General features: G+C 43.9%; 1 protein-coding gene and 1 pseudogene across 1 annotated transcript; one reads left to right on the top strand and one right to left on the bottom strand.

The window, feature by feature from the left end:
• Window positions 1–56972: 56972 nt before the first annotated feature.
• On the bottom strand, window positions 56973–57092 carry LOC134967161 (5S ribosomal RNA; annotated as a pseudogene).
• Window positions 57093–211879: 154787 nt separating this feature from the next.
• DRD2 (dopamine receptor D2) lies at window positions 211880–896028 on the top strand. The gene is made up of 8 exons (XM_063943186.1): window positions 211880–212686; window positions 610105–610402; window positions 756236–756345; window positions 815995–816131; window positions 826682–826863; window positions 835460–835546; window positions 886550–886889; window positions 890135–896028. The coding sequence occupies exons 2-8, from the start codon at window positions 610136–610138 to the stop codon at window positions 890326–890328; spliced, it is 1317 nt and encodes a 438-aa protein (XP_063799256.1). The 5' UTR covers window positions 211880–212686; window positions 610105–610135; the 3' UTR covers window positions 890329–896028.
• Window positions 896029–1153433: the final 257405 nt, after the last annotated feature.

Genomic DNA, 1153433 nt, shown 5'->3' with positions numbered 1-1153433 from the left:
GTAGTAGGACAGTGCATAATTTTGCTGACCACCAGTATATAATATATAGCAGTACGGTACAGTAGGCCACTGCTCTACCTACCTCTGTGTCGTCAAGTATACTATCCATCCATACCTGTGGTACATTTAAGTTGTGCGCAGTATATATATAGTAGTAGGACAGTGCATAATTTTGCTGACCACCAGTATATAATATATAGCAGTACGGTACAGTAGGCCACTGCTCTACCTACTTCTGTGTCGTCAAGTATACTATCCATCCATACCTGTGGCGCATTTCAGTTGTGCGCAGTATATATAGTAGTAGGCCATTGCTATTGATATATTACTGACATATAATTCCACACATTAAAAAATGGAGAACAAAAATGTGGAGGGTAAAAAATGGAAACATCAAGATCCACTTCCACCTCATGCTGAAGCTGCTGCCACTAGTCATGGCCGAGACGATGAAATGCCATCAACGTCGTATGTCAAGGCCAATGCCCAATGTCATAATAGAGAGCATGTAAAATCGAAAAAACTAAAGTTCAATAAATGACCCAAAAATCTAAATTAAAGGCATCTGAGGAGAAGCGTAAACTTGCCAATATGCCATTTACGACACGGAGTGGCAAGGAACGGCTGAGGCCCTGGCCTATGTTCATGGCTAGTGGTTCAGCTTCACATGAGGATGGAAGCACTCATCCTCCGACTAGAAAAATGAAAAGACTTAGGGGTATATGCAATTGCGGTCGAATTCCCGAAATTGTCGAATTTCGGGTCATTTTCGCCAAAAAAAAAAAATCGTCAATGCAATTCAGTGCTTTCCGTCAAAAAAACGGACTTTCAAAATTCGACTTTTTGAAATTCGACTTTTTGCAAATTCGACTTTTCTGCAATGATACAAGTGCTGCAATTCGACAAAAGCATATTCAATTCAAGTTTGGAAATTCGACAGCAGTGCTTTTAGACAGTAAATTCGTCATTTTCAATCCGCCACACTTTGGAGGGTGAAAACAATAAAAAAAAATTTAAACATGTTTTTTTTGGTGGGTTTTTTTTTGGGAATAGCATATCTATTTATATTAGAAGGGATTAGGTACTTTTTTTTTTTTTTGGAGGCACAAGTATTATTTATATATTTTGTAAAATATTATTATTATTTTTTTTTTTTTTTTAGTGCTGGAACGGTAAAATTAAAAAAAAAATGGCGTGGGGTCCCCCCTCCAAAGCATAACCAGCCTCGGGCTCTTCGAGCTGGTCCTGGTTCTAAAAATGCGGGGAGAAATTGGGCAGGGATCCCCCGTATTTTTAAAACCAGCACCGGGCTCTGCGCCTGGTGCTGGTGCAAAAAATACGGGGGACAAAACGAGCAGGGGTCCCCCGTATTTTTCACACCAGCATCGGGCTCCACTAGCTGGACAGATAATGCCACAGCCGGGGGTCACTTTTATACAGTGCCCTGCGGCCGTGGCATTAAATATCCAACTAGTCACCCCTGGCCGGGGTACCCTGGGGGAGTGGGGACCCCTTCAATCAAGGGGTCCCCCCCCCAGCCACCCAAGGGCCAGGGGTGAAGCCCGAGGCTGTCCCCCCCATCCAAGGGCTGCGGATGGGAGGCTGATAGCCTTGAGTAAAATTACAAGAATATTGTTTTTTCCAGTAGTACTACAAGTCCCAGCAAGCCTCACCCGCAAGCTGGTACTTGGAGAACCACAAGTACCAGCATGCGGGAGAAAAATGGGCCCGCTGGTACCTGTAGTACTACTGGGAAAAAAATACCCAAATAAAAACAGGACACAGACACCGTGACAGTAAAACTTTATTACACACTGCCGACACACACATACTTACCTATGTTCACACGCCGACATCGGTCCTCTTCTCCATGTAGAATCCACGGATACCTGAAAAGAAAAGTTCAATATACTCACCTCAGCCAGGGTCCAGAGATAAATCCACGTACTTGGCAAAAAAAGAAAACGGACACACGGACCACCGGACTGAAAGGGGTCCCATGCTGACACATGAGACCCCTTACCCCGAATGCCGGGACACCACGTGACTCCTGTCACTGAAGTCCCTTCAGCCAATCAGGAAGCGCTACTTCCGTGGCGCTCACCTGATTGGCTGTGCGCTGTCTGTGCTGTGACAGCGCATCGCACAGTTCGGTCCATTAGTTTCAATGGTGGGAACTTTGCCGTCAGCGGTGGGGTTACCTGCGGTCAAGCCATGTGTTGCCTTTGTCAAGCTGTAATAAGTAGGGTTAAGGACGTTAACCACCTAGGAACATCCTCCCTTATACGTCACCTGGAGCGCATTCATCAGAAGTCATTGACAAGTTCAAAAACTTTGGGTGACAGCGGAAGCAGTCCACTGCCAACTAAATCCCTTCCTCTTGTAACCAAGCTCCTGCAAACCACACCACCAACTCCCTCAGTGTCAATTTCCCCCATAGACAGTAAAGCCAATAGTCCTGCAGGCCATGTCACTGGCAAGTCTGACGAGTCCTCTCCTGCCTGGGATTCCTCCGATGCATCCTTGAGTGTAACGCCTACTGCTGCTGTTGTTGCTGCTGGGAGTTGATTGTCATCCTAGAGGGGAAGTCGGAAGACCACTTGTACTACTTCCAGTAAGCAATTGACTGTCCAACAGTCCTTTGCGAGGAAGATGAAATATCACAGCAGTCATCCTGCTGCAAAGCGGATAACTCAGGCCTTGGCAACCTTGGTGGTGTTAAACGTGTTTCCGGTATCCACCGTTAATTCACAGGAAACTAGAGATTTGCTTGAGGTACTGTGTCCCCGGTACCAAATACCATCTAGGTTCCATTTCTCTAGGCAGGCGATACCGAGAATGTACACAGACCTCAGAAAAAGAGTCACCAGTGTCCTAAAAAATGCGGTTGTACCCAATGTCCACTTAACCACGGACATGTGGACAAGTGGAGCAGGGCGAACTAAGGACTATATGACTGTGAAAGCCCACTGGGTAGATGTATTGCCTCCTGCAGCAAGAACAGCAGCGGCGGCACCAGTAGCAGCATCTCGCAAACGCCAACTCATTCCTAGGCAAGCTATGCTTTGCATCACCGCTTTCCATAAGAGGCACACAGCTGACAACCTCTTACGGAAACTGAGGAACATCATCGCAGAATGGCTTACCCCAATTGGACTCTCCTGGGGATTTGTGACATCGGACAACGCCACCAATATTGTGCAGGCATTACATGTGGGCAAATTCCAGCATGTCCCATGTTTTGCACATACATTGAATTTGGTGGTGCAGAATTATTTAAAAAACGACAGGGGCGTGCAAGAGATGCTGTCGGTGGCCCGAAGAATTGCGGGCCACTTTCGGCATTCAGCCACTGCGTTCAGCATTCAGCATATGCTTCAGAGGATGGAGGAGCAGCAAAAGGCCATTCAAGCATATACAGCTACCTATGGTATAGGCAAAGGAGGGGGAATGCACCTGACTCAAGCGCAGTGGAGAATGATTTCAACGTTGTGCAAGGTTCTGCAACCCTTTGAACTTGCTACACGTGAAGTCAGTTCAGACACTGCCAGCCTGAGTCAGGTCTTTTCCCTCATCAGGCTTTTGCAGAAGAAGCTGGAGACATTGAAGGAGGAGCTAAAACAGAGCAATTCTGCTAGGCATGTGGGACTTGAGGATGGAGCCCTTAATTCGCTTAACCAGAATTCACGGGTGGTCAATCTGTTGAAATCAGAGCACTACATTTTGGCCACTGTGCTCGATCCTAGATTTAAAACCTACGTTGGATCTCTATTTCCGGCAGACACAAGTCTGCAGAGGTTCAAAGACCTGCTGGTGATAAAATTGTCAAGTCAAGCGGAACGTGACCCGTCAACAGCTCCTCCTTCACATTCTCCCACAACTGGGGCTGCAAGGAAAAGGCTAAGAATTCCGAGCCCACCCGCTGGCGGTGATGCAGGGCAGTCTGGAGCGAATGCTGACATCTGGTCCGGACTGAAGGACCTGCCAACGATTACTGACACGTCGTCTACTGTCACTGTATATGATTCTGTCACCATTGAAAGAATGGTGGATTATATGAGTGACCGCATCCAAGTAGGCACGTCAGACAATCCGTACGTATTCTGGCAGGAAAAAGAGGAAATTTGGATGCCCTTGCACAAACTGGCTTTATTGTACCTAAGTTGCCCCCCCTCCAGTGTGCACTCCGAAAGAGTGTTTAGTGCAGCCGCTCACCTTGTCAGCAATCGGCGTACAAGGTTACTTCCAGAAAATGTGGAGAAGATGATGTTCATCAAAATGAATTATAATCAATTCCTCCGTGGAGACATTCACCAGCAATTGCCTCCAGAAAGTACACAGGGACCTGAGATGGTGGATTCCAGTGGGGACGAATTAATAATCTGTGAGGAGGGGGATGTACACAGTGAAAGGGGTGAGGAATCGGATGATGAGGAGGAGGTGGACATCTTGCCTCTGTAGAGCCAGTTTGCGCAAGGAGAGATTGATTGCTTCTTTTTTGTTGGGGGCCCAAACCAACCAGTCATTTCAGTCACAGTCGTGTGGCAGACCCTGTCGCTGAAATGATGGGTTTGTTAAAGTGTGCATGTCCTGTTTATACAACATAAGGGTGGGTGGGAGGGCCCAAGGACAATTCCATCTTGCACCTCTTTTTTCTTTCATTTTTCTTTGCATCATGTGCTGTTTGGGGACTATTTTTTTAAGTGCCATCCTGTCTGACACTGCAGTGCCACACCTAGATGGGCCAGGTGTTTGTGTCGGCCACTTGGGTCGCTTAGCTTAGTCACACAGCTACCTCATTGCACCTCTTTTTTTCTTTGCATCATGTGCTGTTTGGGGACTATTTTTTTGAAGGGCCATCCTGTCTGACACTGCAGTGCCACTCCTAGATGGGCCAGGTGTTTGTGTCGGCCACTTGGGTCGCTTATCTTAGTCCCACAGCGACCTCGGTGCAAATTTTAGGACTAAAAATAATATTATGAGGTGTGAGGTGTTCAGAATAGACTGGAAATGAGTGGAAATTATGGTTATTGAGGTTAATAATACTGTGGGATCAAAATGACCCCAAATTCTATGATTTAAGCTGTTTTTGAGGGTTTTTTGTAAAAAAACACCTGAATCCAAAACACACCCGAATCCGACAAAAAATTTTCAGGGAGGTTTTGCCAAAACGCGTCCGGATCCAAAATACGGCCGCGGAACCGAATCCAAAACCAAAACACAAAACCCGAAAAATGTCCGGTGCACATCACTAGTTTTTTTGTTAATTGATAAAAATAAAATATTAACACTTCTATTTATGAAAGAATTCTGATGATTGCAGCGTTTTTTTCACACCTGCCTAAAACTTTATTCACATTACTGTATATATAGATATACTGTACTGGTCATGGGGGCCCCATGGAATCAGGTACAAAAAATTGGGGTTGCAGCACCTATTACTACTTTACCTGCTGATCGCTGTGGATGGTGCCGCTGGTACTGTATCTCACAGTTGCTACAACTGCTGCTGATGTCTCCGAGCCGCCTCACTGCTCAAGGTTGGTCACAAGCCTGGATGGAAGGGATTCTGGCATGGGTGCACCCCCGGATACATCACTGCTGCTGGGGATTCTGCTGCTGGGTTATGTGACCTTGCTGTGCTCTGAGCTGCCCAATCCCTACTGTTAATATGTGATTTGAGGGGAGCCTGAGTGCCTGTATGCTGTCGGCTGATGCTGGGATGGAGAGCTGGGGGATGGTGGATGGTCATATGTCTCTGTGGTCTCAGCTACATCCTCTCATGTCTCCTCTGGCTGCTGGGGCTCAGTGTGCTGCTGCTGTAGCAGGGTCTGCTTCTCTGACCCGGTCTGCTACCCACTGTATCCTTCCAATTGCCCTGTCCAGGTGCAGGAGCTCACCTTGGCTTGTAGTGCTGCTTCTGATGGCCCAGGCTGCCTCTGCTGCTGTGTCTTCATTGTCAGTGCTGCCTGGTTCCTGCTCTGCACCCATGGTTGATCTATGAAAACACCAGGACCTCTCCTGCCTGCCTCCATCTATGTATGTTGTATTAAACTAAAGTAGTGCAATGTAAAGAGAAGGTATTCCATAGGCTTACTAGCAATATTACAGCAGAACTGTTCAGTCTGGAGTTCAAATGTAGAATGAATGGAGCAGTCTCTGAACCTCTATTTAAACCCAAAATTGATTACATCATATCCTGTTCATAATAATAATAATAATAATAATAATAATAATAATAATAATAATGTATAGTATAATAATGAAAAGGATATGATGTTTAAATAGAGGCTCCATTCATTCTACATTTGAACTCCAGACTGAACAGAGCTGCTGTAATATTGCTGGTTAGCCTATGGAATACCTTCACTTTACATTGCACTATTTTAGTTTAATACTAATTAGCAGTACTATAAGTCACCCATGACTTTATTCTGACACACTTACATTTATAACTTAGCTAGTTTATCACTATGAAATAACCACACGGACACCAACTGCTAGATTTAAAAGGTCAAACTGGCATTTATTGTATGATGACTTGTCATTTAAACTAAATATTGGAAGATGGCGAGAAAAGGTGCTACCAACTCACCAGCACTAGTCAACTATAATAAACCAAATAAACTAGGAGGGGACTCACAACTGCCTCATTAAACATAACCCGCACTGTGCAGGACTCACCCCCTTTACTCTAGCAGAGCCTTGGACGAAACCGCACGGGAACGTCCGTAGTCCACCCGCAAGGGGAGGACACACTCGCTGTTCTACCAAAAGGGGGTGCCCCACAATGACCACTTATGTAACTTTGACCGCTGGCTGGTAGCAACTTTCCGCCACAACAAGGATTTTCCACAAAAACCGCAGACCGCCATCCAACCAAAACCAAAGGAAAAAACAACCCGACAAAACTCGAAAGTTACTCTCTAAAAACACACCAATACCCGCAGGGGAAAGGTGAATCCCGTCCTCCCTATAAAACTGCGGATTGCGAAGAACCAGAAGCGGGTGCCTAACAACCAAACCACTTATTGCCTGCACGTACACTGATATCTCAGAATTAACCTTCTTCCTAGCTTTCTCGATTGCAGAAAAATGAACAGCACCCCACCAGTGAAAACATGGCACTATGTCAGACCATCCCACTGTCACATGAGGCCAGGATGCTCGCAACGCGACCAGGTCCACCTTGACACTCAGGATGAGGTCGATGCCTTTGACTCGACCCATATCATACCCCCAAGGTGAATGACAATCCAGCCAGGCCGACCCCACCTTCGTTCATGGCGAAACAGCAGTCGAAGCAAATCCATCCAACGCAAACCTCTAACCCCCAACCATCTGACTACCTTGTCACCAAAGAAATCACATGTTCGCCCCACCATAGGATGCCTCTCTGCCCAAAAAATGTAAGAATGGCCAATAAGCCAAATCTGATCCGAGACATCCAATGCAGCTGCAAAAGATAAATTCCTAACGTCAGCAAACTATTAAAATTACAGAAACACAACGAAAACATGCATAACAAGAACCCAAGTGAAGGAGAAAACTAAAAAAAAAAACTCCTGTGTACCGTGAGTGATGCCAATTGTAATTCAGCCCCCTCGGAGGAAAATTTAAAAATTCACTTCACAACCTCCATTCCTGAATGCTAGCCGTTCAAGAACCGATGGGTAAAACACGTTTTTGGGTTTGCGCAACAGGCGCAACAAATTAAACCGAACACACTGAAACTCTCCAGAAGCCAGGTCGCAAGACCAGCCAACTGAAGCTGGGCTTCCGCGACCCAAGCTGCAGTCCTACCCGCATGGGCACGACCCACTCACCGCAGCAGGGCTCGCTACTGCCGCCCACCGACCATACCATCCGCCAGTGAACAGAGGCAACCAGCCACTGTACCTCCTAGTCAACGAGCTTCCACAGGAAGGGTGGAACCAGTAAACCCCCGAAAGCTGCATCAGGAACCTGCTCCCGAAACTTACCGAACTCAAAACGAGAGAGCGCATCAGCGATTCTATTGTCAACACCCGGGACATGCGCAGCCGTGAAATGAATATTATGCCTCAGTCATTCAAGCACTAAATAACGCAACAAGCGCAAAGCCCTCGTAGAGGACGAACGTTTGTTATTAACAGCGTGTACCACACCCAGATTGTTGCAGCGGAACACAATACTCCGATCCGACAAGCTGAGTGACCACAATTCGACGGACACGATCAACGGGAATAGTTCCAAAAGAAGCAAGTTCTTTGTGAAACCACGTGAAACCCATGACAAAGGCCAAGGCACGGCGCAACACTCCATCCTGAAAAAAAACCCAAAGCCCGAACCGTCGGCAGCATCAGTAAAAAGTTGTAACGCGGCGTTGGAACAGCGCTCAGCCGGCTACAACACCTCCCGGTTGAATGAAACAAAAAAAGTGGACCATACTTGCAAATCCTCCCTAATCGCGCGCAAAATATACACCATATGGTGAGGTTTGCGAACCCCGCTATGGACCTCTCAAGTTTACGGCAGAACACACGCCCCATGGGTATGATCCTGCATGCAAAATTAAAAGATCCAAGCAACGATTGCACCCGTTGTAATCTGACCCTACGACTGAGGAGACATTGCTCTATAAGACCCAGCAATTTGTGCATCTTATCAGCGGGGAGCCTGCAGCAACCGGCCCCCAAATCGATTTCAATGCCCAAATAACTGAGGCAAACCGTGGGCCCCTCTGTCTTATCAGGGGCCACGGTCACCCCAAGACGACCGAACAAATGCTGAGCTAAACCCAGGACATCCCCGCAAACCGAACTGTGGGTAACCCCCGGGTGACTGGAGGCTGACACCACGCACCAATGCAAAAAAGAACTGAATTTCTCAAAGTAGGCACAAGATATGGAACAACCCATAGGCAAGCACCTGTCGACGTAGAAACCACCCCCTAACCGAAAACCTAGGAAACTAAGGGAATCGGGGTGAATAGGCAGCAGGCGGAAAGCAGACTCGATGTCCAGCTTGGCCATGAGGGTGCCGGTACCCGCCGTTTTAACTAGCCGAAGGGCCTCTCAAAGGATTCGTACCGCACCCTGCAAGACTCTGCCGGGATGGCGTCGTTGACCGAGCCGCCACGGGGATGTGACAAATTGACCCGGGGCCTTCTTGGGAACCACCCCTAAAGGAGAACTGCATAGCCGGGGCAATGGTGGGGACAGAAAAGGGCACGCTGATTTCAGCCTGCACCTTACGGGAGACCACAGAAGGGAAATCACGTGATAAGAAACCAACAAGTTGGCCAATTCCGGGACGTTAAAAAGGGAAAACGCCTTGCTTCCCACTTCCGTGCACCTTGGCAGCCTCAGAGAGCCGGGACCTGGGAGTGGAAGTGCAATCCTTGGCCGAGTGACCCCCGCCGCACACCTTGCAGGAGTGGCGAAAATGGCAACTAGACCCCCGGGAACACTTGCCATCGTTGAAAGCAAAGCACTTACCTTTTTTCCCCGGGGTCGGGCTCGGACGGACGCCCAAGCCCGCTTTACTGCCTTGGGAATCAGGGAGGGGCCTATCATATTGCATGACCTCAAGCCACACCTCAACGTCATTAAACCCCAAGGGTAGTGTCGGGTTACCGTCCTGGTTGCGACGGAACTTCTCGTCGTAATCCCGCCACGAGTAACCCTTGGAGGATAAGTACATTTCGTGCACCAGGAATATTATATATTTGACAGTGTTCTGATACTCCGAAGGCCTCATTTTTGCGTAGCACGCCGTAAATACTAAAAATCCACGGAGCCACTGATGAAAATTGATAAATGCATTTTCACCAATGCCCCTGACCTTCTTAGCCTTATCGAAAGCCTTCCGCATGTCATCTGTAAGGGTGAAAATGTCGACATATTTACCCTTCCTAATCTTTTCCCTCATCCATTTACGCAAACCCCTGGTGACCGCCGAGTTCGCGCAGTGCACCATTTCCATAAAACGCAGAGGGTCCGATACGACCGCCGAACCCTTGCCCTTCGCCTTCCTATCTTTCTTGTGTTTGCGATGCACAATGAGCCAGGCTAATTTACGCAGATGCCTAGGGGACCCAGAAGACCTAGTATCAGAAGGAGAGCTGGAAGAAGAACTATCAGAAGAAGAAGGAGTAACTATCTCACCGGTTCCAGAAGGATCTCCCGCCTCTTCGGACATGGTGGCGGGGCCGGACAGCACTTCTTCAGGTATCCGAGATCCCCCAGCTTCACCTGTTCCCACAAGCTCGCTCTGTGGCACCGACGATCTCCTCTGCATTGCACTGTAAGTCACTACCGCCATGGCTCCGGACGTTCCACCCGGGGGGAGAGACCCCTCTTGATACAATATGGAGTCTGCGGGAGGGCCCGAGAGAAAAACACCCAGTGTAAGAACCCGAAAATGGGACCAACCCTGGGCCCACAGAGACGGGCCACGATGTTACAGAGCCCTGCATGTGCGCAAACGCCGGCGGCAGATAAGGGGCAGAAAGGGGGGCCCGCACACCCTGGAAACTAGGCGACACCCCGGAAGTCTTGACTGGAAATTGCAGGGCCCCAGACCAGGCCACCAACACTGTAGCAGCCGGCAGGAAACCTGCGATCGCAGCTTGTGACGCGTCGCCTATTGCCGTAAATGAAGCGGCCAGGGCACTCTGACCGGACCCCATCCGCTGTACATCGAGCTGGCCAGCAGGCGGCGTTACCGTACTGGGCCACAGGCCACCGGCCGGTGGCAGCAGTATCTGGGACACCGGGAGCGCACCCAGATGAATCCCAGATGCCTGCCTGTCCACCCCAGTTGCCGGTGCCCTAACGATCACCGCAGCCACAGGAACCAGGGGAACAGCGGGGGGAAGTAGGGCACTACCCACCCCCTCAGAGGAAATGGGAAGCATAGGCCCTGCCCCCCAAGCCGCGGCCGAAACTCCCGAGATGGACACCACATCTTTGATCAGCCAGGCACCCGCAGGGGAGCTGGCTGGGGAGAGAACCGGCCAAAAGCGTCTCGCAGCGGCGCTGCGGTACCCGAGCGCCGGGTCACCTGACCCGCTCCCTGCAGCCACGAGTAGGGAGGACGGAGGAAGCAGGGAGGCCGGAGCCCCAGCGCGCTTGGCTCTACCGCCGCGCCGAGCCCCGCAGCCGCTGGAGAGACACTGCCGCCCGAGGAGAGCAGTAACAGCTCTCCGGCATGCGGCGCAGCAGGGGCGGAAAACCACCCGCACACGCGGTCGTCGGAAACCAGCTGCCATGAGTGGATGAGCGGCTTCAGCAAGGCAGAGGGAAGGGAGCACTGATCTACGCGGGCGGGGCATAGTGCAGGGGGAGACACAGGCGGGTCAGAGAGGGCACAAAGGTAAAACAACGCAGCAGGGGGGAAAGCAAACCAGCACACAATTACAAAGCACTGCTTACTGTATCCAGAAAACTGGCAAGAGGAAGATGGTTGCCTACACCCAGGACTATATACCCCTGCATATACTCCTCCTACCCAAACCTGATAGGCACCCTGGGTCACCTGACCCCAAACTGTCCATCACTAAGGCTAGCCCTGCCTACCCTTAAACCAAAAGTCACAAAAACTCCGGGTGCTTATGTGGCTTCGAGCCTATGCAGCTCTCTGCCTGCCATATAATGATTTCTAAATAGGTTTATAGAGGAGATTGGGATATACTACACAAAGACCTTCAAAAACTAATTTTCTAAGGATTAAGCCTGAATTTAATGTCCAAAGAAAGTATAAATCCTTAATTCAAATGTTTAGTTACCAAGTGCAGAAATATTATAATAGTTATTATATTTTGATATATAGGAATCCACAGTACCAATTCAGATTTTATTCCATCCTTTCTGGCGAATTCAAATAAAGACTACTATTTGATTTTCCAAAATACTCAATCAAGACTACTTTATTTATTTTAGTAAGTAACATTTGATAATATCTTATAATAAAATACCAAAACATAGGGCTACATCTAATTGTGAATGATGGTTTAAATTAAGATTTTTTTTGTTATCTGTACAGGCATAATTATTTACTATTTCATTTGGTATATAACTATTCATCTATGAATGAAAACCATTTGTGTCACCAAAACATGAAAACCTAATGATTCTGTAAAATTAGTAAATATGTTTATATAGACCCTTTATGGCAATTAAACAAATATAATTGATATTTATTCTTGGTGTCTTTCAGCTGACTGTCATTAATGAAAGGTTATGTTTTTCAAACCAGCATATGTAAAGAAGGATCAGTTGTTGTACGTATTACTTGATTAATCAAAACATGTGTGTAATACCCTCAATTAAGGGTAATTGTGAAGTATATATTTTCATACCTGACACTGTCGAAAGTGAGAAGTTAAATGTCTTGCTTTTGGTAAATTATTTAATAGTTCTGCACATTAAAACTAGAGATGTGCGGCGGGCACTTTTCGTGTTTTGTGCTTTGATTTTGGTTCTAATTCTATTTTTCGTGTTTTGGTTTTGGCTTGGTTTTGCCAAAACCACCCTTTCGTGTTTTGGGTTTCGTTTTGGTTTTGGATCTGGATGCATAAAAACAGCTAAAATCACAGAATTTGGGGGTAATTTTGCTCCTACAGTATTATTAACCTCAATCACAATCATTTTCACTCATTTCCAGTCTATTCAGAACACCTCACATCTAACAATATTGTTTTTAGGCCTAAAAGTTGCATCGAGGTGGCTGTAAGACTAAGCTAAGCGACACAAATGTGCGGCACAAACACCTGGCCCATCTAGGAGTGGCACAGCAGTTGCAGACAAGATAGCACTATTTAAAACTAGTCCTAAAACAGCACATGATGCAAAGAAGAAAAAGAGGTGCAATGAGGTAGCTGTATGACTAAGCTAAGCGACACAAGTGTGCGGCACAAACACCTGGCCCATCTAGGAGTGGCACTGCAGTGGCAGACAGGATGGCAGATTTAAAAAATAGGCCCCAAACAGCACATGATGCAAAGAAGAAAAAAAGGTGCAATGAGGTAGCTGGATGGCCAAGCTAAGCGACACAAGTGTGAGGCACAAACACCTGGCCCATCTAGGAGTGGCACTGCAGTTACAGACATGATGGCACTTGAAAAAAATAGTCCCCAAACAGCACATGATGCAAAGAAGAAAAAGAGGTGCAAGATGGAGTTGTCGTTGGGCTCTCCCACCCACCCTTATGTTGTATAAACAGGACATGCACACTTTAACAAACCAATCATTTAAGCGACAGGGTCTGCGTCATGACTGTGGCTGAAATGACTGGTTTGTTTTGGGCCCCCACCAAAAAAGAAGCAATCAATCCCTCCTTGCACAAACTGGCTCTACAGAGGCAAGATGTCATCCTCATCCTCAGATTCCCCCCTTGAGTGTTTACATCCTCATTCTCACAGAGAAATAATATTCAAACAAAGCACATCATTTAGGTGTCAGTGGACTGCTTACGCTATTACCCAAAGTTTTTGAAGCTGACAATTACTTCAGATGAATACGCTGCAGGTGACGTATAAGGGAGGCTGTTCCTAGGTGGTTAACATCCTTACCCCTACTTATTATGGATTGGCAAAGGCAACAAATAGCTTGACACCTGTTGTTCAGATTTGTGGAGAAATAATTCCACACCAAAAAGGTGGCTTTTTTGGTATTTTGCCCAGGCATGACAATGGGCTTTTCATCCCATGGACAAAAACTATCTCTACTGATATCTTATTCAAACAAACCACATCACCATCAGAATCCTCATCGTCAACTTCCTCCTCAGCACCAGCTACACCAATATCCTCCTCATCCTTGTGTACTTCTACTGTGACATCCTCAATCTCAATATCAGCAACTGGACTGGTGGTGCTCCTACCAGCACTTGTGGGGGGCGTGCAAATGGTGGTAGGACCCTCCTCTTCCCATACAGTCTTGGGAAGGTCAGGCCAAGACATCACAACTGCGGACACACTTGCACTCTCCTTGGGGATTTGTGATATCTCTGAACACACAGTTGTTTTTTCCTGTGCTTTAACATGCTTATTTTTTTTTTTTTTTTTCATTTTTTGAAAGGGAGGAAGGCTTCCATCTTCATGAGAATCTGAACCACCAGTCATGAACATAGGCCAAGGCCTTAGCCTTTTCTTGCCATTTTGTGTCGTGATTGGCATATTGTCACTCTAACGTTTCTTATCAGACAATTAATTTTTCTGTTACTAATTTTTGCTTTTGCTTTTTAATTTTATATGCCCTCTGTGACATTGGGCATTAGCGTTAGCAGATGACGTTGATGGAATTGCATCGTCAATGTCATGACTGGAGGCAGCAGCAGCTTCAGCACTAGTACTAGGAACTGGAAGTGGTTCCTGATTTTTCACTATTTTTCACTCCAAATTTTTGTTCTCCATTTCCTAGGATAGCACCACTTCATTATTAAGGCACACAGAACAGTGCCCCTTTATTTTAACAACAACCCCTGCATTTTTACAGCATACAGGACAGGGCCAGAGTACATTTATTTTCACTGCACCACCCCTTTAATTTTACATTATGCAAGACAGGGCCAGTGTACATTTATTTTCACTGCACCCCTGAATTTTTACAGCATACAAGACAGGGCCAATGTTCATTTATTTTCTATGCACCCCTTAATTTTTACAGTATACAAGACAGGGCCAGTGCACATTTATTTTAATTGCACCCCTGAATTTTTACTGCATACAAGACAGGGCCAGTGTACATTTATTTTCACAGCCCCCCTGAATTTTTACAGCATACTGGAAAAGCCTAGTATATATCCTATATTAAACACTCTAAAAGGTTAATGAACACAGTACGCAATTGGCGTATGGAATACCGTAAGAGTACGCACGTAGCGTACAAACGCATGGCCGTGGAAGAGACGCACGAGCGGCACGTTCGCTCACGGCTTAAAGCGTAAAGGCAAGCACGCTATAGGCTGCCGACTAACGTAATGATACGCTAGCAGCGTAGCGGACGCTCGAGACCACGAGGAGATCACGAGCGGCGCTGACGCTCACAGAGTTAAACCTTTGTGCAGTGATAAGGTGTAAATGCAACACAGTGTAACCTTGTTAGTTTAAAAGCTGTATGAGCGATTCTTACGCTCTGAGAACCCTTTAGCAATATAATAAACACTCAAATACCGGTCTAAGGTTCTAACACCTTTTAAGGAAATGAATGAACGTTCAATCGCAAAAGAATACAAAATACAAGATATACACTACCAAACTAACATAAAATACCTAACCGAGTTACTACACGTTAAAATTAGAGATGAGCGGGTTCGGTTCCTCGGAAACCGAACCCGCCCGAACTTCAGGTTTTTTTACACGGGTCCGAGCGACTCGGATCTTCCCGCCTTGCTCGGTTAACCCGAGCGCGCCCGAACGTCATCATCCCGCTGTCGGATTCTCGCGAGGCTCGGATTCTATCGCGAGACTCGGATTCTATATAAGGAGCCGCGCGTCGCCGCCATTTTCACACGTGCATTGAGATTGATAGGGAGAGGACGTGGCTGGCGTCCTCTCCGTTTATAGAGAGTGAGACTAGAGTAGAGAGAGACACAGTATTATTTACTTTAGTAATTTTGGGGAGCATTAGGAGGAGTACTACTACTTGCTGAAGTGATAGTGTGACTGTATATCTGACTTGTGGGGGAGACAGTGGGGAGCAGTTAGAGTCTGAGAGCAGGAGTACATATTTTAACGTACAGTGCACACTTTTGCTGGCACTCTGCTGCCAGAGTGCCACACTGCCATTGTGACCACACTGACCACCAGTATATATTGTGATTGTCTGCTTAGGAGTACTACTTGCAAGTTGCTGATAGTGTGACCAGTGACCTGACCATCAGTTTAATTAATCACCACCAGTTTAATATATATATATATAATTGTATATAATATATATATAATTGTATACCACCTACCCGTGTTTTTTTTTTTTTCTTTCTTCTTGATACATACTACTATAGTAGCTTACTGTAGCAGTCTGCGGTGCTGCTGAGCTGACAGTGTCCAGCAGGTCCGTCATCAGTCATTACATAATAAATATATATACCTGTCCGGCTGCAGTACTAGTGATATTATATATATATATATATATATTAATTTCATCTCATTATCATCCAGTCTATATTAGCAGCAGACACAGTACGGTAGTCCACGGCTGTAGCTACCTCTGTGTCGGCAGTCGCTGGTCCATCCATAATTGTATACCACCAACCCGTGTTTTTTTTTTTCTCTTTCTTCTTGATACATACTACTATAGTAGCTTACTGTAGCAGTCTGCGGTGCTGCTGAGCTGACAGTGTCCAGCAGGTCCGTCATCAGTCATTACATAATAAATATATATACCTGTCCGGCTGCAGTACTAGTGATATTATATATATATATATATTAATTTCATCTCATTATCATCCAGTCTATATTAGCAGCAGACACAGTACGGTAGTCCACGGCTGTAGCTACCTCTGTGTCGGCAGTCGCTCGTCCATCCATAAGTATACTAGTATCCATCCATCTCCATTGTTTACCTGAGGTGCCTTTTAGTTGTGCCTATTAAAATATGGAGAACAAAAATGTTGAGGTTCCAAAATTAGGGAAAGATCAAGATCCACTTCCACCTCGTGCTGAAGCTGCTGCCACTAGTCATGGCCGAGACGATGAAATGCCAGCAACGTCGTCTGCCAAGGCCGATGCCCAATGTCATAGTACAGAGCATGTAAAATCCAAAACACCAAATATCAGTAAATAAAGGACTCCAAAATCTAAAATCAAATTGTCGGAGGAGAAGCGTAAACTTGCCAATATGCCATTTACCACACGGAGTGGCAAGGAACGGCTGAGGCCCTGGCCTATGTTCATGGCTAGTGGTTCAGCTTCACATGAGGATGGAAGCACTCAGCCTCTCGCTAGAAAACTGAAAAGACTCAAGCTGGCAAAAGCACCGCAAACTGTGCGTTCTTCGAAATCCCAAATCCACAAGGAGAGTCCAATTGTGTCGGTTGCGATGCCTGACCTTCCCAACACTGGACGTGAAGAGCATGCGCCTTCCACCATTTGCACGCCCCCTGCAAGTGCTGGAAGGAGCACCCGCAGTCCAGTTCCTGATAGTCAGATTGAAGATGTCAGTGTTGAAGTACACCAGGATGAGGAGGATATGGGTGTTGCTGGCGCTGGGGAGGAAATTGACAAAGAGGATTCCGATGGTGAGGTGTTTTGTTTAAGTCAGGCACCCGGGGAGACACCTGTTGTCCGTGGGAGGAATAGGGCCGTTGACATGCCTGGTGAAAATACCAAAAAAATCAGCTCTTCGGTGTGGAAGTATTTCAACAGAAAAGCGGACAACATTTGTCAAGCCGTGTGTTGCCTTTGTCAGGCTGTAATAAGTAGGGGTAAGGACGTTAACCACCTCGGAACATCCTCCCTTATACGTCACCTGCAGCGCATTCATAATAAGTCAGTGACAAGTTCAAAAACTTTGGGCGACAGCGGAAGCAGTCCACTGACCAGTAAATCCCTTCCTCATGTAACCAAGCTCACGCAAACCACCCCACCAACTCCCTCAGTGTCAATTTCCTCCTTCCCCAGGAATGCCAATAGTCCTGCAGGCCATCTCACTGGCAATTCTGACGAGTCCTCTCCTGCCTGGGATTCCTCCGATGCATCCTTGCGTGTAACGCCTACTGCTGCTGGCGCTGCTGTTGTTGCTGCTTGGAGTCGATGGTCATCCCAGAGGGGAAGTCGTAAGCCCACTTTTACTACTTCCACCAAGCAATTGACTGTCCAACAGTCCTTTGCGAGGAAGATGAAATATCACAGCAGTCATCCTGTTGCAAAGCGGATAACTGAGGCCTTGACAACTATGTTGGTGTTAGACGTGCGTCCGGTATCCGCCGTTAGTTCACAGGGAACTAGACAATTTATTGAGGTAGTGTGCCCCCGTTACCAAATACCATCTAGTCTAGGTTCCACTTCTCTAGGCAGGCGATACCGAGAATGTACACGGACGTCAGAAAAAGACTCACCAGTGTCCTAAAAAATGCAGTTGTACCCAATGTCCACTTAACCACGGACATGTGGACAAGTGGAGCAGGGCAGGGTCAGGACTATATGACTGTGACAGCCCACTGGGTAGATGTATGGACTCCCGCCGCAAGAACAGCAGCGGCGGCACCATTAGCAGCATCTCGCAAACGCCAACTCTTTCCTAGGCAGGCTACGCTTTGTATCACCGGTTTCCAGAATACGCACACAGCTGAAAACCTCTTACGGCAACTGAGGAAGATCATCGCGAAATGGCTTACCCCAATTGGACTCTCCTGTGGATTTGTGGCATCGGACAACGCCAGCAATATTGTGTGTGCATTAAATATGGGCAAATTCCAGCACGTCCCATGTTTTGCACATACCTTGAATTTGGTGGTGCAGAATTTTTTAAAAAACGACAGGGGCGTGCAAGAGATGCTGTCGGTGGCCAGAAGAATTGCGGAACACTTTCGGCGTACAGGCACCATGTACAGAAGACTGGAGCACCACCAAAAACGCCTGAACCTGCCCTGCCATCATCTGAAGCAAGAAGTGGTAACGAGGTGGAATTCAACCCTCTATATGCTTCAGAGGTTGGAGGAGCAGCAAAAGGCCATTCAAGCCTATACAATTGAGCACGATATAGGAGGTGGAATGTACCTGTCTCAAGCGCAGTGGAGAATGATTTCAACGTTGTGCAAGGTTCTGCAACCTTTTGAACTTGCCACACGTGAAGTCAATTCAGACACTGCCAGCCTGAGTCAGGTCATTCCCCTCATCAGGCTTTTGCAGAAGAAGCTGGAGGCATTGAAGGAGGAGCTAAAAGGGAGCGATTCCGCTAGGCATGTGGGACTTGTGGATGGAGCCCTTAATTCGCTTAACAAGGATTCACTGGTGGTCAATCTGTTAAAATCAGAGCACTACATTTTGGCCACCGTGCTCGATCCTAGATTTAAAACCTACCTTAAATCTCTCTTTCCGGCAGACACAAGTCTGCTGGGGTTCAAAGACCTGCTGGTGACAAAATTGTCAAGTCAAGCGGAACGCGACCTGTCAACATCTCCTCCTTCACATTCTCCCGCAACTGGGGGTGCGAGGAAAAGGCTCAGAATTCCGAGCCCACCCGCTGGCGGTGATGCAGGGCAGTCTGGAGCGACTGCTGATGCTGACATCTGGTCCGGACTGAAGGACCTGACAACGATTACGGACATGTCGTCTACTGTCACTGCATATGATTCTCTCACCATTGAAAGAATGGTGGAGGATTATATGAGTGACCGCATCCAAGTAGGCACGTCAGACAGTCCGTACTTATACTGGCAGGAAAAAGAGGCAATTTGGAGGCCCTTGCACAAACTGGCTTTATTCTACCTAAGTTGCCCTCCCACAAGTGTGTACTCCGAAAGAGTGTTTAGTGCCGCCGCTCACCTTGTCAGATATCGGCGTACGAGGTTACTTCCAGAAAATGTGGAGAAGATGATGTTCATTAAAATTAATTATAATCAATTCCTCCGTGGAAACATTGACCAGCAGCAATTGCCTCCACAAAGTACACAGGGAGCTGAGATGGTGGATTCCAGTGGGGACGAATTGATAATCTGTGAGGAGCGGGATGTACACGGTGATATATCGGAGGATGATGATGAGGTGGACATCTTGCCTCTGTAGAGCCAGTTTGTGCAAGGAGAGATTAATTGCTTCTTTTTCGGTGGGGGTCCAAACCAACCCGTCATTTCAGTCACAGTCGTGTGGCAGACCCTGTCACTGAAATGATGGGTTGGTTAAAGTGTGCATGTCCTGTTTATACAACATAAGGGTGGGTGGGAGGGCCCAAGGACAATTCCATCTTGCACCTCTTTTTTCTTTCATTTTTATTTGCGTCATGTGCTGTTTGGGGAGTGTTTTTTGGAAGGGCCATCCTGCGTGACACTGCAGTGCCACTCCTAGATGGGCCAGGTGTTTGTGTCGGCCACTAGGGTCGCTTATCTTACTCACACAGCTACCTCATTGCGCCTCTTTTTTTCTTCTTTGCGTCATGTGCTGTTTGGGGAGTGTTTTTTGGAAGGGCCATCCTGCGTGACACTGCAGTGCCACTCCTAGATGGGCCAGGTGTTTGTGTCGGCCACTAGGGTCGCTTAGCTTACTCACACAGCTACCTCATTGCGCCTCTTTTTTTCTTCTTTGCGTCATGTGCTGTTTGGGGAGTGTTTTTTGGAAGGGCCATCCTGCGTGACACTGCAGTGCCTCTCCTAGACGGGCCCGGTGTTTGTGTCGGCCACTAGGGTCGCTTAGCTTACTCACACAGCTACCTCATTGCGCCTCTTTTTTTCTTCTTTGCGTCATGTGCTGTTTGGGGAGTGTTTTTTGGAAGGGTCATCCTGCGTGACACTGCAGTGCCACTCCTAGATGGGCCAGGTGTTTGTGTCGGCCACTAGGGTCGCTTAGCTTACTCACACAGCTACCTCATTGCGCCTCTTTTTTTCTTCTTTGCGTCATGTGCTGTTTGGGGAGTGTTTTTTGGAAGGGCCATCCTGCGTGACACTGCAGTGCCACTCCTAGATGGGCCAGGTGTTTGTGTCGGCCACTAGGGTCGCTTAGCTTACTCACACAGCTACCTCATTGCGCCTCTTTTTTTCTTCTTTGCGTCATGTGCTGTTTGGGGAGTGTTTTTTGGAAGGGCCATCCTGCGTGACACTGCAGTGCCACTCCTAGATGGGCCAGGTGTTTGTGTCGGCCTCTAGGGTCGCTTAGCTTACTCACACAGCTACCTCATTGCGCCTCTTTTTTTCTTCTTTGCGTCATGTGCTGTTTGGGGAGTGTTTTTTGGAAGGGCCATCCTGCGTGACACTGCAGTGCCACTCCTAGATGGGCCAGGTGTTTGTGTCGGCCACTAGGGTCGCTTAGCTAAGTCATCCAGCGACCTCGTTGCAAATTTAGGACTAAAAATAATATTGTGAGGTGTGAGGTGTTCAGAATAGACTGAAAATGAGTGGAAATTATGGTTTTTGAGGTTAATAATACTTTGGGATCAAAATGACCCCCAAATTCTATGATTTAAGCTGTTTTTTAGTGTTTTTTGAAAAAAACACCCGAATCCAAAACACACCCGAATCCGACAAAAAAAAATTCGGTGAGGTTTTGCCAAAACGCGGTCGAACCCAAAACACGGCCGCGGAACCGAACCCAAAACCAAAACACAAAACCCGAAAAATTTCAAGTGCACATCTCTAGTTAAAATACAACAAAGACACAATTACATTTAAAAGGGGGAAGGAGAGAGAGAATGGCTTACAACAAAATAGGAGATAAATATGGTTGCAGAGAACTTACGCACAAGGGGAACAATCACATGCGCCTTCCTGGATATCCAGCTCCCGATTATCAGTGATGAGAACCGTTGAGAAGAGAGTAGAGAGCTGGCCCAGGTCGGCTTGTCTTTATATACACTTACACACAGTACAGTACAATGGTCCCTACATTCTTATTGTTCATTGGACACAGGAATTTGTCTCTGCATTATAACAAAAGGTCATAGGTTGGTTCATACAGGTGGGCTGTGACTATTTCAAACTGCTCAGGTGGGAGGGAAACTGGGTTTCCCGCCGCATGGATAATAAAGTGCAAATATAGTAAATGTCCATAAACTTCTTATGTCCATAACTATACGCACGAGCGAGTAATCCGCTTCAAACCAACACCGGAATATTGCTACTTATATTCTTTTCCGATGGATACTAAACACCACAGTGTAACCCCTGTCTGACCCTTCGTATCAAACAAAGAGGAATCTCTCTGTCCCCAAACATGCTATATTAACTAAACTTTCAGATTCTATCAAAGGGACCATAATCTACAAAATACATTATATGACTAAAATATGTTACGATTGAGTCGCCCGCTAGACGAACACAAACTCTACCGTAAATGCGCATACCGCGCGTCCGCGAGTGCACGCGACCGCGAGTATACGCATGCACGGGAGGGCTCATGCACGTGCAGCGGGCATACGCATGAGGTGCATATATGGCAATGTGCAGCATGATATTTTTCTGACTTTGACAGTCCACCCTTTGGCAGTCACCAATAACTGCCACTTCCTAAAACAGTTCAAAAAGAGAAAAATATATGTCATGTATAATACATTTCTATGATTGGGTAGGGGAGGAGAGGAGAAGGTAGGAAAAGGGTATGACCTAGTGAGATAGCAGAAGCATGTGTGTATGAATCCATGTTTGGGGGGTCATGTATCATCGTGCCGTACGTGTTTTAAATCAAGCTTCGAGGTATTGCGAAGTATACATTTGAATTCCTTCTTATCCCGTGGTACGTGTCTGTGGATGGGCTGTCAAACTTTACCGAGCTCTTTTCGGCTTTTGGTTGCCACAAAATGGGGGAGCACATTTTAGTTGATGATACATGAATAGGGGGATATGTGAGTGCTGGTATCTGTGCCTATATTCTCTATCGACTATGTGTGTTATTACCTGAAGGTTGTAGAGATGAAGATAAGGAGCAATTATGGTAAATGCAGTCATAAACTATGTGAGTTTAATATACATTTGCCGATTGAGGTCTTGTCTTGTGTCTTGTCTTGTCTCGATGTACATGTTGACTGTAGTCTCCCGATGCTTTTGCTATAAACGGTGTGCAAAAAGCTTTTTCAATGTCCATAGACTTACAAAAAGTGTTGGGCTAGCGTAAAATTAAAGGTACTAGGGGTATGGGGGGTCTATGGCATAGTCCATCAGTTGTCTGTGTAAAAGGTTGTCAAATTCTTCTTCCAAGCGGATGTCTTTGTACCTTGGAGGAGAACAAAGGAGAAACGGGTGAAAGAAACGGACCGTGGAATCACATTTTCATCACAACATTGTCTCTATCGTTGGGTCATAAACCAAATCAGTCGTTGTTATTACAGTATCTTCACTTCTTAAACTCATCACTCGGGCGCTACGTTTGCACTTTGTTAAAACCCGAACGCATCTAAATATCAGACCGACCAATATGATGACACCCAGAATGCACAAAAGAAGTTTCCCTATATCCATGATAATACCTTGGGTCCATTCTCCTAAACCAGAGAACCAATTTCGTGGGTTCAACCATGACACCCAACCGGTCAGCTCATTACCCACAGCGGCAAGGGTGAGATTGTGTTTCCTGCGGAACTCCCATTTTAATTGCAAAATGTCATCCATCTTTTGGTCTATGACCTCGGCCGGGTCCTCGGTGCTGTTTGTAATATACGTGCAGCACTTTATTCCATACTGAGTCGCTAGGGTAACACAATACCCGCCTGTCACAGCTGTGAGATAATTGAGAATCATCCTATGCTGAACCAGTTCTGTTTTATAAGCTTGGAGCTCCCTTCCGGTATACCTGAATGAGTCATCATACATTTCAGTGATATTGTCTAATAAATTTGCAAGCGCAGATATATATTTATAATTTATCACTCCTCTGGCGGTACGAGTGATATCTAACGCGATTAGGAATTGAATCCCGGTGGATTCATGGATCAGGTCAGAGGCCGGATGCTCTGTTCTTTCTTTTAGGTGCCGTTTAACGATGTGCTCATAATGAGTGTGAGTATAAGGAGCTTGGGCACTGCGGTGAATATCCTTCATTGTAGTGTGGGATACGGTCATTACCTCAGGCAGTACTTTTCCAATATAACATAACCCTTCTGAGTTTGAAGCAAGCCACTTATACGCCTTCCTCCCGCATATGAAGTATGCATCATCGGGGAGAACATATGGGACGGAGTAGGACATTACCGTATTACACATTTTCCATATGAAATCTCCTAACCCTAATTCTCCCATCTGTTTAGTACACGTATCAGTTTGTACGATACGTGCACAGTATCCTGGTGATACTTCTCCAACTCTCATGATCCTACTTCCTAGGGTATACCTATATCGGAAATATTTCCCACTACCGGCTATGTGGCGTATAAGTTCTGTATCTGTAGGCATTCTATCGGCTCTGTATGAAAAGGTCATGGTTTGGTTATTCCATGACACTTCCCAATTTCCCGGCTTTCGGGGATTGGAAATGTTAAAACATACTAGGGATCTATCCACATGATATTGGTGGAGCTTCAAACTAGGAGGACTGGAGATATTAAACCTCCTGTCCACCGGCCTCCCACCACTTAGCTCAAGTACCTCCCCTATAGTTAGAGGGAATGGCACTAATCCTGATTTGCTATGGCCTTGAGGTACTTGAGAGCATACCCAACAATCTGTCTGATTTAACACTTTACCCACTAAGGAATGATAGTCACTCAATGGATGCCGGTCCATGTGGATATTAAAACTGGATTGGCATTTCTTGATACACCCATCCTCAACTACACTGTCACAGAGTCTACAGATACAGTTCTCTTCAGCTAACAATCCTTCATAATTTCTCCTATTGTCAATGCTACCAGATCGTTTTCTGATACTCGCCTTTACTCGGTGATTATGTTGTTCTTGGAAATCTACGCCTCCATCTCTGTCATCAGAACCCATTCCAGAACCTCTCTCGACCTCCATGGTACTCTCGCTGGAACAGACTGCTCTGGTCAACATCATGGTCAACAGGAAAATCCGGATCACAGTCTCTTGGGGCAAGTCCATCTTATAGGAGGAAATGGAGAAGAATGAGAAGGGGGAAAGAAACAATTGAGGGAGATGGGATGGGAAGTGGAGAAAAACAATAAAAGGGAACAGGGAATCGACAACTGCCTCCGATCTTATTTTCTCAAATGCTCAGGTGCCGTCTCAGTCCTCCTGAAACAGACACTCCAGTGATACAACTTCCTCTACCGTCTGTTCTTTATCACGGGACCTCTCTGGATCAGCAACCTTCTTACAATGGGACGAATGAACCCAAGTCTCTCTCTCGGCAACCTTCAATGCTGTCGTGCTAATCAATAAGACTTGGTATGGTCCTTCCCATCTGTCAATAAGGCAACCTGAGCGTAGAAAATTCCGTATCATTACATAATCCCCCGGTTCAATGTCATGACAATTACTATCTGGCAGATCAGGAATCACTAACTTCAAATTATCATTCTGATTCCTTAGCTGTTTACTCATCTTAACCAAATACTTTACAGTCACTTCATTGTTACACTTCAAATCATCCTGAGGATTAATCATGACATGCGGTTGTCGACCGAACAGAATTTCAAAAGGGGACAGATTAAGAGGGGACCTGGGAGTGGTTCTGATGCTGTATAATACAAGGGGCAAAGCTTCAGGCCATGTCAATCCTGTTTCCGCCATAACTTTGCTCAATTTATTTTTAATAGTGCTGTTCACTCTTTCTACTTTTGCACTCGCCTGGGGGCGGTACGGAGTGTGCAGCTTACTATCAATTCCCATCAACTTACACATTCCTTGAAAGACATCACCTGTAAAATGGGTACCCCTATCACTTTAAATTATTCTAGGGATACCATATCTACACACAAATTCCTGTACAATTTTCTTAGCAGTAAACATTGCGGTATTTGTGGCCGCAGGAAATGCTTCGACCCAATTTGAAAACACATCTATACAAACTAGTACATACTTCAAATTTCGACAAGGGGGTAATTGTATGAAATCAATCTGTATTACCTGAAAAGGGCTGCCTGTAGGTGGGATATGAGATGGTTCTGTTGGTATTGCCTTTCCGATATTCTTCCTCAAGCAGGTGAGGCAAGTCATTGCCCTCTTTCCCGCATGGGAAGAAAATCCTGGGGCGCACCAATATGCTCTTACCAACTTGCACATCCCTTCCTTGCCTAGATGAGTCAGCCCATGTGCTGCTTCCGCTAAACTTGGAAGGTATGCTCTGGGTGCCACTGGTTTACCCTGTCCATCTGTCCAGAGTCCTGAGGACTCCTGGCCATATCCTTTTGCCCTCCAAACTGCCTTTTCCTGTGTGGAACACAAATTTTGCATTTCACACAATTTCTGTGTGTTGACGGTATTAAATACCATCAGTTTTGTGGTGTCTGTCTGTCTGGGGGTACCAGCTGCTAACTTAGCAGCTTTGTCTGCTCGGTTGTTACCAAGTGATACCGGGTCTTGGCTATATGTATGTGCTTTACACTTGATAACAGCCACTCTGTCAGGTTCCTGTATCGCTGTTAGAAGCCTTTTGATGTGAGCTGCATGCGCTACCGGTGTACCAGCTGCCGTCATGAAATTTCTGAGGCGCCATAGGGCTCCGAAATCATGGACTACCCCGAAGGCGTATCTAGAGTCGGTATAGATATTGGCTGTTTTGCCCTTAGCCAATTCACATGCTCTGGTTAGGGCAACCAGTTCAGCAACCTGGGCTGAGTGAGGTGGGCCTAGCGGTTCTGCTTCTATGGTGCCTTGGTCATCTACGACTGCGTAACCAGTGCACAAGTCTCCCGAGTCCGTCTGTCTGTGACAACTACCGTCAGTGTAGAAAGTAAGATCTACATCTTCTAATGGGTTGTCACTGATGTCAGGCCTTGCCGTGAAATTTTGGGTCAAATATTCCATACAATCATGTGAGTCAGTGTCTGTACTAAATCCTCCTCCATCACTCTCATCCCCCACCCTTTGTGCCTGTCCAGGCACACCTGGGAGATACGTTGCTGGATTTAGTGCACTGCATCTCTTTATGGTGATGTTTACAGGGGCCATTAGTGCTAATTCCCACCTTGTAAACCGTGCGGATGAGACATGTCTGGTTTGGGCAGAATTTAGTAAGGCTGACACTGCTTGAGGTGTATGGATTGTGAGGTTGTGTCCTAGCACTACATCTTCACTTTTCGTTACTAGCAATGCTATTGCAGCGACACTTCGCAAGCATGTGGGGAGGGATCGCGCTACCGTATTTAGCTGAGCGCTGTAGTATGCTACCGGCCTGCTGGCATCACCGTGCTTTTGGGTTAGGACGCCTGCCGCGCAACCAGCACTTTCTGTTCCGTACAGCTCAAAGGGTTTCCCATAGTCTGGCATACCTAATGCTGGTGCCTGCGTTAGGCACTGTTTAAGTCTCTCAAATGCCATCTCGGATTCGTCTGTATGCGAAATCCGATCAGGTTTGTTTGATGAGACCATCTCCTGCAAAGGTAATGCTAGAATGGAAAAACCTGGGATCCAGTTACGGCAATACCCACACATTCCTAGAAACGTTCTGATCTGTTGCTGGGTTTGTGGCAGAGTCATGTCTCGAATTGCTTGAATTCTATCAGCGGTCAGGTGTCTCAGTCCTTGTGTCAGACAGTGTCCCAGATATTTTACTTTAGTCTGGCATAATTGCAACTTGTCTTTGGAAACCTTGTGTCCTGTGTCTGAAAGATGAAACAGGAGCTGTTTCGTATCTTTCAGGGACGCTTCCAGTGAATCTGAACATAGTAGTAAATCATCCACATATTGGATCAATACTGATCCACTCTCTGGTTGGAAAGACTGTAAACAATCATGCAAAGCCTGTGAAAATATACTTGGGCTGTCTATGAAACCTTGTGGTAATCGAGTCCATGTGTATTGGACTCCTCTGTATGTGAATGCAAACAAATATTGGCTGTCAGGGTGCAGAGGTACCGAGAAGAAGGCGGAGCAGAGGTCAATAACAGTGAAAAATTTCGCAGTGGGAGGGATTTGCATAAGGATAACAGCTGGATTTGGCACTACGGGGAACTGACTCTCAACTATTTTGTTAATCCCCCTTAGATCCTGCACTAGCCTGTAACCCCTCCCCCCACTCTTTTTCACAGGGAAGATGGGACTATTGGCAGTGCTGGATGTTCTTACCAGAATGCCCTGTTGTAGCAAGCGCTCTATTACGGGGTATACTCCTAACTCCACCTCTGGCTTCAGAGGGTATTGTGGGATTTTTGGAGCTATCCTACCATCTTTTACTTGTACAACTACTGGAGCTACGTTTGCCATTAATCCAGTGTCTTGTCCATCTTTAGTCCAAAGTGACTCTGGTATTTGGGATGTCATTTCTTCTACCTGGGATGAACTCCTATTTATCATAACGGTATGTGACATTAATTTTGATGGGGAGTCTAGCATGTCTCATACTTCCTGAGCGTGATTCTCAGGTATGTCTAAGAATACACCTTCAGGAGTACAATAAATGACACACCCCATTTTACACAATAAATTTTTTCCCAGGAGATTAGTCGGTGCCGATGCAGCCAGCAAAAAGGAATGCTTGGTATGCAAAGGCCCTATTGTAATCTCTGCTGGTTTGCTAACAGGGTAGTGCTGTACTACTCCCGTTACTCCCATGGCTGGAATTGTTTTACCAGTGGTTCTCATGCCCACTGTCGAATTTATCACTGATTTGGCCGCCCCCATATCTACAAGGAAATTTAATGATTTACCAGCTACATCAATTGTGATCTCGGGTTCACTTCCAAGACTTGCAATCAATTTCACTGGCTGCAGATTACAGGTGTGGCCACACCCCTATTGGGTATGGTGACCTCCCTGAATCGCGCTGGCAGCAATTACTTGTGGTGGGAGCAGATGGGAACTATCAGAGATTTGCCAGTCTCTTCTTGGGGGATACCTTTTTGTTTCCCCTGCATGTGGCTCATAGCTCCGCCCCTTCGGTCCTTGATCCCAATGTCTCGTATCAGGTCGTTGTCTATAGGGTTGATATGAATTTTGTATTTGTTTTGCTTTACAATCACGTGACATGTGTCCCTCTCTGTGACAACTATAACATTTTATACCTCTTGACTTACCCACAGGGGTCACAGTTCTGGGCTGAGGTGGCCGGGTAATGAGGGCCTGGATGCTTACAGCCATTAACTTATCACTCTGTGACTCCCTGTGTCTGATGATATTCCGATCATGCCCAGCAGCAGCCTCTCCCAATGCATCCACCGACATACCTCTCCAATCAGGCCTAGTGGTTTGTATTCTATTCCTTAAAACCTCTTTTAGACCGTCCCTTAATACTGAAACAGCTACTTCCCTGTGGTGTACATTAGTTTTAATGTCATCTATACCAGTGTACCTAGCCATATCCTGCAGAGCCCGGTGAAAATACTCTGGTGTGGATTCACCTTCTTTTTGTTTTATTGTAAAGATTTTATTCCACTTTACTACTGCAGGAAAATATACCCCTAACTGTAAGTTGATTCTCTTTACATTATCCTGATTATACTCGTCTGTTAGTGGTACTTCCTCATCTAACTTGCAATCAGCGATAAACTTTAACGGATCAACACTGGGGGGTAAACATGCCCTCAAAACTGTCCTCCAATCTTTGTTATTTGGCTCTGCAGAATTTCCTAGCTCCCTAATATACTTTTGACATGCAACCAAGTCTTTCCTAGGATCAGGGAATTCAGACATCATTGATCTTAATTCTGCTCGGGAAAAGGGACAGTGCATGGCGATGTTCCTGACAGGAGTTGCCCCTGAAGTGTCAGTTTTTCCATTTGGCACTGCTATTACCCTAACAGGATTAAGTCCAACAACGTCATTCTGAGTAGATTCTACAACATGTGGTGAAATGGTTTCAGCATAGTGTATGGTGCCGTACTTAACAGTCGATACGACCTCACCTGTCCCTCTGCTAGGGGCCTTTGATACTAATCTTACGGGTTGAGTCGTGCCTACTGCTGTTTCTGATATGGTGGCTGCTAGGGAGAGTGCTGATATTGTTGTGGGCTCATCCTCTTGGTCACAATCCTGGGGAAAGTTCAAAACAGGGTACAACTTGCACGGATTAGTGTTAGCATTAATTACTTTGGTTACATTATCCTTAACTTCTACACATTTAACATGACCCTGAGTGCCATTCTCTGCAACCAATTTCTCTCCAGGTATGTATGGTGGTGGGGGTGCAGTGGCTATCAGTTTCCTGATAGGGTTAGATCCAGTGGCTTGCGCCAACCCCCTTTGTATTTCACCTTCCTGTTGCCACAATGTTAAATAATCATAATGTTTAATACGCCTTTTTGAAGATTTAATCAGGCAAACTCTTCTCCTTAAATTCTGTAACACTTCTGGGTTAAAACTACCTACCCGGGGAAACTTTTCCCCGTCATGCACAGTCATCCTTTCCCATTCATAGCACAACATTTCTGTGTGATGACCATATTTCTCACACATGATATACCTTGTCGACCCGATTGGTCGGTTTACCAAATCAACCTGAACCTGGGTTGATCGCCCCTTACCTGAACAACTGGCCCCTATCTCTGCAGGTGCTGCTTTCACTACCTCTGACTTCAAATCAGGGTCTTCGGCAACCCTTACAAAAACCAAGATGCTCGGGGTAAGGCTGCAGTGGGGGTTTTGCTCTGAAGTCCGCCCACTTACCTCCCATCCACGCTGGCCAATACGGCGTCCAAAGTTCCCAGAGGTTCCGTACCCAACCTAGGGCACCTAAGTACGTCTACTTGCTCGGGCGTGTGGGAGTGTCTTACCCTCCCCAGCAAGTATCAGTCGCTGGAATGTCCCTGAGTGATCAGGCTACTTCCCTTAAAATAAAAAAATTACACAAATCACGTTAACAATGTGCAAGCAGCGTTCTTCTGAATTCAAGATACGCTGATGCACACAATCACATGCGGTACAATCGTATCTGCACACAAGCAACTAATCTTATGTGCGGAACGATCAGTGGAATCGAAAATTTCGGCTGCGAATTCCTTCAGCAATGAGCTTCTTTGGCCTATATGGGTCTAGCACCAACCCTCTTCGGTTGTGCTCTCTACTTCTAGTCTGCTGTACCTGAACCTCCTGGTCCTTGACCTCCTGGTCTGTGACCTCCTGGTCTGTGACCTCCTGGTCTGTTATGTAAAGCAGACTCTACTGCTCATAAATGTGTCGAGACTAACAAGGGACGCCTCCCAAGCCACCCCACGATATCACTCTCGCTGGTGTTCCTCTTTCTACTGGCCTATGGTTCCCACTTCCGTAATAAAAGAGAAATCTTATATATACACACTCTTACATTCAAACACTCTTATTTCTGTACAGAATTCCTTTCATTCAGTAATAGTCTAACCCAGAAGAATTACAACAGAGAAAGTCTTTTTCTTTTAACTTTAAACTTTTTGGATTTGAGATAGATTTGTGTTATTTTCGCGTTACTTCCTTATCGCTTATTAAAACAATACTATCGTGCGGTTTGTATTATGTGGGCGTATCCGTACGCTCCGTTGCGTGATATACGCTCCGTGCGTCGACCCTTGCGTTGCGTACGCCCTGCCCTTGTAAGGACACGTGTACGCAGACCAAGTACGTCCACAGTTACACACTACACGTTTATCAATGTGAATGATCTTTAACAGTAATCCTTCACTGACCACCACTCAAATCTCCCTTGTATTCTAGGCGAGATTGTGTGCGTGCCATTTACAATTATTCCCTTAAATATTACTTTTAACTATTAATAACAACAAATGTCTCAACACGTTATCACTAGTGTGTGGCAATCAGGAGAATGAGGTACAGACAAATAATGCTAGACACGAAATACAGGTGTGTGTGCTTATGCGTACATTCGCAAAACAGAAACTAAACAGGTTTAAAAAAAAAAAAAAACAATAACGTACTGTTCCTACCTTCCGGTTCCGGATTCCTTCAGCACTCCTTACTAAGCGAAGCAGACGCTTATCTGGTCAGCACTACGAGGAATATTACTTCCCGCCTTTTGCTGACCGATAATGTCTGCTGAAATTACCTAGTGCAGATATGTGAAGAGCGGGCGAGTCCCCAATTGTAAAAGCCTAGTATATATCCTATATTAAACACTCTAAAAGGTTAATGAACACAGTACACAATTGGCGTATGGAATACTGTAAGAGTACGCACGTAGCGTACAAACGCGTGGCCGTGGACGAGACGCACGAGCGGCACGTTCGCTCACGGCTTAAAGCGTAAAGGCAAGCACGCTATAGGCTGCCGACTAACGTAATGATACGCTAGCAGCGTAGCGGACGCTCGAGACCACGAGGAGATCACGAGCGGCGCTGACGCTCACAGAGTTAAACCTTTGTGCAGTGATAAGGTGTAAATGCAACACAGTGTAACCTTGTTAGTTTAAAAGCTGTATGAGCGATTCTTACGCTCTGAGAACCCTTTAGCAATATAATAAACACTCAAATACCGGTCTAAGGGTCTAACACCTTTTAAGGAAATGAATGAACGTTCAATCGCAAAAGAATACACAATACAAGCTATACACTACCAAACTAACATAAAATACCTAACCGAGTTACTACACGTTAAAATACAACAAAGACACAATTACATTTAAAAGGGGGAAGGAGAGAGAGAATGGCTTACAACAAAATAGGAGATAAATATGGTTGCAGAGAACTTACGCACAAGGGGAACAATCGCATGCGCCTTCCTGGATTTCCAGCTCCCGATTATCAGTGATGAGAACCGTTGAGAAGAGAGTAGAGAGCTGGCCCAGGTCGGCTTGTCTTTATATACACTTACACACAGTACAGTACAATGGTCCCTACATTCTTATTGTTCATTGGACACAGGAATTCGTCTCTGCATTATAACAAAAGGTCATAGGTTGGTTCATACAGGTGGGCTGTGACTATTTCAAACTGCTCAGGTGGGAGGGAAACTGGGTTTCCCGCCGCATGGATAATAAAGTGCAAATATAGTAAATGTCCATAAACTTCTTATGTCCATAACTATACGCACGAGCGAGTAATCCGCTTCAAACCAACACCTGAATATTGCTACTTATATTCTTTTCCGATGGATACTAAACACCACTGTGTAACCCCTGTCTGACCCTTCGTATCAAACAAAGAGGAATCTCTCTGTCCCCAAACATGCTATATTAACTAAACTTTCAGATTCTATCAAAGGGACCATAATCTACAAAATACATTATATGACTAAAATATGTTACGATTGAGTCGCCCGCTAGACGAACACAAACTCTACCGTAAATGCGCATACCGCGCGTCCGCGAGTGCACGCGACCGCGAGTATACGCACGCACGGGAGGGCTCATGCACGTGCAGCGGGCATACGCATGAGGTGCATATATGGCAATGTGCACCGTGATATTTTTCTGACTTTGACAATACAGGGCCAGCACCCCTGTATTTTCACAGCATAGAGGAGGACAGTGCCCCTTTACAGCACATTGACAGTCAAGACAGCAACACCCTATGTACAGCTGTAGCACCCGTAACAGCACACGAAACACCAATGACAGCCATGACAGCACCCCTTACAGCATAGGGATACACAGTGACAGGACAACACCCCTAGAGAACACACACTGACCCCATCTGACACCACCACCCACAGAGAGAGACAGAGGTCTGTCTCCCTCACTCTCCAAGTCCGGAGTGAAAATGGCCAAGACGCATGGCTCATTTTATGGAATCCAAAACCTGCAAGAATCCGACAGCGGATTCGTTTTGCCTTATTCTGGGATCCGAGTCTGACGGAAAGTCCCAAGCCGGACTCAGTTGCTGTCTCGGAATGTGAAGTTTGGGGGTGTTCGGTTCTCTGAGAACATTTATTTTCACAGCACCCCTGTATTTTTACAGCATACAGGACAGGACAAGTGTACATTTATTTTCACAGTACCCCTGAATTTTTACAGTATACAGGACAGTGACAGTGTACATTTATTTTCACAGCACCTCTGTATTTTTACAGCATACAGGACAGGGCCAGCACCCCTATAATTTTATAACACCCCTGAAATTTTGCAGCATACAAGACAGGGCCAGTGTACCTTTACAACACCCATGTATTTTTACAGCATACAGGACAGAACCAGCACCCCTGTAATTTCACAGCACGTTTGTATTTTCACAGCATACAGGACAGAACCAGCAGCCCTGTATTTTCACAGCATACAGGACAGTGCTCCCGTACAGCACAGTGACAGCCAGGACAGCAACACCCATGTTCAGCTGAAGCACCCCTAACAGCACATGACACCACAGTGACAGGACAGCACTCCTAGAGAGCACACACTAACCCCACCCGAAACCACCACCAACAGAGAGAGACAGTATACAGGACAGAACCAGCACCCCTGTATTTTCACAGAACCCCTGTATTTTTACAGCATACAGGAAAGTGCTCCTGTACAGCACAGTGACAGGACAGCAATGCAGATGTACAGCTGCAGCAGCCCTAACAGCACATGACACCATTGACAGGACCGCACCCGTAACAGTACAGAGACACCACAGTGACAGAACAGCACTCCTAGCGCGTATACATTGACCCCACCCGACGCCACTACCCACAGAAAGACAGAGGTCTGTCTCCCCCACTCTCCAAATTCAGAGTGACAATGGTGGCGACACATGGCTCTTATATGGAATCCAAAACCCATGAGAATCTGACAGCGGGATGATGACATTTTGCCTCAGTCTGGGCTCCGAGTCTGGTGGGAAATTCCGCTCATTTGTAATAAATATATATATATATATATCGACCAAATACTCTCCTTCTGCGCTGTTCTGAGGCTAATTGGATACAATAAGATACAGTATTCCTTGGGAGGGGCTGCCTATTTCACTAAGTCCCTTGTTAGGAGGGACTGGATGCAGAAAATATGAAAAGAAAAAAGGAAATTGGCACCCAAAGGTTATTTTAACCTATAAATACAGGGAACCCAGTGGGTTTCACAATTATCATTACTTTTAAAACATAAACATGAACTGTTCTTTCATAAAATTTTTATTAAAATGTACAGAAGCAAAGAAGCATGTCCATCAGGTTCCCTGTATTTATGGGTTAAAATAACCTTTGGGCGCCAATTTCCTTTTTTCTTTTCATATATATATATATATATAAAGAGTGAGAAAGGGAGGGAGAGAGAGAGAGATAAATGAAAGATGTGGGTCATAGGGGTCTATTCATGAAGCAGTGAAAAGTGTGGAGAAGTGAGCCAGTGGAGAAGTTACTTATGGCAACCAATCAGCATTATAATTTGCATACTGTACAATTGTACGGAGCAGCTGATTGGTTGTCATGGGCAACTTCTCCACCATGTCAATTCTCTATACTTTTCAGTGCTACATGAATAAACCTCTTAATGTAATAGACTGCGAGCTGCCGGAGGTGTGGGACTTTGTGGAAGTCTCCCTGTATTTTTATAGTGACAAACATTTACAGTACAAGGGAAAACCAGGTTGTTTTTGCCTTGCTAATGGTTGCCACTTAAAATAGGGCAGGCTATTACATTGAGCCCATGGTCTTCAACTGATAGTTTGTTGAACTTTGATGGGACATTTTACTGTTTACACCATGGGTCTTCAATCTGTGGCCCTCCAGTTGCTGTGAAACTACACATCCCAGCATGCCCTGCCACAGCGTTGCTATTAAGGTATTCTAAAACTGAGGCAAGGTATGCTGAGATGTGTAGTTCTACAGCAGCTGGAGGGCCGCAGGTTGAAGACCCATAGTTTACACCAGTGGTTCTCAAACTCAGTCCTCAGGACCCCACACAGTGCATGTTTTGCAGGTAACCCAGCAGGTGCACAGGTGTATTAATTAATCACTGACACATTTTAAAAGGTCCACAGGTGGAGTTAATTATGTCACTTGTGACTCTATGAGGAGACCTGCAAAACATGCACTGTGTGGGGTCCTGAGGACCGAGTTTGAGAACCTGTGGTTTACACCATGCACATTTGTTGGAACATCTACTAAATGGGGCTGTTTTCAAAGACAGTTGTGTGCAGATTGGTGGAAAGTACAGTCATTTGAATTATGCATAAAACCGCTTTGAGAGTTAACAGATTTTGTGATTCCTTCACAACCTTTACTGATGAAGCTTGGCACACTGAAACTAGATAAAGACTTGTCAGTCATTTTGAAAAATGAATGAAGAGTAAACAGCTAATTTTGTACCACTGTCTGCATCTACTGTAGGTGCAAAATTGTCAGTGGAAGAGCAGTAACCAAATTAACTTTGACCATTTACTTAATTTTCAACAATAAAAATACAGTAAGCATCTGAAATGTTGTCAGTGATCACTATAGACTTATGTGTAACGAAGATCTCTGAATTCTGTTATCATGTGGAATTTATATCTGGTTACGGTTATCATTCAGGGTGCTGGGGGATACAAATGCCTTTTTTTCTTGCTTAGAAATACCCCTCCCTTTCGAGCACCTGAATGATATCACTAAGCTAATTGAGCATCTACCAATATATATGATCACTATAGATTTATCTGATTTTGAATCTTAACACAGAATCTTCCTAATTTGTGATTTAATCATCTAAACCATTTACTGTACATGTGTTTTCTGGATTACATACACTTGTTCAGTTATCATAATGTTGACAGGCAGGATATTTACAGTTATATGTCCAACACAGGTAAAATGCTTTACGCTGCATTTTAACTTTGAGCCTAATTCAGACCTTATCGCAGCAGCAAATTTGTTAGCAGTTGGGAAATACTATGGGGGTCATTCCGACCCGTTTGCTCGCTGCATTTTCACACAGCAGAGCAAACGGGTCCCTGCTGCGCATGCGCCGGCGCCTTTGTGCGCCAGTGGGATGGCTGACGGCCGTAGCAGTAAAGCGATCGCCTCTGCCTGATTGACAGGCAGAGGCGATTGATGGGTGGGAGGGGGCGCAAACGGCGGTGTTTGGCTGCCGTTTTGTAGGCATGGTCCGGCCAACGTAGGCGTGTCCGGACCGAATGTGGGCGGGCCACAGCCGCTGAGGGCCAGGGAGCGAGGAGTAGCTCCCGGCCAGCTTGCTAAAGCTGCGCTGGCCGGGAGTTACACCTGAAGTGCAAAGGCATCGCCGCTGTGCGATGCCTTTGCACTTCTGCGGGGGGGGGGGGGGGGGGGGGACTGAAATGCGGGGCGGACTAGCCCCGTGCTGGGCGTCCCTCTGCATGTCAGGAAAGTTGATCGTAGCTGTGCAAAATTTTGCACAGCTACCATCAACTCGGAATGACCCCCTAAGGCCCTCATTCCGACTCCGAGTTGATCGCTCGCTAGCTGCTTTTAGCAGCAGTGCAAACGCTAGGCCGCTGGCCTCTAGGAGTGTATCTTAGGTTAGCAGAAGTGCGAACGAAAGGTTCGCAGCATTGCTACAAAAAAGATTGTGCAGTTTCAGAGTAGCTCGAGACTTACTCCTAGCTAGCGATCACTTCAGTCTGTTTAGTTCCTGTTTTGACGTCACAAATACGCCCTGCATTCTGCCAACCACTCCCCAGTTTCCCCAGGCACGCCTGCGTTTTTCAGCACACTCACTGAAAACAGTCAGTTACCTCCCAGAAATGCCCCATTCCTGTCAATCAGTCACCGATCAGCAGTGCGACTGAAAAGCGTCGCTAGACCTTGTGTGAAACTGCATCGGCTTTTGTGAAAGTACGTCGCGCGTGCGCACTGTGCGCCATACGCATACACAGAAGTGTCGATTTTTTGCCAGATCGCTGCGCTGCGAACAACGGCAGCTAGCGATCAACTCGGAATGACCCCCTATGTGCACTGCATTCAGATATAACATGTGCAGAGAGAGTTAGAATTGGGTGCAGTGTGTTCAAACTGAAAGCTAAATTGCAGTGTAAAAATAAAGCAGCAAGTATTTACCCTGCACAGATACAAAATAACCCACCCAAATCTAACTCTCTCTGCAAATGTTATATATGCCCCCCTGCAGTGCACATGGGCCCTCATTCCGAGTTGTTCGCTATTTGATTTGCACACAAGCAGCATACGCACAGCAGCGAAAACATCGCACAAATGCCCACCACGCACTACTGCAAACGAGCATGCAACAATGCACAAAGTAGGTGTGTATTATTTAGCATCGCATGGCAGCGTTCCGATCGCATGACTGCCAAACGCATCGCTAGCAGCACATACCCTGTCGTACATGTGCAATACCTTCGCAGGCTTACACGTGTTTTCGTTAGCTTGCAAATATTCGCACAGTGCTTTGGGGTTTTTTTGCTAAACATTTCATCCCATTCCTTTCTCAAGAAACCAATTAGGCTAAGGATTTGTAATGTGATTGTGCAATTAAGTGTTCAAAGTCTTCATAAAAAATAGTTCGAACACCTAATTGCACAATAACAATCATATCATTCCAAAATATATTTTGGAAATATTTGTAGCCCTATTTGCTCAATACCACAGATTGGAATTTTTAAAATTCCTTGACTTAGATAATGTACCTAACAGTTTCCCATATATGCTTGATGTTTTAATCTGTGTTACAATGGGGAGTGCTAAAGTACCAAACAATCAGCTCCTAACTGTCATGTCACAGACTTTTTTTTTAAGTGTTTGTTAGTAGTTGATTAACTACTCATTTCTCATTCTTCATTTTAACCCTTTAAAAGTGATGTACCATCTCTACATATGTAACTTCCTTTTTAAACAACACAACACACCAATTTTGGGGACAAAACATTTATTTTGTTAACAAGATTTTTTTGTTGTATTTTGGTTTTTTAAACAAAAATCAATTATTTATATTTTGCTTTTAAAGCACGAATTGCTTGCAGGAGGCCATGGCAGTGGTGCTCCATTAGCTCCAATTTATCTTGGATTTCCACATTGGGATCTCCAACTGCAGCATTTGTAATGAATGCAAACAATACCAAATTACTTAAACACATTAGGCACTATACAAGCAAGGCACAAAGCAAACTTTAACCGGTCACTAGCTACGTCAGGGATGTTGAATGTTTTTCCTTCCAGCTGTTGATGAACTATACAAACCAGCATGGCCTGCAATGTAATAAAAAAATTGCAAGGCTAAAACTTGTGCAGGCCATGCTGGGATGTGTACTTTAGCCACATCTGTAGTGGCCAGGGCTCACCATTTTGGGTGTAGGCCTAGCCTCAGCAGACTGCATCTGTACATCTGCTGGTGAACTACATATCCAAGCTTGTCCTCAGTGCAAGCATGCCTTAATACATAAGCTGAGAAAGGGAATGTTGGTATGTATTTCAGAACAGCATTTGCAGGGTCACAGTTTGAAAACACATGTACCTGTATCTACATTTCAACCAGCTTACAAATACATTTCTGTGTTAGAAATAACTTACTCACCCCTGATGGATGAACAGCACCCAGGGGCAAACGCAGGATTTACTGGGGGGGGGGGGGGTTCTATAAATATATATATATATATATATATATACACACATATATATGTGTATATACGTGTGTGTGTATATATATATATATATATATATATATATACTGGGTGATTCATCGCACCCTATGGGCGCACTACACAACGCCGTAATGGGCTACGCCACCTTAACCCTTTCACACCCTTGTGGCGTGCAATATTTTTATTATATGGAGTATTACATCCAATCATAATTGTTTTTAGTGGTTAAATATTGCACAAACAAAGGGCGTGCAATGCTTAAGGGGTCGAAGCCCCTTGCAACGGCGTGAACAGTGCACACAGAGCCTGATGAATCACCTAGTAGGTGCTTTGGTTGGGGGAGTGGCAGGTGCAGGGAAGATGCAGATGGGACCCTGGGGTGCCGCGGGAGGGGCGGTTGCGGTGGTGCCACAGGTGGGGGAGGGGCTGGTGCATGGTGCCACAGGGAGGGAAGGGTGCGTGGGTGCCGCAGGCGGTGGTCCGGAGCCACTGCGGGTGGGGGAGGAGCAGTTGCAGGGGTGTCCCAGGTAGGGGAGGGGCGGATGCGGTGGTGCGGTGGGAGAGGCGGGTGCTGGGTTGCTGCAGGTGGGGGAGGGGGCTCGGAGCTAATGCGGGTGCTGGAGGGGGTGTGTGGGGGTGCCACGGATGGGGCCCGGAGGTACTATGAGTGGGGGAGGGGTGAGTAATGCTTATCCTGCTTCTCCTCCTGTCAGCTAAGCTGCTGTCCTCCCTTTGGCAGTGGTTCTCCCGGAGACTTGCACAGCAGCCAGTCACTATTGTTAGCGCTGGTGTCCCAACACGCCGCATTACAGGGCAGAAGATGCACTCAATAAACTACATCTCCCAGCAGCCCTAAGGTCCAAAATGCGTCGGTGCTATGGGCTGCTGGGAGCTGTAGTTTATTTAGTGCGTCTACTTCCCTGTAATATGGTGCATTGGGACACTGGTGCTAACAATAGAGACTGGCTGACAGAACTGAGTGACTGGCTGAATTAATGTAAAAGGTGAGAGTGCTGTGCAGTGTCAGTGACACTGCACACAGGTCCGGCGCTAGCCGCTCAGCACAGGTATGCAGTGCAGGGAGGCACCAGGAAGGAAAGACGTTCTCCCTGCTCTGCATCCCTGTGCTGAGCTTCTGCTGCTGTCCCTGCTGCTGCCGGCTGCTGTCACACATGCAGCGGCGCCGGCAGCACAAAACTTTTTCTCCCCCTCGGTGCCGGCAGCACAAAGCCTCCTCTCCCCTTCGGCGCCGTCAACACAAAACCTCCTCTCCCCCCTCCCCTCCCCTGTGTGACATTCAGTGGGGGGGAGGGAGGCAAAGTGGGCGGAGCTATATGGGAGTAAGGGGCAGAGCTACACAGGACCATGCTGCAGCAGGAGGATGAGCTGGTACAGCTTCGGCCAGCCAGACTTCATTAGATAAGTGTCTGGAAAGAGAGTGAGTGTGTGTGTATATATACAGTGTCTGTGTATACTGTATATATGTGTGACTGTGTATGTGTGTAATGTATGTACAGTATGTACATGTGTGTGTATATATATGTGTCTGTTGTGTGTATGTGTGACTGCTGCATAATGTGTGTTAGCGTCACTGGTACAGGGGGCGTTACGTGTGTAAGCAGTACTGGTAGAGGGGGCATTACGTGTGTAAGCATCACTGGTAAAGGGGGTGTTATGTGTGTAAGCGTCACAGGTACAGGGGGCATTACATGTCTAAGTGGCACTGGTACAGAGGGCGTTATGTGTGTAAGTGTCACTGCTACAGGGGGCATTACGTGTGTAAGCGTCACTGCTACAGGGGGTGTTACTTGTGTAAGCGTCACTGGTACAGCGGGGGCGTGACGTGTGTAAGCGTCACTGGTTCAGGGGGCATTACATGTGTAAGCGTCTCTGGTACAGGGGGCATTACATGTGTAAGTGTCTCTACTACAGGTGTCATTATGTGCGCTGTGGGTTTGTGAAGTATGCAAGGGTGCAAATTTATAGTTTGCAGGGGGGCACCGAACTCTCTAGCATCGGCCCTGACTGCACTCCCACTGCACTGCACAGCACTGTCACCTTTTACATTGATTCAGCGTCCGACATTAGCCTCCACGATATCACCCACTCTATCTGTTACATTAGCCATCTCAGGGCTTCCAGGCCGGCAGGCCAGGTGCTGTGTTGCGGAGTCAGGGCCTCTGGGGATCTGGGCACGGCTGTGGCAGGAAGGCACTTCTGTGACATCACACGCAGAGCAGGCTCCGGTGCTCAGAGAGTATGCGGCGCAGGGAGGCCTATGAAAGCCTTCCGCTGCGCCGCTTTCATACACATCTATGCCGGTGGCCACAGCAGCTTTTGTTCCACCTGCGGTGCGGCTAGGGAGTGGGGATTGTTGATGCCGGAGGGGGCAGGTGGACTGGCAGCAAGACATTGGTGGTCATTCTGAGTTCATCGCTCGCTAGCAGTTTTTAGCAGCCACACAAACGCTATGCCGCCGCCCACTGGGAGTGTATTTTAGCTTAGCAGAAGTGCGAAGGAAGGGATCGGAGAGCGGGTACAAAAATATTTTGTGTAGTTTCAGAGTAGCTTCAGACCTACTCGGCGCTTGCGATCACTTTAGACCATTCAGTTCCTGATTTGACGTCATGAACACGCCCTGCGTTCGGCCAGCCACGCCCTGCGTTCGGCCAGCCACGCCCTGCGTTTTTCCGAACACTCCCTGAAAATGGGCAGTTGACACCCAGAAACGCCCTCTTCCTGTCAATCACTCTGAGGCTGCCTGTGTGACTGCAAAGCATCGCTATACCCTGTGTAAAATGACATAGTTCGTTGTAATAGTACGCTGCACATGCGCATTGCGCTGCATACGCATGCACAGAAGTGCCGAGTTCGCTCCCGGCTCTGGTAGCTGAATTTCCTTTCCGGGAGCGAACTGACCTGTTCAATTGTCCACAGACGACAAACGGGGTAAAGTGAATTTATTCATCTGAATAGTTACATGGCCATGTAGATAACCTAGCACTAATGGTGCAAATAACTGTTTCCCATAATGGAATAAAAGGACTTTAAGATCATAACAAAACACACTGTGGAAAGGAAAATCATTTTATCACTGTGAACTACAACGTATTCCAGTCGAGTCCATCAATTAAGTCCAATTGAAAACGGACTGAAGATATTGTTCTAGTGATTATTCAACAGAAACTACTTGAATGTGGACATTGCCATGCTATTTTAGAGTACTAAGAATTGCCTTTTAAATGTATAAATAAATAAGATATATTTTGTTGCAAATTATAGGGGAGTAACTATTTTTTCTGCTCTGCAGAGACTGCTTTGATATAAATAGAAAGCTATTAAAATAACATAAAATTGGAGCAGTCACTGGAGATCAGAAGAAGGGGTGAGATACCTATATGTGATATATACGGAGAGGGTGACTGTGAATTTTATTGATATAGAGCTTTTTAATTGAGATATATATATATATATATATATATTTTTTTTTTTTGCTTTTTACTATATACTATTAAAAGAATACAAATAAATAAAAGTAATTCTTTATACATATTATACAGTGTGTCAGCGCTTTCAAAATTTCTCTCTTTTTTTACTTTGGCTATATATAGGGGATGAGTACCTCTTATTTGTTGAAAGCAGCGATAGAACTGTAGATTTAATTGCTAGGTACCTGGTTGGCGCTGGGAATATTTTTTGTTTTCCTTTTCTCAAACCAACACCGGAATGTTACCCTTAAAATACCCTTCAGCTGGATACCAAACACCACCTTATAACCTTGTTCTGTCCCCTCCTATTCTGTAAAGGTGAATCCCTTTGTTCTGAAACCATTTAAACTGCTGTTACTTTCTGATGTGGTGCAGGGAGGCTATGTGTACGTTGTGCACTATTTGGATTAAATATGTAATGTGTTTTGATAGCCTTCCATGCGTTCACAAACTCTACCGTAAATACTCATACCACGCGCTAATGCACAGGACCGCTGGAGCGACCATACGTAAATTGCGAATATGTGCACGCACAGCAGAGCAAGTACGCGCATGGAGGCCATCTGTGTGTAGTTTGTACGTGATGTGTGTACTGCAATATTTTTCGACTTTGACAGTCCACCCTTTGGCAGTCACCAATAACTGCCACTATCTAATCACTAAACAGAAAAATATCTACACAATATCTAAAGAAGTATGGATGGTCGGGGGAGAGTGGTAGGTAGGAAATATATGACCTAGTGGGATAGTAAAAAGCATGTATGTATGAATCCATGTCTGAGGGGCATGTATCATTGTGCCGTATATGTTCTAAATAAGCTTTGAGGTATTGCGAAGTATACATTAAATCCGATTCATCCCGTATCAAGGGTCTGTAAATGGGCCAACAAACACTACCAAGCTCTTTTTGGCTTCTTGTTAAAACAAATGGGTTGCACATTTAGTTGATGATACATGGAGGGGGAAACATATGTGAGTGCTAGTATATGTGGATATCACCTGTTGACTATGTGTGCTATTAACTGGAGGTTGCAGAGGTGAATATAAGACACATATCTAAAATACATTCATATAAACATTTTGGGTAGGGCAGATGTCTTTTCCGGATGGATGTATTTGGGCAGAGGGGGAAACAAAAGAAAAACGGGTGAAAGAAACAGGCCATGAAATTCATTTGCAATCCTTATCATAACACTGTCTCTATGGATGGGTCATAAATTAAGTCTGCTGCTATAACAGTGCTCTCGCTCCTTAAACTCATCAACTTTGTGCCGTGCTTGCGCCGCGTCAGAATTCGAACACACCTAAATATCAAACCAATTATTATGACGACTCCCAGGATACAAAGGAGAAACTTCCCTACACTCATAATAACATTTTGAGCCCACTCTCCTAAACCTGAGAACCAATTTCGTGGGTACAACCATGAGACCCAGCCGGTCAGTTCATTACTCACAGTCGCCAAGGTAAGGTTGTGTTTCCTCCTGAACTCACACTTCAACTGCAAGATATCATCCATCTTTTGATTGATAATCTCCGTTGGATCATCAGTACTGTTCGTAATATACGTACAGCACTTCACCCCATATTGAGTTGCCAGAGTAACACAGTACCCACCTGTCACGGCTGTGATATAATTTAGGACCATCCTGTGCTGAATCAGTTCCTTCTTGTAAGCTTGTAACTCCCTTCCCGTATACCTGAAGGTGTCGTCATATTCTCAGTGATATTATCTATCAAGTTCGCTAGCGCATGGATATACCTATAATTTATAATTCCTCTGGCAGTACGGGTGATGTCTAATGCGAGAAGGAATTGAATCCCGGTGGATTCGTGGATCAAATCAGAGGCTGCATGCTCTGTCCTATCTATGAGGTGTCTCTTGATAATGTGTTCATAGTGAGTATGAGTATAAGGAGCCTGAGCACTGCGGTGAACGTCTTTCATCTTATCATGGGTTATGGTCATGACCTCTGGTAGTACTCTCCCAATATAACACAATCCCTCTGAGCTCGGGGCAAACCACTTGTACGCCTTCCTCCCACATATGAAATAGGCATCATCTGGGAGAACATAGGGGACAAAATATGACATCACCATATTACAAACTTTCCAAGTAAAGAAACCTATCCATAGTTCTCCCATCTGCTCAGTACAAGTATCGGGCTTGATGATATGAGCACAATACCCTGGCGATACTTTTCCAACCCACATGGTCTAGCTTCCACGAGTATACCTATACCGAAAATACCTCCCACTGTTGGATATTTGGCGTACAAGTTCATAGTCTATGGGTATCCTATCAGCTCTGTGTGAAAAGGTCATTGTCTGGTTATTCCACATCACTTCCCAATTTCCCGGTTTTCGGTAATTGGAAATATTAAAACATAATAACGTTGTGTCTACATGATACTGGTGGAGCTTCAAACTAGTGGGCCTAGAAATATTGAATTTCTTGTCCACCGGTCTCCCACCCCGTAATTCGAGTACCTCATCTATTGCTAAAGGGTACGGTACTAATCCTGACTTGCTCTGACCTTGAGGTACCTGTGAGCACACCCAGCATTCTGTCTGGTTTAAGACCTTACCCACTAGTGAGTGGTAATCACTCAACGGATGACGGTCCATGTTGATATTAAGGGTGGACTGACATGTCTGGATGCACCCATCCTCAACTATATTCTCACAATTCCTACAAATACAATATTCATCAGACAATAACCCCTCACAGTGCATCCGAGCTCCCTGACTACCAGAACGCTTACTGATGCCAGCCTTTACCAAAATGATGAGCTGATCCTGAGATCCTACAAATTCATACTTGCATCAGAACCCATTCCAGATCCCTGCTCGACCTCTCTGGGACCCTCACAAAAACAAACTGTCCTTATCAAAACCAAAATTACTAATAGAACCCGAAACACAGTCTCTTGTGATCAATCCATTTCGAAAGAAGGAAAATAAGAAGGAGAAAAGAAAGGAGAAATGCAGGGGGAGGTGAAAAAAGAAAGTGGTACGACAACCGTTTTATCTCTTGTTACTCTCTGTGCTCAGATGCCCTTCAACAGTCCTGCCTCTCAACTTTCCCGGAACAGACACTCCAGTGATACGAGATTCTCTACACTCTGCTCTTTGTCACGAGTTCTCTCCGGGTCAGCGACCTTCTTGCAGTGGGACGAGTGGATCTCTTTCGGCGACCTTCAATGCTGTTGTGCTGGTTAACAAGACTTGATACGGTCCTTCCCACCTATCTATGAGGCAACCTGAGCGTAAGAAATTTTGAATCATCACATAATCCCCAGGTTCAATGTCATGACAATTACTGTTTGGCAGGTCAGGAATCACCAGCTTTAAATTTCTTTGTTGATTTCTCAGCTACTGGCTCATCTCAACCAAATATTTCACAGTCACTTCATTATTACATTTCAAATCATCCTGGGGGTCTATCATTACATGAGGTTGTCGACCAAAAAGAATTTCAAAGGGTGATAGGTTAAGGGGAGAACTGGGAGTGGTTCTGATGCTGTACAACACTAGTGGCAAAGCTTCTGGCCACGACAATCCAGTTTCAGCCATTAATTTGCTCAGCTTGTTCTTAATAGTGCTATTCACTCTCTCCACCTTTGCACTCACCTGTGGACGGTACGGAGTATGCAGCTTACTATTAATTCCCATCAGTTTGCACATGACCTGAAAGACTTCACCTGTAAAATGGGTACCCCTATCACTTTCAATTATTCTAGGGATACCATATCTACACACAAATTCCTGCACAATTTTCTTTGCAGTGAACGTAGCAGTATTTGTGGCAGCAGGGAACGCTTCTACCCAATTAGAAAATACGTCAATACAAACTAACACATATTTTAAATTCCTACAGGGTGGTAACTGTATGAAATCGATTTGTATTACCTGAAAAGGTCCGTCTGTCGGAGGGATATGGGATGGCTCTGTTGGTATTGACTTTTTATGTGGGACGCATGCGCTACGGGTGTGCCAGCTGCCGTCATGAAATTTCTGAGGTGCCATAGGGCCCCGAAATCATGCACCACTCCAAAGGCATACCTAGAATCTGTGTATATATTAGCTGACTTACCCTTGGCCAATTCACACGCTCTGGTTAGGGCGAAAAACTCAGCAAATTGTGCTGAGTGCGGTGGGCCCAGGGGTTTAGCTTCTATGATACCTCTGTCGTCTACAACTGCATATCCAGTACACAGGTCTCTCGAGTCTGTTTGTCTGTGGCAACTACCCTCAGTGTAGAAGGTAAAGTCTACCCCTTCCAGTGGGCTGTCACTGTCAGGTCTCGCAGTGAAAGTCTGATTCAGGTATTCCATACAATCATGCTTATCAGTGTCTGCACTAAATCCTCCTTCACCATCATTCTCATCCTCCACCCTTTGTGCCTGTCCAGGCACACTTGGTAAGTAAGTTGCAAGATTTAGTGAGCTGCATCTCTTAATGGTGATGTTTACAGGGGCCATCAGTGATAATTCCCACTTTGTAAACCGAGCAGATGAGACATGTCTGGTTTGGGCGGAGTTCAGTAAGGCTGATACTGCATGAGGTGTGTGGATGGTCAGGTTGTGTCCTAACACTACGTCCTCACTTTTACTTACTAGCAAAGCTATAGCTGCAACACTTCTCAAGCATGTGGGGAGAGACCGCGCTACGGTGTCCAACTGTGCACTGTAGTAAGCTACTGGCTAAAACTCCTGCTGCGCACCCTGCACTTTCTGTACCGTATAATTCAAAGGGCTTCCCATAATCTGACATACCTAATCCAGGTGCCTGTGATAGGCACTGTTTGAGTCTCTCAAAGGCCAGTTCAGACTCATCTGTGTGTGAGACCCGTTCTGGTTTGTTTGAAGAGACCATTTCTTGCAAAGGTAAAGCCAGTATAGAGAACCCTGGAATCCAGTTTCGGCAGTACCCACACATTCCAAGGAAAGTGCGGATCTGTTGCTGCGTTTGTGGCAGAGTCATGTCGCGAATCGCCTGTATTCTATGAGTGGTGAGGTGTCTAAGTCCTTGAGTCAAGCAATGTCCCAAATATTTTACCCTGGTCTGGCACAACTGCAACTTATCCTTTGAAACCTTGTGTCCCGTTTGGGAAAGATGAAACAGAAGCTGTTTTGTGTCTTTCAAGGATGATTCGAGTGAGTCAGAACACAGCAATAAGTCATCAACATACTGTATTAGCACTGATCCACTCTCAGGTTGAAAGGACTGTAAACAGTCATGCAAGGCCTGGGAGAAAATACTCGGGCTGTCAATGAAACCTTGAGGGAGATAAGTCCAGGTGTACTGTACTCCACTGTATGTAAAAGCAAAAAGATATTGGCTGTCACGGTGTAGAGGGACAGAAAAGAAGGCAGAACATAGGTCAATGACAGTGAAGAATTTTGCAGTAGGGGGAATTTGCATGAGGATGACAACTGGATTGGGCACTACGGGGAATTGGCTCTCAACTATCTTGTTTATGCCGCTTAGATCCTGCACTAGCCTGTAACCCCTCCCCCCACTCTTTTTCACAGGGAAGTTGGGACTATTGGCAGTGCTGGACGTCCTGACTAGGATGCCCTGTTGTAGCAACCGCTCTATGACGGGGTACACTCCTAATTCTACCTCTGGCTTCAGAGGATACTGAGGGATTTTTGGAGCTATCCTACCATCTTTTACTTGCACTACTACTGGAGCTACATTTGCCATCAATCCAGTGTCTTGTCCATCTTTGGTCCAAAGAGAATCCGGTATTTGTGAGATCATTTCCTCTACCTTTGATGGACAATTGTCTATAACAGTAGAATGCGACATTAGCCTTTGAGGGGTGTCTAATATATCCTGTACTTCTTGAGCATGGTTCCCAGGTATATCCAAGAAGACACCCTCAGGAGTACAGTATATGACACACCGCATTTTACACAATAAATCTCTCCCGAGTAGATTAGTCGGAGCCGCTGCAGCCAACAGGAAAGAATGTTTTGGTTTGGAAGGGCCCTATCGTAATCTCTGCCGGTCTACTCAAAGGGTATTGTTGCACAGTTCCTGTTACTCCCATTGCCAAAATTGTTTTACCCGTGGTTTTTATACCTACTGTTGAATTTAACACTAACCTGGCCGCCCCTGTATCTACGAGAAAAGGAAATGGTACACCAGCTACATCAACCATGACCTCAGGTTCATTACCAAGGCTAGCAATTAACTTCACTGGCTGCAGACTACAGGTGTGGCCCAATCCTTATTGTGTGTTGAGACCCTCCCGCATCGCATTGGCAGCTACAATATGTGAGGGGTGTAGCTGTAAGTTTTCGGAGGCCTGCCAGTCTCTCCTTGGTGGGTACCTCCTTGTTTCCCCTGCATGTGGCTCATAACCTCTCCTATATAGTCCCTGATCCCAATCATGTGAATTGTAGTGAGGTCCGTATTCTGGTCTAGGGGGTCGGTTTACGTTATGTGTACTTCTATTCCTACAATCCTGGGCAAAATGTCCTTCCTTTTTACAAGCGTAGCATACTCTAGGTCTTTTCTAATCAGCAGGGGTCTGGGTTTTTGGCTGATGGGGTTTTGCCGTAAGGGCCTGTATGCTTACCATCATCAGCTTTTCCCCCTGTGACTCCCTGTGCTTACTGATGTTCCTATCATGCTCGACAGCGGACTCTCTCAATTCAGCCACCGAGATACCTCTCCAGTTTGGTAGAGAGGTCTGTACCCTTGTTTTCAGTGCCTCCTTCAACCCGTCCATTAATTCTGAAACAGCTACCTCCCTGTGATGTACATTGTCTCTAATGTCCTCAATCCCACTGTATCTAGCCATTTCCTGCAGTGCTCGATGGAAATATTCGGATGCCGTTTCACCTTCCTTTTGCCTTATGGAAAAGATTTTATTCCATTTGACAACAGTAGGGAAATATACTCCTAATTGCAGATTGATTTGCCGTACATTCTCCTGATTGTATTCATCAGTGAGAGGTACTTCTGCGTCTAACTTACAATCAGTTATGAATTTCACGGGGTCAATATTTGAGGGTAAACATACCCGTAGCACTGTTCGCCAATCTTTGTTCGTGGGTTCGTTGGCGTTACCTAACTCTTTAATTAACCTCTGGCATGCGCCTAGATCTTTTCTGGGATCGGGGAATTCTGACATAATTGACCTTAACTCTGCCCGTGACCAAGGACAATGCATGGCAATGTTCCTGATGGGAGTGACTCCCTGAGCGTCAGTCTTCCCATTGGGGACTGCAATCACCCTGACAGGATTTAATTCAATTACATCATTCTGGTTTGATTCTACAATGTGAGGTGCTATTGTCTCTGCATAATGTATGGTACCGTACTTACCTGTGGACACGACCTCACTTATCCCTCCGCTAGGGGGCCTGACTACTGCTCTTGTAGGTTGGGCCATGCCCACCTGAGTGTCTTGTATGTTGGCTGCTAGAGAGAGTGCCGTCCTGGGGAAAATTTAAAATGGGATACAACTGGCAAGGGTTAGCATTAGTACATTTATCAATCACATTCCTATCCTGTACCAATGCACCATTGCTTGTAGCCACTTTCTCCCCCACAATATATGGTGGTGGTGGTGCAGTCGCCATTGCTTTCCCGCTAGGTTTGGAACCTGCTGCGCGAGCTAATACCCTTTGCATATCCCCCTCCTATTGCCATAAATTTAAACAGTCTGTATGTTTAATCCTATGTTTCTTGGATTTTATCAGACATATCCTTAACCTTAAGTTCTGTAATACCTCTGGTTCAAAGCTGCCCACCCTAGGGAATGGTACCCTATCATTGTTAGTCATACATACCCACTCATTGCATAAAAATTCTGTGTGTGAACCATATTTTTCACACATGATAAACCTTGCTGAGCCTTTTGGCCACAATTCTGCCTGAACCCTGTCTAAACGTCTCTTACTTGAGCAACTGGCTCCCATATTTGTGGGTCTTTTCTAATAACTTAAAAAAAAATCCCACAAACACCAAAATACTCAATATAAGTAGACGGTGGAAGTATACCCGAGAGCCTTCCACTCGCTCTCGCCCACGCTGGCCAGTACAACGATACACTGTTGGTAGCGGATCGCAATGTACCCAACTTAGGACTCCTATCAGACCTTACACCGTAATTTCTATCGGTGGAAGTTCTGTTTGGAATATTTTCCTGAGAGAGGCAGCGAAAAATTCCTTTTCGGTATCTTTCAACTGGAATTGTTTGTAGGGTGAAAAACAGAGAAATCAGATAACTATCCTTCACCCTTTCCAGTGAAACCCACCAGGGAGATTTCCGAACGTTGTCAAAGAAAAACCCCTTTTGTCTATTCAATCACGTCTGCGTATGCTCTTCCACAGCGCATGTGACACAATGGCATGTGACACAATGGTATCATGTTGTGCTGTGCAGAACACACGGACATTCGATGCAATAGCACAGCCTATAGATACTAGTTTTCTATATGCCCTACAATTGCTGTAGACCACTTTAACCTAGACCACTCCAAACCACTTTAGACCACTTCAGTTGTATGGGATACCACTTCAGACCACTTCAGACTACTTCAGTTCTTAATAACGCAGGGTAGCGAACCCTACGCCACCGGGCCTCTACTAACCCAGTGTTACCACTTCAGACCACTTCAGTTCTTGGGTTCAGTATCCACTCACTCCTGCATTCGCTCACTCAAATACACTTTATTTATTTTTTTCTGTACAGAAAATTTGGATTCATTCAAGTTGGCAGCTTTACCCCCAGAGGCAATGAAATTTTTTTTTATTTATACTAAATTTTGCTTTTTTACTAAATTTTTTTAGAAACCGGGTAGTTTTGTGCTATTGTAGTGTGGCTACTGTCCGACCTTTAAACTAAACGAACTATTGTGTAATTTGTACTTAGCAACCATACTTCTTACGCAATTTGCGTAAACACACTACCGTGCGTGTTGCTTACGCCGTGTGTGCAGTTCCGTACTGTGTCCGAGACACGTGTACAAAACCATACGTCCGCAATAGCACAAATCATACAATTCTATAAATGTGAGCAATAAAACTACTATTGCCCACTAAACACAATCCACACTTGTTCCGTTTTAACCCTCTTACTACTGGGCCAGAAATGCGTTTTGTGATTTTACTCTTACTTCCTTAAATACTTATTTTATTTTTAACTATATAGCTACAAATATCTCCGGTTTCACACAGGTCTAAATGAATCTAGCAATCTGAATGTTATGGCAACAATGTGAGAGAGCATGCAAAGTATGGGTGCCGTGTACGCTTTTGGCGCCCCCCAAAAAAATTCACAGATTTTAAATAGCTTTTTTCCTGTATACCTTACGAGTTCTGCCAGCATCTCTACAAACCATACAGAGCAGACTCCATCTAATCAGCAATCAAGTAGGGTTTTCAGTGCATCCATCTACCAAGAAAAGTATACGTAGGATAAGTTTCTGTCCACCCTTTGCTGATAGATTAAGTCTGCTGTGACCTGTTAGGTAGTAAGTATGTGGAAAACCGGAGGAGCCCCCAATTGATAATGCTGATTTATCCTTAGGAATGAAAGCTATACCTTAAACACACCTTAATAAATTTTACCATGGAGCCGCTGCAGCCACTGTACTTAATACACACTCTACGTACTTTGTACGCTATTAGCGCACAAAGTCCCGTGCTGTGTACGGACTTAGCGTACAAACGCCGCGTTGATGGTACAAAGTACTCACAGCGCGTACACACCCAGAGATACACTTTAAACCTTTTACAGCAATGCAATGAAATGATAATACACTTTAAACCTTAGCAGGGCAATGAAGACACGACACCAGATTGTAATTAAACCGCTGGGTTCCGACACCACAGCGTATTGTTGCTGAAAGGGGGTTACAATACAAATAATACAATACAATATAACAGAGTAAATGGCTACATTCAATGGTACATACATGAGTGGATTCGCTTGCACTACCCGGTCCGGTCCTCCGTCATCTGATAGATAACGTTTTGAGTCTTGTGTCTGACCAGGCCTGCAGCAGGCTCTCTTTATACAATTCTTCCAAAAAGCAATACAATATATACTGTAATCTCTTTGTCCATTGGACACAGGGATGCACATTTACAGTACAGGAGAGGTCATAGGTCGGTTTGAATAGGTAGGCGATGTCTTTCCCAACTGCTCTTGTGGGTGGTCTCCTCTGGATTCCCGCCGCATACATAATGTACAGTAAATACAGTTTATATCTATATTCTGCTCCTGCACATAACTATCCGCAGGAACATGCGATCTTTCTCAAACCAACACCGGAATGTTACCCTTAAAATACCCTTCAGCTGGATACCAAACACCACCTTATAACCTTGTTCTGTCCCCTCCTATTCTGTAAAGGTGAATCCCTTTGTTCTGAAACCATTTAAATTGCTGTTACTTTCTGATGTGGTGCAGGGAGGCTATGTGTACATTGTGCACTATTTGGATTAAATATGTAATGTGTTTTGATAGCCTTCCATGCATTCACAAACTCTACCGTAAGTACCCATACCACGCGCTAATGCGCAGGACCGCGGGAGCGACCATACACAAATTGCGAATATGTGCACGCACAGCAGAGCAAGTACGAGCACGGAGGCCATCTGTGTGTAGTTTGTACTTGATGTGTGTACTGCAATATTTTTTGACTTTGACAGTATGTTTGTGTATATATATATATATATATATATATAAAGAGAGAGAGAGAGAGAGAGAGAGAGGTCAGGCGGCACTTGGAGTTTTGTAAATTGATATATAAAATATATATATATATACATTGTGTGAGTGTGTGAGAAAAATTACATGCACACAGACTACACACATACATTGCACACACAAACATACTGCACATTTAAACAAACAAAAACACACATACCTAAGGCTGGAGAGGAGGGACACTGCCAGCCACGGCACAGCACATGTCCACAACCAAAATGTACTTACAGTGAAATTGTGCTTTACTTTAATTAACTGTTCACACACTAGTAGGCAGATGAGCATAGTATAACAGATGCTAACTAAATATACAGCCAAACATACATATATATATATATACATGCATAGATGCACAGCACAAAGGACATGCTGAATGGAGTTGCTGCTGCTCTGTCTGCGCAGCAGCTCCCACTCACCACCAGACTCTCGGTGTAGGCAGAAAGCGGAAGGGAAAGATCTCCCTGCACCGGTATCTGCGATTGCGACTGCGGCTTTCTTTCAGATGGATACACGGTTGTCTCCGTCTCTAAAACAAGGAATACAGTCCATCAGGGGGGGTTTCTGGGTACCCAGAAACCCCCCCTGTGTGCGCTACTGGCACCCTCCACCTCCTGAGGGGCCTCAGCTGTCCACTCTCCGGGGTCGCTTGTGATGCGGGAAGGAGGTTTAATGGGGGAAGGGGCTTGAAAGGGGGATGGAGGTTGGATGAGTGAGAGGGTTTGAGAGGGATGGTCATATTGAGAGGGTGAGGGGGGTTGAGAGGGGCAGGAGGAGGAAGACAAGGAGGATGCGGCTTGATGGCGGCGGGTTGTTGAGAGGGGAGAGGGGTTGAGAGGGGGTGCTGTGCCTAAAAGGATAGAAAGACACAAATATTTATTTTTGACAATTTTTTTTAACGTTTGTATTGTAAATGTTTGTGTCATATGGTCCCATTGTGTTATTTTTCATGCATCTTTTTTTTTTTTTAAGAGCTTTGTATGTTGGATTATTATTTTATTTTTATTTTTTTTATTTTGGCTTAACATTTTTTGCCTATTCTAAATTGCACACACACATAGGAATGTACTGTGCCACTGGAGTACATGGGAGTTCTGCAGCAGTCCACTGTGCATTGGCCTACCACATGCCCCTCTAGGGTTCCGACTCCAGCTTGTGCACTTTAATTATACCTAACACATATGTTAACTTACACTATGCAGGACTATGGCAATTTTAATGGGACGCATTGTGATTATCCTGCTTGCTGTAATTCCTGTGTATATGAAGGACCACACTTCATTTACTGTAAACTTGCCTGTCAAACAAAAGTGGTGTCTGTCTACAGCCTCTTTGCAGACTGCACACACCCCTACACATGGGCCCCTCCCACTCTGTTCCCAAGTGTGTCTTGCAAGGCCTTCCACCACACAGTCTCTAAGCATAAAGTATAGATCTTATGTGTAATGAATGTTTGCTAATATTTTTAATCATTTAAATGCTAAAATACACACTCATGCAAAGGTGTTATTGCGGACTACTCAAATTCGTGGATTTGCACTTGCGACAGCAACTCAGGCTGACGGCTGCTCTAATTGAACGATGGTCTGCTTGGTGAAGACTCTCGCCCGCAATACTCTGCGGACCTTCACGTAGGCCACCTGCTTCCTTGAATTCAGGATGTAGGGTCCCGCGCAGCCTATGTGGTGGTCCATAATTGCTGTTAGGAGGCGCAGCAACCTCATGGAAAAAGCTGCAGCTCGCACGGTGCCAATGGCGTTTTATCAAGAGGGGCTAATATTTATACTGTGTGCTAACTGTTGATTGGCCAAAATGTGATGGTGTCATCGGTATTGATAAACTTTATTAATATAACTATACATTAACAGTGATGTGGTCTCCCTTGGGTACGCATAAGTGATTAATAGTGGCTCTCACACTGCTAAAAATCTCACAGCTATACATATATCTAAAACTCACCATATTTGGATGCATCATTCAGCTAATCAATCCAGGATTGTAGTATTGGTGTGGGCAGATGGGTATGTTGTTATGAAAAATAAAAGCACACATTAAAGAACAGGGTTGCATGTGAAATGTGAACAGCAAAAAAGCAATGTAAGCATTTCTATGTTAACCTTGGGCGCATCTGGATAGTGGTGTTTAAAATGTTTATAACGTAAAATACAGTTTTTTAATCAAAAGTGTTCTGTTATGACTGATGTATGAATAGTCATGTGAAACAAATATATTGGTGAGTGTCCGGTTGTTTTAATAATTGTTGCTGGGTTAAATAATGAATACAACATATATTACAATATAACATAGAGCATGAGCGCGCTCTCAATACAAACACAGTATGCTTAATGCACTGTGCTTATTAATTGAGGGGGATCAGTCCTCAATTCAGCATAAAAAGTTAAATCCGATTTTGTGCTGTAAAATGAAATAAAATAAGATAAATAAAAAAAGAATAGAATAAATCTAACAGAAACAGAGAAAAAAGTCCTTTAAAAGTCCGTTTCTAAGGCTCCCAACTCTGGGGCTTTCAAAGTTCAGTGGCTTAAAGCATCGATGCAGGGCGTTTGCGGTATTTAAAAATCGGGTTGGTTTATATGGAAACAGCGCTTACGTGTCTTCACCCCGTACGGGGCTGGTGGGCTGTTTCTCTGGCGTCCAGTGGGTTGTTGGTGTTTTCTTCCTCGGAGCTCTGATAAGTTACAGGCACCTGTAACCCCAGTCCTCTTGGTGTTCTTTTGCCGGCGTCTTCCAGGAGGTCAGGATCTCCGGGTTTCTGGTGCATGGGGGGCGTGGACCAACGCGTTTCACTTGGCCAATAGTGCCGTGCTTCGTCAGGGACAGTGTAGTGACTTGTGTCCTGGGCTTTGTTTTAAAGTGTCCAGTCCGATTTGATTGGTCCGTATCAACTCTGTTTTATTGAATGGAATAAACTGGTTTTCTTCGTTTCGTTAAACATAGTTTCTGTTTCTTATTTTGTTCATGTAATGAGTTGTTAATGACATTGTTAATACATTCCTTTACAAACTACAAGATTGTTGAGCAATTAATATACAGACAGTGTAATTAATATACAGATAGTATGATTGTAGCAAGAGAAAATACATTGATTTGGGCTTCCTGCTGATACATAATATCTAGTATGTATCTATAATATTTTTGGATACTATTTGAAGTAGTAATCCTTTTCACAAAGATGATACATGAGTATTTATTTGATTACTTGTGATGGTGATAGCAGTTGGTTGACTGATTGCATTTGTTATATAGATGTTAATATTTTCAAAGAGAGTGGTTTGTAATAATTAATTGTTCTGACTGACGCATAGTGTCCAGTATGTGGTTTTTCTTAGATTGTCTTCTAAAACGGGTGTTGTGATAGTGCATGAGATAGTGTGATGATTATTTTGAATTTTCTATTTCTTTGTTGTTAGTTTTCTAGGTGGATTATATATAACTTTGTTATTTTCTTATTTCTCTTCGTTCTATTCCAGTTGCTTCTTCCTTCATTTTTTTCTTCCTTCTGTTTGTTCTCAGCTTTTTTCGGAGAGTTGTTCCGCACAACATTCGTACTAAAACAGGTTGTTCCAGGTATCCACCAGGGTGTCGCTGCATTTTCTATTACTGCACCTAGGGTTCACAAATGGTCCCCCATTTTATTACTTGCTAGGCCCACCCCTTTTAACTTCCAAGTTCGGAATGGGATTGGGTGGTTTTATGGATGGTATGGCAGTATTGATTTACATGCTGACAAACCTGGTGGTGTGGACAAAAACCTCTTTGGTCCTTGTGGTGCTGGTCATTCTCCCAGGAAACTGCTTAGTTCGAAGTCGATGTTGAGCCCCTTTGGTGTCAGGGTTTGCATATTGTATATCCACTTTGTTTCTTCTCTAGAAATGGTCCTAATATAGTCTCCACCTCTCCAGGGAACTTTAACTTTCTTAATTGCTATAAAATTCAGGTGGCTTCCGTCGTGTTTATGATGCTTTTTGAAATGATCTGAAACGCTATGTGTTTCTATTTCCTTGTCAATATTTTTGAGATGTTCAATTATTCATGTCTTGAGGCTTCTTGCCGTCCGTCCGATGTACTGTAAATTGCACGGGCAGGTTAATAAATAGATTACTCCTTTTGTATGGCAGGTCATCTTTTCTTTTATTTTGAAGGTGTTCTTGTTTGCATTTGATGTAAAATTGCTGATTGGTTTGGTGCTTTTAAATAAAAAAGAAAAAGCATTTCTACAACAAACATACCCAAGAACCCCAGTCTTCTACTTTTTACCCAAAATTCATAAAGATATCACAAACCCACCAGGAAGACCCATAATGTCAGGAATCGGATTACTAACCACCCATTTATCAGAGTATATAGACAACATACTACAAACAATAACAACCTCGCAAAAAAGTTATCTCAGAGACACTACACAAATACTGAAACTACTGGATGAAATACAATGGAATGACAACTACATATTAGTAACCTATGATGTAAAGACACTGTACACATGTATAGACCATCAAAATGGATGCAAGGCCATAAAGCAGGTCTTAAAAAGACAACCAGACCTACCAGAAGAACAAATAAGTTTTGTCGTAGAGGGCATTAAGTTTATCCTCGGCCACAATACTTTTTGGTACAATAATACCCACTATAGACAGGTTCGCGGGACCGCTATGGGCACGAAATTTGTGCCAAGTTACGTGAACCTGTTTATGGCACAGTGGGAGGAAGATTTCATCTGGAAAGACAACCGCTCATTAGAACACAAAGCACTATGGAAACGATAGATCGACGATATCATAGTTATCTGGACAGGACCCCTCAACGAACTCGTGAAATTCACAGACCATATTAATACCAATAATTTAAACCTGGAATTCACAGAAACTCACAGCTACAAAACAATCAACTTCTTGGATATAACAATCTATATCGACAATGGAAAACTACAGACAAAAACTTATATTAAATCTGTCGACTGTAATAATTACATACCAGCAACCAGTAACCATCACAATAATTGGCTGAAAGGCATACCAGGAGGCCAATTCAAGAGATTCAAAAGGAACTGTTCAAACAACACCATTTTTGAAGAACAAGCAAAGACGTTAAAAGAAAAATTTCTTGAAAGAAATTATAAAGAAGACATCATTCATAAAGCCATAGAAACAGCCAAACTAACAAAAAGAGAAGACCTTCTGAAATATAAGAAAAAAGACCAAGAAGAACTAAAGGAAGTCACCCTTATCACGAATTATAACAGCCAACACAGGAACTTTGAGAGAATAATCAGCAAAAACTGGCATATACTTAAACGTAATGAAGAAATCAGAGAATACATACAAGACCGACCAAGGATTATTTACAGGAAAGCACCAAACATACAACAAGAACTAGTCTCCAGTTTCATACCCGAAAATAAAAAAGAAGAAAGAAAGACTTGGTTAAACGACACCTCACCTGGATTCTATCACTGCACGAGATGCAAAGCATGCAGAACAAGCAAAAATAGAAGCACCAAACCAATCAGCAATTTTACATCAAATGCAAACAAGAACACCTTCAAAATAAAAGAAAAGATGACCTGCGATACAAAAAGAGTAATCTATTTATTAACCTGCCCATGCAATTTACAGTACATCGGACGGACGGCAAGAAGCCTCAAGACACAAATAATTGAACATCTCAAAAAATATCGACAAGGAAAAAGAAACACATAGCGTTTCAGATCATTTCAAAAAGCATCATAAACACGACGGAAGCCTCCTGAATTTTATAGCAATCAAGAAAGTTGAAGTTCCCTGGAGAGGTGGAGACTATATTAGGACCATGTCTACAGAAGAAACAAAGTGGATATACAATATGCAAACCCTGACACCAAAGGGGCTCAACATCGACTTCAAACTGAGCAGTTTCCTGGGAGAATGACCAGCACCACAAGGACCGAACAGGTTTTTGTCCACAACACCAGGTTTGTCAGCATGTAAATCAATACTGCCATACCATCCATAAAACCACCCAATCCCATTCCGAACTTGGAAGTTAAAAGGGGTGGGCCTAGCAAGTAATAAAATGGGGGACCATTTATGAACCCTAGGTGCAGTAATAGAAAACGCAGCGACACCCTGGTGGATATCTGGAACAACCTGTTTTAAGACGAATGGTGTGCGGAACAACTCTCCGAAAAAAGCTGAGAACAAACAGAAGGAAGAAAAAAATGAAGGAAGAAGCAACTGGAATAGAACGAAGAGAAATAAGAAAATAACAAAGTTATATTTAATCCACCTAGAAAACTAACAACAAAGAAATAGAAAATTCAAAATAATCATCACACTATCTCATGCACTATCACAACACCCGTTTTAGAAGACAATCTAAGAAAAACCACATACTGGACAATATGCGTCAGCCAGAACAATTAATTATTACAAACCACTCTCTTTGAAAATATTAACATCTATATTACAAATGCAATCAGTCAACCAACTACTATCACCATCACTAGTAATCAAATAAATACTCATGTATCATCTTTGTGAAAAGGATTACTACTTCAAATAGTATCCAAAAATATTATAGATACATACTAGATATTATGTATCAGCAGGAAGCCCAAATCAATTTATTTTCTCTTGCTGCAATCCTACTATCTGTATATTAATCACACTGTCTGTATATTAATTGCTCAACAATCTTGTAGTGTGTAAAGGAATGTATTAACAATGTCATTAACAACTCATTACATGAACAAAATAAGAAACAGAAACTATGTTTAAAGGAACGAAGAAAACCAGTTTATTCCATTCAATAAAACAGAGTTGATACGGACCAATCAAATCGGACTGGACACTTTAAAACAAAGCCCAGGACACACATCACTACACTGTCCCTGACGAAGCACGGCACTACTGGCCGAGTGAAACGCGTTGGCCCACGTGCCCCATGCACCAGAAACCCGGAGATCCTGACCTCCTGGAAGACGCCGGCAAAAGAACACCAAGAGGACCGGGATTACAGGCGCCTGTAACTTATCAGAGCTCTGAGGAAGAAAACACCAACAACCCACCAGACGCCAGAGAAACAGCCCACCAGCCCCGTACGGGGTGAAGACACGTAAGCGCTGTTTACATATAAACCAACCCGATGTTTAAATACTGCAAACGCCCTGCATCGATGCTTTAAGCCACTGAACTTTGAAAGCCTCACAGAGTTGGGAGCCTTAGAAACGGACTTTTAAATGACTTTTTTTTCTCTGTTTCTGTTAGATTTATTCTATTCTTTTTTTATTTTACCTTATTTTATTTCATTTTACAGCACAAAATCGGATTTAACTTTTTATGCTGAATTGAGGACTGATCCCCCTCAATTAATAAGCACAGTGCATTAAGCATACTGTGTTTGTATTGAGAGCGCGCTCATGCTCTATGTTATATTGGAATATATGTAGTATTCATTATTTAACCCAGCAACAATTATTAAAACAACCGGACACTCACCAATATATTTGTTTCACATGACTATTCATACATCACTCATAACAGAACACTTTTGATTAAAAAACTGTATTTTACGTTATAAATATTTTAAACACCACTATCAAGTAGCGCCCAAGGTTTATCTCTCCTTCCCAGATACTAAGGAAATATCTGAAAAGAGTTTCCTCTAGCAACCTAGGCTGCACGGATATTTAGACACACAAGTAACATTTATAAAGGGAGTGCAGAGCACACCCCCAGCTGGAACAAGATTTCTATGTTAACATCAGAAAAGATTTCTTGTTGAAAAAACTTAAAAAAACAGGACTTATAATATATATATATATATATATATATATCTGATAAACACACAACAATACTGTTGTTCAATGTACATTTACAGACCTACAGTATCAAGTTCACAGTAAGTTATGTTACTACTCATAACACATACACATCACATACACATCACCCATTAATATCAACCATGTATTAAAAATGTCTGGCCGAAAAATGTCTTTATCATAGTCCTCAAAGTTACATATTTTAAACCTCACACCATTTAAACTATCAATACTACCATAAACAATTGTATAATGTGTTCAGGACATAAGCATACCTGAAATACTGCTGCACTATTCTTGCCCTAACGGCATGGCCACACTGGGCCTCTGTGCCCCTCATCAATGTCTGCCCAACCCCTGGCTCCTCATCCTCTCTGGGCAATTCCTCAGATTCCGGAAGCTCCACTCGACTCCTCACAGCAATATTGTTCAGGATTGCACACAGGACCACAATTTTACTTACCATTTCTGGCGAATACATGAGGGCACCACCAGTGTGCTGGAGCACATGGAAGCATCCTTTTAGGACACCAATTGTGCGCTCCACCTGCTGCCTAGTGGCTGTAAGAGCGGAATTAAATTCTGTTTGTGGCCCTGGCCTGGGTGTGCTGTAAGGAGTCATGGGGTGAAAGGATAGCGACAATTTCATGTTAAAATACAAGACAAGCATAAGTTAAAAAATTAAACCAACATCACATAAATTAAGACATGATGCCAATACAACTCACCCAATAGCCACGTGTCTTGGCCTTCCATAATTCTTAATCTTTGCCATATCCCTGATTGCCTAATGATGTGGGCATCATGGGCACAGCCAAAATACTTGGTGTTCAGGGAAAAGATCTGGAGGGATGGGCCACAAACAACCATCAAATTAATAGTGGAAAAATTTCCTGTTCCTATGTATTTCTTCATTATGTTTTGGCGCCACAAATGGAACATGTGTCCCATCCACAACCCCAATAACGTGTGGGAAGTGACTACCCCCTTCCTGGAATTGCCGCCTCAACACAGCTTCACTCTTTTGAAAAAAGCATCAATGACGCACCTTAGCTCTTTTGAAAATGCCCCCTGCAAAATTCCTACCAGCACCGCAACGACATGCTGGTACGAACCCGTGGCACAGAAATGTAACACAGCAAGGAATTGTGTCATTGCTGGTATTGATGTAGGATACCAAATTGATGTATCTAGATCACTCTCTATTATCGACAGAGTTTGTAGGATGACATAAGGGGGCAGCCTGTAGCACCGCACAACCTCATCATCTGGCATACGAAAAGGGTGACATGGGTATGGGAAATACTAGGCCTTGTACGCCTCCATTGCCTTCGAGGATGAGGGGCAGGTTGGGGTTGGACGGGTTCGGAGGCTAGATATGTGGCCACCAGCATCTTGAATAGTTAAAAAATTAAATCAAAACAACATCCAATGTGTTTCAACAAATACAACATGCAAATAAGTACTTAATCTAAAAAACACTTACTTCCGTCTCATAATCCATATAAAAAATGTAGGACATCAGGAGGCAAGAAATTTAAATAATTAGGCCACAAAAAACATAACAAATTGCGTGCTAAAACAAGAAACACAAATAACACTACAAACACACAATTAGCATGCGTATACTTACCTTAAACATAAAACTAACACACAAATTTACTTACATGGATACATACAAATAATAGAAAAGTCCAAACACCCCACCACCGAAAACACACCGAAACAACATGCACATACTTACCAGCAGATAGAAGAGAAAAAAAAAAGTAAAAAAAAAAAAAGGCCTCACTTGGCCAGAAAGCCAAACTCAAAATATGCACCCTACAAAAGAACACTTATAAGAATACTAAACCTCCTAATGATAATGTGTGGACCCTTATTCAAAAAGTAAAGCATTCAATACCTTTAATACCAAGAAATAATGACACGGAGACTTGAATTTGGCAGAAAATTGTTAGCTATTTATTGTACCCTAACCATTAGAAAAAACCTGTAAAGTAAAATTTAAGTTAACATGCCGATTCAGCCGGCATATGGTGGCAGAAAAAAGAACGACTATATTCCACTGACGATAACCTCAAAAAACATTAAAACCCAAACGATCCTAATTTACCACAAACCATACATAGGTAATAGGTGCCCGACTCAGACCTCCACACTGACTGCCCACCCTGATGGGTGATGACGCTGCCCCCTGATGGGTGATCTAGCGGCCTTAAAAGTCAATGGAGGTGAGTGCACCTAAACCACACCAATACTGTAAACAACTGTAACTAACAAGTCAAACTACAACCTGCCGTTCTTTTCCGCCAACAGCGAAAGACTCTTCCCCAGAGTCTTCGCACCGCCACCATACCCCCAACCTAACTCCTGCAACACCAGAAACAGATCCTCCAGGAAAAACAACATCCCTTCCTTGGACAGATGCACACCATCAGGCCGAAAAAGGTGACTGGCACGAAACCGAATCCTAGGGTGGCGAACTACTTTCCCTCCGTGAGCCAACACCCACTTCGCCACCACTGCATTCACCTTTTGCCTGGCCTCATCAATCGGGCGACCGTCCGCAACTCCTCGCCAACGCAACCTTGGCACCATCATAGAGAACACCAAAACACAATTGGGCCACGCTGCGGCCACACTGGCCAGATCCTCCATCATGGCCCATCGCAGCTCCAAAGATGTCCTCTTCCCCAGATCGTTGCCACCCAAATGGACAACCAGCACCCTAGGGACTCCATGCTCGCTGACCTGACTGACCAATCTACTCTTCAGATCATGCCACATCATCCCCCGCCAACCAAGCCAACGAACGCCATGAGCCCAAGGAAAAAACTGCGCCCCCTCCGAGGCCAAAACCTGGCTGCCCAGTAAACATAAGAGTGGCCAACTACCCAGATTGCCAAATCGTCTTCTACCCAACCCGAAGAGAAGGAAAGGAGCAAAAATCGGTTAATAAGTATCCTAACAGGAGTTTATTGAATGCATTAACCTGAAGGATCTGCCAAAAGAAAAAAGGGGTTTTCGTGTCTTGCATAAGTCACGGCCTAGCCGATCTAAACAAGCTTCCAGCCATTCGAAGCATAACATAAAAACACAACGGGAAAGATCAAAGTAAAATAAGGAAAAAAAAGGGGGGGGGTTAAAATGGGAAAAACATGTAAGAACTCAGCTGGAGGTGAAAGCGTAAAAAGCTGCTGAGGGACTTCGTGTTGTAACTAATCAGCCGAATTATAGATTGAAATTCAGTCCGTCAAGTCAGGCAAAAAATCGCAAAAGAACTCCAGACCCCTGCTTCCAGCAGCGGCGAGTAGCTAATCCCTGAGTAGGATGAACAGGGGAGACAAACAGACACAAACTGCACAAGGACGTACTTAACCTTACAACATGAACTTATACAACGGCTAATAAAACTGAACAGTTAATCAAACTAAAAACTCATGAAACTGGGCGAATATATCGTTTGTAACTTGACGACTTCCATCGCCCCACTGCCTGAATCTCCGCAATGGAAAAACCCGCCGACGCAGCCAACGTCGCCGCCCCGATTCGGAAAGAATGCGTACCGAAAGCAGCGGGTGAAAGGCCCAAGCTCGCCAGACAGCGACTCAGCATACAACGAAACTGATATTTCGTCAAAGGTAAAACGTCATAATGCAGCAGCCACGACCCCTGCACACCGGGCCAAACTGCTGCATATTTCGATGCCAATCTCACCGGGCAAATGCTCCCCTCCAGAGACAGTACCAAAGTGACCCATCGCCCTCTACCTACTTGGTCCGTCTTAGAGCGACGCAATCTGCACAGCAAGGACCTCTCACCCACCAGCACGTCATCCAGAAGCATGCGCGAGTCTGCCCGCTTAAATGGCGCTACCAGCTCCGAAACCCGAAAGGCTCCGTGGTAAGCCATGGAGAACGCCAACTGGAACAAAAGCGATTCAAAAATAGACGACGCGATACTGCCTACCGCATCGATGACAGCCGGTAGCAAGGCCGCATCGATGGGGCGTCGCCTATCAGGCGACGTTGGCGCCACGCGCGCCCACCCTTTCATCGCCTTTACCAGAAGCCTGCTCTTTGTCACGTCAGGGACACCCTTGATTTTATTAAAAAACGAAATCCCTGCTAAGTACCGGGACACCACCGCTCTGGACCTACCCGTGACAAAAAGCTGCCAAATAAAAGAAAGCATCATCCGATGCCCGCTCTTACCTTCCTGACTACGTCCTCGGACAAACTCTTCCCACTCGCTCCAAGCTTGACCGTAAGCCTTGAGCGTGTTCGGAGCCACTGAACGCATCGCTAGACCCTCCAGTCCGGTCCGATCACCTGCCAGACATAACCGGGACATTGAGCCAACAAACGAAATCTCTCCCACTGACCGCGGGACAACGCGTTGGAAATTCCGTTCTCAAGTCCTGGCACATGCTGCGCGCGGAACCATACATTCTTATGCAAGCATGTTAGCAGCAATCACCCAAGCACCCTCAGAACCACCAGCGACTTCGCCCTCTGGTTATTGATCGCATGCACCACTCCCAGATTGTCACATCTAAACAAAATGCTGTGATGAGCCAGACGATCGCCCCAAACCTCCAGCGCTACCATAATGGGGAAAAGCTTCAGCAGCAAAAGGACCTTAGTGAAACCTTTGCGATGCCATTCCTCAGGCCATGAGGCCACGCACCAAGATCCCTCTAGGTAGCAACCGAACCCAGAGGAACCCGCCGCGTCGGTAAACAGCTGTAACCTAGCATTGTCGATCGTTGGGGCCAGCCAGATACGCACCCCATTGAAGTCCTCCAGGAACGAGGCCCAAATGGCCAAATCCCTCTTAATCTCGGAGGACAAGCGAAAGAAATGATGCGGCCTGGCACACCCCGCCGTCGCCCTCTCCAGCTTTCGGCAGAAAACCCTGCCCATCGGGATCACCCGGCAAGCAAAGTTCAAGAGGCCCAGCAAGGACTGCGCCTGCCTCAGCGTGACTTTGCGCGACATCACGAACTGGCAAATAACCTCACGGAGCTTCACGACCTTGGCCTGAGGAAGGCGACACGATCCCGCCACCGTGTCGATTTCAATCCCCAAGAACGACAAACAGGAAACCGGCCCCTCCATTTTATCCTCGGCCACAGGACGCCAAAGTGATAAAACAACGCTCGGATGCTGAACAGCAAGTCGCTGCAGCGCGGCGAATTCGCCTGTCCCACACACAGGAAATCATCGTGGTAATGCGCAACTCCATGACCCCCTGAAGAAGACTCCATGCACCAATGCAAGAATGTGCTAAACCTTTCAAAAAACGAGCATGAAACGGAACATCCCATCGGCAAACATTTGTCAATGAAATATTCCGCTCCGATTCGAAAACCCATAAAACGGAATGAGTCCGGATGCAACGGGAACAACCGAAACGCGGATTCAACATCGATCTTAGCCATCAGAGCTCCCGGGCCATAACTACGAACCAACTCCAGCGCCTCGTCAAACGACTGGTACACCACCGAGCAGTGTGACGGTGGTATCGCGTCGTTGACCGACGACCCTGATGGGTGAGAAAGATGTTGAATGAACCGAAAGGCACCCGGAGTCTTCTTGGGGGCTACCCCCACTGGGGAAATGACCAAGTCATCCACTGGGGGCGAGCTAAACGGGCCCTCCATCCTACCCATTCGCACCTCTTTATCAACTTTCTCGTGCAAAACAGACGGCAAGTCGCGAGCGGACTGAAGATTCCGGAGAGCCTTGACCGATACTTCGCCCGCAACTGGCAAGCGGAAACCAAACTTAAAACCCTGAAACAAAAATTGAGCGTCCGTACTATTCGGATACCAATCCAACCATTTGGACATGGCGTCCAAATTAATTGGCGTTGGGGCCCTGTGGAGCGATCCCGCTCGCGCCGGGTCTTGCATATCTTTGCTTTCCCCTCGCGCCTTGCCGATTTCCTTTAAAACAGTTGGAGGCCGGGTGGAAGCCACCACATTGCAAGCACGAATGTCGAAACCGACACTGCTTGCCGAAGGAACAGGTCACATTATTACATGCGAAGCACTTCCCTTTCACGGCGGCCTGCCCTCCCCCGCGGATAGCCAACCTACCTCTCCTACCCAGTCCCCCTTCCGCGCTACTCCCCTGGGCGGACGACCCTGCGCATTGCCTGTCCGCCCCCGGATTCCGGGGCTCCTTTGCGGGTTGAGAAGCCCGGGTGACCTGGAGCCAGACCTCCACGTCCTTGCAACAAAAGTCAATAATCTGTAAGCAGTCCTGCTTCTCTCGGGACTTCTCATCATACATCCGCCATTCGATTCCTGACGATGTGCGCTGCATAACGTGTATCAAGTGCAGGTATCGTATGACGTTCATATGTTCCTCAGGCCTATCTTCCAGATAACACGCCGCAAAGACGCAAAAACCGGCCAGCCAGTTGTCGAAAGTACGGAAAGCTCAGCTCCAATGCCTTTCTTAGCTGTCGCTGCCTTATACTCCTTCTTCGCGTCCTTAGCACGAACATATCCACGTAATCGCCTCTGCAGATCTTCCTACGGCATCTATCCCACAACCCCCTCAACACTGCCGTATAATCACAGTGGACTACTCCCGGCAAATCACGGCGCTTCTTGGCCCTGCGAGCGTCCTCGCTAAGCCGCTTGCGTCTCTTCCGCCTCTCCTGCTGCCCTGCCGCCCTCTTAGCATACTTCGTTGCACGCTTTTTTGCCCTAGTCGTGCTACTGACGTTGGACGCTTGCGACGACAGGGATGAAGAAGAGGAGGAACTGAGAGAACTGGAGCGCGCGCTGGAGCCCGACGCCGACTGATCAACCTCACCTGATGCTGTCGACTGTTCGGACTGGGAGTCCTCCGGTGTGGAAACTTTGAAACCCTCCTCATCGCTCACGTCCACCTCAACCTCTCCGCGATCACCTGAAAAAGAAGACAAAGCACGGGACCCGGAAGCCACTCCCGGGGCATGACTAGCACTCCGGGGCAAAGACGTCCCCACCTCGCATCCGTGCTCCGTCCGTACTGGACGGTGTCCCAACTGTGCCGCGGCCACCCCAGGTCACAGCAAGCGCGTGCTATTCGCTGAGCCGCTGACCCCGGCTGCGTACTGGACGCCCTCGCTTCTGCGCATGTGCCGGAATGCCTTGCTGCCCCCGGGAATGCGGCTGCGACCAATGGGCCCAATGCCGCTACCACCGTCGACAGTGCCGATGCCAACTCTCCGGAAGCCTCCTGACTTCCCCAAAAGTCGCGGCCGGCACCGGCGGGAGCCCCCGCAGATGCCGGTGCACCTCTCCTGGCCCGTCGACCGGCAGGCGCCGATAAGGGACACAATGGCCAAAGCCCCGCCTGGCCTGCTGGTGATCCGCTGGCCCCCCTGACCACAATTGGCGTGGCCCCCCACCAATCATCTAACCTATCATGCGCCTGCTGGCCCTCACTATTGCTGCTGTGTCTGACACCAGCCCCCCCGCACGTGCACTCCCCCCGCAGGCCGGAGCTCTCTCCGTCTGCAGGGAAGGCACCTCTGCTTGGCTCAATGCTGCCGCGCCCTATCCTGGGACGCCCCCCCCGCCGCCGCTCCCCGCCGGACTCCGGCTGTGAGGGAGGCAGCAGGGGATACGTTGAAACTGGCGGCAACGCCACTGACCTCCCAGCGTCTGGCCCACCAGAAGGGACCGCCGGACGAGACCCCGCAACAGGCCTCGTCCGACCCGCCGCCGCTCTCCTCCCACCCTGACCCCCTCGCCCGGCATCACTCCGCGGCCGTGACAAGGGGGATGGGTGTGGAGATGGGATGGGAGTCCCCATAGGCCGCCCGCTCTTGCGCGCACGCGTGCGCCTGTGGGTGCCTGCTCCCGGCAACGGCGCCTCACCCTCCAGAGGTGGAGGTGAAGGCCGATGCCCGGCCACCTCCGGTTAGCTCCCCCGTGCCCCCAGCCCCCCCTGACGCTCGCGGCCGGAGGTTAACACCGGACACGAAACCAGGGGCAGGGAAGACCGGGTCCGTCCAGCCACCGCCGCGCGGGCACCCGCGTCGGCGCCGGTGGATGGGGAACGGGCAGATGAGCCAGCAGGCCCATCCGCGGATCCAGCTGCACCGCCTGCAGAGCGGTAACGAGCTGGGGTCCCGGCAGAACGGAGGGGGCGAGAGGCGGCCATTATCCCAAAGAAGTATGTGGGGAGATGAGAGAGGATGGTGAAGCTATAACAGTACAGTGCAAACCTGAATACTCTAATTATCCTACTTATACTCCTTCTGCTAAAAAAACACTAGTGAATATGCAATTCAGCAAAACTCACCAGAAGGCAAACCAGCAGCAAGAGAGACCTAGCTAGCCTATACATCCCTATATATACTGATCCCTCCCCTCTCTACCATTGGCTGTACTTTTCATAACAGTTAGGTCCACCCCTCACAGGAGGTTTAACTCTCTCCAATCCTATGCCTGTCATTTCGCTCTCCAACATGAGAAGCATACTCACAGAATAGTAGAGATGAGCGGGTTCGGTTCTCCGACAACTGAACCCCCCCCCCCGAACTCAACGTGGTCTACACGGGTCCGAGGTAGCCTCGGATCTTTCCGCCTTACTCAGAAAACCCGAACGAGGTAAAACGTCATAATTCCGCTGTCGGATTCTCGCAAGATTCGGATTCAATATAAAGAGCTGCGCGTCACCGCCATTTTCACTCGTGCATTGTAGTTTGAGCGGAGAAGACGTGGCTACGTTATCTAAGTGGAAAGCTCAATATCTGCTCAATATCAGCTCAATATCTGTGCTCAGTATCAGTGCTGCATTGTGGTGACCAGTATACTACAGTGCAATAGTCCATTGCTGCATCTTGCTGCTCTGTGTCAGTTCTAGTATCCTCATCAGTGCTCAATATCTATGCTCAGTATCAGTGCTGCATTGTGGTGACCAGTATATAATACTAGTACTATAGTCCATTGCTAAATCTTGCTGCTCCTTGTCAGTTCTATTATCCTCATTAGTGCTCAATATCTGTGCTCAGTATCAGTGCTGAATTGTGGTGACCAGTATATAATACTAGTACAATAGTCCATTGCTGCATCTTGCTGCTGCGTGTCAGTTCTAGTATCCTCATCAGTGCTCAATATCTGTGCTCAGTATCAGTGCTGCATTGTGGTGACCTGTATATAATACTATAGTACAATAGTCCATTGATGCATCTTCTTTCTCCGTGTCAGTTCTAGTATCATCATCAGTGCTCAATATCTGTGCTCAGTATCAGTGCTGCATTGTGGTGACCAGTATATATTACTACAGTACAATAGTCCATTGCTGCATCTTCAAGCTCCATGTCAGTTCTATATCCTCATCAGTGCTCAATATCTGTGCTCAGTATCAGTTCTGCATTGTGGTGACCAGTATATAATACTAGTACAATAGTCCATTGCTGTATCTTGCTGCTCCGTATCAGTTCTTGTATCCTCATCAGTGCTCAATATCTGTGCTCAGTATCAGTGCTGCACTGTGGTGACCAGTATATAATACTAGTACAATAGTCCATTGCTGCATCTATCTGCTCCATGTCAGTTCTAATATCCTCATCAGTGCTCAATATCTGTGCTCAGTATCAGTGCTGCATTGTGGTGACCAGTATATAATACTACAGTACAATAGTCCATTGCTTTATCTTGCTGCTCCGTGTCAGTTCTAGTATCCTCATCAGTGCTCAATATCTGTGGTCAGTATCAGTGCTGCATTGTGGTGACCAGTATATAATACTAGTACAATAGTACATTGCTGCATCTTGCTGCACTGTGTCAGTTCTAGTATCCTCATCAGTGCTCAATATCTGTGCTCAGTATCAGTGCTGCATGTGGTAACCAGTATATAATACTAGTACAATAGTCCATTGCTGCATCTATCTGCTCCATGTCAGTTCTAATATCCTCATCAGTGCTCAATATCTGTGCCCAGTATCAGTGCTGCATTGTGGTGACCAGTATATAATACTACAGTACAATAGTCCATTGCTTTATCTTGCTGCTCCGTGTCAGTTCTAGTATCCTCATCAGTGCTCAAAATCTGTGCTGCATTGTGGTGACTAGTATATAATACTACTACAGTACAATAGTCCATTGCTTTATCTTGCTGCTCCGTGTCAGTTCTAGTATCCTCATCAGTGCTCAAAATCTGTGCTGCATTGTGGTGACCAGTATATAATACTACTACAGTACAATAGTCCATTGCTGCATCTTGCTGCACCGTGTCAGTTCTAGTATCCTCATCAGTGCTCAATATCTGTGCTCAGTATCAGTGCTGCATGTGGTGACCAGTATATAATACTAGTACAATAGTCCATTGCTGCATCTATCTGCTCCATGTCTGTTCTAATATCCTCATCAGTGCTCAATATCTGTGCCCAGTATCAGTGCTGCATTGTGGTGACCAGTATATAATACTACAGTACAATAGTCCATTGCTTTATCTTGCTGCTCCGTGTCAGTTCTAGTATCCTCATCAGTGCTCAAAATCTGTGCTGCATTGTGGTGACCAGTATATAATACTACTACAGTACAATAGTCCATTGCTGCATCTTGCTGCTCTGTGTCAGTTCTAGTATCCTCATCAGTGCCCAATATCTGTGCTCAGTATCAGTGCTGCATTGTGGTGACCAATTTATAATACTACTACTACTACTACTACTACAGTACAATAGTCCAATGCTGCATCTTGGTGCTCCATATCAGTTCTAGCATCCTCATCAGTGCTCAATATCTGTGCTCAGTATCAGTGCTGCATTGTGTTGACCAGTATATAATACTACAGTACAATAGTCCATTGCTGAATCTTGCTGCTCCGTGTCAGTTCTAGTATCCTCAACAGTGCTCAATATCTATGCTCAGTATCAGTGCTGCATTGTGGTGACCAGTATATAATACTAGTACAATAGTACATTGCTGCATCTTGCTGCTCTGTGTCAGTTCTAGTATCCTCATCAGTGCTCAATATCTGTGCTCAGTATCAGTGCTGCATTGTCTTGACCAGTATATATATAGCAGTACAGTACAGTAGTCCATTGCTGCATCTTGCTGCTCCGTGTCAGTTCTAGTATCCTCATCAGTGCTCAATATCTGTGCTCAGTATCAGTGCTGCATTGTGGTGACCAGTATATAATACTAGTTCAATAGTCCATTGCTGCATCTTGCTGCTCCGTGTAAGCTCTAGTATCCTCATCAGTGCTCAATATCTGTGCTCAGTATCAGTGCTGCATTGTGGTGACCGGTATATAATACTACAGTACAATAGTCCATTGCTGCATCTTGCTGCCCCGTGTCAGTTCTTGTGTCCTCATCAGTTCTCAATATCTGTGCTCAGTATCAGTGCTGCATTGTGGTGACCAGTATATAATACTAATACAGTACAATAGTCTATTGCTGCATCTTGCGGCTCTGTGTCAGTTCTAGTATCCTCATCAGTGCTCAATATCTGCATTGTGGTGACCAGGTGGCAGTGGAAAGGTGATCGGAGCTGCAAGTGCCGAGACCCGAATGTCAGAAAAGGAAGGTGAGAGGATCCCGGTTGATTAGCGGATGTCATCGGAGGGTACCCTGGCCAGTATGAGTATTGGCAAAACGGCAGAGGAAAGTGGAAAGGGGGTTGCTGGAGACAGTTAACTGGAGGTGAGTGATTTCAGTAAAGAAAGGAAGGAGGTAACTGGGGGAGCACCAGATGTTTTTTTGGGTGGAGGGGGCCCAATTGGGCTTTTCAGGGGGGAAGGGGGCCAAGATGGAAATAAAGAAAACTCAAAAGAAAATGTAAAAATTAAAGAAAACGATGAGAAGCCTGGCAAAGTTCAAGGTCAGCCAAGGCTGGACAAAAGACTGCTTTCGGAGCAAGAAATGGAAGTAGTAGAAACTGTATATGGGAATCTTCAAGTACCTGAGAGGATGCGGGCCGCTGCAAAGCTAATAAGTGCAGTAACTCTTAAACATAAGGACAAGAGTAAGAACTTAGTGCCTGTAAAAAATAAAATGAATGTGATGCCTATTCTTGTTCCTCCCCCAGGCCCTACCCCTGTCTTTGGTTTCGCTGCAGATACTGATGGTGCATCGAAGGGGGTCGAAACATCTTATGCCAAGGTACTGAGCAATCCAACTGTTTCAGGGCAGGGTGAAAATGTGGGGGGAGGTAGTGCAGAGGCGGGAGGGTTTGGTAGAAGAAAAATAATACATTTTAAATGGGTGGGTGAAGGGGGCGCTCCTTCAAAAGTTGATTTTTTGAGAAAGTTTTTTGATTTAGGATTTGTGGCTAGGCAGTTGTACTCCTGTATTCACCCTGTGAACTCAAATGAGTTTGACGTGGCCTTTATGGCAAACAGGGTGATGCAGGAGTGCTTCTCAAAATTGTCTGATCTGGAAGAAGGGAGTTTCTTCAGTAACTTTACTTTCTTCATGAATGTGAAAGTAGATAGCACAAAGGTGTCCATTCTAGTGCGAAACGAGACAATTCCTGAGAATGACATAAAGTTTTGGTTGAGCAGGCATTGTGAAAAAATACTAAGCATTGAAAAGTCGGACTATACGTTGGGGGTGTGGGGTGGAGCATGTTCTGCAAATGTGTGTTTGATGAAAAGTTGTGAGGGGGTGAAACATCTGCCGTCCGCCGCGTATATTGGCCGCGATCGCATTCAGGTGTTCTACCAGGGCCAGCCAAAGACTTGTTTCAAGTGTGGTGGCCCTGGGCATTTGAGCCATGAATGCGACGCGGTCAAATGCAATTTATGCGGCGGACTGGGCCACACCTCAATACACCTCACCACACCTCAGTAATAACATCTGTTGTAACTTATGTGGAGGTGAAGGGCACCCTTACAGTAGGTGTCCTGAAGCTGAAAACACAAAGGAATGGAGGAGTAGGAGGGAAAGTTTTGAGGATTTAGGGACAAGAAACAAGGCAAGAGTGGTGGAAGAAAGGGGAAAAGAAGTGCGAAGAGGGTCAGTGAAACTGAGGGAAGGAAAGACGGAGTGGAGTTTGGCGGGAGGAAGGGTGAAGGGAAAAGAAGATGAGGAAGAAGGTTTTCAGCTAGTGATAAAAGGTGGAAAAAGCAAGAAAACAGTAATTAAGGAGGACTTATTATTATTTAATAGGTTTGAGGGAGTTCCCACTGATGAAGAGGAGTGGGAGGTGGTGAAGGAGAAGGAGAAGGGTGGGTTGGTGCTGAGGAAAAAGAAGGTAAGGAAAAGGAGGCAGAGAGAGAGGGGAAGTGGGGAAGGAGGAAAGAAGAAGAAGGAGAGGAAGGACAGTTGTAGGGAAAGTTCAGGCAGGGAATCAGAAAGTGAACTAGAATGGGACCCAGCAGGTTCATCCCAAGTGGGAAAAGAAAATGTAGAATCAGAGATAGAGGAACTGAAGATGGAAGAAACAGAGGAGTCGCAAGAGGGGAATGGACAGCAGGTCTTGATAGAAAAGGAACCTCCTGTAAAGGATTCTATCCGGAAACCCCCGGATCCTGGTTCGGGTGTGGAGGGAGCCGGGATGAAAGAAGGAGAGGCTGTTGTAAGAATGGAATGTGGTGTTGGTGGTGGTGATGGTGGTGGAGGGGAGAAGTGAATAAGGATAATGGGTAGTGAAACTCAATCACCAAAGAAACATGGATCTCCACCCTATACGATGTGCCATGATTAATGTGGCTTCCGTTCTTTCCGATAAGGCTCGGTCTATGGCTTTTGATTTTTTTAACAACCAGGATTTTGATATTTTGTTTATGCAGGAGACTCGGGTTAACAGGTTGGCGGCTCTCCACAAAGCCAAAAGCGAGTGGAGAGGTGGGCCCTCCTATTGGTCTCTTGCGGCTGAGCCTTATGGTGGGGTGGCGGTACTTTTTGCCGGCATAGTAACTGTGCACAAGGTTATTGAGTTACAAATTGGAAGGTGTATGATCTTAGATGTCACCTTGAGAGGGCATGACATGAGGCTGATCAATATTTATGGGCCCCAGAAAGCCTGGGATAGGAAATGCCTTTTCAAGAGGATCAAGCCATTTCTTTTTACGTCCCAGCAGGTTGTTTTTGGTGGCGATTTTAACGCCGTAGTTAGGCCAAAAGACAGGGGAGGAGCCAAAAAAGCCATAGGCTATGATTCAAATTATTTAGTATCAATGGTTAGACAGGCTGGTTTGGTTGATGTCCATATTCGGCACCATCCAGACCTCACGGGTTACACTTATTTTAGTGGTCAGAGTAGGACTAGAATAGATAGATTTTTTGTTAAAGAAACTTCCAAGACTTTGCCTTCACAGGTAAGGTTGGTAGAATTTTCGGATCACGGGTTCTTGACTTTTTCTTTGAATGCTTCACAGTCGATCTCGAAAGGAAGGGGCCTATGGAGGCTGAACTCAGAGCTCTTAAAGGAAGAGAAGGTAAGACAATCTTTTAGGGAATTCTTCCAAGCACAGGAAACACTGTTGGAGGCAGGATGGAGTAGATCGGAGTGGTGGGAGGAGGTCAAAGAGAGGACCCGAAGGTTTTTCAAGTGGCTGGTAGTAAGGAAAAACTTGGTTAAAAAAATGCCTACTATGCTCTGAGGAGGAAATTAGATTTCCTGATCTCTTAAAGAGGAGATTATGGGGAAATCTCCCGGGTGAAATCTCAGATGTAGCAGTTGCAGTATAGTCGACTTTCGTCTTTGATTCAGGAGAGGGATTATGGCAAGTACCACTCCCCGGATCCCTACCAGAATTGTAGGCGAAAGATCGAGTTAAAGGAAATCAGAGGTCTGATTGATGGAAAGGGTGTCGTGCAGGAGGGAAGAGAGGGCATCCTGGAAGTCATTAGAACCTATTACACTGATCTGCTGTCCGAGAAGGCACTTAGCAGAGAGAGGATGGTGGAATTTCTGGGGAGGATACCAGGGCTTGTGGAACCGGATGCCTCAATTGATTGCTTAGAGAGTGAGATATCTGTGGAGGAGGTCAGGGAAGCAATTGGCGGTTTAACATCAAAAAAGACACCTGGGCCAGATGGTTTGACAGCTGAATTTTATAAAGAATTCTCAGACGTCCTGGCACCTCGTCTCATGGAGGTTTTTAACAGTGGCCTGGCAGAGGGAGAACTCCCTCCCTCCATGAGGCTTTCTGCGCTTATTTTACTCTCTAAGGGAAAGGACCCGGCTCGCATTGAGAATTGGCGCCCCATAGCACTTCTCAATACGGATAGGAAGGTGTTGGCAAAAATCATATTTAATAGGCTGATGGAATTTTCCGGGCAGTTGCTCTCGACTTCTCAGCATTGTACTGTGAAAGGTCGAAGCACATTTAGTGCTGTCCTTGGTGTCCGGGAGGCCATAGAGCAGTGCAGGGTTGAGAAGTGGGGGAAATACTTACTGGCATTGGATCAGTCCAAAGCTTTTGACCGAGTCAACCATGAGTACCTCTGGACTTTGCTGGAAAGGTATGGCATTCCAGTTAAACTAGTCAATTGGCTACGTATATTGTACAGCAATGCTGAGAGCTTCCCGTTGTTAATGGTTGGGTAGGGCCTGCCTTTGTGGTGAACTCTGGTGTCCGTCAGGGTTGCCCCCTGAGCCCTCTTCTTTACGTGTTTGCGATCGATCCTTTTATTCGGAGGATTGAAGACTGCATGGTGGGAGGGGTGCAGCTGGGCCAGGGAGAACCACTAAGGGTAATTGCCTATGCTGATGATGTCACAGTGGTTCTGTCTTCAAATACAGAGGCCTGTGATGTGGACCAACTGATAGGCGAATACTCTGGAGCCTCGGGCTCCATGATAAATCAGGACAAGTGTGAAGCTTTCTGGATGGGGGAGGAAGGTAGAGAATTCGACCTTCCGGACAGCCTCCCCGGGGCCAGCCATCCAATTAAGATTCTAGGAATAATATTCGACCAGGGCGATTATGCCACAGCAAATTGGGAAAGGATACTGGAAGAGACGACCCGGAAAGTAAGAAGTTGGAGAGGATGGAAATTCTCCCTGAGGGAAAGGGTTGATTTGTGTAAAACCTATCTGATTCCATTGTTTTTATTTGTCAGTTATGTATGTTTTTTGCCAGAACCACTGTGGTCTAAAATTGGCTCTTTGTTTTTCTTGCTGTTGTGGGGAAACAAAATGAATATGGTCAAGAGAGGCATTGCATGCAAACCGAGGACCAAGGGGGGACTGGATATGGTCAACCCGGTGGTGTTTTTTATAACAGCTTTTTTTAAAATGAATTTTGGGGGTCTGTTTTCAGAGAACCCCCCTCGGTGGGCAGACGGTTTTAGAGAATGGATATCTCCCTTCCTCACAGTATGGATAGAAGGAGGTCACTTGAGAAACTCTCTGCGTAGAAGAGGCCGCCTCCCGATCTATGTGATCCAGTGCTTGAAAGTGATTGGGCGATGGGGCTTGGGAGTGGGGGAGTTAAGAGATCTCAGTAGGAAGGAGTTGGGGAAGAGGGTCTTGCAAACTCACTTCCATGTCCCATTGGCCCTGAAGGATTGCCCAGAAACTGTATGTTCAGAAGGGATTTCTCTGATAAATTCTCAGAGGATCCCGTTGAAATTTAGGGACATCGCCTGGTTCTCATTCCAAGGGAAGCTCTATGTTAAGGGGAACCTGAAGTATAGAAGATCCAATGATCGTGATTGTCCACGGGAGGAGTGTCAGGGTCAGGAGGAGAGTATGGACCATTTCTTGCTTCAGTGTCCTTTTAATATAAACATTTACAAAAGAGTGTCAAGAGCTCTAGGAATACCTTGTCTTTCTGGTTTGGATTACCAGGGATGGGCATATGGGGCATTCAAAGGGTATGAGGATTTTGATTTATGCACAATTTTTATGATAAGTCTAGCTGTCAGGTATCACTTATGGAATGCACGGTGTCAGGTTTCATTGAGAAATAAAATCCTTCCCTGTGAAGTGGTGGAGGGCTTAATACTACATGAGGTGAAGCGGATGATGGAAATGGAGGAAGAGAGATTGGATGTCATCAGTTGGTCCCATTTGTGGCGCCAGCTGAAGCCCCCTTAGTGGGTGACGGAAAATTTCTAGCCTCCAGGTACTGGGAAAAACTTTTCTATAACTATCTCAATTTTAAGTTGAAATAGAATTTTGAGACTGGTTTTCTTTTATAAATGGTTGCATACACTGGAAGTGCTGCTTAGATTATTATTTACTTCTCGTTTAAATGTTGGTTTTTTCGGGATGAAAGTAGAGTAAATGGTATAAAAGGTGAGAGGATGGGTGGAATGAGAGTGGAGTGAATGGTGGTGGTGGGGAATGAAAGGAGGAGCGAGAGAGTAATGTATGGGCTCAAGAACAGGTGAAGGGGAAGCATGGAGGAAGAAGAGGAGGCTAATTGTGGTAAAAGTAAGTTTCTAAAGGAAATTGTTAAGGGAAAGTGTGAAGGGAATATGTAAAATGAGGGAAAATGTTAATAATAAATGGAAATTTTCTGTTATTGTTCAATTTTTTTACTTTATTTATATGTTGTAAATTTGTAAATATGTAAATAAGATGTATGAAGGTTGCAATATTCAAATAAAAAACATTACCAGTATATAATACTACAGTACAATAGTCCATTGCTTTATCTTGCTGCTCCGTGTCAGTTCTAGTATCCTCATCAGTGCTCAAAATCTGTGCTGCATTGTGGTGACCAGTATATAATACTACTACAGTACAATAGTCCATTGCTGCATCTTGCTGCTCTGTGTCAGTTCTAGTATCCTCATCAGTGCTCAAAATCTGTGCTGCATTGTGGTGACCAGTATATAATACTACTACAGTACAATAGTCCATTGCTGCATCTTGCTGCTCTGTGTCAGTTCTAGTATCCTCATCAGTGTCCAATATCTGTGCTCAGTATCAGTGCTGCATTGTGGTGACCAATTTATAATACTACTACTACTACTACTACTACTACTACTACTACAGTACAATAGTCCAATGCTGCATCTTGGTGCTCCATATCAGTTCTAGCATCCTCATCAGTGCTCAATATCTGTGCTCAGTATCAGTGCTGCATTGTGGTGACCAGTATATAATACTACAGTACAATAGTCCATTGCTGAATCTTGCTGCACCGTGTCAGTTCTAGTATCCTCAACAGTGCTCAATATCTATACTCAGTATCAGTGCTGCATTGTGGTGACCAGTATATAATACTAGTACAATAGTACATTGCTGCATCTTGCAGCTCTGTGTCAGTTCTAGTATCCTCATCAGTGCTCAATATCTGTGCTCAGTATCAGTGCTGCATTGTGGTGACCAGTATATATATAGTAGTACAGTACAGTAGTCCATTGCTGCATCTTGCTGCTCCGTGTCAGTTCTAGTATCCTCATCAGTGCTCAATATCTGTGCTCAGTATCAGTGCTGCATTGTGTTGACCAGTATATAATACTAGTACAATAGTCCATTGCTGCATCTATCTGCTCCATGTCAGTTCTAATATCCTCATCAGTGCTCAATATCTGTGCCCAGTATCAGTGCTGCATTGTGGTGACCAGTAAATAATACTACAGTACAATAGTCCATTGCTTTATCTTGCTGCTCCGTGTCAGTTCTAGTATCCTCATCAGTGCTCAAAATCTGTGCTGCATTGTGGTGACCAGTATATAATACTACTACAGTACAATAGTCCATTGCTGCATCTTGCTGCTCTGTGTCAGTTCTAGTATCCTCATCAGTGCTCAAAATCTGTGCTGCATTGTGGTGACCAGTATATAATACTACTACAGTACAATAGTCCATTGCTGCATCTTGCTGCTCTGTGTCAGTTCTAGTATCCTCATCAGTGTCCAATATCTGTGCTCAGTATCAGTGCTGCATTGTGGTGACCAATTTATAATACTACTACTACTACTACTACTACTACTACTACTACTACTACAGTACAATAGTCCAATGCTGCATCTTGGTGCTCCATATCAGTTCTAGCATCCTCATCAGTGCTCAATATCTGTGCTCAGTATCAGTGCTGCATTGTGGTGACCAGTATATAATACTACAGTACAATAGTCCATTGCTTTATCTTGCTGCTCCGTGTCAGTTCTAGTATCCTCATCAGTGCTCAAAATCTGTGCTGCATTATGGTGACCAGTATATAATACTACTACAGTACAATAGTCCATTGCTTTATCTTGCTGCTCCGTGTCAGTTCTAGTATCCTCATCAGTGCTCAAAATCTGTGCTGCATTGTGGTGACCAGTATATAATACTACTTCAGTACAATAGTCCATTGCTGCATCTTGCTGCTCTGTGTCAGTTCTAGTATCCTCATCAGTGCCCAATATCTGTGCTCAGTATCAGTGCTGCATTGTGGTGACCAATTTATAATACTACTACTACTACTACTACTACTACAGTACAATAGTCCAATGCTGCATCTTGGTGCTCCATATCAGTTCTAGCATCCTCATCAGTGCTCAATATCTGTGCTCAGTATCAGTGCTGCATTGTGGTGACCAGTATATAATACTACAGTACAATAGTCCATTGCTGAATCTTGCTGCACCGTGTCAGTTCTAGTATCCTCAACAGTGCTCAATATCTATGCTCAGTATCAGTGCTGCATTGTGGTGACCAGTATATAATACTAGTACAATAGTACATTGCTGCATCTTGCAGCTCTGTGTCAGTTCTAGTATCCTCATCAGTGCTCAATATCTGTGCTCAGTATCAGTGCTGCATTGTGGTGACCAGTATATATATAGTAGTACAGTACAGTAGTCCATTGCTGCATCTTGCTGCTCCGTGTCAGTTCTTGTATCCTCATCAGTGCTCAATATCTGTGCTCAGTATCAGTGCTGCATTGTGTTGACCAGTATATAATACTAGTTCAATAGTCCATTGCTGCGTCTTGCTGCTCCATGTCAGCTCTAGTATCCTCATCAGTGCTCAATATCTGTGCACAGTATCAGTGCTGCATTGTGGTGACCGGTATATAATACTACAGTACAATAGTCCATTGCTTTATCTTGCTGCTCCGTGTCAGTTCTAGTATCCTCATCAGTGCTCAAAATCTGTGCTGCATTGTGGTGACCAGTATATAATACTACTACAGTACAATAGTCCATTGCTGCATCTTGCTGCTCTGTGTCAGTTCTAGTATCCTCATCAGTGCTCAAAATCTGTGCTGCATTGTGGTGACCAGTATATAATACTACTACAGTACAATAGTCCATTGCTGCATCTTGCTGCTCCGTGTCAGCTCTAGTATCCTCATCAGTGCTCAATATCTGTGCTCAGTATCAGTGCTGCATTGTGGTGACCGGTATATAATACTAATACAGTACAATAGTCTATTGCTGCATCTTGCTGCTCTGTGTCAGTTCTAGTATCCTCATCAGTGCTCAATATCTGCATTGTGGTGACCAGGTGGCAGTGGAAAGGTGATCGGAGCTGCAAGTGCCGAGACCCGAATGTCAGAAAAGGAAGGTGAGAGGATCCCGGTTGATAAGCGGATGTCATCAGAGGGTACCCTGGCCAGTATGAGTATTGGCAAAACGGCAGAGGAAAGTGGAAAGGGGGTTGCTGGAGACAGTTAACTGGAGGTGAGTGATTTCAGTAAAGAAAGGAAGGAGGTAACTGGGGGAGCACCAGAAATTTTTTTGGGTGGAGGGGGCCCAATTGGGCTTTTCAGGGGGGAAGGGGGCCAAAATGGAAATAAAGAAAACTCAAAAGAAAATGTAAAAATTAAAGAAAACGATGAGAAGCCTGGCAAAGTTCAAGGTCAGCCAAGGCTGGACAAAAGACTGCTTTCGGAGCAAGAAATGGAAGTAGTAGAAACTGTATATGGGAATCTGCAAGTACCTGAGAGGATGCGGGCCACTGCAAAGCTAATAAGTGCAGTAACTCTTAAACATAAGGACAAGAGTAAGAACTTAGTGCCTGTAAAAAATAAAATGAATGTGATGCCTATTATTGTTCCTACCCCAGGCCCTACCCCTGTCTTTGGTTTTGCTGCAGATACTGATGGTGCATCGAAGGGGGTGGAAACATCTTATGCCAAGGTACTGAGCAATCCAACTGTTTCAGGGCAGGGTGAAAATGTGTGGGGAGGTAGTGCAGAGGCGGGAGGGTTTGGTAGAAGAAAAATAATACATTTTAACTGGGTGGGTGAAGGGGGCGCTCCTTCAAAAGTTGATTTTTTGAGAAAGTTTTTTGATTTAGGATTTGTGGCTAGGCAGTTGTACTCCTGTATTCACCCTGTGAACTCAAATGAGTTTGACGTGGCCTTTATGGCAAACAGGGTGATGCAGGAGTGCTTCTCAAAATTGTCTGATCTGGAAGAAGGGAGTTTCTTCAGTAACTTTACTTTCTTCATGACTGGGAAAGTAGATAGCACAAAGGTGTCCATTCTAGTGCGAAACGAGACAATTCCTGAGAATGACATAAAGTTTTGGTTGAGCAGGCATTGTGAGAAAATACTAAGCATTGAAAAGTCAGACTATACATTAGGGGTATGGGGCGGAGCATGGTCTGCAAATGTGTGTTTGATGAAAAGTTGTGAGGGGGTGAAACATCTGCCGTCCGCCGCGTATATTGGCCGCGATCGCATTCAGGTGTTCTACCAGGGCCAGCCAAAGACTTGTTTCAAGTGTGGTGGCCCTGGGCATTTGAGCCATGAATGCGACGCGGTCAAATGCAATTTATGCGGCGGACTGGGCCACACCTCAAGGTCATGTAATAACATCTGTTGTAACTTATGTGGAGGTGAAGGGCACCCTTACAGTAGGTGTCCTGAAGCTGAAAAAACAAAGGAATGGAGGAGTAGGAGGGAAAGTTTTGAGGATTTAAGGACAAGAAACAAGGCAAGAGTGGTGGAAGAAAGGGTAAAGGAAGTGCGAAGAGGGTCAGTGAAACTAAGGGAAGGAAAGACGGAGTGGAGTTTGGCGGGAGGAAGGGTGACGGGGAAAGAGGATGAGGAAGAAGGTTTTCAGCTAGTAATAAAGGGTGGGAAAAGCAAGAAAACAGTAATTAAGGAGGACTTATTATTATTTAATAGGTTTGAAGGAGTTCCCACTGATGAGGAGGAGGGGGAGGTAGTGAAGGAGAAGGGTGGGTTGGTGCTGAGGCAGAAGAAGGTAAGAAAAAGGAGGCAGAGAGAGAGGGGAAGTGGGGAAGGTGGAAAGAAAAAGAAAGAAAGGAAGGATAGTCATAGGGAAAGTTCAGGCAAGGAATCAGAAAGTGAACTAGAATGGGACCCGGCAGGATCATCCCTAGTGGGGAAAGAAAGGGCAGAATCAGAGATAGAATAATTAAAGATGGCGGAAACAGTGGAGTCACAAGAGGGGAATGGACAGAAGGCCTTGATAGAGAAGGAACCTCCTGCAAAGGATTCTATCCGAAAACCCCCGGATCCTGGTTCAGGTATGGAGGGAGCCGGGATGAAAGAAGGAGAGGCTGTCGTAAGAATGGAATGTGGTGTTGGTGGTCAGTGGCGCACCCAGGGGGGGTTTCCGAGTACCCAGAAACCCCCTCAACTAAAAAAACAAAAACAAAAAAACATTTTTTTTTTTTTTTTTTTTTAGCTGCATGAGTATTGTTAACGACTGTCTAGCATCCTCTGCAGCCTGCTGTCTTCCTGGTGGCGCTTGCAAGTGCAATAAAAGTTTACTTTATTTTAATTATAGTACATATATATCCATGTGCCTACATATATACACATGTATATATATATATATATACATACATACATACATACATATAAACAAACACACACACACACACACACATGATATATATATATATATATACATGTGTATATATATGTGTACTGTATGTGTGTGTATATATATATATATATATATATATATATGTATGCATGTTTAATATGCTATGTATATGTGTATATGGGTTCACTACGATCTCCCGGCGGCTGGCCTCCCGGCGACCAGCATACCGGTGCCGGGAGGCCGGCCGCCGGCTTACCAACAGTGTGGCGAGCGCAAATGAGCCCCTTGCGGGCTCGCTGCGCTCACCACGCTACGCGCGCCACACTATTCTATTCTCCCTCCAGGGGGGTCGTGGACCCCCACGAGGGGGAATAAGTGTCGGTATGCCGGCGGTCAGGCTCCCGGCGCCGGTATGCTGGTCGCCGGGAGCCCGTCCGCCGGCATACTGAAGACCACCCGTGTATATGTATGTGTGTGTGTATGTATATATATATATATATATATATATATATATATATATTTATTTGTGTGTGTGTAGATATATGTATATATATATATATATATATATGTTATGCACACCAGTGCCTGCAGGAAAGTACTAGTGTTTGAACTGTTATGCAAAACAAATGGACTCACAGACAAACTGGGGAATATGACATAACGTACACAGAAGGTGATAGGGTAACAAAATACACACACAGTGAACAGAGAAGCCCAGAGGCTAAGGAACTGGGTATCTCCCTTGTATTAGAACTGCTCAGATGTAAAAAGCAAGATGTTGTGTTTTAATACGTAGAGAACCCGAAATGCTGTTGCTAAGGGCAACAGCAAAACCCTAAAGGGTTACCAACGGGTGTGGCAGTAAACTCCTTGGTCAGAGATGGAATGATAGACACAAGGAGAGCCTCCACAATCCTGATTCTCACTTGCAGTGCACAGGTTTAAGCTTACTGCCACTAAACTGACCCCTGACACCTAGCACAGTGAGACAGGATTAGACAGGCAAGTGTTAGAATACAGCCGCAAACTTGCTAAGTTCACAGAGTAATAACAGAACCCCAGCAAGCTAAACGACTGACTCCAGTCTTACTGCTAGGTCTGGATTGGCAGAGTGTAATACCAAATCCCCAGGCCTATTTGCAGTAAGCAACAAACAAATACAAAGCTACACAGTACTGGCTAACTTTCATGAACTGACTAACCAACAGAGATTCAGCAGCATCTGCTTACCCTGAAAAGAGGCCTTATAAAGCAGGTGCTGTCCACGCCCCACTCAGACCTCACAGACTGTGAGCACAAAAACCAGCACCGGATCCCCTGCCATGCACAGAGCCTATAACCACTGCACAGCAAAAGACCCGAACCGGAGTATCAGCTGCGCTCAGGTTACTCCACTAGCACTTGTCTCCCGGTTGCCATGACGACGTGGCAGCACAGGGCAGGAGACCCTAACAGTACCCCCCCTCTGACGAGGGGTCAAAGAACCCCTACCACCGGGTTTATCGGGGAACTGCGAGAAGAAAGAGCGTATCAGTCTGGGGGCATGAAGATCACAACTGCGCACCCACGACCGCTCCTCCGGGCCATACCCCTTCCAGTGCACCAAAAATGACAGCCGACCCCGAACCACCTTGGAGTCAAGAATCCTTTCAACAACAAACTCCCTCTGGCCACGTATCAGAAGAGGGGAAGGTCTTCCACTGGAAGAAGGATTACTAATCGCCCGTTTTAAAAGGGAACAATGAAATGTTTTATTGATACCCAAAGAACGGGGCAGATCTAACTGAAATGCCACCGGATTGATAACCCTGGTGATCTTATAAGGGCCGATGAACCGGGGCCCTAACTTATGAGATGGCTGTCTCAACTTCAAATTCTTGGTAGACAACCAGACGAAGTCTCCTAATTTGAAGCTGCAGGGTCTTTTCCGCTTATCAAAAACCCTTTTGGTCACTAATGACACAGACACAAGGGCTTTCTTCACTTTCCGCCAAATACCTCTAAGGACCGAAACCACAGAGGAACCACCAGGCGTGGAGTCCAGGGGGTCAAAAGAATTGGCCTTAGGATGATGCCCATACACACAAAGGAAGGGAGAGATCCCTGTAGCAGAGTGAGCCGCGTTGTTATAGGCAAACTCCGCCATGGACAGATGAGCAACCCAGTCAGTCTGACACTTGGAGACATAACACCTGAGGAACTGCTCCAAGGACTGGTTCACCCTTTCAGTCTGCCCATTAGACTGCGGATGGTAGCCTGACGACAAGCTGACAGAAATCTGGAGATCGGAACAAAATGCCCTCCAGAATTTGGCCACAAACTGGGATCCGCGGTCAGAGACCACATCAAGTGGCAACCCGTGGAGACGCACAACATGCAGCATAAATAATTCAGACAGGCGTCTGGCTGATGGCAGCCCAACCAGTGGAACGAAGTGCGCCATCTTCGAAAACCTGTCAACGACAACCCAGATGGCTGTCATCCCCGAGGATTTGGGCAAGTCCACCACAAAATCCATTGAAATGTGGGTCCATGGCTTAGATGGGATAGAGAGTGGATGTAATGGGCCAACAGGAACCCCTCTAGGGGTCTTATTTCGGGCACAGATGTCACATGCCCGAACCCACTGATCCACATCCTTAGCCACCGAGGGCCACCACACCGCCCTAGATAGCAACTCCCGAGTTCTGGCAATACCCGGGTGACCTGCCGACTTCTTGGCATGGAATTCCAGGAACACTCGCTGTCTTAACCTAGGAGGCACAAACAAAAGACCTACCGGAAGGTCTGGAGGAGCCTGCTCCTGTGCTCTAAGGACTAATGATAAGAGGTCCTGGGTAATGCCCACTTTAATACATGATGGGGAAACAATGGGCAACGGCTCCTCGGTGGTCTCCTGGATTGGAGCAAAACTCCGCGAGAGCGCATCAGCCTTGATGTTTTTTGACCCAGGGCGATATGTTATCAAAAAATTAAAGCGAGCAAAAAACAAAGCCCATCGTGCCTGCCTGGCATTGAGACGCTTCGCTGACTCTAAATATGCCAGATTCTTATGGTCAGTGAGAATTGAGACCACAAACTTAGCCCCCTCAAGCCAGTGTCTCCACTCCTCGAGTGCATCCTTAATAGCCAACAATTCCCGGTTACCCACGTCATAATTCATCTCGGCAGGCGAAAATTTACGGGAAAAGTAAGCACAGGGATGAAGGCGATTATCAGACACTCCCATCTGAGAAAGCACTGCCCCAATACCCATCTCAGAGGCATCCACCTCCACCACAAAAGGACGCTCTGGATCTGGGTGTCGCAGCACCTTGGCCGAAACAAATGCCCTTTTGAGACGGGCAAAAGCCGCTTTAGCCTCACAAGACCAGTGAGCAACATCCGCCCCTTTCTTAGTGAGTGCCACCAAGGGCGCCACTATAGACGAAAATCCAGCGATAAATCGTCTATAAAAATTCGCAAAGCCCAGGAAACGCTGAAGCGCCTTCAAACTAGTGGGCTGCACCCAATCAAGGACTGCCTGTACCTTGGAACCCTCCATTTGGAAACCTTCTGGGGAGATAATATATCCTAGAAATGCGATTTGCTGAACTTCAAATTCGCACTTCTCCAGCTTCGCCCCAAGCCGGTGGTCTCTGAGTTTCTGGAGGACTAAGCGTACATGCTTCCGATGTTCCTCCAGGGATTGGGAGAAGATTAGGATGTCATCTAAGTATACAACTAAGAATCTATCCAAATATTCCCTGAGCACATCATTCATGAAATCCTGGAAGACTGCCGGGGCATTACAGAGCCCAAAAGGCATCACCAAATATTCATAATGCCCTGAGTGGGTATTAAAGGCAGTCTTCCATTCATCCCCCTCTCTTATTCGCATTAGATTGTACGCACCGCGTAGGTCAATCTTAGAAAAAATGGTGGCAGTACGAAGCTGGTCAAACAAGACCGAAATGAGAGGCAGTGGGTATGAGTTTTTAATCGTGATACGGTTCAATTCCCTGAAGTCGATGCAGGGTCGCAACGAACCGTCCTTTTTACCCACGAAGAAGAACCCCGACCCAACTGGAGACTGTGAAGGTCTGATAAATCCCTTAGCCAAGTTCTCCTGAATGTACTCTGCCATAGCCTGAGTCTCAGGACGTGACAGGGAGTACAACCTGCTCTTGGGAAGCTTAGCATTTGGCAACAAATCAATGGCACAGTCATAGGGGCGATGGGGAGGTAGTACCTCTGCAACTTTTTTGGAGAACACGTCCGCAAAATCTGCATAACACCCTGGCAATCCTGGCAAACTTAGCTGCGAGAGCCTGACTGGAAGGCTCAAGCAACTCCTGAAACAATCAGTACCCCAACTAAGAATCTCCCCAGAGACCCAGTCAAATTGAGGATTGTGGGCCCTTAACCAGGGTAACCCCAACACCAATGGGGCAAAAGTACAGACAGTCACATAAAAGGACAATTTTTCAGAGTGTGTGGCTCCAATAAACAAAGAAATCTGGCTAGTGCAAGAGGTAATTTTACCTTGGGATAATGGTTCCCCGTTTAACCCACAAATCTCAATTTCCGATGCCAAGGGTACTAAGGGAACAGAGTGTTTTAGGGCGAATTGGCGGTCCATAAAAACCCCGTCGGCCCCACTGTCCACAAAGGCCTCAGTCTTGACAGTTTGACCGAGGATCTTCAAGGTCACCGGAATGATAAAAGTCTTCTTGGGAAATTCTGACTTCTGGCCTGACAGGATATTTCCCATCACCCTCAGGCCCTGAAGTTTTCCGGCTTTTCTGGGCATGATACTACCACATGACCTTTATTCCCACAGTACAAACACAACCCCTGCTGTCTCCTCCGCGTCTTCTCACGCGAGGAGAGGCGGGTAGCCCCAATCTGCATAGGCTCCTCAGAAAATTCCTCAGAGTCTGAGGTTCCCTTGGGAAGGAAGGAAATCTCAGTCTCCCTTTCAAGCCTACGCTCTCTCAGCCGTCTATCCACCCGGATGGATAACTGCATGAGCTGATCCAAGCTATCAGGCAAGGGATATTGTACCAGTTGGTCCTTTATCTGGTTAGAAAGACCTCTTCGGTACTGGTGTCTCAGGGCTGGGTCATTCCACTGGGTATCATGGGCCAACCTCCGAAACTCCGTACAGTAAACCTCAACTGGCCTTCGCCCTTGCTTAAGGATCGAAATCTGAGCCTCGGCTGAGGCCGTCTTGTCAGGGTCATCATACAACATGCCCAGTGCCGTAAAAAAAACATCAACACTTTTAAGCGATGGACAGTCAGGCTGCAACCCATATGCCCAGACCTGTGGGTCTCCTTGTAGCAAGGAAATCACTATGCCCACCCGCTGAATCTCCGACCCAGAAGACTGAGGCCTAAGCCGGAAGTATAGCTTGCAGCTCTCCTTGAAACAAAAGAACTGCGAGCGATCTCCAGAAAAACGATCCGGGAGATTTACTTTCGGCTCCTTAACCCCTGCAGGTGCTGCTGCTGCGGGAGCTCCGCCAGCAGCCTGGGAGGTGTGCATTTTAATGGACAAATCATTAAATTGTCGAGTCAGGACCTGCACCTGATCGACCACCTGTTGCAACGTATTTTGAGGGGTATGCTCCATATTCCCACAAAATTTCAACAGGAGTATTAGGCTGCTGAATATGTTATGCACACCAGTGCCTGCAGGAAAGTACTAGTGTTTGAACTGTTATGCAAAACAAATGGACTCACAGACAAACTGGGGAATATGACATAACGTACACAGAAGGTGATAGGGTAACAAAATACACACACAGTGAACAGAGAAGCCCAGAGGCTAAGGAACTGGGTATCTCCCTTGTATTAGAACTGCTCAGATGTAAAAAGCAAGATGTTGTGTTTTAATACGTAGAGAACCCGAAATGCTGTTGCTAAGGGCAACAGCAAAACCCTAAAGGGTTACCAACGGGTGTGGCAGTAAACTCCTTGGTCAGAGATGGAATGATAGACACAAGGAGAGCCTCCACAATCCTGATTCTCACTTGCAGTGCACAGGTTTAAGCTTACTGCCACTAAACTGACCCCTGACACCTAGCACAGTGAGACAGGATTAGACAGGCAAGTGTTAGAATACAGCCGCAAACTTGCTAAGTTCACAGAGTAATAACAGAACCCCAGCAAGCTAAACGACTGACTCCAGTCTTACTGCTAGGTCTGGATTGGCAGAGTGTAATACCAAATCCCCAGGCCTATTTGCAGTAAGCAACAAACAAATACAAAGCTACACAGTACTGGCTAACTTTCATGAACTGACTAACCAACAGAGATTCAGCAGCATCTGCTTACCCTGAAAAGAGGCCTTATAAAGCAGGTGCTGTCCACGCCCCACTCAGACCTCACAGACTGTGAGCACAAAAACCAGCACCGGATCCCCTGCCATGCACAGAGCCTATAACCACTGCACAGCAAAAGACCCGAACCGGAGTATCAGCTGCGCTCAGGTTACTCCACTAGCACTTGTCTCCCGGTTGCCATGACGACGTGGCAGCACAGGGCAGGAGACCCTAACAATATATATATATGTGTAGAAATATATATATATATATATATATACACACACACACACACACACACACACACAAACACACTAGTTTTACGGACCCAGCATATACTGGGTCACCTCAGTCCCCACCCCCGTGATTGGCTCCGCCCAGTTCTGGAAACCCCCCCATCCAAATCCTGCGTTTGCCACTGGTGGTGGTGATGGTGATGGGGGTGATGGGGAGAAGTGAATAAGGAAAATGGGTAGTGAAACTCAATCACCAAAGAAACATGGATCTCCACCCTATACGATGTGCCACGATTAATGTGGCTTCCGTTCTTTCCGATAAGGCTCGGTTTATGGCTTTTGAATTTTTTAATAACCAGGATTTTGATATTTTGTTTTTTGCAGGAGACCCGGGTTAACAGGTTGGCAGCTCTTCATAAAGCCAAAAGCGAGTGGAGAGGAGGCCCTTCCTATTGGTCTCTTGCAGCTGAGCCTTATGGTGGGGTGGCGGTACTTTTTGCCGGCATAGTAACTGCGCCCAAGGTTATTGAGTTACAAGTTGGAAGGTGTATGATCTTAGATGTCACCTTGAGAGGGCATGACCTAAGGCTGATCAACATCTATGGGCCCCAGACAGCCTGGGATAGGAAATGCCTTTTCAAGAGGATCAAGCCATTTCTTTTTACGGCCCAGCAGGTTGTTTTTGGTGGCGATTTCAACGCCGTAGTTAGGCCAAAAGACAGGGGAGGAGCCAAAAAACCATAAGCTATGATTCAAATTATTTAGTATCAATGGTTAGGCAGGCGGGTTTGGTTGATGTTCATGTTCGGCACCATCCAGACCTCACGGGTTACTCCTACTTTAGTGGTCAGAGTAGGACTAGAATAGATACATTTTTTGTTAAAGAAACTTCTAAGACTTTGTCCTCACAGGTAAGGTTGGTAGAATTTTCGGATCACGGGTTCTTGACTTTTTCTTTGAATGCTTCACAGTCCATTTTGAAAGGAAGGGGCCTATGGAGGCTGAACTCAGAGCCTTTAAAGGAAGAGAAGGTAAGACAATCTTTTAGGGAATTCTTCCAAGCACAGGAAACACTGTTGGAGGCAGGATGGAGTAGATCGGAGTGGTGGGAGGAGGTCAAAGAGAGGACCCGAGGGTTTTTCAAGTGGCTTGTAGCAAAGAAAAACTTGGCAAAGAAGAATGCCTACTATGCTCTGAGGAGGAAATTAGACTTCCTGATCTCTGAAAGAGGAGATGATGAGGAAATCTCCCGGGTGAAATCTCGGATGCAGCAGTTGCAGTATAGTAGACTTTCATCTTTGATTCGGGAGAGGGATTATGGCAAGTACCACTCCCCAGATCCTTACCAGAATTGTAGGCGAAAGATCGAGTTAAAGGAAATCAGAGGTCTGATTGATGGAAAGGGTATCGTGCAGGAGGGGAGAGAGGCCATCCTGGAAGTCATTAGAACCTATTACACTGATCTGCTGTCTGAGAAGGCACTTAGCAGAGAAAAGATGGAGGAATTTCTGGGGAGGATACGAGGGCTTGTGGAACCGGATGCCTCAATTGACTGCTTAGAGAGTGAGATATCTGTGGAGGAGGTCAGAGAAGCGATTGGCGGTTTAACATCAAAAAAGACACCTGGGCCAGATGGTTTGACAGCTGAATTCTATAAAGAATTCTCAGACGTCCTGGCACCTCGTCTCGTGGAGGTTTTTAACAGTGGCCTGGCAGAGGGAGAACCCCCTACCTCCATGAGGCTTTCAGCACTTATCTTACTCTCTAAAGGAAAGGACCCGGTCCGTATTGAGAACTGGCGCCCCATAGCACTCCTCAATACGGATAGGAAGGTGTTGGCAAAAATCATATTTAATAGGCTGATGGAATTTTCCGGGCAGTTGCTCTCAACTTCTCAGCATTGTACTATGAAAGGTCGAAGCACATTTAGTGCTGTCCTTGGTGTCCGGGAGGCCATAGAACGGTGCAAGGTTGAGAAGTGGGGGAAATATTTACTGGCATTGGATCAGTCCAAAGCTTTTGACCGAGTCAACCATGAGTACCTCTGGACTTTGCTGGAAAGGTATGGCATTCCAGTTAAACTAGTCAATTGGCTACGCATATTGTACAGCAATGCCGATAGCTTCCCGCTTGTTAATGGTTGGGTAGGGCCTGCCTTTGTGGTGAACTCTGGTGTCCGTCAGGGTTGCCCCCTGAGCCCTCTTCTTTACGTGTTTGCGATCGATCCTTTTATGCGGAGGATTGAGAACAGCATGGTGGGAGGGATGCAGCTGGGCCAGGGAGAACCACTAAGGGTAATTGCCTATGCTGATGATGTCACAGTGGTTCTGTCATCGAACACAGAGGCCTGTGATGTTGACCAACTGATAGGCGAGTACTCAAGAGCCTCGGGATCCATGATAAATCAGGACAAGTGTGACGTTTTCTGGATGGGGGAGGAAGGTAGAGAATTTGACCTTCCAGACAGCCTCCCCGGGGCCAGGCTTTCAATTAAGATTCTAGGAATAAGATTCGACCAGGGTGATTATGCCACAGCAAATTGGGAAAGGATACTGAAAGAGGAAACCCGGAAAGTAAGAAGTTGGAGAGGATGGAAATTCTCCCTGAGGGAAAGGGTTGATTTGTGTAAAACCTATCTGATTCCATTGTTTTTATATGTCAGTTATGTATGTTTTTTGCCACAACCACTGTAGTATAAAATTGGCTCTTTGTTTTTCCTGCTGTTGTGGGGAAACAAAATGAATATAGTTAAGAGAGGCATTGCGTGCAAACCGAGGACCAAGGGGGAACTGGATATGGTCAACCCGGTGGTGTTTTTTATAACAGCCTTTTTAAAAATGAATTTCGGGGGTCTGTTTTAAGAGACCCCTCTTCGGTGGGCAGACGGTTTTAGGGAATGGATATCCCCTTTCCTCACAGTATGGATAGAAGGAGGTCACTTGAGAAGCTCTCGGCGTAGAAGAAGCGACCTCCCGATCTACGTGATCCAGTGCTTGAAAGTAATTGGGCAATGGGGCTTGGGAGTGGGGGAGTTAAGAGATCTCAGTAGGAAGGAGTTGGGGAAGAGGGTCTTGCAAACTCACTTCCATGTCCCATTGGCCCTGAAGGATTGCCCAGAAACGGTATGTTCAGAAGGGATTTCTCTGATAAATTCTCAGAGGATCCCATTGAAATGTAAGGACATCGCCTGGTTCTCATTCCAAGGGAAGCTCTATGTTAGGGGGAACCTGAAGTTTAGAAGATCCAATGATCGTGATTGTCCACGGGAGGAGTGTCAAGGTCAGGAGGAGAGTATGGACCATTTCTTTCTTCAGTGTCCTTTTAATATAAACATTTGCAAAAGAGTGTCAAGCGCTCTAGGAATACCTTGTCTTTCTGGTTTGGATTACCAGGGATGGGCATATGGAGCATTCAAAGGGTATGAAGAATTTGATTTATGCACAATTTTTATGATAAGTTTAGCTGTCAGGTATCACTTATGGAATGCACGATGTCAGGTTTCATTGAGAAATAAAATCCTTCCCTGCGAAGTGGTGGAGGGCCTAATACTACACGAGCTGAAGCGGATGATGGAAATGGAGGAGTAGAGATTGGATGTCATCAGTTGGTCCCACTTGTGGCGCCAGCTGAAGCCCCCTTAGTGGGTGATGGAAAGTTTCTAGCCTCCAGGTACTGGTAAAACTTTTCTATAACTATCTCACTTTTTAGTTGAAATAGAATTTTGAGATTTGTCTTTCTTTTTTAAATGGTTGCGTACACTGGAAGAGCTGCTAGATTTGTTATTGACTTCTCATTTAAATGTTGGATTGTCCAGGATGAAAGGAGTGTAAATGGTATAAAAGGTGAGAGGATGGGTGGATTGAGAGGGGAGTGAATGGAGGTGGTGGGGAATGAAAGGAGGGGTTACAGAGGCATGTATGGGCTCAAGAACAGGTGAAGGGGGAGTACGGAGGACGAAGAGGAGGCTAGTTTTGGAGAAAGAAAGTTTTGTACGGAAATTGTTAGAATTAAGGGAAAAAGTTTGAAGGGAATGTAAAATGGAGGAAAATGTTAAGAATAAAGGGAAAATTTTTGTTTGTTAATCAATTTTTACTTTATTTATTTGTTGTAAATTTGTAAATATGTAAATAAAATGTAAGAAGGTTGCAATATTCAAATAAAAACATTACCAGTATATAATACTAGTACAATAGTCCACTGCTGCATCTTGCTGCTCCATGTCAGTTCTAGTATCCTCATCAGTGCTCAATATCTTTGCTCAGTATCAGTGCTGCATTGTGGTGACCAGTATATAATACTACTACAGTACAATAGTCCATTGCTTCATCTTTCTGCTCTGTGTCAGTTCTAGTATCCTCATCAGTGATCAATATCTGTGCTCAGTATCAGTGCTGCATTGTGGAGACCAGTATATAATACTAGTACTATAGTCCATTGCTGCATCTTTCTGCTCCATGTCAGTTCTAGTATCCTCATCAGTGCTCAATATCTGTGCTCAGTATCAGTGCTGCATTGTGGTGACCAGTATAAAATACTACTACAGTACAATAGTCCATTGCTGCATCTTTCTGCTCTGTGTCAGTTCTAGTATCCTCATCAGTGCTCAATATCTGTGCTCAGTATCAGTGTTGCATTGTGGTGACCAGTATATAATACTAGTACAATAGTCCATTGCTGCATCTTGCTGCTCCATGTCAGTTCTAGTATCCTCATCAGTGCTCAATATCTGTGCTCAGTATCAGTGCTGCATTGTGGTGACCAGTATATAATACTAGTACAATAGTCCATTGCTGCATCTTGCTGCTCCGTGTCAGTTCTTGTATCCTCATCAGTGCTAAATATCTGTGCTCACTATCAGTGCTGCATTGTGGTGACCAGTATATAATACTAGTACAATAGTACATTGCTGCATCTTGCTGCTCCGTGTCAGTTCTAGTATCCTCATCAGTGCTCAATATCTGTGCTCAGTATCAGTGCTGCATTGTGGTGACCAGTAAATAATACTAGTACAATAGTCCATTGCTGCATCTATCTGCTCCATGTCAGTTCTAATATCCTCATCAGTGCTCAATATATGTGCTCAGTATCAGTGCTGCATTGTGGTGACCAGTATATAATACTACAGTACAATAGTCCATTGCTTTATCTTGCTGCTCCGTGTCAGTTCTAGTATCCTCATCAGTGCTCAAAATCTGTGCTGCATTGTGGTGACCAGTATATAATACTACTGCAGTACAATAGTCCATTGCTGCATCTTGCTGCTCTGTGTCAGTTCTAGTATCCTCATCAGTGCCCAATATCTGTGCTCAGTATCAGTGCTGCATTGTGGTGACCAATATATAATACTACTACTACTACTACAGTACAATAGTCCATTGCTGCAACTTGCTGCTCCGTGTCAGTTCTAGTATCCTCATCAGTGCTCAATATCTATGCTCAGTATCAGTGCTGCATTGTGGTGACCAGTATATAATACTAGTACAATAGTCCATTGCTGCATCTTGCTGCTCTGTGTCAGTTCTAGTATCCTCATCAGTGCTCAATATCTGTGCTCAGTATCAGTGCTGCATTGTGGTGACCAGTATATATATAGTAGTACAGTACAGTAGTCCATTGCTGCATCTTGCTGCTCCGTGTCAGTTCTAGTATCCTTATCAGTGCTCAATATCTGTGCTCAGTATCAGTGCTGCATTGTGGTGACCAGTATATAATACTACAGTACAATAGTCCATTGCTGCATCTTGCTGCTCCGTGTCAGTTCTAGTATCCTCATCAGTGCTCAACATTTATGCTCAGTATCAGTGCTGCATTGTGGTGACCAGTATATAATACTAGTACAATAGTCCATTGCTGCATCTTGCTGCTCTGTGTCAGTTCTAGTATCCTCATCAGTGCTCAATATCTGTGCTCAGTATCAGTGCTGCATTGTGGTGACCAGTATATATATAGTAGTACAGTACAGTAGTCCATTGCTGCATCTTGCTTCTCCGTGTCAGTTCTAGTATCCTCATCAGTGCTCAATATCTGTGCTAAGTATCAGTGCCACATTGTGGTGACCAGTTTATAATACTAGTTCAATAGTCCATTGCTGCATCTTGCTGCTCCATGTCAGCTCTAGTATCCTCATCAGTGCTCAATATCTGTGCTCAGTATCAGTGCTGCATTGTGGTGACCAGTCTATAATACTACAGTACAATAGTCCATTGCTGCATCTTGCTGCCCCGTGTCAGTTCTTGTATCCTCATCAGTTCTCAATATCTGTGCTCAGTATCAGTGCTGCATTGTGGTGACCAGTATATAGTACTAATACAGTACAATAGTCTATTGCTGCATCTTGCTGCTCTGTGTCAGTTCTAGTATCCTCATCAGTGCTCAATATCTGCATTGTGGTGACCAGGTGGCAGTGGAAAAGTGATCAGAGCTGCAAGTGCCGAGACCCGAATGTCAGAAAAGGAAGGTGAGAGGATCCCGGTTGATAAGCGGATGTCATCGGAGGGTACCCTGGCCAGTATGAGTATTGGCAAAACGGCAGAGGAAAGTGGAAAGGGGCTTGCTGGAGACAGTTAACTGGAGGTGAGTGATTTCAGTAAAGAAAGGAAGGAGGTAACTGGGGGAGCACCAGAAGTTTTTTTGGGTGGAGGGGGCCCAATTGGGCTTTTCAGGGGGGAAGGAGGCCAAGATGGAAATAAAGAAAACTCAAAAGAAAATGTAAAAATTAAAGAAAACGATGAGAAGCCTGGCAAAGTTCAAGGTCAACCAAGGCTGGACAAAAGACTGCTTTCGGAGCAAGAAATGGAAGTAGTAGAAACTGTACATGGGAATCTGCAAGTACCTGAGAGGATGCGGGCCGCTGCAACGCTAATAAGTGCAGTAACTCTTAAACATAAGGACAAGAGTAAGAACTTAGTGCCTGTAAAAAGTAAAATGAATGTGATGCCTATTATTGTTCCTCCCCAGGCCCTACCCCTGTATTTGGTTTTGCTGCAGATACTGATGGTGCATCGAAGGGGGTGGAAACATCTTATGCCAAGGTACTGAGCAACCCAACTGTTTCAGGGCAGGGTGAAAATGTGGGGGGAGGTAGTGCAGAGGCGGGAGGGTTTGGTAGAAGAAAAATAATACATTTTAAGTGGGTGGGTGAAGGGGGCGCTGCTTCAAAAGTTGATTTTTTGAGAAAGTTTTTTGATTTAGGATTTGTGGCTAGGCAGTTGTACTCCTGTATTCACCCTGTGAACTCAAATGAGTTTGACGTGGCCTTTATGGCAAACAGGGTGATGCAGGAGTACTTCTCAAAATTGTCTGATCTGGAAGAAGGGAGTTTCTTCAGTAACTTTACTTTCTTCATGACTGGGAAAGTAGATACCACAAAGGTGTCCATTCTAGTGCGAAACGAGACAATTCCTGAGAATGACATAAAGTTTTGGTTGAGCAGGCATTGTGAGAAAATACTAAGCATTGAAAAGTCGGACTATACGTTAGGGGTATGGGGAGGAGCATGGTCTGCAAATGTGTGTTTGATGAAAAGTTGTGAGGGGGTGAAACATCTGCCGTCCGCCGCGTATATTGGCCGCGATCGCATTCAGGTGTTCTACCAGGGCCAGCCAAAAACTTGTTTCAAGTGTGGTGGCCCTAAGCATTTGAGCCATGAATGCGACGCGGTCAAATGCAATTTATGCGGCGGACTGGGCCACACCTCAAGGTCATGTAATAACATCTGTTGTAACTTATGTGGAGTTGAAGGGCACCCTTACAGTAGGTGTCCTGAAGCTGAAAAAACAAAGGAATGGAGGAGTAGGAGGGAAAGTTTTGAGGATTTAGGGACAAGAAACAAGGCAAGAGTGGTTGAAGAAAGGGTAAAGGAAGTGCGAAGAGGGTCAGTGAAACTAAGGGAAGGAAAGACGGAGTGGAGTTTGGCGGGAGGAAGGGTGAAGGGGAAAGAGGATGAGGAAGAAGATTTTCAGCTAGTAATAAAGGGTGGGAAAAGCAAGAAAACAGTAATTAAGGAGGACTTATTATTATTTAATAGGTTTGAAGGAGTTCCCACTGATGAGGAGGAGGGGGAGGTAGTGAAGGAGAAGGGTGGGTTGGTGCTGAGGCAGAAGAAGGTAAGAAAAAGGAGGCAGAGAGAGAGGGGAAGTGGGGAAGGTGGAAAGAAAAAGAAAGAAAGGAAGGATAGTCATAGGGAAAGTTCAGGCAAGGAATCAGAAAGTGAACTAGAATGAGACCCGGCAGGATCATCCCTAGTGGGGAAAGAAAGGGCAGAATCAGAGATAGAAGAATTAAAGATGGCGGAAACAGTGGAGTCACAAGAGGGGAATGGACAGAAGGCCTTGATAGAGAAGGAACCTCCTGCAAAGGATTCTATCCGAAAACCCCCGGATCCTGGTTCAGGTATGGAGGGAGCCGGGATGAAAGAAGGAGAGGCTGTCGTAAGAATGGAATGTGGTGTTGGTGGTGGTGATGGTGATGGGGATGATGGGGAGAAGTGAATAAGGAAAATGGGTAGTGAAACTCAATCACCAAAGAAACATGGATCTCCACTAGAGATGAGCGGGTTCGGTTTCTTTGAATCCGAACCCGCACGAACTTCACTTTTTTTTTCACGGGTCCGAGCGACTCGGATCTTCCCGCCTTGCTCGGTTAACCCGAGCGCGCCCGAACGTCATCATGACGCTGTCGGATTCTCGCGAGACTCGGATTCTATATAAGGAGCCGTGCGTCGCCGCCATTTTCACACGTGCATTGAGATTGATAGGGAGAGGACGTGGCTGGCGTCCTCTCCATTTAGATTAGATTTAGAAGAGAGAGAGAGAGAGAGATTGCTGTGATACTGTAGATTAGAAGAGAGTGCAGAGTGCAGACAGAGTTTAGTGACTGACGACCACAGTGACCAGTGACCACCAGAGACAGTGCAGTTGTTTGTTTTATTTAATATATCCGTTCTCTGCCTGAAAAAAACGATACACAGTCACACAGTGACTCAGTCTGTGTGCACTGCTCAGCCCAGTGTGCTGCACATCAATGTATTGTATATAAAGCTTATAATTGTGGGGGAGACTGGGGAGCACTGCAGGTTGTTATAGCAGGAGCCAGGAGTACATGATAAATAATATTATATTAAAATTAAACAGTGCACACTTTTGCTGCAGGAGTGCCACTGCCAGTGTGACTAGTGGTGACCAGTGCCTGACCACCAGTATATTAGTAGTATTGTATACTATCTCTTTATCAACCAGTCTATATTAGCAGCAGACACAGTACAGTGCGGTAGTTCACGGCTGTGGCTACCTCTGTGTCGGCACTCGGCAGGCAGTCCGTCCATCCATAATTGTATTATATACCACCTAACCGTGGTTTTTTTTTTCTTTCTTTATACCGTCGTCATAGTCATACTAGTTGTTACGAGTATACTACTATCTCTTTATCAACCAGTGTACAGTGCGGTAGTTCACGGCTGTGGCTACCTCTGTGTCGGAACTCGGCAGGCAGTCCGTCCATCCATAATTGTATTATAATATATACCACCTAACCGTGGTTTTTTTTTCGTTCTTTATACCGTCGTCATACTAGTTGTTACGAGTATACTACTATCTCTTTATCAACCAGTGTACAGTGCGGTAGTTCACGGCTGTGGCTACCTCTGTGTCGGAACTCGGCAGGCAGTCCGTCCATCCATAATTGTATTATAATATATACCACCTAACCGTGGTTTTTTTTTCGTTCTTTATACCGTCGTCATACTAGTTGTTACGAGTATACTACTATCTCTTTATCAACCAGTGTACAGTGCGGTAGTTCACGGCTGTGGCTACCTCTGTGTCGGCACTCGGCAGGCAGTCCGTCCAACCATAATTGTATTATATACCACCTAACCGTGGTTTTTTTTTCATTCTTTATACCGTCGTCATACTAGTTGTTACGAGTATACTACTATCTCTTTATCAACCAGTGTACAGTGCGGTAGTTCACGGCTGTGGCTACCTCTGTGTCGGCACTCGGCAGGCAGTCCGTCCAACCATAATTGTATTATATACCACCTAACCGTGGTTTTTTTTTCATTCTTTATACCGTCGTCATACTAGTTGTTACGAGTATACTACTATCTCTTTATCAACCAGTGTACAGTGCGGTAGTTCACGGCTGTGGCTACCTCTGTGTCGGCACTCGGCAGGCAGTCCGTCCAACCATAATTGTATTATATACCACCTAACCGTGGTTTTTTTTTCATTCTTTATACCGTCGTCATACTAGTTGTTACGAGTATACTACTATCTCTTTATCAACCAGTGTACAGTGCGGTAGTTCACGGCTGTGGCTACCTCTGTGTCGGCACTCGGCAGCCCGTCCATAATTGTATATACCAGTGACCTAACCGTGGTTTTTTTTTCTTTCTTTATACATACATACTAGTTACGAGTATACTATCTCTTTATCAACCAGTCTATATATTAGCAGCAGACACAGTACAGTGCGGTAGTTCACGGCTGTGGCTACCTCTGTGTCGGCACTCGGCAGCCCGTCCATAATTGTATATACCAGTGACCTAACCGTGGTTTTTTTTTCTTTCTTTATACATACATACTAGTTACGAGTATACTATCTCTTTATCAACCAGTCTATATATTAGCAGCAGACACAGTACAGTGCGGTAGTTCACGGCTGTGGCTACCTCTGTGTCGGCACTCCGCAGCCCGTCCATAATTGTATATACCAGTGACCTAACCGTGGTTTTTTTTTCTTTCTTTATACATACATACTATTTACGAGTATACTATCTCTTTATCAACCAGTCTATATATTAGCAGCAGACACAGTACAGTGCGGTAGTTCACGGCTGTGGCTACCTCTGTGTCGGCACTCGGCAGCCCGTCCATAATTGTATATACCAGTGACCTAACCGTGGTTTTTTTTTCTTTCTTTATACATACATACTAGTTACGAGTATACTATCTCTTTATCAACCAGTCTATATATTAGCAGCAGACACAGTACAGTGCGGTAGTTCACGGCTGTGGCTACCTCTGTGTCGGCACTCGGCAGCCCGTCCATAATTGTATATACCAGTGACCTAACCGTGGTTTTTTTTTTCTTTCTTTATACATACATACTAGTTACGAGTATACTATCTCTTTATCAACCAGTCTATATATTAGCAGCAGACACAGTACAGTGCGGTAGTTCACGGCTGTGGCTACCTCTGTGTCGGCACTCGGCAGCCCGTCCATAATTGTATACTAGTATCCAATCCATCCATCTGCATTGTTTACCTGAGGTGCCTTTTAGTTGTGCCTATTAAAATATGGAGAACAAAAATGTTGAGGTTCCAAAATTAGGGAAAGATCAAGATCCACTTCCACCTCGTGCTGAAGCTGCTGCCACTAGTCATGGCCGAGACGATGAAATGCCAGCAACGTCGTCTGCCAAGGCCGATGCCCAATGGCATAGTACAGAGCATGTCAAAACCAAAACACCAAATATCAGTAAAAAAAGGACTCCAAAACCTAAAATAAAATTGTCGGAGGAGAAGCGTAAACTTGCCAATATGCCATTTACCACACGGAGTGGCAAGGAACGGCTGAGGCCCTGGCCTATGTTCATGGCTAGTGGTTCAGCTTCACATGAGGATGGAAGCACTCAGCCTCTCGCTAGAAAACTGAAAAGACTCAAGCTGGCAAAAGCACCGCAAAGAACTGTGCGTTCTTTGAAATCCCAAATCCACAAGGAGAGTCCAATTGTGTCGGTTGCGATGCCTGACCTTCCCAACACTGGACGTGAAGAGCATGCGCCTTCCACCATTTGCACGCCCCCTGCAAGTCCTGGAAGGAGCACCCGCAGTCCAGTTCCTGATAGTCAGATTGAAGATGTCAGTGTTGAAGTACACCAGGATGAGGAGGATATGGGTGTTGCTGGCGCTGGGGAGGAAATTGACCAGGAGGATTCTGATGGTGAGGTGGTTTGTTTAAGTCAGGCACCCGGGGAGACACCTGTTGTCCGTGGGAGGAATATGGCCGTTGACATGCCTGGTGAAAATACCAAAAAAATCAGCTCTTCGGTGTGGAGGTATTTCACCAGAAATGCGGACAACAGGTGTCAAGCCGTGTGTTCCCTTTGTCAAGCTGTAATAAGTAGGGGTAAGGACGTTAACCACCTAGGAACATCCTCCCTTATACGTCACCTGCAGCGCATTCATAATAAGTCAGTGACAAGTTCAAAAACTTTGGGTGACAGCGGAAGCAGTCCACTGACCAGTAAATCCCTTCCTCTTGTAACCAAGCTCACGCAAACCACCCCACCAACTCCCTCAGTGTCAATTTCCTCCTTCCCCTGGAATGCCAATAGTCCTGCAGGCCATGTCACTGGCAAGTCTGACGAGTCCTCTCCTGCCTGGGATTCCTCCGATGCATCCTTGCGTGTAACGCCTACTGCTGCTGGCGCTGCTGTTGTTGCCGCTGGGAGTCGATGGTCATCCCAGAGGGGAAGTCGTAAGCCCACTTGTACTACTTCCAGTAAGCAATTGACTGTTCAACAGTCCTTTGCGAGGAAGATGAAATATCACAGCAGTCATCCTACTGCAAAGCGGATAACTGAGTCCTTGACAACTATGTTGGTGTTAGACGTGCGTCCGGTATCCGCCGTTAGTTCACAGGGAACTAGACAATTTATTGAGGCAGTGTGCCCCCGTTACCAAATACCATTTAGGTTCCACTTCTCTAGGCAGGCGATACCGAGAATGTACACGGACGTCAGAAAAAGACTCACCAGTCTCCTAAAAAATGCAGTTGTACCCAATGTCCACTTAACCACGGACATGTGGACAAGTGGAGCAGGGCAGGGTCAGGACTATATGACTGTGACAGCCCACTGGGTAGATGTATGGACTCCCGCCGCAAGAACAGCAGCGGCGGCACCAGTAGCAGCATCTCGCAAACGCCAACTCTTTCCTAGGCAGGCTACGCTTTGTATCACCGCTTTCCAGAATACGCACACAGCTGAAAACCTCTTACGGCAACTGAGGAAGATCATCGCGGAATGGCTTACCCCAATTGGACTCTCCTGTGGATTTGTGGCATCGGACAACGCCAGCAATATTGTGTGTGCATTAAATATGGGCAAATTCCAGCACGTCCCATGTTTTGCACATACCTTGAATTTGGTGGTGCAGAATTTTTTAAAAAACGACAGGGGCGTGCAAGAGATGCTGTCGGTGGCCAGAAAAATTGCGGGACACTTTCGGCGTACAGGCACCACGTATAGAAGACTGGAGCACCACCAAAAACTACTGAACCTGCCCTGCCATCATCTGAAGCAAGAAGTGGTAACGAGGTGGAATTCAACCCTCTATATGCTTCAGAGGTTGGAGGAGCAGCAAAAGGCCATTCAAGCCTATACAATTGAGCACGATATAGGAGATGGAATGCACCTGTCTCAAGTGCAGTGGAGAATGATTTCAACGTTGTGCAAGGTTCTGATGCCCTTTGAACTTGCCACACGTGAAGTCAGTTCAGACACTGCCAGCCTGAGTCAGGTCATTCCCCTCATCAGGCTTTTGCAGAAGAAGCTGGAGGCATTGAAGAAGGAGCTAAAAGGGAGCGATTCCGCTAGGCATGTGGGACTTGTGGATGCAGCCCTTAATTCGCTTAACAAGGATTCACGGGTGGTCAATCTGTTGAAATCAGAGCACTACATTTTGGCCACCGTGCTCGATCCTAGATTTAAAGCCTACCTTGGATCTCTCTTTCCGGCAGACACAGGTCTGCTGGGGTTGAAAGACCTGCTGGTGACAAAATTGTCAAGTCAAGCGGAACGCGACCTGTCAACATCTCCTCCTTCACATTCTCCCGCAACTGGGGGTGCGAGGAAAAGGCTCAGAATTCCGAGCCCACCCGCTGGCGGTGATGCAGGGCAGTCTGGAGCGACTGCTGATGCTGACATCTGGTCCGGACTGAAGGACCTGACAACGATTACGGACATGTCGTCTACTGTCACTGCATATGATTCTCTCAACATTGATAGAATGGTGGAGGATTATATGAGTGACCGCATCCAAGTAGGCACGTCACACAGTCCGTACTTATACTGGCAGGAAAAAGAGGCAATTTGGAGGCCCTTGCACAAACTGGCTTTATTCTACCTAAGTTGCCCTCCCACAAGTGTGTACTCCGAAAGAGTGTTTAGTGCCGCCGCTCACCTTGTCAGCAATCGGCGTACGAGGTTACATCCAGAAAATGTGGAGAAGATGATGTTCATTAAAATGAATTATAATCAATTCCTCCGCGGAGACATTGACCAGCAGCAATTGCCTCCACAAAGTACACAGGGAGCTGAGATGGTGGATTCCAGTGGGGACGAATTGATAATCTGTGAGGAGGGGGATGTACACGGTGATATATCGGAGGGTGAAGATGAGGTGGACATCTTGCCTCTGTAGAGCCAGTTTGTGCAAGGAGAGATTAATTGCTTCTTTTTTGGGGGGGGTCCAAACCAACCCGTCATATCAGTCACAGTCGTGTGGCAGACCCTGTCACTGAAATGATGGGTTGGTTAAAGTGTGCATGTCCTGTTTTGTTTATACAACATAAGGGTGGGTGGGAGGGCCCAAGGATAATTCCATCTTGCACCTCTTTTTTCTTTTCTTTTTCTTTGCATCATGTGCTGATTGGGGAGGGTTTTTTGGAAGGGACATCCTGCGTGACACTGCAGTGCCACTCCTAAATGGGCCCGGTGTTTGTGTCGGCCACTAGGGTCGCTAATCTTACTCACACAGTCAGCTACCTCATTGCGCCTCTTTTTTTCTTTGCGTCATGTGCTGTTTGGGGAGGGTTTTTTGGAAGGGACATCCTGCGTGACACTGCAGTGCCACTCCTAGATGGGCCCGGTGTTTGTGTCGGCCACTAGGGTCGCTAATCTTACTCACACAGCTACCTCATTGCGCCTCTTTTTTTCTTTGCGTCATGTGCTGTTTGGGGAGGGTTTTTTGGAAGGGACATCCTGCGTGACACTGCAGTGCCACTCCTAGATGGGCCCGGTGTTTGTGTCGGCCACTAGGGTCGCTAATCTTACTCACACAGTCAGCTACCTCATTGCGCCTCTTTTTTTCTTTGCGTCATGTGCTGTTTGGGGAGGGTTTTTTGGAAGGGCCATCCTGCGTGACACTGCAGTGCCACTCCTAGATGGGCCCGGTGTTTGTGTCGGCCACTAGGGTCGCTAATCTTACTCACACAGTCAGCTACCTCATTGCGCCTCTTTTTTTCTTTGCGTCATGTGCTGTTTGGGGAGGGTTTTTTGGAAGGGCCATCCTGCGTGACACTGCAGTGCCACTCCTAGATTGGCCCGGTGTTTGTGTCGGCCACTAGGGTCGCTAATCTTACTCACACAGCTACCTCATTGCGCCTCTTTTTTTCTTTGCGTCATGTGCTGTTTGGGGAGGGTTTTTTGGAAGGGACATCCTGCGTGACACTGCAGTGCCACTCCTAGATGGGCCCGGTGTTTGTGTCGGCCACTAGGGTCGCTTATCTTACTCACACAGCGACCTCGGTGCAAATTTTAGGACTAAAAATAATATTGTGAGGTGTGAGGTATTCAGAATAGACTGAAAATGAGTGTAAATTATGGTTTTTGAGGTTAATAATACTTTGGGATCAAAATGACCCCCAAATTCTATGATTTAAGCTGTTTTTTAGTGTTTTTGGAAAAAAACACCCGAATCCAAAACACACCCGAATCCGACAAAAATAATTCGGTGAGGTTTTGCCAAAACGCGTTCGAACCCAAAACACGGCCGCGGAACCGAACCCAAAACCAAAACACAAAACCCGAAAAATTTCAGGCGCTCATCTCTAATCTCCACCCTATACGATGTGCCACGATTAATGTGGCTTCCGTTCTTTCCGATAAGGCTCGGTTTATGGCTTTTGAATTTTTTAATAACCAGGATTTTGATATTTTGTTTTTTGCATGAGACCCGGGTTAACAGGTTGGCAGCTCTTCACAAGGCCAAAAGCGAGTGGAGAGGAGGGCCTTCCTATTGGTCTCTTGCAGCTGAGCCTTATGGTGGGGTGGCGGTACTTTTTGCCGGCATAGTAACTGCGCACAAGGTTATTGAGTTACAAGTTGGAAGGTGTATGATCTTAGATGTCACCTTGAGAGGGCATTACCTAAGGCTGATCAACATCTATGGGCCCCAGACAGCCTGGGATAGGAAATGCCTTTTCAAGAGGATCAAGCCATTTCTTTTTACGGCCCAGCAGGTTGTTTTTGGTGGCGATTTCAACGCCGTAGTTAGGCCAAAAGACAGGGGAGGAGCCAAAAAAACCATGGGCTATGATTCAAATTATTTAGTATCAATGGTTAGGCAGGCGGGTTTGGTTGATGTGCATGTTCGGCACCATCCAGACATCACGGGTTACACCTACTTTAGTGGTCAGAGTAGGACTAGAATAGATAGATTTTTTGTTAAAGAAACTTCTAAGACTTTGCCCTCACAGGTAAGGTTGGTAGAATTTTCGGATCACGGGTTCTTGACTTTTTCTTTGAATGCTTCACAGTCCATTTTGAAAGGAAGGGGCCTATGGAGGCTGAACTCAGAGCCTTTAAAGGAAGAGAAGGTAAGACATTCTTTTAGGGAATTCTTCCAAGCACAGGAAACACTGTTGGAGGCAGGATGGAGTAGATCGGAGTGGTGGGAGGAGGTCAAAGAGAGGACCCGAGGGTTTTTCAAGAGGCTTGTAGCAAACAAAAACTTGGTAAAGAAGAATGCCTACTATGCTCTGAGGAGGAAATTAGACTTCCTGATCTCTGAAAGAGGAGATGATGGGGAAATCTCCCGGGTGAAATCTCGGATGCAGAAGTTGCAGTATAGTAGACTTTCATCTTTGATTCGGGAGAGGGATTATGGCAAGTACCACTCCCCAGATCCTTACCAGAATTGTAGGCAAAAGATCGAGTTAAAGGAAATCAGAGGTCTGATTGATGGAAAGGGTGTCATGCAGGAGGGGAGAGAGGGCATCCTGGAAGTCATTGGAACCTATTACACTGATCTGCTGTCTGAGAAGGCACTTAGCAGAGAAAAGATGGAGGAATTTCTGGGAGGATACCAGGGCTTGTGGAACCGGATGCCTCAATTGACTGCTTAGAGAGTGAGCTATCTGTGGAGGAGGTCAGAGAAGCGATTGGCGGTTTAACATCAAAAAAGACACCTGGGCCAGATGGTTTGACAGCTGAATTCTATAAAGAATTCTCAGACGTCCTGGCACCTCGTCTCGTGGAGGTTTTTAACAGTGGCCTGGCAGAGGGAGAACCCCCTACCTCCATGAGGCTTTCAGCACTTATCTTACTCTCTAAAGGAAAGGACCCGGTCCGTATTGAGAACTGGCGCCCCATAGCACTCCTCAATACGGATAGGAAGGTGTTGGCAAAAATCATATTTAATAGGCTGATGGAATTTTCCGGGCAGTTGCTCTCAACTTCTCAGCATTGTACTGTGAAAGGTCGAAGCACATTTAGTGCTGTCCTTGGTGTCCGGGAGGCCATAGAATGGTGCAAGGTTGAGAAGTGGGGGAAATATTTACTGGCATTGGATCAGTCCAAAGCTTTTGACCTAGTCAACCATGAGTACCTCTGGACTTTGCTGGAAAGGTATGGCATTCCAGTTAAACTAGTCAATTGGCTACGCATATTGTACAGCAAGGCCGAGAGCTTCCCGCTTGTTAATGGTTGGGTAGGGCCTGCCTTTGTGGTGAACTCTGGTGTCCGTCAGGGTTGCCCCCTGAGCCCTCTTCTTTACGTGTTTGCGATCGATCCTTTTATTCGGAGGATTGAGAACAGCATGGTGGGAGGGGTGCAGCTGGGCCAGGGAGAACCACTAAGGGTAATTGCCTATGCTGATGATGTCACAGTGGTTCTGTCATCGAACACAGAGGCCTGTGATGATGACCAACTGATAGGCGAGTACTCAGGAGCCTCGGGCTCCATGATAAATCAGGACAAGTGTGACGTTTTCTGGATGGGGGAGGAAGGTAGAGAATTTGACCTTCCGGACAGCCTCCCCGGGGCCAGCCTTTCAATTAAGATTCTAGGAATAAGATTCGACCAGGGTGATTATGCCACAGCAAATTGGGAAAGGATACTGAAAGAGGCAACCCGGAAAGTAAGAAGTTGGAGAGGATGGAAATTCTCCCTGAGGGAAAGGGTTGATTTGTGTAAAACCTATCTGATTCCATTGTTTTTATATGTCAGTTATGTATGTTTTTTGCCACAACCACTGTGGTCTAAAATTTGCTCTTTGTTTTTTCTGCTGTTGTGGGGAAACAAAATGAATATAGTTAAGAGAGGCATTGCGTGCAAACCGAGGACCAAGGGGGGACTGGATATGGACAACCCGGTGGTGTTTTTTATAACAGCCTTTTTTAAAATGAATTTCGGGGGTCTGTTTTAAGAGACCCCTCCTCGGTGGGCAGACGGTTTTAGGGAATGGATATCCCCTTTCCTCACAGTATGGATAGAAGGAGGTCACTTGAGAAGTTCTCGGCGTGGAAGAGGCTACCTCCCGATCTACGTGATCCAGTGCTTGAAAGTAATTGGGCGATGGGGCTTGGGAGTGGGGGAGTTAAGAGATCTCAGTAGGAAGGATTTGGGGAAGAGGGTCTTGCAAACTCACTTCCATGTCCCATTGGCCCTGAAGGATTGCCCAGAAATGGTATGTTCAGAAGGGATTTCTCTGATAAATTCTCAGAGGATCCCATTGAAATTTAGGGACATCGCCTGGTTCTCATCCCAAGGGAAGCTCTATGTTAGGGGGAACCTGAAGTTTAGAAGATCCAATGATCGTGATTGTCCACGGGAGGAGTGTCAAGGTCAGGAGGAGAGTATGGACCATTTCTTTCTTCAGTGTCCTTTTAATATAAACATTTGCAAAAGAGTGTCAAGCGCTCTAGGAATACCTTGTCTTTCTGGTTTGGATTACCAGGGATGGGCATATGGAGCATTCAAAGGGTATGAAGAATTTGATTTAAGCACAATTTTTACAATAAGTTTAGCAGTCAGGTATCACTTATGGAATGCACGTTGTCAGGTTTCATTGAGAAATAAAATCCTTCCCTGCGAAGTGGTGGAGGGCCTAATACTACACGAGGTGAAGCGGATGATGGACATGGAGGAGTAGAGATTGGATGTCATCAGTTGGTCCCACTTGTGGCGCCAGCTGAAGCCCCCTTAGTGGGTGATGGAAAGTATCTAGCCTCCAGGTACTGGTAAAACTTTTCTATAACTATCTCACTTTTTAGTTGAAATAGAATTTTGAGATTTGTCTTTCTTTTTTAAATGGTTGCGTACACTGGAAGAGCTGCTAGATTTGTTATTGACTTCTCATTTAAATGTTGGATTGTCCAGGATGAAAGGAGTGTAAATGGTATAAAAGGTGAGAGGATGGGTGGATTGAGAGGGGAGTGAATGGAGGTGGTGGGGAATGAAAGGAGGGGTGAGAGAGGTATGTATGGGCTCAAGAACAGGTGAAGGGGGAGTACGGAGGAGGAAGAGGAGGCTAGTTTTGGAGAAAGAAAGTTTTGTACGGAAATTGTTAGAATTAAGGGAAAAAGTTTGAAGGGAATGTAAAATGGAGGAAAATGTTAAGAATAAAGGGAAATTTTTTGTTTGTTAATCAATTTTTACTTTATTTATTTGTTGTTATTTTGCAAATATGTAAATAAAATGTAAGAAGGTTGCAATATTCAAATAAAAACATTACCAGTATATAATACTAGTACAATAGTCCATTGCTGCATCTTGCTGCTCCGTGTCAGTTCTAGTATCCTCATCAGTGCTCAATATCTATGCTCAGTATCAGTGCTGCATTGTGGTGACCAGTATATAATACTAGTACAATAGTCCATTGCTGCATCTTGCTGCTCTGTGTCAGTTCTAGTATCCTCATCAGTGCTCAATATCTGTGCTCAGTATCAGTGCTGCATTGTTGTGACCAGTATATAATACTACTACAGTACAATAGTCCATTGCTGCATCTTTCTGCTCTGTGTCAGTTCTAGTATCCTCATCAGTGCTCAATATCTGTGCTCAGTATCAGTGTTGCATTGTGGTGACCAGTATATAATACTAGTACAATAGTCCATTGCTGCATCTTGCTGCTCCATGTCAGTTCTAGTATCCTCATCAGTGCTCAATATCTGTGCTCAGTATCAGTGCTGCATTGTGGTGACCAGTATATAATACTAGTACAATAGTCCATTGCTGCATCTTGCTGCTCCATGTCAGTTCTTGTATCCTCATCAGTGCTCAATATCTGTGCTCAGTATCAGTGCTGCATTGTGGGGACCAGTATATAATACTAGTACAATAGTCCATTGCTGCATCTATCTGCTCCATGTCAGTTCTAATATCCTCATCAGTGCTCAATATCTGTGCTCAGTATCAGTGCTGCATTGTGGTGACCAGTATAAAATACTATAGTACAATAGTCCATTGCTTTATCTTGTTGCTCCGTGTCAGTTCTAGTATCCTCATCAGTGCTCAAAATCTGTGCTGCATTGTGGTGACCAGTATATAATACTACTACAGTACAATAGTCCATTGCTGCATCTTGCTGCTCTTTGTCAGTTCTAGTATCCTCATCAGTGCCCAATATCTGTGCTCAGTATCAGTGCTGCATTGTGGTGACCAATAAATAATACTACTACTACTACTACTACAGTACAATAGTCCATTGCTGCATCTTGCTGCTCCGTGTCAGTTCTAGTATCCTCATCAGTGCTCAATATCTATGCTCAGTATCAGTGCTGCATTGTGGTGACCAGTATATAATACTAGTACAATAGTCCATTGCTGCATCTTGCTGCTCCGTGTCAGTTCTTGTATCCTCATCAGTGCTCAATATCTTTGCTCAGTATCAGTGCTGCATTGTGGGGACCAGTATATACTACTAGTACAATAGTCCATTGCTGCATCTATCTGCTCCATGTCAGTTCTAATATCCTCATCAGTGCTCAATATCCGTGCTCAGTATCAGTGCTGCATTGTGGTGACCAGTATAAAATACTATAGTACAATAGTCCATTGCTTTATCTTGTTGCTCCGTGTCAGTTCTAGTATCCTCATCAGTGCTCAAAATCTGTGCTGCATTGTGGTGACCAGTATATAATACTACTACAGTACAATAGTCCATTGCTGCATCTTGCTGCTCTTTGTCAGTTCTAGTATCCTCATCAGTGCCCAATATCTGTGCTCAGTATCAGTGCTGCATTGTGGTGACCAATAAATAATACTACTACTACTACTACAGTACAATAGTCCATTGCTGCATCTTGCTGCTCTGTGTCAGTTCTAGTATCCTCATCAGTGCTCAATATCTATGCTCAGTATCAGTGCTGCATTGTGGTGACCAGTATATAATACTAGTACAATAGTCCATTGATGCATCTTGGTGCTCTGTGTCAGTTCTAGTATCCTCATCAGTGCTCAATATCTGTGCACAGTATCAGTGCTGCATTGTGGTGACCAGTATATATATAGTAGTACAGTAGAGTAGTCCATTGCTGCATCTTGCTGCTCCGTGTCAGTTCTAGTATCCTCATCAGTGCTCAATATCTGTGCTCATTATCAGTGCTGCATTGGGGTGACCAGTATATAATACTAGTTCAATAGTCCATTGCTGCATCTTGCTGCTCCGTGTCAGCTCTAGTATCCTCATCAGTGCTCAATATCTGTGCACAGTATCAGTGCTGCATTGTGGTGACCGGTATATAATACTACAGCACAATAGTCCATTGCTGCATCTTGCTGCTCCATGTCAGTTCTAGTATCCTCATCAGTGCTCAATATCTTTGCTCAGTATCAGTGCTGCATTGTGGTGACCAGTATATAATACTAATACAGTACAATAGTCTATTGCTGCATCTTGCTGCTCTGTGTCAGTTCTAGTATCCTCATCAGTGCTCAATATCTGCATTGTGGTGACCAGGTGGCAGTGGAAAGCTGATCGGAGCTGCAAGTGGCGAGACCCGAATGTCAGAAAAGGAAGGTGAGAGGATCCCGGTTGATAAGCGGATGTCATCGGAGGGTACCCTGGCCAGTATGAGTATTGGCAAAACGGCAGAGGAAAGTGGAAAGGGGCTTGCTGGAGACAGTTAACTGGAGGTGAGTGATTTCAGTAAAGAAAGGAAGGAGGTAACTGGGGGAGCACCAGAAGTTTTTTTGGGTGGAGGGGGCCCAATTGGGCTTTTCAGGGGGGAAGGGGGCCAAGATGGAAATAAAGAAAACTCAAAAGAAAATGTAAAAATTAAAGAAAACGATGAGAAGCCTGGCAAAGTTCAAGGTCAGCCAGGGCTGGACAAAAGACTGCTTTCGGAGCAAGAAATGGAAGTAGTAGAAACTGTATATGGGAATCTGCAAGTACCTGAAAGGATGCGGGCCGCTGCAAAGCTAATAAGTGCAGTAACTCTTAAACATAAGGACAAGAGTAAGAGTAGTGCCTGTAAAAAATAAAATGAATGTGATGCCTATTATTGTTCCTTCCCCAGGCCCTACCCCTGTCTTTGGTTTTGCTGCAGATACTGATGGTGCATCGAATGGGGTGGAAACATCTTATGCCAAAGTACTGAGCAATCCAACTGTTTCAGGGCAGGGTGAAAATGTGGGGGGAGGTAGTGCAGAGGCGGGAGGGTTTGGTAGAAGAAAAATAATACATTTTAAGTGGGTGGGTGAAGGGGGCGCTCCTTCAAAAGTTGATTTTTTGAGAAAGTTTTTTTATTTAGGATTTGTGGCTAGGCAGTTGTACTCCTGTATTCACCCTGTGAACTCAAATGAGTTTGACGTGGCCTTTATGGCAAACAGGGTGATGCAGGAGTGCTTCTCAAAATTGTCTGATCTGGAAGAAGGGAGTTTCTTCAGTAACTTTACTTTCTTCATGACTGGGAAAGTAGATACACAAAGGTGTCCATTCTAGTGCGAAACGAGACAATTCCTGAGAATGACATAAAGTTTTGGTTGAGCAGGCATTGTGAGAAAATACTAAGCATTGAAAAGTCGGACTATACGTTAGGGGTATGGGGCGGAGCATGGTCTGCAAATGTGTGTTTGATGAAAAGTTGTGAGGGGGTGAAACATCTGCCGTCCGCCACGTATATTGGCCGCGATCGCATTCAGGTGTTCTACCAGGGCCAGCCAAAGACTTGTTTCAAGTGTGGTGGCCCTAAGCATTTGAGCCATGAATGCGACGCGGTCAAATGCAATTTATGTGGCGGACTGGGCCACACCTCAAGGTCATGTAATAACATCTGTTGTAACTTATGTGGAGGTGAAGGGCACCCTTACAGTAGGTGTCCTGAAGCTGAAAAAACAAAGGAATGGAGGAGTAGGAGGGAAAGTTTTGAGGATTTAAGGACAAGAAAAAAGGCAAGAGTGGTGGAAGAAAGGGTAAAGGAAGTGCGAAGAGGGTCAGTGAAACTAAGGGAAGGAAAGACGGAGTGGAGTTTGGCGGGAGGAAGGGTGAAGGGGAAAGAGGATGAGGAAGAAGGTTTTCAGATAGTAATAAAGGGTGGGAAAAGCAAGAAAACAGTAATTAAGGAGGACTTATTATTATTTAATAGGTTTGAAGGAGTTCCCACTAATGAGGAGGAGAGGGAGGTAGTGAAGGAGAAGGGTGGGTTGGTGCTGAGGCAGAAGAAGGTAAGAAAAGGAGGCAGAGAGAGAGGGGAAGTGGGGAAGGTGGGAAGAAAAAGAAAGAAAGGAAGGATAGTCATAGGGAAAGTTCAGGCAAGGAATCAGAAAGTGAACTAGAATGGGACCCGGCAGGATCATCCCTAGTGGGGAAAGAAAGGGCAGAATCAGAGATAGAAGAATTAAAGATGGCGGAAACAGTGGAGTCACAAGAGGGGAATGGACAGAAGGCCTTGATAGAGAAGGAACCTCCTGCAAAGGATTCTATCCGAAAACCCCCGGATCCTGGTTCAGGTATGGAGGGAGCCGGGTTGAAAGAAGGAGAGGCTGTCGTAAGAATGGAATGTGGTGTTGGTGGTGGTGATGGTGATGGGGGTGATGGGGAGAAGTGAATAAGGAAAATGGGTAGTGAAACTCAATCACCAAAGAAACATGGATCTCCACCCTATACGATGTGCCACGATTAATGTGGCTTACGTTCCTTCCGATAAGGCTCGGTTTATGGCTTTTGAATTTTTTAATAACCAGGATTTTGATATTTTGTTTTTTGCAGGAAACCCGGGTTAACAGGTTGGCAGCTCTTCACAAAGCCAAAAGCGAGTGGAAAGGAGGGCCTTCCTATTGGTCTCTTGCAGCTGAGCCTTATGGTGGGGTGGCGGTACTTTTTGTCGGCATAGTAACTGTGCACAAGGTTATTGAGTTACAAGTTGGAAGGTGTATGATCTTAGATGTCACCTTGAGAGGGCATGACCTAAGGCTGATCAACATCTATGGGCCCCAGACAGCCTGGGATAGGAAATGCCTTTTCAAGATGATCAAGCCATTTCTTTTTACGGCCCAGCAGGTTGTTTTTGGTGGCGATTTCAACGCCGTAGTTAGGCCAAAAGACAGGGGAGGAGCCAAAAAAATCATGGGCTATGATTCAAATTATTTAGTATCAATGGTTAGGCAGGCGGGTTTGGTTGATGTTCATGTTCGGCACCATCCAGACCTCACGGGTTACAACTACTTTAGTGGTCAGAGTAGGACTAGAATAGATAGATTTTTTGTGAAAGAAACTTCTAAGACTTTGCCCTCACAAGTAAGGTTGGTAGAATTTTCGGATCACGGGTTCTTGACTTTTTCTTTGAATGCTTCACAGTCCATTTTGAAAGGAAGGGGCCTATGGAGGCTGAACTCAGAGCCTTTAAAGGAAGAGAAGGTAAGACAATCTTTTAGGGAATTCTTCCAAGCACAGGAAACACTGTTGGAGGCAGGATGGAGTAGATCGGAGTGGTGGGAGGAGGTCAAAGAAAGGACCCGAGGGTTTTTCAAGTGGCTTGTAGCAAAGAAAAACTTGGTAAAGAAGAATGCCTACTATGCTCTGAGGAGGAAATTAGACTTCCTGATCTCTGAAAGAGGAGATGATGGGGAAATCTCCTGGGTGAAATATCGGATGCAGCAGTTGCAGTATAGTAGACTTTCATATTTGATTCGGGAGAGGGATTATGGCAAGTACCACTCCCCAGATCCTTACCAGAATTGTAGGCGAAAGATCGAGTTAAAGGAAATCAGAGGTCTGATTGATGGAAAGGGTGTCGTGCAGGAGGGGAGAGAGGGCATCCTGGAAGTCATTAGAACCTATGACACTGATCTGCTGTCTGAGAAGGCACTTAGCAGAGAAAAGATGGAGGAATTTCTGGGGAGGATACCAGGGCTTGTGGAACCGGATGCCTCAATTGACTGCTTAGAGAGTGAGATATCTGTGGAGGAGGTCAGAGAAGCGATTGTCGGTTTAACATCAAAAAAGACACCTGGGCCAGATGGTTTGACAGCTGAATTCTATAAAGAATTCTCAGACGTCCTGGCACCTCGTCTCGTGGAGGTTTTTAACAGTGGCCTGGCAGAGGGAGAACTCCCTACCTCCATGAGGCTTTCAGCACTTATCTTACTCTCTAAAGGAAAGGACCCGGTCCGTATTGAGAACTGGCGCCCCATAGCACTCCTCAATACGGATAGGAAGTTGTTGGCAAAAATCATATTTAATAGGCTGATGGAATTTTCCGGGCAGTTGCTCTCAACTTCTCAGCATTGTACTGTGAAAGGTCGAAGCACATTTAGTGCTGTCCTTGGTGTCCGGGAGGCCATAGAACGGTGCAAGGTTGAGAAGTGGGGGAAATATTTACTGGCATTGGATCAGTCCAAAGCTTTTGACCGAGTAAACCATGAGTACCTCTGGACTTTGCTGGAAAGGTATAGCATTCCAGTTAAACTAGTCAATTGGCTATGCATATTGTACAGCAATGCCGAGAGCTTTCCGCTTGTTAATGGTTGGGTAGGGTCTGCCTTTGTGGTGAACTCTGGTGTCCGTCAGGGTTGCCCCCTGAGCCCTCTTCTTTACGTGTTTGCGATCGATCCTTTTATTCGGAGGATTGAGAACAGCATGGTGGGAGGGGTGCAGCTTGGCCAGGGAGAACCACTAAGGGTAATTGCCTATGCTGATGATGTCACAGTGGTTCTGTCGTCGAACACAGAGGCCTGTGATGTTGACCAACTGATAGGCGAGTACTCAGGAGCCTCTGGCTCCATGATAAATCAGGACAAGTGTGACGTTTTCTGGATGGGGGAGGAAGGTAGAGAATTTGACCTTCCGGACAGCCTCCCCGGGGCCAGCCTTTCAATTAAGATTCTAGGAATAAGATTCGACCAGGGTGATTATGCCACAGCAAATTGGGAAAGGATACTGGAAGAGGCAACCCGGAAAGTAAGAAGTTGGAGAGGATGGAAATTCTCCCTGACGGAAAGGGTTGATTTGTGTAAAACCTATCTGATTCCATTGTTTTTGTATGTCAGTTATTTATGTTTTTTGCCACAACCACTGTGGTCTAAAATTGGCTCTTTGTTTTTCCTGCTGTTGTGGGGAAACAAAATTAATATAGTTAAGAGAGGCATTGCGTGCAAACCGAGGACCAAGGGGGGACTGGATATGGTCAACCAGGTGGTGTTTTTTATAACAGCCTTTTTAAAAATGAATTTCGGGGGTCTGTTTTCAGAGACCCCTCCTCGGTGGGCAGACGGTTTTAGGGAATGGATATCTTCTTTCCTCACAGTATGGATAGAAGGAGGTCACTTGAGAAGCTCTCGGCGTAGAAGAGGCTACCTCCCGATCTACGTGATCCAGTGCTTGAAAGTAATTGGGCGATGGGGCTTGGGAGTGGGGGAGTTAAGAGATCTCAGTAGGAAGGAGTTGGGGAAGAGGGTCTTGCAAACTCACTTCCATGTCCTATTGGCCCTGAAGGATTGCCCAGAAACGGTATGTTTAAAAGGGATTTCTCTGATAAATTCTCAGAGGATCCCATTGAAATTTAGGGACATCGCCTAGTTCTCATTCCAAGGGAAGCTCTATGTTAGGGGGAACCTGAAGTTTAGAAGATCCAATGATCGTGATTGTCCATGGGAGAAGTGTCAAGATCAGGAGGAGAGTATGGACCATTTCTTTCTTCAGTGTCCTTTTAATATAAACATTTGCAAAAGAGTGTCAAGCGCTCTAGGAATACCTTGTCTTTCTGATTTGAATGACCAGGGATGGGCATATGGAGCATTCAAAGGGTATGAAGAATTTGATTTATGCACAATTTTTATGATAAGTTTAGCTGTCAGGTATCACTTATGGAATGCACGGTGTCAGGTTTCATTGAGAAATAAAATCCTTCCCTGCGAAGTGGTGGAGGGCCTAATACTACACGAGGTGAAGCGGATGATGGAAATGGAGGAGGAAAGATTGGATGTCATCAGTTGGTCCCACTTGTGGCGCCAGCTGAAGCCCCTTTAGTGGGTGATGGAAAGTTTCTAGCCTCCAGGTACTGGTAAAACTTTTCTATAACTATCTCACTTTTTAGTTGAAATAGAATTTTGAGATTTGTCTTTCTTTTTTAAATGGTTGCGTACACTGGAAGAGCTGCTAGATTTGTTATTGACTTCTCATTTAAATGTTGGATTGTCCAGGATGAAAGGAGTGTAAATGGTATAAAAGGTGAGAGGATGGGTGGATTGAGAGGGGAGTGAATGGAGGTGGTGGAGAATGAAAGGAGGGGTGAGAGAGTTATGTATGGGCTCAAAAACAGGTGAAGGGGGAGTACGGAGGAGGAAGAGGAGGCTAGTTTTGGAGAAAGAAAGTTTCGTACGGAAATTGTTAGAATTAAGGGTAAAAGTTTGAAGGGAATGTAAAATGGAGGAAAATGTTAAGAATAAAGGGAAAATTTTTGTTTGTTAATCAATTTTTACTTTATTTATTTGTTGTAAATTTGTAAATATGTAAATAAAATGTAAGAAGGTTGCAATATTCAAATAAAAACATTACCAGTATATAATACTAGTACAATAGTCCATTGCTGCATCTTTCTGCTCCATGTCAGTTCTAGTATCCTCATCAGTGATCAATATCTGTGCTCAGTATCAGTGCTGCATTGTGGTGACCAGTATATAATACTACTACAATACAATAGTCCATTGCTGCATCTTTCTGTTCTGTGTCAGTTTTAGTATCCTCATCAGTGCTCAATATCTGTGCTCAGTATCAGTGTTGCATTGTGGTGACCAGTATATAATACTAGTACAATAGTCCATTGCTGCATCTTGCTGCTCCATGTCAGTTCTAGTATCCTCATCAGTGCTCAATATCTGTGCTCAGTATCAGTGCTGCACTGTGGTGACCAGTATATAATACTAGTACTATAGTCCATTGCTGCATCTTTCTGCTCCATGTCAGTTCTAGTATCCTCATCAGTGCTCAATATCTATGCTCAGTCTCAGTGCTGCATTGTGGTGATCAGTATATAATACTAATTCAGTACAATAGTCCATTGCTGCATTTTGCTGCTCTGTGTCAATTCTAGTATCCTCATCAGTGCTCAATATCTGTGCTCAGTATCAGTGCTGCATTGTGGTGACCAGTATATGATACTAGTACAATAGTCCATTGCTGCATCTTTCTGCTCCATGTCAGTTCTAGTATCCTCATCAGTGATCAATATCTGTGCTCAGTATCAGTGCTGCATTGTGGTGACTAGTATATAATACTACTACAGTACAATAGTCCATTGCTGCATCTTTCTGCTCTGTGTCAGTTTTAGTATCCTCATCGGTGCTCAATATCTGTGCTCAGTATCAGTGTTGCATTGTGGTGACCAGTATATAATACTAGTACAATAGTCTATTGCTGCATCTTGCTGCTCCATGTCAGTTCTAGTATCCTCATCAGTGCTCAATATCTATGCTCAGTATCAGTGCTGCATTGTGGTGATCAGTATATAATACTAATACAGTACAATAGTCCATTGCTGCATTTTGCTGCTCTGTGTCAATTCTAGTATCCTCATCAGTGCTCAATATCTGTGCTCAGTATCAGTGCTGCATTGTGGTGACCAGTATATAATACTAGTACAATAGTCCATTGCTGCATCTTGCTGCTCCGTGTCAGTTCTAGTATCCTCATCAGTGCTCAATATCTGTGCTCAGTATCAGTGCTGCATTGTGGTGACCAGTATATAATACTACAGCAGTACAATAGTCCATTGCTGCATTTTGCTGCCCCATGTCAGTTCTAGTATCCTCAATAGTACACAATATCTGTGCTCAGTATCAGTGCTGCATTGTGGTGACCAGTATATAATAGTAGTAGTACAATAGTCCATTGCTGTATCTTGCTGCTCTGTGTCAGTTCTAGTATCCTCATCAGTGCTCAATATCTGTGCTCAGTATCATTGCTGCATTGTGGTGAACAGTATTTAATACTACTACAGTACAATAGTCCATTGCTGCATCTTGCTACTCCGTGTCAGTTCTAGTATCCTCATCAGTGCCCGGTATCTGTGCTCAGTATCAGTGCTGCATTGTGGTGACCCGTATATAATACTAATACAATAGTCTATTGCTGCATCTTGCTGCTCCGTGTCAGTTCTAGTATCCTCATCAGTGCTCAATATCTGTGCTCAGTATCATTGCTGCATTGTGGTGACCAGTGTATAATACTACTACAGTACAATAGTCCATTGCTGCATCTTGCTACTCCGTGTCAGTTCTAGTATCCTCATCAGTGCCCGATATCTGTGCTTAGTATCAGTGCTGCATTGTGGTGACCCGTATATAATACTAATACAATAGTCCATTGCTGCATCTTGCTGCTCCGTGTCAGTTCTAGTATCCTCATCAGTGCTCATTATCTGTGCTCAGTATCAGTGCTGCATTGTTGTGACCAGTATATAATACTAGTACAATAGTCCATTACTGCATCTTGCTGCTCCATGTCAGTTCTAGTATCCTCATCAGTGCTCAATATCTGTGCTCAATATTAGTGCTGCATTGTGGTGACCAGTATATAATACTACTACAGTACAATAGTTCATTGCTGCATTTTGCTGCTTTGTGTCAGTTCTAGTATCCTCATCAGTGCTTAATATCTGTGCTCAGTATCAGTGCTGCATTGTGGTGACCAGTATATAATACTAGTACAATAGTACATTGCTGCATCTTGCTGCTCCGTGTCAGTTCTAGTATCCTCATCAGTGCTCAGTTTCAGTGCTGCATTGTGGTGACCAGTATACTACTGTACATTACTAAAAGTCCAGTGTCTTGTGCTGCATCTTGCTGCTGTAGGGTGCTGTGGTAGTGTCCTGTCACTGTGCATAGGTCATCATCATTCTAGTCACAGTGGTATCTGGTATCTATCTAGTAGTATCTTTTTCCAGACATTACTGCCGTCTAATTTCAGATTTATTACTGGCATATAATTCCACACATTAAAAAGTAAAGAACAAAAATTTGGAGGGTAAAATAGGGAAAGATCAAGATACACTTCCACCTAGTGCTGAAGCTGCTGCCACTAGTCATGGCAGAGACAATTCAATGCTATCAAAGTCATCTGCCAAGGCCGATGCCCAATGTCATAGTAGAGAGCATGTAAAATCCAAAAAACAAAAAATCTGTAAAATTACCTAAAAATCTAAATTAAAAGTGTCTTAGGAGAAGCGTAAACTTGACAATATGCCATTTTCTACATGGAGTGGCAAGGAACGGCTGAGTCCCTGACCTACGTTCATGGCTTGTGGTTCAGCTTCACATGAGGATGGAAGCACTCATCCTCCCGCTAGAAAAATGAAAAGAGTCAAGCTGACAAAAGCACAGCAAAGAACTGTGCATTCTTCTAAATCACAAATCCCCAAGGAGAGTCCAATTGTGTCGATTGCGAAGCCTGACCTTCCCAACACCTGACGGGAAGAGGTGGCTCCTTCTATCATTTGCACGCCCCTGCAAGAGCTGGAAGGAGCACTCACAGTCCAGTTCCTGATATTCAAATTGAAGATGTCACAGTTAAAGTACACCAGGTTGAGGATATGGGTGTTGCTGGTGCTGAGGAGGAGATTGACAAGGAGAATTCTGATGGTGAGGTGGTTTGTTTAAGTCAGGCACCCGGGGAGACACCTGTTGTCAGTGGGAATAATAAGGCCATTGACATGCCGGGTCAAAATACAAAAAAAAAAGTAAACTCTTCGGTGTGGAATTATTTTAACAGAAATGCGGACAACAGGTGTCAAGCCATGTGTTGTCTTTGTCAAGCTGTAATAAGTAGGGTTAAGGATGTTAACCACCTAGGAACATCCTCCCTTATATGTCACCTGCAGCGCATTCATCAGAAGTCATTGACAAGTTCAAAAACTTTGGGTGACAGCGGAAGCAGTCCAGTGACAACTAAATCCCTTCTTCCTCTTGTACCCACCTCCTGCAAACCACCCCACCAACTCCCTCAATGTCAATTTCCTCCTTGGACAGGAACGCCAATATTCCTGCAAGCCATGTCACTGGCAAGTCTGACGAGTTCTCTCCGAACTGGGATTCCTCCGATGGATCTTTAAGTGGAACGCCTACTGCTGCTGTTGTTACTGCTGGCGCTGCCGTGTTGCTGCTAGGAGTCAATCGTCATCCCAGAGGGGAAGTCGGAAGACCACTTGTACTAATTCCAGTAAGCAATTGACTGTCCAACAGTCCTTTGCGAGGAAAATTAAATATCACAGCAGTCATCCTGTTGCAAAGCAGATAACTCAGACCTTGACAACCATGGGGTATATTTACAAAGCTCCCGATTTTGACCGAGATGGTGTTTTTTCTTCAAAGTGTCATCTCGGGAATTTACTAAACTCAAATCACGGCAGTAATGAGGGCATTCGTATTTTTTTGGAAGTCCAATAAAAAAAATACGAGTGAATACACCACCGGTCAAACGCGGCTGTTTAGGTATGGAACACGGTCATTTACTAAACATTCGTATTTGAAAACTCTACCGTGAAAATGCATGTGCGGCCGTGAAAAAATACTAATCGTACAAAAAGTCTAAAAAAAAATAGACCTGCTTTTGAGAAGCGTGTTTACATGTGTTGCCAATTCTACATTAGTCACACCTGATTTTTTTTGACCTTTAAAAGGGGCCCCAACACATTTTTCACCACTTTCAATCTGAAATGGCTGCTACTGTTGGTAGTACTGCTGTCTTGTTTGCTGGGGGATACCTGACACTGCTCCATGAGGCTACAATAAACCCAGGCCAGGAAAAACTACAGGGTAAGCAGGTTGTACATGTTCCGCGTAGGCTGGCCATGGCTTGTTTTTGTAGTGTGCATTTAAACGATAACACATTTGCTGATGACCATGTTATACAGATGCTCCGACTAAATGTAAATAACATTTTCTGTCTGTATGACCTTGTCAAACTGAACCTAGACCCTGAGACAGCACGCTCTCGCTCTGTCTCAGGCCTGCTCAAACTCCTGGCTGTGTTGCACTTTATGGCTAATGGCAGCTTCCAGCCTGTGACTGGCAATGTAATTAGCATCTCACAGGCCACCTTTTATAAATATTTAATTCAGGTGAGTTAAAACATACATACACGTATATGTCTAAGTCGTGCTTCTGTAATGTAATAGAACACAGTATTATATTGATTACAGGTCATGACACTCAACTTTAATTTTGGATTGCCCACTCAGGTTTTGGATGTCTTGGATGGCTACATACATGCCTCTCTCTGCTTCCCTACCCAGGAGTCGCAATGGCATGCAGTCAGGGTAGCTTTATCTGATCTTGCGGCCATGGCCAATGTTCTGGGTGCCAGAGATTAGCCACACATTGAGCTGAGGACACCTAGGCGCAGGCAATATATTTCTAACAATACACATCTGGTCCTAGACACTAATGTACAGGTTGTTTCTGTAGCTAATTAAACAAGACACATATTCCGTGTGAGCAATTTATTTCCTACAACAAAGGCATTTTTGCCACAACAACTCAACATAATATTATAATAGTCAAAAAATTAGCTGCAGGTCACATTATTTTTTTCTTTGTTGTGTGCTGGGTGCCGAGGATTGTGCTGGCTCGTTGCCCCTGGTTCTACTGGAGCGTCTAACTGGGAATTGAACTGGGGTCTGGTTTGGTGTAGTTGTCCCCGAGCTAGAGCTGACTTGGTGTGATGCCAAAACATTAAGGCTGAGTATATTGAGGCTGGCAGTGAGTTGCGTATTAGCTGCAGTGTGGCTTGCTATTATTCGGGACATGTTTTCATTGATAATTTGGTTGTGTTGGATGACCTGAATTAGGGATTGTTGTTGGCGCTGTTGCTCATCCATGATGCGTATGAGATTTGCTTGCATTTGGCAGTTGTCTGCCCTCATCTGTTCCATTGTATTGGCTATTCTTCCCACTTGAACGATAAGTCTGCCAGAGTTTCGAGCCAGTCTAGGCAGATGATGGGGCAGACTTGCCAGGTATTGGCTTTGTTGGGTAAGGCACGCATAGTTCAGTTCCTGTTGTTTGGCCCATCCGCTCCAAAACTCAGTGTCCATTTGTGTCTGGGCTGTTGTTGTGCTCAATTGTGGCCTGTGGGATGTTTGGGATATGTCCTGCGGCGTGGTTGTCTGGGTATCATCTATGGGTTGCAGGTGAAGAGTGTATGTATCCTGCTGGTCACTTTCCTGCTGGGCATCCTCGGCCATGATGGCTGGTTCTGTATGGGGTTGAAGACAGCCAGTATTTAGTAACTTTTTAGCATTGGTCTTACTCTAGCTTTACGTCAACATGCATTTCTTCTTAATATTCATGTTTTAATTGATCAATAGAATGTGGCATAAACTTGACTATGTTGTTCATCTGTTTGTATAAATATGTTGCTTCTATCCTTCACTACTCAGTTGATGTTTTTTTTAAAAATTGTTGGACTCTGAGCCACAATTAATGTGCAACCACGAAGAACTCGAACAAATACAAATTAATACATTTACATATTGGGAATGTACCTTCCTTTGGAACAACACACACAATACAATAAATGTGTTTACCAATACACTCATACATTGTTCAAGGCAGTCAGTGGTCTGGCAAAAACTTAAACAAATATAGTGTCCTAAAATGTACACATTAACAATGGTAGAAAAAGTATTACGGTGCACTATGTTTAGAAGTGGTGTTGTTGGCCATGCAAAACAATTGAATGAGACTTAACATTTATGTTGTTTTTTTACACCAAAAATTCTGTGTCAAAAATGTGTTGATATGGCCAACATCACATCAGACAATTATCCATCTAAAAATACCTTCACACCATCTGATTGTTGTTGTTGATTATTGCAAGGATGACTGGTCATTAGTTTAATTATATTTTCTATGTACTAACAGTGGGGCAGATGTGTAAACATGGAGAAGGCATAAGGAAGTGAAAAACCAGTGATATGTGCAAGGTGATAAAGGCACAAGGCAAACAGATCCAATATGTACATTAACAGTTGTGTTTATTTTGTACTGCTGCCTTTATCACCTTACACATATCAGTTTTTATTCAAATCCTTATGCCTTCTCCAGGTTAATAAATCGACAACACTGTTTGTTTACTTATTTACACGTAATTGTTATGTTTACTCACCAGACAACTGAGGGGATTGTGGATCCTCACTTTGGGGGCTGGCCAATAGAACTAGTGGTGGCACGGACGACACTGCGGAGATGCGGCGTTGGGGTGATGATGCTGGTGCTGGAGCCTCAAGACGGCGTCTCTTGGGTGGCCTCGTTGCCACACTAACTGAGCCCTGTGATGGGCGCCTTAGTGTAGGTGGATTTGCCGAAGAAGAACCTGTGTAATAAGATAATCATTAACATTTTGTGTTTCTATGTGTTTGCAGAATATGTGTATACAGTTAAATCTTACCGGCATTGCCACCATCTGCATCTCTTGGCAGTGTTGGCTGTGGCCTGGCTGTGCTGCTTCTCTTGCGTACTGTAGAAATATGAAGAATGTCCTTATGAACATACTATTTTGGTGATATTTTTTCCAAATTCCTTATTGTAATGTTAACATATGTGGTACCTGATGAGAATTAAACTAAACAATGCTTATGCTTTTCTGCCTGACGTCATTGGGTTGGTATTCTTTAAATTTGCATAAATTATGACAAAAATACAATACACAAAGGCGTATAATGCAAACAATTATACTACTTAAAAACAAAACATCGTAGCTTGACACAACCACAATATTGCACGCTAAGGTCTCAATTTTGCTAAATAATAATAAAACACTAGTCAAAAATATCTTGGAAAAATTGGAAACATCACAACCAAATATGCATTCAAAAACTCATTAAGCACACAAAGGGCAACCCATAACAACACACAATAATCATAAATGATATGAAATGTATTTACAAAAAACCTTTGTTTCAAAACTTAAACTTTAAAAGCATGAAAACACACCTACAAACATTTACTTTTGACTTACAACACCAGAAAAACTCCAAGGCAACCAGTAAGATTTTTTAATAAAAAAAAAAAGTACTTCAGGCCTGGCCAACCTGTGGCTCTCCAGATGTAGTGAAACTACACATCCCAGCATGCCCTGCCACAGTTTTAGCATTCCCTAATAGCAAAACTGTGGCAAGGCATGATGGGACTTGTAGTTTCACAACAGCTGGAGAGCCACAGGTTGGCCAGGCCTGCACTACATCACCAACACATTAGAAGAATGAACAAACTGACAACCACAATTAGCTAGAAGACATTTCAGACAACTAAGGACAAAGCACAGATGTTTACATTTAAAAAAAAAAATAAAAATAAAAAATCTCACCATCCTGCCTTGGCCGATCCGAATCCCGGACATAAGTGGCACCAACCACTTCTGGTGGAATGAGTGCACGCACAGGCTCCTCCCAATCACGGTAAGATGCACGGAAGGGATGTCCACCCCCGGTTTGGCGGGCCGATTTAGCCTCCTTGGCCATCTTCGCCTTGACACGTCGCTTTATGTCGTAAAAACGCTTACGGCACGTGTCCTCGGTCCGCCTCACCACACCCTCACTATTCACAGCCGCAATGACCTTCCCCCACAGAACACTCTTCCTGCGTGACGACACCTTTGCAGCATCATGGCCAAACAACTGCCGATGATGCCTCATCAGCTCCCGCACCAAAGCCATATTTTCAGCATAGCTAAATTTGACATTGCGGCCAGTCTTTGTAGTGGTGCGTGGCTGCGGAGCCACAACACCATCCCTATCACTGGAGGCTGCAGCAGCAGCCACCTCCGCCTCCTCACTAACCTCCTCCCTCTCACTCACCTCCTCCCTCTCACACACCTCCTCCACCTCACTCACCTCCTCCCTCTCACTCACCTCCTCCACCTCACTCACCTCTGACTGGGACATAATCAGGACAAACAACAAATAACACTGATAAAAAAAAACAGTTAACACACTCCTCCACTACCACTACACACCACACACACACACACTCACTCACTCACTCACTCACTCACTCACAAACAATGACAATAGACGTTAAATAAAAACAAAGACAAAAAAGTAAACAAACTTTTAAATAACTACACAACAAGTATGACAAGACTACTTACACACACAGTACAGCACTCAACAATCGAAAATAACCTCCACAAATCCTCCACAAACTCCAAACAACTCTCCAACTCCTAACACACCTTCCTCTCACCTCTCCACTAGCTAAACCCACGAGGTGCTGATGGTTTGGGGCGTTTTTATAGTAATGTGCACAGACACTCCTCCATCACAAATCAAACCAATCACGGACGAGTGACAAAAACGAAACTTAGTAAAAAAAATGCGGCCGTGAACGGACAAACACTGCCGTAACCAAAATGTGACGCAGTCGTAAAAAACCTCATAACACGGCCGCATAACCACTAAATCAGCCGCATTCTACCTTACAAAACTACGAATGACATCGACATCTGAAAACACGATAAAAAATACGACAGCTTAGTAAATTAGTCGTAATAAATTCAAAAAGTTGCACAATTACACATTCGATGTCATTCGTGATGAATCTCCCTCCAAATCGGTACAAGTACGAATTTTAGTAAATATACCCCCATGTTGCTGTTAGACGTGCATCCGGTATCCGTCGTTAGTTCACAGGGACTTAGAGAATTGCTTGAGGTAGTGTGTCCACTTCTCTAGGCAGGCGATACTGAGAATGTACAAAGACGTCAGAAAAATAGTCACCAGTGTCCTAAAAAATGCAGTTGTACCCAGTGTCCACTTAACCACGGACATGTGGATAAGTGGAGCAGGGCAGACTAAGGACTATATGGCTGTGACAGCCCACTGGGTAGATGTATTGCCTCTCGCAGCAACAACAGCAGCAGCAGCAACAGTAGCAGCATCTCGCAAAAGCCAACTCATTCCTAGACAGGCTACGCTTTGTATCACCGCTTTCCATAAGAGGCACACAGCTGACAACCTCTTAAGGAAACTGAGGAACATCATCGCAGATTGGCTTACCCCAATTGGACTCTCGTGGGGATTTGTGACAACGCCATCAATATTGCAAATTCCAGCATGTCCCATGTTTTGCACATACAATTAATTTGGTGGTGCAGAATTTTTTTTAAAATGACAGGGGCGTGCAGGAGATGCTGTCGGCGGCCCGAAGAATTGTGGGCCACTTTCGGCATTCAGCCACCGCGTGCCGAAGACTGGAGCACCAGCAAACACTACTGAACATGCCCTGCCATCACCTGAAGCAAGAGGTGGTAACGAGGTGGAATTCAACCCTCTATATGCTTCAGAGGATGGAGGAGCAGCAAAAAGCATTTCAAGCCTATACATCTGCCTACGATATAGGCAAAGGAGGAGGAATGCACCGGACTCAAGCACAGTGGATAATGATTTCAACATAGTGCAAGGTTCTCCAACCCTTTGAACTTGCCACACGGGAAGTCAGTTCAGACACTGCCAGCCTAAGTCAGGTCATTCCCCTCATCAGGCTTTTGCAGAAGCAGCTGGAGAGATTGAAGGAGGAGCTAAAACGGAGTGATTCCGCTAGGCATGTGGGACTTGTGGATGGAGCCCTTCATCCGCTTAACCAGGATTCATGGGTGGCCAATCTGTGGAAATCAGAGCACTACATTTCGGCCACCGTGCTCGATCCTAGGTTTAAAGCCTACATTGTATCTCTCTTTCCGGCAGACACAAGTCTGCAGATGTTCAAAGTCCTTCTGGTGAGACAATTGTCAAGTCAAGCAGAACGTGACCCACCAACAGCTCCTCCTTCATTTTCTCCCGCCACTGGAGCTGCCAGGAAAGGATAAAACCACGCGCTGGTGGTGATGCAGGGCAGTCAGGAGCAAAAATGTGGAGAAGATGATGTTCATCAAAATGAATTATAATCAATTCCTCCGTGGAGACATTTACCAGCAATTGCCTCCAGAAAGTACACAGGGACCTGTGATGGTGGATTCCAGTGGGGACGAATTAATACTCTGTGAGGAGGCTGATGTACATAGTGAAAGGGGTGAGGAATCGGACGATGAGGAGGAGGTGAACATCTTGCCTTTGTAGAGCCAGTTTGTGCAAGGAGAGATTGATTGCTTCTTTTTTGGTGGGGACCCAAACCAACCAATCATTTCAGCCACACTCGTGTGGCAGACCCTGTGGCTGAAATGATGGGTTTGTTAAAGTGTGCATGTCCTGTTTATACAACATAAGGGTGGGCAGGAGGGCCCAAGGACAATTCCATCTTGGACCTCTTTTTATTATTTATCTTTGCATCATGTGCTGTTTGGGAACTATTTTTTTAAGTGCAATCCTGTCTGACACTGCAGTGCGACTCCTAGATGGGCCAGGTGTTTGTGCCACCCACTTGGGTCGCTTAGCTTAGTTATCCAGCGACCTCGGTGCAAATTTTAGGACTAAAAATAATATTATGAGGTGTGAGGTGTTCAGAATAGAATGGAAATGAGTGGAAATTATGGTTATTGAGGTTAATAATACTATAGGATCAAAATTACCCCCAAATTCTATGATTTAAGCCCGTTTTTAAAGGGTTTTTTAGAAAAAAAAAACATCCAAATCCAAAACACACCCGAATCTGACAAAAATTCTTAAGGGAGGTTTTGCCAAAATGCATCCGAATCCAAAACACGATGGCGGAACCGAATCCAAAACCATAACACAAAACACGAAAAATGCCCGCTGCACATCTCTACAGAATAGGACACACCACCACCCAAAACACATCAAACAACATGTATATACTTACCAGCTGATAGAAGAGAAAAACAAGTTTAAAAAAGCCTCACTTGTCCAAAAAGCCAAACTCAAAATATGCACCCTACAAAAGAACAATAATAATAATACAAAATAAGAAGCATCCTCACAGAAAAGGACACCCCACCACCCAAAACATACCACACAACATGCACATACTTACCAGCAGATTTTATATATATATATATATATATATATACTGTATATAATATATTTATTAGAGATGTGCACCGTAACATTTTTCGGGTTTTGTGTTTTGGTTTTGGTTGTGGTTCTGTGGCCGTGTTTTGGATTCGGACGCGTTTTGGCAAAACCTCCCTTACATTTTTTTATCGGATTCGGGTGTGTTTTTTCAAAAAACCCTCAAAAACAGCTTAAATCATAGAATTTGGGGGTCATTTTGATCCTATAGTATTATTAACGTCAATAACCATAATTTCCACTCATTTCCAGACTATTTTGAATACCTCACACCTCACAATATTATTTTTAGTCCAAAATTTGCACCAAGGTCACTGGATGACTAAGCTAAGCGACCCAAGTGGCCGGCACAAACACCCGGCCCATCTAGGAGTGTCACTGCAGTGTCAGACAGGATGGCACTTATAAAAATTGGCCCCAAACATCACATGACGCAAAGATAAATAAAAAAAAAGAGGTGCAAGCTGGAATTGTCCTTGGGCCCTCCCACCCATCCTTATGTTGTATAAACAGGACATGCACACTTTAACAAACCCATCATTTCAGCCACAGTGTCTGCAACATGACTGTGGCTGAAATGACTGGTTGGTTTGGGCCGCCACCAAAAAAAGAAGCAATCAATCTCTCCTTGCTCAAACTGGCTCTACAGAGGCAAGATGTCGACCTCATCATCATCCTCTGATTCCTCACCCCTTTCACTGTGTACATACCCCTCCTCACAGATGATTAATTCGTCCCCACTGGAATCCACCATCACAGGTCCCTGTGTACTTTCTGGAGGCAATTGCTGGTGAATGTCTCCACGGAGGAATTGATTATAATTAATTTTGATGAATATCATCTTCTCCAGGTTAATACATCTGCCCCTCAGTGTCTGACAATAAAACATTTCACACACCGTACATCAAGGGAACCAGCTGGTGGGAGAAACGAACATCTACTAAAGAGAGGAAGAGTTAGGGACAGCACAGTTAGCGGTCTAGTTACTAAGTATTGGAGAGAGATAAAGTGGATGGAGATAAAGTACCAACTAACCAGCCCCTAACTGTCATTTTAAAAACACAGCCTGTGACATGGCAGTTAGTAGCTGATTGGCTGGTACTTTATCTCTGTCCACTTTATCCCCAGCCAAGGCTGGAATAGACCCCTTAGTCTGTTCCGCAACCACTACTGCAGGGCGGCTTCAACCACTGGCATAAAACAATGAACCTCCTGCAGCACCAGCACACCTCACAGGCTTTGCTTTTAAATATACTCTTAAAAGAGCTTGAAAACATTATATTTTAGCCTTTTTCTTTCCACAGGTATTATGTACACTGACTTAAACAAACGCTCTTATTGTATTATTATATATGTTCACACAGCTTCACCACAGCCTGAATCATTTACCTAATGTTAGGCATGAAGGATTTAGGTAGTTTTAGTTAAATTCTAACCCTACCATCTGCATGCCACAGCAGAAATTAGATTTCATCAGACCAGGTATCATATTTCCAATCTTCATCTGTACAGTTTTGATAAGCCTATGCCCACTGTAGCCTCAATTTCCTGTTCTAATCTGACAGGAGTAAAATATTGTGTATTCCTCCATTCCTGCAGCCCATCTACTTCAAGTATTGGACACATGCAGTATGTTTTTGAGCACCTTTCCCTCTAAACTCTAAAGACTGTTTTGTATAAAAATTCCAGGGTATCAGCAGTTTCTGAGATTCTCAAACCTCCCTGTCTGGCACCAACAAATATTTCACAGTTGAAGTCACTTAGATCTAATTTCTTCACCATTCTGATGTTTGGTATCAATGACAACTGAACCTTTTAAACATGTCTGCCTGCTTGTAAGCATACATTGCTGACACATGACTGGCTGATTATTTGCATTAACAAGCAGGTATAAAGAGGCTGCTGCCTTTATATTGTTATTTCAAAATAAAGTGTCATCATACACACTGATAGAGTGATTTTTTTTAAATTATCACAAGCTCTATTTTGTATTGTTATAAAATATATCTATATAACACTATGATGAAATATACTAATGTAATACCCCCACAATACATTTTTTTAGTTTAAACATATATACAGGGGTCCCCCTGAGTACAATTGTCCCAACACATATGAGGAAAAATCAATAGAGCCCATAGAATAACATTAGCTGCACTTGTTCTGACCCTGTCAGCTCAGGCAGGGAGAGCTTGGCGCCACTACCTTCTAGAATTAACCCCTTTGCTCAGCAACAATGGAGCCCGGGAAACTGGGCCCCCCTCTGATTGGCCCCCCAGGTTGCAGGGCAGAAGAACCCTGGGACGGGCTGTTGCCAGGGCCCCTGGAACCAGTGCCTGTAGAGGACCGGGGTGGTGCTGAGAAACCGGGACCATTATCAGGTTCCCCACAGCGTGGGAAGGGGAGTTGAGCCCTGGAGGAGAAGCCCGAGAGAGCGCTGTGTAGAGGATTGAGGCGACTCACCGGAGAGTGACGGAAGACCTGGGCGCCGGGAGCAGTAGAGAAAAACAGCCCGCACAGGCCCACTGGATAGACTCCGTATCGGAGGAGAAGAAGAGTCTGCATCCCGGAGGAAGGACCCTGGCCTGGAGTAGAGCTGCCCGTGTCCCTGCCTGCAACAACACCTGTCTGCAGAGAGAAGACCCGGGAGTACTGGACCGGAGGAAGGACCGGAGGATCAGGACCTCTTGGCTGACTGTCATTCCATGAAGGAAGGAGCAGAGCACTGCCCGGAACGGAAGACCAGGACTGCGCAGGCATGGTTGTAGACGACCCTGGAAGAAGACTTCATGGAGGACCCCGGGCTGGGAGACGGAAGGACGGCGTGGATCGGAGGCAGCAGGACAGCGCAGACTGGAGCCTGCAGAGGGAGACAAGACCACGGAGCACCACCGACCACAAGACAAGGGCAAATCCCTGGTGCAATGCCTTGAAACCCGGGTGGCGCCGAAGATCCAGGAGGTGATCAGAGGTGGCAGAAGCACCGCAGTTGGTGGTGAGGAAACCTGGTTGCCCATCCGTTGCTACACTCTGCCCTGCTTGCCCTTCAGCTGCAGTACTCTGCTTAATAGGGGAACATTCATTATTTTTTAGGGGGTAGGCTCCCCTCACCACAGTGCCCCACTAGTTAATTAAGGGGATGGGCTCCCCTTTGGCCAGTGCCCTCAGTGCTGATTGACCAAGGGGGTAGGCTCCCCTCAAGTTATTAGTGCCACAGGTTGTGCAAAAGGGGTAGGGTACTTATTGCTGAGGTGTTTCAAGGGTGATTGATTTTCTGGCAAAGCGCTCCCAGAGGCTATGTGTCTTATGCTAAGGATTGCCATTCATTGAAACTGTGGTTCTATAAAAGAGAATAGCTTGTGCTAAGCAATGAAGGGTTAAGGGGTTTGTGTTTTTCTGACTTATTGACTGTTTTATGCAAGCTCCGCCCAGCAGTGTCTGTTAAAGCTATTATACCTGTGTGCTCGTACGTCAAAGGCGGACTTATTATTGACTGTTTTATGCAAGCTCCGCCCAACAGTGTCAGTTAAAGATCATATACCTGTGTGCTCTTACTTCAAAGGCGGGCTTATTATTGACTGTTTTATGCAAGCTCCGCCCAGCAGTGTCTGTTAAAGTTATTATACCTGTGTGCTCTTACTTCAAAGGCGGGCTTATTATTGATTGTTTCATGCAATCTCTGCCCAGCAGTGTCTGTTAAAGTTATTATATCTGTGTGCTCTTACTTCAAAGGTGGGCTTATTATTGACTGTTTTATGCAAGCTCCGCCCAGCGGTGTCAGTTAAAGCTCATATACTGTACGAGACTGTGCTATTTTAAGACAATGCCAGCTTGCTTACCTGTTCCCGCAACTCACCTGACTAGTAGTTATTGCTGGTCATACGAGACTGTGCTATTAAAGCACAACGCCAGATTGCTTACCTGTTCCCGCAATTCACCTGCCTACTTGTTATTGCTGGTTATACGAGACTGTGCTAGTTAAGTACAACACCAGCTTGCTTACCTGTTCCTACAACTCACCAGCCTAATTGTTATTGCTGGTTATACAAGACTGTGCTATTTCAAGACAACGCCAGCTTGCTTACCTGTTCCCGTAGCTAACCTGCCTAATTGTTATTGCTGGTTATATGAGATTGTGCTATGTAAAGACAACGCCAGCTTGCTTACCTGTGACAATGCTAAATTCCTTTGTCGTATAAACAACCCTTATGAAGCTAAGAACACTGTACGCTGTTTACTTAAGAAATACCGTAATGATACGCTATTTGCGTAACGATCGCTCAGCCGTAGGCGAGACGCTCAAGCGTCACGTTCGCTCACGGCCCAGTGATCACAGGACACGTTATTGGTTATGTCTAGGGGAAAGATTCGCTGTAACGTAGCGTACGCTAGAGACCACGAGGAGGTCACCAGCGATGCAGACGCTCACAACACTATACCTTTATGTTAAACCTTATACCGATGAAATACACTGAATACCTTAATGTGAGTACAGGGTGTAAGTGCAACCTTGTGGAACCTGACTATCTACAAAGCTGCATGAGCGTCACCGACGCTCAAATGAACACTTATCACTATAGGAAATACACAGATACTGGTTTAGGTTTCCAAGGCCTATTAACTGTATTATGTCTAATATACTTGTAAAAGGGGATAACAGTACATATGATACACTACAATATAACAGAGACTTCCTAACCACAGAACTAAACAATAAATACAAAAAGACAATACTACACTGACCTAAATGCAATACGATACAATACTATAATACTATAAGGTATTTAAGAGAAAAAGAGGAGAGAGAGAGATAGAGAGAGAGAGAGAGAGAGATTGGCTCGCAGAAAGACAATGATTATGGAGAGAACTTACGCACAAAGGGTATGATCGCCAGCGCCTCGATATCCAGCTCCCGATTATCAGCAGATAACCGTTGATGAGAGAGTGAGAGCTGGATGTGGTCGGCCTGCCTATTTATGCTCCACACACAATGCAATCTCCTGGTCCTACAATCCCATTGTCCATTGGCCGAAGGAATTCGGCCCTGCATCATAACAAAAGGTCATAGGGTGATTCATACAGGTGGGCTGTGACGATTTCCAACAGCTCAGGTGGGTGGGAAACTGGGTTTCCCGCCGCATACCTGAGTATGTGCAAATCATAGAAATGGACATAAACTTCTTATGTCCATAACTATTCGCACGAGCGATTAATACGCTCCAAACCAACACCGGAATATTGCTAATTAAATACTCTTCCGATGGGTACCAAACACTGCAGTATGATTCCTGTTAAACCCTTCGTACGATGCAAAGAGGGATTCCTCAGCTCTGGGACATTATACTTTAACCAAACTTACAGAAACTATCAAAGGGATCATGATCTATAAACTACATTAATTGTGAACATTTGTAACTAATGAGTCGCACGCTACGATCACATAAACTCTACCGTAAATGCGCATACTGCGCGTGCGAGTGCACGCTATTGCGGGTATGCGCTTCCACGGGAGAGCGTACGCATGCGCAGCACGGACCAGTGTGCGGTGCAAATATGGCAGTGTGCACTAAGACATTTTTCTGACTTTGACAGTCCACCCTTTGGCAGTCAATAATAACTGCCACAAAACATTTAAGGAGAAAAATGTAAGTCAGGGGTTAATTGATTTCCATGGTTGGGTAGGGGAGGAGAGAGGAGAAGGTGTGAAGAGGGTATGACCTAGTGAGAAAGCAGGAGCATGTGTGTATGAGTCCATGTTTGGAGGGTCATGTATCATCGTGCCGTACGTGTGGTAGATCAAGCTTCGAGGTATTGCGAAGTATACATTTGAATTCCTTCTTATCCTGTGGTACAGGTCTGTGGATGGGCTGTCAAACTTTACCGAGCTCATTTCGGCTGTAGTTGTAACAAAATGGGGATGCACATTTTAGTTGATGATACATGAATGGGGGAGGTATGTGGTTGCTGATATCTGTGCCTGAATTCCCTATCGTCTATGTGTGTCATTACCTGAGGGTTGTAGAGATGAAGATAGAGAACACTTATGAAAAATGCAATGGTATTCTATGTCAGGGAAATGTACATTCGTCGATTGAGGTCTTGATTGGTGTCGGTTGATTGGAGTCTTCTTCTTTGTGCTTTTGCTCATAAATCGTGAGTAAAGCAAACAACGTCCATGGATTTACAAAAAAATGTTGGGCTAGCGTGATTTTAAAGTTCCTAGGGAAACTGGGGTACCCATGGCATTGTCCATCAAAATCTTGTTTATCAGGTCGTCTGCTCTTCTTCTTTCCATCTTTCCGTTGTCGGCCCCTTGGCTCATCAGATCCTTCGTCTACGTGGGTCTTTGTACCTCGGAGGAAAACATAGAAATGGGTGAAAGACGGACCGTATACTCATTACATCATTACGTCATGGTTTCTAGCATTGGGTCATAAATCAAATCCAGGTTAATTACAGTTTCCTCACTCCTCAAGCTCATCACTTTCGTACTTTGTTTACACCTCATCAAAGCCTGCCCGCATCTAAATATCAATCCAAACGATATAACGACACCCAAAATACACAGTAGAAACTTTCCAACATCCATTATGACTCCTTGAGCCCACTCTCCCAAACCGGAGAACCAATTTCGCGGGTTCAACCATGACACCCAACCAGTCAGCTCATTACCTACAGCAGCAAGGGTGAGATTGTGTTTCCGACGAAATTCCCACTTTAATTGCAGAATATCATCCATCTTTTGGTCTATGACCTCTACCGGATCCTCGGTGCTATTTGTGATATACGTGCAACACTTTATGCCGTACTGTGTTGCCAATGTAACACAATATCCGCCTGTTACTGCTGTAAGATAATTAAGAATCATCCTATGCTGAACTAGTTCTGTTTTGTAAGCTTGAAGTTCTCTTCCAGTGTATCTAAACGTGTCATCATACATTTCAGTGATATTATCTAACAAATTGGCGAGTGCGGAAATGTATCTATAATTCATCACACCTCGAGCGGTGCGAGTGAAATCTAACGCTACCAGAACCTGAATCCCGGTGGATTCATGGATAAGATCAGAGGCCGGATGCTCTAACCTTTCTGACAGTTGTCTTTTAACAAGGTGCTCGTAGTGAGTGTGAGTATAAGGAGTTTGGGCACCACGGTGTATGTCCTTCATTTTGTCATGTGTAACAGTCATTACTTCAGGCAATACTTTTCCAATATAACACAATCCTTCAGAGTTTGGGGCAAGCCACTTGTACGCCTTTCTCCCGCATATGAAATATGCATCATCGGGGAGAACATAAGGGACGGAGAAGGACATGACCATGTTACAAACCTTCCAGGTGAAATCTCCTGACCCTAATTCTTCCATCTGTCTAATGCACGTATCAGTTTGTACGATATGTGCACAGTATCCTGGTGATACCTCTCCAACTTTAGTAATCCTATTTCCTAAGGTATATCGATACCGGAATGATTTTCCTCTACTGGCTATGTGGCGTACGAGTTCTGTATCTGTAGGCATTCTATCTGCTCTGTGTGAAAAGGTCATGGTAAGGTTGCTCCATGACACTTCCCAATTTCCCGGTTTTCTGGGATTGGAGATGTTAAAACATATGAGGGACCTATCCACATGGTATTGGTGGAGCTTCAAACTAGGAGGGCTGGAGATGTTAAACCTCCGGTCCACCGGTCTCCCACCACTTAGCTCAAGTACCTCCCCTAACGTTAAAGGAAATGGTACTAGCCCTGATTTACTGTGACCCTGAGGTACTTGAGAGCATACCCAACAATCTGTTTGGTTTAACACGTTACCCACTAAGGAGTGATAGTCACTCAATGGATGCCGGTCTATATGGATATTAAAACTAGATTGGCATTTCTTTATGCATCCATCTTCAACCAGATTATCACAGAGCCTACAGATACAATTTTCCTCAGCTAACAATCCATCACAATTTCTTCTATCGGATCGTTTTCTGATACTCGCCTTTGCTTGTTGGCTTGGTTGATCTTGGAAAACTACGCCTCCATCATCATAATCGGAACCCATTCCAGAACCTCTTTCGACCTCTATGGTACTCTCGCCGGAACAGACTGCTCTGGTCAACATCATGGTTAACATCAAAATCCGGACCACAGTCTCTTGGGGCAAGTCCATCTTTGAGGAGGAAATAGAGAAGAATGAGAAGGGGGAAAAAGAAATTTTAAAGGAGAGGGGATGGGAAGTGGAGAAAACAATAAAAGGGAGAGGGGAGTCGACAGCTGCTTTCGGTCTTCAAGGCTCAGGTGCCGCCTCAGTCCTCCTGGAACAGACACTCTAGTGATACAACCTCTACCGTCTGTTCCTTATCACGGGACTTCTCTGGATCAGCAACCTTCTTGCAGTGGGATGAATGGACCCAAGTCTCTCTCTCAGCAACCTTCAATGCTGTGGTGCTAGTCAATAAGACCTGGTATGGTCCTTCCCATCTATCAATAAGACAACCTGAGCGTAGAAAATTTCGTATCATTACATAATCCCCAGGTTCAATGTCATGACAATTACTATCTGGTAAATCAGGAATCACCAACTTCAGATTATCATTTTGATTCCTCAACTGTTTACTCATGTTAATCAAGTACTTTACAGTTACTTCATTGTTACATTTCAAATCATCCTGAGGGTTAATCATGACATGCGGTTGTCGACCAAACAGGATTTCAAAAGGGGACAGATTAAGAGGGGACCTGGGAGTGGTTCTGATGCTATACAAAACAATGGGTAAAGCTTCTGGCCACGTCAATCCTGTCTCTGCCATTACTTTACTCAATTTATTTTTAATAGTGCTGTTCACTCTTTCGACCTTCGCACTCGCCTGTGGACGGTACGGAGTGTGCAGCTTACTATCAATTCCCATCAACTTACACATTCCTTGAAAGACATCACCTGTAAAATGGGTACCCCTATCACTTTCAATGATTCTAGGGATACCATATCTACATACAAATTCCTGCACAATTTTCTTAGCTGTAAACATAGCGGTATTTGTAGCTGCTGGAAAAGCTTCGACCCAATTTGAGAAAACATCTATACAAACAAGTACATATTTCAAATTTCTACATGGGGGTAATTGAATGAAGTCAATTTGTATTACCTGGAAAGGGCCGCCGGCAGGTGGGATATGGGATGGTTCTGTAGGTATTGCTTTTCCAATATTCTTTCTCAGACAGGTAAGGCATGACATTGCTCTTTTACTAGCATGAGAGGAGAATCCTGGGGCGCACCAGTATGCTCTTACCAATTTGCACATCCCCTCCTTGCCTAGATGAGTCAGCCCGTGAGCTGCTTCAGCCAGACATGGAAGGTATGCCCTGGGGGCCACTGGTTTACCATGTCCATCCGTCCAGAGCCCTGAGGACTCCTGGCCATATCCCTTTGCCTTCCAGACTGCTCTTTCCTGTGTGGAACACAGATTCTGCATCTCACACAACTTCTGTGTGTTGATGGTATTAAATACCATCAACTGTGTGGTGTCTGTCCGTGTGGGGGTAGCAGCTGCAAGCTTTGCAGCTTCGTCTGCTCGGCTGTTACCAAGGGATACTGGGTCTTGGCTATATGTATGTGCTTTACATTTGATAACAGCCACTCTGTCGGGTTCCTGTATCGCTGTTAGAAGCCTTTTTATGTGAGCTGCATGCGCTATCGGTGTACCAGCTGCCGTCATGAAATTTCTGAGACGCCATAGCGCTCCGAAATCATGGACTACCCCGAACGCGTATCTAGAATCGGTGTAGATATTGGCAGACTTACCCTTAGCCAATTCACATGCTCTGGTTAGGGCGACCAGTTCAGCAACCTGGGCTGAGTGAGGTGGGCCTAGCGGTTCCGCTTCTATGGTGTCTTGGTCATCTACGACTGCGTATCCAGTACACAAGTCTCCCGAGTCTGACTGTCTGTGACAACTACCGTCCGTGTAGAACGTGAGTTCTGCATCTTCTAGTGGATTGTCACTGATGTCAGGCCTTGCGGTAAAATTTTGGGTCAAATATTCCATACAATCATGTGTATCTTCCTTTGCATTAAATCCTCCTTCCCCATCACTCTCACCTCCCACCCTTTGTGCCTGTCCAGGCACACCTGGGAGAAATGTTGCAGGGTTTAATGCGCTGCATCTCCTTATGGTGATGTTTACTGGGGCCATTAGTGCCAATTCCCATCTCGTAAACCTTGCTGATGAGACATGTCTGGTTTGGGCAGAATTCAATAAGGCCGATACCGCATGTGGTGTATGGATTGTGAGGTTGTGGCCTAGCACGACATCTTCGCTTTTCGTCACTAGCAATGCTATCGCCGCAACGCTACGCAAGCATGTGGGGAGGGATCGCGCTACCGTGTCTAGCTGAGCGCTGTAGTATGCAATTGGCCTGCTGGCATCACCGTGTTTTTGTGTTAGTACACCTGCTGCGCACCCAGCACTTTCTGTTCCGTATAGTTCAAAGGGTTTCCCATAGTCTGGCATACCTAGTGCTGGTGCCTGCGTTAGGCACTGTTTGAGTCTCTCAAATGCTGTTTCAGATTCGTCTGTATGCGAAATCCGATCAGGTTTGTTTGAAGAGACCATTTCCTGCAAAGGTAGCGCCAATATGGAAAACCCTGGGATCCAATTACGGCAATACCCACACATTCCTAAAAACGTCCTGATCTGTTGCTGGGTTTGTGGCAGTGTCATGTCTCTAATGGCTTGGATTCTATCAGCGGTCAGGTGTCTCAGTCCTTGTGTTAGACAGTGTCCCAAGTATTTTACCTTAGCTTGGCATAATTGCAACTTGTCTTTGGAGACCTTGTGACCTGTGTCTGAAAGATGAAACAGGAGCTGTTTCGTATCCTTCAGGGATGCCTCCAATGAATCAGAACACAGCAGTAGATCATCCACGTACTGGATCAACACTGATCCACTTTCCGGTTGGAAAGACTGTAAACAATCATGCAAAGCCTGAGAAAATATACTTGGACTATCTATGAAACCTTGGGGTAACCGAGTCCACGTGTATTGGACTCCTCTGTATGTGAATGCAAACAAATATTGGCTGTCAGGGTGCAGAGGTACCGAAAAGAAAGCGGAGCAGAGGTCAATAACAGTGAAAAATTTGGCAGTGGGAGGAATTTGCATTAGGATGACAGCTGGATTAGGCACTACGGGGAACTGACTCTCAACTATTTTGTTAATCCCCCTTAGATCCTGCACTAGCCTGTAACCCCTCCCCCCACTCTTTTTAACAGGGAAGATGGGACTATTTGCTGTGCTGGACGTTCTTACTAGAATGCCCTGTTGTAGCAAGCGCTCTATTACCGGGAAAACTCCTAACTCCACCTCTGGTTTCAGAGGATACTGTGGGATTTTTGGAGCTATCCTACCATCTTTTACTTGTACTACTACTGGAGCTACGTTTGCCATTAATCCAGTGTCCTGTCCATCTTTTGTCCAAAGTGACTCTGGTATCTGAGATGTCATCTCTTCTACTTGGGATGGATTCCTATTTGTCATAATGGAATGTGACATTAATTTTGATGGGGAGTCTAACATGTCTCGTACTTCCTGAGCGTGATTCTCAGGGATGTCCAAGAATACACCTTCAGGAGTACAATAAATGACGCAACCCATTTTACATAGTAAGTCTCTTCCCAGGAGATTGGTCGGTGCCGATGCAGCCAGCAAAAAGGAATGCTTGGTATGCAAAGGCCCTATTGTAATCTCGGCTGGTTTGCTAACAGGGTAGTGCTGGACTACTCCTGTTACTCCTATGGCTGGAACTGTCCTACCAGTGGTTCTCATGCCCACTGTCGAATTGATCACTGACTTGGCCGCCCCTGTGTCTACAAGAAAGTTTAAAGTTTTACCGGCTACATTGATTGCAATCTCTGGTTCGCTTCCAAGACTGGCAATCAATTTAACTGGTTGCAGATTACAGGTATGGCCACACCCCTATTGGGTATGCTGACCTCCCTGAATCCCGCTGGCAGCAACTACTTGTGAGGGAGTTAGCTGGGAACTACCAGAGGCATGCCAATCTCTGTTTGGGGGATATCTTTTTGTTTCCCCTGTATGTGGCTCAAAACTCCGCCTCTGTGGACCCTGCTCCCAATGTCGTGTGTGGTGTTGTTGTCTAGGGGGTTGAAAAGATCTTTGTACATTTCTTACTCTACAGTCTCGTGCAAAATGTCCTGGTTTGTTACAAGAAAAACATGTTATTACACTTGCCTTACCCACAGGATTCGGTGGTACATACGCAGGCTGCCTTGTGGTCAGCGCCTGTATACTTACGGACATCAACTTATCACTTTGCGACTCCCTGTGCCTAGTGATATTTCTGTCGTGATCAATAGCAGCCTCTCTCAAGGTGGACACTGACAGACCTCGCCAACATGGCTGCGTGGTCTGTACCCTAGCTTTTAATGTTTCTTTCAAACCATCCATCAGTACAGATACTGCTACTTCTCGATGGTTTGGGTTGGTCTTAATGTCCTCTATACCAGTGTACTTTGCCATTTCTAATAGTGCCCGGTGAAAATATTCTGTTGCCGTTTCGGACTCCTTTTGCTTAATGGAAAATATTTTATTCCATTTAACAACGGCAGGGAAATACTCCTTTAGCTGTAAATTTATCCTTTTTACATTATCCTTGTTGTACACGTCTGTAAGCGGTACATCTTTATCCAATGCACAATCAGCTAAAAACTGAGTTGCATCAACATTGGAAGGTAAACAAGCTCTTAGCAGTATCTGCCAATCCTTGTTGTTGGGTTCTACCGTGTTACCTAAATCCCTGATGTATTTTTGGCTAGCAACTAAATCCTTCCTGGGGTCAGGAAATTCGGACACTATTGTTCTTAATTCCATTCTGGAAAATGGAGTGTACATGGCAATGTTCCTTATGGGAGTGGCTCCAGACACATCTGTTTTTCCATTGGGAACTGCTATTACCCTTACAGGAGCAATTCTAACAGCCTCTTCCTGTGTAGATTCTACAGCTTGTTGTGGTACAATTGTTTCAGTGTAGTGCATGGTGCCGTACTTACCCGTTGACACGACCTCACCTATCCCTCCGCTAGGGGCTTTCACTAATCTCGTGGGTGTCGCTGTGCCTACTGTGGTCTCTGCTATGGTAGCTGCAAGAGAGAGAGCTGAGATTGTTGCTGAATCGTCTTCTTGATCACACTCCTGAGGAAGGTTCAAAACAGGGTACATCTTGCACGGGTTAATACTTGCATGAGTTATTTGGTTAACATCATTAACATTTACAGTGTTACTAAGAGTTTGTGTTTTACAACCCTGTGCGTTTCTCTCCGCAATCAACTTCTCTCCTACAATGTATGGTGGGGGAGGAGCTGTGGCAATCAACTTCCTGACTGCCCCAGATCCCGCCGCCAGAGCCAAACCTCTCTGTATCTCACCTTCCTGGTGCCATAACTGTAAATAATCATGATGCTGAATTCGTCTCTTTGCTGATTTTACGAGACATATCCTCCTCCTTAAATTTTGTAACACCTCTGGACTGAAGCTACCTATTCTTGGGAACTTGTCCCTGTCTTGTACAGTCATTCTTTGCCATTCATCACATAAAACCTCTGTGTGACTACCGTATTTTTCACACATAATGTATCTTGCCGACCCAATTGGTCGGTCCTCCGAATCAACCTGAACCTGGGTTGATCGCCCCCTACCGGAACAAATGGCCCCCATAATCTGTAGGCGTTGCTTATTCCTCCTTGGATCTTTTATCTCAAGGTTTTCAGCGAACCCTTACAAACAAACCAAGATGTCCTTGGGCAGGCCGGCGGTGGTGGTTTATCAAGTACCCCACTTACTTCTCGCCCACGTTGGCCTGTGCCGCAATCACTGTAAACCAGAGCTGTGGTACCCAACCCAGGGCCCCTGTGAACCTTTAGTTTACTGGAACATATGAGGGTTACCCGCAGGACACTTACTCTTTCCAGTAAAGTTGGGGTTGTTAGATAGTTCCTGAGTGACCAGCGAACTTCCCTTCCAAAAATAAAAAATTACACAAATCACGTCAGAGTGTACAAATAGCGTTTGTGACCACTTTACTCTAATGGTATTTAGGTCAGATTACTAACTACTGCACACAATTACGTGTGGTCCAATCGTTCAGTACACGAGCACTACTTGTCATGTACTGAAAGACCAATGGAATCGATGTTTCCGGCCGCGATTCCTTCAACCAGAGCTTGTATGGCCTATATGGGTTCTGCACCAACACCCCAGGCGTTGTGCCACTGGACTTTTATAGCGGACCTTTTTACCTTATGACCTCCTGGTCTTGTTCCTTATGACCTCCTGGTCTTGTTACCTTATGGTCCGCTATACTCTAATGCTCAAATATTATTTAACCAGAGATGCCTCCCTGGCCACCGTATATGTCACTTACACGTATGTTCCTTAACGAGTACCCGACTTTCCTTTTGGTTCCACCTTAAAGTTATATAAACTTTTGTATACAAAACACACTCACTCAACACATGTACACTTTGTTTCTATATCTATTTCTGCGCAGAAATTGTCTTCAGGCCAAAAGTGTTACCAATTAGGAGCAGGATCTGTTAAACTAAATTTCAGATTTTCCAAAAAATAGATTTGCGTTATTTACCGCGTCGCGTTATCTACCGCTGTGCGTTACTTATCGCTTTTGCGCTAATTATCGCTTTGCGCTAATTATCGCTTTTCGTGACTTGGGCTACGTGGGCGTAACCAGACGCTACGTTGCGTAATGAACGCTGCGTGCGTCTGCCTTTTGGATTGCGTACGCTAGTCTTTGTTAGCGACACGTGTACGCAATGCAAAGGATCCACCGTAACACAATATATTTATTTATCAATGTAGATGATCCCTGATCATCTACCGCAATCCACACTGACTGCCTTGTATCTCAGACAAACCGTGTGTTTGTTCTATACTTTAACTATTACCTCTACTTATTAAATAACAGCAAATCTCCTTTTAGCACTTTCTATCAACTATAAAATTTGGCAAACAGGAATAGTGATATACGAAAATGAAACAGAAATGCAGATATGTATATGCGTACGCAAGACAAAAGAAAAATAAACAGTTTTAAAAGACACATGCGTTTTGTTCTTACTTCCGGTTACCGGGTTCCTTCAGCACTCTTTATCTAAGCGAAGCAGACGCTTATCCCGTCAGCACTGTGAGACAACCTCCCACCCTTTTGCTGGGGGATAATGTCTGCTGATCTACCTAGTGCAGATATGAGAAGTATAGGACGAGCCCGCAATTGACAATGCTAAATTCCTTTGTCGTATAAACAACCCTTATGAAGCTAAGAACACTGTACGCTGTTTACTTAAGAAATACCATAATGATACGCTATTTGCGTAACGATCGCTCAGCCGTAGGCGAGACGCTCAAGCGTCACGTTCGCTCACGGCCCAGTGATCACAGGACACGTTATTGGTTATGTCTAGGGGAAAGATTCGCTGTAACGTAGCGTACGCTAGAGACCACGAGGAGGTCACCAGCGATGCAGACGCTCACAACACTATACCTTTATGTTAAACCTTATACCGATGAAATACACTGAATACCTTAATGTGAGTACAGGGTGTAAGTGCAACCTTGTGGAACCTGACTATCTACAAAGCTGCATGAGCGTCACCGACGCTCAAATGAACACTTATCACTATAGGAAATACACAGATACTGGTTTAGGTTTCCAAGGCCTATTAACTGTATTATGTCTAATATACTTGTAAAAGGGGATAACAGTACATATGATACACTACAATATAACAGAGACTTCCTAACCACAGAACTAAACAATAAATACAAAAAGACAATACTACACTGACCTAAATGCAATACGATACAATACTATAATACTATAAGGTATTTAAGAGAAAAAGAGGAGAGAGAGAGATAGAGAGAGAGAGAGAGAGAGATTGGCTCGCAGAAAGACAATGATTATGGAGAGAACTTACGCACAAAGGGTATGATCGCCAGCGCCTCGATATCCAGCTCCCGATTATCAGCAGATAACCGTTGATGAGAGAGTGAGAGCTGGATGTGGTCGGCCTGCCTATTTATGCTCCACACACAATGCAATCTCCTGGTCCTACAATCCCATTGTCCATTGGCCGAAGGAATTCGGCCCTGCATCATAACAAAAGGTCATAGGGTGATTCATACAGGTGGGCTGTGACGATTTCCAACAGCTCAGGTGGGTGGGAAACTGGGTTTCCCGCCGCATACCTGAGTATGTGCAAATCATAGAAATGGACATAAACTTCTTATGTCCATAACTATTCGCACGAGCGATTAATACGCTCCAAACCAACACCGGAATATTGCTAATTAAATACTCTTCCGATGGGTACCAAACACTGCAGTATGATTCCTGTTAAACCCTTCGTACGATGCAAAGAGGGATTCCTCAGCTCTGGGACATTATACTTTAACCAAACTTACAGAAACTATCAAAGGGATCATGATCTATAAACTACATTAATTGTGAACATTTGTAACTAATGAGTCGCACGCTACGATCACATAAACTCTACCGTAAATGCGCATACTGCGCGTGCGAGTGCACGCTATTGCGGGTATGCGCTTCCACGGGAGAGCGTACGCATGCGCAGCACGGACCAGTGTGCGGTGCAAATATGGCAGTGTGCACTAAGACATTTTTCTGACTTTGACACCTGTTCCAGCAACTCACCTGCTTAATTGTTATTGCTGGTTATACGAGACTGTGCTATATAGAGACAACGCCAGCTTGCTTACCTGTTCCCTCAACTCAACTGCCTAGTAGATATTGCTGGTTAAACGAGACTGTGCTAGTTAAGGACAACACCAGCTTGCTTACCTATTCCTGCAACTCACCAGCCTAATTGTTATTGCTGGTTATACAAGACTGTGCTATTTCAAGACAACGCCAGCTTGCTTATCTGTTCCTGCAGCTCACCTGCCTAATTGTTATTGCTGGTTATATGAGATTGTGCTATTTAAAGACAATGCCAGCATGTTTACCTGTTCCCGTAGCTCACTTGGCTAATTGTTATTGCTGGTTATGTGAGACTGTGCTACTTAAAGACAACGCCAGCTTGCTTACCTGTTCCCGCAATTCACCGGCCTACTTGTTATTGTTGGTTATATGAGACTGTGCTATATAGAGACTATGCCAGCTAGCTTACCTGTTCCTGCAACTCACCTGCCTAGTAGATATTGCTGGTTATACAAGACTGTGCTAGTTAAGGACAACACCAGCTTGCTTACCTGTTCCTGCAGATTACCGGCCTAATTGTTATTGCTGCTTATACGAGACTGTGCTATTTAAAGACAACGCGAGCTTGCTTACCTGTTTTTGCAGCTCACCTGGCTAATTGTTATTACTGGTTATATGAGACTGTGCTATTTAAAGACAACGCCAGCCTGCTTTCCTGTTCCCGCAATTCACCTGCCTAATTGTTATTTCTGGTTATATGAGATTGTGTTATTTAAACACAATGCCAGCTTGCTTACCTGTTCCCGCAACTCAACTGCCTAATTGTTATTGATGGTTATACGAAACTGTGCTATTTAAAGACAACGCCAGCTTGCTTACCTGTTCCTACAGCTCAACTGCCTAATTGTTATTGCTGGTTTTATGAGATTGTGCTATTTAAAGACAATGCCAGCTTGCTTACCTGTTCCCGCAACTCACACACTTTATTGTTATTGCTAGTTATACGAGACTGAGATATTAAAAGACAATGCCAGCTTGCTTACCTATTCCCACAATTCACCTACCTAATTGTTTTTGCTGGTTATACGAGACTGTGCTATTTAAAGACAACGCCAGCTTGCTTACCTGTTCCCGCAACTCACCTGCCTAGTAGATATTACTGGTTATACGAGGCTGTGCTATATAGAGACAATGCCAGCTTGCTTACCTGTTCCCACAACTCACCTGCCTAGTAGATATTGCAGGTTATACGAGACTGTGCTATTTAAGGACAACACCATCTTGCTTACCTATTCCCAAAGCTTACCTGCCTAATTGTTATTGCTGGTTAAGCAAGTCTGTGCTATATAGAGACAACGCCAGCTTGCTTACCTGTTCCTGAAGCTTACCTGCCTAATTGTCATTGCTGGTTATACAAGATTGTGCTATTTAAAGACAATGCCAGCTTGCTTACCTGTTCCGGAAGCTTACATGCTAATTGTTATTGCTGGTTATACGAGATTGTGCTATTTAAGGACAACACCATCTTGCCTACCTTTTCCCGAAGCTTACCTGCATAATTGTTATTGCTGGTTATGCGAGTCTGTGCTATATAGAGACAACGCCAGCTTGCTTACCTGTTTCCACAATTCACCTGCCTAGTAGATATTGCTGGTTATATGAGATTGTGCTATTTAAGGACAATGCCAGCTTGCTTACCTGTTCCCGCAGCTCACCTGCCTAATTGTTATTGCTGGTTACACGAGACTGTGCAATTTAGAGATAACGCCAGCTTGCTTACCTGTTCCTGCAACTCAACTGCCTAATTGTTATTGCTGGTTATACGAGACTGTGCTATGTAGAGACAATGCCAGCTTGCTTTCCTGTTCCCGCAACTCACCCGCCTAGTAGATATTGCTGGTTATTCAAGGCTGTGCTAGTTAAGGACAACACCGGCTTACTTACCTGTTCTTGCAACTCACCAATCTAATTGTTATTGCTGATTATACGAGACAGGTATTTAAAGACAATGCCAGATTGCTTACCTGTTCCTGCAACTCACCTGCCTAATTTTATTGCTGGTTATAAGAGACTGTGCTATATAGAGACAACGACAGCTTTCTTACCTGTTCCCGCAACTAACCTGCCTAGTAGATATTGCTGGTTATACAAGATTGTGCTATATAAAGACAATGCCAGCTTGCTTATCTGATCCCGCAACTCACCTGCCTAGTAGATATTGCTGGTTATACGAGACTGTGCTATTTAAAGATAACAACAGCTTGATTACCTGTTCCCGCAACTCCCCTGCTTAAATGTTAATGCTGTTTATATTAGACTGTGCTATTTAAAGACAACACCAGCTTGCTTACCTGTTCCCGCTATTCAACTGCTTACTTGTTATTTTTTGGTTATACGAGACTGTGCTATATAGAGACAATGCCAGCTTGCTTACCTGTTCCTGAAACTCACCTGCCTAATTGTTATTGCTGGTTATACGAGACTGTGCTATTTAAAGATAACACCAGCTTGCTTACCTGTTGTAGCAGCTTACCTGCCTAATTGTTATTGCTGGTTATACGAGACTGTGATATTTAAAGACAATGCCAGCTTGGTCCCTCTCGTCAGCAGCCCGTGATTCGCCGGGCTTGACGGCCGAGACGAGAGGGGATGAATGCTCGGCAATCCCGCTGCGTAGCTCTCCATGGTGGCAGCCATCTTATCAATGCAAGGTAAAGCACCACAGACACTCACAACACCTGGGGACAGTGTCTAAATAAAACAAAAGAGGTGCCTTTCTATATTGCAAACTCTTCCCTCATTATAAGTGGCTGCAGGCTGCAGCTTCTCAGTGACACTGCACATAGCATAAGATCTGCATTCCCTATACTGTTTTGGCTGGGGAAGCTGCACTGCCAAACTGCTGTCTGCTTCACCCAGGAGATATTATTGGTCGTTTATTGAGATCACCAACGTTGCTAGCCATATACCTTTGAATAATTTAATCATTTCACCTCCCATCTCACCCTAGGAGTGTGAGGATTCTTTTATCTCTCAAAGTGCAGGTGATAATCTGGGACCGAGACAACGGTGCTGGTCAGGTTGTTTTGGGTGACGGACAGATTCACCTATGGATAGTGAGGAGTGATATTGCTTACTCTCCTACATTTATCCGTCTCTTTATAGTTCTTACTCCTTAGTGGTGTTTCTACTGTGTTATCCCCTTTCTGGCTTTCTGGCTTCATGGAAAATATGAAGTGAAATTTTTAACCGGTAACCGTGACTGATTCATACATCAATCTCTACATTGGAAATATACTATCCTGCTTACACTTGTGTATTGCTCTTCTTCAATGTGTTATGGACAAATTCCTCACTCTGTCGGCGCCTAAGCCTCAACGTATCAAAGGCGGCTGTAAAAAAATTGCACTGTCGGCTGAGATACCTATCAACTCCGATCCCCTCACCGATCCTGAGTTGTGCCCCTAAGCGATACTCGCGATGCCACCAAAAGCTCCTCCTATGCCTCCTTCCTATGCGGAAATTGTCAAAGCAATAAAGGAGATGGTTGAACCATTACTACAAGCGCAAACAGACAAACTCATGTCAGCTGTTACAGATATCAAGGCAGAATTAGGGTCTATGTCCCAAAAAATTTCAACTAATGAAAATCAGATTTGGTAAAATTTTCAAGAGATCGCGGACCTAAAACAACAAGTTGCACAACTATCGACTTCCCGTCAGCAAATGGCGTCTAAGCTAGATGATCTTGAGAATCGGTCGAGAAGAAACAATTCAAGGATAGTAGGTCTCAAAGAATCAATAAAAGGCCCGGATCTGTTCAAATTTTTGCTGTCGGACTTGCCTGACTTACTCAGGATCTCTGAAGAGTTGTCCTTAGAAATTGAAAGAGCTCACAGGTTGGGACCACCAAGAGAATCTAATCAATCTCGCCCTCGTCCGGTAATTTTCAAATGTTTAAATTTCAAACATAAGGAACTGATCTGGTCCACAGCTAGATCTAAAGGTACCCTTAAATGAGATGGTCAGATACTTTTTGTTTTCCAAGACTATTCTGCAGAGGTATCCAGAGCCCGCAAAAAGATGTCAGCTGTTTGCTCACAGTTAATACAGTCTGGCACTAAATTTGCTCTGCTATATCCGGCTCGCCTACGTATTTTTCTTGCTCAGGGCCCAAAGGATTTTAAAAATGTGGACGATGCGAAAGCTTTCCTGCAACAGGATGTCAATTCTCCAGGTTTGTCCTCTTTGGAGCAGAGTGAGTGACCCAGTGAAATGCCCGATGCATGATGTTTCACGTTTAAGTTTCAGACTGTCACGATCTCTTACTTGACCTGGATAAATTTTTCTATTATGTTTCATGTTTTTTATTATTTTTCTTAGTACAGTTATACAGTATTTCTTATTTTCCCATCAGCTACGTAAAATTACTATTTTGTGAATTAACTGTACGATGCTGATTGTTAGTCTAAGTATAGTCCTCCATACATGTTTCAGATGTTTTAGGTTAATTCTTAGGAGGGCTTGATCTTTAATTCTGTTTTCAATGTTGATATTCAATATAATTATTCTCTTTCTCTTTATATTAAGAGTGTTTCACGGTTACCGTTAACGGTTACAATGAGGTTACTGTATCCGTTATATTGCTATTTCTTTTTATCGCTATACGCTTTCTTATTCCATGTCTTCTTCCCCTCTCTTCTACTCTTCTTTCTGGATTTTCTGCCTTCTTCTTTCCTGATGAGCTGGAGACACATTCGTACTACTGTCTTATTATGGTTTTGTTGGATAAAATTTCTGGGGTTACTCTGTCCTGTTATGTCTAGTGATCTGATGATTCGTATCCGGAAGTCAGGTACCTCAAACCCTAATTGAATGATGGCTTCCCAGATTACCATATATTCTTGGAACGTCAGAGGCATTAACTCCCCTATCAAACGCAGACGATTTCTTACGTACATGAATAAAGTAAAGGCAGATATTTCTATGTTGCAGGAAACCCATTTAACGCCTGCTGAACACCTAAAGCTAGGCATGCTACGCTATAAACTTGTTGCTTCTTCCTCCTTTACTTCAAAAGCGAGAGGAGTAGCGATTCTTATTCGTAAAGGTCTCACTTATGAGTAGAGATGAGCGGATTCAGTTTTACTCAGATTTTCTCGGTTTTCAAAACGGCATCTGATTGGCTATCCAAAACACGTGACATCCGTGAGCCAATAAGATGCCGTTTTGAGAACCGAGTAAATCCGATAAAAAAAACGAATCCGCTCATCTCTACTTATGAGATACATCATCAGATCATAGATGTGGCTGGTAGATATGTCATACTAGATATAACTTTGCAAGGTTCCAGATATATTTTATGCAATGTATACGCTCCCACTGTCTATGATAAATCATTTTACTTGAAAATCACTGATCTTCTTAGACCGTTTTCTAATACCCCTATTATCCTGGGTGGTGATTTAAATTTAGTCTCATCTGTGACCCTAGATAGAAAATCTGTCTCGCCCCAGACATATCGGCTTCCAAGCTGCCTAAGGTGAAAAAGGGGGACTCTTCTGCCACAATGTGTAAAAAGAGGACTTTGCTGCCATAATGTGTGAAAATGGAGGTCTTCCTGCCTAATGTGTAAAAAGGGGGACTCTGCTGCTGTAATGTGTAAAAAGAGGGACTTTGCTGCTGTAATGTGTAAAAGGGGACTCTACCTGCCTAATGCATAAAAAGGGGAAGTCTACCTGCCTAATGTGTAAAAAGGGGGACTCTGTCTGCCATAATGTGTAATAAATGAAATCTGCCTGCATGATGTGTAAAAAGGGGGACTCTGCTGAGCTAATGTGTAAAAAGGCAAATATTCCTGCCACAATGTGTAAAAGTGGGACTCTGCCTGCCATAATGTGTAATAAGGGAAATCTGTGTGCCTAGTGTGTAAAAAGGGGGACTCTGCCTGCCTAATGTGTAAAAAGGGACTCTACTGCCATAATGTGAAAAAAGGATCTCTGCTTGCCATAATGTGTAAAAAGGGAGAGTATGCCTGCCTTAATGTGTCAAAAGGGGACTATGCCTGCATAATGTGTAAAAAGTGGGACCCTGCTGCCATAATCTTTAAAAAGGGGACTATGCCTAATGTGTAAAAAGGGGGACTCTGCTGCCGTAATGTGTAAAAGGGGGGACTTTGCTTCAGTAATGTGTAAAAGGAGACTGCCTTCCTAATGTGTAAAAAGGGGGACTCTGATGTATTGTTTAAAAAGGCAATCTGTCTGCCTAATGTGTAAAAAGGGGAAATTTGCAGCTGTAATGGGTAAAAGAGGGACTCTGACCTACCGTAATTTGTAAAAAGGGTACTCTGTATGCCTAATGTGTAAAAAGGGGGACTTTGCTGCCATAATGTGTAAAAAGGGAGACCTTGCTGCCATAATGTGTAAAAGGGGACTCTACATGCCTAATGGATAAAAAGGAGACTCTACCTGCTTAATTCATAAAAATGGGGACTCTGCCTGCCATAATGTGTAATAAGGAAAATCTGCCTGCCTTATGTGTAAAAAGGGGGACTCTGCTGCCCTAATGTGTAAAATGTTCCTGCTGTAATGTGTAAAATGGGAACTCTGCCTACCTAATGTGTAAAAAGGGGACTCTGTTGCTATGATGTGTAAAAAGGGATCTCTACTTGCTGTAATGTGTAAAAAGCGGAAATATGCCTGCCGTAATGTGAAAAAAGGGGGACTCTGCTGCCGTAATGAGTACAAAGGGGGACTCTGCCTGACATAATGTGTAAAAGGGGACTCTACCTGCCATACTGTGTTAAAGGAGACTCTACCTGCAATAACATGTAAAAAGAGGAACTCTGCTGCCGTAATGTTTAAAAAGGGGGACTCTGCTGCCGTAATCTATTAAAAGGGGGACTCTGCTGCCATAATGTTTAAAAAGGGGGACACTGCTGCAGTAATTTGTAAAAAGGGGACTCTGTCTGCCATAAAAAAGAAGGACTGTGCTGCCGTAATGTTTAAAAGGGGACTCTGCTGCCGTAAAGTGTAAAAGTGGACACCACCTGCCATACTGTGTAAAAGGGTTCTCTGCCTGTCATTATGTGTAAAAAGAGGATTCTGCCTGCCATCATATGTGTAAAAAGGTGGACTCTGCTGTTGTAATGTGTAAAAAGGTGACTCTGCCTGCCTAATGTGTAAAAAGTGGAATCTGAATGTCGAAATCTATTAAAAGGGGGACTCTGCTGCCATAATGTTTAAAAAGGGGGACACTGCTGCAGTAATGTGTAAAAAGATGACTCTGCCGTAAAAAAAGAAGGACTGTGCTGCCGTAATGTTTAAAAGGGGACTCTGCTGCCGTAAAGTGTAAAAGTGGACTCTACCTGCCTAATGTGTAAAATGGGGGGAATCTGCTGCCATAATGTGTACAAGGGGGGACTCTGCCTGCTGTAATGTGTAAAAGGGGACTCTACCTGGCATACTGTGTAACAAGGGACTCTACCTGCCGTAATATGTAAAAAGGAACTCTGCTGCCTAATGTGTAAAAAGGGGTACTCTGCTGCTATAATGTTTAAAAAGGGGGACTATGCTGCCATAATCTGTTAAAAGGGGGACTCTGCTGCAGTAATGTGTAAAAAGAGCACTCTTCTTGCTGTAACAAGTAAAAAGAGGGACTCTGTTGTTGTAAAGTTTAAAAGGGGACTCCATCTGCCATAATGTGTAAAAGGGTGACTCTGCCAGCCTAATGTGTAGAAAGGGGATTCTGCCTGCCATAATTTGTAAAACTGAGATTCTGCCTGCCATAATGTATAAAAACGGGACTCTGCTAACAAATTGTTTATAAAGGGGGACTCCACTGCCCCAATGTGTAGAAAGGCAACCTTAGAAGTGTGGGATATATCGCACTGATCATTAGATATTAAGTGTATATAGAGAGACCAAAATAAAACAATTATAAGGAAAATTACTCCTCAATAGTGTTTTATTGGTGGTGCACCCTGAGTCAGTGTTATACTGAACAAAACAATGGAGAAAAAGAAGACTCTTTTTGGGGTGCACTCTTAGAATTAGTCAGAAAAAGACTACAGGTGAAATTTGAATATCGTGCAAAAGTTCATTTATTTTAGTAATTCAACTTAAAAGGTGAAACTAATATATTATATAGACTCATTACATGCAAAGTGAGATATTTCAAGCCTTTATTTGTTGTAATTTTTAAGATTGTGGCTTACACCTTAAGATAACCCCAAATCCAAAATCTCAGAAAATTAGAATATTACATAAAATCCATAAAAAAAGATTTTAAATACAGAAATGTTGGCCCTCTGAAAAGTGGGTGTGGTATGTAAGTAGATTAGACTTAGGTCGACAGTATCTAGGTCGACCACTATTGATCGACAGTAAGTAGGTCAACATGGTTTCTAGGTCGACAGGGACTCTAGGTTGACATGTACTAGGTCGATGTGAGAAAAGGTCAACATGAGTTTTGTTTACTTTTTTGGTGTCATTTTCTCTGTACAGTGACATGGAACCCCAATTAGTGCACCATGTCCCTTCGCATGGCTCGGTTTTTGGTACTTTTGGCAGTGTGGGCAGGTGCCAAGTCCTGCTGGAAAATGAAGTCAGCATCTCTATAAAGCTTGTCTGCTGAAGGAAGCATGAAGTGCTCTAAAATGTCCTGGTAGATGGCTTTGTTGACTGTGGACTTAATAAGGCACAATGGACCAACACCAGCAAATGATATGGCTCCCCAAATCAACACAGACTGTGGAAACTTTACACTGGACTTCAAGCATCGTGGATTGTGTGCCTCTCCATTCTTCCTCCATACTTTGGGACCTTTGCTTCCAAATGAGATGCCAAGTTTGCTCTCATCAGAAAAGAGGACTTTGGACCATTGAGCAACAGACCAGTTCTTTTTTTCTTTAGCCCAGGTAAGACACTTCTGACGTTGTTTTTTGTTCAGTAGCGGCATGATGAATTCAACATTTGAAGCCCATTTCCGGGATCCGTCTGTGGTAGCTCTTGATGCACTAACTCCAGCCTCAGTCCACTCCATCTGAAGCTCCCACACACTTTTGAATGGCCTTTTCTCGACAATCCTCTACAGGCTCTCTACTGTATGGGGCATTGCCAAGAGAAAGATGAGAGACATGAGACCGAACAATGCTGAAGAGCTGAAGGCCACTCTTGAAGCTTCCTGGTCTTCCAAAAAACCTCAGCAGTGCCACAGGCTGATAGAATCCATGCCACGCCACATTGAGGCAGTAATTCATGCAAAAGGGGCCCAAACCAAGTACCGAGTACATATGCATGATTATACTTTTCAGAGGGCCGACATTTCTGTATTTAAAATCCTTTTTTTATTGATTTTGTGTAATATTCTAATTTTATGAGATTTTGTATTTGGGGTTATCTTAAGCTGTAAACCAAAATTCTCAAAACTATAATAAATATAGGCTTGAAATATTTCACTTTGCATGTCATGAGTCTATATAATATATTAGGTTCACCTTTTAAGATGAATTACTGACATACAGTAAATGAACTTTTGCATGATATTCTAATTTTCTGAGTTTCACCTATATGCTACCGTAATGTTTAAAAGATGACTCTACCTTCCGTAGTGTGTAAAACAAAACTCTACCTGCCATAATGTTTTAAAAGAGGGAATCTCCCTGCCGTAATGTGTAAAAAAGGGACACTGCTGCCGTAATGTGTAAAAAGGGGGATTCTGCCTGCAATACTGTGTAAAAGGGGTCTTTAACTGCCATAGTGTCTTAAAAGGGGACTGTGCTGCCTAATGTGTAAAAAGGGATACTCTGCTGCTGTAATGTGTAATAAGGGGACTCTGCTGCCTAATGTGTAAAAAGGGATACTCTGCTGCCATGATGTGTAAAAGCTGGGACTCTGCTGTCGTAATATGAAAAAGCAGACTCCACCTGCCGTACTTTGTAAAAGGGGACTCTGTCTGCTGTAATGTATAAAAAGGGGACTCTACCTGCCGTAATGTGTAAAAGGGGCCCCTGCCTGCCGTAATGTGTTAAAAGGCGACTCTGCCTGCCTAATTTGTAAAAAGGGGGACGCTGCTGCCGTATGTGCAAAAAGGCAACTCTGCCTGCCTATTGTGTAAAAAGGGGGACTCTGTTGCATTATGTGTGAAAAGGGGGACTCTGCTGTCATAAAGTGTAAAAAGGGGACTTTGTCTCCCTTATGTGTAAAAAGGGGGACTCTTGTGCCATGTGTGTAAAAAGGCAATTCTGCCTGCCTAATGTGCTAAAAGGGAGACTCTGCTGCCCTAATGTGCAAAAAGGGTTCTCTGTCTGCCATATGTCTAAAAAGAGCACTCTGCCTACATACTGTGTAAAAAAGGGGACTCTGCTGCCTTAATGTGTAAAAAGGGGAATCTGCTGCTGTAATGTTAAAAAAGAGGACTCTGCTGCCTTAATGTGTAAAAAGGGTTCTTTGCCTGCCGTATGTGTAAAAAGAGGACTCTTCCTGCCTACTGTGTAAAAAAGGGGACTCTGCTGCCTTAATGTGTAAAAAGGGGAAGTCTGGGGGTGATTCAGACCTGATCACTGGGCTGCTAAAATTGTTGTCCTGCGATCAGATAGTTGCCACCCAAGGGGAGTATATATTTGCTGTGTAAGTGTGCGATTTCATGTGTACGGTATGCGAAGCTGCTAAAAAATCCCTTAGTCAGGGGACAGCTGCAAATCCGTTTTCACCTCACTCACCATTGAGTGGTTTTCACCAATGTGTGTAGTCTGTGCGCAGTCCAGGACTTACTCCTATAGTGTGATGGGAACAGATTGATCGGGTCCCGAGCTGACGTCACATACCCTCCATGAAAATGCTTGGGGACACCTGCATTTTCTCTGACATGAACAGAAAATGGCCAGTTACCACCCACAAATGGCCTCTTTCTGTCAATCAGCATGCAAATGGCTATGCGATTAGAATTTTCACACCAGCCTGTTGCCCCGGCGATGCCTGTTGTTGTTTGCTGACACATGTGCGCATTGCGATGCATATGCATGCGCAGACTATTGCTGATCACCCACTGTGCGAAAATGCACAGCAGCGATCAGGTCTGAATCACCCCCTCTGCTGCCGTAATGTGTAAAAGGGGACTCTGCCTAATGTGTAAAAAGCAGGACTCTGTTGCCGTAATCTGCAAAAAGGAGGACTTTGCTGCTCTAATGTGTAAAAGTAGACTCTACCTGCAGTACTGTGTAAAAGGCAACTCGATCTGCCATAATGTGGAAAAAGGGGACTCTACATGCCGTAATGTGTAAAAGGGGGACTCTGCCTGCCTAATGTGTTAAAAGAGGGATGCTGCTGCCGTATGTTTAAAAAGTAGACTCTGCCTTCATAATGTGTAAAAAGGAGGACTCTTGCGTTATTTGTGGAAAGGGGGAATCTGCTGCCATAACATGTAAAAATGGGACTTTGCCTACTGTGTAAACTGGGGACTCTGCTGCCTTAATGTGTAAAAAGGGGACTCTAATGCTATAAGGTGTAAAAAGAGGACTCTGCTGCCTTAATGTGTAAAAAGGGTTCTCTGCCTGCCATATGTGTAAAAAGAGGACTCTGCCTGATTTAAAGCATAATAAGGGGACTCTGCCTGCATAATTTGTAAAAAGGGGGACTCTTGCGTTATTTGTGGAAAGGGGCAATCTGCTGCCATAACATGTAAAAATGGGACTTTGCCTACTGTGTAAACAGGGGACTCTGCTGCCTTAATGTGTAAAAAGGGGACTCTAATGCTATAAGGTGTAAAAAGAGGACTCTTCTGCCTTAATATGTAAAAAGGGTTCTCTGCCTGCCATATGTGTAAAAAGAGAACTCTGCCTGATTTAAAGCATAAAAAGGGGACTCTGCCTGCATAATTTGTAAAAAGGTGGACCCTGCTGCCATAATTTGTAAAAAAAGAGGGATTCTGCTGCCGTAATGTGTAAAAGGGGACTCTACCTGCCATAGTGTGTAAAACAAAACTCTACCTGCCATAATGTTTTAAATACGAGTTTTATTGTAAGAACTTCCCCTTTTTAAAACTCTTTCTGCAGGTACACTGGGCTCCACAAGTCTGGACAATGGGGTGTAGAGTAGGATCTTGATCCGAGGCACCAACAGGCTCAAAGCTTTGACTGTTCCCAGAATGCACAGCGCCACCTCCTATATCACCCCGCCTCCCAGTACAGGAGCTCAGTTTAGTTAACTAGCCCAATGCAGTAGCAGGAAAAGAGACAACAATGGTTAGTAGCCACATACACCACACTCTCACAACAAGAGAAGTGTCAGCGGCTAATGCCATATCAACCCAAAGAAGCTAAGTGTGTCAGGGTGGGTGCCTTGTGGAGCCCAGTGTACCTCGCAGAAAGAGTTTTAACAAGGGTAAGTTCTTACCATAAAACTCGTTTTCTGCTGCGGGGTACATTGGGCTCCACAAGTCTGGACAATGGGGATGTCCTAAAGCAGTTCCTTATGGGAGGGGATGCACTGTAGTGGGCACAAGAACCCGGCGTCCAAAGGAAGCATCCTGGGAAGCGGCAGTATCGAAGGCATAGAACCTTATGAACGTGTTCCCGGAGGACCACGTAGCCGCCTTGCACAATTGATCAAGGGTCGCACCACGTTGGGCCGCCCAAGAAGGTCCAACAGACCAAGTAGAATGGGCCGTAATGTGAACAGGAGCTGACAGACCAGCATTCACATAAGCATGCGCAATCACCATTCTAATCCACCTGGCAAGGCCAGCCATGTTTGTGAAATCCAAACAAAACAAAGAGATAATCGAATAGAAGCAGTTCTCTTAACATAGATACGGAGAGCCCGTACCACATCCAAAGACCGCTCTTTGGGAGACAAATCAGGAGAGACAAAGCTGGAACCAAAATCTCCTGATTTAGGTGGAACGAAGAAACCACCTTAGGTAAATATCCGGGACAAGTCCTAAGAACCGCCCAGTCACGGTGAAAAATCAGATATGGGGAACTACAAGATAAGGCACCCAAATCCGACACTCTTCTAGCAGAGGCAATAGCCAGCAAGAGCACCACCTTAAGAGAAAGCCACTTAAGGTCAGCTGAACCAAGAGGTTCAAATGGAGGCTCCAGCAATGCCTCCAAAACCACAGACAAGTCCCAAAGAGCCACAAGCGGGACATAGGGAGGTTGGATACGCAACACACCCTGAGTGAAAGTATGAACATCAGGTAAAGTCGCAATTTTTCTCTGAAACCACACCGACAAGGCAGAAATATGAACCTTGAGGGAGGCCAGACGCAGGCCTAAATCTAGGCCCTGATGTAGAAAAGCCAAAAGTTTGGCTGTACTAAACTTGGAAGCGTCATAATGGTTAGATGCGCACCAAACAAAGTAGGAATGCCAGACCCAATGGTAAATCCGAGCAGAGGCTGGTTTCCGGGCCCGCAACATAGTTTTAATGACCTCTTCAGAAAAACCCTTAGCTCTTAAGATGGAAGCTTCAAGAGCCACGCCGTCAAAGACGTCCTGGTAGACACAGGGGCCCTGAACGATGAGGTCTGGGCGTTGTGGAAGTAGAAGTGGACGCTCTGACGATAGGCCTTGCAGGTCTGAGAACCAGTGCCATCTGGGCCATGCCGGAGCTATGAGAAGCAGATTTCGTTTTTCTTGCTTGAACTTCCGAATTACCCTGGGCAGGAGTGACACTGGAGGGAACACGTACGGCAGCCGAAACCTCCACGGCACTGCCAGCGCATCCAAGAATGCTGCTTGAGAATCCCTTGTCCTTGCTCCGAAGACCGGAACCTTGTGATTGTGTCGAGACGCCATCAGATCCACATCTGGAAGACCCCACCTTTCCACGAGGAGTTGAAACACTTCTAGATGGAGGCCCCACTCGCCGGCATGCACGTCCTGATGACTGAGAAAGTCTGCTTCCCAATTCAGGACTCCCGGAATGAATATTGCCGATATTGCCGGTAGATGGCGTTCTGCCCAACGTAGAATCCATGAGGCTTCCTTCATTGCCAAACGGCTTCGAGTGCCACCTTGATGATTTATGTAAGCCACTGTGGTGGCATTGTCCAACTGTACTTGAACAGGATGGTTCTGAATCAAATGCTGGGCTAGGTTCAACGCATTGAAGACCGCCCGCAATTCCAGAATGTTGATCGAGAGGAGAGATTCCTCCTTGGTCCACCGACCCTGCAAGGAGTGCTGCTCCAGCACCGCACCCCAACCTCTTAGACTGGCATCTTTCATCAACAGGACCCAGTTGGATATCCAGAAGGGACGGCCTCTGCACAATTGTCGGTCCTGGAGCCACCAGAGCAGTGACAGACAGACCTCCGGAGTCAAAGAGATCATTTGAGACCTGATCCGGTGAGGCAGGCCGTCCCACTTGGCTAGAATCAGCTTCTGGAGGGGGCGAGAATGGAATTGAGCATACTCCACCATGTCGAATGCTGATACCATGAGGCCCAGCACCTGCATTGCCGAATGTATCGACACTTGCGGACAAGAAAGGAAGCAACGAATCCTGTCCTGATGTTTCAGGACTTTCTCCTGAGACAAGAACAACCTCTTGTTGTGAGTGTCCAACAGCGCTCCCAGATGCACCATGCTCTGAGCAGGGACCAGGGAGGATTTCTTCCAGTTGATGAGCCACCCGTGTACTTGTAGAAACCGGACCATCATATCCAAATGACGCAGGAGAATATCTGGGGAATTTGCCAGGATTAACAAGTCGTCCAGATATGGCAGTATTCTGACCCCTTGACGGCGGAGTACCGCCATCATCACACCGTCATAACTTTGGTGAAGACTCGCGGAGCCGTTGTTAAACCAAAAATGTAACACCCGAAACTGGATATGGAGGTTGCCAATAGTGAACCTCAGGTAATGTTGATGTGACACTGCTATATGAATATGCAGGTAAGCATCCTGTATGTCCAGGGAGACCATGTAGTCCCCAGGTTCCAAGGCCAGAACTATAGAACGAAGGGTTTCCATACGGAACTTGGAAACCTTCACAAACCTGTTCAATGCCTTGAGGTTGAGAATGGGCCAGGAGGACCCATTCGGTTTCGGGACTAGAAACAGCGGAGAATAGTACCCCCGGCCCCTCAGAGCAAGAGCCACCTGTACTACGACTGTATACAGGAGGGTCTGTACCACCGAATGCAGAGTGTTTGCCTTTGTCTGGTCCGACGGGACGTCTGTCTGGCAAAATCGATGATGGGGTCGGTTTTTGAAGGCTATGGCGTAACCTCGAGTGACGACTTCCCGTACCCAGGCATCTGAAGTGGTCTATAACCATTCCTGGGTATACCCTAGAAGCCGGCCCCCCACCCTGGGATCCCCCAGGGGGAGGCCCGCCCCGTCATACGGCAGGCTTATCGGTCTTGGCAGCTGGCTGTTGGGCAGCCCAGGCTCTTTTGGGCTTCGGCTTACCAGGTTTGGAAGTGCGGGCCTGCTTATGGTACGCCTGACCTTTTGCTTTACCTGAAGGACGAAAAAGGCGAAAGAACGTGCCTTTGGCCTTCGACACAGAAGGAGCTGTATTAGGCAGACAGGCAGTTTTGGCAGTAGCCAAGTCAGCCACTATCTTATTTAAGTCCTCCCCAAACAGAATATCCCCCTTGAAAGGGAGTACCTCCAGGGTTTTTCTAGAGTCCAGATCCACAGACCAGGATCTCAGCCACAATATCCTGCGAGCCAGGACTGACGTAGTAGAGGCCTTGGCTGCTAGGATACTGGGATCAAAAGCCGCCTCTTTAATATAGCGAGAAGCTGTGACAATATATGACAAGCATTGTCTAGCATGGTCAGAGGAGATTTCAGCTTCTAACTCCAAGGCCCATACTTCAATAGCCTCTGCCGCCCATGTAGCTGCAATAGTGGGACTTTGTGCAGCACCCGTGAGGGTGTAAATCGCTTTTAGACAACCCTCGACACGTTTATCCGTAGGCTCTTTTAGAGACGTGACGGTAGTGACAGGTAGAGCTGAGGAAACCACCATCCTAGCCACATGTGAGTCTACTGGAGGAGGCGTTTCCCAATTCTTAGACAGCTCTGGTGCGAGGGGATAGCGAGCCAGCATCTTCTTTTGAGGCACAAACTTCGTAACCGGGCTTTGCCTGGGTTCCTGACGTATATCCACTAGGTGGTCAGAGTGAGGTAAAACTTGTTTAATCACCTTCTGACGCTTGAACCTATCTGGTTTCTTAGGAGGAACGGATGGCTCAGGATCATCTGTAATCTGCAGAATTAACTTAATAGCCTCCAAAAGATCAGGAACATCCACATGTGAACTACCCTCCCCATCAGCCGTATCTGAGTCAGAACCTGTGGGGTCAGTGTATGTTCTGTCTTCATCAGACGAGGTGTCAGTGACAGCAGTGGATTGTGAGGAGACAAGCACTCACTTAGAGGACCTCTTGGACTTAGGCGAGCAATGGTCAGACTTTTTAGTAGTCAGGGACTGGTTCAACTTCTTTAATTGAGCAGATAAATCGGCCGCCCACGGCGGGTTAGCTGCAGGGACCACATACGGTTGAACTGGCATTGGGGGTCCCATAGGGGGTGTTTGTTTATGAACTAGCATATGCAGAAGCGTGGAAAAAGCGGCCCATGGAGGTTCAGTATGTGCCTCCGTTGCCACAATCCCACTGGGGGACAAGGAGCCCCCAGAACCAGAGCCCACAGCTGCTATTTTCTCCCCATATGTGCCTGTGGCTTCAGCAACACCAGCAGTGTGTTCCGCCCCAGAACCGTTACCCTCAGAAGCAGACATGATATAACTTGCAGTATGAGGTAACACAGTACAATTATTAGCAGCACTATATCCCTAAACCCAAACCCCTGCGCAGTGTAGTCAGCACCAGCAGAGATAAAGGAGAGATATGGTGACTAAATCACAGAGAAAAATACATAATACAGTATATCTTTGTTAAAATCCTATATTAAATAACACCTGACGCACCGAGCCCCCTCAGGTTATAGAATATAGGGATAGCAAGTTGAGTGAAAGACACGAGATGGACACCACTCAGCTATAAATGCACACACAAGTAGTCACAGTTTGTACAATGCAGAGGTTATTACTGACAATAATACTGCACTGGACTAGCTTACACAGCTCTATAGTCAATAGATATAATACTACACAGTAAGAAACTGGATGTATATCACAGGGTAATTGTACTATAAACCCCTGACTAAATGCACTCTTTCTTACTAACACTGACTAAAAAGGCAGGTAGAATACTTAAGTGTCATGTAAAGTCATAGCGCTGACAACCAGGTGGCTTTACATAGGAGGATTTGCCCAAGCAGTCCCAGGAACAGTGAGCTGAGGAGTAATGGCGCCGCAGACACTGACAGGGAGTGAGGAAAAGACAGAGATGCAGCTCCAGGGCGGGAACACTTGCTGGAAATGGTGCCCTGGGGCTGGGGGAGGGGCTTCAGGTCTAAGCCTTATCCCCCTTGCTGGCAAAACCACCGGGTACTGTGGGCGATATTAAAATCGGTTTTAAGAGAAAACCTGACCTGCGCCCATGCCCTGGTGATCTAGTGGGATCGCCTGTATCCACAGTGTCCACTGCCAGAGCGCGCGGCCCGCCTCCCACTGACCGCGCCGGATCGCGATAAAGACCGGGTCCTGCGAGCAGGACCCACTTACCACCTCCTGAAGCACAGCCACATGATCCTGGGGAGCCCAGCCGTGTGTGTCTAACATGAAGAGAGCCTCCGCTGTAGGTACCCGGCAACCAGGGCTCGGGAGTGTACATCGCCGCTGGGGAGAGCTGGAGCTGCAGCAGTGAATGTCACAAGACATTTACCACCGCTGCTGCCCTTGAAGTCTTCACTTTTTACCTCATAAAAATCTTTTCTCAGGGGAGCAGCCCCTTGTTAAGTGCCTGCTTACTGCAGCACCAACTGACAAACTGAGCTCCTGTGCTGGGAGGCGGGGTGATATAGGAGGCAGCGCTGTGCATTCTGGGAACAGTTAAAGTTTTGAGCCTGTTGGTGCCTCAGATCAAGATGCTACTCTACACCCTATTGTCCAGACTTGTGGAGCCCAGTGTACCCCGCAGCAGAAAGAAGGAATCTGCCTGCTGTAATGTGTAAAAAGGGGACTCTGCTGCCATAATGTGTAAAAAGGGGGATTCTGCTGCCGTAATGTCAAAAAGTTGACTCTGCCTGCCTAATTTGTATAAAGGAGGACTCTGCTGCTGTATGTTTAAAAATGGGGACTCTTCTGTCATAATGTGTAAAAAGGTAACTCTGCCTGCCGTAATGTGTAAAAAGCGATGTCTGCTGCCTTAATGTGTAAAAAAGGGGAATATGCCTGCCTATTGTGTAAAAAGGGGAATCTGCTGCTGTAATGTGTAAAAAGGGGCCTCGGCCTGCCGTAATGTATAAAATGGGAGACTCTACCTGCTGTAATGTGTAAAAAGGGGGACTCTACCTGCCATACTGTGTAAAAGGGGTCTTTAACTGCAGTAATGTGGAAAAATGGGAATGTGCTGCTGTGATGTGTAAAAAGGGGATCACTGCCTGCCATAATGTTTAAAAAGGTGGAATATGCCTGCCATAATGTGTAAAAAGGGGACCCTATCTGCCGTACTGTGTAAAAGGGGAATCTAACTGCCATAATTTGTAAAAAGGGGACTCTGCTGCCTAAGGTGTAAAAAGGGATACTCTGGTTCCATAATGTGTAAAAACAGGGACTCTGCTGTGGTAATGTGCAAAAATAGGGACTCTATCTGCCATACTGTGTAAAAGGGGACTCTAACTGCCATAATGTGTAAAAAGGGGATTGTGTTGCCTAGTGTGTAAAAAGACATACTCTGCTGCCGCAATGTATAAGAAGGGGTACTCTACTGCTGTAATGTGTAAAATGTGGGACTCTGCCTACCATAATGTGAAAAAAGGGGACTCTCCCTGTCATAATGTGTAAATAGGGGAACTCTGCTGCCGTAATGTGTGAAAATGGGATTATGCGTGCCGAATGTGTAAAAATGGATACTCTGCTTCCATAATGTGTAAAAATGTGGCCTCTCCTGCCGTAATGTGTAAAAATAAGGACTCTACTTGCCTAATGTGTAAAAAGGGGACTCTACTGTCTAATGTGTAAAAAGGGATACTCTGCTGCCATAATGTGTAAAAATGGGATTCTGCCTGCCTGATGTGTAAAAAGGGAAACTGTGGGGTGATTCAGACCTGATTGCTGGGCTGCTAAATTTGTTGTCCTGTGATCAGATAGTCGCCACCCAAGGGGAGTGTATATTCACTATGAAAGTGTGTGATTGCATGTGTACGCCAAGCTGCTAAAAAATCCCTTAGTCAGGGGACAGCTGCTAGTCTGTTTGCAACTCACTCACCATTGAGTGGTTTTCACCAATGTGTGCAGTCTGTGTGCAGCCCAGGACTTACTCCTATAGTGTGATGGGAACAGGTTGATCGGGTCCAGAGCTGACATCACATATCCTCCATGAAAATGCTTGGGGACACCTGTGTTTTCCCTGACACGCACAGAAAATGGCCAGTTACCACCCACAAATGGCCTCTTCCTGTCAATCAGCATGCAAATGGCTATGCAATTAGAATTTTTACACCAGCCTGTTGCTGACCGGTGATGCTTTTTGTTGTTTGCTGACACATGTGCGCATTGCGATGCGTACGCTTGCGCAGTCTATTGCTGATCGTGAAAATGCACTGCAGCGATCAGGTCTGAATCACCCCCTCTGCTGCCATAATGTGTTAAAAGGGGACTCTGCCTAATGTGTAAAAAGCGTGACTCTGCTTCCATAATCTGTAAAAAGGAGGACTTTGCTGCTCTAATGTGTAAAAGTAGACTCTACCTGCAGTACTGTGTAAAAGGCAACTCGATCTGCCATAATGTGGAAAAAGGGGACTCTACATGCCGTAATGTGTAAAAGGGGGACTCTGCCTGCCTAATGTGTTAAAAGAGGGATGCTGCTGCCGTATGTTTAAAAAGTAGACTCTGCCTTCATAATGTGTAAAAAGGAGGACTCTTGCGTTATTTGTGGAAAGGGGGAATCTGCTGCCATAACATGTAAAAATGGGACTTTGCCTACTGTGTAAACTGGGGACTCTGCTGCCTTAATGTGTAAAAAGGGGACTCTAATGCTATAAGGTGTAAAAAGAGGACTCTGCTGCCTTAATGTGTAAAAAGGGTTCTCTGCCTGCCATATGTGTAAAAAGAGGACTCTGCCTGATTTAAAGCATAATAAGGGGACTCTGCCTGCATAATTTGTAAAAAGGGGGACTCTTGCGTTATTTGTGGAAAGGGGCAATCTGCTGCCATAACATGTAAAAATGGGACTTTGCCTACTGTGTAAACAGGGGACTCTGCTGCCTTAATGTGTAAAAAGGGGACTCTAATGCTATAAGGTGTAAAAAGAGGACTCTTCTGCCTTAATATGTAAAAAGGGTTCTCTGCCTGCCATATGTGTAAAAAGAGAACTCTGCCTGATTTAAAGCATAAAAAGGGGACTCTGCCTGCATAATTTGTAAAAAGGTGGACCCTGCTGCCATAATTTGTAAAAAAAGAGGGATTCTGCTGCCGTAATGTGTAAAAGGGGACTCTACCTGCCATAGTGTGTAAAACAAAACTCTACCTGCCATAATGTTTTAAATACGAGTTTTATTGTAAGAACTTCCCCTTTTTAAAACTCTTTCTGCAGGTACACTGGGCTCCACAAGTCTGGACAATGGGGTGTAGAGTAGGATCTTGATCCGAGGCACCAACAGGCTCAAAGCTTTGACTGTTCCCAGAATGCACAGCGCCACCTCCTATATCACCCCGCCTCCCAGTACAGGAGCTCAGTTTAGTTAACTAGCCCAATGCAGTAGCAGGAAAAGAGACAACAATGGTTAGTAGCCACATACACCACACTCTCACAACAAGAGAAGTGTCAGCGGCTAATGCCATATCAACCCAAAGAAGCTAAGTGTGTCAGGGTGGGTGCCTTGTGGAGCCCAGTGTACCTCGCAGAAAGAGTTTTAACAAGGGTAAGTTCTTACCATAAAACTCGTTTTCTGCTGCGGGGTACATTGGGCTCCACAAGTCTGGACAATGGGGATGTCCTAAAGCAGTTCCTTATGGGAGGGGATGCACTGTAGTGGGCACAAGAACCCGGCGTCCAAAGGAAGCATCCTGGGAAGCGGCAGTATCGAAGGCATAGAACCTTATGAACGTGTTCCCGGAGGACCACGTAGCCGCCTTGCACAATTGATCAAGGGTCGCACCACGTTGGGCCGCCCAAGAAGGTCCAACAGACCAAGTAGAATGGGCCGTAATGTGAACAGGAGCTGACAGACCAGCATTCACATAAGCATGCGCAATCACCATTCTAATCCACCTGGCAAGGCCAGCCAGGTTTGTGAAATCCAAACAAAACAAAGAGATAATCGAATAGAAGCAGTTCTCTTAACATAGATACGGAGAGCCCGTACCACATCCAAAGACCGCTCTTTGGGAGACAAATCAGGAGAGACAAAGCTGGAACCAAAATCTCCTGATTTAGGTGGAACGAAGAAACCACCTTAGGTAAATATCCGGGACAAGTCCTAAGAACCGCCCAGTCACGGTGAAAAATCAGATATGGGGAACTACAAGATAAGGCACCCAAATCCGACACTCTTCTAGCAGAGGCAATAGCCAGCAAGAGCACCACCTTAAGAGAAAGCCACTTAAGGTCAGCTGAACCAAGAGGTTCAAATGGAGGCTCCAGCAATGCCTCCAAAACCACAGACAAGTCCCAAAGAGCCACAAGCGGGACATAGGGAGGTTGGATACGCAACACACCCTGAGTGAAAGTATGAACATCAGGTAAAGTCGCAATTTTTCTCTGAAACCACACCGACAAGGCAGAAATATGAACCTTGAGGGAGGCCAGACGCAGGCCTAAATCTAGGCCCTGATGTAGAAAAGCCAAAAGTTTGGCTGTACTAAACTTGGAAGCGTCATAATGGTTAGATGCGCACCAAACAAAGTAGGAATGCCAGACCCAATGGTAAATCCGAGCAGAGGCTGGTTTCCGGGCCTGCAACATAGTTTTAATGACCTCTTCAGAAAAACCCTTAGCTCTTAAGATGGAAGCTTCAAGAGCCACGCCGTCAAAGACGTCCTGGTAGACACAGGGGCCCTGAACGATGAGGTCTGGGCGTTGTGGAAGTAGAAGTGGACGCTCTGACGATAGGCCTTGCAGGTCTGAGAACCAGTGCCATCTGGGCCATGCCGGAGCTATGAGAAGCAGATTTCGTTTTTCTTGCTTGAACTTCCGAATTACCCTGGGCAGGAGTGACACTGGAGGGAACACGTACGGCAGCCGAAACCTCCACGGCACTGCCAGCGCATCCAAGAATGCTGCTTGAGAATCCCTTGTCCTTGCTCCGAAGACCGGAACCTTGTGATTGTGTCGAGACGCCATCAGATCCACATCTGGAAGACCCCACCTTTCCACGAGGAGTTGAAACACTTCTAGATGGAGGCCCCACTCGCCGGCATGCACGTCCTGATGACTGAGAAAGTCTGCTTCCCAATTCAGGACTCCCGGAATGAATATTGCCGATATTGCCGGTAGATGGCGTTCTGCCCAACGTAGAATCCATGAGGCTTCCTTCATTGCCAAACGGCTTCGAGTGCCACCTTGATGATTTATGTAAGCCACTGTGGTGGCATTGTCCAACTGTACTTGAACAGGATGGTTCTGAATCAAATGCTGGGCTAGGTTCAACGCATTGAAGACCGCTCGCAATTCCAGAATGTTGATCGAGAGGAGAGATTCCTCCTTGGTCCACCGACCCTGCAAGGAGTGCTGCTCCAGCACCGCACCCCAACCTCTTAGACTGGCATCTTTCATCAACAGGACCCAGTTGGATATCCAGAAGGGACGGCCTCTGCACAATTGTCGGTCCTGGAGCCACCAGAGCAGTGACAGACAGACCTCCGGAGTCAAAGAGATCATTTGAGACCTGATCCGGTGAGGCAGGCCGTCCCACTTGGCTAGAATCAGCTTCTGGAGGGGGCGAGAATGGAATTGAGCATACTCCACCATGTCGAATGCTGATACCATGAGGCCCAGCACCTGCATTGCCGAATGTATCGACACTTGCGGACAAGAAAGGAAGCAACGAATCCTGTCCTGATGTTTCAGGACTTTCTCCTGAGACAAGAACAACCTCTTGTTGTGAGTGTCCAACAGCGCTCCCAGATGCACCATGCTCTGAGCAGGGACCAGGGAGGATTTCTTCCAGTTGATGAGCCACCCGTGTACTTGTAGAAACCGGACCATCATATCCAAATGACGCAGGAGAATATCTGGGGAATTTGCCAGGATTAACAAGTCGTCCAGATATGGCAGTATTCTGACCCCTTGACGGCGGAGTACCGCCATCATCACACCGTCATAACTTTGGTGAAGACTCGCGGAGCCGTTGTTAAACCAAAAATGTAACACCCGAAACTGGATATGGAGGTTGCCAATAGTGAACCTCAGGTAATGTTGATGTGACACTGCTATATGAATATGCAGGTAAGCATCCTGTATGTCCAGGGAGACCATGTAGTCCCCAGGTTCCAAGGCCAGAACTATAGAACGAAGGGTTTCCATACGGAACTTGGAAACCTTCACAAACCTGTTCAATGCCTTGAGGTTGAGAATGGGCCAGGAGGACCCATTCGGTTTCGGGACTAGAAACAGCGGAGAATAGTACCCCCGGCCCCTCTGAGCAAGAGCCACCTGTACTACGACTGTATACAGGAGGGTCTGTACCACCGAATGCAGAGTGTTTGCCTTTGTCTGGTCCGACGGGACGTCTGTCTGGCAAAATCGATGATGGGGTCGGTTTTTGAAGGCTATGGCGTAACCTCGAGTGACGACTTCCCGTACCCAGGCATCTGAAGTGGTCTATAACCATTCCTGGGTATACCCTAGAAGCCGGCCCCCCACCCTGGGATCCCCCAGGGGGAGGCCCGCCCCGTCATACGGCAGGCTTATCGGTCTTGGCAGCTGGCTGTTGGGCAGCCCAGGCTCTTTTGGGCTTCGGCTTACCAGGTTTGGAAGTGCGGGCCTGCTTATGGTACGCCTGACCTTTTGCTTTACCTGAAGGACGAAAAAGGCGAAAGAACGTGCCTTTGGCCTTCGACACAGAAGGAGCTGTATTAGGCAGACAGGCAGTTTTGGCAGTAGCCAAGTCAGCCACTATCTTATTTAAGTCCTCCCCAAACAGAATATCCCCCTTGAAAGGGAGTACCTCCAGGGTTTTTCTAGAGTCCAGATCCACAGACCAGGATCTCAGCCACAATATCCTGCGAGCCAGGACTGACGTAGTAGAGGCCTTGGCTGCTAGGATACTGGGATCAAAAGCCGCCTCTTTAATATAGCGAGAAGCTGTGACAATATATGACAAGCATTGTCTAGCATGGTCAGAGGAGATTTCAGCTTCTAACTCCAAGGCCCATACTTCAATAGCCTCTGCCGCCCATGTAGCTGCAATAGTGGGACTTTGTGCAGCACCCGTGAGGGTGTAAATCGCTTTTAGACAACCCTCGACACGTTTATCCGTAGGCTCTTTTAGAGACGTGACGGTAGTGACAGGTAGAGCTGAGGAAACCACCATCCTAGCCACATGTGAGTCTACTGGAGGAGGCGTTTCCCAATTCTTAGACAGCTCTGGTGCGAGGGGATAGCGAGCCAGCATCTTCTTTTGAGGCACAAACTTCGTAACCGGGCTTTGCCTGGGTTCCTGACGTATATCCACTAGGTGGTCAGAGTGAGGTAAAACTTGTTTAATCACCTTCTGACGCTTGAACCTATCTGGTTTCTTAGGAGGAACGGATGGCTCAGGATCATCTGTAATCTGCAGAATTAACTTAATAGCCTCCAAAAGATCAGGAACATCCACATGTGAACTACCCTCCCCATCAGCCGTATCTGAGTCAGAACCTGTGGGGTCAGTGTATGTTCTGTCTTCATCAGACGAGGTGTCAGTGACAGCAGTGGATTGTGAGGAGACAAGCACTCACTTAGAGGACCTCTTGGACTTAGGCGAGCAATGGTCAGACTTTTTAGTAGTCAGGGACTGGTTCAACTTCTTTAATTGAGCAGATAAATCGGCCGCCCACGGCGGGTTAGCTGCAGGGACCACATACGGTTGAACTGGCATTGGGGGTCCCATAGGGGGTGTTTGTTTATGAACTAGCATATGCAGAAGCGTGGAAAAAGCGGCCCATGGAGGTTCAGTATGTGCCTCCGTTGCCACAATCCCACTGGGGGACAAGGAGCCCCCAGAACCAGAGCCCACAGCTGCTATTTTCTCCCCATATGTGCCTGTGGCTTCAGCAACACCAGCAGTGTGTTCCGCCCCAGAACCGTTACCCTCAGAAGCAGACATGATATAACTTGCAGTATGAGGTAACACAGTACAATTATTAGCAGCACTATATCCCTAAACCCAAACCCCTGCGCAGTGTAGTCAGCACCAGCAGAGATAAAGGAGAGATATGGTGACTAAATCACAGAGAAAAATACATAATACAGTATATCTTTGTTAAAATCCTATATTAAATAACACCTGACGCACCGAGCCCCCTCAGGTTATAGAATATAGGGATAGCAAGTTGAGTGAAAGACACGAGATGGACACCACTCAGCTATAAATGCACACACAAGTAGTCACAGTTTGTACAATGCAGAGGTTATTACTGACAATAATACTGCACTGGACTAGCTTACACAGCTCTATAGTCAATAGATATAATACTACACAGTAAGAAACTGGATGTATATCACAGGGTAATTGTACTATAAACCCCTGACTAAATGCACTCTTTCTTACTAACACTGACTAAAAAGGCAGGTAGAATACTTAAGTGTCATGTAAAGTCATAGCGCTGACAACCAGGTGGCTTTACATAGGAGGATTTGCCCAAGCAGTCCCAGGAACAGTGAGCTGAGGAGTAATGGCGCCGCAGACACTGACAGGGAGTGAGGAAAAGACAGAGATGCAGCTCCAGGGCGGGAACACTTGCTGGAAATGGTGCCCTGGGGCTGGGGGAGGGGCTTCAGGTCTAAGCCTTATCCCCCTTGCTGGCAAAACCACCGGGTACTGTGGGCGATATTAAAATCGGTTTTAAGAGAAAACCTGACCTGCGCCCATGCCCTGGTGATCTAGTGGGATCGCCTGTATCCACAGTGTCCACTGCCAGAGCGCGCGGCCCGCCTCCCACTGACCGCGCCGGATCGCGATAAAGACCGGGTCCTGCGAGCAGGACCCACTTACCACCTCCTGAAGCACAGCCACATGATCCTGGGGAGCCCAGCCGTGTGTGTCTAACATGAAGAGAGCCTCCGCTGTAGGTACCCGGCAACCAGGGCTCGGGAGTGTACATCGCCGCTGGGGAGAGCTGGAGCTGCAGCAGTGAATGTCACAAGACATTTACCACCGCTGCTGCCCTTGAAGTCTTCACTTTTTACCTCATAAAAATCTTTTCTCAGGGGAGCAGCCCCTTGTTAAGTGCCTGCTTACTGCAGCACCAACTGACAAACTGAGCTCCTGTGCTGGGAGGCGGGGTGATATAGGAGGCAGCGCTGTGCATTCTGGGAACAGTTAAAGTTTTGAGCCTGTTGGTGCCTCAGATCAAGATGCTACTCTACACCCTATTGTCCAGACTTGTGGAGCCCAGTGTACCCCGCAGCAGAAAGAAGGAATCTGCCTGCTGTAATGTGTAAAAAGGGGACTCTGCTGCCATAATGTGTAAAAAGGGGGATTCTGCTGCCGTAATGTCAAAAAGTTGACTCTGCCTGCCTAATTTGTATAAAGGAGGACTCTGCTGCTGTATGTTTAAAAATGGGGACTCTTCTGTCATAATGTGTAAAAAGGTAACTCTGCCTGCCGTAATGTGTAAAAAGCGATGTCTGCTGCCTTAATGTGTAAAAAAGGGGAATATGCCTGCCTATTGTGTAAAAAGGGGAATCTGCTGCTGTAATGTGTAAAAAGGGGCCTCGGCCTGCCGTAATGTATAAAATGGGAGACTCTACCTGCTGTAATGTGTAAAAAGGGGGACTCTACCTGCCATACTGTGTAAAAGGGGTCTTTAACTGCAGTAATGTGGAAAAATGGGAATGTGCTGCTGTGATGTGTAAAAAGGGGATCACTGCCTGCCATAATGTTTAAAAAGGTGGAATATGCCTGCCATAATGTGTAAAAAGGGGACCCTATCTGCCGTACTGTGTAAAAGGGGAATCTAACTGCCATAATTTGTAAAAAGGGGACTCTGCTGCCTAAGGTGTAAAAAGGGATACTCTGGTTCCATAATGTGTAAAAACAGGGACTCTGCTGTGGTAATGTGCAAAAATAGGGACTCTATCTGCCATACTGTGTAAAAGGGGACTCTAACTGCCATAATGTGTAAAAAGGGGATTGTGTTGCCTAGTGTGTAAAAAGACATACTCTGCTGCCGCAATGTATAAGAAGGGGTACTCTACTGCTGTAATGTGTAAAATGTGGGACTCTGCCTACCATAATGTGAAAAAAGGGGACTCTCCCTGTCATAATGTGTAAATAGGGGAACTCTGCTGCCGTAATGTGTGAAAATGGGATTATGCGTGCCGAATGTGTAAAAATGGATACTCTGCTTCCATAATGTGTAAAAATGTGGCCTCTCCTGCCGTAATGTGTAAAAATAAGGACTCTACTTGCCTAATGTGTAAAAAGGGGACTCTACTGTCTAATGTGTAAAAAGGGATACTCTGCTGCCATAATGTGTAAAAATGGGATTCTGCCTGCCTGATGTGTAAAAAGGGAAACTGTGGGGTGATTCAGACCTGATTGCTGGGCTGCTAAATTTGTTGTCCTGTGATCAGATAGTCGCCACCCAAGGGGAGTGTATATTCACTATGAAAGTGTGTGATTGCATGTGTACGCCAAGCTGCTAAAAAATCCCTTAGTCAGGGGACAGCTGCTAGTCTGTTTGCAACTCACTCACCATTGAGTGGTTTTCACCAATGTGTGCAGTCTGTGTGCAGCCCAGGACTTACTCCTATAGTGTGATGGGAACAGGTTGATCGGGTCCAGAGCTGACATCACATATCCTCCATGAAAATGCTTGGGGACACCTGTGTTTTCCCTGACACGCACAGAAAATGGCCAGTTACCACCCACAAATGGCCTCTTCCTGTCAATCAGCATGCAAATGGCTATGCAATTAGAATTTTTACACCAGCCTGTTGCTGACCGGTGATGCTTTTTGTTGTTTGCTGACACATGTGCGCATTGCGATGCGTACGCTTGCGCAGTCTATTGCTGATCGTGAAAATGCACTGCAGCGATCAGGTCTGAATCACCCCCTCTGCTGCCATAATGTGTTAAAAGGGGACTCTGCCTAATGTGTAAAAAGCGTGACTCTGCTTCCATAATCTGTAAAAAGGAGGACTTTGCTGCTCTAATGTGTAAAAGTAGACTCTACCTGCAGTACTGTGTAAAAGGCAACTCGATCTGCCATAATGTGGAAAAAGGGGACTCTACATGCCGTAATGTGTAAAAGGGGGACTCTGCCTGCCTAATGTGTTAAAAGAGGGATGCTGCTGCCGTATGTTTAAAAAGTAGACTCTGCCTTCATAATGTGTAAAAAGGAGGACTCTTGCGTTATTTGTGGAAAGGGGGAATCTGCTGCCATAACATGTAAAAATGGGACTTTGCCTACTGTGTAAACTGGGGACTCTGCTGCCTTAATGTGTAAAAAGGGGACTCTAATGCTATAAGGTGTAAAAAGAGGACTCTGCTGCCTTAATGTGTAAAAAGGGTTCTCTGCCTGCCATATGTGTAAAAAGAGGACTCTGCCTGATTTAAAGCATAATAAGGGGACTCTGCCTGCATAATTTGTAAAAAGGGGGACTCTTGCGTTATTTGTGGAAAGGGGCAATCTGCTGCCATAACATGTAAAAATGGGACTTTGCCTACTGTGTAAACAGGGGACTCTGCTGCCTTAATGTGTAAAAAGGGGACTCTAATGCTATAAGGTGTAAAAAGAGGACTCTTCTGCCTTAATATGTAAAAAGGGTTCTCTGCCTGCCATATGTGTAAAAAGAGAACTCTGCCTGATTTAAAGCATAAAAAGGGGACTCTGCCTGCATAATTTGTAAAAAGGTGGACCCTGCTGCCATAATTTGTAAAAAAAGAGGGATTCTGCTGCCGTAATGTGTAAAAGGGGACTCTACCTGCCATAGTGTGTAAAACAAAACTCTACCTGCCATAATGTTTTAAATACGAGTTTTATTGTAAGAACTTCCCCTTTTTAAAACTCTTTCTGCAGGTACACTGGGCTCCACAAGTCTGGACAATGGGGTGTAGAGTAGGATCTTGATCCGAGGCACCAACAGGCTCAAAGCTTTGACTGTTCCCAGAATGCACAGCGCCACCTCCTATATCACCCCGCCTCCCAGTACAGGAGCTCAGTTTAGTTAACTAGCCCAATGCAGTAGCAGGAAAAGAGACAACAATGGTTAGTAGCCACATACACCACACTCTCACAACAAGAGAAGTGTCAGCGGCTAATGCCATATCAACCCAAAGAAGCTAAGTGTGTCAGGGTGGGTGCCTTGTGGAGCCCAGTGTACCTCGCAGAAAGAGTTTTAACAAGGGTAAGTTCTTACCATAAAACTCGTTTTCTGCTGCGGGGTACATTGGGCTCCACAAGTCTGGACAATGGGGATGTCCTAAAGCAGTTCCTTATGGGAGGGGATGCACTGTAGTGGGCACAAGAACCCGGCGTCCAAAGGAAGCATCCTGGGAAGCGGCAGTATCGAAGGCATAGAACCTTATGAACGTGTTCCCGGAGGACCACGTAGCCGCCTTGCACAATTGATCAAGGGTCGCACCACGTTGGGCCGCCCAAGAAGGTCCAACAGACCAAGTAGAATGGGCCGTAATGTGAACAGGAGCTGACAGACCAGCATTCACATAAGCATGCGCAATCACCATTCTAATCCACCTGGCAAGGCCAGCCATGTTTGTGAAATCCAAACAAAACAAAGAGATAATCGAATAGAAGCAGTTCTCTTAACATAGATACGGAGAGCCCGTACCACATCCAAAGACCGCTCTTTGGGAGACAAATCAGGAGAGACAAAGCTGGAACCAAAATCTCCTGATTTAGGTGGAACGAAGAAACCACCTTAGGTAAATATCCGGGACAAGTCCTAAGAACCGCCCAGTCACGGTGAAAAATCAGATATGGGGAACTACAAGATAAGGCACCCAAATCCGACACTCTTCTAGCAGAGGCAATAGCCAGCAAGAGCACCACCTTAAGAGAAAGCCACTTAAGGTCAGCTGAACCAAGAGGTTCAAATGGAGGCTCCAGCAATGCCTCCAAAACCACAGACAAGTCCCAAAGAGCCACAAGCGGGACATAGGGAGGTTGGATACGCAACACACCCTGAGTGAAAGTATGAACATCAGGTAAAGTCGCAATTTTTCTCTGAAACCACACCGACAAGGCAGAAATATGAACCTTGAGGGAGGCCAGACGCAGGCCTAAATCTAGGCCCTGATGTAGAAAAGCCAAAAGTTTGGCTGTACTAAACTTGGAAGCGTCATAATGGTTAGATGCGCACCAAACAAAGTAGGAATGCCAGACCCAATGGTAAATCCGAGCAGAGGCTGGTTTCCGGGCCCGCAACATAGTTTTAATGACCTCTTCAGAAAAACCCTTAGCTCTTAAGATGGAAGCTTCAAGAGCCACGCCGTCAAAGACGTCCTGGTAGACACAGGGGCCCTGAACGATGAGGTCTGGGCGTTGTGGAAGTAGAAGTGGACGCTCTGACGATAGGCCTTGCAGGTCTGAGAACCAGTGCCATCTGGGCCATGCCGGAGCTATGAGAAGCAGATTTCGTTTTTCTTGCTTGAACTTCCGAATTACCCTGGGCAGGAGTGACACTGGAGGGAACACGTACGGCAGCCGAAACCTCCACGGCACTGCCAGCGCATCCAAGAATGCTGCTTGAGAATCCCTTGTCCTTGCTCCGAAGACCGGAACCTTGTGATTGTGTCGAGACGCCATCAGATCCACATCTGGAAGACCCCACCTTTCCACGAGGAGTTGAAACACTTCTAGATGGAGGCCCCACTCGCCGGCATGCACGTCCTGATGACTGAGAAAGTCTGCTTCCCAATTCAGGACTCCCGGAATGAATATTGCCGATATTGCCGGTAGATGGCGTTCTGCCCAACGTAGAATCCATGAGGCTTCCTTCATTGCCAAACGGCTTCGAGTGCCACCTTGATGATTTATGTAAGCCACTGTGGTGGCATTGTCCAACTGTACTTGAACAGGATGGTTCTGAATCAAATGCTGGGCTAGGTTCAACGCATTGAAGACCGCCCGCAATTCCAGAATGTTGATCGAGAGGAGAGATTCCTCCTTGGTCCACCGACCCTGCAAGGAGTGCTGCTCCAGCACCGCACCCCAACCTCTTAGACTGGCATCTTTCATCAACAGGACCCAGTTGGATATCCAGAAGGGACGGCCTCTGCACAATTGTCGGTCCTGGAGCCACCAGAGCAGTGACAGACAGACCTCCGGAGTCAAAGAGATCATTTGAGACCTGATCCGGTGAGGCAGGCCGTCCCACTTGGCTAGAATCAGCTTCTGGAGGGGGCGAGAATGGAATTGAGCATACTCCACCATGTCGAATGCTGATACCATGAGGCCCAGCACCTGCATTGCCGAATGTATCGACACTTGCGGACAAGAAAGGAAGCAACGAATCCTGTCCTGATGTTTCAGGACTTTCTCCTGAGACAAGAACAACCTCTTGTTGTGAGTGTCCAACAGCGCTCCCAGATGCACCATGCTCTGAGCAGGGACCAGGGAGGATTTCTTCCAGTTGATGAGCCACCCGTGTACTTGTAGAAACCGGACCATCATATCCAAATGACGCAGGAGAATATCTGGGGAATTTGCCAGGATTAACAAGTCGTCCAGATATGGCAGTATTCTGACCCCTTGACGGCGGAGTACCGCCATCATCACACCGTCATAACTTTGGTGAAGACTCGCGGAGCCGTTGTTAAACCAAAAATGTAACACCCGAAACTGGATATGGAGGTTGCCAATAGTGAACCTCAGGTAATGTTGATGTGACACTGCTATATGAATATGCAGGTAAGCATCCTGTATGTCCAGGGAGACCATGTAGTCCCCAGGTTCCAAGGCCAGAACTATAGAACGAAGGGTTTCCATACGGAACTTGGAAACCTTCACAAACCTGTTCAATGCCTTGAGGTTGAGAATGGGCCAGGAGGACCCATTCGGTTTCGGGACTAGAAACAGCGGAGAATAGTACCCCCGGCCCCTCTGAGCAAGAGCCACCTGTACTACGACTGTATACAGGAGGGTCTGTACCACCGAATGCAGAGTGTTTGCCTTTGTCTGGTCCGACGGGACGTCTGTCTGGCAAAATCGATGATGGGGTCGGTTTTTGAAGGCTATGGCGTAACCTCGAGTGACGACTTCCCGTACCCAGGCATCTGAAGTGGTCTATAACCATTCCTGGGTATACCCTAGAAGCCGGCCCCCCACCCTGGGATCCCCCAGGGGGAGGCCCGCCCCGTCATACGGCAGGCTTATCGGTCTTGGCAGCTGGCTGTTGGGCAGCCCAGGCTCTTTTGGGCTTCGGCTTACCAGGTTTGGAAGTGCGGGCCTGCTTATGGTACGCCTGACCTTTTGCTTTACCTGAAGGACGAAAAAGGCGAAAGAACGTGCCTTTGGCCTTCGACACAGAAGGAGCTGTATTAGGCAGACAGGCAGTTTTGGCAGTAGCCAAGTCAGCCACTATCTTATTTAAGTCCTCCCCAAACAGAATATCCCCCTTGAAAGGGAGTACCTCCAGGGTTTTTCTAGAGTCCAGATCCACAGACCAGGATCTCAGCCACAATATCCTGCGAGCCAGGACTGACGTAGTAGAGGCCTTGGCTGCTAGGATACTGGGATCAAAAGCCGCCTCTTTAATATAGCGAGAAGCTGTGACAATATATGACAAGCATTGTCTAGCATGGTCAGAGGAGATTTCAGCTTCTAACTCCAAGGCCCATACTTCAATAGCCTCTGCCGCCCATGTAGCTGCAATAGTGGGACTTTGTGCAGCACCCGTGAGGGTGTAAATCGCTTTTAGACAACCCTCGACACGTTTATCCGTAGGCTCTTTTAGAGACGTGACGGTAGTGACAGGTAGAGCTGAGGAAACCACCATCCTAGCCACATGTGAGTCTACTGGAGGAGGCGTTTCCCAATTCTTAGACAGCTCTGGTGCGAGGGGATAGCGAGCCAGCATCTTCTTTTGAGGCACAAACTTCGTAACCGGGCTTTGCCTGGGTTCCTGACGTATATCCACTAGGTGGTCAGAGTGAGGTAAAACTTGTTTAATCACCTTCTGACGCTTGAACCTATCTGGTTTCTTAGGAGGAACGGATGGCTCAGGATCATCTGTAATCTGCAGAATTAACTTAATAGCCTCCAAAAGATCAGGAACATCCACATGTGAACTACCCTCCCCATCAGCCGTATCTGAGTCAGAACCTGTGGGGTCAGTGTATGTTCTGTCTTCATCAGACGAGGTGTCAGTGACAGCAGTGGATTGTGAGGAGACAAGCACTCACTTAGAGGACCTCTTGGACTTAGGCGAGCAATGGTCAGACTTTTTAGTAGTCAGGGACTGGTTCAACTTCTTTAATTGAGCAGATAAATCGGCCGCCCACGGCGGGTTAGCTGCAGGGACCACATACGGTTGAACTGGCATTGGGGGTCCCATAGGGGGTGTTTGTTTATGAACTAGCATATGCAGAAGCGTGGAAAAAGCGGCCCATGGAGGTTCAGTATGTGCCTCCGTTGCCACAATCCCACTGGGGGACAAGGAGCCCCCAGAACCAGAGCCCACAGCTGCTATTTTCTCCCCATATGTGCCTGTGGCTTCAGCAACACCAGCAGTGTGTTCCGCCCCAGAACCGTTACCCTCAGAAGCAGACATGATATAACTTGCAGTATGAGGTAACACAGTACAATTATTAGCAGCACTATATCCCTAAACCCAAACCCCTGCGCAGTGTAGTCAGCACCAGCAGAGATAAAGGAGAGATATGGTGACTAAATCACAGAGAAAAATACATAATACAGTATATCTTTGTTAAAATCCTATATTAAATAACACCTGACGCACCGAGCCCCCTCAGGTTATAGAATATAGGGATAGCAAGTTGAGTGAAAGACACGAGATGGACACCACTCAGCTATAAATGCACACACAAGTAGTCACAGTTTGTACAATGCAGAGGTTATTACTGACAATAATACTGCACTGGACTAGCTTACACAGCTCTATAGTCAATAGATATAATACTACACAGTAAGAAACTGGATGTATATCACAGGGTAATTGTACTATAAACCCCTGACTAAATGCACTCTTTCTTACTAACACTGACTAAAAAGGCAGGTAGAATACTTAAGTGTCATGTAAAGTCATAGCGCTGACAACCAGGTGGCTTTACATAGGAGGATTTGCCCAAGCAGTCCCAGGAACAGTGAGCTGAGGAGTAATGGCGCCGCAGACACTGACAGGGAGTGAGGAAAAGACAGAGATGCAGCTCCAGGGCGGGAACACTTGCTGGAAATGGTGCCCTGGGGCTGGGGGAGGGGCTTCAGGTCTAAGCCTTATCCCCCTTGCTGGCAAAACCACCGGGTACTGTGGGCGATATTAAAATCGGTTTTAAGAGAAAACCTGACCTGCGCCCATGCCCTGGTGATCTAGTGGGATCGCCTGTATCCACAGTGTCCACTGCCAGAGCGCGCGGCCCGCCTCCCACTGACCGCGCCGGATCGCGATAAAGACCGGGTCCTGCGAGCAGGACCCACTTACCACCTCCTGAAGCACAGCCACATGATCCTGGGGAGCCCAGCCGTGTGTGTCTAACATGAAGAGAGCCTCCGCTGTAGGTACCCGGCAACCAGGGCTCGGGAGTGTACATCGCCGCTGGGGAGAGCTGGAGCTGCAGCAGTGAATGTCACAAGACATTTACCACCGCTGCTGCCCTTGAAGTCTTCACTTTTTACCTCATAAAAATCTTTTCTCAGGGGAGCAGCCCCTTGTTAAGTGCCTGCTTACTGCAGCACCAACTGACAAACTGAGCTCCTGTGCTGGGAGGCGGGGTGATATAGGAGGCAGCGCTGTGCATTCTGGGAACAGTTAAAGTTTTGAGCCTGTTGGTGCCTCAGATCAAGATGCTACTCTACACCCTATTGTCCAGACTTGTGGAGCCCAGTGTACCCCGCAGCAGAAAGAAGGAATCTGCCTGCTGTAATGTGTAAAAAGGGGACTCTGCTGCCATAATGTGTAAAAAGGGGGATTCTGCTGCCGTAATGTCAAAAAGTTGACTCTGCCTGCCTAATTTGTATAAAGGAGGACTCTGCTGCTGTATGTTTAAAAATGGGGACTCTTCTGTCATAATGTGTAAAAAGGTAACTCTGCCTGCCGTAATGTGTAAAAAGCGATGTCTGCTGCCTTAATGTGTAAAAAAGGGGAATATGCCTGCCTATTGTGTAAAAAGGGGAATCTGCTGCTGTAATGTGTAAAAAGGGGCCTCGGCCTGCCGTAATGTATAAAATGGGAGACTCTACCTGCTGTAATGTGTAAAAAGGGGGACTCTACCTGCCATACTGTGTAAAAGGGGTCTTTAACTGCAGTAATGTGGAAAAATGGGAATGTGCTGCTGTGATGTGTAAAAAGGGGATCACTGCCTGCCATAATGTTTAAAAAGGTGGAATATGCCTGCCATAATGTGTAAAAAGGGGACCCTATCTGCCGTACTGTGTAAAAGGGGAATCTAACTGCCATAATTTGTAAAAAGGGGACTCTGCTGCCTAAGGTGTAAAAAGGGATACTCTGGTTCCATAATGTGTAAAAACAGGGACTCTGCTGTGGTAATGTGCAAAAATAGGGACTCTATCTGCCATACTGTGTAAAAGGGGACTCTAACTGCCATAATGTGTAAAAAGGGGATTGTGTTGCCTAGTGTGTAAAAAGACATACTCTGCTGCCGCAATGTATAAGAAGGGGTACTCTACTGCTGTAATGTGTAAAATGTGGGACTCTGCCTACCATAATGTGAAAAAAGGGGACTCTCCCTGTCATAATGTGTAAATAGGGGAACTCTGCTGCCGTAATGTGTGAAAATGGGATTATGCGTGCCGAATGTGTAAAAATGGATACTCTGCTTCCATAATGTGTAAAAATGTGGCCTCTCCTGCCGTAATGTGTAAAAATAAGGACTCTACTTGCCTAATGTGTAAAAAGGGGACTCTACTGTCTAATGTGTAAAAAGGGATACTCTGCTGCCATAATGTGTAAAAATGGGATTCTGCCTGCCTGATGTGTAAAAAGGGAAACTGTGGGGTGATTCAGACCTGATTGCTGGGCTGCTAAATTTGTTGTCCTGTGATCAGATAGTCGCCACCCAAGGGGAGTGTATATTCACTATGAAAGTGTGTGATTGCATGTGTACGCCAAGCTGCTAAAAAATCCCTTAGTCAGGGGACAGCTGCTAGTCTGTTTGCAACTCACTCACCATTGAGTGGTTTTCACCAATGTGTGCAGTCTGTGTGCAGCCCAGGACTTACTCCTATAGTGTGATGGGAACAGGTTGATCGGGTCCAGAGCTGACATCACATATCCTCCATGAAAATGCTTGGGGACACCTGTGTTTTCCCTGACACGCACAGAAAATGGCCAGTTACCACCCACAAATGGCCTCTTCCTGTCAATCAGCATGCAAATGGCTATGCAATTAGAATTTTTACACCAGCCTGTTGCTGACCGGTGATGCTTTTTGTTGTTTGCTGACACATGTGCGCATTGCGATGCGTACGCTTGCGCAGTCTATTGCTGATCGTGAAAATGCACTGCAGCGATCAGGTCTGAATCACCCCCTCTGCTGCCATAATGTGTTAAAAGGGGACTCTGCCTAATGTGTAAAAAGCGTGACTCTGCTTCCATAATCTGTAAAAAGGAGGACTTTGCTGCTCTAATGTGTAAAAGTAGACTCTACCTGCAGTACTGTGTAAAAGGCAACTCGATCTGCCATAATGTGGAAAAAGGGGACTCTACATGCCGTAATGTGTAAAAGGGGGACTCTGCCTGCCTAATGTGTTAAAAGAGGGATGCTGCTGCCGTATGTTTAAAAAGTAGACTCTGCCTTCATAATGTGTAAAAAGGAGGACTCTTGCGTTATTTGTGGAAAGGGGGAATCTGCTGCCATAACATGTAAAAATGGGACTTTGCCTACTGTGTAAACTGGGGACTCTGCTGCCTTAATGTGTAAAAAGGGGACTCTAATGCTATAAGGTGTAAAAAGAGGACTCTGCTGCCTTAATGTGTAAAAAGGGTTCTCTGCCTGCCATATGTGTAAAAAGAGGACTCTGCCTGATTTAAAGCATAATAAGGGGACTCTGCCTGCATAATTTGTAAAAAGGGGGACTCTTGCGTTATTTGTGGAAAGGGGCAATCTGCTGCCATAACATGTAAAAATGGGACTTTGCCTACTGTGTAAACAGGGGACTCTGCTGCCTTAATGTGTAAAAAGGGGACTCTAATGCTATAAGGTGTAAAAAGAGGACTCTTCTGCCTTAATATGTAAAAAGGGTTCTCTGCCTGCCATATGTGTAAAAAGAGAACTCTGCCTGATTTAAAGCATAAAAAGGGGACTCTGCCTGCATAATTTGTAAAAAGGTGGACCCTGCTGCCATAATTTGTAAAAAAAGAGGGATTCTGCTGCCGTAATGTGTAAAAGGGGACTCTACCTGTCATAGTGTGTAAAACAAAACTCTACCTGCCATAATGTTTTAAATACGAGTTTTATTGTAAGAACTTCCCCTTTTTAAAACTCTTTCTGCAGGTACACTGGGCTCCACAAGTCTGGACAATGGGGTGTAGAGTAGGATCTTGATCCGAGGCACCAACAGGCTCAAAGCTTTGACTGTTCCCAGAATGCACAGCGCCACCTCCTATATCACCCCGCCTCCCAGTACAGGAGCTCAGTTTAGTTAACTAGCCCAATGCAGTAGCAGGAAAAGAGACAACAATGGTTAGTAGCCACATACACCACACTCTCACAACAAGAGAAGTGTCAGCGGCTAATGCCATATCAACCCAAAGAAGCTAAGTGTGTCAGGGTGGGTGCCTTGTGGAGCCCAGTGTACCTCGCAGAAAGAGTTTTAACAAGGGTAAGTTCTTACCATAAAACTCGTTTTCTGCTGCGGGGTACATTGGGCTCCACAAATCTGGACAATGGGGATGTCCTAAAGCAGTTCCTTATGGGAGGGGATGCACTGTAGTGGGCACAAGAACCCGGCGTCCAAAGGAAGCATCCTGGGAAGAGGCAGTATCGAAGGCATAGAACCTTATGAACGTGTTCCCGGAGGACCACGTAGCCGCCTTGCACAATTGATCAAGGGTCGCACCACGTTGGGCCGCCCAAGAAGGTCCAACAGACCAAGTAGAATGGGCCGTAATGTGAACAGGAGCTGACAGACCAGCATTCACATAAGCATGCGCAATCACCATTCTAATCCACCTGGCAAGGCCAGCCATGTTTGTGAAATCCAAACAAAACAAAGAGATAATCGAATAGAAGCAGTTCTCTTAACATAGATACGGAGAGCCCGTACCACATCCAAAGACCGCTCTTTGGGAGACAAATCAGGAGAGACAAAGCTGGAACCAAAATCTCCTGATTTAGGTGGAACGAAGAAACCACCTTAGGTAAATATCCGGGACAAGTCCTAAGAACCGCCCAGTCACGGTGAAAAATCAGATATGGGGAACTACAAGATAAGGCACCCAAATCCGACACTCTTCTAGCAGAGGCAATAGCCAGCAAGAGCACCACCTTAAGAGAAAGCCACTTAAGGTCAGCTGAACCAAGAGGTTCAAATGGAGGCTCCAGCAATGCCTCCAAAACCACAGACAAGTCCCAAAGAGCCACAAGCGGGACATAGGGAGGTTGGATACGCAACACACCCTGAGTGAAAGTATGAACATCAGGTAAAGTCGCAATTTTTCTCTGAAACCACACCGACAAGGCAGAAATATGAACCTTGAGGGAGGCCAGACGCAGGCCTAAATCTAGGCCCTGATGTAGAAAAGCCAAAAGTTTGGCTGTACTAAACTTGGAAGCGTCATAATGGTTAGATGCGCACCAAACAAAGTAGGAATGCCAGACCCAATGGTAAATCCGAGCAGAGGCTGGTTTCCGGGCCCGCAACATAGTTTTAATGACCTCTTCAGAAAAACCCTTAGCTCTTAAGATGGAAGCTTCAAGAGCCACGCCGTCAAAGACGTCCTGGTAGACACAGGGGCCCTGAACGATGAGGTCTGGGCGTTGTGGAAGTAGAAGTGGACGCTCTGACGATAGGCCTTGCAGGTCTGAGAACCAGTGCCATCTGGGCCATGCCGGAGCTATGAGAAGCAGATTTCGTTTTTCTTGCTTGAACTTCCGAATTACCCTGGGCAGGAGTGACACTGGAGGGAACACGTACGGCAGCCGAAACCTCCACGGCACTGCCAGCGCATCCAAGAATGCTGCTTGAGAATCCCTTGTCCTTGCTCCGAAGACCGGAACCTTGTGATTGTGTCGAGACGCCATCAGATCCACATCTGGAAGACCCCACCTTTCCACGAGGAGTTGAAACACTTCTAGATGGAGGCCCCACTCGCCGGCATGCACGTCCTGATGACTGAGAAAGTCTGCTTCCCAATTCAGGACTCCCGGAATGAATATTGCCGATATTGCCGGTAGATGGCGTTCTGCCCAACGTAGAATCCATGAGGCTTCCTTCATTGCCAAACGGCTTCGAGTGCCACCTTGATGATTTATGTAAGCCACTGTGGTGGCATTGTCCAACTGTACTTGAACAGGATGGTTCTGAATCAAATGCTGGGCTAGGTTCAACGCATTGAAGACCGCCCGCAATTCCAGAATGTTGATCGAGAGGAGAGATTCCTCCTTGGTCCACCGACCCTGCAAGGAGTGCTGCTCCAGCACCGCACCCCAACCTCTTAGACTGGCATCTTTCATCAACAGGACCCAGTTGGATATCCAGAAGGGACGGCCTCTGCACAATTGTCGGTCCTGGAGCCACCAGAGCAGTGACAGACAGACCTCCGGAGTCAAAGAGATCATTTGAGACCTGATCCGGTGAGGCAGGCCGTCCCACTTGGCTAGAATCAGCTTCTGGAGGGGGCGAGAATGGAATTGAGCATACTCCACCATGTCGAATGCTGATACCATGAGGCCCAGCACCTGCATTGCCGAATGTATCGACACTTGCGGACAAGAAAGGAAGCAACGAATCCTGTCCTGATGTTTCAGGACTTTCTCCTGAGACAAGAACAACCTCTTGTTGTGAGTGTCCAACAGCGCTCCCAGATGCACCATGCTCTGAGCAGGGACCAGGGAGGATTTCTTCCAGTTGATGAGCCACCCGTGTACTTGTAGAAACCGGACCATCATATCCAAATGACGCAGGAGAATATCTGGGGAATTTGCCAGGATTAACAAGTCGTCCAGATATGGCAGTATTCTGACCCCTTGACGGCGGAGTACCGCCATCATCACACCGTCATAACTTTGGTGAAGACTCGCGGAGCCGTTGTTAAACCAAAAATGTAACACCCGAAACTGGATATGGAGGTTGCCAATAGTGAACCTCAGGTAATGTTGATGTGACACTGCTATATGAATATGCAGGTAAGCATCCTGTATGTCCAGGGAGACCATGTAGTCCCCAGGTTCCAAGGCCAGAACTATAGAACGAAGGGTTTCCATACGGAACTTGGAAACCTTCACAAACCTGTTCAATGCCTTGAGGTTGAGAATGGGCCAGGAGGACCCATTCGGTTTCGGGACTAGAAACAGCGGAGAATAGTACCCCCGGCCCCTCTGAGCAAGAGCCACCTGTACTACGACTGTATACAGGAGGGTCTGTACCACCGAATGCAGAGTGTTTGCCTTTGTCTGGTCCGACGGGACGTCTGTCTGGCAAAATCGATGATGGGGTCGGTTTTTGAAGGCTATGGCGTAACCTCGAGTGACGACTTCCCGTACCCAGGCATCTGAAGTGGTCTATAACCATTCCTGGGTATACCCTAGAAGCCGGCCCCCCACCCTGGGATCCCCCAGGGGGAGGCCCGCCCCGTCATACGGCAGGCTTATCGGTCTTGGCAGCTGGCTGTTGGGCAGCCCAGGCTCTTTTGGGCTTCGGCTTACCAGGTTTGGAAGTGCGGGCCTGCTTATGGTACGCCTGACCTTTTGCTTTACCTGAAGGACGAAAAAGGCGAAAGAACGTGCCTTTGGCCTTCGACACAGAAGGAGCTGTATTAGGCAGACAGGCAGTTTTGGCAGTAGCCAAGTCAGCCACTATCTTATTTAAGTCCTCCCCAAACAGAATATCCCCCTTGAAAGGGAGTACCTCCAGGGTTTTTCTAGAGTCCAGATCCACAGACCAGGATCTCAGCCACAATATCCTGCGAGCCAGGACTGACGTAGTAGAGGCCTTGGCTGCTAGGATACTGGGATCAAAAGCCGCCTCTTTAATATAGCGAGAAGCTGTGACAATATATGACAAGCATTGTCTAGCATGGTCAGAGGAGATTTCAGCTTCTAACTCCAAGGCCCATACTTCAATAGCCTCTGCCGCCCATGTAGCTGCAATAGTGGGACTTTGTGCAGCACCCGTGAGGGTGTAAATCGCTTTTAGACAACCCTCGACACGTTTATCCGTAGGCTCTTTTAGAGACGTGACGGTAGTGACAGGTAGAGCTGAGGAAACCACCATCCTAGCCACATGTGAGTCTACTGGAGGAGGCGTTTCCCAATTCTTAGACAGCTCTGGTGCGAGGGGATAGCGAGCCAGCATCTTCTTTTGAGGCACAAACTTCGTAACCGGGCTTTGCCTGGGTTCCTGACGTATATCCACTAGGTGGTCAGAGTGAGGTAAAACTTGTTTAATCACCTTCTGACGCTTGAACCTATCTGGTTTCTTAGGAGGAACGGATGGCTCAGGATCATCTGTAATCTGCAGAATTAACTTAATAGCCTCCAAAAGATCAGGAACATCCACATGTGAACTACCCTCCCCATCAGCCGTATCTGAGTCAGAACCTGTGGGGTCAGTGTATGTTCTGTCTTCATCAGACGAGGTGTCAGTGACAGCAGTGGATTGTGAGGAGACAAGCACTCACTTAGAGGACCTCTTGGACTTAGGCGAGCAATGGTCAGACTTTTTAGTAGTCAGGGACTGGTTCAACTTCTTTAATTGAGCAGATAAATCGGCCGCCCACGGCGTGTTAGCTGCAGGGACCACATACGGTTGAACTGGCATTGGGGGTCCCATAGGGGGTGTTTGTTTATGAACTAGCATATGCAGAAGCGTGGAAAAAGCGGCCCATGGAGGTTCAGTATGTGCCTCCGTCGCCACAATCCCACTGGGGGACAAGGAGCCCCCAGAACCAGAGCCCACAGCTGCTATTTTCTCCCCATATGTGCCTGTGGCTTCAGCAACACCAGCAGTGTGTTCCGCCCCAGAACCGTTACCCTCAGAAGCAGACATGATATAACTTGCAGTATGAGGTAACACAGTACAATTATTAGCAGCACTATATCCCTAAACCCAAACCCCTGCGCAGTGTAGTCAGCACCAGCAGAGATAAAGGAGAGATATGGTGACTAAATCACAGAGAAAAATACATAATACAGTATATCTTTGTTAAAATCCTATATTAAATAACACCTGACGCACCGAGCCCCCTCAGGTTATAGAATATAGGGATAGCAAGTTGAGTGAAAGACACGAGATGGACACCACTCAGCTATAAATGCACACACAAGTAGTCACAGTTTGTACAATGCAGAGGTTATTACTGACAATAATACTGCACTGGACTAGCTTACACAGCTCTATAGTCAATAGATATAATACTACACAGTAAGAAACTGGATGTATATCACAGGGTAATTGTACTATAAACCCCTGACTAAATGCACTCTTTCTTACTAACACTGACTAAAAAGGCAGGTAGAATACTTAAGTGTCATGTAAAGTCATAGCGCTGACAACCAGGTGGCTTTACATAGGAGGATTTGCCCAAGCAGTCCCAGGAACAGTGAGCTGAGGAGTAATGGCGCCGCAGACACTGACAGGGAGTGAGGAAAAGACAGAGATGCAGCTCCAGGGCGGGAACACTTGCTGGAAATGGTGCCCTGGGGCTGGGGGAGGGGCTTCAGGTCTAAGCCTTATCCCCCTTGCTGGCAAAACCACCGGGTACTGTGGGCGATATTAAAATCGGTTTTAAGAGAAAACCTGACCTGCGCCCATGCCCTGGTGATCTAGTGGGATCGCCTGTATCCACAGTGTCCACTGCCAGAGCGCGCGGCCCGCCTCCCACTGACCGCGCCGGATCGCGATAAAGACCGGGTCCTGCGAGCAGGACCCACTTACCACCTCCTGAAGCACAGCCACATGATCCTGGGGAGCCCAGCCGTGTGTGTCTAACATGAAGAGAGCCTCCGCTGTAGGTACCCGGCAACCAGGGCTCGGGAGTGTACATCGCCGCTGGGGAGAGCTGGAGCTGCAGCAGTGAATGTCACAAGACATTTACCACCGCTGCTGCCCTTGAAGTCTTCACTTTTTACCTCATAAAAATCTTTTCTCAGGGGAGCAGCCCCTTGTTAAGTGCCTGCTTACTGCAGCACCAACTGACAAACTGAGCTCCTGTGCTGGGAGGCGGGGTGATATAGGAGGCAGCGCTGTGCATTCTGGGAACAGTTAAAGTTTTGAGCCTGTTGGTGCCTCAGATCAAGATGCTACTCTACACCCTATTGTCCAGACTTGTGGAGCCCAGTGTACCCCGCAGCAGAAAGAAGGAATCTGCCTGCTGTAATGTGTAAAAAGGGGACTCTGCTGCCATAATGTGTAAAAAGGGGGATTCTGCTGCCGTAATGTCAAAAAGTTGACTCTGCCTGCCTAATTTGTATAAAGGAGGACTCTGCTGCTGTATGTTTAAAAATGGGGACTCTTCTGTCATAATGTGTAAAAAGGTAACTCTGCCTGCCGTAATGTGTAAAAAGCGATGTCTGCTGCCTTAATGTGTAAAAAGGGGAATATGCCTGCCTATTGTGTAAAAAGGGGAATCTGCTGCTGTAATGTGTAAAAAGGGGCCTCGGCCTGCCGTAATGTATAAAATGGGAGACTCTACCTGCTGTAATGTGTAAAAAGGGGGACTCTACCTGCCATACTGTGTAAAAGGGGTCTTTAACTGCAGTAATGTGGAAAAATGGGAATGTGCTGCTGTGATGTGTAAAAAGGGGATCACTGCCTGCCATAATGTTTAAAAAGGTGGAATATGCCTGCCATAATGTGTAAAAAGGGGACCCTATCTGCCGTACTGTGTAAAAGGGGAATCTAACTGCCATAATTTGTAAAAAGGGGACTCTGCTGCCTAAGGTGTAAAAAGGGATACTCTGGTTCCATAATGTGTAAAAACAGGGACTCTGCTGTGGTAATGTGCAAAAATAGGGACTCTATCTGCCATACTGTGTAAAAGGGGACTCTAACTGCCATAATGTGTAAAAAGGGGATTGTGTTGCCTAGTGTGTAAAAAGACATACTCTGCTGCCGCAATGTATAAGAAGGGGTACTCTACTGCTGTAATGTGTAAAATGTGGGACTCTGCCTACCATAATGTGAAAAAAGGGGACTCTCCCTGTCATAATGTGTAAATAGGGGAACTCTGCTGCCGTAATGTGTGAAAATGGGATTATGCGTGCCGAATGTGTAAAAATGGATACTCTGCTTCCATAATGTGTAAAAATGTGGCCTCTCCTGCCGTAATGTGTAAAAATAAGGACTCTACTTGCCTAATGTGTAAAAAGGGGACTCTACTGTCTAATGTGTAAAAAGGGATACTCTGCTGCCATAATGTGTAAAAATGGGATTCTGCCTGCCTGATGTGTAAAAAGGGAAACTGTGGGGTGATTCAGACCTGATTGCTGGGCTGCTAAATTTGTTGTCCTGTGATCAGATAGTCGCCACCCAAGGGGAGTGTATATTCACTATGAAAGTGTGTGATTGCATGTGTACGCCAAGCTGCTAAAAAATCCCTTAGTCAGGGGACAGCTGCTAGTCTGTTTGCAACTCACTCACCATTGAGTGGTTTTCACCAATGTGTGCAGTCTGTGTGCAGCCCAGGACTTACTCCTATAGTGTGATGGGAACAGGTTGATCGGGTCCAGAGCTGACATCACATATCCTCCATGAAAATGCTTGGGGACACCTGTGTTTTCCCTGACACGCACAGAAAATGGCCAGTTACCACCCACAAATGGCCTCTTCCTGTCAATCAGCATGCAAATGGCTATGCAATTAGAATTTTTACACCAGCCTGTTGCTGACCGGTGATGCTTTTTGTTGTTTGCTGACACATGTGCGCATTGCGATGCGTACGCTTGCGCAGTCTATTGCTGATCGTGAAAATGCACTGCAGCGATCAGGTCTGAATCACCCCCTCTGCTGCCATAATGTGTTAAAAGGGGACTCTGCCTAATGTGTAAAAAGCGTGACTCTGCTTCCATAATCTGTAAAAAGGAGGACTTTGCTGCTCTAATGTGTAAAAGTAGACTCTACCTGCAGTACTGTGTAAAAGGCAACTCGATCTGCCATAATGTGGAAAAAGGGGACTCTACATGCCGTAATGTGTAAAAGGGGGACTCTGCCTGCCTAATGTGTTAAAAGAGGGATGCTGCTGCCGTATGTTTAAAAAGTAGACTCTGCCTTCATAATGTGTAAAAAGGAGGACTCTTGCGTTATTTGTGGAAAGGGGGAATCTGCTGCCATAACATGTAAAAATGGGACTTTGCCTACTGTGTAAACTGGGGACTCTGCTGCCTTAATGTGTAAAAAGGGGACTCTAATGCTATAAGGTGTAAAAAGAGGACTCTGCTGCCTTAATGTGTAAAAAGGGTTCTCTGCCTGCCATATGTGTAAAAAGAGGACTCTGCCTGATTTAAAGCATAATAAGGGGACTCTGCCTGCATAATTTGTAAAAAGGGGGACTCTTGCGTTATTTGTGGAAAGGGGCAATCTGCTGCCATAACATGTAAAAATGGGACTTTGCCTACTGTGTAAACAGGGGACTCTGCTGCCTTAATGTGTAAAAAGGGGACTCTAATGCTATAAGGTGTAAAAAGAGGACTCTTCTGCCTTAATATGTAAAAAGGGTTCTCTGCCTGCCATATGTGTAAAAAGAGAACTCTGCCTGATTTAAAGCATAAAAAGGGGACTCTGCCTGCATAATTTGTAAAAAGGTGGACCCTGCTGCCATAATTTGTAAAAAAAGAGGGATTCTGCTGCCGTAATGTGTAAAAGGGGACTCTACCTGCCATAGTGTGTAAAACAAAACTCTACCTGCCATAATGTTTTAAATACGAGTTTTATTGTAAGAACTTCCCCTTTTTAAAACTCTTTCTGCAGGTACACTGGGCTCCACAAGTCTGGACAATGGGGTGTAGAGTAGGATCTTGATCCGAGGCACCAACAGGCTCAAAGCTTTGACTGTTCCCAGAATGCACAGCGCCACCTCCTATATCACCCCGCCTCCCAGTACAGGAGCTCAGTTTAGTTAACTAGCCCAATGCAGTAGCAGGAAAAGAGACAACAATGGTTAGTAGCCACATACACCACACTCTCACAACAAGAGAAGTGTCAGCGGCTAATGCCATATCAACCCAAAGAAGCTAAGTGTGTCAGGGTGGGTGCCTTGTGGAGCCCAGTGTACCTCGCAGAAAGAGTTTTAACAAGGGTAAGTTCTTACCATAAAACTCGTTTTCTGCTGCGGGGTACATTGGGCTCCACAAGTCTGGACAATGGGGATGTCCTAAAGCAGTTCCTTATGGGAGGGGATGCACTGTAGTGGGCACAAGAACCCGGCGTCCAAAGGAAGCATCCTGGGAAGCGGCAGTATCGAAGGCATAGAACCTTATGAACGTGTTCCCGGAGGACCACGTAGCCGCCTTGCACAATTGATCAAGGGTCGCACCACGTTGGGCCGCCCAAGAAGGTCCAACAGACCAAGTAGAATGGGCCGTAATGTGAACAGGAGCTGACAGACCAGCATTCACATAAGCATGCGCAATCACCATTCTAATCCACCTGGCAAGGCCAGCCATGTTTGTGAAATCCAAACAAAACAAAGAGATAATCGAATAGAAGCAGTTCTCTTAACATAGATACGGAGAGCCCGTACCACATCCAAAGACCGCTCTTTGGGAGACAAATCAGGAGAGACAAAGCTGGAACCAAAATCTCCTGATTTAGGTGGAACGAAGAAACCACCTTAGGTAAATATCCGGGACAAGTCCTAAGAACCGCCCAGTCACGGTGAAAAATCAGATATGGGGAACTACAAGATAAGGCACCCAAATCCGACACTCTTCTAGCAGAGGCAATAGCCAGCAAGAGCACCACCTTAAGAGAAAGCCACTTAAGGTCAGCTGAACCAAGAGGTTCAAATGGAGGCTCCAGCAATGCCTCCAAAACCACAGACAAGTCCCAAAGAGCCACAAGCGGGACATAGGGAGGTTGGATACGCAACACACCCTGAGTGAAAGTATGAACATCAGGTAAAGTCGCAATTTTTCTCTGAAACCACACCGACAAGGCAGAAATATGAACCTTGAGGGAGGCCAGACGCAGGCCTAAATCTAGGCCCTGATGTAGAAAAGCCAAAAGTTTGGCTGTACTAAACTTGGAAGCGTCATAATGGTTAGATGCGCACCAAACAAAGTAGGAATGCCAGACCCAATGGTAAATCCGAGCAGAGGCTGGTTTCCGGGCCCGCAACATAGTTTTAATGACCTCTTCAGAAAAACCCTTAGCTCTTAAGATGGAAGCTTCAAGAGCCACGCCGTCAAAGACGTCCTGGTAGACACAGGGGCCCTGAACGATGAGGTCTGGGCGTTGTGGAAGTAGAAGTGGACGCTCTGACGATAGGCCTTGCAGGTCTGAGAACCAGTGCCATCTGGGCCATGCCGGAGCTATGAGAAGCAGATTTCGTTTTTCTTGCTTGAACTTCCGAATTACCCTGGGCAGGAGTGACACTGGAGGGAACACGTACGGCAGCCGAAACCTCCACGGCACTGCCAGCGCATCCAAGAATGCTGCTTGAGAATCCCTTGTCCTTGCTCCGAAGACCGGAACCTTGTGATTGTGTCGAGACGCCATCAGATCCACATCTGGAAGACCCCACCTTTCCACGAGGAGTTGAAACACTTCTAGATGGAGGCCCCACTCGCCGGCATGCACGTCCTGATGACTGAGAAAGTCTGCTTCCCAATTCAGGACTCCCGGAATGAATATTGCCGATATTGCCGGTAGATGGCGTTCTGCCCAACGTAGAATCCATGAGGCTTCCTTCATTGCCAAACGGCTTCGAGTGCCACCTTGATGATTTATGTAAGCCACTGTGGTGGCATTGTCCAACTGTACTTGAACAGGATGGTTCTGAATCAAATGCTGGGCTAGGTTCAACGCATTGAAGACCGCCCGCAATTCCAGAATGTTGATCGAGAGGAGAGATTCCTCCTTGGTCCACCGACCCTGCAAGGAGTGCTGCTCCAGCACCGCACCCCAACCTCTTAGACTGGCATCTTTCATCAACAGGACCCAGTTGGATATCCAGAAGGGACGGCCTCTGCACAATTGTCGGTCCTGGAGCCACCAGAGCAGTGACAGACAGACCTCCGGAGTCAAAGAGATCATTTGAGACCTGATCCGGTGAGGCAGGCCGTCCCACTTGGCTAGAATCAGCTTCTGGAGGGGGCGAGAATGGAATTGAGCATACTCCACCATGTCGAATGCTGATACCATGAGGCCCAGCACCTGCATTGCCGAATGTATCGACACTTGCGGACAAGAAAGGAAGCAACGAATCCTGTCCTGATGTTTCAGGACTTTCTCCTGAGACAAGAACAACCTCTTGTTGTGAGTGTCCAACAGCGCTCCCAGATGCACCATGCTCTGAGCAGGGACCAGGGAGGATTTCTTCCAGTTGATGAGCCACCCGTGTACTTGTAGAAACCGGACCATCATATCCAAATGACGCAGGAGAATATCTGGGGAATTTGCCAGGATTAACAAGTCGTCCAGATATGGCAGTATTCTGACCCCTTGACGGCGGAGTACCGCCATCATCACACCGTCATAACTTTGGTGAAGACTCGCGGAGCCGTTGTTAAACCAAAAATGTAACACCCGAAACTGGATATGGAGGTTGCCAATAGTGAACCTCAGGTAATGTTGATGTGACACTGCTATATGAATATGCAGGTAAGCATCCTGTATGTCCAGGGAGACCATGTAGTCCCCAGGTTCCAAGGCCAGAACTATAGAACGAAGGGTTTCCATACGGAACTTGGAAACCTTCACAAACCTGTTCAATGCCTTGAGGTTGAGAATGGGCCAGGAGGACCCATTCGGTTTCGGGACTAGAAACAGCGGAGAATAGTACCCCCGGCCCCTCTGAGCAAGAGCCACCTGTACTACGACTGTATACAGGAGGGTCTGTACCACCGAATGCAGAGTGTTTGCCTTTGTCTGGTCCGACGGGACGTCTGTCTGGCAAAATCGATGATGGGGTCGGTTTTTGAAGGCTATGGCGTAACCTCGAGTGACGACTTCCCGTACCCAGGCATCTGAAGTGGTCTATAACCATTCCTGGGTATACCCTAGAAGCCGGCCCCCCACCCTGGGATCCCCCAGGGGGAGGCCCGCCCCGTCATACGGCAGGCTTATCGGTCTTGGCAGCTGGCTGTTGGGCAGCCCAGGCTCTTTTGGGCTTCGGCTTACCAGGTTTGGAAGTGCGGGCCTGCTTATGGTACGCCTGACCTTTTGCTTTACCTGAAGGACGAAAAAGGCGAAAGAACGTGCCTTTGGCCTTCGACACAGAAGGAGCTGTATTAGGCAGACAGGCAGTTTTGGCAGTAGCCAAGTCAGCCACTATCTTATTTAAGTCCTCCCCAAACAGAATATCCCCCTTGAAAGGGAGTACCTCCAGGGTTTTTCTAGAGTCCAGATCCACAGACCAGGATCTCAGCCACAATATCCTGCGAGCCAGGACTGACGTAGTAGAGGCCTTGGCTGCTAGGATACTGGGATCAAAAGCCGCCTCTTTAATATAGCGAGAAGCTGTGACAATATATGACAAGCATTGTCTAGCATGGTCAGAGGAGATTTCAGCTTCTAACTCCAAGGCCCATACTTCAATAGCCTCTGCCGCCCATGTAGCTGCAATAGTGGGACTTTGTGCAGCACCCGTGAGGGTGTAAATCGCTTTTAGACAACCCTCGACACGTTTATCCGTAGGCTCTTTTAGAGACGTGACGGTAGTGACAGGTAGAGCTGAGGAAACCACCATCCTAGCCACATGTGAGTCTACTGGAGGAGGCGTTTCCCAATTCTTAGACAGCTCTGGTGCGAGGGGATAGCGAGCCAGCATCTTCTTTTGAGGCACAAACTTCGTAACCGGGCTTTGCCTGGGTTCCTGACGTATATCCACTAGGTGGTCAGAGTGAGGTAAAACTTGTTTAATCACCTTCTGACGCTTGAACCTATCTGGTTTCTTAGGAGGAACGGATGGCTCAGGATCATCTGTAATCTGCAGAATTAACTTAATAGCCTCCAAAAGATCAGGAACATCCACATGTGAACTACCCTCCCCATCAGCCGTATCTGAGTCAGAACCTGTGGGGTCAGTGTATGTTCTGTCTTCATCAGACGAGGTGTCAGTGACAGCAGTGGATTGTGAGGAGACAAGCACTCACTTAGAGGACCTCTTGGACTTAGGCGAGCAATGGTCAGACTTTTTAGTAGTCAGGGACTGGTTCAACTTCTTTAATTGAGCAGATAAATCGGCCGCCCACGGCGGGTTAGCTGCAGGGACCACATACGGTTGAACTGGCATTGGGGGTCCCATAGGGGGTGTTTGTTTATGAACTAGCATATGCAGAAGCGTGGAAAAAGCGGCCCATGGAGGTTCAGTATGTGCCTCCGTTGCCACAATCCCACTGGGGGACAAGGAGCCCCCAGAACCAGAGCCCACAGCTGCTATTTTCTCCCCATATGTGCCTGTGGCTTCAGCAACACCAGCAGTGTGTTCCGCCCCAGAACCGTTACCCTCAGAAGCAGACATGATATAACTTGCAGTATGAGGTAACACAGTACAATTATTAGCAGCACTATATCCCTAAACCCAAACCCCTGCGCAGTGTAGTCAGCACCAGCAGAGATAAAGGAGAGATATGGTGACTAAATCACAGAGAAAAATACATAATACAGTATATCTTTGTTAAAATCCTATATTAAATAACACCTGACGCACCGAGCCCCCTCAGGTTATAGAATATAGGGATAGCAAGTTGAGTGAAAGACACGAGATGGACACCACTCAGCTATAAATGCACACACAAGTAGTCACAGTTTGTACAATGCAGAGGTTATTACTGACAATAATACTGCACTGGACTAGCTTACACAGCTCTATAGTCAATAGATATAATACTACACAGTAAGAAACTGGATGTATATCACAGGGTAATTGTACTATAAACCCCTGACTAAATGCACTCTTTCTTACTAACACTGACTAAAAAGGCAGGTAGAATACTTAAGTGTCATGTAAAGTCATAGCGCTGACAACCAGGTGGCTTTACATAGGAGGATTTGCCCAAGCAGTCCCAGGAACAGTGAGCTGAGGAGTAATGGCGCCGCAGACACTGACAGGGAGTGAGGAAAAGACAGAGATGCAGCTCCAGGGCGGGAACACTTGCTGGAAATGGTGCCCTGGGGCTGGGGGAGGGGCTTCAGGTCTAAGCCTTATCCCCCTTGCTGGCAAAACCACCGGGTACTGTGGGCGATATTAAAATCGGTTTTAAGAGAAAACCTGACCTGCGCCCATGCCCTGGTGATCTAGTGGGATCGCCTGTATCCACAGTGTCCACTGCCAGAGCGCGCGGCCCGCCTCCCACTGACCGCGCCGGATCGCGATAAAGACCGGGTCCTGCGAGCAGGACCCACTTACCACCTCCTGAAGCACAGCCACATGATCCTGGGGAGCCCAGCCGTGTGTGTCTAACATGAAGAGAGCCTCCGCTGTAGGTACCCGGCAACCAGGGCTCGGGAGTGTACATCGCCGCTGGGGAGAGCTGGAGCTGCAGCAGTGAATGTCACAAGACATTTACCACCGCTGCTGCCCTTGAAGTCTTCACTTTTTACCTCATAAAAATCTTTTCTCAGGGGAGCAGCCCCTTGTTAAGTGCCTGCTTACTGCAGCACCAACTGACAAACTGAGCTCCTGTGCTGGGAGGCGGGGTGATATAGGAGGCAGCGCTGTGCATTCTGGGAACAGTTAAAGTTTTGAGCCTGTTGGTGCCTCAGATCAAGATGCTACTCTACACCCTATTGTCCAGACTTGTGGAGCCCAGTGTACCCCGCAGCAGAAAGAAGGAATCTGCCTGCTGTAATGTGTAAAAAGGGGACTCTGCTGCCATAATGTGTAAAAAGGGGGATTCTGCTGCCGTAATGTCAAAAAGTTGACTCTGCCTGCCTAATTTGTATAAAGGAGGACTCTGCTGCTGTATGTTTAAAAATGGGGACTCTTCTGTCATAATGTGTAAAAAGGTAACTCTGCCTGCCGTAATGTGTAAAAAGCGATGTCTGCTGCCTTAATGTGTAAAAAAGGGGAATATGCCTGCCTATTGTGTAAAAAGGGGAATCTGCTGCTGTAATGTGTAAAAAGGGGCCTCGGCCTGCCGTAATGTATAAAATGGGAGACTCTACCTGCTGTAATGTGTAAAAAGGGGGACTCTACCTGCCATACTGTGTAAAAGGGGTCTTTAACTGCAGTAATGTGGAAAAATGGGAATGTGCTGCTGTGATGTGTAAAAAGGGGATCACTGCCTGCCATAATGTTTAAAAAGGTGGAATATGCCTGCCATAATGTGTAAAAAGGGGACCCTATCTGCCGTACTGTGTAAAAGGGGAATCTAACTGCCATAATTTGTAAAAAGGGGACTCTGCTGCCTAAGGTGTAAAAAGGGATACTCTGGTTCCATAATGTGTAAAAACAGGGACTCTGCTGTGGTAATGTGCAAAAATAGGGACTCTATCTGCCATACTGTGTAAAAGGGGACTCTAACTGCCATAATGTGTAAAAAGGGGATTGTGTTGCCTAGTGTGTAAAAAGACATACTCTGCTGCCGCAATGTATAAGAAGGGGTACTCTACTGCTGTAATGTGTAAAATGTGGGACTCTGCCTACCATAATGTGAAAAAAGGGGACTCTCCCTGTCATAATGTGTAAATAGGGGAACTCTGCTGCCGTAATGTGTGAAAATGGGATTATGCGTGCCGAATGTGTAAAAATGGATACTCTGCTTCCATAATGTGTAAAAATGTGGCCTCTCCTGCCGTAATGTGTAAAAATAAGGACTCTACTTGCCTAATGTGTAAAAAGGGGACTCTACTGTCTAATGTGTAAAAAGGGATACTCTGCTGCCATAATGTGTAAAAATGGGATTCTGCCTGCCTGATGTGTAAAAAGGGAAACTGTGGGGTGATTCAGACCTGATTGCTGGGCTGCTAAATTTGTTGTCCTGTGATCAGATAGTCGCCACCCAAGGGGAGTGTATATTCACTATGAAAGTGTGTGATTGCATGTGTACGCCAAGCTGCTAAAAAATCCCTTAGTCAGGGGACAGCTGCTAGTCTGTTTGCAACTCACTCACCATTGAGTGGTTTTCACCAATGTGTGCAGTCTGTGTGCAGCCCAGGACTTACTCCTATAGTGTGATGGGAACAGAGCTGACATCACATATCCTCCATGAAAATGCTTGGGGAGACCTGTGTTTTCCCTGACACGCACAGAAAATGGCCAGTTACCACCCACAAATGGCCTCTTCCTGTCAATCAGCATGCAAATGGCTATGCAATTAGAATTTTTACACCAGCCTGTTGCTGACCGGTGATGCTTTTTGTTGTTTGCTGACACATGTGCGCATTGCGATGCGTACGCTTGCGCAGTCTATTGCTGATCGTGAAAATGCACTGCAGCGATCAGGTCTGAATCACCCCCTCTGCTGCCATAATGTGTTAAAAGGGGACTCTGCCTAATGTGTAAAAAGCGTGACTCTGCTTCCATAATCTGTAAAAAGGAGGACTTTGCTGCTCTAATGTGTAAAAGTAGACTCTACCTGCAGTACTGTGTAAAAGGCAACTCGATCTGCCATAATGTGGAAAAAGGGGACTCTACATGCCGTAATGTGTAAAAGGGGGACTCTGCCTGCCTAATGTGTTAAAAGAGGGATGCTGCTGCCGTATGTTTAAAAAGTAGACTCTGCCTTCATAATGTGTAAAAAGGAGGACTCTTGCGTTATTTGTGGAAAGGGGGAATCTGCTGCCATAACATGTAAAAATGGGACTTTGCCTACTGTGTAAACTGGGGACTCTGCTGCCTTAATGTGTAAAAAGGGGACTCTAATGCTATAAGGTGTAAAAAGAGGACTCTGCTGCCTTAATGTGTAAAAAGGGTTCTCTGCCTGCCATATGTGTAAAAAGAGGACTCTGCCTGATTTAAAGCATAATAAGGGGACTCTGCCTGCATAATTTGTAAAAAGGGGGACTCTTGCGTTATTTGTGGAAAGGGGCAATCTGCTGCCATAACATGTAAAAATGGGACTTTGCCTACTGTGTAAACAGGGGACTCTGCTGCCTTAATGTGTAAAAAGGGGACTCTAATGCTATAAGGTGTAAAAAGAGGACTCTTCTGCCTTAATATGTAAAAAGGGTTCTCTGCTTGCCATATGTGTAAAAAGAGAACTCTGCCTGATTTAAAGCATAAAAAGGGGACTCTGCCTGCATAATTTGTAAAAAGGTGGACCCTGCTGCCATAATTTGTAAAAAAAGAGGGATTCTGCTGCCGTAATGTGTAAAAGGGGACTCTACCTGTCATAGTGTGTAAAACAAAACTCTACCTGCCATAATGTTTTAAATACGAGTTTTATTGTAAGAACTTCCCCTTTTTAAAACTCTTTCTGCAGGTACACTGGGCTCCACAAGTCTGGACAATGGGGTGTAGAGTAGGATCTTGATCCGAGGCACCAACAGGCTCAAAGCTTTGACTGTTCCCAGAATGCACAGCGCCACCTCCTATATCACCCCGCCTCCCAGTACAGGAGCTCAGTTTAGTTAACTAGCCCAATGCAGTAGCAGGAAAAGAGACAACAATGGTTAGTAGCCACATACACCACACTCTCACAACAAGAGAAGTGTCAGCGGCTAATGCCATATCAACCCAAAGAAGCTAAGTGTGTCAGGGTGGGTGCCTTGTGGAGCCCAGTGTACCTCGCAGAAAGAGTTTTAACAAGGGTAAGTTCTTACCATAAAACTCGTTTTCTGCTGCGGGGTACATTGGGCTCCACAAATCTGGACAATGGGGATGTCCTAAAGCAGTTCCTTATGGGAGGGGATGCACTGTAGTGGGCACAAGAACCCGGCGTCCAAAGGAAGCATCCTGGGAAGCGGCAGTATCGAAGGCATAGAACCTTATGAACGTGTTCCCGGAGGACCACGTAGCCGCCTTGCACAATTGATCAAGGGTCGCACCACGTTGGGCCGCCCAAGAAGGTCCAACAGACCAAGTAGAATGGGCCGTAATGTGAACAGGAGCTGACAGACCAGCATTCACATAAGCATGCGCAATCACCATTCTAATCCACCTGGCAAGGCCAGCCATGTTTGTGAAATCCAAACAAAACAAAGAGATAATCGAATAGAAGCAGTTCTCTTAACATAGATACGGAGAGCCCGTACCACATCCAAAGACCGCTCTTTGGGAGACAAATCAGGAGAGACAAAGCTGGAACCAAAATCTCCTGATTTAGGTGGAACGAAGAAACCACCTTAGGTAAATATCCGGGACAAGTCCTAAGAACCGCCCAGTCACGGTGAAAAATCAGATATGGGGAACTACAAGATAAGGCACCCAAATCCGACACTCTTCTAGCAGAGGCAATAGCCAGCAAGAGCACCACCTTAAGAGAAAGCCACTTAAGGTCAGCTGAACCAAGAGGTTCAAATGGAGGCTCCAGCAATGCCTCCAAAACCACAGACAAGTCCCAAAGAGCCACAAGCGGGACATAGGGAGGTTGGATACGCAACACACCCTGAGTGAAAGTATGAACATCAGGTAAAGTCGCAATTTTTCTCTGAAACCACACCGACAAGGCAGAAATATGAACCTTGAGGGAGGCCAGACGCAGGCCTAAATCTAGGCCCTGATGTAGAAAAGCCAAAAGTTTGGCTGTACTAAACTTGGAAGCGTCATAATGGTTAGATGCGCACCAAACAAAGTAGGAATGCCAGACCCAATGGTAAATCCGAGCAGAGGCTGGTTTCCGGGCCCGCAACATAGTTTTAATGACCTCTTCAGAAAAACCCTTAGCTCTTAAGATGGAAGCTTCAAGAGCCACGCCGTCAAAGACGTCCTGGTAGACACAGGGGCCCTGAACGATGAGGTCTGGGCGTTGTGGAAGTAGAAGTGGACGCTCTGACGATAGGCCTTGCAGGTCTGAGAACCAGTGCCATCTGGGCCATGCCGGAGCTATGAGAAGCAGATTTCGTTTTTCTTGCTTGAACTTCCGAATTACCCTGGGCAGGAGTGACACTGGAGGGAACACGTACGGCAGCCGAAACCTCCACGGCACTGCCAGCGCATCCAAGAATGCTGCTTGAGAATCCCTTGTCCTTGCTCCGAAGACCGGAACCTTGTGATTGTGTCGAGACGCCATCAGATCCACATCTGGAAGACCCCACCTTTCCACGAGGAGTTGAAACACTTCTAGATGGAGGCCCCACTCGCCGGCATGCACGTCCTGATGACTGAGAAAGTCTGCTTCCCAATTCAGGACTCCCGGAATGAATATTGCCGATATTGCCGGTAGATGGCGTTCTGCCCAACGTAGAATCCATGAGGCTTCCTTCATTGCCAAACGGCTTCGAGTGCCACCTTGATGATTTATGTAAGCCACTGTGGTGGCATTGTCCAACTGTACTTGAACAGGATGGTTCTGAATCAAATGCTGGGCTAGGTTCAACGCATTGAAGACCGCCCGCAATTCCAGAATGTTGATCGAGAGGAGAGATTCCTCCTTGGTCCACCGACCCTGCAAGGAGTGCTGCTCCAGCACCGCACCCCAACCTCTTAGACTGGCATCTTTCATCAACAGGACCCAGTTGGATATCCAGAAGGGACGGCCTCTGCACAATTGTCGGTCCTGGAGCCACCAGAGCAGTGACAGACAGACCTCCGGAGTCAAAGAGATCATTTGAGACCTGATCCGGTGAGGCAGGCCGTCCCACTTGGCTAGAATCAGCTTCTGGAGGGGGCGAGAATGGAATTGAGCATACTCCACCATGTCGAATGCTGATACCATGAGGCCCAGCACCTGCATTGCCGAATGTATCGACACTTGCGGACAAGAAAGGAAGCAACGAATCCTGTCCTGATGTTTCAGGACTTTCTCCTGAGACAAGAACAACCTCTTGTTGTGAGTGTCCAACAGCGCTCCCAGATGCACCATGCTCTGAGCAGGGACCAGGGAGGATTTCTTCCAGTTGATGAGCCACCCGTGTACTTGTAGAAACCGGACCATCATATCCAAATGACGCAGGAGAATATCTGGGGAATTTGCCAGGATTAACAAGTCGTCCAGATATGGCAGTATTCTGACCCCTTGACGGCGGAGTACCGCCATCATCACACCGTCATAACTTTGGTGAAGACTCGCGGAGCCGTTGTTAAACCAAAAATGTAACACCCGAAACTGGATATGGAGGTTGCCAATAGTGAACCTCAGGTAATGTTGATGTGACACTGCTATATGAATATGCAGGTAAGCATCCTGTATGTCCAGGGAGACCATGTAGTCCCCAGGTTCCAAGGCCAGAACTATAGAACGAAGGGTTTCCATACGGAACTTGGAAACCTTCACAAACCTGTTCAATGCCTTGAGGTTGAGAATGGGCCAGGAGGACCCATTCGGTTTCGGGACTAGAAACAGCGGAGAATAGTACCCCCGGCCCCTCTGAGCAAGAGCCACCTGTACTACGACTGTATACAGGAGGGTCTGTACCACCGAATGCAGAGTGTTTGCCTTTGTCTGGTCCGACGGGACGTCTGTCTGGCAAAATCGATGATGGGGTCGGTTTTTGAAGGCTATGGCGTAACCTCGAGTGACGACTTCCCGTACCCAGGCATCTGAAGTGGTCTATAACCATTCCTGGGTATACCCTAGAAGCCGGCCCCCCACCCTGGGATCCCCCAGGGGGAGGCCCGCCCCGTCATACGGCAGGCTTATCGGTCTTGGCAGCTGGCTGTTGGGCAGCCCAGGCTCTTTTGGGCTTCGGCTTACCAGGTTTGGAAGTGCGGGCCTGCTTATGGTACGCCTGACCTTTTGCTTTACCTGAAGGACGAAAAAGGCGAAAGAACGTGCCTTTGGCCTTCGACACAGAAGGAGCTGTATTAGGCAGACAGGCAGTTTTGGCAGTAGCCAAGTCAGCCACTATCTTATTTAAGTCCTCCCCAAACAGAATATCCCCCTTGAAAGGGAGTACCTCCAGGGTTTTTCTAGAGTCCAGATCCACAGACCAGGATCTCAGCCACAATATCCTGCGAGCCAGGACTGACGTAGTAGAGGCCTTGGCTGCTAGGATACTGGGATCAAAAGCCGCCTCTTTAATATAGCGAGAAGCTGTGACAATATATGACAAGCATTGTCTAGCATGGTCAGAGGAGATTTCAGCTTCTAACTCCAAGGCCCATACTTCAATAGCCTCTGCCGCCCATGTAGCTGCAATAGTGGGACTTTGTGCAGCACCCGTGAGGGTGTAAATCGCTTTTAGACAACCCTCGACACGTTTATCCGTAGGCTCTTTTAGAGACGTGACGGTAGTGACAGGTAGAGCTGAGGAAACCACCATCCTAGCCACATGTGAGTCTACTGGAGGAGGCGTTTCCCAATTCTTAGACAGCTCTGGTGCGAGGGGATAGCGAGCCAGCATCTTCTTTTGAGGCACAAACTTCGTAACCGGGCTTTGCCTGGGTTCCTGACGTATATCCACTAGGTGGTCAGAGTGAGGTAAAACTTGTTTAATCACCTTCTGACGCTTGAACCTATCTGGTTTCTTAGGAGGAACGGATGGCTCAGGATCATCTGTAATCTGCAGAATTAACTTAATAGCCTCCAAAAGATCAGGAACATCCACATGTGAACTACCCTCCCCATCAGCCGTATCTGAGTCAGAACCTGTGGGGTCAGTGTATGTTCTGTCTTCATCAGACGAGGTGTCAGTGACAGCAGTGGATTGTGAGGAGACAAGCACTCACTTAGAGGACCTCTTGGACTTAGGCGAGCAATGGTCAGACTTTTTAGTAGTCAGGGACTGGTTCAACTTCTTTAATTGAGCAGATAAATCGGCCGCCCACGGCGGGTTAGCTGCAGGGACCACATACGGTTGAACTGGCATTGGGGGTCCCATAGGGGGTGTTTGTTTATGAACTAGCATATGCAGAAGCGTGGAAAAAGCGGCCCATGGAGGTTCAGTATGTGCCTCCGTTGCCACAATCCCACTGGGGGACAAGGAGCCCCCAGAACCAGAGCCCACAGCTGCTATTTTCTCCCCATATGTGCCTGTGGCTTCAGCAACACCAGCAGTGTGTTCCGCCCCAGAACCGTTACCCTCAGAAGCAGACATGATATAACTTGCAGTATGAGGTAACACAGTACAATTATTAGCAGCACTATATCCCTAAACCCAAACCCCTGCGCAGTGTAGTCAGCACCAGCAGAGATAAAGGAGAGATATGGTGACTAAATCACAGAGAAAAATACATAATACAGTATATCTTTGTTAAAATCCTATATTAAATAACACCTGACGCACCGAGCCCCCTCAGGTTATAGAATATAGGGATAGCAAGTTGAGTGAAAGACACGAGATGGACACCACTCAGCTATAAATGCACACACAAGTAGTCACAGTTTGTACAATGCAGAGGTTATTACTGACAATAATACTGCACTGGACTAGCTTACACAGCTCTATAGTCAATAGATATAATACTACACAGTAAGAAACTGGATGTATATCACAGGGTAATTGTACTATAAACCCCTGACTAAATGCACTCTTTTTTACTAACACTGACTAAAAAGGCAGGTAGAATACTTAAGTGTCATGTAAAGTCATAGCGCTGACAACCAGGTGGCTTTACATAGGAGGATTTGCCCAAGCAGTCCCAGGAACAGTGAGCTGAGGAGTAATGGCGCCGCAGACACTGACAGGGAGTGAGGAAAAGACAGAGATGCAGCTCCAGGGCGGGAACACTTGCTGGAAATGGTGCCCTGGGGCTGGGGGAGGGGCTTCAGGTCTAAGCCTTATCCCCCTTGCTGGCAAAACCACCGGGTACTGTGGGCGATATTAAAATCGGTTTTAAGAGAAAACCTGACCTGCGCCCATGCCCTGGTGATCTAGTGGGATCGCCTGTATCCACAGTGTCCACTGCCAGAGCGCGCGGCCCGCCTCCCACTGACCGCGCCGGATCGCGATAAAGACCGGGTCCTGCGAGCAGGACCCACTTACCACCTCCTGAAGCACAGCCACATGATCCTGGGGAGCCCAGCCGTGTGTGTCTAACATGAAGAGAGCCTCCGCTGTAGGTACCCGGCAACCAGGGCTCGGGAGTGTACATCGCCGCTGGGGAGAGCTGGAGCTGCAGCAGTGAATGTCACAAGACATTTACCACCGCTGCTGCCCTTGAAGTCTTCACTTTTTACCTCATAAAAATCTTTTCTCAGGGGAGCAGCCCCTTGTTAAGTGCCTGCTTACTGCAGCACCAACTGACAAACTGAGCTCCTGTGCTGGGAGGCGGGGTGATATAGGAGGCAGCGCTGTGCATTCTGGGAACAGTTAAAGTTTTGAGCCTGTTGGTGCCTCAGATCAAGATGCTACTCTACACCCTATTGTCCAGACTTGTGGAGCCCAGTGTACCCCGCAGCAGAAAGAAGGAATCTGCCTGCTGTAATGTGTAAAAAGGGGACTCTGCTGCCATAATGTGTAAAAAGGGGGATTCTGCTGCCGTAATGTCAAAAAGTTGACTCTGCCTGCCTAATTTGTATAAAGGAGGACTCTGCTGCTGTATGTTTAAAAATGGGGACTCTTCTGTCATAATGTGTAAAAAGGTAACTCTGCCTGCCGTAATGTGTAAAAAGCGATGTCTGCTGCCTTAATGTGTAAAAAAGGGGAATATGCCTGCCTATTGTGTAAAAAGGGGAATCTGCTGCTGTAATGTGTAAAAAGGGGCCTCTGCCTGCCGTAATGTATAAAATGGGAGACTCTACCTGCTGTAATGTGTAAAAAGGGGGACTCTACCTGCCATACTGTGTAAAAGGGGTCTTTAACTGCAGTAATGTGGAAAAATGGGAATGTGCTGCTGTGATGTGTAAAAAGGGGATCACTGCCTGCCATAATGTTTAAAAAGGTGGAATATGCCTGCCATAATGTATAAAAAGGGGACCCTATCTGCCGTACTGTGTAAAAGGGGAATCTAACTGCCATAATTTGTAAAAAGGGGACTCTGCTGCCTAAGGTGTAAAAAGGGATACTCTGGTTCCATAATGTGTAAAAACAGGGACTCTGCTGTGGTAATGTGCAAAAATAGGGACTCTATCTGCCATACTGTGTAAAAGGGGACTCTAACTGCCATAATGTGTAAAAAGGGGATTGTGTTGCCTAGTGTGTAAAAAGACATACTCTGCTGCCGCAATGTATAAGAAGGGGTACTCTACTGCTGTAATGTGTAAAATGTGGGACTCTGCCTACCATAATGTGAAAAAAGGGGACTCTCCCTGTCATAATGTGTAAATAGGGGAACTCTGCTGCCGTAATGTGTGAAAATGGGATTATGCGTGCCGAATGTGTAAAAATGGATACTCTGCTTCCATAATGTGTAAAAATGTGGCCTCTCCTGCCGTAATGTGTAAAAATAAGGACTCTACTTGCCTAATGTGTAAAAAGGGGACTCTACTGTCTAATGTGTAAAAAGGGATACTCTGCTGCCATAATGTGTAAAAATGGGATTCTGCCTGCCTGATGTGTAAAAAGGGAAACTGTGGGGTGATTCAGACCTGATTGCTGGGCTGCTAAATTTGTTGTCCTGTGATCAGATAGTCGCCACCCAAGGGGAGTGTATATTCACTATGAAAGTGTGTGATTGCATGTGTACGCCAAGCTGCTAAAAAATCCCTTAGTCAGGGGACAGCTGCTAGTCTGTTTGCAACTCACTCACCATTGAGTGGTTTTCACCAATGTGTGCAGTCTGTGTGCAGCCCAGGACTTACTCCTATAGTGTGATGGGAACAGGTTGATCGGGTCCAGAGCTGACATCACATATCCTCCATGAAAATGCTTGGGGACACCTGTGTTTTCCCTGACACGCACAGAAAATGGCCAGTTACCACCCACAAATGGCCTCTTCCTGTCAATCAGCATGCAAATGGCTATGCAATTAGAATTTTTACACCAGCCTGTTGCTGACCGGTGATGCTTTTTGTTGTTTGCTGACACATGTGCGCATTGCGATGCGTACGCTTGCGCAGTCTATTGCTGATCGTGAAAATGCACTGCAGCGATCAGGTCTGAATCACCCCCTCTGCTGCCATAATGTGTTAAAAGGGGACTCTGCCTAATGTGTAAAAAGCGTGACTCTGCTTCCATAATCTGTAAAAAGGGGGACTTTGCTGCTGTACTGTGTAAAAGTGGACTCCACATGCCATACTGTGTAAAAGGGTACTCTATCTGCCGTAATGTGTCAAACATGAAATCTACCTGCTGTAATGTGTAAATAGGGGGACTCTGCTGTCGTAATGTGTACAAAAGGGGACTCTGCTGCCATAATGTGCAAAGGGGGACTCTGCCTGCTTATGGGTGACTCTGCCTGCTGACTGTATAAAAAAGGAACTCTGCTGCCTTAATATGTAAAAAAGGGACTCTGCTGCAGTAATGTATAAAAGAGGACTCTGCTTGACGTAATGTGTAAATAGGGGTACTCTGCCTGGCTAATTTGTAAAAAGGGGGACTCTGCTGCCATAATTTGAAAAAAGAGGGATTCCTCTGCTGTAATGTGTAAAAGGGGACTCTACCTGCCGTAGTGTGTAAAACGAAACTCTACCTTCCATAATGTTTTAAAAGAGGGAAGCTGCCTGCCATAATGTGTAAAAAGGGGGTTTCTGCTACCGTAATGTGTAAAAAGGGGACTCTGCTTGCCTAATGTGTATAAAGGAGGACTGTACTGCTGTATGTTTATAAAAGGGGAATCTGCCTGTCGTATTGTGTAAAAAGGGGAACTCTACCTGTCTAATGTGTAAAAAGGGGGACCATGCTGCCATAATGTGTGAAAGTGGGTCTCTGCTGCTGTAATGTGTAAATAAGGGTGGACTCTACCTTGCTAATGTGTAAAAAGGGGGACTCTACTGCCATAATGTGTGAAAGTGGGACTCTGCTGCTGTAATGTGTAAAAGGTGAACTCTGCCTGCCGTAATATGTAAAAAGGAGACTTTGCTGCTATATGTGTAAAAAAGAGTCTCTGCCTGCCTAATGTGTAAAATGGGCACTCTGCTGCCGTATTGTGTAAAATCAGACTCTACCTGCCGTACTGTGTAAAAGGGGACTCTATCTGCTGTAGTGTGTAAAAGGGGACTCTATCTGCTGTAGTGTGTAAAAAGGGGACTCTGTCTGCCTTAATGTGTAGAAAGGGAGACTCTGATGCCTTAATGTGTAAAAAGTGGATTCTGCCTGCCTAATGTGTAAACAGGGGATTCTGCCTGACTAATGTGTAAAAAGGGGGGCTCTGCTGCTGTTTTTGTAAAAAGGGGGACATTGCCTGCAGTAATGTACAAAAAGTGGAATCTACCTGACGTAATGTGTAAAAGGGGACTGTACCTGCCGTGATGTGTGAAAGGGGACTCTACCTGGCATAATGTGTGACAGGGGCTCTGCCTGCTGTAATGTGTGTAAGTGGTGCTACTGTTCAGTGTAATTTGAATAATGGAGACTACTGTACAGTGTAATATGAATTGGTATTATTTATTAGCCACGCCACTTCCCCATAAAGCCACACCTTTATATTTTTTTGTGCACTGGCCCTATTTTAAATATGGGGGGTGTCGATGCTGTTTCTTGCATACAGCGATAAAAAGTCTAGTTACAGCACTGGACCCCACTGCGTGGTGGTGGCAAAGTGTCCAGGCTGGTATTGCCAGTCGTCCTGCGCCCACAGTGCATATGTGCTGTGTGCCAGGCCCCACTGGTGCACCACTAGTTATGGTACTGTATGTAATGTAACACATCTAAATACAGCAAGCAGCAAAAGACTTGGGGTTAGCATACAGCTGAGCGATCTATCACAGCCTTAAATGTAACCAGTTATCTATGGTATGTTTGCCCTGAAGAGAAAACAAGTCTGTTATTGTGTTTACAGTTCAACACCTTACTGCCTTATCTTGTAATGAACTATATGGATATGTTGAGTTGATACCCTCTGATCCACTGTTAATGACCAAGCAGCAGAAACACACTGTATAGCTAAACTATGAGTATTACATTGATAGTCTTTTTCTATATATTACTATAATAGAAGCTTAATTTTCCTAAAAGCATGTCCCCTAAGTTAATGCAGCATATAACATTATCTGTAAAAATAGTATTATGAGCAAAATATGGAGTCATTGAAAATAGGAGCACAGTGAAAATGTAATGCTTAAAAAACATAAAAGAAAGACTGTAAAAGGAAGGGGGGAATGTGTCGGGGAAGGAGTGTTTTACACAAGACAAACAATTGCTTGGATTCATTATATAAAGTCATGACTTGATTCCTCTGATCTATCTCAACGGCAGTAAAACTATTTTTCATGGGAAAGATTCCAGTGATAAATAAAAGGTAAGTGACAAATGCTTTGCCTGTGACTGACTATAAATATCTTACAGAAGGGGAGGGGATTACAGGGGTAAAAAGGACGGACATTTAGGAGGCAGGAATGATCTAACAGGAGGGGCATTTCTGAAAAGGCAATATATGAAAAACTGTTTAGTAAGTGAATGCTAAACAGAACTGAGCCAGAGATATCCAGGGAGCTGTCCAGTCTCCGGTGCTGAATTTCCATTTCTTTGCTTGTAGCAGCAGCAATCTCTCCTCTTCCCGTCATTTATTAACTGCTCATTCATAGCTGATCCAGGGGCTGCTGGCTGAAACAGCTGCTTCATAATTAACTGGAAAATACCAGCCTATTAATGCAACACGAAGAGGAAAAAAATACAGCAGAAATCCCTGAGAGGTAATTTCTTACATAGCAGTATCTAAAGAGGCATAGCTGATAACGCAGGATTGCTGGCAAAGTTTAATGATCTCAGCTGAGCAGCCACATGCATCTGACATTCTGGAATAAATCATTGGAAGAGCTGTAAAATTCCCCTTTGAAAGTAGCAACAGTCGAAATTGTGATGCTAAAACCACAAACACTTGTCCCCTTTTGTTACAAGAAGCGACAGTGAATAAAACTCATGACTCTATCTTTCACTATTTCCAGTATCTCGGACGTCCAACATCAAGCTGAGAAGTCAAGCAGTGGGCACTTCTGAAACCACAGTCTAAGTTTGCTTGTTTAGAGATAATTCAGTTATTGATGACTTGGGAACAGATAACCAACAGCTATCCAAATTAATTTGAAAGTTCAGCAAGGACAAATCTTTCTCATGTGAATCTTTTCTGTGTGGGCTCGATTGATTATGATGGAAACTCCTTAGAACTAAGGACCCAGAAAGTATTGTGGATCTACAATAGCTGCCAACACATTGTGATGCATCATTTCTGCTGAGTCTTATGGCTTGAAGGTAAGGTAATATATTTACTAAAAATGGAAACCCTGGCACACAATTATACTTAAATCTTATATGCATTAAATTGTTAATATTACAATTTGTTGACATGGTTTGCTACAGATCAGTTTATTTTCTTAATGCCTATAACAGTTGTGGGTGACATATGAACTTTGAAAATAGTATCTTCAAAATATCATGGCAGAAAGTTAGAGGATTTGGCAGCAAGTATTGATTGGATCATTATTAGGTATGTTTGGTTGATGACCACATTTTGTCCAAGCCAATCTCTAAGGGAGGTCAGCTTCCAACCACACTAATATGCTTCAATGGTGTCACAAATGATCCAGTTGAAGTCAAATGGCTGGGTCTTGATCCATTTGGCCACCTACCTGTGTGGTCATATTGTTCATTAAAGCTGTCACCCTGCATTCATTATGTGTTGTAGCTGTAAGTGGCAAGACTGATCAATGTGTGGGTAGCTTCCTACTGTATAAACACATTGATGTATGCTCTTAGATTTTTTTTTAATTAATCTAAATCTACACAACATAATGTAAGTCCTTCAGTGCAGCTTTGTTGAAATTAGGTGGATAATTCTGTTTATTAAGAACTACAAATAGCTTTCTATTGGTCCACACTTAACAGTTGTTTGATACAAGAATCACCCTTTCTAATAAGATTATTACAGCCATAGTTGCAGAAAGGTCTCTGGAGAAACGTCATATTCTTTTTATGATAAAGTATGCTGAATAATTTATGCATTGCTCCTGTATAAGTTATTCAGTTTAGAAATGAGAGGGTTAAAGAGCAAACCATGAACAGTGTTTTCTATAAGACTGTGCAGAGCAGTTTAGGACACTAACAGCCAGATATTAACCCTTTAACATGTAGAACACAATGTTAGGATGTTTCTTTCAGAAACAAGACTATGAGTGTACATGTGCATAGCTTTGAGGTCATTAATTCACAGCAAAAATAATGTCCTGTTTCCTATTTAATTAGTTGATTAAGGCTAAGGGATGCTCCATTACATACTTATATAGATGTTTTGTTTTGGTGTACATTATGTGTAAAAGGTTGACTTTTTCCAGATCACTTACTTTGAACTTGAACCACAGGAAAGGGTTAAGGTTAAACTAATGATATTGATTTCATGACAGGAACAATCAGACAGTGTGTTTGAAACATGCAGCTCATTTCATTTAATAGGAAAATAAACATTTCCCAATTAACTCTTGTCAGCTGGGTTTAAGACCTCCTGTTAGGATGCATTCTACACTTTATTTTCCATTTCTCTAAAGATAGACAGATAGATAGATAGATAGATAGATAGATAGATAGATAGATAGATAGAATGTCTATGGACTGTTGCTCTATAGTATCATTATACAGTATATTGGGGTCTATTTACTAAGCTTTGGATGGAGATAAAGTGGACAGAGATAAAGTACCAGCTAATCAACTCCTAACTGTCATGTTAGAGGCTGTGTTTGTAAAATGACAGTTAGGAGCTGATTGGTTGGTACTTTATCTCTACCCACTTTACCTCCATCAAAGGCTTAGTAAATAGACCCCTCAATCACCACACATTAATGTTTGGGCTCTCTCACACAAACACCAAGTTCCCTCCAAAATGAGACCTATGTACTGTATATGAATAAATGAAAAGCTGAATCAAAAATAGGATTTTGCCAAAAACTATAAATGAACCCTAGTGTATATGTGTATGTACACATGGTAGGGACTATAGATTGTAAACTTCACTGGGGCAGGGACTGATGTAAATGACTAAATATTCTCTGTAAAGAACTGCTGAAAATGCTATAATATATACAGTATGTTAATAATAAGTGACAACGCAAGCTGTAAAGATGCATTTTAAATCTGTTTTTCAGTGAAACCCTGCACAATGGCTTTTAACTTTTAAACTAAAGTGTGTATTACCATTAGAGGAACAAGCTCTGTTTTTCTCTCAATCTTATCTCTGCATCTATTTCTTTCAGTATCTATATCTCATTCATCTCAATCCCCTCTGTCTCTCTGTCTCTCTCTGTCTATCTATCTATCTATCTATCTATCTATCTATCTATCTATCTATCTATCTATCTATCTATCTATCTATCTATCCATCACCTCATTCCAGTTTTATATGAGATAAAAATAACCATTACTTATCATTGTCTTTGGGTGAAATAGCCCAAACAATGTACTCAGATATTGTTTCAAGCAAAGGACTTGACTATTATCTATGGTTGTGCAATAGACAAATGTATCACAGATTGTGTATTTGTTTATTTAAACATATCTTATATTCGCATTCTTCTCTATAATATGTGTTAATTGTAGTGCACTGTGATCCATAGCTATGATCTCTTTCACACTTAAAAATGACAAGCTTGGTTAATTTACATTAAGTGTCTACTTTATATCATTTGAAGCATTGAAGCACATATTATTGTCACCATACTTCAGTTGTTCGTGTAAAATAGTTACTAGCCCCATCAGGTAAACATTGAAGCATGTCATATATGATTTAAATATGGGTGAAAAATATATATGTATATTTGTTTTGCTGTTGTTGTTCCCTCACTCCATTTTACAGTAATTTGTGAAAGATTGATATGTATTATTTTTTTGAGGTCAGTGTGTGAATTTCCTTTGCTCAGTGTTTGAATGGTTTGCTCAAAGGTGGCATGATAATGTTTTACATGCCTGAGACATACCTTTATAAAGTTACACAGTAGCACCATAGAGGACCACAATTTGGTTAACGCTAGGTAACCTCCACAAGTCACTTGTAAAGTAAATGTATAAGAAATAGTAAGTAGTTACGTCTTACTGTAGGGCACATAAGGGGAAATTTACTAAGCAGTGATAAGAGCGGAGTAGTGAGACAGTGGAGAAGTTGCCCCATCAACCAATCAGCAGCTCCATATAATTTTATAGTATGCAAATTATAGATGTTACTTCAGTGCTGATTGGTTGTCATGGGCAACTTCTCCACTGGCTCACTTCTCCACTCTTATCTCTGCTTAGTAAATGTCTCCAAAAGTATCCTTATTGGATGCACAATGGTATTCAAGCAACTGTTATTCAATAGCTACTATCTGCCAGCCTGCAACCATATTACTGAGGACTGAAGAAAACATTAGATTTCAGAAATTCCTACCATACTGTACATGTATTGCAGCATCATTTATAACAGTGTAAAGTGACTATGGGGCAGATGTATCAAATCTTGGAGAGAGAAATGTGGAGAGATACAGTACCAACCAATCAGCTCCTAACTGACATTTTTTAAACACAACCTTTAAAAAAACAGTTAGAAGATGATTGCGTACTACTTTATCTCTCTCTACTACAGCATTGATAAATCTCCCCCTACAGTATATCTTTGAAGCTGGTGTTGCACTTGTTTGTTTTAATATGATCATACTGTGCTACTGTTTACTTTTTTATTATTTTACATTAAACTGCAGTACTAGTCTCAACTTTGTCTTCTAGGTACAGTATATTGTTTTGCTTATTGCTTGTCTGCCTTTTAATAGCATGTATTAATCTCTGACTGCATGCTGTTTAGAACATACAGTATGTACAGTATAATGAACTAATAAGATAATTTTACACATAAAATCAGTTTACTTAAAATTGTCCCGCTACAATATCTCCAGCAGCTGCTACATGTATAGGAGTACTGTATTTAGAAATATATTCACCTGAATCACTGATATCATGGTAAGTAGGATAGTGTCTGTCAACAGTCATAAAAGAGAACATGAAAATGTAGATGTGCTAATGAAAGTACATTATGTCCTTCTACAATGTGTTGTGTGAATGGGTAGACATTTATTGTCTTTGAACTGTACATACCTAGCTACATTTACTTCTCTAAAAGCTTTTACATAGGCTCAGGTCTTTAGTGTACAGATGCACTAGGACCTTCTGTGGTATGGCTCTGCATTCTGTTATGAAAAGAACATACAGTATGTACGGGATGCAGTCATTTTACCTACAATCAGAATCCCGACGGCCAAAATACAGACAACCGTTGATCGATGGTCAAAATACCGACAAGGTTAAAATACTAACATAGTCAAAACACCAACATTAAAAATATTAAAAATACTGACAAGGTCAAAATAAAGACATTTAAAATGTTGACAGGTCAAAAAATCGACATGAGTTTTTCATGATTTTTTCACTGAAACCGACTTGTCCATTCTTTACCATCCCAGTGGATGTGGAGTGGGAATATAACTGTGCCCATGCACGCCATGCAAGGGGATGCGGTACACTTATACGGTATCCATGTCGACCTATGTCGACATACATACCAATTTTTGTTTAAAAAAACGTCGACTTTTTGACCTGACAACATTTTAAATGGTTTATTTTTTTTACCGTGTCGACATTTTAAATGTCGGTATTTTGACCATGTCGGTATTTTGACCATCGCTCAATTTTAGTCAGTATTTTGACTGTCGGGATTTTGATTGTGGGAAAATCATACTGTTTCTGTATGTACCAACAATACTAAGTATCCATTTGTTCTCAAACTTTTATCCTCTCTACAGGTCAACACGCTTACTAACTTTAATCATCTGGATTGTGCAAAAAGGGCATAAGCAGTGTCTTTAACAGACCCGTGTCATCAATGAGCAGCAGAACAACATACATGTTTGTTGAATTTTCGATCAGGATCATAATAAGAAACTTGTGAGCACCATAGTAAAACATTATTGGTACCTCAAATGCTTGTAGTAAGAAGCACACTAGCTCCCCTTCACTTTTCTCTCTTTTCCTGGCTGGATCCACTCGGCACTTCCCATGTAAAGATACGGAGGCATCATGAAGTTTTTCCTCTTCTACCTTGGCATTTATGCCTATGTTTTCAAGTCATTAACATATGTTATCAAAATAAAGTCTAAAGTATGTGATTATGAAAGCACAGTACCTACTGTAGATCCATGAAACATAAATACAAGCAAAAACAGAAATTCAGTACACTGAACAATGTGTGCTATACATGCATATAGTGTACTTTCTCATAGTTGGTTACCTTTTTCAGTGCACCACCTCATATTCCTCATGAAGGCACCCTCTGATTCAGAGTTGTGATTGTGACCATTATTTATTTTTGTGTTTCTCCAACATCAGCATAACAGTAATAAACAGAAATGTCATAGTAGAAGTTACTATAAATATGGTGAGCTTAGTTATGGATCCATCCTTAGGTTCATTTGACAACATCAATCGTTCTAGACAGCAATGCAGCAATGTCCTGATACAGAGGGTTATTCAGAGTTGTAATAAAAACAAAACCGTGTTGCACTGCACGTGAAGTAGGTGTAACATGTGCAGAGAGATTTAGATTTGGGTGGGTTATATTGTTTCTGTGCATGGTAAATACAGGCTTTTTTTACACTGCGAGTTAGATTTCAGTTTGAACACACCCCACCCAAATCTAACTCTCTCTGCACATGTTACATCTGCCCCACCTGCAGCAGGGCCGGATTAAGCCCTCGGGGGGCCCGAGCCACCAAAGACAGCAGGGCCCCCTAGTGGACCACCAGCCCCCACAGTTACCCCCCCCCCCCGCTGCTCTCCTCCCGCGGTCACAGGCAACGGGAGCCGCGCTGCAGCAGGGGGAGAAGAGAAGACACCAGGCTGCCGGGGTATGAGGGATCCACGCTGCCGGGGGAGGAGTGCGGCTGTGCATGCGGCTTCCTACCCCCTCCTCTCGGGCAGCACGGTCGGGGACTGAGTCAAGCAATCTCCAGCCTCTGCCGCCAGCAGCATCTCTCCTGGCAGCAGCGAAGGCTGGAGATTGCTTAACTCAGTCCCCGACCGTGCTGCCCGAGAGGAGGGGGGAGGAAGCCGCATGCACAGCGTGGATCCCTCCTGCCCCGGCAACCTGTAGATCGGTGCAGAGCTTTGGCTGGGGGGCCCCTTAAAACAGGGGGGCCCGGGGTACTGACCCCCGGGGCACCCCCCTTAATCCGGCTCTGACAGTGCAACATGGTTTTGCCCAACTGCTTACTTTTTTGGTTTGCTAACAACTCTGAATAACCCCCACAGTCCATGAAATAGTTGTTACTTACATGAAAATACTTATTGGGGTTATAAAAAATTGTACTTTTATGACACACATTCTCAATTGCAAATTGCCTGCTCTCACAAAAAGAGCCTTCCAGTAGTGTTTTCATGTGGTATGACTTTAGGGGGTAATTCCAAGTTGATCGCAGCAGGAAATTTTTTAGCAGTTGGGCAAAACCATGTGCACTGCAGGGGAGGCAGATATAACATGTGCAGAGAGAGTTAGATTTGGGTGGGTTATTTTGTTTCTGTGCAGGGTAAATACTGGCTGCTTTATTTTTACACTGCAATTTAGATTGCAGATTGAACACACCACACCCAAATCTAACTCTCTCTGCACATGTTATATCTGTCCCCCCTGCAGTGCACATGGTTTTGCCCAACTGCTAAAAAACTTGCTGCTGTGATCAACTCAGAATTACCCCCTTAGTGCAGACTTTGGGCAGTGTAACTGTGTAGAGGAATGGTAGGGTGAGTGATTTTCATGGGGGTTTGCAGGGTTGATACTGTAAGGTTGATACTTTTTTTGAATTCAACTTTTTGATTTTTTTAATATATTTTTTCTAATTTACATCTCTGGATGTTTAATGGCATAACACTGTAATTTAATTGACCCCTAAGGAAAACATTTGTAATTTACACTTCTTATTTATGTGTGTTAGTTTAATAGTCACACTCTCTAGTATTTAGCAGTGCCTTAATCAGCAGCGTTTCTAGAGAGGAGGGGACCCATGTGTAGACTCGGTGTGTGGGCCCCCTCCTCTCCTGTAGCCGTCACCGCCACTGCTAGTGCTCTCAGCACCGAGACTCTGGCACAGTGCCAGAGTCTACAGCGCATGTGCAGAAAATGCCGCTGTGCCATTTTTCCAGAGTCCTGCGCATGCGCTGTAGACTCAGGCACTGTGCCAGAGTCTCAGCGCTGAGAGTGCTAGCAGTGGTGGTGAAGGCTATGGGAGAGGAGGGGGTCCACACACAGTCGCCGATGGACGCCGGAAAGGTAAGTATAGAAGAAATGGGTTCAGTGTGTGCGGTGTGGGCCCCCTCTGGACCCAGGGTCCCTTGTGCACCGCACACACTGCACCCATTATAGATACGCCAGTGGCCTTAATGGTGAAGAGTTACTCTCTGTTCTGCCAGTGAAGTGTTTGATATGCAGTTTGCATGATTGCCACCCTGGCTTGTGATCTGATTATCTCAGTGCCGGGCTGGATTAAGACTGGTGGGGGCCCATGGCAACTGAGGTTGTGGCCGCCCCCACTTGTAAAGTTGCAGGCAAAGCCCAGTCCCTGCAAAAAACAAACACACACACACACACACACACACACACACACACACACACACACACTTGCTTGGTACTGGAGACATGCACAGCATCTGTTGTCCAGCGACACCACACTACAGTGGATGAGCTCTAAATAAAAGTACAGCTCCCAGCAGCCCTTGCTTCCAGCAGCAGGGGCTGCTGTGAGCGGTAGATTTATTTAGAGATCCTCCACTGCAATGCGGTGCCACCGGACACCATATGCTGTGCTTCTTTCTGCTGCCAGGCAAGTATGGCACTACCCTAACACCCCCCCCTTCCCCCCTGCTCACACAGCAGCAGGGGATGGTGCAGCCAGAGCACACAGTCGCTGTCTCATGGGATTTCCCTTCAGAGATTGACTGTGCACGGAAAAGCTCCTCAGTGGGCGCTGTTAATGAACAGCTGAGCTGCCGGAGGGAGACTCCTCCACAGCAGTGTGAGGGGCCCACTAATGTGTGGGGGGCCTGGGGGGGGCACCCCTGTTGCCCCTTCCTTATTCCGGCTCTTTCTCAGTGAGCTATTCTTATTGTGCAAATAAAAAACCCTGGCATTGGGCAGATGACACTAAGGTCAGGCTGGCATATACATGGAGCTCGTATGACATACTCACTGCAATACAGAAGTATGAGCAGTCTAGCATCAAGTTACAGTATATTGTGAATACAATCAGTTTAGGTGTATATCTGTGTTTTCATATTTCTCATCTATGTCTACATTTGTAAGAAGCAAAAGAGTATATTATAGCATTGTATGGGGATGCTCCCATGGGTGGTCTGCAGCTACACTGTCTTGACCTTCCATGAGATTATTCATATATACAGATGGATCCGTGTTCATTTGAGGCAAACAAGCACTCCCGGCATGACTAGGTGATCCATCCACCTAGTCACGCCGGGAGTGCACAGAGACGCTCCCATTCAGAGCGTCTCTGTCCGGGCGCACGAACGGAGACGCTCTCCATTCAAGTAAATAGGGTGCATCTCCATCACAGGCACGTGCACCCAGTTGGAGACGGAGACGCAGAGACCTAGGAGCGCATAGGCGGGTGCACATAGGAACAGACGGAGCCTCAACTAACATGGCTCCATCTGTAATGCTGGAAGACCTCCTGTTCATACTATTATTATTATTATTATTATTACTATCCTTACTCTCGATATAACATTTTCTGTACACCATGTTCTCATGGTATGCTGTTAGCATACCGCTCATCTGGATCCTGGCTGTTACAATACCGACTCCGGGATCCCGGCGACATAGTTAATTCCCCCTTTATGGGTGTCCACAACACCCATAGAAGGAGAATAGAACCTGTGGCGAGCGTAGCTCATCACCGAGCCCACAAAGGGCTTCGCTGCACTCGCCCCCTTACCGGAATTCTACCACTCAGGATGCCAATGTCAGTATACTGATAATCGGTATCCCATGTGGCAGGATATCATACCGAACCCATTCTCATTGAGTACAGTTAGTGTATGGTGTCTGGCTTACACATACAGTAATTGTAGAATTATGCAAATTAGACTACTGTTTTTATTGCTAATTTAGAGGTTCATATTAAAATGTAAATTAGTATGTGAGAGAATCCTGTTGTATATGCTCCCTCACTATCTAAGGGGGTAATTCAGACTGGATCACTGCAGCGGCAGTGATCGCAGTCTGAATTACTTTGTGTAGTGTGCATGCACAGTGGGAGCACTGTGCGCGTGCAACCGGGAACCCAGTGAGATGCGGTCGCGGGGCGGGAGGGGGCGTGCCAACGGTGTCAGAATGCCGTTGCCGGTAGCAGTCCATACAATGGAGGTGTGTCCGTACCGCTGGGGGGGCAGGCAATGGTGGCTACATGACGTCATGGGGGGCTAGGGCCAGACATGCGGGGCGGACTAGCACTTTGCTGGGCGTCCCCCACATGTCAGAGTAAATTATCGTAGATGTGTTAAATTTAGCACATCATGGGGGTAATTCCAAGTTGATCGCAGCAGGAATTTTTTTAGCAGTTGGGCAAAACCATGTGCACTGCAGGGAAAGGCAGATATAACATGTGCAGAGAAAGTTAGATTTGGGTGTGGTGTGTTCAATCTGCAATCTAAATTGCAGTGTAAAATAAAGCAGCCAGTATTTACCCTGCACAGAAACAAAATAACCCACCCAAATCTAACTCTTTCTGCACATGTTATATCTGCCTCCCCTGCAGTGCACATGGTTTTGCCCAATTGCTAACAGAATTCCTGCTGCGATCAACTTGGAATTACCCCCATGGTTTTGCCCAATTGCTAAAAAAAATCCTGCTGCGATCAACTTGGAATTACCCCCATGGTTTTGCCCAACTGCTTACAAAATTCCTGCTGCGATCAACTCAGAATTACCCCCCATATCTGAATTACCCCCTAAGTACTATATTTATACTACAAATCTTGTACAGGTGTTTTTGCATTGCTCTAAAGCTGGAGTGCAAATGTGGTTTGACCATTACACTTACTCACTGATCCAGCCTGAGTCACCACTCATGCGGAGCAAATATTTGACTGTTCGCAACAGTGTGAAAGCAATCACATAATATCAAGACAGTGAAATAAAACTAATTATGTTGAGCTGTATGATAAATCATCTCCAGAGTCTCTACTTATAGAGCAATTCAGATCATCATTGTAGAGCATATTAACTTCACATTAACGTGACAGCTTTCTGAAACATCATTATTTATGAAATTAGAGACAATGGTTTAAGATTCTGGAATGTGACTATGATAAGAAAGACAATATAGCTTCCAGTGATTTGGGAATGCACTTAGGGGGTCATTCCGAGTTGATCGCTAGCTGCCGTTGTTCACAACACAGCGATCAGGCAAACAAAATCGGCATTTCTGCGCATGCATAGGCACCACATTGCACATGCGCGACATACGGGTGCAAAGCCCTTTGTGGTTTTGCACAGGTTTTAGCGACATTTTCATTCGCACTGGCAGCCGCAAGAAGATTGACAGGAAAGGGGAATTTCTGGGTGTCAACTGACCATTTCAGGGAGTGCTTAGAAAAACACAGGCGTGCCAGGGAAAACGCAGGCGTGGCTAGGCGAACGCTGGGCGGGTGTGTGACGTCAAAAGCCAACCATCCAATGTTAAAATCAACGCACACGAAGAGTAAGTACAAGACTGGTCTTGTTTTGCACAAAATGTTTTTGCAGGCGCTCTGCTGCACAGGCGTTCGTACTTCTGCAAAGCGAAAATACACACCCCGATGTGCGGCCACAATGTGTTTGCACGGCTGCTAAAAACTGCTAGCGAGCGATCAACCCGGAATTACTCCCTTAATCTGAGAGATATAGGGGGTCATTACGAGTTGTTCGCTCGCTAGCAGATTTTAGCAGCATTGCACACGCTAGGCCGCCGCCCTCTGTGAGTGTATCTTAGCTTAGCAGAATTGCGAACGAAAGATTAGCAGAATTGCGAATAGAAAATTCTTACCAGTTTCTGAGTAGCTCCAGACTTACTCCTACACTGCGATCAGCTCAGCCCGTTTCGTTCCTGGTTTGACGTCACAAACACGCCCTGCGTTCGGCCAGCCACTCCCCCGTTTCTCCAGACACTCCCGCGTTTTATCCTGGCACGCCTGCGTTTTTCCGCACACTCCCAGAAAATGGTCAGTTTCCGCCCAGAAACACCCACTTCCTGTCAATCACACTCCGATCACTTTAACAATGGAAATTCTTAGTTTGGACGTGAGTAAATCTACTAAGTTTTGTGCTAAAATACTTAGCGCATGTGCACTGCGTACCATGCGCATGCGCATTTTTGCCTTAATCGCTCCGTTGCGAAAATCATCAACGAGCGAACAACTCGGAATGACCCCGTCAGCTACCAGTGGTTTGGGAGTGCACTTAGTCTGAGAGCTGTTCCTGCATGCATAATAGGGTGTATTGGATAAATATGTGTGTTGTAAAAAATGCATCTGTTGTTATTGACAATCAGATGTTAGCATTGTTTTATTTTTCTCTTAAAAGTGAGAATGAATTAGAGAGCTTGAGGTCATGATAGGTACAGAATACAAGCATTATAGCATCAACGTAGGACAAAAATCATTAAAATCCAGTAGGTGGCATCTGAGCCCTGCACAGAGAAGACAGTAAACACAATATTCGATAATTATAAGGCTATGAATGTCAGGTACCCGTAGCTGTCCAGTTTATTTATTTTCTTTATTTTTATTTCATTCATGTATTTTATATGAAAATATATGACTATACCATCCAGTAGAAATGTTTGCGTTCTTGTATATTCTTCATATCATAGTTGTGAACCTGATTGATAATTCAACCATTGCTAATAGAGGCAGTAATGTAAACCTTGAGACTGCTACCTACTGTCGGAACAGAGTGCGCACAAAAGTAAGCACACCCTAGGGGACAGTAATGAAAACTAGAGGACAATTAACATGTAAGAAATGAGTCTCTGCCTATAGCAACAAATCAGATTATTATTGTTTCTAACACAGCTTAGAAAATGTCTAATGTAAAACTTGAAATTCCACATTTCACCAGTAAAATAGTTTTCACAATGACCTATTAAAAAATAAACCAATTTAGCATTTATAGTGCAAATAACATACATGCTTAGGTATATAAATATTATGGGGGGAATTCAATTGTGGGTGAAAGGGGCAAATTGCCTGTGCCGTGGCATTTAAACACTGGCAACAGTGGCCTGATTTGTCACCTACTGAACTTTTTTCTGTAATGTTACCCAACGCTGCCCTGAAGTGCTTGCTGTCTGTCAATTAGTCTGTCAATTATGGTCTAGAAATCAAGGAGCTTTAAGACAGGAGGGGGTCCATGTGAAGGCTCTGATTGGGCATCCTCCTCTCTGGTGGTGCATTAGAGCTAGTGCAGGTCTAGGCACCCAGGACTTGTTCCCAGGGACATCTCTATTGCACATGCATGAATCACCAGAAAATGGGCATGGCTGCAGACACAAGCAGCAGCAGCAGGCCAGCAGCAGTGGTGGCAGAAGTCTGGCAGCATTGAGCAGTACTGGGAGCATTATGCGTAACTGGCACTACTGGGGGAATTATGTGTAAATGGCACTATACTGGGGGCATTATGTGCATCTGGCACTTCTGGGTGCATTATGTATAACTGCAATTATACTGGGGGCATTATGTGTATCTGGTCCTATACTTGTGACATTACATGTAACTGGCATTACTCTGAGGGCATTACATGTATCTGGCACTATACTTGTGGCATTACATGTAACTGATACTATATTGGGGGCGTTACGTGTATCTGGCACTATACTGGGGCATTAAATGTAAGGAGCACTACTGTCGGCATTATGTGTAAGGTTGCAATTGTGTCTCTAAAGGGTGGTTGATAATATGGTATATACAGGTTGAGTATCCCATATCCAAATATTCCGAAATACGGAATATTCCGAAATACGGACTTTTTTGAGTGAAAGTGAGAAAGTAAAACCTTTGTTTTTTGATGTCTCAATGTACACAAACTTTGTTTAATACACAAAGTTATTAAAAATATTGTATTAAATGACCCCCAGGCTGTGTGTATAAGGTGTATATGAAACATAAATGAATTGTGTGAATATACACACACTTTGTTTAATGCCCAAAGTTATAAAAAATATTGTCTAAAATGACCTTCAGGCTGTGTGTATAAGGTGTATATTAAACATAAATGCATTCTGTGCTTAGATTTAGGTCCCATCATCATGACATCTCATTATGGTATGCAATTATTCCAAAATACGGAAAAATCCGATATCCAAAATACCTCTGGTCCCAAGCATTTTGGATAAGGGATACTCAACCTGTATATATTTAGAAGGCCACTCGCACTTTCCCCGGGAGGGAAGGTGCTCAAAAAGTCTCGCTCAAGGTGCTAGTAAGCCTGGAGCTGGCTCTGACTGTATCAATTATGTATGAGGACCAGTGGCGGATCCAGGGGGGGGGGGGGGGGGGGGGGGCACCCAGGCACGTGCCCCCCCTGTCATTTAGAAGGAAGATTTCTTTTTAACTTTCATTTTAGCTGCACCTCCCATGTGCAGCTATGATTGCCCAGAGCCGTACCCATACGCGCACGCGGGGGGGGGGGGGTTCCGAGTACCTAGAAACCCCCCCTGGCCTCCGATCCATCGTCGCTGCCGTCCGATTTGTTTTTTTTAACGAGGAGAAACTTTTTAAGCAGCTCCCTGCTCCTTACACTGTCCGAGTGACAGTGAGAACCTGGCTGCTGCTGCTGCCGCTGGTGGCTGCCTGTAGGGGGAGCTGCAGCGGAAGCACGCAGCTCCTCTCAGGCAGTTCAAGGGGCCATGAGACAGAGCTACGTGAGGCAGTGGCTGCTGTCTTCGGCTCCCATTGTAGTTTGTGAGTAGTATAAGGTGAGGAGGGGGTTCTGTTTACTGTTAATGAGTGTGTGTATTGCTATGTAAATGTATAGTGTGTGTGTGTAACTATGTATATATGCTGTATGCATGTGTACTGTGTGTGCATGTATACTGTATGTGTGTATGTATGTACAGTATGCTGTGTGCATGTATAGTGTGTGTGTGTGTGTGTGTGTGTGTGTGTGTGTGTGTGTGTATGCTGTGTGCATATATACTGTGTATATGTATATACAGTGTGTGTATGTATAGTATGCTGTGTGCATGTATACTGTGTGTGTATGATGTGTGCATGTAAACTGTGTACGCATGTATGCTATGTACAGTATGTGTGTGTATGTCTATGTACAGATGTTCTGTGTGTGTGTGTGTGTGTGTGTGTGTATATATATAAATACATATTCACACACACACACAGCTTGTGCAGTGTGCTGGCTGCTCAATTACAAACACACACACGTACGGAAACCCCCCCCCCTTGAAATTCCTGCGTTTGCCACTGATACCATACAGTAACAGGGTGCGTAGTCAGCTGTGTTAGCGTGCATTGCCTCCGTGTCCCTTACAGCAGCGCCAGTCCCGGCTCCCGGCAACGTCGCACATCTGCTGTAATTAGGATGCAACACTGCCACAGCCTGACAGGGGAGCCGGGAGAAGAAAGCAGGCTTTGCTGCTGTGAGGTGGGTGGACGTCAGGGGACAGGTAGATGCTGAAAACAGGACGGGGTACAGAGGGCATAGGCGTTGGAACGGGGGGGGCAGCTTGCCCCCCCCCCAAACAGGATGCGTCGCCCAGAAGAGGGGACACCGCACCCTGCTTTGGATGCCGCCCACGGGGATGCAGAGGTAAGCGCCCCCCCGCACTGAAGGAGAGCGACCAGCACCACAGCGGAAGCGGAGAGGAGGGAGGGGGGGGTGTTTGAAGGAGAGGAGATTGGCACCACAGCAGGGGCGCCAGAATGAAATTCAAACTTGCCCCCCCCAGCGTGAAATCATTCTGCCGCCCCTGACAGAGGGCACTATATTAAAAACACACTGGCAGGAGCTGAGGGGTATATAACAAAAAACAGAAAAGGAGGAGCACTATAAGAAAAAACAAAAGCAGGTGGACCACTCCAAAAAAAATGGGGACTATAACAAAAATAATTACAGAAAGGGACGCTGTAACTAAAAACACACTTGCCCTTTCCCCTACCAGACCTGTCCCTGCACACTTGCCCTGTCCCCGCACACTCACCCTGTCCCGTACCAGGTCTGTCCCTGCACACTTGCCCTGTCCCCTACCAGGCCTGTCCCCGCACACTCACCCTGTCCCCGCACATTGCCTTGTCCCCTACCAGGCCTGTCCCCGCACACTCACCCTGTCCCCTACCAGGCCTGTCCCCGCACATCGCCTTGTCCCCTACCAGGCCTGTCCCTGCTCACTCACCGTCCCCGCACTCTCATCCTGTCACCCACTGCCCTAGTACTCCATGCCCCCAGCTTGATGAAAACGAGGGCGTGACGCATGGGTATGGCATTCTCTGTGAGGCCAAACCCCTTGTTACAATGCCACACCCTTTTCACAGGACCTATTGTGGTGCCCCCCCTGTCATTTTGTTCTGGATCCGCCCCTGATGAGGACACATCTGTAAGTTCTTCCTTTGATCAGGAAGTAGATCTAAAGAGGAAGTGTCACCATTTATACAGTTGATCTCAGGTTGCAATAAACCATGTGCTGAATCATTGTTGAAATAATCCTGATATTTCAACATACTGTAATGTATTTCTGGTGAGTTCCAGATGCTCAGTAAAGGCTACATTGCATGAATGTACTACTTGAGTAGACTTGATTTTGTTTTGAAAGTACAAATTTGTAGTTGATATTTTTTATTTGCATTTCTATGTTGCTGAATCTATGGGGTCAATCCAATTAGCTGCGATGATGTTGCGCTAGTAAATCATTGCAGCAGCGGTCGTACTTTATGGTGGCCCACACTCGCTGCCCCATAGGGCAGCAAGCAATTGTGTGCGAATTCAGGAAGAACCCAACTGCCCCATACGGCAGCAAGCAAATTTGTGCAAATTAAGGCAGAATCCAGGCAGTGTAGGGTGCAAGATCGGGTGTTGTTGCCGGCATTTAAATGCTGCAGCAAGTGTACCTCGCACCCTTTGTGGCTAATGGAATTGACCCCTATGTTTGAATGTTTATGTCAACTTTATTCACAAGTATTCCAAGTATTGAGCCATGTGATGCATTTTCAAATTGTGTAAACTTGTTCTTAAATATAAAACATACACACGTGGAGATATAATAAGCCTTGCAAAGTGATAAAGTAGAAGTGATAAAGTAACAGCCAATCATCTCCTTAGTGTCATATTACAGGCTGTGTTTGAAAAATGTCAGTTAGGAGCTGGTTGGCTGGTAGTTTATCACTCTCTACTGTATCTCTTAGTACATCTCCCACACAGTAGTAGGAAATATAAGTAGTAGTAATTGCTTTAGTAGGTAGCAGGGGTGGATTGAGACACTGGGACGCCGGACCAGATCCTGGTTGGCTGGTCCGGTTGTCCCCTCAGCGGCAGCTCATCACTCCTGCGTGAGGCCGCTGCCATAATCGGAGCTCAGCTCTGAACCGGCAGTGTTACGTGAGAACTTCTGCACATGCGCAGAAGCTCCATATAAACCAATGAAACATGGCTACCAGTGGAGTACTGCGCATGCGCAGCTGCAGCAGCTCCCCGGGTAGTCTTTGCTTGCAGAGCCTGTCCGACCCATGACTAACAGAACACAAGTGCGCACCCACCACATGCACGGCCGACCAGGGCACTAGCAGACCAGCGGACCCGGGTGGCAACAGACTACATCGGTGGGTAGTACATAGCGAAAGTGACAGGCTCGCCAGCGGCAGTTAAAATGCAGCACCAGTTGCCAATCGTAAGCGGCCAGACCAGATTTCTGATTGGCTGGCGGCCGGCACCACATTTGAATTGCAGCTGGCAAGCCTGTCACTTCCGACTATGCTGCCCCACATTACGGCGCCCTGCCCTGCCTGAAAACTCTGGTAAAGAAGCAGCGCCTGGCCTCACTGTCCGGCTCACTTACAGGTGAGGGAGGCAACCAATGAACGGAATAGGGAGAAGGGAAGATGCTGAGAGGCACAGAAGGAGGGAGGGGCAAATAGGCTTAAAGAGCGACTGGGGGAGGCTGAGAGATGAGGGTGGGGCAAGCTAAGAGGCATAGAGTGAGGCGGGAGCAGGCTGAGAGGCACAGAGTGAAGGGTGAGAGGCTGAGAGGCACAGAGTGAAGGGGGAGCAAGCTGAGAGGCACTGAGTAAAGAGGGGTAGGCTGAGAGGCAAAGAGTGAAGGGGAGCAGGCTGAGAGGCATAGAGTGAGGCACAAGCAGGCTGAGAGGCACAGAGTGAAGGCGTAGCAGGCTGAGAGGCATAGAGTGTGGCGGGAGCAGGCTGGGAGGCACAGAGTGAAGTTTGAGAGGAACAGAGTGAAGGGGGAGCAGGCTGAGAGGTATAGAGTGAGGCAGGAGCAGGCTGGGAGGAACAAAGTGAAGGTTGAGAGGCACAGAGTAAAGGGGTAGCAGACACACCCCGCCAACAGTGCACACCCTAATAAAATGTGCTGAGTACGTCTATGACTAACAGCTCCACCATCAGCTTACCCAGCCAGGAACAAGTAGATGCATCAAGAGAAGCAGGCACCCAGCCAATTCTGCCTGGTTGCAACACAATAATTTTATATATATATATATATATATATATATATATATATATATATTTGAAATTATGGAGGTTATAGGTGGACTGGATGCAGGGGGGGTCTCAGCCAGAGGAGCACCGCAGGCCACAGCAGCTGCCAACGACCACAGACTCCTCCTCCGCACTGCTGACCACAGCCTCCTCTGCACCGCCACTGCCGACCACAGCCTCCTCCTCCTCAGCACCACTGCTGCCAATCACAGCTTCCTCCACAGCCTTCTCTGCACCGCTGCTGCTGATCACAGCCTCCTTCTCTACCGACCACAACCTTCTCTGCACTGCTGCTGCCAACCACAGCCTCCTCCGCACTGCTGCCGCTGACCACAGCCTCCTCCTCCGAACCACTGCTCATTAGGTAATCTTACCCTGCTGCCTTTCTCCCTCTCTACTGTATGTCCTTGCTATCCCTCTCTCTGTCACTCTCTCTGTCCCCGCTGTCACTCTCCCTGTCCCTAGGTCCTCTCTGTCACTGTCTCTGTCCCTGAAATTCGGCTCATAATGTGTGGCACAATGTAAATTTCAGCTCATACTGTGTGACATAATGTGAATTTTGGCTCATACTGTTTGGCATAACATGAATTTTCATTTCGATCTATGGTGTCCAATCATGTTAGCGAGTATTATTATTATTACTATTATCCCCTTTGGCTATTGTGCCTATATATAGTTGCCTATATATAGGTATATATAGATAGATATAATATTCGTGACATATATTTGGGTGGGGCCGCATTACCGGCGGCCAAGATCGCATAGCTACATACCACATATTTTCCGTACAGTATGCTGCAGCATGTGCGGTGAGATGGTCACCATATTGTCACGCAAGCTGCTGACTACTAACAAATCATTGCCAGCAAGAATATTTAATTTCTGGGTTTTTTTTTTTTGGGTAATTGCTATTTTCTATTTATTGCACCTCTGAATGTTTTTATAATGAGAGAGATCAGCAGATAGAAGGGGAATGACATTATGTAAATATGCATGACCCATTTGTAGTTATTTTCTACAGCAAGCATCACTATGGAATAGTATTCAGCATTACAGGCCTGATCTGAGTACGACCAGTGGTGATGTGGGACGCAGTAGGTGGTGTTATATAGCAAGCACCACTATGGCATAGTATACAGCATTACAAGCCTGATCAGAGTCTGACCAGTGGTGATGTTGGACACATTGGAGTGATGATTTTCATCTGAGTTGCACCGCACATACATCCTGATGGTGTTTGTATAGAGTTGCAGTACAGATACAGACATACACACAAGGTGTATTAGAAATGTGTTGGGCGTTACCAGGCGGTTACAGCGGGTTGGCTAATCTGATACAGATGTAACATAGTATGGGAGTGTTGCTTATAGAGATGCTGATTTGCTCAAATTGGAGGCCATACTTAAAGGGATGATCTGCACCTAGCATAGAGTTGGTGAAAGTTACAATGGTGTGACCAAAGGTGGCACCTAAAGATGCACAACGCACAATTGCAGCATCTATAGACACTGAAAGTGGGTATCTCTGTCCTTTCATATTTGGATACATGGATGTACATGGATGCAGGGAAGGGCGTTGTAGTGTCACTAGCATAAAGTCACAGGCGCAACCTCAGCAAAAGATGCAAGGAAGGCAGCAACTGCATCCAACTCAGAATCAGACCATATGAGTAGGGATCCCGCCCCCATTGACAAATCCCACATCTTCAACAGACCCCGCCCCCTTTAGGGCTGCTACCAGATATGTCCTGGGCTGGTTTTCCATCCCAATCCACCCCTGGTAGGTAGCAATCATGGCCCTCATTCCGAGTTGATCGCTCGCTAGCTGCTTTTAGCAGCAGTGCACACACTAGTCCGCCGCCCTCTGGGAGTGTATCTTAGCTTAGCAGAAGTGCGAACGAAAGGTTAGCAGAACTGCTCGTAAAAATTTTCATGCAGTTTCTGAGCAGCTCCAAACCTACTCTTACCTTGCGATCACTTCAGTCAGTTTAGTTCCTGCTTTGATGTCACAAACACGCCCTGCGTTCGGACAGCAATTCCCCCGTTTCCCCAGGCACGCCTGCGTTTTTACCTGACACGCCTGCGTTTTTTAGCACACTCCCGGAAAACGGTCGGTTACCACCCAGAAACATCCACTTCCTGTCAATCACTCACCGATCAACAGAGCGACAGAAAAGCGTTGACCTTGTGTAAAACTGCATAGTTTTGTGTGAAAGTACTTCGCGCGTGTGTACTGCGGCCCATACGCATGCGCAGAAATGCCGCTTTTTCACCTAATCGCCGCGCTGCGACTGAAAGCAGCTAGCAATCAACCTTGAATGAGAGCCCATATTGTAATCAGTACACTTTATCGTGCTCATTACCCACTTGGTAATTATATTACTTTATTAAAAAATGCACCCAGTTTACACAAATTGTCTTACTTTTACCAAATGTATTTACATGTATCCACAGGCCATGACAAACACCCTGGGTAGGTGTGGCCTGGCTGCTTTGGGGCATAACATTGTAATACTCTAGCACTATTTTTAGCACCTAATTGTTTTTTTCTACCTATGTAACACCTTTTAACATTCAAATTATTACTTCTCACCTATGTAACACTACTAACATATAGCTTACGCTTCTTATTTATGTAACACTAATACTTTATCCTCTCTCTAGGGTAATGATGCCTTGGGGTGGTTGGCCTGTGCTGACTTGGGGGTGGGGGTCCTGTGCCCTGGACTTGAACCTTAGTATGAGGGACCCTCTAGATGAAGTGACCTGGTTGCAGTTGGTGGACCCATATTTTTTTGCCAAAACTGAAGCTATGCACCCCAGTTGTGCTCTATGTTAGACTGCAGAGGTTATTATAATTATTCTGATTAGCAGTGCTGAGTACTGTAGAGTGTGCATCTGCATTTTCTTTTTTTCTGTGTGGTAAAACAAGTCTCAGCACCTCTTATTATATTTGGAATTAGGGTGTACCATCCAAGACACCTCCCCCCCCCCCCCCACCATGTATCCACAGGATGTTCTAGCTTGCTAAAATTGTGAAAATCTAGAGTTCAGTCTGGAAGCTGGATGAATGTATCAATTTTATTCCTGTTATGGTGAAATCCCCCAAATATAGACATAGAAGCTGGAAAAAGACATCCCAAATGAAGACCCAGAGTGCCACCAGATCTTTTTGGATCTATCATATGTACATGTGCTTTGTATATGCATGAATGTAAAACATTAACTATACCACCATATTAGTTCTTATACAGAATTTTTACACCCTTACTACACTCATCAGAAAACTTAAATATGTTCCCAGATGATATTAATACACAGCCCCTTTCCAAAGAAAGCATCAATCCTAGCCAATCCCCAGATGGCAATAATACACCATATGTACTGTAGATGGCATTACCTGCAGAAACCTATGGGCTCCTTTCCACAAGAAACCCACGAGAGGGATCTGAAGGTTTAATCTCTGTCACCTTGGTTTGAACATTAGGACTCCTGAATTATAAACCCAAAAGTAAATTTAATTGCTGGGTATCACCCATTGCTGGCAGGTTACTCATGCATATCAGCATTAAAATATGCCTGTATAGATGCAAATAGGGGTGGGATGTTCTGAATCTAGTAGAATGCTGTGGGGAAATTGAACATTAATTTTTTTTTATCACTCGCTACAAAAACCATTTGTTGAAAGCCTTTCCCATAATCCTTAGCCAGTGGGAATAGGGCTAATAAAGTGTTAAACCTCAAAAAGTTTTATATGTGATATTATTGGTCCAAACAGGCTGTGGCAGACAGTGCTTCTAACTGCTAGGGTTTGTAGGTAGGTCAACACACACTTAAACCTACTGGCTAGTGATGTTGTGATGGACACTAGGGGGTTCATTCCGAGTTGATCGTAGCTGTGCTAAATTTAGCACAGCTACGATCAGGCACTCAGACATGCGGGGGGATGCCCAGCACAGGGCTAGTCTGCCCCGCATGTCAGTGCCGCGTCCCCCCCGCAGAAATGCAAAAGCATCGCACAGCAGCAATGCTTTTGTATCTCAGGAGTTACTCCCGGCCAGCGCAGCTCCTGCGACTGGCCGGGAGAACCTCTTCGCTGCCCCGGGTCGCAGCGGCCGGCCACGCCTGAGTTGGATGGACCGCGCCCCCTAAACGGCAGCTTAACGCCGCCGTTCAGCCCCCTCCTGCCCAGCAACCGTCTCTGCCTTCGGCCGTCTGGCATGCGCCGGTGCATGCGCAGTTCTTACCCAATCGCTGAGCTGCAATAACCTGCAGCGAGCGATCGGGTAGGAATGACCCCCTAGAGCTTTCAGAATAGTTTTTTTCTAGCGAATCTATCACTGTGTTAAAGGATCTGGGGCTGTGACACTGAGGGTTCCTATGTTAAATTGTGACCAACAATCCCTGCACAAGCATTGATGGCCTGTTGCCGGTTTGAGAAAAGAGGGGATTGAGATTTGTTGGTGAATAGTATCTGTAATATTGTCTCAATAATGCTGCCACATCACTATACATTTAAATCATATCTTAGTGTGTTGAAACATATTTTTATGTGGATACATTTACAGTACTTACAGTATCTTTATGTGAATACATAGTACATAACTCAGAAATATAAATCACATAATAGCAGATTTTTTCACCACACATTTTACATCAGATTTTTGTATAGAAATGTGACCAACTCTAAATACTGTACTCTCCACAGTAATTTGCACCTGTAATATGGTCTGTCTGTCATGAAACTATATATTTGAAACTATATTGTATGCCTATGAAACAAACACATTTCTCAGCCCTAACATGTAAACTCTCATCTGGTGCCAAGACTAATATGTAAATTAAAGTAGTTAACAATAGTTGTGGGGCATGGCAGGGTTAGCCATTCCAGTATTACCTCTGTGGACATTGGTGCTGATTCATAGCTGGATGCTATTTGCACAGCAATTGCGTCTTTGTATGCAGTGGATGTGCAGAATTAAGCAAAAGACGCAGGAAGCATCTTAAGTAAAAAGAAGCCCACTGCTGGCTTCCATGGTCTGCTGCTGCGTTTGAAGACATAGCATCAAATCAGCTGTATGAACATCAGGTTGCTCAGGATTTCCAGTGAAATCACAGAGCTGGAGCCAGTGAAGCTGCATCTGACTTTGGTACACCTAGAAAACTGCGCAGCATGCCTCCGTTTTCTGGATCGCTGTCTGTAGCAACCCCAAAATGCCAGCAGCATGTCAATCATGCTGCTGCTTTGGGACACTGTGAGCTACGTGGCAGACCTAGATCTGCACATGCACAGCTTCTGCACATGTGCAGATCTTAAAACATTGGAGATGTACAGTATGCTATGGATGTGCCCGCATTCAGCTTTGCAGCAGTCGTGCCAAACACACCATCTTGGCATGCCAAGTCCAATGAGGTACTGCTAGCATTGGGCATTTTTGTTGCACCTTTTTTTTTCGCTAAACTGTGTTTTAGTCAAAACGCAATACAACTAGATTGCACCAGAAGACTGTGCTATTTAATTTGATATGCAATTGATATATATATGTGAGACTGAGTCTCTGAATATGCATATGAAGTGCTACAATGCAGTATCTGTGGCTTTTTTCCATGCTGAATTGTGTTGTGCTTTGTATACAGACTAATTCACAATATACAGTACAAGTGTTGAATATCAAATTCATCAGCACAGCCTCCTGGTGTATATTAGTGACAGCACTTTCAGACTGAGATGCCTACTCTGCAAAAAAAAAGATGACCAGACGCTAGCAGAATTGCACAGGACCTGTCAACTCACCCTCGCCAGGCATCTCCTCCTGCATGGGGTATTAAGGCTAGATGCATGAGGACACATCGGTCACCATGAATTAACATACTGTACATCTCTGAATCTGGCACATTGTCCTTTTCTGAATTCCAGACTACACACTGTCATTATATTTTTTGATGACCTTGTATGAAAAAACTGGAAATGGAAACATTATTCCAAGTATACTGGTTGTCAAAGCGGGATGCAGTCAATTTACCTACAATCAAAATCCCGACGGTCAAAATCCCGACAACCATGGACCGACTGTCAAAATCCCGACAAGGTCAAAATCCCGACATGGTCAAAATACCAATATTTTAAATGCCGACAGGGTCAAAATATCGACATTTAAATGTCGACAAGTCAAAAAGTCAGCATACATTTTTCATGATTTTTTTCATTGAAACCAACTTGTTCATACTTTACCATCCCAGTGGACCTGGAGGGAGAATAAAATAGTGTGCTGAGCACGGCGAGGCACCGTGCCCGAAGCATGGCATGCGCAGCGAGCCATGTGAGGTGACGCAGTGCACTTATACGGTGTCTATGTCAACCTATGTCAACATACACACCAAAAAACAATGAAAACTTGTGTCGACTTTTTGACCTGTCGACATTTTAAATGCTGGTATTTTGACCTTGTTGGTATTTTAAATGTCTGTATTTTGACCTTGTCGGGATTTTGACTGTCGGTCACTTGTTGGTCACTTGTTTTGATGCTGTACACTTATACGATGTCTATGTCAACCTATGTCAACATACACACCAAAAAACTATTTTGACTGTCGGTCACTTGTTGTTGGGATTTTGACAGTCGGGATTTTGATTGTAGTTATTTCATACTGATCACCTCAAAGCATGTCAGAGTTTGCAAGAAACATGCTATGAAGAAGAACTAATGCAGTTCATGAAATACACTATGGATCTTCTATTTTTCAAATACATGATCTTTAAAAATATATTCCATTGAGGTTTTCTTCCACGGGTAAACTTTAGCATTCAATAATTTATGATGAATAGTTCTGAATGTTGAAGTTGGCCTTAACATTCACTAACATTTAAATGCATACTCAGTGTAATAGAAAACTGTGCCTTGAGCGCTTCATTTTGTTAGCAACAGGAAAACCAGCATGTTCTGCAATTTCATTTTCTCATGGTCATGTAAAAAATACAAACATCTGAACTATAATACAGTATAAGGTGTAATCAGCGCCCACTGTTAATCTGTTCATTCATGATACTGAAGCAAAGTTTTATTCCACATCACAGAGGGATGCAGCTAATTTTAAAGTTAGAACTTCTATTTGATGTTATGATTAATGATGCGAAGAGAAGATAATTAAATAGTTGCAGTTTTTGTTGATCTATTTCCTAAAGTCATTAGGATAGATTTACTAAAGTGCAGGTTTTTAGAAGTGGAGATATTGCCCATAATAACCAATCAGATTCTAATGAACATTTATCTAGCACCTTCTAGAAGAAAATAGCTAGAAACTGATTGGTTATCAAGATGAGCAACATCTTCACTTGCACTTTTATAAATACACCCCATTATGTTTTTTCTTTTTCTGTATATTCTTATTTCCTGCAATTCCTGCAATTAATTTAGAGAATAATCTTGCATACTTGTCATGATGTAATTAGTATTAGGAGTGATTATCCCTTGTTATGTTTAATATAAATTGTATGTGAAGGAAACATAATGTGTAAAAATATTGTTATACTAAATTACATTTTCTAGTTTGTCGTTAGCATATATGTCTACAAAGCTCATCATGAAGCACATTTGCTATAGCTTGTTTTTTCTTACCTATAACCTCATTTGTACCCCAAACTGTACTGTTAACCTTATTGTAGTGTATTTATCATCTCATAGTAACTCATATTGACAATTTGTATGTGCAGTATAACTGCACTTGGTTACTGCTTTCTTGTGATACGTTCGCTGTGCAGTGATGAGGCATAAAAAAGGCACTTCTGTGCATGCGTATGCGGCGCAATGCGAACACGCGACATACTAATACAACGAACGATGGGGTCTAGCGAAGCTTTTTAGTCGCACTGCTGGCCGCAGAGTGATTGACATTAAGTGGGCGTTTCTGGGTGTCAACTGACTGTTTTCAGGGAGTGTTCTAAAAAATGCAGGCGTGCCAGAAAAAACGCAGGCGTGGCTGGGCGAACGCAGGGCGTGTTTGTGACGTCAAAACAGGAACTGAACAGTCTGCAGTCATCACAAGTGCTGAGTAAGTATTGAGCTACTCTAAAACTGCACAAAAAAACGTTGCCACCGCTCTGCAATCCTCTTGTTTGCACTTCTGCTAAGCTAAAATATGGTCCCAGTGGGAGGTGGCATAGCGTTTGCACGGCTGCTAAAAACTGCTAGCGAACGAACAACTCGGAATGACCATGCAGAGTGTAGGGAAGGCAAAGATGTTGCAAATATACTGTCCTGAGTTTGGTTATAGCTTGGAGTTGGTGATAAAATAAATCAATGTTAGTAAATATATTTCTTTGTTCTAAAAACAATTAACAAAATAAAAATGTACTAATTTCATTTACCTTGTATTTACTACAGTGGACCAATCAAGTAAGTATTCTGCTACATTTTATGGCTGATTTATGGTGATTCTAAAGGGTGTGCAGTATACGGGATCTGTATGAAATGCTGGCAGACAGGTTTCCAGGTGTCATAATCCCGACAGCGGGATCCCATCCACTTGTGGCTCTCTGCACTCACAACAGGTTTTATTCTCCCTCTCTGAGTGTCATGGACACACACAGAGGGAGAATAGGCTGTGTCGCCAGTATTCTGGAGGCGGCATTTCACCGTGAATCATGATCGTGAATCGTGATACTGGCATCGGTATTGAGACCTCCTGGATCCTGATTAGTGGTATTTTCACCGCTTCCCAAGTAGACACCGTGAAAGTGCAATAGACAGGGAAATGACCCTAGGGTAATTAACTCCTCGCGCTAGATAGGGAGATTCAACACAGCAGCTAAACAAAAAGAAGTTAGTCAGACCTCAAATAGAAATACAAGAACAATAGGGCATAAAGTGCTTATTGGTCAGAGATGAAATGAGTAGGTCAATACAATCCACATATTAAATTAATAAATACATTTAATGTAACAATAAATTAAAAAGACAAAAAAAACTACACAATAAAAATCTAATTAAAATTGCTGCATAAGGTGCTGCTCCCAACTAAAATGGCAATATGAATCAAGAAGAGTTCAAATCACCTGATCCTTTGTAGTAGTCCCTTTTATTCCCATATGGGCCTGTGTATTGGACAACCGTGAATGATAGTTACCACTGATGTGTTCAAGGCGTTTAAGTGGTTCTGCGTCCTGCAGAGTAGCAGTCCCTTGATGAAAAGTGTGGAAAAATTGCCACGGTTTATGGAGATCCCTCCAGCAAGGTCCAAAAGATGATGAAGTATGGGGACTTGGTCCAGATCTTTGCTTCTTCTATTATTGTAGATCCATGGGAGCAGAAATAAACAACAGCCTTCACCAACGCATTTCGTTGCATTCACGCAACTTTTTCAAGGTGCTCACAGTGCTGCAGATAAGGGTTTATATACTCTAACGATATGGCTGCTCATTTGCATATGTGATTGAATCTGACCATCTCATCTCATAGCGTGACCAAATAACGACAGACACTAATGTTAACAATAAACCTTATTTAATAACACAATCCTATGTCTAAAATAGATACTAATAATCCTCATATTTATCGAGGAAATTATTTATATAATGTGGTCACATGACCACTGATTCTCATATAAGAGTGTGTCACAATAAATACAAGCAGTACTGCTAGATGTATTTTAAGCATACCAGTAGTGTGGACACAGATGGAAGAATGATCCACATATTCCAAATATCCCTCCGTTTGGGGTCCCCACCTTCTTATTATTGTAAACCAGGTCCATCTGGACCAATATGTTAAATTGAATCGAATCCCGTTGCATCATTCCGTCGTGCCGAGGCGCACCCCGAGTGACGTGGCATCCAGCATGTAAACACTGCATCACTGTCGCGTGCGGACGCACACACAGTGAAGCGGTGGGAAGCACACTCTTTTGCCGGGGCAACGCACAGCACTGCGTGCCATCCCGGCGTAGCTGACGTAACTAACACTGACTGTAATCAGCCAAAATGCCCAGAAAGGCTACTCCTGGCGGCGCATACCTGGACCTGCCAACCATTGTGCCAACCGGGAATGGTTAAATCAACACAAAAGAATAAATATAATTTCCTCATGTTCTATATGATTTAAACATCAGTTTTTAAAATAACAATGGGTATTATATATCTCATAATATGTATATATATATATATATATATATATATATATACATACTAGATCATTATCTATGTAAGTCCTCCTTTTCAGAACTTAATTTATATTATCAGAGTCTTACTATACAACATGTTATTTCAATATTACAATACAAAAGCTCATATAACGTTAAAACCTTCAGAATCTGAAGCTATAAACCAACATACTGTATATGGGATTCTGGAGTAGATAACATATTATAATTTATTTTCATATGTTTTATATTTTTATTTTTAATAATGTATATTCTGCATAACAACCACTGGATACAAAAGATAAAAAAATAAATAAATAAAATAAGAGTAAATATAAAGAATAACACATTATACATACAAGAAGGAGGGAAAAGATGTCAAAATTATGAAAGAAAGTCACAACACTGAGTTAAGTTCAACTGCTTCATTTAGCCCTAATGGGTAAATAGTGTTCAACTTAAACATCCAATATAACTCCTGTTTACATAATGTTTTATAGCGATCTCCACCTCTCTTTGTCACCACAACATGTTCAATTGCTACCAGACGGGGAGAGCCTGGATCACCGCCATGGTAGTTCCTAAAGTGCCTTGAAACACTATGTGTATGTACTTTATTGATAATGTTTTGGCGGTGCTCCATAAACCGCACTTTTATACTTCTTGTTGTGCGTCCTACATACCTCTGATTGCAACTGCATGACAGAAGGTATATAAAGTATGTTGTGTCGCAATTCATAAAGCTAGTGAGCTCATACTCTTCTCCATCTCTAACAGAAAGATGCGTTGTTTTCCTAGACATATGTTTACAAGTAATGCATCTGGTGGCCCTGCAATGAAAAAAAACTTCGGTCTAGATGGTAACCAATTTCCTTTGGGGGTCTCTTCATTCTCTAGTGTAGTTACTTTCTTAATAAAACTAGGGCCAAGTATATTATTAAGAGATCCACTTTTCTTGAAAATAAATTTGGGTCTATCTGATAAATGACCTCTGAGTAGAGCATCTTGATTGAGAATCCTGAAATTTTTACAAACAACTCTCTTAATCTGCATGCTTTCACTGTTATCTGTAGATATAAAAGCTAGATCTTCTTGTTTAGCATTACTATCATCAATCCTATCATTCTTGTCTACTTTATCCGGTCTAAGTAGAGCGTCTCTACTTAGGTCAGAAACCTCTTTAATAGCTTCTTTCAGAGGTGAGAGTGGGTAACCTCTAATGCTAAATGCAAGGAAGCATTTAGCATTAGAGGTTACCCACTCTCACCTCTGAAAAAAGCTATTAAAGAGGTTTCTGACCTAAGTAGAGACGCTCTACTTAGACCGGATAAAGTAGACAAGAAAGATAGGATTGATGATAGTAATGCTAAACAAGAAGATCTAGCTTTTATATCTACATTTAACAGTGAAAGCATGCAGATTAAGAGAATTGTCTGTAAAAATTTCAGGATTCTCCATCAAGATGCTCTACTCAGAGGTCATTTATCAGATAGACCCAAATGTATTTTCAAGAAAAGTGTATCTCTTAAAAATATACTTGCCCCTAGTTTTATTAAGAAAGTAACTACACGAGAGAATGAAGAGACCCCAAAAGAAAATTGGTTACCATCTAGACCAATTTTTTTTTTCATTGCGGGGCCACCAGATGCATTACTTGTAAACATATGTCTAGAAAAACAATGCATCTTTCTGTTAGAGGTGGAGAAGAGTATGAGCTCACTAGCTTTATGAATTGCGACACAACATACATTATATACGTTCTGTCGTGCGGTTGCAATCAGAGGTATGTAGGGCGCACAACAAGAAGTATAAAAGTGCGGTTTATGGAGCACCGCCGAAACATTATCAATAAAGTACATACACATAGTGTTTCAAGGCACTTTAGGAACTACCATGGCGGTGATCCAAGCTCTCTCCATCTGGTAGCAATGGAGCATGTTGTGGTGACAAAGAGAGGTGGGGATCGCTATAAAACTTTAAGGAAACAGGAGTTATATTGGATGTTTAAATTGAACACTATATACCCATTAGAGCTAAATGAAGCAGTTGAACTTAACTCAGTGTTGTGACTTTCTTTCATAATTTTGTCATCTTTTCCCTCCTTCTTGTATGTATCATGTGTTATTCTTTATAATTACTGTTATTTTATTTATTTTTTATTTATTTTTTGTATTCAGCGGTTGTTATGCAGAATACACAATATTAAAAATAAAAATATAAAACATATGATAATAAATTATAGTATATTATATACTCCTGAATCCCATATATGTTGGTTTATAGCTTCAGATTCTGAAGGTTTTAACGTTACAGTATATGAGCTTTTGTATTGTAATATTGAAATAAAATGTTGTATAGTAAGACTCTGATAATAATATAAATTCAGTTCTGAAAAAGAGGACTTACATAGATAATGATGTAGTATGTATTTATATATATATATATATATCCTTTGTATAACGGGTGGCACTCATAAGGGGCTTTAACTAGCATAAAAAAATGACAGAGACAGCGCTCCGGAGCGCTGTTTCTGTCATTTTTTGATGCTAGTTAAAGCCCCTTATGAGTGCCACCCGTTATACAAAGGATATTGTGGCCTGCAAGCCAGGGAAGGCACCGGGGTAGGTGGATTTGAATACTGAGTGCCGGTCGTTTGGAGGTTATATATATATATATATATATATATATGCATATTATGAGCTATATAATACACATTGTTATTTTAAAAACTGATGTTTAAATCGTATAGAACATGAGGAAATTATATATATATTCTTTAGTGTTGATTTAACCATTCCCGGTTGGCACCATGGTTGGCAGGTCTATGTATGCGCCGCCAGGAGTGGCCTTTCCGGGCATTTTGGCTGATTACAGTCAGTGTTAGTTACGTCAGCTATGCCGGAACGGCACGCAGTGCTGTGCATTGCCCCGGCAACTGAGTGTGCTTCCCGCCACGTCACTGTGGATGCGTCCGTGTGCAACAGTGACGCAGTGTTTACATGCTGGACACCGCATCACTCGGTGCGCGCCTCGGCGCGACGGAATGATGTAATGGGATTCGATCTCATTTGACATATTGGTCCAGATGGACCTGGTTTACAATAATAAGGAGGTGGGAACCCCAAACGGAGGGATATTTGGAATATGTGGATCATTCTTCCATCTGTGTCCACACTACTGGTATGCTTAAAATAAATCTAGCAGTACTGCATGTATTTATTGTGACACACTCTTATATGAGAATCAGTGGTCATGTGACCACATTATATAAATAATTTCCTCGATAAATATGAAGATTATTAGTATCTATTTTATACATAGGATTGTGTTATTGAATAAGGTTTATAGTTAACATTAGTGTCTGTCATTGTTTAGTCACGCTATTAGATGAGATGGTCAGATTCAATCACATATGCAAATGAGCAGCCATATTGTTAGGGTATATAAACCCTTATCTGCAGCACTGTGAGCCCCTTGAAAAAGTTGCGTGAACACAACGAAACGCGTTGGTGAAGGCTGTTGTTTATTTCTGCTCCCATGGATCTACAATAATAGAAGAAGCAAAGACCTGGACCAAGTCCCCATACTTCATCATCTTTTGGACCTTGCTGGAGGGATCTCCATAAACCATGGCAATTTTTCAGCACTTTTCATTAAGGCACTGCTACTATGCGAGACGCTTAAACGCCTTGAACACATCAATGGTAACTATCATTCACGGTTGTCCAATACACAGGCCCAAATGGGAATAAAAGGGACTACTACAAAGGAACAGGTCATTTGAACTCTACTTGATTCATATTGCCATTTTAGTTGGGAGCAGCATCTTATGCAGCAATTTTAATGGCATTTTAATTGTGTAGTTTTTTGTCTTTTTCATTTATTGTTACATTAAATTTATTATTCGTTTAATATGTGGATTGTAGTGACCTACTCATTTCATCTGTGACCAATAAGCGCTTTATGCCCTATTGTTCTTGTATCCCCAGTAGACACCACCTGGTTAATTGAATAATCATGTATAAATTAGTTACTATAACATCAAGTTTAACTATACATTACATTTGTATGAAGTGCTTTCCACAATGAGTCTATTGCTTGTCTTTATTTCTATTGTTTACATGAGTCCTGTTGTTTTAATTATTCAATATATTTTTGCGAAAGAATAATTGAAGTAATCATTTGTTCCATACACTTGAAGTACGCATTTGTCAAATCGAAATAATGAATGAATATGTAAATTTATGAAGAACATATATTGCCCTTTGCTTTATATGTTTTCAAATCTTTAGACAAGACAGTAGTAATTATTAGAGATGAGCGGGTCTGGTACACTGGGTACTGGACCCACTCGAACTTCATCATCCGAGCCAGGATCTGAGTTCGGATCGGGATTGCCCACCTTACTTGGATCCCAGAATGGGGCAAAACATCATCATCCTGCTGTTGGATTCTCGTGGGTTTTGGATTCTATAAAGGTCCCCGGTGATCAGCGCCATTTCACTCTGGCTGTGGAGCTTGTATTTAATGGACATACCTGTGCTTTGTCCGTCCAGGTGTGCTGTGTTGTCAAACAAGGGATTCTGCTTTGTCCTCCAGGGGTTCTTGGTCCATCCATAAAAGGGTGCTCTCCTTGCGAACGGCTGTGCGAATGGAATCGTCGCTAGAAACATTGCATAGCAACAATGCTGTTTGTACCCGTACAACGCGCGTGCGCATTGCGGTACATACGCATGTGCAGTAGTAACCTGATCGCTGGGCTGTGAAAATCGGCAGCGTGCGATCAACTCGGACTGAGGGCCCTTGTGTCCAGTTCTGGAGACCATATCTCAAGAAGGATATAAATACAGTACATTAGAGAGCATACAGGGAAGGGCCTTAAAAGGTGTATGGCCTACATTACAAAACTTACCTGGAAAGACTAAAAGATCTTAACATGTTTAGTTTGGAGCAGAGAAGGGAAAGGGGGGACATTATAGAAATTTTCAAATATACCAAGGGTTTAAGGAGTAAAACATTCTTCAAAGGAAGAGACAAGAACTCAAGGAAATACACTGAAACTGAAGGGAGGTAGGTTCAGGGGAAATTTAAGAAAAAATTAATTCACAGAAAGAGTAGTGGATAAGTGGAATAGCCTTTCATCAGGGGTGGTAGACGCTAAGACAGTAGAGCAATTCAAATATGCTCGGGATAGGCATATGAATAACTTTACTAAGAACTAAGGATCAAAAAGGATTTAGCTTACCTAAAAAATAAAAAAGGGGCAAACTAGATGGGTCAAGTGGTTCTTATCTGCTGTCAGATTCTATAATTCTATGTTTCTGTGGCCTACACCAAATCAATGCATCTCACATGCTGAAACTGCTTAGAAAGATATGGAATGAATATGTCAGCAGCATACTCCTGAAAATACTTTTTTTTATCTTTTCCTGTCCAGTGGAAGTATCATAGTTTAAATATCAGATGGATTTTGAATATCTTAAAATTGCTGTTTCTGACAGTTTTAATAACATTCCATTTGACTTCTACAACCTAAAAAAGATATTATTTGATACCAGTGTTGACCATATAGGTAATTGAGAATATTTTCAGAGTACAGTATATATGAACACCATTTTGACAGTACTACTGTCACTTTTTAAATCTCAACCGTCTACCTAGAAACAAGTAATGTTTTGAGGATTTCACATTCACAAAACTTGACCTGGTGGTTGCACCTAAGTACTGCAGTTGAGAACCTGCTTTAAGTTAAAATAACCCCATTTTTCTTTGTTATATTACAGTTGCCAGCATTTATCCCTCTCTCTAAATATAACTTTACATGTTTTATTTAAAAATTATGGTTAGGGCTAAATTATGGTTATCTTTAGGTTTAATGCTGCAGTTAGGGTTAGATGAAAAGTGCATGAAAAATTGCATTGTTGATATGCCGACTGTTGACATTCACAATGTCGACATTCTGTCAGCATGTTGACATTATGTCAGCATCAAAATTGTGACTGTTGACATTTGACATGTCAACATTCTGTATATGTGACATTTAGACCACGTCGACAATCTAGTTTTGACTCTCTCAATGTTGACTAAATGCACCCCCCCCACCCCCCAAAACAATAAGATATTGTCTTGGTGAAATATTAAGGCCAAAAAACTGAGACTTAATAATATTACAGGTACAAACCAGCACCCTTGGCTCCAGCATTGTGCCGGATTAACCATTTTGCTGGATTATCGGAGATACGTACAGCAGCATCCTGGTGATTTACCCTCCCGCCCCCCACTGACATCATAAAACTCACACAAACTGACTCCCTACCACAGCCTAACTGAGCCCTCCTGCAGCGGAACTGCCCCGCGCTGCACCTAGCCCCCCCCCCTGCTGCAGCTAGACTTATTATTATAGTATTGCGGGAGGCAGCCTTACTCTCCCCCCACTGCTACCCCGCAGCCTAATTGAGCTCTCTCACAGCCTAGCTGAGACCTCCCACAACCTGACTGAGCCCTCCTGCAGCCTAACTCCCCCTGCAGCCTAATTTCTCCCGACACCTGATGTGTCCAGATTAGAAGAGGTGCCGGACCATCAGGTGCCGGATAATTGATGTTTTACCTGTACTTGTGTGACATCACTGACCTTGTACCTTTTTTAAATCTCTTAACCCATTCATTATTTTTTTTTGCAAATAAGGTCCACCAAGCTGTCAATCACTCTGTGTTTGCTGTGCTAGAGTACCAATTATCTCTTAAAAAGCAAGCCTGCTGCAGAGCAGCAAACAAGTACACAGTGGCTTATGTATTGAAGTGTAAACACTGTAGGGCCTACCTCAGAGATGTATGCAAACACCATTTTTAGACAGTTGAGTTATAAACAGCAGTCTGTGTATACATCCAAATTGCATTGTGTATGTGCCGCAATGGTCTTGAGGCAGTAGATGAAACATTACCATATTTTCACACAAACGCTGCATACAGATTCACAGCAGTGAATGCATTTGCATACATCTCTGAATCAGGCCCACATACTTTTATATATGGTATGCTCTTCCACAGCAAGTGACCTGCTCAATTTCCTTCCTGAACCCTCTGGCACCTTCTTTTCATTTGATCCCACAGAAGTATCTACACCCTTCTCATCTGCCTACTCTACTACATCTCCTCTGAAACCTATACCCTACAAATAAGAAAAGCTCTGTCTCCTGTACTCATCCCAATCTTAACTAAAGTCTGTAATCTCTCTCTGTCTACTGGTATCTTTCCATCTCTGTTCAAACATGCAGTGATTACTCGCATTCTGAAAAAACTAAATTCTGACCCTAACTCTCTCTCTATTACAGTCCCATTTCTCAGCTCCCATGCCCATTCAAGCTACTTGAGAAACTTGCCTACACTGGCCTCACGCACTTTCTTAACTCACACAACTTATTGGACCCACTTCAGTCAGGCTACACTCCACAGAAACAGCACTGACTAAGGTAGTGAATGATCTGGTCACTGCTAAATCGAAAGGCCATTACTCACATCTTATTCTCCTTGATCTCTCTGTTGCCTGTTGACCACTATCTTCTCATGCAAACACTACAATCTCTAGGTCTCCATGGCACAACCCTTTCTTGGTTCTCAACCTACCTATCTAATTGCTCTTTCAGTGTTCGTTTAACTGATTCCACCTCCTCTTCGCTACCTCTATCTGTTAGATTACTGCAAGGCTCAGTTTTAGGTCCTCTGCTTTTCTCAATCTATACAACATCTTTTTGCTAACTAATTAGCTCCTTTGGGTTTCAGTATCATCTATATGAGGATGATACTCAAATCTACCTATCCTTCCCAGATTTGTCGCCATCTGTATTGGGCCGTGTCACTGAATGCCTTTCTGCCACTTAATATTTACAAAACAGAATTAATTATATTTCCACCAGCCAATAAAAGTTACCGACCAGACATCTCTATCACTGTTGATAACAAGCTTGCTGCCTGGCTGTAATTTTTTACTCTGAACTGTCCTTTGTTCCCCACATTCAATCTGTCTCAAAATCATGTTACTTACATCTAAGAAACATATCCAAAATATGATTATATCTTACACATGTCGCTTTTTAAAAATCACAATTACGCATGCGTGTGGTCTCCATTAAAATACAGTACACTATAGTGCAAAAACTAATTTACTGTACACTGTATGGGCAATATTGTAAGTGCGTATCATTAAGCTATTTAAAATACACTGCGACAATGAGGTACCATAGACAAACCAATAAATAAAAATAGTGTATACATATGCAAATGAACGTGTTAAAGCAATGGTCCATTTACGTTAGGTTTATGTGAGCTATAAAAGTAAATTAAATTAAATAAAAATGGGTTTAAAGCTTCATTTCTCTGGTTCTGGGAGATCAATTGACTCAGAAGTGGATTGCTATAGAAGGGGAGATGATTAGCTACCAGAGGATACTGGCCCCAAGTTTCTATGACCCCCACAAGGCTAACAGCAAGCGTCGGAACCCATGGTGGGTCTGACTTAACGGGTCCATTATAGTCTATGGGAAAATAGGTCCACTTTGTGCCTGGATATCTCCAGTTCTGGGTGTCCCAGAAACTCAACACTAATACCATGTGACATCACAATGGGAAACGGCAAGCATGTGTATGTTGGGTCCCCTCCAATTGTCCACCCAGCTTGCACGTGGTGCGGGATTCTGGCTAGATAGAAAATACTGTACAGAGATGCTAAGCATATTGTTTTGGCATCCAGGAACTTAGGGAGGAGCTTTTATCTCTCCCAATTATACTTATAAAGATAACACTTGATGCTGTAGCCTTTAGAGCAGAGTACGTTACAAGCTGTTCGCGCTACTTAGTACTCAAATAGAAAATACTGTACAGAGATGCTAAGCACTATGCTTTGGCACCCAGAACCTTGGGGAGGAGCTTTTATCTCTCCCCATTATACTTATAAAGATAACACTTGCCTTTGTAGCCTTTAGAGCAGAATACATTATAAGCTGTTTGTGCTACTTAGTACTCAAATAGGAAATACTGTACAGAGACACTAAACACAGTGTTTTGGCATCCAGGAACTTAGGGAGGAGCTGTTATCTCTCCCCATGATACTTATAAAAATAACACTTATTGTTGTAGTCTTTAGAGCAGAATATGTTACAAGCTGTTCGTGCTACTTAGTACTCAAATAGAAAGTACTGTACAGAGAAACTAAGCACAGTGTTTTGGCATATAGGAACTTAAGGAGGAGCTTTTATCTCTCCTCTTTATACTTATAAAGATAACACTTTCCGCTGTAGCCTTTAGAGCAGAGTATGTTACAAGCTGCTCATGCTACTTAGTACTCAAATAGAAAATAATGTACAGAGACGCTAAGCAGTGTTTTGGCATCCAGTAACGTAGGGAGGAGCTTTTATATTTCCCCATAATACTTATAAAGATAACACTTTCCCCATTATACTTATAAAGGCCAACACAGTATGTAAATGAAGGGCTGATACTACAGTCACTTTGTTTGGAGGAAAAGAAAAGAGAGGGTCAGAGTAAATGTACATTAAACAGTACAGTACTGTGCTATGGATTTGCATGTCAGGTGACCCGACAGTTTGTTATGGAAACAGGTATTTTCCTGTGTGCATAATTCTTTTGAATGTAAGGTTCTTAAAGTTATGAAAGTTATAAAAAAATAATAACTAAAGTGTCAAGAAGAATAAAACAAATAAAAAGGCATTCGCACTTTCTGAATCGAACCCGGCACTCTGAGCATGGAGTGCGGGACACTTCACCACATCACCTGGTTATAGAAACACAAGCTCATGTGTAAATGAAACAAGTGATCCATTCCCATGGGTTTTGCTGTATTGGCTACAAGACTTGGATGCTCACATAAAGTACTGTATGCCTAACGTCAATGAACCATTGCTTTAACACATTCATTTGCATCTGTATACACTATTTTTATTTATTGATTAGTTTACGGGACTTGGATGCTCACATAACCCATCAATGAACCATTGCTGCAACACATTTGCTTGCATCTGTACACACTAATTTTATTGATTTATTGGTTTATTTTTTTTAAATTGACTCTCTTATCTGACCATTGGTCTGTGTGTACAGCTTACAGTAACATTACAGTCGTCACTGACCATTTGCCAGAGCTTGTAGATCAATCCACCACTATTTGCTCTACAGTACTGGATTAGTGGAGCTTTAGCCACCCAGTGGTAAAGATATGTATTGCATTTTGCATAAGTTGTCATGCTTTAACGCGCCTGTCCGTGAAACAACTGAACAACCTGATTTGTCGCTTAGTCGTGATTAATTCTACGTTTAGGTGGAGAAACAGCAAGGTCGAGGGAGGCTCCATCTGTATTCAGATAAGCTTTTCAAATTCCGGGCCCACCCATGTAACCTTCAATGTCTTACTATATAATTCCAATCTCTGTGTACAGCCCACACATAACCACACATATTTGTTATTTCTTCACTTTCACATGCTCCTGACCCTTGGCCAACATTGCTGGGTGATCTCATCATACAGCCCATTAAGAACCTTTGCAATCTGGCAGGACCATTATGCAGTAGGTAGCACCTATCCTTGTGTATCAATGCCTATTTCCTCATAGAGTGTAAGCTTGTGAGCAGGGCCCTCCTACCTCTCGGTCTGTCTGTTATTACCCAGTTTTGTTCTATTACTGTTGCCCCAATTGTAAAGCACAACTGAATATGCTGTGCTATATACGAAACTGTTAATTTATCAATAATAATAAATTATAAAAATGTTATTCTGACATGATGGCTTTACTTTCTCTTTAACACACAATACTTGACGAGCCCATACTAATAGAGCAAGTTGGAATAGCAGTACATTTCATGGCCAGGGTGTCTTGAGTTTTAATGTTTTTTAAATATGAGAGCCTTTTGTTCTATACACAGTTTGGGGAGGAAACTTTATAAGTATATCTTTGTAATCCTCACAAAATGGGTTCATGTTGTTAGTGCATTTCTTATTCTAGGGTCATTTCATTCTGCCTAAAATTGTGGTCATTTTTCATTATTTTGTTATGTGATTCGCACATTTACATTATGGCACATCACACCTTATTTAACTTGTTCAACTATGTTTTTTTAATTGATAAATTACCATGTGTCATCTGTAAATCTTCTATGATAGATTTTAATCTTGCATACTTCATAGCATTGCAGGAACCAATTGTTAATTGTAAAATGTGTTTTCAATTACGTCTGTCATATCCAGAGTCACAGGTGTTTCATGCTACTTAAACTTTCATTAGGATTACATTATTCAGTCAGTGAAAGATTCCATCTGGTGCCAATCTGAATGGACAATTACTGTATAAACTAATGAATACAATATGTTCCTTTATTATTAACATTTATTTAACACCAGGGGATATATTTACTAAAGGTCGATTTTCAATTTCAGTCCATTTTGAGGTGATTTGGTGGTGCATTTGACAACCAGGTATTTACTTAAGGCAAAAAAATCAATACAAAATAACCAGAAATTCGACATCACACCCAAATAGTAGTTCAAACAGACCATCAGTTATTCTTCATAGACATCAATAGGAAAAGCTCACTTACTAATAGTTAATTTGAAAATAGAACTCCAATAGAACTAAAAATCGACCAAAAATAACCATTTTCAATAGAGCCATCAGAAACAGTTCTATTTGATTTTATATCATATGTCTGGAACCTAAATATTATGGAAATAACATGGTAGAGAAGTATGTGGTGCACTCGGTGCACAAATCATGACAGCAATGATTTTAAAAAATTGTGGATATTCAAATTAACACAGGAATGAAGTTGCTTGTGGGTAAAACAGTGCATGTTTATTTATTATTTATTACCAGTTATTTATATAGCGCACACATATTCCGCAGCACTTTACAGAGAATAATTGACCATTCACATCAGTCCATGTGACCAGTTTTGGCCAATAGGATTGCATCTGTATAATTTTGTCTATTTTGGGTCGACTTTAGGTGAATAGAACACTTTTTGAACTTCAAACAAAACTCACATCAGCATACATGTAAGGATTCACTACTTCATTCCCTGAACACCATTTTGGGTGCCTTTAAAAGAAGGTGGATTGGATATCTATCGGGAATATACCAACACCACTACTTTCGTTTGCACAGTTGGGAAAGAGCTCATCATTTTTACAGTATTACACTATGTTGTGTTTTTTTGCTCTTTATTACATGTTTATTTGAATATCTTCTCACCTGTCCACGAGGACGTGTTTGGATTTCTGGTACATTGGAGCGCAACGTGAGATTGTACCTTTTTTTCTTTTTCCAATTTATCATAGGTTGATGACCAATATAGTACTTTCTGTTGCAGCTCCATATTGCAGAGCCATAGGAGAATTTTTTTCTGTCAAAAACTTACATCACCTAGAAATTTTAAAATGTTACTCAAAATCAACTTTTAGTAAAAGAGCTATTGGGGATAGAAACATAATAGTCAGTTTTGTGGGGATGCTGGTTATACTATGGTCAATTTTAAATAGACCCAAAACTGACTTTTAGTAAATAGGTGGTGAGAGAACAGGCAAGAAACATTTGTAGAAAGACATTCGGTAACATGGACCAACTCAGATGGTGAGAGATTCAGATATTGATAGAGTTGGGTAGATTTCTCGTAGAGGTTATACTGAAATACAAAGGAGATTATTAATTTTCCAGTAGTATCAATAGAACAGAGCAGAGTGTCTAGAATGAAAATGTATAGATAACTGCCTGTTCATTATTGCTGAACATCAAAATGAATGATATACTGTACAGTACATATGAAAAGCTACACCCAACATTTCATCACCTGGAAGTTGTGCATTGCGCATCATTATGATATTTTATATCACTTCTCCCTGGAGTGACTACTACTTGTGAATGTTTCTAATAAAATAAAGAGTTCTAACCAGTGCTTTTGTATGGCTATATTACTATACAGTACTAGCTGATGTGCATGGTTTCACCCAGGTAGACCTTCAATATTTACTGTTTTCATTTCCTTCATCCTATCTTAACTTAATTTATCTGCTATGTTCATTTTATGCCACAGAGGTAAAGGAGCGTGGTAGTATCAAGATTAAATAAATTAACATATTTAAACATTTCTTTTTATACAAATGAATTGAAGGTGGGTTATGAGATGTATGTAAACCTTTTTTTCACTACTTAAGGACCTCCTTGTAAACCACATTGGTGGTTTTCCCCTCAGGTGCTAGGATCAGCAGGCAACTGGGTGAGCTCACTCTGGAGCAGGACTTGTAGAACCACCAATGTGGGAAGTAATCCTCCCTCAAATCAATCCATGCCACCTTCAGTGACTGCCCATGGGACTTGTTGATGGTCATTGTAAAGTGGAACTTTATGGACAACTGCAGCCATTTCAACCGGAAGGGGTACTCTGATGGTATGAGTGGTATGCGGGGTGTGAACACTGACTCCTGCTGAGATCATCACTGTGGCCTCGATGACAGGAGACGAGGCTGAGGGTGTTGAGGAACTGCACAGGGAAGTGGACCACGTCATCCATTTGCACTTCTGAGATCACATTTTTGAACCTTTGAATGACTGAAGTAGAATGTGCTTAATGACAGTAGTCTTGTTATTCTTGGGGATCATCCAAAATACAGATTTATCCATTTTGGGGTTAATTAGGACAAAATCCTGAATTAAGTTTTTATGTACAGTATTTGTGTCAGAAACCATTGTAAGCCAAAACCAAGTCATAATCTCATCAAGAGATATTGAAGAATCTGTGAAAACACATTTTACCCCTTTTAAAGAAGAATTAGAGATAAATACCATAGTGACCATTAAATTCACCAGTGACCAAATCATTGACTACCTTAATCTATGTTGAAAGCAAAAGATCTCCAAAAGCCTAAGAGCTTAGAAAGGCAAAGGAATTGAGTGATAGGACCATAAATTTGAGGGAAAGTTGACTTGTAGGTTAATTGATAACATGTGATCATGTAAGTATAAATCACAATAATATGATAAGATACAAAATGTGTATGCTACTCAACTTGTACCTTGTATTTTGTGGTAACAATGATAGACTGATTCTGAGTGGCATGCAAAGTGGCTGTAGTTGCATCTCCAGAAGGATACCCATTGATTTTATGCCAGCCACCGCAAAGTATCAGCCCCATGATAGGTGAAATTCTGTATGTCCATCAGAAACAGGCTTCCTTTCCCATAGGCATCTCAGAATTTCACTGAACTTTTGAGACACAATCACAAAACTCCCATGACATCTCCATGACACTCCCACAAGACTGGGTGGTTTCCTGCATTCACATTGCTGCCACCCAATTTCCACCATAAATGCCAAATTTAGTTCTGTATGATTTAATAGGACAGGCATATGCAAAAATGGCTAAATTCACATTTGAGCATACATTCTATGAAAAAAAAAACTTGCTGTTTGCGTTTGTACACAGAGATAATTCTACTAGAATCTGCACCAATGCTGTTTGCAAAGTAAAGCATAATGCTAATATGTTGACAGTGGGAAATTACATACATGTGTCATTGTTCTTATGCTTGGAAAAGTATCAGAGCTGCACTAAAGTTGTACATACAGTAACTGTGTGTTTGTCAATCTGTTAATTTGTTCGGTGGTAGATACATACAGTGTAGTGAGTATAATAAATGGCTTACTAACCAAATGTAGGTTAAACAAGTTTACTGTAATATGACAGATAATGGTAAGAAGCTGCAAGGCAAGTATAGGCAAATGAATCTGTGCTGATGCAGTCTATTGAGAATCACTGTCTTAATTTTAGTACTGTATACATTATTATTGTAGTTCTTGCTACTTGTCAGCCAGTATCAGCTATCTGGACCTAGAGGCACTGATGGACACATGCCTTATGTACAGTATACAGCTCAGACTGGCCAGCTGGAAATGCCAGAAGGGCTGATAGCATAATGAGCTGGTCTGTCTGCCTAGAGGCCTTGCTGTACCTCTGTTCAGTGGCTGGCTTTCTCTAATTCACTGACATAATATGATGTCATGCAGCCACATACTGGATGAGCTACTCAAAATGGGGCATAACATGAGACCACACTACAGTGACTTGCGTCATGTCCTTGTGATCAATGGCTATACCTACATTTTCCAGGGCACACACACAGAATGACCATTTGGTTACCATCATTTTGCCACATGCACTGTGCCAGCTATTTACAGCTATTTATAAGCAGCACCAAGTCTGGGATCACATATTGCCCACGCTCACTAGCATCTTATGTGGAAAACCACAAGGAGTGCATTAGCGGCTGTGAGCAGATCACTGTACCAACATTTACCATCCTGCTGTCAATGAGGAGATTTTGAGTCAGCCGGGCCGCCACATATCTGTAGTATATGGGCCCGATCTCTCCCCTACTCATTTTCCGCTGTCTCCATTATAAACTGTGAGTAAAGGGGGCTATGGGACTGAGCAAGCCGGGGGATCCAACAGTGCCTTGCAACCTACCAGGTCTCTTCGCTTAACCCCCGATGTGTACTGATCCTTTGGGACTATTTACTATGCAAGCATAATACCATCATTGTGTGGACATTATATATCTAATATTTCTTACAAAGATATATGAGGAGAATGGTGGCAACATTGTGTGTTTTGTATTGTCACATATTTTATCTGTTACATTTTTTTATAAAGTAACATTTAAATGGTTACAAGAGAAGCATTACATTTTTTTATACTGTCTATAATATGTCTAAGTATCTCTGGAGATAAAATTGTTTCTATTGTGTTATTTTAATAAATTGTTTGGTATTATACATTCGTGTTGTCGGGCTCTAAATTTGCCTTTGCGCCATTGGGGTTTTTTCTTTTGTATCGCACACACAGAATGAATGCTGGTGGCAAATGTTAGCCCCAGTCCATCCATACCTTGGGCTAAATTTAATAAGATGGGAATTCTATTTAAGATGGGCTATTGACCCAAAGGAACCAATCAGATTCCAGGTATTATATTCTAGAAGGTGCTAGATAAATGAGAAGTAGAATCTGATTGGTTGCTATAGGCAACATCTCATCTTAAATAGAACTCCCATTTTAGTAAATTTACCCCCTGGTGTTCAGTCTACACTTTTGAAAATATATACATTTTTTGATAAGTCATAGTTCTAAAGACATCCCACGTAGATGTAGATCGTAGATATTGGGGCTAAAAGTACAGTTATATAGTGTAATTTGTTCATTTCAATGGTTTTTGGCAATTTTGGGGGGAAAGTTACAGACCTCTGGTTGTGGCCAAAAAACTGTGATTATCAAACATGACTCACTGCAACACACAATTCCGATTTTATCACAAATGTCATATGCAATACTTTGCTATTGGGGCAAATACATATTACAAATATAATTCTAATTACATTGACAATAAAATATTAAATAATATGAAGGAAACAATATTGTTTATACATTGAATAACATGGCAATAATATAATTGTGCTAATTAGGGCCATCTCAATTAATAATGAAGACATATATAGACTGGCACAAGTGTTCAGTATTGTTGGTGCCTCTACCAATAGTTAATTAATGGCTCTATGTAGCATAAACTCACTGTATAATTGCCCTTTAATTTATAAATAAATCCCCCCCCCTTAATGTATATATAATATTGTCCACAAAGGTAAAATATTATGTTTCAATCTTTACGATTAATTTATTCGTATAATAAATTGTGCCCCATAAATATATTAATTGTTTGGGTTTTTTAATTATGTAGTGTCCGGAAAGATATTTCAATCTGCATGCAGTTATGATAGTAATGTGATAGCAAAGCAATTCAGTCAAGATGGGAATTGAGTGTTCTTGCATGATGTTTCCTTATTTTCCCTGTAGAAATGAATTAAATACTGTATAGGGTTCCATCTGTACTGTGTAAGTACATCATTGAATGAACTTTAACAGGATCTAAACTATCATGTGGGAATTCAATTTCTCAGCATCAATGCAATGGGCTGTTCCAAAGTGGCACACCACGCCCCCTGGCATTGTAAGTTTATCCTCAATCCCCCCCCACCCCAACTGTTGATGGCACTACAGTAACTGGCCAATAGTTGCACAGTCAAGCAGCCTGGCAGCACATTGCAGAGAATTGAATTCCCCACTATAACTTGCAAGGGAGTTCTGGTGCTTGTTGTTTTCATTTCACTTACATCAATCTTAAAATGTGCTATTAAATGTTTGCTACTACACATTAATATTAAATATACTATAGTGGGGATTCTGCCTTTTGTAATTTCTTGTACCATTTTGGTTTGGCTTCCATTAACCAGGAAGCAGTCACATCATTAAACAATTATCTAAAACACCCATTTAATTTAAAGCTGTAGTTACCTGTTGTGAGCTAAATAATATAAAAGAAGGCTATTTTATATCATATTCATTCATTACTTAAGGCCAACGTTAATAGTCCATTAACTATGAGGCTCATGAGCAGAATCCTTAGTATTTGGTTGAAGGAATCCAGCGAATGCTTCTTTATCTCTAGCAGTACGGAAATGGTGAATGGTCCACACTAGATTAGTGCAAGTCCCAGATAAGAGTTATCTAGCAGGTCAAGTTGGTAACAAATTTAGATGTAATGTACTGTGCAGTCTTTCAAGTTTGAATAGTGAAAGATCATATAAAGATCAGCAACCAGGATTCAACAGTGTATATAGCTTTGATGCAATCAACATACAAGTATAACTTTAATTGAACAAGGATGTACAAAAAGAGGGAAGCTAACAATAGGAACAAATATCCTGAATGATAAAAGAAGTCTTTTTGTCTGGAACTAAAATGACCTATTAAAGATGCCACAACACCGAACTATAGAACAGCCATAATGCTGTAGCACCTTACAAATAGAACAGCAAATTTTAGAAACAGGGTGAGAACTTAAAAACCGCATTATCTTCAAGGACCAATGCCAAGTTTCATCTGAAGAGTGCTATTAGCAACATTTTTCTTGGACTTCATTATGAATGTGTTCATTTCAAGACTAGGTTTATATATGATTTTCTTTTCTGTCTGATTTTTGGTTTTGTTATATCACAAAATACATTATAGCCTATTGACTCTATTTCACTTTATTCTTTTGATTTACAGTAGCAGCTCTTTCTAATCTTCCCTTCCCTTTATTATCTATGCGTCCTCTCCTTGAATGTAATCTCCTTCTTCCAAGATATAGGACTGCTTCTTTTTCCCCTTTATTTATGTCCCCTCACACCTTCTCTTTAGGTCTGTAAGCAGTAAGCACAAATGAGAAGGAACAGCTATACATTAGTAACATTGTTAGTCAGGTATAGGTTATCCTTTTTGACTTCTTATTTTGTAACTGTGTTTATCATGGAAAGAACAAAACTAGATCCACAGAGGAAGCAGCGATGCAGGGATGGCTCGAGGCACATTCCTTAGGCATGGCCGCGCTTGGCGTCGGACTCCTAAGGGCGGCCACCAGCCCTCTGCTATTTCGAATCAGGCACCAGTTTGTCAGCCAGGACTGAGGGGCAGGAGAGGCATGCACTATACTTTCTTTCCCTTGGACATAGCAGCAGCAGAACCCAGCAGCGAAAGCAGCAGAGCACTGACCTAGCACTGTGGGGCATATATGTATCTGGCACTGTGGGGTCATGTGTGTATCTGGCACCGTGGGGGCATATGTGTATCTGGCACTTAGGGGGCATATGTGTATCTGGCACTGCACTACTTGGGGCATATGTGTATCTGGCACTGTGGGGGCATATGTGTATCTGGCAATGCACTACTGGTGGCATACAGTATGTGCATCTGGAACTCCACTGCTGGGGGGCATATGTGTATCTGCAATTGCACTACTGGGGGCATATGTGTATCTGTCACTGCATTACTGGGGGCATATGTGTATCTGGCACTGTGGGGGCATATGTGTATCTGGCACTATTGAGAACATGTTTATCTGGCACTGCACTACTTGGCTGGGGGCATATGTGTATCTGGCACTATTGGGTGCATATGTGTAACTGGCACTGCACTATTGAGGGCATATGTGTATCTTGCACTTCACTACTGGGGGATATGTATCTGGCACTGCACTACTGGGGCATATGAGTATCTGGCACTATTGGAGGCATACTGTATGTGTATTTGGCACTACTGGGGGCATATGTTTATTTGGCATTGCTGGAGGCATATGTGTATCTGGCACTGCTCATGTTATAGGTGTATCTGCCAATGCTGGGAGCATATGTGTATCTGGCACTTATGGGGCCATATGTGTATCTGGCACTATTGGGGCATACAGTATGTGTATCTGGCACTGCATTGCTGTAGAATATGTGTATCTGGCACTATTGGGGGCATACATAAATCTGGCACTGCTGGGGCCATATGTGTATTTGCCACTATTGGGGCATACAGTATGTGTATCTGGCACTGCATTGCTGTGGCATATGTATATCTGGTACTATTGGGGGCATAGAATATCTGGCACTGCTGGGGACATATGTGTATCTGGCACTGCACTACTGGGGGCATATCTGTATATGTCACTATTGGGGGCATATGTGTATCTAGCACTGCACTACTGGGGGCATATGTGTATCTGGCACTATAGGGGCATATATGTATCTGGCGCTGCTGGAGGGCATATGTGTATCTGGCACTATTGGAGGCATACATGTAACTGGCACTGCACTATTGAGGGCATATGTGTATCTGGCACTTTACTACTGGGGATATGTGTATCTGGCACTGCACTACTGGGGCCTATGAGTATCTGGCACTATTGGAGGCATACTGTATGTGTATTTGGCACTGCTGGGGGCATATGTTTATTTGGCATTGCTGGAGGCACATGTGTATCTGCCAATGCTCATGGCATAGGTGTATCTGCTAATGCTTGGAGCATATGTGTATCTGGCACTGCTGGTGCCATATGTGTATCTGGCACTATTGGGGGCATACAGTATGTGTATCTGCCACTGCATTGCTGTAGAGTATGTGTATCTGGCACTATTGGGGGCAAATGTATATCTGGCACTGCTGGGGACATATGTGTATCTGACACTACTGGGGACACATGTGTATCTGGCACTGCACTACTGAGAGCATATGTGAATCTGGCACTATTGGGGGCATATGTGTATCAAGCACTGCCCTACTGGGGGCATTTGTTTATCTGGCACTGCTGGGGCCATATGTGTATCTGGCACTATTAGGGGCATACAGTATGTGTATCTGGCACTGCATTGCTGTGGCATATGTACATCTGGTACTATTGGGGGCATATGTATATCTGGCACTGCTGGGTACATATGTGTATCTGGCACTGCTTGGACATATGTGCATCTGGCACTGCACTACTGTGGGCATATTTGTATATGTCATTATAGGGGGCATATGTGTATCTAGCACTGCACTACTGGGGGCATTTGTGTATCTGGCACTATTGGGGCATATATGTATCTGGCACTGCTGGAGGGCATATGTGTATCTGGCAATATTGGGGGCATATGCATATCTGACACTGTACTACTGGGGACATACTGTGTGTGTATCTGGCACTATTGGGGGCATATGTGTATCTGGTACTGTGGGGGAATATGTTTATCTGGAACTATTGTGGGCATATGCGTATTTGGCACTTCCCTATTGGGGGGCATATGTGTATCTGGCACTACTGGAGGGTGTATGTGTATCTGACACTGCACTACTGGGGTCATTATGTGTGTCTGGCTCTCTACTTGGGTCATTATGTGTATCTGGCACTATACTGGGATCATTATGTGTATCTGACACTATACTGGGGTCATTATGTGTATCTGGCACTATACTGGAATGTTATGTGTATCTGACACTATACTGAGGACATTATGTGTAAGAAGCACTACTGTGGTCGTTATGTGTAAGGCTGCTAATTGTGTGTGAAGAGGGGGGTGTAAAAATATATATATTTATAGTTTGATATCATAATATAAAGTTACAAGGCCACGCCCACATTCTTAGGAGTGTGCGTACCTTCGGCGGGCGCATTGACGGGGGGTCATTTCAAAATATCTCGCTCAGGGTGCTAGTAGGCCTGGAGCCAGCCCTGTAGCCACCTTACTACACCATTAAGAATAATCTTCCTAATTTTATAAATATTGCTTTTTATATGTATAACTTACTTGTTAATTTTACCATTACTTATAATAAAGGCATTCAATACATGGCAACTGAGATCATCTTAAACTGTGGAAGTGAACTAAATAGCCTGGCTGTTGTAATGTACAGGAATATAAAAATCTCTTTCTGCAGTGGTGATTAAATCACATTTTCTCCAGTAGTTGATTGCCATAGGCAGCACCCCTGAGGTCTTAAGAGAATAATATCAAGACTACAAATTCAGGGTACTTATAGAATTTGAACTTATGCAGAAGATCCCTTCCTTTTGAGTTTCTCCAGTAGTAATGGTTTTTCATTGTCCTGTAATATATAGTGTTGATCTCTACTGTACAATGCTTATACAGTAATACATCACAAAAACTCTTGTTGGGTGTTCCTGTACAATGTTTACACGGAAACACAAAAACTTTCCCCAGCGCACAATACAGTATAGGTAGGAAAAACTGACAACAATATTTTGACTTCACCTCAATCTTTTATTGGATATATAAAAAACCAAGGGTTAAAATTCACAGTGAAGGATCCACTTCCTTCAATCTTTTATTTCATTTAAATAAAGGAATTGAATTTTATACTAAAAAGGATTAAAATAAAGTGACTGCCTATTACCGGTAAACAAAACCACCACAAATACAAACAAAAAACACACAAAAAGAAAACAGAAAATAGATTGGTGATTCACTGTGCCCCACAGCACTTTAGGTGTCTCCAGTACATGCGTTTGAAAATGGATAGTCCTAAATAGACTGGAAGCGCTAATCTGCGGCTTACTCCCTCTATAATCCTAAAGTCAATGACTGCAATTGTTATTCCATAAATAATCCTTAATAGGGAACACACTCTAAATGGTGCAGACCGTGTTACAGACAGCTGTACTTCGCCCAATTGATAAGGCACGTCCCTATAACCACTGTGTACACGCTGGATAAAGGGATCCTTTCTTGATAAGGAGTTACCTTATATAAATTGTCCCAGGACAGTTCTCCAAAGGGAAAGTTCTCCCTGGTCGTCCGGTCCTCAGCGCTGATGAGCTGGATAAGGAGTCCGCCGGCGGAAGTCCCGTACACGCTGCTTGTAGCGCTACTCAGCATAATCGGGATCGATGATCTCTGGAATCGACGCGTTTCGCCTACGGGAGGCTTCATCAGGAATGCAGAGTGATCGCTCCGTCTCCCCTCATCAGTTATATAGGACGCCAGGCTGCAATTTCCTTTTCCTGTATGCGTTCCAAATGCGTTCCAAGTCGGATCTTCCTCTTCCTCTAAATGCGTTCCACTGCATAATACACTTCCTGCTCCACACGGGTGTACCCTTAATATCTTTTAAATGGTTCATCTCAGACAAAACAATAAAGCCACCACCACAAAAAAACAACATACAACAGTGCTCATAATAAGAGGCTATCAACCTGAACTACATTACAATATTTATGATATAATTTATAATTTAAAAAGAGGGGACATTGTTTCTTTTAAAAGATACATATCTTATTCTTTCTAAAAAATAATGTTATTTTCAATATTAAGTAAAAAAGCGGTGTTATTCATCTACACAATGGGGGTACTGACTATAAATAAACAGTTTTATATGGATCATTATAAAAGATGGCACCTAAAAGAACTATATGTTCTCAATATACCTAGGTATAAAAGAACATATTAGAACTAATAGGGACTTCTAATGTAAATAAATAAATTACTCCAATATTTTATACCTCTAAAACACTCTGACTCATAAAAAAGGCATTAGGTCAAAGTCGATATTCAGTCCCCTGGGCATGAGGGTACCTAATTGATAAATTAACTTTGTTTCTTCTCTAATCAGATAATCCTCTATACAACCCCCTCTCCACGGTACTGAAACTTTCTTTAAACCTATAAACTTTAGCACATATGGATTGCCTTGATGTTTTTCCGAGAAATGGGCAGATACACTATGATCCTTCTTCCTATTTTTTATGTTGCATAGATGTTCCTGCACCCTTACATGCAACTTACGTTTCGTCTGGCCTATATATTGTAGCGCACATGGGCAGGATAACAAATAAACAACACCAGTGCTATTACAGTTCAGACGTTCTCTGATTTTGAATTCTGTACCATTTGAGGTTGATACTGCCGTTTCCACAATCTTAACCGAATTTAATCTAGTTTTTTGACAGGCCGTACAGACACCACATCTAGAGAAACCCACTCCCTCCTTGGGTCTTGCTCCAACTTTTGAATCACTTCTTACTAAAGTAGACTTAAGAGTGGGCGCCCTCCTATAAATTATATGTGGTTTCTCAGGAAGTAATCCTTTTAAAACCTCATCGGATAATAAAATATGCCAATGTTTGCGAATACTCTCTTCTATCTTATTATTTTGTGCTGAAAAAGTAGTGATAAATAGAACATCCTCCTTCTGATCCAAAACCTTTTTTTGTTTATATCTAAGGAGTTCTGACCGATCTATATCCTTTATCTGGTTTTTCGCTTCTATTAGTTGGCCTTTATCAAAATTCTTTTCTTCAAAATTTTTCATAAGTTCTTCCACCTGTACATCAAAAACTACTTGTTTTGAGCAATTGCGTTTCAAACGTTTCATTTGACCCCCCGGAATATTCTTAATCCACTTTTTGTGGTGATTACTCCTTGCATTCAAAAAGCTGTTTGTATCCGTAGGCTTTACATATGTCTTAGTTTCTAACTTGTCATTTTCTACATAAACCGTAAGATCGAGAAAGTTGATTGTTTCTTCACTTATTGTACTGGTGAACTCCAAATTAACTTCATTATTGTTAATCTCTTGTATAAAATTCTCAAGTTCATTTCGTTCTCCTCTCCATACAATAATAATATCATCGATATATCTACCCCAAAGATATTTTCATGTACAATGTTTGCCTGATCTGCTAAATAGAACATACTGGACGACAAAAATAATCTAAATTCAATATTTCTTGATAAGTAAGTAATGTTTTCGATGGCTGTTTGCAACAAGTGTTATTTTCAGGGGATGCAGGGAAACAACGGCGGAATACCGACAGCTTTTGAAATGCCGTCATTCGGAATCCTGACCAAAGCCCTGAGTTCCCACTCGGGTGGACGTCCACGCCACTACCTGAGGGGGAATATAATAGTGTTGCGAGGTAGCTCACCACCGGGCCTGAAGTGTGGAGAGCGCAAGGTGACTCGCTGTGCTCGCCGCCAGGATTCTGGCTGTCGGGATTCTGGCATTGGTCTCTTTACCGCAGGGTTCCTGACCGCTGGTATTACATACCGAACCCATTTTCAGATGTGCTAATTTCAAATCAATACCTGCCTTTTGAGGAAGACGCCCTGCTGGCGTTGAAACGCGTTAAGGAATACAGGAAATTTCATGAGGACCGGTACCGCTGTGTACTTCCATCTCCATCTGAGCCGTGCACGGGAAACCAGACCGACGGCTGCAGTATAAGCGCCCCAGCCCGCAGCTTCAACCCCGCGCGGCCCTCAGCCACAGCCGCTACCACACTGACGGGTGATACGAGCGTCAGACGGGCTGTTGATCGGTGCTTCTGGCCGGGTCCCTGCCACTCCGGCTCCATCGGCAAACGACCAATGTGAAAGGGGACACGGAGCTCCCGCATGCAGCAGCGTCTCGGTGAGGACGCCCGAATCAAGTCTCCCACATATTACAACACTGCTTCATCCCGCTGAGGCTCTGGTGTACATCATCTCCCTAGCTAACGGGACAACACCAGGGAGCAGGAATCGAAAGCTCCTGCCCAGCGGTAACAGGTTCACTTACCATATTTATATTTCTATATATTTTTTTCAACTATCTGTTTACATTGCTAATATCTGTTGAACAAATCTACTCCAACCCGGGTCACGGGTACCACCCTGTGAGCATGCCACTGTGAGTCACACAGTTGGAAATTATTCTGCAGCTGCACCTTCAAGTGTGTACATATTGTTTTTTGTGTAATCCCGAGACTCTTGTGTCAACAGTGGCTATTTTTCATGTTTGCAACCTGTATTCTAACCAAATATCAGGTGTTTTGATCTATCACACTGCTGCACAACATTATTGTGATGTTTTAATAATTGTCTTACACCCCCGGGAGGTTGTTGCATTGTATTTAATGTGTTTTTTTATTAAATATTTTATACTATATGATTGTTAAGCGCCACTTGGTTTTTTTTGGTACTTTTGTGCTAATTTCAAATCAATACATTAGGATACAGGTCTATTTACTAGACCAAATTACCTGGGAGCCACGTTACACTGTAGTTACTGGGAGGGGGGGGGGGGAAATGTTGATGGCAAGAGGCAAAGAATAATATGGTAAAAGACGTAAAAATAGAGGAGCCAACTGAGAGCACAATAGAATTTTAACTAAATAGCACCTTTTTTATGTGTGTATATTTTATTTTCTTGCTAGTCAAAAACAATTTGCGTTTTAATTAAGTGAAAGTCCAACTCACCCAGTCAGTGTGACCAAAAGTCATCTGTTGGGTAAAACAATTACTACATGATTAGGCACAAAAATTATTTCCAACTACATTCATACAATGGATTGTGTTCTAAAACTAAGGTACAGTAGGTTCTGATCCAGTAAATCTATGTGAATGAAAAAGCCTTCAATTCTAGAATTGTGTAGATCCATAAAGTAATAGGCATATTTAAAGACTAATCAGAGGAATAATAGTCAATTGTATCACTAAGTAACCTATCAGAATACTGGTTAAAGCTTTTTGTTTTGGTTCTAAATCATTGCAGTGTTTTGGTTTTTGCAAAAACCACCTTCAAGTGTTTTGGTTGTGGATCTAGATTTCTTTAAAAATGTATAAAAATAGCTAAAATCATGTAGCGTTGACCAGTTTTTGTTCTTATAGATTCATTAGCATAAATTATACTAATTTCCAGTCAACTGTAGCCACTTTTGGCACGTGAAATCATGAATGATGGACTTACATGCTAAACAAAACATGCAAGATACATTTTTGAGATCCAAAACAGAACTTGAACAGAGACAAAGTTTATGTGTGTTCCGTTTTTATCAAAATGGAACCACACAGCATACTGTAAGTAAAATCAATGTGTATAAAAGTCCATTCTATTTACTGTATGTATTCATTTATACACAGGTATACTACTTATAATATCAACTTACGTTATTTTCCAGAACTAAAACAGCGGCACATACTTTCCTACTGCTTATTTATATACTGTGGTATGATACATGCCTAATATTCCGGGAAGAGTTCCTGTTGATAATTAATGTGAATCATACTTGACTCACTTTTAATGACCTTCTATTCATGCAGAATATTTCCAAACACACTAATGCTAATAATGTATTAATCAGAAACATTAAAGGGAGGCCAGCATCAAGTAACCTTGGAACACTGCCATGGTAACCATACTTCCATGCTTTGTTATCTGCAGGAACAGAAACAATATTTAGATTAATTTAGTACATACAGTATAAACAAGCATAGTAATTATTAAGAAACATGAATTCCTCTAGCCATAAACAACACGTTGGCTGGGGAATCTTTTGAACATATTGGATTTTATCTGATTGTAACTGGTGAGCAGCCAGTCAGCGTATCTTATAATTGAAGCGTACTTGTTATATTTTGCCAAAACATCTGTTTTATTAGTATTTTGTAACACTGATCATATATGCCCCCTTAAAATCTGTATTGTGTTAAAAATGTAATTACTGATAATATTTATGAGACAAACAAAAAAAGTACTGAAGAGGTTTTTTCATTGTTAGTTTTTATGTTCTCCTGTTTAACTTAATTATAATGCTGTATAAGACTACTTTCTTCATGGGCAGATTTTATTTTAACTGTACAATCACTCCACAGATAGGACACAACAAGGGTATCCAGTCATGTGACCGGCGATCAGGATTCCCGGTGGTCACCATGCCGACACCGGGATCCCGAACGATCAAAAGCCCTACAGTCGGAATGGCGACTAACATGGACTATTCTTATGCTAAAAAGAATTTGGATCTCCTATCCACTGCGCTCTCCCACTCTATTACTTCGTAAAGAAAGGAATAAGCCTCTACTTATCTGAGGGGGTTGGTATTTTTTCCATGCATCCCACCTTCTTCTCGTTAGATTGTATTACGAGTATTAGTAGATGGTATTATTCCAATGGTCCCAAAAAAATCATGCTAGAGAAAATAAAACACAAACTAGTGTAATACCGTCACATAAATCCCTTCATTGGATAAAAATACAGTATGGATTCATATAATCAAATATATAAAAATATGATCCACGCATATATGTATAAAATGCAATTTTTTAATGCTAAAAAGATTCCAATTATGCAGTGTGCTTCAGTCACATTGGCATATGACACATGTTCACTTTTACATCCAATAATATGTGAGGGTGGCTTCCTACCAGATTTGGGAATTTTGAAGTGCTTATAAAAAAGCTGTGCAGATGTTACAGCAGTCCCAGGGAAAATCAGCCTCAGTGGTCAGCACCTCGTCCTTTCCTCGTCTGGTATGTCTGTCACACGTCCTCACCATCACCCAACGCGTTTCGATCAGTTCCGCTGATCTTTGTCAAGGCATATCCTGGTGGCCTCCTTTCCCAGATCTTTATACCCTCATAACTAGGTGTTCCTAATTACTGGGAGGAGCCACTCTCACTCACAATTAACAGAGTTTTTACATCCATTTGATTGTCAAATCCTAGTCTAACATCCAAACACTACTCTATGGGATAATGCAATATCCCTTTATTTCAATACAACTAGTAAAAATCCACATAAAAACGAATTATAAACATAAAATGTAAATTATCGATGACCGGAAGTGCCCTGTGTAAACAGGAACAACTTCCGTTTGTACTCTTGCAAAGGTTCCACACAACAGGAAGACGGGATCGGGTCCGTCCGCCTTCACGTCATATCCTATCACATGACCGCTTCATCACGTGATCGCGGCCGTCCGTGTTAGTATAGTCGGAATCCCGTCTGAAAACACATCCGATCACGTGATACTCCATAGCCGGAAGTCCCACGGCTGCCATTTTTGAAAGTCCCGGAAAGGATTTAACAGACTATCACCTCATCACTATAATTCTACCAGTATAGAAGGGCAGAAATATCTATATCGCCATATTGCTTCCTGGAAAAAACGGGAATTTACCTTTAGTTTCAGAATAATAATCACACAAAATAATGAGATATTCCAATGCCCACAGTTCACATTTCCCCAGTTAATATAGGAACAATGGGTTATAAGAAATCGATAGATGTTCTAATACAGTACCAATTACTTGGGGCTAAACTTAATTAAGGAACCATTTGACCTCAAAATCTTTATTCAGGCCACCCGGGATTAGAGTTTTCAATGAGTAGATATATTGCATTTCAGTTTTTGCTAGAATTGCAGCTACATTGTTACATCTCCAGTTCCCCTTTATTTGTTTTAGTGCTCCAAATACCTTTAACTGTTTAATATCCTGGCCATGAATGTTTTTAAAATGGGATGAAAGTGCATGTGTTTCAACACCATTTTTTATATTGCGCAAATGCTCTGTGAATCTTGTTTTTAAATTTCTGCTAGTCCTGCCGATGTAAAATAAGTCACAGCTACATCCCAGATAATAGATCACATTTTTTGAGGTGCAAGTTATGAATTCATTAATTTTATTAATTTGCCCATTTATTTCAATTTCCGTACACTTTGCTGTACTTCTAACTTCTTTGCACATGCAGCAAACCCCACACCTGAAAAAACCTTTTGATAGGGTGCGAGTATTTGCTTTTTCGGAGGTGACATTGCACTCCTAACCAATTTATCTTTAATATTTTTGGCTTGCACGGATAATGAGATCTATAGGGAACAAGCCGATGTAATGATTAAGAAATTCAAGAACAGTGGCTATAGCGATAAGAGTATTGAAAAAGCAGTCACTAAATGTGAAAGTATTGATAGAAAGGATCTATTACTTCCATCAAGGAAAACACTGGCATCGAATGGAAATAAGAACCATTACTTGGCATTTATTACGAGTTATAATACCCAACATAAACAAATAGAGAAGATATTTGGGGATCATTGGACGATCTTGAAGGGTGATCCTTTATTAGAAAAACTGCTGCCTGATAGACCTAAATTTATTTATCGGAAAGCCAAAAATATTAAAGATAAATTGGTTAGGAGTGCAATGTCACCTCCGAAAGCATTTGCGCAATATAAAAAATGGTGTTGAAACACATGCACTTTCATCCCATTTTAAAAACATTCATGGCCAGGATATTAAACAGTTAAAGGTATTTGGAGCACTAAAACAAATAAAGGGGAACTGGAGATGTAACAATGTAGCTGCAATTCTAGCAAAAACTGAAATGCAATATATCTACTCATTGAAAACTCTAATCCCGGGTGGCCTGAATAAAGATTTTGAGGTCAAATGGTTCCTTAATTAAGTTTAGCCCCAAGTAAATGGTACTGTATTAGAACATCTATCGATTTCTTATAGCCCATTGTTCCTATATTAACTGGGGAAATGTGAACTGTGGGCATTGGAATGTCTCATTATTTTGTGTGATTATTATTCTGAAACTAAAGGTAAATTCCCGTTTTTTCCAGGAAGCAATATGGCGATATAGATATTTCTGCCCTTCTATACTGGTAGAATTATAGTGATGAGATGATAGTCTGTTAAATCCTTTCCGGGACTTTCAAAAATGGCAGCCGTGGGACTTCCGGCTATGGAGTATCACGTGATCGGATGTGTTTTCAGACGGGATTCCGGCTATACTAACACGGACGGCCGCGATCACGTGACGAAGCGGTCACGTGATAGGATATGACGTGAAGGCGGACGGACCCGATCCCGTCTTCCTGTTGTGTGGAACCTTTGCAAGAGTACAAACGGAAGTTGTTCCTGTTTACACAGGGCACTTCCGGTCATCGATAATTTACATTTTATGTTTATAATTCATTTTTATGTGGATTTTTACTAGTTGTATTGAAATAAAGGGATATTGCATTATCCCATAGAGTAGTGTTTGGATGTTAGACTAGGATTTGACAATCAAATGGATGTAAAAACTCTGTTAATTGTGAGTGAGAGTGGCTCCTCCCAGTAATTAGGAACACCTAGTTATGAGGGTATAAAGATCTGGGAAAGGAGGCCACCAGGATATGCCTTGACAAAGATCAGCGGAACTGATCGAAACGCGTTGGGTGATGGTGAGGACGTGTGACAGACATACCAGACGAGGAAAGGACGAGGTGCTGACCACTGAGGCTGATTTTCCCTGGGACTGCTGTAACATCTGCACAGCTTTTTTATAAGCACTTCAAAATTCCCAAATCTGGTAGGAAGCCACCCTCACATATTATTGGATGTAAAAGTGAACATGTGTCATATGCCAATGTGACTGAAGCACACTGCATAATTGGAATCTTTTTAGCATTAAAAAATTGCATTTTATACATATATGCGTGGATCATATTTTTATATATTTGATTATATGAATCCATACTGTATTTTTATCCAATGAAGGGATTTATGTGACGGTATTACACTAGTTTGTGTTTTATTTTCTCTAGCATGATTTTTTTGGGACCATTGGAATAATACCATCTACTAATACTCGTAATACAATCTAACGAGAAGAAGGTGGGATGCATGGAAAAAATACCAACCCCCTCAGATAAGTAGAGGCTTATTCCTTTCTTTACGAAGTTATATAGTGGGAGAGCGCAGTGGATAGGAGATCCAAATTCTTTTTAGCATTTGGATAACGTGTTTGGGGTGAGGGTAGCACCCCTTGTTTGGATCACCATTCCCCTGCTGCTGGAAAAGCGCTTTTTCATACAGGTGTATTTTTGACCATTTTGTTGTAGGGACTATTCTTACTCGTGGGTGTCCACGACACCAATAAGGTTGCAATAGAACCTGTGGCAAGCGCAACGAGCCACCAAGCCCACTGAGTGGCGAGCCCGCAAGGGGCTTTGTTGTGCTTGCCCCCCCAGCTGGCATTCTGTGGCCGGGATTCCAGGGTCGGTATGCTGACCGTCGGGATCCCCTCCACCGGTCAACCAGCTCGAACCCACACAACAAGATACCTCAAGCCTACGTATCAGATAAGCACAAACAATTATAATCAACTGCAGTAACTCCTAAAATTACCAGGGAAATATGTCACTGTCAATTAACCTGTTATCCTACATCTTGCAAAAATATCACACCAGAGGAGTCAGTATTTTATCTAAGGACTTTTCACTAATTTCTAAACAGTGAAATGTAAATAGTATGTTTATTCCAGAGTTTTAGAAATAATCCTTTAATTTTATAAACAAAGATTCTGAAATCTAGATGTTTGTTTGCTAATGGTACAGTAATAAATGCCACATCATATTTAAATCCATGTGGTATAGCGGGGAAAATCCTTATTTTAAAAAGTGTACAAGACATCTAGTAAGAGAGTACGTATTGAAGTGATAAATCCATAATCTTAGCATTAGTTGGCAGCAAGCTGCTATAATGATCCTTCTCAAAACAGGTGGTAATTCCACCCTGGTTACATGTGCACATTAATGCAATTATCTATACAGCGTTCCACATTTCAAACTATTGAAATAATAAAAAAATAAACTTGACATAGGTTTATTTATCACCGCATTCTGTTACAATTTTTAAAGTGCACTAAAGCCTGATTTACTGGGTATGGTATACAGCAGAGGTTCCCAGACTCTGCCATTGCAGTCTACGTTTTAAGGATGAAGTGATGGACTGGGGCATGAAGGGCCCACCAGGGGAATGCAGTGATAGGGGCCCATGCTTAAGGGGTGTAGCCAGTTACCAGAGGGGATGTGGCCATCCCCCACAGAGGCTTGGCCAGCCATTAGAGACCATGTCATTGACCCAATAATAGAGTAAAAATGTATATATGAGTGCAAAGTCTGGAACCTGACATTAAAGAAAGTAGTGGGGCCCTCAGGCAAGGTGGCCCACTGGGGAATTCTCCTGAACCACTATGGGCCCATCCAACCATGTAAGAATATCCATGCTTAAGTCCAGATTTTGGCATATACAGTAGCATACAGTTTTCCTTTCTTGGGTCCTGGTTCAGAGGTGCATGTAAACCACATGCAATGCTAATGTTTGTGCAGTTGAGTGATTATTTGCTACAAAGTATGTGCAAAATATCTTGGAAACCCCTATGGTGAATTTGTTACCCTGAGTGTATCCAAAAATGCTCTATTGCACACCAGAGAGCTGGTATCAGGACTGGAGTGGAAAAGTGATGGGCATTCCCGCGCAGTGTCTTGGAGGTGGCCTGAAGTGAATGTAAAACAAATTCTTGTGGGCTTGTTATGCGAGTGTCATGGGCATGTCACTGCAAGCAGCCCTCATTCTCAGATGCAGAGCCGCTTCCACAGAGGCCATGTGCAGACCGAGACACTACACCTAACATAGGAAGCTGCAAGTATCAATGCTGATTGCAATGATGTGCCAATGTTGGACTGACTGGCAGCATCGGCAGCACTACTGCATACAGTGGTGCAGAAAGTGGGCATCTCAGTGCATACACATTCCAGTACGTGCTAGTGCACAAGGGGCAAACAGAAAGTAACTAGAGATGTGCGGCGGGCAATTTTCGTGTTTTGTGTTATGGTTTCGGTTCTGGATCCTCGCTCGTGTTTTGGATCTGGATTGGTTTTGCAAAAACCACCCTTTCGGGTTTTGGTTTTGGATCTGGATGATTTTTCTTAAAAAATGGGACCCACCACTGCTTCCAATCAAGTTACAATGCACCCCTATGTGCAGCTTACCTGCAGTAAACATTCATTTGCAGATGACAGCCTGGATAGTTAAGATGCTAACTGTAAAAATAGAAAAATATATGTCTCATAATATTATAGTTATATGAGTGTTTGCAAGATAATACTAACCATTCATCTCATCCCCACAAGCTAAATGTATAACTCTTACTTCTTTACTTGTCATTTATGCAATTTAAATGCATCTTGTCAAAAAGATGCAATACGTTTATTTAAAAAACAAACAAAATTAATAAATGACACTCATTTTTGAACTTCTTATTGATTTGTTTAATTCAAAACTTGTGAAAAATGACAGAAGGTGTGAATGAAACAAGATAATAAACTTAGTTATCTTTAATTCATATGGATGTAATAAACTTTAATTTGATTAAAACATTTTTTAACATCCAACTTGTTTAACACTGGCACAAAGGGCCTGATTCAGCTGTGGTTGGATTTAGCTTTGTTGCTGCTTAATTGGAAGCAGCAGCGGTACTAGCATATGTAAATGCAGCAGCAGGCATCATCGACTGGTTGAGTGGCCCAAGAGATCAAGAAAGTCAACTGCCAGAGCCCCTTCCAAGAGGCCAGGATATCTCTGACAGACAGGGCCATGACTAGGTGTGTGCAGAGTTTGCCACTGCACATAGCACTGCAGGGTAGGGGGCGCTGTTGGCAACATTTTCCAATTATCTATTTTAATTACTTTCTCTTGCAGCTTCCCCCCTTTTTGAAGCCAAGCATTTCTTGACTGCCCCTTCTGTTGCTAATACCTGTACAAAATTCATGAACTTAACTTTACAGCACTTTGTAATTCAGTCACACTGTCCTTTATTACATTTCATTTCGCTGACATACCCAGGATTCAAACCTATTGCCTGTGGCATTGCAGTCAGACACTCTATTCATTGAGCTATCTGCTCTTGCGTAGAAAGGTAGATAATTCTAAGCTATAGAATTCTGTTTGATGCTTACCTTGTACTTTGTAAAAAAATAATCAGCATTGCAGCTGAGCTGATATATGTATTGTGTGGCTGCAAGGGATGGATGCGTGGCTGCACACTACATAGATCTGCTCAATTGCAATGCTGATTATTTTTTTATAGTACAATTAGCTTCATATAGTTAGAAATCTCATAGTTGTAAAGCAGAATACAGTAGCTTAATGAGTAGGGTGTTTGACTGGTACGCAACAGGTTATAGGTGAGAATCCTGGGTAAGGTAGTCTATTAAAATGTGTTATTTAATAAAGGGTATTGTAACTGAATAACAGCGAGCTCTCAAGTTAAGGGCAGAAATGTGGTATAAGGAGGATTTGTGACCAAATCCATTTTCTTGTAGTGTTCTATAAAAGTTTGTATGAAATAAAGATTTATATAATGTGGGAAGGGGCATCATAGCATGGGCTTTCTAGGATAAATGTTTCATGCCCTTCCCCACAAGGCAAAATGGGGGAGGGGGACAATGACAATTATCTTTCTGGCACAGGGCACCAAAAAGATTAGTTACGTCTCCACCAACAGACTCGCCTCCGTTTTGTGAAGTGGCTGCCATGGCTGCCCCAATTAGTTGACATCTGCAGTTATTCTGCATCTGACAATGCAGGACCTTTAGGCAAGCGCAAAACGGGTCTGGCTAATGTGCAGAGTAGCGCTCATTGGTGCTTTCATCCTATGTGCGAATTGGGTTGGGATCTGATTCAGGCCCAGAGGGCTTACTTATGAATCAGCGGCTTTTGTAATGTCCTCTAATTTGGACTTTGCGACATGCTTAATACTGACAGTGAGGGCCGTTTTAAAGTTCCACATCCAACCTGTCAGGAAGCCCAAATTGGAGGACATTTGAAGTATTAGAATAATAAGTATACAATCAACGTACTTATTGAAATGCCATTTTTAATGGTTCAGTATTCATCCCTGTTACATGTACCTAAAAACATTGTTACTATTCAAAAATGATTTAATATATACATCTTTGGCTTTTGTCTCCTTATTTTGCATTCGTGTGCAATTTATTTAATACACCAAAATAATACATAAGGTAGACTTGGGATCCATATGGTATTTTAGTTATGGTTTTAGTTATAGATTTGCCTCTTGAGATACAATGAATAGTATATATATTATTACTTATAAAACCACTGGACTTAAAGGTCAGCACTATACAAGGAACATCATTACATGATTTATAACTACAAACTCATTCTAGCATTTGGAATGACATTTAAATATTACGATAGTAAGGCATGTAAGAGATTACAAAATCATTTCATGAGCACCCTAACTTAATGAAAAAGGACTATGGGAGTATATAGGAAAATATAACACACTTTTTACTCTGATGGTCTGAATTTTATTGTGATAGGAAATAACAAGTGAACCAAAACATAACATACATTTGTGTCCTCACACATCCTGTGTAAAATGACCACAATGGCGTGGTATTCCCATGATGCAAACACATTGCGGGTCTGCGCACCACCATAAATCCTTTGTTATGCTAATAGTCACACATGCCCCGCGATCGCAGCGTGAACCAAGCTTATAACTTCAGGTAGCGGTAGCATATCCTTACGCTATCCATCCTCACTGTGAGCAGCCGTGTCCCTCTCTCTATATACATGGCAGCGGGTGCCTCTTACTCCCACTGCCTGCTGACACTGGATAGTATTTTTGAGCATTTGCAGGCTCCTGCAAATGCCAGATATCAGGAAACCTTGCCTGCGATTCATTCGCTGCAGCGGGACACAGTTGTAACAACATAGAATTTGATGGCAGATAAGAAACTCTTGGCCCATCTAGTCTGCCCCTTTTTCTTTTATCCTTTTGGTAACTTCAACACTAATTGAACATAACATTTGATGGCAGATACTTTGATAAATATTATTTCACTGCTAGAATATTGCATATTAAAAGGGAACTGAGACCAAGGCTGTAACAGGTGGATAAATCACCCTGTGTTGGCACCACCTGCTGAATATGTGATATCTTGAAATCACAATGATCAGATGAGGCGAGCAGGACCCGGAGAAAGGGCTGCTCTGTAGTAGCTTTCCGCTGGAATTACAGTAGGCACAGTATGAAGAAGCTGAGCATCCCAAGGATTCTACAGGCAGCTCTGTAGGAGCTTTCTACTAGGACTAGGCAAAAGCTGAGTGCCTAGAGCACACCTGAGTGCCACGAACGCTGCATGTATACTACATGTGCCATAGGGCAGCAATGGTGTCATACCCTGGGTACACCTCTAGTTCCAACCCTGAGTGGGAATTATGCAGGGACAAACACAAATTGTCCAAACTAAATTCGTTTATTCACCGCCTCCACCCCCGCCCCTGCTGCTGCTGCGCCCCCCCACTGCTATGGCAACCGACCCGGTATATTGCCGGGTTGGAAAGCCAGCAAAGGAGAGCAAATGCCGGATCCCACCAGGTAAGGACCCGTTTCTCTTACCAGGTGGGATCCGGCATTTGCGATCTGAAAGCGGTATATGTATCTTTGTAATCAGACAGTCCATATCCATATGCTTGGCTTCATATTGGTCATCATTATCAGGGCAATCTTCAACCAGCTATATTCTTGATATAAAAGATGCATCTGTAGCCAGGTATATAAATACAAAACTCTGCATAACTCGCAATGCCTTTGACACACCCTCAGGTAGCTTAGCCTACTTATAAACACCTTTTTATCACCCCGTTATGCCGCTTCGGCTGCAAGCGGCGCTGCCACTGAGTTGTGTTCTATTTAGCATCACCTATGTGTACGCTCGGCTTCAGAAAATTGATTTGCATTCTACTCTGCATTGGCCCCATTGTACAACAAATATACAATGTTTTTAGTTCTTGTCTCAGAGGGAGACCTCTGGGAGGCAGTGAAGTCAGCTGCCACTGGGCTCCTTTCCTGAAGGGGGCACCACTCCTGAGGGATGCAATATCCATCAGTGGGGAACTGGAGTCCTGGAAGGCAGCCATGGAGAAATAGAGCCACCAGCGTACCTGAGCAGTGCAGGCTTTCTCACTCTTCTGTGTAACTCCACCACCTCACCCCTGCAGGTACAGCAGTCTTCTGGCCCTGGCTAGTGGCCGCTGCTGTGCACGATGGATGGAGGTCTCTGATGGTGCTTCTGGGTCCTATGGCAGGGAGATAGTGGGTGACATAGGAGGCAGTGGTTAACTGGGAAGGCAGGGTGACAGGTAGAAGGTACAGTGAGTTAGTGTGTAACAGGGACAGAGTGAGAGAGATAGTGGGTGTGGTGAAGACAGTGGGATACAGGGAAATAATGGGTGACAGGGAGAGGGTGACAAGGAAACAATAGGTGACAGGGAGACAGTGGGTGTCTGGGGAGGCAGTGGTGGCACGGAGACAGTGGGTGACTAGGGAGGCAGTAGTGACAGGGAGTGGGTGATAGGGAGACTATGGGTGACAGGGAAATAGTGGGTGACAGTGAGATGGTGACAGGGAGTTAGTGTGTAACAGGGAGAGGGTGACAGGGAGATAATGAGTGACAGACAGTGGGTGACATGGATATAATGGGTGAAAGGGAGATAGTGGTTGACCGGGAAGGCAGTGGATGACAGAATGATAGTGGGTGAGAGGAAGACAGTGGTTGACAGGAAGAGGGTGACAGGGAGATAGGGGGTGACTGGGGAGACAGTGGATGAAAGCTATGTGGTGGCTGCAGGCAGTGACATTAATAAGTTTACTTACTTTTGGGTCTGGGTCCAGGGTCTGGACTTACTTTATATCAGTGTGAAATGGACTGGCTTGCTCTGCAGGCAGGTATGTTCCTCCTATGCCCCCACAGTGCCAGATACACATATGCAGTGGCGCACGCAGAGGGGGTTTATGAGTACCCAGAAACCCCCCCTGATGGATCAGATTCTTTATTCCAGAGTCAGAGACAGCTGTGTCTCCACCTCAAAATAAACTGTGACCGCGTTCGCGATCGCGGCAGAGAGCTTTGACTGGCAAACAGAATGTCATGGACGGGAGAGCTGGGGAGTTGCTGCACATGCTGATGCCACAGCTGCTCCTTCGTCCTCACAATCTGAAATGCAGGGGCCGCCAGGTAATTATGTTTGTGTATGTGGTATGCTATGTATGAGTTTGCAATGTGTATTATGTGTGTGGTGTATTATGTATGTGTGTGCAATGTGTGTGTGGTGTGCTATGTATGTGTGTGTATGTACAGTATGTGTGTGTGTGGTATGCTATGTATGTATGTATGTATGTATGTATGTATGTGCAATGTGTGCTATGTATATGCGTGTGTGTGGTGTCCTATGGATACAATGTGTGTGTATAATATGTGTGTGGTGTGTTATGTATACTCATGTGTATGTGTGTGTGCCATGTGTGTGTGGTGTGCCATATAATGTATATGTGTGTGTGCTATTTATGTGTATGTATGCAATGTGTGTGGTGAGCTAGAGTATGTATGTATGGTGTGCTATGTACACAGTATGTGTGTCTGCAATGTGTGTGTGCGATGTGCTACAGTATGCATGTGTATGCAATGCAAATGTGTGTGTGTGTGTGTGTGTGTGTGTGTGTGTGTGTGTGTGTGTGTGTGTGTGTGCTATGTATATGTGTGCAATACGGAAACCCCCCTCAATAAATCCTGCATTTGCCCTTGACATGCCCTCACAGTGCCGATACAAATATGCCCAAACAGTGCCAGATATACATATGCCCCCACAGTGCCAGGTACACATATGCCCCCACAATGCTGCTCACAGCTGCTGCTGCTCTGGCTCCGGATGCTGCTGCTGCTGAGTGTGTGTGTGTGTGTGTGAGGGGAGGAGAGTTCAGCGTGCGCCTCTCCTGCCTCTCAGTGCTCAGTCCGGTCTGCGGCAGTGGTGGCGTGTATCTCAAATCAGGTGCCAATTCGTGGGCCAATTAAAGCTTGCGGTCTGGCAGCCAATCAGGAGCCGCTGCTGCTGGTCCAAGAGCTTCGATTGGCTAATAAACCGGCGCCTTTATTTGAGATACACGCAGCCGGAGACCAGACTGAGCACTGAGGGACAGGAGAGGCGCGCGCTGCGCTGTCCTCCCCTATCACACAGCAGCGGCTGCAAGCAAGGTGGTCGGACTGGTGGTACTGCGTAGCAGCTGTCAATTTCTCACCAGTATGCAGTACCGCCCCATTCTGCCATACTTGCAGCACTGGTTGTAACCAGCCTAATCCATAGTACTGGTGTTCATTATTCATTTGTGTATGGGTACATACTGTATATACGATACTGTATATAGTATTTATTTATTTTACTATTTATTTTGTATATTTTTATATTCACTGAAGATGTGGCATTACTATTAAGCTGTTGATGAAGATGACTGATGTATATTTAAGATTACCACATCTATACACCAAAGTATGCTTGTTTCCTCTTTGTCTGTACAGTATTTGCCTAATTCAGATCTGATCGCTGGGCTGCATTTTTTGCTGTCCTGAGATCAGAGAGTTGCCGCCTATAGGGGGAGTGTATTTTTGCCGTGCAAGTGTGCGATTGCATGTGTAGCAGAGCTGCTAAAAATCAGTTTGTGCAGTCTCTGCGCAGCCCAGGACTTACTCTTCCAGTGCGATTGAATCCTGCTGATCGGGGCCGGAGCAGACACCCTCCCTGAAAATGCTTGAACCCGCCAGAATTTTTCCGGACACTCGCTGAAAACGGTCATTTGCCACCCATGAGCGGCCTCTTCCTGTCAATCACTTTGCAAATGCTCGTGTGATCGGATCCTTCGCACCATCCCGTCGCTGACCGCCGATGCCCGTTGTAGCCATCCACCGCGCCTGTGCATTGCGGTGCATACGCATGCACAGTACAGATATGATCGCCCACTGTGCAAAAACGCACAGCAGCGATCAGATCCCTATATTTTAATTTGCACCTCTTTTAAAATAATGATATTCCATGCATTTCATTAGGTGCTTACAAAATAGAAACTAAAATGAATACCATAATACAAAAGGTTTATTGAGTGTTATGTGGTGCTAAAAAAAAAACCCACAAAGCACCACATAACACTCAATAAACATACAGTATAACCCTGTTGCGTTTATATATACAGTACTGTGCAAAAGTTTCAGGCAGGTGTGGAAAAAACGCTGCAAAGTAAGAATGCTTTCAAAAATAAAAAATAAACTATTAACACTTTTATTTTTGTATCAATTAACACAATGCAAAGTGAATGAGCAGAAGAGAAGTCAAAATCAAATCAATATTTCAATATCTAAGTTGGCAGGGAGGCATGTTCCTGTCGTTTCATGTAATCCCAGACAGACTCGATGATGTTGAGATCAGAGGCTCTGTGGGGGCCATATCATCACTTCCAGGACTCCTTGTTCTTCATTTTGCTGAAGATAGTTCTTAATGACATTGGCTGTATGTTTGGGGTCATTCTCCTGCTGCAGAATAAATTTTGAGCCAATTAGACACCTCCCTGATGACATTGCAAATGGTATATATATGATGGATAGGTCTCTCTCTCTCTCTCTCTCTCTCTCTCTCTCTCTATATATATATAGTTGCATATTACAGATAAACATATATTTTTTTTATTTGTTCATCCAAGATGTTAGTAAAATAATTTATTTTATTTCTCTTACTGTTGCAAGTTCTTTTTTTTCTTTTTTTTCTTGTTTTCTTTTTTTTGGGGGGGGAGGGGGGCTTTCATCCATATTAGCCTAGTTGTCTTCCTTAAAATGAATATCAATATACAGTACGTCTACCGTGCCAGAACACCTCTAGAAGTATGCAGCACTATTCTCTATTTAAGTGTTGTAGATTTCTATATTTGCTACTACCTGGCTCACTATTGTAAAACACTGATTTTTTTTCTTCCCAATATTACTCATATACCTTGAAGCAAACATTCTATTTATATCATTTAATAACTTAGCACAATGTGTCCTTCTCTGGCGTGTGACAGATAAGCTAACATATCACCAGTTTAGTGTTTGCGTTACTTTAAATAATCAAAGATGGTGAATATTTAGTTTGGAGAAAATTCTGACAGTGTTGCTGAAACGGAGAGAAAAAAGATTCTCTTGTCTATGTTGCCATGCAGAATGAGAGAGAGAGAGAGAGAGAGAGAGAGAGAGAGAGAGAGAGAGAAAGCTTGAATTACTAAAACGGCAAACAAACTTCATGGCTAGTCCCTTTCTTAAAAAACTGTATCCTCTCTCTCTCTCTCCGTCTACACATATACAGTATGAAACATAAAGTAATATTGGGGGTCATTCCGAGTTGATCGCTAGCTGCCGTTGTTCTCTGCATAGTGATCAGTGAAAAAAACGGCTAATCTGCGCATGCATATGCACCGCAATGCGCACGTGCGTGGTACGGGTATGAAGTCCTTCGTGGTTTTGCACTGGTTATAGCGACGATTCCAATCGCACAGCTGAACGCAAGGAGAATGACAGGAAGTGGGGGTTTCTGGGTGTCAACTGACCGTTTTCTGGGAGTGTTTGGAAAAACGCAGGCGTGGCCGGGCGTTTGCTGGGCAGGTATCTGACGTCATTACCGTGTCACTCGTCGCAGCAATCATCGCACAGTAAAAGTAACTACAAGGCTGGTCTTGTTCTGTACAAAATGTGTTTGCAGGCGCTCTGCTGCACAGGCGTTCGCACTCCTGCTATGCTGAAATACACTCCCCCGTGGGAGACGACTAGGCGCTTCACGGCTGCTAAAAACTGCTAGCGAGCGATTAACTCGGAATGACCCCCATTGTGTAGTAATTGACAATGTGATACCACCATCTTTTATATCATATGTAAACATTACTGAGGATCAACTGTTAATGAAAATACACTTCTACTTTATAATGTATTGGTCCTAATTCTGAGAAGTACACAAACGGCACTGAATCTGCAAATTTGTGCACAGTGGCTGTGGGAGAATATGCATATGTTGCAGCAACCAGAATTTGTATTGAGAAGCCCACCGGTAGTGTCTCTGAGCCGCCACTTGCATACAAATATACAACCATCGGATGGAATTTGATCAAGTATCAGCCTACTGAGTTACCCTGTGATTGATGATGGAGCCTTTGTACTATTTGGAATTGCAGTTGCAAGTTGTAACATGCCCGACAAATGGTCACAAGACACCTGTGTTTGAGTTACCACTCCTCTATTACCTCCCACAAAAAGTCCCTCACCGTACCTCATTTTACACATAAATCCTCACTGCAATCGCCATAACAAGATCAGTGCGTCACATGCGCAGTCATCTTGGATACATGCGTGGTGGTGGGAAAAAATCTCTACACTTTGTGCAACATTGACATTGGGGTAAATTTACTAAGATTCGTAATTTCCGAAAAAAGGTCAAAGTTCAATCACGAATGACATCGACAGTGTAAAACTGCAACTTTTTGAATTGATTACGATGGATTTACTAAGCTGTCGTATTCGGGTTTTTCTTTTCTTCCGATGTCGATGTCATTCGTGGTTTTTTACCTATTTTTACGGCAGTGATTAGCAAAACACTGCCGACTTTTTTTACAATCAATCTCGGCCGGATCTGTGTGATCCGTGCTGGGGTTTATTTATTTTTTTTTTTTTAATTAAACACTGTAAAATAATGAAAAAAAAAATGCGTGGGGTCCCCCCTCCTAAGCATAACCAGCCTCGGGCTCTTTGAGCCGATCCTGGTTGCAAAAATATGGGGGAAAAAATGACAGGGGTTCCCCCATATTTAAGCAACCAGCATCGGGCTCTGCGCCTGGTCCTGGTCCCAAAAATACGGGGGACAAAAAGAGTAGGGGTCCCCCGTATTTTTAAAACCAGCACCGGGCTCCACTAGCTGGACAGATAATGCCACAGCCGGGGGTCACTTTTATATAGTGCCCTGCGGCCGTGGCATCAAAAATCCAACTAGTCACCCCTGGCCGGGGTACCCTGGGGGAGTGGGGACCCCTTCAATCAAGGGGTCCCCCCCCCCAGCCACCCAAGGGCCAGGGGTGAAGCCCGAGGCTGTCCCCCCCCATCCAATGGGCTGCGGATGGGGAGGCTGATAGCCTTTGTTGTAAAAGAAAAGATATTGTTTTTAGTAGCAGTACTACAAGGCCCAGCAAGCCTCCCCCGCATGCTGGTACTTGGAGAACCACAAGTACCAGCATGCGACGGAAAAACGGGCCCGCTGGTACCTGTAGTACTACTACTAAAAAAATACCCAAAAAAAGACAAGACACACACACCGTGAAAGTAAAGATTTATTACATACATCCACACAAACATACATACATACTTACCTTATGTTCACACGCAGGTCGGTCCTCTTCTCCAGTAGAATCCAAGGGGTACCTGTTGAAGAAATTATACTCACGAGATCCAGGGGTCCAGGCTCCTCGGGAAATCCAGGGGTAATCCACGTACTTGCATAAAATAAGAAAACGGAAAGCCGAGCCACGAACTGAAAGGGGCCCCATGTTTTCACATGGGACTCCTTTCCACGAATGCCAGAAACCCACTCTGACTGATGTCTAAGTGGGTTTCTTCAGCCAATCAGGGAGTGCCACGTTGTAGCACTCTCCTGATCGGCTGTGTGCTCCTGTCCTAACTGACAGGCAGCACACGGCAGTGTTACAATGTAGCGCCTATGCGCTACATTGTAACCAATGATGGGAACTTTCTGCCCTGCGGTTGACCTAAAGTGACGTCACCGCTGAGCTGAAAGTTCCCATCATTGGTTACAATGTAGCGCATAGGCGCTACATTGTAACACTGCCGTGTGCTGCCTGTCAGTGAGGACAAGAGCACACAGCTGATCAGGAGAGTGCTACAACGTGGCGCTCCCTGATTGGCTGAAGAAACCCACTTAGACAGAAGTCAAAGTGGGTTTCTGGCATTCGTGGAAAGGTGACCCATGTGCAAACATGGGTCCCCTTTCAGTTCGTGGTCGGGACACCGTTTTATTTTTTTTTTCAAGTACGTGGATTAACCCTGGATTTGCCGAGGAGCCTGGACCCCTGGATCTCGTGAGTATAATTTCTTCAACAGGTACCCCTTGGATTCTACTGGAGAAGAGGACCGACCTGTGTGGGAACTTAAGGTAAGTATGTATGTATGTGTGTATGTATGTAATAAAATTATACTTTCACGGTGTGTGTGTCTTGTCTTTTTTTGGGTATTTTTTTAGTAGTAGTACTACAGGTACCAGCGGGCCCGTTTTTCCGTCGCATGCTGGTACTTGTGGTTCTCCAAGTACCAGCATGCGGGGGAGGCTTGCTGGGCCTTGTAGTACTGCTACTAAAAACAATATATTTTCTTTTACAACAAAGGCTATCAGCCTCCCCATCCGCAGCCCATTGGATGGGGGGGGACAGCCTCGGGCTTCACCCCTGGCCCTTGGGTGGCTGGGGGGGGGGGACCCCTTGATTGAAGGGGTCCCCACTCCCCCAGGGTACCCCGGCCAGGGGTGACTAGTTGGATTTTTGATGCCATGGCCGCAGGGCACTATATAAAAGTGACCCCCGGCTGTGGCATTATCTGTCCAGCTAGTGGAGCCCGGTGCTGGTTTTAAAAATACGGGGGACCCATACTCTTTTTGTCCCCCGTATTTTTGGGACCAGGACCAGGCGCAGAGCCCGATGCTGGTTGCTTAAATATGGGGGAACCCCTGTCATTTTTTTCCCCATATTTCTGCAACCAGGATCGGCTCAAAGAGCCCGAGGCTGGTTATGCTTAGGAGGGGGGACCCCACGCAATTTTTTTTAAAGAAATAAGCACTTTCCCACCCCTTCCCACTGATATACATGCACGGATCTCATGGATCCGTGCATGCCTATCCAATCACGAATAAAAAAAGCAGGTCTGTTTTTTTTTTGTACTTTTTTACGAGTTGTAATTTTTCACGGCAGTGTTTGTTCTTTTTTTGCTTTGCACTTCTTAGTAAATGACCGAGATTCATACTTAAACAGCCGCGTTTTGACCGATGGTGTATTCATTCGTAATTTTTTACCTGAACTTGCAAAAAATTACGAATGCCCTCATCACTGCCGTGATTATTGCTTAGTAAATTACCGAGATGACACTTTGATGAAAAAACGGCATCTCGGTCAAAATCGGGAGCTTAGTAAATTTACCCCATTGTGTCCATTTAGAATTCAGGCCCCTTGTGTTCAATGTTAATTGAATATAATTACCCCAATGATTTAAAGGTTTATTTCCTTAATTTTACCTTACAAGTAAGTTACTAATGGTATACAGTATAAGTAGCTATTAATTATTCTTTATCAAATGATAAAAAATACAATATTTGTGTCAAGGTTATGAAAGTAATATTAGGAGTAAAATGACCAGGCTTGCCTGAATTATGGCACTTAATAATAAATTCAGTATCATTTGCAAATTGGGTTGGAGGGCATTGGCCCTAGGTGATACAACTGCTTTTATCAATTATGATACACGACTCTGTGTACAAGTATGGCACAAAAAATGCACTGAAACAAATGTTCTACCTAAGATAACTGTATTTATTGAACATATGTAACTTCTACTAAATGCATTACTCTTTTACTGTTATTCAACCAGTCTGTCATACTATATGTTTCACAAAGAGTTTTTATACAAATCGCATCACACCTACCTGATAGTTATTAAAGATTTTGGTGACAAAAAAAGAAAAAGCGACAAAAAACAAAAAGATAAAGCAATGAATTTGAGTAAAAGTTATTTAGGAGTTCTTGTATAAAAATAAGATTTTAATTACCTACTGGTAAATCCTTTTCTCGTAGTCCGTAGAGGATACTGGGGTCCACATTAGTACCATGGGTATAGACGGGTCCACTAGAAGCTGGCTCCTCCCGCTATGCCCCTCCTACCAGATTCAGTCTAGAAACTGTACCCGAGGAGACGGACATATCCTGAGGAAGGATGTAACAGAACAGTGGTGAGATTCGAACCAGCTCACACAAACAAGAGGAAAGCCATTCTAACCAAGCTTGAACAGGAACAGCAACAGCTGAACCAACAACTTAACAAAGTAACAGTGCAGGAAAAGGAAGCACTGGGTGTGCGCCCAGTATCCTCTATGGACTACGAGAAGAGGATTTACTGGTAGGTAATTAAAATCCTATTTTCTCTTATGTCCTAGAGGATACTGGGGTCCACATTAGTACCATGGGGATGTACCAAAGCTCCCAAACCGGGTGGGAGAGTGCTGAGGTTCCTGCAGAACTGATTGAACAAACTGAAGGTCCTCAGAGGCCAAAGTATCAAACTTGTAGAACTTAGCAAACATGTTGGACCCTGACCAAGTAGCTGCTCAGCAGAGCTGTAAAGCCAAGACACCCCAGGCAGCCGCCCAGGAAGAACCCATCGACCTAGTAGAGTGGGCCTGTACTTTAGGAATCAGCAATCCTGCCGCAGAATAAGCATGCTGGATAGTAATCCTGATCCAGCGAACAATAGACTGCTTTGAACAGGACACCCAATTTTCTTGGGATCATAGAGAACAAACAGTTAGTCAGATTTCCTGTGACAAGCTGTCTGTTTCATATAGATATTCAAAGCCCTCACAACATCCAAGGACTTTGAGGTAGCAGAGGTGTCAATAAGCACCAGAACCACAATAGGTTGGTTGATATGAAACGCAGACACCACCTTAGGAAGAAATTGCTGATGAGTTCTGAGTTCAGCTCTATCTTCATGAAAAATCAAATAGGGGCTTTTGTGAGACAACGCCCCCAGTTCCGACACACGCCTTGCAGAAGCTAAGGCCAACAGTGTAAAGGTCTTCCGTGTAAGAAACTTTATGTCAACCTCCTGTAAAGGCTCAAAACCTTTCCTATTGTAGGAACTGCAATACAACGTTTAGATCCCAAGGGCGGGAGGCACAAAGGGCGGTTGTGCAGAACCCCCTTCAAGAATGTCTGAACCTCAGGGAGGGAAGCCAATTGTTTCTGGAAGAAAATGGATAAGGCTGAAATCTGGACCTTCAAGGAGCCCAAACGTAGGCCCACATCCACACCCAACTGTAGAAAAAGGAGAAAACATCCCAGCTGAAATTCCACTGCAGGAAATTTCCTGTTTTTACACCACGAGACATATTTTTTCCAAATACGGTGGTAATGTTTAGATGTTACCCCTTTCCTGGCTTAGATCAGGGTTAGGAATAACCTTGTCCAGAATGCCTTTCCGGGATAAAATTTGATGCTCAACTTCCATACCATCAAATGTAGCCATGGTAAGTCTTGACAGACGAACGTCCCCTGTTGCAGAAGATCCTTTCGAAGAGGTAGAGGCCAGTAGATCCGCGTACCAGGCCCTTATTGGCCAATCCGGAGCAATGAGAATTGCTTGAAACTTTTCCCTTTTTATTCTTTGGAGAATTCTTGGGATCAGTGGAAGAGGTGGAAAACGTAAACCATCTGATAGACCCATGGAGTCACCAGAGCGTCCACCGCCACTGCTTGCGGGTCCCTCAACCTGGAACAATACCGCTTTAGCTTCTTGTTGAGACAAGAGGCCATCATGTCAATTTGTGGAATTTCCCACCGACGTGTTAAGGACTCGAACACCTGCGGGTGAAGGACCCACTCTCCCTGGTGGAGGTCGTGTCTGCTGAGGAAGTCCGCTTCCGAGTTCTCTACTCCCAGAATGAAGATTGCTGACAGCGCCACCGCCACCTCTCGGTTTATGTACGTTACTGCCGTCACATTGTCCGACTGAACCTGAGTGGCTTGATCTTGAAGAAGATGCGATGCCTGTAGAAGAGCATTGTATATGGCCCTTAGTTCCAGAATGTTGATTGGAGGAATGGCTTCCTGACTTGACCATTTTCCTTAGAACTGTTTTCCCTGGGTGACCACTCCCTAAACTCTGAGGCTTGCGTCTGTGGTTAGCAGAATCCAATTTTGAATCCCAAACCTTTGACCCTCGGTCAGGTGAGAAGTCTGAAGCCACCACAGAAGAGAAATCCTGGCTTTTGGCGACAGATGGATCCTCTGGTGCATGTGAAGATGCAATCCAGATCATTTGTCCAGCAGATCCAGCTGGAAGGGCCTCCCATGAAACCTTCCATACTGCAGAGCCTCGTAAGAGGTGACCATCTTCCCCAGAAGGCAAATGCATAAATGCACCGATATCCGGGCTGGTTTTAGAACATCCTGCACCATTGACTGGATTACCAATGCTTTTTCCAATGGAAGGAATACCTTCTGTTACTCCATATCCAGTATCATCCCTAGGAATGGAAGCCTCCGTGTTGGTTCCAGGTAGGATTTTGGTAGGTTCAGAATCCATCCGTGATCCTGAAGTAGTTGGGTTGAGAGGGCAATGCTGTCCAACAACCTCTCCGTGGTAGGTTCTTTTATCAGCAGGTCGTCCAGGTACGGATTTATGTTCACTCCCTGCCATTACCTTGGTGAATACCCTTGGTGCCATGGAGAGGCCAAATGGCAGGGCCTGAAACTTGTAGTGACAGTCCTGTAGTGCAAACCGTAGATAAGCCTGATGAGGTGGCCAAATCAGAATATCAAGGTATGCATCCTTGATGTTCAGAGACACCATGAATTCCCCCTCCTCCAGACCTGAGATCACCGCTCTCAGAGACTCCATCTTGAACTTGAACACCCTTAAATACGGGTTCAGTGATTTGAAGTTTAAAATGGATCTTACCGAACCATCCGTCCATAATATCCCTTCTTGTGTACTTGAATTTGAACTGGGACAATGACCTGAGTCTGTACCAGTTTTTTAATTGCTTCCTGTAAAGTTGTAATTGCTTATGGAGAAGCTGGTAAGCCTGATTTGAAGAATCTGTGAGGTGGGAGTTCCTGAAACTCCAGTCTGTATAAGTGGGTGATAAGGTCTGTGACCCAGGGATCCTAGCAAGATGTTGACCAAACATGACTGAAATTACGTAACCGAGCTCACACCTTCCTGTCTTCCAGGCAGTGCAGATCACCGTCATGCTGAAGGCTTTTGAGGAAGCAGACCCGGAGGTCTGTTCCTGAGAACCTGCAACGGCCGGTTTTCTGGGTTTACCTTTATTACCTTTGAAGGCTGTAGAAGAACCTTTGGATTTGCCTTTGAATTTCGCTGTCCGAAATGACTGCAGAATTGGAGCAGAGTAGGTTTTCCTAACTGGGAGTGCTGTGGAAGGAAGGTACGTAGACTTACCCGCCGTAGCCTTGGATATCCACTTATCCAGATCATCTTCAAAAAGGGCCTCACCTGTGAAAGGTAGGTTTTCAACACCTTTCCTGGATTCCGCATCAGCAGTCCACTGGCGTAGCCACAGGCCCCTGTGTGCTGACACTGCCATGGCAGTGGTGTGTGCATTGAGCAAACCAATTTCCTTTACGGCCTCCACCATAAAGTTAGCAGAGTCTTGAATATGTTGCAGGAGTAAAACTAGCTCCCGGGGCGTGGCCTGGCTTGCTGGCAGTGAGGACGGAACTTCTATGAGCTCCTGCCAGCCCTGTTACAGTTATTATATATAAACGTGCCCCGGGAAGCCCTATACCCCCTCCATCGTCTGTGGAGTGTGTCCTGCAGCACCTGGCACTAAGGGAGTCTGGTCACGGAGCCGGGGGACTCTTCTAAGGGTCCCTGCGGGTTGTGGCCTTCCCTCCCTGTTCAGCCGGGGACTAAAGTTTGGGATCCCCTCGGGCGGGAGACTCGGCCGAGACCCGCGTCAGGAAAGCTCCCCCTGGTGCCTTACCCCGCCGCTGAGGACCCTCCGTGTGTGGCTGGATAGACGCTGAGGCTACTCCGTGCGGCGGGCTCCGTGCGGCGGGTCCGTGCCGCGGTCTGTGTCTGCTCCCAGAGCTGGGGACTGTGGTAGCGGCGGCGGCCGCCACACACCTCCGGTGGCCCGCGATCCGACCTGATTCTCCCGCGGCTGGCCTGGAAGCGCTCCCTCCTGCTCCCCACACCTAGCGCCACCTGTCTCCCACCCTCAGCCGCCCGGAGAGCCGAGATATCGGTGACGGTGGGGCACTGGACTCCAGACCCTCCAGTCTCTCCTGTGAAGTCGGTGGCCATCTTGGATCTGGAGATTGAGGTGAGTGTAATAATGGAGTACCCAGGAGCTCCCTGAGTGGGGGCGGCTCGCCGCGGTCCTCGCTGCCCGCTGCCGGCTGCATAGGTGACCGCTCTCCTTGGGGCTCCATAACCGCACGGGCCGGAAGGCTCACTCTGGCTGCACCGGGCAGTGGCCTAGCTCCTTCCCCCCCCCTCCTGGGCTCGGCTGACTGGGATTAGCTCCCTGCCATCACTGGGATACCGAGGTGCAGGAAAGAAGATTAAGCACATATATTTCTACTCAGCCCTGTTGCACTGCCGCCAGTCGCTGGCTGGTCCGTGGCCGCGCTGGCGTGCTCTCCCCCATCGCCTGGCTACCGTAACTGGCACTTGTGGAAGCTACACCTTGCTCTGCAATGCTGATTTGCTCCACACCTGATTGCTACTTATCTCGTCCTCTACGATGTGAGGATCACATGATGCCTGTTTTATGCTAAATCATTCTGCGGCCAGGCAGCGCTAAGGGGCTCATCTTTATACCACTTATAAGGTCTAGGGGAGCCGGCATCAACCCATTTCGCATTTGTACCACCTGTTCCGCTGAACTGATAGCATCAGCTGCTACCCATCTACCTTTCTCATTCCACTATGTCACAGAGGAACCGCAAAACCCCTGCTCAGGCTAAGCCTAGTATCCTCCGCGCATGGGAAAAAGCAGGATTTACACCTCGCGGCTCCCCCACCGTGGATCCCATGTCGGATACCGATGATGCTCCTTCTCCGAAGACAGGTCTCACGACCCAAGATGTAATTGCTATCGTCACTAAGACCATTCAGACGGAAATGAGGTCGGTCCTAGCTGAATTCAGAACTGAACTCGCTGGTCTTGGCACCCGCACAGACTCCCTGGAACGTAAAGTGGATGAGGTCTGCCAATATCAGGTAGTGGTCGAACAGGAGTTATCGGAGATTCGCGCGGATATGGCCCAACAGGAGGACCACTTGGAGGATATGGACAACCGGAATCGCCGGAACAATGTCCGGATCCGCAACATACCGGAGAGCATCTCTATGGAGGGCCTCCCAAGTTTTCTGGAGGGCTTGCTGCAGACTATGATTCCTGAGGTCTCTAAAGATTTCCTCCTTCTCGATAGAGCGCATAGAGCCCTGCGCCCACGTCCTCCACCCACCCAACCCCCGCGGGATGTCATCCTGCAAGTTCCATTATTACTAAACAAAAGAGAAATTTATGATGGCGGCCCGGGAACATCAATCAGTTCTTTACTCTGGGGCCCAGCTGCAGATTTTCCAGGACTTGGCCCCCTCCACACTTCGAAAACGCAAGGACCTTACCACTATCACCAAAGTCCTTCGAGATAACTCCATCAAGTACAAGTGGGGCTTCCCGTTCCAACTACATGTTACAAAAGATGGCTCTCACCATTTGATTAAAATGCCCGCCCAGGGCTATGACCTTCTCAGGTCCATGGGCATTTTTGAGTCTCTTCCTGATGAGATCCGGAATCAGCTCACTATCACCTCCCCTAGAAGACCCGTGGCTCCTACCCCCGAATGGTCTACTAAATGAGCGGTTGGAATCCCCTCTCCGGATCAGTTATTATAATGGACATTGCACATTAGTCCCCCCCTTTATTATCATATTAGTCTTACGATATATTGTTTCGCATATTTGACCTTTATGATTTAGTGGAATAGGTGTTCTTCCTGACTCCTGAATAATGCCACATGGTGACCCCATCTCTATGATGGCTGCGTGCCCTGGTGTGGGCCGGCTGCTGTGCCGCTCTGCACCAGGGGACGACATAGTCTTATACAAACAGTTTATCCGTTCCAAATGTTAGGTTCTTTACAGATTGCCAATAGTTTCTTTAGTTCTCAATGTATATCTGCCTACTTTCACCTTTTCTTTAGAGGAGTTAGCTATTTCGCATTTAAATGTCCTCTAGCTATGTTTATTATATCATGCTAGTTTCTCCCTCTTCCTATTACATTGTTTTCCACATTTGAGTCTGGTGGCTAGTTGGTCTACATGGTGTTTGGGCCTCCTACACATCAGTTTTGGATGGTCCCTTTTCTTTGTGTTGGTCTCGTGCCTTGAAATGGTAAGGCTAATCTACCGCTCAATCCTGAGGGACCACCCTGGCCTAGAATTTGGAAGTGATTGTTTTGGTTGCTGTTGTTGTCGCATACCACCACTGATTCAACAAGGCATTGTTATAGGTCTAATTGATGTTATATTTAGGATGCCTTGGTTGAATTCACATCTTAAGGTACTGTTAATATTAAAATAGATATTGATAGCAATGTCTTCTCTTCTCTTCCTACTCCTCTTTACTCCCTGACCTGATTTTCCCACACCCCTTACCCTGGCTCGCAGAATGTACCTCCCCCTTTTTTTTCTGTATGTTCCTCTTCTTCCTTGTTATTTGTTATTATTGGCGCTACCCCCCACACCGAAGGGGCTGCCCGCCTGGCAACCGCCCCTTCAATCCTGGACCCAACCCATTTCTAGGAAAGGGTCTATCCCTTAAGTTCGTACTTACGATCTCTCTCACCTGTTACTCTTGTCTTTTCCTTCCCTCTTTAATGTCCCCTGGTCGGCCATGTCGGAGGTTATCCTTTCTACTGAGCTTTGCTGTTTTTCATCCTCCATGACTTTAAAAGTCTTGTCCATTAACGTCAATGGCCTCAATTCCCCGACCAAGCGCTCCATGGCATTTCAGTTTTTTTGCCAGACAAAAAGCGGATATCATATTCTTACAGGAGACCCATTTTAGGGCCCCTCACCCCTCTTTAAGCTCCAAGCGTTATCCTCATGCCTTTTATTCCACAATGTCAGCTAAGCGCAGAGGCACTGCCATCCTGGTCCATCGTGACCTTTCCCTGGTTGTCCAGGACACAGATATCGATGACCATGGCAGATTTGTGATCCTCTCCGGATCCCTTAATCAAACCCCCATCACCTTGGTGTCGGTTTACGCTCCAAACATGCAGCAGGGTTTCTTCTTTAAGACGTTCTCTGACCATCTTTCTAAATTTTCGAATCCCTGGGTTATTGTGGCCGGTGATTGTAATGCTACATTAGACCCCCAGGTTGACTGATCCCGTCCATGCGTGGGGCCCTCTCCCCATACAAAACTGTCTAAACTCCTCCAGTCATGCATCACGGCACACAATTTATATGATAGTTGGAAAACACTTTACCCGTCCGCTAAGGGCTACATGCACTATTCCCCACAACACGATATATATACTCGTATCGATTACGTTTTTGTAGATAGGGACTCCACTCAAACCCTTTTGGGCGCCCAAGTAGTTCCGATCACCTGGTCTGACCATTATGCGATATTACTTGATTTCGCTTTTTCTCATAAACCCTCGACTTCTTGCAAGTGGCGCCTTAATGAGTCCCTGCTTCTTAAATCCTCTAACGTGTCTCAAATAGAGGCCGCGATCCATCACTACCTTGCTGATAACGTCTCCCCTGACATCTCACCAGCAATACTATGGGAAGCACATAAGGTAACACTGCGGGGTCTCCTCATTAGCCTTACGTCTATCCAGAGGAAGGTTGAGTCTAAACGGATCGCGGACTTAGAGGCTGATTTGGCTTTATTGACTCTTCGCCATCAGCGTTTCCCCAAACGCAAACTATACCTAAAGATACTTGCCCTGAAAGGGTAATTGTCACAAATCCTCACCAAGAAAACGATCAAGTCACTCTTGTGGATCCGCCAGAAATTTTACGAAAAGTCAAACAAGGCAGATACCTTGTTAGCCCGTCGACTGCGCGAGAAACGCACGCTCAATCGGATACTGGTTTTGAGGTGCCCTGATGGATCCACAACGTGTGACCCTAAACTGATGGCTTCCCTTTTTCAAGATTATTATGCTTCCCTCTATAACCTCCCCTCCGAGGTTTCTACCGCTCCACACCAACGGGGTCATTCCGAGTTGTTCGCTCGTTATTTTTTTCTCGCAACGGAGCGATTAGTCGCTAATGCGCATGCTCAATGTCCGCAGTGCGACTGCACCAAGTAAATTTGCTATGTAGTTAGGTATTTTACTCACGGCATTACGAGGTTTTTTCTTCGTTCTGGTGATCGTAATGTGATTGACAGGAAGTGGGTGTTTCTGGGCGGAAACAGGCCGTTTTATGGGTGTGTGCGAAAAAACGCTACCGTTTCTCGGAAAAACGCGGGAGTGGCTGGAGAAACGGAGGAGTGTCTGGGCGAACGCTGGGTGTGTTTGTGACGTCAAACCAGGAACGACAAGCACTGAACTGATCGCAGATGCCGAGTAAGTCTGGAGCTACTCAGAAACTGCTAAGAAGTGTCTATTCGCTATTTTGCTAATCTTTCGTTCACAATTTTGATAAGCTAAGATTCACTCCCAGTAGGCGGCGGCTTAGCGTGTGCAAAGCTGCTAAAAGCAGCTTGCGAGCGAACAACTCGGAATGACCCCCCATGTGTCAGCTATCCAACAGTATCTTTCCTCTTGTCATTTACCGACACTCTCTACAGTAGATCTTAAGACACTCAACGTTCCTATTACTCACGAGGAAATCCTTACTACAATTGGGCAACTTCGCAGCTCTTCCGCCCCAGGCCCTAATGGATATACTGCCATATATTATAAAAAAAATTCCCAAGCCCTTCTACCTATGTTACATTCACTCTTCAATTCATTGATGGAGGGGAGCTCCCTCGATGCAGCCACCACCAGAGCCAATATTATAGTTATTGCCAAACCTGATCGTGATCCCCTGGAAATGAAAAACTATAGGCCCATCTCATTGTTAAACACAGATCTAAAGCTATTCGCTAAAATCCTGGCAAACCAACTCGCCCCTTATCTCCCCACATTAATTCACCCGGACCAAGTGGGCTTCATCCCCAATCGTCAAGCTGCAGACAATACACGCGCCTTATTGATCTCATACACCTCTCCCATCGGGACTCCATTCCGACTCTGGTGGTGGCTCTTGATGCGGAAAAGGCCTTTGATAGGGTAGCCTGGCCCTTCATGCAGCAAGCCCTGCAGGCTGTAGGAATTCATGGTCCAATCTATAATGCCATCACATCGCTTTATTTTAACCCCTCAGCGTCTATCCTGGTTAACCGTCTTTCCTCCCCGCCACTATCTATTGGAAATGGCACCCGACAGGGATGTCCACTTTCCCCCCTACTTTTTGCCCTGATAATGGAACCGTTAGCGGCGAAAATCCGACAGAACTCTAACATCTCAGGTATCTTGGTAGGCAACCATGAATATAAAATTGCACTATATGCAGATGATGTCATTTTGACTCTGACTGACCCACACACTTCCCTACAACACCTCTTTGAGGAGATCCAAACATATAGCTCCATCTCAAACTATAAACTTAATGCCGACAAAAAAGAGGTTATAGATCTACATATCACTCCACGGGATCTTAGACTTTTACGCTCCTCCCATTCCTTTAAATGGCAAAGTACTAAACTCAAATATTTAGGCATTTACCTAACCAAATCCTATTCATCGTTATATGCTGCCAATTTCCCACGTTTAATATCTTCACTAAAATCCGATCTCACCGCATGGAATAAATTATTTATTTCTTGGTTTGGTCGCATTGCGGCAGTCAAAATGAACCTATTGCCGCGGTTATTGTACTTATGGCAAACCCTGCCTATTCACATTCCCGTTAAGATACTGAAGAATCTTCAGCGAGATATATCTAACTTCATCTGGGCTGGGAAAAAACCCAGAGTCAAGATACGGCTGCTCCAACAGCACCGCTCAGAGGTCGGCCTTGGTGTTCCAGACCTTATTCGTTACTACCGTGCCACGCATTTGGCCTCTTGTGTTCTCTGGCACTCACCTCCGGCACAGAGAACGTGGACTTTTCTCGAGGAGCATTCTCTCCATATGTTCTCATCCTCAACCCTGTTATGGTGCCCATCCCGCTCCCGACCCACCTCTAATCTTTTCTTGCCAACAGTGCGCTTTTCCTTGTCAATATGGGATTTTTGTACTCGCTTCTATCAACTCCGTTCTCACAAACACTACTTAACTCCTCTATGGAACAATGCGCATTTCCCTCCAGGCAATAATCACTCTGCATTCCACCATTGGACCGCGCACAATATTCTTTTTCTACAGGACGTAGCTCCTCTTTCCTCATTCCCATCTTTTGCGAATCTACAATCCTGCTTTACGCTCCCCCACTCAGTATTCTATCAGTTTTTGCAAATTAGACATTTCTATGGAACTCTCACTAAACCCACCCATCCTGTTATTGCTACCCCCCTGGAGATATGGTGTCGCGGAACTCACTCAACGAAGGGACTGCTCTCTCGCATTTACCGGGTGTTACTGACACACAATGTCCCCCCTAAAGAGAGTCACGAACTGGCCTTGGAAAAAGAGGTGGGAGAGACCCTGACCGTTGAGGACTGGGAGGACATTAGACAAGAAATTACCAAAAGCTCTATCTCAGTTTGAATCGCTGAAAATTCATATAAACTGTACTACTGCTGGTATCTGGTTCCTACAAGACTACATACTATCTATCCCACATGCTCGGATGAGTGCTGGAGACTATGTGGGTGCCGGGGGACCCTGCTGCATGTTTGGTGGTCTTGTCCATCGATCCGCCTATATTGTAGACAAATCCATAAATTGGTATTAGAGGTTACACATATAACCGTCCCTGACTCACCTCTTTATTCGCTACTTTCCCGTCCCATTCCTGACACCTCACGTCACCAACGAACCCTAATCAAACACATTTTGAATACGGCTAAATGTCAAATAGCGTCTAATTGGAAATCCGTGACCCCTCCCACTTTGACCGCTACTATTAACGCAGTTTGGTTCACATATAAGCTAGAGCGAATTACTGCTGCCCTCCGTGACTCCCCAGTATCCTTCACTGAGACATGGACACCTTGGACCCTACACTTTAATGCTGAACCGCCATTGACAACTATTTAATATTTAATATTTAATATTTAATATTTAATCTATACTATATTTATGCCACAAACTTACTATTATACATGGCTCTGACTGGCCGACCTCTCTCTCTCTCTTCCCTTTCCCTGTTCTTTATAATCCCCTCCTTCCACTGTTCTCTCTTCTCTACCCTGTATCCTTCTCCATTATGTACCTTGTTTCTTTTTCTTCCCTTTTTTACTTTAATTGATATTTGTAACAGTTTAGGTATCCTGTCTACACGGAGACATGTTTGATATCTGCTAATTGATACGCTATTGAGCGCCCTCCCTCCTTATCATAATATCCCATTCTTTTCTTTCATATGCCTTTTACTGTTTACAACGATTTATTTGTATGTTTATATGCTTATATAATCAATAAAACGTTATTTAAAAAAACAAAAACAAAAAAAACTAGCTCCCCCCTGGGCAAGGTATCTAATCCGTCAATTAGGTTACCTGAGCACTTTGTAAAAGCTTTAGTGATTAATGCACAAGCAATAGTGGGTCTCTGGGCCACCCTGCAGAAGTGTATAATGATTTGAGAGTGTTCTCAATCTTGCGGTCAGCTGTGTCCTTAAAGGATGCTACCCCAGGAACAGGTAAGACTATCTTGTATGACAACCTAGATACCAATGCGTCCACAATCGGCGGGTTTTCCCATTTCTTTCTATCTTCCAGAGGAAAGGGAAAGGAAGTAATTAATCGTTTAGGGATCTGGAATTTTTTGTCAGGGTTAACCCATGTTTCTTCAAACAGGGCATTCAATTCCTTTGATGCAGGAAAAGTAGCTTAGGATTTATTTTTTACATGAAAATAAGAATCCTCCTCTACCTCCGCCATCTTGTCAGTAATGTGCAGGACATTTCTGATAGCCATTATCAGGGCCTGTATTCCTTGTAACAGGACCGCATCCCCCTCACTCACATCCACTTTACCCTGCTCTGGATCTGATGTTTCTCTTACGTCCTAGAGGATGCTGGGGTCCACATTAGTACCATGGGGTATAGACGAGTCCACCAGGAGATATTGGCACTTTAAGAGTTTGAGAGTGTGGGCTGGCTCCTCCCTCTATGCCCCTCCTACCAGACTCAGTTTAGAAAATGTGCCCAGAGGAGCCGGTCACAGCTAGGGGAGCTCTCCAGAGTTTCTCTAATAAAGTAATAAATAAATATAACTAACTAATAAAATATTTTTAGAGTTTATTATTTTACAGGGAGGCTGCTGGCAACAGCCTTCCTGCTTCGTGGGACTAAGGGGGGGGAGTAGTATCCGCCCTGCGGGGTCTGAGCCACGATTTCCGCTGACTGAACACTGAGCTCCAGAGGGGATAGATCGTTCCCTGCCACAGGGGATCGCTCACCCCAGCAGCATGCTGCCACCCCCTTACAGAGCTTAAGATCAGTGGCGAGTGAGTAACCGACCCCCGTAGCAAGCGGGGGGCCGGTGTGAAGATGATGGCATTAGGGTAGGAGAGCAGTATTAACTGCGCTCCGGAGGCTCAGCGGTATATAGTGCGGTGCTGTGAGGGGCGCCCTGAGCCAGCGCCTACACCCTACACTGGTCACACAGCCTGTTGGGGTTCCGGGAATTCAGCCAGCACAAATCCTCATGCCAGTATAATCCTATGAAGAGGGGGAAGACAGCACCATTTTGGGGGCGGAGCTTCTCCTCAGAGCGGACCCAGCAGCGTTCAGCGCCATTTTCCTGCCTGCAAAATGCTGTCAGTGAAGAACAAGTCCCTCCACAGCAACTCCAGCTATCTCTCACGGTAACAGGGGGTTATAGAAGGGGGTGGTGGCTGCATAACGACTGTGTAACCTATTGAGGTGCTTAGTCAGCGCTGATAGGGGCTCTCCCTTTATATTAAAAGCGCTGTGTGTGGGTTGGCTCCAATGTCTGTGTCTCTCTTGCCATTCTTGGGGGGGGGAACTCTGTCTGTACTCCCCTGTGTGTGTGTGGATTGGTCTCCATTAAGCAATGTCCAGGGACTCTGTGTCATATGCTGCAGAGGATATGTCCTCTCAGGATGATCCCATTCCATGTAATCAGGATTGCACTGGTTTAGCACAGATACCAGCAAGGGAGCCTGAGTGGTTATCCTCTATCAAATCTATGATTTCTCAGATTTCTAACAGGGTTGCACAAAATGAATCTGCAATTCAGGCTTTACAGAACTCTATGGTAGTCTGGCCCAGTTCTGGTACATCAGGTTTCCCCGCTGTATATTCACATAAACGTGCTCTTGCACAGATCATGCAGGATGATACCGATACCGATTCTGATACTGCATATAGTGACGGGGACGTGTTGCGGGGGGCAGCATCTCTTGCAAAAGGGGTGCAGTTGATGATAGAGGCTATTAGTGATGTGTTGAATATTGCTGATACAACACCCGAGCAGTTTGAGGAGGCTTACTTCACTGAAAATAAGAAAGCCTCGCTAACCTTCCCTGCGTCAAAGGAATTAAATGCTATATTTGAAAAGGCTTGGGAAAACCCGGATAAAAAATTCCAGATACCCAAGAGGGTTCTGGTAGCATTTCCTTTCCCGGTAAAGGATAGGAAAAAATGGGAAAACGCATCAGTATCCAGACTCTCAAAAATGGTGGTTTTACCTGTTCCAGGATCTACCGCCTTGAAAGAGCCGGCTGATCGTAAAATTGATAATATGCTCAAATCCATGTACACGGCTTCTGGCGCAATACTACATCCCACTATTGCCAGTGCTTGGATTGCCAAAGCTATAGTAAAGTGGTCAGGCACGTTACTTGAGGACTTGGATACTATGGAGAAATGGGATGTTTAATTGTTTTTATGTAACATTCAGGATTTGGCAGGATTTCTGGTAAAATCCATGAAAGACCTGGGTTCCATGGCTGAGGGAATTTCCTCCATGTCAGTATCAGCTCGTCGAGAACTATGGTTGCGCCAGTGGTCTGCCTACGTGGAATCCAGAAGAAGTGTGGAGACCTTACCCTACACAGATCAGACTCTCTTTGGGGAAGCATTAGATGCGTGGATCTCAACGACTATGTCTGGTAAGTCACCCTTTCTTCCCTCAGCTACACCTGCACCGAAGAAACCCTTTTCTTCAGTTACATCACAGCCCTTTCGGTCTACCAAGCCCAGAAAGGCCAAGCCGTCCAACACCTTCTTTCGGGGAGATCGGCCCAAGTTCAAGAAACCTACGGCTGCTGGTTCCCAGGAACAGAAACCTGCTTCAGGTACACCAAAGTCCTCCACATGATGGTGGACTGCAAGCCCCGGAGGTGGGGCCGTTGTGAGTGAGACTCAGACATTTCAGTCATGTCCGGGTGTCCTCCGGCCTGGACCCCTGGGTGCAAGATATTGTGTCCCAGGGGTACAGGCTGTTATTTCAAAATCTCCCCCCTCACCGATTTTTCAGATCAGGCTTGCCAGCTCTGCTGGCAGACAGGACTGTCCTGCAAGAGGCCATCCAGAAGTTGGTGGAGGCACAGGTCATTGTGCCAGTACCACCTCATATGCAAAGCAAAGGTTACTATTCGAACCTTTTCGTGGTTCCGAAGCCGGATGGTTCGGTCAGGCCCATTCTGAACTTAAAATCACTAAACCCCTTTCTGAGGGAGTTCAAATTCAAAATGGAGTCTCTAAGGGCAGTGATATCAGGTCTGGAGGAGGGGGAATTCCTAGTATCCCTGGATATCAAGGATGCATACCTCCCTCCATATTCCGATTTGGCTGCCGCATCAAGCGTATATTCGATTCACACTGCTGGACTGTCACTTTCATTTCCAGGCCCTCCCATTCGGCCTCTCCACAGTGCCGAGGGTATTCACCAAGGTGATGGCGGAAATGATGATTCTCCTCCGCAGACAGGGGGTGAACATAATTCCGTATCTGGACGATCTGCTCATAAAGGCATCGTCCAAGGAAAAGCTGTTACGGTCCATAGCACTCACGACCCAGCTTCTCAGGGAACATGGTTGGATCCTGAATCTTCCAAAATCACATTTGGAACCAATTAGGAGGTTGTCCTTTCTGGGAATGATCCTCAACACGGAGGTGCAGAGGGTGTTTTTCCTAGAGGAAAAGGCGTTGGTGATTCAAACGATGGTGCGGGATGTCCTGAAGCCAGCCCGGGTGTCAGTTCATCAGTGCATTCGCCTTCTGGGGAAGATGGTGGCCTCTTATGAGGCTCTACAATATGGGAGGTTTCATGCTCAGTCCTTCCAGGTGGATCTCCTGGACAAGTGGTCGGGATCCCATCTACACATGCACCAGGGAATACATATGTCGCCAAAGGCCAGGATTTCGCTCCTCTGGTGGCTGCAATTACCTCACCTTCTGGAGGGCCACAGGTTCGGGATTCAGGACTGGATCCTTCTAACCACGGATGCAAGTCTCCGGGGCTGGGGCGCAGTCACTTTGGGGGTAACCTTCTAAGGAAGGTGGTCAAGTCTGGAAGCCGGCCTGCCGATAAACATTCTGGAACTAAGAGCCGTCTACAACAGTCTTCTCCAAGCGGCCCATCTTCTGAGAAATCAGGCAATTCAAGTGCAGTCGGACAATGTGACAACAGTGGCTTACATAAACTGACAGGGCAGAACGAAGAGCAGAGCTGCAATGGCAGAGGTAACAAGAATCATCCTCTGGGCAGAAAAGCACGTGATGGCGATGTCAGCAATCTTTATTCCGGGAGTAGACAACTGGGAAGCGGATTTCCTCAGCAGACACGATGTCCATCCAGGGGAGTGGGGTCTCCATCCGGAGGTGTTAAAGGAGGTAACAGATCTTTGGGGTGTACCCCAGATCGACATGATGGCCTCTCGTCTCAACAAGAAGCTTCGCTGGTATTGTTCCAGGTACCAGTCGGTGTATGTGTTTCCTCCACTTCCACTCATCCCAAGAGTTCTAAAGCTCATAAGGAGAACAAGAGTTCAAGCGATCCTCATTGCTCCAGACTGGCCAAGAAGGGCTTGGTACGCGGATCTTCTGGATCTCCTGCAAGAAGAGCTGAGGCCTCTTCGGGAGGACCTGCTGCAGCAGAGGCCGTTCACCTATCAAAACTTACCGCGGCTACGTTTGATGGCATGGAGGTTGAACACATGAGACTAGCTCGGAAGGGCATTCCAAATAAAGTTATTCCTACCCTGATACAGACTAGGACAGGAGTAACATCTAAACATTACCATCGAATTTGGAAAAAATATGTATCTTGGTGTGAGTCCAAGAAATTTCCTGCGGTGGAGTTTCAACTGGGATGGTTTCTCCTTTTCCTACAAGCTGGTGTGGATATGGGCCTGAAGTTGGGATCTGTGAAGGTCCAGATTTCGGTCTTGTCCATTTTCTTTTAGAAACAATTGGCTGCCTTCCCTGAGGTTCAGACATTTTTGAAGGGAGTTCTGCACATCCATCCTCCTTTTGTACCGCCTACGGTGCCATGGGATCCTAACGTGGTGTTGCGGTTTCTCCAATCTGACTGGTTTGAGCCTCTACAGGAGGTCGAGGTCAAATTTCTTACATGGAAGGTTGTCACTTTGTTGGCTTTAGCTTCTGCTAAACATGTGTTGGAGTTGGAGGCTTTGTCCTGTAAAAGCCCATACTTGATCTTCCATGAAGATAGAGCAGAGCTCCGGGCACGTCAGCAGTTTCTTCCGAAGGTTGTGTCGGCATTTCATATCAACCAACCTATTGTGGTGCCAGTGGCTACTGACGCCTCAATTTCATCAAAGTCCTTGGATGTTGTAAGGACTCTGAAAATCTATGTGAAGAGGACTGCGCGTCACATTAAAAAAGAACTCTCTGTTTGTCCTGTATGATCCCAAGAAAATTGGGTGTCCTGCTGCTAAGCAGACAATCTCTCGCTGGATTAGGTTCACTATCCAGCATGCATATTCTATGGCAGGATTGCCATGTCCTACGTCTGTCAAGGCCCACTCTACTCATAAGGTGGGGTCTTCCTGGGCTGCTGCCAAGGGTGTCTCAGCTTTACAACTTTGCCGAGCTGTAACTTGGTCTGGGTCGAACACGTTTGCAAAGTTCTACTAGTTCGATTCTTTGGCCTCTGATGATCTGAAGTTCAGTCAATCAGTTCTGCAGGAGCCTCCGCCCTCTCCCTCCCGTTCTGGAAGCTTTGGTACATCCCCATGGTAATAATGTGGACCCTAGAATCCTCTAGGTCGTAAGAGAAAATAGGATTTTGGTTACCTACTGATAAATCCTTTTCTCGTAGTCCATAGAGGATGCTGGACGCCCGCCCAGCGCTTAGTTTTCCTGCTATTGTTATTTGGTTCAGTACAACTTCGTTTTAGTTGAGTACTGCATTGTTACTTGGTAAGTAATGTTTCAGCGGTTGCTGAGTTTTCAAGCTACGTTAGCTTGATGTGCCATGTATGTGTGAGCTTGTATGAATCTCGCCACTATCTGTGTTAAATCCTTCTCTCGAAGATGTCCGTCTCCTCGGACACAGTTTCTAGACTGAGTCTGGTAGGAGGGGCATAGAGGGAGGAGCCAGCCCACACTCTCAAACTCTTAAAGTGCCATTGGCTCCTGGTGGACCCTTCTATACCCCATGGTACTAATGTGGACCCTTAGCATCCTCTAAGGACTACAAGAAAAGGATTTACCGGTAGGTAACCAAAATCCTATTATCGTCATCAGTATCATCCTGTAATAGCTGGGCCAGAGTACGTTTTTGTGGGCAAATGGCGGGGATTTGAGACACTGGTATGGGAACTGAATCTCTATTCATCAGGCCATCAATAGACTGTCTTAATATCTATGTCTCTTTCTCATTATGGGATAATTTAGTAGAAATATTAGATATCATCCCTTTAATGGAAGCTAACCATGGGGGTTCTGCCCCACTAGCTTGAGAATGTGCACTATCCTGAGTACAGGGTATTGAGTCTCCGGGTGAGGAAAGACATTCAGCTGTGCAGGAAATACAGTCCCTGGACATGGTAACATGAAGGGACGCACACACCCACAGACAGAAGGTGAAAACACAGTTTAATCCACACAGAGCCCTCAGGGAGACACATAAATTGGAGCCAGCCACACAGCACCCCTGTAACCAAGTAAACTTAGCTGGGTCGCCACACTAAGTCCCCTAATAGGGCTTAGTATAATACAACACTCCCCCCTTCTAAGACCCCCTGGTACCGCTGAGGAGACGTGGAGTTTTGTGTAGGAGCTGCGCTTCCCTGTGATTCCTATCAGTGTAAGCTGCAGAGGGAAAAAGGCGCTGTTGAGCTGCTGAATCCGCTCATAGTGAAGCCCTGCTCCCTTAATGGCACTCAGCTTCCCACTTTTTATGCTTCCGAATGACTCCCTCAGGAGCTCAGTGTCATATCAGTGGAGAAACGGGACCATTAACTCTTTAGGATGTTGGGCCATTCTCCCCCGTAAGTCCCACGGAGCAGGCAGTCTGGAGCCAACCAGATCTGCCTGAAAATAACAAACAGAAAATAAATGCAGAAAACTCTTCGACCCCAGTATCCTCTAGAACAGAGCTGGCCAAACCAGTCCTCGAGATCTACCAACAGTTCACATTTTTCAGACCTCCTAGCTGGTGCACAGGTGTAGTAATTACTAATTAAGATGTGCTGCATTCATTCCTAACTGACAATTCTACAGATCTCCAGGATGCCTGGAAAACGTGAACTGTTGGTAGATCTCGAGGACCGGTTTGGCCAGCCCTGCTCTAGAACATAAGAGAAATATTAAATAGATTCAGAGCTGTAACTAGACTTTTTGGTGCCCTGTGCCAGAGAGAGATTTGGTGCTCACCCCCTCTCCCTCCATTTTTCCAATAGGGACATAAGGCACATGCCTTATGGGATGCTGCTACCCCATGAAGCTACTGGTACTTTGTAAAAAAAATAATCAGCATTGCAATTGAGCAGATCTATATAGTGTGCAACCATACATCCAATCTCTTGCAGTCACACACTACATAGATCTGCTCAGCCGCGATGCTGATCATTTTTCACAAAGTACAAGGTAAGCTTCAAATAGAATTCTCTAGTTTAGAATTATCTACCTTTCTATGCAAGGGCAGATAGCTCAATGAATAGATTGTCTGACTGCAATGCCACGAGCAATGGGATCGAATACCAGTTAAGTCAGCATCTTGAAATGTAATAAAGGACAGGGTGACTGAATAACAAAGAAATCCCAAGATGAGTTTATGAATGTTGTATAGGTATTAGTGACAGGGGGGGTGGGGGTAGTGAAAGTAATTAAAACAGATAATCGACTAGTGCTGCAAACAGCACCCCCTACCCTACAGCGCTATGTTTGGTGCCCCCTCCGCACACATCTAGTTACGGCCCTGAATAGATTTTTTTATTGAAAAATCTGTTAAAGCTCAGCATAAAAGAAAATTGAATGTAAATATTGCTATGTAATGTGTTGGAAGTAAACCACAAATATGTTACTCCCGATCTGAAAGCATGAAGGAAAAAAATACATATATCTGCCTGTATGTAGATGTGAACACATCTTGCATTGCACCTTTCACCTATGCAGGCAGCATGGTTGGTGTAGTGGTTAGCAATTTTCTTCACACCACTGAGTTATTGAATTCAATTCCTACTAAGGCCCTTTATGTGTGCAGAGTTTTTATGTTCTCCCGTTGTATGTGTGGGTTTCCTACTGGTACTTCTGTCTCACCACAATCCAAAAAACAAACAAACTGGTATCTTGCCTGTATTTTATAGAAGTCCCTAAATGCCTCCAGTTCTGATATCATCTACTTGAATACCAGCAATGTGGCTTCAGACAGACAATGGTACGTTATACAAATCTCAACCACAGATCTTCAGTTTCATGTATAAAAGGTACAATCTTGCTGTTATGTGAGGTTGTATCTTTTATAAAAAAAAAATATATATATATTGGATTTCTGGGAGTGACATGAGAATCTTTGGCATGTATCATAAGCTCTGGGTGATTCGGAGTCATCTGTGTGGGGAATGGAAGTCTGTTTCTGCCAGATTTCTTGCAGCTATCTTGGGACTGGATACCGCAACCAGGGTAAAATCACTGGGTATAGCAAAACCTAACAATAAATAGTCACATTAGCATAAGGTAGTACTGTAAATCATGCTTCCATGGTTGCTCATAACTACAGCCACTTTGTGTATTACTCAGCCCTTTTATCTGCAATATCTCCTGTGTTACACACTTGGTAAAGAGCACATGTAATTAAAATTCTTGTAATTGTGTGGAAACACCAATTTCTGCATGATGTAAGGCTTGACAAATAGACTAAGGGGGTCATTCCGAGTTGATCATAGCTGTGATAAATTTAGCACAGCCACGATCATCTTCCCAGACATGCGGGGGGACACCCAGCACAGGGCTAGTCAGCCCCGTATGTCAGTCCGCCCCCCCCCCCCCCCACACACACACACACACAAACACACACAAGTACAAAAGCATCGCACAGCAGCGATGCTTTTGTACTTGAAGAGTAACTCCCAGCCAGCGCAGCTCCTGAGGCTGGCCGGGAGTTACTCGTCGCTGCCCAGGGTTGCAGCGGCTGTGTGTGACATCACGCAGCCGCTGCGGCCCACCCCCCGCAAGGTCCGGCCATGCCTGTGTTGGCCGGACCGCGCCCAAAAACGTCAGCCAAACACCGCCGTGCCGTCCCCTCCCGCCCAGCGACCGCCTCTGCCTGTCAATCAGCAGAGGTGATCGCTAGGTAACGACGGCCTTCAGCTATCTGGCATGTGACAGCACACTGCGGCGCCGGCGCATGCACAGTTCCAACCCGAACGCTGCGCTGAAAACAACCGTAGCATTTGATCGGGTCGGAATGACCCCCTAGTTTGCAACTTATTGATGTGGCTGATTTAGGCATAAACTAAAATCATCATCTTTTGATTCCATTAACTAGGAAACGTTATAGTTATCTATCAGATGACTATTGCAGATAGACTTTAGTCATATTGAAAAAAGTACTAGACAAGTGAATGGGAAATAATCAACAAGATACAGTCTGCTAAAACTACAAAGATTTTACCTTTGTTTCTTTAAATGTCTCACAAATGAGTAGACCAATGCGGAATCACTTACAGTATATCTACTCATAGATAGACTGTAGTGGTTGGCGCTATGTCTAGTAGTGATAAGGCGGAGAATAGCTATCGGTAGAAAACCACTTTTTATTGATACAAAGTGTAAAAATAAAACCTCTAAGAGCTTTTCTATATACAGTAGAATAGACAACATCTGCATACACTTTTATAATTCTGCAGTAAATGTATAAATGGAGCACCTGGCAGCTAAAATGAGCAATGTGCAAACATAATCTTATTTACACAATCACCTGGATGACACAAAACACTGATTACCTGGTGATTAATGTATTCTGCATTCTGTGTTATTTTAAGAAATTCCTTACAATCGTACTTTAAGCTCTGTGTAGAAGTCTTCTCAATACACCCTTGACTTCTCCAGCTACTTTAAAAAAAATATTCCCGCTACTCTAAAAGCCAGCAAATTTCAACCTCAATCTGTGAATTACGGTAGGTGAAAATTTGATTTGGATTTTATCTAGAAATGTTATTAGAAACACATTGTCACAAGTGACAAAGCAGCAGTTTAGGCATTAGCTGTGCACTGTCAGTTATCACCTCCAATATGTTATCAATGCAGTCTACAGTGTGTGTGTGTGTGTGTGTGTGTGTGCGCGTGTTGTGTGTGTGTGTGTGTGTGTGTGTGTGAATAGCATCAGTAGAAGGTAGAATTACCCCTCAAGCTATAGATTAGGGACGCATGCTTAGTTAATTTTCTATATGATGACATGACTGACATTAAATTTCATGTGAAGTGAGCAACTTTCTTATTGGATCTAATAGGATCCTTAATATATGTAATACAGTAAGCGCAAAGGTTTACTTGGCAGTAAGAATATACAGTACATTATCCATTAGAAATATACATTTACAAGATTATCTACTGTATACTGTATCTCACTAGATAATTATTTTCAATATATTAAATGTGAATATGATGTGGTACAGATATGAAACAGGTTATTGCTCAGCTAACCGAGAACCTCAAATAACACGAGATGTTAGCTTGCTTAAGAGTTATACTTTTAATATACAATTAATACATAAGCAATCATTTATATTGGGCTATTTATGAAGTGTTATAGATACAATTACAAAATGCATTATGCTTACAGTATATCAGATGATCAATAATTTACTGTAGGACACTTTCTATGCGGGTTTGTGATTAAGGGGGACATTTACTAAGCAGTGTTAAGAGCGAAGAAGTGAGCCAGTGGAGAAATTGCCCAATCAACCAATCAGCAGCTCTGTGTCATTTTATAGTATGCAAATTATAGATGTTATCTCAGTGCTGATTGGTTGCCATGGGCAACTTCTCCACTGGCTCACTTCTCCGCTCTTATCACTGCTTAGAAAATGTCCCCCTGAAGCTCCTAATACTGCCGTTGAAATACAGACATCAGATGAATATAATGTGTGCAGCCTAATAAAATATAATGTTGCAATATAATTTGATACAGTGCTACATATGAATGTATCATAATTGTAGCCTTAGGTTAGCTCAAATGGCTGGGTAATTTGGCTATAAAAATAAGAAACAAAGGTCCTGATTCACAGAACCTGAAGGCACATGCATTACCCTGAGTGTACGCACAAATCTGCTGCAAAAAAGTGATGATTTCATGGGTATGTTATGGGAGTTTCGAAGAGCCACATCCACAAAGACCATATTCAGATGGAGAACTGTACCTACTGTACCATAGGCCAGGTGCAAGTGATGAAAGTGCACTGATGGTGCACTGATGGTAGATTGTATAGAACCACCATCAGTGTTGCTGCGTGCAGGGGCCTGGAATCTGCAAGATGCAGCAGCATCCAAATCTGAATCAGGCCTAGAGTGTCTATTGCAACGTTATGTCTTATGTGCCTAGAATATATTGTCATATACATTATGTGTCAATAAAACACCATCAGAAATGGAATAATCAACAAAACTATATGTGCCAATTTTACTATTTATGATGCATATTTATATATTTACTGGTATATGTTTTATTATATCGATGACATCACAGGAAGTGACATTTTGCTAATTACTGTACCTGTTATTATTAATCAATGACCCTATAAATATCTGATAGATGCCATTGCCTATTATCCCCTTGATAAAGTCTGGAGCACAGACCACATGTGTTGGGAAAAGTTCTGTACCTGATGACATTTTGTATGTTTGCAGCTGTTTGCTGATTTTTTATTATTTTTTTCTATAATTAAATGTATTTTAGTATGAAACCTAAAGTATCTTTGCAGTGGATATATCATATTGACACCTTTTGACCTTATTATTGTGTTATATTGTTATTTGATGCAAGATACATGGTTTTTAGTAATACACACAATGGGGTATATTTACTAAGGTCCCGATTTTGACCGAGATGCCGTTTTTTCTTCAAAGTGTCATTTCGGTAATTTGCTAAGCAAAAATCTCGGCAGTGATGAGAGCATTCGTAATATTTTGGAAGTCCTAGGAAAAAATCACGAATCAATACACCATCGGTCAAATACGCCTGCAATTTGGTAGAAATCGGGAATTTACTAAAAAGTGCAAATCACAAACACTGCCGACAATAGCCAAACACTGCCGTGCTGAAATACAATTCGTGAAAAAGTGCTAAAAAAAAACAGACCTGCTTTTTTTCCCTGTGTTTGGATAGGCATGCAGGGATCCATGAGATCCGTGCATGTTTATCAGTGGGAAGGGGATGGGAAAGTGTGTATTTTTAGAAAAAAAATTGTGTGGGGTCCCCCCTCCTAAGCAAAACCAGCCTCGGGCTCTTTGAGCCGGTCCTGGTTGCAAAAATATGGTGAAAAAAAATGATAGAGGTTCCCCCATATTTCAACAACCAGCACCGGGCTCTGCGCCTGGTCCTGGTTCCAAACATACTGGGGACAAAAAGCATAGGGGTCCCCCGTATTTCTGAAACCAGCACCGGGCTCCACTAGCCAGATACATAATGCCACAGCCGGGGGACACTTTTTTATAGGTCCCGGCGGCCCTGGCATTACATAACCAACTAGTCACCCCTGGCCGGGGTACCATGGAGGAGTGTGGACCCCTTTAATCAAGGGGTCCCCCCCCTCCAGCCACCCAAGGAACAGGGGTGAAGCCAGAGGCTGTCCCCCCCATCCATGGGCTGCGGATGGGAGGCTGATAGCCGTTGTGTAAAAAAATGAATATTGTTTTTAGTAGCAGTACTACAAGTCCCAGCAAGCCTCCCCCGCAAGCTGGTACTTGGAGAACCACAAGTACCAGCATGCGGAGGAAAACCGGGCCCGCTGGTACCTGTAGTACTACTACTAAAAAAATACCCCAATAAAAACATAAGACACACACCTTGAAAGTATAACTTTAATACGTACATACACACCTCCATATACACATACTTACCTTATGTTCACACGAGGGTCGGTTCTCTTCTCCTTGTAGAATCCATGGTGTACCTGTGGAAATAAATTATACTCACAAAATCCAGTGTAGAAGCCTCTTCTTCTTTTAATCCATTTGTAATCCAGGTACTTGTCAAAATAAAAAAACGGACACCCGACCTCGCACTGAAAGGGGACCCATGTTTTCACATGGGACCCCTTTCCCCGAATGCCAGAAACCCCCTCTGACTTATGTCTAAGAGGGTTTCTTCAGCCAATCAGGGAGCGCCACGTTGTGGCACCCTCCTGATCGGCTGTGTGCTCCTGTACTGTATGACAGGCGGCACACGGCAGTGTTACAATGTAGCGCCTATGCGCTCCATTGTAACCAATGGTGGGAACTTTGTGGTCAGCGGTGAGGTTACTTTCGGTCACCCGCTGACCACAAAGTTCCCACCATTGGTTATAATGGAGCTCATAGGCGCTACATTGTAACACTGCCGTGTGCCGCCTGTCATACAGTACAGGAGCATACAGCCGATCAGGAGGGTACCACAACGTGGCGCTCCCTGATTGGCTGAAGAAACCCTCTTAGACATAAGTCAGAGGGGGTTTCTGGCATTCGGGGAAAGGGGTCCTATGTGAAAACATGGGTCCCCTTTCAGTGCGAGGTCGGGTGTCCGTTTTTTTATTTTGACAAGTACCTGGATTACAACTGGATTAAAAGAAGAAGAGGCTTCTACACTGGATTTTGTGAGTATAATTTTCTCCACAGGTACACCATGGATTCTACATGGAGAAGAGGACCGACCCTCGTGTGAACATAAGGTAAGTATGTGTATATGGAGGTGTGTATGTATGTATTAAAGTTATACTTTCAAGGTGTGTGTCTTATGTTTTTATTGGGGTATTTTTTTAGTAGTAGTACTACAGGTACCAGCGGGCCCGGTTTTCCTCCGCATGCTGGTACTTGTGGTTCTCCAAGTACCAGCTTGCGGGGGAGGCTTGCTGGGACTTGTAGTACTGCTACTAAAAACAATATTCTTTTTTTACACAACGGCTATCAGCCTCCCATCTGCAGCCCTTGGATGGGGGGGACAGCCTCGGGCTTCACCCCTGGTCCTTGGGTGGCTGGAGGGGGGGACCCCTTGATTGAAGGGGTCCCCACTCCTCCAGGGTACCCCGGCCAGGGGTGACTAGTTGGTTATGTAATGCCAGGGCCGCCGGGAGCTATATAAAAGTGTCCCCCGGCTGTGGCATTATGTATCTGACTAGTGGAGCCCGGTGCTGGTTTCAGAAATACGGGGGACCCCTACGCTTTTTGTCCCCCATATTTTTGGAACCAGGACCAGGCGCAGAGCCCGTTGCTGGTTGTTTAAATATGGGGGAACCTCTATCATTTTTTTCCCCATATTTTTGCAACCAGGACCGGCTCAAAGAGCCCGAGGCTGGTTTTGCTTAGGAGGGGGGACCCCACGCAATTTTTTTTTGGATTTTAACACTGATTTTTTTTTATTACAAGGTGCACAATGAAGCTCACCACGGATCTCTCAGATCCGGCCGAGATTCATTGTATTAAAGTCGGCAGTGTTTTACAAGTCACTCACGTAAAACACTGCCAAAAAAAACGAATGACATCGACATCGGTAAAACGGAAAATGCAGAATACAACAGCTTAGTAAATTAGCCGTAATAAATTCAAAAAGTTGCAAATTTACACTTGCGATGTCATTCGTGATTGAACTTTGACCTCAAACGGGAAAATACGATTCTTAGTAAATATACCCCAATGTTGTGAATTTTTTGTTCTACCTTTTTTATATTGCCTACTTCAAAACTTTATGGACCCATGAGTGGGCTGAAGATGAAGAAGCCATGTTATCATTTAATTTTTCTTTGCACTAATGCACATTTATAGGTTGTAAATCACTAGTAGCACAGACAAGACAGCACTCCTTGATATAATAAATACAGGTGCAGTGTCAGGTTCATGTGAAAAAATAAATACACTCACTTCATGAAAAAAATGCAAAGAACCAGCACTCCCTTTTATGCAGCTTTCATTTTGAAAAACTCTTTTGGAGTCCATGAAAAGTCCAAGAATCAGCGGCAACAGCACGCCTGATGATTGTTTTAACCAACTTGCTGTTGGTTTTGCTCATGGGCTATAACCACAGCTCCTGCTTGCTGGTATTTAAAGCCTAAAAAAATGCCAAGTCATTCCATACAGAGCCCATGCTGTCAGATCTTGACTGAGGCCACTCAAACCTCATTGGATGCAAAGTATCAACTGTGTGGGTGGGACTAAGTTAGTAAACAAAAGGCCACTGTAGTTTTATTGGCAAGCAGTCTGTGGCCAAGTTGTTGCCTTGCCAGGCAACCCAGCACTAACAAGTGGTGACACATGAGTGTCTGTTGTACACAAATAGCATGCAGTAGTGGCTGCCTTAGGGTGTAGACTCCCATAAACTGTGGTGTGTGCAACAATCTCTAGCAATGTGCGTCTTAGCGATTATATAAAGTGTGAAATGAGACCAACAACCACATAAAAAACATTAAAAACACAAAAAACAAGTGAAAAGCATAAACCATTGTGATGCACAGTATACCCACCATATGGTATGGTGTACTGGGTAAGAAGTGTGTCTTGAGAGCCCATTTGAAGTTACGCATAGAGGTGGAGAGTCTGATGGGGAGAGGCAGAGAATTCCAGAAAAAGGGAGCAGCATGTGCAAAATCTTGGTGGTAGGAGTGGGAGAAGGTAATCAGAAGGCAGGAGAGGCGGCGTGCATTATCAGTGCGAAGAGGACTGGCGGGAGTGTAAAGAAAGATAAGGTCAGAGATGTAACTGGGAGAGGAGTGAGTGAGGACTTTGTAAGTGAGTGTGAGAAGCTTGAAATGGATTCTTAAGGGAAAGGGGAGCCGGTGAAGGGCAAGTAAGAGAGAGGAGGTGGATGAAGTGATGTTTGGTGAGGAAGACGAGCTGGGCAGCAGCATTGAGGATAGATTGGAGTGGTGAGATGTATGTGTTAGTGATGCCAGTCAGGAGCAGATTACAGTAGTCCAGTCTGGAAATGACCAGTGAGTGGATAAGGGTCTTAGTGGTATCCTTGGTAAGAAAGGGTCTGATCCTGGAAATATTTTTGAGATGAAAATAACTGTAGACACTTCACTGCAGACATTGGAGAGATAGGATCATCAAGGATATACACACTTTTATGTGCCCTCTGTGACATGTTTGACCAGTGACTACTTAATAAGATCTAATATCCTTCTTTTAATTGGGATCATACATCTCATATAAAAATCTGTTTGGCCAGTAAAATTGCTTAATCCAAATCTGGCGACATTTATTCTGCCTAAACTGCAGTTCCTCTGGTTGGTGGAAATTATAGGCATTTGCCTTCACCAAATCTGTAGAATATACCCCTGAGGAAGTCCTGATAAAGTACAAAATGTGTAGAGTTAAAAGGTGACTAGGATACTCTGTTTACATTCGGAGATCTTCCCACCACTGAGCTTACATCTTGAGGTGGTTGGTGGCACATGTGATACATCTGTCCCGGTATAATAATTAGAGATGAGCGCCTGAAATTTTTCGGGTTTTGTGTTTTGGTTTTGGGTTCGGTTCCGCGGCCGTGTTTTGGGTTCGAACGCGTTTTGGCAAAACCTCACCGAATTATTTTTGTCGGATTTGGGTGTGTTTTGGATTCGGGTGTTTTTTTCCAAAAACACTAAAAAACAGCTTAAATCATAGAATTTGGGGGTCATTTTGATCCCAAAGTATTATTAACCTCAAAAACCATAATTTACACTCATTTTCAGTCTATTCTGAATACCTCACACCTCACAATATTATTTTTAGTCCTAAAATTTGCACCGAGGTCGCTGTGTGAGTAAGATAAGCGACCCTAGTGGCCGACACAAACACCGGGCCCATCTAGGAGTGGCACTGCAGTGTCACGCAGGATGTCCCTTCCAAAAAACCCTCCCCAAACAGCACATGACGCAAAGAAAAAAAGAGGCGCAATGAGGTAGCTGTGTGAGTAAGATTAGCGACCCTAGTGGCCGACACAAACACCGGGCCCATCTAGGAGTGGCACTGCAGTGTCACGCAGGATGGCCCTTCCAAAAAACCCTCCCCAAACAGCACATGACGCAAAGAAAAAAAGAGGCGCAATGAGGTAGCTGACTGTGTGAGTAAGATTAGCGACCCTAGTGGCCGACACAAACACCGGGCACATCTAGGAGTGGCACTGCAGTGTCACGCAGGATGTCCCTTCCAAAAAACCCTCCCCAAACAGCACATGACGCAAAGAAAAAAAGAGGCGCAATGAGGTAGCTGTGTGAGTAAGATTAGCGACCCTAGTGGCCGACACAAACACCGGGCACATCTAGGAGTGGCACTGCAGTGTCACGCAGGATGGCCCTTCCAAAAAACCCTCCCCAAACAGCACATGACGCAAAGAAAAAAAGAGGCGCAATGAGGTAGCTGTGTGAGTAAGATTAGCGACCCTAGTGGCCGACACAAACACCGGGCCCATCTAGGAGTGGCACTGCAGTGTCACGCAGGATGTCCCTTCCAAAAAACCCTCCCCAATCAGCACATGATGCAAAGAAAAAGAAAAGAAAAAAGAGGTGCAAGATGGAATTATCCTTGGGCCCTCCCACCCACCCTTATGTTGTATAAACAAAACAGGACATGCACACTTTAACCAACCCATCATTTCAGTGACAGGGTCTGCCACACGACTGTGACTGATATGACGGGTTGGTTTGGACCCCCCCCAAAAAAGAAGCAATTAATCTCTCCTTGCACAAACTGGCTCTACAGAGGCAAGATGTCCACCTCATCTTCACCCTCCGATATATCACCGTGTACATCCCCCTCCTCACAGATTATCAATTCGTCCCCACTGGAATCCACCATCTCAGCTCCCTGTGTACTTTGTGGAGGCAATTGCTGCTGGTCAATGTCTCCGCGGAGGAATTGATTATAATTCATTTTAATGAACATCATCTTCTCCACATTTTCTGGATGTAACCTCGTACGCCGATTGCTGACAAGGTGAGCGGCGGCACTAAACACTCTTTCGGAGTACACACTTGTGGGAGGGCAACTTAGGTAGAATAAAGCCAGTTTGTGCAAGGGCCTCCAAATTGCCTCTTTTTCCTGCCAGTATAAGTACGGACTGTGTGACGTGCCTACTTGGATGCGGTCACTCATATAATCCTCCACCATTCTATCAATGTTGAGAGAATCATATGCAGTGACAGTAGACGACATGTCCGTAATCGTTGTCAGGTCCTTCAGTCCGGACCAGATGTCAGCATCAGCAGTCGCTCCAGACTGCCCTGCATCACCGCCAGCGGGTGGGCTCGGAATTCTGAGCCTTTTCCTCGCACCCCCAGTTGCGGGAGAATGTGAAGGAGGAGATGTTGACAGGTCGCGTTCCGTTTGACTTGACAATTTTGTCACCAGCAGGTCTTTCAACCCCAGCAGACCTGTGTCTGCCGGAAAGAGAGATCCAAGGTAGGCTTTAAATCTAGGATCGAGCACGGTGGCCAAAATGTAGTGCTCTGATTTCAACAGATTGACCACCCGTGAATCCTTGTTAAGCGAATTAAGGGCTGCATCCACAAGTCCCACATGCCTAGCGGAATCGCTCCCTTTTAGCTCCTTCTTCAATGCCTCCAGCTTCTTCTGCAAAAGCCTGATGAGGGGAATGACCTGACTCAGGCTGGCAGTGTCTGAACTGACTTCACGTGTGGCAAGTTCAAAGGGCATCAGAACCTTGCACAACGTTGAAATCATTCTCCACTGCACTTGAGACAGGTGCATTCCATCTCCTATATCGTGCTCAATTGTATAGGCTTGAATGGCCTTTTGCTGCTCCTCCAACCTCTGAAGCATATAGAGGGTTGAATTCCACCTCGTTACCACTTCTTGCTTCAGATGATGGCAGGGCAGGTTCAGTAGTTTTTGGTGGTGCTCCAGTCTTCTGTACGTGGTGCCTGTACGCCGAAAGTGTCCCGCAATTTTTCTGGCCACCGACAGCATCTCTTGCACGCCCCTGTCGTTTTTTAAAAAATTCTGCACCACCAAATTCAAGGTATGTGCAAAACATGGGACGTGCTGGAATTTGCCCATATTTAATGCACACACAATATTGCTGGCGTTGTCCGATGCCACAAATCCACAGGAGAGTCCAATTGGGGTAAGCCATTCCGCGATGATCTTCCTCAGTTGCCGTAAGAGGTTTTCAGCTGTGTGCGTATTCTGGAAAGCGGTGATACAAAGCGTAGCCTGCCTAGGAAAGAGTTGGCGTTTGCGAGATGCTGCTACTGGTGCCGCCGCTGCTGTTCTTGCGGCGGGAGTCCATACATCTACCCAGTGGGCTGTCACAGTCATATAGTCCTGACCCTGCCCTGCTCCACTTGTCCACATGTCCGTGGTTAAGTGGACATTGGGTACAACTGCATTTTTTAGGACACTGGTGAGTCTTTTTCTGACGTCCGTGTACATTCTCGGTATCGCCTGCCTAGAGAAGTGGAACCTAGATGGTATTTGGTAACGGGGGCACACTGCCTCAATAAATTGTCTAGTTCCCTGTGAACTAACGGCGGATACCGGACGCACGTCTAACACCAACATAGTTGTCAAGGACTCAGTTATCCGCTTTGCAGTAGGATGACTGCTGTGATATTTCATCTTCCTCGCAAAGGACTGTTGAACAGTCAATTGCTTACTGGAAGTAGTACAAGTGGGCTTACGACTTCCCCTCTGGGATGACCATCGACTCCCAGCGGCAACAACAGCAGCGCCAGCAGCAGTAGGCGTTACACGCAAGGATGCATCGGAGGAATCCCAGGCAGGAGAGGACTCGTCAGACTTGCCAGTGACATGGCCTGCAGGACTATTGGCATTCCTGGGGAAGGAGGAAATTGACACTGAGGGAGTTGGTGGGGTGGTTTGCGTGAGCTTGGTTACAAGAGGAAGGGATTTACTGGTCAGTGGACTGCTTCCGCTGTCACCCAAAGTTTTTGAACTTGTCACTGACTTATTATGAATGCGCTGCAGGTGACGTATAAGGGAGGATGTTCCGAGGTGGTTAACGTCCTTACCCCTACTTATTACAGCTTGACAAAGGGAACACACGGCTTGACACCTGTTGTCCGCATTTCTGGTGAAATACCTCCACACCGAAGAGCTGATTTTTTTGGTATTTTCACCTGGCATGTCAACGGCCATATTCCTCCCACGGACAACAGGTGTCTCCCCGGGTGCCTGACTTAAACAAACCACCTCACCATCAGAATCCTCCTGGTCAATTTCCTCCCCAGCGCCAGCAACACCCATATCCTCCTCATCCTGGTGTACTTCAACACTGACATCTTCAATCTGACTATCAGGAACTGGACTGTGGGTGCTCCTTCCAGCACTTGCAGGGGGCGTGCAAATGGTGGAAGGCGCATGCTCTTCACGTCCAGTGTTGGGAAGGTCAGGCATCGCAACCGACACAATTGGACTCTCCTTGTGGATTTGGGATTTCAAAGAACGCACAGTTCTTTGCGGTGCTTTTGCCAGCTTGAGTCTTTTCAGTTTTCTAGCGAGAGGCTGAGTGCTTCCATCCTCATGTGAAGCTGAACCACTAGCCATGAACATAGGCCAGGGCCTCAGCCGTTCCTTGCCACTCCGTGTGGTAAATGGCATATTGGCAAGTTTACGCTTCTCCTCCGACAATTTTATTTTAGGTTTTGGAGTCCTTTTTTTTCTGATATTTGGTGTTTTGGATTTGACATGCTCTGTACTATGACATTGGGCATCGGCCTTGGCAGACGACGTTGCTGGCATTTCATCGTCTCGGCCATGACTAGTGGCAGCAGCTTCAGCACGAGGTGGAAGTGGATCTTGATCTTTCCCTAATTTTGGAACCTCAACTTTTTTGTTCTCCATATTTTATAGGCAGAACTAAAAGGCACCTCAGGTAAACAATGGAGATGGATGGATTGGATACTAGTATACAATTATGGACGGACTGCCACGGTTAGGTGGTATAAAAAAACCACGGTTAGGTGGTATATAATACAATTATGGATGGACGGACTGCCTGCCGAGTGCCGACACAGAGGTAGCCACAGCCGTGAACTACCGCACTGTACACTGGTTGATAAAGAGATAGTAGTATACTCGTAACAACTAGTATGACGACGGTATAAAGAATGAAAAAAAAACCACGGTTAGGTGGTATATATTATAATACAATTATGGTTGGACGGACTGCCTGCCGAGTGCCGACACAGAGGTAGCCACAGCCGTGAACTACCGCACTGTACACTGGTTGATAAAGAGATAGTAGTATACTCGTAACAACTAGTATGACGACGGTATAAAGAATGAAAAAAAAACCACGGTTAGGTGGTATATAATACAATTATGGTTGGACGGACTGCCTACCGAGTGCCGACACAGAGGTAGCCACAGCCGTGAACTACCGCACTGTACACTGGTTGATAAAGAGATAGTAGTATACTCGTAACAACTAGTATGACGACGGTATAAAGAATGAAAAAAAAACCACGGTTAGGTGGTATATATTATAATACAATTATGGTTGGACGGACTGCCTGCCGAGTGCCGACACAGAGGTAGCCACAGCCGTGAACTACCGCACTGTACACTGGTTGATAAAGAGATAGTAGTATACTCGTAACAACTAGTATGACGACGGTATAAAGAATGAAAAAAAAACCACGGTTAGGTGGTATATATTATAATACAATTATGGATGGACGGACTGCCTGCCGAGTGCCGACACAGAGGTAGCCACAGCCGTGAACTACCGCACTGTACACTGGTTGATAAAGAGATAGTAGTATACTCGTAACAACTAGTATGACGACGGTATAAAGAATGAAAAAAAAACCACGGTTAGGTGGTATATATTATAATACAATTATGGTTGGACGGACTGCCTGCCGAGTGCCGACACAGAGGTAGCCACAGCCGTGAACTACCGCACTGTACACTGGTTGATAAAGAGATAGTAGTATACTCGTAACAACTAGTATGACGACGGTATAAAGAATGAAAAAAAAAATACGGTTAGGTGGTATATATTATAATACAATTATGGATGGACGGACTGCCTGCCGAGTGCCGACACAGAGGTAGCCACAGCCGTGAACTACCGCACTGTACACTGGTTGATAAAGAGATAGTAGTATACTCGTAACAACTAGTATGACGACGGTATAAAGAATGAAAAAAAAACCACGGTTAGGTGGTATATAATACAATTATGGTTGGACGGACTGCCTGCCGAGTGCTGACACAGAGGTAGCCACAGCCGTGAACTACCGCACTGTACACTGGTTGATAAAGAGATAGTAGTATACTCGTAACAACTAGTATGACGACGGTATAAAGAATGAAAAAAAAAACACGGTTAGGTGGTATATATTATAATACAATTATGGATGGACGGACTGCCTGCCGAGTGCCGACACAGAGGTAGCCACAGCCGTGAACTACCGCACTGTACTGTGTCTGCTGCTAATATAGACTGGTTGATAAAGAGATAGTATACAATACTACTAATATACTGGTGGTCAGGCACTGGTCACCACTAGTCACACTGGCAGTGGCACTCCTGCAGCAAAAGTGTGCACTGTTTAATTTTAATATAATATTATTTATCATGTACTCCTGGCTCCTGCTATAACAACCTGCAGTGCTCCCCAGTCTCCCCCACAATTATAAGCTTTATATACAATACATTGATGTGCAGCACACTGGGCTGAGCAGTGCACACAGACTGAGTCACTGTGTGACTGTGTATCGTTTTTTTCAGGCAGAGAACGGATATATTAAATAAAACAAACAACTGCACTGTCTCTGGTGGTCACTGGTCACTGTGGTCGTCAGTCACTAAACTCTGTCTGCACTCTCTTCTAATCTACAGTATCACAGCAATCTCTCTCTCTCTCTTCTAAATCTAATCTAAATGGAGAGGACGCCAGCCACGTCCTCTCCCTATCAATCTCAATGCACGTGTGAAAATGGCGGCGACGCGCGGCTCCTTATATAGAATCCGAGCCTCGTGAGAATCCGACAGCGTCATGATGACGTTCGGGCGCGCTCGGGTTAACCGAGCAAGGCGGGAAGATCCGAGTCGCTCGGACCCGTGAAAAAAAAAGTGAAGTTCGTGCGGGTTCGGATTCAAAGAAACCGAACCCGCTCATCTCTAATAATAATGGGTTCCTATAGAACACCTCATTTATGATATAATAATTGTTTTACTGCACAATTTTAGTGGATGTTACAATAAACATCAGACGTTTTATTAATTGTGGGCTTTGTGCCATTTTCTGGGTGTCTACGTTCTTGGTGTGAGGGTATTTTTCAGGAGAAACAAAATATCCAACAGAGTGCTACCAAGTGGTGACCTAAAACTTCCATGTATACCCGTGGTTGGGAATTTAATCAAGTCCTATAAAGAACATCTGTGAACTACTATCAGGTTACCCAACATCTTGGAATTGGTTATGGACTTTATTATGGACAATCATATTTGAATATAGCACCCTCCGGTCTCCATTTGTGTCTCTCTTTCTCTCTCTCTCTCTCTCTTTCTCTCTCTCTCTATATATATATATATATATATACACACAGTGGTTGAAGTGGAAATTTTGGAGTGGGCGTATGGAAAAGTGAAGGTTGTAACTATGGTGCGCATGCTCCGGAAAAGGAGGTGTGGCCACTCAAAAGGGGGCATGTGCTTCAGTGTAGTTTACCACACCATATACCCCTTATACACATTATGCACCACAATAGTAGGACCCCTTATACTATCTAGTACTGGTGCCCCTTTCACATTATACAGTACCAGACAGTATGAGCTGAAATTCACCTTATAGCACATGGTATGAGCTGAAATTCACATTACAGCACACGGTATGAGCCAAAATTCACATTATAGCACATGGTATGAGCCGAAATTCACATTATAGCACACAGAATGAGACGAAATTCACATTGTAGCACACAGACAGAATGAGCCGAAATTCACATTATAGCACATGGTATGAGCTGAAATTCACATTATAGCACACAGAATGAGACGAAATTCACATTGTAGCACACAGACAGAATGAGCCAAAATTCACATTATGCCACATGGAATGAGTCAAAATTCAGAGAGAGTGACAACAGGGACAGGTAGAATGACATAGGGACAGGGAAAGTGACAGCAGGGACATAGGGGCAAGGAGAGTGACAGAGGGACAAGGAAAGTGACAGCAAGGACATAGGGACAAGGAGAGTGACAGAGGGACAGGGAAAGTGACAACAGGGACATAGGGACAGGGAAAGTGACAGAGAAAGGAGATTCTGTGGTCTATGGTGCAGTGGATGAGGAGGCTGTGGTCAGCGCGGGGTGGAGGAGGCTGTGGGCCTCGAAGATGATGTGAAGGAGGAGGAGGCTGTGGGAACTGGCAGAGGTGCAGAGAAGGACTAAGGGCACAGATCTATCCAGTTTAACTCCTCACTGTACGGTGCAGTGGAAGAGGAGGCAGAGGGTGGTGGCGGTGTAACGGAGGAGGAGGTGTTTGTGGTTGGCTCCTATGACTGCAGCGCTACTATTTTAAATCTGCTGAGGAGTGGCCTGATTGGCTGCCGGTCCACGGTAGATTTGAAATAGTTGCTCCGCGGTCAGCTCGATGTGATGGTGGCCCGGCGGGGGTCAGTGCTTGAAGAAGTGCCAGTGTGCCATACCATTGTATACCAGCCCACTACAAGCACTGTATGTGTGTGTATATATATATATATATATATATATATATAAACTATTTTATTCAAGAGGGTGTTCTGTTAGACACAAAGGAATGTCCATTTAAATCAATAAGCCCTGTGGTGATATCTTTTAAAGTCTTGATATGAGGATATCATTAATACAGAATGTGGTATTTAGTCAAAAACTAAGGTGACCTAGTGATGTGGTCATTTGTGTGGTAGTTCTTGTAGTAAAACATGTACCCGATACAAAATCATAAAATGATAACTTACAGATATTTATAAAAAAAAATAATCATAAAATATTTTCAATAAAAAAAAATCACCATCATTGTTTGTATACACCATTGACAAGGAATCTGTTACCACTAAGCTACAGATGGAAATTACCTCTCTTTGTGTCACCCTAACACTAGAATGCGAGCTCGCGACAGAGGCGGCTTGCAGTGTAGTGGACACAGATTATAACACCCAACACATTTCATGACTGTCGACTTCATCAGTGGTGAAGCACTGATGTCAAAATCTATTACAACTTGATAAAGCTTCCAGCTCTTTGTAAGGCAGTGTCATCAGTGATGGGTCCCGGCATCAGTAAGTACATACACACTTACCATTGCCGACAGTAGCTATCGGCGACAGAGAAAGGGGGGGGGGGTTTGGTGATATCACCTGTCGGACCTGCATTCAGGTCTGACAGAGGATGTCACTGACGATGCACAGGAGTGCGCATGGTCAGCGACAATGCATACATACTGTACGATATCGTGAATGACGTTTCTGAATCTTGCACATTGTACATGATATCGTCTTGGGTTTGTGCATCTAACAGAATATTAGTGCATACACCTTGATCTATAATGGATTTTTAAACCAGTATAGGTAATCCCAAGAGTAACCAGCTATAATGTGTTCAGTTCAGCAACCAGCCTGTATTACTGTATGTATATAATTGCATATAGCAGAAGTAAACATTATATATATTTGTAGGTATGATAATGTGTTATGCATAGGGCATATCTTGCGAATGTATATGTGTATTTAATACTGACATTCATCTAGAATATGAGATACATAACTACACTACAATTTATACCTATAATAGGTCTAGTAACAGGACAGCAGTGCACAGCCTTATTTTAATATTTTTATTTCTTTACAATTTTCTTTTATTTTTCTGTATTATAGCTATGCATCATATGTAGATGTGTTTTACATTATATGCTAAAAGTTAAGATTGATCTTTATTTTTGATATGATAATTTTGTGTACTCCAACATATAGGCTGGTATCCAATTAGCCCCGAGCAGTTTGCAGCTCTTCCAAAATAAATTTTCATGTTAACTTTAGGGTTTTGTGCCGGGAGTAATCCAAGTCTTCTATTTGCCCAGTGTTGTGTAGTTCTTATACTCTGAAATAAGTTTGTGGAACTACAAGTCCCATGTATATAATTTCACTGCATTTGCTCACTGCAGATAGGGGCCGATTCAGTATGAAATCGTAGAAGTGAAGAAATCGTTAGCAATTTCCGCACTTCTCTGCATGCACATTACCCAACATTAACCTTGTACGGTACCTCATGAACCCTCTTCTATCTCCACAATACCCCTAATGATTCCCCTTATGTTTGAAAATGTAAGCTTTAGTGAGCAGGACCCTCTCTCCTCTTGTTTCATTTTTCCACTTACAGTAGGCTTACTAACTGAGTCAATATGTTGTTTTTGTTACTATGCCACCCTAGACATATAGAGGTCTATGTATTAAGCCTTGGAGAGAGGTAAAGTGGATGGAGATAAAGTACCAACCAACCAGCTCTTGTCATTTTTCAAACACAGCCTGTGACATGGCAGTTAGGAGCTGATTGGCTGGTACTTTATCTCAGTCCACTTTATCTTTCTCCAAGGCTTATTACATAGACCCCAAAATAATGTATACAGTACATGTTATTGTGTTGCTTAGTTTTTTTATTTGGGGGGGGGGGGGGTGGATGTTTATTGTGTATAGTGCAGACATTTGTGGCACCTTATTTAGAAATAATAATAATAATAATAATAATAATAATAATAACTGCCTGGAAAAAGCACTCTCAGATGCGATTTCGGCTTTATGATATGATAAGTATAAAGCATATTCATTAGGGTGTCTAGGTTGCATAAAGATTGCAATTTCAGTCCTGAAATCAATATGTTGTATTGTGTTACCTCAATCTGTAAATACATTATTTAAGGATGTACTAACAATGGTAAATTCTTCAGAGTACTGTATATCTTGAAGATGTACAGTAAGAACTTTATTCAAAGATATAAATCTCGTTTTGTTTCAAAGCATTTTTTGTTATATATAAATGTAATGTTTTTCGGTCCTTTCATAATCAAAAAGACCAAGATGATGAAGTCTCTAAAGACTTTGCTATTGATCTTCGTTTGTGCATTACTCAATTTGTCAGAATGTGGCCCGGGTGGAACACTCTTATATGAATAATGGTGACAGACTCACCCTGGCTTAGTAATTTTTTGTTTCTGCTGTAGGACACATGCAGACTTTGAAATGACACATCTTTATAATTACCCTGTTTTGTCTAGTCTCGCTAAGCACTGCACAGCATCGTCTAATATTGATCTTCAAATATCTTACAACAACACATTAAAAGTTTATAAGGAAACACAGTTGAAAGAAAAACAAATAACGATTACTGTATTTATTGTTTGTTTCAGGGTATTAAAATAAGCGCAATGGTTCTTTGGACTTATGTTGAAAATAAATGTAACAGTATTTGGAAAAAGGTTATAATGTTAAAGAAAATTAACAGCTTAGGAAAAGGTTATGATTTGTAATTACTGACCATTCTGTTTTTTATTACTTTCCCTTTCACAGTACGTAGCAGTATTGTAAAGCTCAGTACACAATAATAGATTTATCACCCATTCCATTTAATAGCTAAATAGCTGTAAGGCATGGGTGGGTATACACATCAGATTTGTCTGTGAACTACGTCATTCACGGACATCTCATTTCAGCTAGGGGCGTTTTAAGAGAGGAGGGGACCCATGTGCTGTCTCATAGGCTCCAGCATTGCACAAGCACAGGTTTCCAGAAACATGGCACCCACCATGGTCTGGAGACAAATTTGGTACTGTGCATGCACGGCGGCTATTTTTGGGTGTGATTTTTGCAGTGGCTGTTGTGGCTGCAGCGCTCATCGCGGGACTCTGGAAAGGTAAGTATTAAAACAACATGGGTGCAGTGTGTGTGTAGTGTGGATAACCCCCCCGGACCCGTGTGCACCGCACCGCACACATTGCACCCATGATAGAAACCCCAATGTTTTCAGCCCTGCAGCACAGCCGATGCAAATATATAGTTATTTACAGTATGGATGTGTGCACAGCACTCAGGCTGCAGGGACGAACATCACAGCTGGGCGTGCAAATGTGACACCAGGAAGGACACATCAACCAGGCGATTGGTAAGTGGTCATGCTTCCGAAATCAGCCGTTTTGTCGGCAGATCCATCAACATCGTGTGCACCCAGCATAAGACTGCATGCACACTGACAATTCCCAGGGGACAATTTGTGCTACATTCAGTTCACCTGATACATATGAATAGCCCAAGCTACTACTGGGGTGCAATTTGGAACTCCTGAAAATATTCCTCTTGCTTGTATAAGGTTATCTTAATAATGTTTCAGATATAATTGTATGCTCTTTAACTTAGAGCAAAAATATGTTATGGGTCTTCTATAACTTTCATCAAGTAGTTATTTGTGCAAAAGTAATCATAATTTTGTATGCAATTTGTTGTTGTGCCACAAAATAAATGCTGCTGTTACAAATAATAAAAAATAATAATAATAATAATAATCTAATTTACAGCAGATACTACTGTATACCCAAAGGGGCTAATTCATGATGGATCGCAATGCGCGATACAACCACAAAAACTACGAAGAGGATGCGGGTGCTTGCGCAGGACCCGTCGTGCACATGCCCCAGCACATTCTGCAATGAAAATTTGATCGCCTCCGCCTGTCAATCAAGCAGAGGCATTCGCAGGGTGCATGGGGGGAAGCTGGCAACACAACATTTAAAAGTCAAAGCTCCATTTCCAAGGCAACACTCCGTTACCAAGGCAGAGATGGAGCATTGCAGGGAAAGCGACCGAGAAACGGGGGCAGTGCCAGTCAATCAGTAGGTGTGACGGGGGCATGATTGGGGTGGCTGCATGATGCTAAGCCGATGTGATCAGAAAATTGGCGGCGAACTCATGCGGGTGTAGCCAGGCTGCACTGGCAGGAGGCTACCTCATTATTTGCGGTCACGCTGAAATTGCGGCGCGACCGCAATTTCAGCGTGGTCGGGGGGGGGGGCTGATAGCATGCTGGGTGGCCTTTGCCTGCGATGGGCTGCCCCCAGCATGCGATCCAAAGGATTGCAAGTTCTGCAGAGTTTGCAATCCTTACTGAATCAGGTCCAAAGTCCAGACTTTCCTGAAATGGTTTTTATCATGTGTTGGTTTTGATTCACAAAATTGATTCTGTGTGCTAATGAGTGCTCTTTAAACATAAATCTACTCTCACTTAAAAATTATTTATATGCCGCATATGAATTATGTTACAATAAATGTAATGTTTTGTTTTTTTACAACAAAATCAATAACTTTATTCCTGTAATAATTGTTTTGATACAAAATAAAGCTTGTGCTGTACAATTTTTTTTTTTTTGTAATTACTATTTTGATGTACAGTAGTGTAGCATATAAATTTAAAAAAGTTTTAAGGTAGGATAATTACTGACCCAGCTAAACAAATTCACTCACACCGGCCTAGCTTGAGGACTGGAGATGAGAGCCCCTGAACTAGACTGCAACTTTGCACATCTATACATGCTGGGGTGTGGTATGTTAAATAGACAAGAGTTAGGTTGACAGTGTTTAGGTCGACCACTATTGGTCGACAGTAAGTAGGTCGACATAGTGTCTAGGTCGATAGGGATGCTAGGTCGACATTAGTTTTTTACTTTTTTTGGTGTCATTTTCTCTGGGTGTGGTATGAAAGGTAGATAGTAACTAGGTTGACAGTGTCTAGGTCGACCACTATTGGTCGACAGTAACTAGGTCGACAGGGTCTTTAGGTTGACAGGGACTTTCGGTCGACATGGTCTAGGTTGACAGGTAAAAAGGTCAACTTGAGTTTTTTATGTTTTTTTGGTGTCGTTTTCTTCGTAGAGTGACCAGGAACCCCAATTAGTGCACCATGTCCCCTCGCATGGCTTGCTTTGCTCATTCCCAATTGTAGGCCAAGTGGGTCGTTAATAGTGAAAAACCCATGTCGACCTTTTGACCTGTCAACCTAGAACATGTCGACCTAGAGACCCTGTCAACCTAGAGACCCTGTCGACCTAGAAACCCTGTTGACCTAGTTACTGTCAACCAATAGTGGTCGACCGAGCTAGAGACCGGATCCCATTTTCTTTGTACAGTGACGGGGAACCAGAATTAGTCCACCGTGTCCCCTCGCATGGCTCGTTTCAGTCGCCATGCTTCAGGCAAGGTTTCCATTTCCAACTGTAGTCCACGTGGATCGTAAAGCATGAAAAAGTTCAAACATTGAAAAAAAAGTGAAAAACTCATATCAACCTTTTGTCATGTCGACTTAGAACATGTCGACCTAGAGTCCCTGTTGACCTAGACACCATGTCAACCTACTTACTGTCGACCAATAGTGGTCAACCTAGACATTGTCAGCCCAGGGCCGGTTCAAGCCCGCTCTGCGTCCCGGGCAGGAAATGGGGCGTGGCTTAATACAGGGGGCGTGGTCAGTTACGCCCCCTGTACATTAGTAGCGCCGCTTGAATTCTGAGCGGTGCGCGATGACGTCATCGCGCACCGCACAGCAAAAGGTCCTCTCCACGAAGGGAAACTAGACGCTACGCATCTAGTTCCCTTCACAGGAGGCACAGACGGGGGACACAGCGGGCAGCGGAGGGCACAGCAGTGGCGGATCTTGCCATGGTGCGGCGCCCTCCGGACGGTGCCAGCACCATCCGGAAGGCGGCGCCCCGGGCAAAAGTCCTGCTTGCCCTTGGCAAGATCCGCTACTGTTTCAACCTAAGTCTTGTCGACCTAGAGACTGGATCCCAAATGCTTTATAAGTAAACACATTCCTTTAAATCGGGACGCTCGTGGATTACATAGGTTCTGTGGCTGATTAAAACCAGGTTTGAAGTCAGCCAGCCACAGAACCTGTGTAATTCATTAGTGTCCTAGTTTAAAAGGTATAGTATGGTAATCCTATATAAACATTAATTTGTATGGACCTCCCTGACATTCTCACTCTTAGGTAGAGTTGTGGTATTAAAAAGTAATATTTTTCCTAAATTTTCACATGTAATGCAAATGCTACCTATTGCTTTAACCAAATAATTGTATTGTAATAATTTATTGTCCTAAATAGAATATATTTACAATTTTGTTGGAACAATGTGAAACCTAGAATAAACCACCTCAATTGGAAAACTGAAGAACTCAGTGTTGCAGACTTAACAGCTTTATCTTTCTTTTGTTTTATATTTTTCATTATATTTCGGATTGGCTATTTATTTACCATACTATTTATAGTCCTACTGCAGTGGACAAATCATATTCACCCAGTACCTTACTGCACACCCCTAAATCCTTACTACAATATTTTGGCCTGACAAATTTGTTGTTCAGGTATACATATTTTGCATGGATTGCTGTTAATCATAGATTGAAATGCTCGTATACCCATCTGTGGCAACCCTTCATTCTCACTTGCCTTAGACAATAGCTTGTTCACTCTGTGGGACATGAAAGGTTTCCAAATGGTCAAAGATGTTTTTGCCCCGGATGGACACATTAAATCATTTAATGACCTCAGTAGCACTTATGACATCCCTAATAAATGTATTTATATATACCTTTAACTGCGACACTCTGTTCAGTCATTGCCTACTGGTATGTTTCTCCCTTGTAATGACCCCTTGATTTCTGTTTTATACTCCCTTCGATGTTACACACACTAAGGGATCCCTTATCACACTAAGGGATCTATTCATGAAGCAGTGAAAAGAGTGGAGAAGTGAGCCCGTGGAGAAGTTGCCCATGGCAACCAATCAGCTGCTCTGTATAATTTTATAGTATGCTAATTATAAATTCTGCCATGGGCAACTTCTCCACTGGCTCACTTCTCCACTCTTTTCACTGCTTGGTACATCTTCTCCTAGGTTTTCATTCATATATTTATATAATGCTACATGAATAGACCCCTAAGGACCCCATTTATCAAGCCTTGGAGAGTGATAAATAGCACAGTGATAAAGTACCAGCAACAGGCTTCTAACTACCAAGTCACAGGCTATTGCCCTTGTTTATCAATGAGTGATACATTTCACTGTGAGTGATATATTGCACCAGCCCTGAAACATAACTCTGGGAGGCAACGGAGTCGGCTGCCGCCGAGCTCCTGCTCTTTGGGGGGCATCTCTCCTCCCTATTCCATGTGTTCAATGACACCATTCAATTAAGTAAATTGATGGCCACCGCTATCTTTCCACTTACATCTTTGCTTTTTTACAAATTTGGCACAACATGCAAAACACGGCTAAGCTGTTTTTCACGAGTAGCGAGTGGATGAATTTAAAAAATTTTTTTTTGCCATAATAGAATATGTATAAAGTAACATAATAAAGAAGCAAATTAAGAAAAATCACAAGGCATGACTAAATCTCTGAGTCTAAGGCATGCAAAACTGTGCCATACATGGCGGGATATAGCAAAGATGTATGTGGACACATCTGTATATATATATATATATATATATATATATATATATAAAGTCAAATCCCCAAAGGGAGGGGAAAGAAAAAAGAAATCAGTTTTTTTGTGCGGTGCACACAACCCAATATCCAATATATTAAAATATTTTTCTTTATTGATAAATTTGTTAAAAAATCCCTATGTTATTCGTATTTATAGGCAAAATTGCCACACTTAATATTTATTAATTTTATGAATAATTAAGGATATTAATCAGACTGGTATTGTCCTTAAATTTGTAATCAAGCGAAGTAATAAAAGATAGTAAGGAAAGTGAAAAAGAATGAAAATTAAGTGAATAAAGATTAAAAGACAAAGCTGATGTGTCGAGTGCTTTTTGTATTTATGTAATAAGATGGTCCTAATGTGCGTAAACCGTACTGGTTCCCACTGAGTTATATTGACATAAAAGGTTCTTACTGGGAAATACGTGAATATTTAACTGCAATAATACTCATTACTGGGATATGTTCCCCAGATGCAATATGGTATTTATAATTGTGATAGTAAATGTGTGTCGGTTAACAGATGATTTCAGACAAAGACACAGATCCTGTATTGTAATAATTATTGCAAGTTCCACACAGTCCCATCCCTGGGGTGTTGCATATTATACCTGCAGAGTTCGTTTACTTAAGGTGATTTATTATGTCTTTTGTTGTAGTGCAAAAGATATATGTGGGGTCAGAGATAAGTCACTCAATAGAGCACCCAAAGTTGCCACATTACCCACATCAAGTGCTATATAGGCACAGTTGCCTGAATAATATTGGCAAACTGGACTATGAATTTGCTATGACATATTATGTCGCTACAATGTCCTGCTAAATCACCACCTTTGATTTCCCATGTGATCTGTGACTCAGAAAAGACCCAAAGATAGTCAGTTGACACAATAATTTGGGCCAGCAATAACTCCTATGTGGTCATCCAGCGCCCCATCTGATATGATGTGCGCGATTTAAATATATCACCGTGCAATCTGTAGTTGCAGTTAGTGCCTCTATAGTTGGATTCTTGCTTTCTGCTGCTAATATTGCGCAGTTCTCATTCTCATTAATAGAGATCTCGATCCAACTCAATCCATATGCTTATACACTTGATAATAAACGTACTCCTGCTAGATGTTTAGCGGTGCAGTGATTGCTTTCAAGTGTCTTACTGTCATATATATTATTGCAATTAGACAGGCAATTACACCGCTCATCTGATATGCTGTATGCAGGTTGATGTTAACACATTCACCTATATTTTTAATTTCTATAAACTCTACCTATAAGTTTGGCAGTGCAGTGATTGTTAAGGTGCAGCACGTCAGTGGAGTGTCACAATGGAGATTATTAATTCCTGAGAATACTGCTATAAGTTTGGTAGTACTGTAATTCGTTTCTAATTTCTAACAGTCACATATATTTTACAGTAGTACGGGCGGTTGTGCCGCTCGTCAGGTACACTGTATACAGGCTAATGATAGCACGTTCTCCTGTGTAGATACTGCTACCAGTTTGGCTGTGCCGTTGTTAGTTTCCAATTTCTGACAATCACATATGTTTCACAATGAGACGAGCGGTTACACCGCTCGTTAGACACACTGTATACAAGCGAATAATAACACCTTCTCCTGTGATCTTAAATATCAATACTTTCTACTATATATTCATCAGTGCAGTAATTGATTTCAGATTTCTACCCGTCACATATAGTATTATGACTGGGCGGGCAGTTGCACCGCTCGTCGTAACGTTATCTGCAGGTTAACAGAGGCACATTCCCCTATGTACGTACACACATTTGATCGGACACTTTTTCTAACATTTTTTCTAACATTTATATTTAGCACATTAGACACATCAGCCTAACGCCAATGCACATTTCGCTCATAGGCTTCCTCAGGGCACTATAGTAACCAGCGCCCGCCGGACGTGACATATTTATGGGAGCCGATACTGTGAACGGACCAATTGCTCCCTAGATCTATGTTATTTGAAAAGGAAAAACGTTACTCCTCATTAACCACATAGACTCCTCTCTGCGATGATCCTTAAACGGCAGCACCTGCTATCTATTAAGCAGGGTAATAGGATTACCTGGAAATTCCTATACTTTTACCATGGGCTGATCATTCTCACTTACAGAGTAAGAAGACCTGGAACCGGATTCATTAGGATACACTGATCTTCAGAGTAAATATGTCATTATATATACATTATCATGCACACATATATGAACATGTACCTGTCAGTATACATAGTGATAATTTTAAATATGGGTTCTGTAACTCTATGCTTACAATTTTAAATGCTCCGATTAAATCTCTATGTTTTTACACATAATGTGTAAATAAAATAGATTTTTTAATATTTATTCATAAGTCTTTTGATCGCTTAATAATTAAACTGATGATCCTGTATGTGTTGATCACATTTATTTATACGTACAGTGATCTTTTAGTCTATTGATATCTAGACCAATGATCATATGTATAGGGATCATTATAGGGTAAATACGATAATATCAATTGACTTTTTTTAAAATTTGCAATGCAAATTCCATATGTGGTCCCCACATTCCAGGATCAGAGGATCCATTTTTCAGATATACAATCAAATCTCAGAAATAAAACATATGAAAAATGTATAAATGCGGACCTATATATATATATATATATAGGTAGGGGGGCACCAATATTTATCTTGCCTCCTGGCAACTGGGCGGAAATTACACCACTGCACCAGCCAATCAGCTCCTAACTTCCATGTCACAGGCTAGGTTTTAAAAATGACAGTTAGGAGCAGGTTGGCTGGTGCAATGTATCACTCACAGTGAAATTTATCACTCATTGATAAATAAGGGCATATGTTTGAAAAATGGCAGTTAGGAGCTGGTTGGCTGGTACTTTATCTCTGTGCAATTTATCACTCTCCAAGTTTTGATAAATCTGAGCTGAAGTATCTTTACAAAGATTTTATTTCCATGAATATTTCCAAAGTGTATACTGCTACACATGCCATCTGGTCAGAAGACTTTCCATCACTTCCTCCCATTATCGTACGTCTTGTACATTCTGATTCTACAATGAAACATTTATGGACGGCAATTTTACAAGAAGTACATTTCAGAGTTTTAAATAGAGCCAATATGTCACAAAATCAGTGGAGATGTGGTCGATGGGGTAACAGGATGCTGCCCAAAATGTCACTATAGAATTGCCACTATTTTCCATAACTTTTTTGAACATACTAAAATCTGATATTATTAGAATAAATTGATTGTTTTCATAAATACAATATTTTATCTGCAGCTGTGACCTGACCCTCGGGCATTATTATGTGCTTATTTTTCTGTTTGGGATCTAAGTCCCCCCCAAAAAAATTATATTACCTCTCTTAACAGTGATAGTCACAGCTGCAAAGATAGCTACTGTATACTACTTCAATGGACTAAGAAAGCCCCACCATTTCTTTACACAATTAGCCATGAACTTCTCAAATTGTTATATTTTAACATGCAACACTCCCCAATGTTGAAAAGGAAGTCCTCTGCTTCTACAACAAATGGGGCCAGAGCCGGCCATAGGCATAGGCAAACTAGGCAGTTGCCTAGGGCATTTGATATGCCTAGGGGCATCAGCAGCTTCTGCTGATTAAAATGACATGCGGCATGCCTATATTCTGTGTGTAACATTTCATATGCAGATACACCCACAGTCTCGCACAGTGTATAGGCATGCTGCATATCATTTTAATCAGCAGAAGCTGCTTGTGCATCCTAGCCACATAGAAATGCAAATAGGATGCATTTTTCTAAAAAAAAAGGTGCCCAACATTAGCATTGAGGCAAGATTTATGAGAACACATCTGTATCCAAGCAGAGGCAGAGGTCACAGTGTTAGTGGCAGTGTGAGTGCTGTGTGCATGTGAGTGGGTTGGTTGTGCAGTAGTGTGCAGAATATGTGTAAGGAGCATTATGTGTGTCATATAAAAATGCATTAATAATGTGCAACATATGTGTAAGGGGCACTATGCGTGTCATTATGTGTATAAGGGCATTAATAATGTGCGGCATATGTGTAACAGGGTACTACTGTATGTGTGTCATTATGTGTATAGGGGCACTAATAATGTGCGGCATATGTGTAAGGGACATTATGTGTAAAAGGACATTAATAAAGGTTGTCATAATGCGTAAAGTGCATTATGTTTATAAGGACATTAATAATGTGTCTCATATGTGTAAATGACATTACTCTGTGGCATTATGTGTATAAGGTGCTCTTCTATGTGTCGTTGCATATAGAAAGGGCACTACTGTGTCGTCTAATGTGAATAAAGAGCAATAGGGTGTGGTGTAATGTGAATAAGGAGCAATTCAGTGTGATGTAATGTGAATAAGGGGCTCTACTGTGAGGAGTAACGTTTACAAGGTAAAGTGATACTACTGTGGGATGTAATATGAATTATGGACACTATCGCATGATCAACTGTGAATATAGTTGCAGTACTGTGTGGCGTAATTGGAATTGGGTTTACTATTGTGTGGCCATGCCCCTTGCCATAAAAAACACAACCTTTTTTGGGCTGTGTGCCAAATGTGCGAACTGTTCCTATTTAAAATATAGGTGGTACAAACACCAAAATAAGGACTGCTATGGGTGAGGTGTGATGGTACTGGGAAAGAGGTGCAAAGTCAGAGGCGGAACTAGCGGTGGTGCTAGGGGGCACCAGCCAAAATCTTGCCTAGGGCATCATATTGGTTAGGGCCGGCTCTGAATGGGGCCTTTACATAGAGAGTTTTGATACCCAAATGCAGGCTCCTATCCTCCGACTACTATTTGGTTTTTACTATGATGGCTCTTATTGCCTATTTGACCACATGGTTCTGGCCATACAAGTGTCATACATTTTACGTCTGCTTTTCTTGTTTATTATAAGTTTGGTTTTATTTACAGCTTGTAATATTGAGTGAAGTACTTGCTGTTGACAATTCCGCTGCCCCCCTACCCACCTCATGTGTCTTCCCTTTGTCTGCCCCTTGTTTATCACTGCCAATGTCAGACACAGTGGAGCTATTTTCTGCTACAGCGCATGTGTCTAAGTTGCAGCACACATTTCTCGATTGTATACATAAAGTGTCACAGTTTCAATTTCAGAAACACGCAAGGAGATCTGTTTAGAATATATAAAGTGAGCATTCCTGAGTGGTGACTGAGAGGCGGCTTAGTGTACACATGTAGATGTCCTGTCTTATGGGAGTATAAGGTGAACGTCACAAGCGTGTCAGTGAAAGTTGTTGCATACACAGACGCTCAACACCTCACACAGGAGTCCATACTCGGGTGGAGAAACTGTACTTGCCATAGGGCTGCTGCAAGCGTCAATAGTGTGACTGATGCAAGACACACTGAATTGGTATTACAGCATGTACAGACTCTGAAAGTGGAAGACACAGTCCCTGCAAATTAATACTCATATATATACTCCAGGGAAGGACTTTGTAGTGGTGTTTGCCTAAAGTTACAGACAGGTAACTGCCAGTAGAAGCAGCTGCGACCACTTCTGTGTGTGACTCGGAATCAGGCCCACAATATGCAGCTGCTCCGCATTTATGTTATACAGTATGCTAGCTTCATGCCTGCATTATATACCAATGGCTAAAGATGCTTGAACTGGCTGTAAACTGCTGCTTAAATAGATTTGTCAAATTGGTGTAAAACCTGTACAATTTTCTGTAGAAAAATGTAGCTAAATTTGAGTAATATTGAATATGTTAAATTGATTAATTTGAACTACGTATTGTAACCTCTTCACTGCTAAGAATGTGTGAGACTCAAGGGTAAACTTATTTGTAAGAGGAGAATTCCCTCTTTGAAATGATGTGGCCCCTTACTGTTTATTATCTTGTCGCCACCAGACAATATCAAACTTCACTGTAGCTATACTAACAGTAAAAGCTCATGAAGAAGGTCATCTACGATGTACATTCTCCCCCTTCCTGGCACCTACAAACTCAGGGACACTCTTATTTTCAAACTGGGAAGTTCCCTCTTTAAAACAATGTGCCCTCTAAATAGTTATTGACCAATGATCTCCAGACAATAAAACACTAACTACAGAAGGCATTAGGATGACTAGATCTCCCATATCCTATAACAAAGAACACTGGGTCCCCTCATACAGTATGATGTAGTAGGCTGTCTATTTTTCTAAAGAGATTTAGCTCACTTATTGTACTTTCAATAAAAACTATTTTGGATAGATTCTCTAGTAAGTGGTATTATTCAAACTAACGGTGTATGGCAAAGGGACCATCGATCCCTATTGTTAAAGATTTGACATGATTGCGTGTGTATTTGTTTTTTGCTAATGACGCTTTGAATCTATGCTTTGTTATTCATTAATAAAACTAGCAGTTTCTATAACATCACCATGACACTCTCCTGTACAATTACATAATTAAATGGATGCAGCAATACTGTTATGGAGGGAAAGAAGCTATTATGTTCTCATCTTTGTACAATGGCCCTCATTCCGAGTTGTTCGCTCGCAAGCTGCTTTTAGTTAGCAGCTTTGCACACGCTAAGCCGCCGCCTACTGGGAGTGTATCTTAGCTTATCAAAATTGCGAACGAAAGATTAGCAAAATTGCGAATAAACACTTCTTAGCAGTTTCTGAGTAGCTCCACACTTACTCGGCAACTGCGATCAGTTCAGTCAGTTTCGTTCCTGGTTTGACGTCACAAACACACCCAGCGTTCGGCCAGACACTCCTCCGTTTCTCCAGCCACTCCCGCGTTTTTCCTAGAAACGGTAGCGTTTTTTCGCACACACCCATAAAACGGCCTGTTTCCGCCCAGAAACACCCACTTCCTGTCAATCACATTACGATCACCAGAACGAAGAAAAAACCACGTAATGCAGTGAGTAAAATACCTAACTGCATAGCAAATTTACTTGGCGCAGTCGCAATGCGGACATTGGCCCTCATTCCGAGTTGATCGCTCGCAAGGCGATTTTAGCAGAGTTACACACGCTAAGCCGCCGCCTACTGGGAGTGAATCTTAGCTTCTTAAAATTGCGACCGATGTATTCGCAATATTGCGATTACAAACTACTTAGCAGTTTCAGAGTAGCTTCAGACTTACTCGGCATCTGCGATTAGTTCAGTGCTTGTCGTTCCTGGTTTGACGTCATAAACACACCCAGCGTTCGCCCAGACACTCCTCCGTTTCTCCGGCCACTCCTGCGTTTTTTCCGGAAACGGTAGCGTTTTTAACCACACGCCCCTGAAACGCCGTGTTTCCGCCCAGTAACACCCATTTCCTGTCAATCACATTACGATCGCCGGAGCGAAGAAAAAGCCGTGAGTAAAAATACTATCTTCATTGTTAAATTACTTGGCGCAGTCGCAGTGCGAATATTGCGCATGCGTACTAAGCGGAATTTTACTGCGATGCGATGAAATATACCGAGCGAACGACTCGGAATGAGGGCCATTGCGCATGCGCATTAGCGAGTAATCACTCCGTTGCGACAAAAAAATAACGAGCGAACAACTCGGAATGACCCCCAATATTGTACTCCACAGCACCTCACAGCATCGTACATCTCTCCCACAGTCCCTATACACCAGCAGATGCAATAATCAGGCCTTGCTGCACTGTAACATAGGAATTTGTTTTTTTAACTTAATCAAGTTCTGTCTCACTATACAGTAAGTAAATTATACACACAGAAAAAGAAAAGAACAAAAATGCTGCTTATTGTATATTTACCAAAATGATCCATTCCATTAAGAAGAAGCAGGAACGTAACTAGGGTTGTGCGAGCAGTACCACCGCACAGACGGCCTAATTAAGACCTGTTCGCTCGCTAGGGTTTTTTTTGGAACTGCTGCGAACAGATAGTTGCCGCCCACAGGGGAGTGTATTTTCGCTTTGCAAGTGTGTGAACGCATGTGTAGCAGGGCTGTATGAACAGATCTTGTGCAGTCTCTGAGTAGCCCAGGACTTACTCAGCCGCTGCGTACACTTCAGCCTGTCCAGGACCGGAATTGACATCAGGAACCCTCCCTGCAAACGCATGAACACGCCTGCGTTTTTCCAGACACTCCCAGAAAATGGCCAGTTACCACCCACAAACGGCTTCTGGTTCACTATAAAATGCATAGACACGCCTGCATTTTTCCAACCATTCCCAGAAAACGGCCAGTTACCACCCATAAATACCTTCTTCCTGTCAATCTCCTTGCGATCGCCCATGCAAATGGATTCTTCGCACAAACCCATCACTGAGCGGCGATCCTCTTTGTACCTGTGCGATGCGCCTGCGCATTTCAGTGCATACGCATGCGCAGTTTAGACCTGATCGCCCGCTGGGCAAAAACGCAGCCTAGCGATCAGGTCTGAATTAGGCCCAGAGTGTAGAGCTCTGTGGGCCGCACTGCAGGTTTGCCATGGCCCTTGCTTCTGGCTAGCAGATTGACTGGAATGTTCCTTTGGATGCTCCATACAGGCAGCCTGCACACCAATTGTGCTGACACCAACCCATGGGGTGCCACATATGTAGATACAAAATACTGCATTGTGCATTTAGCATTTAACAGAAAAAAACTGTCACTCAGGAGAGGAATTGTAAGATAAATTGCCTATTGTGTTACGTATTTAACTTGATTTCTCAGTTGAGCTTTAGACCTTGCCATATTTAATCCTGGTCTGGCTGCCTTATTACAATAGCTCACATCTTGTCTGCAAAAAGACACTCCATAAAAGCATAACATACAGCAGTCAGGGACTCAGTGCAAGTGGACAGACTACTAGCATCCAATGCACTGTATATAAACAAATCAGACCTTATTGTCTGACTGTCTCCCCCATAACTCCTGCAGATGACAGATTCAGAGCCTAGCCCAATGTGCTTCTCCTGACGAAAGACAAATGATGCTGTGAGTGATCAAAGATAGTTTCTCATGTCTGTAGGTTGTCTCTAAGGGCAAGGTTAAAATGTTTTTTTCTGCTGGCAGCCACTAGATGCCGCCCAAACGGAGCTATTAAATTGTAGCTCCGTTCGGTCGCCATGGCTACTGCCACCTGCATTTCAGCTGGCACCCCCGAGGGTGGCAAGCTAAAATGCGCAAAAAGTGACCCATTTAGGCCCCCAAAGGGCACTTTTTGCAATCACGCCCTGCACTTTGGTCAGGTATAGCTGCTTTACGTGGCTAATCCCAACCTCTATGGGCACAATCAGTGCAAAAAAGAGACATACTGTAATTGAATATTTTCCCCTGTGATCTCCTGGGAGATCTGGCGCGATAATCAATTGAAAATTGCCCTAAATGTTCATTTTAAGAAAACATAAGTGAGTTCTGTAGCTTCCACCGCCACTGTATATTAGAAGACAGCTGAGTTTTTACTGCCGTAGACCACATACAAATTTACACCAAAATGTACCAGAGAAAAGCTTGCGGGGAATGAAAATGCTGTTTGTTCACTCAGGAAATGTGATTTCAGTAATTGTGATTGATCTTTGTGTCTTACAATACAGAGCAAGCTTTTCTGGAGCATTTGCTATTTCAGATTACATTAACCATGTCAGTATAAGAACTCAATCTTTACATTGTTTTATTTAATCTTCTTCTCTGATGTGCGCTTTATTGTCTGTGTAACAAAGTTGCAGTTGTGGATGAATTGCTTGGACTCTATATAAGTTTCCTATCATTAGTATTACTGGAATGTGATCATGAAAATCAAACAGATTCACGGCTCACTGATACCAGTGCAGATACAATATAATTCTCTGTGCTTTAACCTTTGAATTGCTACTGTGCTTTGTGATAGTCATTTGTTTTCCTAATGCCCATTTTTAGCATGGCAGCATTTAATATAGTTATTGTATTACTAAAACCAAATGGTTGATATTACTGCTTTATTTAACAACATACAAATGTAAGTAGTAGAGTTGGACATATATCTGGATTTTTGCCTTACCTGCAGTATACATTTTTTGTACTCCGCACGCATAGGTAATAAAGAGCAAACATATACCTACAGTATACTCATATAGTTGTGCATATCATACTTATGACTCCTTATGGTGGAGCAAGGCAAGGGCTGGCAAGCAGTTGCAGGACAACAGTAAGGGCATGTTCCCATATTTGTAGGTCAAGTACAGCCGACCCATAATTGGGCACAAATACACTCCTCAAGGGGGCATACCTCTCGCTGCTGACTCTGGGCAGCTATACGCAACGATGTTTGGAACAATGAGGGTCATTCCGAGTTGTTCGCTCATTGCCGATTTTCGCAACGGAGCGATTAAGGTGAAAATGTGCATGCGCATGGTACGCAGTGCGCATGCGCTAAGTGTTTGATCACAAAACTTAGTAGATTTACTCACGTCCGAACAAAGAATTTTCATCGTTGAAGTGATCGGAGTGTGATTAACAGGAAGTGGGTGTTTCTGGGTGGAAACTGACCGTTTTCTGGGAGTGTGCGGAAAAACGCAGGCGTGCCAGGATAAAACGCGGGAGTGTCTGGAGAAACGGGGGAGTGGCTGACCGAACGCAGGGCGTGTTTGTGACGTCAAACCAGGAACAAAACGGGCTGAGCTGATCGCAATGTAGGAGTAAGTCTCGAGCTACTCAGAAACTGCTAAGAAATTTCTATTCGCAATTCTGCTAATCTTTCATTGGCAATTCTGCTATGCTAAGATACACTCCCAGAGGGTGGCGGCCTAGCGTGTGCAATGCTGCTAAAATCTGCTAGCGAGCGAACAACTCGGAATGACCCCCAATGAGCAGTACTAGCTACACCCCTTCTGAGTTATACAGTATATCAATATACTGTATTCTAATGACATTACCCACTAGTCCATAGGAACAAACAACATCAGTAGTATTGATATTTTTTATCAATTGATGTAGGATGTTACATGTAATTCTCTTAAGGAGGTATGTGCAAAACAGGCTGGTAATAATTTACATAGTAGGATATCCCATCATACAGTATAAATATAAACTTTTATATCCCTTCATTTAAAATACACATCTTCTTCTTTTCCTCATACTGTTATGTCCTGACAAGAACAATTAAAAACTCAAATTGGGAGGAACAAATGAAGATTAAAAGGACTGTAAGAATTTATAAGACAAAGGTCTAGGTGCATCATCGCTTGGACAGTGATAAAATAGACAGTGATAAAGTACCAGCCAATCAGCTCCTAACTGCCATTTTTCAAACACAGCCTGTGACATGGAAGTTAGGAGCTGATTGGCTGGCACTTTTCCACTCTCCATTTTATCACTTTCCTAGCGATGATGCATCTGGGCCAGAGTAGGATATTTATCAAATCTTGGAGAGACGATGCAGTTAAAATGCCGGCTGTCAGGATCCCGGCGTTCAAGATACCGATGCCAGAATCCCAACAGCCGACATTATACCGGCAGACAGAATCTCGGCACCTGCCCAGAATTCCCACTCACCACCGGGGCACAAAGCATGACGAGCGCAGTGAGCATGTGAAGGGACTCATGGTCTCGCTGCCAGGATTCCAGCAGACAGGAGGCTGCTGTCGCTATACTGACAACTAGCATCTCATCTGCAGGTACAATATGTCATACCTGATCCTTGGAGAGAGATAATGTGCTGCTTTAGCGAAATGTTAATTAGAAGCTGATTGGTTAGTACTTTATCTCTCTCCAAGATTTGGTACTTGCTACTCTGGACGTGTATTGCTGGGAATGCTGAATATTACTCAGCCACATCACTATTTTTTTTTCTTGTAAATTTCTGCAATTAAATATTTATTGCTGCAATGAGCCCCTTAAAGCTTGTATTTTTTTCAGTTGTTATATATATTTATAACCTGCTTGTGTCTTTTATAATAATGGCAATAAATCATTGCAATATTACACCTTTAGAATAATTGATGGATAGTAAGATAATCAATAGCAGAGTCACAGAATAGTGCATAGGTGTTTTTGGTCAGGGACAGAACACTACAGTACAACCTCGTTGATGGACCTGCTTACACAGTGATATATTACTAATGAAAATATACAGGTGAAGGGTATGGAGTGAGGCTACTCTTTCAAAAGATTTTTTTTTCTGCATTTTTATACACTACCATTCACATAATAATAAATCTGCCTTTGAGGGTTTTTTTTTATGTTTGTAATCACCCCATTTTTCTTGCTCCTATGTGGTATTAGAATGGTTGTACTAAGTGGGTTCTAATTGATAAGCCAACAGTGTCTAGGTAGATAGTCAATAGGTCAACCCGTATGGTCGATAAGCATTAGGTCGACAAGGTCAGAAGGTCCACAGGGTCAAAAAGTCGACAGATAAAATGTTGACAATGATTTAGGTCGACAGGAACAAATGGTCAGTGGGTTCAATAGGTGAACATTACAATGGTCAATACATATATGGCTGACACAAGTTTGGGGGGATTTACATGTTTCCCAACTTTTGGTTAATTTACAGTACCATCCATGTTGACTACCATTGGGAATAGGAACCTTACCTGAAGTGTGGCGAGTGAAGCAAGCCCGCGAGGGTACATGTTTATACTGGTTAAAGATGATGATGAAACATACAAAATGAAACAAAAAAAACTTGCATCAACAATTGTTGTGTCGAACATTGTTATGTCGACCTTTTGACCCTGATGACCTTTTGTACAGTCAACCTTACCCACTGTCTAGCTTTTATCTGCTAACCTTTTGACCCTGTCAACCTAATGCATGTGGACCATACGAGGGCGACCTAATGACTGTCTACCTATTAACTGCAGATCTTCTATACCACACCCATACTACATATTTTTCGTACCAAAACCTTGTTTTTTATTTTCCATAATTACTGTTTTATGTAATTGTTTTTCCCCTTTAGTACTTCCTATTTATTGTATGTATGCATTATATACCTGGGGGGTCACCATGGTGGTGGTGTTGGGTTCCTTTTTATCCACCGGCTACTCCTACCAAGTCATACCAACTCATAGTCACTTACAACTCATGTAATGGATCCCCAAAAATTGAGTCCCCATTCCCTGAGGACAGCTTTCCCTGGGCACTCCTAGGGCTCTGGCTGTGGCGGTAATAGTAATTACTATACATAATGAATAAAGAGCTTTACTTGTAGACTAGAGGTTCCAGCAAGCCTGAAAGGACATGATGGCACTTGGTGAAGTACAAGTGCTAACATGCCCTGACATGAAGTGCCCACTGGCAGCTGTACTTCTTGTAAACAAGGAATTCTATGAATTTCCACTGGCAAGATTCCAAGCTGAAGTTTGTAGCACCCAGTAGTGCCCTTCATGCAGTGCCGGATTACCAAAAATAGGAAGATTAGGCACTGGCCTATGGACCCAGCATCTTTTAGTGGCCCAGCAACAACATACCAAATAATATTGATTTGAACTTGAAATAAAATTACTATCAACCTTTCTTAAATTGTTTCTAAAAGATACAAAATATAAATCAATTCAAAGAAACAAAAGCTTTACATTAAAGACTCTATAGAGAAAATACTGTAGTAATGTAATGTACAATTAACAACTTAAGGTATATAAACCATAGACATCAAATTCAAATTACAGTTTCCACATCGTAGACTGTTGGTAGGTAACAATAAAAACATATTAGGAGATAATTTGCGAGAAGGTCCCCCAGATTTAGACTGCCTAGAAGCCTCCACAGGGTTAAATCCAGCACTGCCTCATATGTAAGGCTGCATCAACAGGGCAAATCCCTGTCAGGAAGCCAGGCTGTAAATCAAACCAGATCGGGGGAGTGCTTAGTTTGTGATTTTCCTTGATTGAATTGGGCGGCAACTGACATTGACAAGTGGACATCCATCCTGTTTGTTGCACTGTGATTGTCCAGTAAGCATACACCCTAAAAGGTCACAATCACTGATGACTGCAATTAGCACACCCTGGGGATTATTTACTAATATTCGTGTTTTGACCGTTTTGAAGGGTGTTTGAACTCGAATGGTATCGGGTGCATTTTACTGCAACTTTTTGAATCCTGATACGGTCATTCACTAAGCTGCCGAATTTTGCACAATCGTTTTTTCCGATGTTGATGTGATTCGTAATATCAGGCAGTGTTTTACGGGAGTGATGAGTAAAACACTGCCTGAAAAAACACATGGAACCCCGGCCGGATCTGTGAGATCCGTGCAGGGCTTCATTGTGTACCTTAAAAATTCATTAAAGTCTTTAAAATTCTGAAAAACATTGCGTGGGGTCCCCCCTCCTAAGCATAACCAGCCTCGGGCTCTTTGAGCCGGTTCTGGTTGAAAAAATATGTGGTAAAAAATGACAGGGGTTCCCCCATATTTAATCAATCAGCACCGGGCTCTGCACCTGGTCCTGGTTCCAAAAATACGGGGGACAAAAAGCGTAGGGGTCCCCCGTATTTCTGAACCAGCCCCGGGCTCCACTAGCTGGGGAGATAATGCCACAGCCGGGGGACACTTTGATATTGGTCCCTGCGGCCGTGCCATTAAAACCCCAACTAGTCACCCCTGGCCGGGGTACCCTGGAGGAGTGGGGACCCCTTCAATCAAGGGGTCCCCCCTCCAGCCACCCAAGGGCCAGGGGTGAAGCCTGAGGCTGTCCCCCCATCCAAGGGCGGCGGATGGGGGGCTGATAGCCAAGTGTGAAAGTGTGAATATTGTTTTTAGTAGCAGTACTTCAAGTCCCAGCAAGCCTACCCTGCAAGCTGGTACTTGGAGAACCACAAGTACCAGCATGCGGTGGAAATCCGGGCCCGCTGGTACCTGTAGTACTACTACTAAAAAAATACCACAATAAAAACAGGACACACACACTGTGACAGTACAACTTTATTACATACATGCACACCAACATACACACATACTTACCTATGTTCCCACGAGGCTCGGTCCTCTTCTCCATGTAGAATCCTCGGGGTACCTGTGAAAAAAATTATACTCACATAATCCAGTGAAGAATCCGGCCTTTGAATAATCCACGTACTTGGCAAAAAAATAAAACGCAAACCCGACTACGCACTGAAAGGGGTCCCATGTTTACACATGGGACCCCTTTCCCCGACTTCCAGGACCCCCCCCTGACTCCTGTCAAAGAGGGTCCCTTCAGCCAATCAGGGAGCGCCACATCGTGGCACCCTCCTGATTGGCTGTGTGCTCCTGTAGTGTCTGTCAGGCAGCACACGGCAGTGATACAATGTAGCGCCTATGCGCTCCATTGTAGCCAATGGTGGGAACTTTGCGGTTGACCGAAAGTAACCTCACCGCTGCCAGCAAAGTTCCCACCATTGGCCACCAGAGCCCGGTGCTGGTTGATTAAATATGGGGGAACCCCTGTCATTTTTTACCACATATTTTTTCAACCAGGACCGGCTCAAAGAGCCCGAGGCTGGTTATGCTTAGGAGGGGGGACCCCACGCAATTTTTTTTTCTAATTTTACACTAAACAGACCCTTTCCCATAGATAACCATGCACAGATCTCACTGATCTATGCATGGTTATCCAAACTCGACTGGAAAAAGCAGGTCTATTTTTTTGCTGCTTTTTTTAACGATTCGAAAAAAACAGACCCGCACTTGAACACTCAGAAACTAACACCCAAATACGAATGAATAGTGAATGGCCGTATTCTATGAAATAACAGCCGCGTTTGACCGATGGTCTATTTATTCGTATTTCGGAAGGCTGTCATTCAAACCATTATGAATAGACCAGACACTGCCGAGATTGGTGCTTAGTAAATTCCCGGATTGGGACTTAGAAAAAAAAACACAAATCGGCTAAACTCGGATTTTTAGTAAATACTGGCCTCTGTATGTGCACCATTATTCACATTTCACATCTGCATGTGTATTCTATTAGTGAGGTAGCACTAACTCTTGTATGTCAGCAGCCTATTTCCAGTGCCTTATCACAACATTACCACAGTACATTATTTAGAGCTTAAGCCAAAAATATATGTACACAAAATAAAAATTGGTGAAAGCGTATCTGGTCACGTAGGAGTCTATTTATCACCATCCGAATCTGATGGTGTGGATGACAGGTGATAAACTAGACCAAACTCGCACTGCGATAATTGAGAACATTGCATGGATGTATCAATTATCGCATGCAGGGACAGTGTTTACGAGCAAGCTCTGTCCCTGCGATTCCTCTCCGCAGCATCATTGGGGTATTTTTCATCAAAAAAATACCACAATGTCCTGCTGCGCATGCGCCACTGCCCATCGCTACCACCACCGCCAGGTTCCCCCCATCACTACTACCCCCACTCCGCAAAAAGCACCCCCCTGGATTTTATACTTACCAGTCGCAGGAGCCGGTGTTCGTTGCTCCAGGAGGCAGCCGGGCGCCGAGTCCTTCTTCTGCGCTGTGAACCCCGGTGCTGTAAAGTGATCTGCCACTTTCCAGCATCACTTTACTGCACCAGGGTCACAGCACAGCACATGGAGGACCTGGCGTCCAGCAGCCTGCACAGGAGCAACAATCACCGGCTCCTAGGGCTGGTAAGTATGTTTTTTGTTTTTTACTTTTTTTTTTTTTTTACACTGTGAACAGCATAGCCGATCTCTGGAGCCCGGAGGCAGAGAAAGCTTGGCAAAAGTCTATACATCGCAGTGCTGCCCTGTGATTTCGCCAGTCTGTGCTGGTTAAATTATCACTGTGCACACTGCAGTGTTTTTTTACCCATTATAAGTATGGGAAATGCAATGTGAGTTATTAAAAAAAAGTAAATGAAATAGTTTGGAGCAGTTTTTCATGAAAACTGCTCCAAATGCCCTTTAATACATTGGAGTGATACTAAAATAATGTAAAAAGGATGTGAAAGCACCCTTTTTAACATTATTTTAGTAAAAATAATGTTAATAAATAGGCCCCATAGACTTTTCCTTCAGGATATCAAATAGCGCAGTCCAGGATGATCCAGAGTAAAATCACATCTTGTACCTTAAGGACCAGGAAACTTTCCAGTATGTTTTTTATGAGATTATTTTTCCAACACATTTTATCTATTCTTTAAACTTTATGAGGGGACTAATCAAACAATACAAAGTTGGATGTAAGCATATTTACACTTGCATATCCTTTACACCAAGTATAAGCTGCAACAAGTGTGCACTGATAATTATATGTTGTAAATCACGTGTACTGATATAAGGGGGCACTCCACAAGATGCATACATGCCAATATGCACATTTATTCCCATGCATGCAATGCAGGAGCACATACTGTACTCTCAGTGTCTGTGAAACTCGGAATAAGGTCCACAAACACTTTGTTTATGCATCAAGCTACACATCTTTGTAGCAAAAACGAACAGGTGTAAAATGTAAAAACGCAGCTCTTTTGTTCTGTAAAAAAGCTATGCTGCTCATCACAAATGAAGCAGAAACTTCCAATTTCTCCCAGGCAACTGAATATTCTATTCATCTAAATAAAAGGCTTGCAGCATCAACTACTTGTTTTGTAGGAGAAATAGAAAATGCACCTGTCTTGCTACCTCAATGGAGCATTGCCCATCCAAATTCAATGCACTCAGATCTTTGTAAACACAGACAATAGTTTTACGCTCATGAACTAAGAATATATGCAAAAACTCTTGTACTGTTCTCCACTTTTGCTTATTGTAAATTGTCCTACTTTGTGTTATTACAATGATCAAGGATTTAAAAATAACTACAAGTTGGATGCAAAAAATCACCTCATCGTCTCTGCATACTCTTCTACTGAAGCTACTGATTATGTATGAATTTGCTAACATTCATTACAAATGAAATGTGTTAAAATGGCAATATGCTAAGTTTCTTTAAAATACATTTTATTTCTATATCCATGTAATTGCTATTTCACTTTATCTTTGAAAAACATATGCTAGAGGGGTAATCACGAAGTCCTTACAACTGGGTCCTAAATTATACATTTCATGTTAATGTAACCTTTTATAGCATAATTGCTCTCACATTTTGAGTTGTAACTCTCAAGAGTGCTTCAACTATTTAATCAAAAACTGAACAGTTCTGCAGAATATACATTGTAAAACAAATGTGTGTAATTTAAGTTTTTTTTAGGTTTTCATCTCATTAAATTATTGAAGTACAAACAGCACATACTGTATAAAATGTTCTTTGTGTGAGTCGTTTTCTAAGGCAGTCACTTGTCGTAACTGTTTGCATGGTAAACTTGCCTGTTATAGGCGACATGAATAATATGCCTTTCCACAATTTTCCGATTTGGTTCAGATATTGTGATCCATAAATAATGTTATCCTGACACTGAGGATTCTAAAGTAATAAGTAAAGTACAAGAGTATCGGCATGGTGCCAATTTTTATTTTTAGGCAGGGTAATATACTTTTTGACAGACTAATTTGGGTTCTCTATTTTGGTAACAGTCAGTGCATCATTGTTGAAAGTTTTTCTATCTGAAAGTCAAAGGAATTCTCCAAAAAGAATGTAAAGTGAATAATTGTTTTCCCTCCTAAGATATTGTAAATTATGAAACTTAAAATGTTCCCTTATATAGAAAATTACCAGGTAGGTGCTGTTACTCAAAGCAGCTTTTCAAAAGAGGGTGTCAACCTCTGAAAAAAACCATTATTACATAAACATAAACCTTAACTGAAAAAGATGAGTAAAACTAATAATGGTGGGTTAGCAATAAGTACCAATTAGATGTTAAAAATAACATACGTATTATGATGCTAATAGAAACAAATGTAAATATGGCTTGGTTAAATATAGTAATACAGTGGTTTCCAAACTTTTTGAATCACGGCGCCCTAGAATATCAGAATTTTTTTCACGGCACCCCTAGGCCAAAAATTTCTTACTGAGAAATTTAGAAAGAAATATTACATTAAGTAGATCGCGTTTATATGTCATCCTTAGGGATGGTTGTGTGGTGAGGGACAAGATTTGCTTCTGTTTGACCACATATTTTATGACTGGCAGCCACCAGCACTGGTTTTGCCTATTATATTGACCATGAATAATTTGAATTGGTCCTGGACCACCAACCCAGGGCACCCCTGCAAGTGTCCCGAGGCACCCCAGGGAGCCACGGCACACAGTTTGGGAACCTCTGTAGTAATATATGTAATGCTACACAAACAGTAATGCTACACAAACATTAATAAAATACTACAAAAAATATAGAGAAAAGTATATGTAAACTAAGGATTGATGTCATCCATCAATTTAGTGGGTACTGATCATTACTTGTATTTTAACAATTATATTTTTCCACCAGCACCTAGTGTCTTCTATTGGACAAATTCCCCTTATAACATCCCACACCAGCTGGTTCACTGATCATTGTTTACCTCACATGATCTGGACCAACCTGTCTTATTATGGATATTAATCTCCATGCATGAGGTACTGGTCACCATTTGCTCCACCAAATCATGTGCCTATGGTTTAATACTTTTGATGTGGACCCAACACCTCCATACATTCAACACATGAGGTACTGTCCATCGAATGGTCCGAGTCATGCGTCCATTGTTTACTACATGTCTTGCTGACCCTATGGATTAGAGGTGGAAACCTCAGCATGTTTCCAATATAGGTGGACATTCCAAGTTGATCGCTTGCTAGCAGTTTTTAGCAGCCGTGCAAACGCTATGCCGCCGCCCACTGGGAGTGTATTTTAGCTTAGCAGAAGTGCGAACGAAAGGATCGCAGAGCGGCTACAAAGTTTTTTGTGCAGTTTCAGAGTAGCTCAAAACCTACTCAGCGCTTGCGATCACTTCAGACTGTTCAGTTCCTGTTTTGATGTCACAAACACGCCCTGCATTCGCCCAGCCACGCCTGCGTTTTTCCAAACACTCCCTGAAAACAGTCTGTTGACACCCAGAAACGCCCACTTCATGTCAATCACTCTGCTGCCAGCAGTGCGACTGAAAAGCTTCGCTAGACTCTGTGTGAAACTACATCGTTCGTTGTAATAGTACGTCGCTGGTGCGCATTGCGCCGCATACACATGCGCAGAAGTGCCGTTTTTTTGCCTCATCACTGCACAGCGAACGATTGCAGCTAGCGAACAACTCGAAATGACCACCATTGACCAATAATAGGTTCACCATATCACATGTGTTAGAATGACATCATATGACATGGACCCAACAGACATTCCAATAATGGGGGTCATTCCGAGTTGTTCGCTCGTTTATTTTTTTCTCGCAACGGAGCGATTAGTCGCTAATGCGCATGCGCAATGTCCGCAGTGCGACTGCGCCAAGTAAATTTGCTATGCAGTTAGGTATTTTACTCACGGCATTACAAGGTTTTTTCTTCGTTCTGGTGATCGTAATGTGATTGACAGGAAGTGGGTGTTTCTGGGCGGAAACTGGCCGTTTTATGGGTGTGTGCGAAAAAACACTACCGTTTCTGGGAAAAACGCGGGAGTGGCTGGAGAAACGGAGGAGTGTGTGGGCGAACGCTGGGTGTGTTTGTGACGTCAAACCAGGAACGAAACTGACTGAACTGATCGCAGATGCCGAGTAAGTCTGGAGCTACTCAGAAACTGCTAAGAAGTGTCTATTCGCAATTCTGCTAATCTTTCGTTCGCAATTTTGATAAGCTAAGATTCACTCCCAGTAGGCGGCGGCTTAGCGTGTGCAAAGCTGCTAAAAGCAGCTTGCGAGCGAACAACTCGGAATGACCCCCCATATTCCCAGCAGGTAATGTTAATGTACAGTACATCTTGCAATTTTGAGTTCTAATTTAGATGTTTTGATTTATCTTTTTATTATGATTGCTTGAAAACACTTATTTTTTCATTGGTTTATATATGGCTTGGTTAATTAAAATTCCCATTACCCACAGCTGCTTCCTGTGCATTCAGGTACTGTAGATAAGGCCACCATTTTGTTATATTACATGTTTGTAAGGAAGTTGTGGAAAAAAACCCGTTAGGCAGACATCTTATATATCTGGTCCAGCTCTTTGCGCTCACACCGTTCCAGCTTCACTCTACATCATCTGTTCATCAGATTGCAACTTTCAGGTCAGCGGTGAGGTCACTTTCGGTCAACCGCTGACCTGAAAGTTCCCACCATTGGTTACAATGGAGCGCATAGGCGCTACATTGTAACACTGCCATGTGCCGCCTGTCAGACAGTACAGGAGCACACAGCCGATCAGGAGGGTGACACAACGTGGCGCTCCCTGATTGGCTGAAGAAACCCACTTAGACATCAGTCAGAGTGGGTTTCTGGCATTCGGGGAAAGGGGGCCCATGTGAAAACATGGGTCCCCTTTCAGTTCGTGGTCGGGTATCCGTTTTTTTATTTTTTCAAGTACGTGGATTACAAAAGGATTTACCGAGGAGCCTTCAACCATGGATTATGTGAGTATAATTTTTTCTACAGGTACACCATGGATTCTACTGGAGAAGAGGACCGACCTGCCTGGGAACATAAGGTAAGTATGTGTATATGGAGGTGTGGATGGATGTATTAAAGTTATACTTTCAAGGTGTGTATGTAATGTCTTTATTGGGGTATTTTTTTAGTAGTAGTACTAAAGGTACCAGCGGGCCCATTTTTCCGCCGCATGCTGGTACTTGTGGTTCTCCAAGTACCAGCTTGCGGGGGAGGCTTGCTGGGCCTTGTAGTACTGCTACTAAAAACAATATCAATCACTTTTCTCAAAGGCTATTAGCCCCCTATCCGCAGCCCATTGGATGGGGGGGCAGCCTCGGGCTTCACCCCTGGCCCTTGGGTGGCTGGGGGGACGACCCCTTGATTGAAGGGGTCCCCACTCCCCCAGGGTACCCCGGCCAGGGGTGACTAGTTGGATATTTGATGCCACGGCCGCAAGGCACTGTATAAAAGTGACCCCCGGCTGTGGCATTATCTGTCCAGCTAGTGGAGCCCGGTGCTGGTTTCAAAAATACGGGGGACCCCTACTCTTTTTGTCCCCCGTATTTTTGGAACCAGGACCAGGCGCAGAGCCCGATGCTGGTTGCTTAAATATGGGGGAACCCCTGTCCATTTTTTTCCCATATTTTTGCAACCAGGATCGGCTCAAAGAGCCCGAGGCTGGTTTGCCTTAGGAGGGGGGACCCCACGCAATTTTTTTTTAACATTTAAACTTTATTTTTTTTTTAAACAAAGTGCACAATGAAGCCCAGCACGGATCTCTCAGATCCGGCCGAGATTCATTGTATTAAAGTCGGCAGTGTTTTACAAGTCACTCACGTAAAACACTGCCAAAAAAAACGAATGACATCGACATCGGAAAACCCGAAAATGCAGAATACGGCAGCTTAGTAAATTAGTCGTAATCAATTCAAAAAGTTGCATATTTACACTTTCGATTTCATTCGTGATTGAACTTTGACCTCAAACGGGAAAATACGATTCTTAGTAAATTTACCCCTCTGTCTCTCTCTACATCCACTGGTTCGTGAGCCAATCAAATGTAGGGGGCGGGGAATCGCTATCACCAACTTGCACCCTATTGTGCGAGTTTCTGTATAATCTCACAACAAACTCACAGCAAGTAGGTGCGAGTTTTCAATCGCACAGAAATTCAAACCTTATTACATTTTTCCCCATGATGTTTAAAGTCAGAAAAATGACAATATTAAAGAGCAATATCTTTATTATAGCATAAGCGCCTACTATATTTTATATCAAGCTATTTGTGATGATGTGCTAAATTGAACAAATGATGTTCCACATCTTGCGCTTTAAAAAAGTAAAAATAAATAGATTACATTTAAAGAAAAAAAAAGTAAGTTCCTTTTTAAAATCACTTAGGAGAATAAAAATCAAGGGCAAGTAAGATTAACTTTACTGAAAACTCACCAGTTTATAGTTCTGGAAATGGAATTGCCAGCAGTTCCCCATTTAAAACAGAGTGGGAGAGAGATTAATTTTGTCATTGCTCTGTGATTGTTACGGAGTTTGCTGGACTTATTTCATGATATATTATATTCCTGTCGTTCTCTGTCACGGAAAATACATATTCAAGTTTAATAGACAGTTTGCTCCATAATTTTCTATTACACATGGTCACAGCTTGACCTTTTTAATATTCCATCCTTTGCTGCTTTTAACTATGCCCAAGAGTCTACAAATTAGTATCCATTAATGTTCTGCACGTGGATGGAATTGGTGGAGGTATGTAGGACACAATGTTTTGAGTCGTATAATAAATATTAAGGAAGTAATGCAAAAACAGAATGTTCTGCACAGTTCTTTACATATTTTATGTGTTATCCTAATTATTTTATACAGTATGTATCTCATAGTAGCTTACTGGTTACCTATAATTGCAAATACCAAGCTCAATTTTATGTGACTGCATATAAAATAATAAATACAAAAATAAATAAATAACATAATGATATAAAAATAATAGTATTATTATTATTATTATTAGGGTCAGATACAGTGCAGATCGGATACAGTGTGGGTTACAGTGCGAGTTGGATGCAATGCACATTACAGTACAGGTCATAAACATTGTAGATTGGATACAGTATGGACTGGATACAGTGCAGGATACAGTTCAGGTTGGATACAATGCAGGTCAGACACAGTACAGGTTAGATATAGTACAGTTTGGATAGTGTGTGGGTTGGATACAGTGCGGGTATGGGTGGGCTTGTGAGACTACAGTCTTTCCCTCTTTGCAGATAACTTGCTTGCAGTGATCACAAACCAAGTTACATCTTTTCCAAAACTTCTACAGGAATTCCACCTTATTAGTCATCTATCCAATTTTAAAATTAATTATGCTAAGTCCACTGCCATTAATGTCACTACTTCAATGGAGACTGTCTCTACTCTTAGTACTTCCTTCCCATATGAATGGCATCAATCTCATACAACTATTCAAGTATACTCCTACCAAGGTGTCTTAATAAGTTATTTTCTTTAAAACCTGTTCCTGTACATAGTAAGCTTTGCAAGAAGCTGACTTAGTGGCTCTTACAACAGTTTTCTTAGTTAAGTCATATGTATATTATATTATAAAAATGAGCATCCTCCAACTATTATAATCATTTTAAATTACCCCAGTGGAACTTCCAACCCACTGCCCATCTTAAGTGCACAATCTTATTTAGAACTATGCCTGAGGTAGTCAGATTTAAGGTTTAGGCATCACATGCTTGCCAGGGAGGCAAACAGTTGCCCACGATCCCAGCATTATACCTGGCCACTCTTGAGTAAGGTCTTGGAATGGACCAGAGGCCAAGGAGTGAAGCAATTGGTAGAGCTGAATATTTATCTACAACCGGTGGCAGCTCCAGAGTTGGGGATGCAGCGCAGTCCAGAATTCAAATAGGGGAAACACACCAACTGCCACCCCAAATATTGCTGAACATCACCGGTCAAGACTAACTGCCAGTTGGTGTTGCTCTTTTATTTGAATTTGGACTGCGCTGCATCCCCACATCTGGAGCCGCCACGGTCTACAACTAACTTATACAATATACCCCTGTGGTGCTTCAAGAAAGCGCGTTTTACCCAACCCACTGTTGGCTCTCCTAAGATTTAGAAGAAACTGTATACTAAACAGGGGGTTTTCTTTGTGATATCTCTACTTGCTCCCATAATGCACAATTCACTTTTTCCTACCTGGAGCCTCCAGGCAGATGGTATCCTCCTGGTCGACAAAGGGAATTATCAGAATGTGTCACTTAGTTTTTAATGCTGATTTCAATTTCTTCATGATGTTATACACTGAGGTTTGCATTACTGCTAAGGACTATTGGTTCTTTCTATAGTTCTAATTTCTTCCTCCGTTTGGGGCTCTTTATTTTTGCTAGGGATATGATAACTTTTAAATCAAGGCATCTATAAATTTCTGTTCACTAGCAATTCTCTCTTTATGGAAGCATATAGATTAACTGGTACAAAGTTTATCCCACCTGCGGATGTACAGTATTAGACACCAAGTACAAGGTGTTTTCATGGTGATATTATTGCTGCCCAGTCACAATGCATAAAATATGTCCCATTATGTCCTTTCTGCTGGAGATGCCATAAAGATACTGGTACATATTTAGTGGCATATTTAGTGGGACTGCAGTATGTTTAATCCATTCTGTCATAAGATTATAGCCTTGGTGTCAGGAATTTTAGGTTACCCTGTTTCATCTGGACCTGATTTCGGGATTCAGTCACACCAAGACCCATCAAAAATCACTGCTTAAACACATCAATAATGCAGCTAGAGCAGTCACTCCTGCCTGCTGGTGCTCTTCCACCTTCCCCCCTGACAGTGTTGGACTAGTGCCCATGGGTTATATCTTTCATTCCTCACCTGAGATGCACTCTGATTTTGTAGCAGTATTGTTCAGCTGCATCAATTTCAAGACTTCTCCCATTTATAAGGTCCTTCTGCTCCTAGACTAAGGGTCTTATTCAGACTTGTAAGGTCTGTGCACTGGCAGCGGCTACAGTGTGTGTGCATGACCCTTATCTATGCATGGTGATTGCATAGTGATTGACAGGCGACGGGCTCCAGGGTCGCTGGCGAGGCATTGGGGGAAGGAGAGCTGGAAACGCAGGTGTGTCATGGACATTTTCCAGGTGGCCAGGTGACCATACCTGCATTTCTTGCAATAGAAAACATTGCACCAGACCGCCTACATATGCAGCCATGCTGCTACAGCAGGGGTCAACCTCTATTTGAGGTTTTGATATGCGATCTCAATTGAATTGCTATCGCATCGTGGGGTGACTCCACACATGCTGGGCAGCCTGTCCTGTGCTGGGTGGCCACCAGCATGTGATTTTACTGGTCACAGATTTTGCTATGATTGCAAAATCTGCGACCAATTCAGGATAATCTGCAAGCAACTCTGAATAACCCCCTTCTATAGGTCAATGCTGTTTTTGTTACTGTATTGTAGAAAGTCTATATGGTCTTCATCTCTTGACTATGGGGGGTATTTAGACCCTGCCGCAATAGCAGCTTGCCGCACAGTGGCGGCAAACTGCACGTACGCAGTGGCCTCAAAGTGGCTGTGCAGCGATACACATTGCGATCTCATCCCCGATAGATGTGACCGCAATGTGATTGACAGGTGAGGCCTTTGCAGGGGTGGAGTTTTGCCACTGCGGGGGCAGCACCAGGAAAACGGGGGCAGGCAAGGACCATTTTTGGGTAGGCTGTGTGATGCCACACACAGTTGCTCCAAAAAACAAAATGGCCACTTACCGCCTGACTGTGCTGCCGGGGGTCAACCTTAGATCCGATGCATTTTCAATTAGATTGCGGACACATTGAGAGGCGGCCCCACACATGCTGGGCGGCCTTGCCCTGTGCTGGGTGGCCCTCAGGCGGCGTATGCTGTGATCTGTGTTCATCTCTGAATAACCCCCTCTGTGCATAAACCTCATCCTACCACCTCTCCTTTTTCCCTTCTATTCTTCCTACCCTCTTCTTCTTCATTCTTTTGTGTTTTGTTTTTATATTATTTCTTACTTTTCCCTCTTTTTGTCTTAAGTCCATTTATGTATTTAGGACCTTATTCAGGTTTGTTAGGAAACCAAAAAAGTAAGCAATTGCGCAAAACCATGTTGCACTGCAGGTGGGGCAGATGAAATGAAGCAGCCAGTACTTACCATGCACAGAAACAATATAACCCACCTAAATCTAACTCTCTGTGCACGTTACATCTGCCCCCCTGCAGTGCAACATGGTTTTGCCCAATTGCTAACTAACCTGTATGTTACCCAAACAATTTATTTATTTATTTATTAACACTCAAAAAAGGTGCTTAGAATAACAAAAATACAAAACATGACATGGCTGCTGTAAGTCAATATTGAGCTAAGCAGGAATAGAAGAGTTAATAGATTTATATAATGACTATCAAGCACTGCGTGCAATTTTTAACTCTGTAATTTCCAGACTGCTCAGTTTAGACTAAATAATACTATAACTTGTTGAAAGTGGAAGGTGCTACTGTGCAGACTCCATGTTGCTACTCCTCCAGGAAATCTTCATTCCCTGTACCAAAATGACCACAGAGGCTGTGTAAGAGTACAAGAATGGAAGGCAGTAGTCTTCCACTAAGCTCCAGTGAAACCTGCAATTACCTGCTGTTTTAGACACTTCCAGCATCCTGCTCTGCTACCTAGTACCTACATATACTTAACATCAGGGGGTACATTTACTAAGATGGGAGTTCTATTTAAGAAGGGATGTTGCCCATAGCAACCAATCAAATTATCTAGAAGATAATACCTGGAATCTGATTGGTTGCTAAGGGCAACATCCCATCTTAAATAGAACTCCCATCTTAGTAAATTTGCCCACAGGTGAGCTGTTTGACACCCCACTGCGCTCCATTTACCACTTTGTATAACTGCCTGCTTTATATTAAATAAAACCACTGCACTGGTTAAGTAACTGGGCTGTTTGCAGGCATCCAGTAGTGTGTACAGAAACTCTGCTACATCATCAAGCCTGTATACACATATTTTCAACATAACTAACCAACAATCTTCTGATTATATATCATTCATTGCAATATATATAGCAGTGATCTGCTGTGAGGTAAATGGCTGAGGAAGCACTGCCTAGTATCAGAGCCAAATTTAATTAAACAAATATGAGCCGGAGGGTACATGTGGGCATTATACACAAGTGCAGCAGTATATACAGCTGGAAATGTGATGTGTTCTGATAAGAGATGTGCGGACAAGGTAGGCAGGACAGGCACAGCCTAATCTGTCGTAGGCCAGTATACTCCAGAGATTTGATTATAAAAATGATTTAAATAACACAAAGAAGATATTTATTATATTTGAATGGTATTTTTCTTATCATTTTTACAGTCAAAACTCTGGAGTATACTGGAGTATGAAAGAAGAGGCCCTGCCTGACCAACATCATGTCACTGATATATAGAACTGTACAAGAATAGATTAGAAAGCATGAAGTTTACTGCAACATAGAAATGTCTCAGATGAAAGGAGAGTACAAGTATGGTGTGATTACTTAAATGTTGAAGACATACAGTAAGACATTTGTGATATATGAGATGAAGATAAAAATTAGTAATTTAAAAAAAGCATTTGTAATTAAACATTTGTGAGCCCCCACAGCAAATTTATATTGCACCTTCTAAGTATACTGTAGCCCAAGGAATGAAAAACATATATACGCTGAGCTTTAACAGCAGAGATGATTCGCCCTGGCTGTGGGCTTCGTATCAACTGCACCACCTGCTGCTGTGTTAGTTCCGCCACTGATTACGCTGCATAGCGACATTATTCCCTTGAAGGGTTTAGTGCCACTTGGTTATTTTTACTCCGTTTGTTCTTTCTGCTTGAGTTACATAATGAAGAGTGAAATTATACGATTTAAGCTGCCTAAGTACATTTAAAATAGTGCTATTTTTGAACTGTAGCATTGGGTGCAATTAGCATTAATCAGTCATATGATAACTATTTTTCTCCCTTATTGTTACAATAGAAAATAAGAATTTACTTACCGATAATTCTATTTCTCATAGTCCGTAGTGGATGCTGGGAACTCCGTAAGGACCATGGGGAATAGCGGCTCCGCAGGAGACTGGGCACAAAAGTAAAAGCTTTTAGGTCACCTGGTGTGCACTGGCTCCTCCCCCTATGACCCTCCTCCAAGCCTCAGTTAGGATACTGTGCCCGGACGAGCGTACATAATAAGGAAGGATCTTGAATCCCGGGTAAGACTCATACCAGCTACACCAATCACACCGTACAACTTGTGATCTGAACCCAGTTAACAGTATGATAAACGTAGGAGCCTCTGAAAAGATGGCTCACAACAATAAACAACCCGATTTTTGTAACAATAACTATATACAAGTATTGCAGACAATCCGCACTTGGGATGGGCGCCCAGCATCCACTACGGACTATGAGAAATAGAATTATCGGTAAGTAAATTCTTATTTTCTCTGACGTCCTAGTGGATGCTGGGAACTCCGTAAGGACCATGGGGATTATACCAAAGCTCCCAAACGGGCGGGAGAGTGCGGATGACTCTGCAGCACCGAATGAGAGAACTCCAGGTCCTCCTCAGCCAGGGTATCGAATTTGTAAAATTTAGCAAACGTGTTTGCCCCTGACCAAGTAGCTGCTCGGCAAAGTTGTAAAGCCGAGACCCCTCGGGCAGCCGCCCAAGATGAGCCCACTTTCCTTGTGGAATGGGCTTTTACAGATTTTGGCTGTGGCAGGCCTGCCACAGAATGAGCAAGCTGAATTGTACTACAAATCCAACGAGCAATCGTCTGCTTAGAAGCAGGAGCACCCAGCTTGTTGGGTGCATACAGGATAAACAGCGAGTCAGATTTTCTGACTCCAGCCGTCCTGGAAACATATATTTTCAGGGCCCTGACTACGTCCAGCAACTTGGAGTCCTCCAAGTCCCTAGTAGCCGCAGGTACCACAATAGGCTGGTTCATGTGAAACGCTGAAACCACCTTAGGGAGAAATTGAGGGCGAGTCCTCAGTTCGGCCCTGTCTGAATGAAAAATTAGGTAAGGGCTTTTATATGATAAAGCCGCCAATTCAGAGACACGCCTGGCTGAAGCCAGGGCTAACAGCATGACCACTTTCCATGTGAGATATTTCAATTCCACAGTGGTGAGTGGTTCAAACCAATGTGATTTTAGGAGACTCAACACTACATTGAGATCCCAAGGTGCCACTGGAGGCACAAAAGGAGGCTGTATATGCAGTACCCCTTTGACAAACGTCTGAACTTCAGGCACTGAAGCCAGTTCTTTTTGGAAGAAGATTGACAGGGCCGAAATTTGAACCTTAATGGACCCTAATTTTAGGCCCATAGATAGTCCTGTTTGCAGGAAATGCAGGAAACGACCCAGTTGAAATTCCTCTGTAGGGGCCTTCTTGGCCTCACACCACGCAACATATTTCCGCCAAATGCGGTGATAATGTTTTGCGGTTAAATCCTTTCTGGCCTTGACCAGGGTAGGGATGACTTCATCTGGAATGCCTTTTTCCTTCAGGATCCGGCGTTCAACCTCCATGCCGTCAAACGCAGCCGCGGTAAGTCTTGGAACAGACAAGGTCCCTGCTGGAGCAGGTCCTTTCTGAGAGGTAGAGGCCACGGGTCCTCCGTGAGCATCTCTTGAAGTTCCGGGTACCAAGTCCTTCTTGGCCAATCCGGAGCCACGAGTATAGTTCTTACTCCTCTCCTTCTTATGATTCTCAGTACTTTGGGTATGAGAGGCAGAGGAGGGAACACATACACTGACTGGTACACCCACGGTGTTACCAGAGCGTCCACCGCTATTGCCTGAGGGTCCCTTGACCTGGCGCAATATCTGTCTAGTTTCTTGTTGAGACGAGACGCCATCATGTCCACCTTTGGTTTTTCCCACCGGTTTACAATCACGTGGAAGACTTCTGGGTGAAGTCCCCACCCCCCCGGGTGGAGGTCGTGTCTGCTGAGGAAGTCTGCTTCCCAGTTGTCCACTCCCGGAATGAACACCGCTGACAGTGCTGTCACATGATTTTCCGCCCAGCGAAGAATTCTTGCAGCTTCTGCCATTGCCCTCCTGCTTCTTGTGCCGCCCTGTCTGTTTACGTGGGCGACTGCCGTGATGTTGTCCGATTGGATCAAAACCGACTGACCCTGAAGCAGAGGCCTTGCTTGACTTAGGGCATTGTAAATTGCCCTTAGTTCCAGGATATTTATGTGAAGAGACGTTTCCATGCTTGACCACAAGCCATGGAAGTTTCTTCCCTGTGTGACTGCTCCCCAGCCTCTCAGGCTGTCATCCGTGGTCACCAGAATCCAGTCCTGAATGCCGAATCTGCGGCCCTCTAGAAGATGAGCACTCTGCAACCACCACAGGAGAGACACCCTTGTCCTTGGAGATAGGGTTATCCGCTGATGCATCTGAAGATGCGATCCGGACCATTTGTCCAGCAGATCCCACTGAAACGTTCTTGCATGGAATCTTCCGAATGGAATCGCTTCGTAAGAAGCCACCATCTTTCCCAGGACCCTTGTGCATTGATGCACTGACACTTGTCCTGGTTTCAGGAGGTTCCTGACTAGCTCGGATAACTCCCTGGCCTTCTCCTCCGGGAGAAACACCTTTTTCTGGACTGTGTCCAGAATCATCCCTAGGAACAGTAGACGTGTTGTTGGAATCAGCTGCGATTTTGGAATATTTAGAATCCACCCGTGCTGACGTAGCACCACCTGAGATAGTGCTACTCCGACCTCTAACTGTTCCCTGGACCTTGCCCTTATCAGGAGATCGTCCAAGTAAGGGATAATTAAGACGCCTTTTCTTCGAAGAAGAATCATCATTTCGGCCATTACCTTGGTAAAGACCCGTGGTGCCGTGGACAACCCAAACAGCAGCGTCTGAAACTGATAATGACAGTTCTGTACCACAAACCTGAGGTACCCTTGGTGAGAAGGGTAGATTGGGACATGGAGATAAGCATCTTTGATGTCCAGAGACACCATATAGTCCCCTTCTTCCAGGTTCGCTATCACTGCTCTGAGTGATTCCATCTTGAATTTGAACCTTTTTATGTAAGTGTTCAATGATTTCAGATTTAAAATCGGTCTCACCGAGCCGTCCGGCTTCGGTACCACAAACAGCGTGGAATAATACCCCTTTCCCTGTTGTAGGAGGGGTACCTTGATTATCACCTGCTGGGAATACAGCTTGTGAATAGCTTCCAATACTGCCTCCCTGTCGGAGGGAGACGTTGGTAGAGCAGACTTCAGGAACCGGCGAGGGGGAGACGTCTCGAATTCCAGTTTGTACCCCTGTGATACTACCTGCAGGATCCAGGGGTCCACTTGCGAGTGAGCCCACTGCGCGTTGAAATTTTTGAGACGGGCCCCCACCGTGCCTGAGTCCGCCTGTAAAGCCCCAGCGTCATGCTGAAGACTTGGCAGAAGCGGGGGAGGGCTTCTGATCCTGGGAAGAGGCTGCTTGCTGCAGTCTTTTTCCCCTTCCTCTGCCCCGGGGCAGAAATGAGTGGCCTTTTGCCCGCTTGCCCTTATGGGGACGAAAGGACTGAGTTTGAAAAGACGGTGTCTTTTTCTGCTGAGAGGTGACCTGGGGTAAAAAGGTGGATTTCCCAGCCGTCGCCGTGGCCACCAGGTCTGATAGACCGACCCCGAATAACTCCTCCCCTTTATACGGCAAAACTTCCATATGCCGTTTTGAATCCGCATCACCTGACCACTGTCGTGTCCATAAACTTCTTCTGGCAGAAATGGACAACGCACTTACTCTTGATGCCAGGGTGCAAATATCCCTCTGTGCATCTCGCATATATAGTAATGCATCCTTTAAATGCTCTATAGTCAATAATATACTGTCCCTATCCAGGGTATCAATATTTTCAGTCAGGGAATCCGACCAAGCCACTCCAGCACTGCACATCCAGGCTGAGGCGATTGCTGGTCGTAGTATAACACCAGTATGTGTGTATATACCTTTTAGGATATTTTCCAGCTTTCTATCAGCTGGTTCCTTGAGGGCGGCCGTATCAGGAGACGGTAACGCCACTTGTTTTGATAAGCGTGTGAGCGCCTTATCTACCCTAGGGGGTGTTTCCCAACGCGCCCTAACCTCTGGCGGGAAAGGGTATAATGCCAATAATTTATTAGAAATCAGCAGTTTTTTATCGGGGGAAACCCATGCTTTGTCACACACCTCATTTAATTCATCTGATTCAGGAAAAACTATGGGTAGTTTTTTCACACCCCACATAATACCCTTTTTTGTGGTACTTGTAGTATCAGAAATGTTCAAAGCCTCCTTCATTGCCGTGATCATGTAACATGTGGCCCTACTGGACATTACGTTTGTCTCGTCACCGTCGACACTGGAGTCAGTATCCGTGTCTGGGTCTGTGTCGACCATCTGAGGTAACGGGCGCTTTAGAGCCCCTGACGGTGTTTGAGACGCCTGGACAGGCACTAACTGATTTGCCGGCTGTCTCATGTCGTCAACAGTTTTTTTGCAAAGTGCTGATACTGTCACGTAATTCCTTCCATACGACCATCCAGTCAGGTGTCGACTCCCTAGGGGGTGACATCACTATTACAGGCAATTGCTCCGCCTCCACATCATTTTCCTCCTCATACATGTCGACACAATCATACCGACACACAGCACACACACAGGGAATGCTCTGATAGAGGACAGGACCCCACGAGCCCTTTGGGGAGACAGAGGGAGAGTTTGCCAGCACACACCAGAGCGCTATATATATGCAGGGATAACCTTATATAAGTGTTTCTCCCTTCTATAGCTGCTGTATATGTATTTTCTGCCAATTAGTGCCCCCCCTCTCTTGTTTTACCCTGATTCTGTAGCAGGACTGCAGGGGAGAGTCAGGGAGCCTTCCTTCCAGCGGAACTGTGAGGGAAAATGGCGCTTGTGTGCTGAGGAGATAGGCTCCGCCCCCTTCACTGCGGCCTTTTCTCCCGCTTTTTTTAGGAAAACTGGCAGGGGTGAAATGCATCCATATAGCCCAGGAGCTATATGTGATGTATTTCTTTAGCCATATAAGGTTTAAACATGTTTTATTGCATCTCAGGGCGCTCCCCCCCAGCGCCCTGCACCCTCAGTGACCGGAGTGTGAAGTGTGCTGAGAGCAATGGCGCACAGCTGCAGTGCTGTGCGCTACCTTATTGAAGACAGGAACGTCTTCTGCCGCCGATTTTTCCGGACCTCTTCGCTCTTCTGGCTCTGTAAGGGGGGCGGCGGCGCGGCTCCGGGACCCATCCAGGCTGAACCTGTGATCGTCCCTCTGGAGCTAATGTCCAGTAGCCAAGAAGCCCAATCCACTCTGCAGTCAGGTGAGTTCGCTTCTTCTCCCCTTAGTCCCATGATGCAGTGAGCCTGTTGCCAGCAGGTCTCACTGAAAATAAAAAAAACCTATTTAGAACTTTTACTCTAAGCAGCTCTGGAGAGCTACCTAGCATGCACCCTTCTCGGCCGGGCACAAAAATCTAACTGAGGCTTGGAGGAGGGTCATAGGGGGAGGAGCCAGTGCACACCAGGTGACCTAAAAGCTTTTACTTTTGTGCCCAGTCTCCTGCGGAGCCGCTATTCCCCATGGTCCTTACGGAGTTCCCAGCATCCACTAGGACGTCAGAGAAATAAAGTTGATTTAATGAACATTAATAAAAACAAATACTATAACTATAATACTAATTTTATTTCTGCAGTCTTTTCTTGTGTATGAAAACTAGAAATGAGCGGGCTTGGTTCTCAGAGAACCAAGCCAACCTGAGCTTCAGGGATCTGAGGTAATCCAAGCTTTGGCTGCCTGCCTTGGATCCCAAATCGAGGCAAAACCTATAGATCCCACTGTTGGATCTTGCGGTTTTGCCTTGGGTGCCAGTCCTATTTAATTCAATGGGCTGACTGCTGATAGGCTGGAAGAGTCGTCTATCACTCCTCTCAGCCACCTAGCACTTGCCCACAGAGCTCAATGGGCACTGCGTTAAAGAAATTGGCCACCACCACCGCCTTCCAAGAGAACACTGCCGGCACACCCTGGGGCAAACACTGCCGGCACCCCTCTGCTGCTGGCACCTCCCCACAGATGCTGGCACACCCACACAGAGGACACAGCCAGCACCCCCACACTGCCAACACAGACATCACCCCTGCACAGAGGACACTGCCGGCACCCCTGGCATCATCCTCCTCACAGACACCAGCTTGGACATTTACCCCCCCTCCCACCTGCTGTCACATTAAATGCAGTATTGGTGTATCCAACACACACACTGTATCTGACCTACACTGTATTGAACTTGCACTGTATCTGACCCACAGTACATTCGACTTACACTGTAACCTGCACTGTATCCTACCTGCACTATCTCAAACCCACATTTTTTCCAACCTGCACTGTATCCAACTCACACTATATCCAACCCACACTGTATCCGACCGGCACTGTCTATTACCTCTGCACTGTATCCTTCCTGCACTGTATCCAACCCACACTGTATCCAACCCACACTGTATCCAACTCACACTATATCCAATCCACACTATATCCGGCCAGCACTGACATTTACCTGCACTGTATCTGACCTGCACTGTATCAATCCTGCATTGTATCCAAACCACACTGTATTCAAGCCACACTGTATCTAACCCACACTGTATCTGACCTGCACTGTATCCAACCCGCTCTCTAGCCGACCTGGACTGCATCTGACCCGCAGGTACGGAATGCTATTTTTATGGTTGGGGAGATATTTGGGGAACTGCTTAACAAAAAGGCTGATTGATTGGGGCTTTACATGGGCACAGAGTGTCTGTCCTCAGTGGCCCATTGTCCCCAGGATCTGATAATAGTCATGTGATGGGGGCATGTGCACTTTTGTAGGGGCGCATCTACATCTCTTGGTTTAGGAGAATTTTTCTTTGCTGTTTGTTAACTATTACTACTACTACTACTACTACTTTAGAGCAATGATATGCCACACACGATTCTTAGTAAATTTCTGTTGAAAGTACTTGCATGTTCGTTTTTAAATAGAAATAACTGCCAAATGTTTGTGCCACTACTCTGTTGCTTAGTTTAGCTAGCCAGCCTTTGGCCTCTGTTGGTAAACAATATTGTGAGCTATTGGGTGGTTAAAATTGACTGTAAAAGACTGGAAATTAATGTTATTGATATTAATAATATGGTAGGAACACAAAGAGCACAAAATATGGATTTTAGTAGTTTTTATCAATTTTTATGGGGAAAAATACAGATCCACAAACAAAACACGTGAGTGTGGTTTGGGCAAAAACAAAACTGAATCCAAGACACAAAGGTAATTCAGATCCAAAACCAAAACTAAAACCAAAACATGGGGGTCGGCAAACAATGAAAACAGTGCAGTTTATTTTTTAGTATCTAGGTGACCTAAGGTGTGTTTAATTAGTGAGTGAAACTTATGGCTGACATCTCCTGTCAAGTGTCTAATATAGTAGAATCATATTTTTTGTTCTTATAACAGGTGTAACAGGAGTAAAGGTGCATACACACGGAGAGATTTTGACTATGAGAGATTTTGACTAACTTTTCCCTTGAACTGGCAGTAGGAGATTTTGACTAACTTTACCAGAGATTTTGTCTAACTATGCAAGAGATTTTGGCTATGGGAGATTTTGGCTATGGGAGATTTTGACTATCTCATTTAAATAAGGGGATGAGTGTCATATATAGGATGATTTTACAGGGTGGCTGGTATTTAAATAGCTAAATGTAAAAAAATTTTTTTTGCGTGGGGTCCCCCCTCCTATGTAAAACCAGCCTCTGGCTCTTTGAGCCAGTCCTGGTTGTTAAAATACAGAGGAAAAAATTAGTAGGGTTCCCCTATATTTAGACAACCAGCACCAGGCTCTGCGTCCGGTCCTGGTTTAAAAAATACGGGGGACAAAAGACATAGGGGTCCCCCGTATTTTTCAAACCAGCACCGGGCTCCACTAGTCAGGGAGATAATGCCACAGCCGGGGGACACTTTTATATTGGTCCCTGCGGCCGTGCCATTACCCCCCCAACTAGTCACCCCTGGCCGGGGTACACTGGAGGAGTGAGGACCCCCTCCAGCCACCCAAGGGCCAGGAGTGAAGCCCGAGGCTGTCCCTCCCATCCGTGGGCGGTGGATGGGAGGCTGATAGCCTTTCAATAGTAATATTGTTCTTTACAGGTGGCCTACAGGTCCCAGCAAGCCTGCCCCAGCATGCTGGCACTTGGAGAACCACAAGTGCCAGCATGCCCGGACATAAAGGGCCCGCTGGCACCTGTAGTCCACCTGTAAAGAAAATATTGGAAAAAAAACACGACACATTCTTTAAAAAATCCTTTATTAAACTGGGTCTTCACCTGGGGGCGGCGGCCTTTAAGCTCTTTTGCATGGCCGCCGCCTTTCCAGGGCTTCCGGCGTCTTCACCTGGGGGGGCGCCACCTCCCCAGGGCTTCTGGGGTCTTGCTCCGGCGTCTTCACCTGGTGGGCGGCGGCTGCTAAGCTCTTTTGCATAGCCGCCACCCATCCAGGACTTCCACGGCGTCTTCAGTCTTCAGGAGCTCTTCTCCGCTCCTCCTCCGCCGTCGGACTGAAAGCCGCTGCCTCGCGCTGTCTTATATAAGTCAGCGGGAGGGGGCGGGGCGATGACGCGGCGAGCCGTGATTGGCTCGCGGCGGCCATCTTGAATTTCAAAAATGATGCTGAGGCGCCATTTTTGAAACTGGTACCGCTCCGCTGCCAAACTCTGCAAGATAAAGGTAAATTTCCCCCGCCCGCACCACTGCCGCAACCCGCCGCCGCCCACAACGCCACCGCCGCCCGCACCGCCGCCACAACCCGCCGCCGCCCGCACCACCGCCGCCTGCAACATCGCTATCGCTGGGAAAAATCGCTGGCCTCTTAAAGTATTAGCGATTTTGACTAACTTTTGCAGCGACATAGCCAAAATTGACTTGCCTGCACTGACTATTTTTCCCAGCGATAGCGACCTAGCGGGGACGCGCATCGCTATCGCTGCCTGTATACACACGGAGCGATCTGCACTAACTTTCTGAGCGATTTTGACTATATAGTCAAAATCGCTCAGTTATATCGCTCCGTGTGTATGCACCTTTACTTAGGTGAGGAATTAACTGACATGGAACCCTAGATACGGTCGAGGTCGTTAATTGGTATAAGATCCCAATTGGGTGATAAAGATTAGGTATAGTCTTGTACAAGACTCAATGGGGGGAATTCAAATGTTTGAAAAGTCAGTTGGATGTCTGTTTTTTCCTGTCTATGAGGTAGGAAAAAACAGACACCTAAATGACTTTTCAAACAATTGAATCTCCCCCAATATACAATCTATATAATAAAATCAACCTGTGATAACATTGTCATCAAGTTGTCAGTTAATGAAAGTTGGTCTGAACTCTGTCCCCTCTAATCCAACCAGTGTCAGTGACGTAACTTCAAGAGAGTTCTAGCATAAAACACATCTTTGGAAATATGTATGTACAGGCTTGAGAATGTAGCAGAGTTTCTGTACACACCAGCGGATGCCTTACAACTACAAACAGCTCAGTTACATAAGCAATGGGGTGATTTTATTGAAGATAAAGCAGGTTGACCATATACACTGGTAGAGGGAGCGAAGATTGAGTAAAGAGTGGTTTCATACAGATCACTAGTTGATGAGTGTATGTACAGTAGGTACTTGTACAGGATACTGGAACAGTGCCTATAATATAGTGTATTCACTACAGTACATTGATGTTATTAATGTGGTACATCATCATGTATTCACTAGCAGTATTTACTATATATTTTTATAAAAGGGCCCAGACCATACATTAATGGTTTGCCAAGTCTCTAAACATGGGCCACTACCACTGCATTTCCCCGGTGGGCCCTTCATGCCCCAGTCCGACACTGGGTGCAGGTGTGGTGGGTGAAGGCTAATGAGTCTGCAGGGACAGGTCTAGTGTTTGTCAGCCTGAGAGAGTCTGCAGGGACAGGTCTGATGTTAGGCAGGCTGCGAGAGTCTTCAGGGACAGGTCTGGTGTTTGACAGGCTGAGAGAGTCTGCAGGGACAGGTCTGATGTTAGGCAGGCAGCGAGAGTCTTCAGGGACAGGTCTGGTGTTTGACAGGCTGAGAGAGTCTGCAGGGACAGGTCTGATGTTAGGCAGGCAGCGAGAGTCTTCAGGGACAGGTCTGGTGTTTGACAGGCTGAGAGAGTCTGCAGGGACAGGTCTGATGTTAGGCAGGCTGCGAGAGTCTTCAGGGACAGGTCTGGTGTTTGGCAGGCTGAGAGAGTCTGTGGGGACAGGTCTGATAGGTGACTTGGTGAGAGAGTCTGCAGGGACAGATGTGGTGGGTGACAAGTTGAGAAAATCCTTGGGGACAGGTGTGGTGGGTAATAATTGTCTGTGGGGACCCCCAATATCTACACAATTTGTCATTTCCAGGGCAAATTGGAATGAAAAATCATGCATATTTTGCAGTGTGTATGCACAATTGTACTCTCCTGTTGGCCGCACAAAATATTTTCTGAATGACGGAATGATATATTGTTCCATCATAAATTACATCGCACTGTGTGTATGGTAAATGCAAGATGACCCGGAACCAAGGGAATTCATCCTGACCAATGGAACGACTGCCGGTCTATTAAGTGTGTACCTGACCTAACTGTGCACATTGGTAAAACCATGCTGCATTGCAGGTGATACAGATTTAAAAATTTGCAAACAGATTTAGATCTGTGTCCAGTCTGAAACCTAAATTTTAGTTTAAAATAAAGCTGTGTACCATTTGTGTGCATTGAAAAATAGTTTGTCCAAGTGCACATTTACTTGATTTCTTACTTTATTCCCAACTCAGAATCAGGCCCATAATGTAACAATAGATCATGTTCTAAGACCGAGAAGTGCTTAAGGATGGACAGCTGCCCAATTGTTCGATTGTGTTATAGCAAAGAGTCTCTGGCATATCTATAATGGGTGCAGTGTGTGCAGTGCACGAGGGCCCATTGGTTCAGGGGGTCTCATACCGCACACCCTGCACCCATTTTTCAAAACATTCCTTTCAGAGTCCAATGTTGGTAGCAACAGCGCTGCAGAAACCACCAGGAAAATGGCGCAGAGGACATTTTCCTGGTGTTTCGTGCATGTGCAGTAAGAAATTCACTTGGAAAATGGCCACCCTGCAATTTCCCGAAGACCTGTGCAAGCGCACTAGACTCTGGGACAGTGCTAAGGTTTCCTAGTGACCCTAGTGCCCAGAGTGTATTGCTCTGCCGGCTACAAATGAAGGGGACCGGACATAGACTGCACACAGGTCTCCTCCTTTCTAGATGCGCTGACCTTATATGTGCCAGACTGATAGAGGAGTCCTGCCACCTATCAGCGCTCATGATCATAGCCACATACTGCCTCTAATTAATAGATAGCTGTACATGATTTCTGTTTCACTGCTGTATGTGAATTAAAGGCAGCTCACAACTGGTGTAACTGGCACTGTCAGAGTCTGCCTGAACGAGTGCTAAACTGAGCAAAGCACAAAGGGTAGAGGTCACTGTCACAGACAGAGCAGAGGCACGCTGTGTTCCTACCCTCACCAAGGTATATGCTCCCAGTCCTCCACACCAGACAGGATGCTGTACTTGTACTCCATCACCCACTGCCTCTCACTGTCATCCATTGTCTCTGCCTGTCACCCACTGCCTCCCCATCACCCTCTGCCTCGCCCTGCATTCTGCTGTCACCCTATGCCTCCCCTTTCCTTCCGTTGTCACCCTTTGTCCCCCCCTACCTTTTGCTGTCACTCACTGCCTCTCCCTGTCACCCAATGCCTTGTGGCATATTGTAACTTTGGGTTGAGGTGGTGGTGATGGGGGTGCAAATTATATTTCCTATTTAATTTCACATAGGCTTATACTGCAGCATTTGCCTCTCATGCCTCTAGGTTCATAGGCAAACGCAGGGGGGGGGGGGGTTCCGGTTGCCTTGAAACCCCCCTCCTCTCGGCAAGTGGCTCAAATTCTGACAGTGCAGTAGCAATGGTATATAATATGATTGCTAGAGCTGCCACCACATCATGCAGTTAAAGGGACAGAGTAGAGCTGCTGCACATGCCCAGTGGTACTGTAGCAGCTTGTTCTACCAAGTTTGCTATGTGTGTGAGTCATCAATCAGTGCACTGGACCAGAGAGTAGCTATCAGGAAGAAGAGACAGGAGCCTTGCCATGAGGTGGGAGAATGTGTACTTAGAAAGTGTAGGGTCTATTATGTTTGTGTATTTATTTATTTATTTCATTATATTATGTTTAACCTTTTCCTGACTACTTATTTATATTATTAAAATATATTTGATACAGCCTATACTATAGACCATCTGAAGTGTTAAATATTAATACTGTATTCCATGTTCCGCAGAGTGTGAGATTATGGATTGCATTTGGAAACCTCCATCTAGAAATCCTGCGTTTGCCACAGAAGTTTGTCAAAGTTCATAGAGAAACACACTAGAATTAAATATGGTATAATTCAAAAAAATATTCCCAACAAGGCTTAAAGATACAACAATTAGACATACAAGTTATTTAGTTGTGCAGTATCATTGTAAATAATAGGAAAGGCAATAAGAAAGCCACAATGTTATTTACACTGATGGTGACATTCCGTTGGCAATAGACGGTCACAAGAAGTTACATGGAGCAGGTCAGCACAGAAACATAGAATTTGACAGCAGATAAGAACCACTTGGCCCATCTAGTCTGACCCTTTTTTTTTACCATATTTTTTTTATCTCAAACCTTATTTGATATTCATTTCTTTGTAAGGCTAGCATTGTGTCTATCCCATGCATGTTTAAATTGCTCTACTGTCTTAGCCTCTATCACCTCTGATGGGAGGCTATTCCTCTTGTCCACTACCCTTTCTATGAAGTAATTTTTCCTCAGATTTCCCCAGAACCTCCCCCCCTCCAGTCTCAGTGCATGTCCTTGTGTCCTATTGCTTCTCCTTATTTGAAGAATGTTCCCCTCCTGGACTTTGTTAAAACCTTTGATATATTTGAAAGTTTCTATCATGTCCCCCCTTTCCATTCTCTGCTCCAAACTATACATATTGAGATTTCTTAGTCTTTCTGGGTTTGTTTTGTGTTGTAGGTCATGCACAATTTTAGCTACCCTTCTATGGGGGACATTCCGACCTGATCGCACACTAGGATTTTTCGCTGCACTGTGATCAGGTTAGAACTGTGCATACGGGTACAAAGCGGATCGTTGCTGAGCGATGGAGTTTACGAATCTGTTCGCAAGGAGACTGACAGGAAGAGGGCATTTGTGGGTATCAACTGACCGTTTTCTGGGAGTGGTTGGAAAAACACAGGTGTGTGCAAGCATTTGCAGGGCGGGTGTCTGATGTCAATTCCGGGCAAGAACAGGCTGAAGTGATCGCAGTGGTTGAGTAAGTTCTGAGCTAGTCAGGAACTGCACAAAACTTTTTTCTACCACTCGGATGCACATGCGATCGCATACTTGCAAAGCAAACATACACTCCCCTATAGGCGGCAACTATCTGTTTGCAGCGCTGCAAAAAATAGCTAGCGAGCGATCAACTCAGAATGACCCCCTTTGTACAGTCTCTAATGTATTACTATCCTTTTGAAGATATGGCCTCCAGAATTGAACACAGTATTCTTGATGAGGCCATACCAATGACCTATACAGTGGCATTATTACTTCTTTCTTTCTGCTGCTGATTCCTGTCCCAATGCAGCCAAGAATCTGACTAGCCTTCCCCATCGCTTTGTTACATTGCTTTCCTGCCTTTAAGTCACCTGAAATAGTGACTCCTAGATTCCTTTCGTCCTCATTAGTTTCCAGTATAGTGCCGTTAATACTATATTTACCCTTTGGATTTTTGAGACCCAAGTGCATGATTTTACATTTTTGGGCATTAAACTGTAATTGCCACACTCTTGACCATTCCTCTAGTCTACCTAGATCCTCAATCATTTGTTTTACCCCACCTGGTGTGTCTACCCTGTTGCATACCTTTGTGTCATCTGCAAATAGGCATACTTTCCCTTTAACGCCATTTGCAATGTCACCAATAAAGATATTAAAAGCATGACAATGCCCTTCCATGAAATTCCCCCAGAGTATTGCTCTTTACTGAATTGATCCCTAAGAAGGGGCAACTAATAGCCCCTGCTTCCTCTGGCTGGCTTCTGTGAAAAGATGCAAATGGACATTACAGATACTTTCATCCTAAAATCAGATTTCAAGGCAAGGGGGTTGGGGATTGTAACACCTACAGTATTTCAGGAATTCCTTGTAACAGTATCACATAAGTAGTCCCATAGGAAGCGGACTGCCTTATCAATATGTCTCGGGGTTACGTGATAGATTGCTCAGCAACTGGGCTATTGCAGTCACACAGAGGAGAGGAGATGACTCATACAATAGATCTGGTTTTTGGGATCTGAAAACACGGACCTCTGCTTTCAGGGTGTCAACTGACCATTTTCTGGGAGTGTTTGGAAAAACTCAGGCGTATCCAAGCATTTGCAGGGCGGGTGTCTGACGTCAATTCCGGGACTAAAAAGTCTGAAGTGATCGCAGTGGCTGAGTAAGTCCTGAGCTACTCAGAAACTGCAACAATTTTTTTTGTGCCTTCGGCTGCAAAAGCGTTCGCACACTTGCAAAGCCAAAATACGCTCCCCCATAGGCAGCGACTATCTGATCGCAGCACTGCAAAAAGTTGCTAGTGAGCGATCAACTCGGAATGACCCCCATAGTTTTGAACATGATAATATTTCATGGTTACTTTGAGGCATGGTCATGACAGTAACCAAGAGCTAAATTAAATTTGGAAACTGATAATCTTGAACATAGTGAGTTGCTGAGTTGCAGTAACAACCATATCAGTAGTTTTACAGTTTGTAGCCGACATCTGATAAAATATATGGAAGCTGACCTACTTCTGTTGTTGCTTTTTACTGTAATTATCTCCCAAATGGTGTCCTTAATTGCAAAGCTGGGAACTTAGGGGGTCATTCCGACCCGTTCGCACGCTGCAATTTTTTGCAGTCATGCAAACAGGTCAGAATTGTGCATGCGTGCAGGCGGCAATGCGCAGGCATGTCGGTCGCCGGTGACGGCCATCGCCACGGAGCAACGGACCTTACGAAAAAGCTGTTCGCAGTGGCGAACGCAAGAAGATTGACAGGCAGAAGGCGGACCTTGGTGGCAACTTACCATTTTCGAGGAGTGTCCAGAAAAACGCAGGCGTGCCGAGCCATTGAAGAGGAGGGTTCCTGACGTCAGCTCCAAGCCGGAACATCACAGCGGGTGAGTAAGTCCTGAGCTGTGCAGAAACTGCACAAACTTTTTGTTTGTGCAGCTCTCGGCACAAGCGATTGCAGCCCTGCACAGCCCTAACCCCCTCCTTTGCAGGCGGCGATTACCTGGTCGCAGCAGTGCAAAAAATAGCCTGCGTGCGGCCAGGTCGGAATGACCCACTTAGACAATACTTCACCAAGAAATAAGCTTCTATAAAGGGTAAACGCAAATCTTGTGTGTCAATTTGAGTGAAATAGAATCCTCATGAGGCTGTATTTATTGGCAGAATGTATGTTGATAGGTGCCAGTGGTGTGTGACGAAGGTCAGGCCACATGATGGATAGCTTAACCAATATTTACTTTAGTTAGCAGTTAGTACACAGGACATGAGGCAATAATGGATGAACAGATCCAGCCAGGAGCTGGTTAATGCAGGTGGCATATGGTATCTGTATCATGCAGCTGCAGATATATGTAGTGGTTGCAGTGGAATATATAGTGTGGCTATCAGTGGTGACATAGTGGTGTACAGTGTACCGCAGTGCATATATGTAGCATTGTTAAGTCTCTGGCATAGTCTCCTTCAGGGGCCACTCATGGTCTTGCAGTCTAGATGACCAAAAGACAGATACATGGTAATGGTGTGCATGCACAGTAGCACATTGGTTCAGAGATTGTACAAGTGATGTCAGCATGCCGGAGTTACTTACTATGGGGACCTGGCAGATATAAGCAGGCAGAGCAGAGCACTCTCTTCAACGTTATTAATGTGAGGTCTAATGTGAATACTTTAAACACCTAACCGTTAAGTTTGTGTTATTTGTAGAGATGTGCGGCGGACATTTTCTGTGTTTTGTGTCTTGGTTTTGGATCTAGACCTTCGCTCGTGTTTTGGATCTGGATTGGTTTTGCCAAAACCACCCTTTCGGGTTATGGTTTTGGATCTGGATGATTTTTGAAAAACCCCCACAAAAACAGCTAAAATCACAGAAATTTGGGATAATTTTGATCCTACGGTATTATTAAACTCAATAACATTCATTTCCACTCATTTCCAGTCTATTATGAACACCTCATACCTCACAATGGTGGTCATTCCGAGTTGATCGCTAGCTGCTGTTATTCGCAGCACAGCAATCAGGCTAAAAATCAGCATTTCTGCTCATGCGTATAGGCCGAAGTACGCACGCACGAAGTACTTTCACACAAAACTATGTAGTTAGTTTTACACAAGGTCGAGCAACGCTTTTCTGTCGCTCTCTTGATCGGTGAGTGATTGACAGGAAGTGGGTGTTTCTGGGTGGTAACTGTCCGTTTTCAGGCAGTGTGCTAAAAAACGCAGGCGTGTCAGGAAAAAATGCAGGCGTGCCTGGGGAAATGGGGGAGTGGCTGGCCGAACGCAGGGCGTGTTTGTGACGTCAAAGCAGGAACTAAACTGAGTGAAGTGATCGCAAGGTAGGAGTAGGTTTGGAGCTGCTCAGAAACTGCATGAAAATTTTTACGAGCAGTTCTGCTAACCTTTCGTCGACACTTCTGCTAAGCTAAGATATACTCCCATAGTGTGTGCACTGCTGCTAAAAGCAGCTAGCGAGTGATCAACTCGGAATGAGGGTCAATAATGTTTTTAGGCCAAAAGGTTGCACCGAGGTCGCTGGATGACTAAGCTAAGCAACCAAAGTGGGTAGCACAAACACCTGGCCCATCTAGGAGTGGCATTGCAGTGGCAGACAGGATGGCAGATTTAAAAAATAGGAAACAAAAAGCACATCATGCAAAGATGAAAAAAAGGTGCAATGAGGTAGCTGGATGGCAAAGCTAAGCGACACAAGTGTGCGGCACAAACACCTGGCCCATCTAGGAGTGGCACTGCTGTGTCACACAGGATGGCTCTTAAAAAAACTAGTCCCCAAGCAGCACATTATGCAAAGAAGAAAAAGAGGTGCACCAAGGTCGCTGAATGGCTAAGCTAAGCAACACAAGTATGAGGCACAAACACCTGGCCAATCTAGGAGTGGCACGCAGTGGCTGAATGTCGAAAGTGGCCCACAATTTTTCGGGCCACCGACAGCATCTCTTGCATGTCCGTGTCATTTCTCAAAAAATTCTGCACCTCCAAATAAATTGTATGTGCAAAACATGGGGCGTGCTGGAATTTGCCCAGATGTAATGCATGCACAATATTGGTGGCGGTGTCCAATATCACAAATCCCCAGGAGAGTCTAAGTGGGGTGTGCTATTGTGTGATGATGTCCCTCAGTTTCTGTAAGAGGTTGTCAGTGGTGTGCCTCTTACGGAAACCGGTGATACACAGCGTAGCCTGCCTGGGAACAAGCTGGCATTTGTGAGGTGCTGCTACTGGTTCCGCTGCTGTTGTTGCTGCGGAGGCAATACATCTACCCAGTGGGCTGTCACAGTCATGTAGTCCTTAGTTTGCCCTGCTCCACTTGTCCACATGTCCATGGTTAAGTGGACACTGGGTACAACCACATTTTTCAGGACACTGAGGACACTTTTCTTAATGTCCCTGTACAGTCTGGGAATCACTTTCCTAATAAAGTGGTATCTAGATGGGATCACTATACTTATATGGCAGTACCACTGGTCTTATATGGCAGTATCACTAGACTTATATGGCAGTAACACTGGACTTATATGGCAGTAACACTGGACTGGATTTATACGGCAGTACCACTGGATTTATACAGCAGTACCACTGGACTTATATGGCAATATCACAGGACTTATATTGCAGTAACACTGGAATTATATGGCAGTACCACTGGACTTATACGGACTTATATGAATTAGGCCCTTTATCCGGGCAGCACATACTCCGTGGAATGCCCTTACACGCACAATAAGACTCATCTCTAGTCTCCCAACTTTCAAGCATTCCCTGAAATCTCACCTCTTCAAACAACCTTATCAAATTCTGGACCCACCCACATAACCTTCAATACTCACTATCTAGTTACAGCACATCCCCTCTGTACAGTCCCCATATAACCTCACATATTTTGTCTTTCTTCAGTTTCACACCCTCCGGACCCTTGGCAAGCATTGCTGGCTGAATCTTGGTAGTCTGGTGGACCATTATGCAATATGTAACATCTATCCTTGGGTATCAATGGCTATTTCCCTATAGATTGTAAGCTTGCAAGCAGGGCCTTCCTACCTCCATGTCTGTCTACCCAGTTTTTTACTATTACTGCTGTTCCAATAAAGCACAATGGAAAATATAATGGCTATATAAGAATTTGTTAATAAATAAATACATTTGTATACTGCTCTTTCCTTGCTTGCAAGTTCAGAGCAATATTCATAAAATACTTTGATTGCTGACTGAGGATCACAAACAATGTAGATTGGATGGTGTGCTGCAGCTCAGACCTGCTGAGCCCTTTTCCGCTTCTCGTATTTATTCTCATATTTGACCTACTGTATCATAGACCTGAATGGTATCACAGGGGGTCTAGTGACATGGAAAGATACCTTCAGGGATCTAACTCTCCTTCAGATGGTAAAAGCCACCAAACCTTTAAATAAAAAACTAATATCCACTTTTTACTCTGAAATGAACTTCAAAATTCTACACCGGGCTTATTATATTCCCAAATTAACATTTTTAATTGGGCAATCTGATAATGCTAATTGCTTTAAATGTGGTTCCCTTGAGGCAGATATATACCACTGCCTTTGGTCATGCCCTATGGTGGTGGACTTCTGGGCTCAGGTCCACCATTACATCACCAATATCCTTCATATACCTATACTCTTTTTACCCAGTTGGGTGTTCTATGAATACTTCTCTTGACTGCCTCCTCCTGCCATATCTAAATGTAACAAATTGGTCATATCTAAGATTGCAGGAGCAGACAAAAAAACAATCCTCTCACAGTGGATTGAACCCTCCACCCCATCATTATCCCTACTAGCACCCAGATTGTCATACCTATTCTAAATGAACTGGACAGCCACATCTATCAATAAAGAGGGCCTGGCTGAAAACTTTTCAAAATTGGCAGCCATATTGGCAGCCGGTTTTATAGATCATGCCCTGAGGAAGGATAGTAAATGCAAAACACGTTGGTACCTATTGGGCCCCTGGCCGTAAGTTTTTTACCATTTTTTAACCCTAATTAAGGACCTACTATCTATAAGAACTGGCTTCCTGAGGTTATATGGTAGAATAAACCCACAACCATTTGGGGTTGTTTTTAATGATGTTTTTTTAATGGATGTCATCTTTTTATATTTTTTTGGAATAAATGTCCTATTTTGGATAATCTTTTATCACGACCTACATTGTTTATTCTAATAACTGCAGTGGTGGATGATATCTGGAATCCTGATGAAATCTGGTTGGTGACACTGAAAAGAAACCTTACAAGGCACATAGGGAACCTAATTGAGGTGAGTGTCCCTCATGAGGGATAGGACGATGTCCAGCAGATGTGGTGTGGAGTTATATGAAGGGATATAAAGAAACCTTTTGATGCACATCTTTTTGTGAGAGGAGGTCAGTCTAGAGGTGCGAGCCCAGTATATAAAAGATAATTCTTATTTCCTGTCTTCACTTGAAAATGTCTCTGAAAGGAGAGGAACCTCAGAGATAGGGATGTGTATTGTCTAGTAGCACTTATGGACTACTTTAATTTTTGCTGTGAAAGTAGGGCCAGATTAACAATGGGGCGGATGGAACTACAGCTCCTGGACTCCACATAAAAACAATCCTATTAGGACAGTATGACAATGAGCAGCTGCATAGCTAGCTCCATGGTTGGTCATAAATCCTAAGTATTATACTTTTACAAATTTAGAGAGGTGTTGGCGATGATGGTGTAGGGTGTGTATATGCCCAGCGTTTTTATCCCTTTTTACAGAACTTGCAAGTTATTGAATAATGGATTGGGCCATGTAAGAACAAAAATAAAAATAGTTTGTAAAGTTATTTTCTACACATAACCTACACTTTAATTAACTTTGCGTAATTATTGAATTTTTATTATTTCCTGTTATTTCTTCTCAAGAGATAACTGCAAATATAACAAATTCAGGAGATAAAATCAGACTTGATTTCATATTTTATTGCAGCAATCTTTGGTAAAATCTAAACAGCTTGGGTATATTTTTCAGTGTCTGTCTGCATTACGAATGAAACGAGAGTAAAAAAATGTTTCTTTGTTTAGCATTAAGTCCACCTCCCCCTCATACAAGCTCAGCTTTGAGTCATTCGCTCCTAACATTTAATTAAATTGTGACAACTTGACAGCTAGCAAGCAAAAATACATAGAATAATCAACTAAACTTCACAGGCCTGTCAGGATTCTTTTCAATTAGCTGCTATTATGGCTCATAAGTAATGAATTTCAATGTCCTCTTATAATGCAAATATTCATTGATGAGGAGAGGAGACCATAAAACACAGTATGTAATATCTGAATTTTAAGTAGACATTTGTGCCTCATATTTTGTATGTCTTCAAGTTTAGTCATAAACACAAAAGATCTTTGTAGACCCAATGTATTATTTGCAGAGCACCTGTCATCACTGGTCCAAAGGCTATTTACAGATGGAGTGAGTTTGGCATAGATTAAGAATGTAATCTTGTTACAATAAAATAAATGTGCCCCTTCATTCTATTTCCATGGCAGTGAGGTGGTGTTAAGCAAGATACAGTGTCAAAAGTATGTCTACTAGGATAAGTAATAATACCCCTTTCACACCAAAATTCCAAGTGATGAACACAATTTCAAGCTGTGTTGATACCCCTTTCACTCAGAGGAAAGTACCCGGGAAAATCCCAGATCATATGTCGGTGTGAAGTGAGTCGACCTGGAATATGTGTCTAAGCCCCCTGAATCTGAACACGTCCACTGCTTTTTTATGGATCCATGTTCGGGGCGAATGGAGTATAACTGGCAGCAATCTACTAAATAAAAGGGCATATAATTGCTTATTTTATTTGAATATTTTTTTTTATTTCTGTTCATTAGACCTGATCGAGATTAGTAAATAATCTTTTGTAAACAATATATGATTTTAAAAAATAATGAAGTCCTTTAAAAAAAACTTAGTGGGAGAGCTACTAAACAGTGATAATCATAGGCGTGCGCAGCACATTTTATTGGGGGGTGCACCGTTAGAGGAGTGTGTCTAGCCCCGCCTTTTGGGCGTGTCTGGCACCATCTATTGATGGTCGAAGCAGTACAAAATATTCACCCTTGTACCAATCCTAATAAAGCAGATACATTGTCAGATGTTGTGGTGTGCACCAAACAAGCACCCCTGATGGCACTCACTGCAATTACACTGCTCCTCCTCAACCTGGTCTGCCCCCCCCCCCCCCCCTCTTTCCCCTGCAAGCTGCAGTAACTCACTGACACTGACAGTCGCAAACTAGTACTGCTGCTGCTGGAAAAACGAGTGACGTGTCAATGCTGCAGCGGACCGCCTGCCAGTATTGAATTTGTCTTCCTAAGAGGAACGCTGGCTGCATGCTGATCCTCATCAGTGGCTGGCGTTGGCATAGCATAGAAGGAGAGAGGTGGGCATGTGGCGGGTGGGTGTGCGAGCATCATGACGTAATCACATCACATCACGCTGTTTTTATACATGGAGGTGGAGCCGGGAGTTTGAAAGCCGGTGGCAGTGGCACCCTTGATTAACCCAGGCGTCCGGTCAGTAATGCAGTCCTGACAGGGTGCAGCACAGAGGGGACAGTAATCAGCCTGCTCGGCGATCTCTGCATCAGGCATGTGAGATCAGGGTGCCAGACATTAGGGGGTGCCTGTGCGCACCAGGCACCCCCCCTGCGCACACCTATGGTGATAATAGTGTAGAAGTGAGCCAGTGGAGAAGTTGCCCATGGCAACCAATCAGCAGTGATGTAACATTTATAATTTGCATACTATAAAAGTTGATAAAGCTAAATATTTATCTTATTTAAAACCATTTAAGAGGCCTAAGAACACTGTACACTATTGACGTATGGAGTACCGTAAGGGTACGCACGTTGCGTAACAATCGCTTAGCCGTGGTCGAGACGCTCAAGCGTCACGTTCGCTCACGGCCAAGAGATCACAGGCAGGCACGCTATTGGCTGCCGGCTAACGTAATGGTTCGCTATAGCGTAGCGGTCGCTCGGGACCATGAGGAGATCACCAGCGGCGCAGACGCTCACAATGTTAAACCTTTATATCTAAACCATAAACAATGTAATATGCAGTAAAACCTTAGTGAAGAGAGAGGGTGTAGATGCAACACAGTGTAACCTTATTAACTTAAAAGCTGTTTGAGCGTCACCGACGCTCTGTGAATACTTAACACTATAATAAATACACAACTACCGGGCTTAGGGTCTAACGCCTTATATGAATGTTATACTTGCAAAAAGAATAATACAATACAAGTCACACACTACAATATAACATAGACTAACTAACCAGATAACTATACAGTAAATACAATACAATTACGTTTAAGGGAAAATGAGAGAAAGAGGAGAAGAGAGAGAGAGAGATATGGCCCATAATAACAAGAAAGACAATAGGATTGCGGAGAAAACTTACGCACAAAGGGGAACGATCGCATGCGCCTCTGGACATCCAGCTCCCGATTATCAGCAATGAGAACCGTTGAAGAGTGAGCTGGATGTGATCGGCTTGTCTATTTATGCCCCACACACAATACAATTCAATGGTCCCTACAATCTCATTGTTCATTGGACACAGGAATTCCTCCTCGCATCATAACAAAAGGTCATAGGTTGATTCATACAGGTGGGCTGTGACGATTTCCAACTGCTCAGGTGGGTGGGAAACTAGGTTTCCCGCCGCATGGATAAGTAAGTGCAAATAATAGTAAATGGACATAAACTTCTTATGTCCATAACTATTCGCACGAGCGATTAATCCGCTTCAAACCAACACCAGAATATTGCTAATTAAATACTCTTCCGATGGATACTAAACACCACTGTATTACTCCTGTCTGACCCTTCGTATCAAACACAGAGGGATTTCTCTGTCCATGAACATGCTACATTAACCAAACTTTCAGATTCTATCAAAGGGACCATAATCTACAAAATACATTATATGGTGAAAATATGTAACGAAAGAGTCGCCCGCTAGACGCATACAATCTCTACCGTAAATGCGCATACCGTGCGCCCGCGGGTGCCCGCAACAGCGAGTATGCGCACGCACGGGAGAGCGCACGCATGCGCAGCAGGGACACATATGAGGTGCAAATATGGCAGTGTGCATCGTGATATTTTTCTGACTTTGACAGTCCACCCTTTGGCAGTCAACAATAACTGCCACTTCCTAAAACATTTCAAAACGAGAAAAATATATGTCAGGGGTTAATACATTTCCATGGTTGGGTAGGGGAGGAGAAGGTAGGAAAAGGGTATGACCTAATGAGATAGCAGAAGCATGTGTGTATGAATCCGTGTTTGGGGGTCATGTATCATCGTGCCGTACGTGTTTTAAATCAAGCTTCGAGGTATTGCGAAGTATACATTTGAATTCCTTCTTATCCCGTGGTACGGGTCTGTGGATGGGCTGTCAAACTTTACCGAGCTCTTTTCGGCTGTGGTTGTAACAAAATGGGGAGCACATTTTAGTTGATGATACATGAATGGGGGAATATGTGATTGCTGATATCTGTGCCAGTATTCCCTATCGACTATGTGTGTAATTACCTGAAGGTTGTAGAGATGAAGAAAAGACATAATTACGGTAAATGCAGTGGTATTCTATGTCAGGTAAATGAGCATTTGTCGGTTGAAGTCTTGTTCGGTGTCTGTTGAATGCAGTCTTCTTTGTGCTTTTGCCAAAAGGCGTGTGGGCAAAAAGCTTTGTCAATGTCCATAGACTTACAAAAGTGTTGGGCTAGCGTAATTTTAAAATTTCTAGGGAAACTGGGGGTCTATGGCAAAGTTCATCAAATATCTGTGTATAAGGTTGTCAAAACTTCTTCTTTAATCCATCCGTTGTCTGTATACAGGATCATCAAATTCCTCGTCAAACGTAGGTCTTGTTACCTTGGAGAAACCGGAAAAACAGGTGAAAGAAACGGACCGTAGATATCGCTTTTTCATCACATCATTGTTTCTACAGTTGGGTCATAAATCAAATCCATTGGAATTACAATTCCCTCACTCCTTAAGCTCATCACCCTAGTACCTCGTTTGCACTTCATTAAAGCCTGACCGCATCTAAATATCAAGCCAATCGTTATGATAACACCTAAGATACATAGGAGAAACTTCCCTACATCCATTATGACTCCTTGAGCCCATTCTCCTAAACTGGAGAACCAATTTCGCGGGTTCAACCATGACACCCAACTAGTCAGCTCATTACCTACAGCAGCAAGGGTGAGATTGTGTCTCCTGCGAAATTCCCACTTCAATTGGAGAATATCGTCCATCTTTTGGTCTATGACCTCGACCGGGTCCACGGTACTATTCGTTATATATGTGCAGCATTTCACGCCGTACTGCGTTGCCAGTGTGACACAATATCCACCTGTCACTGCCGTGAGATAATTGAGAACCATTCTATGCTGAACCAGTTCTGTTTTATAAGCTTGAAGCTCTCTTCCAGTATACCTAAAAGTGTCATCATACATTTCTGTGATATTGTCTAACAAATTTGCGAGCGCAGATATGTATTTATAATTCAACACTCCTCTGGCGGTGCGAGTGATGTCTAACGCGATTAGAACCTGAATCCCGGTGGATTCATGGATCATGTCAGAGGCCGGATGCTCTGTTCTTTCTATCAGGTGCCGTTTAACTACGTGCTCGTAATGGGTGTGAGTATAAGGAGCTTGGGCAACACGGTGTATATCTTTCATTTTGGCATGTGATACAGTCATTACTTCAGGCAGTACTTTTCCAATATAACACAATCCTTCAGAGTTTGGGGCAAGCCACTTATACGCCTTCCTCCCGCATATGAAATATGCATCATCGGGGAGAACATATGGGACGGAGTAGGACATAACCATATTACACATCTTCCATGTGAAATCTCCTAACCCTAATTCTCCCATCTGTCTAGTACACGCACCAGTTTGTACGATATGTGCACAGTATCCTGGTGATACCTCTCCAACTCTCGTAATCCTACTTCCTAGGGTATACCTATATCGGAAAGATTTTCCTCTACTGGCTATGTGGCGTATAAGCTCTGTATCTGTAGGCATTCTATCTGCTCTATATGAAAAGGTCATGGTTTGGTTACTCCATGACACTTCCCAATTTCCCGGCTGTCGGGGATTGGAAATGTTAAAACATATTAGGGATCTATCCACATGATATTGGTGGAGCTTCAAACTAGGAGGACTGGAGATATTAAACCTCCTGTCCACTGGCCTCCCACCACTTAGCTCAAGTACCTCACCTATCGTTAAAGGAAATGGTACTAGTCCTGATTTGCTATGACCTTGAGGTACTTGAGAGCATACCCAACAATCTGTTTGATTTAACACACTACCCACTAAGGAGTGATAGTCACTCAAGGGATGCCGGTCCTTGTGGATATTAAAACTGGATTGGCATTTCTTGATGCACCCATCCTCAACCACATTGTCACAGAGCCTACAGATACAGTTTTCCTCAGCTAACAATCCTTCACAATTCCTTCTATGGTCAATGCTATCGGATCGTTTTCTGATACTCGCCTTTGCTTGTTGATTATGTTGTTCTTGGGAAACTACGCCTCCATCTCTGTCATCAGAACCCATTCCAGAACCTCTCTCGAACTCCATGGTACTCTCGCCGGAACAGACTGCTCTGGTCAACATCATGGTCAACAGGAAAATCCGGATCACAGTCTCTTGGGGCAAGTCCATCTTAGGAGGAAACGAAGAAGAATGAGAAGGGGGAAAAAATAATTTTGAGGGAGAGGGGATGGGAAGTGGAGAAAAACAATAAAAGGGAAACGGGGGATCGACAACTGCTTTTGATCTTGTGATTCTCGATGCTCAGGTGCCGCCTCAGTCCTCCTGGAACAGACACTCCAGTGATACAACTTCCTCTACCGTCTGTTCCTTATCACGGGACCTCTCTGGATCAGCAACCTTCTTACAGTGGGACGAATGAACCCAAGTCTCTCTCTCGGCAACTTTCAATGTTGTAGTGCTAGTCAATAAGACTTGGTATGGTCCTTCCCATCTGTCAATAAGGCAACCTGAGCGTAGAAAATTCCGTATCATTACATAATCCCCAGGTTCAATGTCATGACAATTACTATCTGGTAAATCAGGAATCACTAACTTCAAATTATCATTTTGATTCCTTAACTGTTTACTCATGTTAATCAAGTATTTTACAGTCACTTCATTGTTACACTTCAAATCATCCTGAGGGTTAATCATAACATGCGGTTGTCGACCAAACAAGATTTCAAAGGGAGACAGATTAGGAGGGGACCTGGGAGTGGTTCTGATGCTGTACAGTACAATGGGTAAAGCTTCTGGCCATGTCAATCCTATCTCTGCCATAACTTTGCTCAGTTTATTTTTAATAGTGCTGTTTACTCTTTCCACCTTCGCACTCGCCTGTGGACGGTGTGGAGTGTGCAGCTTGCTATCAATTCCCATTAACTTACACATTCCTTGAAAGACATCACCTGTAAAATGGGTACCCCTATCACTTTCAATTATTCTAGGGATACCATATCTACATACAAATTCCTGCACAATTTTCTTAGCAGTAAACATAGCGGTATTTGTGGCCGCAGGAAATGCTTCGACCCAATTTGAGAACACATCTATACAAACAAGTACATATTTCAAATTTCGACAAGGGGGTAATTGAATAAAGTCAATCTGTATTACCTGAAAAGGACCGCCTGTAGGTGGGATATGAGATGGTTCTGTTGGTATTGCCTTTCCGATATTCTTTCTCAAGCATGTAAGGCATGACATTGCTCTCTTACTTGCATGAGATGAAAATCCTGGGGCGCACCAATATGCTCTTACCAACTTGCACATTCCTTCCTTGCCCAGATGAGTCAGCCCGTGAGCTGCCTCAGCTAAAAATGGAAGATATGCTTTGGGGGCCACCGGTTTACCTTGTCCATCCGTCCAGAGTCCTGAGGACTCCTGGCCATATCCCTTTGCCTTCCAGACTGCCTTTTCCTGTGTGGAACACAAATTTTGCATCTCACACAACTTCTGTGTGTTGATGGTATTAAATACCATCAGTTGTGTGGTGTCAGTCTGTCTGGGGGTCCCAGCTGCTAACTTAGCTGCTTCGTCTGCTCGGCTGTTACCAAGTGATACTGGGTCTTGGCTATATGTGTGTGCTTTACACTTGATAACAGCCACTCTGTCGGGTTCCTGTATCGCTGTTAGAAGCCTTTTGATGTGAGCTGCATGCGCTACCGGTGTACCAGCTGCCGTCATGAAATTTCTGAGGCGCCATAGGGCTCCGAAATCATGGACTACCCCGAATGCGTATCTAGAGTCGGTGTAGATATTGGCTGATTTGCCCTTAGCCAATTCACATGCTCTGGTTAGGGCGACCAGTTCAGCAACCTGGGCTGAGTGAGGTGGGCCTAGCGGTTCCGCTTCTATGGTGCCTTGGTCATCTACGACTGCGTATCCAGTACACAAGTCTCCCGAGTCTGAATGTCTGTGACAACTACCGTCCGTGTAGAAAGTTAGATCTACATCTTCCAGTGGGTTGTCACTGATGTCAGGCCTTGCGGTAAAATTTTGGGTCAAATATTCCATACAATCATGTGTCCTCCTTTGTATTAAATTCTCCTTCCCCACCACTCTCATCCTCCACCCTTTGTGCCTGTCCAGGCACACCTGGGAGATATGTTGCAGGATTTAATGCACTGCATCTCCTTATGGTGATGTTTACGGGGGCCATTAGTGCCAATTCCCATCTTGTAAACTGCGCTGATGAGACGTGCCTGGTTTGGGCAGAATTTAGCAAGGCTGACACTGCATGTGGTGTATGAATTGTGAGGTTGTGACCTAGCACTACATCTTCGCTTTTCGTTACTAGCAATGCTATCGCAGCAACGCTTTGCAAGCATGTGGGGAGGGATCGCGCTACCGTGTCTAGCTGAGCGCTGTAGTATGCTACTGGCCTGCTGGCATCACCGTGCTTTTGGGTTAAGATGCCTGCCGCGCAACCAGCACTTTCTGTTCCGTACAGCTCAAAGGGTTTCCCATAGTCTGGCATACCTAATGCTAGTGCCTGCGTTAGGCACTGTTTAAGTCTCTCAAATGCCATCTCGGACTCGTCTGTGTGCGAAATCCGATCAGGTTTGTTTGAGGAGACCATCTCCTGCAAAGGTAACGCTAGAATGGAAAACCCTGGGATCCAGTTACGGCAATACCCACACATTCCTAAAAATGTTCTGATCTGTTGCTGGGTTTGTGGCAGAGTCATGTCTCTAATTGCTTGAATTCTATCAGCGGTCAGGTGTCTCAGTCCTTGTGTTAGACAGTGTCCCAAATATTTTACCTTAGTTTGGCATAATTGCAACTTGTCTTTGGAAACCTTGTGTCCTGTGTCTGAAAGATGAAACAGGAGCTGTTTCGTATCCTTCAGGGATGCTTCCAATGAATCAGAACACAGTAGTAGATCATCCACGTACTGTATTAATACTGATCCACTCTCTGGTTGGAAAGACTGTAAACATACATGCAAAGCCTGGGAAAATATACTTGGACTGTCTATGAAACCTTGTGGTAATCGAGTCCATGTGTATTGGACTCCTCTGTATGTGAATGCAAACAAGTATTGGCTGTCAGGGTGCAGAGGTACCGAAAAGAAAGCGGAGCAGAGGTCAATAACAGTGAAAAATTTCGCAGTGGGAGGGATTTGCATAAGGATGACAGCTGGATTTGGCACTACGGGGAACTGACTCTCAACTATTTTGTTAATCCCCCTTAGATCTTGCACCAGCCTATAACCCCTGCCCCCACTCTTTTTAACAGGGAAGATGGGACTATTGGCAGTGCTGGACGTTCTTACCAGAATGCCCTGTTGTAGCAAGCGCTCTATTACTGGGTAAACTCCTAACTCCACCTCTGGCTTCAGAGGGTATTGTGGGATTTTTGGAGCTATCCTACCATCTTTTACTTGTACAACTACTGGAGCTACGTTTGCCATCAATCCAGTGTCTTGTCCGTCTTTAGTCCAAAGTGACTCTGGTATCTGGGATGTCATTTCTTCTACTTGGGATGGAGTCCTATTTGTCATAATGGTATGTGACATTAATTTTGATGGGGAGTCTAACATGTCTTGCACTTCCTGAGCGTGATTCTCAGGTATGTCCAAGAATACACCTTCAGGAGTACAATAAATGACGCACCCCATTTTACACAATAGGTCTCTTCCCAGGAGATTAGTCGGTGCCGATGCAGCCAGCAAAAAGGAATGCTTGGTATGTAAAGGCCCTATTGTAATCTCGGCTGGTTTGCTAACAGGGTAGTGCTGTACTACTCCCATTACTCCCATGGCTGGAATTGTCTTACCAGTGGTTCTCATGCCCACTGTCGAATTGATCACTGATTTGGCCGCCCCTGTATCTACAAGGAAGTTTAATGTTTTACCAGCTACATTCATTGCAATTTCAGGTTCACTCCCAAGACTTGCAATCAATTTTACTGGCTGCAGATTACAGGTATGGCCACACCCCTATTGGGTATGGTGACCTCCCTGAATCCCGCTGGCAGCAACTACTTGTGAAGGGGTTAAATGGGAACTGCCAGAGGCTTGCCAGTCTCTGTTCGGGGGGTATCTTTTTGTTTCCCCTGCATGTGGCTCATAACTCCGTTTCTGCGGACCCTGTTCCCAATGTCGTGTGTCGTGTCGTTGTCTAGGGGGTTGATATGAGTTTTGTGAATTTTTCACTCTACAGTCTCGTGCCATGTGTCCCTGTCTATGACATGAAAAACAAGTTACCACATTTGACTTACCCACAGGGTTTGGTGATTTATACAAAGGCTGCCTTGTGGTCAGGGCCTGTATACTTACGGCCATTAACTTATCACCTTGTGACTCCCTGTGTCTGGTGATATTCCGGTCGTGATCAATAGCAGCCTCTCTCAAAGTAGCCACCGACAGACCTCGCCAACATGGTTGCGTGGTCTGTACCCTTGTCTTTAATGTCTCTTTTAAACCATCCATTAGTACAGATACTGCTACTTCTCGATGGTTTATGTTTGTTTTAATGTCCTCTATACCTGTGTATTTTGCCATTTCTAGTAATGCCGTGTGAAAATATTCTGCAGCAGTTTCTGACTCTTTCTGTTTAATGGAGAAAATCTTGTTCCACTTAACTACCGCTGGAAAATACTCCTTTAACTGTAAACTTATTCTTTTTACGTTATCTTTGTTGTACACATCTGTAAGAGGTACATCCTGATCTAATCCACAGTCAGCTAAAAATTGAGCTGCGTCGACATTGGAGGGTAAACATGCCCTCAGCAATACCTGCCAGTCTTTGTTATTGGGCTCTAAAGTGTTCCCTAGGTCTCTGATGTATTTCTGGCTAGCAACTAAGTCTTTTCTAGGATCAGGGAATTCAGACACTATGGTTCTTAATTCCATTCGGGAAAATGGGCTGTACATGGCAATGTTCCTAACAGGTGTGATTCCTGTCGTGTCAGTTTTCCCATTTGGCACTGCTATTACCCTAACAGGATTAAGTCTACTAACATCATTCTGTGTAGATTCTACAGCCTGTGGTGAAATGGTTTCAGCATAGTGTATGGTGCCGTACTTACCTGTAGATACGACCTCACCTATCCCTCCGCTAGGGGCTTTTGTTACTAATCTCGTGGGTGGAGCCGTGCCTACTGTTGTCTCTGCTATGGTGGCTGCTAGAGAGAGCGCCGATATTGTTGCCGATTCGTCCTCTTGATCACACTCCTGGGGAAAGTTCAAAACAGGGTACAACTTGCACGGGTTAATACTTGCATTGGTTAACTTATTAACATTTACACAGTTGCTAAGTGTTTGTTTGTTACACCCTAATGCGTCATTCTCCGCAACCAATTTCTCTCCTGATATGTATGGTGGCGGCGGGGCCGTGGCTACCAATTTCTTGATAGGATTAGATCCCGCCGCCAGAGCCAATCCTCTCTGTATTTCACCCTCCTGTTGCCATAACTGCAAATAATCATAATGTTGGATTCGTCTCTTTGTTGATTTAATGAGACATATCCTCCTCCTTAAATTTTGCAACACTTCTGGGCTAAAGCTACCTACTCTTGGGAATTTCTCCCCGTCATGCACTGTCATTCTCTCCCATTCATCACATAAAACCTCTGTATGTGAACCATATTTTTCACACATTACGTACCTTGCCGACCCGACTGGTCGGTTTACTGAATCAACCCGAACCGAGGTTGATCGCCCCCTTCCTGAACAATTGGCCCCCATAACTTGCAGGCGTTGCTTTCACCACCTCTGACCTTCAATCAGGGTCTTCAGCGAACCCTTACAAAAACCAAAATGTTCACGATAGGCTGACGGTGGCGGTTTACCGAGTACCCCACTCACTCGCCCACGCCGACCAATACGACCTACACACTGCCTTAGCGCTGGCGTACTCGACCCAGGGCCCCTATGAACCTCTATTTACTGGAACATGCGAGGGATATCCGCAGAACACTTACTCTTTCCAGTAACTATTGGTTGTTGGACAATTCCTGAGTGACCAGCGAACTTCCCTTCAGAAAATAAAAAATTACACAAATCACATCAGAGTGTACAAATAGTTTTATGACCGGGTTCGTACACAAATGGTACTGGTCAGACTAACTAATGCACACAATTACGTGCGGTACAATCGTTCAGCACATAAGCAACTAATCTTATGTGCTGAGCGACCAGTGGAATCGAAAATTTCGGCTGCGAATTCCTTCAGCCAGAGCTTTATTGGCCTATATGGGTTTTGCACCAACCCCCTGGGTTGTGCCCTTTTCTCTTATTTATGGCAGACTTCTTAGTCTGCTGTACCTGGACCTCCTGTTCTGTAGTATGACCTCCTGGTCTGTAGTATGACCTCCTGGTCTACTATACTCTACTGCTCAAATTTTATATTTAACAAAGGATGCCTCCCTCGCCACCATGTACGACACTTACATGCATGTACCTCTGCGAGAACTCGACTTCTTGTGGTTCAACCTGGAAAATTGTATAAACTTATATATACAAAACACTCACTCACCACATGTACACTTTTGTTTCTATTTCTGCGCAGAAATTTTCTTTAGACCAGATGTGTTGTGAATTTGGAGAAGGATCTGTTAATCTAAATTTCGGACACTAAAATAGACTTGCGCTACTTACCATGTTGCCACCTTTCCGCCTTTTGCAATAACAGTATCGTGTGATTTGAGTTACGTGGGCGTACCCGGACGCTCCGTTGCGTAATTTACGCTGCGTGCGTCGGCCTTTGAGTTGCGTACGCGAGTCTCACCCTTTGTTAGAGACACGTGTACGCAAAGCAAATATCCACCGTAACACAACTAACACGTTTATCAATGTAGATGATCCTCGATCGTCTACCGCGCAACACACCAATCTCTCCTTATACCTTAGGTAGAGTTGCGTGTGGGCTTTACACTTTATCCCTTTATATATTACATTTACACTTTAACTATGAAATAGCGACAAATCTCTCTTAGCACGTTTTATCAATTATAAAATGGCAAACAGGAGAGTGATATGAAAATACACGAATGAAAAAGAAATGCAGATATGTGCGTGCGTGCGTACGCAAGACAGAAATAAACAGTTTTAAAAGACACTAGCGTTTTGTTCTTACCTCCGGTTCCGGATTCCTTCAGCACCCTTTACTAAGCTAAGCAGACGCTTATCCAAACAGCACTACGAGGAATATGACCTCCCGCCCTTTGCTGCTGGATAATGTCTGCTGAAATTACCTAGCAGAGATATGTGAAGGACAGGACGAGCCGCCAATTGATAAAGCTAAATATTTATCTTATTTAAAACCCTTTAAGAGGCCTAAGAACACTGTACGCTATTGACGTATGGAGTACCGTAAGGGTACGCACGTTGCGTAACAATCGCTTAGCCGTGGTCGAGACGCTCAAGCGTCACGTTCGCTCACGGCCAAGAGATCACAGGCAGGCACGCTATTGTCTGCCGACTAACGTAATGGTTCGCTATAGCGTAGCGGTCGCTCGGGACCACGAGGAGATCACCAGCGGCGCAGACGCTCACAATGTTAAACCTTTATATCTAAACCATAAACAATGTAATATGCAGTAAAACCTTAGTGAAGAGATAGGGTGTAGATGCAACACAGTGTAACCTTATTAACTTAAAAGATGTTTGAGCGTCACCGACGCTCTGTGAATACTTAACACTATAATAAATACACAACTACCGGGCTTAGGGTCTAACGCCTTATATGAATGTTATACTTGCAAAAAGAATAATACAATACAAGTCACACACTACAATATAACATAGACTAACTAACCAGATAACTATACAGTAAATACAATACAATTACGTTTAAGGGAAAATTAGAGAAAGAGGAGAAGAGAGAGAGATATGGCCCATAATAACAAGAAAGACAATAGGATTGCGGAGAAAACTTACGCACAAAGGGGAACGATCGCATGCGCCTCTGGACATCCAGCTCCCGATTATCAGCAATGAGAACCGTTGAAGAGTGAGCTGGATGTGATCAGCTTGTCTATTTATGCCCCACACACAATACAATTCAATGGTCCCTACAATCTCATTGTTCATTGGACACAGGAATTCCTCCTCGCATCATAACAAAAGGTCATAGGTTGATTCATACAGGTGGGCTGTGACGATTTCCAACTGCTCAGGTGGGTGGGAAACTAGGTTTCCCGCCGCATGGATAAGTGCAAATAGTAAACTTCTTATGTCCATAACTATTCGCACGAGCGATTAATCCGCTTCAAACCAACACCGGAATATTGCTAATTAAATACTCTTCCGATGGATACTAAACACCACTGTATTACTCCTGTCTGACCCTTCGTATCAAACACAGAGGGATTTCTCTGTCCATGAACATGCTACATTAACCAAACTTTCAGATTCTATCAAAGGGACCATAATCTACAAAATACATTATATGGTGAAAATATGTAACGAAAGAGTCGCCCGCTAGACGCATACAATCTCTACCGTAAATGCGCATACCGTGCGCCCGCGGGTGCCCGCAACAGCGAGTATGCGCACGCACGGGAGAGCGCACGCATGCGCAGCAGGGACACATATGAGGTGCAAATATGGCAGTGTGCATCGTGATATTTTTCTGACTTTGACAAAGTATACAGAGCAGCTGATTAGTTGCCATGGGCAACTTCTCCACTGGCTCACTTCTCCACTTTTATCACTACTTAGTACATGTCCCCCATAATCACATTACAATTATAGTATTTCTCTGACGTCCTAGTGGATGCTGGGAACTCCGTAAGGACCATGGGGAATAGCGGCTCCGCAGGAGACTTGGCACAACTAAAGAAAGCTTTAGGTCACCTGGCGTGCACTGGCTCCTCCCACTATGACCCTCCTCCAAGCCTCAGTTAGATTTTGTGCCCGGCCGAGGTTGGATGCACACTAGCCCTGAGCCCTTAGAAAGAAAGTATAGATTTAGGTTTTTTATTTTCAGTGAGACCTGCTGGCAACAGGCTCACTACAGCGAGGGACTAAGGGGAGAAGAAGCGAACTCGCCTGCTTGCAGCCGGATTGGGCTTCTTAGGCTACTGGACACCATTAGCTCCAGAGGGATCGACCGCAGGCCCAGTCCTTGGTGTTTGGTCCCGGAGCCGCGCCGCCGTCCCCCTTACAGAGCCAGAAGCAAGAAGAGGTCCGGAAAATCGGCGGCAGAAGACATCAGTCTTCACCAAGGTAGCGCACAGCACTGCAGCTGTGCGCCATTGCTCCTCATGTACACCTCACACTCCGGTCACTGAGGGTGCAGGGCGCTGGGGGGGGGGGCGCCCTGAGCAGCAATATTAACACCTTGGCTGGCAAAAATACCACAATATATAGCCCCAGAGGCTATATATGTGGTAAATACTAGAGATGTGCACTTGAAATTTTTCGGGTTTTGTGTTTTGGTTTTGGGTTCGGTTCCGCGGCCGTGTTTTGGGTTCGACCGCGTTTTGGCAAAACCTCACCGAATTTTTTTTGTCGGATTCGGGTGTGTTTTGGATTCGGGTGTTTTTTTCAAAAAACACTAAAAAACAGCTTAAATCATAGAATTTGGGGGTCATTTTGATCCCAAAGTATTATTAACCTCAAAATCCATAATTTCCACTCATTTTCAGTCTATTCTGAATACCTCACACCTCACAATATTATTTTTAGTCCTAAAATTTGCACCGAGGTCGCTGGATGACTAAGCTAAGCGACCCTAGTGGCCGACACAAACACCGGGCCCATCTAGGAGTGGCACTGCAGTGTCACGCAGGATGGCCCTTCCAAAAAACACTCCCCAAACAGCACATGACGCAAAGAAAAAAGAGGCGCAATGAGGTAGCTGTGTGAGTAAGCTAAGTGACCCTAGTGGCCGACACAAACACCTGGCCCATCTAGGAGTGGCACTGCAGTGTCACGCAGGATGGCCCTTCCAAAAAACACTCCCCAAACAGCACATGACGCAAATAAAAATGAAAGAAAAAAGAGGTGCAAGATGGAATTGTCCTTGGGCCCTCCCACCCACCCTTATGTTGTATAAACAGGACATGCACACTTTAACCAACCCATCATTTCAGTGACAGGGTCTGCCACACGACTGTGACTGAAATGACGGGTTGGTTTGGACCCCCACCGAAAAAGAAGCAATTAATCTCTCCTTGCACAAACTGGCTCTACAGAGGCAAGATGTCCACCTCATTATCATCCTCCGATATATCACCGTGTACATCCCGCTCCTCACAGATTATCAATTCGTCCCCACTGGAATCCACCATCTCAGCTCCCTGTGTACTTTGTGGAGGCAATTGCTGCTGGTCAATGTCTCCACGGAGGAATTGATTATAATTCATTTTAATGAACATCATCTTCTCCACATTTTCTGGAAGTAACCTCGTACGCCGATTGCTGACAAGGTGACTAAACACTCTTTCGGAGTACACACTTGTGGGAGGGCAACTTAGGTAGAATAAAGCCAGTTTGTGCAAGGGCCTCCAAATTGCCTCTTTTTCCTGCCAGTATAAGTACGGACTGTCTGACGTGCCTACTTGGATGCGGTCACTCATATAATCCTCCACCATTCTTTCAATGGTGACAGAATCATATGCAGTGACAGTAGACGACATGTCCGTAATCGTTGTCAGGTCCTTCAGTCCGGACCAGATGTCAGCATCAGCAGTCGCTCCAGACTGCCCTGCATCACCGCCAGCGGGTGGGCTCGGAATTCTGAGCCTTTTCCTCGCACCCCCAGTTGCGGGAGAATGTGAAGGAGGAGATGTTGACAGGTCGCGTTCCGCTTGACTTGACAATTTTGTCACCAGCAGGTCTTTGAACCCCAGCAGACTTGTGTCTGCCGGAAAGAGAGATCCAAGGTAGGTTTTAAATCTAGGATCGAGCACGGTGGCCAAAATGTAGTGCTCTGATTTCAACAGATTGACCACCCTTGAATCCTTGTTAAGCGAATTAAGGGCTGCATCCACAAGTCCCACATGCCTAGCGGAATCGCTCCCTTTTAGCTCCTCCTTCAATGCCTCCAGCTTCTTCTGCAAAAGCCTGATGAAGGGAATGACCTGACTCAGGCTGGCAGTGTCTGAACTGACTTCACGTGTGGCAAGTTCAAAAGGTTGCAGAACCTTGCACAACGTTGAAATCATTCTCCACTGCGCTTGAGACAGGTACATTCCACCTCCTATATCGTGCTCAATTGTATAGGCTTGAATGGCCTTTTGCTGCTCCTCCAACCTCTGAAGCATATAGAGGGTTGAATTCCACCTCGTTACCACTTCTTGCTTCAGATGATGGCAGGGCAGGTTCAGGCGTTTTTGGTGGTGCTCCAGTTTTCTGTACGTGGTGCCTGTACGCCGAAAGTGTCCCGCAATTCTTCTGGCCACTGACAGCATCTCTTGCACGCCCCTCTCGTTTTTAAAAAAATTCTGCACCACCAAATTCAATGTATGTGCAAAACATGGGACGTGCTGGAATTTGCCCATATTTAATGCACACACAATATTGCTGGCGTTGTCCGATGCCACAAATCCACAGGAGAGTCCAATTGGGGTAAGCCATTCCGCGATGATCTTCCTCAGTTGCCGTAAGAGGTTTTCAGCTGTGTGCGTATTCTGGAAACCGGTGATACAAAGCGTAGCCTGCCTAGGAAAGAGTTGGCGTTTGCGAGATGCTGCTACTGGTGCCGCCGCTGCTGTTCTTGCGGCGGGAGTCCATACATCTACCCAGTGAGCTGTCACAGTCATATAGTCCTGACCCTGCCCTGCTCCACTTGTCCACATGTCCGTGGTTAAGTGGACATTGGGTACAGCTGCATTTTTTAGGACACTGGTGACTCTTTTTCTGAGGTCTGTGTACATTTTCGGTATCGCCTGCCTAGAGAAATGGAACCTAGATGGTATTTGGTACCGGGGACACAGTACCTCCAACAAGTCTCTAGTTGGCTCTGCAGTAATGATGGATACCGGAACCACGTTTCTCACCACCCAGGATGCCAAGGCCTCAGTTATCCGCTTTGCAGCAGGATGACTGCTGTGATATTTCATCTTCCTCGCAAAGGACTGTTGGACAGTCAATTGCTTGGTGGAAGTAGTAAAAGTGGTCTTACGAGTACGACTTCCCCTCTGGGATGACCATCGACTCCCAGCAGCAACAACAGCAGCGCCAGCAGCAGTAGGCGTTACACGCAAGGATGCATCGGAGGAATCCCAGGCAGGAGAGGACTCGTCAGACTTGCCAGTGACATGGCCTGCAGGACTATTGGCATTCCTGGGGAAGGAGGAAATTGACACTGAGGGAGTTGGTGGGGTGGTTTGCGTGAGCTTGGTTACAAGAGGAAGGGATTAACTGGTCAGTGGACTGCTTCCGCTGTCGCCCAAAGTTTTTGAACTTGTCACTGACTTATTATGAATGCGCTGCAGGTGACGTATAAGGGAGGATGTTCCGAGGTGGTTAACGTCCTTACCCCTACTTATTACAGCTTGACAAAGGCAACACACGGCTTGACAAATGTTGTCCGCATTTCTGGTGAAATACTTCCACACCGAAGAGCTGATTTTTTTGGTATTTTCACCAGGCATGTCAACGGCCCTATTCCTCCCACGGACAACAGGTGTCTCCCCGGGTGCCTGACTTAAACAAACCACCTCACCATCAGAATCCTCCTTGTCAATTTCCTCCCCAGCGCCAGCAACACCCATATCCTCCTCATCCTGGTGTACTTCAACACTGACATCTTCAATCTGACTATCAGGAACTGGACTGCGGGTGCTCCTTCCAGCACTTGCAGGGGGCGTGCAAATGGTGGAAGGCGCATGCTCTTCACGTCCAGTGTTGGGAAGGTCAGGCATCGCAACCGACACAATTGGACTCTCCTTGTGGATTTGGGATTTGGAAGAACGCACAGTTCTTTGCGGTGCTTTTGCCAGCTTGAGTCTTTTCAGTTTTCTAGCGAGAGGCTGAGTGCTTCCATCCTCATGTGAAGCTGAACCACTAGCCATGAACATAGGCCAGGGCCTCAGCCGTTCCTTGCCACTCCGTGTGGTAAATGGCATATTGGCAAGTTTACGCTTCTCCTCCGACAATTTTATTTTATATTTTGGAGTCCTTTTTTTACTGATATTTGGTGTTTTGGATTTTACATGCTCTGTACTATGACATTGGGCATCGGCCTTGGCAGACGACGTTGCTGGCATTTCATCGTCTCGGCCATGACTAGTGGCAGCAGCTTCAGCACGAGGTGGAAGTGGATCTTGATCTTTCCCTAATTTTGGAACCTCAACATTTTTGTTCTCCATATTTTATTAGGCACAACTAAAAGACACAGAGGTAGCTACAGCCGTGGACTACCGTACTGTGTCTGCTGCTAATATAGACTGGATGACAATGAGATGAAATCAATATATATATATATATATATAATATCACTAGTACTGCAGCCGGACAGGTATATAATATATATTTATTATGTACTAATGACTGATGACGGACCTGCTGGACACTGTCAGCTCAGCAGCACCGCAGACTGCTACAGTAAGCTACTATAGTAGTATGTGTCAAGAAGAAAGAAAAAAAAAAACCACGGGTAGGTGGTATACAATTATGGATGGACCAGCGACTGCCGACACAGAGGTAGCTACAGCCGTGGACTACCGTACTGTGTCTGCTGCTAATATAGACTGGATGATAATGAGATGAAATCAATATATATATATATATAATATCACACTAGTACTGCAGCCGGACAGGTATATAATATATATTTATTATGTACTAATGACTGATGACGGACCTGCTGGACACTGTCAGCTCAGCAGCACCGCAGACTGCTACAGTAAGCTACTATAGTAGTATGTATCAAGAAGAAAGAAAAAAAAACCACGGGTAGGTGGTATACAATTATGGATGGACCAACGACTGCCGACACAGAGGTAGCTACAGCCGTGGACTACCGTACTGTGTCTGCTGCTAATATAGACTGGATGATAATGAGATGAAATCAATATATATATATATAATATCACACTAGTACTGCAGCCGGACAGGTATATAATATATATTTATTATGTACTAATGACTGATGACGGACCTACTGGACACTGTCAGCTCAGCAGCACCGCAGACTGCTACAGTAAGCTACTATAGTAGTATGTATCAAGAAGAAAGAAAAAAAAAAACCACGGGTAGGTGGTATACAATTATGGATGGACCAGCGACTGCCGACACAGAGGTAGCTACAGCCGTGGACTACCGTACTGTGTCTGCTGCTAATATAGACTGGATGATAATGAGATGAAATCAATATATATATATATATAATATCACACTAGTACTGCAGCCGGACAGGTATATAATATATATTTATTATGTACTAATGACTGATGACGGACCTGCTGGACACTGTCAGCTCAGCAGCACCGCAGACTGCTACAGTAAGCTACTATAGTAGTATGTATCAAGAAGAAAGAAAAAAAAAAACCACGGGTAGGTGGTATACAATTATGGATGGACCAGCGACTGCCGACACAGAGGTAGCTACAGCCGTGGACTACCGTACTGTGTCTGCTGCTAATATAGACTGGATGATAATGAGATGAAATCAATATATATATATATATATATAATATCACACTAGTACTGCAGCCGGACAGGTATATAATATATATTTATTATGTACTAATGACTGATGACGGACCTGCTGGACACTGTCAGCTCAGCAGCACCGCAGACTGCTACAGTAAGCTACTATAGTAGTATGTATCAAGAAGAAAGAAAAAAAAAACCACGGGTAGGTGGTATACAATTATGGATGGACCAGCGACTGCCGACACAGAGGTAGCTACAGCCGTGGACTACCGTACTGTGTCTGCTGCTAATATAGACTGGATGATAATGAGATGAAATCAAAATAAATATATATATATATATATATATATATAATATCACTAGTACTGCAGCCGGACAGGTATATAATATATATTTATTATGTAATGACTGATGACGGACCTGCTGGACACTGTCAGCTCAGCAGCACCGCAGACTGCTACAGTAAGCTACTATAGTAGTATGTATCAAGAAGAAAGAAAAAAAAAAAACCATGGGTAGGTGGTATACAATATTATATATATATTATATACAATTATATATATATATTATATATATTAAACTGGTGGTGATTATTTTAAACTGGTGGTCAGGTCACTGGTCACACTATCAGCAACTTGCAAGTAGTACTCCTAAGCAGACAATCACAATATATATTATACTGGTGGTCAGTGTGGTCACAATGGCAGTGTGGCACTCTGGCAGCAAAAGTGTGCACTGTACGTTATATGTACTCCTGAGTCCTGCTCTCAGACTCTAACTGCTCCCCACTGTCAGTGTCTCCCCCACAAGTCAGATATACATTATACAGTCACACTATCTATCTATCACTTCAGCAAGTAGTAGTACTCCTCCTAAAGTACTCCTCCTAATGCTCCCCAAAATTACTACTGTGTCTCTCTCTACTCTAGTCTCACTCTCTATAAACGGAGAGGACGCCAGCCACGTCCTCTCCCTATCAATCTCAATGCACGTGTGAAATGGGCGGCGATGCGCGGCTCCTTATATAGAGTCCGAGTCTCGCGATAGAATCCGAGCCTCGCGAGAATCCGACAGCGGGATGATGACGTTCGGGCGCGCTCGGGTTAACCGAGCAAGGCGGGAAGATCTGAGTCGCTCGGACCCGTGTAAAAAAACATGAAGTTCGGGCGGGTTCGGATTCCGAGGAACCGAACCCGCTCATCTCTAGTAAATACCCCTGCCAGAATCCAGAAAAAAGCGGGGAAAAAGTCAGCGAAAAAGGGGCGGAGCTATCTCCCTCAGACACACTGGCGCCATTTTCTCTTCACAGTGCAGCTGGAAGAAAGCTCCCCAGGCTCTCCCCTGTAGTTTTCAGGCTCAAAGGGTTAAAAAGAGAGGGGGGGCACTAAATTTAGGCGCAATATTATATATACAAGCAGCTATTGGGGAAATTTCACTCAGTTATAGTGTTAATCCCCGCTCTGGTGTGTGCTGGCATACTCTCTCTCTGTCTCCCCAAAGGGCTTTGTGGGGTCCTGTCCTCAGTCAGAGCATTCCCTGTGTGTGTGCGGTGTGTCGGTACAGCTGTGTCGACATGTTTAATGAGGAGGCTTATATGGTGACGGAGCAGATGCCGATAAATGTGATGTCGCCCCCTGTGGGGCCGACACCAGAGTGGATGGTTAGGTGAAAGGTATTAACCGACAGTGTCAACTCCTTACATAAAAGGGTGGATGACGTAACAGCTGTGGGACAGCCGGCTTCTCAGTCCGCGCCTGCCCAGGCGTCTCAAAGGCCATCAGGGGCTCAAAAAAAACGCCCGCTCACTCAGATGGCAGACACAGATGTCGACACGGAGTCTGACTCCAGTGTCGACAAGGTTGAGACATATACACAATCCACTAGGAACATCCGTGACTTAATCCCGGCAATAAAAAATGTGTTACACATTTCTGACATTAACCCAAGTACCACTAAAAAAAAAAAAGGGTTTTATGTTTGGGGAGAAAAAGCAGGCAGTGTTTTGTAGAGATGAGCGGGTTCGGTTTCTCTGAATCCGAACCCGCACGAACTTCATGTTTTTTTTCACGGGTCCGAGTGACTCGGATCTTCCCGCCTTGCTCGGTTAACCCGAGCGCGCCCGAACGTCATCATGACGCTGTCGGATTCTCGCGAGACTCGGATTCTATATAAGGAGCCGCGCGTCGCCGCCATTTTCACACGTGCATTGAGATTGATAGGGAGAGGACGTGGCTGGCGTCCTCTCCATTTAGATTAGGAGAGAGAGAGAGAGATTGACCTGAGGCTGATACTGTAGAAGAGAGTGCAGAGTTTAGTGACTGACCACAGTGACCACCAGCAGTGCAGTTGTTTTATTTAATATATCCGTTCTCTGCCTGAAAAAAACGGTACACACAGTGACTCAGTCACATACCATATCTGTGTGCACTGCTCAGCCCAGTGTGCTGCATGCCTGCATCATCTATGTATATATATCTGACTGTGCTCAGCTCACACAGCTTATAATTGTGGGGGAGACTGGGGAGCACTGCAGTGCCAGTTATAGGTTATAGCAGGAGCCAGGAGTACAAGACAGTCACATACCATATCTGTGTGCACTGCTCAGCCCAGTGTGCTGCATCATCTATGTATATATTATATATCTGACTGTGCTCAGCTCACACAGCTTATAATTGTGGGGGAGACTGGGGAGCACTGCAGTGCCAGTTATAGGTTATAGCAGGAGCCAGGAGTACATATTATATTAAAATTAAACAGTGCACACTTTTGCTGCAGGAGTGCCACTGCCAGTGTGACTGACCAGTGACCTGACCACACTGACCACCAGTATAGTTAGTAGTATACTATATTGTGATTGCCTGAAAAAGGTAAACACTCGTCGTGTGACTTCACTTGTGTGGTGTTTTTTTTTTTATTCTATAAAAAACTCATTCTGCTGACAGACAGTGTCCAGCAGGTCCGTCATTATATAATATATATACCTGTCCGGCTGCAGTAGTGATATATATATATTTTTTATATCATTATTTATCATCCAGTCGCAGCAGACACAGTACGGTAGTTCACGGCTGTAGCTACCTCTGTGTCGGCACTCGGCAGTCCATCCATAATTGTATACCACCTACCCGTGTTTTTTTTTTCTTTCTTCTTTATACATACATACTACTACATCTCTTTATCAACCAGTCTATATTAGCAGCAGACACAGTACAGTACGGTAGTTCACGGCTGTGGCTACCTCTGTGTCGGCACTCGGCAGTCCGTCCATAATTGTATACCACCTAACCGTGGTTTTTTTTCTTTCTTCTTTATACATACATACTACGACATCTCTTTATCAACCAGTCTATATTAGCAGCAGACACAGTACAGTACGGTAGTTCACGGCTGTGGCTACCTCAGTGTCGGCACTCGGCAGTCCGTCCATAATTGTATACCACCTAACCGTGGTTTTTTTTTCTTTCTTCTTCATACATACATACTACGACATCTCTTTATCAACCAGTCTATATTAGCAGCAGACACAGTACAGTACGGTAGTTCACGGCTGTGGCTACCGCTGTGTCGGCACTCGGCAGTCCGTCCATAATTGTATACCACCTAACCGTGGTTTTTTTTTCTTTCTTCTTCATACATACATACTACGACATCTCTTTATCAACCAGTCTATATTAGCAGCAGGCACAGTACAGTACGGTAGTTCACGGCTGTGGCTACCTCTGTGTCGGCACTCGGCAGTCCGTCCATAATTGTATACCACCTAACCGTGGTTTTTTTTTTCTTTCTTCTTCATACATACATACTACGACATCTCTTTATCAACCAGTCTATATTAGCAGCAGACACAGTACAGTACGGTAGTTCACGGCTGTGGCTACCTCTGTGTCGGCACTCGGCAGTCCGTCCATAATTGTATACCACCTAACCGTGGTTTTTTTTTCTTTCTTCTTCATACATACATACTACGACATCTCTTTATCAACCAGTCTATATTAGCAGCAGACACAGTACAGTACGGTAGTTCACGGCTGTGGCTACCTCTGTGTCGGCACTCGGCAGTCCGTCCATAATTGTATACCACCTAACCGTGGTTTTTTTTTCTTTCTTCTTTATACATACATACTACGACATCTCTTTATCAACCAGTCTATATTAGCAGCAGACACAGTACAGTACGGTAGTTCACGGCTGTGGCTACCTCTGTGTCGGCACTCGGCAGTCCGTCCATAATTGTATACCACCTAACCGTGGTTTTTTTTTCTTTCTTCTTCATACATACATACTACGACATCTCTTTATCAACCAGTCTATATTAGCAGCAGACACAGTACAGTACGGTAGTTCACGGCTGTGGCTACCTCTGTGTCGGCACTCGGCAGTCCGTCCATAATTGTATACCACCTAACCGTGGTTTTTTTTTCTTTCTTCTTCATACATACATACTACGACATCTCTTTATCAACCAGTCTATATTAGCAGCAGACACAGTACGGTAGTTCACGGCTGTAGCTACCTCTGTGTCGGCACTCGGCAGTCCGTCCATAATTGTATACTAGTATCCATCCATCTCCATTGTTTACCTGAGGTGCCTTTTAGTTGTGCCTATTAAAATATGGAGAACAAAAATGTTGAGGTTCCAAAATTAGGGAAAGATCAAGATCCACTTCCACCTCGTGCTGAAGCTGCTGCCACTAGTCATGGCCGAGACGATGAAATGCCAGCAACGTCGTCTGCCAAGGCCGATGCCCAATGTCATAGTACAGAGCATGTCAAATCCAAAACACCAAATATCAGTAAAAAAAGGACTCCAAAACCTAAAATAAAATTGTCGGAGGAGAAGCGTAAACTTGCCAATATGCCATTTACCACACGGAGTGGCAAGGAACGGCTGAGGCCCTGGCCTATGTTCATGGCTAGTGGTTCAGCTTCACATGAGGATGGAGGCACTCAGCCTCTCGCTAGAAAAATGAAAAGACTCAAGCTGGCAAAAGCAGTAGCACCGCAAAGAACTGTGCGTTCTTCGAAATCCCAAATCCACAAGGAGAGTCCAATTGTGTCGGTTGCGATGCCTGACCTTCCCAACACTGGACGTGAAGAGCATGCGCCTTCCACCATTTGCACGCCCCCTGCAAGTGCTGGAAGGAGCACCCGCAGTCCAGTTCCTGATAGTCAGATTGAAGATGTCAGTGTTGAAGTACACCAGGATGAGGAGGATATGGGTGTTGCTGGCGCTGGGGAGGAAATTGACCAGGAGGATTCTGATGGTGAGGTGGTTTGTTTAAGTCAGGCACCCGGGGAGACACCTGTTGTCCGTGGGAGGAATATGGCCGTTGACATGCCTGGTGAAAATACCAAAAAAATCAGCTCTTCGGTGTGGAACTATTTCAACAGAAATGCGGACAACAGGTGTCAAGCCGTGTGTTCCCTTTGTCAAGCTGTAATAAGTAGGGGTAAGGACGTTAACCACCTCGGAACATCCTCCCTTATACGTCACCTGCAGCGCATTCATAATAAGTCAGTGACAAGTTCAAAAACTTTGGGTGACAGCGGAAGCAGTCCACTGACCAGTAAATCCCTTCCTCTTGTAACCAAGCTCACGCAAACCACCCCACCAACTCCCTCAGTGTCAATTTCCTCCTTCCCCAGGAATGCCAATAGTCCTGCAGGCCATGTCACTGGCAATTCTGACGAGTCCTCTCCTGCCTGGGATTCCTCCGATGCATCCTTGCGTGTAACGCCTACTGCTGCTGGCGCTGCTGTTGTTGCTGCTAGGAGTCGATGGTCATCCCAGAGGGGAAGTCGTAAGCCCACTTGTACTACTTCCAGTAAGCAATTGACTGTTCAACAGTCCTTTGCGAGGAAGATGAAATATCACAGCAGTCATCCTGCTGCAAAGCGGATAACTGAGGCCTTGACAACTATGTTGGTGTTAGACGTGCGTCCGGTATCCGCCGTTAGTTCACAGGGAACTAGACAATTTATTGAGGCAGTGTGCCCCCGTTACCAAATACCATCTAGGTTCCACTTCTCTAGGCAGGCGATACCGAAAATGTACACAGACCTCAGAAAAAGACTCACCAGTGTCCTAAAAAATGCAGTTGTACCCAATGTCCACTTAACCACGGACATGTGGACAAGTGGAGCAGGGCAGGGTCAGGACTATATGACTGTGACAGCCCACTGGGTAGATGTATGGACTCCCGCCGCAAGAACAGCAGCGGCGGCACCAGTAGCAGCATCTCGCAAACGCCAACTCTTTCCTAGGCAGGCTACGCTTTGTATCACCGGTTTCCAGAATACGCACACAGCTGAAAACCTCTTACGGCAACTGAGGAAGATCATCGCGGAATGGCTTACCCCAATTGGACTCTCCTGTGGATTTGTGGCATCAGACAACGCCAGCAATATTGTGTGTGCATTAAATATGGGCAAATTCCAGCACGTCCCATGTTTTGCACATACCTTGAATTTGGTGGTGCAGAATTATTTAAAAAACGACAGGGGCGTGCAAGAGATGCTGTCGGTGGCCAGAAAAATTGCGGGACACTTTCGGCGTACAGGCACCACGTACAGAAGACTGGAGCACCACCAAAAACTACTGAACCTGCCCAGCCATCATCTGAAGCAAGAAGTGGTAACGAGGTGGAATTCAACCCTCTATATGCTTCAGAGGTTGGAGGAGCAGCAAAAGGCCATTCAAGCCTATACAATTGAGCACGATATAGGAGGTGGAATGCACCTGTCTCAAGCGCAGTGGAGAATGATTTCAACGTTGTGCAAGGTTCTGATGCCCTTTGAACTTGCCACACGTGAAGTCAGTTCAGACACTGCCAGCCTGAGTCAGGTCATTCCCCTCATCAGGCTTTTGCAGAAGAAGCTGGAGACATTGAAGGAGGAGCTAACACGGAGCGATTCCGCTAGGCATGTTGGACTTGTGGATGGAGCCCTTAATTCGCTTAACAAGGATTCACGGGTGGTCAATCTGTTGAAATCAGAGCACTACATTTTGGCCACCGTGCTCGATCCTAGATTTAAAGCCTACCTTGGATCTCTCTTTCCGGCAGACACAAGTCTGCTGGGGTTGAAAGACCTGCTGGTGAGAAAATTGTCAAGTCAAGCGGAACGCGACCTGTCAACATCTCCTCCTTCACATTCTCCCGCAACTGGGGGTGCGAGGAAAAGGCTCAGAATTCCGAGCCCACCCGCTGGCGGTGATGCAGGGCAGTCTGGAGCGACTGCTGATGCTGACATCTGGTCCGGACTGAATGACCTGACAACGATTACGGACATGTCGTCTACTGTCACTGCATATGATTCTCTCACCATTGAAAGAATGGTGGAGGATTATATGAGTGACCGCATCCAAGTAGGCACGTCACACAGTCCATACTTATACTGGCAGGAAAAAGAGGCAATTTGGAGGCCATTGCACAAACTGGCTTTATTCTACCTAAGTTGCCCTCCCACAAGTGTGTACTCCGAAAGAGTGTTTAGTGCCGCCGCTCACCTTGTCAGCAATCGGCGTACGAGGTTACATCCAGAAAATGTGGAGAAGATGATGTTCATTAAAATGAATTATAATCAATTCCTCCGCGGAGACATTGACCAGCAGCAATTGCCTCCACAAAGTACACAGGGAGCTGAGATGGTGGATTCCAGTGGGGACGAATTGATAATCTGTGAGGAGGGGGATGTACACGGTGATATATCGGAGGGTGATGATGAGGTGGACATCTTGCCTCTGTAGAGCCAGTTTGTGCAAGGAGAGATTAATTGCTTCTTTTTTGGGGGGGGTCCAAACCAACCCGTCATATCAGTCACAGTCGTGTGGCAGACCCTGTCACTGAAATGATGGGTTGGTTAAAGTGTGCATGTCCTGTTTTGTTTATACAACATAAGGGTGGGTGGGAGGGCCCAAGGACAATTCCATCTTGCACCTCTTTTTTCTTTTATTTTTCTTTGCGTCATGTGCTGTTTGGGGAGGGTTTTTTGGAAGGGACATCCTGCGTGACACTGCAGTGCCACTCCTAAATGGGCCCGGTGTTTGTGTCGGCCACTAGGGTCGCTAATCTTACTCACACAGTCAGCTACCTCATTGCGCCTCTTTTTTTCTTTGCGTCATGTGCTGATTGGGGAGGGTTTTTTGGAAGGGACATCCTGCGTGACACTGCAGTGCCACTCCTAAATGGGCCCGGTGTTTGTGTCGGCCACTAGGGTCGCTAATCTTACTCACACAGTCAGCTACCTCATTGCGCCTCTTTTTTTCTTTGCGTCATGTGCTGATTGGGGAGGGTTTTTTGGAAGGGACATCCTGCGTGACACTGCAGTGCCACTCCTAAATGGGCCCGGTGTTTGTGTCGGCCACTAGGGTCGCTAATCTTACTCACACAGTCAGCTACCTCATTGCGCCTCTTTTTTTCTTTGCGTCATGTGCTGATTGGGGAGGGTTTTTTGGAAGGGACATCCTGCGTGACACTGCAGTGCCACTCCTAAATGGGCCCGGTGTTTGTGTCGGCCACTAGGGTCGCTAATCTTACTCACACAGTCAGCTACCTCATTGCACCTCTTTTTTTCTTTGCGTCATGTGCTGATTGGGGAGGGTTTTTTGGAAGGGACATCCTGCGTGACACTGCAGTGCCACTCCTAAATGGGCCCGGTGTTTGTGTCGGCCACTAGGGTCGCTAATCTTACTCACACAGTCAGCTACCTCATTGCGCCTCTTTTTTTCTTTGCGTCATGTGCTGATTGGGGAGGGTTTTTTGGAAGGGACATCCTGCGTGACACTGCAGTGCCACTCCTAAATGGGCCCGGTGTTTGTGTCGGCCACTAGGGTCGCTAATCTTACTCACACAGTCAGCTACCTCATTGCGCCTCTTTTTTTCTTTGCGTCATGTGCTGATTGGGGAGGGTTTTTTGGAAGGGACATCCTGCGTGACACTGCAGTGCCACTCCTAAATGGGCCCGGTGTTTGTGTCGGCCACTAGGGTCGCTAATCTTACTCACACAGTCAGCTACCTCATTGCGCCTCTTTTTTTCTTTGCGTCATGTGCTGATTGGGGAGGGTTTTTTGGAAGGGACATCCTGCGTGACACTGCAGTGCCACTCCTAAATGGGCCCGGTGTTTGTGTCGGCCACTAGGGTCGCTAATCTTACTCACACAGTCAGCTACCTCATTGCGCCTCTTTTTTTCTTTGCGTCATGTACTGATTGGGGAGGGTTTTTTGGAAGGGACATCCTGCGTGACACTGCAGTGCCACTCCTAGATGGGCCAGGTGTTTGTGTCGGCCACTAGTGTCGCTTAGCTTAGTCATCCAGCGACCTTGGTGCAAATTTTAGGACTAAAAATAATATTGTGAGGTGTGAGGTATTCAGAATAGACTGAAAATGAGTGGAAATTATGGTTTTTGAGGTTAATAATAATATGGGATCAAAAAACACCCGAATCCAAAACACACCCGAATCCGACAAAAAAAATTCGGTGAGGTTTTGCCAAAACGCGGTCGAACCCAAAACACGGCCGCGGAACCGAACCCAAAACCAAAACCCGAAAAATTTCAGGCGCTCATCTCTAGTGTTTTGTTCCCCCATCAGATGAATGAATGAAGTGTGTGAAAAGCGTGGTTTCCCCCTGATAAGAAACTGGTAATTTCTAAAAAAGTTACTGATGGTGTACCCTTTCCCGCCAGAGGATAAGTTACGCTGGGAGATATCCCCTAGGGTGGATAAGGCGCTCACACGGTTGTCAAAAAAAGGTGGCACTGCTGTTTTAGGAACGGCCACTTTGAAGGTACCTGTTGATAAAAAGCAGGAGGCTATCCTGAAGTCTGTATTTACACACTCAGGTACTAGACTGAGACCTGCAGATCGTGCTGCTGCAGCGTGGTCGGTGACCCTGTCACACATGAGAACATATTAAAGACGTTGTCTTATATATGAGGGATGCACAGAGGGATATTTTGCCGGCTGGCATCCAAAATGAATGTAATGACCATTCTGTCAGGAGGGTATTAGAGACCTGTCACTGGACAGGTGATGCTGACTTTAAAAGGCGCATATAGACTCTGCCTTATAAGGGTGAGGAATTATTTGGGGATGGTCTCTGGGACCTCGTATCCATTACCTCAGGTTTCCTCACAGACTAAGAAAGCACTGTATTGTCAGGTACAGTCCTTTCGGCTTCAGAAAAGCAAGCGGGTCAAAGGCGCTTCCTTTCTGTACAGAGACATGGGGAGAGGGAAAAAGCTGCACCAGTCAGCCTGTTCCCAGAATCAAAATTCTTCTCTCGCTTCCTCTGAGTCCACAGCATGACGCGGGGGCTCCACAGGTGTAGCCAGGCACGGTGGGGGGCCGTCTCAAAAAATTTCAGCGATCAGTGGGCTCGCTCACAGGTGGATCCCTGTTTCATTCAAGTAGTATTTCAGGGGTACAAGCTGGAATTTGAGATGTCTCCCCCCCCGCCGTTTCCTCAAATATGCCTTGCCGACAACTCCCTCAGGCAGGGAGGCTGCGCTAGAGGCAATTAATAAGCTGTATTCCCAGCAGGTAATACTCAAGGTGCCGCTACTTCAACAAGGACGGGGTTACTATTCCACACGGTTTGGAGTACCGAAACCGCATGGTTCGGTGTGACCCATTTTATATTTAAAATCCTTGAACACATACATAAAAAAAATTCAAGCTCAAGATGGAATCGCTCAGGGCGGTTATTGCAAGCCTGGACGAGGGGGTTTACATGGGATCCCGGGACATCAAGGATGCTTACCTGCATGTCCCCATTTACCATCCTCACCAGGAGTACCTCAGATTTGTGGTACAGGATTACCATTACCAAGTCCAGACACTGCCGTTTGGACTGTACATGGCACCGAGGGTGTTTACCAAGGTAATGGCCAAAATGATGATACTCCTTCGAAAAAAGGGAGTTTTAATTATCCCGTACTTGGACAATATCCTTATAAGGGCAAGGTCCAAGGAGCAGTTGCTAGTCGGGGTAGCACTATTTTGGAAAGTGCTAAAACAGCACGGTTGGATTCTAAACAGTCCAAAGTCACAGCTGGTTCCTACGACACGTCTACTGTTCCTGGGGATGGTTCTGGACACAGAACAGAAATAAGTGTTTCTCCCGGAGGAGAAAGCCAAGGAACTGTCATCTCTAGTCAGAGACCTCCTGAAGCAAAAACAGGTATCGGTGCATCATTGCACGCGAGTCCTGGGAAAAAATGGTAGCTTCCTACGAAGCAATCCCATTCGGCAGGTTCCATGCAAGAGGGCCGCAGGTTCGGCATACAGGACTAGGTCCTAGTGACCATGGATGCCAGCCTTTGAGGCTGGGGGGCAGTCACACAGGGAAAAAACTTCCAGGGACTTTGGTCAAGTCAAGTGACTTCCCTACACATAAATATTCTGGAACTGAGGGCCATTTACAATGCCCTGAGTCAGGCAAGGCCTCTGCTTCAAAACCAGCCGGTACTGATCCAATCAGACAACATCACGGCAGTCGCCCATGTAAACCAACGGGGCGGCACAAGAAGCAGGATGGCGATGGCAGAAGCCACAAGGATTCTCCGATGGGCGGAAAATCGTGTTAACACTGTCAGCAGTGTTCATTCCCGGAGTGGACGACTGGGAAGCAGATCTTCTCAGCGGTCACGACCTCCACCCGGGAGAGTGGGGATTTCATCCAGAAGTCTTCCAAAGGATTGTACACCATTGGGAAAGGCCACAGGTGGACATGATGGCGTCCCGCCTCAACAAAAAGCTATAAAAGATATTGCGCCAGGTCAAAGGACCCTCAGGCGATAGCTGTGGACGCTCTGGTAACACCGTGGGTGTACCAGTCGGTTTATGTGTTCCTCCCTCTGCCTCTCATACAAAAGGTACTGAGAATAATAGGAAGGCGAGGAGTAAGAACGATACTCGTGGCTCCGGATTGGCCAAGAAGAGCTTGGTACCCAGAACTTCAAGAAATTATATCGGAGGACCCATGGCCTCTGCCGCTCAGACAGGACCTGCGGCAGAAGGGGCCCTGTCTGTTCCAAGACTTACCGCGGCTACGTTTTGACGGCATGGCGGTTGAACGCCGGATCCTAAAGGAAAAGGGCATTCCGGAGGAAGTCATTCCTACGCTGATTCAAGCCAGGAAAGATGTAACTGCAAAACATTATCACCGCATATGGCGAAAATATGTTGCTTGGTGTGAGGCCAAAAAGGCCCCAACAGAGGAATTTCAACTAGGTCGATTTCTGCATTTCCTACAAGCAGGAGTGTCTATGGGCCTAAAATTAGGCTCCATTAAGGTACAGATCTCGGCTCTGTCGATTTTCTTCCAAAAAGAACTAGCTTCAGTACCTGAAGTTCAGACATTGTAAAAGGAGTGCTGCATATTCAGCCCCCGGTTGTGCCTCCAGTGGCACCTTGGGTTCTCAACGTGGTGTTGAGTTTTTCTTAAAATCACATTGGTGTGAGCCACTAAAGACCGTGGATCTAAAATAACTCACGCGGAAAGTGGTCATGTTATTGGCCTTGGCTTCGGCCAGGCGTGTATCAGAATTGGCGGCTTTGTCATATAAAAGTCCTTATCTGATTTTCCATATGGATAGGGCAGAATTGAGGACTCGTCCCCAGTTTCTCCCTAAGGTGATATCAGCTTTTCACTTGAACCAACTATTGTAGTTCCTGCGGCTACTAGGGACTTGGAGGATTCCAAGTTACTGGACGTAGTCAGGGCCTTGAAAAATTATGTTTCCAGGACGGCTAGAGTCAGGAGAACTGACTCGCTGTTTATCCTGTATGCACCCAGCAAACTGGGTGCTCCTGCTTCTAAGCAGACTATTGCTCGCTGGATTTGTAGCACAATTCAGCTGGCGCATTCTGCGGCTGGACTACCGCAGCCAAAATCTGTAAAAGCCCATTCCACAAGGAAGGTGGGCTCATCTTGGGCAGCTGCCCGAGGGGTCTCGGCTTTCTAACTTTGCCGAGCTGCAACTTGGTCAGGGGCAAACACGTTTGCTAAATTCGACGAAATTGATACCCTGGCTGAGGAGGACCTGGAGTTCTCTCATTCGGTGCTGCAGAGTCATCCGCACTCTCCTGCCCGTTTGGGAGCTTTGGTATAATCCCCATGGTCCTTACGGAGTTCCCAGCATCCACTAGGACGTCAGAGAAAATAAGATTTTACTCACCGGTAAATCTATTTCTCGTAGTCCGTAGTGGATTCTGGGCGCCCGTCCCAAGTGCGGATTGTCTGCAATACTTGTATATAGTTATTGCCTATCTAAAGGGTTATTGTTGAGCCATCTGTTGAGAGGCTCAGTTATATTCATACTGTTAACTGGGTATAGTATCACGAGTTATACGGTGTGATTGGTGTGGCTGGTATGAGTCTTACCCGGGATTCAAAATCCTTCCTTATTATGTCAGCTCGTCCGGGCATAGTGTCCTAACTGAGGCTTGGAGGAGGGTCATAGTGGGAGGAGCCAGTGCACACCAGGTGACCTAAAGCTTTCTTTAGTTGTGCCCAGTATCCTGCGGAGCCGCTATTCCCCATGGTCCTTACGGAGTTCCCAGCATCCACTACGGACTACGAGAAATAGATTTACCGGTGAGTAAAATCTTATTTTGTATTGAATTGGTATACAGCACGTGCACCTTCAAAAGGCCAAATATCAGCTTGAATGCTGCCTGGGACTGGAAGTCTATTCAGTTGAATTATTTATCAAGGTTGCATAATACTTTTACAGGTCAATGCTACACATTGAGTGAGGACAAATTAAGAAGTCAAGGTGCATTACACAATTAATATGCAGGTTCATCAATGCCCTACCATCCCATTTAGTCTGCTCCTCCATTCAATTTAATATTTTTCATCCAATTTATTTAGACCTTCGTATATTTTTTATAGAACGCTCAGCAGTAAGTTCACATCAGGTTCAAAGTTACAAAATACAGCAGATTTGTTTTCTATTATACTTTCGTTTACATCTTCATACAGATGTAGTCGTTCCATTGGGAATTAATGGAGCAATTGATGGTTGCGAATAGTCGCAACCCCACACACCATGCAACATGCTGCATCGCAGCAAAGTTGTGTATGGCTACATCACTATGTATATTATGTCTTTGTATTTTTCCATATACTGTATCAGCACATTTGCAGATTGTTCCACAGAAACAGGAACCTGGTACACAACTAAAAAACTAAAATCATCTAATTCAGAAATGACTTTATTGGTCACAATAGTTATTGCACACCATTCCCCATTTGATTTCAATATACTGTAACTTACATAGTTACATAGTTACATAGTCAGTGAGGTTGAAAAGAGGCAAAATGCCCATCGGGTTCAACCTGTATTCTGCATTAATCTGTTTATTTTATAATGTGCATGCTGAAGTAATGGTTTAGTACCGATTTACAGCAATGATTCCTACCACTCCCAGATAATTTTAATGTCAATATGCTAAATGCTAAAGCCCTTGATACGTTTTCCTGTTAGAAATTTGTCCAATCCGTTTTTAAATGCATTTATAGAGTCTACCATTACTACTTCCTCCGGCAGTGAGTTCCAAATCTTTATTCCCCTTACAGAGAAGAACCCTTTCCTACGTTGCGTACGGAATTTTCTCACTTCTAGCCTATATTTTCAAATTGCACATAATGATCACTTTCAGAACTAATTGTAGCATACAGTAAATCTAAACAAAACAGGCACAGAGATGATAAAAAGGACTTCTCAAACTTCGTTATGCTATATATAACTGTTATATTAAACAATGTTACACACTGTAAATAAACTAATAACCATAGAAACTGTAAACTAAACTGTGGATAATACAATGGAAAACAGCACAATAGCAAATGAGAAATCAGCCCACATACGATTGTATTGTTCTTCCCACCGCTGACACTCTTTATTACACTGTTGTCAGTCAACAAGTGCAGAAAAGGAGAAAAGACTTAACCAGTGGGCTGTGAATTAAGTTAAGATTTGGAGCCCAAATAAACTGTACTGCAGTAGGTGTAGAATGTGAAATAGATGTGGCACTATTAATATTACTAATTATTAGTGATGAGCGGGTTCGGTTTCCGAGAAACCGAACCCACCCGAGCTTTACATTTTTTTACACGGGTCCGAGCAGGCTCGGATCCTCCCGCCTTGCTCGGCAAACCCGAGCGGGCCCGAACGTCATCATCCCGCTGTCGGATTCTCGCGAGATTCGGATTCTATATAAGCAGCCGCGCGTCGCCGCCATTTTCACACGTGCATTGAGATTGATAGGGAGAGGACGTGGCTGGCGTCCTCTCCATTTATATAGTTAATTATTAATAGTATACTACACAGTTGATCTGATTGCTTAGCTTATTGTGGGGAGGATTGGGGACTGGGGAGCAGCTGTTAGGAGGAGTACAGTGCAGAGTTTTGCTAGTTTTTTATCCGTACTCTGCCTGAAAAAAACGCTCCATACCATATCTGTGCTCAGTGTGCTGCATGATATATATCTGTGCTGAGTGCTCACACTGCCTAATTGTGGGGACTGGGGAGCAGTTATAGCAGGAGTACAGTGCACAGTTTTGCTGACAGTGACCACCAGTATACGTTTGTCTGCCTGAAAAACACTCCTGTGGTGGCTTTTTTTTATACTAGTTTAGCAGTCTGCTGACAGTGTCCACCAGGTCCATTATACTGTATATAGCAGTACGGTAGGCCACTGCTGTACCTACCTCTGTGTCGTCACTCGTCGTCCATAAGTATACTATAGTATCCATCCATCTACATTGTATACCTGTGGTGTCTTTTTTTATACTATAAACGCAGTCTGCTGACAGTGTCCACCAGGTCCATTATACTGTATATAGCAGTACGGTAGGCCACTGCTGTACCTACCTCTGTGTCGTCACTCGTCGTCCATAAGTATACTATAGTATCCATCCATCTACATTGTATACCTGTGGTGTCTTTTTTTTTATACTATAAACGCAGTCTGCTGACAGTGTCCACCAGGTCCATTATACTGTATATAGCAGTACGGTAGGCCACTGCTGTACCTACCTCTGTGTCGTCACTCGTCGTCCATAAGTATACTATAGTATCCATCCATCTACATTGTATACCTGTGGTGCCTTTTAGTTGTGCGCATTAAAATATGGAGAACAAAAATGTGGAGGTTAAAAAAATAGGGAAAGATCAAGATCCACTTCCACCTCGTGCTGAAGCTGCTGCCACTAGTCATGGCCGAGACGATGAAATGCCATCAACGTCGTCTGCCAAGGCCGATGCCCAATGTCATAGTACAGAGCATGTAAAATCCAAAACACAAAAGATCAGTAAAATGACCCAAAAATCAAAATTAAAAGCGTCTGAGGAGAAGCGTAAACTTGCCAATATGCCATTTACGACACGGAGTGGCAAGGAACGGCTGAGGCCCTGGCCTATGTTCATGGCTAGTGGTTCAGCTTCACATGAGGATGGAAGCACTCATCCTCTCGCTAGAAAAAAAGAAAAGACTTAAGCTGGCAAAAGCACAGCAAAGAACTGTGCGTTCTTCGAAATCACATATCCATAAGGAGAGTCCAATTGTGTCGGTTGCGATGCCTGACCTTCCCAACACTGGACGGGAAGAGCTTGCACCTTCCACCATTTGCACGCCCCCTGCAAGTGCTGGAAGGAGCACCCGCAGTCCAGTTCCTGATAGTCAAATTGAAGATGTCAGTGTTGAAGTACACCAGGATGAGGACATGGGTGTTGCTGGCGCTGGGGAGGAAATTGACAAGGAGGATTCTGATGGTGAGGTGGTTTGTTTAAGTCAGGCACCCGGGGAGACACCTGTTGTCTGTGGGAGGAATATGGCCATTGACATGCCTGGTCAAAATACAAAAAAAATCAGCTCTTCGGTGTGGAATTATTTCAACACAAATGTGGACAACAGGTGTCAAGCCGTGTGTAGCCTTTGTCAAGCTGTAATAAGTAGGGGTAAGGACGTTAACCACCTCGGAACATCCTCCCTTATACGTCACCTGCAGCGCATTCATCATAAGTCAGTGACAAGTTCAAAAACTTTGGGCGACAGCGGAAGCAGTCCACTGACCAGTAAATCCCTTCCTCTTGTAACCAAGCTCCCGCAAACCACACCACCAACTCCCTCAGTGTCAATTTCCTCCTTACCCAAGAATGCCAATAGTCCTGCAGGCCATGTCACTGGCAAGTCTGACGAGTCCTCTCCTGCCTGGGATTCCTCCGATGCATCCTTGAGTGTAACGCCTACTGCTGCTGGCGCTGCTGTTGTTGCTGCTGGGAGTCGATCGTCATCCCAGAGGGGAAGTCGGAAGACCACTTGTACTACTTCCAGTAAGCAATTGACTGTCCAACAGTCCTTTGCGAGGAAGATGAAATATCACAGCAGTCATCCTGCTGCAAAGCGGATAACTGAGGCCTTGGCAGCCTGGGCGGTGAGAAACGTGGTTCCGGTATCCATCGTTACTTCAGAGCCAACTAGAAACTTGATTGAGGTACTGTGTCCCCGGTACCAAATACCATCTAGGTTCCATTTCTCTAGGCAGGCGATACCGAAAATGTACACAGACCTCAGAAAAAGAGTCACCAGTGTCCTAAATAATGCAGTTGTACCCAATGTCCACTTAACCACGGACATGTGGACAAGTGGAGCAGGGCAGACTCAGGACTACATGACTGTGACAGCCCACTGGGTAGATGTATTGCCTCCCGCTGCAAGAACAGCAGCGGCGGCACCAGTAGCAGCATCTCGCAAACGCCAACTCGTTCCTAGGCAGGCTACGCTTTGTATCACCGCTTTCCAGAATACGCACACAGCTGAAAACCTCTTACGGAAACTGAGGAAGATCATCGCAGAATGGCTTACCCCAATTCGACTCTCCTGGGGATTTGTGGCATCGGACAATGCCAGCAATATTGTGCGTGCATTACATCTGGGCAAATTCCAGCACGTCCCATGTTTTGCACATACCTTGAATTTGGTGGTGCAGAATTATTTAAAAAAACGACAGGGGCGTGCAAGAGATGCTGTCGGTGGCCAGAAGAATTGCGGGACACTTTCGGCGTACAGGCACCGCGTACAGAAGACTGGAGCACCACCAAAAACACCTGAACCTGCCCTGCCATCATCTGAAGCAAGAGGTGGTAACGAGGTGGAATTCAACCCTCTATATGCTTCTGAGGATGGAGGAGCAGCAAAAGGCCATTCAAGCCTATACATCTGGCCACGATATAGGCAAAGGAGGTGGAATGCACCTGACTCAAGCGCAGTGGAGAATGATTTCAACGTTGTGCAAGGTTCTGCAACCTTTTGAACTTGCCACACGTGAAGTCAGTTGAGACACTGCCAGCCTGAGTCAGGTCATTCCCCTCATCAGGCTTTTGCAGAAGAAGCTGGAGACATTGAAGGAGGAGCTAAAACAGAACGATTCCGCTAGGCATGTGGGACTTGTGGATGGAGCCCTTCATTCGCTTAACCAGGATTCACGGGTGGTCAATCTGTTGAAATCAGAGCACTACATTTTGGCCACCGTGCTCGATCCTAGATTTAAAACCTACGTTGTATCTCTCTTTCCGGCAGACACAAGTCTGCAGAGGTTCAAAGACCTGCTGGTGAGAAAATTGTCAAGTCAAGCAGAACGTGACCCGTCAACATCTCCTCCTTCACATTCTCCCGCAACTGGGGGTGCGAGGAAAAGGCTAAGAATTCCGAGCCCACCCGCTGGCGGTGATGCAGGGCAGTCTGGAGCGAGTGCTGACATCTGGTCCGGACTGAAGGACCTGCCAACGATTACTGACATGTCGTCTACTGTCACTGCATATGATTCTCTCACAATTGAAAGAATGGTGGAGGATTATATGAGTGACCGCATCCAAGTAGGCACGTCAGACAGTCCGTACATATACTGGCAGGAAAAAGAGGCAATTTGGAGGCCCTTGCAGAAACTGGCTTTATTCTACCCAAGTTGCCCTCCCTCCAGTGTATACTCCGAAAGAGTGTTTAGTGCCGCCGCTCACCTTGTCAGCAATCGGCGTACGAGGTTACTTCCAGAAAATGTGGAGAAGATGATGTTCATTAAAATGAATTATAATCAATTCCTCCGTGGAGACATTCCCCAGAAGCAATTGCCTCCAGAAAGTACACGGGGACCTGAGATGGTGGATTCCAGTGGGGATGAATTAATAATCTGTGAGGAGGGGGATGTACACAGTGAAAGGGGTGATGAATCGGACGATGATGATGAGGTGGACATCTTGCCTCTGTAGAGCCAGTTTGTGCAAGGAGAGATTGATTGCTTCTTTTTTGGTGGGGGCCCAAACCAACCCGTCATTTCAGTCACAGTCGTGTGGCAGACCCTGTCGCTGAAATTATGGGTTCGTTAAAGTGTGCATGTCCTGTTCATACAACATAAGGGTGGGTGGGAGGGCCCAAGGACAATTCCATCTTGCACCTCTTTTTTCTTTCATTTTTCTTTGCGTCATGTGCTGTTTGGGGAGTATTTTTTTGAAGGGCCATCCTGCGTGACACTGCAGTGCCACTCCTAGATGGGCCAGGTGTTTGTGTCGGCCACTTGGGTCGCTTATCTTAGTCACACAGCTACCTCATTGCGCCTCTTTTTTTCTTTGCGTCATGTGCTGTTTGGGGAGTATTTTTTTGAAGGGCCATCCTGCGTGACACTGCAGTGCCACTCCTAGATGGGCCAGGTGTTTGTGTCGGCCACTTGGGTCGCTTATCTTAGTCACACAGCTACCTCATTGCACCTCTTTTTTTCTTTGCGTCATGTGCTGTTTGGGGAGTATTTTTTTCAAGTGCCATCCTGTCTGACACTGCAGTGCCACTCCTAGATGGGCCAGGTGTTTGTGTCGGCCACTTGGGTCGCTTAGCTTTGTCACACAGCTACCTCATTGCGCCTCTTTTTTTCTTTGCGTCATGTGCTGTTTGGGGAGTGTTTTTTTGACGGGCCATCCTGCGTGACACTGCAGTGACACTCCAAGATGGGCCAGGTGTTTGTGTCGGCCACTTGGGTCGCTTATCTTAGTCACACAGCTACCTCATTGCGCCTCTTTTTTTCTTTGCGTCATGTGCTGTTTGGGGAGTATTTTTTTCAAGTGCCATCCTGTCTGACACTGCAGTGCCACTCCTAGATGGGCCTGGTTTTTGTGTCGGCCACTAGGGTCGCTTAGCTTAGTCACACAGCTACCTCGGTGCAAATTTTAGGACTAAAAATAATATTGTGAGGTGTTCAGAATAGACTGAAAATGAGTGGAAATTATGGTTATTGAGGTTAATAATACTTTGGGATCAAAATGACCCCCAAATTCTATGATTTAAGCTGTTTTTTAGGGTTTTTTGAAAAAAACACCCGAATCCAAAACACACCCGAATCCGACAAAAAAATTTCGGTGAGGTTTTGCCAAAACGCGTCCGAATCCAAAACACGGCCGCGGAACCGAACCCAAAACCAAAACACAAAACCCGAAAAATGTCCGGTGCACATCACTACTAATTATGAATAAAATATTTATGTTTAACCATCTCTTGGTGCATACTGTATTTGCTTACAAATGACCAATAACTGAGTAAGGTATACACTTTGTTCATAAAACTTCTCTTATATACTTTTTGACTATTCTGTGAGCCATGTATAAATAACTTCAATTGTAATTCAGACTGTACTTTGCTATGCTTGATCATTCAAGCAAGGAGCATTAAGAAAACAGGCACTTGGAGTTTAAAGAGGTGTCAGGGGCTGCTAAGCTACAGTAAGCTATATCCTATTCTCTGTGGACAAACTGAGCTGCAACATGTAGAGGTGCAGATGGTAATACTTTGCTTACACACAATTACTGAATTACTTCATGTATACATTTTGTTTGTGACTGATTTCTAAAAGATGTTTGCTTCCTGAAACAATCCACTGCAGATTTGATAATTATTCTCCTCTTGTTCGAGACACGGAATAGTTATTTTCCTGTATAAGGGGGTAGTCAATTAGTGCAGTTTTTTTGTCCAGTCGAAAAAATGACACTTTTCAACTGTTTTTAGGTCACATTCACATTCGACCTATTCAATGCCCGTGCCATTTTTTCAACTGGTCAAAAAATATGCATGGGCGAAAACCACGTGGATCAGCGAATTCGCTGGTGATCCACATGTTTTGTTGAATTTGCAGGCGTTTTCAACAGTTTTTTGGGTCCGTTTTCGCCCATGCCAATTCAACAAAAATAAAACAAAAAATGAAAAGGCACGGCGAATATGGATCAAAAAACTATCGAAAATGCTCGCTATTGAATACCCACAGGTCAAATTCGTGCCGATTTTCTGACTGTCGGAAAACTCTGCACTAATTGAATATACCCCATAGTCAAACAGTAGGCTATTTGTATTATTTTTTTTCCAATACAGACAAATATGATGGGTTTTTTTTATTAGCTTTTGCATCATTATTTTTTATTTTTATATTCTGTAGAGTATCAGCATGAAAATTCATGTATTATTATATCTGTGTTATTGCAGCATACTATGAAAAGGTGCTTTCATTTTAAGCATGGAAGTAAACTTTACAATCTGTGGTCAACTTTTTACAAATTGGGAATTTATTTATTTTAATAACTTTGCTGCCGGAGACAAGTGAATATTTTTTTATTTTATTTTTACTAGGGCATAATTGTTAGCAAAAATGTTATTTTATAAAAGCAATATAAAATGTGTCTTCCAAATCAGAACATCAGGGTCCATACATAGCAGAGCAGCCCTTTTATTCATGATTCTGAATCACAGACGCTGTGCAAAACATTTCATACCAGCATGTAAGACATCCAGGCAATGTCGCTGACAATGCGTGTTAGCACGTATTGTCAGCGACATAGTGCCTACACACTAGAATCGGGCACATCGTCAACTATATCGTCTAATGTGTACCCAGTTTTAGGATGGTTTTCACTGAAGAGAAGTAACCTACCAATATATTTTTGGAATGTGTGGAAAAACCGAGTACCAAGAAGAAACTCACATGAACACAAGGAGAACATTCAATCTGTACACAGATAGTGCTGTGTTCCAATGCTCAACAACAGTACATAAGCGCAACGGAATTTGCTGAGCTATAAAAGAAACTGTTAATAAATAAATAAATTCTGGTAATGTTGATTGTAACTGTGGTAATGTTCATTGTAACTTAAAGGGTGGCATACTGTTAGTTGGAAAAAGCTGTATATACACTATACAAGTTGTTGTAAAGAACAGCTGAACAACCTTGATCGTTAGGGGTATATTTACTTTGGGTCAATTTTTATTGATTTATATAAATCTGAAACCAATTAAAATAATTAAAATCGATGTTGTGTTTCTGGCTAAAACAGACATGTACTGTACGAACTTTTAAAAATAAAAAAAATAATTTGCTTGTACATGTGTGTTATACTGTAGCTCCTGAAACTCAATATCGATTTTCATCACAATAAAAATAGATAAAAACTGACCCTTAGTAAATATACCCCTTAGTGTCAGGACTGAACTCACACAGATCCCAATTCCTGATACATGGTTGGCTGGCTTAATATATTTGTAATTAATATTTTGTCACCCCCCATTTACATAATACACCCTGCTCAGGAATTATCTTTTGTATCACCCAAAAGATTGCCTTCACTATACTATCAGGGCCACAAGTTCCCAATTTACCGTTGTTACAATGGCCCAACTCCACTGGGGCAGGGACTGATGTGAATGGCCAACTATTCCCTGTAAAGCACTGTGGAATATATGTCACCGATATAAAATAACTGGTAATAATAAAAAAAATAAAAAAAAATAATGTCATCTTTATATTTCCTGAGACTGGCTGGCTAGTTTCTGTCCCTGTTTTATGATGGCTGGGATGTGCCAGAAACATTTAATAATTTACCTTGAATATGAGGCCTTTGTAAAATTGTATTTCACATACAGTAACTTAATTTATAGAATGATACTGAACATTATTGCATAGAGTGGACAATTGTCTAGATCAGAGGTTCTCAAACTCGGTCCTCGGGAGCCCACACAGTGCATGTTTTGCAGGTAACCCAGCAGGTGCACAGGTGTATTAATTACTCACTGACACATTTTAAAAGGTCCACAGGTGGAGCTAATTATTTCACTTGCGATTCTGTGAGGAGACCTGCAAAACATGCACTATGTGGGCCCCCGAGGACCGAGTTTGAGAACATCTGGTCTAGATTGACAATTCCTGCCTTCCCTCAGTTCTATTATAATATAACGCAAATTTCTGTGCTGCGCTCAATCCTGTTATTGATTGTAGTGAACTGCTTAATTGTATGTGTGTCTATTAATTCCTTAGCGTGATTAATGCTGTGTGTGCATTGTACTGGACTAAATCTAAATACTGTTTACAGCTAAAGTCGTGGACTGCAATCCTTGGATTCGTAAATATACCAGATAAATGATTGTTAATCAATAAACAAAATCTCTGCAACAGTAGATACTTTTGAGCACTGGTGTGTGTTCTTTTATTAGTACTCTAAAATAGTGTCCATGAAATTTGTCTCAACAGTCTATTTTTCACAGTGCGGCGTCCCGCATGTCTGTAGTATCATAAGTCTCTAAGTGCACTGTATTGCTTTACAAGTGTTCTCCTCGATCCTGTGTGTTTTCACGGTGTATGTGAGACTCAGGTTCTACCACCCAGATTGGATACACAGAACAGTTGTCCGGACTGGTCTCCCTTCTCTAACCCCAGCTCCCCGTGGGGCGTCTTGCTACAGAGGCCCCCCGGGGTGGCGGTCGGTCTGAGGGGAAATCCTGTCTGAGGTTCAGGAGAGCCAAGGGAGCGCTCTGCCGAGCTGCTCACTGTGTGCTCCACCCCTCTAATGGACACTCACCTGTCGTCCTCCCCGCTGGTCACCGAGCTCCGTCACCGGCTTCTTCCTCCGTCCTGCGTCTAGCGGTTGCTAGGATACGAGCGTGCTCTCCGGATTTCCTGGTCACATGACCAGGTCTCTCTCTGCTGTTCCAGTGGTAAACGTGTTGTAAGGCAATGTTCAGTGTAGCTTGGAAATTGAGATCAGTGGTGTCTCCAATGCGTTTCAGCCTCTGGGAAAGGAAGGCCCAACAGAGGCTGAAATGCATTGGAGACACCACTGATCTCAATTTCCAAGCTACACTGAACATTGCTTTACAACACGTTCACCACTGGAACAGCAGAGAGAGACCCAGTCACGTGACCAGGAAATCCGGAGAGCACGCTCGTATCCTAGCAACCGCTAGACGGAGGACGGAGGAAGAAGCCGGTGACGTGTGTTCAGCGACATTAATCAATTAAGTTAATTGACAGCAGCCAGTAACTCTTCCGTAGCCGATGTCCCCACTAGTCACTACACCTTACAAATCACACCCTCTTTATTATAGATACACTGGAAGCAGACACCTTACTGATGAAGCTGTTTGCTCCTATAAAGGAAACATGAGAATTCTAACTATATGAAGTTATTTCTCTGACAATTACAAGTAACTTCATATAGTTCGAATTCTCATACTTCCTGTGCAAGAGCAAATATCTCCATCAGTAAGGTGCATGTAATAGGTTGTGGGTTCTAATCCTGGATATGACACTTGCAAATTCATTGTCAGAGAAATAATCAGCATTGTGAATGACTGAGCAGATCTATGTAGTGTGTAGTTGGACCACTACATAGATCTGCCTAGTTGCAACGGGTTTTGTAGTAGCTTCATATAGTTAGAATTAGAGATGAGCGGGTTCGGTTTTACTCGGATCTCAAAACGGCATCTTATTGGCTTACGGATGATATATAGGGGGGGGTGGGGGGGGGCAACAATATTTTTCCTGCCTCCGGGCAACTGGGACAAACTTACGCCACTGTGTACTGGTATTAACAATGCTACCCTACTTCCTTATCACAGTTCCTTATCATAGTCTACAGTACATCTTTATTTATTCCCCTACACATGGGATACATGAATAATTTACATGCCAGTGGAATTAATTTAAAGCTCTCCTACTTCCTGGCTTTCACTGTGGTACCTTTTAATGTAATTGACATGTCTCATTTGGGTAGAGTTATTAACCGATTAACAATACATAACTTGCCACATTTATCTTACAATGGGGGTCATTCTGAGTTGATCGCTCGCTAACAGTTTTTAGCAGCTGTGCAAACGCTATGCCGCCGCCCACTGGGAGTGTAGTTTAGCTTAGCAGAAGTGCGAACGAAAGGATCGCAGAGCAGCTACAAAGTTTTTTTGTGCAGTTTCTGAGTAGCTCAAAACCTACTCAGCACTTGCAATCACTTCAGACTGTTCAGTTCCTGTTTTGACATCACAAACACGCCCTGCGCTCACCCAGCCATGCCTGCGTTTTTCCTGGCACGCCTGCATTTTTCAGAACACTCCCTGAAAACGGTCAGCTGCCACCCAGAAACGCCAACTTCATGTCAATCAGTCTGCGGTCAGCAGTGCGACTGAAAAGCTTCGCTAGACCCTGTGGGAAACGATATCGGCCGTTGTAATAGTACGTCGCGCGTGCACAGAAGTGCCTTTTTTTGCCTCTTCGCTGCACAGTGAACGAATGCAGCTAGCGATCAACTCAGAATGACCCCCTATGTCCTTAGCTCTACAGTGAGCAAATTGAGTCCATATTGTACTGATCTGGTTGTAATGATCTGCCTGACAAACAGATGGCCATTCAGATGTGGTTTACTGAATAATGATGGTTATCATTTAACATTAATTTACATCATACTTAGATAATTTTTATCTGATATATTAATCCCACAGATGTTTTAAATGATAATTTTACCAATTTAACCTGCAAAATCTGACTATGGGGGTCATTCCGAGTTGTTCGCTCGCAAGCTGCTTTTAGCAGCTTTGCAAACGCTAAGCCGCTGCCTACTGGGAGTGAATCTTAGCTTATCAAAATTGCGAACGAAAGATTAGCAGAATTGCGAATAGACACTTCTTAGCAGTTTCTGAGTAGCTCCAGACTTACTCGGCATCTGCGATCAGTTCAGTCAGTTTCGTTCCTGGTTTGACGTCACAAACACACCCAGCGTTCGCCCAGACACTCCCCCGTTTCTCCAGCCACTCCCGCGTTTTTCCGCAAACACCCATAAAACGGCCAGTTTCCGCCCAGAAACACCCACTTCCTGTCAATCACATTACGATCACAAGAACGAAGAAAAAACCTTGTAATGCCGTGAGTAAAATACCTAACTGCTTAGCAAATTTACTTGGCGCAGTCGCACTGCGGACATTGCACATGCGCATTAGCGACTAATCGCTCCGTTGCGAGAAAAAAATAATGAGCGAACAACTCGGAATGACCCCCTATATTCATGCACACTGCAGATCTCATTGCAACATGTCATTTTAGATTAAAGCAGGATACACATTATAAGATTATCGTTCCAATCTTTCTAGTTGGAATGGAAATCTGGTAATATATGGGAGCAAATGACAATTGATCGTTTACTCCAATAAACTGGAAAACAGACATCAAATTAATGGCCCTCATTCCGAGTTGTTCGCTCTGTAATTTTCTTCGCATCGCAGCGATTTTCCGCTAATTGCGCATGCGCAATGTTCGCACTGCGACTGCGCCAAGTAAATTTGCTAAGAAGTTTGGTTTTTTACTCACGGCATTACTACATTTTTTCTTCGTTCTGGTGATCGTAGTGTGATTGACAGGAAGTGGGTGTTTCTGGGCGGAAACTGGCCGTTTTATGGGTGTGTGTGAAAAAACGCTGCCGTTTCTGGGAAAAACGCGGGAGTGGCTGAAGAAACGGGGGAGTGTCTGGGCGAACGCTGGGTGTGTTTGTGACGTCAAACCAGGAACGACAAGCACTGAACTGATCGCAGTGGCAGAGTAAGTCTCGAGCTACTCTGAAACTGCTTAGAAATTTCTATTCGCAATTTAGAGAATCTTTCGTTCACAATTTTGCTAAGCTAAGATTCACTCCCAGTAGGCGGCGGCTTAGCCTGTGCAATGCTGCTAAAAGCAGCTTGCGAGCGAACAACTCGGAATGAGGGCCAATGTTCTGAAAAATTGGTTAAATACATTGATTTAACCAATTTATTCCAATGACCATTTTTTTACCATTTTCCATCTATTGGGAGCAAAAGGTTGACTGTCATTTGCTCCCATACTTTACCAGATTTTCGTTCCAACCAGAAAAATTGGACAGATAATCTTATAGTGTGTGTCCAGCAGAGGCCCATAGAGTAATCGGTCAAATCCCAGATTACCTGATGGCCAATTGGTGATCTCTTTTGATCGGCAATTCTCAGTTGATCTGCAAAAGACAACACATTTAAAATCACAAGCTTGATGATTTAGATAATTTTTGGGTCAGAATTAGCAAATTGAGGACCCTTAAATTGTTGGATTTTGCTAATTTTTTTTCAACAGAATCATCGTCACAATGCAGAATTGCGCCAATTGAGAGTTAATGTATGGGCTACATTAATAGTCAGCAAATTGCAGCACGTGGAAGCCCAAAATAACAACCAATATATCAACGTTTATTTCTGTCCAAGCTCTATTTCTGCAGTATTTTTTTAATCAATCTACCATTTGCCTGCTGTTTTGCTTGCATTGCAATTGCATTGTTATACTTTACTTATATAGAGTCCTCAAACATCAAAACTGAGTATTATTAAAAGAATGTGAACATGTTTCCAGAAAATATTTATATAATTGCAGTTTTGAATATGACTCTAAGATAACTTGTATTATTTGTAGACAGTTATTGTGATGGCATTTCATCATCTTGGCATATGATATCACTTAGAAAACAAAATATACCACATTGTGCACTGACATGTAAGTGCAGTCAAGGAGAAATAAAGGGGCGAAACTGTTATCTCCAGAACAGCCACACAACATATTGTATCTGATCTGAGAAATGAAAGTGGAGACATAGAAATTTGGAATCTGTTTAAATTTCCTGCCTGTTTTATTGATTAAAATTCATGAACATCAAGAGCAGAGACTCAGCATGCAGTTACAGTTTAAGAGGCAATGTCTGCATGTTCTCTAGCTGGGAATAGAAGACAACCACATAGGCAGCCTGAAATGATGGCTCATGTAAACCATTTAATCTTAATCTTCCCCACTGAGTGCAGAGGCGTTGAAATAATTCTTGCTGACTCCCTAATCCCATGGCAATTTGAAACAGATACGCTTATGGCACCTTAATCCAGCATAAATATAGTTAATCACAAATGGATGTTATATTGGTATACTCTGGTGTGTGTATATAATAATAATAATAATAATAATAATAATAATATAGCACTTTTCTCCTAATAGGAATCAAAGTGCTTTACAATTGTCTTTACAGCTCAAAATCCCATGTACCATTGATTTATCTGCGCAGAAAAAATTACCTCTATAGCACAAAATACAAAACAAGCTTAACAGTAGATATTAGTAAATGCTTGAGTGAATAGGTAACTTTTTAGTCTATTTTTGAAGGATTCTAGAGTGGCGGTTTATGGAACTGTGGGGGTGATTCAGATCTGATTATAGATGTGCTAAATTTAGCACATCTATGATAATTTACTGTGACATGTGGGGGGACGCCCAGAACAGGGCTAGTCCGCCCCACATGTCAGGCCCTACCCCCCGCACAGGTGCAAAAGCATCGCACGGCAACGATGCTTTTGCACCTGGCATGTAGCTCCCTGTCAGGGCAGCTCCTGAGCACTGGAACCACAAAGTTGAAATCTCGACCCCCAGATGAATTCCGGTAGATTCTAGGTAAAGTTAGTAGTCCTTCATCTACAGATCATAGGTCATAGTAATTGAGTGGGATAGTAAGGAATCAGAAACTACTTCAAGTACCTTGGGCCCTGGTCATGTAGGGCTTTGAAAGTGAGTAAGCCAATCTTTTACAGGTAGCCAGTGAAGGGAGTAGAGAATATGTATTATGTGGCTAAAACAGGGCTAGTTGGTTATTAGTCTGGCAGCTGTATTTTGTGATGCAATTCTTCTACTGGGAGACCAAGGTAGAGGGCACTGCAGTAGTCTAGGCGTGATGATACAAATGCATGTATGACTTTAGGCAGGTCTTCTGAGGGAATTAAGTGCTTGATTCTGGCTTTGTTCCTCAGATGAAAGAAAGAGGATTTGATTGTGGCTGACACCTGATGTTTAAGTGTCAAGCCACTATCCAGGACAAAACCAAGATTCCGCACATGTTCAGTGTTTTGTAGTTCTGAACCCCCAAGTGTAAGTCCTGTATGTTTACTTAATTATTGCAGGGTTATTTAGTGGGTGCAAGGAAGGCACTTTAGGGCTCATGCTGATTTGATGCATGCCCATTTAGTTAGTAGAAAATTAGGAATCTGCACTGTGCATGCCCACAAAAAAATTGTGTATACAGTATATCCATGTCACATTTGGTACTTGTTACCCAGCTTGTAGAGGTGTAATGAATTATGCTTTCTCCTTGCAAGGAGTGTTCTACTTTTCACACCCAAATCTTTAGTATGAAACTTCACGCATATTCATACAGTACATCAGCAAAATAATATATTTGGGCTTTTAACTGTTAGTGAAGACTTTTAAACCACAGTACTAATACTGTCCATCTCATGATGCTATGAGTTCCAATTTGAAACCATTTTTGTATTTTGTAAAATAGTAATAATAATAATAATAATAATAATAATTTTATTTATATAGCGCTCTTTCTCCAATAGGACTCAAGGCGCTTAACAGATACATAGCATAATATAGTACAGAAAATAATGAAGTACATTTTCATAAAATACAGAAGCATGAAGATACTAAAAGGGACATTATGGAAATGCTTGAGTAAACAGAAAAGTCTTGAGTCTACTTTTGAAGGATTCTATAGTTGGGGCCTCTCGCACTGTGCGGGGAAGTGAGTTCCATAGAGTCGGAGCCGCATGACTAAAAGCTCGACCCCCAGATGAATTACGGTAGATTCTAGGTACTGCTAAAAGTCCTTCATCTACAGATCGCAGTAATCGAGTGGGGCAGTATGGGGTCAGAAGCTGTTTCAGGTACCTTGGGCCTTGGTCATGTAATGCTTTGAAACTCAGTAAGCCAATCTTGAAGATGATTCGCCATCGTACAGGCAGCCAGTGAAGGGAGTAGAGGATGGGTGTTATGTGGCTAGAACGGGGCTGGTTGGTTAATAGCCTGGCAGCTGTGTTTTGCACCAGCTGTAAGCGCTGCAATTCTTTTGCTGGTAGACCAAGGTAGAGGGCATTACAGTAGTCTAAACGAGATGATACAAATGCATGTATGACTTTTGGCATATCATCTGAGGGAATTAAGTGCTTGACTCTGGCTATGTTCCTCAGGTGAAAGAATGAGGATTTGATTGTGGCTGATATCTGATGTTTAAGTGTCAAGCCACCATCCAGGACAACGCCAAGATTTTGCACACGATCACTGGTCTGTAATTCTGAATCCCCGAGTGTAAGTCCAGTTGGTTGGCTATGCTGCAGTCTTGTCCTTTGATGTTGCGGTCGTATCATAAGGACCTCTGTTTTATCCGGGTTCAGTCGCAGCCAACTGGCGCTCATCCACTCCTGTAGTTCAGCTAGACAGTCATTTATGGTTGCTATAGGGTTATCAGTGCCCGGAGCAAAGGACAAGTACAGTTGTGTATCATCTGCATAGCAGTGGTAGACCAGGCCATGGCGCCTGATTATTTCGCCCAATGGGACCATGTATACTGAAAAAAGCATGGGGGATAGTATAGAACCTTGTGGGATACCACATGGCAATGGCACTGGTGGTGATGAGTATAATCCAGATGATACTCTCTGTGACTTGCCTGTGAGAAATGATTTGAACCAGTTTAGGACTGTGCCATCCAGACCACAGAAATGTATCAGTCGCTCAATCAGAAGCCCATGGTCCACGGTATCAACTGCTGCCGAGAGATCCAGATGGATTAATATTGAACAGTCACCTCTGTCTTTTTCCATCAGAAGATCATTTAACACACACACCAGGGCTGTTTCAGTGCTATGTCTTCTCCTGAATCCTGATTGAAATGGATCATAAATATCATGGGTTGTCAGGCGGGTTTCCAGTTGATTTGCAACAACTTTCTCAATAACCTTTCCTAGGAAAGGTGTTAGGTGCTGCGGTCCGCGGCGCCGCTCGGTCTGCTTCCGAGCGATGCTCACGGCCGCTGCACCTCCCTCCCTGCCCGCCCGGCGCCTAGCAATGCCAGGACGCCGTGAGCGCTGTAGCCGCCGGGTCCTTGGCAACGCTAGGACGCCGGGCGTCCACAGCCGCTGGGTCCATAGCAACGGGGAAGCCATTGGCGGACCACGTTTCCCGTTGCCAGATAAGAATGATTAGTTGCTCGTGCAGCAGGGCAGCTGCACGGCAACTAGTAATTAGGGTCTGGGGGCTGGTCTTGCTGGCCCTCCTGTCATTGGCCAGCAGGGCCTTTTTATGGGAGCCAGCACACTGCAGCCTCGCCAGTGATAGCTTCCTGTATGCTGTTCCTGCCTTGCAACGTCTGTTCCTGGTCAGCTGTATCTGGTCGATCCTGCTCCCTGTGCTCCTGAGTTCTGGAGTTCTGAAGCCGGTCCTGGGAATCCTTCCTGTCCAAGTGAACCTGTTGCAGTCATCTGGGGGTTCTCGCTTGTTGGGGTTCTCTCCCGGTTTCGTGAGTAGCGGCTTCTGCCGCGTGTTGCGGCCTAGGCCGCTTAGTCCTTGTGTTAATTTGTATTGGTGGTTTTTGCGGAGGTTTCCGCTTTTCACTGTCCTCCCCAGAACTCGGCGGTGCCGTGTGGGGGAGTGGACAGTGGTACCTTTTGTTGTTCTTTTCCTTTGGCGGCGTGCCGCACATATATTTTGTTTTAGGGTAGTTAGTAGCCCCTAGCTTTCTGTTTGCTTTAGTTAGAGGTCCCCTTGTTATTATCCTGTCTCGGTTCACGCCTTGTCTCACTCTAAGACCTGGGGGCATCGGAGTTGGGCAGACCTAATCCGCCCTTCAAACGCGGCTGCCGTGGGCCCAAGAAACCATAGTCACTCAGGCGTGAACTGACCACACGGGTAAAACAATGGAGGTAGGGTGCTAGGGGCTATTCCCGTACCACACCTTATTTCAGCGTCACGTCCTGGTGCTCTGGACTCACTGTGCAACATCTCTCTAGTTCTGAGCATCAGGAACGTAACATTATCACCGGCCTCAAAAACAAAAAAGAAAAATATAGAGAGTTATTTGTTTTTGGTGGGCCTTGAAATTCGGCCTCATGAATCCGGCAGTATTAGGACTGAATCCCAGCCAGCTTTTGGCCAACCAGATTCAGGAACTCAGATAGTTCAGGATCTTACTCTTCGGGTGAGATCGCAGGAAGATCTTTTGCGAACCTCCCCGAGTATGATTCCAGAACCAAAGATGCACCTTCCTGACCATTTTTCAGGTAACCGAAAGGATTTTTTTAATTTCAAGGAAGCTTGTAAGCTTTATTTTAGTTTAAGGCCCCGATCCTCTGGTACTGAGTCTCAACGGGTCGGGATTGTGATGTCATTACTACAAGGCGATCCGCAAACCTGGGCTTTTGGGCTAAAAGCCGATGATGTTGCCTTGCTAATCTGTAAATGCCTTTTTAAAGTGCCTAGGCCTTTTGTACGATGACCCTGATAGAGAAGCGTCGGCTGAGAGCCACCTGCGTGCACTTAAGCAAGGGAAAAATCCAGCAGAGGCGTATTGTACCGAGTTTCGCCGTTGGACGAACGACTGTGGCTGGAATGACCCGGCCCTGCGCAGTCAGTTTTGCCTCGGTTTGTCTGAAGTTATTAAAGACAGTCTCCTTCAGTACCCCGCTCCAGAGACTTTAGACAAACTCATGGAGCTTGCTATTAAAATTGATCTTCGTCTCCGGGAGCGGAGGGCTGAAAGAGGAGCTAGTTTCAGGCCAAGTCCATGTGTGTATACTTTCCCTGAGGACGTAGAGGAGCCCATGCAAATGGGTCTCTCCCGGCTGTCCCCAGAGGAAAGAACCAGAGGGCTAAATTCTGGTCTTTGCTTGTATTGTGCAAGGGACATATCGCGCGTAATTGCCCGAATAAGCAGGGAAATGCTCTGACCAAGTGAATTGTGAGGGGGTTCACTTGGGTCTGCAATTAATCTCCTCTAATGATTCCTTATTAGTTCCAGTAAAAATTTCCTTTGGTAGTCTCAGTTCGTTTGTGTCGGCCTTCGTCGACAGTGGAGCTGCGGGAAATTTCATGTATCTTGGTTGGGCTCAGGCTTTGGGCGTTCCACAGATACCTTTGGATAAACGTATCACCATGCACGGCTTGGATGGTGGTCCGCTTTCTAATGGGGTAATCACTCACCGCACACCTCCAGTACAACTGACAGTAGGGGCCCTACATTCGGAGAAAATCGAATTTTACCTTACCCATTGTCTGGCTGTCCCCGTAGTTTTGGGTCACCCCTGGCTTGCCTTTCATAATCCCACCATAGATTGGCGGTCTGGGTAGATTTCCCGATGGGGTCCCTTTTGTGTTAAGGAATGTATTTCCCGTCCAGTCCGGGTTGCGGCAGCCACCCCAGAACTTATTCCTTTGGAATATCAGGACTTTGCCGATGTTTTCTCCAAGGGTAATGCGGATATTCTGCCCCCTCATCGGTCCTATGACTGCGCTATTGACTTAGTTCCCAGTGTCTCTTTGCCTAAAGGGAGACTATATGCCCTGTCTGGGCCGGAAACTACGGCAATAAATGGTTATGTACAGGAGAGCCTGAAAAAAGGCTTCATTAGGCCCTCGAAATCTCCATTGAGTGCAGGGTTCTTTTTTGTTGAGAAAAAAGATGGGTCGCTCAGACCATGTATTGATTATCGGGCTCTGAATAAAATTTCTGTTAAAAACACCTACCCCTTGCCCTGATTTCAGTACTATTTGATCAGCTTCGGACTGCCGTTATCTTTTCCAAGATCGATCTTAGAGGGGCTTACAATCTCATCCGAATAAAATCTGGGGATGAGTGGAAGACGGCTTTCAGCACACAGTCGGGACATTATGAATACCTGGTGATGCCGTTTGGGCTGTCTAATGCTCCTGCTGTATTTCAAGATCTCATTAACGACGTCCTCCGTGACTTTCTAGGAAAGTTCGTAGTCATTTATTTAGATGACATTTTGATTTACTCTGAGTCTTTTGAACAACATATTACCCATGTGCGACTGGTCCTTCAGAAGTTACGGGAAAATCATTTGTACGCCAAACTGGAGAAATGTGATTTCCACATCACAGAAGTGTCCTTCCTGGGGTATATTATTTATCCTAAGGGCTTTTTCATGGAACCAAAAAAACTCCAGGCCATCCTAAATTGGGCACAACCCACGAACTTAAAAGCAATTCAGCGCTTTTTAGGGTTTGCAAATTACTATAGGCGTTTTATTCATACCTTCTCAGATTTGGTTGCTCCTATTGTGGCATTGACTAAAAAAGGAGCGGACCCTTCCAATTGGTCGCCTGAAGCCAAGTCTGCCTTCCTGGCCTTAAAGCAGGCCTTTGTCTCAGCTCCAGTACTCAGACACACAAACCCGGATCTCCCCTTTATTGTCGAGGTACATGCCTCAGAGGTTGGAGTGGGGGCAATCCTTTCTCAGGAAGACCCGGAGTCTCAGGAATTACACCCATGTGCCTTCATGTCCAGAAAATTCTCCTCCGCAGAATCCAACTATGATGTTGGTAATCGAGAATTGTTGGCAGTTAAATGGGCTTTCAAGGAGTGGAGGCACTGGCTGGAAGGAACAAGGCATACCATTACGGTGTTTACTGACCACAAGAACCTGCAGTATATTGAGTCAGCTAAACGGCTTAATGCTCGACAGGCACGTTGGGCGCTGTTTTTTACTCGTTTCAGGTTTATAATCACCTTCAGGCCCGGTTCCAAGAATACAAAAGCCGATGCTCTGTCACGTTGTTTTCTTCCGGTTCACAATAATCACCCGGCTACTACCCCCATAGTTCCATCGTCTGTCATCCGGGCTGGCCTCACACAGGATTTATTTACACAGCTAGTCCAGCTTCAGCAGCAGGCTCCCAAAGTCACTCCTGCAGGTCGTCTCTTCGTCCCTGAATTTCTGAGAGGCACTGTTCTAACTGAGTTTCATGATAATAAGGCTTCTGGTCATCCGGGTATCACTAAGACCTTGGAGTTAATCTCTCGCTCAGTGTGGTGGCCTAATCTTTCTAAAGATGTAAGGGAATTTGTCCGTTCCTGTCAGGTTTGTGCTCAGTACAAGGTATCTCGATCGTTGCCGGTCAGGCAACTCATGCCTCTAGCCGTTCCTCTCAGGCCATGGTCACATATATCCATGGATTTCGTGGTGGACCTTCCTCTTTCAGCTGGGTTTCGAGTCATTTGGGTGGTAGTAGATCGTTTTAGTAAGATGGCCCACTTCATTGCTCTTCCCCGATTACCCTCTGCTCAAGGGTTGGCAGTTTTGTTTCTCCACCATGTGTTCAGGCTCCATGGTTTACCCAGGGATATTGTCTCGGATCGGGGACCGCAATTCATCGCCCGTTTCTGGAAACGTTTTTGTGCCTCATTAAATATGAAACTCTCTTTAACATCTGGGTACCATCCACATTCCAACGGACAAACTGAACGTGTTAATGAGTCCTTAAAACAGTATTTATGGCTATATTCGGCCAAACTTCAGAATGATTGGTCTGAATTTCTTCCTTTGGCCGAGTTTGCCTATAATAACTCTTGTCATTCTTCCACCAAGGAGTCCCCATTCTTTTCGGTCTTGGGCTTTCATCCTAGAGCCAATTCTTTTTACCCTCATTTTCCAGTCTCTTCGTTGACCTTAACTTCCCGTCTCAGAATGATTTGGAAAAAGGTGCACCTTGCCCTTAAGAAGGCTGCCTTCCGAGAAAAAAAAATTTCTGATAGGTTCCGACGCCCATGCACTTTTAAGGTGGGGGATAAGGTGTGGTTGTCAACCCGCAACATCAAGCTCCGACAACCCTCGGCTAGATTGGGACCCAAATTTATTGGACCGTTCTGTATCGTTAAGAAGGTCAATCCAGTTGCTTTTCGGTTACGTTTGCCTAAATCACTCAAAATTGGCAATACTTTTCACTGTTCCCTTCTGAAGCAGTATATTTTTTCCAGGAGATTTCCTCGGAAGACTTCCCAGGGTAGACCTCTGGTGGATGTTCAGGGGCAACAAGAGTTCTTGGTGGAGAAGGTTTTAGATTCCAAAGTTTCTCGGGGCCGGTTTTACTTTTTGGTTCACTGGAAAGGCTATGGCCCAGAAGAAAGGTCTTGGGTCCTGGATAACAATTTACATGCCCCTAAACTTAAGAGATTATTCTTTCAGGAATTTCCTCAGAAACCCGGCTTTAGGGGTTCTTTAACCCCTCCTCAAGGGAGGGGTACTGTTAGGTGCCGCGGTCCGCGGCGCCGCTCGGTCTGCTTCCGAGCGACGCTCACGGCCGCTGCACCTCCCTCCCTGCCCGCCCGGCGCCTAGCAACGCCAGGACGCCGTGCGTGCTGTAGCCACCGGGTCCCTGGCAATGCTAGGACAACGGGCGCCCACAGCCGCTGGGTCCATAGCAACGGGGACGCCATTGGCGGACGGCGTTCCCCGTTGCCAGATAAGAATGATTAGTTGCTCGTGCAGCAGGGCAGCTGCACGGCAACTAGTAATTAGGGTCTGGGGGCTGGTCTTGCTGGCCCTCCTGTCATTGGCCAGCAGGGCCTTTTTATAGGAGCCAGCACACTGCAGCCTCGCCGATGATAGCTTCCTCAGCTGTATCTGGTCGATTCTGCTCCCTGTGCTCCTGAGTTCTGGAGTTCTGAAGCCGGTCCTGGGAATCCTTCCTGTCCAAGTGAACCTTTTGCAGTCATCTGGGGGTTCTCGCTTGTTGGGGTTCTCTCCCGGTTTCGTGAGTAGCGGGCTTCTGCCGCGCGTTGCGGCCTAGGCCGCTTAGTCCTTGTGTTAATTTTGTATTGGTGGTTTTTGCGGAGGTTTCCACTTTTCACTGTCCTCCCCGGAACTCGGCGGTGCCGTGTGGGGGAGTGGACAGTGGTATCTTTTGTTGTTCTTTTCCTTTGGCGGCGTGCCGCACATATATTTTGTTTTAGGGTAGTTAGTAGCCCCTAGCTTTCTGTTTGCTTTAGTTAGAGGTCCCCTTGTTATTATCCTGTCTCGGTTCACGCCTTGTCTCACTCTAAGACCTGGGGGCATCGGAGTTGGGCAGACCTAATCCGCCCTTCAAACGCGGCTGCCGTGGGCCCAAGAAACCATAGTCACTCAGGCGTGAACTGACCACACGGGTAAAACAATGGAGGTAGGGTGCTAGGGGCTATTCCTGTACCACACCTTATTTCAGCGTCACGTCCTGGTGCTCTGGACTCACTGTGCAACATCTCTCTAGTTCTGAGCATCAGGAACGTAACAAAAGGAAGGTTTGATACCGGTCTGTAGTTGGTCATGCAGTCGGGATCTAAATTAGTTTTTTTAAGAAGCGGTCTAACAATTGCTTCCTTTAGGGGTCCAGGAAAAATGCCTGTCTGCAAAGAGCATTGAACAATTTTGTAAAGACAGGACCAATTATATCCATACAACCTATTAGAAGCTTGGTTGAGGCTGGGTCCAGATCACAGGTGGTGGGACGCAAAATCCGAGCAATTTCAGCAGTGTCCTTTACATCCACTGGGTCAAAGCTGGTCCATGAAGGCAGGTAGCTTATATTGGCAGGCTTTGTAGTTTGGCACTTCTTTGATGGCACTGTGGAGATTCCAGCCCGGATGGTGGATATTTTATCTGCAAAGAAGTTTGCAAACTCGTTGCATCTTGCCTGGGAGAGGGTCTCATCAGTCTGAAGGCATGCTGGCTTGCAAAGCATCTCCAATGTGCGGAAAAGTTGAGCTGGCCTATTGTTTGCTGCTGTGATCTCATTTGACAGGAACTGTGCTTTCTTAAGAGTGATTGTCGATTGATATTCTTTGTTATGCTTTATTAGTTTTATTTTGTCATCCACTAGGTTAGTCTTCCTCCATCGTCTTTCTTCTCTATGCCCCCTTTTCTTGAGCTCACTAACACTGTTGTCGAACCATGGAGCTTGACGTTGTGGTTTACGAGGTCTTAAACGCACAGGGGTGATAATATCAATTGCAGCCATAACATCCCTATTATAATAATGGACTTGGGAACTAGGGACTAGTAGTCTTGCATCATGAACTATTCTCACATACATGTATTTTACAATTTCACTTAAAGGGCCCACAGTAAAAGCACGGAAGTAGGAGAACTTTTGAAAAGTATTCTATTACAATGCAAATTACTTCTGGAACCTTGCATGTTATTAAATAGAACTAGCTGATGTGCCCAATTTCAACTGGGTAAATGTTTGCTGGGCTGAGCATTTTACCCCTGCTTAATGGGTGGTGGCAAATAACTGTCACAGTTTCCAGATCACACAGCAGATCTGTCACAGCTTCCAGCAGGTTACCTGTTTCGGGTTACCCAGCAGGTGCACAGGAAGAGTTCACCAACTGTCACATTTTTCAGTGCACAATGGTGATGTATTGTAATTTGCAGGTGGATGTTTTGGCACATAACTCCGAAATGATGCAACCAATTAAAACAGCAATAGAATGAAAAAAAAAATCTATGAACCAAGAGCTTTCATTTGGTATATGCTCAGACAATGACATCATTTAAATATGTCATCAATAAAAGTCATTCTTCTGCTATTAATATAAAGATAATTAAATGTGCAGACTAATTTATACCAGGTACAGGGAAGTTTAACTTAAGAACAAAAGAGAGTAGATATTGAATCTGTTTTTGGATAAAAAATACTATTTATAATGTAGTTAAAAACCTTTAAAATCACAAAAAAATGGAGCAAGCTTATGCACTGACATAAGGCAAATTAGAAGTTCATAGCACCAAATTGGGATGGGGTATAAAGAAATTGTTTGGAATACAGTACTTCTACAGATTCATTTATGAGAAAAAAAGATTTATTATAGCATTTTTCAACTGACCCTTGCACTAGGGATGTGATATAAATAGCTGGATATACTGTAAGATAGTGTCACCTCAGCCATCATATATCAAGGTAAGAAACCAGCCAGTCAATCACAAGAGAATGTGATAGGACATCAATAAAGAGACGTGGTGTTGGTTTTAAAAGGTACTGCAACTGTGTTTTGTGTCAGTTTTGAGGATAAATCGAGATTGAGAGACTGGGCTCTTTATTTCTCTGGAGTTCTGGCAAAACCTAGCACTTTTCTGTTGTTTCTGTGAGCCTTCCCCATAGAGGAGTCATGGGCTGGTTTTAGGGTCCACATGTGTGTTATCTGCCTACCCTGATGTTTTTCATTGCAAGAATAGTCTGTTTAGAATGTTTGTTCTGCAATTGTGAGGATGCAGCTTCCCCCAATATTAAATAGCATGTTAAACAATTTGATCAAATACCCCTCCCCGTACCCTACTGACCCAGCATCACTTAGAAAAGTGAATGATTTGGAAGCCTGCACAAAGGCTTGCCTGCCATCTCAAGCATGATGTTATAATTGGAGCTTGGACTGGATTTGGACTCATAATATATGGTGTTGTTATTATTATACTTATGATTATTATTTTCTTTTTTTTTCTCTGTCTCAGTCTCTGAGCTGGTGAAAGCCAGGGCCAGACTGTCCATTTTGCAATTCTGGCATATGCCAGAAGGGCTGATGGGCAGGTGGGTCAGTCCAGTCCCACAGAGAGCACAGTGCAGCCTCTGGTTCACTGATCCATGGATTTCCATGGAAATGGGGGCATGCCACAAGTCCATGCCCCCTGACTCTCAGCATGCCCCATGCATCATGTCCACGCGCCCCTGGGGTGTACCTTTCCATGGAAATGGAGGCATGTGATGCGTCCACGCCCCCTGACTCACGTCACCCACCCATGCATCATGTCCGCTCCCCCCTGTGACGTGCATGCATCCAAAGGCAAATATGTGCATACGCCACATATGCCAGTGCCAAATTGAAGCCCCAGTCCGTCCCTGGTGAAAGCTATGTATTACTTTGCTGTTCACTGTTTCTGCACAATGTTTTTTTACTTTGTGTTTCTATCCCCACTATATGCTATACCAGTATGCTGTCCCTCCATTGGGTGCACACCCTACCAGCAGCAATCTGTGCAGTGCTCCCCAGATGGCTGTCTCGGATGGTTCCTCTGTGGGCGTTATGTTCTACATGTGGATCTATTCATACAGTGTATATCATACTATTACACACATGTCTGCTTTCCCATGTATGCCTTGGGTCCATGTATGGCTTATCTCTAACAACATAACCTTTGTCATGCACCCAATGCGGCTGCCTCACTGAGTATGTTTGTAGATGGGACAAAAAATTAAATGGATTTGATGGTTATTTTGGGACACTAACCCTAATGCTAGGATGTTCAAACAAGCCATTTTGTGTCATCTCATCTAGGCATGACCTATACCACTCTGGGTAATCCTATGAAGTGTGACCAAGACGGTTGCCTCACCTGGTGCCTTTCATGGGTGGGATATATAATCTGTAAAAATGATTACCCCCAAATGTCTGCACCAACCCTGCATTATGCTTACTGTGCTCTCTAGATTTAATTGTTCTTCATTATTTGTTTTTCAATTTGGTGTAATTTCAATTACAATGTACCATATTTTCGATTATGTAAAATGACTTTTAGTCCCGCAGAAGAAAAGTGTTATACAAATTCTTCTTCTTCTTCTTCTTCTTCTTCTTCTTCTTCTTCTTCTCGACTTTCTAACATTGCAGATTTGTTGAGGGTTTGTGAAAGGTTTCATAATTATGTTTTTTTATTCAAGTAGTGCACTACATTTGTAATTGCTACCCCTACAAAAAGATGTGTAAAATAAATTAAAATAAAAAATGTGGGTTAGTAGATAGACAAGAAGTGTGGCACAAGAAAGATAGGAGATCAGACTTTTATGTGACATCCTGTATAGACTTTTGCATAATGCACTACTCAAAAATGTTTCATTAATCCTGTACATCAAGGCAGAGAACATCCCAGAGAGAGAAAACTTCTTGCTAATGTAATGTCGTAATGTTTTGCTGGACAATCTTGGGTTTGGTACATACCAGGCAAGTTCTCCATCTTCCCAGTCTGGTATTACTTCAACCCAAAGTAAATCAGTCATACTATTCAGCTGTGTTCAGAATATTATGTCAAAATTCACCATATTGACATTGCTAGTGATGACAGTCATAGGGCCGGATGTAATGAAGTCTGAGTTGGCTGGAGAGTAAGGTTCCCGGCAGTACTCAGATTTTTTTTTAAAGTGGCAAGCATGTACAAGGCATAGTTTTGCCTTAGACATCATTGCCACTTTAAAAAAAAGTCTGAGTTCAGTCAGGAACCTGCACCTCCCGCCAACTCGGACTTCATTACATCCGGCCAATAATGTCAACAGTAAACATGTTGATATTTTCATCATGTCAGCATTCACCATGTTGGCAATGATGAAATGTTGACATGGTTAGAATGTTTATTTAATTAAGCTATGTCTAAGCCTAACCTTAACCTCTAAACTTACTGTAAATATAGCCATAACCCTAAAAGTAATGTTGACATATTCACAATGTTAACATACTGGATCATATGTCATTTTGTCAATGTCTAAATTTTCCACGTGTCAATATTTATGATATCCACATTTTAACCATGTCAACATCATGACTGTCAACATTCTGGTGTTAACACTATAAGAGTTGACATTGGGAATGTTGACTTAGTGATAATAGCACTGAGGTGCATTGAGCAGAAGTACATACTATACAGTATATTGTGAAATGAATATGCAATACTATACATAACATAAGGTAATACAGTACATGACTAATCATTATAAAAGGGTCATTAACAGGGACAAGAATTTAACAATAGATACCAATCATAAAGACTAAACATGGTTTTGCCCATAACTTTTGCAAAAGTATCAAAAACATATTGTCTAATGCAAACAGAAATTTGTTGCAAAAGTTATATTTTTAGAAGCAAGGAAAGGAACATTGCATGACACTGGTGATATTTAAAGAGGGTTTAAGAAAACAGGTGTTACAGCTGTTTTATGTTATTAGCTAAAAGATTCCATGGCGGTAGCCCTGGCAACAAGATAAATTTACTGTAATTTGACATTTTTTATTGGTTAATGCTTTCCATGGTGGCATACTCATTTGGAATTTAATGTCACACCACATTGATCACAGTGATTTAAAGGTCGTTATTTGGTTGTTAGGTTAGCTAGAAAGTATGCTGGTCATTTTTTATTTTCATTTGAACAGTTATGATGGGTTTTGACAGTAATCAAGATAGGCAGTATTACGAAAGTGGACTATGGGGTGAGAAATGAAAGTGTGCCAGCAGATTATACACTTCCATTTCCTAACTGTCCTCAAGCAACCTCTGAAATCTGGAATGTAATCATGGGTTCTTATATCCTTCTATCAGCAAGCTTCTGCTACATACAGAAATTGCTGTTTTCAGCTTTGGGCATACAACACAATATTGTCAGCCTAAGCTAAATATCAGCAAACTACAGACATTTCACTATTACCTTTTTATCAACCTTTCCTCTAAACATGTCATACAGAACATCTTAAAATATTTGACATCACTCTGTGTTATAGTCTCAGATCATATAACTGAATCCAACTGTATTAGCAAATAATCCACTTTTTTTTTTTTTGCTTTTTGGTGTTAGCATATGCAACCCCCAAAAATCCTCAAGTAATACTATATTGAATATATCACTAGCTGCAAAAAAAACATGGTTAAAACAACTAAGGAGTGCTTTAAATCCAGCATTATAAGAGAAGTTGTTCTTCACTAGACATATGTATTAACATGGTTACATATATAAGTGCAAAATATTTCTAATAATTCTGAAAAGTATAGCATTAATTTGCTTTAGCAATATATTATTAAATGAATCAATAAACCTAAAAGGTAATAAAAGAAAAACAATGGCTCGTAGAGGTCTATTTTAATTTAAAATAAATGCAAAAAAATCTATTTTATTAAATATAAACCTAGAATAAAGGAACATATTATAACAACACTTTTAAGCCAGTAAATACTGTAGCAACACATCACAAACATAATAAAACAATGTTTAATAATAATAATACAAGTTAAAAATGACATAAAAAATACTAATGTATTAGTGTTACTAATAAAATTACTATGAAAGTGATGTCACTAATAAAAATACTAATGCAGTGGTGTGCCTATGATATATACAGTATATATATATATATATATATATATATATATATATATTGCTACAGCATTAGTAAGAAAGTCCACTGCTTAGGGGTGTATTCAAAAACTGTTGGAAGCTGCCGTCTTGTCGGAAAGACGGCAGCTTCCGATAGAAATAGTAGTGATGAGCGGGTTCGGTTTCTCGGAAACCGAACCCCCCCGAACTTCACGCTTTTTACACGGGTCCGAGGCAGACTCGGATCTTCCCGCCTTGTTCGGCTAACACGAGCGCGCCCGAACGTCATCATCCCGCTGTCGGATTCTCGCGAGGCTCGTATTCTATCGCGAAACTCGGATTCTATATAAGGAGCCGCGCGTCGCCGCCATTTTCACACGTGCATTGAGATTGATAGGGAGAGGACGTGGCTGGCGTCCTCTCCGTTTAGAATAGAAATAGATAGTGAGAGTGAGACACTTGATTTACTGGATCTTAGGAGTACTCAGAGAGTGCAGAGTTTACTAGTGACTGACCAGTGACCACCAGTGCAGTTTTATTATTATTTAATATAATCCGTTCTCTGCCTGAAAAAAAACGATACACAGTGACACAGTATACCATATCTGTGCTCAGCCTCAGTGTGCTGCATCATCTATGTATATCTGACTGTGCTGAGTGCTCACTGCTCACACAGCTTAATTGTGGGGGAGACTGGGGAGCAGTTATAGCAGGAGTACATATATTTAACAGTGCACACTTTTGCTGCCAGAGTGCCACTGCCAGTGTGACTGACCAGTGACCAGTGACCACCAGTATATTGTGATTGTCTGCCTGAAAAAGTTAAACACTCGTCGTGTGGTGTTTTTATTCTATAAACGCATTCTGCTGACAGTGTCCAGCAGGTCCGTCATTATATAATATATACCTGTCCTGCAGTAGTGATATATATATATTTTTTATATCATTATCATCCAGTCTATACTAGCAGCAGATGCAGTACGGTAGTCCACGGCTGTAGCTACCTCTGTGTCGGCAGTCGCTCGTCCATAATTGTATACCTACCTGTGGTGGTTTTTTTTTCTTTCTATCTTCTTCATACTAGTAGTTAACTTTAGGAGTCTGCAGTGCTGACAGTGTCCAGCAGGTCCGTCATTATATAATATATACCTGTCCGGCTGCAGTAGTGATATATATATATTTTTTATATCATTATCATCCAGTCTATATTAGCAGCAGACGCAGTACGGTAGTCCACGGCTGTAGCTACCTCTGTGTCGGCAGTCGCTCGTCCATCCATAATTGTATACCACCTACCTGTTGTGTTTTTTTTTTCTATCTTCTTGATACTAGTAGCTTACTTTAGGAGTCTGCAGTGCTGACAGTGTCCAGCAGGTCCGTCATTATATAATATATACCTGTCCGGCTGCAGTAGTGATATATATATATTTTTTATATCATTATCATCCAGTCTATAGTAGCAGCAGACGCAGTACGGTAGTCCACGGCTGTAGCTACCTTTGTGTCGGCAGTCGCTCGTCCATCCATAATTGTATACCACCTACCTGTGGTGTTTTTTTTTTTCTATCTTCTTGATACTAGTAGCTTACTTTAGGAGTCTGCAGTGCTGACAGTGTCCAGCAGGTCCGTCATTATATAATATATACCTGTCCGGCTGCAGTAGTGATATATATATATTTTTTATATCATTATCATCCAGTCTATATTAGCAGCAGACGCAGTACGGTAGTCCACGGCTGTAGCTACCTCTGTGTCGGCAGTCGCTCATCCATCCATAATTGTATACCACCTACCTGTGGTGGTTTTTTTTTTCTATCTTCTTGATACTAGTAGCTTACTTTAGGAGTCTGCAGTGCTGACAGTGTCCAGCAGGTCCGTCATTATATAATATATACATGTCCGGCTGCAGTAGTGATATATATATTTTTTTTATATCATTATCATCTAGTCTATATTAGCAGCAGACGCAGTACGGTAGTCCACGGCTGTAGCTACCTCTGTGTCGGCAGTCGCTCGTCCATCCATAAGTATACTAGTATCCATCCATCTCCATTGTTTACCTGAGGTGCCTTTTAGTTGTGCCTATTAAAATATGGAGAAAAAAATGTTGAGGTTCCAAAAATAGGGAAAGATCAAGATCGACTTCCACCTCGTGCTGAAGCTGCTGCCACTAGTCATGGACGAGACGATGAAATGCCATCAAAGTCGTCTGCCAAGGCCGATGCCCAATGTCATAGTACAGAGCATGTAAAATCCAAAACACCAAATATCAGTAAAAAAAGGACTCCAAAATCTAAAATAAAATTGTCGGAGGAGAAGCGTAAACTTGCCAATATGCCATTTACCACACGGAGTGGCAAGGAACGGCTGAGGCCCTGGCCTATGTTCATGGCTAGTGGTTCAGCTTCACATGAGGATGGAAGCACTCAGCCTCTCGCTAGAAAAATGAAAAGACTCAAGCTGGCAAAAGCACAGCAAAGAACTGTGCGTTTTTCGAAATCACAAATCCACAAGGAGAGTCCAATTGTGTCGTTTGCGATGCCTGACCTTCCCAACACTGGACGTGAAGAGCATGCGCCTTCCACCATTTGCACGCCCCCTGCAAGTGCTGGAAGGAGCACCCGCAGTCCAGTTCCTGATAGTCAGATTGAAGATGTCAGTGTTGAAGTACACCAGGATGAGGAGGATATGGGTGTTGCTGGCGCTGGCGAGGAAATTGACCAGGAGGATTCTGATGGTGAGGTGGTTTGTTTAAGTCAGGCACCCGGGGAGACACCTGTTGTCCGTGGGAGGAATAGGGCCATTGACATGCCTGGTGAAAATACAAAAAAAATCAGCTCTTCGGTGTGGAAGTATTTCAACAGAAATGCGGACAACATTTGTCAAGCCGTGTGTTGCCTTTGTCAAGCTGTAATAAGTAGGGGTAAGGACGTTAACCACCTTGGAACATCCTCCCTTATACATCACCTGCAGCGCATTCATCATAAGTCAGTGACAAGTTCAAAAACTTTGGGCGACAGCGGAAGCAGTCCACTGACCAGAAAATCCCTTCCTCTTGTAACCAAGCTCACGCAAACCACCCCACCAACTCCCTCAGTGTCAATTTCCTCCTTCCCCAGGAATGCCAATAGTCCTGCAGGCCATGTCACTGGCAATTCTGACGAGTCCTCTCCTGCCTGGGATTCCTCTGATGCATCCTTGCGTGTAACGCCTACTGCTGCTGGCGCTGCTGTTGTTGCTGCTGGGAGTCAATGGTCATCCCAGAGGGGAAGTCGTACTCGTAAGACCACTTTTACTACTTCCACCAAGCAATTGACTGTCCAACAGTCCTTTGCGAGGAAGATGAAATATCACAGCAGTCATCCTGCTGCAAAGCGGATAACTGAGGCCTTGGCATCCTGGGCGGTGAGAAACGTGGTTCCGGTATCCATCATTACTGCAGAGCCAACTAGAGACTTGTTGGAGGTACTGTGTCCCCTGTACCAAATACCATCTAGGTTCCATTTCTCTAGGCAGGCGATACCGAAAATGTACACAGACCTCAGAAAAAGACTCACCAGTGTCCTAAAAAATGCAGTTGTACCCAATGTCCACTTAACCACGGACATGTGGACAAGTGGAGCAGGGCAGGCTCAGGACTATATGACTGTGACAGCCCACTGGGTAGATGTATGGACTCCCGCCGCAAGAACAGCAGCGGCGGCACCAGTAGCAGCATCTCGCAAACGCCAACTCTTTCCTAGGCAGGCTACGCTTTGTATCACCGCTTTCCAGAATACGCACACAGCTAAAAACCTCTTACGGCAACTGAGGAAGATCATCGCAGAATGGCTTACCCGAATTGGACTCTCCTGTGGATTTGTGGCATCGGACAACGCCAGCAATATTGTGTGTGCATTAAATCTGGGCAAATTCCAGCACGTCCCATGTTTTGCACATACCTTGAATTTGGTGGTGCAGAATTATTTAAAAAACGAGAGGGGCATGCAAGAGATGCTGTTGGTGGCCAGAAGAATTGCGGGACACTTTCGGCGTACAGGCACCACGTACAGAAGACTGGAGCACCACCAAAAACGCCTGAACCTGCCCTGCCATCATCTGAAGCAAGAAGTGGTAACGAGGTGGAATTCAACCCTCTATATGCTTCAGAGGTTGGAGGAGCAGCAAAAGGCCATTCAAGCCTATACAACAGAGCACGATATAGGAGGTGGAATGCACCTGTCTCAAGCGCAGTGGAGAATGATTTCAACGTTGTGCAAGGTTCTGCAACCTTTTGAACTTGCCACACGTGAAGTCAGTTCAGACACTGCCAGCCTGAGTCAGGTCATTCCCCTCATCAGGCTTTTGCAGAAGAAGCTGGAGACATTGAAGGAGGAGCTAACACAGAGCGATTCCGCTAGGCATGTGGGACTTGTGGATGGAGCCCTTAATTCGCTTAACAAGGATTCACGGTTGGTCAATCTGTTGAAATCAGAGCACTACATTTTGTCCACCGTGCTCGATCCTAGATTTAAAACCTGAAAAATAGCTGCACCTGGGGAACAGGTATAAGAATAGACCACTCCTATTCCCAGGTATACCTGCCTTTCGAAAAAGACGCCCTGCTGGCGTTGAAACGCGTTAAGGACACAGGCTTTCTCTTTGCAAGGATCCACATTGTAATCAGCTGCTGTTCAACTTTTAAACCGTGCATAGGAGCCCGTTAATTCATCATCACCATCGGGAGCACCTGCATGACAGCTCCAGTTCCCGTGGCCACAGCCGACTACGTAACCTGGGGAAGCGCAAGCAGCGGGTGCCGCTCCTTCTCAGCCCGGCGCAGACCGGTAAACTCCGGATCACCAGCTACACAGCCTCCTGTCTGCAAAGTGCGGAGGTACCGGAGGTAGCGTGGACCACTTGGAACGGCTTGTTGGGGCTCCCTGCATGGCGTAGCATCAATCATACCCGCTGAGGCTCTGGTGTGTGTCCCTGACGGATCGGTGAGACGACACCAGGGAGTAAGGATAGAACAGGCTCCTGCCCAGCGGAGGTAACTCTTTCATTCACTGTTTAACCAGTCATCCACCGCAATGGATCTGTGATGCACGCAATTCCTTCTGGCACATAAAGCCGTGAGTGACTCATGTTCAGATTTAATATTCATTAGTTACATACATTTTTTCATTAAAATTTTGTGTGTACTTAATGAACTTAACACAGCTGAAAACTTCCCAGGCGCAGTTACCAAATAAGCATGTGCAAATAAGTTCACCTATTACTAATGGTTTTCTGAGTAATTGATAATGAAGCTATAAAATAGTGCACATTTTTATTGCTGTGAAATTTATATTATTATTTTATTCTCCCGGGAGTTTGTTGTAATTTTTACATATTGTATACAAATAAATGTTTTTTAATTTCATCTGATTGTCAAGCGCCACTTGTTATTTGTTGGTTAGATTTAAAACCTACCTTGGATCTCTCTTCCTGGCAGTCACAAGTCTGCTGGGGTTCAAAGAACTGCTGGTGACAAAATTGTCAAGTCAAGCGGAACGCGACCTGTCAACATCTCCTCCTTCACATTCTCCCGCAACTGGGGGTGCGAGGAAAAGGCTCAGAATTCCGAGCCCACCCGCTGGCGGTGATGCAGGGCAGTCTGGAGCGACTGCTGATGCTGACATCTGGTCCGGACTGAAGGACCTGACAACGATTACGGACATGTCGTCTACTGTCACTGCATATGATTCTCTCCCCATTGAAAGAATGGTGGAGGATTATATGAGTGACCGCATCCAAGTAGGCACGTCAGACAGTCCGTACTTATACTGGCAGGAAAAAGAGGCAATTTGGATGCCCTTGCACAAACTGGCTTTATTCTACCTAAGTTGCCCTCCAACAAGTGTGTACTCTGAAAGAGTGTTTAGTGCCGCCGCTCACCTTGTCAGCAATCGGCGTACGAGGTTACATACAGAAAATGTGGAGAAGATGATGTTCATTAAAATGAATTATAATCAATTCCTCCGTGGAGACATTGACCAGCAGCAATTGCCTCCACAAAGTACACAGGGAGCTGAGATGGTGGATTCCAGTGGGGACGAATTGATAATCTGTGAGGAGGGGGATGTACACGGTGATATATCGGAGGATGATGATGAGGTGGACATCTTGCCTCTGTAGAGCCAGTTTGTGCAAGGAGAGATTAATTGCTTCTTTTTTTGGTGGGGGTCCAAACCAACCCGTCATTTCAGTCACAGTCGTGTGGCAGACCCTGTCACTGAAATGATGGGTTGGTTAAAGTGTGCATGTCCTGTTTATACAACATAAGGGTGGGTGGGAGGGCCCAAGGACAATTCCATCTTGCACCTCTTTTTTCTTTCATTTTTCTTTGCGTCATGTGCTGTTTGGGGAGTAGTTTTTGGAAAGGCCATCCTGCGTGACACTGCAGTGCCACTCCTAGATGGGCCAGGTGTTTGTGTCGGCCACTTGGGTCGCTTATCTTAGTCACACAGCTACCTCATTGCGCCTCTTTTTTTCTTTGCGTCATGTGCTGTTTGGGGGGTGTTTTTTGGAAGGGCCATCCTGCGTGACACTGCAGTGCCACTCCTAGATGGGCCAGGTGTTTGTGTCGGCCACTTGGGTCGCTTATCTTAGTCACACAGCTACCTCATTGCGCCTCTTTTTTTCTTTGCGTCATGTGCTGTTTGTGGGGTGTTTTTTGGAAGGGCCATCCTGCGTGACACTGCAGTGCCACTCCTAGATGGGCCAGGTGTTTGTGTCGGCCACTTGGGTCGCTTATCTTAGTCACACAGCTACCTCATTGCGCCTCTTTTTTTCTTTGCGTCATGTGCTGTTTGGGGGGTGTTTTTTTGAAGGGCCATCCTGCGTGACACTGCAGTGCCACTCCTAGATGGGCCAGGTGTTTGTGTCGGCCACTAGGGTCGCTTATCTTAGTCACACAGCTACCTCATTGCGCCTCTTTTTTTTCTTCTTTGCGTCATGTGCTGTTTGGGGAGTAGTTTTTTGAAGGGCCATCCTGCGTGACACTGCAGTGCCACTCCTAGATGGGCCAGGTGTTTGTGTCGGCCACTTGGGTCGCTGAGCTTAGTCATCCAGCGACCTCGGTGCAAATTTTAGGACTAAAAATAATATTGTGAGATGTGAGGTGTTCAGAATAGACTGAAAATGAGTGAAAATTATGGTTATTGAGGTTAATAATACTTTGGGATCAAAATGACCCCCAAATTCTATGATTTAAGTTGTTTTTTAGGGTTTTTTGAAAAAAACACCCGAATCCAAAACACACCCGAATCCGACAAAAAAAATTCAGTGAGGTTTTGCCAAAACGCGTTCGAACCCAAAACACGGCCGCGGAACCGAACCCAAACCCAAAACACAAAACCCGAAAAATTTCCGGTGCTCATCACTAAGAAATAGGTCGGAAGGGGTTCTGACCTATTCAATAGAGGCTGATTTTTTCCGACAAGTCGGGAATTGCATGGATCGGCGGAATAGCAGCAGATCCATGTGCTTCTGTTGGAAATGGGGCCAAATCCGACAGGTTTTGGCCCCCTTTCTGATAAACTCAATCCGACTTGAAAACAAGTCGGATTGAGGTGAGGAGACAAGCGGTGCTGTGGGCGGCTGGGGGAGCTGAGATTGGCGGCCGGCGGGGAGAGCTGGCTGCGGGGGGAGATGTCTGCAGTGGCCGGGGATGTGCTGCATTTAAAGACCTCTCTCCATGCAGTGCCTCCCTCCACTGCCGCAAACATGTCCTCCCGCAGCCAGCTCCCACCACCGGCTGCTGATCTCACCTCCACACACCGCCCCAGACATGTCGCCCCGCTGCCTAACATACCCCCGCCACAATCCCACTCATGGCCGCCGCCATCTGCACTCCTGGACGCTGCTGTCAGCGCATCCGCAGCCGCTGACAGCAGCGGCAGGACAGGATCCTGTGTACAGCCAAATCCGACAGTCGGATTTGGCCATCCATTGAATAGGGGTTGTCGGATCCATTCCGACAACTGCATGTCAGAATGGATCCGACTCTTGTTGAATATACCCCTTACTGTACCTTTATTTCCATCCATTTTCATTCCATGTGGGTTTATTAGTGTTTTTATTGTCTAATTATTGTATGATTAGTTTATTTTATTATTTTTGCACTGTGCTGCTATGGACTGGCTTAAAAGTGCTGTTATCTTTAAATGCTGCCATCCTTCCCTTTTTTTCTGTACTCAATTTTGAAGTGTACATCCTATTCTGGCAGATGCATTTAGAGCAACATGTATTCCAGGTCATTATCCGAAGCTCTGCTCACCCTGCCTGGATATAAACATTTAGTTGTTGCAGTAAAAATACCTCGAATGGCCTTTAAGAGTGCCACATACAGTACAATAGTGTATATAAGTGGTTACTGGTTAGACAGATTTTTAAAACATTTCCAAACAATGAAGTAGACATTTATTTGATCAAGTCAGAATGACATATTTCCTAGTTTATTTGCTGATGCTATAATTCAGTTATCAAAGGAAAATTCTAATTTGCTACACAAATGAAGGTGTGCATCGGATTTCTTGCAAGTGAGAATGTAAAAGTTGTTGGATATGCTGGACAAATACTGTAGGCAGGAAACTGAAAACCAGCTTGAAAGAACGTACATGGCATCTTCGAAGCCTTAATCCTAACATAATTAACTCTAATTGTAAATTAGACTCTTTTCTCATTAAGGCTTAGTTGCATAGCACAATTACAAGTATTGTAATCAGTTTACCATCCTCCAAAGGAAGGTTATTCAAGTAAATTGCTTCTTTAGTTTACACTGCTTTTCCAAATTAGTAAACATTTTTTCAAAGAGGCTATAAAAAAATAATTTTAATGTTGTGAGGTTTTTTTATCTATGAGACCGAGCTCATTTGAGGTGGCTCCGTCGCACCCGAACGCTCCCTGCGTGACTAGGCGATCCGTCCACGTAGTCACGCCGGGAGCGCACTGACACGCTCCCATTCTTGTGCGCTAGGTGCGCCCCCAGACACAGACGGAGCCATGATTAGCGTGGCTCCATTTGTATGTACGGTGATATGATTTAAGAAAACTCCCCCGTGCCATGAGTGTACAGTATGACATGCAGGTGTACAGTAGACCTAGCCTCAATACACCATATGTGGCTAGAAGCCTGACACATGTGAGCCAGCAGGTCCCGTGCGATTTCACATGAAGTTGCATATTATTCCCAATGAGATGTGACAAAATTGCTTCATGGAACTGTACTGATTCATTTGATATGTGACACTTTGCGGAAGTTTGGTGCAAGCTGAGTCTCATGAGACCTGGTGTACCAGGAAGGGTTGTTTGCAATGACTGTGGCAAAATTGAATGAGGACACATCTGTTGGTGATGTTTAAATAACGTTACCATCGTAGGCTAGAATGGAGCTATGCTAAGCTCCATTCTAGCCATTGCGCTCCGCCTGATTGAAAGGGCAGGAGCGCTTAGCCAATCAGGAGAGCGCTATAAAGTGGCGCTCTCTGATTGGCTGCTGGGATCTCCAGTAACAGGAGTCAAGGGGGGTCCCCGAATTCGGGAAAGAGGTTTCATGTGTAAACCGTGGGCCATGGATTACTTCAGGACATTATCTCTCTGGCCATTGGAGCCCGGTGCTGGTTTTAAAAATACAGTGGACACCTACATCTTTTGTCCCCCATATTTTTGGGACCAGGACCAGAAGCAGAGTCTGGTGCTGGTTGTCTAAATATGGGGAACCCCTGTCCAATTTTCCCCCGGTATTTAAACAACCAGGACCGGCTCAAAGAGCCCGATGCTGGTTATACATAGGAGGGGGGACCCCACGCAATTTTTTTTTAAAACTTTTAACACTTTACATACTATACACAATGAAGCCCTGCACGGATCTCACTGATCCGGCCGGACTTCATTGTGTTATGTCCGGCAGTGTTTAACTAATCACTCCCATAAAATACTGCATCGACATCGGAAAATACGAATTAGAGAAACACAGTAGCTTAGTAAATTACCGATTACAAATTCAAAAAGTTGCAATTTTGCACGGCCGATGTCATTCGAGTTAATTTTCGACAGAAATCGGCAGAAACACGAATCTTACTAAATATACCCCCAGGAGTTGATTGAGCTGCGTCAGTCTTAATTTTAATTTAAATGTGATTGCATTGCTAGCTAGCATTGCTACAGATGTGTCCTGTTGTAGTGTTGTTGCGATGCGCACACTGTTCGTGACATAGCGAGGTGTACACTATGCATACATTCCCCATATGCATTTTTTCTTTGGGAGCCTGTAAGCGCATGCCATTGAATTCTATGAGAGCTGGCTAGCAATGCGTATGAGGCGGGATACCGTGCTGTATATGCATTGTGGTTCTGCCACAGAACGCTGCTATATGCAGCAACAATGCAGCGGGACACATCTGTAGCTATTGGTCTTAAATAGAATGTATTAAAAGGCTGTTGCTGGGACAGCTCCTCCAGTAACTTCCTGTCCTGGCATAGTCTTTACTTCCGGAATTCAGACCGCACAGAGAAAATACACATCATCTGCCTTCAGAGCACTCTCGGTAATATGTTATGCTATTGTATCCAATTGACTATACAGTAATAGCTAATGCTATCAAAAGGAGTTTGGAATATTTTGTCGACATTCATAATGTTGACTTGGTTGTATCATGCAGCATATTGACATGTTTGTTTGTGTTGACATTGATGAAATGTCGACATGATTAGAATGTCGACAAAACAGTGTATTCCAGCACAGCAGTTACTTAACTGGTACCGGATCTCTAGCAGCTCCAGAAGCTCTGGCAGTGTGTTCTGAGCAGGACAGGCCTGACGCATACACCGTGTACACGACTGCATAGAGCGAAACACTGAAGAGGCTGCTGCTGCAGACAGTGAGTCACCACTACTCAGTCTCCCCTGCTGTATGCCGCCGCAGCCACCCGCCCTGGACATAGACTCCGCTACTCTCTGACAAGCACACGGGCTGTGTGACCTCCCAGCCTTACCCCGGTGCCAGGGAACATGGAGAGGGAGACAGTGCAGTATCTGGTGATGAGGGGGAGCTGGGCCTGTGTCTATTGACAGAGGTGGGAACGTATGTACCTCTGCATGGCTGCCAGCTCAATGTGTGTGTGTGTCAGTGTTGCCCTGTACAATACGTGTGTGTGTGTGTGTCAGTGTTCCCCTATACAACCTATGTACATTATGTGTGCACTGGCACATCCGAGGGGCATGTGTCCCCCCCCCCCCCCCCCCCCTCATGTTTCTGGCATTTTTTTTATTTTTAAAAAGAGAGCAGCAGTGATAGAGCTAGCAGTATCCTGCGGCTGGCCTCGGGCTGCAACAAAGCTCCTCTCTGATACTGCTTGTTTTGCTGAACCTCTGACAAAGGGCCAGCTCGAGAGCTGTTCAAGTGCAGCAACTGGGCGCAGTTGCTACCACCAGTGCTGGCATTATGGACAATGTCCTGCAGAGTCTTGCACTGTGTCCGGAAACAGGCTCAGAGAAGCAAACACAGCACTTCCTGCAGGTCAGAGAAGGTCTCTCTCACCCCTCTCTCTCTTCCAACTTTCTCCCCTCTCTCCCTCTCTCTCTCTCTCCTCTCCCTCCCTCTCTTCCTTCTCCATCTCTCCTGTCTTCCCCCTTCTCTCCCACTCTCTCTCCCATCTTTGTCTCTCCTTGCGCTCCCCTCTCTCTACCTACCATCTCCTCTCTTCCCTTCTCCCTCTCTCCCCCTCCCCCTCTCTCCCCTCTCCCCTTTCTCTCACCCTCTTTCTCCTCTCCCTCTCTACCCTCCCTTTCTCTTTTTCACCTCCTTTCTCTCTCCCCTGTCAGCTCTCATGTTAAAAGCCATTTTTTTCTACCTGTCTCCCCTGTAATACATTCCCTTCACATTCCAATGAAACCTTTCAACCCAATTTACCACCTTTACTCCCTCGTAGAGTCCTCAGATACCCTTTCCTCATCACCCTCTGCCTCTCACCCACTGCCTCTCCCTGTCGCTCTCTTCCTGTCACACACCGCTTGTCACCCTCTCCCCGTCACCTTCTGTTTCTCCCTGCAATCCACTACTTCACCTTGTTATCCAATGCTTATCACCCTCTCCCTATCACCCTCTCACCATCACCCTCTACCTTTTACCTACTCTCTTTCACCCTCTGCCTCTCCCTGTTACCATCTCCCTATCACCCTTTCCCTGTTATCCTCCAATTGACACCCACTGCTTCTCCATCAAACCATATTTATCACTCTATCTCTCTCCCTGTGACCTCTTTACTAGGTTCATATGGGCCCACACACCACACATCTTGTGAGGCCACACCTCTTGTCGTAGGACCATGCCCCTTTTCTGTACCTCACATTGCTACCCACGACCCTTCCTCTATCATGGTAGCCACCATTATTTTCTCTGGATCCGCCCCTTTAAGTGTGTGTTTTTGTCAGTGTTCTTTTCAATAGTTATGACATTTATAAATAGTTTATCTAGAGTATTTTCGGAATATTATTTATAAACCAGCTGTTAAGAATTCTTATTACATTCAAGTCAGTGGTGGCCCTAGGGATGGGTTATGTGTAATGTGTATAAGGGGCTATATACCATGGCTTTATGTGTAAAATGAGCTCTACTCAAGCATAACATGTATAATCAGCTCTACTGTGGTGTAACATGTATGAGAGGCTCTATCATGGCATAATGTGGAAAAGGGGCTCTAATGTGGTGTAACATGTATAAGAGGCTCTACTGTGTTGTGTAATGTGATTGACGGACACTACTCTGATGAATAATGTGAATTGGTACTATTCTGTGGTCACACCTCTTCCCCATGAAACCACGCCCTTATATATTCCACTAAGGGACACCAAACTATATATTTGCTTACCAAAAAAAAAGAAATGAGGCTCTGGCTGGCCCTTGGTTCTGGGTCCTGTGGTTAGGTGATGGTGATGGGGAGAAAACACCTCCTCCTGGGACAGCCTATCCCACGGTGATTAGCAGACAGTACTTCCAATGGGAAGGACCTGATTAACCCACGGCTGGGCCCCTAGGCTTTCTGGTATTTTGTGCCCTCTCCAGCACTTCAGTCTTTTGGGATCAGTATGAATTACCTACAATCAAAATCCTGACGGTCAAAATCCTGACAACAATTGACCGATGGTCAAAATACTGACAAGGTCATAATACAGACAAGGTCAAAATACCAACATTTAAAATGTCGACATGGTCAAAAAAACGACATTTAAAATGTCAAGAGGACAAAGAGTTGACATGAGTTTTCCATTGTTTTTGTGTGTGTATGTCGACATAGGTCAACATGGACACCGTATAAGAGTGCCATGTCCCCTTGCTTTTGCTTTGGGCACTTTTATATTCCCCCTCCTGGTCCACTGGGATGATAAATTATGAACAAGTCGGTTTCTATGAAAAAATCATGAAAAACTCTTTTTTGCATGTCGACATTTTAATTGTCTGTATTTTGAACTTGTTGGTATTTTAAATGTTGGTATTTTGATCATGTTGGTATTGTAACCTTGGCAGTATTTTGACTGTCGTCATTTTGATTGTACATAAATTGACTGCATCCCAGCCTTTCACCCCACTGCAGCTGACATTTGCAGAGCCTATACCATAACTTACACTTTCAGTATTCGCATGGACACCAATACCCAGTTGAAAAAAGTCTGCTGATCTTTTTTCTCACAGTGCAATCATTCTTCCTTTTATTTTCTCTCATGAAATAGTGCTAGTGTGTTGTTGGTCTGCTGCTCCCCCCCCCCCCCCTCATTGTCTCAAAACAAACCACAGCTAACAATGTGTGCTTTGCTATGGCTCAGAGTACAAAGTGCCTTTAACCATTGGAGCCCTAGGGTGCAGGCAAGTGCTTCAGCTAAAAAAATTGACAGGCTCCTAGTCCCTGCAGGGCCCCTAGGCTTGAGCCTAGTCAGCCTTAAGTATATTTTTCAACCCTTAGTGCCAGTGCAATCGCTGGGGTGACAAATTTTACTAGGGGGAGGGGGGAACTGCAGTACCTAGGTAAAATCTATCACTGATGGGGACTTGTTTTCCTATAGTAAACTATCCATAAAATCAAAATAAATGAAGGAGCAGGAAAATGAAGCTAATGATTTTTTATCAAAGAACCCTATTCTAAAAACATGCAGGAAAATACTGAGAGTTTGATTAAATCTTACTCGACTCAGTTTCTCATAATTTACAAAAAAAAGTAAAAAAGTAGAGCTGAAAGTATAAAATTTTTTTTTCGATAATAACCTCGGTAACGTACTGCTGAATTTTAGAATTGATGGTCACTAGTCCTTTAATAAGACTACTTCCATTGAAACAGAAGATTATCGTGCAGCATGTGTTTGTAATATTTTATATATTTTTAATTGTGCAGTTTTGTTTGTATTAAATAGTCATTCAAGCCTTTACGATCTTATTGTTTATTAATCGCTCTGTAGCCCTTCTTTATTATTTCTTTTTTACTCTAGTTTAGAATGCAGGTTTGACTACATGACATCTACATGACGTGAAATCCAAGCGAGTTGGTGCACACTGAGATATATGTTAGATCTGTGAAAGAAAGGTCAAGCACAGGTATCCTGGCACTAGGGATTGCCGGTGCAGTGAATAAATCTCAGTATGTGGAGAGATGCAAGCTAGGATTAGAAGAACCTTGGTTTGTTACCTTACAAGCTAATGAGCAGGAGGAAAAAAGTGAGCTAATGAGTTTCTTATACTGTGCAAGTGAACCTTGTGTCTCCTGGCAAACCAAAGGGTGGGATTATGCAGAATTAAACATGCAGCCATAGCTGAAAGTGCACAAGGGTTTTATATTTTAATACCTTTCATAATATGGAGAATTTGTGCATAGATTATCTAAAATATTTATATTGTATTGACCATAGAAGATGACCTGGTGACCATCTGTATTTGTGTTTTCATTTGTCATTTGCTACATGCCATTAACAGGGACCTGGTTAATTACACGTCACTTACTTTAGCTGTAGTTGTTAATTCCTGAAGAAAGGACTATGCTTTAAAAATGAATTGTCTCTTACTATCCTGTATTAAACACAAAGAGGGAAAGTAAGTAACTGTCTCTGTGTGCAGCTTCTGATTTCCTTATACTTAATAGTCACATGTGGTTCCATGGTTTTACACTATTTTCTAGAATATAAGTAGATTTCATAGAAAAGACAATACTGTAATAAGAAGTTTAATGCCCTGTTATCTGATGTCAGATTGCTCCTGTGTGCAAGTTAAGAATGGGATCTGGTTAGGATCCTGGTGTTCGGTAATTTAGCAGTCGGAATAAAAACTGAATTCTGAAACTTTTCAGAATGTCATCGCTGGCATCCTGACATGGATTAAATGTGGGGGGTGGCACACACAGGCAAAGACTGAAGAGGGAGAGGAGTACACACAGAGGCATAGACTATTGGGGTACACAGGTACAGAATGAAAGGGGAGGGGGGTACACACAGAGGCATAGAATAAGGGAAGGCACACAGTCACAGAATGAAGGGGGAGGGGGTTACACACAGAGAGGCATAGAATAAGGGGGGGGGGGCAATAGGCAAAGAATGAAGGGGGAGGGGCGATACACACAGAGGCATAGAATAAGGGGGGGCACTCACAGTCACAGAATGAAGGGGGTTACACACAGAGAGGCATAGAATAAGGGGGGTGGGTGACAGAGAGGCAAAGAATGAAGGGGGAGGGGGGATACACACAGAGGCATAGAATAAGGGTGAGGACACAGTGAAGCAAATAATGAAGGGGGAAGGGACACAGGGAGACATAGGTGGGTATTCAATTATCCCTGATGCGGTTTTGCACGATAAAAACGGACGGTCATCACGATTAATGACCAATGGCCATTATCGCGGTATCCAATTACAGGCCATTTTTATTGGCCAAAATTGGACCCGTGATCATGCAATAATACATGGGGACAGGGATAAGTCCCCAATCCCATGCATTAGTGCAGCTCTGGCAGGACACATCGCGGATTATGCTTCCAGTGCCTGAAGCACCGGAAGCATAATCCCTGATAAATGCCGGCATCAGAGCTATTTGGATAGCCCCTGGTGATACAATTACCCCAGCGGTCATTGACAGTGGGTTATTGGATACCCCCCATAGAATGAAGGGGGAGACGATGCGTGCTGATGGTGTGCTGAGAGATGACATGGGGAGGTGATGGTGTGCTGAGAGATGACAGACAGGGAAGTGATGGTGTGTTGAAAGCCCTCACACAGCCCCCGTAAGTGGCATAACACAGCCCTGGCAATGATCATGACACCCGTCCCAGAGCATGCAACCCCTGGCCACCAGCATGGATCCCAGGGCATGAAACCCCTGGCAAATAGCAGGACACCCAGCACGTGAAACCCTTGGCAACGAGCAGGTAATTTAAAAGTGATTAGAAGCTTTACTGTAGGGCATAATGTATCAAGGTCATTGCGGTGTGTGGCATAATATGGTGCAAGGGGCATTACTGTGTGGGGCTTAATATGGTGGAATTTTTTTTCCTGTGGTGGCTGTGATCTGTTTGTGCAGGGACAAAAACTGGGGTGTAAGGTAGTCTTTTCAGGTGAGACACCAGCCCATTTTAGCAAGGCCACGCCCCCTTGGCGGGTGCAAATTAATATTCTTTCTATCCTTGGGGGCACATTTTTTTATGTCAATGCAGGGGGGGGGGGGGCGCATTTTTAAATCTCGCACTGGGAGCCAAATTGGCTAGAAACAGCCCTGGAGTTGGTTAGGGTTAGGATGCAGGGGAGGGGAGGGAGGGTTAGGGGTAAATGTACTAAGATGGGAGTTCTATTTAAGATGGTATCTTGCCCATAGCAACCAATCAGATTCCAGGTATTATCTTGTAGAAGGTGCTAGATAAATGAGAAGTTGAATCTAATTGGTTGCTATGGGCAACATCCCCTCTTAAATAGAACTCCCATCTTAGTAAATTTACCCCTTAGAGTCAGGCTGCAGGTTAGAGGGGTTGAGGATTAGGGATAGTCTACTTACCACCTTGGTTTTGGGATCTTGAGCGAGGTAATGCCGCTGTCAAATATTGCCTGCCGGCAACCCAAGCACTGAGATCCCGATATCATCCCTTAAGAACATACCATAACCTTAAACTTATAAAATAATACCACAGATGCATATTTCTAGGTAAAAAACAGGGTTTATTTAGAATTAATCAAATGGCAAGAGGGAAAAGAGGACAGATACAGTAGGGTGGTGAAGAAAGAACAGCCCCAGTAAGCAATATTTACTTCTGCACTCCAGCTCCACCTACAGTAGATGGGGGCCAACTGACAGCCCATCACCACAACTCAAGGTATCAAATTCCCATTCCAATGACATATAGGGCCCACCAGGACCAGTAATGTCACTGACCCCAGTAGGGTAGAAAAAGCCTAACCAACATATTGGCAAGGAGAGCATGCCATGGTCTAAAAGCATATAGCAACTGTTACCGTTCTTTCACATTTCGAGTAACGATGACACCAAAATTAACCAAAATCAGAGGTAGGTGTGCAGAAAAATACTCAGCAGAAAGAGATTCTTCATATAAGGTACCCACACTATAAATACAAAATTTCACCTTAAACCCACCCCTTTCACAATTATAGACAAAAAAATCATCAGGCCATACTAAAGCACACCTCTGCCATAACCCTTGCATTAATGGAGCAATCCAACCCAGACTAGGGGGTAAATTAACTAAGAATAGTGTTTTTTCTAATCAGCATTGCTGGGATACATGAAAGATCAAATACCCAAATTTATTCAGAATCATGTGATCCGATGGTGTATGCAATCATGTTTGCTCATGTTAAAGAGTGTGAGTGTTCATATGTGTTTGTGCCCGAATTCTAAAGTACTACCCATGAGCAATGTGCTTTGAGAAGCCTGCACAGAAGTTCATTGACTGGCTGTAAGTGGCTTGTCTGTTAGCCAATTAGCAGCCTGGCTATTGATTGGCAGACAGACCACACAAAGCCGTTCAGTGGCATGTTACCATTGTGGGTTCCACCACTTGTGGGGGCCGCACTGTATGTACAGCATGTACATATAGTGCAGCTATTTCCGGCATGGATCAGGACATTCATTTTTTTTAACCCTTGGGATATCAACGTGGAGAAGAGGACTGATCTGTGCTCAGGGTTAGGTGAGTATGTATATATTTTTTATCCATGCAGCAGGATTCTACAGGGACAATGGGACTGACTGAGGTGAGTAGAGCATGAGCGTATGTATTAAACTTTTACTTTCAACTGTGTGCGATTACTATGTTTATTTTAAATATTTATTTTATAGGAGGACTATAGGCCCTTAATGCCCAGCATGCTGGTATTTATGGTTCTCCAAGTACTGGCAAGTGAGGAAAGCTTGCTGGGACTGTTGTCTTTCTGTAAAAGACAGTTCATTTTTACAGGTCCCTACTATCAAGCTCGCAACCACCAGCAAGGGGTGCAGAGGATAGCCAAGTGCTTCAGGTCGGGGAACGAGCCCCCACTTCTGCAGGTATCCCTACTTGGGCTGACTAGTTGGGGGGGTATTGTTTTGACCAGGATGACCTGTCAACGGTGTCCTTTGACTGTGACATTACCCCCTTCAAGTGGAGCCCAGTCCTGGTTTTAAAAATACAGGGGACCCCTACTCATTTTTTACCCTGTATTTTTAGATCCGGGGCCAGCTCCAAGAGCCCAGTTCTGTTCATTAAATATGGTGGACCCCTACAATTTTTGTTTTCTGTATTTTTTTAAACAGAGCTGGCACAAAGAGTCCATGGCTGGTTATGTTTTTTCGGGTGGAGACCACACATGTTTTTAGCTGATTTTTAATTATTTATTTACCTTTACACACATGAGCACTGCACAGATCACACTGATGCAGGTTTCTGTAAACATGCTGCTCACAGGGACGTTTACTTGAAAAGTGCATTTTGTCCCGACTTTACTCCGTGATTTTAAACTTTTCCTAGTACAGTAAATTTCCGTGTTGCATTCTTTTCTATTGAAAGAACTTTCTAGTTGGTTGGATGGTGTATTCATTTCTATTTGCAGATTCGGACATGTTTTGCCTTTTAAATTGTGATTTTACTCCTGTGTTTAGCTTTAGTAAATCTCTAATGAGTTTGAAAAAATGGCTAAACTCTCCCAAGAATGCAAACTCAGGCAAACACGATTCTTAGTAAATTTACCTTTTGTGGTTTAATTTCCGGCACGTAAATAAAATGCATTCTGCCTACTAAAATTAGAGATGAGGTACTTTCCATCTAGTTTGGATCTAAAAATGTGAGAAAATGTAATCCAGTCATATATCTCAGCTTGTGTGTGTATTGGATTGCATTTATTATTTGGAAAGACAATGTTTTTTTTAATTTTCACATCCAAACTAGTGAAGAACAGAGTTAAAACACCCGACTCTAGGAATGTTATACCAACCAAATTACCATTAGCAACCACTTTGTTGTGGTCATCTGTTGCCACACAGGTTTTGTGTCTGTGAGTATATTTTGATGAAAAAAAAGAGGGATGCTAAAATTATGGCAACTTTTACCTTTTTTAAACGATTATTCCCTTCAAAACTGTTAATAACATTGATTTTTTTAAATTTATTTTATTTAATAAAGTTTAAAAAGTATTTTTTAAAATATTTAAACAATATATTATGCACTTCTGAAGAATGGATCGCCTCATCAAAAACGGGGGGACAGGGTGGGACGGCGTAGTCGCATGAGATCTGACCATGCCAGTTAAGTGGTTTTAAAGGAAGTTGAGGCAATTGACTCTGGCACTGTATTGTGGTCTATGTGTGAGTCCTCCTCTGATTTTCAGAGCCTCCATAATCTTAGACCCAACCCATGTGTTTTTTTACACTGACTCCTCTGACATGGCCTTCTGATAGATTCGTAAGGAGCCTTATGTCATAGTAAACAAATATAGTAAATTGTTAAAATCTAAAGATTTGGTTGCTTAAGGAGGGTACACACAGATACGATCCTTATGCCGATCTGTCGATTTTCATCCAATATTGAAAGATCGCAAAATTATTGTATCCATGTGTACGCAGTGCTGATGCAGGATCTTAAGCCAATAAATAGCTGATAATGCTCTTGCATTGACTGAGATTGAATATTTAAAACTTTGAATACATTTGTTTTTAAAGCTTCCATCATCCGATCCCATAGAAGCCCCATAGGAGCACCATGCACACAGTGCTATAGTCTGCACTGTGTGATAGGTGCTCGCAGGGGCTGAAAGTAGGTCATGCTGGGGTGGATGATTTGAAGAGTTTACTCCAATTACCCTCCTTGTGTACCTACCTTTTCTCTGCAAGGCCAGCCCTTGGTAATTACAATGAAAGGGTGGGTTTTGGTAATTTCATTGATGTAACTAAATGTAGTACTGTTGTCAGCTTTTTTTTGTGATGAAGCTTAGATGCTACCAAAGGAACTTGAATGAATAGCAATTGGCCAACAGCTTTTTCAATTTTATATTGAACTTTAGTGAAAGTCCAGTGGGATCATTATGCACTTTCCCATCTACTAAAGAGGCTATGAGGTCTATTCAATGAATGTCGGATCCTCTCCGACGGAGAGCATCCGACAATGCAGTATTCAATTTACGGGCAAATCCAACAGCTTTTGCCTGTTTTCGACAATGACAATCCGACTTTTGTTAAAGTCGGATTGACATTGTCGAAAACGGGACTAAAAGCTGTCAGATTTGGCCGCAATTCCAACAAAACACGTGGATCCGCATCTTATACACCAATCCAGGTGTTTTCCAACAAGTCGTAAAAACGGCAGGACCATTGAATAGGTCGAATCATGATTCGACCTAAAAAAGTCGGAAACTGCCATCTTTCCAACTAGACGGCAGTTACGACTTCAATTGAATAGACCCCCTAAGACTCGGCCAATATCTGAAACACTTGGAATTCCTCTCTGTTTATGTAATAGCCACTCATCACTATTAAATGTGGTAAGGAGGGTGGTAAGGAATGCCACATTTTTGCACCTCAGAGTAATCCTTATGAGCCAAATGTGTGTCATTTTATTTTGTTAAATATGTCTTTCTCACTAAAGCCATTTGTATTTTGCTCTATTCATTTCATTTAGATCAGGTGGATGTTTTTGTTACCTCCTCACCCCCCCCAGTAAGGCATGCAGTTGACCATAGCAACCATTTAGATTCTATCTAGCTATTTTCATTGACTGTACTAGATAAACAATAACTTAAATCTGATTGGCTGCTTTGGGCAACTCCACCACTTGTTCTCTTTAGATGGTTTGATAAATCTATGATCAGAGAATTGTTCCTATTCTTGAGAGGACTCAGTACTGTACTTCCACAGAATCTGGTTTATTTCATTTTATTCGACTTATATTTTAAGGCCATTACATGAGCAAAGTTCTAAAAATGATGAACCATGCCGAGAGGCTTTCCTCATGTCTGGCTGTGTGTAATGAAGGAAATGATCATGATATTGAAGTTTCAAGAGTATAAATCATTTTATCCACTATAGCAGCTATTGCAATATTACTACACACTGATTTAACTCAGCAGCGGAGTTTTCATTGATCCCTATGTATATTAGGTAGGTCATAAAACACTGCTACTCATGCTGTTGGGGACGTGTGGTGAGTGCCAAATAGTACAACAGCATGCTTTAATACATAAGTCACCCATGACTTTATTCTGACACACTTAACATTTATAATTTAGCTAGCTTATCACTATGAAATAACCACACAGACACCAACTGCTAGATTTAAAGGTCAAACTGGTATTTATTATTTGATGACCCGTCATTTAAACTAAATATTGGAGGATGGCGAGAAAAGGCGCTACCAACTCACTAGCACCAGTCAACTATAATAAACCAATAAAACTAGGAGGGGACTCACAACCGCCTCCTTAACATAACCCGCACTATGCAGGACTCATCCCCCTTACTCTAGCAGAGCCATGGACGAACCCGCACGGGAACATCCGTAGTCCACCCGCAAGGGGAGGACACACTTGCTGTTCTATCAAAAAGGGGTGCCCCACAGTGACCACTTATGTAACTTTGACCGCTGGCTGGTAGCGACTTTCCGCCCATCTGGCTATCAAAGCCTGCTAGCAATGGAAAAAGAGGTCCGAAAAGCGAACCGAAAGCAAAAAATTAAAGGGCGGGTGGGAGGGCATCCGAAGAAACTGGCAAGAGGAAGATGGCTGCCTACACCAGTACTATATACCCCTGTATCTACTCCTCCTACCCACACCTGATAGGCACCCTAGGTCACCTGACCACAACTGTCCATCACTAAGGCTAGCCCTGCCTATCCTTACCAAATGTAACAAAAATTCCGGGTGCTTATGTGGCTTCGAGCCTATGCAGATCTCTGCCTGCCTAAGCATGGATATAATCAAATGCACTTTGCTGAAGCAGTACAAGGCTTGTTTCAGTGTAAATTACTATTAATACAGTATGTACATCAGTGAGCAAGTTGTGTTTTATAGAGAATAAAAGGTTTATTTACAAAGTGTTGGGTTCTGAAACCTGGCTCTTCTGAATGTGTTAATGCAACAAATTGAAAAGGACAATTATTTTACTAGCAAAACACGGCTAAGTGTTAGATGTTGGTGTAATTGTTGTATGTATTGTAAGAGAAAAAAATCTATACAGTACTAGTGGACCAAGAAAACCTCTACAGTTAAAAACTGCTTGGTTATTCTGTCACCTCTGGAAGTGCCAACATATCTATGATTTCAAGATTAGACTAGCATTTGTAAAACTACAAGAACTAACATGCCATAGCATCCGGGCTCCACTGTAATGCCAGATATATATTTAAAAAAAAAGACACTGCAAGTACTCTGTCAACAATTTATCACATACCTTTTTTAAATCTATGGGGACCATCTTTCTCCATGCTCTTTGGGTCAAAAGCTCAAGTTCTAAATGGGGGTTCCAAATACTTGTTTTTGAACTTTAATATGCCAGCCAATGAAGATAGCATAATTAGCACTTAAAAAGTTATAGTCTGCCTTATAAAACTGACAGTGAAATAATACAAGAGACATACTGTATACAGGGCCAGTGATCACAGTCAGTTGTTAGATGCGGTAGTAAGGCTACTTGCCTGAGCTGCATGTTTTTCTTTTCCGGATGTATGCACCATTCTATTATATAAGTGCCCTACTCTGAAGTGTGGCAGTGAAACCTTGCAATGGCTGTTGGTCTATATGCAATGGAATCTTTATGAAGAATAAATAATCATTTTTTCATCTCCAAAAGTGATGCTGGTTTTTCTTTTTTCAGTACCTAGGAACAGTGAGTGTCAATATTAACCCATTTTTGACCTTGCACCACCATTTATTTAGTTTTTTTTATCTCTTTTACTGAGTGCTGGCATTGCCTTTCTTTTATATATATATATATATATATATATATATATATATATATAATGTAGAAGTAGGTCGGCACTCCCAGAAGGTAAGTTTCTGCCCTCGTACCATCCGTGGTGTGATGATCATATACAGAAGAAAATACGGCGGCACTCAGAGTCTGATTTCAAATGCTTGTATTAGAAACCCATCCAATAACTACCAAACATTTTTGGGTAGACTTTTTGCTCCACCACACTGTTTTTAACCTTGTTGACTTTGATTGTGTAGTATATTGTGTATTTTTGTAAGATAATAATGTTTTCAGATGCTCCATAATTTCACATGCTGCTTCATGTTGTCATTTAATATTCTAATACATTGACAGTATGACATTTGTGATTTTGGACTATAGGTGGCGTTATATGTGTCACATATACTTCTTTTGGTTAAGTATAGTGAAGCAGGATCCTACACGTAACTTTTGTGTTCCTAAATGGGTGGCGTACCGCATGATGTATATTTACTATGAATAAACTATTTAAGAGATTTCTCTATATGTATGTAAGATGGGTGTGTGCTGAAGTACTGAATATATGAATTTATACTAAACAATACTGTAATGGATGGAATAACTCTGTGGGTTAATGTGGAACAAATTTCCTGCTAAGCATTCCACAGTGGGTGGTGAACCGCATAGCACAGATGGGAACCAGAAATTATGTGTTTTTCCAGTTGCGGTCTAGGGTGCCGGTGGAACGCACGCTGGGGACCACACTATCCACACAGTGACAAGGCATTTTAGGGACAGCATGTGAGCAGGTATGTGATTTCCGCTGTGAGTAGCTCTGCTGGTTTTGTGTTTGCTGATGGCTTAATAAGATGGAAAGCATGTCAAAGGTCCAGATGGACCGAAACGTTGCTGTTACTTCAATGCAAATACTGAGAAGTCTTGCATGAATATCGTTTGTGAGTATGAGATTAAATCATCCTGAAGCATATCTAAACTTGGAGAGTGCCTATTTTGTGAACATTGTTCAGTATATATACCGGAGTCGCCCAGTGTATGGGGACATCTGTATAGTGCACACCGCAGATGAATATAAAGATGAGAGTGCTGGATTTTCCATACTGGATATTATGTGCTTTTAGGCATGTTCTTCCTGCACTCATTGGAATTAAAAAAATGTTTTAAATTATCTGGAAAGTGTGGTTGTCGCTAGTGGACATCTGTTTTTATTCCATTTTTTATTTTTTTGTGTGGTGGAGCTAGATACATTATACCTAAAGGTGCTTTATCTGCCACTAATCGATCTTGGTCTGTCACTATCTTGATCAAATTATGTTAGTTGTATTGTATGTAGAGATGAGCGTGTTCGGTTCCTTGAGGACTGAAATCCCCCGAACTTCACTACCCGAGCCCGGCTTGGGTTTTCCCGCCTGACTCAGAAAACGGAACGAGGCAAAACGTCATCATCCCACTGTCGGATTCTCGCTTGGTTTGGATTCCATATAAGGAGTCGCGTGTCGCCACCATCTTTACTTCGGCATTGGAGAGTGTAGTGAGAGGACGTGTCTGCATCCACAGTGTCTGTGCGGGCGGGAAAGTGGGGTGGCGATTCCAGTGCTGTCTTGTGCTGCTCAGTACAGTGTAGTGTCTAATGCTGCATCAGTCCAGTCACGATGGTGGTGTCCCCTGCTGCCATATGTCCAGTGTAGCTGTATAAGTCCAGTGCAGTGGTGCTGTGTTGTCCTGCATCAGTACAGTGGTAGTGCCTTGTGCTGCATCAGTCCAGTCACAGTTGTGGTGTCACCTGCTGCCACATGTCCAGTGCTGCTGTATAAGTGCAGTCCAGTGGTGCTGTGTTGTGCTGCATCAGTCCAGTGGTGGTGTCTTGTGCTGCATCAGTCCAGTCACAGTGGTGGTGTCCTCTGCTGCCATATATCCAGTGCTGCTGTATAAGTCCAATCCATTGCAGTGGTGCTGTGTTATCCTGCATTAGTCCAGTGGTGGTGTCCCTGTGCTGCTGTATAAGTACAGTGGTACTGCCGTATATGTCCAGTGATACTGCCATATATGTCCAGTGATACTGTCGTATAAGTCCAGTGGTACTGCCATACAAGTCCAGTGATACTGCCGTATATGTCCAGAGGTACTGCTGTATAAATCCAGTGATACTGCTGTATATGTCCAGTGATAGTACCATATAATTCCAGTGATACTGCTGTATATGTCCAGTGGTACTGCTGTATAAATCCAGTGATACTGCTGTATATGTCCAGTGGTACTGCCATATAATTCCAGTGATACAGCCGTATATGTCCACTAGTACTGCCGTATAATTCCAGTGGTACTAGTATATAAGTACAGTGGTACTGCCATATAAATCCACTCCAGTGGTAATGCCATATAATTCCAGTGATACTGCCGTATAATTCTAGTGATACTGCCATATAAGTCCAGTGATACTGGCGTACAAATCCAGTGGTACTGCCGTATAAATACAGTCCAGTGGTACTCCCGTATAATTTCAGTAAGGCTGCCGTATAAGTCCAGTGGTACTGCCGTATAAAACCAGTGGTATTTCCGTATAAATCTAGTCCAGTGGTACTGCTGTATAATTCCAGCGATACTGCCATATAAGTCCAGTAATACTGCCATATAATTTCAGTGGTACTGATGTATAAATCCAGTGGTACTGCCATATAAATCCAGTCCAGTGGTACTGCCATATAAGTCCAGTGGTACGGTCATATAATTCCAGTGATACTGCTGTATAATTCCAGTGGTACTGGTGTATAATCCCAGTGAAACTGCCGTATACATCCAGTCCAGTGGTACTGCCGTATAAGTCTAGTGGTCTAGGATAGCATTCTAGGCAAACATAAGGACAGTGAGGATTATAAAGATAATGAAAAAGTTCTGAATAATAAACTAGAAAGGATTGAGGAAGACATCATTACAAATAAGGAACATAAGTTTTTAAGAGATAAAAAAGATTACGAAAATGACAGGGTTAAAAAGTGGTCTAGAGTGACAACACAGGATAGAGGAAGAGGCCGAATACAGAGTAGATCTAATGATCAATCATGGAACCACATCCAACAAAGAAAGAGATCCACATCGCATCAAAGACCACGTCCATGAACGGACTCCTTTAGGGGAGGGAATCGTTATGCAATCCTGGACCAACCTACAACAAGTTCAGCACAAGAGAATGTGAATGGTGACGATTTTTTAGGTCACAGACCAGCAAGACCCTACAGAAACAAGGAGCACCAGGAAAAGATCAAGGAAAACATATGCCACGCATCAACATTAAAACGAAGGCTATAAGAAGGGGGAAATGAGGAGGAAGAAGGAAACCCCAGAAAGAGAAACTCCAGGTAACTGACCCCGAGGACAAAGGAATCTTCAATCTTTCATCCCATACTCTAACACAACCTCAGATTTCTTTACTGAGTAAAGGGATAACCTTTGCTCCCACACAGAAACTGGATAAATTCGAGATGTTTATTGACTTAAATAAGTATGTTTTATGCACACCAGTGCCTGAAGGAATGTACTGGTGTCAGAACTGTTATGCACTCCAGTGCCTGCAGGAATGTACTGGTGTTTGAACGGATAGGTATGCAAAACAAATTAACTCACAGACAGACTGGGGAATATGACATTACGTGCATAGAAGGTGATAGGGTAACAAAATACACACAAAGTGAACAGAGAAGCCCAGAGGCTAAGGAACTGGGTGTCTCCCTAGTATTAGTAATGCTCAGATGGGAAAAGCAAGATGTTGTGTTTTAATACGTAGAGAACCCGAAATGCTGTTGCTAAGGGCAACAGCAAAACCCTAAAGGGTTACCAACGGGTGTGGCAGTAAACTCCTTGGTCAGAGATGGAATGATAGACACAAGGAGAGTCTCCACAATCCTAATTCTCACTTGCAGTGCACAGGTTCAGCTTACTGCCACTAAACTGACACCTGACACCTTGCACAGTGAGACAGGATTTAGGCAGGCAAGTCTTAGAATACAGCCGCAAACTTGCTAAGTTCACAGAGTAGTAAAAGAACCCCAGCAAGTTAAACGACTGACTCCAGTCTTACTGCTAGGTCTGGATTGGCAGAGTGTAGTACCAAATCCCCAGGCCTATTTGCAGTAAGCAACAACAAATACAAAGCTACACAGTACTGGCTAACTTTCAGGAACTGACTAACCATCAAAGATTCAGCAGCATCTGCTTAACCTGAGAAGAGGCCTTATAAAGCAGGTGCTGTCCACGCCCCACTCAGACCTCACAGACTGTGAGCACAAAAACCAGCACCGGATCCCCTGCCGTGCACAGAGCCTGTAACCACTGCACAGCAAAAGACCCGAACCGGAGTATCAGCTGCGCTCAGGTTACTCCGCTAGCACTTGTCTCCCGGTTGCCATGACGACGTGGCAGCACAGGGCAGGAGACCCTAACAGTACCCCCCCTCTGACGAGGGGTCAAAGAACCCCTACCACCGGGTTTATCGGGGAACTGCGAGAAGAAAGAGCGTATCAGTCTGGGGGCATGAAGATCACAACTGCGCACCCACGACCGCTCCTCCGGGCCATACCCCTTCCAGTGCACCAAAAATGACAGCCGACCCCGAACCATCTTGGAGTCAAGAATCCTTTCAACAACAAACTCCCTCTGGCCACGTATCAGAAGAGGGGAAGGTCTTCCACTGGAAGAAGGATTACTAATCGCCCGTTTTAAAAGGGAACAATGAAATGTTTTATTGATACCCAAAGAACGGGGCAGATCTAACTGAAATGCCACCGGATTGATAACCCTGGTGATCTTATAAGGGCCGATGAACCAGGGGCCTAACTTATGAGATGGCTGTCTCAACTTCAAATTCTTGGTAGACAACCAGACGAAGTCTCCTAATTTGAAGCTGCAGGGTCTTTTCCGCTTATCAAAAACCCTTTTGGTCACTAATGACACAGACACAATGGCTTTCTTCACTTTCCGCCAAATACCTCTAAGGACCGAAACCACAGAGGAACCACCAGGCGTGGAGTCCAGGGGGTCAAAAGAATTGGCCTTAGGATGATGCCCATACACACAAAGGAAGGGAGAGATCCCTGTAGCAGAGTGAGCCGCGTTGTTATAGGCAAACTCCGCCATGGACAGATGAGCAACCCAGTCAGTCTGACACTTGGAGACATAACACCTGAGGAACTGCTCCAAGGACTGGTTCACCCTTTCAGTCTGCCCATTAGACTGCGGATGGTAGCCTGACGACAAGCTGACAGAAATCTGGAGATCGGAACAAAATGCCCTCCAGAATTTGGCCACAAACTGGGATCCGCGGTCAGAGACCACATCAAGTGGCAACCCGTGGAGACGCACAGCATGCAGCATAAATAATTCAGACAGGCGTCTGGCCAATGGCAGCCCAACCAGTGGAACGAAGTGCGCCATCTTCGAAAACCTGTCAACGACAACCCAGATGGCTGTCATCCCCGAGGATTTGGGCAAGTCCACCACAAAATCCATTGAAATGTGGGTCCATGGCTTAGATGGGATAGAGAGTGGATGTAATGGGCCAACAGGAACCCCTCTAGGAGTCTTATTTCGGGCACAGATGTCACATGCCCGAACCCACTGATCCACATCCTTAGCCACCGAGGGCCACCACACCGCCCTAGATAGCAACTCCCGAGTTCTGGCAATACCCGGGTGACCTGCTGACTTCTTGGCATGGAATTCCAGGAACACTCGCTGTCTTAACCTAGGAGGCACAAACAAAAGACCTACCGGAAGGTCTGGAGGAGCCTGCTCCTGTGCTCTAAGGACTAATGATAAGAGGTCCTGGGTAATGCCCACTTTAATACATGATGGGGACACAATGGGCAACGGCTCCTCGGTGATCTCCTGGATTGGAGCAAAACTCAGCGAGAGCGCATCAGCCTTGATGTTTTTTGACCCAGGGCGATATGTTATCAAAAAATTAAAGCGGGCAAAAAACAAAGCCCATCGTGCCTGCCTGGCATTGAGACGCTTCGCTGACTCTAAATATGCCAGATTCTTATGGTCGGTGAGAATTGAGACCACAAACTTAGCCCCCTCAAGCCAGTGTCTCCACTCCTCGAGTGCATCCTTAATAGCCAACAATTCCAGGTTACCCACGTCATAATTCATCTCGGCAGGCGAAAATTTACGGGAAAAGTAAGCACAGGGATGAAGGCGATTATCAGACACTCCCATCTGAGAAAGCACTGCCCCAATACCCATCTCAGAGGCATCCACCTCCACAACAAAAGGACGCTCTGGATCTTGGTGTCGCAGCACCTTGGCCGATACAAATGCCCTTTTGAGACGGGCAAAAGCCGCTTTAGCCTCACAAGACCAGTGAGCAACATCCGCCCCTTTCTTAGTGAGTGCCACCAAGGGCGCCACTATAGACGAAAATCCAGCGATAAATCATCTATAAAAATTCGCAAAGCCCAGGAAACGCTGAAGCGCCTTTAAACTAGTGGGCTGCACCCAATCCAGGACTGCCTGTACCTTGGAACCCTCCATTTGGAAACCTTCTGGGGAGATATAATATCCTAGAAATGCGATTTGCTGAACTTCAAATTCGCACTTCTCCAGCTTCGCCCCAAGCCGGTGGTCTCTGAGTTTCTGGAGGACTAAGCGTACATGCTTCCGATGTTCCTCCAGGGAATGGGAGAAGATTAGGATGTCATCTAAGTATACAACTAAGAATCTATCCAAATATTCCCTGAGCACATCATTCATGAAATCCTGGAAGACTGCCGGGGCATTACAGAGCCCAAAAGGCATCACCAAATATTCATAATGCCCTGAGTGGGTATTAAAGGCAGTCTTCCATTCATCCCCCTCTCTTATTCGGATTAGATTGTACGCACCGCGTAGGTCAATCTTAGAAAAAATGGTGGCAGTACGAAGCTGGTCAAACAAGACCGAAATGAGAGGCAGTGGGTATGAGTTTTTAATCGTGATACGGTTCAATTCCCTGAAGTCGATGCAGGGTCGCAACGAACCGTCCTTTTTACCCACGAAGAAGAACCCCGACCCAACTGGAGACTGTGAAGGTCTGATAAATCCCTTAGCCAAGTTCTCCTGAATGTACTCTGCCATAGCCTGAGTCTCAGGACGTGACAGGGAGTACAACCTGCTCTTGGGAAGCTTAGCATTTGGCAACAAATCAATGGCACAGTCATAGGGGCGATGGGGAGGTAGTACCTCTGCAACTTTTTTGGAGAATACGTCCGCAAAATCTGCATACAGGGCCGAAACTAGGATTTTTGTCACCCGGGGCAAGGTAGTCATTTGACACCCCCCCCCCTTCCCCCCCGGCAAAAAAAAAAAAATTATTTTACAATAAATAAATAAAAATAATAATAAAAAAAATTAAAATAAATAAATACATGAATAAAAATATTATATATATATATATATATATATATATCTCTTTCAGAACTTTTTTACCTGAAAAATTGCCTTTTCTAACATGAATTTCATATCCAGGAAAAAGTGTCCCCATTTTACACAGTACGACAGGCAAGTGTCCCCATTCCCCATTTTACACATTGCGGCAGACAGGTGACCCCATTTTACACATTGCGGCAGACAGGTGTCCCCATTTTACACATTGCGGCAGGAAAAAGTGTCCCCATTTTACACATTGCGGCAGACAGGTGACCCCATTTTACACATTGCGGCAGACAGGTGTCCCCATTTTACACATTGCGGCAGGAAAAAGTGTCCCCATTTTACACATTGCGGCAGGCACGTGTCCCCATTTTACACAGTACGCTGGCAAGTGTCCCCATTTTACACATTGCGGCAGGAAAAAGTGTCCCCATTTGACACATTGCGGCAGGCACGTGTCCCCATTTTACACAGTACGCTGGCAAGTGTCCCCATTTTACACATTGCGGCAGGAAAGTGTCCCCATTTTACACATTGCGGCAGGAAAAAGTGTCACCATTTTACACATTGCGGCAGGAAAAAGTGTCCCCATTTTACACATTGCGGCAGGCACAGGTCCCCATTTTACACATTGCGGCAGGAAAAAGTGTCCCCATTTTACACATTGCGGCAGGCACAGGTCCCCATTTTACACAGTACGCTGGCAAGTGTCCCCATTTTACACATTGCGGCAGGCACAGGTCCCCATTTTACACAGTACGCTGGCAAGTGTCCCCATTTTACACATTGCGGCAGGCACAGGTCCCCATTTTACACAGTACGCTAGCAAGTGTCCCCATTTTACACATTGCGGCAGGCACAGGTCCCCATTTTACACAGTACGCTGGCAAGTGTCCCCATTTTACACATTGCGGCAGGCACAGGTCCCCATTTCACACAGTACGCTGGCAAGTGTCCCCATTTTACACATTGCGGCAGGCACAGGTCCCCATTTTACACAGTACGCTGGCAAGTGTCCCCATTTTACACATTGTGGCAGGAAAAAGTGTCCCCATTTTACACATTGAGGCAGGCACAGGTCCCCATTTTACACAGTACGCTGGCAAGTGTCCCCATTTTACACATTGTGGCAGGAAAAAGTGTCCCCATTTTACACATTGAGGCAGGCACAGGTCCCCATTTTACACATTGCGGCAGGCACATGTCCCCATTTTACACATTGCGGCAGGACGGTGGTGGAGGGAGAGAGAGAGAGAGGAAGGGAGAGGGGCTGACTTACATTTGAAGCGGTTCTCGCCGCTCTTCAGCCGCCTCTCCCTCCTCGTCCGGTCTGCGCGGCTCCCCCTTCTCCCTCCTCCGGCGGGGTTTCGTGGAATGACGCGTTTGCGCCGTGACGTCACGACGCAATCGCGTCATTCCGCAAAACCCCGCCCCCCGAGCTGGGCACTCCGGAGAAGGGGGTTTCAACGTTATAAAAGTGCCGCGGCGGGTGTTAGGGGGTCTCGGCGCCCCCTGCAATCCGGCGCCCAGGTCGCCTGCCCCCCTAGCCCCCCCCTAGTTTCGGCCCTGCTGCATAGCACCCTGGCAATCCAGGCAAACTTAGCTGCGAGAGCCTGACTGGAAGGCTCAAGCAACTCCTGAAACAATCAGTACCCCAACTAAGAATCTCCCCAGAGACCCAGTCAAATTGAGGATTGTGGGCCCTTAACCAGGGTAACCCCAACACCAATGGGGCAAAAGTACAGACAGTCACATAAAAGGACAATTTTTCAGAGTGTGTGGCTCCAATAAACAAAGAAATCTGGCTAGTGCAAGAGGTAATTTTACCTTGGGATAATGGTTCCCCGTTTAACCCACAAATCTCAATTTCCGATGCCAAGGGTACTAAGGGAACAGAGTGTTTCAGGGCGAATTGGCGGTCCATAAAAACCCCGTCGGCCCCACTGTCCACAAAGGCCTCAGTCTTGACAGTTTGACCGAGGATCTTCAAGGTCACCGGAATGATAAAAGTCTTCTTGGGAAATTCTGACTTCTGGCCTGACAGGATATTTCCCATCACCCTCAGGTCCTGAAGTTTTCCGGCTTTTCTGGGCATGATACTACCACATGACCTTTATTCCCACAGTACAAACACAACCCCTGCTGTCTCCTCTGCGTCTTCTCACGCGAGGAGAGGCGGGTAGCCCCAATCTGCATAGGCTCCTCGGAAAATTCCTCAGAGTCTGAGGTTCCCTTGGGAAAGAAGGAAACCTCAGTCTCCCTTTCAAGCCTACGCTCTCTCAGCCGTCTATCCACCCGGATGGATAACTGCATGAGCTGATCCAAGCTATCAGGCAAGGGATATTGTACCAGTTGGTCCTTTATCTGGTTAGAAAGACCTCTTCGGTACTGGTGTCTCAGGGCTGGGTCATTCCACTGGGTATCATGGGCCAACCTCCGAAACTCCGTACAGTAAACCTCAACTGGCCTTCGCCCTTGCTTAAGGATCGAAATCTGAGCCTCGGCTGAGGCCGTCTTGTCAGGGTCATCATACAACATGCCCAGTGCCGTAAAAAAAGCATCAACACTTTTAAGCGACGGACAGTCAGGCTGCAACCCATATGCCCAGACCTGTGGGTCTCCTTGTAGCAAGGAAATCACTATGCCCACCCGCTGAATCTCTGACCCAGAAGACTGAGGCCTAAGCCGGAAGTATAGCTTGCAGCTCTCCTTGAAACAAAAGAACTGCGAGCGATCTCCAGAAAAACGATCCGGGAGATTTACTTTCGGCTCCTTAACCCCCAAAGGTGCTGCTGCTGCGGGAGCTCCGCCAGCGGCCTGGGAGGTGTGCAGTTTAATGGACAAATCATTAAATTGTCGAGACAGGACCTGCACCTGATCGACCACCTGTTGCAACTTATTTTGAGGGGTATGCTCCATATTCCCACAAAATTTCAACAGGAGTATTAGGCTGCTGAATATGTTATGCACACCAGTGCCTGCAGGAATGTACTGGTGTCTGAACTGTTATGCACTCCAGTGCCTGCAGGAATGTACTGGTGTTTGAACGGATAGGTATGCAAAACAAATGAACTCACAGACAGACTGGGGAATATGACATTACGTACACAGAAGGTGATAGGGTAACAAAATACACACAAAGTGAACAGAGAAGCCCAGAGGCTAAGGAACTGGGTGTCTCCCTAGTATTAGTAATGCTCAGATGGGAAAAGCAAGATGTTGTGTTTTAATACGTAGAGAACCCGAAATGCTGTTGCTAAGGGCAACAGCAAAACCCTAAAGGGTTACCAACGGGTGTGGCAGTAAACTCCTTGGTCAGAGATGGAATGATAGACACAAGGAGAGTCTCCACAATCCTAATTCTCACTTGCAGTGCACAGGTTCAGCTTACTGCCACTAAACTGACACCTGACACCTTGCACAGTGAGACAGGATTTAGGCAGGCAAGTCTTAGAATACAGCCGCAAACTTGCTAAGTTCACAGAGTAGTAAAAGAACCCCAGCAAGCTAAACGACTGACTCCAGTCTTACTGCTAGGTCTGGATTGGCAGAGTGTAGTACCAAATCCCCAGGCCTATTTGCAGTAAGCAACAACAAATACAAAGCTACACAGTACTGGCTAACTTTAAGGAATTGACTAACCAACAAAGATTCAGCAGCATCTGCTTAACCTGAGAAGAGGCCTTATAAAGCAGGTGCTGTCCACGCCCCACTCAGACCTCACAGACTGTGAGCACAAAAACCAGCACCGGATCCCCTGCCGTGCACAGAGCCTGTAACCACTGCACAGCAAAAGACCCGAACCGGAGTATCAGCTGCGCTCAGGTTACTCCGCTAGCACTTGTCTCCCGGTTGCCATGACGACGTGGCAGCACAGGGCAGGAGACCCTAACAGTATGTGAGAATGCATAGGATCAAAAGAAATTGTTGTGCTCCCGAAGCTTTTTCAGACCAATCTAAAATTTACGCAGAAAGATTTAAGGAAAGAGGCTACCCAGATCACATAGTAACATAGTAACATAGTATTTGAGGTTGAATAGAGGCAAATTCAACCTGTTTTAAGTTGTGATGATTCTACATACTTGCTAAGTAATGTTTTATGACTAGTTAGCTACTATAACTCATGTTACCCCCAGATTAACTACGTTGATATTTTAAGTATTATAACCTTGGATAGCTTTTTCATTCAGAAATGTATCCATTCCTTTTTTAAATCCAATTACAGAGTCCGCCATTACCACCTTCCCAGGCCATCCTGATTGGCCTAACAGTGAAGAACCCTTTCCTCCATTGCGTTCGGAACTTTGTCTCCTCCAGTCGCAGCGAGTGCCCACGTGTCCTAAACTGTGTTCTTTTAATAAATAATTCCTCTGATAACTCTTTGTGATGTCCCTTTACATATTTGAAGATATTAATAATATCTCCTCTTAGGCGCCTCTTTTCTAGTGTACATATATTCAGCCTAGTAAGTATTTCCTTATAGTCCAGTCCTTCTAGGCCTTTAATCAATTTAGTAGCTCGCCTTTGAACACTTTCGAGTTCACTGATGTCTTTTTTATACAATGGTGCCCAAAACTGAGCACAATATTCCAGGTGCGGACGTACCAATGCCTTATACAGCGGTATGATTACATCCGAGTCCCTTATCTCAATTCCCCTTTTTATGCACGCTAGCACCTTACTTGCCTTCTTTAATGCGTTGTGACATTGTGTTCGGTTATTAAGCCTATTATCAATGAATACCCCCAAATATTTTTCCAACTCTGTTTCCCCTAGGCGTTCCCCATTTAATATGTAGGATGCAAGTTTGTTTTTAGACCCAAAATGCATAACCTTGCATTTGTCTGTATTGAACCTCATTTTCCATTTAGACGCCCAGAGTTCAAGTTTAGATAGATCATTCTGCAAGGACTCCACATCCAATTCTGAATTAATTACCTTACACAGTTTAGTTTCATCTTCAAAGATTGACACTGTGCTTTCCAGGCCTGTTTCTAGGTCATTGATAAATATGTTGAACAGTAGTGGTTTGAGTACGGACCCTTGTGGTATTCCGCTGACTACTGGGGACCAGGTTGAGGACTTCCCGTTGACCACTACTCGCTGTACCCTGCTATCCAACCAGCTGCTTATCCATGTGCAAATAGTTTTTCCTAGGCCAATCTCCTTTAATTTGATCATCAGCCTCCTGTGAGGAACTGTATCGAAGGCTTTTGCAAACTCTAGGAAGACCACATCCACTGCTTTTCCTTGATCAATATTATTGCTCACTTCTTCGTAGAAGCTAATTAAATTAGTCTGACATGACCTGTCCCTCACAAACCCATGCTGGTTCTTGCTAATAATCCTAGCGGACTTAAGATACTCCTGTATGACGTCCCTTAGAATTCCTTCCAATATTTTCCCCACTATAGATGTTAAACTAACTGGTCTGTAGTTTGCCGGAAGATTTTTGGATCCCTTTTTAAATAATGGCACTACCTCAGCTATACGCCAATCCTTCGGTACCATGCCTGATCTAATTGAACTATTGAAAATCAAGTATAGGGGTCATGCTAGTTGTGAACTAAGCTCCATAAGAACCCTCGGGTGAAGTACATCAGGACCAGGTGATTTACTAATCTTAATTTTGATTAGTCTTTCCCGGACTACTTCGCTTAAACAAGTATCTAACCATGAATCATTACTGTCACAATTGTTATGCTCTACTCCCACCATCAGTTCTCCACTGGTGAATACTGATGAAAAGAATTTGTTCAGTATTTCCGCTTTTATTCCGTCATCATTTATCAATTCTCCTAATTCATCTTTTAATGGACCTATGTTCTCCTTTTTTAACCTTTTTTCCGTTTATGTATTTAAAAAACTTTTTAGGATTGGTTTTACTCTCTATAGCGATTTGCTTTTTATTTTCCATTTTAGCGGCTCTTATTGCTTTTTTGCATTTCTTATTACACTCCTTGTAATACTTGAAAGACTCCTCCTTTCCATTAGATTTAAATGCTTTGAAAGCCCGCTTTTTTTTATCCATTTCTGCCTTAACCTTCTTGTTAAGCCACATCGGTTTGAGTTTAATACTCCTGCGTTTACTGCCCATGGAAATAAAGTAGTGAATATTGCTATCCAGCAACCCTTTTAAAATATCCCACATTTCTGAAGTGTTCTTGTTATTAAACAGAACCCCCCACTTTATGTCATTAAGTGCACATCTAAGCATACTGAAATTAGCCTTCCTAAAGTTAAAAGTTTTGGTGGAACCCCTGTAGCTATGTTTCCAGAAACTGATGTCGAATGTGATCATATAGTGATCACTGTTACCCAGAGTCTCCCCAACTTTAGTATTTGATATTATGTCCACATTATTAGTAATTACTAGATCCAGGGTAGTTTTACACCTAGTTGGGTCCTCGACTAATTGAGACAAGTAGTGATTCCTAAACATATTTAAGAACCTGCTGCCCCTCGCTTTAGCACATCAATCGTTACTCCAGTTTATATCCGGGTAATTAAAGAAGCAGTGGAATGAGGAGGAAAACTAGACAGAGAAAAATGACTACAACCAAAAGAGAAGGTGAAAGAAGACAAGAGAAAGATTGTGGCACCATTCATTACACAATACAACTGTGAGGAAGTAAAAATAAAGATAGGTTTTTCAAAACATTGGCACATTTTGAAGATGGATCCAATCCTTAAGGAATTACTCCCTGTACGTCCAGAAATTATATTCAGGAAAGCTCAGAATCTGAAAGAAAGCTCATCAAGTTTACCTAAATGCACTGGTATGTATAAGTGTGGACATTGCAACATGTGCAAGTTTGTCCATCCCAAAAGGAGGTGCTTTCATAACAGTGACAATACAAAGTAATACAAGATAAAAGATTTCATTAATTGTAATATGACATCAGTAATTTACATGATTGAATGTGGATGCCATTTCAGATACATAGGGAAAATGAAGAGACCATTGAAATTACGGATCCAGGAACACATGTGGAATGTCAAAAACAAAGTTGAAAGTCATCCATTATCAAGACATTTCACCCTGACACATGGTTCCAGTCTAGATACACTAACATTTAGAGCACTTGAACACGTGAAGTTGGGCCCAAGAGGAGGTGACTTACTCAAGAAATTATCACAACGCGAGATGTACTGGATCTACACATGAAATAGCCCCTTTTTTATGAAAATAGTTTCTCTAGTCTCTAACATCAATCCTGTGATGATACGTAATTAAAAACTACGCTCCCCCTCCCTTTTCATTAGGTCTATAAGTAAAAGACGTGTGATTATTTGGATTACCCACATTAGGTCATAATAACATTCTATTTAATATAATACATACTTCATGTAGGCCTATATTTAGCACTAATTGTTATTCTATTGCCAGACTTTGGAGTATTCCTATAAATTAATGTAATTTTTTTCTAAAGCTCATTTACTTCTTTTTTCTAACTCTCCTTTCCAAGTTCACTATAAGTTATTGTTATTTGACGTGTATATATATATATATATATATATATATACACTGCTCAAAAAAATAAAGGGAACACTAAAATAACACATCCTAGATCTGAATGAATGAAATATTCTTATTAAATACATTGTTCTTTACATACAGTAGTTGAATGTGCTGACAACAAAATCACACAAAAATTATCAATGGAAATCAAATTTATTAACCCATGGATGTCTGTATTTGGAGTCACACTCAAAATTAAAATGGAAACTACAGGCTGATCCAACTTTGATGTAATGTCCTTAAAACAAGTCAAAATGAGCCTCAGTAGTGTGTGTGGCCTCCACGTGCCTGTATGATCTCCCTACAATGCCTGGGCATGCTCCTGATGAGGTGGCAGATGGTCTCCTGAGGGATCTCCTCCAAGACCTGGACTAAAGCATCCGCCAACTCCTGGACAGTCTGCAGTGCAACGTGACGTTTTGGATGGAGCGAGACATGATGTCCCAGATGTGCTCAATTGGATTCAGGTCTGGGGAACAGGTGGGCCAGTCCATAGCATCAATGCCTTTGTCTTGCAGAAACTGCTGACACACTCCAGCCACATGAGGTCTAGCATTGTCTTTCATTAGGAGGAACCCAGGGCCAACCGCACCAGCATATGGTCTCACAAGGGGTCTGAGGATCTCATCTCAGTACCTAATGGCAGTCAGGCTACCTCTGGCGAGCACATGGAGGGCTGTGCGGCCCCCCCAAAGAAATGCCACCCCACACCATTGCCAAACCGGTCATGCTGGAGGATGTTGCAGGCAGCAGAACGTTCTCCTTGGCGTCTCCAGACTCTATCACGTCTGTCACATGTGCTCAGTGAGAACCTGCTTTCATCTGTGAAGAGCACAGGGCGCCAGTGGCGAATTTGCCAATCTTGGTGTTCTCTGGCAAATGCCAAACGTCCTGCATGGTGTTGGGCTGTAAGCACAACCCCCACCTGTGGACGTCGGGCCCTCATACCACCCTCATGGAGTCTGTTTCTGATTGTTTGAGTAGACACATGCACATTTGTGGCTTGTTGGAGGTAATTTTGCAGGGCTCTGGCTGTGCTCCTATTGTTCCTCCTTGCACAAAGGCGGAGGTACCGGTTCTGCCGCTGGATTGTTGCCCTCCTACGGCCTCCTCCACGTCTCCTGATGTACTGGCCTGTCTCCTGGTAGCGCCTCCATGCTCTGGATACTATGCTGACAGACACAGCAAACCTTCTTGCCACAGCTCGCATTTATGTGCCATCCTGGATGAGCTTCACTACCTGAGCCACTTGTGTGGGTTGTAGACTCCGTCTCATGCTACCACTAGAGTGAAAGCACCGCCAGCTTTCAAAAGTGACCAAAACATCAGCCAGAAAGCATAAGAGCTGAGAAGTGGTCTGTGGTCACATCTGCAGAACAACTCCTTTGTCGGGGGTGTCTTGCTAATTACCTATAATTTCCACCTGTTGTCTATTCCATTTGCACAACAGCATGTGAAATTGATTGTCAATCAGTGTTGCTTCCTAAGTGGCCAGTTTGATTTCACAGAAGTGTGATTGACTTGGAGTTACATTGTGTTGTTTAAATGTTCCCTTTATTTTTTTGAGCAGTGTATATATGTTTAATATTCATTTCTTATGTACGAAGTACAGTTGTTCTGTTTTTATTGATGTAATTGTTATGTAGCTAATGATTTTTTAAAAAGTTTTGGCTGTTACGGTGCCGTTCCAATGTGAGCACACTTTGTTTACATATGCTAATGCACGATATGCCTATTAATCATGTGACCACCAAGGATTTCATCCCCGAGCTACTAAATGACTTAGTCGCCACGTGGTTCCAGGAGAGACGAGACTGCATCCAGTGCATCACTTCCGGGTGTTACGTATATCCACCGGAAGTCTCCCACCGGCGCCAGCACTACAAACAGCCGTCCGCGACTTGCGGTAGTTGCAGACGTGCGTTACCCCTAAAAAATATAATAAGATAACAGCTTTAAAGCATGTGCCAATAGAAAATATATAGTAATAAGAATAGGTTATGCTGTTTTTTATCTGGTTGTTCTACTTCTGGATCCGCCGATAACGCGGACCAGAAGTAATTCACGTAATTTGCATAATTAATTGTTAATTTAAGGGGGTATAAATTAGAGATGAGCGGGTTCGGTTCCTCGGAAACCGAACCCGCCCGAACTTCAGTTTTTTTTACACGGGTCCGAGCGACTCGGATCTTCCCGCCTTGCTCGGTTAACCCGAGCGCGCCCGAACGTCATCATCCCGCTGTCGGATTCTCGCGAGGCTCGGATTCTATCGCGAGACTCGGATTCTATATAAGGAGCCGCGCGTCGCCGCCATTTTCACACGTGCATTGAGATTGATAGGGAGAGGACGTGGCTGGCGTCCTCTCCGTTTATAGAGAGTGAGACTACTAGAGTAGAGAGAGACACAGTATTATTTACTTTAGTAATTTTGGGGAGCATTAGGAGGAGTACTACTACTTGCTGAAGTGATAGTGTGACTGTATATCTGACTTGTGGGGGAGACAGTGGGGAGCAGTTAGAGTCTGAGAGCAGGAGTACATATTAAAACGTACAGTGCACACTTTTGCTGGCACTCTGCTGCCAGAGTGCTACACTGCCATTGTGACCACACTGACCACCAGTATATATTGTGATTGTCTGCTTAGGAGTACTACTTGCAAGTTGCTGATAGTGTGACCAGTGACCTGACCACCAGTTTAATTAATCACCACCAGTTTAATATATATATATATATATATATATATATATATAATTGTATATAATATATATATAATTGTATATGTATACCACCTACCCGTGTTTTTTTTTTTTTCTTTCTTCTTGATACATACTACTATAGTAGCTTACTGTAGCAGTCTGCGGTGCTGCTGAGCTGACAGTGTCCAGCAGGTCCGTCATCAGTCATTACATAATAAATATATATACCTGTGCGGCTGCAGTACTAGTGATATTATATATATATATATATATTAATTTCATCTCATTATCATCCAGTCTATATTAGCAGCAGACACAGTATGGTAGTCCACGGCTGTAGCTACCTCTGTGTCGGCAGTCGCTGTTGTATACCACCTACCCGTGTTTTTTTTTTTCTCTTTCTTCTTGATACATACTACTATAGTAGCTTACTGTAGCAGTCTGCGGTGCTGCTGAGCTGACAGTGTCCAGCAGGTCCGTCATCGGTCATTACATAATAAATATATATACCTGTCCGGCTGCAGTACTAGTGATATTATATATATATATATATTAATTTCATCTCATTATCATCCAGTCTATATTAGCAGCAGACACAGTACGGTAGTCCACGGCTGTAGCTACCTCTGTGTCGGCAGTCGCTGGTCCATCCATAATTGTATACCACCTACCCGTGTTTTTTTTTTTTCTCTTTCTTCTTGATACATACTACTATAGTAGCTTACTGTAGCAGTCTGCGGTGCTGCTGAGCTGACAGTGTCCAGCAGGTCCGTCATCAGTCATTACATAATAAATATATATACCTGTCCGGCTGCAGTACTAGTGATATTATATATATATATATTAATTTCATCTCATTATCATCCAGTCTATATTAGCAGCAGACACAGTACGGTAGTCCACGGCTGTAGCTACCTCTGTGTCGGCAGTCGCTGGTCCATCCATAATTGTATACCACCTACCCGTGGTTTTTTTTTTCTCTTTCTTCTTGATACATACTACTACAGTAGCTTACTGTAGCAGTCTGCGGTGCTGCTGAGCTGACAGTGTCCAGCAGGTCCGTCATCAGTCATTACATAATAAATATATATACCTGTGCGGCTGCAGTACTAGTGATATTATATATATATATATATATTAATTTCATCTCATTATCATCCAGTCTATATTAGCAGCAGACACAGTACGGTAGTCCACGGCTGTAGCTACCTCTGTGTCGGCAGTCGCTGGTCCATCCATAATTGTATACCACCTACCCGTGGTTTTTTTTTCTCTTTCTTCTTGATACATACTACTATAGTAGCTTACTGTAGCAGTCTGCGGTGCTGCTGAGCTGACAGTGTCCAGCTGGTCCGTCATCAGTCATTACATAATAAATATATATACCTGTGCGGCTGCAGTACTAGTGATATTATATATATATATATAAATATAAATTAATTTCATCTCATTATCATCCAGTCTATATTAGCAGCAGACACTTTACGGTAGTCCACGGCTGTAGCTACCTCTGTGTCGGCAGTCACTGGTCCATCCATAATTGTATACCACCTACCCGTGGTTTTTTTTTCTCTTTCTTCTTGATACATACTACTATAGTAGCTTACTGTAGCAGTCTGCGGTGCTGCTGAGCTGACAGTGTCCAGCAGGTCCGTCATCAGTCATTACATAATAAATATATATACCTGTGCGGCTGCAGTACTAGTGATATTATATATATATATATATATATATATATTAATTTCATCTCATTATCATCCAGTCTATATTAGCAGCAGACACAGTACGGTAGTCCATGGCTGTAGTTACCTCTGTGTCGGCAGTCGCTGGTCCATCCATAATTGTATACCACCTAACCGTGGTTTTTTTTTTTCTCTTTCTTCTTGATACATACTACTATAGTAGCTTACTGTAGCAGTCTGCGGTGCTGCTGAGCTGACAGTGTCCAGCAGGTCCGTCATCGGTCATTACATAATAAATATATATACCTGTCCGGCTGCAGTACTAGTGATATTATATATATATATATATATTAATTTCATCTCATTATCATCCAGTCTATATTAGCAGCAGACACAGTACGGTAGTCCACGGCTGTAGCTACCTCTGTGTCGGCAGTCGCTGGTCCATCCATAATTGTATACCACCTACCCGTGGTTTTTTTTTTTCTCTTTCTTCTTGATACATACTACTATAGTAGCTTACTGTAGCAGTCTGCGGTGCTGCTGAGCTGACAGTGTCCAGCAGGTCCGTCATCAGTCATTACATAATAAATATATATACCTGTCCGGCTGCAGTACTAGTGATATTATATATATATATATATATATTAATTTCATCTCATTATCATCCAGTCTATATTAGCAGCAGACACAGTACGGTAGTCCACGGCTGTTGCTACCTCTGTGTCGGCAGTCGCTGGTCCATCCATAATTGTATACCACCTACCCGTGTTTTTTTTTTTTCTCTTTCTTCTTGATACATACTACTATAGTAGCTTACTGTAGCAGTCTGCGGTGCTGCTGAGCTGACAGTGTCCAGCAGGTCCGTCATCAGTCATTACATAATAAATATATATACCTGTGTGGCTGCAGTACTAGTGATATTATATATATATATATATATATTAATTTCATCTCATTATCATCCAGTCTATATTAGCAGCAGACACAGTACGGTAGTCCACGGCTGTAGCTACCTCTGTGTCGGCAGTCGCTGGTCCATCCATAATTGTATACCACCTACCCGTGGTTTGTTTTTTTCTCTTTCTTCTTGATACATACTACTATAGTAGCTTACTGTAGCAGTCTGCGGTGCTGCTGAGCTGACAGTGTCCAGCAGGTCCGTCATCAGTCATTACATAATAAATATATATATCTGTCCGGCTGCAGTACTAGTGATATAATATATATATATATATTAATTTCATCTCATTATCATCCAGTCTATATTAGCAGCAGACACAGTACGGTAGTCCACGGCTGTAGCTACCTCTGTGTCGGCAGTCGCTGGTCCATCCATAATTGTATACCACCTACCCGTGGTTTTTTTTTTTCTCTTTCTTCTTGATACATACTACTATAGTAGCTTACTGTAGCAGTCTGCGGTGCTGCTGAGCTGACAGTGTCCAGCAGGTCCGTCATCAGTCATTACATAATAAATATATATACCTGTCCGGCTGCAGTACTAGTGATATTATATATATATATATATATATTAATTTCATCTCATTATCATCCAGTCTATATTAGTAGCAGACACAGTACGGTAGTCCACGGCTGTAGCTACCTCTGTGTCGGCAGTCGCTGGTCCATCCATAAGTATACTAGTATCCATCCATCTCCATTGTTTACCTGAGGTGCCTTTTAGTTGTGCCTATTAAAATATGGAGAACAAAAATGTTGAGGTTCCAAAATTAGGGAAAGATCAAGATCCACTTCCACCTCGTGCTGAAGCTGCTGCCACTAGTCATGGCCGAGACGATGAAATGCCAGCAACGTCGTCTGCCAAGGCCGATGCCCAATGTCATAGTATAGAGCATGTAAAATCCAAAACACCAAATATCAGTAAAAAAAGGACTCCAAAATCTAAAATAAAATTGTCGGAGGAGAAGCGTAAACTTGCCAATATGCCATTTACCACACGGAGTGGCAAGGAACGGCTGAGGCCCTGGCCTATGTTCATGGCTAGTGGTTCAGCTTCACATGAGGATGGAAGCACTCAGCCTCTCGCTAGAAAAATGAAAAGACTCAAGCTGGCAAAAGCACCGCAAAGAACTGTGCGTTCTTCCAAATCCCAAATCCACAAGGAGAGTCCAATTGTGTCTGTTGCGATGCCTGACCTTCCCAACACTGGACGTGAAGAGCATGCGCCTTCCACCATTTGCACGCCCCCTGCAAGTGCTGGAAGGAGCACCCGCAGTCAAGTTCCTGATAGTCAGATTGAAGATGTCAGTGTTGAAGTACACCAGGATGAGGAGGATATGGGTGTTGCTGGCGCTGGGGAGGAAATTGACAAGGAGGATTCTGATGGTGAGGTGGTTTGTTTAAGTCAGGCACCCGGGGAGACACCTGTTGTCCGTGGGAGGAATAGGGCCGTTGACATGCCTGGTGAAAATACCAAAAAAATCAGCTCTTCGGTGTGGAAGTATTTCAACAGAAATGCGGACAACATTTGTCAAGCCGTGTGTTGCCTTTGTCAAGCTGTAATAAGTAGGGGTAAGGACGTTAACCACCTCGGAACATCCTCCCTTATACGTCACCTGCAGCGCATTCATAATAAGTCAGTGACAAGTTCAAAAACTTTGGGCGACAGCGGAAGCAGTCCACTGACCAGTAAATCCCTTCCTCTTGTAACCAAGCTCACGCGAACCACCCCACCAACTCCCTCAGTGTCAATTTCCTCCTTCCCCAGGAATGCCAATAGTCCTGCAGGCCATGTCACTGGCAATTCTGACGAGTCCTCTCCTGCCTGGGATTCCTCCGATGCATCCTTGCGTGTAACGCCTACTGCTGCTGGCGCTGCTGTTGTTGCTGCTGGGAGTCGATGGTCATCCCAGAGGGGAAGTCGTAAGCCCACTTTTACTACTTCCACCAAGCAATTGACTGTCCAACAGTCCTTTGCGAGGAAGATGAAATATCACAGCAGTCATCCTGTTGCAAAGCGGATAACTGAGGCCTTGACAACTATGTTGGTGTTAGATGTGCGTCCGGTATCCGCCGTTAGTTCACAGGGAACTAGACAATTTCTTGAGGTAGTGTGCCCCCGTTACCAAATACCATCTAGGTTCCACTTCTCTAGACAGGCGATACCGAGAATGTACACGGACGTCAGAAAAAGACTCACCAGTGTCCTAAAAAATGCAGTTGTACCCAATGTCCACTTAACCACGGACATGTGGACAAGTGGAGCAGGGCAGGGTCAGGACTATATGACTGTGACAGGCCACTGGGTAGATGTATGGACTCCCGCCGCAAGAACAGCAGCGGCGGCACCAGTAGCAGCATCTCGCAAACGCCAACTCTTTCCTAGGCAGGCTACGCTTTGTATCACCGGTTTCCAGAATACGCACACAGCTGAAAACCTCTTACGGCAACTGAGGAAGATCATCGCGGAATGGCTTACCCCAATTGGACTCTCCTGTGGATTTGTGGCATCGGACAACGCCAGCAATATTGTGTGTGCATTAAATATGGGCAAATTCCAGCACGTCCCATGTTTTGCACATACCTTGAATTTGGTGGTGCAGAATTTTTAAAAAAACGACAGGGGCGTGCAAGAGATGCTGTCGGTGGCCAGAAGAATTGCGGGACACTTTCGGCGTACAGGCACCACGTACAGAAGACTGGAGCACCACCAAAAACGCCTGAACCTGCCCTGCCATCATCTGAAGCAAGAAGTGGTAACGAGGTGGAATTCAACCCTCTATATTCTTCAGAGGTTGGAGGAGCAGCAAAAGGCCATTCAAGCCTATACAATTGAGCACGATATAGGAGGTGGAATGTACCTGTCTCAAGCGCAGTGAAGAATGATTTCAACGTTGTGCAAGGTTCTGCAACCTTTTGAACTTGCCACACGTGAAGTCAGTTCAGACACTGCCAGCCTGAGTCAGGTCATTCCCCTCATCAGGCTTTTGCAGAAGAAGCTGGAGGCATTGAAGGAGGAGCTAAAAGGGAGCGATTCCGCTAGGCATGTGTGACTTGTGGATGGAGCCCTTAATTCGCTTAACAAGGATTCACGGGTGGTCAATCTGTTGAAATCAGAGCACTACATTTTGGCCACCGTGCTCGATCCTAGATTTAAAACCTACCTTGGATCTCTCTTTCCGGCAGACACAAGTCTGCTGGGGTTCAAAGACCTGCTGGTGACAAAATTGTCAAGTCAAGCGGAACGCGACCTGTCAACATCTCCTCCTTCACAATCTCCCGCAACTAGGGGTGCGAGGAAAAGGCTCAGAATTCCGAGCCCACCCGCTGGCGGTGATGCAGGGCAGTCTGGAGCGACTGCTGATGCTGACATCTGGTCCGGACTGAAGGACCTGACAACGATTACGGACATGTCGTCTACTGTCACTGCATATGATTCTGTCACCATTGAAAGAATGGTGGAGGATTATATGAGTGACCGCATCCAAGTAGGCACGTCAGACAGTCCGTACTTATACTGGCAGGAAAAAGAGGCAATTTGGAGGCCCTTGCACAAACTGGCTTTATTCTACCTAAGTTGCCCTCCCACAAGTGTGTACTCCGAAAGAGTGTTTAGTGCCACCGCTCACCTTGTCAGCAATCGGCGTACGAGGTTACTTCCAGAAAATGTGGAGAAGATGATGTTCATTAAAATGAATTATAATCAATTCCTCCGTGGAGACATTGACCAGCAGCAATTGCCTCCACAAAGTACACAGGGAGCTGAGATGGTGGATTCCAGTGGGGACGAATTGATAAACTGTGAGGAGCGGGATGTACACGGTGATATATCGGAGGATGATGATGAGGTGGACATCTTGCCTCTGTAGAGCCAGTTTGTGCAAGGAGAGATTAATTGCTTCTTTTTCGGTGGGGGTCCAAACCAACCCGTCATTTCAGTCACAGTCGTGTGGCAGACCCTGTCACTGAAATGATGGGTTGGTTAAAGTGTGCATGTCCTGTTAATACAACATAAGGGTGGGTGGGAGGGCCCAAGGACAATTCCATCTTGCACCTCTTTTTTCTTTCATTTTTATTTGCGTCATGTGCTGTTTGGGGGGTGTTTTTTGGAAGGGCCATCCTGCGTGACACTGCAGTGCCACTCCTAGATGGGCCAGGTGTTTGTGTCGGCCACTAGGGTCGCTTATCTTACTCACACAGCTACCTCATTGCGCCTCTTTTTTTCTTCTTTGCGTCATGTGCTGTTTGGGGAGTGTTTTTTGGAAGGGCCATCCTGCGTGACACTGCAGTGCCACTCCTAGATGGGCCAGGTGTTTGTGTCGGCCACTAGGGTCGCTTATCTTACTCACACAGCTACCTCATTGCGCCTCTTTTTTTCTTCTTTGCGTCATGTGCTGTTTGGGGAGTGTTTTTTGGAAGGGCCATCCTGCGTGACACTGCAGTGCCACTCCTAGATGGGCCAGGTGTTTGTGTCGGCCACTAGGGTCGCTTATCTTACTCACACAGCTACCTCATTGCGCCTCTTTTTTTCTTCTTTGCGTCATGTGCTGTTTGGGGAGTGTTTTTTGGAAGGGCCATCCTACGTGACACTGCAGTGCCACTCCTAGATGGGCCAGGTGTTTGTGTCGGCCACTAGGGTCGCTTAGCTTACTCACACAGCTACCTCATTGCGCCTCTTTTTTTCTTCTTTGCGTCATGTGCTGTTTGGGGAGTGTTTTTTGGAAGGGCCATCCTGCGTGACACTGCAGTGCCACTCCTAGATGGGCCAGGTGTTTGTGTCGGCCACTAGGGTCGCTTATCTTACTCACACAGCTACCTCATTGCGCCTCTTTTTTTCTTCTTTGCGTCATGTGCTGTTTGGGGAGTGTTTTTTGGAAGGGCCATCCTGCGTGACACTGCAGTGCCACTCCTAGATGGGCCAGGTGTTTGTGTCGGCCACTAGGGTCGCTTATCTTACTCACACAGCTACCTCATTGCGCCTCTTTTTTTCTTCTTTGCGTCATGTGCTGTTTGGGGAGTGTTTTTTGGAAGGGCCATCCTGCGTGACACCGCAGTGCCACTCCTAGATGGGCCAGGTGTTTGTGTCGGCCACTAGGGTCGCTTAGCTTAGTCATCCAGCGACCTCGGTGCAAATTTTAGGACTAAAAATAATATTGTGAGGTGTGAGGTGTTCAGAATAGACTGAAAATGAGTGGAAATTATGGTTTTTGAGGTTAATAATACTTTGGGATCAAAATGACCCCCAAATTCTATGATTTAAGCTGTTTTTTAGTGTTTTTTGAAAAAAACACCCGAATCCAAAACACACCCGAATCCGACAAAAAAAATTCGGTGAGGTTTTGCCAAAACGCGGTCGAACCCAAAACACGGCCGCGGAACCGAACCCAAAACCAAAACACAAAACCCGAAAAATTTCAAGTGCACATCTCTAGTATAAATAAGACCCCAGTGCAGTTGGACTTTATCTCCTGAGGAAGCCCTGATTCGGGCGAAATGCATTGAGAAACCGACCTGACGACGAGCTAATCCTGATTCTGTATCATGAAGCTAAGCCAATTTTAATTTTCTACCTTATTTATGTATTAGTCGAATAAATGTTTTTGAAATAATAAAAACAGTGACTAGCACTAGTATATTGACCGAGCTTCTGGCGATCCCAGTATCCTGATGAACACCTGGATTTATGATTTACATTGATATGCACAATATCTGTGTCTATTTGGTATGCACGCCATTTATGTGAAAATTGAACATATTTCTACAGACCGAAAAATGACTACGCTATATAGCGAATATTTGTGTCTTCCTGCCTTCTATAGATCCTGAGATACCCAGACTAAAGAATGGGAGTCTGAAATGCATTGGTACAAGTCGTAATTCAGTACGCAATTTTTGTCTTTGCGTGTGACAGACCATCTAAATGACTACACCATAGGCACTTTGTTTGTTCTTCCTGTTGTTTGTAGATTCTCCTTGGGCAATGAGTACCTAGTGGCTTTTTTAAAGAACCTAGCAGCTGCCCGAAAAAAGTGGAGGGTGTGTACATTTGGCTATTGAGCCTCTCTGTGACTATAAATACATCCTGTATACTCTGAGCTCGGGAACAGGAAATTAGATACACCATTGACTGAGATGTGGTTTGTGGACCACATATGTGAGTAAGGGAATATTGACTAAGACGAGCGCACTAATCTATTTTGTGTCTTTAATTATATAATTATATTAATATTACTATTATTGTCACAATGAGGTGCCTAATGTAATATAGCAATACAGACAGTAATAATAAAATGGTATACATTGTATATACCAAATACGATGCACTTTGTATGCAACTTACAAACTTTATTCCAAGGGGGACAATAAAAAATGAGTGTATAGAGCTGAGGCTATGATACGCAGGGAACAAGTCTTAAAACAAGCCTTACTGTATATGTGCATCAGCTCTCTGTAAATTGTTCCTGTAGGCACGCAACACTCCACCTATATATAACATCACAATGTTTGACATCACATAGTGGTGGAGCAGTGCAGCAGAATTTTTGTTTGGGAGTGAAGGGCCCAGGCTATTTTGTCAGTCCTGGGCCCCACAATTTCTGATAGCCATCCCCGATCAGACCTGTTCCCACAGGTGTATAAAATTAAGCATCGAGCAATGCACTCTCCATTTGCAAACATTTGTAAAAAAAAAAAAAAAGTGCAGTGGAAGCTTAATGGAATGGTTTCCATGGCCAAGCAGCTGCATGCAAGCCTCACATCACCAAGTCTGATGCCAAGCGTCGGATGGAGTGGTGTAAAGCACACCAACACTGGATTGTGCAGCAGTGGAAATGCGTTAAGTGGAGTAATAAATAACACTGCTCTGCTTGGCAGTCAGATGGGCGAGTCAGGGTTTGGCAGATGCCATGTGAACATTACATGCCTGACTGCATTATGACCGCTGTAAAGTTTAGTGGAGGGATCATGGTATTGGGCTGTTTTACAGGGTTTAGACTAGGCCCCTTATCTCCAGTGAAGTGCAATCTTAATGCCTCAGTATGCCAAGACATTTTGGACAATGCTATGCTTCCAACTTTGTGGCAACAGTTTGGGGAAGGCCTTTTTGTATTTCAGCATGACTGTGCCCCAGTGCACAAAGCAAGCACTACTGTATAAAGACATGGGGGTCATTCAGATCTGATCGCTGCTGTGCGTTTTCGCAGAGCGGGCAATCAGATTAGAACTGCGCATGTGCAGGCACGTCGGACAGCTAAAACAGGCATCGGCAGTCATTGACGGGATGGTGCGAAGGATCCATTCGCTCGGATGTTCGCAAGGTGATTGACAGGAAGAGGCCGTCTGTGGGTGGTAACAGACCGTTTTCAGGGAGTTTCTGGAAAAATGCAGGCAGGCTCAAGAGTTTTCAGGGAGGGTGTCTGACATCAGCTCCGACCCCAATCAGCAGGATTCAATCGCACTGGAAAAGTAAGTCGTGGGCTACATAGAGACTGCACAAACTGATTTTAAGCAGCTCTGCTACATATAGAAACACACACTTGCACAGCGAAAATACACTCCCCCTGTAGGCGACGACTATCTGATCACAGGGCAGCAAAAACGCAGCCCAGCGATCAGATCTAAATTAGGCCCATGATTTGATGAGCTTGGTGTGGAAGAACTTTACTCGCCCGCACAGACCCCTGACCTCAACCCCATCAAACACCTTTGGGATGAACTGAAACAGAGATTGTGAGCCAGGCCTTTTTGTACAACATCAGTGCCTGACCTCATAAATACACTATAGAATGAATGGGCACAAATTTCCATAGAAACACTCCAAAATCTTGTTGAAAGCCTACTAAGAAGAGTGGAAGCTGTTATAGCTGAAAAAGGGGGACAACTCCATATTAAAGTATATGTATATGAATACAATGTGATTACAGTCCCACCTGTTGCTGGTCAGGCATCAAATACTTCTGTCCATATAGTGTAATATACGATAGATAGATAGATAGATAGATAGATAGATAGATAGATAGATAGATAGATAGATAGCAATTTCAATAGATAAAAGGTACACTCACCATGGACTTTTATTTAAGCAGTTTCAAGGAGCTTTATTACTCACATAACCAGTGTAAAAACATATAGTCAATGTTATCAAATGTTACCTTCCTTAAGACGTTTAACCAATAGGAGAGTTTCTGTCTCTCCTAATGGTTGGATGCAGGGCCGTAACTACGTGTGTGCCAGGTGTGCCTGGCACACAGCGCAGTCGCCCTGAGGGCGCAACTGCCCGCATTCCCTACAGTCAGTGGCATTGTAATGAGTCAAATTGACTCATTACAAGGCGCCTGTGTGTGCCCACTGCCGGATCGAGGAGAGGAGCAACTCCGGGGGCAGGTGAGAAAGAAGAGGGAGGGGGAGGAGGTTGCCACAGCAGCACACTGTAATTGGTGGTGCGCCGCTGCAGCTGTCCCTCTCCTTCCATGTAGGCTGGCCTCCGCCGCTGCTGTGAATGCTGGGATGCGCTGCCCTCATCGCAGCATTCACAGCGGTGGCTGCCAGCCAATGTGGAAGGAGAGGGACAGCTGCATGCGGCGGTGCCACCAATTACAGTGTGCTGCTGAAGCTCCCTCCTCCCCCTCCTTCCCGGGATCTGAAGCAGCTGCTGCACCAAGGAGCCTGACAACCTGAGCCAGCAGAGACACAGTAAGTATCATCTATTCCGACTGTCTGTCTATCTATCTGTCTATCTATCTATTCTGTCTGTCTGCCGTAATGTGTAATAAGGGGGACGCTGTCTGCCATATTGTGTAAAAAGGGGGATGCTGTCTGCCGTAATGTGTAATAAGGGGACGATGTCTGCCGTAATGTGGGGGATGCTGTCTGCCATAATGTGTAAGAATGGGACGATGTCTGCTATAATGTGTAATAAGGGGACGCTATCTGCCGTAATGTGTAAAAAGGGGATGATGTATGCCGTCCTGTGTAAAAAGGGGGGCGCTGTCTGCCGTAATGAGTAAAAAGGGGGGCGCTGTCTGCCGTAATGAGTAAAAAGGGGGACGCTGTCTGCCGTAATGTGTAAAAAGGGGGACGCTGTCTGCCATAATGTCTAATAAGGGGCCGCTGTCTGCCGTAATTTGTAAGAAGGGGACAATGTCTGCCGTAATGTGTAAGAAGGGGACGCTATCTGCCGTAATGTGTAAAAAGGGGATGCTGTCTGCCGTAATGTGTAAAAAGAGGGACTGTCTTCCATAATGTGTAAAAAGGGGGGCGTTGTCTGCCGTTATGTACAAAAAGGGGATGCTGTCTGCCATAATGTGTAAAAAGAGGGACTGACTTCCGTAATGTGTAAAAAGGGGGACGCTGTCTGCCGTAATGTCTAATAAGGGGCCGCTGTCTGCCGTAATTTGTAAGAAGGGGACAATGTCTGCCGTAATGTGTAAGAAGGGGACGCTATCTGCCGTAATGTGTAAAAAGGGGATGCTGTCTGCCGTAATGTGTAAAAAGAGGGACTGTCTTCCATAATGTGTAAAAAGGGGGGCGTTGTCTGCCGTTATGTACAAAAAGGGGATGCTGTCTGCCATAATGTGTAAAAAGAGGGACTGACTTCCGTAATGTGTAAAAAGGGGGGCGCTGTCTGCCGTAATGTACAAAAAAGGGATGCTGTTTGCCGTAATGAGTAAAAGGGGCTCTATCTGGTGTAGTGGCGCTACTGTGCGGCATAATCTGAATAATGGAGACTACTGTGCACGTAATATGAATTGGTATTATTTTGTGGCCACACCCCCTTCCCCGTGAAGCCATGCCCCTATTTTACATAAAGGGGCGCTGATGACGTTTCTTGCACACAGCGCTAAAATGTCTAGTTATGGCACTGGTTGGATGCCTTGAGGAAGGTTACGTTAGATAAATGAAATGTTGACTACTGTATATGTTTTTACACTGGTGATGAGAGTAATAAAACTCACTCAAACTAGAGATGTGTGGCAGCCACTTTTCATGTTTTGTGTTTTCAGTTTTGGTTCTGGTACTATGCTCATGTTTTGGATCTGGATTGGTTTTGCCAAAACCACCTTTTTGTTTTTTGTTTTTGGACCTGGATGATTTTTGAAAAAAACATAAAAACAGCTAAAATCTCAGAATTTGGGGGTAATTTTGATCCTATGGTATTATTCACCTCAATAACATTAATTTCCACTCATTTCCAGTCTTTTCTGAACAGCTCACACCTCACAATATTGTTTTTAGGCCAAAAGGTTGCACCAAGGTGGCTGTATGACTAAGCTAAGCGACACAAGTGTGTGGCACAAACATCTGGCCCATGTAGGAGTGGCACTGCAGTGTCAGACCGGATGGCAGATTTAAAAAATAGTCCCCAAACAGCACATCATGCAAAGAAGTAAAAGAGGTGCAATTAGGTAGCTGTATGACTAAGCTAAGCGACACGAGGTGTGGCACAAACACCTGGCCCATCTAGGAGTGGCACTGCGATGTCAGACAGGATGGCACTTGAGCCCATCTAGAAGTGGCAATGCAGTGGCAGACAGGATGGCACTTAAAGAAAAATAGGCCCCAAATGGCACATCATGCAAAAAAGTAAAAGAAATGCAATGAGGTAGCTGTATGACTAAGCTAAGTGACACAAGTGTGCAGCACAAACACCTGTCCCATCTAGGGTTGGCACTGCAGTCCCACTGCACTACTGGCGGATACTGGATGCACGTCTAGCATCATCATAGCTGTCAAGGCCTCAGTTATCCGCTTTGCAACAGGGTGACTGCTGTCATATATAATTTTCCTCGCAAAGGACTGTTGGACAGTCATTTGCTTAGTTGAAGTAGTACAAGTGGTCTTCCGACTTCCCCTCTGGGATGACAATTGACTCCAAGCAGCAGCAACAGCAGTGGCAACAGCAGTAGTAGGAGGAAGTGGTTCTTGATCTTTCCTTATTTTATCCTCCAAATTTTTCTTCTCCATTATTTTTCTGGAGTTATATAACAAAATGCAGCTCAGGAGAGCGTACCTCTACACCACACAGGGAAAACCCTGTGAAAATTATTTGGATTAAATATTAATAACCCCTTTATTTGGAGTAAATAATATACAGCAAAGGACAGCACCACCACTGAACTTATATGGCAGCACCACTGGACTGGACTTATACGGCAGTACCACTGGACATATACAGCAGTATCACTGGACTTATACAGAAGTATCACTAGACTGGATTTATACACCAGTACCACTGGATTTCTATGGCAGTACCACTGGAATTAAATGGTAGCATCACTGGAATTATACAGAAGTACCACTGGAGTTCTACATTAGTACAACTGGACTGGATTTATATGGCAGTATCACTGGAATAATATGGCAGTACCACTGGACTTATATGGCATTACTGGATAAATAGAGAAAGGGCTACTTGAAGGACTGCCGCGCCCCAGAGAGCAGCAGTGGTGATATCTACAGGGGGTCACTCAACCTCTTAGAACATGACTACGCTCAAAAAAATGAGAAATCACGTCTGCGCTCGTCTAGGATTACAATGCTTATAAAAATAAGATTATGAAAATAAGGTTAACAGTGCACAATGTCTAATAAATCAAAGGTTTTCAAAGTTGGTCTAATTTATGTATCGCAAAATGTCATTAAAACGGTTAGACCTTTCTTTGTGTGTCTTTATTCCTAATTCTCCAAGTTGAATCTTGAATAGATTAGGGATGTCCCGAATATTCGAATTTTCTCCTGTACTTCCGTCTAGGGTATTGAGATAGTTCTTATCCTCGACGGTTGGAGACAAAAAAAAACAGGAATAGCCACTGATAGTGTAGTAAGCGTATTACAGGTGAAGGGGGTATCTTATTTGGGATCTTTAAAAAAGGTGGTGGCTGCTGATTGCGTACCAGTACTCACGTGAGAAACGTGATGTACCCTTACGGAAAGGTATCTTTAGTTTTCTCTGTGGTTTTCTCCTCCTCCAGACAGGATTCTTTATAATTCTTATCCTCGGGAGTAAAAGGAGATAGGACAATTGATAGTGTAGTAGGTTTTAAAGTGGAGTGGATAAATGTTAAAAGGTAATTCACTCCTCTGAATTTATGACTTATAATGGGGGAGTGATTACCGTACTCACATCCATACAGGAGGGTGAAACACACATAAAGGTATCTTTAGATCGATCTGTCGTACACGGTATCACTCATGCAGAAAAAATGGATGAGAGAAATGGTGGGCGTACCCAACTCACACTGTACAATGCGGGAACTTGTATATAAGGGTATCTTTAGGGTGGTCCTACTGGTTCTGGATGCTCCTTATTCCAAAGTCCGTTTCCCTCGTATTATGCATGAAGAGAAACGAGGCATGGTGTCATGGGGTGACACATGAAATAATTTATTGTACAAAAACTTCTAAAATAACATAAAAACTGCCAATGGGCTCCAGGTAAAAAGACTGGAAAGACTTTTCCAGTCGAAACGCATTGGTGTGAGGGCCAGGACCACCAGGGACTGATTGGGACGGTATCCACTAAGGTGAGAACAATCCGGACTTCAACAACTTTCTTTCACCCGTGTACACCCCCCTCTCTTACCTGGAGCCCATTGGCAGTTTTCATGTTATTTTAGAAGTTTTTGTACAATAAATTATTTCATGTGTCACCCCATGACACCATGCCTCGTTTCTCTTCATGCATAATACGAGGGGAACGGACTTTGGAATAAGGAGCATCCAGAACCAGTAGGACCACCCTAAAGATACCCTTATATACAAGTTCCCGCATTGTACAGTGTGAGTTGGGTACGCCCACCATTTCTCTCATCCATTTTTTCTGCATGAGTGATACCGTGTACGACAGATCGATCTAAAGATACCTTTATGTGTGTTTCACCCTCCTGTATGGATGTGAGTACGGTACGCACTCCCCCATTATAAGTCATAAATTCAGAGGAGTGAATTACCTTTTAACATTTATCCACTCCACTTTAAAACCTACTACACTATCAATTGTCCTATCTCCTTTTACTCCCGAGGATAAGAATTATAAAGAATCCTGTCTGGAGGAGGAGAAAACCACAGAGAAAACTAAAGATACCTTTCCGTAAGGGTACATCACGTTTCTCACGTGAGTACTGGTACGCAATCAGCAGCCACCACCTTTTTTAAAGATCCCAAATAAGATACCCCCTTCACCTGTAATACGCTTACTACACTATCAGCGGCTACTCCTGTCTTTTTTTGTCTTCAACCGTCGAGGATAAGAACTATCTCAATACCCTAGACGGAAGTACAGGAGAAAATTCGAATATTCGGGACATCCCTAATCTATTCAAGATTCAACTTGGAGAATTAGGAATAAAGACACACAAAGAAAGGTCTAAACGTTTTAATGATATTTTGCGATACATAAATTAGACCAACTTTGAAAACCTTCGATTTATTAGACATTGTGCACTGTTAACCTTATTTTCATAATCTTATTTTTATAAGCATTGTAATCCTAGACGAGCGCAGACGTTATATGGCATTACCACTGGACTGGAATTATACAGCAGTATCACTGGAATAAAATGGCAGTATCACTGGAATTATACGGCAGTACCACTGGATTTATATGGCAGTACCACTGGACTGGATTTATACAGCAGTATCAATGGACTTATACGCCAGCTCCACCTGAATTATACAGCAGTATCACTGGATTTATACAGCAGTACCACTGGACTTATACACCAGTACCACGGGAATTATACGGCAGTATCACTGGACTTATACGGCAGTAGCACTGAACTGGATTTATACGGCAGTACCACAGGAATTATACGGCAGCATCATTGGACTTATACAGCAGTATCACTGAAATTATACAACAGTATCACTGGAATTATATGCCAGTACCACTGGACATATACGGCAGTATCACTGGATTTATATGGCAGTATCACTGGACATATACGACAGTATCACTGGACTTATATGGCAGTATCACTGGACTTGATTTATATGGCAGTACCACTGGACATATACGGCAGTACCACTGGACAGATACGACAATATCACCGGACATATAAGTACTGGATTTATACGCCAGTACCACTGGATTTATACGCCAGTACCACTGGACATATACGACACTATCACTGGATTTATACAGCAGTACCACTGGACTTGATTTATACGCAAGTACCACTGGATTTATACGGCAGTACCACTGAACATATTCAGAAGTTTTACTGGAATTATATGGCAGTACCATTGGATATATACAACTGTATCACTGGACTTATACAGCAGTATTACTGGACTAGATTTATACGCCAGTACCACTGGATTTATACAGCAGTATCACTAGACTTATACGGCAGTATCACTGGACATATACGGCAGTATCACTGGACATATACGGCAGTATCACTGGACATATATGGCAGTATCACTGGACATATACGGCAGAACTACTGGACTTATACAGCAGCACAGGGACACTACCACTGGACTGATGCAGGACAACACAGCATCACTGCAATGGACTGGGCTTATACAGCAGCACTGGACCTATGGCAGCAGAGGACACCACCACTGTGACTAGCCTGATGCGCACAACACAGCACCACTGGACTGGACTTATACAGCAGCACTGAACATATGGCAGCAGAGGACACCACCACTGTGACTGGACTGATGCAGCATGAGACACTACTACTGTGCTGATGTAGGACAACACAGCACCACTGCACTGGACTTATACAGCTACACTGGACATATGGCAGCAGAGGACAACACCACTGTGACTGGACTGATGCAGCATAAGATACTACACTGGACTGAGCAGCACAAGACAGCACTGGAATCGCCACCTCACTTTCCCTCCTGCACAGACACTCAGGACGGAGACACGTCCTCTCGCTACACTCTGGAGTGAAATGGTGGTGATGCGTGGCTCCTTATATGGAATCCAAACCCCGCAAGAATCTGACAGCGGGATGATGACGTTTTGCCTCATTCTGGTTTCCGAGTCAGTCGGGAAAACCCGAGCCGGGCTCGGATCCCGGCTCGGGTAGTGAAGTTCGGGGGATTTGTTCTCTGGGAACCGAACCTGCTCAGCTCTACTTCAATCTGCTTACATAAAAGTCTCTAGTGAATGCACCTTTTTCTATTGAAGTGGATTTATTGGATACTGCTCAGTGAGGAGTATTGGGTTAGCACCCTAGGAAGTTACTGGTTTTTGAAGTGTGTGTGCCAACCATATTCTGGAGTCATACTAATATATATAAGTATACTGTTGGTGGCACTGAGGGTCTTCTGCAATGATATCTCTTAATAAATCGCCAACTAATGCAGTCAATGTTTCTGTTTGCTTAACGCCATCTTCAGGACAAATATTATGCATCAAACACAGCAAAGTGAAAGTGCCACTTACCCTACTTAAATAGCAGAGCTAGAAACCACTAATGTAGTTTATGCAGGATCCACAAGGCAGTGACAGGGGGGTGCCTGGTGACAACAACACACTGTTTCCAGGCAACCATAAACAGCCAGAATGTTAGGATGATATGCCAGTGCCAGGATCGTAAGTGCTTACCTGTAATGCTGCTGGTCTGGCTGGGGGTCCTTTGTGTCCAGTGAGATGGGGCTCCAGGTATGGCAGCTTGTGGCAATTCCCTGCAGAGTTTCCAGGGTCCCAATGTCTCCTGCATGGGCACTGCCATCTTTCCTTTGTTCATTTGACAGCAGGGCCCAATAGGAGACTACACTCACTGACACTTCCTGCTGTTTCCTGCTCAGGTATAAAAGATGGTCCTTTGCAAGCACCCAGGGCCTGTGCAACTAGTTACATTGTGTGTGTGACAAGTGAACCTGCATTTCATCTCCTTTGGTAACCAGTCCAGTCCAGCTTTAAACCTTCAGCCGATAACCAGTCCGGTCCAGCTTTAACCCTTCAGCCAGTAACCAGTCTGGTCCAGCTTTATTCTTCAGATGGTAACCAGTTTGGTTCAGAAGCACTCAGTGATCCACTACCAGTAATACATATCAAAGGTAGTTCTCATTGCTACCCAAACCTCATGCAAAAGAGTTATATCTAACTTTCTTGATTCCAGCCCTGAGTCGCAACTGTTGGACATCAGTCATCACCTAAAGCAGATAACACTGTGCATAAAACCATGACAGCTTGCACAGGCTCGACCTTGCATCCCAATCCAGCCCCAAAACCTGAGGTAGCGGCACTTTAAAATGTATAAACTCATATGGATGCACAGGAGGCTGTTCATTCTCAAGTTATTCAGTATTTACAAGAACTATCATTCCACCTAGACAGGATCCAGTTTGCATTAACACAATATACTACTCCTGTCTCCTCCTCAACTTCTTCGTTAGCAGTCTCCACATCTGCTATGGGTGCTAAACCTCGGTTACAACTACCTACTCCAAGCCATTATAATGGTAACCCAAGGAATTGTAGTAGTTTCATTAACCAGTGCGAACTGCATTTCGAGCTGCTTCCACAGAACTTTCCCACACAGACGTCCACGGTTGCATATATAATGTCCCTCCTAGAAGGATCAGCTCTTGGGTGGGTGTCTCCTCTATGGGAGCATTCTGAGCCAGTTGTTTCAAACTATTCATCTTTTATTTATTCTTTCAAATGCATTTTTGATGAGCCAGGCAGACCAGTGGTGGCTTCAATAGATCTACTCCATATCAAGCAGGGCTCTTACCCGGTGGGATAGTATATACTGTAGTTCAATTTCAAATTATTGCTTCTGAACTACGTTGGAATAATGACACCAGAATAAGGTTGGCTCCCACCTTCCATCCCAAGTCCCCTCTTACGGTGGAACCAATGCTGTTAGGATGGTCTTGACTCACTCCCGAAGAACACCAATGCAGATGTCAGGAAAAGCTCCATTTGTATTATGGCTCAGCCTATCATTTCTTAAAGAATTGTACCAGTTTCCTAGGAAACTAGGCCTTCTGACCTGTTTGGGAGGAGTTAGGTTGGAAGCATTCGATAGTAATCCTCCTAGAACAGTCTGATTACTGCATACCTTGAAGGTACCAAACATTCTTATCAAAGTCCTTCTCTTATTGACTCAGGGGAAGCTGGAAACTTAATTTCCTCATCTTTAGTTTAATTCTTAGATTCACTTCTCAAGAGTCTTCAGCAACCAGTCGTTCTCACATCATCAATGGAACTCGGATCCCTAAAGGAACCATTACTCATGTTACCGAAGCTATGTCTCTTTCTATAGGTACTTCTCATCATGAACAATTATTTGTTTTGTCTTACCCAACGAGAAACATCACATTGTTTTGGGCTCACCATGGCTTCGTCTTCACAATCCACACATTGATTGGTGCACCTCCAAAATAGTAGCCTGGGGTTTATCCTGGCAAGAGAATTATGTCTTAACAGAATGTATATGTCTCAAGACTTCTCTTTCTTCTTCCACACTACATGAGGAATATTAAGATTTTGAGCAGAGTCCAAGGGGCAATGATATTTATGAAGCTTAATCTGAGAGGAGCGTATAACTTGATTAGGATCTGTGAATGGAAGACCACCTTCAATACAAGGAACAGCCATTATGAATACCAAGTTATGCCCTTCAGCCTCTGTAATGCCCCAGCTGCCTTCCAGAATTTAGTCAACGACAACTTCCGTGAACGTCCTTTATCGTTACTTGGTTGTATATTTGGACGATATTTAGATTTTTTTCACAAGATCTTCAGAGTCTTTAGTTGCAGGTTAAAGAAGCACTTCAATGGTTACATAGGAATAAACTCTATGGCAAGTTATCCAAATGCTCCTATACTTTCACAGTCAGTGTTGGAGAAACCATTCTTTTTGGAGGTTGACGCTTCTAGTGTTGAGACTGAGGCTGTTGTATCTCAGTATGCAGAGGATAGGAAGTTACATCCCTGTGGTTTCTTTTCAAGGAAATTCTCTAAAGCTGAACAAATTATTCTATTGGGTATCAGGAGCTTCTTTTTATCAAACTCGCCTTGGAGGAGTGGAGGTATGTGCTTGAAGGAGCTCTTTATACAGTAACCATCTTCACCGATCACAAGAACCTGCTTTATTTGTCTTCTGCTAACTGCTTAAACCCCAGACAAGCTCATTGGGCTAATTTCTTTGCTTGTTTTAATTTTTGTATCAAGTATCACCCAAAGACCCAAAATGCCAAGACCAATGCTTTAAGTAGACCTTTTTAATCTAAAGAAGAGGAAATGACATTCATGAAAGACCCATCATCAATCCTCTTACTTTTGCTACCACAAAGTTCACGCCACCTCCAGGGAGGTCTCACGTTCCTCATAATTTAAGGAAGTGCCTTCTTACCTGGGCTCATTTCTCCCATTTTGCCGGACATACAGGGGTCCTTAGACCTTCAAGTTTCTGCAATCCAATTATTGGTGGCCTACAATGAAACAAGATACTGTATTTGTGAGTTTATTAAAACTTGTCCTACATGTGCTCAACACAAGTCTTCTCATTCTCCAGTAACTGGTCTTCTTCAACCGTTTCCTGTTCCAGTTAGTCCATGGACTCACGTGGAAATGGATTTCATTACAGACTTAATGGAAGAGAAGGAATTCAATACCATACTTGTGGTAGTAGACAGATTTCCGAAAATGAAAAAAGTTTAAATATAACAAAAATAGTTTTTAAAAAAAATCACAGAGAGGTATTCCAGTATATCTTCTCATTTATTACTGAGGATCTCTGTGCTATTGTTAACTGTACAGTAAGTATAACTTTTATATATAGTGTAAAATGTAGGAAAGAGAGTCTAAAAAAATAATTTTCTGTATCAAACATATTCCACTCACATAAATAATATAAGAGGTCAGGAAAAGTTTAAACATACCATAGTAAATATACATGCACATTATAAACAGTACAGGACAGAAGTGAGCTTTCGAAACACAAATTCTCCCACCGTATGTTAAGACACCTGTCCCTTCTTGTTGGCAGTTGCTCTCAGGTCTTCCTTGTTCTATGCACTGACTAAGCACTCAGATACACACATGCATCACACTTGGTAGGATAAACTACTGTGGAGCCACTAGACATGCACAGAAGCCCTGCTCCATACCTTATACTTCATTTTGTCACTGCATCCCTAGTAAAATCATATTACTGTATATCACATTAAATAACACGGCTATTGTGGTCATGATTCTAGCCGCTGGCCAGGGTGAAGGGAGAGTTTCTGGACAGCTGGAAACCCCATCTGCATTTGCTCTTGTTCCACAGTTAAAAATTAAACATATATAATATATATATATGTATATATACATATATATATATATATATATATATATATACACACACACAGATGGAGTATCCCATATCCAAAATGCTTGGGACCAGGTATTTTGGATATTTAATTTTTCCGTATTTTGGAATAATTGCATACCATAATGAGATATCATGGCGATGGGTCCCAAGTCTAAGCACAGAATGCATTTATGTTTCATTTACACCTTATACACAAAGCCTGAAGATAATTTTACTCAATATTTGAAACAACTTTGTGTATTAAACAAGATTGTGTACATACACACAATTAATTTATGTTTCAGATACACCTTATATACTGTACACAGCCTTAAAGCCCTTTAATACAATACAATTTTTTAATAACTTTGTGTATAAAACAAAGTTTGTATACATTGAGCCATCAGAAAACAAAGGTTTCACTATCTCAGTCTCACTCAAAAAATTCCATATTTTTTTATATTCTGTATTTTGGAATATTTGGATATGGGATACTCAACCTGTATGCCTTATTGCTTCTTGTAGCATATAGGGGGTAATTCAGACCTGATCGCTGGGCAGCGATTTTTGCAGCCCTGCGATCAGTTAATTGCAGCCTACAGGGGGAGTGTGTTTTAGATGTGCAAGTGTGCGAACGCATGTGTAGCAGAGCTGCACAAACTGATTTTGTGCAGTCTCTGCGCAGCCCAGGACTTACTCAGCTGCTGCGATCACATCAGCCTGTCCGGGACTGGAATTGATGTAAGGAACCCTCCCTGCAAACGCTTGGACATGCCTGCGTTTTTCCAAACACCCCCAGAAAATGATCATTTGCCACCCACAAACGCCGTCTTCCTGTCAATCTCCTTGCGATCGCTCTTGCGTTCGGAAAATTGGCACAATCCCGTCGCTGGCCACCGATCTCCATTGCTGCAGTCCGTCGCACCTGCTCATTGCGGTGCATACGCATGCGCAGATCAGATCTGAGCGCAGGCTGTGAGAAAACACAACCTAGCGATCAGGTCTCAATTGGCCCCAAAGTAACCTTGAATCACACAAACCTTCATTATACATCCTGAAGTAGGCTAAGGCTCCACTAAACAATTGATTCTTAATTCAGCATTCCAATTCTTTTGCTTCATCAACTTTAAAACTCTCCGTTCCAGAATACTCAGCCATAGCTGGCTGATGATTACATCGGTTTATCTATATTCTTCATACAGTATGTTACAGATAGAATCAGAATAGTGTGCCTATTGGTAAGTTGATATTAATCCATTTGTGTAACAATGAAAAGAAAATGTATTTATACCTTGAAATCTCAACTCAGCACTATTCCCTATAGGGTTTTTTTCTACCTTAGCTGATGCATGCAAATCTTTTTTTAATAGAAGACCGACACAGAAGGAAATCTCTTTGCAGTAGTTGAATGTTAATATAGTAGTGTCCATAGGAAAACAGTGACTAACTGATTACAAGTGGTGCAGTACAAAGAAAAATTAAGCCTCTCTGTTGATCTGAATCTTTTTGACTGCTGCCGCTTCCAACAGCTGCTAAATGTATTCTGGAAAGGATGCAATGTCAGCATTGTACACGGAATGCACAGTTATCTCTGAAGCCCTTGAGTATAAGCTTTGGCATGTAGGGTGCATTGTCAGAGAAAAGAGCACTGTATCAGACTCCATCCCTTAGGAATTTTAGTGCTTTACAGAATCTTAAGCTATATATATATAAGACTACATTTGAACAATGTGTATTTTTCTAAAGTAGGATCTCCAGGGAAGGGTTCACCAGGTTTAGTATGTGAAGTAAGTTTTTATGGCAGGTTTAGAACTCTACATTCTAGTCATGCCTCAGGAGTGAGAAATACTTTGCTCAGTGTGCAACTCAAGGTAGACTATGGGCCTAATTCAGACCCGATTGCTGCAACGGCAGTGATAGCAGTCTGAAGCCCTTTGGGGTGCATGTGCACACCCGTGAAGACCAGTGAGATGCGAAAGCATCTCAGGGCTGCGATCATGTCTGCCTGATTGACAGTCATGGGATGGGAGGGGACATGCCATTGGCATTAGAAAGCTGTTGTTGGGGCGCAGTCTGGACAATGCAGGTATGTCCGGACTGCGGGGGGCGGGCCGCCGCGGCTGCATGACGTCACATGCATCCACTGTGACCCGGAACACGGCGGGTAGCCGCCTGCCAGTGCAGCTAGGCTGCGCAGGCAGGGAGCTACTTGGTGGGTGCAAAAGCATCACCACCGTGTGTGTGTGTGTGTGGGGGGGGGGGGGGCACAGGGCCTGACATGCAGGGAGTACTAGACCTGTGCTGGGCATCCCCCCGCATGTCAGAGAATCTGATTGTAAATGTTCTAAATTTAGCACATCTATGATCAGATCTGAATCACCCCCTATATACTGTATTTGAAATAAAATCAGTGAGCATCATTTGCATTTCTTTGCTCATTGAACATTCTGTATATAGGAATAGATGTATGTCCAATATCCATGAGTATGTGTTTAGTCAGATGTATCTCATGAGTTTCTTGTTCCAAAATAGCAGTATTTGTGGCAGGCTTTCAAGTGTGTATACTGTACTTATGTCAAACAATAGTGTAGAAATGCAGTTTCACAATGTTAGTGGTAAATCACATTAAACTGTTTGTAATAAATGAATGATAATTAAAACAAGAAAAGAAAAATGGGAACTGTTCAGTCATACTGAAGCCTCTGGACATGTGGCCGATTCTGCCTATGGGCTGCGTGACTGCAGCCCCACCAGGTAAATTCCACCACCTCAGCTCAGTGAGCCAGGTGCAGTCCATGAGACTGCACTGGCTTCACTGTGACTGGTAATGACTTCCTATTAGAGATCCTTCCTGCCAGTCACCCACAGGACAGGTGCTTTCTGCCTCTGAGACTGCCAAATCGGGCTGCCATTGGTAGAGAGATGGCTTCTATGGACTGCAGCTGATGCAATCCATAAAAGCTGGGGTTTGCGCATGCGCACTCAAGCCACCACTTGTGTGCATGTGCCGGTTCCCAGCACCTTTCAGCTCTATACACAGGTGCCGGGACATAAAACACGGGAGTCAGACTGTCATCACCAGGCTTAGCGACAGCCCCCCTACCAAAAAACTGTAGGAACCGCTACTGCTCAGTGCCACACAGCTTCCCATGAAGTGCCTTCCAGCTGTGTCATCTTTTGTGTGATACTTTCTGAAGACTGTCCATGCACAGAAGATAACTGCCGGAGTCTTTACAATAAACTGCCGCAGTGCCATCTTTCCAAATATATCACATGAAAAATGGCACAACCAGCACAAGATAGGGGTTCTGGATTATCACAATTAAATACTGTAGTAATCATATAGACACTAAAAAGTAGACATGTACAGTACACTTAACACTAATATTGAGACTAAGAACAATTCACTTCACTGTTTAAATCAATAGGGATAAGTCTACCTAATATATGTGTCTGAGGCCAGAATTAGGTAATACAAATCCATGGGTGGAACTAGCTAACAAGTCCCTCCAAACTAGCTCACATTTTAGAAGCAAAGTTTGCAGCTGATATTATCTCATCAGTATTGTATCCTACAGTACATCTGACACTGCACAACTACATTTCTTTTAATGTTTTTTTTAATCTTACCAACAGTAGCCTAAAATAGACTGTAGATTTAAAGTTTTTAATGGACTCAAACCTATGTTTTTTATCCTGCCTGATGTTGAGTAAGTGAATGGCTTCTATAAAAAATAGAATTAATAAAACATAATTTACCTATAACAGTTTTGGCATACTGTAGTTTCAGTCACTTTTGGCTCAAATTAAATGTAACGTCTGGTTGTTAGGATTATGGACCTAATTCCGAGTTGATCGCAGCAGCAAATTTGTTAGCAGTTGGGCAAAACCATGTGCACTGCAGGGGCAGGTATAACGTGCAGAGAAAGTTAGATTTGGGTGGGGTATGTTCAAACTGAAATCTAAATTGCAGTGTAAAAATAAAGCAGCCAGTATTTACCCTGCACAGAAACACTATAACTAATGATGTGCACCGGAAATTTTTCGGGTTTTGTGTTTTGGCTTTGGATTTGGTTCCGCAGCCGTGTTTTGGATTCGGACGCGTTTTGGCAAAACCTCCCTGAAAATTTTTAGTCAGATTCGGGTGTGTTTTGGATTCTGTTTTTTTTTTTTTTTTTTTTTTTACAAAAAACCCTCAAAAACAGCTTAAATCATAGAATTTGGGGGTCATTTTGATCCCATAGTATTATTAACCTCAATAACCATAATTTCCACTCATTTCCAGTCTATTCTGAACACCTCACACCTCACAATATTATTTTTAGTCCTAATATTTGCACCGAGGCCGCTGGATGACTAAGCTAAGCGACCCAAGTGGCCGACACAAAGACCTGGCCCATCTAGGAGTGGCACTGCAGTGTCAGACAGGATGGCCGATTTAAAAAATAGTCCCCAAACAGCACATGATGCAAAGAAAAAAAGAGGTGCACCAAGGTCGCTGGATGGCTAAGCTAAGCGACCCAAGTGGCCGACATAAACACCTGGCCCATCTAGGAGTGGCACTGCAGTGTCAGACTGGATGGCAGATTTAAAAAATAGTCCCCAAACAGCACATGATGCAAAGAAAAAAAGAGGTGCACCAAGGTCGCTGGATGGCTAAGCTAAGCGACCCAAGTGGCCGACACAAACACCTGGCCCATCTAGGAGTGGCACTGCAGTGTCAGACAGGATGGCACATCAAAAAATAGTCCCCAAACAGCACATGATGCAAAGAAAAAAAGAGGTGCACCAAGGTCGCTGGATGGCAAAGCTAAGCGACCCAACTGGCCGACACAAACACCTGGTCCATCTAGGAGTGGCACTGCAGTGTCAGACAGGATGGCACTTCAAAAAATAGTCCCCAAACAGCACATGATGCAAAGATAAATGAAAGAAAAAAGAGGTGCAAGATGGAATTGTCCTTGGGCCCTCCCACCCACCCTTATGTTGTATAAACAGGACATGCACACTTTAACAAACCCATCATTTCAGCGACAGGGTCTGCCACACGACTGTGACTGAAATGACTGGTTGGTTTGGGCCCCCACCAAAAAAGAAGCAATCAATCTCTCCTTGCACAAAGTGGCTCTACAGAGGCAAGATGTCCACCTCCTCCTCATAGTCTGATTGCTCACCCCTTTCACTGTGTACATCCCCCTCCTCACAGATTATTAATTCGTCCCTTACTGGAATCCACCATCTCAGGTCCCTGTGTACTTTCTGGAGGCAATTGCTGGTGAATGTCTCAACGGATGAATTCATTATAATTAATTTTGATGAACATCATCTTCTCCACATTTTCTGGAAGTAACCTCGTACGCCGATTGCTGACAAGGTGAGCGGCTGCACTAAACACTCTTTCAGAGTACACACTGGAGGGGGGGCAACTTAGGTAAAATAAAGCCAGTTTGTGCAAGGGCCTCCAAATTGCCTCTTTTTCCTGCCAGTATATGTACAGACTGTCTGACGTGCCTACTTGGATGCGGTCACTCATATATTCCTCCACCATTCTTTCAATGGTGACAGAATCATATGCAGTGACAGTAGACGACATGTCAGTAATCGTTGGCAGGTCCTTCAGTCCGGACCAGATGTCAACACTCGCTCCAGACTGCCCTGCATCACCGCCAGCGGGTGGGCTCGGAATTCTTAGCCTTTTCCTCGCAGCCCCAGTTGCGGGAGAATGTGAAGGAGGAGCTGTTGACGGGTCACGTTCCGCTTGACTTGACTTGAGTGTCTCACCAGCAGGTCTTTGCACCTCTTCAGACTTGTGTCTGCCGGAAAGAGAGATACAATGTAGGCTTGAAACCTAGGATCGTGTACGATGGCCAAAATGTAGTGCTCTGATTTCAACAGAGTGACCACCCGTGAATCCTGGTTAAGCGAATTAAGGGCTCCATCCACAAGTCCCAATCGCTCTGTTTTAGCTCCTCCTTCAATCTCTCCAGCTTCTTCTGCAAAAGCCTGATGAGGGGAATGACCTGACTCAGGCTGGCAGTGTCTGAACTGACTTCACGTGTGGCAAGATCAAAGGGTTGCAGAACCTTGCACAACGTTGAAATCATTCTCCACTGCGCTTGAGTCAGGTGCATTCCCCCTCCTTTGCCTATATTGTAGGTAGCTGTATAGGCTTGAATGGCCTTTTGCTACTCCTCCATCCTCTGAAGCATATATAGGGTTGAATTCCACCTCGTTACCACCTCTTGCTTCAGATGATGGCGGGGCAGGTTCTGGAGTGTTTGTTGGTGCTCCCGTCTTCGGCACGCGGTGGCTGAATGCCGAAAGTGGCCCGCAATTCTTGGGGCCACCGACAACATCTCTTTCATGCCCCTGTCGTTTTTTAAATAATTCTGCACCACCAAATTCAATGTATGTTTAAAACATGGGACGTGCTGGAATTTGCCCACATGTAATGCACGCACAATATTGGTGGCGTTGTCCGATGTCACAAATCCCCAGGAGAGTCCAATTGGGGTAAGCCATTCTGCGATGATGTTCCTCAGTTTCCATAAGAGGTTGTCAGCTGTGTGCCTCTTATGGAAAGCGGTGATACAAAGCGTAGCCTGCTTAGGAACGAGTTGGCATTTGCGAGATGTTGGTACTGGTGCCGCCGCTGCTGTTCTTGCTGCGGGAGGCAATACGTCCAACTAGTGGGCTGTCACAGTCATATAGTCCTGAGTCTGCCCTGCTCCACTTGTCCACATGTCCGTGGTTAAGTGGACATTGGGTACAACTGCATTTTTTAGGACACTGGTGACTCTTTTTCTGAGGTCTGTGTACATTCTCGGTATCTCATGCCTAGAGAAGTGGAACCTAGATGGTATTTGGTAATGGGGACACACTAACTCAATAAATTCTCTAATTCCCTGTGAATTAACGGTGGATACCGGACACACGTTTAACACCACCCAGGCTGCCAAGGTCTGAGTTATCTGCTTTGCAGCAGGATGACTGCTGTGATATTTCATCTTCCTCGCAAAGGACTGTTGGACAGTCAATTGCTTACTGGAAGTAGTACAAGTGGTCTTCCGACTTCCCCTCTGGGATGACGATCGACTCCCAGCAGCAACAACAGCAACGCCAGCAGCAGTAGGCGTTACACTCAAGGATGCATTGGAGGAATCCCAGGCAGGAGAGGACTCGTCAGACTTGACAGTGACATGGCCTGCAGGACTATTGGCTTTCCTGTCTAAGGAGGAAATTGACACTGAGGGAGTTGGTGGTGTGGTTTGCAGGAGCTTGGTTACAAGAGGAAGGGATTTAGTTGTCAGTGGACTGCTTCCGCTGTCACCCAAAGTTTTTGAACTTGTCAATGACTTCTGATGAATGCGCTCCAGGTGACGTATAAGGGAGGATGTTCCTAGGTGGTTAACGTCCTTACCCCTACTTATTACAGCTTGACAAAGGCAACACACGGCTTGACAAATGTTGTCCGCATTTCTGTTAAAATAATTCCACACCGACGAGGTGATTTTTTTTGTAATTTGACCAGGCATATCAATGGCCATATTTGTCCCACGGACAACAGGTGTCTCCTCGGGTGCCTGACATAAACAAACCACCTCACCATCAGAATCCTCCTTGTCAATTTCCTCCTCAGTGCTAGCAACACCCATATCCTCATCCTGGTGTACTTCAACAGTGACATCTTCAATTTGACTGTCAGGAATTGGACTGCGGGTGCTCCTTCCAGCACTTGCAGGGGGCGTGCAAATGGTGGAAGGTGCCACATCTTCCCGTCCAGTGTTGGGAAGGTCAGGCATCGCAACCGACACTATTGGACTCTCCTTGGGGATTTGTGATTTAGAAGAACACACAATTCTTTGCTGTGCTTTTTCCAGCTTTAGTATTTTCATTTTTCTAGCGAGAGGATGAGTGCTTCCATCCTCATGTGAATATGAACCACTCGCCATGAACATAGGCCAGGGCCTCAGCCGTTCCTTGCCACTCAGTGTCGTAAATGGCATATTGGCAAGTTTATGCTACTCCTCAGATGCTTTTAATGTAGATTTTTGTGTCATTTTACTAAACTTTTGTTTTTTGGATTTGACATGCTCTCTACTATGACATTGGGCATCGGCCTTGGCAGACGACGTTGATGGCATTTCATCGTCTCGGCCATGACTTTTGACAGCAGATTCAGCACGAGGTGGAAGTGGATCTTGATCTTTCCCTATTTTACCCTCCTCATTTTTGTTCTCCATTTTTTAATGTGTGGAGTTATATGTCAGTAATATCAATAGCAATGGCCTACTGTACCGTACTGCTATATATTATATACTGGCGGTCAACATAATTCTGCACTGTCCTCCTACTATATATACTGCGCACAACTAAAATGCACCACTGGTATGGATGGATAGTATACTTGACGACACAGAGGTAGGTAGAGCAGTGGACTACTGTACCGTACTGCTATATATTATATACTGGTGGTCAGCAAAATTCTGCACTGTCCTCCTACTATATAATACTGTGCACAACTAAAATGCACCACAGGTATGGATGGATAGTATACTTGACGACACAGAGGTAGGTAGAGCAGTGGCCTACTGCACCGTACTGCTATATATTATATACAGGTGGTCAGCAAAATTATGCACTGTCCTCCTACTATATATACTGCGCACAACTAAAATGCCCCACAGGTATGGATGGATAGTATACTTGACGACACAGAGGTAGGTAGAGCAATGGACTACTGTACAGTACTGCTATATATTATATACTGGTGGTCAGCAAAATTCTGCACTGTCCTCCTACTATATAATACTGCGCACAACTAAAATGCACCACAGGTATGGATGGATAGTATACTTGACGACACAGAGGTAGGTAGAGCAGTGGACTACTGTACCGTACTGCTATATATTATATACTGGTGGTTAGCAAAATTCTGCACTGTCCTCCTACTATATAATACTGTGCACAACTTAAATGCACCACAGGAATGGATGGATAGTGTACTTGACGACACAGAGGTAGGTAGAGCAGTGGCCTACTGCTATATAATACTGGTGGTCACTGGTCAGCAAAATTCTGCACTGTCCTCCTATACTACAATGCAGCACAGATATGGAGCATTTTTCAGGCAGAGAATGTAGATATTTTCAGCACACTGAGCACAGATATTTGCAAGCACACTGACACAGAAACTGAGAAAACGCTGCACGTCCTCTCCCTATCATCTCCAATGCACGAGTGAAAATAGCGGCGATGCGCGGCTCCTTATATAGAATACGAATCTCGCGAGAATCCGACAGCGGGATGATGACGTTCGGGCGCGCTCGGGTTAACCGAGCAAGGCAGGAGGATCCGAGTCTGCCTCGGAACCGTGTAAAATGGGTGAAGTTCGGGGGGGTTCGGATTCCGAGAAACCAAACCCGCTCATCACTAACTATAACCCACCCAAATCTAACTCTCTCTGCAAATATTATATCTATAATCCTGCAGTGCACATGGTTTTGCCCAACTGCTAACAAATTTGCTGCTGAGATCAACTCTGAATTACCCCCTATGTCTCAGGGATACTTTGTTACTTGGTAACAATGACAAACATTTTACATTTATTTATAATATTTTTACCAGTTCTGTTATTACTGACATGTGTCCATAGCATAATTATTATTTTAGTTTAGAAGAGAACATATTACTATAATTTCTGAAATCTAAGTAAAATAATGTTATAGTAGTACAGTATAAGGTTAGAGAAAAAAAATAAGATCCTGGTCATATACAAAACTTACAGTATTAACTAAATTATTCTAATTGTGAGCAGATGGGGGTAAAGATGCTGTCTCCTGGGGTAGACGGATGCACTTTCATACATCAGCCCAAATAGTGACATGCCAGTCCAGGGTGTTTGATGACAAATTATCTAATGCAGCTTCCACTAATCTTCTTGTTCTTTCCAACTCCTTTGGACTTTCTCAATGGACCTCCACCCTCACACACAATCTCGGCCACTCCCTCGACCTTGTCTTCACCCACCTATGTGATCTCTCTGATTTCTCAAACTCTTCCATCCTGCTCTCTGACCGCCATCTGCTTTCTTTCACCCTCTCATCTTCTTCTCTCCTCTCCACGCCCAGACCCACCATCACTAGATGCAATCTCAGGTCTCTCGACTCCGCTATCCTGTCCTCTCTCAAGACTTTCCTCTTTCCACTATGACTTGTCCTAACCAGGAAGCATCCTTCTATAACTCTTTCTTTACTGCTGCTCTCAACTCCATGGCCCCCCTCTCCTCTGTCCCTCTCTGCCGCTCCAAACCCCAACCCTGACTCACCAAACTAACACGATTCTTACAAAAATGTTCATAAAGAACAACCTTGACCTTCATCACTCACTAGATACTGCCCCATCTCTCTTCACCCATTTGCCTCCAAACTACTTGAATGACTGGTCTACAGCCGTCTCACAAGCTACCTCTCTGACAACTCCATCCTTGATCCACTACAGTCTGGCTTTCGCCCACTCCACTGAGACTACCCTGGTGAAAGTCACCAATGACCTGCTTTTGGCCAAATCCAGGGGCCATTTCTCTCTGCTCATCCTGCTTGACCTCTCTGCTGCCTTTGACACCATGGATAATCCTCTCCTCCTCCGCACACTCCAAAATGTTAGCCTCTCTAGCACCGTCCTTGACTTGTTTACCTCTTACCTCACTAACTGCTCCTGCTCTGTGTCTGCCTCCGGCACCACCTCACACCCTTCCATCCATCCTGTTGGTGTCCCTCAGGGTTCTGTCCTAAGGCCCCTTCTGTTCTTCCTGTACACCTCTTCCCTGAGTGCGCTCATTAACGCCTGTGGCCTTCAATACCACCTCTATGCTGATGACACACAACTCTACCTCTCCTCTCCTGATCTGTCCCCGTCTGTCCTCTCTCAGGTTTCCAGCTCCTTGATGTCTGAGCACTCTCTGAAGCTCAACATCCCTGACTGTACACAGATACTGCGGTTGTGTATAGAGTCACATGCAATAGAGATTTTGAGGGATAATTATAAGCATTCCTGGGTGGTGACTATGAGGTGGCCTGAATTTTTTGCAAAAAAGACATCTCATTGGCATGTTATATGGGAGTGTCACAGGTGTGTCAGTGAGCGCAGCTGTGTTCTAAAACTGCAGATCCATATAAGCTATGTTTAGGTGCATTTGAGATGAAATTACTGAGCAGCGGGTAGGGTGTCACAAGTGTCAATGTTGTGAGCAATGGTGCATCAGTGGCGGAGTGTTCAAAACAAACCTTGAGCCGAAGTAATCCATAAGGATGGAAAAAAAACATACTATAGATATTGATCAGAGTGCTTACAAGGAGCTCACATCGCAAAATGAGTTAATGACTAGTAAACCCATCCACTTAATGGACGGCAACAAACCAGGAGTGTTCTCTCATCTGTTTGAGTTGCATCCCAGCCAAACACCCCCACCCACCGAGCCACTTGATCAGAAATAAAAACTATGATATTTCTAGCTATATGAAGCTCCCTGCATCCCATAAAAAAAAGACGAGCAACCAGCATATGATTCTTCTAATATTGTTGATATAATAAATATAAGCAGGGTGATTCGGCGTTGTGAGCTGTCATTTGCGAAAAAAGGTAAAAAAGAATTGCTCTTTTAATTGTACAACTTGTGTATGTTGAGTTCATCAATATGGATAACGTGGACCATAGACCATACAGTTGCCTACCATAATCAATTAATCAATCTTTTTTTATTCTTCTTTTATTGTAGTTTTGCCACTAGACCTGACCTCACTGTCACTTAGTTTACTCAGCCAGCTAGACCGGAGTAGCCTTTTGGACTAAACTCGATGAAAACAATATTGTGAGCTGTGAGGGGGTTAAAATTGAGTGGAAATAACTGGAAGTTAATGTTATTGAGGTTAATAATACTGTAGTAAGAAAAGAAAAAACACACGATTATGTGATTTGAGCTTTTTTTGACAATTAAAAAAAAAATACAAAGCCAAAACCAGTGATAGCCAAAATCCAAAACCAAATCCAACTGCAAAACTTGATGATAAATTAGAGCCCAAACTAAAAATGGTCAGACTATATATAATATCTCTAGTATATAGTAAAATAAAGTGCCTTAATACCACAAAATAAAATATTGAAAGCTTACCTGTGAATCTTTCCCTGAATCTTCAAGTTTCCCCAGTGACCACATAAAAATACACTGTACCAATGCACATAAACAAATAAAACATAAGCTAATACTATTTATGTGCCATCTAAGTGTTAAACACCGCAAGCAGAGCTTATGTTCTAGCGTTTGTATATAGAAATGATTATAAAGTGGTAACACATTTTTTCTGATATCTGATTTCTCACACTGTCGAGAGATATGTACTAAGCCTTGGAGAGTGATAAAGTGAAGAGAGATAAAACACCAGAAAAACAGCTCCTGACATGTTACAGGCTGTGTTTGAAAAATGACAGTTATTAGCTGATTTGTTGGTAGTTTATAGCTCTCCACTTAGTACTTGTGCCCCACTAAGAGAAAAGACAGAGCATCAATATATACAATGTAGTATTTTCAATAATAAGTGACAGTAAAAGGGAAATTATAAAATCATTCATATCTGTATCATTTTTAATTTGGATCATAATAAATTTAAATTAGAGGGCATATGTTCACATGAGTAGAAAGCATGGGGGTCTCCAGTAGTAATCTTAATGTGTTTCATTCTCCTGACACAGTATTTGTCATTCATTAGAGGGATGGTACAAAACAGTGACACAAAACGGTATTTACTGTATAATAATTGTATGCTAGTGCAAAAACGCCTAGGGGCAGGTTTATTAACTTTTTTTTACTAAAATAATGTGAAAAGGGGTGTTTTCACATTTCTTACACTGTTGTCTAATGTCTATCTTTTAAATATTTCATAGCGGGCTTTTTATAAAGATTGGAAATAAAAGTCATATTTTTTGTTTTTGATTCATAAAAACTTTTCCTCTCCCATGTGCACCACTGAAAGACCAATCCTTTTCTTTCCTCAATCTGTTTGAATTATTATTGGCAACAATATTGTCTGTAGCAGCACCCCCAAACTTGATTGAACTAACTTGATTATATATGGGGTAATGAAATACATTAAACTAAATACAAAAACAATACTAGTGCAATAGTTATTTCCCTTATCCTCTTTTCTTTTGATTATCATCAAATTACGCCGCCTGCACCATATTATGCCATACACCGCATTGCCCATTATACATTATGCACTTCAGTAACATTTCTAATTACTTTTAAATTACCTGCTCATTGCCAGGGGTTTCTTGGGCTGGGTGCCATACTCGTTGCCAGGGGTTTCATGCACTGGATGTCATGATTGTTGCCAGGGGTTTCATGCACTGGATGTCATGATTGTTGCCAGGGGCTTCATGCACTGGGTGTCGTGCTCATTGCCAGGAGTTTCATGCTCTGGGATCTGTGCTCATTGACAAGGGTATTGTTTGTATGCCAAGGGAGTGAGTATTCGCTGACGGGTGCCAGTACACCAACACTGATATCCTGCTCCCCCTCCCCCCTCTTCCCTAGTACTCTGCTTGGGGAGGCGGAGTTTCACCGAATGACGTGGTAGCATTGTGATGTCACGACACAACTGCGTCATACCACTAAACTCCACCCCCTGAGCGGAGTCATAGGGAAGAGGGAGGAGGGGCAGCAGAATGGAGCCGGAAAGTGCTGCAGCGGATGCCCCATGTGATCGCACAACCTGCCCTCCGCAAGAAATGGCACTGTACCAGTGCTCCAGTGCGGGCTGATGGTCATTGGGTCTCCATGCAGCTCCTGTGACCCTCAGTGCAGTAAAGTGATGCTGCAAAGCGGCAGCTCACTGTTCAGCACTGTAGGTCACAGCAGCTAGAAGCGCCGATGACTGGCAGTGTGCACCGGAGCACCGATCATATGCTCCCACCACTGATTCTCTCAGCAAGACTGATTTTCCAAGTCTATTAAAATAACATTAAAAATACTGTTTTAAAGAAAATAATATTGTCATTTCTGAAATTATTTTGAAATAATATTTTCCCTTGTTTTTCAATGTTATAGATTAATCCTCAATTTCATGTTAAAAGTTCCAGTAAAAGTTATATATCTTTTATCTAACACATTCCTGTTTTAATTGTGAAATGGAATAAAATATGCAAGCACTGGGTAATGTACAGTATATTGAATTATTATCTGGTCCTAGGGAATTCAGTGTGTGTAGGCAGTGTTCTTATACATTAACAAAGTTTGGCGCAAGCTATCCACTAACAGATGCTGGCAGAGGCAGCTCAGAGTGAACCATTGGGTCTTCTAATGAGTTGTTTTGATTAATGTATCTAAGACAAACCTTTCTTGGCCACGATTCTCCATTAATGTTACATGAATATTAGGTAGACCTTGAAATTATTTCCCTCTTACAGCTTTTCAGTTCAGATCTGTGCTACAGTGCAATCAGTGGCACCACCTCCAATCCTCATTATCAGCTCTCCAAAGAAGCCTAATAAACTAAAGGCAATGGAGTGAGATCACTAATGGGAACTCCAGTCAGGATCTTTAATGAACCTGTATGACAGGTCACAATCAACATGGACAAAAATATATTTGCAAATGGATTTTGTGTTTAATTCAATTGTAAACAAGTTCTGAAAATGCAGGGGGTCTATTTTGTAATCATTATATTTCCATGCAGGATAATAATGTATATTTCTACTCCCAAGTCACATCTTAATCTACTCCATAAACAGTAATAGTGACAATTAATCCATTACCAGCTGGTTTTCTTCCTCAATTTTATCAATTGGCCCAGCTGACCCAACCTCTATCTTAGGTTATGCAGAAATAATTCAGTGACTAAATAAGATACAAATGGTTTTACAGCCAATTAAACTAACAGTAGTGTAACAGTGTTTAAGCAAAAAAAATCTGACTTCTTAATTAACATTACTTTGATGTTTTGTTCAATCTGTTATTTTTATGGCTCAGTATCCATTTTGTGTACACTACTTTGTCGAACTAAAGGGTGTTAACTTCAAATGTCAAACTAGGATGATCTCATCAAGTCAAAGCAGAAAAGGGGAAGAACTTTTACATTTTAGCTGTACTGCATATGACCAGTGGCGGTTCCAATGATGGGGTTACAGCGCAGTCCTATACTAATAAGGGGAGCCGGATAACACAATACCAACTGCATCCCCAACTGCTGGCTGACATTCAGTTCAGAAAGCCTGCCAGGGATTAGCCAATTGCATCACTGCAGAGGCTGGTCAGCTGACCCCCCCCAGTCTCCGGCACCAACCAGCTCTCATTGGATCCCTAACTATCTGCCCACCCCCCAGACTCTGTATTACAGATGACTCTTGTGATTTTTACAACTGTGCATGCTTATTTGATGATAATAGGCATCTATGCACAACAACAGGCAATTCCAAGACATACACATCTTAGTCAGATATCTATTTCAAGGCCTCTTATATGTAATAAATACAAAGCGAAAACATAGTGCATTATAGTATATCTGTATTATAACTTCAAATAGTGAATACCCCTTTCTCTACTGAAACAATCACGTTATAGAGGTGTAAATATGCCTTGAAAGGCCATCTGTACCACAAAGCAGAAACCTCTTGTATATGAATATTATTGTACCTCTAAAACAAAATTCATGGATAATAGCTCCTCATAATATTTACAAGTATTCTAATTTATTGACATACATATAAGCAAGATATAAAAAAAACGCGCACTGGATTGGGGTATTGCGTACTGCATGCAGCCTTTTGGGAAAGGCACATGTAAAGGTATGTAGCAATGGATGGAATTCCCAGGTATTGTACATCACCTCCTCTTTGCTACAGTGTGATCCTTCTCAAGGTCCCTGAGTGCAGCCACTCACCTCCACCAATGCATTTCAGATATTAGTCTTTTTTCAAGTATTCCATGGGCTAACACAGAGAACACCGGAAGTATGACGTACTTCTGCCGCTAGAAGGAGCGCCCTTCGGGCTGAAGTGGAAGATGGTAGTACGCACACATTTTTTCACCAAATGGGGGGGGGGGGTGTCAAAATATAAATGACCAAAGCGGTTTTAATAAGGGATGTTTAATAAACCTCCTAATCATCTGGGGCTATATGATATCAGCAAAAAGAGTTTAATCATGTTGTGAACAGTCTGAACCAACCATATCACACCAGGGGGTTTAAATACCCTGGGTTCTGAGTCCTTGATAAAGGCTCTCTGTGAGCAGAAACAAGTTGGTGATATCTGGGACAGACTGTAGCAGACAAATTGGAAAGTGGGGAGAGGAATAGAAGTTGCAGAGTCAGTAATAAAAAGGTGGGAGGAACCTGAGTAACATAACACATGCGCTATAGGGTGGGCACTTCTTGACACCCCATAAAATTTGGTATGCACACTGGCGCTAGTAATTGGTGGATTCTGATTTTATTGAGATGATTATTTTTGCATATTTTGGAATAAACTGTACTTCACCATATACAGTATCCCTGTATTTCTGTTTTGTTTGAGGAACACGGTTATTGGGAAATTATATCCAATTGATGCTGGAATTACCACAAATTGTTTTGGAGGGATTGAAACTTTCCATAATAAGACTGAAAATCTAGAACTAAGGAACTATTTTGAGATCACATCCCGCTTTATTCCTGAGGGTGCGCACGTCTGCAAATTGTGATTTTGGACTGTGGACTTCTTAGAAGTGGTGGTGACTACTTCAGCAGTTGTTGCCGCATCATTTAGTTGGAGCGCTGGTTTAAAGTTCTTTTTCATGTTGGAGGATCCTGATTTGTTCACCAAGAGGTCTACAATTTAAGGCAGGTGTGGAATAAATTCTGCACAGTAAGAATGCTTTAAAAAAAATTGAAAAAAAATTCACTATTAAATCTTCTATTAACAAAAAGTCAAATTGAATGAACAGAAGAGAAATCTGAATCAAGTCATTATTTGGTGAGACCATCCTTTGCCTTCAAAACAGCATCAATTCTTCTAGGTACACTTGCACAAAGTCAGGGATTTTGTAGGATTATAGTCAGGTGTATGATTACCAAACAGGTGATAATGATCATCCTTTTCATATGTACTGTAGGTTGAAACAGAGTGCCTAATTCAGAAAAGTATGCAAAACCATGTTCCATGGAACTGAGCAATTATCAGCAGACTGTGCATGTGCTGTGTTTGCTTTGCCCATGTGTCAAGGTATCTCTGCAGAATCGCACACAGGGGGTCATTCCGAGTTGTTCGCTCGCAAGCTGCTTTTAGCAGCTTTGCACACGCTAAGCCGCCGCCTACGGGAGTGAATCTTAGCATAGTAAAATTGCGAATGAAAGATTCGCAATATTGCGAAAAGACTTCTCTGTGCAGTTTCTGAGTAGCTCGAGACTTACTCTGCCAGTGCGATCAGTTCAGTGCTTGTCGTTCCTGGTTTGACGTCACAAACACACCCAGCGTTCGCCCAGACACTCCTCCGTTTCTCCAGCCACTCCTGCGTTTTTCCCAGAAACGGTAGCGTTTTTTCACACACACCCATAAAACGGCCAGATTCCGCCCAGAAACACCCACTTCCTGTCAATCACATTACGATCACCAGAATGAAGAAAAAACCTCGTAATGCCGTGAGTAAAATACCTAACTGCATAGCAAATTTACTTGGCGCAGTCGCAGTGCGGAAATTGCGCATGCGCATTAGCGACTAATCACTCCGTTGCGAGAAAAACATAACGAGCGAACAACTCGGAATGACCCCCACAGTGAGAATTCCTACACAAAGTGATTGACAGGAAGTGAGCGTTTGGGAGAGTTAACATGGTGTTACGGGGAGTGGTTACAATGCAGGCATGTCATTGCCATTTTCGGATCGTGTGTCTCAAATTAGCTGCAAACTCTAACGTACAAAAACATGGCTATTGCCACGTCCAGTCTGCGTAGTCATAGAACTACTCAAGCAGTCGATGTTTCCCATTCTTGCATATGCATTTGCAAATAAGCTACGATTGCTCCAGTGGGTGTCTCTTTTGATTTATAGGCAGCAGCTTCACTTGCTGATATCTACAGTATCATTGGGTATAAAACCACAATTGCAACTGCATTAGTGTACTTCTCTGAATCAGGCCCACAGTCATTAACTGAAAAAGAAGCAGTACAGCAAGCTTAAAACTGGGTGAGGAACAGTCAAACTCTGCTACAAAGGTGAGGTTGTGGATGACAGTTTCATGTCAGAGGTCATACACCATGGCAAAACTGAGCACAGCAACAATAAACAAGGTAGTTATACTGCATCAGCAAAGTCTCTCCCAGACAAATATTTTATAGCAGACTGGGGTCTCAAGATGTGCTTTTCAATCTCTTATGAAGAAGCACAAAGAAACAGACAACGTTGAGGACCGTAGATGCCATGGTTAGCCAAAGAAACTTAGTGCATCAGATGAAAAAGACAAGGGGCTGGATATAATAGCACCTGAGTTTGGGGGCCGTGCAAGATGTCAGCCAAACGCGGACATTTATTTAGAGGGGCAATCATGTACAAGGCTAAGCCATTACATCCAGCCCCTAGGGTCAGGCTGCTGGAAAGGAGGGCTAGGATTAGGGAGGTTCAGGGTTAGGGGTAGTTAACTACCCATTGGTGTTGGTATTTTGACTGCTGGCATCTCAAGCACTGGTATTCCAATGCTATCCCCGTAGGGGATACCTTTGCGTATAAGTGTGAAAGCATCCCTGGGCAACTTTCATCATCTTATTGAGGCCATGTATTAACTAATTCAGCCAGTTCTAGAAGGAAATGCAACTCACTACTATCATAGGTAGATTTAATATTAAGCAGTTCACCAATTATGTATAATGTTATTGATTACTGATATAATTTATTTTAAGTGCAGCAGTGAATAAAAAAGCAAATAATCACAGTTGAACTCATTTTTGCTATCTGAGATCTGTGTATCAAGCAGTTCAATCAATAGGCCTAATTCAGACCTGATCGTAGGTGTGCTAAATTTAGCACATCTACGATCAGTCACACAGATATGTGGGAGGACGCCCCACATGTCAGGCCCGACCCCCCTGCACAAGTACAAAAGCATTGCACAGAGGCGATGCTTTTGTACTTTAGAAATAGCTCCCTGCCAGTGCAGCTCCTGCACTCTGGCAGGAGCTACTCATCGCTACGAGGGTCGCAGCGGCTGCTTGTGACATCACGCTGCGACCACGCCCCCCCCCCCCCCAATGGTCCGGGCATGCCTGTGTTGCCCGGCCCACGCTACCTAAACGGCGGCCAAATGCTGCCGGCCCGCCCCCTCCCACCCAGTGACCACCTCTGCCTGTCAATTAGGCAGAGGCGATCACATTGCTGAAACAGCCGTCGGCCGTCTGGCATGAGCCAGTGCACTGCGGCTCCGGAGTATGCGCAGTTCAGACCTGATCGGCTGCTGTGCAATAGCGCAAATCAGCGATCAGGTCTGAGTTAGGCCCAATATTACAAAACAGATCATTGTATTTACCTGCAAAATTTAAAAGCATCTTCTGTAAATTGGACAGTATCAGGTGTGACACTGGTTTGTGGCTACTGCAGTTACTTCATATTAGAGATGAGCGGGTTCAGTTATCAGAGAGCCGAACTCCCCGAACATCCCAGTCCGAGACAGTTTCCGAGTCCAGCTCGGCACTTCCCACCAGACTCAGAAACCAGAACGAGGCAAAACGTCATCATCCCGCTGTCGTATTCTCATGGGTTTTGGATTCCATATAAACAGCTGCACGTTGCCACCATTTTCACTCCGGACTTGAAGGATGATTCCGAATTGATTGCAGCAAGCTGCATTTTGCTGCTGCTGTTGCAATCAACTAATCCCCGCCTATGAGGGAGTGTATTTTAGCTTAGCAGGGCTGCGTTCGCTTGTGCAGACCTGCTAAGAAAAAAAAGTTTTCATCAACCTAGGAGTAATATAGTTCCCTTTCTACAGGTACTATATGCACATACAGACAAGTAAACTTTGTTTTCAAAAATAAATTAAAAATTCTCTTTTAGAAAACTATGTCTGCTTGTGCATATATTCTCAGGCGCAATAATGAATTAATTAAATAAAAAAGATTAGAAATAACTGGTCAATTAAAAAGGTTATAAACATATAGGCTGCTCCCACCTAGTACTCTGAAGTTGTACTAACAAATTAAGCTAAATCTTTTTTTGAGCATATATACATATATATATCTCTCAGAGAGCGCATTATCTTTATAGCATTTATTAAACAATAAAATATAATACAAAGAACTCTGCTTTGATTAGTTCAACACACACTTGTATAAAACACCAAATGGTTACTTTGAAACACTAAGGTATAGATTTGTAATTATATTGCTACAAAAGTATCATTTTATAATCACTTAACAGTCTTTAATTTCCATCTACGGCCAGCTGATACCTGGATGGAAAAGATGTTTTAACTTCTTTGTTGTTATTTCCACTGAAGAGTATATGCAGAATATAAATTACCGTTTGTACTTTACTGTGTAAACTTGTAACTCCTGGAATATTGTTCCTTAGTAGGCACAATTGTGACAATTATTGCTGCCAAACAACAGGTGATTGATATGTTTGTGATCTCACCTCCTCACAGTCACTTGCAGGTATGCGGTTCAAAGTAAAAAAGCAGTGCCCGGCTGCGGCAGCCCGCCGCTGGATGTACCTTTCGCCGGAGTCGCTTAGTTACCAGAGCCCGTCACCTCCTCTTTATCCCCAGCCGGGGTGAGCACTGTGTTTACGTGGATCGTGGTGTCCGGCTGCAGCTGCACGCTGCCTTGTCTTTCCTTATTGGATGCCGCTCCACCTTTTACCTTTGCTAAAGATATTATCCAGTGCCAGTGCTGTGGTTTAGAAGGTAGAAACAATAACCCAGGTGTATATAGGTTTCAAAGTCCAGATGATGGATCGTCCTTGACGCGTTTCTCCGTTGTATCTTTTTAACGGTTTCCTCAGAAGGTATCCAGCATGTCTTATCACCCTCCTATTTAAACCGATCTCCACCAATAGATCTCATTCCTTAATTAGAGGGAACAGGTGTGTTTCTAGTGTCCTTACACACTACTTAAAGACCAGTTAGTTGTTCTTCACATTGATAGATCAGATGAAACAATCTTCTCTTAATATCGTTTGTTAATACCTATGTATGTGTGTTTCTTCTGACATCATTATAATTTAGATATCTTAAATTAAAAATATCATTAAAAGTGAATATACATACACATAAAATAAAAAATATAAATAAATATATACAATGACAACACGTGGGCCTGTTTGAAGACACTCTCATATGGCCGGGCAACTTTGGGGCGGGCTTGGTGCTCTATGGCAGATACATAAATGATATGTTCTTTATATGGGAGGGAGATATGAATTCGGCCAGGAGATATGTTGATTATCTGAACCAGAATTCATTTGGTCTTAAATTCACCAGCACACTTCACAAATCTGAGATTTCCTTTCTGGATATTGCTCTTGAAGTTAAAAATAATAATATAATTACATCCACATACAAGAAGGAAGTGGACTGTAATAAATTCCTAAATTACTCAAGTTGTCACTATCTACCATGGCTCAGGAATATACCTAGAAGTCAGTATATGAGACATAGACGCAATTGTTCGGAAATTACGGATTATAACCAACAAGCTCATAAACTTACAATTGCATTATTAGAACAAGATTACCCAGATGATGTCTTGATAAAAGCAGAAGAGCAAGTGAGAACATTAGATAGAGAAGCCCTGCTATCGATGAACAAAAATAAATCAAATAGTTTGATTGATTCTAAACAAAACACTGAACTTAGGTTTATAACCAAATTTAATTCTAGCTCTAGGGAAATTAAACAATTGTTTAAAAAGAATATAGCGATTTTAAGGGCTGATAAAATATTAGCACCTTTCTTGGAAACAGATCCTCAGATAGTTTTCAAGAAAGCTAGGAATTTACAGAGCTTTCTAACACCTAGTCATTACATAGGTTCAGATCCAGTTATGAAAACAAGTGAAACTTGGCTCAGTTCTATCCCTTTAAAAAATGGATGCTTTAAATGTGGTCGCTCAGGATGTATAACATGCAAATTTATAAGACACAGGAGTACACATTTTCACTCTACCACCCATGATAGAGATTTTGAAATTAAGGGACACATTGATTGTAATGCCACCTATGTGATCTATTTAATAACATGTATATGTGGCATCCAATACGTAGGCAGAACTACAAGAAAACTAAACGTAAGGTTTCTGGAACACAGACGAAACATCACGAAAGGTGTAAGAACACATAGTTTGTCTATGCATATTAAAAATAAACATCAGGGAAACATGGATGGTCTTACAGTACAGGGCATTGAGTTTATACCAGTAACCGTAAGAGGTGGGGATAGGTTCAATCGCCTCTGTAAAAGGGAGGCTTTTTGGATCTTTTCCCTTGGTTCACTATCACCCTTGGGACTTAACGATACCATAGAAATTAACAACATATAAGTCTTTAATGAATATGAAAAACCATGATATATCTGATAAACATCTAAAAAGAGCCCCTTGAAAGTAGTCTGCTATGTATATCCTGCTAATAATGATAGCCAGAAAGTGCTATTGAGCGATATTCGAACCGAGGTTGGCGGGTTGGTAGCCAGTGGTGTTGTCCACTGAGCTATGCCCGCTGTAACAGGATTGATATCTAATATTAATAATAGCCAATAACTATAATTGGTCTATATATTGAAACTAAGCAAAATGAAGGACAGACTCGCCGGCTGGCTAGGGAATATACCCTGATATGAATAATTGGGAGATCAATAAAAGAACATAAGAATATAAAGTATTGATATATATATAAAAATAAAAATAATATCGGGTGGGATTCAAACCCAGGCTGGTGGGATGGTGGTCGGTGAAGCTGTCCACTGAGCTATGTTGGCTGTAACAGGATATATAGCTGATTATATCTACTTATTGTTCTGTTCTAATGATATTATCTCTACTCACGTGTTGTCATTGTATATATTTATTTATATTTTTTATTTTATGTGTATGTATATTCACTTTTAATGATATTTTTAATTTAAGATATCTAAATTATAATGATGTCAGAAGAAACACACATATATAGGTATTAACAAACGATATTAAGAGAAGATTGTTTCATCTGATCTATCAATGTGAAGAACAACTAACTGGTCTTTAAGTAGTGTGTAAGGACACTAGAAACACACCTGTTCCCTCTAATTAAGGAATGAGATCTATTGGTGGAGATCGGTTTAAATAGGAGGGTGATAAGACATGCTGGATACCTTCTGAGGAAACCGTTAAAAAGATACAACGGAGAAACGCGTCAAGGACGATCCATCATCTGGACTTTGAAACCTATATACACCAGGGTTATTGTTTCTACCTTCTAAACCACAGCACTGGCACTGGATAATATCTTTAGCAAAGGTAAAAGGTGGAGCGGCATCCAATAAGGAGAGACAAGGCAGCGTGCAGCTGCAGCCGGACACCACGATCCACGTAAACACAGTGCTCACCCCGGCTGGGGATAAAGAGGAGGTGACGGGCTCTGGTAACTAAGCGACTCCGGCGAAAGGTACATCCAGCGGCGGGCTGCCGCAGCCGGGCACTGCTTTTTTACTTTGAACCGCATATCTGCAAGTGACTGTGAGGAGGTGAGATCACAAACATATCAATCACCTGTTGTTTGGCAGCAATAATTGTCACAATTGTGCCTACTAAGGAACAATATTCCAGGAGTTGCAAGTTTACACAGTAAAGTACAAACGGTAATTTATATTCTGCATATACTCTTCAGTGGAAATAACAACAAAGAAGTTAAAACATCTTTTCCATCCAGGTATCAGCTGGCCGTAGATGGAAATTAAAGACTGTTAAGTGATTATAAAATGATACTTTTGTAGCAATATAATTACAAATCTATACCTTAGTGTTTCAAAGTAACCATTTGGTGTTTTATACAAGTGTGTGTTGAACTAATCAAAGCAGAGTTCTTTGTATTATATTTTATTGTTTAATAAATGCTATAAAGATAATGCACTCTCTGAGAGATATATATATGTATATATGCTCAAAAAAAGATTTAACCTAGGAGTAAGGCTGGAGCTACTTACCATGTGTAACGGATCCGGCGACGTTCCTCCTGGCTTTGATGTCAGACATCCGCCCTCCGTTTTCCTAGACACACCTGTGTTCGTACGACCACTCCCTGAAAACGGCATCCAACGGTGAGCATCCACCCTGGAATGCCTCTCCACTGTCAATCTTCATGCGGTCGACACTGCGTCTTCTTTTTTCGCTGTGCACGTTGCTGCCTGGCGACCGATGTGCGTGCGCAATGCGTATGCCACGCATGCGCAGTTCTAACCCATTCACACCACAGCGAAAAACTGCTGAGTGTGAATGGGTCAGAATGACCCCCTTGGAGTGGGAAGGAGACAGACCTCTGTCTTTCTGTGGGTGGTGGCATTGGGTGGGTTCAGTGTGTGCTGTTTCTGTCACTGTGGTGTACCTGTGCTGTTAGGGATGCTGTCTCCTGGCTGTCACTGGTGTTTTATGTGCTGTTAGAGGTGCTGTACATGGGTGTTGCTGTCCTGGCTGTCACTGTGTTGTACAGGGGGCAGAGTGCTGGCTATAAAAAAAATCTGTGTTGCAGTGAAAATAAATGTACACTGGTCCTGTCTTTTATGCTGTCAAAATTCAGGGGTGCTGCTCTTAAAATAAATGTACACTGGCCCTGTCTTATATGCTGTAAAAAATCTGTGGTGCAGTGAAGATAAATATACACTGGCCCTTTCTTCTATGCTGTAAAAAATCTGGGGTGCAGTGAAAATAAATGTACACTGGACCCGTCTTTTATGCTGGAAAAAATCTGGGTTGCTGTTGTTAAAATAAATGTACACTGACCCTGTCTTTTATGCTGTGAAAAATCTGGGGTGCAGTGAATATCAATGTACCCTGTCCCTGTCTTGCATGCTGTAAAAATACAGGGCTGTTGTTGTAAAAATAAATGTACACTGGCCCTGTTTTATATGCTGTAAAAAATCTGGGGTTCAGTGAAGATAAATGTACCCTGGCCCTGCCTTGTATGCTGTAAAAAATATGGGGTGCAGTAAAAATAAATGTACACTGGCCCTGTCTTTTACGGTGTAACATTTTTGGAGTGCTGCTGTTAAAATAAATGTACACTGGCCCTGTATGCTGTAAAAATAAAGGGGTGCTGCTGTTAAAATAAAAGTACACTGGCCCTGTATGCTGTAAAAATACAGGAGTGCTGCTGTTAAAATAAAAGTACACTGGTCCTGTATGCTGAAAACATGCAGGGGTGCTGTTAAAATAAAAGTACACTTGCCCTGTATGCTGTAAAAATACAGGGGTGTGGCTGTTAAAATTACAGTATACTGGCCCTGTATGCTGTAAGAATACATGGGTGCTGCTGTTAAAATGAAAGTACCCTGGCCCTGTATGCTGTAAAAATACAGGGTTACTGCTGTTAAAATGAAAGTACACTGGCCCTGTATGCTGTAAAATACAGAGCTACAGTGAAAGTAAATGTGCAGTGGCCCTGTCTTGTATGTTGTAAAATTACAGGGGTGTTGTGAAAATACAGGGGTGCTGGCACTGTCCACAGTTGAGATGTCTAGGCCTGACTGTCACAACACTGTATGGGAAGAGGAGGCTCCTACCACCATTTGTATGCCCTCTGCAACTGCTGGGAGGAGTATCGCCAGTCCAGTTGCTGATATTGAGATTGAGGCTGTCACTGTAGACATACACCAGGGTGAACCTCACACACCTTTTCCAGGCACTAATGAATTTTTGTGTACATATACTCAAGTACATGTAATTAGAGTTCCAATATTTTAGTACATATACCGAGCAGCAGTTAGGTCCAGCTGTGTCTGTGTACACACAGCTAACAGTAATGGCAACTTAAGTCGCCTATACTAGAGGAAAAACACAATTTTGCTAATGACTTACTTCGCTAATAAAAATTCAGGTGCATAAATGAATCAGTACACACACTTCACTAGTTGATTTAAAAATCTTTATAACTCTTAATCAAAAAAGCTTATATATAGATGAATTGACAAATTTAATATCATTTAAAATTGATTAATTAATGGCATCCAATGCTGTAAAAGAAAAACATAAAAATCAATAGTCACGTGACATTTGTCGTATAAATACGACACAGCAGCAAACAACAAGTGTCTTCAATTATATCACTGTAGATTTTTATAAAAGCAACATTGTGTCTTTGCTAAAATCCAATATAAGTGTAGTTTTGAATGTCAAATAAGCAGTGCCTTAGCTCATTGCAGGCTCACCTGCTTGTGCTCACTGACTCACTGACCTCACCATTCTCAGTTGATTACAGCTGGAGGTCAACAGTTTGTGCAAAGATATTCCCTTGCAGGGATTATTTACCTTCCAGCAAGAGATGAAGTAACCAGGTGAGTACTCGTGGAATCGTGCTGTAACACCGTTGGTGGGATGGATGCGTCTCCCGGCTGTGTGCACCAGCCTCTGGAGATACCTCCTGTGTCTGGACCGTGTCCGCCTCTCCACGTCCCTGGCTCGCTGTATGCTCTTCCTTAAATGACCTGTCCACGGTGGGCGCCTCTAGCGTCACAATGATTGCCGTGATGGTTGAAGCTGGGAGCAGGTATCAGCATGAGCACAGGTGATGGCTTCAGCTTGAAAAGTCCTTCCTGGGTAGTAATGGTAAACTTCTAATGCATTTCGCACCCTTGGCTGTTTCCTCATAGCACCTGAATTTTTATTAGCGCAGTAAGTCATTAGCAAAATTATGTACACCAGGATAAGGAGTATATTGGTGTAGCTGGCACTGAGGAGGGAGTTGACAATGAGGATTCTGACATCAGTAACATCAGTGACATTAGTAACATCCTCCCTTATACGCCACCTGCAGCATATTCATCATAAGTCATTGTCAAGTTCAGAAGCTTTGGGTAATAGCGTAAGGAGTCCACTGACACCTTAATAATGTGGTTTGTTTGAATAATATTTCTCTGTGAGGATGAGGATGAAAACACTGAAGTGGGGGCGGAATCTGAGGATGAGGACGACATCTTGCCTTTGTAGAGCCAGTTTGTGAAAGGAGAGATTAATTGCTTCTTTTCTGGTGGGGGCCCAAACAAAGCAATCATTTTAGCCACAGTCGTGTGGCAGACCCTGTCGCTAAAATTATTGGTTTGTTAAAGTGTGCATGTCCTGTTTATACAACATAAGGGTGGGAGGGCCCAAGGACAATTCCATCTTGCTCATCTTTTCTTTGCCACATCATTCCAGAGGTGCTGCCCTGTATGGGGTGCTACCCCTCTGCCCTATCAGTCCAGGGGTGCTGCCACACTGATGCTTATGTCCAGGGACGATGTTGCCTGTCTGCTGTGCTGTGTAATTCTCCAGGGGTGCTGCCTATGCTGTATAAATCCAGTGGTGCTGCCGTATAATTCCAGGGGTGCTGCTGTACTTGATCCTAGGTTTAAATGAAAGCCTAGAGCAGATGTGAATCAAGCTTCAACATCACAAATAGATTTGTGAAAACATAGCCGCAAAGGTGGAAATGGAAATTGCTATTTTGACTAAGTGTTTTTTTAATAAAGTGGGGAGAGACCACATTTATGGCCAAAGTCAGTGTGACTCAGAAGAGACTGAATCATATTCCAGTGCAACTGCCAGAGAGGTAAAAGTAAGATTTTCTGTTGGAGCATTAGAGAGAGGTTCTTCTCAATTATTTCATGTTTGGGACTCACTCAAATGAATGGCTCCAATTAGTCAACCGTAATTTTGATTTATTATTGATGTTCCACATTTTGGGATTATTTATTTAGAAGATGCGCATTTGTTGTACAGGAATCTGCTTTTCCTAGGGCTGTGTAGGGTTATCGCAAGACCACTCGGTATTAGAAAAACAGAGTTTCAGTGATCTTACATTGCATCAGCTTTCCATTGCACTGCAGCACTAGATGGGCCAGGAGCTCCTGTGAGGCCCAAACAGTTGCTGAATAAGGCCCAGTATGGAGTCTCATGGTGGCTTAAAGCCAGGAAGATGTCTGGCTTGCCAAGCTGAGGCATGCTGTGAGCACAGAGGTTAGCATTGCTTCCTCCCACAGTTCTACTTATAGTATGAAATGAGTTTCGACTGTAAAGTGGTAAGCTCCACTAGGACAGGGGCTGAATAACAAAAAAATTCACTGCACAGTCCTGCTTAGTACTGCACTGAACCCACCCAAACTGAACTTGCCCCGTCCGGGGCTGCTCTGGGGGCTCAGGAGGGGCTGCTAAAACATCTAGAGGCCCATACACATTAGACGATGCCGCTCTGTGAGCGACATCGTCTAATGTTTCCCCCTCCCGGGCCGGCCGGTCGGCGGCTGCCTGTACGCACTGAGCGATATGACCGCTCATATCGCTCAGTGATGTCACGCCCCCGCCAGCCCTGCATGAAGGTCGTGGACGACAGTCCACATCCTTCATGCATGCCCTACCGACAGCGACGATCGTTGCCGGCCCGCGGGGCCGCGCATCGGTCGTCGCTGGTGGCATACACACTTGACGATAAAATGAGCGACGTCGCTCAAGGAGGGGGAAAATGAGCAATGTCGCTCATTTTATCTTTAAGTGTGTATGGACCTTAAGGGGCTGCTTTATTTAAAAATTAAATATGAAAAAAAATAAACAAGACACACAGGTATGCTCACATGCATGTAACTAGGAGTTGTGAAAAACAAAAATAAGGCATCTGCCTCAAAATATGTAAATAAAAATCCGATTAAAAAATGGAAGAAAAAAAACCCATGAGATTTTTACAAAATATGTCTCCAGACTCCGTGGAGGGGAAAATATCCAATCTTGATCATGTGGTGTACACCAGTTTATTTGCATCCCAGCATTTATCTTAATCCCTAAACATGGAGAAGGAGGTACAAATTTGGAGGCTTTGGCCCTTAGTTTTTCAGTTTGCCCAGTAATGTGGTAATGAATTATATATTTGCTTGGTTGAAGTCCTTTCCATTCCACACCAATATAGGAGAGGAGGTGAAAGCCTGTGTGTTGTTCCTGATTGTGTGTGCCTCTCTAATTTTTAATTACCTTCTTGACACTGTTATCTTCCTCTTGCCTCTTCTCATAATGTGAAAAGTCATCAAAGAAGGAGGTGGTATGTTTGTAGACAGCTATGATTCGGAGAATTTGGCAAGCTTTTTCCAGGGGGACCACCTGTCGCTGAAATGATGGGTTTATTTAACTGTGCATGTCCTGTTTAAACAACAAAAGGGTAGGTGGGAGGACCCAAGACAATTGCATCTTGTACCTCTTTTTTTTCTTTGCATTATGTGCTCTTTGGGACCTAGTTTTTTAAAACTGCCATCCTGTCTGACACTGCAGTGCCACTCCTAGATGGGCCAGGTGTTTGTGCCGCCCACTTGTATCGCTTAGCTTAGTCATACAGCTACCTCGGTGCAACCTTTTGGCCTAAAAACAATATATTGAGGTGTTCAGAATAGACTGGAAATGAGTGAAAATTAATGTTATTGAAGTTAATAATACCGTAGTATCAAAATTACCCCCTAATTCTGTGATTTTAGCTGTTTTTATGCTTTATTCGAAAATCATCCAGATCCAAAACCAAATCCAAAACCAATACCTAAAAGGGCGGTTTTGGTAAAACCAATCCAGATCCAAAACACGATTGGAGATCCAGATCCAGATCCAAAACCAAAATCCTAAAAGTGTCCGCCGCACATCTCTACTTCATATGCACATGCCCTGGCTCTAAAACTGGAGTATACAATCATCAGCTATCCTGTCTCTAGCCAGGGTTGGACTGGCCCACAGGGGAACAGGGGAAACCCCCAGTGGGCTCCATTGCCTGTGGGCCTTCCTCCCCTTCTAGGGATCATGTTCCAGACTCACTTTATATATTATACATATGTTACATTGTACTGCACAGGCCTATGGTGTATTTTCTATAGTGCATTGCTATTATTCATCTGGTACATTTTTATGCATACACCAGCAGTGTATATATATTTATCAATGGGCCAAGACTATGTACTCTCTGTGGTTGCTGGCCACACCTCTAAGCATGGGCCCTTCATACCCCAGTCCAACTCTGGGGGTCATTCCGAGTTGATCGTAGCTGTGCTAAAGTTAGAACAGCTACGATCATCTTTCCTGACATGCGTGGGGATGCCCAGCACTAGTCCGCCCCGCATGTCAGTCCGCCCCCCCCCCCCCCCCCCGCAGACGTGCAAAGGCATCGCACAGCGGCAATTCCCTTGCACTTCAAGAGTAGCTCCCGGCCAGCGCAGCTTTAGCGTGCTGGCCGAGAGCTACTCATCGTCACGCAGCCGCTGCGTACCGCCCCCCATTCGGTCCGTCCATGCCTGCGTTGGCCGGACCACACCCACGAAATGGCAGCCAAATGCCGCCATTCCGCCCACTCCAGCCCAGCAATCGCCTCTGCCTGTCAATTAGGCAGAGGCAATCACATCCCTGCTACAGCCTTCGGCCGTCTGGCATACGCCGGCGCACTACGGCACCGGCGCATGCGCAGTAGGGACCCGTTCGCTCTGCTGCATTAAAAAGCAGCGAGCGATGGGTCAGAATGACCCCATCTGTCTCTAGCACTATGTCTCGCCTAACTCTTCTGGCAGAAGGTTGTGGCCCATGCCTCATAATTGATGGCTGCATGGAAGCAAATCACAATGCAGCTGTGTCATTCTAGTTTGCCTCGAGACTGCCTGTCAATGCCGATGGTGAACTTTAGATCAGACCCAATGAGTATGTTGTTGCCGAGAACCCCATCTTCCACTTTGGAAAAGTAAAGATTTTTTTTTTATAAAAATAACACTAAAAAGGACTTCAGTCAGCACTGGAAGAGTCCTAGATAGGTCTATGGCTAATCTGCATATTGTTTAAAGACATAATAGCTTATTCTCCTGAAACTAAATTTTGGGGAGAGCAGGTCATCCTTTACTATCCTGCTACCTTCTTAATGAAATAGGTGGGACAGGGGTGTGATGATGCAATTCTCACAAAATTGCATCACTATAGCCCCTACACCTTGCACAATACCGCACTTTGCAGATGGGCTGGGTGCACAAATCACACAATTTGCATTGTACTGCACCCACAGCAGCCACTGCAACTTCTATTTGGTTCCTCTCCAAGTGAGATGAAAATAAACAGCAGGCAAGAATAGTCACTACAGTTTAGCCGTGCTAGCTTAATAACGCTAAATTAATAATTTCAGGATATTTAATAAATGACATGAGAACATAAATTATAACACAGGTGTCAAAACATGAAAACACATTGGGAATCACATAGTAGAAGCTTAACAAGCCTTGTACAAACCAATTACCTATAATATTCTGGAGGTCAAAACACCACTTTAGTGTTCAGCTCATAAAAACACATAAATGGATTATCTCCTGACAAAACAAGCAACAGTTATAACATAAGGAAATGTTCAGCATTTCATCATTTCTGATATAGAGTTAAACCTTCCACAGATTTGATGCTACATAATGTCTTCCCTTGGGAAATCAAACTAGCACTTGTAATCTGTATTGGTTTAATATATCTTGCATCGTACAGTGTAGTGATGACTCAGGTGTCAGGCTGGTATAGTGAGCTAGAAAGTGTACAATAAGTTTAAATGAAAAAGAAAAAAGAGATCCTTTGAAAGGTCAGCATATGCAGTTCCCTGTAGTGCATGGTTTTGAGATGAAGGACTATTCATAATGCATCAATAATTCTAACCTGTAGCATACCTCCCAAATGTCCCGATTTTCGTGGGACAGTCCCATTTTTTTAGGCTATCCCACTGTCCCTCCTGCGGGCCGCAGTGTCCCATGGTGGGGGGCAGTTGGGAGGCTCCTGATCACTCGCTGTGATGGAAACGGGAGGCGTGGCTCGCAATTGCATCATTCATACAAAGCCACGCACCTTTTTCATTAGGCCACGCCCCTTTTGGCATAGGGTCCCCCTCTCAAGTCTCCAGATGTTTGGAGGTATGCTGTACTTTTATGAATATTGTGGCATTAAGGCAAGTGTTGAAGCTAATACAGAAATTAAAATATTAAGACGGCATTTCAGCTCTTCCCCAGGCCATGCACAAGCCTCACATTATGTTTTGCAGGAAAAAATAAGTTTGCAGCTTTTAAAATAATGAAAATACAACAGTGCCTGATTCTGCTTTTGGAATAAAGGGGGTATTTCCGAGTTGATCACAGAAGCAAATTTGTTAGCAGTTGGGCAAGAGCAAGTTAACGAGCACCTTGGTAAAGCCATGTTAAACTGCAAGTGGGGCAGATTTAAAATGTGCAGAGAGATTTAGGACCTAATTCAGGGTTGATCACAAAAGCAAAATATAACATGTGTAGAGAGAGAAAATAACCCACCCAAAACATACAACTCTCTCTGCACGTTATATTTGCTCCATCTGCAGTGCACATACAATAGTTTTGACCATTACAGAAAGATATTGCTTTTGCAATCAACCCTGAATTAGGCCCTTAGATTTGAGAGAGGTGTGTTTAACCTTTAAATCTAAATTGTAAAAACAAATAGGTTCAGCATTTATGGACTACATGTGTTAGCAGTCAGTATTTACCCTGCATGCACAATAATAAATGTATTTGAACACCTTGCAATGCAACATGGTTTTACCAAAGAGCACAGTTACTTGCTCTTTCTTACGTTAATCTCACCTCAGAATATAAGGAGTCATTCCGAACCATTCGCACGCTGCGGTTCATCGCAGCAGTGCGAACAGGTAGGTTCTGCGCATGCGTGGCGGACACAATGAGCCGGGAACGAAGAAAGCTGTTGCAGTGCGGACTTCAAGAAGATTGAATGGTGGGAGGCAGATCGGAGCATCTACTCACTGTTTGGAGGGCATGGAGATCTGAACGCAGGCGTGTCTAGGCATTTTGGAGGGCGGATGTCTGAAGTCAATTCCGGGACCTTCATCGCTGGATTCATCGCACAGGGTAAGTAAATGCAGGGCTGGTCTTCTTTTACACAAAACTTTTTTTAGCATAGCAGGGCTGCACAAGTGATTGCTGCCCTGCTATGCTAAAATACACTCCCCCATAGGCGGCGTCTAGTTGATCGCACTAGCAGCAAAAAGTTACTACATGCGATCAACTCAGAATGACCCCCATAGCCATAAGTTATTTAGAAAAGCACACTGAGACCAGTGCTGGCGCAAAGTTTCTTGGCACCCCAGGCAAAATTTCAACCTACTCCACCCCACTTCTGATCCAAACATCAATAATTTACGAACCCCTCAGGTAAAAGTGCGGAGGTGGCGTCTTAGAAGTTCAACAGGCACCATCTGCATTAAGTTCAACAAGGATGCTTCTCTCAGGACATCCTTCATTTTTTGATAGGTAGACTCAGTGGTGACCCCCCAGATCCTGGCGCCTTAGGCAGCTGCCTAATGCTGCCTTATGGTAGAGCCGACCCTGATTGAGACTCATTTAAAGTGAATGTTAGTCCATTTGCACTGTGTTACACTGAGCATGGGCCAAAACCTAGATTTTTAGTTAGAGGAAAAATGACCTTGTGTTTGCAGCTCTTGCACCTGCAAAGGTGACTCAGGAGACTTCACATGCATGCATAGTAGTGTAAGAATGTGTACATGCAAACTTAAACTTAGCTGTACTTTGGGCCTACTTCATGTTTGTACTCAAATGAAATTGCAATTGTGATTTTCTAGGCTAGAGAACTGAAAATGTTAGCAAGTGAAGCTGCCACCCTGAAAGGAAAAGAGATACCTACTGGAGCCATCATAAACTCATTGTAATAACATTCGCAAACTGTGCCCAAAAATGAGGAACATTTGAGCTAAGGGTTGGTCTATGGCTATGCAGACTGGACACAGCAGTAGCAGCAAGGCACCATGTGCATTTTATTCCAACCACTCCTGGTAAACTCCCTGCTAACACCTCTAAATGGTCTTTTACAGTGAAGCACTATGAAATCCTCATTACGAGCGGGATCGCAGAAGCACCTATGTGCATGCGCATTGTGATTACAGCACATGCGCAGTCTACCGGTAATCGCTCCATTGTGTACAAACGTGAATTAGGCCCTATGTTAGTAATGTCAAGCATTTATAGGTGAAGATCTATTGTGCGCCCATAAGCCTTGTGTTAAAGATAATCACTTGTGTTTGTTTAGCTGCTATGAAAAACTAAATAATGAAAAAAAATTAAGTAGCCAAGATAATCTACTGTATAACAGGAGACAAGCATGGAGTCCTGTCCAGTGACAGATAATACCTAGGGGCTGCAAGGCTGCAGCCCCCCTTCCTCCCCAGGGCCACCTTAATAGCAGTGTAAGCCCCTGGGAAAAACAATGCACTGGGGACCCTTCCCATCCTTCAGCATCAGGGGCAGGGGGTGCTATCAGTGGCAGCTTTGATGTCCTGCGGGCGGTAGGGGGTTTTCTATCTTCCACTCAGCATGTAGGACCTGGAGCAGTAATTTCTGCTAATTACTCCTTTATTGCACTGATGGGAGGAGATGGGGTGAGAGAGAGAACACTAAACTGTAGAAGGGGTCATTGCACTGAATGAAGTGGCCCCAATATGTCACTTTCAGGGTGGTAGTCGGAGTCTATTACGCAAGGGAGGGGTGGAGAGTGGAATGGGCTTAATATTATTTTTCCGGTGGGAATGCAGCTTGCCTGACTGCAGGTATCTCCAGTTCTTGGAAATAGATTTCTTAGCTTTTAGAGGGATAAAAAAATTAGAGAGTCACACCTTACAGAAGGTACTGGGAACTTGGGGATAAAAATTCAGGAGCTAGAGCAATCCACAGACAAAAATATAAAGCTGCATACCAGGCTTGTGGAGCTGCAGCAGGGACCAGCTGCTGGAAGGCTGATATCTCAGGATCTTGGCCTAGTAGAGACAAGTTGCCACTGTTCACCGAAAGGGGAGCATCCCATCTTTTAGAGAATACCCTCAGAAAACTCTAAGTTAGAAAGAACCTGAGATATCTGGCTGGAAAGTGAAATTAACAGGCTTGGATGGCGACTACTTCTTTGAAGTCAGATATCTCGGATCCCCAGGGCCGATTTTCATAAATCTGGTACCCCTGGAAAAAGGAGACCCTCAGATATCTAGTGCCCTCATAATCCTGGGGCCCTTGGGCAAGTATCCATTGAGCCCATACAAAAATATGGCCCTGTACCCCCCCCCCCACAGTTTAAATCTGCCATCACGAGTGAGTCATGAGTGATTGCAGGGGCTTCCTATTGGAAGCACAATCTTCTTATCACATGCAGGACAGTGCTCAGCAGATAGGGCTTACAATAGGAAGCCTTTATGCCAGCAGTAATATGCTTCTAGGACTGCAGCATATACAGTCTGTAGAAGCCACCAAGGAGAATGGGGTGCTAGCATGCATGCACAAGTTCTCCATGGCAGCCGTAATGTGCTTCTATGGGCTGCAGCCGATGCAGCCCATAGAAGTCAGTGCGCATGCACAAACTGTTTTTTTTTTTATCCTTGCCAGTGGCTTCAGGTGGAGTGTATGTGCAAGCTGTGGGCAGAGCACCCCCCCCCCTCCCCCAAACACTGAAGGTAGGAAACCAGTACAGGCTCAGACACCAGCCTGAATGAAAGACTGCATTTGTGTAAAGCTACATTTTATGGGGCAGATGTACTAAGCCTTGAGTGGAGAGAGATTAATTACCAATGGATCAGCTACAAACTGTCATTTTTGAAACACTGCCTGTAACATGGCAGTTAGGAACAGACTGGCTTGTACTCTCTCTCGCTTGACTTTATCACTCTCCGAGGCTAAGCAAATCTCCCCCTATGTGATAACTAAATATTACATATGGCACCACTCTTCCTGAAAAAAATGGAGCACTGAGGCTCTGTGTATGTTAGTTAAATTTGATATGGTGTGACCTTACTTTCCCTAATGCCATATCACAAGGAAGTTAGTAGCTGTCCCTTACTTTCAATGGTGATGCTTGGTGAAAGATTTGACAAGTGGTGACTAATTTAGGACAGGGAGCTGAGCTTGAATAGTAATCCCTATGACCATGCTTTCCATGTCCTATATACTGGAACCCTTGGCAATATTTCATTTTAAAACTGTAGAGCATGGCATTCAAAATGCTGTTCAACCCTAAAACTGAGTCTAATATGAATTCTAATGTTGTATACACACTAGCAGATAAATACTGCTGGTCCGACAACCGCTCTGATCTGACAGAGAGATTATCAGACTGGAGTGCACTCATACACACTAAGCAATTTCTACACTGTGTACTTTCTAGAGATGTTTTCCATGGGATCTAGAGGTCAGGAATGAGATAACATTAGAGCACATTAGATCTCGACCTCCCGATCTGACCATTGCAGGAGGCTTTGAAGCCGTTTATTGGCCAAAGTTCCTCCATACACAATATGGCCCTCATTCCGAGTAGTTCGCTCGCTAGCTGCTTTTAGCAGCATTGCAAATGCTAGGCCGCCGCCCTCTGGGGGTGTACTTTAGCTTAGCAGCATAGCGAACGAAAGATTAGCAGAACTGCTACTAAATAATTCCCTGCAGTTTCTAAGTAGCTCCAGACCTACTCCTAGACTGCGATCACCTCAGTCCGTTTAGTTCCTGGTTAGACATGACAAACACGCCCTGCGTTCGGCATGCCACTCCCCCATTTCTCCAGCCACTCCTGCGTCTTTACCTGGCACGCCTGCGTTTTTTAGCACACTCCCTGAAAACGGACAGTTTCCGCCCAGAAACACCCACTTCCTGTCAATTACACTATGATCACTCGAGCAATGAGAAAACGTCGCTCGGGCTTGTGTAAATCTACAAAGTTTTGTGTGAAAGTACTTAGCGCATGCGCGCTGCGTACCATGCGCATGCGCATTTTTGCAGTTTTTTTACTTAATCGCTGCACTGCGAAAATCGTCAACGAGCGATCAACTCGGAATGACCACCTATATCCAGTAAATATCCTGCCTATTAGCCAATCACTGGCTGTTCAGCCCGATAATTGTATAGTGTGTACCTATCTTCGTGATTTAAATCCTGAAAAGATAAAGAAAACTAGAATTTTTGTAAAATGTATACATTTTCCTTATGACAAATTGTGAATTGGATAAATCTATGATCAGGGTAGATGAAAGTTTTCTTAAGAACATCAAATAGAATTTAATAACCATCATACAGAATTGCATAGCCCTGAGTTTCTGCACATAGCATCAGTGATACAAAACATAAATTCTCTTACCTTCCAAGCTTAACGTCATAATATTATTGATTTAATTTTAATCATAGTTATTGTACAGCAATACCAGTGGCCACATTTTTGTCCTATTCTCATTTTATTTGCTTTACTGTATTTTTCCCTCTCCTTGCCCTTCTCTTTCTTTAGCTAGCCCTCAGTCACCTGCTGTCTACCATTAACAGTAACTACATACACATGATAGAAAAAATCCTCACCTTTGCTCTGGAATAAAAGAAAAACAAATCTGATTCTTCAAGTACTGAACTTCACACATAATTAATCTCAAAAAAAAGAAAAAAAAAAAGAAAAGAAATCTTGCTCATACTGTTGGATATCTGTCTTTCCAGCTTGCTACCCTGTGATATTTCCTTCAGAGCAAAGAAATTTCAATGGAACTCAACCTATTTCCTTAACTACCCTGACCAGGAACAATCCTAACTTCATACGCACAGTCCATTCATGATTCCTGATTCACTTACAGTATATGGAATTATTGATAACCAGAGCAAACCTTGATATGCGTCTTTAGTCATAAGGGGATCTTTATTCAGCCCTTTCTAGACACAGGGAAAATTAAACAAAGTAAGTATTTGGATCTTTTATAAATTCAGAAAATAAATGATACATTTTATTAGTATTTAGTTATCTTAAAATTTTAACCATCTAAAATGACAGTAGATTTTATTGACATTTTAATATTCATCATTTAACATGGCTGACACCTCATAGTCCTCATAGTTTAATATCATAAGTTTAGTTTCTGTGGTTGCAGGTTGGCTTTCCACACAAAAACACACACATGAATATGTTTCTTTTAAACAAAAGGCTACATTTGCACACAAGTTTCTGTACAAGCAATGTAAGCATTGTGTTTTGAAAGATTGTACATTCCACTGAAGCAAGATGTATATAATGGGTGGTCTTCTGTATGCCGGCGGTCGGGCTCCCGGCGCTCAGTATATATTGTATGTGTGCTACACTCATGTGAGCTTAGACTAAGGGAGAATAGCAAACAACAGGACAAAGATAATTCTTTACTGACAGTTGGACTTTTACTCTTCCCCAAAACTATGCAACTGTGTTAATACTTATTTTATTAATGTTTTCTTGTATATGCATACTTTCAAATTATTACAATTAATACTATATATAACTGAAAAACTGTATTATATTTTCTTGCTAATCTAATTTTATAATGATCATTTTTGTGAATGTATTAGACACAATATTTTACAATAAAATTAGTAAGTGCAGCCCTGCTTGATAATTATATATATATATATATATATATATTGGAAAATAAATAATTGCGTGATATTCCACACCAGTCCAGTATAATTTAGAAGGTCCAATATTTCCAGATCTTGATCACACTATTTTTGTCCTCTGCGGCTTCCTCCAATTAGAGCCGTACCACAGGCTCAGTTTAGATACATGCAAAAGAACAAATGAGGAGCGCGGAGTATAAGTAAAACAGTTGTAAGCAGAGGAAGCCTTTCGGCTATTGAATGATGAGGTTACATATACAAAGCTTATTACTGACCCTAGTGAAAGAATTATAAAGGAGATTAATACTTTGTTAGAAGACGGTTTTATTAAAGGATGTATTACAAGAGAAGAGGTCAATTATCTTTCAAATCCACACCCTAGATTAGTTATCTTTTATTATCTCCCCAAGATACATAAGCGATTAGAGAGACCACCCGGCCGCCCGATTATATCAGGCATTGACTCAGCAACGGCAAGGATGTCTAAATATGTTGATTTTTTTATTAAGAAATTTGTACCCTTACTAAAGTCCTATGTTAAAGATTCCACGCATATATTAAGTATACTTAAAAACCTAGAGTGGAACGATGAGTATAGCTGGTGTACAATAGACGTGGAGTCTTTGTACACCAGCATACTGCGCAAAGAGGGAATCCAGGCTGTTGACTACTATCTAAGAATGGACAGCGACATAGGAGATGATTTAAGAGAGTTTTTTATAAAATGTGTGGATTATGTGCTGAAAAATAATTTTTTCCTTTTTGAGGGAAAATTTTATAAACAACAGTGCGGCTGCGCTATGGGAACGCCATACGCGCCGAGTTTTGCTAACCTGTATTTAGAAAAGTGGGAATCTGAGGATATTTTTGAGAACAATCCGTTCAATGAAAATATAATACAATTTAAATGATATATAGATGACGTACTTGTAGTATGGAGAGGTAGTAGTGAAGAATTTGATAATTTCTTACGGTATATTAATGAAAATAATTATAATTTAACATTTACGTCTAATTTTCAAAAGAAAAAAATTGAGTTCCTTGATCTAGTATTAGAAACAACCAACTGGAGCCGGGGAGTAGTATTAGTAGTTATACACACATAAAAGAAGTACATAGTAATAACTATATTCATTATAAAAGTTGCCATCTGAAAAACTGGGTAACGAATATTCCCTACTCCCAGTTTCTGCGTATAAAAAGAAACTGTTCGGAGGAAGATGTATATGAAAAACAAATTGAATTGTATAAAAAACGATTAATTGAGAAATAATACCCCGAAAAATTAATTGATAATTGTAAAGAGAGGGCAGATAAACTAGTGAGGAACGAATTATTGGTATATCAAGAAAAAAAGGATTCACGTGGGCTGTATACACCCTTTGTGACAGCTTTTAATGTCAAGTATCGAGAAATAAGAGACATCTTGAATAAACACTGGGACGTTTTAGAACTAGACCCAGTATTAAGGGATATAATCCCTAAAAAACCTCAGGTAGTTTATAAGAGAGCAAGAACTCTAAAATCTATGTTGGCACCGAGTAATTTACCTGAGATCAAGGATAAACAATGGCTAAAAGATGTACATCGGTGTTATCCGTGTAACCACTGTAAGATATGCCAATTTATTAGTAAAGATAGAAAGAAAGTTTGGAACAAAAATAGAACACACTACTGGAATATAAAAGGGTTAATAAACTGTCAAACAACGTATGTAATATATCTTTTAGAATGTCAATGCGGAGCCCGATATGTGGGCAAAACAAAAAGACAATTAAAATTAAGGGTGCTTGAACATATGAGAAGCATTAATAATAAGCTAATCCAGAGGTTCTCAAACTCGGTCCTCAGGACCCCACACAGTGCATGTTTTGCAGGTAACCCAGCAGGTGCACAGGTGTATTAATTACTCACTGACACATTGTAAAAGGTCCACAGGTGGAGGTAATTATATCACTTGTGATTCTGTGAGGAGACCTGCAAAACATGCACTGTGTGGGGTCCTGAGGACCAAGTTTGAGAACCTATGAGCTAATCAATCATTCTGTCCCTAGACACTTTTTAATGTGTAACGGTGGGTCCCTGAGTAAATTTAGTTGGAAAGCAATTGAACACGTTACTCCAGATGTAAGAGGGGGAGATATCCTAAAAAAACTAAGCAAGAGAGAGAGACTTACTGGATACATACACTAAAGACTTTAAGTCCAGACGGGTTAAATGAAACATACGACATTGTTCCTTTTTCGCACTGAGTCTGTCCGGTTTGGACGCTTGGTGAGACACAGTAGTTGGTCCTCGTGACCCTGTGTTTCACTAAGAAGCGTATTAGATCTGGTTAGTGATGTTAGACAAGATATAGATGTCGGAATAGGAGCCCGACTATAGGGTTAATTGTTTAGTTTGACTTGATAATAAATATGCTGGGTGTCGTTTTGTTTGTAAATATGCTGAGTGATGTATTATTTGTGTATATGGTTTATATAGTGATGACCTTGTTATTATATATATTTTTTTCGCTTTCTCTCTCTTTCAAACAATATATATCTATTGTTTACGAAAGGTAATTGTTGTGGTATTTGATTTTAAATGTGCTGCGGGAAGCGGCTAATTGTCAACAAACAACTGCGCTATAGTTAATGTGGATGGTAGTCAGCAGACAAGAGGATTTGTATTCTAAAGGCAGGCTAGCCGTAGTTCCCATTAGACGGATATAATGAGATGATTTAATCCAGCTGATTGTTGACGTAGCCGCAACCCAGGAGGTTAATAAAGATGTGTAGATGTGTAGTATATATTGTCATATATGTTATATATATTTTTTATTGGTGTATAAAATTGTTTTAATGATGAATATATACATACATTACTGTTATAGTGTCAATGCCAGCTAGCTATGTTGAATATTAGCGGTAATATAACAGCTGCTAATTTAACATCTAAATGAGAACGGAGTGTATAAATAGTAAAGTCCAACTGCGGGTAGCCACACCCCCTGATGAAGTCCCCATGACGAAACTCGTTGGGCGTGGTAACTGTACACTTGACGTAACAACGTTACTGCTGACTTGATCGTGTGTGGTCCCGAGCCAGGGACCGGTTGATGAGCTGAGAATAGCGGCAGCTCCACTGACGCTGTCCGGAAGCTTTTCGGTGTGATACATCGAGCTGCTTGTCTCTAACTGAGATGTATGTATGCATATACCTTTTGTAATTAAATGCTTACAACTGTTTTACTTATACTCCACGCTCCTCATTTGTTCTTTTATATATATATATATATATATATATATATATATATATATACACACACAGTATACTGTATATATATATATATATATATATATATATATACACAGTATACTGTGTATATATATATATATATATATATATGTATTTATTAGAGATGAGTGGGTTTGGTTCGCCGAGATCCGAACCCCCCCGAACTTCACCTATTTTAAAGGGGTCCAAGGCAGCCTCAGGTCTTCCCGCCTTGCTCGGTTAACCCGAACGAGGCCGAACGTCATCATCCCGCTGTCGGATTCTTGCAAGATTCGTATTCCATATAAAGAGCCGCGCATCACTGCCATTTTCACTTGTGCATTGGAGATTGAACGGAGAGAACGTGGCTATGTTCTCTCCCTGAAAAGCTCCATATCTGTGCTCAGTGTGCTGAAAATATCTGTGCTCAGTGTGCTGCAAATATCTACGTTCTCTGCCTGAAAAGCTCTATATCTGTGCTCAGTGTGCTGCAAATATCTGTGCTCAGTGTGCTGAAAATATCTGTGCTCAGTGTGCTGCAAATATCTACGTTCTCTGCCTGAAAAGCTCTATATCTGTGCTCAGTGTGCTGCAAATATCTGTGCTCAGTGTGCTGCATTGTGGGGAGCACCAGTATATAATTATAGTCGTACAGTACAGTAGGCCATTGCTGTATCTTGCAGCTCCGTGTCAGACTCAGTTCTAGACAGTTTCCTGATCATCAGTGCTCAATATCTGCTGCATTGTTGTGTGACCAGTATATACTATATATATATATATATATATAGTAGTACAGTGCAGCATTTCGGTGACCACCAGTATAGTAGTACAGTACTGTAGGCCATTGCTGTATCTTGCAGCTCCGTGTCACTTGAAGTATCCATATCTGTATTGCATTGTTGTGAGCAGTATACATATATATATATATATATATATATATATATAGTAGTACAGTGCAGCATTTTGGTGACCAACAGTATATAGTTGTACTGTACAGTAGGCCATTGCTGTATCTTGCAGCTCCGTGTCAATTCAAGTATCCATATCTGTGCTGCATTGTTGTGAGCAGTATATATAGTAGTACAGTGCAGCATTTTGGTGACCAACAGTATATAGTTGTACAGTACAGTAGTCCATTGCTGTATCTTGCAGCTCTGTGTCACTTCAAGTATCCATATCTGTGCTGCATTGTTGTAAGCAGTATATATAGTAGTACAGTGCAGCATTTTGGTGACCACCAGTATATATAGTAGTACAGTGCAGCATTTTGGTGACCAACAGTATATAGTTGTACAGTACAATAGGCCATTGCTGTATCTTGCAGCTCTGTGGTGTCACTTCAAGTATCCATTTCTGTGCTGCATTGTTGTGAGCAGTATATATATATAGTAGTACAGTGCAGCATTTTGGTAACCAACAGTATATAGTTGTACAGTACAATAGGCCATTGCTGTATCTTGCAGCTCCGTGTCGCTTTAAGTATCCATATCTGTGCTGCATTGTTGTGAGCAGTATATATAGTAGTAAAGTGCATCATTTTGGTGACCAACAATATATATAGTAGTACAGTGCAGCATTTTAGTGACCAACAGTATATAGTTGTATAGTACAGTACGCCATTGCTGTATCTTGCAGCTCTGCAGTGTCACATCAAGTATCCATATCTGTGCTGCATTGTTGAGAGCAGTATATATATATAGTAGTACAGTGCAGCATTTTGGTGACCAACAGTATATGGTTGTACAGTACTGTAGGCCATTGCTGTATCTTGCAGCTCCGCCGTGTCACTTCAAGTATCCATATCTGTGCTGCATTGTTGTGAGCAGTATATATAGTAGCACAGTGCAGCATTTTGGTGACCAACAGTATATATAGTAGTACAGTGCAGCATTTTGGTGATCAACAGTATATAGTTGTACAGTACAGTAGGCCATTGCTGTGTCTTGCAGCTCCACAATGTCACTTCAAGTATCCATATCTGTGCTGCACTGTTGTGAGCAGTATATATAGTAGTACAGTGCAGCATTTTGGTGACCACAAGTTTATATAGTAGTACAGTGCATCATTTTGGTGACCAACAGTATATAGTTGTACAGTAAAGTAGGCCATTGCTGTATCTTGCAGCTCCGTGGTGTCACTTTAAGTATCCATATCTGTGCTGCATTGTTGTGAGCAGTATAGTAGTACAGTGCAGCATTTTGGTGACCACAAGTATATATAGTAGTACAGCAAAGCATTTTGGTGACCAACAGAATATAGTTGTACAGTAAAGTAGGCAATTTCTGTATCTTGCAGCTCCGCGGTGTCACTTCAAGTATCCATATCTGTGCTGCATTGTTGTGAGCATTATAGTATTACAGTGCAGCATTTTGGTGACCACCAGTATATATAGTAGTACAGTGAAGCATTTTGGTGACCAACAGTATATAGTTGTACAGTAAAGTAGGCCATTGCTGTATCTTGCAGCTTTGCAGTGTCACTTCAAGTATCCATATCTATTCTGCATTCTTGTGAGCAGTATATATATATATATATATATATATATATAGTAGTACAGTGCAGCATTTTGGTGACCAACAGTATATGGTTGTACAGTACAGTAGGCCATTGCTGTATCTTGCAGCTCCGCCGTGTCACTTCAAGTATCCATATCTGTGCTGCATTGTTGTGAGCAGTATATATAGTAGCACAGTGCAGCATTTTGGTGACCAACAGTATATATAGTAGTACAGTGCAGCATTTTGGTGATCAACAGTATATAGTTGTACAGTACAGTAGGCCATTGCTGTGTCTTGTAGCTCCGCGATGTCACTTCAAGTATCCATATCTGTGCTGCATTGTTGTGAGCAGTATATATAGTAGTACAGTGCAGCATTTTGGTGACCACAAGTATATATAGTAGTACAGTGCAGCATTTTGGTGACCAACAGTATATAGTTGTACAGTAAAGTAGGCCATTGCTGTATCTTGCAGCTCCGTGGTGTCACTTCAAGTATCCATATCTGTGCTGCATTGTTGTGAGCAGTATAGTAGTACAGTGCAGCATTTTGGTGACCACAAGTATATATAGTAGTACAGCGAAGCATTTTGGAGACCAACAGAATATAGTTGTACAGTAAAGTAGGCAATTTCTGTATCTTGCAGCTCCGCGGTGTCACTTCAAGTATCCATATCTGTGCTGCATTGTTGTGAGCATTATAGTATTACAGTGCAGCATTTTGGTGACCACCAGTATATATAGTAGTACAGTGAAGCATTTTGGTGACCAACAGTATATAGTTGTACAGTAAAGTAGGCCATTGCTGTATCTTGCAGCTTTGCAGTGTCACTTCAAGTATCCATATCTATTCTGCATTCTTGTGAGCAGTATGTATATATATATATATATATATATATATATAGTAGTACAGTGCAGCATTTTGGTGACCAACAGTATATAGTTGTACAGTACAGTAGGCCATTGCTGTATCTTGCAGCTTTGCAGTGTCACTTCAAGTATCCATATCTATTCTGCATTCTTGTGAGCAGTATGTATATATATATATATATATATATATATATATTAGTACAGTGCAGCATTTTGGTGACCAACAGTATATAGTTGTACTGTACAGCAGGCCATTGCTGTATCTTGCAGCTCCGTGTCAATTCAAGTATCCATATCTGTGCTGCATTGTTGTGAGCAGTATATATAGTAGTACAGTGCAGCATTTTGGTGACCAACAGTATATAGTTGTACAGTACAGTGGTCCATTGCTGTATCTTGCAGCTCTGTGTCACTTCAAGTATCCATATCTGTGCTGCATTGTTGTGAGCAGTATATATAGTAGTACAGTGCAGCATTTTGGTGACCACCAGTATATATAGTAGTACAGTGCAGCATTTTGGTGACCAACAGTATATAGTTGTACAGTACAGTAGGCCATTGCTTTATCTTGCAGCTCTGCAGTGTCACTTCAAGTATCCATATCTGTGCTGCATTGTTGACAGCAGTATATATATATAGTAGTACAGTGCAGCATTTTGGTGACCAACAGTATATAATTGTACAGTACAATAGGCCATTGCTGTATCTTGCAGCTCCGTGTCGCTTCAAGTATCCATATCTGAGCTGCATTGTTGTGAGCAGTATATATAGTAGTACAGTGCAGCATTTAGGTGATCAACAGTATATATGGTAGTACAGAGCAGCATTTTGGTGACCAGTAGTATATAGTTGTATAGTACAGTAGGTCATTGCTGTATCTTGCAGCTCTGCGGTGTCACTTCAAGTATCCATTTCTGTGCTGCATTGTTGAGAGCAGTATATATATATAGTAGTACAGTGCAGCATTTTGGTGACCAACAGTATATAATTGTACAGTACAATAGGCAATTGCTGTATCTTGCAGCTCCGTGTCGTTTCAAGTATCCATATCTGAGCTGCATTGTTGTGAGCAGTATATATAGTAGTACAGTGCAGCATTTCGGTGATCAACAGTATATATGGTAATACAGAGCAGCATTTTGGTGACCAGCAGTATATAGTTGTATAGTACAGTACGCCATTGCTGTATCTTGCAGCTCTGCAGTGTCACATCAAGTATCCATATCTGTGCTGCATTGTTGAGAGCAGTATATATATATAGTAGTACAGTGCAGCATTTTGGTGACCAACAGTATATGGTTGTACAGTACAGTAGGCCATTGTTGTATCTTGCAGCTCCGCCGTGTCACTTCAAGTATCCATATCTGTGCTGCATTGTTGTGAGCAGTATATATAGTAGTACAGTGCAGCATTTTGGTGACCAACAGTATATATAGTAGTACAGTGCAGCATTTTGGTGATCAACAGTATATAGTTGTACAGTACAGTAGGCCATTGCTGTGTCTTGCAGCTCCGCGATGTCACTTCAAGTATCCATATCTGTGCTGCATTGTTGTGAGCAGTATATATAGTAGTACAGTGCAGCATTTTGGTGACCACAAGTATATATAGTAGTACAGTGCAGCATTTTGGTGACCAACAGTATATAGTTGTACAGTAAAGTAGGCCATTGCTGTATCTTGCAGCTCCGTGGTGTCACTTCAAGTACCCATCTCTGTGCTGCATTGTTGTGAGCAGTATAGTAGTACAGTGCAGCATTTTGGTGACCACAAGTATATATAATAGTACAGCGAAGCATTTTGGTGACCAACAGAATATAGTTGTACAGTAAAGTAGGCAATTTCTATATCTTGCAGCTCCGCGGTGTCACTTCAAGTATCCATATCTGTGCTGCATTGTTGTGAGCATTATAGTATTACAGTGCAGCATTTTGGTGACCACCAGTATATATAGTAGTACAGTGAAGCATTTTGGTGACCAACAGTATATAGTTGTACAGTAAAGTAGGCCATTGCTGTATCTTGCAGCTTTGCAGTGTCACTTCAAGTATCCATATCTATTCTGCATTCTTGTGAGCAGTATATATATATATATATATAGTAGTACAGTGCAGCATTTTGGTGACCAACAGTATATAGTTGTACAGTACAGTATGCCATTGCTGTATCTTGCAGCTTCGTGTCACTTCAAGTATCCATATCTGTGCTGCATTGTTGTGAGCAGTATATATAACAGTACAGTGCAGAATTTTGGTGACCAACAGTATATAGTTGTACAGTACAGTAGGCCATTGCTATTGGTATAATAATATTACTGGCATATAATTCCACACATTAAAAAGTGGAGAACAAAAATATGGAGGGTGAAATAGGGAAAGATCAAGATCCACTTCCACCTAGTGCTGAAGCTGCTGCCACTAGTCATGGCAGAGATGATGAAATGCCATCAACGTCATCTGCCAAGGCCGATGCCCAATGTCACAGTAGAGAGCATGTAAAATCCCAAAAACAAAAGTCCAGTAAAATGACCCAAAAATCTAAATTAATAGCGTCTGAGGAGAAGCGTAAACTTGCCAATATGCCATATACGACACGGAGTGGCAAGGAATGGCGGAGGCCCTGGCCTATGTTCATGGCTATTGGATCAGCTTCACATGAGGATGGAAGCACTCATCCTCCCACTAGAAAAATGAAAAGAGTTAAGCTGGCAAAAGCACAGCAAAGAACTGTGCGTTCTTCTAAATCACAAATCCCCAAGGAGAGTCTAATTGTGTCTGCGGTTGCGATGCCTGACCTTCCCAACACTGGATGGGAAGAGGTGGCTCCTTCCACCATTTGCACACCCCCTGCAAGTGCTGGAAGGAGCACCCACAGTCCAGTTCCTGATAGTCAAATTGAAGATGTCACTGTTGAAGTACACCAGGATGAGGATATGGGTGTTGCTGGCGCTGAGGAGGAGATTGACAAGGAGGATTCTGATGGTGAGGTGGTTTGTTTAAGTCAGGCACCCGGGGAGACACCTGTTGTCTGTGGCGTGAATATGGCCATTGCCTGGTCAAATACAAAAAAAAAATCACCTCTTCGGTGTGGAATTATTTTAACAGAAATGCGGACAACAGGTGTCAAGCCATGTGTTGCCTTTGTCAAGCTGTAACAAGTAGGGGTAAGGACATTAACCACCTAGGAACATCCTCCCATATACGTCACCTGGTACCCATTCATCAGAAGTCATTGACAAGTTCAAAAACTTTGGGTGACAGCGGAAGCAGTTCACTGACGACAACTAAATCCCTTCTTCCTCATGTACCCAAGCTCCTGCAAACCACACCACCAACTCCCTCAGTGTCAATTTCCTCCTTAGACAGGAATGCCAATAGTCCTGCAGGCCATGTCACTGGCAAGTCTGACGAGTCCTCTCCTAACTGGGATTCCTCAGATGGATCCTTGAATGTAACGCCTACTGCTGCTGGCACTGCTGTTGTTGATGCTGGGAGTCGATCGTCATCCCAGAGGGGAAGTCGGAAGACCACTTGTACTACTTCCAGTAAGCAATTGACTGTCCAACAGTCCTTTGCGAGGAAGATGAAATATCACAGCAGTCATCCTGTTGCAAAGCGGATAACTCAGGCCTTGGCAGCTGTGTTGGTGTTAGACATGTGTCCGGTATCCACCGTTAATTCATAGGGACTTAGAAAATTTCTTGAGGTAGTGTGTCCCCGGTACCAAATCCCATCTAGGTTCCACTTCTCTAGGCAGGCGATACCGAGAATGTACACAGATGTCAGAAAGAGTCACCAGTGCCCTAAAAAATGCAGTTGTACCCAATGTCCACTAAACCACGGATATGTGGACAAGTGGAGCAGGGCAGACTCAGGACTTTATGACTGTGACAGCCCACTGGGTAGATGTATTGCCTCCCGCAGCAAGAACAGCAGCGGCGGCACCAGTAGCAGCATCTCGCAAATGCCAACTCGTTCCTAGGCAGGCTACGCTTTGTATCACCTCTTTCCATAAGATGCACACAGCTGACAACCTCTTATGGAAACTGAGGAACATCATCGCAGATTGGCTTACCCCCATTGGACTCTCCTGGGGACTTGTGACATCGGACAACGCCACCAATATTGTGCGTGCATTACATGTGGGCAAATTCCAGCATGTCCCATGTTTTGCACATACAATTAATTTGGTGGTGCAGAATTTTGAAAAAATTAAAAAATGACGGGCGTGCAAGAGATGCTGACGGTGGCCCGAAGAATTGCGGTCCACTTTCGCCATTCAGCCTTCGCGTGCTGAATACTGGAGCACCAGCAAACACTCCTGAACCTGCCCCTCCATCAGCTGAAGCAAGACTTGGTAATGAGGTGGAATTCAACCCTCTATATGCTTCAGAGGATGGAGGAGCAGCAAAAGGCCATTCAAGCCTATACATTTGCCTACGATATAGGCAAAGTAGGGGGAATGCACCTGACTCAAGCGCAGTGGAGAATGATTTCAACATTGTGCAAGGTTCTGCAACCCTTTGAACTTGCCACACATGAAGTCAGTTCAGACACTGCCAGCCTTAGTCAGGTCATTCCCCTCACCAGGGATTTGCAGAAGCAGCTGGAGAGATTGAAGGAGGAGCTAAAATGGAGCGATTCCGCTAGGCATGTGGGACTTGTGGATGGAGCCCTTAATTTGCTTAACCAGGATTCACGGGTGGTCAATCTGTTGAAATAAGAGCACTACATTTTGGCCACCGTGCTCGATCCTAGGTTTAAAGCCTACGTTGTATCTCTCTTTCTGGCAGACACAAGTCTGCAGAGGTTCAAAGACCTGCTGGTGAGAAAATTGTCAACTCAAGCGGAACGTGACCCTTCAACAGCTCCTCCTTCACATTCTCCCACAACTGGGGCTGCAAGGAAAAGGATAAGAATTCCGAGCCCACCCGCTGGCAGTGATGCAGGGCAGTCAGGAGCGAGTGCTGACATCTGTTCCGGCCTGAAGGACCTGCGAACAATTACTGACATGTCGTCTACTGTCACTGCATATGATTCTGTCACCATTGAAAGAATGGTGGAGGATTATATGAGTGACCGCATCCAAGTAGGCACATCAGACAGTCCGTACGTATACTGGCAGGAAAAAGAGGCAATTTGGAGGCCCTTGCACAAACTGCCTTTATTTTACCTAAGTTGCCCCCCCTCCAGTGTGTACTCCGAAAGAGTGTTTAGTGCAGCCGCTCACCTTGTCAGCGATCGGCGTACGAGGTTACTTCCACAAAATGTGGAGAAGATGATGTTCATCAAAATGAATTATAATCAATTCCTCCGTGGAGACATTCACCAGCAATTGCCTCCAGAAAGTACACAAGGACCTGAGATGGTGGATTCCAGTGGGGACGAATTAATACTCTGAGAGGAGGGGGATGTACACAGTGAAAAGGGTGAGGAATCGGAGGATGATGATGAGGTGGACATCTTGCCTCTGTAGAGCCAGTTTGAGCAAGGAGAGATTGATTGCTTCTTTTTTTGGTGGGGGCCCAAACCAACCAGTCATTTCAGTCACAGTCGTGTGGCAGACCCTGTCGCTGAAATGATGGGTTAGTTAAAGTGTGCATGTCCTGTTTCTACAACATAAGGGTAGGTGGGAGGGCCCGAGGACAATTCCATCTTGCACCTCTTTTTTTTTTTTTTTTTATCTTTGCATCGTGTGATGTTTGGTGCCAATTTTTATAAGTGCCATCCTGTCTGCCAGTGCAGTGCCACTCCTAGATGGGCCAAGTGTTTGTGCCGCCCTCTTGGGTCGCTTAGCTTAGTCATCCAGTGACCTCGATGCAAATTTTAGGACTAAAAATAGTATTGTGAGGTGTGAGGTGTTCAGAATAGAATGGAAATGAGTGGAAATTATGGTTATTGTGGTTAATAATACTATAGGATCAAAATTACCCCCAAATTATATGATTTAAGCTGTTTTTGAGGGGTTTTTGAAAAAAAACATCTGAATCCAAAACACACCCAAATCCGACAAATTTTTTTAAGGGACATTTTGCCAAAACGCGTCCGAATCCAAAACACGGCCGCAGAACCGAATCCAAAACCAAAACACAAAACCTAAAAAATTTCCGGTGCACATCTCTAGTATTTATTAGTGATGAGCGGATTCGGTTTTACTCGGTTTTACTCGGTTCTCAAAACCGAATCTTATTGGCTCACTGATGTCACGTGTTTTGGATAGCCAATAAGATTCGGTTTTGAGAACCGAGTAAAACCGAATCCGCTCATCACTAGTATTTATATATATATATATATATATATATATATATACACATACATACATAGGGTCCGGAGGTGTGGCACTCCTGGTGGCTTGGAGAATAAATCCTGTGTCACATCATGAAGTACAACATTTCAATGTCTTTATTATGTCATTTTCATCAGGTACCTGATGATATATATATATATATATATATATAGAGAGAGAGAGAGCGCTACTGTATATGCCATGTTTATGTACTGATATATTAAAATAATATATGAGAGGGGAGTTGTTTATTTAATAAATTATCAGGTAAATTATAATTTGTGTGTAAAACATGGTAAATTGTGGATAGCTTTGAAGGGTTTAAGGGTGTGCTGGGTGCAGCGCTGTATGGCCCCTTTCACACTAACCAGCATGGACTGGCACGGCAAACTGCCAGACGGCTTTTTGCCAGAATTGCAATGAATACATAGGCCCATCGGGTCCTTTCACACATACGGACATGGCCCAGTCGCCGTGTTAAAACCGGAACTGTCCACTGAATAGGACAGCTGCCAGGCCGTAGCTGTGCCGTCCCTAAAGGCAGTGGAGTGTGTGTGTGTGAAAGGCCTCTTTCACACATACCGGGTTTTTTGTGCCGCTGCTGCTGCGCATGCACACAACATTAAACACGGCTCAAAGCCATTGTGTGTGAAAGGCACTGCTGGCCAACAAAAACATGAACACATTTTTTCCGGCTTTTTGCTGTTTGGTCAAAACTGGCAAGTGTGAAACAGGCCTATGGGTGAACAGGTGTGCCTTGTGCAGCGCTGTATTGGTGAACAGGTGTGCCATGTGCAACGCTGTATGGGAGAACAGGGGAGACTTCTAGAGTGTCCCCATGGCCAGCTAGAGGGATCATGTGCAGAGAGCGAGAGAAAAGGTAGTCGCAAGGCACAGAGGGGTTTACGTGCCAACAGAGGGGATCATATAAAAGGCACTTTAACCTGGTGGTGAGTCAGACTGCAGATCCCCCGGTAGCGCTCCATCCTAAGCTTCCATTGCTGCTGAGAGAGCTGTAGCTGTAAACATTCAGTGGTAGCTTGAGCTTAGTAGTGTACAGGCGAGTCACGGCATATCTGCGGACAGAGCGCTGAGAGTAGAGCTGCCAGTGATGAACCTATACCTATGAAGTTGTGCTGCCTGTCGGCACAGCAGTATACCTTCCAACTGTACCTTTTTGGCAGGTACAGTACCTTTTTTTATGGTCTGTACTGATTTTTGGCTCTCCAAACATCCATTGAAAGTATAGGAAAAGGGATGTGACCACGTCCCTTTACCCGTAGCTATGCCCCGTTTCCTAATTTGTACCGATTTTTATGATTAAAATGTTGGAGTGTATGCAGCAGACAAAGGTCTCCTGAGGATGGTGGCAGCTGAGGTAGTGACGGTCAGTCGCGGCTCCATGAAAACCTAGCCTGGTGCATGAACGCATCCCTGGGGAGGTGGAGGTGAAGCACTGCAAGATCTATCAGGAGAATAGATAGCCAACCAGTCACTCTTAAGAGAGGAGTCAGTGGAGCGCTCAGAAGCAGAGGGGTCAGTGAAACTGCATCAGCTAACAGGAGATTACATTGGATAGTAAAAATATACATTGGAAAAGCATCACCCATGCAGCAATCACAACTGTAAATGTACATCTAGCCGGGTATTCAGTAGACATTTTATTGCTCTTACTTTCATTGTGGCTGTCATAGCAGGGCAACCCAGAGACATTGGTATATTTTGTGCTGCTGGAAGAGCCTCATTAACTCTGTTCTTATAGGTTGGGAATAATTATATTACCAAGTAGACATTATAAACAGCTCAGACGGAACATTGTTACTTAGAGTTCGGCTGTCTAATTGAACATTGCTACCGATAGTTTCAGGATATCATCAATTTATTCCATGAGAGGCAGCATAAACTGCATCACTATATGTCAGAAGTCATTAGAGCCAGCGTTATACTGCAGCAGAGGAGGTTTGTCAATAGATTAGTATTTTATGAGACTATAAATGATATATACCAGTAGGTTTTCTGCCTTCCTAAAGGGACAATGTCACCTAGTAACTAAGAAGGAGCCCATGGGGGTCATTCCGAGTTGATTGTAGCTGTGCTAAATTTAGCACAGCTACGATCATGTTCCCAGACATGCAGGGGGGCGCCCAGCACAGGGCTAGTCCGCCACACATGTCTGTCTCCCACCCCCCTGCACAAGTACAAAAGCATCGCACAGCGGTGATGCTTTTGTACTTGTGGAGTAACTACCGGCCAGCACAGCTCCTGCGGCTGGCCGGGAGTTGATCGTCGCTGTCCATGGTCGCAACGGCTGCGTGTGCCATGCAGCCGCTGCAGCCCGCCCCCCGCATGGTCTGGTCATGCCTGCATTGGCCGGACCGAGCCCCCATAACAGCGGCCAAATGCCGCCGTGCCGCCCCCTCCCGCCCAGCAACCACCTCTGCCTGTCAATCAGGCAGAGGCGATCGCTAGGGAATGACGGCCTTTGGCCATCTGTCATGCGCCGGTGCACTGCAGCGCTGGCGCATGCGCAGTTCCGACCCGATCGCTGCGCTGCGATAAACTCCAGCGAGCAATCGGGTCGGAATGACCCCCATTTTACCAGCTCAAAATAGATGTTGAATAATACAATGTACAGTACTTACTATTAAGTAGCTATGTTAGAAGGAGTATCCACCCATATAAAAGTGGTTTATTGCATGGAGTAAGTTCTGGCTGTCTACAGATATAGAGTTCAAGACTTTGAACAGGACTTTGAAACTTATTGACCTGGCTGTGAACTGTTAAATTGTATCTAATTCATTATCCAGGTCCTACATGAGAGGATTACTGCAAATTATACAAAAGTGGCTAGTGACAGAGTTACAGTTGCAAGGAGTATACAATGAGTATAAGGAGAAATACAAAGCAGAATCTATTGGCTTAGGAAAGTCACAGCCTTAGTAAGGAGGATTATACACTAACGAAAGCAGCATTTTAATTCAAATAAACACAGCATTTATTAATGTCAGGTCCTTGACAAGAGATGAACTAAAACTAGGAGACTCGATTATATTGACCAAAAGGGACTGTCCTTACACAGCTGGAGTAGCTGACGTTTATGTGGCGTGAAGAGTTCAGGGATCTCTGTCAATGGATGGAGATTTCCTGGCCTCTGCAACCGGCGGTTTGTGTGGCACCATTGGTGCTGTAAGCCACACAATGGTGACTGAGTAATTCGATGCTGTGTCCTAGGTTGCAGGTCGGATCACTACTGCAGCAGGAGGTGTCTGCTTGTAATAGACACCCAGGGCCGTCTTTTCTCAATGGGCAGTTTACAAAGTGCCCCAGAAGTATATTGGGCTTTAGGCTGATAGCTGAGGGTGCCCTTTTTCCAGTGGTATCAGATCTTTGAAAATTGGCCCTGGGGAACCGGAGATATCTGATTTCAAAGCAGTAGTCCCCATCCGAGCCTGTTAATTGCTTGTCCCTGTTAATTGTTCTCTCTGACTTAGAGTGCAGCTTGTCTCTACTATGCCCAGAACCAGAAATATCAGCCTTCCAGCAGCTGGTCCCTGCTCCAGCTCCACACGCCTGGTATGCAGTTTTATATTTTCATTGGTGAATTGCTTTGACTCCTAAACTCTGATCCCCAAGTCCCCAGTACATCCTAAAAGGGGACTTTCTAGTTTTTTTTTTTTTTTTTTTTATACCATTGTAAGCTAAGAAATTTATTTCCAGGAACTGGAGTTAGCTGCAGTCAAGAAAGCTGCCCTCCCACTGGAAAATGATGAATATTAAACCCAGTCCACTATCCATCCCTCCTCTGCATATTAAACACCCTCTACCACCTCCCTACCCCTTGATGAAGTCCAGACAGGACGAAACGCGTTGAGTGCTGCTTTGATCTAAACCTCAACTACTAAGTTAAGATATTTCACTCCTTTTTTGAATTTTTCGACTCTTTTAATCCCATATGTTTTTATGTCCCATGTACCATTTTTTATGTCAATTGTAATTTTTTAAGCATTTTATTCACCCCCCTGTGCATATTATATTATTTTTACTGTATCAACTTCCACTTTTTTACTCGATTTTGTTTTAGTGCACCACAGTTTAAATACATTTTACATTTTTATGTAACTGCCTATTCTCTGCATTTGATTGACACCAGCGGTCGCCTTTACTACCTCATCCTTTGTTCACATATATATATAGATAGATAGATAGATTGATAGATATACACATACTTACATGCATACATACATTTAGCTATATATAGAGGGAGGGGGGGGCACCAATATTTATGCTTGTGATACGTATATCCAATTTCTAAGGACTAACTAATGCAGTGTAAGGAATATTTACACTTTACAGTAGTCTGCATTTTTTATTTGTATTGAAAACTTGAGTCACTAAAGTGTTTCATCTACAACAGCTGGAAAATAACACAGGGAAGGTAACACACGCTGATGCCTTCATGTTAAACTGCTACAAAGTACATAGTATTTTGCTAAATCATGACTAACAATTTAATGGCATGTGTATTGTGGTTAGGGATGGCTGAACTTTAGATCAGATGTATGACCTATCTCTTAAATAACTATCTTCTCACAAATATAATAGTTGCAATTTCTGGAGGCAGTGGGAAAAATATGTTACTGTGGAGTGTCATCACATCAAGGACAAGATTGTTTAGAAGAGATACAGAAATATGATCTTAAGTTATTGGTTAAACCCATAGGCCCTGATTCATGGTTGTACACTATGCTGATGCTTTTTTAATTGAGCGATTATCGTAAACTGCACATGCATCACTGCCGCAATGCGCATGTGTGGCAATTAAATAATGATTATGCTTGCAGTATGGATTAACTTGTCAGTGATTCACACAGAGCGGCCATTTTGTGGGAAATGGGGAATTGGAGGCAAAAATGCAGGCCTGTCGTGACCACTTTTGGGGCATGTATCAGCTGCCGACTGCGATCATATATGCAGGAAACACATCTTCAGAGTCTCAGTTGCTCAGGGAGTCAATGCTTTCTGAGCCTACAAATGTGTATGCAGTTGCAGGCAGATGCAAAGGCTCTCATGGGCATTTCTATAGAAATCCCAGTAGCATATTTTCACACATCCGCTGAGTCAAAAACTGCACCTGTGGCAGCAGTAGCATACTACCATGAATTCAGACCATTGAGTTGAACACTCATTTATGCTATTGTCTTTTTATTGTGATCTCCACTGCCTCCCGGCGGTCAACAGCTGCTACTAGAACTAATCAGAATATAGGGAGCAAGTGTCCTATCTCAGTGTCCAGCAGCATACACAAGGGGAGAATTATCAAAGCTTGTAGAGGATAAAGTGGCAATCTATCAGCTCCTAACTGTAATTTTTCAAACACAACTTAGAAAATGACAGATAGAAGCTGACTGGTTGGTACTTTATCTCTCCATTTTATATCTCACTAAGCTTTAATACATTTCACCCATAATGTCAAAGAAAAATACCAGGCGCAGGGATCATAATGTATAGACACACTGGGTAGCGGACCAGGGCCCCACAATTCTAAGGGCCTGTGAGCAGGGGCAGGTGGTGGTCACACAATCTGAGCAGCAATTCAGCATTCCCTACCTACCTCCATGCCTGGAGCCAGACAGTGAATGGCTGTCAGCATGTTGATTGGTGGATAGTTGGAGCTATCCACCAATCAGAGTGCTGACAGCCATTCACTGTGTGGAAGGGTGTAGAGAGAATGCATGGAATTGCAGGAGGAGCAAGTTATGATTTCATTTTTAGTTGATTCCTGTGAATGGTTAGGTAGGGTCCCCAGAGCATCGCTTTGTACAGGGCCTACTATGGAGTTGGGATGGCTCTGACCAGGAACGCAGCTACTCAGAGCTGTTAGGGTCACAGCAGCGCCCAATGCAGCACAAGAAAGAAATATTTCTACATATAATGAAGACAATGTGCCACAGTGCACTGTTACTGTTTTAGGGTGGAATTGCCTCTTTTCTTTTCAGGGAATTCCTTTAGTTATCAGTGTTTTTTTATTCCTGGAATGGCCAAGTTATTATGGGCCCTTTTTTACTACAATGAAGCTGATTCAGAGGTGGACTCACACAGCAGCTGCATTTGTGGATGCACCTGCTGTGCAAAAATATGCCAATAACACAGGAGTCCTCTTGTACAAATAGACAATGGGGGTCATTCCGAGTTGTTCGCTCGTTATTTTTTTCTCCCAACGGAGCGAATAGTTGCTAATGCGCATGCGCAATGTCGGCAGTGCGACTGCGCCAAGTAAATTTGCTATGCAGTTAGGTATTTTACTCACGGCATTACAAGGTTTTTTCTTCGTTCTGGTGATCGTAATGTGATTGACAGGAAGTGGGTGTTTCTGGGCGGAAACTGGCCGTTTTATGGGTGTGTGCGAAAAAACGCTACCGTTTCTGGGAAAAACGCGGGAGTGGCTGGAGAAACGGAGGAGTGTCTGGGCGAACGCTGGGTGTGTTTGTGACGTCAAACCAGGAACGAAACTGACTGAACTGATCGCAGTTGCCGAGTAAGTTTGGAGCTACTCAGAAACTGCTAAGAAGTGTCTATTCGCAATTTTGCTAATCTTTCGTTCGCAATTTTGATAAGCTAAGACTCACTCCCAGTAGGCGGCGGCTTAGCGTGTGCAAAGCTGCTAAAAGTAGCTTGCGAGCGAACAACTCGGAATGACCCCAATGACTCCTGGCTTCTCGAAACCACTGCTGCATCTGAAGACATGTCAATCATGATGCGGTTTAGAGGTCACTGCAACCATCATCAATTCACAGCCACTGATCTGCACCTGTGTGGTACTGATCATGCTCATGCACAGATGAATAATAATCAGAGATGTATGTAAATCATCAGATTTTCATATATCCCTGAATCAGGCCCAATCTCTTTCCAGAAATTAGGTGCAGAAATTATTTTATAGTATCATGCTGTAGTTCAATTTTCCAGAGTTTAGGAAAAAAACATGTACCAAACTTCTGGGATCGCAAATGTCATGATTGCATACCCTTTAACATTTTACATATAAAAATCGGTACAAATTAGGAAAGGGGCGTGGTCATGGGTAAAAGGGGGTGTGATCACGTCCCTTTTCCTATACTTTCAATAGAAGTTTGGAGAGCCAAAAATCGGTACAGACCATAAAAGAATGGTACTGTACCTTCTAAAAAGGTACAGTTGGAGGGTATGTGAGTGGGAGAGCTTGCACCTATTTCCCACTGTTTTCTCTGTATAATAAGTGAACCACTTTTCTGTAATAAAAACACTATTCATTTTATAAATATTTTGTTAATGCCGTATGGTAATTCCAATATAGTGAAAGGATTCCTAGGTCCTGCCAACATTCTAAAACAATTTGGGTTGGAACGTGTAATACTTTGGCTGATCATTAGGTGAGTGAAAATTATACAGTTTAATATAAATATACAGTATGTGGAAGTTGAATAATTTTTGATCATGGTATGTTAAACTAATTTAATGTGTGCTTTGCATAGTTGATGCAAGGTTTTGTTATAATCTTTGGCAACCTGCTGTCTCATTCCTCTTCATCATCAGAGCAAATCTGCAATAAAGCTTACACCAGCACAGGATCTGTGGTGAGACTGAAGGATGGATAAAAATAAAACTTAAATGTTTACATAATCAGGAGGATTCTTATAGCTAGCTTTCACCTGGTAAAGTGTCAGACATGTAATCTTGCTTGTTATGCTCTTTATAGCATTACTGTATATTAATGTCTGTGATCCCTGATCGTGATAACAAAATGATAGCGGTTGTTAAGGCTGAATGTGCCAGTGGAAAAAATTCTGTGGCATAAAAGGGATAATCTGTAATTAGTTCTGTCATTATTTTGTAAAGTTTTGCACTATAATGCTTGGTATTAGAGATATCATAGAAATTTTGTTTTGTTTTATTTCCCTGTTTTTTATTGCAGAATCAAAGTCAGGATGGGGACTTTAAAAAGATATCTCAGAATTGTATTTCTGTACGATCTTTCATTGTTTATCTTTATTCCAGCTTTTTAAAAAAGAAAATAATTTCTCTATAGTTGTGTCTGTGATATGGTTGTCAAATAAAGTTAATTTATCGCTTCATTTTATAGACTGTTAACCCTTTTCCTGATTCCAGTTCTCTTTTTAGTACTCTTTCTCTTTTCTCTCTCTCTCTCTAATATCATTGTCTTCCTTGTTCTTTTTCCACCCCCATCCCCACCATTCCTTTATCTCATTTATATTCTATTTACAGAGATTTATCAAAGCTTGGATAAAGTGGAGGGAGAGAAAGTACCAACACTTTTTAAACAGAAGCTGAATGGTTGGCATTTTATCTCCCTCCACTTTATCTCTCTCCAAGCTTTGATAAATCTCCCACTATTAGCTGCCGTGAGTAACAGCAGCTAAAGGATTCCCCCCGGGGCTTACCCTATTAGCCCCGTAAACCGTCAGTTATCAGGGATTATGCTTTGCTTGCCTCTGGCATGCAAAGCCTAATCCCCAATAACCAGCCCCAGGAGACCCATTATTAGACGGAAACACATGGGTCTGCAATGTTATGGATCCCATGTGTTATCAGGCGATAACAGGTGATTTACTATATGGTAATAACGGACTGGAATTGGATAGCCCGATAGCATTATCATGCTAAAATGTCAGTTTTTCCATGCGGTAATAGGAAACCGCCCTATGGTGGTCATTCCGAGTTGTTCGCTCATTGTCGATTTTCGCTATGCTGCGATTTGTTGCTAAATGCTCATGCGCATGGTACGCAGCGCGCATGCACTTAGTTATTTAACTAAAAACTTAGCAGTTTTGCTGTTGATCCTGTGGTGCTTTTCAATCGCACTGCTGATCGGTGAGTGATTGACAGGAAAGGCGCGTTTCTGGGTGGTAACTGAGCATTTTCCGGGAGTGTGCTAAAAAACGCAGGCGTGTCAGGGAAAAACGCGGGAATGTCTGGAGAAACGGGGGAGTGGCTGGCCGAACGCAGGGCGTGTTTGTGACGTCAAACCAGGATCTGTGTAGTATATACTGTGCATATGCATATCTCCCAACTTTGTTGCTGGTCAAAGCAGGACCCCTTGGGCGCCAAAAGCAGATGTGAATCAGAAAGGGGTGGAGCTTTGGGGACAGGGACGAAGCTTCAGACAAGGGGGCAGAGCCTTGTATTACCCCTCTGTTGCATCACTGTGTGGGGGGGGGGGTGCTCAGCACTCTCCGAGATGCTGCACTGCCCCTGGACTCCCCACTAGCCCTGTGAATAGATGCCATGCTCATGCGCATGGCATCTATTTTACTCCTGTCCTGCTGCAGAGCAGTGATGTGTGCACTCCCCCTAACTCTCCACCCCCTCACCACGAGACACTGCCGGACGCGGGTGGGATAGCGGGACAGTCCCAGGAAAATGGGACTGTACAGTATGTTTATATACAGTATATCTATATAATAATTGTCTGCACCTTCTCCAACATGCATGCCCAGCTGGAGCCTGGCCAGGATTCCCAAAGACTTACAATGTTAGAGAGCATACCTATCACTGGAGAGGACCTGCCATGCTGCTGGGAATCAGTTTAAGTATGGGGCAGGATGGAATGAGAGGGTTACGGAGTGGGGTAGTGGGACAGAACAGCAGAGAGGGGACAGGGTGGGACAGAGTGGTAGCAGAACATCAGATGGGGCAGGCCTGAATAGGGGTGTAGGATGGTCAGACTGAGGTGACTCGGTGTATATTTGTCAGTGTACAAGATGCACCAAAATTTGTAAATTCTTGTTACATTCTTTAAAACCATAATTGTTTGAGCATTCTCTCACAATGTACAAGTGTCATATACAGATGTTGTCAATATACGAAATGTCATCCTCCAGAAGAAGTCTATGTAAATTAGACCTTACACAATCTAAAACAATGATCACTGGAATGGTGTTTAGGTTAAAGTACATTCAACATCGTCTTTCAAATCTTATTGTGTTTACCTCAAAACTACATTTTTGAAACATTGGACGACGTTTGAAAAGGACAAAATGGGCACAAACATTGACCCAATGTACAGCATGGTTTGATTAGTGCAAATGTGTCTAGATTTCAACTGGAGAACATACTGTACTGTAAGTTTATAGAGCTAATGTAGCCACGACCACATCTGAGGTAGACTGGAATCACACCCTCTACAACTCTCATACAAATTACAGTAAATAATTAAAAGATACTGGTGTAGATTTGGCAAATCATTTTGCACAAACATTACCACCATTCCATAGAGCCACCATACTTTAGAAGCATTTCACTTATTATATAAATGAGCCACTACATGCCATTTATGTGAACAATTTATATTTGCTAAAAAATCCTTTACTTTTATTTAATCTCTAATGGAATATTTTAGCCTTTAATGCACATGGGCTGTAAAATCCAGCTAAAACTATTATACTTATTATTCCATGGCACCCATTTTTAGCAGAATTTACATTACTTTACACTATTTCCAGTTGTACAGTATCTGATATTTTCAGTACTGTACATATTGACCCAATAAATCTAATTAGAGAGTGATAAAACTTTCATCATTTCAATTATTCATGTCCAATGACTTACCGTCACCATTCGCTCCCCATATCCAGTCCCTCATCTACTCCCACCAGTTCTTTCTACAGAACATCGCCAGGTTTAGACCCTTCCTCTCCCTCAATTTAAAAAACCTGTAGTCCACTTTCTTTTCGTCTCTTGCCTTTATTACTGTTTTTACTCTTTGGTCTCCCCATCACATGTTTCTCTAATTAACGCTGCTAGATTGATTTTATATTTAATGCCACTCTTCTAACTTCCCGTATGCCAATCTCTCCACTGGCTTCCTATCCCCACACAGGTTCTCAATCTCGGTCCTCAGGACCCCACATGGTACATGTTTTCGAGGTCACCTGTAGATTTTTAAAATTTGACAGTTGGTGATACACAGTGTAGCTGCTGGGTGACATGGAAAACGTGAACCATGTGGGGTTCTGAGGACCGAGTTTGAGAACCACTACAGAATTAAACTTGTTGCCATCACCTATGAAACTATTTTCTTCTTCTCTGTCACCTACATCTCCAACTTATTTTTTTTTTATCAGAGTCCCTCAATACCCCAATGGGCGAGACTTATGAAAGTTGGGAGATAGGTTAAGTGGAGAGCGATAAAGTACCAACAATTCAGCTTTTACATGCCATTTTCAACAAAGCCTGTAAAATTATTGGTTAGTACTTTATTTCTCTCCACTTTATCTCTCTCCAAGCTGTGATAAATCTTCCCCACTGGTTGGCAGATACCTGCTGCCTTTCCTCTCAACTGATAATCTAAAAATAGGATTTTAATACCTACCGGTAAATCCTTTTCTCTTAGTCCGTAGAGGTTGCTGGGGTCACATCAAGAACCATGGGGTATAGACGGGATCCACAGGCAAAATGGGCAATTTAGGACTTTCAAAGGGGTGTGAACTGGCTCCTCCCTCTATGCCCCTCCTCCAGAATCCAGTTATAGGAACTGTGCCCAGGGAGACGGACATTTTGAGGAAAAGGATTTAATTTTTAACTAAGGTGAGATACATACCAGCTCACACCTCAAGCACGCCGTACAACATGGCATTCAACACAATGCAAGTCAACGGCATGAACAACATCAACAACAGGCTGACTATAAACGTAACACAACATGTGTGTAACCACAACTAATAACTGCAGATACAGTATGCACTGGGATGGGCGCCCAGCATCCTCTATGGACTAAGAGAAAAGAATTTACTGGTAGGTATTAAAATCCTATTTTCTAATACGTCCTAGAGGATGCTGGGGTCACATCAAGAATCATGGGGTTATATCAAAGCTCTAGAATGGGCGGGAGAGTGCAAACGACAGGTCATCCTCGGCCAGGGTATCAAACTTGTAAAACTTCGCAAAGGTATTTGAACCCGACCAAGTACCTGCTCGGCAAAGTTGTAATGCCGAGACTTCCCAGGCAGCCGCCCAGGACGAACCCACTTTCCTGGTAGAATGGGCCTTCACCGAATTCGGTAATGGTAATCCAGCCGTAGAATGGGCATGTTGAATCGTATTACAGATCCAGCACGCAATAGTCTGCTTGGAAGCAGGAGCCCCAATCTTGTTGAGACCAAACAGAACAAACAGAGCCTCCGTTTTCCTAATCTGAGCCGTTCTGGTGACATACATTTTCAAAGTTCTGACTACATAGAGAGACTTCGATTCCACTAAGGCGCCAGTAGCCACTGGCACCACAATAGGTTGGTTCATGTGGAATGATGAAACCACTTTCAGCAGAAATTGCTGACGAGTCCTCAACTCCACTCTATCCTCATGGAAAATCAAATAGGGGCTCTTGTGAGACAAAGCCGCTAATTCAGACACTCGCCTCGCGGATGCCAAGGCCAACAACATGACCACTTTCCAAGTGACTAATTTCAACTCTACCTTCTGCAAAGGTTCAAACCAATGTGATTGAAGGAACTGCAACACCACGGTAAGATCCCATGGAAACACTGGGGGCACAAAGGGAGGTTGGATGTGCAACACACCTTTCACAAAAGTCTGAACTTCTGGAAGGGAGGTCAATTGTTTTTGAAAAAAACCCGATAAGGCTGAAATTTGTACTTTAATTGAACCCAACTTTAGGCCCGCATCCACACCTGCTTGTAGAAAATGGAGAAAACGTCCTAAGTGAGTGAAACTCTTCCATAGGAGCCTTCTTGGATTCACACCAAGACACATATTTCCTCCAAATACAGTGGTAATGTTTAGACGTTACCCCTTTTCTAGCCTTAAGAAGTGTGTGAATGACTTCACAGGGGATACCCTTTCGGGCTAGGATCCAGCGCTCAACTGCCAAGCCATCAAACGTACCATCGGGAAGTCTTGATACACGCATGGCCCCTGCTGTAATAGATCCTCTCGTAGAGTAAGAGGCCAAGGATCTCCTATGAGTAATTCCTGAAGATCTGGATACCAAGCCCTCCTTGGCCAATCTGGAACAATGAGGATCGCCTGAACCTTTGTTCTTCTTATGAACTTTAGCACTTTTGGAATGAGAGGAAGCGGAGGGAATACATACAACGACTGAAACACCCATGGTGTTACTATTGCGTCCACTGCTATTGCTTGAGGGTCCCTCGACCTGGAACAATATCTCTGCAATTTCTTGTTGAGACGAGACGCCATCATGTGTATTTGAGGAATTCCCCAACGACTTGTCACTTCTGGGAAGACCTCTTGATGAAGACCCCACATCCCTGGATGGAGATCGTGTCTGCAGAGGAAGTCTGCTTCCCAGTTGTCCACTCCTGGAATGAAGATCGCTGACAGAGCGCTTGTATGTCTTTTCGCCCAACGGAGAACTTTTGTGGCCTCTGCCATCGCCGCTCTGCTTTTTGTTCTGCCCTGGCAGTTTATGTAAGCTTCTGCTGTTATATTGTCCGATTGAATCAGGATGGGCAGATTGCACAGAAGATGTTCCGCTTGAAGAAAGCCATTGTAAATGACCCTTAACTCCAGAACGTTTTTGTGTAGACAAGTTTCTTGGCTTGACCATCTAACCTGGAAGTATTCCCCCTGTGTGACTGCCCCCCAGCCTCGAAGACTCGCATCCGTGGTTACCAGGATCCAGTCCTGGATCCCGAACCTGCGCCCCTCTAGGAGGTGAGAGCTGATCAGCCACCACAGGAGTGCGATTCTGGTCTTGGAAGACAGGATTATTCTTTGGTGCATGTGCAGGTGGGATCCGGACCACTTGTCCAACAGGTCCCACTTAAACACTCTGGCATGGAATCTGCCAAACTGAATGGCCTCATAGGCCGCCACCATTTTCCCCAGTAACCAAGTGCATTGATGGACTGACACACTTGTCGGTTTCAGAATTTGCTTGACCAGCTTCTGAATTTTCAGAGCTTTTTCCACTGGAAGAAGAACTCTCTGTAATTCTGTTTCCAGAATCATTCCCAAAAATGACAGCCGCGTCGTCGGCACCAACTGTGATTTCGGCAAGTATAGGAGCCAACCATGTTGTTGCAGAACTGTCAGGGAGAGCGTAATGTTCTGCAGTAACTGGTCCCTAGATCTCTCCTTTATCAGGAGATCGTCCAAGTATGGGATAATTGTGACTCCCTGCTTGCGCAGTAGAACCATCATTTCTGCCATTACCTTGGTGAAAACCCTCGGAGCCGTGGACAGACCAAATGGCAACGTCTGAAATTGGTAATGACAATCCTGAACTGCAAACCTCAGGTAAGCCTGATGCGGAGGATAAATGGGAACGTGCAAGTGGGCATCATTTATGTCTACCGACACCATAAAATCCCCTTGCTCCAGAGGGGAGATCACCGCCTGGAGAGATTCCATCTTGAATTTGAATTTTCTTAGGTAGAAATTGAGGGATTTTAGATTCAGGATTGGTCTGACTGAGCCGTCTGGCTTCGGGACCACGAACAGGCTCGAATATAATCCTTCTCCCTGTTGTGACGGGGGAACCTTGATAATGACCTGATTTAGACACAACTTTTGTATTGTGTCGCGTACAACCTCCCTGTCCGGAAGAGAAGCTGGTAAGGCCGATTTGAAAAATTGGCAAAGGGGAACGTCTTGAAACTCTATTTTGTACCCCTGGGATACTATTTCTAAAACCCATGGGTCCAGGGCCGAACGAACCCAGAACTGACTGAAGAGTTTGAAACGCGCCCCCACCGGTGCGGACTCCCTCAGAGGAGTCCCAGCGTCATGCGGTGGATTTGGCAGAAGCCGGGGAGGGCTTCTGCTCCTGGGAACCTGCCACTGTCGTTGACTTTTTTCCTTTCCCCCTTCCTCTAGTAGCAAGGAAGGAAGAACCTCGGCCTTTCTTGTATTTATTGGGCCGAAAGGACTGCATCTGATAGTGGTGTGTTTTCTTTTGTTGTGCAGGAACATAAGGTAAAAAGGATGACTTACCCGCAGTAGCCGTAGATACCAAATCGGCGAAGCCGTCACCAAACAAGACACCACCTTTATACTGCAGAGACTCCATATTTTTCTTAGAGTCGGCATCAGCATTCCATTAATTAATCCACAATGCTCGTCTAGCTGAGACTGCCATGGCATTGGCCTTTGCACCCAAAAGGCCAATATCCCTTGCAGCTTCCTTTAGGTATGCTGCAGCGTCCCTGATATGACCTAGTGTCAAGAGAGTGCTATCCCTATCCAGGGTATCTATATCAGATGATAAGTAATCTGCCCATTTTTCGATAGCACTACTCACCCACGCAGATGCCATGGCTGGCCTGAGCAGCGTACCTGTGGTGACATAAATGGATTTCAATGTAGTTTCCTGCCTACAATCTGCCAGATCCTTAAGGGCAGCCGTGTCAGGGGACGGAAGAGCCACCTTTTTGGACAGCCGTGATAGAGCCTTGTCCACAATGGGTGGTGACTCCCACTTTTCCCTATCCCCAGAGGGAAACGGATACGCCACCAGAATCCTTTTGGGAATCTGAAACTTTTTGTCAGGATTTTCCCAAACCTTTTCAAATAGGGTGTCCAGTTCATGAGAGGGAGGAAACGTTACCTCAGGCTTCTTCCCCTTATACATGCAGACCCTTTTGTCAGGAACAAGAGGGTCCTCCGAGATATGTAATACGTCTTTTATCGCCACAATCATGTACCGAATGCTCTTTGCTAATTTCGGATCTAATCTGGTATCACAATAGTCGACACTGGAGTCCGTGTCGGTATCCGTGTCTGCCAACTGGGCAAATTATCTTTTTTGTGACCCCGAGGGGGCCTGGACTTGTAACAATACATCCTCCACAGATTTCTTCCATGCCTGGTTCTGAGACTCCGATTTATTCAATCTCTTATTAATAAGAGCCACATTAGCATTCAAAGCATTCAACACATTTATCCAATCAGGAGTCGGCAGTGCCGACAGGTTCACTCCCACAGCCGTTTGTGTCCCTAATACAGCCTCCTCCTGGGAAGAGCACTCCGCCTCAGATATGCCGACACACGTGTATTCACCACTCACAGACACACTGGGCATATAGGGGACAGACCCACTTAAAGTCTGTCAGAGAGACACAGAGGGAACTTGCCAGCTCACAACCCAGCGCTTCACCAACGTTTCTGAAAACACAAAATAATGCCCCAGACCTGCAGCGCTTTTATAATCAACATATATTGCTCCAAATTTACTGTGCCCCCCCCCCCCCCCGTTTTTCACCCTGATACTTATGCAGCAGTGAGAGGAAGGACCAGCGTCTTTGCAGCCTGTGTAGAGAAAATGGCGCTGGGCTGTGTGAGCTGTGAGGGCTAAGCTCCGCCCCCATAATGGCGCACTTCAGTCGCGCTATTTTTTCAAAACTTTTATACTGGCAGGGGTTAGGACAGTGCCCTGGCACTATGTCCCTTGTTGCCAGTGTTATATAGAGGTTTATATGCTGCCCAAGGCGCCCCCCCCCCCCCCGCGCCCTGCACCCTGTAGTGCTGCTGTGTGTGGGAGCATAGCACAGCTCGATCGCTGTGCGGTACCTCAGAAGCTGTCACTGAAATATTCTTTGCTTCTTCTACTCACCTGTCTTCTGACTTCTGGCTCTGCAAGTGGGGTGACGGCCGGCTCTGGGAACGAGCATCTAGGCGTACCTAGCGATCAGACCCTCAGGAGCTAATGGTGTCCTGTAGCCAAGAAGCAGAGCCTTTAAACTCACTAGAAGTAGGGTCTAACTTCTCTCCCCTAAGTCCCACGAAGCAGGGAAACTGTTGCCAGCAGTTCTCCCTGAAAATAAAAAACCTAACATATAGTCTTTTCAGAGAAACTCAGTAGAGCTCTTCAGAGTGCATCCAGTCTCTCTGGGCACAATTCTAAACTGGAGTCTGGAGGCGGGGCATAGAGGGAGGAGCCAGTTCACACCCCTTTCAAAGTCTTAAAGTGCCCATGTCTCCTGCGGATCCCGTCTATACCCCATGGTTCTTGATGTGACCCCAGCATCCTCTAGGACGTATGAGAAATTATTTTTTTCACTCCCACCTCCAAGACTTCCACATTGCCTGCAATGGTCTCTCCTGCGCTATCAGGCACTTCATCAGCTAAAACTTGTTTAAATTCTCCCTCAAAATGCACAAAGGGATCTAATTACTAAGCCTTGGATGGAGATAAAGTGGACAGAGATAAAGTACCAGCCAATCATCTCCTAACTGCCATGTCATAGGTTGTGTTTGAAAAATAACAGGAGCTGGTTGGCTTGTACTTTATCTCCATCCACTTTACCTCTAAAGCTTAGTAAATAGACCCCTTAGTGTCACTAATGCCTACCAGACTCCTTGTCTATTTCTTACACACCTCACCGCCTCCCATGGACGTGCGATGAGGTAAATGGCTCAGGAGGCACTGGCTAGTACCAGAGACAGATTTACACACAATAATTGAGCCCAAAGGGTCATGTGGGCATTATGCACAGGTGCAGCAGTATATATACAGTACCGCTGGAAATTTGGTGATGTTTGATCAGAGATGTGCGGAAAAGACAGGATGGGGGTAGGCACTACCTTACCTGTCATATACAGTTTACTCCAGAGTTTTGACTACAAAATGATTAAAATACTACAAAGAAGATATTTTTAACATATTCTTTGTAATTTTTCATATACCTTTATAATCAAAACTCTGGTGTATACGTTATTATGACAGGAAAGGCTCTGCCTCACGTCATCACACATCACTGCCACCTCCATAACCCCACCTTTTTCAGCCATGTACCAACACTCCTACCTCTCCCCTTTAGAATGTAAGTGCAGGACCTCTGTCCTGTGTTATCTATCCCCTCTGTAGCTCGTGTAACTAAGTTACTATATATACATGTAATTATGAACGGTTTCACAGCATGTTAACATTCTTAACGGGTGTAATACGAGATCCTGGGGCTCGGGATTCCGGCGTTAGAAATCCCAGCGCTCGGGATCCCGTTGCTGGGATCCCGACAACCGGAATTCCGGCAGATGGGCGAGCGCAAAAGAGCCACTCTACGTGCCACGCTATTTATTCTCCCTCCAGGGGTATTGTGGACACCCCAAGAGGGAGAATATTTGTCTGTATCCTGGGAGTCGGGATCTCAGCGCCGGAATGCAGAGCGCCGGGATCCCGACAGCCAGGAAATCAAGTGTCTCCCTTCTTAACAGCATTGTATATGTGTGATGGATAGAAAAGATGTTCTATAGACAACATATCTATTTCCTTTTGAGATATTCTGATTTACATTCCAATGTTTGCTAGTTTGTAATAAACACCAGACCAGCCACTGGCTAAACAAATCATGATAATGGCATTAAAAGACAACTGGCATAGCAAGTAAAGGATTGGCGCTTCAGTAAAGTGTTTCTATTGTGTTTATACAGTATGTAAACTTTACAGAACATATATACAAAATATTGTGACGTACTGAGAGCCCTGCCGTAGAAAATATCAGTGTGTATTCAAATTGCTCTACAACGAGGAGACACTACGATTAATTATGCAAGGCAAAAGCTTTAGATAAATTCCTAATGGATAAGGATATCCAGGGGTATGGTGCATAGTCATGCATTATAGTTACTATAAATAGGGATAAAATGCAACGGCTGACAGCAGCATCAGTCAGAAATTTTAGTCAAATCATCATGCATAGGAGACCACAAATAGGTTGAACTCGATGGACAATTGTCTTTTTTCAACCTCAGATACTATGTTACTATGTTACTTTACATCACTTTTAAACAGTGTTTATTCATCTTAACAAGGATTGTGGCCATCCCACCTCTCTCTGCTTGCCTATACTGCCTTGTATTCACAAACAATTCAAAGCATCTATTTATTAAAGTAAACACCATGCAGAAGCTACTGTTTCTGCATGGTTTAAGAATAAAGGCAATATAAGAAATGCCTAATGCAGGATATATCAGAGACTTTAAACAGTGTTTATTCATCTTAACAAGGATTGTGGCCATCCCACCTCTCTCTGCTTGCCTATACTGCCTTGTATTCACAAACAATTCAAAGCATCTATTTATTAAAGTAAACACCATGCAGAAGCTACTGTTTCTGCATGGTTTAAGAATAAAGGCAATATAAGAAATGCCTAATGCAGGATATATCAGAGATATCTACTGCGTTAGTCAAAGTAACGCTGTAGACCACTGCCATTATTCTTCTCAGTGAGGTCTGTGATATGGACAAGTTAAGTATCAAAAGACAGAAAGAACAGTTTTCCATAATGGGGCACTCATTCCATGCAGTGATATATAAAATTAAACTTTCAAAACATATGTATTTAAAATAGTGAATCATAAAACCATTGTGATATGAAATATGGTTTTGAAAATCCAACTTGTGTAACTGTTAAATGGATTCTGTAACTTACTGGGCCAGATGTAATGGAATGCGAGTGTTTAATAAAAACCAACTCACACATTCAAGTTGAGAAGGTGCGAGTTGTTACTGCAACTCACAAAAAATAAATATATATATATATATATATATATATATATATACATACACAGTGTTCCAGATAATGGCACTTGTCGGACTTACAAAAAAAGAGACAGGCTCCTTAGCAAGCTTTTGGGCTTTAATGCCCTTCGCCAAGCAACTTGTCCAAATAGAACAATAATACAGTGCTCACCTTAAACACCACCCACATTGAGACACAGGATGCCTGACAGCCACGGGTCCCAGCAGCAGCGCTGAGGGAACTTTCGGGTGCGATCTCCAGTCCAGCCCACTCAGCATCACACACCTCAGTTGCCACGGCAATCCGAAGAAAGCTAAGCCTAGTGAAAAACATACTCCAGATTAGTTAGACAAACAAGATGCAATGTTTGATATTATTATAAAAACTATAGCCATAATGTGGATCAGTGTCCCTCGGAGCCACCATAGTTCATTCACACAACAGTATATGTATACTTTTACATTTAAATTTAAGGTGAACCAGTAGTGGAAAAAGTAAATGTTCAAGACAGGTCTAGCATCAGAAGAAACATATTGTTACATGATAGATTACAAGAAATAATATTCAATAGTATAATCTAATAAAATGTAACAATTTCAATAAAAAAAAATAATCAAGTTCAAATGATCATGGAGACCTCTAGATTTGATTATATCCAGAATGTGAATACATTTGGACTCAAGTTGTAATAGACATATGCTGTATATGCCATTCATATATCTGGGGTGCATGATGTGGTATGTACAGTTACCACATTGTTTAAATATAAATCACAGAGGCTCTGTACTCAACATAATAATTCATCATAAAAAATGGGGTTCAGTTCATATATATATATATTGATTAATATTTTTAAGCTGCAAGCTATATATTGTAAGCTTGTAAGCAGGGTCTTCCTACCTCTATGACTGTTAGTTATTACCCAGTATTGTTTTATCACTGTTGTATAATAATAATTTTATTTATATAGCGCTCTTTTTCCAATAGGACTCAAGGCGCTACGTAATTTGCTGTGCTATATAAGAAACTGATAATGAATAAATAAATTGCACAGATTATTGATAAATTGCAATGTATTGCTAAATACACAAAAATATGTATTCTTGCTATGAGAGTGAATTCTTGAAATTATATTGCTGTGCTGGTATTAAAACAGTAATTTGAACTGGGCAATTTACCAAGCTTTGAAAAACTCAGTTTTTCGGATAGCGCCATCTTTCATCTTCGGATGCAATTAGATGTTGTGTCCCTCTGGGGAAAGCCTTGGCATAGAGGGATCAGAAGATTCCTCCCTCGCAGTTTTCATACCAGGGCCATAACAAGGGTGGTGCAGATGGTGCTTAGCACACACAGCGCATTTGCCCTGTGGGTGCACCATCCACTACAACCCCGATTGTTCATTATTGTATGCAGTGACAGCTGCAGTACTGTCTGCTGTATACATTACAACAGGCAGCACTGGGCAGTGCCTCCCCTCATGTGCTGTGCCCCCCCCCCATTTGCAGAATATGAATAAGGACTTCTGGGTTTAAGAGCCAGCTGCAGACTGCTGCTCATCAGCACAAGGAACAAGTGATGTAAGCAACAGCTGCTACAGGGAGGGGTGCTTATACACACACACACACACACACACACACACTCTTTCTGCTCACTGAAACTACATCCTGCTTACACACATATTCTGCTTACCGATACTACACCTTGCTTACACAGGCACTCTGATCACTGACACTATACACTGCTCACACACAATGCTCACTAACACAGCACCCCTCTCCCACAATCTGCTCACTGACATCACACCCAGCTCACACTCACTGTTCACCGAAACTATACCCAGCTCACACACACTCTATTCACTGACACTATACCCTGTGGAGGGAAGGGGGGAGGAATGATGATGAGGTGTAGTAACTCTACCTGGCATAATGTGTATAAGGGGCTTTAACTGGCATAATGTGTATAAGGGGCTCTACGTGTGGCATAACATGTATAAGGGGTACTGCTGTGTGGTGTAGTTTGAATAACGGACACTACTGTTAGGTGTAATGTCACTAACAGACACTACGGTGCCATGTAATGTAAATTGGTAGTATACTGTGCCACGTACCCTTCCACATATTCCCTCTATATTTTTGGCGTGTGCCTTCAGCATGCGTTTTCCCTATTTTAAATATGTGGGGGAGGGGCACCAACTCTCTTTCTGACACAGGGCACCAAAATGTTTGGATGGCACTTCGAAAAATAGTCCCCAAACAGCACATGATGCAAAGGTAAATTAAAGAAAAAAAGAGGTGCAAGATGGAATTGTCCTTGGGCCCTCCCACCCAACCATATGTTGTATAAGCAGGACATGCACACTTTAACAAACCCATCATTTCAGCGACAGGGTCTGCCACACGACTGTGACTGAAATGACTGGTTGGTTTGGGCCCCCACCAAAAAAGAAGCAATCAATCTCTCCATGCACAAAGTGGCTCTACAGAGGCAAGATGTCCACCTCCTCCTCATCGTCCAATTCCTCACCCCTTTCACTGTGTACATCCCCCTCCTCACAGATTATTAATTCATCCTCACTGGATTCCACCATCTCAGGTCCCTGTGTACTTTCTGGAGGCAATTGCTGGTAAATGTCTCCACGGAGGAATTGATTATAATTCATTTTGATGAACATCATCTTCTCCACATTATCTGGAAGTAACCTCGTACGCCGATTGCTGACAAGGTGAGCGGCTGCACTAAACACTCTTTAGGAGTACACACTGGAGGGGGGGGGCAACTTAGGTAAAATAAAGCCAGTTTGTGCAAGGGCCTCCAAATTGCCTCTTTTTCCTGCCAGTATACGTACGGACTGTCTGACATGCCTACTTGGATGTGGTCACTCATATAATCCTCCACCATTCTTTCAATGGTGACAGAATCATATGCAGTGACAGTAGACGACATGTCAGTAATCGTTGGCAGGTCCTTCAGGCCGGAACAGATGTCAGCACTCGCTCCAGACTGCCCTGCATCACCGCCAGCGGGTGGGCTCGGAATTCTTAGCCTTTTCCTCGCAGCCCCAGTTGCGGTAGAATGTGAAGGAGGAGCTGTTGACGGAACACGTTCCGCTTGACTTGATAATTTTCTCACCAGCATGTCTTTGAACCTCTGCAGACTTGTGTCTGCCGGAAAGAGAGATCCAACGTAGGTTTTAAATCTAGGATCGAGCACGGTGGCCAAAATGTAGTGCTCTGATTTCAACAGATTGACCACCCGTGAATCCTGGTTAAGCGAATTAAGGGCTCCATCCACAAGTCCCACATGCCTAGCGGAATCACTCTGTTTTAGCTCATCCTTCAATCTCTCCAGCTTCTTCTGCAAAAGCCTGATGAGGGGAATGACCTGACTCAGGCTGGCAGTGTCTGAACTGACTTCACGTGTGGCAAGTTCAAAGGGTTGCAGAACCTTGCACAAAGTTGAAATCATTCTCCACTGCGCTTGAGTCTGGTGCATTCCCCCTCCTTTGCCTATATCGTAGGTAGCTGTATAGGCTTGAATGGCCTTTTGCTGCTCCTCCATCCTCTGAAGCATGTAGAGGGTTGAATTCCACCTCGTTACCACCTCTTGCTTCAGATGATGGCAGGGCAGGTTCAGGAGTGTTTGCTGGTGCTCCAGTCTTCGGCACGTGGTGGCTGAATGCCGAAAGTGGCCCGCAATTCTTCGGGCCACCGACAGCATCTCTTGAACGCCCCTGTCGTTTTTTAAATAATTCTGCACCACCAAATTCAATGTATGTGCAAAACATGGGACGTGCTGGAATTTGCCCACATGTAATGCACGCACAATATTGGAGGCATTGTCCGATGTCACAAATCCCCAGGAGAGTCCAATCGGGGTAAGCCATTCTGTAATGATGTACCTCAGTTTCCTTAAGTGGTTGTCAGCTGTGTGACTCTTATGGAAAGCGGTGATACAAAGCGTAGCCTGCCTAGGAACGAGTTGGCATTTGCGAGATGCTGCTACTGGTACCTCCGCTGCTGTTATTGCTGCGGTAGGCAATACATCTACCCAGTGGGCTGTCACAGTGATATAGTCCTGAGTCTGCCCTGGTCCACTTGTCCACATGTCCGTGGTTAAGTGGACATTGGGTACAACTGCATTTTTTAGGACACTGGTGACTCTTTTTCTGAGGTCTGTGTACATTCTCGGTATCGCTTGCCTAGAGAAGTGGAACCTATATGGTATTTGGTACCGGGGACACAATACCTCAAGCAATTCTCTAATTCCCTGTGAATTAACGGTGGATACCGGACACACGTTTAACACCAACACCAAGACCTGAGTTATCCGCTTTGCAGCAGGATGACTGCTGTGATCTTTCATCTTCCTCGCAAAGGACTGTTGGACAGTCAATTGCTTACTGGAAGTAGTACAAGTGGTCTTCCGACTTCCCCTCTGGGATGACGATCGACTCCCAGCAGCAACAACAGCAGCACCAGCAGCAGTAGGTGTTACACTCAAGGATCCATCGGAGGAATCCCAGTTAGGAGAGGACTCATCAGACTTGACAGTGACATGGCCTGCAGGAATATTGGCTTTCCTGTCTAAGGAGGAAATTGACACTGAGGGAGTTGGTGGTGTGGTTTGCAGGAGCTTTGTTACAAGAGGAAGGGATTTAGTTGGCATTGGACTGCTTCCGCTGTCACCCAAAGTTTTTGAACTTGTCAATGACTTCTGATGAATGCGCTCCACATAAGGGAGAATGTTCCGAGGTGGTTAACGTCCTTACCCCTACTTATTACAGCTTGACAAAGGCAACACACGGCTTGACACCAGTTGTCCGCATTTCTGTTGAAATAATTCCACACCGAAGAGGTGATTTTTTTTGTCATTTGACCAGGCATGTCAATGGCCATATTCATCCCACGGACAACAGGTGTCTCCCTGGGTGCCTGACTTAAACAAACCACTTCACCATCAGAATCCTCCTTGTCAATTTCCTCCCCAGCGCCAGCAACACCCATATCCTCATCCTGGTGAACTTCAACAGTGACATCTTCAATTTGACTATCAGGAACTGGACTGCGGGTGCTCCTTCCAGCACTTGCAGGGGGCGTGCAAATGGTGGAAGGCACCACCTCTTCCCGTCCAGTGTTGGGAAGGTCAGGCAATGCAACCGACACAATTGGACTCTCCTTGGGGATTTGTGATTTAGAAGAACGCACAGTTCTTTGTTGTGCTTTTGCCAGCTTAAGTCTTTTCATTTTTCTAGTGGGAGGATGAGTGCTTCCATCCTCATGAGAAGCTGACCCACTAGTCATGAGGAACATAGGAGAGGGCCTCAGCCGTTCCTTGCCACTCCGTGTCGTAAATGGCATATTGCCAAGTTTACGCTTCTCCTCAGACGCTTTTAATTTAGATTTTTGGGTCATTTTACTGAACTTTTGTTTTTTGGATTTTACATGCTCTCTACTATGACATTGGGCATCGGCCTTGGCAGACGACGTTGATGGCATTTCATCGTCTCGGCCATGACTAGTGGCAGCAGCTTCAGCACGAGGTGGAAGTGGACTTGATCTTTCCCTATTTTACCCTCCACATTTTTGTTCTCCATTTTATAATGTGTGGAATTATATGCCAGTAATATATCAATAGCAATGGCCAACAGTACCGTACTGCTATATATTATATACTGGTGGTCAGCAAAATTATGCAATGTTCTCCTACTTTATATACTGCACAAAACTTAAATGCACCACAGGTATGGATGGATAGTATACTTGACGACACAGAGGTAGGTAGAGCAGTGGCCTCCTGTACCGTACTGCTATATATTATATACTGGTGGTCAGCAAAATTCTGCACTGTCCTCCTACTATATATACTGCGCAAAACTTAAATGCACCACAGGTATGGATGGATAGTATACTTGACACAGAGGTAGGTAGAGCAGTGGACTACTATACCGTACTGCTATATATTATATACTGGTGGTCAGCAAAATTATGCACTGTCCTCCTACTACTGCGCACAACAACTAAAATGCACCACAGGTATGGATGAATAGTATACTTGACGACACAGAGGTAGGTAGAGCAGTGGACTACTGTACCGTACTGCTATATATTATATACTGGTGGTCAGCAAAATTCTGCACTGTCCTCCTACTACTGCGCACAACAACTTAAATGCACCACAGGTATGGATGGATAGTATACTTGACAACACAGAGGTTGGTAGAGCAGTGGACTACTGTACCGTACTGCTATATATTATATACTGGTGGTCAGCAAAATTCTGCACTGTCCTCCTACTACTGCGCACAACTAAAATGCACCACAGGTATGGATGGATAGTATACTTGATGACACAGAGGTAGGTAGAGCAGTGGCCTACTGTACTGTACTGCTATATATTATATACTGGTGCTCAGCAAAATTATGCACTGTCATCCTACTATATATACTGCGCAAAACTTAAATGCACCACAGGTATGGATGGATAGTATACTTGACGACACAGAGGTAGGTAGAGCAGTGGACTACTGTACCGTACTGCTATATATTATATACTGGTGGTCAGCAAAATTCTGCACTGTCCTCCTACTATATATACTGCGCAAAACTTAAATGCACCACAGGTATGGATGGATAGTATACTTGACACAGAGGTAGGTAGAGCAGTGGACTACTGTACCGTACTGCTATATATTATATACTGGTGGTCAGCAAAATTATGCACTGTCCTCCTACTACTGCGCACAACAACTAAAATGCACCACAGGTATGGATGGATAGTATACTTGATGACACAGAGGTAGGTAGAGCAGTGGCCTACTGTACTGTACTGCTATATATTATATACTGGTGCTCAGCAAAATTATGCACTGTCCTCCTACTATATATACTGCGCAAAACTTAAATGCATCACAGGTATGGATGGATAGTATACTTGACGACACAGAGGTAGGTAGAGCAGTGGACTACTGTACCGTACTGATATAATACTGGTTGTCACTGGTCAGCAAAATTCTGCACTGTCCTCCTACGGGTGGTCTACAGTATGCCGGCGGTCGGGCTCCCGGCGACCAGCATACCGTCGCCGGGAGCCCGACAGCCGGCATACCGACACTTATTCTCCCTCGTGGGGGTCCTCGACCCCCCTGGAGGGAGAATAAAATAGTGTGGGGCTCCTTTGCGCTCGCAACACTGTCGGTAAGCCAGCGGTTGGGCTCCCGGCGCCGGTATGCTGGTCGCCGGGAGCCCGGCCGCTGGCATATCGTAGTGAACCCTCTTCCTACTATATACTACATTGCAGCACAGATATGGAGCATTTTTCAGGCAGAGAACGTATAATACTGGTGGTCACTGGTCATCAAAACTCTGCACTGTCCTCCTACTATATAATACTGGTGGTCCCCAGTCCCCACAATAAAGCACACTGAGCACAGATATTTGCAGCACACTGAGCACAGATTTGGAGCGTTTTTCAGGCAGAGAACGTAGATATTTTCAGCACACTGAGCACAGATATTTGCAAGCACACTGAGCACAGATATTTGCAGCACAATGAGCACAGATATTTGCAGCACACTGAACACAACTGAGAGAACGCTGCATACGTTCTCTCCCTATTATCTCCAATGCACGAGTGAAAATGGCGGCGACGCACGGCTCCTTATATAGAATACAAATCTCGCAAGAATCCGACAGCGGAATGATGACGTTCGGGTGCGCTCAGGTTAACCGAGCAAGGCGGGAAGATTCGAGTCTGCCTCGGAACCGTGTAAAATGGGTGAAGTTCAGGGGGGTTCGGATTCCGAGGAACCGAACCCGCTCATCACTAGCCTTAATGCAGCAGAGGTGAAGTAAGTGCAAACAGCACCACATACCCCATAGAGAATATAACTCATCCTGAGACAAAGGTACGGAGTGCAAATGCACCCATGAACTAATTACATCGCAACCAATGTATATATGTTTAACATTGGCATTGAGGTGCTGTCGCAAAGACAATAATCCACTCAGGAAGAGACTTAACCCCGCCAGGAGTAAATGTGATATTATATAGACTGTATGAACTCCATGGATGTGGAAGGGCTGCTTTGCGTATAAAGGATATTTTGTAATAATCATCGCCTGTTGCAGAGAATTCATAGACAATTGGAAATTATCGGTTTATCGCAATCACGCCCCACCTTTGTAAAGAAGAGCTTAAGGAAGGGCTCAACCATAAACTATTATGCACTGGGAGTGTTGTTCATCATCTGAATAAAGCTTGGCATTACAATCCTGCACGTGATTTAGTAAGTATTAACCCCTTCAAGCTCCAGGTCCAGAGACGGGAGTCATAAACTTGGCTACTATTCAGACAACTCCACTGGAGTACCCTTCTTGCCCTACCAGAGACAGCTAGTATATCCAGAGGGAGGTTAAGGAACTAGGAGCACCAAGAAATCTGGGGTTAATGTTGTTGTACTGCCCTTGAACTTGGATACTAGAGGTAAGGGCCCCAACAGTGCACTAATATAACATTGAGTACCCGGGTCACTCCAACGTATAGCATGATGCCATTTTGTTAAAAGTGTTTTTTGTATTGCATGCAAAAGTTTTATTGTATATGCCTGGGTAATAGAGTAGCTGAAGCACTCTATAGTGGTATGTAAATGTGAGGATTCTGAGGTAACGATATGTTGATGTTCCTGTGAATAAAGATTACCTGAAATTTAAGATATTACTGCTATACTTACCATTATATCACTGATTCGAAGATGCAGCCATTGTGGTGAAGACAGTGTCGGTGAATCTATGAACCTAGAAGGGAAAAGAGAACAGGTATATGAATAACATGAATAACATGTCATTCCCATATACACTCACCCAGGATAAAAGGCTTACCCAAACGGGCCTGAAAATAAACAACTTAGTTTGGGTGGAGGCACACTTTATTAATATAGCCCAACCAATACAGGTTAAGAGAGTATAAAAGATCCGATACCGAGTCAGCACCAGCACAGGAGGGCTACACTTTGAAGAAGTGTGATGCCTTATTCTGAGTCCCGGGTGCCACATGGCTCCTGATGCACAAGGCACTGCAGCCACCACTGGTACAGAGTGTGCACATTTGTACAAGATTAGGCACCTCATAACCAGATACAATAGGTGGTGGAAGTTACTGTATGCCTGTAATTTTAATGCTGATATACTAGAGCCTTAGCAGTCATTAATCTTTGGTCTAAGTAGACATTTGAAGGGAAATACATCTGATTAATTAGTACAGTACATCACCTTTTTCTTCTGGTCCCCATGACATATTAATGGGGACATCAATTTTCTTTTTACCACTTCCACTGAAGTGCATAGTTACGTGTCAAGAATAAGATGTATCAATGATGTGATCATTTGCGTCCATGATTGTGTACTTCCCGGTAGTTGTGTCTGTTGGAAAACATCATGTAAATCTTGCTGTGGCAGCTGCATGATGAGCCTGATTTGGATGTGTACACAAACCCAATGGTTTACATACAAATCTGATGGTTTGGGGTCTGCACATGCGCAGCATTCATCCTGAGCATACTGTATGCAGGATAGTTGCTGCAAGATTGCCCACAGCCCCCTTAGCTGCAGCGTGATGATAAGCTGCCGCTATTGGGGAAGGAGTGGGGGTGGTGACCAGGACAGCTCTACAAAATAGGGGGCGTCATCCCCATTTGCTAGATGTGCCGAGCCCAGGGTCTATGACATTAGATGCAGGCTTCCTAAACCCGGCAGAGGGGTTCTGATGAGAGCTTACATGGACTGGCCAAGGGTTACAACCATATGCTGGTTGGAACTTGATACTTTACATGCAATCAAATCACAGCCCCCTAGAAACCTTCAGCACTTGTGGGACAAGTGACTGCTGCATTTTTATAAAGGGGATCCTAAAGTGGTGAAGAAACCTTCAGAAAAAAATTGTTTTTGGAGATGTTACCGGAACTTTAGTTTGATTCATATCAAACCAATTATTTATTAAATTTAGATTATTCCATATTTCATGGCATTCTTGGCCATTGTGAGGGTATAATTGTGTGCATGGATTGTGAAAGTTTTTCAGTCCTTACACAGTCAGATGCATGGATGTACAAAGGGGAAGATATTTGTTAAGCCCTTTGCATAAAGTTGTATACGACCGACATCCAAAAGGCTCTGAATCAGGCCATAAGCAGAAAAATCATTAATGATGCTCTCTATAGATATCCAAACATTTTTGACTGCCGTAAGGAACTTGGACTATCAATGTAGAGTTGTTTTACTTAATTTCATAAGTCTTTCTCAAACTTTCCTTGCACGAATACAGTATGTTTGATATATACTGTAAGGTTTTACAGTTGGGAGATTTGTCAAAATTTGCCATGCTGAATGTACAGAAGAAAGGCGTAATGTGACATTACACCTCTCTGCTTCCCTTTCTTCTGTAAGTTATAAAGATTTGCCAGAACACTAAATTATTTGGCGGTATTTTCTCCTTCTTGTCAAGTCTATGACTAATTGTATTACTGTAATCTCACATAGGGCCAGATGTAATGCAGTGCGAGATGGCCGGAGCTCAGAGATTCCAGTCAAACTCGTATGTTTTTTTTAAAGCAGCAAACCTTTACAAGCCGAAACCAGGTTTGTTTGGCCAGAATCTTGGAGCTCCGGCCATCTCACACTGTATTACATCGGGCCAATATCTTTTGCAAATTTGATTTGTTTTTTTATAAACTGCATGAGGTTTGGAACATTAAGATTAATTAATGATCTTATCAATAAATCAATATAATACAGTAAGAACTTGACTCTGTATGTTTTTTTATCTAGAATGAAAAATAAAGAATTTGCTGTCCTGGGTTGAGCAGTACCAAAAATTCTGGGAATATTTTTAATTCTGATGTTATCGTTAACAACCAAACTACATAGGGGGTAATTCAGAGTTGATTGCAGCAGCAAATTTGTTAGCAGTTGGGCAAAACCATGTGCACTGCAGGTATGGTAGATAGGGTTATTTTGTTTCTGTGCAGGTTAAATACTGGCTGCTTTATTTTTACACTGCAATTCAGATTTTAGTTTGAACACACCCCACCCAAATCTAACTCTTTCTGCACATGTTATATCTGACCCCCCCCTGCAGTGCACATGGGCCCTCATTCCAAGCTGATCGCTCGCTAGCTATTTTTTGCAGAGCAGCGATCAGATAGTCACCGCCTCTAGGGGAGTGTATTTTTGCTTTGCAAGTGTGCGAATGCTTGTGCAGCAAAGCGGGACAAAAAAGTTTTTTGCAGTTTCTGAGTAGGTATGAACTTACTCAGCCCTTGCGATCACTTCAGCCTGTCTGGTCCCGGAATTTACGTCAGACGCCCACCCTGCAAATGCCTGGACATGCCTGCGTTTTCCCTACCACTCCCAGAAAATGGTCAGTTGACACCCATAAACCTGTCAATCTCCTTGCGATCGGTTGTGCAAATGGATTCTTCGCTAGATGCATAGCACAGCAACGATGCTGTTTTTATCCATACGATGCGCGTGCGCATTACGGTGCATACTCATGCGCAGTTTTGCCATTTTTTTAACTGATCACGAAAACCGACAGCAAGTAATCAACTCGGAATGACCTCCATGGTTTTGCCCAACTGCTAACAAATTTGCTGCTGCGCTCATCTCTGAATTAGGCCCCTAGTCTCTTATGAAGTGTAATTCTAATACCAGCCTAAAGTTTATTTTTAGATTTTAGACATCATTTCTTTGCCAATACTACTTGGAGTGCATGTTATTTTTCTGACTTTTTCAATGCGGTCTAATCCAATTTATTTAATTTTTAAGCATCATATGATATTTTTGTAAAGCAGTCCCCTGCTGTCATTCTATTCTTTTCCACAATACAGAATGCACTTCAAAGGTTTTCTAGAACAATCTGTTTCCTTACTGAATACTGAGGGCAAGACCTCCACAAAAATCCAATAGTGTTCCTGACAGAATAAATTCCATTGCAAATTAAATGTCCTGCACTGTTATACTTGGGTGTTTCAGCTACTTTCATATTATAAAAATGTCTCTATTGTTAGATAAAGGGGTAGATCTACTGTGTCTTGGTCTTGCTTTGTGTTGAGTACAGAAATACAACCTAAAATAAATAAGGTGAATGTAGTGCATAAAGCATAAAACAATAGGTGTACTGTAGTTTGACAAGTTGTGGAGTTGGTTTGTCAGAGCTTTAGTTGGCTTTGCACAGCCAGTGAAATCTGTGGAAAGTACAATTATAAAGTTCTATTATATTACTAAATAGAGTACAGTTTATTATGTAGAGTGACATTTGATTGATTAGTATGTAATGCAGAACTACTGTACATCTAATGACCAGATTAATATTCAGAACTACGCATTTTGATAAATGTCAAGCATGGAGTAACAGTACATGCAGTATGAGTTCCAAATGCACAGTGGTGATACAGTACATTCAGGTGGCCATTACACAATGCACAGACCATTCTGACCCATTATGTAATGACTATTCTATGTTTTGATGGTTGTACAAAACAAAGACATTTTTGTATGATTAGTATGGAAAGAAGAGTCCTACATAATGGGCCAGGTGTAATGCACTGCGGGACGGCTGGAGCTCCGAGTTTCTGTCTGAACGAGTACTTTTTTAAAGTGGCAATCATTTACCTTCAAAACCAGGTTGTTTTTGCCTTGTAAATGATTGCTGATGTAGAAAAAAAAAAAAGAGTTTGGCCAGAATCTTGGCGCTCCGGCCGTCTCACACTGCATTACATCTGGCCCCATGTCTACTATAGAATCAACTAATAAACAAGAAGAAAATGGGGTTGTACTGCTAGGTGCACAAAACTGAAATAAAATTTAACTTTTATTGATATATTGAATTAAAAGACCGATATTTCGGACAATGTGCGAAAAATAGGGTTAAAATTGAATAAAGGATCCAACAATGTGCTCTGAGATATAGAGGTGATAAGAATTAAAAAATGTGTCTGCTCCTTTGATTGCACTGACTCTCTAATGGGGTGTTTTTAAATATATATTTAGTATACTCAATATGTATTATATACCCCTAATAGAGAAAAAAAAAAACAATTGAATTTAAGGGTACCGATCCTTTGATAACCCACTGTAAAATCTGCTGCTACCACCTGTTACAATTATCTGCAGATGTTAGGTATTATAAAAACTCAAATTGTGACGTGAAATACACAGCAGTTTGTATTTCACGTCACAATTTGAGTTTTTATAATACCTAACATCTGCAGATAATTGTAACAGGTGGTAGCAGCAGAATTCACGGAGGTTATTTCTGCCCGATACAACACAGTCCACTCAATTTACAGTGGGTTATCAAAGGATCGGTACCCTTAAATTCAATTGTTTGGTTTTTTTCTCTATTAGGGCCCGGGGTATATAATACATATTGAGTATACTAAATATATATTTAAAAACACCCCATTAGAGAGTCAGTGCAATCAAAGGAGCAGACACATTTTTTAATTCTTATCACCTCTATATCTCAGAGCACATTGTTGGATCCTTTATTCAATTTTAACCCTATTTTTCGCACATTGTCCGAAATATCGGTCTTTTAATTCAATATATCAATAAAAGTTAAATTTTATTTCAGTTTTGTGCACCTAGCAGTACAACCCCATTTTCTTCTTGTTTATTAGGTGTTACTCATGGTTGTCTTAGGTAGCACCCCCGACATGAGATTATAGGACTTTTCCAGATATTACAATCGGGGTTTTGTTCAGATATTTCTTTATGGCATTTTGAGAGTGCAGATTTTTCTCTGTTTCTTGTTGTCGGAGTACTATAGAATCAAGCAGGAATTCTAATGACCAGTATACAATGCAGTATCCATTTTGGTCATCAATATAAAAAGCAAACACTGACAATAAGTATACACAGTGGATGCCATTTGTGACAAATGCATGTACCATAGCCTCTCCTGAAGACTAAAATTAATTTATTAACAATTATTTTTTATAGTGCCAGCATATTCTGTTGCCTTAAAATAGGGGTGGTATTCAGTTTGCTGGCTGTTGGGATCCTGGTGCACAGTATACCGGTGCCAGAATCCCGACACTCGGCATACCGACAACTTTTCTCCCTCTTGGGGGTCCACGACCCCCCTGGAGGGAGAATAAATAGCATGGCACGCGTAGCGCACCACCGTGCCCGCAGCGTGGTGAGTGCAGCGAGCCCGCAAGGGGCTCATTTGCACTCGCCCAGCTGTCGATATGCCGGCGGTCGGGATCCCAGCGCCAGTATGCTGGCCGCCGGGAGCCCGGCCAACGGCATACCATACCACAGTCCATTCCATTGTATTAAAACAGGGATTACTTTTACACATTAAATACCAACTTTTTATTAGAGTTCTTTAAACTTAATTGAAATCCAATAAGCCTTCAATTAGAAAAAAAGTTATTAGTGAAGCTTATGCCAGCACTGATTTATTTCCTTTTCCAAAGCTCCAAAATGAAGCAGTACAATGAGCAGAACAAATTCTAACATCAAGGAGTTTGAGGGCAGGATACATGAATCATCAGGCTCTTGGACATCATAAAGTTTAAAAGAAAATCTACTGTATGTACACATGGAGCCTCACTCATCTAGGCTTCTCTGCTGCGCCTAGGTGCACCATGGCTAATTAGCATAAGACTTTAATCTATTGTTCTCAGCTGCAATACAATACAGAGAGAACAATACAGCAGGGGATTAAGTAATTACAGCAGGGGATTAGGGGGTGATTCCGACTTGATCGTAGCTGTGCTAAATTTAGCACAGCTACAATTAGAAACACAGACATGTGGGGGGACGCCCAGCACAGGGCTAGCCCGCCCCGCATGTCAGTCCCTGCCCTGTCGCAGAAGTGCAAAAGCATCACACAGCGGCGATGCTTTTGCACTTCAGGAGTAGCTCCCGGCCAGAGCAGCTTTTGATTTCTGGCTGGGAGCTACTCGTCGCTGCCCGGGTCGCAGTGGCTGTGTGTGACGTCACTCAGCTGCTGCAGACCGCCTACATTGGCTGGACAACGCCCACAAAACGGCAGCCAAATGCCGCTGTGCCACCCCCTCCCACCCAGCGACCGCCTCTGCCTGATTGACAGGCAACGACAGCCATCGGCTGTCAGCCATGCCCTGATGCACTGCGGCACCGGCGCATGCGCAGTTCTGACCTGATCGCTGTGCTGCGAAAAACTGCAGCGAGCAATCAGGTCAGAATGACCCCCTAAGTCCGACTGCCCTGGCTCAATTAATCCTATTAAAGGGATAGATGAGCATTGTTCTATCTGTACAGAATGTAGTAGATAAGTACATGGTTCTGCCCCACTACGGAAGACCTACAAACCCCTGTGCTGAAATACAGTACAGCAAGGCTGATCTATACAACACTTTAATACTTCTCTAGTTCTGGTAAAAATAAATAATCCCACTGAAAGAACCAAATTGCAAAAATCATTCTTCATCTGAACCATTGTAACATTTGTTAAAGAAGACAATGTCTATAATATAATTAGCTTATTGTGGCTTGACATTCTTTTATATACTGTACAGTAGTTGTTAACTGTTCTTTTTTTTTGTAATGTTAAGCTTTGCCCCTCAAAATGGCCCTGATTTTTATAGACATTTAATGTTCTAGCAATTTTCTTTTCTCCTCTGATTCAGTTTGTGATCAGTTAATCACAATTGTTTAGGGAAAAACAGTATGATTGAGAGGATATGGATTATTTGATCAACTCAATATGGTCCACATGAAAAGGGTCGACAGGGTCATTTGGTTGACAGGTACAAAAGGTCGACACAAACATGTTGACATGAAAAATGGTCAAGACAAAAGAGTTTAACACATATTCAAGCTTTTTTGGTGTTGATTTCTCAGTCAAAGTACATGGAACCTCACTTAGTATATCTCGCTTCGCTTGCCATGCTGTGGGCAAGGTTACTATTTCCAATGATAGTCCACGTGGATGGTAAAGTATGAAAAAAATCCAAACAGGTGTCGACCATATGTGTGTTAACCATTGACATATTTGAACCTTTTGAGCTTTTGTACCTGTCGACCATAAGCAATGTTGACCTTTTCCTTGTCAACCTTTTGACCATGTAGACCTAATGCATCTCGACCATATGGGGTTGACCTATTGATTCAACATAATTAGGATTGACCTATCGTCTGGACACCAGTTACACCAATAATTGTCCCAAATTACAGTTTTTCAGTTAATTGCATGGGATAGTATGGTAAAGCTTGGGGCTGCTCATTATTACTATTTTTTTTTAAAACTGTGCACAGTTCATTTATATGTGAAGATTGAAAGTGATTGTAAATATACAGGAGCTTACTAATGTGGTCATACTCCTTGGTTATATGTTGTTAGGAAGTGTACTGTCCTTTGTCCAAAGTGTACATGTATAACACCTGTATATCCAGTGAAGGACTGGAGATCATTTTCAGAATTGCATTTGTGCATGTGTGGCTGTGCGCACCTTTAGCGTACGTGTGCACGACACAGGGGTGCACACACATTGCAGGGGGGCATGGAAATAGCTCACCCCCATATTTCTAAGAGACAGGCACCTCGAGTGGCAGGAGGGGACAATCAGAGTTGGGATCTGCACGCAGACTTCCCGGCTCTCTGTGTGGCTGGACCAGCCCACCAGCCCATCGGCCCTTCTGGTATTTGCCAGAAGTTCAAGATGGGCAGTCCGGGCCCGTGTATATCTGCCCATTTAGAAACTATGTGCAAGGGGATCCGGTCTTTAGGTCGACAGTAAGTAGGTTGACAATGTTTTGGTCGACCACTACTGGTCGACAGTAAGTATGTTGACAGGGTTTCTAGGTCGACAGGGTTTTTAACTTTTCTTTTACTTTTTCATACTTTACGATCCACGAGGACTACAATTGGGAATGGTAACCTGTGCCGAGAGCAGCGGTAGCGGAGCGAGGCACCTTGCCCGAAGCGTGGCGAGCAAAATGAGCCATGCGAGGGGACACGGTGCTCTAATTGGGGTTCCCGGTCACTGTACGGAGAAAACAACACCAAAAAATATATAAAAAACTCATGTCAACCTTTTGACCTGTCAACCTAGAACATGTCAACCTAAAGACCCTGTCGACCTAGCATCCCTGTCAACCTACTTACTGTCAACCTTACATACCACACCCGTGTGCAAGAAAGAAGTGACCTTGGCACTTATCCATCTCGTATAATATTTTCACTAAAATGTGCAAATATCTAGTCGGCTTATTTAGTAAAAGGTTGCTAATAAATCATATTAGATGTACAGTGGTGGATTAAATGAAGCCCTGGTATGTACATTGGCCTCCACTTCACACCATCCTCTTGTCACATAACCCTCCTACTTTACCCATGTCACATACTGTATTTCTCTATCCTTCTTCTAGTTTTCCCAATATGCTCATTCTTTTCCCTTGATTTATGCTTCACATACTCTCCAATAAACAAACCCCAGCTGCCCTCCCATTTCCACATATGCAACACCACAATTCTCACCTTGTCAACTTTACCTTTCTGCCTTCTGGCATCACCACCAACAGAACATTCATTCTCTTCCCCACTGGTCCCTACAGTACTTGCTGTGATGTGCAGCGAAGGAGAGTTCTTTTTTTTGCTCAAAGTAGCTCACACCATTACTGCTCCATGTTGGAATTAACTCCATGCATTGGTGATGCCCACTGTGTTATGATTCCCGTACTCCAGACCAGAGGAGATCTAATGGCAGAGGTCTGAGTACTGGGAAGATTTGCTGGTTGTGGGAGCAGGAGAGCCTAGTAACCCCTGGCGCCCTAACTCCGTTGTCTCGCCCGTGTTATCAGAAATCCCCTGCGAGACTATGGTTGCTTGAGCCCATGGCAGCCGCGTTCGAAGGGCGGATTATGTCTGCCCAACCCCGATGCCCCCTCAGGTCTTAATGGGAGACAAAGGGAAATCCGAGACAGGGTGATAACAAGGGGCCCTCTGACTAAGCAACCAGGCCAGGGGTTACAAGCTAACTAACTTAAACCAAGGTATGTGCGGACTAGCCGCCAGGGAAAAGGACAACCAAAGATCCACTGATCCGTTACTCCTATCCAGCACCGCTGGATACCAGAGTGGATCTGTGGGAGCGGAATCCTCCGCAAAAGCTCCAGAACACAAATAAACTAAATAATAAACAGTAAGCGGACAAGCCGCAACACACGGCTGCGCCGCGACTCACGAACACCACAGGATGTTAAAGGTGCTCGGTCAGACTCCAGGAATAGATGACAAATATCCGAGTACAGGACCACTGAGGACAGGAACAACCGGATAGAGCAGGACTGGAAACTCTCTGCAACTGACAAAGGCAAACAGGAAGCTATCACCGGCGTCTGTGAGAAGTCCAAAGGGTGCTTATAAGTGTGAGCTCCCCAATCAGGAGCCAGACTGGGTCATCACAATTAATGCCGTGCAGCTTGCATGCTGCACGGCCAGCACACCATGATACAATCAGCACATCATGATACAATTAGAACAGACCCAGCAACGGGGAACGCGGCCCGAACGTGGCGTCCCCGTTGCTAGGGTCAGAGCGGCTCCGTGCGCCCGGCGTCTAGCGTTGCCAGGGAGCCGGCGGCTGTACACGCACGGCGTCCCTGGTTGCTAGGCGCCGGGCCGCACCGACGAGCGGACCCCGGCGCCTAACAGTACCCCCCCCCTTGAGGAGGGGTCAAGGAACCCCTAAAGCCAGGTTTCTGAGGAAATTCTCGAAAAAATGCCCTTTTGAGCCTCGGGGCATGAAGATCCTCATCCAGGACCCAAGACCTTTCCTCTGGCCCATAACCTCTCCAATGTACCAAAAAATAAAGCCGACCCCGGGACAACTTGGAATCGAGAACCTTCTCCACCAAGAACTCCTGCTGACCCTGTACATTTATAGGTGATCTCCCCTGAGATATTTTACGAGGAAATCTACTGGACGAAACATATGGTTTCAGCAATGAGCAATGGAAGGTATTTCCGATCCGTAAAGTTTTTGGTAAACGTAACCGGAAAGCAACTGGATTGACTTTTTTGATAATGTGAAATGGTCCAATAAATTTAGGACCCAATCTGGCTGAGGTTTGTCGAAGTTTAATGTTGCGAGTCGACAACCACACCTTATCTCCTACTTTAAAAGTGCACGGCCGCCGGAGCCTGTCAGAAAATCTTTTTTCCCGGAATGCCGCTTTTCTGAGAGCCAGGTGCACTTTTCTCCAAATAAGTTTAAGATGAGAGGTCAGGGCCAGTGAGGAGACAGAGGAATGTTGAAAAAATGAATTAGCTCTGGGGTGAAAACCAAAAACTGCAAAAAATGGAGACACATTGGTGGAAGAATGACAGGCATTATTATAAGCAAACTCCGCCAATGGAAGAAACTCCGACCAGTCATTTTGGAGTTTGGCCGAGTACAAACGCAAATATTGTTTTAGAGATTGATTAACTCGCTCAGTCTGCCCATTGGATTGGGGATGATAGCCGGACGTTAAAGATAACTTCATCTTTAATGAAGCACAAAAAGACTTCCAAAATTGTGCAATGAATTGTGGACCCCGATCAGAAACAATATCAGTGGGTAAGCCATGGAGTCTGAAAACATGGCGGAGGAACAAGACTGCCAATCCCTGGGCAGATGGCAATCGGGGAAGAGCAATGAAATGGGCCATTTTGCTAAAACGGTCCACTACCACCCATATGACTCGGCATCCGGCTGACAGAGGGAGGTCCACCACAAAATCCATGGAGATATGCGACCATGGCCTAAGAGGAACATTCAAGGGCATAAGTTGACTGATGGGTAAAGAACGGGGAACTTTATGCTGTGCACAGACCTGACACGAAAAAACAAACTCTTTAATGTCTTTGGAAAGACCAGGCCACCATACTGAGCGGGAGACTAATTCCAAAGTCTTAGCGATTCCCGGATGCCCGGCAACTTTGCTATCATGAAACTCCGTCAAAACAGTTGCTCTCAAAAACTCAGGGACAAAAAGACGACCAGCAGGAGTATTTCCAGGAGCTTGATGTTGAAGCAGCTTTAACTGGGTAAATATATCCTGTGTGAGGCCTGCCCGAATGGTTGAGGACGGCAGTATGGGAGTAACAGGACTGTTGTCTTGAACTGGAAGAAAACTGCGTGACAGGGCATCTGCCTTAGTATTCTTGGAACCTGGCCTGAAGGTGATAATGAATTTGAAACGAGTAAAAAATAAAGCCCAACGAGCCTGCCGGGCATTCAGTCGCTTAGCTGATTCAATGTATTGAAGATTTTTGTGATCAGTCAAAACTGAAATAGTATGAGTCGCTCCTTCAAGCCAATGTCTCCACTCCTCGAAAGCCCATTTAATAGCCAGCAATTCCCGGTTACCAACATCGTAGTTGGATTCTGCAGATGAGAATTTCCTGGACATAAAGGCACAAGGATGTAATTCAAGGGAATCCGGATCCTTCTGAGATAGGATAGCCCCCACTCCAACCTCCGAGGCATCAACCTCAACAATGAAAGGCAATTCTGGGTTGGGATGTCTGAGGACAGGGGCTGAGACAAAGGCTTGTTTCAAGGCCTGAAAAGATAACTCAGCTTCACGTGACCAATTGGTAGGATCTGCTCCCTTCTTAGTTAGTGCCACAATGGGAGCAACTAGGTCAGAGAAAGAGTGAATAAATCTTCTATAGTAGTTCGCAAACCCTAAAAAGCGCTGAATTGCTTTTAAGTTGGTGGGTTGCGCCCAACTAAGGATGGCTTGGAGCTTCTTTGGTTCCATACAGAATCCCCGAGGGGAAATAATGTACCCTAAAAAGGATACCTCCGTAACATGAAATTCACACTTCTCCAGCTTGGCATACAGGTGATTTTCACGTAATTTTTTTAGAACTTGACGCACCTGGGTAACATGTTGTTCTACAGAATCAGAATATATCAAAATATCGTCTAAGTAGACTACAACGAACCTTCCAAGAAATTCACGGAGCACATCGTTAATGAGATCCTGGAAGACTGCCGGAGCGTTAGACAGGCCAAATGGCATGACCAGATACTCATAGTGGCCTGACTGAGTACTGAATGCCGTTTTCCACTCATCCCCTGACTTGATTCTGATGAGGTTATATGCTCCTCTCAGGTCAATCTTAGAAAAAATCACAGCTGAACGTAGCTGATCAAAGAGGACAGAGATCAGCGGCAGAGGGTAAGTATTCTTTACTGAGATTTTATTCAAAGCTCTAAAATCAATGCAGGGTCTGAGAGAACCATCCTTCTTCTCTACGAAGAAGAAACCTGCACTTAAAGGGGATTTGGATGGCCTGATAAATCCTTTCCCAAGGCTTTCTTTCACATACTCATTCATGGCCACAGTTTCAGGACCAGACAATGCATATAACCTTCCTTTAGGCAACGTGGCACCAGGAATTAGCTCAATGGCACAATCATAAGGCCTATGGGGAGGCAGAATATCCGCATTGCCCTTGGAAAATACATCAACAAAATCCTGGTATTCCACAGGAATGGGTGCGGGAACGGCGGCAGCTACTCGGATAGGAAGCGTAATACATTCTTTATTACAGATGGTACCCCATTGTAAGATCTCCCCCGACTGCCAATCAATGATGGGATTATGAAATGCCAGCCAAGGGTGACCCAGAACCACAGGAACTGCTGGACAATGGGTAAGGAAAAACTCAATCTTTTCAGAATGTAGAGCTCCTACCGAAAGTAAAACAGGAGGTGTACAGAGAGAAATAACCCCATTGGACAAGGGACTCCCATCTAAACCCTGCATGGTGACACACCTACCCAAGGTTAACTGAGGAATACCTAAGGCCTTGGCCCATGTTAAATCCATAAAGTTCCCTGCAGCTCCACTGTCCACAAAAGCAGAGACCGAGGAACAGAGGCTGCCAAAGGAAACTTTAGCAGGAACTAACAGTGAATTATTTGAGGAGATAAGCTGCAGACCAAAGTGAACCCCCTCACAACTCACTTGGTCGGGAAGTTTCCCGACTTGTTCGGACAACTACGGGCAAAATGTCCCTTACCTCCACAGTATAAACAAAGACCAGAATTTTGCCTCCTGGTTCTTTCTTCAGGAGACAATTTGGAGAGACCTATCTGCATAGGCTCCTCCATGTCCACAGGGATGGAAAAAACACAAGGAGTAGACCCGACAGACGCTCCTTTTTCAGCCCTCCGCTCTCTGAGCCGACGATCTATCTTAATAGAGAGCTCCATGAGTTTATCGAGAGTCTCAGGAGCGGGATACTGAAGGAGACTGTCTTTAATAGTTTCAGATAAGCCGAGGCGAAACTGACTGCGCAGGGCTGGGTCATTCCATCCACAGTCGTTCGACCAACGGCGAAACTCCGTACAATAAATCTCTGCGGGATTCCTACCCTGTCTGAGAGCACGCAACTGACTCTCAGCGGACGCCTCTCTATCAGGGTCGTCATACAGTAGCCCTAACGATTTTAAAAAGGCGTCTACAGACAATAAGGCTGGATCGTCTGTCTTTAAACCAAAAGCCCAGGTCTGAGGATCCCCCTGAAGCAGAGAAATAATAATTCCAACCCGCTGAGCCTCCGTACCTGAGGAGACTGGTCTTAAACGAAAATAAAGTTTACAAGACTCTTTAAAATTAAAAAACTGTTTTCTATCCCCAGAAAAACGGTCAGGCAGATGCATCTTTGGTTCAGGAATGACCCTCGGGGAAGTCCGTAACAGATCTTCCTGTGACCTCACCCGGAGGGACAGATCCTGAACCATCTGAGTAAGTTCTTGAATCTGACTAACTAGAAGCTGGCCAGGATTTGGCCCAACACCGGTGGGATTCATGAGGCCGACAAAAATCTCCCAACTGAATAAGTAAAAAAAAATCAACTCCTGTTAATTTTAATTTTTTTTTTGTCTGGCCGGTGATAATGTTATGATTCCCGTACTCCAGACCAGAGGAGATCTAATGGCAGAGGTCTGAGTACTGGGAAGATTTGCTGGTTGTGGGAGCAGGAGAGCCTAGTAACCCCTGGCGCCCTAACTCCGTTGTCTCGCCCGTGTTATCAGAAATCCCCTGCGAGACTATGGTTGCTTGAGCCCATGGCAGCCGCGTTCGAAGGGCGGATTATGTCTGCCCAACCCCGATGCCCCCTCAGGTCTTAATGGGAGACAAAGGGAAATCCGAGACAGGGTGATAACAAGGGGCCCTCTGACTAAGCAACCAGGCCAGGGGTTACAAGCTAACTAACTTAAACCAAGGTATGTGCGGACTAGCCGCCAGGGAAAAGGACAACCAAAGATCCACTGATCCGTTACTCCTATCCAGCACCGCTGGATACCAGAGTGGATCTGTGGGAGCGGAATCCTCTGCAAAAGCTCCAGAACACAAATAAACTAAATAATAAACAGTAAGCGGACAAGCCGCAACACACGGCTGCGCCGCGACTCACGAACACCACAGGATGTTAAAGGTGCTCGGTCAGACTCCAGGAATAGATGACAAATATCCGAGTACAGGACCACTGAGGACAGGAACAACCGGATAGAGCAGGACTGGAAACTCTCTGCAACTGACAAAGGCAAACAGGAAGCTATCACCGGCGTCTGTGAGAAGTCCAAAGGGTGCTTATAAGTGTGAGCTCCCCAATCAGGAGCCAGACTGGGTCATCACAATTAATGCCGTGCAGCTTGCATGCTGCACGGCCAGCACACCATGATACAATCAGCACATCATGATACAATTAGAACAGACCCAGCAACGGGGAACGCGGCCCGAACGTGGCGTCCCCGTTGCTAGGGTCAGAGCGGCTCCGTGCGCCCGGCGTCTAGCGTTGCCAGGGAGCCGGCGGCTGTACACGCACGGCGTCCCTGGTTGCTAGGCGCCGGGCCGCACCGACGAGCGGACCCCGGCGCCTAACACACTGATCATGGCACTGGAACTCAGAATAGATCACATGGAGATGCCTTGTGTGTTTCCTCTGTTCTATACTCCACCAAACACAGCAGTAGAGTAAAAACTGGAATATCTGATGCATGTAGGGAGTAAGCAGTGAGTAGAGTCATGATGCATGAATTAGTGTTTGCAGAAATTTGTACAATCAGCTACAGGTTGAGTATCCCTTATCCAAAATTCAAAATCCCACATGGGTCCCTTACCGAGATTAAGACATATATATATTATATATTATGTTATGTGTATATATAGTTATATTATATACAAACAGAGAACCCAGCACTCACCAAAGTAAACTCACTTATCCTCAACAATTCAATAAATAAATGATGGGGGTTTAGTTGGTGGATTGGCCAATGCACGGAAGCCTGTATACCGATTCAAGGTACCCCACCTTCATACAGGTCCTACACTATCACAGAGTCTTAAAACCTGACTACCACACTGCTGCATCATCTGCCTGCTAGATGTAATGTGTACCTGCCACAGACTATATGGCTTTTAAAGGCACACTAGTCACCTATTGCACTGGCTCAAAGATGATTGCTAAAAAACAGCTGAGACAGGTTCAGGATAATAAAGTCCACACAGGGGTGCATGAGAAAGCTAGTGGCCACGGTTAATAAGAGCTAACCATAGATTAACCCCTTCATATACACACAGAGTAAAAACCACAGCACTCACCGCACCAGAAGCGGGGCTCAGCTATGCACTTACCACTCACAGGGTGGGGTGCATGTAACACTGCACTCTCCACCACAGAAGCGGGGTACACAGCTGTACTTACCACTCACAGGGCGGGGTGCATGTAGCCCATGACCACATTGCTCTAATAAATACAAACAGAGAACCCAGCACTCACCAAAGTAAACTCACTTATCCTCAACAATTCAATAAATAAATGATGGGGGTTTAGTTGGTGGATTGGCCAATGCACGGAAGCCTGTATACCGATTCAAGGTACCCCACCTTCATACAGGTCCTACACTATCACAGAGTCTTAAAACCTGACTACCACACTGCTGCATCATCTGCCTGCTAGATGTAATGTGTACCTGCCACAGACTATATGGCTTTTAAAGGCACACTAGTCACCTATTGCACTGGCTCAAAGATGATTGCTAAAAAACAGCTGAGACAGGTTCAGGATAATAAAGTCCACACAGGGGTGCATGAGAAAGCTAGTGGCCACGGTTAATAAGAGCTAACCATAGATTAACCCCTTCATATACACACAGAGTAAAAACCACAGCACTCACCGCACCAGAAGCGGGGCTCAGCTATGCACTTACCACTCACAGGGTGGGGTGCATGTAACACTGCACTCTCCACCACAGAAGCGGGGTACACAGCTGTACTTACCACTCACAGGGCGGGGTGCATGTAGCCCATGACCACATCGCTCTAATAAATACAAACAGAGAACCCAGCACTCACCAAAGTAAACTCACTTATCCTCAACAATTCAATAAATAAATGATGGGGGTTTAGTTGGTGGATTGGCCAATGCACGGAAGCCTGTATACCGATTCAAGGTACCCCACCTTCATACAGGTCCTACACTATCACAGAGTCTTAAAACCTGACTACCACACTGCTGCATCATCTGCCTGCTAGATGCAATGTGTACCTGCCACAGACTATATGGCTTTTAAAGGCACACTAGTCACCTATTGCACTGGCTCAAAGATGATTGCTAAAAAACAGCTGAGACAGGTTCAGGATAATAAAGTCCACACAGGGGTGCATGAGAAAGCTAGTGGCCACGGTTAATAAGAGCTAACCATAGATTAACCCCTTCATATACACACAGAGTAAAAACCACAGCACTCACCGCACCAGAAGCGGGGCTCAGCTATGCACTTACCACTCACAGGGTGGGGTGCATGTAACACTGCACTCTCCACCACAGAAGCGGGGTACACAGCTGTACTTACCACTCACAGGGCGGGGTGCATGTAGCCCATGACCACATCGCTCTAATAAATACAAACAGAGAACCCAGCACTCACCAAAGTAAACTCACTTATCCTCAACAATTCAATAAATAAATGATGGGGGTTTAGTTGGTGGATTGGCCAATGCACGGAAGCCTGTATACCGATTCAAGGTACCCCACCTTCATACAGGTCCTACACTATCACAGAGTCTTAAAACCTGACTACCACACTGCTGCATCATCTGCCTGCTAGATGTAATGTGTACCTGCCACAGACTATATGGCTTTTAAAGGCACACTAGTCACCTATTGCACTGGCTCAAAGATGATTGCTAAAAAACAGCTGAGACAGGTTCAGGATAATAAAGTCCACACAGGGGTGCATGAGAAAGCTAGTGGCCACGGTTAATAAGAGCTAACCATAGATTAACCCCTTCATATACACACAGAGTAAAAACCACAGCACTCACCGCACCAGAAGCGGGGCTCAGCTATGCACTTACCACTCACAGGGTGGGGTGCATGTAACACTGCACTCTCCACCACAGAAGCGGGGTACACAGCTGTACTTACCACTCACAGGGCGGGGTGCATGTAGCCCATGACCACATCGCTCTAATAAATACAAACAGAGAACCCAGCACTCACCAAAGTAAACTCACTTATCCTCAACAATTCAATAAATAAATGATGGGGGTTTAGTTGGTGGATTGGCCAATGCACGGAAGCCTGTATACCGATTCAAGGTACCCCACCTTCATACAGGTCCTACACTATCACAGAGTCTTAAAACCTGACTACCACACTGCTGCATCATCTGCCTGCTAGATGTAGTGTGTACCTGCCACAGACTATATGGCTTTTAAAGGCACACTAGTCACCTATTGCACTGGCTCAAAGATGATTGCTAAAAAACAGCTGAGACAGGTTCAGGATAATAAAGTCCACACAGGGGTGCATGAGAAAGCTAGTGGCCACGGTTAATAAGAGCTAACCATAGATTAACCCCTTCATATACACACAGAGTAAAAACCACAGCACTCACCGCACCAGAAGCGGGGCTCAGCTATGCACTTACCACTCACAGGGTGGGGTGCATGTAACACTGCACTCTCCACCACAGAAGCGGGGTACACAGCTGTACTTACCACTCACAGGGCGGGGTGCATGTAGCCCATGACCACATCGCTCTAATAAATACAAACAGAGAACCCAGCACTCACCAAAGTAAACTCACTTATCCTGTCTAGCGTTGCCAGGGAGCCGGCGGCTGTACACGCACGGCGTCCCTGGTTGCTAGGCGCCGGGCCGCACCGACGAGCGGACCCCGGCGCCTAACACACTGATCATGGCACTGGAACTCAGAATAGATCACATGGAGATGCCTTGTGTGTTTCCTCTGTTCTATACTCCACCAAACACAGCAGTAGAGTAAAAACTGGAATATCTGATGCATGTAGGGAGTAAGCAGTGAGTAGAGTCATGATGCATGAATTAGTGTTTGCAGAAATTTGTACAATCAGCTACAGGTTGAGTATCCCTTATCCAAAATTCAAAATCCCACATGGGTCCCTTACCGAGATTAAGACATATATATATTATATATTATGTTATGTGTATATATAGTTATATTATATAGATATATAATATAATATATATGTATACGTGTCATCATCTCAGTAGGGGAACCAAAAATGTGGGATTTTGAAATTTGGATAAGGGATACTCAACCTGTACTAGCAAACAATCCATTCTTGACCATTTATACTTACAGTATACTACCTCCTTCTAGATTTGGTTCTAGAGAAGGCTCTTGCTTTCATATTGCAGATTCACTTGATTTAAATGACAGGATAATGGAATCAAAGCCAGGAGACCTGCTTCTGCCATTACATTATTGAATTTGGTGTCAAATGTTGAGTGATTATGCTGCATAATGTTCAGTGTGTTCCTGACCAACTAGGGGGCTAATTCAGACTGGATCGCGGCAGCAATCTCAGTCTGAATCCTTTTGTGGAGTGTGCACGCGCAGCGGCTGCACTGTGCGTACGCACCCTGGGAGCCCAGTGAGATGCTAAAAGCATCTCAGGACTTCGATCACCTCTGCCTGATTGACAGGCAGAGGAGTTCTCAGGGCGGGAGGGGGTGTGCCAACGGCACCAGAACGCCGGTGGTGGGGCGTGGTCTGGACAATGGAGGCATGTCTGGATTGTTGGGGGGGCTGGCTGCTGCGGCTGCGTGAAAATTTAGCACATCTACGATCTGATCTGAATTACCCCCTAGGTTACTATTACCACCAACTATGAGTAGCAGCTGTATCTGAATTTTTTGTGGTTGTTTCCTTTAACATCATGCTTTCTGTAGGATATTTAGCAAGGAAATTCATTCTTCATGTTCAAGGATTAGCAATTCTTGTAACAACCCTGTGCTTGCTATTATGAAGGTGGCATAACTCCCAGAGGCAATGGAAGCATTGGCCACCAGGCGTCAGCGGGAAGAAGGAGTGACAGTTATAATCAGACTGTTGGAGGCATGCTCTGTGTTGCCTCTGTTACCTCACATGAATGACATGTACTAACACATGGAGTGGATTGGCAGAGGCGCAACCTCCAACATGCACCTTCTACATATGCACAGCTCCACGAACATATCTTTCTTTTCCAGGTATAGCATGACAGTTCACTGCTGTTGGGGCAACATGGGGGTTGCCAGGGCAAAGGGCCTTAAAATCATACCTGCAGATGCCCTCTCAAAAGTTCCACCACTGTGTTATTATAACAGTACTCATAACTACATTATAGTTCCTCACTGCTGTTACAAACATTTTATTTGCAATGAAGTTTAATGCCGGAGTCTCAGGGCTATTCTCAAGAGCAGCTATCTCTAACTTCCATTCATCAGCATAATATCAATGCAGTAAGTAGCTGACATTTGGATGATTGCCAAAAAAGTAAGTTCAGAGTAACCCATTATAAATGTATAAGTGGAAGATGCACAGTTGAATGCATTTTTTTTGCATGAATGAAAAGCGTAACTGTGCAGTATTGATACATTCTCATGAAGGAAAAGTTCATCAAAGGAGTGTTGACAAACCTGCTGGTAAGCATACAGTACCTGGGCATAAGTGTAAACATGGTACACCTGTCTAAAGCTGTTTCTTTTGAAACTAGTATACAGTAGTTAGGTGCGAGTGTACACTGAAGTAAATGCAAGAGTACACTGATGATGACTAGTCAGAGCTGGTGTAAAAAATTTTGGCACACTAGACAGTGACCTAAAGCTGCCTAATGGTAGAGCCAGCCCTGTGACTACTAGCAAATCAAGTGTACACACAGGAGACAAATTGTTTTTCTGTACATGTAGTCCAGGAGCAACATACGGTAAACCTAATTTCCATACAACCCAATCCAATTAAGCTCTATGTCCCAATGTCTTTGTTAAGTAGACAGTAGTAACATGTATACTAACAGTAACTAGTAAATAACACACAGAAAACAACACATGTGTCTTTAGGATTCACTTCTTTGAAAATGTAAGCTATGAATGCATTGGCGTTTCTATAATGAGTGCAATGTGTGCGATGCACACAGGCCCCTGGATCCAGGGGGGGGGCACTCCGCACACATTGCACCCATTTAAATACTTACCTTACCGGAGTCCAGCGACGGGCGCAGCATTCGCAGCGGAAATCGCCACCAAAATGCCCACCGCACATGCGCGGTAACCAAATTGGTCTCTGGATCATGGCGGGCTCCATGTTTCCGGAGACCTGTGAATGTGCAGTAGACTCCAGCACAAAGTCGAAGTCTACAGCGCCGTTCAGAGGAGGGGGCCCACTCGGAGGTGCTTACGGGCCCCCTCCTCTGTAGAAATGCCCCTGTATGAATGTGCTCTGACTTACGATCTCAAATCTTTTATTTTTACCATTGGCGACAAAATGTGTGGGGCCTTTGTTGACAAGGAGACACAGCCACACCCCAAATATAATGGAACCAAACCATCTTCAGAGAGCCACCCAGAAGGTAAAATGGGCTCTGATTTTCACAAATGGGCATGGCAACTCCACTACATGCTTGGCCCTGCCCCTTGTACATATGCTTGATAAATCTCCAAGCAGCCGTAATGTTTAATATTCAAATTTAAACTCATTTATTTGAAAATAAATCTGCATCTTTACATAGAATACAGGAAGTGTATATTGAGGAAAATATGTTCATCTGAGTGCTAACGATTTTGATCAGCCATGAGCACTGTGCACAAGGATAACAAGACACAGTAACAGAAAGACAGCATTGTCTGGATAAGTGAGGCTCATTGAATTTGTTCTGCAGGTTAGAAAAGGTGATTATTGTCAATATTTCTTAGGGGACATTGTTTGCAGAAGCAACTGGAACATTACGTTAAATGTCATTCCAGTAATTGGATATTTCCGTTCACACTTAAGCAAGGGATTAAGTGCCTTTTTCAATAACAATAACACTTTTGCTTGGCCGACATGGTTACTTGATGTATAGCATGGCTATGATTTCCTAAGTAATGCAACATGTTCTATGGTTTATAGCAATAAATGGTTATTAACTGTTTTCATTTTTTGGATTGATCACCGCAAAAGATATGTTAGCTGCAGGTGCCATAGCAAAAGGATAATGTAATCCAATGAATAGGCGGCACTCCAGAAGATTGCAATTAACATATTAGTTTATTTAGTTGAGGAAGCAATGTTTTCCAATCTAGGGTCAAATGTAACAGAGGGGCAGATGTATTAACCTGGAGAAGGCATAAGGAAGTGATAAACCAGTGATATGTGCAAGGTGATAAAGGCAACAGCCAATCAGTTCCAATATGTAAATTATCAGTTAGGATCTGATTGGCTGGTGCCTTTATCACCTTGCACATATCACTGGTTTATCACTTCCTTATGCCTTCTCCAGGTTAATATATCTGCCCCAGAGTGAGAGTTTCAGAAAGTGCGAGATTTGGGAAGGTTTTTCAGGTTTTTTTAAAGTGGCAATCATTTACGATGCAAAACCAGGTTGATCTTGCTGTGTAAATGATTGCCACTTAAAAAAAAAATGCAAAACCTTACCAAATCTCTCACTTTTTGAAACTCTCACTCTATTACATTTGGCCCCTAGTGCAGGCCTGGCCAACCTGTGGCTCTCCAGATGTTGTGAAACTACACATCCCAGCATGCCCTGCCACACTTTTAGCATTTCCTTTATAGCAAAACTGTGACAAGGCATGATGAGACTTGTAGTTTTACAACAGCTGGAGACCCACAGGTTGGCCAGGCCTGCCCTAGTGTGATCCTTTCTCAAGCTGTATAGAGAAAGGATCACTCTAGATACAAAATGTGGCTTCTGCAACTATATAAACTAATATGCTAATTGCATTCTCCGAGACATCAATTCCTTTATTTCTTGGATATATACTGTGTATATATATATATATATATATATACATACATCTGTAGCATTATAGTTAGAGCATTATCCAAGACCATGACTCCTTGTTCCACTGCTGAGACCTATTACTGTAGCTATGTTTTATAATTTTACTCGCCAGTTATTCGAATTTACTTTCTTAGACACGATTGGAAATGAAAATACATCTGTATATAATAATGAGTTTGTTTAGCAAGCTGGGTATTCAGCCATCTCTTTTTCTCTGGTTTCTTTTACTCTCCCACTTCACTATCCTTCCATCATGCCTATTCTATCATTATAGATGCACACTTTTAATAGCTCAACCAGAGTGATTGTATGTGATAATCTCTTACATAGTCTGATTTGCCTTCATGACTGTTTTTATAATACAAAATTTCCAGTATGGTGTCTGTTATTAAGTATCAGGGACAAAATTACATTTAGAACAAATGGTATGCAGTCATGTTCCCGGCTATCGGGATCCCGGCAGTCAGGATACCGATGCTGGAATCCGGACACCCGGTGACATACCGCAGGTCGGAATCCCAACTGCTGCCCGGAATCCCCACTCGGGTGTTGGTTCACACCACCACCCAAGGGAAAATAAAACCTTGTGGCGACCAACGGTCACCACCAGGCCCACAAGGGGACACAGTGCGCTCACCACCATTATTCCAGCTGTCGGTATTCCGGCATCGATCTCCTGACTGCTGGGATATCCTACTGAATCCAAACAAACAAGTTCTACTTACCATATCTCTCTTAAACACAACTAAGTTGATTTCTTTAGTCATAGAGAGTCATGCTAAGATTCCACCAGTAACTGAAGAGATGAGTCATATACAGTATACATATATTTTATTATGAATTGTGTATATTGCCATGAAGAGTAATTTCAGGAAGAATCAGGAGCGTCTTAAGAGAGGATGGGACCCGCATGCAACCTCCGTCGCAGGCCCCCTCCTCTCCGGCAGCAAGTAGACTCTGGCATAATGCCAGAGTTCACTGTGCATGTGCATTTCTCCGGGGCAGAGGCAGAGGCGGTCACTGGGCGGGAGGGGGCTGGGCGGCGGCATCGCCGCTGATGCTGTGCGATGCCTTTGCCCTTCTGCAGGTGGGGGGCAGCACTGACATGCGGGGCGGACTAGCCCTGTGCTGGGCGTCCCCCCGCATGTCAATGTGAATGATCGTAGCTGTGCTAAATTTAGCACAGCTACGATCAACTTGGAATGACCCCCTGTGTGCGGTGTGAGCCCCCCTGGACCTAGGGGTCAGTGTGCACCACACACACTGCACCCATTATAGAAACTCCTATGGGAAGAATGTAGAAACCGTTCTGCAAATTAGGGGACACTCAGTTTTAACATTCAACTGAATTAAAAAGTAATTCTCCAACCTTCGCTTTGGCCACTAAATAAAACATAATGTAATCTACCACTCTATGTACAGTTGAAGTAATCATAATACTGAAGCCTAGCATGCTGTTTATTCATAGTGAAACTCTCCAAAGTGAAGTATGCAGGTAACAAAATATATATATTACTTGTTGAGACACTTTTGTAAATTATACTGTATATGATTTGGAAACATGAGGAGTACGTAGTTACAGGGAGCCAGAAGACAAGTGTAAAAATATGGTACCGCATCAGTGCTTCAAAACTAATCACGCTAATAAATAAAATGCCAACAAAAAAGAAATATACGCTACAATTATATAATTTTTCATTTTTCTTATTCACAAACTATACTAAGAGTTACCATACATGTACAGGTTTATTTCAGAACACATAATTCAGTCTATACGTAAAGGCTTAAAAGCCATTATATTTTTTGTATGTTTATTCATTAAATAGGTCACTGTATCAGTACTTGATATCTCTAAACATTTTCTTCAATTTTTTTGCAGGAATAATTTGGAGAGAGATCTTCTCACCTTCATGGATCTAAAGAATCTGTCTATGTATAATGATGAATTTAATAATGGCACCAATGGTACGGACATCGAACAAAAGACTCACTACAATTATTATGCCATGCTTCTTACGCTTCTTATATTCGTCATCGTCTTTGGCAACGTTTTGGTGTGCATGGCAGTTTCTAGGGAAAAGGCTCTACAAACCACCACCAATTACCTAATTGTCAGCTTGGCTGTTGCAGACCTTTTAGTGGCAACCTTAGTGATGCCGTGGGTGGTATACCTGGAGGTATGTTTCTTATATTACTAATTAGTTGACTTGTTGAATTATATTACACATTAATAATGTTACCTACATATGTAAATGCTAAACCTGCATTAAATAATAATAATAATAATAATAATAATAATAAAGATTTTTATTTATACTGTGTACACACACAGGCATATGTATAGTGTGACAATAGTCGGTACTCTCCCAAAAATATATAGAAATAATTGCCCTGGTGCCCTATGGGGTATTCTTATACCAAAATGTTAGATCCAAAGCAGTGGCACTCACAGGTCTTATTATGAAGAATCCAAAGACAATGAAGTACTGTACTTGATAGTGATTTTCTTGAGTTCTCTAATTATATTACTATAACCTGGCAACATGACTGCTCTTACCAATCATAAATTTGGTGACTGCTGCACTTTTATAGACAATCCGTCATAACTCTGAGAAAGTCACATGTGTTCCAAGGTGCCTCAGGTGAGGAAGAAATAGATAAAGTCAATATGTAAGTGTGGGCGCTGAAAGGAACAGCAGGGATTGCATACAGTACCTATCCTGGAAAAATGCAGGTAAATTGACTGTTTAAAGCCCAGAGGTTTAAGCTGAGTTCTGCATCCAGAGCATAAAGATCCAGCATGATACCATGGAGAAAAGTCGGAAACCACTGGGACTATGGCAAATCTGCCATTAGTGCTTTCAGTAGTACTAAATTGAACTCATAACTAAGTGGCATCTCTTTGACTATATTTATAAGGAGACATTGTTGGGCTGATACTGTACCTATTACAGATAAAAATTAAGCTACAGTACAGCAGGTTTCATAACGGAATTGCTGATAGCAGTCACTGGCACTGAAATGTATAAGACAAGATTGAATTTCCATCCAGCTTGACAAGTAGTGATTTAGCAGCCACTGTACTGCTTTGTTCTATTTAAAAAAAAAGAATTCTAAACTTTACAGATCTATTCTAACTTCTAACAGCCCATATTATAGAGTACTTGTGGGGAAAAAAAATGTGTGCTGAATTTCAGATGATTTGTACCAAGCAGAGCAATTGAAAGTGACAGTATCTGAGTTATGAAAAAGTGGCAAATTAATTTCTTTATATTGTGTCCCAACCTTTGTCTAATTTACTGTTACTGTCTGATAGTGAGTTCACCTTCATCTGGATTATGTTATATGTATTTTACTCTTGCCTTTATATAATAAGGATTTATTTTGCATTCATATACAGTAGGTTCAATCGTTTCACAGCTTGATTGTATCTAGTAAACCTAGATTGTTGTTCTAATACAGTATATCATTTATGTGTATTACTGGGGATTTTAGGCTATTAATTAAACTCTAAGCTTATTTATAATAAACATTATTTCAGATATATATATATATTTAATATAGTATTTTGTTTTTAAGAAACTATTCTTTGTACACAAGTTATGAGAGGTAATTTACAAAGCATAGCTAATGTGCATTACCAAACACTATTAATTTACACATCTGGCCCATCCAGCAAACCTCAGTGTTACTAATACCCCTTTCACACAGCATAAATAACCCAGTATCGACCCAGTATATTGCCGGGTAAACGCGGGTCGCTGTGCAGTGTGAAAGGGGTCACTGATGAATTCCTGGGTTGCCTGACCCGGTAATTTCACCCGGGAATAAAGAAGGGTTATTCCCGGGTTATTACTGGGTCAGGTGCAGTGTGAACGGGTTGCCGGGTCGATATGAGACCCATTCACAGCATAGACAGAGGCCGCGTGGAGATGATATCATCTCCCAGTGCCGCCTCCGCACTCGCCCCCGATGCCAGCTCCATCCCTGTGCCCGATTGCAACCCGACCCGGCATATTGAAGGGTTGGGAAGCAAGTCTGATAGGTCCAATGCCGAGTCACGCCCGGGAAGGGCCCTTTTCCAATTCCTGGGTGTGATCAAGCATAGCGATGTGAAAGTGGTATAAGAGAAGCCTCAGGAACCTAAAAGTATGATAGATTTTTGGAGGAAACAGTATTAGAGGTGCTGAAGTGTAAACATTATAAGCACCTGTCCTTTTAATATCAGCCCTTTCTAGAAAGAAAATCCTCAGTTCTGCTAATAAAATGCTGCTTAGGCTTTGGCTTTGGAGAGTGTGGGGATTGTCTTTATTACAGGCAGCAGTTTTGAGTGTGTTAAGATTTATGCTACATTACTCAGAATGAAAGTGGTTCCCATGAAAGGTGTAGTTTATGAAGTGGTTATGAAGTTTAGAACTCTTCTAATAGCTCAGAGCTGGTGCTCAAGTCTTTTGGGGACTGAAAATGTCTGTGCAGCCCTCCATACAGTATGTAAAACCTTACATTAACCTTGAAAGGCTTCCTCCAATCCCGAATATCATAATCTTGCTCTGCAAACTGAATTCTAATTTCAGTACTTGTCTACAAAGCTAGTTGTACTGGTGCATCGTACATGACTCCGTACATGACTAGCAATACCTTCACTACTGTATATTCAACTGTTCAAATAGCTTTTATCTGCAAACATTGCCATCTTGCTCCTTTAGGCCTATCCCAGTGCTATTCAAAGAGTATTTGTACAAAATAAGATGCTACTTTGCATGGCAGAACTATTTTTTTATGCAGAAGGAGTAGTGGTGGTGTGGACTAGATGGCGCTATCGCTCAAGCAGTGATGGTAAATGTGAGAGTGCTAAAACAAATACTTAGCTGTACTGTCTCCCGGCGAAGAGTCAGGTATAATCGGTTTCATTTTTTGGACTATCTGGGATAAATCCACCGTTGGATCTAGAAGGCAGCAATCGTTTCACTAGAAGCGCCATTAAGGATTTCACCCCTCTTTTTCCAAATCTATTTTTTTATGCAGTACACAAAATGTCTCCATTGTTGGTAAAGTCAAACTAGCATGCATGTACCATTTCATGTGGAAAAAATGGACACTGGGGCGCGCCATTGCATTTTAGTTTATATACAGTATGATAGCATTTTTTTATTTTGAGCAGGCTCTGAGGAAACTCCAAACTCCTACTGCCAAGTGAATGCACTAAAATATGAAATGATAATTATTTATTTTCATTATATATGAACATTTACTTATAAAGCTCTAGCAAGAGGCAAAAACAGGACTTAATGCTGAGGTAGGTGGCACTCCAACTGACAAGGGGGGGTGGAAAGGAGTTAGAGCCACAGAAACAAACACTAACAGAGTGACTTGATAAATAGGTAGAGGAACTGGACAGGATCATGTCCTGTAGACATACAGGTTGATGTATGAACATTTAAGCATTTTAGTGGTAATTGCGCAAGTTATTGTAGTTACCATTTCCCTGCATGTATTAATGCAGTAAAATATGCAGAGTGATAGCACCGCTATATTTAGATCAGGTTTTGAAAGTTATGAATAGTGAATGATACACGTTCCGATGAGTGCAGCAATTTTGCAGCTCGGACTGGCACTGGCACATAATTGGCACTGGCTCTCAGAATATGCTTAACAGGGATAGGGGAATGGGATAATGCTCTGCACCAGCTAAATGTAAATTGTATTAACTTCAAGAAAACCCTGACTAATATCCGTCAATAAATCGTATATTTCCCACTGGATATTCGGGGGTGCTACCAGAGACAAATTAGTTTGTACAAAAGAGAAGAGAGATAGAATGTCTCTTTGTTGGCGCACATGAGATAATTAAAAAACAACCTTTAATATATTTGTTAAAAGATGTCCAACCACAAAATAAAGACAAAACAACACAACAGAAATACACAGTTACCATACAAAGTGAATAAATGTTAATAAAGTTTATTAACACTTATTCACTTTGTATGGTAACTGTCTGTCTTTATTTCGTGGTTGGACATCTTTTAACAAATATATTAAAGGTTATTTTTCAATTATCTCATGTGCGTCAACAAAGAGACATTCTTTCTCTCTTCTCTTTTGTCAGAATATGCAGCCAGGGAGTGTGTATACAAAAATATAAAGTTGTTTTTTTTCAGTGTCACCGTATCAGCTGCGGGTTCTGCTGGGAAGTTTAGACTAGAGCAGTGGTTCTCAAACTCGGTCCTCAGGACCCCACACAGTGCATGTTTTGCAGGTAACCCAGCAAGTGCACAGGTGTATTAATTACTCACTGACACATTTTAAAAGGTCCACAGGTGGAGCTAATTATTTCACTTGTGGTTCTGTGAGGAGACCTGCAAAACATGTACTGTGGGGGGTCCTGAGGACCGAGTTTGAGAACCTGTGGACTAGAGCATATCCAGATTCAATGCAAGCATCAGTCACAGGTGCCATAAGAGAGAGAGCATCAGTAATTGTTCCTTCTTCATCTTGATATTGGGCGAAGCAGACCATACATTTATCAAACTTTATATGCTGGCATAATACATCTCCCCTATAGGAAATGTAGCATTTTTATGGGATGATAGTTGTCAACACTGAGTGATCTAATTTAGAGCCAGCAGTGATCAACTCATTGACAATCTTGTCAGCGCAGTCTCTGTGGAGTATTTGGAATAAAAGCCTGACTGATGAGGTTGTGATGATAGAAAATTGCTGAGGAGATCCATTTAAAATAAAAAGAATTGCTCACTAGGCATCACTTTGCATAATACTGTAGCTATGGGGCATGTGGGGACATTTTGGGTTGTGCACATGAGGTTGTTGTTAGACTTTCATTTTATTTTTAATTTAAATGTAATGTGTACAGTATGGTGGGCCATCGCTGCTCTAAAGTAAATCAAGAAACATTTGATCAAGAAAAGATCTAGTACTGCCAGATCAGGAGAGGAAAAAGTACTACAGAAATTTGGGAGAAAAATGATGATGATGATGATGATGATGATGATGATGATGATGATGGCGTAGATGATGATGGTTAAAAATCTAGACACATATGTCATTGTGAGCAAAGATAAAACAAAAATAAAGTGAACAATTACATTGTTTGCCTTTAAAATATGTTGACTATTGTAAAGTTACATTCCTGGAACATTAAAAGATAAAGGAGGATCAAAGATCTTTTTTGTCAGCATTCAAATTTCTAAGTAAAAATACCGGTATGTACAAAAAAAGCAAAGTACTTGAGTTAAAATAAAACAATATGATCTTTGTGTGTTTGTCAGTTTAGGACCGGAGCTACTGTGTTATGCCAACATAACAATCAATTAACTGCTTCATCACTGCCTCAGAGTTGTATAATGGTAGTGAGTCTATATAATATATCAGCAATTCCCCTCTAAACAGTGGAATGTCAGATCATGGGAAAACTAAGAAATTATAAGTATGAAAACAAATTCAATCCTCAGTACTGTTTTGTCAATGCAAAACTAAACCATTGTCATTGTCAATGCATTATTTATGGTGCAGTTGCAAATACTGTGCACATGCAAGTCATCTATAGTTTTTCCTGCATGCACGGAACAAAATGTAGATACAGTATTTGCCCTCATGCTGAGTTATGCGCACCTGTATGTCCCCTTTCTGTATGCTAAGTGTCATAGCTGTCATCATTATTAGTGCTTGCTTACACCAACTCTATCCTTGGTGCAAAAGAGTCAAATGAAGACATAGATATGCATATGCATAACTTTGCATAACCTACAACTCAGTCAGCATGCTCATTCTGAACATTTTCTATGTGCAACTGTACCATTACCACCTAGATATCCCCTTTCAGTCATGCTGATAGTGGAAATGCAACAGCTTTTTGTGCACTTCTCTACATCATCTGCATTTCTGTACACTCAGTTTACGAAGTGCAAAAACATACACATTACATTGGCCAAACTGAGTTTCTTGCACATCCAATTCTGTATCCGCCCGTCTATTATCCGCATAAGAAACCTCACTTCAAAGAATCCATAGACTATATTAGATAAACAATTCAATTAATTTGAAAGTTTCCCTACATTTTGTATGATCAATTATACATTTATAAATTATATAATTTGTAACAGTACCATTTGGTGACATGTGTGCTAAATATAACCATTCTGTGTCAATATAGTAACATAAATTACATTTATTTCTAAGCCTAAAATGTGCCTTGACTGTGGTGGATTCATTCCCCCTGAAAATCACTGTGTTCCGATTAATGTAACCTCCAAGGTAGGGTAAACATTAGAATATTTAGCTCTGCATAATGAATTTTTTTGCACCTCTGCATAAATACATATCATCAGTAATCAGACCAATGCTTGCATCGCTTCAGCAATTTTTTATGAAATAACCCATTCTGTTTTGTCAGGCTAGATCTACGCATCAGAGCAAATATGTGATCTTTATGCAATTGACTCTATTTTTTGTAGCTAGTGATGTGCATTTTCACTTGCAGACAAAGAGAAGGATAATAATGGGTGCAGGGGGTACTGATTCTATTGGGCCCATGAGGCTTAGGGGCCTGTATCCAGAGTCCACTTCACCTGTACTCAGCTCATATCAGAGTCAGATCAATAGGAGAGATGATTTTGGTTGATCATCCCTCCTAGCACTGTGCAGACAATATTATGGTCATCCATCCTCACTTCTCTTACAAATCACTTACACCCTCCACTTCCCTATACATTTTAAATAAGTGCCTTTTGAGTTTTGGGTATCATGGCTACCATACATGAGGCCGAAGCAAAATATGCAATTCACTTATGTTCCACCTTCATAAATGTTTTCAGATCTCTAGCTGACCATGTTGCAGTCTATTCCATTTGACTGAACTCAGTCAGCTGGTGATCTGCAGCAATAATAATTGAATACACCTTTTCAGTTGACCAGGTAGGATACAGTCTACCAGGTATACTGCATGTAAATTTCGCCACATACTTATGTCATAAAGAGGGGGGAGTCTAATTTTGTTCCAAAGCAATAGTGAAAACCCCAGGGATGAAGAGCAAAGAGGAGGTTCCACAGTTTTGATCTCTTTCACTGTTCATTATAATACATGTATTCTATTATTGTTATCAGAGGTGAAGCAGAAAAAAATAGATCCATTATTGTAGGTTTATTTTTTCATTGTGAAAAGTCCTGAGCGGTGAATGTGTTTTAGGTGGTTACGTTCGAGATAAGTGGATTCCCAGAAAAGAACTTCAACAAATAACGTGAATATATAAATATGAGTTTATTGTACACTTATACTTATCTAAGGTCATTGGTCAATCCAATAGATGTTTAATACAGCAATCACATCAGCAAACTCAGGAGCCTTGCCCTCTGCGTCTAGAGGCTTTGTTATATTCAGATCATCCTGGCATTTTCTGTAGTCAGTGTTTTCATCCTAGGGCAGCATGCAACCACTGGAGCATTCATGTGCAGGCTCCAGATTCTTCCAGATTTATTGTTTGATTTTTAATTAATTATAACACTTGTTTATAATGCCTGCTGATATACATATGTTTCTTTAATTAAATGTATTGTATTGTTTTAACTTATTACTGAAATTATTGTTAATTTTGAAAGGAAGAGGGCCAGCCAATGTGACCCTGACATGTATTAGGGTGTCTATCACATACTGTATATCTTGTGGCTGGGGATAGAAGTGAAACTTCAGTCATAAAAGTAACATAGAAACATGGAATTTGATGGCAGATAAAAACAACTTGGCCCATCTAGCCTGCCCATATACATACACATTTATACACTAGGGCTTTTTTTTGTCGGGAACCAATTAACCTCCCAGTATAGTTTGGCTTATGGGAGGAAACCGGAGTACCTCGATGCATGCACAGAAAGAATATACAAACTCTACACAACTAGGGTCATGGCGGGAATTGCACCCATGGCCTCAGTTCTGTGAGGCAGAACTGCTAACCATTGCACCATCCATACTGCTTTTAGTATTGTAGTTGGAGGATGGTTCCTTAGAGCCTCCCGGAATGGCATAGTCTTTATTGCTCAGAACAGGGGTTCTCAATTCCAGTACCAGTCCCCATGTACAGGTCAGGCTTTGTGGATTTATTTATTCATGCACAGGTGACCTGTTGATGATACATCAGGTTTGAGGTTGAGAACCACTGTCTTAGAAAATACAGTATCTCCATTCTCTTTAAAGACCATACAATATTGTCTGAGTGAAATATTAAAGTATACTACATTCTTTTTAAGCTTTCTTCATAATATAGGTAATGACTATGATTAAGGAAGATTATGGTCATATGAGGGGATGTGTGAATGATGTAGCTCCTTAAGGACGTTGACACCAGACTAACCTTACACATAAACCTACAGTAACTTTAACCATAACAATAATATTAACTGTAATCCTTAACACTAACTCTATTGGCATTATGCCTGTTAACATTTTGACTGCGTTGACATTTGTTCTGTTGACGTAACAATGGGCCTAATTCAGACCTGGTAGCAGCAAATTTGTTAGCAGATGGGCAAAACCATGTGCACTGCCGGGGGGGGGGGGGGGGGGGGGGGCAGACATAACATGTGCAGAGAGAGTTAGATTTGAGTATTTAAGTAGGGTGTGTTCAAACTGAAATCTAAATTGCAGTGTAAAAATAAAGCAGCCAGTATTTACTCTGCACAGTAACAATATAACCCACCCAAATCTAACTCTCTCTGCACATGTTATATCTGCCCCCACCTGCAGTGCACATGGGGCCTAATCCAGACTTGATTGTAGCCATGCAAAATGTTGCACTGCTACGATCAGTTACTCAGACATGCGGGAGGACGCCCAGCACAGGGCTAGTCCACCCCGCGTGTCTGGCTCTGCCCCACTGCACAAGTACAAAAGCATCGCATTTGTACTTGACGAGTAGCTCACTATCAGCGCAGCTCCTACATGCTGGCCGGGAGCTACCCGTCGCTGTCCGGGTCATAGTGGCGGAGTGTGATGTCGCGCAGCCACCGCGGCCCGCCCCCGCACAGTCTGGGCACTCATGTGTTGCCCAGACCGTGCCCCTAAAATGACAGCCAAATGACGCCGGCTCACCCCCTTCCGCCCAGTGACCACCTCAGCCTGTCAGTTAGGCAGACGCGATCGCAGGGCAGAGATGGCCGTTGGCTGTCTGGCATGTGCCGGCGCATGTGCAGTTCAGACCTGATCGGCTGCTGTGCGAAAACGCACAGCAGCGATCAGGTCTAAATTAGGCACCTACTATCTTACTAAGGAGACGGTGGAGGTCCATCAAACCCAAATCATTTGGGTGAAGTGTAAAACTGTGTTTGATATACTACACCATTGTATTGTTTCATTTTTTCATGTACTGCCCTAAATGTGAGGTGGAGAAGGATGAAATGGTTGGAATAAAGGAAGAACCATCTTCCATAAGAACATCCCTACACATAAGGGAAGGTTTAATTTTCAATATATTTTATTTTCTTAGTGCTTGATGTAATGTGTTTGCGCAAACTTTATATATCCCTGGCGTTGCCCATCTGCTAACAAATTCTCTGCTATGATCAGGTCTGAATTAGGCCCAGTGTCAGGAAGAGCTTTATAACCACAACAAAATTAAGTACACATTTAATTTGTAATAGACCTAGATTCTAGTTATTCTGTTTGTTTGTTTGTTTGTTTGTTTGTTTTTACTTTATATCTTGCCTAGTCGATTGTTGACAAAGGATATTTTCAGTAGCTATTGTTTTAAAGAATATCTAAAATAGCTTATTTTTTGAACAGACGTTCTGTTGAAATATTTTTGACCTTGAGTAAAATATAGGGAAGGATGTGTTCTTTCTTTTTGGAGTTTATCCAAACACATTACTGTAGTTGTGTGCATACTGTACTGTCTACATTTTCATTTTAACTGTCTTACTACCCCTGCCATCATCTCAGAAGTTTATAGCAATGGACCCGTACTAAAAATATGATATATGATATAAATAGAGCATTTTTCATTTAAAAAATATATTCACATATGTTTTCTCTGTTTTTTCAAAAAATGTTCTGCCATTTTTTTTAATGAATCTGCTTCCGACAGCAAAAGTCTTCTCCCAGGGCCTAATTTAGATTTGGAAGCAAGGCAGAAAAAGCACGTACTGTAAGTTTGTATATGGACCAAACCATTTTGCAATGCAAGGGGAGGACTTTTTCTGTGAAGGCTAAATATTGTCTTCTTTTGCATGTAAACCATAAATTTTAGACAACTTTATTCTTACACTACAATTTAGATTTCAGTTTGGATACACTCACCTTAAATCTAAATTTCTCTGACACGGGTCAGTGTGTGGTGTGAAAGCACCATGTCGGAAATCCCAGGTCACTTGACGCAGCAATTCAACCCGGGAATAAAGCCCTTCACTAGCCCCAATCTGTGCCCCACAACTCCCTATTTAATATAAAGACAGATCCAGCCAAGTTACGTCTGATTCAGAATCGGAAGGGCATATGCAAAGTAGAGAAGTGCGCTGGACCATTTGCTGGTTGAGATTCTAATTCTTTGTCAGGTTTTGGTTTTGCAAAAACGGTCTCACTGGCTTTTGTTTTAGTTTTTGTTTTGGACCTGTATTTTAAAAAAATATTGATTAAAAAAACTATAATCACAGAATTTGGGCCTTTCTTGTTCCTACGGGTTTTTTTTTAAGCTCAATAACATTCATTTCCAGTCAATTTTGACCACCTCTCAGCTCACAAAACTGTGTTCATCCAGTTTAGGCCAAAGGCTGAAGCGAGCTGGCTTGTTACTAAGCATCAGAGCAGCAGCACAAACATACGGGAGTTTATAGCACATCTATAAAAACCTTGCCACACAGCAGTGACAGAAAAGAAAAGTGGTGGAAGATGGAGTTGTCCATGTGCTCTCCTACCCACCCTTACTGTACGTTGGATATTAAAAAGGATATGCAACATGCACAGTTTAACAAACCAAGCACTTCAGTAACACGGACTGTCACTTTTGTGCCTGAAGGGCTTGATACATTTGGGCCTCTACAAAACAATTTTTTGGAAGGACTAACGCTGATCCCTAATGAGGAGATTGATGATGAGGGTGTTAATGACAACAAATTATTATAATTTTGAAAAGTAAATTTCATGAACTTATTGCAATTGAAGTAACATGAAGGAGGTGTCTAGATGGCTAATGTTCCTACCTCTACTAACTTTGGCCTCACAAATGGAGCATATGTCTTCACAAACATTGTCAGATGTTGTAAAAATAATCCCATACCCAAGACGTGACTTGTTTGGTCTTACTGTATGTCCAGACATTGCAATGGCTTTCTTTTTTATCATGGGCAAGAACTGCAGTCACTGGTGGCTGACTTACACAAACAACATCATCAAAATCCTCAGTGTCAGATATTAGTAGTACACACATATCCCCCTCATCATGTTCCACTTCCACACAAGCATCCTCAATTTTTATTATGTCCTCATCACTCTATTTACTTGTACTGCTCACCACATGTGCCGATAGTGCAGAAACAGTGGAAGAAGGTGAAAGAGCCTCCTCTATGAGGACAGTGTAAGAAATGTCAAACTCACACATAGCTAAAATGGACACATCTAGACTCTACTCTGGGATGTGCTATGGTTCTGAACACACAGTTTGCTCTACTGCTCTAGTGTTTTTATATTTTTTTTGACACATCTGAGTGAAAAGTTCTTGCATCATCAAGAGAGGCAGAAGAAGATGTCTCACTGACAGTTTCAGAACCACCAATTATAAATAAAGGCCAAATCCTGAGCCTTTCCTTGCCGCTGCATGTGGTAAATGGAATGCTGCCAATTTTATGTTTTTCTGCACTAAACGTTCCCTTTTAATAGAGGTGTTTTTGTTTTTATCTTTACCCCTGTAAAATATTGCTTTTTAATTTCAGATGCCCTGACTTAAACCCTCTATGTATGCCCTTAAGCATTGGCTTTAGAAGATGTTGAAGGAATAGTATTGTTATCATGGCTGGTTGCAGCAGCTGCAGTTATAGTATTTGATACACAAGGATAATAGGTGTCTCACCTTAGCTAAGTACTGTACATGTGTGTAGTACTGTGACCCTCTTACAGTAAAGATGGCTGCAGTAGTACATTAGGTTGGAGGTTACATCTGCCTGGAGACTGTGGGCCCTAGTGCCCTCAGTGTATGCAGCATAGGAGACAGTGCATAGTTCTGCTCTGCCAACAAAGGGTTTATAGTTTCAAATTGTACTTTGTTGTGGGAACTATATACAACTGTGTTTCACTTCAGGAGAATCAACTCTATGGGGGAAATTCAGACTGGATTGCTGCAGCGGCATCGATTGCAGTCTGAATCCCTCTGTGGAGTGTGCACATGCAGTGCATGAGGACCCCGGGAGCCCAGTGAGATGCTAACAGCCTCTCTGGGCTGCAATCGCCTCTGCCTGATTGACAGGCAGAGGCGGTTGCTGGGCAGGAGGGGTGTGCCAACGGCATTAGACCGCCACTAGCGGGGCACGGTCTAGGGAACACAGGCGTGTCCGGTCCATTGCGGGGGCGGGCTGTGGTGGCTGTGACATCACATGCAGCCGCTGTGATCCAGAATGCGGCGGGTAGCAAAAGCATCGCAGGCACTGCGCAGTCAGGGAGATACTCACCGGGTGCAAAAGCATCGCCATCATGCGATGCTTTTTCACCCTTGCGGGGGAGGGGGAGTTGGGTACAGCCTGACATGCAGGGTGGACTAGCCCTGTGCTGGGCGTCCCCCCACATATTTGAGTAAATGATCGAAGATGTGCTAAATTTAGAACTGAATTACCCCCTATGTTCTGCTATTTTCTGTATAGAAAACTATAGCATCCTAATACATGTGAGGTATTGCATTTGCCCTTATTTTATTGGTTCTTGTGTCAGTTTATTTATACACGTATAAAGTTTCAAGCTCTCTATCACTTACTGAACTGAAATGAGGTTTTTTTTTTACCATTGTGCTTGTAAAGAAACTTCATGTGAACAGGCATGAGAACAACAAAAAATCAAAGAGCAAAATTGTAAAAATGTTATGGTTTTTCCCCTACGATTCTCTACAATCTGGAAGGCAACAAAATTGTTTTTTGCAATAAGACATGATCTGCTTGAGAGATGTTGTGTAAGAAATGCTCAGAAGGCCTCATACAGGGAAAAGTGTTACTGTAGAAGCTCTTATATATGTTATATGTATATTACAGATTGCAAGGGTCATGTACAAATCAGTAAAACTACATACTGTATATAGTGCAAATGTGCCAATTATTTGCAACATACATGGTTATTACATATGAATATACATAGGGCATTCATGGAGAGCGTGAGTTTTGCATGGTGTGATGGAAGTATCTTGATGAGACAGTAGGTGCGGAAGATGCACCATATAACGTACCCAAATCTACAAACAATATTTGGTTTTAGGGTCCATGATTATTAAAGGGGAAAAGAAGATGCATGTAGGGAGGCCTCCTTGTTTAGTGGGGGAATTAGATGTTTTTTAGGTCCTCTGATGAGTTGGAAACAAGGTCTAGGCCTATGATTTCAGTGTGGCACCATATTAACCATCCTCCAAGTTACAATAACTCAAAAAATTAAAGCACGTTTTAAGGCATGCTTCAAAAATATAACAAACATTTGAACCACAATACAGGCTGAGTATCCCTTATCCTAAATTCAAAATCCCACATTTTTGGGTTACCTACCAAGATAATGACATATATATTATGTATTACTGTATGTGTATATATAGATATATTATATAGATATATAATATAATATATATGTATATGTGTCATTATCTCATTAGAGGAACCAAAAATGTGTGATTTTGAATTTTGAATAAGGGATAATCAACCTGTAGTTACACACATAATAAACACAGTTCACTCACTCCCCTCACATCATGTAAAAATAAATGGGACAGGAAATAACTAACTGCCTTGCAGAAATGTAATGTTTGTTTTTATCACTGATAAGGCCCTTTTATGACTCATCATATTAAAAATAATAATAATAATAATAATAATAATAATATATTTCTGAAGTTACACAAAAATGACTGGCATATATGACAACTAATCTGCACTTTTAGGCAAAAAATTGTATATTAAATAACCATTTTGGAGATTTTTACAGGGGTATATCTATTCAATCTCTCATTAATGTGTTAAGACTACGGGCCTGATCCAGAGATCGATATTTGTGGGACTGCACATGCACAGTTGTCATGGGACATGGATTTGTCCTAGGACTTACCTTGTCACTTAGCCTGCAGGACAGGTTTTCTGTTGGCTTTGTCTTGTGAACCTTTGCACGCATGTCGCCATGTTGGGGCATGGCAGCTGATTGCAAAACATCCAGTCAGAATGCTCCTTGCCTCAACTGACATTAGCAACCAATCAGAGACCTGCAATCCCTATGAAAGAATTTTCTAGCCATTTGTCCTGTGCCGGAGCATGAGTCATGCTGACTCCTAGTAAACCAAGAGACCCCATTTGGTGGTTTTTATTTTGAGTGTAAAGTAAGGATGGTATAATGGTTATTACTTCTGCTACTACTACTACTACTACTACTACTACTACTACTACTACTACTACTACTACTACTACAATACTGATGTCTTGGAATTGAAACTCACCTATGCCCTATGCTCTACCATGATTGGGTGGGGTTCCTCTGGGCACTTTGATTTCCTCCCACAATCCAAAAGCATAAATTGTCTCATTGTATTTCTGTAATGTAATTCACAGTGCCTGACCACTTCCCCAGGCAGTGGAAAGTATATGTAATACTGTACATTGTGTATGTATGTGGTATATATGGGAAAGCTTCTCTGCTATAAATATGCACACTCAAAAACCATAGGTGACACAATCTCACTCACTTTTAATCCCTCTGTCTCCTTAATCCTTTCTATCTTTTACTCTCTTTTAGCTGTCATGTTGATAATCTTTTATTTAGTTTGTATTCTAACCGTCTGTTAGTGAGATATCATGATTGGCTCCTTTTAAAGAATTTGCTGTAGTTGCTTCTCTTTGTCTTTCTCTGGACTCCCAATGGCGAAATGACCGGCCAAGGACCTGGTTACTGGAGGGCATGACTACATTTGGGGAGGCGTTGCCACATTCCCTTCAAACAATTTGAGAAAATAGTATGCACAGGGGAGCAACAGTTGCTGCAGAAAGAGTCAATTCTTTCTTAGCAACTGACCTGGGAACCTCTGACAAGTGCAGGCCTGAGTAGTTAGTACCCATTCCACTTCACTCTCTGCGACCCTTGGTCTCCCTTACCAAATATAGTGGACCCATCACCTGTGAATCAAGGGATAAATACTGATGATGTACATTATCAAGCCTTGTAAAGGATTGAGAAGTGGACAACTGGGGAAGTTGTCATAGTAATTAATAAACTTCTAATGTACAGAACATTTGTTTTAGAATGCACTTGATAAATGCTATCTAAAAGTTGATTGGTTGCTATGGGCAATGTCTCCACTCTCAAACGTCTTGTACACTCATTTATTTATAAACCACAAAAGCCTTCACATAATAATAAACATACAACAAGGGTCAAAAAGTAATCTGAACCAAAGATAGAGAATCAATTATTACTCATTAATTAATGTTATATTTCGGCAAAAATGTTCCTTCAGTCCATAAATTCAAAATAAAAGGTATTTTGTTTCCAAGAAAATTACAATGCTTTGTCCTGGATTAAGGGACTCCTGATTATAGACAATACATTTCATCCTAGTGATATTCTTTAGTAAACATATTAGTGATACTGCACAGTACTTTCCCAGTATCAGATAAATTTGTATATCCATAGTATCAGCAAAATATTCACAGCATGATGTTAAATAAAAATACAATTACATAGCATGGTCAAATTATCTATAACAAATCAAATGCAAAAATAAAAATTAAGTGGTCAGTAAAATAAAAGCATAAAACTAACATAAAAGTTAAAGTTAACACCCTGGGGGTTGGCGCGTGTCTAAGTGGTTAGCGATAAGTTTCACAGGTGTTCAGTGGCTTGCTGATGAACCCTTTCCCTAAGATGTTTTTCCCCCCTACCTTGTTTGATGTGAGTAATTCAGAGAGGTAGGACAGTTTGAAACATAAACAGGAAGGTCATTTAACAGCAATCTCTGTGGAGAGTAATCTTTATAGCGCAATTAATGCTGGCTAGAAAGAAGATTCATTGGTTCCATCAATCAAGATAACAAAGATGTTTTTCAAGAAGATTAAATCACTTTGTAGCATTCAATATAGCAGGGGTGGCCAACCAGTCAGAGACAAAGAGCCAAGATATCTTGTTAGGTACATCAAAGAGCCGACTTTAAGCCGAAGACGCACTTGTAAAAATGGGGTGTAACCTTGTGCCTGCTAGGCCATGCCCCTGGTATAAAATACATTGAAAAAGCCAGATCCAACATAAAATACAATGAAAAAGCCACCTACATCAAATAATTGAAAAGGCCAGATCCGCATAAAATATATTGAAAAGCCAGATTCACATAATACACTTTAGTTCCCTCATGTGTCACTCCAGCCAGCACCCACCTGTGTCACTCTAGCTAGCTCCCCCATGTGTATTTGGCTCCCTCAGTTCTCAGTCTACTTAGTGCTGCTGCATGTCTGGCTGGAGTGCAGCAGTTTACAGATCTCTTGTGGTCACGTGACTTTGAGTGTTGGGAGCCACATTTGAAAAAAGAAAGAGCCGCATGTGGCTCAAGAGCCACGCGTTGGCCACCACTGCAATATAGACTAATTCACTACAGCTCACATTACACTGGATGACTCAATGTGGCTAAGGCCTAAAGGGGCCTACACACGGTGCGATTTTGGCTATGGACGATTTTGACTATGTGATTTCCCTTAAACTACTCGGAGCCCAGTACCATAGATATTGACTATGCACACGGTGCGATTTTAACTTTGTGCAATTTTGGCTATGGACGATTTTGATTATACGGTAATAGCTCATTTAAATAGTAGGTTGGTATTACAGGGGTGTGGGGTGTTACTTTTAAAAGGGGACAAATAGCGGTGCCCATTTTAAATCTGTACACATTGGTGATCAGTGGCTGTATACTTAGTGATTATGGATGGTGATTCCTGCTCCATAGGCTGTGTGCTATCTGCATAGCTCAGCACCACAGTCACTAATCACAAGGAGGGGCATGGAGTGGCTGTAGAGTGGCTCAGTGATGTATATCGGTATTGCAGACATGTATCGGTCACTACAGTACACAAGGTGCAATATGCACTATATTGTATACTATGTAGTCAAAATTGACCTGCATGCACAGTCTATTTTTCCTTGCGATACTGATCCTACAGGACCGCGCATTGGCAACACAAGCTGTATACACAGGGTGTGATATGCACTATGTTTTCATGCGATATAGACTATGGGGGTCATTCTGACCCAATCATTTGCTGCAGTTTATCGCAGCGCAGCGATCGGGTCAGAACTACACATGCGCCAGCGCATGCCGGATGGCTGAAGGCCGTCATTCCCTAACAATCGCCTTTGCCTGATTGACAGGCAGAGGCGGTCGCTTGGTGGTAGGGGGCGGCACGGCGGCGTTTGATCGCCGTTATGGGGTGCGGTCTGGCCAACGCAGGTGTGGCCAGACCATGCGAGGGCAGGCCGCAGCAGCGTCATGATGTCACACGCAGCCGCTGCGACCAGGGGCAGTGATGATCAACTCCCGGCCAGCCGCAGGAGCAATGCTGGCCGGGAGTTACTCCACGAGTACAAAAGCATCACCGCTGTGCGATGCTTTGTACTTGTGCTAAGGGAGGGGGCAGGGACTGACATGCGGGTCGGACCAGCCCTGTGCTGGGCATCCACCCGCATGTCTGGGAACATGATCATAGCTGTCCTAAAGTTAGCACAGCTACGATCAACTCGGAATAACCCCCTCTATACAGTAGTCTATATTGGTAGTTCATATCGCACTGTGTATAGGCACCTTAACTCAAACAGTGGCTGATAAAGAAAAATTTTTAAGAAGAAAATGAAGATGAACAAGAAAAGGGTAATTTGTAAAAAAAAAAATCACTAGAAGTAATAGAGACTCAGGAAAATACAATCCTCTATTTTCCCTCAATATTCTTACACACAGTCCCGATCTTCACTGGCAATATAAGCGTTGGATCTCATAGATCCTACAGTGTCACAGTGTTGCATTGGGGTAATGAGGCTTAAGCTGTACTTGTTGCACAATAGTTTAGTCACCTCCTTAAAGAAATATATGTTCTGTAATCAAATTTCTGACTCTCTGTAGACAGTGTCACTGTAATCCAAATATGCACAGGGTCTTTGTGGCAAATATGTCTTTAGGTTCCAGCTTAGTAAAATATCTCTGTAGCAATTGATCAAAGTAATAAGTGTCTCTGTACTCACAACACTGCCCTTAAATAGGGATCAGTCTGTGACTGTTGTCTGTATTATGTATGCCTTCAAGCACTCTTCTTAAGGTAGTAGCTTGGTGGTGTGTATGTGTCAATAGAAATCAGGTTTAACAATCACCCTCCTGTGGTTTAAAGATTAACACAGTCTCTGTAACTCACCCAGACTCTGAGCGGTTCCTCCACGCCTGCCCTTGTTTCCACGCAGTGTCAGCAGACATTTCAAATTGGCCATGGTGTCTGTACCCCTGCATAGGCCTAGCGGCATCTGGTACTCAGCTGCAGTGTCCCATGTCTGCTCTCTTGGCTCTCACAACTCTCCTGCTAGCACCCCACTCTCTTAGCTCTGCATCATGTCTCACAACCACCTCCTGTGTGACCGTCCGACTCTCTGGTTCACTGCTCTGCTCCGCTCCTCAAACACATATCTCCTCTCTGCAACAGCTCAACCAAGTCACTCTCTTCTTCTTCCCACAGGGCTTAACTTGCTCCTCAGACAATGGGGCAGACCTAGAGAAGGCATAAGGAAGTGATAAACCAGTGATATGTGCAAGGTAATAAAGGCACCAGCCAATCAGCTCCAATATGTAAATTAACAGTTAGGATCTGATTGGCTGGTGCCTTTATCACCTTGCACATATCACTGGTTTATCACTTCCTTATGCTTTCTCCAGGTTAATACATCTGCCCCTCTGTCCAATAAGATCCCACCACTTCAATACGTAGACACACGACCAGGCTATGGTCCACTCTGTTAACTCTTGTTGTGCTAGCAAAATGTCTACAAGGTTAGCAAACACTGTTTTTACAATTAAAGGAACCAACACCTTTTTTCCCAGGTGCCACATCTACCTTTCAAGGCAGAACCTTTAAAATGCAGTCCCATGCAATGTTATTTGTAGCGTGTATTCACTTCTTAGACTTGTATTTGGAAAACTAGGCACCATGACTGCCATAGACACTGCTCCTATTGCAGTGGGGTATATTGATTTGTATATTAATAAGGAATTCATTAGTGTGTGGATATTCTGTATTATTATATACCACTATTTTTACAGTACAGTAGACATAAATTCAGACACAGTTTGTCAAGCAATAGCATAAAATTAGTTGGGTGACAGTAAATGTGTGTATGTTAATTTAGTGACAGTATAGCTCAATAAGATTGTGTTATTTAAGGAATTGTGTCAGTGAAGTGTGTGTCTTATGAATTCAGCATGAAAATCAGTTCTGTGGCAGTTTGCGTAGGAGTTAGCAAAGTGAGACTCCTCAACTGCATAATTGTGACATCTATTATATCCTTCAGTATGTTTTATAATAAAGCTATTGTAAAGCTAATTGGATTTAATTAACAGAATCAGTTTAACTGGATGGAGTATGATTTTGTGTTTGTGCAAAAACGGAATAACTATGGGGGTAATTCAGAGTTGATCGTAGATGTGCTACATAGATCAGCTTCCCTTACATGAGGGGGGACGCCCAGCACAGGGCTAGTCCACCCCGCATGTTAGGTCCTCCCCATCACACAAGAACAAAAGCATCTCACGGCGGCGATGCTTTTGTACTTGAAGAGTAGCTTCCCACCAGCACAGCTCCTGCGTGCCGGCAGGGAGCTACCCGTCGCTGTGAGGGTCTCAGTGGCTGCTTGTTACATCACGCAGCCGCTGCGGCCTGCACTGCGGTGCCGGCGCATGCGCACTTCAGACCTGATCGCTGCTGTGCGAAAATGCACAGCAGCGATCAAGTCTGAGTCAGCCCCTATACCCCACAACTGCTTTACTACATAACAACTAAAGCACATGCAGTGGCTAGCAAAAGTAGTAAACACTCTAAACAGAGTCAGACTTGCCCACAGGGACACAGGGGAAACTCTGGTGGTCCCCACTGCCTGGGAGCCCACCTCCTTCTCCGGGGATCAGGTTCTAGACTGTGAACTTGAATTATACATTATTCATATGTTACATTATATATATATCAAGGGGCCCAGACCATGCATTCTCTAATAGTTAGGCAAACCAATGTGGTGGCTGGACTACCCCCATCTGGAAACTGGCAATACCTCTAAACATGGGTACCTATCACTGTATCCCCCCGGTGGTCCCTTCATGCCCCAGTCCGACACTGACTCTAAAAAGTAAACATATTGGTCTGTATTACAAATGACACCTACACAGGCTGTTCCAGACAGAATGCCCTTAAAGTCCATTTTCTAATATATCATTCAGTATTTGTTTGCAAAGCATGCCTTACGTTTGCCAGAAAACATCAGTGACCCTTCTAAAATGTGGGTTTCTGGTCAGATGAAACAAAAAGTAAGCTTTTTGGCCACAACTCAGAATGCCATGTGTGGTGAATACTTAGCACTCTGCTTTCCTAAGCAAACACCATCACAGCAATGAAGTATGTGGGTGGCAGCAGCATTTTGTGGGAATGCTTTTCCTCACTGGAGACTGGGCATCTTGTTAAACTTAAAGGACCAAAGATTTTCAGCCTGCTGTGTGAAACATGTATGGAAGTCGGAAGAGTAATTTAAGCCATGCTATAGGACAGCATTGAATTTCACTATACAGCTGTGTCTTCATCTTCATGGCCAACTCTGATGAAGCAAGCAGTTAATATATTCAATGTATTCAATTAATCAATCTACTGTAGTTAAATATACCTTGTTCAAAACAAATGAATGTACTGTTGGGATATTGCACTATCATTGATTATACTGTATGCTTTAATCAACTTAATAAATACAACTACTGCATTCTACTACTGCTGGAGTTTACAACATAATTGCTTATTTTGCCACTACCCTATGTATAAAGGTGTACAACTCGATTGAATTCTACCTTACATTCACCTTCAACAGCAAGTACCCACTTCTGTTTATTATTGCTTAGAGTCTTCGTTTTCTCTTTCTTGTACATCTGTGCCAAAGGGAAGTCTTTTCTAAAATTAGAAAATTGCGGTCCATAAGCATCTTCGAACCACCCTCAACAACCTGAAGCAAATCTGCAAGGAAGAATACCCTAAAATCACTCCGAAACAGTGTGCAAACATGGTAGAAAGCAAATGTAAGTCAAAATTGCAGTTATCTGAAATAAATCAAAGTTATGATAATGATGACTTTGATTTTGTGTAAAAACAAATAACACCTGATATATCTTTACTCCATGACAACTATATATAAGTCCTTCATCCTAATAGTAATTTCCCTATAAATTGAGAACCACCTCACTATGTTTTGAAAATAGTATTTTGAAATTGAAATTGCTATCCACAAACTCAAAGACTACTATTTGAGAGGGAATCTCGTATCACCAATAGTGAACCTCATATTTAAAATTGTGTTTCAAAATTGACTTATTATAGAAGCCTATTCCAAACAAAATTATGATGAAATCTCTGAACAGTTCAGACACCTGTAACTGATAAAAACTGGTTACAATTTGTGTTCCTTTTTTATTCCAATCTGTTGACTTCTGTGAGGTTTTATACTTTTTAGTTGTCTGGCTCCTACAGTCTCCCTGTTTCTTCAATTAACAATGTTACATTGGACATCATTGGTCCTTCCATAGCAACTAATGTCACCGGATTCCTACTTGTGATCCTCAAGTTTATCCTAGTTGTCTTCATGTTTGCCCAATAACAGATTGAGTGTTTAGGTATTGAAGGGTTTAAGGAAAGTAAAGTATTCTTTAACACATGATACACTACACTACATTACAATGCACTAATAGTGTACAATGATGCACATCACACTACCATACCAAACTTAACAAGCACTTGTGAACAGAATTCACAGCTGAAATTATAGTTCTCATAAACTGAAGATACTATGACGCATCTTCATATATTATATAATAGTCAACCACTGACAAGCAGATACAAAGTTTTACACGATGGAAAATAAGCCAAAGAGTTTCAAATGAAATTGTAAAGTGTGACAAGCAAGGCCATCTTAAGGTGTGTGGGGTACTTAGGCAGCCAAGTTGTGGAAGGTCCAAAAATAGAAGTTGTGCTTTCAAGTACATTCCTACGCTATCAGCCCTAATGAATCAAAGCAATGTCATATTAATTACAGGAAATAATGACAGTGTATTTCACAGTGGCTTTTAATATCTTTTAGTTAATGCTTTTTATTAGCCAAGGTGTTTTTTTTATAGCTTACAGCTTTATGGCAAGAATGGATGCAGTTCTAGTTGAGCTTAAGTGTATCAGCATGGTAACAATTCCTGCTCAGTGCTTGAAGATTTATTACTTGTAAGATGGTTGTTGAATAGTTATTTTTCTCAAGTGGATTTGTTTATTGCTGAATTAAAAGGTTTAGCAATTACACTTATTAATCTCTTAAAAAAAAATCTATAAAGGCCATGATTTCACTTCTTACAAAGACATAGCAGGGATCGTTTATTTAGAGTGCTTTGACAACTTTAACTAGAGCTATGAAAAGGAGAGAGTGATCTCTCTCACGTTGTGGTTTTTGTGTTACTCTTGTCTGATGAAATTCTGTACTACATGATTTTGAATACAATAAGGGGCCTAGATAATATTCATGGTTCGAGAGATTGGCTTGAAAAATTTTCATTCCTTATCCAAAGAACCTCTCCTGCATAAAAGTAAGCAAAAGTGGACTTTTAGGCTACACTGGAGTTCCTGAAGATCCTGTTTAACCCAAGGGACTCCAGTATCTGGGGTTATGTAACTTAATGTAGGAGACATCCTTGGTATTTACTGGGTTCAGCATTTAATTAATAGTAGTGGGTTGGGTACACAATTTTGAAAAGTTCATTGCAGATAAGTACATTGTCAACAGCCTAATCCCACCACCACTATGATGAACTTGTTAAAATACTAACTGAAGCATTTTAACACAGTTGGCAGTATTACTGTAAACAAGCAATGGCTTTAATTACCATTTTAATGAGTTCAACATAGTGGTGCCGAGATTATGCTGCCAACATTTACATTGTCTGAAATGTGATTATTAATATTCTGGCCAAATCCCATAGCAGTAATGCTAAAATGATGCCGTCTTTCCATAATTTTTCTGGAGTGAGAAGCTAATTAATACTGTGGGCCCCTAAGGGGTCTCTTCATCAAGAGCTGCCGAACACTGCAGTTAATATCCAACTCACTGTGAATAACAGCGGCGGATACTAAAACTTATCTGACAATCAGCTCCCCCACAATCCCTATCACTTCTAATTTTCTAGCAGTGCAACTTCACTGCCAAGTCAGACTCTGCAGTGCTACTTTAATAAGTATGCTTCAACTTAGGTTCACAGATGCACACAAATGGCCTGATTTATTACCAATCTCAAATGTGAGATTGCACGCAGTGAGCGATTATCGGCAAACTGTGCATGTGATCGCCTTGCGTATGCAGCCTAATTGTAAAGTGAACACGTTTTGATTGACAGGAAGTGACCATTTGTGGGTGGTAACATGGCATTTGTGGGTAGTGGTTTGGAAAATGCTGTCATGACCATTTTCTGGGTGTTTATCTGACTTCAACTGCGAATGCTGTGTTCAAAAAATGGCGCCCGGTGCGACTGCTTTCTTATTGATTTGAGTATGCTGGAGTCAGCCGTAATTATCAATGGTGTCCTGTTTTTGCATATGCATTGAGAATCTGCTAATGCCTACACAGATTTGCAAATGCATTTGCAAACATTGCTATCTCAGCCTCAATAGCGATACATAATGGATCAGGCCCAAAGAGCCCTGTGTCTGGTGGAAGGAGACAAACTGGAGTGAAGGAATCTGATCCATAATACGGAGTGGGGGTCCGGGAACAAACAGCATCTGAAGATGGTTTGGTTCTTGCTGTCAAGCTCTGACAATTTTGTATTTTCAGAGCTTGATGAATTTGGTCAAAATACAATAGTATAAGCACAGTGTGCCAGATCGGGACTGACAGGTAAGGAGGAGATATCGGTAATATCTGCTGCATACCTTAATAATGAATGGCCCTGATACTACTTTTCTACAAAAGTAAATGAAAAATTTTAATTTTCACCTACTTTTATAATTAGTAAGGGAAATGAATAAACCCCTAAATGAGAAATACGTGTAAATCCTTCAGATGTATTTTATATCATCTGGCAAAAAGATTATTAAAGTTCAAGTACAGTAACTGTAAAAAGTATTGACTTGTGAAATATATGAAAAAATAAATCATATAATTACACTGATTTAAAAAAAAAATTGGTTAGGTTGCTATGGATTCTAAAATACAGTATGGAGCAAATTTTACTCATCTGTGTAGTTCAGTATTATGTTGTGCATATTATAGATAGATGTCATATAGTGACTCAATGTTCAGTTTCATTATTATTTGTGCTTTTAGAATTCACTTCTGGCACCCTTGCTGTTAGAGATAAGTGGCTCCAGTTCTCTGAGAACTCAACCCACCCAAACTTTGGGGTTACGAGGGTATCCAAGCCACAGCTCGGATCTCCGTGCCATCCACGGATCCCTATCCATGTTAAACCTTGAGATCCTTTTGTCTGATCAAGATCCCATTGTCTGATCTCATGGGTTTTTGAAGTCAATGGGCTGACCGCTGTTTAGCTGAGGGAGCAGACTGTCACAGCTCTCAATTCCAAACAAACAGTAGATCACAATCAGTGCGCCTGAGCAGCCGAAAAGAAGAGTGGTTTGAAGTATCACCAATACTCCCAGTGGACAGACAATGAAACGAATAGTTACCACCCTTTATTTCAGGCGCTTCTCAGCTGAATCAATTGAATGTTCAGTCTCTCAAATTACAGGAACGTATGCCCTTTGAGATGTAACATAACAAAAAACATAGTATAATACTGTGGCAACAAGGGAACACTAGCAAATTACTAGAGGTCCAGACTCGTACCACATCGGGTGGTCTACTTTTAGCAGACAATTTCGCTTTATATGGAGCGGATCACCGACTTGGAAATGTTCTGACCTCTTTCAATCCCTTAGGAGTATCCCCTTCTCAGATAGTGCATTACCATAACAAATTTATTTCCACATGCAGCATTAAAACTCTAAAAGGTGGGTTCTCACCAGACTGGATGGTCTACACAAAAGAGCAGACAACAGCGTTTGTTACAAATAAACAACCAGGCGTCCCCAGGAGTAATCGTACACAGCCAGGTGAGAGCTCCACACACGTCACTGTGTCCACATTAACTTCAATGGGGCAATATGGAGGCACCCACTACACAAAGGACACTGCTGGTGGCACTGCCACCACCGGTGGCAACCCACCACTGTCATCACCCTCCTTTTCAGACAATGCCGACACCCCTCCTCCAGCTGCAAGCAACGTCAGCATCCTTTAAATGAGGACACCACTGGGACACCCGCACTGCTGACACAACCGGCACCTCTGCAATGAGGACACCGTCGCCACCCCTGCATTGAGGACACCTGCACTGCCAACACTGCTGTCACTCCTGCAACAATGACACTATTAGCACCCCTGCACTGATGACACAACTGGGACACCAACACTGCCGACACCATTGGCACCCCTGCACTGAGGACACCACTGGGACACCCACACTGCTGGCACCCCTGCACTGAGGACACCACTGGGACACCCATACTGCTGACACTTCTAGCACCCCTGCACTGAGAACACCACTGGGACACCTGCACTGTTGACACCCATACTGCCGATGCTGTAACACCCCTCCAATGAGGACACTGTCAGCACCCCTGTACTGAGAACACCACTGGGACACCTGAACTGCCGACATTGTCAGCACCCCTGCACTGAGGCCACCACTGAGGCACCCACACTGCCGATACTGTCGGCATCCCTGTAATGAGGACATCATCAGCACCCCTGCACTGAGGACACCCATACTGCCGACACTTTCGGCACCCATGCACTGAGCACATCAATGGGACACCAGCTCTGCCAATACTGTCAGCACCCCTGCACCGAGGACACCACGTAGACTCTGGATCTGACCTTAACTGTATCCAACCTGCACTGTTTCTGACCCACACTATATCCAACCCACACTGTAACCCACACTGTATCCGACCCACACTGTATGTCACCTGCACTATATATAACCCACAATGTATTCCACCTACACTGTATCTGACCTGCCATGTATCCACCTACACTGTATCTGACCCACACTGTAACCTGCATTGTATCTGACCTGCATTGCTTTTGACCCACTTTCTATTCAACCTGCATTGGAACTTGCACTGTGTCCTACCCGCACTGTATCCGATCAGCGCTGTATCCGACCATCACAGTAACCTGGTCAATATTTAACTATGTGTCCCAAAGTATTCTGCACTGTACTACGCTGCTTGACAAAAAGGCTGAATGATCAGGGTTTTACATTTGCACAGAGTGACAGTCATCAGTTAACCAGGGCCCCCAGGAGGGATGTACACACTGCGTACTGAGAATAGGCATGTGATGGGAGCACTTATGTAGGAGGTATCCATGTCTTCCTTGCTATTTTACACGTTTTTTTCTTTCTTTGCTGTTTGTTAACGAATTCTACTTTTAGAGCAATAATAGTCTACACACGATTCTCAGTAAATTGCTGTGTTGGATTGTTCCCTATTAATAGCACTTGCGAGTTTTGGTTATTGCTAATATATTACTAATATGTAAAACATTTTTAATCAGAATTAACTGCCGTGTGTTTGTGTCGCTGCTCTTTTGCTTAGTTTATCCAGCCAGGCATGTTAGTGAACAAATTGTGAGCTGTAAGGTGGTCAAAATTGACTGGAAATGACCCAAATTAGTGTTACTGAGGTTAATAATACTGTAGAACAAAAACAGGCCAAAACTCTGTGACTTTAGATGATTTTTTATGATTTTTTTTTTAAAAAGCAGATTCAAAACCAAAACACACAAGGGCAGTTTTGGCAAAACCAAATACAGATCCAAAACACAAAGACGATATAGATCCAACACCAAAACACGGACGTCGGCACACATCTCTACTTACTGTTCATTGCATTATTTAGTGTAGAACAATCCCCAAAAACTGCACACAAATAATATAGAATATTCTCTGAAGGGTGTGTGTTTGAACATCAAAAATAGAATGCAGTCAGGATCCATTCAGTCAGAATACCAACAGCTGGATCCTGACGGTCAAAATCCAGATGGATCCTAAAGGTAAGTACTGGCCATGGGGTTAGGCACTAGGTGGAGGGTTAGGCATGTGGTTGGAGAAGGTTAGTGTTAGGCTGTGGGGTGGAGGTTAGGGGTAGGATTATGGGTAGGTACAAATACTGTGATCTGTCAGGATTATGACCATCAGGATCCCACTCTACCCCACCCTCAAGAGCATAGGGGAGTGAGAAAAGGTACTCCATCTAACCTGTTTTTTGAAGGCTATCAACAGTGTTTTAATGCACTCACCAGCTAAAGCGTCAAACCCTTGGAATTTACAGCAGTAAAAGGTTGTCCATATCCTGTCTGCCATTCAGATTAACCTTCCCATGTTGGCCAGCAAAATTTGTCAGATTCAGTGGGGTTTAATTACTAGCTTAAATAATAATAACACTATGAACTGTTTGGACCAGCAAACACCCATACAAACTGAGGGGAGGAATGCTGTGGGTTCAGAGTATGAAAATAAACCAGACCTACAAGGCTTAATATGGTCTAAAGTAATGTGCTATAACATTTCTACAACATCATGAGCTTCAAAAGAGTGCTGGGTCCAATCATACATTAAAGGACCCACAGGCAAGGAAAACCATACATTTTTGGAGGTTGGGAAAATTAAGGCTCTAGGTCAAGGGACAGTATGCTCCATTGGTTGAAAGGATTCTCCCTTTCTTGCAAAAAGACTTATTGCCACACCTCTGCATGCATCATCATTTTATGTGGCGGTGTTATAAATACATTTAATGGTATGGGAAAGGCTTGTGATGATCATAATAGATAGTTGGATTTTTTCTACTCCTAAGGGGTGAAAAGGGGTAAAATGTTCTCTTCCTGCAAACCTTTGCCTGGTTGAAACTGAGCATATCAGTTAGTTTAAAATGATTCTTGTATGGAAAATATTAAAAAAATCTGTGTAGGATTAGAGAACTTTCTCATAAAACAAGACATTCCTTTGATGTAGAATTAATCCATGTACAGCATGATAAGGAACCTTTATTTCAGTCTTGAAAATAGAAGTAGAAATTACTTGTATTTTAAAACTACAGATGAAAGTTATTCATGCCCAGTAGATACTAGATGACAAATAATGGAAAATAGGTTAAGAAGTCAACATACAGTACTACTGTACAGGGCTTTATCTAGGTGTGTGTGGAGTGTGCTCCACACATAACTCTGCAGTGTAGGGGGCGCTGTTGGCAGCACTTGTCAATTATGAATTATCTAGTTACTTTCACTTGCAACTTCCCCTCCTTTTGAAGAACAGCATCTCTTGACAGCCCCTGTCTCCTACCTTTTGTCACTAATACCTATACAGCATACATGGACTTAACTTGATAGCTCTTTGTTGTTCAGTCGCAATGTCCTTTATTACATTTTTGGATACTGATGTGCCCAGGATTCAAACCCGTTGCCTATGACATTGCAGTCAGACACTCTATTCATTAAACTATCTCCCCTTGCATAGAAAGCTAGAGAATACCAAGCTGGAGAGTTTTAACTATTTGAAGCTTACCTTGTACTTTGTGAATGGGTTATCAGTGTTGTGGTCAGATCTATGTAGTGTGTTGCTGCAAGGGATTGGATGTGTGGCTGCACACTGCATGGAACTGCCTGATTATTGTGCTACTTATTTCTCATACGTCCTAGAGGATGCTGGGGATGCTTCAAGAACCATGGGGTATAGATGGGATATGCAGGAGACATGGGCACTTTAAGACTTTAAAAGGGGTGTGAACTGGCTCCTCCCTCTATGCCCCTCCTTCAGACTCCAGTTAGATTCTGTGCCCAGAGAGACTGCTCACACACTGAGGAGCTCTACTGAGTTTATCAAGACTGTATGTTAGGTTTATTATTTTCAGGGAGACCTGCTGGCAACGGGCTCCCTGCATCATGGGACTGAGGGGAGAGAAGCAGACCTACTTCTCTGAGTTCAAAGGCTCTGCTTCTTAGGCTACTGGACACCATTAGCTCCAGAGGGTCTGATCACTTGGTACGCCTAGCTGCTCGTTCCCGGAGCCGCGCCATCACCCCCCTTGCAGAGCCAGAAGAAAGAAGCCAGGTGAGTAAAAGAAGAACAGAAGACTTCAGTGATGGCAGAAGACTTTATCTGAGGTACCGTGCAGTGGCTGCGCTGCGCGCCATTGCTCCCACCAGGGCCGGACTGGGACTAAAAATAGGCCCTGGCATTTTGAAGTACACAGGCCCACCTCTGCGACTCCTCCCCTTACAATTCCTGACTCCTCCCACTTATTAGTCTATGCTCTTACAAATATAATTAATATTCTAACAACATACAAGCGTACATCATTCTCTATTAAAATACACACAACCAGTGGTTGAAGTGGAAATTTTTAAGTGGGGGTATGGAAATGTGAAGTTTGTAATTAAGCTCGCGCCTTCGGCGCGCGCGCTCCGGAAAAGGGGGTGGGCGGAAAAGGGCGCCACTCAAAAGGGTGTGTGGCCTTCAGTGTAGTTTACCACACCATACATTACGCATTATGCACCACAATAGTATGACCCCTTATTCTATCTAGTACTGGTGCCTCTTTCACATTATACCACACAGTATGAGCCAAAATTCACATTATAGCACCCGGTATGAGCCGAAATTTACATTATAGCACCCGGTATGAGCCGAAATTTACATTATATGCCCCCAATAGTGCAGTGCCAGATCCACAATTGCCCCCACAGTGCAAGGTATACAAATTCTCCCACAGTGCCAGGTATACAAATGCCCCCACAGTGCCAGGTATACAAATGCCCCCACAGTGCCAGGTATACAAATGCCCCCACAGTGCCAGATCCACAAATGCCCCCACAGTGCCAGATCCACTAATGCCCCCACAGTGCCAGATCCACAAATGCCCCCACAGTGCCAGGTATACAAATGCCCCCACAGTGCCAGATCCACAATTGCCCCCACAGTGCCAGGTATACAATTGCCCCCACAGTGCCAGGTATACAAATGCCCCCACAGTGCCAGGTATACAAATGCCCCACAGTGCCAGGTATACACATGCCCCACAGTGCCAGGTAAACAAATGCCCCACAGTGCTAGGTATACAAATGCCCCCACAGTGCCAGATCCACAAATGCCCCCACAGTGCCAGATCCACAAATGCCCCCACAGTGCCAGATCCACAAATGCCCCCACAGTGCCAGGTATACAAATGCCCCCACAGTGCCAGATCCACAATTGCCCCCACAGTGTCAGATCCACAATTGCCCCCACAGTGTCAGGTAATACCTGACACTGTGGGGGTAATTGTGGATCTGACACTGTGGGGGCAATTGTATACCTGACAGGTATACAAATGCCCCCACAGTGCAAGGTAAACAATTGCCCCCACAGTGCCAGGTATACAAATGCCCCACAGTGCCAGCCAATTGCCCCCACAGTGACAGGTATACAATTGCCCCCACAGCAGCCAGTGCTGCAGCTGCTTACCGCTGCTGCACTGCTGCTGCTGCTGCTGCTCCTCCTCCAGGCTCCGGCTGTGAGGGACAGGTGAGTCAGGAGAGGAGAGCGCCCACCAGCGCGGCTGTGTCTGGCGTGGCGGCGTATAGCGGACTTCGTTCAAACCAGCCGCCAGATCGTGAGCCAATCAGATCTCGCGGACCGGTGGCTTCTGATTGGCTGCCAGTCCACAAGCTCTGATTGGCTCACGAACCAGCGACTGGTTTGAAATCCTCTATATGCCACCGCGCCAGACACAGCCGCGCTGGCGGGCGCACTCCTCTCCTGACAGCTGAGACACGCTGCCGCCGGACTGAGCGGCAGTGTGTCTCAGTGAGCGCTGGACCGGCCCACGTGGCCATCGGCCCTTCTGGCATTTGCCAGAAGTGCCAGATGGCCAGTCCGGCCCTGGCTCCCACGCACAAGCGGCACTACAAGGGTGCAGGGCGCAGGGGGGGTGCCCTGGGCAGCATGTTTACCTCAGATAGAGACTGGCAAGAGAGAGATTAAGTGCCTAGGCACTAAATACAGACCCCCGCCAGTATAAATATATAGAAAATAGCGGGGCTGAAGCGCGCCATTAAGGGGGCGTGGCTTAGCCCTCACAGCTTGAGCCAGCACCATTTTCTCCTCAAAAACGCTGGCCCTGCCAATAAAGCACTGCTGAACAGATCACAGTGAAAAACAAAGGGGGGCACAGTTGTTTAGTGAAATATATGTTAGAAATAAAGCACAATATATAATGAGTATGGTGTAAATAGAGCTGGTAAACGTCTGCTGTGTTTTCCTGACAGAAAGTACTGGGTCTAGTCCTTACAGTCGGCATGTCTGAGGTTGAGAGCTCTGCCACAAATGGATATGGGAATTTCTCTGTCGGCACTGCTGACTCCTGATGGTTCTTGGTTCATGTAAATAAGTGTCAACATGTCAGTAGATGAATGCTTTTCCAATGAGAAAACTATATGGGAGACACAGACGTGTGCTGTCGGCACTGACTAATCTGACTGGGTAAAAAAATTGACATCATAATGTGAAAGCTATACCTGTATGTATATATATATGTATGGTTTAGTTGCATAGATCTGTAGCTCGAACACAGACGTAGTAATTTTTGTGGAGGGCATAATATTAATAATATATTTTCCTCAGATCCCTAGGGGTCGCAAAAATGTTATTTTGCCCAGTTACTACTCCCTGATATCGACACAAATACCATTTCTTATGTCGACCATGATGTTTCCTGATTAGATCCACAACATCGGCATTCAGTACATGTTTCATACACATTAAGAACGTATTAACGTCACTAGGGACCCTGATGTTCCTGACAAAAATATATATCTATGAAATATATATATAGATACATGTGTGTATATGTGTATTTAAATGTGTATATTCAATAATGAATGCTGAAGTAATGTTATTCCTTCTCATGTGCTGGTCGCTCTGTTGAAAAAGTTCTAGGTCAGCCGTGACAAGATGGATTCAAATCCTCACGAGGAGTCCGAGGGTTTATTCTTTTCCCGCCGTGGATAGAATAAAGTGAGAGTCAACCCTCATTGTAAGGCTTGCTCATTGTAAGGGCTTGTATTTTAAAGTGTTGCTTGTATTTGTAAGTGTATGTGAGTTGGAATCAGCAGAAGGAGCTGGAAGCCGAGTGAATAGGAGGTGCAGTGAGCTGGAACAACTGCAACTGCTAAGTGGAGTATCAGTGCCGCAGGAGAGGTCCCACTGAGAGGGGGCACTGCAGTACTACGGCTGCATAAAAGCAAAGGACTAAGAACCGCACAAAGATAGATAAGTATAAGCCAGCTTAATTATTGTATAAGTGAGTGTTTGCCCAGATTGTTTGTCCCCTACTTTTTCTTTTTGCTTCTTTTTCTTTGAGAGTAACAGGGAGTTAGACCTTACAAACAATATGGGAGGGGCTGTGATTGGGGACCTCACTCAGTGCATGTCGTGCAAGATGTATGCACACCAGGAGCTACCGGCCCAGTGTGATTACATCTGCACGTGGTGTGTGCGAACGGTTGCCCTGGAAGCCCTGGTAACTGATCTAGAGCAAACCGTTACGCGACTGAGGGAGATTCACAATCTCGAGTGAAGTTTAGACAGAATGGTGGAGGAGTTGCGTGAGGGGTCACTGGAAGAAGAGGATGATGATCAGGTAGCCAGCTGGGTCACAGTTAGAAGGGAGAAAAAGAGGGGGAGGCTCGACATCTCCGAACTATCAATCCCGAACAAATTTGCCCGACTGGACGAGGAATCGGAGGATGATAGTGAAGAAATGACGGTGCCGGAGGAGACTGCTCCCTCTAGCATACAGAGGAGCGGCCCCTCTGGTGCAGTTGGGATAAAAGATAGTGAGGTACCTAGTCAGATGGTGGTGGTAGGGGATTCTATCATCAGGAAGGCAGATAGGGCAATCTGCTACCGGGACCGTGATCGCCGTACAGTCTGTTGTCTCCCGGGTGCTCGGGTATGGCACATCGCGGACTGGGTAGACAGATTGTTGGGAGGGGCTGGGAAAGACCCGGTGGTCTTGGTGCACGTTGGCACCAATGACAAAGTTAGCGGAAGGTGGGATGTCCTTAAGAAAGACTATAGGGACTTAGGATAGAAACTTAAGGCAAGGACATCTAAGGCAATATTCTCTGAAATATTACCCGTGCCACGCGCTAGTCCAGGGAGGCAGAGGGAGATTAGGGAGGTAAATTTGTGGCTTAGGGATTGGTGCAGGAAAGAGGGGTTTGTATTCCTGGAACACTGGGCTGACTTCTCAGTCAGGCACCATCTCTTTTGTCATGACGGATTGCACCTGACTGAGGAGGGGGCAGCGGTGCTGGGGGGAAGGATGGTTAGAAGGTTGAAGGAGATTTTAAACTAGGAGCCTGGGGGGAGGGTTTAGCTAGAAACTACGGGTCATGCAGTGGGGAATAGTGGGGATGGCGGTAGTAAACGAAATGGGGGAGAAGTAGGGGGAGGGTAAGAGCAGGTGGTAAGGTTACTAACATGGGTACTAAAAGAGATTTTACCAAAGCACTAACCAATGACGATTACAGGTCATCATTGCTACATAAGGTGAAACATGTCCCTAACGCAAGGGAAAATACTTATCTTAGTTGTATGTATGTAAACGCTAGAAGCATTACTGGTAAAAAGGGTGAACTAGAAATACTTGCAGCAAGCAAACAGTATGATATTATAGGCATTACTGAAACTTGGTGGGACGAATCTCATGATTGGACAGTTATTCTAGGGGGCTACACACTGTTTAGGAGAGACAGACTAAATAAAAAGGGTGGAGGGGTGTGTCTTTACGTAAAGCCGTTTTTAAAACCTGATATACGGGAAGATATTCAGGAGGGGACTGTAGACACTGTCGAGACATTATGTGTAGAAATTGCATGCGGGGAAAAAGGAATAAAAAAGTAAGTATTGGGTGTATGCTATAGGCCGCCTGGTATCAACGTATCTGATGAGGAATTGTTACTAAAGCAAATTGAAAGAGCAGCAGGAGTAGGAGACATAGTAGTGATGGGAGATTTTAACTATCCAGAGATAAACTGGAAAAACGATTCATGTGATACTGCTAGGGGCAATATGTTTTTAAACACACTTAATGATAACTACTTTGTTCAACTAATTGAGGAACCAACTAGGTACAATGCAATATTAGACCTGGTATTAACAAACAATGGGGATTGGTATCAGGTATTATAGTAGGGGAACCCATAGGAAACAGCGACCACAATATGGTCACATTCAATATCAGTTTTCATAAACAGCCCTATACTGGCTCAAATAGGACTCTGAACTTTATCAAAGCGAATTTTGAAAAGATGAGGGTATTTTTCAGGGATATTGAATAGGAAGGTTTGTTTTTAGGAAAAAATACTACGGAGAAATGGGAGGTACTAAAATTCCTGCTAGCTAAAAATACTCTCAAATGTATTCCTACGAGCAGCAAAAAAATGAATACTAATCATAAACCAATGTGGCTTAACAAAAAGATAAAGGAACTTATGGGCAAGAAAAGGCGAGCATTTAAAAAAATACAAATCTGACGGGGAAGCAGAGTCATTTCAGCACTATAAGGAATGTAACAAAATATCAAAAAGGAAATAAAAGCAGCTAAAGTAGAAACTGAAAAACTAGTAGCAAAGGAAAGCAAAGCGAATCCCAAAAAATTATTTAAATACATTAATAGCAAGAGATTAAAGAAGGAGAGTATAGGCCCTTTAAAAGACAAGTTGGGAGTCTTAAGCAAAAATGATAATGACATAGCGGACACACTAAATGAGTTTTTTTCAACAGTATTTACTAGAGAGGACCCAATTCAGGGACTAACACATAATCTCAATAATGAGAATATCCCACTGATAGGTACTTATTTAAGCGAGGAAGTAGTCTGTGACCGATTAAAACATTTAAAGATTAATAAGTCACCATGTCCAGATGGTATTCACCCAAGGGTTCTAATGAAGCTTCACTCTGAACTTGCAAAACTGCTATTTTTGATCTTTAAGGATTCAGTAATATCAGGTATGGTTCCCAAAGATTGGCGTATAGCGGAAGTAGTGCCAGTATTCAAAAAGGAAGTAAAGCTGAACCAGGTAGTTATAGACCAGTTAGTCTTACAACTATAGTGGGGAAAGTATTGGAAGGTATTCAAAGATATAGTATTCAGAAGTTCCTTGAAGTCAATAAGGTCATTAAAAGGAATCAACATGGGTTTATGAAGGACAGATCCTGTCAAACCAACTTACTTGGCTTTTAGGAAACAGTAAGTGCAAACCTAGATCAGGGTAAAGAGGTGGATGTAATCTTTTTAGATTTTGCCAAAGCATTCGACACTGTACCACACATGAGACTTATCTACAAGCTACAAGAAACAGGGCTAGGAAGCACACTATGCACTTTGGTCAAAAACTGGTTAGATAAAAGGGAGCAGCGCGTTGTGGTTAATGGATCTTTTTCAAATTGGACTGAAATGCTAAGTGGTGTGCCGCAAGGCTCAGTATTAGGACCGCTATTGTTCAATATTTTCATTAATGACCTAACAGAAGGTCTAGAGAGCATGGTGTCAATTTTTGCAGATGATACCAAATTGTGTAAAGTTATAAATGCGGAGGGGGATGCTGAGTTGTTTCAGAATGACTTAGTTAAATTAGAAGCTTGGGCAGCGAAATGGAGAATGCACTTCAATACAGACAAGTGTAACATAATGCACTTTGGTAACAAGAACAAAAATAACACCTACCTACTAAATGGGGTAAAATTAGGGGATTCTGTACTGGAAAAGGACCTAGGTGTCCTCATAGATAGTAAACTAAGCAGTAGTACCCAAAGTAGGACTGCAGCAAAGAAGTCTAATAAGATATTAGCATGCATAAAATGGGGAACTGATGCTAGGGACGAGAGTATTATACTCCAGTTATATAAATCACTTGTGAGGCCAAAACTTGAAACACTGTGTACAATTCTGGGCACCTTACTACAAAAAGGATATCCTGGAGCTAGAAAAGGTTCAGAGGCGGGCGACCAAACTAATTAAGGGTATGGAGACGATGGAATACAAGGAAAGGCTTGCAAGACTAGGCATGTTTACACTGGAAAAGAGGAGATTAAGAGGGGGCATGATCAACATTTACAAATATATAAGGGGACAATATACAGATCTTGCGCAGGACCTGTTTTTGGTTAGATCAACACAGAGAACTCGTGGACACTCGCTCAGGTTAGAGGAGAGGAGATTCCGCACAATACGACGTAAAGGCTTTTTTACGGTAAGGACGATACGTGTTTGGAATTCCCTGCCTGAGGGAGTTGTAATGGCCGACTCAGTCAACACCTTTAAGAATGGGTTAGATAAATTCCTAATGGATAAGGATATCCAGGGTTACGGGGCATAGTCATGCACTATGGTTATTATAAAAAAGAGGGGTAAAACGTAATGGCAGTCATCAACTTCAGTCAAAAATTTATACAAAATAATTGTGCATTGGAGATCACAAATAGGTTGAACTCGATGGACAATTGTCTTTTTTCAACCTTAGATACTATGTTACTATGTAACCCCTGTTCTGTAGGGGGCTCTGTCACAAAGGATCGTATACAGGAAGCTAAGTGATATTTAATTATATGCTTTGATTATATTTGCATTACATGCGCATTGTATTAAGAAATGGTCGGTTACCTTGTCATCCGGTATAATTGCCAACAAGAGAAGAAAAAGAGGGCTGTACTATCGGTGAACACAGAGAGAGGTGGTCTGGTTATCACTTCTCCATAAAATGTAACTTTTATTATTATTCTCATAAAAATAGTATAGAATGTCTTTATTTAGACTGCAAGTTGAGGCGAAACATAGAGGTTAAAATCATTAACATAGACAAAACATATAAAAGTGCAATGAAAGTTAATGAATGTGAATAAAGATTATAAATGTGTGTCAGCGTGTTTCATTCTAATGTCCAAAAAAGTTAATATTTATCCTACATTAAGCCAGTAATCAATTATTCTTTAATGTGTCCACATTATGTCTTTAAGTGTTGATTTCACTGTACAATAATGTATAATATTTTTATGGAAGCAATATTCCTATACATTCCAATAAGACATATTAGTGGGACATTAACATTCTATTAACATATAAAAATCTTACATTTCTATAGTATAGGGGTATGTTGGAGAGTGCAGTTCCTATTAATATTACAATAATAGTTCAAAATAATAAGAATTTACTTACCGATAATTCTATTTCTCGGAGTCCGTAGTGGATGCTGGGGTTCCTGAAAGGACCATGGGGAATAGCGGCTCCGCAGGAGACAGGGCACAAAAGTAAAGCTTTTACAGGTCAGGTGGTGTAGTGGTGTAGTGGCTCCTCCCCCTATGACCCTCCTCCAGACTCCAGTTAGGTACTGTGCCCGGACGAGCGTACACAATAAGGGAGGATTTTGAATCCCGGGTAAGACTCATACCAGCCACACCAATCACACCGTACAACTTGTGATCTAAACCCAGTTAACAGTATGATAACAGAGGAGCCTCTGAAAGATGGCTTCCTAAACAATAACCCGAATTAGTTAACAATAACTATGTACAAGTATTGCAGATAATCCGCACTTGGGATGGGCGCCCAGCATCCACTACGGACTCCGAGAAATAGAATTATCGGTAAGTAAATTCTTATTTTCTCTATTGTCCTAAGTGGATGCTGGGGTTCCTGAAAGGACCATGGGGATTATACCAAAGCTCCCAAACGGGCGGGAGAGTGCGGATGACTCTGCAGCACCGAATGAGAGAACTCCAGGTCCTCCTTTGCCAGGGTATCAAATTTGTAAAAATTTACAAACGTGTTCTCCCCTGACCACGTAGCTGCTCGGCAGAGTTGTAATGCCGAGACCCCTCGGGCAGCCGCCCAAGATGAGCCCACCTTCCTTGCGGAATGGGCCTTAACAGATTTAGGCTGTGGCAGGCCTGCCACAGAATGTACAAGTTGAATTTTGTTACAAATCCAACGAGCAATCGACTGCTTAGAAGCAGGTGCACCCAACTTGTTGGGTGCATACAGTATAAACAGCGAGTCAGATTTTCTGACTCCAGCCGTCCTTTAAATGTATATTTTTAAGGCTCTGACAACGTCCAACAACTTGGAGTCCTTCAAGTCGTCTGTAGCCGCAGGCACTGCAATAGGCTGGTTCAGGTGAAACGCTGATACCACCTTAGGGAGAAAATGCGGACGCGTCCGCAGCTCTGCCCTATGTCGAATGGAAAATTAAATAAGGGCTTTTATAAAACAAAGCCGCCAGTTCAGATACTCTCCCGGCCGAAGCCAGGGCCAGTAACATAGTCACTTTCCATGTGAGATATTTCAAATCCACATTCTTTAGTGGTTCAAACCAATTGGATTTGAGGAAATCTAAAACTACATTTAGATCCCACGGTGCCACCTTAGGCACCACAGGAGGCTGTATATGCAGTACTCCTTTGATAAAAATCTGGACCTCAGGGACTGAGGCCAATTCTTTTTGGAAGAATATTGATAGGGCCGAAATTTGAACCTTAATAGATCCCAATTTGAGACCCATAGACAATCCTGATTGCAGGAAATGTAGGAAAACGACCCAGTTGAAATTCCTCCATCGGAGCACTCTGCTCGCACCACGCAACATATTTTCGCCAAATACGGCGATAATGCTTCACGGTGACTTCCTTCCTTGCCTTTATCAAGGTAGGAATGACTTCTTCTGGAATGCCTTTTCCTTTTAGGATCTGGCATTCAAACGCCATGCCGTCAAACGCAGCCGCGGTAAGTCTTGAAAAAGACAAGGACCCTGCTGAAGCAGGTCCCTTCTCAGAAGTAGAGGCCACGGATCGTCCGTGACCATCTCTTGAAGTTCCGGGTACCAAGTCCTTCTTGGCCAATCCGGAGCCACTAGTCTTACTCCTCTTTGCCGTATAGTCCTCAATACCTTTGGTATGAGAGGCAGAGGAGGAAACACATATACCGACTGGTACACCCAAGGTGTTACCAGCGCGTCCACAGCTATTGCCTGCGGATCTCTTGACCTGGCGCAATACCTGTCCAGTGTTTTGTTGAGGCGAGACGCCATCATGTCCACCATTGGTTTTACCCAACGGTTTAATAGCATGTGGAAAACTTCTGGATGAAGTCCCCACTCTCCCGGGTGAAGGTCGTGTCTGCTGAGGAAGTCTGCTTCCCAGTTGTCCACGCCCGGGATGAATACTGCGGACAGTGCTATCACGTGATTCTCCGCCCAGCGAAGGATCCTGGCAGCTTCTGCCATTGCCCTCCTGCTTCTTGTGCCGCCCTGTCTGTTTACATGGGCGACTGCCGTGATGTTGTCCGACTGGATCAACACCGGTCTTCCTTGAAGCAGAGGTTCCGCCTGGCTTAGAGCATTGTAGATTGCTCTTAGTTCCAGAATGCTTATGTGAAGAGACTTTTTCAGGCTCGACCACACTCCCTGGAAATTTCTTCCCTGTGTGACTGCTCCCCAGCCTCTCAGGCTGGCATCCGTGGTCACCAGGATCCAATCCTGCATGCCGAATCTGCGGCCCTCCAATAGATGAGCCTCCTGCAACCACCACAGAAGGGATACCCTTGTCCTCGGCGACAGGGTTATCCGCAGGTGCATCTGAAGATGCGACCCTGACCATTTGTCCAACAGATCCCTTTGCATGGAATCTGCCGAAAGGGATTGCTTCGTAAGAAGCTACCATTTTTTCCCAGGACTCTTGTGCATTGATGTACAGACACCTTTCCTGGTTTTAGGAGGTTCCTGACCAGGTCAGATAACTCCTTGGCTTTTTCTTCGGGAAGAAAAACCTTTTTCTGAACTGTGTCCAGAATCATCCCCAGGAACAGCAGACGAGTTGTCGGCATTAATTTGGATTTTGGAATATTCAGAATCCATCCGTGCTGCTTTAGCACCTCTTGAGATAGTGCTAAACCCATCTCTAGCTGTTCTCTGGACCTTGCCCTTATTAGGAGATCGTCCAAGTATGGGATAATTAATACGCCTTTTCTTCGAAGAAGAAATATTATCTCGGCCATTACCTTTGTAAAGACCCGAGGTGCCGTGGACAAACCAAACGGCAGCGTCTGAAACTGATAGTGACAGTTTTGTACAACGAACCTGAGGTACCCCTGGTGTGAGGGGTAATTGGAACGTGGAGATACGCATCCGTGATGTCCAAGGATACCATAAAGTCCCCTTCTTCCAGGTTCGCTATCACTGCTCTGAGTGACTCCATCTTGAACTTGAACTTCTTTATGTACAGGTTCAAGGACTTCAGATTTAGAATAGGCCTTACCGAGCCATCCGGCTTCGGTACCACAAAAAGAGTGGAATAATACCCCTTCCCTTGTTGTAGAAGAGGTACCTTGACTATCACCTGCTGAGAATACAGCTTGTGAATGGCTTCCAAAACCGTCTCCCTTTCTGAGGGGGACGTTGGTAAAGCAGACTTCAGGAAACGGCGAGGTGGCTCTGTCTCTAATTTCAACCTGTACCCCTGAGATATTATCTGCAGGATCCAGGGATTTACCTGCGAGCGAGCCCACTGCGCGCTGTAATTCTTGAGACGACCGCCTACCGCCCCCGAGTCCGCTTGCGAAGCCCCAGCGTCATGCTGAGGCTTTTGTAGAAGCCGGGGAGGGCTTCTGTTCCTGGGAAGGAGCTGCCTGTTGCTGTCTCTTCCCTCGTCCTCTGCCTCGTGGCAGATATGAATAGCCCTTTGCTCTCTTATTTTTAAAGGAACGAAAGGGCTGCGGTTGAAAGGTCGGTGCCTTTTTCTGTTGGGGAGTGACTTGAGGTAGAAAGGTGGATTTCCCGGCCGTAGCCGTGGCCACCAAATCCGATAGACCGACCCCAAATAACTCCTCTACGCATCGCCTGTCCACTGTCGTGTCCATAAAGCTCTTCTGGCCTAAATGGACATAGCACTTACCCGTGATGCCAGTGTGCAGATATCTCTCTGTGCATCACGCATATAAAGAAATGCATCCTTTATTTGTTCTAACGACAGTAAAATATTGTCCCTGTCCAGGGTATCAATATTTTCGATCAGGGACTCTGACCAAACTACCCCAGCACTGCACATCCAGGCAGTCGCAATAGCTGGTCGTAGTATAACACCTGCATGTGTGTATATACCTTTTTGGATATTTTCCATCCTCCTATCTGATGGATCTTTAAGTGCGGCCGTCTCAGGAGAGGGTAACGCCACTTGTTTTGATAAGCGTGTTAGCGCTTTGTCCACCCTAGGAGGTGTTTCCCAGCGCTCCCTAACCTCTGGCGGGAAAGGGTATAAAGCCAATAACTTCTTTGAAATTAGCAGTTTTTTATCGGGGCACCCCACGCTTCATCACACACGTCATTTAATTCTTCTGATTCGGTAAAAACTACTGGTAGTTTTTTCACACCCCACATAATACCCTGTTTAGTGGTACCTGTAGTATCAGCTAAATGTAACATCTCCTTTATTGCCAAAATCATATAACGTGTGGCCCTACTGGAAAATACGGTTGATTTGTCACCTTCACCACCGGAATCAGTGCCTGTGTCTGGGTCTGTGTCGACCGACTGAGGCAAGGGACGTTTTACAGCCCCTGACGGTGTTTGAGGCGCCTGGACAGGCACTAATTGAGTGTCCGGCCGCCTCATGTCGGCAACGACTGCTTAAGCGAGTTGACGCTATCCCGTAATTCCACAAATAAAGGCATCCATTCTGGTGTCGACCCCCTAGGAGGTGACATCCTCATATTTGGCAATTGCTCCGCCTCCACACCAATAACGTCCTCATACATGTCGACACACACGTACCGACACACAGCAGACACACAGGGAATGCTCTATACGAAGACAGGACCCACTAGCCCTTTGGGGAGACAGAGGGAGAGTCTGCCAGCACACACCAAAAAGCGCTAAATATGACAGGGATAGCCTTATGATTAAGTGCTCCCTTATAGCTGCTTTTATATTAATATATTGCCATTTATTTTGCCCCCCCTCTCTGTTATACCCTGTTTCTGTAGTGCAGTGCAGGGGAGAGACCTGGGAGCCTTCCTGACCAGCGGAGCTGTGACAGAAAATGGCGCCGTGTGCTGAGGAGATAGGCCCCGCCCCTTTTCCGGCGGGCTCGTCTCCCGCTATTTAGTACATTTAGGCAGGGGTAAATATCTCCATATAGCCTCTGGGGCTATATGTGAGGTATTTTTAGCCTTTTTAAAGGTTTTCATTTGCCTCCCAGGGCGCCCCCCCCCCAGCGCCCTGCACCCTCAGTGACTGCCGTGTGAAGTGTGCTGAGAGGAAAATGGCGCACAGCTGCAGTGCTGTGCGCTACCTTAAGAAGACTGCAGGAGTCTTCAGCCGCCGATTCTGGACCTCTTCTTGCTTCAGCATCTGTGAGGGGGCCGGCGGCGTGGCTCCGGTGACCATCCAGGCTGTACCTGTGATCGTCCCTCTGGAGCTTCATGTCCAGTAGCCAAGAAGCCAATCCATCCTGCACGCAGGTGAGTTCACTTCTTCTCCCCTCTGTCCCTCGTTGCAGTGATCCTGTTGCCAGCAGGAATCACTGTAAAATAAAAAAAAACCTAAGCTAAACTCTCTAAGCAGCTCTTTATGAGAGCCACCTAGAATTGCACCCTTCTCGGCCGGGCACAAAAATCTAACTGGAGTCTGGAGGAGGGTCATAGGGGGAGGAGCCAGTACACACCACCTGACCTGTAAAAGCTTTACTTTTGTGCCCTGTCTCCTGCGGAGCCGCTATTCCCCATGGTCCTTTCAGGAACCCCAGCATCCACTTAGGACGATAGAGAAAATTCTATACTAGGTTTTAGACCAAGGCAGATGAATCAATTATTGCTGCTTCTAATTTAAGTGCCAGACACCTTAGCCGTTATTATTTTATCCAGCAGGCAGTAATAACACTAATTGCACTGGTGGGATGTAGTTCTAATAAGTATAGTGAGCATTATTTGTTATGCATATAGTCTACTATGAATGTATACTACACCGTCCAAAGAATATACTGTATGTATATCTCCTCAGTAAAGGCGATGCACTATGTCTAATTCCAATATGTGATACACCTCAGAGGATATATACCTCCCTTAATATTGAGTATGAATATAAGTAAGATATGTGATAGTTATGATAATCTGGTGTGCACACAATTATTGTCCTTAGAGGAAAAGCACCCTCATTATTTAGGACTAGTGGCACCCTCTCAACTAATCACATTCAAATCTGTACATACAGTATAAAGATGATAGATATATTTCAACTTATATATGGTAATACCTCATTATGAGGTGTATCACTAGACCAATAAGTTATGCACACCCTTTAAATATCCAAAGTATATTATTACAGGAAGGATTTTATTTGTTCTATACATTCATAGGTAACATTAGTTTAAATACTGGTTTTATTTTAGCTCACTAATTGCACACCACAACTATGTGCTCATTGAGTAATTATAAATGTTAGTATTAAGACATTTGTTGTACTTGTCTGCTAAATTCCATCTCAGACATCACACAGCCTGCATAAATTTCTCCTGTGTATATACAGTGTTTCGATATTCGGCTGACATTGTTGCCATCTGTTAGCAATTATGGTGTCTGTGCATTCATTTAGATAGTACTGGAGGTTAAGATTGAAACATTTGTTGCACCCTTATAAGATCAGTTGTACCACAGGTGTTTCACAATAATCACATGCTCATCACATAAGCAGCTATGTAGGATTTTTTATTTTTGTTGCCATCTATTTACCACTTGTTATCAAAGCACTTGGCAACCCGTGCGATACTAAATAATCCTCATATTGCTATGTTATTGTTTGTAAGGTGGAAGTATAAGTCATCATGTATTGATCTAATTCTCTGCCTGCACTCCGCAACAATACCTAAGTTCAATTATATATACTGAAATCTTAACTGGCTAATCATTAATTTAATGCTTAGGCTTGGACATAGAAGCACGCTGAACACACGCTGCCCACACGCGTGTTCCGCCGTTACTCTGACAGCTTCGTCAGGGCTTGAACCCGAATGCCTCGCCTGGCATATAATTTAAGCTTTCCCCGCTGTCCAATCCGCGGGGACCAATTGATCATGTGTGGCTATTAGCCAATCTCTGTGCCATTCCAGTGGTCACATGACTTCTTGAGCCAATGATAAGGCTTCCTTATTGTCATGACAACGGTTGTTGCCTGTATGAGATCACGGGCGCTGCCGCTCGTCAGCGCCCCGTCAGTGGTCACATGACTTCTTGAGCCAATGGTAAGGCTTCCTTATTGTCATGACAACGATTCTGACTTTATGAGATCACGGGCGCTGCCGCTCGTTAGCGCCCCGTCAGCTGTATGAGTAGAATCGTATTCATGTATTCTCTATATTACACTATCTCCAGAGTCTTCCCAGCGGTGTCAGTAATTTTGTTCAATCAAACACATAAATTGGAGCAGATGTGACGTAATTGCCACTCCCTGATATGTATCTTTTTCCATTCATGTCATTGAGAGTATACATGTCCAAATACTAATATAAACCCTGTACCATATATGGAATCGGGATCTCTAGCAAATAAATATATCAATATTATGACATCTCATATAGGAACAAAAATAAAGATATCAATTTCTGGCCATAAGGATCACTGAATCGATTACAATAGGTAAGTATATCAGTATTTTATTGCAATTATAGAAATACCTATTGGTACAAATATCAAATGCAGAACTAATCCTCAATATTTATCACTATTATAGTATAGTTGTCATCAGCTCCACATTAGCATGATTATTTCCTGTGAGTAACACTCGCTCAATTAATAGCTAATCATGTACAATTTATTAGTTAAGGGGATTTAGAATGAGTATATATTATATCATTTAACCAATATTTTGTTCATATCTCAATTATCCGGATGTAAACAATATGATCCTCAATTATCACAATTTATATATATAAATGAGGTCTAGTTTATCTTCTCTGACCTTTATTAAATAATTTAATCGTATTTCTCTAACGTCCTAAGTGGATGCTGGGGACTCCGTCAGGACCATGGGGTTTAGCGGCTCCGCAGGAGACAGGGCACAATAATAAAAGCTTTAGGATCAGGTGGTGTGCACTGGCTCCTCCCCCTATGACCCTCCTCCAAGCCTCAGTTAGATCTTTGTGCCCGGCCGAGAAGGGTGCAATCTAGGTGGCTCTCCTGAGCTGCTTAGAATAAAAGTTTAAGTTAGGTTTTTTATTTTCAGTGAGTCCTGCTGGCAACAGGCTCACTGCTACGAGGGACTTAGGGGAGAGAAGTAAACTCACCTGCGTGCAGGATGGATTTGCTTCTTAGGCTACTGGACACCATTAGCTCCAGAGGGAGTCGGAACACAGGTCTCACCCTGGGGTTCGTCCCGGAGCCGTGCCGCCGACCCCCCTTGCAGATGCCGAAGTTGAAGAGGTCCAGAGGTCCAGAAACAGGCGGCAGAAGACTTTCAGTCTTCATAAGGTAGCGCACAGCACTGCAGCTGTGCGCCATTGTTGTCAGCACACTTCATACCAGCGGTCACTGAGGGTGCAGGGCGCTGGGGGGGGGCCCTGGGCAGCAATGTATTATACCTTTTTTATGGCTAAAATACATCACATATAGCCCTTGAGGCTATATGGATGTATTTAACCCCTGCCAGATCTCACAAACTCCGGGAGAAGAGCCCGCCGTTTTAGGGGGCGGGGCCTATTCTCCTCAGCACACGGCGCCATTTTCCTGCTCAGCTCTGCTGTGAGGAAGGCTCCCAGGCTCTCCCCTGCACTGCACTACAGAAACAGGGTTAAAACAGAGAGGGGGGGCACTTATTTGGCGATATGATTACATATGTGAAAATGCTATAAGGGAAAACACTTGTATAAGGGGTTGTCCCTGTATAATTATAGCGTTTTTGGTGTGTGCTGGCAAACTCTCCCTCTGTCTCCCCAAAGGGCTAGTGGGATCCTGTCCTCTATCAGAGCATTCCCTGTGTGTGTGCTGTGTGTCGGTACGTGTGTGTCGACATGTAGGAGGACGATGTTGGTGAGGAGGCGGAGCAAATTGCCTGTATTGGTGATGTCACTCTCTAGGGAGTCGACACCGGAATGGATGGTTTATTTAGGAATTACGTGATAATGTCAACACGATGCAAGGTCGGTTGACGACATGAGACGGCCGGCAAACAAATTAGTACCTGTCCAGGCGTCTCAGACACCGTCAGGGGCTTGTAAAAACGCCCATTTACCTCAGTTGGTCGACACAGACACAGACACGGACACTGACTTCAGTGTCGACGGTGAAGAAACAAACGTATTTTCCTTTAGGGCCACACGTTACATGTTAAGGGCAATGAAGGAGGTGTTACATATTTCTGATACTACAAGTACCACAAATAAGGGTATTATGTAGGGTGGGAATAATCTACTTGTAGTTTTTCCTGAATCAGATAAATTAAAGTGTGTGATGATACGTGGGTTTCCTCCGATAGAAAATTATTGGAGGTATACCCTTTCCCGCCAGAAGTGAGGGCGAGTTGGGAAACACACCTTAGGGTGGATAAGGCGCTCACACGCTTATAAAAACAAGTGGCGTTACCGTCTCCAGATACGGCCGCCCTCAAAGAGCCAGCTGATAGGAAGCTGAAAAATATCCTAAAAAGTATATACACACATACTGGTGTTATACTACGACCAGCAATCGCCTCAGCCTGGATGTGCAGCGCTGGGGGGGCTTGGTCGGATTTCCTGACTGAAAATATTGATACCCTTGACAGGAACAATATTTTATTGACTATAGAGCATTTTAAGGATGCATTTCTATATATGCGAGATGCGCAGAGGGATATTTGCATTCTGGCATCAAGAGTAGATGTGATGTCCATATCTGCCAGACGATGTTTATAGACACGACAGTGGTCAGGTGATGCAGATTCCAGACGGCACATGGAAGTATTGCCGTATAAAGGGGCGGTCCATCGGACCTGGTAGCCATGGCAACAGCTGGAAAATCCACTTTTGTTACCCCAAGTCACATCTCAGCAGAAAAGGACACAGTCTTTTCAGTCTCAGTCCTTTCGTACCCATAAAGGCAGGAGGGCAAAAGGCCAGTCATATCTGCCCAGGGTTAGAGGAAAGGGAAGAAGACTGCAGCAGGCAGCCCATTCCCAGGAACAGAAGTCCTCCACAGCTTCTGCCAAGTCCGCAGCATGACGCTGGGGCCATACAAGCGGACTCAGGTGCGGTGGGGGGTCATCTCAAGAGTTTCAGCACGCAGTGGGCTCACTCGCAAGTGGACTCCTGGATCCTACACGTAGTATCCCAGGTGTACATTGGAAATTCGAGACGTCTTCCCCTCACAAGTTCCTGAAGTCTGCTTTACCAACGTCTCCCTCCGACAGGGAGGCAGTATTGGAAAAAAATTCACAGGCTGTATTCCCAGCAGGTGATAATCAAAGTACCCCTCCTACAACAAGGGAAGGGGTATTATTCCACACTATATTGTGGTACTGAAGCCAAACGGCTCGGTGAGATCTAAAAGATTTGAACAATTACATACAAGGGTTCAAATCAAGATGGAGTCACTCAGAGCAGTGATAGCGAACCAGGACGATATGGTGTCACTGGATATCAGGGACGCTTACCTACATGTCCAAATTTTGCCCTTCTCACCAAGGGTATCTCAGGTTCGTGGTACAGAACTGTCACTATCAGTTCAGACGCTGCCGTTTGGATTGTCCACGGCACCCCGGGTCTTTACCATGGTAATGGCCGAAATGATGATTCTTCCTAAAAGAAATATGGACGCTTTCCTGATAAGGGCAAGGTCCAGAGAACAGTTGGCGGTCGGAGTAGCACTATCTCAAGTAGTTCTACGACAGCACGAGTGGATTCTAAATATTCCAAAATCGCAGCTTTTTCCGACGACACGTCTAATGTTCCTAGGAATGATTCTGGACACAGTCCAGAAAAGGATGTTTTCTCCCGGAGAAGAAGACCAGGGAGTTATCCGAGCTAGTCAGGAACCTCCTAAAACCAGGAAAAGTATCAGTGCATCATTGCACAAGGGTCCTGTGAAAAATGGTGGTTTCTTACAAAGCGATTCCATTCGGTAGATTTCACGCAAGAACCTTTCAGTGGAATCTGCTGGGAAAATGGTCCGGATCGCATCTTCAGATGCATCAGCGGATAACCCTGTCTCCAAGGACAAGGGTGTTTTCTTCTGCGGTGGCTGCAGAGTGCTCATCTATGAAAGGGCCGCAGATTCGACATTCAGGACTGGGTCCTGGTGACCACGGATGCCCGCCTGAGTGGCTGGGGAGCAGTCACACAAGGAAAAAATTTCCAGGGAGTGTGATCAAGTCTGGAGACTTCTCTCCACATAAATATACTGGAGCTAAGGGCAATTTACAAGGCTCTAAGCTTAGCAAGACCTCTGCTTCAAGGTCAGCCGGTATTGATCCAGTGGGACAACATCACGGCAGTCGCCCACGTAAACAGACAGGGCGGCACATGAAGCAGGAGGGAAATGGCAGAAACTGCAAGGATTCTTCGCTGGGCAAAAAATCATGTGATAACACTCTCAGCAGTGTTAATTCCGGGAGTGGAAAACTGGGAAGCAAACTTCCTCAGCAGGCATAACCTCCACCCGGGAGAGTGGGGACTTCAGCGGGAAGTCTTCCACATGATTGTAAACCGTTGGGAAAAACCAAAGGTGGACATGATGGCGTCCCGCCTGAACAAAAAACTAGACAAATATTGCGCCAGGTCAAGGGACCCTCAGGCAATAGCGGTGGATGCTCTGGTAACACTGTGGGTGTACCAGTCAGGGTATGTGTTCCCTCCTATGCATCTCATACCAAAAGTACTGAGAATCACAAGAAGGAGATGAGTAAGAACGATACTCGTGGTTCCGGATGGGTCAAGAAGGACTTGGTACCCGGAACTTCAAGAGATGCTCACGGAAGAACCGTGGCCTCTACCTTTAAGAAAGGACCTGCTCCAGCAGGGGCCTTGTCTGTTCCAAGACTTACCGCGGCTGCGTTTGACGGCATGGCAGTTGAACGCCGGATCCTGAAAGGGCATTCCAGATGAAGTCATCCCTACCCTGGTCGAAGCCAGGAAGGATGTAACCGCAAAACATTTTCACCGCATTTGGCGAAAATATGTTGCGTGGTGTGAGGCCAAGAAGGTCCCTACAGAGGAATTCCAACTGGGTCGTTTCCTACATTTCCTGAAAACAGGACTGTCTATGGGCCTAAAATTAGGGTCCATTAAGGTTCAAATTTCGACCCTGTCAAATTTCTACCAGAAAGAACTGGCTTCAGTGCCTGAAGTTCAGACGTTTGTAAAAGGGGTACTGCATATACAGCCTCCTTTTGTGCCCCCAGTGGCACCTTTGGGATCTCAATGTTGTTTTGAGTTTCCTAAAGTCACATTGGTTTGATCCACTCACCACTGTGGAATTAAAATATTTCACATGGAAGGTGAAGATTCTATTAGCCCTGGCTTCAGCCAGGCGTGTGTCAGAATGGGCGGCTTTATCATATAAAAGCCCTTACTTAATTTTTCATTCCGACAGGGCAGAATTGAGGACTCGTCCTCAATTTCTCCTTAAGGTGTTTTCTGTTTTTCACATTGTGGTATTGTGTATTGTGGTACCTGCGGCTACTAGGGACTTGGAGGACTCCAAGTTACTTGACGTTGTCAGGGCCCTGAAAATATATGTTTCCAGGACGACTGGAGTCAGAAAATCTGACTCGCTGTTTAGCCTGTATGCACCCAACAAGATGGGTGTTCCTGCTACTAAGCAGACGATTGCTCGCTGGATTTGTAGTACAATTCAGCGTGCACATTCTGTGGCAGGCTTGCCACAGCCAAAATCAGTAAAAGCCCATTCCACAAGGAAGTGGGCTCATCTTGGGCGGCTGCCCGAGGGGTCTCGGATTTACAACTTTGCCGAGCTGCTACTTGGTCAGGGGCACACCCTGACTGAGGAGGACCTGGAGTTCTCTCATTCGGTGCTGCAGAGTCATCCGCACTCTCCCGCCCGTTTGGGAGCTTTGGTATAATCCCCATGGTCCTGACGGAGTCCCCAGCATCCACTTAGGATGTTAGAGAAAATAAGAATTTACTTACCGATAATTCTATTTCTCGTAGTCCGTAGTGGATGCTGGGCGCCCATCCCAAGTGCGGATTGTCTGCAATACTTATACATAGTTATTGTTACAAAAATCGGGTTATTCTTGTTGTGAGCCATCTTTTCAGAGGCTCCTTCGTTGTTATCATACTGTTAACTGGGTTCAGATCACAGGTTGTACGGTGTGATTGGTGTGGCTGGTATGAGTCTTACCCGGGATTCAATATCCTTCCTTATTATGCACGCTCGTCCGGGCACAGTATCCTAACTGAGGCTTGGAGGAGGGTCATAGGGGGAGGAGCCAGTGCACACCACCTGATCCTAAAGCTTTTATTATTGTGCCCTGTCTCCTGCGGAGCCGCTAAACCCCATGGTCCTGACGGAGTCCCCAGCATCCACTACGGACTACGAGAAATAGAATTATCGGTAAGTAAATTCTTATTTTTATTTTATCAAGGGGGGAAGCAAGAAAGAAAAAGAATTATATGTTAATTACCTCAATCAATGTTCATATATTAATCAGATTATTAAAGTCATCAATGTTGAAAATAGAACTTGGCAAAAAGTAATAGTGAGTGTGTTGTGACATGTGATGAGAAATTTGGTGAAATTCTCCCCAAAAAATTCTTCATAAACCTGGAACACAGAAAGGATAATGAATTGAGGAATGTTGAAAATACGGAGGATACTATGGCCTTACAAATCCTGGAAGAACTATCTAATGAATCATCTACAGTTGAGATACTCACTGACAATACCAGGAGCAAATCAACAATAAGAGCTAAATCCAAATTCTTCCCTGACATTAGTTTATGCCCCCAAGCAGAAGTGTTCCAAAGATTAGTCTCCAAGGATCTAGATCATTTATTTCTCCACAAGAGATGCCATGCTGACAATTTGACTACATCGGAGCAAATTGCCCTAGATGAGATGTCTAAATGGCAAGACACGATAATTAAACCCTCCGACAAGGGTGGGAATGTAGTCCTGTGGCCTAGGAATATGTATCTGGAGGAATTAACAAGACAGCTGAATGATGTCAATTGCTATAAAAGACTTAGCTTCAATCCGACAATTAAATTCCTGGTACAGTATAACATCATGATTCAATCTGCTTTCGACAATGGAGTCATCAATAAAAAGGACTTTGACTTCTTGACAGTAACCAATCCTAAATCCCCTGCCATGTACCTATTACCTAAAGTGCATAAAAATGAGACCAGCCCTCCTGGTAGACCAATTCTATCAGGAGTTGGAAGTCTGACTGAGAAAGCTAGCACATTTGTTGACTACCATCTTCGCAAACATGTAACGGTGTTACCCTCTCATATACGTGACACTATGGATGTACTAAACAGACTAAATAATCTATGTGTCAATCCAGGGGTATGGTTAGTCACATGTGACGTAGAGAGTCTCTACACTAGCATCATTCACAACAATGGGGTTGAAGCCATAAGATACTTTTTAAGTATGGAAACCCACAATGAATTAAATGACTTAATTGTCGAATTACTGGAATTTATCTTATTAAAGAACTATTTACCTGTAATGAGTACCTCTACCTCCAGGTGAGGGGTACAGCAATGGGGACAGCTTGTGCCCCCACTTATGCTAACCTCTACCTGGGGTGGTGGGAAAGGGAGGTAGTGTTCCAGGAAACTTTTGAGAGATATACGGACAATATACTGATATATCTCAGATTCATTGATGATATACTAATGCTATGGGAAGGCCCTTTAAGAGAACTGAAAGAATTTATAGGAATTCCTAATACCAATGAACTTAATTTAAAATTGACCCTAGAAGCTAGTCAAACCTCCATTAACTTCCTTGATATTTCTATTTCCATCAATGATGAAGGAAACATATCAACTGATCTATACAGAAAGCCCACAGCGACAAATAGCATCCTACATTCGGATAGTTCTCATCTTCCAGCAACTATTCGAGCAAAACCTAAGGGTGAGCTGCTCAGGATCAAAAGGAATTGCTCTAACGAAGAGACCTTTCATGTAAGACAAAATGAACTTTGTGAGCGTTTACAAACTAGAGGTTATAGTAAAAAACTTCTGAATCGATTAATTAGAGAAGTTAGTACTTATGAACGAGACACCCTGTTAAAACCTAAACAAAAATCCCCCCAGGAGAACCAATACAATTCGTGGGCACATTCAATTCCCAATGGAAGGGGATTCTTAACAGTTTGCAAAAACACTGGTCCATTCTTCAAACTGATACCGACTTGTCTGCAATTTTGCATAATAAACCTCAAGCAAGCTAGAGAAGATCTAGAAGTATAAAAGACCGACTTGTACATAGTAATTTGGCCAAGCTTCCATCAAATAAGACCAAATCAACAGGGTCATCACCCTGCGGCAACTGTAAGGCTTGTATACACATGGTCTCCACTGACCACTTTTTTGACAAATTCGGCAAAAAGTGGCTAATATCTCCTAAAATCACTTGTACAACAGTTGGAACTGTCTATCATTTGGAGTGTCCATGTCACAGAAAGTACATCGGTAAAACCATCAGACCCTTGAAAGAAAGGATCTTAGAGCATATTGGAAGCATACGTAATGCCAAAAAGGATGCATCCAACTTTAAAACCTTACAACCTGTTGAGAGACACTTTCTCAACCATCACAATAGTGACCCAACTGGCCTCAAGGCTTTTGGCTTCAGGCATATCCAGTTGGGAATACCAGGTGGAGACCTGGATCAAGAACTACTTCAATTCGAGACCAAAATGATTTTCCTGCTAGATAGCCTGTGTCCTAACGGATTAAATGAATCTAACAGCTATATATCTTTTTTGGGGATTTAATAAGACAATTTATGATGAATCCACCTAGTCTGAAATGTGGGGAAGAGTAGTAATATACTATTTATGTTTTAAGGTTTGCTTTACTTCAGTTACCATTGATTTACCCTTATATTTTACAGGTATAAGGATATATTTACTTTACAATACATAACATTAGGTACATGATTTGAGAACTATACTATTCAGGTACCATGTTAGTATTGAGATTTTATGGATTAACCCATCATACTATTTTAATATATAAAAAATCCTTGCCCCCCTTCACAAGCACTCTATTCACATGTATTATGTTTGTTTTTGCATTTTCATAATGTAATGTAATGTAATGTATTTTTTTATCCCCCTTCACTGACAAATTTATCTCACACTTTTGGGCACAGTCACTTATTGTTCAGTAATTTATGCTGACACATCCATCTATTCTGCTTCCGAGGGATAAACCATGGCCCTCATTCCGAGTTGTTCGCTCGGTATTTTTCATCGCATCGCAGTGAAAATCCGCTTAGTACGCATGCGCAATGTTCGCACTGCGACTGCGCCAAGTAACTTTACTATGAAGAAAGTAATTTTACTCACGGCTTTTTCATCGCTCCGGCGATCGTAATGTGATTGACAGGAAATGGGTGTTACTGGGCGGAAACACGGCGTTTCAGGGGCGTGTGGCTGAAAACGCTACCGTTTCCGGAAAAAACGCAGGAGTGGCCGGGGAAACGGTGGGAGTGCCTGGGCGAACGCTGGGTGTGTTTGTGACGTCAACCAGGAACGACAAGCACTGAACTGATCGCACAGGCAGAGTAAGTCTGGAGCTACTCTGAAACTGCTAAGTAGTTAGTAATCGCAATATTGCGAATACATCGGTCGCAATTTTAAGAAGCTAAGATTCACTCCCAGTAGGCGGCGGCTTAGCGTGTGTAACTCTGCTAAATTCGCCTTGCGACCGATCAACTCGGAATGAGGGCCCATATCTTTTTTTATACTATTTTTTAGTCTGTAGTTTATTTTTGTTGTTATATTCATCTATTTTATTTTTGAGGGTTGAATACACCTTTTTTACAACATTCTATAACACTTGGTCATTATAGATTTATCACAATTTCACCAAATTTCTCTTCACATGTCACGACACACTCACTGTTACTTTTTGCCAAGTTCTATTGTCAACATTGATGACTTTAATAATCTGATTAATATATGAACATTGATTGAGGTAATGAGCATATAATTCTTTTTCTTTCTTGCTTCCCCCCTTGATAAAATAAAATACGATTAAATTATTTAATAAAGGTCAGAGAAGATAAACTAGACCTCATTTATATATATATATATATATATATATATATATAAATTGTGATAATTGAGGATCATATTGTTTACATCCGGATAATTGAGATATGAACAAAATATTGGTTAAATTATATAATATATACTCATTCTAAATCCCCTTAACTAATAAATTGTACATGATTAGCTATTAATTGAGCGAGCGTTACTCGCAGGAAATAATCATGCTAATGTGGAGCTGATGACAACTATACTATAATAGTGATAAATATTGAGGATTAGTTCTGCATTTGATATTTGTACCAATAGGTATTTCTATAATTGCAATATAATACTGATATACTTACCTATTGTAATCGATTCAGTGATCCATATGGCCTGATATTGATATCTTTATTTTTGTTCCTATATGAGATGTCATAATATTGATATATTTATTTGCTGGAGATCCTGATTCCATACATGGTACAGGGTCAGTGGCGTAAGTTTGTCCCAGTTGCCCGGAGGCAAGAAAAATACTGGTTCCCCCCTATAAATACATATATGTATATATATATATATATCTCCTATATATTTGCCTACATCTGTGACTCTGTGACTCTGTGCTGGCCGTAACGCTGGGCGGAGTCACAGATGTGGGCTAAGCTACTGAGTGACGTCACACACCCTTCTCCCCCCTGACCCGCGCCAAAGATGTGAGGGTGGGAGGCGACGCTCTGTCTGAAGCCGAGCGCCTGTCACTCCCACTCCCCGCCTGAGCCCCGGCGCCTCTCTCCTGCCGTCTGCCCAGTGAGGAGAGAGGCAACCCTCCGTCCAGACCTCCAGGTACAGCGGGTCCCCGGCTGCCGGGGGGGGAGGAAAGATGTGCCTGGCGCCCTGGGGGGAGATGTGCCTGCCGAGGGGGAAGGCCTGCCTGGCGGGGGGGACATGTGCCTCGCGGGGGAGATGTGCGGCTCACGCAGCAGCGGGGACAGCGCACACTGCTGTGCTCCCCAGCTGCCGAGGGAGGTGTGCCTGGCTGGGGGGACACACATGTGCCTGGCTGGGGGGGGGGGGGTATACTGTACATGTGCCTGGCTGGGGGGGAGATGTGCCTGGCTGGGGGGGACATGTGCCTGGCTGTGGGGGGGACATGTGCCTGGCTGGGGGGGGACATGTGCCTGGCTGGGGGGGGCGGGAGAAATGTGAGGCAGAGCGCCTCACGCGGGAGCAGGGACACCCCACAGTTACCCTGACACTGCGCCTGGGTGGCCTGCGGACCTGCTGCTGCTAATGGACAACCACCCCCTGCGCCTCCTTACCCCCCACCCCGCCTGTGGCACCCCCACACTCGCCCATCCACCACCTTCCACCATCCGCTGCACCACCACCCCACCCCCACATTCCGTGCCTCCAGACCCCCCAGCCTCTACAGACACCCTCCCCCATCCACCGTCAACCCCCGCAGCCGCACATCCCCCACACGCAATGCCTCCTCACCCCATACCGCACCTGCAGCACACCCGCAGCCACCCATCCACCACCCGCACTGCCCTCGGACCCTTCCACCATCCGCCGCACCTGCCACTCCCCCACACGCAGCGCCTCCAGACCCTCTACACCACCCACGCACCCCACTCCGCTGCCCCTCCCTCATCCACATAACATCCCATCCGCACACCCCCATCCGCAGGAGACCCACAACATCTACAGACATCCTCCCCCATCCGCAGTCATTCCCCGCAACCAACCCCACCCGCACCACCTCCTGACCTCCTACCCCACTGCACCCACCCCTCAACCACCCGCAGTGCCTCCAGACCCCCTCCCCCATCTGCCACACTCCCGCACCTGCTCCTCCCCCACATGCATCGCTTCTGGACCCCCTACCCCACCCTCAGCGCACTCACCCCTTCCCCACCCGCACCACCTTCTGACAGACTGCCCCACTGCACCCGCCCCTCCACCACCCGCAGCACCTCCCAACCCCCTCCCCCATGTGCTGCACCTGCCCCTCCCCCACACACGCGCACTCGCCCCTTCCCCACCTGCAGCGCCTCCGGAACCCCCTCCCCCATCCGCCAGATCCCCGTACCTGCCCCTCCCCTACCGTCCGCACCTACCCGCTGCTCCTCCCGACCCCATCTGCCAAACCCCCCTACACCACGCGCGTCACTTCCGGACCCCCTACCCCACCCGCGGAGCACTCGCCCCTTCACCACCTGCAGCGCCTCCTGAACCCCCTCACCCATCCCCCAGATCCCCGTACCTGCCCCTACCCTACCCGCGGCACCCCCCGCTCTCCCCCACCCATACCGCCTCCGGATCCCACTCCCCCGCACATCCCCACCCGCAGCGCCTCACGACCCCATCCGCGTTCTCCCCCACACCCGCTGCATTCTGTACAGTGTGCCCTGCAGGCGCTGTTCACACCGTCGCAAGGGACTACGCCCCCTTCACCATCCAACGCCCTTTCATTGTGCAATATTTAACCACTCACAAAACTAGGAATGCAGGTAATACTTCATATAATACATATATTGAACGGCATACAGGGGTTAAGGGGGCGTAGCCCCTTACGACGATGTGAAGAGCGCCCGCAGGGTGCGATGAATCACCTAGTATATATATATATATATATATATATATATTTGCTCCTGCATAGCAAGCCTGCAGATTCTAACTATATGAAGCTACTACAAAACCGTTGCAACTAGGCAGATCTATGTAGGGGTCCAGCCACACACTACATAGATCTGCTTAGTCACTCACAATGCTGATTATTTCTCTGACAATTAATTTGCAAGTGTCATATCCAGGATTAGAACCCACAACCTGTTACACTGGAAACATGCACCTTACTGATGGAGATATCTATAGCAAGACACAGGGCGATCGGGCACAGGTCACAGTAATACAGTCATAAATGAGGGAACCAAATTCAGACAATTAATTACCCTTAATAATTGGGAAGAAAAAATATACACAATTTTTTCTTATTAGGTACTGTCCTAGTTGGTGGTGCGCCCAGAGCCAGAAAGTACATACACTCTCTCCCTTTGATAGTGATGGAGATATCTGCTCTTGCATAGGAAGTATGAGAATTCTAACTACAGTGTATGAAGTTACTTGTAATTGTCTGAGAAATAACTTCATATAGTTAGAATGTTCATGTTTCCTTTATAGGGGCAAGCAGCTTCATCAGTAAGGTATCTGCTTCCAGTGTATCTATAATAAAGAGGGTGTGATTTGTAAGGTGTAGTGACTAGTGGGGAAGTCAGCTACGGAAGAGATACCGGCTGCTGTCATTTAACTTAATTGATTAATGTAGCTGAACACACGGAACAGGAGGAGAGGTGCCCCCCTTCAAAGCAGGAGCCCGGCGGCAGCTGACTCCCAGAGTTCTGCCTCTGTACAGGGTTTATATTAGTATGGGACATGTATACTCTCAATGACATGAATGGAAAAAGATACATGTCAGGGAGTGGCAATTACGTCACATCTGCTCCAACTTATGTGTTTGATTGAACAAAATTACTGACACCGCTGGGAGGACTCTGGAGATAGTGTAATATAGAGAATACATGAAAATGATTCTACTCATACGGCTGACGGGGCGCTAACGAGCGGCAGCGCCCGTGATCTCATACAGACAGAATCATTGTCATGACAATAAGGAAGCCTTACCATTGGCTCAAGAAGTCATGTGACCACTGACGGGGCGCTGACGAGCGGCAGCGCCCGTGATCTCATACAGACAACAACCGTTGTCATGACAATAAGGAAGCCTTATCATTGGCTCAAGAAGTCATGTGCCCACTGGAATGGCACTGAGATTGGCTAATAGCCACACATGATCAACTGGTCCCCGCGGATTGGACAGCGGGGGGAAGCTTAAATTATATGCCAGGAGAGGTATTCGGGTTCAAGCCCTGACGAAGCTGTCAGAGTAACGGCGGAACACGCGTGTGGGCAGCGTGTGTTCAGCGTGCCTCTATCTCCAAGCCTAAGCATTAAATTAATGATTAGCCAGTTAAGATTTCAGTATATATAATTGAACTTAGGTATTGTTGCGGAGTGCAGGCAGAGAATTAGATCAATACATGATGACTTATACTTCCACCTTACAAACAATAACATAGCAATATGAGGATTATTTAGTATTGCATGGGTTGCCAAGTGCTTTGATAACAAGTGGTAAATAGATGGCAACAAAAACAAAAAATCCTACATAGCTGCATTCTATACTAATGTGATGAGCATGTGATTATTGTGAAACACCTGTGGTACAACTGATCTTATAAGGGTGCAACAAATGTTTCAATCTTAACCTCCAGTACTATCTAAATGAATGCACAGACACCATAATTGCTAACAGATGGCAACAATGTCAGCCTAATATCGAAACACTGTATATACACAGGAGAAATTTATGCAGGCTGTGTGATGTCTGAGATGGAATTTAGCAGACAAGTACAACAAATGTCTTAATACTAACATTTATAACTACTCAATGAGCACTTAGTTGTGGTGTGCAATTAGTGAGCTAAAATAAAACCAGTATTTAAACTAATGTTACCTATGAATGTATAGAACAAATAAAATCCTTCCTGTAATAATATACTTTGGATATTTAAAGGGTGTGCATAACTTATTGGTCTAGTGATACACCTCATAATGAGGTATTACCATATATAAGTTGAAATATATCTATCATCTTTATATGTACAGATTTGAATGTGATTAGTTGAGAGGGTGCCACTAGTCCTAAATAATGAGGGTGCTTTTCCTCTAAGGACAATAATTGTGTGCACACCAGATTATCATAACTATCACATATCTAACTTATATTCATACTTAACATTAAGGGAGGTATATATCCTCTGAGGTGTATCACATATTGGAATTAGATCTAGTGCATCGCCTTTACTAAGGAGATATACATACAGTATATTCTTTGGACGGTGTAGTATACATTCATAGTAGACTATATACATAACAAATAACGCTCACTATACTTATTAGAAGAACTACATCCCACCAGTGCAATTAGTGTTATTACTGCCTGCTGGATAAAATAATAACGGCTAAGGTGTCTGGCACTTAAATTAGAAGCAGCAATAATTGATTCATCTGCCTTGGTCTAAAACCTAGTATAGAATTTTGAACTATTATTGTAATATTAATAGGAACTGCACTCTCCAACATACCCCTATACTATAGAAATGTAAGATTTTTATATGTTAATAGAATGTTAATGTCCCACTAATATGTCTTATTGGAATGTATAGGAATATTGCTTCCATAAAAATACTATACATTTTCTCTAACGTCCTAGTGGATGCTGGGGACTCCGAAAGGACCATGGGGAATAGCGGCTCCGCAGGAGACTGGGCACAAAAGTAAAAGCTTTAGGACTACCTGGTGTGCACTGGCTCCTCCCCCTATGACCCTCCTCCAAGCCTCAGTTAGATTTTTGTGCCCGAACGAGAAGGGTGCAATCTAGGTGGCTCTCCTGAGCTGCTTAGAGTAAAAGTTTAAAGTAGGTTTTTTATTTTCAGTGAGACCTGCTGGCAACAGGCTCACTGCACCGGGGGACTAAGGGGAGAAGAAGCGAACTCACCTGCGTGCAGAGTGGATTGGGCTTCTTAGGCTACTGGACATTAGCTCCAGAGGGACGATCACAGGCCCAGCCATGGATGGGTCCCAGAGCCGCGCCGCCGGCCCCCTTACAGAGCCAGAAGACTGAATAGGTCCGGAAAATCGGCGGCAGAAGACGTCCTGTCTTCAATAAGGTAGCGCACAGCACCGCAGCTGTGCGCCATTGCTCTCAGCACACTTCACACTCCGGTCACTGAGGGTGCAGGGCGCTGGGGGGGGCGCCCTGAGACGCAATAAAAATACCTTTATTGGCAAAAAATACATCACATATAGCTCCTGGGCTATATGGATGCATTTAACCCCTGCCAATTTTTCCTTAAAAAAGCGGGAGAAAGGCCGCCGAGAAGGGGGCGGAGCCTATCTCCTCAGCACACTGGCGCCATTTTTTCCTCACAGCTCCGTTGGAGGAAGGCTCCCTGACTCTCCCCTGCAGTCCTGCACTACAGAAACAGGGTAAAACAAGAGAGGGGGGGCACTAATTTGGCAGATAAATATATACAGCAGCTATATCAGGGAAAAACACTTATATAAGGTTATCCCTATATATATATAGCGCTCTGGTGTGTGCTGGCAAACTCTCCCTCTGTCTCCCCAAAGGGCTAGTGGGGTCCTGTCCTCTATCAGAGCATTCCCTGTGTGTGTGCTGTGTGTCGGTACGTTGTGTCGACATGTATGAGGAGGAAAATGGCGTGGAGGCGGAGCAATTGCCTGTGTTAGTGATGTCACCCCCTAGGGAGTCGACACCTGACTGGATGGTCTTATGGAAAGAATTACGTGATAGTGTCAGCACTTTACAAAAGACTGTTGATGACATGAGACAGCCGGCAAATCAGTTAATACCTGTACAGGCGTCTCAAACACCGTCAGGGGCTATAAAACGCCCGTTACCTCAGGTCGATACAGACACTGACACGGACACTGACTCCAGTGTCGACTGTGAGGAAACAAACGTATTTTCCAGTAGGGCCACGCGTTACATGATCACGGCAATGAAGGAGGTTTTGAACATTTCTGATACTACAAGTACCACAAAAAAGGGTATTATGTGGGGTGTGAAAAAACTACCCGTAGTTTTTCCTGAATCAGATGAATTAAATGAGGTGTGTGATGAAGCGTGGGTTTCCCCCGATAAAAAACTGCTAATTTCTAAAAAATTATTGGCATTATACCCTTTCCCGCCAGAGGTTAGGGCACGTTGGGAAACACCCCCTAGGGTAGATAAGGCGCTCACACGCTTATCAAAACAAGTGGCGTTACCGTCTCCTGATACGGCCGCCCTCAAGGAACCAGCTGATAGGAAGCTGGAAAATATCCTAAAAAGTATATACACACATACTGGTATTATACTGCGACCAGCAATCGCCTCAGCCTGGATGTGCAGTGCTGGGGTGGCTTGGTCGGATTCCCTGACTGAAAATATTGATACCCTGGACAGGGACAATATATTATTGACTATAGAGCATTTAAAGGATGCATTTCTATATATGCGTGATGCACAGAGAGATATTTGCACTCTGGCATCAAGAGTAAGTGCGATGTCCATTTCTGCCAGAAGAGGGTTATGGACGCGACAGTGGTCAGGTGATGCGGATTCCAAACGGCATATGGAAGTATTGCCGTATAAAGGGGAGGAGTTATTTGGGGTCGGTCTATCGGACCTGGTGGCCACGGCAACGGCTGGGAAATCCACCTTTTTACCCCAGGTCACCTCTCAGCAGAAAAAGATACCGTCTTTTCAGGCTCAGTCCTTTCGTCCCCATAAGGGCAAGCGGGCAAAAGGCCACTCATATCTGCCCCGGGGCAGAGGAAGGGGAAAAAGACTGCAGCAGACAGCCTCTTCCCACGAACAGAAGCCCTCCCCCGCTTCTGCCAAGTCCTCAGCATGACGCTGGGGCCTTACAAGCGGACTCAGGCACGGTGGGGGCCCGTCTCAAGAATTTCAGCGCGCAGTGGGCTCACTCGCAAGTGGATCCCTGGATCCTGCTGGTAGCATCTCAGGGGTACAAATTGGAATTCGAGACGTCTCCCCCTCGCCGGTTCCTGAAGTCTGCTTTACCAACGTCTCCCCCCGACAGTGAGGCGGTATTGGAAGCCATTCACAAGCTGTATTCCCAGCAGGTGATAATCAAGGTACCCCTCCTACAACAGGGAAAGGGGTATTATTCCACGCTGTTTGTGGTACCGAAGCCGGACGGCTCGGTGAGACCCATTTTAAATCTGAAATCCTTGAACACTTACATAAAAAGGTTCAAGTTCAAGATGGAGTCACTCAGAGCAGTGATAGCGAACCTGGAAGAAGGGGACTATATGGTGTCTCTGGACATCAAGGATGCTTACCTCCATGTCCCAATTTGCCCTTCTCACCAAGGGTACCTCAGGTTTGTGGTACAGAACTGTCACTATCAGTTTCAGACGCTGCCGTTTGGATTGTCCACGGCACCCCGGGTCTTTACCAAGGTAATGGCCGAAATGATGATTCTTCTTCGAAGAAAAGGCGTCTTAATTATCCCTTACTTTGACGATCTCCTGATAAGGGCAAGGTCCAGAGAACAGTTAGAGGTCGGAGTAGCACTATCTCAAGTAGTACTACGACAGCACGGATGGATTCTAAATATTCCAAAATCGCAGCTGATTCCGACGACACGTCTGCTGTTCCTAGGAATGATTCTGGACACAGTACAGAAAAAGGTGTTTCTCCTGGAGGAGAAAGCCAGGGAGTTATCCGACCTAGTCAGGAACCTCCAAAGACCAGGCCAAGTGTCAGTGCATCAATGCACAAGGGTCCTGGGAAAGATGGTGGCTTCTTACGAAGCGATTCCATTCGGCAGATTCCACGCAAGAACTTTTCAGTGGGATCTGCTAGACAAATGGTCCGGATCGCATCTTCAAATGCATCAGCGGATAACCCTGTCTCCAAGGACAAGGGTGTCTCTCCTGTGGTGGTTACAGAGTGCTCATCTCCTAGAGGGCCGCAGATTCGGCATTCAGGATTGGGTCCTGGTGACCACGGATGCCAGCCTGAGAGGCTGGGGAGCAGTCACACAGGAAAAAAATTTCCAGGGCTTGTGGTCAAGCATGGAAACGTCACTTCACATAAATATCCTGGAACTAAGGGCCATTTACAATGCCCTAAGTCAGGCAAGGCCTCTGCTTCAGGGTCAGCCGGTGTTGATCCAGTCGGACAACATCACGGCAGTCGCCCACGTAAACAGACAGGGCGGCACAAGAAGCAGGAGGGCAATGACGGAAGTTGCAAGGATTCTTCGCTGGGCGGAAAATCATGTGATAGCACTGTCAGCAGTGTTCATTCCGGGAGTGGACAACTGGGAAGCAGACTTCCTCAGCAGACACGATCTTCACCCGGGGGAGTGGGGACTTCACCCAGAAGTCTTCCACATGATTGTGAACCGTTGGGAAAAACCAAAGGTGGACATGATGGCGTCCCGCCTCAACAAAAAACTGGACAGATATTGCGCCAGGTCAAGGGACCCTCAGGCAATAGCTGTGGACGCTCTGGTAACACCGTGGGTGTACCAGTCAGTACATGTGTTCCCTCCTCTGCCTCTCATACCCAAGGTACTGAGAATCATAAAAAGGAGAGGTGTAAAGACTATACTCGTGGCTCCGGATTGGCCAAGAAGGACTTGGTACACGGAAATTCAAGAGATGCTCACGGAAGACCTGTGGCCTCTACCTCTAAGAAAGGACCTGCTCCAGCAGGGACCATGTCTGTTCCAAGACTTACCGCGGCTGCGTTTGACGGCATGGCGGTTGAACGCCGGATTCTGAAGGAAAAAGGCATTCCAGATGAAGTCATCCCTACCCTGATAAAAGCCAGGAAGGATGTAACTGTGCAACATTATCACCGTATTTGGCGTAAATATGTTGCGTGGTGTGAGGCCAGGAAGGCCCCTACAGAGGAATTTCAACTGGGTCGATTCCTGCAATTCCTGCAAACAGGACTGTCTATGGGCCTCAAATTAGGGTCCATTAAGGTTCAAATTTCGGCCCTGTCAATATTCTTCCAAAAAGAACTAGCTTCAGTTCCTGAAGTTCAGACGTTTGTCAAGGGGGTACTGCATATACAGCCTCCTTTTGTGCCTCCAGTGGCACCTTGGGATCTCAATGTAGTTTTGGGATTCCTAAAATCACATTGGTTTGAACCACTCACCACTGTGGACTTAAAATATCTCACATGGAAAGTGGTAATGCTGTTAGCCCTGGATTCAGCCAGGCGTGTATCAGAATTGGCGGCTTTATCCTATAAAAGCCCTTACCTAATCTTTCATACGGACAGGGCAGAATTGAGGACTCGTCCTCAATTTCTCCCGAAGGTGGTTTCAGCATTTCACTTAAACCAGCCTATTGTGGTGCCTGCGGCTACTAGGGACTTGGAGGATTCCAAGTTGCTGGACGTAGTCAGGGCCCTGAAAATATATGTTTCCAGGACGGCTGGAGTCAGAAAATCTGACTCGCTGTTTATCCTGTATGCACCCAACAAGCTGGGTGCTCCTGCTTCTAAGCAGACGGTTGCTCGTTGGATTTGTAGTACAATTCAGCTTGCACATTCTGTGGCAGGCCTGCCACAGCCAAAATCTGTAAAAGCCCATTCCACAAGGAAGGTGGGCTCATCTTGGGCGGCTGCCCGAGGGGTCTCGGCTTTACAACTTTGCCGAGCAGCTACTTGGTCAGGGGCAAAATTCTACAAATTTGATACCCTGGCTGAGGAGGACCTGGAGTTCTCTCATTCGGTGCTGCAGAGTCATCCGCACTCTCCCGCCCATTTGGGAGCTTTGGTATAATCCCCATGGTCCTTTCGGAGTCCCCAGCATCCACTAGGGCGTTAGAGAAAATGAGAATTTACTTACCGATAATTCTATTTCTCATAGTCCGTAGTGGATGCTGGGCGCCCATCCCAAGTGCGGATTGTCTGCAATACTTGTACATAGTTATTGTTACAAAAATCGGGTTATTATTGTTGTGAGCCATCTTTTCAGAGGCTCCTCTGTTATCATGCTGTTAACTGGGTTCAAATCACAAGTTGTACGGTGTGATTGGTGTGGCTGGTATGAGTCTTACCCTTATTTTTTGGACATTAGAATGAAACACGCTGACACACATTTTTAATCTTTAATCACATTCATTAACTTTCATTGCACTTTTATAAGTTTTGTCTATGTCAATGATTTTAACCTCTATGTTTCACCTCAACTTGCAGTCTAAATAAAGACATTCTATACTATTTTTATGAGAATAATAAAAAAAGTTAAATTTTATGGAGAAGTGATAACCAGACCACCTCTCTCTGTGTGCACCGATAGTACAGCCCTCTTTTTCTTCTCTTGTTGACATTGACTTTAGCTGTAGTTGGTAGCACCCCCATAATAAATGGTAATCACCAATAATTTACAGGGGTCTTTCATGGAACTTTTGCTCCAAATTCTTATCTAGTTAATTGTGTGTGTGCAGATACATCCCTATTCATCCAATATAATTGCCCTGGGGAGAAATGGGATACTCCTTAAGTTGGGTCATATCAGGAACATTGCAGCATACTGCCATGCGACTACAAGAGGTATGGGACTCTTGGGTTCGCGGGCCAATTCCATGGCGGTCTCGGCTAGGAGGGCGTTTTGGATTCACCAATGGAATGCTAAGGCTAACTCCGAGAAGTACTGGAGTATCTTCCCTATGAAGGTGAAACCTAGTTTAGTGATGGCTTGGTTAAGTTGATCTCGGCAGATACCACTGTTAAGTCTACCTTCTTGAACTATGTTCCCTCACAACGGTTGGTGATGCATTTTTGTAGGATGCAGTCGTTTTGACCAGATGGATACCATTTTTTCCCTTCTTTGCAGGTAGAGGAAGGTGAAAAGGTAAGAGGTCAGCAGCCTTTTCAAGTTCGCAGAAGCAGAAATCGTCCTCTGTTTCTACCACATCCGCCGTATGTCGCTGGGTCTATCTTGCGGGAGCCCACACCGGTGGGAACACGTCTAATACTCTTCAGTCAGTCCTTGAATGGACAATGGACCAGTGAGTTACGAATAGAGTCCCAAGTGGGACATACTGGAGTTTCCAGATGATTCCCCTCACTGATTTAAAAAAACAAAAACTGTTATTCAAGCTTTTTGTGCTTCTGAGCCCGGACAGCTCGGTCAGAACAATCCCAAAAATTTCTAATTAAGAAGTTGAACTACAAGATGGAATCCCTCAGAGCAGGGATCTCCAATCTGTAAAAGGAGAAAGAGGGTTTAAGTGCGGTTCCTTCTGCCTTAGGCTTACCTGGGTTTGCTATTCAGGATTATCATTGCCATTTCACCGGAGTGATGGCAGTATGATGGTTTTCCTTCAATAGTAAAAGCCATTATTATCCTGTACTGGGATGCTCTCCTGACTACGGCGAGGTCAAGAAACAAGTGGTACAAGTCATTGTTTTCTCTCTGACAGTTCTTCAACACAGTGGTTGGCTCCTGAACTTGCCAGATTCACTATTGATCCCAACTACAGGGATGTCGGAGTTGGGTATAAAATTGGATACAGAACTGTTGAGAGTTTGGTTTTTCCAGTGGAAAGAGAGCTGAGGATCCAGAGTCGGATCAAATTTGCAACAATGTAAATCCATCAATACGCTCCATTGATGAAGAAGATGGTTGCGGCCTACGAGGCCATTCGCTGAGCAGGTTAAATGCTAGAGTGGCTTCAGCGGGACCAGTTGGACATGTGGATCGGGTCTCACCTGCACATGCACCGGAAAATAATCCTATTTTCCAGAACCAGAATGTCTCTCCTGTGGTAGCTGCACAGTTCTCACCTCCTAGAGGGACGAAGGTTCGAGATCCAGGATTAGATCCTGGTGTCCATGGATACAAATCTCCGAGGCTGGGGAGCAGTCTTTCCAGGGGAAGAATTTTCAGGGAATAAGGTCAAGCCGGTAGGCTTGTCTGCAATAAGCATTCTGGAATTGGAGGCTATTTGCAACGGCCGTCTACAAGTGGAACATCTGCTTCGCGATCTGCCCGTCTTAATTCAGTCGGACAACTTAACAGCAGTGGCGTAAGTAAACCGCTAGGGCGGAACGAAGAACAAAGTGGCAATGGCAGAAGCCACAAGAGTTTTCTGCTGGGCGGAAAGGCATGTAAATGCTCTACTAGCGGTCTTCATTCCAGGTGTAGACAACTGGGAAACAGACTTCCTCAGCAGACACGATCTCCATCCAGGAGAGTGGGGTCTTCATCAAGTGGTTTTCACAAAAGTGACAAGTCTTTGGGGAATTCCTCATATAGACATGATGGCGTCTCGCCTCAACAAGAAACTTCAGAGATATGGTCCCAGGTCAAGGGACACTCAAGCAATAGCGGTGGACGCCCTGGTGACACCATGGGTGTTTCAGTCGGTCTATGTGTTCCCTCCATTTCCACTCTTTCTGAAGGGATAAAGATCATAAGAAGAATAAAGGTTCAGGCGATCCTCATTGTTGGCCAAGGAGGGCTTGCTATCCAGATCTTAAAGAATTACTCATCGAAGATCCCTGGTCTCTTCCTCTACAAGAGGACCTGTTACAGCAAGGACCGTGCGTGTATCAAGACTTACCGTGGCTGCGTTTGATAGCATGGCGATTGAACGCCATATCCTGGCCCAAAAGGGTATTCCCAGTGAAGTCATTCCCACACTGCTTCAGGCTAGAAAAGAAGTAACGGCAATGCTTTACCACCATATTTGGAGAGAATATGTGTCTTGGTGTGAATCCAGGAAGACTCCAACGTAAAAATTTCAGCTGGGGCGGTTGAGCCATTTTTTGCAAGCAGGTGTGGATGCGGGCCTAAAGTTAGGCTCCATTAGTGTACAAATTTTGGCCTTATCTATTTTCTTTCACAAAGAATTGGCCTCCCTTCCAGAAGTTCAGACCTTCGTGAAGGGCGTGCTGCACATCCAACCTCTCTTTGTGCCCCTGTGGCACTGTGGGATCTTATGTGGTGTTGCAATTCCTTTAACCTCATTGGTTTGAACCTTTGCGTAAGGTTGAGTTGAAATTCCTTACTTGGAAAGTGGTCATGCTGTTGGCCTTGGCATCCGCTACCCGGGTGTCTGCATTGGCGGCTTTGTCTCACAAAAGCCCCTATTTAATCTTCCATGCAGATAGTGCCTAGTTGAGAACTCATCAGCAATTTCTGCCAAAAGTGGTTTCATCATTTCACGTAAACCAGCCTATTGTGGTGCCAGTGGCTACTGACGCCTTGGCGGAGTCGAAGTCTCTCGATGTGGTCAGAGCTTTGACAATCTATGTCGCCAGAACGGCTCAGGTTAGGAAACCAGAGGCTCTGTTGTCCTGTGGGCTCCCAACAAGATTGGGGCTCTTGCTTCCTAGCAGACTCTTGCACGTTGGATCTGTAATACGATTCAGCAGGCTCATTCTACGGCGGGATTGCCGTTACCGAAATCGGTGAAGGCCCATTCTACCAGAAAGGTGGGCTCATCCTAGGCGGCTGCTGAGGGGTCTTGGCATTACAGCTTTGCCGAGCTGCTATTTGGTCGGGATCAAACACCTTCGCGAAGTTTACAAGTTTGATACCCTGGCTGAGGAGGACCTCTTGTTTGGTCAATCTGTGCTGCAGAGTCATCCACACTTTCCTGCCCATTCTAGAGCTTTGGTATAAAGTTCATGGTTCTTGAAGCATCCCCAGCATCCTCTAGGACATATGCGAAAATATGATTTTGATACCTACCGGTAAATCATTTTCTCTTAGTCCGTAGAGGAAGCTGGGCGCCCGTCCCAGTGCGTACTGTATCTGCAGTCTTTGGGTATGTTTACACACATGGTGTGTTGTGTTTAAGTCAGCCTGTTGCTGACGATATTCAGGCCATAGCATGCATTATGCTATTACTGGTTGTGTTTACACACATAGGTTGTGTTACGTTTTATGTCAGCGTATTGCTGCATATTCTTCATGCTGTCGGCTGGTGTTCTATTGAATGCCACGTTCTGCGGCATACTGGAGGTGTGAGCTTGTAAAATGCTCACGTGGTTTAACAATAAATTCTTTCCTCAAAATGTCCGTTTCCCTGGGCACAGTTCCTATAACTGAAGTCTGGAGGAGGGGCATAGAGGGAGGAGCCAGTTCACACCCCTTTTAAAGTCTTAAAGTGTCCATGTCTCTTGCGGATCCCGTCTATACCCCATGGTTCTAAAAGCATCCCCAGCATCCTCTACGGACTAAGAGAAAAGGATTTACAGGTAGGTATCAAAATCCTATTTTTTTTTTACAGAGTACAGGTAGCTTCATATTGTTAGAAATCTTATAGTTTTTATGCAGGATCAAGTGGATTGGTGGGTGGGGTGTTTGGCTGAGAAGCAGCAGGTTGTGGATTTGAGTCCTGGGTGTGGCAGTATATTGAAATGTGTTATTTAATGAGGGCTATTGTGGCTGAATGGCACCAAGCTCATGGGCTGAGTGCATGAATGTGGTATATAGAAGACTTCTTGCAGTGTTCTATAAATGTGTGTGTGTAATATATATATATATATATATATATATATATACAGGTTGAGTATCCCTTATCCAAAATGCTTGGGACCAGAAGTGTTTTAGATATCGTATTATTCCGTATTTTGGAATAATTGCATACCATAATGAGATATCATGGCGATGGGACCCAAGTATAAGCACAGAATGCATTTATGTTTCATTTACACCTTATACACACAGCAGGAAGGTCATTTTAGTCAATATTTTTAATAATTTTGTGCATTAAACAAAGTGTGTGTACATTCACACAATTCATGTATATTTCATATACACCTTATACACAAAGCCTGAAGGTCATTTAATACAATATTTTTAATAACTTTGTGTATTAAACAAAGTTTGTGTACATTGAGCCATCAGAAAACAAAGGTTTCACTATTTCATTCTCACTCCAAAAATTCCGTATTTCGGAATATTTGGATATGGGATACTCAACCTGTATATATATCTTACACAACTGATCTCTGGAATCAATTTTATCATGCCCATTTCCCACAAGACATGTGCCTTATGTCCCTATTCGAAACTGCTACTGTAGATTGTAACAAGCAACAAAACATTCCTTCTTCAGGCTGCTAGTTCACAATGTAGTTCAGCGTAAAGGTTACATATACACAGAAATACATAAACATGAATTATTTCAGATGTATATTTATGCCATTTTTCAGGTAAACTTCTTGTGTAATGTTATCTTTTAAGGAGAGCATGTTGTTATTGTGACCAAGACATTGACTTTCTGATACCAGAGCTCACTGTATTCCCCAAGCATTTATTGTTAAGCAGTGTAAATAAAAAATATTGCAAATGTTTTCTTAAAAAAAAATGTTACATATAAAAGAGCATTTTTATTTATACTTGAATATAAAAAAAATGGCTTGCTGTATCAAACAATGAAAAGAGTGAAGTGGACCAGAAGTTGCCTATAGCAACCAATCAGCTTTGAAATACTTGACAAAGAAAATATTTTACTCAACACTATTAAGCTATAACTAGAACACTTACTGTATTACACATATTTGTAATTAAAGCAGTAAAAGTCTACATAACCAGATTAAAGTAAAGCCGGCCACTCACTGCACAATAATTGTGCAAACCAGTCAAATAAATTACTAGTTTGAATGATTATTGTTCAGTGTATGTTACTGAATGATAATTATTCCCAGAATGCTTATGAAAAGCGTATATCAGAACCCAAATCCAATAAATCTGACTCAACCCTAACCAGGAAAACATAATGACAACTTTCACATAAACAAAGCATAATTTTATTAAAAGGTTATATACTCAACTTATTTTTCCACACATTTATACCCAATAAAATATACCTTTAAGTAATACAAACAGAAAAATATATACTGTAATATCAGTTCTCCATGAAAAGTAATTTCAATTCAAATGGTTATTATTACTTGTAAACAGTGTCCATGGAAATTTCAAGTCCTTAATAAATAAGACCTGTAACAATGGCCTGAAAATGGCTTAAAAAGGTCTGGATTGTTTAGTTTGATTTTCATATCTGTTAAATCCATTTAATCATTGGTCAGCCTTTTTGCTGTCACCTTTTTCATTAATAAGCAAAATATATATTTACATATCTAATTATTTCTGTTTCACACATTCTAATGTGGCCCAGATATTCACAAGGTGCCCCACAAGAAAGTTTAGCCTTCACTGCTGACACAATCCAAGTTGTGTCCCCCAATGTGACTATGAGAAGTGCCTTGTATGACTATTCCAATAAAAATGAGGCAAAAGGTACACAATATTATCAGCAAGAATGGACTAAATGAAATGATATATGAAGGTTACAATGAAAAATTTAACTGGATAGAAAAGCAGGATATGAAAGCAAAAGCATTTTGAATAAAAACAGCAGGCACAAGGAATCCCTGGCACCAAACAGGGTTCAAGAACCAGAGGTAGCAAAGACTGAAGATCTGGGAACATAATGAAGTACTAAGTAGAATTAAATTCATGCTCACTAATAATGAGGTGTGTTATTGTGTCTGGGCTCAGTCATATATCTGTGTCTTTAAAGTGTGGGCATGTTCACTTGCATCATAATTTGTGATTGCCAATAGAATGATGCCAATATTGTTTGGGAGAACATGCCTGGTGGCAGCACTTATGGTCTCCTAGGCAGCTTGCCAACTCTTTTAAGAACACTGGAAGATCTGGCACTTGACCGTACCCAACACTCCTTAATGATAAACACTGAACACCCCAAAACAGATTCTTTAGGAAATTATAAATAAAACGTCTAGAAAAGACTAAGGGAACATTAGCTGCATCAACTAAGGCACAGTTCTGTGTCCCATATCCTCTGTGGTTGACCAAAAACTGAACATTTCCTCTGCAAATCCTAGGATCAAGGATTTGCTTGATATTTAATACATTTCTGTGTTAAGTTGCAATAATTTGTGAGTAGGAAAGGAGAGTAGAATAGGTGGATAAATGATAAGTAATAGTTTCAGTAGAGATAGGGTGACTGAACATTCCATTTTCACTGGGAGACTAAAAATTTTTCTATTGTACCACCTATTAGTTGCCATTTGTCCTGAGCTGTAGGAATAGTATTTCTCTATCGTCCTAGTGGATGCTGGGGTTCCTGAAAGGACCATGGGGAATAGCGGCTCCGCAGGAGACAGGGCACAAAAAGTAAAGCTTTAGGATCAGGTGGTGTGCACTGGCTCCTCCCCCTATGACCCTCCTCCAAGCCTCAGTTAGATTTTTGTGCCCGGCCGAGAAGGGTGCAATCTAGGTGGCTCTCCTAAAGAGCTGCTTAGAAAAGTTTAGCTTAGGTTTTTTATTTTACAGTGAGTCCTGCTGGCAACAGGATCACTGCAATGAGGGACTTAGGGGAGAAGAAGTGAACTCACCTGCGTGCAGGATGGATTGGCTTCTTGGCTACTGGACATTAGCTCCAGAGGGACGATCACAGGTACAGCCTGGATGGTCACCGGAGCCTCGCCGCCGGCCCCCTTGCAGATGCTGAAACGAGAAGAGGTCCAGAATCGGCGGCAGAAGACTCCTCAGTCTTCTTAAGGTAGCGCACAGCACTGCAGCTGTGCGCCATTTTCCTCTCAGCACACTTCACACGGCAGTCACTGAGGGTGCAGGGCGCTGGGAGGGGGGCGCCCTGGGAGGCAAATGAAAACCTTTTTTGGCTAAAAATACCTCACATATAGCCTCCGGGGGCTATATGGAGATATTTAACCCCTGCCAGAATCCGTTAAGAGCGGGAGACGAGGCCGCCGAAAAAGGGGCGGGGCCTATCTCCTCAGCACACAGCGCCATTTTCCCTCACAGAAAGGCTGGAGGGAAGGCTCCCAGGCTCTCCCCTGCACTGCACTACAGAAACAGGGTTAAAACAGAGAGGGGGGGCACTAATTTGGCGTTAGAAATATATAAAAAAGATGCTATAAGGGAAAACACTTATATAAGGTTGTCCCTATATAATTATAGCGTTTTTGGTGTGTGCTGGCAAACTCTCCCTCTGTCTCTCCAAAGGGCTAGTAGGTCCTGTCCTCTATCAGAGCATTCCCTGTGTGTGTGCTGTGTGTCGGTACGTGTGTGTCGACTTGTATGAGGACGATGTTGGTGAGGAGGCGGAGCAAATTGCCTGTAATGGTGATGTCACTCTCTAGGGAGTCGACACCGGAATGGATGGCTTATTTAGGGAATTACGTGATAATGTCAACACGCGCCAAGGTCGGTTGACGACATGAGACGGCCGACAAACAATTAGTACCGGTCCAGACGTCTCAAAAACACCGTCAGGGGTTTTAAAACGCCCGTTTACTTTAGTCGGTCGACACAGACACAGACAGGGACACTGAATCCAGTGTCGACGGTGAATAAACAAACGTATTCCTTATTAGGGCCACACGTTAAGGGCAATGAAGGAGGTGTTACATATTTCTGATACTACAAGTACCACAAAAGAGGGTATTATGTGGGATGTGAAAAAACTACCGTAGTTTTTCCTGAATCAGATAAATTAAATGAAGTGTGTGATGATGCGTGGGTTCCCCCCGATAGAAAATATGGGCGGTATACCCTTTCCCGCCAGAAGTTAGGGCGCGTTGGGAAACACCTCTTAGGGTGGATAAGGCGCTCACACGCTTATCAGAACAAGTGGCGGTACCGTCTATAGATAGGGCCGTCCTCAAGGAGCCAGCTGACAGGAGGCTGGAAAAATATCATAAAAAGTATATACACACATACTGGTGTTATACTGCGACCAGCGATCGCCTCAGCCTGGACGTGCAGAGCTGGGGTGGCTTGGTCGGATTCCCTGACTAAAAATATTGATACCCTTGACAGGGACAGTATTGTATTGACTATAGAGCATTTAAAGGATGTATTTCTATATATGCGAGATGCACAGAGGGATATTTGCACTCTGGCATCAAGAGTAAGTGCGATGTCCATATCTGCCAGAAGATGTTTATGGACACGACAGTGGTCAGGTGATGCAGATTCCAAACGGCACAAAGGTGTATTGCCGTATAAAGGAAGAGGAGTTATTTGGGGTCGGTCCATCGGACCTGGTGGCCACGGCAACTGCTGGAAAATCCACCGTTTTTACCCTAAGTCACATCTCTGCAGAAAAAGACACCGTCTTTTCAGCTTCAGTCCTTTCGTCCCTATAAGAGTCATATCTGCCCAGGGATAGAGGAAAGGGAAGAAGACTGCAGCAGGCAGCCCATTCCCAGGAACAGAAGCGTTCCACCGCTTCTGACAAGCTCTCAGCATGACGCTGAGACCGTACAGGACCCCTGGATCCTACAAGTAGTATCCCAGGGGTACAGTTTGGAATGTCGAGACGTTTCCCCTGCGCAGGCTCCTGAAGTCTGCTTTACCAAGGTCTCCCTCCGACAAGGAGGCAGTATGGGAAAAAATTCACGAGCTGTATTCCCAGCAGGTGATAATTAAATTACCCCTCCTACAACAAGAATAGGGGGTATTATTCCACACTATATTGTGGTACTGAAGCCAGAAGGCTAGGTGAGACCTATTCTAAATCTAAAAAAATTTGAACACTTACAAAGGTTCAAATCAAGATGGAGTCACTCAGAGCAGTGATAACGAACCGGGAAGAAGGGGACTATCTGGTGTCCCGAGACATCAGGGATGCTTACCTCCATTTCCCAAATTTGCCCTTATCACTAAGGGTACCTCAGGTTCGTGGTACAGAACTGTCACTATCAGTTTCAGATGCTGCCGTTTGGATTGTCTACGGCACCCCGGGTCTTTACCAAGGTAATGGCCGAAATGATGGTTCTTCTTCGAAGAAAAGGCGTCTTAATTATCCCTTACTTGGACGATCTCCTGATAAGGGCAAAGTCCAGGGAACAGTTGGAGGTCGGAGTAGCACTATCTCGGATACTGTTACAACAGCAGGGGTGGATTCTAAATATTCCAAAATCGCAGCTGATCCCGACAACAAGTCTCCTGTGCTTAGGGATGATTCTGGACACAGTCCAGAAAAAGGTGTTTCTCCCGGAAGAGAAAGCCAGGGAGTTATCCGAGCTAGTCAGGAACCTCCTAAAATCAGTGCATCATTGCACAAGGGCCATGGTAAAAAAATGGTGACTTCCTTCGAAGCAATTCCAGTCGGCAGATTTCATGCAAGAACTTTTCAGTGGGATCTGCTGGACAAATGGTCCGGATCGCATCTTCAGATGCATCAGCGGATAACCCTATATCCAAGGACAAGGGTGTCTCTCCTGTGGTGGTTACAGAGTGCTCATCTTCTAGAGGGCCGCAGATTCGGCATTCAGTTTTGGATGTTGGTGACCACGGAGGCCAGCCCGAGAGGCTGGGGAGCAGTCACACAAGGAAAAAATTTCCAGGGAGTGTGATCAAGTCTGGAGATTTTTCTCCACATAAATATAGCTAAGGGTAAATTTATAATGCTCTAAGCTTAGCAAGACCTCTGCTTCAAGGTCAGCCGGTATTGATCCAGTGGGATAAAACATCACGGCAGTCGCCCACGTAAATAGACAGGGCGGCACAAGAAGCAGGAGGGCAGTGGCAAAAACTGCAAGGACTTTTCGCTGGGCGGAAAATCATGTGATAGCACTGTCAGCAGTGTTTCATTCCGGGAATGGAAACTGGGAAGCAGACTTCCTCAGTAGGCACGACCTCCACCCGGCAGAGTGGGAACTTCATGGGGAAGTTTTCCACATAATTGTAAACCATTGGGAATTACCAAAGGTGGACATGATGGCGTCCCGTCTGAACAAAAAACGGGACAGGTATTGCGCCAGGTTAAGAGACCCTCAGGCAATAGCTGTGGACGTTCTGGTAACACCGTGGGTGTACCAGTCGGTGTATGTGTTCCATCCTCTGCTTTTCATACCTAAGGTACTGAGAATTATAAGACGTAGAGGAGTAAGAACTATACTCATGGCTCCGGATTGGCCAAGAAGGACTTGGTACCCGGAACTTCAAGAGATGCTCACAGAGGACTTATGGCCTCTGCCGCTAAGAAGGGACTTGTTTCAGCAAGTACCATGTCTGTTTCCAAGACTTACCGCAGCTGCGTTTGACGGCATGGCGGTGGAACGCCGGATCCTAAGGGAAAAGGCATTCAGGAAGAGGTCATTCCTACCCTGGTCAAAGCCAGAAAGGAGGTGACCGCACAACATTATCACCACATGTGGCGAAAATATGTTGCGTGTTGTGAGGCCAGGAAGGCCCCACGAAGAAATTTCAACTCGGTCGATTCCTGCATTTCTTGCAAACAGGAGTGTCTATGGGCCTCAAATTGGGGTCCATTAAGGTTCAAATTTCGGCCCTGTCGATTTTTCTTCCAGAAAGAATTGGCTTCAGTTCCTGAAGTCCAGAAGTTTGTCAAGGGAGTATTGCATATACAACCCCCTTTTGTGCCTCCAGTGGCACTGTGGGATCTCAACGTAGTTCTGGGATTCCTCAAAACACATTGGTTTAAAACCAGTCAAATCTGTGGATTTGAAGCATCTCACATGAAAAGTGAACATGCTCTTGGACCTGGCCTGGACCAGGCGAGTGTCAAATTGGTGGTTTTTTTCTCAAAAAAGCCCATATCTGTTTGTCCATTCGGACAGGGCAGAGCTGCGGACTCGTCCCCAGTTCTCTCCCTAAGGTGGTGTCAGTGTTTCACCTGAACCAGCTTATTGTGGTGTCTTGCGCCTACTAGGGACTTGGAGGACTCCAAGTTGCTAGATGTGGTCAGGGCCCTGAAAATATAGGTTCCAGGACGGCTGGAGTCAGGAAAACTGACTTGCTGTTATCCTGTATGCACCCAACAAACTGGGTGCTCTTGCTTTTAAGCAGACTCTTGCTAGTTGGATGTGTAATACAATTCAGCTTGCACATTCTGTGGCAGGCCTGCCACAGCCAAAATATGTAAATGCCCATTCCACAAGGAAGGTGGGCTCATCTTGGGCGGCTGCCCGAGGGGTCTCGGCTTTACAACTTTGCCGAGCGGCTATTTAGTCAGGGGCAAACACGTTTGTAAAATCCTACAAATTTGATACCCTGGCTAAGGAGGACCTGGAGTTCTCTCATTCGGTGCTGCAGAGTCATCCGCACTCTCCCGCCCGTTTGGGAGCTTTGGTATAATCCCCATGGTCCTTTCAGGAACCCCAGCATCCACTAGGACGATAGAGAAAATAAGAATTTACTTACCGATAATTCTATTTCTCGGAGTCCGTAGTGGATGCTGGGCGCCCATCCCAAGTGCGGATTATCTGCATTACTTGTACATAGTTACAAAAATCGGGTTATTATTGTTGTGAGCCATCTTTTCAGAGGCTCCGCTGTTATCATACTGTTAACTGGGTTCAGATCACAGGTTGTACAGTGTGATTGGTGTGGCTGGTATGAGTCTTACCCGGGATTCATAAATCCTTCCTTATTGTGTACGCTCGTCCGGGCACAGTACCTAACTGAGGCTTGGAGGATGGTCATAGGGGGAGGAGCCAGTGCACACCACCTGATCCTAAAGCTTTACTTTTTGTGCCCTGTCTCCTGCGGAGCCGCTATTCCCCATGGTCCTTTCAGGAACCCCAGCATCCACTACGGACTCCGAGAAATAGAATTATCGGTAAGTAAATTCTTATTTTTTTTTTTTACATTTTTGTAACCTAAACTATCCACAACGTTCAGATAGTCGATAGATAAATAAATAAATAAATAAATAAATAAATAAATCATTCTGAAAGTCATAACAACTTAATTGTTTAGAACAGTGGTTTTCAAATAGTGGTAGCATACAAAACTCAAGGTGCATACACACGAGGCAATATTTTAGATGATATCTCTCATTTTCACCCTTCTGAGTGAAATCATTTAAAATATCACCCACAACCGATAGTGTGTATGCTACAAGCCGATGGATCATGCGCTCTCCTGTGGGTCATTATCATCACCCTCTGTTACATTTGCATACAGCTAATTTTGGAAATATCTTCCTAAACTACATGTGCGGGCCAGCAATGGCATGATATGATATCATCCAGAGTGTACGCACTATGCGCCTGATTCAGACTTGTTGTGCAAATTTGACCACGCATGCGAATGGATCGTAGTGCTCACTCGCAAGGCCAAAACATGATAGAATGCAGCAACTTTTTTGATCGCTAGGCATAGGCAAATTGATTGACAGGAAGCGGATGTTTGGGGGTTGTAACTGGCTGTACGCAAACTTGCACGGGGCGGGTATTCACTCTGTCTGGGTGGTGACTATCTGAATGCAAACCACTGCAAATTCGGTCTGAATTAGGCCCAATATCGGCTGCCCAGGAGTTAAGGGAAAACACTAGACAATATCGCTTACAGGGCATAATTCAGAGTTTATTTCAGTAGCAAATATGTTAGCAGTTGGGCAAAACCATGTGCACTGCAGGAGGGCGGGCAGATATAACATGTGCAGAGAGAGTTAGATCCCTTACAAATGAAACCGCATACTGTAAGGGATTTTAGTGCAAAATTAAGTCTGAGCATCCAATTTGACAGTGGAAGAAATGTGTAAGAATACTTTAGCAGTGGTGAAGTGGAAAAATTCCACTTCAGATCAAGAAAAACTTTTAAGGCATCTGCCAAACACATTGGTGTTAACTGTAATAAGTGACTCCAAGGCAAATTGGCAATTTGGCCAATTCAGAGTCAGGTTTTTTTTTCTGCCGCTCCCTCACATTCTCATATAAGGCTTTGATGAAATGTTATTTAGTCTAAAGCTGTGGCTGCAAATAAAAATTGAAACAAATTACAGTTAATAGCCGGATAGATCAGCTAATAAGTACTCAACTGGTTTGGTGGATCTGCAATTCTTAGCAAAGCAGACACAACTATAACATTTTATTTTTTAATGATAAAACATGGTCTTCGCCATGCAAAACTGAGTCTGAAAGATTATTTGTGTAAAACAAATCTGTATTGCACTGTGAAATTATTTTTAAAATATTGCTACATCAGTTTTAGAGGTTTTGCATAAATGGTTGTGTTTTCACCATAAGCCTCCGAGCAAGTACGGATGGTGGTTCTGGTGCTATCTTTAATCCCTGAATGATGAATCACTTAGATAAAATCTTAAATATCTAAAATCTCCAAATGACAATGGTCAAATATATGGAAGAAAAAAACGCAATATGGGGAGTAACATACAGATACCTTTTCTTATGAGAGTACATATAAACTCATCCTTCACAAATTAATAGCAGACATTGCATAAACTTTTTAACCCATTGTCCTACGGTGGTTGTGTGTCCGATATAGGTGATACTCAGCTGTATTAACACTTTTCTAATGTCTTAATGCATAATGATTAGTATTATCCAAAAAGTACTCCGGCAAAGGATATTAAATAAGAAAAGTGATGGTATCATGCTTTCAAACACAAACCATGGGTTAAAAAGTAAATGTTTCACTTTTAGAAATAAGATCTTTAATAGCAAACATATAAAATGGTAACTGCTCAATGAATTAGTAATAATATTCAAATATATATTATTGATGATACTTTTTAGTGTGCTGGTGGAAAATGTTCTCTTATTCAGTAATAGCAAACTGTTTGATTTAAAAAAAAAAAAACTATTTTCAATTTTATTTACTTAAATATGAAACATAGTTTATCTCTTCAGTGATGTATTTCCATTGATCTATGTATTCATTTTACCAGTAAACAGCTGTAGTACTGTATGTTCTTCATTCTAGATAACTGCTGGAAATGAGAAATACATTTAGTAAACAGTATTTTGTACTGTTCACAGGGATACATCTGACAGCTCCTGCAATTAACTTTAATACAGGTTGCTAGATAAGAGAGGTACATTAATTATTTCTAGTAAAACGAAGACAGGGTTTGTTTGATTAATTAAAACAATGTTAAAACTATTTCAAGAAATGTAATTGCAAATGACAGAAAATGAAATAATTGAAATAATTAATTGCATTTAATTTTGTATTCTTAGATTTACTGCTACTTTTCTTAGAAAAAAAATGAGAAAAGTGAAGCCTATTTTTAAAGCACATGTTCTTATTAAGGCAATTATACTCAAGTAGTAGTAAACATTCTCCGTACAAGCTCCATTTCCAGTAATGCCTGAAACTTAGGCACTCCTGTATGCTGTCACTCAGTGTATGACTAGCTAAGACTTTCTGACTTTAGTCTTATGTTTTTATTCCTAAATGCAAATTAAAAAAAGGGAGAAATACCCTTGTGGTTAAACTGCATGATGTTTTGAGTGCAAGCCGTATTTTGTTACTTATACTTTCCTAATTTCAGTAAAGACTTGATGACATACACCATTTGGTTTGAGGACAACCCTTTGGAAATGTAAATTTATTACTCCTTTCTCTACTTAAAACAGTTTATGACAATATTATACTTTTATATTTGTATGACTATACTAATAGTTACTCCAAGTGGTGTCTTGTAAAGCTGAGTACACATTGGGCCTAATTCAGACCTGATCGCTCCTCTGCAGAGGTTTACGATCAGATAGTCACTGCCCATAGTGAATATCCGCGCTGTGCAAGTCTGCGTACGCCATGTGAAAAGTTTTGCAAATGCTGGCCAGCTGCAAATCCGTTCGCAACTCACTCACCATCAAATCATTTTTCCAGTCTGTGCAGTCTGTGTGTAGCCCAGGACTTACTCCTACAGTGCAAAAGAAACAGGCTTACGTCACACACCCTCCCTGAAAACGCTTGGGAACGCCTACATTTTTCCTGACATTCCCAGAAAACGGCTAGTTACCAATACCACCCACAAATGTCCACTTCCTTTCAATCAACCTGCATTCACTTAGCGATCAAAAAAGTTGCTGATTTCTTTAGCAGTTTGGCCTCGCATTCTGCATTACGATTCGTATTCATGCGCAGTATTTCGATAATTGGCTGCCTTGCGATTTTGCACAACAGCGATCAAGTCTGAATTAGGCCCATTAAACAATGTGTACCTAGCACAATCTCACAATGCTAGCAGTTAAGCGCAATGACGGGGGGTACACGTCAGCATGGCCCTCACTGGCGATGTCATCCAGGTCCTAAAGAGGATGTCACTGGCTACACACGGGAGCGTGCATCATCAGCAACATAGTGCATACACAATAGATGATACTGTAAATGATGTGTCGGAATTGGGCACATCATTTACAATCATCATTGTTCACAATATCGTCTAATCACTATACTGCCTTAATTATAATAAAATGGAAATGTAAAAATTTAGAGTTTTAATAATATTGTATGTGTTACAAACTTAGGGGCTTATGTAGAAATGGATGCATTTGTGCTAGAGTGTAATATATGCAGGTAACTGAACATGCAGCTAAAAGTGCATAACACATTTTTAATTTTTTAAAGCATGATTTGTCCAGTTGTACAACATTAGCATTAGTGCCAGGTGTACAGCCATGTATACAATCCACAACACAGTAGAGGTAATGAAAAGATGCTGCTTCAGAATATAATTCATTAATACAAAAGCTACATGTTCTGCATAAAATACAATTGCATGCCAACATGACTACTAAGAACAAATACAAATTAAATGAAATAAATCTGTTGTTTTTCTCTCTTTTATTCAGTACAGTGCCAGTAATTTGATTTATAATTTTTGATTCTATATATTTTTAACTTTATAGAATAATGATAATGCCTAGATATTCAAATATGTACTTTGCACTATGCTTGTTGAAGTTTTTTTTATTTTTTCAGGATTAACGTTTGTAAAATCTGGCAACCTAATACTTAGGAATCATTGATGTTAATGATTATTTTCTGTTGACAAGATGTATCAAGTATTTGTATGTGATACATCTCGACCCTTACTGCATGCATAACTGCATTAATAAAGCCAGTATACATGTAAAAATGTGATTAAAATCACAAAGGTTAGCTCTTCTGAAAAGGGCTGTCCTTTGTGATTATATAAGGAGAGGGCTGCCTAGGCATGAAATGTATATATGGGTCTTACATTTTTGTGATTGGTTGAAGTTGTCATCTGTTACTAGGCAGATCAAAGTTTGTAGTAAGTTGTAATTGGTTAGGGCCAGACTATCAGTGAGTATAGGGGCTGTGATTTTAGTGTATGTAGGATGAAGCTTACAGGATCCTTCCTCTTGTCTGTTTGGAAGGATAAGTACAGGCTGTATCACTCCTGTCTGTTCTTTCATCTCACTTGGTATATTCTTACTTGTTCTTTTGCTCTAATACTGTTTATCTATGTACCTTTCTTTAGACTGACATATCTATCCTTGTGAATTCTTTCCCCTCGCTGCTTTCTCCCTGCTGTGTCCGCTTTTCCCTCTCACTGTTTTCCTCAGCCTACCAGCCAGTTCTCCCCCCCCCCCCTCACCCTGCAGACATGCCCAGGCCGAAGCACGCCGCTCCCCGTCCCCATCACCTGGCGGACTCTGTTTTCCTTTTAGGAGCTGTGCCCTGCCGGCACCCTAGTGTTCTCCCCGCTAGGCTGGCTTCTGGCTCTGGAGTGAGAGGCGCGACAGCACGCACGCTGTCAGTGTTTCCCATCCCCGTGGCTGTTGCGTTGCTGGCTGGCTCTGTGTGTCCTGCAATCAGCAGGTCTGACATGGCGGCTGCAGGTGCTGGGGGCTATGATTTGCACAGTGGGAATTGGGCAATCCTGGCTGTGCTGAGTACCACTGCAGCAGCCTGGCTGGCTCCATGGGTCCCGCAGCCAGCAGGATTGACATGGTGGCCACCATAGCTGCTGGAGATGAGTCACGAAGTGGGGATTGGGTGCCCCCGTCTGTGCTGACATATATGCAAGGGGCGGGTGCGGGTACCACGGGTCCTAGTTTGGCACCCATGGGTCCCGTGCCCAGTCCTACTTTGTTGCATAAGGCTCCCCTGGCTGCTGAGGGGCCACGCAGGGCTTCAGCAGCTGGGGGGTCCAGCAGGCTGTCAATGAATTTAGCTGAGGTAGGCACCCTTGCAGGCTTCCCCTGTGGAGGCCATTTTAGTGTCGTGCCTCAGATCACATGGCCTGCAGCAGGCTTCCAGTCCCGTTTTAGGTGGGGCTGGGTGGTACTGCAGGCTTTTTCCATACAGAGTTCTGCAGCAGCCTCTGCGTCTCTGCCAGGACAACCTTCAGCCTATACTGCCTTTAGGGCCGTGACTAGGGATAGTTTTGCTACCGGCACCATGGGATTTCCGGCATTCACAGTGCCCGGCAGCGTGGGACAACTTTATTTACAGTTACCTTTTGCCTGATAGCTTCTCAAGGGTTCTCCACCTTAGTGTTCAACCCACAGGTGGTGCAGTCAGTCTGGTCTTCTGGGATGGGACAGAATTTTGCCCCCACCCCACTGTTTCTGCTTTTGCTGGAGGGTTACAGTCTGCCGCCCTTTTGGCGTCGGCCTTTCAACAGTTTTCATACTGACATCCGGCTTATCCACCAGCGCTGCAGGGGCTTTGCGGGTTCCCTTGGAAGGGAGTTTTTGGGGCCACTGGTGTTACTTTTCCCAGCGTTAGCCAAGCAGACACTGTGCCATCATGCCTTCCACCAGCCGGTGTGCCAACAGCTCAGGCCACACTATCTTGGGGCGGGTACTCCTTTGCCTTTAGGGGTCCAACATGGGGAAGATCCACAGCCCATTTCATCAATCATTGGTTGAGAAGTTTCTTGGTCTTTTCTGCTGTCTATCGAAAGACTCGATGCGAGGAGCATCTGAATGTAGTAAAGTACATGTTTTTGATTAACGAAATGTTCTTAAAATACAAAGGTCTCATTTTGAGGGATTATGATGAGAAATTTTGTAAGAATCAAGATGGAAATCCAATGTTACCTTTAAGTTTTAAGGATGTCAAGGTGTGGATGGAGGTTTCCAACCAAGGGGGTAGTGCGGCTGAAGGGCAGACCAAGAGGAAGTTTTCAGGGGGTAAGTGTGCCCCCGGGTTGGCTGCAAAGGGGAAATGTTTTGCGTTTAGCAACTCTAAATGGACAAGGGATGTGGGCTGTCATTTTTGTCACTCCAGCCAAGGATTGTAAATCCGGAGGTGGGTTTAAGCAGGCCGAACCGATAGCTACTGGTGGTACAAAATAAGGCACCCTCGCCCATAGTGGTAATAGAGTTGGCTAAATTGTTGTTGGACGGTTTTAGCTTCGGTTTCCATTTTCCCATTTCGGACTCAGTTCAGGTTGTGACACACAGGAATTTGAAGCCGGAGAGGGAGTTTCCCCATGTGGTTAGGCAGAAGGTGCAGGCGGAAGTCAAGTTGGGTCGCATGTGAACCTATTTTCTGGGTTATGCTTATTCTGAGCTATCTCCTTTGGGGGTAGTTCCAAAGAAGGTGCCAGGTAAATTCCGCTTAATCCAACATTAGTCCTACCCGCACAGGGGCTCCATTAATGACGCCATTCCTTAGGAGTTTTGCACAGTCAGGTATCAGTTATTTTATGAGACCTTGGAGTTGATTTGGGGTTTTGGGCCCGAAGCCCTGTTGGCTAATGTCACGAGCCAGGTGTCTGGGCGCTGTTTTCTACCAGTTAGGTGTCTCCTGAGATTGGCTCAGCGTGCTAGGCCCGGGTCATAACTATGTTTTGTTTTACAATTCATTTTTGTGTTACCTGCAGCGCCGGCTCAGCGGCCTTCTTAGTGTTTTCACCTGGCTTAGTATGGCGCTCCCAGCCCCGTCACTGCCGCACCTGTGATCCTGCCACATGGAGACTGAGTGTGGTGCGCTGCTGTCATCCCTGTGGCCGCTGTGCGTGTAGCGTGGAGTCTTCTGCTGCCGTGGCCTCCGCCACCATTGTTATTTAGCACATGGTTCTTTCCCCTTAAAACTCTGTCAATGAGCGCAGCCATGTTGGATAAAGTCACATGTCAATCTTTTACCAATCTGCAGCGCTGCTGGTACCTGTGTCAAGTTGTCAGCCAATGCCTGTTTACCAGTGGGTATAAATATCCTGTCCCAGTGCCCAGGAAATTGTCAGTGCTTCAATTGTCTGTTCAGTGTTTCCAGTCTACAGCTCCACTAGAGACTCTCCTGTGTTATACTCTGCAGTACAGACTGACTCCCCTGTGTCTATTCTCTGCGGTGCAGCCTGTGGTAACTCTCTGTGGTGCAGTCTGCTTCTCCTGTGATAACCCTCTGCAGTGCAGTCTGCTTCTCCTGTGATAACTCTCTGCAGTACAGTCTGCTTCTCCTGTGATAACCCTCGGTGGTGCAGCCTGACTTTCCTGCTACTGCACCCTGTGTTGGCAAAGTATGTACTTTGGCTACTAGTAGCTTCTCCAGTGGAACTCTGTTCATTGTTCTCATTATTCAACATTACAGCTAAGTGCTTTTCCTGCGATCCCTAGCATCATTCTAATATTCCTTCAATGTTCTCAAGCATCATTCTTATATTCCTTCAACGTTCTCAAGCATCATTAAATACCTTCAACTACTTTTCAAGTTACTGGTTTCAAACCAGTTGGAACACAGAGACTCTTTTCATGGTTATTGTTTTGTTGCATTTTTCATGACTTTTATTATTTAATAAAAACCCTTAAAGCTATCTCCAGTTGTCATGGTCACGCCTTCGGGCATTGGTGATGCAGCCTCTGCCATGTCTAGGAGTCCCATCTCACCTCCTAAGTTTAAGTACCCATCAGCCCCTACAACTGAGGCTTCCCGCTACCAACACCAGCCCTCAGTTATGACAGCTAAGTTAGATGTTGAGTCCACCTTTCACCTTCTTCCTCTTCACCCTCATTCGCTAAGGTTCATGGGCTTTAAATTAGGCGTTTTTTTCTATGTTGACAAATGTTTGCCGATGTGTTGTTCTATCTCTTGCGCCTATTTAGAGAAATTTAGCTCGTTCCTGCACTGGTGCATTTCGGTAGGCACTGGGCTTGTGGGCATCACCCACTATCTCAATGACTTTCTCTTTGTAGGCCCGAGAGATAGCAAAATTTGCCAGCTACTCTTTTTTCCAGTGGGTGCATTGTTTAGGGTTCTTGGAGTGCCTATTGCCTACAAGAAGACGGAGGGACCCACTTATTGCCTTTCTTATCTGGGTATTAAAGTTGGCACTAAAAGGGGCTGTTGTCTCATCCCTGTGGACAAAGTGAAGAAGCTTTTGGGCCAGATCGGGGAATGCTTGAGTAAGCATAGAGTTAGGCTTCGACAGGTATAGTCGCTTTTAGGCTCCTTTAACTTTGCGTGCCAGGTCATCCCTGTGGAGAGGGTTTTTTGCCGTAGGCTTGAGAGGGCCATGGCTGGAGTGACTGGGCCGCATCACACCATTCGGCTGTCTTGGAAAATTAAGTATGACTTGAGAACTTTGTCATCCTTTTTGGTTACTTTTAATTCGGAATTGTTGTGGTCCCTCCAGCCTGTCGCTAATACTTCCCTGGAACTGTACACCAATGAGGCAGGTTCTATAGGTTTTGGTGCTTTTTTTGTGATGAGTGGTATATTTCAGCCAGGCCACAGTCTTGGGTATCTCGTGGTTTTACGGCTAACCTGTTTTTATTGGAACTGTTTCTGATAATTGTGGCAGTGGAGTTGTGAGCCTTCGAGTTGGTGAACCAGACAATTGTCTTTTGGTGCGACAATTTGGGGGTTGTGTAGGTGGTGATCAATCAATATGCATCATAGCCACAGCCTTTGCAACTGTTGAGGTTTTTGGTGTTAAAATTTCTCCATTTTAACATCAATTTCATGGCAAGGCACGTGCCAGAGGTCGAGAACAGCATAGCTGATGTGCTGTCATGTGCGGCTTTGTAAGGTTTTCGCGTGCTGGCCCCAAGGGCGGAGGCCCTGGGCTTGACATGTCCACATTATATCTGGCATATTATAGAATAGGTATAGCGGACTTGCCGCTATACTCATTTGTGCCTTTGACCTATCGGGCATATTCTGCAGCATGGCGTGATTGGCAAGCACACCAGCTTAGGTTTGGAGCTGAGGGTAAGTCAGAGAAAGATGTTTTGTTGACCCCACCAAGTCGTTTGCTTTATCCTTAGAGGCTGGGCAAAGTTAAGTCCATCCCTGGCAGATATGAGCAGGCCTATTGACACACAGTTGTTGTATGAGCTCCTGATGATTCTCCAAACAGTGACTGATTCTGCATTGGAGGCATCCCTTTTCCATGCAGCTTTTTTTTCCTTCGTTTTTTGGGGCTTTTAAAGTTAGCGAGCTGGTGGCCACTAATAAATGGACCACAGATATGGGCATGCTTTTCAGGGACCTGGTGCTCAAAGAAGGTGTGGTAACGTGTAGGTTACCCCGTTCCAAGACCGACCAGCTGGGTCAAGGAAGCTGGGTGACTTTAAATGCTCAGGAGGATAGCAAGTTGTGCCCAGTACTGCTAGCACAACATTATTTGCCCTTACGGCCAACATGTGGCACTCAAGTACTGCTGCACGGGGATGCATTGCCTCTCACTCAGTTTCAGTTTGCTGCTGTTTTGAAACGTTGTTTGGCTGTGCTGGGGCTTAACAGTGAAGAGTATGGGACGCATTCCTTCTGCATCAGTGCGGCAACTTGCCCAGCGGCTTGCGGGCTTAAACCGTCAGCCATTCAGGAAATGGGTTGATGGAATTTTGCATAGTTTAAATATTATATTAGGTTGTGTAAGGTTTAATGTTGCGCTACTTGCACTAACCCAAAAACATTGTTTACCTGCCAGTTTTGGAATGATCAGCATTACAAAATTGGAGGTGTGGAGGGATTTTTAAAAATTTGCCTAATTACAATTGGCTGACACTTCAGGTCCATGGGATGTTTTTTTAATTTTTGCCTTCACTTGTTTTCTTTCCGTTACTAACTGTTCAGTTCCGTCTAATGTTCATACTTTCCATTTGGTGTGCAGTGTCTGACAGCTAGGTTACATTTTCTTTTACAGTTTCAACTGATTCCTATGAACAGATTTGGGTAGTTGGCCATTCTTACGTGTTTTGGGCTGTGTCACCCTCTAGCTGATAGGGCATCTGAATTGTTATGTGGTCGCAAGATGTGATGGTTAGGGGTGAAAAGTCTTAGGTGGTCTGGACTTTTGAATATGTTGTTTCAGCAGGAGCAGCATTGGGGGCATCCCCATTGGATAACACTGCACCTAGGTGGTAACGATGTAGGTCACATTAATGGTATAGATCTTATCCTTAGGATTAAGTTGGATTTGGGTGAATTTAGCTTGATTTGGCATGATTTACATTTAGTTTGGTCAGACATTATTCCTAGGTTTGTCTGGAGGGATCCTGGAACATCACAGCACTTGACAAGGCTAGGAAGAAGATTAACTTTGCTGTGTCAAGGTTTGTGTTGGCTGCTGGTGATTTGGCGGTTAGGAATCCGCTGTTGGTGCTGCAGAGGCCTTTTTATTTTAGGAAAGATGGTGTGCATCTCTCCCATGTTGGGATTGGAGTTTTTCTGAGGGCTCATTTTTCTTGTCTGGATTGGTTTGTAATCTTTGCATTTAGCGATGGGAGTTGTTTTGACAAGTCTTTTGTTCTTGTTTGGTTAGTTTAGTTTGGTTGGATTTAATTTTCGTGTTGGGATGCCGGGCTGCATTTCTCTGAAACTGGCAGTGGCAGGAAGGCGGTACTGGCCAGCGGCCACGTGTAGCATAAGTGGTGCTGTGGGGCACTTACACCTTTTGAAGGATGGTGAGTGTGTCCTGCCCTTGTGGGGGAGATGGGTGCTTCCTTGGGGAGCATCCTCACTGTGCTATAGTAAGGGGTGGTGAGACCTTTACAACACAGGTTATGCTGATATATATACATAGATGGGGGATTTCAGTCGTCGCCATTTCAGTTGAGGCGTTTAGTCACCACCATTTTGTAAGACCTATGACTAGAGTTGGTTAGTTGTAGCATCTTCCTGGCCACCCACTACGAATAAGGTCATTCCAATGAAAAAATTATATGACCATTTAATTCAATGTAGTTGTGTCCATGTCTTTATATTAGTTGGTAAGCTAGCTTAAAGTGTAATGTCAAACATACGGATGGGTCCACGGTTATCTTGACTAGTTTTCTGCACCTAGGCACAACATGACTTATTAGCATAAACCCTTCATCTATTGTTCTCAGCTACAATACATTACAGAGAACAATACAGCAGGGGATAAAGTCATTACAGCAGGGGATTAAGTCCGACTGGCCAGTCTCAGTTAATCCTATTAAAGGTCAAGATAAACGTGGACCCATCTGTAATAAATTAATAGATAGCTTATAGGACTTCTGGGTTTATGCTCCTTTCTGGGTTGCTATGCAGGTGGAATGCCATGATCAGCACTTTCAACTACTGCCCACTTATCAGGGTCGGACTGCCCATCTGGCACTTCTGGCAATTGCCAGAAGGGCTGGTGGTCTGGTCCGGTCACAGTGAGCCGGGAAGGCCACATGCAGCGAGGCTTCCTGCTCTCTGTTTGTGTGTGTTTTTTACCCACCCCCCTCTTCCCAAAGTGCTTGTTTCTTTGAAATATGTGTGCATGCCACAAGTCCTTTGATGGTGTGTGCACCCCTTTCACGTGCGCACCCTGAAGGCCCCAGTCCATCCCTGCCACATACAGTGCTGAACACAGGTATCCATTTCTTTTATTTCAGTGTGGGTCATCTCTTTCTCGGATGTATTATAGTATGAATTACTGTGTGTAACATGTGATTTTGCTTATATAAGTTGATATAAAGGGTATATACTAAAATCACTTGTGTATTACCAACACCTAATTAATACTGTATGAATATACCGTTTCTCACGTAAATCACAACTCTGTAATTTTTGCACTTCACTAATACATTGTTTACTAATATCTTCGATCAAATTTGTGTAATTATGACACTTATTGATTCATTGTCATCTTTAACTGAATCTGTCATTTAGGAAATGTCTACTTTTGCTCTCTGTGTCCCAGTTTCTAATAAGAGCATTTTCTGTGTATGTGATATATACAATCTTTTTTCATGTGTGGATTTTAATATTTAGGATACGTTTTTGTACAACTTGGATAATATATCATATCCTGTTTATAGAAAATTGTGGGACTTGACAGAATCATTATTATTATTATTACATAGAAACATAGAAACATAGAATTTGTCGGCAGATAAGAACCACTTGGCCCATCTAGTCTGCCCTTATTTATTTATTTTTTTAATTATTATTTTTTATCTCTAACCTTATTTGATCCTTATTTCTTTGTAAGGATATCCTTATGTCTATCCCATGCATGTTTAAATTGCTCTACTGTCTTAGCCTCTACCACCTCTGATGGGAGGCTATTACACTTGTCCACTACCCTTTCTGTGAAATAATTTTTCCGCAAATTTCCCCTGAACCTCCCCCCCTCCATTCTCAGTGCATGTCCTCGTGTCCTTTTGCTTCTCTTCATTTGGAGAATGTTTCCCTCCTGGACTTTGTTAAAACCCTTGATATATTTGAAAGTTTCTATCATGTCCCCCCTTTCCCTTCTCTGCTCCAAACTATACATATTGAGATTTCTTAGTCTTTCTGGGTATGTTTTGTGATGTAGGCCATGCACCATTTTAGTTGCCCTCCTTTGTACAGTTTCTAATGTATTAATATCCTTTTGAAGATATGGCCTCCAGAACTGAATACAGTATTCTAGATGAGGCCGTACCAATGACCTATACAGTGGCATTATTACTTCTTTCTTTCTGCTGCTGATTCCTCTCCCAATGCAGCCAAGCATCTGACTAGCCTTCCTCATTGCCTTGTTACATTGCTTACCTGCCTTTAAGTCATCTGAAATAGTGACTCCTAGATCCCTTCCCTCCTCAGTAGTTTCCAGTATAGTGCCATTAATACTGTATTTAGCTTTAGGATTTTTGAGACCTAAGTGCATGATTTTGCATTTTTTGGCATTAAACTGTAATTGCCAGACTCTTGACCATTCCTCTAGTCTACCTAGATCCTCAATCATTTGTTTTACCCCACCTGGTGTGTCTACCCTGTTGCATACCTTTGTGTCATCTGCAAAAAGGCATACTTTCCCTTTAATGCCATTTGCAATGTCACCAATAAAGATATTAAAAAGCACTGGTCCAAGTACAGATCCCAGGGGTACTCCACTGGTAACACTTCCCTCCTGTGAATGCACCCCATTTACCACAACTCTCTGTTTTCTATCCTTCAACCAAGATCTTATCCATTCAATAATCCTAATATCTACTCCCAAACTTTCAAGTTTATTTAGCAATCTGCGATGTGGAACTGTGTCAAAAGCCTTACTAAAGTCTAGATAAGCTATATCCATGGCTCCACCTTTATCCATCACTTTAGTCACACAATCAAAAAAGTCAATAAGATTTGTTTGACATTATCTCCCCCCAGTGAATCCATGCTGTTTGGGATCCAGTAAATTGCCGGATTTGAGATAATCTACAAATCTTTCTTTTAAGAGTGTTTCCATCAATTTCCCTACTACTGATGTAAGACTCACTGGTCTGTAGTTGTTTGCCTCTTCATTGCTTCCACTTTTGTGCAGTGGGACTACGTTTGCTCTTTTACAGTCCCCTGGAATTACTCCTGTAGCTAATGACTGGTTGAATAATTCTGTCAATGGTGCTACCAGCACCTCTTTAAGTTATTTTAGTATCCTTGGATGTATCCCATCTGGCCCCATAGATTTGTCCACTTTCAGCTTTGAGAGTTCTGTTAGGACCTTCTCCTCTGTAAATGTACTTGTTTCATTTTCCTGAATATCCCTGCAACTTAACTGTGGCCCCTTCCCCTCTCTTTCAGTAGTAAATACTGAGCAAAAATAATCATTAAGATGATCTGCTATTAAATTGTCTCCTTCAACAAGACTCCCAGTGTCCGTCTTTAGTTTTATAATTCCGCCTTTTGTTTTTCTCTTTTCGCTTATATACCTAAAAAAAGTTTTGCCTCCTTTACCCACTGACTGGGCCATTTTCTCCTCAGCTTGTGCCTTTGCACATCTGATTACCTTTTTTGTCTCCTTCTGTCTAACAAGATATATCTTTTTGTTTTCATTATTTTGTGTCTGCTTATATTTCCTAAAAGCCATCTTTTTTGCTCTCACAATATTTGCTACTTCTTTTGCAAACCACACTGGCTTCCTTTTCCTTGTGTTTTTCCTAACAGTGTTGATACTATTATTATTACTATTATTATTATTATTATCTATCTTTGCAAGATACATGGTTCGCCGTGAACTTACTAAGACCGGCCTCACTAGGTTTTATGACCATCCTGAGTACTACACAGGTTGGAAATGTGCCTTCAGAACCGCAATTAGTGACCTTGGCATTATTGCTGCTGAAGAAGTAAATCTGCTGATCATGTGGCTTGGCCCACAGTCTACAAAATGTGTCAAAAGACTTAGATCTGTCCACATTGATAATCCTGCAGCAGGCCTCATTGCTGCTTGGGAAAGGTTAGAACAAAGCTTTGGAAGTCCTGAAGCCATAGAGAATGCTCTGTTCAAATGGCTGCGGGATTTCCCAAAAATATCCGGCAAGGACAATGAGAAATTCCAAGAGCTCAGTGACCTACTCTTTGAACTCCAGCTGGCCAAAACAGATACTCACTTACCTGGCCTCAGTTACCTGGACACAGCTCATGGGGTAAACCCAATAGTTTTTAAGCTGCCATATGGTATTCAAGAAAAGTGGACTACACTTAGGTCAAGATACAAAAGGGAAAATTGAGTCTCTTTTCCCCCTTTTCCTACTTTTGTGAGTTTGTCAGGAACATTGCAGAATCCAAGAATGACCCAAGCTTCTCCTACAGTGAGTCAAGTCGTCCTGGTTCACCTACCCCAGAGTTTGACAGCCCACGCTCTAACTACCAGAACCACAGAGGTCCAGTGTCAGTGAAAAATGCTGAAATCCTTCCCACACCAGCATCAGCTCCTGACAAGAGAAACCAAGGTGATATGATTGAAAAACCCAACTGCCTCTGTTCCATTCATAAGAAGCCACATCCTCTCAAGAATTGCATTGGTTTCAGAAAGAAACCACTCCAGGAATGCAAGGAGCTTCTAAAGAAATTTGGGGTATGTTTTAGATGTTGTGCTTCTACTGAACATTTTGCTAAGGACTGTAAAACTGCTATTAAGTGCATAGAGTGCGACTCTGAGGACCAAATGCAGGCACTGCACCCTTCTCAACCCAATCATACACAACCTGCACATTTCCCTTCTGCACCAGGCATGGTGGGGAGAATGCAGATCAAACAGCAAGTTCTACTACTATATCTTCTTCATTCACTAAAGTCTGTGGGAAAGATCTCTGCAACAAGTCTTGTGCAAAGATATGTGTAGTCAAAGTATACCCCAAGTACAGCCAGAAAGGACTCTAAGGGTGTACACCATCTTGAATGACCAGTGCAACCGATCACTCACAAGACCAGAACTCTTGTGTTAAACTTTAAGGGAGATGCTTACCCTTACACCATGGGTACCTGTAGTGGAATTTCAGAGGCCTCTGGTAGAAGAGCCAGTGGACTGGTTGTAGCCTCTCTCAATGACAATCTTGAGATACCCTTACCCACACTTGTTGAGTGTAATGAGATACCATCCAACAAAGGAGATTCCTACACCAGAAGTCGCTCTTCTTCACACTCACCTAAAGCCTATATCCAATGAAATACCAACCCTTGACAAAAATGCAGAGATCTTACTTCTGCTCGGTAGAGACATTCTCAGGGTACATAAAGTACGCCAACACATCAATGGACCAAATGGTGCTCCATTTGCCCAATGCATTGATCTAGGCTGGGTTATCATAGGCAATGTCTGTGTAGACAAGATGAAGAAGCCTACCAAGATTTCCTCATTTAAGACAAACATCTTCCCTAATGGTTGAAGCACTTGTTTTCAGCCATGCCCACATCATTACTAGGTGAAAGAGAAGCCGGGCAGCAGTAATTTGCTGCATGACCATCAGGATAACATGAACACTAAGGACTATGGATCTGACGCTCGTCATTTTGTTGAAAAGAACCTCTATGTTGATGACTGACTTAAATCCCTACCCACAAGTGAAGAGGCAATTGATCACCTCACCAGAACACAATAAATGCTTTCTGTAGCAACCTCAGGCTCCACAAGATTATCTCCAACAGCCAGAAGGTATTGGAAGCATTTCCTTCTGCTGATTATGCCACCAACTTGAAAGATCTTAATCTTGGTTCTGATGTTCCTCCCATGCAACGCAGCCAAGGCTTGCTCTGGGACATCAAACAAGACATATTTGCATACCAAGTATCTGCCATAATCAATGCAAGACCACTTCTCCCTGTATCCTCAGAACCTGATTCTCCAACTATTCTTACACCAGTCACTCTTCTTACCCAGAAGACTGGAGCTGCTTTAATTCCTCCTGAAATCTTAGACCACAAGGATATTTACAGGTGTCAACACCTGCCAAATGTGTTTTGGCATCCCTGGAAGACAGTATTTACATATGCTTCAAAGTCGTCACAAATGGCAGATGTCAAAACCTAACCCCCAGATCGGTGACCTTGTTCTTTTGAAGAATAAAGAGGCCCATCGCAATGAATGGCCAATGGGACTTATCACCAAGGTTTTTCCCAGCGACGATGGAAAGACTTGTAAGGTGGAGGTCAAAGTGACCAAAGGAGGCTCTGCTCTAGTTTTCTTCCATAAAATCACTGAACTAGTGTTTCTTCTTCCAAAGGAAGATATCACATTAAGAAGGACTTGGCTACTAGATTCACCTCATGATGGGAAGTATTCTACCACAAACTTCCAGCTATGATATACAATCGACACTTTATTCTCTGAATTATACTGTGGGTTGGTGGAAGTGTTTGCAAGTTGCGACTTCGCCAATCTGAAGATGTGTTTATTACTTGGAACTTGATCTAAAATTTCCCTACAGTTCTAGATTACAATCCTCAAGACCTTCAGCCACTAGACTTAGGCTAAACTTATTTCCTGTTATTGTTTGTTTTTATTGTTGCAGGTTTTCTCTTTTGTCTTACAGGTCCCAAGATAAATTATGGACTTCAACTAAGGACACTACTATAATGTTTGCTCTATTGTGAAATCTAAATATTTCAGATAGAGAGTGTCATGTCCCACGATATACTGTATATAAGTGTTTCATATGCTGTCAGGTTACCATTGCAAATCTTTGCATCTTGTTCAAATTTGTCCCTCCTGATTTCCTGTAGATAGGTTCTGATGTTATTAGCCCTCCCTCCTTCTGTCTCTAGTTCTTTGTGTGTCTGCCATTTTAGCATTCCTGATGAGTTCTGGCAAATTGTCATCTTTTCACCTACTGTTTGTGCATAATTACAAGAATATCATCTTGAAATAAACCCTTATCTGGATTCTTCACACGTTCCTCTACAGTTGAGTTGACACTATCTGACAAGGTTTCTTGGTGTAAGTACTGGTTCAGTACAGACATACACATTTGAACTGTCTCAGGAGCCTTACACTTATAGCCTGGTCATGGAGTCAGAATAGTATGTTATAGCTCAATAACCAATTCAATATTTATAATCATAAGAGGGCCATGATGAAAAAATAACCTTTATTAGCATGTTTGTGTATAATTGCTTTTCTCTGGTTAATTAAACTCTAATTACCAAGAGAATACGTAGAGTATTGATTTATTACCAGGTAATTATATAGCGCAAACATTCCTCAGTGCTATATGTGGCCATTCACATTAGTCCCTGCCCCAGTGGATCTTACAATCAATATTGCCTATCACATGTGCACACAAATACATTCATGCTGGGGTTAATTTTTGTTGGGAGCCAATTAACTTACAGTACCAGTATATTTTTGGCATGTGGGATGAAACTGTAACACCTGGACGAAACCCATGCAAGTACGTGGTGAATATACAAACTCCACACAGTTAGGTGGTGCGAATCGAACCCATGACCTCAGTGCTGTGAGGCAGTAATGCTAACCATCTCACCTTCTGTGCTTCTGAGAATAATGTGTAGCAGGCTATTATGCAGTTTCTCCTCCTGATGTACCCAGAATAGATTTTTGTGAACTTGAGCTGATCTCTTGAGGTTTGGTTTCTCAAAATTTTAGTGATATTAAACCACTAGTTACATTTTTATCTAATTGATTTACAATTTCTTGGTAAATAAAGTACTGTAGTGTAAATAGATGATTTGGGGGTCTATTTATGAAGCAGTGATTTCCCCTTTCTCTGGAGATATCACACAGAAATAACAAATTTCTCTTATAGGCCCTCATTCCGAGTTGATAGCTCGCTGCTGTTTTTCGCAGCGCAGCGATCAGGTGAAAAAATGGCATTTATGCGCATGCGCATGGTACGCATTGCGCATGCACTAAGTACTTTCACACAAAAGTTTGCAATTGTACAGAAGCACGAGCGACGTTTTTCAGTAGCTCGAGTGTTCGTAGTATGATTCACAGGAAGTGGGTGTTTTTGGGCGGTAACTCAGCGTTTTTAGGGAGTGTGCTAAAAAACGCAGGCGTGCCAGGCAAAAACACAGGAGTGGCTGGAGAAACGGGGGAGTGGCTGGCCGAATGCAGGGCGTGTTCGTGACGTCAAACCAGGAACTAAACAGACTGCAGTCATCGCAAGCTAGGAGTAAGTATCGAGCCACTCTGAAACTGCATGACATTTTTAAATTGCAATTCTGCTACTCTTTCGTTCACACTTCTGCTAAGCTAAGATACACTCCCAGAGGGCGGCGGCTTAGCGTATGCACTGCTGCTAAAAGCAGCTTGCGAGCGATCAACTCGGAATGAGAGCCCTTGTCCCTTTCGGGCTTACCATGTCCAAATAGCCTGGGAACTGCTCAATTATCTGGCATCAGAAAGCATAATTTTCCACTACTGGTTAACGCCAACTTGAAAATGTGTTACCCTGCCCTTTCCTGGGGGACATGCAAAGCTTGAGATGCTTTGCAGAATCAATTCCCAGCTATATCTTATTGTGCATATGCAGCTGCTGGATATCCATGCATATATTGCCTGAACTCTTACCAGCAGTGCTAGGCTGATAATCCTAGGTGAACAACCTCTTCAAAAGAGCAGGATTTTCATCAGGAATCCAAGAGGAGTTCCAAATTGATAAATGTAAAAAAAAAAAAAATCCATATTCCCGCAATAATCGGTGATACAGGGGGATATAGGGGGAGATTTATCAAATAATAGAGAGAGATAAAGTAGAGAGAGATAAAATACCAACCAATCAGCACTTTACAGGCTAGGATAAATAAATGACAGTTAGAAGCTTTATGGGTGCTATGAACAACTTCTCCACTTTGTCTATCTCCAAGGCTTGATAAATCTCTCCCACCGACTGTTAACTTTCATGTAGACATTGGGGGTGATTCAGACCTGATTGCAGATGTGCTAAATTTAGCACATCTACGATCAGCTTCCATAACATGCGGGGGGACGCCCAGCACAGGGCTAGTCCGCCCCGCATGTCAGGCCCTGCCCCGTTGAACAAGTACAAAAGCATTGCACAGCTGCAATGCTTTTGTACTAGTAGAGTAGCTCCCCACCAGCACAGCTCCTGCACGCTGGCAGGGCACTACTCGTCACTGCTCGGGTCGCAGCAGCTCCGTGTGATGTCACGCAGCTGCCGCTCACCCCTAACGGTCCGGGCAACGCGCCCCCTAAATGGCGGCCAAACGCCGCCGGCCCACCCCCTCCCATCCAGCCAATGCCTCTGCCTGTCAATCAGGCCGAGGCGATCACAGGGCTAAGACAACCATCGGCTGTCTGGCATGTGCCGATGCCGAACACGCAGAGCAGCGATCAGGTCTGAATTAGCCCAATTGTTATAATTAATAAATGTAATCCTTGATCTTGAAAAACACATATTTTAATGTCTATTTTTTATTATTGACCTTTTATTCAAGAAAACTATTTAGCAATTATTCCATTGTGAATGTAATGCATGTCATCAGGAGACTTGACAGTAGATCAACATTATTTTTTATTTGAATAAATTATTCCTAATAGATTTGTATAATGTGAAGTATTTAATCATCAGGGTCCCAATATAAAGCCTCTGAAAAAAGCACTTAAAGTTAAAGATTTCCCTGTCACACATGTAATATTTACATACTGTACACGTTAGAATTTGCTCTGCTGCAGAATTAATGAATCCCTGGGTCACTTGTTCACGCTCTAGCTCCAGAGAACAGATATTTATTCTGAATAATTTTGTAAGTTTAATAAAGCAGACTTCAACAATGCCACAGTTTATTGGCTAATTACAGTCCTGAGCATTAATTAGATTATTTTAATAATCTGTCAAGGTGTCCCTATGGCCAACAGAGAAAAATGGTGTTTCTCTATCGTCCTAAGTGGATGCTGGGGTTCCTGAAAGGACCATGGGGAACAGCGGCTCCGCAGGAGACAGGGCACAAAAAAGTAAAGCTTTACTAGGTCAGGTGGTGTGCACTGGCTCCTCCCCCCATGACCCTCCCCCAGACTCCAGTTAGATTTTGTGCCCGAACGAGAAGGGTGCAATCTAGGTGGCTCTCCTAAAGAGCTGCTTAGAGAAAGTTTAGTTTAGGTTTTTTTCTTTACAGTGAGTCCTGCTGGCAACAGGATCACTGCAACGTGGGACTTAGGGGGAAAGTAGTAAACTCACCTGCATGCAGAGTGGATTTGCTGCTTGGCTACTGGACACCATTAGCTCCAGAGGGATCGAACACAGGCCCAGCCGTGGAGTCCGGTCCCGGAGCCGCGCCGCCGACCCCCTTGCAGATGCTGAAGCGTGAAGAGGTCCGGAAACCGGCGGCTGAAGACTCCTCAGTCTTCATAAGGTAGCGCACAGCACTGCAGCTGTGCGCCATTTTCCTCTCAGCACACTTCACTGGGCAGTCACTGAGGGTGCAGAGCGCTGGGGGGGGGCGCTCTGAGAGGCAAATATAAACCTTATACAAGGCTAAAAATACCTCACATATAGCCCATAGGGGCTATATGGAGATATTTAACCCCTGCCTGACTGGAAAAATAGCGGGAGAAGAACCCGCCGAAAAAGGGGCGGGGCCTATCTCCTCAGCACACGGCGCCATTTTCTGTCACAGCTCCGCTGGTCAGAACGGCTCCCAGGTCTCTCCCCTGCACTGCACTACAGAAACAGGGTAAAACAGAGAGGGGGGGCACATTAATGGCTATATATATATATATATATTAAAGCAGCTATAAGGGAGCACTTAATATAAGGATATCCCTTGTATATATAGCGCTTTGTGGTGTGTGCTGGCAGACTCTCCCTCTGTCTCCCCAAAAGGGCTAGTGGGTCCTGTATTCATTAGAGCATTCCCTGTGAGTTTGCGGTGTGTGTCGGTACGTGGTGTCGACATGTATGAGGACGATATTGGTGTGGAGGCGGAGCAATTGCCAAATATGCAGATGTCACCCCCCAGGGGGTCGACACCAGAATGGATGCCTTTATTTGTGGAATTACGTGATGGTTTATCTTCCCTTAAACAGTCAGTTGAGGACATGAGGCGGCCGGACAATCAATTAATGCCTGTCCAGGCGCCTCAAACACCGTCAGGGGCTGTAAAACGCCCTTTGCCTCAGTCGGTCGACACAGACCCAGACACGGGCACTGATTCCAGTGACGACGGTAGAAATTCAAACGTATTTTCCAGTAGGGCCACACGTTATATGATTTTGGCAATGAAGGAGACGTTACATTTAGCTGATACTACAGATACCGTAAAACAGGGTATTATGTATGGTGTGAAAAAACTACAAACAGTTTTTCCTGAATCAGAAGAATTAAATGACGTGTGTGATGAAGCGTGGGTTGCTCCTGATAAAAAGTTGATAATTTCAAAAAAGTTATTGGCATTATACCCTTTCCCGCCAGAGGTTAGGGCGCGCTGGGAAACACCCCCTAAGGTGGACAAGGCGCTCACACGCTTATCCAAACAAGTGGCGTTACCCTCTCCTGAGACGGCCGCACTTAAGGATCCATCAGATAGAAAGATGGAAGTTATTCAAAAGAATATATACACACATGCAGGTGTTATACTACGACCAGCTATAGCAACTGCCTGGATGTGCAGTGCTGGAGTAGTTTGGTCAGAATCCCTGATTGAAAATATTGATACCCTAGATAGGGACAATGTTTTACTGTCGTTAGAACAAATAAAGGATGCATTTATCTATATGCGTGATGCACAGAGGGATATTTGCACACTGGCATCTCGGGTGAGTGCTATGTCCATTTCAGCCAGAAGAGCCTTATGGACACGACAGTGGACAGGCGATGCGGATTCAAAACGTCACATGGAGGTTTTGCCGTATAAAGGGGAGGAGTTATTTGGAGTTGGTCTATCAGACTGGGTGGCCACGGCTACTGCCGGGAAATCCACTTTTTTACCTCAAGTCACTCCCCAACAGAGAAAGGCACCGACCTTTCAACCGCAGCCTTTTCGCTCCTACAAAAATAAGAGAGCAAAGGGCTTGTCGTACCTGCCACGAGGCAGAGGAAGAGGGAAGAGACACCAACAGGCAGCTCCTTCCCAGGAACAGAAGCCCTCCCCGGCTCCTGCAAAAACCTCAGCATGACGCTGGGGCCTCTCAAGCGGACTCGGGGACAGTGGGGGGCCGTCTCAAAAATTACAGCGCGCAGTGGGCTCACTCGCAGGTAGACCCCTGGATCCTGCAGATAATATCTCAGGGGTACAGGTTGGAATTAGAGACGGATCCTCCTCATCGTTTCCTGAAGTCTGCCTTACCAACCGTCTCTTCCGAAAGGGAGAGGGTGTTGGAAGCCATTCACAAGCTGTACGCTCAGCAGGTGATAGTCAAAGTACCCCTATTACAACAAGGAAAGGGGTATTATTCCACTCTATTTGTGGTACCGAAGCCGGATGGCTCGGTAAGGCCTATTCTAAATCTGAAGTCCTTGAACCTCTACATAAAAAAGTTCAAGTTCAAGATGGAGTCACTCAGAGCAGTGATAGCGAACCTGGAAGAAGGGGACTTTATGGTATCCTTGGACATCAAGGATGCGTATCTACACGTTCCGATTTACCCCGCACACCAGGGGTACCTCAGGTTCATTGTTCAAAACTGTCACTATCAGTTTCAGACGCTGCCGTTCGGATTGTCCACGGCGCCTCGGGTCTTTACCAAGGTAATGGCCGAGATGATGATTCTTCTTCGAAGAAAAGGCGTATTAGTTATCCCATACTTGGACGATCTCCTAATAAGGGCAAGGTCCAGAGAACAGCTGGAGACAGCTTTAGCACTATCTCAAGAGGTGCTAAGACAACACGGGTGGATTCTGAATATTCCAAAATCCCATTTAATCCCGACAACTCGTCTGCTGTTCCTAGGAATGATTCTGGACACGGTTCAGAAAAAGGTTTTCCTTCCAGAGGAAAAAGCCAAGGAGTTATCCGATCTGGTCAGGAACCTCCTAAAACCAGGAAAAGTGTCAGTACATCAATGCACAAGAGTCCTGGGAAAAATGGTGGCTTCTTACGAAGCAATTCCATTCGGCAGATTCCATGCAAGAATATTCCAAAGGGATCTGTTGGACAAATGGTCAGGGTCGCATCTGCAGATGCACCTGCGAATAACCCTGTCACCAAAGACAAGGGTGTCACTTCTGTGGTGGTTGCAGAAGGCTCACCTATTAGAAGGCCGCAGATTCGGCATTCAGGATTGGATCCTGGTGACCACGGACGCCAGCCTGAGAGGCTGGGGAGCAGTCACACAAGGAAGAAACTTCCAGGGAGTATGGACGAGTCTGGAAAAGTCTCTTCACATAAACATTCTGGAACTAAGAGCAATCTACAATGCTCTAAGCCAGGCGGAACTTCTCCTGCAAGGAAAGCCGGTGTTGATTCAGTCGGACAACATCACGGCGGTCGCCCATGTAAACAGGCAGGGCGGCACAAGAAGCAGGAGTGCAATGGCAGAAGCTGCCAAGATTCTTCGCTGGGCGGAGAATCACGTGATAGCACTGTCAGCAGTGTTCATCCCGGGCGTGGACAACTGGGAAGCAGACTTCCTCAGCAGACACGATCTTCATCCGGGAGAGTGGGGTCTACATCCAGAAGTCTTCAACATGTTAATAGACCGTTGGGAAAGACCAATTGTAGACATGATGGCGTCTCGCCTCAACAAGAAACTGGACAAATATTGCGCCAGGTCAAGAGATCCACAGGCAATAGCTGTGGACGCACTGGTAACTCCTTGGGTGTACCAGTCAGTGTATGTGTTTCCTCCTCTGCCGCTCATACCAAAGGTATTGAAGATCATACGGCAAAGAAGAGTAAGAACAATACTAGTGGTTCCGGATTGGCCGAGAAGGACTTGGTATCCGGAACTTCAAGAGATGCTCACGGACGAACCGTGGCCTCTACCTCTGAGAAGGGACCTGCTACAGCAGGGTCCCTGTCTTTTTCAAGACTTACCGCGGCTGCGTTTGACGGCATGGCGGTTGAACGCCAGATCCTAAAAGGGAAAGGCATTCCAGAAGAAGTCATTCCTACCTTGATTAAGGCACGGAAGGAAGTCACCGTGAAACATTATCACCGCATTTGGCGAAAATATGTAGCGTGGTGCGAGGATCGGAGGGTTCCGACGGAGGAATTCCAACTGGGTCGTTTCCTACATTTCCTGCAATCAGGATTATCTATGGGTCTCAAATTGGGATCCATTAAGGTTCAAATTTCGGCCCTGTCAATATTCTTCCAAAAAGAATTGGCCTCTGTCCCTGAGGTCCAGACTTTTGTCAAGGGAGTACTGCATATACAGCCTCCTGTGGTGCCTCCGGTGGCACCGTGGGATCTAAATGTAGTTTTAGATTTCCTCAAATCCCATTGGTTTGAACCATTGAAAAAGGTGGATTTGAAATATCTCACATTGAAAGTGACTATGTTACTAGCCCTGGCCTCTGCCAGGAGAGTATCTGAATTGGCGGCTTTATCTTATAAAAGTCCTTATCTAATCTTCCATTCGGATAGGGCAGAACTGCGGACTCGTCCGCATTTTCTCCCTAAAGTGGTATCAGCATTTCATCTGAACCAACCTATGGTGGTGCCTGCGGCCACTAGCGACTTGGAGGACTCCAAGTTGTTGGACGTTGTCAGAGCCTTAAAAATATACATTGCAAGGACGGCTGGAGTCAGAAAATCTGACTCGCTGTTTATATTGTATGCACCCAACAAGTTGGGCGCACCTGCTTCTAAGCAGTCGATTGCTCGTTGGATTTGTAACACAATTCAACTTGCACATTCTGTGGCAGGCCTGCCACAGCCTAAAACTGTAAAAGCCCACTCCACAAGGAAGGTGGGCTCATCTTGGGCGGCTGCCCGAGGGGTCTCGGCATTACAACTCTGCCGAGCAGCTACGTGGTCGGGGGAGAACACGTTTGTAAAATTTTACAAATTTGATACCCTGGCAAAGGAGGACCTGGAGTTCTCTCATTCGGTGCTGCAGAGTCATCCGCACTCTCCCGCCCGTTTGGGAGCTTTGGTATAATCCCCATGGTCCTTTCAGGAACCCCAGCATCCACTTAGGACGATAGAGAAAATAAGAATTTACTTACCGATAATTCTATTTCTCGGAGTCCGTAGTGGATGCTGGGCGCCCATCCCAAGTGCGGATTATCTGCAATACTTGTACATAGTTATTGTTAACTAATTCGGGTTATTGTTAAGGAGCCATCTTTAAGAGGCCCTTTCTGTTGTCATACTGTTAACTGGGTTTAGATCACAAGTTGTACGGTGTGATTGGTGTGGCTGGTATGAGTCTTACCCGGGATTCAAAATGCCTCCCTTATTGTGTATGCTCGTCCGGGCACAGTACCTAACTGGAGTCTGGGGGAGGGTCATGGGGGGAGGAGCCAGTGCACACCACCTGACCTAGTAAAGCTTTACTTTTTTGTGCCCTGTCTCCTGCGGAGCCGCTGTTCCCCATGGTCCTTTCAGGAACCCCAGCATCCACTACGGACTCCGAGAAATAGAATTATCGGTAAGTAAATTCTTATTTTAAGTGCACTCTGATGATATAGATCAGTGCTTACTAGTCTCTTACAGGGACTCAATAGCTGCTCTAGCATTGGGATCCGGTATGAAGATAGACAGTGTCTAGGTAGACAATGTTTTGGTCGACCACTATTGGTCGACAGTCACTAGGTTGACATGTTTTCAAGGTCAACAGGGTTTCTAGATCGATATGTCCTAGGTCGACAGGTCATAAGGTCGACATGAGTTTTTCAATTTTTTTTATTTTTTGAACTTTTTCATACTTAGCGATCCACGCGGACTACGATTGGGAATAGTATCCTGTGCCGAGCGCAGCGGTAGCAGAGCGAGGCACCTTGCCTGAAGCATGGCGAGCGAAGCGAGCCATGCGAGGAGACACGGTGCACTAATTGGGCTTCACGGTCACTGTACGGAGAAAAGACACCTAAAAACCATGAAAAACTCATGTCGACCTTTGACCTGTTGACCAAGAATATGTCGACCTAGAAACCCTGTTGACCTAGTGACTGTCGACCTATAGTGGTCGACCCAAACATTGTCGACCTAGACACTGTCAATCCAATGATCCACACCCCTAGCATTTAACACTCTGAGGTTCTTTGAGAGAATAAAAATATTTGCTTGTCTCATAGGATCTTCAGCAGCAATACCTCCCTCAGCTGCAATGGCTCTGGGAAACAGACTGTCTCCAGCTGGCTAATCCAATGCTGCTTACACCCCATGCCCAACAACATAGTGCCTATCACACGTGATCACTCTCCAGTACGTCAGCCCTTTCCAGGTCCAATCTGGTACATATATACACAATAATATAACACATACTGTATACTGTACAGTAGTAACTTTGCCTTACACTGTATAAGAAATTCAACAGTATGGTACAGTACATCATTACGTAGAAATAGGTAAAATGGCTCACATAACCTTATATCCATGTATGTCACTCATTGTGTCACAACTGAGGGCCTGAGCTGACGGGAGGCAGCCTCAGTTGTAGGGGCTGAGATGTACCGGAACCTGGGAGGTTGTATCAGACCCCTGGACATGTAAGTAACATGAATAATAACTGCCCGAAGGCGTGACCACGACAACTTAGATAAAAGTCAATGATGTTTATTATGACAACTCCGCAACACAGCAGCAGTAAAAGAAAACGTAAAAGTCAGCAAATAATAAATACAGTTCCTGGGTACTACAGGATGGCAGGAGCCACAGGGCACTGGTAGTGTGAGATAGTTCTTATGATCTTCTAGATGGAAAGTCCTTACCAGGCCCGACTGTAGCAATGGAGATAACCCAGGATTGTGCCAGCTGGTGTTCCAGGAAAGGCTGGGTTGCTGAAGGTAAAACAGCTGCTGTGGATACTGGCTGGAACCAGACTGTTGTTAGCACGGAGTGGATACTGGCTGGAACCAGTTAAATAATAAATGAACTTGGGAGCGATGAAATATGAACTGAAATGTAGAACTTGAGAGCGGAGAAATAATAATACCGGTGGAGAGTGGTAAAGTGTAGAAAGGACACCGGCCCTTTAAGGGAAGCTGTACTCTGCTGGAAGCTGAGCTGGAAGCAGGTAATGTTGTAGCTGGAAACAGATGAATCCACAATGGATTGGAGAGTCAGGCTACACCGCAGGTGGAATGCTGGTGCGGGTCTCTATGGTGGAAGTCTTGAGACAGGAGCTGGAACCTGGAAGACAATCACAGGAGAGAGACAAACAGGAACTAGGTTTGACAACCAAAGCACTGACGCCTTCCTTGCTCAGGCACAGTGTATTTATACCTGCAGCAAGGAAGGGATTGGCTAGGCAATTATGCAGATTAACAATACTGACAACAGATTGGAGGAAATGATCAGCTGACAGAATCCAAGATGGCTGCGCCCATGCAGACACTTGGAGGGAAGTTTGGTTTGTAATCCATGTGGTAATGAAAACAGTAATGGCGGCGCCGGCCACTGGAGACAGGAGACGCCAGGCTGACAAGTGCACATCCAACCACGCGGACACAGCGGAGGCCGCGGCTGACGTAATCGCCACTCTGACCCTCTGCATGCAGAAGCTCAGGGACGGCGGCGGAGGCCGCGGGAGACGCCATGCCAGATGTAATAAGGCGTTACTGTGACAGCGTCTCAGAGAGACAGGAGAGGATGCAGGAATGTGAACATTAGGATAACAGATGGGATCCGGTCCTGGAGCGCTGAGCCAGCCTTAGGAGGCATCTGATGGGTAAGAAATGGCGTCCAGATACCCGGATCGTGACAGCACCCCCCCCTTTAGGAGTGGCCCCAGGACAATTCTTTGGCTTTTGAGGAAACTTGGAATGGAATCTCCGGACCAAGGCAGGAGCATGGACATCAGAAGCATTGGTCCATGAACGTTCCTCAGGACCATAACCCTTCCAGTCAATAAGATATTGTAGTTGACCGTAACGGTGACGTGAGTCCAGGATCTTGGCCACTTCATACTCAACGCCTCGTTGAGTTTGGACTTTTGGAGTTGGAGGAAGTGAGGAATGAAACCGATTCAAGATCAGCGGTTTCAACAGGGAAACATGGAATGTCCTGGGTATTTTTAAGAAGGGAGGCAACTGGAGTCTGTAAGCAACAGGATTGATGACTTGTTCAATCTTGAAAGGACCGATATAGCGAGGTGCAAACTTCATACTGGGAACTCTTAACCTCAAATTCTTCGTGGATAACCATACCCGATCACCCACCTTGAGAGCAGGAACTGCTCGACGCTTCTTATCCGCAAACTTCTTGTACCTGAACGATGCCTTGAGCAGAGCTGATCGTACGCTCTTCCAGATATTGGCAAACTTATGCAAGGTGATATCCACTGCGGGAACAGAAGTTGCTGGAAGCGGTTGGAACTCAGGAACTTTAGGGTGGAATCCAAAGTTAGTGAAGAATGGTGTTGAAGCAGATGAAGAATGATACTGGTTGTTATGACAGAACTCGGCCCAGGGAAGTAATTGAACCCAGTCATCTTGAGAGGAGGACACATAGATGCGGAGGAAGGCCTCCAAGTCCTGATTCACCCTCTCGGTTTGACCATTGGTCTGAGGATGGTAAGCCGTGGAAAACTTTAGCTTGACTTGGAGGACTTGACATAAACTTCGCCAGAATTTGGCTGTGAATTGAACTCCTCGATCTGAGATAATTTCTTCAGGAAGACCGTGGAGTCGGAAGATCTCTTGTATGAATACTTGAGCCAACTTGGAAGCTGACGGAAGACCGGTGAGAGGAATGAAGTGTGCCATCTTGGTGAACCGGTCAACTACCACCCAGATGGTATTGAACTTGTTGCACATGGATAAGTCTGTAATGAAATCCATCGACAAGTGGGTCCATGGTCGACGGGGAACGGATAGTGGAACCAGTTGCCCCGCAGGCGACTGGCGGGATACTTTATGTTGGGCACACTTTGGGCAAGATGCAATAAACTCCAAGACGTCCTTTTTCAGAGTTGGCCACCAATAGGACCTAGAGATAAACTCCAGGGTTTTTTGGATACCTGTATGTCCGGCAAAACGGGAAGCATGGGCCCAATGCATGAGCTTCTTCCTTAGCATCGGCTTCACAAAACTTTTCCCTGATGGGGGCGTAGAGTCCATCCCTACCGTGGAGAATGCCAACGGATTTATAATAGGATGCTTGTCTGAAGACTCTGACTCATTTTCTTGCTCCCATGAGCGGGAAAGGGCATCGGCCTTGCGATTCTGAGAGCCCGGACAGAACTGGAGTTTAAAGTCGAACCTGGAAAAGAAAAGTGCCCATCTGGCCTGACGAGGGTTGAGACATTGTGCGCCCTTCAGGTATAAAAGGTTCTTGTGGTCTGTAAGTATGGTGATTAAATGAGAAGCTCCCTCCAACAGATACCTCCACTCTTCTAGAGCGAGCTTGATGGCTAGCAACTCCTGGTCGCCAATGGCATAGTTGCGCTCAGCTGGGGAGAACTTCCGGGAGAAGAAACTGCAAGGATGTAAATGGCCATCTTTAGCCCTCTGAGATAACACCGCTCCTACTCCAACGGAGGAGGCATCCACCTCTAGGATGAAAGGAGAGTCGATGTCAGGCTGTTTCAGGACAGGCGCAGAGATGAACCTCTGTTTTAAAAGATGAAAAGCTTGCATGGCTTCTTCAGACCACTTGGACGGGTTAGCACCCTTCTTGGTGAAAGCAGTAATAGGCGCCACAATGGTGGAAAAGTCTCGTATAAACTTTCGGTAATAATTGGCGAACCCTAAGAACCTCTGGACCCCTTTGAGGGTTAAGGGTACCGGCCAATTCTGAATTGCTTGTAGTTTCTCAGGATCCATCTCTAGTCCGGAACCGGACACAATGTACCCTAGAAACGGAATGGACTTGACTTCAAAGACGCATTTTTCTAATTTGCAATAGAGATGATTGACACTGAGACGGGACAGAACCTCTTTAACCCAAAAACGATGTTCCTCTAAATCGTTGGCAAAAATGAGGATATCGTCTAGATAGACCACGACATGACGGTATAGAATGTCTCTGAAAATCTCATTGACAAAATGCTGGAAGACAGCTGGAGCATTGCTCAATCCGAAGGGCATGACGAGGTACTCATAATGTCCGTCACGGGTGTTAAAGGCGGTCTACCACTCGTCACCCTCACGGATCCGGATGAGATTGTATGCACCTCGCAAGTCCAGCTTTGTAAAGATGGTAGCTCCGCTAACTCTGTCAAAGAGCTCAGTAATCAGGGGTAAAGGATAACGGTTCTTGATGGTAATGTCGTTCAAACCTCTGTAGTCGATGCACGGCCGCAGACCACCATCTTTCTTTTTTACAAAAAAGAAGCCTGCGCCGGCTGGGGAAGAAGAAGGTCGAATGAACCCCTTTGCTAGGTTCTCTTTAATGTATTCCTCCATAGAATGCGTCTCAGGCAGAGACAACGGATAAGTTCGGCCTCGAGGTGGAACCTTCCCTGGAACGAGATCAATCGGGCAGTCCCATTCTCTATGAGGAGGAAGGATATCAGCAGAAGCTTTACTGAACACATCCGTGAAATCTTGATATGGAGGAGGTGGAACATCAGACGACCTGGGGGAGGAAGAACAGACAGGCAATACTTTAAACAAACATGTCTCTGCACAGGAGGAACCCCATGCCAGGATTTGCGTAGTCGTCCAATCAATTGTAGGATTGTGAAGACGGAGCCATGGAAGGCCCAGGACCACAGGATGTGTGGCTCTTGGAATCACTAAAAGTGAAATAAGTTCGGAATGAAGAACTCCCACTCTCAGACGAACTGGTAGAGTCCTTAGAGCAATAACAGTATCAAAAATGTTACTGCCATCCACGGCAGTTAAGGAAAAGGAGGAAGGAAGTCTCTCGGTGGGTAGGGACCACCGTTTAACATAGGCTTCAGTAATAAAGTTCCCAGCTGCTCCGGATTCAAGGAGAGCAATGACGTTCCGATAACGTTGAGCAACTTGAAGCGAGACTGGGAGATTACAATCATGAGGAGATGGAGAGGAGATCATTACTCCTAGCCGGCCCTCTCCTGGGCGAGCTAGGGTTTGGAGTTTTCCCGGACGTTCGGGACAGGCATTGATGGTGTGAGACGGAGCTGCACAGTAAAGACAAAGAGACTCAGAGAGACGTCTTCGGCGCTCAGCAGGAGTTAAACGGGAACGGCCAATTTGCATGGGCTCATCTTTAGATGGTGACAGTTGACGAGGAGGAGGAGCAGAAGATTTTGGAGCAGATGATCTTCCACGCTCAGTTGCTCTCTCTCTGAAACGTAAATCAACTTTCGTGCAGAGTGAGATTAGCTCATCTAACTTAGAAGGTAAGTCTCTGGTAGCTAACTCATCTTTAATAAGCTCAGATAAGCCATGCCAGAATGCAGCATACAGGGCCTCGTCGTTCCATGCCAGTTCGGATGCCAGGATCTGGAACTGTATCAGATATTGTCCTACAGTACGTGACCCCTGGCGTAAACGGAGAATCTCGGATGAAGCTGAGGTTACCCGGCCTGGCTCGTCGAAGATGCGCCTGAATGTTGACACGAATGCAGTGTAAGAAGATAGCAGGGTGTCGGACCTCTCCCATAACGGTGATGCCCAGTCAAGGGCGGAGCCACTGAGAAGAGAGATGATGTAGGCAATTTTTGTACGGTCACTGGGAAAATTGCCAGGTTGTAGCTCAAACTGAATCTCACACTGGTTGAGAAATCCCCTGCAGAATCTTGGAGATCCGTCAAATTTTGCTGGCGTTGGAAGATGAAGACGTGGAGCAGAAATGGGTAAGGTGGGTGGGGTTATAGCTGGAGTCACTGTGGTTGACGCACCAGATGCGCCTGATCCACGGAGAGTTGTCTGAATCCCATCCAGCCGAGTAGAGAGATCCTGGAGACAGCGGATGATGTGGCCCTGTGCAGCCTCCTGATGTTCTAGTCGGGCTGCCAGTTCTTGCATCGGCCTGGCCGCTTGATCCTGGTCTCCGGCTGGATTCATTAGGTCAGTGCTTACTGTCACAACTGAGGGCCTGAGCTGACGGGAGGCAGCCTCAGTTGTAGGGGCTGAGATGTACCGGAACCTGGGAGGTTGTATCAGACCCCTGGACATGTAAGTAACATGAATAATAACTGCCCGAAGGCGTGACCACGACAACTTAGATAAAAGTCAATGATGTTTATTATGACAACTCCGCAACACAGCAGCAGTAAAAGAAAACGTAAAAGTCAGCAAATAATAAATACAGTTCCTGGGTACTACATGATGGCAGGAGCCACAGGGCACTGGTAGTGTGAGATAGTTCTTATGATCTTCTAGATGGAAAGTCCTTACCAGGCCTGACTGTAGCAATGGAGATAACCCAGGATTGTGCCAGCTGGTGTTCCAGGAAAGGCTGGGTTGCTGAAGGTAAAACAGCTGCTGTGGATACTGGCTGGAACCAGACTGTTGTTAGCACGGAGTGGATACTGGCTGGAACCAGTTAAATAATAAATGAACTTGGGAGCGATGAAATATGAACTGAAATGTAGAACTTGAGAGCGGAGAAATAATAATACCGGTGGAGAGTGGTAAAGTGTAGAAAGGACACCGGCCCTTTAAGGGAAGCTGTACTCTGCTGGAAGCTGAGCTGGAAGCAGGTAATGTTGTAGCTGGAAACAGATGAATCCACAATGGATTGGAGAGTCAGGCTACACCGCAGGTGGAATGCTGGTGCGGGTCTCACTCTCTATGGTGGAAGTCTTGAGATAGGAGCTGGAACCTGGAAGACAATCACAGGAGAGAGACAAACAGGAACTAGGTTTGACAACCAAAGCACTGACGCCTTCCTTGCTCAGGCACAGTGTATTTATACCTGCAGCAAGGAAGGGATTGGCTAGGCAATTATGCAGATTAACAATACTGACAACAGATTGGAGGAAATGATCAGCTGACAGAATCCAAGATGGCTGCGCCCATGCAGACACTTGGAGGGAAGTTTGGTTTGTAATCCATGTGGTAATGAAAACAGTAATGGCGGTGCCGGCCACTGGAGACAGGAGACGCCAGGCTGACAAGTGCACATCCAACCACGCGGACACAGCGGAGGCCGCGGCTGACGTAATCGCCACTCTGACCCTCTGCATGCAGAAGCTCAGGGACGGCGGCGGAGGCCGCGGGAGACGCCATGCCAGATGTAATAAGGCGTTACTGTGACAGCGTCTCAGAGAGACAGGAGAGGATGCAGGAATGTGAACATTAGGATAACAGATGGGATCCGGTCCTGGAGCGCTGAGCCAGCCTTAGGAGGCATCTGATGGGTAAGAAATGGCGTCCAGATACCCGGATCGTGACACATTGCTCTGTAGTTTGCCTTTATTTAATAATTACAAAATAAATATATATATATATATATATATATCTGTCAATAGAACATATATAGGGGGCGCTCCATAGTGCATAAAAGCTTTTTTGTTTTTAAAAATATACACAAGGTATTTAAAACCAACTGTAAGTATTCGTACCAGAAGGCAACCAGTGTGGGCTGGTTACCACGTGATTCAAATCAAAAAGATCAATTGGAAAGGCAGGAGCAAGTGTCAGGCGATCATACCGGATACCTCCACCCGCCGACGGCTGGTCTCCCCAGACTCTCGGGCAGGAATCACACACGTCCCCGACTCCTCGCTCAGCAATGCCAACGATCGTGTACGTCACCAGACTCCGTCCCAACGCGTTTCGTCATAGACTTCGTCAGAGGGCTGGAGTCTGTGATGGTCAGATCCATTATGAAGTGTTCAGTGTCTAATTTACATAAATATTGAAGTGACTACACCTGAGCTGCAGGCTGTTGTTTAAATCTATGGTAGGTGTGTACCATGTCAATGTTACACGGTGTTAGTTAGGAACTTGTTTAATTAATATACTGAAAATTACAATTATATTTAAAAATTATATTATATATCATTAGCATTAAGACTCACCTCATCAATAAAGGTGTAAAAGTTAGCGGAGTTTATACTGCCTCCATAATTATGTAGAACAATTTAGACAATTTAAAAACCACAGTGTGCAGCTGGGTTTACAAAGCATTAAGTGTCCAAATTACATAGATATTAAATCTGCAACGTCTGAACCGCAAGCTGTCGTGTAGTTGTATAATAAATAAATACCTGATATTTGTTCTAGGATGTTAGTTAAATTTAAATGAATAATAAATAATGCATAATAAATAATAAATAATAAATGTAACTGGACATTAGTGGTGTGTATGCGTATATATATATACATACACATATATATATACACATGTATATATATATTACAGAAGAAGTATTATTTCCTTATTTTAGCCAGTTTCTAAGATTTAACAAACCACAGCGTGCGGTCAGATCTTACAGTGTATCGTATGACGAGGATAATGTCTGGCGGCCCTAATGGCACAATATATGAGTAATGCATACATTAAAAGTTGTTAATTAACATCCGATTAATCAATTCAAATATAGATAGATTTTATACATACAACGGTGCATACCCATTATACTAATATATGACTAAAGAAACAATATATCAAAAAGTAGATAATATAGGTTTAACAATACAGGGAAGTGATCAGGAAAATGTTCAGTGAATAATCGACTGGAACTATCACTTGAGGAACGGAGTGATCTCAAACCCTTCATTTAGCCCCTCTGGTTTTAATGTTTTGAGGGTAAGTATCCAGAATGTTTCTCTTCGTTCCAATTCTAGGTCCCGGTCTCCCCCATTTTTATTCACACTTATGTGTTCGATGCCTTTAAATCGGAGCTTCATAGGGTCACTATGATGGTGTTCCCTGAAGTGCCGTGGAACACTGTGATTTGTGACCTGATTTTTTATTATGTTTCTTGTATGTTCCAGTATACGTACTTTTAGCATTCTTTTTGTTTTACCTATATATCTATATCCGCAGGGACATATGAGCATGTATACTACATGGGTGGAATTACAATTAATAAAACTATTAATTTGATATATTTTAGTTTTATTTTTGTCATAGAATACTGTTTTCTCCTTATCAAGGAGTTTGCACACCTTACAGCTACCACAAACATGGCTACCTTTAAGGTCATCCAGAAAATGTTTATCTTTATTTTCTCTAATGGGTTCTAATCGGCTTCTTGATACCATTGTTTTAACATTTTTGGCTTTCCTGTAGAAAATCCCTGGGTGATTGGGAAGATGTTCACCTAGTACAGGGTCTAGTTGTAAAATATGCCAGTTCTTTTTAAGTATCATTTTTATGTCTCCTGCTTCTTTGTTGTAATCTGTAACAAATGGACATATATTTTTGTTTTTCTCTAACTCCATACTTCCTACTTTGTCCTTGTATACAAGCAGGTCTTTTCTATCCTTATCCCTTGCTCGTTTTTTGGACTGTTCAATTAGACCTATTGGGTAACCTCGATCCAAAAACCTCTCTGTGTAAATAGAAGCCTGTTCATCAAATTTGTCCAGAGTGGCACAGTTTCTTCTTAGTCTCGTGAACTGAGAAAAAGGAATATTTCTTTTCCAGCTGGGTAAATGACAGCTGGCAAAATCGAGGTAGCTGTTACAGTCCACTTTTTTGAAGAATGTACATGTACTAATTTTACCCATGGTTATAGATTCAGTGCTGTCAAGGATTAAATCTAGAAATTCAATTTTGAACTTATCCGCCTTATGTGTGAACTTTAAGTTATATTCATTGATGTTAATATTATCAATGAAGATCTTAAGTAGTTCCTCACCACCCTTCCATATTATAAGAATATCATCTATAAATCTTTTGAATAGGACTATATGATCCGCAAATTGCCCTATAGATGAATTTTCCCATTCACCCATATAGATATTCGCTAGACTCGGTGCACAAATCGTGCCCATCGCTGTCCCGCATGACTGGATATACCAGTCATCCAGGAATGTGAAGTAATTGTGCACCAGTACATAGTGGAGGCAGTCACAAATGAAATTGACCATAAGGTCGTCTAGTTCGGGATCCTCTGATAGTACATTCCTCACACTATTGATACCTTTTACGTGGGGGATGGCCGTATACAGAGCCTGTACATCCACAGTGCACCACATATAATTACTTTCCCATTTTACATTTTCTAAAATCTGCAGGACATGGGTGGAATCACGAATGTAGGATGGAAGAAAGGTGGCATATTTCTTTATATGAGTGTCCACAAATTCAGACACATTAGACGTCAGAGAACCTATGCCGGCTACTATTGGCCGGCCTGGTGGCCTAATAGGATTTTTATGCATCTTGGGCATATGGTAGAACGTTGCTATCTTAGGATGTAAATTGAGTAGATATTTATATTCCTCTTGGGATATGCATTTGTTCCCTATACCCTGATCAAGGAGAATTTTTAGTTCATTGATAAAGCCAGCTGTGGGGTCCTCACTAAGTTTGTGGTAAGATGAATTATCTTTAAGCAAATTGTATGCTTCCTCTATATAATGGGTTCTGTCCAAAATAACTATACCCCCCCCTTTATCAGCACTTTTAATGACAATATCAGAGTTCTCAGATAGACTTTTAAGTGCTTGGAACTCTGATTTAGTGAGATTGGATGAATGACTCTTCGTATTTCTCTGTAATTTTTCTATGTCTTTCCTGCATGTTTGGGCAAACATTTCTATATGAGGTCCCTTCGATTCTAATGGAAAATATGTAGATTTACATTTAAGACCGGACCTATTTATTTCCTTAGTATCATTCTGCCAGTTTCTAACAGGAGCATCATTCTTTCTCAAAAAATGCCGTTTGAGGGTAAGGTTTCTTACATACAGACTAAGGTCTATCTGAAGATTAGTTTTGTTAACATGGCAAGATGGAGCAAATGACAGGCCCTTTTTTAGGACGTTTTTCTGTGTGTCATTAAGTTCTACTTTAGATAAATTAAATATGCCTACATCATGTTTGTCTAATCCATGTTCCTTTTCTTTGAATCGTTTGTTAATGGTTCCAGCTCCTCTCCTTCCTCTAGACGTCTTTTTCGACCTATCGGAGACTGGGCCCTCGAGTAATGGTATCTCACTACTTGTTCTTTTAACCTTGGGGGTCTTTGCTGCTCCTTTTGAAAATCCAGCTGGTCATTAATCTGATTATCCTTCATGGATGCCAGACGTTCATATCGATTTTTATGAACAAATCCGTTATTATTGGATTTGTATCTATAGTTCCCTTGGCTACGATCATGGTGGCTATTAGTGTCATATTGCCTCTGTTTATATCTGACTTGTTGCCAGCCTGCATCCCTTCGTACAGTATATGAATCATGCCTATCCCTATTGTACCCACGATTATCTCGGGGAGCATATTCAGAATGTTTGCGTGATACTTGATTATAATTACCTTGGGTTTTAGTGTTTATTTTTCTGGTCTCATTTCTAATAATATGCCAGTTACGAACCTGGTCATTTAGGTAATCAGTTTTATCACGGATAAATTTTTTACTTTTGGTCTCAATTACTTTCTCCTCTATATTATTTATTTTTTTATCGATGTTAGTTTTTACAGACTTATATTTAGCCATCAGCTGTGTGTCTTCCTCTAGTAGATTGAGCTCTTTTTCTGTTTCTTCTAATGTTTTCTTTTTTTCACATACTAGTAATTTGATTAGTTCAAAAGAACAGTTATCAAGTATTTTATACCATTCTTTTAGAAATTTCTCATTATCATAACCTACTGTGGGATTCTTCATCAATCTAAGCCCTCTAGGGACTCGACCACATTTAAGATAATTTTCCAAGCTGTTAATGTCCCACCAGGTTTTGGTTTCTCTAATGAGCAATTTCTCAAGAAGAGGGAGTCTATCCTCATTACCATTGCTAAACACTTCCCCCAGTGCACCTGAGGTACCCTCCATTCCATTATCCTCAAAAATCCTAGCACATTCATTAGACCTTTTGGTCTTAAAGTCACTATTTCTGAACATAATGGACCTGTATTTGATTATTTAAAAATAGTATGAATACTAGTTAAAATACACACAAAATTATAAAATAAATCTCCAAATAATCGCAGCTAGATACCAAGTAGGAGTTTCACAACAGGGAATACAAACAAATATGATATAGCGCTGATTAATACGTGACAGAGAAAATATATGATGTGTATATATAAATACACTTAGCGTGTGTCCATATATTTGAATCACAGCAACTTCCTGTGGATGCTGCCAGTGTGCACTAGATCCTCGTAATATAAGTGGGACCGCAGCTCCCCTTCCAGCAATCCGAACTCCTCCGGAGAAAAGATATCTGTCAATAGAACATATATAGGGGGCGCTCCATAGTGCATAAAAGCTTTTTTATTTTTAAAAATATACACAAGGTATTTAAAACCAACTGTAAGTATTCGTACCAGAAGGCAACCAGTGTGGGCTGGTTACCACGTGATTCAAATCAAAAAGATCAATTGGAAAGGCAGGAGCAAGTGTCAGGCGATCATACCGGATACCTCCACCCGCCGACGGCTGGTCTCCCCAGACTCTCGGGCAGGAATCACACACGTCCCCGACTCCTCGCTCAGCAATGCCAACAATCGTGTACGTCACCAGACTCCGCCCCAACGCGTTTCGTCATAGACTTCGTCAGAGGGCTGGAGTCTGTGACGGTCAGATCCATTATGAAGTGTTCAGTGTCTAATTTACATAAATATTGAAGTGACTACACCTGAGCTGCAGGCTGTTGTTTAAATCTATGGTAGGTGTGTACCATGTCAATGTTACACGGTGTTAGTTAGGAACTTGTTTAATTAATATACTGAAAATTACAATTATATTTAAAAATTATATTATATATCATTAGCATTAAGACTCACCTCATCAATAAAGGTGTAAAAGTTAGCGGAGTTTATACTGCCTCCATAATTATGTAGAACAATTTAGACAATTTAAAAACCACAGTGTGCAGCTGGGTTTACAAAGCATTAAGTGTCCAAATTACATAGATATTAAATCTGCAACGTCTGAACCGCAAGCTGTCGTGTAGTTGTATAATAAATAAATACCTGATATTTGTTCTAGGATGTTAGTTAAATTTAAATGAATAATAAATAATGCATAATAAATAATAAATAATAAATGTAACTGGACATTAGTGGTGTGTATGCGTATATATATATACATACACATATATATATACACATGTATATATATATTACAGAAGAAGTATTATTTCCTTATTTTAGCCAGTTTCTAAGATTTAACAAACCACAGCGTGCGGTCAGATCTTACAGTGTATCGTATGACGAGGATAATGTCTGGCGGCCCTAATGGCACAATATATGAGTAATGCATACATTAAAAGTTGTTAATTAACATCCGATTAATCAATTCAAATATAGATAGATTTTATACATACAACGGTGCATACCCATTATACTAATATATGACTAAAGAAACAATATATCAAAAAGTAGATAATATAGGTTTAACAATACAGGGAAGTGATCAGGAAAATGTTCAGTGAATAATCGACTGGAACTATCACTTGAGGAATGGAGTGATCTCAAACCCTTCATTTAGCCCCTCTGGTTTTAATGTTTTGAGGGTAAGTATCCAGAATGTTTCTCTTCGTTCCAATTCTAGGTCCCGGTCTCCCCCATTTTTATTCACACTTATGTGTTCGATGCCTTTAAATCGGAGCTTCATAGGGTCACTATGATGGTGTTCCCTGAAGTGCCGTGGAACACTGTGATTTGTGACCTGATTTTTTATGTTTCTTGTATGTTCCAGTATACGTACTTTTAGCATTCTTTTTGTTTTACCTATATATCTGTATCCGCAGGGACATATGAGCATGTATACTACATGGGTGGAATTACAATTAATAAAACTATTAATTTGATATATTTTAGTTTTATTTTTGTCATAGAATACTGTTTTCTCCTTATCAAGGAGTTTGCACACCTTACAGCTACCACAAACATGGCTACCTTTAAGGTCATCCAGAAAATGTTTATCTTTATTTTCTCTAATGGGTTCTAATCGGCTTCTTGATACCATTGTTTTAACATTTTTGGCTTTCCTGTAGAAAATCCCTGGGTGATTGGGAAGATGTTCACCTAGTACAGGGTCTAGTTGTAAAATATGCCAGTTCTTTTTAAGTATCATTTTTATGTCTCCTGCTTCTTTGTTGTAATCTGTAACAAATGGACATATATTTTTGTTTTTCTCTAACTCCATACTTCCTACTTTGTCCTTGTATACAAGCAGGTCTTTTCTATCCTTATCCCTTGCTCGTTTTTTGGACTGTTCAATTAGACCTATTGGGTAACCTCGATCCAAAAACCTCTCTGTGTAAATAGAAGCCTGTTCATCAAATTTGTCCAGAGTGGCACAGTTTCTTCTTAGTCTCGTGAACTGAGAAAAAGGAATATTTCTTTTCCAGCTGGGTAAATGACAGCTGGCAAAATCGAGGTAGCTGTTACAGTCCACTTTTTTGAAGAATGTACATGTACTAATTTTACCCATGGTTATAGATTCAGTGCTGTCAAGGATTAAATCTAGAAATTCAATTTTGAACTTATCCGCCTTATGTGTGAACTTTAAGTTATATTCATTGATGTTAATATTATCAATGCCCAAGATGCATAAAAATCCTATTAGGCCACCAGGCCGGCCAATAGTAGCCGGCATAGGTTCTCTGACGTCTAATGTGTCTGAATTTGTGGACACTCATATAAAGAAATATGCCACCTTTCTTCCATCCTACATTCGTGATTCCACCCATGTCCTGCAGATTTTAGAAAATGTAAAATGGGAAAGTAATTATATGTGGTGCACTGTGGATGTACAGGCTCTGTATACGGCCATCCCCCACGTAAAAGGTATCAATAGTGTGAGGAATGTACTATCAGAGGATCCCGAACTAGACGACCTTATGGTCAATTTCATTTGTGACTGCCTCCACTATGTACTGGTGCACAATTACTTCACATTCCTGGATGACTGGTATATCCAGTCATGCGGGACAGCGATGGGCACGATTTGTGCACCGAGTCTAGCGAATATCTATATGGGTGAATGGGAAAATTCATCTATAGGGCAATTTGCGGATCATATAGTCCTATTCAAAAGATTTATAGATGATATTCTTATAATATGGAAGGGTGGTGAGGAACTACTTAAGATCTTCATTGATAATATTAACATCAATGAATATAACTTAAAGTTCACACATAAGGCGGATAAGTTCAAAATTGAATTTCTAGATTTAATCCTTGACAGCACTGAATCTATAACCATGGGTAAAATTAGTACATGTACATTCTTCAAAAAAGTGGACTGTAACAGCTACCTCGATTTTGCCAGCTGTCATTTACCCAGCTGGAAAATAAATATTCCTTTTTCTCAGTTCACGAGACTAAGAAGAAACTGTGCCACTCTGGACAAATTTGATGAACAGGCTTCTATTTACACAGAGAGGTTTTTGGATCGAGGTTACCCAATAGGTCTAATTGAACAGTCCAAAAAACGAGCAAGGGATAAGGATAGAAAAGACCTGCTTGTATACAAGGACAAAGTAGGAAGTATGGAGTTAGAGAAAAACAAAAATATATGTCCATTTGTTACAGATTACAACAAAGAAGCAGGAGACATAAAAATGATACTTAAAAAGAACTGGCATATTTTACAACTAGACCCTGTACTAGGTGAACATCTTCCCAATCACCCAGGGATTTTCTACAGGAAAGCCAAAAATTTTAAAACAATGGTATCAAGAAGCCGATTAGAACCCATTAGAGAAAATAAAGATAAACATTTTCTGGATGACCTTAAAGGTAGCCATGTTTGTGGTAGCTGTAAGGTGTGCAAACTCCTTGATAAGGAGAAAACAGTATTCTATGACAAAAATAAAACTAAAATATATCAAATTAATAGTTTTATTAATTGTAATTCCACCCATGTAGTATACATGCTCATATGTCCCTGCGGATATAGATATATAGGTAAAACAAAAAGAATGCTAAAAGTACGTATACTGGAACATACAAGAAACATAAAAAATCAGGTCACAAATCACAGTGTTCCACGGCACTTCAGGGAACACCATCATAGTGACCCTATGAAGCTCCGATTTAAAGGCATCGAACACATAAGTGTGAATAAAAATGGGGGAGACCGGGACCTAGAATTGGAACGAAGAGAAACATTCTGGATACTTACCCTCAAAACATTAAAACCAGAGGGGCTAAATGAAGGGTTTGAGATCACTCCGTTCCTCAAGTGATAGTTCCAGTCGATTATTCACTGTACATTTTCCTGATCACTTCCCTGTATTGTTAAACCTATATTATCTACTTTTTGATATATTGTTTCTTTAGTAATATATTAGTATAATGGGTATGCACCGTTGTATGTATAAAATCTATCTATATTTGAATTGATTAATCGGATGTTAATTAACAACTTTTAATGTATGCATTACTCATATATTGTGCCATTAGGGCCGCCAGACATTATCCTCGTCATACGATACACTGTAAGATCTGACCGCACGCTGTGGTTTGTTAAATCTTAGAAACTGGCTAAAATAAGGAAATAATACTTCTTCTGTAATATATATATACATGTGTGTATATATATGTGTATGTATATATATATATATACGCATACACACCACTAATGTCCAGTTACATTTATTATTTATTATTTATTATGCATTATTTATTATTCATTTAAATTTAACTAACATCCTAGAACAAATATCAGGTATTTATTTATTATACAACTACACGACAGCTTGCGGTTCAGACGTTGCAGATTTAATATCTATGTAATTTGGACACTTAATGCTTTGTAAACCCAGCTGCACACTGTGGTTTTTAAATTGTCTAAATTGTTCTACATAATTATGGAGGCAGTATAAACTCCGCTAACTTTTACACCTTTATTGATGAGGTGAGTCTTAATGCTAATGATATATAATATAATTTTTAAATATAATTGTAATTTTCAGTATATTAATTAAACAAGTTCCTAACTAACACCGTGTAACATTGACATGGTACACACCTACCATAGATTTAAACAACAGCCTGCAGCTCAGGTGTAGTCACTTCAATATTTATGTAAATTAGACACTGAACACTTCATAATGGATCTGACCGTCACAGACTCCAGCCCTCTGACGAAGTCTATGACGAAACGCGTTGGGGCGGAGTCTGGTGACGTACACGATCGTTGGCATTGCTGAGCGAGGAGTCGGGGACGTGTGTGATTCCTGCCCGAGAGTCTGGGGAGACCAGCCGTTGGCGGGTGGAGGTATCCGGTATGATCGCCTGACACTTGCTCCTGCCTTTCCAATTGATCTTTTTGATTTGAATCACGTGGTAACCAGCCCACACTGGTTGCCTTCTGGTACGAATACTTACAGTTGGTTTTAAATACCTTGTGTATATTTTTAAAAACAAAAAAGCTTTTATGCACTATGGAGCGCCCCCTATATATGTTCTATTGACAGATATCTTTTCTCCGGAGGAGTTCGGATTGCTGGAAGGGGAGCTGCGGTCCCACTTATATTACGAGGATCTAGTGCACACTGGCAGCATCCACAGGAAGTTGCTGTGATTCAAATATATGGACACACGCTAAGTGTATTTATATATACACATCATATATTTTCTCTGTCACGTATTAATCAGCGCTATATCATATTTGTTTGTATTCCCTGTTGTGAAACTCCTACTTGGTATCTAGCTGCGATTATTTGGAGATTTATTTTATAATTTTGTGTGTATTTTAACTAGTATTCATACTATTTTTAAATAATCAAATACAGGTCCATTATGTTCAGAAATAGTGACTTTAAGACCAAAAGGTCTAATGAATGTGCTAGGATTTTTGAGGATAATGGAATGGAGGGTACCTCAGGTGCACTGGGGGAAGTGTTTAGCAATGGTAATGAGGATAGACTCCCTCTTCTTGAGAAATTGCTCATTAGAGAAACCAAAACCTGGTGGGACATTAACAGCTTGGAAAATTATCTTAAATGTGGTCGAGTCCCTAGAGGGCTTAGATTGATGAAGAATCCCACAGTAGGTTATGATAATGAGAAATTTCTAAAAGAATGGTATAAAATACTTGATAACTGTTCTTTTGAACTAATCAAATTACTAGTATGTGAAAAAAAGAAAACATTAGAAGAAACAGAAAAAGAGCTCAATCTACTAGAGGAAGACACACAGCTGATGGCTAAATATAAGTCTGTAAAAACTAACATCGATAAAAAAATAAATAATATAGAGGAGAAAGTAATTGAGACCAAAAGTAAAAAATTTATCCGTGATAAAACTGATTACCTAAATGACCAGGTTCGTAACTGGCATATTATTAGAAATGAGACCAGAAAAATAAACACTAAAACCCAAGGTAATTATAATCAAGTATCACGCAAACATTCTGAATATGCTCCCCGAGATAATCGTGGGTACAATAGGGATAGGCATGATTCATATACTGTACGAAGGGATGCAGGCTGGCAACAAGTCAGATATAAACAGAGGCAATATGACACTAATAGCCACCATGATCGTAGCCAAGGGAACTATAGATACAAATCCAATAATAACGGATTTGTTCATAAAAATCGATATGAACGTCTGGCATCCATGAAGGATAATCAGATTAATGACCAGCTGGATTTTCAAAAGGAGCAGCAAAGACCCCCAAGGTTAAAAGAACAAGTAGTGAGATACCATTACTCGAGGGCCCAGTCTCCGATAGGTCGAAAAAGACGTCTAGAGGAAGGAGAGGAGCTGGAACCATTAACAAACGATTCAAAGAAAAGGAAGATGGATTAGACAAACATGATGTAGGCATATTTAATTTATCTAAAGTAGAACTTAATGACACACAGAAAAACGTCCTAAAAAAGGGCCTGTCATTTGCTCCATCTTGCCATGTTAACAAAACTAATCTTCAGATAGACCTTAGTCTGTATGTAAGAAACCTTACCCTCAAACGGCATTTTTTGAGAAAGAATGATGCTCCTGTTAGAAACTGGCAGAATGATACTAAGGAAATAAATAGGTCCGGTCTTAAATGTAAATCTACATATTTTCCATTAGAATCGAAGGGACCTCATATAGAAATGTTTGCCCAAACATGCAGGAAAGACATAGAAAAATTACAGAGAAATACGAAGAGTCATTCATCCAATCTCACTAAATCAGAGTTCCAAGCACTTAAAAGTCTATCTGAGAACTCTGATATTGTCATTAAAAGTGCTGATAAAGGGGGGGGTATAGTTATTTTTGACAGAACCCATTATATAGAGGAAGCATACAATTTGCTTAAAGATAATTCATCTTACCACAAACTTAGTGAGGACCCCACAGCTGGCTTTATCAATGAACTAAAAATTCTCCTTGATCAGGGTATAGGGAACAAATGCATATCCCAAGAGGAATATAAATATCTACTCAATTTACATCCTAAGATAGCAACGTTCTACCATATGCCCAAGATGCATAAAAATCCTATTAGGCCACCAGGCCGGCCAATAGTAGCCGGCATAGGTTCTCTGACGTCTAATGTGTCTGAATTTGTGGACACTCATATAAAAAAATATGCCACCTTTCTTCCATCCTACATTCGTGATTCCACCCATGTCCTGCAGATTTTAGAAAATGTAAAATGGGAAAGTAATTATATGTGGTGCACTGTGGATGTACAGGCTCTGTATACGGCCATCCCCCACGTAAAAGGTATCAATAGTGTGAGGAATGTACTATCAGAGGATCCCGAACTAGACGACCTTATGGTCAATTTCATTTGTGACTGCCTCCACTATGTACTGGTGCACAATTACTTCACATTCCTGGATGACTGGTATATCCAGTCATGCGGGACAGCGATGGGCACGATTTGTGCACCGAGTCTAGCGAATATCTATATGGGTGAATGGGAAAATTCATCTATAGGGCAATTTGCGGATCATATAGTCCTATTCAAAAGATTTATAGATGATATTCTTATAATATGGAAGGGTGGTGAGGAACTACTTAAGATCTTCATTGATAATATTAACATCAATGAATATAACTTAAAGTTCACACATAAGGCGGATAAGTTCAAAATTGAATTTCTAGATTTAATCCTTGACAGCACTGAATCTATAACCATGGGTAAAATTAGTACATGTACATTCTTCAAAAAAGTGGACTGTAACAGCTACCTCGATTTTGCCAGCTGTCATTTACCCAGCTGGAAAATAAATATTCCTTTTTCTCAGTTCACGAGACTAAGAAGAAACTGTGCCACTCTGGACAAATTTGATGAACAGGCTTCTATTTACACAGAGAGGTTTTTGGATCGAGGTTACCCAATAGGTCTAATTGAACAGTCCAAAAAACGAGCAAGGGATAAGGATAGAAAAGACCTGCTTGTATACAAGGACAAAGTAGGAAGTATGGAGTTAGAGAAAAACAAAAATATATGTCCATTTGTTACAGATTACAACAAAGAAGCAGGAGACATAAAAATGATACTTAAAAAGAACTGGCATATTTTACAACTAGACCCTGTACTAGGTGAACATCTTCCCAATCACCCAGGGATTTTCTACAGGAAAGCCAAAAATGTTAAAACAATGGTATCAAGAAGCCGATTAGAACCTATTAGAGAAAATAAAGATAAACATTTTCTGGATGACCTTAAAGGTAGCCATGTTTGTGGTAGCTGTAAGGTGTGCAAACTCCTTGATAAGGAGAAAACAGTATTCTATGACAAAAATAAAACTAAAATATATCAAATTAATAGTTTTATTAATTGTAATTCCACCCATGTAGTATACATGCTCATATGTCCCTGCGGATATAGATATATAGGTAAAACAAAAAGAATGCTAAAAGTACGTATACTGGAACATACAAGAAACATAAAAAATCAGGTCACAAATCACAGTGTTCCACGGCACTTCAGGGAACACCATCATAGTGACCCTATGAAGCTCCGATTTAAAGGCATCGAACACATAAGTGTGAATAAAAATGGGGGAGACCGGGACCTAGAATTGGAACGAAGAGAAACATTCTGGATACTTACCCTCAAAACATTAAAACCAGAGGGGCTAAATGAAGGGTTTGAGATCACTCCGTTCCTCAAGTGATAGTTCCAGTCGATTATTCACTGAACATTTTCCTGATCACTTCCCTGTATTGTTAAACCTATATTATCTACTTTTTGATATATTGTTTCTTTAGTCATATATTAGTATAATGGGTATGCACCGTTGTATGTATAAAATCTATCTATATTTGAATTGATTAATCGGATGTTAATTAACAACTTTTAATGTATGCATTACTCATATATTGTGCCATTAGGGCCGCCAGACATTATCCTCGTCATACGATACACTGTAAGATCTGACCGCACGCTGTGGTTTGTTAAATCTTAGAAACTGGCTAAAATAAGGAAATAATACTTCTTCTGTAATATATATATACATGTGTGTATATATATGTGTATGTATATATATATACGCATACACACCACTAATGTCCAGTTACATTTATTATTTATTATTTATTATGCATTATTTATTATTCATTTAAATTTAACTAACATCCTAGAACAAATATCAGGTATTTATTTATTATACAACTACACGACAGCTTGCGGTTCAGACGTTGCAGATTTAATATCTATGTAATTTGGACACTTAATGCTTTGTAAACCCAGCTGCACACTGTGGTTTTTAAATTGTCTAAATTGTTCTACATAATTATGGAGGCAGTATAAACTCCGCTAACTTTTACACCTTTATTGATGAGGTGAGTCTTAATGCTAATGATATATAATATAATTTTTTAAATATAATTGTAATTTTCAGTATATTAATTAAACAAGTTCCTAACTAACACCGTGTAACATTGACATGGTACACACCTACCATAGATTTAAACAACAGCCTGCAGCTCAGGTGTAGTCACTTCAATATTTATGTAAATTAGACACTGAACACTTCATAATGGATCTGACCGTCACAGACTCCAGCCCTCTGACGAAGTCTATGACGAAACGCGTTGGGGCGGAGTCTGGTGACGTACTGAGCGTTGGCATTGCTGAGCGAGGAGTCGGGGACGTGTGTGATTCCTGCCCGAGAGTCTGGGGAGACCAGCCGTCGGCGGGTGGAGGTATCCGGTATGATCGCCTGACACTTGCTCCTGCCTTTCCAATTGATCTTTTTGATTTGAATCACGTGGTAACCAGCCCACACTGGTTGCCTTCTGGTACGAATACTTACAGTTGGTTTTAAATACCTTGTGTATATTTTTAAAAATAAAAAAGCTTTTATGCACTATGGAGCGCCCCCTATATATGTTCTATTGACAGATATCTTTTCTCCGGAGGAGTTCGGATTGCTGGAAGGGGAGCTGCGGTCCCACTTATATTACGAGGATCTAGTGCACACTGGCAGCATCCACAGGAAGTTGCTGTGATTCAAATATATGGACACACGCTAAGTGTATTTATATATACACATCATATATTTTCTCTGTCACGTATTAATCAGCGCTATATCATATTTGTTCATATATATATATATATATATATATATATATATATATATTTATTTTTTATACACTGCTCAAAAAAATAAAGGGAACACTAAAATAACACATCCTAGATCTGAATGAATGAAATATTCTTATTAAATACTTTGTTCTTTACATAGTTGAATGTGCGGACAACAAAATCACACAAAAATTATCAATGGAAATCAAATTTATTAACCCATGGAGGTCTGGATTTGGAGTCACACTCAAAATTAAAGTGGAAAAACACACTACAGGCTGATCCAACTTTGATGTAATGTCCTTAAAACAAGTCAAAATTAGGCTCAGTAGTGTGTGTGGCCTCCACGTGCCTGTATGACCTCCCTACAACGCCTGGGCATGCTCCTGATGAGGTGACGGATAGTCACCTGAGGGATCTCCTCCCAGACCTTGACTAAAGCATCCGCCAACTCCTGGACAGTCTGTGGTGCAATGTGGCGTTGGTGGATGGAGCGAGACATGATGTCCCAGATGAGCTCAATTGGATTCAGGTCTAGGGAATGGGCGGGCCAGTCCATAGCATCAATGACTTCATCTTGCAGGAACTGCTGACACACTCCAGCCACATGAGGTCTAGCATTGTCTTGCATTAGGAGGAACTCAGGGCCAACCGCACCAGCATATGGTCTCACAAGGGGTCTGAGGATCTCATCTCGGTACCTAATGGCAGCCAGGCTACCTCTGGCGAGCACATGGAGGGCTGTGCGGCCCCCCAAAGAAATGCCACCCCACACCATTACTGACCCACTGCCAATCCGGTCATGCTGGAGGATGTTGCAGGCAGCAGAACGTTCTCCTTGGCGTCTGCCAATCTTGGTGTTCTCTGGCAAATGCCAAACGTCCTGCCCGGTATTGGGCTGTAAGCACAACCCCCACCTGTGGACGTCGGGCCCTCATACCACCCTCATGGAGTCTGTTTCTGATTGTTTGAGTAGACACATGCACATTTGTGGCTTGCTGGAGGTCATTTTGCAAGGCTCTGGCAGTGCTCCTCCTGTTCCTCCTTGCACAAAGGCAGAGGTAGCGGTCCTGCTGCTGGGTTGTTGCCCTCCTACGGCCTCCTCCACGTCTCCTGAAGTACTGGCCTGTCCTCCTGGTAGCGCCTCCATGCTCTGGACACTACGCTGACAGACACAGCAAACCTTCTTGCCACAGCTCGCATTGATGTGCCATCCTGGATGAGCTGCACTACCTGAGCCACTTGTGTGGGTTGTAGGGAGGTCATACAGTCACGTGGAGGCCACACACACTACTGAGCCTCATTTTGACTTGTTTTAAGGACACTACATCAAAGTTGGATCAGCCTGTAGTGTGTTTTTCCACTTTAATTTTGAGTGTGACTCCAAATCCAGACCTCCATGGGTTAATAAATTTGATTTCCATTGATAATTTTTGTGTGATTTTGTTGTCCGCACATTCAACTATGTAAAGAACAAAGTATTTAATAAGAATATTTAATTCATTCAGATCTGGGATGTGTTATTTTAGTGTTCCCTTTATTTTTTTGAGCAGTGTTTTAAATATATTTGGGCAGAAAAAAGTTATATATTATGTAATAACCGTAGAAAAGAACTGGCACTTGTCACTGGAGGAGGTACTGTAAGTGGGTGCCTTCAGTGGATGAATCACAATAGACGAGCAGAAAGAACTGCAGCACTCCAGAAGTATATGCAATAAAAGTTTTTTTAGTAAATCAGCATGTTAGGGCAAATGGGCGACGTTTTGATACTACAATGCACCGTTTTCAAGTCCAGCAAATGTTCATGTTGTTCATTTGCTGGACTTAACATGCTGATTTACTAAAAAACCTTTTACTGCATATACTTCTGGAGTGCCACAGTTCTTCCTGCTCGTCTATATTATGTAATAATATATTAAATCTGTAAATCTTTGGTAGTTTTTGGCATTTTAAAAAATACTGTAAATTCACTTAAAAAATGTACTCTTACCTTCTTTGGAAGAGGGCTTGACATGCTAGACTGGGTCACATTACTGTCAGGGTATGAGAAATGCAGACAGTGGACCATTTCTTGCATGCAATGTCAAGAACAATGTTAGTTTTACAAGAGAAGTATATTTTTAAACAAATACTGACTATGTCCAAATATTTTGTCTAATTAAAAAATAATTGAGTTGATTATTGATTCTTGTCAGCGGTATGGAAAGTAATTTTGGGCTTACAAGTTATACTGTACATTCAGAAATCTATTTGCAGCTACCAAATAAAAGAGCATGTAGAATGCAAATTCTGTAGCTATTTGGGTGAGCTGTATTAAGCCTTGGAGAGAGATAAAGGGGGTCTATTCACGAAGCAGTGAAAAGTGTGGCGAGCTGAGCCAGTGGAGAAGTTGCCCACGGCAACCAATCAGCAGCTACGTATAATTTCATAAAATGCATTTTATAAATGTTACCTCAACACTGATCGGTTGCCATGGGCAACTTCTACACTGGCTCACTTCTCCACACTTTTCACTGCTTTATGAATAGACCCCAAAGTACCAACCTATCAGTTCCAAGTCTTGATACATCTTGGCCTCTACGTTTTAATGTTTCTGAATAACATGGAGGCATTAGTTGGCACTATTATTCCTTTCTAACACTAAAGTATATTAGTGAAATTATATATTATATTATGAGGTATATTCATGAAACAGGGAAAAGAGTGGAGAAGTGAGGCCGTGGAGAAGTTGCTCACGGCAACCAATCAGCTTTGAAGTATGATTTCTCAAGTGCATTCTATAAAATTATACATAGTAGTTGATTGGTTGCCATGGGCAACTTCTCCACTCTTTTCACTGCTTCATGAATAGACCCCTTACTGGTTTGTGAACTATAATTGCTATACAGTAGCTGTTGTTTATCTTGAAGCGTGGGCAGTACTGCATGGTTCATAGAAACAAAGAATTAGCTGGCAGATAAGAACCACTTGGCTAATCAAATCTGCCCATATCAGGGCTGAAACTAGGATTTTCGGCACCCGAGGCAAGGCAGTAATTCCCCCCCCCCCCTCCCCCCAAAAAAAGAATATATATATATATATATATACACAAAAAAATATATATATAAAAAGAAAAGCAAAAGGCCACCTTATCAATTCTCATTCTCATTACACTGCACAGTAGTACCCCTTATTAACATTATGCCTCCTACGGGGGAGAGAGTGGGAGAGAGGACCCTCGGGTGAGGAATAGAAAAGGAGGAGAGGGATGAGGGAGCGAGAAATATGGGAGCGAGAGAGAAGGGAAAGTGAAAGAGAGGAGAGAGAGATGGGAGGGAGAGAGGGGAGAGGGAGAGATGGGAGAGAGAGAGAGAGAGAGAGAGAGAGAGGGAGAGAGAGCGGTGAGGGAGAGATGGGAGAGAAGGAGAGGTAAGAGAGAGAGGTGGCATGCATTCCCATATAACCCTCCAATAAGATGTGTGGTGCCAGAAAGAATTAGAGATGGCAGGACTGCCATGCCATGTGATGTCCAGCCCCTGCAGGAGGATGTACTGGGGGTGTGGGCATCATTGGCAGTCCTTACCTGTTGGCTGCACTGTGAAACGGAATAGCTAGTGCATGCATGAAACATATTACATAGCACCTTTATTGCTTGTCTCCCCTCACCCTGTGGTCATCGGGCTCTCCGTAGGCAGCGGGCACACCCCAGGCTGTCTGGACTCAGATCCTGAGGTGCGACAGCAAGCACAGCTGGGGCACGGATCCTGAGGCTCGCATCACTGCAGGAGCCAGGCATCTCCTAGTGGTGGGTCCGCTGTAGTTGCAGTCGGAGGCATCTCTGGACAGCAAGTAAATCCAGGTGGCAGCTCTGCAGGTCACCGGTATGGTCATAGGCATTTCTATAATGGGTGCAGTGTGTGCAGTGCACATGGGCCACTGAGTCCAGGGGGGCCCACACCACACACACTGCACTCATAGAATATACTTACCCCTCTGGAGTCCCACGATGGAGGCCCTGCTGTGCAGGCACAGATCACTTGGAAAATGGCCGCCCCGGTCATTTCCGAGTGAATTGCGCACGCACATTGGAAGTGTTCCAGGGAACAAGGCATGGGCACCATGTTCCCAGAGACCTGCGCATGCGCAGTAGACTCTGACATTAGGCCAGAGTCTACTGCTGCCTGAGAGGAGGGGGCCCCTCCTCTCATAAAATGACCCCTGGGTATGGTGATGTCCCTAATAAGCAGGAGGCTGGTGGCAGGCGAGGAAAGTGGGATTCTTAGAACAGGGGATGGGAGCAAGCATGTGACCATCCCCGGCTCCTACCGGTGTTCTCGCGAGAACACGCAGCTCCTGAGTCTCCTTCAGTGCTGTCCGGCCGCTGAAGGAGCTGCTGGCCGAACTTAAGAGCCAGACAGAGTTCATGGTGCCCAGTCCTTCCGGAGCCCGGGGCACGCGACCCCCCAGTTGCAGCCATGCCCATATACTAAACATGCACACACACATGAGGGTTACATTGTCTTGGCAGCCAATTAACCTACCAGTATATTTTTGGATTATGGGAAGAAACCGGGTACCTGGAGGAATCCTACACAAACACAGGGAGAATATACAAACTTCCCACAGTTAGAACTATGGTAGAAATCAAACCCATGATCCTTATATACCCAGTACTGTGTGTGGCAGTATTGCTAACCATTACACTATCTGTACTGCCAATACAAGTTCCAGTTTTTCCTACAAACAGTATACAGTGTATTAGAAATGTTATTATACAGTTTACAGTATATAAATGTTTTTATACTGTACTTACAAGCAAGTCCCTCTTCTCTCATGTGTTTTTCCTTTCCACACTTATATCATCATCTCCTTCCCACTGCTTACAAAAGCACTAACACCTTGGGTTCTGGGACCCTGCTACTTATTTGTGTCTATTGACCGCTGGTGTAGCAATGTTTATAAACCTTGTCCTTAGAACAGGACTAATGGACAAAAATTGGAAGATTAGCCTTTGAGATACACTTTTACTTAAATAATTTGAAAATGCAGTCAGCTCTGAACTTCGTGGAATTTATAGTCTAGAGACTGATAATGGCCAGTTCATTATGATGTTTAATTGGCATAGGATTGGAAGCACTGAAGCCAAATTCCCTAATTGAAGCATGATACATTTTATAGGCACTTGTGAAATGTGGTGAATAATGTGCTGAATGTGTTGAGGTCAGTTCATGGAAGATAATGGTGTACACAACTTTACAATGTCTTTAACCACAGAAGCATCCAATGTGGGGCCTGATTAAGATGTGGTAATTCTTGCTGCTGCTGTTGCTATCTTTTGTTGTATGCAATTGTAATTATATGCTAATATGGACAGAAGCTAACCTGAGCATGGGGACGCCCACTGCAATCACATAATTTCCATACAACAGCGTATCATTTCTGATACATCGGTAGCATCGCCACAAATTGGAACATATCATAGAGTCTGAGTGTCTACGTAGACGCACAGGCAGAGCTGCTCTCCTGGGACACAGAGAGAACTCCAGTAGCAAGTAAGATCACAGCTGCTAATTTATGCATGCAAGGAAAACATAGTCTGAATGGCCATGACATGCCTGCATTTGGCCGACTACTCCCCATTACCACCCCCAATGCTGTCTACCTGTCAATCGCTCTGTGACTAATTCCTTGTTGCAACTGCTATAGCAATTCAATTGCTGCGTGTTCACACTGGTGGGCAGATGTATTAACCTGGAGAATGAATAAGGAAGTGATAAACCAGTGATAATTGCAAGGTGATAAACGCACCAGCCAATCAGCTCCAATATGTAAATTAACAGTTAGGAGCTGATTGGCTGGTGCGTTTATCACCTTGCACTTATCAGTGGTTTATCACTTCCTTATGCCATCTCCTGGCTTAATACATCTGCTCCACATGAACATGCATAGTAAGATAACATCAACTGATTTGCATCCAATAGCCGCCTTGTGACCACATCTCAATTAGGCCCATATTTACCAGACAAATTGGAACAACATATACTGTAGGCTGTATCATTCCGGTGACATCTTCTGTATAGCAAAGCTGCAGGGTCAACCAGAAGATATCGATAATGATGTCATGCTTCCTTGTCTGCTGCTGTCCGGGAATGTGGAGTCCTCCACTCCCACAAATAATAATGGTACTTTTACAGAAATTCCCTAGCGCATAACTGGTCCCTTGTGAACCATATAATAAAATAATTTTATCATAAATAAACCATTTAGAGAGTTTTTAAATTAAATTTTTCATTATATCCAATTAGGCAGCACTACATTTTATATATGATTCTTTCTGATATATGGGAGGTTTGGCAACAGGGCCGGTGCTAGGGTGTTCGGCGCCACCCTGCAAACTATAAATTTGCAACCTCCCATACTTTACAAAGGGACAGCATGCATCAAAAAAGGGGTGTGGTCTCACAAGGTGCTCCCATTTAAAATTAAGCCACACAGTAGCACAATCTTATTCATATTACACTGCAAGTAGTAGTGCTGCTTATACACATAATAATGCCCCCAATAGTAGTGCTACCAGAGTGGTGCCGCTTACACATAATTCCCCAAGTAGTGGCGCCGCTTACATATAACGCTCCCAGTAGTGGTGCCACTTACACATAATGCCCAGAGTAGTAGAACTACTTACACATAACACCCCAGTAGTTTCACCGCTTACACATAAGGCCCCCAGTAGTGGTGCCTCTTACTCATAATGCCCCCAGTAGTAGTGCTGCTTACATATAATTCCCCAGCAGTAGCGCAGCTTACACTTAATTCCCCTAGTAGTAGCACAGATTACACATTATACCCCCAGTAGTAGTGCAGCTTACACATAACATTCCCCAGTAGTAGCGCCACTTACACATTACACCCCAAAGTGAAATGTATTCACATTTTCCCCCCTCCGCACACATACACAAACCAACACATACACACACACATACATACATACATACATACATACATACATACATTCATACACACACAAATAGCAATAAGACATGAGGACATGCACTGAGAATGGAGGGGGGGAGGTTCAGGGAAAATTTGAGGAAAAATTACTTCACAGAAAGGGTAGTGGACAAGAGGAATAGCCTCCCATCAGAGGTGGTAGAGGCTAAGACAGTGGAGCAATTTAAACATGCATGGGATAGACATAGGGATATCCTTACAAAGAAATAAGGATCAAACAAGGTTAGAGAAAAAAATAATGTTAAAGAAAAAAAAAGGGGCAGACCAGATGGGCCAAGTGGTTCTTATCTGCCGTCAAATTCTATGTTTCTATGTTTCTCACTCACTCTCCCTCCACTGACAGTGGAGCAATTTAAACATGCATGGGATAGACATAAGGATATCCTTACAAAGAAATAAGGATCAAACAAGGTTAGAGAAAAAAATAACGTTAAAGAAAAAAAAAAGGGGCAGACTAGATGGGCCAAGTGGTTCTTATCTGCCGTCAAATTCTATGTTTCTATGTTTCTCACTCACTCTCCCTCCACTGACTTATAACAGTCTATTTGCCCAAGATTGGAGCATCACCTCCTCCTCTGTGGCAGTCTGCTGGTACTGTCAAGCTCCACCCCCTCCATCAGTCTAGCTCTGCCCTCTCTGTCCATGTTTCCCCACCCACTTTTCAGTGTTAACACTGATGCTTTCACCAGGGGGAGGGGGTGAGGCTTCATGCTGCCGACGCCGTTTCCTGTCATATAGTGTGACATAGGGAAGCCATTTTCGGGCCTTTTTTTTCAATCCCGGGTATCAGGATTGAAAAATGATCAATCCCGGGATACCCAGGATTCCTGGGATACCCGGCATTGGGTTGAAGATTTTAAAATTATACTCTTCAGTGCCCTCCCTTCCCAAACCTGTCCAGTCCACAGAACTACTCACCATCTTCTGGGAGTGTGGGCGGGTTCACTTGCTGCATGCAGTGGGCTGCGAGGTGAAGACCGGGCAGCGCAGGCTGCTGGCAGCAGACTGTGCAGCATGACCTCTGACTTCATGTCACACTACGCAGTGCACACAGCATGGGGAAGGAGGAGCTAGGAGGAGGGAGCTGGCAGCATCTGAGCATCCTGAGGATGCTCAACTCTGTATGGCATTAAAAAAACAAGGGGGCTTTCTAATCCCGAATTCCCCAGGATTGGAATTTTAGGCCTAAATCCCAAGATCCCGCTGATCCTGATCTAGGGATTGGCCACCCTAGTGTGACAGGCACAGCAGTGGCAGCTGCAGGGGGAACAGGGCAACGCAGCAGCAGCGATCCAGAGAAGAGAGAGCACCTCTCCAACTAGGCGTCTACCTGCTCTGCATTCCTTTGCTGAACGGGTAGCGCCGGGCCTATTTGGCAATCACCTCTAATCAGCTGCAGCTTTAAATGGATTCAATACTGTTGCCAGCTGTAGTAGGCGCTGGGTCTTTTAAAAGTTTTTTTCATTTTAGTATCTGATACATATTTGTACTACAGATGTGCTGTAGCATCTCTCAGCTTACCTGCGTTATGTATGCATGTGCGCATGCATCACGGGTACAAATCAGTGCGCACGGATGCAACTATTCGCACCCCTGATCGCACATTGCAAAGTGAATGGGTCAAGTGTGCGAATAAACACACACGCCTGTGTGCACCATGACAAATGAGTCATAGGTGTAAATAGCAGCAGCTCAGATGAGCCCGGCATCTGTACATTTGCAAATGCAAGTTCCTTAATTGTATCATTTTTAGAAAAAACATTGTTATTTATACATTTATGGTTGGAATGGTCAAGTATGATGCAGCTATTCATTTTAAATTGTTTTAACTATTTATTCATAATAATCTACTTTTCATGCCTTACTTTTGGGAGATAATATTCAAATAGTATGTTGGCAGGGGTTAATAATGCAATTTACATTTTCAAGTGTGGAAATAAAGGCATATGATTAAGAGAAAATAAAAAAAAATTCAAGAGGTGCAAATGCATTTATTCCATGCATGGAAAATACTGTCTTCTTTTGCTAGTAGCACACAAATTCTGAGCAACATAAATTTAAGACCGTGATTTAGAGTTGAGTTGCAAATGTAAATTATTTCACACACGTTAAATTACTCCCCTCCTGCTTCGATATATAGTTTTGCTAGGATGCAAAAAAAATTATTCTACTTGGATTTATTCTTACCTGAGTCCCTTTGCCTGGACTGAAATGTTAGGGGCCTGAGAACATATTTTTTCTATTATTATGGGTTCTTCATGTTGTTGAGCGGACATCTCGTAGTTTTTCTTGCTCCATGATAATTCCCCTACCCCCTAAAAAAAAAGAAAAAGAAAAAAACAACAACAAAATAAATCTTAGTTTGAGCAGAACAACAATAAATGGTGCAATTCACGGTACAGGATATATTGAATCTCTAACCTGTTTGCTTTGCACTAACTACTTGGCAATAGTATTTTAACTGACACCTTTATACCCCTACACTACATCCGTGTAATGGTTAGCATTACTGCCTCACAGCACTGAGGTCATGGTTTTGATTCTAACCATGAACCTAACTGTGTGTAGTTTGTATATACTCCCTGTACTTGCGCGGGTTTCCTCCGAGTACTCTGGTTTCCGCCCATAATCTAAAAGTATACTGGTAGGTTAATTGGCTATAACAAAAATTAACCATATCATGAATGTATGTGTATGCACATGTGGTAGGGAACATAGATTGTAAACTCCACTGGGGCAGGGACTGATGCGAATGCCCAAATATTCTCTGTAAAGCCCTGAAGAGTATGTGTGATATATAAATAACTGTTAGTAACTAAATAATAATAATAATAATCCATGACCCCTCTATACCTTACACTACATCCCAGACCCCTATATACCATACACTACATCACTGACCCCTCTATACCCTACACTACATTACTGACCCCTCTGTACACTACATTACATCACTGACTGCCTCTGTACCCAGCACTACATTTACTGGCCCCTCTATACCTTAACTATATCAAGGACACAGAGTAGTAATAGTGCCCCTTATACATGCCGTAGTAGTAATAGTGCTTCTTACACATGCAAAAGTAGTAATGGTGCCCTTTACATGTGCCAAAGTAAGTAATAGTGCCCCTTACACATGCCAGAGTGGTAATAGTGCCCCCTTTACATGCCAGAGTAGTAAAAGTGCCCCTTACACATGCCAGTGTAGCAGCGGTGGTTGCTGCCTCTGGGCAGTGTGTGGCATGCTGTGGCGGATGTTGATCCATGGGGAAGGAAGCCAGGACATATGTTACATACAATTTCATATGTATGTTCATATGTCCTGGCCAGCTCTCCCATGCACACCTTGGACAGTGCTGCAGCCCCGGGGCAGCAGCTGCCACTGCAGAGTAGTAATAGTGCCCCTTTTACATGCCAGAGTAGTAACATTGCTCTCTACACTGCATGGTGAGGGTTGCTTTCAAGCAGGGGTATAGTCCCAAGAGCAGGGCACACAGCAGCACTGTGGGATGAGGTAGGGGGTGGAGATCAGCTTGTAGCCTGTGACAGCGCTGCAGTCGGGGATGGGAGACGGGTTACAGCACATGTGATTGGGTGTTTAAGAGTGCCGGCTGCTCTGCACTCTACTGCATGGTGGCTCACAGAATTCTATGCGCCGCACTTGCATGCCGACATAACACCCACCGGCATTCTGTGACATGGGGGGAGGGACCAGCAGTGCAGCACTTGTTGATATAATATGGTGCACGTGGCGGGTGAGAGCGATTTGGCAGCATCATATTGTTGGCACCGGGTGATTACCCTGCTTGCCTGCCCCTAGATCCACCCTGGAGTATAGTGATACACAGGATGGAAGCGGTACAAGTCAATTAATTAGCCCACTACAGGTATATCTTGCTGGGAGGTCTCTCACAAAATCTCTCTGACATTCCAGGAAAGTAGGATTTATTTTCTACTTGTTCTCTTTCTTCCCTAGAGCCATAAATGCAATAGTGATATTATTAACATTCGTGTTGTGACACCGGTCACAATACCGACACTGGGATCCCGGCTGTGAGATTGCCGGTGGAGGTGAGTGCAATGAAGCCCCTTGCGGGCTCGCTGCGCTTGCCACACAGCGGGCTCAGTGGATCGCTGTGCTCACCACAGATTCTTTTCCCACTCTATGGGTGTCATGGAATAGTCCCTGTTGGCCAGCATGCTGACCGACAGGATTTTGAGTGGGCGATATGTAGTGGTCGTTATTGTGACTTGCGGTCTCCTGACCACCGGTCACATAACTACATCCCAATATACTCATCTCTTTTTTTTTTTTTATGTTAGCTGTAATTAGTGCTTAATTTAGCCAACATTCATCGAAAGTGTGTTACTGTCCTGAGTAAACAGGTACTTCCCTGTACATCTAAATAATATGCATGTGACCTTGGGCACTTAAGTATAGAATGTAAATATGGTTTTATTCATGTCAGTACCAATGTATTTAAAAAAATGTTACAGTACTGTGTAATTTATTGTAATCAGTTATTGCAGGCTTGCAGGATAAAGCATTTAGTTTTTGCACAAATGTCCTTGCTTTTACGGAAAGCAGATACATTAGCATATCAAGATTGTGACAACTACGAATGCAGTAGCAGAGCACACTTGGGTGTTTCTTGCTTAATATCGTCTTGCACATTCATCAGTATTGACTTGTGCACACAGTACAAAAATATGATTTTATTTTGAAGGATAAGAAATTTAAATAAGCTTCAGGGAATTTGAAAATTCATTTATAAGGATTTTGACAGGTGATCAGCTGCAAACAAAGCTTTATTCCTTGCTGCAAAAGGTCTTGTCTTTGGCATTTAGTATGCCACTGCTCCACTCCTCACTTCATCTCCAGCTTTATCTCTATACTACACAAGTCTCACTGTTATATGGATGGTATCAGGATCTTGGCGATTGGGATGCCGACAGTCAGATACTCACAGCACCCTCCCGTTGCTCAAGATTCCGACACCTACTAGGTAAGTATGCTCTTTGTAATCCCTAATTTACCTAAGTAACCCCCCCATCCACACACACACACACATACACACACACACACACACACACACACACACACACACACACACACACACACACACACACACCCTAACCCTAACCCTGAAAAAAAAGGCATTTTGTTTCCCCCAGCACCCTTAATGATAACAGTAACCAGATGTAAATCCCACACAATATTAAATTCAGAGATCTCGGTTACATATATTTGTGCAAATGTATGAATAAGCCCCAAAGCCGCATCTCTGTATATTTGGGGTAGCTAGCGCTATATCTAGGTGCATGGTGTGGCACCCCAAAACACCAGCATAAGCCAGAAAGCCCAGGGCAGCATACCAGTGAAAAAACTATAGTGTTAATAAATTAGTGTTAGGAAGCCGAAGCTATAAAGAAGGTGATACAAAAATGAGATGTAATTAAAATGGAGAAATAGTGTTAAAGAAATTAGTGTCTGAAAAGTGTTAATAGAATGTAAAGGTATGCCACAGTTAAGCCATCCAGCTCAGCCAGTCCAGAGGCACCACACCTCCATTACCCTAATCCGGGTCTATGATTAACCAGCAAGGAGCCACATGATAATGGCTCCTTACTTAAATATATCTAAGCTAAGAGCTACCTACCTTTGAGCAACCCCATAATGCTCCATATGGCATGTCAGGGCCTCCACCTCCTCCTAATGCAGGAAACTCTCTGCCTCTCACAATAGACATATATAGTGTGGCAGATGCTCAATTAGCTTAGTGATATTATTCAGGTGCTCGAAAGGGAGGGGTATTTCTAAGCAAGAAAAAAACAGGCATTTTGATTCCCCCAGCACACTTAATGATAACAGTAACCAGATGTAAATCCCACACAATATTAGAATTCAGAGATCTTGGTTACATATATTTGTGCAAATGTATGAATAAGCCCCAAAGCCGCATCAAGGCGTCTCTGTATATTTGGGGTCCCTAGCGCTATATATATAGGTGCAGGGTGTGGCACCCCAAAACACCAGCATAAGCCAGAAAACCCAGGGCAGCATACCAGTGAAAAAGCTATAGTGTTAATAAATTAGTGTTAGGAAGCCGAAGCTATAAAGAAGGTGATACAAAAATGAGATGTAATTAAAATGGAGAAATAGTGTTAAAGAAATTAGAGTCTGAAAAGTGTTAATAGAATGTAAAGGTATGCCACACTTAAGCCATCCAGCTCAGCCAGTCCAGAGGCACCACACCTCACACTTCCATTACCCCAATCTGGGTCTATGATTAAACCCTAACCCTCCCTGGTGGTGCCTAACCCTAACTCTCCCCAATGATACCTAACACCCCCCTGACAACCTAACCCTAACACTTCCACCTGAAACTTAAAACCTCCCCCCCAATCCTATGGTTTACCTCTCAGCAGCCCCGGCATACTTATGTTCGGGATCCCAGCTCCAGTATTGCAATCCATGCCTGGATCTCAGCGTCGGTATTCCAAGCAGTGGCGGGATTCCGACATATCCCCTGTTATATGACAAAGAAAGATTTACTAAACACTTTTCAGTAAACAGCATACAGCATATTTGGAGATAAGTGGAAAGTTAAAATGAATTACCTTAAATATATTTTGATGGTGATTCATAGCCCATAACTACTGCAACAGGATGCGCAAAGTACTGATTATCATTACTCTGCACATGTGCAGGACCCGTTCAACTTCTGAGCATCCATGAATGGGTCCTGTAACATAGCAAGTACTCCAGCATCAGACTGTCAGTAATTGATAGTCTGATGATGTTTTGGGGACTGGGAGAGGTAAGTTGCCACCATTTAGGGGTAGGAAGAGACCAAGAATCCCCGTTGTTGGACAGAGATTTCCTGGCCTCTGTGATGGGCGACTTGCTCAGCACCATGGGTGCCACAATGGTGATGGTGAGTCCAGAGATCCAATGCTCTGTCCTAGGATACAGGTCAGATCACTACTGCAGCATGAGGCATCTGCTTGTAATAGATGCCTTATTACTGCCACTTCCAAAGAAGCAGCAGTGATAGCACCTCCAACCATATCTAATCAGGTCCATAGTGCCTAATTTAATGGTTGATGCAGACATGGCTACTTCTTTTGCCAGTTGCCCATCTGCGCCTTTATGCAAATACCTCTACAAAGCAGGGGCGTAAGTTCATGTCAGGCATCCGGAGGCAAAATAGAAGGTTGTGTTCCCCCAGTGGCTCTGTCTTGCGCATGTGCTGATGTCCCAGTGATTTGTCAATGGTTTATCTGGGAGAATAAAGATTCCTTATTGCAGCTAATCGTGGTGATAAGGAATATTTATTTTCGGGTCCTGGTTGCAAATGATATTAAAGAGAGCCCTGAGGAGGGATTTAATCAAAGCTCAGAGAGAGATAAAATTGTGAGAGATAAAGTACCAGCCAATCAGCTTCTGCCTTAAATTTTACAGGCTGTGTTTGAAAAATGAAAGGAGCAGATTGTTGTTACTTTGTCTCTCTCAAAGCTTGGTAAATACACTTCCTTTAAAGTTTTATTATAATAATGAGTGCATTTTCTTAAAACCAACTTCTGCTCTACATGCTTTCCCCATATAAGACACAGCAGTAGAGCTGTAGCACATTGTACACACTTTGATCTGTCATCAGACACATTCCAGACTCTTCAGCTGAAGGGGTCTTCAAAGGGAGTTTGTGAGCTTGGACCACAGAAAATCACTATGAAATGAGTGGAGAATTTTTTTTTTTCTAGTCAGCAGCCAGTCTTTCTTGGTGCCCCGCTGACAGCGAGATCCCAGCTCAAATATCTCCATTGTCTTTTGGAGTTACACAACTGCTACAGTCCTTCCCTGGTGTACACCCATGCATATGAATGGCCGAGTGAATGGCCAAGTACTGAGAAGTCCACTTTCAGCATTCGTTCACACTGTCACCACCTGGTGGATTATTAGATGCTACCATCAAAACCAGCCCATCGAAATCAGCAGGTGCAGATTTTCTGAGTATACCGTCCAAAGTGAACAATTGAGCCACTGTGTATGCAAACACTTCAGAGACATGCTTGCTACAGTTCCATAACAGGCCCATAATATGAACCATCTTTGTGCGTCTGTTTAGCCACCTTCCCATAACAACCCAGGAATGCCCAGCACTTTTTCAAGACAATTCAATTGCAATAGCGGACAGCGCACTTACAGTATACAATGATCCAAAGAACATATATACTAATTTATGCACAATGCCATGTGTTGCAACTAATAATATAATACTGTATATACGGATAGCTCTGTTTTCTGCTCTGTAATTGGAAATGCATGTTATTTGTCCTTTTCGTGTTCTGAATATAATTTGTGTGTTGTTATTGAATGTTTGTCTAATCATATGAAAATCAATAAAATACACTTTATAAAAAAAAAAATATATAATACTATGGCTATATACTAACTATAGATGGCTAATATTATATTGAATTGCCCCAAGATTAGATTTATATTTTTTTCCATTTATCGGAAGCATATGAATGGTAACCTGATGTGATAACATTACTGCTCTGGCTACAAAAACAAACAAACAAACAAACAAATAAATCAATCCCTTCCACAACTGCATTATAAATTACCTTAACACTAAATGTAGGGAATTACTTTTATTTTTTCTAAATACCTAGAAGCATTGTACTTTGTAAAATATATCAAAGTGCGGATTAATTTAGACACTATTGGTAATTAAAACCAGGACAATCATATTGTTTTTCCCAGATTCTATTAGCAATGGTGCCACATTTTTCAACAGTATAGGAATTTTTAATAAGAAAAGAATTGTTCCATTTTTTATATTTATTTTGCAATACTTTACATACATCGTTAAAACTTATGGTTCATATTGAGTAAAATCTGCTTCACTATTTTAGTGATTATTTCTTGCTTATGAATTCATTTACTGCCAAAGAAATTAAGTTTGCTCTTCCCAAGCATTCATTTAAGGTGGTAACAATAGTGGAGATGAAATCATAAGACTGTTAGACTATGGAGCAACATTGCTAGTGGAGTATAAATAATATATATTCCTCAACCAAGTGATGGAACCACTGTTGTTGTAGGAGGTGCGGTAAGGAAGGGACATGAAAGCCAGACTAAGGGCCTGATTAAGACATGAATGCAGTTCGTACAGCGTGCCCGATTCAGACCTGATCGCTGTTGTGTGAATTCGCATAGCGGGCGATTATCGAATGACTGCGCATGGGTATGCACCGCAATGCACAGGCGCAACACCAAACAGCGACAGAATGGTATGAAAATTTTGATTGCTAGGCGTACACAAGGTGATTGACAGGAAGCGGACGTTTGGGGGGTGGTAACTGGCCATTTTCTTGGAGTGCCAGTAAAAATGCAGGTGTTTCCAAGTGTTTTCTGGGAGGGTGTGTGACGTCAGCTCCAGCCCACTCAGCCTGTTGCTATTGTACTGGAGGAGTTAGGGGTCTATTTCCTAAGCCTTGGTCGCTGGAGATAAAGTACTAGCCAATCGGCTCCTGTCTTTTTTCGAACACAGCTTGTGACATGGCTGTTAGGAGCCGATTGGCTGGTACTTTTTCTCCAGCGACTTTATCTCCATCTGAGGCTTAGTAAATAGACCCCTAAATCCTGGACTACACACAGGCTGCACAGACTGGAAAAACATTAGATAATGAGCGAGTTGCAAATGGATTTGCAGATGTCCGCTGCCTGGCGATGTTTTCGCATGGCTCACACATGCATTCACACACTTGCACAGGGCAGGTTTCCACTCTACCTGGGCGGCGACTGTCTGATCGCAGCCCTCTGCAAATTTGCAGCACAGTGATCAGGTCTGAATTAGGCCAACATCTGCTTCTTTGGACACAGCTGCTGTACAACAATATGTAAAAGCAACAGGAGGCGTCTTGGGTAAATAGAAGTCTCCTACATGATTTTGTGATCTGCTGCTGCATCCGAAGACACAGAATTGGATCACCTGCTTGAATGTTGACCAGCTGAGTAATCCTCAGCTCACGCAGGATGGTCATGTTGTTCACGCTGCTGAGGCCAATGAAACTTCGTCCAAGTATGCATCCACTAGACTAGCCACTCCCAGACAATGGGGAAAACATGCCCCTAAACTGACAGCCTGTCAATCACACTGCAGATTGGGGTGCATTCTGCACATATGATTCCATTAAAGTGATTTTCAGGAAAACAGCCACTGACACTGCTTAGTAGCATTTCATATGCAGATACAGCAGCAGTCACACACAGAATATAAGCATGCCACATATCATTTTAATCACATAGCAATGCAACTTAGACACATTTAAATGGAAAAAGTCACACATAAAGACGTTCAGCGCTACCGAGTCATGCCACAGCATGACGTGACTAGATGGGCTGTTTAGTGTGACTGCAGCAAGGATGTAGGAGGACACATCTGTAAGGGGTGGTCTTCAGTATGCCAACTGACGGGATCTCAGCGCACAGTATACCGGTGCCGGAATCCCGACAGCCGGCATACCGACACTTTTTCTCCCTCGTGGGGGTCCACGACCCCCCTGGAGGGAGAATAAAATAGCATGGCGTGTGTAGCGCACCACTGTGCCCGCAGCATGGCAAGTGCAGCGAGCTCGCAAGGGGCTCATTTGCGCTCGCCACGCTGTCGGTATGCCGGTGGTCGGGCTCCCGGTGCCGGTATGCTGGTCGCCGGGAGCCCGGCTGCTGGCATACCATACTACACCCTCTGTAAGTATATCTCTGAATCAGACCCTAAGAGTACTAGAACTGAAAGCACTTTATTTCACGTGTGCCAATAGCTATGGGGTATCCTTGGGAAGGAACCAGCATCACCACCCAACAAAATTATTTTTTATGTCACTGCAGCATTGCTTCTTTGCTTTTGCCCCCTTTGCAAATTTTTCAGTTACATAACAAACTAGTTACCAGCCCATAAAAATGACAGAACAACATAACAGTAATTTCAGCGCCAGCGGCTGTGCGTGCCCGAATGAAGCAATACTTGAATTGATCCGTCAGGTGCTATGTAGTAGCCGCCGGCACGCAAAACACTTGAATTCCCCCCATAGAGGGTAGGAGCAGAGTTAGTCTTTTATTATAAAATAGGATAATTCTTAAAAGGTCTTGAGTGAATTTTTTTGAATCATCTCCTTCAAATAGATACAGTATGTGGTTTAGCAAGCTGAAGTATTCCAGCTTTTCATGTGCAAATGTAATCTGTCTTGTCTCTGTTCACAAAATTTCATCAAAACGCTCCTCACTGCTGTCACCCCACTGCACACAGCAAGTCATTTTATTCTTGTACATACTGTAATAAAAAGTCAATTTACTGTATAGCAAGCTATAGCATTTGTTATCATAACACACATCTGCTACTGGTGTGAATATATTTTATAAGAATCTTGCAATTTTTTTCTTGTTCCCAGCCTCTCTCTAAGTTAATTCCCTTTCTTCAGATATACATCTAAATTATTGATTTTCTGTTCCACTTCTTAGGTGGTTGGTGAGTGGAGATTTAGTCGGATCCACTGTGATATCTTTGTCACCCTTGATGTTATGATGTGTACAGCAAGTATACTTAATCTGTGTGCCATCAGCATTGACAGGTAAGTCACTGGTAGAATTCTCATCTGACTCTGGTGACTTTATATGCTCTGTATGTCATGTAAGAAGCAATCGTATTTGTGCTGTGTCACTTATCAAAGGTTCAGATAGATAACAATTCTCATATTGTTTCACCAAAGATGTATCTTGACAAAACGCAGGGTTTCATTTTTAGAAATGCTACAACTATCTGATGTCCTTCAAACTAAATGTATTTTGTCATATAGTCTGTAGTCTAGAAAATATTGTTACATCTTGTCGTACAGTTTATAGAATATTCAGAATTAACTAGTGCTCTTTGGTCTATCTATCTATCTATCTATCTATCTATCTATCTATCTATCTATCTATCTATCTATCTATCTAATCTACATATATAACTAGACAAACTAGGGGAAGAGAGAGCATTGGCATACCTACTCCTCCCTTCCACCTCAGATTTGGCAATTTAATGCTAAATAAACGTTCTCCAACTTCAAGTCCTAGTATATATTAATATAAAGGTAAATACATGATTGCGGTGGTGTTTGGTGGTGGATGTGGTATTATGGAATTCTATATAAACTGTACAATATACAGTACAGTTTGTCACCTTAGCTTATCCTTCTGAAGAGTAGATATTATATATTAGGCTTTGGTGATCTTTATCAGTAAAGAGTTATTCAGTTTAGATATTATATAAAGAGTAGTAACTTATCATTTGCATTAGGCTTCTTTAAACTTTTTATTCATGTGTCTTGCCTAAGAGTTGGGTGTAATAATAATTCTCTCAGTAATACATTGAGGGTATTTCTTTTAGTCTGTGTGTCCTGCTCAAAGTAATTTCTTTAAGTTAACTATAGTTGACATTTGTAATATACTATCTACCTTGTGAAATCAAATCACTTATTGCATCAACAAAAATAGTTTATTGACATTCCATATGAGTTTAATATATTTGATAAAGGACAAGATTATTCAGACTCCCAGTTTGCATTTTTTTTTATTTAACACACTGTTTTTTTTGTTCTATTTTAAGATGCACCTACAGTCATACCTTTTATGGGGATTATTGTTGTGATGATGTGGCACATGTGTTTTCAGGCTGATGGCCTAATGGAGCCATCTGGGGGCCATCTAATCCCCACACTCCCCCAAATGATTAAAATAAAATAAACAATGTTTTACTCGGGAATGGGGAAGGGGCGGAAAGTGGGCAGCAGGATAGCAGATGGGCTATAAACAGCTGCTGATACCCAAATAAAGGTACTTTATCACTTCTTGCAGGAGCCGTGCAGGCTACTGCTAAAGTACATGACCCCTGCTTCCTCTTTGGTGGCTCCTCCTCTTTGCACATCACAGTTTGAACTGCTTCTTTCATGCTTTGGCTGCACTGTTGGAGGGCAATACATATAAGTCTGGTTAACAACAAATAAATGGACATGGATAGAGGAATTTGTATAGTTGAGGGAAGTTAATCATAAAATTAATGGGTCAGGTAGTCATGAGTTTATTATGATAATGAATGGGGTCAGTGTTCTTAATGTTGTTAAATACAGTATGGCAAATTAATTATTTTGATGAGACACAAGTGAGGTAATTAGGTGATTAATGACCAAGACTGGAATTCACTGATGATGTTGGGGCTATTTAATAATGTAGATAAAACAATGATTATAAAAGAGAGCCAATAATGTTGACTCGGATTGTTGATGCTGAAGAGCTAATGATTTTTGAGGAGTAGTTAATTTATTATGTGGGGATGATGTTGCAGAAATGTGACTTGGATGCTTTCTATATTGTATAGTAAGTACACTACATTTGATACCTGTCATTTGATTGCTCTCTGTATTGCATGGTGATCACTTGAATGCTCCCTGTATTGTATGGTGGTCATTTGAATGTACTCTGTACCAATTGGTGGTCAATAAAATGCTCTCTGTATAGAATGGCAGTCACGAATATGTTCAGTGTATTTGAGAACAATTTCACCTCAGGCCCTAACTGTCTAAGTTTAGTTGAAAGTGCAAATACTGTAAGAAGCTTTAGTAAACAAAAGAAAAAGCTAGGTGCAACATGTTCATGGTGAAATGTTCCAGTAGATAATGTAAACTATTGAAATAATGAAATGAAATTAAACATAAATAACCACCCATTTATTGCATAGTGATACAGTGTTTATTCCATGCATTTACACTTCTTGGATCACACATCAGGGACTAATTCTCTGCTAACTAGGCCATGTGTACCTTAAAAAATAGATTATTATTATTATTATTATCCTTTATTTATATGGCGCCACAAGGGTTCCGCAGCACCCAATTACAGAGTACATATGCATAATCAAAACAGGAAAACAGTGACTTACAGTTGAAAACAATATAGGACAAGTACAGGGTAACTAAGCATAACTACACCAGTAAATGAAAGAGATAAGTTCCAGGTGGCCAAAAAACTGTGGGATTTGGGCAGTTGAGGATTATTAAAGTAAGAAAAGATAAGCACATGAGAGAAGAGGGCCCTACTCGTGAGAGCTTACATTCTAAGGGGGGGGGGTAGACAGACAGGGGTGACACAGATGGGGTACATAGAGAGCGTGGGACAGAGGGTTAGGGTTTGGTGATGAAGTGGGTCTTAAAAGCCTGTTTGAAGTTTTGTAGAGAGGTGGAGAGTCTGAGGGGGAGCGGTAAAGAATTCCAGAGGAAGGGAGCAGCACGTGAAAAATCTTGGAGATAGGAGTGGGAGGAAGTAATCAGAAGACAGGAGAGCCGGCGTGCATTAGCAGAGAGAAGAGGATGGGTGGGAGAGTAAAGGGAGATAAGGTCAGAGATGTAAATGGGAGAGGAGTGGGTGAGTGTTTTGTAAGTGAGTGTGAGAAGTTTCAATTGGATTCTGAAAGGGAAGGGAAGCCAGTGAAGGGCTTGTAGAAGAAGGGAGGTGGACGTAGTGTGTTTGGTGAGGAAGATAAGCCGGGCGGCAGCATTGAGGATATATTGGAGTGGAGAGAGGTAATTGTCAGGGAGGCAAGTTAGGAGGAGATTACAGTAGTCCAGTCTGGAAATAATCAGTGAGTGAATAATGATCTTAGTGGCATCCTGGGTGAGAAAAGGTCTGATCCTGGAAATGTTTTTGAGATGAAAATGACAGGTTTGTGAGAGGTGCTGAATGTGTGGTTTGAAGGAGAGGGAGGAGTCAAGGATTACACCAAGACAGCGTACTTGGGGGCTAGAGGAGATAGTCGTGCCATCAATGGATAATGAGATTGTGGGAGGTGAGGTTGTGCGGGAGGGTGGGAAGATGATCAGCTCATTCTTAGACATGTTGAGTTTAAGAAAGTGCTGGGACATCCAGTAAGAGATAGCAGAAAGACAGTTAGAGGCACGAGTGAGGAGAGCTGTGGAGAGATCAGGGAAGGAGAGGTAGATTTGAGTGTCATCAGCATAGAGGTGATTCTGGAAATTAAAAGAACTAATGAGTTCACCTAAAGAGGACGTATAGAGAGAGAAAAGGAGAGGACCAAGAACAGAACCTTGGGGGACACCAACAGTTAGTGGAAGTGGGGGCGAGGTAGCATCATGAGAGGAGACATAGAATGAACGATCAGAGAGGTAGGAGGACAGCCAGGAGAGGGCAGTATCGCGTAGACCAAGAGAGTGAAGGATTTGCAGAAGGAGAGGGTGGTTCACAGTATCAAAAGCAGCAGAGAGGTAAAGAAGAATAAGCAGAGAATAGTAGCCCTTAGATTTGGCGGCATGGAGGTCATTGCAGACTTTTGTGAGGGCAGTTTCAGTGGAGTGGAGAGAGCGGAAACCAGACTGGAATGGGTCAAGCAGTGAGTGAGAGGAAAGAAAGGCAGTGAGGCGATTATAGACAATATGCTCAAGAAGTTTGGAGGCAAAGGGGAGGAGAGAGATGGGTCGATAATTGGAGAGAGTGTTAGGATCAAGGGTAGGTTTTTTAAGAATAGGGGAGACAAGAGCATGCTTGAAGGCAGAGGGGACAATGCCTGGCGAGAGGGAGAGATTGAGAAGGTGGGCAAGATGGGAACAGGCAGAAGGAGTGAGGTAGCGGAGGAGGTGGGAGGGGATAGGGTCGAGTGGGGAGGTTGTGGGGGGGGAGGAGTGTATGAGGGCCATGACTTCCTCGCCAGACACATGGGAGAAAGATGTCAGAGTTGGTAAGAGGGTAGGGGAGGGGTGGCAAAGGATGGTTGGTGGCTGGTTGCTGGACAGGTGGGATGTGATGTCCTGACGTATGGAGTCAATCTTGGATGTGAAATAAGTGGCAAAGTCAAGAGCAGACAATGAGGAAGTGAGAGGAGGTGGTGGTGGGCAGAGGAGGGAGTTAACAGTGGCAAAGAGGCGCCGGGGGTTGGAAGAGTGGGTAGAGATGAAGATTTTGAAGTATGATTGTTTAGCGAGGGAAAGGGCAGCACTGAAGGATGAGAGCATGAATTTGAAATGGAGGAAGTCTGCTTGATAGCGTGATTTCCTCCACTGTCGCTCGGCAGTACGTGAGCATATTTGTAGATATCTGGTGCATTTGGTGTGCCAGGGTTGAGGTGTTGATCTACGAGGGTGAATAGTGGTTGGCAGAGCAACAGAGGCAAGGGCTGAAGTAAGAGATGCATTGTATAGAGATGTGGCTTGTTCAGGGCATGTGAGAGAGAGAAGAGGAGAGAGAAGTGAGTCAAACAGGGAGGATAGGGATGAGGTGTCAATAGCCTCAATGTTACGCTTAATGATGCTAGCCTTAGGAGGGAGAGATGGGGGAGCAGAGATAGATAAGTTGAATGAGAACAAGTGGTGGTCAGAGAGGGGAAAAGGGGAGTTGGAGAAATCAGAAATATCACAGCGGTGAGTGAAAACCAGATCCAGTGAGCTCCCGTTCACATGGGAGGGTGAGGTGGTCCACTGGGAGAGACCAAGTGAAGAGGTGAGGTTAAGGAGTTTAGAGGCAGGTGGTTTTGTGGGGTTATCGATAGGGATGTTGAAATCACCGAGGATAATGGAGGGAATGTCAGAAGAGAGGAAGTGAGGTAGCCAGGAAGCAAAGTTGTCGAGGAATTTGGAGAAAAAAAATGCCAGGTGGACGGTAAATGACAGCAACTCGAAGATTAGTAGGTTGGTAGAGGCGTATTGCATGGATGTCAAATGTAGAGAATGTAAGAGATGGTTCTGGAGGTATAAGTTGGTATGTGTAGCTTGAGGGTAAAAGGATCCCAACACCACCCCCATGACGACCCCTAGGTCAGGGTGTGTGTGAGAATGTGAGGCCCCCAGCAGAGAGAGAAGCAGGAGAAGCGGTGTCATAGGGAGTAATCCAGGTTTCAGTAATGGCCAGGAGGTGCAGGGAGTTGGATATGAAAAGGTTGTGAGTGGGGGCCAGTTTGTTGCAAACAGATCTGGCATTCCAGAGGGCACAGGATAGGGGGTAGGAATTTGTGGGAGAAATGTGAATATGATTATCAGGGTTGCTGTAGCGTTGAGGTAAGATTGATGTGGAAGGAAGGGATAAAGAGGGTGTATTGATGGTGCTGGGGCCTTGGCTAGGAAGGGAGACTGCAGGAGTGTGGCAGGGAGGGAGTGTGGTACGATACTGGTGGAGGAGAGGTGAGGTGACAGGCAAAGGAGGGAGAGAGCAGGGTTGAGTGGTGGGGTATAAATGGTGTGAAGGGGCAGAAGTGAATTGCTGTGGGGAAACAGAAGAGGAGGGGAAGGGAGGCAGACAGAGGAGAGGAGAGAGCATGAGATGTAGGAGACTGGGACAGAGGGATAGAGGTGGTAACAGGGGACAAAAAAAAGGAATAGGAAGACAAGGATTAATGGGGGATGTTGCCAGCCTGGCCATAGTGTGGCTGGGGTAAATAGTGGTGGCAAAATGAGAATAGGAGGAAGAGTGGTTTCTGAATAAGAGAGCAGTGAAGTTTGCAGAAATAAAATTCAATTTTAAACTGTCGTTAGTATCTACAGGTTAACAGTAACTCAAATATTTGCTGATGTTAGATGGAAAATTACAGTGTTGGCAAACTGCAAGTCAGTGTTACTTCATTAAATAGGCTTCTCGGTGAAACATTTGTTTTCCAGGTATTTGCAGGGTCAGAGTAGAAGTTGCATTGCAGGTGTTTGTGCAGAAAGTGAATGTATAGTTTCCCGAATAAGTGAGCTTTGGAGAATATTAGGAGTAAACAAACATTTGTAGCTGCAGTCCAAGTATTGGTGGTTTGTGATGGTATTTCTCTTTTTTTTTTGCAATTGATGGTGTTTCCTTTCAGTTTCCGTCCAGTAGAAGTCCAGTAGAAGTCACAGATGACACCCTTAGAAATTTTCTCCCTTTGAAATCTTTCAACCCACACTGATTCAGCTACGCTGATTCAGCTAGACTACACACTAATATAAAGAGCAACAAACATGTGTTTGGGAGCACATTGATTGATTGGATCCACCCCTAGCCCATCACCCATTTAAAGTAGAGATGAGCGGGTTCGGTTTCTCTGAATCCGAACCCGCCAGAACTTCATGTTTTTTTTCACGGGTCCGAGCGACTCGGATCTTCCCGCCTTGCTCGGGTAACCCGAGCGCGCCCGAACGTCATCATGACGCTGTCGGATTCTCGCGAGGCTCGGATTCTATCGCGAGACTCGGATTCTATATAAGGAGCCGCGCGTCGCCGCCATTTTCACACGTGCATTGAGATTGATAGGGAGAGGACGTGGCTGGCGTCCTCTCCGTTTAGAATTAGAATAGATTAGAGAGACACTTGATTTACTAATTTTGGGGAGCATTAGGAGTACTCAGTAGTGTACAGTGCAGAGTTTTGCTGATAGTGACCAGTGACCACCACTTTTATTTATAATCCGTTCTCTGCCTGAAAAAAGCGATACACAGCACACAGTGACTCAGTCACATACCATATCTGTGTGCACTGCTCAGGCTCAGGCCAGTGTGCTGCATCATCTATTATCTATATATAATATTATATATATCTGTCTGACTGCTCAGCTCACACAGCTTATAATTGTGGGGGAGACTGGGGAGCACTACTGCAGTGCCAGTTATAGGTTATAGCAGGAGCCAGGAGTACATAATATAATCCGTTCTCTGCCTGAAAAAAGCGATACACAGCACACAGTGACTCAGTCACATACCATATCTGTGTGCACTGCTCAGGCTCAGGCCAGTGTGCTGCATCATCTATTATCTATATATAATATTATATATATCTGTCTGACTGCTCAGCTCACACAGCTTATAATTGTGGGGGAGACTGGGGAGCACTACTGCAGTGCCAGTTATAGGTTATAGCAGGAGCCAGGAGTACATAATATATTATATAGTGAGTGACCACCAGACACACAGTGCAGTTTATTTAATATATCCGTTCTCTGCCTGAAAAAAGTGATACACACAGTGACTCAGTCAGTCACATACCATATCTGTGTGCACTGCTCAGGCTCAGGCCAGTGTGCTGCATCATCTATATATATTATATATCTGTCTGACTGCTCAGCTCACACAGCTTATAATTGTGGGGGAGACTGGGGAGCACTACTGCAGTGCCAGTTATAGGTTATAGCAGGAGCCAGGAGTACATAATATTATATTAAAATCAAACAGTGCACACTTTTGCTGCAGGAGTGCCACTGCCAGTGTGACTAGTGACCAGTGACCTGACCACCAGTATATAATATTAGTAGTATACTATCTCTTTATCAACCAGTCTATATTAGCAGCAGACACAGTACAGTGCGGTAGTTCACGGCTGTGGCTACCTCTGTGTCGGCACTCGGCAGCCCGTCCATAATTGTATATACCACCTAACCGTGGTTTTTTTTTCTTTCTTTATACATACATACTAGTTACGAGTATACTATCTCTTTATCAACCAGTCTATATATTAGCAGCAGACACAGTACAGTGCGGTAGTTCACGGCTGTGGCTACCTCTGTGTCGGCACTCGGCAGCCCGTCCATAATTGTATATACCACCTAACCGTGGTTTTTTTTTCTTTCTTTATACATACATACTAGTTACGAGTATACTATCTCTTTATCAACCAGTCTATATATTAGCAGCAGACACAGTACAGTGCGGTAGTTCACGGCTGTGGCTACCTTTGTGTCGGCACTCGGCAGCCCGTCCATAATTGTATATACCACCTAACCGTGGTTTTTTTTTCTTTCTTTATACATACATACTAGTTACGAGTATACTATCTCTTTATCAACCAGTCTATATATTAGCAGCAGACACAGTACAGTGCGGTAGTTCACGGCTGTGGCTACCTCTGTGTCGGCACTCGGCCGCCCGTCCATAATTGTATATACCACCTAACCGTGGTTTTTTTTTCTTTCTTTATACATACATACTAGTTACGAGTATACTATCTCTTTATCAACCAGTCTATATATTAGCAGCAGACACAGTACAGTGCGGTAGTTCACGGCTGTGGCTACCTCTGTGTCGGCACTCGGCAGCCCGTCCATAATTGTATATACCACCTAACCGTGGTTTTTTTTTCTTTCTTTATACATACATACTAGTTACGAGTATACTATCTCTTTATCAACCAGTCTATATATTAGCAGCAGACACAGTACAGTGCGGTAGTTCACGGCTGTGGCTACCTCTGTGTCGGCACTCGGCAGCCCGTCCATAATTGTATATACCACCTAACCGTGGTTTTTTTTCTTTCTTTATACATACATACTAGTTACGAGTATACTATCTCTTTATCAACCAGTCTATATATTAGCAGCAGACACAGTACAGTGTGGTAGTTCACGGCTGTGGCTACCTCTGTGTCGGCACTCGGCAGCCCGTCCATAATTGTATATACCACCTAACCGTGGTTTTTTTTTCTTTCTTTATACATACATACTAGTTACGAGTATACTATCTCTTTATCAACCAGTCTATATTAGCAGCAGACACAGTACAGTGCGGTAGTTCACGGCTGTGGCTACCTCTGTGTCGGCACTCGGCAGCCCGTCCATAATTGTATATACCACCTAACCGTGGTTTTTTTTTCTTTCTTTATACATACATACTAGTTACGAGTATACTATCTCTTTATCAACCAGTCTATATAATAGCAGCAGACACAGTACAGTGCGGTAGTTCACGGCTGTGGCTACCTCTGTGTCGGCACTCGGCAGCCCGTCCATAATTGTATATACCACCTAACCGTGGTTTTTTTTTCTTTCTTTATACATACATACTAGTTACGAGTATACTATCTCTTTATCAACCAGTCTATATATTAGCAGCAGACACAGTACAGTGCGGTAGTTCACGGCTGTGGCTACCTCTGTGTCGGCACTCGGCAGCCCGTCCATAATTGTATATACCACCTAACCGTGGTTTTTTTTTCTTTCTTTATACATACATACTAGTTACGAGTATACTATCTCTTTATCAACCAGTCTATATATTAGCAGCAGACACAGTACAGTGCGGTAGTTCACGGCTGTGGCTACCTCTGTGTCGGCACTCGGCAGCCCGTCCATAATTGTATATACCACCTAACCGTGGTTTTTTTTTCTTTCTTTATACATACATACTAGTTACGAGTATACTATCTCTTTATCAACCAGTCTATATATTAGCAGCAGACACAGTACAGTGTGGTAGTTCACGGCTGTGGCTACCTCTGTGTCGGCACTCGGCAGCCCGTCCATAATTGTATATACCACCTAACCGTGGTTTTTTTTTCTTACTTTATACATACATACTAGTTACGAGTATACTATCTCTTTATCAACCAGTCTATATTAGCAGCAGACACAGTACAGTGCGGTAGTTCACGGCTGTGGCTACCTCTGTGTCGGCACTCGGCAGCCCGTCCATAATTGTATATACCACCTAACCGTGGTTTTTTTTTCTTTCTTTATACATACATACTAGTTACGAGTATACTATCTCTTTATCAACCAGTCTATATATTAGCAGCAGACACAGTACAGTGCGGTAGTTCACGGCTGTGGCTACCTCTGTGTCGGCACTCGGCAGCCCGTCCATAATTGTATACTAGTATCCAATCCATCCATCTCCATTGTTTACCTGAGGTGCCTTTTAGTTGTGCCTATTAAAATATGGAGAACAAAAATGTTGAGGTTCCAAAATTAGGGAAAGATCAAGATCCACTTCCACCTCGTGCTGAAGCTGCTGCCACTAGTCATGGCCGAGACGATGAAATGCCAGCAACGTCGTCTGCCAAGGCCGATGCCCAATGTCATAGTACAGAGCATGTCAAATCCAAAACACCAAATATCAGTAAAAAAAGGACTCCAAAACCTAAAATAAAATTGTCGGAGGAGAAGCGTAAACTTGCCAATATGCCATTTACCACACGGAGTGGCAAGGAACGGCTGAGGCCCTGGCCTATGTTCATGGCTAGTGGTTCAGCTTCACATGAGGATGGAAGCACTCAGCCTCTCGCTAGAAAAATGAAAAGACTCAAGCTGGCAAAAGCAGCACAGCAAAGAACTGTGCATTCTTCGAAATCCCAAATCCACAAGGAGAGTCCAATTGTGTCGGTTGCGATGCCTGACCTTCCCAACACTGGATGTGAAGAGCATGCGCCTTCCACCATTTGCACGCCCCCTGCAAGTGCTGGAAGGAGCACCCGCAGTCCAGTTCCTGATAGTCAGATTGAAGATGTCAGTGTTGAAGTACACCAGGATGAGGCGGATATGGGTGTTGCTGGCGCTGGGGAGGAAATTGACCAGGAGGATTCTGATGGTGAGGTGGTTTGTTTAAGTCAGGCACCCGGGGAGACACCTGTTGTCCGTGGGAGGAATATGGCCGTTGACATGCCAGGTGAAAATACCAAAAAAATCAGCTCTTCGGTGTGGAGGTATTTCACCAGAAATGCGGACAACAGGTGTCAAGCCGTGTGTTCCCTTTGTCAAGCTGTAATAAGTAGGGGTAAGGACGTTAACCACCTCGGAACATCCTCCCTTATACGTCACCTGCAGCGCATTCATAATAAGTCAGTGACAAGTTCAAAAACTTTGGGTGACAGCGGAAGCAGTCCACTGACCAGTAAATCCCTTCCTCTTGTAACCAAGCTCACGCAAACCACCCCACCAACTCCCTCAGTGTCAATTTCCTCCTTCCCCAGGAATGCCAATAGTCCTGCAGGCCATGTCACTGGCAATTCTGACGAGTCCTCTCCTGCCTGGGATTCCTCCGATGCATCCTTGCGTGTAACGCCTACTGCTGCTGGCGCTGCTGTTGTTGCCGCTGGGAGTCGATGGTCATCCCAGAGGGGAAGTCGTAAGCCCACTTGTACTACTTCCAGTAAGCAATTGACTGTTCAACAGTCCTTTGCGAGGAAGATGAAATATCACAGCAGTCATCCTACTGCAAAGCGGATAACTGAGGCCTTGGCATCCGGGGTGGTGAGAAACGTGGTTCCGGTATCCATCATTACTGCAGAGCCAACTAGAGACTTGTTGGAGGTACTGTGTCCCCGGTACCAAATACCATCTAGGTTCCATTTCTCTAGGCAGGCGATACCGAAAATGTACACAGACCTCAGAAAAAGAGTCACCAGTGTCCTAAAAAATGCAGCTGTACCCAATGTCCACTTAACCACGGACATGTGGACAAGTGGAGCAGGGCAGGGTCAGGACTATATGACTGTGACAGCCCACTGGGTAGATGTATGGACTCCCGCCGCAAGAACAGCAGCGGCGGCACCAGTAGCAGCATCTCGCAAACGCCAACTCTTTCCTAGGCAGGCTACGCTTTGTATCACCGCTTTCCAGAATACGCACACAGCTGAAAACCTCTTACGGCAACTGAGGAAGATCATCGCGGAATGGCTTACCCCAATTGGACTCTCCTGTGGATTTGTGGCATCGGACAACGCCAGCAATATTGTGTGTGCATTAAATCTGGGCCAATTCCAGCACGTCCCATGTTTTGCACATACCTTGAATTTGGTGGTGCAGAATTTTTTAAAAAACGACAGGGGCGTGCAAGAGATGCTGTCGGTGGCCAGAAGAATTGCGGGACACTTTCGGCGTACAGGCACCACGTACAGAAAACTGGAGCACCACCAAAAACTACTGAACCTGCCCTGCCATCATCTGAAGCAAGAAGTGGTAACGAGGTGGAATTCAACCCTCTATATGCTTCAGAGGTTGGAGGAGCAGCAAAAGGCCATTCAAGCCTATACAATTGAGCACGATATAGTAGGTGGAATGCACCTGTCTCAAGTGCAGTGGAGAATGATTTCAACGTTGTGCAAGGTTCTGATGCCCTTTGAACTTGCCACACGTGAAGTCAGTTCAGACACTGCCAGCCTGAGTCAGGTCATTCCCCTCATCAGGCTTTTGCAGAAGAAGCTGGAGGCATTGAAGGAGGAGCTAACACGGAGCGATTCCGCTAGGCATGTGGGACTTGTGGATGCAGCCCTTAATTCGCTTAACAAGGATTCACGGGTGGTCAATCTGTTGAAATCAGAGCACTACATTTTGGCCACCGTGCTCGATCCTAGATTTAAAGCCTACCTTGGATCTCTCTTTCCGGCAGACACAGGTCTGCTGGGGTTGAAAGACCTGCTGGTGACAAAATTGTCAAGTCAAGCGGAACGCGACCTGTCAACATCTCCTCCTTCACATTCTCCCGCAACTGGGGGTGCGAGGAAAAGGCTCAGAATTCCGAGCCCACCCGCTGGCGGTGATGCAGGGCAGTCTGGAGCGACTGCTGATGCTGACATCTGGTCCGGACTGAAGGACCTGACAACGATTACGGACATGTCGTCTACTGTCACTGCATATGATTCTCTCAACATTGATAGAATGGTGGAGGATTATATGAGTGACCGCATCCAAGTAGGCACGTCACACAGTCCGTACTTATACTGGCAGGAAAAAGAGGCAATTTGGAGGCCCTTGCACAAACTGGCTTTATTCTACCTAAGTTGCCCTCCCACAAGTGTGTACTCCGAAAGAGTGTTTAGTGCCGCCGCTCACCTTGTCAGCAATCGGCGTACGAGGTTACATCCAGAAAATGTGGAGAAGATGATGTTCATTAAAATGAATTATAATCAATTCCTCCGCGGAGACATTGACCAGCAGCAATTGCCTCCACAAAGTACACAGGGAGCTGAGATGGTGGATTCCAGTGGGGACGAATTGATAATCTGTGAGGAGGGGGATGTACACGGTGATATATCGGAGGGTGAAGATGAGGTGGACATCTTGCCTCTGTAGAGCCAGTTTGTGCAAGGAGAGATTAATTGCTTCTTTTTTGGGGGGGGTCCAAACCAACCCGTCATATCAGTCACAGTCGTGTGGCAGACCCTGTCACTGAAATGATGGGTTGGTTAAAGTGTGCATGTCCTGTTTTGTTTATACAACATAAGGGTGGGTGGGAGGGCCCAAGGACAATTCCATCTTGCACCTCTTTTTTCTTTTCTTTTTCTTTGCATCATGTGCTGATTGGGGAGGGTTTTTTGGAAGGGACATCCTGCGTGACACTGCAGTGCCACTCCTAGATGGGCCCGGTGTTTGTGTCGGCCACTAGGGTCGCTAATCTTACTCACACAGTCAGCTACCTCATTGCGCCTCTTTTTTTCTTTGCGTCATGTGCTGTTTGGGGAGGTTTTTTTGGAAGGGACATCCTGCGTGACACTGCAGTGCCACTCCTAGATGGGCCCGGTGTTTGTGTCGGCCACTAGGGTCGCTAATCTTACTCACACAGCTACCTCATTGCGCCTCTTTTTTTCTTTGCGTCATGTGCTGTTTGGGGAGGGTTTTTTGGAAGGGACATCCTGCGTGACACTGCAGTGCCACTCCTAGATGGGCCCGGTGTTTGTGTCGGCCACTAGGGTCGCTAATCTTACTCACACAGCTACCTCATTGCGCCTCTTTTTTTCTTTGCGTCATGTGCTGTTTGGGGAGGGTTTTTTGGAAGGGACATCCTGCGTGACACTGCAGTGCCACTCCTAGATGGGCCCGGTGTTTGTGTCGGCCACTAGGGTCGCTAATCTTACTCACACAGTCAGCTACCTCATTGCGCCTCTTTTTTTCTTTGCGTCATGTGCTGTTTGGGGAGGGTTTTTTGGAAGGGCCATCCTGCGTGACACTGCAGTGCCACTCCTAGATGGGCCCGGTGTTTGTGTCGGCCACTAGGGTCGCTAATCTTACTCACACAGCTACCTCATTGCGCCTCTTTTTTTCTTTGCGTCATGTGCTGTTTGGGGAGGGTTTTTTGGAAGGGCCATCCTGCGTGACACTGCAGTGCCACTCCTAGATGGGCCCGGTGTTTGTGTCGGCCACTAGGGTCGCTAATCTTACTCACACAGCTACCTCAGTGCGCCTCTTTTTTTCTTTGCGTCATGTGCTGTTTGGGGAGGGTTTTTTGGAAGGGACATCCTGCGTGACACTGCAGTGCCACTCCTAGATGGGCCCGGTGTTTGTGTCGGCCACTAGGGTCGCTTATCTTACTCACACAGCGACCTCGGTGCAAATTTTAGGACTAAAAATAATATTGTGAGGTGTGAGGTATTCAGAATAGACTGAAAATGAGTGTAAATTATGGTTTTTGAGGTTAATAATACTTTGGGATCAAAATGACCCCCAAATTCTATGATTTAAGCTGTTTTTTAGTGTTTTTGGAAAAAAACACCCGAATCCAAAACACACCCGAATCCGACAAAAAAAATTCGGTGAGGTTTTGCCAAAACGCGTTCGAACCCAAAACACGGCCGCGGAACCGAACCCAAAACCAAAACACAAAACCCGAAAAATTTCAGGCGCTCATCTCTAATTTAAAGCAATAAAACTTACACAAACAAATGGTGTGGGGGTATGAAACCATCACACATTTCCCAAATGCTAAAAATAAATAGATACTTAGAATTGACTTTAGTAACTATGACAGATTTGAATTACTCATTTAATTTCTCATGACAACATACAGTAGAGCCACTCAGTAAATATTGTCATAAAGTAGCATTGTACTGTACATTAATGCTAATTTGTGATAACTGATTAGTTTAGCTGTTTATTCTACAATATTTTACTTATTTGCAAAAGTCATTGTAAACTATAGTGTGTCAGTCAATGCAATTACTGCTGCCCCATTAGTGTACTATAATATTCCTTCCTTCCAGTTTGATATTATAAAAGTTTCTCAGGATCACATCAATGTTGCCTGCCAATACATGGGGCGCACACTGTCAAGGATACTCATGAATATTTGATTGTAGCTCAGGAGATAGCGACTATTATTTCATGCAAATTGCATAAATCAGAAAAAGTACTATTTTGGTTGCAAAATTGATTACTGTACACTGTTCTGAAAACAGTTCTGCAATGTCAAAAAAACACCAAGAGAGTAATGAGTAAATAAGTATTCATCCCTTTTAAAATACACTATATTGTGATGAAATTAGTTCTCATTACAGGGTACATAATTCATTGAATTGAGTTCACCTGTATACAATTAAAACATTTAATGGATTTCAAAATAAAAACATCTGTCTGCATGAAGTGCCAACAACATTTAGTGTATTTGCAAAGAAAGTCAATATCATAAAGTTTAAAAACATCAAAAAGAAATCTAAGAAATGGTTATTAAAAAGCTTCAATGAGAGACAACATATAATGTTTCACAGATTTAATGTTCTGGTTATGATCTGCCGAACTGCAGTCCTCTCTAGGTCAGGAAAGTCTTTGTCTACCCTATTCTGGCCTGCAGAGTTCACCATGTTGTGGCTTCTCCCTCTCTCTCGCTTCTCCGGCTATTTGTCTGCTATTTCCTACATGATTTCCAAGCACTTTCTTAAACTAAATATGACTAGACTGGACATAACATCTCCACACTCTCCAAAGCCACCTCTTCTCCTCCCCTTTTCACTGTCTATTTCAAATATTGTCCTAACCTCTGGTCCTCAAATCCACTGTCTACAAGCACTCCCTCTCACTCAATCACTACATTCATGACTTGCCCCTAAAATGGGAGTTCTATTTAAGATGGGATGTTTCCCATAGCAACCAATCAGATTCTACTTCTCATTTATCTAGCACCTTCTAGAACTCAATACCTGGAATCTGATTGGTTGCTATGGGCAACTTCCCATCTTAAATAGAACTCCCATCTTAGTAAATTTACCCCTACAACTGTAACCACTTATTTCCCACACTCACAAGCTCCCACTTTGCTCTGCCAAAAACTGCCACCTTTCTTTCCAACTGATTTGCTTTTCCAACTCCCAACTCCAGAACTTTTCATATTGACCACCAGTGGTACTCACTCCCTCTCACTTTCAGACTTTCCTCCTCTCTCAAAAGCTTTATCTAGCCACTAAAACACATTTCTTTATCAAAGCCTACTATCAGTACTCCAAAGCCATCCCATTTGCCCCTATACACTGATTCATAACTCTGCTGCACCCATTAACCACTCAGATGCGACCATGCCAGAAAGTGCTTTACCTGACCTTGTTGCACAGGATGCGACCAGTCAGATAAACAGTGTTTGAAGCTGCAGGGAAGGGAAACTTCCTTCCACTGCTGTTCCCAGAGGTACCGGAAGGTCCCTCTGCCCTCCTGCACCCTCCCTCCAGTGTTTGCCATGCTGCTGATCACTGCTGACCAGTCAGCATGGCAGGACCCCCCCACCCAGCAGCTGCAGACAATAGCAGCCAATGGGGAAGTGTAAATCAAGCCCCCCCCCCCCATGTGTACTTGGCAGCTGTCTGGGGCTGTAAAAAGTAAAGTCGCGATGGTCGTGATGTTCACAATGTTCCGATGTTAGGGGAAAAATCTACAGATGGATCCGCTCTCGTCTGAGGCAGCTCCGTCACACACGAGTGCTCCTGGCATGGCTAGGTGATCCATCCGCCTAGTCTCGTCGGGAGCAGACTGAGACGCTCCCATTCTAGCTAATAAGGTAAGTGCGCATCACGTATGCACGCATACCCAGGACCTGAAGTGCCCAGCCACAGACGGAGCCACGACTAGCATGGCTCCATCTGTATTTTAATTTTATTTATTTTTTTACTAAAATCATTTTGGATAAGTTTAAATTCATGTTCTTCACCTAATTCACTCTTTTAAAAAAACCACAACAATTTCTGAACATTTTTTTTTGGGAAAAAATAATCAGTTAAGTGGTTAACTAAAGTACAGGTTAAGTTAATATGGATTTCTCATTGTAATAACTACAACTGCACATATGTATAGCTTTTGACTGCCATGTACAGTATATAATGTTATTTCCCATTTTGTTTTTAATGTCATTTTATATGCACTTTGTACTGCACTGCTGACCTCTTGTAGTGCGTTATAAAAATAAAATAAAAATAATAATAATAAAAACAACAACATTAAACTACATTCCAAAAACATAATCCTTAGTGTGAAGCATAATGGCAGGAGCGTAGCATTACCAGGATGTTTATCTGCTGCAGAAATGGGAAAAAGTGTAGGACTCTTTCAGCAGAACAGTGGCGCAAAACATACTGCCAAAGTCATTTAGGACTGGCTTCAATTCAATAATGTTCTGCAATGGCCTATTCTGCCCAAATTACAAAGCCATCTGTGGAATGATGTGAAGAAATCACCTTTTACCAATGACCCCACAAACTTAATGGCACTTGGAAATATAAAACTGATAAAGACTTGCCAAAATAGATTCACAGCAGTCTGAAAATGAGCAGTAGAGCACTTATATAGTCTGTTTCTAACAGACTTTTCACATAGTATAATGGGGGTCATTCCGAGTTGATCGCTCGCTGCTGTTTTTCGCAGCATAGCGATCAGGCTAAAAATCAGCTGTTCTGCGCATGCGTATGGGCCACAGGGCGCACGCGCCAAGTAATTTCACACAAAACTAAGCAATTTTAAACAGGGGCGAGCAATGTTTTTCAGTCGCTCTCCTGATCGGTGAATGATTGACAGGAAGTGGGTGTTTCTGGGCGGAAACTGACCATTTTCCGGGAGTGTGCTAAAAAAAGCAGGCGTGTTAGGCTAAAACGCAGGAGTGGCTGGAGAAACGGGGGAGTGGCTGGCCGAACGCAGGGCGTGTTTGTGACGTCAAACCAGGAACCAAACAGTCTGCAGTGATCACAATCTAGGAGTAGGTCTGTAGCTACTCTGAAACTGCAGTAAAAGATTTTCGAGCAATTCTGCTAACCTTTCATTCGCACTTCTGCTAAGCTAAGATACACTCCCAGAGGGCGGCGGCTTAGCGTTTGCATTGCTGCTAAAAGCAGCTAGCGAGCGATCAACTCGGAATGAGGGCCATTGTTGTTATCAATCCACTCACTTAAGTATTTTTATTCCATGATGCTAGAAAAAAAATGTGTACTATACCAAAGTGGTTAAATGCTTTTTCTAGCGACTGTATAGCTTTTATTTTTTCAACTATGTTAATAGGATGTTCATTTTCTATACTATGGGCCTAATTCAAGGTTGAACGCAAATGTATTAGCAAAAGCAAATTTGCAAAGTAAACACAAAATTGCACAAAAAAATACAAACACGCCCACAGTGCAAACTAACAAAAAAAAATGAATATACTGTACAAAAGAGGAGTCACTCTGAATGATGCACTTACCAACATAAACTAAACAAAGGAATAAACCTAAAATTCCGAATGAATGTACCTGGGTACTGGGCTGTGTATACGCATATCTGCATATATGCACTTGAAAACTTCCAAGAAAATAATTGTCATAGGGGAATATTTAATTAGAGTCGGAAACTGGCATCTTGTCGGAAAAGACGGCAGTTTCCGACTGTAATAGGTCGGAAGGGATTCCGACCTATTCAATTCTGCCTAGTTTTTTCTGTTGGAAAAAAAACCTGTCTGAATATACGCGGATCGGCGGCTTTAGCCGCCGAGCCACGTGTATTGTCGGAAGCATAGCCAAACCCGACAGGTTTTAGACCAGTTTCCGACAATGTCAATCTGACTTTTAAAAAAGTCAGATTGTCACTGTTGGGAACGGGCCAAATCTGTTGGGTTTGGTGCAGCATTGAATAGAGAGCTGTCGGGGACCCGACAGCAATTAAATATACCTAACAGTGTACATGCCATTTTTTTGTGCAAAGCTACAGTTGTATTCTCAGTTGCAGCTTATGAAGTGGTGCATTTAAGATTATAGCTGAGGCTGTAAGGGAAACCAGTCTTTCCAAATATAAAATCAAAGGTGCATGTGTAACTTTGACCAAATACATGGTGAAATGTACAAAATCTTGCAATGAAATAAAGTGGAGTAGTTGCCAAAAGCAAGAAAAATATCAAAAGGTGATTGGTTGCTTTAAATACAGGAAAACATGTACTGCACAATACAAATTACAATAAATATTGGTACCACTTTAAATCAAAGTGTATACAGCATTTATAGGCACATATACAGTCATTCAAAACACATCAGAATGCACATAAAACACTTTTATAAATGAACTGTGTTGGTAGCATAAATATCTTGTATGTATACTGTGCCAGGGCTGGATTACATGAGGGGCAACACTGGTGGTGTTTCTGGGGTCTCCACACACTGTGAAGCAGAGCAGAGTAGTCCCACTCCAGTGGCGGCCAACAAGGAGCCCCCCAGTGTGCAACAGGCTGTCTCCCGGGACTGTGCAGTGAAATTGCACAAGGTGCTGAGCAAGCTAGCTGTGCTGCTGCTGCAGCACACTGTGTCAGGTAGTGTGTGTGTGTGAGTCGGCCGGGTGTGCTACTGCTGCAACATGCTGTCATGAAGTATGCAATAGCTGGTAATGTCTTAGTGTGGTGATGGTAGATGTAGACTCCACTCAGTGCAGTGCAGGTGTTTTTATGCTGCTGCTGATGATGTGCAGGAGCTGGTCATGGCTTGGGGGGTCATTCAGATCAGATTGCTGCTGTGCATTTTCACACAGCAGGCGATCAGGTACTAAATGCGCATGCGTATGGACCGCAATGCGCACGCGCGTCGGACAGCAACAAAGGGCATCGCTGGTCAGCGTCGGGGTGGTGCGAAAAATCTGACCGCACGGGCATTTGCAAGGTGATTTACAGGAGGGAGCCATTTGTGGGTGGTAACTGACCGTTTACTGGGAGTGTTCGGAAAAACAATTGGAGGAGATGACTATCTGAGCACACTACAGCAAAATAAGCAGCACAGCAGTCAGATCTGAATAACACCCTTGCTGCGGTAATGGTAAATGTAAACTCAACTTTACTTGGCTGTGATAATCTTATCACAGTGATACAGGGAAAACAGACTTGGCTCATTGCGTTTCTGTGCTCAAGGCACTTTCTTCAGGACCATAATGATTTGCATATAAAGGTTTTTATTTGGACATTTCACAGGGTTTTCCTGCTAATAATAAAGTATATCTCCCCATACAACAGAGTTTAACACTTACAAAAATGGAATGATTAAACACTATGGGCTAGATGCGTCATCGCTTGACGAGTGATAAAATGGATAGAGAAAAAGTACCAGCCAATCAGTTCCTAACTGACATGTCACAGGAGGTGATTGGCTCATGCTTTTCCTCTTTCCATTTTATCACTTTCCAAGCGATGATGCATCTAGCCCATACTAGTAAAACAAATTGAACAAATATCAAATAATAATAAAATATATAGAACACTTATCTATTAGCTAATGGATTTGGCCAGTGAAGTCCTACACGTATATAGAAATACATATAATAAATAACAAAATATGTAAAATACATATTAAAAAAATCATAATACAGATAATATATAACTTAAATAGTGTTTAATACCACTTGCTTAGTACTTTCATAAGAGAAAACTTATTAAATAAAAAAAAAAAAAAAATTCCAATTGATTTTCTGAGATATACGATGGACAATTCATCCATTGAATAAGTCTGTGTATCCAATTAGCAACGCTATATTGTACAGTACATACAGTACATATACATTTTTACAATAAACCAGTTAAAAACAAATCTCACAATTGGCCTTATACAGTAATATGAGGTTTTATTCCTAATATTATTACACAATTTATATGTAATAAGTGGAACAGGAGAAATAAGGTTTTATAAATAATAATATGGATGAAATCTGTTGAGAATGTTAGTATTATAGTGAGGAATAACTCAAAGGGACCTCTGGTGCCACAGCTCTCTATACTGGCAAAATCTGTCTCGGTAATTTTGTTTAAACCTTCAGGGTGTAATGTGCGCATTATGTTTATCCAATATGGTTCTCTTCAGCACAAACAAGAATATCTGTGCCCACCCCTCCCCTCTAGCTTTGGCGTATAATAGTTGATATGGGTGGGGTTCGCGTGACCAATGATTGGGAGACCACCAGTCACCATACCTACGCTGGGATCCTGGTTTTCAGATGCCAGGGGGCGAGCGCAATAAAGCCACTTGTGGGCTCGACACAGAATCTATTCCCACTCTATGGATATTGTGGACACCCATGAGTGGGAATAGTCCCTGTGAGTCGGAATGCTGACTGTTGGGATTGTGATGGTGTGGGTTCCCGGCATTGGTATTGTGACCAGCAATGTATAAATGTTATATACCTATAACATGTATACATTGAAGTCTCCTTGATGTTCATCTATACAGTGTTGCGACACTATGTTGCTCCTCAGATTTCTAAATGACATTCCTAAGATGTTGTAAAAGTCTGTCTTTTCTGTTTTAATGGAAAAGATTTCTTTTGTAACATGTGATACAGGTACAAAGGATAAAGCATTGCGTTGTATAAAGCCACAAGTGATGAATTTTGTGGATACTGTATCCTTTACAATGCATTTGTGGAATCAAATATATAGGTTGTACCAGTCATTTCTGTATATTAAAAGGTATAGACTCTGACTAATATTATATATTAGTAGTAATGATACTTTGTATCATGTTCACTATACATACAAGAGATCTTTTAAATGTGTTTTATTTGCATTTTAATGTGCTTTGAATTATATGTGTCATTAAATGTTGTATACACTTCAGAGGTGGATTTAGACCTCACGGGGCCCTGAGCAAGATACCAATTTAAGGCCCCACTCCCTCAAACAATAAATACCATTATACTTTCATTTTATGCCTCTTACATTATTTGTTGTTTTTCCTGCTTATATTCTATTACAATATATTACCTTCCCCCTTCACTGATTGTACCATGTCCCCTTGTCTCTAGTGATGAGCGGGTTCGGTTCCTCGGAATCCGAACCCGCCCGAACTTCACCTTTTTTTTACACGGGTCCGAGCGACTCGGATCCTCCCGCCTTGCTCGGTTAACCCGAGCGCGCCCGAACGTCATCATCCCGCTGTCGGATTCTCGCGAGACTCGGATTCTATATAAGGAGCCGCGCGTCGCCGCCATTTTTCACACGTGCATTGAGATTGATAGGGAGAGGACGTGGCTGGCGTCCTCTCCGTTGTATTAGAAAAAAAAAACCTGAGTGACTTAGTTTTAATTGTGGGGAGGTTTGGGGACGGGGAGCAGCTGTTAGGGAGTACAGTGCAGGCTTTTGAGTTTAATCCGTTGTTTCTCTGCCTGAAAAAAAACGCTCCACCATATCTGTGTTCACTCAGTGTGCTGCACTGCTGCATGATATATCTGTGCTGAGTGCACTGCTCACACTGCCTAATTGTGGGGACTGGGGAGCAGTTATAGCAGGAGTACAGTGCACAGTTTTGCTGACAGTGACCACCAGTCCAGTATACGTTTGTCTGCCTGAAAAACACTGTGGTGTTTTTTTTTCTTTCTTCATGCTAGTTTGTTTATCAGTCTGCTGACACTGTCCACCAGGTCCGTTATACAGTATATTATAAATATAATTAGGCACTAAGCAGCAGTACGGTAGGCCACGGCTGTACCTACCTCTGTGTCGTCAGTGCACTCGTCGTCCATAAGTATAAGTAATACTATACTATCCATCCATCTACATTGTATACCTGTGGTGTTTTTTTTTTCTTTCCTCATAGTCATACTAGTTTGTTTAGCAGTCTGCTGACAGTGTCCACCAGGTCCGTTATACAGTATATCATATATATAAGCACTAAGCAGCAGTACGGTAGGCCACGGCTGTACCTACCTCTGTGTTGTCACTCGTCGTCCATAAGTATAAGTAATACTATACTATCCATCCATCTACATTGTATACCTGTGGTGTTTTTTTTTTCTTTCTTCATACTAGTTTAGCAGTCTGCTGACACTGTCCACCAGGTCCGTTATACAGTATATCATATATATAAGCACTAAGCAGCAGTACGGTAGGCCACGGCTGTACCTACCTCTGTGTCGTCACTCGTCGTCCATAAGTATAAGTAATACTATACTATCCATCCATCTACATTGTATACCTGTGGTGTTTTTTTTTCTTTCTTCATACTAGTTTGTTTAGCAGTCTGCTGACACTGTCCACCAGGTCCGTTATACAGTATAATATCATATATATAAGCACTAAGCAGCAGTACGGTAGGCCACGGCTGTACCTACCTCTGTGTCGTCACTCGTCGTCCATAAGTATAAGTAATACTATACTATCCATCCATCTACATTGTATACCTGTGGTGTTTTTTTTTTCTTTCTTCATACTAGTTTAGCAGTCTGCTGACACTGTCCACCAGGTCCGTTATACAGTATAATATCATATATATAAGCACTAAGCAGCAGTACGGTAGGCCACGGCTGTACCTACCTCTGTGTTGTCACTCGTCGTCCATAAGTATAAGTAATACTATACTATCCATCCATCTACATTGTATACCTGTGGTGTTTTTTTTTTCTTTCTTCATACTAGTTTAGCAGTCTGCTGACACTGTCCACCAGGTCCGTTATACAGTATATCATATATATAAGCACTAAGCAGCAGTACGGTAGGCCACGGCTGTACCTACCTCTGTGTCGTCACTCGTCGTCCATAAGTATAAGTAATACTATACTATCCATCCATCTACATTGTATACCTGTGGTGTTTTTTTTTCTTTCTTCATACTAGTTTGTTTAGCAGTCTGCTGACACTGTCCACCAGGTCCGTTATACAGTATAATATCATATATATAAGCACTAAGCAGCAGTACGGTAGGCCACGGCTGTACCTACCTCTGTGTCGTCACTCGTCGTCCATAAGTATAAGTAATACTATACTATCCATCCATCTACATTGTATACCTGTGGTGTTTTTTTTTTCTTTCTTCATACTAGTTTAGCAGTCTGCTGACACTGTCCACCAGGTCCGTTATACAGTATAATATCATATATATAAGCACTAAGCAGCAGTACGGTAGGCCACGGCTGTACCTACCTCTGTGTCGTCACTCGTCGTCCATAAGTATAAGTAATACTATACTATCCATCCATCTACATTGTATACCTGTGGTGTTTTTTTTTTCTTTCTTCATACTAGTTTGTTTAGCAGTCTGCTGGCAGTGTCCACCAGGTCCGTTATACAGTATATCATATATATAAGCACTAAGCAGCAGTACGGTAGGCCACGGCTGTACCTACCTCTGTGTCGTCAGTGCACTCGTCGTCCATAAGTATAAGTAATACTATACTATCCATCCATCTACATTGTATACCTGTGGTGTTTTTTTTTTCTTTCTTCATACTAGTTTGTTTAGCAGTCTGCTGACAGTGTCCACCAGGTCCGTTATACAGTATATCATATATATAAGCACTAAGCAGCAGTACGGTAGGCCACGGCTGTACCTACCTCTGTGTCGTCACTCGTCGTCCATAAGTATAAGTAATACTATACTATCCATCCATCTACATTGTATACCTGTGGTGGCTTTTAGTTGTGCGCAAAATATGGAGAACAAAAATGTGGAGGTTAAAAAAATAGGGAAAGATCAAGATCCACTTCCACCTCGTGCTGAAGCTGCTGCCACTAGTCATGGCCGAGACGATGAAATGCCATCAACGATGCCCAATGTCATAGTACAGAGCATGTAAAATCCAAAACACAAAAGATCAGTAAAAAAATGACCCAAAAATCAAAATTAAAAGCGTCTGAGGAGAAGCGTAAACTTGCCAATATGCCATTTACCACACGGAGTGGCAAGGAACGGCTGAGGCCCTGGCCTATGTTCTTGGCTAGTGGTTCAGCTTCACATGAGGATGGAAGCACTCATCCTCTCGCTAGAAAAAAGAAAAGACTTGCGGCAAAAGCACAGCAAAGAACTGTGCGTTCTTCGAAATCACAAATCCCAAAGGAGAGTCCAATTGTGTCGGTTGCGATGCCTGACCTTCCCAACACTGGACGGGAAGAGCTTGCGCCTTCCACCATTTGCACGCCCCCTGCAAGTGTTGAAAGGAGCACCCGCAGTCCAGTTCCTGATAGTGAAATTGAAGATGTCAGTGTTGAAGTACACCAGGATGAGGATATGGGTGTTGCTTGGGCTGGGGAGGAAATTGACAAGGAGGATTCTGATGGTGAGGTGGTTTGTTTAAGTCAGGCACCCGGGGAGACACCTGTTGTCCGTGGGAGGAATATGGCCATTGACATGCCTGGTGAAAATACCAAAAAAATCAGCTCTTCAGTGTGGAAGTATTTCAACAGAAATGCGGACAACAGGTGTCAAGCCGTGTGTTGCCTTTGTCAAGCTGTAATAAGTAGGGGTAAGGACGTTAACCACCTTGGAACATCCTTCCTTATACGTCACCTGCAGCGCATTCATAATAAGTCAGTGACAAGTTCAAAAACTTTGGGCGACAGCGGAAGCAGTCCACTGACCAGTAAATCCCTTCCTCTCGTAACCAAGCTCGCGCAAACCACACCACCAACTCCCTCAGTGTCAATTTCCTCCTTACCCAGGCGCTGCTGTTGTTGCTGCTGGGAGTCGATCGTCATCCCAGAGGGGAAGTCGGAAGACCATTTGTACTACTTCCAGTAAGCAATTGACTGTCCAACAGTCCTTTGCGAGGAAGATGAAATATCACAGCAGTCATCCTGCTGCAAAGCGGATAACTGAGGCCTTGACAACTATGTTGGTGTTAGACGTGCGTCCGGTATCCGCCGTTAGTTCACAGGGAACTAGACAATTTATTCAGGCAGTGTGCCCCCGTTACCAAATACCATCTAGGTTCCACTTCTCTAGGCAGGCGATACCGAGAATGTACACGGACGTCAGAAAAAGACTCACCAGTGTCCTAAAAAATGCAGTTGTACCCAATGTCCACTTAACCACGGACATGTGGAAAAGTGGAGCATGGCAGACTCAGGAATACATGACTGTGACAGCCCACTGGGTAGATGTATTGCCTCCCGCTGCAAGAACAGCAGCGGCGGAACCAGTAGCAGGATCTCGCAAACGCCAACTCGTTCCTAGGCAGGCTACGCTTTGTATCACCGCTTTCCAGAATACGCACACAGCTGAAAACCTCTTACGGCAACTGAGGAAGATCATCGCAGAATGGCTTACCCCAATTGGACTCTCCTGGGGATTTGTGACATCGGACAACGCCAGCAATATTGTGCGCGCATTACATCTGAGCATGTCCCATGTTTTGCACATACCTTGAATTTGGTGGTGCAGAATTATTTAAAAAACGACAGGGGCGTGCAAGAGATGCTGTCGGTGGCCAGAAGAATTGCGGGCCACTTTTGGCGTGAGGGAACCGCGTACAGAAGACTGGAGCACCACCAAAAAAACCTGAACCTGCCCTGCCATCATCTGAAGCAAGAGGTGGTAACGAGGTGGAATTCAACCCTCTATATCATGGCTGGCCAAACCGGTCCTCGAGATCTACCAACAGTTCACATTTTCCAGACTACCTAGCTGGTGCACAGGTGTAGTCATTACTAATTAAGATGTGCTGCATTCATTCCTAACTGACAATTCTACAGATCTCCAGGAGGCCTGGAAAACATGCACTGTTGGTAGATCTCGAGGACCGGTTTGGCCAGCCCTGCTCTATATGCTTCAGAGGTTGGAGGAGCAGCAAAAGGCCATTTAAGCCTATACATCTGGCCACGATATAGGCAAAGGAGGTGGAATGCACCTGTCTCAAGCGCAGTGGAGAATGATTTCAACGTTGTGCAAGGTTCTGCTGCCCTTTGAACTTGCCACACGTGAAGTCAGTTCAGACACTGCCAGCCTGAGTCAGGTCATTCCCCTCATCAGGCTTTTGCAGTAGAAGCTGGAGGCATTGAAGGAGGAGCTAAAACAGAGCGATTCCGCTAGGCATGTGGGACTTGTGGATGGAGCCCTTCATTCGCTTAACCAGGATTCACGTGTGGTCAATCTGTTGAAATCAGAGCACTACATTTTGGCCACCGTGCTCGATCCTAGATTTAAAACCTACCTTGGATCTCTCTTTCCGGTAGACACAAGTCTGCAGGGGTTCAAAGAACTGCTGGTGAGAAAATTGTCAAGTCAAGCGGAACGCGACCTGTCAACATCTCCTCCTTCACATTCTCCCGCAACTGGGGGTGCGAGGAAAAGGCTACGAATTCCGAGCCCACCCGCTGGCGGTGATGCAGGGCAGTCTGGAGCGACTGCTGATGCTGACATCTGGTCCGGACTGAAGGACCTGCCAACGATTACTGACATGTCGTCTACTGTCACTGCATATGATTATCTCACCATTGAAAGAATGGTGGAGGATTATATGAGTGACCGCATCCAAGTAGGCACGTCAGACAGTCCGTACGTATACTGGCAGGGAAAAGAGGCAATTTGGAGGCCCTTGCACAAACTGGCTTTATTCTACCTAAGTAGCCCTCCCTCCAGTGTGTACTCCGAAAGAGTGTTTAGTGCCGCCGCTCACCTTGTCAGCAATCGGCATACGAGGTTACTTCCAGAAAATGTGGAGAAGATGATGTTCATTAAAATGAATTATAATTAATTACTCCATGGAGACATTCACCAGCAGCAATTGCCTCCAGAAAGTACACGGGGATCTGAGATGGTGGATTCCAGTGGGGACGAATTAATAATCTGTGAGGAGGGGGATGTACACAGTGAAAGGGGTGATGAATCGGACAATGCTGATGAGGTGGACATCTTGCCTCTGTAGAGCCAGTTTGTGCAAGGAGAGATTGATTGCTTCTTTTTTGGTGGGGGCCCAAACCAACCAGTCATTTCAGTCACAGTCGTGCGGCAGACCCTGTCGCTGAAATGATGGGTTGGTTAAAGTGTGCATGTCCTGTTTATACAACATAAGGGTGGGTGGGAGGGCCCAAGGACAATTCCATCTTGCACCTCTTTTTTCTTTCATTTTTCTTTGCGTCATGTGCTGTTTGGGGAGTATTTTTTAGAAGGGCCATCCTGCCTGACACTGCAGTGCCACTCCTAGATGGGCCAGGTATTTGTGTCGGCCACTTGGGTCGCTTATCTTACTCACACAGCTACCTCATTGCGCCTCTTTTTTTTCTTCTTTGCGTCATGTGCTGTTTGGGGAGTAGTTTTTGGAAGGGCCATCCTGCCTGACACTGCAGTGCCACTCCTAGATGGGCCAGGTGTTTGTGTCGGCCACTTGGGTCGCTTATCTTACTCACACAGCTACCTCATTGCGCCTCTTTTTTTTCTTCTTTGCGTCATGTGCTGTTTGGGGAGTATTTTTTGGAGAGGCCATCCTGCCTGACACTGCAGTGCCACTCCTAGATGGGCCAGGTGTTTGTGTCGGCCACTTGGGTCGCTTATCTTACTCACACAGCTACCTCATTGTGCCTCTTTTTTTTCTTCTTTGCGTCATGTGCTGTTTGGGGAGTAGTTTTTGGAAGGGCCATCCTGCCTGACACTGCAGTGCCACTCCTAGATGGGCCAGGTGTTTGTGTCAGCCACTTGGGTCGCTTATCTTACTCACACAGCTACCTCATTGCGCCTCTTTTTTTTCTTCTTTGCGTCATGTGCTGTTTGGGGAGTATTTTTTGGAAGGGCCATCCTGCCTGACACTGCAGTGCCACTCCTAGATGGGCCAGGTGTTTATGTCGGCCACTAGGGTCGCTTAGCTTACTCACACAGCTACCTCATTGCGCCTCTTTTTTTCTTTGCGTCATGTGCTGTTTGGGGAGTATTTTTTGGAAGGGCCATCCTGCCTGACACTGCAGTGCCACTCCTAGATGGGCCAGGTGTTTGTGTCGGCCACTTGTGTCGCTTAGCTTAGCCATCCAGCGACCTCTGTGCAAATTTTAGGACTAAAAATAATATTGTGAGGTGTGAGGTGTTCAGAATAGACTGAAAATGAGTGGAAATTATGGTTATTGAGGTTAATAATACTATGGGATCAAAATGACCCCCAAATTCTATGATTTAAACTGTTTTTTAGGGTTTTTTGTAAAAAACACCCGAATCCAAAACACACCCGAATCCGACAAAAAAAATTCGGTGAGGTTTTGCCAAAACGCGTTCGAACCCAAAACACGGCCACGGAACCGAACCCAAAACCAAAACACAAAACCCGAAAAATTTCAGGTGCACATCCCTACTTGTCTCTAACTTCCATTATTACACAACTCAGTTACTGCATTTTAGATCTGTGCTCCCCTCACTGAATGTAGCAGGTCCCCATCAGGGCCGGATTAACAATGGGTCGGATGGAGCTGCAGCTCCAGGCCCCCCATCAAAATAGGCCCATCAGATCTGTGCTGTGGTGCTGTAAACAAGATTTATTTTTCTTTCCTGTTACAGTGGCCAGCCAGTGCAGACATCAACCCCCCTTTCCCACTTTTCTGTCCTGGGTTGAAAAACCGGGCATAATATTGCTAAAGGCGGCTCAGCAGAAGGTTTTACAAGCCCTGCGTGTGCCGCAGTGTCTACCTCTCCAGCGCGGCTGCGCAGTGACGGGAAATCCAGCTGTTACCTATGTAACACAAGTGCCGCCCCAACTGCTGCATGCAGCAGGGCTCAGCTCCGTGAAGGCGGCCTTGCTTCTTGCTGCTGCTACTGATGATCGGGGACAAGATAAGCTGTTGCTGCTGATCGGGGACAAGCTGCGGCTGATCAGAAGGGTAAGGGGCATCAGTGTACTGCAGTGCCGCTGACTGAATTTTTGAGTAATTATATTTTGCTACTAAACTCGGTCTCTGCACCCTCTCTGGCTGACCGTGTCCCCTCTACTATCATACCACCCTCACCTCCTGGCACGTCTCTGATCCCCCACCTCTTACAGCTCCTTTCCGCCCCCCCCCCCTCAACAGCTAGGTTCCGCACATCTATTGCAGCGGACCTTCTTGACCCCTCCACCTTCACAGTTCCTTCCCAAAACCCTTGCTCCCATACTGAACCCTATGGCTGTCCCACATTTGGGGCTCCCAGATTGGGGAGACAAGAGAGCCTTACAAAATTATATATATATATATATATATATATATATATAAAATGGGTTGGGACTGAAATGCCGGTGGGGAAGGATGCCAGCGGTCAGAATACTAACTGCAGCATCCCGCTGTTTAGAATCCAGACAGGGGTTGGGATGCATGTTACCCCTCACCCCCTTATCACCTAACCCTAACCCTCCCTTGCTGTAGCCTAAACCTAAACCTCCCCCCAGCAGCCTAACCGTAACCCCCATCCCCGCAGCCTAAACCTAATCCTTCCCCCTGCAGCCTAACCCTAACCCCCCCATCCCCGCAGCCTAAACCTAACCCTCCCCACTGCAGCCTTACCTTAACGCTCCATGGGGTTGCCTAATCCTAACCCCCCCTCCCCGCATCCTAAACCTAACCCCCCCTTCTCGCAGCCTTACCTTAACGCTCCATGGGGTTGCCTAACCCTAACCCCCCCATCCCTGCAGCCTAAACCTAACCCTCCCCACTGAAGCCTTACCTTAACGCTCCATGGGGGTTGCCTAATCCTAACCCCCCCTCCCCACATCCTAAACCTAACCCCCTCTTCTCGCAGCCTTACTCTAACCCTCCCCCCACAGCCAAAACCTAACCTCTCCCCCCATCTTAACCCTCAATGGGGTTGCCTAATCCTAACCCCCCCATCTCCACCCCATCCTCGCCCCCTTCCACGGCTTACCTCTCCGATGTTCTGGCAGTTACTCGATCGTGATCCTATCTGTCAGAAACCAGCATCAGGATCCAAGCTATTTGGGATGCCGGCGCCAGTATTCTGATCAGTGGGGCTACGCTGGGTCCTGCAGTTGTGGAGCAGATATGCAAACACCTCTACCTGATTGACAGGCAGAGGCTTTCACAGGCGAGGGATGGAGGTGGGGTCAGCCAGCGTTCGGGAAAACAGGGCGCCCCCGTTTTCCTGGAGTTGCGAGGCCAAGGACTTGGCCTGTGAGACGCAGTTTCCTTGGCCCCGCAAGCTGCACTGCAAAGGCAAGGCTCAGTAAGCTGAAGCTTACTCAGCCTGCCATCGCAGATGAACATTGCGACCAATGGTCACGATGTTCATCTGATATGCAATCGCATCGCAAGTGCAGGGAGGAGGTGGTATGCACCTCCTCCTGTATTTGCACTGCTAAGGACTGCAAATGCACAGCTTTGCATTTGCAATCCTTATTGAATCAGGCCCAGTGTCACGATTCTGGCAGCCGGGATCCCAACTGCTGGGACCCTGACCAGATCACAATTATTATGTCATTGTGATTAAGCAGAGAGCACCCTGCATATCTTGTACGCGGAAACATGTGCCATGCCTTTTTAGGGAGTGTCATGCTGACTGAATATCAGCTCTGATGTGGAAACTCTCTGATGCTGGACACGGCTATCACCTGCCCATGCAATCCTGGACCACAAAGCAGTAACAGCACACTGCAGAGAGCCACACTTCTGTAGGAAGGAGGGGCTGCAGCCACACAAAGAGCTGCAGAGTGGGGCAGGTGGAATATTGGTGTGAGCAAGTAGAGTACGCCTTTGCCTGATGGACTTTGTGCCGGGCAGCACCCGAGGTGAAGTCACTGGCAGCGGCGAGGTTAGTGACAGGCGAAAAGGAGTCTGGAATCAGTAGAAATACTCTTGTGTGGCTGGCAGGAGGAAGCGGGAACTGGAGTGATTGCAGTAAAGAACCAGTGCCTCTGCATAAACCCGCTGATCCCACTGCTTCTTCCATGTTCCGCCAGTCTGCATAGCCGCTCTCTGGGGGCCAGTTCTTTTTCTCCCTCTCTGTTCGAACACTGCACAGGGGTCTGTCCAGTGAAATTGTGAGGCATTACAGGGTCATGAATTGTGTTCTGATGGTGTGCAGGGAAAGCTATACCTGCTAAAGGGGCATGTCTGATGGGCAGTGAAGGAGCATGTGGGGTGGTCTGATGGCACTTTGTGAGGACTGAGGGGCATTGAAAGGATTTGGGGGATGAATGGGAAAGATGTAAAAAAATTCTTACAAATATGGGTTTGGTATGTTATGTCGACATTTATCATGTTGACACTGATGATACGTTGATATGATTAGAATGTCAACATAGCATTCCCGGTGGTGCAGGAACGTGGTCTGGCAGCTCCAGCAGTGTCGCTGCTGTCTTCAGAATGTCAGCCGATGCAGAATTTTGGCGGTGAGTCACTTGCTCTGATCCTCCCTCTGCAAGCTAACCCTAATGTTGGCATTTTTAAGAACATTGACTTTTCATATGCCTTCACTGAGAACATGTTGCCATTTTGCATGTTCCATGCCAACATTCAACAATGTTGACATCATAACTGTTGACATAGGAATTGTTAACATTGTGACTGCATCCGATAAATACTACACCACACTGTATACTCCAAAATGTATAATCCGCCACAGTTGTAGCAATGCGTTGCAACCAAAATGTTGCACTTCAAAATTAAAACGTGCCCTCTACAGTAATCAGCACCCTGTTCAAAAAATCCTAGCGCAAACATTAATATTGTGTTTAGATCTAATATATTCTTACTATGGTGCCTATTTATTAACCAATTCTGCCCTTAAAATATGCGGATACTGCTATATCCAAATGTTTAAAGGCAGAATTTGTGTGCAGCCAAAATATGACCTGTTTTAATGTAGTCCAGAACCATTGCAGTGTAATATGCAGGGGATCCGGTCTCTAGGTCGACACTATCTATGTTGACCACTATTGGTCGACAGGGTTTCTAGGTCGACAGGGTTTTTAGGTCAACAGGTCAAAAGGTTGACATGAGTTTTTCACAATTTTTTTCTTTTTTTGAACCTTTTTATACTTAACAATCTATGATTGGGAACAGTAACCTGTGCCGAGCACAGCGGTAGCGGAGTAAGGCACCTTGCCCGAATCATGGCGGTGCACTAATTGGGGTTCCAGGTCACTCTACGAAGAAAACAACATAAAAAAACATTAAAAAACTCATGTCGACCTTTTGACCTGTTGACCAAGAACATGTCGACCTAGAGGCCCTGTTGACCTAGCATCCCTGTCGACTTAGTTACTGTCGACCAATAGTTACCTAGTTACTATCTACCTTCCATACCACACCCAATATGCAGTGATAGATTAACGTACATTTGTTCCCTGGTGTCATAATGCCTGAACATAGAATTATACTGTATATGATCAGTTAATTGTACCACAATAATCTATTAAATTCAGCATATCACCAAGGTAATAAGTAACTTGGTATCCACCGTTCTGTCTCCACTTTTGCTTGCACCATTCACTTGGCACTCACACTTGCCAACCCACATCGTCATGTTTTACACCAAGTGATGTGGTATGCTGCCTTCATGAAATTTTAAGGGGGAGATTCAAATGTTTGAAAAGTGGGTTGGGTGTCTGTTTTTTCCTGTCTATTAGATAGGAAAAAACAGACTCCCACCTGACTTTTCAAACATTTGAATCTCCCCCAGTGTCTGTATGAGACTACATGTAGGAAATTATGGCAAGGGCAATCTTTTGTGCTATACAGATCGTGGCAGACACAACGGGATAGGCTGAAATTAGAATTGATGGACTTAAGCAAGCTCTCTTACAAGATAGCAACAGTCCTTTTTTAAGCCAGTATTTTGCAGATGAGGTTTGGAAAAACAAATGTTCCTGTTTTAAAAAGCTTTATTCTGTATGGGAGATTTATCATCTGCAATGATTATACTGATTACATTAACCAACAAATGTTGCCTCTGAATATTTGCATGTTAGGACCTATAGCCAGCGCTAATATTCTTGTTCCTTCTCTTTTGCAAGGGCCACTGACTGATCACCCACCACCAAAACATAATTGGGGGCCGTTACATAAAAATTGGTTTAACACCTAGAATCCAGACTGTAGCGCATTCTCTAGTGTAGTTTAAAAAAAAAAAAAAGCAATCGCCTTAGTGCTATAGCAAGTGCATTTGTTTGTTTGCACCATTTGTTATTAATGTACCACACAGGTATGTTACTGGCACATCTTCTAAGATTGTTATTGCCTGCTGGTTTTTATTGGTGATCATCTATTATTGGAGCACGTATAGTTTATAAGATGTACTGATTCTTCATACTTAGAGTAGTAAATGTACTATATTTTGTTTATTTTTAACTGGGTTTTTTTTCAGTCTGTTACTACAAGTACTACAAGAATTCCAAATTAAACAATTTGGTTACATCATTTATACAGAAGTCTTTAACAGGTTAAATTCGATGGACAAGTTATCTTTTTTCAACCTCAGAAACTATGGGGGTCATTCCGAGTTGTTCGCTCGGTAAAAATCTTCGCATCGCAGCGATTTTCCGCTTAATGCGCATGCGCAATGTCCGCACTGCGACTGCGCCAAGTAAATTTGCTATGCAGTTAGGATTTTTACTCACGGCTTTTTCATCGTTCTGGCGATCGTAATGTGATTGACAGGAAATGGGTGTTACTGGGCGGAAACAGGCCGTTTTATGGGCGTGTGGGAAAAAACGCTACCGTTTCCGGAAAAAACGCAGGAATGGCCGGAGAAATGGAGGAGTGTCTGGGCGAACGCTGGGTGTGTTTGTGACGTCAAACCAGGAACGACAAGCAGTGAAATGATCGCAGATGCCGAGTAAGTCTGGAGCTACTCAGAAACTGCTACGAGGTGTGTAATCGCAATATTGCGAATACATCGTTCGCAATTTTAAGATGCTAAGATTCACTCCCAGTAGGCGGCGGCTTAGCATGAGCAAATCTGCTAAAATCCGCTTGCGAGCGAACAACTCGGAATGACCCCCCATGTTACTATGTATCCTTCAGCTGTACTAAAGAGAAAAGCAGGCTTCTGCAGCAACTGTCCCCATAGCTTGCTGCATGGGCTAGTGCCGTGTTAGCCCAGCATCGCTTTGGGGCTGCCCTGCCAGAGAGGATCTTGCGATCCCTCTCTGGTTGGCTGCAGGGCATCACAAAGAGATTTGTTACTTTTGATGCATTTGCACAGCAGGAAAGGTGCGTGTGCACAGTAGTCACAAGGGGGTCTGTAAATAAAAGTAAAGTGATCGCAGATGCGATCGCTTATTTCTTTTTCATCTCTGGGACAGGCTCTCATGTAGCCCTTATCCTGGTGATTAAGATTGATAAACTTGAGCGGAAGAAAAATCCTTATTGCCTTAATATACGGCAATAAGGATTGTTAATTATCTATAGCAGACTGCATATTTTAATAAATATACCCCTATAGATATAAATAAAGTCTTTTATATATATATATATATATATATATAAACTTATATATATATATAGAGAGAGATTTCTGATTCATGACAACACTAAATTACACTCATTAATAGAAGGGTTTCACATTTGCATCATCATTAAGTGCCATTTTACAGTCACGTTAGCATTTCATTTGTTTGCTTGTAGACTCTCACATTACACTATTGATATAAGTGAAGAGGGTGAGTGGTTTGAGGTTTTTGAAGGTAGGTGCTAGTCACGTCCTACGAGACAGGCCACACCCCCTGTGCAGACCACATCTCCACAACATTGGTCACAACCCCCATATAACTAGTTACACCCATGCAGCGCTGGTCACACCCTTTTCTGCAGCGCATAATAGGCCCTTCATAAATTTCAGCTCCAGGCCCATGTAGACCTTAATCTGGCACTGGTCCCCATACCCCAATATGGGAGTATTTAGCCAGCCCAGTGCTCCGACATCTTTGACGGCGGTTGCGGTCCGCTGGAAATACCCCCAATACAGACTTATCAGCGGGCCCCCACTGGGACCCACAGCCCCCCCTGGGACCCACAGGGCCCCCTGAGACCCAAAGGGCCCTAAGCAGCCCCTTGGTTGCCTTGTGGTAAATCCTCCACTGATACACTTTGATATAAAGTGATACAAGTATTTACTGTAATGTGTATTTAGCAGCCAATATTTTACTGTATTTTTAGTCTTTGAAGGAATCATACATTCTTCTATATTGGCAGAGACAACCAATTACATGCAGGCTGCACTGAGAGCACCATTGTCAGCAAGCTCTTGTCTGATTGGTAGCTTTGTATGACTTCACGTTATCTTTTAACAAGGATTGATAAATCTCCCCCACAGTGAGTTCAAATTGATGACCTTATCGGAGTTGCATAACAATTTTGAACTATGTAGAAATTTAACTGAAATGCACTTGATGGATGGTCACGAACAGTGTGGTACAATCGCCAACTGATTGCAATAAAAATTTGTGATTACAAATTTTTAGCTTACATTTGTACTGTAGATCTCATTCTTTTTTATCAATTTGCATTCAAAGCACACTGTTAGTGTTCAAGTCTCACCATTTGCATTCACTGTTCCTGTATCATTTTGTCATTATCAATATTTTTATTTTTAAACACATTCATTATTTTCTTAAAATGTGTTTAACATTTTTTTTTAACTGAAATTGCAAACTCTAATGCATTTAAATCTCAAAATTCTGCCATTCATATTTATAGTTTTTGCTTGAGGTTCACCAATTAAAACAGTTAAATGTATTAATTTAATTATGAACACATTTGAGGAATGATATGAGGTGAAAATGAGCATCTCTTAATTATACTGTATATTCACATTAACATTATCATTGATGTACATTTTTACCTTCTATACTGATACACTTGGGTTGAGTATCTTGCAAAGTACACTATAAAGAATGTCTACAATTAAGGGGGGTATTTATCAAATCTTGAATAGAGATAAAGTACCGACCAATCACCTCTTGATATTTTACAAGTGTTTGAAAAATGACAGTTATGAGCTGATTGGTGCTTCATCTCTCTCCAAGCTTTGATAAATATCCCCTAAATGTAATTCAGAGCAAATGCTAAAGAATAGTTACTGCCATGAGTGATCAAGCATGGAAAACAGAATTGTGAAAGTGACAACTAATTCTTCATGACTAAATTATTTAGTGCAGTGGGCATAATTCAGATCTAATCGCAGCAGCAAATTTGTTAGCTAATGGGCAAAACCATGTGCACTGCAGGGGGGGCAGATATAACATGTGCAGAGAGTTAGATTTGGGTATGGTGTGTCTCACTGAAATCTATGTGGCAGACTGGCAGTGTAAAAATAAAGCAGCCTTTATTTACCCTGCACAGAAAAAAAATAACCCACCCAAATCGAACTCTCTCTGCAAATGTTATATCTGCCCCACCTGCAGTACACGTGGTTTTGCCCATTAGCTAACAAATTTGCTGCTGCGATCAGATCTGAATTAGGCCCAATGAGTGTACAGGTTGAGTATCCCATATCCAAATATTCCGAAATACGGAATATTCCAAAATACGGACTTTTTTGAGTGAGAGTGAGATAGTGAAACCTTTGTTTTTTGATGGCTCAGTGTACACAAACTTTGTTTAATACACAAAGTTATTATACATATTTTATTAAATGACCTTCAGGCTGTGTATATAAGGTGTATATGAAACATAAATGAATTGTGTGAATGTACACACACTTTGTTTAATGCACAAAGTTATAAAAAATATTGGCTAAAATTACCTTCAGGCTGTGTGTATAAGGTATATATGAAACATAAATGCATTCTGTGCTTAGATTTAGGTCCCATCGCCATGATCACTCATTATGGTATTCAATTATTCCAAAATACGGAAAAATCCGATATCCAAAATACCTCTGGTCCCAAGCATTTTGGATAAGGGATACTCAACCTGTATTATTCTACAGCTTCAACTTTAGAACTAAACTACATTTAACTTCTGCAGTCTATCTGTATTTTAAAAGAAACACCATTCTGCAATTTATAAGCTTTATTTTAAATAAATAAAATGAATCGAGCAGTGACAAAATAAGTCACATTAATGAGTTAATTCATCTAAATTCCTGAGAAAATCTTTCTTTTCGTTAATTTCATACAAGGTTATAATGGAACTGTGCATGCTGGATAATGGCATTCAAAGCAGAATTCACACTGTATGCTTTTATTCACTTTAAAATAAATATAACAAATGTACAATGTTTTAAGTCACAGCACAACTTAAAACTTGCACAGGACCCTGCTGACATAAGGAATACAGCTCTATCAATACAGAAATGTGAACATTGAATGTAAAAGAAATACACAAGAGCATTGTGACTAAGTTCCCTTACACAGCACAACAAGCTAATATACATTGAGCTTACTATAATTGGTGCTTTATATCTGATATTGTCATCGCCAGCACCATTCTGTGTTGGAGTTATACAGCATAGGAAGATAATGGTGTATGAAACTGACTAACACCCAGAGGATTAAAACTATCCATTATTCTTTCATCTCACCATAAAGTCATGTTAAAGCTTTATTGGTGCTTTATAAGATATGCTTTGGGTAAGCTAAATTAGTTTAACCCTTTCATTTTTTTTTAAATAACATGCATTAATCAGTTTCTGCATTTGCAGTATGTGTTGATTGAACCATTGATAACCTTTTGAAATTTTTGTTTTAGGATATCAAGATAATTTTACTATGTCAAAATGATAGGTGATATCTTCCGGTAACTGTATATAACAATTCTTTATTTTCCCTACTTACACTAGCACAATTAGCCAAAATATAGATTAAAATGAACAAACTTCCATGATAATACAATTGAAGATTATTTTCATACAAATACTGTAGTACACCACTATGGGAATTAAAATTAGTTTTTCCTATTTATTTGCGTACTGGCAATGATACCATTTATAAAGTTTACACAGTTAATGGGGTACAAATATGGAGTGTGTTTTTTTATTTTTTTATTTTTTATTTGCCCATTACTTATCCAATAACTAAGCCCTACTGAATGCTGGGATCTCTCTCTCTCTCTCTCTCTCTCTCTCTCATACTGTACTACCTTACTAAAGTGTACTGTGCCCTTGAAAAATAACATTCCAATAAGAATAATTCTTGAGGCTAAGTATTAAGCTACTGCAACTGGGCTCCCATAAAATAAATTGAAAGTAAAGTGGTCATTACAGAATAATTTTACTTCTGCGTTCATACCCAGCCTTGCGACTTGAATGTCCAAACATGTAGCCTGTGTATGCGTATTGCAAAAAACTTAAGATGGGCATGCAGTGCTGCTCCATTGACTTTAGCAGGCTTACCCCACTTGAAGAAGGAGGTCACTAATACATGTTTTGAAAAGCTGAACTAATCATACAGTAGTTTATTACATATTCTCTTATTCCAATTCCCACAGAGAATAATTGGGAGGATTCATGGTGGGTAATTTGAAAGTAGGAGATATTTCCTCATTAATAAGACTTTATTTTCTTACTAATTTCTTTGTACTGCACACACAGTACATACCAAATCACATTACTATACAGCAGTGGTCCTCAACCACAACGATCAAGTTTTCCAACAGGTCACGTTTTGAGCATTTTCTTTTCATGGCATTTTTAAACTTTTGATTTTGTTATATTAATTTAAACTATCCTGTCATAGTAAGATGATTGATGCTGTCTAACTGGACAATGTTATAAAGAAGAGAAAGAAAAGAGGGCTCTGGTTTATATATACAAATATAAAATCTTAAAATTAATACTTGACATATATTGAAATTAGAAATGAGAAGCCGACCCTTGTTAAAATGTGCAAAATTTATGTAAAAATATACACATATGTTAACACAAACCAATCCTCAATAGACACAAGGGGGTAAATTTACTAAGATGGGAGTTCTATTTAAGATGGGATGTTGCCCATAGCAACCAATCAGATTCCAGGTATTATCTTCTTGAAGGTGCTAGATAAATGAGAAGTAGAATCCTATTGGTTGCTATGGGCAACATCCCATCTTAAATAGACCTCCCATCTTAGTAATTTGACCCCAAGATGTTAATACAAATCTGCATCTGTGCCTGTCTGACCACGTGGTTTCTAATATTCATTGAGTAAGCCTAATATAAATCCATTTATCAATCCATAAGTAATTTCTATGAGAATACATAAATAAAGTTTTTGTTATAATAACAAGTTAATTCAATGCAGTTAGTAACAATCGACATGTTCTAGACCTATATTGTATATTTTCTTACATGTCCAATTTAAGTTATAGTGAGAGCACAGATATTATTTTACAACTCCAGCATACTGTATACAGTTTTCTACTTCACTGTCCACCTTTAGTAAATGGATTAGATAGTACTGTATTTATACAAGATAATTGATATTTTGTATTAGGTCCTTGTTCCTGTCAATCTTACATTCATAGTTGACTGTATAGTCAGCTTGAACTGACCGGACTGCAGATGGCAGAACATTGTTCACCACAATAAGTCTTCTTATAAGAAATGCTGGATTTTTTCATAGAATATTGTGGGTTTTCTTATGATAATATATCTTGCAGTCTCTTACTAAGTAGGCTTTATCTTTCATTTCTTCTTTTGAAGTGTCATAAAGGCTTATTTACTGTGGGCTATTTATGCTATACTTCATGTGTAAGAGATTCATATATATTTTGATACAAATACTAATATAAATCATTCATAGCAATAACAGGATAGAGTACATTTAATACACCTGTTTTACAATCTGCAACAGTGTCAAAATCAATTACAGGCTATGTTTGTATCACAGAAACCTGTTATAGAATTTAAACAGTTGTAACACATATACCCAATAGCATACCTATGATTGCAGGACTGATTATCTTGTCAGGAACAAGGACAGAATACAAAATGCCCATTATGTTGTAACAATAACATTTATTTCATGTACTATGGAGTGCACAACTATATACTAAACTTGACAATACATTTAACCATACATATAAAACTTGATAAAAGATTTAGCTCTGGGTAGAAGATTTAGCACAAAATATAGCTCTATATCAGTAGTTCACAAACTGAGTGCCTTGTGACACTTGCCGGAGTGCCCTGAGTTGGTGGTCCAGGACCATTTAAAATAATGTACAGTATGGTCAATTTAATAGGCAAAACCAGTGCTTGTGGCTTCCGATCATAAAATACTGTATGTAGACAAACAGAAGCCAAGCCTGTCTCTCACCATATAACTGAACTTAAGGATGACATACAGTAAAAGCACAATTTAATAAATATGTTTTTCTGAATTTCTCAATAAGAACCTTTTGGCCTAGGGGTGCCATGAAAAACATTCTGATACTCTAAGGTGCCATGATTCCAAGTTTGGGAACTACTGCTCTATAATCAGACTTGACATCAAAAATCACTATACATATTTGACTCTCTATTAGATATGGCTCAACTATGTTTATACAAGAAATGTGTTAAGAGTGAGCAAATATTAGAATCATGGTATTGCTGGTTCTGCAAGAGAAACTGGTGTGTCTGGCATTATTGCATTGTCCTCCGGAAATCTGCATTTCCATGATTCCTGTATTGGTTGTATCTAATTGCTGACCTGGATTGCTTTGACCTTTCCTGTTTGCCTGTTCTCCTGATCTCACCTGTTTTCTGGATTACCCTTGTTTGCTACCTGCCCCAAACTTGATTAATCTTGAGTAGTCTGTTTGCCATCTGCCTGGACACCGATTTCCCATGACTCTGGTTTTAATAGTTGAACAGGATTCCAACTTGCACTTCTGCAATGTTCTGCTCATTTCAGTTAATCACATTTTCTGTTTATCCAGGGGGTCATCACCTGTGGGAAGTCAGCATTTAAGACCAAAATTCTTATGGGATTTCCTGGGGAAATCCTGACTCCATTAGACTTTGCACATCATGCTGTTCATTTTAGGAGATCACAACCATGTGGGTTCTATAGCAGGAAATACTCTAAATGCATATATTTAAAATAAATAAAGTTGTTGGAAAACTGTCACCTCTACAGTATGCTTATTAATCAGTTGTGAGTGAGGTGCAACATTTTATTAGCTATTTACTAAGTATGTGGGTGTAACAGTCAACCACAAGATATTGTGATCCAAGTAATTATTGCTTGTTCATTAGTATGTATTATCTATTTATTAATTATTAACAGTTTCTTAAATAGTGCAGCAGATTCTGTTGCACTTTACAATTGGAACAATATTGATAAAACAAAACTGGGTAATAACAGACATTCACAGAGGTAGGAAGTCCCTGCTCGCAAGCTTACAATCTATAGGGAAATAGGCATTGATACTAGTGATGAGCGGGTGCGGTTTCTCGGAAACCGAACCCCCCCGAACTTCACGCTTTTTACACGGGTCCGAGGCAGACTCGGATCTTCCCGCCTTGCTCGGTTAACCCGAGCGCGCCCGAACGTCATCATCCCGCTGTCGGATTCTCGCGAGGCTCGGATTCTATCGCGAGACTCGGATTCTATATAAGGAGCCGCGCGTTGCCGCCATTTTCACACGTGCATTGAGATTGATAGGGAGAGGACGTGGCTGGCGTCCTCTCCGTTTAGAGTAGACTAGAGAGTAGTAGAGACACTTGATTTACTAATTTTGGGGAGCATATTAGGAGTACTACTTGCTGATAGTGTGACCAGTGACCACCAGTTTAATTAATCCGTTCTCTGCCTGAAAAAAAACGATACACAGTGTGACACAGTCACATACCATATCTGTGCTCAGCCTCAGTGTGCCCTCAGTGTGCTGCATCATCTATGTAATACTGTATATCTGACTGTGCTGAGTGCTCACTGCTCACACAGCTTAATTGTGGGGGAGACTGGGGAGCAGTTATAGCAGGAGTACATATTTTAACAGTGCACACTTTTGCTGCCAGAGTGCCACTGCCAGTGTGACTGACCAGTGACCACTGACCACCATTATATTGTGATTGTCTGCCTGAAAAAGTTAAACACTCGTCGTGTGGTGTTTTTATTCTATAAACGCATTCTGCTGACAGTGTCCAGCAGGTCCGTCATTATATAATATATACCTGTCCGGCTGCAGTAGTGATATATATATATATTTTTTATATCATTATCATCCAGTCTATATTAGCACTGCAGCAGATGCAGTACGGTAGTCCACGGCTGTAGCTACCTCTGTGTCGGCAGTCGCTCGTCCATCCATAATTGTATACCACCTACCCGTGGTGTTTTTTTTTCTATCTTCTTGATACTAGCAGCTTACTTTAGGAGTCTGCAGTGCTGAGCTGACAGTGTCCAGCAGGTCCGTCATTATATAATATATACCTGTCCGGCTGCAGTAGTGATATATATATATTTTTTATATCATTATCATCCAGTCTATATTAGCAGCAGACGCAGTACGGTAGTCCACGGCTGTAGCTACCTCTGTGTCGGCAGTCGCTCGTCCATCCATAATTGTATACCACCTACCCGTGGTGTTTTTTTTTTTTTCTATCTTCTTGATACTAGTAGCTTACTTTAGGAGTCTGCAGTGCTGAGCTGACAGTGTCCAGCAGGTCCGTCATTATATAATATATACCTGTCCGGCTGCAGTAGTGATATATATATATTTTATATCTCATTATCATCCAGTCTATATTAGCAGCAGAAGCAGTACGGTAGTCCACGGCTGTAGCTACCTCTGTGTCGGCAGTCACTCGTCCATCCATAATTGTATACCACCTACCTGTGGTGTTTTTTTTTTTCTATCTTCTTGATACTACTAGTAGCTTACTTTAGGAGTCTGCAGTGCTGAGCTGACAGTGTCCAGCAGGTCCGTCATTATATAATATATACCTGTCCGGCTGCAGTAGTGATATATATATATATATATTTTATATCATTATCATCCAGTCTATATTAGCAGCAGACGCAGTACGGTAGTCCACGGCTGTAGCTACCTCTGTGTCGGCAGTCGCTCGTCCATCCATAATTGTATACCACCTACCCGTGGTGTTTTTTTTTTCTATCTTCTTGATACTAGTAGCTTACTTTAGGAGTCTGCAGTGCTGAGCTGACAGTGTCCAGCAGGTCCGTCATTATATAATATATACCTGTCCGGCTGCAGTAGTGATATATATATATTTTATATCTCATTATCATCCAGTCTATATTAGCAGCAGACGCAGTACGGTAGTCCACGGCTGTAGCTACCTCTGTGTCGGCAGTCGCTCGTCCATCCATAATTGTATACCACCTACCTGTGGTGTTTTTTTTTTCTATCTTCTTGATACTACTAGTAGCTTACTTTAGGAGTCTGCAGTGCTGAGCTGACAGTGTCCAGCAGGTCCGTCATTATATAATATATACCTGTCCGGTTGCAGTAATGATATATATATATTTTATATCTCATTATCATCCAGTCTATATTAGCAGCAGACGCAGTACGGTAGTCCACGGCTGTAGCTACCTCTGTGTCGGCAGTCGCTCGTCCATCCATAATTGTATACCACCTACCTGTGGTGTTTTTTTTTTCTATCTTCTTGATACTACTAGTAGCTTACTTTAGGAGTCTGCAGTGCTGAGCTGACAGTGTCCAGCAGGTCCGTCATTATATAATATATACCTGTCCGGCTGCAGTAGTGATATATGTATATTTTATATCTCATTATCATCCAGTCTATATTAGCAGCAGACGCAGTACGGTAGTCCACGGCTATAGCTACCTCTGTGTCGGCAGTCGCTCGTCCATCCATAATTGTATACCACCTACCCGTGGTGTTTTTTTTTTTGTATCTTCTTGATACTAGTAGCTTACTTTAGGAGTCTGCAGTGCTGAGCTGACAGTGTCCAGCAGGTCCGTCATTATATAATATATACCTGTCCGGCTGCAGTAGTGATATATATATATATTTTTTATATCATTATCATCCAGTCTATATTAGCAGCAGACGCAGTACGTTAGTCCACGGCTGTAGCTACCTCTGTGTCGGCAGTCGCTCGTCCATCCATAATTGTATACCACCTACCTGTGGTGTGTTTTTTTTTTTTTTCAATCTTCTTGATACTAGTAGCTTACTTTAGGAGTCTGCAGTGCTGAGCTGACAGTGTCCAGCAGGTCCGTCATTATATAATATATACCTGTCCGGCTGCAGTAGTGATATATATATATATTTTTTATATCATTATCATCCAGTCTATATTAGCAGCAGACGCAGTACGGTAGTCCACGGCTGTAGCTACCTCTGTGTCGGCAGTCGCTCGTCCATCCATAATTGTATACCACCTACCCGTGGTGTTTTTTTTTTCTATCTTCTTGATACTAGTAGCTTACTTTAGGAGTCTGCAGTGCTGAGCTGACAGTGTCCAGCAGGTCCGTCATTATATAATACATACCTGTCCGGCTGCAGTAGTGATATATATATATTTTATATCTCATTATCATCCAGTCTATATTAGCAGCAGACGCAGTACGGTAGTCCACGGCTGTAGCTACCTCTGTGTCGACAGTCACTCGTCCATCCATAATTGTATACCACCTACCTGTGGTGGTTTTTTTTTTCTATCTTCTTGATACTACTAGTAGCTTACTTTAGGAGTCTGCAGTGCTGAGCTGACAGTGTCCAGCAGGTCCGTCATTATATAATATATACCTGTCCGGCTGCAGTAGTGATATATATATATTTTATATCTCATTATCATCCAGTCTATATTAGCAGCAGACGCAGTACGGTAGTCCACGGCTATAGCTACCTCTGTGTCGGCAGTCGCTCGTCCATCCATAATTGTATACCACCTACCCGTGGTGTGTTTTTTTTTTGTATCTTCTTGATACTAGTAGCTTACTTTAGGAGTCTGCAGTGCTGAGCTGACAGTGTCCAGCAGGTCCGTCATTATATAATATATACCTGTCCGGCTGCAGTAGTGATATATATATATATTTTTTATATCATTATCATCCAGTCTATATTAGCAGCAGACGCAGTACGGTAGTCCACGGCTGTAGCTACCTCTGTGTCGGCAGTCGCTCGTCCATCCATAATTGTATACCACCTACCTGTGGTGTTTTTTTTTTTTCTATCTTCTTGATACTAGTAGCTTACTTTAGGAGTCTGCAGTGCTGAGCTGACAGTGTCCAGCAGGTCCGTCATTATATAATATATACCTGTCCGGCTGCAGTAGTGATATATATATATATTTTTTATATCATTATCATCCAGTCTATATTAGCAGCAGACGCAGTACGGTAGTCCACGGCAGTAGCTACCTCTGTGTCGGCAGTTGCTCGTCCATCAATAAGTATACTAGTATCCATCCATCTCCATTGTTTACCTGAGGTGCCTTTTAGTTGTGCCTATTAAAATATGGAGAACAAAAATGTTGAGGTTCCAAAAATAGGGAAAGATCAAGATCGACTTCCACCTCGTGCTGAAGCTGCTGCCACTAGTCATGGCCGAGACGATGAAATGCCAGCAACGTCGTCTGCCAAGGCCGATGCCCAATGTCATAGTACAGAGCATGTAAAATCCAAAACACCAAATATCAGTAAAAAAAGGACTCAAAAATCTAAAATAAAATTGTCGGAGGAGAAGCGTAAACTTGCCAATATGCCATTTACCACACGGAGTGGCAAGGAACGGCTGAGGCCCTGGCCTATGTTCATGGCTAGTGGTTCAGCTTCACATGAGGATGGAAGCACTCAGCCTCTCGCTAGAAAAATGAAAAGACTCAAGCTGGCAAAAGCACAGCAAAGAACTGTGCGTTCTTCGAAATCACATATCCACAAGGAGAGTCCAATTGTGTCGTTTGCGATGCCTGACCTTCCCAACACTGGACGTGAAGAGCATGCGCCTTCCACCATTTGCACGCCCCCTGCAAGTGCTGGAAGGAGCACCCGCAGTCCAGTTCCTGATAGTCAGATTGAAGATGTCAGTGTTGAAGTACACCAGGATGAGGAGGATATGGGTGTTGCTGGCGCTGGGGAGGAAATTGACCAGGAGGATTCTGATGGTGAGGTGGTTTGTTTAAGTCAGGCACCCGGGGAGACACCTGTTGTCCGTGGGAGGAATAGGGCCATTGACATGCCTGGTGAAAATACCAAAAAAATCAGCTCTTCGGTGTGGAAGTATTTCAACAGAAATGCGGACAACATTTGTCAAGCCGTGTGTTGCCTTTGTCAAGCTGTAATAAGTAGGGGTAAGGACGTTAACCACCTCGGAACATCCTCCCTTATACGTCACCTGCAGCGCATTCATCATAAGTCAGTGACAAGTTCAAAAACTTTGGGCGACAGTGGAAGCAGTCCACTGACCAGTAAATCCCTTCCTCTTGTAACCAAGCTCACGCAAACCACCCCACCAACTCCCTCAGTGTCAATTTCCTCCTTCCCCAGGAATGCCAATAGTCCTGCAGGCCATGTCACTGGCAATTATGACGAGTCCTCTCCTGCCTGGGATTCCTCCGATGCATCCTTGCGTGTAACGCCTACTGCTGCTGGCGCTGCTGTTGTTGCTGCTGGGAGTCGATGGTCATCCCAGAGGGGAAGTCGTACTCGTAAGACCACTTTTACTACTTCCACCAAGCAATTGACTGTCCAACAGTCCTTTGCGAGGAAGATGAAATATCACAGCAGTCATCCTGCTGCAAAGCGGATAACTGAGGCCTTGGCATCCTGGGCGGTGAAAAACGTGGTTCCGGTATCCATCATTACTGCAGAGGCAACTAGAGACTTGTTGGAGGTACTGTGTCCCCGGTACCAAATACCATCTAGGTTCCATTTCTCTAGGCAGGAGATACCGAAAATGTACACAGACCTCAGAAAAAGACTCACCAGTGTCCTAAAAAATGCAGTTGTACCCAATGTCCACTTAACCACGGACATGTGGACAAGTGGAGCAGGGCAGGCTCAGGACTATATGACTGTGACAGCCCACTGGGTAGATGTATGGACTCCCGCCGCAAGAACAGCAGCGGCGGCACCAGTAGCAGCATCTCGTAAACGCCAACTCTTTCCTAGGCAGGCTACGCTTTTTATCACCGCTTTCCAGAATACGCACACAGCTAAAAACCTCTTACGGCAACTGAGGAAGATCATCGCAGAATGGCTTACCCCAATTGGACTCTCCTGTGGATTTGTGGCATCGGACAACGCCAGCAATATTGTGTGTGCATTAAATCTGAGCAAATTCCAGCACGTCCCATGTTTTGCACATACCTTGAATTTGGTGGTGCAGAATTATTTAAAAAACGAGAGGGGCGTGCAAGAGATGCTGTCGGTGGCCAGAAGAATTGCGGGACACTTTCGGCGTACAGGCACCACGTACAGAAGACTGGAGCACCACCAAAAACGCCTGAACCTGCCCTGCCATCATCTGAAGCAAGAAGTGGTAACGAGGTGGAATTCAACCCTCTATATGCTTCAGAGGTTGGAGGAGCAGCAAAAGGCCATTCAAGCCTATACAACTGAGCACGATATAGGAGGTGGAATGCACCTGTCTCAAGCGCAGTGGAGAATGATTTCAACGTTGTGCAAGGTTCTGCAACCTTTTGAACTTGCCACACGTGAAGTCAGTTCAGACACTGCCAGCCTGAGTCAGGTCATTCCCCTCATCAGGCTTTTGCAGAAGAAGCTGGAGACATTGAAGGAGGAGCTAACACAGAGCGATTCCGCTAGGCATGTGGGACTTGTGGATGGAGCCCTTAATTCGCTTAACAAGGATTCACGGGTGGTCAATCTGTTGAAATCAGAGCACTACATTTTGGCTACCGTGCTCGATCCTAGATTTAAAACCTACCTTGGATCTCTCTTTCCGGCAGACACAAGTCTGCTGGGGTTCAAAGAACTGCTGGTGACAAAATTGTCAAGTCAAGCGGAACACGACCTGTCAACATCTCCTCCTTCATATTCTCCCGCAACTGGGGGTGCGAGGAAAAGGCTCAGAATTCCGAGCCCACCCACTGGCGGTGATGCAGGGCAGTCTGGAGCGACTGCTGATGCTGACATCTGGTCCGGACTGAAGGACCTGACAACGATTACGGACATGTCGTCTACTGTCACTGCATATGATTCTCTCCCCATTGAAAGAATGGTGGAGGATTATATGAGTGACCGCATCCAAGAAGGCACATCAGACAGTCCGTACTTATACTGGCAGGAAAAAGAGGCAATTTGGAGGACCTTGCACAAACTGGCTTTATTCTACCTAAGTTGCCCTCCCACAAATGTGTACTCCGAAAGAGTGTTTAGTGCCGCCGCTCACCTTGTCAGCAATCGGCTTACGAGGTTACATCCAGAAAATGTGGAGAAGATGATGTTCATTAAAATGAATTATAATCAATTCCTCCGTGGAGACATTCACCAGCAGCAATTGCCTCCACAAAGTACACAGGGAGCTGAGATGGTGGATTCCAGTGGGTACGAATTGATAATCTGTGAGGAGGGGGATGTGCACGGTGATATATCGGAGGATGATGATGAGGTGGACATCTTGCCTCTGTAGAGCCAGTTTGTGCAAGGAGAGATTAATTGCTTCTTTTTTGGTGGGGGTCCAAACCAACCCGTCATTTCAGTCACAGTCGTGTGGCAGACCCTGTTACTGAAATGATGGGTTGGTTAAAGTGTGCATGTCCTGTTTATACAACATAAGGGTGGGTGGGAGGGCCCAAGGACAATTCCATCTTGCACCTCTTTTTTCTTTCATTTTTCTTTGCGTCATGTGCTGTTTGGGGGTTTTTTTTTGGAAGGGCCATCCTGCGTGACACTGCAGTGCCACTCCTAGATGGGCCAGGTGTTTGTGTCGGCCACTAGGGTCGCTTAGCTTACTCACACAGCTACCTCATTGCGCCTCTTTTTTTCTTTGCGTCATGTGCTTTTTGGGGAGTGTTTTTTTGGAAGGGCCATCCTGCGTGACACTGCAGTGCCACTCCTAGATGGGCCAGGTGTTTGTGTCGGCCACTAGGGTCGCTTAGCTTACTCACACAGCTACCTCATTGCGCCTCTTTTTTTCTTTGCATCATGTGCTGTTTTTGGAGTGTTTGTTGGAAGGGCCATCCTGCGTGACACTGCAGTGCCACTCCTAGATGGGCCAGGTGTTTGTGTCGGCCACTAGGGTCGCTTAGCTTAGCCATCCAGCGACCTTGGTGCACCTCTTTTTTTCTTTGCATCATGTGCTGTTTGGGGACTATTTTTTAAATCTGCCATCCTGTCTGACACTGCAGTGCCACTCCTAGATATGCCAGGTGTTTGTGTCGGCCACTTGGGTCGCTTAGCTTAGTCACACAGCTACCTCATTGCGCCTCTTTTTTTCTTTGCGTCATGTGCTATTTGGGGAGTGTTTTTTGGAAGGGCCATCCTGCGTGACACTGCAGTGCCACTCCTAGATGGGCCAGGTGTTTGTGTCGGCCACTAGGGTCGCTTAGCTTACTCACACAGCTACCTCATTGCGCCTCTTTTTTTCTTTGCGTCATGTGCTGTTTGGGGAGTGTTTTTTGGAAGGGCCATCCTGCGTGACACTGCAGTGCCACTCCTAGATGGGCCAGGTGTTTGTGTCGGCCACTAGGGTCGCTTAGCTTACTCACACAGCTACCTCATTGCGCCTCTTTTTTTCTTTGCATCATGTGCTGTTTGGGGAGTGTTTTTTGGAAGGGCCATCCTGGGTGACACTGCAGTGCCACTCCTAGATGGGCCAGGTGTTTGTGTCGGCCACTTGGGTCGCTTAGCTTAGCCATCCAGCGACCTCGGTGCAAATTTTAGGACTAAAAATAATATTGTGAGGTGTTCAGTGTTCAGAATAGACTGAAAATGAGTGGAAATTATGGTTATTGAGGTTAATAATACTTTTGGATCAAAATGACCCCCAAATTCAATGATTTAAGCTGTTTTTTAGGGTTTTTTGAAAAAAACACCCGAATCCAAAACACACCCGAATCCGACAAAAAAAATTCGGTGAGGTTTTGCCAAAACGCGTTCGAACCCAAAACACGGCCGCGGAACCGAACCCAAAACCAAAACACAAAACCCGAAAAATTTCCGGTGCTCATCACTAATTGATACACAAAGATAGGTACTACTGTATCTATTACATAGTTGTCTACCAAATTGCAAAAGTTCTTGCTGGGCTGTATGACATGGTCACACAGCAATGATGAACTGGGGTCAGGAGAATGGGAAAGTGAAGAAAGAGATAATATGTGAGAATATGCGTGGACTGTATAACTGGGATGCAATTATAAAGGGAAGTTTCTGAAAGTTTTCTGTGCAGTTCTGGGATTTGATAAGCTTGCCTGAAAAGGTGAGTTTTCAGGGAACGCTTGATGGTTTGGAATCTAGAATAGAGTCTTATTGTGCCAGTTACGACATCCCACAGAGGGGGTGCAGCCCAAAGATAGACCTGAAATAGTGAGAAAAAAAAATTCCCGAATGGGAGTAATCACTGTGTGCTTGAACAGTGAAGGAAAGATACCAGTAGAGAGTGAGAGATTACAGATGTTAGTTAAGTTTAGGATGAACAGAGGAGACAGAGAATTACTGATTTGTGAGGGTGTAGGATCAAGAGGAGAGGTAGTAGAAAAGCAGGATGAGAAGAGTGATGAAACTTCATCTTCATTTGTGGGATAAAATGAAGAGAAAGTGCCAGAGGGTTCAGCTAGTGAATTGAGCAGGTCACTGACTGAGGACGAGCATACCATTTCATTTCAGATTATCAATCTTGTCCTTTAAGTAAGAAGCAAGATCTTGTGTCTTGATAGTGGCTGGTGGGATGGGTGAGGGAGGGTTCAGAAATGCTTTAAATGTATTAAAAAGTTGTTTCGGGTTAGAGGCTTGGGGCAGAGATGAGAATTTGGAAATATGTTTATTTGGCAGTGTCCAGAGCATTACGATAATGGTGGTAGACATTCTTATATGTGAGGAAGTCACTTGGAATACAAGATTTATGCCACTGTGCCTCTCCAGCATAAAACTTCTGGCTTCCCAACAAGGAATTCTGCCAACCAATGTCCCTACTGAGTAGACAAAGTGCAAGGACTGCACTATTAAAAGGAGAGAATGACATACTCTACTGTAGGTATAAATAATTAGTCTGTTTCCACCACCATTTCTACCTACCTTTGTTACAATAGTTCCTTTCTTACTACACTTTTCATTTCATTTAAATTCGTCTTCATATAAAATTACCTACCTTGGAAAGTAGTCAGCTTTTCCTGATGTAATAGATTTTGCGGTCTTAGAAACTGCAGGGAACTCAATTAAACATTAACACATTACAATGCAGTTTGTACAATGTGTCTCTCCAGCATGAAACTTCTGGCTTCTCAACAAGAAATTCTGTGAACCAATGTCCCTACTGAGTAGACAAAGTGCAAGGGTTGTACTATTAAAAGGAAAAGAATAATGACATACTGTACTGTAGTAAAACCAGACTTTTACTGTAACTAGTGTAGGCCTTCTCTATCTTTTATATATGTGCGTTAGCACTTTTGTACACTTGGAAAGACTCAGACTTGTTAAGATGGAAATATTTATGAGCTTGTGCCATCTCATAATGCTTTTTGATAACATTGATTTTCTGCTTGCAGCTGCCTGAATGTGATTTCCCTAGTGGAACTTCTAATACTTTGAAATGTCACAAATAAGGCATTGTACTTTCCAGTTTATGAATTATAATAAATAAGTTAAATATAATAATCTGTTTTATCATGAAAATATCACAGTAGAATTTAGGGGATCAGTAAGCACCGGACATATTCGCAATGACAAGTCATATTAAATTCTGAGGAACAAACTCTTCACAAGGGCTGAGAAAATTCCAGTATAATCCCCTACACCAGCCATGAATTCATATTTGTCATTAGAATAGTAACTGACTACCATATAAGTAGAGATGAGAGTAAGCTTTAGAATTATTCAGTGGAATATTTACTTCATTCCACATTTAGCTGCAAAAGTTTGCATATTTAGCAGAAGTTTGTCTCTGTGGGGGTAATTCTGAGTTGATCGCAGCAGGATTTTTGTTAGCAGTTGGGCAAAACCATGTGCACTGCAGGGGAGGCAGATATAACATGTGCAGAGAGAGTTAGATTTGGGTGTGGTGTGTTCAATCTGCAATCTAAATTGCAGTGTAAAAATAAAGCAGCCAGTATTTACCCTGCCCAGAAACAAAATAACCCACCCAAATCTAACTCTCTCTGCAAATGTTATATCTGCCCCCCTGCAGTGCACATGGTTTTGCCCAACTGCTAACAAAAATCCTGCTGCGATCAACTCAGAATTACTCCCTGTGTTTTCTGTGGAATTTGCCCTGCCTTTTTCATTCCACATGAAATTTCCAATCCAAAAACATACAGTGCTTTAAATGAAAACTATCATCCTAGCTCCATTCATTTTGTAAACTCCTGTACAAATTTACAGCACAAATTCAGTGTTAAATAGCACTTCTGTGGAATATCAAAGCAAAAGTTGAACTCAGGAGTAAATTTACTAAGAATCATGTTTTGCCTAAGATTGCCAGACATTAAGGGCCTAATTCAGACCTGATTGCTCCTCAGCATTTTTTCAGAGGTCTGCGATCAGATACTCGCCGCCCATAGAGAGTAATAACCCACCATGTGCAAATGTGCGAATGCATGCGTACGCTGTGCAAAAACTTTGCCAGACAGCGGACAGCTGCAAATTCATTTGCAACTCACTCACCATTGAATGATTTTTCCAGTCTGTGCAGCCTGTGCGTAGCCCAAGACTTACTCCTACAGTGCGATAGAGACAGGTTGTTCGGGGCCGGAGCTGATGTCACACACCCTCCCAGAAAGCACCTGCGTTTTTCCTGACACTCCCAGAAAATGGGCAGTTACCACCCACATACTTCCACTTCCTTTCAATCACCTTGCGTATGCTTAGCGTTCAAAATTTTTGCACCATTCTGTCGCTGGTTGGTATCGCGCCTGCGCATTGCAGTGCATATGCATGCGCAGTCATTCAAAAATCATCCACTGTGCGATTTTGCATGACAGCGATCAGGTCTGAATCAGGCCCTAAATACAGTGATGATCAATTGGATATGGGAGCATTTTTCAAAATCAAGCATGGGTATTTACTATTTATTTTCCATAATCGTGTTTTCTTATGTTGTAAGAAGTCGAGTTTGGCAGACAAAAACTACAGAATATGAAGCCGACACAGATCAGTGAGATCTGTGCAGGTTTCTGTGGGTGTATATTGTGTAAAAAAGCATAAAAAACAAAGGGCATGGGGTCCCCCTCCCCCACAAGTGTAGCCAGCCCCAGGCTCTTTGAGCTGGCCCTGGTTCAAAAAATACAGTGGAAAAATTTCTTATTGGTCTCCATATGTAATGAATCAGCACCATGCTCTTGGAACCTGCCCTGCTTCTAAAACTATGGGGAAAAATTACATAGGGGTAACCATTACTTTTAGAACCAGCATTTGATGATTGGTATTATCAGATTATTTTGAAAGATAGTGAAATATAACTATTTAAGTAAATATTTATACTGTATGTACATCTCATTCACTTGCCAAGTGAGGTTTTTGGTACACCTGAATATGTTTGTTTTGGTGATGAGAGCTATATTCAACACAGACTTATTATCTCTTCACAATTCCTTTTCTCAACCCCGATGTGTAAAATATTTATAAACAAGAAAATACTATACAGTGTTTCTTTATTTTGATTTATTTGCATGTCCTTGTCGATTGGAGGACATGTGAGCAAGAGGAGGAAACTTCACACATATTGGAACCCACCTACCTTTTGACCTTGTGAACTATTGGTTTGATTATTATTATTATTCTGTGTCCCCTTGGATCTATTACCTTACAATTTTTTTCACACTCAACATAGCAAATTTACCCCTCAGTGTCTGCAAAATGGCCTTGTCTGCCGCACATTTTATTATTTTTTAACATTTTGGAATATTTTTCTATTCTTTATTTCCCAAAAGTTGGAATAACTTACAAAAATGTATAGTAAATTATGACAGTGACTGAGTCACTTGCTCTTATTATCTAACTTGCAATAGGCAGATAGCATTGAGTAGTTAATACATGGGCTACAGTAAGGATCGCTGATGAGATCCTTACTGCATTTCCCAGATGTTCGAGTCCTGCGCACACTTGCATGTGCAGAATGGCTCCTGCGATTGCGGTGCAGATATGCAAATGTCTTTGCCTGATTGACAGGCAAAGGTGTTCGACATGAGGGAAGGGGGTGGCCAGCATGTCACCCCCATTTTCTTGGAATAGTGAGGCCAAGGACTGCAGTACTGTTCTATTCAGTGACCCTGCGTGCTTTTAAGACTGGATGGAAGGGATTATAAAATAACAAACTCATACAATTTATTCAAAGTATAATTTCAAGTAAAAAAAATCCAAAAAATAACATGACAGATACAGGTCAAAATTGCCAAAAAAAGAACTGTTTACCTAAAGTAGTATGGTATCCAGTTTAAAGATATAAAACAAGAGGTTTTGGACGCTCTAGGAACTGATCAGTAATAAATACAGTCAGGGCAGTCCAAATGGCATATCAGGAGCCTTCCAACGCATTTGGAGAATTTCTCTTCCTACGGGCAAGTGTCATGGCTCCTGCTCTTCTCAGGGGTTTAAATAGCAGGCTGGTTGGTACTTCCAGTTCTGCGGCATACTTTCGGTTTTGTTGGAACCAGAAAAAGGAAATGTTTGTAAAATTCATACAAAATTGAGTTGGTATTCTAAAAGATGATCAAAGCAGAGAGAGTCCAAAAGATTGTATTTTACAAACTGCTGGAGGAGACTTTTGACTTACGTTCAAAACATAAACTAAATTTCTGGATTTATTTGTTGTGGGTTTATGTGTAGAAATGAAACTCAACTGTCTTTAAAGATAACAAGTAAACAGACTCAGTAGTTTACCCTCCTTTATAAACATATTACGGAAGATAACAATTAATTATCAGAGAGCGCATATAGCTATTTAGCTCAAATTTATTATATATATAAAATAACACACATATATACTAATTAATACAAATAAATATAAATATAAACTCATATACACATATAAATAAAAAATCAATAAATAAAAATCAATAAAAATGCCCCCTGCTGCAGCGGATACCTGGACGTTATTCTTATGTCCAGATTTGTAGTTGGTACAATTTTATTAATAGTTAAAGAGTCCTGAACGGTGTACCGTCTAATATAGGAACACTTTGTTGCCTGTTGTTTTTAACAGCTGTAGACGTTTTGTACTTGTTAATAGGTCTCCTTATATATCTAATAGCACCAGCTTCCCACTCCGTTAATTAATGTAGCTGAACGGCCAAGAATTTCAAGTGCTTATACTCCGGTATCTGTGTCAAATAGACCTTTTCATTCATTCCCACTGTGCTGATGGGCCATGATTGCAAATGTCCACTTTATACTCACAGCCAGGAGTATATCCTTTAGGTATCCGTGGACGGCCCCCGTTGCAGATCTCAGTCACAGTTGCAGGGAAACACCTTTGGCGAGGTGTACCGGAGAGTCACCACAGTCGACCAGCATGCAGACGGAAACGGCACCAAGGGATATTGCTTGCTCGTAAGCCGCTGATAACAGGAGGGACACTGATCTGAAGTAAGCCCCGGTCCTTACGCGTTTCTCCGCCAATGTAAAAGTGCGGTTTCGTCAGAGGATAACATGGGGCATAAGAATAACGTCCAGGTATCCGCTGCAGCAGGGGGCATTTTTATTGATTTTTATTTATTGATTTTTTATTTATATGTGTATATGAGTTTATATTTATATTTATTTGTATTAATTAGTATATATGTGTGTTATTTTATATATATAATAAATTTGAGCTAAATAGCTATATGCGCTCTCTGATAATTAATTGTTATCTTCCGTAATACGTTTTTATGTGGATAGGTCAGTACTGTCCGGTTGAGAGCAGCATAAGTTCAATCCATATGATCCATATTGTATAAATTAGGTGGTTTTGACGCGCTGGAATTATTTGTTTCTTCTTCTTCCTTTATAAACAGCAGGGAATAAAACTGGATGTACTGTAATAACAGACTACATGTGTAGCCAACACATGGGTACCTGGCCAGAAAATGTTAAATTCCTTTAGGGAAAATATTTATTGTGTTTCTAAGGATCTTAAATAGGAATTGTTTATGTTAATGTATGTAGTTCAGTGATAGGAATAGAAGAGGGAGTTCTACTAGATAATAAAAAAGTTACTTTGTTGCTAGTGTAATGTGTAACATTATTTGCTAAAGAAACTTTACTTTAAATAACACAGTGATTGTATTTTTATGAGTGTTGAATCCTAATTCAATTTGCGTTCACAGCATCAGTTCTGGGATTCTCATTTACTGAGTAAACTGTGTGTGATACATAAAAGTTATACTGAACACTTATTGTTGCAACTATTGTAATCAGTGAAGCCATTTATGTATATTTGATTACCTTGTTTACCCACAATATAATCTTACTTTAAATAAATATGTAACCACATAAAAAGTCACGAATCGTGTTCCATGCACACAAGATAGTACTTTTGCTGCAGAGGAAATAGTGTAAAGTCTCAGATTAAGCATCATGATACCTGGCACAAGAGTTCATACACTGTAGGATCTCTATTTTGCCTTTAGCACACAGAAGTACATGAAATGACAGCACTAGTAGAAAGTGTAAACTTGCATTGTACTTTAGTCATGTTAGTGTTACAAATAAGATACAAATCTTAAGAAAAGTCTCTGGCAGAAATCTTGGCATGGCTAAAGCGCAAAGTCTGTTACATGTCAAATTTGGCTATTTGGCATGATTTTAGTAAAGATGTATATGGATACATCTGTATAATGTACATTTGTATGGGTAAAAATAGAGAACTGCTGCTTTCTGTATATCAGGACATATATCAATTGTTTACTCAGTAAAAAAGCTTTTGATACATTGTATATTTGTAACACCTTACTTGGGACTAACCATTGGAAGATGCAAACTAAATGCATGGCTGGGCTGTCTTATCTACTAGCTGTTATAGCTAGTATTCCCTGGGTAAAGTGTTTTGCTTTATTTTTTTTCTCTTTCTCTCTCTTTCTCTTTATACAATTACTCTCTCACCCTAGCAGTGCACCTCACTGCCTGACCACTCCTCATCAATTCTTACCATCCCCTGTTGGCATCCTGCTCCATTCCACTGAATAAAGCACTTCCTCTCACTTCTCCACTCACCATTATTCCATTTAATGCAGGGGTGGGGAGCCTCTGGTCCATGAGCCTTTTAGCAAAGTCCAAAAAGACAACACCCACTGCTTTACCCTGATCAATATTAGAGCTCACTTTCTCGTAGAAGATTATTAAGTTAGTTTGACATGACCCATCCTTCACAAAACCATGTTGATTCCTAGTAATAACCTTGGAGGTATCCAATTACTCTAGTATGCTATCCCTTATATACTTTCCAGTATTTACCCCACTATAGATGTCAAACTTACCAGTCTATAGTTACCAAGATGAGTTTTAATTCCCTTTTTAAATATTGGGCCCTCTGCTATACGCCAGTTATTCGGTATCATTCCTGATGTAATTGACTCACTGAAAATCATATATAGAGTTCTCGATAGCTCTGAGTTAAGTTCCATAAGTACCCTGGGGTGAAGTCCATCAGGCCCAGGAGATTTATTTATTTTAATTTTACTTAGTCTCTCCCAGACTACTTCCTCGTTTAACCAAGTATTTAGCAACGGTTCATTATTATAGTTTATGTTGTGCTGTACTTTCGTCAACTGGTCCTCTCGTGAAAACTGATGAAAATAATTTATTCAGTAACTCTGCTTTTTCCCTATCATCATTATTCAAGACATCCAACTCGCCCTTTAATGGTCCAATATTCTCCTTTTTTAACCTTTTACCATTTATATACTTAAAAATCTTTTGGGGGTTTGTTTTAGTCTACTTTGTGATTTGTTTTTAATTTTCTATTTTAGCTGCTCTAATTTTTTTTTGCATTTTTTGTTACATTCCTTGTAGAACTGGAAAGATTCCGCCTTCCTGTCAGACTTAAATGCTTTCAAAGCACGCCTCTTTTTAGCCATTTGTTCATTGACCTTCTTATTAAGCCACATCTGTTTGAATTGAATCTGTTTGATTGTCAATCACTGAGAGTCTGCTGCAGTTCTTCACCCTAGGATCCTTTCACACACAAGCAGAATGGGTCCTGTGCATGTGCAAAGTACCAATAATTGGTACTTTGCGCATCACAATGCAGCTCTGTCCACATTTTAATAACCCCCAGTATAATGTTTTAAGTTACAGATTACTCACAGCCCCGGACTCTAGTCTTAATTCTGAACATTACACAGGATTTCATGTCTGCTAAACTTTCATTGCTGCAAATACAAACTGCCTTGCTTTGGACTGCACAGCTCCTTGTCACAGATTCTTGCAAATTAATTGAAGTTTTTCTCAGCATTACTACAGACCAGTTAGTTATTGTTTTATTGCATTATTTCATGCTGATAGTGTCCTGTTCATAAATAAAACAACAGTATAACCTTTTCAACACTACTGTTGTTCTGATATATTTATGACAACTCTGGTATTCATTTCATGTACAGTATATTGCAGTTTGGGTTTGACCAGGTTCATAACAATGTCTTATTGTTTCAGGTATACAGCAGTAGCAATGCCAATGTTATACAACACACGCTACAGTTCCAAGCGTAGAGTGACTGTCATGATTGCTGTAGTCTGGGTCCTGTCCTTTGCAATCTCTTGTCCCCTACTGTTTGGACTCAACAATACCGGTACGTATTATAATTTAAAATTGATTTTTATATTATGACATCTGACAATGGTTTGCAAATGGAGAAAAAATCCAAGGACAAGAGTTAAAATGTCATAGTAACAAAATGTAAATAAAAAAAAAATGTCTTTCCTGGTGCAGAGGACAGATTCGTTTTTAGAAAATGATTTCATTGTCAAACCCAACATAAATGTTTCAATTCTATAGAAAGATATGTTTTACTAATCCAGGCTATGGACAAGGCATTTTGGAAGGGTGTGGTATATTTTGTCAACATTCACAATGTCACATGAGAATGTTGACATGGCTGTAATGTTGATATTAACCATATTGATAGTCATCAAGTAAATGTTGAAATGTTGATAATGTGCTTTTAGGCTTATTTTATACCTAACCATTACCCTAATTCTAATGCTAACCATAGCCCAAATGGAAATGTTGATATTATGACATTGTCATCAGTTCCTATGTTGACATTCAGCCAATGTTGACATTTGTAGGTGTAAACATTGATGATGTTAAAATTTTAACCCTGATCCACATCATCAATGTCGACCTTCTGCTGTTGACATTGAGAATGTCCACATTTTGAATGTTGAATTTCTGACTGCATACCATATTGTTGCTACGGGGTCTGAGTCTGAGTCAGGCACAAAGTGGATTTTTCTGCATGAAGCCTAGAAATTCTGAGTTACTACCTTATATTTTTGTAACAATCTGTTTAGGTAATGTGTCAATCCTTGCATTTGGCCACTCACTGTTTTTAAGCCAACTACTGCAATCATCATCATTAGTTTCAGCACTTGCACCAATCCCTTTTCTAGGTTCAAGAGATCTGCCAGATAAAGTCTTCCATTCTATGTATGCATGAATCAGAATTTCATGGAGCTGTAGCATGTAGCTCATGATACTCCCATGACACTCCTACAAAACAGATCTCTTGTGTGTAGCCACCCAAAAGGTGTGCTACTATACTGTATGTTACACTCATACTGTAAAAAAATGCTGTACATACTGCTTGTCTTTCAATTTGAGCATAGCTTAGACTTAAAAGTCTCTTATACTGTACTTGAAGATGTGAAGTTAATACATTGCCTGTGTTTAAACATAAAGTCAGGAGTAGCTAGGCATACTGGGGCCCATAGCAAAATTCCCATTTTATAAAAATAATTTTGCCACTTATCCATTATGATTTGAAATGATCTAATCGGACTGCTTATGTGATATACAGGAAAAAGTGAATGGGGGTTAGCATATACAGGATAAGTATCCCTTATCCAAAATGTTTGGGATCAGAAGTATTTTGGATATCAGATTTTTATGTATTTTGGAATAATTGCATACCATAATGAGATATCATGGCGATGGGACCTAAGTCTAAGCACATAATGCATTTATGTTTCATATACATCTTATACATACAGCCTGAAGGTCATTTTAGCCAATATTTTTAATAACTTTTTGCATTAAACAAAGTTTATATACATACACACAATTCATTTATGTTTCATATACACCTAATACACACAGCCTGAAGGTCATTTGTGTACATTGAGCCATCAGAGAACAAACGATTCACTATTTCAGTCTCACTTAAAAAATTCTGTATTTCGGAATATTCCATATTTCGGATTATTTGGGGATATGGGATACTCAACTTGTAGTAAGTTTTATATATGAAAAAATATATATATTAAAAAAAATATTTATATTCCCAAATCCCAATTTTGTATGATATAAAGAAGGCTATGATTCACTAATAAATTAGCCTAATAGTATGGCTCTTTCAGGAGATATCGGTAAGAGGGTAAACCTGTAGTAAATCAGTTTTTTATATGGATGGCTACAGCATGCACACGTATAAACAACACCTACACCTTCCTTGCATTAGATGTCAAGTCATTATATACAAACATTCCTCATTCACTAGGTATCCAGCACATAGCATCCAAATTATCTTGAGATTGTGACCTGAGTCAGAAACTAGATTCCTTTTTGTTGGCTACAATTTCCTTCATAATTTCTCACAATTCTTTTATTTTTTTGAACACATTTTATCTTCAAGTCATGGATATGGGCGCGGGGACCAGGTTAGCACCTAGCTATACCAACCTTTACATGAGCGAGTTTGAGTACCTCCATGTTTGGGAGGGGGGCAGGTTTCTTACTTCTAGGGTATTCTATGGCCGTCACATAGACAATCTTTTTATTATTTGGGATGGGGACCTTCTTTACACATCAAATTTTGTCTCTTCTCTCTATCACAATGTGTTTAATCTATCCTTTACCTACAGATGTGTCAATTCACATCTAGCCTCCCTGCATGTTAAACAGCCCTTCTAGTCACACCATGCCATAGTGTGACTCAGTAGCGACAAACATATTTACGTGCGACTATTTCCATTAAAATGTGTCTTATTTGCAAAAGAATGTGAGTAGGACTCACAAACAATTTAAGCTGATTAATATGATATGTGGCATGCCTATAATCTGTGTGTGACAGTGGCTGTATCTGCATATGAATGGTATGTTACAGTGTTTTCCTAGAATACACTGTTACATACCATTTCTTATGCAGTTACAGCCACAGGTGCACAGAGAATATAGAAATGCTGCATATCATTTTAATCAGCAGAGTCTGCTTCTGCATCTTAGTCATATAGCAATGTGAATAATATGCATTTTCAGCAAAAAAAGACATTCGACCCTAACGGAGTTGCACAGGACCTGTCTGCTCACTCATGGCAGGCATCTCCCAATGCATGGCATATTAAGGCAAAATGTATCAGGTCACATCTGTATCAGTATACTCAAGATTGCATGGGTTTTCTGTATGTGACCCTTGAAGCAATAGGTTCAAGTATACACAACCTCAAATTATATTAAACCTGTGAGTACACAATCATTTCTATACTTCAAAAATGCACACCACAAACTATTGAGTGAGAATATCCCTAAGGGTCAGTTGATGCGTCTTCACAGAAATGGTTCCCTTAAGGATGTTTTTCTCAAACAAGCCAATATAATGGTGGAATCATTCTGTCATAAAGGATATCCAGGACCCATTTTGAAGAGAGCCCTTTCTGAAGTCCTACTAATGGATAGATCAGGTCTCCATGAGACGAAAAACCTACTGAAACATTTGAACCTAAAAGATACATGGCTTTTGTTTGCAAATATAATAATGAACATGTGAAAATAAGATAAACTACTAAGTACAATTATAGAATTCTTAAACACGGTAAAATTTTGAGGGAGATACTTCCGATCAATATTAGCTCCAACCCATTTGAAAATTTCTAAGGTTACTCAACTAGCAAACTACGGGCCTTCAGCAAGACAAAAGTTACCTAAAAGGGGTTTTTAATGGTGGATTGACAATTAATAGGTCGACAGTCAATAGGTTGAGCCATTACAGTCAACATGCATTAGGTCGACAGGTACAAAACATCAAAATTGCCAAAAGGTTGACATGTTAAAGGTCGGCTGTACGTAAGGTAGACAGGCTCAAAGGGTCCACAGACATCTGGTCAACACAAGTTTTGTTCTCTTTTCATTTTTTGCAACTTATTCACAATTTTCCATCCACGTGGACTACAATTGGGAATAGTAATCTGTGCCAAACTCACTGGTAGTGGAGCGATGCACCTTGCCCAAAGTGTGGCGAGCAAAGTAAGCCTATGAAGGTACATGCTTCCACTAATTTGGCTTCCATTTGGTTAAACAAACAAAATGACAAAAAACCCTGTCTGCTATTTTTGTGTCAACCATTGCCATGTTAAACATTTTACCTTTTGAACTGTCTAACTTTACATGTCGACCTTTTGACCCTGTCGTCCTTATGCATGTTGCCCATATGGGTCGAGCTATTGACTGTAGATATCATTATAGACAATCTAATAAACCACACCCACCTAAAAGACCTGATGTATTTTACAGATGTGCAAGACTTGTTGCACTGTGTTTACACACATACACGTTGTGTTAGGCTATGGGAGGATAGATAGGTTCCCCATCCCCTTTCATTGTCTTTATATCAACCAGGTTGCTATTTTCTGTGTTTCCCCTATCCTTATCCCTACCTCTACTTTACTGCTACAATTTACTTATTTACTTATAGTTCCGATTGAACTTCTGTGATGCAATTCTGTAGATTATTATAAATACTGTATATATATATATATATATATATATATATATATACGTTAATCACTGGCAAATCTATCATCTATAATGGGTGCAAGGAGTATGGAGCACACATGCCCCTGGCTTTAGGGGGCCCACAAGCCATACACCCTTCACCCATTTAATGATTCTTGCCGCACCACTGGAAAATGGTTACATGGCCAATTTACGGTGATTTGCACATATGCAATAGAGATGTTACTAGGAATGCAGTATGGGCGCCATGTTCCCGGAGACCTACGCATGTGCAGTAGATTTAGGCGCAATGCTGCACCACCGAAGAGGAGGCAGCCCAATCAGTGCCTGCATACAGGCCCACTCCTCTCTTAAATATATATTGTTTGTAGTGATGAATTGATGCTGTTTATAATAACCTCACAACTGTAGCTCATTTATTAATACTTACCATCGAATTCCATTGTGAACATATGGGATAAGTGAAATCTCCACTTAAAACTCCTGGAGCATGAATTACCGAATCTTATTGCCTGATTGGAGTTATATAACATTGAAGCACAAATATTTAGGACTAGCTGTTCTACCCGTTCTTTACACTGATTTTCATGGTTGTAAATATAAATTAGTGAAAAAGATTTGGTAAATCTATAGAGATGTAGATTTGAGACATCTTAATGTAAGTAAATATTAATCCATGGTTCTTGGCGTTACCTGAGGAGCACCCGTAGCAGATACGGTAAAAAGCGACAGGACCATTTTTGTAGTTTATTCAACTCTACACACTGGATATGCAATCCAAATTTTGTTTCGATTATTTGTTTGGGGATTGTTGTTCACGCAACGCAAGCCACGCATCGGTAATGACATCATTATGTCAACCCCTTTTCATCCCCTTAGTGGAGGTTTATTAAAATTCAAATTACATTTTTTCCTATTTCCCACCTGAAGAATACCTATGTTAAATTTCAGCTTCCTAACATATCAGGGAGTAAGATAATTAGTGATAAGTGAGTGAGGGCTTTCACATTTTTGTTGTTTATTAAATTCTACACACTGAAGGTGCAAACCAAATTTTGATCTGATTGTCCATTTGGGCTTTATCATTCATACAACACATGCCACGCATCGGTTATGATGTCATTATATCAACCCCCTTTTCATCCCCTTAGGGGAGGTTTATTAAAATTCTAATTTTGTAGTTTTCCTATTTCCCACCTGCAGGACACCTTCTCTTACTTCCTAACTTATCTGGAAGTAAGAGAATTAGAGATGCGTCAGTGAGTGAGTGAATGAATGAATGAATGAATGAATGAATGAATGAATGAATGAGTGAGTGAGTGAGTGAGTGAGTGAGTGAGTAAGTGAGGGCTTTCGCATTTATATATATATATAGATCTATAGATCTATAGATAGTGACCAGATCCCATTTGAAGCTCTTAGATTAAGGACTGTACTATCACCTTTATTGAACTATCAACAAGAATATTAGACCAATGCAGAATGAAATGTGTGTAATTGACAGGCATTGTTGTGGCTGGTACTATAGTTGCCATGACATTTAACTATCTATCATACTCTGTGAATAAGATTATATGACAGTGGCTGGCTGTATAATGTTGAATTTATTATGTTTAGAATCCTCAGGCAGTGCCGTGACTACTTGTCACCATGAAGATAGACTGCTTGGATATTAAATCAGGATTATTTGCATGATTATATTTAACTGCAGCCAGTTAATGTGTCTTTAAAATTTAAAGGAGTACACCTGACCCTCAGTTACTATATAGTGCACAAGGAGAACGGATATTGCCTTCTCTTTTCTCCTCCAATAGAGCAGTCTAAGGACTCCATATAGCATAATTTGAGCTCTTTTACTATAATTGATTCTCTTAATGGTTATAAGACATATGTTTGGATTGTGCTGATATTTTATTAAATAAATATGGATAAATCAATGGGACCAAATGGATACTTCCAAGGATACTAAAAGAGTTCAAATGGGTGCTGGAAACACCATGAACAGAATTACTAAACCAGTCACTAACTACAGGAGTGATGTGAGTGGACTGGAAAATAGTGCAAGTAGTCCCACTGCACAAAAGTGAAAGCAAGGAAGTGGCAAGCAACTACCGACCAGTGAGCCTTACATCAGTCGTAAGGAAATTGATGGAAACACTATTAAATGTGACAATAGTGGAATAGCTGAAATCCAGTAATTTAGAGGATCCCAAACAGCATGGAATGGGGGGGGGGGGGATAGAGATCAAGGCAAACAAATCTTTATTATTATTATTATTATTATTACCAGTTATTTATATAGTGCACACATATTCCGCAGTGCTTTACATAGAATATTTTGCCCATTCACATCAGTCCCTGCCCCAGTGGAGCTTACAATCTACATTCCCTACCACATGTACAAACACACACATTCATGCTAGGGTTAATTTTGTAAGGGAGCCAATTAACCTACCAGTATATTTTTGGATTGTAGGAGGAAACCGGAGTACCCGGAGGAAACCCACGCAAGTACAGGGAGAATATACAAACTCCACACAGTTGGGGCCATGGTGGGAATCGAACCCATAACCTCGGTGCTGTGAGGCAGTAATGCTAACCATTACACCATCCGTACTGCCCCTAGAACTGAACACAGTATTCTAGATGAGGCCATACCAATGACCTATACAGTGGTATTATTACTTCTTCTTTCCTTTCAATCTTATTGACTTTTTTGACTGGTTTATTAAAACAGACTGCTTAATAATCAGGAAAGTGTGTATTTGGGTTCTAAAATGGTTGAGAGGATAGGAACATGGTTGCAGGATAGGAAACAGAGGGGTGTAGTAAATGGAGTGCAGTCACAGGAGGGAACAGTTACCAATGGTATGCCCCAGGTATCTGTACTTGGACCAGTGCTTTTTAATATCTTTGTTATGGACAATGCAAATGTTATCAAAGGGAAAATATGCCTTTTTACAGATAACACAAAAGTATGCAATATGGTAGACACACTAGGAGTGGTGTGGATCTACAGTAGGTAGACTAGAGGAATGGTCAAGAACATGGCAACTACAGTAAAATGGCAAGAAATGCAATATCAGGCACTTAGGTCTCAAAAACCTAAAGGCTAAATATAGTCAAAATGGCAATATAATGGAAACTACAGAGGAGGATAGGGATTTAGGAGTCACCATTTTCAGATGACCTAAAGACAGGTAAGCAATGTAACTAATTAATGAGGAAGATAAATCAGATGATTGATTGCATAGGGAGAGGAATCAGTAGCAGGAAAGAAGAAATAATAATTCCACTGTATAGGTCATTGGTATGGCCTCATCTAAAATACTGTGTTCAGTTCTAGAGGCCATATCTTTAGAAGGATATAAATACATTAGAGATTGTGCAAACACATGCAAAATAAAAGGTGCATGGCCTACATCACACAATGTACCAGGAAAGACTAGAATAACTTAATATGTATAGTTTGTAGCAGAGAAGGTAAAGGGAGGACATGATATAAACTTTCAAATACAATATATCAGGGTTTTATCAAGGTGCTGGAGGGAAGCATTCTTAAAATGAAGAGAATTAGGACACAAGGTCACATTCTTAAACTAGAATGAAGTACTGAAGGTTCAAAGGAAACTTAAGGAAAATGACCATACAGAAAGGGTAGTGTATAGATGGATAGCCCCCCATCAGAGGTGGTAGAGGCAAAGACAGTACAGCAATTTAAATATGCTTGAGACAGACATACTGTTACAATATCCTTACAAAGAACTAAGGGCATAATTCAGACCTGATCACTGTTGGGATAAATCACACAGCAGCTGATTATCGAATTACTGTGCAAGCATATGCACAGCAATGCACACGCATGAGCCCAAACAGCATCAGAATGGTGCAAAAACTTTGATCGCTAGGCATACGCAAGGTGATTGACTGGAAGGGGACATTTCTGGGTAGTAACTGCCCGTTTTCTGGGAGTGTCGGGAAAAATGCAGGCATTCCCAAGCGTTTTCTGGGAGGATGTGTGATATCAGCTCCGGCCCCGATCAGTCTGTTTGTATCGCACTGTAGGAGAAAGTCCTGGGCTACGCACAGACTGGAAAAATCATTTGATGGTGAGTGAGTTGCGAATGGATTTGCAGATATCCGCTGTCTTGCTTGTTTTCGTACGGCGCACGCATACATTCACACGATTGCATCGGTCGGGTTTTCACTCTCTATGGGCAGTTACTATCTGATCGCAGCCCTCTGAAAAAACACAGAGGAGCGATCAGGTCTGAATTAGGCCCTAAGTATCAAATAGGGCTGAAGTTACCAAAAGATAAAAAAGGAACAGACTTGATGGGCCAAGATGTTCTTATCTGCCATCAATTTCTATGTTTCTATGTAAATGTTATGGTTTTTAATAACTTAACTGTAATGTGCATAGATTTTTAAGTGATAAAGTTTGGTTTAAAGACCCATAGCGCTGCTCTCTTTTTCTTTTTTACCTATGCCTGTAGCATGCAGTACAGCATCTCCAGAAATGCTGGATATGCCCTCGGAGTGATGAAAATGGGGTCAGGTCTCAAGACCACACCCCATTTTGGGTACAAATGTGTGCGAGTGGTACTTATCAGTGCACTGGGTGTCAATGACCCCAGTGATGTCCCCTGTTTCCACTCTCCTCCATTCTCCAGGTCCGATTTCTAGGTGTCACCCTTAACCCAGCCCTTTATTTTTCCCCACAAATACAGTATTTAACACCTCCACAATATTTCTGGAGTCAGGCCTTTCCTATAAATGAAAGCTACTAGAATTCTCATTCATGCCTTCATCATTTCCCATCTCGATTACTGTAATTTGCTCCATTCTGGTCTTCCTACTGTAACTCCTGCCTCAACCCTCTTATGTCTATCCTCAACAATGCTGCCTGCCTCATTGTATAACTCTTCTGCTCCTCTCTGCCTCTTTTCCAGTCACTCTATTGACTCCTATTATCACAGGATTACATTCAAAATTTTCTCTCACTCACCTGCAAAGCGCTCAACCTCACTGCTCTGTCCTACATTTCCGACACATTCCCTTGAACACTCTCTAATGCTCTACTTGCTCTGTTTAATGACTGGTAATCACATCCATCACTTCCTACTCACTCATTTAGGAATTCTTCTGGGCTACTCATAACCTCTGGAATACAGTCCCTAGTTCCCTTTGTATGTCTATTAGACTTTCATCCAGCCTCCCAGTCTTAAAAGAATGGTCAAGAAGCCACAATCAGGGACTCTTTAACAAAGCTCCTATACAGGAGCAAAATGCATCAAAGACTAGGTACCTGTTATCAGGTTTGCCATTTGATTTGCTATTTGACTGTCTGGTTGTTGTCCATACATCTCACCAGCTACATGGGACACTCCAAGCATCTTGCTAGATTTCTTAGGAGATGCATCAGCTCACCATCTGCCTACACTGCCTATTTAATTACATCTGCCCGTACCAGGACTTCAGAGGAGTGGCACTTGCTGGATGGCTGAAAATAATAAAGGAGCTCAATCACAACACTGGAATAATAAACTGCTAAATAGACTCTGTAATATTTCTGGACTAGCATTTATGATTCACAATCTGGCTGCACTGTCTTATTTACTGTATACCATACAAAAACATTGGTAGTGATACATTTATATTTGTGGATAGAGCCAGATTTTTATCATGCTTATTGTATACTTATATCTATATAGATTCTTAACAAGTAGGCGGAACATTCTAACACAGTGGTTCTCAAACTCTGTCCTCAGATCCTTAGGACTCCAAATAGTTAATGTTTTCAAGGTCACCTGTGGATCTTTACATTTGTGACAATGGTGGTAATACACCTGTGCCTCTGCTAGGTGGTCTGGAAAATGCAAAGTGATAGGTTTCCTGAGGACCGGGGTTGAGAAATACTGCTCTAATACTGTATTTGTAGGGACATAGCCAGATATTTGGTAGAAATATTTGTAAGGGTGCCCCTTGAATGAAAACCTTGCAATATCTGACCTTCTTTTGCTTACTGAAACTTCCTCCTACGATCACTCCATGGTTGCTGTTCTAGTAACGAATAGGAATCTGCCTATGCTGTTAGTCAAACACTGGCTTCCTTTTTGATACTGACACTGCCAGATTTCAATAGCAAGCTTCAGTAATCAGGAGGTGGTGAGAAATTGATTGCATCCCAACTGATGCTGAAAGATATTTTTATAGAAGAGTTTCAGGCCTCATAGCAACATGACCTCCTTGCGGCACAGTAGTTTTTAACCTGCTTATACTCTAATAGTTTTTCTAGCTGTATTGCTTTAATAATTGCTGTATATTTGCCTCTTGAGTCTTGTATCAGAAAAATGTATAGAATTATTCTGTCCTGATCCTTTTTTCCAGCTTCCAATGAGTGCCTCATTGAAAACCCTGCATTTGTGATCTACTCCTCTGTTGTGTCCTTCTATGTCCCCTTTATTGTCACACTCCTGGTGTATGTCCAGATTTATATAGTTCTGCGTAAGCGGAGGAAGAGGGTAAACACCAAACGCAACAGCCGAGGATTGGATGCAGAGGGCCACAAGGTAAATGATTTTTCCAGTCCAGTTCAAGTACTGTAGTTGTCATAGAAAAATACTGCAACATCACATAACCACCTTTAAATACTAATTTATGACTTGAGGGTTTGCATGTAAAGGAAAAGTTAACTATAATTAAAGACTATACGGATCTCTACTTTCACAGAACCTAAGAGTTCAGTCATCATGAGTCAGACCTGAAATGGTAATCTGAACAGAATGGTCTGTGTTACTATGTGACCTACAGTATATCTTTCTTTACTTACACAAGTATGCTCATATGTATAGATACAAGGGTCAGTCGCAGAATCTGCTACCTGTGGTGCCAACTAAGTAAAGTTTATAGTAGTGACTGCACTAGTACTATTTAATACATGATAATATAAAATAGTGATGGACAGTAGACATTATTGTGCAGTGCTACAATAATGCTAATTAAAGAGACGAGTAGATAAAGGTGTTATGTAACAATTTTCTGAAAAATTAGTTTTTTTAATAGATGAAGGTGTTATGATCTAGAGATCATGGTAACAATTTTATTTTAAAATGATCTAGAGATCACGGTAACAATGTTATTTTAAAATGATCTTGAGATCACGGTAACAAATTTATTTTAAAAGTAAATAGCCCATTTACTGCTATAAAACTGCTATGTCCAATTCATAAATTCTAATAATTTATCTTTAAATAGCTCAGTTTCATCTAAATATAACATAACACTTTCGTCTACTTGCCTCTTCAATTGAGTTATGTGTAGTCTCTTCTAATTCACAAGAGTAAAATAATATAATTAAAATACAGACAGCAGGAGAATACAGATTATAGTGTCCAACAAATCACACTTCTTGTTAAAGGCTTATGTGAATTTACAGTCTTTTTGTCTCAGCATGCTATTCTAATTCTACAGTGTAGTGCAGACTGGTGAAATAAGTCTTGCTGTAGGGATTAGCATGCATGTTCTTATCTGTATGCTGTTATTATAATTTAGCAAAGCATGGAACTCTTTCAGACTCAGGCAATTTAAGGCAATTTCTCTATAATGAGGAGTGTGGGATGGTCCTCCTAGTGCCAAAGAAACCACTGTCCATGGTCCCTGGCTCATCTGCTTGCATGACTATGATGAACAGGAACTATAATGCATTAGATGGCTGATGGCAGAAACAGTACTGCTCACTATTAGCATATTAAAGCTAAGAGGTATATTTACTAAAAGAAGATTTTTATCGGTTAAAAATCAATGAATTTTATTATGGATTTTAAGGGTTTTTAAAACACATGTACTGTACTAGCAGATTACTTTTTTAATACTCATTTTTAAATGTATTAATTTGTATTAACCCCAGAAACACAAAATCGATTTAGGTCAATGGTCATCAATTTAAAATAGATAAACCAATGGAAATCTACTTTTAGTGAATATACCTCTAAGCATTTCCTTGGTAAAAATCCTGACTTACTCAGGGGCTGAAATGTCTATCCAATGTGTATCACAAGTCAGGTCCCAACTTCCTTGCTGGAGAATAGGTCTATCCAATGTGTTTCATGATTAAGGTCACAACTTCCTAGCTGGAGAATAGGTCTATCCAATGTGTTTCATGAGTAAGGTCCCAACTTCCTAGCTGGAGAATAGGTCTATTAAATGTGTTTCATCATTAATGTCTTGATATCCTCAGAGGAGGATACTATATATCTATTCAATCTATTTCATCAATAAAATCCCAACTTCCTTAAGGGATGATAGATCTACAGTGTATTTTGAGCTAATTACTTTAGCTTAATATCATACACTAAAAAAAAATATTATTTTGTACTCTTCTGTTTTAAGCACAATTATATCTACATTTATAACTACTTTATTTCATTGGTTATCTTTTATTTATAATAATAATATTAATAATAATAATTATTATTATTATTAATATTATTATTTTTATGATTCACCAAGTTGCAGTTTGTACTATACAAATGAATGTTTGACAAGCTCTTACTGCCATGGCTAGCCATTTAAATCTTAAAACCTCTAGAAGCAAATACATCTTAATAAATACCTGCTATCCACAATGTCTAGTTCCTATGAAGACTAAAGGTGGGTACACACTAGTTGATATATCTGCAGATCAATTGATCTGCAGATATATCTATGGACGGATCGGGCAGTGTGTTCAGCATACACACTGCCTGATCCGTCGGGGACTGACGTCATGAACTGGGCGGGCGTGTACACACGCCCGCCCAGTTCAGCTGTCAATCACCGCCGGCCGCCGCAGCATGTGTACGGGCGGTCGGCCGACCGCCCCGTACACACACAGCGACGCGCCAATATATCGGTAGATATTTTGGCCGTCGGCTGTGCTGCGCGGCCGACGCAATACGTCTGTGAGCGACGGAGTTCACAGACGTATCGGCCGTACACACAGGCCGACGCTCCTGCGATATATCGGCCGTTCAAGAGAACGGCCGATATATCGACCAGTGTGTACGGGCCTTAAGAGCACCATCCAAACCCTAGCATCTATATTTTCCTTCAATATCAAAACATCCTTTTGTTTCACTAACTCCATATCAAAATTACATTGTAATTTTGTATGCAGAGTGTATCCTGGTTGGTTTTAGTTCATGGTACCATTTAGACATAATGAGGGTCATTCCGAGTTGATCGCTAGCTGGCGTTGTTCGCTGCGTAGCGATCAGTGAAAAAAATGGCTAATCTGCACATGCGTATGCATCGCAATGCACACGTGCATCGTATGGGTGCGAAGTTCATTGTGGTTTTTCACTGGTTCTAGTGACGATTCCATTCGCACAGCCGATCGCAAGGAGATTGACAGAAAGAGGGCATTTATGGGTGTCAACTGACCGTTTTCTGGGAGTGTTTGGAAAAACGCAGGCGTGGCCAGGCGTTTGCTGGGCAAGTATCTGACATCATTACCGTGTCACTTGTCGCAGCAATCATCGCACAGGATAAGTAACTACAGGGCTGGTCTTGTTTTGCACAAAATGTGTTTGCAGTCGCTCTGTTACACAGGCATTCTTACTGCTGCAAAGCAAAAATACACTCCCCCATGGGCGGCGACTATGCGTTTGCATTGCTGCTAAAAACTGCTAGCGAGCGATCAACTCGGAATGTTCTTTGTAGTTTCTAAAATGGGAATATAGGTGTATTATAGTGGGAAATGAAAGGCAGGTACCTTTTTTGTGTCTATAAGAAGTTAATTAGTTTAGTTACTGTACATTTGTAGTATCAAGGCTGTAACCAGTCCAGTGCCTATTGTTCATGGGCAACACAAGCTGTCGGGGTTAGATACAGTAGACTGGAAAAACTTCCATTGCAATTGATTCAATAGTCGACCGGAAAAGATTCAATGATGAGAATGGAGAGCAGAAGAAAAAGTTATAGAAATTGATAAATCTACCATTTATACAAATATATTTATTGAGTTATCAATTAATATTTTAACCTCACATTATTAAAAGAAGTTTAACTGTGTTTGATTTAGGTGAAAATTTGTATCGAATCTTTGTTTTATTTTGTTATACAGATTCAGTTTAACATACAGTAGGTGCCATATACAGTATGAAAAAATAAACATGCATGTGTCCATCATTACACATATAATAATCAGAATTGATCATTAATCCCAATTTCCTTCAGCTCATTTTCACTACTGATTTAAAGTTTGTTCTTTTCAATAATACAATCATCTATCAGAAACTGTAATATATGAAATGGGTGCTGTTCACACAGTCCAGAAGGAAATGCTTATGGGTGCAATTTGATATTATTCTTCTGATAAACTCTAAAAAAGAGAACAAAAAGAAAACTAAATTAGATTTGTAACATGACTCACAATAAATGGATACTTGTACATTACTCTGTACTTCTTTCTTTGTAACTAACTAGAAAAAGGAATAATTGTGAAAATGTTGCATACAGACAGAGCATGGTTTAGATAGCAAGACCTCCAGTCTCAATTTATGGGCCACGTGAACCTCGAGCTGAAAATGTTCAAAGGCCTATTGTGAGAAGTGGAGGCGCTGTGACCAGTGTTGTGTGGGAGTGGCCAGTGACATGTGGGCGTGTAGCATTTTACACTATCAGCCCCAATGTCTCCCTAAATGTTTAAAAGTTTAAAAATTGCACAATTTTGTGAGGAAAATACAATTTTAATACTTATGATTTATGGCTGACATTGTGGCCAGCTGGTGCAGTCACGATAATAGGACATTTTTTATGTAGAAACCTGAAGCTCCATCTGCCACATTGTTAATATGGCACTGAAGACCTGTGACTAACCAAAAGGCATTGCAAGACTTCCTATTGAGGCCACAGTTTTTAGTACATTGAGGGAAATATATCTAACTTTCTAAAGAGGACAAGTGGATAAATTGCTCATAGTAACAAAACAGCTTATAGAATGTACTTTATAAATGATAGCTGTAAGCTGATTCGTTGCTATGAGAAACTTCTCCTTTTGTTCTCTTAAGCTAATCGGTTGCTATGGGAAACTTCTCCACTTGTCCCCTATAGAAGATTTGATAAATCTTTCCCATTGTTTGCTACTTGGATGCAGAGTCAGTTTGATATCCTTACATAAAAGCTCTCTGGAGTAGATTTAATTCTACTGGTTATGGATCAATGGGTTGACAGTCAGAAGGTCGACAATGTCTAGGTCAACACCAAATGGTCAACATGCACAAGGTCAACATGGCAAAAAGGCCAACAGGGTCGACAGGTTGAAATGGAAATGGTCAACACATGAAAAGGCTTTTTAATGTTTCATTTTTTTTGGTGTCAAACTGTTCCTCCCAGCATGTGGACTCCCATTTAGTGCACTTGGTCCCTCAAATGGCTTGCTTTACTTGCCATGTTTAGAGCAAAGTGCCTCACTCTGCTCCTATTCGCTCAGCACAGGTTACTTTTCCCAGTTGTAGTCCATATGTATGGTAAAGTATGAAAAAGTCCTGAAAATGAAAATAAAAAAATTCATGTCGACCTTTTCATGTGTCGACCATTGTCAAGTTGACCTTTGAGCATGGATTGTCAACCATATGCATATTGACCATTAGGTGTCGACCTATTGCTTGTTGACCTTTTCACTGTCAACTTATCATCCAGATACCAATTCTACCTACTGTACGCCTCATGTTGGAAAACATGAAAAATATTCTTGAAGCTTTGCCCACATAATTCAGTTTTGGTATTCCAATCTGACAGGCTCACACCAGAACAATCACAATAACAGTGACATTACCTTTTTATAATTAAGATGTTTTGCTGAATGCATATAAAATTACTGCAATTATGAATATGTAAGCTTTACCATGTAGATTTTAAAGGGGATCAATATGAATTACCAGAGGCCAGGATACTGGTCGTCAGCATACCGACAGCGGCATCCCGGCCACCAGTATGCCAGCAGTGGGACAAGGGCAAAGAATCCCCTTGTGGCCTCACTGCACTTGCCATACTGTGGGCTTGGTGGCTCGCTGCGCTGGCCGCGCTCGCCACAGGTTCTATTCTCACTCTATGGGTGTCATGGACACCCATGAGTGGGAATAGCCCCTGTGCACCAGGATTCTGGCATGCGGCATATTCAGCTTTTGGGATTCCGGCATCGGTGTCCTGACCGATGGGATCCCAAGTGTTGGAAAATTAACTGCATCCCTTTTAAAGGTATTCTGAAGTACTAATGAAGTGAATACATCTACTGTAAATTAGTTTGTCAGATTTTAAGGCATTTAAAGCACACAACTGTTATTACACTAATGATCCAAAAACCAGCTATACAGAAATTTTAAAACAAGAAACATAAAAAAGCTGCACAATAATTGTTGTGAACAGAGAAGTGGTGAGATAGACACATGTATGTTTGCTTTTGTTTTGCATAAAACGTGCATTTTTGTGCTAGATAGAAATACAGAAAAAGGCTTACTGTATATTTGCAGCTGTATGTAAAATTCTGTTGCATTGTACACTTTTAACTTCAGTTCCTAAAGATATGGAATGTGGGTAGACAATGGTAGACAAACATAGGCTGAGTATAGTAATAGTGTGTTTCCTTATTGCAACTGAGTTACACCTGCACACAAACGGAGAAGGGTTTTGCCAAGCAGATTCTTTACCACTAATATGAAAGATGCACTGAAAAAAATGATGACTACTAGCCCCTCTGATTGGCTTATTGCATCTAGATACACCCCTACTGCGTATAGCTTATTGTTATATGAAATTGTAGCCATCTATTCATATTACTTAATTGATATTTAAATTTGAACTAAAATATTTTTGTTTTGTTTTTAAAAAGTATTTTATTTTATTGAAAAGAAACAATTAGTACAATTAGCATATGCCAACAGTGGGATGCAATAAAAACTGAAATAAACAGAACAATATATTGAAAAGGATTCCAAGGAGAGCATAATGAATGGAACCACAACAGAAATAACAAAACATGAAATCAATCTGTGAGCAAGTAGGCATCAGTAGAGGCACAAAACAATAATCAATCACGGAACAGCCCAGCCAGTAGACTGCAACAGGGGTATTATTAAAGGCTTCAGAAGCGGGGAGGTTGAGGGAGTGGAGGGGAGGGAGACAAAAAAGCAGTCTGAGGGTCAGAAAGGAACACCAAAATTTATTTTTAAAGGGTAAGACAATGGATTTAGTTCAATTACAGTGAATTTGTACTTTTACTTTGTACTTGTGTTTGTATGTGAAAATATTTTGTGTGATAAATGCTAATTTTCTTTTCATTATTAACACTGTCCAGACACTATTTTATTCTATGTATGGGACACTTCTTTACTGGATTACATTTTGCGCATATTGGGTATATTGACTTTAGCATTTACTACTAAAACTGTGAAGCCACATCTTCAAGTGCATATGCTATTGTTTTCTCCTGGTGTAAACCTGAAGCATATGTTACTGTTGCAGAGCTGGACATATTTTGAGAACAGCATACACACATTATCATACCTCCCAACATCCGAGAAAGCAAGCAAAGAGGGAATCCCTCGTGCGACGAAGCCACATGCGACCAAAAATAGGATGGGGCCTATGGAAAAGGGAGTGCCACAATCGAGAGCCATTACCTAGTTTTAATAATTCAACAAGTCACTCTGTCTCCTGTGATTATTCACCACTAAGCAAAGCAGCGAGTGACAGGAGCCTCCCAACTGCCCCGCATCACGGAACACTGCAGCCCGCGTGTGAGACAGCAGGACAGTCCCCCCAAAAAAGGAACTGTACCATGTAAATCGGGACAGTTGGGAGGTATGCATTATTGTGACACATCAACACGTTTTACAAATGTATTTTTGCTATAAAATGCATCCACATGAGCCTCTTATGGTGGGTACACATTAGGCATTGTGCTCTATGAAGGAAGTTGCCTAGTGTGTTCCCTTCCCTGTCGGGGCGGTCATCGGCAATGCGTACACACTGAGCGATATGCAAATGATATCCCTCGGTGACGTCACACAGTGGCCGGTCTGTGCATGCAGTCCAAATTGAGCTGCATGAACAGCCAACAGCGAGGGTCATTAAAGTCCCGCGTGGCCATGCATCACTCGTCATTGGGCAGCGTTCACACCAGTCGACATGGTAAACAACGTCGCTCAGGAATTGTTTACTTTATCTGCAAGTTTGTACCCACCTTTACATGCAATTTTTGAGCGGCACTGCCAAACAGTTTAGTGGGTTTGTCAGGAATAGTGTGGGGGAAGATGGGGTTAATTTGTAGATGTACATTAAAATAAGCAACACTGGGGGTCATTTTGACCCATTCTGACCTGATCGCACCCTGCAGTTTATCGCAGCAGTGCGATCGGGTCAGCATTGCGCATGTGCCAGCGCTGCAGTGCTCCGGCACTGCAGTGCACCGGTGCATGCCAGATGGCCGAAGGCCGTCATTGCTTAGCGATTGACAGGCAGAGGCGGTTGCTGGGCAGGAGGGGGTGGACGGCGGCATTAAACCGCCGTTTAGGGAGCGCAGTCCGGCCAATGCAGGCTTGGCCGGACCATTGATGGGGGTGGCCCGCGATGGCTGCATGACGTCACACGCAGCCGCTGCGACCCGGGCAGCGAAGAATTTCTCCCGGCTAGCTGCAGGAGCTGCGCTGGATAGGAGTTACTCCTCAAATGCAAAAGCATCGCCACTGTGTGATGCTTTTGCACTTCTGTGGAGGGGGGGGGCGGCACTGACATGCGGGGCAGACTAGCCCTGTGCTGGGCATCCCCCCACATGTCTGAGTGCCTGATCGTAGCTGTGCTAAATTTAGCACAGTTACGATCAACTCGGAATGACCCCCATTATCTGTACAAAAAAATCAGGCACTGATTAAACCGTGCACCTTTTACACACAAAGCCACAAATTAGTGAACTACTATTGGTTGAACTACAGTACTGTTAATATGTATTTAATGTACACCCACAACAGAACTATGCAGAGAAATATATGTTCTTCAATAAGCTCCTTCTTCTTTTGTCTTTAAAGTAATAATAATAATTTAGCTGATAAACTGTTCTTAAACAACCATGCTGTCAATAGAGCAAGGCGCTGTTCCTTTCACATCAAGCACTTGTGTTTTGTTTCTTAGGACAAATGCACTCATCCAGAAGATGTGAAGCTGTGCTCTGTCTTTGTTAAATCCAATGGGAATTTCCAAGCTAATAAAAAGAAAGTGGTGAGTATTATAACCTGGAACTATGTATAGAATGAAGTCTTTTCAATGTGTCAAGGAGTATATTGTAACTGAAAAGTCATACAACAGGTTGTTAGAACCAAAAATGGAATTAATAGGTTATACTGTGTTTTACAAGTATTACAAAAGTAAAGCAATTGATTTTGAAAAATGATGAAGGCCTCCTAAGGTACACATTTAGAATGGGCCTCTGGTACAGAAAAGTTTACCAACTAAATCCATAGATCTAAACATTTTCATAGTTGAGATTATTCTCTTATATGGACAAAATTAAATAAGAAATATTAGAAATTCCTGCATACTTGCCTACTCTCCTGTGACTGCCAGGAGGCTCCCAAAAATTGGGTGGCACTCACAGCCTCGGGAAAGTGAGCAAGTCTCCTGGAGCTGCCTGTACCCCTGCTACCCCTATCACCCAGCCACTCACTTACTGGGTAGGCAGATGACACGATTCGTATGGAATCTTGTCATAGTAGTCATGGTAATCTCAGCACTGTACAGTGCGGGAAATGGCTACGATGATGCAAACAGGCAGTCACACCCCTAGTAACACGTCACGTCTCCTCCCTGCCCCATATACTAAACCAAGCCCCCCCGCATCACCTACCGATGAGCTGACCAAGAGAGGGCAGCTGCAAAGTTGGCAACCATGAGTCACAGCAATGATATATAACCAAGGGGCTAATTCAGACCTGATCATAGCCGTGCAAAATTTTGCATAGCCATGATCAGTTACTCAGACATGAAGGGGGATGCCCAGAACAGGGCTAGTCCGCCCCGCATGTCTGCCCCCCCCCCCCCCACACACACACACACACAAGTTCAAAATAATTGCACAGCGGCTATGCTTTTGTTCTTAACGAGTAGCTCCCCACCAGTGCAGCTCCTGCGCGCTGGCAGGGAGCTACCCGTTGTTGTCCGGTTTGCAGTGGCTGCGTGTGACATCATGCAGCCGCCATGGCCTGCCCCCTGCACGGACCAATCATGCCTGCGTTGCCCAGACCGCGCCCCTAAAATGGCAGCCAAACGCTGCTGGAATGCTCCTTCCTGCCTGTCAGTCAGGCAGAGGCAATCACTGGGCTGAGCATGCACCAGCGCTGTGCGGCGTCGGCGCATGCGCAGTTCAGACATAATCGTCTGCTGTGCGAAAACACACAGCAGCAATCAGGTCTGAATTAGGCCCCATGTACAGAAGGAGTAGACAGTGTGCACCAATCTAGCTGCTGTGGGACTATACTTCCCAGTATGCCCTGCTACAGTTTTGCTGTTAGGGTATGCTAAAACTATGTCAGGACAGGCTGGGATGTGTGGTTCCACAGCAGGTGAAGTACCATGCATGCATACCCTTGATCCCCTTAGGATACCTAACATTACTATTTACTCTGTGTTACGGTGGTTAGTATTGTTGCTACAAAGCAATGGTGCCTTGTGTTTGACAATAATTAGCAGTGTCAGTATGTCCCACTATATTGTAACGGTGTCCTCCTATGTTCATACTTGCCTACACTCCTGAATCCTGCGGGAGACTTACAATTTTTTCAGTAGTCCCTTGCAACCCCAGAAGAGTAGTACACCTCTCACATCCCGCTCACTTTCTAATGATGTGTACAGAATTAGTGATGAGCACCGGAAATTTTTCGGGTTTTGGGTTCGGTTCCGCGGCCGTGTTTTGGGTTCGAACGCGTTTTGGCAAAACCTCACCGAATTTTTTTTGTCGGATTCGGGTGTGTTTTGGATTCGGGTGTTTTTTTCAAAAAACCCTAAAAAACAGCTTAAATCATAGAATTTGGGGGTCATTTTGATCCCAAAGTATTATTAACCTCAATAACCATAATTTCCACTCATTTTCAGTCTATTCTGAACACCTCACACCTCACAATATTATTTTTAGTCCTAAAATTTGCACCGAGGTCGCTGGATGGCTAAGCTAAGCGACCCAAGTGGCCGACACAAACACCTGGCCCATCTAGGAGTGGCACTGCAGTGTCACGCAGGATGGCCCTTCCAAAAAACACCCCCCAAACAGCACATGACGCAAAGAAAAATGAAAGAAAAAAGAGGTGCAAGATGGAATTGTCCTTGGGCCCTCCCACCCACCCTTATGTTGTATAAACAGGACATGCACACTTTAACCAACCCATCATTTCAGTGACAGGGTCTGCCACACGACTGTGACTGAAATGACGGGTTGGTTTGGACCCCCACCAAAAAAGAAGCAATTAATCTCTCCTTGCACAAACTGGCTCTACAGAGGCAAGATGTCCACCTCATCATCATCCTCCGATTCATCACCGTGTACATCCCCCTCCTCACAGATTATCAATTCGTCCCCACTGGAATCCACCATCTCAGCTCCCTGTGTACTTTGTGGAGGCAATTGCTGCTGGTCAATGTCTCCACGGAGGAATTGATTATAATTCATTTTAATGAACATCATCTTCTCCACATTTTCTGGATGTAACCTCGTACGCCGATTGCTGACAAGGTGAGCGGCGGCACTAAACACTCTTTCGGAGTACACACTTGTGGGAGGGCAACTTAGGTAGAATAAAGCCAGTTTGTGCAAGGGCCTCCAAATTGCCTCTTTTTCCTGCCAGTATAAGTACGGACTGTCTGACGTGCCTACTTGGATGCGGTCACTCATATAATCCTCCACCATTCTTTCAATGGGGAGAGAATCATATGCAGTGACAGTAGACGACATGTCCGTAATCGTTGTCAGGTCCTTCAGTCCGGACCAGATGTCAGCATCAGCAGTCGCTCCAGACTGCCCTGCATCACCGCCAGCGGGTGGGCTCGGAATTCTGAGCCTTTTCCTCGCACCCCCAGTTGCGGGAGAATGTGAAGGAGGAGATGTTGACAGGTCGCGTTCCGCTTGACTTGACAATTTTGTCACCAGCAGTTCTTTGAACCCCAGCAGACTTGTGTCTGCCGGAAAGAGAGATCCAAGGTAGGTTTTAAATCTAGGATCGAGCACGGTGGCCAAAATGTAGTGCTCTGATTTCAACAGATTGACCACCCGTGAATCCTTGTTAAGCGAATTAAGGGCTCCATCCACAAGTCCCACATGCCTAGCGGAATCGCTCTGTGTTAGCTCCTCCTTCAATGTCTCCAGCTTCTTCTGCAAAAGCCTGATGAGGAGAATGACCTGACTCAGGCTGGCAGTGTCTGAACTGACTTCACGTGTGGCAAGTTCAAAAGGTTGCAGAACCTTGCACAACGTTGAAATCATTCTCCACTGCGCTTGAGACAGGTGCATTCCACCTCCTATATCGTGCTCAGTTGTATAGGCTTGAATGGCCTTTTGCTGCTCCTCCAACCTCTGAAGCATATTTGATTCTGCACCACCAAATTCAAGGTATGTGCAAAACATGGGACGTGCTGGAATTTGCCCATATTTAATGCACACACAATATTGCTGGCGTTGTCCGATGCCACAAATCCACAGGAGAGTCCAATTGGGGTAAGCCATTCTGCGATGATCTTCCTCAGTTGCCGTAAGAGGTTTTTAGCTGTGTGCGTATTCTGGAAAGCGGTGATACAAAGCGTAGCCTGCCTAGGAAAGAGTTGGCGTTTGCGAAATGCTGCTACTGGTGCCGCCGCTGCTGTTCTTGCGGCGGGAGTCCATACATCTACCCAGTGGGCTGTCACAGTCATATAGTCCTGAGCCTGCCCTGCTCCACTTGTCCACATGTCCGTGGTTAAGTGGACATTGGGTACAACTGCATTTTTTAGGACACTGGTGAGTCTTTTTCTGAGGTCTGTGTACATTTTCGGTATCGCCTGCCTAGAGAAATGGAACCTAGATGGTATTTGGTACCGGGGACACAGTACCTCCAACAAGTCTCTAGTTGCCTCTGCAGTAATGATGGATACCGGAACCACGTTTCTCACCGCCCAGGATGCCAAGGCCTCAGTTATCCGCTTTGCAGCAGGATGACTGCTGTGATATTTCATCTTCCTCGCAAAGGACTGCTGGACAGTCAATTGCTTGGTGGAAGTAGTAAAAGTGGTCTTACGAGTACGACTTCCCCTCTGGGATGACCATCGACTCCCGGCAGCAACAACAGCAGCGCCAGCAGCAGTAGGCGTTACACGCAAGGATGCATCGGAGGAATCCCAGGCAGGAGAGGACTCGTCAGAATTGCCAGTGACATGGCCTGCAGGACTATTGGCATTCCTGGGGAAGGAGGAAATTGACACTGAGGGAGTTGGTGGGGTGTTTTGCGTGAGCTTGGTTACAAGAGGAAGGGATTTACTGGTCAGTGGACTGCTTCCGCTGTCGCTTAAAGTTTTTGAACTTGTCAATGACTTATGATGAATGCGCTGCAGGTGACGTATAAGGGAGGATGTTCCGAGGTGGTTAACGTCCTTACCCCTACTTATTACAGCTTGACAAAGGCAACACATGGCTTGACAAATGTTGTCCGCATTTCTGTTGAAATACTTCCACACCGAAGAGCTGATTTTTTTGGTATTTTCACCAGGCATGTCAATAGCCCTATTCCTCCCACGGACAACAGGTGTCTCCCCGGGTGCCTGACTTAAACAAACCACCTCACCATCAGAATCCTCCTGGTCAATTTCCTCCCCAGCGCCAGCAACACCCATATCCTCCTCATCCTGGTGTACTTCAACACTGACATCTTCAATCTGACTATCAGGAACTGGACTGCGGGTGCTCCTTCCAGCACTTGCAGGGGGCGTGCAAATGGTGGAAGGCGCATGCTCTTCACGTCCAGTGTTGGGAAGGTCAGGCATCGCAAACGACACAATTGGACTCTCCTTGTGGATTTGTGATTTCGAAGAACGCACAGTTCTTTGCTGTGCTTTTGCCAGCTTGAGTCTTTTCATTTTTCTAGCGAGAGGCTGAGTGCTTCCATCCTCATGTGAAGCTGAACCACTAGCCATGAACATAGGCCAGGGCCTCAGCCGTTCCTTGCCACTCCGTGTGGTAAATGGCATATTGGCAAGTTTACGCTTCTCCTCCGACAATTTTATTTTAGATTTTTGAGTCCTTTTTTTACTGATATTTGGTGTTTTGGATTTTACATGCTCTGTACTATGACATTGGGCATCGGCCTTGGCAGACGACGTTGCTGGCATTTCATCGTCTCGGCCATGACTAGTGGCAGCAGCTTCAGCACGAGGTGGAAGTCGATCTTGATCTTTCCCTATTTTTGGAACCTCAACATTTTTGTTCTCCATATTTTAATAGGCACAACTAAAAGGCACCTCAGGTAAACAATAGAGATGGATGGATACTAGTATACTTATGGATTGATGAGCGACTGCCGACACAGAGGTAGCTACAGCCGTGGACTACCGTACTGCGTCTGCTGCTAATATAGACTGGATGATAATGAGATATAAAATATATATATATCACTACTGCAGCCGGACAGGTATATATTATATAATGACGGACCTGCTGGACACTGTCAGCTCAGCACTGCAGACTCCTAAAGTAAGCTACTAGTATCAAGAAGATAGAAAAAAAAAAAAAAACCACAGGTAGGTGGTATACAATTATGGATGGACGAGCGACTGCCGACACAGAGGTAGCTACAGCCGTGGACTACCGTACTGCGTCTGCTGCTAATATAGTGTCACAACTGAGGGCCTGAGCTGACGGGAGGCAGTCTCAGTTGTAGGGGCTGAGATGTACCGGAACCTGGGAGGTTGTATCAGACCCCTGGACATGTAAGTAACATGAATAATAACTGCCCGAAGGCGTGACCACGACAACTTGGATAAAAGTCAATGATGTTTATTATGACAACTCCGCAACACAGCAGCAGTAAAAGAAAATGTAAAAGTCAGCAAAGAATAAATACAGTTCCTGGGTACTACAGGATGGCAGGAGCCACAGGGCACTGGTAGTGTGAGATAGTTCTTATGATCTTCTAGATGGAAAGTCCTTACCAGGCCCGACTGTAGCAATGGAGATAACCCAGGATTGTGCCAGCTGGTGTTCCAGGAAAAGCTGGGTTGCTGAAGATAAAACAGCTGCTGTGGATACTGGCTGGAACCAGACTGTTGTTAGCACGGAGTGGATACTGGCTGGAACCAGTTAAATAATAAATGAACTTGGGAGCGATGAAATATGAACTGAAATGTAGAACTTGAGAGCGGAGAAATAATAATACCGGTGGAGAGTGGTAAAGTGTAGAAAGGACACCGGCCCTTTAAGGGAAGCTGTACTCTGCTGGAAGCTGAGCTGGAAGCAGGTAATGTTGTAGCTGGAAACAGATGAATCCACAATGGATTGGAGAGTCAGGCTACACCGCAGGTGGAATGCTGGTGCGGGTCTCTATGGTGGAAGTCTTGAGACAGGAGCTGGAACCTGGAAGACAATCACAGGAGAGAGACAAACAGGAACTAGGTTTGACAACCAAAGCACTGACGCCTTCCTTGCTCAGGCACAGTGTATTTATACCTGCAGCAAGGAAGGGATTGGCTAGGCAATTATGCAGATTATCAATACTGAGAACAGATTGGTGGAAATGATCAGCTGACAGAATCCAAGATGGCTGCGCCCATGCAGACACTTGGAGGGAAGTTTGGTTTGTAATCCATGTGGTAATGAAAACAGTAATGGCGGCGCCGGCCACCGGAGACAGGAGGCGCCAGGCTGACAGATGCACATCCAACCACGCGGACACAGCGGAGGCCGCGGCTGACGTAATCGCCACTCAGACACTCTGCATGCAGAAGTTCAGGGACGGCGGCGGAGGCCGCGGGAGACGCCATGCCAGGTGTAATATGGCGTTTACTGTGACAGCGTCCCAGAGTGACAGGAGAGGATACAGGAATGTACACATCAGGATAACAGATGGGATCCGGTCCTGGAGCGCTGAGCCAGCCTTAGGAGGCATCTGATGGGTAAGAAATGGCGTCCAGATACCCGGATCGTGACCGCACCCCCCCCTTTAGGAGTGGCCCCAGGACACTTCTTTAACTTTTGAGGAAACTTGGAATGGAATCTCCGGACCAAGGCAGGAGCATGGACATCAGAAGCATTGGTCCATGAACGTTCCTCAGGACCATAACCCTTCCAGTCAATAAGATATTGTAGTTGACCGTAACGGTGACGTGAGTCCAGGATCTTGGCCACTTCATACTCAACGCCTCGTTGAGTTTGGACTTTCGGAGTTGGAGGAAGTGAGGAATGAAACCGATTCAAGATCAGCGGTTTCAACAGGGAAACATGGAATGTCCTGGGTATTTTTAAGAAGGGAGGCAACTGGAGTCTGTAAGCAACAGGATTGATGACTTGTTCAATCTTGAAAGGACCGATATAGCGAGGTGCAAACTTCATACTGGGAACTCTTAACCTCAAATTCTTCGTGGATAACCATACCCGATCACCCACCTTGAGAGCAGGAACTGCTCGACGCTTCTTATCCGCAAACTTCTTGTACCTGAACGATGCCTTGAGCAGAGCTGATCGTACGCTCTTCCAGATATTGGCAAACTGATGCAAGGTGATATCCACTGCGGGAACAGAAGTTGCTGGAAGCGGTTGGAACTCAGGGACTTTAGGGTGGAATCCAAAGTTAGTGAATAATGGTGTTGAAGCAGATGAAGAATGATACTGGTTGTTATGACAGAACTCGGCCCAGGGAAGTAATTGAACCCAGTCATCTTGAGAGGAGGACACATAGATGCGGAGGAAGGCCTCCAAGTCCTGATTCACCCTCTCGGTTTGACCATTGGTCTGAGGATGGTAAGCCGTGGAAAACTTTAGCTTGACTTGGAGGACTTGACATAAACTTCGCCAGAATTTGGCTGTGAATTGAACTCCTCGATCTGAGATAATTTCTTCAGGAAGACCGTGGAGTCGGAAGATCTCTTGTATGAATACTTGAGCCAACTTGGAAGCTGACGGAAGACCGGTGAGAGGAATGAAGTGTGCCATCTTGGTGAACCGGTCAACTACCACCCAGATGGTATTGAACTTGTTGCACATGGGTAAGTCTGTAATGAAATCCATCGACAAGTGGGTCCATGGTCGACGGGGAACGGATAGTGGAACCAGTTGCCCCGCAGGCGACTGGCGGGATACTTTATGTTGGGCACACTTTGGGCAAGATGCAATAAACTCCAAGACGTCCTTTTTCAGAGTTGGCCACCAATAGGACCTAGAGATAAACTCCAGGGTTTTTTGGATACCTGTATGTCCGGCAAAACGGGAAGCATGGGCCCAATGCATGAGCTTCTTCCTTAGCATCGGCTTCACAAAAATATTCCCTGATGGGGGCATAGAGTCCATCCCTACCATGGAGAATGCCAACGGATTTATAATAGGATGCTTGTCTGAAGACTCTGACTCATTTTCTTGCTCCCATGAGTGGGAAAGAGCATCGGCCTTGCGATTCTGAGAGCCCGGACAGAACTGGAGTTTAAAGTCGAACCTGGAAAAGAAAAGTGCCCATCTGGCCTGACGAGGGTTGAGACATTGTGCGCCCTTCAGGTATAAAAGGTTCTTGTGGTCTGTAAGTATGGTGATTGAATGAGAAGCTCCCTCCAACAGATACCTCCACTCTTCTAGAGCGAGCTTGATGGCTAGCAACTCCTGGTCGCCAATGGCATAGTTGCGCTCAGCTGGGGAGAACTTCCGGGAGAAGAAACTGCAAGGGTGTAAATGGCCATCTTTAGCCCTCTGAGATAACACCGCTCCTACTCCAACGGAGGAGGCATCCACCTCTAAGATGAAAGGAGAGTCGATGTCAGGCTGTTTCAGAACAGGCGCAGAGATGAACCTTTGTTTTAAAAGATGAAATGCTTGCATGGCTTCTTCAGACCACTTGGACGGGTTAGCACCCTTCTTAGTGAAAGCAGTAATAGGCGCCACAATGGTGGAAAAGTCTCGTATAAACTTTCGGTAATAGTTGGCGAACCCTAAGAACCTCTGGACCCCTTTGAGGGTTAAGGGTACCGGCCAATTTTGGATTGCTTGTAGTTTCTCAGGATCCATCTCTAGTCCGGAACCGGACACAATGTACCCTAGAAACGGAATGGACTTGACTTCAAAGACGCATTTTTCTAATTTGCAATAGAGATGATTGACACGGAGACGGGACAGAACCTCTTTAACCCAAAAACGATGTTCCTCTAAATCGTTGGCAAAAATGAGGATATCGTCTAGATAGACCACGACATGACGGTATGGAATGTCTCTGAAGATCTCATTGACAAAATGCTGGAAGACAGCTGGAGCATTGCTCAATCCGAAGGGCATGACGAGGTACTCATAATGTCCGTCACGGGTGTTAAAGGCGGTCTTCCACTCGTCACCCTCACGGATCCGGATGAGATTGTATGCACCTCGCAAGTCCAGCTTTGTAAAGATGGTAGCTCCGCTAACTCTGTCAAAGAGCTCAGTAATCAGGGGTAAAGGATAACGGTTCTTGATGGTAATGTCGTTCAAACCTCTGTAGTCGATGCACGGCCGCAGACCACCATCTTTCTTTTTTACAAAAAAGAAGCCTGCGCCGGCTGGAGTAGAAGAAGGTCGAATGAACCCCTTTGCTAGGTTCTCTTTAATATATTCCTCCATAGAATGCGTCTCAGGCAGAGACAACGGATAAGTTCGGCCTCGAGGTGGAACCTTCCCTGGAACGAGATCAATCGGACAGTCCCATTCTCTATGAGGAGGAAGGATATCAGCAGAAGCTTTACTGAACACATCCGTGAAATCTTGATATGGAGGAGGTGGAACATCAGACGACCTGGGGGAGGAAGAACAGACAGGCAATACTTTAAACAAACATGTCTCAGCACAGGAGGAACCCCATGCCAGGATTTGCGTAGTCGTCCAATCAATTGTAGGATTGTGAAGACGGAGCCATGGAAGGCCCAGGACCACAGGATGTGTGGCTCTTGGAATCACTAAAAAAGAAATAAGTTCGGAATGAAGAACTCCCACTCTCAGACGAACTGGTAGAGTCCTTAAAGAAATAACTGCATCAAAAATTTTGCTGCCATCCACGGCAGTTAAAGAAATGGACGAAGGAAGTCTCTCGGTGGGTAGGGACCACCGTTTAACATAGGCTTCGGTAATAAAGTTCCCAGCTGCTCCGGAATCAAGGAGGGCAATGACGTTCCGATAACGTTGAGCAACTTGAAGCGAGACTGGGAGATTACAATCTTGAGGAGATGGAGAGGAGATCATTACTCCTAGCCGGCCCTCTCCTTGGCGAGCTAGGATTTGGAGTTTCCCGGACGTTTGGGACAGGCATTAATGGTGTGAGACGGAGCTGCACAATAGAGACAGAGAAACTCGGAGAGACGTCTTCGGCACTCAGCAGGAGTTAAACGGGAACGGCCAAGTTGCATGGGCTCATCTTTAGATGGTGACAGTTGACGAGGAGGAGGAGCAGAAGATTTTGGAGCAGATGATCTTCCACGCTCAGTTGCTCTCTCTCTGAAACGTAAATCAACTTTCGTGCAGAGTGAGATTAGCTCATCTAACTTAGAAGGTAAGTCTCTGGTAGCTAACTCATCTTTAATACGCTCAGATAAGCCATGCCAGAATGCAGCATACAGGGCCTCGTCGTTCCATGCCAGTTCGGATGCCAGGATCTGGAACTGTATCAGATATTGTCCTACAGTACGTGACCCCTGGCGTAAACGGAGAATCTCGGATGAAGCTGAGGTTACCCGGCCTGGCTCGTCGAAGATGCGCCTGAATGTTGACACGAAGGCAGTGTAGGAAGATAGCAGGGTGTCGGACCTCTCCCATAACGGTGATGCCCAATCAAGGGCTGAGCCACTGAGAAGAGAAATAATGTAGGCAATTTTTGTACGGTCACTGGGAAAATTGCCAGGTTGTAGCTCAAACTGAATCTCACACTGGTTGAGAAATCCCCTGCAGAATCTTGGAGATCCGTCAAATTTTGCTGGCGTTGGAAGATGAAGACGTGGAGCAGAAATGGGTAAGGTGGGTGGGGTTATAGCTGGAGTCACTGTGGTTGACGCACCAGACGCGCCTGATCCACGGAGAGTTGTCTGAATCCCATCCAGCCGAGTAGAGAGATCCTGGAGACAGCGGATGATGTGGCCCTGTGCAGCCTCCTGATGTTCTAGTCGGGCTGCCAGTTCTTGCATCGGCCTGGCTGCTTGATCCTGGTCTCCGGCTGGATTCATTAGGTCAGTGCTTACTGTCACAACTGAGGGCCTGAGCTGACGGGAGGCAGTCTCAGTTGTAGGGGCTGAGATGTACCGGAACCTGGGAGGTTGTATCAGACCCCTGGACATGTAAGTAACATGAATAATAACTGCCCGAAGGCGTGACCACGACAACTTGGATAAAAGTCAATGATGTTTATTATGACAACTCCGCAACACAGCAGCAGTAAAAGAAAACGTAAAAGTCAGCAAAGAATAAATACAGTTCCTGGGTACTACAGGATGGCAGGAGCCACAGGGCACTGGTAGTGTGAGATAGTTCTTATGATCTTCTAGATGGAAAGTCCTTACCAGGCCCGACTGTAGCAATGGAGATAACCCAGGATTGTGCCAGCTGGTGTTCCAGGAAAAGCTGGGTTGCTGAAGATAAAACAGCTGCTGTGGATACTGGCTGGAACCAGACTGTTGTTAGCACGGAGTGGATACTGGCTGGAACCAGTTAAATAATAAATGAACTTGGGAGCGATGAAATATGAACTGAAATGTAGAACTTGAGAGCGGAGAAATAATAATACCGGTGGAGAGTGGTAAAGTGTAGAAAGGACACCGGCCCTTTAAGGGAAGCTGTACTCTGCTGGAAGCTGAGCTGGAAGCAGGTAATGTTGTAGCTGGAAACAGATGAATCCACAATGGATTGGAGAGTCAGGCTACACCGCAGGTGGAATGCTGGTGCGGGTCTCTATGGTGGAAGTCTTGAGACAGGAGCTGGAACCTGGAAGACAATCACAGGAGAGAGACAAACAGGAACTAGGTTTGACAACCAAAGCACTGACGCCTTCCTTTCTCAGGCACAGTGTATTTATACCTGCAGCAAGGAAGGGATTGGCTAGGCAATTATGCAGATTATCAATACTGAGAACAGATTGGTGGAAATGATCAGCTGACAGAATCCAAGATGGCTGCGCCCATGCAGACACTTGGAGGGAAGTTTGGTTTGTAATCCATGTGGTAATGAAAACAGTAATGGCGGCGCCGGCCACCGGAGACAGGAGGCGCCAGGCTGACAGATGCACATCCAACCACGCGGACACAGCGGAGGCCGCGGCTGACGTAATCGCCACTCAGACACTCTGCATGCAGAAGTTCAGGGACGGCGGCGGAGGCCGCGGGAGACGCCATGCCAGGTGTAATATGGCGTTTACTGTGACAGCGTCCCAGAGTGACAGGAGAGGATACAGGAATGTACACATCAGGATAACAGATGGGATCCGGTCCTGGAGCGCTGAGCCAGCCTTAGGAGGCATCTGATGGGTAAGAAATGGCGTCCAGATACCCGGATCGTGACATATAGACTGGATGATAATGATATAAAAAAAATATATATATATCACTACTGCAGCCGGACAGGTATATATTATATAATGACGGACCTGCTGGACACTGTCAGCTCAGCACTGCAGACTCCTAAAGTAAGCTACTAGTATCAAGAAGATAGAAAAAAAAAAAAACACCACGGGTAGGTGGTATACAATTATGGATGGACGAGCGACTGCCGACACAGAGGTAGCTATAGCCGTGGACTACCGTACTGCGTCTGCTGCTAATATAGACTGGATGATAATGAGATATAAAATATATATATATCACTACTGCAGCCGGACAGGTATATATTATATAATGACGGACCTGCTGGACACTGTCAGCTCAGCACTGCAGACTCCTAAAGTAAGCTACTAGTAGTATCAAGAAGATAGAAGAAAAAAAAACACCACAGGTAGGTGGTATACAATTATGGATGGACGAGCGACTGCCGACACAGAGGTAGCTACAGCCGTGGACTACCGTACTGCGTCTGCTGCTAATATAGACTGGATGATAATGATATAAAAAATATATATATATCACTACTGCAGCCGGACAGGTATATATTATATAATGACGGACCTGCTGGACACTGTCAGCTCAGCACTGCAGACTCCTAAAGTAAGCTACTAGTATCAAGAAGATAGAAAAAAAAAAAAACACCACGGGTAGGTGGTATACAATTATGGATGGACGAGCGACTGCCGACACAGAGGTAGCTACAGCCGTGGACTACCGTACTGCGTCTTCTGCTAATATAGACTGGATGATAATGATATAAAAAATATATATATATATCACTACTGCAGCCGGACAGGTATATATTATATAATAACGGACCTGCTGGACACTGTCAGCTCAGCACTGCAGACTCCTAAAGTAAGCTACTAGTATCAAGAAGATAGAAAAAAAAAAACACCACGGGTAGGTGGTATACAATTATGGATGGACGAGCGACTGCCGACACAGAGGTAGCTACAGCGGTGGACTACCGTACTGCGTCTGCTGCTAATATAAACTGGATGATAATGAGATATAAAATATATATATATCACTACTGCAGCCGGACAGGTATATATTATATAATGACGGACCTGCTGGACACTGTCAGCTCAGCACTGCAGACTCCTAAAGTAAGCTACTAGTATCAAGAAGATAGAAAAAAAAAAAACACCACGGGTAGGTGGTATACAATTATGGATGGACGAGCGACTGCCGACACAGAGGTAGCTATAGCCGTGGACTACCGTACTGCGTCTGCTGCTAATATAGACTGGATGATAATGAGATATAAAATATATATATATCACTACTGCAGCCGGACAGGTATATATTATATAATGACGGACCTGCTGGACACTGTCAGCTCAGCACTGCAGACTCCTAAAGTAAGCTACTAGTAGTATCAAGAAGATAGAAAAAAAAAACACCACAGGTAGGTGGTATACAATTATGGATGGACGAGCGACTGCCGACACAGAGGTAGCTACAGCCGTGGACTACCGTACTGCGTCTGCTGCTAATATAGACTGGATGATAATGATATAAAAAATATATATATATCACTACTGCAGCTGGACAGGTATATATTATATAATGACGGACCTGCTGGACACTGTCAGCTCAGCACTGCAGACTCCTAAAGTAAGCTACTAGTATCAAGAAGATAGAAAAAAAAAAACACCACGGGTAGGTGGTATACAATTATGGATGGACGAGCGACTGCCGACACAGAGGTAGCTACAGCCGTGGACTACCGTACTGCGTCTGCTGCAGTGCTAATATAGACTGGATGATAATGATATAAAAAATATATATATATATCACTACTGCAGCCGGACAGGTATATATTATATAATGACGGACCTGCTGGACACTGTCAGCAGAATGCGTTTATAGAATAAAAACACCACACGACGAGTGTTTAACTTTTTCAGGCAGACAATCACAATATACTGGTGGTCAGTGGTCACTGGTCACTCACACTGGCAGTGGCACTCTGGCAGCAAAAGTGTGCACTGTTAAAATATGTACTCCTGCTATAACTGTTCTCCAGTCTCCCCCACAATTAAGCTGTGTGAGCAGTGAGCACTCAGCACAGTCAGATATACAGTATTACATAGATGATGCAGCACACTGAGGGCACACTGAGGCTGAGCACAGATATGGTATGTGACTGTGTCACACTGTGTATCGTTTTTTTTCAGGCAGAGAACGGATTAATTAAACTGGTGGTCACTGGTCACACTATCAGCAAGTAGTACTCCTAATATGCTCCCCAAAATTAGTAAATCAAGTGTCTCTACTACTCTCTAGTCTACTCTAAACGGAGAGGAAGCCAGCCACGTCCTCTCCCTATCAATCTCAATGCACGTGTGAAAATGGCGGCGACGCGCGGCTCCTTATATAGAATCCGAGTCTCGCGATAGAGTCCGAGCCTCGCGAGAATCCGACAGCGGGATGATGACGTTCGGGCGCGCTCGGGATAACCGAGCAAGGCGGGAAGATCAGAGTCTGCCTCGGACCCGTGTAAAAAGCGTGAAGTTCGGGGGGGTTCGGTTTCCGAGAAACCGAACCAGCTCATCACTATACAGAATGGGGATAATATTATTGACAATTCGCGGTCCTTGGGGAGGGTACGTGGTTCTATGGTAATTGCATCATTTTTGCCCTGTCTCTTATTCAAATATACAGCATATTGCCACTAGGGGATGGGCCTATTGACATTAATGCTCTGTTCCTACCCTGATCACCGCCCACCTGCATCTCCTCTGTGGGCTGCTCTCGGAGAGAAATACACAAAGATAGGCATTCATGACTATTATATAGGAAGCAATGTATGATTTTTTTTATATCACTAATAATTTACCCTAAAAGCTGGAATACTCCTTATAGTACATACTTCTATATTATGGACACTAGTAATTACATCAGATTAAACCAATTATAAAAATATAATTTACAGGAGTTTAAACAATATTGCAGGCTACTCCAACTTACATTGCATGGTTTTATAACTGTACTATGCAAAGAACTTATAGTGATAGAATATGGTTTACTGCCTTACATTTGTTTGTTAGATTTGATTAACACCTTTTGCTGAAGGTGGAGGGTTGCTGTGTGGGGGAGGGGGTTGTAATCAGGTTGAACATGTGTTTGTAGACTAATTTATTCAGTAAAGGTCAGGACGCCAGTCCTTTAGGACGCTGCAGTGCCTAATATATGAAGTGGCTAGTTATAAAGTGACAGCTAAAATCGATAACAGTGTTATACCTGTGTGAAACCGAAGGAAAACAGAAGGCAAACAAACCAACAAGATAACAGAAGGACTGCGTTCCAAACACAAAACTCAGGATCATTATGTGGCCTCTCCTCACCTCTACCATGAGAACACCGGGACTAGGCTTACCACCTCTCTGGCTGAGAACATTAAGTCTGCTCCTGGGCCTAACCCTCAAGATGAGCAGGAAACTTTGGGGGGAGACCAAGACCAGGCTCAGCAGGGATGTCTCCATTGCTCCTGAGTGTGCTCCCCACATTCTCATACCCACCCGTATTATGATCTTATCAAAATAATGTTATCCCAATTTTTTTTATGCCACTGGTTACCTGCAATAGTTTTTTTACCCTCCTGTTTCATGGGTTTTTTCTCTCTTCCACCCCACCATGTGCTTCTCCTGTAATGTTTACATCCACAGATTGCACACCATGCCATTGCGCCCTACATACAGAGTACATCATACTACTACACAAGTGTAATTTTTCCCATATATGCACTGGGCCCTTGTATGGCTCACCTCCCATAGTGTAGCCTTCGAAGTGTGCCCAACATGGCTGCCCCATATGGTGCGCTTGTGGATAGGATGAAAAATACATGGTCCTGGTGGTTTTGTTGGAACCCTAATCTGAACTTTAGGATTCTGAAATCATCCCCAGTTTGTGTCATCTCTTCTAGGGGTAGACTATTACACTCGGGGAATCCTACGCTGTGCGCCCAAGATGGCTGCCGCACCTGGTACCTTGTGAGGGTGGAATACACAACCCTTGGCAGATATTACCCAAAATGCCTACACCAATCATGCATTATGCTTTCTGTGTGCTTAAGGTTTTCTTTTATGTCTGTGTTGCTTATCTATTGCTGTATTACTTAGATCCTCTGTATTATGTGCATTGTTTTTGATGTCTGTAAAGCGCCTTGAGTCCTGTTGGAGAAAGAGTGCTATATAAATAAAATTATTATTGTTATTATTATTATTATTATACATACTATTACTGTATTTGTTAGAAAAAAGAGGTGATGTTCGATTCCACACCAGTCAGTATAGCAAGATAGATAATCACAAAAGAACCAAAATCGACAATAAATGGGATGTCCCCCTTATGCCGTCAAGTTGGTGGTGCACCCAGAGTCAAAATATAGCTAGGGTACACAAATAAGGGAAAAAGGAGACTCTTTTTTTGGTGGGGTGCACTCTTATAAAAGAGACAAGATGTTTGATTGGTATAAATTAAGACCTAACTTTTATTTGTTTTAATTAGTAAAAGTCCATGTATCCAAAATTCAAACAATAACAAATATTAAAATGCAACTAGATTAAAATCAAGTAATTCGTGGTCCAAGAATGTATCCACAATCACATCAATTTCCCTCACAGGTTGCTGAGTGATTACCGTGATACATTGAACCGACAAAGGGGGTAAATCAGAGTTGATCGCAGTAGCAAATTTGTTAGCTAATAGGCAAAACCATGGGGGTCATTCAGACCTGATCGCATGCTAGGATTTTTCGCTGTGCTGCGATCAGGTCAGAACTTTGCATGCATATGCACTGAAATGCACAGGTGCATTGCACGGGTACAAAGCGGATCGTTGCTGTGCGATGGATTGTACAAAGAATCCATTCGCACAGTCGATCACAAGGAGATTGACATGAAGAAGGCGTTTGTGGGTGGCAACTGACCATTTTCAGGGAGTGGTTGGAAAAACATCAATTCCGGTCCCGTACAGGCTGAAGTGATCGCAGTGGCTGAGTAAGTCCTGGGCAACTCAGAAACTGCACAAAACTGTTTTGTACCACTCGGCTGCACATGCGTTCGCACACTTGCAAAGCAAAAATACACTCCCCTATGGGCGGCGACTATCTGCTCAAAGTAGTGCAAAACACCCCTAGTGAGTGATCAGGTCTGAATTAGGCCCCATGTACACTGCAGGTGTGGCTGATAAAACATTTGCAGAGAGAGTTAGATTTGGGTGGGTTATTTTGTTTCTGTGCAGGGTAAATAGCTGGCTGCTTTATTTTTACACTGCAATTTAGATTTCAGTTTGAACACACCCCACCCAAATCTAACACTCTCTGCACATGTTACATCTGCCCCCCCCCCCCCCCCCCCCCCCCTGCAGTGCACATGGTTTTGCTCAACTGCTAACAAATTTGCTGCTGCGATTACTTCTGAATTAGGAACAAAGAGATAAAGTATGTTAGGACCTTTGGTTGGCCAGTCAATGGGAAACTCATGTGGGTAATGTGAATAGTGGCTAGAACATAGGGAGTCATTCCGAGTTGATCGCTAGCTGACGTTGTTCGCTGCAAAAAATGGCTAATCTGTGCATGCGTATGCACTGCAATGCGCACGCGCGTTGTACGTGTACAAAGTCCTTTGTGGTTTTGCACTGGTTCTAGTGACGATTCCATTCGCACAGCCGACCTTAAGGAGATTGACAGGAAGTGGGAGTTTCTGGGTGGCAACTGACCGTTTTCTGGGAGTGTTTGGAAAAACCCAGGCGTGGCCGGGCGTTTGCTGGGCGGATATCTGGCATCATTACTGTGTCACTCATCGCAGAAATCATCGCACAGGATAAGTAACTACAGGGCTGGTCTTGTTTTGCACAAAATGTGTTTGCAGGCACTCTGCTGCACAGGTGTTCGCACTCCTGCAAAGCAAAAATACACTCCCCCGTGGGCGGCGACTATGCGTTTGCACGGCTGCTAAAAACTGCTAGCGAGCGATCAACTTGGAATGACCCCCATAGCCTAATTGTTACATGATTCCCCTCGTAAAGAGTGCATGACGGCTACCCTTGTAATGCTACCTACAGTATTGCTAACTTGATTGCATAGGCATGAAAGCTGTCATTCTAAAGCGTAAGAGTCAAGTCTAAGTGTAAAGAAAGATGAGTGGTGATTCTGCTGTCAGTGTTAGGCACAGAGTATTAGGTTTCCTCAAATGTCTACTACTTTCGGTATTCCCAGGTAGAGATGAGCGGGTTCGGTTCCTCGGAATCCGAACCCCTCCGAACTTCAGCCTTTTTACACGGGTCCGAGGCAGACTCGGATCTTCCCGCCTTGCTCGGCTAACCCGAGCGCGCCCGAACGTCATCATCCCGCTGTCGGATTCTCGCGAGGCTCATATTCTATCGCGAGACTCGGATTCTATATAAGGAGCCGCGCGTCGCCGCCATTTTCACACGTGCATTGAGATTGATAGGGAGAGGACGTGGCTGGCGTCGTCTCCGTTTATAGTTACTGTTAGTAGTTAGTTGATCTGATTGCTGCTTAGCTTATTGTGGGGAGGATTGGGGAGAGCTGTTAGGAGGAGTACAGTCAGTGCAGAGTTTTGCTAGTTTTTTTTAATCCGTTCTCTGCCTGAAAAAAACGCTCCATACCATATCTGTGCTCAGCCTCAGTGTGCTGCATGATATATCTATGTATATCTGACTGTGCTGAGTGCTCACTGCTCACACAGCTGAATTGTGGGGGAGACTGGGGTGCAGTTATAGCAGGAGTACAGTGCACACTTTTGCTGCCAGTGTGACTGACCAGTGACCACCAGTATATTGTCTGCCTGAAAAAGTTAAACACTCCTGTGGTGTTTTTTTTTTTTATTCTATAAACGCATTCTGCTGACAGTGTCCAGCAGGTCCGTCATTCATTATATTATATAAATATTTACCTGCAGTAGTGTTATATTTTTTTTGTTCATCTCTATCATCTTTATCATCTCTATATTAGCAGACGCAGTACGGTAGTCCACGGCTGTGGCTACCTCTGTGTCGTTAGTGCTCGTCCATAATTGTATACCTACCTGTGGTGGGGTTTTTTTTTCTATCTTCTTCATACTAGTAGTTTAGGAGTCTGCTGACAGTGTCCAGCAGGTCCGTCATTATATTATATATATACCTGCAGTAGTGATATATATATATTTTTTATATCATTATCATCTCTATACTAGCAGACGCAGTACGGTAGTCCACGGCTGTAGCTACCTCTGTGTCGTCAGTGCTCGTCCATAATTGTATACCTACCTGTGGTGGTTTTTTTTTTTTCTATCTTCTTCATACTAGTAGTTTAGGAGTCTGCTGACAGTGTCCAGCAGGTCCGTCATTATATTATATATATACCTGCAGTAGTGATATATATATATTTTTTATATCATTATCATCTCTATACTAGCAGATGCAGTACGGTAGTCCACGGCTGTAACTACCTCTGTGTCGTCAGTGCTCGTCCATAATTGTATACCTACCTGTGGTGGGTTTTTTTTTCTATCTTCTTCATACTAGTAGTTTAGGAGTCTGCTGACAGTGTCCAGCAGGTCCGTCATTATATTATATATATACCTGCAGTAGTGATATATATATATTTTTTATATCATTATCATCTCTATACTAGCAGATGCAGTACGGTAGTCCACGGCTGTAGCTACCTCTGTGTCGTCAGTGCTCGTCCATAATTGTATACCTACCTGTGGTGGGGTTTTTTTTTCTATCTTCTTCATACTAGTAGTTTAGGAGTCTGCTGACAGTGTCCAGCAGGTCCGTCATTATATTATATATATACCTGCAGTAGTGATATATATATATTTTTTATATCATTATCATCTCTATACTAGCAGACGCAGTATGGTAGTCCACGGCTGTAGCTACCTCTGTGTCGTCAGTGCTCGTCCATAATTGTATACCTACCTGTGGTGGGTTTTTTTTTTCTATCTTCTTCATACTAGTAGTTTAGGAGTCTGCTGACAGTGTCCAGCAGGTCCGTCATTACATTATATATATACCTGCAGTAGTGATATATATATATTTTTTATATCATTATCATCTCTATACTAGCAGACGCAATACGGTAGTCCACGGCTGTAGCTACCTCTGTGTCGTCAGTGCTCGTCCATAATTGTATACCTACCTGTGGTGGGGTTTTTTTTTCTATCTTCTTCATACTAGTAGTTTAGGAGTCTGCTGACAGTGTCCAGTAGGTCCGTCATTATATTATATTTATACCTGCAGTAGTGATATATATATTTTTTATATCATTATCATCTCTATACTAGCAGACGCAGTACGGTAGTCCACGGCTGTAGCTACCTCTGTGTCGTCAGTCACTCGTCATCCATAAGTATACTAGTATCCATCCATCTCCATTGTTTACCTGAGGTGCCTTTTAGTTGTGCCTATTAAAATATGGAGAACAAAAATGTTGAGGTTCCAAAAATAGGGAAAGATCAAGATCCACTTCCACCTCGTGCTGAAGCTGCTGCCACTAGTCATGGCCGAGACGATGAAATTCCATCAACGTCGTCTGCCAAGGCCGATGCCCAATGTCATAGTACAGAGCATGTCAAATCCAAAACACAAAAGATCAGTAAAAAAAGGACTCAAAAATCTAAATTCAAATCGTCGGAGGAGAAGCGTAAACTTGCCAATATGCCATTTACCACACGGAGTGGCAAGGAACGGCTGAGGCCCTGGCCTATGTTCATGGCTAGTGGTTCAGCTTCACATGAGGATGGAAGCACTCAGCCTCTCGCTAGAAAAATGAAAAGACTTAAGCTGGCAAAAGCACAGCAAAGAACTGTGCGTTCTTCAAAATCACAAATCCACAAGGAGAGTCCAATTGTGTCGGTTGCGATGCCTGACCTTCCCAACACTGGACGTGAAGAGCATGCGCCTTCCACCATTTGCACGCCCCCTGCAAGTGCTCAAAGGAGCACCCGCAGTCCTGTTCCTGATAGTCAGATTGAAGATGTCAGTGTTGAAGTACACCAGGATGATGAGGATATGGGTATTGCTGGCGCTGGGGAGGAAATTGACAAGGAGGATTCTGATGGTGAGGTGGTTTGTTTAAGTCAGGCACCCGGGGAGACAGCTGTTGTCCATGGGAGGAATATGGCCATTGACATGCCTGGTGAAAATACCAAAAAAATCAGCTCTTCGGTGTGGAAGTATTTCAACAGAAATGCGGACAACATTTGTCAAGCCGTGTGTTGCCTTTGTCAAGCTGTAATAAGTAGGGGTAAGGATGTTAACCACCTCGGAACATCCTCCCTTATACGTCACCTGCAGCGCATTCATCATAAGTCAGTGACAAGTTCAAAAACTTTGGGCGACAGCGGAAGCAGTCCACTGACCAGTAAATCCCTTCCTCTTGTAACCAAGCTCACGCAAACCACCCCACCAACTCCCTCAGTGTCAATTTCCTCCTTCCCCAGGAATGCCAATAGTCCTGCAGGCCATGTCACTGGCAATTCTGACGAGTCCTCTCCTGCCTGGGATTCCTCCGATGCATCCTTGCATGTAATGCCTACTGCTGCTGGCGCTGCTGTTGTTGCTGCTGGGAGTCGATGGTCATCCCAGAGGGGAAGTCGTAAGACGACTTTTACTACTTCCACCAAGCAATTGACTGTCCAACAGTCCTTTGCGAGGAAGATGAAATATCACAGCAGTCATCCTGCTGCAAAGCGGATAACTGAGGCCTTGACATCCTGGACAGTGAGAAACGTGGTTCCGGTATCCATCATTACTGCAGAGCCAACTATAGATTTGATTGAGGTACTGTGTCCCCGGTACCAAATACCATCTAGGTTCCATTTCTCTAGGCAGGTGATACCGAAAATGTACACAGACCTCAGAAAAAGACTCACCAGTGTCCTAAAAAATGCAGTTGTACCCAATGTCCACTTAACCACGGACATGTGGACAAGTGGAGCAGGGCAGACTGAGGACTATATGACTGTGACAGCCCACTGGGTAGATGTATTGACTCCCGCCGCAAGAACAGCAGCGGCGGCACCAGTAGCAGCATCTCGCAAACGCCAACTCTTTCCTAGGCAGGCTACGCTTTGTATCACCGCTTTCCAGAATACGCACACAGCTAAAAACCTCTTACGGCAACTGAGGAAGATCATCGCAGAATGGCTTACCCCAATTGGACTCTCCTGTGGATTTGTGGCATCGGACAACGCCAGCAATATTGTGTGTGCATTAAATATGGGCAAATTCCAGCACGTCCCATGTTTTGCACATACCTTGAATTTGGTGGTGCAGAATTATTTAAAAAACGAGAGGGGCGTGCAAGAGATGCTGTCGGTGGCCAGAAGAATTGCGGGACACTTTCGGCGTACAGGCACCACGTACAGAAGACTGGAGCAACACCAAAAACGCCTGAACCTGCCCTGCCATCATCTGAAGCAAGAAGTGGTAACGAGGTGGAATTCAACCCTCTATCTGCTTCAGAGGTTGGAGGAGCAGCAAAAGGCCATTCAAGCCTATACAACTGAGCACGATATAGGAGGTGGAATGCACCTGTCTCAAGCGCAGTGGAGAATGATTTCAACGTTGTGCAAGGTTCTGCAACCTTTTGAACTTGCCACACGTGAAGTCAGTTCAGACACTGCCAGCCTGAGTCAGGTCATTCCCCTCATCAGGCTTTTGCAGAAGAAGCTGGAGACATTGAAGGAGGAGCTAACACAGAGCGATTCCGCTAGGCATGTGGGACTTGTGGATGGAGCCCTTAATTCGCTTAACAAGGATTCACGGGTGGTCAATCTGTTGAAATCAGAGCACTACATTTTGGCCACCGTGCTCGATCCTAGATTTAAAACCTACCTTGGATCTCTCTTTCCGGCAGACACAAGTCTGCAGGGGTTCAAAGAACTGCTGGTGAGAAAATTGTCAAGTCAAGCGGAACGCGACCTGTCAACATCTCCTCATTCACATTCTCCCGCAACTGGGGGTGCGAGGAAAAGGCTCAGAATTCCGAGCCCACCCGCTGGCGGTGATGCAGGGCAGTCTGGAGCGACTGCTGATGCTGACATCTGGTCCGGACTGAAGGACCTGCCAACGATTACGGACATGTCGTCTACTGTCACTGCATATGATTCTCTCCCCATTGAAAGAATGGTGGTGGATTATATGAGTGACCGCATCCAAGTAGGCACGTCAGACAGTCCGTACGTATACTGGCAGGAAAAAGAGGCAATTTGGAGGCCCTTGCACAAACTGGCTTTATTCTACCTAAGTTGCCCTCCCACAAGTGTGTACTCCGAAAGAGTGTTTAGTGCCGCCGCTCACCTTGTCAGCAATCAGCGTACAAGGTTACTTCCAGAAAATGTGGAGAAGATGATGTTCATTAAAATGAATTATAATCAATTCCTCCATGGAGACATTCACCAGCAGCAATTGCCTCCACAAAGTACACAGGGAGCTGTGATGGTGGATTCCAGTGGGGACGAATTGATAATCTGTGAGGAGGGGGATGTACACGGTGATGAATCGGAGGATGATGATGAGGTGGACATCTTGCCTCTGTAGAGCCAGTTTGTGCAAGGAGAGATTAATTGCTTCTTTTTTGGTGGGGGTCCAAACCAACCCGTCATTTCAGTCACAGTCGTGTGGCAGACCCTGTCACTGAAATGATGGGTTGGTTAAAGTGTGCATGTCCTGTTTATACAACATAAGGGTGGGTGGGAGGGCCCAAGGACAATTCCATCTTGCACCTCTTTTTTCTTTCATTTTTCTTTGCGTCATGTGCTGTTTGGGGAGTGTTTTTTGGAAGGGCCATCCTGCGTGACACTGCAGTGCCACTCCTAGATGGGCCAGGTGTTTGTGTCGGCCACTTGGGTCGCTGAGCTTAGTCACACAGCTACCTCATTGCGCCTCTTTTTTTCTTTGCGTCATGTGCTGTTTGGGGAGTGTTTTTTGGAGGGGCCATCCTGCGTGACACTGCAGTGCCACTCCTAGATGGGCCAGGTGTTTGTGTTGGCCACTTAGGTCGCTGAGCTTAGTCATCCAGCGACCTCGGTGCAAATTTTAGGACTAAAAATAATATTGTGAGGTGTGAGGTGTTCAGAATAGACTGAAAATGAGTGGAAATTATGGTTATTGAGGTTAATAATACTTTGGGATCAAAATGACCCCCAAATTCTATGATTTAAGCTGTTTTTTAGGGTTTTTTGAAAAAAAACACCCGAATCCAAAACACACCCGAATCCGACAAAAAAAATTCGGTGAGGTTTTGCCAAAACGCATTCGAACCCAAAACACGGCCACGGAACCGAACCCAAAACCAAAACACAAAACCCGAAAAATTTCCGGTGCACATCTCTATTCCCAGGAGGTTTCCCATTCAAGTTGAAAGCAAGTTGGCTGTAATTGCTCCCACATACAGTAGAATCCACCAAACTAAGGGCCTAATTCAGATCTGGTTGGAAAGAGCATTGCTGCTGCTAACTTGGAAGCAGCAGCAATGCTCTGCTATAGTAATGCAGCAGAAGACATCTGGTGTAAGTAGACACCGCCTGCATGCATGTGAGATCCGGTTCTGTGTCTGAGGAGGATGGAAACCCTGGGCTTGGTACTCCAACAAAGTGGAGGCAATTCGCCTCCATTTTGTGAAACGGTTGCTATTGACACCCCTTTCCTGCCTCCAAATGGCTGCAGACTGTCACTCAATTGATGTCTGCAACCATATTGCATCTGACAAAGCAGGCCCCATACTGCACATGCACAATATGGGTCCAGTTTTTTTGCACTGGGACCTGAATCTGGCTCTAAATATTTTTCAGAGGCCAGTGACTCCATATTCATGGATGCATCTCAAGGTCTGCATTGCCCACAGTTCCATCAATGTTAACCCAATGAACCTTGCCTAAAACACCCATTACAACTCAGTTCCCATAGATACTAGAGATTTACTGTATGTATGACTCTGCATCATTATTACTTGCATGCAGTGACGGATTAAACCCTGCGTAGGCACCTAGTCAGTCGAAATCTTTGTCCCCTCCTTGCAAATTATTTAGTAATACTTTATACTTTTACCAACCAACAGTCTACAATCTGGAAATTGTAATATGAATCTGATGTCCGTGGTTTATGTACTTTAAGTTGTTTGTGGGTACATTACATTAATAAAGTATTTTCTCTATAGAGTCTTTAATGTAAAGTTTTCATTTCTTTGAGTTGATTAATTTTTTCTATTTTTTTGGAAACAATTTAACTAAGCTTGACTGTTAATTTTCTTTCAAGATCAAATTAATATTATTTTGAGCCATTGTCACTGGACCACTAAAATGCGTTGGACCCATAGGCCGATGCCTGCTCTCCCTATTTGTTAATCCTGCACTGCTTGCATGTGCCACTTTTTGAAACATATTGAGTTTAACAACCCTTTCGTTGTTTTGACTACTTCAGCAATCTCCTATATAATAGCCCAGATCTGTGACTTTGTGATTCATTTGCTAACGCTGGGCGGAGTCACAACACTGGGCGGATTTAGTCAAATGAGTCACAGATCTGGCCAAATCTATAGGAGACTAGGAGCAGAAGCAGATAGTATGGGCATGGCACAGGCAGGAGTGCACACCTCCCAGCTTTCTGCAGGAGCTTTCTTCAGGCAGAAGGAGGGACACACACTCTGCGAAAAGGGGGCGTGGCTTCACGAGAGGGCCCCCGTTTTCGTCAATGAGGGGGCATGCCCAGTGCTCTGTGAGCTGCTGGCATGCCCCCAGGGGCTGATTATGAGTCCGGGGGGCCCAGGGCACTTGTGACAGGGGAGTCCTATCTCATTGCTGTGCCTGCTGTGGGTTGGGGGCGTGGCCTAATCGCGGGACGCGAGACCACGCCCCCTTACGCAAATTCCGTTTTGTTTTTTTGTTTTTACATGGAATTTTGGCCCCTCAGCTAGGGGTAAATCCAGAGGGGGTGGTCGCTCCCCTCTACATACCCGCACAGGCAGAAGAAAGCAGGGAGACTGCTGCCTCCCTGCAACACCACAGACCTGCCAATACGCAGCAGCGTGTGCTGACAGTAGCACAATGCTGCCGTTGTTGCTGGCAGGACAGGGTGGGGGGGGGGAGCTTCTGAGCTGGGACAGAGCTACTCGAGCCGGGGGCCCCCTAAAACTGTGGGGCCAATGGTACGTACCCCCTGCCCCCCCCCTTAATCCGGCTCTGCTGCTGGGACCCCCCCTTAATCCATACCCCCTGATGCCCACTCTCCCTCTGTCTCCACTATTCACAGCTGCTCTGCTAAGCAGAACAGCGAGTACAGGAGCTTTCCAACTGACCCCCCCGTTACCGCGGGACACTGCGACCCGCGGGTGGGACAGCGGGACAGACCCAAAAAAAAGGGACTGTCCCGCGAAAATCGTGACATTTGGGAGGTATGGGGGTGTGTGAGGGGGTATGCCATACAGACAGACGGGCTTGACCCCCCCCCCCCTCTCTGGCGCAGAGGAGCGTCACTTTCTGGCACACTCCACGCTTCTTAGCTGCAGTTTTGTGGGGCACCTGCCGCTGTGCAGGTTCCGTACTGCCTCTGTTATCTCCAGCCCCGGCAACCCCACCGCTAGCTGCAGCGCTGCCACCCACAGTGAGGTGCGCCCAGCTCCTCCACACACTTTAGCCGGCGGGTAACGCTGCAGAAGTCCGAGCTGCTTGCAGGCTCCGACCCCCTCCTCCCTCCAGCCGCAGCATCTCCTGGGGGCTAACCAGTCACTCCCAGTCTCCCCTTACCACAGTGCCCGGCAGCTGCGCGAGGTCTGCGGTGTGTGACTGAGGAGGGGGGGATGCGGACGGGCAGAGTAAGCAGGACTCCAGCCTAAGAGAGTCAGCCATGCCAAGTCTCCACCAGCAGCAGATCCCAACAGGTTGGAGTGGAACAGCAGCAGCCAGCAGCAGTGACTCCGGTAAGACACATCTGTCTGTCACCACTGTTTTGTCCCTAATACCAATCTCTCCCGTGCCCTGTGTTCTGTCATGTCCCTGGCCTTGCCCTGCCACCCTTATCCTGGCCCTTTCACCCTTATCCTGGCCCTGTCACCCTTATCCTGGCCATTTCACCCTTATGCTGGCCCTGTCACCCTTATGCTGGCCCTGTTACCCTTATGCTGGCCCTGTTACCCCTATCCTGGCCCTGTTACCCCTGTGCTTGCCCTGTCAACCCTATACTGGCCCTGTCACCCCTGTCCTGTTCCTGCCACCCCTACCCTGGCCTGTCACCCCTATCCTGTCCCTGTCATTTCTGTCCTGGCCCCGTCGCCCCTGTCCTGGCCCCGTCACCCCTTTTCTGACCGTGTCACCCCTGTCCTGGCCCCGTCAACCCTGTTCTGACCCTGTCACCCCTGTCCTGGCCCTGTTACTGCATACCCTCCAACTACCTTTTTGGCAGGTACAGTACCCGCAGCACCTCCAGACCTCTCCCCAATGCACCACACCTCCGCACCTTCCCCTCCACCATATGCGGCACTCCACCCCTCCCCCACACGCTGTGCCTCCAGACCCCCTACACCACCCGCGGCTCCCACTCCTCCGCCCCTTCACCACCCACAGCACCTACAGGCCCCCTCCACCATCCACCCCCTTTATATGTCTCCCCCCACACCTGCACCCCTCCACCCGCAGCATCTGTAGACACCCTCCTCCATCCGCGGTCCCCCCCTCCCCCACCCCTCCCCCACCAATGGCACCACCGCACGTGCCCCTCCACCACCAGCAGCACCTCCGGACCTCCTTCCCTATGCGCCGCACCACCCGTACCTGCCCCTCCCCTACCCATGGCGCCTGCGGACCCCTACCCCACCCCGGCACTCCCGCCCCTTCCCATCCCACAGCACCTCCGGAACCCTTCACCCATCCACAACATCCCCACACCTGCCCCTCTCCCACCCATGGCACCCCTGCCCCTCCCCCACCTGCAGTGCCTCCGGACCCCTCCCCAATCTGCATCTCCCACTCCTCTGCCCCTCCCCCACCCGCAGCACCTCCCGACTCTTCCCCATCCGGGCCCCACCCCCACTTTTGCCCCCCCTCCACCTGCAGTATCTACAGACACCATCCGCAGTCCCCCCCGCACCCGCTATATTCTGTACATCGTGCCCTGCAGGTGCTGTTCACGCCGTCGCAAGGGGCTGCGCCTCCTTCACCATCGCACGCCCTTTCATTGTGCAATATTTAACCACTAACAAAGGAATGCAGGTAATACTTTATATAATACAAATATTGAACCCCAGAAAGGCATGCAAGGGTTAAGGGGGCGTAGCCCCTTGCGACGGTGTGAAGAGAGCCCGTAGGGCGCGATGAAGCACCTAGTTTTATTATATATGTTATGTCCTGTGTGATTAACAATGCCTACACCGGACTGGATTGTGACCTGGGGATTGTGCTTTGGAATTCATGCAGCAGGGTGTTGACTGAGGAAACCTCCCATTCTAATACCAGAAACAAGATTATTAACACATTCTCTAACACTTTGGTTTGCTATTAAACCATCCTTAAATCTTTTGTCTTATATAAAAAGTAAAATTGTGGTTAGTATTAAAAATGCAAAAAGAATACGGTAAAATAGATTTTACATTTTATGCCACTCATTTAATGATGAAAATAATAATAATTACTATTAGAGATGTGCAATTCGGTTTCCATGGAATCAAACACACCCAAACTTCTGCATTACGAGTATATCCGAGTCCCGGCTCAGGACTTACTGCCAGGATCAGTTCCATAAATGAAGCAAAATGTCATCTTCCCAACATCTGATATTTAAGGGTACATTTACTAATCAGTGATAAGAGCGAAGAAGTGAGCCAGTGGAGATATTTCTCCATCAACCAATCAGAAGCTCAGTATCATTTTATAGTATGCAAATTATAGATGTTACTTCAGTGCTGATTGGTTGATGGGGCAACTTCTCCACTGGCTCACTTCTCAACTCTTATCACTGCTTAGTAAATGTACCCCCTAGTGTTTTGATTTGCATTAAAGTCCCTCCCTCATGATTGGGGCACCATTTCACACAGAACACTGGATGAAGAGGGTTTGGGAAGTGAACTGGGAAGCACAGTCTATTATTAAAATTAATAACTGTAGAAGTCAGTAAAGGAAGACTGAGGTACTGTGTCATGTTGGGACTTTGGGCTGCAGGCACTAAACACTATTAGGAGTATTTTAGGACTAGCAAGACTGGAGCTGGGGCATTGACTTGTAACTAAGCTTATAGCCAGTAAAGGAAGGGACACTGTGTCATTTAAATATGCCATTAGAAGCATTGTGTCTATCATAAAGGGCACTGCCATTTAAAAAAAAAAAATACATTTAGTTGCACTGTTTAACGTAAAGGTGCACTGTGTCATGTGCCAGCACTGTGGTAAAAACTGCCCTCATTATATACCACCATTACTAGAAGTGCTGTGAATCGCAGTGTGCAAAAAAACAAAACAAAAAAACTTGGTGTGTGTTCAGGTTCAGGCACTGTGTGAAAAAATTATGTTCATTATGTGCCACCATAACTAGAAGTGCTGTGATGTGTATTGTGTAAGAAAAATAAAACTTGTGTTCAGATTTTTTCAGTTAATTGTGTAAAAAAACAAATAAATTTGTGTGTGTTCATGTTCAGGAACTGCGTTACAAATGAAGGTTCATTAGATGCCACCATAACTAGAAGTACTGTGAGCCTGTATGGATCAGTTGACAGAAGAGCAGGAGCAGCACCCAGTACTAGTGCTGCACCTACTGCCAGTCATGATAGTACTTCAACATCTACTAAAGGTGGTCCAGGGGACTCAAAGTTTAAGAAAGGGCACCTGAAATCAAAACAATATTTAACAATGTTAAGAAATTCTAATCTCTAAAGGGAAAATGTACTGCCGAAAAACATAAAATTGGCAACATGCCATACATCACATTCAGTGTCAAACAAATGCTCATGAAATGGCATCTGTTTATGAGTGGTGTTACTGCTAGTGCTGTTTTATGCACTAGTAGAATGCTTTTTGTGAAAGCTGGGGTCAAACTCAGTCAGGCATCTTCTTCTTTAAACTCATATGATGATGCAACACCTTCTCACTCTGGGTCTAGCAGAAGTGTCACTTGTAAAACAGGCAAATAAATCCAGAAAACGCCACTAAGGCTGAAGAAAAAAAAATCATAAATCCCATAGCAGTGCAAGTAATGATGGTGACATATAAATTGAGATTGCTACTGAGGAAGAGCAACAGGATAAGGGGGGAAATTTGTGCTTCTGATGCTAATAAGCATGTTGATGATGAGGATGTTGTTTCTGTCAAAGTAAGTCAGCCACCAGTAATAGCAGCTCTTGCCAGAGCATAAAACCAGTAAGCCAATGCTTGTGTTTGGTATTATTTTTATCCAAATCCTGCCAGCATTTCTGAAGATATCTGTACCATATGTGAGGCCAAAGTTAGTAGGGGTAGGGACATTAACCATCTAGGCACCTTTTTCCTATTACATCCTTTGCATCAAGCTCATGCAATTTATTTAGCAAAATCTGAAAAAAATTCTGTAAAATAATAATATGAAGTCCAGTGGAAGTCCTAATGAAATTAATGGAGCGATCACTGGCTGCAAATAGACACAGACTGGCACACCATGCAGCATGCTGTGATGCAGCAAGCTGCATCACAGTAAAATGAGCATGTCTACATCTGTACCTGCAGTTTGGACCAGCACCCTCATTATCAACCTCCTCATAAAAGATTGGAGGTAGTCCTTCCAAAAATCTTAGTTTTGGGGGGCCCATACAAACCAAGCACTTCAGTCACAAAAATGGAAACCCCTGTTGCTGAATTGCTTGGTTTGTTAAAATGTGCAAGATAAGGGGTGCTTGAGGACCCAAGGGCAATTCCACCACTTGTGGAATAGATGTAGGAGAAAATCATGGTATTGTCATGCCTGAGGATTGGGATTTGCTAGGGTAGGCATGTGAGACTGAAGGCAGGGCTGGCAAAATAAATCTTGGTGCCCAGTACACTTATGTCTATGGGGCCCACCTAATTCCCCTCTCACTGAAGTTGAACCCAGAGGAGATGTGATATATATACAGCATATATATATATATATATATATATATATATATATAGTCATTTGGGAAAGAGGGCACTCACCAATTTGTATAAAAGCATCAAAAGGTCATTTATTGTAGAAACAGCATAATATAGTAAATGTTTTGATCACCTACAGTGATCTTTTTCAAGACATCATTAGAGAAGGCAGAGTATCAGAAGCAGCATGACCAACAGGAGCCCATGCTGAAATATTTATACCAAAAGTGATAAGAGCCAATGAGACACCCACAGTCATCACTTCCTGGTAGCACCAAATGTGGAAATGTAAGTATAACACTGATATCCGTTACTATAGCACTGGTCATTAGTATCATATATAGTAATGTTTTTAAATCTAAAAGAAAATAAATTAGAATGACAAGAGCAGCATAATAGAGAGCGGCTACTTGGCTCAAAAACATCGGACCAGAAGCAGCTATGCGTTCCACCTCTGTTGAAGCACATCCAGGAAACAGCAGTGACTCAGCATCACCAAGGTGACGGTACTTCCCAATGTATTCAGTATCAACACAAATGAGACCTCCGGTAGCCATGGCAACCAGAATAAACAAATGAGTGAGCGGGCATCATAATAGAAAACCCGTTGTAACATAATTAATATGTCTTAACAACAAATAAGTACTAATAAATTACTACAGCAGGTGTATCACGTAGTTCAGATTGCAACCCAGCATGATGTGTTTTGGAGTGGTGAGTGCTGAATATCTGGATGATATATATATATATATATATATATATATATATTTATTTTACATCAGAATAAAATAAAAGTAAAAATATACTTATTACACAATCAGGGGTGCCTCAGGGGTGGGAAAGGATTTTGCAATCAGCAGAGCAGGCAGGCAGTGCTGCTGCAGCTTGATTCTTCTGCTTGCAGCCAGGTTGCGCTGCAAGCATGGGCTCTCCTCTTGTTCTTCAATGGCTAAAGCAGCAGGCAGGGTGTAGGACAGAAGAGCCAGCATAGGCAAAATTGTTGCATATAGGGGGTCATTCCGAGTTGATCGCTAGCTAAGATTATTTGCAGTGCAGCGATCAGGCGAAAAAATGGCAGTTCTGTGCATGCGTATGTGGCGCAATGCGCACGCACGACGTACGGACACAATGAACGATGTACTTTTGAACGGGGTCTAGCGATGCATTTCAGTCGCACTGCTTGCCGCAGACTGATTGACATGAAGTGGGCGTTTCTGGGTGGCAACTGACCATTTTCAGGGAGTGTACAGAAAAATGCAGGCGTGCCAGGAAAAACGCAGGCGTGGCTGGGCGAACGCTGGGCGGTTTTGTGATGTCAAATCCGGAACTGAATGGTCTGAAGTGATCGCAAGCGCTGAGTAGGTTGTGAGCTACTCTGAAACTACACAAAAATTTTTTTGCAGGTGCTCTGCGATACAACCGTTCACACTTCTGCTAAGCTAAAATACACTCCTAGTGGGCGGCGGCATAGCGTTTGCACGGCTGCTAAAACTAGCGAGCGAGCGATCAACTCGGAAGGACCCCCATAATGTCATGATAACACCGTCATTCAATATCATGGCGCATGCACTGTAGGTAAAAGTTAATGGTGGTTGCCGGAGGTCAATGGGGATAAGGTCGCTGTGGGTGGATTACTTTGGCTGGCTGGTTTCATTGTTTATTTTGTTGGGGCTAGCTGTGTATCGCCAGCCGGCTGGCATGTAGGCCAAATTTAGGTGCTACTGCCCAATTTTATGCCTCTCTGAGTCTTGTCTTCCGGGATGGCTGTCCCCTTTTACGCTGGGCCTGCTTGAAGCAGAAACTACTGAGGCGTGGTTGAAGCTAGGAGGCTTGATCCAGCTCTTTCTTATGTATTCTGAGTTGATCGCTAGCTGAATTTGTTAGCAGCGCAGCGATCAGGATAAAAAACGGCAGTTCTGCGCACGCGTGACGTACGGGCACAACGAACGATGTAGTTTTGCACGGGGTCTAGCGATACATTTCAGTCGCAATGCTTGCCGCAGAGTGATTGACATGAAGTGGGCGTTTCTGGGTGGCAACTGACCATTTTCAGGGAGTGTGCAGAAAAACGCAGGCGTGCCAGGAAAAACGCAGGCGTGGCTGGGCGAACGCTGGGCGGGTTTGTGATGTCAAATCCGGAACTGAATGGTCTGAAGTGATCGCAAGCACTGAGTAGGTTGTGAGCTACTCTGAAACTACACAGAAAATTTTTGCAGGTTCTCTGCGATACAACCGTTCGCACTTCTGCTAAGCGAAAATACACTCCTAGTGGGCGGCGGCATAGCATTTGCACGGCTGCTAAAACTATCTAGCGAGCAATCAACTCGGAATGACCCCCATAATGTCATGATAACACCATCATTCAATATCATGGCGCATGTACCGTAGGTAAAAATTAATGGTGGTTGCCGGAAGTCAATGGGGATAAGGTTGCTGTGGGTGGATTACTTTGGCTGGCTGATTTCATTGTTTATTTTGTTAGGGCTAGCTGTGTATCGCCAGCCGGCTGCATGTAGGCCAAATTTAGGTGCTACTGCCCCATTTTATGCCCCTCTGAGTCTTGGCTTCCGGGATGGCTGTCCCCTATTATGCTGGGCCTGCTTGAAGCAGAAACTACTGAGGTGTGGTTGAAGCTAGGAGGCTTGATCCAGTTCTTTCTTATGTATGAAGGAATGAGAAGTGGCAGGGAAGCTGCTGGTAGTATTTGAGATGAGAGTCATTGGAGTTCTAGTTGCAGCTATCTCGAAGGCACAGACAGTAAAAGAATAAACTTTAGTATACTGGAACAGAAGTTGTTCTGACCATCCAGGTAGTGCAGCTGTTGTGAGAGCTGACAGAATGAATAACTGGAGCTTTGAGGTAAACTACAACAATATTACAGCAGAGCTGAATGATGAACTGAACTGGAACTGGACTGGAAGCAGATGATGACTGGACTAAAACCAGTGAGTAACTAGGAACAAGTCTCTAGTTGAAGCAGACTGGAACATTAGGGTAGCTGGAGACTTGAACATACAAGACTGGCAGGAAAATGTAATAGGGTTTGAGTTTGCGGGGTAACAGAATTTCAGTCAAGACTGCCGGTATTTTTAATACAACTTTTTGTCCACTAGATGTAGCTTATCCTAAACTGCACAGCACTCGGTGGCCAAACACAGAGAGGAAGGCAGGGGGAGAGTGCAGAGCAATACATAAAGTGGAGTAGTATTGAACCTGAAATGGTCTATATTTATGAGAAACTTCCTGGTCATCTTTACAACAGGATTCTTTACATCACGTAATGACAGTTTACGAATGGCCCGGTAAAGTGTTGAATACAATGTCAATAGCAGTTTAGCATATTGTTATCAATCACAGGACCCCCACACCAAAACTGTACCCACACACCAAATTATTTAATTCTTTATTTATTCCTGTATTGAAGATAAAAATTAATACTAACAATAAATAAATAAATAAATAAATGATTTACACAGTGACCTCGTCCCTGTTCAGGCCTCGAACTTGAGATGCTGAATATGGGCCTAATTCAGATCTGATAGCAACAGCAAATCTATTAGCTAATAGGCAAAACCATGTGCACTGCAGGGGGAGGGGCAGATATAACGTGCAGACAGTTAGATTTTGGTGGGTTATATTGTTTCTGTGCAGGGAAATACTGGCTGCTTAATTCTTTACACTGCAATTTAGATTTCAGTTTCAAAACACCACACCCAAATCTAACTCTCTTTGCACATGTTATATCTGTACCCCCCCCCCCCTGCAGTGCACATGGTTTTGCCCATTAGCCAACAAATTTGCTGCTGCAATCAGATCAGAATTAGGCCCTAAGTAAGGAGCGCACCTTACCCACTCGGTCATGTAAGCAAGCAATAGCAGCATCCACACCTGTTGGGAATGTGATGTTAAGCGTGTGCCTTTACACCACATATGGTGTACAATACAATGTTAAAAATAGCGGTTTAGAGTGTAATGCAGCTGGGTGGCTTAACACTGAGAGGAAGAGTGGGGGAGAGTGCAGAGCAATACATAAAGTGGAGCAGGGTATTTTCAGAGTATTCAGCCTGAAATGATCTATCCTTACGAAAACTTCATGTGTGTCTTTACAACAGGATTCTTTGCATCATGTAATCACAGTTTATGGATGGCCCAGTAAACTGTTGAATACAGCATCCACACACCAAATAATGTAATCCTTTATTTATTCCTGTATTGAAGATAATAAAAATAATAATAAAAAGTAAATATATGATTTACACAGTGACCTTTTCCCTGTACGGACATCGAACCTGAGATACCGGCTCAGTAAGGCACTCGCCTTACCCATTCAGCCACGCAAGCCAGCCATAGCAGCATCCACACCTGTTGGGAATGTGATGTTAAGCGTGCAACTTTATGCAATGTGCGGTGTACAATACAATGTCAATAGCAGGCTCGTCTTATGGTGGCATTGAATAGAAGCAAATGATGGTGGAGAAAGGTGGTGAGAGTTCAGCAGAGTACCCAAAATTATTGAACATGAATATTGTGAATGTTGAGCATGCGTCTTTTAACAACCAAAGGTACAGTATGTGTGCCACTTTGTGTAATTGCAACAGTAAGGTACACTAAAAAGTCAATAGCGGTTTAGAGTCCTATGCAGCTTGGCGGCATACAGTATAGTATCATACTTTAGAAATGAAGCTTGGGAGAAAGTGGCAAGCCCAGTGACTGTTTACACTGCCTGAATGTGAGTGGCTGGCATATCAGGGATCACCATCCACTCACACAATATAGATTTAGTACTGTAGTTTTCATCTGCGGATCATTTACCACCCAGTGGTTAAATTGTGTATTGCATGGTATGGAGTCTATTGTGGAATGCCGTGGGGACACAACGCTATGACATCCTGGGACTGGGATGATGATGATGATGATGATGATGATGATGAGTATGTGCTGTCCCAAAGATGTTTCCAAATTTACCATTGTTTTTTTTTGCCTACTATCACATCCTCTCATTTCTAACATAATCTCCTTTAAAATAAATTTTCAGTACCCATATAATCTACATTTTTATTCTGCATTTTTAGCATAAATACTTACCAACACTGTACTTTCATCTGCATTTCTTCTACTGCGCTGTCTCTTTTACAGCCTCCATTCCTACTTCCAGTTTTCCTACCCCTTTTTATCTCATTCACACTACAGTACAGTATGTCAAGGTTTTCATCAACTCCTGCCATCAGTCAGTGTCTACCTAATTCTTTATTTTCTCCCCTGTTCCCACCTCTATCCTTCAACCTTAGATTCTACTTCTCTTTCTCTCCCCCATTCTGTGTCTCCCATCTACCCCTCCTCATTCCTTCCCCTCCTCCCCATCACACCATTTTCATTCACCTTTCCCCCACCATGGTCCTACTACCCCACCAACAAGCCCTGCTCCCTTCTTTCTCTCAATGTCACCTCCATCCACACACTGAATGTCACACTGAGCTCCCTCCCTGCCCGTCTCCTGGTTTCCCTTCTTAACTCAGGAGCCTGCACCATCACTGCACTCTCTTTATCCCTGGCCTCCAAATGACTCTTACCTCAAAGCTACAGCAACCCTGATAATCTCATTCACATCTCTCCAACAAACTCTCTGACTTTCTCCTGTGCCCTCTGGGATGCCTGATCTGTCTGTAATAAACTGGTCTCCACCCAACACACTGTCATCTCCAACTCCTTGAATCTTTTATCCATTACTGAAACCTGGATTTCCTCCTTTGACACCAGTTATCTCACTTATCTTTCCTCTGGAGGTCTCACATTCTCACATACCCCTAGCCCAGGGCTTGCCATGGTGGTTGTGTTGGGGTCCTTCTATCCTGTGTTTACTCCTACCAACTCATACCTTCAGAACCACCCATTACATTCTCTACATTTAAAGTCCATTCCATATGCTTCTTCTAAAATGTACATCTCAAATTATATCCCCAGAGAATCCACTACCTCGAAACTCCTTAACCTCATATCATCACTTGGTCTCTCCCAGTGGACCTTATCACCCTGCCATGTGAGTGGGCACTCACTTGATCAGGTATTCACACACTGTCGTTATATTTTTTATTACTTCCGCTCCCCATTGCACCTTTCTGACCATCAACTGCTCTCTTCTAACTTATATCTCTCTACTTCTCCATCTCTACCTACTAAGGCTACTATAACTAAGCATAACATTGAGGCTATCGACACTGTTTCCTTATCCTCCTTACTTGACTCACTTCTTTCTCCTATTCTCTCTATCACCTGCCCTAAACAAGCCATTTCCCTATACAATGCTCCCTTACTTCTGCTCTATTCTTTTTGCTCTCCTGGCATTACAAATTCACCATATACAGTTCATCCGGAAGGTATTCACAGCGCTTCACTTTTTCCACATTTTGTTGTGTTACAGCCTTATTCCAAAATGGAATAAATTCATTTTTCCCTCACAATTCTACACACAATACCCCATAATAGCAATGTGAAAAAGTTTATTTCAGAGTTTTTCAAATTTATTAAAAAAAACAACTAAGAAATCACATGTACATAAATATTCACAGCCTTTGCCATGAAGCTCAAAATTGAGATCAGGTGCTACCTGTTTCCACTAATCATCCTTGAGATGTTCCAACAGCTTAATCCACTGTAATAAACTCAACTGTGGTAAATTCAGTTGATTGGAAATGATTTGGAAAGGCACACACCTGTCTATATAAGGTCCCACACTTGACAGTGCATGTCTGAGCACAAACCAAGCATAAAGTCAGAGTGATCCCTGAGACAGGATTGTCTCGAGGCACAAATCTGGGGAAGGGTACAGAAAAATATGTACTGTTTTGAAGGTCCCAACAAGCACAGAGGCCTCCATCATCCATAAATGTAAGAAGGTCGGAACCACCAAGACTCTTTCTAGAGCTTGCTGGCCATCTAAACTGAACGATTTGGGAAGAAGGGCCCTAGTCAGGGAGGTAACCAAGAACATGTTGGTCACGCTGTCAGACCTACAGCATTCCTCTGTGGAGAGAGGTAACATTTCCAGAAGGACAACCATCTCCACAGCAATCCACCAATCATGTCTGTATGGTAGAGTGGCCAGATGAAAGCCACTCCTTAGTAAAAAGCACATGGCAGCCCACCTTGAGTTTGCCAAAATACATCTGAAGGACTCTCAGACCATGATAAGCAAAATTCTCTGGTCTAATGAAACAAAGATTGAACTCTTTGGCATGAATGCCAGGCATCATGTTTGGAGAAAACCAGGCACCGCTCATCACCTGTCCAATACCATCCCTACAGTTAAGCATGGTGGTGGCAGCATCATGCTGTGGGGATGTTATTCTGTGGCAGGAACTGGGAGACTAGTCAGGATAGAAGGAAAGATGAATGCAGCAGTGTACAGAGACATCCTGGATGAAAACCTGCTCCAGAGCACTCTTGACCTCAGACTGGGGCGACGGTTCATCTTTCAGCAGGACAACGACCCTAAGCACACAGCCAAGATATCAAAGGAGTGGCTTCAGGACAACTCTGAATGTCCTTCAGTGGCCCAGCCAGAGCCCAGACTTGAATCCAATTGAACATCCCTGGAGAGATCTAAAAATGACTGTGCACTGACACTGCCCAAAGATAGGTGTGCCAAGCTTGTGGCATCATATTCAAAAATACTTGAGGTTGTAATTGTTGCCAAAGGTGCATCAACAAAGTATTGAGCAGAGGCTGTGAATACTTATGTACATGTGATTTCTTAGTTTTTTTTATTTTTGATAAATTTGTAAAAATCTCAAAAACACTGTGTTCACATTGTCATTATGGGGTATTGTTTGTAGAATTTTGGGGGGTAAATGAATTTATTCTAGTTTGAAATAAGGTGGTAACATAACAAAATGTGAAAAAAGTGAAGCACTGTGAATACTTTCCAGATGCACTGTATCAGCAAAAGTGTTCACAAACTGTAAAGAGACAGTGGAGGAAATTATGCTGTGATGCAGACTTCCTCCATTTTAAATTTATACTCTCATTCTACAGTGCTGCTCTTTCCCTCTCTAAACAGTCATATTTCAAGAACTTCATCATATCCAAGTCGTCAAACCTGTGGCTTTCCTTTGCCACTTTCAACTCCCTCCTCCCACTGCTCCTTCCTCCCAATCTCCTTACTCACTGCACCTACTTCACTTCCAAAATGAACTCCATACAGATGGAGCCGCGCTAATCTGAGACAGCGCCATCGCAAACGGGCATTCCTGGCATGACTAGGTGATCCGTCTGCCTAATCCCGCTGAAAGTTCACAGAGATGCTCCCATTCAGAGTGTCTCTACCCAGGCGCACAGACGTAGATGCTCCCCATTCAAGTGAAAGGGGCGTGTCTACATCAAGGGTGTATGTGCCCAGGTAGACGGAGACATTCTTGGTGATAGGCATGTACAGGCAGCCGCGCCTAGTCACGTACCGGGCTACGACTAACATGGCTCCATCTATACATCAAGACATCAATTACCAAGATACCCTCAGCAACCTGTCCCCTTCTATCCATGACCAAACCTCCAATCCATTTTACCAACTCTGACTTCTTTTTCCCCTTTTTCTGAAGATGAAGTCATGGCCCTCATCTGTTCCCCTCCCTCCCCCCCTTTCCACTTTTCTCCTTGACCCTTTTCCCTCCCGCCTCCTTCACTACCTTTTTGATTTTGTCTGTTCCCATTTTGCCCATCTCCTCAATCTCTCCCTCTCATCAGACATTGTCCCCTCACATGCAAGCATGCATTTGTCTCCCACATTCTCAAAAAACTACCCTTGGCCTTAACACTTTATCTACTGACCCATATCTTTCCTTCCTTTGGCGCTCCTTTAGCGCATTGTTCTCAACTGCCTTACCACTTTTCTTTCCTCCCACTCCATTCTTGATCCAATTCAGTCTGGCTTCCACCCTATACACTCCTCAAAAAATCTGCAATTACCTAATTTGCGGCTAAATCCAAGGGTCACTACTCTTTGCTTATTCTCCTTGACCTCTCTGCTGCTTTTGAAACCATGGCCTCCCACTCCTCCTGCAAACCTTCACTCCCTTGGTGTGCATGATATTGATATCTCCTAGCTGTTCTCATTACCTCTCTGACTGTTTCATTTCTGTCTCCTTTCATGACCCCATTCTGTTCTTGGACCTCTCCTTTTCTCTCTATACTGTTTTAAGGTGAGAGCATTAGCTCACTTTATCTCCATTATCTCTATGGTGACTGCACTCAGATCTACCTTTCCACCGCTGACCTCTCCCCCTCTCTCCCCACTCGTATATCAACTGTCTTTCTGCTATTTCTTCCTGGATGTCCCTGCAATTTCTTAAATTTAACATGGCTAAGATTGAGCTGTTCTTTTTCCCACCCTCCCACAATTTCATTTTCTATTGATTGTTCAACTATCTCCTCTATCATCACAGTTTACTCCTACAAACAACATATGCAGTACCTCTCACTGTCTTTCCATGTCAAAAATATTTCCAGGATGAGACCCTTTCTCACATTGATGCTACTAAGACCATCATTTACTCACTGGTCATCTCCAGATTGGACTACTGCAATTTCATAGGATATCTGAATACTGCTCTCTCCACTACAATTTATCCTCAATGTTGTTGCCTGGCTCATCTTCCTCCCCAATCTTACTATGTCTGCCTCCCTATTTTTACAAGCCCTTTACTGACACCTCTTAACCTTTAGAATGCAATTTAAGCTTCTCACACTCACTATCAAAGCCCTCACCCATTCATCTCCTATTTAAATCTCACATCTTATATCCCTTCACACTGCCACCCACCTGCTTTATTCCACAAATGCATGCCACCTCTCCTGCCAACTGATTACTTCCTCCCACTCCCACCTCCAAGATTCTGCATGTGCTGCTACCTATCTCTGAAATTCTTTATATCTCCCTGTCAGATTCTCCACATTGCTACAAAACTTCAAACAGGGTATCAAGACCCACTTCTTCATCAAACCTAGCCATCTCACATCATAACCCTCTGTCCGATGCTCACTTTGTAGCCCATCTCTGTCACCCCTGTCTGTCTACCTTTACCCTTTAGAATATAATTTCTCATGAGCAGGACCCTATCCCCCTTCCTTCTCTATCATCTACTCCATACTCCCTATAATGGCATCAAACCCTTGGTTTTGGTGCCATACTGCTTATATGATTGTTATGACCACTGATACAGCAATGTTTATAAACCATGTACTTGTCTTACATTGTCTTGTACTGTAAAGTGCTGTTTTTTTGTATCGCTCATTTGGTTATGTACTTTGTTAGGAGCTACAGAACCCTTGGGGCGCCATATATAATAATAATAATAATAATAATAATAATAATAATAATAATAATAATAATAATATTATAATAAACATTTAGTCCCATACAGCAAATGCAGAAGCAATTACAGCTTGCATCTATTTCTTTGTTAACCTTTCAGTGTTTTATTCAAATGACATATACAGTAGCAGCGGAGATTTTGTTTTTAAATTATTGAGTTTAACCGTAATAACAATACACACATTTCCTAATCAACATTGAAGTAATGTCCTCAGATTTCACTGGGTATCAGATTTAACCATTTATACATTTAAAGTAGAGGTCTACAGGTGGTCTGGGTTTGTTTTGTTGACTTTTCAAACCCCTAACCCTCCCCCTAATGCTTTACCCTAACTTCCTCTCCTAATGCCTAACTCTAACCCTCCCCTACTGCATAACCCTTCCTTAACGCTAACCCTCAACTTCCACAGCCTTATCTTAACCATCCCCATAGTGCCAAACCCTAACCTTCCCTTCCATGGACTAACCCTTCCTTTCTTAACCTTCCAGTGTGGCAACCTAACCCTAAACAACCCCCTAGTGCCTATCCCTAACCCTTCCCTCCCTACCCCTATATCTCCATTGCTGGAGCCTAAACCTCACCCTGCTTTTAGTGCCTAACCCTAACCTTTAACTCCCTAACCCTCTACTGATGCAATCTATCCCTAACCCGCCCCCTAGTACCTAGCCCTTCCTTCCATAACCCTAACCCTCTACTGCCATATTCTAACTCTAACTTTCTCCCTAATGCCTAACCCTAATCTTTGCCTCCGATAGCCTATCTCTAACCATCTGCTGTCATAGCTTAACCCTAACCCTCTGGTCACTATAGAATGTCAACATTTCATATGTAGACATTGTGAACATGCAAATGCTGACTTTTTTAATGCTGACATACTAACGGTCAACATTGTGCTGTCAACATTATAAATGTTGTCCTTATAGATGACAACATTATCACTACATTCCCCTTTAATAATTCCAAAATCTGCATAAACTGTATTATCCAGGTTTCATGAGATGGTATGTTGAAGTTGAAAGAAGTGGGGGGGGGGAGGGGGCCATTTCAGATATGAGGCTTACATCAGCTATAGTCAGATTTTATAGAGTTTGCACAGCATGTTCATGTACTGTATTATTTATAGTCTGCAAACCATGTTTCACGTAAGTCTACTTATACTGTAACTACTGATTGAACCCAATTCTTTCCAAACAGTGGAATTTGCTACCTGTTTTCCATTTCCTTATGATCACCTTAAAAGAAAACAATGCTTGACCAAGCGACACTATATTTCCTTCAATTAATTTCAATTCCGAATGATGAAATTGAATTCACGGACCTTGGAAATGCCAATTTTATGTACTTTCCTTAGGGAGGCTGTTTCATATCGTATCCTCTATTATTTTATTTTATTTCTTAATAGAGTAATCATATTCTAAATCAGCAGTGAATAATTCTGCCTCTGGGAAAAGATTTGGAGACTTAATCAGAGTTTTGACATTTTACTAGTATAATATGAACAAGTGTATTACAAGCTGTATGCATGGAATGCTAAATAAGGACAACTGTCTGTAGTGGGCCATTAACACAAACTTTACAGTATGTGTGTAACAACTCATATTATTAGATCTGGCAGACCAACTACAGCAATAGGAGTCTGGATCATACAATTTTATAGAACACATTTTAAAATTATCCATATAGATTTACTTGACACAGTTAAGCAGTAAGTTTTTACAAAAATTTTTTATTAAATTTAAAAAATTGTTCTTTATACCTTTTTTAAATTGTATATTTACAGTAAAGGTATTTGGTTTGCTCTCATGATGTTTTTGTGAGCATACTGTAATTTAAAAAGTGCACCTCTTGTCAGAATAAATTACCCATAATGGTATATGGAGGGCTACTAATTTTTCTTGTAGTTTAGGTGTTGATGTATTAAGCAGTGAAAATAGTGGAGAAATTACCCATAGCAACCAATTAGCTTTGACTAAGCCTTTATCAAGTACAACTACTGTAGATGCCTGATTGGCTGCTATGGGCAACTTCTCCAATAGCCCACTTCTCCACTGGTTTTGCTGCTTTGACATATCAGTCACATAAATCAATTTATACATATATTTAACTATTGCTTTTTTAAATTTATGTGTATAAATTGGCTAGTTTAATAAATGTTTTATTTTTAAGCACGGGCCTCCTGGTATTCATTCATCCTTTGGGAACCGACAGCCACAATTAAGAATTTGCTACACAGAATTAACCTGATAAATACCGTAAATCTATATAGAAAGTAAATTCCACCAAGCGCAGTAATCATTTGTTTATATTCTTGTATTTGATTACATAGTGGTCCACCAATGTATAAATAATTAATATAACCATCAGGTTCAGTCTTTATTTGTTAAAGACTTTGTGGCCCACCAAGCTTCATCTTTTGTTCAATTGCATTAAAGGGAATACATACTATATCCCGGCGGTCAGGATGCCAGTGGTCACATGACCAAATGTGGCATCCTGACATTGAAGATCCTGACATCAGAGAGGGAAAGTATTTCAAATCCCCCCACATCCCCAACCCTAGCCCCTGGGGGTGGCTGATAGGGCTAACTCTTCGGGGGTGTTGGCTATAGATAACCCTTAGGGGGTGTTGACTAGGGCTAACCCGCTTAATGCCTAACCCTAACCCCCAAGGGCCCTAACCCTAACCCATACCCTGATACGCACCTTTGGGATGTTGGCTGTCGGTGATATGGTGCCAGTGTCCTGAGTGGTGTCAAGATTCCGCCAACAGTCACATGACTGCCAGCATCCCAACAGTCAGGATGCTGCACACATCCCAATTAAAGATGTTTATAGTCACTTGGTCAAGCACAGGGAGGTGAAGATATTCATTAGTATCTATCTCAATATTATAGTATTTAAAAAATTGGAATACTTTATTTTCATTATAGTCCATGAATCCACTAATGTGAAGTCTATTCTAAATTTTGATTTATGGACATGGGAGTAAAATTTTGAGATGTTGCGTGTGTCACTCACCACACATCTAACAAAGGATCTGACAAAAAGTTTGAGAAAGGATCAAAGGATTCAGGAATTCAAAGTTTTCTTCATAGTGTGAGTTGTGTCAAGTTTGGGGTTCAACACTATGTTAAATTCCACTAGCATGGGAAACTATGTTAAAGTCTATTTAAAATATCAATTCCTTACAATTTTTTTTAACAATTACAAAACTTTCAAAAAAGGCAGTCTGTTAAGTGTTGGGGCAAATAAAGATACCAATGTGATTATCAGATCTGCTTTTTCTATCAGCAAATTATTTATCTAGAACAAAGATGCAATCCTACTCTACAACAGTGGAGTAGGATTGCCCAATAGGTCATGTTCCTAACAGGTCATGTTTTGAGGATTGCTGTCTGTGGAAGCAGATAGGATAATTACTGACCCAGAAAAATAGATTAACTCAACTGTGCCTTATAAAAGAAATTCAAAAAATATTATCTGTTGGTGGTACTTGAGTACTTGAGTTAAGAACCCCTGATCTAGAATCTTTTTATATGGACTATTGGCTGGAAAAAAATGGGGGTATTTTAAGTTGTAGAAAACAGAAGGGAGTTGTATTCAAAATATTTCTCATACACTGCAACAATGTTGACTTTAGATTTTGCACAATAATATATGAAGACCAATCTCCTTTTATTAAGGTTTTTTACACCTTCATCATCTATTGGTAATAATCAAATGTAGCCATTTTTATATATGAGGAATGATTTATAAACTATAACATAACCATAACCGTGTTGGTAGATAGGGATATGATGACCTAAATTTGCTTGCACTATGTAGTATAACCACAGGAGATGGAGTAGGTAAGGAACAAAAGAGTAATGTGGAATACAGAGGAAAACCTAATTGAAATAGCTCTCTAATAGTGCTACAGTACATATGGCTGCTGAGAATAATATGCTGGAAATCTGTAGGGTAGGAGTACCACAATCCTCAACATTCATTAAAAGAATGGCCTATAGAGGAACGAAGAACAACCACTTTCAAACCCTGTAAATGCATATAAAATGTTGATTTAATAAAATAAATGCATTAGTGTCTGTGACATCTGCTCATAGAAAACATAAAACTATAGAGGTACTTGAAGCACACCCTTAACACAACAATGTGGTCTCCTAACACAACAATGTTGTATAACAGACCAGAAGTATTGAAGACACAAGTCTACCTACTTTCTTTCATCTTCTGTGTGTACAAACAATACATTTGAATTCATTTAGATGTAAAAGTATAGATTACAAGGAATTTAAGGTACATATTGGGACAAATTGTAATAGAAACATTGAGAAATGAATCAGAAAGTCATAATCTTTTGGATGCTACTTGTAACCAATCTTTTCTAATTGGAGATATGAAACCTGCCAAAGTTATCTCGCAAGAAATGTTCGAACCCTATATCAAGAATTCCTTATATTTTTAAGTCATTTTACCTAGCCTGGTCCCCTAAATCAATACATTTATCACTTCAGACAGCATTTTTTCATGGGTATCTGCAACTGCTGCACCAATCATATACATTAGCACATATAAACATATTATTATGTATGTAATATATGTGCTGGCTGGTTCCCACGGGGGTTGGGTGTGCTGAGTATATCTGGAGCCGTGCAGCATCCAGGAATCAGCATAAGGCTCCTAAGCCCATCCCCATACTCCTGTGAAACTAGCCAATGAGAGTCTGATGGTGGGTTTAGAAGGAGTGTGTTAAGCCTTATGCTGATTCCAGGGGGCTGCAGCCACCGCTGCTCGTGGGCATTGATCAAGTCATTATGGGAGCAAACTAACGCCTCCATTTTGTTTTCAAGATGGTTTATTTTACATCCCAATTCAAATATGCCCTGTTCCAATTCTCTAAGAGTATCTTTCTAACAGTGAGTAGTTAATCTTGATCTACAGGAGGCGGTAAAATGTGATGCCCTAGGGTGAGTTCATGTACAATATGTAGAGATTCTATTGGTCTTGGGCACTCAGGTTAGGAACTCTGATTTTTTGCTTCGAGTCTTGGGGTTCAGGTTTTACAAAACTTATTGGAGGAATATTTTTGGAGATTATTGGACTTTTTTTGCCATTTTGTTAAAGAATTGATTGAAAAACACAGGTCAAGATGTGATAACAGTTCCAAATGGAAATAAAAATCATATGGCATAATTGGATGTATGGGCTTATGATTGTATAGGTGTGTTTGCTATACTGTTGCAGGAGTATTAGCTGATAACAGCTTTTAATATTCCTACACTAGCTGGGATCAGGAGATCACATCTTAAGTACTGTTTAATATTTGTGAGTATCGACCTCACAATCCCATAGGATCCCATATATACTGAGCTATTTTAGTACACTGTGTACGTGGCTTGCAGCGGGCTGGCAGCAGGTCAAGCTGTGGACACACTGCTTGGCTGATTAGGAGCATTTAACCTGATCAGCCGGGGATCATATAGGTGTGTACCCAGATTAAGTCTGTTTTGTGAGTCAGGTACCTGAGGGTTTTTGAGGTGGAGAATGCTGCCTATTAGCTTGTATGTACATGGAGTGGAAATAAACCTTTTTAAAATCAAAGCTTTTCAGTCTCTAAGTTATTTCCATGACTATTTCACTATTTAAGAACCACAATATATACTACTTTTAAGAATTTGACAAATAATAATCTTAGACTATTGCAATTTCGGAATAAAAAAATAACAGATATAAAAAATTAACATGCTTTGTTAAAGAAAATTAAGTTTACAATATACGTGACAATGTTCCATCCACTAATGGCAATGCATTGCTTTCATTATGAGTGTTATGACCACTAATACTTATTTAACAAGATGAGATGATTTTTCAGTATTCAGTATTGCTGAAAAATATGCATTTATTCCAGAGAGTTTATCATTCATGAGCTTGCTTATGTGAGAATGCGTCACACTTTGCAAATTTGCTGTGCGTTAATAATGTAAATTTAGATTACCTGTCTATATAAATGGAAGTTATGAACATTATAGTAGTTCTATAAAATATGGTGTAATGTAGTATTTCTATATTTTTATGTAATTTTATTTATGAAAATCTAATTGTAAGAAATTGCATATTGGGGGTAATTCCAAGTTGATCGCAGCAGGAATATTTTTAGCAGTTGGGCAAAACCATGTGCACTGCAGGGGAGGCAGATATAACATTTGCAGAGAGAGTTAGATTTGGGTGTGGTGTGTTCAATCTGCAATCTAAATTGCAGTGTAAAAATAAAGCAGCCAGTATTTACCCTGCACAGGAACAAAATAACCCACCCAAATCTAACTCTTTCTGCAAAGGTTATGGGGTATATGCAATTGCGGTCGAATTCCCGAAATTGTCGAATTTCGGGACTTTTTCGACAAAAAAAAAAATCGCCAATGCAATTCAGTGCTTTCCGTCAAAAAAACGGACTTTTAAAATTCGACTTTTTGAAATTCGACTTTTGTCAAATTCGACTTTTCTGCAATGATACAAGTGCTGCAATTCGACCAAAGTGTATTCAATTCAAGTTTGGAAATTCGACAACAGTGCTTTTAGACAGTAAATTCGTCATTTTCAATCCGCCACACTTTGGAGGGTGAAAACAATAAAAAAAAATTAAAACATGTTTTTTTTTGTGTTTTTTTTTTTGGTAATAGCATATCTATTTATATTAGAGGGGATTAGGTACTTGGTTTGTCTTTTTTGGAGGCACAAGTATTATTTATATATTTTTAAAAATATATATATATATTTTTTTATAGCTGGAACGGTAAAATCAAGGAAAAAAATGGCGTGGGGTCCCCCCTCCAAAGCATAACCAGCCTCGGGCTCTTCGAGCTGGTCCTGGTTCTAAAAATGCGGGGAAAAATTTGACAGGGGATCCCCCGTATTTTTAAAACCAGCACCGGGCACTGCGCCTGGTGCTGGTGCAAAAAATACGGGGGACAAAAAGAGTAGGGGTCCCCCGTATTTTTTACACCAGCATCGGGCTCCACTAGCTGGACAGATAATGCCACAGCCGGGGGTCACTTTTATACAGCGCCCTGCGGCCGTGGCATTAAATATCCAACTAGTCACCCCTGGCCGGGGTACCCTGGGGGAGTGGGGACCCCTTCAATCAAGGGGTCCCCCCCAGCCACCCAAGGGCCAGGGGTGAAGCCCGAGGCTGTCCCCCCCATCCAAGGGCTGCGGATGGGAGGCTGATAGCCTTGAGAAAAATGTCAGAATATTGTTTTTTTCCAGTAGTACTACAAGTCCCAGCAAGCCTCCCCCGCAAGCTGGTACTTGGAGAACCACAAGTACCAGCATGCGGGAGAAAAACGGGCCCGCTGGTACCTGTAGTACTACTGGAAAAAAAATACCCAAATAAAAACAGGACACACACACCGTGACAAGTACAACTTTATTACATACTGCCGACACACACATACTTACCTATGTTGACACGCCGACTGGCACAGTCTCCGACGATCCGAGGGTACCTGTGAAAAACATTATACTCACCTGCCAGTGTCCTGAGATAAATCCACGTCCAGAGATCAAATCCTCGTACTTGGCAAAATAAAAACACGCACACCCGTACCAACGGACTGAAAGGGGTCCCATGTTGACACATGAGACCCCTTTCCACGAATGCCGGGACCCCACGTGACCCCTATATCTGCCACCCCTGCAGTGCACATGGTTTTGCCCAACTGCTAAAAAATTTCCTGCTGCGATCAACTTGGAATTACCCCCATTGTAATTAGTCTGTTGGAGTAAATAAAGGCAATGTAAACTGGAATCAACTCTGAATTCATAAATGAACAAATCAAAACAAACAATTCAGTATCCTACAGTATCTATATATTTATAACCAATGCAGAATATGTTTTGCAGTCTATATAAAAGTAGCTGAATAACAATTGTACCATCTCCAATCCTACAAACATATTATTATACATTTACTGAACCTTGTTCTAATATTACTTGTAAGATAAGGATTCACAAGGCTTATTGAAGGATATATGGGCAACTGTGCAACAGGTAACAGAGTAGTAGTTTATATAGATACTCAAATCATTGGAAATGGTTCAACATTTGATCACATTAGATAGTTTGATGGTCTTAAATGTGTTCAATGTGTGATCATGATTTTCGGAATAGTTTCCTTTGTGTTTAAATACTGTGCTCATATTTGCGATTAGAAGTTTAAAAATAAGGCTCACATCTTGCTGTTAAAATAAATAATACCGAAATAAACTATAAAATGTTGCCTTTTTGAGATTCGATTTGGATATAATATTTAACTTCTTTAAAAAAATTGTCTACCGAGGACACGCCTCTTTTCAGGTCACAACATTGAAAAGTTGGGAGGTATGACTTAAGTACTGGCCTCATTCTTTAAACAGGTAGCACAGGAGATTTAAATTACATGTCCTGCTTACAGTACCTCTAATCCACAAAGTGGTGACCTTCTCATTAACCAATTCACCAAATTCTAAATATACACGCTTTTTGAATTTTAGTGTGAGAATACATGCCATCATAAGATAGCATCCATTCTCAATTAAACCAATGGTTTAAAATCCATCTAGTATAATATTCTTCAAGACAAGTAGAAACAACAACAAAAAAATTGTGAAGTTCTGTATATAACTCACCCAAAGGGAGATATGTTAAACCCTATAGAGAGATAAAGGAAGAGATATAAAGTGCCAACAAATCAGCACTGAACTGTAATTTTTCAAGCACAGCAGGAGATGTACTAAGCCTTGGAGAGTAAGAAAGTGCAGAGAGGCGGTGTTACAGGCTGTGTTTGAAAAATGATAGGAGCTAATTGAGTGGTAGTTTATCTCTCTCCACTTTATCTCTCTCTCCAAGGGCTGATTACACCCTCCCCCCAGTGAGACATCTATTAATATTACATACTTCCATTCTTAGTACAAGAAGCGTGTACAGTATTTGTGTATTTACTGTACTTTTTTTTTTATATTTTTGATTCTTGTCCAGGAGGCTGGGAACCACCCAGAAGAAATGGAGATGGAGATGATGTCAAGTACTTCACCCCCAGAAAAGACAAAACACAAATCAGCCTCCCCAAACCACCAGCAACTGGCTGTGCCAGCAACATCAAACCAGTTCAACAATACTTCTGCCCCCTCTCCAGCTGACTGCCCCTGCAAGACTGAAAAGAATGGGCTACCAAATGACAGTGAAAAGCCACTAAAAACCTTTGAAATTCAGTCAATGCCCAATGGGAAAACACAGACATCCCTTAAAACTATGAGTAAACGCAAGATTTCACAACAAAAGGAGAAGAAAGCTACACAGATGTTAGCAATTGTTCTTGGTAAGAACAGTATAAAGTGTTGGCATGCGTTCATTATGCTGAGTAATAATAAATATATATATATATACATATATATTTATATAGTTACAATAACATCCTTATCCTGCGCCAATCAAGAGAACTCACTAGTCAGCTGCTACTCACTCAGAGTCCTCTGTTAGAAGGACTATAAGTAACCTTTGGAGGTCTGTAGAAGAGCACCAAGCTGAATTTGTGTACACATTTCCATACATAGAAATATAAAAAAACATATAAAAATCTTGTTGACACTCGTATAAATGCATAAAACAATTTATTTTAAAATTAATACAATACTAGTACATCTCTAAATAATCAAGTCAGTACACCGGATTCCACTATTGTATGTGGATGATTCACTCTTTATGTGAATGTAGAATTTGTAGTGATCAAGTAGATTTAGAACATTAACCCTACGTGTTTCATCTCCTCAGAGACTTCCTCAGGGGTTTATTCTTAAAAAAATAAATGAAACATTTCCATGTTAAAATGCTTAATATATATGCTACAGAGTGTCACAGGCATACATAATAGACATTTCATGTTGAATATACTATGCATATAAATCTCATTATAAGCAGATTAAGAAATATTACAAAATATGTATGAGGTGTTTACAAGAACCTTTAACAGCTATTACTTAACAGACATAATAGCAAAGCGTAAATGATAATACAATAATTTCTTTATCTGTAAACAGATCTAGATGAATATTGGTTAATACTAATATGTGAAAACCATCCCTCTATACTTTCATTCAAGAGGGATGTCCATAAAATCAAAGATTCAGTTTTTAGAGACTTTTTGTTTAGATGTTTTCTTTAGATGGGATTATGGAATTATTATAGAATTATGGCCTTATAGGTAATGGGCTTCAAACCTGATTGGTATAAAAATATGATAATAGCTGAAGAAAAACTCCCTCATGAGATCTCACATAACTTGGAGAGAGATGGTCACAAACCTTCAACCTTTGGTAAGCAGTGATTGTCCGATTACTAGTGTGTGATAGGACAACAAAGGATTTATGGCAATCAAAATCCTCTGAAACATTACATTGATTTATTAATAAATTATTTATAATTAACTAGATGGGTGGTAATTGGTATCAATGAGGTTGAAATGCCATAAATGTAATTATGGATAAACATAATGACTTTTATGATTTTTAATCACTCAGATGATTTTGGGAGTTTTAATTAATCACCTTTAGGGTCTTAAAAATACCACTGCATTATTAGATAGCAAAATGAGCATCTCTTAGTGTATATATGTGTAATAATTACATAGTTAATTATCAGGTTACAAAAATATTTTGAGACGAAAAGGATATATTATATGTATGCACCATGGTACACCTACAGATTAGAGTATAAAATTAGGTTACGAAAATATTTTGAGACATAAAGGATATGTTATATGTATATATCCATGGTACACCTCTAAATTTGAGTATTTTATATATATATATATATATATATATATATACAAGTCCACAGAACTCGGCACTCCCATGGAAACACGTAATTTGGGGTGGTGCCCTCACAGCTGCATAGCAGCAGTATACATACAGGGTTTGATAGCGGCACTCAGGACACAGGCACGGTGACAACGAAGTGTAGATCAACGTTTCAAACCTTTATTGGTTTGTCATCAGGATACAAAGATAAAAATAAGCAAGAGTGACTTACCTATATACCCACCACCACACACGAGGAGAGAGCTCGCTCACCGGCGCCGCATGCAGCTTCCGGAGCTCGGCGCCCAACGATTACGTCATCACACTGGCGTGTGGACGTTACCGGGGCAACACCAACACCACAGTGACAATACAAACTAGGAATAAGATACAGATAAAGCCAATAAGTAGCGGTTCCAAAGCTTATAGTCAAAGTAAATATATCTTGCGGGTGAAACTTTGTCTAACTGTATAATACACAGTAACAACATCTAGCACAGCGGATTATCAGTGGTATATATTTATATATATATATATATATATACAAACAAATATAGAAAACCTATTTGTTTGTTTGTTTATATATATATATATATATATAAAAGGAGTGTATTAAAAGATAGAAAATGCCATAAAAAATTCCATTTTTTTATGTAAATGCCAATTATTAAGAAGATAATAATTGACATTTTTACCAGCATTGCCCAGATAATCTGGACTTAAAAAGAGAGGCTTTTTGGTCCAAAGAGGGTTGCACAACATTCAGTGTGAGCTGGACCATAAGTTAGTCGACTGCCTCACATATAATGATACTGTACACTTGGGATTTTTATGCAACTACAGTACTGTATTATATGGATCTTTCATTTGCAATATATTTCAGGACCATTTCATTTAATTGCAAAGCTAATCTAATATAGAAAGGCATATTTTATAAAGATATACTCACAATATGCAAGTTTAAGATGACATTGAGGCTGATGCTGAGTTGAACGTAAAGCTAAAAAAACAAGTAACTGTGCACCTGGATAAACCATGTTGTACTGCAAAGGGTGCAAATACATTCATTAAATTTACATGCAGGGTAAATACTGTCTGCTTTTCCATGTAGCCCATAAATGCTGGTCAGCTTTATTATTAAATACCTATTTACATTTGTTTATGGACATATCCCTCCCAAATCTAGATCTCTTTGCATATTTAATATCAGCTCTACCTGCAGTGCAGCATGGTTTTAACAAGGTGCAAAGATATATATATATATATATATATATATATATATATATTTTCCTCTCACCTGTGAATCAGTTCCTATATGTAGAAATGTTTCCACATACACCTTTCCCCAGTTTAGCCGTATGGTTAAATTAGTCACGCAATTTAATCTGAGATTTAGCCATGCCTTGTGAATCTTCTTAAGATAAGCTAACAGTCTACTTTATATGATCTCTTTTGCAGAAAAAAACAATTGGGATTCTACCCAATCGCTAATCGTGGTGGAGCACCTTAGCCATGCTAAGCATTTCATGACAAATTAAGCAAAAATGGAAAGGTGTATGAGGACATATCTTTAACTAAATACCACATGTTACACTGTTATTAGCTCAGGAAAGCCATATTACAGTATCCTTATTTGAGCTTACAAATGTGAAGTCTTATACAAACCAAGATTAAATAAAATGTAGATTTTGTTCTAGTTATATTCATTATATACTGTATAATTTCTATGACCAATATTCACAAATGTAACTTCTTGTCTTTTACCCAGGTGTCTTCATTGTTTGTTGGTTTCCTTTCTTCATTACACACATCCTAAATATGCATTGTAACTGCAAAATACCACCAATCTTGTATAGTGCATTCACTTGGCTTGGTTATGTCAACAGTGCAGTCAATCCTATTATTTACACCACATTTAATGTGGAATTCAGAAAGGCCTTCATTAAAATTCTTCACTGCTAAAAGAAATTTTGGACAGTTTCACATGGGCAGCATTTAGAAATATGAAAACCTGTGAATTCTGGGGATGAAACCTCAGTTTGAATCTAGATGAGATACATAACTTCACTCTCACATGTTCCAGTATCAGCCATGCACTATATATGTCTAGGCTTGGTGAGTGAGAACCTGAAACTGATTCTACTTCTAGAGACCAGCATTGAGTCTTTACCAATGATGGCACCGGATCGTGTACTGACCCAATTCGGACTACTGCCAAGTTATTTCTGGAAAGTGTTAAGATGAGCCTTAAGACTACTAGACTTTGCCTTCATAACTGCATTCAAGAAAAAGAAACAGTGTTGGATTCAGCCATTATGGACCTCAAAATAAAGTCATTAGCACTTATTTGGATGTCACTGCAGTCTCACCAAAGACATTGTCATTTTCTAATCTGATTTTTGCAATAGTAGAAAGCTATCATTTGCTTCAACTTACTCGGTATCAGGGAACCAGTTCTTTCCCTTGGAATATTAGGAACTACATAATAAACTATGTGTTTTTGATCTCTCAAGTTGTCATCTCCATCTTTCTTGGAAATGTTGTGATCAACAAAACATGGAGAGCAATGCCAGCAAAGCATTATGGTAACAAAAGTGTAAATAAAGAATGATTTGAAAGAAGCCCAAGCCAAAAAATAAGAATATAAATATAAAATACGTCTTGCATGGTGTATGTCACCTTTAGGGTTACCATTGTCACGCTATGACCCAATGAAGGAAAACACTAAAGTACACTCTTTGCATCTGGCCCTTTCCAAGTGTCCAGCCTTCTGCATCTTGAGCTTACAGAATGCTTTGCAGCAAATGTCACGTCAATCCACAAAATCAATGAAAATTAAATATATACTGTATATTAAAAAGTATTCACATGTAATTATATAAGATATAAGTGCAAATAATATGCCTGTGGCTTGCGCTTTTTGCCAATAGAACTGGTTAAAATGTAATTCTATGTGCCAGTTGCAAACTTTCTTAATTCATTGTGAAAGTGCACCACCCTTTCCCCATTACATTACACTCACTCATGGGTTAAAGAAATAGAGTTAAATATCTACCACAAATACATCTTCTTAGACCATCAAGTACTTGAACATGAACTGTATTAATGTATAGGATGGACACAGAAATAAATGTAAGACCCAAACAAACGCTTTTGGAAGCCAAAGGAGTATGTGAATCATATACTGTAGATCAAATCCAAAAAGGATCAATTTAGAAAGAAACATTGCAAGAAATCCGTGTTCAGAAAAGGACACATGGGAGGAATGTTAATGGTTTAAAATAGTGGCACAATAGACATACTGTATGCAATATAAACTACTATGTGTAGTTACATGCTTGAATGTTTCACCATACAGGAAGTGATGTCCCAAATATTTTTTTTATGCCAAGTATTGTAAAAAAGTATTGTAAAATGCTACTTTAATTTGAAAACTGAAAAAAAGTCATATACACTCTTATTTGTCTATTATTCTTTGCACACAAATCACTTTCTTAGTGAATTCCAGCCACATTGGGTTTTCTTGTAACTGTCAGCTTGTTTGTTTTTATCTTGAATTCATTCATTTATGAATAACATATACTGTACTACCATTAATGTTAGACCCGATGACATACATGTAACATATTTTATAGCAATCAAACCTTTAATTTGCTTTGGTTTAAGGAAAATATGTAATTTACAGTATCCTCACCTTACTTTAATCTTTGTTAAAACAAAACTGTTGGGAAGCACTGTATTTCCTACCCAATCCAAGCCAAAAAAGTCACATCATGCAAAGGCATTAAGAAGAAGAGAGCTGGGATATATTAAAATGCTCAAATAGCAACGTATACATGTTTTTTATTTAAAACTTGCAGTATCATTGCCACAATAATATGAGTATCTCTCAACAAATTTTGAGACTGAAATTGCAGAGGCATTTGCAGTGCAATAGTAAATATGAGCAATAAGAGTAATGATTTGCTCATATGAGTAAATGATTTGCTTAGTTGACAGCAGAGCTGGACGGTCACTGGTACACGGGGACCAGATAAAGATGACACTAACAAATCTGTTTAGTTAGTCCATGGATCTGTTGAGCAGAGTAACCAGCAGACAAGAAAGGGGAAAAGCACGGGTACTGTAGATCCATTTAGCAAATCCAAAAGTGTGTTATACAGGTTATCTAACAGCTGTAAAATGTGACAGAGATGGAATCAGAATAGGTCTAGCTAATTTAGCAAATAGGAGTAACTGAAAAGATTGAGGAGGGTAAATCCGAAGGCAAACAGAGTAATAAGGTACAGTATATCACTTTCTCAGTAACTACAAACCAATCCCATATAATAAATGCAGGTGCAGATCCCCTTTTCTTAGCATAATAAGGAGCAGAACCAGCTGCTGCACATTTGTTCTGTCCACCCGCAACACTTGTTGATGACAGCCACAAATACATTGAACCATAGCACTGAGCCAACATTTAAAAGTAAAAGGTACAAGTTCTTACTGGTCGAGCCACTGTCACTGAACATACTATCACATCTGACAGTCAATAGCTATGTATCTGTGACCTCCAATATCCATAGACTATTCTTATTACCAAGGAGACTTGACAATAAGCATTATGGGTCTGTTAGTAATTTTATCATTTGAAATGATAAAGTAATTCAAGCATAAATGAACATGAAATGACAGATGGTCCAGTAAAAAAAAAAATATTTCCACACAGTTAAAAAGCAAAGTTTAATCAATTTGATCTAATTTTTCAAGATTTGTACTCCTCATGGTCATCAACATCAACATCAATATTATGAACTATTTTATGCAGTACCCACGGAAATTATGCTTTACTTTTTCTCAGAAGACATTGCATTTTCACAAAGCATTAGTGGTTTTATCTAATCAAATAAATGTCCCCTAAATTTGCAAAAAAAGTGGAATTTTTTACTAAGATTTAAATAACATGAACTAAAAGAAAACCTACCACATTACATGAGGTGATCCCATTTTTTGTTTGACACATGATCTGCGGGGCACGTTTAACACATGTAGACAATAACTACTGGTGGGGGGGGATACATGAAAGAGAGGTCTTTCCTCTATGAAATTTTGCATATTCTCACATAGTAAATGTCAAACATATTTAATGTATGTAAGAATCAAGTATAACTGTATATAATACAAAAATATCCACTATAAGTAGATCTCCTATAAAAAGGAGGTGTAAAAGAAAGAAAACGGGCACTGTGCATAGAAAAACAAATCAGACCAGGAAGGGGGAAGTACTACAGATAAAAGGTGTGAAAGGAGTTAAAATGTAAATCATGATTTTATAGTGTATACTCATATATGTATTTACTTTTATATGCCATTAGGTTTTTGTATCAAACATTTTTAAAAGCAAAAAAGTCTGCCAATGCTCAGACACACAGAAGCCTATTTATCAAGCTGGATTTTCTCAAGAGCATGTAGAAAAAGTGTTTTTTTCAAATGCTTTTCTGCCCTATTAAGTCTCAATAAGGGCTTTTCTGCCCTTTATTGCAAATATCTACTGTAGTCTTAATTATAGAGAGAACATTGCTTAACACCATAATTCCCATAGACATCAATGGGAACAGCAAAGCTTTAAAATGTTAAAAGTTTAATTCGAACTCCATATTTTGATGGTATTAGACGGTACTGTTGTGGAAGACTCCATGGTTCCCTGCCAGTGCTTGGAATTTGACAGCCCACATAAAGCAGCGTGTGGTTAAACTAACAAACAACTTTGGGGTGAAACCTTATTACCAAACTTCAAAGGGACAACTGGCCTGGTAAATCATCCCTTGATTGCCACTGTTCCTTTTCTCCAGACCTCAGAGGGCCAGATATTCCAAATGTTATGACTCTTTGATAGGCACATGCCAATTTGTAGCCTGCTAGATACCACACCCTGTGCAGGGCAGCCCACCAAATTTACTTTAGTGAGGTTAAAATTGCACTTACAGCACCCATGTGATAGCTCTGCTGCTGAATTACTTAATTATGGCTGAAACCCCAGTATCCAGCTTCATGAGTACATGTTCCTTGACCTTGTGTTCACTGAGAAATCATCAATGTACCACTTTCATTTTTTTCCAGCAGCTCAAGGGGGACCTATGCTCAGGTTGCAGTACAGTAGCTGTTACTGTATACTCTCAGTGTGGCAACTGTTCAAGGCACAAGAGCCCCCATATGCCTGACAGATCACTGCTGGGTGACATGATCTTACAGTCCATGAAAGACAGGGATACTCAGCAAGTTTCTAGCCTCTGTGATCACTGTGCAATCATCCCTTGAATCTCTGGGTCAAGAAAACCCTTGGGCTTCCAAATACGTTTTTTAGGATCATGATGGTCTCTACAAGGTATGTGCCAAATTGGGTGTAGCTATGTACAACTCTTACAGCATTACAACCATCTAAAGTAATAGCATCAACTCAGCTACTGAAGCTCCTGGTAGTCTGAAAGTTCTCTGCCAGGCAATGGGTTTCAAAAGCCCACAGAAGGCCGATAATACCACAGTTACTCCATAACTTTGATATCCATGCTGTCCCCTTATCCAGCTTATTCACATTTCAACATATTTAAATGTTTTTATAAATATAAAACTGACAACTACAAGTAGGCATCTGCAATAGCTAAACTTAAGTTCTTTATGATACAAAGACTAATATGTTGAAATGTTTTGCATTTTCTAAATACAATTTTGCCCTAGTAGCAGTAATGATGTCACACAAATGTTAAAAAAAATCCTGGTCATTGTAGTGCTTTTGAATGTGTAAACTTCTAAAACATGGGACAAGCTAGACTCACTGGATGGTGTTGAACAATGTGACATCAGATAATGTTTAAGACATAGACTCTTCAATAATATATGCAAATACTGCAAAATAAGAAGACCACTCTTTGGGGCCTATTTTCTTTTAAATAAAAATTTGTATTTTACCCATATAGCTATTTTTCTTTCAGTGCTGTTCACAATGATTATACATGTTTTATTCAGAGCTACAGTATTTATCAAACCGGAAGAGTCAGGACAGCATTTTTGGAAAATAGTTATTTGAGTCACCATTAGTCTTCATACTATGTAGTGGCGGCTGACCAGGCTGTGGGAAAGTGGGATTTCCTGGGAACTTGAAACCCCCCTGCATTTGCTTATGGCTATAACTCAACTACTGATTTTCTTATATAACTCAGACAGCTATATGCAATCAAATTAACTTGACTTCATTGTATTTTTGTAGATATTCAATATGTTAGTTTTATTACCAAAAATGTCTCATCTTTTAAAAACTGTTACGCTGAAATGAAGAAAGTAAATTCCACTTGTCGCTATACGGTTAATTTTATAATGAGGTATTTTTTCCTCTATTGCTAATTGGCTGGTACCTGAAGTGGTAGCTATTTAGTAATGGACAGTCAAATGCTGTGCACATCTGTTCCATTTGATGGTGTTCCACTATTTAGCTAACAATACATGTTTAGATTATTCCATACAAGGTAAGTTTAACATTTCAGCATCTAAAAATAGCAATGATGTCTGTACATAAGAACACTGCAGAAGGAACCTATCAAAATGAATGTATAGCCACAGTACATGAAGTACTTTCAGGATCCAATCACTCCCTTAAATGTTCAATTATTACAGAACATGTGTTATATCTCATGTTTCCTTTCTAAAAATTCCTAATGAGATACTGTATCTAAAAATCTATTGTGCTGTGCATTTATTTCAGCAGCATTCCATTATAGATGGGATACATACTGTTCTTGTCCAAAATAATAGGCTATCAGTACAGTTGGTCTCATGTGACAAAGCTCCACTAAGTCAGAACAAGCAGAAAATTGGAATGGACTTGTGTAGTTGAAAGACAGCAGTTGTTGCAGAACTTCTCAGCAAGTAGTAAAGTTGATTACTTTCCTGTTGCTTGGAGATTGGCAGCTTGGCATCATACAGCAAAAAATGATTGACAGTCAGTGTCCTGATGCTGCTTCATTAACTGCCTTGCTGGTTGAAAAACTAGTTTTCAAGATAAGGAGAACTAATACTTTCCAAAATAAGTATGCTGTAGCTATCTTTAATATATTTAAAGATACAATTTCCTGTAACACTATCCGTTTTTTTCTTTTACAGCAGTGATTTGATTGTTCCTATTATCAGTACTGTAATTAAGATAAAGAGACCATGTTTAAAGTAGTTTTATATGCAAAGTACATCTAAAGGGAACTTGCTATAACTTTAAAAACAAATCTGTATTAAAGTCTAGCAAGAAACTGCAATAATAAAGCAAACATGAATTAATAATTAATCATAAAATGCATATATCTTAATAGCTATTTCCACCTTAAAGAATGATTCCTGCAAAAATTAGGCCCACAATCTTAATGATGTATATGTCTAATGGGAAAACACATTTTCAACTGTCCTGATTTAGCTAAGACAGTGCTGTTCTGAAATGAACTAAGAAATTTGGTGGTGATAGACTACTTGAGAGATAGGCAACCTGTGGTCCTCAGGCCAGAAGAAGCCCTTCAGAATTATTTATAGCCACAGCTCATTTGAAAACTATATAGATAAAGTTGGGTGGCAACCTTAGTAACATACAATCAATCTTTGCAGGATGTCCTATTACAACTCTTCCCTTTGTAAAATCACTTTATGAATGTTATCACATGTTTAGGGGTGGGCCGACACAGAGTGGCATAGATATCAGCTCCAGGCTTAGCAATCATATCACACAGTCATCTTTAAATGATAAATAACAGTTTGCAGTAAAAGAGTAATTTATGCTTAAAAACCACAGACAGATTTTTTCATGGGATTGCTTGTTTAAACTGTTAACCTTTTTTTAACCCATTTAATATATAACCTCTGTATATTCAATAGGTTAAAAGCTTCTACACTTGTTCATTGCATTTCCATCCAAAACTGTCCTTTGATGGCAAGCTTGGTTTTCCAAACAGGGCTTTTATAGATGTAATAAACTTTAAATTGACATTTGGGGCTCAGAGAGAAGCCCTAGTTATGCGACTTTGTGTGAAAATGCACGTGACCAGGTTGGTTTTGATTTTGTAAATGATGCTGCTTTAAAAATACTGGTATACTCGCACAAAGTCGGCACCTATGGCTTCTCATAGGTTATTACAGCTACCTGGTAAAGATAACTATGTGCAGCACCTGATTATCTTTTACTGGTTGTTATATAGATTTAAGGTGATAAGAACTGTGCTGGAGGGTGATGGAGCTATATTGACTGTAGTAGATTGTATAAGTCCATGGTGGATCAATCATAACCATACTGTAAATACTACTCAATTTGCTAGGACAGAATGTTTTATTTGAAACCATAGTGAAACATTTTATTGTATTAACTCATGCATTGATGTGTTTCTAAAATGTATTATTTTTATTAAATAAGAATCCCTTTTATGCCTAATGATACCTTGATGAATGTTGAGCAAATGTATTTAGAGCACTGTTATTATTTTGCTGCAGTTTTTATCACAATTGTAGTTTTCCACAGAGAAATTAAGTGTAATAGTGTAGCATTATGTATAGAAGTATATTAGCAAAATTGTTTAGATATAATTGATAAAACTATTTGATCAATTAGAACATCTGAGATAATGAGTAAATATTACTTTTTTGTATAAAGTATAATTTTTTTTATATCATTATCAAAGCCAATTTTGGCAGATATAACTTTTTTAAAATCTAAAAGCCTTTTGAAGTGAATTTTACTTTCTTTTATTTGGATCTTGAAGGGAAAAGGTAACAAAAATAGTAAAAAATTTATAAATGTTCCACTTTTTTATTTTGTTCACAGCCAGATAAATGCTATAAATATTAGTCTTAATGTATTCTGCAACACTTTAAAAAGGACAGATTGAAAACAAAATATAAACAATATTAACATAAAAACATATTGCACTGCACATATATAATAATAACATATACAAAGGGCACAATTTATATAAGCAAACTACCTAAAAAGCAACACAATAAATATAAAAAATAAGAAAAATAATAAACAGCCAACCATAAAATGATGGTGTTAAAACAATTTCTCACAAATAATATAAAACTATTATGTTGTCTCTACAATAAACGTCTCCATGTATTAAAGTAAATTTGATGTACAGTATACAGTAGATCATTCAATACATTTAAATTCATATTAGCAAAAAGGTTCTATACTGTATACTGTATGACATTCCACAGAAAAGTGTCCTCCAGGAAAGTGTCAATATTGTATTCTGCAATGTTGATATTGGTTGCCTTAGAGCTGTAACAGCATCTACAGTACTGTATGTCTACAAACCTAATGTCCATGTGTCTTACAGATGATATTAGCTGTATAAAGACCAGTGCCTCTTGACTGCTTTAGCTCCTTATTCAGCAAACTGTATGTATGACTTATAGTTTGTCCCTTAGCTTTCAGAGACAATGCTAAGATGACATGATGACAAACACACCAGCTAAGTTTATGTGCTGATGCGTTTCATAACATTTACATTATTTCTTCAGAGAAAGTTAAATAAAGATTATATATTAATGGTTTGTGTGTGAGTTATACATATTCCACATTTTCACATGTTCATATATCCTCTTCATATGGGTAAAAACATTGTTTACTTTTTAATGCAGACATTTAGTTAAAAGAGGATATTTTATATAAAATAACATACAGTAAGCTCATTTTTCATTATTTACGTTAGAGCAGGTTACATGAACTAACACTAGGGGTAAAATATATTAAATATAATGTGAACAGCACCATTCTCTATATGCCATTATTCTTATTTCGTAAACTGTACACCTATAACAGTTAATTTGCCCTTGGATTCTACTGTAATTCGAACTTCTTATCATTTTAGCTGTTTCTCACTTAGGAATAGAGTGGTAACAAACAGAAGAAGAGACAGGGCCAGGCATTGGAGGGTAGAACAAATCAGTAATTGCAGACATAAGTTAACACATGCACTAAGATTGCATGATGAGGAACACAGTTAAAGCAATGGCTCCTACTTTTTGTGGGCAGGGGGGCTGTCGCTGCCCATGTTGGAGAGGGAGAGGTGAGAGCCGTCCTCCGATGCTCTGGGTCCAGATGCATGTGCAATGGATCTGGCAGGTGCCGGGACCTGATTATGCTACACGCAGCTGCTTGAGTGCGCATGAACATAACCCTGGCATCTGTGGGCTTCATCAGCAGCAGCCCATAGAAGCTGGGTAAGGCTGACAATGAGGCAAGGAGTAGCTTCCTACAGGAATACAGCTCTCTACTAATCACAGCCAAGTCTGGCAGTCCCGGAGACAGGAAACACCTCCAAATGGGACTGCCTGTCCTGTGGGTGACTGACAGGTAGGACTTCCAATAGGAAGTCACTGCCAGTCACAGTGAAACCAGTGCAGGCATGGACTGCATCTGGCTTCACTGGCACTGATCAGGTGGTGGAATTTACCTAGGGTAACTGCAGTGGTACAGACCATAGATAAAATGTGCCACTGCACAGAAATATGTTAAAGTTGTCAGAGGAGATAGAGAAGTTGAATAAATTCTACACTGTACTTACCAGATGTGTGGCAACAAGCACTCAGGGTGCTGAATGTTTTAAAATACAATTAGCATCACTATATTTGTGAATATTGTTGGACTCAACATCATTTGAACCAACCAGGAGAGTGGTAATCTATTTTTTTTTTTTCAGTTTTGAAATTCTGGATTTCATTGGCAGGATGTAATGGAGTCCAAGTTTGCAGGAGCTGTGGGTTTAAAGGAACAGTCACTTACAAAGCATGGTTTTTCCTTGTAAGTGCCTTCCCCTTAACAAATCAGAGATCGGCCGGCAACCCGCACCTCTGGTGATCTCGGACTCCATTTCATCCCGCCGCTTGTTTTTATTCAGTATGTTTATATACAGATGTGTCCACATACACTTTTTCTATATCCTACCATGTATGGCATGGTTTAGCTTGCTATAGATTAAGAGATTTAGCCATGCTTTGCGAATATTCTAAATTTGCTTCTTTTATATGCTACTTTATACATGTTTTATTATGGCTAACAAAAATGTTAAAATAAATCCATTCGTTACTCATAAAATAAAACTATGCATTGTGTGAAATTGAGCAAAATAGAAAAGGTGTATGTGGACACATCTGTACATACTGTAGGTATTTTACATGCTTTATTTTAGAATATTTAGAAACTTTTTTTTCATAAGAAATATATGTATTTTTAGACATTAGTGTACACTTCGCGTATTTGGCTTAATTGCATATATGAGGTTTATTGTTATGGGTGACAAATGTTGCCCACTTTGATGTTTTGTTTAGAAATAAATTGGTGACATTCATTTATATTATTAATTACAGTAAGTACTGTTTTGATTAGGGTCTGATATGATTAGATACTTTATAAAATGTAATGTTTGACATGGAGAGGAATATTAGCTGCAGCAATATATGGTAATTTAAAAAAAGATGATACACAAATGGGTTCATAAGAACACAGACAAGTGGTTTCAGAAAATCATTTTATTTATTTCTCTGATAGAAATAATTCCGAGTTACATGCTCCTACACTGTAGTGTGTTTTGATGCAGTTGTGTCTTCAGCTTTATGCTAATGCAAGAAGAAACCCCTCCCTTGGTGTACAAGTATGCACAAGGGCTGTCAGGCCAACTTTGAGCTGCAGAACTATCAGGGCTTTAAACCAGTTAGGAGAATAATAATTAAGAATAATAATTTTAATTATATAGCGCTCTTTCTCCAATAGGACTCAAGGCACTTCTCCATCAGTGACAGCCTTGAATGTATACAATTAAATGTCTGAGTTTGCAACCAGCTCCTACGACACTCCCATTATACATCCATCACACAGAATATTTTTGTGCATCTGTTTAGCCACCAGCCAGTTATACACATGTAGTGACTCTCATCCTGCCTGTTGCATGGCCGCAAGGGCATTGGCAGAGCCAATGCCAACCGCTCAGCAAGGGGATGCAGTGCAGGGAGGCGCCGTGCTGAAGGTAAGCGCCGTCCTGCTCTGCAACCCCGCTGATGCTGGCAGCATGTAGCGCGGCTCTCTCCCCCCATCCTTCCCCAGAGAGCGGCCTCAGCCCACATACAATGCTGAGCCGGGCATCATTTTGGGGGCATGGCCTAATCGTGGGAGGCGTGACCACGCCCCCTTGTGGAAAAAAAAATAGTTTTTTTTATAACTTTGGAGTGCCGAGCAGGGTGTAGGGGTCCAGGGGGGAGCCCTGTGTCCTTTGAGGGGGGAGTGTGATCACTTCCCCTCACTATCTGAATAGGCAGAGGATTAGCAGCAGCAGCAGCCTCACTGCAGCACAGCACACTGCAGCATGTGCTGTGCTGCCAAGATGAGTGCTTATGCTGCTGCCCAGTAAGGAGGGAGGGGGTAGGGAGTGCGGTTGACCAGGGCCCCACCAGGCCCTCCATCAGTCCATGGCCCGAGTAATTAGTACCTGTTCCCTCCCTCTCGGCATAACTGCCGACATCCTACAGAACAGCTGCTGCAGGGGTAACGGCGCCTCCAAGAGACATGAGGAGGAGAAGGCAGAGGAGGAGCAGCACCGGAGTTGGGACCTCCTGCAGGTAATGGGGCAGTGCTGTGGAGGGAATGAGGGATGTACCTGGCATAATATGTATAATGGGCTCTACCTGGCTGCATAATGTGTATAAGGTGCTCTCCTGTGTGGGTACTGTGTGGTGTAATGTGAATAACAGACGGTACTGTGTGGTGTAATGTGACTAATGGATGCTACTGTGCGGTGTAATGCGAATAACGGATGGTTCTGTGTGGTGTAATGTGAATAACGGACGGTACTGTGCAGTGTAATGTGACTAACGGACGCTACTTTGCAGTGTAATGTGACTAGCGAACGCTACTGTGCGGTGTAATGTGAATAACGGACGTGACTATGCGGTGTAATGTGAATAACGGACGCTACTTTGTGGTGTAATGTGACTAATGGACACTACTGTGCGGTGTAACGTGAATAACGGATGGTACTGTGCGGTGTAATGTGAATAACGGACGCTACTGTGCGGTGTAATGTGACTAATGGATGCTACTGTGTGGTGTAATTGAATAACGGATGCTACTGTGTGCTGTAATGTGACTAATGGACGCTACTGTGTGGTGTAATGTGAATAACGGACGGTACTGTGAGGTGTAATGTGAATAACGGACACTACTGTGCAGTGTAATGTGAATTGGTACTATTCTTTGGCCCCTATATTTTTGCGGGCGCCTAGGGCGCGCACTGTCCCTATATTTGGTGTGGCGACAGCAAATTAAATATTTGCCCTGAGCTCCTCAAGGTCTAGAACTGCCCCTGTCACCAATTTTAAAATATATTTTTCTTTTCAAATGTAACATGCCCCCAATTCAGTACAGAGGAGGTGGTACTGAAACATACCCTTGCTCCGGGCACCATGACACCTAGCTACACCTCTGATAAGAGGCACTACTGTGGACATTGTGTATAAGGGATAGTACTGTGTGGCGTAACGTGAACACTATGTGGTGTAATATGAATTGTGGGTACCATTGTGTCCATGCCCCTCCCTTGTGTTACCACACCCCTTTTTCCGGTGCGCACTGTTCCTTTTTTAAGGATGGGAGGGTGCCAATTTATCATTTGCAGGGAGGTGCCAAACACTCTAGCACCTGCCCTGGGCTTTGGCACACATCCTAGTCACAGGCACACTTGCAAATTTCTGGAGAATTTCACCTGCACCAGGTGTCACCAAGCATAATGATGCCTTTGTGTTTCCGCAATCTTCAAATGGAACTAAATTAAGTCATGTCTTTGTCATCATTATTGTGCTGTATTACCTGTTGAAACCCCTGTGTAAATTATACACCTCCTTCCATGTATATCTCTGCTTAGCTTTTACTCCAAATGGAAAGTATTGACATAAATCTGCTTTTCAAAAGTTCCAGTGCTGGTCAGGCAAGACAATCCTGCCAGATACTGGGGGGTAACCCGCACCAAGATAAATTGATAACAGTTTTCATTACAAAGTTGGGATGCCTTTTACTATATCCAATCAAACCCTAATTTTGGGAGTTTACAAATGTATGTGGTAAAAAAAAAAAAAAAAAAATTTTAAACGCTCCAAAAGGTGCTACCACCTGGTTTGAGTGAGGCTATAAAATACAAATCCCCAAGAGAGGGTAAAGACAAAAGAAACCAGGTATACTTTGTGGTGCACTCTACCCAACTGACAATTTTTAAATAAGATTTCACAGAAATGTATATCCTCAGTAATATTAGTAAGTATTGGTTTAAATGCCCATAACCAAAATGGCAACCATTTTGGTTATGGGCATTTAAACCAATACTTACTAATATTACTGAGGATATACATTTCTGTGAAATCTTATTTAAAAATTGTCAGTTGGGTAGAGTGCACCACAAAGTATACCTGGTTTCTTTTGTCTTTCCCCTCTCTTGGGGATTTGTATTTTATAAATCTGCTTTTACTGTACATTGCCTAGGCAATAATGTCCCATTCACAGTGGTGCCAATCAAATATAGATTGAAGCAGTTGGTTCCACCCCCAGGACATTTTGAGCTCTGTGTAGAGGTAAAGGCCACACCACCCTTGTTACGGCCCTGTGCATAATATAAGTGACAACATAGTACCAAATGTGATAATACTCACCAAAAAAGAAGAGAAATCATTAATAACTTTACATGTGGAATCGGCGCCTCTAAGGTTTATTGGGGGTAATTCCGAGTTGATCGCAGCAGGATTTTTTTTAGCAGTTGGGCAAAACCATGTGTACTGCGGGGGGGGGGGGGCAGATATAACAATTGCAGAGAGAGTTAGATTTGGGTGGGTTATTTTGTTTCTGTGAAGGGTAAATACTGGCTGCTTTAATTTTACACTGCAATTTTAGATTGCAGATTGAACTCACCACACCCAAATCTAACTCTCTTTGCAAATGTTATATCTGCCCCCCCCTGCAGTGCACATGGGCCCTCATTCCGAGTTGTTCGCTCGGTATTTTTCATCGCATCGCAGTGAAAATCCGCTTAGTACGCATGCGCAATGTTCGCACTGCGACTGCGCCAAGTAACTTTACTATGAAGAAAGTATTTTTACTCACGGCTTTTTCTTCGCTCCGGCGAACGTAATGTGATTGACAGGAAATGGGTGTTACTGGGCGGAAACACGGCGTTTCAGGGGCGTGTGGCTGAAAACGCTACCGTTTCCGGAAAAAACGCAGGAGTGGCCGGAGAAACGGTGGGAGTGCCTGGGCGAACGCTGGGTGTGTTTGTGACGTCAACCAGGAACGACAAGCACTGAACTGATCGCACAGGCAGAGTAAGTCTGGAGCTACTCTGAAACTGCTAAGTAGTTAGTAATCGCAATATTGCGAATACATCGGTCGCAATTTTAAGAAGCTAAGATTCACTCCCAGTAGGCGGCGGCTTAGCGTGTGTAACTCTGCTAAATTCGCCTTGCGACCGATCAACTCGGAATGAGGGCCATGGTTTTGCCCAACTGCTAAAAAATTTCCTGCTGCGATCAACTTGGAATTACCCCCATTGTGTGTGATCCCTGCTAAATAAAATCATAATGCTAAATATTCACAAATCTATTAAAACTGACTCTCATGTCTCCCAGAAATGAAAAAAAAAAATCTTTATTCTAAAAATGAATAATAAGACAATGATGTAATACATTCTATATAACACAGGCTCTAAGGTAAAACACTCATATAGGTACAGTATAGTTGAGAATGCAGTGTCCAAACAGGCATTTTCTATGTGTTTCATGTGACTTCTGCTTACTTCTTCCAGAAAAGTCCTCAAATAAACCTCAAACTACATTTCTTTGGTGAATTGTAAGGCAGTTTTAAACATTATGGTCCGGATTCAAATACCCCCTCTGCTCCTTCCCGTAATCACGCCCGCCCGCATCTATTCTAATGTTGCTGCAGACGGGCACGTAAAGTTCATTTCAGCTCACTACCCCTGGAGGTAGCGAGCTGAAATATGTGTAAAGAGACCAGTTCGGGTGATAAAACTGGTCTTTTAATCGCGCCATCAGTTTAGTCAGGTTTAGGTGCTTTGCACGTCTAAACCCGACTGCACTCAGCGCGATAGGGGCGATAACTGGGGCCATTTGAATATCTAGCAGTAAAGGATTAGCAAGTGTGCCTAATTATATAAAGGGAATGGATGTGCCAGGAGAATGGTATATGAAAAATAGTTTAGTTTATTACTATAGAAAACAATAAGGTGATGTCACAAAATGTGAACACCTTCCCAATTGGTTGTGAAATATGCAATAAATATTATAAATTGCATCTATGTCCACGGTTAAGATATTGTACATATAATGTCCAAATACAATGTGAAAGAAGAAAAGAAAAGGATAGAAAAAATACGATTATTATAACAATTAGTGATTTTTAGTCTAATGATTTTATAGTCCACTAGAGGGTGGCGTCCAACCTCTCTGTGTAACAGTTACTTATGTTGAAAGTGAGTTCCAATAAAGGGGGAGGGGGATTACCAAGGATGAAGATGTAATAGTCTCGGTATGTGTACACACTGATGGGTGCAGATAATAGGTGTTAATAGTAGAGATGAGCGCCTGACATTTTTCGGGTTTTGTGTTTTGGTTTTGGGTTCGGTTCCGCGGCCGTGTTTTGGGTTCGAACGCGTTTTGGCAAAACCTCACCGAATTTTTTTTGTCGGATTCGGGTGTGTTTTGGATTCGGGTGTTTTTTTCCAAAAACACTAAAAAACAGCTTAAATCATAGAATTTGGGGGTCATTTTGATCCCAAAGTATTATTAACCTCAAAAACCATAATTTACACTCATTTTCAGTCTATTCTGAATACCTCACACCTCACAATATTATTTTTAGTCCTAAAATTTGCACCGAGGTCGCTGTGTGAGTAAGATAAGCGACCCTAGTGGCCGACACAAACACCGGGCCCATCTAGGAGTGGCACTGCAGTGTCACGCAGGATGTCCCTTCCAAAAAACCCTCCCCAAACAGCACATGACGCAAAGAAAAAAAGAGGCGCAATGAGGTAGCTGTGTGAGTAAGATTAGCGACCCTAGTGGCCGACACAAACACCGGGCCCATCTAGGAGTGGCACTGCAGTGTCACGCAGGATGGCCCTTCCAAAAATCCCTCCCCAAACAGCACATGACGCAAAGAAAAAAAGAGGCGCAATGAGGTAGCTGACTGTGTGAGTAAGATTAGCGACCCTAGTGGCCGACACAAACACCGGGCCCATCTAGGAGTGGCACTGCAGTGTCACGCAGGATGGCCCTTCCAAAAAACCCTCCCCAAACAGCACATGACGCAAAGAAAAAAAGAGGCGCAATGAGGTAGCTGACTGTGTGAGTAAGATTAGCGACCCTAGTGGCCGACACAAACACCGGGCCCATCTAGGAGTGGCACTGCAGTGTCACGCAGGATGTCCCTTCCAAAAAACCCTCCCCAAACAGCACATGACGCAAAGAAAAAAAGAGGCGCAATGAGGTAGCTGTGTGAGTAAGATTAGCGACCCTAGTGGCCGACACAAACACCGGGCCCATTTAGGAGTGGCACTGCAGTGTCACGCAGGATGTCCCTTCCAAAAAACCCTCCCCAATCAGCACATGATGCAAAGAAAAAGAAAAGAAAAAAGAGGTGCAAGATGGAATTATCCTTGGGCCCTCCCACCCACCCTTATGTTGTATAAACAAAACAGGACATGCACACTTTAACCAACCCATCATTTCAGTGACAGGGTCTGCCACACGACTGTGACTGATATGACGGGTTGGTTTGGACCCCCCCCAAAAAAGAAGCAATTAATCTCTCCTTGCACAAACTGGCTCTACAGAGGCAAGATGTCCACCTCATCTTCACCCTCCGATATATCACCGTGTACATCCCCCTCCTCACAGATTATCAATTCGTCCCCACTGGAATCCACCATCTCAGCTCCCTGTGTACTTTGTGGAGGCAATTGCTGCTGGTCAATGTCTCCGCGGAGGAATTGATTATAATTCATTTTAATGAACATCATCTTCTCCACATTTTCTGGATGTAACCTCGTACGCCGATTGCTGACAAGGTGAGCGGCGGCACTAAACACTCTTTCGGAGTACACACTTGTGGGAGGGCAACTTAGGTAGAATAAAGCCAGTTTGTGCAAGGGCCTCCAAATTGCCTCTTTTTCCTGCTAGTATAAGTACGGACTGTGTGACGTGCCTACTTGGATGCGGTCACTCATATAATCCTCCACCATTCTATCAATGTTGAGAGAATCATATGCAGTGACAGTAGACGACATGTCCGTAATCGTTGTCAGGTCCTTCAGTCCGGACCAGATGTCAGCATCAGCAGTCGCTCCAGACTGCCCTGCATCACCGCCAGCGGGTGGGCTCGGAATTCTGAGCCTTTTCCTCGCACCCCCAGTTGCGGGAGAATGTGAAGGAGGAGATGTTGACAGGTCGCGTTCCGCTTGACTTGACAATTTTGTCACCAGCAGGTCTTTCAACCCCAGCAGACCTGTGTCTGCCGGAAAGAGAGATCCAAGGTAGGCTTTAAATCTAGGATCGAGCACGGTGGCCAAAATGTAGTGCTCTGATTTCAACAGATTGACCACCCGTGAATCCTTGTTAAGCGAATTAAGGGCTGCATCCACAAGTCCCACATGCCTAGCGGAATCGCTCCCTTTTAGCTCCTTCTTCAATGCCTCCAGCTTCTTCTGCAAAAGCCTGATGAGGGGAATGACCTGACTCAGGCTGGCAGTGTCTGAACTGACTTCACGTGTGGCAAGTTCAAAGGGCATCAGAACCTTGCACAACGTTGAAATCATTCTCCACTGCACTTGAGACAGGTGCATTCCATCTCCTATATCGTGCTCAATTGTATAGGCTTGAATGGCCTTTTGCTGCTCCTCCAACCTCTGAAGCATATAGAGGGTTGAATTCCACCTCGTTACCACTTCTTGCTTCAGATGATGGCAGGGCAGGTTCAGTAGTTTTTGGTGGTGCTCCAGTCTTCTGTACGTGGTGCCTGTACGCCGAAAGTGTCCCGCAATTTTTCTGGCCACCGACAGCATCTCTTGCACGCCCCTGTCGTTTTTTAAAAAATTCTGCACCGCCAAATTCAAGGTATGTGCAAAACATGGGACGTGCTGGAATTTGCCCATATTTAATGCACACACAATATTGCTGGCGTTGTCCGATGCCACAAATCCACAGGAGAGTCCAATTGGGGTAAGCCATTCCGCGATGATCTTCCTCAGTTGCCGTAAGAGGTTTTCAGCTGTGTGCGTATTCTGGAAAGCGGTGATACAAAGCGTAGCCTGCCTAGGAAAGAGTTGGCGTTTGCGAGATGCTGCTACTGGTGCCGCCGCTGCTGTTCTTGCGGCGGGAGTCCATACATCTACCCAGTGGGCTGTCACAGTCATATAGTCCTGACCCTGCCCTGCTCCACTTGTCCACATGTCCGTGGTTAAGTGGACATTGGGTACAACTGCATTTTTTAGGAGACTGGTGAGTCTTTTTCGGACGTCCGTGTACATTCTCGGTATCGCCTGCCTAGAGAAGTGGAACCTAGATGGTATTTGGTAACGGGGGCACACTGCCTCAATAAATTGTCTAGTTCCCTGTGAACTAACGGCGGATACCGGACGCACGTCTAACACCAACATAGTTGTCAAGGACTCAGTTATCCGCTTTGCAGTAGGATGACTGCTGTGATATTTCATCTTCCTCGCAAAGGACTGTTGAACAGTCAATTGCTTACTGGAAGTAGTACAAGTGGGCTTACGACTTCCCCTCTGGGATGACCATCGACTCCCAGCGGCAACAACAGCAGCGCCAGCAGCAGTAGGCGTTACACGCAAGGATGCATCGGAGGAATCCCAGGCAGGAGAGGACTCGTCAGACTTGCCAGTGACATGGCCTGCAGGACTATTGGCATTCCTGGGGAAGGAGGAAATTGACACTGAGGGAGTTGGTGGGGTGGTTTGCGTGAGCTTAGTTACAAGAGGAAGGGATTTACTGGTCAGTGGACTGCTTCCGCTGTCACCCAAAGTTTTTGAACTTGTCACTGACTTATTATGAATGCGCTGCAGGTGACGTATAAGGGAGGATGTTCCAAGGTGGTTAACGTCCTTACCCCTACTTATTACAGCTTGACAAAGGGAACACATGGCTTGACACCTGTTGTCCGCATTTCTGGTGAAATACCTCCACACCGAAGAGCTGATTTTTTTGGTATTTTCACCTGGCATGTCAACGGCCATATTCCTCCCACGGACAACAGGTGTCTCCCCGGGTGCCTGACTTAAACAAACCACCTCACCATCAGAATCCTCATGGTCAATTTCCTCCCCAGCGCCAGCAACACCCATATCCTCCTCATCCTGGTGTACTTCAACACTGACATCTTCAATCTGACTATCAGGAACTGGACTGCGGGTGCTCCTTCCAGCACTTGCAGGGGGCGTGCAAATGGTGGAAGGCGCATGCTCTTCATGTCCAGTGTTGGGAAGGTCAGGCATCGCAACTGACACAATTGGACTCTCCTTGTGGATTTGGGATTTCAAAGAACGCACAGTTCTTTGCGGTGCTTTTGCCAGCTTGAGTCTTTTCAGTTTTCTAGCGAGAGGCTGAGTGCTTCCATCCTCATGTGAAGCTGAACCACTAGCCATGAACATAGGCCAGGGCCTCAGCCGTTCCTTGCCACTCCGTGTGGTAAATGGCATATTGGCAAGTTTACGCTTCTCCTCCGACAATTTTATTTTAGGTTTTGGAGTCCTTTTTTTACTGATATTTGGTGTTTTGGTTTTGACATGCTCTGTACTATGCCATTGGGCATCGGCCTTGGCAGACGACGTTGCTGGCATTTCATCGTCTCGGCCATGACTAGTGGCAGCAGCTTCAGCACGAGGTGGAAGTGGATCTTGATCTTTCCCTAATTTTGGAACCTCAACATTTTTGTTCTCCATATTTTAATAGGCACAACTAAAAGGCACCTCAGGTAAACAATGCAGATGGATGGATTGGATACTAGTATACAATTATGGACGGGCTGCCGAGTGCCGACACAGAGGTAGCCACAGCCGTGAACTACCGCACTGTACTGTGTCTGCTGCTAATATATAGACTGGTTGATAAAGAGATAGTATACTCGTAACTAGTATGTATGTATAAAGAAAGAAAAAAAAACCACGGTTAGGTCACTGGTATATACAATTATGGACGGGCTGCCGAGTGCCGACACAGAGGTAGCCACAGCCGTGAACTACCGCACTGTACTGTGTCTGCTGCTAATATATAGACTGGTTGATAAAGAGATAGTATACTCGTAACTAGTATGTATGTATAAAGAAAGAAAAAAAAACCACGGTTAGGTCACTGGTATATACAATTATGGACGGGCTGCCGAGTGCCGACACAGAGGTAGCCACAGCCGTGAACTACCGCACTGTACTGTGTCTGCTGCTAATATATAGACTGGTTGATAAAGAGATAGTATACTCGTAACTAGTATGTATGTATAAAGAAAGAAAAAAAAAACACGGTTAGGTCACTGGTATATACAATTATGGACGGGCTGCCGAGTGCCGACACAGAGGTAGCCACAGCCGTGAACTACCGCACTGTACTGTGTCTGCTGCTAATATATAGACTGGTTGATAAAGAGATAGTATACTCGTAACTAGTATGTATGTATAAAGAAAGAAAAAAAAAACACGGTTAGGTCACTGGTATATACAATTATGGACGGGCTGCCGAGTGCCGACACAGAGGTAGCCACAGCCGTGAACTACCGCACTGTACTGTGTCTGCTGCTAATATATAGACTGGTTGATAAAGAGATAGTATACTCGTAACTAGTATGTATGTATAAAGAAAGAAAAAAAAACCACGGTTAGGTCACTGGTATATACAATTATGGACGGGCTGCCGAGTGCCGACACAGAGGTAGCCACAGCCGTGAACTACCGCACTGTACTGTGTCTGCTGCTAATATATAGACTGGTTGATAAAGAGATAGTATACTCGTAACTAGTATGTATGTATAAAGAAAGAAAAAAAAACCACGGTTAGGTCACTGGTATATACAATTATGGACGGGCTGCGGAGTGCCGACACAGAGGTAGCCACAGCCGTGAACTACCGCACTGTACTGTGTCTGCTGCTAATATATAGACTGGTTGATAAAGAGATAGTATACTCGTAACTAGTATGTATGTATAAAGAAAGAAAAAAAAACCACGGTTAGGTGGTATATACAATTATGGACGGGCTGCCGAGTGCCGACACAGAGGTAGCCACAGCCGTGAACTACCGCACTGTACTGTGTCTGCTGCTAATATATAGACTGGTTGATAAAGAGATAGTATACTCGTAACTAGTATGTATGTATAAAGAAAGAAAAAAAAACCACGGTTAGGTCACTGGTATATACAATTATGGACGGGCTGCCGAGTGCCGACACAGAGGTAGCCACAGCCGTGAACTACCGCACTGTACACTGGTTGATAAAGAGATAGTAGTATACTCGTAACAACTAGTATGACGACGGTATAAAGAATGAAAAAAAAACCACGGTTAGGTGGTATATAATACAATTATGGTTGGACGGACTGCCTGCCGAGTGCCGACACAGAGGTAGCCACAGCCGTGAACTACCGCACTGTACACTGGTTGATAAAGAGATAGTAGTATACTCGTAACAACTAGTATGACGACGGTATAAAGAATGAAAAAAAAACCACGGTTAGGTGGTATATAATACAATTATGGTTGGACGGACTGCCTGCCGAGTGCCGACACAGAGGTAGCCACAGCCGTGAACTACCGCACTGTACACTGGTTGATAAAGAGATAGTAGTATACTCGTAACAACTAGTATGACGACGGTATAAAGAACGAAAAAAAAACCACGGTTAGGTGGTATATATTATAATACAATTATGGATGGACGGACTGCCTGCCGAGTTCCGACACAGAGGTAGCCACAGCCGTGAACTACCGCACTGTACACTGGTTGATAAAGAGATAGTAGTATACTCGTAACAACTAGTATGACGACGGTATAAAGAACGAAAAAAAAACCACGGTTAGGTGGTATATATTATAATACAATTATGGATGGACGGACTGCCTGCCGAGTTCCGACACAGAGGTAGCCACAGCCGTGAACTACCGCACTGTACACTGGTTGATAAAGAGATAGTAGTATACTCGTAACAACTAGTATGACTATGACGACGGTATAAAGAAAGAAAAAAAAAACCACGGTTAGGTGGTATATAATACAATTATGGATGGACGGACTGCCTGCCGAGTGCCGACACAGAGGTAGCCACAGCCGTGAACTACCGCACTGTACTGTGTCTGCTGCTAATATAGACTGGTTGATAAAGAGATAGTATACAATACTACTAATATACTGGTGGTCAGGCACTGGTCACCACTAGTCACACTGGCAGTGGCACTCCTGCAGCAAAAGTGTGCACTGTTTAATTTTAATATAATATTATTTATCATGTACTCCTGGCTCCTGCTATAACAACCTGCAGTGCTCCCCAGTCTCCCCCACAATTATAAGCTTTATATACAATACATTGATGTGCAGCACACTGGGCTGAGCAGTGCACACAGACTGAGTCACTGTGTGACTGTGTATCGTTTTTTTCAGGCAGAGAACGGATATATTAAATAAAACAAACAACTGCACTGTCTCTGGTGGTCACTGGTCACTGTGGTCGTCAGTCACTAAACTCTGTCTGCACTCTGCACTCTCTTCTAATCTACAGTATCACAGCAATCTCTCTCTCTCTCTCTCTTCTAAATCTAATCTAAATGGAGAGGACGCCAGCCACGTCCTCTCCCTATCAATCTCAATGCACGTGTGAAAATGGCGGCGACGCGCGGCTCCTTATATAGAATCCGAGTCTCGCGATAGAATCCGAGCCTCGCGAGAATCCGACAGCGTCATGATGACGTTCGGGCGCGCTCGGGTTAACCGAGCAAGGCGGGAAGATCCGAGTCGCTCGGACCCGTGAAAAAAAAAGTGAAGTTCGTGCGGGTTCGGATTCAAAGAAACCGAACCCGCTCATCTCTAGTTAATAGGTTCCACGCTGTTTCGGGACACCCCTATTGGTAGTCTGGGTATGGGGACTTAACAGCAATGATGCAGATGTTTAAACTCCAGACACACTGTCTTCACCGGGGTACGGGCAGGTCAGGGTGATGTTCTGCTACAAACATCATCCTGGCCCCAGAGACCCAGTCTCAGGTGGGGGGAATGGTTAAAAACTTCCTGGCATGTATCAGACTATCCACCTTGTCCAGTGGGGAAGCAGCCCGATGAGAGTCGGGGGCTGGTACACTTACCGAGGACGGTTCTTCTGCTCCACTTCGGATGCTCCGGGATCCCCTCAGGGGTGGCTCTGGCTCACTAGATGGGAGTGGCTGGGATTCTTGGATGATTCCTGTAAAGGGAGACAAAACCCTACATACGCACAGACAGAGAGGAGGGAAGGAGGGACACCCCCAGGCGAGCTCAATGATGGGTCATCATCAGCACTTGTGGCCTAAGACTGGGTGCCCGTGAGGTGTGAAAGCACCCGGTGCAACCCCAGATGGAAACGCCCACAAACAGGGGGGGTAGGGAATGGGGTGACAAACTTACATAACACACATGGAACACCGAATGGATCACCCGACTCGATCTTGTCCACTTGCGTGATGAGCGATCACTCTTCCGGTACCTAGGACGGAAATGCGCAAGAGAAAGCGCCGCGGGTGGAGGCACACGGCGGTGGACAGGAGCAAGCGGCTCTCCGCCCCCGACTAGACTTCGCACAGCTAACAGCCTAGCTGCAAGGGGTGCCTGACTGGGAAGTAATGCGCGAAGGCGGGCCTAGACTGGGTACCTGCAGCCTTGCGCCTAAGCGAGGCCTGTGGCCTTGACCAATGTACCGCCCCCTAACCACTATGGGGTGGAATACCGCAGAACACTATGCGCACCAAAAGTACCATACAGAAACATACAGGGACACAATAACTACAGTCTATGAAACTACAGAGAACCACAATACCTACACTAGGAGCATCCAGCAAAACACAATACCTACACTAGGAGCATACAGTGAAATGCAATACCTACACTAGGAGCATCCAGCAAAACACAATACCTACACTAGGAGCATACAGTGAAACACAATGCCTACCCTAGGAGAATACAGCAAAACACAATATCTACACTAGGAGCATACAGTGAAACACAATAGCTACACCGATAGGGAGCCTCACTGAGGGCTTACCTGGACCACCGGACTTCAGCGTCAGGAGTAGTGGCAAATGCAGCATACGAACTCCGGACAGCAGGGATCCCAGTGCAGACCACAGCAGCAACCTGAAGAGAAGGAGCAGCAATATCAACAACAGCAGCAGCAGCAGACGTCCTCCTCCAGCTGGGCTCCACATGCAGCGCTCCCATTCCTCTTCTGTGCCGTCCCCTATATACCCCCCTGCAGGGGCATCTGGGGTGGGTGACGTGGCGGCTCCCTTTTTGTTGCCTGCGTCGCCCTGTGATAATGGGCCACACCACGTGGGCGCATCTGGTGACGTGGGGACCAGTGCTGGCTTCCAGCCAGGCGGCTGGGAGAAGGGGATCCGTAGCGGCTTCCGACTGGGCAGCTGCTGCTTCTGGCCAGGTTGCATGGGGAGGGGGGTTCGGCACCCGTAGCGTCCCACACTCCCCCATCCTTTTCCTTTGTGGTCCCCACAAACATTTGATTGGTGGTCCAGTCGAAAGCTGGGTCTGCAAATCCCGGGGCTGGCACTGCCATTGTGCTGTGGCTTGACCTCCGGGGCGGCACAGCCTGGACAGGGGCGGCATGCCCGACACCGATGGTGTCCTCTGTGGGCGGTGTTGGGGGTGTCCCATCTTCCGGTGGCGCCGGCAAGGGGAGTTCTGGGGGTGGATCCACGTTCCGCAGAGCTCCTTCCATGGGGGGCAGCCTCGGGGCAATGGGGGTCCACCAGTACAGTGCATTGGGGGTGGCAGCTAGTTCGACGGAGGCGGGCCTCAAGGGCCGTGGTTCCAGGGCAGCACAGGGCCGCAGCATGTTCAGTGCGTACCTCGTAGACTGGGTTCCCGGGAGATATTTGCCACTGGACAATGGAGGGCGGGGTCTCCCATCGGTCGCACAGCTTGTTGTGGGGCCGATGGTCACGGACGTGGACACGCTGTCCCTTCATGAGGGGCCCGCCTAGGGATCATCCTGGTTGCGGGTGGGTGGTGGCTTTCATATTCCACTTGGCAACCTCTCCGGCGGCCCTCAGGCGGCGTCTCAGCTCCTCGACCCACTAACTCTGGGTCTGTTGCCCTTCGTCTGTCATCAGGGAAAGGTCAAGGTCCTGTAGTTCTCTTCTGGGTCTCCCGAACATCATGAGGTAGGGAGAAAACCCCATGGTGCATTGGACTCTGTTGTCGTATACCCACTCCAACTCCTGGATGAAGTCCGGCCACTGCCTCTTCTGGTCAGCCTCTAAGGTCCTGAGCATCTGCAGAAGGGTCCAGTTAAATCGTTCACATTACATTCCCGCCGGGTGGTAAGGGGTGGTCCTGGATCTTTGCATGCCGTAGGTTTGGCAGAGGCGCTCCATCACTCTCTGCATGCTCCTTGATCCGAATGGATGCGTTCCGGGCAGCCATACCTGTGGATGAACTGTTCGACGATGGCCTTGGCGGTCGCGTCGGCGGACTGGTCCCAGGCGGGAGTGACAACCGTGAACTTGGTGTGGTGGTCGGTCATCACCAGGGCGTACTGGTATCCTTGCATTGACTCTCCGATGAGCACGTAGTCGATCATCAGGAGCTCCAGGGGTCAGGTGGTAACGATGGTTTGTACCGGCTCCCTCGGCTCCGTGGGTTTGGTGGCCTCACTCCGACCGCACACTCGACACACCTCTTCAACCAATTGCTGGAGTCCCAAATAGAAGTACTGCCAGCGTAGCCACTAAAGGGTTTTGGCCACGCCGAGGTGGGCCCCTTCTTGGTGGGATTCCACTGCCAGGTCCCAGGCGGCTCTTTCTGGAATGACGATCTGCCACTTGGTGCGGATTTCTTGCTCGAGGTAGGTGTGTCAACACAACACACCTTCTTGGATGGCTAGCTGGTTCCAGTGGTGCATCACCCCCCCCCCCCGACCTACTACCCTGAGTTGGTCTCAATTGCAGTGGGAAGGCCAGTGTCCTTGTTCCTTCCAGTGGCGGATGTTCCTCAAGTCTGGGTCCCATCCTTGTTCCATGGCCCAATCCTGGGGGATTTCTGTAATTGGAGGCCACAACTAGCGATCTGCCGGATCTCCGGAGGGGGCCTAAACCAGGCAATATCTGGTATTTCCCACCCCTCTTGCTCTTCATTGGTGGGGCCGGTGGTGGCGTCAACTGGAAAGTGGGACAGGGTGTCTGCATTGGCATTGTCCTTCCTGCATCAATAGCATATTTTTAGGGGGAACTTGGCTAACCGGACATTCCAGCGCTGTTCCAAGGCTCCCAGTTTGTCAGTGTCCAGGTGAGCCAGCGGGTTGTTATCTGTGATTACTTTGACCTCGCCCACCGTCAGATACTCTGGGAATTTCTCCATCATGGCCCACACCAGGGCCAGTAGCTCCAGCTTAAATGAGCTGTAGTTCTCGGGGTTTCATTCAGACTCCCAAAGGCCCCGGCTCCCATAGGCAATCACCCTCTCCTGGCCTCCCTGGACAGCACAGCCCCCAGGCCCTTGTGGCTTCCATCAGTTCAGAGTATGAATGGCTTGTCAAAGTCCACATAGGCCAACACTGGGGCTTGGGTGAGGGCCTCCTTGAGCTTGAGGAATGTGTTTTCCTGCGCTTGGCCCCACTTGATCGCTCTCTTCCATGCTTTGCCCCTTAGCAGCTCGTGAAGGGGGCCAGTGATCTTGGCAAAACCCTTGATAAATCATCTGTAATAACCTACTACAAAGGCCCCGGCTCCCATAGGCAATCACCCTCTCCTGGCCTCCCTGGACAGCACAGCCCCCAGGCCCTTGTGGCTTCCATCAGTTCAGAGTATGAATGGCTTGTCAAAGTCCACATAGGCCAACACTGGGGCTTGGGAGAGGGCCTCCTTGAGCTGGAGGAATGTGTTTTCCTGCGCTTGGCCCCACTTGATCGCTCTATTCCGTGCTTTGCCCCTTAGCAGCTCGTGAAAGGGGCCAGTGATCTTGGCAAAACCCTTGATAAATCATCTGTAGTAACCTACTAGACCCAAGGAAGCCCGCACTTCCATCACTGTGGTCGGTGTCTTCCACCCTTGTATCTCGGCCAGCTTGCTAGGGGTGGATTGCACCCCCTCTGTGGAGACCACGTGGCCTAAGTATTCTAGGCTGGGTTTCAGGAGGTTACATTTCTGGGGCTTCAGCTTTAGGCCAAAATTTTCCAAATGCTGTAACACCAAATCCAACCTCCGTGGGTGTTCGTCGAGGGTAGGGGTGAACACAATGATGTTGTCCAAATAAATCAAGATGGCCTCAAAGTTCAGGTCCCCTAGGCAACATTCCATGAGGCGTTGAAAGGTGGTGGGCGTGTTGGAGAGTCCGAAGGGCATCCTGCAGAAGTCAAAAAGCACCATGAGGGTGAAGAAGGCCGTCTTTGCCCGGTCCCATTCCGCCTATGGTACCTGCCAGTAACCGCTGGCCAAATCCAATGTCGAAAAGTACTGTGATTTTCCTAGGTTGGCTAACGACTCCTCGATGTGGGGAAGGGGGTACGCGTCTCTCACCGTGCAGCTGTTCAGCTTTCGGTAATCCACACAGAAGCGTAGTGCTCCATCTTTCTTCTTGACTAGGACAATTGGGGCCGCCCAGGAGCTCTTGCTTTCCTTAATGACCTGGCTGTCTAGCATCTGTCGGATCATGGTTTTTACCTCCTGATATAACCGGGGTGGGATGGGGCAGTAGTGCTTGCAAATGGGGAGACTGGCACCAGTGTTGATCTTGTGTTCTAGCTCCCGGGTGTAGCCAAAGTCCTCTTCACTGCGCGAAAACCCCTTCTGCCTTTTCCACAGCATGTGCTCTAACCGTTTGACATCTGCTGGGTGGATTTGATCCAGAGTCACGTCTGTCTGTTCCAGCATGGCCCAGCCATTTGAGCCATCGGTGGGCATTTCTTTTCCCTTGACCGTCACTGCCAATGTCCACGGGGTCTCGGCATCCGGCTGGAGTGTCAAGCCTTGCTCCGGTTGGATTCGGTCTGCCAGGATGGGGTGTAACTGGGCCATGGTCGTCCTTGCGGGTATTTGCGCAGGGTGGTCCCCAAGATTACAGATCCGGATGGGTACCGTGCCACCTCGGACCATGGCGAGGGCTTGGCCACCACCAGTCTGTCCTATGTCTGCCAGAACCAATACGGCTCGATGAGGACATCCATACCCTCCAGTCATTATTGCGACCGTACTGGCAAGTCCAGGATCACCTCCTGTAGGGTGGGAATCTTCACTTTCTGCTTGTATTGGGTTCTGATTTTCAGTGGATTTTGGCTCCTCACACAGTTGTACCACCCTCTGGAGGGCTTGTTACACAGGCTTCTGCACCTTTAGGTGTCTCTAGTATCGGGGGCATTTCTCTTGGACCAGGGCCTGGTCCAGACAGCGCAAGATATTCATGCCAAGGATGATGGGTTTGTGGGTCAATTCCTCCCCCGTGACTACCATGGCACCCTTCTTCCCCAGGGGCTGGTCATACAGTTCCACCTCGATCAACACCACCCCCACAATGAGGATAGGTAGGTTGTTGGTGGCCTTGAGGTTCACCCAGCTCCCTATGCTGGCCTTCATCAGGTGGGTATAGTGCTTCTGGAAACATTGTTTGGACATGGTCGATACTTGTGAGCCCGTATCTAGGTAGAATCTTTGGTCCTTACCTGCCAGCCAGGCTATTACAGTAGGGCACTCTCCAATTAGTTCCGAGGAGTAGTTGATGTCCACGCGCTCTGTCTTTTTCCTCGTGGTTTGGCCTGCAACTGCGAGGTAAGTTAGTTTAAAAGTCTCCGACTATAGTCCCTGGTACGCCTTGCTTCCGGACATTCCCGGGCGAAGTGCCCCGGTTGGTTGCACTCCCAGCATCTGGGCACTTGGGTGTTCCTCCTTTGAGCCACAGCCAGCCCTTGGCTGGTGGATGCTCCCCACCTCCGGTGATGCCAAGGGGAGCTAGCCCCTGATCGTCGGTCGGCATGGTCAGCCTCGGGTCTGGTGCTGTCTCTCTGGGTCTCTGTTTGCTCTACCCACAGTCTTAGCTGGGACATCTCCTCCTACATCTATAGGAGTAGCTTACTCATTGTTTCCACACCACTGTCTGGCAGACTGGCTTCAGGCAGGGCTGGGGTGACCGGCAGTGCCTGCTGCAAGACCACAGTGCAGATGCCACCCTTTAAATCCTGGTCCTTGGTCAGAGCTTGGGTCAACACATTGTGCAACATTAGTGTGGCGTTTAACTCAATCCGGGCTCAGAGGTGGGTTTGCAAGCGTTGATTCTGGAGTCCGGACACGAATAGTCCTCGCAAAGTGAAGTTGGGGTTGCTTGTTAGCAGGAACTCATATTCTCTGGCCTGTAAATCTTCCATATATTCTTAGACAGCATTGGCAAACTCAGAGATGCTCTCATCCTCCCGCTGCTTGCGGGTGAAAACGCGTTGCTCAAGTTCTGTGACGGTTATTTGCTCTTGGTAGACCATCTTGAGTGCCTCAAACACCCCCTTATGGTCCTTCTTCTTAGCGGTGGGCCACCACGGTAGGGTATTTTTGGCATCCTCTTGGATGGTGTCCAATGCTAGGTTCACCTGTTCGGAGTCGGGTATGCGATATTGCTGAATTGTGGTATCCTGTCATCCAAGTCTATGTTCCAGCCATCGAACTTCTTTAAAAATTGTCCGGCCATCCCGATGGGCAGTCTGGACTGCAGGGCAGCCGTCACTGACGTGGTCAGGTCGGACACCGCGATCGCTGGGCCTGTGGGCGCCATGAGGACCAGGGCTGGAATATCCTGCTCCATGGCGTTGGTTCTTTTGGATCCTGCCGACAACACCAAATGTGGAAGGGACCCGATAAGAGTCAGGGGCTGGTACACTTACCGAGGGCGGTCCTTCTGCTCCACTTTGGATGCTCCGAGTTCGCCTCGGGGGTGGCTCTAGATTGCTAGACGGGTGTGGCTGGGAGTCCTGGATGATTCCTGTAAAGGGAGACATCAACCTACATATGCACAGACAGAGAGGAGGGAAGGAGGGACACCTCCAGGCGAGCTCAATGATGGGTCATCATTGGCACTTGTGGCCTCAGACTGGGTGCCCGTGAGGTGCGAAAGCACCCGGTGCAACCCCGGATGTAAACGCCCACAAACAGGGGGGGGGATGGGGTGACAAACTTACGTAACACACACGGAACACTGAATGGCTCACCCGACTCGATCTTGTCCACTTGCATGACAAGCGATCACTCTAGGATGGAAATGCGCAAGAGAAAGCGCCGCGGGTGGAGGCGCATGGCGGTGGACAGGAGCAAGCGGCTCTCCGCCCTCGACCGGACTTCACACAGCTAACAGCCTACCTGCGAGGGGAGCCTGACTAGGAAGTAACGCACGAAGTCGGACCTAGACTGGGTACCTGCAGCCTTGCGCCTAAGCGAGGCCTACGGCCTTGACCAATGTACTACCCCCTAACCACTATGGGGTGGAATAACGCAGAATGCTATGCACACCAAAAGTACCATACAGAAACATACAGGGAAACAATAACTACAGTCTATGAAACTACAGAGTACCAAAATACCTACTCTAGGAGAATACAGCAAAATACAATACCTACACTAGGAGCATACAGTTAAACACAATACCTACCCTAGGAGAATACAGCAAAACACAATACCTACACTAGGAGCATACAGTGAAACACAATAGCTACATCGAGAGGGAGCCTCACTGAGGGCTTTCCTGGACCACCGGACTTCAGCGTCAGGAGTAGTGGCAAATGCAGCATACAAACTCCGGACAGCAGGGATCCCAGTGCAGACCACAGCAGCAACCTGAGGAGAAGGAGCAGCAACACAAACAACAACAGCAGCAGACGTTCCCCTTCCTCTTCCACGCCGTCCCCTATATACCCCCCTGCAGGAGATGTTGGCTCTCTGCTGCACATCTGGACAATCCCACCAGATGTGCAGCAGAGAGCCAACATCTACAGCAAATATTGGAGACACCTATGTGCATTTTTCTTAGGACATCCGATACCATCTTGTGAAATGTCCATGCCTGTTTAATGGAGGTACTCTGGTCTGATGGATGGTGTTATGGATCCCATCTGGTTATACTGCACTTTGAAAAATGTGAGTGCTGCTTCAGAGTTTTATTAACAAACCTTACTTGATGCTGAACCCCCTTTTTTTAGTAAATAAGCACATCACCGGAAGGGAGTAATTCTTAGTCCCCCTTTTTCCATATTTTTGCACATAGCACAATAGCACTTTTTTGCATGGTTCTTCCACTTTTTTGCATGTAAGCACAGTGTCACTTTAAATTGTGAACAGTGCACTTTATTGATATATTTTTCTCCATCCTCCACATACGTGTAACATCACGTAACGTCTGACGACTATAAGAGGAGGAGAATATTAAGGACAAGAAAACTGCCTTAAAGATATCCCTTACAAGCCAGTATTTCCAGTTGAATCTGGTACGCATATCTGGTTGTTATTTAAGGATACTTTGAACAGATTTGACTTTGAACACTGAAGGTGCAGCTGATTTACCATCAAAAATATTTAATACTTTTCTTAGTAGAAATTGAACTAATTTGAAATCTGGCTGCTGCCACTGTATATAATTGGAGTGCTTTTATGTTTAATTTAGCCACGAGGTTTTAATGGTTATTAATTACACTTGAGTTCTTTTGAATATAAGGTCAGTGCCATTTGCACTTTATACACAATATATATATATATATATATATATATACATAAGCCAAAATGCCGGCACTCGTTTGCTAACACGTACACCTTGCCCTGGTGCCCTCCTGGGTCACGCAACCCCAATACATTCGCTGTATAGGGTGGCACTCACGGGTCTTGATGAACGAGAGTAAAAGACTGACGGAGTCCGTTCTAAATGTTCAACGTTTCGGTTTACACCTTTATCAAGAACACCATGGTGTTCTTGATAAAGGTGCAATATATATATATATATATATATATATATATACACACACACACACATATAAATAAAAATAAATAAGTATAAGAATAAAAATAAATATAAAAAATTATTATAGAAAATAAATAGAAATAAAGTTCTGAAAACTCCTACACACATGGTTGCAGCCTGAGAAATCCTCTGGATACAATTGTGGGCCCTATGTGGGAGTTCCAGTGCTTTTAGCATTTACTGACTCTGTCTCTGGATATACCAATTGATACACTATTGCACTTTTAAAAAATAGGTATTTTAACCGAGTGTACCGAACTAATCTATATGTTCAGGCGGCCTTAGTAAAGTCTGACCATGAAGTCAATTTTTAAAGGAATATTACCTCTTTTTTATGCAATGAGTTTAATTATCTAAATGTTGATCATAATATTCTGTATGCAGAATTATACAGTGTATAGGTGCTCCAATACAAAAATATATTTCTGTTACTACTGATGAAGTTAAACTGATGAAACGCGTTGGGTTTATCAGTCATTAGTCAGTATTCCAGTAAGGAAAATTACTCCCTTCGCCAAGCGCACACCTTGCTAAGGTGAGGGAGTGTTTACATCTACCTACTGGATTCTGCTGTCAGAGTTATCAAAATCCATGTATAACCTGTTGTAAAAAAATTCTCATGTCAAAGACTTTTATAAATTCTTTTTGTATTAAATATTTTATTCTAATTGGCCTTGGGCCATTTGTTTGGGTGACTTTCTGGTGAGGGGTTATCCACTGCAAGAACCCAAGAAATCCAATTATCCATAGTATAAGATACACCTACTTGGAAGGACTTCCGCTATATCTATACATCAAACAGAGCGCGCTCAGGATTTGTGTTTTCTATATATATATATATATATATATATATATACACACACACACACATATAAATAAAAATAAATAAGTATAATAATAAAAATAAATATAAAAAAATTATTATAGAAAATAAATAGAAATAAAGTTAAAATTAACAATAAAAATAAATAAAATAAAAGAAAGTAAAAATAAAGAAATTAAGAATATATTATTAGTTATGGAACAAATAAGATGTAAGAATAAATCCTCATATGGCCTCTTCTTTTGATGATGATATCTATTAGTATATATTTTTGATAATTGAGGGTATGAGAAGTAATGCTTAATGTGAAAGGGAGTATTGTTGTAATATTGGCCAGACAGAGGTAAATTTCTCTATCTGGATGTGAAATGTTATGACAATAAGTTTATTGTGCCAAATGTTCTATGTGGAGTTTAAACATATGTAACTCTTCGGTCTTTGTTCTTATTTGTAATGGCTCACAGTCTTACGTGAATGATCTTAATGTTTTATGTGTGCTAGGATTCTACTATTCTGCAATAAATGTCTTAACTTCATTGTCCACATTCAGACCATGTGATTTTAAGGTTTTTAATGTAAACATCCACTTAAGTTCTTCCTTATTGATGTGCTTTATTAAATCTCCTCCCCTCCAGTTCTGTTGGACTAATTTAATGCCTAGGAATTTCATCCCGATCAGGTTCCTATCGTGTTTTTCCCTAAAATGATTGGACAAACTATGTAACTCTATACCTTTTTTTATATTTCTTATATGTTCAGAAATTCGAGTTTTTAGCGTTCTCGCCATTCTACAGTACCTACATATTGTAGGTAACATGGACACTCTATGAGGTATATGACCCCTTTACTGTGACAAGTAATATGTTCTTGAATTATGTAAGGTTTTTGTATTTTGTTGGAAGTAAAACTTGTGGTCTTTTTAGTTGTAGTTGTGTTGTTTTTACAATATTGGCATGTGCCGCAATGGTAGAACCCATTGCTAAGTTTTTGACCTGTAAGGATATTTTGTGTGGTTTGCGGTGATTTGCATTTCTTTTAGGCATGAATAGCTTTAATGAAGTGATTGATATTAAAAAGTAACATACTATGATAGATAATATGGTCTTTTTTTGGATTTTCAAAATAGAAACAGTCTTCAGAATATTAAGTAAGTAGTTTACAAAATGATAAGATATAGGTATACATTATATTTGTCAGTAAGAGGAATTATATTTGTCAGTAAGATGAAAGATCTGTTAATTTGTGACAATAATGAGATAATTATTAAACATTCCTTTGAAATAATTGTTCATTTTCTTGCCTGTTTCAGCAATATGATCATATATACTGTACAGTAGGTAATTTATAACTTAGTACTGGGCTAAAACCTATGAATAATTATAGTAGAAGTTAGGGTCAAATGATGCAAAATAATGTATCTGAAGAAGAGTTTAAAATTATTATAAAATTATGTTACAATTATGATCTATACTGTGTATTGTACAGTACTGTATGCAGAAGCATGCAATTGATAGAGGAAGATGCAATGCTGATCTCCAGTTATGGCATGATGTAGAGTTTAACACAGCCTGCTACAGTTATTCCCACCTTGCATGCATGGAAATCTATATAGTTACACTATAGTTGCAAATATGCAATGTATGTAAAAAATGCCATAAATACTACATTAATACAAAGTATTGAAGAAAAAACTGAGGCCCTTTGGGTGACCATAGAAACAGGGGAAAAGTTGATTATTCGTATTGGTGTGATATACAGGCCACCAGGTCAGGAAGAGGAACTTGACAAGAACCTATTGCAGGACATAACTAAAATGGCATTAAAAGGAGAGGTAATAATCATGGGAGACTTTAATCTTCCTGATGTAAACTGGGAGGTGTCTGTTGCTAGTTCCACTAGAAGTAGGAATATTTTAAATTCCCTTCAGGGAGCATCCCTCCACCAATTGGTGAGGGAGCCCACTCGGAAAGACGCAATATTAGACTTAATACTTACAAATGGAGACAGATTATCGGACGTAAAAGTGGGTGAAAACCTGGGATCCAGTGATCATCAAGCAGTATGGTTCAGCATTAAGACAGAGACTGACTCGTCCCATACAAAAACAAAGGTGTTGGATTTTAGGAAGGCTGATTTTGTAGGGATGGGAAAATGTGTAAGCGTTTTTTTGGCAGAGTGGAGGAACTTGGAAACAGTGCAGGAGAGGTGGGAAACATTAAAATGTGCAATATTGAAGGCAACAGACCTTTGTATCAAAACTGTTAGGAAAAACACAAGGAAAAGGAAGCCAGTGTGGTTTGCAAAAGAAGTAGCAAATATTGTGAGAGCAAAAAAGATGGCTTTTAGGAAATATAAGCAGACACAAAATAATGAAGACAAAAAGATATATCTTGTTAGACAGAAGGAGACAAAGAAGGTAATCAGATGTGCAAAGGCACAAGCTGAGGAGAAAATGGCCCAGTCAGTGGGTAAAGGAGGCAAAACTTTTTTTAGGTATATAAGCGAAAGGAGAAAAACAAAAGGCGGAATTATAAAACTAAAGACGGACACTGGGAGTCTTGTTGAAGGAGACAATTTAATAGCAGATCATATTAATGATTATTTTTGCTCAGTATTTACTACTGAAAGAGAGGGGAAGGGGCCACAGTTAAGTTGCAGGGATATTCAGGAAAATGAAACGAGTACATTTACAGAGGAGAAGGTCCTAACAGAACTCTCAAAGCTGAAAGTGGACAAATCTATGGGGCCAGATGGGATACATCCAAGGATACTAAAAGAACTTAAAGAGGTGCTGGTAGCACCATTGACAGAATTATTCAATCAGTCATTAGCTACAGGAGTAATTCCAAGGGACTGGAAAAGAGCAAACGTAGTCCCACTGCACAAAAGTGGAAGCAAGGAAGAGGCAAACAACTACAGACCAGTGAGTCTTACATCAGTAGTAGGGAAATTGATGGAAACACTCTTAAAAGAAAGAGTTGTAGATTATCTCAAATCCGGCAATTTACTGGATCCCAAACAGCATGGATTCACTGGGGGGAGATCATGTCAAACAAATCTTATTGACTTTTTTGATTGTGTGACTAAAGTGATGGATAAAGGTGGAGCCATGGATATAGCTTATCTAGACTTTAGTAAGGCTTTTGACACAGTTCCACATCGCAGACTGCTAAATAAACTTGAAAGTTTGGGATTGGATATTAGGATTATTTGAATGGATAAGATCTTGGTTGAAGGATAGAAAACAGAGAGTTGTGGTAAATGGAGTGCATTCACAGGAGGGAAATGTTACCAGTGGAGTACCCCAGGGATCTGTACTTGGACCAGTGCTTTTTAATATCTTTATTGGTGACATTGCAAATGGCATTAAAGGGAAAGTATGCCTTTTTGCAGATGACACAAAGGTATGCAACAGGGTAGACACACCAGGTGGGGTAAAACAAATGATTGAGGATCTAGGTAGATTAGAGGAATGGTCAAGAGTCTAGCAATTACAGTTTAATGCCAAAAAAATGCAAAATCATGCACTTGGGTCTCAAAAATCCTAAAGCTAAATACAGTATTAACGGCACTATACTGGAAACTACTGAGGAGGAAAGGGATCTAGGAGTCACTATTTTAGATGACTTAAAGGCAGGTAAGCAATGTAACAAAGCAATAAGGAAGGCTAGTCAGATGCTTGGCTGCATTGGGAGAGGAATCAGCAGCAGAAAGAAAGAAGTAATAATGCCACTGTATAGGTCATTGGTACGGCCTCATCTAGAATACTGTATTCAGTTCTGGAGGCCATATCTTCAAAAGGATATTAATACATTAGAAACTGTACAAAGGAGGGCAACTAAAATGGTGCATGGCCTACATCACAAAACATACCCAGAAAGACTAAGAAATCTCAATATGTATAGTTTGGAGCAGAGAAGGGAAAGGGGGGACATGATAGAAACTTTCAAATATATCAAGGGTTTTAACAAAGTCCAGGAGGGAAACATTCTCCAAATGAAGAGAAGCAATAGGACACGAGGACATGGACTGAGACTGGAGGGGGGGAGGTTCAGGGAAATTTGCGGAAAAATTATTTCACAGAAAGGGTAGTGGACAAGTGGAATAGCCTCCCATCAGAGGTGGTAGAGGCTAAGACAGTAGAGCAATTTAAACATGCATGGGATAGACATAAGGCTATCCTAACAAAGAAATAAGGATCAAATAAGGTTAGAGATAAAAATAATATTAAAAAAAAAAGGGTCAGACTAGATGGGCCAAGTGGTTCTTATCTGCCGACAAATTCTATGTTTCTATAACAGTATACAATTTATACTACAGATTGAACTCGATGAACAAATTGTCTTTTTTCAACCTCATGTTACTATGGGGGTAATTTAGACCTGATCGCTAGGAAGCAATTTTTGCTGTCCTGCGATCAGATAGTTACCACCTACAGGGGGAGTGTAGTTTAGCTGTGCAAGTTGCGAACAAACTGCTTTTGTGCAGTCTATGTGCAGCCCAGGACTTACTCAGCTGCTGCAATCACTTCAGCCTGTCCGGGACTGGATTTGACATCAGACACCCTCCCTGAAAACGATTGGACACGCCTTCATTTTTCCAGACACTCACTGAAAATGGTCAGTTGCCACCCTCAAATGCCCTCTTCCTGTCAATCTCCTTGCGATCGCCCGTGCAATCACTTTTTTCACACCATCGCGTCACTATGCACCGATGCCTGGTGCAGTCGTCTCACATGCTTGCGCATTGCTGTGCATACGCATGTGCAGTTCGGACCTGATCGCAGGCTGTGTGAAAATGCAGCCTAGCGATCAGGTCTGAATTACCTCCTATGTTACTATATGTAAATTGTATATAGTTTTGCCCATGAACCACCACTAGCCATACCACATGCATATGGAAGTTTGCTTGCCATCGTCATCATCATCATTGTCATTGTCATCATAGTCATTAACAGGGAGCACTTATTTATTTATTATTTATTTATGACCAGTTATTTATATTGTGCACACATATTCCATAGCACTTTACAGAAGATATTTGGCCACTCACAACAGTCACGCAAACCCATGCAAGCATGGGAAAATATACAAACTCCACACAGTTAGGGCCATGGTGGGAATCAATCTCATGACCTCAGTACTGTGAGATAGTAATGATAACCATTACACTATACGTGCTGCACCAACATATACCTGTGCAAAAGTTATGTCTGTAAACATACTTCAGCTTATACATACATATGGTAACAGAGATAAGATATTATGAGTGACACCTGGTATCATAAATAAGCATAAATAGACTAAGAGAGTGAGCTTATTTTTTTAAATGTAAAAAGTAATAATTTATTATAAGAACATACTGATAAAATACTGTCACAAAAGCCCACGGGTAATAAAACATATATAAACATATATAAAATGTACAAAAAACAAACAAAAATTTTTGTACAAAAAATAAATAAAGCACACAAAAAATGGCACATAACATGACCTAAAAGAGACAAGAAAGATCAAAGGGTAGATGCTTATCTTTCAAATGAGGTATACTCTATTCAGGGAATTACCAAAGCATTTAGTCCTGAAGGGGTCTGTCTGTATATATATATATATATATATATAGTTCCAGAGGAGGTCGCACTCGCACATAAAGATATATGACATCAACTGGGGTGACTCCCAAGAGGTCCAGAGTATCAGTCCGGGCATCAACTTATAGAAAGGCAGTATAAAGGGGCACTCACCAGAGTATTGCACGTAAAAGCGTTAATTTTTAATTCATACTTATCAAGGCGATTTCAAACAAGAGTTCTTTCAACGTTTCGATCCCTCAGGATCATCGTCAGGAAAATACAGCGATAGCAGCAAGTACAGAGATTTGCATCTGTTCATATACACCAGTGTCTAGTAGTCAATGCCTAATAGGTCTCCTAATATACCCACAGCACATGCAATTAAATCAACCTAATTAATCACAGGCATAAAATAACTGAATACCTGGGAGAGTGTAAAAGTGAAGGGGGAGAAGGAATGCACAAGCCTTCTCTACAGCGATGGATCACCAAAAGAAACCCCTCATGTACTTGGTACTTACCCGGGACCGGAGTGGTACCACATTTGTTGCTAATGCCAGCCAGCAGGTGTGTTAGCGTGCGTTCCACTTTGTCCAAACAGGACACATCGTGTTTCCTGTGTGCTGCACGGGTGATCCCCGCGTCACGGCTCGTGATAGCCGCGTCCGTTCGGGGAGCAAGCAGGAAATGTCACTCTGCGTTCCACTGAGCTCATTTGGAACGCACAGGACATCCTGCTGTAATCGCGTCACTTCCGGTTACGATCTTACGATGTTGCTATACAATGCTTGTAATCAGGGCTCAGTTGTAAAAACTGCAGTAGGAAATGGTGTATACATGTATACCCATCTTACAAACGTTGTTGCATACCCTGTACCTCATAAATATATTATTGTATAGCAATATAGAGCCACCTCCAGGTGACTGAATGTAAAAGTACCAATATATAAAAAAACGGGGTGTTGATCCTATCAATACATATTAACCCATTTTCTAAGCAAAAAATGTCATTACTGAATAAATGGCTGCTAGTGCTGGGGTCAGTAGGAGACCTAATAGAGGAAGTGTATATAACATTTCAAGTCATGTCCAAAAAATACATATATATCACAGTGTGCATAACTAATACAAAAAGTGCCTACATACAATATAATACTAAAAGTATCTAGAATGACACCTATAAATCATAATCAAGATATACATAATCTTAAACATTCCACAGAGTAGGTGTCATGGAATAGATTTACATTTAGGCTAAGACTAAAAATTAGTGCGTTGGCAAAGTATGCTTAGGTTTGAAAAAAAGTTTTTTTAGTGATACTAGAGCTAAATAGGATCTTTGGGTCAGCGTAAGAAAACACTAAGGGGGTTGTTTTCATTCAAACCATTGGGCGAAATAGTGCCCAGACGATAAATCCATCTTGATTCCAGTTTTCTAAGGATCAGCACCCTGTCACCACCTCGTGGCAGGGGCGGTACCCAATCTATTATGCGACATTGTAATGTGGCCAATTGATGTCCAGCAGTGATAAAGTGTTGCGCAACAGGTTTATCCGTCGTCCCTGTAGACAAAGCCTGTCTGATCGTCATCCTGTGGTTGGCCATCCGTTCCCGAAACATGCAAGATGTCATTCCCACATATGCCAATCCACATGGACAGGTGAGAAGATAAATCACATGGTCCATACGACAATGTAATTTGTAACGTATGCGGATAGGCCTTCCTGTATGAGGATGTGGGAAATTAATTCCAGGGACCATTGAGCGGCATGTAGTGCATCCTGCGCATTTAATGCAACCTGGTTTCTGGGTCATCAGCCACGTCTTGTCATTCACAGAGGTCGACCTAGTGGGGTGCATCAGGAGTTGCTTAAGGTTTCTTCCTCTCCTGTACGCCATCATTGGATTACCAGTGTTGAAGGTGGTTAATGAGGGATCTGTAGAGACAATCGGCCAGTGTTTTTTGATCGTCTTGGCAACATTAGACGATTTCTGGTCATATTGTGTCACAAAAATCATACGATCACCTTGTTTCTGTTTCTTTTTGCGTATATTTTTACGTGCTCTGGTGAGGCATCCTTCGATGGTTTTGCGGTCATAACCCCTTTCAAAGAAACGTTGACTCATTTCCACCAGCTGTGTTTCTGCAACAACCGGGTCGGAGTTATTTCTAATGACACGCATAAATTGCGAAATCGGCAAACTGTTCTTTAAATGAGGTGGATGATTGCTTTTAGCGTGTAATATGGTATTTCTGTCCGTGTCTTTACGGTAAAGGGTGGTGCTTAATCTGAGACCATCTCTTTCAATCATCACGTCTAGAAATTGAATCTTGATGCGACTACATTGTCCAGTGAAGCGGACACTACTGTCTAATGAATTAAGTGTACTAAGCATACTATGAAAGTGCTCCTCAGTGCCTCTCCACAAGAGAAAGACATCGTCAATGTATCTTTTATAATAAAGAATATTTTCACCAAAGTTTGGAATAATATGCTTTGTCTCATATTCATGCATAAATACTCCAGCGTAAATTGGGGCCACATTGGACCCCATAGCGGTCCCTGCACATTGAATGTAAAAGGTATTATCATACATGAAGTGATTATGTACAAGGATAAGTTCCAATAGCTCTAGAATAAATTCTACCGGTGGCCCGATGGGCCCACATGGTCTATGAATCATCATAAATTTTCTAACAGCTTCAATCCCCTGTTGGTGCGGAATGATAGTGTACAAGGATGACACATCTAGTGTACACAATAGTGTGTCATCCGGTAGATTATCTAAGGTCAGGATTTTGTCCAGAAAGTCCCCCGTGTCCCTTAGGTAGCTTGGGATAAACTGGACAAGTCCTTGCAGGAAACTATCTACAAACATAGACAGGGGCTGCAGCAGGGAACCCCTGGCAGAGATGATAGGTCTGCCGGGGGGATCTATCATGGTTTTGTGCACTTTCGGCAAGGTATAAATTACTGGACAGACCGGATGGTCAACCTTAAGAAAACCCACGATCTGTTCAGTAAGCCAACCATAATTGACAGCCCTATCCAGACAACTGTCAACCACCCTCTTAATACGGGGGATGGGATTGCCAGTGCATCTAGTGTATGTGGCCGTGTCAGATAACTGACGTTTAATTTCATGATCATAATCACAAAGGTTTTGAACAACAACCGCCACGCCCTTATCGGCGGGACGTATAACAATTGATGGATTATCCCTAAGTGATCTCAATGCCTTCCACTGGTCAGGTGACAGATTACTGTGAGTTAGTATATCTTTGTCATTATCAATGTCCAATTCAACTAATCTCAAAAAAGTGCGTATACTCGCATTGGGGCATTGCGGATCAAACAGGCTCGGCTTGCGTAAAATACTAGCATCATGCTCTACCAGTGAGTTCCCTTGGTTATTGCGAAAAAATTCTTTTAGTCTTAGTTTGCGACCAAACTTATATTGGTCTACTGATAGGTTAAAACTATCATGCTTTGATGTAGGGACGAATGACATACCTAGGGAGAGCAGTGACTCTTCACCTGAGGATAATGTATGGGAAGACAAATTGAAGACTAAATTTAATTCCGGCGTCTCCGCCTTCCTCTTCTTTTTATAACCCCCTCGCCTCGGGTGGGGCCTCCTCGTTGTGCCGTGCCTACTGTATGGTGATCTAAAAAACCACTTGGAGGGCGAGTGGTAGAATTATCAGTCTCAGAAGTAGAGGGCGAGGTAGTGGCTTCAAACCTATCAAAGCCCCTTTGTCTAAAGTATCTCTGAGACCTCTGGCGGCGGGTACCTTGGATATTTCCAGTCAACCAGCGGTATACCTGATGATTGGCATAATCATTGGTGACTGTCTGCAATTTTTTTCTCTTAAAGGCTACTAGCTCGTCCCGAAAAGAATCAACAGAGGTTTTAAGTTTGTCACACCAATTGTCAGATTTATCTGCCTTAAACGTGGCTAGGCTAGCTTTATCTAGAACTGAAATTTCCTCACGTACCTTAGCCACCTCAGATCCCACCTCTTCTATTACTAGAAGGATGAGATCCAGGGAGCATTTATTCAGAACGCCGCACCATTTACTGCAAAAGAGAGCACTGGTGCGGCCAATGGTGGGTATATTAGCTACCCGAAAACCACGTGGTATCTTTTTAGTTCTATGATACTCCGATAGAAACTGACCATGCAGGGTCAGTTCTATCTCTCTCCGTTTCAATCTAAGCAATTTGTGATATATATCAATTGTTTTTTCAGTTGGTAATTTTTTAAAATCCAAGTGATCAAAATAGATCTTATCTGCATCCTCATCAGTCAAGGATACAAGACCACTCTCAGCTGCTTGTAATAGATTCTCATCAAGGGCAATATTGGTTGATTGAGACATGGACCTAAATATACCAGCAATTTATGATACTTTAATATACTGTTTCAAAACACAGACTGGAAATATCTTTACCCAAAGTATATCACTAATTCATTGGGTACTAACAAATCAACATAGAGTCACAGATTAACCACTATCTAGCCTCACCAAGTGACATATAATGTGATGAGGCACCGAGGAGCATATACGCCAACGCACTAATAAGTGACAAAAAGAAAACACACACAATTAAGAAGGAGGTATACCCCTTCAAAATGTTTCAGGGGAAACTTCCACGTAAAAACCACTAGAATGACGGTGATATGTGGATGTCATCCAAGGCAGAAAAAGTGTGGGTGACAGACCTAAAACAATGTCCATATACCGAAGACTTTGTTCAGAATATAGTTCCAGAGGAGGTCGCACTCGCACATAAAGATATATGACATCAACTGGGGTGACTCCCAAGAGGTCCAGAGTATCAGTCCGGGCATCAACTTATAGAAAGGCAGTATAAAGGGGCACTCACCAGAGTATTGCACGTAAAAGCGTTAATTTTTAATTCATACTTATCAAGGCGATTTCAAACAAGAGTTCTTTCAACGTTTCGATCCCTCAGGATCATCGTCAGGAAAATACAGCGATAGCAGCAAGTACAGAGATTTGCATCTGTTCATATACACCAGTGTCTAGTAGTCAATGCCTAATAGGTCTCCTAATATACCCACAGCACATGCAATTAAATCAACCTAATTAATCACAGGCATAAAATAACTGAATACCTGGGAGAGTGTAAAAGTGAAGGGGGAGAAGGAATGCACAAGCCTTCTCTACAGCGATGGATCACCAAAAGAAACCCCTCATGTACTTGGTACTTACCCGGGACCGGAGTGGTACCACATTTGTTGCTAATGCCAGCCAGCAGGTGTGTTAGCGTGCGTTCCACTTTGTCCAAACAGGACACATCGTGTTTCCTGTGTGCTGCACGGGTGATCCCCGCGTCACGGCTCGTGATAGCCGCGTCCGTTCGGGGAGCAAGCAGGAAATGTCACTCTGCGTTCCACTGAGCTCCTTTGGAACGCACAGGACATCCTGCTGTAATCGCGTCACTTCCGGTTACGATCTTACGATGTTGCTATACAATGCTTGTAATCAGGGCTCAGTTGTAAAAACTGCAGTAGGAAATGGTGTATACATGTATACCCATCTTACAAACGTTGTTGCATACCCTGTACCTCATAAATATATTATTGTATAGCAATATAGAGCCACCTCCAGCTGACTGAATGTAAAAGTACCAATATATAAAAAAACGGGGTGTTGATCCTATCAATACATATTAACCCCTTTTCTAAGCAAAAAATGTCATTACTGAATAAATGGCTGCTAGTGCTGGGGTCAGTAGGAGACCTAATAGAGGAAGTGTATATAACATTTCAAGTCATGTCCAAAAAATACATATATATCACAGTGTGCATAACTAATACAAAAAGTGCCTACATACAATATAATAAAAGATACATTGACGATGTCTTTCTCTTGTGGAGAGGCACTGAGGAGCACTTTCATAGTATGCTTAGTACACTTAATTCATTAGACAGTAGTGTCCGCTTCACGGGACAATGTAGTCGCATCAAGATTCAATTTCTAGACGTGATGATTGAAAGAGATGGTCTCAGATTAAGCACCACCCTTTACCGTAAAGACACGGACAGTAATACCATATTACACGCTAAAAGCAATCATCCACCTCATTTAAAGAACAGTTAGCCGATTTCGCAATTTATGCGTGTCATTAGAAATAACTCCGACCCGGTTGTTGCAGAAACACAGCTGGTGGAAATGAGTCAACGTTTCTTTGAAAGGGGTTATGACCGCAAAACCATCGAAGGATGCCTCACCAGAGCACGTAAAAATATACGCAAAAAGAAACAGAAACAAGGTGATCGTATGATTTTTGTGACACAATATGACCAGAAATCGTCTAATGTTGCCAAGACGATCAAAAAACACTGGCCGATTGTCTCTACAGATCCCTCATTAACCACCTTCAACACTGGTAATCCAATGAAGGCGTACAGGAGAGGAAGAAACCTTAAGCAACTCCTGATGCACCCCACTAGGTCGACCTCTGTGAATGACAAGACGTGGCTGATGACCCAGAAACCAGGTTGCATTAAATGCGCAGGATGCACTACATGCCGCTCAATGGTCCCTGGAATTAATTTCCCACATCCTCATACAGGAAGGCCTATCCGCATACGTTACAAATTACATTGTCGTATGGACCATGTGATTTATCTTCTCACCTGTCCATGTGGATTGGCATATGTGGGAATGACATCTTGCATGTTTCGGGAACGGATGGCCAACCACAGGATGACGATCAGACAGGCTTTGTCTACAGGGACGACGGATAAACCTGTTGCGCAACACTTTATCACTGCTGGACATCAATTGGCCACATTACAATGTCGCATAATAGATTGGGTACCGCCCCTGCCACGAGGTGGTGACAGGGTGCTGATCCTTTGAAAACTGGAATCAAGATGGATTTATCGTCTGGGCACTATTTCGCCCAATGGTTTGAATGAAAACAACCCCCTTAGTGTTTTCTTACGCTGACCCAAAGATCCTATTTAGCTCTAGTATCACTAAAAAAACTTTTTTTCAAACCTAAGCATACTTTGCCAACGCACTAATTTTTAGTCTTAGCCTAAATGTAAATCTATTCCATGACACCTACTCTGTGGAATGTTTAAGATTATGTATATCTTGATTATGATTTATAGGTGTCATTCTAGATACTTTTAGTATTATATTGTATGTAGGCACTTTTTGTATTAGTTATGCACACTGTGATATATATGTATTTTTTGGACATGACTTGAAATGTTATATACACTTCCTCTATTAGGTCTCCTACTGACCCCAGCACTAGCAGCCATTTATTCAGTAATGACATTTTTTGCTTAGAAAAGGGGTTAATATGTATTGATAGGATCAACACCCCGTTTTTTTATATATTGGTACTTTTACATTCAGTCACCTGGAGGTGGCTCTATATTGCTATACAATAATATATTTATGAGGTACAGGGTATGCAACAACGTTTGTAAGATGGGTATACATGTATACACCATTTCCTACTGCAGTTTTTACAACTGAGCCCTGATTACAAGCATTGTATAGCAACATCGTAAGATCGTAACCGGAAGTGACGCGATTACAGCAGGATGTCCTGTGCGTTCCAAATGAGCTCAGTGGAACGCAGAGTGACATTTCCTGCTTGCTCCCCGAACGGACGCGGCTATCACGAGCCGTGACGCGGGGATCACCCGTGCAGCACACAGGAAACACGATGTGTCCTGTTTGGACAAAGTGGAACGCACGCTAACACACCTGCTGGCTGGCATTAGCAACAAACGTGGTACCACTCCGGTCCCGGGTAAGTACCAAGTACATGAGGGGTTTCTTTTGGTGATCCATCGCTGTAGAGAAGGCTTGTGCATTCCTTCTCCCCCTTCACTTTTACACTCTCCCAGGTATTCAGTTATTTTATGCCTGTGATTAATTAGGTTGATTTAATTGCATGTGCTGTGGGTATATTAGGAGACCTATTAGGCATTGACTACTAGACACTGGTGTATATGAACAGATGCAAATCTCTGTACTTGCTGCTATCGCTGTATTTTCCTGACGATGATCCTGAGGGATCGAAACGTTGAAAGAACTCTTGTTTGAAATCGCCTTGATAAGTATGAATTAAAAATTAACGCTTTTACGTGCAATACTCTGGTGAGTGCCCCTTTATACTGCCTTTCTATATATATATATATATATATATATATATATATGAGCAATTGGTATAAGGGTTCTGGCGACCGACGGTGTATTTAAAATATGTCTCTGTCCACATATGTAATAAAATATATAACAATTTATTTGGTACAGATAAAATACAATGGAGTAAATAGAAAAATATGTATAAATACCATAAAAAGATTTTATACTCTTAGAAAAAATGGGGAGCGGGGATGGATTAAATTCTAAAACCACATGAGCATGGTTCTAAAACCAGAATAGTTAATAATAATAATAATAATAATAATAAAAAATTTAAAAGTATCTAAAATGAATAAGGAGAGTCTTAACTTGTAGGTAGAGGGTCACAGAGGGAGAGCCCAACACGTTTCGTCCTATCGACTTCTTCAAGGGTCGTCTTCTTCTTGAAAAAAGGTCGTCAATCGTAATTGTTGATTGGCGGTACATATAAAGGATGTGTATTTATGTGCAACTAGATGCTGCCAACTCACCTTTGGCACAGATATTATTCTAATACTCTATTCCCGATAATTATGTGCAGCATCTAGTTGCACATAAATACACATCCTTTATATGTACCGCCAATCAACAATTACGATTGACAACCTTTTTTCACCCCCCTTTTTTCACCCCCCAAGCACTATGTCACTTACCCCCTACTGCTCTTCTCTCCCCCCATCTCTGTATTTCCCTTCTTATTTTTGCACTAGCCTATTAATGGTCTTCAACTTATTATATGGACACTTCCATATCACCTTTCACCTAACCTAATCTAACATGCAATCAAACTCCCCCTTGTTCTCCTTACAAGGGTGTCATAATAGTTAATATATATAGCACTCTCTGCATACTAATGCTAAATTCTATTTAATATATCAATGTCTTAATTAACCCTATATAAATTCTGCGCTTAAATAACACTCCGTTTCTGTGTGTAATAAATTTGGGACCATTATGCATTTAACATACCCAATCCATATGTATTAATACTAGTCTTTCTAAAAGTAACCGAATTCTAATGCACGCTTATTAGTACATTAATTTTTGTATTTGTTTTGTTTATTTGAGCTGCTCCTGCACCTTAATATAAGGAAATGTCTGCTATATAAAGGCTCCTTAAAGATGGCCGCCGCATGCATTGAAAGTACAATCTAAAACCTACTTAAAGATGGCCGCCGCACCATTGTACATCCCGCCCCAACCCAGGATCACTACAGAGGATATGAAGTAGCCGCCCAACCGGAAGAAGGGCAGAAGGACACACACGCCCATCCGGAAGATTGGCAAGACAGCTACACTATGAGGACGCTTTTCCGGAAGTCGCGCATGGTGCGCATGCGCAATGAGAAACTATGGACACAGGAAGTGGGGCGGAAATTACGCGGAAAGCGTCCTGAACGATTCTCTATGTTCTTTTGGTCATATCTCCATAATTAGCTCTCGTTTTGATAAGAGACAAGTATATTTGGGCTCATCATTAGCAGCCCAATCCCTTACCTACATTTATATCAAACTTTGTGGTAGAACATTGAATTTTGATACCAACAGGAAGTGATGTCACAGTCACTTATCCTTAATCATAGCTGCTATAAATAAGAGTGTTTGCACACTAGTCCCTTACCCCTTGATGAAGTCTGATGGACGAAACGCGTTGGGTGTACCTCTACTGACTCTCCATTTTTAAAGATAAGCATCACTCTCTTATCTTAAAATAGCTTTTATCAGTATTATATTGCTTATACTGGTTTTATGTGATTCTGGGTTCTAGCTAAATTATACATTTTTATCTATTCTCTTTGGTATTTTTTAAGCTTTTACCTTATATTTTTTATCCAATCACTATGTTTTAAATTATAAATAAATATATTGTTAATTTTTTTCTAAACCATATCCTGCGATATTCTTCACTTTTATCTACATATTAGACACTGTAAGTCGCTTATACCCCCTATCCCCCCTTTGTTCTATATATATATATAAAGCTTGGCAGAGGTGCGGCACTCAAAGACATTTTTCTTCAAAAAAAGACTCACAGACACCCAGGTCAGTAGTTTCAACGTTTCAATCCCCACAGGATTTTTGTCAAGAATTCTTGACAAAAATCCTGTGGGGATTGAAACGTTGAAACTACTGACCTGGGTGTCTGTGAGTCTTTTTTTGAAGAAAAATGTCTTTGAGTGCCGCACCTCTGCCAAGCTTTATTCAGTTACTGTGAGGGCACCAAGACTGGCTATATGTATTGGGTGGAGTGCCGGGTTTTATGTGGTCTATATATATATATATATATATATATATATATACAGTGGTGTAGCATCAGACCCCACAGTGTATAGCTTGAGAGCACCTGTGGTGATGTTCCCGCAGTTTTTATGCAGATTCCATGCAGTCTAGCCATCCCCATGGAATCTGCTGAAAATGTCACTCCAAAAAGGCCACCACCTAGGAGGAGACAGATGCTAGAAGCCCTACTTGATGATCAGTTCACCTGTAAATCCCTAATGCATTTCTCTGGCCTAACGAGGGAATGGTATTCAATGCTTATACAGGTTGAATAAAACTAGGCTGCAGTGCACAGTGTTAAAAATCTGTCTGCAAAACAGATTTGAATGCAACTCTGAATCAGACTCATAACATTTGGTACCAAATTTTTTTACAGTATGTATGCTTCCATGGCATTAATACAGCAGTATTGACACCACATGTTTCACATCCTTTTGCCCATATTGCCCTGTCACTATTTCACTCCCTGATAAGTAGAATTCATGAACAATATATTCAAGTTGCAGTACTCAGCTCCAAATGTCCAACTGCCTGCACACATGAGAGATGTTTGTAAGGAGCTGGAATACTTTTGAACTTACTGGTTTATGTTACTGTATGTTCTCCACATGGTGCTTTTCTCTTTCTTGGAGATGAACATGATCATACCAAATTTGGGGAAACTGCATCTTCGGTAAGGACTCTTTGGAACAATGCAAACTTGATTCTAAATTGGAAGTGCTACTTTACCTACAGTATATTTTAATTTATGTTGTACTATATTTTTTGATCGGTTATAGGTGGTCATTCCGAGTTGTTCGCTCATTGCCATTTTTTGCAACGCATCTATTAGTTGGAAAATGCGCATGCGCACGGTACGCAGTGTGCATGCGCTAAGTTATTTAACACAAAACTTAGTAGATTTGCTGGTGTTCGTGCAGAGCTCTTTAGTCGCACTGCAGATCGGTGAGTGATTTCCAGGAAAAGGGCGTTACTGGGAGGTAACTGAGCGTTTTCAGGGAGTGTGCTAAAAAACGCAGGCGTGCCAGGGAAAAACGCAGGAGTGGCTGGTGAAACGGGGGAATGGTTGGCCGAACGCAGGGCGTGTTTGTGACATCAAACCAGGAACTAAACGGACTGAGGTGATCGCAATCTAGGAGTAGGTCTGGAGCTACTCAGAAACTGCAAGGAATTATTTAGTAGCAGTTCTGCTAAACTTTTGTTCGCTATTCTGCTAAGCTAAGATACACTCCCAGAGGGCGGTGGCCTAGCGTTTGCAATGCTGCTAAAAGCAGCTAGCAAGCGATCAACTCGGAATGAGGGCCATAGTTATTTTTAGCTAATGCTACATCCCCTGTTTGTAGAGCAGTAGATAGTTGTGTTTATCTCCGTCTAATGTGCTCAATTTGCAAAGTGAAAACTACAGTAATAATGTTACAAATTAGAGATGTGTACCGGACCATTTTTGCTGGATTTGGTTCTGATTCATTGTCCTGCTTTGTATTTGGATTGGGATTTGCCAAACCGACTGCCCTTTTTTGCTTCTAGAGTATTATTACACTCAATAACCTTAATTCCCAGTCATTTTCAGTCACTTTTGACCACCTTACAGCACACGATTTTGTTTTCACCAATATTGGCCAAAGGCTGCAGCGATCTGGAGGGTTACAAAGTGACAGAACATTGGCACAAGCAGGCAGAAGTTTATAGCAAATCTATTAAACATTGCCACAGAACAGTGCAAATAATAGATCTAATATATATATATATATATATATATATATAATTTTTTTTACTTGCAGCTCAGTTAAAACTGCATGGAGTCACAGGGCTTATAGATACATGTGAACAAAGCACATTAGGGTAAAGCGCACCAAACAGTACAAGCAAAAAAAGTATATATGTTGTTTTTCTGTTTTGTAACCTGCAACTTGGTTCCAGCTATGTGGATCACAGGGCTTATAGATGCATGTGAACAAAGCACATTTGGGTAAAGGGCACCATACAGTACAAATAATAAAAATATATATTTTATTTTTCAGTATTTTTTTAACTTGAAACTTGGTTTGAACTGCATGGATCACATGGCTTATAGATGTAGGTGAACAAAGCACAATAGGGTAAAGCGCACCAAACAGTACAATTTACAGCAGTCTATAGCACAGCACACAGCAGCTGCAGCATGCCACCTATACACAGTTACTCTATAGCACAGGCACATGTGAGACTCTGGACACAGCATAGCCAGTATAGTAGAGTATAGCGCAGCATGCATCAGTGTGCAGCGTGCCCCCATACACAGTCACTATAAAGCATGGGCACTTATTACTCTCCAGACACCCCACAGCCACTACAGCAGAGTATAATGCAGCAAATGTCAGCGTGCTTTAGACTGAAATATCACAGAGTCCCGTCCGCTGTGCCTTATATAGAATCCAAGTCCTGCGAGAATCAACATCAGAAGGATGATGTTCAACATTGACGTGGGATCCGAGTTTGGTGGAAACACCCGAGCAAGATCCCTGCTGTTCGGAATGGTCTGGATTCCAAGGAATACGAACCACTCATCTCTAGTGAAAATTGACATGTAAGGTATTAAAAAATAATAATTTTGCAATGCATCTTGTTGTAAGTCTTAAAATAGCAAGTGTTTTCATTTAAATGTTGCTGTAATAAAATTACTTGAATTAATACTTTAAGATTCAGACAGACTTATTGTCTTGCAGCAATTATTATTATTAAGCCCAATGGATGAATTAGTTTATGGATCACTGCTTTATTTACACAGATATCTTCATATGTTAAAGAACCTATATTGGTCAAGGGCATTACTTCAGTATGCAGTCAGTATGCCAACATTGACAATGTTAACATTCATAAAGATGACACAAGAATGTTGATAATTATGATGTTGACATGGTTAAGATGTCACACCTGGAAAAAGGTAACATGGAAATAATGTCAACATATGAAATGTTGACGTTGTCTTAATGTTAACACTACAGTTACTGTAGGTTTACTGTTAGGGTTAAAGTTAGGGTAAGGGTTGAGGATAGCATTAGGGTTAAGGATAGAATTATCTAAATAAACACTTTGCCATGATTCTATGCTGACATTTCATCAGTGTGAACTTGGTGAATGTTGACATTATGATCATGACATGTTCAGTGTTGACATAATGACCATGTCAACATTCTCATGTCAACATTATAAATGTTGATGTAATATACTTTAATGCAATTTGATTCACTTCAATGCAACTACTTTCCTGACAATGATACTATAAGTAACTCTTCAGACTTTTACCTCCATAAAAATAGATAAAATTTTGCTTGATTAAGGTCCCACCATAGGCATTTACACGAGATCATTTCTGGGTGAGACCATTCGAGTGATGATTTTGCCACCCCATGATCCCTGCAAAAATGGTTCATTAAACATCTGTTCAATACATGTAGTAAACAGAGCAGGTGTCTAACATCAGCAACTCTAATTAAGATTAGCACAAAAAACTAGAGATGTGCGGTTCAGTTCTCCAGAAATCCAAATCCATCTAAATTTTGTGGATCGAATGAACCAAAACCCAGTCAGGATCTTTTGATCAGAATTTTTTTTTAGATTCTGACACTGCAATTACAGCTCCTTCTTCCACAAGTTCTCAACTATTATGATGATTTATAGACATCAGTTGAGGATGCCACTTTGGAAGTTTATAATGTGCATCAGGATGAGGGGATAATTGTGCATCAGACAATAATGATGATAATTATAATGAATGTGTTGTAGTGTAGCTTACAATTAGCACATTGTCATGTCTGGACATGAATAAAAAATAAATCTACCTCTATTATGTGTAAATATTTGATTATATCATCTGAATAAGATCCAGGAATGACCATTGGCATCCTGTTACTGTGGAAGATATATGGTTGCTGGCAGAAGATGCTGGTTTTTCAGTCCTATGTATGTAATATACAATCAGAGTGGCCCTATAGGACCCTCTGCCTTGCCCCCGATTGCCAGGCACTAATAGAATGCAGCAACAGGCAGCCTGCCTCTGCTGGGGGATCAGTGGTGGTGATCTGCTTGGATTCACCTCTGTATTGTGGTTCAAAGTGTCCTGCTTCAGAGGATTTGTGTGTCTATTTTAATTGTATGCACTGCCCATAGTTCCAAAACGAGAACTGTGCAACTATATCATAAATTATTTTACAACACCCCTAAGCAGAAACTCTGGTCGGATAAAGATACCACCTACTGCCCTGGTGGGTAGGGTTCATATGACCAGCGGTCTGGAGACAGCTGGTCACCATAACGATGCCGGGATCCCAAATGCAAATGCAATGAACCCTCTTACAGGCTCACTGCTTGCCATGCTCTGCGGGCTCAGTGGCGAGCGCAGGTTCTATTCCCATTCTATGGCCGTCATGGACACCCACAAGTTGGAATAGTCCCTGTTAGTTTGCATGCCAACTGTCAGGGTTGTGAGGGGGCGGGATCACAGTGTAGGTATTGTGACCGCCAGTCTCCTGACTGCCGGTCACATAACTACATCCCACCCTGGTAATGCGGAAGCTAAGCACCATTTTATAGATGCTAAAGTACTTGAGTCATAATTCATGAACATTTTATTAATTCATATACTGTTTTAAATTACATTATTTTTTAAAATGTAGTGGTTAATTTCCACAAATTTCCACTGACAGTGTAGAAAAATAGTTAATTTATCAACCAATCTATTATTTTTAAAAAGTTGCTCTTTGTATTTTGAGTTTAAATTTCAAGGTTGAAAACATGTCTTATGTAAATCTCTGAAGAAATTGGCTGCTTTTTTCTAAATCATTTAAATATTTTTCTTTATTTCTTAGCAAGTACAGTACATTTGCAAACATAAGGAAATGTGTTTCACAAACAAATGCCTGGCTGGATCTGTACACTTAATACCGCTGTGCAATTTATGAAGATGCATCTCAAGAGATGGTTTGTTCTAATGCTTCTTTGCATACGGTTATGCAAATAGCATGTCACATTCCTCATTCTATAAACCTTACCTCTGGGTTTTGTGATGTGCTCTGAAATTAAATATGTTACTCCACAACCTATTATTTGTAATACCAAACCAGAAGCTACTTTAGAAAGGCAAAAACATCCCTGAAAAAAATGATGTTATGAAAGAAAATTCTCCCTTTGGCTACGTGAGAAAGCAAAATAGACTATAATTCACTGATTAGTCCGAGTTGGTTTCACAGCCGTGCAATGAAATTGTCACCATTCATCATATTTCCAATCTTCAGCATTTTTTTATTTCTGTCTTCCTTTCATACTTCCCTACAGCCTTTTACTGTCACTTCAACTTGTTATATGGCTACTTGGGTAATCATCTAAATGTATTTTACTTCAGTTTTATCTATTTTTAAAATGTTTGTTTGGCGATACTATTGCAGAACACAACATACACTCTTCACAAGACAAGAATATATACACCTTGGCAACCATCATGACATCTACTGTGCTATTTTAATTTAATTATACTGTAATGCTATACAGGTTGAGTCTCCCTTATCCAAAATGCTTGGGACCAGAGGTATTTTGGATATGGGATTTTTCCGTATTTTGGAATAATTGCCTAACATAATGAGATATCATGGTGATGGGACCTAAATCTAAGCACAGAATGCATTTATGTTACATATACACCTTATACACACAGCCTGAAGGTCATTTTAGCCAATATTTTTTATAACTTTGTGCATTAAACAAAGTGTATCTACATTCACACAATTCATTTATGTTTCATATACACCTTATACACACAGCCTGAGGGTCATTCAATACAATATTTTTAATAACTTTGTGTATTAAACAAAGTTTGTGTACATTGAGCCATCAAAAAACAAAGGTTTCACTATCTCACTCTCACTCAAAAAGGTCCGTATTTCGGAATATTCCGTATTTCGGAATATTTGGATATGGGATACTCAACCTGTATAATAATATTGTATACATACAGTAATTCCCCCATAGGGGGAAATTAGCTAAGACCTGTTTTTATCCAATTTTCAAAATCCCTATAAATTGCCCCTTATCAGCGCTAATCACTGGAGCAAACTTTAAAAATTTACTAACAAGTGCATTCACTTGCATCATTGTCTTCTGACTGGGTTTTGTGTCACATTATGGTGTGTGTGTTTTGTGGTGATTTACCTCTTTTCGTTTGTAAAGTCAAGAGAACGGAGGACATTTCATATGTCCATAGTGACATAAAATTTTGAGTAGTATACTGAATGAAGCAGCAAGGACAGGTAGAGGTGTTACTATGGCAACTGCTTGACCTATGGGGTTGCTGAGATATCAGGCGATGGGAGGGGCTTAGCAATCATGAGTCGAGAATTGATTAAGATCTCCCTCTTTTCCTAAGGAAAAATTGAACAGTGAAGTGCTCTCTGTGTTGTACTGAACTGCTTATAATTATGAATTTATTGTATTTTCTTTTCATTTTCCTTCATACTTTACTATTCTCTAATTTCCTCCACCATTTTTTCTCTTAACTTTACTTTATCTAATCTATTCTTTGCTTTAACATGCCTAATCCCAGTCATGCTGCGGGTCCCCCTATCTGTTTTAATGAAAGCAGAGGAATGGGTACCACGCAGTCAGTTTCGCAGGGCAGTATGGTGCAGTAAAGATGGCGGGGTGTATCTAATGTGGGTGGTAGTACCACCGCCAGGGGTCTGGCTCGACCTCCAGAGAGAGCTTTGGTGGCGGGCGGAGCTGCGTCACACAGATGCCTGGTGACCAGCACGTCATTGACCTGCTCTGGTGGCAGACATAGTGGAGTGATTGCAACTGCATTGGAAGTGTAAACAGAAGGTGCAATATCTCAGAGCATTGGCGCTTTGATTGAATCACGAAGTTGTGTGATGCGGGGTGCGGTAGCATCAAGAGGTGTTACCTCAGGATTGTATGTTCCAGAGGTTTGTCGTGGTCGCCCCGTGGGCCTGCAGGGGACCATGGTGGCCAGAGGTGTTCATGGCAGGCCAAGACTCATACCAGCCACACCAATCACACCGTATAACTTGTGATACAATACCCAGTTAACAGCATGATAACAACTGGGCCTCTCAACAGATGGCTCAACAATAACCCATTAGTTAAGCAATAACTATATACAAGTATTGCAGACAATCCGCACTTGGGATGGGCGCCCAGCATCCACTACGGACTACGAGAAATAGAATTACCGGTGAGTAAATTCTTATTTTCTCTAACGTCCTAAGTGGATGCTGGGGACTCCGTAAGGACCATGGGGATTATACCAAAGCTCCCAAACGGGCGGGAGAGTGCGGATGACTCTGCAGCACCGAATGGGCAAACTCTAGGTCCTCCTCAGCCAAACTTGTAGAATTTAGCAAACGTGTTTGACCCCGACCAAGTAGCTGCTCGGCAAAGTTGAAGAGCTGAGACCCCTCGGGCAGCCGCCCAAGAAGAGCCCACCTTCCTCGTGGAATGGGCTTTCACTGATTTAGGATGCGGCAGTCCAGCCGCAGAATGTGCAAGCTGAATCGTACTACAGATCCAGCGAGCAATAGTCTGCTTTGAAGCAGGTGCACCCAACTTGTTGGGCGCATACAGGATAAAGAGCGAGTCAGTCTTTCTGACTCCAGCTGTCCTGGAAACATAGATTTTCAGGGCCCTGACTACGTCCAAACACTTGGAAGCCTCCAAGTCATTTGTAGTCGCAGGCACCACGATAGGTTGGTTCAGATGCTGATACCACTTTGGGGAGAAACTGAGGACGAGTCCTCAATTCTGCCCTATCCATATGGAAAATCAGATAAGGGCTTTTACATGACAAAGCCGCCAATTCTGATACACGCCTGGCCGAAGCTAAGGCCAACAACATGACCACTTTCCACGTGAGATATTTCAAATCCACGGTTTTCAGTGGCTCAAACCAATGTGACTTTAGGAAATCCAACACCACGTTGAGATCCCAAGGTGCCACTGGAGGCACAAAATGGGGCTGAATATGCAGCACTCCCTTAACAAAAGTCTGAACTTCAGGTAGTGAAGCCAGTTCTCTCTGGAAGAAAATCGATAGAGCCGAAATCTGGACCTTAATGGAACCAAATTTAAGGCCCATAGTCACCCCTGCCTGTAGGAAGTGTAGGAAACGGCCCAGCTGAAATTCCTCAGTTGGGGCCTTCCTGGCCTCTCACCACGCAACATATTTTCGCCATATGCGGTGATAATGGTTTGCGGTTACTTCTTTCCTAGCTTTAATCAGCGTAGGAATGACTTCCTCCGGAATGCCCTTTTCCTTCAGGATCCGGTATTCAACCGCCATGCCGTCAAACGCAGCCGCGGTAAGTCTTGGAACAGACAGGGCCCCTGCTGCAGCAGGTCTTGTCTGAGCGGTAGAGGCCATGGGTCCTCTGAGATCATTTCTTGAAGTTCCGGGTACCAAGATCTTCTTGGCCAATCCGGAATAATGAGTATAGTTCTTACTCCTCTTATCCTTATTATCCTCAGTACCTTTGGTATGAGAGGAAGAGGAGGGAACACATAAACCGACCGGTACACCCACGGTGTCACTAGAGCATCCACAGCTATCGCCTGCGGGTCCCTTGACCTGGCGCAGTACTTTTCTAGCTTTTTGTTGAGGCGGGACGCCATCATGTCCACCTGTGGCCTTTCCCAACGGTTTACAATCATTTGAAAGACTTCTGGATGAAGTCCCCACTCTCCCGGGTGGAGGTCGTGCCTGCTGAGGAAGTCTGCTTCCCAGTTGTCCACTCCCAGAATGAACACTGCTGACAGTGCTAACACGTGATTTTCCGCCCATCGGAGAATCCTTGTGGCTTCTGCCATTGCCGTCCTGCTTCTCGTGCCGCCCTGTCGGTTTACATGGGCGACCGCCGTGATGTTGTCTGACTGGATCAGTACCGGCTGGTTTTGAAGCAGGGTTTTTGCCTGACTTAGGGCATTGTAAATGGTCCTCAGTTCCAGAATATTTATGTGTAGGGAAGTCTCCTGACTTGACCATAGTCCTTGGAAGTTTCTTCCCTGTGTGACTGCCCCCCAGCCTCGAAGGCTGGCATCCGTGGTCACCAGGACCCAGTCCTGTATGCCAAATCTGCGGCCCTCTTGAAGATGAGCACTCTGCAGCCACCACAGCAGAGACACCCTTGTCCTTGGAGACAGGGTTATCAGCCGATGCATCTGAAGATGCGACCCGGACCACTTGTCCAACAGGTCCCACTGAAAGGTTCTTGCATGAAACCTGCCAAATGGAATTGCTTCGTAGGAAGCTACCATCTTTCCCAGGATCCGCGTGCAGTGATGCACCGACACCTGTTTTGGTTTTAGGAGGCCTCTGACTAGACATGACAGCTCCTTGGCCTTCTCCTCCGGGAGAAACACTTTTTTCTGTTCTGTGTCCAGAACCATCCCCAGGAACAGTAGACGTTTCGTAGGGACCAGCTGTGACTTTGGAATGTTTAGAATCCAGCCGTGCTGTAGTAGCAACTCCCGAGATAGTGCTACCCCGACCAACAACTGCTCTCTGGACCTCGCCTTTATCAGGAGATCGTCCAAGTACGGGATAATTAAAACACCCTTCTTTCGAGGGAGTATCATCATTTCGGCCATTTCCTTGGTAAAGACCCTCGGAGCCGTGGATAGACCGAACGGCAACGTCTGGAATTGGTAATGACAATCCTGTACCACAAATCTGAGGTACTCCTGGTGAGGATGGTAAATGGGGACATGCAGGTAAGCATCCTTGATGTCCAGTGATACCATGTAATCCCCCTCGTCCAGGCTTGCAATAACCGCCCTGAACGATTCCATCTTGAACTTGAATTTTTTTATATATGTGTTCAAGGATTTCAAATTTAAAATGGGTCTCACCGAACCGTTCGGTTTCGGTACCACAAACATTGTGGAATAGTAACCCCGTCCTTGTTGAAGTAGGGGTACCTTTACTATCACTTGTTGTGAATACAGCTTGTGAATTGCCTGTAACACTGCCTCCCTGCCTGAGGGAGTGGTTGGCAAGGCAGATTTGAGGAAACGGCGGGGGCGAGACGTCTCGAACTCCAGCTTGTACCCCTGAGATACTATCTGAAAAATCCAGGGATCCACTCGTGAGCGAGCCCACTGATTGCTGAAATATTTGAGACGGGCCCCCACCGTACCTGGCTCCGCCTGTGAAGCCCCAGCGTCATGCTGTGGACTTAGAGGAAGCGGGGGAGGACTTTTGCTCCTGGGAACTGGCTGTATGCTGCAGCTTTTTTCCCCTACCTCTGCCTCTGGGCAGAAAAGACGCGCCTTTAACCCGCTTGCCCCTATTGGGCCGAAAGGACTGTACCTGATAATACGGTGCTTTCTTTGGCTGTGAGGGAACATGGGGTAAAAATGTAGACTTCCCAGCTGTTGCTGTGGAAACGAGGTCCGAGAGACCATCCCCGAACAACTCCTCACCCTTATAAGGCAGAACTTCCATGTGCCTTTTGGAATCTGCATCACCTGTCCACTGCCGAGTCCATAACCCTCTCCTGGCAGAAATGGACATTGCACAAATTTTTGATGCCAGCCGGCAAATATCCCTCTGTGCATCCGTCATGTATAAAAGTGCATCTTTTATATGCTCTACGTTAGCAATATAGTGTCCCTGTCTAGGGTATCAATATTTTCTGACAGGGAATCTGACCATGCAGCTGCAGCACTGCACATCCATGCTGAAGCAATAGCTGGTCTCAGTATAACACCTGTGTGTGTATATATATATTTCAGGATAGCCTCCTGCTTTCTATCAGCAGATTCCTTCAGGGCGGCCGTATCCGGAGACGGTAGTGCCACCTTCTTTGACAAGCGTGTGAGCACTTTATCCACTCTAGGGGATGTTTCCCAACGTGACCTATCCTCTGGCGGGAAAGGGTACGCCATTAGTAACCTCTTAGAAATTACCAGCTTCTTATCAGGGGAAGCCCACGCTTCTTCACACACTTCATTTAACTCCTCAGATGGAGGAAAAGCTACTGGTAGTTTTTTCTCTCCAAACATAATACCCTTTTTTGTGGTACCGGGGGTAACATCAGAAATGTGCAACACATTTTTCATTGCCTCAATCATGTAACGTGTGGCCCTGCTGGAAGTTACATTAGTCTCATCGTCGTCGACACTGGAGTCAGTATCTGTGTCGACATCTGTGTCTGCCATCTGAGGTAGCGGGCGTTTTAGAGCCCCTGATGGCTTTTGAGACGCCTGGGCAGGCACAGGCTGAGAAGCCGGCTGTCCCACATTTGGTATGTCGTCAAACCTTTTATGCAAGGAGTCGACACTGTCACGTAATTCCTTCCACAGCACCATCCACTCAGGTGTCGACCCCGCAGGGGGTGACATCACATTTACAGGCATCTGCTCCGCCTCCACATAAGCCTCCTCATCAAACATGTCGACACAGCCGTACCGACACACCGCAAACACACAGGGAATGCTCTGACAGAGGACAGGACCCCACAAAGCCCTTTGGGGAGACAGAGAGAGAGTATGCCAGCACACACCAGAGCGCTATATAACACAGGGATCCAACTATAAATGAGTGTTTTCCCTTATAGCTGCTTTTTATATATATATATATATATATATATATATCTATCCTGCGCCTAAATTTAGTGCCCCCCCTCTCTTTTTTACCCTTCTGTAGTGCAGGGGAGAGCCAGGGAGCTTCCTTCCAGCGGAGCTGTGAGGGAAAAATGGCGCCAGTGTGCTGAGGGAGATGGCCCCGCCCCTTTTCCGGCGGACTTCTCCCGCTTTTTCTGGAATACTGGCAGGGGTATTTTTACATCTATATAGCCTCTAGGACTATATATGATGTAGATTTGCCAGCCAAGGTGTCATATATTGCCCTCAGGGCGCCCCCCCAGCGCCCTGCACCCATCAGTGACCGGAGTGTGAGGTGTACATGAGGAGCAATGGCGCACAGCTGCAGTGCTGTGCGCTACCTTGGTGAAGACCGAAGCCTTCTGCCACCGATTTTCCGGACCTCTTCATGCTTCTGGCTCTGTAAGGGGGACGGCGGCGCGGCTCCGGGAACGAACACCAAAGTCGGGTCCTGCGGTCGATCCCTCTGGAGCCAATGGTGTCTAAGAAGCCCAAACTACCACCTGTTAGGTAGGTTCGCTTCTTCTCCCCTTAGTCCCTCGCTGCAGTGAGTCTGTTGCCAGCAGATCTCACTGTAAAATAAAAAACCTAAATATACTTTCTTTCTAGGAGCTCAGGAGAGCCCCTAGTGTGCATCCAGCTCAGCCGGGCACAAGAATCTAACTGAAGTCTGGAGGAGGGTCTTAGTGGGAGGAGCCAGTGCACACCAGTAGTCTAAAGCTTTCTTTATAGTTGTGCCCAGTCTCCTGCGGAGCCGCTAATCCCCATGGTCTTTACGGAGTCCCCAGCATCCACTTAGGACGTTAGAGAAAGGACCAGTTTATGGGGTGGTAATGGAGGTGCAAAGGGTTTTGGTCAGCATGCGAGTACTTCAGGCCTCGCTAATGCTGGCGCACAGCAGAGAGTTGAACCTTTGAACTTGAGTGTGAGGGGCAGAACTGTGGTTTCTGAAGGAACACTGGGCAGGCTCACGGTCCCTGGTCGGTCATACGCAGATGCAGTGTGTTCAGGGCGCTGTCCCCAGGAGGGAGGGTGCAAAGGTGCTGGCTGAAATTCATCTGAGGTGGCGTTTATATGCAACTCAGTGATGTCAGCACTTGTCCCCGATCTTACTGCCGGTCATGCAGAGGGGAGAGTTTTGAGGGGGCAGAGGTCCACTAGGATGAATGAGGGTAGTGTAAGTGAAGCAGTGGCTGCTGGTTCACGTGTGGGAACACGCAGGGAAAGAGATGGTCAGGAGATTCTTGATGAGTGTCTAGTGGATGTGTCCCATTGCATTTCTCCTGCAGAGTCTTTGATTGTTCTCTAGCTACAAGAGGATTCAGGGGAATCGGCAGCTGTGGTCGAGTTCGCTGGCGTAAGGTGTGAAGGTGAGTCTGTTTATGACCTTGAGGCACATCAGGAGGGTGCGGAAGCCAGCTCTGTTAATAAGTCAGTGGTTACAGAGAAGTCATGCGAGCAAAAAGCCATGGATAAGAGTAAGAGTAGGCGCAGACGCAGGAAGGAGAGTGATTCATCCACATCTTCCTTGGATTCCTCAGATTCAGAGGATAGTGATTGCAGTGATTGTAATAGGAATAATAAAAGAAAAGGAAGCACAAACACAGCAGTTCTAGCATGTCCTCGGAGGAGGGTGCTGACGATTCTCTGCAATGTGCTAATACGGCTGTTTTAAGAGTTATCCGGCCCAGAATTAGGGATCACATACGCGAGGGCAGATATGTTAACATGTTTTTGTTAACGAGCAAAGCTAAGAAGGCATTAGCTGCAGCCAGAAAGAAATCGGGTATTGGTGATGAGGCATACAGATGGGTCCTCCATTATCTTGACTGTTTCTGCGCCTAGGCGGAGGTTTAGTCACGCCTAGGCGATTGCTTAGGTTGCTGAGTTTAATCACGGGCACTTTGAGGCATGACTAGATACTCAGCATGCAATACACATCTCCACAACTGGGTGGCTAATGCTTCACTAATCCAGTACTTTAGATCGAATAGCGGCAGATTGATCTACAAGCTCTGGCAAATGGTCAGTGACGACTGTAATGTTAATAGATGGTGATCAATGGTCAGACGGAGAGAGTTAAAAAAGTAAATAAATAGTTTATACAGACACAAACGAACATGTTAAAACACTTGTGTATGCAGACGCAAGATTGTGTATGCAGGCACAACTAATGTGTGAAAGGAATAATGTAGCTCATTGACTTTAAAGTATGTACAGTGCACTAAATACAGTGCTTTTGAAATACATGTATGAGCGTCCGAGTCCCCTAAGGCATAAACCAACACCAATGGGAAGGAATCGATCTTTGCAGTACATGAACTTGTGAATCTTCCATGAAGTGTCATAGGCTAGCGATGAAGGCTCCCACCTCCCATGCTGAGAGTCCAGGGTTCGATTTTGAAAGTGCCAACCTTTTCTTTTATGTGTTCCCGTGACATTCACTTTATTATTATTTTTTTTCTTTGTTTTACATTCAATGGAAGGGTGCACACAGGTTTCACATAAATCAGAGTAAATCTGCAGAAGCGACTCATTCCACTATATACAATACACAGTGGTAATGAGTATAAATTAGTGTATTCTGACGCAACTAACTGAGCAACACAGTATTGTAGATCATCGGCATTTGTGTAATGTACCTGACCTGAACTCCCTTCCTGTCTACTACATGACCTGTGCAGGCTCCCAGGGAAGAAGGGCGATGGGGATAGGGAGAGGTGGTGGAAAATACTGTGCTTTTGAAATGCATGTACTGTATGAGTGTCCGAATCCCCTAAGGCATAAACCAACACCAATGGGAAGGACGGGCCAACCTTTTCTTTTATGTGTACCCATGACATTCACTTTATTATTATTATTTTTTCTTTGTTATACATTCAATGAAGGGTGCACACAGGTTTCACATAAATCAGAGTAAATCTGCAGGAGCGACTCATTCTGCTATATACAATACATAGTGGTAATGAGTATAAATTAGTGTATTCTGACGCAACTAACTGAGCAACACAGTACTGTAGATCGTCAGCGTTTTTGTATTGTACCTGACATGAACTCCCACCCTGTCTACTGCATGACCTGTGCAGGGTCCCAGGTGGGAAGAGCGATGGTGGTAGGGGGGCAGTGGAAAATACTGTGCTTTTGAAACCCTAAGGCATAAACCAACACCAATGGGAAGAAATCGCTCTTTGCAGCACTTTTACACATTAATTTGTGATTCTCCCATGAAGCGTCATGGGCTAGCGATGAAGGCTCCTGCCTGCCACACTGAGAGTCCCGGTTCGAGTCCCAAAGTGCCAACCTTTTTTTTTTTTTTGTTTTCTCGTGACATTCACTTTTTTTATTATTATTTTTGCAATACATTCAATGGAAGGGTGCACACAGGTTTCACATAAATCAGAGTAAATCTGCAGGAGTGACTCATTCCGCTATATACAATACACAGCAGTAATGAACACCCATAGACATAAAGTACCAGTAAATATAAATTAGTGTATTCTGACACAACTAACTGTTCAAGCAACACAGTACTGTAGATCGTCGACGTTAGAGAATCTGTGTTGTGAGAATCTGTGTTGTACTTAATGAGAAGGGATCACTGCTACTGTACCATTTACATATCTACACAGTATCAACGCGACTGCAGTTCTCTATGTGATTTTCCTACACAGTATACTGTTGCACATGTCTTGTAACCTGATCTGAACTCCCTCCTTGTCTACTGCATGAACTGTGCAGGCTCCCAGGGGGAAGGGGAAAGTGGGATGGGGGTAGGGCGAGGCAGTGGAAAATACAGTGTTCAAAGAAAAGGCATAATCAAAACCAAGGAGAACTGACGTAACAAACCATCACCCCTCACCCATAGCAGTCCTCATTTTGGTGCTCCTACCCCCTATATTTTAAATAGGAACAGTGTGCACATTTAGTGCCAGCCCAAAATGGTGCATGTTCTTGCTGTAAAGGGGCATGGCCACACAATAAGACCCCCAGTTGAAATTACACAACACAGTACTGCAACTTTATTTACATTATATCATGCAATAGTGTCTCTTATTCTCGTTACATCACATGGTAGTATCACATTACTTCTCACAGTAGTGCCCCTTATTCACATAACACCACACCATATTGCTCTTTATTCACATTAGGCCACGCAGTAGTGCCCTTTCTTTACGTTATGCCACAAAGTAATGTAGTACACCTTATGCATCATGCCTATATTCTGTGTGTGACTGCGGCTCTATGAAATGAAATATGAAAATGTAAATATGAAAGGCATTACTAATGTGCGGCATTATGTGTATATCATTTTAATCAGCAGAAGCTGCTTGTGCCCCATTTGCCTAGTTTGCCTATGCCTAGGGCCGGCTCTGTATATTACAATAGAATAAAATAGTGTCAGGAAAAAAAACACCTCATAACAGATACACAAGCTGATGTCTAAATTTACAGTACAGTAAGCAGTGATCCCTTGCCATTGGTTTTAGATTAAGGCCTAATGGCTAGGGGACTTGGTCGCTCACTTACTGTACTGTACTGTATCCCTGACTTCAATAGACCACACTGTTGCTTAAACTCATTGTTTTGCGTCTGTATACTGTACACTATACAGTATTTATTAATTGATCATTCTACGGGAACTCATTGCCCCTGTGTATTTTAGGTAGGGGATTGTCACTCTCCCTCAGCATTGGCCCATAGTCTGCAAAACCTATGCCATCGCTCGCTCCATAGCTGAGTGCTGCCATATGGCGGGGGTTCACTTTGCGATACGATCGAGTTCAGTGTATCGTTATGTGCATAGACCTCGCTTATCCTTATCACCCCTGTGTACTGTATTTTAGCTAGGGGATTTTGACGCTCCTTCAGCATTGGACCAAAGCCTGCAAAACCTATACCGTCGCTCGCTCCATAGCTGAGTGCTGCCACAAGGCGGGGGTTCACGTGCCTCAGACATTTTGTCACTTTGCGATGTGATCGAGTCCGGTGTATCGTTATGTGCATAGACCTCGCTTATCCCTAATGCCCCTGTGTACTGTATTTTAGCTAGGGGATTGTGACGCTCCTTCAGCATTGGAACAAAGCCTGCAAAACCTATGCCGTTGCTTGCTCCATAGCTGAGTGCTGCTACAAGGCGGGGGTTCATGTGCCTCGGACATTTTGTCACTTTGTGATGCAATCGAGTCCGATGTATCGTTATGTGCATAGACCTTGCCTATCCCTATCGCCCTTGTGTACTGTATTTTAGCTAGGGGATTGTGACGCTCCTTCAGCATTGGACCATAGCCTGCAAAACCTATGCCGTCGCTCGCTCCATAGTTGAGTGCTGCCACAAGGTGGGGGTTCACGTGTCTCAGACATTTTGTCACTTTGCGATGCGATCGAGTCCGGTGTTTCGTTATGTGCATAGACCTCACTTATCCCTGTCGTCCCTGTGTACTGTATTTTAGTTAGGAGATTGTGACGCTTCTTCAGCATAGACCTATAGCCTGCAAAACCTGTGCTGTTACTTGCTCCATAGCCGAGTGCCTCCATGGGGCAAGGAGTTACAGGTGGTAGCCATTTTAATTGAGTCTGCCCTGCTACAGAATTGTATGTGTACCGAACGGTGTATAGAACCTTAACAGTAGAAATGCTCCTGCAGCTTTGCCCTGCTTTATGTAAAACTTGTGTGCACACTTGTATTGAATGTGAACGTATACTACAGTATGATAGATATAAAAATAAAAAAATAATAAAGTGTCTGGAAAAAACTAACATGCATTCATTCTTTAGGAATCGAACCTGGGACTCTAAGCATAGGAAGCGGAACACTTCACCACTCGAACACTTTGCCGCCGACAGATGAATAATTCTATTGGTTTTGATTATGCCATAATGGCTACGGGATTAGGATGCTAACATACAATAATCCTAACATCAATAGGCAACAATGTACATTTAACACGTCTGTTTGCATCTGTGTACACTACTGGTTTTATGTTGATTTATCTGACTTGGATGCTCACATATTCCTAAAGTACTGTAAATGGACCATACTGTGGCTTTATCATGTTTGTTTGCATCTGCATATGCTGTACTATTTGCATCTGTACTGTATATACTGTTATATACTGTATGAAATAATGTAGCGTAATGAGACACACTAGTAAAGTAGTTCTTACTATGTGTTTCAGTATTGTATTTTACGGAAGAACACACGCATGCACAGTGGTGATTGTAAAAGGCAACATCTGGTGGATGATCTCAGGTATTACACTTAAAGGTAATAACAAACGCTCTGTGCGCCTCCCTGTGACTAGGCGCGCCTCTCTGCAACTAGGCGCGCCTACATGCGCCCCGGTACGCTGCATATGCCCGATCGCGACTAATGCTTCAGCCAGCCAAGATAACGGAGGACCCATTTGTATAAATCACATTCAAATTGGCAAAAGGGTATGCTGGTCTTTGTAGCCTGTTATTTGGAGACTAGACCTCAAGAGCATTTGAATATAATCAAATATATGTATTTGTTGCATAATTTAGTGAGATCAGGGTGTGGGCCAGCTTGGAGGATTTATGATGAGGATTTTCACGGGAAGCAGCATGGTAGAGCTGTCATGGATTTTGGTAAAAAAGATGTTGAGATTTTTGTAGATGTCACACAACCACAGAAGAGTGGTTCTGAAGCGGTTAGTGAAAAATGTGGTGGTAACAGTCATAGATGGACGTCGGGGAAGAATAGTCAAGGTAGGTGCTATGCTTTTAATAATGGTCAATGTACCCAAGGGTCTAGGTGTCGCTTTCGGCATGTTTGTATCCGCTGTGGGGGGTCACATCCCATTAGAGACTGCACACGGTCCTCAGGTGGTAGAGCAGGTTTCAACAGACAGCAGAACCGCGCCCCCGCAGTTGCCAGTTCTAAGTAGGGTTCCTAGTGGAGTGAGACTGGATAAATTGTCCAGTTGGTTAGACTATTACCCAAACAGGGAAGACGCTGATTTGTAAAAGTTGGGTTTTTCCAGTGGCTTCGCTTTGCCTATTGAGGGGCAAGTTGTTTCAGGTGTGGTTCGAAATTTGCGCTCGGCTGAGCAGTTTCCAAAAATTTTGAAAGAAAAAGCCAATAAAGAGGTTGCTTTGGGAAGAGTGGTAGGGCCTTTTAGTACTCCTCCAATGTCAGACTTGATTTTGTCCCTGGTGGGTGTTGTTCTTAGAAGACCCCGGGAAAGTTTAGATTAATTCAGCATTTGTCATGTCCAAGGGGGTCTTCAGTTTATGATGCCATTCCGGAAGTTTTGACCATGGTAGCTTATCAATCTTTCCAATATGCATTGATGAAGGTTAGGTCATTTGGTGGATGAGCTTTGATGAGTAAAATTGACATAAAGTCGACTTTCTGTCTGTTGCCCATTGATCCAGAATTTTTTTGCTATTTGGCTGATGGTTTCTATGTGGATAAATGTCTTCCTATGGATTGTTTTATATCTTGTTCATATTTTGAAAAGTTTAGTAGTTTCTTGCATTGGTGTATTTCAGAATATTCAGGTGACTCTGGAATTGTTCATTATTTAGATGATTTTTTGTTCATGGGCCCGACTGAGTCCAATATTTGAGGTAGCATTTTAGCGAATGTATTGTCATTGTTCGCTGATTTGGGGGTTCCAGTAGCTGATGAAAAGATGGTTGGCCCCCTATCAGTTTTGACCTTCTTAGGTATTGAAATTGACATGATTAAGGGTTACTGTCATTTGCCCATGGACAAAGTAGAGAAGTTGAGAGATGATATAATGGTGACATTGGCTAATGGCAAGGTGACGTTGAAACAGGCTCAGTCATTATTGGGGTCGCTTAATTTTGTGTGTAGGGTTATCCCAATGGGTAAGGTTTTTAGCAGGAAGTTAGAAAGAGCAACAGCTGGTGTTAACAGGCTAGGTCATTTATACGTTCATAGGGATTTGCATATTTTGGAAAAGTTCCTGGTGGATTTCAATGGTGTTCACATTTGGCAGACTGAACCCAGATCCAATGTTAGTTACAGCTATTCACTGATGCGGCTGGTTCTTTGGGTTTTGGGGCATATCTGGAGGGCAGGTGGTGTGCATCCCCCTGGCCCAAAGCATGGTTTGATGAAGGCCTAACAAGGAATCTGTTGTTGTTGGAGTTATTCCCAATCATGGTTGCATTGGGGTTATGGCACAAGGTATTGGCCTATGTTTCAGTAGTTTTTTGGTGCGACAATTTGGGGGTGGTTCAGGCGATTAACAGACAAAATGTGGCAGGTCTACCTGTTTTGCGTTTGTTGGGTCAGATTGTTCTGTGTTGTTTATTAGTGGAATATTAATTTTTGCGCCAGGCATGTTCCAAGCATTCAAAATGGGGTGGCAGATGCTCTATCACGTTTTGCGCTAATGTCTTTGGTGCCTTCCACTCTTATGGGGTACAGAGCAGCAATGAGAGAGATTGGGAGAGATACATTGAGACCAAGGTAAGAGCAACTATGCCATGTTGTTGGATTATGTTTGGGAATGTTTTAGTGAAGGCAAGTCAAGAGTGTTTGTAGCATGCTTTCTGTCTGCTCTATCTTTTTTCTTGAGACTTGAAGGCCGGCATGATTTCACTAAATATTTCTTTTTAGCTGGAGTATTGAAATGGTGGGAGCGAGTGATGCCCCGTGTACAGGATGCACGCAGACCAATAACCATTTCAATGTTGAGGCGCATGGCGGTCGTATTACAAGAGGTCTGTGTGTCAGATTACGAAGCACTTTTATTTATATTGTGTTTCGTTATGGCCTTCTTTGAGGCTTTTAGAGTCAGCGAATTGGTGGCAGCATCAAAAAGAGCAAAGTCACCTATGCTTCTTGAGCATGTGTCGCTGGAAGAGGGATGCTTATGGTGCAAAGTGCAGCGTTCCAAAACTGATCAATTAGGTAAAGGGTGTTGGTTTGCTTTGATGAGCTTTGAGGATATTGAGATTTGCCCAGTGTCACTGATAAAGGAATATTTGAGAGCAAGGACTCATATGCCAGGTCCATGGTTGCAGTATGGGGATGGTATGCCAGTTACTCAATTCCAATTTCGATGGGTTATGGAATGTTGTATTAGCACAATGGGTTTTCCAGTATCGAAATAGGGTACCCATTCATTTTGGATAGGTGCGGTGACATCAGCGGCTGCAGAGGGCCGTTCAAGCGAGCAAATTAGAGTTCCTGGTAGGTGGAAGTCTGATGTATTTTGGAATATATCAGGTTTTGACCTTTGGTAACTTAATCAGACTTGAGGTTTCAGCCACTCGCCATATTTGGGGGTCCTGAAGAGTTTTTTATCCTGTCAAGTGCCTTAAGCCCAGGGTTTACACCCACTTGACAGGTGTGTTTTTTGCCTCTCGTCAAGTCTGATTCTTCATATTCCTCTCCCCCCACACTTACCTTTTCAAATATGTCATCTTAGAGCCCAAATTAAAAATAGTTTAATTACTTAAAAAGCACAATATTAGAAAGGTTATAATGGGGCTAGTTGGGTTTTTTCATTGAAGTAAGGTTGCTGTTATGTTATTCTTTCTATTTTGGTGGTGTGACGGTTGTGTGTAAATTGATTTTATATTTTTCAGATTGGCATTTGGATGAGTGTCAGATATGGATTGTGAGGCACTCGTATGTCTTTCATGGCAAAAGATCAGGGTTGGAGTGCCTACAGTCCCCTGAAGCAGAGCTGATTGTGAGGGGCCTATGCTCGGAGCAAGTCATGCCCTTATTTTGGCAACAGCTACAGAGATTGGGATGCCCACTGAGAGTGGTGTTCCATGCCAGTGGAAATGACTTGACCAGAAGGTCGGGTCTGGACCTCTGGAAAACCATGATTAGGGACTTAGTTAGCCTACAAAATAGGTTGCCCTATTGGGATGGTCCGACATCATTCCACGTTTAGTGTGGAGAGGTGCGGAATGGCCAGCCGCCATTGAGTTGGTCCAGCGTCGGATCAATTATGTGGTGGGCCGGACTGTGAGTGAGAATTGGGGGTTTGTGGTCCCGCATCCCTCCATTTCAGTTTCTACCCCTCAGGTCTACATTGTCGATGGTGTCCATTTAAATTTGAGGGGTATGGAAATTTTTCTGGAGGACTTGTTGTCCTCTGTCTATAGTTGGGAATTTAGCAGTTAGGTAGGATGAGTTTTAGGAAAGGATTTAGTGGAGTTGTTAAGGTTAGAGGTATGGTGGCGGGGTTTAGTTGAAAATGTGGTGGGTTTGGAAGGCCTGAAATTGTGGCTGAAGTTAAAAAGGGTTTATAGGTGCTCAGGAGATGAGAAGGTAGTGGAGTTTGATAAATTACGGGGCCGGAGTTCCATTGGACCAGATGGTCTCTGGTCTCCGTTGGAGTGGGTAGACACCTGAGAACCTTTTGGTTTGGAGTTGTGGAATATCTTGAGTGGAGAGTTGGCCATGGTATCCCCGGTAAAGATTAATCAATATAAGGGGTGATAAATGGCCACATATTGCCCCTTGTGATGGGATGGATGTAGGGCTAAAGTTGGGCCCTTGCCTATTCTTGTGTTTTGTAATTTAGAAGAGGTTTTGGTCAGCCACAATAAAAGGGGTAAAGTTTAGAATAAATAGGGACTTGATTTAAACAGGACATCCCTCCTTGCCACCATACCATTTTCTAATAATAAAGCTGACAGTTTTATTTGGCAAATTTATTTCAGTTGTCGGTGTCAGTTATTTCTTTAGAGTTTGTTTGGAGTCTGTGTATGAATGAAGGATAGTCTATGATAGACATTTTATTGGTAAATTTGCTTTACTAATACTAACATACAATATATCTTCTGTTAGGCTGGAAGTGAAAAAATAGTCTCATTGTAAATATATGTGTCCAAACAGACGTTTTAGAAATTTAATTAGACACCATCATGTATTTTTTTGTTTTGTTAAGAAAACATAACCTTTGTAAGTGTAAAGGAAAAAGTCAGGTTTATTTGTTGGTGTTCCAAAGTTTAACATCAGACCAATACAAAGTAAAGTTGTTTGTCTGCTCTGCTCATGGTAAGGACAATGGGGGTGACTCTGAGTTGGTTGCTCGCTGCAGATTTTCAAAGCCCAGCGATCAGGTAAAAAAAATGGCAAAACTGCACATGCACACGGGGCGCAATGTGCACGCACATCGTACGGGTACAAAGAGCAACGTTGCTGTGCAATGGATCTAGCGAAGAATCAATTCGCACAGCCGAATGCAAGGAGATTGACAGAAAGAGGGTGTTTATGGGTGTCAACCGACCGTTTTCTGGGAGTGGTAGGGAAAATGCAGACGTGTCGGGGCTTTGCAGGGCGGGTGTCTGACGTCAATTCCGACACCAAAAAGACTGAAGTGATCTGAGTAAGTCCAGAGCTACTCAGAAACTGCACAAAATGTTTTTGCTGAGCTCAGCTGCACAGGCGTTCTCACTCTTGCAAAGCAAAAATACACTCCCCCGTGGGCGGCGACTATGCGTTTGCAGGGCTGCTAAAAGTAGCTAGCGAGCGATCAACTTGGAATAACCCCCAATGTCCATTGGCTAACTCTCATTTATTTTGCAAAATGTGCATGTAAGTTTTTGGAAAACAAATAACTACTCTATAAAAGCATATATTTTTTTTCTCAAGGAAAACCATTTTTTATTTTTAAACAGTAAACTCACTCCAAATATATCATCACAGGGAAAAGTCAGAAAGGGAAGTCCAAATTCTCCCACTCAACAAAAAGGCAGCCTTACCAACAGGCATGTTAAGTATATTTGCAGGTTTGTGCTTACTCACCCCGAAAAAAAGTTTATATCCAACTCACTACATTTCTTTAAAAGAACCATCTGGAAGATGACTACCACCACCCCCACAGCTGCTACTGGCTTCTTCAGAGAGGAGGACTGAGGAATAACAAATAGAAGGGCCACACACACCTCCTTGTGGGCACTGGGCAGCCACTTGGTGAGTATCTACAAATAAGAATGAAAATGCTCAGAATGAAAATGCTTAAACAAATGTGTTTTAATACCCCTTTGTTTGTGCAAATGTACACTTAATAGAATATCAATTTGCAGAGTGGAGTTGTTCATCTTATGGTAAAGCATCCTATAATGTTTGGAAATAGTCTTACATATAACATACCTTTATTAAGCTACATGTTTGGGGTGCTCAACTACACAAGTGTATTACCGTTGGATATTAAATGATCCATCATGTTTTCACTTTTGTCAAAATCATCAAAAAGTGCTGAATATGACAATGTGAATTTTTTGGGGGTGTTTTTGTGGCTTGCCTTGGATTTTTTTTAATTGTGAAAACCACACAACACAATTGGTAATGCTGCTTTGTGTTCCATTGTATTTCTATCCAGAGGTTAAAGTGAGCCAGAACGGGGCAGAACTGCATTCTGCCAGTTCCATTTGGAGACAGAACATAGTTCCGCCTCCGCTGGCTCACCTAACCTAGGGAAATGCTGGGCGCCCACTGAGACTGTGTTAGCAGTAGGCGCCGGCTCTTTCCCCCTAAGCGCAGCCAGAAGCCAGAGCTCACTTCTGAGCTCTGGCTTCTGGCTCAGGCAGTGTGTGTGGCTGTGCGCTATGGGAGAGACATCATGACGTCTCTCCCATAGCTGCGAGGAGCGGTCCAGAAGCAAAACTAGGCCAGGTGATTATTGTTTTTTTTTTTTACTTTTGTGTGTGTAAGCAGCGCTACTAGAGGGAGGAACTGGAGGCATATCTACTGGGCAGCAAACAAATTGGGGGCACACCAACTGGGGCCATAACTACTGGGGCAAACCTACTGGGGGCATATCTACAGTGGGCATAACTACAGGGGGAACATCTGCAGGGGACATAACTATGGGGGCATCACTACTAGGGGCACACCAACTGGGGGAATAACTACTGAGGGGAGACCTACTGGGGGCACATATACAGCGTGCACATCTACTGGGGACATAACTACTGGGGGCTTTTCTACTGGGGGCACACCAACTGGGGCCATAACTACTGGGGAAAACCTACTGGGGGCATATCTACAGCGGGCATAACTACAGGGGGAAAATCTACAGGGGACATAACTATGGGGGCATTACTACTGGGGGCACACCAACTGGGGGCATAACTACTGAGGGGAGACCTACTGGGGGCATATCTACAGCGGGCAAATCTACTGGGGACATAACTACTGGGGGCATTACTACTGGGGGCACACCAACTGGGGGCATAACTACTGGGGGAACACCAACTGGGGGTATATCTACAGCGGGCATAACTACGGGGGCATTACTACTGAGGCAATACTAATGAGAACATTGCATAGGGGGCACTTAATTAGGGGCATCACTCCTGGGGACATAAGGGGCACTACTACTGGGCACACTGAATAAGAGGCACCAATACTATGGGCTCTACATAAGGGGCACTACTACTGTGGGCACTATCACTATAGTAGGTATTGTATAAGGGGCACTACTGCTATGGGCATTATGTGTATTAAGGGGTTCTACTACTGTGGGATTTGTGTATAAGGGGCATTAATGTGTGTCATAACATGTATAAGGGACACTACTATGTGGTGTAATGTGAATAACATTGTGCTACTGTGTAGCGTAATTTGAATTGGGGATACTATTGGGCGACCACACACCCTTTTTGAGGTCACACCCCTTTTCTGGTGCGCGCACAATCCCTTTATTTCACAAGCATGGGGGGGGGGGTGAGTTCCACCACCTTTCTAGGACCACTTTAAGCACTGTTTCTACCATTCACTCATACTGACCTCATGTTTTTCTTTAGGCTCAAACACAGAATATTCGCTGAATAAAAGTGAAGGAACCGGTGACTACTGCTGCATAAAAGCGTAGGACTAGGGGGCACAAGGAAGGGATAGATAAGTATAAGCTTAACTTCATTATTGTATAGTGAGTGTTTCACCTAGACTGTTTTGCTTCTCTTTTTCTTCTTGGGTAACAGGGAGTTAGACCTTACAAAAATATGGGTTTGGGCTGGGATTGGGGAATTTAATCAGTGCATGTCATGCAAGATGTACGCGCACCTGGAGCAACCATCCCAGTGTGAGTACATCTGCACGAGGTGTGTGCAAACAGTTGCCCTGGAAGCCCAGGCAGCTGATCTAGAGCAAACCGTTACGCGACTGAGGGATATTCACAATCTCAAGCAAAGTTTAGATAGAACGGTGGAGGAGTTGAGGGAGGGGTCACTGGTAGATGAGGATGACCAGGCAGTTAGCTGGGTCACAGTTAGAAGGAAGAAAAAGAGGGGGAGGCTCGACATCTCTGAACTATCAAACCCGAATACATTTGCACGACTGGATGAAGAATCGGAGGATGATAGTGAGGAAATGACGGTGCCGGAGGAGACTGATCCATCTAGCAGCCAGAGGAGTGGTCACTCTGGCGCAGTTGGGATAAAAGTTAGTAAGGTACCTAGTCAGATTGTGGTGGTAGGGGATTCCATTATTAGGAAGACAGATAGGGTAATCTGCTACCGGGACCATGATTGCTGTACGGTCTGTTGTCTCCCGGGTGCTCAGGTGTGGCACATTGTGGACTGGGTAGACAGATTGTTGGGAGGGGCTGGGCATGATCCGGTGGTCTTGGTGCACGTTGGCACCAATGACAAAGTTAGTGGAAGGTGGGATGTCCTTAAGAAAGACTATAGGGAATTAGGCAAGAAACTTAAGGCAAGGACATCTAAGGTAATATTCTCAGAATTATTACCCATGACACGCGCTAGCCCAGGGAGACAGAGGGAGATTAGGGAGGTAAATGTGTGGCTTAGGGATTGGTGCAGGAAAGAAGGGTTTGTGTTCCTAGAACACTGGGTGGACTTCTCAGTCAGGCGCCAACTTTTTTGTCATGATGGATTGCACCTGAATGAAGAGGGGGCAGCGGTGCCGGGGGGAAGGATAATTAGAAGGTTGGAGGAGATTTGAAACTAGGTGCCTGGGGGGATGGTTTAGCAAGAAATTACGGGTCATTCAGTAAGAATAGCAGGGGAGGCGTTAGTGAACACAACAGGGGGGGAGTAGGGGGAGGAATAGAGCAGACGGCAAGGGTAGTAATATGGGAACTAAAAAGGGTTTTAGAATAACAGTATCCAACGACGATAATGGGTCATCTTTACTGCATAAGAATTACGATGTCCCTACCATAAGGGGAAATACAAATCTCAATTGTATGTATGTAAATGCTAGAAGCCTTACAGGTAAAAAGGGGGAACTAGAAATCCTCGCAGCAAGCAGGGAATATGATATTATAGGCATCACTGAAACATGGTGGGACGAATCTCACGATTGGACAGTCAGTCTAGAGGGTTATATGCTGTACAGGAGAGACAGACTAAATAAAGAGGGTGGAGGGGTATGTCTTTACATAAAGCCATTTCTAAAACCTGTTATATGGGAATATATTCAAGAAGGGACTGTAAATACTATTGAGACGTTATGGGTAGAAATTGCATACAGGGGTAAAGGAATAAAGAAGTTATTATTGGGGTTATGCTACAGGCTGCCTGATATTAATGTGTCTGACGAGAAATTGTTACTGAACCAAATTGAAAGAGCAGCAGGAGTAGGAGACATAGTAGTGATGGGAGACTTTAACTATTCCGAGATAAACTGGAAAATCAGTTCATGTGATACTGCTAGGGGCAATATGTTTTTAAACACGCTAAATGATAATTACTTAGTTCAATTAATCGAGGAACCAACTAGGTACAATGCAATCTTAGACCTGGTATTAACTAACAATGGGGAATTGGTATCAAATATTGAAGTAGAAGAGCCCATAGGTAACAGCGACTACAATACGGTCACATTCAATATCAGTTTTCATAAGCAGTCCTATACTGGCTCAACTAGGACTCTAAACTTTAGCAAAGCAAACTTTCACATGATGAAGGAAGCATTAAGGGACATTGAATGGGAAATTCTGTTTCAAGGAAATAATACTACAGAGAAATGGGATGTATTAAAATCACTGCTAGTTAATAATACTCGTAAATTTATTCCCACCAGCAGCAAAAAAAAGGAATAAAAATCCCAAACCAACGTGGTTTAACAAAAATATAAAGGAATTAATTAACAAAAAAAATTAGCATTTAAAAAATACAAATCTGAGGGGGATGCGGTGTCATTTCAACACTATAAGGACTGTAACAAAATATGTAAAAAAGGAATAAGATCGGCTTAAGTAGAAACTGAAAGACTAGTAGCACAGTAAAGCAAAGCGAATCCCAAATTTTTTTTTAAGTACATCAACAGTAAGAGACTAAAGAAGGAGAGTATAGGCCCTTTAAAAGACAAGAGGTAAGTCTTAATCAAAAATGATAATGACATAGCAAACAAACTAAACAAGTTTTTTTCAATGGTATTTACCAGAGAGGACCAAATGCTGGGTCTAACACAAAATCTCAACAAAGATAATGTCCCACTGCTAACTGCTTATTTGTGTGAGAAGGTAGTCTGTGACCGATTAAAAAAGTTAAAGATCACCTGGTCCCGATGGATTTCACCCGAGGGTTCTTATGGAGCAGCACGCTGAACTAGCAAGACCTCTATTTTTGTTCTTCATGGATTCGGTTAAATCGGGTATGGTTCCCAAGGACTGGCGTATACCGGAGGTAGTGGCGATATTTAAAAAGGGGAGCAAAGCTGAACTGGGTAATTATAGACCAGTTAGTCTTACATCTATAGTGGGGAAAGTATTGGAAGGTATTCTAAGGGACAGTATTCAAAAGTTCCTTGAAGCAAATAAAGGCATTAAAAGGAACCAACACGGATTTGTGAAGGACAGATCATGTCAGACCAACTTACTTGGCTTTTATGAAACAGTAAGTGAAAACCTGGATCAGGGTAAGGAGGTGGATATAATCTTTTTAGACTTTACCAAAGCTTTCGACACTGTACCACACATGCGTCTTATCTATAAGCTACAAGAAATAGGGCTAGGGAGCACAATATGCACTTGGGTGAGTAATTGGTTAGATAATAGGGAGCAGTGCATTGTGTTCAATGGATCATTTTCAAATTGGACTAAAGTACTAAGTGGTGTGCCACAAGGGTCTGTACTTGGACCACTTTTGTTCAACATTTTCATCAACGAACTAACAGTAGGGCTAGAGAGCATGGTGTCGATTTTCGCAGACAATACCAAATTGTGTAAGGTTATAAATATGGAGGGGGATGCTGAGTCTCTTCAGAATGACTTATCTAAACTGGAAGCATGGGCAGCAAAATGGAGAATGAGATTCAACACAGACAAGTGTAAGGTAATGCACTGTGGGGGCAAGACCAAAAATTACACCTACATACTAAATGGGGTAATATTAGGGGATTCTTTACTGGAAAAAGACTTAGGGGTTCACATAGATAACAAATTAAGCAGCAGTACCCAAAGTAGGAGTGCAGCAAAGAAGGCTAATAAGATATTAGCATGCATAAAACGAGGAATTGATGCAAGGGACAAGAGTATTATACTCCCATTATATAAATCACTAGTGGGGCCACATCTTGAATACTGTGTGCAATTTTGGGCATCATATTACAAAAAGGATATCCTGGAGCTACAAAAGGTTCAGAGGAGGGCGGCCAAACTAATCAAGGGCATGGGGACGCTGGAATACGAGGAAAGGCTTGCAAGTCTAGGCATGTTTACATTGGAAAAGAGGAGACTAAGAGGGGACATGATCAACATCTACAAATATATAAGGGGTCAATACACAGAGATTGGGAGGGACCTGTTTTCTATAAGATCAGCACAGAGAACACGTGGTCACTCACTTAGGTTAGAGGAGAGGAGTTTCCGCACATTGAGGTGAAAAGGTTTTTTCACAGTAAGGACAATACGTGTTTGGAATTCCCTGCCTGAGAGAATAGTAACTGTGGACTCAGTTTACACCTTTAACAATGGGTTAGATAAATTCCTATTGGATAAAGATATTCAGGGTTATAGTGCGTAGGCACGCATTATAGTTAATTTAACTAGTCCTAACATAAAAATAACTAGTCCTATAATAAGACTGCATAGGAGACCACAAATAGGTTGTCTTTTTACAACCTTAATTACTATGTTACTATGTTACAGATAAGCCAAGATTCCCAAGATACAAACCACTGCAAACAGATGATTATGGGACTTTTACTTTGCATCTGTATTCTGGCACACCACCACGGGTCCAAACTCCAAGCCCACCCAGGACTGACAACAACAAAAGCAGGTGTTAAAGCAGGTGGCAATGTTAGACACAGAAAGGAAACATTTGTCACAAATTTGTCGACATTTGCGAAAATGTGACAGTACTCATGCAAATGAACGCTAATTTCATGCTGTTAATGAAAATGTCATGCAGCTCAACATCAATTTGCAATAGAGTTTTTCAGTAATGACCAGGATGTTAGAGGCACAAACCCAGTCAAATTTGGCCTTTCAATAATGTCATTCATCTCTTTGAAGGCCAAAAGAATTTACTAAGGAAGATTAATGCAAATTTATCAATCTTAGCACTAGAGATGAGCGGGTTCGGTTCGTTGAGTTCCGAACCCCCCGAACTTCACCAATTTTACACGGGTCCGAGGCAGCCTTGGATCTTCCCGCCTTGCTTGTTTAACCCGAACGCGCCCGAATGTCATCATCCCGCTGTCGGATTCTCACAAGATTCGTATTCTATATAAAGAGCCGTGCGTCGCCGCCATTTTCACTCGTGCATTGGAGATTGAACAGAGAGGACGTGGCTGCATTCTCTCCCTGATAAGCTGTGTTCAATGTGCTGCAAATATCTGTGCTCAGTGTGCTGCAAATATCTATGCTCAGTGTGCTGCAAATATCTACGTTCTCTGCCTGAAAACGCTCCATATCTGTGGTCAGTGTGCTGCAAATATCTGTGCTCAATGTGCTGCATTGTGGGGACCACCAGTATATAATTATAGTAGTACAGTACAGTAGGCCAATGCTGTATCTTGCAGCTCTCTGTCAAGTATACTATCCATATCAGTGCTGCATTGTTGTGAGCAGTATATAGTAGGACAGTGCAGCATTTTGGTGACCAGCAGTATACATATAGTACAGTACAGTAGGCCATTGCTGTATCTTGTAGCTCTTTGTCAAGTATACTATACATATCTGTGCTGCATTGTTGTGAGCAGTATATAGTAGGACAGTGCAGCATTTTGGTGACCAGCAGTATACATATAGTACAGCACAGTAGGCCATTGCTGTATCTTGCAGCTCTGTGTCAAGTATACTATCCATATCTGTGCTGCATTGTTGTTGTGAGTAGTATATAGTAAGACAGTGTAGCATTTTTGTGACCAGCAGTATACATATAGTACAGTACAGTAGGCCATTGCTGTATCTTGCAGCTCTGTGTCAAGTATACTATCCATATATGTGCTGCATTGTTGTGAGCAGTAAATAGTAGGACAGTGCAGCATTTTGGTGACCATCAGTATACATATAGTACAGCACAGTAGGCCATTGCTGTATCTTGCAGCTCTGTGTCAAGTATACTATCCATATCTGTGCTGCATTGTTGTGAGCAGTATATAGAATGACAGTGCAGCATTGTGGTGACCAACAATATATAGTAGTACAGTACAGTAGTCCATTGTTGTATATTGCAGCTCTGTTAAGTATACTATCCATATCTGTGCTGCATTGTTGTTGTGAGCAGTATATAGTAAGACAGTGCAGCATTGTGGTGACCACCAGTATACATATACAGTAGTACAGTACAGTAGGCCATTGCTGTATCTTGCAGCTTCGTATCACTTCAAGTATCCTTATCTGTGCTGCATTGTTGTGAGCAGTATATAGTAGGACAGTGCAGCATTTTGGTGACCAGCAGTAGTAGTACAGACAGTACAGTAGGCCATTGCTATTGATATATTACTGGCATATAATTCCACACATTAAAAAATGGAGAACAAAAATGTGGAGGGTAAAACAGGGAAAGATCAAGATCCACTTCCACCTCGTGCTGAAGCTGCTGCCACTAGTCATGGCCGAGACGATGAAATGCCATCAACGTCGTCTGCCAAGGCCGATGCCCAATGTCATAGTAGAGAGCATGTAAAATCCAAAATACAAAAGTTCAGTAAAATGACCCACAAATCTAAATTGAAAGCATCTGAGGAGAAGCGTAAACTTGCCAATCTGCTATTTACGACACGGAGTGGCAAGGAACGGCTGAGGGCCTGGCCTATGTTCATGGCTAGTGGTTCAGCTTCACATGAGGATGGAAGCACTCATCCTCCTGCTAGAAAAATGAAAAGACTTAAGCTGGCAAAAGCACAGCAAAGAACTGTGCATTCTTCTAAATCACAAATCCCCAAGGAGAGTCCAATTGTGTCGGTTGGGATGTGCCTGACCTTCCCAACACTGGACGGGAAGAGGTGGCGCCTTCCACCATTTGCACGCCCCCTGGAAGTGCTGGAAGGAGCACCCACAGTCCAGTTCCTCATAGTCAAATTGAAGATGTCACTGTTGAAGTACACCAGGATGAGGATATGGGTGTTGCTGGCGCTGAGGAGGAAATTGACAAGGAGGATTCTGATGGTGAGGTGGTTTGTTTAAGTCAGGCACCCAGGGAGACACCTGTTGTCCGTGGGATAATTATGGCCATTGACATGCCAGGTCAAATTACAAAACAAATCACCTCTTCGGTGTGGAATTATTTTAACAGAAATGCGGACAACAGGTGTCAAGCCGTGTGTTGCCTTTGTCAAGCTGTAATAAGTAGGGGTAAGGACGTTAACCACCTAGGAACATCCTCCCTTATACGTCACCTGGAGCGCATTCATCAGAAGTCATTGACAAGTTAAAAAACTTTGGGTGACAGCGGAAGCAGTCCACTGACAACTAAATCCCTTCCTCTTGTAACCAAGCTCCTACAAACCACACCACCAACTCCCTCAGTGTCAATTTCCTTCCTAGACAGGAAAGCCAATAGTCCTACAGGCCATGTCACTGGCAAGTCTGACGAGTCCTCTCCTGCCTGGGATTCCTCCGAAAGATCCTTGAATGTAACACCTACTGCTCCTGGCTCTGCTGTTGTTGCTGCTGGGAGTCGATCATCATCCCAGAGGGGAATTCGGAAGACCACTTGTACTACATCCAGTAAGCAATTGACTGTCCAACAGTCCTTTGCGAGGACGATGAAACATCACAGCAGTCATCCTTTTGCAAAGCGGATAACTCAGGCCTTGGCAGCTGTGTTGGTGTTAGACGTGCATCCGGTATCCGCCGTTAGTTCACAGGCAATTAGAGAATTTCTTGAGGTAGTGTGTCCCCGGTACCAAATACCATCTAGGTTCCACTTCTCTAGGCAGGCGATACCAAGAATGTACACAGACGTCAGAAAAAGACTCACCAGTGTCCTAAAAAATGCAGTTGTACCCAATGTCCACTTAACCACGGACATGTGGACAAGTGGAGCAGGGCAGACTCAGGACTATATGACTGTGACAGCCCACTGGGTAGATGTATTGCCTCCCACTGCAAGAACAGCAGCAGCGGCACCAGTAGCAGCATCTCGCAAACACCAACTCGTTCCTAGGAAGGCTACGCTTTATATCACCGCTTTCCATAAGAGGCACACAGCTGACAACCTCTTACGGAAACTGAGGAACATCATCGCAGAATGGCTTACCCCAATTGGACTCTCCTGGGGATTTGTGACATTGGACAACGCCACCAATATTGTGCGTGCATTACATGTGGGCAAATTCCAGCACGTCCCATGTTTTGCACATACATTGAATTTGGTGGTGCAGAATTATTTAAAAAATGACAGGGGCGTGCAAGAGATGCTGTCGGTGGCCCAAAGAATTGCGGGCCACTTTCGGCATTCAGCCACTGCATGCCGAAGACTGGAGCACTAGCAAACACTCCTGAACCTGGCCAGCCATCATCTGAAGCAAGAGGTGGTAACGAGGTGGAATTCAACCCTCTATATGCTTCAGAGGATGGAGGAGCAGCAAAAGGCCATTCAAGCCTATACATCTGCCTACGATATAGGCAAAGGAGGGGGAATGCACCTGACTCAAGTGCAGTGGAGAATGATTTCAACGTTGTGCAAGGTTCTGCAACCCTTTGAACTTGCCACACATGAAGTCAGTTAAGACACTGCGAGCCTGAGTCAGGTCATTCCCCTCATCAGGCTTTTGCAGAAGCGGCTGGAGAGATTGAAGGAGGAGCTAAAACAGAGCGATTCCGCTAGGCATGTGGGACTTGTGGATGGAGCCCTTCATTCGCTTAACCAGGATTCACGGGTGGTCAATCTGTTGAAATCAGAGCGGCCGCCGCACATGTGCATTCCGCACCCGTTCGCACCACAGCGAAAAACCGCTGCGTGCGACTTGGTCAGAATGACCCCCATTGTGTCAATCAATATTAGATTCATTTTGCAACAATTCCCAAGGAACAATGGTAACATTAAAACATTGCAGAATTCTGCAAGTCAATTTCTATGTAAAAAGATCACCCTACATTAACACTGTATTGGTTCCTTGAAAAGGGTCTGTCCTTTTTGGACAATGGCCCTCATTCCGAGTTGTTCGCTCGCTAGCTGCTTTTAGCAGCATCGCACATGCTAGGCCGCCGCCCTCTGGGAGTGTATCTTAGCTTAGTAGAATAGCGAACGAAAGATTAGCAGAATTGCTACTAAATAATTCTTTGCAGTTTCTGAGTAGCTCCAGACCTACTCCTAGACTGCGATCACCTCAGTCCGTTTAGTTCCTGGTTTGACGTTACAAACATGCCCTGCGTTCGGCCAGCCACTCCCCCATTTCTCCAGACACTCCCGCGTTTTTGCCTGGCACGCCTGCGTTTTTTAGCACACTCCCAGAAAATGCTCAGTTACCATCCAGAAACGCCCCTTTCCTGTCAATCATTCACCAATCAGCAGTGCGACTGAAAAGCGTCGCACGAACACCAGCAATTCTACTAAGTTTTGTGTTAAATGACTTAGCGCATGCGCTCTGCGTACCATGCGAATGCGCATTAAGCAGCAAATCGCAGCATAGCGAAAATTGGCAACGACCGAACAACACGGAATGACCACCAATATTTCTTCCATTGGTGCATATACAGCTTATTGCTTGCTTTTATGAGATCAATAGAAATTCTCTGTGGTTTAACAGGGAGAGCTAATAGCTGAGCAGGTACTAGTGATCCATTTAAAGACAGTGGGGTTATCTGTGTATTTCCTATCAGTATAAGCATCTAAGCTGAGTTGTTCTTCTCAATTGAGGATGTATCTCTCCTTATAAAGTAATTGGTGGTTTATCCTAGCTTGCTTAAGGATACCATAAATTGAAGTATAGTTGTCCTCTTTACAACTTTACTAATTTAGTCTGCACCAGTCTGGTGACTATGGGGGTAATTCCAGAGGAGTAATTAGGGTTTTCGGAGCCCAGGGCAAGATGAAGAGTGGCGCCTCCCCCCCCAAAAAAACCCAACAACAACCCACCAAAAGAAGTATGTGCGCGTGCCAAAGGCGCGTACAGCAAAAAAATGGGTGTGGCCATGCACCAGAAGGGTGTGGCCACACCCCAGAAAGGGTGTGGTCACTGAAAATGCCCCACAGTGCCAGTTACATGCCCCACAGTGCCAGTTACATTGCCCCACAGTGCCAGACACATGCCCCACAGTGCCAGTTACAATGCCCCACAGTGCCAGTTACATGCCCCACAGTGCCAGATACATGCCCCACAGTGCCAGTTACATTGCCGCACAGTGCCAGTTACAATGGCCCACAGTGCCAGTTACAATGCCCCACAGTGCCAGATACATGCCCCACAGTGCCAATTACATTGCCCCACAGTGCCAGTTACAATGCCCCACAGTGCCAGATACATGCACCACAGTGCCAGTTACATTGCCCCACAGTGCCAGTTACATGCCCCACAGTGCCAGATACATGCCCCACAGTGCCAGTTACATTGCCCCACAGTGCCAGTTACATGCCCCACAGTGCCAGTTACATTGCCCCACAGTGCCAGATACATGCCCCACAGTGCCAGATACATGCCCCACAGTGCCAGTTACATTGCCCCACAGTGCCAGATACATGCCCCACAGTGCCAGTTACAATGCCCCACAGTGCCAGTTACATGCCCCACAGTGCCAGATACATGCCCCACAGTGCCAGTTACATTGCTGCACTGTGCCAGTTACAATGGCCCACAGTGCCAGTTACAATGCCCCACAGTGCCAGATACATGCCCCACAGTGCCAATTACATTGCCCCACAGTGCCAGTTACAATGCCCCACAGTGCCAGATACATGCACCACAGTGCCAGTTACATTGCCCCACAGTGCCAGTTACATGCCCCACAGTGCCAGATACATGCCCCACAGTGCCAGTTACATTGCCCCACAGTGCCAGTTACATGCACCACAGTGCCAGTTACATTGCCCCACAGTGCCAGATACATGCCCCACAGTGCCAGATACATGCCCCACAGTTCCAGTTACATGCCCAACGCTCACTCACTGCTTCTTCCCGTTCCCTGTGTGCTATGTGAGGGGAGGAGAGCGCAGCGCAGCACCTCTCCTGTCCCTCAACGCTCCAGGTCTCCGGCGGTGGCTATGTGGCGCCGGTTCACTAGCCAATCAGAGCTCACGGACCGGCAGCCAATCAGGAGCCGGTCCGCAAGCTCTGATTGGCTAACACCGCCGGAGACCGAACACACGCAGCGCTGCTGGCAGCACTGCTGGTGCTGGCAGCGGCGGGGAGGACATTGAGGGGAGGGAGAGATGCTGCGCTCTCCTCCCTTCACATTGCGGCATGACGGGGACGAGTGGGGCATGATGCCCTGGCCGCCGGCAGCGCCCCCCTCTGCTGGGCCTGCCAAGGCGCCCAGGGCACATGCCCCACTCGCCCTACCCTAGTTACGCCTCTGGGTAATTCTGAGTTGATCGCAGCAGGAACGTGCAGAGAGAGTTTGATTTGGGTGGGTTATTTTGTTTCTGTGCAGGGTACATACTGGCTGCTTTATTTTTACACTGCAATTTAGATTGCAGATTGAACACACCACACCCAAATCTAACTCTCTCTGCACATGTTATATCTGCCTCCCCTGCAGTGCACATGGTTTTGCCCAACTGCTAACAAACTCAGAATTACCCCCTATATACAGAGGAACTTCTGCCAGAGATAATTGCACTTGCTTTATTAGAAGCTGAAATCATGACAACTTGAATGGTTCAGATAATAATGTTTCTCTCTGCAACACTGAATAGCTAATATACTCTGTCTCCTTCTCTCTCTTAGAATTCTGCTAAAGTGCGGTGTTCTGTCAGCTTAAATGACACACATGTCCAAGTCTAAGGTAATAACATTAAATGTGAGGAGGGGTTTCCTTTAGAGTATGGTCAATGTTCAGAGTTTACAAGACTTGCTCCCTTTGCCTTCCTGTACTGCAGCTCACCAGTGAGTCTTACACTCTATCTAACAGCTGCAAGAAAGTGGGTCTTGTTAGTGTGTGGAAGAGTGTTATATTTCCTTGTAAAGTAAGTCTCCCTAAAGCCATTAGCTTTGTTTAGTACTGACACTTTAAGGATAGCTCTAAGCAGGGCCGGTGCTAGGGTGTTCGGCGCCTCCCTGCAAACTATTCATTTGCGCCCTCCCTCCCATGTGTTTGATGGTGCAGCGGTGGCAGGTCCGTGAGGCTACTGCCAGCGGCTCTGTGCCCACAGTCCATATGCACTGTGCCAGGCACCACTGGCACAGTGTTAGTTATGGCCCTGTGCAGGGTGTCTAGGGGAGGGCGGCACAGTGGCTGTGAGAGAACACGTGGGGGTGGGGTCGACACAGCAACTGAGTTACACAGTGACTGGGACTGAACACAGAGGGGGTGATTGTGACACAATGACATAACACAAATTGGGGAAGGGGGGTGACAGAGTGATGTGACAGGGCACAGAGGGGGTGTCTGACACAGTGACAGAACACAGGGGGGCACAGTGACAGAACGTTGGGGGTGACAGTGACAGAACACGGGGGGGTCGTGACACAGTGACAGAACACGGGGGGTGGTGACACAGTGACAGAACACGGGGGTGACGCAGTGACAGAACACGAGGGGGGTGACGCAGTGACAGAACACGAGGGGGGTGACGCAGTGACAAAACATGGGGGGAAAACACAGTGACAGAACATGGGGGGATACACAGTGACAGAACATGGGGGGGAAACACAGTGACAGAATATGGGGGGGATACACAGTGACAGAACATGGGAGGGGGTGACACAGTGACAGAACAAGGGGTGGTGACACAGTGACAGAACACAGAGGAGGGGGGTACAGCGTGACATCAGGGTGTCTTTAATATCAGATCCTGGAGTCTCAGTGGGTATGTTACCCTAGGAGCTTGCAGCCCAGGCCGTACCCCCCCCCCACCGAATGACCTGACCTGCTGTGCATCGCTCAGAGCCGCCCACTCGGGATACCAGATATCTGCCTCAGCGCTGCCTGTCTCTCTCTGCCCACAGCGGCCACCACAATGCTGGTCTACTTACTTGGGGCTAGGCGAGCGCGTTTCCCCTTGTGCGGCGATCACCGCAGCAGTAAAGACTCTGGGGGGAGGTGCTTCATGGCGGCAATGGAGGGACACAGCGTGGCTGATCAGGTGCTTGAGGGGCGGTGCTTGCTGCAATCATACTGGGTGAGCTGGAGGTGTGGGGGTTGCTGAATGCTGACTCTGGACTCCGGAGAGGACATGGTTTGTTGTTAAAATAAAATACATATCACACATAGCTGCCGGCCCCCCATCCTCCCCACATACACACGCACACCCTCCCCACCACACACACACCCACCCCACCCCCCCCCACATACACACACACACTTTTTCAATCACTCTCCCCCAACTTACCATTCTGTTTATCCTCCTCTGCAGCCTGGTCCATGTAGTTCTGCCCCCCGGCACCGTGTAGCTCCGCCCCCTTTTCGGACTGGGCCGTGGAGTGTGACATAATGTTGTCATAGGAAGCAGGAGGCTTCATCATGCTGCTGGCAGCAGCAGCTGTGTCCCAGGCGCAGCACAGGGATGCAAAGCAGGCAGAGCGCCTCTCCTACCCGGCGCCTACCTGCTTTGCATCCCTTTGCTGAGTGGGTAGCGCCGGGCCTGGCTCTAAGTTTACTTCTTCCTTTCCTTTTCTGGTAATACGTAGCATGACCAACTAGAGCAGTACTCACTAATCATTGTCTTCCTCTCTGATCACCTGAGGTGACTGTCACATTATTTGATTGTTCTCACTGGGTTCTGATTAACTCACCAGCCACAGTAAGCTCTGTATCAGTAGGAGCTGTTTTATCTGTAACTGTGGTGCTGACATCGGTACTCAGCCACATGCCACTGTAAGAGCCTCCTCTGCTGGTGAGAATGTTTTTATTATAAGATTGCATCAAATTATACATATATACATTTTTACAATAAATTAATTAAAAATAAAAATACATAATCAACAAAGAAAATCTTGCAATGATGTGATAGATAATTATCTCTAATGACCACAGAACCTTTCTACACTTATCTCTGCAGTAGGTCCAAACCAAGTCAAAACAAACAAATAAAAAAAAAATCTGTATTCAGAGGAGTCCCCTTCTTACAACCTTTAAACCATGATCTTCATGTCCCTTATCTTATAGGAGCCCAGACAAACTCAAACTCACACCCATTCATACTCCCTCCACCACCAAACATCCCTCCCCATTAACACCCATCCATGCTCCATCCACTCTCCCACACAGTTCCAAACATCACTCACTCCAACCAAGACTACCGACATTTAACAAGAATAAAGGATGTTTGTAGCTCTTCAGATGCATGTAAACCATTTCACAAAACAAACCATGCCAAAATCGAAAGAAACAGATTCTAGTGAAAGAAAGCTTAGCCAATGGCTGAAGAGAGGGAAGTCATCCACCACCCACTACGGGGCTTCAATTGGCGCCATAAACTGGACCAGTTGACAACGTCTAACCTCCTCCTCTCCAACTCCATCATCCGTCTCACCTCATGCAGAATTAAAGCCACCACCTCTCTACAGGGAAGGACTTAGCCTCTTAGAGATACCTGACACCATGCACTCCATATGTGGTACCTGACCGCTAAACTAACTAAAAAAACAGTGCTCAACTCAAAAGCCTCATACCATTTGAATGTTCCATAAACCCATTCCGGGTAACTAAGCCCTGATAGGCAAGGGATACCTAAAGCTTTTGAAACCTCCACGTAAATTTCTATGTTAAAAGAACACCGCAACAAGAAGTGGTCCATGGTATCTTCTTCTCCCAGACAATCCTACCATGGACATCCACGTTCCCTGGAACTTCTAAATCTTACGTTTCCCCAATGTAGAGCTTCCATTGAAAGGAGAGCAAGGCAATGTCCCTGAATTTAAGCAAAATTCTTTTTGAATTGATCAGAGAGATTCCCTCTGAACAAACATCACCTGGACAATCCCTCAAGGCCAGTGGAACATAAAAATGGGATTGCAAGATCCTCTTTTCCAACTCTCTCCTCCTGAAGGTCTCTTAGCTCCCCCACTCCTAAGCGCCACTGCCCTATTACCTTCAGGCACTAAATCATGTAGATCGGGAGGTAGCCCTTTCTAGCCCAAAGACTTTTCAAACGACTTACATTCAGCCATGCTCCAAAGAAAGAGTACCCACATTTCCTGAAACCAGATACCCACCAGGGGGGGGGGGCTAAAAAGAGACCTTTAAAATTAATTTTCAAAAATGTTGTTGTGAAGAAGGTTTGTAGGTTATGCCTCTCTTTACTATGTTCATCTTGTTCCCCCATAACAACATGAAGAACAAGGAACATATTTTAGACCACCTTGATTGTGGCAAAAAAACATACATAACTGACATATAAAAGTATTGGAATCAGATAAGTCTTACACAAGTCAAGCCTTTCCTTCAGAGAAAACATGCATTTTCTCCAGGCCTCCACCTTCTTGGCAGCATCCTCCAAACTCTTATCCCAATTTGCTGTGGCACTGCAGCCCAGCCCCTCAATAAGTCACAGTCTGCTGAGTGCTGGGACCTGCAGCATCTGTGAGGAGAGCCGGCAGCAGTGTGAAGGAGAAGCCTCACCAGCAGAGTAATCAAATTAAGATCTTTGTCATCCAATTCGATTACGGATCGAATTTGATGACTAAGATCTTAATTTGATAACTCTGCTGGGGAGGCTACTCCTTCACACTGCTGACTGAGCGGAATGTTACAATCTCTCTGTGAGGGGGAACACCCAGTTCTCACAACTTCCCTCTGTGAGGGGCTTTTACAGTGTGCATTCATGAATTTTAAGTCATCAACATTGTTTATAATAAATTATTCACAGTATGAGGGCTCATTAACACAATGGGGTGTTACAGAAGCAGTTTATAATTTATTTATTTACAGTTTCTTATATAGCGCAGCAAATGCACTTTACAACTGGACACAATAATAAGACAAAACTGGATAATAACAAAGAGTCATAGAGGTAGGAGGGCCATGCTCGCAAGCTTGCAATCTATGGGGAAATAGGCATTGATACACAAGGATAGGTGCTATCTACTGTATAGATGTCCACCAGATTGCAAAGGTTCTTGGTGGGCTGCATTATATCACATCACAGCAGTGATGGACCAGAATCAGGAGGAAGGGAGAGTGAAGAGAGAAAATATTTGGCAGATATGTGTGGACTGTACAGTGGGGATATAGGTGGTCATTCCAAGATGTTCGTTAGCTGCATTCATTCACTGTGCAGCGATGAGGCAAAAAAAAGCACTTCTGCGCATGCGTATGCGGCGCAATGCGCATGTGCGGTGTACTATTACAACGACTGATGTAGTTTTACACAGGGTCTAGCGATGCTTTTCAGTCGCACGGGCAGCCGCAGAGTGATTGACAGGAAGAGGGCGTTTCTGGGTGTCAACTGACCATTTTCAGGGAGTGTTCGGAAAAACGCAGGGGTGCCAGAAAAAATGCAGGCATGGCTGGGCGAACGGAGGGCGTGTTTGTGACGTAAAATCCGGAGCTGAATGGTCTGAGGTGATCGCAAGCGCTGAGTAGGTTTGAAGCTACTCTGAAACTACACAAAAATATTTTGTAGCTGCTCTGCGATCCCTTCGTTCGAACTTCTGCTAAGCTAAAATACACTCCCAGTGGGCGGCGGCATAGCGTTTGCACGGCTGTTAAAAACTGCTAGCGAGCGATCAACTCGGAATGACCACCATAATTGGATAGGAAAGCTCATGAAGGTAATGTAAGTAGGTCTGGAATTTGCTAAGCTTGTCTGAATAGGTGTGTTTTCAGGGAATGCTTGAAGGTTTGGAGACAAAAAGAGAGTCTTATTGTATATGGTAGGGCATTCCACAGAGAGTGCAGCCTGGAGAAAGTCCTGTAATCATGTTTGGGAGCAAGTAATGAGTGTGGATGAGAGGTAGATCTTGTGAAAAGCGAAGGGTCTGGGTTGGGAGATATTTTGAGATAAGCGAAGAGATGTATGTTGGTGTAGTATGGTTAATAGCCTTTTGTGTGAGTAAAAATATTTTACATTGAATACGGTACAATACAGAAAAAGGAGAGGACTGCTTGTACAGCTAAGCAGCTACTGAGAAGTGTGTAAGGCTCCTTAAAAATAGAATAAATATAAAATGAATAGTAGCGCTAGAGTTTTAAAAAAAGAAACAAAATAGTGCAGTTGGAGAAAATAAAAATATATTTATTTATACAATCAATATCATATTAAAAATTCATGTATGTAAAATAGAATAAAGTGCTTTTGAGGAATATATAAGATCTGAATGGCAATTTATAAAAAGGTGGAATGCTGGATTCTGACTCTGGAACAATATAGAATATAGAGTCTTGCAATATAGGAAGATCACAGTTAGTATATGATGTATCCGGTAGATTACCCAGTTTAGGGTGAGAGGTTTATATTTCCCAATCTGCGTTTGTAGTTCTTCTTATTCTGTGATAGAGGTGCTGTTATATGAACGGACAAGTGATGGGCACTGAAGATGGATGTCTCTCTCTTATTTAGCCGGTCTGGAAAGATATAAGGTAGTTTCAATTGGTATTTCTCCTTAGCATCTTTTTAATTATGTCCAGATAGAGCAAGCGGATCCAAGCATATAGGTCTGTATTGAGCTCCAATACAATAATCTCCCGAATGCTGGTGCTTGTGGCTCTCTAGGTACCAGCTTGCGGGGAGGCTTGCTGGGACTTGTAGTTCTTCTACAGAAAACAATATTCTTTATTTTTACACTATGGCTATCAGCCTCCCATCCACCACCCACGGATGGGGGGACAGCCTCGGGCTTCACCCCAGTCCCTTGGGTGGCTGTAGAGGGGACCCCTTGATTTAAGGGGTCCCAACTCCTCCAGGGTACCCCTGCCAGGGGTGACTAGTTGGAGGGCTAATGCCACGGCCGCAGGGACCTATATAAAAGTTTCCCCTGGCTGTGTCATTATCTATCTGGCTAGTGGAGCGCAGTGCTAGTGTTAAAAATATGGGGGACTCCTACGTCTTTTGTCCCCCATGTTTTTTTGCACCAGGACCAGGCGCAGAGCCCGGTGCTGGTTGATGAAATATGGGGGACCCTATTCATTTTTTCCCCTGTATTTTTTCAACCAGGACCGGCTCAAAAAGCCCAAAGCTGGTTATGCTTAGGAGGGGGGACCCCACGCAATTTTTATTTTATTTTTAACCCTTTCACACCCCTTCCCACAGATAAACATGCACGGATCTCACTGATCCATGCATGCCTATCAGAATACGGGGGGGGAAAAGCAGGTCTATTTGAAAACTGTTTTTTTTAACGATTGTACTTTTTCACGGCAGAGTTTGGCTTTTGACGGCAGTGATTGAGAATATGAATTCTTAGTAAATTACTGAGTATAAAATAACAGGCGTGTTTGACCGATGGTGTATTCATTTGTATTTTTTCTCTGCCTTCAAAATAAATACGAATGCCCTCATCACTGCTGAGATTTGAGTTTAGTAAATTCCCGAGATGACACTTTGAACAAAAAACACAAAATCGGCCAAAATCGGGAGCTTAGTAAATATAACCCCAGGTGTGGACTGCTGCGGCAGCACTGCAGCAACCTTTACAGACTGTCAGATGTCAGACAGGAGCTGTTGCAAAGACAATAGACCCAGTAAATCGTTGCTTTGAAAACTGGACAATTGTCAAGCCTATGAGGATGGTTGCTGACATGGAATATATATGGACGGTTGCCGACATGGAATCTATAAGGACGGTTTCCAACATGGAACATACTGATACACACGCATATATCTTGAATGGCGTGCAGACACAAGAACTGAGTGCAAAGCGTGGTGTGCAAGTCATCACAGATGCAGGACTGATGGTGCTAGGATGCTGGGTTCAAATACTGATGCTGATGTCAAGCCATGAAAGAGTGGAAGCTTCATTCCAGCAAGCTCAAATCAGAGGAACTGCCTATATCCAGACCATGGTTGATATTACAGAGAACTGTCAAGTTTGCCAGCTGTTGAAAATGTGGAGTATCTTCCCTGACACTGAAAAAGGACATATGAACTTGGAAATATAAACTTCACAAGTATGGCAATTTGAATATATAATTTGCTGCCAAGAAGAAGGAGAAAAATGATGTATTTAACAGCTACAGAACATCATCATCCAGGAGTGAAGTTGTTTCAAGGAGAGAGATGCAAGATAAGAGATTGTCATGATGCTGACAAAGACTTAAAGACTATTTTGTTGTTAATATGGGATGTCCAAGAAGATTCAAACAGACAGACACCAATTTAACAGAGACAACAAGAGTATATTGGTTCTCTTAATGATTCATACCATTCACAAAACTAACATCAGTATGATTGAAGGAATGGCTGTGTTGTTTAGGAAACAGGAATGTTCATGCATATGCAAATTGGGTTTTTAGAGCAGATTGCATGTATATATGCTTTATTAATAAGGGGGTGGTAAACGCTTGAACTTTTTGGGAATATTTTCTGTTTTTTCACAAACACACACATTTATGATAAGATTGTTCTGTAGAAATGTTTAGAGATAGAAAAATTGAGAATAGATATTAGCAGTAGGATAAAGAAATGTGTATGTTGTTTTAATGTAATGGTTTATCTCACACTGTCCATTGTTCTTAAGCCAACAGGCTGATTACTTCTACACTGGTTGAAAGAGATGAGAGGACTTCACTTGAGATGTGCCTGTGATGACTATGGCTAGAGAGAAGTTTCTTGTACAAGAAAGAGACCATGAAGATAAGACTTTTGCACAAGATGGATGACACAGCATTTCCATCTACATTATTATGGGAAATTGTACTTGAACCATTTATTGCTTGGATACATACATTCAGCAATATCCCAAGACTTTATTGAACTACACTTTACAGAAATTAGTTAACCTATGATGGCCCATATCAAGCAAGTACTGGAGTTAAATGAGGAGTAAAGGAACTCTCACAATGATCCAGAATTTGATATCCTGGTTTAATATAACAAATTGATTCTCTGGACTAAAAAGGTTGCTCATAGGAATCCTATACCTAAAAGGATGCTTTGCTAATGTTTTTAACAATATTTGGTGATTAAATGTGGTATATAGTTAATAGGTAAATTTTCTCTAGTTTAGAAAATGTTAAGATGATAACTGATACAGGATATAACTTGCAAGGTATATGGTGCAAAACCACCTGAGAGCAGAGGGTGGAGTGTAAGGAGTGATACAAAAATATAAGTTTCACTATTATCAATCTAATGCTTTCAAGTGTTTTTGGCATGAAATACAAAGTACAACATCAGTAAACATACTGAAGATAGTATTAGTTACCCATTACATGGTAGATTGCATATTGACGATACGCAATTCGTGTTTTAAATTAATTTGATTATTATATGAGTGCTTTATGTTATATCTTTAGAAAGATGGTTGGTGTTTGTTATAAATAAAATATGGTGTTTTTAATAGGAGAGTAAGAGAGAAGTGTTTATACAGTATATATATATATATATATATATATATATTACAAACTGGTATGTTCTGTGTGTGTCAGTATTCCTGACACAGGTATATTTTACAAGCAGGTGCAATGTCCATCATCTGGATATATGAGACAGAAAAAAACAAGACAAGTGTTTGGAGTTGAACATGTGTTAACATTGGAATGTTTGCGTCTTCATATTGAGACAATGGGTTTCACCTTGTGTGTTAAGGGGGGTACTCACGGAGCGATCGCTGCTTAAAATCTAAGCAATCTGACTAGATTGCTTAGATTTTAAGCAGCGATCACTCCACGTGTACCCCTCACAGCGATAGTGATGCGCTGCCCTGCTCATCGCTATCGCTGGTGCTAGATTGGCCTGCATACAGGCCAATCTAGCAGGTCGCTCACTTCACTCACTGGGTGAAATGAGCGGCCCCTCTGTCTCCCCCCCGCATGCTCAGCACACATCCCGCTGTGCTGAGCGGGGGGAGAGATGTGTGCTAAGAAAACCACTCAGCACACATCTCTCCCCAAATCGGCCCTTAAATCCCTTTTTGCACCTTTTTTCTTTCTTTCTTTGAATTATGTGCTCTTTGTGGCCTAGCTTTTAAAACTGCCATCCTGTCTGCCACTGCAGTGCCACTCCTATATGGGCCAGGTGTTTGTGATGCCCACTTGTGTCGCTTGTGTCATCCTGTTACCTTGGTGCAACCGTTTGGCCTCAAAACAATATTGTGAGGTGTGAGGTGTTCAGAATAGACTGGAAATGAGTGGAAATGAATGTTATTGAGGTTGATAATACTGTAGGAACAAAAAAAATAATTCTGTGATCCAGATCCAAAACTAAAACCCAAAAGGGTGGTTTTGAAAAAACCAATTCAGATCCAAAACACGAATGAAGATCCAGATTCAAAACCAAAACACAAAATCCAAAAAGGGTCTGATGCACATCTCTATTTACCTGTATAGCGATGTGGCCATATTCATTCTGAGTTGGATGCATCTGCGACCACTTTTCCATGTGGCTGCAGAGGCCTCCTTATGTTAATGCAAGAATCCTCTCATGTACATATGGTCACCATATAGTCATGGCTCCGTCTGTGCGGGCATGCCTATTTCTGAGAGCGGTTCTGTCCAGGCGGGCGCGCACCCCATGACAGAGACGCACCCCATTCACTAGAATGGGAGAGCGTTTCTGTGCAGTCCCGGCGGGGCTAGGGGGGAGGATCGCCTAGTCACGCCGGGAGTGTACGCCTGCGATGGAGCTGCACTGGATGAGTGTGGCTCCATCTGTGTATTGAAAATCCATGTGGCTGCATGTGGGGCATATTTGGAACACTTTATTTAAGTGTGCAGCTATGACTTTCATTATTAGTATCTGGACTCCCACCCAACCTACACTATGGTGGATGCAAAAGATCCATCTCAAGCAAATGCCCATTATGTTTGTGAGCTGCAATAAAGCATGGAAGCCAGTATACAGTATACAGTACATGCCCACAACACTCACATGATACTCCCACAATAGAATACAACATTTCTATTAGAGATGAGCGGGTTCGGATCCTCGGGATCCGAAACCCCCCCCCCCCTGAACTTCACTTATTTTACACGGATCCTCCCGCCTTGCTCGGTTAACCCGAGCGCGCCCGAACGTCATCATCCCGCTGTCGTATTCTCGCGAGATTCGTATTCTATATAAGGAGCCGCACGTCGCTGCCATTTTCACTCGTGCATTGGAGATGATAGGGAGAGGACGTGCAGCGTTCTCTCAGTTGTGTTCAGTGTGCTGCAAATATCTGTGCTCAGTGTGCTGCAAATATCTGTGCTCAGTGTGCTTGCAAATATCTGTGCTCAGTGTGCTGAAAATATCTATGTTCTCTGCCTGAAAAACACTCCATATCTGTGCTCAGTGTGCTGCAAATATCTTTGCTCAGTGTGCTTTATTGTGGGGACTGGGGACCACCAGTAATATATATTAGGAGGACAGTGCAGAGTTTTGCTGACCAGTGACCACCAGTATTACATGTTCTCTGCCTGAAAAATGCTCCATATCTGTGCTGCATTGTAGTATATAGTAGGAGGACAGTGCATAATTTTGCTGACCAGTGACCACCAGTATTATATCAGTACGGTACAGTAGTCCACTGCTCTACCTACCTCTGTGTCGTCAAGTATACTTTCCATCCATACCTGTGGTGCATTTTAGTTGTTGTGCGCAGTATATATAGTAGGAGGACAGTGCATAATTTTGCTGACCACCAGTAAATAATATATAGCAGTATGGTACAGTAGGCCACTGCTCTACCTATCTCTGTGTCATCAAGTATACTATCCATCCATACCTGTGGTGCATTTTAGTTGTTGTGCACAGTATATATAGTACGAGGACAGTGCATAATTTTGCTGACCACCAGTATATAATATATAGCAGTATGGTACAGTAGGCCACTGCTCTACCTACCTCTGTGTCATCAAGTATACTATCCATCCATACCTGTGGTGCATTTTAGTTGTTGTGTGCAGTATATATAGTAGGAGGACAGTGCATAATTTTGCTGACCACCAGTATATAATATATAGCAGTACGGTACAGTAGGCCACTGCTCTACCTACCTCTGTGTCGTCAAGTATACTTTCCATCCATACCTGTGGAGCATTTTAGTTGTTGTGCGCAGTATATATAGTAGGAGGAAAGTGCATAATTTTGCTGACCACCAGTATATAATATATAGCAGTATGGTACAGTAGGCCACTGCTCTACCTATCTCTGTGTCGTCAAGTATACTATCCATCCATACCTGTGGTGCATTTTAGTTGTTGTGCACAGTATATATATAGTAGGAGGACAGTGCATAATTTTGCTGACCACCAGTATATAATATATAGCAGTATGGTACAGTAGGCCACTGCTCTACCTACCTCTGTGTCGTCAAGTATACTATCCATCCATACCTGTGGTGCATTTTAGTTGTTGTGTGCAGTATATATAGTAGGAGGACAGTGCATAATTTTGCTGACCACCAGTATATAATATATAGCAGTACGGTACAGTAGGCCACTGCTCTACCTACCTCTGTGTCATCAAGTATACTATCCATCCATACCTGTGGTGCATTTTAGTTGTTGTGCACAGTATATATAGTACGTGGACAGTGCATAATTTTGCTGACCACCAGTATATAATATATAGCAGTATGGTACAGTAGGCCACTGCTCTACCTACCTCTGTGTCATCTGTAAAAATGCTCCATATCTGTGCTGCATTGTAGTATATAGTAGGAGGACAGTGCATAATTTTGCTGACCAGTGACCACCAGTATTATATCAGTACGGTACAGTAGTCCACTGCTCTACCTACCTCTGTGTCGTCAAGTATACTTTCCATCCATACCTGTGGTGCATTTTAGTTGTTGTGCGCAGTATATATAGTAGGAGGACAGTGCATAATTTTGCTGACCACCAGTAAATAATATATAGCAGTATGGTACAGTAGGCCACTGCTCTACCTATCTCTGTGTCATCAAGTATACTATCCATCCATACCTGTGGTGCATTTTAGTTGTTGTGCACAGTATATATAGTACGAGGACAGTGCATAATTTTGCTGACCACCAGTATATAATATATAGCAGTATGGTACAGTAGGCCACTGCTCTACCTACCTCTGTGTCATCAAGTATACTATCCATCCATACCTGTGGTGCATTTTAGTTGTTGTGTGCAGTATATATAGTAGGAGGACAGTGCATAATTTTGCTGACCACCAGTATATAATATATAGCAGTACGGTACAGTAGGCCACTGCTCTACCTACCTCTGTGTCGTCAAGTATACTTTCCATCCATACCTGTGGAGCATTTTAGTTGTTGTGCGCAGTATATATAGTAGGAGGAAAGTGCATAATTTTGCTGACCACCAGTATATAATATATAGCAGTATGGTACAGTAGGCCACTGCTCTACCTATCTCTGTGTCGTCAAGTATACTATCCATCCATACCTGTGGTGCATTTTAGTTGTTGTGCACAGTATATATATAGTAGGAGGACAGTGCATAATTTTGCTGACCACCAGTATATAATATATAGCAGTATGGTACAGTAGGCCACTGCTCTACCTACCTCTGTGTCGTCAAGTATACTATCCATCCATACCTGTGGTGCATTTTAGTTGTTGTGTGCAGTATATATAGTAGGAGGACAGTGCATAATTTTGCTGACCACCAGTATATAATATATAGCAGTACGGTACAGTAGGCCACTGCTCTACCTACCTCTGTGTCATCAAGTATACTATCCATCCATACCTGTGGTGCATTTTAGTTGTTGTGCACAGTATATATAGTACGTGGACAGTGCATAATTTTGCTGACCACCAGTATATAATATATAGCAGTATGGTACAGTAGGCCACTGCTCTACCTACCTCTGTGTCATCAAGTATACTATCCATCCATACCTGTGGTACATTTTAGTTGTTGTGTGCAGTATATATAGTAGGAGGACAGTGCATAATTTTGCTGACCACCAGTATATAATATATAGCAGTACGGTACAGTAGGCCACTGCTCTACCTACCTCTGTGTCGTCAAGTATACTTTCCATCCATACCTGTGGAGCATTTTAGTTGTTGTGCGCAGTATATATAGTAGGAGGAAAGTGCATAATTTTGCTGACCACCAGTATATAATATATAGCAGTATGGTACAGTAGGCCACTGCTCTACCTATCTCTGTGTCGTCAAGTATACTATCCATCCATACCTGTGGTGCATTTTAGTTGTTGTGCACAGTATATATATAGTAGGAGGACAGTGCATAATTTTGCTGACCACCAGTATATAATATATAGCAGTATGGTACAGTAGGCCACTGCTCTACCTACCTCTGTGTCGTCAAGTATACTATCCATCCATACCTGTGGTGCATTTTAGTTGTTGTGTGCAGTATATATAGTAGGAGGACAGTGCATAATTTTGCTGACCACCAGTATATAATATATAGCAGTACGGTACAGTAGGCCACTGCTCTACCTACATCTGTGTCGTCAAGTATACTATTCATCCATACCTGTGGTGCATTTTAGTTGTTGTGCGCAGTATATATAGTAGGAGGACAGTGCATAATTTTGCTGACCACCAGTATATAATATTTAGCAGTACGGTACAGTAGGCCATTTCTATTGATATATTACTGGCATATAATTCCACACATTAAAAAAGGGAGAACAAAAATGTGGAGGGTAAAATAGGGAAAGATCAAGATCCACTTCCACCTCGTGCTGAAGCTGCTGCCACTAGTCATGGTCGAGACGATGAAATGCCATCAACGTCGTCTGCCAAGGCCGATGCCCAATGTCATAGTAGAGAGCATGTAAAAATCCCAAAAACAAAAGTTCAGTAAAATGACCCAAAAATCTAAATTAAAAGCGTCTGAGGAGAAGTGTAAACTTGCCAATATGCCATTTACGACACGGATTGGCAAGGAACGGCTGAGGCCCTCTCCTATGTTCCTCATGACTAGTGGGTCAGCTTCACATGAGGATGGAAGCACTCATCCTCCCACTAGAAAATGAAAAGACTTAAGCTGGCAAAAGCACAGCAAAGAACTGTGCGTTCTTCTAAATCACAAATCCCCAAGGAGAGTCCAATTGTGTCGGTTGCGATGCCTGACCTTCCCAACACTGGACGGGAAGAGGTGGCGCCTTCCTCCATTTGCACGCCCCCTGCTAGTGCTGGAAGGAGCACCCGCAGTCCAGTTCCTGATAGTTAAATTGAAGATGTCACTGTTGAAGTACACCAGGATGAGGATATGGGTGTTGCTAGCGCTGAGGAGGAAATTGACAAGGAGGATTCTGATGGTGAAGTGGTTTGTTTAAGTCAGGCACCTGGGGAGACACCTGTTGTCCGTGGGACGAATATGGCCATTGACATGCCTGGTCAAATTACAAAAAAAATCACCTTGTTGGTGTGGAATTATTTTAACAGAAATGCGGACAACATTTGTCAAGCCGTGTTTTGCCTTTGTCATGCTGTAATAAGTAGGGGTAAGGACGTTAACCACCTAGGAACATCCTCCCTTATACGTCACCTGGAGCGCATTCATAAGAAGTTATTGACAAGTTCAAAAACTTTGGGTGACAGCGGAAGCAGTCCACTGACAACTAAATCCCTTCCTCTTGTAACCAAGCTCCTGCAAACCAAACCACCAACTCCCTCAGTGTCAATTTCCATCTTAGACAGGAACGCCAATAGTCCTGCAGGCCATGTCACTGTCAAGTCTGACGAGTCCTCTCCTGCCTGGGATTCCTCCGATGCATCCTTGAGTGTAACGCCTACTGCTGCTGGCGCTGCTGTTGTTGCAGCTGGGAGTCGATCGTCATCCCTGAGGGGAAGTCGGAAGACCACTTGTACTACTTCCAGTAAGCAATTGACTGTCCAACAGTCCTTTGCGAGGAAGATGAAATATCACAGCAGTCATCCTGCTGCAAAGCGGATAACTCAGGCCTTGGCAGCCTGGGCGGTGTTAAACATGTTTCCGGTATCCACTGTTAATTCACAGGGAACTAGAGTATTGCTTGAGGTACTGTGTCCCCGTTACCAAATACCATCTAGGTTCCACTTCTCTAGGCAGGCGATACCGAGAATGTACACAGACGTCAGAAAAAGAGTCACCAGTTGTTATACACACCAGTGCCAGCAGGAATGTACTGGTGTCTGAACGGAGAGGGATGCAAAACAAATGAACTCACAGACAGACTGGGGAATATGACATTACATACACAGAAGGTGATAGGGTAACAAAATAAACACAAAGTGAACAGAGAAGCCCAAAGGCTAAGAAACTGGGTGTCTCCCTAGTATTAGGAATGCTCAGATGGAAAGAAGCGAGATGTTGTGATTTAATACGTAGAGAACCCGAAATGCTGTTGCTAAGGGCAACAGCAAAACCCTAAAGGGTTACCAACGGGTGTGGCAGTAAACTCCTTGGTCAGAGATGGAATAATAGACACAAGGAGAGTCTCCACAATCCTAGTCCTCACTTGCAGTGCACTGGTTCAGTTTACTGCCACTAAACTGACACCTGAACACCTTGCACAGTGAGAAAGGATTTTGGCAGGCAAGTCTGAGAATACAGCCGCAAACTTGCTAGGTTCACAGAGTAGCAAAAGAACCCCAGCAGGTTAAACGACTGACTCCAGTCTTACTGCTAGGTCTGGATTGGCAGAGTGTAATACCAAATCCCAAGGCCTATTTTTAAGTAAGCAACAAACAAATACAAAGTTTACACAGTACTTGCTAGCTTTCAGGAACTGACTAACCAACAAAGATTCAGCAGCATCTGCCTAACCTGAGAAGAGGGTTTATATAGCAGGTGCTGTCCACGCCCCACTGAGACCTCACAGACTGTGAGCACAAAAACCAGCACCGGATCCCCTGCCGTGCACAGAGCCTGTAACCACTGCACAGCAAAAGACCCGAACCGGAGTATCAGCTACGCTCAGGTTACTCCGCTAGCACTTGTCTCCAGGTTGCCATGACAACGTGGCAGCACAGAGCAGGAGACCCTAACAGTACCCCCCCTCTGACGAGGGGTCAAAGAACCCCTACCACCGGGTTTATCGGGGAACTGCGAGAAGAAAGAGCGTAACAGTCTGGGGGCATGAAGATCACAACTGCGCACCCACGACCGCTCCTCTGGGCCATACCCCTTCCAGTGCACCAAAAATGACAGACGACCACGAACCATCTTGGAGTCAAGAATCCTTTCAACAACAAACTCCCTCTGGCCACGTATCAGAAGAGGGGAAGGTCTTCCACTGGAAGAAGGATTACTAATCGCCCGTTTTAAAAGGGAACAATGAAATTTTTTATTGATACCCAAAGAACGGGGTAGATCTAACTGAAATGCCACCGGATTGATAACCCTAGTGATCTTATAAGGACCGATGAACCGGGGGCCTAACTTATGAGATGGCTGTCTCAACTTCAAATTCTTGGTAGACAACCAGACGAAGTCTCCTAATTTGAAGCTGCAGGGTCTTTTCCGCTTATCAAAAACCCTTTTGGTCACTAATGACACAGACACAAGGGCTTTCTTCACTTTCCTCCAAATACCTCTAAGGACCGAAACTACAGAGGAACCACCAGGCGTGGAGTCCAGGGGGTCACAAGAATTGGCCTTAGGATGATGCCCATACACACAAAGGAAGGGAGAGATCCCTGTAGCAGAGTGAGCCACGTTGTTATAGGCAAACTCCGCCATGGACAGATGAGCAACCCAGTCAGTCTGACACTTGGAGACATAACACCTGAGGAACTGCTCCAAGGACTGGTTCACCCTTTCAGTCTGCCCATTAGACTGCGGATGGTAGCCTGACGACAAGCTGACAGAAATCTGGAGATCGGAACAAAATGCCCTCCAGAATTTGGCCACAAACTGGGATCCGCGGTCAGAGACCACATCAAGTGGCAACCCGTGGAGGTGCACAACATGCAGCATAAATAATTCAGACAGGCGTCTGGCCGATGGCAGCCCAACCAATGGAACGAAATGCGCCATCTTCGAAAACCTGTCAACGACAACCCAGATGGCTGTCATCCCCGAGGATTTGGGCAAGTCCACCACAAAATCCATTGAAATGTGGGTCCATGGCTTAGATGGAATAGAGAGTGGATGTAATGGGCCAACAGGAACCCCTCTAGGAGTCTTATTTCGGGCACAGATGTCACATGCCCGAACCCACTGATACACATCCCTAGCCACCGAGGGCCACCACACCGCCCTAGATAGCAACTCCTGAGTTCTGGCAATACCCGGGTGACCTGCCGACTTCTTGGCATGAAATTCCAGGAACACTCGCTGTCTTAACCTAGGAGGCACAAACAAAAGACCTACCGGAAGGTCTGGAGGAGCCTGCTCCTGTGCTCTAAGGACTAATGACAAGAGGTCCTGGGTAATGCCCACTTTAATACATGATGGGGACACAATGGGCAATGGCTCCTCGGTGGTCTCCTGGATTGGAGCAAAACTCTGCGAGAGCACATCAGCCTTGATGTTTTTTGACCCAGGGCGATATGTTATCAAAAAATTAAAGCGAGCAAAAAACAAAGCCCATCGTGCCTGCCTGGCATTGAGGCGCTTCGCTAACTCTAAATATGCCAAATTCTTACGGTCGGTGAGAATTGAGACCACAAACTTAGCCCCCTCAAGCCAGTTTCTCTACTCCTCGAGTGCATCCTTAATAGCCAACAATTCCCGGTTACCCACGTCATAATTAATCTCGGCAGGCGAAAATTTACGGGAAAAGTAAGCACAGGGATGATGGCGATTATCAGACACCCCCATCTGAGAGAGCACTGCCCCAATACCCATCTCAGAGGCATCCACCTCCACCACAAAAGGACGCTCTGGATCTGGGTGTCGCAGCACCTTGGCCGAGACAAATGCCCTTTTGAGACGGGCAAAAGCCGCTTTGGCCTCACAAGACCAGTGAGCAACATCCGCCCCTTTCTTAGTGAGTGCCACCAAGGGGGCCACTATAGACAAAAATCCAGCGATAAATCGTATATAAAAATGCGCAAAGCCCAGAAAACGCTGAAGCGCCTTCAAACTAGTGGGCTGCACCCAATCCAGGACTGCCTGTACCTTAGAACCCTCCATTTGGAAACCTTCTGGGGAGATAATATATCCTAGAAATGCGATTTGCTGAACTTCAAATTCGCACATCTCCAGCTTCGCCCCAAGCCGGTGGTCTCTGAGTTTCTGGAGGACTAAGCGTACATGCTTCCGATGTTCCTCCAGGGAATGGGAGAAGATTAGGATGTCATCTAAGTATACAACTAAGAATCTATCCAAATATTCCCTGAGCACATCGTTCATGAAGTCCTGGAAGACTGCCGGGGCATTACAGAGCCCAAAAGGCATCACCAAATATTCATAATGCCCTGAGTGGGTATTAAAGGCAGTCTTCCATTCATCCCCCTCTCTTATTCGGATTAGATTGTACGCACCGCGTAGGTCAATCTTAGAAAAAATGGTGGCAGTACGAAGCTGGTCAAACAAGACCGAAATGAGAGGCAGTGGGTATGAGTTTTTAATCGTGATACGGTTCAATTCCCTGAAGTCTATGCAGGGTCGCAACGAACCGTCCTTTTTACCCACGAAGAAGAACCCCGACCCAACTGGAGACTGTGAAGGTCTGATAAATCCCTTAGCCAAGTTCTCCTGAATGTACTCTGCCATAGCCTGAGTCTCAGGACGTGACAGGGAGTACAACCTGCTCTTGGGAAGCTTTGCATTCGGCAACAAATTAATGGCACAGTCATAGGGGCGATGGGGAGGTAGTACCTCTGCAACTCTTTTGGAGAACACGTCCGCAAAATCTGCATAACATCCTGGCAATCCTGGCAAACTTAGCTGCGAAAGCCTGACAGGAAGGCTCAAGCAACTCCTGAAACAATCAGTACCCCAACTAAGAATCTCCCCAGAGACCCAGTCAAATTGAGGATTGTGGGCCCTTAACCAGGGTAACCCCAACACCAATGGGGCAAAAGTACAGACAGTCACATAAAAGGACAATTTTTCAGAGTGTGTGGCTCCAATAAACAAAGAAATCTGGCTAGTGCAAGAGGTAATTTTACCCTGGGATAATGGTTCCCCGTTTAACCCACAAATCTCAATTTCCGATGCCAAGGGTACTAAGGGAACAGAGTGTTTCAGGGCGAATTGGCGGTCCATAAAAACCCCTTCGGCCCCACTGTCCACAAAGGCCTCAGTCTTGACAGTTTGACCGAGGATCTTCAAGGTCACCGGAATGATAAAAGTCTTCTTGGGAAATTCTGACTTCTGGCCTGACAGGATATTTCCCATCACCCTCAGGCCCTGAAGTTTTCCGGCTTTTCTGGGCATGATACTACCACATGACCTTTTTTCCCACAGTACAAACATAACCCCTGCTGTCTCCTCCGCGTCTTCTCATGCGAGGAGAGGCGGGTAGCCCCAATCTGCATAGGCTCCTCGGAAAATTCCTCAGAGTCTGAGGTTCCCTTGGGAAAGAAGGAAACCTTGGTCTCCCTTTCAAGCCTGCGCTCTCTCAGCCGTCTATCCACCCGAATGGATAACTGCATGAGCTGATCCAAGCTATCAGGCAAGGGATATTGTACCAGTTGGTCTTTTAACTGGTTAGAAAGACCTCTTCGGTACTGGTGTCTCAGGGCTGGGTCATTCCACTGGGTATCATGGGCCAACCTCCGAAACTCCGTACAATAAACCTCAACTGGCCTTCGCCCTTGCTTAAGGATCGAAATCTGAGACTCGGCTGAGGCCGTCTTGTCAGGGTCATCATACAACATGCCTAGTGCCGTAAAAAAAGCATCAACACTTTTAAGCAACGGACAGTCAGGCTGCAACCCATATGCCCAGACCTGTGGGTCTCCTTGTAGAAAGGAAATCACTATGCCCACCTGCTGAATCTCTGACCCAGAAGACTGAGGCCTAAGCTGGAAATATAGCTTGCAGCTCTCCTTGAAACAAAAGAACTGCGAGCGATCTCCAGAAAAATGATCCGGGAGATTTACTTTCGGCTACTTAACCCCTGAAGGTACTGCTGCTGCGGGAGCTCCGCCAGCGGCCTGCGAGGTGTGCATTTTAATGGACAAATCATTAAATTGTCGAGTCAGGACCTGCACTTGATCGACCACCTGTTGCAAAGTATTTTGAGGGGTATGCTCCATATTCCCACAAAATTTCAACAGGAGTATTGGGCTGCTGAATATGTTATGCACACCAGTGCCAGCAGGAATGTACTGGTGTCTGAACGGAGAGGGATGCAAAACAAATGAACTCACAGCCAGACTGGGGAATATGACATTACATACACAGAAGGTGATAGGGTAACAAAATAAACACAAAGTGAACAGAGAAGCCCAAAGGCTAAGAAACTGTGTGTCATCCTAGTATTAGGAATGCTCAGATGGAAAGAAGCGAGATGTTGTGATTTAATACGTAGAGAACCCGAAATGCTGTTGCTAAGGGCAACAGCAAAACCCTAAAGGGTTACCAATGGGTGTGGCAGTAAACTCCTTGGTCAGAGATGGAATAATAGACACAAGGAGAGTCTCCACAATCCTAGTCCTCACTTGCAGTGCACTGGTTCAGTTTACTGCCACTAAACTGACACCTGAACACCTTGCACAGTGAGAAAGGATTTTGGCAGGCAAGTCTGAGAATACAGCCGCAAACTTGCTAGGTTCACAGAGTAGCAAAAGAACCCCAGCAGGTTAAATGACTGACTCCAGTCTTACTGCTAGGTCTGGATTGGCAGAGTGTAATACCAAATCCCAAGGCCTATTTGCAGTAAGCAACAAACAAATACAAAGTTTACACAGTACTAGCTAGCTTTCAGGAACTGACTAACCAACAAAGATTCAGCAGCATCTGCCTAACCTGAGAAGAGGGTTTATATAGCAGGTGCTGTCCACGCCCCACTCAGACCTCACAGACTGTGAGCACAAAAACCAGCACCGGATCCCCTGTCGTGCACAGAGCCTGTAACCACTGCACAGCAAAAGACCCGAACCGGAGTATCAGCTACGCTCAGGTTACTCCGCTAGCACTTGTCTCTGGGTTGCCATGACGACATGGCAGCACAGAGCAGGAGACCCTAACACCAGTGTCCTAAAAAATGCAGTTGTACCCAATGTCCACTTAACCACGGACATGTGGACAAGTGGACCAGGGCAGACTCAGGACTATATGACTGTGACAGCCCACTGGGTAGATGTATTGCCTCCCGCAGCAAGAACAGCAGCGTCGGCACCAGTAGCAGCATCTCGCAAACGCCAACTCATTCCTAGGCAGGCTACGCTTTGTATCACCGCTTTTCAGAAGAGGCACACAGCTGACAACCTCTTACGGATGCTGAGGAATATCATCGCAGAATGGCTTACACCAATTGGACTCTCCTGGGGATTTGTGACATAGGACAATGCCACCAATATTGTGCGTGCATTTCATGTGGGCAAATTCCAGCACGTCCCATGTTTTGCACATACATTGAATTTGGTGGTGCAGAATTATTTAAAAAGCGACAGGGGCATGCAAGAGATGCTGTCGGTGGCCCGAAGAATTGCGGGCCACTTTCGGCATTCAGCCACCGCGTGCCGAAGACTGGAGCACCAGCAAACAGTCCTGAACCTGCCCCGTCATCATCTGAAGCAAGAGGTGGTAACGAGGTGGAATTCAACCCTCTATATGCTTCAGAGGATGGAGGAGCAGCAAAAGGCCATTTAAGCCTATACAGCTACCTACGATATAGGCAAAGGAGGGGGAATGCACCTGACTCAAGCGCAGTGGAGAATGATTTCAACGTTGTGCAAGGTTCTGCAACCCTTTGAACTTGCCACACGTGAAGTCAGTTCATATACTGCAAGCCTGTCAGGTCATTCCCCTCATCAGGCTTTTGCAGAAGAAGCTGGAGGGATTGAAGGAGGAGCTAAAACGGAGCGATTCCACTAGGCATGTGGGACTTGTGGCTGGAGCCCTTAATTCGCTTAACCAGGATTAACGGCTGGTCAATCTGTTGAAATCAGAGCACTACATTTTGGCCACCGTGCTCGATCCTAGGTTTAAAGCGTACTTTGGATCTCTCTTTCCGGAAGACACAAGTCTGCAGAGGTTCAAAGACCTGCTGGTGAGACACTTGTCAAGTCAAGCGGAACGTGACCCGTCAACAGCTCCTCCTTCACATTCTCCCGCAACTGGGGCTGCGAGGAAAAGGCTAAGAATTCCTAGCCCATCCACTGTCGGTGATGCAGGGCAGTCTGGAGCGAGTGCTGACATCTGGTCCGGACTGAAGGACCTGCCAATGATTACTGACATGTCGTCTACTGTCACTGCATATGATTCTGTCACCATTGAAAGAATGGTGGAGGATTATATGAGTGACCGCATCCAAGTAGGCACGTCAGACAGTCCGTACATATACTGGCAGGAAAAAGAGGCAATTTGGAGGCCCTTGCAGAAACTGGCTTTATTCTACCTAAGTTGCCCCCCCTCCAGTGTGTACTCCGAAAGAGTGTTTAGTGCAGCCGGTCACCTTGTCAGCAATCGACGTACGAGGTTACTTCCAGAAAATGTGGAGAAGATGATGTTCATCAAAATGAATTATAATCAATTCCTCCGTGGAGACATTCACCAGCAATTGCCTCCAGAAAGACACAGGGACCTGAGATGGTGGATTCCTGTGGGGATGAATTAATAATCTGTGAGGAGAGGGATGTACACAGTGAAAGGGGTGAGGAATCGGACAATGAGGAGGAGGTGGACATCTTGCCTCTGAAGAGCCAGTTTGTGCAAGGAGAGATTTATTGCTTCTTTTTTGGTGGGGGCCCAAACCAACCAGTCATTTCAGTCACAGTCGTGTGGCAGACCCTGTCGCTGAAATGATGGGTTTGTTAAAGTGTGCATGTCCTGTTTATACAACATAAGGGTGGGTGGGAAGGCCCAAGGACAATTCCATCTTGCACCTCTTTATTCTTTCATTTTTCTTTGCATCATGTGCTGTTTGGGGACAATTATTTTGAAGTGCCATTCTGTCTGACACTGCAGTGCCACTTCTAGATGGGCCAGGTGTTTGTGTCGGCCACTTGAGTCGCTTAGCTTAGCCATCCAGTGACCTTGGTGCACCTCTTTTTTTCTTTGCATCATGTGCTGTTTGGGGACTATTTTTTAAATTGGCCTTCCTGTCTGACACTGCAGTGCCACTCCTAGATGGGCCAGGTGTTTGTGTCGGCCACTTGGGTCGCTTAGCTTAGCCATCCAGCGACCTTGGTGCACCTCTTTTTTTCTATGCATCATGTGCTGTTTGGTGACTGTTTTTTAAATCTGCCATCCTGTCTGACACTGCATTGCCACTCCTAGATGGGCCAGGTGTTTGTGTCGGCCACTTGGGTCGCTTAGCTTAGTCACACAGCTACCTCATTGCACCTCTGTTTTTCTTTGCATCATGTGCTGTTTGGGGACTATTTTTTAAATCTGCCACCCTGTCTGACACTGCAGTACCACTCCTAGATGGGCCAGGTGTTTGTGTCGGTCACTTGGGTCGCTTAGCTTAGTCATCCAACAACCTCGGTGCAGATTTTAGGACTAAAAATAATATTTTGAGGTGTGAGGTGTTCAGAATAGACTGGAAATTAGTGGAAATTATGGTTATTGAGGTTAATAATACTATGGGATCAAAATGACCCCCAAATTCTATGATTTAAGCTGTTTTTGAGGGTTTTTTGTAAAAAAAACACCCGATTCCAAAACACACCGGAATCCGACAAAAAAATTTCAGGGAGGTTTTGCCAAAACGCGTCTGAATCCAAAACACGGCCGCGGAACCGAATCCAAAACCAAAACACAAAACCCGAAAAATGTCCAGTGCACATCACTAATTTCTATGCATGCACATGGTCACCATGTAATTACCTCCCAGAAAGGTCCATTTTATGGATAACATGCTCTCTGGGATGCATTTGTATCCACTGGCAAAACAAAATGTTGATAGAAAGTTAAATAAGGGTTCACGCCATTATAACTATAGTATTAGAAAAACAAACATGCCAATACATGATCCATAAGAACCCAAAATGTAAACATGACATACTATTCATGTCTAACATATATGTGATGGTAAAGAGAATTAATAGCAATTTATGGCATCATCAGTAACATTAATTAAATCCATTTGTATATAAATTAAGAAAACATTATTTTATTTGGACACAAATATAGTTATAAATCTCAGCAATAATATAAAATGTTGGAAAGAGAAATAAAGAACAATATTATTTTTAAAAATCAAAGAACAAAAGACAATATATTCAACAGTTCATAAGAAAATATAATAAAAAAATTGGCAACAATATATGTGAATGGTGTATCTAAAAAAGGAAGTAGTCATTGATGAAGTATTGATGTAGTCATTGAGGATGTAGTCAGTTATTATGCCGTCATTGTGAAAATACTGACGTGCAACATGTTGACTTTCAGAATGTTGATGTGTGGAATGTTGACATTAGGGTTAAGCTGCAGATTGGAGGATTAGAGTTAGGAATTTGGTGGAGGCTAGGATTAGGTTTCAAGCAGTGGAAGGTTCAGGGTAGGGTTAGGCATTAGAGGGAAAGGTAGGGGTAGAGATAAGTGTTAGGAATAGGGGAGAAATACTTGCTGGAATGATGGAACAGCGGAGGTCTGATCCTGAAGTGATGATCACATGACTGTTAGGACTCAGAAGCCATGCTGGTAATACTGCAACAATCAGAATCAAGTTATTGACTGCTGTATTATCAGGTATGATATGTTAACATTCTAATATGTCAACATTTCATCACTGTCTACATGATACAATGAATGTCAACATATCATATTACTCCCTCTAAAAGATCTTTCTAATTTGTGATGTATTTTCTCCCTCATAACTTGAACACACTTGGGACATATATTACGTTCTACCTACCATTTAAGGCATTTCATAATATAATGTATATGAGTATGTCCTAACAGAATGAGATCACAGAGGTATGTTTTGTGCCTTGTAACTTCATTACTTAATGAGGCACATCTCATAAAAAGTATGCGCTAAAATCTAGGACATCAATTAATGTTAAAATCGATTATTTGGTTTATTTAGCAAATTGAATTTGCTTTCCAAGGTCATTATAAGCATCACTGGGACTGGAAATAGTGACATTTTACTTAGATGAGTCCTTGAAAAGACCTGTGATGGGTTAAACAAGTCAACACAATAAACAATCCTCTCTTTCAACCAGCTGAATTCATGATGTTGCTATTATCTCTCATTTATGATCCCAATTCTTGTTCACGTTCCCCATTATATTCACCACAGACAATCATGTTTTTAATTTCCTGTAAATATTCGCTGAATTCCATTCACAAATATGCTTTCAATAGTATGTCTGATTACCAGTGAAAACCGCTAATACATTTCAGTCATAGCTAAGTGCATGTTATAGGTTTTACACTTAGATCTAATTAGAAATCTACTGTTGTGGAAAAAGCTTTGTAAAGAATGGAAATTAATAATGCAGTTTTAGTACAACACAATGCTTGCCTTCATATTAGTCTTAAATGACTTTCACCAGCAGAAGATCAGGCATCACATCACACTGTAATTTATGTAGTTCTATTTATTTTTTTTTGCTTTTGTAAAACTGGATCAATAATGTTTTACACACATTATGTCCTAGGTGTAATATGAACTGTGCATAATAATGGTAACATCAAGAACTATTTTTATTAAAAAATCAATCTGTTGTCTCCACATTGTAGAGGTCCATTTTATACTTCAGAATTTTCATCATAAAAATACAGTAAAACGTAAATCAAAGTGTTTAATGTTCAGGACTTTCTCTGCTTTAGTGTTATATATAAGTTATATCATTTTTGCTGATGGTCATATTAGATCTATCTGATCATTGGCTGGGTTATAAGGCTGCTGTTTCACTTGTGTACTATAGTTGCAGCTTTTTTTTAGATTTAATTCAGTTTTTTTTAGATTTACTTCAGTTTTTTTTAGATTAACTTCATAAGTTGTTATAAATACTCAAAACTTGCCAAAGTTGAAGCCCAAACCGTATTGATAGTTATTACTCATCTCTTTTGATTAGTTCTCTCAGATGTAACAGGAGGTTACATCTGAGAGAACTAATCAAAAGAGATGAGTAATAACTATCAATACGGTTTGGGCTTCAACTTTGGCAAGTTTTGAGTATTTATAACAACTTATGAAGTAAATCTAAAAAAAACTGACTCAAGGGTATACTGTATTTAATAAGGGGTGTTCTTTTAAAAACAATACTTTTAAATGGTGTGTTTAAACACAAAAGTCTCATGAAGAATAAGCAGAAAATGTGACACAAAGAACTTAAAAATGTGCACACAAAAATAGCACACGTATTTGGGTTCAGTAGGTATTACCGGCGGCCGGCATCAGTATACCAACAGCGGCATACCGGCCACCAGCATGCTGGCAATGTGGGTTGCAGTTGAATGCCGCTTGCAGGCTCGCTGCACTCGCCATGTTGCAGGCACGGTGGCATGTTGCGCTCGACACAGGTTATATTCTCCCTTTATGGATGTCGTGGACACCCACAGAGGGAGAATAGCCTGTGGCGCTGGTATTCCGGCGGCGGGATTTCACCGATAGTCGGTATTCTGGTATTGGCACTGTGACCACTGGGATCCTGACTAGCGGTATTTTAACCACTTCCAACGTATTTCTGCAAGGAATGCAGATCCATACATATCTTGAGATGCATATGCCCTCACATAACCGTGAAAGTCATCATCATCAACACAATGTATTTGCACGTGCAGGTTGAGCAGCTCTGTAATCACTCATATGCAAGAATTCACTTTTTTGAGCATGTGCAAATGTGAGATATGCTACACAAACTGTCACTGTACTCTGCATTAAATAAGCAAATTACATTATAAATTATTTTTCATACTCTCAAAATATAAATTTACGGTAACATTTTTAAAATAAATAAATAATTCAATAAGAAATTCTTTAAAAATGGAAATAATTGGCCAAAATGGCTAATTCTCACAAACGGGCCAAACTGTTGCACTATGAAGTCTCAGACATAAATCGATGTATATATTACACAATCCCTGAGGCTTTCCTTAGAGTGGGTTTAGCTAAATTATACTACTAATCACTACAAGGCAATGGAATTGCTAATTGTTTGCGTTATCTGTACAGTTTTATAGCAATCTAAATAAATGACAACAGAAATGTTTACTACAAATAGAGTAAACCAATTACAGAAAAGAACTAACACACCCCTTAATGATATTGTTATATAGCCTTCTATAGCCACAAAAAGTATAATTATTTAATACCAGCTAGGATATGCCACAGTCTGAATCTATTGAGTGCGGAGATGCTTATGGGCCTGCCATGCACTCTGCTAAGACCCCCGGGTTGGCTGCTGTATATATTACTGCCTACAGGATGACCTGTAGGATCAGAGAGTAAGTTAAATGCTAATAATGCACACTATTTAATGAGAAAGTTCAGGGTGAAAACACCCAGGGCTGACTAATATATATGGTCACTTGAAAAACAACTAACTCCAGATGTAATGTATGTGGCAGCTGGAATTGTGTCACAGGATTGCTCTGCATACAGACAGCTGACTGCATCATTTATTTCTGAACATTAGCTACAGCTTTTGTGGTTGTACCCCGACATCCATCAGTGAGATTCTAGGAGTTGTCCCTGGCATTCGCTGAGACTGTGGCAGTATGTGTATAATAATTATATATATATATATACAGTATATAAAATAAGAACAGGAATACTTTACAATCTGTATCAACACACACACACACACACACACACACACACACACACACACACACACACACAAGACTTACAGAATTATACAGATAGCACTCTCAGCCAGTCTACAGGAACTGGCAGGGATCTAGCTATGCTGCATGACAATGGCCATTGGGTCAGGGTCAGACTCACAAGATTCATATGTCTGCAACATGCAGAATCAGTGTTCACAAGTGGGTCCCGTCTCACAGTCCAGCAGCAGTGATAGGTGCACCATCACTTGCTGCAGTACAGGCTGAGTGGGATCACACAAAAGCCATCCCATCCCCTATTGCAGGTGTTAGCAGGGCTCCTGGGTAGAGACAATTTCCTCTGCAGCAGCACATGCAGGTGCCTCTTCAGGGCTTGGAACCCGGAGACAGGCGTCTCCATTTCTTTGTCATTCTAGACCACAGCGACTTTTGCAGCAGGAAAATCCCAGACTGCTTTTGGTCAGGTGCTTAATGTAAATGGATAATGCAGACATAGTAGCCCGCATCTTCCATTGGTGGAGGAATCAATTGTGCCAATAAAAAAATCAGTGTATACCATTGCCGATTTTTCACATTGGTGAAACCATTTTCAAAATTAGAAATGTATCACTGTTCAGGCTATATTCTATGAATCTATTCTCATCAAATCTATTGTTGCCAAATCCAAATGGTGGACCCATAACTCCTATGGGATCAGTCAAAGAAGAAATTGTTCCAAAGGCAATCTTGAGAGTGTCAAATACAGTATTTAGATATATGACTTTGGCCTTAATAATATTGCTAGCCATGCAGCACTATAGTATGCATAATGTAACATGTATTTAATAATTCTTCTCACTATACTGCTTCTCACTATACTATACTCACTATATATTGGAGAATCATGGTATTTTCTTGTTATTTGAAAACACTTACTGTCATTTATTATAAAAATGGCTTGATACATAACAAAGACACTTACATTCATAGAGAACTCCACAGTTACATTACAAAAAAACAGTAACATGGGGGTAAATTTACTAAGATGGGAGTTCTATTTAAGATGGGATGTTGCCCATAGCAACCAATCAGATTCCAGGTATTTTCTTCTAGAAGGTGCTAGATAAATGAGAAGTAGAAGCTGATTGGTTGCTATGGGCAACATCCCTTCTTAGTAAATTTACCCCATGGAGTCCAATTTATTGTCACATAGAGGGCTCACACATCTTGACCATGTATATCAATCCCAACATTTTTAGTGTAGGTAAGAATGAGAAGGAAACATTTAGGAAAAAGAAACAACAGGAGCGGTGTGATTGGGCACTGGAAGTGATAGAAGGAGGTGAACATGAACAGTAAAAAAAAAATAGAAGACTACCAGATAGGCTGTATTCCTACTGTATAGGCTGTATTCTACTTTGAGAATAGTGATTGTAGCCATGTATTGTAAAAATAATAAATATATATTATATTATATTATATCATATTATATTATATTATATTATATCATATTAATAATAATATATATGTTCCTAATAAAATAAAGTAAAAAATATTTATTAAAATTGATGAACTATATGTCAGGCCTATAATATGGATACATAGGTTTAACAAAGCAGCAAATACATATAAATGTATATGATGCTTTATACAGTAGTTCATATTTATTATAGTAAAAATAATAAGTTAATGGTGTACACATCTGTGTAATGGTTGTATAGGTTACATGAGCAATGTGTTATTACAAGTTGTTGATAAAGTTGCATGATTCAAGATAAGAGCACAGCTGTCAAGATGTCAATATGGACTTACTATGACAGTTGGTTTTTAATGGGCTGCTGGAGCAAGAAAACAGGTCCCTCGTGCTGTCAGTGAGCACTGTAGCAATAGCCTGCAGGACAGCAACTGTGGGACCCTCGCGCTGATCGTGAGCCACTGTTGGAGAGATAGTTGTGATTGGTGGCGGGGGAAAGATGTGACCAATGGAAGGCTGATGATCAGCATGCAGTGTCGGATTGGGGCATGAAGGGCCCCCAACGGGGGAATGCAGTTATAGGAGCCCATACTAAGGGGTGCGGCCAGCCTACAAAGGGTGTGTGGCCAGCCTCCACAGAGGCTTGAAATACACAATAGTTTAGTGTAGTGTAATGCAACATATATACCATGTATAATGCAAGTGCACAGTCTGGAACCTGATCCCTAGAGAAAGGAGTGGGCCCTCAGGCAGTGGGGCCTACTGGTGGTTTCCCTGGTACCCCTGTGGGCCACTCTGACCCTGTCAGCACGAGTCAAACTTAACAGGAGGATAAAAGGGGCTCTTCTGCGCTGATCAGCAGTCTGGAGATCACTTGGTGAGAGCACAAATCCTGGATGCCTTCTCCGCTGTTGAGAGCTGTTACACATAGCGGAGGAGGGCTCCAGGGCTGTAGTCAGTGCAGAAGCACGTAGACTGACAGCGCTGTGGAAGTCCCTCCCGCTGCCACCTATCCTCAGCTGTAAACATTGGGCAAGCAGGGAGAGGACTGATACCGCTGGCTTATTTATGCACTGTCCATGCTTCACCAGCCGTCTCTCATAGCAGCTGCAAACATTGAGAGAGCAGTGGAGAGGCTAATGACGCTGCCATTATTGCACAGGTGAAATAGCTTTGCACATCAGTAAAGGTGTTTCCACCTCCTGCATCTATATGCTGTAAAAATAAAGCAGGATACTTAGGAGCACCTTAGGTGTTAATGCCAGTGCAGTAAAGCTGAACAAGGTTGACGGAAGCTGTAGCTGTAGGAGTGTCGTTGGTGCCATGCAAAGGGAAGGAAGTTGAGGGAGAAGCTAAGGCAGCAGTACCAGTTCAGAGCAATGAAAGGCAGTGGAAAGTCCAGCTAATCACGGATTGGTGAGAACTAAAAACTGCACTAACCACCAGCACCTTTAGACACTTATGCCACAGTATTCTATTAATTTGCAAGGAGCATTGACATCACTACAACGTAATATTGCTGAGAGTTAATGCAAGAGAAGATATAAGTCACCTTTAAAGAAATATCCATTGCAGGAACAGGATTATTTGGTACTAATTATACTTTCAGTACAATTTTCTAAAGTGCACTACTTGGAAAAACATCAGAAGTGCTGCCAGACAGGTTTAAAATAGGATTTTAATACCTACCGGTAAATCCTTTTCTCTTTGTCCGTAGAGGATGCTGGGGATGCTTCAAGAACCATGGGGTATTGATAGGATCCGCTGGAGACATGGGCACTTTAAGACTTTAAAAGTGTTGTGTGAACTGGCTCCTCCCTCTATGCCCCTCCTCCAGACTCCAGTTATAGGAACTGTGCCCAGGGAGACGGACATTTCAAGGAAAAGGATTTATTTAATTTTTTAAAACTAAGGTGAGATACATACCAGCTCACACCTCAAACACGCCATACAACATGGCATTCAACAACAACACATGCAACGGCATGACCGACATCAGCCACAGACTGACTGAACTTAGCTCAACATGAGTGTAACCATAACCAAACTGCAGATACAGCCCGCACTGGGACGGGCGCCCAGCATCCGCTACGGACTAAGAGAAAAGGATTTACCGGTAGCTATTAAAATCCTATTTTCTCATACGTCCTAGAGGATGCTGGGGATGCTTCAAGAACCATGGGGTTTATACCAAAGCTCTAGAATGGGCGGGAGAGTGCGGATGACTCTGCAGAACCGATTGACCAAACAAGAGGTCCTCCTCAGCCAGGGTATCAAACTTGTAAAACTTCACAAAGGTGTTTGAACCCGACCAAGTAGCAGCTCGGCAAAGCTGTAATGCCGAGAACCCTCGGGCAGCCGCCCAGGATGAGCACAACTTTCTGGTAGAATGGGCTTTCACCGATTTCAGTAACGGCAATCCTGCCATAGAATGAGACTGCTGAATCGTTTTACAGATACAGCGTGCAATAGTCTGCTTGGAAGCAGGAGCCCCAATCTTGTTGGGAGCCCACAGGACAAACAGAGTCTCCGTTTACCTAATCTGCACCGTACTGGCGACATATATTTTCAAAGCTCTGACCACATCGAGAGACTTCGATTCCGCCAAAGGCGTCAGTAGCCACTGGCACCACAATAGGCTGGTTTACATGAAATAAAACCACTTTTGGCAGAAATTGCTGATGAGTTCTCAACTCCACTCTATCAGCATGGAAGATTAAATAGGGACTTTTGTGAGACAAAGCCGCCAACTCAGATACCCGCCTTGCGGATGCCAAGGCTAACAACATGACTACTTTCCAAGTAAGGAATTTCAACTCAACCTTACGCAAAGGTTCGAACCAATGAGATTGCAGGAACTGCAATACCACATTAAGGGGGTCATTCCGAGTTGTTCGCTCGTTATATTTTTCTCGCAACGGAGCGATTAGTCGCTAATGCGCATGCGCAATGTCCGCAGTGCAACTGCGCCAAGTAAATTTGCTATGCAGTTAGGTATTTTACTCACGGCATTACAAGGTTTTTTCTTCGTTCTGGTGATCGTAATGTGATTGACAGGAAGTGGGTGTTTCCGGGCGGAAACTGGCCGTTTTATGGGTGTGTGCGAAAAAACGCTACAGTTTCTGGGAAAAACGCGAGAGTGGCTGAAGAAACGGAGGAGTGTCTGGCCAAACGCTGGAAGTGTTTGTGACGTCAAACCAGGAACAAAACTGACTGAACTGATCGCAGTTGCCGAGTAAGAGTGGAGCTACTCAGAAACTGCTAAGAAGTGTCTATTCGCAATTTTGCTAATCTTTGGTTCGCAATTTTGATAAGCTAAGATTCACTCCCAGTAGGCGGCGGCTTAGCGTGTGCAAAGCTGCTAAAAGCAGCTTGCGAGCGAACAACTCGGAATGAGGGCCTAAGATCCCACGGTGCCACAGGAGGCACAAACGGAGGTTGGATGTGCATCACGCCTTTCACGAAGGTCTGAACTTCTGGAAGGGAGGCCAATTCTTTCTGAAAGAAGATTGATAAGGCTGAAATTTGTACTTTAATAGAGCCTAACTTTAGGCCTGCATCCACACCTGATTGCAAAAAAATGGAGCAAACACCCCAGCTGAAATTCCTCCGTAGGAGCCTTCTTGGATACACACCAAGACACATATTTCCTCCAAATACGGTGGTAATGTTTTGCTGTTACTTCTTTTCTAGCCTGAAGAAGTGTGGGAATGACTTCACTGGGAATACCCTTTCAGGCTAGGGTTTGGCGTTCAACTGCCATGCCGTCAAACGCAGCCGCGGTAAGTCTTGATACACGCACGGTCCTTGTTGTAACAGGTCCTCCCATAGAGGAAGAGGCCATGGATCTTCTATGAGCAACTCCTGAAGATCTAGATACCAGGCCCTCTTTGGCCAGTCTGGAACAATGAGTATCGCCTGACCCTTGTTCTTCTTATAATCTTTATCACCTTTGGAATTAGTGGAAGTGGAGGGAACACATAGACCGACGGAAACACCCACGGTGTCACTAGGGCGTCCACTGCTATTGCTTCAAGGTCTCTCGACCTGGAACAATATCTCTGAAGTTTCTTGTTGAGGCGGGACGCCATCATGTCTATTTGAGGAATTCCCCAACGACTTGTCACTTCTGCAAAGACCTCTTGATGAAGACCCCACTCTCCTGGATGGAGATCGTGTCTGCTGAGGAAGTCTGCTTCCCAGTTGTCCACTCCTGGAATGAAAACTGCTGACAGACGCTTGCATGTCTCTCCGCCCAGCGAAGAATTTTCGTGGCCTCAGCCATTGCCACTCTGCTCTTTGTTCTGCCCTGGCGGTTTATGTAAACCACTGCTATTATGTTGTATGACTGGATCAAGACGGGCAGACCGCGAAGAAGATGTTCCGCTTGCTGAATGCAGTTGTAAATGGCCCTTAATTCCAGAATGTTTATGTGCAGACAAGCTTCCTGGCTTGACCATTTTCCCTGAAAATTTCTCCCCTGTGTGACTGCTCCCCAGCCTCGGAGACTTGCATCTGTGATCACCAGGATCCAATCCTGAATCCCGAACCTGCGTCCCTCCAAAAGGTGAGAACTGTGCAGCCACCACATGAGGGAGATCCTTATCCTGGAAGAAAGGATTATTTTCCGGTGCAAGCCCAGGTGAAACCCGGACCACTTGTCTAACAGGTCCCACTGAAGCACCCTGCATGGAACCTGCCTTACTAAATGGCCTCGTAGGCCGCCACCATCTTCCCCAGCAACCGAGTGCATTGAAGAATCGACACTTGCCGGTTTCAGAATCTGTTTTACCATGTTCTGTATTTCCAGAGCCTTTTCCACTGGAAAAAAAACTCTCTGTAATTCTGTATCCAGAATCATAGAAACATAGAAACATAGAATTTGTCGGCAGATAAGAACCACTTGGCCCATCTAGTCTGCCCCTTTTTTTTTTTTTTTTATATTATTTTTTTTATCACTAACCTTATTTGATCCTTATTTCTTTGTAAGGATATCCTTATGTCTATCCCATGCATGTTTAAATTGCTCTACTGTCTTAGCCTCTACCACCTCTGATGGGAGGCTATTCCACTTGTCCACTACCCTTTCTTTGAAATAATTTTTCCGCAAATTTCCCCTGAACCTCCCCCCCTCCAGTCTCAGTGCATGTCCTCGTGTCCTATTGCTTCTCTTCATTTGGAGAATGTTTCCCTCCTGGACTTTGTTAAAACCCTTCATATATTTGAAAGTTTCTATCATGTCCCCCCTTTCCCTTCTCTGCTCCAAACTATACATATTGAGATTTCTTAGTCTTTCTGGGTATGTTTTGTGATGTAGGCCATGCACCATTTTAGTTGCCCTCCTTTGTACAGTTTCTAATGTATTAATATCCTTTTGAAGATATGGCCTCCAGAACTGAATACAGTATTCTAGATGAGGCCGTACCAATGACCTATACAGTGGCATTATTACTTCTTTCTTTCTGCTGCTGATTCCTCTCCCAATGCAGCCAAGCATCTGACTAGCCTTCCTCATTGCCTTGTTACATTGCTTACCTGCTTTTAAGTCATCTGAAATAGTGACTCCTAGATCCCTTTCCTCCTCAGTAGTTTTCAGTATAGTGCCATTAATACTGTATTTAGCTTTAGGATTTTTGAGACCCAAGTGCATAATTTTGCATTTTTGGGCATTAAACTGTAATTGCCAGACTCTTGACCATTTCTCTAGTCTACTTAGATCCTCAATCATTTGTTTTACCCCACCTGGTGTGTCTACCCTGTTGCATACCTTTGTGTCATCTGCAAAAAGGCATACTTTCCCTTTAATGCCATTTGCAATGTCACCAATAAAGATATTAAAAAGCACTGGTCCAAGTACAGATCCCTGGGGTACTCCACTGGTAACATTTCCCTCCTGTGAATGCACTCCATTTACCACAACTCTCTGTTTTCTATCCTTCAACCAAGATCTTATCCATTCAATAATCCTAATATCCAATCCCAAACTTTCAAGTTTATTTAGCAGTCTGCGATGTGGAACTGTATCAAAAGCCTTACTAAAGTCTAGATAAGCTATATCCATGGCTCCACCTTTATCCATCACTTTAGTCACACAATCAAAAAAGTCAATAAGATTTGTTTGACATGATCTCCCCCCAGTGAATCCATGCTGTTTGGGATCCAGTAAATTGCCGGATTTGAGATGATCTACAACTCTTTCTTTTAAGAGTGTTTCCATCAATTTCCCTACTACTGATGTAAGACTCACTGGTCTGTAGTTGTTTGCCTCTTCCTTGCTTCCACTTTTGTGCAGTGGGACTACGTTTGCTCTTTTCCAGTCCCCTGGAATTTCTCCTGTAGCTAATGACTGGTTGAATAATTCTGTCAATGGTGCTACCAGCACCTCTTTAAGTTCTTTTAGTATCCTTGGATGTATCCCATCTGGCCCCATAGATTTGTCCACTTTCAGCTTTGAGAGTTCTGTTAGGACCTTCTCCTCTGTAAATGTACTTGTTTCATTTTCCTGAATATCCCTGCAACTTAACTGTGGCCCCTTCCCCTCTCTTTCAGTAGTAAATACTGAGCAAAAATAATCATTAAGATGATCTGCTATTAAATTGTCTCCTTCAACAAGACTCCCAGTGTCCGTCTTTAGTTTTATAATTCCGCCTTTTGTTTTTCTCTTTTCGCTTATATACCTAAAAAAAGTTTTGCCTCCTTTACCCACTGACTGGGCCATTTTCTCCTCAGCTCTCCACATCTGATTACCTTCTTTGCCTCCTTCTGTCTAACAAGATATATTTTTTTGTCTTCATTATTTTGTGTCTGCTTATATTTCCTAAAAGCCATCTTTTTTGCTCTCACAATATTTGCTACTTCTTTTTCAAACCACACTGGCTTCCTTTTCCTTGTGTTTTTCCTAACAGTTTTGATACAAAGGTCTGTTGCCTTCAATATTGCACATTTGAATGTTTTCCACCTCTCCTGCACTGTTTCCAAGTTCCCAGGAACGACAGCCGTGTCGTCGAAACCAAGTGTGATTTTGGCAAGTTTAGGAGCCAACCATGTTGTTGCAGAATCGTCAGTGAGAGCGCAACGTTTTTTAGCAATTGCTCCTTGGATCTCGCCTTTATGAGGAGATCGTCCAGGTATGGGATAATTGTGATTCCCTGCTTGCGCAGGAGAACCATCATTTCCGCCATAACCTTGGTGAAAATCTGAACATTGGTAATGACAATCCTAACCAGCAAACCTCAGGTAAGCCTGATGTGGAGGATATATGGGGATGTGTAAGTAGGCATCCTTTATGTCGACCGACACCATAAAATCCCCCTCCTCCAGACTGGAGATCACTGCTCGGAGAGATTCCATCTTGAATTTGAATTTTTTTACAAAGAAATTGAGGGATTTTAGGTTCAAAATCGGTCTGACTGAGCCATCCGGCTTCGGGACCACGAACAGACTCAAATAAAAGCCCTCTCCCTGTTGTGACGGGGGTACCGTGACAATGACTTGATTTTGACACAGCTTTAGTATTGCAGCCCATACTACCTCCCTTTCTGGAAGAGAAGCTGGCAAGGCCGATTTAAAAAATCGGTGAGGGGGCACGTCTTGAAATTCTAATTTGTACCCTTGGGTTACTATTTCTAATATCCAAGGATCCAGGGACGAGTGAACCCAGACCTGACTGAAGAGTTTGAGATGTGCCCCCACCGGTGTGGAATCCCGCAGAGGAGCCCCAGCATCATGCGGGGGATTTGGTAGAAGCCGGGGAGGACTTCTGTTCTTGGGAACTTGCCACAGCCTGTGACCTCTTACCCTTTCCTCTTCTCTCGCAGCAAGGAAGGAGGACCCTCATCCTTTTTTGTATTTATTGGGCCGAAAGGACTGCATCTGATAGTGGGGCGTCTTCTTTTGTTGTGCAGGAACATAAGGTAAAAATGATGACTTACCAGCGGTAGCCGTAGATACCAGGTCAGCGAGGCCGTCACCAAACAAGACACTACCGTTAAACGGTAGAGACTCCATAGTCTTCTTAGAGTCAGCATCAGCATTCCATTGATGAATCCACAATGCCCTCCTAGCCGAGACTGCCATGGCATTGGCCCTTGATCCCAAAAGGCCAATATCCCTTGAGGCTTCTTTTAAATATGCTGCAGCGTCCCTGATATGACCCAGAGTCAAAAGCACACTATCTCTGTCCAGGGTATCTATCTCAGATGACAAGTTATCTGCCCACTTTTCAATAGCGCTACTCACCCATGCCAAAGCAACGGCAGGCCTGAGTAGCGAACCTGTAGTGACATAAATGGATTTTAGTGTATTTTCCTGCTTACAATCTGCAGGAACCTTTAGGGCTGCCGTATCAGGAGACGGAAGCGCTACCTTTTTGGACAGACGCGATAGAGCTTTGTCCACCATGTGGGTTGACTCCCACTTTTCCCTATCCCCAGAGGGGAACAGATATGCCACTGGAATTCTCTTGGGAACCTGTACCTTCTTGTCAGGATTTTCCCAAGCATTTTCAAAAAGATCGTTCAGTTCATGAGAGGGAGGAAACGTTACCTCAGGTTTCTTTCCTTTAAACATACAGACCCTTGTATCAGGAACAGCAGGGTCCTCCGTGATAAGTAATACGTCTTTTATCACCACAATCATGTACTGAATGCTCTTAGTCAGTTCAGGATTCAATCTGGCATCACTATAGTCGACACTGGAATCAGAGTCCGTGTCGGTATCTGTATCTGCTATCTGGGTAAATGCACGTTTCTGTGACCCCGAAGGGGTCTGAGCTTGCGACAATGCATCCTCCATGGATTTACTCCATGTCTGGTTCTTAGACTCAGATTTATGTAATCATTTAGTCAACCGAGTAACATTGGCATTCAAAACACTCAACATATTTACCCAATCAGCCGTCGGCGGTGCCGACACGGTCACTCCCACAGCCTTTTCTGTCCCCACTCCAGCCCCCTCTTGGGAAGAGCATTCAGCCTCAGACATGTCGACACATGCGTACCGACACCCACAACCACACTGGGGCTATAGGGGAAAGACCCGCAGCAAAGCCAGACCTGTTAGCCCTTTTAAATTCAATAAAATAGCACCAAATCACTTGTGCCCCCCCCCCCCCGTTTTGCACCCTGTTACTTGTACAGTAGTGTGGGAGGCCAGGCTCAGCGTCTCTGCAGCTGTGAAGAGAAAATGGTGCTGGTCAGAGCTGTGAGGGCTAAGCCACGCCCCTTAATGGCGCACTTCAGTCCCGCTTATTTTTACATATTTATACTGGCGGGGGTCTGTATTTAGTGCCCAGGCACTGTATACACTTGTGCCAGTCGCTATTGAGGTTTTATGCTGCCCAGGGCAACCCCCCTGCACCCTACACGCTGCAGTGCCGTTTTGTATGTGGGTACCTCAAAATCCGTCTGAAATCTTCTGCCGTCACTGAAGTCTTCTGATCTTCTTCTACTCACCCGGCTTCTGACTTCTGGCTCTGCAAGGGGGTTGACGCCGCGGCTCCGGGAACGAGCATCTAGGCATACCTAGCGATCAGACCCTCTGGAGCTAATGGTGTCCAGTAGCCTAAGAAGCAGAGCCCTGTTGCCAGCAGGTCTCACTGAAAATAGTAAACAAAAAGTATTTTTTCTGAGAAACTCTGGAGAGCTCCTCAGTGTGCATCCAGTCTCACTGGGCACAGAATCTAACTGGAGTCTGGAGGAGGGGCATAGAGGGAGGAGCCAGTTCACACCCCTTTTAAAGTCTTAAAGTGCCCATGTCTCCTGCGGATCCCGTCTATACCCCATGGTTCTTGAAGCATCCCCAGCATCCTCTAGGACATATGAGAAAAGTACTTTGGCAACATTATAGTTACATTAACTGACCATATCAGTCTGGCCAAACAAAGTAACTTTTAAGGGCCATACACACTAGAAGATATTTTTCAAAGATCTGAAAGATAATGACAATTGTGAACAATATATTGTTCACATCGTCTAGTGTGTATGGTCTCCAATCAATGATGAAAGCACCCGTGCTTGTTGATTGGAGGTTGGCGGTTGGCTGTGCTGCCTGCTTAATGTAAGCAATGTCACATATACACATATATATATATATATATACACACACATATATATATATATATATATATATATATGTGTGTGTGTGTGTGTATATATGTGTATATGTATATATATATATATATATATATATATAAATATTTGTGTGTATATATATATATATATATATATATTAGTGATGAGCGGGTTCGGTTCGTCGGAATCCGAACCCCCCCGAACTTCACCCTTTTTACACGGGTCCGAGGCAGACTCGGATCCTCCCGCCTTGCTCGGTTAACCCGAGCGCGCCCGAACGTCATCATCCCGCTGTCGGATTTTCGCGAGATTCGGATTCTATATAAAGCCGCGCGTCGCCCCATTTTTCACTCGTGCATTGGAAATGATAGTGAGAGGACGTGGCTGGCGTCCTCTCACTTTGTTTCAGGGGGCTGCAGTGCAAATATCTTTATTCTGGGGACCAGCACTATTATAGGAGGAGTACAGTGCAGAGTTTTGCTGACCAGTGACCACCAGTATTATACGTTGTCTGCCTGAAAAACGCTCCATATCTGTGCTTAGTGTGCTGCATATATCTGTGCTCACACTGCTTTATTGTGAGGACTGGGGACCAGCAGTATTATATAGGAGGAGTACAGTGCAGTGTTTTGCTGACCAGTGACCACCAGTATTATACGTTGTCTGCCTGAAAAACGCTCCATATGTGTGCTCAGTGTGCTGCATATATCTGTGCTCACACTGCTTTATTGTGGGGACTGGGTACCAGCAGTATTATATAGGAGGAGTACAGTGCAGAGTTTTGCTGACCAGTGACCACCAGTATACGTTGTCTGCCTGAAAAACGCTCCATATCTGTGCTCAGTGTGCTGCATATATCTGTGCTCACACTGCTTTATTGTGGGGACTGGGGACCAGCAGTATTATATAGGAGGAGTACAGTGCAGAATTTTGCTGACCAGTGACCACCAGTATACGTTGTCTGCCTGAAAAACGCTCCATGTCTGTGCTCAGTGTGCTGCATATATCTGTGCTCACACTGCTTTATTGTGGGGACTGGGGACAAGCAGTATTATATAGGAGGAGTACAGTGTAAAGTTTTGCTGACCAGTGACCACCAGTATTATACGTTGTCTGCCTGAAAAACGCTCCATATCTGTGCTCGGTGTGTTGCATATATCTGTGCTCACACTGCTTTATTGTGGGGACTGGGGACCAGCAGTATTATATAGGAGGAGTACAGTGCAGAGTTTTGCTGACCAGTGACCACCAGTATACGTTGTCTGCCTGAAAAAACGCTCCATATCTGTGCTCAGTGTGCTGCATATATCTGTGCTCACACTGCTTTATTATGGGGACTGGGGACCAGCAGTATTATGTAGGAGGAGTACAGTGCAGAGTTTTGCTGACCAGTGACCACCAGTATTATACGTTGATCTATTACTGGCATATAATTCCACACATTAAAAAATGGAGAACAAAAATGTGGAGGGTAAAATAGGGAAAGATCAAGATCCACTTCCACCTCATGCTGAAGCTGCTGCCACTAGTCATGGTCGAGACGATGAAATGCCATCAACGTCGTCTGCCAAGGTCGATACACAATGTCATAGTAGAGAGCATGTAAAATCCAAAAAAATAAAGCTCAGTAAAATGACCCAAAAATCTAAATCAAAATCGTCTGAGGAGAAGCGTAAACTTGCCAATGTGCCATTTACGACACGGAGTGGCAAGGAATGGCTGAGGCCCTGGCCTATGTTCAAGGCTAGTGGTTCAGCTTCACCTGAGGATGGAAGATGCTAGAAAACTTAAAAGAGTTAAGATGGCAAAAGCACAGCAAAGAACTGTGCGTTCTTCTAAATCACAAATCCCCAAGGAGAGTCCAATTGTGTCGGTTGCGATGCCTGACCTTCCCAACACTGGACGGGAAGAGGTTGCGCCTTCCACCATTTGCACGCCCCCTGCAAGTGCTGGAAGGAGCACCCGCAGTCCAGTTCCTGATAGTCAAATTAAGATGTCACTGTTGAAGTACACCAGGATGAGGATATGGGTGTTGCTGGCGCTGGGGAGGAAATTGACAAGGAGGATTCTGATGGTGAGGTGGTTTGTTTAAGTCAGGCACCCGGGGAGACACCTGTTGTCCATGGGACGAATATGGCCATTGACATGCCTGGTCAAAATACTAAAAAAAATCACCTCTTCGGTGTGGAATTATTTCAACAGAAATGCGGACAACTGGTGTCAAGCCGTGTGTTGCCTTTGTCAAGCTGTAATAAGTAGGGGTAAGGACGTTAACCACCTAGGAACATCCTCCCTTATACGTCACCTGGACCGCATTCATCAGAAGTCAGTGACAAGTTCAAAAACTTTGGATGACAGCGGAAGCAGTCCACTGACCACTAAATCCCTTCCTCTAGTAACCAAGCTCCTGCAAACCACACCACCAACTCCCTCAGTGTCAATTTCCTCCTTAGACATGAAAGCCAATAGTCCTGCAGGCCATGTCACTGTCAAGTCTGACGAGTCCTCTCCTGCCTGGGATTCCTCCGATGCATCCTTGAGTGTAACGCCTACTGCTGCTGGCGCTGTGTTGTTGCTGCTGGGAGTCAATTGTCATCCCAGAGGGGAAGACGGAAGACCACTTGTACTACTTCCAGTAAGCAATTGACTGTCCAACACTCCTTTGCGAGGAAGATGAAATATCACAGCAGTCATCCTGCTGCAAAGCGGATAACTCAGGCCTTGGCAGCCTGGGTGGTGAGAAACGTGTTTCCGGTATCCACCGTTAATTCACAGGCAACTAGAGACTTGATTGAGGTACTGTGTCCCCGGTACCAAATACCATCTAGATTCCATTTCTCTAGGCAGGCGATACCGAAAATGTACACAGATGTCAGAAAAAGAGTCACCAGTGTCCTAAAAAATGCAGTTGTACCCAATGTCCACTTAACCACGGACATGTGGACAAGTGGAGCAGGGCAGACTCAGGATTATATGATGTGACAGCCCACTGGGTAGATGTATTGCCTCCCGCAGCAAGAACAGCAGCGGCGGCACCAGTAGCAACATCTCGCAAACGCCAACTCGTTCCTAGGCAGGCTACGCTTTGTATCACCACTTTCCATAAGAGGCACACAGCTGACAACCTCTTACGGAAACTGAGGAACATCATCGCAGAATGGCTTACCCCAATTGGACTCTCCTGGGGATTTGTGACATCGGACAACGCCACCAATATTGTGTGTGCATTACATCTGGGCAAATTCCAGCACGTCCCATGTTTTGCACATACATTGAATTTGGTGGTGCAGAATTATTTAAAAAACGACAGGGGCGTGCAAGAGATGCTGTCGGTGGCCCGAAGAATTGCGGGCCACTTTCGGCATTCAGCCACCGCGTACCGAAGACTGGAGCACCACCAAACATTCCTGAACCTGCCCTGCCATCATCTGAAGCAAGAGGTGGTAACGAGGTGGAATTCAACCCTCTATATGCTTCAGAGGATGGAGGAGCAGCAAAAGGCCATTCAAGCCTATACATCTGCCTATGATATAGGCAAAGGAGGGGGAATGCAACTGACTCAATATATGGAATATATGTATATATATATTAGAGATGTGCACCGGAAATTTTTCGGGTTTTGTGTTTTGGTTTTGGGTTCGGTTCCGCGGCCGTGTTTTGGGTTCAACCGCGTTTTGGCAAAACCTCACCGAAATTTTTTTGTCGGATTCGGGTGTGTTTTGGATTCGGGTGTTTTTTTTTTAAAAAACACTAAAAAACAGCTTAAATCATATAATTTGGCGGTCATTTTGATCCCAAAGTATTATTAACCTCAAAAACCATAATTTCCACTCATTTTCAGTCTATTCTGAATACCTCACACCTCACAATATTATTTTTAGTCCTAAAATTTGCACCGAGGTCGCTGGATGACTAAGCTAAGCGACCCTAGTGGCCGACACAAACACCGTGCCCATCTAGGAGTGGCACTGCAGTGTCACGCAGGATGGCCCTTCCAAAAAACCCTCCCGAAACAGCACATGACGCAAAGAAAAAAAGAGGCGCAATGAGGTAGCTGTGTGAGTAAGATAAGCGACCCTAGTGGCCGACACAAACACCGGGCCCATCTAGGAGTGGCACTGCAGTGTCACGCAGGATGGCCCTTCCAAAAAACCCTCCCCAAACAGCACATGACGCAAAGAAAAAAAGAGGCGCAATGAGGTAGCTGTGTGAGTAAGATAAGCGACCCTAGTGGCCGACACAAACACCGGGCCCATCTAGGAGTGGCACTGCAGTGTCACGCAGGATGGCCCTTCCAAAAAACCCTCCCCAAACAGCACATGACGCAAAGAAAAAAAGAGGCGCAATGAGGTAGCTGTGTGAGTAAGATAAGCGACCCTAGTGGCCGACACAAACACCGTGCCCATCTAGGAGTGGCACTGCAGTGTCACGCAGGATGGCCCTTCCAAAAAACCCTCCCCAAACAGCACATGACGCAAAGAAAAAAAGAGGCGCAATGAGGTAGCTGTGTGAGTAAGATAAGCGACCCTAGTGGCCGACACAAACACCGGGCCCATCTAGGAGTGGCACTGCAGTGTCACGCAGGATGGCCCTTCCAAAAAACCCTCCCCAAACAGCACATGACGCAAAGAAAAAAAGAGGCGCAATGAGGTAGCTGTGTGAGTAAGATAAGCGACCCTAGTGGCCGACACAAACACCGGGCCCATCTAGGAGTGGCACTGCAGTGTCACGCAGGATGGCCCTTCCAAAAAACCCTCCCCAAACAGCACATGACGCAAAGAAAAATGAAAGAAAAAAGAGGTGCAAGATGGAATTGTCCTTGGGCCCTCCCACCCACCCTTATGTTGTTTAAACAGGACATGCACACTTTAACCAACCCATCATTTCGGTGACAGGGTCTGCAACACGACTGTGACTGAAATGACGGGTTGGTTTGGACCCCCACCATAATAGAAGCAATTAATCTCTCCTTGCACAAACTGGCTCTACAAGATGTCCACCTCATCATCATCCTCCGATATATCACCGTGTACATCCCCCTCCTCACAGATTATCAATTCGTCCCCACTGGAATCCACCATCTCAGCTCCCCGTATACTTTGTGGAGGCAATTGCTGCTGGTCAATGTCTCCACGGAGGAATTGATTATAATTCATTTTAATGAACATCATCTTCTCCACATTTTCTGGAAGTAACCTGGTACGCCGATTGCTGACAAGGTGAGCGGCGGCACTAAACACTCTTTCGGAGTACACACTTGTGGGAGGGCAACTTAGGTAGAATAAAGCCAGTTTGTGCAAGGGCCTCCTAATTGCCTCTTTTTCCTGCCAGTATAAGTACGGACTGTCTGACGTGCCTACTTGGATGCGGTCACTCATATAATCCTCCACCATTCTTTCAATGGGGAGAGAATCATATGCAGTGCCAGTAGATGACATGTCCGTAATCGTTGGCAGGTCCTTCAGTCCGGACCAGATGTCAGCATCAGCAGTCGCTCCAGACTGCCCTGCATCACCGCCAGCGGGTGGGCTCGGAATTCTGAGCCTTTTCCTCGCACCCCCAGTTGCGGGAGAATGTGAAGGAGGAGATGTTGACAGGTCGCGTTCCGCTTGACTTGACAATTTTCTCACCAGCAGGTCTTTCAACCCCAGCAGACTTGTGTGTGCCGGAAAGAGAGATCCAAGGTAGGTTTTAAATCTAGGATCGAGCACGGTGGCCAAAATGTAGTGCTCTGATTTCAACAGATTGACCACCCGTGAATCCTTGTTAAGCGAATTAAGGGCTCCATCCACAAGTCCCACATGCCTAGCGGAATCGCTCTGTCTTAGCTCCTCCTTCAATGCCTCCAGCTTCTTCTGCAAAAGCCTGATGAGGGGAATGACCTGAAATCATTCTCCACTGCGCTTGAGACAGGTGCATTCCACCTCCTATATCGTGCTCAATTGTATAGGCTTGAATGGCCTTTTGCTGCTCCTCCAACCTCTGAAGCATATAGAGGGTTGAATTCCACCTCGTTACCACTTCTTGCTTCAGATGATGGCAGGGCAGGTTCAGGCGTTTTTGGTGGTGCTCCAGTCTTCTGTACGTGGTGCCTGTACGCCGAAAGTTTCCCGCAATTCTTCTGGCCACCAACAGCATCTCTTGCACGCCCCTGTCGTTTTTTAAATAATTCTGCACCACCAAATTCAAGGTATGTGCAAAACATGGGACGTGCTGGAAATTGCCCAGATTTAATGCACACACAATATTGCTGGCGTTGTCCGATGCCACAAATCCACAGGAGAGTCCAATTGGGGTAAGCCATTCCGCGATGATCTTCCTCAGTTGCCGTAAGAGGTTTTCAGCTGTGTGCGTATTCTGGAAACCGGTGATACAAAGCGTAGCCTGCCTAGGAAAGAGTTGGCGTTTGCGAGATGCTGCTACTGGTGCCGCCGCTGCTGTTCTTGCGGCGGGAGTCCATACATCTACCCAGTGGGCTGTCACAGTCATATAGTCCTGACCCTGCCCTGCTCCACTTGTCCACATGTCCGTGGTTAAGTGGACATTGGGTACAGCTGCATTTTTTAGGACACTGGTGACTCTTTTTCTGAGGTCTGTGTACATTTTCGGTATCGCCTGCCTAGAGAAATGGAACCTAGATGGTATTTGGTACCGGGGACACAGTACCTCCAACAAGTCTCTAGTTGGATCTGCAGTAATGATGGATACCGGAACCACGTTTCTCACCACCCAGGATGCCAAGGCCTCAGTTATCCGCTTTGCAGCAGGATGACTGCTGTGATATTTCATCTTCCTCGCAAAGGACTGTTGGACAGTCAATTGCTTGGTGGAAGTAGTAAAAGTGGTCTTACGACTTCCCCTCTGGGATGACCATCGACTCCCAGCAGCAACAACAGCAGCGCCAGCAGCAGTAGGCGTTACACGCAAGGATGCATCGGAGGAATCCCAGGCAGGAGAGGACTCGTCAGAATTGCCAGTGACATGGCATGCAGGACTATTGGCATTCCTGGGGAAGGAGGAAATTGACACTGAGGGAGTTGGTGGGGTGGTTTGCGTGAGCTTGGTTACAAGAGGAAGGGATTTACTGGTCAGTGGACTGCTTCCGCTGTCGCCCAAAGTTTTTGAACTTGTCACTGACTTATTATGAATGCGCTGCAGGTGACGTATAAGGGAGGATGTTCCGAGGTGGTTAACGTCCTTACCCCTACTTATTACAGCTTGACAAAGGCAACACACGGCTTGACAAATGTTGTCCGCATTTCTGGTGAAATACTTCCACACCGAAGAGATGATTTTTTTGGTATTTTCACCAGGCATGTCAACAGCCCTATTTCTCCCGCGGACAACAGGTGTCTCCCTGGGTGCCTGACTTAAACAAACCACCTCACCATCAGAATCCTCCTTGTCAATTTCCTCCCCAGCGCCAGCAACACCCATATCCTCCTCATCCTGGTGTACTTCAACACTGACATCTTCAATCTGACTATCAGGAACTGGACTGCGGGTGCTCCTTCCAGCACTTGCAGGGGGCGTGCAAATGGAGGAAGGCGCATGCTCTTCACGTCCAGTGTTGGGAAGGTCAGGCATCGCAACCGACACAATTGGACTCTCCTTGTGGATTTGGGATTTCGAAGAACGCACAGTTCTTTGCGGTGCTTTTGCCAGCTTGAGTCTTTTCATTTTTCTAGCGAGAGGCTGAGTGCTTCCATCCTCATGTGAAGCTGAACCACTAGCCATGAACATAGGCCAGGGCCTCAGCCGTTCCTTGCCACTCCGTGTGGTAAATGGCATATTGGCAAGTTTACGCTTCTCCTCCGACAATTTTACTTTAGATTTTGGAGTCCTTTTTTTCCTGATATTTGGTGTTTTGGATTTTACATGCTCTGTACTATGACATTGGGCATCGGCCTTGGCAGACGACGTTGCTGGCATTTCATCGTCTGGGCCATGACTAGTGGCAGCAGCTTCAGCACGAGGTGGAAGTGGATCTTGATCTTTCCCTAATTTTGGAACCTCAACATTTTTGTTCTCCATATTTTAATAGGCACAACTAAAAGGCACCTCAGGTAAACAATGGAGATGGATGGATACTAGTATACTTATGGATGGACTGCCGAGTGCCGACACAGAGGTAGCTACAGCCGTGGACTACCGTACTGTGTCTGCTGCTAATATAGACTGGATGATAATGAGATGAAATCAATATATATATATATATATGTATGTATATATAATATCACTAGTACTGCAGCCGGACAGGTAGATAATATATTTATTAGGTAATGATGACTGATGACGGACCTGCTGGACACTGTCAGCTCAGCAGCACCGCAGACTGCTACAGTAAGCTACTATACTATAGTAGTATGTACAAAGAAGAAAGAAAAAAAAAACCACGGGTAGGTGGTATACAATTATGGATGGACTGCTGAGTGCCGACACAGAGGTAGCTACAGCCGTGGACTAACGTACTGTGTCTGCTGCTAATATAGAGTCTAGACTGGATGATAAATTATTGATAATGAGATGAAATCAATATAATATCACTAGTACTGCACCCGGACAGGTACTATATATATTTATTATGTAATGACTGATGACGGACCTGCTGGACACTGTCAGGTCAGCACAGCACCGCAGACTGCTACAGTAAGCTACTATAGTAGTATGTATAAAGAAGAATGAAAAAAAACCCGGGTAGGTGGTATACAATATTACATATATATATATATATATATATATATATATATATATACAATTTTATATATATATATATATATATATATATATATATATATATATATTAAACTGGTGGTGATTGATTATTAAACTGGTGGTCAGGTCACGTTGCAACTTGCAACTAGTACTCCGAGGCCTAAGCAGACAATCACAAAATATATTATTATACTGGTGGTCAGTGTGGTCACAACAATGGCAGTGTGGCACTGACTCTGGCAGCAAAAGTGTGCACTGTACTGTACTCCTGAGTCCTGCTCTCAGACTCTAACTGCTCCCCACTGTCAGTGTCTCCCCCACAAGTCAGATAATACACTTACAGTCACACTATCTAATCTATAAATATCACTTCAGCAAGTAGTATAGTAGTATACAGTATAGTAGTACTCCTCCTAGTAATGCTCCCCAAAATACTGTGTCTCTCTCTTCTCTAAACGGAGAGGACGCCAGACACGTCCTCTCCCTATGACTCTATAAATATCACTTCAGCAAGTAGTATAGTAGTATACAGTATAGTAGTACTCCTCCTAATAATGCTCCCCAAAATACTGTGTCTCTCTTTTCTCTAAATGGAGAGGACGCCAGACACGTCCTCTCCCTATGACTCTATAAATATCACTTCAGCAAGTAGTATAGTAGTATACAGTATAGTAGTACTCCTCCTAATAATGCTCCTCAAAATACTGTGTCTCTCTCTTCTCTAAACGGAGAGGACGCCAGACACGTCCGCTCCCTATGACTCTATAAATATCACTTCAGCAAGTAGTATAGTAGTATACAGTATAGTAGTACTCCTCCTAATAATGCTCCCCAAAATACTGTGTCTCTCTCTTCTCTAAACGGAGAGGACGCCAGACACGTCCTCTCCCTATGACTCTATAAATATCACTTCAGCAAGTAGTATAGTAGTATACAGTATAGTAGTACTCCTCCTAATAATGCTCCCCAAAATACTGTGTCTCTCTCTTCTCTAAACGGAGAGGACGCCAGACACGTCCTCTCCCTATGACTCTATAAATATCACTTCAGCAAGTAGTATAGTAGTATACAGTATAGTAGTACTCCTCCTAATAATGCTCCCCAAAATACTGTGTCTCTCTCTTCTCTAAACGGAGAGGACGACAGCCACGTCCTCTCCCTATGACTCTATAAATATCACTTCAGCAAGTAGTATAGTAGTATACAGTATAGTAGTACTCCTCCTAATAATGCTCCCCAAAATACTGTGTCTCTCTCTTCTCTAAACGGAGAGGACGCCAGACACGTCCTCTCCCTATGACTCTATAAATATCACTTCAGCAAGTAGTATAGTAGTATACAGTATAGTAGTACTCCTCCTAATAATGCTCCCCAAAATACTGTGTCTCTCTCTTCTCTAAACGGAGAGGACGCCAGCCACGTCCTCTCCCTATGACTCTATAAATATCACTTCAGCAAGTAGTATAGTAGTATACAGTATAGTAGTACTCCTCCTAATAATGCTCCCCAAAATACTGTGTCTCTCTCTTCTCTAAACGGAGAGGACGCCAGACACGTCCTCTCCCTATGACTCTATAAATATCACTTCAGCAAGTAGTATAGTAGTATACAGTATAGTAGTACTCCTCCTAATAATGCTCCCCAAAATACTGTGTCTCTCTCTTCTCTAAACGGAGAGGACGCCAGCCACGTCCTCTCCCTATGACTCTATAAATATCACTTCAGCAAGTAGTATAGTAGTATACAGTATAGTAGTACTCCTCCTAATAATGCTCCCCAAAATACTGTGTCTCTCTCTTCTCTAAACGGAGAGGACGCCAGACACGTCCTCTCCCTATGACTCTATAAATATCACTTCAGCAAGTAGTATAGTAGTATACAGTATAGTAGTACTCCTCCTAATAATGCTCCCCAAAATACTGTGTCTCTCTCTTCTCTAAACGGAGAGGACGCCAGCCACGTCCTCTCCCTATGACTCTATAAATATCACTTCAGCAAGTAGTATAGTAGTATACAGTATAGTAGTACTACTCCTAATAATGCTCCCCAAAATACTGTGTCTCTCTCTTCTCTAAACGGAGAGGACGCCAGACACGTCCTCTCCCTATGACTCTATAAATATCACTTCAGCAAGTAGTATAGTAGTATACAGTATAGTAGTACTCCTCCTAATAATGCTCCCCAAAATACTGTGTCTCTCTCTTCTCTAAACGGAGAGGACGCCAGACACGTCCTCTCCCTATGACTCTATAAATATCACTTCAGCAAGTAGTATAGTAGTATACAGTATAGTAGTACTCCTCCTAATAATGCTCCCCAAAATACTGTGTCTCTCTCTTCTCTAAACGGAGAGGATGCCAGCCACGTCCTCTCCCTATGACTCTATAAATATCACTTCAGCAAGTAGTATAGTAGTATACAGTATAGTAGTACTCCTCCTAATAATGCTCCCCAAAATACTGTGTCTCTCTCTTCTCTAAACGGAGAGGACGCCAGACACGTCCTCTCCCTATGACTCTATAAATATCACTTCAGCAAGTAGTATAGTAGTATACAGTATAGTAGTACTCCTCCTAATAATGCTCCCCAAAATACTGTGTCTCTCTCTTCTCTAAACGGAGAGGACGCCAGCCACGTCCTCTCCCTATGACTCTATAAATATCACTTCAGCAAGTAGTATAGTAGTATACAGTATAGTAGTACTCCTCCTAATAATGCTCCCCAAAATACTGTGTCTCTCTCTTCTCTAAACGGAGAGGACGCCAGACACGTCCTCTCCCTATGACTCTATAAATATCACTTCAGCAAGTAGTATAGTAGTATACAGTATAGTAGTACTCCTCCTAATAATGCTCCCCAAAATACTGTGTCTCTCTCTTCTCTAAACGGAGAGGACGCCAGCCACGTCCTCTCCCTATGACTCTATAAATATCACTTCAGCAAGTAGTATAGTAGTATACAGTATAGTAGTACTACTCCTAATAATGCTCCCCAAAATACTGTGTCTCTCTCTTCTCTAAACGGAGTGGACGCCAGACACGTCCTCTCCCTATGACTCTATAAATATCACTTCAGCAAGTAGTATAGTAGTATACAGTATAGTAGTACTCCTCCTAATAATGCTCCCCAAAATACTGTGTCTCTCTCTTCTCTAAACGGAGAGGACGCCAGACACGTCCTCTCCCTATGACTCTATAAATATCACTTCAGCAAGTAGTATAGTAGTATACAGTATAGTAGTACTCCTCCTAATAATGCTCCCCAAAATACTGTGTCTCTCTCTTCTCTAAACGGAGAGGACGCCAGACACGTCCTCTCCCTATGACTCTATAAATATCACTTCAGCAAGTAGTATAGTAGTATACAGTATAGTAGTACTCCTCCTAATAATGCTCCCCAAAATACTGTGTCTCTCTCTTCTCTAAACGGAGAGGACGCCAGACACGTCCTCTCCCTATGACTCTATAAATATCACTTCAGCAAGTAGTATAGTAGTATACAGTATAGTAGTACTCCTCCTAATAATGCTCCCCAAAATACTGTGTCTCTCTCTTCTCTAAACGGAGAGGACGCCAGACACGTCCTCTCCCTATGACTCTATAAATATCACTTCAGCAAGTATTAGAGTAGTATACAGTATAGTAGTACTCCTCCTAATAATGCTCCCCAAAATACTGTGTCTCTCTCTTCTCTAAACGGAGAGGACGCCAGCCACGTCCTCTCCCTATGACTCTATAAATATCACTTCAGCAAGTAGTAGAGTAGTATACAGTATAGTAGTACTCCTCCTAATAATGCTCCCCAAAATACTGTGTCTCTCTCTTCTCTAAACGGAGAGGACGCCAGACACGTCCTCTCCCTATGACTCTATAAATATCACTTCAGCAAGTAGTATAGTAGTATACAGTATAGTAGTACTCCTCCTAATAATGCTCCCCAAAATACTGTGTCTCTCTCTTCTCTAAACGGAGAGGACGCCAGACACGTCCTCTCCCTATGACTCTATAAATATCACTTCAGCAAGTAGTATAGTAGTATACAGTATAGTAGTACTCCTCCTAATAATGCTCCCCAAAATACTGTGTCTCTCTCTTCTCTAAACGGAGAGGACGCCAGACACGTCCTCTCCCTATGACTCTATAAATATCACTTCAGCAAGTAGTATAGTAGTATACAGTATAGTAGTACTCCTCCTAATAATGCTCCCCAAAATACTGTGTCTCTCTCTTCTCTCAACGGAGAGGACGCCAGACACGTCCTCTCCCTATGACTCTATAAATATCACTTCAGCAAGTAGTATAGTAGTATACAGTATAGTAGTACTCCTCCTAATAATGCTCCCCAAAATACTGTGTCTCTCTCTTCTCTAAACGGAGAGGACGCCAGACACGTCCTCTCCCTATGACTCTATAAATATCACTTCAGCAAGTAGTATAGTAGTATACAGTATAGTAGTACTCCTCCTAATAATGCTCCCCAAAATACTGTGTCTCTCTCTTCTCTAAACGGAGAGGACGCCAGCCACGTCCTCTCCCTATGACTCTATAAATATCACTTCAGCAAGTAGTATAGTAGTATACAGTATAGTAGTACTCCTCCTAATAATGCTCCCCAAAATACTGTGTCTCTCTCTTCTCTAAACGGAGAGGACGCCAGCCACGTCCTCTCCCTATGACTCTATAAATATCACTTCAGCAAGTAGTATAGTAGTATACAGTATAGTAGTACTCCTCCTAATAATGCTCCCCAAAATACTGTGTCTCTCTCTTCTCTAAACGGAGAGGACGCCAGACACGTCCTCTCCCTATGACTCTATAAATATCACTTCAGCAAGTAGTATAGTAGTATACAGTATAGTAGTACTCCTCCTAATAATGCTCCCCAAAATACTGTGTCTCTCTCTTCTCTAAACGGAGAGGACGCCAGCCACGTCCTCTCCCTATGACTCTATAAATATCACTTCAGCAAGTAGTATAGTAGTATACAGTATAGTAGTACTCCTCCTAATAATGCTCCCCAAAATACTGTGTCTCTCTCTTCTCTAAACGGAGAGGACGCCAGACACGTCCTCTCCCTATGACTCTATAAATATCACTTCAGCAAGTAGTATAGTAGTATACAGTATAGTAGTACTCCTCCTAATAATGCTCCCCAAAATACTGTGTCTCTCTCTTCTCTAAACGGAGAGGACGCCAGCCACGTCCTCTCCCTATGACTCTATAAATATCACTTCAGCAAGTAGTATAGTAGTATACAGTATAGTAGTACTCCTCCTAATAATGCTCCCCAAAATACTGTGTCTCTCTCTTCTCTAAACGGAGAGGACGCCAGACACGTCCTCTCCCTATGACTCTATAAATATCACTTCAGCAAGTAGTATAGTAGTATACAGTATAGTAGTACTCCTCCTAATAATGCTCCCCAAAATACTGTGTCTCTCTCTTCTCTAAACGGAGAGGACGCCAGCCACGTCCTCTCCCTATGACTCTATAAATATCACTTCAGCAAGTAGTATAGTAGTATACAGTATAGTAGTACTCCTCCTAATAATGCTCCCCAAAATACTGTGTCTCTCTCTTCTCTAAACGGAGAGGACGCCAGACACGTCCTCTCCCTATGACTCTATAAATATCACTTCAGCAAGTAGTATAGTAGTATACAGTATAGTAGTACTCCTCCTAATAATGCTCCCCAAAATACTGTGTCTCTCTCTTCTCTAAACGGAGAGGACGCCAGCCACGTCCTCTCCCTATGACTCTATAAATATCACTTCAGCAAGTAGTATAGTAGTATACAGTATAGTAGTACTCCTCCTAATAATGCTCCCCAAAATACTGTGTCTCTCTCTTCTCTAAACGGAGAGGACGCCAGACACGTCCTCTCCCTATGACTCTATAAATATCACTTCAGCAAGTAGTATAGTAGTATACAGTATAGTAGTATTCCTCCTAATAATGCTCCCCAAAATACTGTGTCTCTCTCTTCTCTAAACGGAGAGGACGCCAGCCACGTCCTCTCCCTATGACTCTATAAATATCACTTCAGCAAGTAGTATAGTAGTATACAGTATAGTAGTACTCCTCCTAATAATGCTCCCCAAAATACTGTGTCTCTCTCTTCTCTAAACGGAGAGGACGCCAGACACGTCCTCTCCCTATGACTCTATAAATATCACTTCAGCAAGTAGTATAGTAGTATACAGTATAGTAGTACTCCTCCTAATAATGCTCCCCAAAATACTGTGTCTCTCTCTTCTCTAAACGGAGAGGACGCCAGACACGTCCTCTCCCTATGACTCTATAAATATCACTTCAGCAAGTAGTATAGTAGTATACAGTATAGTAGTACTCCTCCTAATAATGCTCCCCAAAATACTGTGTCTCTCTCTTCTCTAAACGGAGAGGACGCCAGCCACGTCCTCTCCCTATGACTCTATAAATATCACTTCAGCAAGTAGTATAGTAGTATACAGTATAGTAGTACTCCTCCTAATAATGCTCCCCAAAATACTGTGTCTCTCTCTTCTCTAAACGGAGAGGACGCCAGACACGTCCTCTCCCTATGACTCTATAAATATCACTTCAGCAAGTAGTATAGTAGTATACAGTATAGTAGTACTCCTCCTAATAATGCTCCCCAAAATACTGTGTCTCTCTCTTCTCTAAACGGAGAGGACGCCAGACACGTCCTCTCCCTATGACTCTATAAATATCACTTCAGCAAGTAGTATAGTAGTATACAGTATAGTAGTACTCCTCCTAATAATGCTCCCCAAAATACTGTGTCTCTCTCTTCTCTAAACGGAGAGGACGCCAGACACGTCCTCTCCCTATGACTCTCAATGCACGTGTGAAAATGGCGGCGACGCGCGGCTCCTTATATAGAATCCGAGTCTCGCGATAGAATCCGAGCCTCGCGAGAATCCGACAGCGTGATGATGACGTTCGGGCGCGCTCGGTTTAACCGAGCAAGGCGGGAAGATCCGAGTCGCTCGGACCCGTGTAAAAAAACATGAAGTTCGGGCGGGTTCAGATTCAATGGAACCGAACCCGCTCATCTCTAATATATATATATATATATTATTGAACCCATCATAATTAATTTTATATTAAGTTGGTGGCACAGTGGGCTAGTTGCACAGTGGGGTTATAACTTCATTGGTGGGGCAGTGGACGGAGACGCTGAGTGGTCAGCGGCTCCCGTCAGCGGCTCAGCTAGGTGCAGCACTCCTAGCAGCTTGATTAAAGGTAAGCAGCAGGGCATGCATGTAGACTTTTCAATGCTTTTATTACAGCATTGTCATCAGGTCTTTTATGCCGCAATAAAGGCATTGAAACGTATACACGCATGCCCTGCTGTTGTCCTTTTTTCTAGCCGCTAGGAGTGCGGTACCTTTGGACTTTATGTGATTATTATTTGAGGTCTTAATGGGAGAGCCGGGCACTCTGGTCTGTATATATTTTATATATATGGAACCCATTATAATAATTTTTTTACTAAGTTGGTGGCACAGTGGAAATTGGTGGGGCAGTGGGTGAAAACAACTTCATTGGTTCCCCCTTCTACAGCCCTGCCCACACACCCAGAAATGCCTTCCCATCATTAAAATATGTAAAAAAAGGTGCCAATTCCAAAGATATCTTTCATCTTTCAAATTGTTTGAAAAATTGCTTAGTGTGTACACTCAATTTCGTGTGTCAGGGCTCTGGGAAGTTCAATGGAAATTGCTCATCGTCCACATTGTTCATCTTTCACATTGGTCATGTCTTCTAGTGTGTATGTGCCTTAAGACTCATACCCCTTTTCCACTAGCTCCTTAAAACTAGTGATGTGCACCGGACATTTTTCGGGTTTGTGTTTTGGTTTTGGATTCGGTTCCGCGGCCGTGTTTTGGATTCGGACGCGTTTTGGCAAAACCTCCCTGAAATTTTTTTGTCGGATTCGGGTGTGTTTTGGATTTGGGTGTTTTTTTACAAAAAAACCTCAAAAACAGCTTAAATCATAGAATTTGGGGGTCATTTTGATCCCATAGTATTATTAACCTCAATAACCATAATTTACACTCATTTTCAGTCTATTCTGAACACCTCACACCTCACAATATTATTTTTAGTCCTAAAATTTGCACCGGATGGCTAAGCTAAGCGACACAAGTGGCCGACACAAATACCTGGCCCATCTAGGAGTGGCACTGCAGTGTCAGGCAGGATGGCACTTCAAAAAAATAGTCCCCAAACAGCACATGATGCAAAGAAAAAAAGAGGCGCACTAAGGTCGCTGTGTGACTAAGCTAAGTGACACAAGTGGCCGACACAAACACCTGGCCCATCTAGGAGTGTCACTGCAGTGTCAGGCAGGATGGCACTTCAAAAAAAATTGTCCCCAAACAGCACATGATGCAAAGAAAAAAAGAGGCGCACCAAGGTCGCTGTGGGACTAAGCTAAGCGACACAAGTGGACTCTCCTTGGGGATTTGTGATTTAGAAGAATGCACAGTTCTTTGCTGTGCTTTTGCCAGCTTAAGTCTTTTCATTTTACTAGGGAGAGGATGAGTGCTTCCATCTTCATGTGAATCTGAACCACAAGCCATGAACATAGGCCAGGGCCTCAGCCGTTCCTTGCCACTCCGTGTCGTAAATGGCATATTGGCAAGTTTACGCTTCTCATCAGACGCTTTCAATTTTGATTTTTGGGTCATTTTACTGAACTTTTGTTTTTTGGATTTTACATGCTCTCTACTATGACATTGGGCATCGGCCTTGGCAGACGACGTTGATGGCATTTCATCGTCTCGGCCATGACTAGTGGCAGCAGCTTCAGCACGAGGTGGAAGTGGATCTTGATCTTTCCCTATTTTAACCTCCACATTTTTGTTCTCCATTTTTTAATGTGTGGAATTATATGCCAGTATCAATAGCAATGGCCTACTACTATATATACTGCGCACAACTGAAATGCAAAACAGGTATGGATGGATAGTATACTTGACGACACAGAGGTAGGTACAGCAGTGGCCTACTGTACCGTACTGCTATATATTATATATTGGTGGTCAGCAAACTGTGCAAAACTGAAATGCACCACAGGTATGGATGGATAGTATACTTGACGACACAGAGGTAGGTACAGCAGTGGCCTACTGTACCGTACTGCTATATATTATATACTGGTGGTCAGCAAACTGTGCAAAACTGAAATGCACCACAGGTATGGATGGATAGTATACTTGACGACACAGAGGTAGGTACAGCAGTGGCCTACTGTACCGTACTGCTATATATTATATACTGGTGGTCAGCAAACTGTGCAAAACTGAAATGCACCACAGGTATGGATGGATAGTATACTTGACGACACAGAGGTAGGTACAGCAGTGGCCTACTGTACCGTACTGCTATATATTATATATTGGTGGTCAGCAAACTGTGCAAAACTGAAATGCACCACAGGTATGGATGGATAGTATACTTGACGACACAGAGGTAGGTACAGCAGTGGCCTACTGTACCGTAATGCTATATATTATATACTGGTGGTCAGCAAACTGTGAAAAACTGAAATGCACCACAGGTATGGATGGATAGTATACTTGACGACACAGAGGAAGGTACAGCAGTGGCCTACTGTACCGTACTGCTATATATTATATACTGGTGGTCAGCAAACTGTGCAAAACTGAAATGCACCACAGGTATGGATGGATAGTATACTTGACGACACAGAGGTAGGTACAGCAGTGGCCTTCTGTACCGTACTCCTATATATTATATACTGGTGGTCAGCAAAATTATGCACTGTACTCCTACTATATACTGTCTACAATGCAGCACAGATATGGATTGTTTTTCAGGCAGACAACGTATACTGGTGGTCACTGGTCAGCAAAACTCTGCACTGTACTCCTCCTTTATAATATTATACTGGTGGTCCCCAGTCCCCACAATAAAGCAGCACACTGAGCACAGATATGGAGTGTTTTTCAGGCAGACAACGTATACTGGTGGTCACTGTCAGCAAAACTCTGCACTGTACTCCTGCTATATAATACAGCTGCTCCCCAGTCCCCACAATTAAGCAGTGTGAGCACAGATATATGCAGCACACTGAGCACAGATAAGGAGCGTTTTTTTCAGGCAGAGAACGGATAAAACTGGTGGTCACTGATCAGCAAAACTCTGCACTGTACTCCTCCTATATTAATATACAGCTGCTCCCCAGTCCCCACAATTAAGATATAAGCAAGCACAAATATTTGCATCAACAATGAATAAACGGAGAGGACGCCAGCCACGTCCTCTCCCTAACATTTCCAATGCACGAGTGAAAATGGCGGCGACGCGCGGCTGCTTATATAGAATCCGAATCTCGCGAGAATCCCACAGCAGGATGATGACGTTCGGGCGCGTTCGGATTAACCGAGCCATACAGGAGAATCCGAGTATGCCTCGGACCCGTGTAAAAAGGGTGCAGTTTGGGGGGGTTCGGTTTCCGAGGAACCGAACCCGCTCATCACTACTTAAAACACAGGTAAATGCGCAGGGGCGCGCATTTACCCGTGTTTTTCCCTAGTGGAAACGGGTCCCCCGGCAAATTCCCGGATCAAGTGATCCGGGAATCCTACCCTGGTAGCTAGCCGGGTTGAACACGTGTTCAACCCGGCTAGCTGTCTAGTGTGAACGGGAGCCGTGTCGAGGCGACACGGCTCCCGTTCACAGTGCATAGGGAGCCATGCACATCATGTGATCTCCCAACGCCGCCCCTGCCGCATCACTAGCGCGTCACCAACCCGGCAATTGCCGGGTTGGTGAGTGCTGTCTGCAGGGGGCTGTAGCACGGGTCGCAGCCGTGTCAGGCGACACGGCTGCGACCCGTGCTACGCTAGTGGAAAAGGGGTATTAGAGAGCACTGCCAGACAGTCTAAATGCAATTGTTGCAGCAGGAAAAAAGACACAATATTGAAACAATCACTGTCTGTCAGAGTAAAATACTATAGCCAGTGGAATCCTCCCAGTAAGTTTATGTAAATTAAAACTGACTGTAAAAGGCACATGGATATTTGTGTCATAATAATACATTTACTTGGTGAATTCAGTATAATTTGCATAATCCTGTAGAATATAAAGTGGACATTATATTAGCATCTAGAATTGCCTACCTGAATATGCGCTAAAGGGTTAAGCAGAAGGACTGTAGTATTACACAGCAGTTGAATTTATGCACACATTTATGAGTTTACAGTATACTACTAAAGTCAGTATTTCAACTAATGTATTTATAAGAGGAGATGTGACATGCATGACATCAAATTATGTGACCTGGGTGTTCACCCTGGATGATTTTTTCAGTCAATGGTGAACCCAGGTAGCTACCTAGAAGGTAGGAGTGTGTGATCTATAAATTGTATTTTCTTGTTATATTACAATCTTTGTAATATTGTACTACTTTATGCTAATTATTATCACATTAATTTAAAACGCAGAAACACAGAGAGTAAAGGTGCATACACACGGAGCGATATAACTGAGCGATTTTGACTATATAGTCAAAATCGCTCAGAAAGTTAGTGCAGATCGCTCCGTGTGTACACAGCCAGCGATAGCGATGCGCGTCCCCGCTAGGTCGCTATCGCTGGGAAAAATAGTCAGTGCAGGCAAGTCAATTTTGGCTATGTCGCTGCAAAAGTTAGTCAAAATCGCTAACACTTTAAGAGGCCAGCGATTTTTCCCAGCGATAGCGATGTGCAGGCGGCGGTGGTGCGGGCGGCGGCGGGTTGTGGCGGCGGGTTGTGGCGGCGGTGCGGGCGGCGGCGGGTTGCGGTGGCGGTGTGGGCGACGGCGGGTTGCGGCGGCGGTGTGGGCGGCGGAGGGTTGCGGTGGCGGTGCGGCGGGTTGCGGCAGCGGTGCGGGCGGGGGAAATTTACCTTTCTATTGCAGAGTTTGGCAGCGGAGCGGTACCAGTTTCAAAAATGGCGCCTCAGCGTCATTTTTGAAATTCAAGATGGCCGCCGCGAGCCAATCACGGCTCGCCGCGTCATCGCCCCGCCCCCTCCCGCTGACTTATATAAGTCAGCGCGAGGCAGCGGCTGTCAGTCCGACGGCGGAGGAGGAGCGGAGAAGAGCTCCTGAAGACGCCGTGGAAGTCCTGGATGGGCGGCGGCTATGCAAAAGAGCTTAGCAGCCGCCGCCCACCAGGTGAAGATGCTGGAAGTCCTGGGAAGGCGGCGGCCATGCAAAAGAGCTTAAAGGCCGCCGCCTCCCAGGTGAAGACGTCGTGGAAGTCCTGGATGGGCGGCGGCTATGCAAAAGAGCTTAGCAGCCGCCGCCCACCAGGTGAAGACGCCGGAGCAAGACCCCAGAAGCCCTGGGGAGGTGGCGCCCCCCCAGGTGAAGACGCCGGAAGCCCTGGGAAGGCGGCGGCCATGCAAAAGAGCTTAAAGGCCGCCGCCCCCAGGTGAAGACCCAGTTTAATAAAGGATTTTTAAAAGAATGTGTTGTGTTTTTTTTTTTATATTTTCTTTACAGGTGGACTACAGGTGCCAGCGGGCCCTTTATGTCCGGGCATGCTGGCACTTGTGGTTCTCCAAGTGCCAACATGCTGGGGCAGGCTTGCTGGGACCTGTAGGCCTCCTGTAAAGAACAATATTACTATTGAAAGGCTATCAGCCTCCCATCCACCGGGCCACGGATGGGGGGGACAGCCTCGGGCTTCACCCCTGGCCCTTGGGTGGCTGGAGGGGGGGACTCCTTGATTTAAGGGGTCCTCACTCCTCCAGTGTACCCCGGCCAGGGGTGACTAGTTGGGGGGGTAATGGCACGGCCGCAGGGACCAATATAAAAGTGTCCCCCGGCTGTGGCATTATCTCCCTGGCTAGTGGAGCCCGGTGCTGGTTTGGAAAATACGGGGGACCCCTATGTCCTTTGTCCCCCGTATTTTTTAAACCAGGACCGGACGCAGAGCCCGGTGCTGGTTGTCTAAATATGGGGGAACCCTACTCATTTTTTCCTCTGTATTTTAACAACCAGGACTGGCTCAAAGAGCCCGAGGCTGGTTTTACATAGGAGGGCGGACCCCACGCAAATTTTTTTTTTAACTTTCAGCTATTTAAATACCAGCCACCCTGTAAAATCGTCCTATATATGACACTCATCCCCTTATTTAAATGAGATAGTCAAAATCTCCCATAGCCAAAATCTCCCATAGCAAAAATCTCTTGCATAGTTAGACAAAATCTCTGGTAAAGTTAGTCAAAATCTCCTACTGCCAGTTCAAGGGAAAAGTTAGTCAAAATCTCTCATAGCCAAAATCTCTCCGTGTGTATGCACCTTAAGAGTGGTAATATTTTCCTTTATTAGTACAGGGAATAAATAAATATATTTTGCTGTCCCAAGCTAGCCCTGTAAAGTAAAGGCAAAATAATTAACAACTTAAGTCATGCTTGGGTGGAGGCTCAGTATGCAATAAGACCAGTAGTGTACCGTTTATTAATATTATACGTAACCTAGGGTTGCATGATCAAGCATTGAATTTATAAATCCAAGGCTCCCACAACTTGCTACATTTTTTCAAGAAGTTATACTAAATTGCTCTTTATAAGTTCCATTTGATAAATATGCCAGAATATATTGAAAACTGCTTGTACGGATATATACCTGATGCCAGTTACAAGGACTTTATACTGTACATACCTGATGCCAGTTACCAGCACTTTAGCTTCTAGGATTATTATAATGCTCAGTAGTAGAGATGTGGGGGTTCGGTTTTACTCAGATTTACCGGGATCTCAAAACGGCAACTTATTGGCTCTCGGATGTCACATGTTTTGGATAGCCAATAAGAAAAATTCGGATGAAACTGAACTTGCGTTAAATCTGCCATTAAAAACCAAGTAAATCGGAACCTGCTTATCTCTACTTAGTAGCCAAAGTGATACTCAGCTTCAGGAGAAGGAACTTTTAGGTTCAAGAGAGATAGCAGTAGGCAATTGCACTCTTCCAGAGGGGCAACAGTTTTGGACAGTGCAACCAAATATGACTGAAAGAGCCTGTCACTGCACATCCCCTTTAACAGACATCTGAAATGACTGGTGAGAATTCGGGAGTCTGGTATTTTCTAAAGCTCTCTCCGAAGCCCCCTCATGAGGGTCTTTGATCACAGAGCTGGGAAGTTTGAGCTCATTATACAAGGAGGACATCAAACCTTTAGTAAAGGATTGTTTTAAAAAGAAGGGTTTAAAAGTAGCAAGAGGTATGGAATGAAATCTGCGCCTTCATGGAGGAAAGAAAGCTTTGCATCTGTAAGTATTGAAAAACAAACTTGTTTGGTACAGTATGTGGAGTTTGTTTTTGATGTCACAAAAGGAAGAACAGGTAGAATCTAGGCAAATATCATTAGGCTATTTAATCCCTTTAGACAACTGTGGCTTAAAGGTTACAATATTACAATCATTAGTATACGGTTTCTCTTCTAATCCAAATGTATTGCCCATCTTTTTGAAGATCACATACAGTATACTCTGCTTTTATCGGAATGTGATTTTTTATATATTGACTGTTTCAATATTTAGATTTATACAGTTTTTGTAAAAAAAATAAAAAAAAATCCCCCAGGGCAGATATTTGATGTTGGTCTCTATAGCTGACTATATGTGACAGTGTTAAATATTAGTAAGGATGTCAAATGTTTATATCTTTCCTTAAGGCCACCCATCAGAATTTGAGTGGCCAAGGACTGACAAAAAGCAGGGCCCCCCTCCCTACTCCCACAGCTCTCCAGGTATTTGCAGCACAAGCTATGGGCAGGCCCAGTAGTGTTATGGGGTATGAGGGGCCCACTGGGGGTATATAATTTTCTCCAAAGCAGTGCAGAGGGGCATTGCCAACTACCAGAGAGAATTAGCCTGATTCTTCTCTCTTTCTATGTATCAACAGTTTTACTAGTCAAAAATGCTTTGGTATACATATACAAAAACATTACTATAAAAATCTACTTCAGATGCTATATGTTAAAATTGTTGCCCAGTTAAATATTAGTGCACTTGCCTCAAAGGAGGAAAGGGAGGTTCCCAGGGGTAGGATACAAAATGAGAAGCAGAGAAGGATTTCCACATAAGCAGCTTGCTGGTCACCAGATCGATGGGTGTATGTTAAAAACAGCAGCAGGAGCAGAGCCGGCCCTAACCAATATGATGCCCTAGGCAAGATTTTGGCTGGTGCCCCCGAGCACCACTGCTAGTTTCACCAATGACCCTGCACCCCTTCCCCAGCACCATCACTCCTCACCCATAGCAGTCCTCATTTTGGTGCTCCTACCCCCTATATTTAAGTAGGAACAGTACGCACATTCGGCTGCAAGCCCAAAAAGGGGTGTGCTCTTGCTTGGAAGGGGCATGGCCAAATTATGCCACACAGTAGTGCAACTTTATTCACATTTTATCATGCGATAGTGTCCCTTATTCAGGTTACATCACACAGTAGTATCACAGTACCTTATATATGTTATTCCTCACAGTAGTGCCCCTTATTCACATTACATCACACTGAATTGCTCCTTATTCACATTACACCACAACATATTGCTCTTTATTAACATTAGAACACACAGTAGTGCCCTTTCTATACATTATGCCACACAGTAGAGCACCTTATACACATAATGCCACTCATTAGTAATTCATTCATACACTTGGGCAGTACAGATGATGTAATGGTTAGCATTACTGCCTCACAGCAGTGAGGTTATGGGTTCAATTCCCACCATGGCCCTAACTGTGTGGAGTTTGTAGATTCTCCCCATACTTGCGTGGGTTTCCTCCGGGTACTCCGGTTTCCACCCACAATCCAAAAATATACTGGCAGGTTACTTGGCTTTCAACTAAAATTAACCCTAGTGTGAATGTGTGTGTACATGTGGTAGGGAATATAGATTGTAAGCTCCACTGGGGCAGGGACTGATGTCAGTGGCCAAATATTCTCTGTAAAGCGCTGCGGAATATGTGTGCGCTATATAAATAACTGGTAATAATAATACACATAATACAACACAGCAATGCCCCTTACACCTATGACACACATTACTACTGTCCTTACAAACATAATGTGCCTTACATATTATGCCAACCTTTATTAATGCCCTTATACCAGTGATGTGACATAATGCCCCTTACACATATGCCGAACACTACTGCACAACCAACCCACCTGCACACAGCACTCACTTGGTCACTAACACTGTGACCTCTGCCTCTGCTTGGATACAGATGTGTCCTCATACATCTTGCCTCAATATGGCATGCAGCAGGAGATGCCTGGCATGAGATAGCTGGCAGCTTTGCTAACGTCGGGCACCTTTTCTGCCAAAAATGTGTCTTATTTTCATTACTATGTGGCTAGGATGCACAAGCAGCTTCTGATGATTAAAATGATATGCAGCATGCCTATATGCTGTGTGTGACTGTGGTTGTATCTGCATACTAAATGCTAGGTTAAAGTGATTTCCAGGAATACACTGTAACGTAGCATTTTGTATGCAGATACAGCCGCAGTCACACACAGAATATAGGCATGCCACATATAATTTTAATCATCAGAAGCTGCTTATGCCTCTAGGCATTTGCCTAGTTTGCCTATGCCTAGGACTGGCTCTGAGCAGGAGAGATGTTGAGCCAGTGAAAGCAAGGAGACTGAGGGAAGTGGAGATAAAGTGGTCATTCTATTATAGGCAATGCAATTCTAGAGGACACAGGGGGTAAAGAGGGATGGAGTAGGAGAGATTAAGATGAGGTTGGAAGGGTCATTGTTACACCAGGGATGTTAGCAGGGAAAAAGAGGGGAAAGGCATAAGTATGGGATGTGTGGGCAGTGCAGGATGGAGGCAGTAGGTGGGTAGGAGCTATTAGGGGAGGAGGAGAGAGGCCAAAGAGGGAGAGTAGGGGACAGGTAGGGACAACGGTGAGAGCAGGGCAGAGAGAGATACAGTGATGCGTGACAAAGTGGAAACAGAGCAGAGGAAGGTACGGGTGTAGAATATCAGTTTTAGGAGCTGGGTTGAGAACTGCAATGTAAGAAACTATGGCATGAACAATTACAGAAAAGAAATAAAGAGGGATGATGAATGGGGAGAAGGGGGCATGGTAAAATTGCAGGGTTGACAGAGCACTCACCCGACACACAGATCTCCTTTCGCCCAACTGTTGGCATGCACTGCCAGGTTGCTGCTGGTCTTACACCTCCTATTCTGGCACTCACTGAGCCCACCTTGACCTTTCCTATGTTAAATGTGGCAGCAGTGTGCAGTGGTCCAGCCCATGAAAGGATCCAACCCCAAAAATGGAGGACACACCAGTCAAAACAGAAGGCTCACCCTCCTCCATCCAAGTGCTGATTCTTAGTAATAGAGTTTACAATAAAAGAACCATATCAGATCATATAGGTATGAAAGCAAAATGTCCAAATCCAGGTATAATGTAATACATATTAAACGATCAGTGATAAAAATGTAAAGAATCAACACTGACTGTTCTTTGCAGCTGTATATACTGTTTGAAATGTGTGTGCTGAATGGCATTTGTCCAATATTGAAGTTCTTTCTTTGCAGATTTCCTTGACAATTTACTGTTAGCTACAGATTTTTATAGTGCGTAGCTGATATCACTGCAGGCCAAGGGTTAAATTTAAGTAGGTTTTGCTGAGGTTCCGACTCTGTTCCATTGTAACAGTGTGTAAATATAATTTATCATATGTGCTTCCAGGACCATAATTAGTGGTGTGCTAGTGATGTCTTGTCCACAGCACAAATGCACTGTGGGTACACTACTGCCACCAGCACCCACACCACCATACTCCAACCACAGCTTCCATACTATCCCGGCTACTGCTACTCTCACAGGAAGCCAGCAGCATCCTGTACCTCCTATGCTACACCCCTCCCAAGTTCCCATGTCCCTTTTATGTGCCCACCATCAGCAGGAGTAGAACAAAGCGTGGATGAAAGGCCTGCAGGTTGAAGCAGCTGCTCCGAAAGCAGGTGTAAGTATAACAAACACACACACACACACACACACACACACACACACACACACACACACACACACACACACACACACACATACATACACTTTGTTCTAACAGTGGGCTCTGCCTGGTGCAATGTGTAATAGGGGCTATATCTGGTGCAATGTGTAAAAGAAAAGGGGACTTTGCCTGGTGCAATGTGTAAAATGGGTCTCTACCTAGTGCAATGTATAAAAGGGGGGTTCTGCCTGGTGTAATGTGTAAAAGGAAGGGGGCTCTACCTAGTGAAATATGTAAAGGGGGGCTCTACCTGGAACAGTATGTAAAAGGAAGCTCTACCTGGTGCAGTGTGTAAAAGGGGGCTCTACCTGGCATAATGTGTAAAGGGGGCTCTACCTGGCATAATGTATATAAGGGGTTCTACCTGGTGTAATGTGTATAAGTGCCACTACTGTGTGGCATCATTTAAATAATGGAGACTATTGTGCGGCATAATATGAATTGGTATTATTTTGAGATCATACCCCTTCCCCATGAAGCCACACCTTATATATTTTCTGCACGCCTCCGGCGTGCACTGTCCCTGTTATGATTATGGTGTGGGAGGGCGCCAATTCTATTTCTGGCACAGGGTACCCAAATGTCTAGTTACAGCTCTGTGTGCTTTTACTGTGTCACTGATTCCAAGGATTGTGATAGCCATTTGTTTGCTACCCATATAATGTATAAGTAGGAATCTTTCATCAATAAAAATCATCAGTTAAATATTACAGGTATGAGGTGGCTAATATTAAGAAATACTAAAATAAAGTTCAGCATAAAATTCTCATCTCAAATATATATATATATATTGTGACAAGAACACTGGGGTAGTGTTTGAGGGCAGGTATATTTGTCCCAGGTTCTTGTCTTACATGTTTTAGAAAATGTTAACTTCTAGGAAAAATGCTTTTTGTTTTGTCTGAACCTTTTCAGTTTGCTGTAAAAGCTGGGTAAAGGCTCTGAGAGAGAGATAAGGCGAGTTCTAGACATTGGGCCCAGTTCGGGTCTTTGGCCTCACAGAGGGCTAATCAGGGTTTCAGCTGTGTAAGAGTGATATAGTGCTTCTAACCTGATTAGTATGGGCAGACTGCCTGGGAAGGCTGCAGGATCTGTGTGTGAGAGACACGCTTTCTGATGCAAGTAAGCTATACAGTATGTACTGAAGAACTCTGTGTTTTGTTTAGTGACAGTTAGGAACATCTTATGTTTAGTTAGTGCCGGACAGGCAAGGTATTTTTATTTTGGGGTTTGTTTTATTTTCTGTTTCAATAAAACTGGCCGGGGTCAGTTGTACCAGAAACTGGACTTGTGTTGTTCCTCAGCTGCTGCGGGCTGCCATATTCCCCAGGAAAAGGCACCTTGCACCCCTACAGTGTTACAACTTGGTGGAGAATGCGAGCAGGCCGTTCTGCGCATAAGTGAAAGCAGCAGCTTTGTGAGGCCTGCAGAAAACGGTGGTTTATGCAGATACAGCCCAGTGTGAAGTTACTGAGACTCACCCCTGAGGGTTTGATATATGTCCTGGGTGAAAGCAGCTGCAAAGCCGCCTGAAAAATCTGTTGACATGGAGGATCTGCTTAAAGCCTTGCTGCAAGCTACAGCGGCTCAGCAGGAGGCCAACCGACAGCAGCAGGTGGCAATGGAGGAAAATTGGAGACTACAGCAGGTGGCAATGGAGGAAAATAAGAGACAACAGCAGGCAGTTGTTGATGAACTTTACAGGCAACAGCGTCAGGATAGAGAGGCCTTAGCAGAAGTGGTGCAGAGACTTGCAGCTCGGGTTGGAGATGTGGCCGTCAGTGCTCCAACCAGCTCTAGTTCTATACGAGCCAGTCACTTCCTGCAGAAAATGACAGAGGCTGATGATGTGGAGGCCTATCTGACCACGTTTGAAAGGACTGCCGAGCGTGAGAACTGGCCGAAAGCACAGTGGGCCAGTCTGCTGGCACCTTTCCTGTCAGGTGAGCCCCAAAAAGCTTACTTTGATTTAAGCCCTGCTGAGGCTCGGGACTATGATAAACTAAAGACTGAGATCCTGACCCGCCTGGGAGTCACGCTGTCAGTACGAGCACAACGGGTGCACCGTTGGCTGTACGCCATGGAGAAGCCTCCGCGCTCCCAGATGCACGACCTTATTCAGCTAACAAAAAAATGGCTACAGCCAGAGACATTAACTGGTCCCCAGATGGTGGAAAGAGTCGTCATGGACCGCTACTTGAGATCTTTGCCCATGGTCCTGCGCAAGTGGGTGAGCCATGGAAACCCGGGTACTGCTGACCAATTAGTGGACATGGTAGAGAGGTATTTGGCAGCAGAGGAACTACTGATGACCACCCAGCAACCCATAGATCCTCGACAGCGCCCTTCAATAAAGACTGGTAAGACTGTTCCGTGGGAAAACGTTGCTGGGCGGTTAAGAGAACGCAAGGCTGGAGAGACTGTAAACACTGGCCCTGGAAACAGGCCAATGGGGCTAGAACGGTCTATGCTGCCCAAATGGGTTGATAATCGGGTGGTTAAATGTTTTAGGTGTGGTATGCCAGGTCATGTTATTGCCAATTGCCCAGTCACGCAAGAACCCATGCAATGTGATGCTGCCTTTGAATGTCGCAGAATGTCTTTCTTTGCTAGGTTAGCCTGTACTGTGGTACCTTCACCTGAGCTGGAAAAACAAATGTGTGATGTGTTCTTAGAAGGTAACCGGGTAGAGGCCTTGCTAGATTCAGGAAGTTTAGTTACCCTCGTGAAAGCTGGGTTAGTGAACCCCTTAAAGGTCCAGCAAATACCTATTGGGGTAACTTGCATACATGGGGATACCCAACATTATGCCACTGCTGAGGTGAATATAGAAACTTGTTGTGGGTCAGCAATGGTTAAAGTGGGACTGGTCCCTACCTTGGTGCATGAGGCCATAATAGGGAGGGATTTTCCTCATTTTTGGAAACTGTGGGAATCACGGTTATCAACAGATGTGAGAAGTAAAAAGCCAGTTGATAATACCGGTGATTTTATGGATGTACGTGGGTCTTCGGAACTTTCTGGCCCTTTGCCTTTTGCTAGTTTGGCTGGGGAAGTGACAGATGGGGAGTCCAGTGAGGACCCTCTTGCCGGGAACAGAGACATAGTAGTTAGAACTGAAAGCGTGCCTGACCTGGAGGTAAAGAAGGATCTGTTTGCGTCTGAACAGTTAAAGGATCCTACCTTAATAAAGGCTAGAGAGAATGTTAAGATTGTTAATGGGGAACCTGTGGTACCAGGTGACAGGGTTACGTATCCCCACATGGCCATCTGTAATGAGCTCTTGTACCACATTGTCAAAAGGGGTGAGGATGTGGTGGAACAGCTGGTAGTTCCCCAGCCTTATCGGAGAACGGTACTAGATTTAGCTCATAGTCACGTTACCGCAGGACATTTAGGGGCAGAAAAAACCACTGAAAGAGTTTTACAAAGGTTCTTTTGGCCAGGGGTTTATAAAGAAGTGTCTGAATATTGTTCTTCCTGTCCTGAATGCAAGTATCATGCCCCTAGACCCCATTTCAGGAGCCCACTAGTTCCCATGCCTATTATAGAGGTCCCGTTTGACAGAATAGCCATGGATCTCGTGGGGCCCTTGTTAAAGTCTGCTCGGGGCCATCAGTATATCCTGGTAATTATGGACTATGCCACTCGATATCCTGAGGCTGTCCCTTTACGCACTATCACAACCAAGGCGATAGCTAGGGAGCTGGTGCAGGTATTTAGTAGAGTGGGAATACCAAAAGAAATTTTGACTGACCAAGGTACTCCATTTATGTCAAGGATCATGAAAGAATTGTGCAAGTTATTTAAGGTCACTCACCTCAGGACGTCCATCTACCATCCCCAAACTGACGGGTTGGTGGAAAGGTTTAATAAAACATTAAAAAGTATGTTAAAAAAGGTTGTTGAGAGAGATGGGAAAAACTGGGAATGTTTGTTGCCCTACTTGTTAATGGCCATCAGAGAAGTTCCTCAGTCCTCTACGGGGTTTTCTCCATTTGATTTGTTGTATGGTAGACACCCCAGAGGGCTGTTGGATGTTGCCAAAGAGACGTGGGAAGGACAGCCCACTCCTTATAGAAGCGTTATTGAGCATGTAACACAAATGCAGGATAGGATTGCAGCCGTGGTACCTGTTGTCAGAGAGCACATGGAACAGGCCCAAAGTGCTCAACAGAGGGTCTATAACCGGAGTGCCAAGATACGGGAATTTGCTCCTGGAGATAGAGTTCTTGTTTTGGTACCCACTGTGGAAAGCAAATTCCTAGCTAAATGGCAGGGTCCATTTGAGATTAGGGAAAAAATGAATGAGGTTAATTACAAAGTATACCAGCCGGGAAAGAGAAAACCCGAACAGATCTACCATGTTAACTTAATCAAACCCTGGAAAGATAGGTTGTCTCTGTCAGCGGAGCCTTGCCCTTCGGTGTCTTCACCCCGGTTGCTTCCCGCAGTGAAGGTGTCAGAGACATTATCAGCTGATCAGAACAATCAGGTTAAAGAATTTCTCATCCAAAATAGGGAGGTATTTTCAGAGCTGCCTGGCCGAACGACCATAATAAAACATGACATTGTCACAGAACCAGGGGTCAGGGTTCATTTAAAGCCATATAGGATTCCTGAAGCTCAGCGAGAAGCTATTTCTAAGGAAGTTAAAACCATGTTAGAACTTGGAGTCATAGAGGAGTCTAACAGTGAGTGGTCCAGTCCCATAGTGCTCATCCCGAAGCCCGACGGTAGCATACGCTTCTGTAATGACTTTCGTAAGTTAAATGAGGTGTCCAAGTTTGACGCATACCCCATGCCCCGTGTGGATGAGCTTGTAGAAAGGCTGGGAACATCCAGGTTTCTCACCACATTGGACCTGACCAAAGGTTACTGGCAAATACCTTTATCTGATAGCGCCAAAGAAAAAACAGCCTTTTCGGTTCCGGAGGGGCTGTACCAGTATAAGATGTTACCCTTTGGGTTGCATGGGGCTCCAGCAACCTTTCAACGGGCGATGGATAAAATTTTGAGGCCCCATAGAAAATATGCAGCTGCCTATTTGGATGATGTGGTAATTCACAGTACAGACTGGGGGTCACATTTGGTTAAAGTACAAGCAGTACTGGACTCAATCAGAGAGGCAGGGTTAACTGCTAACCCAAAGAAGTGCTGCCTCGCAATGGAGGAGGTCAAATACTTGGGCTTCACCATAGGCAGAGGTCTGATTAGGCCCCAATTGAATAAAGTTGATGCTATTCAAAACTGGCCTCGTCCAGTGAATAAAAAACAGGTAAGGGCTTTTTTGGGAATTACTGGGTACTATAGACGGTTTATTCCTAATTTTGCGACCACAGCGGTGCCGTTGTCAGACCTTACCAAAGGGAAGCAGTCAAATGTGGTGAAATGGAACCTTGATGCAGAAAAGGCGTTCCAAGCATTAAAAGTGGCTTTGTGTTCACAACCGGTGTTGATAACACCAGATTTTTCAAAAGAATTTGTGGTACAGACAGATGCCTCAGAGGTAGGGATAGGTGCTGTGCTGTCCCAAACCAGAGATGGGGACGAACACCCTATCATTTATTTGAGTAGGAAACTCAATGAGCATGAAAAAAGGTATGCCATTGTGGAAAAGGAGGCTTTGGCCATTAAGTGGGCACTAGATACCTTGAGATATTACCTCTTGGGTAGACAATTCAGACTAGTGACAGACCATGCCCCTTTAAAATGGATGTATGTAAATAGAGGCAAGAATGCTCGTGTAACTAGATGGTTTCTAGCGTTGCAGGACTTTAAGTTTACTGTCGAACATAGACCGGGAACACAATTGGCCAACGCAGATGCATTGTCTCGCATCTTCTGTTTGGGGGCTACAAGTGTTCCGGCCCCTAGGTCGAAACAGGGGAGGGGGATATGTGACAAGAACACTGGGGTAGTGTTTGAGGGCAGGTATATTTGTCCCAGGTTCTTGTCTTACATGTTTTAGAAAATGTTAACTTCTAGGAAAAATGCTTTTTGTTTTGTCTGAACCTTTTCAGTTTGCTGTAAAAGCTGGGTAAAGGCTCTGAGAGAGAGATAAGGCGAGTTCTAGACATTGGGCCCAGTTCGGGTCTTTGGCCTCACAGAGGGCTAATCAGGGTTTCAGCTGTGTAAGAGTGATATAGTGCTTCTAACCTGATTAGTATGGGCAGACTGCCTGGGAAGGCTGCAGGATCTGTGTGTGAGAGACACGCTTTCTGATGCAAGTAAGCTATACAGTATGTACTGAAGAACTCTGTGTTTTGTTTAGTGACAGTTAGGAACATCTTATGTTTAGTTAGTGCCGGACAGGCAAGGTATTTTTATTTTGGGGTTTGTTTTATTTTCTGTTTCAATAAAACTGGCCGGGGTCAGTTGTACCAGAAACTGGACTTGTGTTGTTCCTCAGCTGCTGCGGGCTTCCATATTCCCCAGGAAAAGGCACCTTGCACCCCTACAGTGTTACAACTTATATTTGTCTAGAACACAGATCGATCTTTGTTGTTCCGGATAATACATTTGGGGTTTATGATGAGAAATGTCCCTCATTCCAAATCTAGTTTTAGACCTCTGGGTGACAAAGGATTGAGATTTTAGATGAATCATGCCTCTTCCTTAGAGTTACCATTAAAGAAAAAAGTTTCTTAGCAAGAAGCATTGCTAATTGGATATATACTGTATACTCACATGGGATACAGTTATGTTACCAATGCTCGGGATCCCAGTGGTCAGCATGCCGATGCCGGGATCCCGAACGTTAAAAATGCTGGCAGTCGGAATGCCGAACCATAGGGTCTATTCCCACTCGTGGGTGTCCACAACACCAATAGAGTGGGAATAGAACCTGTGGCAAGCACATCTCACCACCGAGCCCGCAAGGGGCTTCGTTGCGCTTGCCCCCTTCCACCGGCATTCTGCAGCCGGGATCCCGCATCGGGATGCTGACCGCTGGGATCACGGCTGGCGGGAAAGCGGCTCCAACCCGAGCCTGCTGTGTGACGTGACGAGCACAGTGAGCCTGCAAGGGGCTTTGTTGCGCACGCCTCCCCCCCTGCCGGCATTCTGCTGCCGGGAAAAAAACACAGCAGTAAAAGTGTTTCAATAAGAACACAAATACAAATTTTGCTGGTCAGTTTCACATATATGAGTGGCTGTATTAATAATAGTCCACACATTTATTCACAATAACAATAGTGTTAGTATCACAGCAATAAAATTAAATTAAATCTTGCTCCACATATAAAATGCTGCACTACAGTATGTTGCTGTTATTTATATATAACATTCACACACAGGTTTCTAGCAGCTTGGTCATTATACATCCACTCCTGTGGAGGACATTTTCATATTCACTTATCTTCATGTAATAGAAACATTTAACTTTTCCCTCTATCAAAGGGATATATTACAATTCTTTTTGGGATTAGTAGCACACAGAGATCAGTGAGCACATTTTTCAGCTGTATTGCTTGCCTTCCATAGAGATCGGTACAAATAAATCTGCCCACTTATTAATCACCTTTATCTACAAAATGTAATAAAAAACAAACTGAACTAACTGGAGGCCGGTCAGTACTTAGCTAATATAGAGAAGATTTGCATTGCTTCTATTACTCAGAGTGTGAGAATGCCATTCTGAACGAACGGTTCATTTCAGTTAGATACCACTGGACATCACTGTGAATTAAAAGCTGGAAGAGAGAAATTGTTCCTGTGGAATTTTCTTGTTTGATTAGGTCATTAATACATTGATGAACAAAGGACTAGGGAAGGCATTATTTATATAAAGGTATTTTTTCAGCTGAAAATAATGCAAAAATTACATACAGAATATAAGCATGCCACATATTATTTTAATTAGTGGGAACTGCCACGGCCATTGTGTAATTTAGCCCCCACACCTATGGCCCAATATAGGGGGTCATTCCGAGTTGATCGCTTGCTGCCGATTTACGCAGCGCTGCGATCAGGTAAAAAAAACGGCAAAACTGCGCATGTGTATGCGCCACAATGCCCACGTGCGTTGTATGAGCACAAAGAGCATCGCTGCTGTGCACTGGATCTAGCGAAGATTACATTCGCACAGCCGATCGCAAGGAGATTGACAGAAGGAGGGCATTTATGGGTGTCAACTGACCGTTTTCTGGGAGTGTTTGGGAAAACGCAGGCGTGTCAAGGCGTTTGCAGGGCGGGTATCTGATGTCAATTCCGGGACCTTCGTCGCTGCAATCATCACACAGAATAAGTAACTACAGTGCTGGTCTTGTTATGCACAAAATGTTTTTGTACCACTTGGCTGCACAGGCGTTCGCACACTTGCAGAGCGAAAATACACTAACTCATGGGCAGTGACTATGCGCTTTCATGGCTGCTAAAAGTAGCTAATGAGCAATCAACTCAGAATGAGGGCCATAGTCCAGCTGGCTGGTCTGCCTATCCAGAGCCGGCCCTGGGCATAGGCAAACTAGACAAATGCCTAGGGGCCCCAGCAGCTTCTGCTGATTAAAATGATATGTGGCATGCCTATATTCTGCGTGTAACATTTCAAATGCAGATACAGCCACAGTTGCACACAGTATATAGGCATGCCACATATCATTTTAATCAGCAGAAGCTGCTTGTGTATTCTAGGCACATAGCAATGCAAATAAGATGCATTTTCATCAAAAAAGGCACCCAAAGTTAGCAGAGCTGTCAGCTGACCCACGCCAGGCATCTCCTGCTGCATGGTGCATTGAGGCAAGATTTATGAGGACACATCTGTATCCAAGCAGAGGTCACAGTGTAAACGGCCATATGAGTGCTGTGTGTAAGTGGGTTGGTTGTGCAATAGTATTCAGCATATGTGTAAGGAGCATTATGCGTGTCATGTGTATAAATGTATTAATAATGTGCGGCATATGTGTAAGGGGTACTATGTGTGTCATGTGTATAAGGGCATTAATAATGTGCGGCATATGTGTAAGGGGTACTATGGGTGTCATGTGTATAAGGGCATTAATAATGTGCGGCATATGTGTAAGGGGCACTATGTGTGTCATTATGTGTATAAGGGCATTAATAATGTGCGGCATAAGTGTAAGGGACATTATGTGTATAAGTGCATTAATAATGTGCAGCATACAGATGGAACCCTATTTATCTTTGCCTTTAATAGGATTAATTGAGCCAGGGCAGTCGTACTTAATCCCCTGCTGTATTGTTCTCTCTGTATTGTTTTGCGGCTAAGAACAATAGATGAAAGGCTTATGCTAATAAACCATGGTGCACCTAGGTGCAGCAGAGAATCCAAGATGAGCGTGGCTCCATCTGTATGTGTAAGGGACATTATGTGTGTCATTATGTGTATAAGGGCATTAATAATGTGCAGCATATGTGTAAGGGACATTATGTGTATAAGGGCATTAATAATGTGTGTTATATGTGTAAGGGGCATTACTGTGTGGTATTATGTGTATAAAGGCATACTAATGTGTGGCATTATGTGTATAAGGTGCTCTACTGTGTGGTGTTACGTATAGAAAGGGCACTACAGTGTGGTCTAATAATGTGAATAAAGAGCAATATGGTGTGGTGTAATGTAAATAAGGAGCAATTCAGTGTGATAATAAAGTTGCAGTACTGTGTTGCGTAATTTAAATTGGCGGTACTATTGCGTGGCCATGCCGCTTGCCAGCAAAAACACCCCCTTTTTCGGTGCACTGTTCCAATTTAAAATATAAGTAGTAGGAACACCAAAATAAGGACTTCTATGGGTGAGGGATGATGGTGCTGGGAAAGGGGTGCAGGGTCATAGGCTGAACTAGCGGTGGTGCTAGGGGGCACCAGCCAAAATCTTGCCTAGGGCATCATATTGGTTAGGGCCGGCTCTGTGCATATCCATAAAGGCCATCTGGTGGTCATGTATATGGTGCAGGTAGGTGGAGAGTTGCTCCAGAATGGGAACGTTGGGCTCTGGGCTGGGTGGTGGTGGCTGCAGTGGTAGTGTCACATGGGGCATAGGCTCCATGGGAGTAAGGATGATGATGGTGTCATCCACCTCCTCTTCTCCCAATGAGTAGGCCACTACCCTGGAAGTGGCAGGGTCAGTGGTGTTGGTGATAGAGAGAGTGGTAGTGCTGATAGCACACAAGACGAATCTGCAAAGTAAACCAAAATATTAATTTAAGCACATGTAGTGGATATTAAATACAACCTCCACTAATTTGCGTGAGTATACACTTTGCTTCCTTATGCCCACAGAACTGTGTAATGAGTGTAATGCATGTGATGTGTGTGTTTTGTGTAAACACACTTACCAGCCTCCACTGTGTCTGTCTCTTGTAGCCACCTTTCTGGTGGAGCCATACACTGGTACAGAGCAGATAGCGAGAAAAAAAATGTAAGCATGTGCCAATGGCAATACTAATAAAATAACATTTTTCAGGTTGCATTCTACAGTAAAAAATAATCCTTTCATAATGTACAAATAGGCTTCCCAACACAAAAAGAGTGTCTGTTGGGTTAAAATCTGCACATACTGTAGCACACCAAATGACCCATACTTACTCTGCTGAGGATGACACACAGTCATACTTTAATAAACATAACATTTACATTGATGACAAAGGTATGACAATAGATCAAAGGCAACACACAAAAGCAAAACAAAACCAGGCAAATCAAATGTCCACTGATTCACTGAAGATAAGTCAAGTCCTCTTCTAGAAGTAACTTTTCCTCCAGTGATAGATTATGAAAATAAACAAAAATTATACAATGTGTAGTATTGTCTATATGAGTGTTTTTCCTTAGTTAGAATAATGATCACATGTCCAATTATGACACAAATTCCAGCATCCGGAATTCACTTGTTGAGTTTGTAAGCCAGATATATAGCGCTTTCTTTCAGACACAAGATGACCAAAAACACAGGGATGGGCAGATAATAAGGTAATATCATACCAAAAACTCACAAGTAATGTGACTGGTTCTGGATCCTCATATAAAGGACTCTCCTGTAGATGATTATCACCTGTATATGACGATCTTCTTACAGGTAATTCATGCTCCCAATAATGAATATATAAAATAGAAAAAAACACGAAACCACAATGTGTAGTATATTCAAGAGAGACTTCAATATACACCAGTGTGAAAGGAGGTATCTAAAAGTAATTGTCTCAGTGATTTCCTCAGGACAAATTCTCAAGCAAACGTACCTAGGGACTCACTTAGAATGAGTATGGATGTGCATATCAAGGTTTCTTTATCTGTATCCACAGCCAAAATCTCAAGCTTCTGAATAACCAAAGCATACCAGAAACTCACTTTTGGAACAGAAGGAATCCTCACAAAAGGTTTCTTTTATCCACGCTAATTGATGTATACGTGTAATCCAATTAAAAGTAGAGATGAGCGGATTCGGTTTTACTCGGTTTTACTCGGTTCTCAAAACGGCATCTTATTGGCTCACGGATGTCACGTGTTTTGGATAGCCAATAAGATGCCGTTTTGAGAACCGAGTAAAACCGAATCCGCTCATCTCTAATTAAAAGCAGGCAAAACTCCATTTTATTTTATCCAAAAAGCACAATTTAAAATAAAATAAAAATTCAAGGATTCTCCCCAAAGGTTTCCAACACAATATTACAGGCTGATGTAAGATTTCACAAATCGTGTTGCAGGTCTGGACTGCAGTTTTCAATAAATGAAAAAAGTAACTATGTTACAGAGTTTCCAGAGTCTTAGGGAAGTTCCATATTGATCCATTTTCTCCTCACTGACATGTTTCGGCCCTCCTGGGACCTTTTTCAAAGTGTGGAGAGAGTGTTTATGATGATCATATTTATACCATATTGACAGGAAGTAACACCAACTTCCTGTAATTAGCATTGTAACAAGAAAAGTAATTCAACACAAAAGGTAACCAAATATATAAATAAACGTGCATTGCTTATGGATTAGAAATGTGTAATAAAAATAATCTTGATTTTGCACATCTCAGTTTATGTGGTTTTCCTCATGGGATGCGGACCGGAAGTTTTGCGTTCCGCATGTGTGTCACTGCTACCGGAAGTGGGTGGATCATGGTCCTTTAATGAAGCCGCAAAGGGGGTGATCATCCTCTGCTGTCGAACGCGGACCGGAAGTTCCATATTCCACATGCGTTCCACTGCCACCGGAAACTACTGTACTGCTGCTGTATGTTAAATCAAATGCCTGCGGTATGGATAGAACATAACACTTTAACCACACAGATAAATACATCAGACTACAAGCTCTCTTGGGAGCACCTCCGTAGTGATCACCTGCTTTAACTTCAGTGCAGTGGAGCGGTGTGGCTCATCCTCCTCATGTCCTGTGAATCTTGCAATGTACCTTCGTCATCTTTGCTTTCAGGACCCTTTTGATGTCACCATCTCTTTTTTTGACATTCTTCAGGTCCCAATGGCAGGAGCTGACCATGTTAATTGTGTCCTGAACTGACCTCCACATAGCATTGTTCTGGGATGCAGGACTCCTGTACGCCTAAGCACCAAGCAGGCACAGGAACACCTGCACTATGGCACGGACTAGGGTGCAATTCTCCTCATATGAATACCTGACATTGTGCCCGGTCCTGCTCCTGGGAGATGCACATGTCCCAGTTTCTTCAGAATCCTCCTCCTTCTCAGTCTCCTCCAGACTAGTCTCCTGCACCGCCTCCACTTCCTCTCCTGAATCTGTGTCAAGCACAGACTATTTCTGGGACATGGCCTCCTCCTCCTCCTCTATCAGTCTACTCTCATCTCTTCAAACAATACTGCCTCCTTCTCACTCTCTCTCTCTCAAAACCACCTGCTCCTCTACAAAATGCTTTCAACCATTCAAATGACAAAATTGAGGGTGTGGAGTTTATATAGGGTGTATGATGCTTCAATCCTGTGAATTGTGGGTGCCAATTGGTGACTTTCTCTCACACTGTGGACCTCCTATACTAAAAGATGCATTCCAGTTGGTCAGAAAAACATGGACATTTCCGAGTCTAAATACCGTGACAAGTCAGACCCCGATGAGCATTTGCCAGGTAAAAGACGCATTGACCAATTTCCAGGAAAAAGCTGCACATTATAATTTCCGAGTATGTCTGACTTTTTCCTGGATGCAAAACTCGGCTGCCTCTTCACCCCAGCCATAGAATTTGATGGCAGATAAGAACCACTTGGCACATCTAGTCTGCCCTTGTACATGCTTACACACTAGGGTTATTTTTTTTTTTCAGGAGCCAATTAACCTGCCAATATATTTTTGGATAGTGGGAGAAAACTGAAGTACCTGGAGGAATTCCACGCAAGAATACACAAACTCCACACAGTTAGGTCAGACCTCAGGCAGTTATGATAACCATTACACCATCCATACTACTTTTGTTAGTATGTTGCAATGTATTTGCAGGCCCCAACAGAGATGCTCTATGTCACAATGCAATGCCACGCCAATAGACACACATTTGCAAACACATTTTTACCTAATAAATACAGGACTGGAAATAGCTGCCCACTTAATTTTAAGCTTTACAGAAGCTTAGGTTGTCATTCTATGGTATATTTGTAGATGCCATTGCATTAATTCTTTCCAGTAATATTGTGTTATAGCTTCTCATCTTAACCAATATTTTGACCTCAGATTTCAATGCTTTTGTCTAATAGCAACCAAGTGTAAACACTATTTGTGCCAATAGACAGGGGGCAATGGGTAACTTGTGAATCTAGTTGAACACTAAAGCTAGGTACACACTATACAATTATCTGTCATATAATCTGCCAGATCTAGCTGGATGGAATGAAAATCTGGTAATGCATGAGAGAAAATTACAATCTACCATTAGCTCCCAACCACTTGAAAACTGTCAAAAACAGTCATTCAGGGGCGTGGCCTGGCTGCTGTGGAGAGAAGACATGTTGCTGAGGAGATCCTGTGTTTTTGGCTCCTGATCTGTGTTTACCAGCTCTCCCTTCCTCCCTGACACTTGCCAGCTTCCTCCCTGCTGTGGGCGAGCGCAGAGTGTCAGTGTGCTGTGTCCGTAATGGCGGGGAGCAGTTGCAGGAGCTCCATCGGCTTGCGGACTGTTCTTGCCCCAGGAGCCGGGGACTAAATTTGGAGTACTGCCTGGGCCGGACTTCCGGAGGTGCGGTATACGCGCTGCGATACCTCTGGCCGGCACCTGCAAGTGCCCCTTGTCCCCTGAAATATCACTGAGTGCCCCCTGTGGCTGCAGCACCTGCTACTCACCTCCCTGGCTTGTGTGCAGCTTGGATAGTGCGGGGGGAGCTCTGCCTGGAGGGGTGCTGAGTGCTGATGGTTGCCATCTTGGAATTGGGAGCTGCTGTTGCTGGTGTGTTTTCTGTGCAGGAGGTCCAGTCTTAGGCAGGTCCAGGACTGGTACTTCTTCCCTGCTGCTACTCACCTTTAACAATTGTTGATCCTAAACTCCCTGATGTGGCTATAACACCCTCCTGGCTATTGGATACAATTTGGCTCCATTTACACTGTGTACGTAGCCTGGTGGCTGAAATTATCCTTGCTCCTCTTCCATCTGCTTTTTCTACTCGGAACCATGCTGGGAGCCCTATCTGTGATTATGTTTGGATAGGAGTTTGATGCGTTTTAACCTCTCCATGCCTCCACCCGGGGATACCATGTATATATAACAGCTCTCCACTGGAATCAGCATGCTAGCGTTCCCCCTGGGACTCTAACACACTAACATTATTTCTTGCATTATATCTGTCTGCCTATTGCATACTGTCTTGCTATGCCTCCTAAGAAACTTAAAGGCACACTCCCACCACCAGTGACCTTCCCTACACAAAAAATGGCTCATGCCTCTGCAGGGAGCCACAATCTCTACAAGAGATGGTGTAGGTCTTTATCAGTCCCCGGAGTGGACCCCAACTCCTCGGATCCTCTCACTGTCAAGATATTTTGTCAGGTCCTAGCGGCCTTTAAATCAGAGCTCACTCAGGACCTTTCTGCAGCTATCCGTGAAGTTAAAGTGGAGCTGACGGCCATAGGTGACCGCACGGATCATCTTGAACGTAAACTGGAGGAGCTAGTGACCTCCCACAAAGATCTTATTGTCACAACTGAGGGCCTGAGCTGACGGGAGGCAGACTCAGTTGTAGGGGCTGAGATGTAACGGAACCTGGGAGGTTGTATCAGACCCCTAGACATGTAAGTAACATGTAGAATAACTGCCCGAAGGCGTGACCACGACAACCAGGATAAAAGTCAATGATGTTTATTATGACAAACTCCGTAACACAGCAGCAGTAAAAGGAAACATAAAAGTCAACAGAGGATAAATACAATTCCTGGGTACTACAGGGTGGCAAAGGCCACAGGCACTGGTAGTGTGAGACAGTTCTTATAATCTTCTAGTTGGAAAGTCCTTACCAGGCCTGACTGTAGCAATGGAGAGAACCCAGGATCGTACCAGCTGATGTTCCAGGAAAGGCTGGGCTGCTGAAGGTAAAACGGCTGCTGTGGATACTGGCTGGAACCAGACTGTTGTTGGTACGGAGTGGATACTGGCTGGAACCAGTTAAATAATAACCGAACTTGAGAGCGATGAAATAATAATGAAGTTTGGAGTTTGAGAGCGGTGAAATAATAATACCGGTGGAGAGTGGTAAACTGCAGAAAAGGACACCGGCCCTTTAAGAGAAGCTATACACTGCTGGAAGCTGGGCTGGAAGCAGGTGATTGTTTGAGAGCGGTGAAATAATAATACCGGTGGAGAGTGGTAAACTGCAGAAAGGACACCGGCCCTTTAAGAGAAGCTGTACACTGCTGGAAGCTGGGCTGGAAGCAGATGATTGTTGTAGCTGGAAACAGGTGAGTCCAGAATGGATCGGAGAGTCAGGCTACACCGCAGATGGAATGCTGGTGCGGGTCTCTATAGCAGAAGTCTGGAGACAGGAGCTGGAACCTGGAAGACAACCACAGGAGAGAGACAAACTGGAACTAGGTTAGACAACCAAAGCACTGACGCCTTCCTTGCTCAGGCACAGCTTACTTATACCTGCAGCAAGGAAGGGGTTGGCTAGGCAATTATGCAAATCAACAATACAGACAGCAGATTGGTGGAAATGATCAGATGACAAAATCCAAGATGGCTGCGCCCATGCAGACACTTGGAGGGAAGTTTGGTTTGTAATCCATGTGAGAATTGAAGCAGCAATGGCGGCGCCGGCCACAGGAGACAGGAGATGCCAGACTGATGAATGCACATCCAAACCACGCGGGCACAGCGGAGGCCGCGGCTGACGTAATCGCCACTCTGACACTTTGCAAGCAGAAACTCAGGGACGGCGGCGGAGGCCGCGGGAGACGCCATGCCAGATGTAATATGGCGTTTACTGTGACCGCGTCTCAGAGAGACAGGAGAGGATGCAGGAATGTAAACATCAGGATAACAGATGGGATCCGGTCCTGGAGCGCTGAGCCAGCCTTAGGAGGCATCTGAAGGGTAAGTAATGGCGTCCAGATACCCGGATCGTGACAGCACCCCCCCCTTTAGGAGTGGCCCCAGGACACTTCTTAGGCTTTAAAGGAAACTTTGCGTGGAAATTTCGGACCAAGGCAGGAGCATGGACGTCTGAGGCATTGGTCCAAGAGCGTTCTTTAGGACCATAGCCCTTCCAGTCAATGAGGTATTGTAACTGACCGTAACGGAAACGTGAGTCCAAAATCTTGGCCACCTCGTACTCGACTCCCCGTTGAGTCTGAACTTTGGGAGCTGGAGGAAGTGCGGAATGAAACCGATTCAGGATCAGCGGTTTCAACAAAGAAACATGAAATGTCCTGGGTATTTTCAAGAAGGATGGTAACTGTAACCTGTAGGCAACAGGATTGATGACTTGTTCAATCTTGAAGGGTCCGATGTAGCGAGGTGCAAATTTCATGCTGGGAACTCTCAACCTCAAATTCTTCGTGGACAGCCACACACGATCACCCACCTTGAGAGCAGGAACCGCTCTACGCTTCCTATCGGCAAACTTCTTATACCTGAATGAGGCTTTAAGCAGGGCTGCGCGGACGTTCCTCCAGTTATTTGAAAACTGACGCAAGGTGACATCCACTGCTGGAACAGAAGTTGCGGGAAGCGGTTGGAATTCTGGGACTTTAGGGTGGAATCCATAATTAATGAAGAATGGTGTAGAAGAAGATGAGGAATGGTATTGATTGTTGTGGCTGAACTCGGCCCAAGGAAGGAGTTGAACCCAGTCATCTTGAGAGGAAGACACATATATACGGAGGAAGGCCTCCAAGTCCTGATTCACCCTCTCGGTTTGACCATTGGTCTGAGGATGGTAAGCCGTGGAAAACTTTAACTTGATTCGGAGGGCTTGACACAAACTTCGCCAAAATTTGGCTACAAATTGTACTCCACGATCCGAGATGATCTCTTCAGGAAGACCGTGAAGTCGGAAGATCTCTTGTATAAACACTTGAGCCAACTTGGAAGCTGACGGAAGACCGGTGAGAGGGATGAAATGTGCCATCTTGGTGAACCGGTCAACTACCACCCAGATGGTATTAAACTTGTTGCAGATAGGTAGATCGGAAACAAAGTCCATCGACAAATGGGTCCAAGGTCGACGGGGAACAGATAATGGAACCAGTTGCCCCGCAGGCGACTGGCGGGAGACTTTGTGTTGGGCACACTTTGGGCAGGAGGCAATAAATTCCATAACGTCCTTCTTCAGAGTTGGCCACCAGTAGGACCTAGAAATAAATTCAAGGGTTTTCTGAATGCCTGTATGTCCAGCAAAACGGGAAGCATGGGCCCAATGCATGAGCTTCTTCCTTAGAACTGGCTTAACAAAACTTTTCCCTGGTGGAGGCGTAGAGTCCATCCCTACCGTGGAGAATGCCAACGGATTAATAATAGGATGCTTGTCTGCAGACTCGGACTCATTTTCTTGCTCCCATGAGCGGGAAAGGGCATCGGCCTTACGATTCTGAGAACCCGGACAGAACTGGAGTTTAAAGTCAAACCTAGAGAAGAAAAGTGCCCATCTGGCCTGACGAGGATTCAGACATTGTGTGCCTTTGAGATATAAAAGATTTTTGTGGTCGGTAAGTATGGTGATTGAGTGGGAAGCTCCCTCCAACAGGTATCTCCACTCCTCCAGAACGAGCTTGATGGCTAGCAACTCCTGATCGCCAATGGCATAGTTGCGCTCAGCTGGGGAGAACTTCCGGGAGAAGAAACTGCAAGGATGTAGATGTCCATCTTTGGCCCTCAGGGATAACACTGCTCCTACTCCAACGGAGGAGGCATCTACCTCTAAGATAAAAGGAGAGTCGGTGTCGGGCTGTTTCAGAACTGGTGCAGAGATGAACCGTTGCTTCAGAAGGTGAAAGGCCTGTGTAGCTTCCTCGGACCACTTGGACGGATTAGCACCTTTCTTGGTTAATGCAGTGATAGGCGCCACAATGGTGGAAAAGTCTCGTATAAATTTTCTATAATAATTGGCGAACCCTAAGAACCTCTGGACCCCTTTGAGGCTTAAGGGTATAGGCCAATTCTGGATTGCTTGGAGTTTCTCAGGATCCATCTCTAGTCCGGAACCGGACACAATGTAACCTAGAAACGGAATGGTTTTAACTTCAAACACACACTACTCCAATTTACAATAGAGGTGATTGACACGGAGACGGGAAAGAACCTCTTTTACCCAGAAACGATGATCTTCGAGATTATTAGCAAAGATGAGGATGTCGTCTAGATAAACCACGACATGGCGGTACAAGATGTCCCTGAAAATCTCATTCACGAAGTGCTGGAAGACTGCTGGAGCGTTGCTCAATCCGAAGGGCATGACGAGGTACTCATAATGTCCGTCACGGGTGTTAAAGGCGGTCTTCCACTCGTCACCCTCACGGATTCGGATGAGATTGTAGGCACCCCTCAAGTCCAGCTTTGTGAAAATAGTTGCACCACTAACTCTATCAAAGAGCTCGGTAATCAGGGGTAAAGGGTATCGGTTCTTGACGGTAATATCGTTCAGACCTCTGTAGTCGATGCACGGACGCAGACCACCGTCTTTCTTCTTAACGAAGAAGAAGCCTGCGCCGGCTGGAGAAGAAGATGGTCGGATGAAACCCTTCGCCAGGTTCTCTTTGATGTACTCTTCCATGGAGTGTGTCTCGGGCAGAGACAACGGATAAGTTCGACCTCGCGGTGGAACCTTCCCTGGAATGAGGTCGATTGGGCAGTCCCATTCTCTATGAGGAGGAAGGATATCAGCAGAGGCTTTACTGAACACGTCCGTGAAGTCTTGATATGGAGGAGGCGGAACATCAGATGACCTGGGGAAGGAAGAACAAACAGGAAGAACTTTGGCTAAACAAGTCTCAGCACAGGAGGGACCCCATGCCAGTATTTGCGTAGTCGTCCAGTCAATTGATGGGTTGTGGAGACGGAGCCATGGAAGGCCTAAAACCACTGGATGTGTGGCTCTTGGAATCACTAAAAAAGAAATATACTCAGAATGAAGAACTCCCACTCTCAGACGAACTGGAAGAGTCCTTAAGGAAATGACTGCGTCAAAAATCTTGCTACCATCCACGGCAGTCAAAGAGATGGACGAGGACAGTCTCTCGGTGGGTAGGGACCACCGTTTAACATAAGCTTCGGTTATGAAATTCCCAGCTGCTCCGGAATCAAGGAGGGCAATGACGTTCCTGTAACGTTGAGCAATTTGGAGCGACACTGGGAGGTTAGAGTCATGAGGAGATGGAGAGGAGATCATTACTCCTAGCCGGCCCTCTCCTTGGCGAGCTAGGATCTGGAGTTTCCCGGACGTTTGGGACAGGCATTGATAGTGTGCGACGGAGCTGCACAGTAGAGACAGAGAGACTCAGAGAGACGTCTTCGGCGCTCAGCGGGAGATAGACGGGAACGACTAATTTGCATAGGCTCATCCTTGGATGGAGATGGTTGACGAGGAGGAGGAGCAGAAGATTTAGGAGTAGATGATCTTCCTCGCTCAGTTGCTCTCTCTCTCTGAAACGTAGATCAACCTTCGTGCAAAGAGAAATTAGCTCATCCAACTTAGAGGGCAAGTCTCTGGTAGCTAACTCATCCTTGATGCGTTCTGATAAGCCATGCCAGAATGCAGCATACAGGGCCTCGTCGTTCCATGCCAGTTCGGATGCCAGGATTTTAAACTGTATAAGATACTGTCCCACAGTACGTGTTCCCTGGCGTAAACGGAGAATCTCAGATGAAGCAGATGTTATCCGGCCTGGCTCGTCGAAGATGCGCCTGAATGTAGCTACAAAGTCAGTATAGGAGGATAGCAGAGGATCAGACTTCTCCCATAAAGGTGATGCCCAGTCAAGGGCTGAGCCACTGAGAAGGGAGATGATATAGGCAATTTTGGTACGGTCACTGAAGAAATTGCCAGGTAGAAGCTCAAAGTGGATTTCACATTGATTGAGAAATCCCCTGCAGAACCTTGGAGATCCATCAAATTTTGCTGGCGTTGGAAGATGAAGATGTGGACTGGAAATGGGTAAGGTGGGTGGGGTTACAGCTGGTGTCACTGTAGTGGACGCACCGGACGTGCCAGGTCCACGGAGGGTCGTTTGAATCCCATCCAGCCGTGTAGAGAGATCCTGGAGACAGCGGATGATGTGGCCCTGTGCAGCCTCCTGATGTTCAAGTCGGGCTGCCAGTTCTTGCATTGGCCTGGCCGCTTGATCCTGGTCTCCGGCTGGATTCATTAGGTCAGTGCTTACTGTCACACCTGAGGGCCTGAGCTGACGGGAGGCAGCCTCAGTTGTAGGGGCTGAGATGTAACGGAACCTGGGAGGTTGTATCAGACCCCTAGACATGTAAGTAACATGTAGAATAACTGCCCGAAGGCGTGACCACGACAACCAGGATAAAAGTCAATGATGTTTATTATGACAAACTCCGTAACACAGCAGCAGTAAAAGGAAACATAAAAGTCAACAGAGGATAAATACAATTCCTGGGTACTACAGGGTGGCAAAGGCCACAGGCACTGGTAGTGTGAGACAGTTCTTATAATCTTCTAGTTGGAAAGTCCTTACCAGGCCTGACTGTAGCAATGGAGAGAACCCAGGATCGTACCAGCTGATGTTCCAGGAAAGGCTGGGCTGCTGAAGGTAAAACGGCTGCTGTGGATACTGGCTGGAACCAGACTGTTGTTGGTACGGAGTGGATACTGGCTGGAACCAGTTAAATAATAACCGAACTTGAGAGCGATGAAATAATAATGAAGTTTGGAGTTTGAGAGCGGTGAAATAATAATACCGGTGGAGAGTGGTAAACTGCAGAAAATGACACCGGCCCTTTAAGAGAAGCTATACACTGCTGGAAGCTGGGCTGGAAGCAGGTGATTGTTTGAGAGCGGTGAAATAATAATACCGGTGGAGAGTGGTAAACTGCAGAAAGGACACCGGCCCTTTAAGAGAAGCTGTACACTGCTGGAAGCTGGGCTGGAAGCAGATGATTGTTGTAGCTGGAAACAGGTGAGTCCAGAATGGATCGGAGAGTCAGGCTACACCGCAGATGGAATGCTGGTGCGGATCTCTATAGCAGAAGTCTGGAGACAGGAGCTGGAACCTGGAAGACAACCACAGGAGAGAGACAAACTGAAACTAGGTTAGACAACCAAAGCACTGACGCCTTCCTTGCTCAGGCACAGCTTACTTATACCTGCAGCAAGGAAGGGGTTGGCTAGGCAATTATGCAAATCAACAATACAGACAGCAGATTGGTGGAAATGATCAGATGACAAAATCCAAGATGGCTGCGCCCATGCAGACACTTGGAGGGAAGTTTGGTTTGTAATCCATGTGAGAATTGAAGCAGCAATGGCGGCGCCGGCCACAGGAGACAGGAGACGCCAGACTGATGAATGCACATCCAAACCACGCGGGCACAGCGGAGGCCGCGGCTGACGTAATCGCCACTCTGACACTTTGCATGCAGAAACTCAAGGACGGCGGCGGAGGCCGCGGGAGACGCCATGCCAGATGTAATATGGCGTTTACTGTGACCGCGTCTCAGAGAGACAGGAGAGGATGCAGGAATGTAAACATCAGGATAACAGATGGGATCCGGTCCTGGAGCGCTGAGCCAGCCTTAGGAGGCATCTGAAGGGTAAGTAATGGCGTCCAGATACCCGGATCGTGACACTTATCTCTGCACATGATCTTCAGCAAGCCAAGATGGAGGTGTTTAGAGACAAAATGGCCGACATGGAGGATAGAGCTAAGATAAATAATATTAAAATTCTTGGGATTCCAGAATAGGCGGAATTCCTGGACTATGTACTGACCCTATTCCGCAAACTACTACTTCAAGTGGAAGACAGGTATCTACTTATTGACCGGCTTTCTCAACCCTGGTCAGTATCTGCTTCACTTTTGCTGGATACACTCCTCAGTGTTCACTTCTTTACCACCAAGGAGCGAATTCTGCAAGCTGCGAGATCTGTATCTGACTCGGTATTCTCTTGGTGGTCTCCGAATATTTCCAGACTTTTCCATTTTGACCATCTCCAAACGATGATCTTTAGCCCCCATTACGGCGGCATTACGCTCTCAGGACATTAGATACAGATGGGGATTCCCGGTGAAACCGATTATAACTCATGAGAATTCTTCCTATGTGGTGTCCAGTCTGGACGCTGGAGTAGAAGCTGCTCGCCGATTGGGATGTCTCTGCTAAATTGCCATCTTCCTATGCAAAGCATCCACCACCTCCGAATGAATGGTCAGCTTCTTAACTGATTGTTCTATTTTCTGCTTAATGTGGCTTATGTTTACTCCTTTTATTCAGCTGCAGTCTTAGAATTTTCAGAGTTATGCTTCTGATATGTGAGTTATTGTTACGTTTATGTATGCATATGGTTCCTGTGGGTGCTGTATATGTTATTTGTATGCTTGTGTCAAAGTCGAAAAATATTGTAATACATGCCCCATGTACTAACCCCATGCACATGCCCGCTGCGCGTGCACTCGCTCTGCCGTGCTTGCGCATATCCGCAACTTGCGTAACGGAGCTTTCCACGGCCATGCGCCTTGGCGCGTGGTATGCGCATTTACGGTAGGGTTTGTGAACGCATAGAGGGTTACTAGAACATTACATATTTAACCCTTATAGTGCACATTGTACACATAGCCCCCTGCACCACATCAGAAAGAAATAGCTGTTTAAAATAGTAACAGAACAAAGGGATTCACCATTACAGGATAGGAGGGGACAGAACAAGGTTACAAGGTGGTGTTTGGTGTCCATCTGTAGGGTATTTTAAGGGAAACATTCTGGTGTTGGTTTGAGAAAGATCGCTTGTTCCTGCGTATAGGTTATGTGCAAAAGTAGAATATGAACATTGACTGTGTTTACTGTGTATTGTGTATGCGGGGGGAGTCCAGAGGAGACCACCCACAGGGGCAGTTGGGGAGGGACATCGCCCACCTATTCAAATCTACCTATGACCTCTCCTGTAATGTAAATGACCATCCCTGTGTCCAATGGACAAAGAGATTACAGTATCCATTGTGTTATGTTTTGGATGAAGTGAATAAAGAGAGCCTACAGCAGGCTTAGTCAGACAGAAGGCTCACAACGCTATCTATCAGATGGCGGAGGACCGGATCTGGGTTGCGCTTGCGAATATTCTCACGTACGTACATTCTCTGTAGCCATTATTCTGTTTAGATTTACTTGTTAGTCTGTAGTGTATAACTTGTATTGTTTTATCTCTTGGAATCAATCCACGGAGGCCTTAGAACCCTGTGGTTTCAACTACAAACGGTGTTGTGTTTTCACTTTCCTGCCTGGGTTTTAAAGTAGATTAACCTGTTTAAGGTGTATAAGCATTGTTAAGGTGTACGCACTGCGGATACTTTGTTTCGCCAGCGCTGCATAAGGTTTAAAGTGTAATCATATCATTGCATTGTATAACTGTATAAGGTTTTAAGGTGTATTAATTGTGTGTGCGCACGCTCTGTGTGCTTTGTACCCACAGTGCGGCGTTTGTACACTGAGTGCGTATACGGTACGGGACTCTGTGTGCAAATAGCGTACGAAGTACGTAGCGTGAGCTAGCGACCGCAGCAGCTCCATGGTAAAGGTGTGTTTAAAGGTATAGATTTATGGTTTAAGATAATATCAACATTATCACTTGTATGTTTTCTACACTAGGAATTATTTTGGTGTCTTATTTTTACAAGCTCTTTTGTTTATCTGTACCCCGGGTGGTGTCGCTATTGCCACTGCCCCACACTTCTTCTACCGCATTTCTTTCCCCTGCAGTAGTCATGCGGACCCGATATACTGGGCCCTTTTGGTGGTTTTTTCTGTCCCCTCCCTTCATTCCCTGAGTTTTGCCCTCCCTCTTTTTTGTGGGATGCCTGTTAGTTTCAGACTTTTATATTTTTAATGGTTTGAGTATATTCACTGAATGTTAAAGGGTTAAATTCTCCCAACAAGCGTAGGTTGGCCCTCTCTACTTTCCAGAAACACAAGAGTGATGTCGTAGCCTTGCAAGAAACTTTTTTTCTTCATTAGACTCCCCCCCCCGCCTGCTCTGAAAGATCAGAGAGACCCAGTAGGTTTTTTTGCGAGTGGCCCCTTCAAACGAAACGGAGTGGCCATACTTTTTAGGAGGTCAATTTCTTTGGATTTAATGACCCAATCAGCTGACAAAAATGGCCTATATCTTACCCTAACTGGTAAATTGGAAGATAAGCTGGTCAGGATTGTCTCTCTCTACGCCCCAAGTTCTAACCAGGTTCCTTTTTTGGGAAAAGTTTGGTCTGCTATATTGAAGGTCCGTCATGGTGCCTTGATTGTTTTGAGTGATTTTTTTTTTAACTTCAATAATTTTTTATTGCTTTTTATATGAATTACAAAAAGAAAAGGGGGGGGGGGGTACAGGAAAAAAAAACCGGGTGGGGAGGGATGTACACGTCAAATGAAATACAACATACATGAGAAATAATTAACATAGCACTAGGTAGGTATTCAGGTATCCTAGCCATATTAACATATAAGAGTATGCAGGGCTAGGTCAATTCTATAAGGGAGGCAATTGATATCGTATAGACAGAACCACTAGTATAAGTCAAAAGGGATAGCATGGGAAATGGGACATTCAAGGAGTAACTGATTCCTCATTCAGGCTAAATTGTATAGGGGATGTCTTCCCAGGGTGTGATATGTGAGCAGAACCTTCCCCCTCCGTAACGTATTCATGCCATTGGAACCATCGCATAATGGGAGAGGAAGCAGAGGATGAATAGGGCACACATTCCGTTTCCATGATATAGTGGAAATGAACCTTATGAAATACTTTTAGAGCAGGAGGTACTATCGCTTGTTTCCAGGCCTGGGCCAGGGTTGCCCTAGCTGCTATGCAAATATGTCCCAATACGTATCTTTGGGAGGCTAAAACCTCTGGTGGATACATATGTAGGAGAGCTAAGGTTGGGGATGGGCTTAAGGATAGACCCAGCACTTTATTTATCAGCGTAAATACTTCTGCCCAGAAAGATTGGAGGAGCGGACATGACCAAAAAATATGATACAAATGTCCTATTTCTCCGCAATTTCTCCAACACAATGGTGAGCAGGAGGGCCAAAATGTGTGCAGTCTGTCCGGGGTCAGGTATAACCTATTCAATAGTTTAAAATACATTTCTGAATGGTTTAAGCAGCGTGACATGCGGAATGTTAATCGATATAGCTGCTCCCATTGTGTCTCTGCTATGGGAGTATTCAAGTCCCTCTCCCAACGCTTCTGAGCATTAGACTTTTGGTGTGGGACCAACGATATGAGTGTATTGTACCAATAAGTGATATCTTTAGTTGATGTAGGCATTCCTACGCGGGATCGGATAGACTGAGCTAGAGAGCTGGGGGGAGTTTGTACAGTAGGTAGACTCTTAAACCAGTGTCTGATTTGGAAGTAGTGAAATAGTTCAGTACTCGGGAGGAGGAATTTGTCCTGCAATTGGGGGAATGAAAGGAAGGCAGTACCGTCTAGTAAGTCTCTAAGGGTATGAATATTACATGCGTTCCATGTAGAAATATGTAGGTTGGGAATTAATTTACTTATTGCTTTAAGTGAAAGGGCATTGTATGGGGTAGCGATGCTAGAAAGTTTACTCATCAAACTATCCCATATTCGTAAAGAGGAAGCTGTAGAGGGGAGGATGGTCATGTCATTGGGACGTAGGGCTTTAGGAGTCCACAACAAATCTGCTAATGGATATCTTGTGCAGCTGACCTCTTCAATGTGGGCCCACAAGGATATGGGATTGGAGGAGTTCCAAGCTTTCAGTTGTGCAAGCACACATGCTTCCTGATACAAATTTAGGTCGGGTAATGCGAGACCACCTCTGTGTCGAGGGAGTATCATTCTAGCGTGTGCTAATTTTGGAGGGTGCGATTTCCACAGGTATTTTGTCAAGACAATTCTGCATTTATCGAGATAATGTTTGGGAAAAGTATAAGGTATAGTGCGAAATAAATACATAAGTTTGGGTAATAGGGACATCTTAAAGGCAGCCAACCGACCCAGCCAGGATATCTCATATAAGAGCCATGAGGCTGTCAGGGTCTGGAGAGTGAGTATCAGGGGAGGGAGATTTAAATCGAAAACAGTAGATGAGGTGGGGGGAATATGTATCCCTAGGTACGTAAGTGAGTTAATTTTCCAATTGTATGGGTATTGAGATCGTAAAGCAGTCGTGAGTGTATCTGGTAAGTGAACAGGTAAAGCGTCAGTTTTAGTTGTGTTCAGTTTGTAGTAAGAGGCCTCACTGAAGTCGTGTAGTATGGAATGTAAGTTCGGGAGGGAAGAAGAGGGTCGAGATACAAAGAGAAGAACGTCGTCGGCAAAGAGACATAACTTATGGGAGAGTCCTCCAAGGGCGAGGCCGGGAAAAGCATCATCTGCTCTGATTTTAGCCGCCAGGGGTTCAATGCTAAGAGCATAAATCAAAGGTGAAAGAGGGCATCCCTGGCGGGTTCCATTAGTAATTGGGAAGGCGTCCGACAGGAATCCATTGCTGAGTACCCTTGCTGACGGTAGCGTGTATAGTGCTAAAATTGAGGCCAGGATCTGGTCTGAGAAGCCAAATTTAACTAAAACGGTACGCATATACAGCCAATTTAATCTGTCGAACGCCTTCTCAGCATCCAATGAGAGTAACAAAAATCCCTCTGTGTCAGAGGCCCTATCGATCAAATTGAAGACCCTGCGGGTGTTGTCAGAGGCCTGTCTTCCAGGTACGAATCCAACCTGATCAGGGTGAATCAACATTGGTAGGTAAGCACTAAGTCGGGATGCTATCATTTTAGCATAGAGCTTAACATCACCATTAAGCAATGCTATTGGTCTGTAGTTGTGGCATTGAGCAGGGTCTTTCCCAGGCTTGGGAATAGCTACCACCCGTGCCTCCAGCATTTCCTTAGGGAAGGTACCAGTGCTAGTTATATCGTTAAACAGAGTAGTCAAAATGGGGGAGAGGCGATCTGTGAAGGAAGTATAAAAATCGTTAATAAACCCATCGGGGCCAGGGGCCTTATTCTTTGGGAGGGATTTAATCGTGGCTTCGACCTCTAGTGCGGTCCAAGGGGCATTTAAGGCATCTAACTGGTCAGGAGTCAGGGAGGGAAGGTTGACCGAAGAAAGGAATGCTTGTATGGTGTCAGGAGTAGGCTGGGATGTGAGGGGGTCAGAGTGTAAATTGTACAATTTAGTGTAGTAGTTCGCGAATTGGTTAGCGATTTCAAGAGGGTTGGCAAGCTTAGAGCCGGCAGGGGAGAGAATATGTTTAATTCTATTGCGAGCTCGTTGGGCACGAAGTCTGCGGGCAAGCATTTTACCGGGTCTATTACCTACCAAGTAGAATTTCTGGCGTAGTCTATTCAGGGCTGCTTGGGTTCTAAAAACCAAAAGTTTTTGTAATTGGCTGCGAATGTCAGATAGTTCCTTACGCAAAAGCCTAGTGGGGTGTTTCTTATTCTTATCTTCAGCTATTTTAAGTCTCTGCTCCAGATCTAGTTGGAGTTGTTTAGCTTGCTTTATGAGCGTAGCTCCCGCCTGAATAGCGGAACCACGGACAACTGCTTTTAACGCACACCAGTAATTTGGTAAAGAGGTATCTGAAGGGGAATTAGTGTCTATATACAGGGACATGCAATCAGAGATAATTTTTTTGGCCAGCGTGTCGTGCAATAGATGGGGGGAGAATCGCCATGATCTGGGGGGGATGGGAGCAGATTTAATGTGCCATTTCCAATAAATTGGAGCGTGATCTGACCAGGTGATAGGGAGAATGTCGACCATACCAGAATCCTGTAGGGTCCATTTATCACATAACACAAGGTCAATTCGTGAGTATGAATTGTGAACAGGAGAGAAGAATGTGTAATCTCTACCTGAGGGGTTGCGGATGCGCCAGATGTCATATAGGTCGAACTCCGCTAAGATATTGCGTAGCGCTAATGAGGGGCCAGGGCGGGTTTTGGATGTGGATGAAGAGGGCTGGGACGATTTATCAAGTTTGGGATCTAATACTAAATTGAAGTCTCCTAGGAGGATTAGGGAGCCGACCCGTACCTTTTGAATAAGCGAGCAGAGCTTCCGAATAAAAGCCACCTGGTTCGAGTTAGGTGCGTATAGAGAGACTATAGTGACAGATCTATTTTCCAGCACACCCGTGAGAATCAAGTACCGGCCTGCTTTATCTGCAATTTGGGAGTGGAGAGTAAAAGGAACATTATCTCTAAACAGCAGAGCTACTCCATTTCTTTTAAAGGGGCCGTTAGCGAAATATCCTATAGGGAACCTATGATCTTTCATTACAGGGGGGTTGTGGGAGGAAAAGTGAGTTTCCTGTAAGGCGACTATATCAGCTTTATACTTATGGAAGGAAGATAAGGCTAGTCTCCGTTTGTTGGGAGAGTTTAAACCCTTCACATTCAATGAAAGAATACTAACCATAATTATACAGTGAAAATTCTATGCAAGTGACGGCATCCCATCCTGATGGGAGGGGGGAGGGGGGGGATAGAAAAAACGAGTAAAAGGGGCAATAGACTCAAAAATCGTGAATCAAAGGGGGAGGAAAAGTAAACCGACCCAGTACATCGGGTCTGCATGGCTACTGCAGGGGGAAAATAAATGCAGTAGATAAACGGGGGGCAGGCGGACTCTTCAGTCCACCCAGAGTCAGTGTAAGACAAATATCTAATGTATAGGGAAAGTAAATATACATCTCCTTCTTAACACAGGTGGGACGAGGGAAATAAACAAATATTAAAGAGGCATAAACTGAGCCTAAATTGGTGTGGCCTATCTTACTAGCGTAAATTCCTCCGACGGGAGTAATCAGCGTATACTATAAAATTAGGCCCTTAAACAGATAAACAGGTAAACTAGACAGTAAACTGAACAGTCCCATCTATATAGGGGAGTATGTACTATGGTAACTAACAGGGCGAAAATATAACTCGCCGAGAGGGATTCTATAACCAGGGATGCAGCAGTAAACAGAAATGTAATAAAGTCAGCATCTCTAACTAAATAAAGAAAGGCATGTTTGAACGTTCATTATTTACGTAGTGCGTTCACTCAGTGGCCCATTCCGAGCGAGGTGGGGGACGTCTCTCATGCGAGGATGGTAGTTTCACCGAGATGTCCCATTCCTCGAGCAACTTTGCTCCGGCGTCCAGGTCTGATATGGTAACCGAAGAACCGTCATAGGAGACAATCAACTTCACTGGAAAGCCCCATCTATATCTGATATCTTGGGCCCGGAGGGCGGAAGTGATCGGAGCTAAACTGCGTCTCTTAGAGAGGGTGAGTGCTGAAAAGTCCGGGAACAACTGTAGTCCTCCCAGGGTGTCGGAATTTTTTGCAGCTCGAGTAGCTTGGAGAATACGTTCTTTAACGGTGAAGAAGTGTACCCGGAGTAACGTGTCTCTAGGTAAGGAGTTGGAGATAAACCGAGGCTTAGGAAGGCGATGGATTCGGTCGATTAGTAGTTCCGCATCAGGTGTTCCAGGTAGCAGTTTACGGAACAGGGCCATGGCATATTCAGTTAGATCCGAGTTGTCGACCGAATCGGGTATTCCACGTATTTTAATATTGTTCCGTCTGGAACGATCTTCCATATCTGCCATTTTGTTTTTAAATGTGTCCAGCTCGTTTTGTTGTTGGTCATGAGCTGTGATAAGATCGTTATGCGACGTCACCAGTTCTTCCATTTTGCGCTCTAGAGTGTCGGTTCTATCCCCTATGGCTGTCAGCTCAACTTTGACTTCACGTATAGCAGCTGTGAGGTCGTGCGTTAAGTCCGATTTGAAGGCCTTCAGGACCTGGCAGAGGGTCTTCACAGTTAGGGGAGCATCAGAATTCGGATCTACGTCCGGCACTGTAAGCGAGCTGGACAGGTTAGATGAAAAGGGGCTTTTTGCGGAAGGGGCCGACACTCCTCGAGGTGACGGGGATGTCTGATGTTGTTTCCTGATCGGAAGGGACACCCTAGGGGGCAGTGTGCCTTTTGTTTTTCTAGGTGCCATAATGGAAAAAAAAATGGAGAGAAAATGAATTATCTAAGAGTGATGCAGCAGAAGGGTCCCTCTAGGCTAGTGTGTTATAAAGTAGGTAGGATGCCTGTTTTAAAACGTATTCCCATGTTAAACGGTAAGACTCTGGGTGGAAAAGGCCCACATCAGGGGTCACATTGCGACGATCTGTAGGAGTGTAGAGACAAGGGTCGTCTCAAGCCCGGTATTGATGATAGGAAAGCACTGGCCCGAGCTTAAAAGATTAGTATGAGAGGGCACAGTTCAAAAGTAATGTTGCTCTTTAAAATGTACCTTTTTTTTTTTTTTTTTTTTTTTTTTGCTGCAGTCAGATGAGTGATGTATGACTTCAATAGAGTAGGGTAGAGTAAGACCACTGGCAGATGCAGAACAGGCAGGACTTGTAAAGTATTAGGCTGCTTGGTTCAGGGTTATTATGCAGTGATCCTGGGTTATGCTCCCACTGGCAGTAAGCTTTATAATATCTTCCAAGATGGCCGCCGCCAGAGTCACTAGCAGACAGACTCTCCTTGCATCTGCTCTTCCCGGCCCAAGGGGTAAGTTTTTCTGCCCTCTGCAGGTACCTGAGGGTCTGGGGAGGGTCTCCTCTGGCCAGAGGGTGTGTGGGGCGCCCGCAGTTGGTCCGCCGGGTCCCGCCGCGGCCGCGAACGGGTCCCGGAGCTCGTCGCCGGGATGTCTGCAAACTTTAGGCCCCGGCTTCTGGAGGCCGAATAGGCCGCGGGCTCGTAGCGGCTGGGATGGTCGCTCAGCAGTGCGGGACTCCTCTCCAGGTATCCCCCCGCCGTCAGCAGCTCACAGGGGCACAGTAGGGGCCAATCAGCTCAGTGTTGAGAGGGCTTGAGGATGTTTTAGAGCCCTATGTCGCCGGAGCTCCAGCTCAATGCGACCATTCAGGCTAGCGTCCAAGCCACGCCCCCGTTTTGAGTGATTTTAACTTAGTGGTGGACCCCAAATTAGATAGATCTACTCAGCCTAACTCACAGTCTTCTACATCACAGGTTGGTCCGTCTTTAGCTTTTCTTAATTTATTAGCAGAGTATGACTTGTATGAACTATGGCGAATTCAGAGTCCATCCGGGAGAGACTATACATATTTCTCGCCGGTTCATAATTCTTATTCTCCCATAGATATTATTCTCTGTGTTAAATGGACTCTACAACATTTGGATCTAGTAGATATCTTGCCTATAACTTGGTCAGACCATGCTCCGCTCCTGTGGTCATGGCGTATATCCCATCAATATGCCCCTCCGAGGCCATGGCGCCTCTCCCCACATCTCCTTTCAGACCCTGTTTCTAGACAGGCCATTACTGATTGTATTTCTGCTTATATGGTTACTAACTCTTCCTCAGATACTTCTGTCTCCGCCTTCTGGTGTGCCCTCAAGGCTGTAGTGTGGGACTCTGTGATCCAGGCAGGCACAAGACTTAAACGTCAGGTAATTCAACAGCAACAGGATCTAGAGACTAAGCTTAAGGAAGTAGAGGACAAAAATAAAAACCACCCCTCTAGATGCCTCCTTAGGGAAATGGCTGACATTAGGGGTCAGCTCCAGAAATTTATTCTGAGACGGGCCCAATTAGCTTTAAATACATTGAGGCAAAAATTCAATTTGACCGGTAACAGACCGAGTAGGATGTTGGCATGCAATCTTTATCAGGCCAGGAATAGGATCAAACATTTAATATCCCCCCAAGAACATAAAGTAGCTAAACCGTCAGACATAGCAAACCAGTTCGCCACCTAGTATACCAGCCTTTATAACTTAACATCTGACCCCCTCACCTTCCAACCTAATTCTGATTCTATTCAATCATTTCTATCTGACCTTAACCTTCCTTCACTCAATGCCTAACAAATAGGTTTGTTAAATGCTCCCTGGACCTCCCAAGAAGTTGAAACAGTTTTGAAATCACTCCCCCATGGTAAGGTACGGGGACATGATGGTTTTATTAATGAGTTTTATATTTCTTTCTCACACCTTACCATCAGTATATAATGCACTGTCTGCCTGTAGCACTTTTCCGAAGAAAATGCTAGAAGCCCAAGTAATTACTTTGCCTAAACCGGGTAAGAACCCAGCGTATTGCCAAAATTATAGGCCTATTGCACTCCTGAATGGAGACGTTAAAATATTTGCTAAACTAATTGCTTCACACTTAAATGTTTTTCTGCCATCTCTGATCCATCCTGATAAGGTGGGATTTGTGCCCGGTAGACAGGACTTTTATGCCTCGTTCCTTGATTGCACGTAGCAACTTTTTGCTGCTTGTGTGATCAACTAGACGCCGCCTATGGGGGAGTGTATTTTAGCATAGCAGAGCTACAATCGCTTGTGCAGCCCTGCTATGCTAAAAAAAGTTTTGTGTAAAACAAGACTAACCCTGCAGTTACTTACCTTGTGTGATCGAACCAGCGATGAAGGTGCCGGAATTGACGTCAGACATCCGCCTGGACACGTCTGCGTTCGCCGAACCCCTCCCAGAAAATGGTCAGTTGACGCCTCGGAATGCCTTCCTCCTGTCAATTTTCTTGCGGTTGCTGCTTCGACTGCTTTCTTCATACGCGGCATTGCTGCCCGTCGCCGGGCAAAGACGCGCCTGAGCAATGCAGCCGCCACACATGTGCACAACCGACCCGTTCGCACCGCTGCGACGAACCGCAGCGTGCGAACGGGTCGGAATGACCCCCCTTGTTCATTTTTGAGTGTTTGGGAACAAATGATAGATTGTAATTTGCTCTCATCTATAATGAGATTTTCATTCCAACTAACTAGATCTGGCATATTATCTGCCAGAAACTTGTATAGGGTGTACCTAACTTTAGTCAGTTTTTTATATGTTTTTGTAAACAGATTGAGTAGAGCTACATGATCATACATGGCTGACTTCTTTATTAGTGATCTGTGCCATCTTTATACAAGTCTCTTTTGATTTTATTAAAATCTGTAAAAGTTCATATAAATAAACAGTTAAAACAGTCCAAACAAAAAAGATTATCCTTTCTCCTGTCATTGGTAAAATAATGATGCTGTAGTATAATTTAGAAGACTTTGGGGGTTATGCTAGTTTTTTATTATTCACTAGAGATTAGTCAGGAATAAAAAATGAGTAAACTACTGTATTGCACATTTAACATAAACAGACACACTCAGCTGTTCCTATCCATTGACTTCTGATGAATAAGTCATAGGATGTGCTGTACTGATAAATTGTTTACATTACCTAAATCTATGTTTGCTGTAACATAAAACTTTTTAATTATTCTATCTAATATAAAAAGAAAAAGTATAACAGAAAAAGTATATTATTAAGACAGAGTAAAACAGAATAATTTTGCTATCTACTGAGAAAAAACAGATGTTACTTTTAATCTACATGTTTTTTTTTTCCTGCAGGCCAAGGGTAATTTCTCCACTGGCTCACTTCTTTACTCATTTCACTGTTTAGTACGGGTTCAGTATGGTATGCCGGCGGTCGGGCTCCCGGCGACCAGCATACCGGTGCCGGGAGCCCAACCGCCAGCTTACCGACAGTGTGGCAAGCACAAATGAGCCCCTTGCGGGCTCGCTGCACTTGCCACGCTACGGGCACGGTGGCACGCTACGTGCACCACGCTATTTTATTCTCCCTCCAGGGGGGTCGTGGACCCCCACGAGGGAGAATAAGTGTCGGTATGTGGGCTGTCGGGATTCCGGCGCCGGTATACTGTACGCCGGGATCCTGTCAGTCGGCATACTGAAGACCACCCGTTTAGTACATCTCCCCCAGTACTGTCTGCTGATCCACTTTTTACACAATTTAACAACTACTGCCCTCGAACAATTCCCTAGTGCTGCCATATTGCTAATGGTCGCATCGCTGCTTCGAGTTCGAACAATCATTCCCAATTCAGTCCATCAGATTGTGTGCTTTACCCATTATTTCAAGAGTGATAAACTTCATTAGTATCTGCATACCTTCGACTTTCATTCCTATACAGATATCCTACAAGTGTAGCCAGGTTCATCATTGCTGTGATGCTTTCGCACATGCATACGCATCGCAGCAATGACTAGCTTTGCCTGACTGTGCCTATTTGTATCTAAGACCCGTCAATGCAATGCGTATGGTGTGAATTTATACACATGCATGCCAGCGTGTGCATGCATTCCGTCAACCTAGTCACACCCACGACTAGGCGTAGACACAATGAGTGTGGCTACATCTGTCAGCATAATCTGAGGAACAGCTACTTTGCATAAAATCTCATGGTGGTCATAATAATTTGCCCACTGTGCATTATAGGGGCTATTCAGAGGTGGACGCAGATGTCTGAAAATTGTAAATGGGCAACTTGTGTGCATATGAAAGCTATCATGTTGTGATCTCATCCCAGAAGGATGCTATCACATCATGATTGACAGGCAGCAGGCATCCGGGTGCAGCAACGCGGTGTTCGGGAGAAGTGGACCAGGAAACACAGAAATGTCATTGCCATTATTGGGGCGGCCCATTGACGTTTCCTGTGTTTTTTGAGATCTTAAACATGGCAGTGGTGCATAGGCAAGTGTAAACCTCTATTTGAGGTATTTTTTATGCGATCACCTAATTGGGGATGCGGTCAAGATCCCGCCGGACGGAATCCAGGCGGTCGAAATAGAATCCCAACCGGCACAATCCCAACATATTCTCCCTCCATGGGTGTCCCATAGAGAGGGAGAATATAATAGTGTGCCGAACGTAGCGAGGCACCGTGCTCGCAGCGCAGCGAGCGAAGCGAGCCCACAAGGGGCTGCATTCCGCTCGCCACCCCTGTCGGGATTGTGTGGTCGGGATTCCGGCGTCGGTATTTTGATCGCCGGGATCCCATCCAGCGTGATTTAGTACTGATCCCCCTAATTGTGATCGCATCGCTGGGCAGCGCCACATATGCTGGGTGGCCTTGCCCTGTGCTGGGCGACCCTCAGCATGTGATTTTACCAACTCTGAATAACCCCCTATGTATGTTCCGTATACAAACTTTACATATGCATACATTTTTCCACACAGCTAACTCACCCTTCTTTATCACTTAGGGATTATGATAATTGTGCTAACGCTAGTACTGCACAAGGTAAGATTAAACTTGAATAATCATACTGTATGCAGGGTATTAATAAAGCTTATGTGTCTTTCCTAATGGGATTGTAATTACTACTACTTCAGGCGTCAAAACCATCAGAGGGTGTCGGTGGGTCCCAGAACTGCTGGGAGGGTGAGTAATGGAGCTGCAGTTCCCACAGCTGCTGGGAATTTGAGTAGTGGAGCAGTGAGTGATGAGTTATGGAGCTGCTGGGAGAGTGAGACACACACACTCTCACTCTCTCCTGGCTACCTGGCAAAATGTGTATATGGGGCTACCTGGCATAATGTGTATATAAGGGCTACCTGGTATAATGTGGATATAAGGGATACATGGCGCAATGTGCAAAATTGGCTACCTGGTGTAATGTGTCTAATGGGTTACCTGGCCTAATGTGTATAATGGGCTACCTGGCCTAATGTGTATATGGGGCTACCTGGCATAATGTGTATATAAGGGCTACCTGGTATAATGTGTATATAACGGATACCTGGTGCAATGTGCACAATTGGCTAGCTGATGTAATGTGTATAATGGGCTACCTGGCCTAATGTGTATAATGGGCTACCTGGCGTAATGTGTATAATGGGCTACCTGGCGTAATGTGTATAAGGGGCTACCTGACCTAATGTGCATAAAAGGCTACCAGGCCTATTGTGTATAAGGGGCTCTACTGAGGTGTAATGTGTGGAAGGGGCTCTACAATGCCATTATTCAGGTTGCCAGTGCACGGGGAGATGATAGAGCTGGGATCTGAGGAAGGTAAGGGCTGAGGATGGTGATGGGACTGTGACTGTGGAAGGTGAGGGGGCTGTGGCTGAGGGAGGTGGTGAGCTGGGAGCTGAAGAAAGTGATGGAGCTAGGGGCTAAGGAAGGTGATGGAGCTGTGGGCTGAGGAAGGTGATGGGGTGGGTTGGGGCGGCATTACCACCGCAGAATGCTGGCACAGGGGGGGGCAAGTGCAACGAAGCCCCTTGCGGGCTCGGTGGCGAGTGCTTCTAGTCAGCATACCGACTGTTGGTATGGTGAGGGTTCGGGATGCAGGGGGAGTTATTGTGACCGTCGGCCACATACTGTAACTACATCCCAATGTGGCTTTGGCTGAGGTAAGTGATGGGGATGTGTTTGTGTTTATATGGGGGGGTGGTGTAACATGAGCTTGCTTTGGGTGCCATGGATTCACACTATGCCTCTGATAGGACAGGGTGCAATTATATTCTGTATTATCAAGAATGGGGAAAGGATTAAAGGATTGTATTTTTGAATCGCACTGCTCAATCCTGAGGGGATTTTCATAACTGTTATATTTAACAGTGATTTTTCGAACTTTTCTTCCTTTTGGATTAAAAAGGCAATATGAAAGGATTACTCTGTATATTTATATATTATGCTAAGCATTTGCAGCCTCTATCAATTAGAAGGTAACTTATGAATACATAAATAACTGTTTTGATCCATTACATTTATTCTGAAGTAATCCATCATTCTTGTCTTTCTAATTAATCACCCAGACAAGTCTCTTTTATGCTGCAAATCAGGGTTGGGGCATGTGCAGCCTGTGGGCCGTATAAGGCCCGTAAAATCATTTGGTCTGTTCCTGCCATGGCAACTGCCATCGGGATTCAAAATTCAGCAGACCAATTTTATTTAGAAATGTGCGGATGGCCCTTTTCGTGTTTTGTGTTTTAGTTTTGGTTCTAATTCCACTTTCGTGTTTTGGTTTTGGCTTGGTTTTGCCAAAACCACCCTTTCGTGTTTTGGTTTTGGTTTTGGATCTGGATGATTTTTGGAAAAAAAAACAAAAAACTGCTAACATCACAGAATTTGGGGTAATTTTGCTCCTATAGTATTGTTAACCTCAATAACATTCCTTTCCACTCATTTCCAGTCTATTCTGAACACCTCACAACTCACAATATTGTTTTTAGGCCTAAAAGTTGCACTGAGGTGGCTGTATGACCAAGCTAAGCGACACAAGTGTGCGGCACAAACACCTGGCCCATCTAGGAGTGGCACTGCAGTGTCAGACAGGATGGCACTTTTCAGAAACTAGGCCCCAAACAGCACCTCATGCAAAGATGTAGAAGAGGTGCAATGAGGTAGCTGTATGACTAAGCCAAGTGACACAAACAATTGGCCCATCTAGGAGTGGCACTGCAGTGACAGACAGGAGGGCAGATATTAAAAAAGGCCCCAAACAGCACATGATGCAAAGAAGAAAAAAAAAGTGCACCGAAGTTGTTGTATGACTAAGCTAAGTGACACAACCACCTGGCCCATCTAGTAGGGTCACGCAGTGGCTGAATGTCGAGAGTGGGACGCAATTTCGGTCCACTTACAGCATCTCCAACACGCCCCTGTCATTTTTTTAAAATTCTGCAATTGGTGGACTTATATGGCAGTACTCCAGGACTAATACAGCAGTACCCCTGGACTCATATGGCAGTGTCAGACAGGATGGCACTTTTCAAAAACTAGGCTCCAAACAGCACCTCATGCAAAGATGTCGAAGAGGTGCAATGAGGTAGCTGTATGACTAAGTCAAGCAACACAAACAATTCCAACTGGAATTGTACGTCCAAATCACTGGAACTATACATCCAAATCACTGGAATTAATTGGCAAAATCTCTGTAATTAAGAAATATATGTCCAAATCACTGGAATTATACTGCAAAATCACTGTAACTATACATCCAAATCACTGGAATTAATTGGCAAAATCACTGTAAATAATAACTATACGTCCAAATCACTGGAATTATACTGCAAAATCACTGTAATTATACATCCAAATCACTGGAATTAATTGGCAAAATCACTGGAATTAATAATTATACATCCAAATCACTGGAATTATACTGCAAAATCACTGGAATTATACGTCAAAACCACTGGAATAAATTCGCAAAATCACTGGAATTAATAATTATACGTCCAAATCACTGGAATTAATTGACAAAATCACTGTAATTATACGTCCAAATCACTGGAATTAATTATCAAAATCACTGTAATTAATAATTATACGTCCAAATCACTGGAATTAAATGGCAAAATCTCGGTATCGCCTGCCTAGTGAAGTGGAATCTAGATGGGATTTGGTACCGGGGACACAATATCTCCATCAATTGTCCAACTCCTACTGCAATAATGGTGGATACCGGACGCACGTCTAACACCAACATAAGTGTCAAGGCCTCAGTTATGAGAGCTTACATTGTCATGTGAAACAGAACCACTAGTCATGAACGTAGGCCAGGGCCTCAGCCATTCCTTGCCACTCTGTGCCGTAAATGGCATATTGGCAAGATTACGTTTCTCCTCAGACCATTTCAATTTATTTTTTGGGGTCTTTTTACTAAACTTTGGCTTTTTGGATTTTACATGCCCTCTACTATCACAATGTGCATCGGCCTTGGCAGATGACGTTGATGGCATTTCATCATCTATGTCATGGCTAGTTGCAGCAGCTTCAGCACGAGGAGGAAGTGTTTCTTGATCTTTCCTTATTTTATCCTTCAAATGTTTGTTCTTCATTTTTTTTCTGGAGTTATATAACACAATATGAGGCACAAGAGAGCGTACCCCTACATCTCACAGGGCAAACCCTATAAAAATGATTTGGATTAAATATTAATAACCCCTTTATTTGGACTGGATTTATACGGAATTATATAGATTTATATGGAATTATACGGAAGGATAACTGGAATTATACGGCAGTATCATGGGAATTATATGGCAATATCACAGGAATTACACGCCAGTATCACGGGTATTATATGCCAGTATTCCAAGAATTATATGGCAATATCACAGGAATTATATGGCAATATCACAGGAATTATACGCCAGTATCACGGGAATTATACGTCAGTATTCCGAGAATTATGTGGCAATGTCACAAGAATTATACGCCAGTATCACGGTACGTATACGGCAATATCACGGAAATTATACGCCAGTATCACAGCAATTATACGGCAGTAACACTCGATATATAGCAGCAGCAGAGGACACCACCACTGTGACTGGTCACTGGACTGATGCTGCACAAAACATTGACTACACTGGACTGGACAGCACAACACAGCACCACTTTATACAGCTACACTGGATATATTGCAGCAGAGGACACCAACACTGTGACTGGCTGGACTGATGCAGCACAATACACTGACTACACTGGACAGCACAACACAGCACAAGACTCGCCACCCCACTTTCCCGACCCCACAAAGACACTGAACACTGAGGACACGTCCTCTCAATACACTCTCCGAGACTGGAGTGAAAATGACCGCGGCGCGGCTCCTTATATGGTATCCAAATCCCGCGAGAATCCAATAGCAGGATGATGACGTTTTGCCGCATTCGGGTTTCCATGTCAGGCGGGAAAATCCGAGCCGGACTCGGATCCGGGCTCGAAACGTGAAGTTCGGTATGGTTCGGTACTCTGAGAACCGAACCCGCTCATCTTTAATTTTTGTTATCATTATTATTAAGTGGAGCAGAGCGCAGACATAGGACCTGATTCAGAGATGGATGCACATCACTGCACATGCAGACAGATCTGCATCCATCTCCTCACATTCTGGGGGCTGCCCAGCTCACAGGGCAAGGCCGCCCAGCATGTGTGACGGGCCGCCTCCTGATGCAATGTGTTAGATCGTACATATGCACTGCAGCCAGTGCGCATGCGCAGACCACCCAAATGCAGCTGCTGCATACAGATATGTGGCTGCGTTCAGATCTGAATGACACCCCTAATGCATTATAGCTCAGCTGCCTCCTTATACAGTATTCTGCAAGGCCGTTGGCTTAAGAGGGAGCTGCAGCATGCCTCTAAGGCATTGTCACTTCCCATGAGGACCGAGCTGGGCTGGCCAGGCGAGGCAGTGACTGGTGACTGACTTTGCAGGTTTGTGTCCCCATTTTCAGGAGAGGAGTGTTAATAAATGGGGGGAGCAGTGGCAGAACTTGCGCCGGTGCATTGCACCGGGGCCCAGCGCTATTAAGGGGCTCTCAACCAACAAACCTTTATAATTAGTCAATCAGACTCATTACACTGCTGCGCTACTCCGTCAGCCACCCGTGATAAGAGGAGTGGACCCTGTGTCATGAAGATGGAGGTCAGCAGGAGAGGCAATGGAGGTCCTCACCTGTTATCACTCCCCGACTCCTCCTCTCTGTCTCCTGTGTGCTGGCCAGGGACTTGATGATGGTTGAGGGGGAGGTGTTACAATCACGACTAGGTGAGGAACAACCCTGCCTGCCTGCACAAGTTAACCAGCACACAGATGCTGCGCAATCCACCCTGGGAGACTCTAAAGTCGCTATACAAATATAGCACTGTCACCAGCATTGTCACAGCCTAGCCACGCTGACGTGATATGGACCTGGCCACAGAAGTAAGCATCACTAATATTGTAAATCTTCTCCTCTCCTGCATCTGCTCTACCAGTGCAGCCCTGGGAAGAAGTCCTGCTCTCTCCACTGCCACTGCAGCAGGCTGTGTTCCTGCTCACACTCACACACACAGACACACAGACACACAGAAGGCATGCTACTGCCCCCCTGAGACCCCAAGCACATTTGTGAAGGCAAAGGTGACCCCAGGGTCCCCTGAGACCTGATGCCACCACAGACATCAGGTCCACCCCTCTCCACAGTCTACACTTTAACATCCCTACCCTGCTCCCCTTCAAACCTACTGTACTTCATAATGCTGCCCGGATTCAAACATATTTTGGTGAGAACACTGTCATTGTCAGCCACAGTCTCTCTCCAGTCACTCACTACCTTCCCCCAGTTGCCCACTGCCTCTCCCTATCATACTTTGCCTATCGCTGTCAGCCTTCTGCCTTCCGCTGTCACCCTCTGCTTTCTCCTGCCATCCTATGCCTCTTGCTGTCTTCTGCTATCACCTTATGCCTCTCTCTGTCACCTTTCTCTTTCCATTGTCACCTTTGCCTTTCACTGTCACCCTCTGCCTCTGACTGTCACTCTCTGCCTCTCCCTGTCACACTATGCCTTCTGCTGTAACCCTCTGCCTTGCCTTGTCACCCTCTGCCTCTCGCTATCTTCTGCTTCCACGCTATGTCTTTCCCTGTCACCCTCTCCCTTCTGCTGTCACCCTATGCCTCATCCAGTTGCTCTCTGCCCCCTGCTTTCACCCTATGCCTCTACCTGTCATCCTCTGCCTATTGCTGTTACCTTCTGCCTCTCCCTATCACCCAATGCCTTCTGTTGTCACCCTTTGCCTCTCACTGTCACCCTCTGCCTCTCACTGTCACCCTATGTCTTCCCCTGTCACTTTATGCCATCCTGTCACCCTCTTTCTCTCCCCATCACCCACTATCTCCTTGTCACCCTCTGCCTTTCCCCTGTCCCCAACTGCCTTTCCCTTGTCATGCACTGCTCTTACTTTCATCTCTACCTGTCACTACCTGCCTCTCTATCACACACAGCTTCTCTCACTGTCACCGTCTGCCTCCCGCTGTCACCCATCTCCCTCCTCCTCTTACCCGTTGACCCTCCAGTCATACACCTAGCTCCCCCTGTGTGCAAATCCCATCATCCACTGCCTCTCTCTGCCACCTTCTTCCTGTCACTCTCTACCTCTCTGTCACCTATTGACTCCACAGTCACCACCTGCCATCCACTGACTCCTCCTGCCACCTTCTACCTCTCCCATCACCCATTGGTTTATAAACTATCTACTACTCCATGCCACCCACTGCCTCTCCCTGTCACCCTCTGTCTCTCCCAGCCACCTTTACGTGACACCCACTGACTTCCCAGTCACCACTGGCCTCTCCCGCTGTCACCCACTGCTTCTTCCCAGTAACACACTGCCTCTTCCATAATGGTGGGGGAAGGGGTCCAGACCATATATTTGCGCCTGGGCCCAACACTTACAAATTCTGCCACTGGGGAGAATGTGTGTGTGTGTGAATGAATGTATACGATGTGTGTGTGTGTGTGTGTGTGTGTGTGTGTGTGTGTATGTATGTATGTATGTATATATGTATGGTACTGTATATATGTGTGTGCCTGCTCTATATGTATGCTGTATGTGTGTGTGTATGTATGTATGTATGTATGTATGTATGTATGCTGTGTGTACATGTATGTACAGTATGCATACTGTTTTTTATGTATGATCTGTGTATACATATGTGTGTTAGCATGCAGTCTTTATATTTACCATCGCATGATTCGACTGCTGCACTCAAGACTGACCTACGCAAACCTGAAAAAGCAGTTGTGAGCAGCAACATCATCAATACCATTGATACCAAATACCAATACCAAATACCAATACCAAAGAGAAGCAATTCCAACCATCACATTATGGGTGAGTTAAATACATTTTTGACCCAATAAAGGATGCTAATTTTTAAGTTGATAATTTTATATGGCCTACAAATGATGTCATAAATATCCAAATGGCCCTTGGCACACCCCTGCTGTAAGTCATAGTAGAATTTGTCACAAAACAGTAGTGATACTTTGTTACTTCACTGATGCATACCAGCCTGATGCAATAGCTGCCAAACAAATATTTTTGCTACAAGTGTCTCTCATTTTATCCAACAACATTCCCTGTGTGCATGCAATTCAATTAAACCAATTGGTACAAGAGCTGTTATAAGAATACTTTTTCCAATTATCATAATTCAATTGATAAGGAAGCTACACACAAGCTACTTTTTTACATATAGGTTGTATTTACCATTTGGTGTTTACTGTCACATTTTGTAATAGTCATTAATCACTATTTTTGTTATTTAAATGTCTCCCCATTTCCTCCATTTGTATGTTTCCCTGTTTTTGTTCTCATTCATAGAATTTTTATTATTTCTTCTACTATAACACAATACAAGTTATGTATTAAATTACAAATTAGAAGTATGTGTGCACAATACAGTAACTAGTTAGTATATTTTCCTCTTCTGCTTATACAGTATATACTGTAACTAAGGATCTGGGTTAGGTGTCTGTAAAATGTGATCTATGTGATGCACACAACACCAGAGGAGACAGATTGGGATGAGCTACATTTTCCCAAGATTCTCATTGCTTACATGTACCCCAAACAGGTGTCTTTCCATCCTCTGACATGTCAAGGATCTGTCCAGGAGCCTTAATTCTATGACATAAACATTTAAGAATTTCCAGCACCTCAAGTCTGTAATATCTATGTAGGACTGGGAAACATGGCAGCAATTACTGAGGCCAATTTAATATACAGTACTGAAATAGGATGTACCAATATGACCTTGATCTTTGAGTTTACTGTACTTGTCTTTTTGAAAAGCAGTGTATAGTGTGGAAGCAAAAATCCCAGGAAGACATATAGTACATTTTAAAAATGAAATCTGAATTGTAAAATAACCACTTATACAGTATGATGTGACAAGATAGATGTTTGGAATATTTATTGTAATGAAAACAATGTCTCTGGCAACTGCAGCCTATTTTGAGCTAACAATAAATTAGAATAGCATTATTATGTCTCTGCTCACTCAGTCTAATTTCTACATGAGTGATCCCCGGATGGGGAAAACAGGCAACATTTTGACTGACGCAACATTTTTATGTGCCCATGGGAGGTAAAAAAATATCCTTTGCATAACTTGCATGCCTTAATTAAAATAGTCCTTAATTACATTTTTCATTGCATACTAACCGACTTGCTGGTAGCATAAATACTAAATAAATTTTTATTGAATGTGTAAGAATATGTCAACATAAGTACATAAATGATTGATAATTGTTGCAAAGTTAAGCACATTTTAAACAAATGAAATGTGCTTTAAAATTACCTTAACATGTAAGAAATTGTTAAGAAATTAAATGAATAAAAAATTCACTTGATCCTTTGCTAGTCAAGAATTTAAGATACTTGTTCCCACAAAGAAGCAGCTTGTGTGTTTTAGAGGTCCTAAACCTAAGCAAGTACTCTCTGATTCGATTCACAATTTTTTTTATTACTGTATTACATAATTAGTTGATTGTTTTATTTTAATTAGAATAATGAAGTATACTGGAAACTAGACTATACAGAAACTAAACATTTTGAAGCACCAATTATCAATTGTTTTCCTCTGTTTTCAATATCTGAATTATGGAAAACATATTACTCCTAGTAATCTGTGGAAGAATGAATACTGATTATACACAACATAATTTTGCTAAAATTAATTATCTATTTGTTATTCTTGTCACTGAAAACACACAAAAATTCCATCACTTCTTGCTGCATATGACGATGATTTGGGTAACATTTTTGGGATTATTTATCATAGTAGTTGTTCGGAAAATAGATGATCCTGGTGAAGGCTAAGAGGATGATTTATCACCATCTGCAGATGCGGATGGCATCTGATGACAATCTGCAACAGTATTGGGGTATTTTTTGGGTAAAATATCCTGATGTCCCTCTACGCATGTGCTGCCACCGCTGACATTGCTGCTACCGCCGCTACGGAGCAGTAAAGGCTTGTCGGCACTCAGACAGAGGAGCCCCACCATAGACCTGCTTAGGGAGCAGGACAGCACTTGCAGAGAAGCCGCGTCGGTGCTCCAGACCCCACATCAGGTACTGAGCGGGCGGTCAGCTCATGCGTCCGCCGCTCTGTATGTGTAAGTGCTGGGCTGTCTATAGTGGTGGTCATCTCATGCTGCCACCGCTCTGGAGGTGGGGGAGTTTTAAACTGTACAGTAATATTGCATAGTTTAACTGCGCCCATTCCCTCCACTCCCCTCATATGCATGGCACCTCTTCACAAATTACCGCAACGGTCAGCGCACATATAGCTGCCAGGCTGCGGGAGAGGGGGGAGAGATTTTTACTGCGAGGTTCCTGGGGAGCTGGCGCTATCACCGCTGCCGCCTATTCCTGTCACCGCTGCCTAACCCCGCCGCGGTCAGCTCACATCTAGCTGCCGGACTGTAGAGATGGGGGAGACTTTCACTGAAGTGGTTTCCGCGCTTGTTCCCATCCCCGCTGCCTAACACTACCACAGTCAGCTTGCATAAACCTGCATGCTGGGCTATGGAAGGGGGGGGACTGTCACTAGGAGGCTTCCGGCACTCGCGGCTCACCAGTACATCTGCTGGTCGGCTCCTGTCACCGCTCTAGATGCTGCTGGTGCCCCGCCACTGCTCCCTGATTACTCTCACTACCAGCGGGGGAAAGGGGGGGGAGACACTGGCAGTCTCAGTGTCTCAAAGCCCTGTGGGCTAAGACTACATCACTCACATGAAAAAAAGAAAAAAAAAGCAGACCATTAGAGATGCTGGGCCTGTTAACATGTATTTAGTCTGTTGCTGACTATGGTTTGATGTATATGTTGTTTTAAACACAAGCACATGATGAGACGCCATCTTATACATACTTCCTGGTTCTTCCTTCAGGAAGTTTGGTGAGGTTCTACAACACTCGGCCACTAGAGGGGGCAGCGGTGTTGGTAGGGTTTTGTAGTGCAACACAGACTTAGTGTGTACTAGAGTACCGCACTCTAATACACACTTTAGTTAGTTTGGTAGAGTTAGAGTCGCAGTTGTGATTGAAAAGCAATTGAAATGCATGACATCAAATGCAAATGTAATAGGTGTTCCTGGGTATTTACTGGGAGGTGAGATAGAGGCGACTATGCAGATACATTGGGCAGAATGTGGAGTTCGAGTTCACTCATGGTTATGCCTTTTAAATGACTGCCCCTTTAAAAAACATCTGCGTTCGACTGGCATCCTGCGCATCAGGTGAACTTGGACTCCTTTACATCCCATCTATGGAGTTGGTCAATTAGCCACAGAATGTCCACTTAGATATGAATTAGGTAACAGTCAAATGAGAAGATTTTGATGCACCCCACATTCTGTGACCTGTGGTTCCACCCTATATCACTGATGGCTACACACATTGGTCTTGAGTCATGTTTGTAAGGAAGGCAAAATAAACAAGCAAATGGGCAAAACCATGCTGCACTGTAGGTGGGGCAGATGTAACATGTGCAGAGAGCTAGAGATTTGAGTGGGATGTGTCCAAACCATAAACTAAATTGGATTGTAAAAATAAAGCTATCTAATATTTGGGGGCTACATGAAAAAGCAGTCAGTATTTACCTTGCACAGCAAAAATATAAATGTATTGGCTCCCCTTGCATGGCAACATAGCATGTTCCAGACACAAACGGGGTTATAAAGTACAGATTCTGTTCTTTTGCATGCTAGGGGCTGCCCATCACAGGGCAAGGCCATCCAGCATACAGATTGGCCTACCCAGCAGCTGCGACCGCAAGCAACTTGTGGTTGCAGCAACTGTGCACGACTCCCTGCAGCCACAGCTAGGCTGCGTATGCAGGAGGTTAGCTGCCATTTTCCCCATCAGAGCAGCTGCATGTGACATTACAGAGCTGCCCTGAAAATGCCACCGACCCACTCCCATTTCGACGCAGCACCCCCACAGCGGTCCATCACCGCCCCGCGAATGTCTCAGTCTGTCAATGAGGCAGTGGCGGTTACAATCACTGCGAGCCAAATGCATTTGCCAGCCACACACGTGCAAGACAGATGCGACCTGAATAACCCCCAAAGTTACTTGCTTTCTTTGCTTTACTTATAAACATGAATTAGGCCCACAATTATGGGATGAATCATTTAAAATTATGTTTCTCCACTGAACTGAGGAAAAAATGCATAACCACAATTTCTCTAACGTCCTAAGTGGATGCTGGGGACTCCGTAAGGACCATGGGGTATAGCGGCTCCGCAGGAGACTGGGCACAAAAGTAAAGCTTTAGAACTACCTGGTGTGCACTGGCTCCTCCCCCTATGACCCTCCTCCAAGCCTCAGTTAGATTTTTGTGCCCGAACGAGAAGGGTGCACACTAGGTGGCTCTCCTGAGCTGCTTAGTGAAAAGTTTAGTTTTAGGTTTTTTATTTTCAGTGAGACCTGCTGGCAACAGGCTCACTGCACCGAGGGACTAAGGGGAGAAGAAGCGAACTCACCTGCGTGCAGAGTGGATTGGGCTTCTTAGGCTACTGGACATTAGCTCCAGAGGGACCGATCACAGGCCCAGCCATGGATAGGTCCCAGAGCCGCGCCGCCGGCCCCCTTACAGAGCCAGAAGACAGAAGAGGTCCGGAAAATCGGCGGCAGAAGACGTCCTGTCTTCAACAAGGTAGCGCACAGCACTGCAGCTGTGCGCCATTGCTCTCAGCACACTTCACACTCCGGTCACTGAGGGTGCAGGGCGCTGGGGGGGGGGCGCCCTGAGACGCAATAAAAACACCTTGGATGGCAAAAAAAAATGCATCACATATAGCTCCTGGGCTATATGGATGAATTTAACCCCTGCCAGAATACAAGAAAAACGGGAGATAAGGCCGCCGAGAAGGGGGCGGAGCCTATCTCCTCAGCACACTGGCGCCATTTTCCCTCACAGCTCCGTTGGAGGGAAGCTCCCTGGCTCTCCCCTGCAGTCACTACACTACAGAAAGGGTTAAAAAAGAGAGGGGGGCACTAATTAGGCGCAGTATAAACAATACAGCAGCTATAAGGGGAAAAACACTTATATAAGGTTATCCCTGTATATATATAGCGCTCTGGTGTGTGCTGGCAAACTCTCCCTCTGTCTCCCCAAAGGGCTAGTGGGGTCCTGTCCTCTATCAGAGCATTCCCTGTGTGTGTGCTGTGTGTCGGTACGTTTGTGTCGACATGTATGAGGAGAAAAATGATGTGGAGACGGAGCAGATTGCCTGTAACCCTAGGGGGTCGACACCTGAGTGGATGAACTGTTGGAAGGCATTACGTAACAGTGTCAGCTCTGTATAAAAGACAGTGGTTGACATGAGACAGCCGGCTACTCAGCTTGTGCCTGTCCAGACGTCTCATAGGCCGTCAGGGGCTCTAAAGCGCCCGTTACCTCAGACGGCAGATATAGACGCCGACACGGATACTGACTCCAGTGTCGACGGTGAAGAGACAAATGTGACTTCCAGTAGGGCCACACGTTACATGATTGAGGCAATGAAAAATGTTTTACACATTTCTGATAATACGAGTACCACCAAAAAGGGGTATTATGTTCGGTGAGGAAAAACTACCTGTAGTTTTCCTGAATCTGAGAAATTAAATGAGGTGTGTGATGATGCGTGGGTTTCCCCCGATAACAACTGATAATTTCTAAAATGTTATTGGCATTATATCCTTTCCCGCCAGAGGTTAGGGTGCGTTGGGAAACACCCCCTAGGGTGGATAAAGCGCTTACACGCTTGTAAGAACAAGGGCTTTGCCCTCTCCTGAGATGGCCGCCCTTAAGGATCCTGCTGATAGAAAGCAGGAGGGTATCCTAAAATGTATTTACACACATACTGGTGTTATACTGCGACCAGCAATCGCCTCAGCCTGGATGTGCAGTGCTGGGTTGGCGTGGTCGGATTCCCTGACTAAAAATATTGATACCCTAGATAGGGACAGTATATTATTGCCTATAGAGCATTTAAAAGATGCATTTCTATATATGCGTGATGCACAGCGGAATATTTGCCGACTGGCATCAAGTCTAAGTGCGTTGTCCATTTCTGCCAGTAGAGGGTTATGGACACGACAGTGGTCAGGTGATGCGGATTCCAAACGGCATTTGGAAGTATTGCCTTATTAAGGGGAGGAGTTATTTGGGGTCGGTCTTTCAGACCTGGTGGCCACGGCAACAGCTGGGAAATCAACGTTTGTACCCCAGGTCGCCTCTCAACATAAGAAGATGCCGTATTATCAGGCGCAGTCTTTTCGTGGGCAAGCGGGCAAAAGGTTCCTCATTTCTGCCCCGTGACAGAGGGAGAGGAAAAAGGCTGCAGAAATCAGCCAGTTCCCAGGAACAGAAACCCTCTCCCGCCTCTGCCAAGCCCTCAGTATGACGCTGGGGCTTTACAAGCAGAATCAGGCACGGTGGGGGCCCGTCTCAATGAATTTCAGCGCGCAGTGGGCTCACTCGCAAGTAGACCCCTGGATCCTTCAGGTGATATCTCAGGGGTACAAATTGGAATTCGAGACGTCTCCCCCTCGCCGTTTCCTAAAGTTGGCTTTAACGATGTCTCCTTCTGACAGGGAGGCAGTTTTGGAAGCCATTCACAAGCTGTATTCCCAGCAGGTGATAATCAAGGTACCCCTCCTGCAACAGGGAACGGGGTATTATTCCACACTGTTGTGGTACCGAAGCCGGACGGCTCGGTGAGACCGATTCTAAATCTAAAATCTTGAACACTTACATACGGAGGTTCAAATTCAAGATTGAGTCACTCAGAGCAGTGATTGCGAACCTGGAAGAAGAGGACTACATGATGTCTCGGGACATCAAGGATGCTTACCTTCATGTCCCAATTTACCCTTCTCACCAAGGGTACCTCAGGTTTATGGTACAGAACTGTCACTATCAGTTTCAGACGCTGCCATATGGATGGTCCACGGCACCCCGGGTCTTTACCAAGGTAATGGCCGAAATGATGATACTCCTTCGAAGGAAGGGAATTTTAGTTATCCCTTACTTGGACGATTCCCTGATAAGGGTAAGATCCAGGGAACAGTTGGAGGTCGGTGTAGCACTATCTCAGGTAGTGTTGCGGCAGCACGATTGGATTCTCAATATTCCAAAATCGCAGCTGATTCCGACGACTCGTCTTCTGTTCTTAGGGATGATCCTGGACACAGTCCAGAAAAAGGTGTTTCTCCAGGAGGAGAAAGTCAGGGAGTTATCCGAGCTAGTTGGGAACCTCCTATAACCGAGTCAAGTCTCAGTACATCAATGAAATGGTTCTGGGAAAAATGGTGGCTTCCTACGAAGCAATCTCATTCGGCAGATTCCACGCAAGAACTTTCCAGTGGGACCTGCTGGACAAATGGTCCGGGTCGCATCTTCAGATGCATCAGCGGATAACCCTGTCACCAAGCACAAGGGTGTCTCTCCTGTGGTGGTTGCAGAGTGCTCATCTTCTAGAGGGCCGCACATTCAGGACTGGGTCCTGGTGACCACGGATGCCAGCCTGCGAGGCTGGGGAGCAGTCACACAGGGAAGGAATTTCCAGAGCTTATGGTCAAGCCTGGAGACATCACTTCACATAAATATCCTGAAGCTAAGGGCCATTTACAATGCTCTAAGCTCAGCAAGACCTCTGCTTCAAGGTCACCCGGAGTTGATCCATTCGGACAACATCACGGCAGTCACCCACGTAAACAGACAGGGTGACACAAGAAGCAGGAGGGCAATGGCAGAAGCTGCAAGGATTCTTCGCTGGGCGGAAAATCATGTGATAGCACTGTCAGCAGTATTTATTCCGGGAGTGGACAACTGGGAAGCAGACTTCCTCAGCAGACACGACCTCCACCCGGGAGAGTGGGGACTTCACCCAGAAGTCTTCCACATGTTTATAAAACTCGACAAGTATTGCGCCAGGTCAAGGGACCCTCAGGCAATAGCTGTAGACGCTCTGGTAACACAGTGGGTGTACCAGTCAGTGTATGTGTTCCCTCCTCTGCCTCTCATACCCAAGGTACTGAGAATTATAAGATGGAGAGGAGTAAGCACTATATTCGTGGCTCCGGATTGGCCAAGAAGGACTTGGTAACCGGAACTTCAAGAGATGCTCACGGAGGATCCGTGGCCTCTACCTCTAAGAAGGGACCTGCTCCAGCAAGGACCCTGTCTGTTCCAAGACTTACCGCGGCTGCATTTGACGGCATGGCGGTTGAACGCCGGATCCTGAAGGAGAATGGCATTCCGAATGAAGTCATTCCTATCCTGATCAAAGCCAGGAAAGATATAACCGCAAAACATTATCACCGCATTTGGCGAAAATATGTTGCGTGGTGCGAGGCCAGTAAGGCCCCGACGGAGGAATTTTCAACTAGGTCGATTCCTACATTTCCTGCAAACAGGAGTGTCTATGGGCCTGAAATGGGGGTCCATTAAGGTTCAAATTTCGGCCCTGTCAATTTTCTTCCAAAAAGAACTAGCTTCAGTCCCTGAAGTTCAGACGTTTGTGAAAGGGGTACTGTATATACAGCCTCCTTTTGTGCCTCCAGTGGCACCTTGGGATCTAAATGTAGTTTTTGGGTTCCAAAAGTCACATTGGTTTGAACCACTTAAATCTGTGGAGTTAAAATATCTCACATGGAAAGTGGTCATGCTGTTGGCCCTGGCCTGGGCCAGGTGCGTGTCAGAATTGGCTGCTTTATCCTGTAAAAGCCCTCATCTGATTTTCCATTCGGACAGGGCGGAATTGAGGACTTGTCCTCAGTTTCTCCCTAAGGTGGTTTTCAGCGTTTCACCTGAATAAACCTATTGTGGTGCCTGCGGCTACTAGGGACTTGGAGGACTCCAAGTTGCTAGACGTTGTCAGAGCCCTGGAAATATAGGTTTCCAGGACGGCTGGAGTCAGAAAATCTGACTCGTTGTGTATTCTGTATGCACCCAACAAGCTGGGTGCTCCTGCTTCTAAGCAGACTATTGCTCGTTGGATTTGTAGTACAATTCAGCTTGCACATTCTGTGGCAGGCCTGCCACAGCCAAAATCTGTAAAAGCCCATTCCACAAGGAAGGTGGGCTCATCTTGGGCGGCTGCCCGAGGGGTCTCGGCTTTACAACTTTGCCGAGCAGCTACTTGGTCAGGAGCAAATACGTTTGTAAAATTCTACAAATTTGATACCCTGGCTGAGGAGGACCTGGAGTTCTCTCATTTGGTGCTGCAGAGTCATCCGCACTCTCCCGCCCGTTTGGGAGCTTTGGTATAATCCCCATGGTCCTTACGGAGTCCCCAGCATCCACTTAGGACGTTAGAGAAAATAAGAATTTACTTACCGATAATTCTATTTCTCGTAGTCCGTAGTGGATGCTGGGCGCCCATCCCAAGTGCGGATTGTCTGCAATACTGGTACATAGTTATTGTTACCAAAAAAATCGGGTTATTGCTGTAGTGAGCCATCTTTTCTAGAGGCTCCTCTGTTATCATGCTGTTAACTGGGTTTAGATCACAAGTTATATGGTGTGATTGGTGTGGCTGGTATGAGTCTTACCCGGGATTCAAAATCCTTCCTTATTGTGTACGCTCGTCCGGGCACAGTATCCTAACTGAGGCTTGGAGGAGGGTCATAGGGGGAGGAGCCAGTGCACACCAGGTAGTTCTAAAGCTTTACTTTTGTGCCCAGTCTCCTGCGGAGCCGCTATACCCCATGGTCCTTACGGAGTCCCCAGCATCCACTACGGACTACGAGAAATAGAATTATCGGTAAGTAAATTCTTATTTTAAATGATTATAAAAAGAATTGCAGCGTTTTATGACTTGATTTCAGCATTTCTTTGATGAAAATATCTGAAAGAAAAGGAGCACTAAGGCGTTCAAGCAGTTTGAATTTTTCTTTTTTTTAACCACAGAGCAGATTACTGGATACTGATGGTAAAAACAAGACTACCATAGGGGACGGATGAGGGAATTTGCTAAATATAAATAAAATCTGAAACATTAGGTTTTGATTTAATTCAACTATGTTGCCAAATTGTCATATTACCACATATGAGCATGGACAGATTGAGCAGTAGGTTTAAAAGTTTAATAGACAAATCTGTAGAAGAGTCAAGGGGGAGATAATGAAGAGGTGTTAAGTGTTAAATGTTCTATAACCAATGTTATTTGATGCCGACAATAGAACCAGGGCCAGATTTCTACAAGGCAACATTGGTATATGCCTAGGGCCCTATGGGAATTAGGTGGCCCACCAAGTGCCCATATGGAATTTTCTTATAATATATGAGGCGCCCGGGAGCCTGGATTCCCAGAAAGTTCTAGGTATCAGGGCCTTGATTAGGGAGTTTTGCAGCCCATCACTGGGGCACTAACAGGCTGAAAGCCCAAATGTTCTGCTAAAAATGACAGTATAGTAGTGGTAGAGCCAGAGGCAGAACTCTGGGAGGCAACGGAGTCATCTGCCGCCGGGCTCCTGCTCTGAAGGGGGGCTCTTCTCCTCCCATTCTGTGACACCATTGAAATAAGTTAATTGATGGCTGCTGCTATCTTTTCACTATATGAAGTTACTTCTCTGACAAGTAAACATAACTTCATATAGTAACAATTCTCATGCTTCCTGTACTGGAGCAAATATCTCCATCAGTAAAGTGTCTGCTGCCAGTGGGTTCTAATCCTGGGTATGACTGCTAAGAAATGTGTGATTTAAAATAAAAGACAATGAAATGTATATAAACTATATATACAGTATATAAAAAAAATCAGAACACTCCATACACACACACACACACACACACACACACACACACACACACACACACACGCACACACACGCACACACGCACACATACATATATGCACACATACATACATATATTTATTTAAATATAAGGGGGGCAACTGGTATGAACTTGCCTCCGGGCAATTGGGACGAACTTACGCCACTGGGTAGAGCTTCCTGTAGATCACTCTCTGAACTCTCAGCCTATCATAGGGTCACATGAGCATGTCCTAAGCACCTTCAGTTAGGGCTCAGCACAATCTTATTTGACTCCTCCTGCTCAGTAAACATGGGGCTGAGGATGAGAGATACTGACAGAGCTGTACAGGAAGCTTGACACATGTGTAGTATACAGTGGTGCGCTAGACACATGTAGCAAGTTACAGATGAGCTATGGACAGTGGTCAGGTCACTGACAATATAATGATCAGTCTTTTTAATGTATATGATATCAGTGTGTCTTCAGTAGAGTGATCAGTGTGTATCAGGTGTGTGATACTAGTGTGGCCTATGTGTATGAGGCATGTGATGTCAGTATGGTCTGTGTATACTGATCAGTGTATATACTATATATATCAACGAATTGGAGGAGGGGGCCCTAAACAAATTACAGTGCCTAGGGTTCCATGTAGTTTTTATCCAGCTCTGCTTGTAATGAGCGCAAGTATGTATGAAAGCAGATAACGTTGAGATAAATCACTTTTTCCTACATTATCTGTAAACATCTAATGATTTAGATGTCACCATACTATTGTATGGCAATAGAAAATCTTTGAGATGTATTACATTATGATAAGCACAGTTTTGGTTTTTCACATATCGGCAGGTATTGCCTGCCAATATGTGTACATTCCTGCATTGACTGTTGGGGTCTGGGCTGCTCACGTGAGATCTTGTGATGGTTGCAAGATCTCGCGCATGCCCAGTGGAGCCAGCCGAGAGGAAATACACAGCACATCGGAGCACATCTCTTCAGTATTGCTTTCTGCTTCTCCTTGATATAGATTTGCTTGTGACACAGAGAACTTTCTCTTTTTCATACAAGCAGGCTAAATGAGCATGAACCTGGCTATTTGCTAATGTAGTTTTGTAATGTTATGGTAGCTTTGAGAGAAACTGCTCTTTGGCTACCTTGGAATTATTTTCAATATAATGGGGGTGATGTAAAAAGAAATGGTGTCAAATGCACTCTATCTTTTTGACACTTACAATGAATTTCAGTATGTATGAAAGCAGATAACATAGAGAAAATTGCTTTTCTCTATGTTATCTGCAAACATCTAAAGATTTCACTGTTACTATATGATTTTATGCTAACGACAAATCAACAGATTTTATAAAAAAACTAAATTATAAATTCACTTTTGTGGATTATTGTCTTTTATGTGTACAGACCTATGATGGCTGCTGGAGTCCCAGCTGCAGATGGGGACCTCACTATGTTTGAGATATATCATTTGTGCGCAGTTGGGGCGTCCGGCTGTGGAGCTGTGGCTCTGGTAGAAATTGCCAGGGTGGGGGGTTTCCTCCACCCCACTACAGTGGCTGTGATGTTAATTCATCTCAGCTTTCTTGCTTCATGATAAGAGATGAAGCAGGAAGAGCTATAGCATTGTGTCGCTATAGTATATCTACCTGAATGTTTCTTATTTGGTCACTCTTGCCTGAATGAGTCAAGTGCAGATTAATAAGTTGAAAACAATTTACTTATGTCTAATATGTATTATATTATCCATGCATACATCTGTTACATTTATCATATTCCATTCTCTGTATATTATTTCTCTAATGTATAATGTACCAACATTGTCCCCACTTACCAGGCCTTACTGTCATGGAGTCACCTTGAATCATGTACTCTCTTATTCAGACAATTTACTTTCTATTGTGCTATAAATAATAATAATAATAATAATAATAATTATTATTATTATTATTGTTGTTATTATTATTATTTTATTATTATTATTATTTTAGTTATATAGTGCTCTTTCTCCAGCAAGACTCAAGGCACTTTACAGGTATCAAAACCCAGCATATATAACAGTGATTAATACAGTGATACAGAAGAAAAAGAGAAACCTAGAGCACACATTAAGCGTAATGCATGGTTAGTACAAACATTTTGGGTAATAGCCTCCATGGATTATATATTCCACCGGTATCCGGACTCTAGGTTGACACACATTAGGTCGACACCTATTGGTCAACAAACATTAGGTCGACACAGGAAATAGGATGACACAACCATTAGGTCGACATGGAAAAAGGGCGACATGAGTTTTTCTAAAAAAACTTTAATTTTTTGAACTTTCTCATACTTTACAATCCACATGGACTACAATTGGGAACGATAACCTGTGCCGAGTGCAGCGAGGCACCTTTCCTGAAGCATGGCGAGCAAAGCGAGCCATGTAAGGAGACACAGTGCACTAATTGGGGTCCCCCATCACTTTATGGAGAAAACAACACAATAAAACAACTCATGTCAACCTTTTTCCATGTCGACTTTGTCCATGTTGACCTATTTCCTGTGTCAACCTAGTCACTGTCGACCAATAGGTTTTGACCTAATGTGTGTCGACCTAGACACTGTTGACCTTGAGTACCATACCCATTCCACCAACCAAAGGTACCACGGTGAGGCAGCCATGTTGGGCATACTATGTAGGTTTATCCTTGGTGGAATAGGTCATGCCTAGAAGAGATGACACAAAATGGGGTGAATGCAGTGATATAATACTAGGAGCAGGGTCCTAACAAAATCATCAAGTCCATGTATTTTCCATCCCATCCACAAGCGTACCAGGTGATGCAGCCATGTTGGGTGCACTATGAAGTTACACTGATGGAGATAAGTCACATAAGGACCCAAGGCATACATGGGAACAACAAGCATGTGTATTGTAGCAGGGCTGAAACTAGGATTTTCGGCATCCAGGTCAAGGCTGTAATTTGGCGACCCCTTAAAAGTAAAAAAAATAGTGGAAACAGGGAGAGAATAGAGGGAAGGGGGAAAGAGAGGAGAGGGCTATAGAGAGAGGGAAGAGACGGGAAGAGACAGGGGGGAGAGAAGAGATGGGGAGAGAGATGGGAGAGAGATGGGAGAGTGAGGGTGAGAGGGAGAAAGAGAGGGAGGGGTAGAAGGAGAGAGAGGAAGACAGGGAAAGTGAATGGGGAGAGAGAGGTAAAGAGAGAGAAGAGAGAGAAAGAGATGGGACAGAGAGGGCTGAGGGAGAGAGATAGAAAAGAGGAGATAGAGATTGCAGAGATAGAGGAGAAAGGGTAGAGAGATGGGTGAGAGGAGAGACAGATGGGAAAGATGAGAGAGAGAGGGGTGAGGAAGAGAGTGTGAGATGGGAGAGAGAAGAGAGAGATTCATGACAGAGAGGATAGAGAGAAGGGTGAGGGAGAGAGAGGGATGGGAGAATTGCAAGAGGTGGGAGAGAGGTGACAAAGAGAGGTGACATAGAGAGAGAGAGAGGTGGCAGAGAGAGAGGGTGACAGAGAGAGAGGGAGATGGGAGAAAGTAGAGAGTCCCCGCACACAGTAAACCACTGCCCGCAAATGCTCATGTGTTTCATTCATCACTTGCTTCATTCAGACTATGGCAGACTTTACAATCAATCTAAAATCCTCATGGCAAAGCACTGCTTGTTAAGCATTGCTTTACTGTGAGGATTTTAGATTCATTGTAAAGACTACCCCAGTCTATATGAATGAAGTCCATAACTTCTAAGAAGACAAAGTGCTTGCAGGCACTCTCTGCTACCGGAGGTGATCATCACGGGAGGTGATCCAGTTGGTCAGTGGTTGGGCAGGCAGGAGGGGGGTGGGAGCAGCTGTCTGAGGGAGTCAGGGGAAGGTCTCACCTCCCCTCCAAATCCTGGCCTGGGTCATGTGCTCCCTTCCTAGTTGCTGCCCTGATAGTAGTATGATATACCCTGTATGGATAGATCCACATGGTGGGGGTTTAGCATAGCATAAGGTGAGGTGAACATATATGGTACATGAAGGGGTACATAAGGCAGCATATAGGAGCGGCAGTAGGTGTCAGTATCAGCATAGGGCAGATTTGCAAGCAAGAGTCCAGAAAATAAAACAAAAAATTACGGCGAATACAAGATACAACCCTTCCTGTATACAATATGTCACCAAGCTTCTTTTCCATGCTCCTTCTACATGGTGTACCATTGGTCAGAGTATCATAATGGAAAGTATCATGATGTAAGGTTTGGCTACAGATAACTTCTAAAATAAAATTCAGAATTGTGCATTTGGCTAAAACATTTAGTGAGAACCTTGCCTTAGGTTTTTTGATATTACTAGTAATTTATTTCCAAGTAGCTTTCTGCACTCTTCTAGTGTTTTGTTAGTAGTTGTAAGGCAACTCCCATCCTATCAGATTTTAGTTACTCTTCAAAAGGTTCAAATGAAAGGGTGTCTCATCATAGTCTCTTTCTCCCTCTCCCCACTACCATTGCTATTTTTCCTTACTTCATACATCATTGGCTCTGACCACAGTATTAATAAATGACAATAATATTAAATGTATTTAATAGTACTGCTATTTTAAATTTTACAGGGAAAACCATTGACAATTGGTGGTAGAAAATATTCCCCCAAATACTACTTTAAGCAATCATTACTCATGTTTTATTGCCATTGTATGCAATTTATCTGTAAAACAATTCATTGGTTTTACAGTACTGCTTAATAAATTTATGTTGGTGCTGTATAGATAATTACAGTTGCATTAATTAATTAGTTAAGGATTATGGTTTCATTCCGAATTAAGCCTATGGCTAATTTTTTAAACAAGGTTCTTAAATAAAGTACTTATTACCACAAATTGAGTTTGGCATTCAATCTACTGTGGCTTTACTTTAACTCTGTGGGGTAGATGCATCAAACTTGGAGAGAGAAAAAGCCAATCAGCATCTTTCTGCCATTTTACAGACAGTTCTTGAAAAATGACTGTTAAGAGCAGATTGGTTGCCACTTTATCTCTCTCCAAGTTTTGATATATCTCCCCTCTTATCTCTTGAGGTAATTTTTTTATATAATAATAGATCACAAACATCTGTTCTATATTATTTGAAAAGTTTACATATGAAATGCAGGACCTACAAGACACTTTCAAACAAAGTATTTTCATATAATACCATGTGAACTTAACTGTAACTTTAAAAATTAGACTAGATGGTGGCACACATGCAAACACTTGGAAAATCTTTGATGTCTTCAGAACCCCCATACAGCTTTGATGAATGGAAAATCTTAAAGAAGTTGAATATTTAAATAAATAATAGAATTTTCCTGGAAGAATTTGGATAATAATTATGCTGCACATCTTTCATCATCCTTTTACACAAGATTTTTTTAGTGTGTTTGTGCTATCATTCTATTTCATGCATGGCTGCCAATAATTATGGAGTCATTCCGAGTTGACAGCTCGCTAGCTATTTTTTGCAGCGCTGCGAACAGATAGTCGCCGCCAGGGGAGTCAGAACATTTATAGGTTGGGGGGGAGCAAGATAGATCCTCATTTTGGCGCCCCTGGGGGCGGAGCCAACAGGGAGGAAGAGGCGATACTATGCGGATGAAAAGGAGGCAGCACCACGGTAAGGAGGAGGCCGCACCATGTAGATGGAGGCTGGGAGTCCCACTGACGGAGGTGCTGCGATGGGGAAAGGAGGAGCATGGGACTGCAGCATTGCGCTGGCAAGCACTATTGTGTAGGTGAGGCTGGCCCCCAGGACCTCAGGGGAGCAGGCAGGGTCTGCAACAGAAATATTGGGGTCCAGTACGCAGATATCTCTGGGCCCCCTTCCCCACCTCGACCCCATACATCCCCATCCACTGCCAATACAATTTCCCTTAGGGGAGCAGGGGAGACAGGGGAGTAAGAGAGAAACAAAGAGGGTGTCGGTGAGAGAGAGAGAGAGAGGAGCAAGAGAGAGTGTCAGGGACAGAGCCGGCCTTAGCTATAGGCAGGCTAGGCATTTGCCTAGGGCATTCAAGCATGTCTAGGGGCATCCAAGCATGTCCCTGCAGTATCTCATGCTGAGAGGGACAGTCCGCAAACTAACTGTTACTTTCCAAATGTATTCAATCAGTACTTGTATACACTGCTGTTTACATTTGTCAAAAAAAAATGCACACTGTGCCTTAAACTTCCTCCAACATGCTTGAATGCCCCTGACTTGTGAGACCTCAGACAGACAGCAGAAGCCCAGTAAATGCAATTCCTGGACCTGTGACATTTTTACTGACTATATAAGGTTATTACTGGATGGCTCCTTATGATACCACATGTGTATTTGGAAGACTGCTTCACAGAAACCTGACATCACCTAGACTGCATGTGCACATGGGGGAGGGGGACCCTGCCAACCTGTGTGTGTCCCTTATCCCTGTGCAAACCCCAGGTATCTGCAGGGACATAACATGGGCAGTGTTCTCCCCACGCTTTATTTCCTAGTCAGTCCATACCGTAAAATTCCCCTGCCATCTAGCACTGTAACGTGGTCAGTAAGTTGCGTTGTGCTATTTCTATATGAAACATCAGTGCAGCGTGACTTTCGGACACATCAGACTGGAGGGCAGAGCATTTAGCTCCCACAGTATAAAGTAAAGGGCATGCAGTTAACGGGAGTAACAGACACCAGCAAACACACTGAATAGTGAAGAGAATGGACAGTTTCTACATGTTTGATACTGATCTTTTTGTATAACCAGCAAGTGTGGCAGTATCTGTGGCAGTATATGTGTATTATGGGCATTACTAATGTGGGGCATATGTGTAAGGTGCATTACTGTGTGGCATTATGTGTTTTATGGGCATTACTAATGTGGGGCATATGTGTAAAGTTCCTTTACTGTGTGGAATTATATGTATTATGGTCATTACTGTGTGGCATTGTGCAGAGTTGACCTGGCCCACAGGGTAACCCCCGGTGGGCCCCACTACCTGAATGTTGCAGGTACAGATGCAGAACTAGCGGCGGAGCTAGGGGGCACCAGACAAAATTTTGCCTAGGGCATCAAATTGGCTAGGGCCGGCTCTGGTCAGGGAGAGCGGTGCAAGAGGAGAGAGAGTGTTAGGGAGAGCGAGCATACGTGCACGCAGGGAGGTTCTGAGTACTTAAAAAAAAAAACATGCCCCCAATCATGGCATGTAGGGGTACTCCTCTCAGGCTGATCTCCCGTGGTGAAGCTGAGAGGTGAGAGCCTGGCGCATGGTAGTAGTGCAGTCTTCCGTATCTTCACTCCCTGCCACAGCACTGACTTCAGAGCAGCAAGATGATGTGTCCATGGCAGGGGCGGGTGGGCACCGGTATTTAATAATGAATTAAGCTCTTCTTGACCAACATGAGTGCAGGGACTGTGGCGGGGGCAGGGGGGGATAGTGAGGAATGATCATGGTGCCAGCCTCTGTACTGTCTATGTGGTGGTTGCGGTGCCTGTGTGCTATCAGTTCCTGGAGGGGAGGGTGGGGGTCTTGGTGCCTGTGCTGCCGGTCTATGGAGACCATATTATTTTTTTTTTTACATATAATATATATATATATATATATATATATATATATACTGTAATATACGATCTAGATATATATATATATATATATATATATATATATATATAATATGAGGCATTTGTATGAGCCGAAATTCACATTATAGCACACAGTATGAGCCGAAATTTACATTATAGCACACAGTATGAGCCAAAATGCACATTATAGCACATGGTATGAGCCGAAATTCACATTATACCACACAGAATGAGCCGAAATCCACAATATAGCACACAGTATGAGCCGAAATTCACATTATAGCACACGGTATGAGCCGAAATTCGCATTACACCACACGGTATGAGCCGAAATTCATGTTATAGCACATGGTATGAGCCGAAATTCACATTATAGCACATGGTATGAGCCGAAATTCACATTATAGCACACAGTATGAGCTGAAATTCACATTATAGCACACAGAAAGAGCTGAAATTCACATTATAGCACACAGTATGAGCCGAAATTTACATTATAGCACATGGTATGAGCCGAAATTCGCATTACACCACACGGTATGAGCTGAAATTCACGTTATAGCACATGGTATGAGACGAAATTCACATTATAGCACATTGTATGAGCCGAAATTCACATTATAGCACACAGTATGAGCTGAAATTCACATTATAGCACACGGTATGATCCAAAATTCACGTTACACCACACGGAATGAGTCGAAATTCACATTATAGTACACAGTATGAGCCGAAATTCACATTATACCACACAGAATGAGCCGAAATTCACATTATACCACACAGAATGAGCCGAAATTTACATTATAGCACACACAATGAGCCGAAATTCACATTTCAGGGAGAATGACAGCAGGGACGTATGTACAGGGAGAGGGGGGTGTATTATGGTATGCCGGTGGCCAGGCTCCCAGCGGCCAGCATACCAGCGCCGGAATCCCGACCGCCGTCATACCAACAGCTGGGCGAGCGCAAATGAGCCCCTTGCGGGCACGGTGACATGCTACGCTATCTATTCTCCCTCCAGGGGGGTCGTGGATCCCCAAGAGGGAGAAAAGGTTTTGGGATTCCAGCGCCGGTATACTGTGCACTGGGATTCCAACAGCTGGGAACCTACATACCATCCGGGAGAGGGACAGAGGGTCAGGGAGAGTGACAGAGGGAGCGGGACGTAGGGACAGGGAGAGTGACAGAGGGACAAGGAGAGTGACAGAGGGACAGGGAGAGGGTTTGAAGAGTGAACGCAGGGACAAAGGGAGAGAGGAACGCAGCAGAGTAAAATTACCTATTGAGCAGTGGCGATGCGGAGGAGGCTGTGGTCTGCAGTGCGGTGGATGAGGAGTCTGTGGTCGGTGCGTGGCAGTGGAGGCTGTGGGCGTTGGAGATGATGCAGAGGAGGAGGCTGTGGGAGTTGGCGGAGGTGCAGAGGAGACAGAGGGCGGCGGTAATGCAGCGGAGGAGGCAGAGGGCGGCGACGGGGCAAGAGAGGAGGCGGCTGTGGTAGGCGACCTTTGGTGCTTTTCCTATGACCGCCACTACTATTTCAAATCTGCCACGGACTGGCAGCCAGTCAGGAGCGGCTGCACGGCTGATCTTGATTGGCTGCCAGTTAGAGAGAGGTCTGTGACATGCGGATGCGGTGGCTTGGATCTACTTCAGTCAGTTCTGCCCACTTTAAGCACTGTAATATATATATATATATTTATTTTTTATTTTATTTTTTTTATTTTTTTATATGATGTACATATATGGACCCCTCCCCCCCCCCTTGCAAATCCTGCACTTGCCAGAGGGGGAGAGAGAGGGAGTGGGAGCGGCGGGAGAGACTCTTGCCTGACAGACACAACCAAGTCCCCAGCCACAGGTCTGTAATCAAAGGCAGGCACTTCTCGGCATTAGGCCACGCCCCCTTATCACCCGCGAATCGCGGCACTTCTCTGGGGCTGTGAACCAGCCCTGGTAAGGGGAGGGGGGAGTGGGCGGCGGCCAGCCCCATTGAACTGGGTTGAGGAGGGTCTGCACACAGGCGCATCCTGCCGCTGCTGCTCAGTCCCTGCACGAAGGTTGTGATGTGCGGTCTTTCAGCTGACCGCACATCGCTCCTCCTGTATATCGGCAGCAGCGCCTCTCATATTTTGGGGGGGTCGAGCTGCCCCCTTGCCCCCCCCAGTTCCGACGTCTCTGGTCGCCGCCTATAGGGGAGTGTGCAGCCGAGCACCACAAAAATGTTTTGTGCAGTTGCTGAGTAGCTCAGAACTTACTCAGCAGCTACGATCACTTCAGCCTGTTCTTGCCCAGAATTGGCGTCAGACACCCACCCTGCAAATGCTTCGACACGCCTGCGTTTTTTTCAACCACTCCCAGAAAGTGGTCAGTTGACACCCACAAACGCCCTCTTCCTGTCAATCTCCTTGCAATCAGCTGTGCGACTGGATTCTTCGTAAAATCCATCGCTCAGCAATGATCCGCTTTGTACCCATATACCGCGCTTGCGTATTGTGGTTCATACACATGCGCAGTTCTGACCTGATCGCAGCGCAGCAAAAAATCCTAACCTGCAATCAGGTTGGAATGACCCCCTATGGGTCTAATTCAGAGTTGATCGCAGCAGCAAATTTGTTAGCAGTTGGGCAAAACCATGTGCAGTGCAGGGGGAAGGCAGATGTAACATGTGCAGAGAGAGTTATATTTGGGTGCGGTGTGTTCAAACTGAAATCTAAATTGCAGTGTAAAAATAAAGCAGCCGGTATTTACCCTGCACAGAAACAAAATAACCCACCCAAATCTAACTGTTTCTGAAAATTTTATATCTGCCACACCTGCAGTGCAGATGGGTGGTCATTCTGACCCGATCGCACGCCGCAGTTTATCACAGCACTGCGATCGGGTCAGTACTGCGCAGTGCGCCGGCACATGCCAGACGGCCGAAGGCCATCGTAGCCTAGCGATCACCCCTGCCTGATTGACAAGCAGAGGCGGTCACTGGGCGGGAGGGGGCTGGACGGCGGCGTAAAGCTGCCGTTTAGGGGGCACGGTCCGGCCAACGCAGGCGTGGCCGGACCGTTGGGGGGGGCTGGCCGTGGCTGCTGCGTGACGTCACACGCAGCCGCTGCGACCTGGGCAGCGAAGAGGTTCTCCCGGCCAGCTGCAGGAGCTGCGCTGGCCGGGAGTTACTCCTCAAATGCAAAGGCATCGCTGCTGTGCGATGCTTTTGCATTTCTGCAGGGGGGGTGGCACTGACATGCGGGGCGAACTAGGCTGGGCATCCCCCCTGCATGTCTAAGTGCCTGATCGTAGCTGTGCTAAATTTAGCACAGCTACGATCAACTTGGAATGACCCCCATGGTTTTGCCCAACTGCTATCAAATTTGCTGCTGCAATCAACTCTGAATTACCCTCTAGGTTAATTCCTCTACTTGAGAGATGAGATTGAAAAGTCTTACTGTTTATTTCCCAACCTAATTGTACTATTATACAGTAGTTAGTGAAAAATGTAGTACATAAATTATCAATAATTACAGAAGGCGTACCTACTGTATGTGGCACATATGGCAATAATTGAATGTCTACTCAGGTTTTGCTGAACCACTGGGATGTAGTTTATTCCCCAGTTGGTCAGGATAGCACAAACAGCATTCAATGTGGCTCCAGCAATTACAACAGCAAAGTTTTCCAGCAACCCTGTCACTCACCATACACTGGTCACCTATTTAGTTACCAGCAAACATGCTTAGAGTCAGTCGCCCTGACACAAACACAAGAGAGTCTATTTAAACCTCCTCCCCAACCACTACCCTCTTACTGCTCACAAAATATGATGCACCTGTGTTATGTGTTGTGTATGTAGGGTTATGTGGAGTCTTAATCCTGTATTTACCATAAGACTATAATCACCCAGAGAAGGCATTAGTCTCTGTCCCACGAGACTGGGACAAACTGGGACTGTGACTGTTTGCCACATTTATAAGGGTCATCTTAGCAGTGTAGGCCCCTGGGCAAAGAAATGCACTGGGGCCCTACCCATCCTCCAGCAGTAGGAGTGAGGGGTGCTATTGGAGGCAGCTGTGATGTACCATGGGTGGTAAGGGTTGTTCTTCCGCTCAGCATGCAGGACCTATAGCAGTAATTTATGCTAAATACACCTTTACTGCACGGATGGGGAGCAATCCACTGACTACTTGTATAAATCCCACTATGGAACCACAACATAGTATATGCATTGGAGGTGTTGCTCGCAGGCCCGCCATCAAGGGGGGATAGTGGGTACTCCAGTCCCGGGCCCAGGGTGAGATGGGTCCCGGGTGGTTGTAGTGTGGATCAGGGGACCAGGTCAGCTGCCTGCCTACGCATTGGCAGGCAGCCACGGAAGAACAGAGGCAGAGGCTGAGCCGCAGCCAGCAGTCATATTCTTAATACAGAGCTGCCCATAAGCCAATCAGAGCTCATGGATCAGCAGCCAATCAGGAGCTGCCATTCACAGCTCCTGATTGGCTGCCGGTCCGTGAGCTCCGATTGGCTCACGGCCGGCTCTGTATTAAGAATATGACCGCAGCTCTGTCTCTCCATGGCTGCCTGCCAATGCACAGGCAGGCAGCTGACCTGGTCCCCTCACTATAACCACCCAGACCTCTCAAAAGGTAGTTTGGGGAAAGCAGGGAAGGGAGGGGATAGGACGGTGTGTGGGGGGGGGGGGGCTGCTTTGTGAGGGTCAGTCCCAAGCCTCATCATTTCTGATGGCAGCCCTGGTTGCTGGTGCCCTAGACTGCAGTCTGATCTGCCTAATCAGTTGCTGGCTTGGTGCCCCTGGGTTTGGTTGGCCAATGGAACATGCCCCTTGTGCCCCCATATAACCTGGATCTGCAATCAGTGTCCACTGTGACCTAGTACTCTATAGTGAATGTCCATTAGGGGATCTCTGCCACAGGTGGCTGAGGAGAAAAATAAAAAAAAAATGCATCTTTAGCAAATTTAGATACACCCAGTAGTGAAAAACCTGTATGCACACTAATCACACTGCAGCATTCTCACACCTTAGTGAGGAGGAGATGACACACATTACATGGTCTAATACTGAAATAATTGTATCCTTACTAGGGATGTGCACTTGAAATTTTTCAGGTTTTGTGTTTTGGTTTTGGGTTCGGTTCCGCGGCCGTGTTTTGGGTTCGAACGCGTTTTGGCAAAACCTCACCGAATTTTTTTTGTCGGATTCGGGTGTGTTTTGGATTCGGGTGTTTTTTTCAAAAAACCCTAAAAAACAGCTTAAATCATAGAATTTGGGGGTCATTTTGATCCCAAAGTATTATTAACCTCAAAAACCATAATTTCCACTCATTTTCAGTCTATTCTGAACACCTCACACCTCACAACATTATCGCTGGATGACTAAGCTAAGCGACCCAAGTGGCCGACACAAACACCTGGCCCATCTAGGAGTGGCGCTGCAGTGTCACGCAGGATGGCCCTTCCAAAAAACACTCCCCAAACAGCACATGACGCAAAGAAAAAAAGAGGCGCAATGAGGTAGCTGTGTGACTAAGCTCAACGACCCAAGTGGCCGACACAAACACCTGGCCCATCTAGGAGTGGCACTGCAGTGTCACGCAGGATGGCCCTTCCAAAAAACACTCCCCAAACAGCACATGACGCAAAGAAAAAAAGAGGTGCAATGAGGTAGCTGTGTGACTAAGCTCAACGACCCAAGTGGCCGACACAAACACCTGGCCCATCTAGGAGTGGCACTGCAGTGTCTTGCAGGATGGCCCTTCCAAAAAACACTCCCCAAACAGCACATGACGCAAAGAAAAAAAGAGGTGCAATGAGGTAGCTGTGTGACTAAGCTCAGCGACCCAAGTGGCCGACACAAACACCTGGCCCATCTAGGAGTGGCACTGCAGTGTCACGCAGGATGGCCCTTCCAAAAAACACTCCCCAAACAGCACATGATGCAAAGAAAAAAAGAGGCGCAATGAGGTAGCTGTGTGAGTAAGCTAAGCGACCCTAGTGGCTGACACAAACACCTGGCCCATCTAGGAGTGGCACTGCAGTGTCACGCAGGCTGGCCCTTCAAAAAACTACTCCCCAAACAGCACATGACGCAAAGAAAAAAAGAGGCGCAATGAGGTAGCTGTGTGAGTAAGCTAAGCGACCCTAGTGGCCGACACAAACACCGGGCCCATCTAGGAGTGGCACTGCAGTGTCACGCAGGATGGCCCTTCAAAAAACACTCCCCAAACAGCACATGACGCAAAGAAGAAAAAAAAGAGGCGCAATGAGGTAGCTGTGTGAGTAAGCTAAGCGACCCTAGTGGCCGACACAAACACCTGGCCCATCTAGGAGTGGCACTGCAGTGTCACGCAGGATGGCCCTTCAAAAAAATACTCACCAAACAGCACATGACGCAAAGAAAAATTAAAGAAAAAAGAGGTGCAAGATGGAATTGTCCTTGGGCCCTCCCACCCACCCTTATGTTGTATAAACAGGACATGCACACTTTAACCAACCCATCATTTCAGTGACAGGGTCTGCCACACAACTGTGACTGAAATGACGGGTTGGTTTGGACCCCCACCAAAAAAGAAGCAATTAATCTCTCCTTGCACAAACTGGCTCTACAGAGGCAAGATGTCCACCTCATCATCATCCTCCGATATATCACCGTGTACATCCCCCTCCTCACAGATTATCAATTCGTCCCCACTGGGATCCACCATCTCAGCTCCCTGTGTACTTTGGGGAGGCAATTGCTGCTGGTCAATGTCTCCACGGAGGAATTGATTATAATTCATTTTAATGAACATCATCTTCTCCACATTTTCTGGAAGTAACCTCGTACGCCGATTGCTGACAAGGTGAGCGGCGGCACTAAACACTCTTTCGGAGTACACACTTGTGGGAGGGCAACTTAGGTAGAATAAAGCCAGTTTGTGCAAGGGCCTCCAAATTGCCTCTTTTTCCTGCCAGTATAAGTACGGACTGTCTGACGTGCCTACTTGGATGCGGTCACTCATATAATCCTCCACCATTCTTTCAATGGGGAGAGAATCATATGCAGTGCCAGTAGACGACATGTCCGAAATCGTTGGCAGGTCCTTCAGTCCGGACCAGATGTCAGCATCAGCAGTCGCTCCAGACTGCCCTGCATCACCGCCAGCGGGTGGGCTCGGAATTCTGAGCCTTTTCCTCGCACCCCCAGTTGCGGGAGAATGCGAAGGAGGAGATGTTGACAGGTCGCGTTCCGCTTGACTTGACAATTTTCTCACCAGCAGGTCTTTGAACCCAGCAGACTTGTGTCTGCCGGAAAGAGAGATCCAAGGTAGGTTTTAAATCTAGGATCGAGCACGGTGGCTAAAATGTAGTGCTCTGATTTCAACAGATTGACCACCCGTGAATCCTTGTTAAGCGAATTAAGGGCTCCATCCACAAGTCCCACATGCCTAGCGGAATCGCTCTGTGTTAGCTCCTCCTTCAATGTCTCCAGCTTCTTCTGCAAAAGCCTGATGAGGGGAATGACCTGACTCAGGCTGGCAGTGTCTGAACTGACTTCACGTGTGGCAAGTTCAAAAGGTTGCAGAACCTTGCACAACGTTGAAATCATTCTCCACTGCGCTTGAGACAGGTGCATTCCACCTCCTATATCATGCTCAGTTGTATAGGCTTGAATGGCCTTTTGCTGCTCCTCCAACCTCTGAAGCATATAGAGGGTTGAATTCCACCTCGTTACCACTTCTTGCTTCAGATGATGGCAGGGCAGGTTCAGGCGTTTTTGGTGTTGCTCCAGTCTTCTGTACGTGGTGCCTGTACGCCGAAAGTGTCCCGCAAATTCTTCTGGCCACCGACAGCATCTCTTGCACGCCCCTCTCGTTTTTTAAATAATTCTGCACCACCAAATTCAAGGTATGTGCAAAACATGGGACGTGCTGGAATTTGCCCAGATTTAATGCACACACAATATTGCTGGCGTTGTCCGATGCCACAAATCCACAGGAGAGTCCAATTGGGGTAAGCCATTCCGCGATGATCTTCCTCAGTTGCCGTAAGAGGTTTTCAGCTGTGTGCGTATTCTGGAAACCGGTGATACAAAGCGTAGCCTTCCTAGGAAAGAGTTGGCGTTTGCGAGATGCTGCTACTGGTGCCGCCGCTGCTGTTCTTGCGGCGGGAGTCCATACATCTACCCAGTGGGCTGTAACAGTCATATAGTGCTGACCCTGCCCTGCTCCACTTGTCCACATGTCCGTGGTTAAGTGGACATTGGGTACAGCTGCATTTTTTAGGACACTGGTGACTCTTTTTCTGAGGTCTGTGTACATTTTTGGTATCGCCTGCCTAGAGAAATGGAACCTAGATGGTATTTGGTACCGGGGACACAGTACCTCCAACAAGTCTCTAGTTGGCTCTGCAGTAATGATGGATACCGGAACCACGTTTCTCACCACCCAGGATGCCAAGGCCTCAGTTATCCGCTTTGCAGCAGGATGAATGCTGTGATATTTCATCTTCCTCGCAAAGACTGTTGGACAGTCAATTGCTTGGTGGAAGTAGTAAAAGTGGTCTTACGACTTCCCCTCTGGGATGACCATCGACTCCCAGCAGCAACAACAGCAGCGCCAGCAGCAGTAGGCGTTACACGCAAGGATGCATCGGAGGAATCCCAGGCAGGAGAGGACTCGTCAGAATTGCCAGTGACATGGCCTGCAGGACTATTGGCATTCCTGGAGAAGGAGGAAATTGACACTGAGGGAGTTGGTGGGGTGGTTTGCGTGAGCTTGGTTACAAGAGGAAGGGATTTACTGGTCAGTGGACTGCTTCCGCTGTCGCCCAAAGTTTTTGAACTTGTCACTGACTTATTATGAATGCGCTGCAGGTGACGTATAAGGGAGGATGTTCCGAGGTGGTTAACGTCCTTACCCCTACTTATTACAGCTTGACAAAGGCAACACACGGCTTGACAAATGTTGTCCGCATTTCTGTTGAAATACTTCCACACCGAAGAGCTGATTTTTTTGGTATTTTCACCAGGCATGTCAATGGCCATATTCCTCCCACGGACAACAGGTGTCTCCCCGGGTGCCTGACTTAAACAAACCACCTCACCATCAGAATCCTCCTTGTCAATTTCCTCCCCAACGCCAGCAACACCCATATCCTCCTCATCCTGGTGTACTTCAACACTGACATCTTCAATCTGACTATCACGAACTGGACTGCGGGTGCTCCTTCCAGCACTTGTAGGGGGCGTGCAAATGGTGGAAGGCGCATGCTCTTCACGTCCAGTTTTGGGAAGGTCAGGCATCGCAACCGACACAATTGGACTCTCCTTGTGGATTTGGGATTTCGAAGAACGCACAGTTCTTTGCTGTGCTTTTGCCAGCTTGAGTCTTTTCATTTCTCTATCGTCCTAGTGGATGCTGGGGTTCCTGAAAGGACCATGGGGAATAGCGGCTCCGCAGGAGACAGGGCACAAAAAGTAAAGCTTTAGGATCAGGTGGTGTGCACTGGCTCCTCCCCCTATGACCCTCCTCCAAGCCTCAGTTAGATTTTTGTGCCCGGCCGAGAAGGGTGCAATCTAGGTGGCTCTCCTAAAGAGCTGCTTAGAAAAGTTTAGCTTAGGTTTTTTATTTTACAGTGAGTCCTGCTGGCAACAGGATCACTGCAACGAGGGACTTAGGGGAGAAGAAGTGAACTCACCTGCGTGCAGGATGGATTGGCTTCTTTGGCTACTGGACATTAGCTCCAGAGGGACGATCACAGGTACAGCCTGGATGGTCACCGGAGCCTCGCCGCCGGCCCCCTTGCAGATGCTGAAACAAGAAGAAGGTCCAGAATCGGCGGCATGAAGACTCCTCAGTCTTCTTAAGGTAGCGCACAGCACTGCAGCTGTGCGCCATTGCTCTCAGCACACTTCACACGGCAGTCACTGAGGGTGCAGGGCGCTGGAAGGGGGGCGCCCTGGGAGGCAATGAAAACCTATTTTTGGCTAAAAATACCTCACATATAGCCTCCGGGGGCTATATGGAGATATTTAACCCCTGCCAGAATCCGTTAAGAGCGGGAGACGAGGCCGCCGAAAAAGGGGCGGGGCCTATCTCCTCAGCACACAGCGCCATTTTCCCTCACAGAAAGGCTGGAGGGAAGGCTCCCAGGCTCTCCCCTGCACTGCACTACAGAAACAGGGTTAAAACAGAGAGGGGGGGCACTAATTTGGCGTTAGAAATATATAAAAAAGATGCTATAAGGGAAAACACTTATATAAGGTTGTCCCTATATAATTATAGCGTTTTTGGTGTGTGCTGGCAAACTCTCCCTCTGTCTCTCCAAAGGGCTAGTAGGTCCTGTCCTCTATCAGAGCATTCCCTGTGTGTGTGCTGTGTGTCGGTACGTGTGTGTCGACATGTATGAGGACGATGTTGGTGAGGAGGCGGAGCAATTGCCTGTAATGGTGATGTCACTCTCTAGGGAGTCGACACCGGAATGGATGGCTTATTTAGGGAATTACGTGATAATGTCAACACGCGGCAAGGTCGGTTGACGACATGAGACGGCCGACAAACAATTAGTACCGGTCCAGACGTCTCAAAAACACCGTCAGGGGTTTTAAAACGCCCGTTTACTTTAGTCGGTCGACACAGACACAGACAGGGACACTGAATCCAGTGTCGACGGTGAATAAACAAATGTATTCCTTATTAGGGCCACACGTTAAGGGCAATGAAGGAGGTGTTACATATTTCTGATACTACAAGTACCACAAAAGAGGGTATTATGTGGGATGTGAAAAAACTACCGTAGTTTTTCCTGAATCAGATAAATTAAATGAAGTGTGTGATGATGCGTGGGTTCCCCCCGATAGAAAATATGGGCGGTATACCCTTTCCCGCCAGAAGTTAGGGCGCGTTGGGAAACACCCCTTAGGGTGGATAAGGCACTCACACGCTTATCAGAACAAGTGGCGGTACCGTCTATAGATAGGGCCGTCCTCAAGGAGCCAGCTGACAGGAGGCTGGAAAATATCATAAAAAGTATATACACACATACTGGTGTTATACTGCGACCAGCGATCGCCTCAGCCTGGATGTGCAGAGCTGGGGTGGCTTGGTCGGATTCCCTGACTAAAAATATTGATACCCTTGACAGGGACAGTATTTTATTGACTATAGAGCATTTAAAGGATGCATTTCTATATATGCGAGATGCACAGAGGGATATTTGCACTCTGGCATCAAGAGTAAGTGCGATGTCCATATCTGCCAGAAGATGTTTATGGACACGACAGTGGTCAGGTGATGCAGATTCCAAACGGCACAAAGGTGTATTGCCGTATAAAGGAAGAGGAGTTATTTGGGGTTGGTCCATCGGACCTGGTGGCCACGGCAACTGCTGGAAAATCCACCGTTTTTTACCCTAAGTCACATCTCTGCAGAAAAAGACACCGTCTTTTCAGCTTCAGTCCTTTCGTCCCTATAAGAGTCATATCTGCCCAGGGATAGAGGAAAGGGAAGAAGACTGCAGCAGGCAGCCCATTCCCAGGAACAGAAGCGTTCCACCGCTTCTGACAAGCTCTCAGCATGACGCTGAGACCGTACAGGACCCCTGGATCCTACAAGTAGTATCCCAGGGGTACAGATTGGAATGTCGAGACGTTTCCCCTGCGCAGGCTCCTGAAGTCTGCTTTACCAAGGTCTCCCTCCGACAAGGAGGCAGTATGGGAAACAATTCACGAGCTGTATTCCCAGCAGGTGATAATTAAATTACCCCTCCTACAACAAGAAAAGGGGTATTATTCCACACTATATTGTGGTACTGAAGCCAGAAGGCTAGGTGAGACCTATTCTAAATCTAAAAAAATTTGAACACTTACAAAGGTTCAAATCAAGATGGAGTCACTCAGAGCAGTGATAACGAACCGGGAAGAAGGGGACTATATGGTGTCCCGAGACATCAGGGATGCTTACCTCCATGTCCCAAATTTGCCCTTATCACTAAGGGTACCTCAGGTTCGTGGTACAGAACTGTCACTATCAGTTTCAGACGCTGCCGTTTGGATTGTCCACGGCACCCCGGGTCTTTACCAAGGTAATGGCCGAAATGATGGTTCTTCTTCGAAGAAAAGGCGTCTTAATTATCCCTTACTTGGACGATCTCCTGATAAGGGCAAAGTCCAGGGAACAGTTGGAGGTCGGAGTAGCACTATCTCGGAAACTGTTACAACAGCAGGGGTGGATTCTAAATATTCCAAAATCGCAGCTGATCCCGACAACAAGTCTCCTGTGCTTAGGGATGATTCTGGACACAGTCCAGAAAAAGGTGTTTCTCCCGGAAGAGAAAGCCAGGGAGTTATCCGAGCTAGTCAGGAACCTCCTAAAATCAGTGCATCATTGCACAAGGGCCATGGTAAAAAAATGGTGACTTCCTTCGAAGCAATTCCAGTCGGCAGATTTCATGCAAGAACTTTTCAGTGGGATCTGCTGGACAAATGGTCCGGATCGCATCGTCAGATGCATCAGCGGATAACCCTATATCCAAGGACAAGGGTGTCTCTCCTGTGGTGGTTACAGAGTGCTCATCTTCTAGAGGGCCGCAGATTCGGCATTCAGTTTTGGATGTTGGTGACCATGGAGGCCAGCCCGAGAGGCTGGGGAGCAGTCACACAAGGAAAAAATTTCCAGGGAGTGTGATCAAGTCTGGAGACTTTTCTCCACATAAATATAGCTAAGGGTAAATTTATAATGCTCTAAGCTTAGCAAGACCTCTGCTTCAAGGTCAGCCGGTATTGATCCAGTGGGATAAAACATCACGGCAGTCGCCCACGTAAATAGACAGGGCGGCACAAGAAGCAGGAGGGCAGTGGCAAAAACTGCAAGGACTTTTCGCTGGGCGGAAAATCATGTGATAGCACTGTCAGCAGTGTTTCATTCCGGGAATGGAAACTGGGAAGCAGACTTCCTCAGTAGGCACGACCTCCACCCGGCAGAGTGGAAACTTCATGGGGAAGTTTTCCACATGATTGTAAACCGTTGGGAATTACCAAAGGTGGACATGATGGCGTCCCGTCTGAACAAAAAACGGGACAGGTATTGCGCCAGGTTAAGAGACCCTCAGGCAATAGCTGTGGACGTTCTGGTAACACCGTGGGTGTACCAGTCGGTGTATGTGTTCCATCCTCTGCTTTTCATACCTAAGGTACTGAGAATTATAAGACGTAGAGGAGTAAGAACTATACTCATGGCTCCGGATTGGCCAAGAAGGACTTGGTACCCGGAACTTCAAGAGATGCTCACAGAGGACTTATGGCCTCTGCCGCTAAGAAGGGACTTGTTTCAGCAAGTACCATGTCTGTTCCAAGACTTACCGCAGCTGCGTTTGACGGCATGGCGGTGGAACGCCGGATCCTAAGGGAAAAGGCATTCAGGAAGAGGTCATTCCTACCCTGGTCAAAGCCAGAAAGGAGGTGACCGCACAACATTATCACCACATGTGGCGAAAATATGTTGCGTGGTGTGAGGCCAGGAAGGCCCCACGAAGAAATTTCAACTCGGTCGATTCCTGCATTTCCTGCAAACAGGAGTGTCTATGGGCCTCAAATTGGGGTCCATTAAGGTTCAAATTTCGGCCCTGTCGATTTTTCTTCCAGAAAGAATTGGCTTCAGTTCCTGAAGTCCAGAAGTTTGTCAAGGGAGTATTGCATATACAACCCCCTTTTGTGCCTCCAGTGGCACTGTGGGATCTCAACGTAGTTCTGGGATTCCTCAAAACACATTGGTTTAAAACCAGTCAAATCTGTGGATTTGAAGCATCTCACATGAAAAGTGAACATGCTCTTGGACCTGGCCTGGACCAGGCGAGTGTCAAATTGGTGGTTTTTTTTTCTCAAAAAAGCCCATATCTGTTTGTCCATTCGGACAGGGCAGAGCTGCGGACTCGTCCCCAGTTCTCTCCCTAAGGTGGTGTCAGTGTTTCACCTGAACCAGCTTATTGTGGTGTCTTGCGCCTACTAGGGACTTGGAGGACTCCAAGTTGCTAGATGTGGTCAGGGCCCTGAAAATATAGGTTCCAGGACGGCTGGAGTCAGGAAAACTGACTTGCTGTTATCCTGTATGCACCCAACAAACTGGGTGCTCTTGCTTCTAAGCAGACTTTTGCTAGTTGGATGTGTAATACAATTCAGCTTGCACATTCTGTGGCAGGCCTGCCACAGCCAAAATATGTAAATGCCCATTCCACAAGGAAGGTGGGCTCATCTTGGGCGGCTGCCCGAGGGGTCTCGGCTTTACAACTTTGCCGAGCGGCTATTTAGTCAGGGGCAAACACGTTTGTAAAATCCTACAAATTTGATAACCTGGCTAAGGAGGACCTGGAGTTCTCTCATTCGGTGCTGCAGAGTCATCCGCACTCTCCCGCCCATTTGGGAGCTTTGGTATAATCCCCATGGTCCTTTCAGGAACCCCAGCATCCACTAGGACGATAGAGAAAATAAGAATTTACTTACCGATAATTCTATTTCTCGGAGTCCGTAGTGGATGCTGGGCGCCCATCCCAAGTGCGGATTATCTGCAATACTTGTACATAGTTACAAAAATCGGGTTATTATTGTTGTGAGCCATCTTTCAGAGGCTCCGCTGTTATCATACTGTTAACTGGGTTCAGATCACAGGTTGTACAGTGTGATTGGTGTGGCTGGTATGAGTCTTACCCGGGATTCATAAATCCTTCCTTATTGTGTACGCTCGTCCGGGCACAGTATCCTAACTGAGGCTTGGAGGAGGGTCATAGGGAAAGGAGCCAGTGCACACCACCTGATCCTAAAGCTTTACTTTTTGTGCCCTGTCTCCTGCGGAGCCGCTATTCCCCATGGTCCTTTCAGGAACCCCAGCATCCACTACGGACTCCGAGAAATAGAATTATCGGTAAGTAAATTCTTATTTTTTCTAGCGAGAGGCTGAGTGCTTCCATCCTCATGTGAAGCTGAACCACTAGCCATGAACATAGGCCAGGGCCTCAGCCGTTCCTTGCCACTCCGTGTGGTAAATGGCATATTGGCAAGTTTACGCTTCTCCTCCGACAATTTTATTTTAGATTTTTGAGTCCTTTTTTTACTGATATTTGGTGTTTTGGATTTTACATGCTCTGTACTATGACATTGGGCATCGGCCTTGGCAGACGACGTTGATGGAATTTCATCGTCTCGGCCATGACTAGTGGCAGCAGCTTCAGCACGAGGTGGAAGTGGATCTTGATCTTTCCCTATTTTTGGAACCTCAACATTTTTGTTCTCCATATTTTAATAGGCACAACTAAAAGGCACCTCAGGTAAACAATGGAGATGGATGGATACTAGTATACTTATGGATGACGAGTGACTGCCGACACAGAGGTAGCTACAGCCGTGGACTACCGTACTGTGTCTGCTGCTAATATAGACTGGATGATAATGAGATAAAATTAAAATATATATATATATATCACACTAGTACTGCAGCCGGACAGGTATATATTATGTAATGACGGACCTGCTGGACACTGTCTGTCAGCACTGCAGACTCCTAAAGTAAGCTACTAGTATCAAGAAGATAGAAAAAAAAAAACACGGGTAGGTGGTATACAATTATGGATGGACGAGCGACTGCCGACACAGAGGTAGCTACAGCCGTGGACTACCGTACTGTGTCTGCTGCTAATATAGACTGGATGATAATGAGATAAAATTAAAATATATATATATATATATATCACACTAGTACTGCAGCCGGACAGGTATATATTATGTAATGACGGACCTGCTGGACACTGTCTGTCAGCACTGCAGACTCCTAAAGTAAGCTACTAGTATCAAGAAGATAGAAAAAAAAAAAACCACGGGTAGGTGGTATACAATTATGGATGGACGAGCGACTGCCGACACAGAGGTAGCTACAGCCGTGGACTACCGTACTGTGTCTGCTGCTAATATAGACTGGATGATAATGAGATAAAATTAAAATATATATATATCACACTAGTACTGCAGCCGGACAGGTATATATTATTTAATGACGGACCTGCTGGACACTGTCTGCAGAATGCGTTTATAAAAACACCACACGACGAGTGTTTAACTTTTTCAGGCAGACAATCACAATATACTGGTGGTCAGCAGACAATCACAATATACTGGTGGTCAGTGGTCACTGGTCAGTCACACTGGCAGTGGCACTCTGGCAGCAAAAGTGTGCACTGTACTTAAAATATGTACTCCTGCTATAACTGCTCCCCAGTCTCCCCCACAATTAAGCTGTGTGAGCAGTGAGCACTCAGCACAGTCAGATAATGATATACAGTATTACATATGATGCAGCACACTGGGCTGAGCACAGATATGGTATGTGACTGTGTCACACTGTGTATCGTTTTTTTTCAGGCAGAGAACAGATTAATTAAACTGGTGGTGGTCACTGGTCACTGGTCACACTATCAGCAAGTAGTACTCCGTCCTAAGCAGACAATCACAATATACTGGTGGTCAGTGTGGTCACTGGTCAGTCACACTGGCAGTGTGGCACTCTGGCAGCAAAAGTGTGCACTGTACTTAAAATATATTATTTATGTACTCCTGCTCTAACTGCTCCCCAGTCTCCCCCACAATTAAGCTGTGTGAGCAGTGAGCACTCAGCACAGTCAGATATACAGTATTACATATGATGATGCAGCACACTGAGGCTGAGCACAGATATGGTATGTGACTGTGTCACACTGTGTATCGTTTTTTTTCAGGCAGAGAACGGATTAATTAAACTGGTGGTCAATGGTCACTGGTCACACTATCAGCAAGTAGTAGTACTCCAGTCCTAATATGCTCCCCAAAATTAGTAAATAGTGTCTCTAACTCTCTACTCTCTTCTCTATAAACGGAGAGGACGCCAGCCACGTCCTCTCCCTATCAATCTCAATGGACGTGTGAAAATGGCGGCGACGCGCGGCTCCTTATATAGAATCCGAGTCTCGCGATAGAATCCGAGCCTCGCGAGAATCCGACAGCGGGATGATGACGTTCGGGCGCGCTCGGGTTAACCGAGCAAGGCGGGAGGATCCGAGCCTGCTCGGCCCCGTGTAAAAAAAGCTGAAGTTCGGAGGGTTCGGATTCCGAGAAACCGAACCCGCTCATCACTAATCCTTACTATAGACTCTGATATGCCCCATCACCAATATTGGTGAAGCCGCTAACCACAGTATATTGTAACTCTTTAAAACTGCTGCTGAGGATTGGTACTGAAGAGGTTAATTTTTGTTCTGAGTAACTGATTGAATTAACATTGAAATCAGAAAACCAGTCATATATACTGTAAAGATTTATTTTTTGCTTTCTAGACAAGTCATTTATCTGAGATCCCATTCCAATCTCATTATTCAAGCTGTAAACTATATTGTGTAAATGATTCCTGTTGCAAAGTAAAATGACAATTTGAACACTGAAGTCATTTAAAGAATTGTTTTAATAGGGAAACATTTTAAGAATTAAAACTCATAATGAAATAAATTGCATAAATACTGTAATTTCCACATATTTACAGAAATTGACACATTCACCACATAAACTAGTGGATTGTCATCATCCCACTCGTTTGTACACTTCCTATTGGGGATTCCTCAAGCTAAAATAGAAATAAAATCATTTTGATAGTTTATGTGGCTTATCTTCAATATTGCCCTTGAGGAACAGAGTGATACCAGACTACAGAATTCTAGAGAAATTTATGTTGTTAAAAGTAAAGTCTACCTATATATTTTTGCTTACTTTGTGATGGAAGTAATGACCACATTCAATTAAATATTGGCTTGCTACAATAAATTATTATTATTATTATTAATAATAATAATAATAATAATAATAATAATAATAATAATAATATAGTAGTATACTATAGTATACTATAATATAGTGTCCTGCAGTTGTAGGGCATGCAACAATGTGAAGAGTATCTTTGACTCCAATGTTCCAAATAAACAAAAGAACAAACTGATTGGTCAGAGCCTAGGAACTGCCATGAACTGATTAGTCAGTGCGTTCCTATTCATTCCTATAGATAGTGTCCCTGAGTGACCACTCATTCGTGATGGGGCACTTGGAGAAGCAGTAGCAGCGTTTTCTTGTTTTGCCAATATTAGGGGATTCTACATGGAATGAAGACAATGTGGACCCTGACTGGTAAATGAGGCTACACTATGTTGGGGTGTTTTTCTATTTATTAATTTGATTTGGAAGGAGACACTCAGTCATTTATAAAGAAAAAAAAATGTTGAAACCCTTTCTATACTTCATATTAATATAACAAAGCCAGCACAATCATATTGATCTGTGCAGTGACTTTATATCTGCCACCGGTTGATGATGGATTGGAAATTGGTATTCTGATGAGCTTTGACACTTCAAATATGCAAAGAACATCACAATTGGAGTTCTATTGTTGCTCAAAAAATGATGGCTAGTGAATACTTTATGTTAAGACAGCCAGTGTCGGACTGGGGCATGAAGGGCCCACCGGGGGAATGCAGTTATAGGAGCCCATACTTAGGGGTGTGGCCAGCCTACAAAAGGGGTGTGGCCAGCCTTTACAGAGGCTTGAAATACACAATAGTTTAGTGCAGTGTAATGCAACATATATATCATGTATAATATAAGTGCACAGTCTGGAACCTGATCCCTAGAGGAAGGAGTTGGCCCTCACGCAGTGGGGCCTACCGGTGGTTTCCATGGTACCCCTGTGGGCCAGTCCGACCCTGAAGACAGCAATCCAACAGCAAAGTTCAAACTGGATCACTTTGTTGTTATCTACTTAGATTACTGTACATTATTTTTCTTTCCAAAATTTGGATCAACACCAGTTTCATCTCAAGATCGTTCTGACATGATTTAGAGTACACTGCCTCCTGTACATGCAAAACTAGAAAAATATGTATATGAACTACTGTAAGTGAAATAGAATTCTTCGGAGATAGAGGGTCTGATTTAGAACCACATGTAATGCCCGCGTTGATTGAGTTAATACATTTTCTGCTACTGCACATACACAAAAACAATAAAAATTTCTTACAGTTCACGCATTACAGAGTGTATGAAGAAAGGTGCTATTGCCTTTAGTGGAGCCAAGAGGGGGGGCGGGTATCTTTGCTGCCCTTCCCCTTCCCTGTTGCTGACAGCCACACTTTGGGAGGGGAGAGAGGACTGGCCACTGCTGCAGCAGCCTCTCTCCTATCCCAGCACATGCTGGGGAGAAAGGTAACTGCAGCGGCAGACAGTCCTCTCTTTCTGCATGATGAAAGGAAGGGGGGCAATCGTGCGCTCCCTCCCACTGCCACCGCCCACCAGTTCTGACACTGCCCCTTCCTTGCAGCACACAGTCGCTTTGCAGCTACACGTAAGTTATATCTTTTACTATTTTCAATGGAACTGTGTGGCCATGTCTTCCCCTCATTGGCCACACCCCCTCACATTACCTGGGCCCTTCAAAGCTGTCGGTGCCCCTGGTTGCAATTAAGATGCATCAGAGAATGTTGGCATTACTGGTTAGTGACTGGAAGGTGGCTGAACAGACACGCCAAAATGGTCTATTTTATGTGTGTTATGGAAGTGTTGCGGGCAGCGGTTAAAGTGAGCTGGAATGGGGCGGAACTGCTTTCTGTCAGTTCCATTTCAAGACAGAACCAGTTTTGCCTCCTCCAGCCTACCTTACCCAAGAAGTCAGCACAGAGGGAGATGCAGGGCGCCTGCTGGGATTTTGTTCCACCACATCTCTAGGACCACTTTAAGCACTGGTTGCGGGCATCTGATAGAATATTTTGCAAACACAGATCAATCATTCAGTTTGGAGGCCATACTCAGATGTAAATCTGAACTTTCCAATGGGCTGGTGCAAGTTTCTTTGGTGTGACCAGTGGGGGTGTCTAAGATGCCATGAGTGGTATTACTATGTGTGCTAAGTTTCAGTGCTCATTGGTGCTGTACATATAAAAATTGTATTTTCAAAGTAAAATAATAATAATAATAATAATAAATAATAATAATAATAATAATAATAATAATAATAATAATATTTAATGATACATACAGGGTAACTAGTGTAGTATTTGTTTACATTTTATTTATATTTTTGATAAACGTAAAAGAAACTATGTAGATACTGTATTACATACATACTGTATATATATTTGATCATTTACCCTATGCTATTAAATTGTAATGTTTTTATTGTAAAACTAACAAATGCATTTTCGGAGTCAGAATCTAAACCCTTTGGTTCAACAATAATTATAATATGAAACTCTTTATTTTCTAATGCATAAACAAATAAATAAAATCTATTAGTTGGTGTAAAGAATGAGGGAGAATCCACCTCCATATTATTCCCAGTCAGCTGAATAGACTCACATTATCAGCACATCCTGAGACATACTGTAGCAGTACACTGTTCTAAGTGCTCAATAATTCACACATGGAAATAAAACTTTTTACATAATAGGTTGTGTATAGACAGAATATTAGATGGTACAGTATATCACATTGAGAACGGAAAATGAGAACATTGGGAGAAAATAGAACAAAGAACTACACTTTGTACAACTATTTTTATATTTTGTATGCAAGATCCAATACAGTACATTAAATTACAGTTCTCTTCTATCATGCGGTTGGATCATAGAGTAAATAAAAGGAAACAGGACCACATATCTAGTAAATTATTAAAAAGGATTTGAACTCTGAAAATAAAACCTCTATGATAGCATATAGATATTATCTCAACAAAGGAACCATTCTCTCAAGCTCTGTTGTGCTCGAGAGTCTTCCACAGATGAAGTGATAGTCCAAAATACCATTCACACAAAAGAGCTCAAAGGGCTTAAATTGCTATTGAAAGCTGGAAAGTTCCAGTGAAAGAATTGTTGAAGAAAAAAAAAGGGATAAGGAGGCTGAGTTAATAGCTATTAACAACTAGCTATTAATAATAGCACACCATGTTAGAAAACATTTATTTATTAATGTATTAATTTAAAAAAAGCAAAAAATACATTGTCATTTGTACAATAGGCAATGGGATTCTTCTAAGAAAAATGTTGTGGAAGAAATTCTGAAGTACTGTATAATGATATTAAAATATGATCACACCACTGCAGTTAGTGTGTCATTTTTACTTACTGATCTTACAAATCCTCAGATCTTTGATGATATGATGGTAATTGACAGCATATTTCTCATTCCAAGTGTAATAATTTTTTTCCCTAACAAAGAGACAGAAATAATTCACAATAATGCCTCCCCGGTAGGGACCCATGTAAACATTTAGTGGTTTAATGCTTAATAATATCCCATTAGCCTCATAATAGTAGTAGAGAGGGTATTAATTGACAATGTAATCTGATATATATAAAGGGAATCTTTCTGAAACCTTAAAACAGTAAAGAAATTTGCTGTATAGTGGCAGTGATGGGCACCCAGCATAAGTTTAATGGCACAATAATAGGCATGATGCGAAGGTAAGGATCTGCCTTCTCCTTAGAAAACACATCAAGGATTTATTGAAACTGGGGTGGCAGCCCTTCCGGGATTTGCTGGAAAATCTTGAGTTGTAAAGATAGACAGTCTGTGGTACACTCAGCTCCCCACTGGTAATTTATCCCAGTTAATCACTGGGTTGTGATGTTTCAGCCATGGTAGTCCAAAAATAAGAGTAACTGATGGAAAATGAACCAGCTAGAACTTTGAATGGAGAGCACCAATAGCTATAAGCACTGGTGGGACCTGTAGAGTTGCTTGACAAACTAAGAGGGGATTATCATCTAGGCTGCAGATGATACCAGGAAGTAGGAACCCAACCTTTCTGCTGGTGTGCTAAGGGACTGGGCAAAAACTATGTCCATAAAGTGTCCTGCATCTCCACTGTTCAAGAAGGAATACACCTCAGTGTGTTGCTTGTTGACAGAGACCCAAGCTGGAATTAACACAGAAATTTTGGAAGAAACTGACTATAAACCCTTCATTTAGGCCTTGTCTTTTCTTCAGAGGGCAGAAATGGGTGAGGTGACCTTTGCCACCACAATAGAGACACAAGCCAAATGTCTATCTTCTAGTTTTTTCTTCATCAGTCAGTTGGAATGCCCCTATCTGCATTGACAATGCAGGATCCTTCTGGACATCTGGAGTGTGGCACGAGGGGGCAATGATTGCTGCTCTTTTTTCATCCTCTGCTCTCTATTTTGACTGCTAATCTTAATTGTAGGCTGCATTCATTTATCCAGAGATTCAGGAGCTGGATACTGAATTAGGAAATATTTTATCTGCTTAGAGAGACCAATTGGTTTTGCAAGGCAGGATTATTCCAGTCAGTGTCATTGACCAATCGCCTGAACTTCTGTGGAATTCCGCCTTCGCCTAAGTGAGCACAAGTGAGCTTCCACTATCACTGCCCTATTTGAGTACTTGTATAGGACTCCAAGAGCAGAGAAAAAAGGCATCCATGGATTGAAGGGCTGTGTGACCATGTCTTAACACAAAAGCCCAAGTTTGTGGATCTCCGTGTAAGAGGGAAATAATTATTCACAAGTGCTAGGTTTTGGAGACAGATGAATGAGTCCTAGGTTGAAAATATAACTTGCAGCTTTCACAGAAGTTGAAAAACTTTTTCTAGTCACCAGAGAAGTGATCAAGCAGATTAAGTTTAGGATCGTTAGCAGACAGAGTTGATCTATGGCTTTCTTCCTGTGCTGAAACTCACAAAGCCAGTTCTTGCACCTTCGGTGTAAGGTTCTGGATATGATTAGCCAAAATTTTGGCAAGGCTTTGTGGTGAAGGATCCATATGGAACTAAATAATGCTCAGCGTTTTTGGGGATGATTATCATGTTATCAGCTGCAATGATAATGTAGCTATATAACTAAGCTAAGCAACACAAATTATTGGCCCATCTAGGAGTGGCACTGCAGTGTCCAAAAGGAGGGCAGATATAAAAAAAAGTCCCCAAACAGCACATCATGCAAAGATGAAAAAGAGTTGCAATGAGGTAGCTGTATGACTAAACTAAGTGACACAAGTGTGCAGCACAAACACCTGGCCCATCTAGGGTTGGCACTGCAGTCCCACTGCACTGATGGTGGATACCAGATGCACGTCTAACACCAGCATAGTTGTTATGGCCTCAGTAATCTGCGTTACAACAGGGTATATATACTGTATATACGACAGTATCACTGGAATTATATGGCAGACCACTAGACATATACAGCAGGATCACTGAACTGGACTTATACGCCAGTACCACTGGAATTATACGACAGTATCACTGGAATTATACGGCAGGATCACTGGACTTATACGCCAATATCACTGGACTTGTACGCCAATATCACTGGACTTATACTGCAGTACCACTGCACTGGACTTATACGCCAGTACCACTGGAATTATCTGGCAATATCACTGTAATTATACGCCAGTATCACAGGAATTATACGCCAGTATCACAGGAATTATATGGCAATACAGTACAAACTGCAAGGGACTTATACAGCAGCACTGGGGACATATAGCAGCAGAGGATACCACCACTGTGACTGGCTGGACTGAGCAGCACAAGACAGCACTGGAATCGCCACCTCACTTTACTGCCCACACAGACATTGAGGACATGTCCTCTCACTACACTTTCCGAGACTGGAGTGAAAATGGTGGTGACGCGTGGCTCCTTATATGGAATGCGAACCCCGCAAGAATCCGACAGTGAGATGATGACATTTTGCTTTGTTTTAGTTTCCAAACTAGGCAGGAAAACCCGAGCCTGACTCGGATCCGAGCTCGTGACGTGAAGTCCGGTAGGGTTCGGTTCTCTGAGAACCGAACTCACTCATCGCTAATAATAAAGGATAATAATAAATAAATAATAAATAAATACAGTATTTTCCCATAGGCAGAGTTGTATACAATTTGTAATGTTACCTCCTCTATGTGTGTCCCTGGTTTGCTACTAGTCTTCATAATCAGTTTACATTTTCACCCATCTTATGCTAGGGGCAAAAGATACGTCTTCATACAGATTTATTTTTTGCTTATGTTGTCCCATTGAAAGTCCATGAGACATAGGGGGAGATATACTAAGCCTTGGAGAGTTATAAAGTGAGCAAGATAAAGTACCAGCCAATTATCTCCTAACTGCCATGTTACAGGGGGTGTACTACAATATACCGGCAGAATGCTGGCAGCGGGGTGAGCGCATTTGCCACACTGCGGGCATGGTGGTACGGTGGCGCGCTGTGTGCCACGCTATTTATTCTCCCCCCAGAGGTGTTGTGGACACCCGAAGAGGGAGAATAGTTGTCAGTATCCCGACACCGGTATAGTAATAAAACTGAGAGAAAAGAAGGAGACACACTGCTGAGGCACGCTGCTGAGTGGATAGCTGGGAGTATATTTACTAAAGTGTATGTTTTTAGAAGAAGAGATGTTGCTCATAGCAACCATCCAGATTATACTTCTAGCATCTTCTAGAGCAGTGGTTCTCAACCTCAGTCCTCAAGAACCCCCAACAGTTCATGTTTTCCAGGTCTCCTCACAGGATTGCAAGTGAAATAATTTGCTCCACCTGTGGGTCTTTATAATGTGTCAGTGAGGAATGAATACACCTGTTGTTCAACTGCTAGGGGACCTGGAAAAAATGAACTCTTGGGGGTACTTGAGGACTGAGGTTGAGAACCATAGTTCTAGAGCAGGCATGTTCAAACTGCGGCCCTCCAGCTGTTGTGAAACTACATATCTTAACATGCCCTGACATAGTTTTGCTGTCCGAGAATGCTAAAGCTGTGCCAAGGCATGCTGGGATGTGTAGTTCTTAACAGCTGGAGGGCCGCAGTTTGGACATGCCTGTTCTAGAGGATAATAGCTAGAATTCGGTTGCAATGGACAATATCTCCACTTCTAAAATTCTGCACCTTAGTAAATATTTAATCTAGTCTTTAGCTGTTTTAGATTTTATGGCTGTTTAAGATAGTAAAAAAAAGTCCTGTAGTAAATTGTCCGTAGTGGTTGTTGATCTCATAGGCAGGGGTGTATCTACCCATTGGCCAGGATGGCACTCGCCATGGGCGCCAGCCGAGCAGGGGGCGCCGCCCGACGGTGCCACCCTCGGCCAATGGGTGGAATCCCTTAAGCCGTGCTGTGCCGAGCTGCCTGTGCATTGACTGGGATAGAGGGTTGAGGATCGTTCAGCAGGCAGGAGCTGGCACTGTGGGAGCATATGTGTATCTGGCACTGTGGGGGCATATCTAACACCATGGGGGCATATGTGTATCTGGCACTGTGGGGGCATGTGTGTATCTGGAACTGTGGGAGCATATGTGTATCTGGCACTGTAGGGGCATATGTGTATCTGGCACTATTGGGGGCATATGTGTATCTGGCACTATTGAGGACATATGTGTATCACGCCCCCATTTTTATTGGCCACGCCATATGTGTCATGTAGGCACACCCATTTTTTGGCATGTGCACACAGTACCACTAGGGATTTTTTTCTACTGCACTTTTTTGCACTACTATTTGATTATACTACCTGGAATTGGGTGGCACTGCCTCCTCAGCCAGGTCAGGCACTGCTGATGTCTCCTCAGTGTTATAAGAATTATTGTGTGGACATAATGTGTAAAGGGAACTGCTACTGTGTGGGCATGATGTGTATAAGGGATACTACTGAGTACAATAATTTGAATTGGGGTAACTATTGTATCGTCATGCCCCTTTCCCACAAGATCCATATCCATTTTTTGCACATGCACCTTCCCTATTTCATATATGGGGGGCGCCAGACCCTTACTTTGCCAGGGGTGCCCAGACCCATAGATACACCCCTGCTCATAGGGCAGAAATAGAGTTATTTATATCATGTAAAGAAAATATATTTTGAGTTTAAAACACTGCAATAGCTGTTATGTTTATTTAGGTGTTCTAAGTCTGTGGTCTTGTCTGTAACCAAGAAATGATGGCAATGCTTGCAGAATGTGCCTTTCATTATACTGTATGCTGGTTATCTTTCATTTTGCAAGAAACTTCCACCCAGAAGTTTTTTTTGTTCTATTGACAGTATGCCAGGGTTACATAGGATTCCTTAAAAATAAAGTGTTTGAAACTCAATGTACATTGAATACATGTTTGAAGAAAAGCTTTATTAGACCTTCTACCTCTCTATTAAGAGCAGGATCATCTAAGAGGGAATGGAAAATGTCTTCATAATGGTCACTATGAATTTTTAGTCATGCGATTTAGGTTATGTAGTGTTCCAGCTGTGCTCCAAGATTTTATGTATAAGAAATTAAGAGATTTCTTGCAGAAATTAATGTCTGTCTGTTTAAGTGACAAATTGATATTCTCTTCTCTGTGTCACGATCCTGACTGTACTTCTCATATTTGATGACTTAACCCTGCCATCTGTCCTGGATCCTGTGTCTTTTTGCTCACTGGGATAAACAACTTGTCAGTACCATGAGTTTCCTGATGCAGAGTTAACAAGCTCCACCTGTGGTGATTAATATTCTGTGTGAATCTGAATTCAGCAATCTGAAGTTTAGGCCCAAAAGCCAGCATCCTCTGTTCGTTTGCAGAAGTTCAGGCTTCAGTGTTCTTTCGGCCTGCTAGGCCTCACTCCACATCAGAGCATAGTCTAGAGTACTCACATGACAGTGACTGTTCACCTACCTGACCCAGAGCTGTCCAATCCTGTGCCAGCCCGAGACTCTCTGAATCACCTGGCACTGCTCACCAATCACCAAGGACCAGGAAGTATAAGTCAGGAGACTTGAGTTGGAGACTCTGCCAGTTCCTTGTGTCACACACAGCTCTGTGTGAGCTTTGAAGCTGAGCTCCCTAAAGGTAACACTTGTACTTCGGTTCTTGTAAAATTCTGCTCTTTTGCTACGTAATCTGGATTACAGTTGTGTTACCATTGATATCCAGTATTTCTACAGTCCCATCTTAAAGACACAGCTGCAGTATTCTACAATCTCATCTTAAAGCCACAGCTGCAGTATTCTTCAGTCTCATCTTAAAGCCACAGCTGCAGTATTCTACAGTCTCATCTTAAAGTCACAGCTGCAGTATTCTACAGTCTCGTCTTAAAGCCAATGCCTCAGTGTTCTACAGCCTTGTCTTAAAGTTACAGCCACAGTCATCGTTCTACTTTCAGTTGCGTTTCCAGTTATATCCGGTACCAGCCCAGATTACAGTTGTGTTCCAGTATACCGGTACAACAGCCCGGTTCACATTGCGGTTCCCAGCATCACTGGTAATCAGCCTGGTTCTCAGTCTCACCAGTAACCAGTCCGGTTCTCAATCTCGCCAGTAACCAGCCAAGCTCTGCGCAACTCCAGAGAACCTATTTCATAGTAACCTTGAGTACACAATCACCCACTCCTGTGACAGTATATCCAGTTTAATCTCACCAATACATTCACCATCCTGCTATCAACACCAAGTCCCTGATGATCCAGTGGTCAGGATACGGCTTCCTCTGCCGAGGCCCGGGTTCGATCCCCGGACAGGGATTGCTCCTTCTTCTCACTGATTCCTACAGACCAGCCTAATATACACATAGTCCTCTAGTCGCCTGCACAGATTTCACTAACACCGGATTCACAAAAACCATGGCCATGACAGTAGGAAATGGCCCCATGGACCCGGCCGAAGGTGTCTGTCTGACGCAAGACCTCCTAAGCAATACTGCAGGACGCTTGGAGGGTTTGGAATCGACTCAGCATCAATTGGCACAGTGTCTGCAGCAGAACTCGTTCTCCAGAGATTCTCGGATTCTCTGTACTCAGACTCCTGACCAACTGCGGATTCACTACCAGATGTTAATACAGTTACAATAACTTTTGACCAGTATTCTTTCTGTGATACCTGAACTCCTCAGGAATACCACCTACGTTGTTGATCCTGTTTTGTTTCATTCAGTTTCTAAAGTCTCTTCCCCTGTACAAGGAAAAGTTGTTCATCAGAGCTACCCACGGCCTAAGCTCTCTGGAGCTGAATGTCAGCAGCGTAGGGAGCTACACCTGTGTCTTTATTGTGGAAATTCTGGTCATTATGTTAAGGATTGCATTCTTCACAAGCCAGGAAATGGTGACAAATCTCAGTATCATAGCGCTCATATCTACAAGTCATCCACAGTAGCCGATCCTGCTACTGCTGATGGGGGTGTCAAGAAGGCTACTCTAAAAGAGACTCAAATTTATGACTGGGGTCCTGTGATTAAAAGACCCTATTCCAAGTTGGGTGTCCAGAAAACAATGTTCAAGCCTTTTAAAGTCACAGAGGATTCCGTGTCTTCAGCCCAAGGAGGGGCATCTGTGTCTTCAGCCCAAGGAGGGGCATCTGTCTTCAGCACTTGGAGGGGCATCTGTGTCTTCAGCCCAAGGAGGGGCATCTGTGTCTTCAGCCCAAGGAGGGGGATCTGTGTCTTCAGCCCAAGGAGGGGCGTCCGTGTCTTCAGCCCAAGGAGCGGCATCCGTGTCTTCAACCCAAGGAGGGGTATCCGTGTCTTCAGCCCAAGGAGGGATGTCCATGTATTCAGCCCCAGGAGGGGGTTTAAAGCATCCAGCCCTAGGAGGGGGTTCAGAGCATCCAGCCCCAGGAGGGGTTCTGAATGTCCAGCCCAAGAAAGGTTATAAAATGTTCAAGATTTAGTAGGGGCATTTGAGTCTTCTAGTCAAAAAGGAGTATCTGATCTGCCAACCCCAGGAGGGGTGCTGGAAATAACAACCCTGAGAGAGGTGTCTGATTCGTCAACTCCAGGAAGGGTCACCACAGTTTCAGCCCAAAGGGAAGCATCCAGAGTCAAGTTTCCTGATGGGAATCTTTGTGCTACAGATGCAGTTATGAACTCCTGTTTGCCATCTCCTGAGAGCGCCACCATGTTGGCATCCAGGATGGGCTATCTGAACACTTGGATTCTACTCACTCTGGTTCCAGCCTGAATCCATCTCCTCCGGTTCCAGCCAGTCCAGCAATACTCCAGGCCCAGCCTGGTCAGTCCGTCCCAGTTCCAGCCAGTCCAGCAATACTCCAGGCTCCGCCTGGTCAGCCCGTCCCGGTTCCAGCTGGTCCAGCAATACTCCAGGACCAGCCTGGTCAGTATCCTTTAGTTCCAGCTAATTCAAGTATCCTTGGATCCAATCCAGTCCTACTCGTCCAGCCAAATATTTCACCAGTTTCAGTCAGGTCAAGCTCATCTGGACTCAAAGCGATTCTAAGCATTGATCTGAGTAAAGAACTTTTGTCAGTTAGTCCCAGTAAAGGACTTCCACCATCTAGTTCTAAAATTAGACTTCAGTTTGTCTCTAATTCTGTTTCCTCATCTTCCAGCACTGAGTCCACAGCTTCTGCGGGGAACTCTAATACCTCTTCTCATCAATGTCAGAATAATTATGCTGTAGCCGCTAAAGTTAAGAAAAATCCCAAGGCTGTTTACAGAACGTGCTACAGAGTTGGATACCGATCTGAGTACAGTTTTCTCAGCTTTGTCCATAAGCATTTCTGAGCAATCTATTGTTCCATCTTCTGATTTGGTTAAAGGACGTCAGGCTAATATTGCTGAGAAGGTTAGTGATGTTGCTTCCTCTGTCCAGTCCCCAGAGTCATTTACCTCAGTCGCAGACGCAAGTGTTGCAGCATCAGGGAGAATTACTAGCGTTTACATCCAGAAGGACATTTCAAGTGATTTCTCAGTTGAGGATTTCAGCCAGACAAATTCAGAAAGGATATTTCTTCATCAAACTGATGTCCCTCAAACCATCTCCAATCCAGCTTCTGAGGGTGCGTCATCAGTTTCAGACTCTAAGCTTTCAACCACTGCTTTAGCACCTATTTTATTTATTGGAGATTTATTGCAATATGCCACTCTAGTTGATCGATTTCTCTCTCTGATGGAGTCAGATCCTTCGGGTGCAGTAACTCCTTCCAACATTACTCGACATCTGTTCCTGGCATTCAGAGGAAGAGCTTTGGAGTGGGATAACATGCTTTTTGAGAGTAATGATCCTGTGTTTCATGATTTACAGACTTTTAGTAAAGCTGTGGTTAAAGAATTTAGTCCTAAACCTTTGGAATCTGACTAGGTTAAAAAATCATGATCAAAAGGAAATTCAGGTGCTTCTTCATTCGACCTGAAACAGTCTGATGCAGAAGGAAGTTTGTCCTGTCCTTCCAAGGAGAATTTAAGTATCTCCTGCTGTAAGAATCCCACCATTAAAATTTGTCATGTAGGAGTCTCTCTTAGCCCAATACTAAGTTCTCCGCCAACTAATTTAAAACTCCAGTGCACTTCTTTGTCATCTTAAAACTGTGTATCTAAGGGAGATTCATATTTTCCATTAGACTTGGACTCAGATTCTGAATTTGATCCAGTTCATGATGCTACTCCTTCCCTGAGAGGTCCTGTGTTTTCTTTGGAAGTTTGTTCTTTACAGGATATTCCACTCTCCCTGGTTAAATCCAGATGTTCCCATAAGAAGAAGAGGCATCAATGAAGGTCCTAAGTTCTTCTGTTCCTCTAAGTGTCAAGAGGGGTGTTCGGAGTCCACCCTTGAAGAAGGGGTACTCTCACAATCCTCACTGTAGTTCTCATATTTAGTGACTTACCCCTGCCATCTATCCTGGATCCTGTGTCTCTTTGCTCACTGGGATAAACAGCTTGTCAGTACCATGAGTTTCCTGAGTGCAGAGTTAAAGAGCTCCACCTGTGGTGATTAATCTTTTGTGTGAATCTGAATTCAGCAATCTGAAGTTTAGGCCTAAAAGCCAGCATCCTCTGTTTGTTTGCAGAAGTTCAGGCTTCAGTGTTCTTTTGGCCAGCTAGGCTTCACTCCACATCAGAGCCTAGTCTAGAGTAATCACATGACAGTGACTGTTCACCTGACCCAGAGCTGTCCAATCCTGTGCCAGCCTGAGACTCTCTGAATCACCTGACACTGCTCACCAATCACCAAGGACCAGGAAGTATAAGTCAGGAGACTTGAGTTGGAGACTCTGCCAGTTCCTTGTGTCACACACAGCTCTGTGTGAGCTTTGAAGCTGAGCTCCCTAAAGGTAACACTTGTACTTCGGTTCTTGTAAAATTCTGCTCTTTTGCTACCCAATCTGGATTACAGTTGTGTTACTATTGATATCCAGTATTTCTATAGTCCCATCTTAAAGACACAGCTGCAGTATTCTACAATCTCATCTTAAAGCCACAGCTGCAGTATTCTTCAGTCTCATCTTAAAGCCACAGCTGCAGTATTCTTCAGTCTCATCTTAAAGCCACAGCTGCAGTATTCTACAATCTCATCTTAAAGCCACAGCTGCAGTATTCTTCAGTCTCATCTTAAAGCAACAGCTGCAGTATTCTACAATCTCATCTTAAAGCCACAGCTGCAGTATTCTACAGTCTCATCTTAAAGCCACATCTGCAGTATTCTTCAGTATCATCTTAAAGCCACTGCTGCAGTATTCTACAATCTCATCTTAAAGCCACAGCTGCAGTATTCTACAGTCTCATCTTAAAGCCACAGCTGCAGTATTCTTCAGTCTCATCTTAAAGCCACAGCTTCAGTATTCTACAGTCTCATCTTAAAGCCACAGCTGCAGTATTCTCCAGTCTCATCTTAAAGTCAAAGCCGCAGTGTTCTTCAGCCTTGTCTTAAAGTCACAGCCACAGTCATCGTTCTAGTTTCAGTTGCGTTTCCAGTTATATACATGGTACCAGCCCGGATTACAGTTGCGTTCCAGTATACTGGTACAACAACCCGGTTCACAGTGTGGTTCCCAGCATCACCGGTAACCAGCCTGGTTCTCAGTCTCACCAGTAACCAGTCCGGTTCTCAATCTCACCAGTAACCAGCTAAGTTCTGTGCAACTCCAGAGAACCTATTTTATAGTAACCTTGAGTACACAAGCACCCACTCCTGTAACAGTATATACATTTCAATCCCACCAATACATTCACCATCCTGCTATCAACACCAAGTCCCTGGTGATCCAGTGGTCAGGATAGGGCTTCCTCTGCTGAGGCCCGGGTTCAATCCATGGTCAGGGATTGCTCCTTATTCTCACTGATTCCTACAGACCAGCCTAATATACACATAGTCCTCCAGTTGCCCGCACAGACTTCACTAACACCGGGTTCACAAAAACCACAGCCATGACACTGAAGGAGATAATTGCTTTGGAAAGGTGAATACAAAACCATTTAGATTTTCTAATATGAGAAATGTAAATTCTAAGTTGATAAAGTCACTTTTATAGGCTATATAATATTAACCAATGGACCCTGACAAGTTTTATACTACAGTATCTGAGGTTGGTCACTGCCAGCAACCTAAAAGTGATAGAAAGTTCAGTGGGCTTTTATAATTACTAATCGATAAAAAGAAGTTTGCTTTCAAAGCATTTAAATTTACAGGAAAGGAGGATTCGTTCCAGTACTACAAGGAATGCAATAAAAGATGCAAAAATGCAATAAGAGCAGCTAAAATTGAAAACAAAAGCAAATTGCTATAGAGAGTAAAACCAATCCTAATTTTTTTGAATACATAAACAGTAAAAGGTTAAAAAAGGAGAACATAGGTCCAATAAAGGATGAATTTGGAGTATTGGTTAATGATGACGAATCAAAAGCAGAAATACTGAATACATTTTTTACCTCAGTGTTCACCAGAGAAGAACTGATGGTGGGAATAGTGCATAGCGATAGTGACAGTAAGGATTCTTGGTTAGATACTTGTTTAAGCGAACAAGTAGTCAGGGAGAGATTACGCAAAATAAAGATTAATAAATCACCTCGCCCGGACGGACTTCATCCAAGGGTTCTTATGAAGCTTAAGTCACAACTAGCAAGACCCCTATACTTGATTTTCAATAGTTCATTTATATCTGGCATGGTTCCAAAGGATTGGCGTATAGCAGAGGTAGTGCCATTATTTAAAAAGGTATCCAAAAATCATCTGGGTAACTACAGGCCGGTTAGTTTGACATCTATAGTGGGGAAAATATTGGAAGGAATTCTAAGGGAAAGAATTCAGGAGTATCTGCAGACCACTAAGATTATTAGCAAGAACCTGCATGGGTATTGTGAAGGACAGATCATGTCAAACTGACTTAGTTAACTTCTACGAGGAAGTGAGCGATAATCTTGACCAAGGAAAAGCAATGGATGTGGTCTACTTAGATTTTGCAAAAGCCTTCACAGGAGACTAATCATCAAATTAAAGGAACTTGGCCTAGGAAAAACTGTTTGTATATGGATAAGTAACTGGCTGGACAACAGGGTACAGCAAGTAGTGGTTAACAGGAAGTCCTCAAGCTGGACACCAGTAGTCAGCGGAATACCACAGGGGTCCGTACTCGGTCCACTACTGTTCAACATATTTATCAATGATCTAGAAATAGGCCTGGAAAGCACAGTGTCAATCTTTGCAGATGATGCTAAACTGTGTAGGGTAATTAATTCAGAAATAGATGTGGAGTCTTTGCAGAATGACTTATCTAAACTTAAAATCTGGGCATCTAAATGGAGAATAGGTTCAATATAGAAAAATGCAAGGTTATGCATTTCGGGACTAAAAAGAAACTTGCATCCTACGTATTAAACGGGGAAAGTCTAGGGGTAACAGTTTTGGAAAAATATTTGGGGGTACTCATTGATAATAAGCTTAATAACGTGTACAATTTCAAAGCGCAGTAAAGAAGGCAAGTAAGGTGTTAGCGTGCATAAAACGGGGAATTGAGACAAGGGATGAGGATGTAATTCTGCCGCTGTACAAATCATTGGTACGTCTGCACCTGGAATATTGTGTTCAGTTTTGGGCACCACTGTATAAAAAAGATATTGGTGAACTCGAAAGGGTTCAAAGGCGAGCTACAAAATTAATTAAAGGGCTAGAGGGACTGGATTACGAGGAAAGGTTTACTAGGTTGAACATGTATACACTGGAAAAAAGGCGTCAAAGAGGAGACATTATTAATGTCTTCAAATGTAAGCTCTCACGAGCAGGGCCCTCTTCCCTCATGTGCTATCCTTTCTTACTTTAATAATCTTCATCTGCACCAATTCCATCAGTCTTCTGCCACCTGATACTTATTCCAGTGTCATCTGCTGATGTAACTATGTTTATTTACCCTGTACTTGTCCTATACTGTCATCAACTGTAAGTTGCTGTTTTCCTGTTTGATTATTTGTTTATGTACTCTGTAATTGGGCGCTGCGGAACCCTTGTGGCACCATATAAATAAAGGATAATAATAATAATAATAAATATATAAAGGTGCACTACAAAGAGTTATCAGAGTAATAATTTATAATTGTTTATGACACGTGGGCACTCGCTGAGGCTGGAGGAGAGAAAATTCCGTATGCAACGGAGGAAAGGGTTCTTTACTGTTAGGGCAATAAGGATTTGGAATTCCTTGCCATGGAAGGTGGTAATGGTGGACTCTGTAACTGCATTTAAAAGGGGATTGGATGAATTTCTGATTCAAATATTGACGTTGTTAATCCGGATGTAATATGATTTGTAGTTGTGAACTAGTCATAAAGCATTCTTCAACAGGTACAGTAAAATATACTGAACATAATACAAAATACAGGTTGAACGCGATGGGCATTTTACCTCTTTACAACCTCAATTACTATGTTACTATTTTACTATAGACAATCCATTAGGTCATGTGCTGCGACCATAAAGGGACATTCCTTCAGAATTGTCAATTGAGTTACTGGCAGTTTTTAAAAAGTGGAGGTATTGGCTAGATGTTTCACCCTATACAATCAGGGTTCAAACTGACTATAAAAAAAAAATCTGCAGTACATGAAGCCTGCCAAAAGAATGGACCTCTGGCAGACAAGGAGAGATATTTTCTTATCTGATATAGGTACAATTTTACTATTTCTTTCTGGTCAAGTTATAGGTAAACAAAAGTAGATGTGCTTTATTGCAGCTATTTGCAGAAGCTTGCCGAAGTGTTAGAGAATGTTTCAAGAGTTAGCTATTATTTATACTACTGAGCATGATAGTAAATTTCTTTGCCACCCTGTAATTATTATGATGATGAATCAACTTTTGTTTAGAGATGTTTGATGACTTTCTATGAATAAACCATATTTTGCTGGGAGTTGTGAAATTTGTGCCATAAACAAGGGTCAGAGGAGTTGGTCTACTGTTCAGTTCAGTATCTTTTCATGTCAAATTGGTCCTGGATACATATATAGGGCGAGCCAAAAAAAACAAAAACTCCCAGATTTCAAAGGTTACCAAAAATGCTATTCAGAATTTTAGCACATAATCTAGAAGCGCATGGAATGCATTTTATTTTCAATTGGATTTGAATATGATATTGTCCATATGGTGGCCTTCATTCTGGATGCACATTTGTAGTCTTTATCTGAAGTTTCACATCAATCGGTGGGTCATTTCTGGCATTATAGCTGTAACTTCTTGACGAAGCACACTTTCATTTGTCTGGCTACGTATACAAGCAGAATGTTCATTACTGAGCAGAAAACCATCCTCATAAAAAGCCTCTACACAGCCAATAGGGCCATCAGAAAGCTGAGGTTTACAAACATCGACCAAGAACCATTATTGAACTGAAGGTTGCTATACAACAAGAAGTGAAAATATCTTATTCAAAAACAATTGAAAATAAAGTGTTTTCCATGCACTTTTAGATTATGTAGTATATTTTGAATAGCATTTACCATGCCTTTTTTGTTAATCTTTCAAATCTGGGAGGTGTTTTTTAGAGATGAGCGGGTTCGGTTTCTCTGAAACCGAACCCGCACGAACTTCATGTTTTTTTCACGGGTCCGAGCAGACTCGGATCCTCCCGCCTTGCTCGGTTAACCCGAGCGCGCCCGAACGTCATCATGACGCTGTCGGATTCTCGCGAGACTCGGATTCTATATAAGGAGCCGCGCGTCGCCGCCATTTTCACACGTGCATTGAGATTGATAGGGAGAGGACGTGGCTGGCGTCCTCTCCATTAGAAATTAGATTAGAAGAGAGAGAGAGATTGTGCAGAGTCAGACAGAGTTTACCACAGTGACCAGTGCAGTTGTTGTTAGTTAACTTTTATTTATTTTAATATATCCGTTCTCTGCTATATCCGTTCTCTGCCTGAAAAAAAACGATACACAGCAGCAGCCAGTCACACAGTGTGACTCAGTCTGTGTGCACTCAGCTCAGCCCAGTGTGCTGCACATCAATGTATAAAAGGCAAAGCTTATAATAATTGTGGGGGAGACTGGGGAGCACTGCAGGTTGTTATAGCAGGAGCCCCCAGGAGTACATAATATTATATTAATTTAAAATTAAACAGTGCACACTTTTGCTGCAGGAGTGCCACTGCCAGTGTGACTAGTGGTGACCAGTGCCTGACCACCAGTATAGTAGTATATTGTTGTATGTATTGTATACTATCTCTTTATCAACCAGTCTATATTAGCAGCAGACACAGTACAGTGCGGTAGTTCACGGCTGTGGCTACCTCTGTGTCGGCAGTCGGAACTCAGCAGGCAGTCCGTCCATCCATAATTGTATTACAATATATACCACCTAACCGTGGTATTTTTTTTTCTTTCTTTATACCGTCGTCATAGTGTCATACTAGTTGTTACGAGTATACTACTATCTCTTTATCAACCAGTGTACAGTGCGGTAGTTCACGGCTGTGGCTACCTCTGTGTCGGCAGTCGGCAGGCAGTCCGTCCATCCATAATTGTATTATTATTATAATATATACCACCTAACCGTGGTTTTTTTTTCATTCTTTATACCGTCATAGTGTCATACTAGTTGTTACGAGTATACTACTATCTCTTTATCAACCAGTGTACAGTGCGGTAGTTCACGGCTGTGGCTACCTCTGTGTCGGCAGTCGGCAGGCAGTCCGTCCATCCATAATTGTATTATTATTATAATATATACCACCTAACCGTGGTTTTTTTTTCATTCTTTATACCGTCATAGTGTCATACTAGTTGTTACGAGTATACTACTATCTCTTTATCAACCAGTGTACAGTGCGGTAGTTCACGGCTGTGGCTACCTCTGTGTCGGCAGTCGGCAGGCAGTCCGTCCATCCATAATTGTATTATTATTATAATATATACCACCTAACCGTGGTTTTTTTTTCATTCTTTATACCGTCGTCATAGTGTCATACTAGTTGTTACGAGTATACTACTATCTCTTTATCAACCAGTGTACAGTGCGGTAGTTCACGGCTGTGGCTACCTCTGTGTCGGCAGTCGGCAGGCAGTCCGTCCATCCATAATTGTATTATTATTATAATATATACCACCTAACCGTGGTTTTTTTTCCATTCTTTATACCGTCGTCATAGTGTCATACTAGTTGTTACGAGTATACTACTATCTCTTTATCAACCAGTGTACAGTGCGGTAGTTCACGGCTGTGGCTACCTCTGTGTCGGCAGTCGGCAGGCAGTCCGTCCATCCATAATTGTATTATTATTATAATATATACCACCTAACCGTGGTTTTTTTATACCACCTAACCGTGGCAGTCCGTCCATAATTGTATACTAGTATCCAATCCATCCATCTCCATTGTTTACCTGAGGTGCCTTTTAGTTCTGCCTATAAAATATGGAGAACAAAAAAGTTGAGGTTCCAAAATTAGGGAAAGATCAAGATCCACTTCCACCTCGTGCTGAAGCTGCTGCCACTAGTCATGGCCGAGACGATGAAATGCCAGCAACGTCGTCTGCCAAGGCCGATGCCCAATGTCATAGTACAGAGCATGTCAAATCCAAAACACCAAATATCAGAAAAAAAAGGACTCCAAAACCTAAAATAAAATTGTCGGAGGAGAAGCGTAAACTTGCCAATATGCCATTTACCACACGGAGTGGCAAGGAACGGCTGAGGCCCTGGCCTATGTTCATGGCTAGTGGTTCAGCTTCACATGAGGATGGAAGCACTCAGCCTCTCGCTAGAAAACTGAAAAGACTCAAGCTGGCAAAAGCACCGCAAAGAACTGTGCGTTCTTTGAAATCCCAAATCCACAAGGAGAGTCCAATTGTGTCGTTTGCGATGCCTGACCTTCCCAACACTGGACGTGAAGAGCATGCGCCTTCCACCATTTGCACGCCCCCTGCAAGTGCTGGAAGGAGCACCCGCAGTCCAGTTCCTGATAGTCAGATTGAAGATGTCAGTGTTGAAGTACACCAGGATGAGGAGGATATGGGTGTTGCTGGCGCTGGGGAGGAAATTGACCAGGAGGATTCTGATGGTGAGGTGGTTTGTTTAAGTCAGGCACCCGGGGAGACACCTGTTGTCCGTGGGAGGAATATGGCCGTTGACATGCCAGGTGAAAATACCAAAAAAATCAGCTCTTCGGTGTGGAGGTATTTCACCAGAAATGCGGACAACAGGTGTCAAGCCGTGTGTTCCCTTTGTCAAGCTGTAATAAGTAGGGGTAAGGACGTTAACCACCTCGGAACATCCTCCCTTATACGTCACCTGCAGCGCATTCATAATAAGTCAGTGACAAGTTCAAAAACTTTGGGTGACAGCGGAAGCAGTCCACTGACCAGTAAATCCCTTCCTCTTGTAACCAAGCTCACGCAAACCACCCCACCAACTCCCTCAGTGTCAATTTCCTCCTTCCCCAGGAATGCCAATAGTCCTGCAGGCCATGTCACTGGCAAGTCTGACGAGTCCTCTCCTGCCTGGGATTCCTCCGATGCATCCTTGCGTGTAACGCCTACTGCTGCTGGCGCTGCTGTTGTTGCCGCTGGGAGTCGATGGTCATCCCAGAGGGGAAGTCGTAAGCCCACTTGTACTACTTCCAGTAAGCAATTGACTGTTCAACAGTCCTTTGCGAGGAAGATGAAATATCACAGCAGTCATCCTACTGCAAAGCGGATAACTGAGGCCTTGGCATCCTGGGTGGTGAGAAACGTGGTTCCGGTATCCATCATTACTGCAGAGCCAACTAGAGACTTGTTGGAGGTACTGTGTCCCCGGTACCAAATACCATCTAGGTTCCATTTCTCTAGGCAGGCGATACCGAAAATGTACACAGACCTCAGAAAAAGAGTCACCAGTGTCCTAAAAAATGCAGCTGTACCCAATGTCCACTTAACCACGGACATGTGGACAAGTGGAGCAGGGCAGGGTCAGGACTATATGACTGTGACAGCCCACTGGGTAGATGTATGGACTCCCGCCGCAAGAACAGCAGCGGCGGCACCAGTAGCAGCATCTCGCAAACGCCAACTCTTTCCTAGGCAGGCTACGCTTTGTATCACCGCTTTCCAGAATACGCACACAGCTGAAAACCTCTTACGGCAACTGAGGAAGATCATCGCGGAATGGCTTACCCCAATTGGACTCTCCTGTGGATTTGTGGCATCGGACAATGCCAGCAATATTGTGTGTGCATTAAATCTGGGCCAATTCCAGCACGTCCCATGTTTTGCACATACCTTGAATTTGGTGGTGCAGAATTTTTTAAAAAACGACAGGGGCGTGCAAGAGATGCTGTCGGTGGCCAGAAGAATTGCGGGACACTTTCGGCGTACAGGCACCACGTACAGAAAACTGGAGCACCACCAAAAACTACTGAACCTGCCCTGCCATCATCTGAAGCAAGAAGTGGTAACGAGGTGGAATTCAACCCTCTATATGCTTCAGAGGTTGGAGGAGCAGCAAAAGGCCATTCAAGCCTATACAATTGAGCACGATATAGTAGGTGGAATGCACCTGTCTCAAGTGCAGTGGAGAATGATTTCAACGTTGTGCAAGGTTCTGATGCCCTTTGAACTTGCCACACGTGAAGTCAGTTCAGACACTGCCAGCCTGAGTCAGGTCATTCCCCTCATCAGGCTTTTGCAGAAGAAGCTGGAGGCATTGAAGAAGGAGCTAAAAGGGAGCGATTCCGCTAGGCATGTGGGACTTGTGGATGCAGCCCTTAATTCGCTTAACAAGGATTCACGGGTGGTCAATCTGTTGAAATCAGAGCACTACATTTTGGCCACCGTGCTCGATCCTAGATTTAAAGCCTACCTTGGATCTCTCTTTCCGGCAGACACAGGTCTGCTGGGGTTGAAAGACCTGCTGGTGACAAAATTGTCAAGTCAAGCGGAACGCGACCTGTCAACATCTCCTCCTTCACATTCTCCCGCAACTGGGGGTGCGAGGAAAAGGCTCAGAATTCCGAGCCCACCCGCTGGCGGTGATGCAGGGCAGTCTGGAGCGACTGCTGATGCTGACATCTGGTCCGGACTGAAGGACCTGACAACGATTACGGACATGTCGTCTACTGTCACTGCATATGATTCTCTCAACATTGATAGAATGGTGGAGGATTATATGAGTGACCGCATCCAAGTAGGCACGTCACACAGTCCGTACTTATACTGGCAGGAAAAAGAGGCAATTTGGAGGCCCTTGCACAAACTGGCTTTATTCTACCTAAGTTGCCCTCCCACAAGTGTGTACTCCGAAAGAGTGTTTAGTGCCGCCGCTCACCTTGTCAGCAATCGGCGTACGAGGTTACATCCAGAAAATGTGGAGAAGATGATGTTCATTAAAATGAATTATAATCAATTCCTCCGCGGAGACATTGACCAGCAGCAATTGCCTCCACAAAGTACACAGGGAGCTGAGATGGTGGATTCCAGTGGGGACGAATTGATAATCTGTGAGGAGGGGGATGTACACGGTGATATATCGGAGGGTGAAGATGAGGTGGACATCTTGCCTCTGTAGAGCCAGTTTGTGCAAGGAGAGATTAATTGCTTCTTTTTTGGGGGGGGTCCAAACCAACCCGTCATATCAGTCACAGTCGTGTGGCAGACCCTGTCACTGAAATGATGGGTTGGTTAAAGTGTGCATGTCCTGTTTTGTTTATACAACATAAGGGTGGGTGGGAGGGCCCAAGGATAATTCCATCTTGCACCTCTTTTTTCTTTTCTTTTTCTTTGCATCATGTGCTGATTGGGGAGGGTTTTTTGGAAGGGACATCCTGCGTGACACTGCAGTGCCACTCCTAGATGGGCCCGGTGTTTGTGTCGGCCACTAGGGTCGCTAATCTTACTCACACAGCTACCTCATTGCGCCTCTTTTTTTCTTTGCGTCATGTGCTGTTTGGGGAGGGTTTTTTGGAAGGGACATCCTGCGTGACACTGCAGTGCCACTCCTAGATGTGCCCGGTGTTTGTGTCGGCCACTAGGGTCGCTAATCTTACTCACACAGTCAGCTACCTCATTGCGCCTCTTTTTTTCTTTGCGTCATGTGCTGTTTGGGGAGGGTTTTTTGGAAGGGACATCCTGCGTGACACTGCAGTGCCACTCCTAGATGGGCCCGGTGTTTGTGTCGGCCACTAGGGTCGCTAATCTTACTCACACAGCTACCTCATTGCGCCTCTTTTTTTCTTTGCGTCATGTGCTGTTTGGGGAGGGTTTTTTGGAAGGGACATCCTGCGTGACACTGCAGTGCCACTCCTAGATGGGCCCGGTGTTTGTGTCGGCCACTAGGGTCGCTTATCTTACTCACACAGCGACCTCGGTGCAAATTTTAGGACTAAAAATAATATTGTGAGGTGTGATGTGTTCAGAATAGGCTGAAAATGAGTGTAAATTATGTTTTTTGAGGTTAATAATACTTTGGGATCAAAATTACCCCCAAATTCTATGATTTAAGCTGTTTTTTAGGGTTTTTTGAAAAAAACACCCGAATCCAAAACACACCCGAATCCGACAAAAAAAATTCGGTGAGGTTTTGCCAAAACGCGGTCGAACCCAAAACACGGCCGCGGAACCGAACCCAAAACCAAAACACAAAACCCGAAAAATTTCCGGCGCTCATCTCTAGTGTTTTTTTGCCTCACCTGGTACATATAAAATGAATTGTATCCAGTAAAGTTGGATTTACAGTAGAGGATTAAATATAATACACAATCTGAATAAAGTCAAAAGCAATATTATTGGAGTCTTCCCTTAGCAAATAAATCACAAATATGCTGCAGATGTTAATTTGGGGAATTGTGCAGGCTATGTTTATCCTGGTGGTAGACTTGCTGGCTGGAGATGGACTGCCAGTTTGTTGCCCATAGAGGATAGCAATTTTGTTTGGGAACCTGAAGACAGAGCAGCTGATTTTCCAGTCAGTGGATTCATCTCAGCAGAGAGGGTCAGAATCCATCCATCTAGGTTCCATCAAACTTTGTATTGTAGACATAGGAACTGGTAGGTCTGGGCAATAGATGATATTGAATTAAAGATAACTTGGGCACTAAAGGTGCTGCATACTGGAGTAGACACTGTGATATTAGCTCAATGAGGATGGCACTTGGGACTAGGCTGCAAACAGTGGCACTTCCAGACTGAGACTGGAATCAGTGATGTCTTTTAACCAGACTGGAACCAGCAATGTCTCTGGAGAGGACTGGAACTGGCAATGTCTCTAGACCAGACTGGAAGTGGCATTGTCTCTAGTCTTGGCTGGAGCTAGTGATGTCTCTGGACCAGACTGGAACTGGTGATGTCTCTGGACTGTACTGGAACCAGCTATGGTTCAGGGTACTAGGCTGGGACTGGCTAAGGCTCAGTGAAACAGGAATAGGTAACTGGATTCACTTGGCACAGGACTGACAACTGGCTGGGTCCTGTAGTTCACCAGATAGGACTGAATGAGAAACAGGCACTACACAATAGTGGTGGCAGTTGGCTGGAACCAGTAGCTCTTCATGGATATAGCACTATAAGCAAAAAACACTAAATACTGGTGGCTACTGGCTTGATGGTTTCACTGGGAGCTGGCTGACACATGTAGTTCTCTGGATATAGCTGAGCTTGGTAAACAGTGAAGTAATCTCTGAAAACTAGGAAATAGTGTCTGTGCTACAGGGTACTGGTATTCTGGCAAGAGGTTTCAAAATGTACACACAGAATCATGTGCTACTTGCAGGCAATTCAGGGGTTAATACCATACCAGGATTTAGGAGCAAGCAGTGCACTGGACCAGCAACTGATTAACAGGTCTGTGACTATTAGAGTGCCACAGCAAGCTAGGAAATAGGCTCTTGCACACAGCTGCAGACTGAAAGCTTACATGCACTTGAGAGTTCTGAAATCAATGAGCTGTAGCAGAGAACTGTGCAAGCTGTGACACTGAAAACAGGTATGTGGAACTTGGAAACTGAAGCAGGCTAAATGAACTCATGAATGAATGTGGAAGGAAGTTTTCACAGCAGGGAACCTAGCAATGCAGCAACTGAGGACAACAAAGAACTATAGTCAATAATACTCTGGAGCCAAAATAAGCAATGAGGCTTGCTGCACACACTAGCCTTGGAGTCAGAATGTGACTAATTGCTCTGGATCTGAACTACGGTACTGGCCAGAGGAAACTTATAAAGGAGTTGCATGTTTCTGGTTGCTATTGCCAGTTTACACAAGGAACACTCACACAGCTGACATACTCCAACATGGATGTCTGTTTATCTGTTTTCAGACAAAGACATGCAGGAAATCTGACATGCAGGACAGGTTGCAAGGTACTGTAAGTGCTGAATTGCTTAGTGCTTGAAATGAGTATTGCGAGTCAGATTCCTTACAGTGAAGAATAATTATTGTCTTTGAATAAGCAGGAATCAGCTGTCTGGAAATGTATTTCTCCATGAATGGTAGCTTTTGTGATGAAGAGTCTGTGCAGGGTGTGGTTGGTTTATTTCTGGGTGTGCTGGGCTCAATTTGACAGGGTCCCAGGTGGATGGTGACTAGAACGTAATTTTTCAGTTCAGCCTTATGGGGAAATGTAATAGTGTCTAAGTTTGCGGAGGTCCAAGATTTCAGCCAAGATTGGCTGTGATTTTAAAGCAGCAATTATTTGCAAGCAAAACCAGGTTGGTTTTGACATGCAAATGATTGCCACTTTAAAAATATGAGCAATCTCGGCTGATATCCGGGACCTCTGCAAACTCGGACTCTATTACATTTCCCATCTAGAGTGTGTCTGTATGCTTAGCACATTTTCATGTAAAAGGAAATTTTAATGAAATTATTATGCGAAAACAACTCCAAAATTCACATCCTTGCCTTTAAAAGATCAAATTATTTTTTTTTTAGTTCAGTAGAACGATTGCAAAGATCATGGAAATAATGAGAATATATTGCAGCAGTTAGCCTGCTATATAATTAGCATAAAAGCGTGAGGGATTTATATACATAGTTGCAGCGCTTAAAGTGGTCCTGGATAGGTGGTGGAACTCATTTTCCCCGACATCTATCCTCACCCCTTACCCCACATTAGTGGAGCCAGTGTTAGTGTTTTCGGCACCTCCCTACAAACTATAAATTAGTGCCCTACTACCCATAGTTTATAAAGGGACATTGATCTCACAAATAAGCAGCGTGATCACATAATAGTACCCCCATTTCAATTTACACCACACAGTAGCACCATCTTATTCACATTACACTGCATGTAGTGCCCCTTATTTATATTACACCACATAGTAATGACACTTATTCAGGTTGTGTCACTCAGTAGTGCCCTTTATTCACATTTGCACTACACAATGGTACCCTTCATGGATGTTATGCCACACAGTAGTGCCCCTTATACACAATTCCCACAGTAGTAGTGCCCCTTACACATAATGCCCTCAATAGTAGTGCCTCTTACACATAATGACAACAGTAGTGCCCCTTATACACATCTCTGCCTCTGTCACTCCAGCAGCTCACCGCCTGTGTCCCTCTACCAGCTACATGCCATGTATCCCTTCAGCAGCTTCCCCACTGCTCTTGTCCCTTCAGCCACCTATCATCTTGTCTTTAAGATGCACAGAGCCTGCTCCTCTTCATGGTGCCTCTCTTTACTTCAGCAGCAGTGACAGCATGACATCACATACACTGTGCCGGGAAAGGAAACTACTGGGACCTGAGGAGGGGAGGAATGCTGTCCAACAAACATAGCGTGTGTGAGTTCCAAGAGGAATGGGCAACCAGGACCTGAGGAAGTGGCAGGTGGCTGTAGCTCATCAGTAACACTAGCGCCACCTGCATCATCTGTTGATGTAGGCAATGAGGCAGGTTTTTCTGTTGGAATTGCTGTGCAGGGCAATGGAGGTGCTGGAACTAGTTCACCCTACCATTACACGTGGTGGAACTCAGTTCCACCTCGTTCCCCCTCACTTTAACCCCTGCATAGTTGCCAATTGTTGTCCTCATCAGTTTGCATTTTGTACCTAGAGTGGTGCAACTGCAAGTGATCTGCCCTCGAACAGATTAGTACTATATGCCTCTTTCATTGGATAGTAATTTGCTTCAACATGACCTTACTATACTTTGAGAATGCTTACATGCAGTGGCAGATCCAGAGGTGGGACTACAGTGCACACACCCCAAAATTCAAATAAGGGTGCAACACCAACTACCGGTGAGTCCCGGTTGGCGATGTTTGGCAGCATTTGAGGGACAGTAGGTGTGGCTCCACTATTTGAATTTTGGACTGTGCTGTAGCCCCACCTTTGAAACCACCACTGCTTAAATATCCCTCCAACAACCTGTTTTCTCTACTCTATCTAGTCAATCTTCTTGTGATCTTACCTCCTGACTAGCAATGGATGTCATTAACTCTCAGCTGGTTCATTCTTACTTCTTTCTTATACAGAAATGCCAGTACCTCACATACCACCATTTTTTTATGGATAAAATTTATTTTTTTTAACTCCCATCCAGCACTGTAACAAGTTGCTTGTTCCTTATAAACATCTGATTTCAGTTAGGCAATTATGGAGTCAATTACAAAGTAATATGTATCCCATTGTAAAGTAACACTTTGCAATATTCCACATCTTACTGGGCTTGGTCTAGTCAAGCAAACTATGCCACAATGAGGTAAATAAAGTATCCTACAAGAGTCCTATTACAAATGACTAAATTGACTCTTTTAGGACAATATCACTTTGTTATCTACTGATGGAAAATATATATTTATATATATATATATATATATATACTGTGTGTGTGTGTGTGTGTGTATATATATATATATATATATATATATATATATATATATATATATATATATATATATATATATATATATATATATATACACACGCACACACACACACACACACACTATCTACAGTATTTGGCATTTACTTTTCGACCAATGAAATAGAACACACTGTTCTTCATAGATTCACTTCATATACTTTCATAACCACTAAATAGTTATGGGAACCTAATATTTGATATATGGCCCATAAATCTATTTAATAAGATAGTTGTTGTTGGTGGCCTGGGTGATACGGTTCTATGGGATCCAGACAATCTAATCTTTCTCAATCTGAAGGTCTCCTTTAAATTTACAAGAGAAAATTCCCTGGCTTCAGTTGTCTCAAAAGGTTAAGTATAAATGCAGTATCTCACTGTCTCTGCATAGGGAGGACTCTCCTGGACTCTGTGAGATTAGCTCCCATCTGTATAATACTGCTAGCATATGGAAGATTGGGTTGGGATTGAAATGCTGGCAGTTGGGATGCTGGTAGCTGGGATACTGGCTTCAAAATACCGACCGCAACATGCTGGTGATCAGAATACCGACACCGGCCCCCTAACCCTCTCTTCTAGAAGCCAGTGGTGCCTAACATAACCCTCATTCCCTCCACCACTCCACCGCCCCTGGAAGCCTAACTCTCCCTAGGGGTGCCTAAACCTAACCCCATGGTTTGCAATCTAATCATAACCCCTGGCCCACAGACCAACCCTAACACTTCCCCTGAGCCTAAACCTAACCTCGCGCTTACCGGTCCGGCAGCTCGGCGGCTGATCATTTGGGATCCTGGCGGTCATGATTCCTGCACAAGGCTGAAGGCCTTATTTGGTATTCCGTTGTCAGAATTCTGAGTAGTGTCAGGATTACAGTGTCAGTATTCTAACAGCCATGATCCTGACTACTGGGATCCAGACCGGATCTCGGAAGCTTTTCTTATACTCATATCCTGACTATAAAGTTACTCACGTGTTAAGGTATTCCTTGAGCATTAAAACATGTCTGTGAAGTTTTACCACTAGTTTCTGTTTTGGAATCACTTATGACTAGTCTCATTCTCTAATAAACTGCTCTCCATTAGGAATAGAGCTTTCTGCCTGCTCTGTGTACTGGATGGCTTTGTGTGTGGCTGGGATAAAAATACAGACCGATCCAGGTGCTAGTGTAGTGTCCTCCACACTTCCACTGTCCTCCATTAACCAGGCTTCATACCGCCCAGACTTTCTCCTCAAAGCACTGACGCAGAATGCCAGGACCCCGGTAAGCTCAGCAGTGCAGCTCAGCTTCCCCCCAGTCTGCTCTCTAAGACAACACAGCTCAATCTCCCCAAATGGCCACCTCAGCACACTCCTCACGGCATAACGCTCCTCTACATTTCATTTACCTCAGCTCAACAAATGCCTATTGCTTTCATCTGTCACTTGCTCTTGACCTCATCTGCTTGTCCCTACCAGATTCAGCATGAGGTCTCATATTAGTGTATTTAAGTCTCAGTTGTATGAGTGGGGTGCCACAAACTGTCAGACCTACAAAATGCATCTAAATTGTCAGATTAAAGGATGTGTTAGAATTGTACAGTACACTCAAGGCCAGTGTAAGGTCTTTCTGCAGTTTAGGCAAAGCTTCAGCCTAGCGGCCTCTTACCTGCAGATTCCACATCTCGGAGGGGAGATGCAGATGGCCATTAGGTGGGCTGGGGTGAATTGCATCATTATACAAATACAGAGAAAAAGGACAACACTCAGAACTTTCCACGTGAAAAAGTATATTGTAAACAGTCACAATATACTGTACTTTCACTTTCAGATCCATAAGTGATGACCATTCTTTCTGTCTATGTATGCATGCTAGCAATTTTATAGGACACTGAGACCAATTTCAAATTTTTGCTGAGTGCCAGGATAATATATATATATATATATATATATATATAAACAGTGCGTGTGTGTGTATATATATATATATATATATATATATATATATATATATATATATATATAAAAAAGACACAAGTACTCTGCACTCCTCAATGAATACTTCAATTACAGTTGGCCCGGTGCCCTCTTGAGTAATCACATATGATGCATGGTTGCAGGTACAGTATATAAGCAGCACTCCCGGTCTTAACATATCAGAAAAAAACAGGTCATAATCCGCAGGGTTATGACCTGTTTTTTCTGATATGCTAAGACCGGGAGTGGTGCTTATATACCTGTAACTGTGTATATATATATATATATATATATATATATATATATATATACATATATATATCGAAAGGAGAATGGAGGGTGCAGGTGTAAGTAAAAGGTTTACAATTCCATTTATTAAAAACAAATGCTCACATACATCTCAGCTCTCTCCCACAACCGATCCTCCGTCTCTCTGTTAGGAATCACGGGCAGTCAGTCCTTCTGCCCGTGATTCCTAACAGAGAGACGGAGGATCGGTTGTGGGAGAGAGCGGCTCCGGGGCTTGATTGCTATGAAGGACGGAACGCACCATTTTAAACTGAGATGTATGTGAGCATTTGTTTTTAATAAATGGAATTGTAAACCTTTTACTTACACCTGCGCCCTCCATTCTCCTTTCGTTACATGTGCATTGGAATTAGTGGCTCTAATTCCTAAACGGAGGAAGCGGCAGCATACATCGTATATAAAAAACGGGACACAGGACTTTCTAAAAATCAACTGGATACGTGAAAAAGGAAAGTGTGTCTGATGCGCAGCTTTTTTATTGACATATATATATATATATATACACAGATGGAGCAACACTAATCGTGGCTCCGTCTCCTCCACACTGTGCCCACCGAATCCCGCCTATCACCAAATCCCGATGACAAGACTAGTAATTGGATTGAACATCTGCA

Source organism: Pseudophryne corroboree, chromosome 10 (assembly GCF_028390025.1).
Source record: "Pseudophryne corroboree isolate aPseCor3 chromosome 10, aPseCor3.hap2, whole genome shotgun sequence".
NCBI classification, from domain to species: Eukaryota; Metazoa; Chordata; class Amphibia; order Anura; family Myobatrachidae; genus Pseudophryne; species Pseudophryne corroboree.
The sequence above is the reverse complement of the archived record's forward strand: the minus strand, read 5'-3'. Positions and strand labels throughout refer to the sequence as shown.

What these genes read in the sequence shown, in the direction of transcription:
- DRD2 (XM_063943186.1), top strand. Translation starts at nt 610,136, where the DNA reads ATGGATCTAAAGAATCTGTCTATGTATAATGATGAATTTAATAATGGC. An exon ending in CGTGGGTGGTATACCTGGAG is followed by an intron (nt 610,403 to 756,235) that starts GTATGTTTCTTA and finishes TCCACTTCTTAG; the next exon opens with GTGGTTGGTGAGTGGAGATT. An exon ending in AAGCTAATAAAAAGAAAGTG is followed by an intron (nt 835,547 to 886,549) that starts GTGAGTATTATA and finishes ATTCTTGTCCAG; the next exon opens with GAGGCTGGGAACCACCCAGA.